This window comes from Gorilla gorilla, chromosome 11, assembly GCF_029281585.2.
Source record: "Gorilla gorilla gorilla isolate KB3781 chromosome 11, NHGRI_mGorGor1-v2.1_pri, whole genome shotgun sequence".
NCBI classification, from domain to species: Eukaryota; Metazoa; Chordata; class Mammalia; order Primates; family Hominidae; genus Gorilla; species Gorilla gorilla.
Window position 1 is genome coordinate 97,545,292 of NC_073235.2, and position 1,034,093 is coordinate 98,579,384.

General features: G+C 37.7%; 3 protein-coding genes, 1 long non-coding RNA gene, 2 other non-coding genes and 3 pseudogenes across 13 annotated transcripts; 3 read left to right on the top strand and 6 right to left on the bottom strand.

Annotated features, from left to right (window-relative positions):
* Nucleotides 1-359,338: 359,338 nt before the first annotated feature.
* LOC115933932 (U6 spliceosomal RNA) lies at nt 359,339-359,445 on the top strand. Its single transcript, XR_004069758.1, has one exon. It is a non-coding gene; the product is annotated as a U6 spliceosomal RNA (small nuclear RNA).
* Nucleotides 359,446-378,345: 18,900 nt separating this feature from the next.
* Nucleotides 378,346-385,651, top strand: LOC134756667 (uncharacterized). Its single transcript, XR_010129656.1, has 2 exons — nt 378,346-378,625; nt 383,405-385,651. It is a non-coding gene; the product is annotated as an uncharacterized lncRNA (long non-coding RNA).
* A 33,672-nt stretch (nt 385,652-419,323) lies between these two features.
* On the top strand, nt 419,324-579,788 carry SLC39A10 (solute carrier family 39 member 10). Of its 6 annotated transcripts, none has more exons than XM_055379304.2 (11): nt 419,324-419,413; nt 449,452-449,549; nt 522,032-523,050; nt 525,684-525,891; nt 548,659-548,828; nt 550,695-550,883; nt 555,472-555,592; nt 558,692-559,060; nt 560,304-560,384; nt 570,215-570,405; nt 576,940-579,788. In XM_055379304.2, exons 3-11 carry the CDS (start codon nt 522,043-522,045, stop codon nt 577,096-577,098), a joined length of 2,496 nt encoding a protein of 831 aa, XP_055235279.1. In that variant the 5' UTR covers nt 419,324-419,413; nt 449,452-449,549; nt 522,032-522,042; the 3' UTR covers nt 577,099-579,788. The 6 variants fall into 6 exon arrangements, with proteins under 6 accessions (XP_055235279.1, XP_018878048.1, XP_063551128.1 ...); XM_019022503.4 differs by lacking the exon at nt 419,324-419,413 and adding an exon at nt 429,632-429,738; XM_055379301.2 differs by lacking the exons at nt 419,324-419,413; nt 449,452-449,549 and adding exons at nt 499,315-499,598; nt 499,781-499,968.
* Nucleotides 426,114-427,355, bottom strand: LOC101150051 (adenosylhomocysteinase-like; annotated as a pseudogene).
* On the bottom strand, nt 512,366-512,468 carry LOC115933935 (U6 spliceosomal RNA). The gene has a single exon (XR_004069761.1). It is a non-coding gene; the product is annotated as a U6 spliceosomal RNA (small nuclear RNA).
* Nucleotides 579,789-579,800: 12 nt separating the features above from the next.
* Nucleotides 579,801-911,537, bottom strand: DNAH7 (dynein axonemal heavy chain 7). Its single transcript, XM_004032984.5, has 65 exons — nt 911,173-911,537; nt 900,536-900,598; nt 893,674-893,736; nt 890,789-890,897; nt 889,846-889,993; nt 870,443-870,530; nt 869,243-869,423; nt 866,919-866,994; nt 861,648-861,773; nt 855,253-855,372; nt 844,139-844,322; nt 843,156-843,335; nt 830,126-830,398; nt 829,244-829,371; nt 826,802-826,880; nt 814,503-814,727; nt 812,202-812,348; nt 802,509-803,194; nt 799,601-799,787; nt 779,027-779,220; nt 776,998-777,196; nt 768,826-768,966; nt 765,997-766,209; nt 764,613-764,722; nt 752,555-752,723; nt 749,422-749,524; nt 749,174-749,301; nt 742,805-743,017; nt 740,188-740,286; nt 737,504-737,752; nt 734,182-734,331; nt 731,341-731,523; nt 730,800-730,976; nt 728,685-728,816; nt 727,132-727,356; nt 724,341-724,538; nt 718,943-719,098; nt 718,074-718,242; nt 715,963-716,089; nt 714,641-714,860; nt 706,827-707,699; nt 704,411-704,640; nt 701,167-701,497; nt 700,067-700,413; nt 698,499-698,679; nt 696,034-696,219; nt 687,647-687,810; nt 676,866-677,020; nt 666,510-666,700; nt 659,969-660,102; nt 658,901-659,236; nt 652,019-652,145; nt 650,951-651,145; nt 648,998-649,090; nt 641,549-641,725; nt 638,845-639,006; nt 636,602-636,802; nt 629,187-629,348; nt 620,104-620,289; nt 618,144-618,281; nt 613,936-614,166; nt 598,161-598,313; nt 596,369-596,546; nt 582,809-582,912; nt 579,801-580,219 (listed from the first exon to the last, which is right to left on the bottom strand). The coding sequence occupies exons 1-65, from the start codon at nt 911,185-911,187 to the stop codon at nt 580,013-580,015; spliced, it is 12,075 nt and encodes a 4,024-aa protein (XP_004033032.4). The 5' UTR covers nt 911,188-911,537; the 3' UTR covers nt 579,801-580,012.
* LOC109025830 (transcription factor E2F3-like) lies at nt 836,701-838,005 on the bottom strand (annotated as a pseudogene).
* Nucleotides 905,790-906,446, bottom strand: LOC129531926 (glutathione S-transferase A4-like; annotated as a pseudogene).
* Nucleotides 911,538-975,445: 63,908 nt separating the features above from the next.
* Nucleotides 975,446-1,011,684, bottom strand: STK17B (serine/threonine kinase 17b). 3 transcript variants are annotated; one of them, XM_055379310.2, is made up of 9 exons: nt 1,011,432-1,011,684; nt 1,005,363-1,005,514; nt 1,003,058-1,003,223; nt 998,090-998,302; nt 987,634-987,778; nt 985,313-985,439; nt 983,010-983,058; nt 981,385-981,564; nt 975,446-979,482 (listed from the first exon to the last, which is right to left on the bottom strand). In XM_055379310.2, exons 3-9 carry the CDS (start codon nt 1,003,177-1,003,179, stop codon nt 979,200-979,202), a joined length of 1,119 nt encoding a protein of 372 aa, XP_055235285.1. In that variant the 5' UTR covers nt 1,003,180-1,003,223; nt 1,005,363-1,005,514; nt 1,011,432-1,011,684; the 3' UTR covers nt 975,446-979,199. The 3 variants fall into 3 exon arrangements, with proteins under 3 accessions (XP_055235285.1, XP_055235286.1, XP_004033033.1); XM_055379311.2 differs by having other exon boundaries at nt 1,005,432-1,005,514; nt 1,011,432-1,011,569; XM_004032985.5 differs by lacking the exon at nt 1,005,363-1,005,514 and having other exon boundaries at nt 1,011,432-1,011,677.
* Nucleotides 1,011,685-1,034,093: the final 22,409 nt, after the last annotated feature.

The following is a 1,034,093-nucleotide window of genomic DNA, read 5'->3' on the forward strand; positions in this document are numbered from 1 at the left end:
GGCCTATTTACCAAGTCACAAAGTCTTTACATAGATTAACACATTTTATTAAACCCAGTAAATCTTGACTATTTTGCAATTGAACAGAGAGTTTAGCAGTATTATATATCCTCTCATCTATGCACACATGTTATATTGAAAGTTTTTTTGCTTTTTCTTTAATAATTTCATGTTTAATTTAAAATATAATTATTTAAGTTATTAGTAAATGATTAGTGAGTAATGACAGACAAGTCAAGGCCTTGAAAATTAGACAACATGTAAAAAGAAATCTGATTAAAGGCATTAGTGGGCTAACAGGGTAAACAGTCATAAAGCTCTTTATCTATGAGAAGGAAACCTAGAGTGGTGAGCCAAGTATCTGGGATCACTTTTTCAATGTCAGAATGTTCTAATTACTGAAGAGATAGCTGAAAGGTTAAAAGCTTAGCAGAGATTTTTTTTTTATTAGGCTGACGAGAGGGAAAAATATAAAAGAGGTAGCCTTGCTAAGCACTCCTCTTTTTTACACCCTGGAATAATAGTAAGATAAAAAAACAGACCTGCCCTGTAGGACCTGCTGTCAAGTTTCAAAAATTTCCTCATCTCAATTGGATTAAAGTCATTTGAAATTGCTGCAACTCTAACTCATCTGCCAAAAGAAAACTCGAACTCTCTATTGACACACAAACTCTTACCTCGGTTTCAGATTACTGCTATTATATTTTATTTATAATATCTGCCACAAAATAAATAGTAAGACACATGAGCAAACAGGATAATATAATTTTAAAACAGCAGGATAAAAAGACGTAAAAACAGAACCATATAGTATAGAGATAATGGTGGTATCAAAGATTTTTCAATAACTATATGTAATATATTCAGAGAGATTTTTTAAAGCTTGATAGTTTTAGCAAATAATTTAGACAATTAAAATAATTGAATGAAAATTTGATAACTGTAAAACATAGTAATCAAAATTAAAAATGCAATGGATGGATTAACATCAGGTTAGACAAGGTATCTAAAGAGTGAATCAGTAACCTGGAATATAGCTCTGAAGACAATATTTACAATAGAACCCATAAAACAAAATGGTGGAAAAAAAGATCAAATGATAAGAAATATAAGAGCTAGAATGAGAAGTCACTATATATGTAACTGATACCCCCAAAGAGTGAAAAAGCAGAAGGGTATAGAAAAAATAAGCTTAATAGCTAAAAATTTTTCAAAACAACCAAAAAGCATTATGCTTCAAGCCCCAATATTCTACAGGCGCTACAAACCCCAAGCAGGGTAAATCAAAAGACATCTACAGCTAAGTATATCCTAGTAAAACTGCTGAAAACCAGCATCCAGAATCTACAATGAACTCCAACAAATTTACAAGAAAAAAACAAACAACCCCATTAAAAAGCGGGCAAAGGATATGAACAGACACTTCTCAAAAGAAGACATTTATGCAGCCAAAACACACATGAAAAAATGCTCATCATCACTGGCCTTCAGAGAAACGCAAATCAAAACCACAATGAGATACCATCTCACACCAGTTAGAATGGCGATCATCAAAAAGTCAGGAAACAACAGGTGCTGGAGAGGATGTGGAGAAATAGGAACACTTTTACACTGTTGGTGGGACTGTGAACTAGTTCAACCATTGTGGAAGTCAGTGTGGCGATTCCTCAGAGATCTAGAACTAGAAATACCATTTGACCCAGCCATCTCATTACTGGGTATATACCCAAAGGATTATAAATCATGCTGCTATAAAGACATATGCACACGTATGTTTATTGCGGCACTATTCACAATAGCAAAGACTTGGAACCAACCCAAATGTCCAACAATGATAGACTGGATTAAGAAAATGTGGCACATATACACCATGGAATACTATGCAGCCATAAAAAATGATGAGTTCATGTCCTTTGTAGGGACATGGATGAAGCTGGAAACCATCATTCTCAGCAAACTGTCTCTAGGACAAAAAACCAAACACCACATGTTCTCACTCATAGGTGGGGAATTGAACAAGGAGAACACATGGACACAGGAAGGGGAACATCACACACTGGGGCCTGTTGTGGGGTGGGGGGAGTGGGAAGGGATATCATTAGGAGATATACCTAATGTTAAATGACGAGTTACTGGGTGCAGCACACCAACATGGCACATGTATACATATGTAACAAACCTGCACGTTGTGCACATGTACCCTAAAACTTAAAGTATAATAAAAAAAAAAATTGCTAAAAACCAAGGACAAAAATAAAACTTTAAAAAAGCAGCCAGAAAGGGGAAAAAAGGCCACATGGAGCAACAACTTGATTGACAGCTGACTTCCGAACAAAAACAAAGTCAGAAGAAAATGCAATTGCATTTTCAAAATGTTGCAGGAAAATAACTGCCAGCCTAATATTCAAACACCAGTACAAATATTGTTCTAGGATAAAGATAAAATAAAAGTCCGCAGTGGGGACTTTTTGCATGTATGTTTTGTATGTGTGTTTCCCAGTGGACTCACAATGTAAGAAATGTTAAAAGATCTTCAGTCAGAATGAAAATAATTCAACACTGAGATCAGTAATTAAAGGAAAAATGCAAAACAGTAAAAATGGTAAATATTTAGAGAAAGCTAAATTACTATTGACTACTTAAAACAATGATTTTGTGGGTTAAAATGTATGAAGAATTAGAATACGCAATTGTACTAGAAAACAATAGTGATTTTCTAATAGCTATTGTTTTCTAGCATAATTGCATGGAGTGCAACAGAAATTGTGCCAAGAGACTAATGAATAGCCACATATATTAAAAACAGGAAGAGCTAAAAGCAAATGGCCTAAATATCAAAAAGTTAATGATAGAACAGAGTTATAAACACAAACAGCATAGACAGAAGGAAATAATATGAATAATGTAGAAATTAAAGAAATTTAAGGCAAATCTACAATAGAGGAAATCAATAAAACCAAATTATGTTAATATCAATCATAAACATATATGCAAAAATTTCTAAATAAATATTAACAAACAAAATTTAGAAAAATACAGAAAAAGTTAATATACTATAACCAGTTCATATTTGGTCCTGGAATAAAAAGCAGATTTAATATTAAAAAACTACTCAATATAATTTACCCCATTAACTGAATGAAAAAGAAAATCATATAATCATCTCAATAGTTGCAGTGAAAGTATTTAATAAAAATCAACATCCAATTATAATATAACCCCTCAGCAAAAGAGAAATATAAGGTAATATCTTTAAATTAGTAGAGGATGCTTACAAAAGAATCTTTACCAAACATCACACTTAGTAATAAAATGTTTACAGCTTTGTTCCTAATGAAAACAAGATGAGAATGTCTTCTGTCACCACCATTTTTAACATTTTACTAGAGATCCTAACCAGTGCCATCAGACAGAAAATAATTAAAATTTTATGTATTGGAAATAAAAATAAAAATTTTTCATTATTTGCAGGCAATCTCATTATATAGGAAAAATTCCCAAAGGAAATATACAATAAATTATTAGAATTAATAAATGATTTTAGTAAAATCGATATTCAATAATCAACTGTATGTCTATAAACCACAACAAAAATTTTTAAAACATTATTTATAACTGTATCAAAAATACCAAATACATATAGAACATTTTTGTTTAAAACGTGCATAATTTCTGCATGGAAACTATAAAACAATAGATTTAAAAATTTAGGAACCCTGTTTAAAGGGATTAATAGACTTAGACATTTCACAAAATAGAATATCCAAATAGCCAACGAATACAAGAATAGGTGACAAGGCTCTTCAGTAACCATGGAATAACATATACCTACCAAAAGAGACAATATTATAAAAACACGCAATAGCAAGTATTGCCGAAGCTAGGGAACAATGAAACTCTGATAGACTACTGGTGATACGTAAATTGGTACAACCACTCTGGAAAACATTTCAATGTTATTATTAAAGTTGAACATATGCATGAACTCTTACCCAGTAATTCTACTCCTGGTTATAAATCCAACACAAATCTGTAAACAGGATGAACCAAAAGACTTGTTTGAGAATGTCCACAGCATGATTGCCAAAAACTGAAAACAACCCAATGACCATTAACATTAGAATACATAAGTTGTCGTATACTTAACAATAAAATGATGAGCAAAAGAAGCCAGACATAGAAGTATATGTGGCGAAATTTTACTTATCTAAAGTTAAAAATACACTCAGCTATTAGGTTGGATGTGAGGACAGTGGTTGCCTTGGGGAGGATGGAGAAGGTAATAATCGAGAAGGGAAATTAAGGATGTGGGGCTTGGGTTGAGCTGCCATCAATGTTCTGTTCTAGACCTGGAAATGGTAACATATGTGTGGGATGTTTATATTCACTGAGCTATACTCATATTTTGCATCCTATTCTGCACTTATTTTTCAATAAAAAAATTTTAAGTTTTTAATGCTCAATAAACATTCAGTTTACTTTATGTATTAGGCATACACTTTGGAAGGATAATGGTATAAATATATTATTTCAGTTTTTTAAATCCCATGGTCCTAGTACCAATAAAATCATTACATAGCAAAGCTTATTATTTTATTTTTTCAATTATTTTTAGTACCTTGCAATTTGGTACCAATTAAGACTTTAAAGCATACAGAATTTCACAGATGGGGCAATCAATGAATCTCTCTGTAGCAAACTATAGTTTGTGAAACATCATCCTAACCATAACACAAAAAGAAGGCTATTTTCTGTTTTCTGTTTTGTAGCCACATCTATAAAAGATTTAGCTAATATCCACAACTCTCTAGGTTATTATAAAATTACACACTTTCCCAAAAACCAGCAATTTACTGGAATCTTATGTCGTCAAATATAAAGAAAAATGTAAGGAAATCAGAGAGTGTTCCTGAAAAATAATCAGGACTTTAGCTTCACATTAGATCTCTCTGAAGCTTTGGTGCCACACAGAGAAAGAAAAAAATCTAGGCTGATGGAGAAAACCACAAGTTGAAATCTACATAATGGAGCAGATAATTATAAAGTATTTCATGTGATGTTTGTCAAAAAAGACTATGTATAAGCCAAATTCTACATCGGCCTCATTTTCATTATTGGTCAACTCTATGCAATCTCAACTCTGCAACCTCAACAGCACACAATATTTTTTGACTTTTTAATAATAGCCATTCTGACTAGCATGAGATGTTATCTTGAGGTTTTGATTTGCATTTTCCCAATGATTAGTGATACTGAGCATTTTTTCATATGCTTGTTGGCCACATGTATGTCTTCTTTTAATAAGTTTCTGTTCATGTCCTTTGTCTACTTTTTATTGGGGTTGTTTGTTTTTTGCTTTTTGATTTAAGTTTCTTATAGATTCTGGATATTGGACTTTTGGTGAATGTATAGTTTGCAAACATTTTCTCCCATTCTGTAGACTGTCTGTTTACTATGTTGATAGTTTCTTTTGTTCTGCAGAAGCTCTTTAGGTGAATTATGTCCCAATTGTCAATTTTTGTTTTTGTTGCAGTTGCTTTTGGAGTCTTCATTATGAAGTCTCCAATGTTCAGAATGGTATTTCCTAGGTTTTCTTCTAGAGTGCTTAAAATTTTGGGTTTTACATTTAAGTCTTTAATCTATCTTGAGTTGATTTTTGTATATGGTGAATAAAAGGGGTTTGGTTTCAAATCTGCATTTGGATAGTCAACTATCCCAGCACCATTTATTGAATAAGGAGTCCTTTCTCTATTGCTTGTTATTATGGACTTTTATCAAAGATCAGATGGTTGTAGGTGTACAGGTTTATTTGTTTTTGTTTTGAACAGAAATAGCCCTTAAGATTACAAATAACATTTACCCATATAAAGAAAATGTTATGGTATGGGAGGTGTTTGAAGCATTGTTTTATCTTGTTCTGTTTTGTTTGAAGCTAGGGACTAGAGTCAAAGGTAGGGAAGATGTCTGTAGGAAGTTACAGAGACCAAGTTGACAAGCCAATTCATTACGGGAGTTATCACCTATTTTCAAAATTTGCCTTTCCAATGAAGTGAAAATTAGTCAATGTATTTGACGATACAGTTCAAATACAGAATAAAGCCAATTTAGCGTGTGAGAAAAAATGGGCAGTACTCTTCTCAATTCTCCCTGTTTTGGATTTTCAGTGGGCATCTCTACCAGTGCAGGATCTGCTGGCCTTCACGTTCATTCCTTGCCCTTCTGCTGCTTTCTCGGTGTCCTAGTGGGGGCTGGTCCCTGCAGTTTGTATTTACCAGGCTCCCTGTCAGAAGACTCTAGGAAATCACTAAAGGGAGATTGGAGCTAAGGAAGAAGAGAAAATCCAGAATGTTTTCCCTCTCTATCTGTATTATGAGTGTCTCTGGCAGATGCTGTGTTCCTTCCATGGTTTTAGCACTTGCCAGACAAGCTCTCTATGATTCTATCTTCCACCCAATGGCCCAGTAACTGAGTTCAGTCTCTGGGATCCAGTACCACTGTTTATTTTTGTCCCTCCAGCCCAGAGCTGGTAGCAGCTTTTAGTTCTTGCCGATCTCTGGATTGCTTCACTGTCCCTGAGTTGGCTTCTCAGTCTCTTCCATCAGCTGAATAACCAGTTTCTTGCATTAAATTCCCTCTGTCTTAAATACCTAGAGTGTTTTCTATTTTCTTCATTGGTCCTTGACTAATAAATAGTCTATATTCATCTCTGTTATATTAATTTGCATAGTTTATTCATTTTCTCCATTGATCTTTGAAATTATTCCCTGTAATGCCTGTCACAGTGCCTAGCAGAAAATATTTCACAGATATGTAGAATTGCATTTCCGAAGAGAATTTTGTGAAGTTTAATATTTAATGGAAAATTAGAACACAATCAAGAACCTTAATTAGAGACATAGTCTTTCACGGTAAATGTAAAAGCAGCTATTAAAATTATCCAATAATGACTTATCTCATCATGACACAAACTGAGGGGAAGACCACGGCATAACCGACCTAATCCTACACCAAACTACCACAAATCCTTTTGGAATTAATAGCAGTCATAACCCTTGTCATAGTTGAAAATGCAGCACTCTTAAGAGAACAGTAACATAACAATTGTAATGGTCTGTAATTTATACCATGATTTGTAAAATGCAGGCATTTTGTGATGGTTTCCATGGCTACATGCATAGAGAGAAGAGTGAAATTACAGGTGAAAATAAGCTATGACTGAACTGTAAAAAGTATAAAAAGTGACTCTGAGAATGAGGGGGAAATGTTTTAAAAAGTGAAGTGTTACGATTGAAGCCACATAATAAAACATGTGGTTGTTATTACAACTTGACACTGTTGTGAGTAACGGGGAAATACTATCAGATAAAGTAAAAAGAAATGAGTTACTTAAAGCAAGTGAAAGATAAGTCTACAATTCATAGAAAGCAATCAGAGCTAGATACTCAGCAGCACTCTCAGCTGCAAAGGCAAGCTTCCCTACTTTCGAGATTCCACCAAAGCACCCAGATTCTGGTACCACTGTCCCTCTCAACTGTTCTAAAGAATTAACTCTGCAAGTAACTTCAACTCTGCAAGAGTTGAAGAGAAACAAAGATAAAAACAGAATTTAATAAAATAGAAAAAAAACCCAGTCAAGAAAAAGATAAGCCAAAAGTTGGTTCTTTGAAAGAACTAACATCTAGTAAAATTTTAAAAAGAGAAAAAGCAGGAATATCAGGAATGAGCAAGAAGGTATTATTTAAGAGCCAAAAAAAAAAAAAAACCAGCAAAGAGATCTTAATAAAGCATTTGAAGGACTTGTGCCAAACAATAGAAAACCTAGATGAATTGGACAAATTTTGGAATAACAAAACCTGCCAAAACTGACAGAAGAAAAAATTTAAAAATTGAGTAGTCTTTTATTTATTAAGGGAATTAAGTCCTTAATTAGTCCTTCCAAAAAATAGTTCAAGTCCCAATGATTTCAGTGGAGAATTTTTTAAACGACTGAAAGAAAAATAGCAATTGAATATAAAGTCTTCCCAAGAATGAAAAACAAAACAAATATTAGAACGTAATTCTATGAAGCCAGTATAACTGGTATCCAAACCTGAAAAATGTGTTAGAAGAAAGAAGAATTATAGGACAATCTCTCTCATCAATATAAGTGAAAAAAATTTAAACATCATGTTAACAAATAAGAAACTATGAACCAAAAGGTCATGGTCTCAGGACATTGTCAGCCAGACATACAACACTTCTCTCTTAACCCAAGCTGGAGATCACATGATTCTTCATTGAAAAAAGCACAAAATATTTTTCCAAGATCTTAATATTTCCACACAAAAAGGCTGGCTTAATAACATAATTATACAGTAAAATCCATCAGCAGATAAGCTCTGCTATGCCAAAACTTCCATATAATTTTTCTATATAACTTTAAATTTAAATGAACAAGAAAAGAATCATTAGATAAAGGAGGAAAAAATCATTAAGGAAGTAGAGAAAAAAACAAATAAAGAGAAATAAGGGAGAACAGAAAATGCAGGGATCGGAACAAAACTTGTTCAGGAGCTACAATTAATATTCTTGAGGAAAAAACAGAATGCTATGTATGAAACAATAATATGCTATACAAAAAGGAGAAATAGTAAAGAATTTGAATGCTAAAAATATGGCAATTAAAATTTAAAAATTAATAGGAAGTTTGGAAAAGTCCGGAAAATAACAATATAAGACAAAAAGATAAAAGAAAAAGAAAATTAGAAATTTAAAGTATTAACACAGAAAGCTCAATATCTAATCAACAATACTTATAATAAGTTAAATTACTAATAAGTTTGTTATTTAATAAGACAAAGAGTAGAAAGCAGGGAATTATGTCGGGAAACAATAGGAAAAAAAATCTCTTAGATAAATTGCTCAGTATAATAAAGGAAAAGTTTTTTAAATCTAGAGCAAGACTTGTAATCATGGAAATGCAGAGCACAAAGGATAAAGGAAAAATATTAAGCAATTAGACAAAATAACTTGGCTCTCTTTTACTCTTTCTTAGAAAATCTACTGGAGGATGTGCTTCAAAAAAATGAATATGTAAATGATTCAAAAAAAAGATATGGGATCCTGTAAATGTAGATGAAGGAGAAGCCCTAGAGTGATAAACATGACCCACGATTTGAAAACAAACAGCTGGTTCAAACATTAGGCTATTTGTGGATGGGAAAAGGAAATAAATCATGTGATACATTTGGCCTTGTAGGAAATAATAGTGAAGGATTACAGATCTCTGCGTTGATTTGAGAAGAATTTAAAAAATAAATGACAAGGTTAGGCAACTGTTAATTCTTAAAAAACTAGAAGTTGTATAAGAAAGTAAATTTAATTATAATGTGCTACTTGACTAAACTATGAACAATATGTTACTAGTTGTCATACTATATACTCTAATTCAGGATTCTAATACAGCAATTTTTGGAGGGGAAAAGTAATTAGGCACATGGGATAGGCAAGAACTATGATGTGAGAATTAAATGTTCCTGAATCATAGCCACCAGTCAATAATAATGTCTGAAACATGGAAATAAATAAATAGCAATGGTGCAGGTAGGGTTCCCTGGCAAGCCAACTGTAATACAGAAATTAACTTGTAGCTTATTAAAGAATGTTTTTGGGCTCAAATTTATGGACAGGAAGGAGAGGAAACACATTTGAGCAAAAGGAAAAATTGATCAGCAACACAATTTCAATCTAATGCCTCAGCTAACTCTGCTCTGAAGATGAGATGTGCATTCAGAGCAGTTTGGAGTAGCAGGTTCTTTGGAACAGTCCTGAAGATTAGGAAGAGAATAAGGGCTTTATACCTCTCACCACTGCTGATATTAGTGGAGATAACTTTTAAAAGAGGCAATTTCTGGAAAACAGTGGTGCCTGAGGGTTGTCTGCCAGTGACACACCCAGCGTGTGGGTAATAAGTCCTGCAATAACGAAGGGGGAGTCTGCACAGTGCATCACAGTATCCACCCCAGCAGTATAAGTCTATTATAGGCAGACCTCACTTAATTGCACTTCACTTTGTTGGGCTTTTCAGATATTGCAGTTTCTTTACAAATTTAGTTGGAAGCAACTTTTTCAAGCAAGTCTATAGGTGCCATTTTCCAACAGCATGGACTCACTTCTTATCTCTGTGTCACATTTAGGAAATTCTCACAATATTTCAAACTTTTTCATATTATTATATCTGTTATGGTAATCTTTGATCAGTGATCTTTGATGTTATTATTATAATTGTTTTGGCGTGACACAAAGCACACCCATATAAGAAAGCCAATGGAATCAGTAAATGTTGTGTGTGTTTTGACTGCTCCACCAACCAGACATTTCCCCATCTCTTTTTCTCTTCTCAGGCCACCCTATTTCCTGAGAAACAACTGTATTGACATTAGGCTAATTAATAACCCTAAAGTGGCCTGTATGTGTTCAAGTGAATGGAAGAATCTCACATTTCTCACTTTAAATCAGAAGCCAGAATGATTAAACCTAGTGAGGAAGGCATGTCAAAAGCCAAGATAGGCTGATAGCTAGGCCTTTTGTGACAAATAGGACAAATAGCCAAGTTGTAAAAGCAAAGGAAAAGTTTTTGAAGGATATTAAAAGTGCCAGTCCAGTTAACAAACAGATGATAAGAAAGTAAAACAGCCGTACTGCTGATATAATGAAATGTTCATGGCCTGGATAGATCAAACCAATCACAACCTTCCCCAAAGCCAAAGCCTACTCCAGAGCAAGGCCCCAACTCTTTTTAATTCTATGAAGGCTGAGAATGATGAGGAAGCTGCAGAAGAAAAGTTGAAAGCTAATAGAGGTTGGCTTATAAGAGTTAAGGAAAGAGGTCGCCTCCATAACATAAAAATGCAAGGTGAAGGAGCAAGTGCTGATGTAGAAGCCGCAGCAAATTGTCTAGAAGACCTCACTAAGATCATTGATGAAGATGGCTGCAATAAACAACAGATGTTTAATGTAGATGAAACAGCTCTGTATTGAAGGAAGATTTTGTAGACTTTCACAGTTGGAGAGAAGTCAATGTCTGATTTCAAAGCTTCAAAGGACAGGCTGACTTTCTTATTAGGAGCTAATGCAGCTAGAGACTTTAAGTTGAAGACATTGCTCATTTACCATTCCAAAAACACTGGGGGCCATAAGAATTATGATAAATCTACTCTGCCTGTGCTCTATAAGTAGAAAAAAAGCCTGAATGATAGCACATCTGTTTACAGCAGAGGTGTCCAATCTTTTGGCTGCCCTGGGCCACATTGCAAGAATTGTCTTGGGCCACACATAAAATACACTAACACTAACAACAGAAGATGACCTAAAAAAAAATCTCATAAAGTTTTTTAAAAATTTATGAATTTGTGTTGTGCTACATTCAAAGCCATCCTGGGCTACATGCAGCCCATGAGATCGTGGTTTGGACAAGTTTGGTTTACAGCATGGTTTACTGAATATTTTAAGCCCACTGTTGAGACCTACTACTCAGAAATAAAAAGATTCCTTCCAAAATATTACTGCTCATTGACAATGCACCTGGTCACCCAAGTGCTCTGCTGCAGAAGTACAAAGAGATTAACATTGTTTTCATGCCTGCTAAAACATTATCCATTCTGCAGCCCATGGATAAAAGAATAATTTCAACTTTCAAGTCTTTTTGTTTAAGAAATACATTTCCTTAGACAATAGCTGCCACAGGTAGTTATTCCTCTGATGAATATGGGCAAAGTAAATTGAAAACCTTCTGGAAAGAATTCACCATTCTGGATTCCATTAAGAACATTCATTCATGGAAGGAGTTCAAAATAACATTAACAGGAGTTTAGAATAAGTTGATTCCAACCCTCATGTATTACTTTGCAGAGTTCAAGACTTCAGTAGAGGAAGTCACTGTAGATGTGGTGGAAATAGCAAGAGAACTATAATTAGAAGTGGACCCTGAAGATGTGATTAAATTGCTGCAATCTCATGATAAAACTTGAATGAATGACGACTTGTTTCTTACGAAAATCCTTTCTTGAGATGAAAAATATTCCTAATGAACATGCTGTAAACATTGTTGAAATGACAACAGAATATTTACGATATCACATAAATTTAGTTGATAAAGCAGTGGCAGGGTCTAAGAGGACTGACTAATTTTGAAAGTACTACTGTGTGAAAAATGCTATCAAACTGCATTGCACTCTACAGGGAAATGCTTTATGAAAGGAAGAGTCAGTTGATGTGGCAAACCTCATTGTTGTTTCCTTTTAAGAAATTGCCACAGCCGCTTCAGTCTTCAGCAACCACCACCCTGATCAGTCAGCAGCCAGCAACACTGAGGCAAGGCCCTCCACCAACAAAATGATTACCAATCACTGAAGTCTCAGTGATTGTTAGCATTTTTTTAGCAATAAAATATTTTTAATTAAGGAATGTGCATTATTTTTTAGACACAGTGCTATTGCCCACTTAATAGCATTAAGTGTTTAAAGTATAGTGTAAACATGACTTTTATATGCACTGAGAAACCACAAAGTTTGTGTGCTCACTTTACGGCAATACTTGCGTTATTGCGGTGGTCTGCATCCAAATCCACAATATATCTGTAGTATGCCTCTATTTGGAAATATTAAGTTAAGAAGCACTTAAAAGACCTGACCTAGACTCAGAGACCTAGTTGTCTCTGATAAGCTGGTCTTATGATGTAAGGAACGGTCAAAGAGGACTGCTATGTGTCATTTTAAACCTATTGGTTTAAGAAGCCTACTGATGGCTTTTTCTTTTTATTTATTAGTTGACAAAGATAAAAATAATTTTTAAAAGCAAGACACAAAAACTATTTAAATGTAAATCTATACATATAAGAATAAATAAAAATGAAGACTTCAAATTTCTTTGTTATGTTAATGTGGAGAGAATATTGTTAGGAATGTATGTAGGAATAAAGGTAGGGTATACGTAGATACCCAATGTTTACACATTCTATAAAGTCATTTATTATATTTTTAATTTTAAAAGATAACGAATAAATTTGATGAATAAATCAATTAACTTTTGAAATTTTACTACTTAAAAGAACTTATTTGTTTATTAAAATAGACTCATCTACATTTGTTGTATCGAGTTGGATTTTCATATGAGACTGAAAAATATCTATCTATATCCGTCTATCTATCTCTGTTAACACACTGCTAATCATAAGAGATTCTGTTGGAGTTATATATACCTCCACCTGTCTGTCTATATTATATATATAATCTGTAGCATATCACAGAAAATTAGAGATCAGATAGCTCAGCACAGGAAATCCATTTTATTTTTGCTAACATCAAGCAGTAAAATACCTCTCTGAAAAAAGCCATTACCAAAAACTCTCACTTTACTACTTAGCAAATTTTTATTCAGCTATCAAGATCCAATATAAAAGCCACTTTCTTTCCAAAGCATTCATGTACATTCCTCTCTCCTCTACCCAGATGTAATCTCTTTCACATTCATAATAAGTAGAGTATATGCTTATATTCAAAGCGTCTAAAACTTGCTTGATACAAAAAATGTTAGACGTGTTTCTGAAAATTATAGATTCTCCATCTCCTGCCCTAGAGTATCTGAATTAGTGCCTCTGGTGTTACGACTACCAATACGTATTTTAAGACATTTCCAAGCTGATTTGTTATAATCAGGCAAATTTTGTAAACATTGCTCAAGTATAAAAAGCAAATGCTTTGAAAGATGAGAGATTGTAGGTCTAATCACAGCTACACTCACCAGCTACATGGCACCAAACAACCATCCTCAACCTCTCAGTTTTCTCCTCTGTAAAATGGAGATAAACCTAATTTCATTAGTCAAATAATATAATATTAGGACCTAGCACAGTTACCAGCACTAAATAGTCTCATCTTTCTTTTTAATCCCCTCTGACTCATCAAAGCACACACCATCTTGCATTATACTCAGTTATTTATAACTGTATTTATCAGTGCCACAAGGACAGGCACCACATTTTTTATCTTACCTACCGGGTACTGTGGTAGGTACATACAACACTTTACCATGTACCACGTACATGGTTGGCGCACAAAAACTATTTACTAAATAAATTAATTTAAGACGACCTCCTAATCCCAAATTTCAGTTCTTTCCCCCGATTTATTTATTCCCTTATCTAATCTCTTCCACTTCTTCCCACTCTCAACAGATTGTATGTAACAAAGTATATTCCTGATAATAAAAAAGATGAAATAATACACTTGAAATATAAATAAAAATTAAATTGGTGATTAGAAATAGAAGAAAATGCAATTAAAACTTAAAGGGATGAAAGGAGTTTGAAATGATTCTCCATATTTTTCCTGTGCCATAAAAATGTGTGGATTTCATTGTTTTAAAATGCCATATTTCTGAGAAACACAGTGTACTTAGGTTCCTAGAACAGAAATGATCATTAGTGTGAGTCTAATTTAGTTCCCTGCTAAAGGTGATAAAGGCAGCTCATTTATTCTTCCTAGTAAAGAAGTCCTTTTACTGTTTCAAAGTCTTCTCATGATCTTAAAGGTGTAGCCAAATGATGGGATTCAGTGATGACATCGGGGAAGGCAAAATTACAAAGACTATTTTTCAAATATCATGTAATCCATTTTGGGGGAAAAATTATATTTTTTAGCAAAGTAAAAATGAACTGGTTCATTATTTATTATTAGCAGCTGATGGATGTAGGAGGATTACTTGACAGCTAGATTTTTAATATCTAAAGATGAAAATTAAGCATTTTTATAATAATGATGTGCTTGTAAAAATGTATTTTCATAACCACCTTTCATTAGAAGTATTGTTATCTCTGGAGGTTGTTGAAGAAAAAGATCACAGAGAGCAAGACTGCAGCCTCACACTCAGAGAAAGAGCAGCACCCAAATACTGTTGCTGTCATTTCTGCAGAACCTCACTGATAAGTCATTTTCCCTGGTACTTCCTCTTGGATTTGGAAGTTGCTCAGCAAAACAGTTAATTGCTAAAAGTCAGAGTAGCTTGCATGTATCTGAAGCAAAATCTCACCATTTAACTTAGAATTTGAACAAGTATTTAGTACCCTTCCAATCTTCTGTTACTTATGAAATAAAGATACTAATATCAATGTCATGGGATTAGTTTGAGAAGGAAGTTAGATAATGAACTTATAGCATGTCAATGTCTGGTTATTGTCATTAATGTTAGAGTGGACTAGGGAATTCATAAATCAACATTTAAATTTCTGATGGGCATTTCTGGTTGTCCATACTTCCGTGTACAAAACTCTTAGGTACTACTTTGTATTTTCCAAGCTCTGTAATAAATTATTTTATATTTACTTTTCACAACCAAGCCATGAGATACATTATCTCCACAGTATAAGGGAAAAAACTGAACCCTAGAGAGGTGAAATATTCTGTCCTGAGGCAGCAGCTTGTAAGTGGCAAGCTGGGATTTGCACTCAGTCTGCGCTAGAGGATTTTTTCTAAACTACAACATTCACTGCACCTTGCTTAGTACAACCTGACCAAGAGCAGGAAGAACCACCAACATCAACTAAATTTATACCAATTTAAAATTCGAGAAAATAAAATCATACTGAGATGAAATAACTTCCATAAAGCTTCAAAGAAAAACTGCATCAAAGGCTTGCTTAAACTCTGATGCACCAGCGCCTTGGGTTTTTTGCACTTTCTTGCAAAGTTTGCCCTTGATTTACAAGTAAGAAATGGGAACTAACTACTCTAAAAACTCATGTCATAAGTAGCTGGCTGAACTTAAGGAGATTTTCTTTCATTTGTTTTTCCTTTTCCTGAAACAAATATGCTAATCGCAATAATTTTCTAAGTACCTTAAAATATATATTTTTTAGTTTCCCAGCAGAATGCCGTTGGAACTGAGGATTTTACCTCAAAAATTATAAGTCTAATTATGATTATGAGTAAATGTTATTTCATGACTCTGAGAATTTTATTTCTTTGCTTTGACTTATTTGAGAATTATAGACATTTTCATTAGTACTTTACAGATAACCAAACGAGAACAGCAAGGTTAGGGGACTTGATGAAACAGTTGAATATAAAAATACTACCAACTGTGACATTTCTGTACCTGAAAAGGGATGACAAACATTAATCCCTGTGCCTTGGTTGTAGACCTTCATGTGTGTCTAAGAGACATTTGGAATTATCTGTTCGATCTGTTTTCAAAGAATTATCTTTGCTTATGATATTTTAGCTCACAATAAAATGTAGATTTTTGATTAACTGATCAAGAAGCTCAACAAAACAGATAAGAAAAACATTCATATTTCACTTGTACAATTACAAGTGTACTTAAATGCTTAAATACAATAAATATTTCAGCAACAATAAAAACAATAGAAAACTGAGAATGGAATATTTCCCAGTAAGAACGCCAGAGCTAACCTAGGATGTCCACTGGTAGATATGGCAAACATAAGCCTTGAGAACAATAAGATTAAAAGGTATTTTTAAAAGCTATTAAATCATTCACTCAGTATTCAAACACACTCAGTATTCAAACACATTAAAATAGGATTCAGGTTTAATTCCTTCTCTTCTTTCAAAATTGGATTCCATCCTATAAACTCTATCTTAAAAGAATATATTTTCCTTTTTATTTCCTTTCAGTTGTCAAGACCTTAAATTCAGACACTTCACATAATTCCTCAATGTTGGAATACTCTCCAAATTGATTCATGGCTTCCATTTCTTACCAGCATTAATCACATTATTACTTTTTGAACATATCACTGATTTAATTAAAAAGCTTCACTATTTAAGAACAGTGTTCTCCTCCTTGTATTCAACTTCCTTCATAAATATTTCCAACCTGCCTTTTTTTAACCTTATCTTCACTACTCATTTAATTTTACTCTATCCAGTCAGCCCTTCATTTCTCTGTGTTCCACATCCATGGATTCAATCCATAGCAGATCAAACATATTTTTTAAATGGATGATTGCACAATGAGATACCACATCACATCAGTCAGAATGGCTATTACTAAAAAGTCAGAAAACAACAGAGGCTGACATGGCTGCAGGGGGAAAGGAATGCTTACACACTGTTGGTGGGAACATAAATTACTTCACCCATTGTGGAAAGCAGTTTTCAGGTTTCTCAAAGACCTTAAAACAGAACTACCATTTAACCCAGCAACCCCATTACTATGTAAACATCCAAAACAAAATATATCATTCTTCCAAAAAGACACAGGCACTTGTATGTTTATCTGAGCACTGTTTACATTAGCAAAGACATGGAATCAACCTAGGTGCCCATCAGTGGTGGACTGAATAAAGAAAATGTAGAACACATACTCCATGGAATACTATGCAGCCATAAAAAATGAAACCATGTCCTTTGCAGCGATGTGGATGGAGCTGGAGGCTATAATCCTAGGCAAATTAATGCAGGAACCGAAAATCAAATATTGCATGTTCTCAGTAATAAGTGGGAACTAAACACTGGGCACTCATGGGCATAAAAATGGCAAGAACAGATACCGGGGACTACTACAGGAAGGAGACAGGGAGGTGGGCAAGGGTTTCAAAACTATTCCATACTATGCTCACTATCTGGATGACAAGATCATTGATACCACAAACCTCACCGTCATGCAACATACTCATGTAAAAAACCTGCACATGTATCCTTAAATCAAAAATAAAAGTTGAAAAAAAATTTTTTTAGAAATGAATGGATGTAATGAATGTGTACAGACTTTTTCTTGTCATTATTCTCTAAAAATTACAATATAAAACTATTTACATAGCATTTACATTGTATTAAGTATTATAAGTAACCCAGCAATAATAATATTATTGGTTATATCACAATTAAATTTTAAGTCTATTTTTAGTACATCAATTTCTTTCTGTTGAAATTTTAACATTAATTGAGTCTTTTTTCTACTTTGTTTTTTATATACCTAGTAATTATCTACCCCCAAACTTTCCACAGAAATATGTGTCCTGTCAGCATTGTTAAATGCATCAATCTATCTTTATTTCACCCTCAAACTTACTTGAGAGCTGTAATGATATAGAATTCTGGGTTAAAACTTATTTTGTTGAGATATTTAAAGGCATGTGATTCTTCATCTTCTAACTTTTAGGTGTGTTCTTTATGAAGTTCAGTGACATTCTGATTGTCAGTCTATTCTGATCCCCAATCCTTGGGAAACTTTCAGGATCCTTTTTTTTTAATCACTCCTATCCTGATATTTCAAAAAGTTCTGCCTTGATTTGGGCCTTTTAATTGTGGTAGGCATTTTCCATCTGTAAAATCATGTTATGTTCTGTGAAATACTCTTGCATAATTTGTTATTAAATTTACCCCCTACTTTTTTATTGTTCTTCCATTACAAAACTCTCATTTGAAAAATGTGGATCTCTAAATTAGTCTCATGTTTTTACTTTTTTTTTCTATCTCTGCATCCTTTTATTTTTCTCTAGCTGATATACTCAGCTATATCTTACAATCTATCTATTGGTTTTTAAAATTCAGTTCCTAATTTTTAACTTCTAAGGGCTCTTTCTTGCTCTAAAAATATTCTCTTTTTTTATACTGAACTACTCTTGTTTTATGGGTGCAATATCTATTCCTCTCTAAGGCTATTTAACACAGCATTTTGGATTTTTTTTTTCTGCTTTCTGCATTGCCTTTGTTTTCTCTGAGTTCCTTCTCATCTTACTTTCCTCACACACCCCCTTGTCTTTCATGTTATCTATTCATTAAAAGTGAAATAATAAAAATCTGATTTTTATTCAGGTTTGCTAAATAAAGAAAACAATCTTGAGAATAACAAAATTTAGAGGCTCATGCTTCCATTTCAAAATGTATTACAAAGCTACAATCATTAAAACTGTGGTACTAGCATAAGGATAGATATATAGATCATTGCAATAGAATTGAGAGCGCAGAAATAAACCCACACATCTATAGCCAACTGATTTCAATGAGGCTGTCAAGATTATTTAATAGAGAAAGAACAGTCTCTTCAACAAATGATTCTGGGACAACAGGATATCCACATGTAAAAACTAAAGTTCAACTTCTACTTCACACCACATACAAAAAAAATTAATCCAAAATAGATAAATGACCTAAATAGAAGAGCTAAAACTATTAAACTTTTAGAAGAAAACAAAGGAGTAAATCTTCATGATATTAGTTCTTAGATTTGACACCAAAAGCACAAACAAAAGAAGAAAAAAAGATAAGTGGGACCTTGAGAAAACTGAAAATTTCTGTTCAGCAAAGGATGCTATCAAGTACATAAAAAAGACAGCCAACAGAATGGGAGAAAATGTTTGTAAAAAATATATCTGATAATGGTAGTCTAGTATCAAAAATATAAAAAGGACACTTACAACGCAATAACACAGAAAAATAATGAATTTAAAAATGATCAAAAGACTTAAGTTGACATTATTCCAAAGACAATATATAAATGCCCAAAAAATACATGAAAAGATGCTCAACATCATTTAGGTAAATCCAAGTCAAACTAATGTGATATCACTTCACACGCACTAGCATGACCATAATCAAAATACAGAAAATAGCAATTGTTGGTGATGTGGAGAAATTAAAATATTACTCAAACATAAAAAGGAATTAAGCACTGACACATACTACAGTGAGGATGAACCTCAAAAATATTATGTTAAGTGACATAAGCCAGACACAAAAGGTCATTTTATATGATTCCATTTATATGAAATATTCAGAATAGGTAAATAAACAAAGACAGAAAGCAGTTTAGTGGTTAACAGGGATTGGGTTCCACAGGTTTCATAGGTCTGCACATTTTCTACGAGGACCTTAAAATTTTGTTTTATCATTTTTTGTTAAGCTTAAAAAGTAATAAAAATATAAACACATTCTGGAATATCTCAACTATCAGCTTTTTTTTTTCTTTAAGTTCTAGGGTACATGTGCACAACGTGCATGTTTGTTACATAGGTATACATGTGCCATGTTGGTGTGCTGCACCCATTAACTCATCATTTACATTAGGTATTTCTCTTAATGCTATCCCTTCCCGCTCCTCCCAGCCCAAAACAGGCCACGGTGTGTGATGTTCCCCACCCTGTGTCCAAGTGTTCTCATTGTTCAGTTCCCACTATGAGTGAGAATATGTGGTGTTTGGTTTTCTGTCTTTGCAATAGTTTGCTCAGAATGATGGTTTCCAGCTTCATCCATGTCTCTACAAAAGATATGAACTCATCCTTTTTTATGGCTGCATAGTATTCCATGGTGTATATGTGCCACATTTTCTTAATCCAGTCTATCATTGATGGACATTTGGATTGGTTCCAAGTCTTTTCTATTGTGAATAGTGCTGCAATAAACATATGTGTGCATGTGTCTTTATAGCAGAATGATTTATAATCCTTTGGGCATATACCCAGTAATGGAATCGCTGGGTGAAATGATATTTCTAGTTCTAGACCCTGGAGGAATTGCCACACTGTCTTCCACAATGGTTGAACTAGTTTACATTCCCATCAACAGCATAAAAGTGTTCCTGTTTTTCCACATCCTCTCCAGCACCTGTTGTTTCCTGACTTTTTAATGATCGCCATTCTAACTGGTGTGAGATGGTATCTCATTGTGGTTTTGATTTGCATTTCTCTGATGGCTAGTGATGATGAACATTTTTTCATGTGTCTGTTGGCTGCATAAATGTCTTCTTTTGAGAAGTGTCTGTTCATATCCTTTGCCCACTTTTTGATGGGGTTGTTTGATTTTTTCTTGTAAATTTGTTTGAGTTCTTTGTAGATTCTGGATATTCGCCCTTTGTCAGATGAGTACATTGCAAAAATTTTCTCCCATTCTGTAAGTTGCCTGTTCACTCTGATGGTAGTTTCTTTTGCTGAGCAGAAGCTCTTTAGTTTAATTAGATCCCATTTGTCAATTTCGGCTTCTGTTGCCATTGCTTTTGGTGTTTTAGTCATGAAGTCCTTGCCCATGCCTATGTCCTGAATGGCACTGCCTAGGTTTTCTTCTAGGGTTTTTATGGTTTTAGGAACTATCAGCTTTAAGCGTGGAATTTCAGTGCCTGGGTTTGCATTTTTTTGCTAAGATTTCATTGGTATCAGGTAGTAAAAATTTTGTTGTCAAGGATGATGAAAGACTGAACAAAGCAGATTTATTATAGATGCATTGTACATTAGCTTACGGCCAAGTGACGTCAAGGCACATTCCTGAAATAAAAGTTTTCACAGCAGTTCAAAGACAGAAGAGACCAAATCCATTCAACACTAAAGCGTCAGCACCTAATTCACATGGCTAATACAATAACACAGAGTTCCTACAAAAATTACATCATCAGCCCATCAAATTAAGGTGGCTTATTTGGATCTTATTTCATTGAAGTTTTGTTGGCAATTAATTTGCAAATTGATTTTGTTAACTTGTAAGAATAACAAGTTTAAAAATTGATATTAGTTTTACATACACATATTTTAAGTTAACATTTTTATAATAAAAATAACTTAAGTTGGCCCGGATAGGGGTATCTGTGAGAATTGTTTTCTACATCATCCATTTTAATAATAAGAAGAAAAAATTTAAAGAAATTTTGATTAGGAAAAGATTTTTGTTTTATGGGTTACATAAGAATAATAAATAAGTAGATGATACACACTGAATATTTACAAAGGTATGTCACAGGAAAGAAGCTGCATGATATTTTAAAGGAATTCTGCAGAGCTACTTTATTATGTTGAAAACTGTTGTATCATTTGTACATTCCTATTAACAGGATGGGATGCAGGGAGTAAATTTTCTGAAAAGCAAAGATTTTGTAAACTAGACAGTTTGGAATAACCACATTTGGCATTTGAGATTATTTTAGTGAAATTCATCTACTTGTGCAGTTTAATTTTTTAATAAGAAAATATATTGGCTTCCAACTATCCTAAATGGATTTCAATCATCTTATTCTTTTTTATTTTATTTGTAAAATATATTCAAAAAATGTAATGTTAAGTCAGTTCACAAAGACACTGGCTTTTTAAAGCCACAAATATTGAATGTGATGCTTATTTTTGGCATATCCTGTGGAAAACACACACTAGAAATATTATTATGACAGCTTATATACTTGCAAAATATTTGTTGACACTGTTCTTCAAGCTTAGGTAATAACGTTCTTCTGCCATTATATTTTATAGACCTAGCATCATATCTGATTCTCTGATTTGCATATTACATGGTTAATGTTCATTGCTGGGATATTTCTAATTTATTATTATTTATATATAACACCTTTTGTTATTAGCTATACCTCCAATCATATGTATAAGATGAGATAATAGTATTATTCAGGTGGGTCTTCTTACACATTACACACACAAATATACTAAGTGAAATCATGTCTTTGCTTGCAAATGTAGTGCTATTTCCCCATTTTTAAACTTTTTTGTTTTTCAGAAATGAGGGCAATAACAGGTTGCTGCATTAAAAGTATTTCATTAGATTCTAATTGTGATTAAGGAGTATATTTGCAGCTCACCTTATGGGCATAGATTAAAGATGTGAAGTAGCCCACAAGGGACCTCATTAGCATGGTGATTACAAGTTAATCAGTAATACAAAGAACAGAGAAATAATGAAACAGAAAAACAAATTTTTGATGCATTCATTATTAGACTTTCTTGGCTTTTAAAGGTTTAAAAACTATCAGGCTAATGTTTGGTACTTTCATCTTTTTAGATTATGCTGTCCTGAGGGAATAGTTTAGTGCTGCCGGGTAAAACCACTGAGGGAGAGGCGTCATTGGGTCATTTATTTTATTTTATTTTATTTTATTTTTCTAGACAATAAGCATTTAGTAAATGAATACTAGCAGCAAGGCACACTACTAGGTTCTGTGATGAATACAAATGCAAGCAAGAATGAAACTTGAATATAAGAAAAACACACACAACAAAGCAAAGTTTAAGTTCTCAGTGAAAAGAGAAAATTTTGATGGGGATATCAGAGAAGGATATGAAAAACATTAGGATTCAATCTAAATCTTGAAGAACAGGATTCTAAGAGGTAAACATCATAAATTGGCATTCAAGGAAGATGAAATAGGATAAGCAAAAACAGGGGTAAAAATTGTTCATTTATGTTTGAAAAAACATAAAGTAGAATGAAATTTTTACAGAGCAAAGTACCTATAGAACAATAAGAGGAGATAGAATTGTTAAAGAAAAATTGGGCCCCGATGCAAGAAGGTATTAAGGAGTTTGAGTTTTTATCTCTAAGCCGTGGGGGTCTGTATTAGTCCATTTTCCTACTGCTATAAAGAAATACCCGAGACTGGGTAATTTATAAAGGAAAGAGGTTTAAGTGACTCCCAGTTCCACATGGCTGGGGAGGCCTCAGGAAACTTACAATCATGGCGGGAGGCAAACGGGAAGCCAGCACCTTCTTCACTAGACAGAGGAGAGAGAAGGGCAAGCAAACAAGGAAGTTCCATGCTTTTAAACCCATCAGATCTCGTGAGAATTCCCTCACTATCACAAGAACAGCGTGGAGGAAACCACCCCCATGATCCAATTACCTCCCTCCGTCCACACGTGGGGATTACAATTTGAGATGAGATTTGGGTGGGAACACAGAGCCAAACCATATCAGGGTCCAATGGATGGGGAAAAAAAAAGATGCTCATTTTTGAAAATTCAAAAAATAGAAAGAATTAAAGTATGCCACCTAAAGTCATTTAAGTTTTTTTGTGCATGGAAATGATAGATGAGCAGAGATATAAATGAATCACACTAGGGTTTTGAAAATATGCTATAAGTAGCCAATGTGAAGAATATAACTTTGGAGCATGCATATTTCTTCTCTTTTTTTCTTTGAATGAAAAACAGACCTATGAATTTTCCATCATTTGCACCAGTAACTTTTCTGCATTTCCTGAGGTAATTTTACATCCACTCCTTTGTCTTATTTCTGTAAAACATGTAGCAGGGGTATTACTAACATTATATTTTAGTGAAAATATTAAGTGACTTGTACAAGGTCAACCAACCAGCTTAAGATAGAGTCAAAATTAGAATTCAGAATTATCAGAACATGTTTCAGTGTTCTTACCACTGTATTTATTCAAACCACCAGAATCAAGGCATGGAATAGCAGTGTTCTGTGTAGTATTCCTTCACATATTCACCCACTCTTCCAGAACATTTATTAGTGCCGGATGGCAAGGTATCATGAGGATAAGAGGTAAATAAGACATAATCTTGACTTCCAGGTTCTTAGCCTTTCATGAAACATTCATAGTGATAATAAGATGGAACATTCAGCAGAAACTTCTATTATGCATGGTACTGGGCTCCATTTTATGAAAAACTTTCTTTCTTCTGGAGAAAATTCAATCAGAGTAGATCATTATTTCTAATTCCTCTTTGTATTGCTTGTTCATGCCAATGAGGAGAAAAGACGTCTCTAATAGGTGAGTTTTGAAAAGGTATGGCTGAAGTCCATCCGGGCTTGTTTAGGAGCCAGTCTGCCAGGCAGATGGGAGCACTCTGGACTGCCCTGTGCTATGCAGTGCCCCTTCAGGGGAAGCCTGTAGTAACTCGGTTGCACTAGTGACTGGGTTAGTAAGTCTGATTGAGGGTAAAGTACTGGTAAACACACTTGGCTGTAGGTCTAAAGTCATGCTTTCCAATTACCTTTCTCATAATGCAGCCGACATCTTCACTTCCTTATGCCTCATTATGCCTATCTCAATTGGATCTACACTCAGAATGGGAAGGTAACCATGATTTGATGGCCATCTAAACATGTGTGCCTATTATCATCTTATCAACAGCCATAGAGGAATTGATTATAATGCTATTACTGTTTTCACAATGATGAAATTGAGGCATAAAAGATTAAGTAACTTACCCACATTTCACACAGCTAGTTAGTGACAGGGCAGGGCCATGAGCTAATTCTGTGTAATTGGCCACACCCCAACCATAATGTAAGGTGAACAGTAACAAATTCCTTAAAAGACTCATACCATGTTATTACATATTCAATTCCATAAACAAAGATCATAATTTGTCTTTTAACAGTGGATCATCTCAAAGAAGGAGCAAAAATCCTTTCGAGAGACATGTTATTCATTAATATGACCCAGCAGAGTAATCTTTTAAACATGAAAAAAATTATTTTATTTATGAGTAAGATGCCATAATTCACCCAATTCTGTTCTATATGACCTCACTCTCAGCTCCTATTGCAGTTTCTACTAGGTAGCACTAAATATAAATTCTAGTTAGGGCAATAAAATAACATAGTTTTCCATGGTCTGTCACCAATACCTAAATTGCTTTTCTTTTTTTTTTTTATAGTAGAATGTTTGCTTTTTTTATTTTTTAGATCAGTGCCATTTACAGGTGCCATTTGCCCAAGGCAAATTTATTCTTTTTTTATTTTTATTTTATTATTATTATACTTTAAGTTTTAGGGTACATGTGCACAACGTGCAGGTTAGTTACATATGTATACATGTGCCATGTTGGTGTGCCACACCCATTAACTCGTCATTTAGCATTAGGTATATCTCCTAATGCTATCCCTCCCCCCACCCCCACCCCACAACAGTCCCCAGAGTGTGATGTTCCCCTTCCTGTGTCCATGTGTTCTCATTGTTCAATTCCCACCTATGAGTGAGAACATGCGGTGTCTGGTTTTTTGTCCTTGCGATAGTTTACTGAGAATGATGATTTCCAATTTCATCCATGTCCCTACAAAGAACATGAACTCATCATTTTTTATGGCTGCATAGTATTCCATGGTGTATATGTGCCACATTTTCTTAATCCAGTCTATCATTGTTGGACATTTGGGTTGGTTCCAAGTCTTTACTATTGTGAATAGTGCCGCAATAAACATACGTATGCATGTGTCTTTATAGCAGCATGATTTATAGTCCTTTGGGTATAGACCCAGTAATGGGATGGCTGGGTCAAATGGTATCTACAATGAACTCAAACAAATTTACAAGAAAAAAACAAACAACCCCATCAAAAGGTGGGCGAAGGACATGAACAGACCCTTCTCAAAAGAAGACATTTATGCAGCCAAAAAACACATGAAAAAATGCTCATCATCACTGGCCATCAGAGAAATGCAAATCAAAACCACAATGAGATACCATCTCACACCAGTTAGAATGGCAATCATTAAAAAGTCAGGAAACAACAGGTGCTGGAGAGGATGTGGAGAAATAGGAACACTTTTACGCTGTTGGTGGGACTGTAAACTAGTTCAACCATTGTGGAAGTCAGTGTGGCGATTCCTCAGGGATCTAGAACTAAATTGCTTTTCAATAAGAAGAACCTGGTTTCTGGTTTCTCAACCAAATCAAAGACTCAGTCCAGTTAGATTCAGGGAGTGTGTATTTTACCTGGAGTCTGATTATACTTGGAGAGTCTCTCTCTGAGAATTAGTTAAGTACAAGAGCACTTATACTCTTGAGGTATGCTATAGATTCATTATATAATATTATAGAGGAGATACAATATATGTTAATCACAATATAGCTACAATAAATATGTGAAAGACAGGCTAGAGATCCTACTCTGTATGTTAGCTTCTGTGTCAGAGAGTCCTCAAGACCACCCACAGGTTTAAAGATTTGCTCAGGACTCAGCATAAGTTGAACTCAGGATTATGATTTTTTTATAGCAAAAGGATACAAAGCAATATCAGCAAAGGAAAGAGGTACATGGAGTGAAATCTGGAGGAAACCAGGCACAAGTTTTCAAAGGTCCTCTCCTAGTGGAATAACACGGGATGCTCTTAATTTCCCAAAAATAAGTAATGATGTGAGTGAAATGTTTTGAACTAGGGAGGTTCATTAGGGACTCAGTGCCCTGGGTGTTTACTTGGGGTTGGTCATATAGGCAGTTTCTGCCTGGCATATACCAAAATTCCAAACACCTAAAAAGAAAGCAGTTGTTCAACATAAACCATTTGTTGAAGTTTAGGTGAACCTATTGTAAGGTTTAGGCAGAACAGTTTAGGCAGAATAAATCACTCTTATCAGTTAATGTTGGGAAATCTAAGTTCCCAGACAGCAATCAAGGGCTAAGCTTCTCTTTCTAAGAACATGCAGTCTCAAACCTGCTATGTTAAAGATTTTCTGTACAGCTTCCAAGGGGGGAAAAAAGCATTAAAATAGTGCTCAGTGGGCACTTTATTGAGGAATCACCAGCAGAGCAGTGTTTGGTCATTTTAATTTCTAAAAAAAAAAAAAAGAAAAAAAAAAGAAATCTCAAAAAGTTTCACTTTCTTTAGATTCTATTCACACTAAAAGACATTGTGTCATTGAACAACTACACGTATTATTTCTTTTATTGTTAGGAGTTCAAAATTCTTCTCTTGACTTATGAATGGGCTAGTCCTAAAAAATAGGATGATACCAAAGGTCTATTCTCTACTTCTTATACCAGACTTCTCTTTCTTCAGCAAAGCTGTTTTGAACATCCTATTTGGTTTCCAGTTATAAGAAGAATTTAACTAAATTGAAAAAGAGGAAAAAAGTCACCAGCTTTTCCATCATGCTAAGATTACCATTTTAACTCATTGGTGTGTATATTTCAGAGTTTTTGTAAGCATATATATGCTCATTTTCTTCTTTACAAATAGGAATCGTGCTTTCTTGACCCAACAATATGCCCTCCTTACTACTAAATATCTTTCTATATGACTGTACATTCCTTTGTACAGAGGCACTGCAGTATATTCAGCTAAGCATCATTATTTTCACATGCATCAGTTTTACACACTATTCTAGGTAAAATAGGCTGAGAGTAATCCTACTCTCAAGGAGATGACATTCTCTTGGGGAGAGAAAGACAAAAAGAAATGAGGTAGTTACAAGAAGTAGCAAGTACTATGAAAAAATAGACAATGTGATAAAGTAGGAAGGAGAAACTGCTTTAACTTGAATGGCAACTGAATATCTCATGAAGAGAAAACACGTGTTTTGAAACCTGGATGATAAGAATAAGGTCATCTTGGGAAGATCTGGAGGGAGAGCATTTCAAGCAGAGTAACAGTCATCACAAAGACTTTGAGCCAAGAATAGTGGCCATGGGCAGGGTTTCTTTTCTATATGCAGAGAAAAACCTTTGGAGATTTCTGAACAAGGTAAAGATGAGTTAATTTTTATTTTTCTTGAGACAGTCTCGCTCTGTCGCCAGGCTGGAGTGCAGTGTCTTGATCTTGGCTCACTGCAGCTCCGCCTCCCAGGTTCAAGCAACTCTCCTACCTCAGCCTCCAGAGTAGCTGGGACTACAGGTGTGCACCACCACGCCCAGATAATTTTTGTATTTTTAGTAGAGACAGGTTTTTGCCATGTTGGCCAGGCTGGTCTCCAAATCTTGGCCTCAAGTGGTCCGCCCACCTCCGCCTCACAAAGTGCTGGGATTACAGGCATGAGCCACTGCACCCAGCTGAGTTAAATTTTTAAAAGTTCATTCTGGGTATCAAGGGTCATCAATTTTAGGAGGGAAGAGTGACATCAGAAGCTGTTATAAGAATGTGAGTAAGAGGAAATGAGGGCTTAGTATAGAGGCGTAGTAGCAGAGATGGAATAAGCTCATCATAGTTGGAAAATGCTTTGCAGCTAGAGCAAGCGATACACTTATTGATGCATTGGATGTGAAGTGTTAGAACAAGATATAAAGCTTGGCCCATTAATTTTTAGCTTGACCACTCATTTGAAGAAGCATTTTCATAAATTTGGAATCATGCTATTTGTCATATATAACAAAAAATATTTTTACATCTTTGTAGTTTATCCTATAATTTTGTTCATGCTGTTTTCAATACATAGTGCTACTATTTTAATTTTATGAAGTTAAATGAATCAATCTATTCCTTATCTTTATTTCTTTTAATAATAAGCTTATAAAGTAATTCTCTACCTCCAAAATTAGTCACCTATTATTTTCTACTGAATTTTTTGTTTCATTTTTACATGTTTGTAATATATCTAAAATATATTTGTGAGATGTGAATAATGAATATCCTTTCCTCTTCCGTGAGTGGCTGCCTAATTATCCCAACATCATTAGTTAGATATTCATCTTTTATCCTCTGATTAAGATGCCACTTTGATACTATACTTAGCCTTATTTTATTTAGGTCTATTTCTGGACTAATTTATCTGCCTAAACTTGGACTAGTATCTAATTATTTTCTCGATTATTAGATTTTTATTATACACTATAATATCTAATAAGGAAAGTCTGTCCTCATTACTCTTATTTTTCAGAATTACCTAGGTTATTCTCACATTCTTTATGCCAGATGAACTGAGAATCATATTGTCGCATTTGAGGAAAAAAAAATACAGTTTAATATGTGGTAAATTACCAAGATGTCAGCTCTATATTTGATTGGAATTAATGTAAGTTTTTAGAATATGGCATGCTGAATCTGAAAAATGGCCTAATCACATAATGAGGAAAAGAAACAATCATTATTTTCTCCTTTCTTTATGCCCTTAAGGTAAGTTCAATTTCTTGCCATTTTTAAGACAACCAAACTTTAGACATCTGTCATGTTTTGTAATAGAAATGATATTGCAACAGTTTCTTTAATTATAAACATTTACATTTTACAGTACCAAATAATTCATAGTAGAGCATTTTTACATGTTTAGCCCATTATTTTAAACTTTGAGATCACATTTTTTTTTCTTCAGAGGAAGAAAATAATCTAAAGTTGTTGCTTTTATCTTATATTTTAAGCCTGACCCAGGACTCAACATTTAAATACTTCTTCATGACCAGGTATCCCATATATACTTTTTGAGTTTTCCAAGCAAGATACTTTCTGAAAATGCAATTGTATGCTTTTGATGCAGTTTTTCACATTTTAGTTTTCATTTGCTTATAAATCACACTCACTCTTTGAATATCTTATTATTCTGAATGTCTTATTACTTCCTACATATGACAGAGATATTACTTAGAAAGTAAAAAATAAGAATTAGATTCAAAAATCTTGCTTTGATTCATTGGAGGAAATTGCAGCATCGTGTATATATGCATAATTGTACCTGCAAAAGAGTTTGGCCAGCCTGAAGTAGAGTGAACTAAGTCAAAACTACAATATCAAGAAAGGGATGGAAACTTGGGTTCAGTTCAGGCTTAGCAATATTCAAGGAGTTAAAATGCACTGGTGATGCTTGCAAGCAGTAAGGTGTTATCTTCATACCTCCATGTTATGTTTTTATGGCAGTCGGACACAGTCACAAGCCTCATGCTTACTGACCCATTAAAGCAAACCAGAGGTATGAAATAGAGTTCATAGCAATTGTCAGTGGTTTCTCCTGGTTTTCCTGCTTCAGTCCATGCCCATCCTCTACCAGACTCTTGATTTCATCTGTTATTCATTTAAAGATATAGCTCCTCCTATTTGGAATTAGTTTCAGCAATGAGTTCCTCCAGCTTCTAAAATGTCCTGCCATTCCTCATCTTTCATCTTTCATCTTTGTCTTGTGCAGATGCCTTCCATTTTCCCACTCATTTCATGCAATCTCAGATAGGATTCTACATCCTGACTGACTCCTCAGAACTCAATTACTGACCCTAAGGCCTCCATCGAGTGGTTATTATGAGAATTAGATGATGTAATTATAATAAATATGAAGCATTTTTCACTATGTAAGGAACATCAAAGACACTCAATTAATGGCAACTGCTACTAGATACAGTGTCCTACAGCAACCAGCAACCAGTTGTAAAGTAAAAGCAAACTTATGCAAATAATTGCTTTGTTGACCAACAGCTTAAAAAATAGGTTGGCTGTTTTATTTTTATTTAATTAGCTAAGCATTTAGTGTCACAAACAGAATCAATATCAGTGTGTGACGCTGGTGGTCACCCTTATGTTCATTATGTTTTTATATAGGAACAATTTTCACATCTGCAGAAAAAAAAGGAGGCATTAGAGAGAAAAGTTGAATATAAGTAGGGTAAGCATATGTCCTCATTACTTGTGACAGTACCAGTGAATACCTGTTATCCTAGCATTATTATTAATAGTGGCCAGGTTCACTCTCCATCATGGCATTATCCAACTGAATTTTCTGTGGTGATAAAAATATTCTTTATCCAGGCTACCCAATATGGTAGCTACTAGTCAACGTGGCTATTGAGCCTTCAAAATGTGACTAATTTGGCTCAATTAATTGTATTCAACTTCAATTTAAATTTAATTAGCCACATGTAGCTACTGGCTGTTTTATTGAACAGTGTAGCTCTAAAGTTTCGTGGTTTAAATGATATGTTCTATGGTCATACTAACGATAAAGTGTATTTGGTGAACTGAAGTCCTTAAGGCCATTTGAGGAATATAATCCAGGTGGAAGAATTAGTCTTAGAAAAGCAAATTGACCTTCCCACCTCATCAGCAAGAGGGACTGGGAGACCATATATGGAAAGTTTTCAGGTGAAAGAATGGATAATTTAGAAAGCTCATGTCAAATAATCTTAAGAAATTCAATAAAATAAGATATTTTCAGAAAATGAAGGGCAGGTGTTTCAGAACCACAAATTACCACACATCAGAGGAGAGAGACAAAAGTTCAAGGGGGAGCTAAACCTTCCTAGCTGTGATAATGGGACCTCATGTTCTTGCTATGTTCCTCATTCCATATATGTTTTTATCATTTCTTACCTACCACAGTCCAATTCACCTCACAAGCTGCACCTTGTGTTCCTGACTCATTAACATGCAACCGGCAAAAAAGGAAGTGACCTTTTCTTGACTAATTTTCTTTCTTCAATTCAACAAGAGTCTGTGAAGTACTGTGCAATTAATAAGAATGTAGGGAGAAGTAAAGGTCTCATTTTATGGTTTAAAAAGGATTAATTTCACAAAGAGGAAACTAGTTAAAATTCTAATAGTGGTTGGTATGCATTCTGTAGCACAGAACCTAATTGAGCCATTTTCTATGTTTTACAAGAATAACAGAACAAGTGGTTGCTTAATTTTTTTCTGTATTGCAATATATTTGAATGTACTTATTCATTAAATCATAATTAGGAGTGACATACCGACCTAATTCATTACCATAGCACTTACTGGCACTCAACATGTGACTTGTTAATATTTGTTCTTATTTAAGGGCAAACAGAATTATTTCATTTCAGATATGAAAAGTTATTTTAAATACTTGAACAAACTGAGATTGCCCTATTTTTACTTAAATTTACTTTCCTTCTGCTTAATATCCATAGAAGTTTAATCTAGTATGGCTCACAAATTACAATATTAATTTGGCTTTTTTCTGTTTATATGGCGTTCCCATGACAATTAGCGATATATATTTTATTACTGCCTCTAGAAAATATTACTTTGCAGCAGAGGGGGAAAACACTTTTTGCTTTTTTATTTTTCATCTTTCTGAATCTCCAAACAGGCTAACAAAGATAATATTGCTTTCAGTGTCTCTTATTTAAAAAAAAATACTGGGCCTAGAAACCACACAGCTGGTCTTTTCAATTTTCTTAACTACTGAATTGGATTAGCTGCATGATCTGAGTCAATTGATTGTGCAGAAATCAATGGCTGAGAAGGCGAGATCTTCTCTCCTGGTTGGCCTCATTCCTAAGCCTCTGAGCATGGGATATTCACTCAGCGCACCATCAACTTTTAAAATAAATTGCTTTCTAAGTGCCCAAGTTATAAACCTCAATGAATGATATTTGTCTCAGTAGTATCCAGTAGATGAGTAACAAATATAATTTAGACACTTACATTAAAAATAGCATTTATTAAATATTTCTAGTTGTATTTATTATAGGAAAATATGGATAGTAGAAATATGAAGAAAATATAATCAGCATAATTCAGTCCCCTACTATTAATATTAGGATACTCAGCTTTAGAATCTTTTTTCACATACGTGTGTATATATGTATGTTTTGTCTGTGTGTGTGTGTGTGTGTGTGTGTGTGTGTGTGTCTGCCCCTGTTGTGGGGGTGATGGTAGATAGAATAATGCCACCCCACAAAAGATTTCCACGTCCTAATGCCTGGAACCTGTAAATAAAATAGGTTACATGACAAAGGGGAATTAACGTTACAGGTGGAATTAAGATTGCTAATCAGCTGACCTTAACATAGAGAGATCAGCCTGGATTAACTAGGTGGGCCCTGTATAATGGTAAGAATTCTTAAAAGTGAAAGATGAAGGCAGATATAATGTAAGGAGGACTCAACTCACTGTTGATGGCTTTAAAAACAGAGAAAGGGGGCCAAAAGCCAAGCATCGCAGATACACTTGCTAAGCTGAAAAAAGACTACAACTGGCCTCAACCAAATTGACCTAGAAGACATTACAGAACATTCTACCAAACAACTGAAGAATATACATTTTTCTTATCTGTGCATGTAATATTCTCCAAAATAGACCATATCCTTGGTTATAAAGCAAGTCTCAATAAATTTTTAAAAAATCAAAATCATATCAAGTATCTTCTCAGACCAGAGTTGAATAAAATTAGAAATTGATACCAAAGGAAAATCTCAAAACTACACAAAGACATGGAAACTAACTAACATTTTCTGAATGATCTTTAGCTAAACAATGAAATTAAGGTAGAAATCAAAACGTTCTTTGAAATGAATAAAATCATGAGTGAACTCCCATTCACAATTGCTTCAAAGAGAATAAAATGCCTAGGAATCCAACTTGCAAGGGATCTGAAGGACCTCTTCAAGGAGAACTACAAACCACTGCTCAACGAAATAAAAGAGGATGCAAACAAATGGAAGAATATTCCATGCTCATGGATAGGAAGAATCAGTGTCGTGAAAATGGTCATACTGCCCAAGGTAATTTATAGATTCAGTGCCATCCCCATCAAGCTACCAATGACTTTCTTCACAGAATTGGAAAAAACTACTTTAAAGTTCACATGGAACCAAAAAAGAGCCCACATTGCCAAGTCAATCCTAAGCCAAAAGAACAAAGCTGGAGGCATCACGCTACCTGACTTCAAACTATACTACAAGGCTACAGTAACCAAAACAGCATGGGACTGGTAACAAAACAGAGACATAGACCAATGGAACAGAACAGAGCCCTCAGAAATAATACCACACATCTACAACTATCTGATCTTTGACAAACCTGAGAAAAACAAGAAATGGGGAAAGGGTTCTCTATTCAACAAATGGTGCTGGGAAAACTGGCTAGCCATATGTAGAAAGCTGAAACTGGATCCCTTCCTTACACCTTATACAAAAATTAATTCAACATGGATTAAAGACTTAAATGTTAGACCTAAAACCCTAAAAACCCTAGAAGAAAACCTAGGCATTACCATTCAGGACACAGGCATGGGCAATGACTTCACGTCTAAAACACCAAAAGCAATGGCAACAAAAGACAAAATTGACAAATGGGATCTAATTAAACTAAAGATCTTCTGCTCAGCAAAAGAAACCACCATCAGAGTGAACAGGCAACCTACAGAATGGGAGAAAATTTTTGCAATCTACTCATCTGACAAAGGGCTAATATCAAGAATCTACAAAGAACTTGAACAAATTTACAAGAAAAAAACAAACAACCCCATCAAAAAGTGGGTGAAGGATATGAACAGACACTTCTCAAAAGAAGACATTTATGCAGCCAACAGACACATGAAAAAATGCTCATCATCACTGGCCATCAGAGAAATGCAAATCAAAACCACAATGAGATACCATCTCACACCAGTTAAAATGGCGATCATTGAAAAGTCAGGAAACAACAGGTGCTGGAGAGGATGTGGAGAAATAGGAACACTTTTACACTGTTGGTGGGACTGTAAACTAGTTCAACCATTGTGGAAGTCAGTGTGTCAATTCCTCAGGGATCTAGAACTAGAAATACCATTTGACCCAGCCATCCCATTACTGGGTATATACCCAAAGGATTATAAATCATGCTGCTATAAAGACACATGCACACATATGTTTACTGCAGCACTATTCACAATAGCAAAGACTTGGAACCAACCCAAATGTCCAACAATGATAGACTGGATTAAGAAAATGTGGCACATATACACCAGGGAATACTATGCAGCCATAAAAATGATGAGTTCATCTCCTTTGTAGGGACATGGATGAAGCTGGAAACCATCATTCTCAGCAAACTATCGCAAGGACAAAAAACCAAACACTGCATGTTCTCACTCATAGGTGGGAAGTGAACAACAAGAACACTTGGACACAGGAAGGGGAACATCACACACTGGGGCCTGTTGTGGGGTGGGGGTAGAGGGGAGGGATAGCATTAGGAGATATAACTAATGTTAAATGACGAGTTAACGGGTGCAGCACACCAACATGGCACATGTATACATATGTAACAAACCTGCATATTGTGCACATGTACCCTAGAACTTAAAGTATAATAAAATATACATATATATACATACAGAGAGAGAGAGAGAGACAAAACATGCCAAAACCTCTAGGATACACCAAAAGTAGTGCTAAGAAGAAACTTGGTAATGTCAAATGCCTATATCCAAAAGATAGAAAGATCTTAAATTAACAACCTAACGTTGCATCTCAAAGAACTAGAAATACAAGAACAAACTAAACCCAAAGCTAGAAGAAAAGAAATAATGAAGATCAGAGCTAAACAAAAGGACATTGACACCAAAAAAAAGATTTAAAAAAATCAACAAAAGTTGTTTCTTTCAAGGATAAATTGATAAAATTTATAAATTAATAAAATTGATAAAATGCTAGCTAGATTAACCAAAAAAAAAAAACAGAGAAAGAAGATATTCAAACAAGCACAAAGCACAATCAAAAAGGATAAAGGAGACATTGCAACTGATACCACAGAAATACAAAAGATTATGAAGGACTACTATGAGTGTATTTACTCATGCAAACTAGAAAAACAAAGGAAATGGATAAACTCCTGGAAAATAGAAGCTCCCAAAATTGAGGCAGTCAGAAATGGAAATTCTGAATAGACCAATAATGAGTAATAAAATTAAATCACTAATTTAAAATCTCCCAACAACAAAAAAAAATCCAGTACCACATGGATTCACAGCCAAATTTTACCAGATATACTAAGAAGAATTTGTATGAATCTTGCTGAAACTATCTTTAAAAAATTGAGGAAGAGAGATTTCGCCCTAAGTCATTTTATAAAACCAGTATCACCTTGATACCAAAATCAGGCAAGAACATAACAACAAAAGAAAACTACAGGCCAGTATGCTTGATGACATAGATGCAAAAATCCTCAGCAAACTACTAGCAAACCAAATCCGACAGTACATCAAAAAGATAATACATGGCCCGGCATGGTGGCTCACACCTATAATCCCAGCACTTTGGAAGGCCAAGGTGGGCAGATCACTTGAGGTCAGGAGCTTGAGAACAGCCTGGCCAACATGGTGAAACCCTGTCTCCGCTAAAAATACAAAAATTAGCCAGGCGTGAGGGCAAGCACCTAAAATCCCAGCTACTTAGGAGGCTGAGACAGGAGAATTACTTGAACCCGGGAGGCAGAGGTTGCAGTGAGGCGAGGTCACACCACTGCACTGCAGCCTGGGCAACAGAGTGAGACTCCCCTAAAAAAGAATAATAATAATATACATTATGATTGAGTGGGTTTTATTGGTTTATTCCAGGGATGCATGGATGGTGGAACACAGCCAAATCAATAAATATGATTCACCGCATAAACAGAATTAAAAACAAAACCATATGATTATCTCAAAGATGCAGAAGAAGCTGATAAAATGCAACATCCTTTCATGATAAAAACCCTCAACAAAATACGCACTGAAGAAACATAGCTAAAAATAATTAGTCATATATAACAAACCCACAGCCAACATCACACTGAATAGGGAAGACTTTAAAGCATTCCCTCTAGCAACTGGAACAAGACAAGGACACCCACTCTCACCACTCCTATTCAACACAATACTAGCAGTCCTAGACAGAGGAATTTGGCAAGAGAAAGAAATAAAAGGCATCCAAATTGGAAAAGAGGAAGCCAAATTATCTCTGTTCACTGATGACATGATGTTATACCTAGAAAATCCTAAAGACTCCCCCAAAAGACTCCTAGACTTGATAGATGACTTCAGTAATGTTTCAGAATACAAAATCAACATACCAAAATCAGTAGCATTTCTATACACTAATAACATTCAAGCTGAGAACCAAATCAAGAACTCAATCCTCTTCGAATAGCCATACACACATACACACACACACACACACACACACACACACAAATTCCTAGTAATGCATTTAACCAAGGAGGTAAAAGATCTCTACTACAAAACACTGGTGAAAGAATTCATAGATGACACAAGAAAATGGAGGAAACGTACCATGCTCACGGATCAGAAGAATCGATGTCATTAAAATGGCCGAACTGCCTAAAAAATTTACAGATTCAATTCACCTCTGTCAAATTACCAATGTCATTTTTCACAGAATTAGAAAAAAAATTCTTAATATTTATATGTAACCAAAAAAGAGCCCACAGAGCCAAAGCAATCCTAAGCAAAAAGAACAAATCTGGAGGCATCACTCTACCTGACTTCAAATTATATTACAAGGCTATAGTAACCAAAACAACATGATACTGGTACAAAAATAGAAGCACAGATCAATGTAACAGAATAGAGAACCCAGAAATAAAGCCACATAGCTACAGCCAACTTATCTTTGCCAAAGTCAACAAAAATAAACACAGTGGGGAAAGGGCTCCCTATTAAATAAATGGTGCTGGGAAAATTGGATTGCCACATGAAGAAGAATGAAATTAGACCCCTATCTCTCACCATACACAAAAATTAACTCAAGATGGATTAAACACTTGTAAGACCTGAAACTAAAAAAATTCCAGAAGAAAACTCAGGAGGGCCAGGCATGTTGGCTTATGCCTGTAATCCCAGCACTTTGGGAGGCCCAGGCAGGTGGATCACTTGAGGTCAGGAGTTCGAAACCAGCCAACTTTTGGAGGAGTCTTTAGGATTTTCTAGGTATAATATTGCCAACATGGCAAAACCCTGTCTGTACTAAAAATATAAAAATTAGCTGGGTATTGTTGCACACATCTGTGATATCAGCTACTCGGGAGGCTGAGGCACCCGAATCGCTTGAACCCAGGAGGCAGAGGTTGCAGTGAGCTGAGATTGCACCACTGCACTCCAGCCTGTGTGACAAAGCAAGAACCTGTCAAAAAAAAAAAAGAAAGAGAAAGAAAGAAAGAAAGAAAGAAAGAAAGGAAGGAAGGAAGGAAGGAAGAACAGAAGGAAGGAAGGAGAGAGAAAGAGAAAGGGAAAGAAAAAGAAAAGTAAAGAAAGGAAGGAAGGAGAGAAATGAAACAAAATGAAAAGAGAAGAAAAGGAAAGGAAAAGGAAACAAGAAAAGAAATGAAAAGAAAAACAAAACCTAAGAAATACTCTTTTGGACATTGGCCTAGGCAAATAATATAAGACATCAAAATCAAACTAAACAAAAACAAAAATAGACAAATGGGACTTAATTAAACTCAAAAGCTTCTGCATAGCAAAAGAAATAATAGTATAAATAGACAACTTACAGAATGGTAGCAACTATATGGAAGCTATGCATCTGGCAAAGGACTAGTATCCAGAATCTACAAGGAACTTAAACAACTCAACAAGAAGAAGTAAATGTCCACATTAAAAAATGTCCAAACAACATTAACAGACATTTTTCAAAAGAAGACATACAAGCAGCCAACAAATATATGAAAAAAAAGCTCAACATCACTAACCATCAGAGAAATGCAAATTAAAATTACAATGAGATACCACCTTACACCAGTCAGAAGTGCTGTTACTAAAAAGTGAAAAAAAAAACAGATTTTGATGAGGATATGGATAAAAGGGAATGTTTGTAAAGTGTTGGTGAGGATGTAAATTAGTACGGTCTCTGTGAAAAGTGGTATGGAGATTTCTCAATGAGCTAAAAATAGAATTATCATTTGATCTAGCAATCCCACTATTTATATGTACCCAAAGGAAAAGAAATCATTATATTAAAATGACACATGCATTCGTATGTTTATTGCAGAATTATTCACAACAGCAAATTCCTGGAATCAACCAAAGTGTCCATCAACTGTTGAATGGATAAAGAAAATGCGGTATATTTGCACCACAGAATACTACTCAGCCATAGAAAGAATAAAATAATGTCCTTTGCAGCAACATGGATGGAACCTGAGACCATTATCTTCAGTAAAATAACTCAAAAACAGAACATCAAATATTAAGTTTTCACTCATGAGTGGGAGCTAAACAATGGGAACCCATAAACATTAAAATGTAAATAATAGTATAGACTCCAAATGACCTATTAGATACAATGTTCACTATCTGGTGATGGTTACACTAGAAGCCCAAACCTCACCATTAGCAACGTATCCATGTAACAAACCTACACAGGTACCCCCTGAATCTATGATTTTAAAAAAGAAATCCTGCAATTAGAAAAAAATATTGTGTACAAATTTAGATTTCTTATACAAAATCGGAAAAATGTTGTCATCTAGTTAAAATCATTGTTTTAACCTATGATCCTGAATGTGACATTAAGATTCAATTTTATTGACACATAACATTGTCATTTGCAGTAGGGATCCAACGCCAGTAACTAAATTGCAGCCCCTTATTTTTTTCGTCTTATTATTATATGAAAGACTTCTATGTGAAATGCCAGGAGCGTACAGTATTCAAGAAACACATCATCCTTCTCTCTGCACTCCACTCATTAGCTTTACTCCTTGGGAGAAGTTACTGATCTGTTCAAAGAGTTGAGAAGAAACATCACCCATTACACCAAATTACCCAGAAACAGAAACTCCATATAAAAATTGTGTTGGCTCATGTGGCCTCTCTTTTGCTCTTCTGAGTCTCCTTCTGTCCTTTGGTAAGCACACTAGGTCAGGTACTTTCTTATGTGGTTGGAAAATCCAACATTCCTAGGTATAGAAAGCTGCAATTTATCTAGACAAATTAACTGCTGGAAGAAAGGGGATTCTAGCTAGCAGAATGCAATGCTGTCAAAATAGCCATCCTTTAATTTCTAAGAGTATGCTGTAGAGTACCAAAATGTGTTAGTTCTTCTGAGCATTTGAGGAAGATTTAGGATAAGACTCTTTTCCCTCTACTTATACTTGAATTTCAGTGGTTCTTTAATCTACTTGCAAAATAGAATAATTTGTGGAACTTAAAAACTAGCCAGGCCACCTGGGGGTTCTAATTTCACTGGTCTGAGGTTGACCCTAATTATTGTAAGGACCAATAAGGTATTATAAGGTTGGTCCACGATAATACCATTATCAACCAGCTAGTTGTCAAAAACACAGAGGGAAGAAATGATACGATTTGCCATGACTATCAAGTCTTGGTAATCTGGAAATCTTTGCAAGGCAACATTAGTGTTTTACTCTGGTGGAATTTAGCAGCTGTCATTTCCAACATAGGTGATTTTTCTAGCATAGCATTATTGCAGCACAATCTCAAAGATGCAAGTCTTCATGTTAGAGCCCACTGACTTAAGAGAAGCATTTGCTGTCTTATTTGTACTGTCTCTGTCTTAAAGGAGGCAGTAGTCAATGGCTTTCTCAACTCCCATTCTGAAGTTGACATTCCATCTATCCCCTTTCCTCTTGAATCTTTCTTCTCACCTTACCCCAAAATCTCAACAAAAAGAAACTGAATGAGTAAGATGAGGGGAAGCAGGGAGCAGGGAAAAAAAGTCTAAAATGAAAAAAAAAGGCAAATGAGATGAGTACAAAAAAAAAAAAAGACATAGAAAAGAGTAGGGAGAGAATGGGACAATTGAAGTGTTATGCTACAATCTATGTTTACTTTATGCTTCTCAAGTGTGCAAAATGTCAAAAATAATATTACCTTCCTCATGTGTATTTCTCCAAATAAGAATAAAATGTGATAGGATGGATTAAACAGGATAGAACTACATGGAACCTACAATTAATTTATCATTTTTATGTGTTTTTTTAAGTTAACACTTAGTAGTCAGGATGAGCTACGTTAAAAATCCACCTTTGTATTTAAAAAGTGTTATGTTCTTCCATATATCAATATGTATTTCCCTCTGCAATGTGTTTGTGTGTATATGAATGTGTGGTGTGTGTGTGTGTGTGCAAGTGTGTGTGTTTGTGTGTGTGTGTGGAGACAAAGACAGAGAGACAAACAGGTAAAGAGAGTGAGGTGTTCCACATTACATGTCTCTATTCCATAAACTTTATACTAGATTTTTAAATGTGTTATTCCCCACTGGAAATCCTAATATAATCAAAGAATCTTCACACCATGCAAGTTTCACTGATGCCTAGTCTGGTCTCATTTTACAAATAATGAAACTCAGGAACACAAAATTACCAAGGTCAAATCACTATTCAGTGACCATCTCATTACAAAGATTTTGATGCTTTACAAATCTTTTTCTTCATAACATGTTATAATAAAGAATGAAATGAAGTAAAAAAAGTAATGTGAGTGAAGTGCTTTGTAATATTTAAAAGAGGAAATACTGATTTTTGTGGTCCCAAGCATAAAAACAGCTAAGGAATGTAATATGGTATTTGATCTCATATGTAGATGGATTAAAATGTCTGGTTGTTGGCCTAGGTGTTTTGATCTGAGAAGTCTAGGAATCACCTCCCCAATCCCACCTTCAGTTAACTCCTAAGACAAAACAAGGATTTGAGACACTTCCAGAAATCCATGTCCTACAGAAGCAATGATTCAATTATATAATCAATTAACTATTTGCCTTTATATTTTTGTACCAATCTAATTATTGTTTATAATAAATATTCTGTCTTCATTTGGCCATTAATAGGTAGAGATATGTTTGTATTTTTTTTTTTTTTTTTTTTTTGAGACGGGATCTGACTCCGTCACCCAAGCTGGAGTGCAGTGGCGCAATCTCAGCTCACTGCAACCTCTGACTCCTGGGCTCAAGTGATCCTCTCACCTCAGCCTCCAGAGCAGCTGGGAACACAGGTGTATGCCCCAATGCCTGTTTTTTGTTTCTGTTTGTTTGTTTTTTGGTTTATTTGTTTGGGTTTTTTTTTTTGTTTTTTGGGTTTTTTTTTTTTTTTTTGGTAGAGATGGGGTTTCACCATGTCGCCCAAGCTGGTCTCAAACTCCTGAGCTCAAGTGATCTGTCTGCCTCGGCTTCCCAATGTGCTGGGATTACAGGCGTGAGCCACTACCCCTGACCGTGTTTGTAATTTCAAATGTTCCTAAAATTCATAAAAAACACATTCATACACTGAGTCATGGACTCAGCCAACAAATTCATGTGTACACATAAAGCTGAAGTGCTTAAAACTTAGGAGTAGAAAAACAAATACCATCACTGGCAATTGTAGAATTTGACTAGTTATGGCTGCACTATGGTATGTTACTGCATGCTGGTGTTATTTAAACATAATCTATAAAATATTCATAAGAAGGTTTTGGAAGGTTTTTTCAATATTAGGAAGCTAGTCAGACAAATTTTTAACATTTTTTGATACAAATACACAGAGACAGATATAGAAATAGTATATTTTCATGTAAAAATGTCAGAATATTTATATAAAATGTATATAATATAAGCCTTTATGTCTATAGGTAACAATAAATATATATAAGTGTTTCATGTCAAATAAGACAATGGATATATAAAAATAACTATAAAAGAATTTGATGATTAAAATTATAATCTCACACACACACAAAATTCAAATGAAATTTATTCTACTGTAGCTAATATGCCATCCCCGCCAACTACTTGAGACTCTTCTATCTCAAAAGCTTAATGGCTAAACCTTAGAGATTTAATATGCCACCATGTCTTGAGAAATGAGCAAGACATTCTTGATTAGTTTCAAAATGAAGTGTGCATTTCTATGAGACTATTTAGCAGGCTGTGGCTTGCGTGTGTAAAATGTCAGGATTATTAAGTTTGATATGAAGTCAGTGTCTTGGGATCAATTAATTTAAAGTTTATTAAGAAAAGAAGAAATCTATCATTAGGTATATTTTGAAACACACAAAAAGTATTGAATGAGGATGGCAAAATGTTTAATTCAATATGCATCTTCATAGAGGCTGTCAAATGGCTCTAAAAGATCTGATGCATCATAGGTCCTATAGGTGTCTTTGCCAGCTTTGGATACCTCTTCTTTTACCACATTGTAACAATCCAGTAGTTGTGCTCTGATTGCCTTGGAGTTTAATGTACTTCTATTTTGAGGCATTTACTGAATCATATTCAGAACCATGGAGCTTGAGGTATAGGAGCACTATCATTTTTCTTTATTCTATTAAAAAGGTCTCTCATCTTCTTCCTATATATTTTCCCTAGCCAGAAAAGAAAATATTGCTGTCACTTTCAGTGGGATTTGCCTTTCATCTCACAGTAGCATTTCAGGTCTCTAAGTGGTATCCAATTTATTTGTATTCCAATGCCACTTCACTGAAGCATGCCTCTCTGTCAGCTGAGCACAAGATTCAGATGCTCAGTACTTGGAAGCCATGCTATGAACAAATTGACAACATCAACTGCAGCTAGTCGTCTTGCAAGCAATTTTCACTATCTGCAGGAGAAGAGTTCTCAAAATTATTTAGTAGCTCTATCTATAATATTTTTGAAGGTATTCCAAGGTTCCTTTCCTTGACTTTCTCAAAGTATGATATTTTTGTTTTCAATTATCTTTTATCATATTGAAGACGCATTTTAGTATAATTTTTATTCTCCTAAAACTAGTCTTTATTTAATGTTTTTAATCTCTTCAAATTTTTACAATTTACTATTAAGATTAAACTTTAATTGTTCTTTGTAATTTACACCGTATGTCAAAAGGATTATTACTTCATAATTTTATGATGTCTAAAATCTGAGGGGTAGTCCAGAATTACAATATGCAGAGCATAGCATAGTGTAATATTACAGAACACCATATTTTCCTACTCCCCTTTTTGCATCATTCACCATATACTCATTCACTTCAAAAGGATGCAACAATTACAGCTCATTGTGTGACTAGTATATTGTTTAAAATATTCCTTCTCATTTATGATGGATTGACTGCAAATTTTTCACTCTTTCCTTGCGATGTTCCTTTGCCGTTTCCCCCATCATGGCCTAGAGCCTGCTTCAGTGCTCCTTTGAATCTGGGCTGGCTTTGTGGCTTGTTTCTCACACTAAAATGCAAGAAAGTGACAGAGTGCCAGTTTCACACTTAGGCTACAAATGCCTTTGTGCTCCTCCACTCTGTCTTGGGATTCCTACGTCTACCATGAGATCAAGCTCAGGTTCGCGTTCTGGAGGATGAGATGCCACTTGGAGCAGAACCATTTTTTCCAGCAGATTCATGTAATTCAACCTATCATCACTCAACCCCAGGTGACCACAGATGATGAGTAAGCCTAGCCAAAGTCACCTGAGCCCAGTGCAGCCAACCTACAGAATCATAATAAATAATAAGTAATTGAAATTTGTGTTTAGATAGAGTGCAAAAAAATGGCCTTACATTGGGCTAAGACACATCAAATAGGCCAAAGAGAAGGCATATCTTCTAGATATCTGCAGGAAAATTAAAGATATGTCTAACCATATACTCTCATTTTCTCCAAAAAAGATACTTAAATTTTTATTTAATTTTCAAAATTAATATCTTGTGTTTAGGCACCACTGAGGAACTGAAGAATGCAACATGAAGAAACCAATATTTAAGTTGGGTTTTGAAGGAGGAAGATCATTTGTAAGACAAAGAGGGAACACAATAGTCTCAACAACAGAATGAAGCACTTGAGCAAAGATGAAGAAGTGGGCACGGCTAGAATAAAGTTGTACATAGAGGTTAATGGAAGAAGAGACTGAAAAATGGGTTGGGACTATATTGTAAAAGGCTTTCTCAGGCAAGTTAACAAATTTGGGCCTAATTTTGTGGGCATTAAAGAGCATTATTTTGATAAAGGAGTGATGATAATTTAGGAGACAGAGTGAAGAATGGTTTAAATGAGGGTGATTAGATGCAGTGAAATCAGATAAGATGGCTATTTTAAGTGTGCAAAGGAGATATGATGATGGCTTCAAAGGCACTGTCAGGAAAGATGAGAAGAACTAGTTTCAATAATTTTTTCAGAGTTAAAATTACTAGAATTTAAAGACTTATTATTGATAATTTGGGTTAGGAAAGAAAGGAGGAAAAGAGAGAGCAAAACAGGCTAGCATTTTCTCTAGATTTCCAGATTAAAAGATGGAGGGGGATTGTGATACTTCCACTAAAATAGAAAATATCAGAATAGAAACTTACTTTAAGAGGAGAAACAAATTATTTTCAACATATTAATTTTAAAGTAGCTTGAGGACATACAGGTTGGCATGGTAATTAAAAAAAAGATAAAGCTGAAGTTAATGAAATTACAATTGTCTATCTCTGCATGTTGATGGCAATTAAAGGCATGGAAGCCTGAAATACCCAGAGATAATGTTAGAGTGAGAAAAAAAGAGAGTCAAAGAATTGAACTCTGGTGAATACAACAATCTAAAAGAACAAGCAAAGGAGAAGAAGCTACTAAAGGACACTTAAAGGCAACTTTCCAATGTTTATAAAAATTTTAAGATAATAATGACCTGGAAACTGAAGGCACAAATTCCACAAGGATAGGGTGGTGAAGAGAGTCAAGTGCTAAACAAAAGATGAGTCAAGATGAGGTTCAAAAGGGCACTCCTATTGGCAGTTAAGAGGTGACTGCAGGAAGAGCAGCTTTCTCAAGCACTAAACATGCCCTTCTTGTCAGAAGTAGTTAATGGATAGATAGTAATTATTTTGAAAAAGCAGGGCTTAAGCTACGTTGTCATACATTTCACTGAAGAATTGAAGGAGGGAGATTGCGCTTGAAGGAAAGATAGATGAAAGTTGAGAATATCTGAGCTTACTTATAATCAGAAGGGAAAGGATTCTTGAAGAAAAAGACTAACCAGGTTTCAGACAGCTCACAGGATGTGGTCTCTGTGGTATGGACGTAGCAGCTACTTCAGAAAATAAGCAAAGGCATCTCTACCTCTGGGTCATAAGGGCAGAATGGGTGTCCCTATAAGAATGACTACAAGAGGGAATGCAAAGTCATGGATATCCCACCTGATAATCTTTTCTCTGTGAGGTAACGATCTATAGAGTGTGATGGCATTGAAAGTACAATAGGATTCAGAATAAAGGCTTTGGTATAGACATTATGGAAACTCAAAAGGAAATTGAAAAGAGACAGAAAAATGATTTCCAAACAGTTCTGATGGCTCAGTAGACACTGACAAATCCGAAATTTATAGTCGTAATGATGTATAATCTGTGTGAAGTCAGTGTCAGAAGTGGAGGAAGTGGATTGTTGGATTCATTTTAGTGAAAACAGAAAAAAATAGTGTGGATAAAAACACTAAAAGTCATAATGACACTGTTTTGAAGACAGACTGTAGCTGAGCTAGGAGCCTGGAGTGAAGTAAGAGTGCAGCTTATATTTACAAAGGGGACTGAAAATGCAAGTTCAATACTCTCGAATCCAATACTACTTCAATTCTGTTATGGTGAAAATAGCTTTTACATTGGCCTTTTCATATATAAAAAGTTACAATTTAATTTACTTATGCCTGTTCTACTTAAAAAATCAGTTCAGTTTTTCTGTTTTGGATATTTTACTATCACTCTTTTAGTGAACATTCACAATTATAACCTACATAAAACATAATTTCCTCTGATAGTAAGGCACTATTTTATTTACCTTTCCCATGCTAAACTAAATGTCAAGCATAGTTCAGCAAAATAAATCAATAAATCTCAACAGACACAAATGCTTATTTTATTAATGCCAAATTTAACTCCAAATTAAAATTATATGAGATTGACATTGTGTACATATTTCAGATAAACTAATTTTCCTTTTTAATATCAAATACATAAGGAGAGTAATTAAAGCATTTGTTGCCCTTTTCTCCTGGTTCCATATGCATGGACTGAGAAGATAATAATTAAAATGAATTTGCTCAACTCCAACAGACAATATAAAAATATGAAGATAGATAGACAGATGGGAAATAGATGGATAAACAGATGGTCATATCACTTTGGAAAAATAAAGTTAAAACTTGCTTGTCATTCAAATTAACAGTGAACAGCATTCTTTAAACTTGCACCTTGGATCAGAGCTAACAGTGTAAGTGCTAAACCATAGCACTATATCATGTGACCTTTAAAATAAAAACAAGTACAAAGACTATTTCGAGATTTTTACTTCAGATCTCAAACAATTCAAAAGACTGCTGATGCAAGTAATTTCCATGTTTATGGCAGAAAATAAAATTTTATAATTAATATATTTATAAACCAAAGATATCCAAAAGTTTGGAAGTTTGGAAGTTTACCTTCCCCACTCAGGATTGAGGTTCAAGGGAGAACTGTGTTTTTAAAGGGACTGAAACCTTGAAGAGGTCTTTCACATCACTTGTGAGTTGGATTCCTAGGTATTTTATTCTCTTTGAAGCAATTGTGAATGGGAGTTCACTCATGATTTGGCTCTCTGTTTGTCTGTTATTGGTGTATAAGAATGCTTGTGATTTTTGCACATTGATTTTGTATCCTGAGACTTTGCTGAAGTTGCTCATCAGCTTAAGGAGATTTTAGGCTGAGATGATGGGGTTTTCTAAATATACAATCCTATCATCTGCAAACAGAGACAATTTGACTTCCTCTTTTCCTAATTGAATGCCCTTTATTTCTTTCTCCTGCCTGATTGCCCTGGCCAGAACTTCCAACACTATGTTGAATAGGAGTGGTGAGAGAGGACATCCCTGTCTTGTGCCAGTTTTCAAAGAGAATGCTTTCAGTTTTTGCCCATTCAGTATGATATTGGCTGTGGGTTTGTCATAAATAGCTCTTATTATTTTGAGACACGTCCCATCAATACCTAATTTATTGAGAGTTTTTAGCATGAAGGGCTGCTGAATTTTGCTCTATTTTGCAAATAGAGCAAAAACTAGCCACCATAACAAGGAGAGGAAAGCCTAAGGCAAAAGAAATTAATCTGGCTTATATTATTTTAACAAAAGAAATTAAGGCTTACTTGACTTTACACTACGCCATGCATAGGTTTCAAAATATAATTTAAAAGAGCATAAAAGGCCAATATAGATAATTTTGTCACTAATATACTTATGTTCTTGCTTATGTGGTCTGTAGTTGGTTAATAGAGCTCCTAATAAAGCTTGGTAATGGCTGTCAATAAAGTCATAATTTGGCTGTCAGTAGCCATTCTGAGTATAGTTTTCATAATCATAGACTAATACATCAAGAAAAAGAGAAGATTGCATCATAATACCTGTTGTCTTGTTAGTATCATGTAGTATCTGGAACATAGTGGATGATCAATGTAAATCTGAAAGTATAAAGGAATAAAATGAGAATATAGTTTTCATTCACTTTTAGTTTAAATATAATTTTGATTACATATCAATAATAGAAAATATTTATCCAAATTTTAACTATATTTATGAGGTATTAAATAATATGCCTGAGATCCACTGAGAGCCAATGCAATCATAAGGACAGAAAAAAACTTTAATTCAAAAAATTAAATAAAGCATTGACATTATAAATAGAGGAGTGTTAATGGTCATTCAAATTAGCAGGCATTAAGATACAATTAATTATGTATCAAGCCAGTACAATGGCCAGAGTGTTAAGAGGTAGGCTCTGTAATCAGGGAGACCTGGGTTTGAATTCCAGGTGACCACTTTACTAACTCTGCAGGTCTAGAATTTGCTTCTACCCTACTTGCAAGCTAATAAATTAGCCTGCAACAGAGATGTAAGATTCCTGGATCAGAGACAAACGTCTTTATTACAACACAGAAAGCAGCATAAGCATCAGCATATTTGCATTGGCTCCCCTTGACCCTAAGTCCCACCAGTGCAACATAATAGACCATGATGGAAACTACACAAGCAGCGGGTTTATGTCACAAATGAGAAAAACTGAGTTTGGGGATCCACTGGTTTTATAGCAATAAGTAAGCAAGCCTGTTCTTTGTCCAAGTGAGAAAAGAGACACAGCTTCATCTCTCAACCAGAAGAAATATTCCAGTTGTCAGGGACTTAGAGTCTGGCCCACCCAGCAAGATATGTAAGAATGCAAGAGAACCAAAGAGTATTGTCTCTGCAAACATTATCATACACATTTATTAATTTATTCATTCACTTTCTCTCCCTTTTCACCTATTTTATTTTTCTTCATTATTCCTCTCATTGACTTTTTTGTATTGTTTGTTTCTCCCACCAGAATAGAAGCTCTAAGAAGGCAGAATGTGTTTTCTTCACTGTTACATTGATAGAATTACTATATATATACTTGTTTTATAAAATATATATTTGTTTTATTTTTGTAATGTCATATTTAAATATTTATCAGTTCCTAAAAGCTGGTTGCTTTTCTAGATATCAAGGATATGGCAATTAAAAAGATGAAGAAGGTCCCTACTCTAACCTTCTAAATCTTTATCAGTAAAAAGTGGCCTATAATAATGCCTACCTATATGGTTATTGAGAGGATTTCATGGATAATACAAGTGAAATATTTGGTAAAATTTTTGTCATATAGTAAGTGCTCATGGATATTAGCAGTTATTTATTCAAATATAATGCTTCTGCCATGGATAGTTTTTGCATCCCACTATTTATATTTTGAAATGTGTTACTACATGTTTTAAATTTTTATTTTTATTATTTGTTTAGAGATGGGGTCTGGCTATGTTGCCCAGGCTGGAGTGCAGTGGCTATTCACAAGCACAATCATTGCATACTATAGCCTGTGGCTCCTGGTCAAGCAATCCTTCTGCTTTAGCCTCTCGAGTGTCTGGGTTTACAGGAACGTGCCACAGCACTCAGCTTACATTTTTATATTTAAAATAAAATATTCAAACACACAGACTCATATAAAGCATAGTACAACACAGGATTAATTGATGTAAATATGTTACCACTTTTTCTTCAGAATATTATCAAATAAAGAAAAAAATTGCAACTAGTGTCCCTGTCTCTTTCTCTTCTCCCCCTCTCCAGAGTTAACTATGTCATTTCCATTCATGTTCTTGTACAATTGGGGATAATTTTTGTATCTTTAAATAAATGTTATCATACTGAATATACTATTTTGCAACTTTTAAAAACTTAAATTCAAACAGCATTTCCTTTAAGATATCTGTCAAATCTTCTTGATTCTTCCCAAATCATCTCAATGGCATATTTGTGAGGAGTGAAAGAGTGTGAAATGGTACCTAGGTTTGTCATAATAAAAATATCTTACTAAATCCTGTGCTCTGCACTTTTAATGTCTTTTACTCTCACGTATAAGTTTTACCAGTATACTAATCTTGCATTAAGAAATGGTCAGATTATAAACACTATGACTTTAAGACATTGACCTTTTAAGAAAATTTTATTTGGAACATTTTTCTTCTTATCTTTAATTCGCACTTCAGAGACTGATTAAAATCTTCTTGCTAATTTCACTTGCAAACTATATCGCTATTACTGGTATTTACTGCACTTAACCTTCACCTTTCTGAAAGTAACATTAAAGTGTTATTTGCATAAATGAAAATCATTGCATTTGAATGCCGCCCTGACTGTATATATTTTAACCACTTCTCCATAAATGACATTACAAAAACATTGTTGAAAAATGTCATTTTAAAAGGCTATTGAAGTATTTTTCAAAAAAAAAACTACTTTTGATTTTCATGTTACAGATGGATCTTTATACAACGTAAATTCAATGTAAATGCTTGCTGTTAGTTTTCCTACTACTCAGACTCTCACTTATTGGTGTCCTATTTTTTTAAGACTTTTAATGTTTTTAGAGCAGTTTCAAGTTCACAACAAAATTGAGAAGAAGGTACAAAGATTTTCCATAGACTCCCTGCTCCCACACATGCGTAGCCTCCCCAATTGTCAACATCAACCACCAGAGGGATACATTGTTACAATTTATCAACCTACAATGATACATCATAATCACCCAAAGTCTACAGTTCACATTAGGGATTACTCTTAGTATTGTACATTCTATGGGACTGGATAAATGCACAGTGCCATGTATCCACCATTAGAGTGTATCCACCATTATAGTATCATATAGAATATTATAGTTTTGCTGCCTTAAAAATCCTCTGTGTTTTGCCTGTTTATCCTTCCCTCCTACAAACCCCTGGCAACTCTTTCTTACTTTTGTCTCCATAGTTTTGCCTTTTCTCAAATGTCATACAATTGGAATCATACAATATACAGCTTTTTCAGATTGGCTTCTTTCACTTAGTAATATGAATTTGTTTCCATGATGTATTTTTATACCTTGATAGTGCATTCTTTTTTAGTGCTGAATAATATTCCATTGTCTAGAGGTACTACAGTTTATTTACCCATCCACCTACTGCAGGACATCTTGGTTGCTTCAGAGTTTTGGCAATCATAAACAAAGCTGCTATAAACGTCGATGTGCAAGTTGTTGTGTGGACACAAGCTTTCCACTCCTTTAGATAAATACCACGGATCACAATTGCTAGATCAAACGGTAATGGTATGTTTCATTTTGTAAGGAACTGTCAAACTATCTCCCAAAGCAGATGTACCATTTTGCATTTCCACCAGTAACAAAAGGGAGTTCCTGTTGCTCTACCTCCTTACCAGCATTTCTAGTGTTATTGTTCGGGATTTCAACCATTCTAATAGGTGCATAGCCGTATCTCATTACTGTTTTAATATTCGTTTCCCTGATGGCATATGATGTGGAGCATTTTTATATGCTTATTAGCCATCTGTATATATATTTCTTGGTGAGGTATCTGTTAAGGCATTTGTCCCATTTTTAATCGATTGTTTGTTTTCTTAATGTTGAGTTTTAAGAGTTCTTTGTATATTTTGGATAACAGTCCTTTATCAGGCGTGTCTTTTAAAAATATTTTCTCCCGCTCTGTGGCTTGTCTTCTCATTCTGACAGAGTCTTTTGCAGGGCAGAGGTTTTTAATTTTAATGAAGTCTAGCTAATCCATCTTTCATGAATCATATTTTGATGTTGTATCTAAACAGTCATGCTCACCATACACAAGATTTCTCCTGTGTTATAGGAGTTACATAATTTTGCATTTTACATTCAGGTCTATCATCCATTTTGAAGTTAATCTTTCCTGAAAGTGTAAGAGCTGTGTCTAAATTCACTTTTTGACATGTGGATGTCCAGTTGTTCCAGCATCACTTGTTAAAATCACTACCCTTGCTCCATTGTCAAAGACTGCCTCCATTGCCTTTGCTCCTCTGTCAAAGATCAGTTGCCTATATTTATGTGAGCCTTTTTTCTAGGTTCTTAATTCTGTTCCATGGCTCTATTTGTCAATTCTTTCACCATTACCGCATACTCTTAATTACTATGGTTTTATAGTAAGTATTAAATTTGGGTAGTGTCAGTCCTCCAACTTTGTTCTTCTTGAGTATTTTGTTGACTACTATGGGTCTTTTGCCTCTCCATATAAACTTTATAATCGTTTATGATATCTACAAAAATAATTTGCTGAGAGTTTTATTGGGATTGCATTAAATCTTTAGAATAAGTTGGGAAAATGGACGTCTTAATGATATTATGTCTTCCTATCCATTAACACGGAATATCTCTCCATTTACTTAGTGTTTCTTTGTTCTGCCATCAGTTTTGTAGTTTTTTTCATATAGATCTTGTACATATTTCATTAAATTTATACTTCAGTGGTTCATTCTGGGGGGTGATAATAGAAATGATATTGTTTTTAATTTCAAGTTTCACTTGTTCATTGCTAATATATAAGATGGTGATTGACTTGTACATATTAACCTAGTATCCAGCAACCTTGCTATAATCACTTATTAGTTGCAGGAGTTCTTTGTCAATTTTTTCAGATTTTCTATATGGAAAATCTCATTTGTAAAAGACTAGTTAGGTTCCTAGAGAAACTTAAGCAGAATATTCATATGCAGAAACAACCGCCATGTTGATGGTTTCACATTCTTTAAATTGTCAATTGTGCTGTTAAAAAAAAACATATGTCACAATGATGTGATTTACATGATAAAACGTTCTTTTATTGGTGTACAGTTAAGAAATTATATTGAAGAACTTTCTCCATAACTAGTGAGAGTATTTAAAATGTTAAGCCCATAAATTAATGTTCTGGTTGTCCCTTTTACTTGTCTGCTCAAGCTGCTATTACACAATATCATAGCTTGGGTGATATAAACAATATACATTTATTTCTCACAGTTCTGTATACTGGGAAGTCCAAGATCAAGATGCTGCCTATTTTGGTTACTGGTGAAGACCCTCCTCCTGGCTTATGGATAGCCACCTTCTCACTGTATCCTTAAAGGCAGAGAGAGAGAGAGAGAGAGAGAGAGATTGAGAGAAAAAATGCTACTCTCTTTCTAATAAGGACACAAGGACACTAATTGCATCATGCAGGCCCTACTGTCATGAACTCAACTAACCCTAAGTAGCTCGCAAAGGCTACAACTCCAGAGACAGTCTCAATGAAATGAAGACTTCAGTATATAAATTTTGGGTGGAGAAATAATTCAACCCATATCACCCCAAAGATATTTGTATGTTATATATATGTATAACTTTCTTCACTTCTTTTTTAATACAAAACTCTTTACTTCTCATTTTTCTGTCTGTTTTTGAAGACAACAAAATAACTTCTTTAAATCACTTTACTTTTAAGCATACTTAAGTTTTTAAAATAAATTTTGCTGAAAACAGTGGGTAGTAATAATAATAGCTAACATTTATTGACACTTGCCAATGGCATAGGCAGAGGCAATGTTCTAAGAGCTTTCAGGTATTAAACATGTTTAATTCTCATGAAAACTCTATTAGGTAGCCAATATTATTTTCATTTTACAGAAAAGAAAACTGTTTCTAAGAGAGTCTAAATAGCTTGTTTGGAAACACATAAGGGGCCAAGTTTTGAAGCTATGCAGCCTGGTTCCAGATCACATACTCCTAATCATACACCTATAATGTACCTATACTATTACAACATTAGATAATAAATACTTTGTCTTGTTTTAAGACTACAAATTTAAAGGATAATTGGAAAAGTTTCTCTTGCCTAGAGAAAAATACAATTTTTTAAGAGAATGTTTCATAACTATGTGTATTACACTTACGAAATAGTTATATTTGTACTTCCCCGAATCAATGTATACTAAATATGCTTCAAAATAAATCTGAAGAAATATGTCTCCTTAGACATCAAATGATAGGCAATAACTGGATGTATATCTGATGGAAGTATTTTCCCGCATATTCGATTAATATTTTAAATTATGTGCTATGGTTAATTATAACACATCAAAAACAATTGAAAAGTTTTCTTATATTGTACAATTAATAAAATATTACAGACTTGTAAAATCTATAATAAATCATTTTTATTTACAACTCTTAGGCATTGGTGCCATTTACTAATGTAATATGCATAACCTACAATTGCTTTTTAGTCTTCAACAGGTTAATCTCTTCTCACAGACAAATTGCAGGCACAAACTCACCTTAGCTGCTTTAGCATACTCACTTTACATTTGATTTCTCTTACTCAAGGGTCTTTACATAACAACAACAACAAAAATCTACTCATGTAAATTTACTCTTCCAGGTAAAATAGTATAATAACAAACATATGGGTTACATAGACCATACCAGATGGTGTAGGCCTGTGCTCACATAGTTTGTGCAAAGAGAACAAGATAAAGCACAGTGTTGTAAATCTTCATTTGTACTCTGTCTGGAACAGAAGTTTTTATTGTTCCATCAAACTGTCCAATCTATTACTAAGATCTGTCACATTTTCTTTTATAACATTTCTTTTATTTATAGAGAAAAATTTCTACCAGTTTTCTGTCATTTGAATCACTGCCATGTGATCCTCATGATCTGCCTTAGAAGTAGCCCACAACATTATTGTTTAATTTCTTCTTCAACCACAATTGCTATCCTATCCTAAAATCACACACTTTATTTATAGATACAGGACAACTTTTTCACCCTTGTATTTTCCCATCATAAATGTTGCTGCTTGGATTGTACTAACTAAACAATAGACAAAGCACTTTTAATTGTCATTGGTTCCAGATTGGGAAGTTTTCTGGTCTGTTCTTGGCAAGGGTGGTGACAACAGATGCTTAAAAAGCTGATATTCAGAAGCTGGACATTAGATGCTATAAGGAAAGTGCACTGAGTCTGTATCAGACCAGAATATGATTATCTCGCCACGTACAGGTACCACTCTAACTGTAAGAGGAAAGAAAGGTAAACAAAACTCAATAATATCACATTCAAAGAGTCTAAAGATATCTATTTTAAATAAATTTAAACATGGATTCATTGATAGAAAAGACTGGTCTCAAGATCTTTTCTTTCAAAAAGGGTATACATGAGGCAGTAATTTAGATAGCTAAATATTAGGTAGGTTAAATTATATGATATTACCATTTTAGTAAGTCAAAAAGATCAAGTATCAGCAGCTTCATAAGGTTTTGCCTAATACTGAGGTTATGAAATACAATGACCCTAATTTTTATTGAGAATAATGAGGACCATCATTATGCAAATAGACGGCAAAAACAGCAAGACACAGTATCTAATGTCACATCATCTAACTCATTCGTCAGGATAAGGTCTCACGTATTACCTTCATTTTCAGCTATTGCTTGCATCTCACAGTTCCCAGAAGACTGTCACAGACAAGATTAAAAAGTGGCAATATAAATCACAACTTCTCCTATCTAATGCCATAGTTTCCAAACATTACGCTGACAAATGATGAGAGTATTATAAACTCTTCAGCTCAATAATCCAACACTCCACAAGTAGTTAGCAAAAATAGGGTGAAACAAAACACATTCTGAAACAAATGCCAAGGCTAAAAATACTGCTTCCAAGTCTATAAACTTATTACATGCTATTAGAAAAGTGCCAACAGTTTTCCTTTCCCAGTACTTTCATTTTACTTTAAATCGATTGGAATTACCACATTAAATCTGTGCCTTTGAGAGCTCAGCATGGGACTAAGCAGTCAGATTAAACACAGTATGGTCGGCAAACTCACACAATAGAATTATTTGTTCTTGTCATTCTAAGCTCTTCACTTGAATCCCCGTGTATTTAAGGAACACACTGCTTTCAAAGCACTGCATTACGTGCTATGAAGAAAACAAAAATTACAAAACTTTTTCCCTGAAAGAGTTTACATTCTAATTTTAGAGACAAGATATGAATGTTTCTGTGGGTTTTGTTAAATAAATTTACTTTAAATGGCATGTTAAGATAGCAAGTAAGAGAAGTGTCGTGAGACAGTACATGATTGTCATACGTGTATAGTACAAATGCTAATTAATGTTAGAATTCGGGGAGGGAAAGGCCGCTCCAGGAAATACTTGTGCATGAAGTGGGATTTTGTGCTTCTTTTATGGTATCATTGGTGTTTAGATGAGGAAAAAGGGAGAGCAATTGCTTTCATTCTGGATCCTGTGGGCTTGGGCTAGTTTGATCTTGAAAATGAGAAAAAATAGAAAGCCTTTGTGTCTCCCCAAAATTCATATGTAAGAATCCAAACCCTTGAGCATTAGGAGGTAGGACCTTTGGGAACTGATTAGATCACAAAGGCAGAGACTTCATGATGGGGATTAATGCCCTCATAAAAGAGAACAGAGAGAACTGGTTAGCCCCTTCCACTATGTAAGGACACAGCAAGAAGTCACCATCTATGAACCAGACAGGGAGCCCTTTCTAGACAATGAATCTTCTGGTGCCTTGATCTTGGACTTCCTAGCCTCTAGGACTGTAAGAAATACATTTTTCTTGTTTATAAGTGACGTAATTTATGTTATTTTATAGTCGACCAAACAGACTGAAACAGTGCTCAAAGAAAATGAATAATTTATTCAAGGTCATAAGATAAAACTTAAAATCTGGAACCTTAAGCCAAGTCTTCCTGCAGAAAGGCCAATGTTTTTTTAAAAATATCATCCCAATACACTGTTTCCAATTACATTTAGAGATTTACAATTCCCACCGCATACCTTAAAAAATAATGCCAACTTCAACGGGGAAAATACAGTCATTAGGATATATGTTGATGAGTTGAATCAATCTAATCAATCAGTCAATCAAAGGCACTCCTCCACATTTTCTCCCCGAATACAGATGTCTTTAGTTTCTTATAAGAATCATTCTGTAAAATTCAGTAACTTTGAGTTTTCAGTCCTAAATTAGATAACCATGATGTTTTAAAAGATGAATTACCTAAAAGATGCTGTTAGAATAAGGATTTAAAGAAACATATTGATTTGGCCATGCACGGGTGCGTCTTTAAAAGCTTTAATATTCTTTTGGCTTATTTAGAATAAAGTTTTATATTTACAGACTTCCAAAGTCAGCTCTAGTTATGCCAAAAACTGTAAAATGTCTGAGATTGCATTCTCTTGTTAGCCACTCTGTCACTCTGTCGCAGTTTCATGAATGTTGGTAGAACACCTGAGACTCCTAGATGAGAGATGAACAGTTTTTCACCGACATCAATAGCAGTAGCCACAGTATCAGCATTTTGGGGCTGGTTACCAAAGCCTCAATTAACACAGAGTAACGTGAAGAGAGCCAAATGACACAAGCCCACGCAACGGGTTGTGTTACAGGAAAGGAACCTGAGCTTAGAGAATCAGGAGCTTTAATGATGGCAGTAATTGTGTTTACCATTTGCTCCAGAGACATTTTTATTGTACTAGATAGTAAGCATGGCTGTACTCTGATCTAAAGAGAGATCCTCTCTGTCTTCCAAGGTACGATGCCAACATCCAGAACAAAGGACAGTCAAAGTTTTGTTTATACGATGTGCAGAACCACTAGAAACCCACGGAAAATTGTCTCCCAACAGATTGATCCACACCTGCTTCAAGCTGCCTGCTAGATTGTTCCAAAATTTGTTTTATGAGTTGAACTGTTTAGTTAAGAATCTAACTACCTCATATGTTCCTTCATTGCATGTAATTTTACTGGGAATGTAATTTATGTTATTCTCTCCATGGAATTTCATTGGAAAGAAAAGTCAAACTGCCATGATAAACATGAATTTAATCTGTTGGCTGAAACTATTCCTTCTCAAAAACAGAAACTTGATTCTTTCCTGAAGGTTCAAACCTCACTCAGGTTCTAGGGTAAACACAGTCCCATTTCAGACCTCAAGTGATCCCGTGTTCATTCAACCTTGCTACACACCTTCTTGTTCCCTAAGATGTCGACCTTGATAACTGCACCAGTAGATCTGTTTTTCTCAGTCTGAGATTTTGTTTTGTTCCTCCAGAAACTCCAAGACCTAAGTCCTGGACCTACACCCATCCCAGTGTCCGGGTCATGCTCCAGCTGTGAGAATTTTGTAACTGACTAGTTGCCTCCATTGTCAACACGTTTATCCTACTGCCACTCTCCTTGGTCCTTTGCCCACCCTCTTTTTGGTTAATGTCTTCTGTTTGGGCATTAACCAAATTCCTTTGAATATTTTTTTAATCACTGATCTGAGATACCAGCTTTCTACTATCACCACATTACCCATTCATTTGTTTATTCAACAAGTAGTTCCTAAAGGACAACTAAGCTTGCAGATCTGAGCCAGGATGTGATTTTGCAATGGAATCCCAAAATACTATAACTGACTGACCCTGATTACCTGACTAGTACTGTCTATTATCTACTGCTGAGGAGATATCAAGCTCCTGCCCTGAGCAGTGTCTGTGCTCTGGGTCTGGCACTAGACCTTAAAAGTCCACTCTGAGAAATATCATTCTTTGTTAGTACCAGATCCTCCCTTAAATTCCCAATTTCTTTCATAATTTTCTGTTAGAAAGACTTTGTTTGTTCTGAACATTTTAATAGCACTGGATGTTGCAACCCTTACTTAAATTTCTCATAACAGTTTTCTTGTAAAATACTAAATTAGAGAGATCATGATGTCATTTGCCATAGTATGCTCAGTTCACAGTTATTATAAGAGTGTTGTCACCTACAAAAATCTAGCATTTGCACCTGTACAATGCAAAAAATTGTTTTCCAATATTAAGGTCTTCTAATATTTTGAAGGTAGATTAAATTTTCATTAAACCTTCATTCATTCTTATAAAATTCCACAAATGGAACTACTTACATATATTCACATCCTCATAAGTCTCCTCTTGTCTACAAAACAGTACTATACAGCTATCTGATTTAAAAACCTTTTGTTTCTTAAAACAGCTTGCCTTCTCAGATTGTATATGTATATATTTAAGAGTGTAAGTTTCTGTGTGTGTGCTCCCTCTGATGAGGGTTTTTATGCTTCACTGCCAAAGTAATACTTACCAATTTCTAATCATCTTTAAAGGAAAAAAAGTTATTTACTTGGAAATATTCACAGTTTAGAAAAATCTGAGCCCTAAGTCAAACAAAATGTTGGAGGATTGTAAACCCAATAACATAAAATAAACTCCAAAATATGTGCGAATATAGTCAATATATATCTAACACAGTGTGGATAATATATACCCTTATTATAACAGGTTATCTGATCTACACAGGTCAATGATTAGAAAAATAAAATCCTCATCACATGAACCACAATTAAAGCTATTTTGTTTACTAGTTACAGAAATTGGCAAAGATCATCATAACCTCATGGTAGTTCAATTCTGCCAGAAAAGCACAAAGCCAAATAATCAGGAAACAATTTCTATTTTAAATCATTCAGGATGCCAAGATAAAATACTATAGACTGGGTGGCTTATAGATGGCAGAAATGTATTTCTCACAGTTCTGGAAGCTGGAAGACCAAGATCAGGGCACCAGCATGGTTGCATTCTGGTGAAGGTCCTCTTCCAGGTTTCAGACCGCCATTATCTCACTGTATACTCACGTAAAGGAAGAAGGCTAGAGAGCTCTCTGTGGTCTCTTTTGTAAGGACACTAACCGCATTCATGAAGGCTCAACCCTCTTTTATATCCCAAAGGCCCCACATCGTAAAAACATTGATTTATGGTTTCAAAATATAAATTTGGAGGTGGGTAGTGTGAACACAAATATTTCATTCATTGCACATAACACTAACAGCAATTAGTTCCATATTTTCTTTTTTTTTTTTTTTTGAGACAGGGTCTCACTCTGATACCCAAGCTGCAGCGGCAGAATCATGGCTCACTGCAGCCTTGGCCTCCTAGGGTCAAGCGATCTTCCCACCTCAGCCTTCTGAGTGCTGGGACTACAGGCAAGGGCCATGACACCTAACCAAGTCTATTTTTGTATTTTAAGTAGAGACGGGGTTTCACTATGTTGCCCAGGCTGGTCTTGAACTCCTGGGCTCAGGGGATCCAGCCACCTAGGACTCCCAAAGTGCTGGGATTACAGGCATGAGCCATGGCACCCGGCCAGTCCCCTTTTCTGTTAAATGGAATGCATCTCTCAGTCTTAAATTTTAACCAGATTAAAAGCATTGCCTGAAATTTATTTCCAAGAAGCTGCAAACCCTTATGATGATGGCCAAGCAAATGAAACATGATTTGTCCTGAATATTCAGTTGCACATGCACAAGAAATCCTTCCTCTGATTACATTTTTGTTACCACTGGACTCCTCCCAACAGAAACCAAATTTTATACATAAAAACAGTACTCTTTATTCCTTCAACTATTTTTTCCTCTTTCCTGAATTTTCGTAAACTACCTCAAATCTTTTGAGAAATAATAAAGTATAAATAGATGAATGGATGACGCTGAGAACAGATTCATAATAGAATACAGAGATAAATAATACGTCAATAGAATGAAGAAAGTAGATTATAGATAGAAACATAAATACATAACTATATGAGTGACCCAGCACTATTTAATGAAAAATATGTCCTTCCTCAATTATGTGTCAAACTGCTTCTGTCATATATCAAGTGTCCATGTACAGGTTTGCTTCTGAGCTCTCTCTGGTGCTGCATTGGGTCTACTTGCCTTCCTCTATCTTAATCACTGCAATTTATTATATATGTTGACATCTGGTAGAGCAAGTAATTTCATCATTTACTTCTTTGATATGTGTATTCTCCACTCTTGACCCTTTGCACTTATGTATAAATTTTAGAATCTGCCTTCCAACTTTACCAAACAAACAAAAATTTTATTGAGATTTTGATTGGAATTACATTCAAGCTCTAGATTATTATTAAGTTTTTCAATCCATGTTTATGTCATATTTCCCTATAGAGAGCTTTCTAATTTATCTCACTAATGTTTAATAGTGTTATACATTGGTAGTCCTGCATACTTTTAGATAAATTTGTTCCTAGGCATGTTATAGTTTTTATACTACTTGAATACCTTCTAAATTTTATCTTCTATTTCTTGTTTGTGAAAATCAAATTGATTTTTTAATAATTCACTTTAAATCTAGAAATTTTGCTAGGCTCATTAATTCTAATAATTAGTTTGTGGATCCTCTTTGAATTCCTACGTAAATGATCTTGTCTACTAAGAATAACATCAGTTTTGTTTCTTCTTTCCAAACTTTTTGTTTTGTTTTGTTTCTCTCTTGCTCTACTGAACTGGCTAACACTTCCAAAACAATGTTGTTCAGATGTGGTTAAAGATGAAATAATTTTGTAAATTATTCAATATTTTCAACATTCATTATATTATTTATTGTAAGTTTATTGTAGGTATCCAATATTTCCTCCTAGTTTGCTTAGTTTCTTTTTAAAATTCTATTTTTGATAAAAATAGAATTTTTATCAAATGCATTTTCTGCATCTGTTGATACCACTGCATCATTTTTCTTTAATAATCTAATCATGTTGGGGATTTCATTAACTGATTGTCCAACGTTAATCTATGAATGAGATCCTGGAAGAAATCCAACTTTATCATAATATATTATGCCTCTATAAAGATTGAGATTCTGTTTGCCAACATTTGCTAATATTTTGTTTACAGATTTTTTTATCTTTGTTCATAATGAGATTGACCTATAAATTGTCTTTCTTGTACTGTCCTTATCTGGTTTTGTTATTGAGCTTACTAGTCTTATTATGTAGTCGGGAAATATTCCCAATTTTTCTTTCCTCTTGAATGGCAGAACTTATTAGAAAAGCTAATTTGACCTAGAGGGTTTTTTTCAGAAAATGCTGATTACTGATTCAGTTTCCTTAATGATTAATAATTGTTCAAGTTTCTCTTTCTTTCTGACTAATTTTTGATTAGTTATAATTTTCAAACAATTTTTGATACATTTTCAAATTTATTGATATGTGACCAGTAATGTCCAGTCATTGCTTAGCTTCTCCAATACCCCTAATATTGTACTTTTCTCACAGCAGATGTTGACAATTTGTGTCTTTTCTTTGCTCATTCTCATGAGAAGTTTGTCAGTGTTATTAGTCTTTTTAAAAAACAGACTTTGGTGTTACTCATTCTCTCTATAACTTCTGCCTTATATTTAATATGTTCTCCCTTCCACTTTAATGAACTTAACTTATCGTTCTTTTTAAAAAATTTTTTTTGAGATGGAGTTTCGCTCTTGTCACCCAGGCTGGAGTACAATGGCATGATCTCAGTTCACTGCAACCTCCACCTCCCGGGTCCAAGCTATTCTCCTGCCTCAGCCTCCCAAGTAGCTGGGAATACAGACAGGTACCACCACACCTGGCTAATTTTGTATTTTTAGTAGAGACTGAGTTTTACCATGTTGACCAGGCTGTCTCAAACTCCAGACCTCAGGTGATCCGCCTGCCTTGGCATCCCAAATTGCTGGGATTGTAGGTGTGAGCCACCACACCAGGCCTTAAATTCTTAAAATGGATGCTTAGTTTAATTTTTGGCCATTTTGAATACATACATTCAAAGCTCTGAATATGTCTCTACAAATTGCTTACTTCAAGTTTTGGCATGTAGTACTTTCATTATTGTGTGGATGAAAATATTTCCGATCTTTTACTGTAATTCTTTCTTTAAACTAAAGGTTTTGGCAGTTCCTAATTTATCTTGAATATCAAAAAAGAATTTGCATTTGCCATGGGAAAAGAAGAAAATAGAAGGGCTCACCTAACGTACCCTCATATGAATCATATTCAAGCCCTTCCTTTGTCAACTATCTCCCTCTCCAACCTACTGGGAGCTCGGATCAGTGGTATTGTTTAGCTTCCATTTAGCTGCAATAGTAATACTAATTAACTTATTAATTAAACTCATTACTTCACCCTAATTCCTTCTCCTATTTTATCAGCTATATTAAATGTAGAAATAACTGGTCTTACATTAAATCCAGAAGGAGAAGTAAGACACAGATTAACAATAAAAAGATCTGATAAAAGTATAATTCCTTTTACTTAATGATAACAAAATGGACATAGAAATTGTATTATTTTAGTTAAGCAATACATTTCTAATAATAATAACAATGGATATCTGTTAAAATCAAAACTGAAGTCTATTGGACCTCTACCTTACTTTATACACAACAATTAATGTGAGTTTTGATCATCCGTAAATCTAAATGTAAGAGTGAAAACTAAGTCTTATATAATAAAATGTAGGAGAATATATTTGCAACTTTGTGGTTCACACAGGTTCCTTAGAGAATTCCCAAAATCAATAATCATTAAAGAAAAAGGTGATAAATAAGATTTCTCTAACATTAAAAATTTCCACTTAGCCAAGTCACCATTAAAGAAATGGATAGGCAAGCCACACTGGGAGAAAAATATTCATATCTTACAAAGAACTTCACTCCAAAATATATGAGCTATTACAAATCAATAATCAAAAGATTAACACAACTTAACAAATGAGCAAAAGAAGCAGATACTTCACAAAAGAAAAGGTATAGTCATACCCAGAGAGAAAAATGAAAAGATGTTCAACATTATCAGGAAAAGGCAAATTAAAACCAGATAAGACTCTACTTACCACCTAAGGAAATAGTTAAAACTTAAAAGGACTGACAATTATCAATTTTTGGCAAGAAAGTGGAACAAATGAACCTTCTCACACACATTGCTGATAGGGCTATAAAATTTTGCAACCACTTTGAAAGTCTGTTTGGCAATATATTTTAAAATTAAGCACATTATTACCATACAACTCAGCAATACCATTCATAGATATTTACCCAGCAGAAATGAAAATATATGTCAAAGAAAAGACTTGAGTTGAATAATTGTAACAGTTTTATTCATATTAGCCCAAAACAACACAACCCAAATGTTCACAGGAAACAGATAAAATGTTTTATATTCATATGATGAAATATTCTTTAGCAATACAATAAAATGAACTACTGATGCAAGCAACAATATGGGCTAATCTCAAAAGCGTTCTGTTTAGAGAAAGAAATCAAATTGCATACTATATTATTATGTTTATATATTTAATAAAATTCAAGAACAGGCAAAACTAATCTATAATGATAGAGGTAAAAGATAATGGTGCCCACGGGGGAAGGGCTATGGAATTAACTGGCAAAGAGTATGATAGAACAATCTGGAAAGAGAAAAATGTTCTAAAACTTGACTGATATGTTAGTTACAAGGATGTTGATTATAAAGGTATATAGAACGGCTAACATTCAACAAATTTTATACTCAAGGTTTGTACATTCCACACTGTCAATTTTATCTCCATTTTAAAAATGAAAGTTCAAAAGTATCTTTCCCAATTTGTGTAACTGTCTAAAATAAGTTTTAGAAATGTGACCCAGAACACTACCTTACTAATTACTCCAGTGGATAACAATATACAACCACTGGAATCAAAGGGAGTTGTATTTTAAATCAGGCTTTGGACATGAACAGACACTTCTCAGAAGAAGACATGCATGTGCCCAACAATCATAAGAAAGAAAGCTCAACATCACTGATAGAGAAATGCAAACCAAAACCACAATAAGATATCATCTAACACCAGTCATAATGGCTATTATTAAAAATAAAAAATAATAAATGCTGGCAAGGTTGTGGAGAAAAAAGAACACTTATACACTGTTGGTGGGAGTGTAAATTAGTTCAACCATTGTGGAAGACAGTGTGGTGATTCCCCAAAGACCTAAAAACAGAAACACAATTCAACCCAATAATCCAATTACTGGGCATATACTCAAAAGAATATAAATCATTCTATTATAAAAAGACATGCACACATATGTTCATTGAAGCACTATCACAATAGCAAAGACATGGAGTCAACCCAAATGCCCATCAAAGATAGACTGGAAAAAGAAAACGTGGTACATATACACCATGGAATACCATGCAGCCACAAAAAAGAATGAGATCATGTTCTTTTTAGGGAGATGGATGGAGCTGGAGGCCATTATCCTCAGCAAGCTAACGCATGAACAGAAAACCAAACATCACATGTTCTCACTTATAATTGGGAGCTGAATGATGAGAATAAATGAACACATAGAAGAGAAAAACACACATTGGGGCTTTTCAGAGGATAGAGGCTGAGAGGACTGAGAGGATCAGGAAAAATAACTAATGGATGCCAGGTTTAATACCTGGGTGTTGAAATAATCTATACAACCAACCCCTGTGACTCACGTTTACCTATGTAACAAACCTGCACATCCTGCACATGTACTCCTGAACATAAAATAAAAGTTAAAAAAAAATCAGGATTTGGCACTTAAAACCCATGTAGACCCAAGCAATACTTTTGTTAAGCCATTTTATTATTGACGTATGATTGACATACAGAAAACCGTACATATTTAATGTATACAACTTGATGAGTTTGGAAATAAGAATATACCCATGAAACCATCGCTATAGTCTATGCCATAAACCTATGTATCAACTCCAAAAGTTTCTTCCTGCCCTATTTGTGTTGTGTATGTGTGTGATAAAAACACTTGATGTAAAATCTACACTCTTAGAAAATTTTAAAATATACATCAAAGTATGGTTAACCTCTTAAATAACAATGTTAATGTATCGTTTGTTGTAAATATTAATTAATGGTTAAATTACTAAAAAACTGGGAGGAAAAACCTTACCAATTTTTTTATTAGAGTGTGACCATTATGAAAAGATGACAATGATATGGGTATAGCAGAATCTGCTTTTTTGCCCCCCCTTGGGGTATGGTTTGAATGTCCCCTTAAACCGCAGGTTGAAATATAATTGTCATTGTGACAGTATTAAGAGGTGGAACCTCTAAGAGGCATTAGGTGATGAGGACTCTGCACTCATAAATGAATCAATGCCATCATCTTGGGTGTGGGATATGTGAGAGATTCACCCCCTTTTTCTCTCTATCTCTCTCATATGCTCTCTGACCTTGTGTTGCCTTCTGCTATGTTATGGTGCAGCAAGAAGGACCTCACCAGTTGTGGCCTCTCAATCTTTGAATCCTAGCTTCCAGAACCATGAACCAAATAAATCTCTTTTATTTATAAATTACTCAGTCTATGGTATTTTGTTATAGGAGCAGAAAACAAACTATACCTTACTAAATTGTTCTTTAGGAATTAAATAGGACTGACTGTACCCTCCAAGCTCTAGCATGAGCACTTGACCAAGACTCACTCAGTAAGAGTAATCAGAAAACTAGTCACAGTAATACATTTGTAGGAGTATTCACATAGCTGAAGATAAAACTAGATACTCAGATTGGCTGGAATTCTGTGGGGAAAGAAACTTTTCTTTTTCACTCTCTAGAGGTTGCTAAGTTCATCTTCGAAAATATTTGGGATAAACCTTCCTGAGGACAAAATAAATACAGAGGAAAGAATAATTAAGAAATTGGAAAGCATCATTTGAGAACTTGAATCTGTTGTGTTTAGACTTATCTAAATTTCAACCAGTTTAAGGTAGCCAAATCTCAATGTCCTGATATGATAGTAAACATGATGCCATTCACAAATTTAAAAGCAGAATTAAAAAGTAGAAATCTCTGGGCATGGTGACTCATGCCTGTAATCCCAGCACTTAGGGAGGCCGAGGCAGGTGGATCATGTGAGGTCGGAAGTTCGCGACCAACTGACCACCATGGAGAAACCCCATCTCTACTAAAATACAAAATTAACCAGGTATGGTTGCCTGTAATCCCAGCTACTCAGGAAGCTGAGGCAGGAGACTCACTTGACCCCGGGAGTCGGAGGTTGCAGTGAGCCAAGATCACGCCATTGCACTCCAGCCTGGGCAACAAGAGCAAAACTCCATCTCAAAAAAAAATGTAGCCATCATATTGTGCTCTACAGTTTACAAAAATGCTTTCATTTACATTTAATTTCAATCAATTCTTACACACACCTGTTAAAGTGATCAACTGGAAGAAAGGGTATCAGCAATGGAAGACGAAATGAATGAAATGAAGCGAGAAGACAAGTTTAGAGAAAAAAGAATAAAAGGAAATGAACAAAGCCTCCAAGAAATATGGGACTACGTGAAAAGACCAAATCTACGTTTGATTGGTGTATCTCAAAGTGACGGGGAGAAAGGAAACAAGTTGGAAAACACTCTGCAGGATATTATCCAGGAGAACTTCCCCAATCTAGCAAGGCTGGCCAAAATTCAAATTCAGGAAATACAGAGAACACCACAAAGATACTCCTTGAGACGAGCAACTCCAAGACACATAATTGTCAGATTCACCAAAGTTAAAATGACGGAAAAAATCTTAAGGGCAGCCAGAGACAAAGCTCAGGTTACCCACAAAGGGAAGACCATCAGACTAACAGCCGATCTCTCGACAGAAATTCTACAAGCCAGAAGAGAGTGAGGGCCAATATTCAACATTCTTAAAGACAAGAATTTTCAACCCAGAATTTCATATCCAGACAAACTAAGCTTCATAAGTGAAGGAGAAATAAAATACTTTACAGACAAGCAAATGCTGAGAGATTTTGTCACCACCAGGCCACCCCTAAAAGGACTCCTGAAGGAAGCACTAATCATGGAAAGGAATAACCGGTACCAGCCACTGCAAAAAAACAAGCCAAATTGTAAAGACCATCAAGGCTAGGAAGAAACTGCATCAACTAACGAACAAAATAACCAGCTAACATCATAATGACATGATCAAATTCACACATGACAATATTAACCTTAAATGTAAATAGGCTAAATGTTCCAATTAAAAAACACAGACTGGCAAATTGGATAAAGAGTCAAGACCCATCAGTGTGCTGTATTCAGGAAACCCATCACACGTGCAGAGACACATACAGGTTCAAAATAAAGGGATGGAGGAAGATCTACCAAGGAAATGGAAAACAAAAAAAGGCAGGGGTTGCAATCCTAGTCTCTGATAAAACAGACTTTAAACCAACAAAGATCAAAAGAGACAAAGAAGGCCATTACATAATGGTAAAGGGATCAATTCAACAAGAAGAGCTAACTATCCTAAATATATATGCACCCAATACAGGAGCACCCAGATTCATAAAGCAAGTCCTGAGTGACCTACAAAGAGACTTAGACTCCCACACAATAATAATGGGAGACTTTAACACCCCACTGTCAACATTAGACAGATCAACGAGACAGAAAGTTAACAAGGATATCCAGGAATTAAACTCAGCTCCGCACTAAGTGGACCTAATAGACATCTACAGAACTCTCCACCCCAAATCAACAGAATATACATTCTTTTCAGCACCACACCACACCTATTCCAAAATTGACCACATACTTGGAAGTAAAGCACTCCTCAGCAAATGTAAAAGAATAGAAGTTATAACAAACTGTCTTTCAGACCACAGTGCAATCAAACTAGAACTCAGGATCAAGAAACTCACTCAAAACTGCTCAATTACATGGAAACTGAACAACCTGCTCCTGAATGACTACTGGGTACATAACAAAATGAAGGCAGAAATAAAGATGTTCTTTCAAACCAATGAGAACAAAGACACAACATACCAGAATCTCTGGGACACATTCAAAGCAGTGTGTAGAGGGAAATTTATAGCACTAAATGCCCACAAGAGAAAGCAGGAAAGATCCAAAATTGACACCCTAACATCACAATTAAAAGAACTAGAAAAGCAAGAGCAAACACAATCAAAAGCTAGCAGAAGGCAAGAAATAACTAAAATCAGAGCAGAACTGAAGGAAATAGAGACTCAAAAAACCCTTCAAAAAATTAATGAATCCAGTAGCTGGTTTTTTGAAAGGATCAACAAAATAGAGAGAATGCTAGCAAGACGAATAAAGAAGAAAAGAGAGAAGATTCAAATAGACGCAATAAAAAATGACAGAGGGGATATCACCACCAATCCCACAGAAATACAATCTACCATCAGAGAATACTATAAACACCTCTATGCAAATAAACTAGAAAATCTACAAGAAATGGATAAATTCCTCGACACATACAACCTCCCAAGACTAAACCAGGAAGAAGTTGAATCTCTGAATAGACCAATAACAGGTTCTGAAATTGAGACAATAATTCATAGCTTACTAACCAAAAAAAGTCCAGGACCAGATGGATTCAAAGCCTAATTCTACCAGAGGAACAAAGAGGAGCTGGTACCATTCCTTCTGAAACTATTCCAAACAACAGAAAAAGAGGGAATCCTCCCTAACTCATTTTATGAGGCCAGCATCATCCTGATACCAATGCCTGGCAGAGACACAACAAAAAAAGAGAATTTTAGACCAATACCCTTGATGAACATTGATGCAAAAATCCTCAATAAAATACTGGCAAACTGAGTACAGCAGCACATCAAAAAGCTCATCCACCATGATCAAGTGGGCTTCATCCCTGGAATGCAAGGCTGGTTCAACATACGAAAATCAATAAACATAATTCAGCATATAAACAGAACGAAAGACAAAAACCACATGGTTATCTCAATAGATGCACAAAAGGCCTTTGACAAAATTCAACAACACTTCATGCTAAAAACTCTCAATAAATTAGGTATTGATGGGACGTATCTCAAAATAACAAGAGCTATCTATTGAAACCCACAGCCAATAACATACTGAATGGACAAAAACTGGAAGCATTCCTTTTAAAAACTGGCACAACACAGGGATGCCCTCTCTCACCACACCTACTCAACATAGTGTTGGAAGTTCTGGCCAGGGCAATTAGGCAGGAGAAGGAAATAAAGGGTATTCAATTAGGAAAAGAGGAAGTCAAATTGTCCCTGTTTGCAGATGACATGATTGTATATCTAGAAAACCCCATTGTCTGAGCCCAAAATCACGTTAAGTTGATAAGCAACTTCAGCAAAGTCTCAGGATACAAAATCAATATACAAAAATCACAAGCATTCTTATACACCAATAACAGACAAACAGAGAGCCAAATCATGAGTGAACTCCCATTCACAATTGCTTCAAAGAGAATAAAATACCTAGGAATCCAACATACAAGGGATGGAAAGGAACTCTTCAAGGAGAACTACAAACCACTGCTCAATGAAATAAAAGAGGATACAAACAAATGGAAGAACATTCCATGCTCATGGGTAGGAAGAATCAATATCATGAAAATGGCCATACTGTCCAAGGTAATTTACAGATTCAATGCCATCCCCATCAAGCTACCAATGACTTTCTTCACAGAATTGGAAAAAACTACTTTAAAGTTCACATGGAACCAAAAAAGAGCCCACATTGCCAAGTCAATCATAAGCCAAACCAACAAAGCTGGAGGCATCACGCTACCTGACTTCAAACTATAGTACAAGGCTACAGTAACCAAAACAGCATGGTACTGGTACCAAAACAGAGATATAGACCAATGGAACAGAACAGAGCCCTCAGAAATAATCCCACACATCTACAACTATCTGATCTTTGACAAACCTGAGAAAAACAAATGGGGAAAGGATTCCCTATTTAATAAATGGTGCTGGGAAAACTGGCTAGCCATATGTAGAAAGCTGAAACTGGATCCCTTCCTTACACCTTATACAAAAATTAATTCAAGACGGATGAAAGACTTAAATGTTAGACCTAAAACCATAAAAACCCTAGAAAAAAACCTAGGCAATACCATTCAGGACATAGGCATGGGCAAGGACTTCATGTCTAAAACACCAAAAGCAATGGCGACAAAATTGACAAATGGGATCTAATTAAACTAAAGACCTTCTGCACAGCAAAAGGAACTACCATCAGAGTCAACAGGCAACCTACAGAATGGGAGATAATTTTTGCAACCTACTCATCTGACAAAGGGCTAATATCCAGAATCTACAATGAACTCAAACAAATTTACAAGAAAAAACAAACAACCCCATCAAAAAGTGGGCGAATGATATAAACAGACACTTCTCAAAAGAAGACATTTATGCAGCCAAAAAACACACGCAAAAATTCTCATCATCACTGGCCATCAGAGAAATGCAAATCAAAACCACAATGATACTCCATCTCACACCAATTACAATGGCAATCATTAAAAAGTCAGGAAACAACAGGTGCTGGAGAGGATGTGGAGAAATAGGAACACTTTTACACTGTTGGTGGGACTGTAAACTACTTCAACCATTGTGGAAGTCAGTGTGGCGATTCCTCAGGGATCTAGAACTAGAAATACCATTTGACCCAGCCATCCCATTACTGGGTCTATACCCAAAGGATTATAAATCATGCTGCTATAAAGACACTTGCACATGTATGTTTATTGCAGCACTATTCACAATAGCAAAGAATTGGAGCCAACCCAAATGTCCAACAATGATAGACTGCATTAAGAAAAGGTGGCACATGGGGGAGGAGCCAAGATGGCCGAATACGAACAGCTCCGGTCTACAGCTCCCAGCGTGAGCGACGCAGAAGACAGATGATTTCTGCATTTCCATCTGAGGTACCGGGTTCCTCTCACTAGGGAGTGCCAGACAGTGGGCACAGGTCAGTGGGTGAGCGCACCGTGTGCGAGCTGAAGCAGGGCGACGCATTGCCTCACTCGGGAAGCGCAAGGGGTCAGGGAGTTCCCTTTCCTAGTCAAAGAAAGGGGTGACAGACGGCACCTGGAAAATCGGGTCACTCCCACCCGATTACTGCGCTTTTCCGACGGGCTTAAAAAACGGCGCACCAGGAGATTACATCCCGCACCTGGCTCGGAGGGTCCTACGCCCACGGAGATCAAACTGCAAGGCGGCAGCGAGGCTGGCAGAAGGGCGCCCGCCATTGCCCAGGCTTGCTTAGGTAAACAAAGCAGCGGGAAAGCTTGAACTGGGTGGAGCCCACCACAGCTCAAGGAGGCCTGCCTGCCTGCCTCTGTAGGCTCCACCTCTGGGGGCAGGGCACAGACAAACAAAAAGACAGCAGTAACCTCTGCAGACTTAAATGTCCCTGTCTGACAGCTTTGAAGAGAGCAGTGGTTCTCCCAGCACGCAGCTGGAGATCTGAGAATGGGCAGACTGCCTCCTCAAGTGGGTCCCTGACCCCTGACCCTGAGCAGCCTAACTGGGAGGCACCCCCCAGCAGGGGCAGACTGACACCTCACACAGCCGAGTAATCCAACAGACCTGCAGCTGAGGGTCCTATCTGTTAGAAGGAAAACCAACAAACAGAAAGGACATCCACACCAAAAACCCATCTGTACATCACCATCATCAAAGACCAATAGTAGACAAAACAACAAAGATTGGGAAAAAACAGAGCAGAAAAACTGGAAACTCTAAAAAGCAGAGCGCTTCTCCTCCTCCGAAGGAACGCAGTTCCTCACCAGCAATGGAACAAAGCTGGACGGAGAATGACTTTGACGAGCTGAGAGAAGAAGGCTTCAGATGATCAAATTACTCCGAGCTACAGGAGGATATTCAAACCAAAGGCAAAGAAGTTGAAAACTTTGAAAAAAAATTCAGAAGAATGTATAACTAGAATAACCAATACAGAGAAGTGCTTAAAGGAGCTGATGGAACTGAAAACCAAGGCTCGAGAACTACGTGAAGAATGCAGAAGCCTCAGGAGCTGATGTGATCAACTGGAAGAAAGGGTATCAGTGATGGAAGATGAAATGAATGAAATGAAGCGAGAAGGGAAGTTTAGAGAAAAAAGAATAAAAAGAAACGAGCAAAGCCTCCAAGAAATATGGCACTATGTGAAAAGACCAAATCTACGTCTGATTGGTGTACCTGAAAGTGACGGGGAGAATGGAACCAAGTTGGAAAACACTCTGCAGGATATTATCCAGGAGAACTTCCCCAATCTAGCAAGTCAGGCCAACGTTCAGATTCAGGAAATATAGAGAACACCACAAAGATACTCCTCGAGAAGAGCAACTCCAAGACACATAATTGTCAGAATCACCAAAGTTGAAATGAAGGAAAAAATGTTAAGGGCAGCCAGAGAGAAGGGTCGGGTTACCCTCAAAGGGAAGCCCATCAGACTAACAGCGGACCTCTCAGCAGAAACTCTACAAGCCAGAAGAGAGTGGGGGCCAATATTCAACATTCTTAGAGAAAGAATTTTCAACCCAGAATTTCATATCCAGACAAACTAAGCTTCATAAGTGAAGGAGAAATAAAATACTTTACAGACAAGCAAATGCTGAGAGATTTTGTCACCACCAGGCCTGCCCAAAAAGAGCTCCTGAAGGAAGTACTAAACATGGAAAGGAACAACCGGTACCAGCTGCTGCAAAATCATGCCAAAATGTAAAGACCATCGAGACAAGGAAGAAACTGCATAAACTAAAGAGCAAAATAACCAGCTAACACCATAATGACAGGATCAAATTCACACATAACAATATTAACTTTAAATGTAAATGAACTAAATGCTCCAATTAAAAGACACAGACTGGCAAATTGGATAAAGAGTCAAGACCCATCAGTGTGCTGTATTCAGGAAACCCATCTCACGTACAGAGACACACATAGGCTCAAAATAAAAGGATGGAGGAAGATCTACCAAGGAAATGGAAAACAAAAAAAGGCAGGGGTTGCAATCCTAGTCTCTGATAAAACAGACTTTAAACCAACAAAGATCAAAGAGACAAAGAAGGCCATTACATAATGGTAAAGGGATCAATTCAACAAGAAGAGCTAACTATCCTAAATATATATGCACCCAATACAGGAGCACCCAGATTCATAAAGCAAGTCCTGAGTGACCTACAAAGAGACTTAGACTCCCACACAATAATAATGGGAGACTTTAACACCCCACTGTCAACATTAGACAGATCAACGAGACAGAAAGTCAACAAGGATACCCAGGGATTGAACTCAGCTCTGCACCAAGTGGACCTAATAGACATCTACAGAACTCTCCACCCCAAATCAACAGAATATACATTCTTTTCAGCACCACACCACACCTATTCCAAAATTGACCACATACTTGGAAGTAAAGCACTCCTCAGCAAATGGAAAAGAACAGAAATTATAACAAACTATCTCTCAGACCACAGTGCAATCAAACTAGAACTCAGGATTAAGAAACTCACTCAAAACTGCTCAACTACATGGAAACTGAACAACCTGCTCCTGAATGACTACTGGGTACATAACGAAATGAAGGCAGAAATAAAGATATTCTTTGAAACCAACGAGAACAAAGACACAACATACCAGAATCTCTGGGACGCATTCAAAGCAGTGTGTAGAGGGAAACTTACAGCACTAAATGCCCACAAGAGAAAGTAGGAAAGATCCAAAATTGACACCCTAACATCACAATTAAAAGAACTAGAAAAGCAAGAGCAAACACATTCAAAAGCTAGCAGAAGGCAAGAAATAACTAAAATCAGAGCAGAACTGAAGGAAATAGAGACACAAAAAACCCTTCAAAAAATTAATCAATCCAGGAGCTGGTTTTTTGAAAGGATCAACAAAATTGATAGACCACTAGCAAGACTAATAAAGAAAAAAAGAGAGAAGAATCAAATAGACACAATCAAAAATGATAAAGGGGATATCACCACCGATCCAACAGAAATACAAACTACCATCAGAGAATACTACAAACACCTCTACGCAAATAAACTAGAAAATCTAGAAGAAATGGATAAATTCCTTGACACATACACTCTCCCAAGACTAAACCAGGAAGAAGTTGAATCTCTGAATAGACCAATAACAGGATCTGAAATGGTGGCAATAATCAATAGCTTACCAACGAAAAAGAGTCCAGGACCAGATGGATTCACAGCCTAATTCTACCAGAGCTACAAGGAGGAACTGGTATCATTCCTTCTGAAACTATTCCAATCAATAGAAAAAGAGGGAATCCTCCCTAACTCATTTTATGAGGCCAGCATCATCCTGATACCAAAGCATGGCAGAGACACAACCAAAAAAGAGAATTTTAGACCAATATCCTTGATGAACATTGATGCAAAAATCCTCAATAAAATACTGGCAAACCGAATCCAGCAGCACATCAAAAAGCTTATCCACCATGATCAAGTGGGCTTCATCCCTGGGATGCAAGGCTGGTTCAATATATGCAAATCAATAAATGTAATCCAGCATATAAACAGAACCAAAGACAAAAACCACATGATTATCTCAATAGATGCAGAAAAGGCCTTTGACAAAATTCAACAACACTTCATGCTAAAAACTCTCAATAAATTAGGTATTGATGGGACGTATCTCAAAATAATAAGAGCTATCTATGACAAACCCACAGCCAATATCATACTGAAGGGGCAAAAACTGGAAGCATTCCCTTTGAAAACTGGTACAAGACAAGGATGCCCTCTCTCGCCACTCCTATTCAACATAGTGTTGGAAGTTCTGGCCAGGGCAATTAGGCAGGAGAAGGAAATAAAGGGTATTCAATTAGGAAAAGAGGAAGTCAAATTGTCCCTGTTTGCAGATGACATGATTGTATATCTAGAAAACCCCATTGTCTGAGCCCAAAATCTCCTTAAGCTGATGAGCAACTTCAGCAAAGTCTCAGGATACAAAATCAATGTACAAAAATCACAAGCATTCTTATACACCAATAACAGACAAACAGAGAGCCAAATCATGAGTGAACTCCCATTCACAATTGCTTCAAAGAGAATAAAATACCTAGGAATCCAACTTACAAAGGATGTGAAGGACCTCTTCAAGGAAAACTACAAACCACTGCTCAATGCACTAAAAGAGGATACAAACAAATGGAAGAACATTCCATGCTCATGGGTAGGAAGAATCAATATCATGAAAATGGCCATACTGCCCAAGGTAATTTACAGATTCAATGCCATCCCCATCAAGCTACCAATGACTTTCTTCACAGAATTGGAAAAAACTAATTTAAAGTTCATATGGAACCAAAAAAGAGCCTGCATCTCCAAGTCAATCCTAAGCCAAAAGAACAAAGCTGGAGGCATCACACTACCTGACTTCAAACTATACTACAAGGCTACAGTAACCAAAACAGCATGGTACTGGTACCAAAACAGAGATATAGACCAATGGAACAGAACAGAGCCCTCAGAAATAATACCACACATCTACAACTATCTGATCTTTGACAAACCTGAGAAAAACAAGAAATGGGGAAAGGATTCCCTATTTAATAAATGGTGCTGGGAAAACTGGCTAGCCATATGTAGAAAGTTGAAACTGGATCCCTTCCTTACACCTTATACAAAAATCAATTCAAGATGGATTAAAGACTTAAATGTTAGACCTAAAACCATAAATACCCTAGAAGAAAACCTAGGCATTACCATTCAGGACATAGGCATGGGCAAGGACTTCATGTCTAAAACACCAAAAGCAATGGCAACAAAAGACAAAATTGACAAATGGGATCTAATTAAACTAAAGACCTTCTGCACAGCAAAAGAAACTACCATCAGAGTGAACAGGCAACCTACAGAATGGGAGAAAATTTTCACAACCTACTCATCTGACAAAGGGCTAATATCCAGAATCTACAATGAACTCAAACAAATTTACAAGAAAAAAACAAACAACCTCATCAAAAAGTGGATGAAAGACATGAACAGACCCTTCTCAAAAGAAGACATTTATGCAGCCAAAAAACACATGAAAAAATGCTCACCATCACTGGCCATCAGAGAAATGCAAATCAAAACCACAATGAGATACCATCTCACACCAGTTAGAATGGCAATCATTAAAAAGTCAGGAAACAACAGGTGCTGGAGAGGATGTGGAGAAATAGGAACACTTTTACACTGTTGGTGGGACTATAAACTAGTTCAACCATTGTGGAAGTCAGTGTGGTGATTCCTCAGGGATCTAGAACTAGAAATACCATTTGACCCAGCCATCCCGTTACTGGGTATATACCCAAAGGACTATAAATCATGCTGCTATAAAGACACACGCACACGTATGTTTATTGCGACATTATTCACAATAGCAAAGACTTGGAACCAACCCAAATGTCCAAAAATGATAGACTGGATTAAGAAAATGTGGCACATATACTCCATGGAATACTATGCACCCACAAAAAATGATGAGTTCATGTCCTTTGTAGGGACATGGATGAAGCTGGAAACCATCATTCTCAGCAAACTATCACAAGGACAAAAAACCAAACACCACATGTTCTCACTCATAGGTGGGAAGTGAACAATGAGAACACATGGACACAGGAAGGGGAACATCACACACTGGGGACTGTTGTGGGGTGGGGGGAGGGGGGACGGATAGCAGTAGGAGATATACCTAAGGCTAAATGATGAGTTAATGAGTGCAGCACACCAACGTGGCACATGTATACATATGTAACAAACCTGCAAGTTGTGCACATATACCCTAAAACTTAAAAGTATAATAATAATAAAAAAAATTATAACCCATTTTAAAGTGGTAATAATTGAGATCTGAGAATTTTCCAAGGCCTCATACTTTTAATGAATAAAGCATAAACTTGAATTCCTGACTTTAATAGGTACGCCATTTCCAAAATAATATAGACACTTATTAAACATATTTTCACTTTATGTTTTACCGAATTGTCTGTTTTTTCTCATAATTATATTATGAACTGTCTTCTATGAACTATTGTGAGCTTGTTTTGGCAAGAATTCTTCATCACCACAAGGCCTCATACCTTCCAACTGTAGTGATTGCTTCCACAAATACTGTTCACATAGTCTCCTTCCATGATCTGTAAACATTTATTTTGTACAAATCAAATTGCTATATTATTCTTTTAGAAACTTCCTAAATATTAGTTCAGAATCCTAATAGCTTTTCAAGAAGTGGAACCTCCAAAATATTAGTTCAGAATCCTGTCTCATTTTCAAGCAGTGAAGCACTTTAAGTATGACTAGAATTTAATGTCGCATAGTTTTTTACTTGGTTTCTGTACATCTGTCTTTAAAATATTTTTGAATATATGGTTAGTTTCTGAATGCACATTATCACTATTTCTAGCACCCTATCTTCTCTTGTCATTTTGTGTTAAGGCATGTTTTATCTTAACAACTATTACCATCATCATTATCATCATCATTATTCTAAAACAAAAAAACCAGGACTCTTCTTTTTAGATGTGCACAATTTTCAAGGCCTTAAATGGATGATGGATATTGAATGCTTCCCTGTAGAGTGAATGTAGCTTATTAACACCAAGCATCTGATGAAAAAGTCAACTCTTGGTTTTACCCAGCACATTGTTCCTACTTTCCTTTATGAAAAGATGCGTAATGGTACTTTCAAGTTTGTCAAAACCAATATAAGTGCTTTTCTCAATTACTCCTTTTGTTTATTTCATTGGCTTTCTGCTTATCTTTGCTAAACAAAATGCAGAGAGGCCCTTTGAGACCCACTTAACCATTGCCCCTAACGTTAACCAAAGAACCCCAAAAGAGTTAACTGCTTAAAATCCACATGAGAGACAAGCTGTCGACTGCCATCGTTGATAGGTTTTAGGGATTAATTGAGCAGAAGTTCAGAGTGAGGAAGTAGTATTCTGGCTCTGACTTTATGTGGTCTTCTCAGTGTGGCTTCATTATCCCAAAATGAAAGTAGAAAATCTGTTCCTACTAAAAATAAATGGAGTAGATCATTTGAGTGTTTTATATAAAGAGAAAGACATGATGAAGGGTGACAAAGGAGTTGTGTTGAGAATTCAGGCCATCTGTGTCACTTGGCTATAGAGTCTACAACAGTAGGCATGGCCACCGAGGACACATCAAATAGGGAAATAAGAGGAGACCTAGGAGGGAGAGTAAAGCACATCAGGAGAGTTACAAATTGTCTAGGAGCAATCCCACAATGCTGCTACCATCCATTCCCCTGCCATCACCAAGACATGTAATCCCCATAATCTTAACATGCGCTTTCCAGATTTATTTAACCAAGAATACTGAAATCTGTTGCATGTGCAATAAACACACCTCAATGCTGTTTACCCTCTTCAATTGCAACTGCTATCAAAATTTAGAAAATAGACACCATTTGGCTATGTTACTTGGTTTTCTACTTGTTTCCAGGAAGAAACTATTCTTATTTTTGTACTTCTGTTTAAAGAACTATTTTCCACACCAGGCACACTTGGATCTTGAACCAAATTCAGCATCAGAAAGGCTAGATTATCATGGGGTGGAGAAAGTACAGTCAGTGCTCAGGGGTGCCGGATCATGATTTCTGCCTCTAACTCTCCAGGAATCCAGATAATGACTTTTCTTCAACAAATAGTGGCCTGTCAGCCAAGGGAAGGAAGTTTCAAAAGGGCCATAAGAACAAGCGGTGGGAAATGCATCCAAGGGGATGAGTGCTGAAAATAAAGCACTGAGTTTGCAGCTAAGTAAATATAGGTGTCTACCGGTGTAATTTAATGATTTAGGGTGAGCATAGAGTACATGGGCGATGCAGCAATAGAGACCTCAACTGTAACAAACTTACTGCTTCCAGTCTTGCCTAACTCCAATCTATTATCCAACCACTTCCAGAATATTATATCTGACCACTTTATTCTCCAACTAAAAGTCTTTCAGTGGCTTCCTATTTATTACACAGCATAGTATATATCTGTTATTAGTGTACCTATTTATCCTTCACTCCAACTGACCCTTCAAGCACCAACTCTTACATAAAACTTTTCCTGAATCAGCAGGTAGATTGAAAACCCTCTTATTTGTGCTTCTCTATAACCCAAGACACAATTTTCTCATATTACTGACAACATTCAATCGCATTTATATGTTTCCATGTTTACCTATCTCCATATACTGACCTCCTTAGGTCAAAGACACTGTCTAGTACATCGTAGAAAACCAATATTTAATTGTGGGATGAATGAGAGGGAATGAGAGAGAGGAATAAAGAATAAAGATGGATGAGTTAAACCTGGAAAAAAGAATATTTGCCTCCAAACAAGAGTGAAGGAGAGGAGGATAGGTAACAGGAAACAAACTAAGGTAATAATATAATAGGAAGCCAAGCAATAAAAAAGCAATCAAATATCAACTCCATGGAAAACTAAAATTCGTAAAGAAATATTGTGTACAGATAAGATGAACTTGAATGTGGTCTAAGCAATTGTAACTCTGTGTTTATCTCCAAATTTGCCTGGAACCATGACATCGACCCTTGGCCAGTAATGGGATAAAAGGTACTACCTACGGATTTATAATGTGCAGTTTGCATTCTGAAACTTCTCTAGTAGCACCCACTAGCAAGTTATCTGCATTGTTCCTTGAGAATGTAGGTTGATGGTCTGTACCTGCTTGAACTAGTTACACAGCCCGATTCAAGCTATTGACCAGTAGAGTAGGAAGATTCCTCAGGAAACTTGTGCTTGACTGCCCTAAGACCCCCATATCTCATACATATCTTGGCGAATCATGTTCTAATGACAAAGCACATCCTGTAAAATTGAGAAAGATCATGGGGGCTTTGCCTGGGAATCTCAAACCTCTCTAATGTTTGTCTGTGTTTTCTTTCTCCTGCTATATCATACCCTTTACCTTTATCAAAACCTAATTTAAGCATACCTTGTGGAGTCCTTTTAAAATAGTTCTCTGATCCTGTGTAATTGATGCATTTGGCACAGTGAGTTGAGTATTGAAATGACCTTTGTCTCTAATTGTAAACGTTAGCTAAGATTTTGTTTAAGGAAAAGAAAGATGAGGAGTGGGAGATGATGAACTTTTGATGATAGTCTGTCTCCTGGGTCACTTCTGGCTTGAGTCAGGCAAATGCTGCAACCACTGATGAAAAAAGAAGCATATCAATGGAACATGGAGGCGGTATATTCTGAACCAAGGGAAATAGCTACATGGGTTGAGAAAGAAATTCAGACAGAGGGGAAGTCAGCCAAGAATTTTGTAATTTCACTACTTTGAAAAAATGAAAGTAACAGAAAGAACTGAGGCTGCCAAGTACACCAAATAATGCCTGGTGATACTAAAGGGAAGAGAAAGTGTGCCGAAAGGGAATTGGGCAGGTATTTATTTTGCTCAGAATGTGACAGTCTGAATGAGGATCACTAAAAAGAGTATACAGGCTGCAGGGTGAGGAAACCAAAGACAAATGAAACGGGTATTCAGTCAAAGACCTAAGTCATTTGTGGAATGTTATAAACAGCATTCTGGGAAGTCTCTGCTAAAATTATGTTTATGCATTCAGATCCAAGAAGGTACTTCCCTTGCATTATATACTGATCAATGGAAGAGAATGTTGGTCTTATTCAGAATTCTCAATTAGTTGCAATTTTTACAGAGATGTGTTAGAGTCAAACTCGCAATCTGTAGAGGTGGATAAAGGCAAAGTACATAAAAAGTGTATAAACGAAAAATTAGATACTAAATAAAATAATCCTTCTAAAACCTCTGAAATGTTGAAAATACCAGCGACTGTGGATTGGTTATATGATGATACTGAATTACCCCCTAATTTTATGCCTCTGACTCAAGTGATGATTGATGTTGTAATTAAAGAGTTTCCAGATGCTTGGGCTCCTTATGTTACTCTACAAACAGATGAGCAGGATTCTGTAAGGGAAGCTTTCATTGACCTCCTGATTCAGATTCCATAAGTAGGGCTAAATGATGGGGAAAACAATTAGGATTATTCAGAAGAAAGGCAAAAAAGGATAAAATGGGTTTTAAAAAAGAAGCTAGAGATATTTAAACTGGGTAGAATATAGTCACATGATTAATTTTAAAAGATACAGAAAAGGAGGGGATAGATGGAGTAGCTACTAAAATTTTAATGGATCACTATAAGAGATTATATGATCAGGCTGCTTTACCAACTCCTCCATTTATCCTTGCCTTGATGAATTTTAAAAACCTAATGATGACATAAAAACAGAATCCGTAGTCTCTTTCAAGGCAGTGTTGTTTAAAACAGCAGGTGTTTAAAAAGAGGTTTATTCTGAATGACAAAATAGCCAGGGACTGTTGGTGCAATTTTAGAGCAGGCAGTCTGTCAGTTCAGGCAACCATAACAAAATACCATGGACTAGGGGCTCAAACAACAGACATTTATTTCTCACAATTCTGGAGACTGGAAGGTTAAGATCAAGGTGCTGGCCAATGTGCTTCTCTGGTGAGAGCTCTCTTCTGGCTTGCAGATGGCTGCCTTTTTGCTATATCCTCAAGTGGTGGCTTGAGAGAGACAGAGAGAGAAATAAATAAAGAGAGTAAAAGGTCTGGTCCATCTTCCTCTTCCTATAAGGACATGAATCCCATCATGGGAGCCCCACCCTCACGTCCTCATATAAACCTAATTATCTTCCAAAGGTCCCACCTCCAAATACTGTTGCACTGTGGGTTAGGGCTTCGACATATAAATTTGAAGGGGAAAATATTTTTTCCATAATAGTATCTAAGGCCATTTGCATTGGTATGCAAGGAAATCATCCAGGGTAGTAAAATAACATGATTGGAATTCCTAGACGCTGATACACAAAATCAGAATATACCTAAATCTGCTAATTAAAAGGTAAAAGGCAATGTAATTAATTTAGCAGGACATGGTAAAATATTCTAAAGTAAAAATATGGTTCAAAGTAGGAATTAATGAATGAAAGTTATGCAAGTTTGTTGCATAACTCCTACCAGAACATATTACTGAAATGAATATGATGTATGAATATGGGACTCTTGTCTTATCCAAACCAGTGGAAACAGAGATGACATACAAATCTGCTATTCATTCTCTTTTAATTTGGCACATTAGATGGTAACCTTTAGAACTACCTAAATCCAGTCAATTCATTAATATAAAGTAATATATTAGGTTGATGCAAAAGTTACTGTGGTTTTTGCTGTTAAGAGTAATGGCAGCTGGGCGCAGTGGCTCACACCTGTAAGCACTTTGGGAGGCTGAGGTGGGCAGATGATCTGAGGTCAGGAGTTCAAGACCAGCCTGGACAACATGGTGAAACCCTGTCTCTATTATAAATACAAAAAAAATAGCCAGGTATGGTGGCACATGCCTGCAATCCCAGCTAATCGGGAGGCTGAGGCACAAGAATCCCTTGAACCCAGGAGGCAGAGGTTGCAGTGAGCCTAGATGAGGCCACTGCACTCCATTCTGGGGACCAGATTAAGATTCTGTCCCCCTCCCAAAAACAAAAATCAGTAATGGCAAAAACCGCAATAACCTTTGTACCAGCCTAATAGGATACTGGGAAAGGAAGTAGGGGAAAAAATGAACATCAAGAAATTTTAGTTTTGATTAAAGATATGTTAGATAAAGATAAATTAGTATCCTCAAATTATTTGCTTAATAGTACAGTATAACATGTAAAGCTGATGGAGCCTGGAAGATGACTCAAGACTCTAGAGAACTGAGTAAAGAGTCATTTAATACCATCACTCAGGCTCTATATGGTGTTAAAAATTCAAGTTGTGCAACACGCTGAGGGAGATTGATATTCTATGATCAATTTGACCAGCGCTTCCTTTTAGATTTCTATTTTGAAAGAAAGTAAAAATCAAATGTGCACTCAGGTGAAATAGTCTCCAATACCTTTTTGTGCTCAATATGGGAGTATTTAAAGTATCTTCTTTATAGCTACAACCTGGTAGTAAGAAACATTGATTTGATTCCATCTAAACTACTGATATTCATTGCATCAATAATATAATGTTGATATCTAAATCTAGAAATCAAGCTAAGCATGACTTCCAAATGTTAATGGTATGACCACCAGGGAATACTCAAATCCTACTGAAATATAGGGTCCAGCATAACTGTTAAAATTTCTAGTAATTACATGGGGTAGAAATATTAGCATTCTTAGGCTGGGCACGGTGGCTCACGCCTGTAATCCCAGCACTTTGGGAGGCTGAGGTGGGCAGATCACCTGAGGTTGGGAGTTCGAGACTAGCCTGACTAACATGGAGAAACCCCGTCTCTACTAAAAATACAAAATTAGCCAGGCGTGGTGGCACATGCCTGCAATCCCAGCTACTCAGGAGGCTGAGGCAGGAAAATTGCTTGAACCCAGGAGGTGGAGGTTGCGGTGAGCAGAGATCACACCATTGCACTCCAGCCTGGGCAACAAGAGCTAAACAAAAAAGAAAGAGAGAAAGAGAGAAAGAAAGGAAGGAAGGAAGGAAGGAAGGAAAGAAGGAAGATTAGCTTTCTTCAGCCAATCATAATGAATTTTTCTCTGTCTAGCCCCAAAATTAAAATGAGTCACAAAGACTGGTTTCTGAAGAAATCACATACCAAATCTGTACATTTTATTAGCCCTTATTCACATAGTAACAAGGGAAAAAATTGAATTTAAATAATGCTTTGAACAACATTAAGCAGTCATGGAATCTGAACTAGAATATTACCTGAGGCTGCCTCAGAAGTAGCATAGCCCACAGATAGTAGAGTCCAGGGTAGAGTTAACACTTAATCTGGAAGTCAACTGCATTGCACTTTGCTGATTGTTGCCTTTTTAGTGAAAAAGTAAAATATAATTTCACTTAATAGACAGAATTAAGAGTTGTAGTTCTCATGGAACTAGATAATAAAAATAACATAGTATTGATTTATACCAATTCTTAGGCATTGGCCAATGGAGTAGCTATATGGTCCAGAAAGTGGGCCTTAGATGACCAGAAGGTAAGAGAAACCCCAGTGTGGTGAACTGCTATGAAAAACTTTATGGAAGTGTAAAGGAAACAAGGTAGGGTAGGCTGCTGCCCATTAAAAAATAAAACAAGAACAACAAATTTTGAATTCAGAATGGTACAGAAAGCAACAAGTAGTTACTGTGTGTGCTCTTGAGTATGCAAAATGATTAGTCACAGAGGTAATCGATGAATTAACAACAACAAAAAGGTGCATCCCACTCCATGCTCAGATGCTCAAAAATTGACTAATAATTGTTCTGTTTTTAACATTAACTTCAGAGGCTAAAAGCAAGTATGGGTTGTCTATTGGCAAAATCCAGGCAAGCTCATAGCTGGAAAATGCATTACATTGATTTATTGCTTATGATTTTAGGTATATACTTATGGGTCTTGACCAAAGGGATACTCATTCAAGATCTGAAAATGCATACCAGGTAACTGAATCAATGTCTCTAACACTATTAGAGGCCTTGGAAAAAAATATGTGATTTCAGTTTGTGCCTCCAACTTACACATCACTAATCAAGGAACCCATTTTGCTGCAAGTACAACAGCAGATTAAGACATAACATATACAATAAAATTATCATATAATTTTCCATCTACAAATTAATAAATATAGTGATAATTGGAGTGTGAAAATAAAATATATGCTTATTAAAGGAGTCAGGTCAAAAACATGGCAGAACAGGAAGCTCTGGACCCTCCTTTTTCCAGTGAACATACTGATTCAATAACAATTTCCTGTATGAGCTATTCGAAGATCAGTTGAGAGGCTCCTGTGTCCTGGGCAAGCACAAAACCAGCTGCATTAAAGATGGTTTAAATTGACTATTTACCACACTCTCTTACTGTAATTCTTTCCCCTGGCAAAGCACCACATGACTGGAAGTAAATTGCCAGTTCCCAGCTTCTCCCTGGGGAAGAAAGGAGAGGCCTGGACTGTGTATCCAATGTTCTGACTTTTCAAAGGTCCGCAGAAGAGACTTGTTTCTGTGTTGCCCGAATATGACAGGTGACAAAAGGACCTATTCTCCAAGATATGTCATATGTTAGATCAAGTCTTAACAAATTTAAGAAGACTGAAGTTATATTAAATATCTTTTCCAACCACAATGGCATAAAGCTAGAAATTAACAGAAAAAAACCCTGGGAATTTACAATGTAAAAATTAAACAGCATCCTCTTGACAACCCATGAGACAAAAAAGAAATCAAAAGGATAACTAGAAAATATCTTAAGACAAATGAAAATGGAAACACACCATACCATTGTGTTTCAGCCAAAGCAGTATTAAGAGGGAAATTTATAGTGATAAATACTGACATTAAAAAATAAGAAAGATCTTCAATAGACGCAGAAAAAGTATTTGACCAAATTCAGCATCCTTTCATGATTAAAACCCTCAGCAAAATCAACATAGAAGGGACATATCTTAACTCTACAAAAGTCATCTATGACAAACCCATAGCCAACATAATACTGAATGGGAAAGGTTGAAAGCATTCCCTCTGAGAACTGGAACAAGACAAGGATGCCCACTCTCACTGCTTCTATTCAACATAGTACTGGAAGTCCCAGCCAGAGCAATCAGACAAGAGAAAGAAATAAAGGGCATCCAAATCAGTAAAGAGGAAGTCAAACTGTCGCTGTTTGCTAATGATATGATTATATACCTAGAAAACCCTAATGACTCCTCCAAAAACCTCCTAGAACTAATAAATGAATTCAGCAAAGTTTCAGGATACAAAATTAATGTGCACAAACCAGTAGCTCTACTATACACCAACAGTGACCAAGCTGAGAATCAAATCAAGAACTCAACCATTTTTACGATAGCTGCAAAAAAATTAAAATACTTAGGAATATATCTAACAAAGAAGGTGAAAGACCTCTGCAAGGAAAACTACAAAACACTGCTGAAATAAATCACAGACAATGCAAACAAATGGAAACACATCCCATGCTCATGGAAGGGTAGAATCAATATTGTGAAAATGACCATAGTGCCAAAAGCAACCTACAAATTCAATGCAATTCCTATCAAAATACCACCACTATTCTTCACAGAGAAAAAAACAATCCTAAAATTCATATGGAACCAAAAAAGAGCCCACATAGCCAAAACAAGACTAAGCAAAAAGAACAAATCTGGAGACATCACATTACCTGATTTCAAACTATACTATAAGGCATAGTCATCAAAACAGCATGGCACTGGTATAAAAAATAGCCACATAGACCAATGGAACAGAATAGAGAACCCAGAAATAAAGCCAAATGCTTACAGCCAACTGATCTTTGACAAAGCAAACAAAAACATAAAGAGACCCAATTCAACAAATGGTGCTAGGATAATTGACAAGGCACACGTAGAGAAATAAAACTATATCCTCATCTCTGACCTTATACAGAAATCTACTCAAGATGGATCAAGTACTTACATCTAAGACCTGAAACCATAAAAATTCTAGAAGATTGCATCGGAAAAAAACCCTTCTAGACATTGGCTTAGGCAAGGATTTCATGACCAAGAACCCAAAAGCAAATGCAACAAAAACAAAGATAAACAAATGGGACTTAATTAATCTAAAAAGCTTCTGCACAGCAAAAGAAACAATGAGTAGAGTAAACAGACAACCCACAGAGTGGGGAAAAAATCTTCACAATCTATACATCTGACAAAGAACTAACAATCTATATATCTGACAAAGATATCCAGAATCTACAAGAAACTCAAAAAATTAGAAAGAAAAAAAATGATTCCATCAAAAAAGTGGGCTAAGGACATGAAAAGATAATTCTTAAAAGAAGATATACAAATGGCCAACAAACATATGGAAAAATGCTCAACATCACTAACTCTCAGGGAAATGCAAATGCAAATCAAAACCACAATGTAATACCACCTTACTCCTGCAAGAATGGCCACAATCCAAAAAATCAAAAAATAATAGATGCTGGCATGTATGTGGTGAAAAGGGAACACTTTTACACTGCCGGCGGGGAAGGTAAACTAGTACGACCACTATGGAAAATTGTGGAGATTCCTTAAATAACTAAAAGTAGTGGTCTATTTCCAGGCAACCAGTGACCAGAGCGGAGAACTTGCCCCAGACCATGAGCCTCCCTCCTGAGAAAGGAAGCCAACTTACATGAGCCAACCAACATCTGCTCCCTAAAAACCTATTGAAATAAAAAATATTTTTTTAAAAAGAAAAGATCTAAAAGTAGAACTACCCTTTGATCCATCAATCTGACTACCGGATATCTACCCAGATAAAAAGAAGTCATTATACAAAAAAATATATTTGCACACACATTGCACACAATGTTTACAGCAGCACAATTCACAATTGAAAAAATATGGAACCAACCCAAAAGCCCATCAGTCAAAGAGTGGATAAAGAAATTGTGGTATCTGTATACCATGGAATACTACTTAGACATAAAAAGGAGCAAAATAATGGCATTTACAGCAACCTGAATGGAATTGGAGACCATTACTCTAAATGAAGTAACTCAGGAATGGGAAACCAAACACCATATGTTCTCACTTACAAGTAGGAGTTAAGCTATGAGAATGCAAAGGCATAAGAATAATGCAATAGACTTTGGGGACTCAGATGAAAGCATGGAAGGGGGGTGAGGGATAAAAGACTACAAATTGGGTACTCTGTATACTACTAGGGAGCTAGGTCCACCAAAATATCAGAAATCACCACTAAAGAACATATTCATGTAACCGAACACCACTTGTTCCCCCAAAACCTATGGAAATAAAAAATAAAAATAAGAAAGATCTTGGCTGGATGCAGTGGCTCACACCTGTAATCTCAACACTTTGGGAGGCTGAGGCAAGCAGACATCTTGAACCCAAGGAGTTCGAGACCAGCGTAGGCAACATAGCAGGACCTCATCTCTACAAGAAATACAAAAATTAGCCAGGTGTGGTAGCATGCACCTGTAGCCCCAGCTACTCAGGAGACTGAGGTGAGAAGATCATTGAGCCCAGTAGGTCAAGGCTGTAGTGAGCAATGATCATGCCACTGCACTCTAGCCTCAGAGAAAGAGTGAGACCCTCTCTCAAAAATAAAAATAAAATAAGAATGATCTCAAAAAAAAACTTAATATTACATCTCAGAAAGAACAAAGTCCAGAGTAAGCATAAGGAAGGAAATAATACAGTTTAGAGCAAAAATAATTAATGAATCAATGCCTGCAACATTATTAGAGGCCTTGAAAAAATATATATAATTCAATTTGATTAGTTACAAAAGAAATAGAGAGAATGGAAAACAACAGAAATAAATCAATGAAATGAGGAGTTGATTTTTAAAAGATCAACAACATTGACAAACCTTTAGCTAGACTAAAAAAATAGAGAAGAATCAAACAAATAAAATCAGAAATGAAAGAGGAGATGTTACAGCTTATGCCACAGAAATATAAAATTGGTCATAGGAGACTACTATGCACAATTAGATGCCAAAGAATTAGATAACCTAGAAGAAATGGAAAAATTCCTTTTCCATTTACATATACATCCTACTAAGACTGTAGCATGAAAAAAGAGAAAATGTGAACAGACCTCTAGCTAGTAAGAGTATTTAATCAGTAATCAAAAACCTCCCAACAAAGAAAAGCCCAGGTCCAAAATGTCTTAGTGGTGAATTCTACACAATATTTAAGGAACTAACATTATTGTCCTCAAACTATTCCAAAAAAGTTGAAGAGGAGGGAAAGTTTTCTAACTCATTTTATGAGGTAGAGATTACTCTGAGATGAAAGCCAGATGAAAATATTAGAAGAAAATAAAAATTATAAGCCAATATCCCTGATGAATATAGATGCAAAAATCTTCAACAAAATACTATCAAATTGAATTCAATAGCACATTTAAAAAATCATAAATTAAGACAAAAAATTTATCCCTGGTATGCAAAGATGGTTGAATATATGCAAATTAATCAATGTGATACATCACATTAACAGAACAAAGGACAAAAATCACATGATCATCTCAATACATGCAGAACAAGCAATTAACAAAAGTCAATACCTTTTACAACAAATATAACTCAACAAATTAGGAATAGAATGATACCAACTCAACATAATAAAAACCATATATGAAAGTCCATAGCTAACATCATAATCAATAGTGAGAAACTGAAAGTTTTTTTGTAAGGTCAGAAACAAGGCAAAAATACCCACTCTCACCACTTCTATTCAACATAGTCCTGGTAGTCCTAGCCAGAGCAATTAGGCAAGAAAAGGAAATAAAAGGCATCCACATAAGAAAGAAAGAAAGAAAGAAAGAAAGAAAATTACCTCTGTTCACAGATAATATGATCTTACATGCAGAAAACCCTAAAGATTCCACACACAAAAGAAGATTGTTAGAACTAATAAATGAATTTAGAAAACTGACAGGATACAAAAATCAGTTGTATTTCTATAAACCAACAACAAAAATCCAAAAAGGAAATTGAGAAAAAAAAAACCAATTTACAATATCATCAAAAAGAATAAAATACTTAGGAGTAAACTTAACAAAGGAAGTAAAATACTTGTATACTGAAAACTACAAGGACAATTATTTAATGTGATAGATATTGCAATTACACTGATTTGATTTTAACAAATTATAGGAATGTATAAAATTATCACATGTATCCCCAAAATATGTACAGCTATTGTGTCAATTAAAAAATAAAATAACTATAAAATATTGATAAAAGTAGACACAAATGAATGAAAAGACATCCATATTCAATGATCAGAAGACTGAATACTGTTAGTGTCTGTACTAACCAAAGAAATACACAGGTTCAATGCAATCCCTACCAAAATCACAGTGGCATTTTAGAAAAATAGAAGAAAGAATTCTAAATTCCATGTGGAACCAGAAAAAAACCTGAATAGCCAAAATAATTGTAGGAAAGAAGAGCAAACCTTGAGGCATCATGGTTTCTGACTTCAAAACATATTACAAAACACAGTCACTACAGAGGGTGTTCCTGGCATAAAAGAGTCATCTAGAACAATAGAACAGAATAGAGAGCCCAGAAATGAACCCACACTAATGCAGTCAACCGATCTTCCACAAAAATGCCACGAATACACACAAGGAAAGGATAACTCAAGGATAATGGTGTTGGGGGAACTGGATACACACATGCAAAAGAATGAAACCGGACCCTTACCTTGCACTATAGAGAAAAATCAAATCAAAATGAATTAAAGACTTAAACATAAGACTTGAAACTGTGACACTCCTGAAAGAAAATATAGAATACAAGCTTTATGACACTGGTCTTGGCAATAATTTCTTGGCTATGACACCAAAAGCATAGGCGTTTGTAGTATGGTCCCAAACTTGAGACCACCTCAAACTGAAAAGCTTCTGCACAGCAAAGGAAACAAGCAACAAAGTGAAAAAGCAACCTATGGGATAGGAAAAAATAGTTGTAAACCCCTTATCTGCTAAAAGAATAAAACCCAATATATAAGAAACTCCTAATTTAATAGCAAAAAGCCAAATAAACCAATTTAAAAAATGAGCAAAGGTCTTGAATAGACAGACATTTCTCCAAAGAAGACATACAAATGGACAAGAGGCATATGAAAAGATGCTCAACATCACTAATCATCAAGGAAATGCAAAAACAAACCACAGTGAGATATCATTTCACACATTACAATGGGCATTTTCAAAAAAATAATAATAAGTGTTGGCGTGGAAAGGGAGAAACTGGAATCCTTGTGCACTGTTGGAATGTGAAATGGCATAACAGCTATGGAAAACGGTATGAAGCTTCCTCAACAATTTATAAATAGAAATACTACATGAACCAGCAATCTCATTTCTGGGTATTTATTCAGAAAGATTGGAATCAGGATCTCAAAGATATATTTGCATTCTCATGTTCATTGTGGCATTACTCATAATAGCCAAGATGTGGAAGAAATCAATAAGTATCAATCAACAGATGAATGGATAAATAAAATGTGGTATATATACACAACAAAATTTTATTCAGCTTTAGCAAAAAAGAAACTGTTATCACATATGATAGCATGAATGAGCCTTAAAAATATTATGCTAAGTGAAATATTCAGTCACCGAAGGACAAATGACTGTGTGATTCCTCTTATATGAAGTATCTAAAGTGGTCAAACTCACAGAAGCAGAAAGTAGAAGGGTGGTTGCCATGGGATAGGAGGAGCGAAAAATGAAAAGTTGCTGCTCAACAGCTACGCAGTTTCAGTTATGCAAGACAAAAAACTTTTAGAGATCTACTGTACAACATGGTGCTTGTCATTAATAATACCCTATTGTACACTTAAAATTTTTGAGGGTGTTCTCATGTTTTGTGCTTTCTGTCACAATTTTTTAAATGTGTTTACTAAATTGGGGGATGATAATGCACTGAAGGAATGAATTGCAAGATCAAATGAATGTTTGTTATATTTAATATACATGAAAGTGGAATTATTATTGGATAGATAGTTGAAATAACATTGGAATATAGGGGAAAATATGGGGAAAACATAGAAATTTATTGAAACATCTTACCTATTTCTAAATTTTTTTCTTTTTCTTTAATTGATTCTGTAGTGCCAGGACCTGAATTATATTTATGAGTTCCAAAGTAAGGATCAATTATTAAGTAGTTTCTCTTTCCATGCCTAATCTGGGATTAACAATTACTATCTCTGTCCTACTCAGTGGACAAGATAGTCATTTTAAGTTTTTACTTATGCAACACTACTCCATATGACTGGAAACGAATGAAGGGGAAAGTGATGGTCAGACTCACATTGCTGGCTGGTTATATAGGTCAGTCCTCCTTCTGAATCTGCTAATATTACCTACAGAGGGAAGTCTGGTTGAAAATAAAATGGGAATATGAGGAAATGATTGTTGATGGAACATAAACCTATAAATGGATAATAAAGGAAAGATAAATTTACCTTGGTAACTTATACGTAGGTGAGAATAAAAGAATAATATTATCTTTCTACAATATTAACAGATTCCCATAAAGTGGAGCTATTTTCTGGCAGAAACCTCCTCCTTTGTTTGAAGCTGAAAGTCCATGAAGGATGCAAGTGGATTTAAGAAACAAGTAATCTCAAGTTACATATGCGATGCATCTCCATGACATTATTGACATGTAGATGAACACTTGAAATAATTCTCATGTAGCTTTATCTTCTGGCTCCCATTTTATAGGATATACTTACTAAAGAGAACAGACTACTTTTGAGAGGTAACATACAAGAACATTTGCCCCTGCCCCCCAATATAATCACCACAGATTTTCAAACAAAAGCTTGTAAGATGCATAATTTATTCTGGTGATGGAAGCAATAGAAACTGGATAGTTAAATTAAGTTTTCAGAGACAATACTGATATCTTGAGACATATGTCAGCAATAGCATCTTCATGAGATCAGTTCAGTGGAATGACAATCAAGCCCTTCTGGAGATTCTTTGAGGTACATAGTCTTCTTTAACAAACTCCCTTTTTGCTTAAATTAGGCAGAGTTGTTTTTATCACTTGAAATTAAAAACCTTGAGTATTACCAAATTACATATTTAAAGGGAGGAGGCTGTTAAGTATAGGCCCTAAAATGTGGAATTGGATGAATACAGAAAGTAGGACAGAATTAAATTGGCACCACACCATCCAGGCAAGAACATGGAGAATCTTACTACATGACAATGAGATATTTGATTCAATGATTGCCCATACCTAAAGATACAGACATAAGGTTCAAGAAATCACAGTGGAGGCTATAAAAGCTGGGAAATTGGTAGGAAAAACACAGAACACTAGGCTTCATTTGTTATTTCGTAGAGTTTTCAGTAAAATCAATATGGCACAAGAAAGAGACAGTCTGAAGGTCACCACTGTGGAATTAGAGAGAGAAAGGAAATACAGAAAGAAAATTTCTTTCTTGAAATTGAGATTGGCAGGGCCAGGTAATGGGAACAGAGAATAAAGAAGACACTTAGCAGAAGAAAAAATTCAAAAAATTCTTAGTCTCTACTAGACAGGGAGGCAGTGGGAAGCCAGGATGAAATTCAGAGTGGGGCCTCCCAACCAAGGAAAGTGACTCAGTATCATAGGAAATGACTATTGTAAATGCATCAGTGAAGGCAAGATCTGGGCCATTTACTACTTAACACACCATGAAGAAAATCCAAAGTAATGATTACATTTCTTCACTCTAAAATACTTCATACTGCTTGACTTGCATAAAAATCAAACTTATTAAGTGGCTAATCTTTGAGGTTGAATCTGAAAGAAATGACACAGCATAGTCATGAGCTCAATCTAAGTAGCCAGACTTGATTTCAAGTCACATATGACACTCACCTCTCTGCTCTCTCTAAACTTCAGTTTTCTAATCTGTACATTAGGGGTTGTCCTTAAAATTTATATGGGAATTAATTAAAATGAGGCACAAAACCAACAAAGCACATTTCCAGACACATAGCAAGCACTGAATAACTATTATTATGGGTTCTTATTGCAAAACATTTAGATAGAGCATGAATCTTAAATTAAGGTTAATGAATATGGTGAAAACTGTCATTTGGAAGTTTTAAAGACATGTTCTTAACTAAAAGATTATATGATTATAGCTCTTTTCCGCTACAGCTAATAACAGAAGGTTCACAGGAACACTCCGATAGTCAATTTGATGTTTAGATCATGATTAAATAAATAACAAAAATATGGATTTCAAATATATGTTGTAATATAGTTTGAATATTTGTCCCCTCCAAATCTCATGTTGAAATATGATCTCCAGCATTGGAGGTAGGGCCTGGTGGGAGGTGTTTGGGTCATGGGGGCAGATCCCTCATGAATGGTTTGGTGTCATCTGGTGGTGCTGAGCGAGTTTTCACCGTTACATACCATGAGATTGGATTGTTAAAAAGAGCCTGGCACCTCCTCCCCTCTCACTTGCTCCCTCTCTTGTCATCTGATCCACTGGCTCCCCTTAGTGTTCTTCCATGAGCAAACACTTTCTGAGGCCTCACCAGAAGCAGATGCTGATGTCATGCTTCTTGTACAGCCTACAAAATTGTAAGCCAAATAAACTTTTCTTTATAAATTACCTAGCCTCAGGGTATTTAGCAATGCAAAATGGACTAACACAAGTAGTAACAAAGGTAATCAGGAATTTGTCACATAATAAGAAATATTCAAGGGAAAATATCCTCCTACAGGGGGCAAAATAAAACTTGATTGAGAATCTCCTCTCACAACGTAATGAAGTTCATTGTTCATTTTACAAAGACAAAACAGCAAATATAAGTTATCCGTGGTTAAAAAAAAATGGGCAAACTTTATGACACAGACTGAATATACAAGTCTACTCCTAACTCTGTTCCCACCTTACCAACCCTAAATTGGTACTAAGGAAAGAAAATAAATGAAGAAAAGTTTAAGAATCCTGATTAATACAATACCCATACTCCTTTCTTACATTCATTGGAGAAAAATATATTAAATATGGGTTTTTACTCTGCAGAAAAACAAAGAAAAGCTATCAAACATTAAAATTCCTCTCTATCACCACATGTTCTTAGTAGAGCAAGATAAACAGAGATCCTCACTTTGGTATCTCCAGACAAGGAGAAAAACAGATGGGGAAGAAAAATCACATGACCACCAATAAACTGTGACTCAGGAGAACTGAAGAGAATACATAAAACAAGCTTGCTGAAGGAACAAGAAGCTAATAGATAAACGGTGTTTCAATGGAACTATATAAAACAATGAAAAGAAACTTTACCTACATTCATCAGTATGAAGGAATCCCATAAACATAACATTGAACTAAAGAAGAAAATTCATTAAGGATACACACAGTTTAATTTGATGTTTTTCAGGAGTGTGGGAATAGTTTATGATATACATACATTAAAATTTTTTATTTTAACACATACAAATGTGCATTTACTTACCTATATGTTAATGTAGGGTTATAGATTTTTTTTCTGGTGTGAGTCTACAGATTAGTTCTTCACTTTTTAAATCATTGATAAAATATCTAATGATGAACAAAAATTTCAAAACAACTATGAAGCAAACTGGGTATATATAGACTATCAGTTAATCTGGTAGGCTGTTTGAGTACAAGTCAGTTAAGTAAATGGCATACAATAAAATTGAAAGTATCTGTTCACAGTAAATGAAGAGGAAAATGACAGAGAGACCAAAAAAACTAGAAAAATGATCATCAACTGAGTGACACAGACAATGATGATTCAATAAAAAATATTTAGCCTTCCTGCAATATTGAACTCAGAGCAGAAAAAGCATTTAAATACATAATTTTAAAACTTCTTCCTTAAATAAAGAAAAATTTAAATCTTCCAATAGAAGCATATGGCAGTATATGGAAGGAAAAACTAATGTAAAATAATCAGCAGGGATTTTTAAAAGATCTTTTCAGTCATACTGAATTTCTATAACAAGAAATATTTCCTGAGACATTGAAGTAGGAAGAAAATAAAGAGTCACTTAAGAGTAAAAAATTAAGCCGGGCTCAGAATACTACAAATAATGTTCAAGTCCAAAAGATAATACAGCAAAAATGTTCACAAATTTCTGTGGTGATTAAAATATGAGCCAAGAATTTTAGACCCAGCTAAATTGTCCCCCTAGAACATAGATGTTCCCAGACATTAAAGAATTCAAGAAAATAACACTGACTATATATGAATATAAAACTAAAACTAAACAAATGAGAGAATTACATTTCAAAAATATATCAATGATATAAAATTTGACAAGACAGTAATGCATTCTTAATGTCTTTTATAATTTTTTTTCTTAACTTAAAAATAGATCTTTTAGAAACTAATAATCTATATGATGGAAAACAAGCTCACCTACTCCTTTAGTTTGTATGTTTCTTTTTCTTGTGCTAAATTCAAGTAAAATTAAAATTAACATATTTTATTGTTAAACAGTATTTGGTTAACAATAAAATCTCATTTTTTATAAAACTATTATTTCTATCCAGCATTTTTTGTTACAATGAATGAAAAAAAATCTGAAATTATAATTACTTAATGTGAACTCAACTGTTATTTCTGGATGGAGAAATTTTTTTTCTGTGAAGTGTGAACTCTTTGTAATGCATTTTAATGCCTTTGTAATGTGTTTTACAAAGACAGTAACATATTCTTAAAAAAATGAAAGTTGAAACAGAAAATTGTAGATGCAACTTGAAGATAACATTTGCCTAGCCACTTTGACCTTTGCTCTAACAAAATCTTTCATGTTCAGTATTACTTAGCAGATAAAAACCCTATATCTGACTGCACAACAAACACACCATGAATTTTTAAAATAGTAATAAATTAATTTTAAAAGGCAGAATGTCATGTTAGCGGCCAAACCAGTTGAAGAATCTTAGAAAAAAATTTCCCTCATTAATCCCCTGTCGAGCAAAAGTACTAATTGATTCTAGAAGAAAAGTTGGTGAAGAAAGAAAGGAAATGATTTTAAAAGACTCAAGGCTCTGCTCTCTCACAAATCATATAAATGATTATTATTCTGCATGATACAGACTCAATGATTATAATGTGATCTGTTAAGGACACTATTGTATTTCTCTGATGGGTACAGAATTTTCTAGTATACCTAAGGTTATAAGGCTCAGTGGGGGCCTTCTACTACTAAAGCAATATATAAATGCAATATATAATCTTGTATTTGAATGTTTAAAAAAATTAAATTTGTCCTAAAAAATTAAATGGTCCCTTTCATAAGTAAAAAAATAAAAGAAAACTAGTTTAAGCTAAAAAAAGAAACTTCATAATGTACACCCTGTCAAAACAAAAGTTGTAGTAGTTTCAAGTTTGAGGAAAAAAAAGAACACTTTTTTATGGAGGGCAATTATTTCTTCCCATCTCCAAATAAAGATAAGGCTTTCTTTTGAATGATCTGTTTATTTGTGGAGTTGAGTTAAATTTATATTTAAATTGTTTTATTTGTAAATATAATTAAATAATGGTAAATTCTTGAAATGAGTTACCTGGAAAATTGAGTGACCTTCAATTAAAAAAATAAAATCTTACCAAAGAATGACACTGATGTGGATTGGCTCTGTGTCCCCTCCCAAAACCCATCTTGAATTGTAATCCCCATGTGTCAAGGGAGAGATCTGTAATCCCCAGGTATTAAGGGAGGGAGGTGATTGGATCATGGGGGTGGTTTCTCCCATGCTGTTCTAATGATAGTGAGTGAGTTCTCATGAGATCTGATGGTTTCATAAGGGGCTCTTCTCTCTTAGCTTTCTCTTCCCTCTCGCCTGCCACCACGTAAGATGTGCCTGCTTCCCCTTCCACCATGACTGTTAAGTTTCCTGAGGCTTCCCCAGCCATGTGGAACCGTGAGTCAATCAAACCTCTTTCCTTCATAAATTACCCAGTCTCAGGCGTAGCGTCTTTATAGCAGTGCGAAAATGAACTAATACAGACACCCATCCAGATCTGAGGTCTTTGTGAACCCCTGCAAATCTAGTTAACACTTGACCTCTGCTGTCTTCAGTCTTATTATTCCAAATATGATTTTAAATCCAGTTGCATTTCCAAATCTGTAGTAACACATAGCACTGTTTTTTACAAGACCCACCTAAAGTTATTTCAGCTATTTCAGTGGAAAACGAAGACTTTTAGTAATATGATCTAATAACTATTTCCTTTAGTTTGTAATCCTCTTGTTATTAAAATGAATTATGCAGCAAAATATGCCTCTACCTTCTCTCTTTTCAAATAGGACCATTTCTTCTATTTTCTTTTTTTTTTCTCAGTTAGTATGGCACATCTTTTTTTTTATGGTTACAGATTTTATTTTATTCTTTTATTATTATTATTATACTTTAAGTTTTAGGATACATGTGCACAACATGCAGGTTTGTTACATATGTATACATGTGCCATGTTGGTGTGCTGCACCCATTAACTTGCCATTTAGCATTTCTTCTATTTTCTGTTTCTATCAGCCTATGAACTTGTTCTTCCTGAAAGGGCCATATAAAATTGAAAGAGTAAATCATTATTGTTCTTCTTGTTTTAAAGTGAGTCAACATTATTCTAATTCAAAGCTACCAGGATGGTATACCAACAAACAGCACCAATGACATCCACCAGTTAGTATCCACAAGCAACTATAGTGATTAACCTAAATAAACTGGAATCGCAAATTGCCATATCTAATTATTTCATAGTACTTGTTACCTATTTGGATAAAAAAGTTTAAAATGTACTTTGAGTTAGTTATTTTTCATCAAATAATTAATTATTTATATTCTTGAATATTTAAATTGTTTCCATTTTACAAGTAATTATTGTTTTATTAAAATAAATTCCTAAGATTTAAAATGCTTATTATTATATTCACATTTTTAAGACTTATACATAACCAAATATAAGACATATACATTACTCAGAAAAACAATATAGAGCTCTGGTTTCTTCAAATCCTAGATAACATTGGACAGGACATAATTCTTCATCTTTAATACTATATTCAATATTTTATTATATTTAATAATACTTTTAAAATATAAAAATATTTTGTCAAGATTTGAGCATTCTGATATACCATAAATCTTGCTTTTGCCACTGTATTCTTTATTTTTTCCTTATATAGAATTACTGTGCAAATTTTGTATTTTTAATCTTGATATTTTATGTTAAATTATACATCTAGGTATCTAAATAATATAATCATTTTTATGTATATAGGTAAATGTTTTATCGTGCTTCTATTGTGTCTAACTGGAATTTACATATTTCAAAATAAATTAAAAGAAACGAAAAAAGTTTTCTGGTGTGAGAAAAGTATAGCATCAATTTGTTATACCAGGTATGCATTGATAGTACAGCTTTAATCAATTTCATGTGCTTCTTTAACTTTCAAATATTAATTGCAAACTTATAAAGTCAGATACTGTGCTAGGAACTGGATTTAGAGCAATACCAAACACAGGCACAATGTCTTCCTGAACAAAGTTGGAAGAGGAAGGAAGACATTACTCAAATAATCAGACCAATGAAAGGTAAAATGGTATTTTTGACAGATGCTACAAGTTTATACACAATTCTATGAGGATTTATAAAATGGGTATTTAACCTAGAAATTATTTCCTATTTATTTATAAGAAACTACTGTAATTTATTTTTTGCCTAAAACTAAAACCTAGCCACAGCTCAAACATTTGTTTCCTATAGCAACCATCTATGAAATGATGTGGTCCACGTTTCTTACATTTTAGATATCTAGCCTGGGCAACATGGTTATACCCTGCCTCCAAAAAAATACAAAAAAAAAAAACTGCTGGGCATGCTGGCACACGCCTTCAGTCCTAGCTTCCCTGGAGGCTGAGGTGAGAGGATCTCTTGAGCCCTATGGGTTGGGAGGAGGTGAGGCCACGTGGAGGCTGTAGTGAGCCATGACCATGCCATTGCACTCCAAACTGGGCGATGGAGTGAAAAAAAAAAGAAAGAAAAGAAAAGAAAAAGAAAAAAAAAGAAAAGGAAAAAGAAAATCTTCTTAGTTCAAATCTGACCTAAGTGCAAGTGTAGCATGAAGAAGAATTTGGATAAAGAAAACAAAATGCTCCCCTGAAAGTCTGACTAAAAATATTTACATGTAAATTGAGCACTGCCAAAAGAGAAAAATTTTCATTGAAATGGTAATGCAATGAATTTTGTAACACAAAAGCAATAGAATTCATATACAGATGATCCCCAACTTATAATGGTCGGACAGGATTTTTTTATTATACAATGGTGCAAAGGCAATAATGCATTCTGTGGAAATCATGCGTCTAATTAGAATTTTGATCTTTTCTGGGGCTAGCAATATGCAGTATGATAATCTATCACAATGCTGGACAGCAGCAGCCAGCCATAGCTCCCAGTCAACCACAAAATCACTAGTGTTAACAACTGATAGTCTACAGTGGACTGTGTTGCCAGATGATTTTGCCCAACTGTAGGCTAATGTAAGTGCTCCTCAGCACGTTTAAGGTAAGCTAGGCTAAGCTATGATGCTTGGTAGGCTAGGTGTATTAAATGCATTTTTGACTTATAATATTTTCAACTTACAATGGGTTCATCAGGACATTCTAACCTCATCATAAGTTCAAGAGCATCCATACTCTTAAAAGAGAAGACTTATTCAAACGTTAAAGAGTAGACAAAGTAAGGGAAAATCTTATGCAATAAAAACTACTCTCTTTAAACTCTTTTGGGAACTTAAAAATCTATCGGGTATAAATTCACTACTGTAAATACAACATCATTTTTAAAGATGATGAAAGTATCTTAAATGTAATGAGCAGATAATAAAACTGTGTATCTCTTTGAGATTTTATTGTTAATTAGAGTTAAATGTAAAACAATTCCTAAAATAGACATGGTACTTTAAATATTTAAATAACTTAAAAGAAGACTAAAAAATAAAATCATAAATGCATCCTTTTAAGCCTTTTTCTCCAGTGTTACTCTTAAACTTGCAAATGAATCAGATCTCCTTATCAACCAAAACATCATAATTTAGAGCTTTTTGTTTGTTTACCTTTTCCTACTTATACTGCAATTTTAAAAGTTAAGTTGCTATCAGGAGGAAACCCAAAATTGAGTAGAAGAAGTAGTTTCCTACTTCTCATTCAAATTCTGTTCCAAGATTGGCAGGCAGTTGCTCCATTCTCTTAAGTCACTCATCATCCAAGTGACTTTTATCACGTTTCTCTTCCATCTCGTGGTTATGGTTCTTACCTGCATTGTCAAAGCTGGGCTTCAGGTATATCCATGTCCAGCTAACAAGAAGGCAAGTGTGGTTGTGTACCTCCAGTGCTTTAAAACACAGTCCCAAAAGTAACATAGGTTATTTCTCCTCCAGTTCCACTGAGAATAACTTAGTCACATAACCATATTGCAGGAAAGAGAGAGCTTGGAAACAGTCTCCAGCTGGTGGGCAAATGCCTAACTATAACTTTATTTCTTAAAAAAAAAAAAAGGGAAACATATATAGGAGCACATTTAGCAGTTTCCCCCATGAAGCTCCCTTATACTAAATGTAATCATGCTTAAAATATGTATCTATCATCAGATAGGTTACCTTTTAAAAGAAAAACAACACCATGATTTGCCACTTACCATCTTATTTTTGTCACCTAACATGTTCATTCGTTCTATAAATATTTATTGAGGAGCCATTATTTATTGGTACAGTAATAGGTGTGTAGGACATAAAGAATTATATATCAGAGTCCTAGACTTCGAGAAGTTTGCCATCTAATTGAAATTGACACTGCCAATTGCTGTGGCAGGTGATTTAACAAGTTTGCCATTGAAAGAGTTTAAAATATATCACTCTACCATATTAAGTATTTAGGTTAAAGGCACTTAAAAAAATCAAATGCAAAAGAATCAATCTGAACTTTGTGCTGTTTCTTAAAAGCAGAAGATGAAATTCCCATATGAAAGATGCCCCCCTATACTAGAAAGATACAACATACTTATCCTCAAGGACAATAAATTGAAACAGAATTTTGAATAGACTTTGTGAAAAATAACTCTTACCTTATAAGTATCTCCACAATCTAGTTGCTTTTTCACAACTTACTACTCCATGTCCAATTAGTATGTAAGTAATTGAGTCTTCTTTTTTGGGTTTTCATATTTTTATGAGGGCTCCCATGCCATGTAAAACTTCTACTATGCTTTTCTCCTGTTAATCTATGTTACAACGTTTTAATTCCCAAACCTAGCTGAGATCCTAAGAGAATGAAGGTAGAACTTTTCCACTCCTGAGTTTTGTGGCAACTCAGATAGGACCCTAAAAGGCTGGTATATCCCCCTGCTTTGAAGCCTGCAGATGGGATCCTCAGAAGGCTGACAAAAGTCTGCAATAGGTAGGAATTCTTACCAGCATCGGCTCTCCTGGATCTCTTCTATAGTGGCCAGTTGAGAGGAAAGTACAAAATGTTTCTTTGTTCATTCTTTTCCAAATTTGGATTGGCAGGAGAAAAACATTTATAAGAATTGATTCTTTGAAATGTGGACTCTCTAGTGAATTTGGTTCTGGGTACTCACAAATTATTTACCTACAGCCTTCCAGGAATAGTGCTTGTTCTTTTGTCTCTGTCTTGTTATGTGATTTGTTATAAGGAGGAACCACATAATAGAAGACTTACATGTTCGACCTAAAACCATAAAAACCCTAAAAGAAAACCTAGGCAATACCATTCAGGACATAGGCATGGGCAAGGACTTCATGTCTAAAACACCAAAAGCAATGGCAACAAAAGACAAAATTGACAAATGGGATCTAGTTAAACTAAAGAGCTTCTGCACAGCAAAAGAAACTACCATCAGAGTGAACAGGCAACCTACAAAATGGGAGAAAATTTTCACAACCTATTCATCTGACAAAGGGCTAATATCCAGAATCTACAATGAACTCAAACGAATTTACAAGAAAAAAACAAACAACCCCATCAAAAAGTGGGCAAAGGATATGAACAGACACTTCTCAAAACAAGACATTTATGCAGCCAAAACACACATGAAAAAATGCTCATCATCACTGTTCATCAGAGAAATGCAAATCAAAACCACAATGAGATACCATCTCACACCAGTTAGAATGGCAATCATTAAAAAGTCAGGAAACAGCAGGTGCTGGAGAGGATGTGGAGAAATAGGAACACTTTTACACTGTTGGTGGGACTGTAAACTAGTTCAACCATTGTGGAAGTCAGTGTGGCGATTCCTCAGGGATCTAGACTAGAAATACCATTTGACCCAGCCATCCCATTACTGGGTCTATACCCAAAGGATTATAAATCATGCTGCTATGAAGACACATGCACACGTATGTTTATTGCAGCACTATTCACAATAGCAAAGACTTGGAACCAACCCAAATGTCCAACAACGATAGACTGGATTAAGAAAATGTGGCACATATACACCATGGAATACTATGCACCCATAAAAAAGGATGAGTTCATGTCCTTTGTAAGGACATGGATGAAGCTGGAAACCATCATTCTCAGCAAACTATCGCAAGGACAAAAAACCAAACACTGTATGTTCTCACTCACTGGTGGGAATTGAACAACAAAAAACACATGGACACAGGAAGGGGAACATCACACACCGGGGACTGTTGTGGGGTGGAGGGAGGGGGGAAGGGATAGCATTAGGAGATATACCTAATGCTAAATGATGAGTTAATGAGTGCAGCACACCAACATGGCACATGTATACATATGTAACAAACCTGCACATTGTGCACATGTACCCTAAAACTTAAAGTATAATAATAATAAAATTTTTTTAAAAAAAAGAAATTCTCCTTTCATCTTGAGAGCTTGGCTTTGTGACCAGTGAAAATATTCTCTCTGGTTTCTACCACTTGGGCGGGTACGGGCTTGCATTAGGTGGCTTGCCAGCAGACTAGAGCCCAAAACACAATGTCTTTTTGCCTGACCATACCAGCAATCCTTGGTGTTTGTCTTAATTGTCTCAACCCCATTGGCTTGTTAACAGTGAAGGTACTCAGTTTCTGAGGCTATCATTAAGACAGCCTTTGAATCTTGAGGGGAACAGCATCTTTTGCACCCCTAAGGACACACTTCTGGCATCCATGGTTAAGCCACAAAAGGCTTATTGGTTTCCAGCCATAAAAAGGGCTTATTGGGTTTGAGTCACAAAGTAGGTATACTTCTGGAGATTTGGACTTTTGCATCTAAAAGTTTTGATGTTTGTTTTTTGGTTTTTTTAGAGCACTCTCATCGGTACCTATAGGAAGATTTGACTTAAAAGAAGAAAGTAAGCACTTACAGAAATTAACCATTTTTTCAGAAAAATAGGAACTAACCTAAAAGTTTTTCAAGTTCACATAATCTGGGATAACCTTTGGTAAATAAAAAATCTAGTTTAAGTCGTTGGTTTAATTGAAACAGGCATGTCTTCAAAGTTATCAACATTAAATATAATGCAGACATACAACTTCTACCTGAATTTACTAATCAAAAAGCTTATGTATATTTAAGATTGTAAAAGTATAAATTCAACCTGAGAATAACATGTAAAATGAATAAATTTATTGATGTATGTCAAACATATCAATAAAAAACAAAGTTTTGTTTTGTTTTCTTTCTGGAGACACAGTCTTACTCTGTCGCCCAGACTGGAGTGCAATGGCACGATTTCGGCTCACTGCAACTTCCGCCTCTCAGGTTCAAGTGATTCTCCTGTCTCAGATTCCCAAGTAGCTATGATTACAGGCACCCGCCACCATGCCTGGCTAATTTTTGTATTTTTAGTAGAGACGGAGTTTCACCATGTTGGCAAGGCCGGTCTCAAACTTCTTACCTCAGGTGATCCACCCACCTTGGCCTCCCAGAGTGCTGGGATTACAGGTGTGAGCTACCTGCCCAGCTAAAAACAGTTTTAAAAACCCATATGTTTTGACTTTTAGGTTCCTTGCTTCTGTGATTTTTAAAATACTTGCCTGATTTATCTGCAGGCTAAAATAATTTCATCAATAATTAGCATTTCTAATTTTTCTTTCTCCTTGTTTTTATTCTTTCTCTCTTTTTTAGATGGGGTCTGGCTATGTTGGCCAGGCTGATCTCAAACTCCTGGGTTCAAGTGATCCCCCCACGTCTGCCTCTTGGGTAGCTGGGACTACTGGCACATGCCACCACACCAGCTTTTTCTCTCATATTTCTGACCTGAAATTACTAAAAGCTAAAATTTCACTTTTTTGTGTAGCCTTGCAAACTAAAGTTGGACAATTCCATATAGACTTCAGAAAAATCACAACAGCTTATATATGAACAATCTTCAAGCCTATTTCCCTATGGAACACTCAGGCATGACTTAAAGACATCCAAACTAAAGATACTTCAAACCCAATATTTAGAAATTTTTTCAACTGATTACCCCAGATTTAAAAACTGGATGTATTTATAATTTTTCCAACCATTAATTTTTGTTTTCTTTTGTTTGCCTTAGAAATACCTCTTGTTCTCACGTCATATAAAGACATAACTTAGATGGAAGTCCACTTACAACATCACCTCCTAAAATGAGACACAACTTCTTAACTGGACTAAAGTATTCTCATTACTAAGAAACTGATTAAGTAAGATACTGGAATATATAGTTAAGTGTGTTCTTTTCTGCTTGTTTCCATTTATATTTTTTTCTCCCTTTGCAGATCTCTTGCTACTGAGCCACTAACCCAATTCTTTTCTCCATAGCCACCAAGTCAGGTTTTAATGTGTGAAACATTTAGGAAGTTTCAGACGGGGGAATAAAGGAGTTAAAAATATATCACTCTTCCGTATTAACTATTTGAGTTAAAGGCACTTAGAAATAACAGCAGGAGCAAAAAGATCTCTTTGACCTTCATGCTGTTTCTTAAAGGCAGAAAAAATGCCCATGTGAACGATGCCCTCCCTACACTAGACAGATGCAAAGATAAGAAGTCAAAACCAAAAGAATTCTATTAATATTATTATACTTTAAGCTCTAGGTTACATGTGCACAACGTGCAGGTTTGATACATAGGTATACATGTGCCATGTTGGTTTGCTGCACCCATCAACTCATCATTTACATTAGGTATTTCTCCTAATGCTATCCCTTCCCCAGCCCCCCGGCCCCTGACAGGCTCAGGTGTGTGATGTTCGCTGCCCTGTGTCCAAATGTTCTCATTGTTCAATTCCCACCTAGGAGTGAGAACATGCAGTATTTGGTTTTCTGTCCTTGTGATAGTTTGCTCAGAGTGATGATTTCCAGCCTCATCCATGTCCCTACAAAAGACATGAACTCATCCTTTTTTTATGGCTGCATAGTATTCCATTGTGTATTTGTGCCACATTTTCTTAATCCAGTCTATGACTGATGGACATTTGAGTTAGTTCCAAGTCTTTGCTATTGTGAATAGAGCCACAATAAACATACGTTGTGTGTGTCTTTATAGTAGCATGATTTATAATCCTTTGGGTATATACCCAGTAATGGGGTCACTGGGTCAAATGGTTTTTCTAGTTCTAGATCCTTGAGGAATCACCACATTGTCTTCCACAATGGTTGAACTAATTTACACTCCCACCAACAGTGTAAAAGCGTTCCTATTTCTCCACATCCTCTCTAGCATCTGTTGTTTCCTGACTTTTTTTTTCTTTTTTTTTCTTTTTTTTTATTATTATACTTTAAGTTTTAGGGTACATGTGCACAATGTGCAAGTTAGTTACATATGTATACACGTGCCATGCTGGTGTGCTGCACCCACTAACTCGTCATCTAGCATTAGGTATATCTCCCAATGCTATCTCTCCCCCCTCCCCCAACCCCACAACAGGCCCCAGAGTGTGATGTTCCAATGATCGCCATTCTAACTGGCATGAGATGCTATCTCGTTGTGGTTTTGATTTCCATTTCTCTGATGACCGGTGATGGTGAGCATTTTTTCATCTGTCTGTTGGCTGCATAGATGTCTTCTTTTGAGAAGTGTCTTTGAGAAGTGTCCTTTGCCCACTTTTTGATGGGGTTGTTTGTTTGTTTTCTTGTAAATTTGTTTGAGTTCTTTGTAGATTCTGGATATTAGCCCATTGTCAGATGGGTAGATTGCAAAAATTTTCTCCCATTCTATAGGTTGCCTGTTCACTCTGATGGTAGTTTCTTTTGCCATGAAGAAGCTCTTTAGTTTAATCAGATCCTTTTGTCTATTTTGGCTTATGTTGCCATTGCTTTTGGTGTTTTAGTCATGAAGTCTTTCCCCATCCCTATACCCTGAATGGTACTGCCTAGGTTTTCTTCTAGGGTTTTTATGGCTTTAGGTAGTATAGTTGAAGTCAGGTAGCGTGATGCCTCCAGCTTTCTTCTTTTTGGTTAGGATTGCCTTGGCAATGCGGGCTCTTTTTTGGTTCCATATGAACTTTAAAGTAGTTTTTTCCAATTCTATGAAGAAAGTCATTGGTAGCTTGATGGGGATGGCATTGAATCTATAAATTACCTTCGGCAGTATGGCCATTTTCACGATATTGATTCTTCCTATCTATGAGCATGCAAGGTTCTTCCATTTGTGTCTTTTATTTTATTGAGCAGTGGTTGGTAGTTCTCCTTGAAGAGGTCCTTCACATCCCTTGTAAGTTGCATTCCTAGGTATTTTATTCTCTTTGAAGCAATTGTGAATGGCAGTTCACCCATGATTTGGCTGTTTGTTCGTTATTAGTGTATAAAATGCTTATGATTTTTGCACAGTGATGTTGTATCCTGAGACTTTGCTAAAGTTGCTTATCAGCTTAAGGAAATTTGGGGCTGAGATGACAGGGTTTTCTAAATATACAATCATGTCATCTGCAAACAGGGACAATTTGACTTCCTCTTTTCCTAATTGAATACCCTTTATTTCTTTCTCTTGCCTGATTGCCCTGGCCAGAACTTCCAACACTATGTTGAATAGGAGTGGTGAGAGAAGGCATCCCCGTCTTGGGCCAGTTTTCAAAGGGAATGCTTCCAGTTTTTGCCCATTCAGTATGATATTGGCTGTGGGTTTGACATGAATAGCTGTTATTATTTTGAGATATGTTCCATCAATACCTAGTTTATTGAGAGTTGTTAGCTTGAAGGGCTGTTCAATTTTGTCAAAGGCCTTTTCTGTATCTATCGAGATAGTCACGTGGTTTTTGTCATTGGTTCTGTTTATGCGATGGATTATGTTTATAGATTTGGGTATGTTGAACCAGTCTTGCATCCCAGGGATGAAGCCCACTTCATCTTGGTGGATAAGCTTTTTGATGTGCCGCTGGATTTGGTTTGCCAGTATTTTATTGAGGATTTTCGCATCGATGGTCATCAGGGATATTGGTCTAAAATTCTCTTTTTTTGTTGTGTCTCTGCCAGGCTTTTTTATGATGCTGGTCTCATAAAATGAGCTGGGGAGAATTCCCTCTTTTTCTGTTGATTGGAATAGGTTCAGAAGGAATGGTACCAGCTCCTCTTTGTACCTCTGGTACGATTAGGCTGTGAATTCGTCTGCTCCTGGACTTTTTTTGGTTGGTAGGCTATTAATTATTGCCTCAATTTCAGATCCTGTTATTGGTCCATTCAGAGATTCAACTTCTTGCTGGTTTAGTCTTGGGAGGGTGTAGTGTCCAGGAATTTATCCATTTCTTCTAGACTTTATAGTTTATTTGTGTAGAGGTGTTTACAGTATTCTCTGATGGTAGTTTCTATTTCTGTGGGATCAGTGGTGATATTTCCTTTATCATTTTTATTGCATTTATTTGATTCTTCTCTCTTTTCTTTTTTATTAGTCTTGCTAGTGGTCTATCAATTTTGTTGATCTTTTCCAAAAACCAGCTCCTAGATTCATTGATTTTTTGAAGGGTTTTTCGTGTCTCTATCTCCTTCAGTTCCGCTCAGAACTTAGTTATTTCTTGCCCTCTGCTAGCTCTTGAATTTGTTTGCTCTTGCTTCTCTAGTTCCTTTAATTGTGATGTTAGGGTGTCGATTTTAGATCTTTCCTGATTTCTCTTGTGGGCATTTAGTGCTGTAAATTTCCCTCTACACATTGCTTTAAATGTGTCCCAGAGATTCTGGTACGTTGTGTCTTTCTTCTCATTGGTTTCAAAGAACATCTTTATTTCTGCCTTCATTTCATCATTTACCCAGTAGTCATTCAGGAGCAGGTTACTCAGTTTCCATGTAGTTGTGCAGTTTTGAGTGAGTTTCTTAAACCTGCGTTCTGATATGATTGCATTGTGGTCTGAGAGACAGTTTCTTATAATTTCTGTTCTTTTACATTTGCTGAGGAGTGCTTTACTTCCAACTATGTGATCAATTTTGGAATAAGTGCAATGTGGTGCTGAGATGAATGTATATTCTGTTGATGTGGGGTGGAGAGTTCTGTAGATGTCTATTAGATCTGCTTGGTGCAGAGCTGAGTTCAATTCCTGGATATCGTTGTTAAGCTTTTGTCTTGTTGATCTGTCTAATATTGACAGTGCGGTGTTGAAGTCTCTCATTATTATTGTGTGGGAGTCTAAGTCTCTTTCTAGGTCTCTAAGGACTTGCTTTATGAATCTGGGTGCTCCTGTATTGGGTGCACATATATTTAGGATAGTTAGTTCTTCTTATTGAATTGATCCCTTTACCATTATGTAATGGCCTTCTTTGTCTCTTGATCTTTGCTGGTTTAAAGTCTGCTTTATCACAGACTAGGATTGCAACCCCTGCTTTTTTTTGCTTTCCATTTGTTGATAGATCTTCCTCCATCTCTTTATTTTGAGCCTATGTGTGTCTCTGCACATGAGATGGGTCTCCTCAATACAACACACTGATGGGTCTTGACTCTTTATCCAATTTGCCAGTCTGTGTCTTTCAATTGGGGCATTTGGCCCATTAACATTTAAGGTTAATATTTTTTTTCTTTTTTTTATTATTATTATACTTTAAGTTTTAGGGTACATGTGTACAACATGCAGGTTTGTTACATATGTATACATGTGCCACGTTGGTGTGCTGCACCCAGTAACTCATCATTTAGCATTAGGTATATCTCCTAATGCTATCCCTCCCCCCTCCCCCCATCCCACAACAGTCCCCGGTGTGTGATGTTCCCCTTCCTGTGTCCACGTGTTCTCATTGTTCAATTTCCACCTAAGAGTGAGAACATGCGGTGTTTGTTTTTTGTCCTTGCAATAGTTTGCTGAGAATGATGGTTTCTAGCTTCATCCATGTCCCTACAAAGGACATAAACTCATCATTTTTTATGGCTGCATTGTATTCCATGGTGTATATGTGCCACATTTTTTTAATCCAGTCTATCATTGTTGGACATTTGGGTTGGTTCCAAGTCTTTGCTATTGTGAATAGTGCCGCAATAAACATACGTGTGCATGTGTCTTCATAGCAGCATGATTTATAATCCTTTGGGTATAGACCCAGTAATGGGATGGCTGGGTCAAATGGTATTTCTAGTTCTAGATCCCTGAGGAATCGCCACACTGACTTCCACAATGGTTGAACTAGTTTACAGTCCCATCAACAGTGTAAAAGTGTTCCTATTTCTCCACATCCTCTCCAGCACCTGTTGTTTCCTGACTTTTTAATGATCGCCATTCTAACTGGTGTGAGATGGTATCTCATTGTGGTTTTGATTTACGTTTCTCTGATGGTCAGTGATGATGAGCATTTTTTCATGTGTCTTTTGGCTGCATAAATGTCTTCTTTTGAGAAGTGTCTGCTCATGTCCTTCGCTCACTTTTTGATGGGGTTGTTTTTTTCTTGTAAATTCGTTTGAGTTCATTGTAGATTCTGGATATTAGCCCTTTGTCAGATGAGTAGGTTGCAAAAATTTTCAGCCATTCTGTAGGTTGCCTGTTCACTCTGATGGTGGTTTCTTTTGCTGTGCAGAAGCTCTTTAGTTTAATTAGATTCCATTTGTCAATTTTGTCTTTTGTTGCCATTGCTTTTGGTGTTTTAGACATGAAGTCCTTGCCCATGCCTATGTCCTGAATGGTATTGCCTAGGTTTTCCTCTAGGGTTTTTATGGTTTTAGGTCTAACATTTAAGTCTTTCATCCATCTTGAATTAATTTTTGTATAAGGTGTAAGGAAGGGATCCAGTTTCAGCTTTCTACATATGGCTAGCCAGTTTTCCCAGCACCATTTATTAAAAAGGGAATCCTTTCCCCATTGCTTGTTTTTGTCAGGTTTGTCAAAGATCAGATAGTTGTAGATATGTGGCATTATTTCTGAGGGCTCTGTTCTGTTCCATTGGTCTATATCTCTGTTTTGGTACCAGTACCATGCTGTTTTGGTTACTGTAGCCTTATACTATAGTTTGAAGTCAGGTAGTGTGATGCCTCTAGCTTTGTTCTTTTGGCTTAGGATTGACTTCACAATGTGGACTCTTCTTTGGTTCCATATGAATTTTAAAGTAGTTTTTTCCAATTCTGTGAAGAAAGTCATTGATAGCTTGATGGGGATGGCACTGAATCTATAAATTACCTTGGGCAGTATGGCCAGTTTCACAGTATTGATTCTTCCTACCCATGAGCATGGAATGTTCTTCCATTTGTTTGTATCCTCTTTTATTTCATTGAGCAGTGGTTGGTAGTTCTCCTTGAAAAGGTCCTTCACATCCCTTGTAAGTTGGATTCCTAGGTATTTTATTCTCTTTGAAGCAATTGTGAATGGCAGTTCACCCATGATTTGGCTCTCTGTTTGTCTGTTATTGGTGTATAAGAATGCTTGTGATTTTTGAACATTGATTTTGTATCCTGAGACTTTGCTGAAGTTGCTTATCAGCTTAAGGAGATTTTGGCCTGAGACGATGGAGTGTTCTAGATATATAATCATGTCATCTGCAAACAGTGACAATTTGACTTCCTCTTTTCCTAATTGAATGCCCTTTATTTCCTTCTCCTGCCTGATTGCCCTGGCCAGAACTTCCAACACTATGTTGAATAGGAGAGGTGAGAGAGGGCATCCCTGTCTTGTGCCAGTTTTGAAAGGGAATCCTTCCAGTTTTTCCCCATTCAGTATGATATTGGCTGTGGGTTTGTCATAGATAGCTCTTATTATTTTGAGATACGTCCCATCAATACCTAATTTATTGAGAGTTTTTAGCATGAAGTGTTGTTGAATTTTGACAAAGGCCTTTTCTGCATCTGTTTAGATAATCATGTGGTTTTTGTCTTTGGTTCTGTTTACATACTGGATTATGTTTATTGATATGTGTATGTTGAACCAGCCTTGCATCCCAGGGATGAAGCCCACTTGGTCATCGTGGATAAGCTTTTTGATGTGTTGCTGGATTTGGTTTGCCAGTATTTTATTGAGGATTTTTGCATCAATGTTCATCAAGGATATTGGTCTAAAATTCTCTTTTTTTGTTGTGTCTCTGTCAGGCTTTGGTATCATGATGATGCTGGCCTCATAAAACGAGTTAGGGAAGATTCCCTCTTTTTCTATTGATTGGAATAGTTTCAGAAGGAATGGTACCAGCTCCTCCTTGTACCTCTGGTAGAATTCGGCTGTGAATCCATCTGGTCCTGGACTTTTTTTGGTTGGTAAGCTATTAATTATTGCCTCAATTTCAGAGCCTGTTATTCGTCTATTCAGAGATTCAACTTCTTCCTGTTTTAGTCTTGGGAGGGTGTATGTGTCGAGGAATTTATCCATTTCTTCTAGATTTTCTAGTTTATTTGCATAGAGGTGATTATAGTATTCTCTGATGGTAGACTGTATTTCTGTGGGATTGGTGGTGATATCCCCTCTGTCATTTTTTATTGTGTCTATTTGATTCTTCTCTCTTTTCTTCTTTATTAGTCTTGCTAGCTGTCTATCAATTTTGTTGATCTTTTCAAAAAACCAGCTCCTGGATTCATTGATTTTTTGAAGGGTTTTTTGAGTCTCTATTTCCTTCAGTTCTGCTCTGATCTTAGTTATTTCTTGCCTTCTGCTAGCTTTTGAATGTGTTTGCTCTTGCTTTTCTAGTTCTTTTAATTGTGATGTTAGGGTGTCGATTTTAGATCATTCTTGCTTTCTCTTGTGGTCATTTAGTGCTATAAATTTCCCTCTACGCACTGCTTTGGATGTGTCCCAGAGATTCTGGTATGTTGTGTCTTTGTTCTCATTGGTTTCAAAGAACATCTTTATTTCTGCCTTCATTTCGTTATGTACCCAGTAGTCATTCAGGAGCAGGTTGTTCTATTTCCACATAGTTTAGTAGTTTTGAGTGAGTTTCTTAATCGTGAGTTCTAGTTTGATTGCACAGTGGTCTGAGAAACAGTTTGTTATAATTTCTGTTCTTTTCCATTTGCTGAGGAGTGCTTTACTTCCAACTATGTGGTCAATTTTGGAATAAGTGTGGTGTGGTGCTGAAAAGAATGTATATTCTGTTGATTTGGGGTGGAGAGTTCTGTAGATGTCTATTAGATCTGCTTGGTGCAGAGCTGAGTTCAATTCCTGGATATCCTTGTTAACTTTCTGTCTCGTTGATCTGTCTAATGTTGACAGTGCGGTGTTAAAGTCTCTCATTATTATTGTGTGGGAGTCTAAGTCTCTTCCTAGGTCACTAAGGACTTGCTTTATGAATCTGGATGCTGCTGTATTGGGTGCATATATATTTAGGATAGTTAGTTCTTCTTGTTGAATTGATCCCTTTACCATTATGTAATGGCCTTCTTTGTCTCTTTTGATCTTTGTTGGTTTAAAGTCTGTTTTATCAGAGACTAGGATTGCAACCCCTGCCTTTTTTTGTCTTCCATTTTCTTGGTAGATCTTCCTCCATCCCTTTATTTTGAGCCTATGTGTGTCTCTGCACGTGAGATGGGTCTCCTGAATACAGCACACTGATGGGTCTTGACTCTTTATCCAATTTGCCAGTCTGTGCCTTTTAATTGGAGCATTTAGCCCATTTACATGTAAGGTTAGTATTGTTATGTGTGAATTTGATCCTGTCATTATGATGTTAGCTGGTTATTTTGCTTGTTAGTTGATGCAGTTCCTTCCTAGCCTTGATGGTCTTTACAATTTGCCATGTTTTGCAGTGGCTGGTACCAGTTGTTCTTTTCCATGTTTAGTACTTCCTTCAGGAGCTCTTTTAGGGCAGGCCTGGTGGTGACAAAATCTCTCAGCATTTGCTTGTCTGTAAAGTATTTTATTTCTCCTTCACTCATGAAGCTTAGTTTGGCTGGATATGAAATTCTGGGTTGAAAACTCTTTTCTTTAAGAGTGTTGAATATTGGCCCCCACTCTCTTCTGGCTTGTAGATCAGCTGTTAGTCTGAGGGGCTTCCCTTTGTGGGTAACCCAGCCTTTCTCTCTGGCTGCCTTAAACATTTTTTCCTTCTTTTCAATCTTGGTGAATCTGACAATCATGTGTCTTGGGGTTGCTCTTCTAGAGGGGTATCTTTGTGGTGTTCTCTGTATTTCCTGAATTTGAATGTTGGCCTGCTTTGCTAGGTTGAAGAAGTTCTCCTGGTTAATTTCCTGAAGAGTTTTTTTCCAACTTGATTCCATTCTCCCTGTCACTTTCCTGTTCACCAATCAAATGTAGATTTTTGTCTTTTCACATAGTCCTATATTTCTTGGAGGCTTTGTTCATTTCTTTTTATTCTTTATTCTGCAACCTTGTCTTCTCACTTTATTTCATTAATTTGATCTTCAGTCACTGATACCCTTTCTTCCACTTGATCGAACCGGCTAATGAATCTTGTGCATATATCACGAAGTTCTCATGCTGTGGTTTTCAGCTCCATCACGCCATTTAAGGTCTTCTCTACACTGTTTATTCTAGTTAGCCATTCATCTAACCGTTTTTCATGGTTTTTAGCTTCCTTGCAATGGGTTAAAACACGGTCCTTTAGCTCAGAGAAGTTTGTTATTACTGGCCTTCTGAAGCCTACTTCTGTCAACTTGTCAAAGTCATTCTCTGTCCAGCTTTGTTTCATTGCTAGCAAGGAGCTGCTATCCTTTAGGGGAGAAGAGGTGCTATCGTTCTTAGAATTTTCAGCTTTTCTGCTCTGGTTTCTCCCCATCTTTGTTGTTTTATCTACCTTTGGTCTTTGATGATGGTGACCTACAAATGGAGTTTTGTTGTGGATGTCCTATTTGTTGATGTTGATATTATTCCTTTCTGTCTGTTAGTTTTCCTTCTAACAGTCATGTCCCTCAGCTGCAGGTCTGTTGGAGTTTGCTGGAGGTCCACCCCAGACCCTGTTTGCCTGGATATCACCAGCGGAGGCTGCAGAACAGCAAATATTGCAGAACAGCAACTATTGCTGAATGATCCTTCCTCTGGAAGCTTCGTCCCAGAGGGGCAACCACCTAGGTGAGGTGTCTGTCGGCCCCTACTGGGAGGTGTCTCCCAGTTAGGCTACACGGTGGTAAGAGACCCACTTGAGGAGGCTGTCTGTCCATTCTCAGAGCTCAAATGCCGTGCTAACCACTGCTCTCTTCAGAGCTGTGAGACAGGGACGTTTAAGTCTGCAGAAGTTGTCTGCTGCATTTTGTTCAGCTATGCCCTGCCCACAGAGATGGAGTCTATAGGGGTAGTAGGCCTTGCTGAGCTGTGGTGGGCTCTGCCCAGTTCGAGCTTCCCGGCAGCTTTGTTTACCTACTCAAACCTCAGCAATGTCTGACGCCCCTCCCCCAGCCAGGCTGCTGCCTCAAAGTTCAATCTCAGACTGCTCCGCTAGCAGTGAGCAAGGCTTTGTGGGTGTGGGACCCACTGAGCCAGGCGTGGGAGAGAATCTCCTTGTCTGCCAGTTGCTAAGACCTTGGGAAAAGTGCGGTATTTGGGTAGGAGTGTTTTTCTAGGTAGAGTCTGTCACAGCTTCCCTTGGCTAGGAAAGGGAAATCCCCCGACCCCTTGTGCTTCCCGGGTGAGGTGACACTACACCCTGCTTCAGCTCGCCCTCCATGGGCTGCACCCACTGTCCAACCAGTCCCAATGAGATGAACCAGATACTTCAGTTGGAAATGCAGAAATCGCCCATCTTCTGTGTCGATCACGTTGGGAGCTGCAGACTGGAGCTGTTCCTATTTGGCCATCTTGGAATGGAGCCAAAAAGAATTCTTATACAGACCTTGTGAAAAGTAACTCATCTTTTAAGTCTCCCCACATAAGGTAGACACTTCTTCACAACTTGCTACTCTTTGTTCAATTCAGTAAATAAGTAACTGACTTAACTACTACCCTGGGTCTTAAATTCCTTATAAGGGGTCCTGTTCCCCTCCCCCCCAAAAAAAGAAAAGTTTGTATCATGCTTTTCTCCTGTTAATCTATGTTATGTCAATTTAATCCTCAGACCCAGCTCAGACCTTAAGAGGATGGAGGTGAAATTTTTCTTCCTGTACACCATTTAATACCAGCAAAACTCTCAGAACAAGTCTGTTCTCTCTTTATAAAGATTAGGAAAACTTGAGGTTGTAAAAGTTAAGTAACACAAATCTAAATGCCATAACCTAGACCTATCTTTTTCAAAACTAATGTTATGTGCTACATATACTGGAGCTGCATTTATACACAAAAAAAATTCAAATTGTCAAATAAAACATACACAAATCAGATATCTTCCACACTATCGAATTTTGTTCATTTCAAAAAGATAAGCAGTAAGGAAGCTAATACACAGCAGATTACATCAGATAGTTGCATAGTTTATATGACAATTTGCAGCAAGCTCTCCACATAAATCCATAGGTTTGTTTACTATAAACAATCTTAAATAATTAAGTACATCCTCGTAAGGCATTCCACAGATAAGAACTTCTGCTAGTGTAATAAATATCATGAGCTTTGCCAGGATGTCTTTCATTAGCATGTTTTAAGTAGATTAGACCAGGTAACCTGCCTTCTATTTTTCTAAGGGTGACACATTCCCCAATCCAACTCAGCAAGACAATGCGTTCGAGATCTGCTATGTTAATCCTTTAATTCCCTTGGGTAGTTCTAGTTTCTTCCCTCTAAATTTTTTCTCTCCAATTCTATTTATGGTTACATAAACTTGGCTACAGAGCTATGAACTGCTACACAAACGTAAATGTTTCCAAACACTGGTGGAAAATTGTAAGTTTACACAGTAGCTGACACAGCTATTTTATAAACTAATTATTCACCCCCACCAATTTTTTAAAAAAATTTTCAGTTTAAGGACATACTAAAAAGAGAAAGAAAGCCATTTCATGATTGCCTTCTCAGAGCAGAGCCAGAAGCTTCAAAATAAAATTTAAGGTCTCCGAAAATTTCACTGTAGCAACGAATCTAAGCAAAGCTATTCACAACTGGTATTTTTAGTGACCTGGAAAGGGAGGTGAAGAAAAGACTGCAGAAATAATACAAATGAAAAAAGAAAGACACAAAAAAGTAAATCACTTTCTTTCAGTGCAACTAGATTCACTCAGATGGGGTCTCCAGACTTACATAAATTACTTTTCCTCATTGGCCATCATGGAGAGGTTAAGAATCTCCAGAGAGAATTAAGATGCTCTCAACTGAGACTGCATGAAGTCTACAGCTTCATTTCATCCAGCCTTGAGAGTCACTGCTGCTATATTCCAGAAAATTAATTTTCCACCTAGTGATTTCCTTTGGTTTTCCCATAATGGAAAATTTTAAAGCCTACAGATCCCAGAATTTAAAGAGCTGTAGGCAGTGTTCAGTCAACTAGTTCTAACACAGCCCAAGATACCCTAAAATTAAAAGCATAAGAATGAGGTTACTTGAAGCTGTGAGGGTGAAGGAACCATTTGAGGAAGAATATGTAAAGAGAAAGTCAATGGGCTAAAATAAATCTTGATTAATACTTTCATTTAGGGGATGAAAAGAGTAAAAAAGTCTAACATATATTCAACTTTTAAAGTGTGTGTGTGTGTGTGTGTGTGTGTGTGTGTGTGTGTGTGTTCAAAAAGATCGCCACAGAGGAGCTGAGGTTGTGGAGCAAAGGAAGGTAAACATGTTCAACAGTGTTATATTTCAGAAATGTCCAGGCAGATATGGACTAAAGGGAAAAAAATTAAATGTGACCATTTGTTCACTAGTGACAACAGAGAGACTTCATTAGAGTAACAGGAGAGAGAAATCAAAGTTCCCAGAAGATCAGGAGTGAGTGGATGGTCAGCACTGATGCCAAAGCATATTGATGAATCTTTTGAAGAATATTGCAGTGAAAGGGCAGAAATCATTTTTAATTTATCCTACTGATATTGTATTGCCCTTGATATATACCGTAAATGATATCTAACTTGCAAATCCTATTTTCTCCTTTGTAACTATTTATTAAAAAGCTAATTTTTTTCTAAAATATATATGGAATTAAAGAATGGCAGCTTTTCAACAAGCTACAATTAGTCCCTTGACTTGCACTTTTTTCAACCACACTGGTCTATTTTTAGTTTAATGAAACTAATTTACTTGTTGGAGGTAGAGAGGGATTTCACAGACCCTTTCACCTATCCATGCTATACCCAAGCTTTGACTAAAGGAATTCAGTATCCTATTACTCTTGAGAATTATCATTATTTTTTAATTACAAAGGAGAAGAATGTAGTTATTTTAGCTGATAATTTAAAACTCAAATTAACTTCATCTAATTCTTACTTGAATTTTATTCAGAAAATAATTATTTTATCCTGTATGAGAAACAAAATCTGGACTAGGAAGGTGCTATAGTTTATGATGTCCTTGATTTAAACATGGAAACTAAGATAAAAGCAATGAAATGGGAAGATAAGTTTAGAGTCAGTGGAAAGGATAATTGAAAAGCTATGGATTACTGGAGGAGACTGCTGTTATTCAAACCAGACAGGAGTATAGTCTCAATCAACACTGTAACAGTAGAAAAAGAGGTAATGCTGATAGCCATTATAAAGGAAAAGTGTCAGGGGGTTCAGCAATAGATTAGATAAAAAGACAAAAGAACAGCCATAGGATTATAGGATACATATTAAGGCATCTTGACCTATGAAAAGGACCAACTTTATGACTAATCATAGCACTTCAATCTGATGCTTTAATTAAAATTTTATTCAAAATAAATGATTAGTCAAAAAATGAAACTTTCTAGTTCTACCCCAATCCTACTTTTAGAGTTTTTATGTTCTCACATTTTCTATGTTAGAAAACATTGAGTATTTTTTATATTATTCTGTGAGTGTGTGTGTATGTGTGTATACAGATATTCATAGTTTATATACACACAAATATATATATATTTAAACACAGAAATTTTTGAACCTATATATATATATTTTTTAACATAGAAATTTTGAACCCATATATGTGTGTATATGTATATGTATATACACACACACATTTTACAGCAGTGTATAATAAATCTTTCAGTAACAACAGTCCTTGTGCTTGGCAAGCATAGAAAACTTAATGTTTTTCTTGAGCTTCAAACACCATTAACTGATCAAAAATAAAGAACTATACTAGTTAAAGAAGTCTGCATGATTTCTATAACTGACGATATTATAGTCTGAATACCTTCCCTGACACACAAATTCAGAAGCCATGTACTGACACGGTGGCGCTACAAGATAGAAGGAACCTGGGTCCCTCAGTCACCATGTGAAGAATAGCTTCCACCCTGACCCATATGGGGCTTAGCACGAATAATAAATTAGCATTTGTTGCACTAAGTTAATGAGCATTTGGGGTTTGTACTATAGTAAAGCCTAGCCCAATCCAACTAAATAAAAATGGGCAGTGCTCTAGATAAGTGAAAAAGAAAAGTCTACCCTGAAAATTCTCAGCCACAGAACTGTGCTGTAAGGGCTTAGGATTCAAACTTATGTTGCTAACATTGTTCAAAAAATCCCTAGCTAAGAAATTAACTAAGTTTTCCCTAGTTGAGAGTACTCCTTGGATATATCATCAAAATAGGACAAACACAGTTAGTACTGATAAAAATAGTAATAATAAAAACATTGCAAACATTGGTCCCAAGTCAAAACTATTACAACTACAACATATGAAGAAACAAGCAATTATGAACAAAAGCAGATAATAAAAAGCAAATTATATTCCCAATGATTTCAGTTGGGACTGAAGTCAATTCACTGGGATTCTAATGCTTGGAATGAAAAAATGCAGATGCGATGGTTAATTTCAGTTATGAATTCAACCAAATTAAGGGATACCCAGATAGTAGGTAAAGCATTATTTATGGGTACATCTGTGAGATCGCTTCCAGAAACATTAGCATTTGAATCAGTGTACTGAGTAAGAAAGATCTGCTGAAAATCAATGTGGGTGGGCACCATGCATTTGACTGAGGGCCTCCGTAGAACAAAAAGGCAGAAGAAAGGCAAACTCACTTTCTTCTCACTTTCTCTCTCTACCTCCTGAAGCTGAAAAATCCTTCTTTAGCCTTGGATATCAGTACTCCAGAATCACGGGCCTTCGGACTCCAGGACCTGCCAGCAGTCCCCCAGGTTCTCAGTTTTTCAGCCTCAAACTGAGAGTTACACCATCAGGTTCCCTGGTTCTGAGGCTTTCAAACTTGGACGTGAGCCATGCTACCAGCTTCTCTGGTTCTCCAGTTTGCAGATAGCCTATGGAAATACTTCTCAACCTCCATAATCATGTGAGCCAATTCCCCTAATAAACACCATCTTGTCTGCCTATCTGTCCATCTATCTATCCATCCATCTCTCTGTCTCCTGTTGGCTCTGTCTCTCTGGAGAATTCTGACTAATGTATCAGAATATAACATAAGTGTGCTTTAAATTTTTGAAAGAATAAAAGGTTGAATTCAAAAATTCATAAAACATGAACTGCCTGAAACAAGTGGACAGATTTTTAACTGAAACAAATAATATAAAATTGTAAATAGAAAATACCAATAATATATAAAATGGCAAGTTAAAGGATATCTGAAAAGATTATTCATGAACAGAAAAATAGATTTAAATAAATTAGCTAAGAAGACAAAGAAAGAAAAAGAAATAAAGGAGAGATAAAGAGATACAAAGGATAGATTAATGTATATATTTTTCATTGGAATTTCAGAAGATAGTGGACAGATGAGAAACAAGCAAGTTTGAAAGAAATGATGAATAAATTTTTCCTGAATTGACAACGAGTATAAATCCTCAAATAGCTCCCAAACAGAAAAAATCATACATTTGAAAAAATCATAGTGAAAATATAGAATACCAAAGGCAAAAAGAAGATAATTAAGCAGCCAGAGAGAAGGGACAGATGGCATGCAAAGGAATGACGATTAGCCTGATTCCATTCAGTTAAGTATAGATAATAATATTTTATGAATAATCTCCTATAAACATGGATGAAATGCAAGAATTGTTAACACTAGAAAATTTATTCAATTCACTACATTCACAAATTTTTTTAAACACTGGATCATTTTACAGGTGCATGTTAAAATGGGACACTTCTGTTTTGCGGAAGCCACAAAAGACAGGAACACAAGAGTATGTCCCATATAATTGCACATTATATCTAATCCATTTGTGCAGAATTTGCAGGGAAAAATGGTAGAAAACTAAAATTTGCAGAAGAAATGGTACAAAACCTACTAGGAGAACCTTAGCTATAAGCTACTATAAGGATATACAAAAGGTAGCTAAAGAGTTGAACAGCTGGTTGGAAAGATTTGTAGAGATTTCTTTACAGAGAGTTGTTGGAGCGCCGTGCACTTCTTCCTGACAACTGCTAGGGAAAGCAGAGAGAGGGTGCTTCAAGTCAAGGGAGATGAAATTCAAGGGAACTGCTTGATACATGTGCTCTTGGGGTTTGGAACACACAGAGAATGAGTTTCTTAAACATACCTGGAAAACATAAACATGAGAAGTTTTAGCTATAGATACAAAGCAGCAGAGCACAGATAGGCTGGGCTGACTTAAAAGTGGGTGGAACCGGTATGAAATTGTCATAAGTGGGACTCTAACCAAACAGAGAAATAGACTCCTGAAAACAAAAACGGAGAGTCAGAGTCATAAATGTCAAATTGAAGGTGATATAGCCTATGACATAGGAACTGGAGTTATGTTCCAACAGGGAAAATTTCTGGATATCCCAGAAATAATCACTAGGGAAAAAAGCAGGTTTGAATGTTGGTCAAGCCCACAAATTTCTAACACGAGAGCAAGAGAATACTAGCTATTTAAACCTATTCTCTTTTTCACCGAAATCTATTTCTTCTAGACCTGACTTTGGAGGGTTTACAACAGCTAGTGAGCAGCGAAGGAGGCTGAGTTCCAAGGAACAAAGCTGACCATGCTCCTTGCCCTACTTTAAGCTTCTATTCCAAAAAACAAAACCAAATGGGAGAAAACTCTGGGAATTGGGGAAAAAAAACTGGGCTGGAAAAGTTTGGATTTCAGATTAGCCACACATAGATGGTTTCACTACTAAAATGAGACTGTATCTGGGCTTAGAAGAGACTGAAGGCTCCTCCTCTAATCCCCCACCTTTTACTTCCACTTTTTAAAACTAGTAGTGACAGGAAATGCCTGTCTACATTACACTTCATCCAAGATCTGGAAAAGAACTAGGGCATTAAGCAGGTGTGAAGTCAAAGGAGAGAGATGAAATTAAAGTTGTTTTTATCACACTTTATCTAGTCCTGCTTCTTCTATGGTTATAATCGCCACGTATATAGACAAAGCATTCTATAAAACTGAATACCCATTCGTGCCACATGAATAAATCTTTCAGTAAACTATGAATAGAAGGATATTTTCTTCCCTGAAAAAGAATATCTACCAATTACACAAGGGAAAACTCATACTGAATGTTAACCCCCGTCATTGATTATTCAGTGTGGTACAGAAGGTGGTCCTAGTTCAATGAGTTAAAAAAAAAAGTAAAATACTTTATAGTCATGCACCAGATAACAATGTTTCAATCAGAAACAAATCATATACACCACAATGGTCCCATAACATTATAATGAAAAATTCCTATCACTTAGTAATGCTGTAAGGCATTATAGTGCCATAGTGTAATGCACTACTCATGTGTCTATGGTGATGCCGGTGTAAACACACCTAATGCCCTGCCAGTCATATAAAAGTATAGCACATACAATTATGTTCAGTAGGTAATACTTGATAGTGATAATAATAAGTGACTATATTACTGGTTTATATATTTACTAAACTAAGTTTTACAGGGTACTCTTTCTACTTATTTTTTTTTTTTTTTTTTTTTTTTTTTTCTGGCTCATTTTTGAATTGTTCTTTTTTTTTTTTTTTTTTTTTATTATACTTTAAGTTTTAGGGTACATGTGCACATTGTGCGGGTTAGTTACATATGTATACATGTGCCATGCTGGTGGTATATCTCCCAATGCTATCCCTCCCCCCTCCCCCCACCCCACAACAGTCCCCAGAGTGTGATATTCCCCTTCCTGTGTCCATGTGATCTCATTGTTCAATTCCCACCTATGAGTGAGAATATGCGGTGTTTGGTTTTTTGTTCTTGCGATAGTTTACTGAGAATGATGGTTTCCAATTTCATCCATGTCCCTACAAAGGACATGAACTCATCATTTTTTATGGCTGCATAGTATTCCATGGTGTATATGTGCCACATTTTCTTAATCCAGTCTATCATTGTTGGACATTTGGGTTGGTTCCAAGTCTTTGCTATTGTGAATAATGCCGCAATAAACATACGTGTGCATGTGTCTTTATAGCAGCATGATTTATAGTCCTTTGGGTATATACCCAGTAATGGGATGGCTGGGTCAAATGGTATTTCTAGTTCTAGATCCCTGAGGAATCGCCACACTGACTTCCACAATGGTTGAACTAGTTTACAGTCCCACCAACAGTGTAAAAGTGTTCCTATTTCTCCACATCCTCTCCAGCACCTGTTGTTTCCTGACTTTTTAATGATTGCCATTCTAACTGGTGTGAGATGATATCTCATAGTGGTTTTGATTTGCATTTCTCTGATGGCCAGTGATGATGAGCATTTTTTCATGTGTTTTTTGGCTGCATAAATGTCTTCTTTTGAGAAGTGTCTGTTCATGTCCTTCGCCCACTTTTTGATGGGGTTGTTTGTTTTTTTCTTGTAAATTTGTTTGAGTTCATTGTAGATTCTGGATATTAGCCCTTTGTCAGATGAGTAGGTTGCGAAAATTTTCTCCCATGTTGTAGGTTGCCTGTTCACTCTGATGGTAGTTTCTTTTGCTGTGCAGAAGCTCTTTAGTTTAATTAGATCCCATTTGTCAATTTTGGCTTTTGTTGCCATTGCTTTTGGTGTTTTGGACATGAAGTCCTTGCCCACGCCTATGTCCTGAATGGTAATGCCTAGGTTTTCTTCTAGGGTTTTTATGGTTTTAGGTCTAACGTTTAAATCTTTAATCCATCTTGAATTGATTTTTGTATAAGGTGTAAGGAAGGGATCCAGTTTCAGCTTTCTACATATGGCTAGCCAGTTTTCCCAGCACCATTTATTAAATAGGGAATCCTTTCCCCATTGTTTGTTTTTCTCAGGTTTGTCAAAGATCAGATAGTTGTAGGTATGCGGCGTTATTTCTGAGGGCTTTGTTCTGTTCCATTGATCTATATCTCTGTTTTGGTACCAGTACCATGCTGTTTTTGTTACTGTAGCCTTGTAGTATAGTTTGAAGTCAGGTAGTGTGATGCCTCCAGCTTTGTTCTTTTGGCTTAGGATTGACTTGGCAATGCGGGCTCTTTTTTGGTTCCATATGAACTTTAAAGTAGTTTTTTCCAATTCTGTGAAGAAAGTCATTGGTAGCTTGATGGGGATGGCATTGAATCTGTAAATTACCTTGGGCAGTATGGCCATTTTCACGATATTGATTCTTCCTACCCATGAGCATGGAATGTTCTTCCATTTGTTTGTATCCTCTTTTATTTCCTTGAGCAGTGGTTTGTAGTTCTCCTTGAAGAGGTCCTTCACATCCCTTGTAAGTTGGATTCCTAGGTATTTTATTCTCTTTGAAGCAATTGTGAATGGGAGTTCACTCATGATTTGGCTCTCTGTTTGTCTGTTGTTGGTGTATAAGAATGCTTGTGATTTTTGTACATTGATTTTGTATCCTGAGACTTTGCTGAAGTTGCTTATCAGCTTAAGGAGATTTGGGGCTGAGACAATGGGGTTTTCTAGATAAACAATCATGTCGTCTGCAAACAGGGACAATTTGACTTCCTCTTTTCCTAATTGAATACCCTTTATTTCCTTCTCCTGCCTGATTGCCCTGGCCAGAACTTCCAACACTATGTTGAATAGGAGCGGTGAGAGAGGGCATCCCTGTCTTGTGCCAGTTTTCAAAGGGAATGCTTCCAGTTTTTGCCCATTCAGTATGATATTGGCTGTGGGTTTGTCATAGATAGCTCTTATTATTTTGAAATACGTCCCATCAATACCTAATTTATTGAGAGTTTTTAGCATGAAGGGTTGTTGAATTTTGTCAAAGGCTTTTTCTGCATCTATTGAGATAATCATGTGGTTTTTGTCTTTGGCTCTGTTTATATGCTGGATTACATTTATTGATTTGCGTATATTGAACCAGCCTTGCATCCCGGGGATGAAGCCCACTTGATCATGGTGGATAAGCTTTTTGATGTGCTGCTGGATTCGGTTTGCCAGTATTTTATTGAGGATTTTTGCATCAATGTTCATCAAGGATATTGGTCTAAAATTCTCTTTTTTGGTTGTGTCTCTGCCCGGCTTTGGTATCAGAATGATGCTGGCCTCATAAAATGAGTTAGGGAGGATTCCCTCTTTTTCTATTGATTGGAATAGTTTCAGAAGGAATGGTACCAGTTCCTCCTTGTACCTCTGGTAGAATTCGGCTGTGAATCCATCTGGTCCTGGACTCTTTTTGGTTGGTAAACTATTGATTATTGCCACAATTTCAGCTCCTGTTATTGGTCTATTCAGAGATTCAACTTCTTCCTGGTTTAGTCTTGGGAGAGTGTATGTGTCAAGGAATGTATCCATTTCTTCTAGATTTTCTAGTTTATTTGCGTAGAGGTGTTTGTAGTATTCTCTGATGGTAGTTTGTATTTCTGTGGGATCGGTGGTGATATCCCCTTTATCATTTTTTATTGTGTCTATTTGATTCTTCTCTCTTTTTTTCTTTATTAGTCTTGCTAGCGGTCTATCAATTTTGTTGATCCTTTCAAAAAACCAGCTCCTGGATTCATTGATTTTTTGAAGGGTTTTTTGTGTCTCTATTTCCTTCAGTTCTGCTCTGATTTTAGTTATTTCTTGCCTTCTGCTAGCTTTTGAATGTGTTTGCTCTTGGTTTTCTAGTTCTTTTAATTGTGATGTTAGGGTGTCAATTTTGGATCTTTCCTGCTTTCTCTTGTGGGCATTTAGTGCTATAAATTTCCCTCTACACACTGCTTTGAATGCATCCCAGAGATTCTGGTATGTTGTGTCTTTGTTCTCGTTGGTTTCAAAGAACATCTTTATTTCTGCCTTCATTTCGTTATGTACCCAGTAGTCATTCAGGAGCAGGTTGTTCAGTTTCCATGTAGTTGAGCGGCTTTGAGTGAGATTTTTAATCCTGAGTTCTAGTTTGATTGCACTGTGGTCTGAGAGATAGTTTGTTATAATTTCTGTTCTTTTACATTTGCTGAGGAGAGCTTTACTTCCAACTATGTGGTCAATTTTGGAATAGGTGTGGTGTGGTGCTGAAAAAAATGTATATTCTGTTGATTTGGGGTGGAGAGTTCTGTAGATGTCTATTAGGTCCACTTGGTGCAGAGCTGAGTTCAATTCCTGGGTATCCTTGTTGACTTTCTGTCTCGTTGATCTGTCTAATGTTGACAGTGGGGTGTTAAAGTCTCCCATTATTAATGTGTGGGAGTCTAAGTCTCTTTGTAGGTCACTCAGGACTTGCTTTATGAATCTGGGTGCTCCTGTATTGGGTGCATATATATTTAGGATAGTTAGCTCCTCTTGTTGAATTGATCCCTTTACCATTATGTAATGGCCTTCTTTGTCTCTTTTGATCTTTGTTGGTTTAAAGTCTGTTTTGTCAGAGACTAGGATTGCAACCCCTGCCTTTTTTTGTTTTCCATTTGCTTGGTAGATCTTCCTCCATCCTTTTATTTTGAGCCTATGTGTGTCTCTGCACGTGAGATGGGTTTCCTGAATACAGCATACTGATGGGTCTTGACTCTTTATCCAACTTGCCAGTCTGTGTCTTTTAATTGGAGAATTTAGTCCATTTACATTTAAAGTTAATATTGTTATGTGTGAATTTGATCCTGTCATTATGATGTTAGCTGGTGATTTTGCTCATTAGTTGATGCAGTTTCTTCCTAGTCTCCATGGTCTTTACATTTCAGCATGATTTTGCAGCGGCTGGTACCGGTTGTTCCTTTCCATGTTTAGCGCTTCCTTCAGGAGCTCTTTTAGGGCAGGCCTGGTGGTGACAAAATCTCTCAGCATTTGCTTGTCTGTAAAGTATTTTATTCCTCCTTCACTTATGAAGCTTAGTTTGGCTGGATATGAAATTCTGGGTTGAAAATTCTTTTCTTTAAGAATGTTGAATATTGGCCCCCACTCTCTTCTGGCTTGTAGGGTTTCTGCCGAGAAATCCGCTGTTAGTCTGATGGGCTTCCCTTTGAGGGTAACCCGACCTTTCTCTCTGGCTGCCCTTAACATTTTTTCCTTCATTTCAACTTTGGTGAATCTGACAATTATGTGTCTTGGAGTTGCTCTTCTCGAGGAGTATCTTTGTGGTGTTCTCTGTATTTCCTGAATCTGAATGTTGGCCTGCCTTGCTAGATTGGGGAAGTTCTCCTGGATAATATCCTGCAGAGTGTTTTCCAACTTGGTTCCATTCTCCGCATCACTTTCAGGTACACCAATCAGACGTAGATTTGGTCTTTTCACATAGTCCCATATTTCTTGGAGGCTTTGCTCATTTCTTTTTATTCTTTTTTCTCTAGACTTCCCTTCTCGCTTCGTTTCATTCATTTCATCTTCCATTGCTGATACCCTTTCTTCCAGTTGATCGCATCGGCTCCTTAGGCTTCTGCATTCTTCACGTAGTTCTCGAGCCTTGGTTTTCAGCTCCATCAGCTCCTTTAAGCACTTCTCTGTATTGGTTATTCTAGTTATACATTCTTCTAAATTTTTTTCAAAGTTTTCAACTTCTTTGCCTTTGGTTTGAATGTCCTCCCGTAGCTCAGAGTAATTTGATCGTCTGAAGCCTTCTTCTCTCAGCTCGTCAAACTCATTCTCCATCCAGCTTTGTTCCGTTGCTGGTGAGGGACTGCGTTCCTTTGGAGGAGGAGAGGTGCTCTGCGTTTTAGAGTTTCCAGTTTTTCTGTTCTGTTTTTTCCCCATCTTTGTGGTTTTATCTACTTTTGGTCTTTGATGATGGTGATGTACAGATGGGTTTTCAGTGTGGATGTCCTTTCTGTTTGTTAGTTTTCCTTCTAACAGACAGGACCCTCAGCTGCAGGTCTGTTGGAATACCCTGCCGTGTGAGGTGTCAGTGTGCCCCTGCTGGGGGGTGCCTCCCAGTTAGGCTGCTCGGGGGTCAGGGGTCAGGGACCCACTTGAGGAGGCAGTCTGCCCGTTCTCAGATCTCCAGCTGCGTGCTGGGAGAACCACTGCTCTCTTCAAAGCTGTCAGACAGGGACAATTAAGTCTGCAGAGGTTACTGCTGTCTTTTTGTTTGTCTGTGCCCTGCCCCCAGAGGTGGAGCCTACAGAGGCAGGCAAGCCTCCTTGAGCTGTGGTGGGCTCCACCCAGTTCGAGCTTCCCGGCTGCTTTGTTTACCTAATCAAGCCTGGGCAATGGCGGGCGCCCCTCCCCCAGCCTCGCTGCCGCCTTGCAGTTTGATCTCAGACTGCTGTGCTAGCAATCAGCGAGATTCCGTGGGCGTAGGACCCTCCGAGTCAGGTGTGGGATATAGTCTCGTGGTGCGCCGTTTTTTAAGCCGGTCTGAAAAGCGCAATAATCGGGTGGGAGTGACCCGATTTTCCAGGTGCGTCCGTCACCCCTTTCTTTGACTCAGAAAGGGAACTCCCTGACCCCTTGCGCTTCCCAGGTGAGGCAATGCCTCGCCCTGCTTTGGCTCGCGCACGGTGCGCTGCACCCACTGGCCTGCGCCCACTGTCTGGCACTCCCTAGTGAGATGAACCCAGTACCTCAGATGGAAATGCAGAAATCACCCGTCTTCTGCGTCGCTCACGCTGGGAGCTGTAGACCGGAGCTGTTCCTATTCGGCCATCTTGGCTCTCCCCCTACTTATTTTTTTTAAAAGTTAACTGAAAAACAACCTCAGGCAGATCTTTAGGGAAGTATGCCAGAAGAAAGCGTTTTTATCATAGAAAATGACAGCTCCAATGCCTGCTGTTTCCCCTGAAGATCTACCAGTGGGACAAGACGTGGAGGTGGAAGACAGTGATATTAATGATCCTGACCCTATGTAGGCCTAAGTTAATGTGTGTTTTTGTGTCTTAGTGTTCAACAAAGAATATTTCAAAAATAAAATAAATTGAAAATCTTAAAAATAAAAAGGTTGTAGAATAAGAATATAAAGAAAGAAAATATTTTTATATAGCTGTACAATATGTTTGTGTTTGAACTGTTATTACAAAAGAGTCAAAAGGTTAGAAATATTAAAAATTATATAAAGTAAAAAGTTCTAGTTTATTATTGAATAAAAATATTTTCTATAAATTTAGTATAACATTAAGTGTACACTGTTTATAAAGTCCACAGTAGTGTACAGTAAAGACCTAGGACTTTATATTCACTCACTGCTTACTCATGGATCACCTGGAACAACATTCGGTCCTATAAGCCCCATTCATCGTAAGTGCCCTATACAGGTGTACCATTTTTTATCTTCTATACCATATTTTTACCATATATTTTCTATGTTTAAATGTTTTAATACACAAATATTACCATTATATTACAATTGCCTACAGTACGGTAACATGCTGTACACGTTGTGGTCTAGGAGCAACATGCTACAGCATATAGCCTAGGTGTGTAATCGGCTAAACTAGGTTTACATAAGTACAAGCTATGATGTTCACACATGGACAAAACTGCCTAACAACAAATTTCTTTGAGCATATCCTGGATGTATTCGTCAGGATCCTCTAGAGGGACAGGACTAATAGCATAGATTTATCGATGAAGGGGGATTTATGGAGGATTATTGACTCACATGTCACAAAGTGAAGTCCCATGATAGGCCATCTGCAAGCTAAGGAATGAGGAAGCCAGTCCAAGTCCCAAAACCTCAAAAGTACGGAAGCCGACAGTGCAGCCTTCAGTCTGTGGCCAAAGGCCTGAGATCCCCTGGCAAACCACTGGTGTAAGTCCAACAGTCCAAAAGCTGAAGAACTTGCAGTCCGATGTTCAGGGGCAGGAAGCATCCAGCACAGGAGAAAGATGAAGCCTGGAAGACTCAGCAAGTCTAACCCTTCCACTTTCCTCTGCCTGCTGTTATCCTAGCCATGCTGGCAGCTGATTAGATGGAGCCCACACAGATTGAGGGTGGGCCTGCCTCTCTCCCAGTCCACTGACTGAAATGTTAATCTCCTTTGGCAACACCCTCACAGACACACCCAGGAAGTTTGCATCCTTCAATCCAATCAAGTTGACACCCAATATTAACCATCACACTGGACATTATATGAGATGCATGACTGTATAATGATTAGAAATAAAAAACAAAATTTGAAGGTAATGATGACCTCTATAAGAAATGTAGAACTCTATAAATCGTTTAAATGAATGAGTTCAACAAGTATGTCAGATATAAGTATACTAAAGTCAATTATATTCCTATTGTAAACAACAAACAGAAAATATAACTTTAGAAAGAAACCATTTACACCAGCCTGGGCAACATAGCAAGATACCATCTCTTAAAAAAAATTAATTAGTTGGGGCATGGTGGCACATACCTGTAGTCCCAACTACTTGGGAGGCTGAGGCAGGAGAATTGATCAAATCCAGGAGTTTGAGGCTACAGTGAGCTATGGTAGATACTCATTAAATGTTTGAGTCATTTCCAAATAAAATTTTTTTAAATGAAACAAATTGCTGAGCATAAATGTAATTTCATGTTGGCTCCTTAAATTTCATAGAAACACTAAATATATTTGGGTCTATTAATACACATAAAAAATATGTTCTGTTAAATGTTTCTAAAAATTATAATATTATTCTCATCTAGAAAGTACTGTTATGTGACAGACAGCTCAAAATGTCTTGCTTTCTAGGTGTTAACTAAAAATTAGGTTACCAGGAGTTAAAATTCTAAGTAACATATAGAATTGTGTACAAAGTGTACCGAAAAAGTGTTTTTGATAATAAAAATTATAAGTATAACAATTTGTTTTTTATTGAGAAAAATACTTTTGTCTAATTTGCAGGTTATTTAAAAGTTATTTTAAAATATGTATTTAGAAAAAAATAGAAACAAGATAAAAAGAAACTAGTTAAAAAAAAAAAAAAAGGAACCAGTAAGTAGGAGAGAGATGTGAAGAAAGTTACAGGTACAGAGGTGTATTTTTGGTAAGAAAGATTTTCTATAAAAAATGCAGTAAATTTTTGTCCTAACGTAAAAGGACTGGTTATTTAGGAAGGAGAAAATATAGGAGAAACGAGAAAGTCTAAGCTTGTCATCAAAGGTTATGCAGGTCATATAAGATTGTGAAGGATGAATTTGTAAAAGGAATTTTGTGTGTGATCAAGTTGGCTATAATTAAAAGGGTGTTATTTATGAGTCTTTCTAAAGATTGAGCTTTGATATTAAAAATACACTGATACAAATTTTCTTCTCAATTGCTGATTACAAATTCCAATAGATTTTTAACCATCATTATTTGAAGGATCTAATTAAACTAAAGAGCTTCTGCACGGCAAAAGAAACTATCAGCAGAGTCAACAGAAAACCTACAGAATGGGAGAAAATTTTTGCCAACTATGCATCTGACAATGATATACTATCCAGCATCTATAAGGAACTTAAATTTACAAGAAAAAACTAACAACCTCATTAAAAAGTGGGCAAACGACATGCACAGACACTTCTCAAAAAAAGACATACATGCAGCCAACAAGCATGTGAAAACAAGCTCAACATTATAATCATTAGAGAAAGGCAAATCAAAACCACAATGAGATGCCATCTCTTACCAGTCAGAATGGCTATTATTAAAAAGTCAAAAAATAACAGATGCTGGCAAGATTGTGGAGAAAAAGACGCACTTATACACTGTTGGTGGGAGTGTAAATTAGTTCAGTCATTGTGGAAGACACTGTGGTGATTCATCAAAGACCTAAACACAGAACTACCATTGAACCCAGCAATCTCATTACAGGGTATATACCCAAATGAATATAATTCAGTATATTATACAGACACATGCACACATATGTTCATTGCAGTACTATTCACAATAGCAAAGACATAAATCAACCTAAATGCCCATCATCAATGTGATAAAAGAAAATCTTTAGCCAAATTAAATTTAAAGCAGTTTAATTGAGCAATGAATGATTCCTGAATTGGGCAGCCTTCCCAGCCAGAGTAGGCTCAGAGACTCCAGTCCAGCCACGTGGTGGAAGAAGATTTATGGACAGAAAAAGGAAAGTGACTTATGGAAAATGGAAATGAGGTACAGAGACAGCTGGATTGCTTACAGCTCAGCATTCACCTTATTTGAACACAGTTCTAACAGTTGACTACATTTGATTGGCCAAAACTTGGTAATTGGCACAAGTGTAGGCTATGGTCTGTTTACAGTTCCACTAGTTGTAGTTCACAATGTAAAGAAAAACCTTTATGCCAAACTTAAAATATGTAAGGAGGCAGTTTTAGGCTAAACTTGATTTAACAAATGGTAGACTGCATAAAGGAGGTATAGTACATATACACCATGGAATACTACACAGCCATAAAAATGAGATCTTGTTCTTTGCAGGAACATGGATGGAGTTCGAGGCCATTATCCTTAGCAAACAAAAGCAGGAACAGAAAACCAAACACCACATGTTCTTACTAATAAGTGGGAGCTAAATGATGATAACACACGAACACATAGAGGGGAAAAACACACACTGGGGTCTACCTGAGGGTGAAGATTCGGAGGAGGGAGAGGATCAGGAAAAATAATTAATGGGTACTAGGATCAATACCTAAGTAATAAAATAATCTGTACAACAAACCCTCATTCCATAAGTTTACCTATATAATAAACCTGCACATGTACCCCGAACTTAAAAGTTAAATTAAAAAGTAAAAATAAAACATTGATTATTTACTGTTTTCCAGATTGATGAAAATTTTTTCTTTTAAGCTATTTATTGTTTAAAACAATTTTGTAAAGTATATTTTTTGAATAAAGGTTAAAACATTTTTTCTCACTACCTGACCCCTACAAAATTCAAAAACTATTCATGAGTACTTCTATTTTTATAGCAATGTAATTATTTGCATAGAAGATCAATAAAAATTTGTTCCCTATTTATCACAGGACAAAATTGAAAACATTGGTTTTATTACCACGGCTTCGACTGGAATATTGTATTTGAGAATGTGCATAAAATGGCTGGTTTCAAGGGTTCCCAGCCTTACAATGAGGGAGTAAAAATTATTACTTCCTGTCAGGTCCAGGAATCTTAAGTCTACAGGAAAAATCTAAACTCTGCCTTGGTTTGGCTTCATAACCCCAAGAGGTTTTTAAATCTGAGATTCGTATGTGATCGATGTAGAGATAAAAAGTTACATTTCTAAAGAAAAGCTAAAATACATCTGTTATTAGATTGTAGTTCTGTGAATTTTTTTAAGTTCTTATTATCTACCTATAGACTGGACTAGATTCTAAATTATTCTACATTCCTTAAATCTAACATTCTTCCATAGAATTCTAAAAACAGGTACTGCTGTCTTCCTAAAGCCCTATAAGCTGAAACTAGATTAATATTAAGGAACAAATCTCATGCCTGATGTAGGGGCCATATAAAAAGTTCACCAAGCCATCCAATACCATAACAAGAAACATTCCAGCTACTAACCAGGATAAGAAGTTAACATTTTCATGCTGTAGACAGCTTTTCCCAAGGCATTAGAACAAGACTCCATAATATAATGAGACCCTTATTACTTTTGATGCCTACTTTTTTTTACTTGACAGGATAATGGTCATTTGATTTATGCATTTGGTTGCCTTTAAGCCTAGGTTCATGGCTCCAAAATATTATGCAAACTGGGATTGTCATATTACTATTAATTTTACTTTATATTTTTTTAATTTTGTTTCTTTTTAAATTTTTGCAGAAGTATAAATCTTAACAGAATAATGATGGCCCAGTACATTGAGATGACAGCAAAATACTATAAAACAGATGAAACTAAGCTTAATAATTGACTCCTGGTTGACTTATCCTGACAGTCACTCCCTTCAACCTTCCCTTGTTGCTCAAATGTGGCTAAAAGGGTTTTGACACCAACTTCTATTTGGCTATCACTCCCTCCAACATAGGACCAGACCGGCAACCTGGGACACAACCATCTTGGCACTGTGTAATACTCAAAACTCAACTACAGGATGATTGATCATCAATGCTTTCAGAAAAAAGACCTCAATCAAAAGAAGAAAATGTGAAGGTTTTTGGAATCAAAATGGAATACTTATGATAAAAAAAATTAAAAAGCTCTGACAAATAGAGCCAAGGAAGGCCATGAAGAGAAGATTCTCATACATGAATGCCTCATAACAAAAACTACCACAAAAGACTCTGATTGCACAAAAGCAATCACAACCTTACATAGAAAACTACTTCTGTGGAAACATCTGCCCAGCAAATGGCTGTCCAATCCCAGACCGATGGCATCCTTGTTATTAATCCTTGAGGCCAAGGATAATTATCTCAACACAATTGTGTAATCCTCTTCATTTTTTCTTTAAAATCTGTCTTCCTTTACTTCCCTAAATACACCCATAGTTTACTATGGCACACATATTCCCATTGCAATGCCCTAATCCTGAATAAGTATCATTTTCCATTAGAGAGACTCTCTGTTGTTAATTAGGTTGACAAAGTTTATACATTTGAGTACATTCAAAATTAAAATGTCTACTCATCAAAAGATACTGAAAATCAGACCTCAGAGGAGGAGGCCTAATTAACTACTCCAGTTGTCTGCATATCAGAAAGGATCCTATGAAATTAAGATCCAGATCCTGAGATGAGGAGTGCTGAAGGCTAGTGCCTAGCATCTAAGGAGGTAGCAATAAGGCTGGTTCTAGAAGTGTAAAAACTGCAAACTGGATCCAGCCACTGCTAATAGAAGAAACTGTTGCTACTGGGGCAAAGGAGAGCTGCCAAGCTAAGGTTCCCTAACAAGAAACAGAAACAAACGAGGAACAGGAAGCAAACAAAAAACAATTCCCTTCTTTCTTTAACCTTCCAGCCACCCTCTAATGTCTCTATTGGTAAAGCCTAGTTAGGAATCATCTGGCAAAGCAAAACTGTGTCTTGTAGAGTCTCAGTCCCAGCATCGTACAACAGAGTGTAGAAGAATGAGAGTGAAGTGGAGAGATGATCATTGAATAACCAGTATACTATTTATTTAAGATTTAAAGCCTGCCAAACAAAGCTTTTATTTCATATACATGTAGTAAAAGTAAAAAGAAATGCATGAGGACAAGAAATGCAAAATTCAAACAGAGACTACCTTTGGTGGCAATAGAGAAGATGTGATCTAAAAGAGCCACACAGAGTTCTTCAATTGTCCCTTTCAAGTTTTATTTTCAAGCTGCACAGTGCTTTTGAAAGTATTGATTATAGTATTCTCTAGGCATTTTGGGTGTCTGGAATACTTCATTAAAAAACCAGCCAAGGAATGAAAAGAAGGAAAACAAGAGAAGTATACACATTTATATGCAATTTATTGTGAGACACCATCTTGTCTCACGAGGAGTGTTTTGTTTACATGGTAAGGTCAAGATAAAAGTTTCTACCTCATGGTAACAACTGAAATATAGATTCAGATCATGTTAGTGTTTTGACCTGGTACTAAATGGCAGGATTTCATATCTCCTCCAGATTGACACTTGCCCCTGGGAAGAAGAGCAAATGGTCCATGAAGTCCCCATCTGCCTGTCTGAAGAACATCTGTAGTGAAGTGGGCTATCCGAAATTATGTGGCAGTAATGCTACTAAAGGTAAAATTATCCCACCTCAGTAATAATAGTTATTGGCAGAAGAATGCTTTGAAAAGACATTTGTTTCAGGTTGTTTAAAAATGGAGCCTTAACACTCATTGAAATTTTGTATTCGACACTTGTAACTTTTATCTGACATTGTACAGATTTATTTGACAACCTATTTAGTTGTTGACAAGTCTGTTCTGCTTCCTTGTAAGTGTATTTTAAAGGTTTATGTTGAACATATTTTGTATAAACCTCATAATGATGGAAAGACAATAGGAAAACTGAGTGCATCTCAAAATATGCTCGTCTTTATAAGGCAGCTTGGAACATGAATACTAATACAATTTTTAATGTTTTTTATTAAAAATCAATTCAGACTCATAGAATAAAAATTTATTGAACAACTAATATGTTCAATTCTCAAACCAAGCTTTGGGAGAGAGATGCCTCCCAACACCCACTGATCACCACGAAAGGATAATGATGGCTTCCAAACAGTTTAATTCCATCCGCTTCTACCCATTTTCACTGCCTATAATTTAATAAAATCTCACCATCTTCTTTACCTTCAACTGCTGCCTCAGACTTACTATAGACGGTGCCTAGTATATAATTGATTCTTTAAAATATTAGTTTAAATAAATAAATGAATGAATTTTGAATGTCTCAAAGTTGTTAAATCCAGAAATGCTGAGGCACAGAACGAAGACTAGAAAGCGAGAGTAGGCCAGGTGCAATGGCTCACGCCTGTAATCCCAGCACTTTGGGAGGCCAAGGCAGGCGGATCATGAGGTCAGGAGTTCGAGACCAGCCTGACCAACATGGTAAAACCCCGTCTCTACCAAAAATACAAAAATTAGCTGGGCATGGCGGCACGCACTTGTAATCCCAGCTACTCAGGAGGCTGAGACAGGAGAATCGCTTGAACCCGGGAGGCAGAGGTTGTAGTGAGCCGAAATAGCGCCACTACACTCCAGCCTAGGCAACAGAGCGAGACTCCATCTCAAAAAAAAAGAAAGCGAGAGTACTAGGTGGTGGCCTAGAGGAAGAGCAGAAAAGGTGGGAGAGTATATAAAGCAGAAGGGATGGAAAGTTCTCATGTTATATTTAGCTCAGTAAGTCTCCTAATTTTCTTACTGTAGAAACAGCAGTAAGTTTTTAAGAATTACTCCCAGTGATATGTTATCCACAATTTTCAAATTATAAAAATGACTGAGATATCTCAAATTATATATGGAATTTTGTAGGAAAATTGTAAAAAAGATAAGCCTTTCAATGCACAATTCACTAAATCAAATTATCAAAGTTCTTAAAGGGTACTTCATGAAATTTTATTTTTATTTGTTTTATTCATTTCTTTTCATCTTTCCACTTATGTAATATCATGTCAGTCACATAGGAGATATGTAATAAATATTGCTGATTCAAATGTTATTTGATAACATTTACACACTGACTCAGGTATTTTTGTTCAAAAATTATTTTGTCACCCTTCATCATAACAACTTCAATATTTTGATGAAAAAATAACTTTTTATGTTTATACATATAGCTTTCTTTCAACTAGGATTTGATTCAGCAATCATGCTTGGATTCTAAGTATTTCATGGAATGCAATGATTTAAGAACTTGGTCATTGGTACAAGTAATGGTCTTTCATCACCAGCAAATTCGCATTATAAAAATTTTCTCTAGTGACAAAGGATAGTGGTTTTATATCTACTAATCATCAGCAAATTTAGAGTCAGATTTTAAATTATTCTATTTTTTTCCAATTATTTAGCAAAGGTAAACCTAAGAAATTTTTGTTAGGTTAAGACAGTATTTCAGTACACAACCAAATTATTGACTCTATATTATCTATTTCTAAATTGTTTGGCGACAGGTTTTTAGATTTATAGGTGTAGAATACACTTGGCAAAAATTTACTGTAATCCTTTATTTTATACTCTCATATCTAGAATGTACTTGATGCTAGTGGGCCTTTCAACAGTAAAGATGGAGAAGAATAAAAATCACAATCTGCAATATTAAATTACTACTGGGTACACTGTCAGACATTCACTCCAGTCCTAAATCTGCTACTTAGTAGCAACAAAAACCCAAATAAAGAACTTAACTTTCCAGAGTTTCAGCTTACCTTTCTACATAAGAATAGAAATATCTGGTCTACAAGACTCAGAGGAATAGGTAAGATGTTATGCAAGAAGTCTGGGTAAAATGCATAACACTGCTTGCATTTAATTAGCATTTGAGATCTTATGTAAAGAACAGAAAAAGAAGTATTAAACCAACAGAAGAAAAAGGTACTTTGTACTGAACAGCATTAGTAGTCCCATAATAGACCTCCCTAGCTCCTAGCCCAGTGGTCATCATACATTAAATGAATATGTGTTCAATTAATTAATTAAGCAGAAGAAGCATACGTGATCATATAGTAATAACAAGAGAAAACCTAAGACCTGAAGAACACTGAAAGAGAAGAAGGTACCATGTGGAGTATGTTTAGATTCCAGGAAACCCCTCTGTATCCTAAATACATCAATGGTCATATAGAATAGCAAGGCATGGCATAGAGGTAAACATGTATTATGAGATGTAATAAATACTATCACCATGGGTGAGGAGCTCTAGGCTGAGGTATTCTATGTTCTTTTTTTTTTTTTTTTTTTTTTTTTTGAGACAGAGTCTCGCTCGGTTGCCCAGGCTGCAGTGCAGTGACGTGCTCTCGGCTCACTGCAAGTTCCACCTCCTGGATTCATACCATTCTCCTGCCTCAGCCTCCCAGATAGCTGCTGGGACTACAGGCGCCCGCCACCATGCCCGGCTAATTTTTTTTTTTTTTTTTTTTACTAGAGACAGGGTTTCACTGTGTTAGCCAGGATGGTCTCGATCTCCTGACCTCATGATCTGCCTGCCTCGGCCTCCCAAAGTGCTGGGATTACAGGCGTGAGCCACGGCACCCGCCTCTATGTTCTTTATCAAAGGCAGAAGCAACCTATGACTGTAACAGACACTCCTAAACTGACTGCCTGACTTGTTATCATTTCTCCCTTCTTGGCGAAATGCCCCTGATCCACAGGAATGGATATCTAACCCTTCTAAAAGACCCCATGTAAAGCCACAGATAATTAGCCAGCAGTGACCAACAGACCCAAACTAAACAATCAAATTCTCTTTCCCAGGAATTTGTAGCTTTTACCGACAGTCACAGAAACTAGGTGACAATGGAACAAGATTATGTTAATTCCAATGTGATAAAGGGAAGATCCACAAATTCAGTCAGTTTCAGAGATCCCTAGCACCTCCCTGGTTGTTCAAATCTTCTTAAGATTCTGTGAGAATGTAATATATAGTGTAAGATATTATCCAACTGAACGGTGGTGTGCATTCTGCTACCGAGACTGGGCCAAGTTGAGTTGTGAGTTACAATCTCTGCCAAAATGGTGATCCTGGGAGAACTACAGCTCCATGGAGAAGGGGGCCTGAAAAGGAGAAAGAATGGCTTTTGCTGAGACCATTGATAACACTGAAGACAAAGAAAAATTAAAACCTAGGATGGATAAGGAGAAAAATAATAGGCTTCAGTGTCATTACATAGAACAAAAAAAAGCAAATTTTGTATTTTTAGGAGAAATTTCTCATTTTTAATGAAGAAAGAAAGCTTACATTTAAGAAGAAAAAATATGAATAAGGTTTTAACAGTGCATTTCCTTAACCCTAGGATATCCAGTCCATAAATATTTTTGGGACATCAGATGTGTGGGCAAGGAAGTAGGCTATTGAAACCTCAGATTTCTTTAATTTATGCTTACAAAGTTATATAAGTTTTTTCTTTCATGAGACTCTCAAATATGGAGGACAGTTCAGATCTAAAAGTGTTCTAATTAGTAATTTAGACTAATAACAGCCCCTTGTTATTATTATCTAAAAGTCTCAAAATCATGGACTTATACATTGAAGACTACAAAGAGACATCCATGGCAGGAAAGTTGGATTTATTTATCACCAAATGAATTTCTATGAATTAATCCCATTAAGAAAAGTCAGGAAATACAAAATTCACAATCCTCCAGAGTTATGTATTGTTAGAGAAGTAACACTTTTAAACAGTTTCTGAAAACAGGATTAGCAGCTAATATCATTAATATTCTAAAAGCAGCCTTCTGAGACTCAGCATAGACAAATCACTGATTTTCACATTTATCTTTCTTGGGACTTCTGTAGTCACTTCAAGCTGTCTTCATGTAATCCACTCATACCAGAAAATGTTTTCAAGGTTATTCTAAATAATTAACCTTCTCACGTTAGAGTTCAAATGTCTTTCTGTGATAAAGAACTTGAACACCTCAAAAGCATAATTACAGGTATACCCTTGAGAGTTGAGCTATATCAAGTTCTCAAAATGAGTATGGATATTAAAACTGATATAGCAGCAATTAGTTATTATGAATTTTCTCTATTACCTAGCCTGTTGGATTGTGTCAGTGAAACATAACTCTGCTTAAAAGAGTTCACATAATTTCTGATTGCCACTCTCAATCCTCAGTCTTGAATTTATTATAGTATTTCAAAGGCAAAGACATCAAAACTACTTTGACTTTCCTTTTTTCCTCCCATTATTGAATCAGTTATGTGTTAACATAACGTCACATCTAAAGTGGACTTCTTTTTTAAGAACGGATTTTTGAAGAGTAAATAATGTGTCAATTAAAAATAATAAAAAGAAAACCTTACAGAATAAGAAATCATTTAACTATGACCAACTTATAAAAGTATGTAGATGGAGTAAGCCTTAAAATAGTAGTTTTACTGTGTAAAGTAGGCAATTTTGAGTATTGCCATCAGGCCAAATACCTAAATACCTAAAAGGCCCATAAAAGTGTCCTCCATAAAAAAGTCATTCTAACCTCAATTTAAAAAGGTAATGTTTTCACCACCAATACTTTAATATGTAGTCTCTAAAATGCAAAGTGAAAACTTTCATATTATTTTCATCAAGAAAATAATCTAGTAATCAGAATTTTTTCTAAAATCTTATTCTACTAGAATCATTAGAAAGATCATTCCAATAAGAGTTGAAACCATTCTGTGAGAATGGTAATTTTAATATCCTCTGCCTCTAGCACTAGTGTATACCACAGTGTGACAGATAAGGTTTTTTAATGATATATTTTATCTGAAGATTTTAGGAAGACAGATCTCTAGTAAGTAATAAACTCTATTTGGAGTTTTTAAACATCTGTTTTAAATCTTTGATTCCAGCAAAGTGATTGTCATACCCCTACTTATGATGGAAAATATATTTGTATATGTGTGCTCCTTAAACATAAATCATTTCATGTTATAACATGTAACCACTGTTCTCAAAACTTTTCAGTGCCTTCTCATACACTACTAAGTTACATCAAAGGTCTTCTATCATGGTCTAGCCCTTCACTATCATGTTGGCCTCATCTCCTTCCTATGGCACCATCTATCCTTTTTCTGGCTTTCTTAGTGTGCTCCAGAGCTATTGCTCATGCTATTTTCTCTTTTTGGCATGTTTTCCTACTTCCTTTATATTTCTGTTTCAATGTCATCATTTTCTTTAAAAAAAATTATTACACATACACATCCCTCTGGTCTATCCTTAGCCTATTTTATTTGCTTACTCATTTGTTTTTAAAACACTTATTATCTCCTGACATGTTTGTTTTTCCATTTTATGTCTTCTACCCATAGACTATATAGTTTTAAAACAAATCTTCTTCGTTATTATTTGCCCAATGCCTGATGCAATGCCAGGCACTCAATAGTTGTTCAATGATTACTTTAAATAAATAAAAGCAGCTTTTAAAATCAAACACAAATAGTTTTCATGCCTGGTGTTATGGCATTACAATTGTCTAAAATTCTGCTTTACTTTATCTTAATAGGCTTCAACCCACCCATAATAAATTCTTTTTACTATAGATTTCTGTTTTACTTGTAACTCTAATAAAGAAATAAATAGGAGGGAAGGGCCAAGATAGTCAACTAGAAGTAGCTGTGCTCTGCAGCTCCAACTAAGAAGAATGAAAATGGCGAGTGAATACTGCACCTTCAGCTGAGGTATCCAGGTTATCTCTGGGACTGACTAGGTGGTTGGCACGACCCATGGAGAGCAAGGAAAAACAGGGTGAAGCAACAGCCCACCTAGGAGCCACACAGGGCAAGGGGAGCTCAGCCAAGGGAGGTGGTGAGTGATTGTGCTACTTCACCCAAGAAACCACACTTTTCCCATAGATCTGTACAACCCATCAGGATATCCTCTCATAAGCCCATGCCACTAGGGCCTTGGGTCCCAAGCACAGAGCTGTGCAGATGCTTGGAAGCCACTCAGATTGCAGCAAATGGCAGCAGGCTGGAGGCTGCCTAAGACGACCGAGTCCTTGGGGAAGAGGAGCGGCCACCACCACTATGGCTCCAGTCTGCCATTTTCCCCTACGAGCGCTAAGGAGACTGGGTGGTTTGGAGCAGGAGGAATTCCTCACAGTGCAACACAGTGGTTGTGGAAGATTGTGACAAGACTGCTTCTTCAAGTGGGACCTGGATCCATTCCTCCTCACCAAGCAGGGCCTCCCTGCAGGAATTTCAGCAATTATAGACAAGGATTTACAGACAGAACTCTGATCTCCCTGTGATGGAGCCCCTGGGAAGAGGGGTCGCCTCCATTTCAAGAGCTCAGTAGATTTAGTCCTTCCTGCCCACTAGCTCTGAAGGGTCTGGGCAGTACAGATGAGGGGGATTTCCCCAGTGCAGCACACTGCTCTGCCAAAGGGCAGCCAGAGTGCTTCGTTAAGTGGATCCCTGATCCCGTGCCTCCTGAATGGGTGAGACCCCCCAGAAAAGGGGTCACCAGACACCTTATACAGGACCATTCCCACTACCACAAGGTCAGTGCCCCTTAGAGGAAGGAAAAGACAGCCATGTTTGCTATTCTGCAGCCTCCACTAGTGATACCTCCAGGTGCGGGAGGGAGCCAGGAAAATAGGGTCTGGAGTGGACCCCCAGCAAACCACAGCAGCCCTACAGAAGAGGGGCCTGCCTGTTAAAAGAAAAGCAAACAAACAGAAAGCAACAACAACAACATCAACAAAAAAGACCCCACACAAAAAACCCATCTAAAGGTCAGCAGCTTCAAAGACTGAAGGCAGATAAGCTTACAAATATAAGAAAGAATCAACACAAAATGCTGCAAACTCAAAAATCCAGAGTTCCTCTTCTCCAAATTATAGCAACACCTCTCCAGCAAGGGCACAGAACAGGGTGGAGGCAGAGATGGATGAACTGACAGAAGTAGGCTTCAGAAAGTGAGTAATAATGAACTTCACTGAGCTAAAGGAGTATGTTCTAACCCAATGCAAAGAAGATAAGAACCATAATAAAATATTATAGGAGTTGTTAACCAGAATAACCAGTTTAAAAAGGAACATAAATGACCTGATGGAGCTGAAAAACACAACACGAGAACTTCACAATGCAACCACAAGTATCAATAGCTGAACAGATCAAGAAAGGAAAGAATCTCAGAGCTTGAAGACTATCTTTCTGAAATAAGACAGGCAGACAAGATTAGAGGAAAAAAGAATGAAAAGAACAAAAGCTTCAAGTACTATGGGATTATGTAAAAAGACCAAACCTATAACTGATTGGGGTACCTGAAAGAGACAGGGAGAATGGAACCAAGTTGGAAAACATACTTCAGGGTATCATCCAGTAGAACTTCCCCAACCTAGCAAGACAGGCCAACATCCAAATTCAGGAAATCCAGAGAACCCCAGTAAGATGCTCCATGAGAAGATCACCCTCAAGGCACATAATCGCCAGATTCTCCAAGGTGAAAATTAAGGAAAAATGTTAAGGGCAGCCAGAGAGAAAGGCCAAATAAGCTACAAAGGAACACCCATAAGACTTCAGGGTTTCTCAGTGGAAACCCTAAAGCCAGAAGAGATTGGGGGCCAATATTCAACATTCTTAAAGAGAAGAATTTCCATCCCAAAATTTCATACTGGGCTAAACTAAGCTTCGTAACTGAAGGAGAAATAAAATAGTTTTCAGACAATTCAATGCTGAAGGAATTCATTACCATCAGGCCTGTCTTACAAGAGCTCCTGAGGAAGCACTAAATTTGGAAAGGAAAACTATTATCAGCCACTACAAAAACACACTGAAGTACACAGACCAATGACACTATGAAGCAACTACATTGACAAGCCTGCAAAATAACCAGCTAGCATCATGATGACAGGATCAAATTCACACATAACAATAAACCAACAAATATCAAACAGACAAAGAAGGGCATTACATAATGGTAAAGGAGTCAATTCAACAAGAAGTGCTAACTATCCTAAATATATATATACTCAATGCAAGAGAACCTAAGTTCATAAAACAATTTCTTAGAAACCTACAAAGAGACTTAGACTCCCACACAATAATAGTAGGAGACTTTAACACCCTACTGTCAATATTAGTCAGATCATGGAGACAAAAAATTAAGAAAGATATTCAGGACTTGAACACAGCTCTGGATCAAGTGGACCTGATAGATATCTGCAGAACTCTCCACCCATAAACAATAGAATATACATTCTTCTGAGTGCCACATGGCACTTACTCTAAAATTGATCACATAATTAGAAGTAAAACACTCCTCAGCAAATGCGAAAGAACTGAAATGATAACGAACAGTCTCTCAGACTACAGTGCAATCAAATTAGAACTCAAGATTAAGAAACTCATTCAAAACCACACAACTACATGGAAATTGAACAATCTCCTGAATGACTCCTAGGTAAATAATGAAATTAAGGCAGAAGTCAAGAAGTTATCTGAATGGGAACAAAGAAGCAATGTATCAGAATCTCTGGGATGCACCTAAAGCTGTGTTGAGGGAAATTGATAGCACTAAATTCCCACATCAAAAAGCTAGAAAGATTTGAAATTGACATCCTAACACCACAACTGAAAGAACTAGAGAACCAAGAGCAAACAAACCCTAAAGCTAGCAGAAGACAAGAAATAACCAAGATCGTAGTGGAACTGAAGGACATAGAGACATGAAAACCCCTTCAAAAAAAAAAATCAATGAATCCAGGAGTTGGTTTTTTCAAAAAAAAAATCAGATAGACCACTAGCTAGACTAATATAGAAGAAAAGAGAGAAGAATCAAATAGACAGAATACAAAAATGATAAAGGGGATATCACCACTGACCCCACAGAAATACAAACAACGATCCGAGAATACTATAAACACCTTAATGCATATAAACTAGAAAATCTAGAAAAAATGGATAAATTCCTGGGTACATACACTTTCCCAAGACTGAACCAGGAAGAAGCTGAATCCCTGAATAGATCAATAACAAATTCTGAAATTGAGGCAGTAATAAATAGCCTACCAACCAAAAAAAGCCCAGGACCAGATATACAGATGTACAGCTGGAACCAGACATATAGCTGGCACCATTTCTCCTGAAACTATTCCAAACAATTGAAAAGAAGGGACTCCTCCTTAACTCATTTTATGAGGCCATCATCATCCTCATACCAGAACCTGGCAGAGATACAACAAAAAAAAAGAAAACTTCAGGCCAATATTCCTGATGGACGTCGATGCAAAAATCTCAATAAAATACTAGCAAACCGAATCCAGCAGCAGACCAAAAAACTTATCCACCATGGTCAAGTCAGCATCATCCCCAGGATGCAAGACTACTTCAACATAAGCAAATCATTAAACATAATTCATCGCATAAACAGAACTAAAGACAAAAACCACATGATTATCTCAATAGGTGCAGAAAAGGCCTTTGAAAAAATTCAGCAGCCCTTCATGCTAAAAACTCTTAATAAACTAGGTATTGATGGAATGTATCTCAAAATAATAAGAGATATTTATGACAAATCCACAGCCAATATCATAGTGAATGGGCAAAACCTGGGAGCATTCCCCTTGAAAACCGGCACAAGACAAGGATGCCCTCTCTCACCACTCCTATTCAAGATAGTATTAGAAGTTCTGGCCAGGGCTATCAGGCAAGGGAAAGAAACAAAAGGGTATTCAGAGAGGAAGAAAGGAAGTCAAATTGTCTCTGTTTGCAGATGACATGATCCTATATCTAGAAAACCTGCAGCTGGATGTGGTGGCTCACACCTGTAATCCCAGCACTTTGGGAGGCCAAGGCAGGTGGATCACCTGAGGACAGGAGTTCAAGACCAGTCTGGCCAACATGGTGAAACCCTGTCTTTACTAAAAATACAAAAATTAGCTGGGCGTGGTGGCAGATGCCTGGCTACTCGGGAGGCTGAGGCACGAGAATTGCTTGAACCCGGGAGGCAGAGGTTGCAGTAAGCTGAGATCATGCCACTGCACTCCAGCCTGGACAACAGAGCAACGCTCAGTCTCAAAAAAAAGAAGAAGAAGAAAGAAAACCCCATTGTCTCAGCCCAAAAGCTTCTCAAGCTGATAAGCAACTTCAGCAAAGTCTCTGGATAAAATCAATGTGCAAAAATTACAAGCATTCCTATACACCAACAAAAGACAAGCAGAGAGCCAAATCATGAATGAACTCCCATTCACAATTGCTACAAGGAGAATAAAATACCTGGGAATACAGCTAACAAGAGAAGTGAAGAATCTCTTCAAGGAGAACTACAAACTACTGCTCAGGGAAATCAGAGAGGACACAAACAAATAGAAAAACATTTCATTCTTATGGATAGGAAGAATCAATATTGTGAAAATGGACGCACTGCCCAAAGTAATTTATAGATTCAATGCTATTTCCATTAAACTACCATTGACATTCTTCATAGAATTAGAAAAAAAAACTATTTTAAAATTCATATGGAATCAAAAAAGAGTCTGAATAATGAAGACAAGCTTAAGCAAAAAGAAAAATACTGGAGACATCACACAGCCCAACTTTAAACTATACTGCAAGACTGCAGTAACCAAAACAGCATGGTAGTGGTACAAAAACAGACACTCAGACCAATGGAACAGATTAGAGAACTCAGAAATAAGACCACACATCTACAACCATCTGATCTTTGACAAACCTGACAAAAACAAGCAATGGGGAAAGGATTCCCTATTTAATAAATGGTGCCAGTAGAACTGGCTAGCCATATGCAGAAAATTGAAACTAGACACCTTCCTTACAGTTTATATAAAAATTGACTCAAAATTGATTAAAGACTTAAATGTAAAACCCAAAACTATAAAAACCCTAGAAAAAAATCTAGGCAATACCATTCAGCTCATAGGCACAGGCAAAGATTTCATGATGAAAATGTCAAAAGTAAAACAGAAAGGGGGCCATACACATCAGGGCCTGTTGGGGGGCATGGGGTGGGGGGAGGGATAGCTTTAGGAGAAATACCTAATGCAGATGACAGATTGATGGGTGCAACAAACCACCATGGCACATGTATACCTATGTAACAAACCTGCACATTCTGCACACATACCCCAGAATTTAAAGTGTAATAATTTTTTAAAAAATGGACAAATGGGATGTAACTAAACTAACGAGCTCTGCAAAAGAAACTATCATCAGAACAAACAAACAACCTACAGAATGGAAGAAAATTTTTTGCAATCTATCCATCTGACAAAGATCTAATAATTAGAATCTACAAGGAACTTGAACAAATTTACAAGAAAAAAAAAACAGCCCCATTAAAAAGTGGGCAAAGAACATGAACAGACACATGCCTCAAAAGAAGACATTTATGTGACCAACAATTATATGAAAAAGAAGTTCAACATCACTGATCATTAGAGAAATGCAAATCAAAACCACATTGAGATACCATCTCACACATCAGAATGACAATTATTAAAAAGTCAAGAAACAACAGATGCTGGCAAGGCTATGGAGAAATAGGAAAACTTTTACACTGTTGGTGGGAATGTAAATTAGTTCAATCATTGTGGAACAGAGTGAGGCAATTCCTCAAAGATCTAGAACCAGGAATACCATTTGACCCAGCAATCTCATACTGGATATATACCCAAAGGGGTAAAAATCATTCTGTTATAAAGATACATGCATGTGTATGTTGACTGCAGTACTATTCCCAATAGCAAAGACATGGAATCAACCCAAATGCCCATTATTGATAGATTGGATAAAGAAAATGTGGTACATATACACCATGAAATACTCTGCAGCCATAAAAAGGAATGAGATCATGTTCTTTGCAGGGACATGGATGGAGCTGGAAACCATTATCCTCAGCAAACTAACACAGGAACAGAAAACCAAACACCACATGTTCTCATTTATAAGTAGGAGCTGAACAATGTGAACACACAGACACATGGAGAGGAACAACACACACTGGGGCCTGTCAGGGTTGGGGTGGGCGAGGGAAGGGAGAGCATCAGGAAAAATAGCTAATGCGTGCTGGGCTTAATACCTAGGTGATGGGTTGATAGGTGCAACAAATCACCATGGCACACGTTTACCTATGTAACAAACCTGCACATCCTGCACATGTACCCTGCAACTTAAAATAAATTACAATTTATTATTTTTAAATTAAAAATTTTTTAAAAAAAGAAAGAAATATCGAAGTCTGGAAAACACCATAACCACAGCCATTCATAATAAACTAGTTAAATATTGGCACACAGATCAAAACAACAAGAAAAAGAATATTGGAAATCATTTCCTAGACTATGGTTGCTCTCTCCAGTGACCACACCTTTCCAAAGCCAAAACAGAGAGGGAGAGAGGAAAAGGGAAAGGAAAGGAAAAGGAAAAGAGAAAGGGAAAGGGAAAGGGAAGGAAGGGAAAGAGAAGGAAACGAAAGGAAAGGAAAGGAAAAGAAAAGGAAAGAAAAGGTTACATGAACTTTTCAACTAGGTATGTAGTTTTAAGGTTAACGTTTTTTTGATCGCAAGGGAAGGGAAGGGGAAGGGGAAGGGGAAGGGGATATATGAACTTTTCAACTAGGCATGTAGTTTTAAGGTTAACATTTTTCTGATCCCCAGTGTTGTCTATTGTCTCCAGTTTGCATTTTTCAGTCTTAGATTATTTGTGTAAAAGCATTCAGTAGGCAATTCAGTAAATATGTGGCCTTTTGGTATGTGTATCAATACAAATGGGGGCAATAATAACTAGTTATGAGAAATTCAGCCACTCTGCAATGCTGACCACAGTAATAGATTCCTTTCCAGGAATGTATGTAATCTTGCATCAAAAACATTGCTTTTTGACATGCATAAAATATAGTTTAATTTATAATAGTTTTATTAGTCATTGGATCTTTACTCATTTTTTCCAATACTTCCCAGGATAAGAAATGTCACTTACATGTGTGATAAAAAAGAATCTAATTGAGACCCATTCCCTAATCACATCCCCTGCAAACTATACTTTACTTATGATCTATTAATTAATAAAACTTTAGCGCCTTCATTTAAGTTGATGTTCCAATGGACATCTGAGAGTCTCTATTGGTAAATGGAATAGGGAGGGCTTGATGCGAGATGGATAATAAAATTGGTTTTCAAAAGATAGACCTAACTATATGAGATCTAGACAGCTGATGAGGGAAGAGTGGGTCTTAAGAGGGCAACATTACCTGTGATTGACTCCAAGTCACCAAATATTCTAATATAGTTTACAAGTTTCAGAAAATCACTTTGGAGTAGTAAGTCAAACAATTAGCAGTTATGATATGAAAAAGAAAAAAGAAGTTGCTGAGAAAATAAACACAATGGGAATGGAAGTTGAGGACCTATTTTAGGTAGAATAGTCAGGACTACATTTTTGAAAAGGTAACATGTAGATTGAGACCAGAGGATTCAGTGGTGTCAGTCATGAGAGATGCAGGAGTGAGAGAGAAAATACATGGGCAAAGTCTCTGAGCCTGAGAAGAACTTGGTATAGTTGAAGAAGTAAAAGCAACCCAAAATGTCAGGAGCACAGTAAGCAAGAGGAAGAGGGAGCAAGGCTGGCATGGTCTTTTCAAAACCTAAAAAGTTCTTTAATCCTAAAGACTGGATTGGAAAGGACAAAGAATAAATATAGGAAGGTGTTGCACTATTCATAATGGGAGAGGATGCTGACCTAAAGAAGGCGCTATGGAACGAATATTTGTGCCCCCTCAAATTCACATGTTAAAACCTATTCCCCAGTGTGATGGTATTGCAGATGGGGACTTTGGTGATTTGATCACAAGGAGTCCTCATGAATGAAATAAGTATTCTTATAAAAGAGATCCCAGAGAGCTCCCTTGCCCCTTCCATCATGTGAAGACACAGAAGAAGACAACAGTCAGTAATCCAGGAGGGGGCCCTGATCAGACACCAAATTTGCCAATGCCTTGATCTTGGACTTCCCACTCTTCAGAACTGTAAGAAAATTTTTTTATTGTTTCTAGGCCACCAGTCTATGGTATTTTTATTATAGCGGTCTATATGGACTAAGACAGAAAAAAAAGTTAGCAAATAAAGCTGGTTATGTTGGAGACATGTTTGGGAGAAAGACTGAATAGGCTGAACTGATAGATTGGATGAGGGGTATAAGAGAAAGGGAGAAATCAAGGATCACACTTATATTTCTGGCTTGAGCAATTGAGAGGATGATGGAGGTAGATTACTAAAAGGGGAAAAACTATTAAAGTGGGTAGTGTTAATGGAATGAAAATGTAGAGGGGAAAATCAAGAATCTTCAAATGTGTTGTGTTTTGGGAACTGGTGCAACCTCCAGTGTGGCTGCTGGTAGACAATTTCATATGCAAGTCAGTAATTCAGAGGAAACGCTAGGGGTGGAAGTCAAAATCTCTTCGGTCTTATGTCCAGACACACATTGCACACATGTGCAAGAGGACATGGAGGCTCTGTATTAAAAGGGTGATATTTGTAGGTGACTTTTTCTGCAATCAAAGCCATATGCTGACATTTTCAGACACTCCTTTCTTCTTCTCTCTATCCAATAGCACTAAAACAATGAAGGTACATTTGCAAAGACCAGCTATGCCTCTCTGTGTCTCTCCTCCCTCTCTCTCTCTCTGCCTCTTTCATTCTCTCCCTCACATTCCCTTCCTCTTTCCCACTCCTCTTCTTGATTCCCCAGTTCCCTCCCCTCTACCTTCATTTGGTTTATTTCTATGCATAGCTCAATAATAAAATCTGAATATTAGTTTTGAGCAATTTGTAAGTGAGCAGGCCTTACCCACCCACGGCCTGGTTCCATATGTAGCTATTAAACCTAACTGATTGAGGAAAAACGTGGCCACAACTAACTAGAGTTCTCTATACTGTCATTGAGGACCCAAGACCAGCTAAGGATAAAATGTAACTTTCCTCCTATATGTCCTTTTAACTTGTGAATATAGCACCCCCTAGGAAAGGATGACTGTGATCTAGGGTAAATTCTAGATACACTGGATGACCCAATGTCAGCATCACTACTGATAAAGCTCAAATTTCTTCATTTAGTCTCATACTGTAACTGTCAGTTGGTTGCCTACTTTGCTAATTGACTTTCAGAATTTAATAATTAAGACATTCACTGTATGTATAATATACTGTCCTTCTAGACTGTACTCTTCTGATTCCCTTTAACTTGAAACAGATCCAGTCACCAGCTTCCAGGCTGCAGCACATCTCAGCTGTGGAGTTTTGTAAATGCTCTAGCAATTGAAGTGTATCTTCACTATTGAATGGCATCCCTCATCTGTAAAGTCATTTACAAACTTTACTGATCAAGCTGTACATTTCTGAGTTGGAATTTAATCTACAGAGCCCTTTGCAAAATGAGCAGAATCCTTTACTAATCATGGGCAATGGTAGAATTTATTCAGCCTTTGGTAATTTGCATTATTTGCTTATTACACCCTTTGGTTTCTGCTGCAGACTGCTGTGTGTGCTGAGTTGCTGAAGCTGGGAAGTCACTCATCATATCCTACTCCCGAGGTAAGAGCATTTTGGTTGTGGAAGAAATGTCTTCTTAATGTGAAAATATCACTGTTCATGCATGCACATATTCTCTGTCTATGTCCACATGATGCCATACTGTGAGTTCTGCCTGTACACCAACTCATAAAATTCTATGAAGTTATGATGTTCCAAAACATTAAACCAAAAGCAAACATTACTCCATTTAGCCACAGACACTGTATGGCTCCCCTCAGCCTAACACCGCAAACACTGTTTGCATTCGATGGTCCGTGTTCCCTAATGCTAATTAAATTGTTCCTATGCTACGTTTTACTGCTCTTACCCTAAAAACAGTATTGTCAATTAATTAAACAGTATGATATGTTTAATTATTTTAATCAATCGTACATGCCATTTTATGATTTCTTCTCCAAAAAATATTTTATTTCAACTAAAACATAGAGAATCAATGAGTCAAAATGCCATGAATTAAAGAAATGCGAAATGCAAGCACAAATTTTTATTTCTGGTTAGCAACCCTAGATAATCTGCAACAGATAATTACGATACAATGAATCAGAGCATTGTTTTAAAAAAATAAACTGCACTGCCTTAAAACTCTGGAAAATGCATTATTTCATATGGCGAATGAATAAACTCTTGGAGGAAGGATTATATTCACATCCATTAGTATCTGAACCAACATCTAGACTTGTCAGGAAGATCAATATACTTGGTTTGTGTTTGCATCACAGAATAGCAGGAGGGCTTTTAGCTGGATAATACCTAGAGTTTAATCCTGGTGTATCAGAAGATAAAGCACTCAATTGTCCAAGAGATTATAAAGTGTATGTATTAGTACCTTGTAGACATTAACAATATAGACATTAGACCAGATAAGAGAATATGTACAATCTTGAGCACAAAAATATAATACTGGGTGACTCATTTATGCTTGTTGAAGATTTTTCTCAAGAAAGCACATAAAAATGACTAAGGTTGCCTACAGTATGCAGGCAAGAAAATATATAGCCCAGTTATAAAGTCAGGAAATATGTTCTATATTAACAAATTCACTCCTCCATCCATAAATTTTATGCAAGGAAGATTAAATAATTCCAACATGACAGAACTTGTTAAAAATAAAAGGTATATAAATCTTCACCTTCTTTTTTAAACTAATCTCCACATTCGTCCGGGAAAGATCAGGACCAACAATAATTGCCCCATTTATGGCTCTCCTACATACATGTTTCCAATTTGTCTACTGAGAAATAAATGTTCTAGAAATCAGATCAAGTTATAAAAACTATTGAATATCACAATTGGATCCTTAAATGTTTTGAGGTCTGCAGCATCTAACAGACCTTTGGAAAATCTATTTCTAAAAAGAACTTTTGAAGATTTTGATAAATGTATTTTTTCTTTTACTCTCATTTTGTTTTATTCCTGGGCAGATTTCTCTGGTTTTCAGGACACCCCATTGATTTCAAAAGCTGCTTCACAGGGGCCTTCCTAGGAGTGTTCCAAGAATCTGGCAAATGTTAAGAAGAAAGGTTTTAATTTCAAAAATGTGATTCAAATTATTTATGTTTAATCACTTTTATAAAATAATCATTGATATATTGTGGGGAATGAGATATTTCAGAAAAATTCAAAAGAACATTTGAAAAATGTGTGGCACCTTTTATTATTTAGTTGTTTTCTAGATAATTTTTACAGTGTACACCCCAGTGGGGACATGCTCACAAAATCTATCTCACTATTAGATTTTTGCCAGATACAATAGAGCAGAAAGACAGCTCAGATGAAATTGGACAGGCAGAGTAAAAACTGAAGCAAAACTATTCCAAGTTTAAAGATTTATTCACTTAGCATTGAGTTCCTGCTGGGGAATAACTTGCTGATTTGCCTTGAAGTAACTACAGCTCGTCCTGAAACATGAACAACCTGCATGTCACTGGCCTATGTGACAGGCCTTTGCAGGACAATCTGTGAATGTTACAATAATCTATAGAGTTTTCTTTTTATGTAAGCACTCTCTCTAATTCCTTGAGGACTACCCAAGATGGTACTTAGCATTAAACTCAGGCCCTACTCCTTGGTTTCCTTTCTAGCCACTAACAAGAAGGACAAAGATGAGTGACAGCCCATGGGTTATACAGCAAACTTACTTAAGCTAAGGTTGTAACCAGTAATTATTTATTAATTTAGACTTGGGGAGCATAAAATGGGGTCATGAGGGAAAAAACTGGGTGCTTGCTTAGGATGCTTTTGCATAAGAAGATTATCCCATCACCAACACAAAAAATATTGGGTGCCTTGGGGAGAGCTAGCCTGCTGCTTTACGTGAAGAGCATGTCCCTGGGAGATCTGGCACTAGCCAATGGGATCAAAACAGAAATTCAGAACACAAGTGCTGGGAAATAGCCCAGCAGATGACAAACAACTAAAACTCTTGTGTGATAACATACTAATAGTCATGGCAGCATTAGGTTTGCCCTATCTTAATGTCAACTTTGCCCCCACAGCATGGCTTAGCAAAAGTGTTGAAAATTACAGCAGCCCCTCTATTTGAAAATACCTGGCAAAGGTCAGGAAAGACGGGGATATCTAGGCTGAAGATAATGCATTTTACAGTGGGAAGTCTTGTAGTATGCATGATTTGATTCCTCTGACCAATCATTTTAGAGTTGAAATTGATAAATTTGTTATCTTTTCATTGAGTGTCTTCTATTCGCTAGCAGTGAATCTTATAATCAGTGACGTTATAGTATAAAACCATTTTAAAGTATCATATTGTAGAATGGATCTTCTTCACCTGGGGTTCATGAACTTGAATGAAAAGAAAAAAATACTGACATCCTTATTTTCGCAAACCCTTAGCTGAAATTTCAAATATGAATGGAAAACAAGCCACATTTGTAGTAGCAGCACTTGTGACATTGTTAGTATTAGAAATAACAGGTATTTTTGTATCACATTATCGTTTTCACAGATAACACATATAACCATTACTATTTTGAATTGGTGGTTATTAGACCTATTAGGAGATTATAGATAATCATAGATAATAAAATGTTAATTGTGGCCAGGTGCGGTGGCTCATGCCTATAATCCCAGCACTGTGGGAGGCCGAGGTGGGCAGGTTGCCTGAGGTCAGGAGTTCGAGATCAGCCTGACCAACATGGTGAAACCCCATTTCTACTAAAAATACAAACATTAGCTGGGTGTGGTGGCAGGTGCCTGTAATCCCAGCTACTCGGGAGGCTGAGGCAGGAGAATCACTTGAACCCGGGAGGCAGAGGTTGCAGTAAGCCAAGATTGCGCCATTGCACTCCAGCCTGGGTGACAAGAGGGAGACTTCGTCTCAAAAAAAAAAAAAAAAAAAAAAAGAAGTTAATTGTTATGATGTCACAAAATGTTTATATTTTAATATAATTATTTTAATCTTAGGTATTTTTTATAAGTTTAAAAACATTACTCTAAGAAGGGGGCCCATGAGCATATTAGTTTTTAGGGCTGCCATAACAAAGTATCACAAACCAGGTGGCTTAAATGACAGAAATTTATCTCCCAGGTCTGGAGACTAGAAACCTTAGATCACAGTGTCAGCAAGATTGGTTCCATCTGAGAGCTGGGAGGAAAAAATCTGCCCTGTTCCTCTTCTCTGGCTTCTTGTGGTTTTCTAGCAATATTTGGTACTCCCTGGCTTACAGAAGCATCATTCTAATCTCTATTACCATTGTGATCTCTGTCTGTACCTTACCTTCACCTGGTATCCTCATTTGTATGTGTGTCTGTCTCCAAACTTCCCCTTTTTGTAAAGACACTGGTATAATGGATTAGAGCCCATCCTAATGACCTCAATTTGGCTTTTATCTCCAAATAAGGGCACATTCTGAGATGATGGAGATTAGGACTCTAAAATATCTTCTTGGGGGAATCATAATTCAACCCATAATAACAGGCTTCAACAGACTGCGAGAGCAACCCCTGTTACAAAAAAGGTTAAGAATCCTATTATAGAAGAATATTCAATGTAAGAAAATATTTTAATACATTCAAATGAGAAAAAATAATATAAAAACCATAGTTAGTTTATAATATTATTTTTCTTATGCATATATATATTTTCTTATAGTTCTTTCTTACATAAGAAAAAGGCTGGAAGACTATACAACAAAAATATATATCAGCAAGTTTTCTTTGAAGGGTGAGATTGAGGACCAAGGAGATATGGGTGAGGTTTACTTTCTCCTTTGTGCTCTTCTGAAATTTTCAAATGTTCTTTATGTCAGCATTTCAAGTGGTCTGTATATCTAAAAGAAGGTGTCACATAATAAAAATATCTTTAAAGGTTTTAGATATGAAAGTATCTCCACTCTGTGAGCCTTAATTAAAACCTAAAATTCTACCTTAAATGGTTCCATCTCTTTAAATGCATTCTACCCTAAGTATATGGAAAACGAATAACTTTTCTCCTCATGGTTTCCAAAAGGTAGGTTTTATTAAATACATAGAAAAAACTGTTACCATTGTGATATGGTTTGGCTCTGTGTCCACACCCAAATCTCATGTTGAATTATAATCCCCAGTGTTGGGGGAAACACCTGGTGGGAGGTGACTGGATCACGGGAGCAGAGTTCCCCCTTGCTGTTCTCCTGACAGTGAGTCCTCACAAGAGCTGGTTGTTTGAAAGTGTGTAGCATTTTCCCCTTTGCTCACTGTCTCTCTGCTGCCACCATGTGAAGACATGTTTGCTTTCCCCTTGCCCTTCTGCCATGATTGTAAGTTTCCTGAGGCCTCCGCAGCCATGCCTCCTGTACAGCCTGCGGAACGGTGAGTCAATTAAACCAATTTTCTTTATAAATTACCTAGTCTCAGGTAGTTCTTTGTGGCAGTGTGAGAACGAACACAGTGTGACTATAATTGCCACTGAGCCCTCTTACAAATAAAATGAGAAGTGTGTACAATTTTCAATAAAATTGAATATATAAATATTTCATTTAAGTGCATGTATTCAGAAATAAATCTCAAGTAAAGTCAGTGAAGAAATAATATGAAGTTAAAAAAGTGGGAAAGAGATGAGAAAACAGTAGTGATGAGTGAGGCCAGTACCTTCTGGATGTCTGAAGAATGGGAAAAGGAAAGCAATTGGCTGAATTGTGCCGATAGTTATCCAAATCACCTATATATTATTTTTGCTTCAGAGACCTAACTATTGCATATACATAGTAAAAATAAAAAACCTGATCAGTTCAAACTTAAATAAAACAATTTTTAACAATTATTTGAATGATCATCCTTGAAATTTTCCCCCTTGAGAAACTTCAGAGCATTGCCACAATTCTCTACTTCTCTTTGACAATTGTTACCCAATATCAATGCACATGGAAAGACATTAGGTAGCATCTAAGGTATAATCCCATGCTATTATTTTAGATGAAAGAATACCAGAAATTGAAATGGAAAAGGATGGAAATATAAAAGTTAGAGAGAAGGGTAAGATGAGGTCTACACAAGCAACAGCGAAGTGGATTGTTTCTCAGTAGACAAAGTCCTGGCTTTGGCACCTGGGCTAGAATTCACTTTTAAGATGCTGGAAATGACCAGACATTCTGCTCTGCTCCCAGTCCTTTAGACACAAAGGCAATCAAGTGCAATGTTGACCACTGAGGCTTTTGTAGTCAGACTTTCTGGGATTAAAACCAAGCTGTGACCTGAGGTACTTGCTTTTTGTTAGTTGTTATTTATCGTCCCTGTATTTCAGTTTTCTGCTCTGCGAAACTTACACAATAGCAGCTACCACCAGGGATTATTATGCAGATCATTTGTTAGAAAATATATGCAAAGCAATTGTCTTAATCTCTGAAAAATAAGTCCCTAAATAATTATTTTATTAATTATTTTATTAATAATAGTATTATTGTTACTACTATTGATTTTTTAACTCCCATCAGTTCTACATAAAGATTAAATTTTCATGATGGTTCACATAGTATAGACCCATCAAAGAACCACTGGGAAATTAAAATGTCAATGTCCTACATCTACTACTGCTCATGCATTTAAAACCAACTCCTTTTGCCCCTCTATACTTTAATTGTCAATACAGAGGTGCTTATTAACACTTCTGAAGCACATTGGTATTGTGTAGTGATCCCTGTCTCTCTCTTGCTGACTCAGATTCCTCGCTTGTCTTTTCTTATCCTTTGTTCTCTCTGCCTCAAAGACATCAAGAAAAAGAGAAATCTGGTTTCTAGTTCAGGCTTCAGCTTCTGAAGACTTGATTTGTAGTAGGAATAGAAGCAGCATGTTTTTAACTTCTGATGACTCTTCATTTCAGAAAGCTGCTTTAAAAGATCTCAAGAGATCAATATCAGAAGTGATGGCACTTATGGTTACATTATTGGTCAGAAAACAGGAGTTATCTGTTTGTGACCATAAATCTGAAACATAAACCAGCTGGTTAAAATCACAGATCACAAGCATAAACTCTATGAAAAGGAATTTAAACAAAAATATTCTATAGCTTACCAAACATGTATTTTGCTTTATAATTTTTAAGGCATATTATAATACAGAAAAGAAATGTGAAAATACCATCACACAGCCATTATTTGGGGGAAATTCAATAATGCTATGAAGAAAAATTAATACACTGGCACCTAGGCAAAGTAAATCAATCTAGATTTAAATAAGCAACATAATGAGCCAAATTCAAGATTCAAATCTATTTTAAATATTTCCAAAAGGAGGAAAAATCAAACATAAAACACATACCTGTAGTGTTATTGGAATAAGATTACTTGTAAGATATAAGATACCATAAGTTTTGCTCTTGTCATTGCACTATTTTTCCCTATCTACACAGTCAACATCACAATGGTGTGGCATGAGATCACAACTCTCATTTACTTTAATAGTAGCTCTAAGGTGACAATAAGAATTCAAAATCCTGCTGTGTATTAAACTACTTTGTGAGGATGAAATCAGTAAATTCACAATGTTAACATATGTTCAATACACAGGTGGAGTTTGTTAATTACATTGTGTATGCATTCTGACTTGGTTGGGTTTACTCTAAAAATCTTGGGGAAAATTACATATATGAAGACAGAGACAACAAAGTCACCATATGAGCTGTTGTCAATAAGGATTCTTATGTCTCTTTGAGGTTAAACATAATGTGGGTTTGCCTGCTACAGATATGAGTTGGTCTTTCGTTCTTTGTCTCACAAGCTAAGGGGTAAAATTCTCCATTTTTGTACATTTATGAGGTAATTTTTTAGGAGCTCAAAGAAGTTCAAATTGAACAGTAACTATCTAATTTTGCATCTTCGTGTGTACCAATTATTACTGGAACTGGCAATAAAATTTTTGCTGAAAGCAATGTTATGCATCATGTTCTAAGCTGACTTTCTGGCACAGCATCACATGTACTATTATAAAATAGTTTGTTCCAGTCAACCTCAGCTGGAGCTACAGTGACAACATTTTGCAGAGGATGAGACTTAATTGCATGTAAATGTCATTTTTTAAAGATCCCAGAAACAAAGAAAAAAATCTGGATTCAAAAAAAATCTCATAATAACAAGTCACTAGGAATGAGCCTTGGACCAGGAGACTGGATGAACTCTGAGATGTCATATCTTTAATTTGAAGAAATTACAATGCTTGAGGTGATGGATATACCCATTCTGCATGATGTGTTTATTGTGCATTGCATGTCTGTATGAAAGCACCTCATGTACCCCTTTGAAATATATACACCTACTATGTACCCACAAAAATTAAAAATACAATTTCAAAAAAGAACCTACAAATATAATCCTAAATTCTTAAAACAAAAAACAAAGCAGACAATTTTCTTAGCTGATATGCAGGGGTCTGTCCCGCAGACCCTGACCCAACTATGGATGAATAACATACACTGACACAGATATTATGCTTCTCAGTCCAGCTGACGGTCTGGGCCACTTACAGGTTCCAAGGAGAGTGCTGTAAGGAGTTGCAGCCATGGCCCGACTAGCTGGCCCTGCCGGCATCTATTCAGCACACATTAAATGATAAAGGCTTTGAATCAACACCATTAGAAGGTAATCAACCTGGTCATCTTCCCCCCTCCAACACGCCACCGCCATCCCCACCCCACCCCCTGCAGAGCCATCCTGCCTGCGAATGATCAAAGGTTAGTTTTAGGACCACATGAGTAAACAAGTTATTTAGATAAACTCCTCTGCATTCCTATGTATCTACTCTAAGTTATTTACTCAAGATAAAGATTAGGCTGCTTTCAGACATAACCCTATCCCGAGACTTTTCAAAAACCTTGCGGCCTTCCAAGAAGATTTGTTTTTATATCCTTCATCTTAAATTTTTTCTCACCAGCCTGACAGAACTCCCACACTGATAACCCTAATCTTTAAATAATTTTATTTTAAAAACACAGGTTAAATGTTTACTAAAATAATAAAGATATATATTTGCAGAAGTTACATAAGGCTTTAACAAAGTACACAGGAATTTTTACAGCTTGTTGACTCACAAAAAAAGATGACAAAAAGAGTGAAATTTATTTTTAGTAGTCCAGCTTCCAATATGTAAGATGTAACCTATTATACAGTGACATACTGGTTGTGCTTCATCAAACTGATTATATACCATTTTATGAGGATGTAATCCACTGGGATTTAAGTAGTCCAATATAATCACTTATAATAAGATGGATCAGTACAGGTTGTGAAAATAAAATCTTCCAAGCAATAGATCAAGACAGATAAAGTTATGTATGTTGAAGATCTCTGGATCGAAAGATAGCGTATAATTACGGGACTTTTACGGTTTAGTAGCAACCAGTTTTCCTATCAAGAAGTCAGCACAATAAATATTTTCTTTAGGTTCTATCCATTGGAACAGTCAGTATATTTAATAAGAAAGCAATCAAAGGTTTTCCTTTTTAAGAACTCTTCTCACTTGCTAAATCACAAGTCAATGATTTCTCCTTTTTCCTGACCCACTGTAAATCTCCCAATTTTTCCAAAAACCAAATATCATAACCCTTGCACCACCAAAATTAAAAACTTGGAATGAGAAAGTAATGGGATAGGACTAAGATTGGATCGGAGAAAGGTTGTGTGCATGTAACTTCTCTTTAGTCTTAACGGCCTCTGTGACCAACAGGGACTGGGAATGAAAGAGAACCAATGTGCTTACCTTCCCAGTTCCCTCGACTGCAAAGCAGGTAGTTCAAGAATAAAGAAAACAGAAAATAAGCACGTAGGACCAGAGAAAGAGAGCTACCCTGCCCATATCCTCACTCTTTCTCCTCCCCTTTTCCATTTTAGTCCTATGCTAACCACAAGGAAATTCTACCTTGGGAAAAAATATGGATAAACCTTTTTCAAAGAGTTTACAATCAGTTAAATTTTGAGAAAAAGAAGGAAATGGAAACCAATGTAACCCATAGCCTCTCTCCTCCATCTCATATTTGCCTGAAGCCTGCATCCATTTCTCTCTGTATCCAAAGTGGACACTCTCCTCCTCCTCCTCTTCTTCCTCCCCTTCTTTTCCCCCTCTTCCTTATTCCCCTCCTCCTTTTCCTCCTCTTCCCTCTTGCTTCCCTCTTTCCTCTCCTTTTGCTCCCCTTCTCTTCTCTCTGCCTTTTGCTCCCCCTCTCCTTTACTCCCATTGTCTTGTCTCTTCTCCTTTCTAGTATAGCCTTTACTCTCTTTTCTTGTAAACACTGTACTCTGGCATAATCTATACCAAATTAAACAATGAAACAAGTTAAGGTAAAGGGACTTCATGTTTCCATATGCCAATAATTATTAACATTTATTGACTGTTTAATATAGCTGAGCACTCAGCAAGGCAACTTGCATGCATATTTTAACTTTAATCCTCAAAAAAATCTACAATGGTGGATTCTACCTCTTTCCCCAGTTTTTATATTACAAATCTAATGATGAAGAGTAACCAACTTGCCAAAGGTTACAATCCATTTAAATAAAAAATCAAATTTCAGTATTTTTACTTACCACGTGAAAATAACTAAGAGGAATTTCACCAAATTTGGAGAAAATGATTGGGATAGTCAGACTTGAAATATAGGCACAGATCATAGAAAAAAATCCACTTTGGGGGATCTATGGAGGCTATGGAGGCTGAAATCTTCCAGAGAAACTCTACCTGGGGTTTAAAAGGCCATAATTGCTGTTTATAAGGGACAGGCAAATAATGATTGAAAATATGACCCATGAATCTGAAGTCTCTTTCTCTCTCTCTCTCTCTCTCTCTCTCTCACACACACACACACACACACACACACTATATATATACATACACATAAGGTCATACATATATGTGTGTGTGTATATATATACGAATTTACAAGCATAGATATGTGAGGAAGTTGCTTCTTATGGGACGACTCCATGAAGTATGATCCAGGAATAGGAAATTGTGTATTTAGTAATAATAACTCTCCAGAAGCTAGCTTAGGATATATACTAAATACCCAAACAATTATTCTTTCAATGATATGGGCTGCAGAATTTTGACTACAGGGTGTTCCACAAACTCAGAGATTACCCTCTGGGCATCCGTTTGTGTTTGCTACAGGTTTGACAGACCCTGAACAATGCCAAAATTGTTTGCTAGCAAGAACCTGTCATAATCAAGCATGCCAAGTTAATCATGAGAGAATAGAAAATGTTGTGGGTGATTAAGAACTTATTTTACAGTTGGGAAGCAAATCCAAAAAATTACAGAGGTTATCAGATGTAGACAACAGCCTCCAGAGTCTATTTAATACCAACCACGGCAGAAATATGGTTGCCCAGTTATTACATAGTGTGTTGGAAAGAATGCAGTCTTTGGAATTAGAGAGATGTCAGTTCAGATCTCAGCTCTGCCAATGATCACTTAGCAAGAGATCATCACCACCACCTACCTCTCCACCACTTACCTCCCCTGCTGCCAGCCTCAGTTTCTCACTCATTTTAATTTTTAAATAATAAAGGCACTTTGCATCCTTTTTGTAAGGATGTGATATTATGCATGCAAACTGTCTAGCTGAGATATACAGGCTATTGATGTTACAACTGCTATTATTATTGTCCTTTTAAAATTGAATAGCACTTGGCCATGTGTCAAATGAAATGTTTCTATATCAATACAGCATCATTAATTTATATTCAAATTGCTGTTTCCTAAAACCCACCTCAACCCATTCCTAAAGTACCACTAATTCATCCCCATCCTGTATTTACTGTGCACATTTTTGGTGTGTGACTATACAACTTTGCTGTAACAACCTTTTGAAGTGAAATCAGAAGCAACATCCAAAATCTACACATTCATTATTCTTTGTAGCCACATTATTATCTCTTTGTTCTTATAGCTCCAATTCTATATTCCATCTAACAATTTCTTCACAGGTTGTATCCTTGAGGAAAAGTTCACAAGGCTGATTTATGAGTGGAAAAAGTAATTTAACAACAGTTGCATTCTGTAAATGCTGATACATAGATAGATATGACTGGTGTCTGAACGCATTAAAAAGAAACAAAATTATGTTCACATTATGTGGTAAAACATTGCTGTTTTTATTTTCCTGTAGTATAAATCAGCGTATAGATTAATTCATTCATATAATTATATTTGCAGCTCTTTTACTTTTATTCATGGCTATAACTTTTTTATGGGAAAGAGCACTTTGCACATCAGTATAAAACATCTTTTGAGCACTATGGCAGAAGGTCAGAGATGGTATGTGGGCCTGTGGACATTGTGAACCATCTGAGCTCTGCCAGGATAAAAAAACAGATGCTTTGGCAATTTTACATTACAAACACCAGGAAGATTTTTAGACAATAGATCCTTGATTGCCAAGCTGCTGAAGATAGTTATTTCATCTCTGGAACATAATTGGTCTGCTGGCATTACACCCACATTACTTGAAGAGATGAAAATAAAATTATAAAGTGCTGTGTAAAGCCTGAAATGGCCACCTTTAAGTTTGATCTTCCCCTTAATGTTGCAGAGTTCATAAAATATGCATTAATTCCAGTTTTTAATAGCTTTTGTCAATCCATCTTTCTTCTTCAAATAGTAGACAATGCCTAATAGATTTCTCACACTGCACTTTCAGACTCGATATATCTTGTAATTTTACCTTTTTTTGTTTGTTTTTTAAAGCAACATTTGTTAGATAAAGCACACAAAGCAATAAACAGCTTCTGCAGTATTGGAACTAGAAAAACTAGATTCATGTTGATAAGCCAGTTCATTCACTATAAGCAGATAGACTTTCACCAACAAAATATTACTATTGTAATATTTTTATAAGATTTAAATTTATGAAAATTTTTGAAACTGCTTCTAGTTTACATTTGCCTTTGCATCATGTTTCTTTAATTCAAATAAAAACATTTTAATTTTAAAAGTCTACATTTAAACATTTTTTAAAAACAGGAATTTTGTTGAAGATGGCTTCCCTATTACCACCACCAGTGAAGTTCCTGAATTTTTCTGCAGCAATTAAAGAATAACAAATGTAAAATAAATAAATTTGGTAGACCTGACTCAAACCCCCTAAAAATTGGAAACAACTTAAATATTCCCAAAATAGATGAGAGATTAAATAAACCATGGTATATTCATAACAGACATAATTTCATAATTTAGTCATTAAAATCATAGCCTTGTAGAATAATGAATGACAAATGTCTTCAGAATAACACTAAGTGAAAAAGAATGCTAAGTGGGCAAATGTCTTCAGAATAATGCTAAGTGAAAAATGTAGGCCACAAAGGAGTATAGCAGAATGATTTTAATTTTATTTAAAGTATAAATAAGTGTGTTAGTCTGTTCTTACACTACCATAAATAAATACCTGAGACTGGATAATTTATAAAGAAAAGTATTTTAATTGGCCCATGGTTCTGCAGGCTGTACAGGAAGCACGACAGCTTCTAAAGAGGCCTCAGGAAACTTTTAATCATGGCAGAAGGCAAAGAGGAAGCCAGCATTTCACTTCCTCACCCCAGAGCAAGAGGAAAGGGAGGAGGGGAGGTGCTACTCACTTTTATACAACCAGATTGTGTGAGAACTCTGTCATGAGAATAGCACCAAAGGGATGGCTCTAAACCACTCATGAGAACTTCACTCCCATGATCCCATTGCGTTCTACCAGGCCTTTCCTCCAACATTGGGAATTCCAATTCGACATGAGATTTGGGTGAGGACGCAGATCCAAACCATATCAATAAGTTTATGTATGAAATATCTAGAAAAAAAACAACAAAATCATTCCAATTTTCTTCCTTCCGTGACAAAAGTCTAAGTGATTTATGTTTTCTACTTTTTTTTTTATTTTTTTATTTTTAGTAGAGACAGGGTTTCACCATGTTAGCCAGGATGGTCTCCATCTCCTGACCTCGTGATCCACCTGACTCGGCCTCCCAAAGTGCTGGGATTACAGGTGTGAGCCACCGCACCCGGCCAGGTTTTCTACTTTTTAACTTTCAATGTTTTTCACTTTTTTTTATTGATACAGTTCATGTGAATCATAAAAAAATTAAAATTATTTTAATCAGTGATAAGTTTCCTCAGATACTTATGAATTGATAATAGTGTCACAGTGTAATCCATATTAACTGCTAATGACCATAATAAATCCTTAATTCTAAATATCAAAATGAATTTTTTTAATATTTAACACAAAGAAATAAATTGTCTAAGTATATATTGAGCAACTACTAAGTAAACAGCTGGTATATAACGTGCCATGAAATGTGAAAGAAGTCAGATTGATGATCAGAGGAATCAGTATGTAAGCCATCTAAAATATAGGAGCCAGAGTTCAGTACAGTCATGGAAACAGAAAAATGGACTAGGGAAGAACAAGTAATGAACTATCGTGTTAGATACTGTGCACATGCTGGTTAGATGACATTGTGGGTTTGGCTTATCCGTTAAAGTACAGTAGACACAATGCTGAGGCCCACAAAAATTAAATTTCTTTTATAATGCAAAGAAAAAACTAACTTCCAGGTTAAAAAACTAACTTAATGCCAACACAATTGTAAAATATAATTTTGTGGCCCTGATTCAATGACTTGCTAAAAAATAGCATTTAAGGAAGCAGTTCCAATATCTCTAGAGAACAGAGATGAGAAAGTGCCTAAGCCCAGCAAGACCATATATAACTATGATACAGCAAACTGTGAATGAAATGAGGAGCCAGAAACAGAGAGCAGCTGTAAATTATAAGATTTGTAAAAGAAACAGAGTATCTTGACAAGGGATTTGACAAGTCATTATAACATCAGATGTGGATCTGATGACAATACAGTTCGGTAGAGTTGTGGTTGCTCAACCCCAAGAGAATTCTCTGTGACTGAGTTGCAGGCATCATCCGTCAAGACCTCCTGTTCTACTTGAGTGAAGATATTCTTTTCGAAATTTCACACTACACAAAACTGAGACAAACTACTATGCTGATTAACAGAATTAAGTTTTCAGAGTGAAAGACTGAAAATAGTGACATAAACAATTACAAATGTGATGTTCAATAAACGAATTGCAAGAGTACACAATGGAGAAATGCATATTCAAGAAGTTCTATGAAGGAGGGGTGGGTAGGTGGGTGGTTCACCCTAAGACCAAGACAGGCTCAGAGCATATGACTGCCACTAAAACAAGCAAACAAGTGCAAACTTCGACTTGGACTTTGATAGAAATATAATCTCTAGATCAAGGAAAATTATTGTGTTCAATTCTGCATATTATTTTTAGACAGAAGTTGCTATATTATGACAAAGACACAAGAAGTAAACAGGTTGACAAGCAGTCCATAAACTACTGCTACCTGAAGAATTGGGATGTCTGGCCTGAAGAAGTGCGGGGTGTGTGTGTGTGTGTGTGTGTGTGTGTGTGTGTGTGTGTGTGTGTTTGTGTGTGTGTATTGACTGGGGGTGGGGCTTCGGTTGGGCCATAACGGCTGACTCTAAATGTTTGATGATGAGTTACCATGTAAAGCAGGAATCATTCTTATTTTGAATACTTTCTGAAAACAAAACCAAAGGCTAACCACTGTAGAGGAAATGATTTTCACGACACTATGAATGAAATATTTTCTAATAATTAGAGTTTCCCAGTAATAAAATTCCTGGAAAAGTAGTGAATTATTTGGTACTAGAAATATGCAAGTACAAATCAGATTATTGACCAATAATGCAATAGAAGTGATTCTTGTAATAGGCATGCAGTGGGACAGGATGAGCTCTCAAATTCTTTCAGAGTAGAATATTTTATTGAAGAGAGACACATACAAAAGACACAGTGAAGAAGAAAATGACAAGGGTGTATGGGAGACCAGACATGGAAAGGCAAAGGAAAGAAACAAAAATCACAGCATGATGGTGTATGCCACACATCATAGGCTAAAATACAAGGGATACCAACTGGTGAGTTCCCCCTCACACATTGTACATGTCCTTATCCCTGTTGTACACCCGGCAGCTCGATGAAGCCACACCGGGGAATCAATGCAGGCTCACCATTAAGTTAATTTATCTGCCTTCTCTTTCAGGGACTGTTAGAAGCACCAAGAGCACAGCCAGAGTGTCATAAACAGGTAAACTTTATAAGCAGTCAGCTCTTCAAAATCAAATGCTCTCAGTCCAAGGCAAGGAAAAGCAGAATATACAAAAGAAAATCTGTGAGAATTATTATTGTGAGTTGTGGTGGATACTATTAAGTGATGCCATTTACGATCATCAAAATAATGCATATTGTCCCCTGGAATTTGTTCTCTGACATGAAGACAACTGGAGAAAACTAGGGCTTTTATCAATATCTCATTTTAAGAAACGTGGATTAAGTATAAATAATTATAGAAAGAAATCAAAAGACAATAAAACAAAATGGAAGGCAGATTTAGACTTTTCATCCTTGAAGTATAAACCTGAATGTTCAAGTTTTATTCATTCCTATGCAGTTTAAATTATTAGCATTTTATTATGTAAAGCTGAAAATTTGGTTTCACAGTGAAATAAATTTTTCAACACCTGTTTCCTTTTCTGTAAAATAAAAGATTTAAGCAACATGATTGCTACAGCCCATTTCAATTCTGAAATTCAACAGTTAATAGATTATATTTACTATTTACTACAGCCACCAGAGTAGACAATTTTGAGAGACCTTGTTCGAATTAGTCTCAAATCATTTTCAGATTCTCATTAGCAGGCAAGAGTTGAAATAATGGAAGCTATTATTTCCCAGCTACCATCAGTATGCAAGTCTCAAAGAAAGATGATAGAAGCAAACAGTCTCAATTATTAGAAGCATGGCTTTCATGTCAATAGGTTGAGGGTACAGAACAGAATGTTGATGGAACCTAGAAATGCTCTTTCTGCTCACACTATACGATGGTGCTTGTGGAATTAATTTCTTGTAAGAATCAAATAGGAGCCTTTAAGTCCGATTTGCGTGATTTCCCAGTTGCCTTTCTGGGGAGCCAGGAGTTTTATTATGAACCCTCACGGTGATCCAGAAGTTGAAGGGATAATTATTCTTGTTAAACATCACATTGCAGTAAGATATCCTCCTAGAAATATAGGAATATGAAATAAGACTTAAAATTGGATTCTGCTATTCACAATTATGTGTGCCTTTTGACTATTTGAGCATATTCAGCATACAAAGCATGCCCATTAAGTGACATAAACTTCTACACTAGCTGAGAAATATCATGGTAGAAACTCTAAAAAGGAAGTACATGATTGAACATTTTGGCTCAAAGCCATAAGTTACTGTGAGCTCAGAATGAAAGATAAGATAAAAGCAAGGACTGTAAAAGTATCTAAAAATACATCATATGATACAAGATTTTCAAAATAAAAAAAGACAGCTAAAAATGGTGCAGAGATCCTTAAGAGCCTTCAAAGTGTATCTTAACAATAATAACTCAAATGTCCCTGAGAGAACCTGATTAACAGTGAGCAAGAAACCCCTATTAACCTTTACCAGCTTCAAATGATGACATGTTCACATCATTTCATGTAATAGATAAACAGGAAATCAAATAAGACCATTTTGGAGTAATTGGAATATTGCAATATAAAGAATCTGCTGCAGAGTAGATAATCAACAAATGTTAGTTTCCCTGGGAAAGCACCATCTCTAACGATTATCCTTGGATATTTTGTGAAAAGAGTATACTTCTGGTAAATCAAAAATTCAATCAGAATATTCCTCCGTAGTTTGATTCTAAGCTACTCTAGTTCTGTGATATTTGATATACACCATATTTTTAAATCCAAGACCCTTGTTCCAAAGAACCTGAAAGAGTTACTAAAATTAGAAACATACTCACTGTTAAGATGAACAGTGGCAAACACATACTGCATGGTCAAGAAATTATGTCTGATGTTTACATAGTCACAGGAGTTGTTCCTCACCAAACAGTAGTTCTCAAACTGTAGTAAGCATGAGAATCACTCAGAGAGTTTCCTGAAAATGGTGATGCTCTATGCTAACTCCCATTCTTTAGGAGGGCCAAGAAATCTGCATTTTAACCATCATCTGGGTATTTTGGAAACACATTTGTTCTCAGAGTATACTCGGAGAAACCATGTCCAAAACATATGTGGCTGCTTCTCAATGAACTTTGTCTGCTAAAATGAGAGACATAGAATCTTAGCATCGATGTGATTGTCTGAGTGGATTTCAAATGCAATGGCGTGCTAGTTCTGCCTTGGACAGATTTTCATAATTGAGTGGCTTAGGTGGGGACCCAATATAACTAATCAGAATGTGATTGATGCCACAGCTGATAAAGCTGAACTATACTCACTAATGCGCTACACTCTGGGAGCTTCTTTATGCTGGAGGCTGGGACTGTTGCCCAGACTCTGTGATTGTAATGAAGATAGGCATGGGTCTTTAATGTTTTCTACCTCCTACTCCAAATGCTGAAAAATGGTTAGTATTGAGTGTTTTTATACATAGCAAGAACAAGATAGACTGAGTTGGAAATTCTAGTTCCATATATCCCACTGACAATATTCTAATATAATTTCTTTTCTAATGTTCTATTAAAATGATTGATGTCAAATTAAACCTTTGGAATGGTGGCTGGTCATGTGAAAAAGTGACAGTTGGCCAGGATGCCATTATTAACATTTTGCATTCAGACTGATTTAACAACCCTGCTCCACTCGGCATTATATGTGTGCATTTACCCCAATTTGTACTTCCTAAAAAATGCTCTTCAATGAATAAATTGGCTCATGACAGCTGTTCCTTACCTTTTTCTAAATCTCATTTGTAAATAAGGCTCAGCCACCTAGCAATCAAAAGGTTGTTATAGATTACTTTGTAGAATTTTTACTGATCCAAGTTATTTCTTATTTCCAAGTTATGGAAAATAACTCATTATGTATTTTCTATCTATACACTGGTCAGGCTTTAAAAACCATGTCCTCCAAAATGGAGACAAAAGAAAATCAAAGAGGTAAATCGAATATGCCAAATTTTGGAGAGTAAAAATATCATTATATGCAAACCTGATGCATTTCATAACCTGAGTGGCATCCCTTAGACCTCCAGTGCACTGGCAAGCTCTAGAAACCACCTGATCCAAGCTATCAGAATACCAAAATACCTGAATGCTATGTCTAAAATTAGACTATTGAAATTCTCCCTGGATTGTCACTTTGCTTTATTACAAACACATTTTTTCTCTGGGTGTCACCGTTGCTTTAAATGAGTAAAGAGTGCCACCAAGCGGCAGTATATGATATTCATAAATCAATTCTATTTTCCTTCAGAAAAAATATACTTTACCTTTGTTAATTGTGCTGACATTCTTAAGACAGACAGGATTACTCACATGATTTAAAACATTTAATTTAAATGTTCAAGTTATATCTCAGTAAAAAAGCACATTTTGCTAGATCGATGAGCAAATTTGCTATGATACATTTTTTAAACATGAAAGTTCTATCTGCAGTATTTGTAAAAAGGACAGTCATGCATTGCTTAACAATGGGGATACATTCTGAGAAATTCATCATTAAGCAATTTTATCCTTGTGGGAACATCATAGCGTGTATTTATACAAACCTGGATACTATAGTATGCTACACACGTAGGCCATGTGGTATAGCCTATTGCTCCTAAGCTACAAACCTGAACAGTATGTTACTGTACAGTAGGCAATTGTAACACAATGGTAAGTGTTTCTGTATTTAAAAATATCTAAACAGTAAAGGTACAGAAAATAAAGTATAAAAGGTTTTTTTATAAAGCACACCTCTATAGGGCACTTACCATGAATGGAGTTTGCAGGATTGGGAGGTACCCTGGGTGAGTCAATGAGTGAATGGTTAGTGAGGAATGGAATGTGTTAGTAATGGAATGTGAGGCCTAGGACATTCGTATACACAACTACAGGCTTTAGAAACACTGTATGCTTAGGCTACACTAAATTTATTTTAAATTCTTTCTTTCTTCAATAATAAATTAACCTTGGCTTACTGCAACTGTTTACAAACTTTTCAATTTTTTTTTTACTTTTTGACTCTTGTAATAACACTTAGCTTACACACATATTGTAGAGCTACACAGAAGTATTTTTTTCTTTATATTCTTATTCTATAAGCTTTTTCTATTTTTAAAAGTTTTTATTTTTACTTACTTTGTAAAATTTTCTGTTAAAAATTAAGACACAAACACACATATTAACCTAAGGATCATGAACATCACTGTCTTTCCCCTCCACGTCTTGTCCCAGTGGAAGGTCTTCAGGAACAATAGCAGGCATGGAGCTGTTATATCATCTCCTATGATAACAGTGCCTTCCTCTGGAATACTTCCTGAAGAACCTGTCTGAGGCTGTTTTACAGTTAAATTTTTTATAAGTAGAAGGAGTACACTCTAACAATAAAAGTATAGTACAGTAAATACATAAACCAGTAACATAGTTGCTTACTAACATTGTCAAGTATTATGTACTATACACAATTCTATATGCTATATTTTATATGACTGGCAGCACAGTAAATTTGTTTATACCACCATTACCGCAAACATGGGAGTAATGCATTTCACCATGACATTATGATGCCTATGACATGACTAGGTGATAGGAATTTTTCAGCTCCATTATAGTCTGTAGGACCACCAACAGATATGTGGTCTATTGTTGACTGAAATGTCATTATGTGGAGCATAACTGTATTAGTAAGAATCCAATTTCCAAATCTTATTAGCTACATAGTGACTATTGGTATGGAAACCTGCAGTTTCCAGACAAAACTTTTTTTATTATACAAAATGTTGTTTCTGTCCAGATATTTCAAGAATATCAGATCAGGGGCAAAAGGGTAATTTTTTTTAGTATGTATTGCATAATCCCAGCAATGTTGACGTTTAATCCCAGCTCCACATTGAGGGGAAATAAGGTATTCTCATTATCCCAACTTCCTTTTCAAAGGACTGTGCAATTTTGTGAAAATAAAGTCCATAGATAGTCCTCTAAATCTATTACAGTTATTAGTTCTGCTTCTGTGTTCATGTATCCCCTCATTAAACAAACATGTACTGAGCATCTACCCTGCCAAGAACAGTGCCAAGAAGAAAATGACTAGACCAGTCCTCTCCTAATGATAATCGTAACAAGCTGGGGTCCCTTGGTTCTGATTAGCTCTGTTGGAAACTTCAAGCTCTCTAAATCAAGACAATTTTATTTATAATAATGCATTATATTTGTGAGCATTTTCTAAAGCTTTCAGAATGATTTTGCATTTACAATTTCACTTACAGTCACAATGACTTTGACCATGTACAATAGCTGTGAGAGCTGTTAATTATTATCCTTATAGTTCAGGATGTGGTTAAATGACTTACCTAAGATGTCATAGGAAGGTGGTGCCAAGATCAAAATTAAAATCTTCTAACTTCCTAAACTGTGCTCTTTCTAGGAGGCCATTGCTCCTTATGATAAATACATTAAAATTAGCATGATATTTTGAGCAAGGTCATTATCACAGGAAGTTCTACAATAATTATAATGATGCTGACACTTGGTAAAATATTTTTGGAACTCTTGTTTTAAATTTCTCTTTCTGGGAATATAAGAAAATCAGTCTCATTACATGTTTCATTCAACAGAGATTTATTCAGTATCTGTCACTTGCATGTGCTACACTGGGTGATATTGGGATATAAAGATGATCCAGTTGGCAAGAAATTTATAATGTAGTAGGCACAATGAGAAATGTCGCACTGGTGCTTTTTTACTTAATAGGTTTGCATGGACATTGTATAGGCATAATGCATATTGTACTTTATTGAATCTAAAGTATTATTAAACACACTATTTTATGTTCCAATAGGAGAAAATCACTGACAATTAAATTGTGACAAGTTGCTTTCCCATAATTTAAAAATAGTTTACATTTATTTTAAGAGCCATTTAGTCTTATTTTGACAGAGATCTTTTTTAACATATTAGTCTATTGCGTATATAAAAAGAAAAATATAGCAAAATAAATTGGTTAAGGCAATAATTCATAATCACCACAACTGCTGCCTCATCATTGGTAATTGTAAAACACCAGTGATTATTATATATTCTCCAAGTTGAGAGTTAAAATGTAATTTAAAAAAGGATTTTTAGAATCATTTAAGGGCATATTTTCTGATCAGTTTCTAAAACAGTCATTGTGTAATGGAGCTAGAACAACTCATGAAAAAAATGATACAATGCTTTAACTCCTTTACTTTTATCTTTGGGCACTATTATTAATCACCACAGTAGTTAAGAGCATGCATTACAGAGTCCATGAGGCCCAAGTATTGGTTCTACTGCTTACAAGCTATGTGACCTTTTGGCAGATAAATGACCCTTTCTGAGCTTCAGAACCCCCACATGTAAAAATGGGAATAATTAAATAATGAAATTAAAGCATTAAATGAAATAATGTACTAACACACTTAACACATAGCCAGTAGTATTTTTATATTTGAGTGTGGCTAAGCTCTGGTTATTCTTCTCAATAAAACAATGATAACTAAACTGTTGAGTGCAGGAATAGTTTAAAAGGCTGCTTTCTCCCCTCTCCAGTGATAGAATGTGCAGCATCACCCTTTCAGCTGACTCTTGAAAGTCTTGGATCCCACTTTCACCAAGGTAAGAGAAGAATTAACTGCTCTGGCTTAAAGCCGTTCCTGAGTAGCTAACAATTGACAATAAGAATAAATAAACCTGAGAGAGAAATTCAGTTTCCAAATTCATCCCTTATCTTCAAACATTTAAATATTAAGAAGACTATACAGAAGCATGTTTATCCCTAATATATTCATACATTCATAATCACAGTATTCCAAAAAAAACTGAATTTAAACACTATCAAGTAAACTACCCCAGTCAGAAGAGGTACAAACTGAAAAAAATTAAATAAAAATATTGGAAAGCCTGCCGTCTCAGACAATGTGAGCACCAGAATCATGATAATGAAGAACAGTTCAGGAAAAGCAAGCAAGGCAGAGAATCTAAATCAGCTGGTTACAGTGAGCTTCTGGGTGACGGATAGCCTGGCTGCTGCCTTAGTCCACCTCTGTGAGGGGTGGAACCAAGCCAAGCCCATAAATCAGACACAGCCTTGAGGTTGAGACTTGTTAATAGAACATAAAGACAAACTTCAGAGACAACCTGCACCTCTCAACCCTCCCTAAGGCTGGCAAGGCCAAATATCCTAAGGCACTGAAAGCCGTTTCTAGGTCACTTTCTGAGTAGGAAAGGAAGCTTTAATTTTAACTATTCCTCCGCTCCAGATGCCTGATTACCATCATTAGCACTTACCACCTATTATATGCTTTTTTAATTTAAAAACTATATAAAATTATAAAGAATAAAAATATTTTACTAATGCAATATAAGCCTTAGTATTTCTGAAAATGTATTTATCAACTGTGAACACTTTCTAGTCATTTTCATTGAAAAAGAATGCAAAATAATCCTATGGATAGAAGTAAGTAAAATGGACAAATAAACTAATATTTGTAAAGGTGTACAGTATTTATTTCCACTTCACCAGAGGGAGTAGATATGTCTGTTTCATTATTCATATGCCACGATTTTAGTTTTCCTGCTTGCTAAATATAAAGAATTTCTAAGCCCCCAGGCAACAGATTTCAGTAAATGATGGCTGAAATTCATTCACTGCATTATAGCCAAAAAAAAAAAAAAAAAATCACAGAAGATGTGAGTAACAATGTTCAGGGTTTCCTTTTCCATGGAGCATTGTAACTACAATTCCTTTGACATCAAGAACTAGTCAGCCTTTGTGTATTATGAATGCTTATACAGCAAATTAATATAATATGAACTTTATGTTAATAAAAACAATTTTACCTATGCCTCTGTTCTCAAAGGTGAAAAATCACTTAATAGGTGGTCTACCGTGAACCTAAATGTTGTAATAAGGTCAAAATGATAATAAAGCAATTTTCACATTAATAATCTTCTCAATGCTAAAATCATAATAACTCTCTGGATTGTTCTCATAAGAAGCTACATTAGTTTAAAATTCAAGATACAAAATCAAGCACAGTTCTTTCTGTACAGTTGTTTTTAGTCTCTCCCTCAAGTAGTATATTTTTAATGCCCTTTTTAACTTAGACATAATGAGAAAGGCTACATGAAAATATTAAACAGATTTAAGTTTCTGATCTATTCATGGTCTTAGGTAGAAAACTTACATTTAAAATTATCAGTGAAGAATTAAAAACTATTTTATTAAGGCTATCCATTAATCCATGTCATCCTGATCTGGTCTAATTACAACAGTAAATTCTGTCCATGCAATATTACATTTCAGCTCTGAAGAAGATTAGGAATGTCACTGATGTAGCATAAGCACATTCAAAATGGAGGGAAAATATTTCCCATAGAATGCCACTCATGATGTCCTGATTATAATATGCAGGAGCTTTTAGTTTGCTTTCAGTGTCCCCAAAACTCATTTTGGAACCTTAATTTCCAGTATGGCAATGTTGGGGGATGGAATATGTGGGAAGTAGGCTCTAATAGGAAGCTTTTGGGTCATGAGTGCTGCCCTTGTGGGTGGCTTGATGCCATTCTTGCAGTAGTGAGTGAGTTTTTGCTCTCCGGAGACTGGATTAGTCCCCAGAGACTAATCCACAAGAGTAGGTTTCTATTAAAAAAAAGCCCAGCCTCTTTTTGCATGCACTTGCTTCTCCTTCCACTTTCTGCCATGAGTTTAATTCACATGAGACCCTCACCAGACAGGCTGCCCAGCTTTGGACTTCCCAGGCTCCAGAATCATGAGCCAAATGAACTCCTTTTCTTTCTAAATTGCCCACTCTCGGGCATTCTCTTATAGGAACACAAAATGAACAAAGACAGTTTTGAAGCTTCCAAGGCAATGAGAGAATAAAATCAGTAGTGAGAGAGAGGGCTATCAAGAAATATATGAAGGCCAATGAAGTAAAGATCATCAGGTACATCTTGGGCTGTTGTCAAGGCATTTTTGCCCTATCTGTTGTTCATTTGAAAATGGATATGACCTGATTATCTCTAACAGAAATCTCATCGAAAAATATCTTTCTCATTGGCTCTGACACAAGCCTGAAATATACAAAATGCTAACTCCTTTAGGTCAAAATATACTCTATTTTTTATTTCAGCCATTATCATTTTGGTTTCCATTTGTTGATTAGATTTGCCAGCAACTTGATAGTGCTGCAAAATATTAGTATAGAGGTGAGGAAAACTTTGATGACAAAAGGAAGATAAAGTCTGGAATGACTTAAAGAACTTCCAGAAATACTGTTGAAGAAAAACAGCAGTATTTGTGGAAGTATGGGAGCTAAGACTTGGCCTCTGAGAAGACTGTACTGAGTACTCAGAAAGAGTACTAAGATAAGAAAAAGGACTAGTTAAAATCAGAACTGGATGGAGGGGCACCAAAGATCAAGTATACCTAATTCCCCATATTTCTCTAAGTTTGGCCTTAACCATTAATAGAATAGATGCCAATCAATTCTGATCACTCTCAACTCACTCTTGAAAGCAAAAACAAGAATATATTGAAGGTATAGATGCATTACATGTATTAGAATATGACATAAGAGACTATAATGATACCCTAAGTTTTTACACTTAAAAATCTGTTTATTGTTTGTTTTAATATTAAAAGCTATTTAAAGGTTTGGGAAAGATGGAATGATAAGATCCAAAAACACAAAATAACCACCAGTGGAACTCTGATTGGTTTGGGTAGACATGGTAGCCACACAAATGACTGATGGCTGTCAATCATCTAGTGAAGACCAGAACATGTGATTTTGTGATCTTTTCCTCAATATCTTCTCTCAACTCTTCCTCAGAAAGCACCAGAACTATCTACCTAAAGGGATTTTCAAGTCAACGTATGGGACTAAATAAGAAACTCTTTATACTCAGCATTTGGGAAGAGATTTAGTTAAGATATAGACAAGAAAGAGGGGGAAAGTGAAGGGTTCTTGGTGATATATATGGAAAAACAAGGACAAAAATTCGTGTGTGAGGCAATGGTTTTTAATTGCTTTCTAATGGCTGGACATTCATCTTATTTGATCTATATTAAAGCCAGGTGGAGAATAAAACCTGCCTACATTAATTCTATCACCTTCCCTAATTCCTAATTGCCATTTAACCATGGGAAGCCATAACCACCAAAAAGGGGGGCAGAGAAAGCAGAAGATACATGGTTTTATTTTTTATGTAATGTGTGCTAAAATATACTACATCAGACATGAAAAAAAAGAAAACTAAAGCTATTATGTGAAATACTAGACTGAGCAGGGATTGGTTGTAGATAATTTTAATTCACTTATTCAAATACAAATTCTTAAGACCAAAATTGAGCTCTTTTTCTGTAGGAAGCCCTCTCCTGGCTTCCAAAAGAGAGGTACTGTATTGAACGAAGGGACTGGGGGTTAAGTCTCACATAACTGTACAGTCTTAGCATGGGGCTGGTTTTCAAATAAGAGTACTGTGGCAAATTGATTTTCTAGAGCTTCCTACATTCTATTCCCACTAAATAGTGTTTTAGTACGGGACTGCAAGGCTTCATTTGACTTATATAAATAATTTACCAATTCCTACCTACTTGAGAGAAAGCACTCTTCAGTGAATTTAAAGGACTTGATTACTCTTCATCCACTTTCTGAAATTTGAAGGAATGAGGTAAAAATCACTTAACTACCAGCCCTGGATAAGGTTTCTAAAATAACCTTCCACACAGTTCTTACTACCTTAAGCAGTATATGAAACAAATTTATGTGTTGAGGAAAAGCAGCATAATTGTTGTTAATTCTGGGATCATCCTGGGAGGAAATCATTATAATACATGCATAACATAGTAGGATATGACCTCTTATGGAAAAATATCATCTAATTTCTTCACTAGAGATCAAAATAAGTAAGTAAGACTCCTTTTCTCTTCCTTTCTGTGAGTAACTTCTATATGGAAAAATGGTGATCTATTTTTGTGCTGGTCATGTTTGTTTTCTTTAATTCCTAGAAATAAAATGAGAGATCAATTAAGCCAAGAAACATGTAAAGTAATGAAAAGTTATGAAGTTCTCCCATTTTTCATTGTTTAAAAAAAAGCTATATCAAAACTCTGCCTTCTATCTTTTTTTCTAAAAGACTCAAAACAAATTGTGAAAGAATGTTCATTGGTACTTTATGTACTTGCTCCCTCAAAGGAAACCTCTTAAAAATAACATACTGTAATTATCTAAATCTTGGGTTCACAGAACTGTTAGGCATTTCTTCTCTCCTCCCCAGCTCAACTACTCTCAACATTGCCTTTATTTCTCTCTTGAAGCTTATATAAATTGGAGGGTAAACTTTTTCATATTTTCCCAGATGTTTCCTGAAAAAATTCTTTTCCAGAAACCATTTTGAACCTTTCACTTTGTTTTCAAGGGCATTTATCTGTTGTTTATGCACATGTTTTCTTTCACTAAATCACTAATAATCCCATCCTGGGCAGCTTAAGGTTAGCTGCCCTACTCTATTAATCTCTATAAAATTGGCTCCCACATGTGTCCAGTTTTCATGCAGGGTAAAAATAGAAATCTGTACACAGTTTCATCTTCACATCTTCTGCTTCATTTCTTGGTTATCCACCAGACTTTTTATGTTCTATAGCTTGTCTCCTGGAAATATGTTAGAAATATGTCCATATGTGTGATAATCCCTCATATATCCAAAAAACTAAGCCATCTCCCTTATTTTAAACTGCAGAAAAGTTTAAAATAGTGTTTTTCAGACAGTTTGAGTAGAAAATAGAATAAGTTTACCTCTTTTGTATTCACCTTGAAATAACTAGTAATAAATAAATTCAAAATTCTTAAACCTGTTCTTAATGAGTTTTAAACTATAGAGTTTTTGATGTGATGGGGTACCCTATGCCAAAAGTTATTGACTGAAAAAAAATCACCAAAGAAAAGCAAAGTCAAGTACTTTATCTTTGGCAAATATCTCTTCTCTAAGTAAAGAACAGGACCTACAGCTTCTTATTTCAGAAATATTTTGCATATTAGAAAATGGGGGAAACTAATACGACAGTTTTTTAGGGCAATAGAATTAACCAGGTCACTGAATTGCTTTATTTCACAGAATTCAATGCTGGCAAAGAGGCGTCCCTTTAAAATTCCTCCTATGCCTTTCTTCAACAGTTATCATAGAGAAAGAGAACTGAAGCTTTGAGACTCTAATTTGTTCTACTCTCCCTTTACCTTAAGCATATGAAAGTGGAATTACGTTAAATACATTGTTGGGACCATGAAAGAGATCAATTTTTAACACCCTCCAGAGTTACACTGATCCAGTGAAAATCTTCTAAGTCTTCATACTCTACATCATGCTTTTACTGTGGCATCATTCTCTATTAATTGGAATTTGGTGTAAGGAACATCTTGGATCCCTTTTATTGTCAAGTAACAAAGGGACATGAGAAGGTGATTCTTCCGAAAGGCCTTTCCACGTCACTGTTCTTAGGAGTAGACTTCTAGGAAGCCGCTGGTACAATGTCAATTTTTAAAAATCTCTTACTTTATGTTTTTCCTTTTATCTTCAAGTTTTTAAAAAAGGGTAAGTCCTTAAGTCAGTGCAAAATAGAAAATCTCTATAAAGAAGACTATGCAGTAAACTTCGATTGATTTTGTGATCCACCATTTGCCACTTCTTGTGGTACTAGTAACCTATTTTTGTTCTGAGAAAGCCATCCATAATTAATCCATGCAGCGTGTGTGTGTTATAGAAAAAAAAAAAGATTTTTATTTTGTTGGGATATTAATTTGAGTTCAGAATTACCACCTTTGCAGTTAAGTCTGAGTATCTCCAAAACACCTAAAGGGGTTGTTATTCTTATGAAGACACTAAAAGTGATATAAATACTTTTTTATAATTTTTTATTGTTAATTTTCATGGATATGAGATATTAATACTTAATTTAAAAATCTAATTTTTTGACAATAAAGAAACCTGACTATGTATCTACTTTTTCGTTTGCAGTCAAAAGATTATTACAACAATTTTATTAATCTTTCTAAAAAAATCAACTTACATTTGGTTCCTATTTCATTAATTTATTTTATTATTTTCTTTTTCCCACTTTCTTTGGTTATTCTTGATGTCCTTTTTCTAATTTTTTGACATGTCATCTTAGCTCATGGACGTTCATACTTTATTCTTTTTGTTACATTTATTCATGGCTATAAATTTCTCTCTAGAATTTCTTTACCTGAATTCCACATATTTGATAAAGGCTCTACTCCCATGGGGTTTAGGTTATAAATACATATATTTAGTTAAGACTGTCAGCAGCCTCCTTTCCAAACATACAGAAAAGGCCTGCCAAAGAATAAAGTTAATGCACAGAACAAACTAAAGCCAAGAAATCATAAAAAAAAAAAAATCTTGACCCATGATGCCTTTGACTTTCTAATTATATAGGAAAAAAATTACCATTTTGGTAAACCTTGTTTAATTGGGTTTTTGCAATTTCAAAATGAAAGAATGAAAGAATCTTAACAAATCTGACAAAAACAACCAATGGGGAAAGGATTCCCTATTTAATAAATGGTGTTGGGAAAACTGGCTAGCCATAGGCAGAAAACCTAAACTGGGCCCCTTCCTTGTGCTTTATACAAAAATTAACTCAAGATGGATTAAAGACTTAAACATAAGACCTAAAACCATAAAAACCCTAGAAGAAAACGTAGGCAATACCATTCAGAACGTAGGCATGGGCAAAGACTTCATGACTAAAACACCAAAAGCAATGGCAATGAAAGCCAAAATTGACAAACGGGGTCTAATTAAACTAAAGAGCTTCTGCACAGCAAAAGAAACTATCATCAGAGTGAATAGGCAACCTACAGAATGGGGGAAAAATTTTGCGATCTATCCATCTGACAAAGGGCTAATATCCAGAATCTACAAGGAACTTAAACAAATTTACAAGAAAAAAACAAACAACCCCATCAAAAAGTGGGCAAAGGATATGAACAGACACTTCTCAAAAGAAGACATTTAAGCAGCCAACAAACACATGAAAAAAAGCTCATCATCACTGTGCAAACCAAAACCACAATGAGATACCATCTCATGCCAGTTAGAATGGCGATCTTTAAAAAGTCAGGAAACAACAGATGCTGGAGAGGATGTGGAGAAATAGGAACGCTTTTACACTGTTGGTGGGAGTGTAAATAGTTCAACCATTGTGGAAGACAGTGTGGCAATTACTCAAGGATCTAGAACCAGAAATACCATTTGACCCAGCATCTCATTACTGGGTATATACCCAAAGGAAATCAATCATTCCACTATAAAGACACATGCACATGTATGTATATTGCAGCACTATTCACAATAGCAAAGACTTGGAACCAACACAAATGCCCATCAGTGATATACTGGATAAAGAAAATATGGCACATATACACCATGGAATACTATGCAGCCATTAAAAAGGATGAATTCATGTCCTTTGCAGGACATGGATGAAGTTGGAAACCATCATTCTCAGCAAACTAAAACAGAAAGAATATTGACTATGTTAATGGTTGATAAAGCCCCCTGCACAAACTATTTCTTGTTCCATAGCATGTGAGAACCAGGTAGCATTTGAGAACCAGGATATACAACCAGTTTCCTGAGGATACTGTTTCCATTGCCAGCCTCCCTGAGCCATGAAGGGTCATGAGCTGTCACTTCTGAAAATCAACTAATTTCGCACTCTTCTCTAAAAGTCTTGTTTTTGTGTTTGGTTGGTTTTTCCCAAGCAATTTTTCTGTTAAGTGAGCTTCTTCTATGGATATAAGAAAACTTGACTCTAGGTCAAGATTTCACTATAAAATAAGTGTGGTTATATATGCATAGTTACCTAGAACATAAATTACACACTTTCCCTCTAATTTCCATTCAATGATCATAATGACTTCATAAAAATAATTTCAAGCTGATCATAAACTATTTTCTACCATTCAAATAGCATTTTACTTTAAAGAATGATGCACAAACAGTGTTTTAGTCAGGTTCCCAACAGGAAACAGATGGAACACTGAAGATAATTCACAGAGAGTTATCTTAACACTCAAGATAATTACATAGTGACTATTTATAAAGGTATCAACACAGTGAGGAGAGCCATAAAAGATGATTCTGTAACCAAGGTTTATTAACATCAAAGGGACAAAAAGAGGAAGCAGTTACTACAAAAGAGGAGAGAATTATGTAGGAGAGGCTACTTTGAAAGAAGCAGTTATATTCAGTTAGAGTAATAAAAACAGCCCTAGGCACCCTTACACAGAGGAAGCCAGGGAAGTAAATTCCTTGACCTCATTCACCTACTTCTGACAGCTTGCCATGACTTCTTATTGGTCAAACCCAACCAGAAAGGGCAATAAAGTCTGTTTCCATAATTTGTATAGCCAGTCTGGGGAAACAAATGGGGTGGGTAAAATCTGAGAGTGGAGCTAAAGGAGTGAAGAAGTGGTAAAGAGATAAGAACATAAAAAGGAAGATACCTTAAAGCCTTTCTTATTAATTCTTATCTTATCAAAACTATTCAACATCTCACCCTAATATTTTTTTCTTGGTTGGAAATGTTTGTTTATAAAAATATAATAGGTTAGAGTATAGATAGGCTTCTGTATTAAAGAAACCCCTGAAAACAATGAGTTAAAGAAGTAAGCATTGATCTCTCAGACACCTCCCAAGGTGAGTGGCCAGCTTGGGAGAGTAGCTCCACTCCTTTCAGTTACCAAGGGGCCATGTTCCTTTTACCCTGGTGCTCTACCACACCCTGGGGCATAGTTCTCATCCCACAGTCACGTTGGATCTTGAGCATGTCCATGTTCCAGCTACAGGACATGGAAAAGGAGTGAGCTCAGAGCAAGTAAGTGAGTGAGAACAGAGTTGCACACATCTTGTGCCCATACATTTCCTGCCAAGGAACTTTGTCACATGGCACACACAGCAAAAGAACCTGGTAATGTTTTAGTTGTGTGAACATGTCCCAGGAACAGGAGAAAAATACATTTTGCAAGGTGGATGACTAGCAGTATGCCCATAGGTAAAAATCCTCAGTTTTCTTTAATTTTAAGAGTTACAAGTGTGGATCTTGTAACTAACAGGTTTACTTTTAAAGCTCCTTCTTCTTCTTATAGGGGTCCCTTTTTTTTTTTTAGCTAAAATCTACCTTTGTGAACATATTTAAATACAACCTAATAAGATTACTGTTTAATGATAGAGAATGATTTCTCAGTGTATCTCACTCAAATCATTTATTTTCAAACACATGATGGAGGACCCTCTACAGTTTTATCCCTAAATTTTTCTAATCTCAACAAATCCAAAGTTTCCTATTCCAAAAGGATGTGCCTGATCTTAGCAATTAGTTACTTTTAATGAAAATAAAAAGGGTTATGGTAAAAATGTGTAGATCTAACCAAGATATTGAATAAAACCCTATCATATTGAATAAAGTAAAACATGGGCTAGATATAATCATATTGGGATCTGAGGAATGATACAGAGGCAGACTCGGTAAATAGGCAGAAGATTGTCAGAAAAAAAGCAAAAGTAATACAGTTCCCACAGTAACATGAACTTTAGTCAAATATGAACTGTGAATTCTACCTGCATCTCACCAGTGCTTCCTGGAATTGTGAAATTCTTGGAGAGACTCTTTTACATTTACATACTAGATTTCTCACACTTTAATTTCAATTCCTTAGGAAGATAATTTATTCTCTGTGCCCAAACTGAGATTTCTGAATCCCTTTCCTTTTTAAAACAAAGCTAGGCAGAAGGGGAAATGTCAGCCCAGTAAAATCCTTAACAATGTACCTGTTTTAGATGTGTCTAAAGACCCCATGCATTGCTTTATATATTTAAGAAAGAACTGCCTGACCTGAAGATTAAATTATATTTTCTAAATTATTATACAAATACCAGCATTTGACCTAGTCCCTTTAGCATAATTTTTGTATTCTTTCAAGATTTACTAATTGAATCATTAAAACATGGTTGATGCCATGAATTAAATCACTGTTTTTTCATTTGTACTTGTACAAATTAATTTCAAATAGAATCAAGAAAGTAAATATAGCAGTCATCTTCTGTCTTGAAAGATACACAGAATACTTGGTGGAGATTTTAATGTGGTTATTAGTGTTCAACCTATTATCAAAAAGCCTCTTCTTTAATTATCAGTCTTTTGCATTTAACATTTTTTATCAAGATTACGAAGTTCACATTTTTAACATTTTGCACTTGTTTTTGAATGAATAGTTTCATGCAAGTCCCAAGTTTGAGTTTAGCAGAATTTCAATACTTTGATATTTATACAGATTTCTAAACTAACCCAGAGGTCATTTGAATCTATCTTTCTTCTTATCTATTTTATTGTATTTCTACTTCAGTTATTCTCTAACTATATCACGTTTCAAAGAATCATATTGTATAATTCAGTCACCGGATTGTTTTTATGTCTATTACCATTATCTATCATTTGACTTGTTGAGTAACTATAATTATCAGAAAGTTTTTCTTTAAACTTTTGGGCAAAGATGATGGGCATTAAGTTTGCAACTATCAATATTGCCCAAAATCAAAGCTTTCACATGAAAAAAATTCTTTCCAAATTCGCTTAATTTTAGAAATACAAAACATAACAACAGTTTCAACTAGGGCAAGCCCAGAAATACATTTAGTAAACCATGTTCAATCTTTTCAAAATTCAAAGATCTGCCCTTCTACACTCTAAAAGTGTCTGAACATTCATTTTTGAAGTTATTTTTAAATGCACTCCTCCAATAAATTAAAATTCACATTATCCTACATTACAAATATTAGGACAGCATGAAGTCATTTGTAAGACTTTTTTCAAAAAGTTAATCATAAATGCTTAAGAATAAGTATCTTTGAGGAGTCATTTAACCTACATATACACCCACCTCCACCAATTTTGGAGACAACTGCATCAAACATACCCCAGCCAGATGGAAATCTAAATCTCATAAGAAACAAATTCTATAATCCACTACTCACTGTCAGGAAATTCTCCTTTATGTTTAAACTACAAAGCTCAGGCTACAGATTAAGCCTGTTTCCTCTAGTTCTATTCCTGGTGGAGGAGAAAAACAGATGGACACAGTCCGTCATGTAGTTGAAAACAATAATTAGGTCACTTCTTTCTCCAACATAAGGCAGAAAAAAGTTCTTTGGGTATTTTTGTATGTATTTTATTTCCTAATCATGTAAGTGGAGGCCTTCTGTGCAAAAAAATCAGCTGGTAGGCAATGCTTGTTCTTAGGAGTCTCATCTTCCAGGTATCAGCAACCTCATGTTCCCTCCCTGTTTGTCCCTGTCTGAAATACCTTAGAATCATTGCAGAAGAATATGAGATAGAAATGAGAGGAACAAGGGCTTAATCAGTTAAATGAGCCTAGTGCTTCATTTTGGCCTGAGAGCTTAATGGATCTGCGGTGAAGCAACAGTCATACAGCACATTGAGATACCAAGTGAAAGAGGTGCAAGTTCCTATTAAGGAGTATGAGCAGTGAAGAATCTACATGAGCAATAATGGGAACTGCAGGTGTGCATTCAGCATCTGGGACTTCTATCTCAAGGCAAAGTGTTTTTCATTTCAGAAAAGCTGAAGGGCAAGAATGGCCATTGGAATAAAAACTTACATTGGGTCTAGAATGGAGAGCAATCTGAAGACCTCAGCCATATGGAGAAAGTGTAAGAAAACTTGGAGAACATGGAGGTATTACCAGCTTCCTACAACCTGCATCAGAGGTTAACACAGAACACAAGGGAGGAAGGCAGACATCAGTAGCAGAGAGCTCACATTTGGTTCACAGACATTCATGCCTTGATGGAGCCAACTTGATCAAAATTTACCATGCAGGATTTCAATCTTAATTAAGAATTAAGCTTTTCAATTATGTATTCATATTTTTTTAGTATTTACCACAAACATCTACTGTGGAAATAGCAGTGAGAAAAACAGGGGAAAAAATTCCTGCTTTATGGAGCTTACATTCTAGTGTGACAAAATATAAACAAGATAATAAGTAAGATACATTATATAGTGATAAATGCTGTAGTGAAAAAACACAAAAGTATGGCTTTTTTTTTTTTTTTTGGCAGCTGCAAGATTTCATAGAGTGAAAACAGAGCTCCCATACAATGGGAGGAGACCCAAAAGGGGTTTCCACCGCCAGTTCAAATGCTTGGGTTTATATCCCGATCACTGTTCCTCCCCCTGTGCTCTCAGGCGATACATGATTTGACTATTTCTTTACCTCCTGCTTTTAGTCTAACTGGTATTTTAGTGAGCCCTCTTTACTACCTGATTGGTCAGGTGTGAGCTGAGTTACAAGCCCCATGTTTAAAGGTAGGTGCTGTCACCTTCCCCAGCTAGGCTTAGGAATTCTTAGTCGACCTAGGAAATCCAGCTAGTCCTGTCTCTCAGTTCCCCTTCTCAACAGGAAAACCCAAGTACTGTTGGGGAGGTTGGCTGATGACCGCTCTAACTGCTTCCTGATGAATTGGGGTGTAATAGGGGTCATGCAGTTGAGATTTCCTCTGGAGAGGTGCCTTCTATGTCATGAACATTGGAGCATGGGCTAGCAGGCCAGTCCAGCGGTCCACGGTAGATCTTAGTCATGGGCTACATCTGGGGCTCCATTTGAAGAATGATTTGTAGTTTTACAGTTTGATTCTGGAAGAGACAAACTTAACAAGGAGGCTAAAGATACAGGGATTGAAATGTATGGCCTGAAGTGCAGGGGATTATTTCTTTGGCACACTTCACAGGCCCTTGATAGTTTTGCAAAGGCTTGGCCCAGTAAATGATTTGACCATCTGATGGGTGCTATCAATGTCTGAGTGAAACGTTTGGTGAAGGATTTTAAGTAATTTCCACTGGTTAGCTGCAGGCAAAAGTATTTTTCCTTCTTTGGTGGCTAGCCATCCTGAGGGGAGGAAACTATGTCCTTGTGAGGGTCCCCATTCTATTTCTTCGGCTGAGTACTGGGGCTTGGTTTCCTGGAGAGGATTACCCCATACTAGGGGTCTTTCTATAAGCTTTTCTAACGGAGGGTCCCGCCTTGTGGCTCTTTTGGCTTCAATATCCACTTGCCAGTTCCCTTCTATTTCCCTTTGTTTTCCTTTCTGATGACCCCATCTCTTCAGGTTTCTGTACAGCCAATAATAATCTCTTAATGGCTTCCTGATGTTTGATAGGCGTTCCCTCAGAAGTTAGGAATTCCCTTTCTCTCCATATTGCTGCGTGGGCATGGAGGACTAGGTAAGCATACTTAGAGTCTGTATATATATTTACCCTTTTTTCTTCTCCTAATTCTAGTGTATAATGGCCCCTGGTTTTGCTAGGATGTCTCTCCCTAACAAAGGAGTGGGGCTTTCACGCATAATTAGAAAGGCATAAGAAAAGAGTAAAGTTCCCCAGTCACAATGTAGTGGCTGGGAGAAGTATCTAATGACTGCCTGTCCTAGGACCCCTCGGATAGTGACAGATCTGGAGGACAGTTGTCTGGAACAAGAGAGTAAGACTGAGAAGGCTGCGCCAGTGTCCAGGAGACAGTTAGCCTCCTGGCCCTCAATGGTCAAGCATACCCGGGGCTCTGTGAGGGTGATGGCATGGGCTGGCGCTTGCCCCGGGCACCCTCAGTCCTGCTGCTGGATCATCTGGTTAGTGGCTTCTGACTCAGAGGACCTTCGTCCCCTGGGGCAGTGGGCCTTCCAGTGATTCCCTTAACATAAGGGGCATGGACGAGGGGGCGGCTTATTTCTATTCGGACAATCTTTTTTAAAGTGTCCTTGTAGACCGCACTGGAAGCAAGCCCTATTAAGCGTTTGATTTGCCTAGCCTTTCCCTTTTCCAGAGCCTCCAAAGTCCACTTGCCGGAGGGCCATGACTAAAGCGGTGGCCTTTTTTCTTTTATCCCATTTGTCCCGTTCCGCCTGCTCTTCCTGATCTCTATTATATAAAACCGAGGTTGCCAAGTTCAATAGGGTTTCTAAGTTTTGCTGCAGGCCTAAGGTGGACTTTTGAAGTTTTTTCTAATGTCTGCAACTGACTGAGTGATAAACTTATCCTTTAAGATTAGTTGACCTTCAGTAGAGTCAGGTGACAGAGAGATATGCTTCCTCAATGCATCCCTTAGTCTCTCCAGAAAAGCAGTAGGATTTTCTTCCTTCCCCTGTGTTATAGTGGACATCATTGAATAATTTATAGGCTTCTTCCTAGTTTTCCTTAGTCCTTCTAGCACGCAAGTTAGCAAATGTCTGTGGCACCAATATCCATGTTCTGATTCTGTGTCGCAGTGAGAGTCTACACTGGGAACTGCCTGCTGGCCTGTGAGGAATTGCTCTCTTTCTTCTGTTGTCATCCTATTATTGACCTGACTGAGATACCAGAGATCGCCAAACTCTTGGGCTACAGTTATGGTGGCACTTCTCTCATTTGGGGTTAGTGTCTGATCTAGCAGTAACATTGTATCTCTCCATGTCAGATCAAAGGATTGTCCTAACCCTTGTAAAACATCAATATAGTCATCAGAGTTATCTGAGAATTTACCTAGGTCTATTTTAGTTTGCTTCAAGTCTGAGAGGGTAAAAGGTACATACACTCTGACTGGGCCAAATTCTCCAGAATACATCTTAGTGGAGTTTTTCCTTGGGGGGAACGTTTCCCATCTGAAAAAAGAACATAGGGATGCCAGCAGCCCTAGTCATTTTCCGATGAGCATTAGTCATAGAGCATCCTTGATGGTCCTAATGCTTATTCCTTTCCAGGGTGCACAACCACCCATGGACCTCTGCTTATCGGATTAGTTACGCTCACCGATGTAGCAGTCCTACACCTGTTTTCCCGCCTTTCTTGACCACAAAGAAAGGGGTCTGGGCTGCTGGATTCTAGTGGTCCTTTACCACCATGCCTAACATTGCCTTTGTGCTCAGGGGTGAGTTCTAGAGCTGGGCTGGGTTCCTGAGTATTTCATAACAACCCAGCTCCCCCATCAAGATGCATTCTCATAAACAACAATTCTTATGCAAATTTGTTTCAGAGGGGGTGTAGGTAACCTTTTGAGTCAGGATTGAGATAGAGTTTTTTGATTCTGTAAGTATTTTAAGGCTTGGCTGAGTGCAAACAGCTTGCACCTTTGAGCAGACCAATTATTAGGCAATTTTCCTAACTGCTTCTATAAGAGTTTCCCTATCAGTTACTGAATACCCATTGTGGTTTTTTGGTTTTTTTTTTCAATCACCCAGGAGGAACCATCTATCATCCTGTCCTGAACGGAGTTTCTCCTAGGTCTGGTCGGACTTTTGTATGGTAGTTAAGATTTAAATCCCCTGTTAGGAAATCTGCTGGGTTAAGGAAATTTTCAGTGGTTAATGTTAAGTCATCTTTTTCTAATGGAATAGCCCCATACTTTAAGATTTTTGAGTTAGTAAGCTACCTTTCTGCTTTTTTTACTTAGGATAGTTCTGAGGTGTGCTCACAATGAGGTTTCCTCTAAAAGTTATTTTTCTACTTTCTTCTGCTAGCAAAGCAGTTGCCTCTACAGATTAAACGCATTTGGGCCATCCGTGGGTTACTGGGTTAAGGAATTTTCATAGGAAGGCTACTGATTGTCAGTGTCCTCAGTGCTTTTGGGCTATGCCCTTGTTTATACTGACAACAAGGTGGTATTGGAGTCACAGAGAAGACGTTCAATTATCAATTATAGGTTTTAAATTTACCCTGGCTTTTAAAGGAATAGGGTGCACTGTTTTTTTCTTTACTACTTTTATCTCTCTCTTTCTGTCTCTGCCTTTCTCTTTCCCCTCTCTCTTTCCTCTCTCTCTCTTTCCCCTCTCTCTCTCTCCCCTCTCTCTCTCCTCTTTCTTTGACTCCCTCTTTTCCTCTTTCTTTCCTCTCTCTCTTTTTCTCTCTCTCTTTCCCCTCTCTCTTTTCCCTTTTTCCCTCTTTTCTTTCTCTCTTTCCTCTCTCTCTTTTTGTAGATGGATTTTGGGAACACAGCAGAAGGATGTTCGCTCATTGCCCCCATTTGCCACTATAGGAATATGCATCTCCCTTTAATTTACTCAATTCACTTTCATCCTGATCTATCATGTTGTCATAGACCTAGTTCCGTTTGTTAAAGTACTGGGTTATCAGTTCTAAGGTCCTGGCCAAGAAGCCAAGGCTTGGAGATTGTATTGCAGAGGGGTAAGCAGGGTAGAAATTGGGGGAGGAGAGCATCTTACACAATGGGAGAGCAATCCTCCTAGCCATTTACAAACTTGGGGCCACAGCTCAGAATAGAACTTGGGGCCCTGGCAAGGGTGGTGAGGAATGGGTCCCACATAACTACCCAAGTCAAGAGCTATATACCTAAATTGGGAGGGGCACCAGGGACAAGACTCCCTGGGTTCATAGCCTAGTTGCCTAAGGACACCACATAGAGCTTCCTTAGATCCCTTTGAAGATACCACTTGCTCTAATACTTAGGAGAGGAAGTGAAAGTCTGAAGCATTAGTATCTAGGAGTCAGGGATCAGAGAAAGTAGAATCAGAGGTAAGGAGAACTTGGGGGCTACACTTTCAAGAAAGTTGTGGTCAGGACCCAGGAGGTATGGGTCAGAAGGAGAGGTAGGGGTGCACGCATGGGCAACTGATGAGTAGAGACTTCTGGCTGCGCCATGATCTCAACCAGCCAATGCCAGGAGTTCGGGACAACAGCTTTCTGCCTCTAGTCAGCCCTTGGCTTCCCCCAGGAAACTGTGAAAGTGGAAGCTGGTTCCAGGCAGACCAATGCTCTCAACCCAGAAGGGTTGGGGGTTGTTAGAAAGCCTTTTCCCAGGAAGCCTCACACCTGAGTCTTAAGTCCAGCAGCCACACTAATCGTTTTTAACTGGCCAACAGGTGCCCAGTATTTTCCTCCAATTCTAAGGAAGGATAGGACAGAATAGCAAGCCAAAGTGGTCCAATATTACTCATCGTTTTGGAGAATCGCCATACGGTTGCCACCAAATGTTACGGGTGGGTCTTTGTTCTTAGAGCTCACAAGATGGTGGCGGCCACTCCCAAGATGGAAGCAAGCCTTTTGTTCTCTGACCTGGGGTTCTTGGCCTCACGGAATCCAAGGAATGGAACCTTGGTCCATGCGGTGAATGTTATAGCTCTATTAGAAGCCGTGGGTCACAGAAGAGAACCGTGGAACCCAGTGACTAGTGTTCAGCTTGATTAGGACAAATTCCTGCACTTAGCCGTGCAGCAACAATGGCAAGCCTCTAGCCCAAACGGGAGCGGCAATGGGTGCCTCGCTGGATCAGAAATGCAGCAGACACCCTGCCAGATCCGGAGGGGTGGAAGTCAATGGCGGGTATGCGACAGCGGCAAACAGCAGTGGTGGACAGTGAGTGAAAGCTCAGCTCCAGCAGGAACAAACACGGACCAGAAGAGTGTGCAGTTGCAAGATTTAATAAGTGAAAACAGAGCTCGCATACAATGGGAGGGGACCCAAAGGGGTTTCCCAAAAGTATGGCACTTTAAGAGTATTCAAAACTCACATTTTACTTAAACCACAAGAATAAAGTTCCTTTAAATTCATCATGGCAATGAACTGAATGAGGAGGAACTTGGGGAAGAGACAGACTCTGTAGTGCTCCCAAAATCTCAGAACACAGCCGGCCCTTACTGCTACCCTTAAAATCTAATTTCTCTATCCACCCAATCAGAGTGGATTAGATCATAATAATGTATTATATGATAACTAGAAGGCTTTGAAACTATTAAATACTATACAAACAAAGCTGTAGTTTTTTTAATGCAAGGCCATTACTCATTCAGGTGGAGCATTATTAACCATAATGTCACTTGTATCCAGCTGCTGGATTGTATCTTTACCCTTTCCTGTTTAATACTTTTGTCAACATCCTGGATGGAGATATAGAAAGCATGGTTATCAAATTCACAAATAACACTAAGTTGAAAGGCAGAGCTAATATGTCAGATGACAGAATTTAGATTCACAATGATCTTGACAAGGCAGAACACCAAGATGAAACCCATGAAATAAAATTAACACACATGCTATAATTAAAAGACAAACAAATGCCCTGCATGTGTACAAGACAGGAGAGGCCAGGCATGACAGCATTTTTATTGAGGTGGGGGGAGGGGAGAACTAGAGGCTTTAGTTGATCTCTAGTTGATCATCAGTCAATATTTTGCTACACAGCTGCAGAAAAATTGTCTTAGGCTGAATAATAGAGTAATATCTAAATCAGGATAGGCAATATCTATCTGGAAAAGAGTATTCATCCCTGGGTGCTATACTTAAGAGCAATATTAAGAAATTTTTAAATATTCATGGAAGGATGGCAGAGAGGAAATACATACAGTCCTCATACCATATAAGGAATAGCTAAAGAAATTGCTTGCTGTAGAAAAGAGAGCTTACAGAAAACTAATACATATTTTCAGATATTTTAAAGGGCTATTACTGGTAAGAATATCTCACCATTTTTAAATATATTAACTGTACGATATCAGAAAAGATCACTGGCCTTCAATGCCTCAACTTTTTAAATCTACAAAATAGAGCTAAGATTATCAATTCTATAGGACTGTTGTAAAAATTAACAATGATATCTCTAAGGTGTATAGTACATTATATGGAACATAGTTTACACTCAACAAAGGGTGGGTATTTTTACTCTCTATTTCTCTAAAAGGCAAACTAGGGCTAATAGATGAATTAGGCAGAGCCATGCCACAAAAGAAAGAAGGACTCCTAAAATAGCTCCTTCCCTTGAATTTTCCATGAAGATGTTAAATGACTATCAGAAAATCTGGGAAGAGATCCGTCCATTGGGTGAAAGTTGCACTAGACAGTTTCTAAGTTCTCTTCACTGCTTAAGTTCCTTTCCAATGTTAAGATTTTGTAATTCTCTCTGATTTCTCACCATGCCTCCAATAGATGTATTTCTGAAGTTAATAACACTCAAACAAACCAAGATTATTTGTGCTTTACTCTGTGCCCCACACTAAGAGGTGGCTACATTTATTATCCTCTTTTCACAAATGAGGAAACTGAGGCAAAGATTAGGTAAGTAGTTTGATGAAGTACATGCAACTCATTACTGGCAGAGTAACAGTTTGAATTCAGAACCAACTGGGTTAATTGTGACTCGTCAGCCAGACCTTCTCTTTCTACCATTGCAGCAAGTAGGCCCCAAGAGGTCCTGTGATGCCCTAGGGTTTGTTTAGTTATCTCCAACCTGTTCTACAAACAGATTTAATTTTTAAAGTACAGTACATTTAAAATCACAAGGTACCACTGGTGACTGAATTGAAAAACATATTCTACTGTATTAGGAAATGTTATGTTCCATAAACATTTATTTTGTAAACTAATAAAACTCATTTCCTAAGTGCTGAAACTTTTCTTATTTCATCCATTTTGGATAGAACTCATCCAGTGATGAACAGCCCACTTCTTGCTCTAGTTTATTCTAACTTATAGAACACACATTAACTTGTACATCTGCCTCAAGATCATCACATCATAAATACTAGTTATTGTCTTAAGGCATCATTCATTAATGTCCTAAGGATGTATTGATAAATGCACTTGCGTCTATGTAAGCAGTTTCTGAGTGAGGGCCTGCCGGATTCTCCAAAGAGTAAATTCTATGAGTCATAGGGTCTTATCTTTGTGATAGGGTCCTGACTGCTCACAAACTTTTCTTCCTTGTTCCTGATTATTTCATATAGATGTAGCTGCAAGATAAAAGACTTCCAGTTATGTAAGATGGTGCTGCTTACTCAAAGCAAATTCCAGTGCCTATCAGATTATAAAATGACAAAATGCGGGAATTGGTGCACGGTGAGAGGCCAGAAAAAAATTAACTGAACAATGAGGTTTATGAAGTCACAGGAAATTTTGTCTATTGAAAGGGGTGGATTGTTGAGAAGTAGAGAGAATTTGTAGGAACAAGTAAGAAAGTTTAAAAGTAAATTAGCTTCAAGGAAGTAAAATTCTATGGCACCTTAAACCCTAAATCATTTTTTTCTGTTTATTAGAGTAAGTTTTGCTTCCTTGTTGTTGTAATTGGTTTAAGTTTCTAGTACTTATGTCTCTGTGTGTTTAAGCTTTCAATGCAGGTGCATTTAAGCTCTCAAATGTTTACAGAATTTCCTAGCATACTCTTTCCTGAAATTTAAATAGCTTCATATTCAGTTTCATAAGTTTGTTGTTTTTTCTTTCCATGGGAAGCTACAACCTAAGACTTATTTGGAAATTTACGTTTAAAACTTAGGATAATCATCTACAAATATTTCTCTAGAAAAGAGCTTTCACCAAAGTAAATAGATTTAGTGTGCCAAATCTCTAATTTGATTGACATTTGATGACTATTTATTCCATTGGTTAATCTTTTGTTTATCTTACCAAATATTTGAATAGAAGCCTAACTACTGAACTATACCTAAAGAATAAAAATAATAAAGTTTCATAGGGTAAGGGACACTTGATAATTAATGTATCGATATACAAGAACCCTCAAATTACTTTTTTTTTTTTTTTGAGACCAAGTCTCACTCTGTCGCCCAGGCTGGAGTGCAGTGGCACAATCTCAGCTCACTGCAACCTCTGCCCCCCAGGTTCAAGCGATTCTCCGACCTCAGCCTCCCGAGTAGTCGGGATTACAGGTGCCTGCCACAGTGCCCGGCTAATTTTTGTATTTTTAGTAGAGACGGTGTTTCACCATCTTGGCCAGGCTGGTCTTGAACTCTTGACCTTGTGATCCATCCACCTTGGCCTCCCAAAGTGCTGGGATTACAGGTGTGAGCCACCGTGCCTGGCCTTCAAAATAATTATTAATTCAATAAACACTTATTGAGGTCTACTACAGTTAAGCACTTTGCTAAGTGCTAAGCATACAAGGGAGTTTAGTGAAGAAATAGCACATCTCATACAACGTAGTAACCATTCAGGTGACAGGAACCCAAAAGGGAAAGCACTTACCCAAATTAACAGAGTCAGGGAAGACCTAAAGATAGGAATTAATCACAAGAACGGTGTGGAATTAGGATAGGAGAAAGGACAAGCCAGCCAAAGAAGACAATGACTGAAGACCAAGAGGTAAGAAAGTATGAAGTATGTGGAAAAAACTCAAGTGTGGTTTATGTGTACTGTTTCCAACTGGTCTTCTCACTTCCTCTTTCATATCCCTTCTATAGCATTGCATTTCTCATTATTTCCCTGAGACATCTTTTATCGATATCGACAATGACCTCCATATTGCTAAGTCCAATTTTAATAGTTTTCTATTGCTGCTGCAATAAATTACCACAAGCATAGTGGTTTACAATACAAATTTATTATCTTACAGTTCTGCAGGTTAGAAGTCTTGACATGGGTCTCACTGGGCTAAAATCAAAATGTTATCAGGTTCTTGAGATTTTTATACCGGCAGAAACACTGCAAGTTTGCACTAAAAGAGAAAGTACAAAATGAAAGAAGGCTCTCAGACTGATACCACTCCCTGCCAAATTCTGCAGGCAAAAAACATACTGAAAACTACTCAGCTGCAAACACGTGCTACCTTCATGAAAATAGAAAGACAATGCCAAGCATGGAGCATGAAACCCAGAGGGTAGAGCTGAGAGCCACTGAATGTCTGTAACTCATATCTCATGCCTGTCCACTTCAGTGTGTTCTGAAAGCAAATAACTTGCTTCTTCTTGAGTTTCATTGTGCCCCAGATAGATTATACTCGGAGACTTACTCATAGCTGATTTAGATGATGAAATTTCACCACAGGAACCCTTACTATGTGGCACTCCACCAAAGTAATTTTACTTTCACAGCAACTGCATAGAGAGGATATTATCATTATCCCCATTTTATAGATAAGGAAACTAAGGCTTAGAGAATTTAAATAGTTTGCCCAAGATCAAGCAGGTAGTTGAGGATAGAGATGGGATTTTAAATGAGCCCAACTCTGGAGCACAATCAAGGCTCTGCTCTCTCCCCATACCTCCGCCTTTCTTCTCCGCACCCAGCCCTACCCACATTAAATGTGGGTAACTCAATAGAACTCATTAAGTTTCTTCTTCATCCCCTATCATAATACTAATGCACTAAAACAAGAAAATATATACTGTACATGCTGTACGATAACTATACTGAAACATACTTTTCTGTTTTAAAAAGTAAATTGTATGTCATTTGTTCCAAAATAGCCTGGGAGACATGACTTTTGTTTTGAAATATATGTACATAATGTTCCCTCATTCTGCTCATGGGCAAACTGTGGACGTTACGGTATGCACAGTAAAATACATGCTGTATAGTAAAGGACATATTTACTGCAGATAAAAGGAAAATTCTGCCTCCCTTTGAGTTCTAAAACAGAAAGCGTTTTTGTTTGTTTGTTTTTGTTTGTTTTTTGAAACACAGTCTCACTCTGTCGCTCAGGCTGGAGGGCAGTGGCATGATCTTGGCTCAATGCAACCTCCACCTCCCGGGTTCAAGCGATTCTCCTGCCTTAACTTCCCAAGTAGTTGGGATTACAGGTGCCTGCCACCACTCCCGGCTAATTTTTGTATTTTAGTAGAGACGGGGTTTCGCCATGTAGGCCAGGCTGGTCTTGAACTCCTGACCTCAGGTGATCCACCCACCTCGGCCTCCCAAAGCGCTGGGATTACAGGTGTGAGCCACAGTGCCCAGCCAGAAAGCAGTTTTTTATAACAGAGATTTCCCATCTTATTTCATTGACGCCTTTATGTATTCAATAAGGAAGGCACAGGTATCATTTCTCACATGAGAATGAAAAGCATTGTGTGTAGGTACATTTTAAGAATCTCATTCTACTCTCTGTTTTAGTTAGATCAGGGTCCTGTACAAAATACCATTACCATGTAGCTTAAACAACAGATATTTACTTATCACAGTTCTGGAAGCTAGAAAGTTCAAGATGAAGGTGATGGCAGATCTGGTTCCTGGTGAAGGCTCTCTTCCTGGCTTGCAGGATAGCTGCCTTCTTGCTATGTGCTCACATGTCCTTTCATCAGTGCACGCTTATGAGGAGATCTCTGTGTCTTTCTCTTTTTGTAAGGGTACTAACCCCATCATAAGGATCCCATCATCATGACCTCAGCTAAACCTAGTTACCTTCCAAAGGCCTCACCTCCATATCAGGGGTTAGAACTTTAACGTAGGAATTTTGGGAGTTCACAAATATTCAGTCCATAACACCCTCCTACAATGTGACTTGCATTACATGATTACGAAATTAGGAGAAAATATATTGAGTAATTATCTTCTGGTTGTGTCAAAAATCTTAATCCCTTGGTGAGCAAAATATGTGAAAGACAAGTTTCAAGAACACAATTAGAAAGAATAAAGTCTATTAGATGTACAAAGGAGGGATGATGCCTGGTTTCATGGAAAGCAACAGATTCATAAGCTGTGACTTGGATTTGTGGCTCTGCCTGAGATAGTCCAGCAATGCCACAGTCAACTGAAAAAATACAGAAAAGATTCCTTTGAACCCAAATTATATTCACACACCATCTTCAAGTAAACTGACAGAAAATCAGTAATTACTATATTTTTAGAGGTTTCAAGAAGACTTAAGGCACAGACATGATTAAGAGCTTATTCTGACAAGAATGTGAAAAAGAGAAATGAAAAATCCAACTCCTCAGGCCAACTCAAACTGTAGTTTTCTTCCCAAATAGCCAGAATGAAAAGAAAGGATTAAAGGGGGAAGAGAAGAATCTAACATTAACTTGAACCCATTTGGAGCATACACTTCAGTGGGTATTGTATGATATTTTATTTAATCCTCATAACAACATTGTGTGATGCAAGTTTTAGAAGTCATACATTATAAATGACAAAACGTAGACTCTGAAAGCATAATTTGTCCCAGATCACACAGTGAGTTCTTCTGTAACTGAGCTGGGTGCTCTTTCCAATGCAATACAAGTAGGAAGTAATGTAGTCTATGATCTGCGGTACACAGAAAACCACCCCAAAAATTACTGCCCACAAAAAAATGGCATAGTTTCCCAAAAATCACTCTTTGTTAGTCTTTAAAGCTTTCTAGTTACCTTTTTCTAATTCATTTGTATATTTAAAATCCAAATAGTTGAGCATTATGCCCATGATGGACCATTAAATGAAAAAAAAAAAGTTGTCAAAAATATAGAACAGACCTAAAGGAATTGTACTAACATAGGAAAATGTAAATGCCCCAAAAATATGAGTATGATTAGGTAAATTGTAGAGAGATTCAGCCATTAGAATAAAGACATCTACTACCAAAAGACTGGGTTAAGCTATAATATTAAGTACAAAGATCAAGACACAAAGTAGCATATACAGTGTGATTACAACTATGTGAAAATGCATAGAAAATTAAAGGCTGTACATGAAGTATAAAAAGGATGAACCTAATGTTACAGAATTATGAGTAATTATTCCCTTGCTATTGTCCATATTTTCTTTAACATCAATTAACTTTTGTAATTTCTTAATCAGAAATCAGTGAGCTTTTAGAAGCAACATGCTTAAATCAAGCCATACAATTGCTTCCTCCTTGAGGGCCAGAAACAGTTACTGTGTTTTGTTTTTCTTTTTCATTTTATTTCCCACAGTGCACAGTTTCTTATACCCAGCTGATGGTTAGTTTTTTTTATAGAATATATTTTTTTAAAGGACAGACAAAAGTCAAAAACAATCCCCCTCTGCTTAGGAAGTATATCCTACATAGGCTTACTAATCAGAGATTTGTGTTAATGAGTTCCTCTTTTAAAACGCAAATGCATCAAATAGCTAAATGAGCATAAAGTAAGAACAGAGAACACACAAAAGGAAACACAAATGGCTAATAAACATTCAATGAAAAGTTCAACCTCATTAATAATCAAAGAAGTCAAAATCAAAATATCAGTTTTCTTTATGAAACTTGCAAAAATTTTCATGGTAATTCTTAACACCAAATGGGGTATTGACAGGAATATAAATATATGCCTCTCTCAAAAACTACTGCTAGAACTGAAAAATTGGACTAACTTTCTGAAAGCAATTTTAGCAAAATATTCCTGACCTTTGACTCAAGAGTCCCATTTTTAGGAATACAGTTTAAGAAAAAAATTATAAGCCTATGTAAAAGACTTAACCTTCATGGATGTTCAATTTAGCATGATAATCTCAAAACAATTTAAATAATCTAGGCTGGGTGTGGTAGCTCACACTTGTTAATCCCAGCACTTTGGGAGGTGGAGGCGGGCGGATCATGAGATCAGGAGTTCGAGACCAGCCTGCCCAACATGGTGAAACCTCCACCTCTACTAAAAATGCAAAAATTAGCCAGGTGTGGTGGCACTTGCCTGTAATCCCAACTACTCAGGAGGCTGAGGCAGGAGAATCGCTTAAACCCGGGAGGCAGAGGTTGCAGTGAGCCGAGATGGCACCACTGCACTCCAGCCTGAGCAACAGAGCAAGAATCCATCTCAAAAATAAATAAATAAATAAATAAATAAATAAATAAATAAATAAATAAATAATCTAAATAGCCACGATAAAGGAGAACTAAATTTTTGTATATCAATTCAGTAAAATACTAGTCTTTATAATAGAATTTTCAAAAAATAATTGAATATAGGAAAATTCTCTTGATATAATATTAATTGGCACAAGTAGGTGCAAATTATGCTATACATCATGACCTCGCTCTTACACGAACTTAAGCATAGGTAAAGTATTGGAAGAAAATAGGAGTAATGCCTTTTCTTTGGCTGATGGTATTTAACATGATTTTTGTTGTTTTCTTGATTTTCTTTTATACCCAACTGTTCTAAGAGAATGCTTGTTTGTATATAATAGGCATTTTAAACATGTGTTCTACCTATTCTAGTTGCAATTTCTGGGATTGATACCAAATAAAGAAAATGTTTCTACACAAAGATATTTATACACAGCTTTATTTAAAATAGTAAAATCGGGGGAATATCTTTAACTACCTAGTTAAAGGTAGTGTGGCACAGCTATAAAACAGACCATATTGTCTTTTAAAATTCTGTTTAATTCCTTTTACTTCATGCAAATTAATCACCTTATTTTAGTGTGATAGCATGAAAGATACTAGGACAGCTAGGAAGGAACACACACACACACACATACACACACACACACACTCCATCTTCTCCCTTAAGACCTAAATTCAGGATTGGAGTAGGAGATCAAGTTTTCTGTTGAGAACCAGCAGCAAAACGAACAAGATTATTTCTCTCTGTGTGAGTCTGTGCTACATCTTCTAACCACCTCAAACATAAACACACATAGATAATAGAGAGTGAGAGTTTTAATAATATGAGAAAAATTTTGATACCACAGTTAAATTTTGAAAAGCAAAGCAAAATTGTGAAATACACAGTGGAACCTCAGCTTTTTATATGCACATGAAAGTGGCCTACTGAACAGTGTTTGAATTCAGCGGGACAGAAGGATGATGTGGTTTTCTTTTCCTCCATTCTCTGCCTTCAAACTGCTCTATGGAATTTCCTTTTCCCATTCTTTAATGATATCTTGGACAAATCCTATAGCTTCCCAGTCACCTTTCAGTGTTAAAAATTTCCTTCTAGTCTATTGGAGTTTAAAATCCCACATTCACTTTGGGAGACCAAGGCGGGCGGATCACGAGGTCAGGAGATCGAGACCATCCTGGCTAACATGGTGAAAGCCCGTCTCTACTAAAAATACAAAAAATTAGCTGGGCATGGTGGCGGGCGCCTGTAGTCCCAGCTACTCGGGAAGCTGAGGCAGGAGAATGGCGTGAACCCGGGAGGCGGAGCTTGCAGTGAGCTGAGATTGTGCCACTGCACTCCAGCATGGGCAACAGAGCCAGACTCCGTCTCAAAAAAAAAAAAAAAAAAAAAAATCTCACATTCATTTCTGTGCTGATCTTGGCCTTTTCCCCAGCTGGAGAGAATCTGGAATGGGGACCAGCAGACCCTCCATCATTCTTCCTCTCTCATTTGCTCTTTTCCTTCTAGCGCTTCCAGGAATGGGTAGGAAGAAGAACTCCAGAAATAGACCAAAGGTGTACTACTAACTGGAGCCAATCTAGCCTCTCCTAGCTAAAACAGGTTCTCAGCAGGCCCTGAGGGAACCCCCTCACTAAATAGTTTACTGACATGAGAATTCATGTCAGCTTAGCTGCTTCTTAACCCCATGCCACTCCACTTCCAACTCTAGCATGAACCCGAAACTCTGCTGGTGTCCCCTTTCCAAAGGCCAGTTCTCTCAACTGAGATGTGGAACAGACTACTGAAGCCCAGATACCTTCCTTGATGTTCCCTTGGCTCTCTAGAAAAGGGCATATCTGGCTGGGCAAGGTGGCTCACACCTGTAATCCCAGCAATTTAGGAGGCCAAGGAGGGCAGATCACCTGAGGTTAGGAGTTCGAGACCAGCCTGGTCAACATGATGAAAGTCTGTCTCTACTAAAAATACAAAAACTAGCCTGGCGTAGTGGAAGGTGCCTGTAATCCCAGCTACTCAGAAGGCTGATGCAGGAGAATCACTTATACCCCGAAGGCAAAGGTTGCAGAGAGCGAAGATTGCACCACCGTGCTCCAGCCTGGGTGACAGAGCACCCAGGACACTGTGATTAATTGAATAATGAGAACCCTGTATGTCTCATTAATAATGAGAACCCTATATCTAGTCTGCCATAGACTAGAAGGAAATATTTAACACTGAAAGGTGACTGGGAAGCTATAGGATTTGTCCAAGATATCATCTCAAAAAAAAGAAAAAAGAAAAGAAAAGAAAAAGAAAAAGGCACATCTTTGTTGTGGAAAACAGCTTTATCTCTCTCCCACTCACCATTGACTTCTCTCCCCTATCCCCACTCCATAAAGGCATAGAGCGCAGGTCATTTAAGTCTGGAGCATAAACATCCAACTGAAGAATAAGAGTCCTACCTCCCATTTTCTAGTGGCATCCCAATGTTCAGAAGGTATTCTATTGGAAGCCTGCTACACATGATGGTCTCCTGCTCCAAATGACAGCTCACATTTCTAAAAGCTTATATGAGTCCCTTGAGTATAGTACTCATACAGAGTAGGGAAAGGGTGAGCATGAAGGAAGACAGGCCAGTTCTTCCACCTATTAATAACCTCATGAAGATACAACCGATGCTTCCTGAGGCTGTCTTTAGAGTATGGATGGGCATGCTACCTGTGTGTTTTGTCATTTTGTTTGTTGTTAGTTTGGATATTTGGTTATACGCTTGGTTGATCGGTTTTGGGATTTTAGAAACAACTCCAAGATAACAATGCAAGATAACAATGATAAAAACATTCTTTCAGCATTCTGTGACCCAGCAAAAAGACTAGAAGAAAACATCCTAATAAACTACAGTGTTATTAGTGCTTCTTACTAGGTGGCAACACTATAGTTTGTTATTACCTCCGTAGCTTCTGAAATTTTCTATTATTTTAAAGAGAAATGCATTAAAAATCAAGAATTTTAAAACGATATTCAAATGTAATGAATGCATGCTTTTTATATGAAAGTGATTGAATAGTCATGCTCATCTATGGTTATAAAAAGATTAGTAATAAAGTGTCTAGGCACTGGCAGATTCTTTACTGCTCAGACAAATCAAGAAATTATTGTTTTTTTAAATAATGGGTTTAACCTACATTGCTACACACTCACACAAACACACATACACACTCAGACGAGAGAATCTTACTTATTCCACATAAATGTTGAGTTATGTTAAATAACTAGGAATTCTGAGATCAATAATAAAGTTCTAGAAACAAAGAAAGACTCCCAATTCAGATAAGACAAGGTAGATCAAATAATGGGCAAACTGGAAATGAATATCGAAACCTATTATTAGATATGTATCATATAGTCTATTTAGGTTGTAAACATTATTATTTTTCATATTATTGAAGCCGCCCCACTCATTTTTAACATATTCCTGTATTGCCTTCATAAAATTCTAAATTCAAAAATTCCTTTAAGCATTGAAATTAATGTGCATACCTATGCACACACATGAATACACACGCACACACACACACACCCACTGGCTCACATATATAGGGTTCTAGTTAGTTGATTAATCACCAGGGCAAAATTTATATATATATATATATGAAAAAATGTATGAATGGGACATCACACACACACACACACACAGGCTCGCATATATAGAGTTCTCATTATTCAATTAATCACAGTGTCCGGGGAAAGGCACTTAATTAAGCTCACTTAAAACCACGGCAGGCCGGGTGCAGTGGCTCATGCCTGTAATCCCAGCACTTTGGGAGGCTGATGTGGGTGGATCACGAGGTCAGGAGTTTGAGACCAGCCTGGTCAACATAGTGAAACCCCATCTCTACTAAAAATACAAAAAATTATCTGGGTGTGGCAGCAGCGCCTGTAATCCCAGCTACTTAGGAGGCTGAGGCAGGAGAATCACTTGAACCTGGGAGGCAGAGGTTGCAGTGAGCCGAGATCACACCACTGCACTCCAGCCCAGGGGACAGAGACTCCATCAAAAAAAAAAAAAAGTGCAAAATTTTATATATATATATGAAAAAAATGTATGAATGAGACTTGCCTTCACACACACACACACCTACAAGCTCACATATATAGGTTCTCGTTATTCAGTTATCTCAGTGTCCAAGGGAAAGGTACTTAACCAAACTCACTTAAAACTCAGGGTATAATTATATATTATATGAAAAGAAAATGTATGAATGGGACTTCACTTTGAAAAATATTTTAAAAATTTTTTAGCTTTATCTTCTATTTAATGAAATGGAGGTTGTATTTGCAACCATGTACCAATTCTTAAAATTTGCAAAAATAAATAAGCCCATCATTACTTTTTATTTTTTGAAATTTTTCACACAAAAATTCTATAGTATGTTTTCCCCTCAAGCTAGACTTTCACAGCAGAATTATACAAAATGGTTGTTTTCTTGCAAAATTACTTAAGGATCCATCCATTTTCCCAAAGGGCGTCTCTTAATCCTTTGAAATTCAAATCATTGTCTTTTGAAAAACCTGTCTAGTCATCATGATTGCCACTTTTCCCTTCAACTGTTAACGCATCCAACATCCTCATTTATCAACAGCTTTGCACGTGATTACAGCAGTTTTCAAATACTATCACTTTCCACAGACTTCAGAGGTGGTTGTGAAATTTGCAATCACATGTTGAAATTTGTTAGAATTTTATTTGCAGAAATTGGATGTTTACACCTTTATGTAATCACCTATAAAGACAATGACTAAAAAACAGTAGCATTTGGTGGATTAGGAGACACATGTTCAGGTTATGAACACTTGCATTTTCCTGACAACACTTTTATTTTTCTGACAACAATCTCCAAAAGGAGATTGGATAGTTACTGTGTGCGTGTGTGTGTGTGTGTGTGTGTGTGTGTGTGTGTGTGTGTGTGGTTGTGCATTAAATCTCTGGACCACAAGAGACTTACCTAGGAAACTTTTAGAGCTAAAAATGAATAAAACAAGGTAAGCATCCTCTCCGTTTTCAGTCCCAAAATATCGACATAGACTGGGGAACTTAAACCAGATCTTATTGTAAATTATAGCCAGAAAATCACCTCTTGCGAGAATTCAACTGCACTGATGGATATTTTAACTACAGTAGAAAAAGGGAATAGAAATATAAGTTAGGAATATGAGACATTTCAGGAGAAAAAAATGAACTTTTAGAGGTGCTGAAGTGTGTACATTTGGTGGATTTATGCTTCGAACAACTAAATAAAAGCACAAATAACCTGATTACAGAAAGTTGTAAATGTACAGAAAACAATAGTTGACCACTTTGAAATGTTGACAATATCAGTCAGAGCCATGACACACACATCCACACTACCTTTGTTCTTATATGGTGCCTAATTTTAATATTAATTAATGCAGTAGTATTAATTAAATGCTACATTGTGCTAGACTATTTTAAACCATGCGATACAACCTAAAAGACAGATTTAAAGTTCTCCTGTATTGAAAATACAGTTGCACTATTTCTAGCATTATTTTATATCTTAGTAAATCTAATCTCTTCTAAACATTTTCAGACTTCTTACGTTACTTCTGACTTCTAGAATTTACCAGAAAATTCATTAATGAGTTCATTAATTTTTCACCAATCTATAAACCTTATCACTGCCGTTTTTATTAGCTAACATATAATTAACTAGGTTTGACTTTTTAATTTTAGGGACAAGTCATTTACCTATATTATCAACAGTTTTATAATAATTACTTTTTTACTCCATCAGATTTATTTCCCTCATCAAGCCCAGTAATTAGGATTCCATGCTCAATATCTCATGGTCATAGTGACATTTATATCTGTCTTTTTTACTCTCACTCTTTACATACTGAGTAGCTTGTAATCTTAACTCTCTATTTTAAAGAAATCAATAGCAATAATGTGCACAAAATTGCAGTATTAAATACATTACAGATATATCAACAGAAAATTTTGATCCTCATTTTCTGACATTTACACCATGTATGTCCATTGACTATCAACTTTCTTCATGTAGTAAAATATAAAAAAATTTAATGTTAGTAATTGTTGACAAATAGAAACAAGAATTAAACAATGCCATCTCTATTGAAACAAATCTGAATTCATGGAATAGTGCTGATGTTAATTCTGCCAGCAGATTCATACACCCCTTGTGAGATATGGTTCCTCTAAAAAGTTAAAGGCCAAAAATACATAACAACAAACAGCATAGCCTCTTTTAAAAAGTTCTAGAATGTCCATAAATTGTTTTCCTATAAATACACAACACAAATTTTAAAAAGAAAGAAGAAAATGGAGTCACCAGAGCTTTGCTTAAGCTAAGAATTCAGTTAGCTAATTCATTCAATTAATTTAGGCTTGACATAATATATTACCCAAAATATTTTTCCTCTTGAGATTTAAAAATTCTACAAATAAGAGTTTAAAGAGGCCACATGCGGTGGCTCATGCCTGTAATCCCGGCACTTTGGGAGGCCGAGGCAGGCGAATCACGAGGTCAGGAGATCGAGACCATCCTGGCTAACACGGTGAAACCCCGTCTCTACTAAAAATACAAAAAATTAGCCAGGCATGGTGGCTGTTGCCTGTAGTCCCAGCTACTCAGGAGGCTGAGGCACAAGAATGGCTTGAACCCAGTAGGCGGAGCTTGCAGTGAACCAAGATCGTACCACTGCACTCCAGCCTGGGTGACAGAGTGAGACTCCATCTCAAAAAAAAAAAAAAAAAGAGTTTCAAGAGCAATTGTCTATGTCATTTTTATTCTTTCTTTTGTTTGCAGTATTATAATCAGTATTTGCAGACAGCGTCTTTATACAAAAAGGCCAGTATAACCATGGAATACTATGCAGCCATAAAAAAGAATGAGTTCATGTCCTTTCCAGGGACATGGATGAAGCTGGAAACCATCATTCTCAGCAAACACAGGAACAAAAACCAAATATCGCATGTTCTCACTCACAAGTGGGAGTTGAACAATGAGAACACATGGACACAGGGAGGGGAACATCACACACCAGGGCCTGTCAGGGGGTGGGGGGCCAAGGGATGGAGAGCATTAGGACAAATACCTAATGCATGTGGGGCTTAAAACCTAGATGACATATTGATGGGTGCAGCATACCACCATGGCACATGTATACCTATGTAACAAACCTGCATGTTCTGCACATATATTCCAGAACTTAAAGTATAATAAATAAATAAATAGTCCAATATACTTTTAATGACAATCTTTCCTTTCAAAACAAAATCTTTAAATGAAGGTTAGGCATGGTAGCTCACACCTGTAATCCCAGTACTTTGGGAGGTCAAGGCAGGAGGATCACTTGAGGCCAGAAGTTTGAGACCAACCAGGGCAACATAGTGAGACCCAGTCTCTACAAAAAAAATAGAAAAATTAGCCAGGTGTGGTGGCATGAGCCTGTCGTTCCAGCTACTCGGGAGGCTGAGGAAGGGAGATCACTTGAGTATGGGAGGTTGGGAGCTGAGATGACGCCATTGCACTCCAGCCTGGGTGACAAAAACAAAACAAAACAAACATCTTTAAATGAAGTGTACTTAAATTGGGCAAAACTCATGTGAAGGCAAGAGAAATTGGTTTCTGAAGAGCTAGATGCTACATGAAAATTAGAGAGTAAAATTTGTGATCACTGAAAAATAAGTGGTAAACACTTGAAAATAGTTTGGGAAAGTGCTCTTTGAGATTTTACTGTAGCATAAATTTACTATGCTATGTGTTCACTTAGTGCCAACACAAACACTGTATTATGTCTTCCATTCAATATTTTTTAGTCTTCCAATACCTATGGTATTGCTATATTTAAACATTACAAGATGTAGCAAAAAATAAAAGCTAAACATGTGATCTGGCATATAATATCAACAATACAAAGCATATACAAAGAAGCATTTTTCTGCTAAAGATACTGCAGCCCATGGTTATAAGAAAAAAATTAAAAGTTAGCAAATGATCTTATCTAAGAAATTCTTTAAATAGCTCATATGAATGTGAACAAAAATGGATCTGCTTTGCAAGAGAACACTCTTGACATTTTCAAGGTTTCAAGTTTAGGTAAGCAGCCATATATTTGAGAGTTTAACCAGAAATCCCAAGAGCTTTGAGGTCTGTCATATTAAATTGGAAATTCACATTAGTTTGTGTTTACATGGTCCTTGCTGTCAGAAAGATTTTCCAGCAACAGTACCTTTTTTTCCCTAAAGAGTCCTCTAAAATTTTTAAGCAGCCTTGAAAGTGGAAATTTTTAAAATTAAATAATGTATACTAGAAAGTGAATGTGGAAACTAGAATTGTGAATGGCTCATACCTGAATATATTTTGTCACTCAAAAAATATTAATTCAGTACCAACAAAATGCAAAGTATAAGAATATGTAGGACACATTTATAAGAGCTTACAATTCTTTGATAAAAGATTTATACAGGCCAGGCATGTGTGGCGCACACCTGTTGTCCCAGCTACTCAGGAAGATAGCTTAGGCCCAGGTGTTCAAGTCCAGTCTAGGCAACATAGCAAGACCCTGTCTCTAAAGACAAAAGCAAAAGCAAACCAAAAAGCTGAACAAAGATTTATACACACATACACATGTTTATATGTATATCTATAGAGAGAGAGAGATTATATAAATATATATAAACACAAGGCAAAATGAAGTGTATTATGGTCTGAAGATTTCTTTCCCCCCAAAATTCATATGTTGAAGGCTTTATTCCCATTATGGCTCCATATGGAGAAAGGGTCATTAAGTATTTAAGATTAAATGAGACCATGAGGATCAGGCCCTTATCCTATAGGACTAGTGCCCTTATAAGAAGAGATACCAGAAAGGGCACTCTCATGTGCTTGCTTGCTCTCTCTTTCTCCCGCCCTTTCTCTCTCCCTCCCTTTCTCTCTCCACATGTACTCAGAGGAAAGGCATGTGAAGACACAGTGAGAAGGTGGCCATCTGTAAGCTAGGAAAACAGCCCTCATCAGAAACCGAGCCCTGAAAAAACCGGATCTGGGACTTTGGGCCTCCAGAACTGTGAGAAAATAAATTTCTGTTGTTTAAGCCATGCAGTCTGTGATACTTTGTTATTGCAGCCTGAACAGACTAAGAGAAAATGAATGCCAAAGAATAACGGAGACAATTTGTGCTGAGTGACAACATGAGGGAAGAATGAGACCATGATGGGCATGAGGAGGGGAAGATCTTCTAAGGAAGAGGGAACCTATCTGTGCATTGATTTGGATATGGAAGACGGTTAGTAGGAAGGTACATGCAATTCATAAAGGTGGAAATTGAATATGTTTGGGAGACGGCAAGTACCCATCAGTCCAGGGTAGACGTTGAGAGTTCAAGAACACAAAGAAAGAAATGCAGCAGATGAAATAAGCAAGCATTTTCTTTTCTAACTCATCAGACTCAATTAAAAGAATTTAGTCAGCTCAGAAGATGTTCCCTGGGTAACAAAGAAAATATCCATTTAAAAAGTGTTGTGCTCAAGGGATATCACTGTGTCTTAGGGCTGGAAAGAGTCCAGTGAATCTCAGACCAATTAAGTGGGTCCATTGTCCCCAAAGGACCAGGGCGAGGCAGATCTTACAGAGCAGAAATCTCTCCTCACCATCGGATAGGCTACATTGTCCCAAAATAGGCCAACAACACAGTTTTCTCTTGGAGAGATGTGCTTATTTAGCTAAACCACCAGCCAAGGACACTAGCAGGGCCACAGGAAGCATGCACAGGAATTGGAGAAGCCACCTCCACCCTTCCTCATGAAATAGAGCCCATTATATGCCCGGAGCCTGTGAGGCAGCAGAGGTGACCATCAACTTTAATCCAGCTGAAGTGGAAGGTCTTCCTTAAAACTAAAGATCCTGCTGCTTCCCACTGCTGTGGGAAGACTGGAGAGCTCCCAAGAGACAGATTTATGCAGTTACTTGAAGAGCCAGTGTAAAAGGAGAGTCCAAGGAAGGTAGAACTCTCACCTCTATTGTCATTTCCTTCTGAGAATGCCCTAACTTCGCATATAGAATCTTCATCTAGAGTATTAGTCCAATCAAGGTAAAAGATGGTCAGAGAAAGGGAGAAAGAGAAAGGAGCATTCCACTGCATTTATTTTGGGGATTCCTCAGAGACAAAGGGCGTTGGTTCCTCTGGTCATTACTGGCTATAACCCTAAAGACCATGGAAGAAAAATTTGCAAGGAGGAGACATTAAGAGTAATTTTTAAATTACAACCAAGATGTATTTTAAAGGCTATCCTTTGAGGGAAGCAGGGAATAAAGGGACGTCGACATCTCTGTTACAGTAAGTTAAACAGGCAGTATGGAAGCCAGCATTATAGCTTCTAAGCAATTAATAAGTAAACACTGCAGGAAACTAAAATGCTTCATTAGTAAATGCTCACAATTCCACAAAGGCATGATCTTTGTTCATTTCTCCAGTCGAAGCAACATGTCTTTTTCTTAAATTCCCCTTTGCATTGGTTCTTCTAAATACAGTAGCTAACTAGAAGAGTGTCAGCTCTAATTGGATGATAGTTTGGAGCCTTCAAATCTCCCAGAGGTTAAGTAATGTAGCATAGAGCTGGTGTTATTCAAAGGGAATGTTTTAATACACTGGGAAAAACATAGATGCAGCGTCTGTGTGAACTCTAGCCAACATGCTGCCCTGAAGAAGCACTGTATGGTCTCTAATACCTTAAGTTCAGCAGTTTTAATTCCCACCTCTGTGTGATGTTTGACAGTTCATTCATTTAGAGAGCTTTGGGAGGCACAGGTGACTGAGTTCAGATAGTTATTTTAAGGATATGTCGCTTCTGTTTATTTTTTAATGCTAAGGAGAACACACTGAGTGAGTCGGAGGAAGACCTTTTGCACACAAAAGAAACTGTTCTTTCAAAAAGGAGAATGTTTTGACATTTAAAGACTCAGCATTTCTTTGGAGATAGACTTCCTTAAGAATAAAACATTGATTGGTAGCAAAGTTAAACAGTGTCTAACCACATTGCACCCTCTCTGAAGGTTGGGTTTTAAAACACTCAAAGCAGTAAAGCAGGGATCTAGGTGAAAAAGCTTATTTAAGGTTTCTATATTATTTGTTGCAGTGCCTTGACTATGCCTGTTTGTCTAGGCTGCAAAAGGTATTTATGAACTTCAGACTTGATTTGAATTAGAAACATTACCAAAAATTGAAGTTAATAGGGTTAACAGAGACAGACTATGTTCTTTACGCCAAAAGAAAATATTGAGGAAATATATTCTTTGCAACACTACCTACAGTGTTTACCCAAGCAATCATAGTGTGGTTGTTGCTCAGTTGTTGGGGATTATGGATGTGTAAAGACTGATCGAAGAGGGAAACAGAAAGATGAGGAGATTGGCGAGACTGTGAATGGAGGGTTAGAAACCTGGAAGAACTGAGAAGGTCAAGACAGGATGTATAGCAAACGAGGTCCAAGAGCAAACTGTGGTACAGTCAATAGCTACATTCCAAAGAAAATATATGTCTTATCAAAGTGTTCATAGAATTTTTTTAAAGCATTTAAATAGCATTTAAAAACTGATGAACTTACTAATGTAAAAAGAACATTAACAAGAATAAATTAGCAATGCCTAAAATATTATTTCTTGTGCTCCAAACTAACATTTTATATTTCAATGGAAAATGACTCATTCTGTCACATTTAAATAGCAAAATGCAACATAAAAAATATATTTAGAAATTATGTTGATCTTCCCAGCATATGAAAATGAACCAGGCTTCATTGAAATAGCAAAATGTCAACTGCTGTTCACCAAATCAATCCTTAAAGCCTATACAAATCATTGCTAAGATATAAAAGGCTATTTTTTAAAATAAGTGGCTCACCATAATTTTTCTTCTTCTCTCATTTGTATACCCCATTTTCTCCATATCACTATTTTCCTTGAGCTTTTAACCTAAAATCCACATTACATTCATCACATCCAAATAAGAAGTACATTCTGCCAAATCTTTTTTCATAATCTGTATTTCTTTGTTCTCTCTTCCAGTTTCTCTTCCCACAACCTGGCCCAACTCTTTTGAATTCCCAGAATTTCCTACTGTTACATTAGTTCTCCCTTGGAGGTTGAGAAAGTTATCAAGGGAAGATGTGGGAGAAATGCTTCTGATTCTCTGGGGAGCACAAAGTGTGTGTATGTCCTGCACCCTCCCCCTCCAACTCCATTTCTTGAGAATCACAGCTCGTATGTTTCACACACGCAGCACTATTAATCATCTTTCTCAAGTGTCATTTTGATTATCATGCCCCTTTTTAGAAGCTTGCAGTCATTTTCAGTTGTCATCTTAGTAAAAATGAAATGGATAATCTTTTAGATTTTTAAAGAGTAATTTCTTAAATGCACAACAATGCTTGATTATTTCAGGAATTTTAAGCAAGCCTTATTAGCACTTCTTTCATCTGAAGATATTTTTATTTTCCCTGGCAAATTAGATGCAATATCACTGAAGGCTTAGGCATTTAACTCAATTAAAACATAAATGTTAAATGCTTCCTTTATTTTAACCCAAGATGTTATAATGGAAATGTTAACTTTCCTTGATATGGAAGACATTCACAGAAAACTGGAGATTTCCTTTGAATACATAATTATGTTTTTAAAATACTCAAATTAGTGCTGCATTGGATTATGAGCTGCCATTTCTAATAGTCACTTTGTTCTGACATTTCTACATTAGCAAATTATATTTCTGGGAAAAAATAGTGTCTAGGGACAGCATCTTGTTACTGCCCATGTAAAGTATTAGGAAAAAGTTCTGCCTAAGATTTTGTTTGTTTGATTATCAATGCAATATGTTCAATGACCCTCAGAAGAAAAAAATACTTTTTAAAATGCACTAGTCATTTTTAAATACATTTTGCATTGTAACTGTAAATTTTTGCTAATTTTTTTTAAATTTTGAAGCCAACATTCATCAAATATGAAAAAGTGTTATACTTGTATGATGAATTTGCTTCCTTGGTAAGAGAACAGAAAAAAAAAATGAGACCAAGTTCTTGAAAATGTCCTTGGACTAAATGTCTTTATCAAGGTGATCTTTCTATAATGCAAATTACACTTGTTTTTATTTGTGACTTGCTCTAGTAACCTACTGCCAAATGACAAACCACTCCAAATTTAGAAGATTAAAACAAAAATCATGAGTTTTGCTTGCAAATATGAAATGTTAGCAGGGATCAACCCTACCTCACATGCTGCCAGCTGGGATGGCAAGAAGGCTGGGGATGACTTGGCTAGGGTTGGCATCATCCAGTGGCTCATTCACTCACACATCCAGAAGTTGATGATGGCTGTTGTTTAGATGGGACTTAGCTGTAACTATTGGACAGAACACTTATATATGGTCCTTGCTGTGGCTAATTAGCTTCCTCACAGCATGATAGCTGACTTCTGAGAATGCATGTTCCAAGAGGACAATGTACATGGCATTTTTATGACCTTGCTTCTGAAGCCACATAGACATCATTCAGCCACACTATTTTGGTTACCTCAGTTTCAAAGGTCTTCCCAGCTCAGAGCAAGGGGACATAGACTCTACCAACTGATGACATAATTGTCAACCTCATAGTATAGAAATTGCATTTGAGATGGGATATGTTGTAGAAGCCATCTTTATTCTTTTTTTTTTTTTTTTGAAATGGAATCTCACCCTGTCACCCAGTCTGGAGTAGTGCAGTGGCATGATCTCGGCTCACCGCAACCTCCACCTTCCAGGTTTAAGTGATTCTCATGCCTCAGCCTTCCAAGTAGCTGAGATTACAGGCATGCACCACCACACTTGGCTAATTCTTGTATTTTCAGTAAAGTCGGGGTTTTGCCATGTTGGCCAAGTTGGCCTCGGACTCCTGGCCTCAGGTGATCCGTCCACTTTGGCCTCCCAAAGTGCTGGGATTACAGGTGTGAGCCACTGCACCAAGCCAGGAGGCCATCTTTAGAAAAAGCAATTCATCATATGACTGCATACATGTGGGTAATTTCAGAAGAAGTAGCTCCCCTACAATATATGTTCCATAAAATATTTATACTTAGGCTACCCTTGACAAATATTTTCTCTTCACAACACAGGAAATTTTTATGAACTTGATTTTGGGTATGATGATGAGAGCAACTTGTAGGCTGAATATTACTCAAAAGAGCCTCTCTCCTGATGAAAAGCACATTCATCAAATTATTAGTGTTTCACTCTGTCAAGAGCCTAGAGTTGACAGTGAGGCTGCTTTATCATCACTCTTTGTGTAATATACAATTAACTATTACACTTTGATTTGTTCAAAAGAAATTCGTATGTGTCTACAATAAGTAACAAACCTTGGCTGGCCTAACCCTGCACCTTTAAATTGGTCAATTGACTCCTTTGACACAATACTCAACAATTTTGAACATCTTTGCTTTTTTACCCATTTTAACTATGAACATTGCCCCATATGGAACATATGCCCCATAAGGATTATGACCTTAGCCTACACTCCAGACCTCTTGCTTCAACTCTTGACTAGAGTTTCACACTCATTGCCTTCAAACCTGATGATAGAAAAGACAAGCTTTTGGATCATTTTCTTGAATATGATTCTCACTTTTCTTCGGGCTGCATCCATCCCTTCCCCTACTCCAGTCAACAGGCTCTGCCACTGCTAGTACTGCCAGCCCAGCCTCTGCAACCCTTCCTGAATGCCAGCCTATGAAGTTTCCATTTCTGGGGCTAGCAAAGCTGAAAGAATCATGCCTCCAACCATGGAGAATACAAATTTGAATTATGCAGATGCTCACCTCTAATTAGTTTAATATCTAGTTGAAGGTGTAATATATGTAGACAACTAAATATAATGCAGAGCAGAATAAATGAGTGTTATAACAGAAATACAAACTCCTTAGCAGTATTAGATGAGTTCAGATAAACACCCGACCAAACATGCTTAATTTCCCTAAAAAAAAATCTGATGTTGACAAATTATATATCATAAACATAGCTCAGTCAACATGTACCTAATTCAGTTGGCTATCCCAAAGGAAGATAGAACTACCTGTTCCTGAGTACCATAGAAAAATGGTGTCCTAGGGTGAGATATGTCTTAACAATAAATGACACCTCCTACTATCCCCAAGCTAGATTTCACAATGTCCAAGGTGGCATGGTGCAGTGTCACTTAATTTCTAGACAAGAAGACAGGCCCCAAACATTTCAACATACTAAAGTTTGTCACTGAAAGCTCTGTAGGAACAGAAAAAAAAAGCGTTGTGAGTGCCCAGAGACGTGCTGAACACCTATGGGAACAGTTCAGATCTCATTTATACTTCAATATACACACAGTTCCAGCAGTAGGTACACTCAAGTAAAATGATCTCATTTAATCATGTAAGTATTCAAGTATGAATGAGATCATTTATACTTGAATATTTGGTTATACACAGTTGGTTACACACAGTTCCAGCAGGATTCAGTGGTTACTGCCTGTGCTGTTGTGTCATACAAAGTTTCCACTTTGTTTATTTTGGATATTATTTAAATTTCCTCTTTGTGTTTCCTACAAAAATTTTAAACATTGCCTTTGATCTTTTCTTTTTATTCAGCTAGCTTGACTCCCTGAAATTCCAAGATATGTTTTGGCACAAGACAAAAAGAGCTGAATAGATTAAATATTTTTCTAATTCTTTTTTAAACTTTGAAGAAAGACAAGTTAAAAGTTATTGTCGATACCATGTGACTTAATCAAAGGTGCTGAATGTGTTTTTTATATGCACTTCAGAAGAATATTTGCTACTTATATCCTTTGAATAATATAGTTGAATCTCTTAGCTCATTTTTCCTTTAACAAAATTGTTAATTTAAGATCTTTTTAATGCTTTATTTTTAATTACTGGAGAAAGCCTTGAGCATTCCAAGAACGTAAGATTTAAAAATAATAATAAAGTAAGCGTCTGTTTGCAGAAGCTAACCCTTTGAATGTGGATGACTAATGTTTGGGGAATGAATAATCATTGTTCATAATTGTGGGTGGTAGTTTCTGCACAGCCTGTGGACTAGTTTGTTAATCAAAGTACAATTTCATTTTTGTCTTATGTAACCCAATATAAATTATTTGGGATATTGGAAATGTAGGTAAAATTTTAATAAACCGAATATTATTACAGGAAAGAATTCTGAATAATAAAGCCAGTGTTTTGTTGATCTTACTGCTGCCAGTTAACAGTTACTGACTCTGCCTTCTGTCTCTGTAATGGTCATTCTCTTCTGACAAAGTATGAGTGTGGACTCTTTGCACTCTGGTCTGAGAATGGAAAGATGTCCTCTTCCTGCCATCCTTCTCCCACAGAAGTCTCTGCAGACATAATAGATGCCTTCTATTGGTAGATTGGGCTCCAGCCTGAGCTGGACTGGGCTTCTGAGCCCTGGTTTCATGTCACTGTGAGAGGAATTCATGGAGCCTGATATGGTTTGGCTGTGTCTCCACCCAAATCACATCTTTAATTGTAGCTCCCATAATCCCCATGTGTCATGGGATGGATCGAGTGGGAGGTAATTGAATCATGGAGGCAGGTTTTTCCTGTGTTGTTCTTGTGATAGTGAATAAGTCTCATGAGATTTGATGGTTTTATAAAAGGCAGTTCCCCTGCACACGTTCTCTTGCCTGCTGCCTTGTAGGACGTGCCTTTGCTCCTCCTTCACCTTCTACCATGATTGTGAGGCTTCTCCAGCCATATGGAGCTGTGATTCATAAATTACCCAGTCTCAGGTATGTCTTTATTAGCAGTGTGAAAATAGACTAATATAGAGCCTCAGTAGATCCATCCTGATATGGAGGCCATTCATCTCTCAGACACTGGTATCAAAACTTTAAACTTCTGTTCAATATCACTTCCTAGCATTGCAGTTGCCTTCTGGGACTTCAGCCAGCATGGTGGGCTCTAACACCCCACCCTCTTATACCCTCTTTTCTCTCTCCTGGGAATTTGATCTTATTTCCCCTATGCCCAACAAAAGCTTAAGGTTGTACTGTACATGTGCCAGCTTCCAGGCTCACATCAGCCTCCTGACTCCATCTCTGACCAATGAGTTCTCCCACTACTGTGCCAACCACCAGATGACTTCTCTGCGGATTCAGCTCTGGATTCCATCAAGGAACCAATGATGCTCCTTTGATTACCATAAAATGGCACATAGTAGGACTCACGCAGAGGCCAGCCCCCACTTCTCCTTAGTCCTTATTTCTTCACTTTCTCTCCTAAGGGGGTCCCAGCATATTTGTCAGTTCAAACTAATTTGGCAACCACCCACCCATGGCTGAATCTATGCACGATTGTCCTAAAAAAAAGTGTGGCAACTGCATTCCAGGGCTCAGAGACACTGCAGGCCCCACCTCCCACCTCCATCAAAATGCTTTTGCTTTGAGCTGTTATTCCCTGTTTCTGCCTATTGTTTTGTAACTGGATTTTGTCTCTCTGCTTGGTCCCTTTGTATTGTCTCTTCTGCCAGTCTATCTGATTTTCAATTTTAATTCTACATTTGGACTTTCTCACTAATTGCCCTCACTTCCATCCACCTACTGCAGCCTGAGGACAGGTCGAGGACAAGCCTGACATCCCATCGAGACCCACAGGAACTGGCCAAAGCCCAGCACCCAAGAGGAAACATGGCTGGAAGAAGAGATTGGTAACTACCCAAATCAAAATATTTTGTTTCATTTGAAATTGCCCCATTCATTCAAAACACTAATCCTTCTCCACTACCGATATACCTCTTAACCGCATCAAGGGAACCCATTTAAATTGCCAGAAGATCAATCCAAAACATATCATCATATTAAAGGAAAATGAAAGGACATTGGTGGAAATGATAATAGTATCTCCATATTTCCCTACTGGTTTCAAAACTTTTTTTTTACATTACTAATTCACATCCACAGGATTGGAAGTATTCATTAGAATTAAGTTTAGCTATGAGTGCCAGACACTCCAAGATAAAGTTTATTTCTCTTTTGTATATAAGTGACAGGTCCAGGGATGGCCAAGGACTCAGATGCCTGTATTCTTGCTCTACCATTCCCAGCATAAGATGCTCCTGCAGCGATTATCACATCTGCATTCTGGACCTAGCTTCAAGGGATGCCAGGAAATGCAGTCTTTAAGTGCCTATGTGTTTAGCTAAAAATTAAGAAAGAAAAAGATACAGATAGATATTACAGAACAATTTGTTTCTGCTACATTGGGCATGTGATTTCTAGTAATGTGTCCATTGAAATAAAATTATGAAAAAGGTGTTGGTCCCTGTTCCTCCACTGTCATCATAACATTATGCAAATACATTTCTATGTATGTACATATTTCTATGTAATGTGCATTTCTGTAGGTATCTAATGACATCTGGAAAAAATCTAATGAATTTTGAAGTACTTGAATCTTTTCTAAAATTTCTGATATCTGAGCCCATTTTATGATTATAAAATGCATTTTATCTATTTTTGCTTCATTGTTTAATATAAATGAAATAATACAGAAATAAAATATTAGGTTCACTTTATGAGAGGTACAGCATGAACAACCAATTAAAAGTAGTTTCCAGGGATCCTTTGCCAAGAAACAAACAAGTAAAAATGATCTCTAAGTAAAGAAAGGGAATACTTGAAAGTCGAAAGTCTTCTTTTTTTTTTTTTTGAGATGGAGTCTCACTGTGTCACCCAGGCTGGAGTGCAATGGTATGATCTCAGCTCACTGGTTCACTGCAACCTCTGCCTCCCAGTTTAAATGATTCTCATGCCTCAGCCTCCCAAGTAGCTGGGATTACAGGTGCCTGCCACCACACCTGACTAATTTCTGTATTTTGGTAGCAATGGGGTTTCACCATTTTGACCAGGCTGGTCTCGAACTCCTGACTTGAAGTGATCCACCCACCTCAGCCTCCCAAAGTGCTGGAATTACACGAGTGAGCCAGCATGCCCAGCTGAAAGTCTTCTTCATTAATACCTTTTATCTTGAAATCATTTCATGAGTTTAAAATTTCATCATTAGCAGTTTATTAATTCTGAAAAAAGAAGCCTGTGAAGTACATATGGAAGAAATTATTAAGATATCTTACAGTTGATGAAACTAAGACTGAGAGGTAAATTATTTACATATATTACATAACTAATTGAGGATAACTGTGGGTCTAGAACCGAGGTTCTTTGACTTTTGAATCCAGTGGTATTAATTTCCTTGTTCGCAATTCCTAGGTGTAACTGCATTTATTCATGCATGTATGCATGCATGCATTCAACAATGACTTTTTAAATTTTGTTCTGATAAAAGTCCCTGGAATACACTCCTTTTAGGGGGTGTAAAAACTACCAAAGGAAATACCCTTTTAAAATAAAACATTCTTCAGTCTCAGGCTCTCCCCCAAAGTGGTTGCTTACTAGATACTGATATAGATATCTATATTGACATAAAGTAGGCTGGTGCAACTTGAATATATACAGCAGGGTACATTCAGATGCCAGTGCTATATTTGAAATCCAAATGTGTGTTTAGTTTTAAACCTGGTATTTTTAAAAATTAATGGTTTGGTTTTCTTTTACTGGGCAGCCTAGCTTCTGGAAGACCTTCACTGTGATCACAGAGTACAGAGTCTTAGCTGTGGTTACCCAGGTGACCTGGTACCTAAGTGCCCAACCACTCAACAATAAAAGTCAGCATTACACCCAGCTAGGCCCATGAAGCAACCACAAACTCAACTGGTTATTTTTTTTCCTAGCCAAACAAGATTAGACCAGTATTTTTGTGGACCTGTATATTCTCAGAACATTCTTATCTTCGCCTCTCCTTCATCAGCAGATGCCAAACAATGTCAACTATATCCAGCAGTTGACACTGAAGTGTCAACTGTAACCAGCAACTAACTCCCTTTCGGGCCAGGGTTGATTATTACCTTTATTCTACAGCTCTGTGTCTTAATGTAAAGAAGCATTCAGTGGGAAGAAAAAGAACGTCCTTCTAAGCTGCACATCTAGAACCAGAACATATCCCCATTCAGAATAAACTAGTATTCAATTTCTGCCTAGCAAAGATAAAATGGAGAGCAATATATATGTATGTTTCTTACCCTCCTGAAGTTGACAATCTAAGAATCTAAAACTAAAGACAGACAAACAAGTAACTAGGAAGGAAGGAAGGAAGGGAGGGAGGGAGGGAGGGAGGGAGGGAGGGAGGACCAGGCTCTCAGAGGGTTGGCTAGATGCACACAAGTTGCCCACAGCCAACTCAGCTGAAGATAATAATTTATTCTAATTTGCTAAGCTGGACTTTGAAAATTCAATGTGAGTGAGTAACCATCCTCTAACATGTCTATCATTATGAAAGGAAAACTAACAGTTATGCCCGAGAAATCTATAATATCAACCACTGGTATCTGCATTCAATGCTGACCTACGTACACTATTGGCCCTACTTACACTCTTAAAAGAGAAAATTCAAAACAGATGTGCCTTGATAATTTATTCCTTTTCAATGAAATAGATTTCAGGAACTGAATTTCAACTACAGTGTTATTGGAAAGGAGGCCTAATCCAGACCCCAAGAGAGAGTTCTTGGATCTCACACAAGAAAGAATTCACGGTGAGTTCACAGAGCAAAGTGAAAGCAAGTTTATTAAGAAAGTAAATAGAAGGGTGGCTACTCCATAGACAGAGCAGCCCCCAGGGCTGCTGGTTAGCTATTTTTATGGTTATTTCTTATCATCTGCTAAATATTGGGTGGATTATAAGTTTTCTTATCATATGTTAAATATGGGGTGGATTATAAGTTTTCTAGGAAAGGGGTAGGTATTTCCTGGAACTGAGGGTTCCTTCCTCTTTTTAGACCATATAGGGTAACTTCCCGAGGTGGCTATGGCATTTGTAAACTGTCATGGCACTGGTGGGAGTGTCTTTTAGCATGCTAATGTATTATAATTACCATATAACAAGCAGCAAGGATGACCAGAGGTCACTTTCCACACCATCTTGGTTGTGGTGGGTTTTGACTGGCTTCTTTACTGCATCCTGTTTTATCAGCAGGGTCTTTATGACCTGTATCTTGTGATACCAGTCCTGTTGACCTCCTAGCTCATCCTGTGATTGAGAATGCCTAACCTCCTGGGAATGCAGCCCATCAGGTCTCATCCTCATTTTACCCAGCCCCTATTCAAGATGGAGTCACTCTGGTTCATTTGAACTCTGACAACACCACTAAGAACCATTATAGGGATGCTTCAGTCTTCAAATTTTTCTGAGGTAGTTTTGGATATAGTTAGAAATTAATCCTATGAGAGGGTAATAGAAAGCCAAGGCTCAAAGTTTTGAATCATCTATGGGCCAGTTGGCATCACTGTATGAACTGCATTCATAGTTTCTACCAGTTCCTGATTATAAAGGGAACCATTCATTGATTCACTCATTCATTAAATTAATATTTGAGGATCTAAGCATGTGAGAGAATAGATGGCTGAGCAAAAATCTAACACTTCTTGAAATTTTTAAATCAGAGGCATTTGATTTCATGAAAAATTAATTACATGCCTATTGTGCATTGAGACCTATGCTGTTAAGCTGATTGGCAAACCACTGATTTTAATGTAATTAGATAAAGCTTATGATAGATATATGCAAATGGTGCTACTGAAAGGTAAAGTAAGAAGCAGGCAACTGCTCTATGAGGACACAGAAATATTTTTGTTGTTGTTATTGTCACTTATTTCTGTGTGTGTTTAATCTCGTGTTATTACATTCTAAGCACTGTACTATTTTTTGGGAATTCTGGTTTAATATTTACAGCATCCTAGGAAGTGAGTATTCATTTTCTCTACTTCAGCCTTACATGTGTGGAGGGAGGATGGGGGTGGGGAGAATGGCGGGACATTAAAGTTGGCCAGGTAAGAAGAGCCAGGCAATAAATGGTTTTATAGCGTAAGTAACTTGAAGGCAGGAACTACCAGAGAATTTTTATGCAGAATAGTAACATGGTCTCCTTTCATGTTACGAAGAGCATTCAGCCTTTGCATTAGATTTGTGGGCATATGCCCTCAGCAGCTTTCTTGAAAGAAGTTCTGCTAGGTCATAACCATTAGACATTATAACAGTGTTCTCCACAGCTGTTACAGAATAAGTTACATAAAGAATCAGAGGGAGCCCTGATTAAGATAACCTTGCCAAAGCAAGGTAGCGTGTGCAACCATCATATCAATAGCTCTAGAAGCACTGTTTGAAGGCTTGGCTCATTCATTCCATGGCGTTGTTTTTCTCCTGTTGGTACTTTATGGAGATATGAAAATTAGTGATTATCTGTGAAATACATTATCAATTTCTTCCTGATAAATGTGATAAAGTTGTTCATTCACTGTACCCAGAGAATGAAACAGAGTTGTACCCAGGTTAAGCATTAAGTATTATAAAAGAAGAACACACACACAATCTTCTGTGAACACACACAACCTCCTGCCAACACACACAACCAGGAAGTTCTGCTTGATCTAATAAATGTGGATTCTGTGTTTTATATTGTTATAATCAGAATATACTAATATCAGCTTCCCTGGACACACTGAGTAATATGCCATGGCTATAGCGGAGTGGTTATCATTCTAGCTACAGACTAGAATCTCTGAGCAGCTTTTTAAAAATATTCACTTTTAGATCTCACCCCAGATTAATTCTTTCAGAATTTTTCTAGGCCGGTCCCAGTATTGGTATTTTTTAAAAGGTCTCCAGTTGATCTGTTACGTAACTGGGGCTGAGAACTGCAAACTCTTAGGGGATGCATAAGGCTGCATGAGTGGCTGAGTGTGGTGCGGCGAATTTCAGTTCTTTCCAGGGTAAAGACCCTCTTTAGGCCTTTGGGATTTTTAATGTAATCAAAACAAATTACTCGTTTGATTGTCTCAGCATACCTGTGAGGACATCTGTAAAGGCGAAGATCAAACTGATGAAGAAACTGTCAAGAAATGCTGTTGAATCTCAGGTACTATCGTTGGCCCATTTTAACAATTTTAAGGAATCAGGTTTTGAAATTTGGTCCACAAAGAATTATGTATTTACTCATATATTTTACCCGCAAATAGTATATGTTACCTCCAAAGGAGCAATGCTGGCTGAATTATTTATAAAATGATAAGCTTCTCAAGGAAGCTATTAAGAGAGAGAAACCAGGGCCTTTTTCCTACACAGTGATCGTTAATAAATCAAAATAGACACTTTGTTAATACGGTTAAATATAATAATAATACTGACAACTTTAAAAGTCAAATTATTACAGAAAACAAAACTAAGTATCATATAATGCCTTTCTTATTGATCTGAGCAGTTCCAGTCAACCCTTACTAAAACTATTTTTATTAGAAGATTTTAGGCTTATGCTTTTATGGTTTTCAACTCATCTTGAATCTTTCAAGCTGGAGATTAACTCCCTAGGGACTACTTCTGACTGTGACGCTTTCAGGACAACATAGTTCAGCTACCTAGAGATTATCGACATGTCACAAATAAGATTCTTTTCTAGGGCTGCTTTCTGGAAATGAAAGCAGTCTGTAGTGGGCTCTTCCATCCCCAGTCAGGTGAATAAGCTCAAAGGATATGTGTACCCTTTCTCCATAATAAAAGAAGACAAATGTTATAGTAGATGAGGCATAATGCTGCTGTTTGCCTGTGCAAAATTACAAGATGGCCTTTTCCTAATCATGAGAAACCAATTTTCCAATGTCAGTGTTACAAGGAGTGGAAGTTTCTCACTTTCAAAGATCACCATGGCTAAGTGGTCATTTTAGAAACCATCTCTAAGACAGGCTCAGATAAATCTTTTTCAGATATAGTTTATAGGCATAAAAAGACCATATTAAACCCTACGTTGAAAAAAGAGACCATGTATTCCAGGACATATAATTACGAAACAACATGTACAAAACTTTTAAATAATTTTTTCAAAAAATTTTCAAGTACATTTATTATTTCACTTTATTTTCTGAGGATGAACTGAATTATAATATAAAGCCTAGAAACTCAGAGTTTTGTAAAGGAGATTACCACCTCCCTGAAGAGGATCCAATATTTCCTAGTGGAGGCTATTACATAATTACATGTTTAAAATTGCATTAGCTTTCTGTCCTTTAATTCTACTCCTTGAGTATATTTGGCATAACTATTGTTTACTCTCTTTCAACTTTACCCTATCCAAATTCACTTGTAAACATTAAACTTATATGCTAAATATCAATATGCAGTTTTCTTCCTTTACTTAAAAACACACATATATCAATTTCTTTGATTACTGCAATCCTGTCTGCAGTACAGATATATGCATGTTGTCTGTAATTTCTGTTGTGTGTCTGCATCTTATTGCCACATAGGACTCTTAAGTTCTTGGATGGTAGAGATGTATACCTTCCTGGTCTGATCAATATCCTCAAGAAAGAAACAAATATGCCTTCCCTTATTAAAAGTCTGCGGCATTTTCTTAATATTATGGAAATTCCTTCCTACAATTAAAACAGCGTGTGTGTGTGTGTGTATTCTTTCAGAAACAGAAATTTCAATGACTCAGTAATATTCAAATAACAATATAAATACTGGTTTCATTAAATCTTCAATTGTCTTCAATAGTGCCCTGTTGCAATTTGAGAATAAAAAATTGGAAAAACTCTGCTGTGTCAGTTATGCATGCTTTAACAACATCACCACTAAAATCTAGTAGACTTTTCTCATTTAATTCACTGTGCAAAGCCTCATGGATTAGGTGGAAAGTTACAACTTGATGGTTATTTGATTGGGGTGGGAGTGTGAGTAGAAAAAGATTCTTTGCATTTCTTATAGATATTTTGAGTACTCTTTGATACCTTGTGTATTAGCAGCTAATCAAAATATTCTCCTGGGAGGATGCTAAAACATTTTCCTAGCAATTTAATCTGGGTGAAATAATAACGTGTTAATACATGTTTAATAAGAATGCTAGATGTCCGTTTCTTCAAATTGGATCCTGTTCAGGGAGGTGCTCATCTCCTTTAGAAAATTATGAGGCTTTATGTTATGATTCAGTTGATCCACAAAGGCAAAAATAAAATAATAAATGTACTTGAAATTTTTTGAAAAAAATCTTTAAAGTTTTTTTACATGTTGTTTCATAATTGTATGTTCTGGAATACAAGATGGATATGGTTTGGCTCTGTGTCCCTACCCAAATCTCATCTCAAACTGTAATCCCTATGTGTCAGGAGAGGGACCAGGTGGGAGGTGATCGGATCATAGGGGTGGTTTCCCCATGCTGTTCTTGTGATAGTGAGTGAGTTCCCATGAGAGCTGATATTAGAGTGTGGCACTTCTTCATTCTCACTCACACTCTCTCCTGCCGCCTTAAGAAGAAGGTCCTTGCTTCCCCTTCGCCTTCTGCCATAACTGTAAGTTTTCTGAGGCCTCCCCAGCCATGTGGAACTGTGAGTCAATTAAACCTCCTTTGTTTATAAATTAACCAATCTCAGGTAGTATCTTTATAGCAGTGTGAGAATGGACTAATACAATGGTCTATGTTTTCAACTTAGGGTTAAATATGGTCTTTTTATGACTATATATCTGAAAAAGATTTACGTAAGCCTGTCTTAGAGATGGTTTCTAAAAAGATCACTTAGCCATGGTGACCTTTGAAAGTGAGAAACTTCCACTCCTTGTAAGACTGACATTGGAAAATTGGTTTCTTATAATTAGGAAAAGCCCATCTTGTAATTTTGCAAAGGCAAACAGTGTTATGCCTCATCTACTACAACGTTTGTCTTCTTTTGTTGTGCAGAAGGGGTTCACATATCCTTTGAGTTTATTCACCTGACAGGGGATGGAAGAGCCCACCACAGACTGCTTTCATTTCCAGAAAGCAGCCCCAGAAAAGAATCTTATCTGTGAGATACAGATAATCTCTAGGTGGCTGAACCATGTAATCCTTACTAAAATTTCAATGTCATTTTTCACATAAACAGGAAAAAACAATTTAAAAATTCATATGGAACCATAAAAAACAAACCAAGAAAATCTTGAGGAAAAAAAAAAGCTGAAGACATTACACTACCTGACTTCAAACTATATTTGAAAGTTACAGTGATTGACATTTTTTGAAAAAATCCTTTGTTTATACATAGTACTGGCATAAAAATAGAAACATTGACCAATGGAACAGAGTAGAGAACTCAGAAAGAAGCCCACACATTTATGGTCAATTGATTTTTAAAAACTTTTCCATAAGTTATTTAGGTACAGGTGGTATTTGGTTACATGAGTAAGTTCTTTAGCAGTGATTTGTGAGATTTTGGTGCACCCATCACCCGAGTAGTATACACTGCACCCTATTTTTAGTCTTCTATCCCTCACTCCCTTCCCACCCTTTCCCCCTAAGTCCCCAAAGTCCAATGTATCATTCTTATGCCTTTGTGTCCTCACAGCTTAGCTCCCACATATCAGTGAGAACATACCATTCCTGTGTTACTTAGTATAACAGTCTCCAATCTCATCCAGGTTGCTGCAACTGCCATTAAATCATTCCTAACCATGGCTGAGTAGTATTCCATTGTATAAATATATCACAGTTTCTTTACCCACTCGTTAATTGATGGGCATTTAGGTTGGTTCCACAATTTTGCAATTGCAAACTGTGCTGCTATAAACATGCATGTGCAAGTATCTTTTTCGTATAATGACTTCTTTTCCTCCGGGTAGATATTCAGAGGTGGGATTGCTAGATCAAATGGTAGTTCTACTTTTAGTTCTTTAAGAAATCTCCACACTGTTTTCCATAGTGGCTGTCCTAGTTCACAATCCCACCAGCAGTGCAGAAGTGTTCCCTGTTCACCGCATCCACGCCAATATCTACTGTTTTTTTATTTTGTGATTGTGGCCATTCTTGCAAGAGTAAGGTGGTATGGCATTAAGGTTTTGATTTGCATTTCCCTGATGATTAGTGATGTTGAGCATTTTTTCCTATGTTTGTTGGCCATTTGTATATCTTCTTTCAAGAATTGTCTATTCATGTCCTTAGCCCACTGTTTGATGGGACTGTTTGTTTTGGTCAATTGATTTTCAACGAAAGTGCCAAGAACATCACAGTAACAAAGACGAACATCACTGATCACTAGGGAAATGCACATTAAAACCATAATGAACTACCATCTAATACCTGTAGAATGACAATTGTCAAAAATATGAAAGATAACAAGTGTTGGTGAGGATGTGGAGAAAAGGGAACCCTGTACAATATTAAGAGAATGTTAACTAGTACAGTCATGGAAAACTGTATGGAGGTCCTGCAAAAACTAAAAACAGAATTACCATGTGATCCAGTACCACTTCTGGGTATATAGCCTAAAAACTTGATATCAATATGTTAAAGAGATATCTGCACTCCCATATCCTGCAGCATTATTTACAATAGTCAGGTTACAAAATTAACCTAAGTGTTTATCAATGGATGAATGGATAAAGAAAATGTATTACACACACACACACAAACATACAGAAACACATACACAATGGAATACTAGTCAGCCTTTAAAAAAAATAAGAAATTATGTCATTGGCAACAACATGGATGAACTCAGAGGACATTATGTCAAGTCAAATAAGCCAAGCACAGAAAGACAACAATTGCATGTTTTCACTTTTATGTGGAATCTAAAATAATCAAACTCATGTAAGTGGAGAGTAGAATGGTTGGTCACCAGAGGCTGGGGGTTAGGCAGAATGGAGAGATGTTGATCAAAGAGTAGAAAGTTACAGTTAGACAGAAGGAATAAATAATAAGTATTTAAGGTAACTGAAATGTTAATTAGTTGGTTCAATCACTTTACACTGTATACATACATCATAACATCACTGTGTACCACAGAATTATATATGATTATAAATTGTCAATAAAAAGAAAAGAAAAAGAAACAAGAATTATTTCTTGTACAAGCCTTTTCAACCCCTTGTGATGAGCCTGTGCAACTTCCTGTTCCCTCCACAACCATCTGAAACAGAACAAAGCACACTCCCAAGGCTGTGCAGCTCCCCCAAGCAGGGGATGCTTGTGATGTGCATCTCAGATGTGGTCACAGAGGAAAATGAGCAAGGAAGTACCTCTGAGCAGGTGAAGTCAGAGGTCACGAACAAAGGTAGATAAGGAAGAAGAAAGATTCCCTCAGAGAACACAATCAGGTGCTTCCAGACAGTTTAACAAGGAAGTTACTTACTACACTGCCAGGTAAGTGATAGATGCTTTTCTGATTCTTGCTTTTGGTGAAGAGTTGGTGGCATTAGATGTCAGGTAAACTCAGGAACCTCACTTTTGGGTACTTTCAGTTGCGAAAACATTCAATACTAAATACATTACTAAAAAAATAAATAAATAAATAACAGGCCAGTTGCGGTGGATCACGCCTATAATCCCAGTACTTTTGGAGGCCAAGGTAGGAAGGTAACTTGAGCCCAGGAGTCAAGACCAGCCTGGACAACATAGTAAGATTTCATCTCTACAAATAATCTTTTAAAAAATTAGCCTGGAATAGTGGTGCATTCCTACAGTCCTAGCTACTCAGGAGGCTGAGATGGGAGGATCACTTGAGCCCAGGAGGTCAAGGCTGCAGTGAGCCATGATCATGCCATTGCACTCCAGCCTGGGTGACAGGGCAAGACCCCATCTCAAAAAATAAAAAATAAAATAAAATAATAAAATAACCAATATTCATTGTTTCAGTGTACAGACCATTACCTCCTTGATTAAATTTTTTTTTTTGAGACGGAGTCTCACTCTGTTACCCAGGCTGGAGTGCAGTGGCACGATCTCAGCTCACTGCAAGCTCCATCTCCCGGGTATCTCCTGCCTCAGCCTCCTGAGTAGCTGGGACTACAGGTGCCCACCACCACACCTGGCTAATTTTTTTGTATTTTTAGTAGAGACGGGGTTTCACCGTGTTAGCTAGGATGGTCTCAATCTCCTGACCTCGTGATCTGCCTGCCTCAGCTTCCCAAAGTGCTGGGATTAGAGGCGTAAGCCACCGCACCTGGCCTAGATGCCTTTTATTTCTTTTTCTTAACTAATTGCTCTGGCAAGGACCTTCGGTGTTTTATTTAATAGAACTGGTGGAAATGGACAGCCTTGTTTTGTTCCTTATCTTAGAGTAAAAGCTTTCAACTTTTCATAATGTAAGCTATGAACTTGTTATATAAGGCCTTTATTGTGTTGGGGTATATTTCTTCTATATTTAATTTGTGGAGAGTGTAGAGGATGTAGAATTGTGTCAAATGCTTTTTTCTGCATCTAGTGAGATGATCCTATGATATTTGCCTTTCACTCTTTTAATGTGGTGTATCACATTTATAGATTTGTGTATATTGAATTATACTTGCATCCCTGGGGTAAACCCCATTTCATCAAAGTGTATAATTCTTTTAATGTGCTGTTGAATTCAGTTTGGTTGTATTTTGCTGTGAACTTTTCTATCTATGTTCATCAGGGATATTGACTTGTTATTTTCTTTTCTTGTAATGTCCTTGCCTGACTTTGGTATCAAGGCAATGCTGGCCTCAAAGAAGAGTCAAAAGTATACTGGTTCTCTTCAATGTTTTCAAAGAGTTTGAGAAAGCCTGATATTAGTTCTTCTTTAAATGTTTGGTAGAATTTTGCCATAAAGATATCTGGTCCTGGGTTTGTTTGCTTTTTTGATGGGAGACTTTTTAAATTATTGATTCAATCTCCTCACTCATTATTGGTCTGTTCTTATTTTCTATTTCTTCTTGATTCAGTGTTAGTAGGTTCTAAGTGTCTAAGAATTTATCCATTTCTCTAGGGTATCCAATTTGTTGACATATAATTGTTCATAGTAATTAGGCCATTCTTGCATTCCTATAAAGAAATACCTTTGAGTCATAAGTTTTATGAGAAAAAAGAAGAAGAAGAAGAAATACCTGAAATTGGGTAATTTATTAAGAAAAAAAGGTTTAATTAGTTCATGGTTCTGTAGGCTGTACAGGAAACATTGCGGTATCTGCTTCTGGACAAGCCCCAGGAAGTTTCAATTATGATGGAAGGTGAAGCGGGAGGAGGCACATCACATAGCAAAAGCAGGAGCAAGCAAGCAAGAGTGGGGAGGTGCCACACACTGTTAAACAACCAGATCTTGCAAGAACTCACTCCCTATCATGAGGCCAGTACCAAGGCGATGGTACTAAACCATTCATCAGAAATGCACCCCCATGATCTAATCACCTCCCGCCAGGCCCCACCTCTAACATTGGGGATTACAATTCAACATAAGACTTGGGTGGAAACACAAATCCAAACCATAACAATAATCTTCTATGATCATTTGTACTTCTGTAATATCAGTTGTAATGTCTCTTCTTTCATTTCTCACCTTATTTATTTGAGTCTTCTCTCTTTTTGTAGTTAATCTAACTAAGAGTTTGTCAATTTTATTTTTTCAAAAAACCCACTCTTGCTTCCATTTATTTTTGTATTGTGTTTCTAATCTCTATTGCATTTATTTCTGCTCTGATCTTTATTTCCTGCCTTCTGCTAAATTTGGGCTTACATTGTTCTTCTTTTTCTAGTTCATTGAGGTATAATATTGGGTTGTTTATTTAAGATCCTTCTCTTTTTATGATATAGGTATTTATTGCTAGAAATCTCCCTCTCAGAACTGCTTTTGCTTCAACCCATAGGTTTTGGTATGTTGTGTTCCCATTTTCATCAGATTCCTTGCTACTTTGGCAAGAAATTCTTTGAAATTTTAGTAAAATTTTAATCTACTTCTTTCACATCAATTTCCTATGCATATGACCCACCCCAAAAATCTTACCTAGAAATATATTTTAAGTCTAGACATTTACTCTTGCAGTTACTGGCCTCATAAAATAACTCTTCCCCTCATTTCTCTTAAAGGTATGTGCTTTAAAGCCAATGGAAGGCAATATCTAAATCTAATTTTTGCTGCTACACAGTTTCAGGCACAGAACTCCTAATGAAAGGTGTTTTTAAAGGGCTTGAAAACACAGCCTTCCTTGGCAGAATTGTGTTTCTTTTCATCTCTACTTGTAGGCCAGCTAGTTTTAGCCTGAGTTTATCTTTTTCTTCCTCACTAAGCTTAATCATTTCTAGCTTTTGATTTAAAGTGAGACACATGTAACTCTTCCTTTCACTCGAACACTTAGAGACCATTTTAGGTTATTAATTGGCTTATTATTGGTTTCAATATTGTTTTGTTTCAGGGAATAGGAGGTCCAGGGAGATGGGAGAGAGATGGGAGAACAATCAATCAGTAGAGTAGTCAGAACACACACAACATTTATCAATTAAGTTGCTGTCTTAATTAAGGTGCACCAAAACAATTACAGTGGTAACATCAGAGATCACTGATAACAGTTCGTCATAACAGGTGTAACAACAACAACAATAATAATAATAAACAATTTTGAAATATTGCAAGAAATTACCAAAACGTGACACAGAGGCACAATGTGAGCACATGCTGTTGGAAAAATAACCGACAGACTCGTTCAAAGCAGAGCTGCCACAAACCTTCAATTTGTAAAAAGCACAGTGTTTGCAAAGTACTGCAAAGCAATGAGCAATATAATAAGATATGTATGTATTTCAGGTAGCACTATACTTAGTTAAAGATTAAGAGTTCGATAATATGCAAGAAGACAATGTTAGGAGCAGCTAACAGTATCTATCAAATCTACAATGAAAAAAAAATCCATAACATAACAGAAGAAATGTATTTTCAAAGACTAGAAAACATTGAAACCAATACTATAGAGTCAACTCTATCTTCGAGTCATCATAAATGTATTTAAGTATATAGATTAATGATCTGGAAGAGTGATTGTATTTGAACCCATTAGTACCCAACACAAAATACAGATCTTTTGGTAAATCTTCCATTTTTCAGCAATGTCAGATTATGTTGTCATATTTTCACATTATTTATGTAAAAAGGAACCACGTGAAAAAAATGCACGGCTGTGTAAGAGAGTTTAACGATTGAGGTCTGAAACGGCAAAGCCATGTCAGCCATATAACATACATTCCGGCCTCACCAGCACAATCCTAGCTTATTTCTGCTGTCCTACTGTCCCAGTTTTTGGGGGTTTTTTTGTGGGGTTTTTTTTTGTTTGTTTTTTGAGACAAAGTCTCACTCTGTCACCCAGGCTAGAGTGCAGTGGCACAATCATGGTTATCGCAGCATCAACTTCCTTGGCTCAGGTGATCCTCCTGCCTTAACCTCCTGAGTAGCTAGGACTACAGGCCTGTGCCACCACATCTGATTTTTCTTTTTTCTTTTTTTTGTAGAGATGAGATCTCATTATGTGGCTCAGTTTGGTCTCAAACTCTGGGCCTCAGGAGATCCTCTCATCTGAGCCTCCCAAAGAGCTGGGATTACAAGAGTTAGCTCCCCTACCCAGCCTGTTCCAGTAATTAATAACAGAGAGCTTCTATATACTGTCAAAAGTGCCCTAGTTCAGAAAATAAAGTATATGGTCACCCTAGCTATACTCCCATGTATAATAAATTTCTACATTAATTTTAATTTCATGAAAAATACTGTGTTTAACAACACATGCCCATTGTTTTCTATATTAGTAAGAATGTTCTCATTTGTCAAATAAATAATAATACCCACAAGCTACCCATCTCAACATAGCTGAGAGAAATGTTAAATGAAAATTCATAGTCCTAATGCCTAACCTGTCTGACAGATGCCAGAGAGAACCTACTTCTATCAGATTAGCCCTTCCTCTTTATCTTTAAATGTTTTATCTTGAATTATTGCTTAAACTGCCTCAAGTCTTTCCTAAAGTAAGAAATATATTATGTCATAATATGAATAAACACATATACAATTAAGTAAAAGATCAGAATGCAAGATTGTGTATAGATTCATTATATCTGCGTTGGAGGAATTTTATGCATATAAAGGAAAGCTAAGAGGAAAACATCAAAACTTTAATACTGATTGTGTTCAGAAGATAAGTAATATGGTTTGGCTGCTATGTCCCCTTCCAAATGTCAACTTGAATTTATCTCCCAGAATCCCTATGTGTTGTGGGAGGGACCCAGGGGGAGGTAATTGAATCATGGGGGCAGGTCTTTCCCATGTTATTCTCATGATAGTTAGTAAGTCTCATGAGATCTAATGGGTTTATCAGGGGTTTCTGCTTTTGCTTCTTTCTCATTTTCTCTTGCTGCATCCATGTAAGAAGAGCCTTTCGCCTCCTGCCATGATTCTGAGGCCTCCCCAGCCATGTAGAAGTGTAAGTCCATTTAAACCTTTTTGTTCCCAGTTTTGGGTATGTCTTTATCAGCAGCATGAAAACGAACTAATACAGTAAATTGGTACCGGGAATGGGGCACTGCTGAAAAGATACCCGAAAATGTGGAAGCGACTTAGGAACTGGGTAACAGGCAGAGGTTGGAACAGTTTGAAGGTTCAGAAGACAGGAAAATGTGGGAAAGTTTGGAACTTCCTGGAGACTTGTTGAATGGCTTTGCCCAAAATGCTGATAGCGATATGAACAATAAAATTCAGGTTGAGGTGGTGTCAGATGGAGATGAGGAACTTGTTGGGAACTGGAGTAAAGGTGACTCTTGTTATGTTTTAGCAAAGGGACTGGTGACATTTTGTCCATGCCCTAGAGATTTGTGGAACTTTGAACTTGAGAAAGATGATTTAGGGTATCTCATGGAAGAAATTTCTAAGCAGCAAAGCATTCAAGAGGTGTCTTGGGTTGTTAAAGGCATTAAGTTTTATAAGAAAGCAGAACAGAAAAGTTCAGAAAATTTGCAGCCTGGTTATGCAAAAAAAAAAAAAAAAATCCCATTTGCTGGGCAGAAATTCAAGCCAGCTGCAGAAATTTGCATAATAGCAAGAAGCCTAATGTTAATCCCCAAGACCATGGCGAAAATGTCTCTAGGCCATGTCACAGACATTCAAGGCAGTCCCTCCCATCACAGGCCCAGAGGCCAGGGAGAAAAAGTGGTTTTGTGGGCCTGGCCCAGGGTCCCATGCTGCGTGCAGCCTAGGGACTTGGTGCCCTGTGTCCCAGTCATTCCAGCCATGGCTGAAAGGAGCCAACATAGAGCTCAGCCTGTGGCTTCAGAGAGTACAAGCCCCAAGACTCGGCAGCTTCCATGTGGTATTGAGCCTGGGAGTACACAGAAGTCAAGAATTGAGGTTTGGAAACCTCTGCCTAGATTTCAGACAATTTATGGAAATGCCTGGGTGCGCAGGCAAAAGTTTGCTACAGGGGTGAGGCCCTCATGAAGAACCTCTGCTAGGGCAGTGAGGAAGGGAAATGTGGGGTGGGAGCCCCCACAGAGTCCCTACTGGGGCATTATCTAATGGAGCTGTGAGAAGAGGGCCACTGTCCTCCAGAACCCAAAATAGTAGCTACACCCACGGTTTGCACCGTGCACCTACAAAAGCCACAGACACCCAATACCAGCCGGTGAAAGCAGCCTGAAGGAAGTCTGTACCTTGCAAAGGCACAGGGGCAGAGCTGCTCAAGACCATGGGAACCCACCTCCTGCATCAGCGTGATCTGATTGTGAGACCTGGAGTCAAAGGAGATCATTTTGGAGCTTTAAAATTTGACTGCCCCCCTGGATTTCGAATTTGCATGGGCCCTGTAACCCCTTTGTTTTGGCTAATTTCTCCCATTTGAAATGGCTGTATTTACCCAATACCTGTACCCTCATTGTATCTAGGAAGTAACTAGTTTGCTTTTAATTTTACAGGCTCATAGGCGGAAGGGACTTGCCTTGTCTCAGATGAGACTTTGGACTGTGGGCTTTTGGGTTAACGCTAAAATGAGTTAAGACTTTGGGGGACTGTTGGGAAGGCATGATTGGTTTTTGAAATGTGAGGACACGAGATTTGGAGGGGTCAGGAGCAGAATATGGTTTGGCTATGTCCCCAACAAATCTCAACTTGAATTGTATCTCCCAGAATTCCCATGTGTTGTGGGAGGGACCCAAGGGGATGTAATTGAATTATGGGGACCGGTCATTCCATGGTATTCTCATGATAGTTAATAAGTCTCATGAGATCTGATGGGATTATCAGGGATTTCTGCTTTTGCTTCTTCCTCATTTTCTCTTGCCACAGCCATGTAAGAAGAGCCTTTCACCTCCTGCCATGATTCTGAGGCCTCCCCAGCCAAATGGAGCTGTAAGTCCAGTTAAACATTTTTTTTGTTCCCAGTTTCAGGTATATCTTCTTCAGCAGCGTGAAAATGAACTAATACAATAAGATTATGAATAATGTTTTTCTACTTTTCTCTATTTTCTAAATTTTCTTCATTTCTACTTTGTTATTAACATTAATAAAAATAAATGTGTCATGTATAATTTTTACTATTGTTAATTATTAGCAATAATCATAATAAATTATAATTCAACCATGATCTTCTTGCTTAACTTTTGTTATTTTTCTTATAGCATTCTATTCAGGGAAGCACATATATAGGGTCATTATTGAAAGTATACCAAATTTTACTGCTAAATTTGTCATAGAAACTGCCTCTGAGAATAAGCCTTGCACCATGTATTTAATAGAATCACTGAAATATGGAAATATTTGTGTGTAACAACTTATAATTTTAAAAGATGAACAGAAAGAGCATTATCTAAAAACAAAGAGTATAGATTATACAATCTGAGGTTAATAATACATTTTAATAATTAGTACCAGAGCAAAATTAATTTTTGCAAAGATCAGTGGTGATTTGCAAGGCTCTAAAGATGAACAATTTAAGATACTTAGGAATAAAACAATGAAATAAACTCCACAAGTAAAGTAGTAAAATGAAATCTACCTACCATACATAAAGTAGAAAGATAAGCCACAAGTTGGGAAGAAAATATTTGTAACCCAAATAAACCACAAAGGAGTCACACCAGGATATATATTTTTAAAATCCACAAACTAATCAAAAAAAGACCAAAAGCCCAATTAGGAAAGGTCAGGAATGTACAAAGAATGTGAAAAAACAATTCCCTCAGTAGAAAACTATAGTATACCTTTTAGTCTTAGTATATATATATATATATATAAAGATGGCCAATATCTCTTATAATTAGGGAAACACACATTAACAAACAGTGAGATACCATTTATGATAATACTAACTTATCTGACAATTTTTTATATCTGACAATACTTTATGATTGAGTCTTTTTTAATTCACCTCTTCATTATCAATTGTTGGTGAGGGCATGGAACAACATGTGGGAGGGCAAATTGGTACTACTACTTACTTGGAAAGCAATTTTGGTAATACCTAGTGAAATGGAAGATGTGCTCACACAACAACCAGAAAAATGGCCCCGAAAATGACTTAAAACACTTGGTAAAACATAAGAAACATTATCTGAAAAGCATAGATGATGCATTCACAAGAAAATAAGACAAATGCTTTGGGACCACAAAAGAAAAGGAAAAACTACAATTGTGTTATATGAGTTGTCAGTGTGGCTGTCTGGGGAGTTCTGCCAATCCTTGTAAATGTAGACACATGGATCTTCATGACCACAAGGGAATAGAACAAAAGGTCTTTGGTTTGAGAGAAGCTGAAATTTAGAACTGGGACTACCATCCCTCCCTCCCACAAGACACCAAAAACACTCACAAAAACATGCACGCACACATGCACACATTGACAAATGTGGTGCTTGGATGCTAGAAGCCTACACCTTCAGTGAAAGGGTGGAATAAAAATAGATCTACCCACTAGCAATGGGAAATACATAAATCATTTGTTTTGTATGGGCTCTGGGTAGAAAATTATCTCCTCTGAGAATTTTTAACACCAGGTCTGTGCATACATAAATTTGAAATTTGAATGTACATTACCACATGGCCTGGGAGTCTCTGATTTAAGAAATTAACTCTAAAGTGGTGTAGGCTGGATGCATAGCACAAACAAAAGCAAACTTTGCTGGAAGGAACACCCTGAATCTGTCCCAACCCCTTTTACAAAAGAACTCTTTATAAATTTATGGATATAAAGGGAATTATAAGAGATAAACACTAACCGAGGACTAGGGGTAGCAGAGGCTGTCATCACTCCTAGCAAGAAAGGGGAACGGAAGAAGGTGAATACTGGAATCTAGGCGAAAATTAGGTAGATAAGGTCATTGTGAGTAGAGCAGTTGACCTTCACTTGATAAACACCTGAGAACATGTGTGCTTAACAAAGACATGTTCTGCATCACTGTTTGTAAATGAAAAAAAAAAAACAAAACAGTATGCTTTTTAAATGCCCATTTACTGGACAAAAAATTAATAAATTGTGGTGTGGTCATTCACTGGAATACTGAATAGCACTTATAATAAATGAAAAGTACTACATTTATCAATCTGTATATATTTCAAAAAATATAACAAGTGAAATAAGTAGCTTGCAAAAGATTCTTATAATAAAATCACTTTAATAATAACTTCAATATAAATTTTTAGTTTGTAAAGCAATATTTTGCTGCTTATATGTTCATACTAACTACCCACCCCTTTCCACCAGCACTGCACTAGTTCATCCTTATTATGTTAGACGTAGCTCCAAAGTCCATTGTGAAGTTTCTTCCAGATGCATATTATCCACACCCACCATCCTCTGAACCTGACATTTTTGTCTCACTCACTTTCCCTCTCCTCATTCCATCAGACTTACAAGGAGAAAACTATCCTCCCTTCCCGCATGGCAGAAAATTTCCATTATTCCTGACTTATACAAACAACATTCAAGCCCACCAGATCTAGCTTTCAGTATACTAATGGAAGCTTTCAATATTTAGAAAATCCATACTCCCTCTACAAACCCTAACTGTGGGGCTTTTTTACTTTTCGTTTTTTACTTGTACTAAACCCAGATTCCAGAGAACTCGAAATGGTTTACAAGGAAGGAGTCTTAGAAACCCATCAGCATTCCATTCCCTCCTCATCCAGGAGGATATATTTATTGCAGAGAAGGAATATGGAGTGTTCATCAAATGTTTCTTTTCTTGGCTATGGTGGGCCATCAGATAGTCCTCTGTGTCATGGTCAAAACAAATCCATCTATTTCTATACTTCCAAAGTTCTGGGCAATGGTGGGCTGATATGGCTTTTATCCCATGTTGAAAGACATCCTCAAGATCCATAAAATTAGTGACTAGCTGGTAAAACATTTGTAAATCTTGTCAAACTGGAAGCAGGCTAGGATTTTAGAGCCAGAAAATATTATAAAATTTACCTAGTCTTATATTATCACTTACTGATGAGTAAATTGAAGACTAGTGAGGTTAGAAAGTTCCCAGTGTAACTCAGCTAGTGAGTGAGGCAGGTAAGAACCACAGACAGGTCAAGAATCAAGCTGCTTAATTCCTACTCCAGTGCAATTTCCTCTGAAGGAGAAAAACTGTCTCACACCTGGTACGAAAGCCAACCTTTCTTCCTTTGGGGAAGAAATTAACATTTCTGGCAAAATGCTTAAGCAAATTTCTTGTGAAGTTTAATTAAAATCTTGTTATGGGACACCATTTCCTTCCCACACAGCTGTCAGTCAAGAGTGACCTTTAACCAAACTTTTTCTTTCATTTATATCTAATCCAGTGACTTCAAATTTTACTGCACATAAGAATCACCCAGGAAGGTTTTCTAATTCTCAACATCCAGATCAAAACCCCATACTAATTAAATCAGAATGTACAGGGATAGAAGCCAGGTATCAATATCCAATATCTTTTAAAGCTCCTCTCCTAGATGGGTCCAATGTGTAATAAAGTTTGGAAACCACTGATATAGCTCAACAATGATTAAACGTCTCTCTCTCTGGCTCTCTCTTTCTCAATTGCTCTCTTTTCTCTTTTTCTCACAAATGACCTATGAAGGATGAATCTTGGAACTGGCCACAGGAGGCTTTTTCCCTTGCATGAATTTACTGTTTTTCTAAAGTTTATCCCCCTTTGCACTGTCTTCCAAAGTTAAATGATACACTTGGATGCTTTAAAAAAGAATACATTTAAAAGACAAAAAAAAAATTCTTAAATTTTTTACATTTATATTAGGAAAATCTAAGATAATTTAGTTATTCAGGGTAAATAAAATCACGACTAGTAATTTACTGCCAGAAAAACAATCTTTGATTAACACCAAATAACTATTTAACTAAGCACTTTATGTTTCTCCCGTTAACTGTGGAAGTACTTGCTCGCTCTTCATTATACAATTATTGGACTGCTAATGCTTTCACAAGCTATAATCACTATTTTTGGCCTCTCCCCATCCATAGCTATAGCTCTAATTGAGTTTACTAAGGAAGTACATTATGCAGTTGTCCATCAGAGACTGAGGCCAATTTCCTGACTTCCTAAATAGCTAGTTACAGAACTATAATATCTGGCAGAGAATACTAGAAATCTGAAATACCTCCATTATTGAACATCTGATTTTTCTGTCAGATTAACTGTTTTTCTAAACTGTGTTTCCTATGCATTCATTAACCTGCAAGACTAAATATGTGGTTAAAGTATATGAGAGCAGCCACAACTAATATTATTGATAAAGGAGAGATATTTATTGAACTTCCAATATGTACCAGGCCCTAATTAAGCACTTTATAGACCTTACCTTATTTAATCTTTACAAAAATTTTAAGAGGCATTTTATTTTATAGTGATGTAAATTGAAACTCTGGGAGATTAAGCAGCGTGTCCAAGGCAGCCTGTTTGGGAGATGACAGTCAGGATTCATTCTGTCAAACAATGAAAAAAATAAAAAGGCTGCCAGATTTGTTGTTGTTGTTAAATTCCAAATCTACTAACTTGCCAGAGAAGAGAACATAGGCCAATGAAAAAAAGTTACTGAGCACTTGACTGAAGGAAAAAAGTCAGAGATTTTAATTACTAGAAAAGAGGAGTTCATGTTGTTTATGCTAGTTAAGTATTAAAAATTACTCTGTATAGAATCAAATAAATACATATTATTTGTAAACAGTCTGTTAAAACAAACCCCAATTCCCACAAAGGGCTTGTATTCAGAATTTACATGTTTTTTAAAAAACTCTTAAAATTCAGTAATAAAAGCCCGGTTTTTAGAAATTAGGCAAAAGATTTAAAGCAACATTTTACTAAAGCAAATATACAAATGGAAAATAAACACATGATAATATGCTCAACATCACTGGTCTTCAGAAAAATGCAAATTAAAACCATAATATGATATCACTGCAAATCAATTTGAGTAACTCATTCAAAAAACTACAAATACCAAGTGCTGTCAAGGATGCAGAGTAAATAGAACTCTTATACATTGCTGGGGCTGGGAGAGGATACAAAGTGGTACAAATGTTTTGGGAAATCATTTGACAGTTTCTTAAAAAATTAAACATACACCTATCACATGACACAGAAATCTCACTTATTTCATACAAGAAATAAAAATGTATTTCATACAAAAACCAATACATGAATAGTTATGGCAGTTTTATTCATAACCTCCAAAAACAGGAAAGGAAAGGGAAGGGGAATATTTATGGCAGCCTTATTCATAACCTCCAAAAACAGGAAAGGAAGGGGAAGGGGAAAAATATATCCTTCAATAAGTGAATGGGTAATAAAGCGTGTTATGTGAAAGAAGCCAGTTTCAAAGGCTGTAAACAATATGATTTCATATTACACTATATCCAAGAAAAAACAAAAATATGGAAACAGAAACAGACTAGTGGTCAACAAGGATTAGGGATAAGGACAGTATTTGACTGCAAAAGGTCAGCAAGAAGAAATTTTGGGGAGCAATGGATTTGTTCTGTGTACTGATTATAATGGTAATTACACAGATCTATAGAAGAGTTAAAACTCATACACACATATACACAAAGATAAGTTTATGACATATTAGTATTTTTTTAATAAAATGAAATCTTTAGTCAGTGGTGGAAAATTGTTTCATTGCTCATTTGTCAGGAAAGAGGCTTCATTTAGGCTTACTAGGGTTCTGGCATACTGGAATTACACTAAGTTCATGGACATTTATTAGCTTCGGTTGATTGGCATCAACTGTGATGAAGCCCAACAACATTCAGCTTTTATATCTCCTAGGAAAGGATAGCTGTGACTTAAAAAAGTTATTTTTCCAGTCCCTCTTCTTGATGTTTCTATACCCTAAGGCAACAAAATGAACACACAAAAGATAAGCAAATCATCAGATTTTAGAGTTGCACCACCATGTTGGTTTTAAGTGTCAGACTCCCAAAATTCCATTGTGTTTATTTAAGTTAACTGGATTTTCTTTTGAGGTAGAATTATCTGACATATGAACCAAAAGGATGATGGAAGCCCAAAGGCACTTAAGGACCTATTAACAAACAATACACTGGAAAATGGCAACAACTCTAGGTACAACATAACAAATGTTTATAAAGCACCCCTTAAACAGTTGTTTTTTATTTGGACAAGCCCAAAAGTACAATAGCCAAAGGGTTGGTTTTCCCTACCTTGGACATCAAATTGATTTGTTCTTGGATTATACATTAGGATACAAATGCAATAGGAGTAACCAGCACACAAATGCTACCTTATTTAGTGAGGAAATATCTAAAGTGATTCTATTATCTAGCACCTTTGTAACAAGCAAGTTGAAGCTTTTATGTTGAGTTTATATAGCACACACAGTCTACAAAGTTTCATTTGCTGTTAGTATCATTGTAAGGATAGTTTCAAATGCAGCACTTAGGAATCTCAAGCCAAAGGGGAAAACTGTGCTCTAAGCAATGGAAACCAATATCTCCAACCTCTCCAAGGAGACTGTCATGTCAACAGACAGTTAGATGAGAGAAGAATAAATCATCATGGACACTACTAGTATAGAAATATTAAACCCAAAGTGTCATATAAACCTTTCCCATGTGGTACCCTCCTTCCTCTCTCCAAGGCCCACAAAGTGACATGATATTACTGTGGTATAAGTATACTAAGTCACATGCACACAGCCTGGAATTTTGGTAAGTTCTGTCAGTATACTTGAGTATCTTAAGTTACAACAGTAAAATATAGCTAATCCAAGCAGTGTGAAAAAAATTTTCCTTGATCATTTGTTGAGTGAAAAATGTTGTTATTTACTGTGATATCCCATCAGCAGTATTTTATAACATATGGGTTACAAAAAAGCTATGATCTTTTATATGAGCTATTCATGGCACATTTATAAGGATTAAAGTAACACTTGGAATATATTTTGAAGTTTTTGACTTATAATTAGTTTTGGTTTTTTACAAAAGCAGTGGCTGCATATTATCAACAAGGAAGGTATAATTTTTACAGAAAGGGTTATAAATCATGGAATAATCACAAAAAAAAAATTGATTTCCAGGGATGAATTTTATCATAATTGCAGCTGGCAATATTTTTAGCAGAATGCCTTAATAGACAGAAACTTCCTTGGTATTCCAGAAGGATGACAAACTCATGTTAATTAAATTTCCTGATACAACAGTGGCCTTGCTGAATCTAACAAATAGTTGTCTATATAAAGAGATTTTCCTAGAATTAGGATGGGCAGAAAAATATAATACTTAATTCATTATTACAAATAATTAACAAATTAAAATGCAAGCAAGTAGTTCTATTTGTAGAACATTGACCTAAATATCAGGTTATCTGCTTTAGGTTAATCTGAGTAAAGTAGAAATGAATTAAACACTAAGGGAAGAATCTTTGAAACATCTAATACATTCTTTTGGGAGGGTGGGGATAAAACATGAACAAATTTAAAAGATGATAATGATGAAAACTAAAGACTGGCAATCAACAACACTACCTAGTACACAACTCAAAAATTCTGGAACCAAAGCACACTTGGAAAGGACTCAAACATCAAGCTATACCCATGGGATTTCTGAGGGAGAAATTGTCAAGGAAATCAGTGTAGCACAGGGCAACAGAGAATGGGAAGCAAACAAAATGTGCCAAGTCAGGCACAGAACTGATAGAAGCTACTTGGGTGCTGAGTACAGTTGGTCCAGGATGAATCTCAAGACAAAGATCTTTTGCTATCATATCCCTTATATGTAGACCAATTACTCATCCAAGCTGGAACTCATGAAGAGAAAGAAGGCATTAAAAGTAATTAAAATTACCTGATTTTTTGGAAAGATTCTTGATCAACAAATTATTTGCATTATATTGTTAGACTATTTAAATAGTACTATCCAACTACTACTTTTTTAAAAAAATTCTCTAAAAAACTGAAAATAACCATGTTCATGTATACTAAACACAATTTTAAAAACTTATATTAGCAGGGCATGGTGGCACAGGCCTGTGGTCCCAGCTACTTAGGAGGATTGCTTGAGTCCAGGAGTTTAGGCTACATGCAGTGAGCTACGCACTCCAGCCACTACACTACAACCTGGGCAACAGAATTAGACCCATCTCTAGAATAAATAAATGACTAAATAACCATTTTTTAAAACTCATATTAAATATGTGAACACTAACAAATAACAAAAGCAGAAAAATTATCATCATTTTCATCATTTTCAAAATAATATTTTTCCCTAATACTATATCCTGGTGTTTTTCTGAAGACTTCATTTTTCTGTATAATTTTATTTTTTTTTATTGTTTCATAAAACTGCCTGCATTTTCTTCAGTATTTTGGAAAATTATTGACATCTGCAATGGATACTTCTCTGTAGACCACAGGTTTTAAATACAGAATTCTCTGGATAGGTGCCAAGATGCTTGATAAACTCAGTGTAATTTCAGCTAAACAGAGAATATTATCAATGATAATTTCTGTACTAGAGAATATTATCAATGATAATTTCTGTACTAGTGATTATTTAAATCCAAATATTTTCACAGGCACTGTCTTTTGCCTCACAAAGTGCTTTTCAAAGGGCTTTTCTTCAACAAATATTTTTACAAGACAAATCTTATCAAATAAGTCATCTCTCTTTATGAATCTTTTTAATGCTTTGCCAAACTTGAATGCTGCAAAATTATAGTCCTTCTCAGTTTCGTTCCATTCTGGCATAAAACATAAATTTATCTAATTAAAAATAGAAGCTCCATCAAAAGATTCTTCTCACAAGTCAAGATATTGCAATATGCAGTTACAGAATTTCAAATTTAAATCTTATACTACATTTGAGATCATAAATTAATTTGTTCAGTTGTGTCACTGGAAAAAGTTCAATGTCATAAGGTTTTGCAGTAATTATACTTTGTTACAAGTTTCAAATGCTGAGATTTTGGAAGCTATGTTTATTACTACATTGATTAAATTTTTCAACTTAATTTGATGAAAATGCAATAAAAACTTAGCACTTGTTTAAATTAAATTTGTTTACCATTACAGTTAGACTTAAGATGATTTACAAAGAAATTCTTCAGATTTAAACATTCCTAAAATTCATTTGATAATAGACAGTAAGAAATATATGCCATCATGCTACAGTACTTTTTAAAATTCAAACTTAGCCATATCACAAAAAATGTGGTTTCCTAATTATATATTAAAATATTTGTAAATTCTTATAACTACAACTTCTACTTTGAATGGTAGAATTTCAGCTCCTATTGTATAGAATATTGCATCACAACCAATCCCAGAGTACAAGTTTTAATTTAATGAGAACATTGCTTTTACCACAACCCTGTGCTCCACCAAAATATATATGCAGATTACCATGAAAAACAAATGATTTTATCAACAGTGTTGACTGTTTTAACTGGATTTTTGATAACATTCATAGTTAATGCCAGTTGTTTCAGCTTTGACAAAATGAACTTCCACGTTTTTCTTTAACTCCTATGAATTGGATGAAAATATCAAACCATTATAGGAATAAACAAACAATTTTCTATTTTAAGTATCTGATGGCAGAATATTTTAAAAATTGTTATCATTTAACTGATTGCAAAGTGCTGCTAATGGAGCTGACACATATACAATCAGTATTGTTTCATAGGTATACTAGAAAACAGAATCAAAAAGGAGCAAAACTAATATAGAAGAGTAGTTATTTGGTATAAATAAAGTGTTGTGCTTTCCACAGTGGTGTATGTAGACACATTCTGCAGACTTACCTATTAAATTGTGGTCTTCAGACATAATCTTCTTAAAATAACGATTCATTTTGGAGGCAGATGCTAATATTGTTTCAGCATGCGCTCCCCCTGCCCACCATTGGGTGGTAAATGTCCACAAATATTTTGTATTAATTACCTGTAAGAGTCAAAAATTGCACTACTTAATCTGACGTCTTAATGCACTTTTGATGTTTTGAGAGTTATTAAAAATTTAAAAGTGTTACCAAATACTAAAAATGTAAAAATAGTTTTATATTTATAACTTATGATAAGTGACAATACCACTGTAGGGAGAGCAATCAGATCTCTAGATACTCTCTGGTGCAGGGCAGCTCAGCCTCTGTTCTCTGTACAGAGCATCTAAGCTAAAATTCCCATTTCCCTCTGACTCCAGCAATTGGTGATGCCTTCATGAATTTCATAGCATGGGCCATAGCTCAATAGGCTGTTACTTCAAGAGGCTACTTCCAACCATCACCTGAGACCAGAAGGAGTGAGCTGTCCCTAATTTCATATGCTTGTATGATCTGTTTTATCAACAAGGACCCTCCCTACCATTCTTGAATGGAAGGCATCAGATACATTGCCTCCAAAAGGGTCAGGTCATTGCTGCTTTTCAAATTTATTTATCATACACCTTAATGAGAACCCTGGTCACTGCACAAGCATCTGCAAGAGACCATGGCAAAAGCTGAAAGTACAAAACAGGATGTTCAAACCCATTCCAGCTTACTTTGAGGTAAATATTAATAACATAGTTACTGCCTTTAAAAAACAAAAATCGAGGACAAATGATCAATCAGACAGACATGGGTACGACAGATGTAAACTGGGACTGACACTGATCTTACATGAGCTCTGTCATACATGGTTAGTAGTCTCAAGTGATGGTCCTACCAAAAAAAAAAAACACTATTCAACTCATGGAAAAAGTTTCCTCATGCATCCTACAAATGTTGTTAAGTTCCATTTTATGAGAAAAAGCTTTCTTGTTCACAGAGGTAAACATTTTGGCAAGGCCATCCAGTATGACAGTTTAAGGTTTACTGTGCCCTGAAATTTCAAAATGCCCCCAAATTCTGTATTATGAGGTGGAGATAAGTGAAGACAGTAGCAGAAACTTAGGAACTGCTACTTAGGTGTGCTGAATAACTGGTACATCAGATTTTCTTTTCGCAACACCTCTAAGTTTATAACCTAGATTTCCTGAAACATTTTAAATCAACAAGTGTACTCTTGCTTAAACAATTACCATCTATCAAATTTCTTTAAGTGTTTATGTTATAAAACAAAAACATTTGTCACAAAACCCCTAACGCTAATATGTAATTTCATAAAATGTTAATTATCATCCATGATAAAACTTTTAACTCCTAACTTGATAAGAGCTTATAATGAATCTTTAACTCACATTACTTACACAGATCAAGATTCCATCGAGGTAACTGACGAATGTGAGTCAATAGTTTTAGACTGAAAAAATAATGTTCCAAAATTCATATGTTTATTCAATAATAAAATGATAAGTTCCCATTATATGCAAGACCTATGCTAAGGGTTTCAGGTATATTCTGATGAATAAGATATGGTTTTATCCATGAGAGGTTTATTATCACCTTAAGAATTTATAGCAGCACTTTAAATCACCCAGGGCCCTGTTCTCACATAAATTTCTTTGATAGGCATCAAAATAAAGGAGATCTACTAAGCTGTATATATGACCAGTAAATAATCTGAAATTGAAATTAAGAATACCATTCCATTCACGATAGCATACAAAAAGAATAAAACACTTGGGAATATATTTGATGAAAGAAGTATAATACTCATACATGGAAAGTATAACACTTTGCTGAGGAGAAAATAAATATCTAAACAAATGGAGAGACACTTCATGTTTATGGATTGGAAAACTCACTATTGTTAACATTGTAATTTTCCCCCAGATTGATCTATAGATTCAGTGCAACTTATCAAAATTCCAATGGTCATTTTTGTAGCAACTGACAATCAGATCCTAAAATTTATATGGCAATGCAAAGCTAGAATAGCCAAAATAATTTAGAAAAAGAAAAAAGTTGGAGATATTTCACTTTCCAATTTCAAAACTTACTACAAAGTTATAGTCATTAAGACAGTCCGATATTGGCATAAGATAGACATATATAGATAAATGGAGCAAACTTGAGAGTCCAAAAATAAACCTTTATGTATATAGTTGATAGGGTTTTGCTATGTCCCCACCCAAATCTCATCTTGAATTGTAGTTCCCATAATTCCCACAGGTTGTGGGAGGGACAAGGTGGGAGGTAATTTAATCATGGGGACACTTACCCTCATACTGTTCTTGTGATAGTGAGTGAGTTCTCACGTCTGGTGATTTTATAAGGGGCTTTTCCCCCTTTTGCTCAGCACTTCTTCTCTCCCTTACCACCATGTGAAGAAGGATGTGTTTGCTTCCCCTTCCACAATGATTGTAAGTTTCCTAAGGCCTCCCCAGCTATGCTGAACAGTAAGTCAATTAAACCTCCTTCCTTTATAAATTACCCAGTCTTGCTTATGTCCTTATAGCATCGTGAGAACAGACTCATACAACAGTCAATTTAGTTTTGACAAAGGTGCTATTTCCAGTGTTTTTAAAGTGTTCATAACTTTTCTAGGCTCAGTTTGTGTTACAAATTGAATGCAGAACCTGCCATGCCTCCGTACTTTAAAAATACAGAACCCAAAATATTATGACCCCTTGAAAAGCTAATAGAATATGTTCTACTGATCTACTATTTAAGAATTATTGAATAAAGTCAGAGATTATTTGCACTTAGAAAGTAAATTCACTATATCACATTTTAGTTATAAGTGTGTACGACAGATGATTTCTTGATGCATAGCCACTTAGCCACTCACAAAAAGACCTCCCTAATCCCTTTCTAAAGCACACTGATCTACCCATTGAATGTTGAGTGCTCAAAGTCTGTAAGACACTCACATAAGCATGTGCATATATGTTCCCATCCATTATATCACGTTTATCCAAAGCCTGCTGTTTACTTCCATAGCATTATTGCAATTACATTATTTAATTAAATATTATCAATGAGTCCACGAAATGGTAAATAACTGCCAAAAATTCTTTTTTCCAAAAAAGTAATGAAAATGCTAAAAAAAGATCAGAATCAACTTTTTTATAACTCTGAAAATTAAAGTTTTACAGCAATTCAGGGTGCACTTACTGGAAAAAAAATGTTGAATCACAGTAAAAAGAGAGATCTTTGTGACATTTTAATTTGTTCTATTTCCACTTCTTTCTCTTTCACTTTGTAATAGCCTTAAAAACCAACAGCAAACAACCATGGTAAAAACCAATAGCCTGGAAGCCAATGGAAGGGGCAGAATGGGTCATAGCTCATTCAAAGTTCCATTCTCAGAGAATGGGCATTATTTGACACATCTAGTGAATCTCTAGAAGATCTCACTCACAAGCTTTATTTGACCTGACCTGACTCAGAGCTCATCTTGTGCAAACAGCCTTTTCCCCAGGAACATTTGTCAAAAATAAGCACAGACAATTGTTCAACATTGCAGCTGCCTGAGATATTGAATAAGAGTTGGGACTTAATGATGTACTTTAATTCCTGTAAGCTTTCTTTACCCCATTCTTTTTTTCTTTTTGTTCCTCTGACTGGGCAGTTTCAAATGACCTATCTTGTTTGTGTGTTTGTTTGTTTGTTTGTTTTGAGACAGGGTCTCACTGGATCATCCTGGCTGGAGTGCAATGGTGCCATCTCAGCTGACTGTAGCCTCAGCCTCCTGCGTTCAAGCGATCCTCCCACCTCAGCTGGCAGGGTAAGTGGGACCGCAAACACACGCCACCACAGGTACACACCACCATGGCCAGCTAATTTTTTTTTTTTTTTTTTTTTTTTAGAGAAGGAGTTTCACCATGTTGCGCAAGCTGGTTTTGAACTCCTGGACTCAAGCAATCCACCCACTTCAGCCTCCCAAAGTGCTGGGATTACAGGCATGAGCCACTACACCTGGCCTCAAATGACCTATCTTCAAGTTCACTGATTCTTCTGTTTGATGGAGTTTGCTGTTGAAACTCTCTGTGAAATTTTTCAGTTTAATAATTGTGTTCTTTTTTTTTTTTTTCTGAGACAGGGTCCAGCTCTGTCACCAGGCTAGAGTGCAGTGGTGCAATCACAACTCACTGCAGCCTTGATTTCCTGGGCTCAAGCAATCCTTCCACCTCAGCCTCCTGAATAGCTGGAAACACAGGTGTGAGCTACCACACCTGGCTAATTTTCATTTTAATTTTTTGTGCAGACTTGGTTTCACCATGTTGCCCAGGCTGGTCTCGAACTCCTAGACTCGAGTGATCCAACCACCTCAGCCTCCCAAAGTGCTGGGATTACAGGTGTCAGCCACCATACCTGGCCCAATAGTTGTGTTCTTTAGCTCCAGAATTTATGTTTGGTTCTTTTTATAGTTTCTATCTCTTTATTGAAATTCTCATTTGGTTCATGTATTGTTTTCCTGATTTTATGTAGTTGTCTATCTGTATTCTCTTGTAGCACATTGAGCTTTCTAAAGATGACTGTTTTGAATTCTTTGTCAGGAAGTTTACAAATATTCACTTCTTTAAGGTTGGTTATTTTGTTCCTTTGACACCACATTTCCTGATCCTTGTAGGCATGCTTTGGTGCTGCCCATTTGAAGAAGTAGGCATTTATTTTAATATTTAAAGACTGGCTTCATCGGGGAAAGTCCTTTCCCAGTCAGTCCATCCAGAAATTCTGAGCTGGCCATCTGGTATGGTCAGTGAACAGGTTTGCTGCTAGATCCTTCAGGCAGGCTTGCCTGGTACTTGGGTCAGCAAGTTGGAAGGCCACATGCCTGGGTCCATGGGGTTAAGCCTGGAGCCTTGGTCTACTGGGGTGGACATGGAGTTTAACACCACAATGAGCTATCACTTCTCGTCTGTTAGAATGACTATTATCAAAAAATAAAATTAGAAATAACAAGTGGTGGAGAGGATGTAGAGAAAAGGAAACCTTTGTACACTGTTGATGGGAATGTAAATTAGTATGTATGCCCATTATGAAAACAGTATAGAGGTTCCTCAAAAAACTAAAAATAGAACTATCCTATGATCCAGCTATCCCATTACTGGGCATATATCCAAAGGAAATAAAAATCAGTATGTCAAAGAGATATCTGCACTCCCATGTTCAATGCAACAGTATTCACAACAGCCAATATATCAACCTAAGTATCAATCAACAAAGGGATAGATTTTTTAAATGGGTGTATATCCACAGTGAAGGAAGTCCTCTCATTTGTGACAACATGGGTTAACCTGGAGGACATTATGCCAAGGGAAATAAGCCAAGCACAGAAAGGCAAATGATCTCACTTCTATATGAAATCTAAAAGTCAAATTTATAGAAGCAGAGATTAGAGTGGTGGTTATTAGGGGCTGCAGGGGGCGACTGAGGATAGAGATTGGGGAGATGTTGGCCAAAGGATTCAGAACTTCAGTTAGGAGGAATTATTTCAAAGAGATCTATTGTACAATACTACAATGACTATAGTTATTAAAAATCTATTGCATACTCGAAAATTGCTGAGTAGATTTTAAGTATTCTCACCACACACACACAAAATGTGAGGTAATGCATATGTTCATTATTTTGAATTAGTCATTCCACAATGTATACATATTTCAAGACCCTGTGTTGTATACCATAAAAATATACAACCTGTATTTGTCTAACTAAAGATTAATTTTATTTAAAAGATTTGAGACAAACAATAGACTAATCAAAAAGCTTACAAGGAAAAGCTGGGAAGGAGATATCCATAGGGGCCTTTGAAAAGACTCCTGGGAACTAGAAGTTCATGTGCCTGTGTAGGTCATCCCAATTGCCTGAACTTCTGCTGTAATTATTGCCAAACCACATCATTTTAAAATTATATGGAAGCACATATGACAATTATGTTACTTTCATCTCTCCAACATTATATTAACATCTAATTTTTGTGTACCACTGACTATGCTCCAGGAACTGTTGTAAGTGCTTTAGATGTGTTGACTCATTCTCATAGGTTAAACATTATTGTCACTCTCATTTTACATAGGAGAAAACTGAAGCTTAGAGTTTTTAAAATCTCAAGGCCAAAAAGCTATGAAGTTTTGGAACTGGGATTCAAATGCCAGTCTTTCAGCTCAAGAGGCCATTCTTCTGAACACCAAGGTATATCTCCTCTAGCTTGGCCTCTAGCTTATAGAAAGGGCAAAGGCTTTGGAGTCAAAGACTTGTGGATATGCCACTTTCTAACTTGGGGAAATCATTTTATCCCTCTGAGGGGTCAGGCTGATGCTACCACCTATTTCACTAAGATATTACAAAAATTAAATCCGAGTGTGAATAGAAATATACTTTGTGTACTGAAAAGTGCTAATAAAAAAAATTCACTCATTAAATACCTGGATCATGGGGAAGGTAAGAAGAACTGTATGGTAGAGCAGAGTTAGTAAGACCTGAGTTTGATTCTGACTTGAACAGTTGCTATTTCTGAGACCTTGGGCAAATCATTTCATCTGTATGGGTCTTAGTTTTGGCATATATAAACAAATGCACCTCTGAGTTCTGAGGATTAACAAGAAAAAATAAACAGAACACCCTGACAAATACAGCAAACTCAATAAATACCATGTCCCTTCCTACTCTCTTTCAATGTCACAGAGCAATGCCCTATTTCCACTCACTTAGCTTTTCTACCTAAACTTGTCAGCTTCTGACATATTACTTACTGATTTGTTTCTCTATTTTGTTTATTTTCTGTCACAGGTAAACCCCTTGAGAGCCAGAGCTTGTGTTTTTCTTTACTGCTGTATTCCTAACACCTAGAACACTATCTAGAAAATAATAAGTGTTCAGTAAATATTTATTGAAGGACCCATTATTATTATTTATTATTATCATTATTATGATCAGTGTCATGGGCTATATAACTGCAATAACAGCACAATATGAGGCAAATATTAATTAAGTAGCATTAAAGTGTATAATATGCTCTCAATCCAGTTTTCTTGAAAATTAATTTTCAGAGTACCTGTATCAGACTCATTTTTGGTACTCATTACATCAGAATTGCCAAATCAAAAGAGAGGTATTCCAAGAATTTAACCTTTAAATATATTTCACTTTTTCTTCCTTCTGTTTTCATATAATCCAGAGTCTTGTTTATCAACCATTTGAACATTCTACTACTTAAAGTAGTATAAAGTTTTGTTATAATTTGGATGAGGCGAAGATAAGGCTAAGGAGAAGATAAATTTTACATTCAAAGGTTGGCTCTCAAGTTAATTTTACTTTCTTAACTATGTGTACATGGATTAAAGCCAGAAAAAAAATTTATATCCCAGTTGCCATATATTTGAAGTCCAAATATTTTCTCTGGCCCAGAACATTTGTCATAATTTTTATGAAATGATTTTTCTAATTTTTTTTCTCACTTCACTGTTTATAAGACAACTTTGGATAATATGAATTCATTAGAGTTTAACATTTGTGGTCAGCTAACAGGCTATCATTCAAAAGATATCTAGGAAACCACCTATATGTTACAAAAGATATACTTTCAGGCCACGCACGATGACTCATCCCTGTAATCCTAGCACTTTGGGAGGCCGAGGTGGGCGAATCTCTCGAGCCCAGGAATTCGAGACCAGCCTGGGCAACATGGTGAAACCCTGTCTTTACAAAAAACACAAAAATTAGCTGGGTGTGGTGGCATGCACCTGTAGTCCCAGCTATTTGGAAGGCTGAGGTGGAAGGATCGCTTGAGCCCAGGAGACATTGCAGTGAGCAGAGATCTCACTACACTCCAGCCTGGGCGAGAGAGTAAGACTCTTTCTCAAACAAAAGAAAGATCAACTTTCACAATCAGAAAATAGAAAATATGGCATTCAAGCAACTGCCTCATTCTCATCCTAAATGATTTCACCGCACTGTGGACCTACACTAGGTTAAATATGGTTACAATTTCAAAACTGCAGCAGCAGTCAAGGCCACCCAGCTACTCCAGAGTTCAGCCTCAGCAGGAAGGGTATTCAAACCCACTCACACACTAGGTCTTTAGCTCTAGGTACAGTGTCAGTTTAAACTCCAGTTCTTATATGTTCTGGAGGTCAGAATTTGGAATGCTTATCTTTACATAGATTATATAATTTACTCAACTAAATCTTAAGCACAAATAGTTTTATACTCTGATCTACCTCTTGTCTACCTGCTCTTAAAGCTGGGCAGAGGGATGAGTGAAGAGATCATGGGAACAAGTAGCCCCAAATATTAATAACACCTGGAAAAGGATCCACAATAAGGGGAGTAGAGGGTGGTCAAGGGAAGCCCCCGCCTGACCGCTTAGCCAATGTTTCTTTCCTTTCGCTCACTGACCATAATCTTGAGGCAGCACAGAAGTGAAAATCTGCAAACGATGCTGTTATATTGGAAGTGATTTCTCTAGCATCAATACTTCAGGTATATCAAAAGGAATCAGCAAATGCCTTTCACAAATGGTAAAGAGAGGAGGCATCCAGAGCCAGGTGATGAAATAGATGCTTAGTCGTGCCTATGAGACAGCTGGGTGAAACATGAAGACATCACTACTAGACGATAAATTTTTTATTAGGACACATATATTAGAAGCCAGAATCTCTTCAAGAAAATGGGATATGGGACAATCAATATTCTACTCTGAAAAAGAAAAAAAAACTATTCCTATGAAAGAATCATTAACTGTAACAGAACAACAACTCTGTGATAAACATCAAGATTTCATATCCACAGTAATGCACACACTTTCATGGTGTTCTCTGCAGCCTAAATTGTCTTTGTTCCAGTTGCTATTACTTAAATAAAGCGGTCATGGTCTCCCTGTCTCAAAAGCCACTTAGAAGCCTGCAACACCACTGTCTTCAGCAGCCTGCCTCACCACTCCCAGAGGCAGCAGATGCCTAAACCAGAAGGATTATAGCGGCCTTTAATTTCTCTAATGACAGCACTTAGACCCTAATTGTCCAGGCAAATAATTCATGCTACAACCGTGGGAGCAAAGGCTCCTTTTGGTCTCTTTTCTCCCAGTGTTTTCCTCAAACCAAACTGAAAGAGGAGAGCATAGCAGTTATGCAAGGTGGACTTGCCCTGAAACAGAATAATGCCTTTCTGGGGTCATGACTGCCTTAAGGATACTTGATCACAGAATGGGAACAATTTTCTAAGTCCTGCAATTTAATTAAGCCTCATTAACCACTATATAACAGTCACCTGGCCACTGGTAACTACGACTCTTAAAATCTAGTCTTTTAAAAATGCAGAACATTTCTATCTAAATATGTTCTTTAAAAATATAGAGCCAAAGTTTTCATAAGAGACAGGACCAGCATAAAGACAAGAAAAGAAAAACATAAAGTACCGTGTTTTTCAAGAAAAAAAAAATAAGGTCTGTTCCATTACATGTACAGACAAAGTGAAATTAATCAGAAAGAGAAATATCCCTGTGGACAAGGGTGCTTGTAAGAGATTCTATAGTAACAAATTTCTTATCCCCATTTCACAGATGTGTAAAATGAGATTACACAACTTGTTCAAGGTCACATAGCCTGTAAGTAAGGATTCAAATCCAAGGACTTGATTTCAAATTTCAGGACTATCTCTCCTGAAAATGGTAGGATTTGAACTAACTTTTGAACAAGTAAAGAATTTATAAAAGTTAAGAAATTAGCAGGGAAAAGAAAATAAACAGCAAAGCCACAGAAGTAGACTGGAATGTCTTGGAAGGATAAAATAAGGGGGATGGAACAACTTAAATGGAGGATTTAGCAAGAAATCAATTAGAAAACATGAGAACCAGAAGAGGACCTCGAGAGAGAAAAACGAAGAAAGCAGTAGTTTAGGGAAACTGATCTGATAGCTATGTGTTTGAAAATAATGCCATTTGTTGAATACCTCCTATGTTTCAGACAAATATTATTTTACCCAACCTTCACAACTGATTTGGAAATACAAGTACTATTATTATTATATTATATCATATTATTATTATTACTTTTCTTTTCCTGACAGCAAAGCTTCTCTGGGTGTGGAAATCCCATAATATTTCTCTAAATCTAAGCACAAAAGTATAATATAACCAACACTCAGATAACAGGAACCAGTAAAAGACCTTTGGTGTTCATATTTTTCAACCCAACAATGATCTTCAGAAGAAAATTCTAGACAAAAATTATTGCATTTTTAAAATATAGAGCTTAAAACATCAAATTATGTGCCATTTTAAAGGACTGTTGTTCACAAATCTACATGTATTTAGTATGCAATCACAAAACTGTGTGAACAAATTGATTTTATAAATAGAAGCTGATTAAATAGTGTAATTAGCTTGGAGTGGATAAGTACTTAATGAAGTATCTTATTCTAAGCATACTCTTTGAGGAGAAAAAACTAATTGTCGTAAGAATTGAACCAAATCTTGTTCATATTAGGGTTTTAGATCAATTCAATTCAATAAATATTTACAGAAGACCTACTATGCTAAGTATTTTTTAGTCTTCGGAACCGTCAGTCCCTCCAACAGTCCCTCCAGCACTAATGTTTATGTTTTGTACCTTATCGGCTGCCACCCCCTTCCTGTCTTTGCAAAGTGTTTAGACTAGGGTATACCTGGCTTAAGCCGATCCTTAGCTTGCCCTGTAACCTATAACAAATTATGGCCTGGCTCAAAAATAGAAGCTTTATGAATCCCCTGCTGGCCTATTTGAACTAAGAGACTACAGAAAGTTGCTCAATAGTGATAAAAGCTGAAAGACCTAGATCATGTACAGTCCATCCTAGAACAGTGTGGGCATTTGTGTCACCAGATTTAGAGGAACTGCTCTGACAGAGAGAATATGAGATAGAAATGGGATAGGCCATGCATCCCCTGAGGGAGAAGCAGATGAAAACGCTGTATTTCTAATGTCTTCTCAGTTCTAGTTCCCAGGAGTCATATACATACTCTATGCCTGTATTTAGATATCACTGGTTGTCTTTACCATAACCTCTGTTGGGTGCTTTTCAGTGTTTCTCTGTTCCCTTTCTTAGGCAAAATATCCTTGATACCTGCTGTGATTCAGCCTCTGAACTGTCATTCCAAGAGTTCAAAGATGACTTGGAGAGTCCCTTCTTTTAAAAATCTTGCAACCAGTTGGATAATAAATACAGGTATATTTCAAATATAACACAAAACAGACCATATATAAGAGTACAAATACAATAAAAGAACAAACGAAAGAATGTCTGGTTCAAATTAGTTGTACTGAGAAGGCTTCTTGAAGAAGGTTAAATTTTCAATGGCTCTTAAATAATGTTAGAGTTTCCAAATTAAGGAAAGTGGAGAATTATATTCTAATGCAAGGAAACAGTGTTAGCAAACATGATCTGAAATGACTTTACTAGGCAATGCATGTAGAATGAGAGAATTTAAGAGGAGATAAACATGGCACATGCCATAGAATTTGGAAATTATTGTGTAGCCCATGGAGACTTTTATTTAGAGAAATTATGTTATTAACATAAGGCTGTAAAAAGCTTAAAATTTAGTATTTAGTATTCACTAGGAGTGGAGGAAGTCAAGACACCAGTTACTAGGCTAACTGATTATAGTAGGCCTGATTCTAGAAGTATTTAGAAGACCTAAAAGTTATTTTCTGGATTATATGTATAAGCAAAATTCAAGGAAATCTGTTTACTAGGACAAGGTTCCACAAGTCTCAGGAGAAAAGGTTGGAAAAGGAAGAGGATGTGCCAGGAGGAGAGGAAGGGCAAGGCAGTGCAATATTTAAAGTCTGTGAGAAAATAGAAACTGAGAATGGCAGCCAAGGACAACAGAGTTGAGAAGCAGAGTGAAATTAAATAGCCTTAAGGTTCCAAAGGAATTCAGTTGTAAAGTAATTGCAGTGGTTTACGTTTATAGCAGAGGAACAATTTTGGAACCCACAAAAATTATCAGTGTATCAGGGTGACTCAGTTTGGTCAGTGAGTAATCAGACCCATGAAAAGCAAATGACTGCATTGGCTATTTAGAACTCACCGGCCGGGTGCGGTGGCTCACGCCTGCAATCCAGCACTTTGGGAGGCCGAGGCAGGCAGATCACGAGGTCTGGAGATCGAGACCATTCTAGCTAACACAGTGAAACCCGGTCTCTAGTAAAAATACAAAAAATTAGCCGAACGTGGTGGCGGGCGCCTGTAGTCCCAGCTACTCGGGAGACTGAGGCAGAAGAATGTCGTAAACCCAGGAGGCGGAGCATGCAGTGAGCCAAATCGCACCACTGCACTCTAGCCTAGCAACAGACTGAGACTCTGTCCCAAAAATAAATAAATAAATAAATAAATAAATAAATAAATAAATAAATAAATAAAAATATAGAACTCACCTTAGCTATATTTCTTGATCCTGGGAAAATCCCTGCACAACCTAACTCCTTTGAAGGATATCAAAACCATACTATAATAAATATGAGACATTTATATTTCTGAAAAGGCACTAATGCCTTTAAAGTGAAAAGTGTTATTCTTTTTCCCCTTAGTAGACCATGATAAACTGTATTAAAAATTGCAAATACTCTAGCAATCTAAAATTTAAAATATCAATCTAGATATCATATTATTTATGAAGCAATCACTAGAAATCACTTGACCTCTTTCTGCCTTTTCCAAGTGGCTTGAACAATCACTTGGTACATGGTAGTGCTTAACTTACTTAGAAATTATTCAACTAAGTATATTTATATGCTCTAGGCTATGAGGAGTCGGGCATTGATAAGGGAGTTAGCCATTAAAAGATACATTCCTTTATTGTCTCCTCATTCATTATTTTGTTCTCAGATAAAACAGTAATCTCCTACAAAACAATCCTATGTATGAACTGAAGCATTGTTTTCTTTCAGGGGTGGAGGATGAGAGGAAGACTGTCAGCATGTTGTTCTTGATATTTTACATTATTTGGAAAACTATGTTCACTCATTGAAAAACATTTGAACTAACATATAATGTAGATTATTAAGAATTTGATGAACCAAGAGTATTGAATAGCCTGGGTATTTAAAATAAAAATAATGAATCAAAATAGGGAAAGAAACCCCAATCATAACAAAATAAAGGAATGGTAAAAGTCCCATACTATGAAAAATACCTGCCTGCTAAATCAAATATCTTTAGCTGACTACAAATATCACAAAGTACCATATATCTTATATGAGAGTTATATGAACATTCTGCCTAACAGTATTACATTTAGAAAACTGGGATGAGAAAAAGAGACTGTGAGTATTGACCATGGGCAAAGTAGAAAGCACAGTGTCAATGGGCATGCAAGTAACTTGATACAGTTGAGGAGATACCAGTTTTCAAATCAGAGTTAAGCTATAAACTCCCCTTCTTGTTAGCTGCATAAAATTCAAGAAAGTACTTAATCTCTCAAGTTTCCATTTCTACTTATGTGAAGTCAAAACTAGAAGTACTAATATCTATCTCACAGTGTTATTTTAAAGATCATATGAAATAGATACTGCTGGAAATTCCTTGTATAGAGTGAGTACTCAAACATACTGGTTCCCAATTTCTTACATCTACAGCATCATCACTTGGCCTTCTAGGGTCAGGCCTACAATAATCACCTATAGAGCTGGGTAATTTTAACTACGGAGAATCAACTCAAAACTTGTATATTTTCCACAAGCCCTCCTTAAAATCTATGATATGAAGTGGGCAGAGCAAGATCTATTCAGCATTGGTGGATGCTGAACGGAAGCATCCACCAACCATCCTCCCCACACAAACACCAAATTTAACAACTATCTACATCAAAAAAGCACCTTCATGAGAACCAAAAATCAGGTGAGCAATCATAGTACCTGATTTTAACTTTATGTCACTGTAAGAGGCACTTTAAGAGCGTAAGAAAGACAGTCTTGAATTGCCAGTCTGCCAGCAGCAGTCATGTGGTGCAGAGAGAATCTGCATTTGGGAGGGGAAGAGCACAGCAATTGTGGGACTGCATTGGAAGGCAGTGCTACCAACACTAGACAGAACTCAGCTGGTGTCCATGGAGCAAGCATTGAGACCGACCCAAGCCAGACGGAAATCACCCAGCCCAGCAGTTGGAACTTGAGTTTTAGCAAGCCTCACCACCATGGGCTAAAGGGCTCTGGAGATCTAAATAAACTTCAAAGGCTGTCTAGACCACAAGGACTACAACTCCTACCTATGCAATTCAGAGTGCTGTACTGGGTTTGGAGCAGGTGGACTTGGGGGGCAGATGACCTAGTGAGACATCAGCCAGGGAGGCTAAGGGAGTGCATATGCCACCCCTCCCCCAACTCCACGCAGTGCAGCTCACAGCTTCAAAAGAAGCTTCCTTCCACGTGAGGAGAGGAGAGGAAAAAGGAAAAAGGACTTTGTCTTGCAACTTGGATGCCAGCTCAGCCACAATAAGATAGGGCACTGGGCAGAGTCCTGAGGACCCCATTTCAGGTCCTGCTCCCAGGGAACATTTCTAGACCCACCCTGGGCCAGAAGGGAACCTGCTGTGTTGAAGGGAAGGACCCAGGCCTGGCAGGATTCATCACCTGCTAACTAAAGAGTTATTAGCCCTAAATAATCAGCAGCAGTAACCAGGTAGTATTACCAGGTATTAACACATGCAACGGGCCTTTAATGAGACTCTGAGATGTACTGGCTTCAGGTGTGACTCAGCACATTTACTGTTGTGATGCCTACAAGGAGAGACCCCTTGTGCCCAAGAAAAGCAGAGAGAAGAGTAAAGGGGACTTTGTCTTGAGCTTACATACCAGCTTAGCCACCGTGGAAAAGAGCACCAAGCGGGTTCTTGGGGTCCCCAACTCCAGGTCTTGACTCTTGGATGGCATCTCAGGACCTACCCTGGGCCAGAAGGGAGCCCACTGCCCTAAAAAGTGAATCCCAGGTTTGGCAGCACTCACCGCAAGCTGCTAAAAGAGCCTTTAGGCCTTAAGTGAACACTGGTGGTACCCTGGCAGTACTCCCCATGGGCCTGCAGTGGTGGTGGACACAGGGAGAGACTCCTCTGCCTGGGGAAAGGAGAGGAAAGAGTAGGAAGGACTTTGTCTTCTGGTTTTGGCACCAGCTCAGCTGCAGTAGAATAGATCACAATATATGTTTCTAAGGTTTCCGACTCCAGACCTGGCTACCGGACAGCATCTCTGAACCCACCTAGGGCCCAGGGGAACATGCCACCCTTAACAGAAGGATACAAGCCTGGCTGGCCTCATCACCTGCTGATTGTAGAGCCCTAGAGCCTTGAGCTAAACTAAAAATAGAGCTACCATATGATCCAGCAATCTCACTGCTAGAAATATACCCAAACGAAAGGAAATCAGTATACTGAAGAGATATCTGCATTCCCATGTTTATTGCAGCACTATTCACAATAGCCAAAATTTGGAAGCAACCCAAGTGTCCATCAGCAGACAAATGGATAAAGAAAATGTGGTACATATACACATTTTTATGGTTATTTCAGCCATAAAAACTAATGAGATCCTGTCATTTGCAACAACATGAATGGAACTGAGGGGTATTATGCTGAATGAAGTAAGCCAGGCACAGAAAGACAAGCTTCACATGGTCTCACTTATTTGTGGAAGTTAAAAATTAAAACAATTGAACTCATGGAGATAGAAAGTAGAATGATGGTTATCACAGACTGGGAATGGGCAGTGGGGGGACAGCTAATGGGTATAAAAAAACTGAATGAATAAGATCTAGTATTTGATAGCACAACAAGGTGACTATAGTCAATAATAATTAAATTGTACATTTTTAAATAGCTAAAAGAGTATAATTATATTGTTTGTAACACAAAGTATAAATGCTTAAGGCAATGGATACCTCATTTATCCTGAAGTGATTATTACAAATCCTATGCCTGTATCAAAATATCCCACATGCACTATAAATATATACATCTGCTATAAACCCACAAAAATTAAAGATAAATTTTTTAAATGATCTGTGATATGTAGATACTTTGGGGCTACTTTAGATAATCAATAATGAGTTGACATTTGCAGTAGTTCAAAAGTAAGGGAAAATTAGATAAGGAATTGTTTTTCATTGTTTCTAATTATTTACAATCCAAGAGGTACGGGGGGAGGGGGGAGGGATAGCATTAGGAGATATACCTAATGTAAGTGACAAGTTAATGGGTGCAGCACACCAACATGGCACATGTATACATATGTAACAAACCTGCACATTGTGCACACGTACCCTAGAACTTTAAGTATAATTTTAAAAAAATTCAAGAGGTAGCTATATTTTAGAGATGACTAAAATTAAATTGTTTACAATATTCTTTTTTTGGTGAGGGGCGGATAGAGTCTCTCTCTGTCACCCAGGCTGGAGTACAGTGGTGCGATCTCATGTCACTGCAACCTCTGCCTCCCGGGTTCAAGTGATTCTCCTGCCTTAGCCTCCCAAGTAGCTGAGATTACAGGCATGCACCAGCACGCCCAGCTAATTTTTGTGTTTTTAGTAGAAACAGGGTTTCACCATGTTGGCCAGGCTGGTCTCAAACTCTTCAGCTCAAGTGATCCACCCGCTTTGGCCTCCCAAAGTGCTAGGATTGCAGGCATGAGCCACCATGCCCTGCCTGCTTTACTATATTCTATAGAAGATAAAAATGTGTAGATTAAACTCCAACTACTTGGAGAAATCCCACTTATATTTGTCCAAAATAAGAGAAATGTGCCGGCCGCGGTGGCTCACACCTGTAATCCCAGCACTCTGGGAGGCCAAGGTGGGTGGATTACCCGAGGTCAGGCGTTCCAGACCAGCCTGGCCAGCATGGTGAAACCCCGTCTCTACTAAAAATACAAAAATTAGCCAGGCATGGTGGCGTGTGCCTGTAATCCCAGCTGCTCGGGAGGCTGAGTTAGGAGAATCACTTGACCCCAGGAGGCGGAGGTTGCAGTGAGCCGAGATCACACCACTGCACTCCAGCCTGGGCAACAGAGGGAGACTCTGTCTCAAAAAAAAAAAAAAAAAAAAAAAAAAAGAAAAAGAAAAATGGTCAGAAAGTTCTGTATATGCCTTTTTATACCTTACACTGAAAATAAACATTATTTAAAAGTGAGATACCACAATCTAACAAAGTTAGGCTATGAGAAGGGCACTTACCTATAAACTCCTCCAGGTCACCCTTAATATTTTTTTTTGATGTGGTTAATTTCAAATATATATCATTTTTTTTACTATACTCTCAAAAACTGAAAGTAATTGAAAGGATGTTTTTAACTATGAAACACCCTGGAGACACCTATCGGCTATGTAATTGGTCATCACATTTTGTTAACTATCACAAACATTCTTAGTTGCAACCCAACCAGGTGTTTGCAAAGCACATTTGTGATATTCACAATTAGAAATAAAATTGTCTTGCTTCAAATTCTTATTAACGTATTATCAAGCTTTATTCTGCAAAACTGTTACATTTTATGTCAACCAAACTGATAATATTTTTTAATAAGTTGGAGACACCATCCTCCCCTACAACCTGGAAGTTGTTTCTTAAAACTTAATGATTTTGGAAGACTTGTAAAGTCTTACAACAAAATTGTCGCTTCCTCAATATAATATCTAATGGTTTTTAAATGTTTTCATTCATCCTTTGAGAATTCTTCAAGCTCTATAATTGTGTAATGGGAAAATTATATAATTTGGGGATTTCAAGTACATATGGACATTTAGCTTAGATATGAGTAAGGATCAACCATAGTAAATCCAAAATGGCCTCTTTGAGTCCTATTATTTCCAATTAGTTTCATTCTTCCAGGGCAACAAGCTGTATGCATGGACATCAGCAGCAGTTTACATATGCAAAAGAGACAAGAATGGGATAACGGAGCACTTCAAATTACTACCAGAAAAAAATATTTCTCAAGTGTGTCCTGGCTAATAGAGAAATAATTTGCCCAAAATTATAAACAAGACATTGTTTATAATGATGGTGCCACTGCACTCTAGCCTGGGCGACAGAGAGACCTCATCTCAAAAAACTAACTAAACAATTTTTTTTAAATACTCAATTCATTTCCTTTTCTCATAGTTAATAAAATAATTGTGTAATAATAATTCCTCAATTGAAATATTTTAGTTTTTCAATTAAAAAAAGTTTTTGCTATGACATTAGGGTCAAAATAGACAATAGAAGATATTATATTGCTAAATGGCCTATTCCTTTTGGACTAAAATAGATTTCTGATCTTTTTATACAGTATGCACATTGATAATGCTGAGTGTTACGTATCTTAACTTTTCATTATGGAAAATTTCAAACATTAAAAAAAGTAGGGAAATTGTCTTATTAACTCATGTATATATCAGCCAACCATTTCCAACAATTATTAACATTCTACTGTTCTAATTTATTCCTTTGCCTTTTATTGCTAAGATATTTTAAAGCAAATTCAAGAAAGCATATCATTTTACACATGAATACCTCAGTAGGTATCTCTATCTAAAAAGAATTTTCAGGGCTGGGTGTGGTGGCTCATACCTGTAATTTCACTTTGGGAGGCCCAAGCAGGAGGATCACTTGAGCCCAGGAGTTTGAGACCAGCTTGGGCAACACAGGGAGACCCTGTCTCTACAAAAACTTTAAAAATTAGTCAGACATGGTGACATATGCCTGTAGCCCAACTCCTCAGGGGGTTGAGGTGGGAGGATCGCTTAAGCCTGGGTGGTCGAGGCTACAGTGAGCCGTGATGGCACCCTGCACTCCAGCCTGGTCACACACACACACACACACACACACACACACACACACACAATTTAAAATGTATCACAAGATCATTACCACATACATCAAAATTTATAATAATTCCTTATTATCAACAAATAACCAGCCCATGTTCAGTTACCAGAAAAATGCCTTTTTGAATTTTTTGGTACAAATCAGGAATCAGGATCCAATTGGTTGACGAATCTCTTAAGGTATTTTTTTAATCTATAAAATTCCTTCCTCCCTTTATTTTTTTAAAGCTCTTTGTTGAAGAAACTGGGTCATTCATCTATAGATTTTTTTTTCTATTCTGTATATAGCTAATTGAATCCTAATAATGGTGTTTAATATGTTCCTCTTTCTTCTCTATTTCCTACAAGTTGGAGTTAGAAATAAAAGCCATATTGATTGAGGTTTATTATACTAATTAATTTTTCTCTTTTGGCAAGAATACTTCATGGATGAAAGTGCTCATTTCTTTTTACTTCAGGAAGTCACATGCCTCAATTTCCACACTTATCATGAGATTAAGGGTGACCCATTATCAATTTCCCCATCACCCTTTTATGTAATGATTCTAGCAGCCATTTGTGATTGTTGCCTCAATTCATTATTTTATTAGCACTTGCAAAATGGTAATATTTAGCATTCTCTCTGCATTTGAAAGCAATTTTTCTATAAACAAAAAATTATCTCATAAATTATTAGGTACCTTGAAATTCTATCCATACAGAAAAGACAGAATAAATGTCTGAATCTTTTCTTTTATGAGCTTTCAAATAAATGAGTTGATGTCCTAGCTACCTCCAAAGGTGTTCAATAGGTTTTGTGTTTTAACTTTTATATTTATTTGCTTTTGTTTTGGATGTCATGAAGTGTTTCACTGCATTCACTGCAGTCATTATTCTCTTGCCCTCCCTTCGGCCAGTGTGAGCCCTTCAGGCTGGCTCTTGTGTAAGTTTAAAATGATAGTCATATGCTTGAATAGCTTTCTCTTATCTGTTCTGTCAAGATGTCCCAGGCTCATCTTGTCCAATCCCTGCCCCAACCTGCAATCAGCCATTTCTCTAAAGAGGCTTGTTCCTTTTGGTAGGAAGTGGCATTTAAAAGCCTTTACGTGAGTTCTAGAGTAGCCATTTTGAGTGTGTGGTCATTGCTTCTAGCGCTTTTCAGTAGACAAATCTAGAAAACATATTTTCAGATAGAGAAAAATATGTAAATTTATGCATCTCTAATTTGAATTAATAATTACAGGATTTTTTCTTAACTTCCTTGATTTTATATTTTTTTCTTTTCTCTGAATATTACGGCTCCTGACATTTGCTTGTTCCCACTTATTTGTCTTATCTTTATCTAAAAAGTGTTACAATCAAAGGTGTTTTATCTTTATCACCTACTTATTTATGTATCTACTAATAATAGTTTTTATAAAGCAATGTCATCATTACTAACCTCAATATCATTGAATACCATTCAATATTTCTCTGTGCTTCCCTTTGTCTTGACAATAGATCGCACTAGTGATGTAAAGTCAAAATACTTCATTTTAAAAATCACTAGAAATTATTCTTCTTTGTATAGTTCTCTGTGATCTAGACTTAGGTTCATTAGTTTGTTTTGTATTTTACAGATTGCTTTGTTGTTTTTCTAATTAACATTATTTTTTAATTACTTAATATATAGTTCCTAAACCCAAACCATAAAACAAAGCACTTTAATAAAGGTCTAACCTCCATCATTATCCTGTCTCCTCTGTTCTCTCCCTATCCCTAAAGATCAACATTTTTGTTACTTTTTGGCTTATCCTTGCCTTATTTCTTTTTGAACCTATTAGCAGCCGGGCACAGTGGCTCACGCCTGCTAATCCTAGTACTTTCGGAGTCTGAAATGGGCAGATCACCTGAGGTCAGGAGTTGGAGACCAGCCTGGCCAACATGGCGAAACCCAGTCTCTACTAAAAATACAAAAATTAGCCAGGCGTAGTGTCAGCCACCTGTAATCCCAGCTACTCGGGAGGCTGAGGCAGAAGAATCGCTTGAATCCAGGAGGCAGAGGTTGCAGTGAGCTGAGATGGTGCCATTGCACTCCAGCCTGGGTGACAAGAGCAAAACTGCATCTCAAAAAAAAGAAAAAAGAAAATATTAGCAATATACACACACACACATTGTTAACACACACATGCTAACACTTCTTGCATAAGAATAAACCTACAATGCACATTTTCTGCATCTTGTATCTTGGAGATTACTCCAAAGGTTTTTAGAAACCTACCCTATTTTATGGATGTGCCTTTCTCCTATTCCAGGCAGCTATTTTTTAAAAATAAATTTAAAAATAATTTTCTAATCATTTCACAAATAGTTTATTTTTTTTCTTTTTTCTTTTGCTTTTCTTTTTTTTTTTTTTTTTTTTTTTTTTTTTTGAGACTGTCTCGCTCTGTCACCCAGGCTGGAGTGGAGTGCAATGGCAGCTGATCTTGACTCACTGCAACCTCTGCTTCCCCGGTTCAAGTGATTCACTTGCCTTAACCTCCCGAGCAGCTAGCTGGGACTACAGGTACACACCACCACACCCAGCTAATTTTTGTTTTTTTAGTAGAGACAGGGTTTCACCATGTTGGCCAGGATGGTCTCCATCTCTTGACCTCGTGATTCACCTGCCTCGGCCTCCCAAAGTGCTGGGATTACAGGCATGAGCCACCAAGCCTGGCCAGTAGTTTATTATTTCTGAAGGGTTTTTTCATTTGTTTGTTTGTTTGTTGTTTTAGCTTATGATTCCAATTTCCCTTGAAGGTTTTAAAGTTAACTCTGTACTTTTCTGGAAACACACATCTCTCAAGCACAAAAATGGCTGACTCTCACATGAAAATGTATACGTCCACAGTGGAAAAAATGAAGTACTTTTTTTTAAAATGAAGCAGAAATCTGTAGTTAATATTTCTCCTTTGATATTAAATTATTGGCAGTAAATTATTGGTTTAAGGTAGCACTAAAACTTCCTTATAAGCTTTGATGATGCTAAGAACTATATATCACAAATTTGAAAAATAAAACATTTTGAGTTAAACAATTTACTTCTTTCAATGCACATCTCCATTACCTCTGCCAATACAGAAATGGCATAAGTTTAAATTCACGTGTGCAAATTCCATGAAAATGTGTGTGTGTGTGCATTATATACCTACATACACACACAAATATATATACACATCACAAGAATATATCAAATAAACTTGTCACTGAGGTAGAATACATCAAGGATGTGCAATCAAACAATTCAACAAACGTACATTGGATACATTGGGCACCTCCTGTGGGTCAAGTACTCTGCTAGCCACTGGGAATACAAAGCTGAATTTGCTGCCCTGAATTTAACTTTTCTAAATTTAGTTATTTAGTTTTAAAGAGTTGAAAAGAGACATAATTGGAAAATTCTGAAAGAGTGTGCTAAGGACAACAATAAATGTTTTCAAACTACAGTAGAGTCAACACACAGAAGTTCAAGTGATTAATTATTGAGAAAGCTTCCCAACTAAGTGGCAGCTGGGTTAGTCTGTGAAGGATAAATAACTCTGAGGGGGAAGGTGGGCAAAGGATTACCTAGCAAAGAGAAAGGCAAACAGTATTATATTATCCATTAGAAAACTCTACATATGGCCTTTCCAAGACTCAGTACCTCTTGGGGCTTTGAAAAATTACTCAAGCCTGGGTGCCAACCCATTCCTACAAATGCACAGTTGGATTAATTTGTCTGGGATGGAGTCTGAGCATGGAAACCTTTTAAACTCTCCAGGAATTCAATATGAAATTAAAGTTAAGAATCACTGCGAGGATTGAAGTCTGAACTACCCAAAAAGATTTGAACCCATAAGAATAGGATTGTATTGCTCTAGGATGAAGAGATGTCCTCTTTGCTTATAAGAATCCTGTAAGTGGGGTCCAACACTATATCCTGGGTTTAATGTTCTCATTATTTCCCTCTACTACTGTCAAATCAGGAAATCATTGCCTTTTTCAAGGCATATCAAAATCCACATCATAAAATTATGTCAGTTGTTTTGCTTGCTTTTGTAAACATATAGAAGCAGAAACACTTTTGCACTAATAACAAATTAGGCTTCACCTTAAACCAAAATCTAACCCAAGTGAAAGAAGATTTCCGTCTTTTGGCCATTAATGCTTAATTATGTATTTCATTAAGTAAAGTTTTTACTTTAAAAGCTTCATTAGTAACAATTAGTCTTCTCTCTTTTCTAATTTATATGCACCTGTTTCTAATTACAGTGGCACTATATCAGCCTTAGAAAATGCATTTTGAAAACTCTTTAAAATAACTTGGATATTTCTGCTTACCCAGTGATATTTGTCTTCCTATTTAAGAGATAATTTCACTTTATTTTATTTCAGATGCATTACCTGTACTTTTCTGGTATAATAATTGTTGTACTCTTCTAATATTGAAAAGTTAAATATGAGCACTTCTATTTTCTTCTTGTTTTGATGAAGTCACATTTCTCACTGAAAGGGGTGATCATGTCTCCATAAAAAGGAAACAAGAAACCCTGGAAACTGATTTATAATTATTAGATTTTTTTCTAATTCCCTGACCCTTAGAACTTAAACCAAAGTCACATTAACTGGTATTGGAAAGTCTTTTTAGAAATCGTGACTATGCCCTCAGCAGAGAAATGGCCATAATGAATTTTCTACTCTAAATAGCATCTTAAAAAGCTGAAAGCACTGAATTCTACATTATCTGTAGGGGCTAGTGGAGAGAAAAGTTTACTATAACAATCTATATTTATAATATTAATATGAAATTTTAAATATATCTTATAAATTATGGCTGACCAGTTAAATAAATTTATGTTTTAGAAACTTTCAGACTTTGAACAGAAATTAATTTTAATGAGTATTTTTAAACATATGGTGCTTAAACATGATCATTTGATTGTTTTAGATTATGGTTATATAATAAGTAGCATTTTAAGTTATAGATATCAGTGCTACTTTTGAAAAAATAATGAATTCCCTGTAAGTATAGCAAAGAAATGTCTCTTGCCAGAATAAGGTATGGGAAAAAATCTGCCTTCAACATTTTCACTCTTCTCTTGGAACATCTTCTTTTGCTTTGTAGCATCCTTCTTTATTCCTCCCAGACCAACTCTCGAATTCCACATTCTTCCTATGTGACTTTCTGTCCCAAGTTTCCCTAGACCCAAGCACTCCTGGACCTCCTCTCTTACATAAAAACTTACCTACTGTTTTTCTCCATCTCCTCTAATCTCAATTTTCTGAAGAAGACTTGACAAACAAATTATTTTACATATATTCATGGCTAAAACTAAGTTCCATTCCAAGTACATTTATGAATTTCCATAATTATCATCTACAGCTTCTATTTTAAAATAAGTAGGTTATCCTAATGCTCAGAATTAAAGTGATTTTGTTGGGGGAAAAAAAGTACCAGGCAAGGTACCAAAACACCTGGCTTCACAACTATGGGTAACTTGCTTAACCTTCTTGATCCTCAGTTTTAGCCACTGTAAAATTTAAATAATAACCACCCCATTTGTTGTGAGAATTATATGAATGGAGATAAGTACTTTTAAGCTTTTAATGTATACAAGTGTATTCCATGTATATGTATATCAGTATATACAGATGCACACATATATATAATAAGATAGCAGGTATTATTTACTTAATACGTTAAAGCACATGGACCTTTTATCCCTACTTTCTGGAATTGTCAAACAAATAAACGACCAGTAAGGATATTAGATGAAAAAAGGAAAAGAAATGACCTTTCAACAGAAAAGGATTGCTATATACCTTGGAGACTACTGCTGAGATGCTCAGAGAAATGGCTTTTAGAAAAATGGCCACCATTTCATACCTTTAGCCTTCCACGTCCAATACAGCTGAATTTGACACAGTGGGAGAATACAGAATAAAAATGACCCTACAGGTAATTTCATCCTATTATGTTTATATGAAAGGAAGACTGTGAACTCTATGCATTTTTTTTCAGTATCTTTTTTACAGTTTTAGTGCACTGATCAGAACCAACCTGAAGCTATGTGCTGAGGGCTGTAATTTCATAGGAAGTATTGCAGTAAAAAATGTGATGGATGTGTATCCGTAAGGAGATAACTTCGGGAAAGCATCAGAAGCAAAATAAGATTGTCTTAAGTAAACCCATTTAGGACTAACCTATCATATAGATTTCAACACTATAAAATTATGGATTGGTCAAGAGAAGCCGAAAAGCTTGTAAAATATGCTGAGGAAACAAGTTCGGGGTGGTGGGTAATCTTAAAGCTGCTGAGGCAGAAAAATCATTAATTGCATTTCCTGAGTGACATTTTTGATCACCCTACCTTCTCACAAAAGAGGATTTTCTGGAAATTGAAAGGGTGTTAGGATGTCAAGAAATCAGCCAAGTGGAGGTGTGTTTGTCCAAAATATTATTTTCTGTCTCTATGGCGATTAGCAGTAAGAAGAGTAGTAATAGTAGTTATTGTTGTTGTTGTTGTTTTCAGAAATCATACTGTGTCTGAGCAGTTATTTAGGATGACCCTCGTACACAGTATTTCTTGACATGACTCTTAAAGTAGATAAAAATGCATGCCAACAAGCCATAAATGTCACTGGCTACCTTTCCTTGTAATTTTTCAGAAGAATCTTACTGATGAAAACAAGCAGTAATGGGATGCCTCAGTGAGAAAAAGAAAGAGCAGTATAATGAATGGTGGGCTTCAGGGCAAGAACAACATCAGCAGGAGATAAAGAGAAGTTGGGCAGTGTTCAGGCTGAAAAATTATTAGAGAACCAACAGACGAATCTCTGCTATTATGTTGTTGGCCGTATTAACACTACAGCTTTATCACTCCTGTTGTGATAACTACTCTCTTTTGTAAGAAGAAAGAATCTAAATACTCAGGCTCTGGTGCTGCTGAATATATGGAATTATAGCACTTTAATAGACTCATTTAGGAGATATCACTGGCCTTTCTGAAAGAGAGCTACTTCTCACCTCCTACAAGCCATGAGATCACCTGGAAAAGCTGTAGAGCTAACTGACCATCAAGTCACTGGACAGAACAACAAAAGAGTACTTCTACCTACTTATGAAAGAAAAGTGTATCTCTGACTCACTTTCCTCAAGGTCATCTTTTCTACCCACTGTCCCACAAATGCTTAACCTGGCTGTTCAAAACTCACTAGAACAGTTTTTTAAAAGACTATTTAAAGTTACTTAATGTATATCTCAATATCGCAATGCTGCTTAAAATTTGATAAATGTTAGGTTAGTTTCATACATTGAGTCAGCACTAACTTTTACTTCCGTATGCTCCATTTTTATAATTTGTTGATTGCATGACAAGTTCTTAGTCCATAATTTTTAAATATGAAAAGGGACTTTGCCACCTATTTAAAATTTCTAAATCACACAAATTGCTATAAACTGCAGATTTCACACTTTTCCCCACATTCCATATTCCTTACTAGCTAGTCAATCTGGATAAGATAAACAATGCTGAAAGAATTCAGTGTTGAAGAAAAAAGAAAGATGTGGAATATTTGCTCACGATACCAAGTAGCACACTTTTGTCTACACGATTAATTCCAAAAAGGATTCATTGAGCATCTTCCTACATGCCAACCTGTCCTCAAAACTATGGGAGATACAAAGAAGAATAACAATATAATATTCAGGTTTACTTGGCTGAAGAAGAAATCTAGATTTTATATATGTGTGTGTATATATATATGTATATAAACAATCAGGGTATAATCTCTAGCTCCTACAAGTAAATAAATATATTTACATATATATAAATAATAAATATATGTAAACATTTTAATAAATATATTTAAATATATAAGTATATATTTATTTGTAAATAATAAATATTTATTTATTTACAGGAAAGAGAAATTATACCGATTGTAAAAATTGCATTAAAGATTATAAAGTTTCCAAAAATATTGATTAAATAGATATTAGATTAGTATCTTATTGTACGTACCATATTAGAATTAAAAAGCAATATGAAATTTTTGCAAGAATTATTTTATTATTCAGGTTGCTTTCTCCTTTGCATTGTTAGAGAAAGAAAGTAAATGTGAAAGACCCTCTAGTTTTATTTTATGGTTAAGTAATGGACCCTAAAAGAGTTATCATTCTGATTCAAAATGGATGTGCATTATCACATTCTCAGACTACCAAAAGCTGTCAAGTATCTGTTTAGGACTCAGTGTATAAAAATATCAGCATTGGGAAGCCTGAAGTCAGGACAGACCCATACATAGTGAAAAAGAAGCCACAGGGGAATTGAATAGAACTGAGAACCTAGGAGATTCTCTTAAGGCTCAGCTCCCTCAGAGGGCTAAAGCCAAAAATTACTCATGGTTTTATCTTTTTGTAAGCAGGTAGGAAATAGAGTGTGTGTTTTTGTGGGGATTTTTTGTTGTTTGTTTTGTTTTTGAGACAGAGTCTCGCTCTGTCACCAGGCTAGAGTGCAGTGGCATGATCTCAGCTCACTGCAATCCCCGCCTCCCAAGTTCAAGTGCTTCTCCTGCCTCAGCCTCCCGAGTAGCTGGGACCAGAGGCGTGCCACCATGCCCAGCTAATTTTTGTATTTTTAGTAGAAACAGGGTTTCACCATGTTGGCCAGGATGGTCTCGATCTCCTGACCTCGTGATTTGCCCCCTCAGCCTCCCAAAGTGCTGTGATTATAGATGTGAGCCACCACGCCTGGCCTAGTGTGTGTTTTTTAAATTGCTTTCTCCTCTGAACTACTGTTTATATTATTTGTTCCTGAGTTTATATTGGCATTTATCCTCTTGCAATATTTTCCCAATTATTCTATAAAACTATCTTGAATCTTACAGAACCTAGCGTGTAATTATTGTATAACAGGGAAAATGTATTTTTAAAGAGATTAGAGTGATGTTGTTGTTTTTGTTTTCTGCTAACTTCATTGGGTGTTATCTTTCTCTCTTTTAATCCATTGTTCAAAGAAGAATTGGAATTTTTATAGCATACAGAGTCAACATACGCGGTTTTTGAATCACAAAGTAAAAAAGTAAAGCCCAATTTCCTCTTAGCCTTTGTTAAGAAAGGAGTTTTCTACATTTCAAAACTATTCCTTTACATATTAAGAGCCAAGCCTGGCTGAATCAAATTAAAGAGTTATGGTGTAGAAATAACGAAAAACATAGTGTAGGCTGGGCACATTGGCTCACACCTATAATTTTAGCACTTTGGGAGGCTGAGGTGGGTGGATCATTTGAGTTCAGGAGTTTGAGACCATCCTGGGAAACATGACGAAACCTCCTCTTTACAATAAAATAAAATAGAAATAAAAAAATATTTGGGCCTGGTGGCCCGTGCTTGTAGCCCTGGCTCAGGAGGCTGAGGCGGAAGGATCACCTGAGCCTGGGGGGACTGCATTGAGCTATGATTGCACCACTGCACTGCAGCCTGGCTGACAGGGTGAAACCCTGTCTAACATATGTATGTATGGTAAAGGAAGTTTCTACCATGAAGAGAAAATAAATCTAAAATAGTAAGAATAAGAAGGATTCAGAGAGGACAAGATAATGCAAGGGTTATTCAGGTTCTAGAAGAAGAATCTATTTTCTCTGATTCCTACAGTCTCATCCAAAAGGAACAAGTATACAAGTATAATAATTTTAATATAGCCATAGAGAGGTTTCAGAGAGAGTATGACAGCATCCAACGTGTTATACTCACCCAAACCTGTCCAGCACAGCAAGGCAGCAGTAGGGTAGCAAAACCTGATGGATGTAAACTACTCTAGATATGATGGTTATTAGGTGTCAACTTGGCTAAGCTATGGTGGCCAGTTGTTTGGTACAACACCAGTGTAGATATTGCTGTGAAGTTATTTTGTGGACATGATTAACATTCAAATCAGTAAACTGAGTAAAGCAGATTACCTTCAGTAATATGGATGGGCCTCACCAAATTAGTTGAAGGCCTTAAGAGACTGGGGGCCCCTAAAAAGGAAGGAATTCTGCTTTCAGACTGCCTTTGGACTTGTGACCTACAACATCAGCTCTTCCTTGGGTCTCCAGATTGCTGGCTTTCCTCAGAGATTTTACACTTGCCAATCCCTGTGTCATGTGAGCCAATTCCTTGAAAATAATATTTTTAAATATACACTCACATCCTATTGATTCTGTTTTTCTAAAGAGACCCTGACTAATACAGTAAATAAGTCTAAAATGTCCCCTTGAGCCCACATGGCATGAAAATGCCATGCAGGAGGCCCAGGAGTTCCTAGATAGAGGACTAGGAGATACAGAGAGAACAGTGGACCATCTGAGACTAGAAGTCAGGAGGAGGCTTCACAATTCAGAATACAGAAACTTCATGACCAAAGTAAATGGCAGCCTTGATGGATTTCAGCAGCATCTACCCAAATGACTTTGAAAATAGCAAGTCACACCAAAGAGGACGCTTGTTCACAACACCCAACGACTAGCACAGATTAAGCATACCACAAAAATAGGGAAGACACTAACAACAGCTCATATGCCAGTCTCCCACTCCTAGCCCTTCACTGTGAGGTCACATCAGTTTCTCACTGAGCAACCCTTCATGGGAAGGAGGACCTGGAGACAGAAGAATAATAGCCCTCATATAAAATTTGTACTTTGAATTGACTATTACATAAAATACACTGGGTGAATCCTAAATGGACAATAGACCATATTAAATTCAAATCTACCTTTATTTGTCAAGATTAAGTTCATTCCTCTCCCCATCATAAAGTTTGGGGTCTTTAGAAAATAAGGATAACTTTCGGATGGGTGCAGTGGCTCACGCCTGTAATCCCAGCACTTTGGGAGGCTGAGGCAGGTGGATCACGAGGTCAGGAGATCGAGACCATCCTGGCTAACACGGTGAAACCCCGTCTCTACTAAAAATACAAAAAATTAGCCAGGCGTGGTGGCAGGCACCTGTAGTCCCAAGTACTCGGGAGGCTCAGGCAGGAGAATGGCATGAACCCGGGAAGCAGAGCTTGCAGTTAGCCGAGATTGCGCCACTGCACTCCAGCCTGGGTGACAGAGTGAGACTCCGTCTCAAAAAAAAAAAGAAAAGAAAAGAAGGATAACTTTCATTGACCATGTACATTGCATGTAAATTTCAACTCCGCTACATAAACTTGCTTCTTATAGAATAACATTTTACTCATTTTAAACCAGAATTAACATCATATTTCCATAAATTAATACTCTGTTCCTCTATGAAAGAGTATTAATATTTGTATGTATATGCAAAAATGTCACTGTTATTCCAAGGTAACTTTATTGATTTGCCATTACTAACATGCTAAGGAGCTTTTTTTTCTAACAACAAAGTCAATTACATAACATCCTTTAATTCACCCTTAATATTAATTTGTTGGGTTGTTACTTGTATCTGCTTTTCTTATTTTTAACTATCTGAAAAAAGGGATGCATATACATAGCCAGTATTTCTAAGACTCCTATTGGTAGCAGACAGACCAAACCTATCAGGCCAACCCAGGAAAGATGTCCCAGGCACAGTCACAGTTTCACATTGGCCCTGGTCCCTGGAAGCTCCTTGAAAAATTTTTCTAATTCTCTCTTTAAAGGCTAGAGCCAGTTAAATGTGTATGAATTTGGCGTCTATTTATTAAATATGTATGTAATACATATCTATTTAACAAAGGAGGAGTTGGCTGCTCTGGAATAAGTGTAGGGTAAACTTCCTTGACTCATAACAGTCTATCAGATCGTGTTCAAGCTGTCCCAAGATAGGGACAGTCTATGGGCAACCCAGTGCAGGGCTCTGTGTATGTTATAAGGCAAGGGAGGTCACATGGAGAGAAAGGGAATAAATAATTCCATATATGAGATATTTGAAGCAAATCTGTTTATGGACATTCGATCAGTCAAACCCACACACATTCTTTGTTAGTTACAGGACTATGCACCTCCATTTATTGATATACATCAAGAATCCCTTCAACATACAAAGAATGAAGACTTCTGGAGGGTTCCAAACCTCAATACTTCCCAGTCAGGCCAGCATTCAACTCTAGATCTTCAAATCACTTTTTTTTTAATTGCTAAAATAATTCTGTGTGGTTCCTTTGTGTTTTTTAGCAGACTTTATTTTTGAAGTAATGTTAAGTTCACAGCAAAATAAAGCAGAATTTACAGAGATTTCCCATATATTTCCTGCCCCAATACATGCATAGCCTCACCCACTATCAACAACTCATATTTTGTTACAATCAATAAACTTACACTGACACATCATTGTTACCCAGAGACCGTAGTTTACATTAAGTCTCACTCTTGGAGCTGTACATTCTATCAGTTTTGATGAACATATAATGACATGTATCCACCACTGTATTTTCACACAGAATAGTTTTGCTATCTTAAAAATCTTCTGTGCTCTGCCACCTATTCATCCCTCTCTCACCACTAACTCCCAGCAACCACTGACATTTTTTTTACTGACTCTATAGTTCTGCCTTTTCTAAAATGTCATATAGTCAAAATCATACAACATGTAGCCTTTCAGATTGACTTCTTTCACTTAGTAATATGCATTTAAGTTTCTTCCATGTCTTTTTATGATTTGATAGCTCATTTCTTTTTAACACTAAGTAATGTTCCCTTGACTGGATGTACTACAGTTTATTTATCCATCCACATATTAAAAGACATCTTGGTTGCTTCCAATTTTTGGCAATTATGAATAATTCTGCTATAGACATCACATGCAGGTTGATATTGTTTGAATTTGTGTCCCCACCAGAATCTCATGTTGAATTGTAAACCCCAATGTTGGGGGAAAGGCCTAGTGGGAGGTTACTGGATAACTGGGGTAAACCTCCCCCTTGGTGTTCTTGTGATGGTGAGTGAGTTCTCATGAGATTTGGTTGTCTAATAAGTGTCTGGCAGTTTCCTTTGCATTCTCTGTCTCTTCTGCTGCCTTGGAAGAACATGCCTGCTTCCCCTTGCCTTCCATCATGACCGTAAGTTTCCTGAGGCCTCCCCAGCCATGTTTCCTGTACAGCCTGCAGAACTGTGAGTCAATTAAACCTCTTTTCTTTATAAATGTCCCAGTCTCAGGTAGTTCCTTATAAGAATGTGAGACCAAACTAATACACAGGTTTTGGTGCAGAGATAAGTTTTTAAATCATTTGGGTAAATGCCAAAAAGGGCAATTGCTGGATCATATGATAAGAGTGTGTTTAGATTAGTAACTGCCAAATAGTATTCAAAAGCTGCTGCACCATTTTGCATTCCCACCAACAACGAATGAGAGTTTCTACTGCTCACATCCTCACCAGCATTTGCTGTTGTCAGAGTTTTGGATTTTAGTCATTCTAATAGGTGTGTAGTGGTATCTCATTTTAATTTGCAATTCTTTAATGACATTTGATACTGAGTATCTTTTCATATGCTTATTTGTCATCTGTTTATCTTCTTTGATGTGCTATCTGTTTAGCCTTTATGTTTTAAGAACAAGCCTTTCTACTCATTTTTTTTTTGAGACAGAGTCTTGCTCTGTCACACAGGCTGGAGTGCAGTGGCTCAATCTCAGCTCACTGCAACCTCCACTTCCTGGGTTCAAGTGATTCTTCTGGCCCAGCCTCCCCAGTAGCTGGGACTATAGGCGTGCACCACCACGTCCAGATACTTTTTTCTATTTTTTTAGTGGAGACGGGGTTTCCCCATGTTGGTCAGGCTGGTCTCAAACTCCTGACCTCAGGTGATCTGCCTACCTCAGCCTCCCCAAGTGCAGGGATTACAGATGTGAGCCACCGCTCCCAGCTTTTCTATTCTTTTTTTTTTTTAATTTAGTATATGGAGATACAAATTCACCTACCTTTACAGTAGCCTTGAAATAGATTTTCTTGCTATATTTCAACTATTTCTATCTTGAGATGAAACTGAAGAGTTAGGTAAGTTACTTAGGGAAAAAAATCAAATCACTCATTTATAGTCCTTTCTTTAAACATGGAGGAAAAAATAGAACTAATATTTTTCCCAGGAAGGAACCTGAACAACAATGTACTTGAAAATAATAATGCACATTTTCCAGCTGATCCAGAACATCTGCCACCTGACTCTAACTGTCCCAGTTTCACCTCTAAAATGGTCATAGGACACAATGATTATCACCATCTCACTCTGCATGATTAATGTGGAGGACTGAGCTATTCTTTGAGTTGTCACTTTAGTTTTATGAGAGGAACCCTCACTTGTTTTGAATGCCCTTGTATTTAATCCTCATCAATTTTATGGCCAAGTAAAACAGATCAAATTTACTACACATGCTCTGATTCATGAAATTATTTAAACAACTATTAGCATTGAACCGAAAAGACTATTACTTCCTAATAACAAATTCATGTCCAAATAGGAAGTGAGTCAGGGATATTATTTTCTGAAAATTTGTTTTATCAAAAGACAATAATACACTACTGGGAAAAGTCATGAGTAGCTCATTAAACAATGTTTTCACAAAAGGATGGTTTAGAATATGAAATTGGTTGTTAATGGTTCCCAGGAAGTTAATAATCAATTTATAGGCAAGGATACTAAGTGCACTAAAAGTATCATAACATAAAAAAGTAAAGATATACATAGGCAGGATATGGTCAAAATATTCTTAAACATCAATAATTTAGATAAAAATTAGATTTTGCCTTCTAATGCATTTTTATTTGTTGAGCAAAATATGTATACTCATTCAGATAAAAAACCTATGTTCTTTTTACCTTTTAACTTTAACATTAATAACCAATATATGTACCTTTTGCTTTAATAGAATTCGTAACAGTGTTTTAAAATGTTTTTGAAAAGTAAATATTTATGATAGTTTTATAAAGTATGTCATCAAGATAAAATAAATAAATTTAAGAGCAGATGAGATCCTGAAACAAAAACAAAACAACAAAAACAAAATCAACTATAAATGTAATCATTAGGAAATAACTAAAAATCAGAATTAGCCATTTATCATGAATTACTAAATAAATAGAAGTTTTATAATGTTTTTGGAACTGCAAGTAAATCAAAAGGTCATTTGGTCCATCTAGCACTTGTGGATAAGTGTATAATTAAAAGTCATCCTAGACAAATAGTTGTCAATCACTCTTCTAAAGATGCTTGGAACATTCCCTGACATCAATTCTAGGGCCCAGTGATTTATTAATTACCTTCTAGAATGTCTTTTTTCCTTTTTGCTTTTTCCTCTGGTTCACCTTCTGGAGAAATTACAAATAATCTTTCATAAATTAGACCAGTGTTTATCAAACTGCAGTCCAACCCGCATTTTTACTTTAATGAAATAGAAAATACCAGAGTGCATTGTATTAGTCCATTTTCACACTGCTAATAAACACATACCCCAGACTGGGCAATTTACAAAAGAAAGAGGTTCCACATGACTGGGGAAGCCTCACAATCATGGCGGAAGGCAAGGAGGACAAAGTCACATCTTACATGGATGGCAGCAGGCAAAGAGAGAGCTTATGCAGGGAAACTCCCATTTTTAAAGCCAGCAGATATCATGAGACTTATTCACTATCACTAGAACAACACAGGAAAGACCTGACCCCATGATTCAATTATTTCCCACTGGGTCCCTCCCAAAACATGTGGGAATTCAAAATGAGATTTGTGTGGGGACACAGCCAAACCATATCATGTATTGTGCAAGGGGAAAAGCTTGATTCATGAAACTTGTTTCTGTTATTCATATATATGTATGTATGAGTTGGATATTTATTTATATACAAGTATGTATGTGTCAGGATAAAATATATTTTTTACTAAGTATAAATGCTTAAAGAAAAACATTTGAAAAACATAGATGTCTGTTAGAATATCAAGAATTTTTCTTTGGTCACTTTTTATTCCTTCTATAGTTGGAGAGTATTTTCTGATCACATATTTCCCCTTTGGGGGAATGATATGGTTTGTCTCTGTATCCCCACCCAAATCTTACCTTAAATTGTAATTCCCCCATGTCACAGGAAGTACCTTTTGGGAGGTGACTGGACAATGTGGGTGGATTTCCTCCTTGCTGTTCTCAAGTTAGTGAGTGAGTTCCCACAAGACCTGTTTGTTTGATAATTGTCTGGGAGTTTCCCCTGCATTCTTTCTCTCTCCTGCTGCCCCGTGAAGAAGGTGCCTGCTTCCCCTTCCCCTTCCACCCTGATCCTAAGTTTCCTGAGGCCTCCCCAGCCATGTGGAACTGTGAGTCAATTAAATCTCTTTCTTTTATAAGTTACTTAGTCCTGGGTAGTATCTTTATAGCAGTGTGAGAACAGACTAATACAGGGACTCACAAAATTGTTATTGTTCACACAATTTACTCCTTCTTGATTGTTCAATTTTGCTTTGGAAAAATTCATAAAATATTTTCTTAGAGACTATTTTTTTTTACTAAATTATATAAACCTAGACATGTACCTCTTAGAACATGAGACTAATTTAAAACCTTTGACATATAATTTTTGGCATAACTGCTATTTAGCCTTTACATCAATAAGAATAGCTCACAATGTCTGTATTAGCAAACTTTTAAATTGTTATTAGAATTGATGGTATAAGCAGGAATTGTTTTTTCTATATGTGGTACAATTGAAACCTCAATTATGGCACAATAAATATCATTGCTTTGACATGTAATACAAAAAGGCATTTAAGAAAGAATTTTTCCATATTAATTTGACACAATTTCTCATCACTAGAGGCAGAAATATCAGAACTAGGAATTAGTTTCCAGCATTAATATGAATCTTCCCTAAAATAAAAATTAAAGAGATAAATTGGCATGTGTTAATGTTATAAAATTCAGAACTTTACCTAGAGATTTTTTCTTTTTAAATCAACTTTATTCATTTATAATACACATAAAATAAAATTCCAAACATTTTAAGTGTACAGTCTGATGAATTTTGACAATGTATACTCTTATGTAACCAGTACACTTTCTAGTCAGTCCTTCTTCAACTATACTATATGCATCAGTAGCACTTCTGTGCCTGGCTTCTTGTGCAGTTTACTTCTTTTCATTACTGAACAATATTCTATTATAGGGATATATCACACTTTTTTTATCTATTCACCTATTGATAAAAATTGTGGTTGTTTCTAATTTGGGGCTATTATGAATAATGCAACTATGAATATTTGTGTACAAATCTTTTGGTGAATATATATTTTCATTTATCTTGGATAAATACTGAGGATTAGAATTGCTAGGTCACATGTTAAGGGTAAGTTTAACTTTGTAAATAACTGCCAAATTATTTTCCAAAGCAGTTGTGCTATTTTATGCTAACCAATGTATAAAAATTTATTTGCTATCTATCTTTGCCAACACTTAGTATTTTATCTTCTTAATTTTAGCTATTGTATTAGCCAGGTTCTCCAAAGAAACAGACCAATAGGAGATCAGATGATAGATAGATAGATAGATAGATAGATAGATAGATAGATAGATAGATAGATAGATAGATAATTTTCAAACTATATATATTGTATGTACGTTGTATGTGTAAGTTATAAGTTATAAAAGGAATTGGCTCATGCAATTATGGAGGATGAGAAGTCCTGAGATCATGGACAGATTTTCCAGGCTGGGCATTATATGGGTTCAGTATTAAATAAAACTTTGAAAGTTTCAAATATCTGCATGATTTTCTTCATATTCGAAGGCTTTACAACTTTCAGGTGTATGCACTGAAACATTTCAGAGTAGTTTCATTCTTTTAGGCATTTAGGATGATAAATATGATCATTTAAATTTTTTTCCCACAATTTTTTATTGATATATTTTCGGGGTATATTGAGTATTTAATTTTGTGAATAGGATTTTCCATACACTGGAATTTTTCCATAAACGGGCACCTGTATGCCAAGAACTGTTCAAAGTGCCTGATGATTTTTAAATTATTTAATCATTTAATCATCATAACTATAGGATGTAGTTACCAATATTACCCGTATTTTACAACTGTCTGTGGCACAGAGAGAAATGAATAACTTGTTCATGTTTGCACAGCTTGTAAATAAAAGAGCTGGGAATAGAACCCAAACAGAATATTGTTTCTTCTTGGGTTCTATTGTAATTCTAATCCAATTCTGGGTTTTCAAAAATCATCTTTGATTAATATACCTGGGGCTTAATCTGTAATATATTTGGTCTTTGTCCTAGGTTCTACAGGGGTCTTTGTTCCCAACTACATTCTTGACCACTATGCTATATTGCCTCTCTAGAGAGTGATATGTTTTCTCTTCCTATGGGGTTTTAATTTCTGAAATTAAAAAATGGCTAATATAAGACATTGCACCTAGCTGGGTGTATGATAGGCCTTGGGGAGGGGCCAATAAGATCCTCACGTATTTTTTATTATACCCTTACAGGAAAATATTCACTTTTCCCAAAGCAAAATACACTATCATTTAGACACTATAATTTCTAGATATTGTAGAAATAGAAGAAAAATCAAAAAGCTATTTTTCCTACTCTGTACTCTCTACTCACACACTCAATACAACACTTCTGGTTCCAGATGTATGGGATTTCTTTCTCACACACACTGTGTGAGAAAACAATCAATCCTGCAGTAGACTCTCCAGCAGACACCATCTGGCTGTCCTTTAATTCCATTCTGACACTACCTACCTGGAGATGATGTCAAATCCTGAAGGTTGCAAGCTCAGTCCCACAAGATTATGCCCACTTCAGATGTCAGTTGAAAGCCCCAGGTTGTTACCTATGCTTCTGAATGACCACTGGGTTCTCACAAACCCCTCCTCAGGGCTTGACTAATTTGCAAGAGTGGCTCAGAACCCAGGGAAATACTTTATTTACATTTACTAGTCTATTATAAAGAATATTACAGGCCAGGTGTGGTAGCTCACGCCTGTAATCCCAGCACTTTGGGAGGCCGAGGCGGGCGGATCACCTGAGGTCGGGCATTCGAGACCAGCCTGACCAACATGGTGAAACCCTGTCTCTACTAAAAATACAAAAATTAGCCAGGCGTGGTGGTGCACGCCTGTAGTCCCAGCTACTCAGGAGGCTACTCAATCGCTTGAACCCAGGAGGCTGAGGTTGCAGTGAACCGAGATCGTGCATTGCAATCCAGCCTGGGCGACGGAGCGAGATCCGTCCAAGGAAAAAAAAAAAGAGGTAGCCGCCGCAGGTGGCTTCAGCTGTGAAGCCCTGTAGGAGCCCTCTGGGTGTAGCCCTGCCTGCCGGGTGGAGCCCCGCGGGTTGCCACTGCCGCTGCCATGAAGAAGCAGTTCAACCTCATGAAGCAGGTGGCCAACCTGACCATGGGCGGCCTTTCAATCCAGCTCCTGCACCCAGCCGAGGTGCAGATGCGGGAAAAGCCTCTGCAGCAGCATTTGACAGATGATGCCCCATCCCATCAGGTCCAAGTCCAACCAGGTTCCTAAGAAACACAGCAGAGGAGCAGGGATTGGCATCTGCTCACTCTTTGATCTATTTGATTTCAGGTGGTTTGGTTTATGCGGATCCTGGGTAAGGAGAATACTCCAAACTTGGTGTTATCTTCCTAATAGGCATTATAATAGTCTCCCTGGTATATGTATTCTCTCAAAGGTTTTAAGTGCTTCCATGCAGCCATCTCCAGAATGTCAAATGGTCTCTCTTCAACTGAATGACAAGAGATGAAAGAAAGGTGTGACCATGAGGACACCATAACCTATGAATGACATGCTGAGACCAGAAATCCAAAATCATGGTAACTGAGAGTAGCACAAAGGCTCTAAGTTTTGGTCACACTCTTACCTAAATGAGAACCTGACCAAAAGGGAAGTTTTTTTAAACAAAATTATGGGAGGCCATTGTTTTGGACTGAGCTCATGAGCTGGGACCCAATAGACCAAACCAAACCAAAATGGAGTCCCCCATGCTAAGACTTTAGGGAAACACATAGATCCTGGAACAGACCACAGACCAGGTTTTGTTTTTCTTCCTCAAATCTCTATAACAAACATTCCTCACAGCATAGGTATCCACCCTGTGAGGTTCCCATTAAATCTTTTAACCAAATTCATTTCCTCTCACCTAGAGACCATCAAGCTTCAGGACATGCTACAAGGGTTCCAGCCAGTTCCAGGTGGAGACACCACCCCTGGCCATCAAGGAGCTACCCTTCCTCCACAAGACAGAGCAGGACAAATATTCCATGATCCCCAGTAGGTAGGGACTACACCCCAAGCCAGCATGAAGCAGTTACGGAAGAAAGACCATCAGTCTCTCCACCTGCCATAAAGATTTATTGGAATCCCGTCTTTCAGGGAGGAAATGAGGCAGGAGAACAGGACTTGGAGGCAGGGAGCCTGAGGACTTCCCAGAACCAAATCAAATGGAAACACTTCAGCTATGACAGGAAATATCCTCTCCTTTTACACAGGGCGTACACCGAATAAATGACTTTGTAACTTCACCCTTTTCATTTACGTAGGGTGTACACCAAGTAACCAGTGGAAACCTCTAGAGGGTATTTTAACCCCAGGAAACTCTGTAACTTGGCCCTTGAGCCACTTGCTTGGACCCACTTCCACCTTGTGGCGTGCGCTTTCATTTTCAATAAATCTCTGCTTTTGTTGCTTTGCTCTTTCAAAAAAAAAGAATATTACAAAGGAAACAGGTGAACAGCAGATGGAAGAGATGCATTGGGCAAGGCATGTAGGAAGGGGTGTGCAGCTTCCATGCCTTCTCTGGGCATGCTACCTTCTAGGAACCTCCACATGTTCAATTATCCAGAAGCTTCTCAAATCTCATCCAAGAATTTTTATAGAGCTTTATCTGTGGCCCTCTCCCTCCTTTCCCCACCCTAAGTCACCTCATTAGGATAAACTCAGGTGTGACCAAAAGGTCTTGAAACAAAAGACACTTTTGTTACTCAGGAAATTCCAAGAGTTTTAGGAACTTTGTACAAGAACCAAATATTATAACAAAAGATGCTCTTGTCACTCTTATCACTCAAAAAACAAGGGTTTAGAAGGTCTATATCAGGAAACCAGGACAAAAACCATACACATTTCACATTAAACCACAGGTACATTAATCAAAGATTATTTTTTGAAAATCCAGAATTGGCATCAGACAAACAATAATTCAAAAAATTTGGAGGGGCTTCCAGATGGCTAACTGAAGGCATCTGGTACTCACCTCCTCCACAAAGAAGAACCAAAATAGCAAGCAGATAATCACACTTCAAATAGATCATCTAAGAGAGAACACTGAAATTCAACAGAAAAGTGACAGGAAACATCTAAGCAAGGAAGGAGAGGAAAGCGAGGCAGCCTTCTCCGCCAGGATCAGCTGGGAGCCTGGAGGGGCTCCCGAATGCAGAGAAAGGGTAAGCGAAATACACCCTGAAGTTCACATCCCCACCGTGAACTCCTGTAATCCTAGCCATAGGAGACCCCCTCAGCCCACACAGGCCCTGAGACTGTATAGAAAGCCGCCTGGAGACCGAGCAACTGCATTGCTCCAGAGAGGAGGCTCACACTGGGTCCCACCCCATGCCCAGTCCTAAGCAACTACAGAAAGGTGCCATATTGACAGCCCAGTCCCCACCAGACTGCTTCCTGCCCAGGAGCCCAACAGCCCCTGCCTGTTCACATCCTTGGAGCCGCATTGACATATCCCACCCACTAGCACTGCTGTATTAGGGCTGCAACACAAGTCATTGACAAAGACCCCACTCCCCCCAGCAGCAAAGTTGCTGTGCATTTTCACAGACCTGAACACAAACTCTCACACGCTCAGCTGCCACCACTGTGGGCTGCTGCTACCAAGGCCAAAGTGCTAGCAAAGAGGGCACTCCCCAGCTACCTGTATGGCTGCTGCCACTGAAAGCAACCCCATCCTCCCAAGTAGCAGGCTGAAGCAGAGCCACTGCCACACCCAACCAAAGCACTCCACTGAGGGCTTAGGGATCACCCAACCCCGGCCTACCACAGCCAGAGCCTGCATGCACCACTGTGGGATTTGAGGACAGGTCCATCCAGTCTGGCTCTATCCCCTGTCCCCCAGTGCATGGGATTGCTGTCTGGAGGCCTGGAGGCTGCCCAGCCCAGTCCACCACCATTGGCACCTGAGCATTTATCCCAGGGGCCTGAGGTCTGGCCTACCCAACTTGCCACTACAACCACAGTTGGCACCCACCCACATGTACCGCCTGTGAGCCTGGAAACTGGCCTGTCAAGCCTATTGCAGCCACCACCAACATCAGCACAAACCACTTGGAAGCCAGAGTGTTGTCCTGCCAATGCTACTACCATCACCCACGCCATGCCGACTGCCCACAGGACTGAAAACATGCCCACCTGGCCAGCCCACTGCTGCCACTTCCAGCACCTGAGCAAGCTGCCTGGAGGCCTAAGAATTGGCCTGCCTGGACCTGCTAACACCAGTGCCATGTACACTGCCTTGGGGCCCAAGGACAAGTACACTTGGCCTACAGCTGCCACCATTAGGGCTCAAAGATAGGTCCACCTAGCATTTCCATTCCCAGCAAAACTTCACCACTGCCTCCACTAATAACCACACCATAAGCCACTAGGGAAATCACAGACACCACTGACGTTGAAGAAATCATGCAGAGACTACACTACTGCACACACCCAGAATCAAGACCAAAGTGCTGTACCCAACCAACACCATAGATACATCTTCAGAAAAAAGTTCTCTCCTAAGAAAGCAAATTCAACAGGTTAGAAGAAGCAACTGTAATACCAGATATGCAGATACATGAAAAAGCAAGGAAATATGACACCTCCAAAAAAACACAATAATTATCATAAAAGACATGTATAAAATCCTGGAAAAAGAATTCAAAATAATGATACTAAAGAAGCTAAATGAAATATAAGAGAATACAGAAAAACCACACAAAAAAATCAGTAAAACACAATTCGTGGTATGAATGAGAAATTTACCCAAGAAATAGATATCATTAAAAAAAAAACCAAACTAGAATGAAATACAAAATACATTTGAAAGCTTCAGTAATAGACTAGATCAAGCAGAAGAAAAAAACCCAGAAATTCTAGAACTGCATAATTTATTAAATGAAATATAAAATACATTTGAAAGCTTCAATAATAGATTAGATCAAGCAGAAGGAAAAAAAAACAGAATTTAAAGGTGGTCTTTTGAAATAAGCCAGACAGAAATAAAGAACTTAAAAATAAAGAATTAAAAAGAATGAACAAAGCCTACATGAAAAATGGGAGACACCATAAAACAGGCAGATATTTGAATTTTCAATGTCTCACAAGGCAAAGAGAAAACAAAAGGGACAGAAAATCTATTTAACAAAATAATAGCTGAAAACTACCCAAGTTTAGCAAGAGATTTAGACATCCAGGTAGGGGAAGCTCAGAGATCTCCAATTAAATACAATTCAAAAAGATCTCCTCCATGGTACATTATAGTTAAATCATCAAAAGTAAAAGACATATAGAGAATTCTAAAAACAGCAAGAGAAAAGTGTGTCGTTACTTACGAGGGACCTCCCATCACACTAACAGGGCATTTCTCAGCAGAAATCTTACAGGACACAAGAGAATGGATTAATATTTTCAAAGTGCTGGAAAAAAAAAAACAAACCTGACTGTCATAGATAGTATACCCAGCAACATTATCCTTCATAAATAAAGAAGAAATAAAGTCTTCCCAAGACAAGCAAAAGCTGAAGAAATTCATCACCCCATATCAGTCCTTCAAGAAATGCTTAGTGGAGCCCTATGTCTGAAAAAAAAAAGGGTGATATCTACTATCATGCAAACACTTGAAAGTATAAAACCCACTAGTACAGCAGATACAGAAATAAGAAAAAGAAAGGACACAAACATTCCCAATACAGAAAATCACCAAGCCACTATGATAAATAATAAGAGAGAAAGACAGGAACAAAGGATATACAAAACAGCCAGAAATCACTTAGTAAAATGGCAGGAATAAGCTCTCATATAACAATATCAACCTTGAATCTAAACAGATTAAACTTTCTACTTAAAAGATATAGACTGTCTAAATGAATTTTTAAAAATATGACTCAACTGTATGCTGCTTACAAGAAACATCTCACCTGTAAAGACACACATAGACTGAAAATAAAGGGACAGAAAAAGATATTTCATACAAATGGAAACCAAAAGTAAGCAGGAGTAGCTATGTTTATATAAGATGTATTAGTCCGTTCTCACAGTACTATGAAGAAATACCCAAGACTGAGTAATTTATATAGGAAAGAGGTTTAATTGACTCATGGTTCCACATTGCTGGGGAGACCTCAGGAAACTTACAGTCATAGTGGAAGGCAAAGGAGAAGCAGATACCTTCTTCACAGGGCAGCAGGATGGAGTGAGTGCAAGCAAAGGAAATGCCAGATGCTTATAAAACCATCAGATCTCATAAGAACTAACTCACTATCACAAGAACAGCATTAGGGAAACTGCCCCCCATGATCCAATTACCTCCACCTGGTCCCACCCTTGACAAATGGGGATTATGGAGATTACAATTCAAGGTGAGAATTGGGTGGGGACACAGAGCCAAACCATACAATCAGATAAAACAGACTTTATGTCAAAAACAGTAGAAAGAGACAAAGAAGAGATAACAGAAGCTTGGTTAATAAATAACGAGCATACAATTAGAAGGAATAAGTTCTAATGTTCAATAGCAGAGTAGGGTGACTATAGTTAACAACAATGTATTGTATTAGCTATTAGCTAGAAGAGGGGACTTGAAATGTTCCCAACACATAGAAATTATTAATACTCAAAGTGATGGATACCCCAAATACCCTGATTTGATCATTACACAATATGCATGTAACAAATTATGGCCAAGCATGGTGGTTCACACCTGTAATCCCAGTACTTTGGGAGGTCAAGGTGGGAGGATCACTGAGCCCAGGAGTTTGAGACCAGCCTGGGCAACGTAGCAAGACCTTGTCTCTACAAAAAGATACAAGAACTAGCAGGCATGATGGTGTGTGCCTATAGTCCAAGCTACTCAGGAGGCTGAGGCAGGAGGATCTCTTGAGCCCAGAAGGTCAAGGCTATAGTGAGCCAAGATCATGCCACTGCACTCTAGCATGGGTGACAGAGTGAGATCCTGTCTCAGGGGAAAAAAAATCATCACATGTATTCTATAAATATGTACAAATATTTGTATCAATAAAAAATAAATAATCCAAAAAAAAGTAATGTCATTAATGATCTAATCTCATCAATTTTAGGGTCTTTTTTCTGTTCAACATTTTTAATAGAATTTTGTAATGCCAAAACAATCAACTTTCACATAACTAGACAGAAAACCACCTTATACTTAACTAGGTGTCATAAATTGTTCTCTATTTCTGATTTTGATGAAGAGACTTGTCTGATTGCCATTCTCTATATGATAACTTCATATACCTGAAGTTGGTAATTAAGTTTCTCCTGATGCCTTAATAATCATGATTCTTGAAACTTCCTTTATAAACTCCAATTCCCAAATCTTTAGTCAGTTACTTTGTTATGGGTTCTTGCCAAGTTATCCTCACTTTTTCATGTCTTTTAAAAATTGTTGAGATCCAAATTGGACACGTTCCACTGTTTATTATTAAAATGTCTTTATCATTTTATCACTCCCTCTTGTGAGTATTGGTTTTGGAGTCAGGAAATGTAGCATCTACTCCTCTCGTTCCAATTTATTAGCTGTTTTGTATTGGGTAAGTCATCTAATTTATCTTTATCCTGGTTTGCTTACATGTAGGTCATAGGAATTGGACTAGAATATATTCATTGTCTCAAGATGGTATAATTTTCTGATTTCCTTCAGTGAAACACAAACATTTAATGGATATCTGTGTAGAGCTAACTTTTTTGCATTCCCTTCTGAAAGCTTTTTTTTTCTTCACAAAGCAAATTCTTCTTCATTTATCCCCAGAGAGCTCAGTGTACTTATTTTTTTCAGCTTGTCAAAGTCATTCAGAATTATAGTTTTCCATTAGGTGAGAGATTCACTTAAAATATCTGTCCTTCAATTGCAACATGCAGTATCTGGGGTTGGGGAGGACTAAAATATTCCTATGTGTATTCAATCAGTTTCAAAATTTTTTATAAGATAAACTAGTATGTTAACACTTAGTCTCATAAAGGAAAGGTTTATCAAGAGAAGAAATAGGTCAAAAGGTTAGACTAATCAATCTTTACTGTTCCTCTTCCATTTTCTCCCTTTCAATAATATTTATTTAACATCCTCATTTACTGGGCGAGGTGCTGTGCCAATAAAGTATAACAGATGTATTTCTTATCCTTGAAGAACTCAGATCCAAAAATAGGTATCACTGAAGTAAGGAAAAGGGTAAGAAACAGACTTAAAATATGCAGAGAATAGATGACTCTTTTAAAGTATATGTACTTTTACCAATATCTGTTGATTGGACTCTAGTAGTAAAAGGGTCTTCATCTCCAAGGCTGACAGACCTCATGGACTTGGGCAATAATAGCTTCTGCCTCACTCAGCTCCATATGACTTTCAGGAAAGATCTTTTCTGGAAATAGACACTATTTTTATTCTTTTACCGCTACTGTTTTCTCACACCTATCTCCTCTCTATTTCCTTTTTTATCCTCCTCCCCCTGCACCCTCCCCAATATACTTACTACCCTACTTTGTATATGGATAATCCAGTTCAAGTACTTCATGTACAGTCAGCTCCATACTCTCCTTGCCAACTGAGTTTCCAAAATCAGTATCAACTTTTTTCTTAAAATTACTCTCAGGTTGGGGGCAGGGGGAGGGAGGGCATTAGGACAAATACCTAATGCATGCATGGCTTAAAACCTAGATGACAGGTTGACAGATGCAGCAAACCACCAGGGCACATGTATATCTATGTAATGAACCTGCATGCTCTGCACATGTATCCCAGAACTTAAAGAAAATTTTTTTTAAAAAAAGAAAAAAAAATACTCTCAAATTCTTTCTTCCAATGATAAAGGCGTCCTGAGAAATAATAATATCAATCAAGTGTAACATCTTTCTGTAAGGAGGCTGAGAGTCGTTAGTTGCTGGAGTGAGGTATAGATATTCTTAACTTGCGGTCACATAGTGGAAGAAGGTCATGGAAACTACAAAGGAAGAGTTGGAAAGTTCCTGGTAGGACTTAAATGGAAAGAGAGAAATCTTAGAAATATTCCAGCAATATTTGAGAAAATGCAGTGTCCTAAAGGGTAGATGCAATGGAGGAAAGGAAGAATAGAATAAGCAGTCTGGGGATATCCTGATGTTCTCATTTGTAACACTAGATAAGGTACTGGACAGTTAAGAGAAACAGCAACAGTCGAACTTTCATGAGAGGGATTTGATGGTTAAATCATTAGTCACTAACTCACTCTTGATGCAAACATAAACATCCAGCCTTCATTCCTTTTTAAAATATGGCTAATGGTGTTCCCCTACTGAGGGAACATCAAAAATAACAATAAAAATCATTGAAAAGTTACTAGTAAAATGTCCCTTAAATTATATCTTTTCTTTCCTGAATTTTTTCCAAGCTTTATTCAATTTTTTATAGATTTACTTTAACGTGTGTTTTTTAACTCAGGCAGAATACAGCTATCCTATTTAGATACCTAAAGAATTTTTTCCTTTGTCAATTGAAAAATATTATTCATGCCTATAAAGTTCTAATAGTGATCATCATAATATAAAATAAGATTTGTGCTTTTCTTCTTTTTCAAATAAAATGATATACAAGGAAAAACTAGTCATGAAAATGGCAGTGAACACAAACATGATAATGGGGAGATGCTGAATCAGGTAAACCACAATATTCAATATAAACCAAATCATTTAAGAATTCCTTTTCCAGAAACGGGTGCATTTAAATTGCTATTTAGGTGCTCTTACACATTGCTGTTTATAGGGTATGGTTAAATCCACTATTCATTTAGTAACAGTTCAGTTGGTAAGGGTGTTAATGAACAAGGTATAATTTGAGCCATTTATTTAAGCCCTACAAGTACTTCCAAGCAAGGAAAAAGGATCTTCCTCTCTGCAGGGGCCCATATGTAGAAAAATACTGATTTTATATGGATTCTGGTGACAATGTTAGAGTCAATAAAAGTTTAAAGTTAAACATCTAATGGGATTTTTTTTATTCAGTGGAAATAAAATTCAGTGCAGTCATGTTTACAGGCTTTTCTTTTTTTGCTTGGTGTTTAAAAAAATGCTTCTGGAAGAGCTGAATGTTTTATTGATCAGCCAACCCAACAATTTTTTACTATGTATAAATAATTGCTAGGTGTTTCAGCAAATTCTAGTTGTAAAAGTGACTGGAGTCAACATTATTTGGTAAATCACTATAATTCCTTACTACACATTTTTCATATTTCAATTAACTTTTTTCCTCCACTAAGTACTAAACAATGAAATGAATGTACAGTTAGAAATAGTTTTGTCATGCCTGAACATTACTATTTTATAAAGCACAACCATTTTTGGATACATAAGCTGGCAGTAAAATAATTGCATTTTATTTTAATTGATGCTTAAGCCTCTTTAAGACCATTGTTAACATCCTTTAGAGATGTTAAGCTAGAAAATATATTCATATTCATATAAGCTAGAAAATATATTCATATATTTAGCACTATTTCTGACACCAAGCAGTCCACTATTGTCCTAGAGGGGTAGAGGGGTGACGAGGCCCACCAAAATGTAATTCTAGGACAGACAGTCCCAATGGTCATAGAGGACGAATATCTTAAACCATTTAATAAAACTTCTATGGAAGAAGAAAATGCTACTGAGTATCGTCATCATTTTGTAACAGCGGAGGTGGGTTTCAGACATGCTCCTTTCCTGTGTGTAAATGTGGAACATCTGTGGGAGCAAATGCCTGTGCAGGCTGTGCAAACAAAAATAGAAGGATTTCCATTTTGAAATCTCCTTCCCGGATATTGTTGGAGATGAAGAGAAAAGCAGACCAGATCCTTTTTATGGCATTTTAAGTTGGTATTTACAGTTGCTACAAAGGATAATTCTGTTTGCCCATTGTTTCAAGACAATGATCCTATTGATGATGTTTTAATGTCCCCAAGCATGATTCACCTAAGTAGATAAAAGCAGTGATACTTTTAGCAAAGGCATAGATTATATTACCTCTTGCTTAGTTCAAAGTCTCCATGATCACAGACCAGAAAGTAATTTGGAAAGGACGAATTCTACTCTCTTTCTGCTAACATAGTTAAGACTGCCATTCCAGCCAGTCGTGGTGCCTCATGCCCGTAATCCCAGCACTTTGGGAGGCTAAAGCAGAAGAATTGCTTAAGCCCAGAAGATCGAGGCTGCAGTGAGCTATAATCATGCCACTGCAGTCCAGCCTGGGCAACAGAGCAAGACTCTGTCTCAAAAAAAAAAAAAGACTGTCATTCCAGATTACTTTAAAAAATTCACTTGACTTTATTCAAGTAATAATTAGAATATTTCAGTTAGATTTGAGTCATAACAACCTTGTCTGGTTATCACAATCTTAGACTAATTCCCTTAGTCACGCCAAGTTAATTTAGACTAAATGATTGAAAACAATGGAGGAAAGTACTAACTACAGCATTTAGAATAATTTGATTTTTTTTCTTCTCTCAAGTGTTTATGAACCAAAGAATATATCACATGTTGGGGTTAGAAAATTTGTACATTACATAGTAATTCCACATAAGAATCAGAAGTCAGCAAATGTTCTTTTGGTCATTCTGGTTGAAGACAGATATACTAAATTATTCTACAATTGCCAGTTGACTGTCTCATAAGTCCTGCTATGTTCTATTCACCATATCATGTAAAATAAACGTCCTTGTTTTTGGCATTTAGCAGATAATTATTGGGGGCTTCCTTTATCCCTGAGATGTAATCCCCACGTGTCAAGGAAGGGAGGTGACTGGATCATGAGGGCGGTTCCCCCAGGCTTTTCTCATGATAGTGAGTGAGTTCTCATGAGAACTGATGCTTTTATAAGCATATAGTATTTCCCCTACTTGCCCTTCTCTCTTCTGCCACCATGTGAAGAAGGTCCTTGCTTCCTCTTCATCATCTATCATGATTGCAAGTTTAGGCCTCCTCAGCCACGTGCAACTGTGAGTCAATTAAACCTCTTTCCTTTATAAATTACCCAGTCTCGGGTATTTCTTTATTAGCAGTGTGAAAACAGACTAATACATGTCACATATTAAAAACTGCACATTGTGAGCCTTATTTAATATGTTTTATTTAGAAAGTGTCACGCCAATTACATTACTTTTTAAAATTATTTTGTCTCAAAGAAAGGGGCTATAGTGTGTTTCAGTTTAAGCGTTATTTATTATAAAGCAGCAACATTTTAATACACTGAAAAAAAACCATTATAGTTGTTGAAAAGAAACTAGACCTGATTCATAAAGAGTAAGACAAAATTTTTGAGATTAGACAGCAATATTTTAAGCAGTGTGATAAAAGAATGACAACTGCCATTTTTTTCCTTTTTTAAAAAAATACCACTATTGATATATTAGAGTGGTAAGGTGATTCTGTGCAGAAAAGCTTGCAGTTGTTTTTAAAATTTTACTGGGTTTGTTAAACTAGAAAGCTGCTGATAGCAAATTATATGCATTATTCTAGAATTTCCTAGCAAAAGGGATTACCATAGTCTAACCACAAACTGTCATGTCAATTCCACATTTAAAAAGTAATTTTCCATGTGATATATGTAAAATTCAAAATAGTATTCACATTTGTTGAAATTTACTAAATGTTTTTGCTGAATAGAGAACTTTTAAAACCTGGATTTTTTTCTTCACATTCTTATCCTTAAATTTACAACTTTTACCTTTTCCCTCTGTTCTCTGTAATTTAAGGATGTGGGGGAAATTTTTGCTATGAAGTTTAATGCACTTCATTGTGGTTTATGGGTGCAAAGTCTAAGTCATCAAAAGCATATTATGTAAGTCTGATTAGCCTTCTTGCAAAGATCTTTTGGAATTCATATCATATACTCTGCAATTAGAAGTAAAGATATGGATGAATATAGGGAAACCTGGCCGAGAGTGGCGGCTCAGGCCTGTAATCCCAGCACTTTGAGAGGCCAAGGTGGATGGATCACCTGAGGTCAGGAGTTCGAGACCAGCCTGGCCAACATGGTGAAACCCCGTCTCTACCAAAAATACAAAAATTAGCTGGGCATGTTGATGCACACCTATAATCCCAGCTACTTGAGAGGCTGACTCAGGAGAATTGCTTGAACCCAGGAAGCAGAGGTTGCAGTGAGCCAAGACTGCACCACAGCACTCCAGCCTATGTGACAGAGCGAGACTCCATCTCAAAAAAAAAATAATAATATATATACACACACACACACACACACACACACACACATATACATATAGGGAAAACTTGAGGTGGTATCCTTGATTGTACTTAACTGAATTCCAGAATTGAAGTGGAAACGTTTTTATAATTACCATTTATTTTAGCTCTGTGTCAGTCTCTAATTGGATTTTTTTATAAACAACATTCATATAGATAAAAACTTTAGAAATAAAATTAGATGTTATGGAGGATATAAAACAAGGGTGCTCTGAATTTGGTCTTTGAGAAGCTCAGAGTTTAATATGGGAGATAAGATATGTAAATAACCATGAGAGAGGGATGATGGGTGAGGAGAAATGAACAGCTGGGATAATTTAGTGAAGAGGAAAACAGCTTCAGATAAGGCTTGCTGAGGAATACAGCAGAGTTTTGGGAATTAGTTGGGTAGAAATTATCAGAAGTTGAAAAAGGCAGGGAAATTCATAGTACATAACATTATTAATAATGAAGGAGTGATCATAACGTAAAATTATTAAACTTGAGAAGCTGCAGTCGCTGTTATAACCGGTCGGGGGAGTCCGGCAAGGCTATGATTCTGCCCTCAGCCTGTGTCTCAGGTCTGTTCATATTCTGCTCTTCCACATTTGTCTTTTCATATTTCAATAGCGAACCCCGTGAATATTGTAAATATTGGAGGCAGTCAAGGGACTCCTTTTGATGAATTTCTGCATTTATTTTCTCTTTTTGCTATTCCATTTTTAATGAGCAGAATAACACATAAGGGAGGTTCATTTTCTAACAATGTTCATTCCACACTTACAACCAAATTCCAAGGCAACATCTGAGAGCGAGTCCTCAATTTGGAGCATTGGAGGCTGTGCAGATGATGAGAGGGGAAGTTGTTTTTCAGATGAAGTGCAGCTGAGCCAAGCTGACACCAGGAGAACTTCAGGTCATTAGGGATTCTCAAGCCATTTGCTGCTGCTGAAGGATTAATGTCGACCTAGGGTCCTGGGTGGATGCCAACTAGGATGATGGCTTGGGGAAAAATTAACTTGGATAAATTGAAAACTGCTCTTTGCCCATATATTAAACAATCTGGAAGCTCTCACTTTTCCATATGGTTTTTGTTTCTGGGCAGCCTGATTACAGATAGAAGCTGTATTTTTTATGTTATTCACGCAGAACACTGGGTAAGTAGAAAAGATTTAGACAACTGAATTAGATTTGGGGTAGGCTGCTTCAAATGTGCAGGTGATGGACTGAACTGCATTCCTGAGGCTTCTAAGGTAGTCATTAGTAAGCGCATTGTGGCTACCGCAGGTGAAATTTATCTCATTAATTTTAATTGGGGAAAATCATCTTTACTTCCTTTTCCTAATGGCTACACTTCATTCCACGGTTTAATTATGTTATTAACGCATCTCACCAAAAAAGCAGTTCATCTCTTCTTGATCTCCCAACAAGCATCCTACAACTATTCATCCAAAACTTCCCCACTGTTTCCAAGTCCTTAATGCTTCACACTCTCTCATTCTCAACAAATGAGCTCACTCCTATTTCATGAAGGAGCTAAGAGTCCTTTGGCATAAACTTCCTCTCTGATCTCTTCTCAGTTTTGGTTTCTAGACCTATCACGTCCCTTTCCCTAATTTAGTCTCAGGGACAGAGGTCTTTTCTTTTCTTTCTTTTTTTTTTTTTTTTTTTGAGATGGAGTCTCGCTCTTTCGCCAGGCTGGAGTGCAGTGGCGCCATCTCAGCTCACTGCAAGCTCCATCTCCCGGGTTCAAGCGATACTCCAGCCTCAGCTTCCCAAGTAGCTGGGACTACAGGCACGTGCCACCACTCCCGGCTAATGTTTTTGTATTTTTAGTAGAGACGGGGGTTTCACCATGTTGGCCAGGATGGTCTCAATCTCTTCACCTCGTGATCCGCCCGCCTTGGCCTCCCAAAGTGCTGGGATTACAAGCGTGAGCCACCGTGCCTGGCCTCCTTTTCTTCTAAGGCTCAGTGCTGTCTGGCTCCTTGCCTCTCCAAGCATGGCCTGAAGAGCAGAAACATCAGGCTTATCTGGGAGCTAGTTCCCATTGCAGACTCTCAAAGCCCATGCTGGACCTAGGAGTTAAAATGTGGATATTAGAAAGATTCCCAGGTGATTTGTGCACACATTTAACATTTCAATGTAGAGCCTAGTCGGTCCTACATTCCCCAGGACTATTTTTCTTATATTTAATTGCATTGTAATATACCAATTTCTTCCTTCCTGTTAGCTTTTTATTAATACATGCTCATAGCTTTTTTCTATCTTGTAAGTCCTTTTTTTTCTCACCAGTTCTCACATTACACTTTAAAAGATTCTTAGCATGTTCTTAGCCCATGTTCTTGTTTTTCACAGCATCCTTTCATGACAACTCCCAGCATTTTACATCCACATGTACCCTGGAAAGTGCCCAGTGATCTCCAGCTTCCCAATTCAACAATCTAGTTTTAGTCCTCATGCCTTTACATTTTGTAGAGTTTGGAATTGTTCAGCATTTTCTTAAAGTTTTCTCTTTTGGCATCTATTACACTAGACTTTGCCCAAGGCTTTAGTACACGGTGTTGGTTTTTTCTTTCTTTCCTGTTCCCAAATGTGGTTGAAGGATTAACAGGAAGGAATGCTTAGCTATAAATGTGAGTTACCATAATCATAATAGATCCACTGCTTAATTCAGAATTGGGGCATCCCAGGGTAAAGTGAAGTGAAATCCAGAACTTGTATACATATATTTTTTTCCTTTATTACTTCTCCCAGGAATGTATATATATTTGTTCAAAACAAAAGGAAAGGGGACTTAGGGAAAAGTCCCAGAGACTAAAAGAGCTATAGGTCCCTATTAGATTCTTTTGCATGCCATCTTCTAAGAGGAAAAAAATGAGCTTAACAGCTTTTAGATTTTTTTTTTCATGATTGGGCATTTTGATATTATAACTATTCCTTTGATGGGAAGTCTCTCAGATGAGTTCTCTCTCCTTCCTCTATTTGATGGAAATAACTGCAGTTATCAGAAAAAATGACCCAAAATTCCACCTTCTCAAGGATAACCACAGTTAACACTTTCGGGTTCATCTTTCTAAATTTACATTCAGATAGATAGAAGATAGACATACAGATATATCTGTGTGAGTGTATAACACAAAACTTTTTCGTTACTACTTCATTTACAAAGAATGAAAGCAGATTGTTCCAAGTATTTACATAGTATTGGCTCAAGTTTCTATGTAAAAACATATATATCTACATCACTTTTAATTGTTCAATATCATTCTGGTGAATGGCTATGACAATTTATTTCAAAGATTGTTTATCATTCTTTTCAATGTTTTTCTCTTTTAAACAGTGTTTAAATGAACATTTATATATACTCAAAAATGAAATTTTTACATCAAGGGCTATATATATCTCCATAGTAAATGTATATTGCCAAACTGCCAACTAATTAATAGGTCATTCACAGTGTATATGAGTGTTTATTTCTCCTGATACTAACCAATACTTGCAGGGCCAGAATTAAGCTCATATAAGTGCAGGACTGATACTTTGTTCATTATGGATCTTTTGCATTAATTTGCATCAAAATCTTATTCATCCTGGTTACTGAGTTTTTTGGCCCCTTACTAAATTTTGTGCTGGAGGCAAGTAATTTGTGTTACTCTAGTTCCAGGCCTGAATATTGGGTCTCACACTTAAAAATAAAAAAGCCAGCAGGGCACAGTGGCTTATGCCTGTAATCCTAGCACTTGGGAGGCTGAGGCAGGTGGATTGCTTGAGCTCAAGAGTTCGAGACCAGTCTGGGCAACATAGTGAGACACTGTCTCTCCAAGAAAATAACAAAACTTAGGCATGGGAGCGCACACCTGTAGTCCCAGCACTTTGGGAGGCTGAGATGGGAGGATCACTTGAGCCCAGGAACTTGAGGCTGCAGTGAGCTATGATCATGCCATTGCTCTACAGCCTAGGAGACAGAGTGAGACCTCATCTCTAAACGAATAAATAAATAGTGACCCTAGTAAACACCTGAAACTGTATTTATCTGGCTCAATTAAAATAAAAAATTATTTTAAAAATAATATAAAAAGCCAATATGACTGATTTGATAATAGTTATTTTAGTCTACATTTTTTAATTTCTAATGAGGATAAGCAACTTTTCCCATTTAATGATAATTTCTATTTCTTCCCCTAAATTGCTTGTTTATACTCTTTGCCAACTTTTCCATGAGATACTGTCTTTTGCTTTTTTATTTGTAGAAACTCTTCTTCTGTTTATCATACAGATTTATATATAGCTTGTGGTAATTTCCCGTGGTATTTTTTTTCACTTTCAATATTTTTTTGACACGATTGTTTTTACACAGAAGGTTGAAATTTTTCTGTAGTTATGATGTGAATACTAACATTATTTAGTATGGAATGCTAACGTTTTAGTTTTATTTCTTCAAATATTTTTTCCAAAGAGAGCTGGAAGACCAAGCCCTCCTTGCCCTTGAGGGAAATGTTAACAGTTTTTGCAATTTTAAATAATTTGGGTATTTTAAAATGCACCATCAAAGTTCATAATAACAGGAAAAGGGAAAGACAGGTGGGGGAGAAGAAGTGGAGTAGAGAAACAGGAGGTAGTGTAGGGGTTTTCCCATCCCTATAAGGAGCTTTTCAGAGGAGCTGGTGCTCTCTGGTGAGGTGGCAAGATCCCAGAAGAAGGGATATGTTAAGCACCCGGGCAAAGGAGGCTGGTTCCCTATCTCCCCATGTGACACAGAAGCCATAGAGAGAGCAACCTGACTTAAAGACCATCCGTGGACTTCGATATTGAGGATGGCAATGTGAGAAATTCCCTGGAAATTAAGAGCACTGATATTTGCCTCCCATCATGCCTCCCCACTCCACCTCCCAACCCATCTAATTTTCTAGCTACCACGTAAGTCTCTAATTTCAGTGCAATCTTGGGGAAGAGCATCAACTATAATAAGGTTAGAATTGGATTAATTTAAAGGAAACAAAGTTCTATTACCTGTATACTCAAGTTTGGGCACAGATTTATACTTGCTAAATGATTACATTTAAAAATCTTTTCTTATATTTTTTATTTTTATGTAATGCTAAAAATAGGTTTTTCCACCCAAAAGTAAAAAAATAAAAAATATTCTGTAATTTTTCTATTACTTTAATGGTTTTATTTTTATTCTTAAATCTTTAAATCATCTCGAGTTAATTTTCGTGTATTTTGTGTGTAGTAGGAATGTAACTTAAAAGTTGTTTCTCTCCTGGCTAACACGGTGAAACCCCATCTCTACTAAAAATACAAAAAATTAGCCGGGCATGGTGGCAGGCGCCTATGGTCCCAGCTACTCGGAAGGCTGAGGCAGGAGAATGGCGTGAACCCGGGAGGCGGAGCTTGCAGTGAGCCGAGATGGCACCACTGCACTCCAGCCTGGGTGACAGAGCAAGACTCCATCTCAAAAAAAAAATGAAAATAAAAAAAAGTTGTTTCCCAAATGATCAGCCAATTTAATTACTATCTCAACTACACATAGAATTTATAAATGGAATAAAATTGACAGTTTGGAAATGTGAAGCCAGAAGTTGTTACTTTTTTCCCTTTCTTATATTTTGTCAGTCTAGTTCCTTTCCTAACTTCCTTCGTCTTTGTCTCTTTCAGTTTATTTCACCCTGAAGCCAAAGAGAACTTTCTGAAAGACAAATTTGCTCATGCTATAATAGTTACTGACAAATATTTAAAGGACTAAGTTGTGTAAGGAATCTACACTGTCAGGCAGAACCAGGATTCCTGGTAAGAAAATTTAGTACAAATTAAAATTGTCAAACAGTCAAGTGTCATGTCCTGTGTGGAATTAACTCCTTGTCCGTCTTTGAAAATAATTTCAAGTGGGAAGACTACTTGTCGGGAATGCTTTGGAAGAAATGATTTCAAGATTTCATAATTGTGTTAAATATATGGAGTTCCACAGAACTTAAAATATAATAGATTACAGAAAAAATCTATAATTATTAAGATATCTACTGTTTAAGCATATTCACTTTTCTTGTTACAACTGTGTAAAATATTATTTAGTCATTTTGAATGGTTGTAGAGTTTTTTTCACAGCAAGAAATTATTAGATTTGTAATAAGATTGCAATTAAATTCTACGTTTATTTAATGGTTTTATAATAATGGAATTGAATTTTCTGGGCATCTAATAAATTGATTGTTTGATTGATTGACTGAGACAGGGTCTCCCTCTGGCCCAGGCTGGAGTGTAGTAGCACAATTGCCACTCACTGCAACCTCTACCTCCTGGACTCAAGAAGTCCTCCCACCTCAGCTTCCCGAGTAGCTGGGACCACAGGTAACGCACCACCACTCCTAGCTAATTTTTGTATTTTTTGTAGAAATGGGGTTTCGCCATCTTGCCTAGGCTGGTCTTGAACTTGTGGGATCAAGCGATTGGCCCACCTAGGCCTCTCAAAGTGCTGGGGTTACAGGCCTGAGCCACTGTGCCCAACAAATTTATTTATAATTGTTTCCTTTGCTATTGGCATAGTATTTTATTGCAAAACAATGTTCTTATTAAATGTTAACATGTATTCTCTCAGTTTTATATATCTAATTATGATCTATTAAATAGGTATATATTAACCAGAATTTGATCTTGACATAACTCATTAAAATGATTTTTTCTTTTAATATAGTGATGTTATTAGACCAAAATCTTGATATTTTTTTAAAAAATTTGAGACAAAAAGGTTTATTATACTTTCTAGCAATATCTATCAGCTTAACACTCATTATCAAAAGAAATGGGGCAAAGAGAGCAGCAGAACTTCATACTTTCCTGATTTAGTCTCTGAACCACAATCTAGTTAAGAGTAGAGCCGCAGGGTTACTAATGTATTAGGACTAAGGTCATGGAAGGGAATCAAGTGCCTTTTGCCTTGACTTGATTATTATTAAATGTTTCCCTTCAGGAACATTACATTAATTTTCAATTTCAGAAACAAAATTACTTTTGTAATGCTTAGAACAGAACAGTAACTAGGTTCATCTAAAACCTGGACATTTGCCAACTGCCTTGAGATATTCTTGATAGATAATTTCCTCCCCCCTCCTCCCTGCATGCACTATGTTCTAATTGTCTAGTGAGTGGAAATATAATTTTGTGCTAAATGAGTTTCTGCAGATGTTATTTGGAGTACCTCTATTATCTAGCTAATTCACAGGAGGCCGTCTGCCTGGATAAAGGTTTTAAATGCATAGTGGTTATGGAGTTCTGCATATTTGCCAATAAACAAATGTTTTTAGTAACATTTCTCATTTTCTTAATGTAGAATTTTAAAATGTGGTGGAGCTTAGCAGACGAAGAAAGGCAACAGAGTAAAGGAACAGCTCATCCAATGAACAAACGCTTGAGGGTCTACTGTGTACCTAACACTCTCAAAACTTTTTTCTCCCAAGGATAGCATATTCATTTATATTGTCTGCAAATTTACTCAATAAATTTTCTAGATTGCACAAAGAAACATTAACATTTATCAGAACATTCCAGGCTTTAAAATTTTTATTTATTTGGCATATGAGCACTTTTTGAGCTTTGAAAACATTTGTGACTGTTTCAAAGAATACTATGTTCTTTGTACCACTATATATATGGTGCAAACTGTTAATTTTTTCACTTTTTCCATGTACTAGAAGATTCCCTAAATGCTACTTTATGATGAGGTTAGAGCATAGATCCTGAGAATTAACTTTATGCTACCTGAAATCGTAAAAATTGTATTATTTTTCTCCCTAGTTACATTTTGTGTTGTAAGTAGTGCAAACAACACTGGTCATAAGATACAGTTGTGCTTCCACTTGGTCTCTGTTTTTCAAAAGTATCAAATGCTTTAACGTTAGTTTTGCCTAATCCCAATCCAATGAAATACACTCTTCAGTGTATTTCAATCCTAATGCATCTATTGCAACCTAATGCAACAGTTTGCACCATATATAGTGGTACAAAGAACATAGTATTCTTTGAAACAGTCACAAATGTCTTCAAGGCACAAAAAGTGCTCAAAAAGTCATCTATTGCTTTGTGACAAATCACCTAAAAACTCACCTAAACAAATCACCTAAAAGTGCCTTCAAACAACCACCATTTATTATCACAATTCTGTGAGTTGACTGGGTGGGTCTTCTGACATCTCAGCTAGGATGGCTGAGCCTATCTCTCCATCTTCCAGGAAGTAGAACTGGGCTGCTTCATAAGTCTGACTTCATATGACAGCTAGATTCAAAAGGATGAAATCAGTAGAGGTGAGACCTCTTGATGCCTTGGCTTGGAAGTCACATATTCTATTGGCCAAAGCAAATCACAAGGCCACCACAAATTCAAGGAGATGAAGAAATAGACTCTACCTCTCTTGATTGGGTGAGTAGCACTGTCACTTTCTAGGGTGGAAGAAATTTTGGGCCATATTTAACCATCTTCCACCTCTGGGAAATAAGAAAGTTAATAAACATGGGTGCCATATAATCAATTACCACAAATAAATCAAAATCCCAAGAAACCAGAAAAACTCAAACAATCCATTCAACCAAATTAAACAATTTTTTTTTTTTTTTTTTTTTTTTTTTGGAAACGGAGTCTCGCTGTCGCCCAGGCTGGAATGCAGTGGCGCAATCTCAGCTCACTACAACCTCCGCCTCCTGGGTTCAAGCAATTCTCCTGCCTCAACCTCCAGAGTAGCTGGGATTACAGGCATGCACCACCATGCCTGATTAATTTTTGTATTTTTAGTAGAGATGGGGTTTCACCATGTTGGCCAGGCTGGTCTCAAACTCCTGACCTCAGTTGATCCACCCGCCTCGGCATCCCAAAGTGCTGGGATTACAAGCATGAGCCATAGTGCCTGGCTCAAACAAAAATGTTTAAATTGGCAAAATTTTAACAGACACTTAGCCAAGAAACAGATCTATAAATAGGTGTATATAAAGACATTCAATATTATGAGTCATCAGGGAAATGCAAATTAAAACTACATATATCAAAATATCACATTGTATCCCATAAATATATATAATTATTATTGCTTAGTGAAAATTTTTTTAAATGTTAAACCACAATGAAATACACACCTTATTTATTCTTCCATTCATTCACTCAACTTACATGTATTATTTTCCCCATACCAGGCTTTGTGATAAGCAATTTTTATACAAATATGTCATGTTTCTTAAAACTCCCAATAGACTTGAAAAATAGATGGCAAAACAGAGTGATGACTATTATAATAGAGAATGCACAAAATGTATAAAGGTACAGAGGAAGCAGTGACTAAACTTTTGGGACACTGGAGAAGGAGAAGAAGACTGAGTCTCTAGATAGTCATGAAGGAAGGGTGGGAGTTGACAAGAAATACAAAGGACAACGGATATTCCAGGAAAAGAAAAGCCCGTGGCATAGCACAGAGGTGGCAGAGCACAGCAGATTGGGGAAAATACAAAGAAGATTGGCTTGCAAGGGAAAGGAGCAAGTTTCACTGTGATTGATGGGTAGGGGAGCAGTACATTAGGCAATGAGATATGATTTGCCTTTCCTACTCTACTGTTTGATTCTTGGTGGGTGAACACAAACGATAACTCCTCCATCAAGATCTTTAATCTTCCCTTTCTCTTCTCCCTCCATGTAAGAAAAAAAAAATCCCACCTTCCCTTGATCTTCAAAAATACTGTATTTGTATACTTATCACCTTTTTTTTTTTTTTTGAGACAGTCTTGCTCTGTTGCCCAGGCTGGAATGCAGTGGCGCGCTCTCAGCTCACCACAAACTCCGCCTCATAGGTTCAAGCGATTCTCCTGCCTCAGCCTCCCGAGTAGCTGGGACTACAGGTGCACGCCACCATACCTGGCTAACTTTTGTATTTTTAGTAGAAACAGGGTTTCACTATGTTGAACAGACTGGTCTCAAACTCCTGACCTCGCGATCCACCTGCCTCAGCCTCCCAAAGTGCTGGGATTACAGGCGTGAGCCACCGTGCCCGGCCACTTATTACCTTTTACCTCATATTTAGATTATCCTCATGTCTAATCTCTATTATTAGACTGATGGCCTCTGTTAACATAGGACTTAGGTCATTGCCCTTTTTCCTCAATACTTAGCAAAACAGGGTTTCCCTATGTTACACAGACTGATCTTGAACTCCTGGGCTCAGATGATCTTCCTACCTTGGACTCCCAAAGTTCTGAGATTACAAACATAAGCCACTGCACTCAGCCAAGATTCTATTTTTTTTTCTTTTTTTGAGACGGAGTCTCACTCTGTGGCCAGGCTGTGGCGCAACCTCGGCTCACTGCAACCTCCCTCCACAGTTCAAGCAATTCTCCTGCCTCAGCCTCCCAAGTAGCTGGTACTGCAGGTGCATGCCACCACATCGAGCTCATTTTTTTTTTTTTTGTATTTTTAGTAGAGATAGGGTTTCACCATGTTGGCCAGGATGGTCTCGAACTCCATACCTCGTGATCCGCCCACCCCAGCCTCCCAAAGTGCTAGGATTACAGGCATGAGCCACCATGCCTGGCCAAGATTCTTTACTTTCACAGGTCACCAATAATTGCTTGTTAAATTTTTACTGTATTAATTACTTTTTGGTACATGATGTTGATATGTTAGAAAGAGAAGACCAAACACAGGATAGTTTGCTGCAATTGTTTCATAGATTTTTGGTAGAAATGAAATTCAAATTGTCAATCTTATATATTATAGGTTTTCTTTAAAATCAAGTACTTTTATGCATTTTTAAATGTTTTGCTTTTTGGTATATATTTTTAAATTTTAGAATGTTTGTAATTTAAAATATGGATTCCTTTCATGCCAGATTTTAAGTTGAACTCAGCTTTCTTGGACTTACACACTAGAATTTGCTCTCACTACTGGCTTTATGTCCTGGAATCACGTTCTAACCGTAATTCAGAAAAGATGTGTTAAATACATTAGCAATGTGAGATAAGAAATGCATTTATATATGGACCAATGATATATTCTTATACTCTGAAAACTCTCAGAGAATGGGCTTGGGGATAATGGTGAATAATTTGTTTCAGCATCTATTTGATCTTCACATTATATATAAATTTTTTGGAGTAAAATTACACAAAACAAGGCTTAGCTAAAGCTTCTTGGCTGGTAGAAACATGTGGAGATAGAGTAAAAAAACATGGCGGAGTTAACACTTAGTGTATATGAGACCTGTAGCTATTAAGAACAATCTGGATTACTCAAGAAAGGAAAAGTTTTTTAATTCACAAAATTAACAAAGTCCATTGAGCATCTATTATGTGTGGCATACACAAGGGCTTTCATTATTTAGCTATATTCAGATAAAAACTTTCACTTCCTGCTTTACATTACATGTCTAGAGAGACTTAGTTTCTACCTAGAACTAAAGAACACTTTAATAATTTATTCCTAGGTACAGAGATTTATCTTCTAATCCTATCAATCTTTCTCCATCAATCAGGCCAGTCCCTAACTAAACAGATGGGATTGTCAGCAAGCTCTGATGGCCAGCAGGCATAGTTGAGCCAAGAATGAAAATTAATTCCATAGACAATGACCTTCTTCTGAAAATGCTTACATAGTCAAGGTTTGCATTCAATCATTCAAGGAAGATGTATTCCACTTGATTTAAAAGAGGACTTTCGTTCTATTACTATATTGCTTGCTATTGAACAGGAACTCATAGGAAGGGTGTTTGTCAGAAAACAGCGTTCTCTGCCTCTTTCCAAAGGATGAGGTGTAGATCATTTAAAATACAATTTCTTCATTTGTAAAATAGGGTAGCAACACTCATCTCTTCTCTAACTGCAGTGATAGTATTTGTTATATCAAGAACCACAATAATTTGTCATGTATTTTGAGTGTAGCAGACTCAGATATCTGTAGCATGTTTCAAATTGTCTGCCGTCTTATATATTGCAAGTTTTCTTTAAAATTAAGTAATTTTATGCATTTTTAAATATTACAATTTATTAACTTTATTTTAGTAGATCCTGAAATAACTCTTTTAAAAAGTATAATAACTCCCTTTTTACATGCAAAGAGACTAAAATTCAGCAATGTTAAGAGAGTTTACCCAAGGTAACATTTCAAGTAACTGCTAGAAAAAAGATTTAGAACTGTGTGTCCTGACTTCAAATTCAGAGCTCTCTTAACTCTTCCATCTCTCCCTCTCCAGGAAATGCTATCTATTGTCACAGTATTCTCTCCAGATTGTTCAGTGTGTCTTGTAACCTTCTTTATAAATTCTACACATTTCAAACTAGACTTTTCTACCTCCAATCAACAAAGCCTCATAACCATATCACCTCCAAGGAAATTAGTCATCTACTCCAAAAGAAACTGACTTATAACCAAAAATAGCCCTTCATGGTTTTATCAGTGATCAAAGCAATTTTTACCTAGAAACATTTATAATCAGGCACCAAAGCATACTGCTCTACTTTTTAAACAAATTTTTAATGAAATGAAAACATAAATGGTATCAATATAGCCTTCCAACTTCAGCTGAATGTAACAACTAAGTTGGGATATTTTCTCAACCTACAAAAGTAATTAATTCACCACCTGGCTTCGTGCCTCAAAAGGATTAAATATAAAACATGAAAATTGCTTTCAGTTAAGGGGCAGTGAGATGAGATCACATGAGAACTTAGTAAAAGATGCACAAGATCAAAGATGGCACATTGGCAGCAGGTCAGGGGTACCTGTTTAAGCACAGCTATTCTCATGGTTCAAACAATTGACATTTATGTGGATTTATAAATAAGCAGGTTCAGTCAAGAAAGTGTCCCCAGTTTCTACTTTTCAGAAACTACTGGGGAGAATTGTATTTATTCTGGATTTTTGTCGTTATTGGCCACCAACAGGTTTTTGGAACTAAGTATCATTGATATAAAGGAAAGGACAACACTATTCCCCATCCCCCAAATTAAAAATAACTGTAGAAGATAGGTATATGATTCATGTAGTGTTCTCTAGAATCCTAAATTTCCTTTTTTAGCCCTTAAAAGGAGGATTCAGATCACATTCTTATTTGATTCCCTCTTCCCACTACATGTCTTGAAACATAACAGGCTTTCCAAAAAATATTTGGTATCAGAATAATCAGGGTGGTAAGCCAGAGACATCCACAAATGAAATGCATCATTTGGTGAGCCAGTATAATAGAGTCAGGGATTAGACCCTGGAGTTAGACCATCCAGGACAAATACTCACTCTGTTGCTTACTAGTTTTATGACCTAACTTATTGTTAAAAAGGAATAAAAGTGTTATGAATTCATTAAATAAAGCATGGTACATAATAAACTTAGCACAGTGCCCAGCACATAGTAAGTGCTTAAGAAACATTATCATTTATTGTTATTGTAATTGGTCTGGCATCCAGCAGGGTATTTACCAGCTTTAATCATTATGTCTTTATGGCTCACAGAGAGAAATATGGGATGAATGATGGTTCTATTAGGTGAATACCAACTGGATAAGTGATGGTATCAAAGACTGATGAGAAATGATTCAGGGAGTTTTCAGGAGCTACACCTCAGGGGTCTCTTTTTAGCCTCTCCTGATCAACATTTTTGTCAGTGTTTTGGTTAGTGATTTATCACATTTAAAGACTACCTAACATACCTGGTATAAAATGGCATCTAACATTACCCAATTCAACCATTCTCAGCTTCTCTCTAAAATATCTGTGAAAAAATGAACAAAATACCAAAAACTGAAGATCAATAAATTGTGGAAATTCAAGAGGCGTTTGTACTATCAATACAACTTAAGAAGCTTCTACATTAATGTATCACAGTCAATACTAGCCTAAAATGTATTCATGTGATTCAATTTATTGATTGCCTACATGCACTCAGCACTGTGCTAGAATCTTGGGATTTATCAGTGAACAAAACAAATATCTCTATCCAGATAGAGCACGGGGATAGAGAGACATTAATCATAATAAATAAAATATAATATATGGTGTGTTAAATTGTGTTAAGTGCTGTGAAATAAAATGGGGAGCAGAAGGAAATATTGGCAGAAGATGAGGGATGCAGAAGCAAACAGGTGGTCAGGGAAGGCCACCTCATTGAGATGGTTAAATTTGAACCAAGGGCCAAAGAAAGCTTCAAGGAAGTGAGCGAGCTCACTATGCAAACATCTGAGGTGAGGGGGGAACATTCCAGATAGACAGCAGAACTGAAGTAAAGGCTCCAAGGTGGGAAGAAAGAAGGAAACAAGATGTATCGTCTCCTTTCATGTTTGTCCCTAAGTGGAAAAAGAAAAACTGAACAAAAGGAGTTTGTTTTGGAAAACAGGAATAACGTATATGTTGAATAAGACAGTCAAAATCAAAATCAAAACAGACCAAACGGATTTAGACAAAATTTAATGTGCATAAATGTAAAGTATCCCAATTGAGCTTTTTTTTTTAAACTATAACTAACTATAATATAGCAACGACATAGCTTAACAGGATGTATCAAAGACTCTTGGGTTTTTAGCTGATTTTTTAAAATACAATTTGAGTCAACACTGGGAGTGGCTGCCAAAATGGCTATAATATTAAAATGTAATATCCCACACCAGGAAGTTGATATTTTGGCCCATCTATGTAGTTGGTCAAATCCAGAGAGTATATTGGTCAGTCTGTGTCGCACACTTAAAAGTATACTCAGAGCAATGCAAACACTATGCTAGGAGACTAGTAGCCTGGCATTGGAGAAAGAGTTTATAAGACTGAAACTAAGAAGGTGGAAAAGGAAAAGCATGGAGTATGAATAAGAAAATGTTTAAATAGTCATTAGTATATATATGAAACACTTTCAGCCAGTTTTTCTTGCATAATCTTCACATTTTCCAGAGCAATTATTTGTTGTTGCCTTTGTCTTTCTGGGGTTTTTGTTTTGTTTTGTTCTGTTGTGTGTGTGTGTGTGTTTTTTTTTTTATCATCTCACCTTTTTAAGCCAAAAATTGAGGCTTTAAAACTTTTGCACATGTGCACAAGGAGGCAGGGAGGAGGATATTTACAGTAGTATTATTTCTCATACTGAAAAATGAATAGAATCTAAAGATCCATCAGTAGAAACATAGATAAGCAGAAAGGTTAAATGAATGAACCAGATCTATACATAGCTATATAGGTCACAAAAGGAAAGCTGAGTGAAAAAACAAGTTGCAGAATGGTATATACAATATGATGTCACTTATGAACATTTGCAAAACAAAGAATATTATATACATATATAATACATATAATACATCTATACATATGTATTATATATGTGTTATATATGTATTGTACTTCAGTTCTGCTCTCTATCTGGAATGTTCCCCCCTCACTTCAGATGTTTGCACAGTCAGCTCGCTCACTTCCTTGAATCTTTCTTTGGCCCTTGGTTCAAATTTAACCATCTATACATATACACAATATAGATGTATATACATATATGTTTGTGTATGTATACATATATATATATATTTCTCTGTTTGTGTTCCTTCTTTCAAGAATTGCACTCCTCTTTGTCATTTCACTTTCTCCTCTGTTCAGATCTACCTGTTTGCTCTTTTCTGGGAACTTGGTGAAGTCCTCACAAAGACGAGTCTTGTCCTGGGAGGAAAGTAAATAGGAAGGCCTATCTAGAAAAACTGTCAGCTGGATTTTCAACTTTATTTTTCTCGTGTACCTTACCTATATATCCTTGCTTAGAATGACCATTGCCATTGCCTGATAGATCCTTACCCAATCTTTAAGATCTAATTTAAACCAATCAGCTAAAACACTTTCCTAATCACCCCTAATTAGAATGTAATTCTCCTTTCTCTTATTCTCTTAGCATCTTACTTGACCATGATTTTAGCATGTCTTATAAAATGATTTATGTATATCTGTCTTCCCACTAAAATGACTGCCCTTAGAGACCATGGCCTTTATCTTGCTTATGATTGAATTCCTCCTCAGCATCACAGGAAGTGCTCAACAAATATTGGTTTATCTCAACTTAATCCTTAGACTCTGTTGTCTGAAGGCTTTTTGATATCTTGACACCATGTTATGGAGCCAATGACTTTGTTTTCCATTGCACTAAAACTAGCTTTGTGATCCATACACTAGATCTAACTAAACCCTGGATCAATTGCTTGTCCTATTCTCTACCTTGGTAGACTTCTCCTTACTTTATATACCCATCAGCTCTTTCCTGAAATAAATCTCACCTCCACTGTTCTACTGTGTGGGTGTGTGCTTGCTTCCATATGTGTGACTATGTTTCTACTTTCAAACCAATTTTAAGTATTTCCAATATTGAGAACTATAAACTTGTCATCAACAGGATCGCAATATGCCTGATTTTTTCAGTTACTTCAATGCTAATTAAAAATTCACTATGTACAATCTTAGCAGATAATATCAGCAAGAATCAATAAACTGCTTTTGAATGGATTTTTCCAATTAATTGCAGGATTAAAAAGCTATTGGAGTTGAAAGAAGTATTACTGGAGGCTCCGAGTTTTCTGAAAGACATTCTGAATTAGCAGACAAAGTGGAGCTTTCTTAGATAGCTAATTTACAAATGAATCCAGCTGAATAATAACTAACCCCAAAAGAAACTCAACTTGTGTAATATAATTCTGATTTTTAACAGATATTTTCTTAGTAACCAGAACAACCAGTTCACATTGTATTTTTCTCTCACTCTTCCTAGGTTAATTTTTGTCCTTATTGAAGCACATCCTTTAGTAGTCCTTTCAGAAAAATTTGTGGGTGGTAAACTAACATAGTGTTTTTAAAAATGATTTATTTTGCCCTCAATTTTGGATGATACTTTTGCTCTAGTACTTTAAGAATATTATTCTCCTTGTCTTCTGGCTTTTATTAGTAACAGAAGTCTATTGTCAGTTTAATCACCATTCCTTTGGCAGTAATCTGTCTTTTCTCTCCATTTATGTCAACATTTTCTATTTATAATTGTTACTCTCCATTTTTACTATATATCTCTAAGTTTAAATGTATTTTTATCACCTAGTCATTGCACATGTATTTTTATTCTAAGAACTCAGCTCTTTTCTGTCTAGCTAAATTAATAGCCCTTAGCTTCATTGTTAGAACCTGTTAGAACAACCTGGATAGCTTTCCCTATTTCTAGAAAATTATCAGAGTCATCTCTTCAAATCTAATTTTTAAAATTATCCTAGATGACTACTAAACATAAATTAGAACAGATCAGTCTGATGATATGTTGCTCTTAACTGTTCTTTCTCTTGCTCTTACCTGTTCTTTCACATCTTTAATATTCACCTCTCTTTTCTCCATATAGTGTGCTGGGTAAATTCCTATCTATTTACCATGCATTATTCTCTATATAGTGTTCTGGATAAAGTCATCAATACTATCTTCCAATTTATTCTATCTTTTTTTTTTCTTCGAGATGGAATCTCCCTCTGTCACCCAGGATGGAATGCAGTGGCACAATCTTGGCTCACTGCAACCTCCGCCTCCTGGGTTCAAGCGATTCTTCCGCCTCAGTCTCCCAAGTAGCTGGGATTACAGGTGTCCGCCACCACGCCCAGCTAATTTTTGTATTTTTAGTAGAGATGGGGTTTCAATACGTTGGCCAGGCTAGTCTCGAACTCCTGACCTTAAGTGATCTACCCACCTTGGTCTCCCAAAGTGCTGGGATTACAGGAGTGAGCCACCGGGCCCAGCCAATTTAGAGTCTTGATGTGTTTTATAATTTGGTTTGCAGATTCATTTTTAGTGGGAAGTGTTCTCCCTGTCTCCAGTCCACCCATTCTTTCCAATTTAGCAGTTTTGTGAACCCATCTGCATAACCTACTATTCCATGGTGGGAAACCAGTTCAGAAACTTTTGTTAGGGGCTTAGGGGTCCTGCCTTGTGGTAATAATGAATGCATAGTTTTTCTCAGATCTTGCCTTTAAGCTAATCCAGATCCTTCTGCCTCTGCCCCAATTTAATATAGCTCTAGGCAACTGTCATTAATAACTCTTTATAGCCTCCTTCATAGGAAAGAGCCATGTAGCCCTTAATTTCAAGTGATATCCCTGGCTCTAGTGCTCTATCTTCTGTAAAGTTTTGTTCTTCCTGTACCTGACACAAACTCCTAAGAGTTCCACAGCTTTAGCGTCTCTCAATATTTCACAATTATGTTCTCTTTGTAGTTCATGAAACATGTCTCTTAAGCATGATTATGTCCTTTTAGTTTCTTTTTTTATGTTTCCTGTCACATATAAGTGTTTGTAGCTGGAGTCAGGGGAATGGTGCCTGATGTCTACCCTGTCCTGTTATCATTTACATTCTAGCTCTCCTTGAAGGAATTGTGCTCATCTCACTGGACACTTTCCCTCTTTCTCTACCAGTCTAATTTGGGAATGTCACCTTATGAGATTTGAGTTCCTTCAAATGAGCCCAAGATGATGATCACTGTGCCTCAGATGGAAGGAATTGGTCTGGTCCATGTTCATACACTCTTTAATCCCAGTTAAATACCTGAAAAGTATGTGTACACTATTCTCTATTGACAATGGTGCGCTAGCATCATTTCATACAATCAATTGGAACTTCCTGTCTATTTAAATCCACTGAGTTAATAATAAATGGGTACATCCTCTCTGCCTTAAAAAACCTGACACTTCACAAGGTCTGGAAAACTGATTTTCTTGAACCTTGATTGAGTGGATTAGAGTGAGCACCTGGAGGGTTAGGTTCTCCTTTGTTTTCACCTGGTGAACTGACCATTACACAAGCAATCTATTCCCTTAGTGGAAACTGCAGAATATATATATATGAGGCTCCTTGAAAGGGCAGAATGGACACTTATCTTCAAGCTGTATCTGTGTTACAAAAATGCTGTTTTTACTTAGGTTATATGTTTACACTGGTAGAGTTTTGAGTAGGCTAATGGAAAGTGGCTGCGAGATACAGAATGTATTATAGAAAGAGTCAGTAATTGGCTGATAACACAGCAAGCTGGTAACCCATAGCAACAATCACCACTCTCAAACAGCAGTTTCAAAAATATTTAAGAATTTAACCACCATTTTTTCAAAACCATTTCTCCAGAATACTTACATGGATTTCTTTGTATAGCAAAGATGAAAAAGAGAAGAAGGTATTAATGGAGAACAGAGAAACACATATAAATAGAGAACAGAAACAGATAATAAAAGCTCTAGTCAAGAATCTCCCACTTTTGACTTTCAGTAGCACTTCAAGTGCATCACATAATTTCTCTGTCTACAAAGTAGAAATGCTAATATTTGCCGTATCTTCAACTGATAAATACTCTTTGAACAACTAAAATTAAGACTCAACATCAATACAGTGTAGTGCTATTTTTACTAACATTTTTCAAAGCTTTCTACAATTTTTATTCCATTTGAAAATAATTGCTTAATTACATGAAAAGACATGAACACCTGACCAAAATAAGATTTCACACCCTGTGAAATTCACAAAGAGCTGCCCCATGAATTTACAGAGGGAATAAATTGGACCTATAAACTTGGAGCCTGAGGTCAGGTTTATTCCAATCTAAAGCTTTTTCCAACTGTAAGGAAAAATTTAGCCTTGTTTTATGAGATGAAAAAGTCATCACACATACTGCTCTTATACAACTGAGTGACTCAAAGTGCTATTTCTCTCAGCAATTATCATATGAGCTACAGGAATCAAATGAATTCAGGGGATGCTATGGGCCACTGTAAAAGGCCAGTGCTGGTGTTTTAAATGAAATCACTGAGTATTGTCAAATGAAGACTTGCATTATGAACAGTGCTAACATTTGAAAAGGCACCATGTCTCTGGCTACCTATTTATCACCCACGTGGGTTGGGAGTGGAGGAGGATGGGTTTAGACTGGTTGCTGTCTCCATTTTTTTTACCATGCTTATTTTTAAAACATCTTCAAGGGTCATTAATGATTGGTGACTGCAAATTTGCCAAATTCAGTGGTCTTTCCTCAAACCTAATCTACTGTAATGTCTCTGAAGCATAAATGACACTTGTTTCAAAACACCTAATACATCTGGCCAGTAAGGACACAACACTTGACAGATACTTACCTCTGATAATATTAGATCTACTCATATGTTCCTACTATCATCTCTATGTTGAAGACTCCCAAAACTAAATGTCTAGCCCCAACCTCTCTGCAATCTTTACATTCACATTTCTAAAAACCCCAATCTTTAAATTTACATTTCCGAAAGCTTTCATTGAAACAACGTGTCAACTCAGCATGTCTCTGAACACTCCACATGGGAACCACCCATTAACTCTCCATTTAGTAACAGTGTTAAGTCTTCATGTAGTGCTTCTTATAATCAAATCTTCTCTTCTGGTTCTTGTTGTTATTTTTCTTTCTGTTGTTCATTACCTTCATTCAGGTCTCTGTTATTTTCACCGACACTACTACAGTCACCTCCTAACTGTTCTCAGTAGCTCCTCTTTGCCAGCCTGATGAATTCAAAATCCCAGGAATATGGCTAGGATTGCCGTGTGCACACACACTTTCTCTGACTAGACTTGTCTACCTCAGCTCCTCCACACACTCTCAACATTCCTATGAAACCAAGCCACTTGCTAGTCCCTAAATCACTGATTGTCCCCTCTGACATTGCTGATGTCTATTCTTCAAGAGTTTCCATAATTGCCTCCTGTTATGGACTGAATCGTGTCCCCCTGAAATTCATCTGCTGAAGCCCTAATCTCCAGTGTGACTATATTTGGAAACAGAGCCTTTAAAGAAGTAATTAAGGTTAAATAATGTCATAAGTGTTGGTCCCTTATCCAATATAGCTACTGTCTGTGTAAGAGGAAGAGACACTAGAAGTGTGCATGCACAGAGGACTGGCCGTATGAGGACACAGTGAGGAGGCAGCCACAGCACAAGCCACAGAAAGAGGCTCACAAAGAAACCAAATCTGCTGGCACCCTGACCTTGGGCTTCCAGGCTCCAGAACTGTAAGAAATAAGTTTCTGTTTTTTAAGCCACCCAGTCTGTGGTATTTTGTTTTGGAAGACCAAACAGACTCATACACCACCTCTGCCATGAAATCCTTCTGAATGAACTGTCCGCTCTGTGGAGCCCTTTAACACTTTCTTCTGCACTGCTTTCATGGTACTCCTTTTTTTTTTTTTTAACTTTTTGTCTTACAGTAATTTTAGAAATAACAGAAAAGTTACAGAAATAGAACAGAGAGTTCTTGAACATCCTTCATGCAGCTTCCTCTGTTAACATCTTACAAAACCAGGAAAGGAACATTCATACAATACTATCAACTACAGACCTCATTCTAACTTCACCACCTTTTTCTCTGATGTCCCTTTCCTGGTCCAGAGCAATACAGAAGCCCACATTGCATTTGGTTGCCCAGCCTCCTTAGACTCCTTCACTCTGTGATACTTCCTGAGTCTTTTCTTGTTTTTCATGACCTTTACATCTCTGAAAAGTACTGGACAGCTACTTTGTAGGCTGGCTCTCAGTTTGAGTGATGTTTTCTCGTGATTCAATTGACATTAGGCACTCTTGACAGGAACACCATAGAAGTGAGGTTGTATCCTTCTCAGGACATCATGGTGATGGTGGCCAGGAACATGGTGCCAATAGGTCTTATTTGGGTAGATGGTAACCAGAATTCTTCACTGTACAGTCACTATTTTCCTTTTATAATTAATAAATAACTGGAGGGAGATAGTTTTAAATTATGCAAATATTCCATTTCTCATCAAACTTTTGCCCATGAATTTTAGTTTCCAACAATGAATCTTGCCTATAACAATTACTACTGCAGTGTATACCCAATGGTTATTATTTCATTTTTCTCACACTTTTACTTCATTAATTTGATTTCTTCTATAAGGAAGTGTTTTCCTTTCTCCTTCATTAATTTATTCAATTATTTAAATCAGTATGACTCATGAATATTTATTTTATGTGTTATAATCCATCACTATAATTATTTACTTTGTTCCTCAAATTGTTTCAGCTCTGGCCTTTGGTTCGGAGCTTCTTAAATTTGGCTGCTTGTCCCTCTCTATCTTTAAAGCCAGCAATGGCTGATTAAGTCTTTCTCACATTGCGTCACTCTGACACTGACTCTCCTACGTCCCTCTTTCACTTATAATGAGTTTTATGATTATATTGGACCCACACAGCTCATTGAAAAGAATCTCGATTTTAAAGTGAGCTGATCAGCAATCTCAATTCCACCTGCAACTTTAATTCCCCCTTGCCATGTAACATAACACACTCATGGGTTCTGGAAATTAGGACATGTATATTTTGAGTGGGGTGAGCATTCATCTGTCTCCCACAATACTTATGCTTCCATTCTAATCCAACACTTCAAGGTTCACTCTAGCCTTCCCCTTTCTTTATTTGAAACTTCTTTCTCTGACAATGAGAAACCTGGCTCTCATTATCTACGACATATTTACTTATTTGCTCAATCCTTATACACACATCAGTTTCAGAATTGCTGCCCCATACCCTGTGAGAAAAAAAACTCAGTAGCTATAATACAGTATTTATGCACAGTTCTATTTGTTTAATCTCCGATATACAGCTAAAATGCTATTTCCCATAATTACTTAGGTTAGTTTTTCTCTTCCCCACTGCCTTCACTGGGGTTATACCACTCAATTGCAGCACAGTTAGGTCACTTGTTACTTCTCGTATTCCACTGGGAGGTCTCCTCACATGAAGGTTGATTCTAATTTATTTGTTAGGGGGAGTTATATGAGGAACAAAAGGATTTTCATCCAAATATACTCTTACTAGAAAATCAACAATGTCATATGTGCAAGCCAGGATTTCCTGTTGATAAATAAGAAACCAGCTGCTCAACAACAGCTCAATAAATATGTCCTGCAGAGTTTTCAAACCAGTGGACAACAGGCCAAATACAGACAATAGACCATTTATTTGAAGTGCTATCTTCCAATAATAAGCCACCCTTTTTTACCTCAATAAAACTGCTCATAAAGTTACCAATTTTCACTTGTTTCCTGAAAAATTAACATGATATTAATTGGCCCATGTTAAGAAGTGGCTGCCACCTTCCAACAAATAATAAACTCTTTGATTTACCACCATCTTTGTATTTCCCAGCCTAGACCACTTCCTTCCTGTTCTGCCTAGGCCCTATATGCATTTGAGTTTGCATCCACTGATAAAGAGTTTAGCATGGATGCTAATGCAGGTGGAGAGCCCTCAAATCCAAGAAAATCAGAAATCTGAAACATTTTCCATCCTAAGTATTTTTGAGTAAGAGATACTCAACCTGTGGGTAACCAACTCGGTTTGGATTAACAATTTTTTTTTTTTTTTTTTTTTTTGAGACAGTCTCACTCTGTCGCCCAGGCTGAAGTGTAGTGGCGCAATCTCGACTCCTCACTGCAAGCTCCGCCTCCCAGGTTCATGCCATTCTCCTGCCTCAGCCTCCCGAGTAGCTGGGACTACAGGCGCCCGCCACCATGCCTGGCTAATTTTTTTTGTATTTTTAGCAGAGACAGGGTTTCACTGTGTTAGCCAGGATTGGATTAACATTTTTAAAACAGTAGGTAATATTTTTTATTTGAGATGTCAGGAATTTTACTAAGTACTTTATATACATTATATCATTTAAATCTACAAAAAGCACTATGAAGGAGATAAAATCTTCCCATTTTACAAAAGAGAAAACTGAGGCCCCAAGAAGTTAACTTGATTAAGAGCACACTGCTATGAAGTGACGCTTTGGACAGGGCTTCAAAGTACTTAAAGGTAACAGATCATGAAAACAGGTAGAGCAATAACATAGAGATTAGAGAAGTCTATGCAAGAAAAGGTCAAAGAAAATCTAGAAAACAGAAAACTCGCAGAAAAATTAAATAGTACAGCAAAGAAAAAAAACAGAAGAACAGGAAAATAAAGTTATAAGAACACTCCAACAAGAGCAAAAAGGCAAGACTAGATATAAAGCACAAAGCAAAAAAGGCAAGACTAGAAAGGAAGCTAAGGAAGCAAGATCCAAGGCAGCAGCGGCAGAGTGAGGACAGAACCACAGGCACCCTCAGCCCACACACTGACTGGACATAAAATAATTCTCTAGCTTCCGTCACATTGCATTAAATCATTCTTGTTCAACTGATCTGCTTATCTGTTTCTAACTTCATCCACAGCAGTTGTGGATTGTCTGAAATAAATACTTTAGAATGTGGGTGAATGTCAGTTGGTCCTGTTTAGCTACCCTATATGCCTCAGTAAAATCCCGTCAGTACCATATACAGTCGCAGTGCTAAATCGTACTCCTCAGTCATTCCCTTGAACCTATTCCCTTTTTGTTTCTAACCCTCCTACTTCCAGTTTGTACTTAGCTTTTTGTTTCATTATTGTTATTCTTTGTACTCATTAGTATGCTGCTAAAACCTTTATCAGAAGTCTTCCAAAGGGAAAGAGGGAGGAGAGTGGGAGGGAAGGAAGAAGGGAGAAAGGGAGGATAAGGAAAGAGAGAAGGAAGGGGGAAAGTAGAGAAGGAAAGAAAGAAGAAAAGAAAGAAAGAAAATTTCTCATTTGTAGCATTTGCCAATTCCCAGGTGTAAACACTCCAGCCATGCTGATTTCAGGCTACCTTTGTGATGTCACCGAAAAAAGACTTGGGAAGAGATGTGCAGTAAAACATCACTTTATAGGATTTCCATCATGCCTCACATATACAAAAGATGTATTAATAGTATAGATAATAGTAAAATGTAGAGAAATAGACATCAGTTTGAAGTGTTTATTATTTTGTTTTTAATATAATGTATTTAATCATACTTGATATTATTTGATTTTTCATAATGGCTGTGTTTTATAGTCAGCTAACAAAATACCTGAAAATTTAACGATGGGTTCTCACGAGCCAGTCAGCCAGCTCAAGCACATCAATCTGTCCTCAATCTGTACTCAATCTGTCCTCTAGACATGAACTTGCCCCTTGGCATCTTTTGCCTGGCCATGCCTTTAGTAAATACTCCTGTTGGAAGAGGCATAATAGTCAAAATGGCGCCCATGCACATTCTAACATCTCTCTCTCTACTCCCCCTCCACCAGAACAACGGAAAGAGAATCCTCCTTCTCTCTTCTGGAAGCAGGAGAAATAGGTTTGGCTAAAAAAAAATATGAAGTTTAGGGGAGCAGTTAAAAGTATAAAGAACAAAAAGCCATACTGCTTTTCTCTCATAGTAGAAGTTTACCAATGCATACATATGGCTCTGAAACACATACACAAAGTGACTGCTGTCATTCTTAGAGCTGGAGTGCTCTCTTTGGTGTCCTAGTCCCACAAAACCCACTCCTCTTCACTGCTCTTCACCCTGTGGGTTCCCCCTCCATTCTCTTCCCTGATTCTTCTCTTCAAAACCTTTCCAGCAGTTTCTGGAGGGTCAATGCAGCCTCATTGAAAACCCCTGCTAAGCTTCTCCCTCTTTTTTTCTTATTTATTTATTTATTTATTTTGGGTGGGGGACAGGGTCTCGCTCTTTTGCACAGGCTGAGTGCCGTGGCAAAATCACAGCTAACTGCAACCTCCCCATCCCAAGCTCAGGCAATCCTCCCACCTCAGCCTGCAGAACAGCTGGGACTACAGGTATGAGCCACCACACCAAGCTAATTCTTTAATTTTTATTTATTTATTTATTTTTTTTTGGTAGAAACAGGGTTTCACCATCTTGCCCAAGCTCACCTCTATTTCCTGGGCTCAAGTGATCCACTGGCCTCAGGCTCCCAAAGCACTGAGATTACAGGCATGAGTCTCAGGCGGTGGCACCTTGCTTTCTTTCTCTTTTTTAAAAGTTCAACTTTTATTTTAGATTCAGGAGTACATGTGCAGGTTTGTTACATGAGTAGATTGCACGATGCTGAGGTTTGGGGTACAAATGATCTTGTCACCCAGGCAGTGAGCATAGTACACAATAGGTAGTTTTTCAGCTCTTGCCCTCCTCTCCCTCTCATCACTCTAGTAGTCTCCAGTTGTTCCCATCCTTATGTCTATGTATACCCAATGTTTAGCTCCCACTTGTAAGTAAGAACATGTGGTATTTAGTTTTCTGTTTTTACATTAATTTGCTTGGGATAATGATCTTTAACTGCTTTGATCTTGCTGCAAAAAACATGATTTTTTTCTTTTTATGGCTGTGTAGTATTCCATAGTGTATATGTACCACATTTTCTTTATCCAGTCCACTGTTGATGGGCACCTAGGTTGACTTCATGTCTTTGCTATTGTGAATAATGCTGTGATGAACATACATACAATTTATTTTCCTTTGGGTAAATACCCAGTAATGGGATTGCTGGCTTGAATGGTAATTCTGTTTTAAGTTCTTTGAGAAATCTCCAAATTACTTTCCAGAGTGGCTGAACTAAGTTATTACATTCCTACCAACAGTGTGTAAGTGTTCTCTTTTCTCTACAGCCTAGACAGCACCTGTTCTTTTTTGACTTTTCAATAATAACCATTCTGACTGGTGTAAGATAGTATCTCATTGTGGTTTTGATTTGCATTTTTCTGATGATTAGTCACGTTGAGCATTTTTTCGTGTTTGTTGGCTATGTGCATGTCTTCTTTTAAGAAGTGCCTGTTTATGTCTTTTGCTCACTTTTTAATGGGCTTATTTGGTTTTTGTTCATTGAATTATGTTCCTTATAGATTCTGGATATTAGACCTTCAAATTCATAGCTAGCAAATATTTTATCCCATTCTGTAGGTTGTTTGCTTACTCTGTTGATAGTTTCTTTTGCTGTCCTGCTGAGGTTCTTATTCCAGCTATAGAAGAGCTGGGCTTGGAAGCTCCTCAGGCCAGACCCAGCAACATAGGTCTCTTATGTTGCAAGATTACAGTGCAGTGCATCTCTTGGTGTTCCTTCAGCCTCCCATGCTTCCCCCTGGCCTCTCAGGTCAGTTCACTTCAACATTTATTTCCTGAATGCCTTCTGTGAATAAGGCATTTATGTAGTCACTGAGAATACAAAGATGAATACAACATAACTGTGCTCTCTTGCTACTCACAGCTTATAATATGGTCAGTTCTTCAGAGGAAGAGGAAAATTTCATCTGGCCTCAAATCTCAGTGATGGCATTTGTGGGAACATAATGTCTGAAGTAAAGACTAAGTAGAAGTCTGACAAGCAAAAAAAGAAAAACAGACAAAGACACTCCAAGCAAGAGAAACAACCTGAGCAGAAGCACCGAGGTATGACAGAAAACGTAGAGAGGAAAGGCTTCCCAAAGTAACAGAGATTCACGGGAAGCTCCACAGAAAAACGGGTGGTGCAAAAAATTAGGCAAGAGGGAAAATGGGGTTAGGCCATGTACCAACATGTTCATCATTATACGGTGATTGGACTTGGAAAGGCAGAAGAGAAGCAAGAGCCAGCATCCTCATCTTATAAACAGAAAAGCTGTCTGGGCGTGGTGGCTCATGCCTGTAATCCCAGCACTTTGGGAGGCCAAAGCGGGCGGATCACGAGATCAGGAGATCGAGACCATCCTGGCTAACATGGTGAAACCCCGTCTCTACTAAAAATACAAAAAATATTAGCCGGGTGTGGTGGCGGGCGCCCGTAGTCCCAGCTACTCGGGAGGCTGAGGCAGGAGAATGGCGTGAACCCGGGAGGCAGAGCTTGCAGTGAGCCGAGATCGTGCCACTGCACTCCAGCCTGGGCGACAGAACGAGACTCTGTCTCAAAAAAGAAAAGCTAAGGACCAGGTGTTTTTCAGTGACTTACCCAAGGTCACATCCTTACTCAGGAGCAGAGTTTAGGCAGTGTTCCAGGTCTTCTACTTCTAAATCCAACAATGTTCAGGGAGCTCTTCATTATCTGATCCCTGTCCACCTACCACTTTCTATGGTGATACCCAGTTCCCAGCCTTGCTGTCCTTTTTCTCCTCCGGCACATTTGTCTTCATATTTTGGGGCCTTTGCCTACACTTATCCCACTTAAAAGCCTTTCCCTCACTTAACCTTCTCAAATTCTGACCAAGAACTGATAACCTGCAACTCATCATTCAAGACCTTACTGAGGAGTCTGCTCCTTTAGAGTCCAGTGTGTGTCCTTCTAATACTCCTTGATATGGTTTGGCTCTGTGTCCCCATCCAAATCTCATCTCGAATTGTAATCCCCACATGTCTAGGGAGAGACCCAGTGGGAGGTGATTGGATCATGGGGGCAGTTTCCCCCATGCTGTTCTCATGATAGTGAGTGAATTCTCATGAGATCTGATGGTTTTATAAGGTGCTCTTCCCCCTTCACCACTCATTCTTCTCTCTCCTGCCACCTTGTGAAAAAGGACTTGTTTGCTTCCCCTTGTGCCATGAGTGTAAGTTTCCTGAGGCTTTCCCAGACACATGGAACTGAGTCAATTAAATTCTTTTATAAATTACCGAGTCTTGAGTATTTCTTTATGGCAGTGTGAGAGCGGGCTAATACAGTCCTTATCACATTTTGCTACTATTGTGTTTGGATTCGTCTCACCTTGTGAACCTGAGTGAGCTTCTTGAGGGACAGATTCGGTGTTTTGCTCATCATTAGCACAATACCTAGCATGCATGCAGCAGATACTCAGTAGATAATCGTTTACATTTAAATGACCATTAAAATGGGTGAATCTCATTTAGTAACTTTAAAAAGGGACTATTTGTTGTACAAATAACCTATTGGCTACAAACTAAACCAATAATATAGCCAAGAAAGATGTTGGCTAGAATTGCAGCAAGTCATACGTATCGCTAAAATAAAACCCAAAGCAGCAACCTCGGAGAAGAAAGACATCATCTTGGAACTACTGGGCATGCAGCAGGTAAGTGGAACATCCTCTGTACCCTCCTTCCCTGCAGCTGTCACAGTGAGTCCATGTTTCCTTGACCTTTAATCAGAGCCACTATCCAATGTTAACAACACACATACAAAAGCAGCAGCTATTAATATAAGCAGAAGACAAGAGGGTTTTCTACTTTTCTCACTAAGGAAACCACATTTTGATAATTCTCCAGGTGGTTACAAAGAACAAACTCAAGCAAGAATGCTGGACTAAACTTAGTCCAAAAGGCTAATTGTGGAATGAGATGGACAAAAAGAACAAAGGTCAATGGAAGAGAATTCTCAGTAGATATAGATTATTCAAATGTATAGTGCTTTTCATATTTCTCACTGAAGACTTAACACAAAAGAAATTAACAGGATCTATTTCTATTCTATGATTATGGAATTAGTACAGAAATAGTGACAAACTTCCATAGTGCATAAATCAAGAAAGATAAAAAGTATTTCTAATTCTTAATAGGAGCAAAGTCAAAAGGCCACAAGAAAAAAACTCAGCAGCAAGCCCCTTATTGCCTAGATTCACCAAAAAAAAAAGTACATACAGAAATTACCCTTTCTCCCTCTCCTGCCCTCTGTGAAAACTGACTCTTCCCCTTAAGCATCTCTTTGCCTCTCGTTATAGGTTGAAGTCCTGACCCCCAACATCTCAGAATGTGGCTTTATTTGAAGAGAGGATTACCTTTGCAGAGGTAATCAAGTTAAAATGAGGTCAATATAGTGAGTCCTAATCCAGTATGGTTGATGTCCTTATGAAAAGGAGAAATTTGAAGACAGACACACCAAAGGAGAATGCCATGTGGAGACACAGGGAGAAGTTGGCAATCTACAAGCCAACGAGAATAGCCTGGAACAAATTCTTCCATCACACCCCTCAGAAGGAATCAACCCTGACTGCACCTCCATTGCAGAGTTGTAGCCTCCAGAACTGTGAGACAATACATTTCTGTTGTTTAAGACGCTAAGTTTACGGAGTAAATTTCTGCTTGTTACAGCAGCCCCAGGAAACTATTACACTCCACCTCAGCATTTTCCTCCAGGCATCCCTCAACCCTGTTCTTCCAACATTTCCCAAGAAAGAAAGAAAAAAATATTACTTCACATATGTATATTATAAATCTTGCCATTTCATTTGCCTTCTTTTAACATCAGTGGGTAATCTTACCTCACAAAGTTAGATGTAATATGGAAAAACCTCTACAATTTTCAAACCCATAATAATCAAGTTCTGTAATCACCAGAAAAGAAAAGTACAAAAGAAAACCAATGGTGAGAACTCTTATAAAGCAAGTACAAAGACAAAATTGGCTGTGCACTATCATTAACTAAAGCTATCACGGCTCCTTTGTAATCTTAAGCAGCTATTCCATGATCTTTTCTCTCGCAATGATGAACCGAACTTTTGATAAAATATTTGATCTCCTTTTAGCCAAAACTCTTCTTTATAAGCCCATTTAATATTCCAGAAGGATTCTCTTTCCTTTGAAGAAATATAAGTTTGACATTCTAAAGGCACTTGTATTTTAAAGCCTACAAAAAGATTTTTGGAGAGTACCTGGTGAAGTACCGACTTGCCCCTGTGGCTCAAAAGTTTAATTATTATAGACATTTCACTCAGAACAGCATTTCTGTCTTTTAACCTTCATCTAAATAAATGTTCATTTTTATAAAAATGTTCATTTTTCTTTCACTATGATAGAGTTCAAGCCCTTGCAATATGTTTTAAAAGTTGTAGGAGATATACAATTATACTTTTTTCCTTTATTCATGGTTCTAAACAGTTGCCTACATCCCAAAATAAGATAAAACTTTCTGTTTCCTGCAGATCCAAGTTTCCCAAAGAGATATCAGTAAGAATAGATTGCAATTCTCTCAGAATGAGCATGTATCAGGCAAACATATCTCTTTTATTGTGTTTTTCTACTGAAACACAAGAAATAGATACACTCTAATTTTGGAAAGCTCACTCCTATAAAGACATTTCTAAACTGTGAGAAAATTAGCTCAACAATGAGGAATGAAACTCTCTTCCAAAAATATTTACACAATTTGCAAAGAGATGGCTAAAGCACATCTTAACGGGCAGATTGTGTTTGTTGTAGGTGGAAAGAGCTACAGAAAAGTGATTGAACATGACAAGACTCAGCTTTTAAAACCTGACTTCATCTGGCACCTAATAAAAAGAATCATGATTACTTAATTCATGGCATTTTTCCCATATGAGAAACAGTAAAATTCAAATGAAGCAAAAAGAATAAAAGTTGACAAAGATACAGTTTGAAAATGTGGCTGAAAACAAACCAAAGGTAAAATGACCTTGACTACCCTAATAGTCAGTGTTCTTTGTACCTAACAGAAACTGACTCTGCCTAACTTAAGCACAAAGAGAATTTACAGGAAGAATATGGTGGAGCTCAAAGAATAAAATAGCCAGAAAGGACAGGAGCAGAATATCTCTAGCAATCTAGGTAGCAAGAACTAATGGGCATTCTGCCTGAACACTATCACTGGGTAAATCCACTTTAACTGCTTTTCCATCTAAATTAAGTCTAGGAAAAATCTGATTAGCCTACCTTGGTTACTCACCTAGAAGAGTTGAGAACCCTTTGACCAAGGTTGCTTATAATGTGGGAAAGAGAAATTGAGAAGTGTTTAAGAGGAGAAGGAGAAATGGATGTTGGGTTGCATAAGTAAGTAAGTAAATAGATAGATAAATAAATAAATAAACATCCTCTTTAAGTAAGCTCATATCACAGTATAATACATACTCTATGTATTTTTGGAGAGAAAGTTTTTAAAACTTGCATTTCACCTAGCAATGACTTTATATAAAAGGCCTGGTGAACTTTTTAAAATGTTTATTAAAACTACAATTAACCTAAGTAAAAGTTTTTGACACACTAAAAAACAGTTACTGACCGGGCGCAGTGGCTCATGCCTGTAATCCTAGCACTTTGGGAGGCAGAGGCAAAAGGAACACTTGAGCTCAGGAGTTCAAGACCAACCTGGGCAACATGGAGAGACCTCATCTCTATTTAAAATTAAATAAAAAACTAAAAACAAGAAAAAAAACAGTTACCTGCAGATTCTCCTATATTTGCAAGTTGGCATGAATATTTTAAGTAGCTTCTGAATGTACTTTTGAAGTTTTATAATCTAAAGAAACAGATATTTGTGCACTTTAAGAATAAAAGTTCAAAACTTACATTTTGAAATCATGCCTTGACATTGTGTCACCTTACACTGTATGACAATACAGGCTCTAGGACCATGGACTGTTTTCTATGAAAATACGTTCAGGACTCTTTGAGGTGTGATCCCAAGAAGGATTTAAAGCAGTAATCTGGGCTGAGCACAGTGAATTATGCCTGTAATCCCAGCTCTTTTTGAGGCCAAGGCGGGAGGATCACTTGAGCCCAGGAGTCCAAAATCAGCCTGGGCAAAATAGTGGGACCCCTATCCTACCGAAATAATAATGATACTTCAACTGTGCAGACATTTTTTATAAAAATTCATTCTCAATTTTGCCTATTTTAGCTAAACTTTTGCAAATACTACCTGATCAGAAAGTCTACATCTAATTTATGATTTTGAGCTTGGAAATTAGGCAGCATGAACTAGGCAGAAAAAATAAATTTGAAAAATTGTACAGCTCAGATTCTGAGGTTGATTTAGGAACTACTATTCAAGCCATAAGATAAAGATTTTGCAGTTAATTACTAAAACATTTAATACTTCTGGGCATGAATAAAAGTATAAAAATGTAGTACTGATCTAATATTTTCAAAAACATACTAAAGGCACCATTCAATGGAGCAGACATTTAACAATAATCTTCTGCCAAATTCTGGGGCTGGAAAGATGAATAAGACATAGGTGCTCCCCCCCTTCCAGTCACTCAAAATTTAGAAGCCTTGTAATATATAATTGTAATTTTATATGGGAAGCAATAAAAGAATTACGTACATGATGCTGAAATAGTATATAGAAGGAACAGCTTCTTAGGAGATGGATGTTTGATTGGCTTTGAAAGATGAAAAGGTAATCAGAGTGGAAAAAACTTGCCAACCAAGAAAACAAATAATAAAGGCCTTGATATAGTAAGAAACATGGAGAGATATAGGAAAGGCAATAAATGTGCTATTGCTAGAGTATGACTTTGAAGTGACTACAAAACTAGTAGCTAGACTCAGGGCCATATCAAAAATGCTTTTTATGCTATAATAAGGAATTTTAACTTAATCTTACAGGTCAGCATTTCCTAAGCTATCTACCCTAAGAACAAAAAGCTCCTTTGAAGAATTTCTATAAATGTTCATGCTCAACCCAATAAGCCTGAGAAATACTGCATACTAAAATTCTACGTAGTAGACATTACAGGTGAGGGCCAACATCTATTTCACCACCTTTTCAATAAAGTTTCATTGCAGCTTGAGGAACTGATTGCATCTGCAGAGAAGGGCCCTGATGAGTCTAAGCAAATACAATATGTCTCCCTTGCCCAAGATTGATTAAGGAACTGTGACCTAGGCCAATCAGCACAGGACATTCTCCTGGTGACAGTTACTGGTCCAGAGTTGGACCTAAACAATTACAGTTGACCCTGAAACAACATGGAAGTTAGAAGCATCAACCCTACACACAGACAGAAATCTGCATAGTACTTTTGTCTTCCCAAAAACATAACTACTAACAGTCTACTGCTGACCAGAAGCCTTGCCAATAATACTAAGAAACTGTTATTTTTAAAAATCATAGAGAAGAAAAAATACATCTACTACACATTAAGTGTAAGTGGATCATCATAAAGCTCTTCGTCCTCATCATCTTCATGTTGAGTAGGCTGATGGGAATAGAAAGGGAAGGGATCTGTCTTGCTGTCTCAGAGGTGGCAGATTGGGGAGGAAATTCAAGTATAAATGAATTCAAGCAGTTCGAACCTGTGTTGTTCAAGGGTCAATTGTACATCAGACTGAACAGAAGTACTGTTGTTCCATGATTGTAGAAAAACACTCTCTTTCTCTCCCAGAAGGCTTAAGTGAGAATAAATACAGCTTAAATGCTATAGGAAATGGGCAATGATCCTATGACTACAAGAACCAACCTCAGGATGAAATAAGGGTGGATGGCAGAGCAAAAGGTGAAAGAACCAGTCTTTGATGCCATCATTGAATTGCTGGATCTAAAGAGAAGAATAAGACCTCATTTATGATGTCAAGAGGGTCATTCATTCTTACAGGGAAGAAGGCACATATACAGTAATTTCAAAACACTTCAAAAAGTACTATAGTAGGCCAGGCAAAGTGGCCCACACATGCAATCCCAGCACTTTAGGGGCCAAGGTAAGAGGATCACTTGAGCCCAGGAGTTCAAGATCAGCCTGGGCAACATAGTAAGATCCCATCTCTACAAAAATAAAAATTAATTAGCAGGGTGTGGTGGCATGCCTGTAGTCCTAGCTACTTGGGAGGCTAAGGTGGGAGGATCACGTGGCTGGGAGGTCAAGGCTGCAGTGAGCCGTGATCACAACACTATACTCTAACCTGAGCGACAGACCAAAATTGTGTCTCAAAAAGAAATTAAAAAATAAAAATAAAATAAATAAAAAGTACTATAGTAAATTTTAGTACAGAAATGAAAAAACAAAGAAGAGACTGACTCTCCTCTTTGTTTTTTGGCTCTCCTCTTCTTTCTAGTCAAGGCCAGAAAAAGCTTTACATGCGTTTCACCTAAATCTTGAGTAATGTACAGGAGTCCACAGTCTACAAGTTCAATTTGTTTTCATAGACTGATATATTTAGCATTTTATATTATAGCCAAATGGTCATAAAATTATGAAAAGTAAAATCATTTTTAAATGGAGGTGCTGACAAGTTGCATATGAATATAAAATGCATTAAACATAGTTTATGACTTAGTCTCATTATACATAGTAGGATTGAAAAGGGAGTTTTTTAGATCTAACAGTCTAAGAAGACATAAAACACCTAGAATAAAATAAAGATTTGGAACTACTCATGCATATTTTTTTCTGCATTTTAAACAACATACTGTCATTGTAAAAATCATGTGATTTTATCTCCTATTTTTTCAGTTTTGCATTTATATTTTATTTTACAGATACCATTCTATACAGTGGAATTTCACTATTTGCCTGAGTTTAATGCCATTTATCAAATACCAATAGCCAATCATGATACAATTTAAATTGCTTGAAAAGGATTTTGTGATGGGCAATATAAAAGGCCATGACTGGGATCCTTTGAATATGTAGTCGAACTTTTTAGTTCTCATTAATACAATAAGCCTTGTAATCACTGTTCAGCAAACTATACCTTTAATGTTGAGTTATCTTCCCATAAGTAAAATGTCAATTGTGCCATAAATGCCATTTGACTTGGGTTTTGTTTCTGCTTAAAAAAAGGTATACAAATTATAATTGATGATATCATTTATTGCCTGAAAACACCAAACCTAGCAAGCTTTGTTTCCCCACCTAATAATTTAAGTGTGCTCTTACCCAGAAACATTCTGAAGAGTTTCTCACCACATAATAAAACAAAGTGTTATATTATCCTTATGACTTGTCAAAACCAAGGAATCGGAAAGAGACAGCCTGAAAAGGAAAACCACATCAAAGTTGTTTTACTTCCAGGAAAACGATTTGATCATTTAAAAATTTTAAAATTATTTTTCATATTTAATTGAATTTTTTAACCTAAGTTGTTGGAGATTGAAACATTCTCATCTATTTTATCTTAGCAAAATGGAGATAAATGTAAAAATGCCATGTGCATTCTTTATTTAAAATGACTCTTCTTCGTGGAATAGAGGCTTTAGACATAAAGTTCTTCATCTACAGCAATATTTTGACTATCTTTATGCTGGAATCTTTATCCTGACAGTTGTGCAGCTGGTACAGGTTTGCAGCTTTCTGAGCTAAACTCAAGAGGCTCTGAGTCCATGCCAGCTGTCTTTCAATTTCACATCAACTCTCTTGGTGCTTTGTCAGTTTAAAGCTTTTGCAAAGTTTGCAGGGCCTGAATTCATTAGATAAGGGAAATGAGTCATCTAAATCTTACCCAACCTCAACTGCCATAGACACTCACTATTGTAAATTTCCTTCAAGATTGAATTAGAAAATAGACCCCATGGGTTTTTGTCAGTGTTGGTATTTGATGATACCCTTGTAACAGCAGCTGCTGAAGCTGTGTGTACTTTAATAAAAAATTTCTATTTTAAATTCCCTTTCCTTCATATTTTATATATAAAATTGGAAGGCAACCGCTGCAATAAGGGCAAAAAGGTCATTTAAAGTTCAGTTCACCAGGCACATGATAGGCAACTGATCACAAAGGCACTTTTTAAAAATAATTATGGTTATTAGAAACAAAATCCATCTTGTTTTTAAAGAATTCTGCAGCATCTTAAAACAGGTAAGAAACAGATTATCAGGGATAGTTAAGTTGGAACACAAAGCTTCAACAAACACAAGGATTTGACAATTCCTCTGGGAGTGAGGAGCAGCCTTATTATCACAAGCCATCACATTGATCTGTATTTTGTTACAGGAGGATCTTAGATCTGCAGAGACCCAGCCCTTACCACATGTTATTAGAAATATTTAAGTGCATGCCTGTATTTTAAACTGAAAGGGGGAAAAAAACAATACTATATGGAACAGAAAAAAAGTATAGATAACATTCTGTAAGACTATAAATAAATGAGTGCTTCATCCCACAAAGATTGAAATCCGTATAAATTTTGCCTTCTGGAAGTACTTTCCAAGACATTGAGGAAAGAAAACATGAAGTATCAAAACAGGAGAAATGACAGAGAAATAGAAATCGCCTGCAGTAGAATTTCAGGTTATGCTAACCAGATGACATTTATTGCCGATTGCTTTTCTACAACTAAGTCATTACAGCACAGTGTGACCTAAAGCATGGTCTTCAGAATTAGAAAGAGCGACTTAGAATGTATATGATCTTGGGGAGTCTATTCTTACTTTCTGAGCCTTAGTTGCCTTGTTTGCAAAATGGGGATACTATCCAATTCATGATGCCATGAAAAATACTGCATGTCAAGTATCTGGTATATAGTTTATGAGCAAAAAAATGCTAACTATTAATTTTTAATGGTCCTGTAATCCCAGCACTTTGGGAGGCAGAGGCAGGTGGATTACAAGGGTCAGGAATTCGAGACCAGCCTGGCCAACATGGTGAAACTCGGTCTCTACTAAAAATACAAATATTAGCCTGGCGTGGTGGCAGGCACCTGTAGTCCCAGCTACTCGGTAGACTGAGGTAGAAGAATCACTTGAACCCAGGAGGCGGAGGTTGCTATGAGCCAAGATCGCACCACTGCAGTCCAGCTTGGGTGACAGAGTGAGACTCCATATCAAAAAAAAAATTTTAATGGATGCCACAGTGTAAAAACTTTGTAACTGTATTGTTGCTGTCTCAATTTATAACCCAGAGTAATTATTAAACCTATTCCTGGGAAATTTGGGGAAACTAGAGTGTCTATTGAAGCTCTCTTTGTGTATACCACTCATTGCCCTCTTGTGATGGGGCAGGAAAATACACATAATGAAGAATTTAAGACATCTAACAAGTCAACTAGATACTTACTAGAGAGGCCCACAAGCTCTAATAATGCTGCCCAATAGTGCTTTCTCCAATGATGGAAATGTTCCATATCTGCACCATCAAATATGATAATGACTACATACTTGTGACTACTGAGCATGTGAAATGTGGCTAGCGCCAACTGAGTAAACAAATTTTTATTTTATTTTAAATAATTCAAACATAAATAGCCATAGGTGGCTAACACTATCATATTGTGTAGCACATCTCTGATTGACACTTTCATTAGAACTTCTTAGGGAACATAAGAGAAAAGTAGATCCGAGTGAATAAAAATTCAGTAAAGATATCAAAAGGCCTGTTCCCTTAATGCAATCCCTGGATCTTAAGAAACATGTTACTTACTGAGCTGTGATGCATCAAAACTTCTAATGGAATCAGCAGGGGCTTTGCCAAGTAATATGAGAGAAGTGATGAGCTACTCAGATAGTTCTGCCAAAGTGCGGTGGAGAGCTCTGCCCAAGTGTGGTGGAGAGCTCTGCCCAAATATGGCAGAGACAACTGTCAGCTGCTTGATAAGATGAAAAATAGCAGGACTCTTTAGAACTGCCATTGTCATAAGCTTTCCAAAGAGGTATCCCTGAAAGAACCCAATGCCGACAGGAGCCACCTCCAGCAGAATCAATGCTTGACAATAAACAAGGCGTCATTGTTAGGGTTGGTTTGCAAAGACACAGTCACATCTTGGAAATCCTCGTCTCCTCTACTTTCAGTTGGACGTTATCCTTGTAGAAAAAGGATATGTGACCTAACATATGTTAGGATGTAAACTAACATATTCATAGGTTCTAGATACTAGGACAGCTTTAAGGGGCCATTATTCTGCCTAACCCTCACATACACACACAGTCCTACTGTAACAAGCAGACAGGATGATGTTTTGAGTCCCCAGGGAACAATGTCAGCTTAGACCCTATTTCCAACAATTAACAAAATATTTGAGTACTCCCCTTTCCAAAATATATGATTATCCAAGTAAATGGTCATAGGTCCCTTTGGGTAAGGAATGATGAAAGTGTTACTCCTTATATGTGCTATATTGCAGGATACTTCATCCTAAGAATTTGACCTCCTTTCAGTCAATGGGTTCTGGATCTAAGAACTGGCTCAGGTCTGTCAACTGAACAAAAGATTATGACGTTAAATTGCAGTGGCTGCTCTTAGCTTCCTAATCATTAATACTTGATTTCTTTTGGTTGTATAGATTGTAAAATACCATTGTTGACTACCCATCTGTTTTACCCTTGGGAACATCATACTCTATCTCCACAGCTCACTCTGGGTCAGACATGCTTGGCTTCCACTCTGACCTTTGATTGTTACAACAATTGTATTCACCTTGCTTCTGATAGTTAAGTGCATGAACTGACTTCCGTTATTTCAGGATTATTTCATGCTCTTTACTCTTCATGATCCCATTTCTATAATATCTTCTACTGTCAGCCCTGGCCTACAGAGGAGTGCCACCACTGAACTCAAAACAAAACTAGCCATTCTGATTACTGCAGTTCGCATCACTATGGCTAATAGTTTCTTTTTTGTTTTCTTCCAGCAAGTTAAAGATGTCACCCCATTGGGTTTTTTTTTGTTTTGCATATTTTCTAGATAAGAATTGTGATTTATTGTATTTGTTCTTCCCTATATAATTTGTCTTTTTTCTTTGACTGTCTTCAAGACTTCCTCTGTCAGACTACTTCCAGCAGATTGAATATGATATGCCTAGAGATGCGTGTGTGTGTGTGTGCGTGTGATTTTAATCATGCTTGGTATTCTTTGGTTTTGGTGTCTAATTGAATCTTTGCTTTAGTGTCTGTCATTAATTTTAGAAAATTATCAACTGTTTTGTGGTTGTTGTGGTGGTGGTTGTTGTTATAAGGGTGGAAGCATGCTCTTTTCAAGTTTTTGTTTTGTTGTGTTTTGTTTCGGACAGGGTCTCACCCTGTCGCCCAGGCTGAGTACTGTGGCATGATCACAGCTCACTGCAGTCTCAACCTCTGGGGCTCATGATCCTCCCACCTCTGCCTTCTGGGTATCTGGGACTACAGTCACGTGCCACCACACCAGGCTAATTTTTGTGTTTTTAGTAGGGACGAGGTCTCACTATGCTGCCCAGGCTGGTCTTGAAGTCCTGGGCTCAAGCAATCCGCCCACCTCAACATCCCACTAGGATTATAGGTGTGAGCCACCACACCTGGCCCTTTTCAGCTTTCTATATGCTAAGCAGAATCCAAAATCCTCTTAGTACTTTGACAAGTAAATTCTGTCCACTCCACAGAACATAGTCAGCTGGTGGGTGGTCTAGCCTTACATAGTATATCCATTCTAAAATTCTCTGAGCTTTCTGATTGTTTTTTCTGTGGAAGTTATGGCATTTTTACTTTTTTGCAATGTGGACCATAACATTTTCCAAGTTTCTAAGCTCCAACGCAGAATGCTATTTCACCATCTCTTAAGGTCTTGTCAGTGTTAAACCCTGTATCATGATACAGTGATCTCCTATCAGTAAACTCTCCCTTATTCAACTTTCTCTCTTGAATCAGCACCCTTAGAATCCAGTCCCATATAGACTCTTCAGTCCCTGCTAGTGTATGTTTGCTAGGTCCTGCAACTCCTTCCATCCCTTTGCTTGCTTACCAGGCTCAGCACTTCCCCAGACATTTCATGTTGTAATTTGACCCCTTGCTATTTGTCAGGAAATATAGGAAGGAAGGTAAGGGTATATTCTGGAGGGGATGGGGGGTTGGTGTAGACACTTTTTTTGCAAGGAAGAAACCTCTCTCTACATTGTCTATAAGCAACCACACCTCTCTACATTGTCTAAAAGAAGGAGAAAGTCAAAGGTTTAGGAAAACATAAGAATTTTAGATTTTCAAGTGTATTGACCCAGATGTTCCTGTCAGTAATCGCACTCCTTTACAAACAGGGCTGTGGATTCTGTAAATGGACCTACCATGATTGAAAATTCAACTTTCTTTGGAGCTCTGACACAACTATAATTAAGCCCTGAGTTTAATCTTCAGCCTCTTCTGACCTCTGGCAGTAAGTTAGAGTTTATGCTTCCAAAGAGGCCCTCTGGTTTTACCCTTCACCTTATAATAGTAAAAAATCATCCCTCCCTTTTTATTCTTTTCCTGTAATGCATTGATCCACCCCAGGAACAGCCATCTCATTCAATAGTCTATAAATTACGATTTCACCTGAACCTCTCAAACACCTGACCTGTCATACCTGCCAGTGTTTTTCTTTTCAGCAGTATTCGATTACTTTTTATCACTCATGAAAGTTTTAAAAATTACAATGCAAATTCATGCCAGGCTCTATTAGTGCTCCAACTACCAACAGTGATGGTAAACCAATTCTTAAGTCTCATTTTAGAATCTGCTTCCTAGGACCCATGTTATTACTATATTATGGGCAGAATTTGCTGAAGGTTGGTCATTATTGGATTATTCCAACTTGTATCATTGCTAAAAATATATAATTTATTGAACGTCACTAAGTGCTAGAGATGATGGTAAATGCTTTGCACATATCAGCTCTTTAATTCTTTCAAGAATACAAGACAATTAGTATTATTTTAGCTAAAGCTTAGAGAATTTAAGTCCTTTGTCCAAGTTCTCACTGTTTGTAAATAACAGCTTCTGGGGTGATCTGTCCTCAAAATTAACGCCCCCCAAATACTGTGCCAGAGGGCCTTGTTAGAATAAAATAAACTACATGATACTATTAAGTTTCTGTAATCTAAAATCTTTGTATTCTGAAAATATATTATTACTTTTACTGATGCTCAAGCCTTTATGTCTTTCTGCCCAGGCACATACCCGGGATAGATTCCAAGATGCACTAAAATATCATCCAGATACAAGATAAGTTCTGTTTAAAAAAAATACTTAATGTATTTAATAGTACTAGGAAAAGAGGATGGATGGATGAAGAACACCAAAAAAGTTTTTAGAATCCACTCATTAAAAACCATAATTGAGGAGGGAAAGAAAGAAGGGACCACACAAACACTCAGCCCAGGTGGTTAACTTTATCTCTGTCTCAGCAGCACAGGAAAAAGTAGTCAAACCAAGTCAACAAGAATGCATTTCTCATGATGAAATATGTTTACAGACTCTGTAACATTTGGCTCTATTTTTCAGGAAGGCTAGCAAAAATTTTAGCCAACCACTATACAGGTAAAAAATAAGCAAAAGAAGATCAAAATACATGCTGCAAGTACTTCCAAACAACAAAACAGCTGAAAAAGTCAAGTAAAATTGATTTTTATTCAAATTGGGTTTAACCCTGTAATGAGACTGTTGTCTCCTCTATTACAGACTGCATAGACATGCAAGCCACTGGTTTTAATTAGATTGGTGTGGTACACAGGCTGACTTCCGTATCAGATCAGTCAGCTGATACCTGGTCCAGCCCAGTTATTACAAAATAGGTAGGCAGATATTATAGATTTCCTGAACAGATCAAAAATTTCTTCTGCCCCTATAAATGCTCCTCTGGGAAATTAAGTAAAGGAGTTACTTTCATGTGGGAACAACATGTGTGTTCTCTTTCAGTATCAGAAGCCTTTATGAGAGGTGAAGCCAGCTGGACTTCCTGGGTTGAGTGGGAACTTGGAGAACTTTTCTGTCTGGCTAGACGACTGTAAATACACCAATCAGCACTCTGTAAAAATGCACCAATCACCGCGCTGTGTCTAGCTAAAGGATTGTAAATGCACCAATCAGCACTCTGTAAAAATGCACCAGTCAGCACTCTGTGTCTAGCTAAAGGATTGTAAATGCACCTATCAACACTCTGTAAAAATGCTCCAATCAGCGCTCTGTGTCTAGCTAAATGATTGTAAACACACCAATCAGCACTCTGTAAAATTGACCAATCAGCTCTCTGTAAAATGGATCAATCAGCAGGATGTGGGCAGGGGCAAATAAGGGAATAAAGGCTGGTCACTCCAGCCAGCAGTGGCAACCCGCTGGGGTCCCCTTCCATGCTGTGGAAGCTTTGTTCTTTCGCACTTCACAATAAATCTTGCTGCTGCTCACTCTTTGGGTCCGCACTACCTTTATGAGCTGTAACACTCACCACGAGGGTCTGCGTCTTCATTCCTGAAGTCAGCAAGACCATGAACCCACCGAGAGGAATAAAGAACTCCAGGTGTAACACCTTTAAGAGCTGTAACACTCACTGCGAAGGTCTGTGGCTTCACTCCTTAAGTCAGCAAGACCATGAACCCACCGGAAGGAAGAAACTCCAGACACATCTGAACATCTGAAGGAACAAACTCCGGACACACCATCTTTAAGAACTGTAACACTCACTGTGAGGGTCTGCGGCTTCATTCTTGAAGTCAGTGAGACCAAGAACCCGTCGGAAGGAATAAATTCCGGACACATTTAGACTGAATATCAGTTATTTCTCCACTACCTTTAGGCTACTTCAATCCAACTTCATGGGATTTTTTTTTTAATTAATGAAATTTGACAGTCAAGAGTCACTTTTTACTGACAGAAAAAGAGAAGTTAGAGAGAGGGAAGAGTGATTTCTGTGCTTGTGGATACAGACATTCTACAGTCTGGCTGAAGCTTATTTTCTTCACTTATTTTTCCTTCACTAGTCATTTTCTCCTTTCAAATAATTACAAGAATAAACAAGTCATTCAGTTCCAGCTTAACTCAAATTTTTATGTAATAAAAAAGATGGAATTATATGTTGAAGTCTCCTCACTGGTCTTGAAAAAGCAAACAGGATCTCTCTAGGAAATTAAGCAATCAGCTTTACATTTTTATAGCTGCAAAGATACTGGTATAATCTCTTTGGTATTATCCAAGTAAGAACCATCGAGCTGAGTAATCTACAAGATTTAATTAAAAACATATTATGTCCCACTGGGACTTTTTTCCACATCACAGAGGTAAGCCTTGTAGAATGCAGAGCATTTAGTAAAATTTTGGTTCAATGTTAACATCACAGTCTGTGAACCATTTTGCAAGATTTGGTCCAGACAACAATGATAATAAAGAAGACCTTCCATTTGTAATTTAACAAAGTACAAGAAATAATTACCACTAAATTGTTGTCTCAAATAAAGTACATATAAATACTGTTCAATATATTTATTATTACATGTATAGTGCTTCAGGAACAACACTTACACGAAGTTAACATCTTAACATCTGAGACACTATATAAAATTGCTAAAAATCATTGAACACTGGCGAATGTATGTCCACCCACACACACCCCCAACAGAATGATGTTCAATATTGAACAAGTGTCATATTATACAATACCACTTACCCATACTAGTTCAGAGAAGCAGAGATCATTCAAAAGAGACTAGCCAAAGCCTTTATACTTAATTGTAAGGTTACTGTAAGAATTTTCCCCACAGAACTACTTTTCTTGAAATATTCTATTTAGTTTCGAAGAGGAAAATTTTTCAGACATTAATTTGATTTCACCTGTATTTCTAGTCATTCATATAACTTTCCCTCTCAAAAAAAAAACCCTTAATTTTTTTATGTCAATGTTGTTCAGTAGGTGTTATTAATCCTTAATGTGTTAACGATCTTCCTTAGGATAATGTTCCCAACTCTTCATAAGAAGAAGAGTCAGTTCTCCAATTACCAAAATTAATTCTTAGTATACAACACATTCTTAAGTCAGTTGGTTTGAACTTGGAAATAATGTCCCCAGAGGAACAATCTTGTAAGTGGTGGTTTTGATCCCAGCCCAGATTATACAACCAACAGAATGAAATTCACCACAGCATCCTTCCACCATGTGTGTTGCTTTTTAGTAGTTAAGCACATCCATTCCTCCAGGTAGGGGATAGAAACGCAGTTGTCCCAGCTCCACAGTGAGAAAAGAGAATTTCTGCTCTGGTCACAGTAGCTCAGAGTGGGGATCCAAGGATGTCCAGGGGCAGGCTGCTCTCCTGGGAGCTGTCCCCATGAAGGAGCTCCTTGCTGGGAGCAGAGGGAGCCTCAACCAAAGGCTTCCCAGCTGCTTCTGCTCTGCTCCCCCTAAAGAAGGCTCTCCAAGCAGCAGCCCAGGAGACTCTTTACAATGAAAACTAGATCTTGTAGCTTTTCATATCAAAACTCTCCAAGGTTTCCCATCACACTTTGATAAAAAAAATTCTAAGTCCTTACCCAGACCTGCATGACCTGGCCCCTGGCTGCTTCTCTGGTCCATTCCCAGCCAGTCTACCCCACCTCCCCACCCCACTCACTCTGCTCCAGCCACTTTGGCCTCCCTGTAATTTTTCAAACATTTCAAGCATGTGCCTACTTCAAATCCTCTGCCCCTGCTGATTTCTCTACCTGGAAAGCCCTCCTCTAAGAGGAGACATGGCTGGCTTCCTCACTTAATCTCCATCTCTGCTCTAATGCAACCTCCTTAGAGGAAGAGGTCTTCTCTGGTGGCCACAAAATAGCACTCCAGACACAATCAATTGCCCCACTTCATTTTTTATCACAGCACTTAATACTCTCAGACTCATATTATGTATTTGCTTATCTTCCTTAGGATAGTATAAGCCCCATTAGGGCAAAAAAATTTTTTTACCACTTTATTTTCTTAAACAGTGCATTCCTCATAGTACACGTTTCACTATATGTGTCAAATAGATGAATGAGCAGTTTGGCTTTAAAAAAAATAAGAAAAAATGTTCACAAATCACAAGGCTAAAGTTAAAATTGGCTTCTATCACCTCAAAATTTACCAGCCAATCCCAGAGAATGGTGGTTGGCAATACAATAATTAAATATTTCTCTGAACAAAGAAAAGTCTGGAAAAATAACCAGCGATTTTTTTAAATGAGCGTATGGTAACTTTCGTCTTATCACTTTGTGCCCTGATTGTAACCAGAAATGCAAAATGCTGTCTAAAACTGTACTCTCCCTACTCCTATATATCTTCCAAAGCTCTTGGATCATATGGCAATTACTTAAAGCTACTGGAATTCCCGGATGCAGCATCTTCACCTTCATCACACTGCAGCCTTTAAGGCTTAGAGAGACACATTATACTCAACAGGAGTGAGGACTGCTAATGGTGGAATGACAGAATGTTAAACCTGAGACACCTAAGAAGCTATTTAATCAGCCACCTAAATTTATATGTAAGCAGATCAAGACCCAAAAACAAGAAGCCACTGATGAACATTTACTATTTTATTAAACACTTTTATAAAAAGGTTTTGTTTATAAGGGATTATTTACCATTTTCCCCGTTTTTGTTGATTTACAAGGGTCTTAGTTTCATGCTGCTATAACAGAGTATCACAGACTGAGTAATTTATAAGGAAGAGAAATTTATTTCTCACAGTTCTGGAGGTAGGGAAGTCTAAGATCAGGGCACCAGCATCTGATGAGGTATTTCTTAGTGTGTCACCCGGGCTGAAGGGCAAAGACAAGGCAAGAGAGAGCAAGAGGGGCTGAACTCATCCTTTTATAAGGAATCCACTCATGTGAGAATGGCATTAATCCATTCATGAGTGCAGAGACCCCATGATCCTAACACCATCCATTACATCCCACCTCCTAACACCATTGAATTTGTGATCAAGTTTCTTACTCATCAACTTGCAGACATATTCAAACCATAGTAACAAACATAAACTTGTTTTGTTTATTTTTCAGTTGTTTCTTTAATGAACAGCTCTTTAGAACCTGTTGTAGCCGGGCGCTGTGGCTCACGCCTGTAATCCCAGCACTTTGGGAGGCCAAGGCAGGTGGATCACGAGGTCAGGAGATCGAGACCATCCGGGCTAACACGGTGAAACCCTGTCTCTACTAAAAATACAAAAAATTAGCCAGGCGTGGTGGTGGGCACCTGTAGTCCCAGCTACTCGGGAGGCTGAGGCAAGAGAATGGCGTGAACCTGGGAGGCAGAGCATGCAGTGAGCCGAGATCGCGCCACTGAACTCCAGTCTGGGCGAAAACAAGACTCTGTCTCAAAAAAAAAAAAACCTGTCGTAGTGAACAGCTGTTGATTTTTGCCTGCTTAGTAACCATCAGTTCCTCTCCAGACACAGGCAACTCTAAATCACTAACTTTTTCCACATCTTGAAGCTAAGTCCTTGGATGGAGCTGAAACTGTCCTCAGATACAGAATGCCTCCGTAGCTCTTAGTTAGTTTCATGCTGCTATAACAGAATAACAGACTGAGTAATTCATAATGAAGAGAAATTTCTGAACAAAGAAAAGTGCCCTGATTATAACCAGAAATGCAAAAATACTGTCTACAACTGCATTCTCTCTACTCCTACATATTTCCCAAACTGTGCATATCTATGTAGTCTTCCAAAGCTCTTGGCTCAAATGGCAAGGTTCAGATTGGAAAATTGCCTCTGACCCTAGACTTGTTAACTGGGGAATAGACAGGAAAATAACCTCTGACCCTAGCCTGGTTAACAGGGGAATAGACTAGCCCTCTCCCACAGTAAATAGTTTGTGGATAAATACATGACCCAATTAACACTAATTGCAGGACTCAGAAGTCCAACTCACAAGAGTCAACAGGAGAGGAAAATTCAGTGGGCCACCAGGGGGAAGCCTACTTAAAAAGTTAGCCAACACAACTAAAAGCAGAGACAAGAGATGGAATGAACTATCCAGCTATGTCTACACCTTGATTTTTCTGTTACTTGGGTCAATACACTGAGTTGAGTTTTCTGTCACATGGCACCAAAAGTATATAAACTAAGAAATAACTGCAAAGTGTTGTATGAATTTACAGAAGAAAAACAAATACAGGGTTATAATATAGTATTTGAACACACAACAATAGAGCTTTCCACATTGACTTGCCTTCAATAAAGACGACCAGCCTTCTAAAACTGGAAGCAGTATAAATATATAGTTAGAAAGTTTCTTGGCTCTGGTTTAAAGCAAGGGATCTACTGCCTGAGTTTTAATCATCTGCATTTCTTCTTCTATCCCAGTCTCTAAGAGAAATAAATGCCAGTAAATTGTTCTAGAAAGAAAAAACTTTGTGAATCAAATTTCTATTTTTACTGGCTTATAAAAAAGTTCTTAATATAAAAAGATACTATAATTCTTTAAAACTGCAGCTGCAAAAAAATTAAGGTCAATTGGAAGATTTGTTTTTATTCTTAAGGCAAATAAATACATGACTGTAACAACTGAATACATAACTATCCACAGTTCCTGTGGCCTACAAATGTAGCTACAGAAAAGATGCTGTCCAGCATAGCAGCTTTCAGCTGGGCAGAGTAATAGTGCCCAGCCAGAAAAGCTCAATTTTCCCTTCTCTGTGTGAGATCACTCACCTAATAGAGCTGGAAATAATAATAACTAGCAAAACAAAATGGTACACTGAGATAAGCGCTTTCCAATTTGAACCCTGTTTAAAAGGGAGGATATAGTAAAAATCCTTTTTTAGCAACACTTTTTCCCATCCCAAAGAGCTTTGGAAGGTTTAATGTGCTCTCAGTTTTCTCTGGAGGGCCACAATCCATGAGTCATTTGGCTAAGTAATCTGCATTCCAGACTTTTCTTTACTCAGAAGAATGTTTAGTTATTGTATGGCCAACTACTCCTGTTTAGCTAACTTAGCCTTTACTACCAGGCATTGGCTGGGAAATTGAATTCAAGCATTTATTTGTAGGAGGTAGAGTCATAGTTGTTATGATTATCCATGGCTGTGTCTATATAGAAACAAAAGTTCTGCTTGTAAACATTAATGTAGAAAATTAAATCAACCCAAAGATTTCGGGAGAAAAAAAATACTCTTACTTTTTTAAGTAAGTAAATTGATACCAATGTATTTTTACTATGAATTAGATGGAAAGCTTCTTTACTTTATTTGTATTCTTTACTTATATTTGTAAAAACAGCAAAAATGAATGGAATGTTCCATTAATTCAAAAGTGGATTGACATAGTAAAGATGTCCGTTCTCCCCAAATTGATCCATAGCTTTAATGTAATTCCTAACAAAATCCCAACAAGGTGTTTCATAGATACAGACAGGCTTATGGGCACAAGAAGCCGAAATAATTTTGCAAAAGAAGAATAAAATGATAGGAATCGCTCCACCCAATATTACAGCTTCCTGTATAGCTACAGTAATCAAAATAATGTGGTGTTAGTGGAGGGATAAGTGCGTAGATCCACAGAACAGAAAACCTAGAAATAGGCCCACACAAATATGTCTGACTGTTTTTTTTTTTAAGATGCAAAAGTCATCAATGGAGAAAGAATAGCCCTTTCAACAAATAGTGCTGGAGCAATTAGACATTTATAGGCAAAAAAAAAAAAAAATCCTCAACCTAATCTTCATAACTTACACAAAAATCAACTCAAAATGATCATACATTTAAATGTAAAAGTAAAACTATAAAAATTTTAAGAAAAATACAGGAGAAAATATTCAGGACCACAAGCTAAATGAAGAGTTCTTAGATTTGATACTAACAACACAATCTATTAAATTAATAAATAAATAAATTGAGCCGGTTCAAAATTAAAATTTTTTGCTTGGTGAAAGTCTCTGTGAAGAATATGAAAAGACAAGCAGCAGACTAGGAAAAAATATTTGTAAATCATATCTCACATCTCTGACAAAGGACTTATAATATCAAATATATTTAAAATTCTCAAACTCAACAGTACTAGGTTCCACTTTCAGAAATGAAGGGCTTGAAGGCCTCTGCAGACCTACTCCACAAAGAAAAACCATAACTAGTAAAATTACCAAAAAAAAAACAAACTACCCCTTTGAGTCTGTGACATTTGAACTACAGCCCACTCTCACCCTCCCCCCCTACCTCAGTGAAACAGAAATTTCACTTTGGATGGGTACAGCCAAGAACACGGGAATCCTTCTCCCTTTATCTCCCCAGGAGGGGCAGTCCACCATCATTTCTCATCCTTTCTCCAGATCCATGTTGCAGAGGCTAAATTCCAGATAAGTGCAGCTGAGCAGTCAGCGGCTCCCTTCCTTACCCAGTTTGTAGACTAGAGGGTCTTCCCTAGACAAGGCCCTAGATTCCGACAAAAATGCTAAGAAACTGGACCACTCGTGCATTGCTGATGGGACTGTAAAATGATACAATCATCCTGGAAAAGAGTATGGCAGTCTCTTACAAAACTAAAGATGCACTTACCATATGAACCACAAATTGCACTCTTGGACATTTATCCCAGAGAAATGAACATTTATGTTCACACAAACCCTGTACATGAATATTCATAGCAGCTTGGTTCATAATAGACAAAAACTGGAAGCCATCCAAATGCCTTTCCATGAATGAGCAGTTAAACAGATTGTGGTTCATCAAGCCATAGACTACTACTCAGTAATGGAAAGGAATTGATAGACTAATCAACTTAGATAGATCCTCAAGAAAATTATGATGAGTGAAGAAAAAGCCCATCTAAAAGTCCATCTTAAAAGGTTACATACTATATAATCCCATTTATATTACATTCTTGACATGACAAAATAATGGAAAGAAAATTAGTGGCTGCCAAGAATTGAAGTTAGGTGGCTATGCAAGGATAGCATGAGGGTTCCTTGCAATGGAATTCTTCTGTATCTTGATTGTGGTATCATCACATGAATGTACCCAGGTCATAAATTGCATAGGGCAAAATACATAGACAAAATACACACACACCCACAAGTGAGTGCATGGGAAAGCTGGTAAAATCTGAATGTGAATGGGTTGTCTCCACATCAGTTTCTTGTTTGTGCTTTTGTATCACAGGAATGTAGGAATTACAATAGAGGAAACTGGATGAAGGGTACATGGAATTTCTGTGTATTATTTCTTACAACTGCCTGTACATCTACAATTATCTCAAAATTAAAAAAAAGAGTTTAATAAAAGCAAACTGATGGCACACAAAGTTGAATGATCAAAGGATTTTTAGACAACCTCGGCTGAGCTACTCACATCATTACTACCATTTGAAACATAAAATTTGCCTTTATTTTGCCTTACTGTGGCCTTTAAGAAATAAAAGACATGAAAAATAGTATTTGAGGGCTACTTTCTCCAGCTATGCTCTGTGACCGCTAACAGGTTGAGAAATTTGTTTTCGTTAATCATAGGTCTTGCCACACAGGTGATTCGGTGCTGAGAAAGCACACGGTCAGTGGTGTCATGGGCGTGAACCGAGTCCTGGCTTTGTCTCCTGCACAAGCTGTGAAATAGAATATGTGACTTGCCCACTCTCAAAGTCAGACCTGTAAAATGGTGTAAGAATAATATCTAACAGAATTTTGTAAAAATTAACTATGATCTGAAAAATAAAGATAAGTAAATGGCCTTCGTAAAGGATTAAACAGTTATTGCTGTGAAATTGGCACTTCAGAGCTTACCTAGCCAAATCCTGAATTTTATGGATGAGAAACCTGAGGTCAAGAAAAGTGAGTGTCTAACAGTAGACATAGAGCAGCTTGTTAGATAAAGAGTGAGGGCTTTGGAAGACCAGTCCCTTTTTCATAAGAGAAAGATTTTAAACATTTGAAGGAAATCACCTGCAATTCTAGTTTATTTTAATGTCTTCACTGCACCCAGGAGATTATACATATATTGTTTCATAAATGAGGACAGTTTCAAAAACCAAAGCAAACTGCATAGGCAAATTCTAACAATGTACTTTAATTTCATATACCTTTTTTTGTCACAGTGTTAGTCCCAATTTGAAAACCAGCAGTTTTTCTTCCCTTCATCTCAACAAAAAGAGAGCAAAGTTCAGGATTTGTAGACATTTGTTTCTAAATTTTTTATGGGATAATATAATCAAGCACCTCGGTAAATTTTTATTCATTAAAATACAAATTCTGTCAGCTTAGTCATTGCCTTTACCTGTGGAAAATGAACTTTTTGTTCTTTTTCCCTTTATGGAAAGCTGAATAGAAATGTTAGGATTTTATTTTATAGCAGTGTTTCATTCTCCAAGTCTACTTGTCTCAAGACTTTTTATAATGCATTATATACCTGGATTTTTCAAGTTCTCACCTGAGCCAGTAATAAGAAGTATATTTAAGGAGGTGCCTTTTTCTGAGCCCCTAGGCCAGGAATATATTCATCTTTATGTACACATGTTCTGATAACCCCATATAACTTTATGTCTTATTCTTTAACAAGTTTCTTTTATAAGCCAGCCCTGCTGAAACAATAACCTTAAGCTCCCTAAGGGTTTCCACTACCATAATATCAGCTTTCCTGGACTTCATTTTGTCACTACAATTCCCCATGGCTGTGTAATAATAAAAACTTCTACGTGTACAGCACTTTAAATATTTCAAAGCGTATTAACCCATATCAGTTTTAGCCTGTGAGTCCTTGCCCATGCTCTTTTTTTTCCGTTTAAAGGTGAGGTTGAAAACAGAGAGGACAGAGACTGCCTGTGTTCTTAGGGTTGGAACCTTGGACCAAAAAGCAGGGGTCCTTCGGACTCTGGCTCCGTTTCTTCCCTGACTGGCAGCCAGTACTCATGACTTCTTGCTCTGAGCTTTCAAGAAGACTGGATCCGTCACTTTAGAACAGACTCGACCTGGACAGTCTACCAACGTAAAATCTTGTATCTCAGGAAACCATGGGCTCTCAGCTCCTAGGGTGTTCAACCATAAACTTAATGACTAATTAAAGTGGATTCAGTCAAGTGGGTGGTTAGACACGAAGACACGGAAGGTCATTTCTACCACTGACATTCTGTAATTATAACAAAATATGTTTTAAAGTCTAAACAATATTTTTTAGTAATTTGCTTTCTCATTTTTTTCTTCCTTACAGACTATGATTGTTAAAAAGGAAAAAAACAACATGCAAAAGGAATTGAGTAAAAAAAGGCTAACAGTGGCCGGGCGCAGTGGTTCACACCTGTAATCCCAGCACTTTGGGAGGCCAAGGCGGCTGGATCACTTGAGGCCAGGAGTTTAGACCAGCCTGGCCAACATGGGGAAACTCCATCTCTACCAAAACAATACAAAAAATAAGCTGGGCGTGGTGGCGCATGCCTGTAATCCCCACTACTCAGGAGGCTGAAGCAAGAGAATCACTTGAACCCGGGAGGCAGAGGCTGCAGTGAGCGAAGATCACACCACTGCACTCCAACTTGGGTGACAGAGCAAGACTCTGTCTCAAAAAAATTAAAAAAAAAAAGCAGGCCGGGCACGGTGGCTCACGCCTGTAATCCCAGCACTTTGGGAGGCCGAGGCAGGCAGATCACGAGGTCAGGAGATCAAGACCATCCTGGCCAACATGGTGAAACCCCGTCTCTATTAAAAATACAAAAATTAGCTGGGCGTGGTGGCACACACCTGTAATTCCAGCTACTCGGAAGGCTGAGGCAGGAGAATCGCTTGAACCCGGGAGTTGGAGGCTGCAGTGAGCCAAGATCGCCACTGCACTCCAGCCTGGCGACAGAGCGAGACTCTGTCTCACAACAAAAACAAAAACAAAAACAAAAGAAAAAGAAAAAAAAGCATAATGGCATGTAAATGTTTGTCTCAAGAATACTCTCTGCCATTAATAAATTCACTTTTTTTTTTTTTTTTTTTTTTTTTTTTTTTTTTTTGAGATGGAGTCTTGCTCTGTCACCCAGGCTGGAGTGCAGTGGCCAGATCTCAGCTCACCACAACCTCTGCCTCCCAGGTTCAAGCGATTCTCCCACATCAGCCTCCCGAGTAGCTGGGACTACAGGCATGTGGGAGCCACCACACCTGGCTAATTTTTGTATTTTTAGTAGAGACAGGTTTCGTCATATTGGCCAGGCTGGTCTCAAATTCTTGACCTCAAGTGATCTGCCCGTTTCGGCCTCCCAAAGTGCTGGGATTATTGGCATCAGCCACCGGGCCTGCCCTATATTAATAAATTCTTCATTGTTTTTCCTTCTACTAGTTACTAGTTTCTCCTCCTTCTAATTGACCCTCTATATTAGTGTTGTCCATTAGAACTTCCTGTGATGATGGAAATGCTATCCAATGCAGTCACCACATCTAGCTATGAAGCTATTCGTGTAATATGAAGCCGTATTACACGAAATATGGCTATAGTAACCAAGTAACTCAATTTTTAATTTCATGTCGTTTTAATGAATTTTAATTTAAATAGCCATGTATGGCTAGTGGTTACCATATTTCACAGCACAACCTCATGACCATCAAATTAATAGTCCCCAAAACAACTCTGCTGCCCTGCTTAAAAATTTCTCCTAGATCCCATTTGAGAATGAGAGGTGGCAGAATATGCCACCCCAAAATATACCACCTTGGCATAAGGATTCTTTTGAGCTTGAGGCACTTGAAAAGAAGCAGATGCAAGAAGAACTCTGACCTTCTTCTTTCTCTAAAAAGCAGAAGATGAAATTCCTATGTGAAAGATGGCCTCCCTATACCAGAAGGAAAGTAACATTCTTATCAAAGATGAGTTGAGGCCAAGAGAATTCTGTACAGCCAGACCTCGTTCAAGATTTCATCTTCCTTTAGCCTTCCCACACAGTTTAGTCTTTGTTCAACCTACTATATAAGCATTTAGGTTTTGCCACTTCTTTGGGTATTCATTTCCTTATGAGGGCTCCCATGTCATGTAAAACACATAAATATGTATGTTTTTCTCCTGCTTATGTCTTACGTCAATTTAATTCTCAGGCCCAGACAAAAACTCTTAGGAGATAAAGATGAAATTCTGTCTCCCATGCAACCACATCGCTGTTTCTCAAACTTCCCTGTCAAAATACAACTAACAGTTGAGACTGGAGAGCATATTACTAAGTCCAGAAGTTTAACTTAAAAACTGGACAAGTTGGAAATTAACTTAATGTTCTTTTTATCTTTAAAATATGTGTAAATTTTGCCATCCTCTACCTGACATAACCAAATTTCTCTTAAGACATAAAGGTTTAAAATATCTTGCCATCAGATAAAAGAACAAAAATTTCCTATGTCCTTCACTGATCAACAGGTGAGAAGCTATTGCACTAATGATACCACTAATGAAACTAACCACTAACAATTTGAGAAAGTTCAGCAAAATGAATGATTGCTGCTGCTGCTGAAACATACATCAGGTTTTATACCTAATCAATTTCCCTTCTGGGTATGAGTGTCATATTTTGAGAACTGAGATTCACCTAAGTATGGGGTTATAATGGCAATGGTTTCGGGTTGTTTTTTTTTTTAACTTTAACAACTGTGTCAGAATAATAATTGTCAGAATGTTGCCAAAAGTGTTGGTGAGTGAAAAATAGTTTTAGGTATTTGCTGGTGGATATATTTAACCTGTACCAGTTTATAGAGGTGTAAAATCTCTGGTTTCTTATGATCAATGATACAATGTGTTTTACTTTCAAAGGAAAGATTTATTAAATCATTTTTCCAGTGTATAAAGATGGCTGATGATGTTCTTTATTTTATTGTAAATATAATTTTCATCACATAAAAAATATATGATAAACTCATTTAAGAATCATTCTTTTTCGGACAGGCGCAGTGGCTCACTCCTGTAATCCCAGCACTTTGGAAGGCCGAGGCAGGCAGATCACCTGAGGTCAGGAGTTCAAGACCAGCCTGACCAACATGGAGAAACCCCATCTCTACTAAAAATAAAAAATTAGCCAGGCGTGGTGGTGCATGCCTGTAATCCCAGCTACTGGGGAGGCTGAGGCAGGAGAATTGCTTGAACCCAGGAGGCGGAGGTTGCAGTGAACCGAGATCGCACCATTGCACTCAGGCCTGGGCCACAAGAACGAAACTCCATCTCAAAAAAAAAAAAAAAAAGAATCATTCTTTTTCAATAAAATAAATAATACATTTGTAACATGAAAAAATTAATATGATATTCACAGAAGAGTTCATTCAATAAGGCCATGTTCTTTATTTTCTATAATTAAATTAAACCACTTTATGAGACCCAATTTCACTGATGGAGGAAGAGCAACGTGCATTTAAATTTGCTGATTAAACCTAATTCACATTTTCTTGCTTAAAACACTCTCTCACGGAAATATTCAGTCAATTCAAAATATACCTTCCCATGAGGGCATTTTTCTTTCCCTCCTCCTTTTTCCTAAGATACAGTCTGCATTCAAAGTAAGCTTTTCAAAGCTTCATAGCAAGAAGCAGGACCTCTAGTTTATTTAACCTTGAAAAGACCAACAAGCAATTTTTCCTTTGCTTAGGAACTGTGCTTTTGATAGCATTGTCTCTATCTACAATGTTCTTCTATTTTGCTGCAAGATTTCTTGTGATTTTTCTCCTTTGAAATGTGTCTGGTTTTTTTTAATATCATTGCAAAGATAATGGCTACCAGAGGCATCATGTTGTAGATTCATTTACATCTCCTCAATAGCAAGCTCCATATTTTAAACAAACAACTCCTATATATCTCTCTCTTAATCTAATCTCTTTTAATTTGGTTTTTCTGTGCATTTTCTAGCTGTGTTTGTCGTGGTGCTCCCACCTTCTTTGCTGCCAGTGCCAATGCCAGGGTCAGATTGCTCTAAACTTTCCTTATTACCATGAATATTTACATTGGCTTTAAACATCCTATTTTTGTCCACTGCTCTATGTTCCTGAAACCACCCAATGGGTTCTCCTTGCCTACTGCCTAGACAGGGCCAATTTATCAAGACAGGGAACTTGCAATAGAGAAAGAGTTTAATTCATGAAGAGCTGGTTGTGTGAGAGACTGGAGTTTTATTATTACTCAAATCAGTCTCCCAGAGAATTCAGGAACTGGAGTTTTTAAGGATAATTTGGTGGGTAGCAGGCCAGTGAGTCAGGAGCACAGATTGGTTGGCTTAGAGATGAACTGATAGGGAGTTGAAGCTGTCCTTTTATGCTGACTCAGTTCCTGGGTGGGGGCCACAGGACTGGTTGTCAGGTCCCAGTGGGGACATCCCATTGTCAGAAATGCAAACACCTGAAAAGACATCTCAAAGGCCAATTTTAGGTTCTACAATAGTCACGTTATCTTCAAGAGTAATTGGGGAAGTTGCAAATCTTATGACTTCCAGAATAATTGCTGGTAATTATTTAGAATTCAAGCTCCTCTCATCCTAACTTGGTAGCCTTTCAATAGTTTTACAAGAACAGTTTAATTTGGGGGAAGGGCTATTATTTAAACTATAAACTTAATTTCTTCCAAAGTTAGCTCTGCCCACGCCCAGGAATGAGCAAAGATAGCCAACATGTGAGCTACAGACAAGATGGAGTCAGCCATGTCAAATTTCTCTGTTTGACAGTTTCCTGTTGTAATTTCCTCAGTTATAATTTTTGCAAAGGTGGTTTCATTCCCAATTGTCTTTATAATTTTCTGTTATTATATGTTTAAAATGTAAACTGACAGGAAAATTATCTAAAACTTCCATACAGTATCGCTACTTCTGTATTATCAGAGAATACACTGCAGGAAGTCGAGCCAAGCATACCAGTGATCACATGTTTACAGACTAATCTTCCTTTGGCTGTAGTTCTAGAAGAAAGTTGATCAGATATGTGGACTGTTTGTGTATTTGTGTAGCAAACATTTGCAAAAAATAGTAGTACTGACTCATAAACTGGTAAACATGTGTTTCTCAAAAAAATAAAATAACTCTTGGTGAGCCTTCCAGGACTCATGGAGGAGGTTCATTTTTCAGCTAACCTGTCTCATAGACGAGAGTCTGCTACGTGGACCTGCAACATTAACCAATGTAGTAGACACTGTCAGGCTGGAGCCAAGGAAGGCCTTTTTGCCCCAGTTTTTTCAGCTGTCAGGTCCTTCAGGGTCAGGCACAGCTGCAAAGAGCCTCCTTGTCTAGGTCAATGCCCTTCTCAAGAAGGTCTACATCCAATGACTGATACATGGAGGCTGGGTCATTTCAACCCCATGCAGAGCCACACTGACAGAGCATCTTTAGTTCCAAGTTTCTCCATGGAGTCTGCAGAGGCTATCACAGGGCCTGCTTTGCCACTTGACTTCTCTTTCAGCTCAATCCTGCATCCTTTCCCTTCTTGCCACAGTAAACTTCCTACACGCTAATCTCAGTCTTGGTGACTGATTTCTGGAGAACTCAATCTGCTGCCACATAAGCTCACTTTCCTGAAATATTAGTCCTGTTTCTTACAGTACTGATACCGTCATAACAAACAATTATCTGATTTTCTAGTCATTCACTAAACATAAAATATTACATAAACCATCTAACTTAGTGGTTCTAAATGAACCACTGGAAAGATTTTTTTTTTTTTTTTTTTTAGTATTAGTATCCAGACCAATTAACTATGGGAACAGGCCCCAGGAATCAGTATTTTTTAAGAGCTTTCCACGGGGTTCGAAAGTGTAACCAGGATTGAGAACACTCAATGCTTTCAGGAAAAAATATACAACTCACCAAGAGGGGAGAAAAGGATTCTGCTGCATTTGCCTGTGCTTACGTACGCTAAAACATGTTCCCACCACCTAATATGCTAGCCAGTTTGCACACACACCATCACCTCTGCTTTTGCTCATGTTCCAGTGGGTGAACTATTCATGCTTCTGGTCAAGGCCAGCTTCTCCATCTGTGCAATGGATCCCATCTTCTCAAGGACCTCTCTCTAGACAATGCCCCCTTCTGTTCTGCACCATTACTTTTTCTTTCTCCACTGTATTGTTTCCATTAGCATGCAAACAGCCAGAGATGTCTCCATTCTTTACAAAAAGAAAAATCTCAACCCCAAATTCTTCTCCAGCTACTTCCAGTCTTCCAGCTACTGCCTCATGCCTCTCTCCTTTTTCAGGCAAATGTCTTCAAAAAGTTAATTGTATATGCTTTCACCATTTCCTCACCTTCCATTCTCTCTTGAGCCTACTTTAATCAGGCTTTTATCTCAACCCTCCAACCAAAGATGCTTTTATCAAGGGTGCAGTGACATCGACATTGCCAGACTTAGTCCACATATTGCTAAATCTGTCACAAGCCTTTGACACAGTCCATCACTTCCTCCTTGGACACTGTCTCAAGTGTCTGGTGTCCTGAATAGCACACCCTCTTGAGATTCTCCTCCTGCCCTAATGGTCCCAGTCCTCCTTGCTGGCTCCTCATCTTCCCAGTCTCTACACATCACTTTGCTGAATGAGGGGATTATCCCAGTTTTATGGCTTTAAATATCATCTCAATGCTTGAGATACTCAAATGTATATTCCCAATTCAGACTGTCCCCCAAATTCCAAACTCATTTACCCCAACTATCTCTTTCAATCTCCACTTGGATATCTAATTATAATGTCACACTTAGATCATGCCAATTCTTCTCAGTCTCGGTAAATAACAACACCAACCTAGTTGCTCTTGCCAATATCTTTTTTTTTTTCTTTTTTCTTTTTGGAGTCAGGGTCTCACTCTGTCACTCAGGCTGGAGTGCAGTGGTGCGATCATGTCTCACTGCAGCCTCAACCTCCCCGGGCTCAGGTGATCCTCCCACCTCACACTCCCGAGTAGCTGAGACTACAGGCACATGCCGCCATGCCCAGCTAATTTTAGTATTTTTTGTAAAGACAGGGTTTTTTCAGGTTGCCCAGGCTGGTTTCGAACTCCTGAATTCAAGTCATCCACCTACCTTGGCCTCCCTGAGTTCTGGGATTACAGGCATGAGTCATTGTGCTTGGCTCCAAAATCTTTAAAGCCTATCTAAAATGTTCTCTTTGATTTCATGCCACAAAATTTGTTAGCTCCACCTTTAAAATATATTTAGATTAAGACCTCTCTTCATCACCACCCTGCTGTCACCCTAACAAAGCAACCATCATCTCTCAAAATAAATCCTAATGTCCTTAGGGCTTCCTAGGCCTACTCTTTATGCCCCAGGCTACCTATCCAGGTGAATCTCTTCCAGTTCTCCTCCATGAATTTCTGTCTCACAGAATGCATGTACCATTGCACTTTGTAATGTCAGTCTCTCCCACCAGACAATGATCAGATTCTTAGTTGTCTCTTTATACCCATTCACAGTGCACTGACTGAGCACAAATTTAAGGTTTCAATAAATGGTAAGTGAATGAATAATGAATGAATGAATGCTACAATATTGATTATAATGGATAGAGTTATATTGACCTGCTTGACAGAAAACTCGAGGTTATTATTAGCTACATTCTCTGTGCATGCTAACTGGAAAGAATTTCACATTTGCTTTGATGTATTCATTTTTCTCCTGGATTCAGTTGGTAGAATTAAATTGTCTTTCTTCTTTACAGAGGCTGATTAATTTAAACAAAAGGGCATGTGTAGTGACCCTCACAGCACACTGACCAACTTAGTTGACTCCAATAATTCAATATATACAAAGAAAGCCTGTTAAAACAAGGCAGGAGCTAATGAAGCCAACAAAATCAGTTCTAAAAGTTTAGAAGGTCCCTAATAATCTATATATAGTTAAATTATTTCAAAATTTTTTATAAAGAGATTACGTAGCTGTTACACATTCCTGGATAACTTTAGTTGCAGAATATAATCTCTCAAAAGTTCTGGCCATTTTTATTTTTTATGTAATTCTATTTGATATTAGTTCAGAGAGGCCCAAAATTAAAATTAATGCGTATTTCCCTAATGAGAGTGACTTCATGATTTGCATTCACATTAATTTTCAACAGCCTTACTTAAAATTGTTTTGAATTAGAGTTTTGTAATTAGGACTTAACATTTAAATCACATTCAGGAGACTGTGCATATGGTTAAACAGACTGCCAGAATAAATTATGAGCTAACAAAATAGTAATCTATTACTTAAAGGCATTTGGTAAGCCATATTGTATTTATCCTTTTACATCTTCTTACAAAAATATTCTCTTAGGTTTCTTAGCCACAGTTCATCCCCCTCATTTGACCCACACTTGCTCACAGTGATGTCACCTTCATCATTCCATCCCAGACCTTCAAACCTTTGTGAAATCCTGTGAGCCAATGACACAAGGGGGAAATTCAGTAAAATACTAACACGTTTATGTTCCTGCTAACCTGAGGTCTGCTCTCTTTTCCCCAAATCATAGCGTAGCCTCCAATAATGCATTTCCCAACTTAAAATATCACCTTCCCACTATTCTATTTAGAAATTGGCAAAAACTATAAGATCAGGTGTTCACACATTTGCTTTTTAAATTTGAGCACCATTTTATTGGTTTTCTTGCCTGACAACCCTCCCATGTTCCATTCATGTCTAGTTTTTTATATCCTAGCATTGTCTGTTTACCTCTAGTGCAAGGTTTCACAACCTCAACACTACTGATATTTGGGGCCTGGTGATTGTTTGTTGTGGGGGGCTGTTGTGTGCATCATAGGATGGTTAGTATCCCTGAGTTGTGCCCACCAGAGATGCCAGTAACAACTCCTCCCACCCTCACCCTGGTTGTAACAACCAAAAATGTTTTCAGATGTTATCAAATGTCTTCTGGGGACATAGGCAGAAGGACAAATTGCCCCAGTTGAGAACTGTAGCTCTGTGATGACTGAAGTTAAAGGTTTTTCCAAATGACACAACTGAGATTCAAATTCCAAGATCACTGGGATTCAAATCTACATCATCTTAATCCACAATGCATTGTCTTTCCCATAAAATGAGAAATCTTGCACTAGATAGATGCCCATTTAGCCATGGTGTGCTCCTGGAGATCATGAGTGTAATGACGTGTGATGGTTAATTGTATGTGTCAATTTGGAGGGTATTTTTGGGTGAGATTAACATTTAAATCAGTAAACTCTGAGTAAAGCAGATTGCTTTCTATAATGTGAGTGGGCCTCATTCAATCAGTTGAAAGCCTAAGAAGAACGAAATGATTGGCCACCCCCTCAAGAAAGAAATTCTAGCAGACTGTCTTGGGATGGAAATGCACCATCAGCTCTTCTGGGTCTAAAGTCTTCTGGCCCACACTGAAGATTTTGGACTTGCCAGCCTCCATTAATTGTACGCACCAATTCTTATATAATGTATATACATGCTATTGATTCAATGTCTCTGGAGAATACTAATACATGCCATAATTGAAATAACAATATGTATGTTTTCTTCCCCTTCACACACTCTTCCCCGAGTCAGCGGAGTCACCCACACTGCCTTGAGAAGGAAAAGCAATGTTTACTTTTGACTCCCGAATGTTGTCAAAGAATCAAAAGGGAAGGTTGAAGGGAATTAACACCCATAGTATCTATGATAACAGAAGAATTATAAAGAAAGTAGAGAAGGTGAGAGGTGTGGGGCAAGAGAAAATGGTCTGGTCCTGGTGGGTCCCATGAGAAGTTGCAGAACTAATACTGAGAGCCCAAAGAATACCGGGGGGATGGCCAGTGCTTGGGAACCAGGCCAAGGCCTGGAGGAGACCAAGTGAGGGAGCACCTCGCATCACCTGGATGATGGAGAACCACACTGACTGCAATCTTGTAACTACAGTGTGGCCATCAGCCGCCCATGTGTTGCCTGTGAATTGTGCTGCAAGACTTTTCAGAGGCCCATTCGAACTGCTCAATGTAGAAGCAACCCCTCTTTTTCAATGGCCAGGGCACTTATAAGCCTCTTCGCAAACAGAGTTTTGGGTTCTTGGGTACTTCCCTTCCTGGATAAGGAAGGGAAAGTCGCTGCTTTGGTGTAATCATGAATGCTCATGCTGTGCCTCCTCATGCTGAGAACGACACCAGTGATAAAGAAAGGTCATGAGACTGGAAGTATGGTCTTTACTACGTTGAGTAGAGCAGAAAATGCTGCAAAGCTAAATATAACACAGGGAAATGCAGGATCACCTTTAGTACAGCTTTTTAAGTTCTGAGAAATCAAACTTTCCTATAGCTGCCTTGTTTTAAATCATAAATGGCTTTTCTGACTGGGTGCTCTTTTTCAAAAGAATAGAGCTCCACTTACATGCAGACAACATACCTATATTATGATATCTATAGGTTTATAGTTTCTTAGCTTATTTGTATAAATAAAATTATTTCAGCTGGGTGTGGTGGCTCACGCCCATAATCCCAGCACTTTGGGAGGCCAAGGCGGGAGGATCACCTGAGTCAGGAGGTTGAGACCAGCCTGGCCAACATGACGAAACCCCATCTCTACTAAAAATACAAAAAATTAGCACACCTGTGTAATCCCAGCTACTCGGGGGGCTGAGACAAGAGAATCGCTTGAACCCACGGGGCCGAAGTTGTGGTGAGCCAAGATCACACCACTGTACTCCAGCCTGGGCAACAGAGTGAGACTCTGTCTCAAAAAAAATTTTTTTTAATTATTTCTATCAATAATATATCATATGAAGTGCTCCCTTTGGCAACATATATACTAAAATTGGAACAATACAGAGAAGATTAGCATGGCCCCTGAGCAAGGATGACATGCAAACTGATGAAGTATTCCAAAAACTTTTTTTAACAATAATATATCACATAAAAATGGCTAAACATAATTCACCAATTTTGAATTACGTGTTTGGAATAATCTGACTTAAAATATAAATTAATCTACCCTATGAGCAGACCCAGAGATTCCACTCATAAGGATGTACCCATGAGAAATGTGTATATGTGTCCACCAAAAGACATGTACAAGAAAGCACACGGCAGCTGTACTCATTAAGGTTCAAGACTGGAACAACCCAAATAACCATCAGTGAGAGACTGAATAAACAAATATAGGTTTAGGCATACAATAGAATGCTATACAGTGCTTTAAAAGGAATGAGCTGTTTATACACCATGAGTGAATTTCAAGAACAGTGTGTTGAGTGAAGGAAGCCAGACATAAAAGTGCACACTGCATGATTCCATTTACATGAATCTCAACAACAGACACGACTAATCAATGATGGTGTAAGTCAGAAGAGTGGATGACTCTGAATGCGGCAAGTATTGACTAGAAAAAGGCATTAAGCTTGCAGGAGCATCCACTAAAGTGATGAAAATATTCTATATCTCAATCTGGGTGGTGGTTCTCAGGTATTTACACATGAAAACTTCATCAAGCTATATACTTAATAATAGCACATATACTGAACGTATGTAATATTTTGGGTTTTTTTTAAGTTATATATAGAGACAAAGAGCTGTGCACAAAATTCACCTTGAGGAGCATCAGGGGAATAAAAAATAAAGGCAGTCATGCCCTGGTCTAAAGTAAATGAAACTGAGGTCCCTGCTGATTTAGAGTCATGTTACTACATGTTCACATAATGTTATCAGAAAAAAATATTCAAATATAGCGGCTAAATGGAAAATTATAAAGGTGGTTCTTCGAAACAGCTATTTGCTGTCCAGCCGCCTCTCACATAGTGTATTAATTTTCTTTTTATTTTTTTTTTCTTTGAGATGGAGTTTCGCTCTTGTTGCCCAGGCTGGAGTGCAATGGTATGATCTCAGCTCATCGAAACCTCCGCCCCCTGGGTTTAAGCGACTTTCCTGCCTCAGCCTCCCCAGTAGCTGGGATCACAGGCATGTGCCACCACACCCAGCTAATTTTGTATTTTTAGTAGAGACGGGGTTTCTCCACGTTGGTCAGCCTGGTTTCGAACTCCCGACCTCAGGTGATCTGCCCACCTTGGCCTCCCAAAGTGCTGGGATTACAGGCGTGAGCCACCACGCCCAGCCATATTTTCTACTGCCCATCATAACAGCTTACCACAAACTTAGTGGCATGAAACAACAAAAATGTCTTACCTCTCAGTTTCTATAGATCAGAATGCCAGGTTGGCTGAGCTGGCTTCTGTGCTCCTAATATTGAGAGGTGACAGCATGCTGGCAGCCCTGGCAGCCCTCGCTCGCTCTCCGCGCCTCCTGGGCCTTGGCTCCCACTCTGGCTGCGCTTGAGGAGCCCTTCAGCCCACCGCTGCACTATGGGAGCCCCTTTCGCGGCTGGCCAAGGCCGAAGCCAGCTCCCTCAGCTTGCGGGGAGGTGTGGAGGGAGAGGTGGGGGCGGCAACTGGGGCTGCGCGGGGCGCTTGTGGGCCAGCGCGAGTTCCGGGTGGGCGTGGACTCGGCAGCCCAGCACTCGGAGCCGCCAGCCTGCCTGCAAGCCCCGGTAGCGACGGGCTTAGCACCTGGGCCAGCAGCTGCTGTGCTCGATTTCTCGCTGGGCCTTAGCTGCCTCCCCGCAGGGCTCGGGACCTGCAGCCTGCCATGCCTGAGCCTCCTCTCCTCCCATGGGCTCCTGTGCAGCCCAAGCCTCCCCAACCAGCGCCACTCCCTGCTCCAAGGCGCCCAGTCCCATCAACCGCCCAAGGGCTGAGGAGTGCAGGCGCAGAGCACAGGATTGGCAGGCAGCTCCACCTGCGGCCTGGTGCGAGATCCACTGGGTGAAGCCAGCTGAGCTCCTGAGTCTAGTGGGGACTTGGAGACCTTTATATCTAGCTGAGGGATTGTAAATACACCAATCAGCATTCTGTATCTAGCTCAAGGTTTGTAAATGCACCAATCAGCACTCTGTGTCTAGCTCAGGGTTTGTGGATGCACCAATCAGCGCTCTGTGACTAGCTAATCTGCTGGGGACCTGGAGAATCTTTATGTCTAGCTAAGGGATTGTGAATGCACCAATCGGCACTCTGTATCTAGCTCAAGGTTTGTAAATGCACCAATCAGCACTCTGTGTCTAGCTCAGGGTTTGTAAATACACCAATCCACACTCCGTATCTAGCTAATCAAGTGGGGACGTGGAGAACTTTTGTGTCTAACTCAGGGTTTGTAAATGCACCAATCAGCACCCTGTCAAAACGGACCAATCAGCTCTCTGTAAAACAGACTAATCGGCTCTCTGTAAAATGGACCAATCAGCAGGATGTGGGTGGGGCCAGATAAGAGAATAAAAGCAGGCTGCCGGAGCCAGCAGTGACAACCGGCTGGGGTCCTCTTCCACACTGTGGAAGGTTTGTTCATTGCAATAAATTTTGCTACTGCTCACTCTTTGGGTCCACACTGCCTTTATGACCTGTAACACTTACCGTGAAGGTCTGCAGCTTCACTCCTGAAGCCAGCGAGACCACGACCCCCACCAGGAGAAACGAACAACTCCAGACGCACTGCTTTAAGAGCTGCAACACTCACCGCGAAGGTCTGCAGCTTCACTCCTGAGCCAGCGAGACCACGAACCCACCAGAAGGAAGAAACTCCGAACACATCCGAACATCAGAAGGAACAAACTCCGGACACGCCACCTTTAAGAACTGTAACACTCACCATGAGGGTCCGTGGCTTTGTTCTTGAAGTCAGTGAGACCAAGAACCCACCAATTCCGGACACAGTATCACAAAGCCAAAATCAAGATGTCAGCCCTCTGGGCTCTTAATCAAGAGGCTGTGGAAAGACTCTTTCTAGGCCCACTCAGGTTACTGGCAGAATTCATTTCCTTGGGATTGTAGGTCCTTATTTCTGTGTTGGGTATCAGCTAGGGACCACCCTTCAGCTCTGAAAGGTCTATATCTCTTCCTTGCTAATGGCCTCTTTGCATCTCAGAGCCAGCAATGACATGTCAAATTCTTCTCCTACTTATAGTCTGACTTCTTTTTCTGCTGCATCTCTCTGCTGCCTCTGGCCACAGAAACACTCTGCTTTTAACCGCTCATGTGATTAGATTGGGCCCACATGGATAATCCAGTATAATTTCCCTATTCTAATTACATTTGCAAAGAATTTTCACAGGTTCCAAAAATTAAGGTATATACATCTTTGGGGTCCATTTTCCTGCCTATTACACATGCACAGCTCCATTTGGTTATCCTGGACGTGTGATAGCAGGCATTTATTTATTTATTGGTGCTTAATGTCCTTCTTGAACAAAAGAAAGAACAACTAATACATGTAGAGTCTGGTCATATTTAAATGATGGCGTCCTCATCTGAGCTATTAGGACATTCTCTGAAATATCTTTCTTTTTGCTACACTACTTTAACAATTCTGATCTTGAAGAAGCCTATTCCTAGAGAATAGCTGTTCCCCACAGAGCTACATAATTTTCTGCTGCTGAAGGGTATGTTTCAGGCTGGGTACAGTGGCTCAGGTTGATAATCCCAACACTGGGAGGCCAAGACAAGAGGATCACTTGAGCTCAAGAGTTGGAGCCCAACATAGTGCTATCTCATCTCTACTAAAAGTAAAAAAATAAAATAGCCAGCCATAGTGGTGCACACCTGTAGTACCAGCTACTCAGGAGGCTAAGGTGGGAGAATCACTTGAACCCAGGAGATCGTGGCTGCAGTGAACTGTAATCAAGGCACTGCACTCCAGCCTGAGCAACAGAGACCCTGTTAAAAAAAAAAAGAGTAGGTTTCAGACAAAGGTAAACCTTGAAGGCAAAGGATCAGCTGTACACGGGTAGCCATCCTCTCCTATCTTCCTTAGGAAGGGCAGAGGCCCTGCCCCTACAGTTCCCTATGCTGCCACTCAGGGACAGCAGCTAGGCTGGCATGGATTCTCCTGGAGAAGAAAAGTAAAGAGAAAAGAAAAGTGGCTTCCTTTTTTGAGACATGGTCTCACTCTTTTGCCCAGGCTGGAGTGCAGTGGCGCCATCAGGATCAAGGCTCACTGTAGCCTCAACCTCCCCGGCTCAAGCAATCCTCCCATCTCAGCCTCCCAAGTAGCTGGGACCACAGGCAAGTGCCACTATGCCCAGCTAGGTTTTTCTTATTTTTTTGTAGAGATGCGATCTCACTGTGTTGGCCGGGCTGGAAGTGGCTTACTTTAATGCAACGATATATAGAAGGTGATATATGACTCCTGGTCATCTGAACTGTCATAATTCTGAGTATGATCATAGAGTGGCACCAGAATCCACCTTAGTTATAACGTAAGTAGACGTTGCCTTGGCCACATTTCTCTCTCCCTTTCTTCAAGCCCTTTGGTATCTTTACTTTACATAGCACATCAGAGTTTACAAACTTTTTGCTGCACATATATTCTCATTTGGGCCTTCAAATAATCCTGTTAGGTAAACCAGGCAAGCATGATTATCCCATATTTCATATGTGATACTTGAGGTTCAAGAGTGTTAAGTGACTCCAACAAGTTTACAGGTAGTGAGTAGCAGACCAGACTATGTATTTAGCAGTCTTTCCACAAACAGCCTGACAACAACACCTGTACCAGCTTCCAGAACTCTCTTGCTCTTATCCCTACCCCCTTATCAAATCCCACCCTCTGAGCCTCATTCACAATCAAGTGTGAGTAACTGATTGTTCGCAGGAGTGTCTGTATTTTAATACCAGAGGAAGCAAATTCAAAGGATAAAATTGCAAATATTAACAGTCAAATCAGACAGAAATGGGTTGGAATGAGAGGGGGCACAGGAAGAATAAGCTCTTCCCAACACTCCTAAAATGACATCCAAAAGGTTCCTCCAAATGTACTTAATTGTTAAACTCAGTGCCAGACTCCCACAAAGGTTAAACAAGTTAAAGCAGCTTTAGACAAACTTTATTCCAAAAAATGAAGTCAACACATACTAAGGGAAGGTGGGGAATTTTAAAAGAATTGGAACAAGGTTGTTATGAGGATAGAATGACAGGTGCCAAAAGAGAAAAAGGAAATAGATAATTAAAATTATCACATCGTTATGTTAAATCAGATGTATAATGTTCCATAAAGAAATGGAAAAATTAGGCCAGGCGTGGTGGCTCACGCCTGTAATCCCAATACTTTGGGAGGCCAAGGTGGATGGATCACCTGAGGTCAGGAGTTCGAGACCAGCCTGCCCAACACGGTGAAACCCTGTCTCTACTAAAAATAAAAAAAAATTAGCTGGGCATGGTGGCAGGCACCTGTAATCCCAGCTGCTCAGGAGGCTGAGGCAGGAGAATCACTTGAAATCAAGAGGCAGAGGTTGCAGTGGGTCAAGATCACACCACTGCACTCCAGCCTGGGTGACAGAGTGAGACTCCGTCTCAAAAAAAAAAAGAACCTTTGACTCTGCAACTCCTTATCCTAACCCAGACACTCCCTTTTATTGACTTCAGGTCTTTAGATAAATTTTTTCAACCAATTGCCAATCAGAAAATCTTTGGATCCACCTGTGACCTGGAAGCCCCCGACTCAAGTTGTCTTACCTTTCCACAAAACCCAATGTACATCTTACATACATTGATTGATGTCTTATGTCTCCTGAAAATGTATAAAAAACAAGGTATATCCTGACCACCTTGGGCACATGTTCTCAGGACCTCCAAAGGCGTGTCACAGCCAGTCCTTAGCCCTGGCAAAATAAACCTTTAAACTGAATGAAGGCCAGGCATGGTGTAATTCCATGCCTGTAATTCCAGCCCTTTGGAAGGCTGATGCAGGAGAACTGCATGAGCCCAGGAGTTTGAGACAAGCCTAGGCAATATAGGGAGACCTCTTCTCTACAAAAAATTGAAAAATTATCTGAGAACATGTGGTGGCGCACACTTGTAGTCCCAGCTACTCAGGAGGCTGAGGTGGGAGAATCACTTAAGCCCAGGAAGCAGAGGTTGCAGTAAACTGAGATTGTACCACTGCACTCCAGACTGAGTGGCAGAGCAAGAACCTGTCTCAAAAACATAAGTAAATTGATTAAGATCTGTCTCAGATACTTTCTGGTTTATAATACACTACCCATAAATTATGGTTATGTATTTCTCTGTTTCAGAGGCCAAGGCGGGCGGATCACTTGAGATCAGGAGTTTGAGACCAGCCTGGCCAACATGGTGAAACCCCGTCTCTACCAAAAATATAAAATAAAAAAAAATTAGCTGGGTGTGGTGATGCAAGCCTGTAATCCCAGCTACTCAGGAGGCTGAGGCAGGAGAATTGCTTGAACCCAGGAGGTGGAGGTTGCAGTGAGCTGAAATCGTGCCACTGCACTCCAGCCTGGGCGACAGAGCAAGACTCTGACTCAGAAAAAAAAAAAACAAAAAAAAAGAGAACATAGTCAATCTAGGGAATTGAGAGTAGCCTCTTTCAAAAAAAAAAAAAAAAAAACAGACAGCAAATATACAAATATACCAAGTATGGAAAGGGCATGAGACAGAGTAAGGTCAGGGCTTGGCTTCAGCTCCCCACCCCACCACCCCCACTGGTGGAACATTCTTTCATACATTCCTGCTGATCACAAAATCCACATCACCACCTCACTGACGTTACACATGCTAACCCTAAGGCTTTAGTCATATAAAGAAAATAGCCACTCTTCTGTGCTCTCATAATGTTTAACTATGCCTTTTACTTAAAGAATTCCAGGAACTGGCCTTAGGAAACCTAAATATCAAACCAAAGTGCAGAATGTCAAACCTTGGGAAAGAATGATTTGTAAGCAGCCTTTTTGCCGCTGGCCAGACCACCAGGTGGCCCATTACTCAAGATAACCATCAGGACCAGACATATGGACCTGCATACCCTAACCCCCACATGCTTCTCCCAGCCCAGCCTGCATACCTTACCCCTGTGTCAATTCCCCATGCTTTGTCTGATTAAAAAGTGTCTACTAGCTTTTTGGGGGAGCCAGCTTGAGGATCCTCGTACCTCACCTCCACTGTCTCCCTTGCCCTTGAGCACAAGCCCCAAAATAAAAGCCTTGTCTGGGAAATCTGCTTGGCCCTGTGTTAAGTTTCATTACATGGGGAGCTAAGAAGCATGTGACCAGCATCTATGGTCACATCCAACAACCCAATAGAAAGGTGGTTCAAGATGGTGAATGAATCAGAATTCCCAAGAGAACTGCCCGTGTACCCACTCCTTTCTCTAAAGAGATGAAGCTCCTGGATAAGTCAATGAATGAAGAGGGGATGAAAATAAGGCTGAGCGAAGTAAGATAGCACACTAAGATGAGAGACAACTTTCTACCAAACTTCATTGACATTGGGGAGAAATAAGAATGCGCTGGGGGACAGACAAGGTAGCGGTGAGGAAGGAGAGGGAAAAAGCAGCAATTTTATTCTCTTTATTTATAGAAGACAGACTCCCTATTCCGTCCTTGAGCCTTATCCAGACTCTCAAGCTGGGGCTCTCAAGTAGGAATAAAGTGAAAGCAGAGCACTGTCTCCTCCTTGTCACTGAGGATGACAGCTGATTACATGGGGAATACTTGCTAGAATTTGATTTGGAGCCAGTGATTTGACGCTTTCTAGAGGTGAATTTCCCGGCTTAAGATTGATGGCAGTGCTTAAGAAGGAGTGCCACCTTATCACAAAACACATCTGAAAATTAGTATTCACCTCTCCACTCTAATAAGGAAACCTAAATATTTCACATTTTTAATGTATAATGGGTATATGCTAGTCTAGAAAAGAAGGGAATTAAAAGTTATTGATACTGACACATATAACTCCATTTAAGTTATTCGGATATGTTTTTAAATGTCCTTAAATAATCATATGACAGACATCTTCAAACAATACGTGGGTAACTAATGACTGTGGTTTAAAATGAAATTACTATTCCAACTCCAGGATTCCATTGGCCTTTTCACTTCCAAATGCATATCTACTGTTCATAATCCTAGCAGTGATGACAGAATAGAAATGACTTTAAAATTAGTAAGTACGATATGAAAAATACATTAATGATATTTTATTAACATAAAAAGCAGTGGTCTATCATGAGCCTCTGAGCTCTGCCATCTTCAAGCCCACCTTCAGGCCAACCTTCAAAACCCTCACATCTGGTAAGAAGAAAATCAGCAAATATCTCCATTCCCCCACCACAGAGAACTAGGCATTGCATATTACACATGTATACACAAAATTCCAGTTTGTTCTTAGATTTCGAAATTGTCAGGGACACTTTCATTTTATGCTTGTTTTTCATCTTGAACAAAAAGGAAACGGAAATAAAAGGATCACCTTTTTAAAAATATATTCCAAATTTTTATAGATGGTAAAACCAATAACAAAAATTTTAATTAATTTTAAGTTTTGTTATGTCTGAAAAAAGCTAAGTTCAGTTTCTGAACCACCATTTCTCTTCTATGCCAGTCATGCTCTCTGTCCTCTCATAATTACCCAAATATGTTTAACGATTTTGACAACCCAAAGATTGACATCTTAGTTGGCTAATGAAACAGGATGGAGCAGGACAGTCTGTTTCTTGTAACAATGAATGGCTGGGAAACACATCCCATGAATCTGCCAATTACTGTTAAGCAGAACCAAGTTTTAGTCTTACTTGAGAGGCTGTCACAAACTGATCTGTTAGAAGGCAAGTTTTTTGCTTTAAGTCCAAGGGCGGGCATATTCTGTTTGCATAGTTTTCTTTATCATCAAAGAAAAACAACAACATAGTGCTTGAATCAACAGAGTTCTTTTAGGTCCATTTAAAGTAAAACTCACGGTGGAGGAACCAAGATGGCCGAATAGGAACAGCTCCGCTCTACAGCTCCCAGCGTGAGCGACACAGAAGACAGGTGATTTCTGCATTTCCATCTGAGGTACTGGGTTCATCTCACTAGGGAGTGCCAGACAGTGGGTGCAGGACAGTGGATGCAGCACACCGTGCACCAGCCAAAGCAGGGCGAGGCATTGCCTCACTCGGGAAGCGCAAGGGGTCAGGGAGTTCCCTTTCCTGGTCAAGGAAAGGGGTGACAGACAGCACCTGGAAAATCGGGCCACTCCCACCCGAATACTGCGCTTTTCCAACAGGCTTAGGAAACGGCACACGAGGAGATTATATCCCACACCTGGCTCAGAGTCCTACGCCCATGGAATCTTGCTGATTGCTAGCACAGCAGTCTGAGATCAAACTGCAAGGCGGCAGCAAGGCTGGGGGAGGGGCGTCCACCATTGCCCAGGCTTGCTTAGGTAAACAAAGCAGCCGGGAAGCTCGAACTGGGTGGAGCCCACCACAGCTCAAGGAGGCCTGCCTGCCTCTGTAGGCTCCACCTCTGGGGGCAGGGCACAGACAAACAAAAAGACAGCAGTAACCTCTGCAGACTTAAATGTCCCTGTCTGACAGCCTTGAGGAGAGCAGTGGTTCTCCCAGCACGCAGCTGGAGATCTGAGAACAGGCAGACTGCCTCCTCAAGTGGGTCCCTGACCCCTGACCCCCGAGCAGCCTAACCGGGAGGCACAGCCCAGTAGGGGCAGACTGACACCTCACACGGCCGGGTACTCCTCTGAGACAAAACTTCCAGAGGAACGATCAGACAGCAGCATTCGCGGATCATGTAAATCCACGGTTGTGCAGACACCACTGCTGATACCCAGGCAAACAGGGTCCAAAGTGGACCTCTAGCAAACTCCAGCAGACCTGCAGCTGAGGGTCCTGTCTGTTAGAAGGAAAACTAACAAACAGAAAGGACATCCACACCAAAAACCCATCTGTACCTCACCATCATCAAAGACAAAAAGTAGATAAAACCACAAAGATGGGGAAAAAACAGAGCAGAAAAACTGGAAACTCTAAAAAGCATAGCACCTTTCCTCCTCCAAAGGAACGCAGTTCCTCACCAGCAATGGAACAAAGCTGGATGGAGAATGACTTTGACGAGTTGAGAGAAGAAGGCTTCAGACGATCAAACTACTCCGAGCTGCAGGAGGAAATTCAAACCAAAGGCGAAGAAGTTGAAAACTTTGAAAAAAATTTAGACGAATGTATAACTAGAATAACCAATACAGAGAAGTGCTTAAAGGAGCTGATGGAGCTGAAAGCCAAGGCTCGAGAACTACGTGAAGAATGCAGAAGCCTCAGGAGCCGATGCAATCAACTGGAAGAAAGGGTATCAGTGATGGAAGATGAAATGAATGAAATGAAGAGAGAAAGGAAGTTTAGAGAAAAAAGAATAAAAAGAAACGAACAAAGCATCCAAGAAATATGGGACTATGTGAAAAGACCAAATCTACGTCTGATTGGTGTACCTGAAAGTGACGGGGAGAATGGAACCAAGTTGGAAAACACTCTGCAGGATATTATCCAGGAGAACTTCCCCAATCTAGCAAGGCAGGCCAACATTCAGATTCAGGAAATACAGAGAACGCCACAAAGATACTCCTCGAGAAGAGCAACTCCAAGACACATAATTATCAGATTCACCAAAGTTGAAATGAAGGAAAAAATGTTAAGGGCAGCCAGAGAGAAAGGTCGGGTTACCCTCAAAGGGAAGCCCGTCAGACTAACAGCGGATCTCTCAGCAGAAACTCTACAAGCCAGAAGAGAGTGGAGGCCAATATTGAACATTCTTAAAGAAAAGAATTTTCAACCCAGAATTTCATATCCAGCCAAACTAAGCTTCATAAGTGAAGGAGAAATAAAATACTTTACAGACAAGCAAATGCTGAGAGATGTTGTCACCAGGCCTGCCCTAAAAGAGCTCCTGAAGGAAGCGCTAAACATGGAAAGGAACAACCGGTACCAGCTGCTGCAAAATCATGCCAAAATGTAAAGACCATTGAGACTAGGAAGAAACTGCATCAACTAACGAGGAAAATAACTAGCTAACATCATAATGACAGGATCAAATTCACACATAACAATATTAATTTTAACTGTAAATGGACTAAATGCTCCAATTAAAAGACACAGACTGGAAAATTGGATAAAGAGTCAAGACCCATCAGTGTTCTGTATTCAGGAAACCCATCTCACGTGCAGACACACACATAGGCTCAAAATAAAAGGATGGAGGAAGATCTACCAAGCAAATGGAAAACAAAAAAAGGCAGGGGTTGCAATCCTAGTCTCTGATAAAACAGACTTTAAACCAACAAAGATCAAAAGAGACAAAGAAGGCCATTACATAATGGTAAAGGGATCAATTCAACAAGAAGAGCTAACTATCCTAAATATATATGCACCCAATACAGGAGCACCCAGATTCATAAAGCAAGTCCTGAGTGACCTACAAAGAGACTTAGACTCCCACACAATAATAATGGGAGACTTTAACACCCCACTGTCAACATTAGACAGATCAACGAGACAGAAAGTTCACAAGGATACCCAGGAATTGAACTCAGCTCTGCACCAAGTGGACCTAATAGACATCTACAGAACTCTCCACCCCAAATCAACAGAGTATACATTTTTTTCAGCACCACACCACACCTATTCCAAAATTGACCACATAGTTGGAAGTAAAGCTCTCCTCAGCAAATGTAAAAGAACGGAAATTATAATAAACTGTCTCTCAGACCACAGTGCAATCAAACTAGAACTCAGGATTAAGAAACTCACTCAAAACTGTTCAACTACATGGAAACTGAACAACCTGCTCCTGAATGACTACTGGGTACATAACGAAATGAAGCCAGAAATAAAGATGTTCTTTGAAACCAACGAGAACAAAGACACAACATACCAGAATCTCTGGGATGCATTCAAAGCAGTGTGTAGAGGGAAATTTATAGCACTAAATGCCCACAAGAGAAAGCAGGAAAGATCCAAAATTGACACCCTAACATCACAATTAAAAGAACTAGAAAAGCAAGAGCAAACACATTCAAAAGCTAGCAGAAGGCAAGAAATAACTAAAATCAGAGCAGAACTGAAGGAAATAGAGACCAAAAAAACCCTTCAAAAAATTAATGAATCCAGGAGCTGGTTTTTTGAAAGGATCAAAAAAACTGATAGACCGCTAGCAAGACTAATAAAGAAGAGAGAAGAATCAAATAGACACAATAAAAAATGATAAAGGGGATATCACCACTGATCCCACAGAAATACAAACTACCATCAGAGAATACTACAAATACCTCTATGCAAATAAACTAGAAAATCTAGAAGAAATGGATAAATTCCTCGACACATACATCCTCCCAAGACTAAACCAGGAAAAAGTTGAATCTCTGAATAGACCAATAACAGGCTCTGAAATTGTGGCAATAATCAATAGCTTACCAACCAAAAAGAGTCCAGGACCAGATGGATTCACAGCCGAATTCCACCAGATGTACAAGGAGGAACTGGTACCATTCCTTCTGAAACTATTCCAATCAATAGAAAAAGAAGGAATCCTCCCTAACTCATTTTATGAGGCCAGCATCATCCTGATACCAAAGCCGGGCAGAGACAGAACCAAAAAAGAGAATTTTAGACCAATATCCTTGATGAACATTGATGCAAAAATCCTCAATAAAATACTGGCAAACCGAATCCAGCAGCATATCAAAAAGCTTATCCACCACGATCAAGTGGGCTTCATCCCTAGGATGCAAGGCTGGTTCAATATACGCAAATCAATAAATGTAATCCAGCATATAAACAGAACCAAAGACAAAAACCACATGATTATCTCAATAGATGCAGAAAAGGCCTTTGACAAAATTCAACAACACTTCATGCTAAAAACTCTCAATAAATTAGGTATTGATGGGATGTATCTAAAAATAATAAGAGCTATCTATGACAAACCCACAGCCAATATCATACCGAATGGGCAAAAACTGGAAGCATTCCCTTTGAAAACTGGCACAAGACAGGGATGCCCTTTCTCACCTCTCCTGTTCAACATAGTGTTGGAAATTCTGGCCACGGCAATTAGGCAGGAGAAGGAAATAAAGGGTATTCAATTAGGAAAAGAGGAAGTCAAATTGTCCCTGTTTGCAGACGACATGATTGTATATCTAGAAAACCCCACTGTCTCAGCCCAAAATCTCCTTAAGCTGATAAGCAACTTCAGCAAAGTCTCAGGATACAAAATCAATGTACAAAAATCACAAGCATTCTTATACACCAACAACAGACAAACAGAGAGCCAAATCATGAGTGAACTCCCATTCACAATTGTTTCAAAGAGAATAAAATACTTAGGAATCCAACTTACAAGGGATGTGAAGGACCTCTTCAAGGAGAACTACAAACCACTGCTCAATGAAATAAAAGAGGATACAAGCAAATGGAAGAACATTCCATGCTCATGGGTAGGAAGAATCAATATCGTGAAAATGGCCATACTGCCCAAGGTAATTTATAGATTCAATGCCATCCCCATCAAGCTACCAATGACTTTCTTCACAGAATTGGAAAAAACTACTTTAAAGTTCATATGGAACCAAAAAAGAGCCCACATCGCCAAGTCAATCCTAAGCCAAAAGAACAAAGCTGGAGGCATCAAGCTACCTGACTTCAAACTATACTACAAGGCTACAGTAACCAAAACAGCATGGTACTGGTACCAAAACAGAGATATAGATCAATGGAACAGAACAGAGCCCTCAGAAATAATGCCACATATCTACAACTATCTGATCTTTGACAAACCTGAGAAAAATAAGCAATGGGGAAAGGATTCCCTATTTAATAAATGGTGCTGGGAAAACTGGCTAGCCATATGTACAAAGCTGAAACTGGATCCCTTCCTTACACCCTATACAAAAATTAATTCAAGATGGATTAAAGACTTACATGTTAGACCTAAAACGATAAAAACCCTAGAAGAAAACCTAGGCAATACCATTCAGGACATAGGCATGGACAAGGACTTCATGTCTAAAACACCAAAAGCAATGGCAACAAAAGACAAAATTGACAAATGGGATCTAATTAAACTAAAGAGCTTCTGCACAGCAAAAGAAACTACCATCAGAGTGAACAGGCAACCTACAAAATGGGAGAAAATTTTTGCAACCTACTCATCTGACAAAGGGCTAATATCCAGAATCTACAATGAACTCAAACAAATTTACAAGAAAAAAACAACCCCATCAAAAAGTGGGCAAAGGATATGAACAGATACTTCTCAAAAGAAGACATTTATGCAGCCAAAAGACACATGAAAAAATGCTCATCATCACTGGCCATCAGAGAAATGCAAATCAAAACCACAGTGAGATACCATCTCACACCAATTAGAATGGCAATCATTAAAAAGTCAGGAAACAACAGGTGCTGGAGAGGATGTGGAGAAATAGGAACACTTTTACACTGTTGGTGGGACTGTAAACTAGTTCAACCATTGTGGAAGTCAGTGTGGCGATTCCTCAGGGATCTAGAACTAGAAATACCATTTGACCCAGCCATCCCATTACTGGGTATACACCCAAAGGACTATAAATCATGCTGCTATAAAGACACATGCACATGTATGTTTATTGCAGCACTATTCACAATAGCAAAGACTTGGAACCAACCCAAATGTCCAACAATGATAGACCAGATTAAGAAAATGTGGCACATATACTCCATGGAATACTATGCAGCCATAAAAAATGATGAGTTGATGTCCTTTGTAGGGACATGGATGAAATTGGAAATTATCATTCTCAGTAAACTATTGCAATGACAAAAAACCAAACACCGCATTTTCTCACTCATAGATGGGAATTGAACAATGACAACACATGGACACAGGAAGGGGAACATCACACTCTGGGGACTGTTGTGGGGTGGGGGGAGGGGGGAGGGATAGCATTAGGAGATATACCTAATGCTAAATGACGAGTTAATGGGTGCAGCACACCAGCATGCCACATGTATACATATGTAACTAACCTGCACATTGTATACATGTACCCTAAAACTTAAAGTATAATAATAATAAAAAAAAATAAAGTAAAACTCACATATCTAACTTTTAATTTTTCAAAGAAGGAATTTTTATTATTATTATTCTGCTTCCATATCTCTAGAAATCATATTCTTTAAAACTACACTTCCAAGCCATGTTTCTAGCCTCACAATATATAGATTGTATAAAGGGTTCACACTACAGGCTGATACTCTCACTATCACCCTTTCATGTCTTGAAATTCACACTCCTTACCTATGATAAATGCATCTTCATGCAGGTATACATTTTCACATATGCTCATGAATGACAAACACAAATGTGGTAGAGAACTAAAAACCAGGGCCAGGTGCGGTGGCTCACGCCTGTAATCCCAGCACTTTGAGAGGCCGAGGTGGGTGGATCACAAAGTCAGGAGTTCAAGACCAGCCTGGCCAAGATAGTGAAATCCCATCTCTATTAAAATACAAAAAATTAGCCAGGCGTGGTGGCGAGTGCCTGTAATTCCAGCTACTTGGGAGGCTGAGGCAGAGAATTGCTTGAACCCAGGAGGCAGAGGTTGCAGTGAGCCGAGAACGTGCCACTGCACTCCAGCCTGGGCAACAGAGTGAGACTCTGTCTCTAACTAAATAAATACCAAAGTGGAGTTCCCAACATACAAATTCATCAATTATCTATTTTGTTCATATTGTTAACAAAAGAATTGCTAGTTTAATAATGCCTGCTATTTGTTCATTAAGTCTGTCTTGTTTAGGTAAATTTGTTAGAAATATTTGCAATAGTGAACTGATGGGAATGTTGAACAACAGATCCAAAGGAGCTCCAGGAGTCTACCAGGATACACCCTCCCTTGAATGAATTTGTTCAAATTAATTTTAGTCTTGTCTGTAATCTACTCAGGTTTCATGTTAATGGAACAAGCATCTGATTAATTTAACTACAATCATATGCCCCACCTCACCCCATTTTTCAAAATGGAGAGAGGCTATTCCTTGAAAAAAGAAATTTGGCAATACCAAAAGTTGGAATGGATGTTAGGCAGCTGAAAACAAGGAACGTCCACCCTGGTCCAGCCCTTTGGCTCCTGATATCCTCATACATCCTTCTTTACATTATAGATCCAAAATGTCCCTATCCAACATTTTGTAAGTATTGCCAATAAAATTGACAAAGGACTCAACCTCTCTCCAAAGAAAGAAAACCCTAAGTTGGTCAGTTTCTGGTGAAGTTGCCAAAAGTGGCACGTGACTTGCTCTTGACCAGTCATTTAAACCATATTTCCCTAGAAACCATGGGTGGTTCAAGGAAAGGCACAGGACCCAAGGTAGACCAATCATAGCCAGTGGGACTTCCCTTATTCCCCCACGGAAGGCTTGAAATACTGCCAACAACTTAATCCTCTTCTTTATTTCTTAAGAAAGTTTGAAGTAAGATTTTCCCTTCTTCCAAACAGAGTACTAACTGCCCTTCCCTTGGCTTTCGTCAATGAGGAAAAGATTACACTGCTATTACCAAAATAACGGTGAAAGGCATACGAGGAAGCTAAAAGTCAACCAGTGACCATTGTATCCCCTGTTCAAATATATTTTAACAGTTTTATTCGGGTACCATTTACATATTATAAAAATGTATCCATTTTCTGTATACAGTTCAATGAATTTTAATAAATGTGTACACTTGTGCATCTACCACCACAGTTCAGTTTTACAACACTTCTGTCACCACAGAAAGTTTCTGTGCCCATCTGCCATCAGTCCCAACTACAATACCCATACCTACATAACTATTGATCTGCTTTTCTGGGCAATAGTTTTGCTTTCTGTAGAAATTTCATATAAATGGAATCTTAACACATGTAGTTCTTGTGCTTGGCTCCTTTCACTTTGCATAATGTTTTTGAGATTCATCCATGTTGCTGCATGTATTAATAATTTATTCCTTTTTATTGCTCACTAGAATTCAGCAAAATGGATATATCACATTTTGTTTATCCATTCATGAACTAAGGGACATTTAGATTTTTTTAACACTTCTTATTTGGCTATTTTGAATAATATAGCTATGAATCTTTACATACAAGAATTTGTGGACTTATATTTTCATTTCTTTTGGGTGGATTCTAGGAAACTATATTTTTGACTTTCAAGAAACTGCCAAATTGCTTTCCAGTTCACATTTTACATTCCCTCCAGCACTGATGAAAGTTCAAGTTCCTCCACATCCTTCACAACACTTGATATTACGTCTTTTTGATTATTGCCTTTCTACTTGGTATGTAGTGCTATCTCACTGCATTTAAATTTGCATTTCCCAGTGATTAATGAGCATCTTTATTTGCCATTTTCATACCTTCTTTGATGATGTGTCTACTTAAATCTTTGCCCATTTTTGAACTGGGCCATTTGTTTTCTTATTTTTGTAAGAGTTCTCTATACATTCTGGATTTAAGTTTTTTATTGTATATGTTATTTGCAAATATTTTCCCTGCAACCCCTAATCCTTGCCAGTCTTTTTGCCTGCTGAAAGGAATAGTAGGGAACACTGATAACAATGTTTATTGAGGCAGTGTGATACAAGATGTCTTAATGCAGTCTTCCTTTTTTTATCCAAAACAGACCTTTGAGGGAGCTACTCTTATCATTCCTGTATCACAAATGACAAAAGTACATTTTTAAGGAATTAAGTTGCTTGCTCAGGATCACATGGCAGGAGAAGTGAAGAGAATAGCACGGGTTCTTTCCCTAACCCACTCTTGTATCAATCGCTGGCCAGTCAAGATAGATTTCTTGCCAGGACTCTTGACTCCCCTAGAGGCCCAAATTTACCCAAGGAAAAAAATGTATATATAGTTATAGCCCTTTGATTTCTTTTGCACCCACTGGAAATAATAAAAGTTACTCAAGCAGTAAGCAACAAGCAGTCCCCCATGTCACTCTAATTCCTGCCAACTGTCCATTGTATGGATGCCAGAGGCCACTGAGCCATGGAAATTACAGTAATAGAAGAGTGGGAGGAAATCAAATTAGTCTTATGCTCCATGACAGCTAATACCAAAAACTTTACATTATAAAAAAATGTTAAAAGTCTACCCATAGAGCATTCAAACAGAGTTTAAGACAAAAAGGAGCAGAAGTGTAGAGGTAATTTCCCCCAGTTCACAGGACACTATTAGCACCTTGAGGGCTCCAGTGAAGTATATAGAGAAAATGGTGGCCATGTGTTTTTAGGAGAGAATGTCCCATAAAAGTACTACCCATCGGGGAGCCCAAACAGAAGGAAAAAATGGCAGCCACTACATGGTAGCCAAACAGGCTTATTGATTAGTCTTTCTCTCTTTCTCTCTCTTTGTCTCTCTATCACACACACACACACACACACACACACACAGTTCTGTAATTTTGCATGACATAGTGTATATTCAGTATTGCACAGAATGATTGAATGAAACTTACAAGACCAGAAATAAAAATGTTAGTCTGGTCCTGCCTACACACTATCCCTTTTACCTTTTACTCCTATTTAACCCTCTCTGGGTCTCACCTTTCTATTCTCTTAAAAGAAGCAATTGGACCAGATAATATCTTAAAACTTTCACAGCTCTAACCATCTCTAATGTTCAAAGAGCTACCCAGTTCACACTTTGCCAAAGAAATTGTAAATTGTGGTATTTCCTGTAAAAGAACTCTCCGATTCTAATCTTTAAAAAAAAAAATTCTGAAGCCTATTTCATTCTCTGAAAACTCTAAATTAATGTTTAGGATATGTCTATCATTTTTAAAAAGAAAATGCCCTTCAGGCAAAAGAAAACTCCACGTCCTCATCTGTGGGCTGGCCTTCTTAAAGGCACAATGCATTCCTAACTTCTAACCTTGGAAGGGCACTTTTTTTTTTTCCTATTGTAAGAGCTCTCTGAAGTCTTGTTTGCAGAACTGTCTGCAAGGCTGCTTGTCACCTTTGAATATACTCCATCAACATGCTGCCACTTCATCTTGTTTAGGCTCTTCGACTGCTTTATAGAAGGACACTGATGTCCACATCTGTCTCCTTGAGACAGGCAAAGAAACAAATCCTTTATCCTGTCTCAAAAAGAGCTGACAAGCTTTTAGTAGTGTTTATCTTCACTGAAGGGTGATAACCTTGAAAATGAAAGTGAAAAGAGACTGATACAATTAGGTATGTAGTCTTCTCCATACTGTATTACAATTGGTTTTCTTTTATAGTTTAACATAGTATAACATTCTTTTATAGTTTTATATAAGTCGAAGTTTTCTGTTGTCCACACTGGTTTTTCTAAAACTAAATTTAAAGTTACAGTTTATTTACAAAATATCAGTGCATCATGTTGTGACTATTTTGCAAAAATGTAATTTTCCTCTTAAGCCAGAAGGGGTTAAAAATATTATTTCTTTGAAATGTTTTATCCTACCATTCTTCCCATATTATCTATGCCATTTTTTTCTCTCCCTTGACATTTCTTGACTCCATGTTATGTCATATTCAGAGAGATTTTTCTAAAATAAATTTCCCAGATTACAGGCAAATCTTAGAATTCTAATTATTTACATCTTATAGACTCAAGGACAGTAAAGGGTAGATTTGACATTTCATTAATAACTTGTGTATTCGAATTTCCATTTGTGTTAAATTGTGCCCACTCCCGAGGTTCCAACAAATATAGATATGCCTGGCAAGCTAGTAGCTTGGTTATCCACAGGTCATTTTGTGTGAACAACCATGAGTCCCTTAGAAAAGAATTCATCCTGCTGTGAGTTGGCTGAAAGCAAAAAATACAAAAAAGAAAAGAAAAGAAGAAAGGAAAATAGCTCACCCTATCAGAACAAGAAGTCAGACACAAAGATTTGGCCACTAGAGGAGAGTGGTGTCTCTGAGTCCAATGTCAAGTCTGCTTTGTCCCCATGCCAGCTCCACAAGTTTTCATGTCTAAGTCACAGGGGGGAAAGAGTCCGCGAGCAAAAAATCTAAGTGTAACTCAAAATAGAAGAGAGACATTCTTTCCCACTATGTGGCAGAGCAAGGCGTATCTGTGGTCTCTTGTGGGTGTCTGATTCAGCTACAAGAGATCACAGTGGTTCCTAACAAATGACTGGCAACAGGTTGCTGAAAGGGGCAGCAGTCAGCAGGTAAACTTGTACTCAGCATTCGCAAACCCCTCCCTGGCGACTTATCGACACACAGAAGGGTCACTCTCATGGGACTGAAATCCTGTAAAGGAAGAGGAAGCATCCTCTAAGGCACCACTGCTACTCTCCTCTCTCTGCTACAGCTACCTTTCCATTCTCCCATGCATCTCCCCATGGGTGTGCTTAGCCAACAAATCCAGGATCTGTGGCAATACTGAATCATCAAGTCCCAGGGGATAATAGCCAGAAAGGGCCTTGGAGGCCAGATTGACACTGCCCTATCCCATCTCTCTGGAGCTAGTTGGTGCTGGCAAGGCTCTGAGTAGCAACAGAGTCTGTGAGTCAGCGCCCGCCCACAGCTGAAGGTTGTTGCTTGTTCTCAGTGGGAGCTGAGTGTGGACAAAATATCCCTGTGGGCTTAATCTGGCCTGCAGGCTGTATTTAGCCACCCCTGCTCTGGTCCTAAATTACTTCGCAGTGATACAAGAATGTCTAAAAGTTACACTGTAAGGTTTTGGCTTAGAACTTGATATTACCTCAAGTGTGTTATCCTAATAAAATACAGGCCATCTCATGCTTTTTATTCCATTTATACAGAGCCAATGATCTTATGCATGGAGGTCTTTCTTTGGCCTTGATTGTTTTTTATCTTTCCATCTTCCCACCTCCACAAAATCTTTATTAAGTCTTGAAGATATGCCAGGGAGTAGCTCTGAACAATGTAAATTATAACTTTCCCTAAAATGGCACAAGCTAAAACATAAAGATATTAAGACTCCATAACAAGGTTTTAAGATGCTTAGAACTGTACCACTGGGCTGGGCATAGAGTAACACATCAGTAGGTAATTTTTTAGTTGAATTTTGATGAATAAAATGGAATGAAGTATCTGTTTGTTTGTTTGTTTGTTTGCTAAGAGCAAGGCAGTGTCATATACTCAGAGAAGGAACCTGGAAGAAGCTTCTTTGAAGAAGTCATAGGTTCACATTCTACTTCCCTTACAAAGCGTATAACCTTGGGAAAAAACATAAAATGGAGATAATAAATTATATCTCTGCAGAATGTTATAATGATAAATTAGGTAAGTATGTAAATCATCTGATATAATGTCTGCTTCAATTGGAATTGACCATCTTTTTTTAAAGTCATAAAGATTATCCTTATGGCTATATGCAATGAGGATTAAAAGGTCAGTGTCTGTCACTTCTCTAAGCAAATGTTGGGCAGATCAGATAAGGGATACATACTGTCAGGAGGTCTCTCCTGTTTAGAAAATGAATGTCAGTTATAATTTGAAAATGGAAGTTCTTGAAGGCATCTAAGCACTGGATGCTATGAAGAACTCCCAGAAATAATATCAATTTTCCACTTTCCTATCACAGAAAGCTCTAGGCAGTCCCTAGTTTAAACATGGCATATACCATTTGGCCTGGAACATCTGGGAGGTGAGACTAGCCCCATGTTCCAGGGTCAGATTTGGCCCACTGGACAAGTCACGACCTCTGTTCATCTGAGGCAATTCATTGTGGAGACCGCACTAGACCGACTCAGGGGTCTATAACCATGAAATCTAGAATTGGTTCCATTCCCTTCCTAGCTGTATGGCCTGGGTAAGTTACTTAAGCTCCTTGAACCTCAGTTTCCTCATTTATGCAATGAGAACAATATCTGTTCTTCCTGCACGATTAAGTTACTGATGGTTATTGTCATTTGCTCTACCCTAGCTCCACCTATATTGCTCGGGCTTAATGAGTGTTTCCTCAGCCTTGTGTCAGGTCTCGACTTGTATTACCTCATGTAGTTCTCATATCAACTTAATGAAGTAACTGTGATTCCCATTTTACAGATGAGAAAACTGAAACACTGAGGGGTTAATTAACTTACATACTTGGTTAGTGGCAGAGCAGGAATCTGACTTCAAAGCCCATGTGCCTAGCCATTATGCTAAGCTGTCTCTTAGAAACAGGTAGGTTTTGAGTGCCCAGCACTCATTTAACATGTATGTATTTAGTGCAAAGTTCTCGCCCTTGAGGACCTCATATCCAAAGTCATAGTGTAGAGATGTGCAGGGTCAAATTGATCTTTGCATCCACCCCGGAAGATCTGAAAGAACCCCGGGTCTTCAGCAAGTGGAGTAATTTCCTCTGTTAGGATGTAAGACCAAAAGAGACACACCCACAACCAGAGTCACCCACACTCCGATGGGGCTAGCGATAGTCAGTCTGGCCATGTGGTACCACTTCCTCTCTGGTCTGTAAGCACTTTCTCTTCTATTTCTACTAACAAGGCATTTAAAGAAACAATTGTGTTCTTTAGTCAGAAGAAAAATTGCATTTTGTTTAGTCTGAAATAAATAAATTTAAAGCTACACTGCAGAAATAAAACCTTTAAAAATCACATAAATGATCATATATTTTTACTGGGTTTTCTTACTAATATGCATAGCACTACAGTACTTAATTGTTTCCACAGTCAGAGCCTAGAATTTTAAAACTCCAAGATAGTTGTCTAATGCCATTTTACATAAAAAGATTAGACTGAAACCTTCGTCTCATTTCCAGTCCTGCACTCTTTCCACTGAAAGACTGTCCTTCTTTAACTATGCTAGTTTTAATTCCCTGCCTGAAGAATTGTGTCCTTCTTTCTTCCCTTCTGCCAAATTCCTATTGATTGGCTGGTGATGAGTTAGTAAATGCTTGATGAGAATGCCATTTAGGCCTTCAGTGTCAAGATCAAGGAGGGCTTATAAAGAGATGCTTTCATCTTTTCCTAAAGTCAGTGCCTTAGGTAATCACTTCATGTCCAGAGGCAAAGAGTCCCCCAGATGAGGTGCCATGACTCGGGGAACTCTGGCCTCAGCTTTGTCAGCTCATTAAGAATACTGTCTACCACAAAGTGACTTTTGAACACACTAAGTAGCAAGAATCAAATGGTTTCTGCAGCGACAGGGTCAGCTGGATCAGAGCCTCAGCCTTGAAATAAATCAGATATTGAAGAAGTAAACAACAAAAGAAGCTGAAGACAGACTGGATACAGACATGGTGCTTTTATCTGTTAGCCAGCAAGCCACCAACTTTCTCTTTTGCAGAGACATGGTGTTTCTATAGTGCCATCTTATACGGTGGGTTACATGCCCATCTTGCTTGCTTGCTTGTCAGCTCTTGGAGAGCAACGACCCTATCATGCATATTTTTATTCCTTAGTTTGCAACACATTCTCTTTTATATAACAGGTGTTTGATGTATGAAGAAATAAAAAAGAAAGGAAGGAAAACTCTATGTCCTGTATCCTGAAGAAATTTATAATAAGGCTTATTGCTTTTCTCCCAGACTGTATAAAATTCAATGATAGAAAACATGCAGAATTATCTTGTAGAAGAAATAGAGAAAATGGAGAACAAGAGAGGCTATTAAAGACAGGAATTAATTTATGGCAGGGTAGAGAGGCTCATGCCTGTAATCCCAACATTTCGGGGAGCCAAGGTGGGTGAACTGTTTGTGCTGAGCCTGAGCACATGGCAAAACCCCATCTCTACAAAAAATACAAAAATTAGCCAGGCGTGGTGGCGCATGCCTGTAATCCCAGCTACTTGGAAGACTGAGGTGAAAGGATCGCGTGGGCCTGGGAGGTTGAGGCTGCAGTGAGCTGTGATGATAAATACAGAAATAAATAAAAAGAAGAAAGGAATTAACTTTTGTTTAGGGAATACTATGCCAAACACTGTAGCAGGCAATTTGTATATACCATCTTATCTAATCTTACCATAACACCATGAGTCAGATATTCATATTTTTCATTTTTATATCTATAGATAAAGAAACCAGGACTCAAAGATGAAGTAACTTGTTCAAAGTCGGGCAGCTACTAAGTGACAGAGCTGAAATTCAAGCCACCAACTACAAGGTTCATATTCTCTTCACTTCATCAGGCTGTTTACTGTAGGCAAAAATACTATTTTACAGCCATAATTAAACAACTTTCTAGCAAACGGCATTTCTATCATTCTAGCACCACTAGCATTATCGCCTCTTCTCCCATTGACATATTTTTTTAAGGCGCTAATCTGGAATTTCTTCTTCCAGTACAGATGGACTCAGGGGGTGCAAACTCCCCTGGGTGAAACAACAAAAAGAAAAACAGATATAATATATTAAACAACAGCTCTCAAGATACTAGCATCAGGCAACAAACCAAAGTGATCCCTGTGAGATAGTAAACAAATGAGGTGAACCCTATGACAGGTGCAACTTACTGCTTTGCAGAGTTTCCAGGCCATGACACTAAGAGGAGATATCCAAGCAGAGCCCAGTGAATGACCCAGATTGAGGAGACAGAGCTGAAAGTCCAAGAAGACCCAAGGCAGCTGGAATTTGCAAGACAGAGTACCAGAGAAAAGAGGGCTGAGCAGAGAGAGAATTCCAGAGATTTGTAAAGGGTCTCCCTTAAGTACTCCCTTAAGTATTTAACAGAGTATTAATCATTGTAGGCATTTGAGGCAGTTACCTGTGGCCAGGAAAAAAAACATCCAAGAGGATTAAAGGAAACAGTGTTTTAGCACTCACACAAGGCCAGAAATAGCCTATTTTCCCATCCAGATTGACTTAACTTCGTAATTTGTGGGGCTTTGGGTAAAAAAGTCTACTCATTAGTTAGTCTTACCTCAGTAGTAGGGAATAAGTAGATGTAGACTAAACACTATACTGGTACCACCAAAAAAGCTTTAAAAACAGACTTAAAAGAAGTAAATGCTTTTCAAGTAATTTAACTGCATCCTAGAACAAAAGGCATGCAATTGGAGTCTCTGAAAAGAGGGTGTGAGAAAAAATATTACAGGAAATAATGACTAAAATTGTTTCAAATTTGATGAAAGGATAGACACAAGAAACTCAACAAAACTCAAAGCGTACAAGAAACACGAAGAAGCCAGGTGCAGTGACTCACACTTGTAGTCCCAGCTGCTTGGGAGGCTGAGGCAGGAGGATCTCTTGAGCCCAGTAGGTTTAATCTGCAGTGAGCTGTGAACGCACCACTGTACTCCAGCCTGGGAGACAGAGCAAGACCCTATCAAAAAAAAAAGGAAGATACATGAAGAAAACTACACTAAGGCATACAATAATCAAACTGCTCAAAATCAGTGATAAAGTGAAAATCTTAAATGCAACCAGAAGGAAAAAAACATATTATATACAGAGAAACAACGATAAGGATGACATTAGATTTAACTTCAGTAATAATGCAATCCAGAAAACAGTGGAACAACATTTTTAAAGTGCTGAAAGAAAAAAGCTAGAATTCTACTCTCAGTAAAAATGTCTCTATAAGAATTTTTTTCCTTTCTTTTTTCCTTGAGATGAAGTCTCACTCTGTTGCCCAGGCTGTTCTTGAACTCCTAAGCTCAAAAAACTCTCTGACTTGGACTCCTAAAGTGCTGGGTGGGATTACAGGCGTGAACCTGCCTGGCCAGGACATTTTTGGACATACGAAGCTGAAAGAGTTCATCACCAGCAAATCCATACTACAAAAAATGTTAAAGAAATTCTTCAGGCAGAAGAAAAATACCCTATATGAAAATTTTAATCTGCACAAATAAATGAAGAGAACCAAAAATGGTAATACATGGCATGATTGTTAATTTTATGTGCCAACTTACTGGCCATGAGGTGCCCAGATTAAACATTATTCCTGGATGTGTTTGTGAGGGTGTTTCTGAATGAGATTACATTTGAATCAGCGGACTCAGTAAAGTAGATTGCCCTCCCAGTGTGGATGGGCCTCATCCAATCTGTTAGGAGCCTAAATGGAATAAAGTGTGGCAGAAAGGAAAATTCACCCCTTTTGCTTCCTGCCTGTCTGGTTGAACTGAGACATCTCATCCCATCTTCCCTAGCACTCAGATTGGGATTTACAACACCAGGTCCCTTGGTTCTCAGGCCTTTGGACTTGGACTGAATTACACCACTGCTTTCTGCAGTCTCCAACTCGTGGATGGCAGATTGTGGGACTTCTTAGCCTCCATAATCATCAGAGCCAATTTCTCATAATAAACATATTTACTATACCCTACTGGCTCTGTTTCTTTGGAGAACTCTGACCAATACACATGAGTAAATACATAAAGTATTTTTTCTTATTTACATCTATTAAAAGATAGTTGACTATTTACCCAACAGTAGTAACAATGTGTTTTGGGGTTTATAATATATGTAAAGGTGAAATGCATAATACTAACAGCATAAATGCAGGCAAGGGAGAAAAGGAAGTCTACTGTTATAAATTTATTGTGCTATACATGAAGTCCTATAATATCACTTGAAGTTAAACTGTAATAATCTAAAGAAGTATAAGCCTGGCCAGACACAGTGGCTCAAGCCTGTAATCCCAGCATTTTGGGAGGCCAAGGAGGGGATGATCGCTTAAGTCCAGAAGTTCAAGACCAGTCTGGGCAACATGGTGAGATCCCATCTCTACAATAAGTAAAAAGTTTACCAGGTGTGGTGGTGCATGTCTGTAGTCCCAGCTGCTGGGGAGGCTGAGGTGGGAGAATTCCCTGACCCCAGAAGTTTAAAGCTGTAGTGAGTCATAATCATACCATTCCACTCCAGCCTGAGCAACAGAGTGAGACCCTGCCTCAATTAAAAAAAAAAAAGAGAGAGAGAGAAGTATACGCCCTACAAAGCTATAAAAAACAATAAAATAACAAAACAAGTTATAGGGAATTCATCAGCCAAAAAAAAAAAGATAAAATGGTATCATACTTGCACACCAATGTTTATAATAGTTCTATTCACAATACCCAAAAGGTGGAAACAACCCAAATGTCCATCAACAGAAGAATGGATAAACCAAATATGGTATATATATACAATGGAATATTATTCAGCCTTAAAAAGGACTGGAATTCTGATACATGCTATAACATGAATGAACTTTGTCAACACTATCCTAAGTAAAATAAGCCAGACAGAAAAGGACAAATATTTTATGATTCCACTTTTACGACATACATAAAATAGACAAAATTATAGAGATGGAAAGTAGAATACAAGTATACCAGGGCTTGGGAGGAGAAGGGCATGGAGATTTATTATTTAATGGATACAGAGTTTTTATTAGGGATGATGAAAAAGTTCTGGAAATTGATAGTAATAATAGTTACACAACATTGTCAATATACTTAATGCCACTAATTGCATATTTAAGAGTGGCTAAGATGGTAAAGTTTATGTTATGTATATTTTACTACAATAAAAAAATTTTAAAGCTATCACAAAAGATTTAATTAAAAGGCATTCATTTACGTCCTATGGATTTTGCCTTACTTACGGTTTCAACTCTCCTTCATTATGCTTTTAAACTGTTTATCTTTCAATTTATAGAAATGATTTTTTCCTTCTAACATCACATTCTGTGATGATGCTTATTTATCTATATTACAGCAAGGGTCACTGTGCTCCTTCCATCATTCAACTCCCATGCAAACTCAGCCAAGGCCAGGAGTGGTATTCCTAGATTACAAAACTTAGAGCTCAGTCCTTTTAAACCAGGTGCCCATGCTCTCCCAACAAGGTCTCCATTTTTCAAGAGCACTGAATTGTTACCTGAAGACCCAGAATAACAGTCCACCAGGAACCAGGCAGATATTACTTTACCATCTTCCAAATAAGGTGTTTTTTTTTTTTTTTTTTTTTTTTTTGGAGACACAGTCTCACTGTCTCCTAGGCTGGAGTACAGGGCTGTGATCTCTGCTCACTGCAACCTCTGCCTCCCAAGTTCAAGTGATTCTCCTGCCTCAGCTTCCCGAGTAGCTGGGATTACAGGCACGTGCCACCACACCCAGCTAACTTTTGTATTTTTAGTAGAGAGGTGGTTTCTCCATGTTGGCCAAGCTGGTCTCGAACTCCTGACCTCAAGTGATCCACCCGTCTCAGCCTCCCAAAGTACTAGAATTACAGGCATGAGCCACCATGCTTGGCCCAAATAAGGTGTTTCTGATTACATCTCCTTATCCACAACGTTGCCACCTGCCCTCTACATCTGTACCCAAGTGTGGCTAACCTTAGTGTTTCCAGTGAACCTGTTACCCACATTGCTCAGGGAGCTATCTTCAGTGATTCAGAGGTCAGTTACTTCCTTAAGAGAGACCAAAGTAATTTTCTGCCACTCTCTTGCTAGAGAAAAGAGAGGAAAACACTCACAGTCACTCATGCTCTAGGTCTACTTTGGAGAAGCGTAGCCTTCTATATTTGAAAATTATTTTCGGTCTTCCTTAATCATGAAAGGAAGAGGTATACAAACCCTTATTTTTCTACAACTGGCTATAATGCCTTAAGACTAAAAAATTTCTTTTAATTTTAAAAATAAAAACTGTCAGTGTTTCAAAAGCAGAAAGTACATCTGTAAAAATAAAAGAAAAAAAGACTGTTAGTGTTTCTGTTGGGGTGGTTGATTAGATCCATGGTTCATACCCATGCTGATCTCCGTATCAAATGGTGGCTCCTCCACACCCCACCCTTCCCTTCCCATCACACTTTCTCATTTTTTGTAATGTAGACAGGCTGAGAATTTTCCAAATCCTTAAGCTCTGCCTCCTTTTTGCTTAACAATTTTATCTTCTCTTTATTTCTCTCTTCTTGCTAGCTGCTCCTTCAACATTCACTTGCAAGTTCTACCTTCCACAAAACGCTAGAACATGAACACAATTCAGCCAAGTTATTTGCCAATTTATAACATGGATAGTCTTTTCTCCATTGTACAATAACATGTTTCCCCATTCTGAGACCGTATAATTGCCCTTAATGTCCATATTTCCACCAACACTCTGTACATGATTGTTTGTTGTCTAATAAGATGAAAACTTTCTCTACAGCACTCCTCTTTTTTTGAGCTCTCACCAGATCACCTTTAAAATCTCTTCATAGCAATATTGGCTTTATCCAGCATGCACCTCAAAACTTTTCCAGCCTCCACCCATTACCCAACTTCAAAGCCACTTCCACATTTCTAGGTAATTGTTACATCAGCACCTTACTCCCACTACCAATTTCTGTCTTAGTTCAGGCTGCTATAACAGCATTGATGGGGTGGTTTGAACAACAAACATTTACTTCTAGCAGTTCTGCAAGCTTGGAAGTTAAAGATCAAGGCACCAGCAGATTCAGTGTTTGTTGAGAGCTCTCTTTCTGGTTTGCCGAAGATGGTATTCTTGTTGTATCTTTACCTGGCCAAGAAAGAAATCATGTCCCTCATGTTTCTTCTTTTAAGGGCACTAATCCCATTCATGAGGGCTCTACTCTTAGAACCTAATTCCCTCCCAAAGGCTCCACCTCCCAATACCATCACATTAGGGGTTAGGATTCTGATGTATGGATTTGGGGGGGACTCAAACAGTCCATTATGCTTATGCTTTTCATCTGAAATAGTGCACTGGTTACCAAAACCAAATCAAAATTATTAATAATAAGAACAATAATAAAAGTAGCAGCTACAGTAATAGCCAACCAAAAACTGAATGTTTACTTTGTACTTTACAAAACACTTTACATATATTATTCCATTTATTCCTCATCATAATTCTACAAGTAAAAAACTATTATTAACATTGAGTATACATAGACACAAAGAAGAGAAGAATAGACACCAGGGCCTACTTGAGGGTGGATGGTGGGAGAAAGGTAAGGTTTGAGAAACTACCCACTGGGGCCGGCGCAGTGGCTCACACCTATAATCCCAGCACTTTCGGAGGCCGAGGCAGATGGATTACCTGAGGTCAGGAGTTTGACACCAGCCTGGCCAACATGGTGAAACCCTGGCTCTACCAAAAATACAAAAATTAGCAGGGCATGGTGGTGGGCGCCTATAATCCCAGCTACGCGGGAAGCTGAGGCAGTAGAATCACTTGAACCTGGGAGGCGAAGGTTGCAGTGAGCCAAGATTGCGCCATTGCACTCCAGCCTGGGCAACAAAAGAGAAACTGTGTCTGAATAAAAAAAAAGGGGGGGGGGGAATGGGAGGGGAGGAGGAGGGGAGGGGAGAAAAAAAACTATCCATTGGGTACTATGCTGATTACCTAGGTGACAAAATTATCAGTACACCAAATGCCCATGAAATGTAACAAACCTGCACATGAACTCCTGAACCTAAAATAAAAGTTGGAAAGAAAAAGAAACTATTATTATGCCTATTTTCCATGGAAAGCTATTTAACTAGAAAAATTCAACTCAGCAGCTAATTAATAGATGCCATACCAGAAACAATAAAGTGGCAGGTGATTACCCTCCTACTGTTACTACAGCAGATAGGCCAAATCAATTTATTTCAACAAATGTTTATAAAGTTCCTAGCACGTACCAGTACACTACACTATGCACTGGGGATACAAAGAAAGGGTTAGTCATGGGCCCTGCCAAGGAGCTCGTAATCTGGTGACGAGTATTTTAAAGACAAAAAACAAGAGGCAATAAGATTCCTTAAGTGTACTACAGGAGTATGGGATATACAGAGAAGGAAGTGAATCATATGTAAACTTTTTTATCTCAAAAAACAACACTAAGTTACACATTAACTGGAAGAACAGCAGCAGCAATAAGAGTGTAAGCAAAAAAATGAGTGTGAGGGAAAGTACATAAAACAGAGTCTTGGTGTTTTTATATCTTTTCATATTTTTATATAGGTTTCTGGATTTGATTTGAAGCATACAAATGGTGATAACAAGCAAGTAGAGAGATACACTATTTCATTTTTCCCAATACTTTCTAAAAAAAACGTTTGTGAGCTTTCTTTACCTACCTTTTATCTCAATACCTAGGAAAGTCTATTGAATCAATGCAATCAAATTTAGAAATAGTTCTTGGCAATGACCCAAATTGGCAAGCAGATTAACTAATTGGATTTTTAGTCTCTATCAATAATGACACTAGTTGGTTCATTAGAATTGCTATACATTTTAGTGTAGAAAAATTTAGGCCGGGCACAGTGGCTCACACCTATAATCCCAGCACTTTGGGAGGCCGAGGCAGGTGGATCACCTGAGGTCGGGAGTTCAAGACCAGCCTGACCAACATGGAGAAACCCCATCTCTACTAAAAATACAAAATTAGCCGGGTGTGGTGGTGCATGCCTGTAATCCCAGCTACCCGAGAAGCTGAGGCAAGAGAATCACTTGAACCCAGGAGACGGAGGTTTCGATGAGCAGAGATCGCGCCATTGCACTCCAGCCTAGACAACAAGAGCAAAACTCCATCTCAAAAAAAAAAAAAAAAGGAAAGAAAAAAAGAAAAATTTAGAGGGGCTGGGCACAGAGGCTCACGCCTGTAATCCCAGCACTTTGGGATGCTAAGGCAGGAGGATAACTTGAGGTCAGGAGTTCGAGACCAGCCTGGGCAACATGGTGACACACCATCTCTACTAAAAATACAAAAATTAGCCAAACGTGGTGGCACAGGCCTGTAATCCCAGGTACTCGGCAGGTGGAGGCAGGAGAATCGCTTGAACCTGGGAGGCGGAGGTTGCAGTGAACCGAGATCACGCCATTACACTCCAGCCTAGGCAACAGAGCAAGACTCCATCTCAAAAAAAAAAAAGAAAAAGAAAAAAAAACTTAGATAAATCTTTCTTATACAGTGCTGCTGGCCTTCCTTCTTAGAGTGAACAGTCCATAAATTCAATAACAGAGAAAGCTATGCTTCTCAGTTCACTGAATAAATCGTTGTGATTCAAATCAGTTTTGTTTGTTTTTTAAACGCTGCAGAAGGCAATTCTGAACTGGCCAGAATATCATCAAATTTGGTTAAGGTGGGTGTGGTGACTCAAGCCTGTAATCCCAGGACTTTGTGAAACTGAGGCAAGAGAATTCCTCAAGCCCAAGAGTTTGAGACCAGCCTGGGCAACATAGCAAGACTCCTGCTTCTACAAAAACAAAAATAAAAAAGTAAGTCAGGCACAGTGGCAAGCACCTACCATCCCAGCTACTGAGGAAGCTGAGCTGGGAGGATCACTTGAGCCTGGGATCAAGGCTGCAGTAAGCCATGATCACACTGCGGCATTCCAGCCTGGGCAACAGAGCGTGACGTTATCACAAATAAATAAGTAAATAAAAATTTAAAAAAAAGAAAGTTGGTTAAGTAAAACTATAATTGACCATAATTGACTTTTTGTTGCTGTTTTTGAGACCAGGTCTCACTCTGTTGCCCAGGCTGGAGAACTGTTGTGGCATTTTGGCTCACTACAGCACTATAATAAAAAATAAACAGTGCAGTGGCTCACACCTGTAATCCTGGGTCCGGAATTGGCGGGTTCTTGGTCCCACTGACTACAAGAATGAAGCCGCGGAGCCTCACGGTGAGTGTTAACAGTTCTTAAAGGCAGTGTATACGGAATTTGTTCCTTCTGATTTTAGGATATGTTCGGAGTTTCTTCCTTCTGGTGGGTTCGTGGTCTTGCTGGCTTCAGGAGTGAAGCTTCGAGGTGAGTGTTACAACTCTTAAGGTGGCACGTCTGGAGTTGTTCGTTCCACCCAGTGGGTTCGTGATCTCGACGGCTTCAGCAGTGAAGCTGCACACCTTTGCAGTGAGTGTTACAGCTCATAAAAGCAGCCTGAACCCAAATGGCAAGCAGTAGCAAGATTTGTTGCAAGAAGCAAAACAACAAACCTTCCATGGCGTGGAAAACGACCACAGCGAGTAACCCTGCTGGCTCGGGCAGCCTGTATTTATTCTCTTATCTGGCCCCACCCACATCCTGCTGATTGGTCCATTTTATAGAGAGCCGATTGGTCTGTTTTACAGAGAGCTGATTGGTCCGTTTTGACAGGGTGCTAATTGGCGTGTTTACAATCCCTGAGCTAGACACAAAAGTTCTCCACCTCTCCACTAGATTAGCTAGATACAGAGTGTGGATTGGTGTATTTACAAACCCTGAGCTAGACACAGGGTGCTGATTGGTGTGTTTACAAACCTTGAGCTAGATACAGAGTGCCGATTGGTGTATTTACAATCCCTCAGCTAGACATAAAGGTTCTCCAAGTCCCCACTAGACTCAGGAGCCCAGCTGGCTTCACCCAGTGGATCTCACACTGGGGCCGCAGGTGGAGCTGCCTGCCAGTCCCGCGCTGCCATGGGCCCGCACTCCTCAGCTCTTGGGCGGTTGATGGGATGGGGCGCCCTGGAGCAGGGGGTGGCGCTTGGTCGGGGAGGCTCCTGCCCGGCAGGAGCCCACGGCACGCGGGGGTTGGGGGAGGCTCAGGCATGGCGGGCTGCAGGTCCCCAGCCCTGCCCCGCGAGGAGGCAGCTAAGGCCGGCGAGAAATCGAGCGCAGCAGCTGCTGCCCCAGGTGCTAAAGCCCGAACTGACCGGGGAGCCCCGCCGGCCGCGCCTAGTGCGGGGCCCGCCGAGCCCACGCCCACCCGGAACTGGCGCCGGCCTGCAAGCGCAGTGCGCAGCCCGGGTTGCCGCCCGCGCCTCTCCCTCCACACCTCCCCGCAAGCTGAGGGAGCTGGCTCCGGCCTTGGCCAGCCCAGAAAGGAGCTCCCACAGTGCAGCAGCGGGCTGAACGGCTCCTCAAGCGCGGCCAGAGTAGGCGCCAAGGGCGAGGAGGCACCGAGAGCGAGCGAGGGCTGCGAGAGCTGCCAGCAGGCTGTCACCTCTCAATCCCAGCACTTTGGGAGGCCGAGGCAAGTATGTCACTTGAGCTCGGGAGTTCAAGACTAGCCTGGCTAACGTGGTGAAACCGCGTCTCTACTAAAAATACAAAAATTAGCCAAGCGTGGTGGTACATGCCTGTAATCCCAGCTACTCGGGAAGCTTAGGAACAAGAATCGCTTGAACCCGGGAGGCAGAGGTTGCAGAGAGCCAAGATCACATCACTGCACTCCAGCCTGAGTGACAGAGTGAAACTGTGTCAAAAAATAAATAAATAAATAAATAAATAAATAAATAAAGCAGGATAAGACAGAGAAGGTTGGGGGCTCACAGATACATTATCACATGAGTAAAACCTGCAGGAAGTAAAGAAACAATCCAAGTAGATCTTCCAGGAGAAGGAACAGCTATTGCTAAAGCTCTGAGGCAAGAGCATTCCTATCCTGAAGAAAGAGGAAAGGAAAGGAAGAAGGAAGAGGGATGGAGGGAGGGAAGGCAGGCAGGAAGGAGAAAGGAAAATGGCTTGGGACTTGCAGCAGGGGTGTGGCTTGTTTGCTTTCTTATAGGAGAGGGAGCACACAGATGGCCAGGTGCAGGAGCCAGGGCAAGCTCTTTTGGGCTCTGGCCTCACAGTAATGTTTAGGGGTGTGTTACAATTAATGCTCTTTTAGCCACTGCCATCCACAGACAGCTGAGTGTTAAACCAGCTCAGTGGAGAGTCAGGGTGGCAGCCTTTTATGCCTTGCCCTTTTGGTACCAGAGCCCTTGTCCAGTGTCCAGGAAGAATCAGGTCACACGGACTTGAGGAATGGTGAATGTGGGGATTTTACTGAGTGGTGGAGGTGGCTCTAAGTGGGATGGATGGCGAGCTGGAAAGGGGATGGAATAGGAGAATGATCTTCCCCTGGAGTTCAGCCTTCCCACAGCCAATCTCCTCTTCGAGCATCCCCAGCTGAATTCCTCTCAATGTTCAGATGCTCCTTCTATTCTCTCCTTCTCTGCTGCACCAGTCTGCCACTCTGCTGCTCTTCTGCTCCTCTGCTCATCTGCTCGTGGAGCCTAGGGTTTGGAGTTTATATGGGTATGGGATAGAGGGGCATGGCAGGCCAAAAGGCAACAGTTGCGCACAAAAACAGGTATGCCTGTTTTCATTTAGGGCCATGGGTTCAGGCTTGAGGGTGGAGCCCTCACCAGGGACCCTGCCCTCCTGCCTCTTGTCTGTATCAAAAAGAAGCCAATATGGCAGACTTGAAAGAAGTTATAAGACATAGGACAGAGGGGGGCCGGGAGACACACATAGAGTGCCTTGTGGGCCGTTGTAAGAACCTTGGCTTTTACTCTGAGACAGAAGTCACTGAAAAGTTTTAAACAGAGGCATGTTGCAATCCATCAGAGTTTCATTTTAAAAGAATTTCTCTACCTGTTGGGTTGCGAGGAACCTTCAGTAGACTAGCACTAAGGTAGAGACCAGTGCAAAGCTACTACATTCATTCAGGAGAGAAAGAATAGCAGACTGCATCTGCATAGTAGAGGTGAAGGAGGAGAAAAATGGTTGCACTCTGGATGAATATATTTTGATGGTAGAGCCCACAAAATTAACTGATAGATTAAATGTGGGTTGTGAGGCAAGAATCAAAAGGACACCATGGTTTATGACTCAAGCAATTGGAAGAATAAAATTTCCTTTTACTTAGATTGAAAAAACTGTAAGAGGAGCAGATTTGGGGCTGGAAGCAGTTGGGGGTGGGAGGGCATGGAGAGGAATACCAGGACCTGTTGATAGACACAAAAGTGGCACTGTCAGTAAGAGATTGGATATATGAGTCTAGAGTTCAGGGGAGAGGGCTGGGCTGGAAATGTAAATTTGGGAGCCGTCAGCATATAGAGTGTATTTAAAATCATGGTATTGGATGAGGTCATCTAAGGAGTAAGTGTAATTAGAGAAAAGAAGAGCCCACAAAACATACCAATATTCAGAGGTCACAAAGAATGGAAAGAACCAGCAAAGAAGATTGAGAAGAAAAAACCAGGATCAATATAGGGTCAAGAGAGGTTTTGGGTTTTTTTTTTTTTATTGTTTTTGCTGTTTTTAAGGTAGGAGAAATTACAATTGTTGATATATTTTCTCATTGCATTATAACACTTTTCAATTACAAAGTAGATTCAGATAAATTTAACTCTGTCCTCTTAGAATTCTCTAGATGTACCAAGGTGACCCATTTGTCTCTTAGTATTCTATTTGCTTTTACATTTTGCTAATGAACTGCCTTACTGTAGTTCATAAAATAAACAACATATATTCTACTAGCCTTTTCTAAATATTTTCATATCTTGCATGCTTTGGAATCATTAATAAAGACTTGAAAATTAAAAGTGTGCTCTGCATATGTGTGTGTGTGAGAGAGAGAGATATTTGAAAGCAAACTGGATATTACTTAAAGCCTAAAATTCATAATTCATTTTAGCCAAACTCCTAAAAAGAGAAATTGATCATGCAGGAAAATAGTTCACCCAGAAAGTAAGATTATTTCCTCTTGTATGTAATAATTTTTCTCCTTTAATCTCCCTGATCTTTCCAAATGAACACCCTCCAAAAATTAAATTTACTTTAGATATGCATAATTTCTAAGATTCTGATTCTAGTAATTTTTTGTGCAGATTTTACAAAGAATTCAATGAAATTTGTGAGTATGGATCAACTGCAGAACAAGACTCTCTTAAAAGGCTAATAAGTTTTCAACTGGACAGAATTTTGTTTAGAGAAATATATTGAGCAATGTGAACTCCAAATGTGTGTTTTTCTCTCCTATACAAATAAATTATACAGAGATCTTGTGGGTTTGGTTCCAGACTACCCCAATAAAATGAATATTATAGTAAAGGGAGTCATACAATATTTTGGTTTCCCACTGCATATAAAATTTATGTTTACACTATACTGTAGTGTATTTTTTTAAGCCAGTGAAATTTAGCAGTGGGACTTCACTTCTATTCGGAGTACAAGAGCATTATGTATTTAAAAAAAAAAAAGTAGAAACCTTAATTTTAAAATACATTATGGCTAAAAAATGCTAAGAAACATCTGAGCCTTCAGCGAGTCATCATCTTTTGCTGGTGGAGTGTCTTGCCTTGATGTTGGTGGCTGCTGACCGATCAACATGGTCAGCAGTGGTTGCTGAAGGTTGGGGTGGCTGTAAGACAACCTAATCGTAGTAAGACAATAATGAAGTTTGTCACATAGATTGATTCTTCCTTTCATGAAAGACTTCTCTGTAGCATGCAATGCTGTTTGACAGCATTTTGGTCTCAGTAGAATTTCTTTCAAAACTGGATTCAATCCTCTCAAACCCTGCTGCTGCTTTATCAATTAAGTTTATGGGTTATTCTAAATCCTTTGTCATCATCTCAACAATGTTCACAACATCTTCACCAGGAATAGATTTTATCTCAAGAGACCACTTGCTTTGCTCATCCATAAGAAGCAGCTCTTGATTTGCTCAAGTTTTATCATGAGATTGCAACAATTCAGTCCCGTCTTCAGGCTCCACTTATAATTCTAGTTCTCTTGCTATTTCCACCACATCTACAGTTACTTCCTTCACTGAATCTTGAAACCTTCGAAGTCATTCATGGGGGTGGGAATCAACTTCTTCCAAACTCCTGTTAATGTTGATACTCTCCCGTTAATCACCAATGCTCTTAATCGCATCTAGAATGGTGAATCCTTCCCAGAAGGTTTTCAATATACTTTGCCCAGATCCATTAGAAGAGTCACCATCTATGGCAGCTATAGTCTTACAAAATGTATTTCTTCGAGAGTAAGACTTGAAAGTCGAAATTACCTCTTGATCCATGGGCTGCAGAATGAATGCATGAAAACAACATTTGTCGTCTTGCACATCTCCATCAGACCTTTTGGGTGACCAGGTGCATTATCAATAAGCAGTAATATTTTGAAAGGAATCTTTTTTTCTGAGCAGTAGATCTCATCACTGGGCTTAAAATATTTAGTAAACCATGCTGTAAACAGAAGTGCTGTCATCCATTTGTAGAGCACAGGCAGAGTTGATTTAGCATAATTCTTAACGGGCTTAGAATTTTCAAAGTGACAAATGAGCATTGTCTTCAACTCAAAGTCACCAGCTGCAATAGACCCTAACAGGAAAGTTAGCCTATCCTTTGACACTTTGAAGACAGACATTGACTCCTGTCTAGTTATGAAAGTCCCAGACACCATCTTCTTTCAACAGAAGGCTGTTCTGTCGCCATTGAAAATCTGTTGTTTAGTGTAGCCACTTCCATTATTGATCTTAATAAGATCTTCTGGATAACTTAGTGCATCTTCTACTTTGGCACTTGCTGCTGCTTCACCTTTTTTTTTTTTTTTTTTTTGAGACGGAGTCTTGCTCTGCAACCCAGGCTGGAGTGCATGGTGCACTCAGCTCACTGCAACCTCCATCTCCCAGGTTCAAGCGATTCTCCAGACTCAGCCTCCTGAGTAGCTGGGACTACAGGTGGCTGCCACCACATCCAGCTAATTTTTGTACTTTTAGTAGAGATGGGGTTTCACCATGTTGGCCAGGCTAGTCTCAAACTCCTGACCTCAGGTGATCTGCCCACCTCGGCCTCCCAAAGTGCTGCGATTACAGGTGTGAGCCACCGCACCCAGCCTCATCTTGTACTTTTATGTTATGGAGATGGTTTCTTTCCCTAAACCTCATGGACCAACCTCTACTAACTTCAGACATTTTTTTTCTCAGCTTCTTTACCTCTCTCAGCTTTCATAGAATTGAGGAGAGACACTTGCTCTGGACTAGGGTTTGGCTTAAGAGAATGTTGTGGCTGATCTTCTGTCAAGACCACTAAAACCTTCTCCATGTCAGCGATAAGGCTATTTGACTTTCTTATCGTTCATATGTTCACTGGAGTTTCACTTTTAATTTCCTTCAAGAGCTTCTCCTTTGCATTTACAACTCGGCTAACTGTTTGGAGCAAGAGGTCTAGCTTTTGGCCTGTCTTGACTTTTGGCATGCCTTCCTCACCACCCTTAAACATTTTTAACTTTTGATTTAAAGTCAAAGATGAATGACTCTTCCTTGTACTTGAACACTTAGAGGCCATCATAGGATTACTAACTGGCCTAATTTCTTTTTTCTTTTCTTTTCTTTTTTTTTTTTTTTTTTTTTTTTGAGACGGAGTCTCACTCCCATCACCCAGGCTGGAGTGTAGGGGCGGGATCTCAGCTCACTGCAACCTGCACCTACCGGGTTCAAGCGATTCTCCTGCCTCAGCCTCCTGAATAGCTGGAACTATGTGCATGCCACCATGCCCAACTAGTTTTTTTAGTTTTAGTACAGACAGGGTTTCACTATGTTGGCCAGGCTGGTCTCAAACTCCTGATGTCAAGTGATCCACCTGCTTCAGCCTCCCAAAGTGCTGGGATTATAGGTGTGAGCCACTGCACCCGGCTATAACTGGTCTAATTTCAACATTGTTGTGTCACAGAGAATGAGGAGGCCTAAAGAGAGAGTGGAAGGAAAAGGCCAGTCAGTGGAGCAGTCAGAACACATACAAGACTTATTGATTAAGCTTACCCTCATATATGGCTGTGGTTCCTGATGTACCAAAACAATTACAATAGTAACACAAAAGATCACTGATCAAAGATCACTATAACAGATATAATAATAATGAAAAAATTTGATATATTGCAAGAATTACCAAAATTTGACACAGAAATGCAAAGTGAGCGTATACTGTTGGGAAAATGGTGCCTACTTCCTCCACTGAATCTTGAAACTTTCAAAGTCATTCATGAGAGTTGGAATCCAACCTCCTCCTATCCAACCAAACTCCTATTAATGTTGATGTTCTCCTGTGAATCACTAATGCTCTAAATGGCATCTAGAATGGTGAATCCTTCCCAGAAGATTTTCAACATACTTTGCCAGAAGATTTTCAATATACTTTGCCTTGTATACTTTCAATATACTTTGCCAATATACTCAGCTCAGGGTTGCCACAAACCTCCAATTTGTAAAAAATACAAGGCACAAGCCAGGCGCGGTGGCTCACGCCTGTAATCCCAGCACTTTGGGAGGCTGAGGCAGGTGGATCATCTGAGGTCAGGAGTTCGAGAATAGCCTGGCTAACATGGTGAAACACCATGTCTACTAAAAATACAAAAATTAGCTGGGCCTGGTGGCACAGGCCTGTAATCCCAGCTGCTTGGGAGGCTGAGGCAGTAGAATCGCTTGAACCCGGGAGGTGGAGGTTGCAGTAAGCCAAGATCAAACCACTACACTACAGCCTGGGTGACAGAGCAAGATTCCGTGTCAAACAGGAAAAAAAAAAAAAAGGCACAATAAAGTGAAATGAAATAAAATGAGGTATGCCTGTATGTGGAATAAATCGTGCCTGTGTGAGTTTTGCTTTGTTTGGTGTTTGGAACTTTTTTGTTTGGTCTGAGATATTATATTTACACACTGCTATTCTGGGCCTATGGTCTCAAGAAAAATCATTGCAAACTTATTATTTACAAGTCATGATTTAGGCTGGAGAACATGAAGGAACCCCATCTCTACTAAAAATACGAAATTTAAAAAAATACGAAATACAAAAATTAGCCCGGCATGGTGGCGGGTGCTTGTAGTCCCAGCTACTCAGGAGGCTGAGGCAGAAGAATGGCATGAATCCAGGAGGCGGAGCTTGCAGTGAGCCGAGATGGGCCCACTGCACTCCAGCCTAGGCAACAGAGCGAGACTCTGTCTCAAAATAATAATAATAATAATAATAATAATAATAATAATAATTTTCTTCTGACTACTCACCCTAATGTTTGTAATAAAAGACAAATGAGTTTAAGGATATCTGAGTACAAATAATATATAAATCACAACTTCTTTTTTTCTTTTTTGAGACAGTCTCGCTGTGTCACGCAAGCTGGAGCGCGGTGGCACGATCACAGCTCACTGCAGCCTCGACATCCTGGGCGCAAGTGATCCTCCCCCTCAGCCTCCAGAGTAGCTGGGACTACAGGTGCAGGCCACCATGCCTAGCTAATTTTTGTATTTTTTGTAGAGACAAGGTTTTGCCATGTTGACCAGGCTGGTCTCGAACTCCTGACTCAAGCTGTCCACCCTCCTTGGCATCCCCAAGTGCTGAGATTAGAGGCGTAAACCAGCACTTTTGGAGGCTGCAGCAGACGGATCACCTGAGGTCGGGAGTTCGAGACCAGCCTGACAAACATGAAGAAACCCCGTCTCTACTAAAAATACAAAATTAGCGGGGCATGGTGGCATGTGCCTGTAATCCCAGCTACTGGGGAGGCTGAGGCAGGAGAATTGCTTGAACCTGGGAGGCGGAGGTTGCAGTGAGCAGAGATTGCACCATTGCACCCCAGCCTGGGAAACAAGAGCAAAACTCCGTCTCAAAAAAATAAAAATAAAAAATACAGAAGAGCGAAAACTTGTTTCATATACCTAACTCCCAAATCTTGAGACCTCATCAAGTGTCAGAAAGTAAACTACCAGGCATTCTGCATAGCCCAGAAAAGCCACTCACAGGACACTCTTGCCTAGAGTAGGCCTAAGAGGAGAATAAAACTTAACAAGAAAAATTCAATGAAATTTTTTCTTACAAGCTGAAATGCCTGAATAAGTTTGGGAATGTAAATGTTTCTTGACCTAAAACTCGTCCATCTCCCTGAGGTCTGCTGTTCTTGAAAATCATTAAGATAAAATAGTCATTCAATAGCTCTTCCTGGGATAAACCACAGCACTGTTAATATTACATCAATATCAATGCTATGATAATTAGGTAGATGAATTATTACAAACATTGCCTATTATTTATAGATGAAGTTTTTTATGTATAGACATCAGTTAATTTATACATCTAAATGTGGGAAAGAAATTATCTGATGTAAAAAAAATTAGGCATCAAGGCTTTTAAATTCAGTTTCTAACCTACCACACACTGTGGCCTTGAGCAAATTACTTAACCTCCTGGTGGCTTAATTTATACATCTACAGAAGGGTAAATTACCACCTATGTTATTTACAGAGAGGATGAGGATTTACTTAACATAGTAATTAGTAGAATTCTGTCATTTTGGTAAAATTCTAACTCAGCTGGAAATCTACACAGATTTAATTTATGGGAAATCTTAATACTGAAATAACTACTAATGTATTTTTTAAAGGAATTATCCAACTGTAAAATTGGCAAATGTTTCCCTTGGGCTAAACAAATGAATTTACTTTGTTGTAAACTCATCAGCTCACTGGATCAGACTACAGAACTAGAGAGTTCAAGGCCATAGGCATAGTTTCCACATTGCTGAGATACACACACAAAAACTATCTCTGCTATGACCTCAGTTGTATCCCTAATCACATCTCAATCTACTGCTTAATAATACATGGCACAGGTCAGCAAGGAATCTGGTTTGGCCTAAGAATGAGGATGCTTCAGTAATTCCTCTATCAGCATTGTTGAAAAAAGCGATGCAAAACCCAAATCTTACTAACTGTATAGGTCAGTAAGATCACCTTTGTTTCATTACTGAAATCTAAGCCTCAGAAACATAGAGGTTTTTGTCTGTTTCTTTATTACCACATCTCTACCTCCTAGAACAATGCCTGATATTTAATAAGCAATAAACACCTATTTAATAAATTAATTACTCTCAATCAGGAATTTGGAGCTTTCTTTCCTTCCATTCTCAAAGGAATTACAGGATTTTCCAGAAGACAATCATTAAAAAGCCTATTTTTGGATTGTGAGGTTATATATTGCAGTAAAATTGATATACATATTCAAAATATTTACAAATAAACAACGTAAGGACAACCCAGAAGCATTTTTATTCATTATGACATCGACTTATAGGGTGCTACTTTTGACTGTTTGCCCAAAGCCTTCCCAATTTACACCTGTTGACCTAACATAATTATTAATAACACCTTCTTTTATTATCAGGAAGTCTTACTTTTTTTGTTTTTTTTTTTCTGAGGCGGAGTCTTTTTCTGTCACCAGGCTGGAGTGCAGTAACATGATCTCCACTCACTACAACCTCCACCTCCCAGGTTCAAGTGATTCTCCTGCTTCAGCCTCCCGAGTAGCTGGGACTACAGGTGCGCACCACCATGCCCAACTAATTTTTGTATTTTTAGTAGAGATGGGGTTTCACCATGTTGGCCATGATGGTCTCAATCTCTTGATCTCGTGATCTGCCCGCCTCAGCTTCCCAAAGTGCTGGGATCACAGGTGTGAGCCATCATGCCCCTCCAATAAAATGTATGCTTAATCCTACCTACTAACCTAAATACACACCAGGAAATTCAGAACCTATTCCTTTTGCAAGTTGACTTTTTCTAAGAAAAGCAAAAAGAAAAAACCTTGACATGATCCATCAGAATGTCTAATAGTAAAGACCAAAATGCACTGTGATATAGTGAAAAGAATAACAACATAGAAGTTTAAAAACTTGAAACATAGGCCGGGCACAGTGGCTCACACCTGTAATCCCAGCACTCTGGGAGTCCAAGGTAGGCAGATCACCTGAGGTCAGGAGCTCAAGACCAGCCAGGACATGGTGAAACCCCGTCTCTACTAAAAATACAAAAAATTAACCGGGCGTGGTGATGTGCGCCTGTAATCCCAGCTACTCGGCAGGCTGAGGCAAGAGAATCACTTGAACCCAGGAGGCAGAGGTTGCAGTGAGCTGAGATCTCACCATTGCACTCCAGCCTGGGCAACAAGAACAAAACTCCATCTAAAAAAAAAAACAAAAACTTGAAATGTAGTCTAAATTGTGCCCACTAATTAGCTGGGTAACTTTGGAAAAAAATGTTTAAATGGGCCTCACTTTACACACTGAGGAAGGCAGGATTTATTGACCTAAACAAAAATCTTTAAGAGCCCTCTAGCTCTATTATTTTCTAATTCTTCAGTTTATCTATTGCATTTTCTCCTTTATTTTTATTATTTTTTGAAATATGATTTTTGGCACATTGATTTAATTTTCTAGTGGTTAAATTACTTGAGAGATCATTTAAATTCTTTAAAAATCAGGCCAGGTGTAATGGCTCATGACTGTAATTCCAGCACTTTGGGAGGCCAAGGTGGGCAGATCACTTGAGGTCAGGAGTTTGAGACCAGCCTGGCCAATATAGTGAAATCCCATCTCTACTAAATAAATAAATAAATAATTTTAAAAATCTAAAAAGGAGGCAGGCATGGAGGCTCACACCTGTAATCTCAGCTACTTAGGAGACAAAGGCAGGAGGATCACTTGAGTTCAGGAGTTTGAGACCAGCCTTGGCAATATAGCAAGAAACCATCTCTAAAAAAAAAAAAAAAATGAAAAGAAACAAAAAAAAAACTAAAAAGGATATAAACTTTTGATTCTAATGCTTTATATAGCAAACATATGATTTAGAATAATTTAAATTATTACATTCAAAATATGTGTTTACTTCAAATATATTTTCAGAAACCTTAAACAATAAAAGTAAATAAATAATGCTTTTTAGCCTCATCCATCTAAAAGCAGGTAGATGGGGAGATGACTCATGACCCAGAACCCCAAGATTCTCAGGTCATGGTCACCTTTTTGCCACTCTCACCACCACCTCCAACAAAGCAGTGGAAAAGCCTATATGCTGACCTTGTGGTCCAAGGAGATTTAAAGTGTGGTGGGGTGTTGTGGGTTGAACAGTATCCCCAAAAAGATTTGCTCAAGTCTGAACCCCTAAAACCTACAAATGAGACCTTATTTGGAAACAAATAAGAGCCTCGGTGATATAATCAAGTTAAGATGAGGTTATACTGCATTAGAGTATATTTACGGAAAGAGGTATGAACATTCTGACAATCAGTATACACTATTGGTAGGAGTGTAAATTCGTTCAACCCTTGTGAAAAGCAGCATGGCAATTCCTCAAAGAGCTAAAAGCAGAACTACCATTCTACCCAGCAATCCCATATATATCCAGAAGAATATAAATCATTCTACCATAAAGACACACCCATGCAAATATTTATTGCAGCACTATTCACAATAGCAAAGATATAGAATCAACCCAAAGGACCATCAGTGACAGATTGGATAAAGAGAATGTGATACTTATATACCAGGGAATACTATGCAGCTATAAAAAAAAGAACGAGATCATGTCTTTTGCGGGAACATGAATGGAGCTGGAGACTATTATCCTTAGCAAACTAATGCAGGAACAGAAAACCAAATACGATATGTTCTCACTTATAAGTAGGAGCTAAATGATAAGAACTACGAACACGAAGAAGGAAACAAAAGACACTGGGACCTACTTAAGTGGGGAGGGCATCAGGAGGGAAAGAAGCAGAAAAGGTAACTATTGGGTACTTGGCCTAACACTTGGATGATAAAATAATGCATACAGCAAACTCCCATGACATTGGTTTACCTATGTAACAAACCTTCCCATGTACCCCCCAAACCTAAAATTAAAAGTTTAAACAGGAGGAAAATTTAGACATACACAGAGACAGGGCCATTTGATGATGGAGACAGAGATTGGAGGGTTGCAGCTGCAAGCCAAGCAATGCCAAAAATGTCAGCAAGCACCAGAAGCTAGGGGAGCGGCTCAGGTCAGTTTCTCCCTTAGGGCCTCCAAAAGGAACCAACCCTACCAACACTGATTTTAGACTCCCAGCCTCCACAACCGTGAAACAAATACGGATGTTTAAGCAACCCAGTTTGTGGTGCCTTGTTACAGCAGCCCTAGGAAACTAAAACTGGGAGCATCAAAGCCATTTCCTGCTCTATTTTGTCCTCGTCCCACAGATGAGCCTAGAAATGCCTGACTTGGCTATGTAAAAATACAGAGAGCTTGCCACTTTCGTGAGAGGCTGACTGCTCATGAACTGTCACAGGACAGGTGCACTTCATCAGCCTCAGCTCATGCTTTACTCATGGTCTTTGTTGGTTCCTTTGAAAGCAGGATGTGGTTTGCCCCAGCTTCCCTCCTTCTTGGAACCAGCATGTAACGCATACTTGTTTTGAGAGTTTTTTTTTTTATTATTATTACTATTGCAGAGAAACAGGGCTTTAAAAAGATTCAAAAGCATTTCAAAACTATGAAAATCTCCCAAATATATAAGTGGTATATGTGGGCTTTGCTGAGATGTCATTGCAGTTTGACCTGTTTATTGTCATCTGGTACCTGCTCCATAAGGAAGACAGTTATTATTTGTAGAATCATTCCATGAGCCACTTCTAAAGATGCAGCTGTATTAGGGCACTGAAAAAAAGATGAGATACAGTCTCTGATCTCACAGAAATTACACTTCAGAAGGGACAAAAATATTTAAGCAAATCAGGGCAATAGGTGTTAAAAATTAAAAAGTGTATGTGGCATATTGAGGTGGCATAAGTTAGGTATCATTAATAATTTCAAGAATAAAATGATCTTGAATTGAGATTTGGAAAATGTAGATATTTGTCAAGTAGGCGAGGCGAGAAAGGGCATTCCAGCATGGGCAATGGTCCAGGTATGTACACACACATACACACTCACACACACATTGGCAAATTTGAGGGAACTGCAAGTAGTTTATTGTGGGTAGAGTAACACAAAATAGAATTGAAAACAAGTTTTTTAAAATGAGCCTAAGGGAATACGATAATAGCAAGAGAGAACTTTGTTCAGAAAATCATTGCATATGTTTCTATATTTTTTTTTCTTGTTTTTGAGACAGGGTCTCACTCAGTCGTCCAGGCTGGAGTGCAGTGGCAAGATCTCAGCTCACTGCAGCCTTGACCTCCCGAGCTCAAGCGTTCCTGCCACCTCAGCCTCCCAAGTAAGTATCTGAGACTATAGGTGTGCGACACGAAGCCCAGCTAATTTTTTTTTTTTTTTTTTTTTTTTTTTTTTGTAGAGACTGGGTTTTGCCATGTTGCTCAGGCTGGTTTTAAACTCCTGAGCTCAAGTGGTCTGCCCACCTCAGCCTCCCAAAGTGCTAGGATTACAGGTGTGAGCCACCATATCCAGCCAGGTTTCTATAGTTTTTTTTTTAATAGGTAGCTTTCACATGTGACTCCATGCATCAGAGTAGGTAATTCAAAGAAGAGAACCTCATCAGTTAAGACTCACAATATCATAAGGTAAAAACTAATCCTTTGCTCAAAAGAATGAGAAAAATATTTACTATAATCCCAAAGTATAGTTGTGGTGGCAGAAGGGAAGAAGAGAAAGGAACAGAAATGAAACAAAAATGATCAGGAGGTAGAGTACACTGGACAAAAGAACTGAAGGATGGCTCCCAGTTTTCTTGCATTGGTAACAAGGAGAATGGAGACACTGTAAGCTAAAGGCAAGAAAGACAGTGAGTTCAGTTGTGGGAATATCAACTGTTTAATACCCTATGGGGAAATATTAGTAAAGTTGTCCAGCGAGCATCAGGGATGACGAACTCAGATGACACGCATGATTGGAATTAGAGATATCAAATGAGCTTATAGTTAGAAGTTGAAGCTAAAAAAAAAATGGATAAGCTCAGTCAAATGGGCTTGTAGACTAAGAAAAGAAGGTATGTAATGATTAAGAGCATAGGCTCTGGAGCCAAAATGCTAGCGTCTGGATCATAGCTCCATTACTAGCTAGCCATGTGATCTTAGGCAAATTAACTTCTCTGTTTCAGTTCCTGCAAATATGAGGTTGTGAAAATTAACTGAGTTATTTTATGTAATGTACTTAGAAGTGTGCCTGACCCATAGTAAATATTCAATAATCTGTAAAGAGAGAAAATGGGGACATGGGAAAAGAGAGAGGCAGAGACAGAAAAAGATTGGTGAGAAAGACAGCCAAGGAAAAAAGCCCAATGAAAAGCAGTATACAAGCAGTGGACAAAGAGAAGGGGGCTATAAGAAAGCCTGGAAAGTTGCTAAAGGAAAAAAGAAATTAAAACCAGCAAGGAATGTAAGAATCTCAAGATGAAGTGTTGGTTCAAAAGTTGGATCTTGCTGGGTGCGGTGGCTCACCCCTGTAATCCCAGCACTTTGAGAGGCAAGGCAGGCAAATCACTTGAGGTCAGGAGTTCGAGACCAGCCTGGCCAACATGGTGAAGCCCTGACTCTACTAAAAGTACAAAAATTAGCCAGGCATGGTGGAGTGTGCCTGTAATCCCAGCTACTCGGGAAGCTGAGGCACGAGAACTGCTTAAACCCAGGAGGTGGAGGTTGCAGTGAGCGGAGATCTGGCCACTGCACTCCAGCCTGGGCGACAGAGTGACACCCTGTCTCAAAAAACAAAAAAAAAGACATTAAGAGTCCACCGGATTGGTATTTGGGTCAGTAGGAGCTCTCCGAGAGTACAGACAAAAGCAGAAGCAGATGTGTGGGAGGTGTGGGAGGCCACTGCACAACCTCCTCACTAGCCTCCTGCTGTTTTTACCTACTTGTGTGTGTACCTAATAGAATTTTTCTTGATATGAAGCTGCAACATGAAGATTTAGCATTTTCTTTCAATTTAGTCAGCTTCCTGTTTTTCATGCAAATTGGTCTGGAGAGAGCCGTTTTAAGTAGATAAAACAAATTCGCAAAAATTGTATTACTTGTATTATCACCTTCCCCAGTTCCACCACTATCAGTCAACATCGCCTGCTCTTTCCCAAGGATAACAGTGATGATGGCAGAGAAACAGCAGAGACAATAAGAAAATGCCAAAACAAAAATATAAGAAGATAGAATAAGAACCTGTCTCAATAACTCTACAGCGCTGGAGCGGGAACATCTGTGTATGTGAAAATGTGTTAGGATATGTGTTTCACATGCCGATTTCCAGGCCCTGCTTTCAGAGAGATCAGGGAATCTGGATTCTAACACATCTTCCATGTGATTCTGATGCAAGCAGCCTAGGAAGCTGACTTTTCAAAATAATCACTCAGAAGTGTGTAAATATATTGAGTAAATATACTTTCATTATAAGATCAGAGATAACACAAAAGCAAGGCAAGATATTTCATGGTACTTCGTCCCACACTTAAAGTATTCCTAAACAGAAGTGTTTCTCAAGCTTTAAGGATTGTTAAAATACAGATTGCTGAGCCCCACACTATTTCTGACTCCGTAGGTCTAGAGTGTGGTCCAAGAATTAGCTGTAACACGCTTATGGGTGACTGTGTGTTGAGAACTCCTGCTTCATAGAATTCTAACAGTCCTTGGGTGTGCGTGGCCTTAGGGTAGGCAGGGAACAGGGATGAGTCCCAGGACACCGCGCACCCCCCCGCCCCCCCTCCCCCCACTTCCCCTGCCCTCTCCACCCCCCGCCACCCTCCACCCCCCACCCCCCACCCCCCACCCGCCCCCCACCCCGCCTCTCCCCACCCCCTAGGGCCCTCCCGCCCCTCCCCCGCCCCTCCCCCGCCCCCCCACCTCCCCCGCCCCCCCAGCCCCCCAACCCTGCACCCCCGCCTCCCCCGCCCCCCACACCTCCCCCGCCCCCCACACCTCCCCCGCCCCTCCGCCCGCCCCGCCCCCGCACAACGTCAAATCCGCACATACACAAGTCTCGCAGTTGACCCTGCCCAAGCTGTGAATGTGAAATGCTGGCCCTCCATACACACAGGGTTCCTCTCCCACCAATGCTGTTTTCCATCAGCATTTGGTTGAAAAGAATCCGCGTATAAGCAAGCCTGCGCAGTTCAAACCCCTGTTGTTTAGAGTCAACTTACTTTGCTCTCCTCTGTCAGCAATATGAAGAAAATCATGCTGGTCATTATATATATATTTTTTTAAAACATTAAAAAATAGGCTGGGCATGGGGCTCACACCTGTAATTCTAGCACTTGGGGAGGCGAGGCGGGAGGATTGCTTGAGCCCAGGAGTTCCAGACCAGCGTGGGCAACACAGACACTGTCTCTATTAAAAAAAAAAAAAAAAAAAAAAAGCATAAAAGATAAAGTAATTCTTTGTTTGTTTGTTTGTTTTTGAGACGGAGTCTCACTCTGTCACCCAGGCTGGAGTGCAGTGGCGTGATCTCCACTCACTGCAACCTCCGCCTCCCGGGGTTCAAGTGATTCTCCTGCCTCAGCCACCCGAGTGACTGGGATTACAGGCACCCGCCACCACGCCTGGCTAATTTTTATATTTTAGTAGAGATGGGGTTTCACCATGTTGGCCAGGCTGGTCTTCAATTCCTGACCTCAAGTGATCCGCCAGCCTCAGCCTCCCAAAGTGCTGGGATTGCTGGCGTGAGCCACCTCGCCCAGCCGAAAAATGAAGTAATTCTGATCCATGGTGGTAAATGTCACACAGCCTTATATACTAAAGCAGGAGAATGATTTCACACATGGATTATATCAGGTGGTCTCAAGGCCAGCCCAGGTAGGTCAAAGTGCAGACGTGAAGATTTTGCTCCTTCAGTTACATCGCAGTGGTTTTGCACAGCCATCCTAAAACTTCCTTGAGAGGGTTTAAATGACACATGTAAGGTACTGGGTTCAGCCTTAGCAAAAGATGTTGTTTCAATTTGAGCATACGTCAGGAGAGAAATAGTTTGAGAATTATTTCTCCTCCCTAACACTTGGATGTTGTGTAAGAACTCAAAATGAAGATTCAGTTAATGATAAAAATCAGCTTACTGTTCTCGTAAATGACTTATTTTCTAACTATGATTCATAATTACATACTTGCATAGCGTGTGTTCAACATGACTGTACTGTGATTCTTTCTAGCAACTAGTTTTATATTCCTTTAAAATGAGAAACCTGAAAATGTTTTTGTATGATGCATTTATTGTAACCAATTTAAGTGTAGGATTCTTTCATAATTGTACGTTTCATCCTTTTTTTATAGTAAGTGCTTTTTCACAAATATATATTACATGCTGACTTTCAAATAAGAAAGGCTATCACAGGAAATAATACCTGTTAGGTTTTCTTTTTTTGAGACAGAGTTTTGTTCTTGTTGCCCCGACTGGAGTGCAATGGCACACTCTCACCTCACTGCAACCTCGGCCTCCCAGGTTCAAGCGATTCTCCTGCCTCAGTCTCCCGAGTAGCTGGGATTACAGGCACCCACCACCACCTGGCTAATTTTTTGTGTTTTTTGTAGAGACAGGGTTTCACCATGTTGGCCAGGATGTTCTCAAATCATGACCTTAGGTGATCTGCCCGTCTCAGCCTCCCAAAGTGCGGGGTATTACAAGCATGAGCTACCATACCCGGCCAGGTTTTCATATTCTTGTTGTAACAGTATTACTTTAAATGTATATGCTCAAGTGGAAATTGTTAATTATGGAAAGAACAGGTGTTTTATGAGAGAGACAACATTTACAGTCTTTAATAAATTTATAACAATTAGAAATGAAGATTTGTGACCTCAATTACATAGTCACAAGTATTTTTTTAGGTGAATTTAAGGCAAACAGGTTTTTTAAACAAAATTACTGGCGATGAGAGTGGAAAATAATTACCATTTTATCCCTCCACTCTCACACTAGCTTAGAGAATAAGAGCGGTTTACCTCACAGGGGTTTTAGATGCAAACCCAGTGGTGCTGATCTAATCACTCCAGCATGACGATGAGATTTCTGGAACCCCATGGGTGTCCAAAGGTGCTTCCGTCAAGGGAATAATGGCCACAGTGTGAGCTGCCAAATAGCAACAGCTTTTCAAGATGCCTTCTAAGCTGCAGTAGAAGGAAAAGAGAATTCCTTCTTTCTTTAAAAAAAAAATTTTTTTTGATTACCATTATAAAGAAAAACAAAAAAAGTATAAGTTGTTTTTAAAATTAAAGTAATATATATGGTTTTTTAAAGTATTAAAAGAAAAATGGTTTTCCTTTTTACTTTTCATAACACTCGCTCCTCAGAATTAACCATAGTTAATAGTTGTTTGGTATATATACACACAAAAATATTTTGCATACATCCCAGGTGATACAGCTTTCCTTTGTCTCATTCACACAAGTGCAGTCATACCATACCATAGCTTTACATCTGTTGAAAAACATATCTTGGGGGCCGGGCGCGGTGGCTCATGCCTATAATCCCAGTACTTTGGTGAGGTCAAGGTGGGCGGATCACTTGAGGTCAGGAGTTTGAGACCAGCCTGGCCAACATGGTAAAACCCCGTCTATACTAAAAATACAAAAATTAGCCAGGCATGGTGGTATGAGCCTGAGTCCCAGCTACTCTGGAGGCTGAGGCAGGAGAATCACTTGAACCCAGGAGGCAGGGGTTGCAGTGAACCAAGATTGCACCACTGCACTCCAGCTTGGGCGACAGAGCGAGACTCCATTTCAAAAAAAAGAAAAAAAGAAAAGAAAAACATATCTTGGGTTTCTTTTTATATCTGCAAATACAAATTTTCTTCATTCTTTTTTATTGCATAATATAGAATTGAATGTGTTTACAAGTTATGAAATCATTCTCTTATTAACAAACATTTGGGTGGTTTCTAATTTTTGCTATTACAAACAATGCTGCAATATAAGTATATCCATAAGGTAAATTACTAGTTATAGAATTGTTGGGTCAAAGGGCATATGGTTTGCAGTTTTGATAGATATTGTTAAATTGGCTTCTTAAAGAGTTGCCAAGTTTCACTCCCACTGACAGTGAATAAAAGAGCCCATCTTTTATTCACTGGTTCTTTTCTTAATCGTTGCTTCCAGCTACAGTAAGAGAAGGGGCATATTCCAAATACTGGCAAGAACCCATCTACTGCCTGTAGAATTCTCCTCCACTTGTCAGTGTACCAAAGGACTTGCTGAATTCTGGTGACAACTCTCAAAGGCATCTATCTAATTTCACTAGTCAGTTTATCATGTAAATACATATTTAGCATATTTATCAAAGGATACCTACCGTATGCTAGTTTCCCTAGAGCTTACTGATAATCTGGAATTTTTGCATCTGTCCTATATTTTATTTTGTCCTTGGGAAATATATAGTCCCAGTATCTGGATGGTAATAATAAATAATAATAGCTCCCTTATATTAGACGATTGATCTAGGAACTCAGAACGTATTATACACATTATCTCATTAATCATAAAGCACCCCTTTAAGGTTGGCATTTTCATCTGTATTTCAAAATAACATAGAGCTTGAGCCACAGACTGTTAAGAATTTCCCTTAAGGGTCTTCATGAATTAATCAGTTTTATATGTTCTGGCCTTCTGATTTGAGTTCAGCAAAGTTCATGACAGAGGCTCTCTGAGTTCTCTTCATTAAGGAAAGTCTCAATGCTTTTATAAAACTATAACAAGCAAAATGGAGCAGAGGTCTCCATAGGCAAAAGGGAAGGTTGTGAACTACTTTCTCAAAGGATTTTACCTTCTTGCATTAAACAATTACAAAGGAACTAAAAATCAGGCCACAGGTAGGGAAGAAATCACATTGTAGATTAAAGTTTACATTAATTTTAAGATCCAGGAGATTTTCATGGTGGTAATTTAAATGAGACAACTAAACCTATAAAATTTCATGAGACACTCTCAAGCTTTGATCAGATTGGAATAGAAGGGAACGAACTGAAAGTTTTGCTAGGTTGATTAGACAAGATGTAGGGGAAAACCTGTTACATAGGCCACGTGAGACCTAATAACAACATTGGCAGAACTGTCTGACAATGACACCAAGTGAAACGCTCCATTCAGCACCACCATTGGGAAATATAGGACTGGTTGCATGGAATTTCTGGCCTGACACATAGAAGATCTCCTACAGAAGCCGCATGTGGCCCAAGAAAGACATTGACAGGACTCTGTAGCATTTCCTTCAAGTTTATTAAATCGCCAGCTACGTGTATACAGTGGATTGTTCCATTGTTGCATTTCTATTCTTCTCTCATGAAAGTTAAGATTCTGAAGATACACAAAAAGGCAAAAATGCCTTTCACACAGGAATCCCACTCAGGGATCCTCTTCCTGTAGTTCTGAGGTTTTAGTAAGGGCTGCCATTGCCTCCTCCTGTTAGAATTTGCAGCAGAATCCTGTGGCCTGGGAGGAGGAAATGCACTATAGTGAATAGAAAAAAATAATACAAAATCCCATAAATAAAATCCCCTCTCTTGCTTTATAACTTCAGTCAAGAGTGACTTGTGAACTAGTAGCAGAGATCAAAAGACAGTATACAGACTTTTTTCCAGAAAGAATGCTGGGACAGAAGTTTTTAGCATTTCAAACACTAAAATAGGCCGAAGGAATTCAAAAAAATAATGTGCAAAATATCGTGGGCTTCAGTTAGCAGAACTGATTTGCTTTCTATAGCAGCAAAATTAGATGTGACTATCTTCAATGCTATGAACAATGGAGCTTAGCTACATAGCTCATATTTGTGCTAATTTCAGTGCATTGAAAGGTTTTTCATTGTTTTTATTGTTTCAAGCTATTCAAAAATATGCACACTCAAGTAGCTGTACTGAAAAATTATGCCATGTTTGATGAAAAAGCTTCTTAAGATCGCATACAATTGGTATCTCCGACACTTGAAAGATATCCTACATGTGAAGCAGTTGCTTTAAACACACACATGCACATACTAAGCTGTCCTCACTAGGAAGAGGCAAGGTCAGACTCCAGCGGGTTCCTGTCTCCTGTAGGGTTTGTCATTAGAGAACAAAGGCAAATTGCCAATGCCTATGTACATGAATTGTCTTTATCCTCCTTTGTTTTGGTTATGGGGCCTATCCTAGTGATTTTACAAGATGCCTGCTGTGTTCCTGAGAAAATAAAATGTGCAAAGCTTGCTTTCCTTCAGCTTGTCCATACCCATGGGAGACATCTTGAGTGATTAATTGCTGAACTCTTAACTGCTCCTCTCTCCATTCCTTTGGTAGTTTGGTGTTAATCACAACAAAGTTGTCCTTTCAAGTGAAAATGCTGGCAGGTCCCTTTAGGTTTTATTGGGCCCCAGAGACATTTGGCCTAATCTGAATCTAAAGCTTAATTTCCAAAATTTAATTGATCTGATCTTTTTTTTTGTAAGCCACTCATACTGACAAAAATATAGATGACCTTTGGCCGGGCTCGGTGGCTCAATCCTGTAATCCCAGTACTTTGGGAGGCCGAGGCGGGCGGATCACGAGGTCAGGAGATCGAGACCATCCTGGCTAACATGGTGAAACCCCGTCTCTACTAAACATACAAAAAATTAGCTGGGCGTGGTGGCGGGCACCTGTAGTCCTAGCTACTCGGGAGGCTGAGGCAGGAGAATGGCATGAACCCGGGAGGCGGAGCTTGCAGTGAGCCGAGATCTCGCCACTGCACCCCAGCCTGGGCGACAGAGCAAGACTCTGTCTCAAAAAAAAAAAAATAGATAGATAGATAGATAGATAACCTTTTTAAAGATCCTTTTAGGCAATTTCCGTGGTTTGGGAGAACATTCAGTGCAGAAATCTTTGTATTCTCTAAAACTGGGAGACCTTTTTATAGACTCACACAATGAAATACATTTAGCACTAGAAGGGATCTCAAAATCATCTATTACAGGCCTATTGTTTTATCAGATAAAATTTCCATGATATAATTTTTTTCTAAATATGTATATTTTGGATAAAGTAATATAAGCATATAGTTCAAATTTCAAAAGGTACAAAACACTGGACAGTGAAAAATAAATGTCTCCCACTCCTAGTCACCCAGTTAGCATCTTTGGAGGAAACCACTGTCACCAGAGATAGTCTATGCGTGCTATGATATCCTTTCAGCAAGAGCTTCAGACCTAGCAAGACCAGAGAGGTCATAAATTAATTGTATTTGGAATTATCATAAAGTAATAGTAGACCTTTTAACTTCAATCTCAACTCTCATTACTTACTAACTTGAACAAGTTAATTAATGTCTCTTCCTCAATTTCCTCATCTGTGTGATAGAACTAATGATACCCACCAGTCAGGATTGTCAGGATTATGTGAGGTAATGTACCAAAGTCCCAGATACATACCTTAATTTTGACTATAGGAAAATATAATCTTTTTTTTTTTCTCTTAAATCTATCTGCATTCTAAATGTAGAGGACACAGTTTCATTAAGGTAGGAATGAGGATAACTATACAAAATATAAAATAAGGAAAAATATGGTATGATGTCTGTTTGCATAGCACTATCAGTTTATTTTTCCCAGCCTTGACGAAGTTGATTGGCTTCTTCCTTAATCACTTTCATTTCATTAATAGTTGTCTTTCATCTTCTCCAAGAGCACATCACACAACCTGAAAGTCAGAGGTCTCCCTGAAATCCACTACTTTCGAAGATTGTATGCTGATCATATTACTGAGAGAGTTCAAGAGGAGGGAACTTATCACTTAATAAATTTCGATGATGCAACTAATGTGTCCTAGGCATTCTGCTAGGTGGTACAGAACCAAGCAAAACACAATGGACAAGATGGTACTAACGACTGTTCTACTTAGGGAGCCAGGAAATTCAAGGGATTACTTTGTCTCCTAAGACCTAGAAAATCATAAATCTCACTCAAATTTAAGAGTTCAGTTAGAAGTAAAAGAAAATCCAATCAAACAACTTAAACAACCAAGGGAATGTATTGGCCGATGTGACTGACGAACCAAAAACTGGGCAGATTTTAACAAAACCAGTAGTCCCATAATGTCAATCAAGACCTGCTTTCTTTCCACTGCTGCACTCTATCTCCTGTGATGCAGTTTTCATCTTAGGCTGCGTCTTCCAGTGTAGTCAGAAGCAACCAGAGTTACATGCTTCCTAGTTCATATCTACAAAAGCAGAGAGTACCTTTGAAGCAACTCCCATGGATCAGACAAGAATTTTCTTTTCCAAAAACTTCAGCAATTGGCTGGCAGGGGTGACTCAGGCCTTTCACCCTAGCACTTTGGGAGGCTGAAGTGGGCAGAACACTTGAGCTCAGGAGTTAGAGACCAACCTGGGCAACATAGGGAGACCCCATATCTACAAAACATCAAAAAAATTAGCCGGGTATGGTGGCCCCCTCCTGTGGTCCCAACTTCTTGGGAGGCTGAAGTGGGAGGACCACTTGAGCCCAGGAGATCGAAACTGCACTGAGCCATGATCCCGCCATTGCCCGTCAGCCTGGATGACAGAGCGAAACCCAGTCTCAAAAAAAAAAAAAACAAGCAAACAAAACTCCAGCAACTGTCTCCTTTATTGTCCATTAATTGTTCACATGCCTACTCTGAATCAGTCACATGGACAGAATGATGTAATAATGCTGATTAGTGTAAGACAAACAGGTTCTCTGGAGGTGGGCAATCCAACCCAAGCCATGCTCGAAAACATACTGTTTGTTTAAAGTAGAAAAGGCTCTGGATGGTGAGAAGGGATTTTACAAATGTCAGTGTAAGCTCTTGCTACTGCTTCTCTCTGCATGTCTATTCTAGGTTGCTCTTGTAGGCAGGCTCCACATGTAAGGATTTTACTTTGGGTTCCCTCATAATTTGATGTTCATGTAGCTGAAGCTTGCCACAGAGGTCTCACACTAAATACCTGTGACCCGACAACTCCAATTCTCATCACTTAACTATGACTTTTGTGTCTCAGTGAAATTTTTTCAAACAATATCATCTAGTTGGCTTGGCCTAACCTATGGATCGACTCTCAGAGTAGGTCTCCCCACCCTGGTCCAATCATCATAACCAGGGAGTAGGGTCATATGATATAAACATAGATGACTAGGCCCATCTGTTCAGCAGGGGAACAGATCCTTTTAGAAGGGAATGTGGGCAGAAAGGCAATTATATACATCTCTAACCAGAAAAATCCCAGGGGTGGAAATGATAGGAAGAAATGGCACCAAATTTAAAGATAAAAGAAAAGCTGCCACTGTAATTCAAAATTAGACAATGTAACTGATCATAGACTTTTGCTATAATCGCTATTTTTGCCTTATAATCTCTGAAATTTACTTTACAGAACAGTGAAACACTTCTTTGAGGAGAAACATTACAGAAGAAAACAATCTTTGATCTAGAAACCTAAAAAGATATTTATGCTCATTATATTCCAGGTGCTGAAGAGTGTCAAAGCACAGCTAAATATTATGCCATTTGTGCAGACTCGGAATGAGTTTAAACACTGAAAGAGCTACCAGAATACCCCAGCAGAACATCTCAAAACAAAGCTTTATTTCACTCTTAAGCAAATTACCAGGCTGGGCACGGTGGCTCACACCTGTAATCTCAGCACTTTGGGAGGACGAGGCAGGCGGATCTACCTGAGGTGAGGAGTTCGAGACCAGCCTGCCCAATGTGGTGAAACCCCGTCTCTACTAAAACTAAAAAAAATAGCTGGGTGTGGTGGCAGGCACCTGTAATCCCAGCTACTCAGGAGGCTGAAGCAGGGAGAATTGTTTGAACCCGGGAGGAGGTGGAGGTTGCAGTGAGCCGGATTGCACCACTGCACTCCAGCCTGGGTGACAGAGTGAGACTCCATCTCAAAAAAAAAAGGGAAAATTACCTGTTTGCACTTCTTGATTTCCAGGAAGGTGTTAGAGATCTTCATCCCATCCCCAGCCCAAGTCTAGACATGTTCACCAGAAAGGAAGAAGTTTTTGAGTTCTCAGCAGTAGCTGTGGCTCTAAGGAAAGCAGTGTTGTATGGGTATTAGAGTAGTACAACCAAAGCTCTGCTGGAGCAAAAGAGGAACACAGAAAGCTAGGAATGACAAGTGTTTTTCTTCCCTCTCATATGATTCAGTCAGGCTCTCTTTGACCTACATAGCCACCTGACTGGCCACTGTTTTCTTTTCTTTTTTCTTTTTTTAGAGATGGGATCTTGCTGTGTTGCCCAGGCTGGACTGAAACTCCTGGGCTCCAGTGATGCTCTCTCCTGAGCTTCCCGAGCAGCTGGGACCACAGGCATACACCACTGCACTGCACTTGATTAGGTATATTTTAAAATGTAAAATAATAGTGAAAGGATTCTCCCTAGTCCCCATAAACCTGGGAATGGATCAAGGTGACGACACCAAAACTTTCCCCTGAGACATGGAAATTGCACTGAATGTTTCTTGATGGTTCTAATGCATTAAGAATTAAGAGCTCTTTGCCTAGATTACCCCCAAAATATTAAAAATAACAAAACAAAGTAGAACTAAGGAAAAATATAAGACACATAGAGAAAATGTTTTTCAAAAAATGTTATTTGACCTATGGCTAATTCTGATTTTAAAAGCAGTTAAACAAACAAAATACAACCTAGTGATGCTTATGACTGAAGAAACCATTGATACCTGAAAGAAGGGAAGACTTTAGATATAAAGGCAGAGTGGAATTTTTTTAACCAACATTTCATGCAGCAGCTCCACATGGCCTTCCCATGTCTCAATAGCTTTGATTTGTGGAAATAATGGTTATGCAATTTCCACATATTGTGCTCCAATCACAGCATGTAAGCAACAATAAAAAGAAAACAACTAAATGTACTTGAAGCTGGAGATTTTGATAAGGTTTTCTTTTCACTTCACAAAGTTTGTTAACTGGATATTTTTCTAAGGCAACTGAAATATTCCTGCTGAGTTTCAGACAGATATATGTAAAAGCAGCAAAGTGTCTGATTTTCTTAAATGTATCTATGGCAGCAACACTAGTTAATTTAGTTGTGAAAAAATAACCAAAAAGAAACTATCGGATTATAAGAATTCCACAGTTGGCAGACTGTTGGTATTTCTCTTTCTCTTTAAATATATATATAAATATATCTATAAATATCTATAAATATATATAAATATATATATGAAATATATATATATACCATCTGTTTACAAAAGATGAGAAATGTTGGAGAAAATTATTTCCCTTAGGGTATAATGTTATGGCCATTCAGAGAGAGGTCTCTGGTATTTTCAAGGAGAATTTGGTACAAGAACAAGACAGCATCAGGTCTGCACAGTCATTGGCTGCAAAAAACAAAGATGATTTCCTTTAGTCCCTGTTTTAGTTTTACTCTTTGAACTTCCAAGTTTATTTATTGTTATTATTTTTAATGTGGCACAGATTGTTTTAAGAATCAACTTGGTTCCCTTTTTTGAAGTCCTTTTTTTTTTTTTTAATTTGTTGAGACTGGTTTCTAAAGTGCTCCACCTCCACCACCTGTCATTAGATGGGGGGCAGCGGCTTGGAGAACACTCACAGTTCTGAGTTCAGCTGTGGACGGAATAATGAAGGGCAGCTGCAGAAGGAGGTAGAGCTGCAGATTCGGAGGTAGGTGGCAATACAGTATTTCAAAATAAAAACTACCAAGCTTCAGATCGGTGATAAATTGTCATGCACTAAGTGTACCTGGAGAAATAAAACTAATCTCTATCCATTTTAATTCTCTCAGAAGGACTTTCCCTCTTACATATAAAATCCTGGGAATTTCCCCCTCCTCATCCAGTCATTTCTATGTGATTAATCATACATTGGTCACTCGTCACTAGATGGCATTGTGCAATGTTTCTTGACAGCAGTAACTAAATTGGTAAAGTTACAGCTTGGGCTATTTTTTGGTATTTTCTTCTTTGGGATGGATCTAGAGGATCTAAATCTGATCCTGGATATGTCATCATCTTTATATGTTTTATGAGTATGGCTTTGTAAAATTTGTGTCTTCTTTGAGAGTCTTTTTCTTAGTATAACTTCCTAGTACATGAACCCAATAATTATCAGTCTTAAATGAACAATAAATAAATTCTTCCTCTAATTTTCCTCCAAGTCACATGTACAAATGTTTACTTACATTTGCAGAAATAAAATAAAGCTCAACATATCTAGGATCTCTACCTAGGCATGAAGGTAGAAAAAAATATATATGGAAATTTGCTTTATCTAAGCATGGACAGTTGAAATCTAGATGTGGATAAGCCATGAAGATAGAGTAATATAAAAAGATCAGTTAATGCTTTCATAAACCTGTGAAATTCACAAAGGAAATATAATAGTCATAAGTAAGTAAAACTGATATAAATGTGATATGAATTAGTAGTCACAGTCTTGTACTTCTCCAGACATGACAAATAATTGTGACCATTTTTATCTGTTGTGTTCCCATAAACCTTACGGTGCTGAAGAATAAATTCTAACTTCTGTGCTATCAATAAAATAGGACACATTTTCCCAAGTTATAATTATGACTTAGTGACCTGAGAATTTGTAAATAACAATGGATGATAAAATTAATTATTTGGAGTGAAGCTAACAAGATAAATGACAGATAGATAGATAGATAGATAGATAGATAGATAGATAGATAGATATGGTAGATAAATGCATAGCAGCTAATACAGCATTTGACATTCTGAAGTTATATAAAAACTATAATATTGATCTGCTGTTTTCATTTACTTATTTTAAAATCTGAAAAATTGTTTCTCTGTTTTAATTTGCCTTTTTATTTTAATTTCATTCATTTGTCCATTCAAAAACATTAACCAAACACCAGCTTTGGATCTGTTCAATATCAGAGATGCAAAGATAAGTAGGATACCAAATATGCCCTCAAAAAGCCTTTAGTCTTTTATGTTAAGCATCCATAAAGTAACTATCAGAATCATTCATGAAAGAAGGAGCAAGGGGGAATGAAAGAGGGAGATATGTAATGCAAAGAGTCTTAGACAAGGAAACAAGATGCAGGCCGGGTGTGGTGGCTCACACCTGCAATCCCAGCACTTTAGGAGGCCAAGGCAGGAGGATTGCTTGAGTCCAGGAGTTTGAAACCAGTGTGGGCAACATAGCGAGATCCTGTCTCAAAAAAAGAACAAAGCAAAAAAGATGCATGGTTTATGGTCACAGCTCTAACAGTAACTCATGCTATAACCCTGGACCTCCCTCATTGTATGTTCAAATGAAATAATTTTATAGAAAAGTGCTTTGTAAACTGTAAAATGTTTTTAAAATACTAGTTTTTAAAGCTTTTTCGTATAAGAAACCCACTTTTTTTTAATAGAACTTTGATCCTTCAGGCCAATGCAGCTCCCTTTTAATTTTCTATTTCAAAATTCCAGCTGCATACATAAAATCCATTAAATTTCCAACTCATCTTGTAAAACAAAAATTGGACAGAAGCACCACAATCTTGGAGAGAGAAAAGGCAAAAGGCTAACCTAAATGCCCAGTGATCACATCAAACTCTAAAACACTGAGATGCTCTGATTGTCCCCTTTCCCCCTTCTACTCTGCTGATTCTTGCTCTTTCTCTTAGTTTCTGCAGGTGAGAAACGTAATTTCAAGTAAATCTGTTACAATAAAACATGACAGATGAAAGACCCCCATTCTGGTCCTAGGCCATTACCTCTTCCACGCTTTGATGGTAGAAAAAAAACAAAAAGCGTTTGAATGGATTGCTAGATTAGGAGATTCAGTACAATATCATCTATTCTTAGACCAGTTTAATAGTTCTGCAAAATGCCTATTTTTCATTAAAGCCAGTCATACCGTAATCTACAATAGATAAGTCAGAAAATGTTTTATTTTCTGTATACAGACATCATTATGTAAGGAATAAGAAACTCAAATGTATTTAAGGCCACAAAGAAAGATACATAGGTGGGGTGGGGGAGAGCATTAGGGAAAGAGCTAATGCATGCTGGGCTTAATACCTAGGTGATGGGTTGCTAGGTACAGCAAACCACCATGGCACATGTTTACCTGTGTAACAAACCTGCACATCCTGCACAGGTACCTTGGAACTTAAAAAAAATAAAATAAAGTAAAAATAAAGAAATTATATATTATTTTATTTTATTTTTATTTATTATTATTATTATTATTTTGAGACGGAGTCTCGCTCTGTCGCCCAGGCTGGAGTGCAGTGGCACAATCTCAGCTCACTGCAACCTCCGCCTCCCGGGTTCATGCCATTCTCCTGCCTCATCCTCTCCAGGTAGCTGGGACTACAGGCGCCCGCCACCATGCCTGGCTAATTTTTTTGTATTTTTAGTAGAGACGGGGTTTCACCATGGTCTTGATCTCCTGACTTCATGATCTGCCCGCCTCAGCCTCCCAAAGTGCTGGAATTACAAGCGTGAGCCACCACGCCTGGCCATAAATTATATATTTTTAAAAAAGAAAGATACAAAAAAAGGTGTCCTTGGTCAAGTACTTGACTGGATCTAAGTATGTATAGAGAAGTGTTTTATCTTAATTTCCTGGTCCATTATGTCTTTTACTTTGTTACTGCATTAAGCTGTTTGTAGTATGATGACAGCTTACCAATAAAAAAAGATTTCTATTTTTTTAAGTTTTTAAAAATTTTTAAATTCAATTAAATTTTTTTTCACCCTGCCCATCCCTCAAAATTAACTTCTAATTAAGCATTTTGGCTAAAAATGTTTCCTCAATATATTAGAATAACCTGGTTATTCCTGGGCTCAAGCTCCTGGGCTCAAGCAGTTCTCCCACCTCAGCCTCCTGAGTAGCTTAGACAACAGGCATGTGCTATCACATCTGTCTAATTTTTTTTTTTTTTTTAGAATGGGAGTCTCACTATGTTGCCCAGGTTGATCTCAAACTCCTGGGCTCAAGGGATCCTCCTGCCTTGGCCTCCCAAAAGTGCTGGGATCACAGGCCTGAGCCCCTGGGCCCAGCCTGAATGATTAGTTTCATCCTAGAATATTTGTTTACCTTCAGACATGGGCTATGAGAAATCTGGACGGTTAGAAATAAATGTTTAAAGACCAAGATACCGTATACATATGTAACTAACCTGCATGTTGTGCACATGTACCCTAAAACTTAAAATATATAAAAAAAAGACCAAGATACCTATTTAATATATTATTTCTTTCCTGACTTTCCCTTCATTTTTCAGATTTATGACATTTTTGTCTTTATTTAAAATATTACTTCAAGCCAACAAGTATTATAAAAATGACATATTGGTATTTGTGCACAAAGAACCGAGGAAATGGAATTTTACTATGCCAGTTTCAGAGACCATAGCACTCAAGCTTCTCATCATCAGTATGTTTGGATGAAAAGATAGTCTTTGTCATGAAAGTATATGCACCCACATTTAGCCATGGACAAAACTTTCCTGGAAGGAAGCAGAGATTTTTTTTATTATTATTTTGGGAAAGTGTACTGAGGCATATCTCTAAAAATAAAATAGCACTTCATCAGTACTGGTCATTTTTTAGCCACATATGACAAATGATCACATATGCTCATAAAAATCTAAAAGGAACTGAATGTTGTTCTCTTCTGAAATGGCTAAGTATCTTTCCTTTAAACTGTATTTTAAAACAAAAACAAACTTTACCACTTTGATTGAAGAAAATGCAGGAAGCCATATGGTCCCACCCAAAGTTCCTGCATGCAAAATATCATGGGGAGGAAGGTTCAAGGTGTTTTTAAGAACATAACTTTTATGTTTCTGCCCTTTAACAATGGCACTTCCTGTTTTGTCCTCTAACTATAATGAGGCTATCAAGACAGATTATGGACTTCTCCTTTTTGCACAGTGAAGAGCATGTATACACCATCTTACCATGTGTGTAGAATTCAAACTAAGTATTGCCATTACTCAATTCTCCTGAGGTCCAACAAGTTGATCTATGGTCTCTCAACAAGGGTTGGAATGTTCAGTAATTTACAGTTACCTAGTCATAAATCTGGTATTGAAGTCAATGGAATGTCCAGTATTCTTTATCTCAAATATACATGAAGCTACATGTTGCAACTAAATGGCCCCTGTGTTTTACTAGAAGCTGTTAACAACCCTTAACAGATTAGGATTCAATGATTGCCTCCTTCTAAGGCAATTATTTTTTCTTCTTTTTTCTTTCAAAAAAGAGAAAAAGAAAGGAAGAAAATAGGAAAAGAGGATAAAATGAAGGAAAGAAGAAAGAAAGGAAGTGTGGAAGAGGGAGGAAAAATGAAGGAAGGAAAGAAAAATATAGTAGAATGAGAAGAGCATGACTTCAAGTGAGAAAGAAGCTACTTTCAATAATCAGAGTATCTGTTGCTTTCCAAAATCAGAAAAAATATGTTTTTAGGGCCAGGTGCAGTGACTCATGCCTGTGATCCCAGCACTTTGGAAGGCTAAGGCAGGCGGATCACTTGAGGCCAGGAGTTTGTGACCAACCTGGTCAACATGGTGAAACGCTGTCTCTACTAAAAATACAAAAATTAGCTGGGCGTAGTGGCACATGCCTCTAATCCCAGCTACTCCGGAAGCTGAGGCAGGAGAAGCACTTGAACCCAGGAGACAGAGGTTGCAGTGAGCCAAGAATGCACCACTGCACTCCACCCTGGTTGACAGTGAGATTCTGTCTCAAAAATAAATAAATAAATAAATAAATAAATAAATAAATAAATAAATAAAAAAAAATAAATTTCTTCAGGCATTTCTTATTATAATTAATGGTTTATGTTTGGTCTTTAAAAAAAAACAAGAAACGTACATGTTTTAGATGTAGATTCCAGATTGTTACCCATACCAAATGATACTAAAACAATAACACATTTGCTAAAGCAAAAGATAAGAAAAACACCCACAAAGAATGCTATTGGTGTAGCTAATGCAGTGGCAAAGTTGTTAAGACTGCTAATCCCTTTTGGAAATCTGTGCAACTTGATGAGCAGCTGCACAAAATATATTAGTGGGAGATCTGAGATAACCAACAATAATTAGGAAAGTCCATTTTTAGCAGAATGCATTCTGGGGCAGAAATAAGTTTAAATGCAGATTTTCTGGCATAATAACTAAAGCGATTAGGTTTTCCTGACTAATATTTCTATAAATTTACAAAACTGAAATCAGACCAGCCTGGGCAACACAGGGAGACCTCATCTCTACAAAAAAATGTAAAAATTAGCCAGGCCTGGTGGCATGAGCTTGTAGTCCCAGCTACTCAGGAGGCTGAGGCAGGAGGATTGCTTGAGCCCAGGAGGACAAGGCCCATGGGTCAAGTAACCCATGATTGTGCCATTGTGCTCTAGCATGGGCAGCAGAACAAGACCCTGTTTCAAAACAACAACAAACAACAAAAAAAGAGAAAAGAAAAAAACCCTGAAATCACAATAAGCAATTGACAAAAACCAATGTTTTCAGTAAACACTTTGTAAAATAATTGTGCTCTAAAAATTATAACCAGTACATGCTTTCTTTCATTCTTAAAGTTATTTTTTTTCTTTTTTAGGCACCAAAATTTTTATTGACCCCCCCCTCCTGCTTTCTTTTAACATTATAAATGTTATATAAACATTTTAAACCAAATTACTCTTTTTGACACAGGGTTGTGATAAGAACCATCCTGTTACAAAGTGGTGGTGGATCTACGCTTGCTTTTACTTTTTCGGGCCCCTCTCAACCTCTGGCTGTCGCTTCTCTGTCCTCTCTTGGTTATTCCTTAACAGTCTATGCTTATCTTTGTACGATACACACTGAAAGTACCAACCTCATTGTTACATAGTTTAAAAGAAGCCCCAGCACTAAACCAGGCTTTCAGGAACATTCCAACTCCAACAGTTCCTCCTTGCCCTTGGATATAGCTCCTTCTCAGCTGTCATGGACTTAGGAACCACTGAGTCTATAAACAAACACATGGGTATAACTCCATAGGCCTGGTGAAGGCCTAGATGGTAAAATATATGGGTTTTGTGACCCCACTATCAACCTCCAGGCTAGTGAAGAACTGACTTAGTGAGCAGTTCCAAGACCACTGAGCTCATGGTTCCCTCTGGCTGTCTCCATTATACCTCCATCATAACCGGGGCTTCAGGAGGGGCCTCTGAATTCCCCCTGCCTCATTTGTAACAGTATGAGGGATGCAGCAGAGTCCAAAAACTGAGTGACCAACTTCAGGGTGCCAATGGGGGACACTGACAAACCAATCACAAAGTTGGTGCCATTTGCTCTTGGGCAGGAGAGGCGGGGTCCAGGGAAGCACAGCAGCTAGAAGGTAGAGAGAAGGCCTGGCTCTCAGTAGCAGTAGGGATCAGACTCGAAGGGGCTATCACGGGACATGCCCAGGTACAGGGCCTGCTTCTCAGTGAGCTTGGTCAGCTTCTCATTCAGCTTGCTCCAGTGGGCTTCAAGCACTGCTTCATCCAGCTTCTTGGGCCCAAAGTGAACCCTAATGGGGTACTTGTCTGGGTGAGTCCACAGCTCAATCTGTGCCATCACCTTGTTGGTGAGGGAGTTACTCATCAAAGAGTTGGGGTGGCCCATAACACAACCCAGGTTGACCAGCCAGCCCTCAGCCAGCAGGATGATGCAGCACCCGTTCTTTAACCAGGAGCGGTCCACCTGGGCTTGATGTTCATCTTCCCGACAGCGTTTTTGTTGAGCCACTTGACATCAATCTCCATGTCAAAGTGCCAGTGTTACCATGATGGCATCATCCTTCATCTGCTTAAAGTGCCAATCGAGGATGCTGTCATTACAGCCTGTGGTGGTGACAAAGATGTCCTCCTGACAGGCCTTGTCCATGGTTGTCACCTCATAGCTCTCCATGGCAGCCTGCAGTGCATTGATGGGGTCAATCTCGGTGACAATGACATGATCCACAAAACCCCTGAGGGCCTGGGCACAGTCCTTGACCACATTGCCATAGCCCACTATCACTACTACCTTCCTGGCAGTCACCACCTCTGTGGCCTGCATGATGCCATCTGTGAGGGATGCTTGCTTGCTCTTGGTGACAGAGTCGTTCACATTGATGGTAGGCACCTTCAGGATCCCATTGGCCACCATCTTGTGTAAGTTGTGGACCCCAGTCAGGGTCTCTTGGGAGATGCCTCGATGCCCAACAGGAGCTGTGGGAACTTGGTGTGAATGAATGACATTGAGGGGCCCGTCCTTTTAGTTCGCTGTCTGCTGGATGCACCACTGGTACTCCTCGTCTGTTTCTCCCTTCCAGGCATACACTGGAATGCCAGCCTTGGCAATGGCAGTGCCGCATGGTCCTGGGTGGAGAAGAGGTTGCAGGTGGACAACTGCCCCTCAGCACCCAGGGAGATGAGGGTCTCAATTAGGACGGCGGTCTCCACAGTCCATGTGCAGACAGCCAGCGATGCAGGTGCCTTTCAGTGGTTTGGAGGTTGAGTACAACTTCCACCTGCACATCAGGCCCAGCATCTCATCCTCTGCAATGTCTAGGGTCTTGTGTCCCCAGGCAGCCAGATCCATATCAGTGACTTTGTAGGGCAGTTTGTCAGACATGCTGGAAGCACTTCTGCATAGGGTGGGGGACACAGGTGAAGGGGGCCGGGCCTCTGACTAGGGACAGACACGGCACAGGCTGTTCCGGGCAGAGCAGTTTATGTTTATATATTATATGATTTCTTATAAGTAAACAGTTTGTAAATTGATACTTTTGGTTCATTTTGAATATCAGGTCAGGGAATTAGGGATTAGATAAAAAATATGTATACGCATATATAAATATTTTTTTTGAGACAGGGTCTGGCTCTATTGTCCAAGCAGGAGTGCAGTGGCACAATCTTGGCTCACTGCAGCCTTGACTCAAGCAATCCTCCTACCTCAGCCTCCCAAGTAGCTGGAACTACAGGCATGCCACCGCACCCGGCTAGTTTGTGTATTTTTTGTAGAGGGTTTACCAGAAGTAGATACATAATTTTAAAAAAAATTTATAAGCTAAATATATAACGTGATCATGATAATTCATTAAGTTCACAAGACACTCAGTGCCTAGATCAAATGAGCTTTAGAAATTAAGGCCAGGTGTGGTGGTTCACGACTGTAATCCTAGCACTTTGGGAGGCCACGTCTGAGAGGATCACTTGAGTTAAGGAGTTCAAGACCAGCCTAGGCAACAGAGTGAGACCTCTTCTCTATTAATTTTAAAGAACAAAAAAATTAAAATTAAAAAGTTAATGTTTAAATTAATTTTTAACTGGATCTCAGCAAGTCCGGTTTTAGATGATGAGAGTTATTCTGTATTTTAATCATAGTACCACTCATTACTTAATCTCCAGTAAGTCTGACCAATTTACTCCAATAAATTCATTTTCCTCTTTGTTAAATAGAGATAATAGCCCCTACTTTATAAGATTGTTTGGAAGATTAAAATGAGATAATGCATGTGAAATACTTAGTGCAATGTCTGGTGTCTTACTAGTGCACAGTAAGCCTGCTATAAAATTACCAGTTGTAGGCCGGGCACAGTGGCTGACGCCTGTAATCTCAGCACTTTGGGAGGCCGAGGCAGGTGGATCACCCAAGGTGAGGAGTTCAAGACCAGCCTGGCCAACATGGTGAAACCCCGTCTCTACAAAAATTAGCCAGGCATGGTGGCACGCGCCTGTAGACCCAGCTACTTGGGGGGCAGAGGCAGGAGAATTGCTTGAACCCGGGAGGCAGAGGTTGCAGTGAGCCAAGATCACGCCGTTGCACTCCAGCCTGGGCAACAGAGCAAGACTCCCTCTCAAAAAAATAAATAAAATTACCAGTTGCAATAGTGTTACTGATGATGGTAATGATGATGCTTGTTCTACAAGGGTTCTAAACTTCCTCCAGAGGCTTCTAGTTTTACCTAAACTAGAAGCTAAGCCCTGCCCTCCCCACCTCTCTTGTTCTCCTTAAGAACGCAATTTTCATACAGAAATGAAATGTTAGAATTCCAGCGTCCTGCAGAATTACAGGACGTTATAGGACACTGGAATTCTAACTTTATTCCTCAGTAATTCTTACTTACTTACAGTAGTTCTAATGTTATTCCTCAGTAATTCTTACTTAAGGTGTGTGTAGACTTGAAGAATGACAAAGCCATCCTTGACTGGGTGCAGTAGCTCACGCCTGTAATCCCAGCACTTTGAGAGGCTGAGATGAGCAGATCACTTGAGGTCAGAAGTTTGGGACCAGCCTGGCCAACATAGTGAAACCCTGTCTCTACTAAAAATACAAAAATTAGCCGGGAGTGGTGGCATGGCCCTGTAGTCCCAGCTACTTGGGAGGCTGAGACAGGAGAATCGCTTGAATCTGGGAGGCAGAGGTTGCAAGTGGTGCCTCTGCACTTTAGCCTGAGCAACAGAGCGAGGCTCTGTCAAAATCAAAAAGAAAAAAGAAAAGGCCACTCTTGAATCATTTGGAAGCTGCTTCTGAAGAGAAAGAACTCACAAAGTCAGCACTGTTTTATTTGACATTTGCTCATTTTGCAGTGAAAACTACACAGCAAAGTCCTTAGAATCATCACTTCAAAGGTGTAAGTTTTAACATCAGTTATCTCTCAAGTGTAAAATTGCAGCCATACTGAGTTTGATAAAATTGTAAAATGGAGTTTGGATGTTTAGGGAAAATTTATCTGTGCTAAGAAAAATGGAGAGAATTAACAAGCTATAAAAATTACAAAAGCTAGAAATTTGCAGTAGATTAGGATTTGATGGGGATCCATGGTGATGCTAATTAGGAACAGCAAGCCCCTCCCAAAAGCTCATCACAGGAATACCTTAGGCTGAGGTAGGCTCAGACCATTTTGACCTTTCATCCTATCTCTTCCTACCAACACAGAGGGAGATTTATTTTAGGGAAAGCAGAACTGGCATTCTTCTTTGGACCCAGAGCACCTTGAAGAGCTGTTGCCAGGGTAAGTCTTCTTATGTTCCACCCACCCTGGGTTTAAGGCATATCATTACTGAGGCTGGGCAAAGGATATTTAGTGCCTCTCTGACGTGACTGTGTATTTCTGTACTATTTAAGCACTTGAACTTGATGTTGTGGGGCTGGCACCCAACCAAGATTCAAGGATGGTAGAGTGCTTCTGGTGTATTAATGAAATATTTTGTTGAAGATACAAATTTCTACAGAATAGAAACTGACTACCCAAAGAAAAATTTTGTCAACTTTGAATCTAAGATTCGTGTACCTTGTCTACATTCTCTCATCCAACCTCCTTTCTCATCTTATTAGCAGAGAAATAAATCTAGGAACGACTAAGTCTAGTAACAAAATAAGTGTTTGGCACATAGAAAACTGAATTACAGATATTAATATATACACAGGAGATCATTTATTTGAAGCTTAAATTATTAGATCTATGTTTTTAAAAGCAATTCAATATAAGATGAAACAAAACTGAGGTGACTGGTTTCTTTGCCATCTCTCTAAGCGATGTGGTGTTCCATCTAATAGCTTATGAGTCAGTAGTGTGATCCACACAATTTAATTGTGAGGAATCAAGTAAGACAAAGATTATAGATTTGATTTGTTCCTCTCAATGTTGCTTTCAATTATGAGGGTCTAGATTCTAGGATCATGCAGAATGTTGGATATACGACACAATTCTCAGGCAACATTATTTAAGGCAATAAACAAAAGCGCAAAAAAAATTGTGTCTTTTAACTTTCCTGACAAGCTTTTATTTATTTATTTATTTATTTATTAGACACAGTCTTGCTCTGTCATCCAGGCTGGAGTGCAGCGGTGCAATCTTGGCTCACTGCAACCTCAGCGTTCCAGGTTCAAGCAATTCTTGTGCCTCAGCCTCCCAAGTAGCTGGGACTGTAGGCATGCACACCACCATGCCCAGCTAATTTTTGTATTTTTATTACAGACGGGGTTTCACCATGTTTACCAGGCTGGTCTTGAACTCCTGGCCACCCTCAAGTGATCCGCGCACCTCAGCCTCCCAAAGTGCTGGGATTACAGGCAACTTTCTGGATAAACTTTTGAATTAAGAGAAAAAGGAAACAATAACAAAAAAGTTTTAGCTCCTTCTGTGTGAAATATATAATTTTGACACAGATAGTGGTGCATATGTCTATGCTGATGGTTCATAACATCACAGTAATTTGCACAGTAGATGATACACTAAAGTCCTTCGGTTAGCAGCTTATAAATAGTTTGAGGCTTGTGTGTAATTCTGTAAAAAAAAAAAAGAAAGAAAATAAGCAGTTTGATCAAGAAAGATTTTCAGGCTGATTAGAAAATGGAAATAGTAAAATATTAAATCAGTAAAATACATAAAATCGTAATGAAAAAGATACACTGCTAGCATGACCTCATGTCTTTAAAGTGATCATTAAACCCCCAAATACCTAAATTATGTGATGAAGGAATACATACAGAAAAACTAAGGGTTAAACTGAACACTAAAAATTTTTCTAGGCCAGGAGCAGTGGCTCACACCTGTAGCCCCAGCACTTGGGAGGCCAAGGAGGCTGGATCGCTTAAGCTCAGGAGTTTGAAACCAGCCTGGGCAACCTGGTGAAACTCAGGCTCTACCAAAAAGAAAAAAAAAAATTAGCCGGATGTGGTTGTGTAGGCCTGTAGTCCTAGCTACTCGGGAACCTGAGGCAGAAGGATCACTTGAGCCCAGGAGGCGGAGGTTGCAGTGAGCCATGATCATACCACTGCACTCCAGCCTGGACAGCAGAGCCAAACCCTGTCTCAAAAAAATGTTTTTTCTACTCTAAACGAGTCATTTAGAAGCACTGATTCAAACTGCAAAACACTTTTATGAAATGGTGAAACAGAAAAATATTACGTGAATGTAAAAGGACGTTAGGAAGGACAAGAGATGATAAAAATAAATGCAGATAAATTTCCATGCGATGTAAAGTATGCACATTAAAACATTTAAAGAACATGTGCAGTTTTCACAATGCTGGCCTTAAGGTTGAAGAATCAAAGATAATACAAAGAGAGGTTGTACAATACAGAGACAAAGCTTTGGTCATTAAATAGTACTTAATACCGTCTGGGAAACTAACATTGAACACTGAAAATGGGTAAAAAATTTTCAAATCCTGGTTTATATTATATATCCTCCACTGGAATTGCTTTGTAGTCTTAAAAAAATGTTAATATGTTGCACCTTGAGATTAGCTGTGGCAAGGGTATAATTTTAAAAATAAAAGAAAATTACTTACAGGCCCAGACTGCTCAGTAGGCATTTTAGGTCAGTGCCAACTGCTAAGTGTACTGGGAGGTGTCCAGTCCCTGGGATAGAAGCACAGATTCCAGGCTATTGGAATGGCTGAAGTGTGAATTAACTCTGTTGGTGCAAACTCTCTTCCAGCTCAAAATATTCTCAGTTCCCAAAAGGAGCAGGCCCATCCCAAGTTTAGATTTCTGAAAACTTCTCTCTTGGAAAGTATGTTATTTATACTTCTTGTTGAATGCCTTGAAATTTAAAAAAAAAAAAAAAAAAAAAAACAGAAAACAAAAAAAGTATGTTATTTATTTATTTTTAATTATTAAAAAATAATGTTTTTCGAGAGAGTCTCCCTCTGTCTCCCAGTCTGGGGTACAATGGCGCGATCTCGGCTCACTGCAACCTCCACCTCTAGGGTTCAAGAGATTCTCATGACTCAGCCTCCCAAAAAGCTGGGACCACAGGTGCAGGCCACCATGCCCAGCGAAGTTTTTTGTAATGTTACTAGAGACGGGGTTTCGCCATGCTGGCCAGGCTGGTCTTGAACTCCTGACCTCAGGTGATCCACCCGCCTCAGCTTCCCAAAGTGCTAGGATTACAGGCGTGAGCCACCGCACCCAGCCCTGAAGTATGTTATTTAGAAGGGCAAAACCTCCTGAAGAAATAATATTCTAGAAACGAAGGTCAAAAGTAGCTTTAGAGAAATCCTGATGATTATTTTGCCATTCACTGAAACAAATCAATGAAATGAGCACACTAAGTGAAACCATGACACATCAGTAATGTAAATCTGGAAGAATTTTGTTTTGTTTTTCTTCTATTGACATGGGTGATGGTGGTGGTGTTTGCATCTTTTGTCTTTTATTCAACCTTCAGGCTGTTTGTCATACAATAATTTTAATAATTAATAATTAAATTTCAGGTTATCTTTTTTTTGAGACATTGTCTCACTCTGTCACCCAGGTTGGAGTTCAGTGGCGTGATCTCCGCTCACTGCAAACTCCATCTCCCCAGTTGAAGCGATTCTCCAGACTCAGCCTCACCAAGTAGCTGGAATTACAGGTGTACATATCCACCTCAGCTTCTCAAAGCGCTGTGATTACAGGCGTGAGCCACCACGCCTGGCCCAGTTTCAGATTGTCTTTATTTGACCTACTGTATATAGCCAAGTAGATATTTCTCAATCCTGTCTAAAACGTGTGCTGATCTAGTCTTAAACTCCCTTCTTAACCTCACACTGAGGCTTCGGACATTAGATTATCCACTCAAGTCTCAGTTGCCTTTTTCCTTAGGATGCGATTCACATGCACCTCAGAGACCTGGAATGTCCACCTCTCAGCTTCTTTTCTCTTTGCTAATCCTCTTCAACTCTGTTTTCTATCCCCAATCTCCCATATTCCTCTTTTTTGATTACCACAAACTAGAGTACTTCTCATTTCTCAATGGCCAACACTGAAATGTTCATAGTTTAGGAAATTGTATCCAGAAATAAAGCTGTATGTGGTAGAATTTCTCATAAAGGTACCTCAGATAGGCAAAGCATTACTTTGATATAAGTAAATAATCCATCATTTACTGTGAAACTCTAAGATTGAGGTTTCAAGAACTAAAGAGAGGGCTAGGTGAACCTCAGACACAGCACTCACTACACGCAGGGCCTGAAGGACAACAATGACCTGTAATGTCAGGCCGCTGTTAGCAGGTCCCTGATTGCAGCTGCAATACTTGCAGACCAAGAGGTATTTTGCACTGTTTGAATCTCTAAATTTTAGAAACTACTATATACACCTATAAAATGGAATATTTGCAGGCTGCCCAGACCTTATGGTATGTAGTACTTAATTCTAAAAGCCTTTCAAAGGAGCCAACATTAGCATTTTATTATTTTCTTCTTATGAAAATAATACATTAAGGCTAAACCCTGGCTTACAGATGAACTATTTCTGGCTCACTATCCTTTGGCCAAATGCCTTAACCACTCAGCACACTTCTAGGTGTGCCAACTAAAGAGTTGGCACATCAGGGGATGGGAGAAGGGAGAAGGGCATGACTTTGCTTTTGTCTGGAAACCTGGTTTGAGTACAAATAAAACCAAAGGAAACCAATAGTGTTTATGAATAAGGGTATATTCTGGAATTGTGTAGGACAAAGATCAAGGCCTCTCAGATGTCAAGGAACCCCTGAACAGAAACCCTGACATCAAAGGCTGTGCATAAGGAGTAACACTTCAGAGTAAAGGGAAGCTTGGCAACCTACCAAACCAGCACAGTTTCTCCTTATTCTTCCTATACTTTAGACATGGAAGTGGGATGGTGTCTCTTGTGCAACTGCTAAGAAGAAGTGACCTTTGGATCGAAGGAAGTAGAAAGATTAAATCAGAAAGAATCAAGGTTCAGAGTCTGCAAAGCCACAAGCCCTCTGTCTGGGCCAGCAAGTTCAGTCTGTTGTTTTTTGTTTTGAGACAGGGTCTCACTGTGTCACCAAGGCTGGAGTACAGTGGTGCAGTCACAGCTCGTTGTAGCCTCAACGTCTTAGGCTCAAGTGATCCTCCCAGCTTAGCCTCCCAGCTGAGCCTTGCACGTAGCTGAGACCACAGGTGTGCTCCACCATGCCTGGCTAATTGTTTTATTTTTATTTTTATTTATTGATTGACTGATTTTTTTGAGACAAAGTCTCGCTCTTGTTGCCCAGGCTGGCGTGCAATGGTGCAATCTCGGCTTACTGCAACCTCCACCTCCCGGTTCAAGCGATTCTCCTGTCTCAGCCTCTCGAGAAGCTGGGATTACAGGCACGCACCACCATGCCCAGCTAATTTTGTATTTTTAGTGGAGATGGGGGTTTCTCCATGTTGGTCAGGCTGGTCTCGAACTCCCTACCTCAGGTGATCTGCCTGCCTTGGCCTCCCAGAGTGCTGGGATTACAGGTGTGGGACACTGCCCCCAGCCTTTATTTTTATTTTTTTGTGGCGATGGAGTCTCACTGCATTGCCCATGCTGGTCTCAAACTCCTAGGCTCAAATGATCCTCGTGCCTCCTCCCAAAGTGCTAAGATTATAGACGTGAGCCACTATACCTGGATAGTCTTTATTCTAGCTCTGCTATGCTTTGCCTTGCTTCCTTTAGCCACTAAAGGCTTGTGGAAAAGCAATGTATATAGTCGGATTCCAAATTCTTCTCAAGTTAAGACAGCGACCTTCCAAAGTTAAAAGGTTGTGGCTTCATTTGTAAATTCGTGAAGGTAGAGTGCCCAATATTCTAAAACATAACCCTAGATTTAACTTACTCATCCATTGGGTTAAAAGAAAAAGTATTTAATACAAAAAATTCAAAAGCCAAGTCAAAACTACCCTTTAAAGCAAAATGCTGACTCCAGGATTTTGGCAAAGTTTCTTTCCTTGATTGTAGTCATTTCAAGGAGAGAGAGGTTAACCTCTTCCCCTAATCTCACCTCTTCAAAGAAAAGAAGTTGAAGCAGAAAAATTAGCACTGATCTGATGTTAGGATTCAAAGGGCAGGATGGGGCTGTGTAATGTAGTGATGGAAATAGGATAAAACCCTTGTTACTGTTTTCCAGAAGCTAATCTGAGGATTACCATGGTAACTCACCAGGGTACAAGACTGTTGTGAGCTTTAGGGAACAATTTTGGGATACATTCTTAAAAGAGAATATCAACTGCTTGCATCAAATGGGTGAGAAGTGGGGCACAGTGGCGCACATCTGTAGTCCACCTAATCTGAAGGCTGAGGCGGAAGTATAGCTTGAACCCAGGGGTTTGAGACCAGCCCAGGAAACATAGCGAGATCCTGTCTCCCTCTTACAAACACACACACACACACACACACACACACGCACACACACACACACACGAGTAACAGAAGAGTCTTTTGGAAGTGGATCAAAACCGATGTAAGGTTTTGGTTTGAATTTTTGAAAAAGTAGGTGTCTTGGGAGAAAAACAACAGAAAAAAGTCAGCCGGTAAGTCTTGCCAAGCCTGGAGGAGAAGACTCACACCAAATTGCAGGGCTAAAAGAAAGAACCTAAAAGTCAAAAGCAATTGGAGCTATTTGGTAATTAAAATATGTACATTCTTTTAGAATTGAAGCTATCTGCTATTAGCTTCTTTGTTGTCCTGTTGGTTACTTATGGAAGACTCCAATTCAGCGCATTTGATCCTACTGTTTTCCTATATTCTTTTCATTCTGAAGTCATTGTTTCTATACATATTAATCGCATTATACTTCTTTTCTTCTTTTACAGAAAAGCTACCTTTAAAAACGGTGTCATTGCAGCCGTTTACCAGGAACAATTATTCCTGGTAGAAGCTATTTAACTAAATACATAGGACCCTGCAACTAGATTTTTACCTTCCTTTTATTTGATTATGCTATTATCTAAGCTTGCCTCTTTGGCTTTTCAAATTAAAGTACCACATCTCTCTGTAAGCATAAGAATCTGTACAAACAGGCATTTTTTTTTTTAGCTTTTCTAGAAAATTTGAGGGGAAATATTATGGAATAGAATGCAAAATTTACAACAACATTTAAGACAAAACATAGAACTTGAAGGAAATTTTATATTTGTGGCAGGCCAGTTTCATGACAACTATGCCCTCTTAGACTCCCTTACGATTCTCACGATTAGTACTTTATGGAAAATTTTTAAAAGACACAATTCAAGCAGTCTCCCGGGGATTCCTGAGGACCAATACAAACAGTGTAATACAGTGCAATATGAAAACCCCAAATTACTATTTAATTATTTAGACTTAGTTTATGGCATTTTGATTGGTTTTCTTTCTTTCTTTTTCTCTCTTTCTTTCTTTTCTTTCTTTCTCTCTCTTTCTTTCTTTCTTTCTTCTTTTTTTTTTTTTACAGCAATTACAGGGTGAAGTATAGGTTAGTGTGATTCTAAGTCAAACGTAAGCAAACTACTTCCCACATACCATATCCGGTCATCGCCTGTTTTTCTACAACTTGCAAGCTAAGAATGTTTTGTGTACTTTTCGGTGGTTGAAAAAAATCAAAAGGATATTTTCTGACATATAAAAATTATATGGAATTTGAGTTTCAGCTATAAGTAGAGTTTTATTGGAACACAGCCTCACTCATTTGCCTACACATTGTCTAGGACTGCTTGTGTGACAAGGGCAGAGTTGCGTAGGTGCCACAGAGACCATATGGCTGGCAAAGCCTAAATACTTATTACCTGGGCCGGGGGCAGTGGCTCACACCTGTAATCCCAGCACTTTGGGAGGTCAAGGAGGGCGGATCACCTGAGGTCAGGAGTTCAAGACCACCCTGGCCAACGTGGTGAAACCCTGTCTCTACTAAAAATACAAAAAAATTAGCTGGGCATGGTGGCAGGCACCTGTAATCCCAGCTACTCGGGAGGCTGAGGCAGGAGAATCGCTTGAACCCGAGAGGCAGAGTTTGCAGTGAGCTGAGATCGCGCCATTGTACTGCAGCCTGGGCAGCAAAGAGTGAAACTCCATCTCAAAAAAAAAAAAAAAATATATATATATATATATATATATATAGCTTTTCTCTGAAAGGTCAGGCTGACCCTTTAGAGAAAAAGCTAGCCGACCTCTGATCTAAATCATTACTTCCGCTATTGATTGTCAAGTTACAGCCTGAGTTATCTAAAGATAAAACATTAATACTCCACTAATGAAAGCTATTCTTATGCAAGTTCATTGTCCTGATATAGAAACTGAAAGGGTAGAGACCAGAGTTGGTAGGTTTGACAAGAAGGAAGATACGATACTGAAAGAGAAAACAAGAGTAATCTCTTCCAAAAACAATGGAAAACTTTCCAGTGATATTTGCTGATAGGTGTCCTTTTTCATATCAGAAACCAAAATGCCTTATTTTCCACTATTTGTAAACTCTAAAGATACTGTCACTTAATTAGCGATTTTCTTTCAGAAGAATTAATGATCAATGTGTGCAAGTTCAAGTTCTGACCTTATTTGTCAAACTGTCAAACTGACCTTATTTGTCATGTTCTGGGAAAATGACAAAAGGAAGGAAGCATTTAGATATGTGTCTCCTGAGACTTAATTCATCTTTGATTAACTGAAGAAGCCATAAGAATATCTTTCTGGGCAAATAATAACCAGCTTCCTTTAAACAGAGGAAAGATACTCTTTTGAATTAAAAATCTAGTTGTAATTCTAATTTAGCCAAGTTTCTTATCTCACTATTAGAGCCTAAAGAGTGCAGTACTTTTTCTTGGGTCCTAGGTAATCTTTTTTTTTTTTTAAGACAAACAAACAAACAAACAAAAAACAGAACAATTGAATTTACAATTGTACGACAGCTTTATCAGACTGCTTCTCAATTATCTTGCTGATGCACATAGTGAGTGATGTTAGTAGGGGGTAAATGCTTGCTTGGGTGTGCCCGAGATTATACACAATTCCAGGAATTCCTAGCTGTATTGAAATCCCTCATTTCACACTCAGAGTTGTAGAATGCAAATGAATATAAGGAAAGCTATGAATCCACCCTTGTGTATGTATTAAGTAAACTTCAAACATTTATGCCAATTTTACAACTTGTGAACAACAAATTAATTGACATATCTCGTATTTTCTTCAAATTTGGTCTTGAGGTGTCTCTCTGGAGAATGACTATAAATTCTAGCCCTGCACTGATGGGGCTTCAGGGAAGGTGGTTGTGGATGTTTACAGGGTGCTTTTCACAGGATACTTCTTTATGACAGTGGACAGCCTAATGTCTAAGTGTCCAACCTCTGATCAGGTGTCCCTCTCACAGGAAACTTGTTTATATTGGCAGAGAGACTTGTGGCTCTCATCTGACCTGTGTCCTGTTTAATCTTGCAAGAAAGCCAATCTCTAGGAGAGCTCTGATCAGGAAAGAAGTTAGGTTCAGCTGTGTCAGCCAGGTAAGACACAGAGGAGACCACTCAACAAAACACATGAAATAACAGAAGCAGTTTATTACTTACAGGTCCGAAAAGAAGAGGGCTGCATGCCTGGAAGGGGAAATGCAAAGTAGGGGCCCATCCAGGACACACATGCTTGATGGGGAGCGAGAGAGAAGGAGAGAAAAGACAAGAGGGCTAAAGCCTTTATTGGGGTCCAGGGTGTTACCTGAGCAGGTTTCCAGTGGGGCGTTCTAATCAGTGAGTCTAGAGCAAGCAGGCACAAGTTCCATGGAGGCACTTGTGGACTAAGATGGTCACTGAGGCATATCTGTGAAGTCCATGCAGGGTGTGGGGTCAGTGGGGTGAGTCAAGTAGATTGTATTTAGCTTTACCATAGGGAGGTGGACAGCAGGAGGCTGATAAGACATCTGGATCAAGCACACTGAGGAACTGGGAAGAGACAGAGAACTGAAAACTGTCAAGGATAAGGAAGTCCTGCTTCTGGTATGAGAAAGCCCAACTTATACTCAAAATGGGTGTCAAGGCAACACGAAATTATAAGAATGTGCTATAACCTCACACAAACTAGTCACAACAACTCAGCTGAATGCAAACGATGACCTTAGAACACATTTAAGTTGAGCAATATAGCCTAGCCAAAATATTGGATGGCTTGGTTCTTTAGCCCCTTTGAAGCATTCTTTGGGCAACAACTTTGGTAATGGTGGAGTTAGTTGATGGCTTCAGCATCAGCGTCACAGTCGTTCTGTGAGATGAGGCTCCTGGAAGTGAGTTTAACAGTCTCTTAAAGCCCTGCATTTAGCTCCACCTCTTGCACCCATAGCCCCTTTGAAACCCGTTGCCCACAAGGGCTGTGGGCTGTTCAGTCCCACTGGATGCAGATACAGGTAAAGGATCAATCTTCATCTCTATGCCATTCCCCACAAGCTGGCAATGCTTTTCAGAAATCTCACTTGCCTCACAAACTGCTGAGGGAAATATTTCATTGCATTGGAATTATTTACTTCTGTGTATGCTCTGTAGCATTTTCAAGAATGTGCTCATTTTCATTAGGCTTGAAAGACGTTCTTCCAAGGTCGTACCTTCTCAGAATCTTTTGCCCTTAAATACTTAAGACAGCAGGTACTTCAGGAATGAGCATCTATCAAGATCATTTGGTATGAAAAATCATTCAATACATGGTGCCTTCGTTTAACAAGTTACAGAAATAGAAGGAAAAGTTATGGTACGAAGGGCGTAGATTACAAGGATGTCTGCTTTTAAAGAGAAAATGAAATGTCCTAAGTCAACACACTGGGCTTCTCAGTTTCTTCTATCTTTTACAATAGCTTCATCAGGCATGAGTAGCAGAACTGACCAGCAGATCAGCGGGGGCGGTGCAAAGCAACAGTAAAGTAGTACAAGGCAAGTTAGGATAATTGTTGCAAATCTGCAAAGAATCTTCATTCCCCAGAGAGTTGAAAGTCTAATTGCCAAAGAAAGGAATACAGCTGTCACCTTGAAATGGAAGAAATATCCCTCAACTATTAATATGATGGCTGGCAGTGTGTTCTGCAGAAGCTAGGGAGTCTCCTCTGAATATAGGGCTTGTTGCAAAAACTGAGATTTAATTAATGTCACATCTCTAGATACTAAATTCTTACAATATAGAACCCAATTTCTGGAAATGGCCTACACTATTTGGCAGCCACAAATCCAATAATAAGGCTGCCCTCAGAGCCCTGCCCATCTGGTTGGATTTTTTTTCTCTATTTCTGCCTCCTAATTAGGAGATTAAAGCTATTTTCCTCTTGATTTATATATGTCTTTCTTTTTGACTTTTGAACAATATAATTTCTCTTGGTTTATTTTTCTTATTCTCTTAAGTGTTTTTACCAATCAATAAAGTGTTTAAATTTGTTCCTTTTTTCTGTTTGCTTCTTCCATTTTATTTTTTTTTGTAACTATGTTACTTCAATTTTAAATATGAATATGCTGCTGCTTTCAAACATCCTCTTTTGAAAGAAATGATAGGATTTTATAGATTTTCTTAGCAAGTGAGAAATCAATTTAGCAACATGTTGCAAACAAATTTTACCCTTGATTAGATTGAAGTTTTTGGTCATGTATATAGCTTCTAATTTTTTTTCAACTTTTATTATTATGATCCATTTTCTGATTCATTAATTCCTACTCTTTATCCTTTTTCATCCTTCTGTTTACCTTAAGTTTAATTTGTTCCAGTTGCTTAATGTGAAAGCTTAGTGCATTCATTTTAAACCTTTCTTCTCTTCTAAAATAAGCATTTAATGTTATAAATTTCTCACCAGACACTGTTTTGGCAGCATACCGTAACTTTTTTTTTTTTTTTTTTTGAGATACAGACTTGCTCTATCACCTACGCTGGAGTGCAGTGGTGCAATCACGGCTCACTGCAGGCATGATTTCCCAGGTGTAACTGATCCTCCTACCTCCATCTCCCAAGTAGCTGGGACAACAGGCTTCCGCCACCACGTGGAGTTTCACTACATTTCCCAGGCTTGTCTCGAACTCCTGGGCTCAAGTGATCCACCCACCTCGGCCTCCAAAAGTGCTGGGATTACAGGTGTAAGTGACCACACCAGGCCCAATATGTTGTATTTTAAATTTGTATTCACATCAGTGTGTTTTCTTCTTATTACCATGTGCTATTTAGAAGTACGTTGCTTAATTCAAATATTTGAGGATTTTCCATGTATCTTGAAAATTATTGATACCTTGTTTCTGTGGAGAAGGAAAGATTTCTTATCCACTGCTAGGTTCATAGCTGAGACCCCTATAACAGAAGACATTAAGAGCCAGGTGTGTTGGCAAGGCAGAGGATCCCTTGAGCCCAGAAGTTTGAATCCAGCCTGGGCTATATAGTGAGACCCTGTCTCTACAAAAAATAAAAAAATTAGCCAGGTATGGTGGTGCATGCCTATAGTCCCAGCTACTCAGGAGGCTGAGGTGGGAGGATTGCTTGAGCCCAAGAGGTCAAGGCTGCAGTGAGCCATGGTTATGCCACTGTACTCCAGCCTGGGTGACAGAGGGAGACCCCCATCTCCAAAAAATAAAATAAAATGAAAGACATTAACGAGAAAAGCATACACATTTATTCAATATAAATGTTGTGTGACATGAGTACATTCATTACGGAAACAAGGAAACAGGGGAACCTGTATATATTCATGCTTAGGTTTGATGAAAAGTGAACAGTTTTGGGAAAATATGATTGGAGGACAAAAGGAGTATGAACTAATGTTAATAAACTGGGAGAACTTAGCAAGAGAGGGCCCTTGTAATGAGAGTCTTATGACCTGCCTCAGAGGAGAAGAGTGATGGGAAGAGAAGGCTTCCTGCTTCTGCTGTTTTCTCAAATGTCGAGGTACCATATTTTGGGCTAACATGTCTTGAACCCCATAATTTCCTTCCGTTATGGCCAGGAACATCTTTTTTAAAATTTAAATTCCTACAAATTTATTGATATATGTTTAAGTCCAAAATTTGATGTAACTTCTTGAATGTTCCATTTATACTGAAAAAATGTGAATTGCTATTTTTTGCATGGAGTGTTCTATATATGTCATTTAGTTCAAGTTGTTTGATAGTATTGATACAGTTTGTTCAATGCTGTATCCCAAGCACCTAGAACTGTAGGTTCTTTGCAAATATTTGTTGTGTGAATGAATGAATGAATGAATGAATGATCTATATTATGGTGACGATTTTCATTTTCACCCTCAGCCAGAATTCTAAAGATTAGGCTGGCTGAAGAATAATTCGAATGTAACTAGTGTATCTACACTAGCACCCAAGCAATTGCATATGAGTATTAAGCTGAAAGGCCATGTAGTTTGCATTTCTAGGTCTATCACTGCAGCGTTTACTGTATTTCTGATTATTTAAACTTCAAGAGATAGCTGCCTTTCAATACTCTTCCAAGAGAAAACATACCAGAGAAAAAGCCCTCAAATCTGTATATGGCATGTCATTACAAATTTGATTTCATGGTAAACAGCTGAGGATGGGTAGGGACTGAGACCAGAAAAAAAAAAAAAAAGAGAGATGGCACTGAATTTTTTTTTTTTTTTTACTTTAAGTTTCGGGATACATGTGCAGAACGTGCAGGTTTGTTACATAGGTATACACGTGCCATGGTGGTTTGCTGCACCTATCAACCCATCATCTAGGTTTTAAGCCCTGCATGCATTAGGTATTTGTCCTAATGCTATCCCTCCCTTTGCCCTCCACCCACTGACAGGCCCTGTTGTGTAATGTTCTTCTCCCTGTGTCCACGTGTTCTCATTGTTCAAATCCCACTTATAAGTGAGAACATGCGGTGTTTGGTTTTCTGTTCCTGTGTTAGTTTGCTGAGAATGATGGTTTCCAGCTTCATCCATGTCCCTGCAAAGGACAGGATCTCATTCTTTTTTATGGTTGCATGGCCCTGAAATTTTTATATCATAAGCACATTCTTGAATGATTGCAAATTTCTTATTGCACTCTTTCTTTACAAAGCTTTTGTTTCTTTGCATAACTCTGCAAAAGAGCTGTCAGCCATGTTTGTGACCCAGGAATAAAAATGGTAGTTCTTGCAATAGAGATTATCAGTCTTTTTAGAGTAACCTCACCATCCCCCCACAAACTTATATCTCATGTTTATTTCTTTTTAAAATTCAGGCAAATCAATATTAATTTTATTCTGAGATTTCTACAACACCCTTGAAATTACTATAAATATATTAGCTTGGTAGAGAAACCAGGATCTCTGGATTGGGATTGTGACTAATTTAGAATTTTAAAACGTATTAACTAGAGTTATAATTTGTGCAGTCTTCAAATGTGGCAGGAGGGTTACATTTTTCTTTTTCCTTTTTTCTTTTTTTTTTTTTTTGAGACAGAATCTCGCTCATTCTTATTGCCCAGGCTGGAGTGCAGTGGCGCGATCTCAGCTCACTGCAACCTCCACCTCCCAGGTTCAAACGATTCTCCTGCCTCAACCTCCTGAATAGCTGGGATTACAGGCACGTGCCACCATGCCTGGCTAATTTTTGTATTTTGGGCAGAGACGGGGTTTCACCTTGTTGGTCAGGCTGGTCTCAAATTCCTGACCTCAGATGATCCACCCACCTCAGCCTCCCAAAGTGCTGGGATTACAGGTGTGAGCCACTGCACCTGGCCAGGGTTATATTTTTCTTAATTGGTGCATCCAAATTAATCCATGTCAAGTTTGCACACTATTGATGTCCAGCTCTGCTGTCATTTCAATTCTCTAAGAGACCTTTTTCTTCTTTATCTTTCTTAACTTCCTCCAAGAAAGCCTTGCTAGAAATCAAGTCTGGCCAGTTTTGCTAGTTCTTGCCTTAAGTATAAGTGCTATCTTTAAAATCATAGAGTCCTGTGTGTGTGTGCTAGTCTGAGATGTTTTTAATTAGGCCAAAACATGTCTTAGCCTGAGAATGTATCTGCATAATTCTAGATTTTAATATATAAGACAGCTAGCCAAGAGAATATTATATGTGGATTTTTGTTGTTGTTGTTAAACCTATTGAAACTAACTTAACTTGATTCTCTATAAAAATCTTTCCTCTACCTCCTGAAATATTTTAATTAGATACTGCTCTGAGTATGCCAACAATCACTTGACATTCTGTTGTTTTTAGCTCATGGTTACCTACATTTCTCTCCTATTTCTTCTCTTGTTACTCCCGCCACTTACTACAACCCCAAAGAGCTTCTTTGTGCCTTGTTTTATGTAATCAGAAAGAATGATTCTGCTCTGGTATGAAGGAGAATCATTCCAAATCTAACAAGAACCGTTCAGTTCTGAGAACCTGAGAAGGAGACCATTAGTCATAGTTTTGAGGACCATCAGTGCCAGACAGAGACCTCTTGTAGGAGCCCTTGCTGGAAGAAGTGAGGGCTTGTGTGAGGACTCAGGCAAGGGGGCGCCCAGGCTGCCCCTCCCTTGGCCAGATATGCCCGCACCGTGCCACTGAGCTAGAAAGCCAGCACAGACTCTCTGTCTTCCTTAAGATGCCAAGAGAAGGAAACACACACTTTTCCTGAAGCGAAAAAAAAAAGGGTTATAGGCTGGGTGCAGTAGCTCACGCCTGTAATCCCAGCACTCTGGGAGGTTGAGGCAGGCAGATCACCTGAGGTCAGGAATTTGAGACCAGCCTGGCCAACATGGTAGAACCCTGTCTCTACTAAAAATACAAAAATTAGCTGAGTGTGCTGGTGGGAGCCTGTAATCCCAGCCTACTTGGGAGGCTGAGGCAGGAAAATCACTTGAGCCTGGGAGGCGGAGGTTGCAGTGAGCCGAGATCGTGCCATTGCACTCCAGCCTGGGCAACAAGAGCGAGACTCCATCTCAAAAAACAAAACAAAACAAAACAAAAAAAAACACGGGTTATAAATCATGGTTCAAGTCTATAGTACTATGGCTATAGTACTATGGGTTCTCTATAACTCTTATACTTAGGTATTATGTTGGGTTGTCCTGGGAGGACACTTCAGCGCCAGCCTCTTTTTTTTTTTTTTGAGATGGAGTCTCGCTCTGTCTCCCAGGCTGGAGTGCAATGGAGTGATCTCGGCTCACTGCAACATCCGCCTCCCAGGTTCAAGTGATTCTCCTGTCTCAGCCTCCCGAGTAGCTGGGATTACCCACCACACCCGGGTAATTTTTGTATTTTGGGTAGAAACCAGGTTTCACCATGTTGGCCAGGTTGGTCTTGAACCCCTGACCTCGAGTGATCCGTCTGCCTCAGCCTCCCAAAGTATTGGGATTACAGGTGTGAGCCACTGCGCCTGACCTGCCAGCCTTCTTTTGAAAACCTTTAACTCAGCCAGGCATTGTGGTTCATACCTGTAATCCCTGTGCTCAAGCACTTTGGGAGGCTGAGGCGGGAGTATCATTTGAGCCCAGGAGTTCAAGACCAGCCTAAGCAACATAGTGAAACCTCATCTCTTAAAAAAAATTAAAACCTGTCACTGGTTTCTGAGTGTCCTTTTATTTTGAGTATGTCCAGGGCCACTGGCCAGCTCTACCTGTGTGAAGTAGAAAAAGCCACCCTTCCCCATAGGCAGGAGAATACAGCCTCATGCCAGGGTACTTGGCTTGTCTGGCCTGCTTACGTAGTAATAGCCAGTGCAAATATGCATGTGACTGCCTGGTGGCTATATCTGTGAGTGTGGTCGCAGGGTCACTCTAGTTTAGTAAATAGTTTGTCCTTGATGCCTCTTGATATTACTTCCAGAGAATGATAGCCAGGGAGTACAAGGAAGTTACAGGGCAGATAAGGCTGGTGATTATCACAAGCTCTTCAGAGAAAGGCCATAACATGTGGAGAAAAACCAGGGCCGCTCTTATCTTTGGTGTGTCTCAGCTTAAATTTCCCTTCCTCACAGAGATCTTGTTTTGTCAACCCACCTAGAGAGGAATCCTGGTTTTTTTTTTTTTTTTTTTTTTTTTTTTGAGACGGAATCTCTTTCACCTAGGCAGGAGTCCAGTGGCGCTATCTCGGCTCACTGCAAGCTCCGCCTCCTGGGTTCATGCCATTCTCCTGCCTCAGCCTCCCGAGTAGCTGGGACTACAGGTGCCCGCCACCATGCCCGGCTAATTTTTTGTATTTTTAGTAGAGACGGGGTTTCACCGTGTTAGCCAGGATGGTCTCGATCTCCTGACCTCGTGATCCGTCCGCCTTGGACTCCCAAAGTGCTGGGATTACAGGCGTGAGCCACCGCGCCCAGCTGGTTTTTTTTCTTCTTACAAGTGACACTTATTTGTATTTGTGTGGTTATCTTATTTATTAACTATCTTTTCAAATATTTCTGTGAGGTGTTCGCCAATATATCCCTAACCCATAGCTAACTACTTGACACAGAGTTGGCACTTATTAGACATTTGTCAAATGAAGAAATGTCTTTAGCAGCGTCTGGCCATGGCAAGGCAGGGGAGTATGAAGGGAATCTAAAATAACAAGAGGACAGAGAACGTGTGACAGCCCTTGTTCAGAGGGATAGAGTCTATTTGATTTCCCGTGCCACAAGCTTTCTTCAATCCTGTCACCTTTTTCCAGATAGGAGTTGCTGAGCAGTTGATGTTTCATTGCTTGTTTTTAGCTACCATCCACTGAGAATGTCAGGCACTGTGCTAAGGACTTCATTTACATACATTAAGTCATCCAACCTGCACAACAAGTACTCAATGAAGTATGTTTAATTATTATCCTATTTTACAAATAAAGAAACAGTCTTGGAGGGTATGGGAGGGGAGGTGTTTGTGTGTGTGGTTATGTAACTAACACAATAAATCTCAATGCCAAGACTCAAACCCAGATCTATCTGACCCCAAATTATGCACTCTTTTATCGCTTCAGGTCTTGTTTACTTTGTAAAATATGTGCTTTGGTTTCAGACCCTGAATTAATGCATTCTTAAACATTATATTGCCTTCACTTTGAACAAAGTGATATGAGGCAAGAGATTCATAACGCAAATGCCTATGACCAACTTGTTTACCCGGCGTCTAACGGCCCATCTACATTTGGTCTTTCTGGACTGTGACCTAATCTAGTAAATCTTGGCCTCCATATTCATTTCCTTATTTTGCTCTCTTCATTGGTGCTCGCTCACCATATTTCAGGCAAAGAGCCACTGCATAGTGACTACAGCCCCCGGACAGATGTAGGCTGTTCCTTACCCTAAGCAAGGCACAGGGGGTCTGGTTATATAGTTCAACAGGGAACAATGCTTAGTCTTCCAAGTTGAGAAGTTTCTCTCTTTTTTTTTTTCACCTTAGAATTTAACTGGCCAGGTGTTGTGGCTAACACCTGTAATTCCAGCACTTTGAGAGGCTGAGACGGGTGGACTGCTTGAGGTCAGGAGTTCTAGACCAGCCTGGGCAACATGACAAAACCCTGTCTCTACAAAAAATATAAAAATTAGCTGAGCGTGGTGGCACCTGTAGTCCCAGCTACTGGGGAGTCTGAGGTAGGAGGATCGCCTGAGCCTGGGGAGGTTAAGGCTGCAGTGAACCATGATTGTGCTACTGCACTCTACCCTGAGTCACAGAGTGAGACCCTGTCTCAAAATATATATGCAATATATATATACACACACACACATATTTTTATATATTATACATATATATATATATATTCTGCAATGAACATGGGAATGCAGATACTTCTTTTACATACTGATTTCATTTTCTTTGAATATGCACCCAGTAGTGGAATTGCTGAATCATATGGTAATTCTAGTTTCAGTGTAGAGGAGCCTCTATACTGTTTTCCATCGTGGCTGTATTCATTTACATTTCCACTATCAGCACACTAGGGTTCCTTTTTCACCACACCCTTGCCAACAGTTATTATCTTTCATCTTTTTGATAATAGCAATTCTAAAAGGTGTGAGATGATATATTACTGTGGTTTTAATTTGCATTTCCCTGAGGATTAATGATGCTGAGTATTTTTTTATGTATCTGTTGGCCATCTGCTTGTTTTCTTTTGAGAAATGTATTTAGGTCCTTTTGCCAGTTTTTTGATTAGGTTAATTGTTTTCTTGCTATTGGGTTGTTTGAGTTAGGAGGTGGTATTTGATATTTCAATTAAGAATCCTTCCAGACCATACCTTCCTTGAAGGTGCCGCATATGGTTGTATCAGGATTCACTGGTTTCTCTTTTGGGCATTACTTCTCTCCCACCCACCCTCTCATCCCACTTTCCTTGCCCAAAGAAGAAAGAAATGGGAAGAAAAATACTTTTCTTTGTCTTCAAATGCAAAATGTATTTTTTGTCCTAGGGCCAAGAAGGTCAACAAAGTAAGCATGAAATATTATACTCAGGGTAGGAGCATAATGCATGCTATGAGAAAGGATACAAACCCTGCAAGATTTCAAAGGGATCTTTCACAGGGAGAAAAAGAAAAAAGTTGAGGTTGGTTGGGTGGGGATATGATTTAAAGAAGAGGAAAAGCCAGACTCTGTATTGTGTGTGTTGCCAGTTTGCTATAGTCATGGTGTTGTAAAACAAATCAGTCCAAAAGACCTTGTTTTATTTCTGTAATCAAGTAATCACAGTGTCTCTGAAACTTTTAGATGCAAGCACAGAAATAGAAATATTTATGAAGTCAGACTTGCAATTGCCAGGAAGTAGTAAAGAATGCCAATGTAATTTCTGCTACCTGTGTAAGTCCTAAGGGAAAGATGAGCTCATGAATACATATATATAGATCATTACAAGGCTGAATTAAAATACATTAAATATAAAAGTGGGCATAATCCCCTGAGGATATTCAACATAAAAGGAATAGCTGAAGAACAACCTGAAGCTTTAAAAGTAGGGGAATCTAAGATCCTCACTGGCTGGAGAAAACAGTTACTACACACCCTTCCAGGAAAACACTTTATATAAAGTTTGGTGTTTGAAAGCCTTAGCTGATCTAAATGAATGCAAATTTAAGAGGAGGGACTTGCTTTATCCTTCTATTTGTGGTCTCCACAGCCCCTGGACCTGAGAGGCTTCAATAATTGTTACCTGAGTTGGATTGAATTGAAATAAAGAAGTAAAGATCCTATATCATCTACTGAAATCTTTAAAGGGTAAGTTTCTTTCTTTCTTTCTTTTTTTTTTTTTTTCACCATTTGTTAAATGGTATAGTATATACTATTGGTTAAACAGTTGGACATTTCTTTTAGTAGTTGATTTTTGGGTAACAATGTCTTCAGTCATCCTGGAGTCATTCTGAGAGTGACAGACATGCCCTCCATCCACACACCAGAAGTGTCATATTTAGGGAGTGTGCCATTCAGTAAGTCTTTGGTATGTTACTAAATGGACATCAACAGGGGACTCAATGGGGACCAAAAGTAAATTTTAAAGACCTTAAAACAGAATGAAGTGGCTACCAATTAAAAGGAAGAAATATGTAGATTCATACAAAGGAATAGAAAAAAAAATGTGACTTAAAACTGAGAGAATGCTGAGACAATGACAAGCATTAAAAATGGAGAAGCAGGAACAAGAAGGAAATTTATGTGCCCAAACAGATTGGTTTAAGAAGTATAATGTGGACCAAAGGCTGTATGCAAAAGTAACTCAAAATGATTGAAAAGAGATGCCCCCTCCCCAAATTTAGCCAACATAAGACGTTCCTTTTGATAGAGAATGACCACTCTAAAAAACGTTGAAAGGAGAATCACAAAAGTAAACAATAAGAGGAAACATTTTTGAATAATGGAGGAAAAAAATTACAGTGCATAGGTACACATTATTAACATTTCAGGAATGTCTGTTTACTGCAATAACATATCATGAACAAAGTTATGAAGACAAGGTCTTGAAAGAAAGAAACACCGGGTGTTGTTTTTCTTTTTCTTATCATCTCAAAACTGGACTTAACCAAATATATTGGGATGGAGATTAACTACTTATGAGTAGATTTAGAATCACAACCAAACTCATCCTTAGATAATTCTGAAGCACGAATACAACCACCACAAACTTGAAAATCTGGATAATTCTACCAGAAAGCCAAATAAGCGTTCATTATTGAAAGAAGCCATTTTTATTCTATGAAATAATTTAAAATTCTGAGTTACTTACCTTCAGGCAAACTCAGAATTTTAATAGTAAGAAGAAAATAACAAAGCACACCACCTTGGAAATCTGCGTGTCTTTAACTACAAAGAATCATTGACAATACAGAAACGAAAGGCCTAGGTACAGTTCTCTGAGTGAGAAATTATGATTGAATTTAAAAGTAAATCAGCTAGTTCAGACTATAATTTTCATGAAAAAATAAGGCATTAAGAATTTAAGTCTTTTTCAGAACTTTTATTCCACACAAAGAAAATAAAATGGGGGAGAAGCCCAGTAAATAAAGTTTTCAGTCATCTTTTGGATTTTTTGGTGTAAAGAAGTGGTTATGAGGGTATAAATTTACTAACAGTTGGATTTTAGTCTGCTCATTTAGGTTTCATCTTGTATAAGCAGAACATCTTGTTTGCATGTTTTTGTTTTTGTTTTTGTTTTTTGAAGTGATTTTGTATTTAGGATCAGTTATGCCATGAAAGGCTTTATTCTTCCTTTCTTGTTAATTGTGGAATAACAAACATTAACCAATTTGCTTTTAGGCTAAAGACAAGCAAATGCAATTCAGTACCCAGCTTTAAAAATTCTTTTGGTTATGTTATCATTTGGCGTTCTAACCATCCTTTGCATTGACTTCACTTTTTACTCCATCATCTTAAATGTGTAAATTTTACTTTTTTGCATGTTTGAATCCATAAGGACAATGATGTAGATGCTTATACATGCTTTGAGAAAATTTATGTATTGTGTGTATGTTTGTAATTTATTTTAAAAATCAACATCTATCCCATGTGCACCTATTTGGAAGTATGCATCTAATACATCGAGGCACACTCTATGCTACGCTAAAAGAAGAGTAATCAACCTTTGCCCTCAAGGAGGTTACCATCTATTTTAGCTGATTTAATATATCATGTATGTTCTGTCATAGGATAAAAGAACAATTTAGCTTTGTGTGTGTTGAGTAAGAATCTTGTCTGAGCAACAGTAAGATAAAATGGTTTTGGAGTTAGGTGAATCTGAGCTTGAAACCTAGCTGTGCACACTTAGTACCTTTGTTCCTTTATTTTTTATTTTATTTTTCAAGATAGGATCTCACACTGTCACCCAGGCTGGAGTGCAGTGGTGTGATCTTGGCTCACTGCAGCCCCAATCTCCCGGGCTCAAGTGGTCCTCTCACCTCAGCCTCTCCAGTGGCTGTCATTACAAGTGTGTGCCACCACATCTGGCTAAGTTTTTGTGGTTTTTGTAGAGATGCGTTTTTTGCCATGTTGCAGGCTGGTCTAGAATTCTTGGGCTCAAGTGATCCATTCGCCTCAGCCTCCCAAAGTTCTGGGCTTACAGGCGTGAGCCATCATACATATGTGGCCAGCTTTTGTTCTTTGAAGTCTGAGATTTCAACTTATAAAATGAAGATACTAACTTTTAGCTTATAGAGGTGTCATGAGGGCTAAGTGCAGTAATGTATACAAAACACCTAATACATAGGCCCTAAGTTTTTAATTCTCTTCCCTCATACATATTATTTAAATGAAATGTTCAGGTTTAGCATTGTCCATTATTGTCTCTATTCATTTTGGTCTAGGATTTCTAAATCAATTTCATAAATGCAGCCAGGCTATAATTGGCAGCACTTTTGAGTGGTGAATGAGACAGTGAGCTAGTGTTAAAATTTCAGACGGGAGGTAGGAATGCCAGATCATGAAGCTCAAGGCCCAAGCTGAAGCCTTCTAAACATTCATCACCAGCCACAGCCTCTACTGTCTGAAATAACCTCCCACGGCTGGGGAGTGCCCAGAGGGAGAATAGGAGAAAAGCCTTCATCGTGTGCCTAAAAAGCCTGGAAAAAAGAAAAGTGGCTACGAAGGCAGGGATTTGTTTTGCAATAGCTTTTTAAAAAAGAAGAGCACATAAATGATATCAAAAGAGTTTCACTAGAAATAAACACTAGGGCTTCTCATTCTTCTACTCCTGATCTACCAGATCAAGTTGTTGGTTTTTCCCAGAAAGAACACAAAGGAAAGTCCAACCAAATGTACATCATTCATACCTGGATGGTACTTCTGCCCACAGTCTTCCCTCTTGTTGAGCAATATAGAAAGTAAGCTTGAGGCCAAACTTTAATTCTCTACCTGAAACCCAGACGATCGATTTCCTCTTTGTCCTCTCGGTCACTCGGCAGCCATCTCCCTCAAAAGAAAATCGGAGTACCCCCTACAACTTCTGAGGAGACACCAAACAATTCTAAAGTGTAACTGAAGTCCCCCAAACCTCCTAGTTTTGCGGGTGTTTTATCATTCTTTAGTTTCCCTCCTATGCCTAATGAGAGAAGGAACTTTAAAAGAAAAACAAGTTGCTCATTCTTTCAACCCCTGGGGAAGGGGGTTATTTCTCTGTACTTTATAAAGTGGGAATTCTCTTTCTTGAGAATTCCACTTTGTTGAACCTGTTGGCATTTTGATGGCGGCTTTCTAACTTGGACTTTTTTCCCTCTATTGTGAATTTTCCTTTAATTTCATTATTGAAATTTTAAATGGTGGAACAACCTAGATACAGGAAAGTGTGCAAATCATATTATATCTCAATGAATGTTTATGCATTGATATACCTGTATACTTCACTCAACTCAAGATCTAGCACATTTTTAGCCCACAGAAGGCTCCTGGGGCCCTTTCCCAACCAATAACTCCTCCCTGGTAAACTCTGCTATTACCTTCATGTGAATGGAACCATAAACTATGTACTTTCATGTGTCAGTAATTTGTTATTTTGTTTCGTAGTATTCCATGGCATGAATGTACCACAACATATCCTTCCCTGTTGATGAATCTTTTTATTGATGAATATTGCTATTACACGTGAAGATGCCTTGAACATCTCCACTGTGGATTCTTAATTTTTTTCATGCCACTCACAGTAGAAGTTGTGATAAATAAAATTCTGCAGAGGGTTTACATGTTCCCAGCTAATCTTGCTCCACGTTGGTTTGGTTACTTTGGCACCAGAATTTAAAGGAAGATGAAAAATCTCTGTGCATGCCCCTGTAGTCCCAGCTACTCGGGAGGCTGAGGCAGGAGAATCGCTTGAACCCAGGAGGCGGAGGTTGCAGTGAGCTGAGATTGTGCCACTGCACTCCAGCCTGGGAGACAGAGCAAGACTGTGTCTCAAAACAAACAAGCAAACAAACTAACTCACTCCTCTGTAGCCCCAGATTTTAGAAAAGAGAGAGAAAGAGAGGGAAGGAGAAAAGGAGGGAGGGAGGATGGGAAAATGTGTAGGCATGTTAGTATAAAACTTTAAATTCATAATTCCCATTTTATGGAGATATCTGATCATCTTAATTTGCAATGGCTAAATAAGTAATGCTTACATGATTATAGACTTCTTTTCTTCACTTTTGGAAATACTTTATGCCCTCTGGAAATTCTTTTAAAAAACTTTGTTGTATCCCTTTAAAAAGTGATAAAATCATAGTGTCTAGTGCAAATTTTAGGGCAAAGTTCAGTAGGTAATTTGGTTGACTTTAAGTATTTTTCTGAAAGGCTTTTTTTGTTGTTGCTTTGTTTGTTGTTTAACTTGATGAAGACTCCAAACTGTTGAATGAATCTCAGGGAGGCTAAGAAACACAGTAAAATGTATCTTTAAGTATTCACTATGGTTTGTGCACTATGACAAGCAATCTCCATTGCTGACTCTTATGTTTTGATTCCTTATTTCATTTCCTTAAATGTCTCTGCTTTTGTTGTTACTTTATTTTGCTTCCTCAAATGCAGAGTAATTAGACATTCAAGTTTTTTGTGGAGCCCTAGAATCTATTACATTAATAAATTAACTAGTTACCTAGACATTGTCCCTTTTCTTTTTTTTTCTTTTTTTCTTTTTCTGATTTTTTGTAGAGATGGGGTCTCAGGCCAGGCGCCATGGCTCGTGCCTGTAATCCAAGCACTTTGGGAGGCCAAGGTGGGTGGATTGCCTGAGCTTAGGAGTTCAAGACCAGCCTGGACAACATGGTGAAACCCCCTCTCTACTAAAATACGAAAAATTAGCTGGAAGTGGTGGTGCACGCCGGTAGTGCCAGCTACCTGGGAGGCTGAGGCATGAGAATTGTTTGAACTCAGGCAGTGGAGGTTGCAGTGAGCCAAGATCGTGCCACTGCACTCCAGCCTGGGTGACAGAGCAAGACTCTGTCTCAAAAAAAAAAAAAAAGAGATGGGGTCTCACTGTGTTTCTCTGTCTGGTCTTGAACACCTGGACTCAAACAATCCTCCTGCCTCGGCCTCCCAAAGTGCTGGGATTACAGGCATGAGCCACTGCACCTAACCAACACTGTCCCTTTTCAATTTTTGTATATAGATCATCTAGGAAACTAGTTAAAATAATCTGTACATAGCAAGTTATTTGCTCAGTAGTTTATTTTTTTGTTACAGAGATCTTAATTTCTTTCATTAAGATTAAGGATAGTCTTTTAAACTGTGTGTTCATTTTGGGAATGTTAGTTTATTTTTAATTGTGTTGTTTGTTTACTTATAGTAAAAATGCATATTCTTTATCACATCATTGTTCAATGTTTGATATCACAGTACAGTCATTTCCAATAAAGTTTATGCCAAATGAAGTTTGAGAAGCCTCATGAGAAATCAAATTATTTCAAGCCACAGAACCTGTTAAAAGTAGCCACTTGGTAGTGCAAAATAAATTGAAAGTGATATGAAAATAGTGACAAATGGCTGTGCAAACATGGCAAGCCAAGTTCTGGACATTAGCCCTTCAACCAAAAAAAAGGTTAATCTAAGGAAAAAATACAAATGACTTTTCAATTTCTAGTTTTTAACATTCATATTAGAAGATTAAAATATAGTTCGAGTTTGTCTATGACTTTCCCTCTAGCATTTAGGGCTGGTAGAGTGGAGCTTCTAAGATGAGTATTTTGCCCCATCACCCATGTGCTGGAAGCAGTTTTATTTCAAGATGGAATAGAAACTCTATAGGCCAAAGTTGAGAGGAAAAAGATAAATATTTGTGTTGATGAGTGGTGACCATAGAAATACTTCTATATAAGTATATGGCCGGGTGAGGTGGCTCATGCCTGTAATCCCAGCACTTTGGGAGGCTGAGGCGGGTGGATCACGAGGTCAAGAGATCGAGACCATCCTGGCCAACATGTTGAAACCTCGTCTCTAAAAATACAAAAATTAGCTGGGCGTGGTGGCGTGCACTTGTAATCCCAGCTACTAGAGAGACTGAGGCAGGAGAATCGCTTGAACCTGGGAGGCAGAGGTTGCCGTGAGCCGAGATCACGCCACTGCACTCCAGCCTGGCGACAGAGCGAGACTCCAACTCAAAAATAAAAGTAGAAATAAGTATATAAGAGCTTGGAATTTGTTACGTTGGTGGGAAAGACATTTTTGGCTATTTTGAGTTTTCTTGACACACATTAGCAGCTCCATCTGGGAAGTCACATTTCTCTGTCTCAACTAAATTCCAAGGCCAACTTTCAGGCTTTCCTTAAAATGTGCTTTGTATTATACTGCCAGGAAATAGTCCTGGCTCTATAGCCCTCCCTCAGAAAGGTTGAAGTGATAAATTGTAAATTGAGATTCTCTTGGTGGGGGGAACCCTAGCTAGAGCTGGTTTTGAATTCCTGCAATAGTGTTTAACCTGTTCAAGGTTCTCATTCAACATTTACAATTGGCTCAGTGTGAGGGAGAAGGAAAAACCTGTTGATACAGCTCCTTTAAGTGCTATGGGTTTCAAAACAACTCTCCAGATAGCAAGCATTCCTGTGGTGGGAGGCAGTGGATGAGTGGAAAACCTTTCCCATTCATTCAAAGAAGGGAAAGAGACTGAACTTACTCCCAACAGGTGAAGTTAAGCACGTCCTGTAAGTGAATTGATTTGTTGTATAAATCAAAGTTCTGTTCATAGGGACCATCAACAATGTTCTCTGACCTGGTACCCTTCTGTTCCCCCACCCCACCCCTCTATCCTCCTAGATAACTACTGGGAAAATATTTCTTTCTCGGAGATGCCTTTCTTCCTCCTTGATGATAGTAATCATTTTTCTCTTTTTAGCTCAAAAGGAGAATTTTTTTTTCCTTTGTCATGTCTGTGTGCCTTGCCTATCTAATACAGTACATTGTTTCTCATTTCCTTTGTTACTATGCTTGTGCATGTCTCAAAAACAAATGTGAACTTTTTGTCCAAACAAAGTAAGTGCATGCTTTATAAAATTACAAAGGAATGGTACAGCTGTTCTCTGATTATATTCTTAGAGTGTTTAAAATTTTTAAAGTGCTTAGGAGTTTCTTTTTAAAAATCTGTCAACAAACTTCTTACAGAAACCTATTTTGTGAAGTGTTTTATTTTTGCTCCTATGAATTGTGTATAAAAATACCTAATGTGCTTTAGTAGTAATAATGCATAGTTTAATAAAGTGGAAGTTCAACAGATTAAAGCTTTTAGACTGTCTTTTTCATTTGCAATTAATCAATTATATTTAACCACAGAAGTGATTTTATATAGTATTTCAGCAGAGGTAGATAAAAACATTACCCAGTGCAACAAATTAACCTAAAAAAAATAATAGATCATATAAGGATTATAGGAGCAAGAGAAAATGGTTGCTAATATTTATTATTCTTTGAAAGCCACAACTATTTTCCGTTTAAATTTTGTAACTGTTGTCAAACTTATTAGCAACGTGGAGAAAGGAATCTTCGGTGGTGTATTTTCACCTGTTCTGTCCCTACCTTTGTTCTGTCTCCAATCTCAGTGGTCCTTCGGGTCCTTCGTATTCAGACAAAGTTACTGAGCTGTTGACAGTCTCTCGTCTCTAGTTGGATGGATGAGCTGCTCTGAGTCATCCACACTTTTATCTTGTGAGATCATTCATTCTATGAGCAATGACATCAATTTTCCAGAAGGCTGGCTGGCTAGGAATAAAGATAAAGGCCATGACTACAGAAGGAATTAAGTTAAAGGGCTTGGAATAGAATCTGATACATAGTAGGAGCTTGAGAAGTATTTGCTGCTTAAAAGTCTTCAACTGTTTTTCTTTGCACCAGTTATACATCTAACCAGATCATGATGGAGCAAGTTTTCATTTTTGTTTGTACTGTAATTATAATCCTGGCTTTAAAAATATTGAGTGAATTTTCAGTGCCAAAATTAAGCATGTAAGCTCTACTTTTGCATTCCAAGCCCTCCACACTTTTATGGTTTCATTTCCAATATTCAATTTCCTTTACATTTTGCTTAAGGAACTTGTAGAGAAGAATTGCTCATCTGGTAGTGCTCCACAACCCTTACCCACTTTGAGCAGTGTCACATACTAAACTTTGACATAAAATATTGCTGGCAGAGATGTTTTGGCTTTTGGTATTAATGTTAATATCAAAAAACCCCCTTAAAACACTTCCACTCTAAAAGAACTTAAGCTTTAGACAAACTCTGCTAATTCACCATTTTCTCCCCAACAAACTGGGAAGCCTCAGTTATCTTTTGATGGCTTGAAACTGATTTCAATTATTTGTGTTATTGCCAGCAATATAAATGAAAAAAATAGTCAGACATGGTGGCTTAGGACTGTTATCCTGGCACTTTGGGAGGCTGAGGTGGCAGGATCACTTGAGTCCAGGAGTTTGAGACCAACCTAGGCAACATAGCAAGACCCTGCTACAAAAAATAAAATATTAGCTGGACATGGTGGTGCATGCCTTGTGGTCCTAGCTACTCGAGAGGCTGAGGTGGAAGGATCACTTGAGCCTGGGAGGTCAAAGCTACAGTGAGCCGTGATTGTGACCATGTCAGTATACTCAGCCCCGGGAACAGTGAGACCTTGTCTCAAAAAGCAACAAAAAAAGGGAAAATAGAGGGGGTCTGGTTTCCCTCATAGAAGTACTAGATAGATACTGGGTAGTGAATGTTTGTTCCCTCAGAGGAGGAGAAAGTTCTCTAGAGCAGAATTTCACAAACTGTAGTGTAGGTGAGAATCACTGGAGATATTGTCACAATGCAGTTTCTGATTGGGTAGGTTCAGAGTGAGGCTTGGGAATCTGCATTTTTAACAAATCTCCAGGTAATGAAGATGTTGCTGGTCCACACTGAAATCACCTGGGGCAGTTTTTGTTTGTTTTATAGACAGGGTCTGGCTATTGCTGCTCAGGCTGGTTTCTTACTCCTGTCTTCAGGCAATCCTCCCACCTCAACCTCCCAAAGTGCGGGGAGTATAGGTGTGAGCCACTATGACCGGCCATCTGGCCAGTTTTTTAAAAATATACAGATGTTTAGGTTCCACTCTCACCCCATCCCACCTCCCTGGATTCTGATTTAGTTGGCTTGGGTTATGGCCTGAGTACAGGGACTTTTTAAATCTCCCAGGTGATGGTAATGTGCAGTCAAGTTTAAGAACCTCTAGATTCATTTACCTCAGTTTCCTCTTGGCAGTCCATTCACTTACAGACATTACTTGCCTGGCCCCTAGAGACATGTGATTTTCTGAATTAAATACCTTGCCCTTTCTTAAGGAAATCACACTAGTCTTTCAAAACCCTTTTTCAAATACCACTGCATTCTTCAGATATATAATACATTTAAAAAATTATTCTAACATTACAAAATTCTACTTCGCTCTAAATCCTATACAACTTTGCTTATAATTCCTATGGCAGTGACCACATTCTGCTTTCTAATTATGTGTATTTATCTTAACCTCCTTGATTGATAAACTACCTAAAGGCAGAGATTGTCTCACCTCTTTTTATGTTTCCTAGCAGTTTCCCAGTTCGCCCAGGCTAGAGTGCAGTGGCACAATCTTGGCTCACTGCAAACTCCACCGCCTGGGTGCAAGTGATTCTCCTGCCTCAGCCTCCCGAGTAACTGGGATTACAGGCATAAGCCACCAGTCCGGCTAATTTTTGTATTTTCAGTAGAGACGGGTTTTCACCATGTTGGCCAGGTTGGCTTTGAACTCCTGACCTCATGTAATCTGACTGCCTCGGCCTCCCAAAGTGTTAGGATTACAGGTGTGAGCCACCGTGCCCAGCCGGATCTAGGAGATTTTAAACTGATATTTTAATATTTCAATTTGGATTTATTTATTTATTTATTTTTTGAGACAGAGTCTCACTCTGTCACCAGGCTGGAGTGCAATGACGCAATTTCGGCTCACTGCAACCTCCGCCTCCCGGGTTCAAGTGGTTCTCCTGCCTCAGCCTCCCGAGTAGCTGGGACTACAGGCGTGTGCCACCACGCCTGGCTAACTTTTGTATTTTTAGTAGAGACAGGGTTTCACCATGTTGGCCAGGATGGTCTCGATCTCTTGACCTCATGATCCGCCCACCTTGGCCTCCCAAAGTGCTGGGGTTACAGGCATGAGCCACCGCGCCTGGCCTGGATTTATCTTGTTATGAGTGAAGTTGAACCTCTGTCGCCCAGGCTGGAGTGCAGTGGTGCCATCTTGGCTCATTGCAAGCTCCGCCTCCTGGGTTCACGCCATTCTCCTGCCTCAGCCTCCCAAGTAGCTGGGCCTACAGGCTCCCGCCACCACGCCTGGCTAATTTTTTGTATTTTTAGTAGAGACGGGGTTTCACTGTGTTAGCCAGGATGGTCTTGATCTCCTGACCTCGTGATCCGCCCACCTCAGCCTCCCGAAGTTCTAGGATTACACGTGGGAGCCACCGCCCCCGGCCCGGAAAATCTTTTGTTAAAGAGCCATTGATGTTTTCTTTCTGTAAACTACCTGTTTTGTTGTTGTGTTGTTAGTTGCTGGCCTATCAGTTTTTGTCTTATACAAAGTTTTGCTTTTGATAGTTAAACTTACCAATATTTTATATTATGATTTCAGGATTTTGAGACATAGTTACAAAGTCCTTTTTTACTCCAAGACTATAAATGAATTCTTTGATAGTGCATTATAGGACATTTACAGCTCCACCTTTTTACTTTTAAGTATTTGATCTTTCATATATATTTGGTATATGATATAAGGCATGGATCAAAAAAAATTTTTTGCATGCCCATTTGCTGTCCAAATATCTTTTTTAAAATTATTTTTTAAAAGTTAACTGAGCCGGGCGTAGTGGCTCATGCCTGTAATCCCAGCACTTTGGGAGGCAAAGCTGGGCAGATCACAAGGTCAGGAGTTTGAGGCCAGCCTGGCCAATATGGTGAAACCCCGTCTCTACTAAAAATAGAAAAAATTAGCCGGGTGTGGTGGCACGCACCTGTAGTCCCAGCTACTCGGGAGGCTGATGCAGAAGAATCGCTTGAACCTGGGAGGCAGAGGTTGCAGTGAGCCGGGATTGTGCCACTGTACTCCAGCCTGGGTGACAGAGAGAGACACCGTCTCAAAGAAAAAAAGAAAGTTAACTGAGATGACCGAGCATGGTGGCTCACGCCTGTAATTCCAGCACTTTGGGAGGCTGAGCTGGGAAAATCACTCGAGCTCAGGAGTTCAAGACCATCCTAGGCAACATAGTGAGACCTTGTCTCTTTTATTTTATTTTATTTTATTTTACTTTATTTTATTTTATTTTATTTTATTTTATTTATTTCATTTCATTTCATTATTTTATTATTTTATTTTATTTTATTTTATTTATTTTATTTTATTTTAGTTATTTTTGAGACAGAGTCTCACTGTCTACCAGGCTGGAGTGCAGTGGCGCAATCTCGGCTCACTGCAAGCTCTGCCTCCTAGGGTCACGCCATTCTCCTGCCTCAGCCTCCCGAGTAGCTGGGACTACAGGTGCCCGCCACCACGCCCGGCTAATTTTTTGTATTTTTAGTAGAGACGGGGTTTCACCATGTTAGCCAGGATGGTCTCAATCTCCAGACCTCGTGATCCGCCCACCTTGGCCTCCCAAAGTGCTGGGATTACAGGCGTGAGCCACCTCGCCCGGCCTTGTCTCTATTTTAAAAAGAAAAAGAAGGGCTGGGTGCAGTGCCTCACACCTGTAATCCCAGTACTTTGGGAGGCTGAGGTGGGGTGGATCACCTGAGGTCAGGGGTTCGAGACCAGCCTGGCCAACATGGTGAAACCGTGTCTCTACTAAAAATACAAAAATTAGCAGGGCATGGTGGCACACGCCTGTAATCCCAGCTACGCGGGAGGCTGAGGCAGGAGAATCACTTGAGCCTGGGAGGGAGAGGTTGCAGTGAGCTGAGATCGTGCCATTGCACTTCAGCCTGGGCGTCAGAATGAGACTCCGTCTCACCAAAAAAAAAAAAAAAAAAAGAGAGAGAAAAAGTTAACTGATAGTATTGAGAAAGGAAAGCAAGATTCAAATCCAGGAGATCAGTTCTAGAAAAGTAAGTCATAGAGTACCAAAGTAAATGAAGTGTTGGGGAAATTTAAATATTCAATCTGTATAGCTAGATGGATAGCTAATATTTTACATAGGTGTTGTCATTACCTCCGCTTTATGGTAGGCATGGCCAATTTGTCATGGCACTTTTCCTTACAATATATTGTTTTATGCAGCAACTTTCAATTAATAAAAATAAACACATTTGCTATCCTGGTGTAGAATTTGGTTTGGAAGGAATGATAGCAAGAGATATGTCTGAAATGGCAGGTGATATCAGGGTCCTGAATGCATATTAAGCAATAGAGACAATGTGAATTTTTTTAAGGTAAAAAATGGCATGATAATACATGTGTTAAGAGAAAGGAAAGAGGTCAGGTGCGGTGGCTCACACCTGTAATCCCAACACTTCAGGAGTCTGAGATGGGAGGATCACTTGAGGTAAGGAGTTCGGGACCAGCCTGGGCAACGTGGTGAAACCCCGTCTCTACTAAAAATACCAAAATTAGCCGGGCATGATGGCGGGTGCCTGTAATCCCAGCTACTCGGGTGGCTGAGGCAGGAGAATCGCTTGAACCCCGGAGGCGGAGGTTGCAGTGAGCCGAGATCGCACCATTGCACTCCAGCCTGGGCAACAGAGCAAGACTCTGTCTCAAAAAAAAAAAAATAAATAAATAAAGAGAGAGAGAGAGAGAAAGGAAAGAATAATGCATTGAATGAGAGAAACCAAAGGCTTCTAAAACGGGTAGACCAATCCAGGGATGCTAAAGACCTGAACTTAGGTAGTAGAGTAAAATAAAGGGGAAGGGCCATCTTCAAGAGTGAACTCAACAGGACATGTCAGAATTAAACTCAGCAGGACTTGGAAACCAATTAGCTATAGGTAGTAAAAGAGAATGTAATAAAATTGATTGACCTTTCTAACTTGTGCATGTGGTGCTGCTGAGAATCCAGAAGAATCCAGACTGAGGAGTTAGCAGAAGGAACAAGTTTGGGGATGGAGAGATACTGATAAAAGAATGAGTGTGGTTTTCGATTTCAGATATCAATACTATATTTGGAGTGCTTGCATTTGCCTAACACAGGGCTGAGGTGTGATGTGCCTAGCTATGGTGTGTTTAGAAATAAAGAGAAAGTGTAATGCTGATGCACACGAGGAATGTACTCAAGGAAGGAAATTGCAAATGCAGAAGCTATAGAATGACAAATTAGATCTGTGAATTCCCAATGTAAAAGATAACTGCTTCAGCAATGGTGAGACAGAATGAACTTGCAAATGGAGCATGTAATGAAAATAAAAAAAGAAAAAAAACTAAACTAAAGCTGACACAAGTCTGAGTAAGATGGAATAGGAAGCATGAGGTGGTCTTAGAATAATAATTTAGTATTAGCCTCCGCCTGCCAGTCCCAGCATACTATGTCCAAGTGTGGCCTCCAGGACTTTATTTATTTATTTATTCAGAGACAGAGTCTTCAGGACTTTACTATTTATTTATTTATTTATTTTGAGACAGAGTCTCGCTCCATCACCCAGGCTGGAGTGCAGTGGCACGATCTTGACTCACTGGAACCTCTGCCTCCCGGGCTCAAGCGATTCTCTTGCCTCAGCCTCCCAAGTAGCTGGGATTACTAGTGCCCACCACCACACCCAGCTAATTTTTTGTATTTTTGGTAGAGACAGGATTTCACCATGTTGGTCAGGCTGGTCTCAAACTCCTGACCTCAAGTGATCCCCCCGCCTTGGCCTCCCAAAGTGCTGGGATTACAGACATAAGCCACCGTGCCCAGCCTGCCTCCAGGACTTTAGACATTAGAATGCTGGAGAACATTCAAAGAGCAACCAAGATCATTAAAGGGTTAGAAAAATATAGCTGAGGTATAAAAGTATATTTGAGTTAGCCTGGAGAAAAGAAGAACCAATGGTGACTCCATTCACAATAAATAAATGAAGGCATTGTAGAAATACTTCCCCAGAGTTCAGAGAAAGAGAGGGGATTACATTGTAAACTGATATGCATGAAATATAGTGCAAACCTTCCTGAGGTGAAAGTTAAATATTAGAGTTACATTTGGTAGTTCATGTTGTCTAGACTTTGTGAAATCTTCTGCTTGTGAATCTTTAAAGTCTGGAGAACTACATAGGAAATTCTCTATTTAGCAAGCACTCTGTAGTTAAGGATTGAAATTCCTGATCCCCAGGAAAAGCCTACCACAAATACTGCCATAAAATCCCCACTCTAAGTCATCTACACTGTCAGCGCCCCTTCAAGAGCCATACATTATAAACAATGTATGGGAGTTGTTATTTTAGATGCCAAAGATATGGAGTGAACAAAACAGAAGAAAGGAATGTATCCAATCAAAGTTTACTGAATGTTGCTCCATTTCAGGTACTGAGCAACTAGCAGCTCAGCTCTTGTAAAACCTACCTTCTTGAAAACCTGTCTCTTGCCATAGTTCCCACTTCTTGGATCGCTCATCCATTTCCTCTCATATCTCTGCCTGACTCTGGTATCTCAGAGATCAATGCAGCGGACAGAGAACCCTTGCTCCAAAAATAAATAGAGGGTTCAAGAGTCTGGATCTAATATTTTTCAAATAGAACATAAATTTTCTATAGTTTTAATTTATCTCAAATTTATCTAAGATATAATTTATTCATTGGGTTTACTCATTTCCTTTTGACTATCTGCTGTCTGACTGCCAGTAGTGGATGAGACAGCAGGATGATCAATGATGGTGCTTTTTGGAATCATAGTGAATTATATGAATTGTTGAGACAGGCAAAATTTGAATATACATTATTTAGGTTGTTTATGTAGTACATATAGATATACTATGTTTTTCTAGATGTTTGATAACAAAATATTTGGAAAGAAGGCTAACACAAAAATACATGTTGAAAAATCAGCTGAATGTCCTTAAGTGCATATTTAGAATCGGAAATTTAATGCCATACTGATTGTAAGTTCTTTGACTTCTTTGAAGGAAGTGTTTGATGGAGTTTGTTTTCTTGGTACTGAATTCAGCGTAGGGGCAAGGACTGTTTTTATCTTTGTAGAATTCAACTATGCTGACTTAGAAGCTACCTGTAGGATAGGTTGTCATTTTCCTCCAAATACTTTGAAGCTTCCCTCTATCATTCAACCTGATTCTCAGAAAGAAGTGGCAGTGGCAGAAGGTAGAATTAGGGAGAAAAGGTCCAGAGCCAGCACTGTTGGAACAGATCATTTCACTGGAAGAATTTTCACTAATTCAGAGATTTGCAAACTAACCTGAATAAATTTGTAGTAATTATAGTATGAAGTGAGCATTCTGAAATTAATTCTTTGTGTTTTTATAGAGAAGTTACCTATGATCATAATAAATACAGTGATCAACATACCACACATAGGAAATATGATAGGTGCTTCATGAAAATTTTCCTGTTAACTCTTCATAAACACCCTATAAAGTAAGGCATATTTTGCAGATTAAAAAAACAAAAACAAACTGAGGCCCAGATAGTAAATGGTTGTGCCGGGATTTAGACTGAAATCTTTCTGGGTCTAAGTCTGTATCTTTTTCATTATATCACATCATGTCTTGCTGTTGTGCCTATCATTGTACTTTTTTAAGAAAACAAGTGATTTAGGGCTGGGGGCCGTGGTTTATGCCTATAATCCCAGCATTTTGGGAGGCCGAGGTGGGTGGATTGCTTGAGCCCAGCAGTTTGAGACCAGTCTGGCCAACATGGGGAAACCCTGTCTCTACAAAAAATACAAAAAATAGTTGGGCATGGTGGTGAGTGCCTGTAGTCCCAGCTATTTGGGAGGCTGAGATGGGAGGATGGCTTGAGCCCCGGAGGTCAAGGCTGCAGTGAGCCATGATCATGCCACTGCACTCTAGCCTGGGCGACAAGAGTGAGACCCTGTCTCTAAAAAAATAAATAAATAAAAGAGAAAGAAGATGAAGAAAGAAAATGAGTGATTTAGAATTTACCCTTTTAAGTTCAAAGATTTCAACATTCCCGGAAGTGTTTTTTGGGTTAAGTAGGCCTTCTGAAGTGAATATTTTCTGTTTGAGGCCAAAGATTAATAGCAGTTAGATGACAACACCAACACTGTTACTAGTCAGCCATGCCTTCCAGGCATAAGTAAAGGTAATTTTTTAAGGTCAGGGAGTTTTAAAAGAGCTCAAATGTTTGAGGGAGAAATAGTGGTGAATGTGATAGTGACTTGTGAATTAAAACCAAGTTTGAGGGCCGGGCGCGGTGGCTCACGCCTATAATCCCAGCACTTTGGGAGGCCAAGGCGGGTGGATCACAAGGTCAGGAGTTAAAGACCAGCCTGGCCAAGATGGTGAAACCCTGTCTCTACTAAAATTACAAAAAAAATTAGCCAGGTGTGGTGGCGGGCACCTGTAATCCCAGCTACTCAGGAGGCTGAGATGGAGAATTGCTTGAACCTGGGAGGCAGAGGTTGCAGTGAGCCGAGATGGCGCCCCTGCACTCCAGCCTGGGTGACAGAGCGAGACTCCTGTCTCAAAAAAAAAAAAAAAAAAAGAACTAAGTTTGAACATCATTCATGCCTGGGCTTGAAGAATAGACAGAAAGGACAATAGCTAGAGATGCCACAGAGATAATGTCACCAAGCAATGATTACCTAGGCTAAGTCAGCTAAGCCTAGAGAGTATGATTGAAAGGGGTATGAGGAAAGTTAAGTGTGAAAGTATGTATGTAAATGAATCACTTCCCTTCGAAGTAGAATTTCAGATCCATTTAGTAAAAAGATCCATTGTATTCAAGGTTGCCCTGCCAAATTACCCAAGGGCATGTATTTTCATGACATTATTGGTCTTATGTGTGTTGTTTTCTTGACTATAGGAGTTTCCCTCCTAAGTGTAAGTAGTAATACTTAAATATTAATATAAGAACATAGACTTTCCTTGTCCCCCACTACCCATCCTTACCCCGTGTTGTATAATTTATTATAAATAAATTGTTAATGATACATTCTTGTACTAGAAGTGCACAATTTTTGGGTTCAGTATGTTTCTTAAATAAGAGGTCACAGTAAACCAAATACTTACTATGAAACAAATAACTGGTACTCCACAGTTACAATCTTAATGAGATTTTTACCTTGAGTTCATAGCTAAAGTTTGAGGCAATCCATTAATTGGATGCTTTAGCACTAAAACAGAAATTTGTCTCAGACAAGAAAACACTTTTTTGTTTTGTAAACTTGCTTGTTTTTGAATTTTAAATAGGGCAAAATGAATTTACCATATTATACACTTTTATGTGTATTATTCTTTTTTCTCAGCAACTTGCTTTTTAAGCCTTTGAAAATGAGAGCCTGAAAACACTGTGAATATGCTTGTAACATTGCAAAAATATTCCATCCAAGTAAGGAGGTTTTTGGTCATCTATTAAAAAAAATAACAATACAACCAACTAAACAAAACACCACACACACACACACACACACACACACACACACACACACCGTCTTAGATATGCAGATTGGGAAAAATTACATTAACGATTCAAAAGTTAAAGACTTTGTCATTTCCTAAAAATTTGTACTCAGGAATAAAATTAAGAGAAAGATCATTTACCAGTCAAAATCTTGTGATCCCTTCAGCTGTATTTGTATATAAAGAAGGCCTGGCCAGGTGCGGTGGTTCACACCTGTAATTCCGGCACTTTGGGAGGCCGAGGCAGGTGAATCACATGAGGTCGGGAGTTCGAGACCAGCCTGACCAACATGGAGAAACCCCACCTCTACTAAAAATACAAAAAATTAGCTGGATATGTTGGCGGGCGCCTGTAATCCCAGCTACTCGGGAGGCTGAGGCAGGAGAATCACTTGAACCTGGGAGGCAGAGGTTACCGTGAGCCGAAATAGTGCCACTGCACTCCAGCCTGGGCAACAAGAGCAAAACTCCGTCTCAAATAAGGAAAAAAAAAAAAAAAAAAAAGAGGAAGAAGGCCTAAAAACAAGACAAAAAAAATCACTAAAAAATAAAAAATAACTTAAAAAAAAGAAGAAAAAAAGTAATAAAAGAAGGCCTGTTTTTTCCAGGTATTAAAGATACAAGATACGGTGATTGTCCACTCAGAAGGAGGGAGGGGGTGCACATTTTATTCAAGTCAGTAAACTTCAAGCCGGGCACGATGGCTCACTTCTGTAATCCCAGCACTTTGGGAAGCCGAGGCGGGTGGATCACCTGAGGTCAGGAGTTTAAGACCTGCCTGGCCAACATGGCGAAACCCCATCTCTACTAAAAGTACAAATATTAGCCGGATGTGGTCAATGGCGGGCGCCTGTAATCCCAGCTACTCAGGAGCCTGAGGCAGGAGAATCACTTGAACCCAGAAGGCGGAGATTGCAGTGAGCCGAGATCCTGCCACTGCACTCCAGCCTGTGTGACAGAGGGACACTCTGTCTCAAAAAAAAAAAAAAAAGAAAAGAAAGATTTAAAACTGTTGACAACTTTTTTTTCTTTTTTTTTTTTTCTTTTTTTTTTTTTTGAGACGGAGTTTCGCTCTTGTTGCCCAGGCTGGAGTGCAATGGCACGATCTCGGCTCACCGCAACCTCCGCCTCCCAAGTTCAAGCGATTCTCCTGCCTCAGTCTCCCGAGTAGCTGGAATTACAGGCACCTGCCACCACGCCCGGCTAATTTTTTGTATTTTTAGTAGAGACGGGGTTTCTCCATGTTGGTCAGGCTGATCTCGAACTCCCGACCTCAGGTGATCCGCCCGCCTCGGCCTCCCAAAGTGCTGGGATTACAGGCGTGAGCCACTGCGCCCAGCCTGACAACTTATTTTAATTAGCCAGTTATATAAGGAGTCCATTTTCACCATTATATGTCTCCACTCTTAGTCCTTTTATTAAGTACCTAATTGTGTGCAAGGCATTGCTATGGAAGATGAGCCAGGAAAATGCATATTTAAGATAAGATCTTTGTTCATTCCGGATTGCTCAGCGGACACCAGCAAAGCAGTGATACCAAAAATGGAGGAAAGCTCAGTGATGATACACTTAACCACATTTTTCTTTTTGGAGAACAGTCTCGCTCTGTCACCCGGGCAGGAGAGCTGTGGCACAATCTCCAGGGATCGAGCAATTCTCTCACGTTAGCCTCCTGAATAGCTGGGACTACAGTTGCCTGCGCCATACCTGGCTAATTTTTGTATTTATTGTAGAGACAGGGTTTCACCACATTGCCCATGCTGGTCTCGAACTCCTGGGCTTAAATGATCTGCCCTCCTTGGACTTCCGAAGTGCTGGAATTATAGAAGTGAGCCACTGTGCCTGGCCGGCCAAATTTTTACAAGCAAAGAGAAGCTCTTAATTTAAGTATATATGTACATTTTCCGATATAAAACTAGGTGCTGATTTTATTTGAAAAATACATGAGGAATCACAAGCTCTTCAAAGCTTCAGGCCTCCTCTAAATGAGGCCCTCCCTTGCACTCTTAGTCTTGAGGAGATTAAAAGTCTCTGAGATCTTCTTATGTTTTGTGCACTTTATTATTCCCCTACAGATAGCAGTCTTATGACCAGAAACCCTAAAATATGTCAGATTCCCCTTGTGATAAGGTCTTGCTCAGATTCAGATTGTCAGACCCTGACAGCAATGAATTCAATCCTGTCTTGATTGTCTGACTATATACTAGGGCTCCTTTCCAATTTCTTTTTCTCTTGATGGCTCTGTTCCTGAAGACTTGAGATGACAGTAACAAAATTTTAATTAGACATATAATGGAGAAAATAATACAAGTACTTTTTTTCAGGGTTGTAAGATAAGCATTACTAATCTATATATTATCTTAAAAAAAACAAGACTTACATAATTATGTAGAAATGAAAGTAGAAGAGCTTCATTTAAATACCAAACCACCTATCTAGATTTTAGGGAAGACCTCAGGCGTTTCTACTGCAGAGGGTAGGCTATAGTTAGAGTCAGTTGGAAAGTATTTGTGCAAGGTACAGATGAGGGTAAAAAGAATGCCAGGTAAAATATCATCAATGGGTAGTAATTTTCCCAAGCAAATTTCTCCAAAAGACATGATTTTTCTATATAGAGTTACTCATCTGTATCCCAGGGTCACAAACTGGCTGGCAAGTTTTATTGCCAGGAAAATTGATAAATAGTTGTAGCCTGGAGATACGGTTTCTCTCCTTGCACATAAATGTCTTCCCATATCCCTTGGCTGTTTTTATCTCAAAGCATTAATCTGTATTTCTGGGGGAAAATATATTCATGATTATGCATCAGTATATTCTCAACAGCTCAAAGATTTGCCTTAAAATTGCATTTTAAAATATTACTTTTCTGAATTAAATGAAGAGTTCACTATTACCTAGATGCAGAGTTTTGAACCAGAGATATGCAAGTTCTAATTTGCTATAATGACTCTAGAGAGTTTAGTCCTGAGCCATTTTTCAAAACATTTTGAAACAGTAGTTCTAGAAATCTGCATTAAACAAAACAAAATGACACCCCCACCCCGCGCCCAATGACTCACATCTACCTCAGTGATTAAAGCAAAATAGCTACAACTTCAATAATTGTCCATTCTTCCATTTTAAAATGGAATAAGCTATGAAGATGCCCATTTAAATTGTGCCAAATTTATGCCATTCTGTATACAGGAGGGCTGGCGATGTGATTCGAGCCACGCCAGCTTCCCACCATTAGCAACACTCCCTAAAGGCAATTATTTTATCCAAATTAACACAACCCAGAAGACCTGAGTAGCTGAAAAATGAGGATGAGTGACTTCTGTTTCACTCTCCATGGAGCAACTATGTAAGGATGAGCAACTTCTAAGGATCTGCCAATTCTAACATGCCATATATGTTTCTTAATTTTTTTTTATTAACCCACAGCTAGACATTTTCTTGTATAATACAAAGTGAGACTAGGAAGGAATTGGAAACAAGACAGATAAGTCTGAGGGAAGGAAGATGTGCATTGTATACTGAATGGCCAGGAGCTGCATAGAGAATCTCTAAATACTGAGGGGCAGCAAAAAAGCACTGAAGAGGAAAAGAAATTCCAAAGATGGGAGAGGATGGCTATCTCATGCTTCTGGGAGTGTCTACTGTGTGAACAATTTATTAAGTCCTTTGGGGAAGAGATCTCTCTTTAAAGAGACATTAAAATGCATTTTAGAAATATGGACCTCTGGTATAAGGAACATTTACGAAGATAACCGCTTTGCATTAGATCAGCAAAGTCAATGTCATTTCTACCATCTTTACTAATGCTACAATTAAAACATGTAAGTAACTAATGTTATAATTAAAGCATACATTGAAACAGTAAACATTTATGTACTATTCATCATCTGTAAGAAAACTGTGAGAAAGATTTAGATGTTCCCTCTACCCTGGGAGCTTATGAGATAACACTTGTAGGGTTGATGAATTGTCTGTACTTTGAACATATAAAATTCTCCAAAAACATTCATATATCACAGTTGCTCCATGGAGAGTGAAACAGTAAACTAAAATGCTTGAATCTTTTGCTACTTAATTTACTTTTCCCTTAGGAAAGTTTAAGATAAATGAACTTTTAACATCTGGCTAACATCTTAAATTTTTACATATATTAATGATTGTTAAATTGCTTTATCACCTTAGCAGGCTCATCTTAGATCAACCAACAGCCACATCCACTTTAATTCATTACTGAATGCATATTTAGTATATATTATATGCCGGGCACTGTGCTAGGCACTGGGATACAGATGGAAACAAAAGGCCTCTGTCCTCATGAAACATACATTCTAGTGGAAAGACAAGTATAAAACAAATAATCACAAGTAATTAATTGCAAACGTGATAAGCACTTTGAAGAAAAAGGATGAGGGTGAATGGGAAGGTGCTCAGAAAATTTCTTTCAACAAAAGTAAAAATTAAGCAGAGACCTGAAAATATGAGAAGTTAGCCTGGAAGAGGTAGGGTGGACCAGTTCCTCCCATTTTCCAGGCAGAGATCTTGAATCTTCTTTACATTCTAACCCATTATTCTTAAGCAATGTTATCCAGTCCTATAGCTTCAAATGTAATCTAAAATGCTGACAATTCCAAAATGTATTATCTGACTCAGACTTCTCTTCAGATCTTGACCTGCATAGTCCATTACCTACTTGGCATCTCCACTGATGTCTCTTGTGTATTAATATCTCAAACTTGAAATATCTCAATTATTAAGTCTTCATTCCTCATCACCACTTCCAACTCTGCCCCTCCTCCAATTTTCTCCTTGTTGGTAAAAGATACCTCCATCCACATAGTTGTTTGTGTCAGAAACTCAAGAGTTATCCTTGCCGGGCACGGTGGCTTACCCCTGTAATCCCAGCACTTTGGGAGGCCAAGGTGAGTGGATCACGAGGTCAGGAAATCGAGATCATCCTGGTTAATACGGTGAAACCCCGTCTCTAAAAATACACACACACACAAAAATTAGCCAGGTGTGGTGGCGGGTGCCTGTAGTCCCAGCTACTCAGGAGGCTGAGGCAGGAGAATCGCTTGAACCCGAGAGGTAGAGGTTGCAGTGAGCTGAGATCACACCACCGCACTCCAGCCTGGATGACAGAGCGAGATTCCTTTCAAAAAAAAAAAAAAAAAAAGAGTTATCCTTGACCTTCAGCCCACCCCCACACACATCTTACACAGTTTATAGCCAGGTGCCATCAATTCTACCTCCAAAATATATATCTCAAGTCTGTCTCCTCTCTTTGACACTGCTTCTACACCAGCATATTTTGCTTGGATTACTGCAGTAGCACCAATAAACACAAACTCAATATTGTCTGAATACAACCACAGCTCTGGAGCCACAGACAGCATTCTGGAGGAGATTCTTTTATCTCAGTATATGTCATGGCAATTGCTTTGTTCTTACATTATACAAATGATTCAGCAAACTTTCTTTTCTGATGGCTAGTAAGGCTATCGATAACTTTCTTTTAAGACAATCTCGCTCTTGTCATCCAGGCTAAAGTAAAGTGGTGATTGTAGCTCAGTGTAGCCTTGAACTCCTGGGATCAAGCAATCCTGCTTCAACCTCTCAAGTAGCTGGGACCACAGGTGCATGCCACCATGCCTGGCTATTTTTTTATTTTATTTTTTATAGAGATAGGGGATCTCACCATGTTGGCTAAGTTGGTCTCAAAGTCCTAGGCTCAAATGATCTGCCCACTTTGGCCTCCCAAAGTGCTGGGATTACAGGCATGAGCCGCTACTGTGCCCTTCCAAGGCTACCGCTACTGCGCCCTTCCAAGGCTATCAGTAACTTAAAATTAATTTTTCCCTGTGGTACTATATAGAGAAAACTCATGTGTGTGTGTGTGTGTGTGTGTGTGTGTGTGTATGGTTTGGGTTTTTTGTTTTTTTTGTTTTTTTAATAAACTGAGACAAGTTTAATAAACTGAGACAAACTCCTGGGCTTTTGACTGACTGCATTCAAGTTGGGGTTCCCACGACCCCCTCTTAGGGTTCGATTACTTTACTGGATTGTCTCACAGAACTCAGTGAAGCATGTTTGTTGGTTTATTATAAAGGATACAGATGAAGAGATGTGTAGGGTGAGGGATGGGGGAAGGGATGCAGGGCTTCCATGCCCTCCCTGTGCACACTACCCTCCAAGAACCTCCGAGTATTCCGCTATTCGGAAGCTCTGTGAATCCTGTCCTCTTGGTTTTTCAGAGAAGCTTCAGGACATCAGCACTCCTTTGCCCATAGGGTGGGAGCCTTTCAGAGAAGGGTCTTAAGACCCTTAATCAGAAAGTCAGGGAAACATTAGAGTAGAAGGAGGGCAAGAGAAGGTCAGAGGCCTGCCAGAGAGGCCTAACACACCAACAGTGTAACAAAAGACTGCAACAAGGGCAATGGTAGTTATGAACCGGGAACCATGGATGAAAACCATTATGTATCATAACACCACAGGCACCTAACCAAAAGGAAGAATTTGAGGAAGAAATTATTTTCACACTACTACTGGAAGAACTGAACTGGTTATTTCACTTGACATCTGAGTTTAAAATGTCAAGTCAAATATCCTACTAAAAAATTCAATCTCTAATTAAAACACCAAACATATTTTGGCCCCAAGCTGTACAGCTATTTAAAAAATATATCAGCATTTGGCCTGGCGCGGTGGCTCATGCCTGTAATCCCAGCACTTTGGGAGGCCGAGGCAGGTGGATCACTTGAGGTCAAGAGTTTGAGACCAGCCTGGCCAACATGGTGAAATCCTGTCTTTACTAAAAATACAAAAATTAGCCAGGCATGGTGGCAGGCACCTGTAATTCCAGCTACTCAGGAGGCTGAGCAGGAGAATCACTTGAACCCAGGGGGTAGAGGTTGCAATGAGCTGAGATCACGCCACTGCACTCCAGCCTGGGAGACAGAGTGAGACTCTGTCTTAAATATATATATATATATCTATATATATAGAGATATATATATCAGCTTTATGACATAGAGCTAGAGAGTTACAAATATAAAAATAAAAATAGAATATATATACAGCTAATTTTTATAACACCCTCAAAATACAGTATTACTTCAAAGTTTAAATAACTTGTACTTAAAAAAAAGAGAGATCAAATCGTTAAACGAAATTGTAACATAATTCATTTAACCATAATGTAGAGTTGTTGATAACCAACCATTTTTTCTGTTAGTGCTTAAAAATACTTTAAAAAACATGCTATTGAATGAAAATATATTAATCCTTGCTGGGTCTTTAAAGTGTTTCCAAAAAATATCCTTAAAAGCAATCTCAATTTGTGATCAAGAATATTGACCAGTATATAACATCTATGTTCATTTACAACAGAGATGTGGGAAAAGTATTGGCATTTACGCAAGATCAGTTTTATTCCATTCTGAGGTAGAAAGCAATGCAAACTTTTATAGATATACTGATCATTATAAAAGACAAAGCAACTAGATTATATTTATGATGTAGGGTGAAAATTTTCAGTAAATGCACAACTACTACTATATGTACCATCACTTATTATCTTTATAGCACAATTGCTATAGCTGCTTCATCTTACCATGACTGTAACTCTTTGGGTAACATAATATTTATTGCTGAGGCTCTCTGTTCAAGGATTTTATTTTATGTTATTATTAATTTATTTATTTACTGAGACAGGATCTTGCTCTGTCATCCAGGCTGGAGTGCAGTGGCATGATCATGGCTCACTGCTGCCTCAACCTCCTGGGCTCAAGCAATCCTCCCACCTCAGCCTTCTGAGTAGCTGGGACTACAGGCGTGTGCCGCCATGCCTGGCCAATTTCTTTTTTAAAATTTTGTAAAGATGGGGTCTCACTATGTTTTCCCCAGGCTGGTCTCAAACTCTTGGACTCAAGCGATCCTCCCACGTCGGCCTCCCAAAGATCTGGGATTATAAGCATGAGCCACCACACCCATCATCATGCCCAGCCTGTTTTGTTATTCTTATCAAGGCTTTTTCTGTGAAATTTGAGTGGTAATGTCAAATACAAAGGGCACCAGCTCTCATTCTACTTCCTTTTTTGTTTTTTTTTTTTTTTTGAGACAGAGTCTCCCTCTGTTGCCCAGGCTGGAGTGCTGTGGTGCCATCTCGGCTCACTGCAACCTCCTCGTCCCGGGTTCAAGCGATTCTCCCGCCTCAGCCTCCTAAGCAGCTGGGACTACAGGCGCTTGCCACCACACCTGGTTAATTTTGTATTTTTAGTAGAGACAGGGTTTCACTATGTTGGCCAGGCTGGTCTCAAACTCCTCAAACTCCTGACCTCAGGTGATCCACCTGCCTTGGCCTCCCAAACTGCTGGGATTACAGGCATGAGCCACCACACCTGGCTCTACTTCCTTTTAAACAATTGTAGTACTTGATCTACTGATGTGAATTACGATTCATGGTTTCATCCATTTCTCTTAGAGTCTAGACCCATTTCTACCCATGAATTTGGTCTCTTCATCTGGTGATGAAAAGATAGCACTTATTTATTTTGAAACCTCTAAAATAATCAATTCTGATGTGGTAATTTCTACTCATTTCAGAGTTCCTTTAAATTAAAATATGCAATTCAATGATATTTAATGTTTGAGTTTAAAACATCTTTGTCATTCAGTTTTAGAATTATTATACACTGGAGGAACTGAAAGTTGATTGATAGAGATTGTTATTTTCCTAAAACCATCCTTTATACCAGGGACTAGATTCTCCTTGTAGAGATAGGAACTTGGATCTTGCAAGGCACAATTAGCTGTGAACCATTTCTGCTTTTCTGTGTGCTTTTCACACAGAGGGGAAATGGATAAGAGCTAAAAAAAATAATTTTTTCTATCAACAAGACCAGTTTTTTCTCTTGTATTTATCTGATGTAATCATTTTGTCTTCTGAATCTCACAGTGAAACAGGAAATTTTCTCTGACCCCTTCATGGGCAGGAACTAGAGTGTGGGCACTAGAACTAGTCAGCCATTTCAGTGGCAGCAGCAAACTCCACTCCACTCAACTCAAACCTGTTGCATTGCGCTCAACCCCTCGTGGGAGGGAGCACGCAGGTGAGCGGTTGCAGGAGGCGAGGCTAGTGTTTTCAGCACCGGCAGGAGCAAAACTCCATGTGGGACCCGAGGCAGCGTCTAAGAGGGAATACCGATGACCCCTGAAGCCCCAGAAGAGTGGTACAGTGAGGCTCTTTTAGTTTTTGCCATCTGCAGACAGGCTCAGTGGGCCCTCTGCCTTTTTGTGTGAGATAGTTGCCCTCTGCTAGTGAGGGCAGAGGGTCTAGTGTGACAGCCTGCTGTATCCCGAGCTCTTGTCCAGCATCCAGGAAAAATCAGGTCACAGGAAAGAATTGAAGGATAGTAAATGTGGGAGGTTTTATTGCCAATGGAAGTGCCTCTCAGCGGGAAGAGGAGCTGGAAAGGGGATAGAGCAGGACAGTATTCTTCCCCTGAAGTCCGGCCATCTTTGGCTGGACTCTACTCTGAAGTCCCGCTGTCGAGCTGTCCCTCTGAAGTCAAACTACTTCTCTCCAACATTCAGCTGCTTCTTCTCCTCTTGATGTTTAGCTGCTTCTGGGGTCTTTACAGACACAGGGTGGGGTGGGGTGAGGCCATGGGTGGGAAAACAGAGATATCAGTTCTCACTTTAGGCCATGGTCTCAGGCTTTTCGGCTTGAGGGTGGGGCTTCGCCAGGGACCCTGCCCTTTTCTGCCTAGAATTTCTCTGCCTCCTGTCCCTATCAACAGTGTGATATATAAAGGTTAAAGAAGAAATTCAGATTCAAAATCTTCAAACTCACATGCAGGTATCAAAAGATAGAGCAATTTTATTTTGAAAAGAACTCTGCTGTAACCTGAAAATTTACAAACACAAATATGTTTTACTTATCTTACTAAAGACCACATCCCCAACTTTGGTGGGATAACACAGAATAACGAATACTTTTCTATTGATCTACGTAATCTGATTCCATTTCCTGACACTGGATATATGCCAATGGTTTTGCTCCTAAACACCTGGTTACTTTCTGATCCTGATTACTATATAACAGAGGAATAATGCTTTATAGTCCTTGAATTTTTAGTGTTATATTCTCATCCCCTTAAGTGTTCTCATTATGTTTTTATTAAAATTTAATTTTTTCTCTTTTGATTTGCCTTCATATAAGCCACCTGTTTTAGTTGTTCAACTTGATGTGCCTCCTTCCAGCTACTGTGCCTTATTAAATGACTTGTAATAATTTTATTTTGCTTGCTTATTTCAGGGAGTTTAGAATGTATCAAATTCTGGTAATCAGGATTTTGGGTCTTTTGAATATTGATGTATTGACAGAAATGTAAGAATATGTATGAGTAAAGATGCTTTCAACTGTAAGGAACAAAAAATCCTTCTAAAAGTCACTTGATAAGGAAAATTTTTATCTCACATAATAAGAATTCTAGCGATAGGACAGTTTCAGTGTTGAATAATTCAGTGGTTCAACATTGACCTCAGGCCAGGTGCGGTGGCTCATGCCTGTAATCCCAGCACTTTGGGAGGCTGAGGTGAGTGGATCACTTGAAGTCAGGAGTTCAAGACCTGCCAGGCCAACATGGTGCAACCCTGTCTCTATTAAAAATACAAAAATTAGCCAGGCATGATGGTGGGTGCCTGTAATCCTAGCTACTCGGGAGGCTAAGGCAGAAGGATTGGTTGAACCTGGGAGGTGGAAGTTGCAGTGAGCTGAGATCGCACCACTGCTACTCCAGCCTGGGCAATAGAGCAAGACTTTGTCTCCAAAAAAAACAAAACAAAAACAAAAAACAAAACAAAACAAAAGAACACTGACATCAATTTGCCCAGATGTTTTTCATTTTTCCAGTTTCCCAAATTCAGTGTGTTGAGTGTGTTGTTTGTCCTCTTGGGCAGGTTATTTCTAGGCTTCCCATATAGATGCCAAAGGCAGAAAAGGGAAATTTGTTTTCACTTCCATGTATCTTGTTAAAAAAAGAACCTTTCCTGGAGGCCCCTCTGGGTTATGGCCAGACTTGTGTCATGTATCTATTCCAGAACTAATTGGTAAGTAAAATGGAATATCAATTGGCTTAACTTAGCAGTGGTCCATGGAACCTGGGAGCCCTGAGATCCTTTCAGGGAGTTCACAAGGTTAAAATCATTTACCCTAATAATGCTAAGATATTATTTGCCTTTTTCACTGCATTGATGGTGCAGAAGCAGCAGTAGTGGATAGCACTGCCAGTAGTTTAGCACAAATCAAAGAAGTGGCACATACTAGAAGCCGTCTTCTTCACCAGCCTAGGCAACATGGAGAAACCCCATCTCCATAAAAAATTTAAAAAAATATTTTTGAAGAGTATAAAAGGGCCCTGAAACCAGAAATTTGAGAACCATTTGGTTTAGACTAATAAAATATTTACCATTTGGGGCTTGGTTTTGGCCTCCCCTATGTACGTAATTCCCTCTAGTCTCAATAAAAGCAGGATATTATTAACAAAGAAAAAGGGGAGGGAGTTGCTAATGGCTTGATGAGTCAGCAATGGTCTGCCACAGTTAAGGTGAATGAGAATTGTTCCAGTGGCATGTGGCAGTCAGCAAGCTGTAACCTCTTGGAAAATGTTGAGAAAAGATTATCATGTCTCAGGGACAGAGCCTCACACTGCAATGCTCCTGGGCTGCCAAATTTTAGGGGAAAGCTTTCTCCATAAGCTGCACGTAGAAAGTGGACAGAGGCAGTTAGTTGGGGGATCAACTTGAGTCTCTGGCCTGCCTGTCAGAAACAATGGTGGTCTTTGCCCCACACAAGAGGTATTTTGGTTCTTTCCCAGGGAACACAAAATATCTCATATATTTATCTCATACCAGGACTGTAGGGGTTCACTCAGCTTTACTGGTGCTCACTTCCAGGTTCTACAGTCAGCCAAGGCTGTTTTGAACGATGGATTAGTAATTATGCAAGAAAATGAATGCAGTGACAGTAAAGGGAGCAGGTAGAAATATAGTCAAACAATATTTGTATGAGATCAGAGAATAATGGTGGTCAAGAAAACAGTAATGGGTATATGTACGGCTCCTGTTGGAAGAATAGAGAAGTTACAATGATCATTCTTAACCATAATTGAGGCACAACAGGAGCCAGAGGATTCAGGTTTTAAACAAGGGTTTCTTCTTTGGACATGTTGAGTTTAACATCCCTGAAGGTCTGCGTAGGTAGAAATGTCCACCAGGTAGTTGGAACTATGATTTGACCTTTAAAAAAGATTGGGCTTAGAATCTCGGAAAGTGCAACATAAAGGCCATAGTCGAAGCTGTTGGAGTTGAGATTTCTTTCCCCATGTGAGATAATATGAAGTGATAAGACAAGTTAGTCAAAGTTAGGAACTTAGGAAATACCACTTAAGAGATGGGAAGAAGAACAATCCTGTATTGGAGACTAGAAAAGGTATTAAGAAGGAAGAGATCCTAGAGAAGATATTATCAAAGATGTTAAAGAAGAGAGCTCCCATAAGGAGATTGTTCTCAGTACAGTACAGGATGAAGACTGTGAAAAGTCAGTAAAATTTGCCAAGTAAGAGGTCAACAATAATTTTATTTATTTATTTTATCTACCAATTTTTTATAAATAAATAGAGATGGGACCTTGCTATGTTGTCCAGGCTGATCTCAAACTCCTGGACTCAAGCCATCCTCCTGCCTCAGCCTCCCAAAGTGCTAGGATTACAGGTATGAACTATTGTGCCCAGCCTCAAAAACAACTTTAAAAAATAAATAAGCTACTTTTTTAAACTTTTTTTTTAGTTTGTTTTTGTTTTGAGACAGTCTCACTCTGTCGCCCAGGTTGGAGTGCAGTGATGCAATCTGGGCTCACTGCAGCCTCCACCTCCCAGGTTCAAGCGATTCTCCTGCCTTAGCCTCCCGAGTCGCTGAGACTACAGGCACCTGCCACCACACTCGGCTAATTTTTGTATTTTTTTTTTAGTAGATACGGGGTTTCACCATGTTGGCCAGGCTGGTCTCGAACTCCTGACCTCAAGTGATCCACCCACCTCGGCCTCCCAAAGTGCTGGGATTACAGGCATGAGCCACCACACCCAGCCTAAAACGGTTTTAAATTTACAGAAACATTGCAAAGATAGTACAGAGAGTTTCTATATACCCCCCATCCAGTTTGTCTTATTATTACCATTTTCTGTTAGTGTATTTGTTACAATTATGAACCAATATTGATATACGTTTATTAACTAAAGACTGTAGTTTATTCAGATTTTATTAGTTTTTATCAAAGGTCATTTTTCCATCCTAGAATCATATCTAAGTTACATTATATTTAGTCATTACGAGTCCCTAGGCTCCTCTTGCTTGTGACAGTTTCTCAAATTTTTCTTGTTTTTTGATGACCTTGGCAGTTTTTTGTTTTTTTGTTTTTGAGACAGGATCATGCTGGTGCCCCAGCTGGAGTGCAGTGGAACCATCGATGGTAGCTCACTATGACCTCTAACTCCTGGGCTCAAGTGATCCTCCTGCCTCTGCCTCCTATGTAGCTGGGACTACAGGCACACACCACCATGCTTGGCCAATTTTTAGATTTGTAAAGATAAGTCTTGCTGTGTTGCCCAGGCTGGTGGTGAACTTCTGGCCTCAAGCGATCCTCCCACCTTGGCCTCCCAAAGTGTTGGGATTACAAGCGTGAGCCACTGTATCTGACTGACCTTGACAGTTTAAGGAGGTACTGGTCAGGTATTTTGCAGAATGTCCCTGATGTTTTTCTCATGATCAGACTGGGGTTAAGGGTTTTGAGGAGGAAGACCACAGGGGTAAAGTGCCATTTTCATCACATTGTATCAGAGCTATCTCCTAGCAACATGATTTATCACTGTTGATGTTGACCTTGATCTTTTGGCTGAGTTAGCATTTGTCAGGTTTTTCCACTTTAAAGTTACTCTTTTTCCCCATTTCCAGACTGTACTTTTTCAAAGGAAGTCACTATGTATAGCCCACATTTAATGAGTGGGAAGTTATGCTCTGAATTCTTATATTTATTTTATTTTATTTTTTTGAGATGGAGTTTCGCTTTGTCACCCAGGCTGGAGTGCAGTGACGCAATCTCTGCTAACTGCAACCTTCACCTCCTGGGTTCCAGCAATTCTCAACCTCCCGAGTAGCTGGGATTACAGGCGAGTGCCACCACACCCGGCTAATTTTTGCATTTTTAATACAGACAGGTTTTGCCATGTTGCCCAAGCTGGTCTTGAACTCCTGACCACCTGCCTCAGCCTCCCAAAGCACTGGGATTACAGGCATAAGCCACAGTGCCCGACTGCTCTTAATCCTTAAAGATGGAAAATCCACATAAATTATTTGGAATTCTTCTGCAGGAGATATTTGTTCTCTGCCATTGTTAATTAATTAATTAATTTTTATCAGTGTAGAGTCATGGATATTTGTTTTATAGTTTGGATTATAATCCAAAACTATTTATTGTGTTGCTCAAATTTCTCAGATTTGCCTTTTGGGAGCTGTTTCAATTGGCTCCTGTGACTCTTTCACATACCCTCATTCAATGATGACTCTTGGGAGAGCAATTTCACCAGAGTGGTAAACACAGCATAACAGTACGTTGAGAAGTAAATAAGTGTTGAAGAAGTGGAAGCACAAAAGCAGTTAAGTAGCACCTTAAATCAGGGTGAGGCTTAATATTTGTCTTTATAAGTCCTTAAGACATTTTAATCTCATAAAACACAGGTAGATGAAAGCCCTGCCTATGCCATGAAAAGCCCTGAAGCATTAAAAGAAAAAAAAAAAACCTTAAAAATCCCAGAGTGATCAAATTGGATGAACACCGAGGACACCACAAAAAATTTATATCTGATGAGGTTGAGCCAAAGAAAAAAGAAAATAGTTACTGTTTGTTCTTATGGCTTTAATATTTGGCATACAATAGTTTTTTTTTTAAACAGGGAGTAATGTAAACGTTAATTATAATGTGAGTAGGCCAGAATATTTGGTGTACTTAAAGCTTCCCTATGAATGCCAACAGTGCAGGATTATAGAGAAAATGATTTGATTTTAGGTCTCATTTAAATTCCTGCAAAGACTTGATCTTCAGAAATGCTATAAAAATGTTTTCCAATGAATAGGTAATTTTTCTGACAGTGAATGTCTTCTAGCAGTAAAGCAATTTTAAAATATTTAGAGCACAAAAGTTGTGTTCATTTTGTTCTCTGATCATTTCCTCAAATTAACTGATGAAGTTTTAAAATTTAACTGGGGGCAAAAAAAGCGAGAGAGAGTTGGGGTGTTGCTTGATAGGGTGTGGACAGGTTAAGGATAAAGAGAAAATATTAATTTATAACTCCTCCCACACACACTATTATCAGCAATGGTTCATGTGTTGGGTCCAGGGAAGCCATTTCCAGCAGCCATTCTAGTAGTATTCACTCAGTACCCACTTTGTACCAAGCAATGTGCCAGATGCTGAAGATAGTACATTGAACAAGGAACAGTCCCTGCTCTCAAGGAATCGGTGAGTATAGGAGACATCCTGGTGCAGGGAGCGGGAGATAAGTGGGCCACAAATGTAGCACAGTGCAAACCTTGTGCTATTGTGGAAGATACATGTGTAAGTGTATAGGAGGACACCTAACCCAGAGAGGGACAGGCAAGTTTATAGTGATGTATAAACTGAATCCTGAAGGACAAATAGGAGGTAATCAGAGGGTGCAAGGGGAAGGGGTGCCGAGGAGATGAGGCACTTTAAGCAAAGAAAAGCATGACAGCTGAGGAAGTAACAAGTCTTTCAGTATGGCTGGATTGTAGAGTTTTAGAGTTGCATTGTTCAATAACAGTGTAATGTGAACCACATGCAATTTAAAAATTTTTAGTAGTCACATTAAGAAAGTAAAATGAGTCAACAGAAATTTTAATAATAGTCTTATTTAGCCCAATGTACTTAAAATGTTAGCATGTAATCAATATGAAAAATTATTAATGGGACTTTTTATATTCTTTGTACTAAGTTTTAGAAATCCAGCGTATGTTTTATACTTATATCACATGTCAATTTAGACTAGCCAGATTTCATGTGCTCAATAGCTAGCTACATGTGACTAGTGTCTACCACATTAGATAGTATAGTTCTTTTTTTTTTTTTTTTTTGAGTTGGAGTCTCGCTCTGGGAGTCTTGCCCAGGCTGGAGTGCAGTGGTGCAATCTCTGCTCACTGCAACCTCCGCCTCCCAGGTTGAAGTGATTCTCCTGTCTCAGCCTCCCAAGTAGCTGAGATTACAGACGTGCGCCACCACACCTGGCTAATGTTTTTATTTTTAGTAGGCATCGCAGGCTGTGTTCACACAGCCTGTTAAGTTGTTATTAGTATCCTGAAAGGGAGAGGATGATATTACTCCCCATAACAGACAGATATGACTCCCCATCGTAGAGCACGAGGTGTACACCCGCCCTGTGATTTTCTTCCTCATATTCAGAGACCGAGAGGTTGATGTCACTCCCAATATCGGAGGAAGTATACACCCTAACCCATGTTGACCAGGCTGGTTTTGAACTCCTGACCTCAGATGGTCCACCCGCCTTGGCCTCCCAAAGTGCTGGGATTACAGGTGTGAGCCACTGTGCCTGGCCTGATAGTATAGTTCTAGTGTGAAGTCATGAGCAATTAATCTGCAGAGATAATATGGGAGCAGATTAGGGCAGATATTGTTTGTCAGCGAAATTGTTTAACCCGAGGGTTATGGGAAGCTGTGAAAGGTCTATGCATGGGAGGACCTGATCAAATTAGTGATGACTCTAACTTTCACGGTGGAGAATGGATTATAGGTGGACTTGATCAGAAGTCAACTAGGCCATAGATGATAATAACCTTAACCAGCAGAGTAACTTGGGTGTGGTGAGAAGTAGAATCTGGACACAAGGCATCTGTAAGAATTGTAAGGAATCTGTAACAGAATTGTAAGAGAATTGTAATTGTAAGAGAATCTGTAAGGATTGGAAGTGTGTTGAGAAGACAGGAATGCCCCCTCACTTCTGCTTTCTCCCTCAAACCCCTGAGGAACACAGCAGAACCATTTTAAGGATTGGGGGAAACAAGAGGAAGAATGGCAGGATCGAGAAGCAATGTGTTCTGCTTGGGACATTTTAAATTATCCAAGCGTAATGTTTGCATGTGAAACAGAGAAGTCCATGTCACCAGTATACAGACAGTAACCAAAGCCCTGGGATTGGATAAAATTACCCAGGATGAGTAGATTAAACAGTATTTCTCATACCTGAATTAAAAACAAAAAGTACCTGGGAGCTGATTTAAAATGCAGATTTTTGGCTTCATCCCCAAGTTACTGGTTCAGTAGCTGTTGGGAGAGGGCTAGAAATTGCGTTTTTAATAAGAGCCCGTAGGAACTGATACAAGTGGTGCTTAAAACACTCCTTTACACACACTAGAGTAGAATAACATATAAGAGGACCCAGAAGGAGATTGCCTGTGTGTATGGAAGGTTAGAGAACAAAAGCCCTTGAAGAAGCTAGGAAATGAGCCACTAGAGAGGTTAATGAAAAACCAGAAGTCCTGTCTGCTATTAAAGTAGAGAGGAGTGGCAGATTCTTATTTAAAGGGAACAAGACTGAAGGTGGGACAACTAGGTAGGTACCTTACTTGGTGGGACAATCAGCATGGGAAAAAAGCACTATTCTTTGCTTACTGTTCAAGGTGTCTGTCCTGGGGATGTCACCTCACCATACCACCAAATTTATCAAATTCTTTGAGGATTTGGAGGAAGTCACTGCCTCAAAGTAACAGAGAAAGTAAATAGAGTACCAGTTGAAAGTGACAATTGGATTTAGTAACTAAGGCCATTGGGTGGCAATTTGGATGACCTAGCAGGAATGGAAGCCCAACTGCAATAGGTGAGTTGAACAAGTGGGTCAAGTTAGTGTAGAAAAGTCTTCTTGGCAGAGAAAAGGAGGAGAGAGAAGGCAGAGTGCATACAAGGATGTTCACTTAGGAAATGCTAAGGGATGTGTGCCCTTCTTTCACAGTATTCATCCTATTTCATTTCTATTGTGTAGGTTGAGTCAATACTGTGAAACCACAGAATCTGTGTCTCTGCTGCATAAATATACTCATTAAATAATTATGTTTATATATTTAAATCAGTCAAATGATCTCCAGTCATACTGTCACTTCTACTAGTAATTGAATGGATAAACCATTTTGCAGAATAACTATAGCTGATTACTGATGGCTTGAAAGAAGTGCCAAGCTGCAGTAGTTTGGGGTTGGATGAGGGAGATGAGAAAGGAGGAGAAACTGGAACCTTGAACCTGAATTTCTCAGTCTCCTTCTTAGCTGTCCTCTACTGCCCAATAATCTTAGCCCCAAACTGGTAAAATTCTACCATCATTCAACCATGGGTAGCCCACAAATAAGTTGATGTATCTCTGCTAAATAAGAGGTTGTCAGAACTTCATTGTTACAGTAGTTTTGTATTTGCTGTTTCCTCCTTTCTACTCAACATCATCCCCATTACCTGGTTAATCTAGAATTGGCTGATTATCAGCCACCAAACTTGTTAGTTAACATTGTTAACACCACACATTGTTGAGTACCAGCTTAGATATTGCACATATGCAGTAAATATTTAAAAGATGTGTTTTGCTTTCAACATGAATGTGGAGTGCTACAAAGTATCAAAACAAATAAAAGGAGATATAAACAGGCGTATTAGAGCTTCAGTTCTAAACAGAGTTGAACATTTAATTAGGTTAAATGTAAATTCATTTTTTTTTTTAATTTCCTTCCAAGAGGATGGATTTGTTTTGGAATGGAGCCAATTAATTTGAAAATCTGGATTTGGTGGCTCATGCCTGTGATCCCAGCACTTTGGGAGGCCGAAGTGGGAGGATTGCTTGAGCTCAGGAGTTCAGTACCAGCCTGAACAACATAGCAAGACCCTGTCTCAAATAAATTTTTTTTTTTTTTTGAGACGGAGTCTCGCTCTGTTGCCCAGGCTGGAGTGCAGTGGCACGATCTCGGCTCACTGCAACCTCTGCTTCCCGGGTTCAAGCGATTCTCCTGCCTCAGTCTCTTGAGTAGCTGGGATTACAGGCACGCACCACCACACCCGGCTAATTTTTGTATTTTTAGTAGAGACGGGGTTTCACCATATTGGTCAGGCTGGTCTTGAACTCCTGACCTTGTGATCCGCCTGCTTCAGCCTCCCAAAGTGTTGGGATTACAGGCATGAGCCACAGGCCCCTCAACTAAAAAATTAAAAATATAGCTGCGTGTGGTGACACTGACCTGTAGTCCCAGCTATTCAGGAGGCTGAGGTGGAAGGATCACTTGACCCCAGGAGGTCATGGCTGCACTGAGCTTTATCACGCCACTGCACTCTAGCCTGGGTAACAGAGAGACATCCTGTCTCAAAAAAAAAAAAGGAAAACAAAAGAAAATCACATTTGTATTATGTTCAAGTTTTGCCCAGTTGCCTCACCCATGACCAATCTAACTACTTTATTTATTTATTTATTTATTTATTTATTTATTTATTTAGAGGCAGAGTTTCACTCTTGTTGCCCAGGCTGGAGTGCAATGGCGTGATCTCGGCTCACCGCAACCTCTGCCTCCCAGGTTCAAGCGATTCTCCTGCCTCAGCCGCCCTAGTAGCTAGGATTACAGGCATGTGCCACCACGCCCGGCTAATTTTGTATTTTTAGTAGAGACGTGGTTTCTCCATGTTGGTCAGGCTGGTCTCGAACTTCCGACCTCAGGTGATCCGCCTGCCTCGGGCTCCCAAAGTGCTGGGATTATAGGCATGAGCCACTGCGCCTGGCCATCTAACTACTGTATTTAAAAAAAAAAAATGAGTGCTGGGCAGAGGTATAACAGCATCATACTGGCTAATGCCATTGCCTATACATTTTGGTAATCTCAAAACTGTTCCAGCTACAAAGCTACTGCTTGTACTTGAAATTCCTATTTAAAATATAGGGAGAGTATTACAAACTAATTCTGGGAACTTATTCTCAAAATTACATTGAAAAATTCTAGGTTTATAAAATCATTTACGTACTATAATATGGTTCAATTCCTTGAGCATTATAGACATTAGATAGTATATTTGTTTAATTTGTATTTATTGCAGTGCTTGATTTTTTACTTTCATTTTTCCAAACAGAAACGCTACCAATTAAACATTAACTTCCCATTCCCCATTCCTTTCTACCCAACCCTCTGGTAACCTCTATTCTACTTTCTTGTCTCTATAAATTTTCCTATTCTAAATACCTCATAGAAGTGAAATCATATAATGTCTGTGTTTTTGTGTCTGGCTTATTTCACTTAGCATAGTGTTTTTAAGGTTAATTCATGTTGTAGCATGTATTTCTATTTGAATTCCAAAGCTAATGTTAATGTACTACCTTGATCAAAAAAATAAAAATTAAAATAAGCAATATCCTGCAAAGTATTGATCATTCTACAGGTACTGAAAATGAAGCTTAATGATCACGTTAAAGCCACAGGAAATAAGTTAGAAGAGCTGGTGTTCAGATTTGATTCTATCTTTTTTTCTTTGTTTGTTTTTGAGATGGGGTCTCACTCTGTCTCAAAAAAAAGTCTGGAGTGCAGTGGCACAATCACAGCTCACTGTAGCCTTGACCTCCAGGCTCAAGCGATCTTCCCACCTCAGCTCCTGAGTAGCTGGAACTACAAGCGTGCACCACCATGCCTGGCTAATTTTTGAATTTTTTGTAGAGATGGGATTTCGCCGTGTTGCCCAGGCTGGTCTTGAAGTCCTGGGCTCAAGCGATCCGCCCACCTCAGCCTCCCAAAGTGTTGGGATTACAGATGTGAGCCAGCACACTCAACAATTCTTTTTATTTATTATTTTTTATTTACTTAAGCGTACCCTGATGTGCCCAGCAATTCTATCTTCTTGAAACTTCTGCAGTTCAACAATTTCTCTTTATCCACTGTCGCTTCTCACATGGGTTGTCCCTATCACAGTTCCCTAATTGTTTTAATTTCCTATTGCTGCTGTAACACATTACCACGTATTTGGTGGCTTCAAACAATACAAATTTGTTATGCAGCTCTGTAGGTCTGACACGAATTTCACTGAGCCAAAACCAGGGTGTCAGCAGGGCCACGTTTCTTCTGGAGGCTCTAAGGAGGAATCCATTTCCTGTTTTTCTAGCTTTAGAGGCTACCCACATTCCTTAGTTCAGGGGTCCTCACCCCCCACCCACCTCCCCCCACCACCAACCCCCTACAGACCCGGTAAGGCCGGTAGGGCCTTTTAGGAACACTGCTGCACAGCAGGAGGTGAGCGAGCATTACCGCCTGAGCTTTGCCTCCTATCAGATAAGCAGCAGCATTAAATTCTCATGGGAGCACGAACCCTATGGTGAACTGTGCCTGTGAGGGATCTAGGTTGCACACTGCTTATGAGAATCTAATGCCTGATCATCTCAGGTGGAGCAGTTTCATCCTGAAACCATCCCCCTGCCATCTGTGGAAAAAGTGTCTTCTAGGAGACCGGTCCCTGGCACCAAAAAGGTTGGGGGACTGCTGCCTTAGCTTGTGGCTCCCTTTATTCAGCAACATTGTATCTCTCTGAGTGTCATTTCCCTTTATCTTCCTCTGACTCTCCTCTTCCCTCTTCCATTTTTAGAGTCTCTTATGATTAAATCGGGCCCATTTGGATAATTGAAACTAATTTGTTCATTTCGAGGTCAGTTGGTTAGCAACTTTAATTCCATCTCCAGCCTTTGTATCCTTTGCCATGTAATCTACATGTTCATAGGATCTGGGGATTAGCATGTGGATGTCTTTATGGGGGAGGCATTATTCTGTCTACCACCCTAGTCGTATGATAATATGATTTCCCTTCTTGCCCATGATCACGTCACTTGCCCACCGAAAATTCTTCAGTGGCCCTTGTTGCCCTCAGGGTAGCATTCAGACTCATTCAGGCTCCTTAATGTGATACACAAAGGCCTTCCTTACCAGTCCTGTCTCATCTCTCCCAACTCCCCATGCCCAAAACACACAACAAGATTGTGTGTTTCACTTCCCCAAACTGAAAACCAGGTATTCACTCATCTCATTCATCTGCTTGTTTGCTCTTTTCCCAGCCTTTTATTTGACTCTACTACTCATCCTTAAGTCAGACTTCAGATGTGACTTCCTTTGGGAAGCCTGAGTGTATCCCCAAATTTTGGCCTTTGCTACCGTTGCAAGCTATACCTATATCTAACATAGCACTTGCCATGCGATACCGTAATTATCTCTTTAATTACCATCCACCACCACCACCACCACCACGAGACTACAGGCAACTTAAGGGTCAGCCTCTCATTTGTTCACCCTTGTATCAGTTACTTATCAGAGTGGCTTGCACACAATAAAAACACAAACTTTTTATTTTTTAAAGCAACCCTATTAACTGAGAAGCACAAACTTTTGCTTAAAGATATATCCCTTAATATTTATGTGTCTCTTTTTCCAAGACAGACTTATAGAGGATGTAGAGTCATATAAATCTAAGGACTGAAAAGTAAATGTACCTTTAATCCTCAAATGGATTTCATTTAATTAATGAATTAATTTACTGAGGCAAGGTCCCACTCTGTCACCCAGACTAGAATGCAGTGACAAAATCATGGCTCACTGCAGCCTCCACCTCCTGGGCTCCAGTGATCCTATCCTTTTGCTTCACCCTCCCGAGTAGCTGGGACCACAGGTGTGTGACACCATGTCCATCTAATTTTAAAACAATTTTTTTGTAGAGAAGAGGTCTCGCTATGTTGTCCAGACTGGTCTTGAACTCCTGGGCTCAAGCGATCCTCCCATCTTGGCCTCCGCCTATGCTGGAATTATAGGTGAGCCACTGAACTCGGCCCTTATCTGGCTTCTTATATCAAGACTGTGCACAGGTCACTATTTTTGCAAGAATTTCTATACCACTTCCTCTGAAAATGTTGGTAATTTAAAAAAGAAACAGCCAGACATGGTGGCTCACACCTGTAATTCCAACACTTTGGGAGATGGAGGTCAGCCAATTGCTTGAGCCCAGGAGTTCAAGACCAGTCTGGGCAACATGATGAAACTGTGTCTCTACAAAAAATTCAAAAATTAGCCAGGCATGGTGGTGCATGCCTGTGGTCCCAGCTACTCAGGAGGCTGAGGTGGGAGGATCACTTGAGTTTGGGAGGTCGAGGCTGCAGTGAGCCAAGAGATAGTGACACTGTATACTCCAGCCTGGGCAACAGAGCTAGACTCTATCTCAAAAAAACAAAAATAAAAATAGGTTGGATAATGTAAGAGTTAAGAACAGAGACTCTAGAGCCAGCCTGGGATCCTGGCTCTGCCATATTTTATGTAACCATCTCAGTTTTCTTCATTTGTGAAATGGACACAGTAATATCCACCTCAGAGGGTTACTGTAGAATTAAATGAGTTCCATTTAGAGCATTTAAATGGTGCCTGGCACATTTTAAATAATACAGCTTCATGTGGTTAGGGTGGGAAGGAAGATTGTAAAACATAAATGCTTAGAGAAAGCAACTGTCGTTGTAATTAAAATGAAACTTGGGTGTGATGAAATCATTGGAGGCTGTAGGTGAGATCATCTATGAGAAAGAAAAAGCCAAGCATGATGGGTCGCTAACCACCGGGCACTGCCAGAAGCATTTCTCATGAAACATTAGGAAGTTTCCAAATCTTCTCTAAAGACGTGTGCTTGAAACAACAAAACAAAAAAAGAATGACAACAACAACAAAAAGATACGTGCTGGAAAGAAGAGATGGGATTCTATGAAGAATGTGAAAGTGGCTTATTGTATGAAATACAAAATATAATCCAAGCTTTACCTAGAAATAGTACAAGAAAAATTCAGAAATCCCTGCAAGCTAATCTTGTTTTGACAATTCATTTCTTGCCTTCCCTAATATTTAGAATTTTGCTGCATTGTTGCCATCAAATATTTTTTAAGAAATAAAGGTAAGCAGTATTTGCTAAGACAGAACACGTGTGTCTTGATTTTAGAAGATGTACTTGATTATTTTCATAAATGTCAGGTATGAAATGGGTCACCTTATTAATTAAAGCCTTAGGCAAAATTTGAAATTTGATCTTATGTGATGACATTTTAAAATGGACGTATTAATTTCAACCAGTTTAACAAATGAGCCTTTTTAAAAAAATTTACGTGGTAACTTATTGTTAATTCATTTCCATGTTGACAGTTTTCCTTAAATTGAAGTGTAATTACCCACAAATACTTTTGAAGTTTGCCATATTCATGTGGATATTTATGCCACTTTTTTCTAATCCCTTTGGACTAGGAGTTATGTTTTGAAAAGTCAATATCTGCTGTGCCAGTAGAGTTGCAAACGACCTAAAATGGCTACCTACCACACCTGTTTTTCTTCATCTTACTACTCTGTGAGTGAATGAGCTTGCCTGGAAGCAAGATTGAGAAGTTAGCAATTTGTCTACAGTTTTTCTTCTTTCCCTTTGCACCACACTACCCTCAAGAATCTAGACAACCGTGTTTTCTCTTTTCTTAGAACTTCCTCTTCAGAAAAAACCTAAGGAAAATATATTCTCACAGAGGTATAAATAGGTAATACAACTGTAGCAATTTCTCTCTAAGTTCTTCTGGTTTCAAGGCCCAGGGATGAAATGCTAACTGTGTAATTGTAGGAATTGGCAAGTACACTAAAAATAAAAAAAATTAGCCGGGCATGGTGGTGGGCACCTGTAGTCCCAGCTACTCAGGCGGCTGAGGTGGGAAAATGGCATGAACCCGGGAGGCGGAGCTTGCAGTGAGCCGAGATCCCACCACTGCACTCCAGCCTGGGCGACACAGATGGACTCCTCCTCCAAAAAAAAAAAAAAAAGAAAAAAGAAAAAAAAAATTGGTTTAGGGTGAGAAGTCTTCATGGCACTATGACATGGGCAAATGTGTGGTCAACGTGTTAGTCTGGCTCTGGCTCTGAGTTTTTTGCTTTTGTTCATTCTTCTGAGTAGGTCTTTCTCTTTCTCTTGAGCCTGGTCTCATCTGTATTTTTGAAAGGACTTGCCATGGTCAATCAGAGGCTTTAAGCTTCTCTGTTATTGTCTGTCTTCCAGGAGAGATGCCTAATGCTAACGCCTTTTATTTGTATTGCCATGGCAATACAAACCCTTAAACTAAGGGTTCTGGTTATTCTTAGGTTAGGATCATGTAGGCAAATCATAAAAAAGTTAATTTTTCTCCCCTGGGTGAGAAGTTGCTTAAATTTTTGTGTCAATTGTTTCATTTCTCCAATCTATTTTTGTCTCTGCAAATAGCCTGAAACTCGGTTTTATTGCACAAGCCTACCAATTCAGAATGATCTCAGGCGCATCAGACAAGTTTGTCCCTCACCAGAGTTGTATTGGTTTATTTCTCCCTGCCTTCATGTGCCCATCTCAAAATGGTGGGGTCTGTGGAAGAGGATGGCCTTCCCAGATATGCAATTTTTGCTCTTTAGAAAGGAGTTTAAAAAAAAAAAAATCCCAGCTACTGTGGGTGGGGAAGGCGAAGGAGGTGGGAGGTGGGAGGATTTTGCTTGAGCCTGGGAGGTTGAGTCTGCAGTGAGCTGTGATTGCACCACTGCACTCCAGCCTGGGACAGAATGAGACCCCATCTCAAAAAAAATGTTTTGTTTTTTTTTTATTTAGAAAGGAGTATAAGGGAGCTGTGCTCCTCTAGTGAGAACTCCCATGGACTTCTCAAGGCCCATTTATCCTACCTTAGTCTTTAGAGCTTGCAAAAAATGAGATGGTAGAGCCATAATTTCTCAGGGATCAGAAAAAGACTACCGCATGGGTCCAACTTCCCCATTCTGACAGTGTGTTTGCCGTGTTAGATGTTACACAGTGCCACAGGTCTCAAATAATGGAAATAATTTGTATCCTTTAAATATCTCTGGCATCAGTTTTAGAGCTGGAGCTTCAATCCCCAGGCTGAAATAATCTCTAAAAATGCATAGTAGCTATTAAGTTTGAGGCCTCAGTTTGGAATTTTACCTACATATTGCTGACATCTTCCTTTCCCAAATCTCTTTTTTTTTTGAGACAGAGTCTTGCCATGTCACCCAGGCTGGAAAGCAGGGGCGTGATCTCGGCTCACTGCAACCTCCACCTCCCAGGATCAAGTGATTCTCCTGCTTCAGCCTCCCAAGTAGCTAGGATTGCAGGCGCATGCCATCACATCCAGCAAATTTTTGTATTTTTAGTAGAGATGGGCTTTCATCATGTTGGCCAGGCTGGTCTTGAACTCCTGACCTCAAGTGATCCACCCGCTTTGGCCTCCCAAAGTGCTGGGATTACAGGTGTGAGCCACTGCCCATGGCCCCCTTTTCCAAATCTTAACACCTGTTCTGGTACTTAATATCCCCACACCCCACCACATTGGTATAGCAATATAATTTAGTCTTCCTTGTACTCCTGACTAATGACTTCATCAATGAAAAGAGTCAAATTCTGTAACTTATTTGAAGATTTTTTTTCTGAGCCAAACATGAGTGACCAATGGCCTGTCACACAACCCCAGGAAATCCTTAGAATGTGTGCCCAAGGTGGTAGTTAAGCAACAGCTTGGTTTTATACATTTTAGGGAGATATAAGACACAATACATGTACGATGTACATTGGTTTGGTCCAGAAAAGTGGGACAACTGGAAGCAGGGGCTGGTTCCAGGTCTTAGGTGGATTCGAAGATTTTCTGATTGGCAGTTGGTTGAAATAGTTTATCTAAAGACCTGGAATCGATATGAGGGAGTGTCTGGGTTAAGATAAGGGGCTATGTAGAACTTGGGGATAAGTAGTCAGAAAAGAAATAAAATTTAGCCTAGGCATGGTGGCTCACACTTGTAATACCAGCACTTTGGGACGCCGAGGCGGGTGAATCACGTGAGGTCAGGAGTTTGAAAACAGCCTGGCCAATATGGAGAAAACCCGTCTCTCCCCAAAAATACAAAAACTAGCTGGGCGTGGTGGTAGGTGCCTGTAATCCCAGCTACTCGGGAGGCTGAGGCAGGAGAATCGCCTGAGCCTGGGAGGCAGAGGTTGCAGTGAGCCGAGATCTCGCCACTGCACTCCAGCCTGGGCAACAGAGTGAGACTCATCTTAAAAAAAAGAAAGAAAGAAAGAAAGAAAATTTAAAAAAAAAGATAAGGGGTTATGGAGACCAAGGTTCTTATTATGCCGATGAAGTCTCCACCTAGCAGGCTTCAGAGAGAATAAATTGTTAAGTGTTTCTTACCAGACTTTAAAAGACGCCAGACTCAGTTAATTCTCTCCTGGATCAGGGAAGAGACTTGGAAAGGGAAGGGGATTCTCTACAGCAGGGGTCCCCCAGCCACTAGACTGGTTTGGGTGCATGGCCTGTTAGGAACGGGGCCACACAGCAGGAGGTGAGTGTCAGGCAGTGAGCATTACTGCCTGAGTTCCACCTCCTGTCAGATTAATGGTGGCATTAGATTCTCATAGGAGCACAAACCCTATTGTGAACTGTGTATGTGAGGGATCTAGGTTGTGCAGTCCTTATGAGAATCTAACTAGTGCCTGATAATCTGAGGTGGAACAGTTTCATCCCAAAACCATCCCCACCCACCCCCATCTGTGGAAAAATTGTCTTCCAGGAAACCAGTCTCTGGTGCCAAAAAAAGTTGGGGACTGCTGCTCTATAGACTGTAGGTGTTTCCCACAAGAGACAGTTTTGCAAGGCCATTTCAAAACATGTCAAAGAAATATATTTTGGAGAAAAATACTTTGAATTCTTTCAGAGCCTGCTATCTGTCATGTTGGTATCTTATTGCTACAAAAAGTCTCTTTCATCAGTCTTAAGGTCTGTTTTAATGTTAATACTGGTCATCTGTGCCTGAATTTGTTTTTTTTTTTTTTTTTGAGACAGAGTCTTCTTCTGTCACCCAGGCTGGAGTGCAATGGCACAATCTCAACTCACTGCAACCTCTGCCTCCTGGGTTCAAGCGAGTCTCCCTGCTTAGCCTCCCGAGTAGCTGGGATTACAGGTGCCCGCCACCATGCCTGGCTAATTTTTGTTATTTTTAGTAGAGATGGGATTTTGCCATGTTGGCCAGCTGGTCTCGAACTCCTGACCTCAGGTGATCCACCTGCCTTGGCCTCCGTAAGTGCTGGGATTACAAGCGTGAGCCACCATGCCCGTCCTGTACCTGAATTTTAAAGTGAGGAGAATATAATGAGGCATGTTTAACCATCCATTCCCATCATGCCTGGTACTAGTGTTTCAGGTTAACTTTGGAATGCCCTTGGCAAAGAAGAGGTGACCATTCAGTTAGTTGGGAGGCTTAAAATTTTATTTTTGGTTCACAGCCTCTCTAGGCATAGCTTTGTCTAAAGTAAACTTTTAGGCCATGTAAAACTAACAGTTTAAACTGGAGATGAATTTAAGAAGGGGTCTTTATCATTGGTTATTACTAATCTTGAATCACGGAAAGAACAAGTAAGTTTGAAAGGCTTGATTTCTTAGAATTAGTCGTGTTCTTTTTTTTGTTTGTTTTGTTTTTTTGAGACGGAGTTTTGCTCTTGTTGCCCAGGCTGGAGTGCAATGGCATGATCTCGGCTCACCGCAACCTCCACCTCCCAGGTTCAAGCGATTCTCCTGCCTCAGCCTTCCCAAGTAGCTGGGATTATACGCATGTGCCACCAAGCCTGGCTAATTTTGTATTTTTAGTAGAGATGGGGTTTCTCCGTGTGGGACAGGCTGGTCTCAAACTCCGGACCTCAGGTGATCCGCCCACCTCAGCCTCCCGAAGTGCTGGGATTACAGGCGTGAGCCACCACGCCCGGCAGAATTAGTCATGTTCTTTATAGATTTCATTAAAGACTCTTAATTTTGTTGTGTATGATGACTATTTTCTCCTCTGTAAGAGGGAAACCCAGGTTTATGACATGGACTTCCTTCAGCCACTGCTAAAGATTGGGGTATGAAGTATGTTTCTTATTTCCTCTTTTGTATTAATAGTTGGTTCTTTTCAAATCCTCTGAGGGGCAAAAAGACCCTTGGATTTACTATATCATGTCTCACAAAGGTAGACTGGTCACATTTGAAATTTTAGATATGTGAACTAATATTGTGGCTGAAGCAGCATGAATAAGCTAAACAATGAAAAGTAAACCATTTACACATAATTCAGTACCTCTCTTTCTCCCAGGTACTGAAAATCATTTATACTATTTTTATAGTTGAGATGAGCTTCTTTATGAATCAAGTGAGGTGGCTGGAAAAAGAAAATGTCTTACACTTTCAGTAAGTTTTATGATTCTAACATATTAGAAAGTCTTTACCCTAACATATTACTTATATATAAAACTGGTAAAGATAAAATGAAATTCATATAGTGATATTGTTGCTGTAGTGTCCATTATTTGACTCAGCAGGTGATTTTGTGTAAGCCTGCAAGTCATTTTCTGAGATTCCTTTTCTCAGTAGGAAAAGTAATATGCTAGTATGCAGATTAATCATTTATTCTATCTGATAGTTTTGCTTGAAAATCTGCCCAAATCAGTGTGTATACACTTGAAGGTATATAAATGTTTGGGTGAGTTTAAAAAGTGTTAGGAGACACAGTCTCTATTTTCAAGTTGCTTACCACGTAGTTTTCTATAGGGATGACATTTAAAATATGTAACAATTGGTAAATAATAGGCACCAACCAAGTAGAATGGGAGTGACTAATAAGAGCTGGGTCCAAAGGGCTCTATCTTAGCCAGGTATTAACCCACTAGTTCCTAAAATGTGGAGGTCTGGGGAATCTTGAGAGGAAGGACTGGCACAGGGGTGAGAAGCATGGGGGGATACCACTCAGAGTTGCAGCTGTTAACCAACTTGCATTGAAGTATTTCAGTATTTGATTAGTTGGTTCAGCCGTACTTGTGTGTACCAGCTGAACATTAGCCTTGTATATCCATAACTAAAAAAGCAGTGTAGGTGCCCTAAAATATAAGGACTGCAAGTGCTATATCTTATTGATATTTGAAAGAAAGGTTATGTATGTTTTAAGGGTATTGATAATAATGTGTTCAATAAAATAATTATGAGCCATAAAATATCAAGCTAATTTGGAAGCTTCTTATGCTTTGCACACAAAGGATGTACTATCATGATTTTATGAACTCTAAGGACTTTAGTTCTAGGATGAACCTTAGAATATATTTAAAACGATCCCCTTAATTTATCAATGAATCTGAGGACCACAGCTATTGTCTCACATTTAGTGGCAATGGTGAGACTTGAAACTAGGACTCAGGCTTAATCTCTTTTCTCCACACCTCAGGACTTCTCCCTTTGTAAGCAGGAGTGAGGTCCATGCTCTGGCTTTCCAAACAAGGAAAAGGGCATATGAGTAGTTCAGTGTTCTGAACTACGTATGGCAATCAGTAGGCATTTATTAAGCACCATTTTCGTTGTTTTGGATGTTTTTTGTAGAGATACAAAACAAAAAATAACCTTCTTTCATGAAGGTGTAATATGCAGGTTAGCGGGACTACCTAGCCGTCCATACTGAATGGGTTTGGAAATCCCAACTCTTTTCTCTACCTGCTCTGTGATACCAGGCAAGTTAAAGTCTTGTGTGCCTCAGTTTCCTACCTCACCGTGTTATGGTGATTAAATTAATATATATGTGGAGTACTTGACACACAGTCAAGCCTGCGATTACTGCTGTTCATGGTTTTATTTTCTCTACTAGACACCAGTAAGGCACCCCCAGAACTCGCTGTGTTAAGTAGATTCTGGTTGGATATAGAAACACAGGCACCCCAGGCGGAATGCAGATACGCCTCAACATGTGGATTAAGAGCCAGGAAGCAGAGTAATGAAGCAAAAATAAGATGTCCAGAGACCTTTTAAGAAAATGTGGGTTGGTGGTTGCTTAAGAGGGGAGGAGACAATTTAGATGGGATGTATGGCGTGAGCAAAGGGCAAGAATGAGCACGGTGTAGGCACAAGTCCATGGAACTGCTTGGCTGGATCGGGATTTTTTTGTCATAGAGTGTTAAGAAATAATCGATCAGTTGAGGAGTAGAGGAGTGAAGACCTTGGAAAGTTGCCAAAAGCCTCGAGAATTTCTCTACATGTGTGACATGTTCTCAGGACTCAACTTTTTCTTTTAGGTTTGGAAGACCCGCAGTAAGTGTGCTTTAGAATTAAATGGGTGGGAAGGGGAGCTAGGCAAAACACCTCGCACTTAGCACTAAATAAAGTTCGCTGTTGCCCTAAGAGACTGAAAAGGTTACTTTAACAAAGGGGGCGGGGTTAACTTAACGTAGATGTTTAACTCGTATACAGATGAACATTCCAGTTGATCACTCTGAAGCTTTTTGGCTAAAGCGTTTGGGTTTAGAGCTTCCATTACTCATCCGCCTTGCCCAAGGCCTCAGCAACCGACGTTCTAAAGCCAGGAGAAAAGGCGAATGATAAAGGGCGCTCCACGCATGCGTTAAGAAGCCGCCCCAACTCCCCCGCGGCGTTCTTTCCTGGAACAAAACTAGCGCGGAGCCACGGAACTCCGCAGTTTGCGTAGACTTGAATTTCCTGTTCCTCGGACGATCCATGTGGAATCCGTGAGTAGTGCGACTCCTTTACGCAACTGGCGTTATCCGAAGTGAATAGCTAGGTGGCGCGTGTACGCCCATAGCGTAGCACCCATAGGCGGACGGGGTGCGGCTGCGCAGGGAGCTGAGTGGACCTTGTACGCCGCAAGCGTAGCAGGGTGTCAGACGCGCCGGTTTCTGCGACGCAGTTAGCGCAGTCTGCTTTGGTGAATACACGATTTGGTGCAGCCGGGGTTTGGTACCGAGCGGAGAGGAGATGCACACGGCACTCGAGTGTGAGGTAACTATAAAACCCCGATTTGTTTACATTCCCTCCCCCAGAACCGGCCCCGTGCGCGGCGGAGACTGCGAGTCCCGGGACGGCGTGGGGGTAGAAAGGGAGAACAGAACCGGGGAGTCCGGGCTGGTTCCCTCGGGGATGCGGGCGCTGGGGTTCCCGCAGCTGCTGCAGTCGGCGGCGGCCAGCCGAAGCAGAGCGCGTGGTGGGCAGAGTGTTGGGCGCCGCGGCTCCTCGTGTGTGGTCTGGGCTGCTGCGGGCCGCGGGATCGGGAGCCGGCGGCGTCCGCTTCGCGTGCGGAGCCTCGCGCCCCCCTCACCCTCCTGTGGAGGTTGGCGGAGCCTCGCGGGCCGCGCCCGGGGTGGGGGAGTGACCGCTGGGCGGGTGGCGGCGGTTAGGGGGCTGCGCGCCGGCCGCGGATGGCGTCGCAGGCGCGGGCGGGCGAGGCTTTGGGGATCTGTAGGCAGGCATTTGGGGGCTTGGCGACCAGCGCCCCGGTTTTTTCTTCTCCAGCCCTTCTCTCTGGTCTGTAATGGGGCGAGGGGACCCCGGGATGGAGCCTCGGCGCCGCTGTTCCGGACCGAGGCTAACGGACGGCGGCGCCTCTGCTCCTACTAGTTTTCTCCCGGACCAACCGAAAAGCCGAGGCGGAGCGCGGGGGTGTGAAGATCTCGGCCTGCTGGGGATCCCTGGAGCTGAGGGTGAGGGTGGGGCCGGGTCGGTGGGACAGGCCGGGTGGGCCGGAGGTGGCGCGGCCGCCCGGCTTTGTTCCGGACAGCCCTTAGGTGGCGAGCGATGTGGGGCGCGGCAGGGGGAGCGCGTAGAGGAACCTTCGCGCACCACCTCTCCGGGTCTGGGAATCTGCTGAACTCTTTGCCTCTCTTGGGGTCCCTCGAACGCCCCAGCTAAGAAGGGCGGGGGCCTTGCCAGGGCGCGAGCAACATGACGTTCAAGGTCTTCCAGTGGCTTCTGTAAAGAAATGTTCACGTGGGAGCCTGTCCACATGGGCTGTACTAAGGATCTGGCACGAGGAAGAAATATCACTGCAGAACCTGAAGCCTTCCGTTGGAAGGGTCGTTCACTCGAGTACCTATTCTAAGTAACAGTGACACAAAACACATGTTAGAAAAAAACAAAAAGTATGGTAGGTTATACTGTTTTTTAAAAGAAACTTTTATTTATGCCTTTTGCTGTTAAGTCCTCAAATTTTACATTGGAACTGAGTCATTCTTGGAGCAAAACTAGAATAGGTTTATATTTCCTTTGTTTTCTTTTTGGATGTGTATCTAAATTGTACATAATTAAGAAAAAGCAAGTAATGGAAAAGCTGGAGATGTAGAACTTAGTTCCTTCTAACTTAGTATGCAATTGAAAGCCTCAACTCAAGACTCCTGTGTATTGTTTTGTATTAGGACTCTATTGTACAAATATTTGAGTACCTTAATATGAGTCAGTCAGTTTTTCTAGATCTTGGATCCATGCCAGACAACGCACATTCTGCAGACACTGGTTACTCCAGTGGCTCCTTACTGGAAACATATAATATCAGTGATAAGTGCTGTGAAGAAAATAAAACAATGATGTGCTGGTATGGATTTTTAACTTTTTTATGTGATGAACCACAGAATGATGGTTTTAAATGTATGAAATACATAGAATTGCAACAGAAACCAGTTATGAAATACTTAATGAAGATATTAAATATGCCATCTATATTTTAGTAAAGCATTAGTGAGGACTGTAAATGATCTTTAAAGAATTTGGCTTAAATTAAACTAAAATTGCTATCAGGTATTTCACATCGCTGTAATTTTTGCCTGCATTCGTAACTGAAGAGATAAGTAAATGTCAGAGGTTAAGATAAATCTTTTTCTTTTTTTTCCTGTCCATATTTACAAACATTCTCCGTTCCGTACATAGACGCCTGGATAAGAACCCCTGTGCAAGAATGACTTTGGTGCTACTTTAAAAGAAGTGGTTGGGGAAGACCTCATAGGAAATGACATCAATAATAGATTGCATGATAACATATACTAGTTCTTACTGTTACCAATTTAAATTCTAACTGCTTAAAAGCTAACACGGTCTTTCCCTTTTTTTGAGCACCTGATTTGAAGTACTTTGAGTAGGCCTCAAGTGTCGTATGCAAGTACTAATCTAGGGGGTGTGCCTTTTTCAAAAGTGATTTTTGGAGAAGATAGGATGTAGTATAGCAAGGAAAATTCAGCATCTGGGATGATCATTTGCTTCTGATTAGAGAAATTTACCTTGTTAATATTCTGTTCACCCAACCCTTCTACCCTCAGTGTTGACCAATACTGGAAAAAATTTAGGGCTTTGGAGTGAAATTTTAAAAGTTCAAAACCTTGATCTATTAATTAGTTTGCTTACCTTGAGGAAGTTGCTTATCTTAATCTTCTATTTGAACTTCAAGTACAAAAACCCTACTCACGGACTTAACTGTGACCATTAAATGAGATAACCAAAAGGCTGAAGATGATAGTGAGTTGATTTTACCTTTTTTCTACATACAGACGTTTCAGTTCTTTCATTAGTGGTAGAAGGTCTGCGTTCTTTTTCTCCCTCCACTCCCTCCTTGACTACCCCCAGAATGAGCTTTGATGGTCTCTACTGGGCCTTTGGGGGGGATACAGTTATCCTGTTGTTTTTGTTCTGTTACTTATATATAATACTCATGGATTTATTTCTACTTCTCTTCCATTTTCTAATTTATAATAACGTGCATCTTGTTTTCCCTGCCAAACTAAATTTCTTGAGGGGGTACATACTGCACAGTTTTTTTTGTCACATACTGCTTATGACACATGAATATGCAGAGCTTGTCAAGCTCTTTAATTAAGTTTAAAATGCTAATTGAGTGAATCAAAACTTAACCATTATGGTTAGGCTAAAAATGTCAGCTTGTATTTATATAGTGCTTACCTCAGTATTGGAAACGCCATGAGTTTAGTATCAGAAGGACATTATTACTAGTGCATTTTAAAGTGATACCAGTCATAGTTGCAAAAGAAAGTACACAATGGGAAATGGAAGAGAAATGTAGGGAATCAAAACAACTAGTTTTTTCCTTTATAACGGAAGTTTTATAATTCATCTTTTATGTAAGTGTAATTCTCATTAAAAATACCCTGAAGCTTAAAGTTTGCAAGGCTGCCCAGCCTTACCCACAACAGTTTGATGCTGCCCCCTAGCGTTTGATTCCCTTCACCTTTTGCTAAAATAAGATAATGTTTAAATTACAATTAGATTTACTTACTGCTGTAAATCTGGTCTATTTTAAAGTTTCCTCTGGCTAGTTAGTGTTGCTAATAAGATGGAGGTAAGTGTTTTTGAACTGGTGAATTCTGATTGCTTTTGGCCCCCAGTTTTCCAAATAGGGGTGAATTTTGGGTAGAGATAGAACAATCACCAAGTTACCTTGCTCCAAAAAAGAAATTTATGTATGGGATTGTTTTCAAAGCGGGAAGTTAGCTGTGTAAATAACAACAATTTTGTATATTTAATCTGGGCTTCTCCTTATCTTGAATGATATAAAAATCTACTTTCTAGATTAATTTAGTTCCATATAACTTTGTATTGCTTTGACTGTACTGATAATAAAGTTTGAAAGTGTTAAATTTACATTGTGAGCTTTTTTTAAAATTCGAATTTATTTTCTATGACTTTTATAGAATGATTCTTAAAAAAGTTTCAAAGACCTCTTCATAGCCACAAGATTTCCTTTTTTATATCATTAATATTATTTTATATGAATACTATAATGAAACCCAAGTATTCAGTTTACACACAGATATTATAACACAATATACCACTACACAAAGGCAATGAACAGATAACATTCTACAAAATCTACTTTACAGAAAGGATTTTCTATAGTCAATGCAAACTCTTAAGGTTTTAGGTTTTATTTAGATTATTGCAATATCAGTATTTCAAACTCTTTTTTTCTTTTTATTATCCCTTATAAGTTCTATGGATAGGCCACAGGATAACTTTTAGCTTTTTCTAAAATATCCAAACATATTCTCAATAAAAAATTAGTGGAATGCTTAAACGTATAGTAGGTATGAAGAAATATAGAACCAAAATTACAGTTTTAAATAATAGTATGTATTTATTTATATAGAGACAAGGATCTTGCCATGTTGTCCAGGCTGGTCACAAACTCTTGGGCTCAGGCAATCCTCCCATCTTGGCCTCCCAAAGTGCTGGGATTACAGGCATGAGCCACCGTGCCCAGCCGGTAATACTAAATTATTTCCAAATTAACTGCTTAGGAGACCACATACAATGTTCAGACATGTTAAAACAGGACACAATTCATTGTATCACATCAGTAATTCTGTGTCGAATACTATTTTCCTATCAGAACGTAAGGGTTTTTTTGGATTGCCAGATACAAGGAGTGGTTATTTAATAGATTTTTAATGGTAGATATTTTTATGTTAAAAGATGTTAGAATAGGATGCTACTGGTGATACAGGTTTGCAGGCTTGTACAAGTATAAGGACAAAATCTAAAATCTTGCTCAGGTAGTGTTTATTTTCACAATCTAAAAGTAAATATTTTGTCATAACCTACTTTTATAATCATGTTTTATAATTACTCATTTTTAGATACTGCTGAAAGGGAGGTATCAGATAATACTTATCCTTGTATTAATATTTCTAATCAATTTTACCCTTTTATATACTCGACTTTGGGGGACAGCCCATCCCGTTAAGATTTTTAGGGATTAGAAAAGCAAGAATGTTGTAGGATGTATCCTTATTAATATCATTATGTACTTCCATAGGACGAGAAGTATTGTTATAAGAACTGTGAACTATGAAGGAGGTTAATTTTAATCCTCTATAATGAAGATTTAATCAGTGATCACTTTAGGTTTTAGATTTTCATTGAATAAAGGAAGAAGAAAAACCTCAGTCACTTTTAGTGTAGTAAGAACATTACAGAGATATGTATCCTACTGTGGTGTTCCCTTTTTTTTTTTTTTTTTTGAGACAGTATCTCTGTTCCCCAGGCTGGAGTGCAGTGGTGAGATCAGGGCTCACTGCAGCCCTGACCTCCTGGGCTTGGGTCATCCCCTTACCTCATCCTTCCTAGTAGCTGGGAATACAGGAGCGTGTGCCACCATGCCTAGCTAATGTTTTGTATTTTTTATTGTAGAGACAAGAGTTTCACCATGTTGCCCAGGCTGGTCTCAAACTCTTGAACTCAAGTGAGCTACCTGCCTTGGCCTCCTGAAGTGCTGGGATTACAGGCATGACTGCCGTGCCCAGCCTATGCTATTACTTTAATATCTATAAATAAAAAGAAACAATTTCAGATATTCCTTGCCTTCCCACCTCTAGGCTTTTTTCTAAATTCACTTTTATATATTTGAATTTTTGAGTTTTAAAATAGTGGTTTCCCCTATAATTGTCTGCTGGATTGGCACTTTAAAAAAAACGTGTAAATTAAATTCGGGTCAGCAAACTATGGGCCAGATATCCCTGCTTCTGTAAATTGTTGGAACAAAACTTGCTTATTCATGTGTGTATTGTCTATAGCTGCTCTTGCGGTAAAATACTTTAGTAGAAAAATGTTCAGTCAAATGATCAATTCATAGGTAATGTGAATTTGCAGGTGTTCTTTACCTACATAGTAGAGAAGCTTTTTGTCTCTTTCCGCTTTCCATTTTTCCTCTGCAGAGGGAATTATGCTTTATTATGCTTGGAGTTGGAAAAGGAATGTGAAGCCCTTGGCCTTCAACTGTTGGTTACCACCGAACTGTCAACACTGTTTGTAGCTACTTATGTAGCTCTCTCACAGTTTACCTTTTCTAATTGAAAAGCTGATTGTGTCTTCCTTGTAACTCTCTCAGAGCAGGAAATGGATCATATTTTTATGCCGCCTATGTCTCATGTCTTCTTTCCCTTCCCCTTTCCCTCCTATCTTCTCACTCCCCTCAGAAAGCAATTCAAAACTGCATGCTTACAGGCCTTTAAACAAGTATTTTGGTATATTAACTCAGTGCACTTCTACTGAAGATGACTCCTTACATTATTTTGCTTGCATGTGAAGAAATATACTTTGCGCTGTGTTATAGAGGAACATAGCTTCTTGATGAAAGGGGCTAGGGAAAGATTGATTTAAATACTTTATCAATATAAATGAAATAATACATGGTGTGTTACTACATTATAAAATGAGATCAGTAAAACAATGTAAGAAAACGTAATAATAAGATAGTATAATATACACATAACATATTCTGTGTATATATACATTATAAGGCAGTGAGATCATGTTTTCTATTCCCATGGACCTTTTTTAGAAAAGCATATCATTTTCATAATTTTTTAATGTTTGGAATATACTGTTTTTAAGATTTTGATTTTATGGTGTTTCAAGAATATAGAAGTTATGAAACAAAAAAATAAGAGAAAAGTAAATTGTATATTAAAACAGAAAAAAGATTTGCGTTTTAAATTAGGATAGTCTAGTTTTTTTTTTTTTTTTCAACTTTTATTTTAGATTCAGGGGGTACATGTACAGGTTTGTTACGTGGGTTATATTGTGTGATGCTGAAGTTTGGGGCATGAATGATCCTGTCATCCAGGTACTGAGCATGGTGCCCAACAACTAGTTTTTCAGCACTTTCCCTCCTCCTTCTCTCCCGTTTTTTCCAAATAAAGTGAATAATTGAATGTATATAACATCTTATGAAAGTACATACAGGGTACATATAGAATTTATTTTCAAGCAAATAATCATGCCAGTTAAAAACTGAAAATCAGAAAGGTATGCTAAAGTTAAATCACTGAAATATATTAAGAAAAAAAGTTCTTTAAATTCACTGTAAATATAATTTCATGGAATATATAATTTCTAAAACAAATTCTTAAATCTTTTTCTGTGAAGATTTTTGCCTAAACACAAGTACTTAAGGTTTTTTAGTTAACTGATATGTGTGTGAAAGTGTTGGATGTTAGTGCAACTGACATTTTTCTTTTTCCTAAAAAAGAAATAGATGTTAGGGGTTTTAGTTTTTTAGGAGTTATTTTTAATTATAGCTTTTCTTTTTAAAAAAAAAATAAGAAAATATTCACTAAAATATGGGGAGAAAAAACTTTTAAAATTTAGCAGCAGTCATAGAAGAAATTGCAGAAACCTTAAGTTTCATTGCATGTACATGAAAACATCTATACATGAAAGGGAAAACATGATCAAAATAAAAAGGAACATAATAGAACTGAAGGGTTTTTGCAGAAAATGTGACTGAATCATGTTATGTAAAAGCTCATATATGTTGGAAAAAATATTGAGACATCAGGAATAACTTTAAAAATATGAATTAAAAATAAGGTAAGACCTTTTATTTATTTAAAAATTTATAATAATGTGAATGAGAGTGCTGTGATCATACTGCTGGTGGCAGTATAACCAAGCTTAATTTCTCTAGAAATCAATTTGGAAAGTAAGTATATGACAAAACCTGAAAAGTGTTAAAGTTTTTATAGTTTTTCCCCTCATCTTGGAATTCATTCGAAGCAAGTAATCAAAGATAATAGCACAAATTGGAATTAAAATGTTTGCATATTGTGTTTCAGACTGCAAACAGGCTGGGTGCAGTGGCTCACACCTGTAATCCCAGCACTTTGGGAAGCCGGGGTGGGAGGATTACTTAAGGTCAAGAGTTCGAGACCATCCTGGGCAACATAGGGAAACCACCATCTCGACAAAAAAATTAGCCCAGTGTGAGGTCAGGCACGGTGGCTCACGCCTGTAATCCCAGCGCTTTGGGAAGCTGAAGGGGGCTGGATCACCTGAGGTCAGGAGTTTGAGACTAGCCTGGCCAACAAGGCATCTCTATTAAAAATACAAAAATTAGCTGGGTGTGGTAGCAGGTGCCTGTAATCCCAGCTACTTGGGATGCTGAGGCAGGAGAATTGCTTGAACCTGGGAGATGGAGGTTGCAGCGAGCAGAGATTGCGCCATTGCACTCCAGCCTGGGTGACAGAGCGAGACTCTGTCAAAAAAATGAATAAATAAAATTAGCTGGGTGTGGTGCTGCACGCCTGTAGTCCCAGCTATGTAGGAGGATGGCTTCAGCCCAGGAATTTGAGACTTCAGTGAGCTATCATTGCACCACTGCACTACAGCCTGGGCAACAGTGGAAACCTGCCTCAAAAAATAAATACTTGAAAAACCCACAGACAAATGCTTGTGAAAATCTTAAAGCTAGGATTCATTTTCTTCCACATGTGACATTATTTTATTGGTTTGTCAACTAAAATTTAATTTATAATTGCCAACTTTTAGGTTTTTTTCAAAGTTATACATGAATATAGTTTAAAGAATCAAATAGTTGTGTGAAGTTTCTTGGGGGGAAAAATCAGTCCCCTGTCTGTTCCTTTCATATTCTGCCTAGAGAGATAAGGAACCCCTTAATTCCTTTAGTTGATTATTTTGCTATTCATTACCATGTCTCCAGATAACATGTTCATTACTTGCAGCTGATTTTCAGTTCTAACCATTATCTATTTAATGAAGAATGATTTTAGTGCTCTTTCACTTCTCTGCATACCTTCCTATTTCCTGTACTCCAGTTTCTCCGTACAATTTTCATTGTAATTTTGGTTTAGAACAGTAATTGGGGTTACATTTTTATGCTATAAATATTATTTTATACAATGTGCCATTGTAATAAATGACTACTTTCCTGCACAACTTTGTTTTTTCTGGTAATAATTAGCTTGATTTTTTTGTCCTTTTATTTAATATGCATATATTAAAAGACCCCAGCTCTGTGTTTCTGAATGTAGCTATATAAGAAAGGGGAATGTGGTCAAGACTCTATGTTCAAGAATTTTATGTAGTTTTAAAAAATTAATTGGACAGAAAGCTCCCATGTTGGGGAATAAGTAGCCTCTGTGTTGTCTGAAACATAAAAAAAAGTCAATGTTATACAAAGATTGACTTGGAGATGTTTTGATTATTTTTTTCCCATGACGTCATGGAAAAGAAGGATCATTTTAGCTGGCAGTTTTTACAATGGCAAGCTGGTATAAAATCAAGGATGTATAACAGTGACAAGACACTGAAAAAGGGAAGGGTGAAAATGCATGGAATAATAAAGATTTGAGGTAGTGCAGCAGTAGCTATTTTTAGAATAAAGACAGCTGTCAGTGATGAGTGGAAAGAGAACAATAAGCTGTTGCCAGGCTGGAGTATAGTGGTACGGTCACAGCTCACTGCAGCCATGACCTCCCGGGCTCAAGTAATCCTCCCACCTGAGCCTCCCAGGTAGCTGGGACTACAGGCATGGGCTACCACACCTGGCTAATTTTTAAAACATTTTCTATAGAGATGGGGTTTGGCCATGTTGCTCAGGCTGCTCTCAAATTCCTGGGCTCAAGCCATATGCCTGCTTTGGTCTCCCAAAGTGCTGGGATTACAGGTGTGAGCCACTGCATCCGGCTGGTTAGCACTGTAAGTCTGCTTCATAATGCATGTAACTAAAATCATAAACATTTTAGTAGCTTCAAAAGACATCCCAACGACTGCATTTTCTAATCTCAGATGTTTGTATTCACAAATAGCAGAACAGAGGTAGCAATATTACAGGTAGCTTTCTCCAATATGGTTCCAGGTTCCCTGTAATGAAAGGCTGAAAAGCAGAAATGCAGGTAATTGTTTTGACATTTGATGAGAAAATGTAGGTTTGTACATGAATGTATAGAATACAATAAAGATAGATATGATGTGTTGTTGATTGATTTGATACCTTAAATCAAGGTATAAATGTTTATATTCTCTCTCAAGTTAGTGAAACAGGAGAACTGAGTTAATGCCCAAGCTTAATTAGCATGCACTTAACTTTTTACATGAATGAATCTCAGTGGAAAGATTGGGTTGCCTGAACTGTGCTTTTATTTATTTATTGGAAGAGTTGCAGTGGCATTCCAAACTGTGAATATGATTTCCAGTAGATTAGATAGCTGGTGAAGTAGGGGGATGAAAAAGCAAACCATGAAGCTGTAAGAGGATTTTGTGGTCCCTGCTGAGAACTCATTACTACAATACTTTTTATCCCTTGAAGAATTTTCTAATGTCAGTGAAACTGGTAAGGTGTAGTGAGTCTTTCCAATTTCTGCTCAGATACTAGTGAATTGGGTGCCTCCTGCAATCTAGAGCAGGTCTTGGATGTGCTAACGATGCATGTGCTCTTGTAATATTTTGTTAGCATTCTTTTAAAAGAGTCACAACAGAGAGACTTCTCCCCCACCACCATACTTTTTGTAATTTAAGTGAAAGATACATAATACTACATCTAATAATGGTAATACCTTAGGTTAATATATTTAATTGCTTTACAAAGCAGTTTCGTATACATTCGTTTATTTGGTGGATAAGTGTAGGTATTATTTCCCTTGTTTTGCAGAGAGAAAACAGTGGCACAACCGGGATGAACTAGAGACAGAGGTTTCTGATTCCTGGTTCTGTACTGTATACAAAATACCACATTTAATGGATATATGAGAAGTAGGGACAGAACTCAATTTATATTATTAATAGCTTGCACTTAAATAACATTTAAATATTGCAAATAATGTAGGAAAATTAACAAATATTTTACAAAAATATGTACGTAATTTTATTTTGTTCTTATAGTTACCATAAAATAGAACAGAAATTAACAGTCCCACTTTATAAGTAGTAATAAGACTTAAAGTGGTTAAGGGACTTGCTCAAGGACTCATAGCTAATAAATCGCAGAGTCAGATCTCTAACATCTTTGACTCCTAGGCGAATCTATCTTCACTATGCACACAGCCTCACTGCTTCTCTGTTACTCTGTGTGTGCCATTACTGAATCACAGAAGGAAACTAAATTGATATTTGACTACCTACATTGCTGTCAAGATAAAGTTTGATAAAGCCATTCAGTCATATAGATATCAGCTGTGTTTATATGATTGCGGCTATAAGTAAAACTGATTTCAACCATTTAAAGTAGTCCGGTAATGAAACTTTTAAAAAATGAAGTCCTTTATGAAATTAGGAAACTGTATATATATTTATTGAATAGAATTTCACATTAAGTTTACTTAAAACATGGTATATTATCCAGGATGAGGGTTTTAGTGATTAATCTTTTGGTTTCTACCTTATTTACCTTCAGAATAGCAATCTGGAACACTGAAAAAACTTGCTTTAAAACCTTGCTAAGCAACTTATAGTATCTTTCCCCATTATTAGCATATTTTGTGTGTTTGTGTGCATGTGCACATGTGCATACACACATGGGTATGAAAGAAAGAATTGCGATACAGATAATAACTTCTCGTTCTTTTATTTGGTCATTTTCCTTTAAAAAAATACTCCCTAGAGTAAAAAGAGGTGTTTTTTTGTTGTTGTTGTTGTTTGTTTGTTTTTTGGTTGTTGGTTTTGGTTTTAGTGAAATGAGTTAAGTAGATTACACACAGGCAATAAGTACTAAATTGATCGGGCCGGGTACTGTCACTCGCAGCCAGCACTTTGGGTCACATCCCAGCACTTTGGGAGGCTGAGGCGGGTGGATTACCTGAGGTCAGGAGTTCAAGACCAACCTGGCCAACATAGTGAAACCCTGTCTCTACTAAAAATACAAAAATTAGCCAGGCAGGCGCCTGTAATCCCAGCTACTCAGGAGGCTGAGGCAGGATAATCCCTTGAACCTGGGAGGCAAAGGTTGCAGTGAGCCGAGATCGTGCCACTGTGCTCCAGCCTGGGCAACCGGGTGACTCCCTCTCAGACAAAAAAAAAAAAATTACTAACTTGATTGGCCTCTCCAGCAGTTGGAACTAGGATTATTTTAGTATTTATTTGCTATTTTTCTTACTATGTCAGACAGTCATTTTGTTAAGTAATCTAAATTTATTCACAATGTCTTGGTTTTTTCTATTGAGTAAGTAGTATTAGGAGACAATTTCTTTTCCCTTAAAAAAAGTCTTTGTAGTATATTTTAGATGACTTTAATAAAGATCTCACAGTGTTCTGGTTTTAAGATACACAAATACGCTACTGTAGTAGACTAAAGAGCCCCTGTCTTTCAAGTCAGCGAAATGCCACAGACTTGAAATAACAGCTTAATCACGTTAGATACCTTTTCTGGGTCTTAGATTCCTTGTACATAACATTATTTAGCTAAATACACCTGAGGATTTTTAAAATCTCAAACATTCTACATTTTTATTATGTTCATCTATATGAAATAAAAAACAATCTAAGACAAAATATCTGTAGGCAGATTTGTCATGTTAACCATTTGTATATATTCCTACTGAACTTGTTATTTAGGTGTTTAATTTTATTTAAAATTTTTAAAATTTGTAGCTTGGCATTTTACACATTTCAAAACTACAATCCAAAGCCTATAGTTAAGGTTTTTGTAGGCTGGGCAAGATGGCTTACACCTGTAATCCCAGCAGTTTGGGAGGCTGAGGTGGGGAGGATCCCTTGAGCCCAGGAGTTTGAGACCAGCATGGGCAACATAGTGAGAGCTCATCTCTATATGAAAAATAAAAATGAATAAATGTCTTTAAAAAAGGTTTTTGAGCTGGGCGCTGTGACTCACACCTGTAATCCCAGCACTTTGGGAGGCCGAGGCAGGTGGATAACAAGTTCAGGAGATCAAGACCATCCTGGCCAACATGGAGAAATCCTGTCTCTACTAAAAAATGCAAAAATTAGCTGGGTGTGGTGGTGTGTGCCTGTAGTCCCAGCTACTCGGGAGGCTGAGGCAGGAGAATCGCTTGAACCCTGGAGGTGGAGGTTGCAGTGAGCGGAGATCATGCCACTGCACTCCAGCCTGGTGACAGAGCAAGATTCTGTCTCCAAAAATAAAATAAAAAAGTTTTTTGTAAGCTTTTACAGGAGAAATTGCTATGGAGAATATCAACCCTAATTCCTTTTTTTTTTTTGACAAAAATAGTATATATTTATTATGTACAACATGTATTTTGAGATATGTATACATTGTGGAATGTCTAAATTGAGCTAACAAATACATTATCTCACATACCATGTTTTTTTGTGGTGAGAACATTCAACAATATAGACCATTTCACAAATTTGCATGTTATCTTTGTGCAGGGGCTATGCTAATCTTCTCTGTATTGTTTCAATCTTGGTGTATGTGCTGCTGAAGCACACACCCTAATTCCTTTCATTTAAGGATCTAGTTAACCTTTCTCTTAAGTATAACCATGTATTTTGTTAAGCAATATCTTTTTGTTACGAAAAATGCCATTTTTTTCTGGTTAGAAAATTGATTTTCTATTACAATATTTTTTAGAGTGTGTGTAAAACCTGATGAAATTTGAATAAGGTTCGTAGTTAATAGTATCGATGTCAGTTTCTTGGTTTTGAACATGTACTACAGTTATGTTAGATGTTATTGGGAAAAGTTGGGGAAAGAGTACATGGAAACTCTGAACTAATTTTACAACTTCTTGTGAATCTTAAATTATTTCAAAATAAGTTAAAAAAAGCACATTTCCCTTTGCGTATTATTAAGTATGGATGTGTTTCTAGAAATTATGTGTTACTGATTTTACTAATTGAAGGTTGGAATAAGCTTCATGTGGGGAATAAAAATTAAGTTTTGGATGAAATATAACACAGCTACAGAAAAGTACTCAAATGTTAAGTGTAAAATTCAAGCAGTTTTCATGAAGTGAAGTGCAACCATGTACCCAGCACCCAGGTAAGGAAATAGGACATTAATAGGAACCCAGAATTCCTCTCATGATTCTGCCCAGTCACTCCCCACACCAAAGTATAATCACTTCACTACACATTTAGTTCTGGTTTTAGTCTTAAATACAAGAGAGTATTAGTGAACTTCATTTTTTCTTTGCATCCAAAGCAAAATATTTGTATTCAAAATAGTATAATAATTAGCACAATGATTAAGTTCCTAACTGTAAATTAGCCCCACTCTTAATGCAGAAATTATACAGTGATAGAATACTTAGGCTTTTAACTGTGGTTATGTATTGGAAATCAACAGCAAAAGATGAAAATAAATTTGTTGTGGCACTGCTAGTTATTTACCGGAATCCCTTTTCCCATTTCTTGTCAGTAGCCTCATCCATTGATGTCGACAGCACCTAGCAGAACTCTTCAGTAGATGTAACTCAGCTGAACTGAAAAAATATTATCAATTATAAAACTAACATATTCTTAATGCATAAAACTTGGAAAACTCCAAAACACAAGAGACATAATAGAATATTTTGGCTTGGGCAAAGCTGCGTCCTATAAATGTCAGTTTTTAGGGTTGAGTGGTATATGGGCTTCTACCATTTCCCCCATTCCTGTCTCCATCTCAGAGATCCTCTTTGTGCTGTCAATGGAAAAGATTGTTAACATCTACTGGAATGCTTGGGAAACTCTGTAAGTTGGTGAGACCCTGGCCTCCTAGCCAATTGAGATCCTGTGACTAACCCCTTGCCAGTGGAATGTGATGAGAAGTGATGCCTGCAACTTCTACTTCCCTTGATGCTGAAGAAGAAACTTCTGAACCTGGACTTCCATTCTTTCTCTTTCCCTGTTGGCTGGAATATCAACTGTGTAAGAATGTTATGTCTCTGAATGACTGGAGCGGAGCTGCACTCAGACCTGGAGTAGTCATCTTTTTTTTTTTTTTTTTTAATGTCCAAGTGATTTAATATGGAGTAGTCATCTTGAAATGTTATTGAGAGAGACAAAAACTTGCCCATTTCTTAAACCACTGTCTTTTGAGAGGGGTCTCTTTGCAATCAATAGCTGCTTGGCCTGTGATAACAAAATGCATATTTCATCTAAATGATTTTTTTTTTCTTTTGAGACAGGGTCTTGCTCTGTCACCCAGCCTGGAGCGCACAGTGCAGCACGATCTTGGCTCACTACAGCCTGGCCCTCCTGGGTTCAATCAATCCTCCCACCTTAGCCTGTTAAGTAGCTGGGAGTACAGGCATACACCACCACACCAGCTAATTTTTTACTTTTTTGGTAGAGAGAAGCTCTCTGTATGTTGCCTAGGCTGGCCTCAAACTCCTGGGCTCAACCGTCCTCCTGCCTTGGCCTCCTACTAAAGTGCCAGGATTACAGGCATGATCCACCATACCTGGCCTAAATGATTCTGAAAGCATACATCTGCTATAGTAGTTCTAAACTAAAGTTGCAAAGTTAGTGAATGATTTACTTTAATAAATAAAAAAAAAGCACAGGTTTAATATTACCTCATAACATTGCTTGTATCATTGTATTCCTATATTCTCTTAAATGTAAGTGATTAGAGTACTCAAGATACTTAAAATCTTTTCCATAATAGAGTATGATGTATTTAAAAAGTAGAGACAAATGACGTTTTAAAGCTTGTGTAAACCATCTACAGCTTTTGTGTTTCGTGGAGTCATTCATTTGATGATGTCTGATCAATATATATGAATGTCCTGTTTCCACCTCTGGTACCTATTCATTTGACAGATAACATGCATTAAAGAAACCTCATGGTATTTACATATCAGCTGAATGAAGCAACACTCACACCTTTAATTAGCATCTTCTAGTGGAAAATCAAGGTAACTGCAGGGAGTGTAACAGGGAGCTAAAGGAATATGTATCTTCCTTTGCTTAACAGTGGTCTTAATCACCCACGCCTTTTTATCTTCATTAGTGTACAAGTAAAATTGATACACCGTTTAAATGGTGACTTTATCCATGAGACTGTGAAATTAAAAAACATCTCAAACTTAATGCTGCTTTGGAATTGTTTTATAGACTATTTTAAAAAATGCTTAACCTATATATGCCATATATGATAATTCAACTTAATTTATTCAGATAGATCATAACATTCAGTTGACTAAAGTATTATTTTATTTATTAATTTATTTTGAGACAATGTCTCTTATCGCCCAGGCTGGAGTGCAGTGGCAAGATCAGGGTTCACTGCGGCCTTGACCACCCAAGCTCAGATGATCCTCCTACCTTGGCTTCTGACACGCCACCATGCCCAACTAATTTTTTTGTATTTTTTTGTAGAGATGGGGTTCTGCCATGTTGCTCAGGCTGGTCTGGAACTTGTGCTTAAGACCCGCCAACCTCTGCCTCCCAAAGTGTTGGAATTGCAGGCGTGAGCCACAGTGCCCAGCCCAAAGTATCATTTTAGAGAAATGGAAGTGTTTGGTAATTTATTTGTATAAATAGGCACTCTCAAATGTTGTCTAGCTTGCATCAAGCTCACTAGAAAGGCTGGATAAGTCATTGCTAATTTATATGTGTAAATAGGCACTCTCAAATTTTGTGTAGCTTGCATCAGACTCACTAGAAAGGCTGGATAAGTCATTGCTGGGTCCTATCCCTAATGTTTCTGTTATAGTAGGTCTGGGTGGGATGCAGGAATTTGCCTTTCAGATTTCTAGCAAGCTTATGCTGCTCTCACAACCACAGTTTGATTAACCACTGATGCAGGTTATGTGGTATCTTTTCAAATTTATAGAAAAGTACACAGAAGAATAATCAAGCACCTGAATCCCATTATCTTGCTTTAACAAATATTAAATGTTTTATCATATTGCATTAGATCCTTTTCCCTTTTTTAAAGAAATAACACACTGCAAATGCAGTTAAATCTGTGTACTTCCTCTATCAGCTGATTTCCCTCCTTCCCTTTCTGAGAAGATAATGACTCCAGAATGTAATCATCCCATGTTCTCTTGCTACATGAATATATACCCCCAAATAAGTAATTCTGCATGTTTTAAGATTGTCTGTAAATTGTACAGCATGTATCTTTTTGCAATTTTAAAAATTATATTTCTGAGATTATTGCATGTTAATACAAAGTCCTTCATAGTCACATTTATAACTGCAGTGTAATCTTTAAATAAATATACCATATTTATTTATTCTAATGATGAGCATTTAGGTTGTAGCAGGCAACATAATGGTTACACGGCTGACCACTTTTCCTTATTTTATTTTATTTTTGAGACAGAGTTTTGTTCTCGTTGCCCAGGCTGGAGTGCAATGGCATGATCTCGGCTCACTGCAACCTCCGCCTCCTGAGTTCAAGCGATTCTCCTGCCTCACCTTCCCGAGTAGCTGAGATTACAGGCACCCGCCACCAGGCCTGGCTAATTTTTGTGTTTTAGTAGAGATGGGGTTTCACCATGTTGGTCAGGCTGGTCTTGAACTCCTGACCTCAGGTGATCCACCCGCCTCGGCCTCCCAAAGTACTGGGATTATAGGCGTGAACCACTGCACCCAGCCTGCTTTTCTTTATTTACCTCCTTTTTTCTTGAGGCCTCTTATTCCCCCATGTTCTGTGAGTATTGCCTCTCCCACATACAGTCATATGCATTGCTTAATGCTGAGTATGTTCTGAGATGCAGGCTTAGGTGATTTTGTCATTGTGTGAACATCATAGAGTATACTTAGACAAACCTAGATGGTGTAGCCTGCTATACACCAACCTATAGAGTATAGCCAGTTGCTTCTAGGCTACAAACCTGTTGATATACTGAATACTGTAGGCAGTTGTGATACAATAGTAAATATTTGTATGTTTAAACATAGAAAAGGTACAGTAAAAATTCAGTATAAAAGATTTTAAAAATGGTACACCAGTGTTGGGCACTAATATGAATGGAGCTTGCAGGACTGGAAGCAGCTGTGAGTGAGTCAATGAGTGGGCAGTGAGTGAATGTGAAGGCCTGGGACATTACTATACACTACTGTAAACCAGTGATTGGCTTTAGCATGGGCATGTGGTAGAGACCTGACTGATCAAAGATACGTAAAGAGAGGCTTGAGGGAAATATTTTTCTCCCTGGATAAAAAGAGAGACATGAAGATGAACCTTCCATCCAAACAGGATTTCTGAGGAGGAAAAAAAATAAAAATTGTATTTTAAAAAAGATAAATCTTCCAGTTTTGAATATGATTATGCAAGGTTATCTTGGGACTCTGAGGGTAAATTTGAGAGTGCTTGGATTTTTGGTACTGTCCTAGAATCACCCATTTCTCCTGACTTCTTTTTATGTGAAAGTTTTCCTCTGTTTTACCCACTTTGGTTGAGTGTTCTGTTATTGCAATAGTTCACATTAGAAAAACATTTACAATATTGTAATAAGGTTTTTTTTTTTTTTTTTTTGAGACAGAGTCTCACTCTGTTGCCCAGGCTGGAGTGCAGTGGCGCGATCTCAGCTCACTGCAAGCTGCGCTTCCCGGGTTCACGCCATTCTCCTCAGCCTCCCGAGTAGCTCGTACTACAGGCGCCCGCCACCATGCCCGGCTAATTTTTTTGAATCTTTAGTAGAGATGGAGTTTCACCGTGTTAGCCAGGATGTACTCGATCTGACCTCATGATCCACCCACCTCGGCCTCCCAAAGTGCTGGGATTACAGGCGTGAGCCACCATGCCTGGCCCCAATAAGGATTCTTGAATGTGTCTTTGCGTGCCTAAGTGCAAGGGTAATTAAAATGGAACTTGGGGGCTGTAGAGTGTGTTCATATTTGGCTGTAGTAAATGTCAAGTTGCTTTCCAAAATGGCTGTACCAATATATACTCCCACCAGACATGTAAGGTAGTTTGTTTCTTTATATTAGACCTTTACTTAACATCTAGTATTGTGAGATACTAATTTTTGCCTGTTACTGTCTTAGAGCCTTATCTAGATTTGAATTGCCTAGATTATTAGTCATCATGTTGCTGTTTTACCAACCTGTTTTATGTTCTTTTCATAGTTGTCTATGTAGTAGTGGAATTTTTTATTACTATATGTGTTTTATATACTCTGGATACTGATGTTTTATATACATTGTTTATATATACACATTGCAAATATCGTCTAGTATATGGCTTGCTATAAGCTTCCCCCTCCCCCGCCCCCACCGAGACAGTCTTGCTGTGTCTCCCAGGCTGGCAGGCTGAAGTGTGGTGGCACAATCTCGGCTCACTGCAACCTCCACCTCCCGAGTTCAAGCAATTCTCCTGCCTCAGCCTCCCGAGTAGCTGGGATTATAGGCGCCTGCCACAGCGCCTGGCCTATAAGCTTTTTTTTTTTTTTTTTTTATAGTGTCCTTTATTATAGAGTAATTTTTAAAGAATTTAGTTAATCAAAAATTTTCATCATGATATGTGCTTTGTGTCTTGCCTAAAAAATATTTCCCTATCCCAAAGACATAAAGACATTCTCTTACATTTTCTTCTAGAACTTGTTGATAATTTTGCTTTTCACATATAGGTTTTTAATGTTCTTGGAATTGACTTTTGTGTGTAGTGTGAGGAAGAAACATTTTCACAGTCAATATTATTGATTCTCTTTCAGAATTCTGTTCCAGTCCACTGGCCTATCTATCTACCCCTGTGCTAGTTCTATGTTATTTTTGTTAGTATAATTTTATAAAAAGAAGTCTTTAATACCTTGCTAATCTTCTGAATTGTCTTGATTGTCCTTGGGTTTTTGCTTTTATGAGTTTTTGAATGTGCTTATGAAGTCTCACCAAAACTAAACAGCTACCAGGATTTTAATTGGCATTGAGTTAAATTTGTATATACACTTGGGAAGATTTTATATACCTTATGCAGTGTATCCCATCTATCCATGTAGATGATGTGTCTCTCCAGGTTTTTCAGTTCTTTACTGTCCTTCAATAACATCTTAATAAGTTTTTTCTTTTAATGGTTTTGTATGTCTTGTTCTAATTAATTCTAGAAACCATACAATGTTGTTTATAATTACATTTTGTGATTGGTTTTCAGTGAAGAAAATTTGATTTTTATAAAACTTTGTATTGAAATAGACTGTGTTCAGAAAGTACACAGAGCATAAGTGCCATGAATTATCACAAAGTAAACGTATTTACATAACTACTACTGATATCAGGAAAGACCATTACACTTTGCAGTCCCCTCCACTCTGGTCTTCTCCCAATTATTACCCTCTATCTTTCTTTCAAAAAGTAATCATGGCCAGGTACGGTAGCTCACACCTGCAATCTTAGCACTTTGGGAATTTGAGTTGGGAGGAGTGCTTGAGGCTAGGAGTTTGAGACCAGCCTGGACAATAGAGCAAGACCCCAAAAAGAAGAAAATTAAAACTGAGCGTGGTGGCACACACAGCTACTTGGAAGGCTAAGGTGGGAAGATCTCTTGTGCCTGGAAGTTTAAGGCTCCAGTGAGCTATGATTACGCCACTGTACTCTAGCCTGGGTGTCACAGTGACATCCTGTCTCAAAAACAAACAAAAAAACCCCACAAAGTTTAGTTTTATTCCTTTTTACCTTTATATAAGAATTATACTGCTTTCTTTGGTGTTTGTCATTTTTTTCCCAATATTTGTGAAATTCATCTATGCATGAAGCTGTAATTTCATTTTTATTCCTGTGTGATAGATTTTTCTGTTTCATTTATCATTTTGTTGTTGATTAACATTTAGGCTTTTATCAGATTTTTTTTTTTTTTTTTTTTTTTGACCAGAGTCTGTCTCTGTTGCCCATGCTGGAGTGCAGTGGCACGATCAGGGCTCATTGCAACCTCTGCCTCCTGGGTTCAAGTGATTCTCCTGTGTCAGCCTCCCGAGTAGCTGGGCTTACAGGCACATGCCACCATGCCTGGCTAATTTTTGTACTTTTAGTAAAAACAGTTTTACCATGTTTGCTAGGCCTGTCTTAAACTCCTGACCTCAGGTGATCTGCCTGCCTTGGCCTCCCAAAGTGCTGGAATTACAGGTGTGAGTCACCACGCCCAGCCTTTTTTCAGTTTTGACTGTAATGAATAATGATTACGTGAATATTCATGTTGGTATTCATGTACATGGATTTCTGTTGGGCATATACCCCAGATTAAAATTGCTGTGCAAGTACATAGGCTTACATTCAGCTTCTGGCAGATCTTGCCAAACAGTTTTTCAGAAGATACAATCTCTAATCCTACTGTCAGTACACAAGTTCCATTTAACTCTATATATTCTTGCCTACTTTTGATATTGGCAGTATTTTATATTTCAGTTATTTTCGTGTGGTATATAGTGGTATCTAATTGTGATTTTAATTTGGTTTCCTGAAGACTTCTGAGCTGAACATCTTTTCATTTGCTTTTTAGGAGTTTGGCTGCTGTTACGAAGTGCTTGTTCAAGTTACCTACTCATTTTTTCATTGGGTCGTCTTATTGTAATTTTCATATTGATTTGTAGAAGTTCCTTATATATTTTTGAGTATACATTGTGGTAGTCTTCTCCCAGTCTGCAGCCTGCCTTTTTAGTTAGGTTTTTTTGTTTTTGGATGTCTCTTGATGAAACATAAATTCTTAATTTCAGTGTAATATATTATCAATTTTGTGTTCTATCTCGAAGGTCTTAAAATTAGTCTCCCAAATCTTCAAGATCTGCACTTTCCAGTACAGTAGCCAGTAGCCACATGTGTCTGTTGAGCACTTGAAATACAGTTAGACTGAATTAGGATGTGCTGTAAGTGTAAAATACATGACAGATTTCAAAGACATAGTATTAAAAAGAATGTAAAATATTTTAATAATTTTTATATTGATTAGATGTTGAAATTATATTTTGGATATAATGGGTTAAATAGAATAGTATGAAATTAGTTTCATCTATTCTGGAAAACTTAAGAATTACATAATTGGCTCTTATTATATTTCTAGATTCTTGAAGTATGCTTGTCCAATAGAACTTTCTATAATGATGGACATGTTCTGCGTCTACATTGTCCAACATACTAGCCATTTGCTACATGTGGCTATTGAGCAATTAAAACATAGGGTGACTGAGAGGCTGCATTTTAAATTTAATTTTAGTTCATTTAAGTACCCGTATGTGACTAGTGGCTACCATTGAATTGGACAGTTCTGGACACTTTATCATTTTAGCATTTCTTGTTTCAGATTTATGTTCATGAGCTATTAGCAATTGATTTTTGTAATGATGTGAGGTAAGGGTCAGATTTTATTTATTATTTTCTTTTGTGTGGAAACCTAATTGACCAAGCACCAAGGAAAAGACCATCCTTTCCGGTTTTTAGCTTTTGTCTTCTGTCCTTTAGTCTGTTTGTTATTGCACCAAATACCACAGCATCTTTGATAATTCATAGAGTAAATGCTTCAATTTTGTTCCTCAAGGAACACATCTTAGCCTTTCTTGGCCCTTTCTATTTCCACATCAATATTAAAAACAGCTAATCAGTTTTCACAAAATTCTGAGATTTTGACTGGGGTTGTATTGGATACATAGCTTATCCAGTCATAACATGATATAGCCATCCATTTATTTAGGTCTTTTATTTCTCTCAGTAATTTTCTGTCAATAATATTTCTCTCAATAATTTCTCTCTTTTCTATGTAAAGTTCTTGTATGTCTTTGGTTAGATACATTCCTAGCTATTTGCTACTGTTGTAAATGTTACTATTTTTGAGTTTTATTTTCTAATTATTGCTGATATATAGGAATATAATTTATTACTGTCCTTATATTCAGTAACTGTACTAAACTAACTTATTCTTAAAGATTCTTTAAGGCATGCTGCATAATTAATTCTACCATTTGTGAACAATGACAGTTTCACTTTTCTCTGGTTCTTAACATATTTTATCATGAAGGAAATGGAGTAAAACTTTTTTTAGTGGATTGGCAACTTCCAGAGAATTAGATTGTTTTGAATGTGTCTAGGTAGAAACTAATACTTGTCTCTCTCTTTAAATCTCTTTAGGAAAAATAGAAATGAAGGTACATATGCACACAAAATTTTGCCTCATTTGTTTGCTGACATTTATTTTTCATCATTGCAACCATTGCCATGAAGAACATGACCATGGCCCTGAAGCGCTTCACAGACAGCATCGTGGAATGACAGAATTGGAGCCAAGCAAATTTTCAAAGCAAGCTGCTGAAAATGAAAAAAAATACTATATTGAAAAACTTTTTGAGCGTTATGGTGAAAATGGAAGATTATCCTTTTTTGGTTTGGAGAAACTTTTAACAAACTTGGGCCTTGGAGAGAGAAAAGTAGTTGAGATTAATCATGAGGATCTTGGCCACGATCATGTTTCTCATTTAGATATTTTGGCAGTTCAAGAGGGAAAGCATTTTCACTCACATAACCACCAGCATTCCCATAATCATTTAAATTCAGAAAATCAAACTGTGACCAGTGTATCCACAAAAAGAAACCATAAATGTGATCCAGAGAAAGAGACAATTGAAGTGTCTGTAAAATCTGATGATAAACATATGCATGACCATAATCACCGCCTACGTCATCACCATCGTTTGCATCATCATCTTGATCATAACAACACTCACCATTTTCATAATGATTCCATTACTCCCAGTGAGCGTGGGGAGCCTAGCAATGAACCTTCAACAGAGACCAATAAAACCCAGGAACAATCTGATGTTAAACTACCGAAAGGAAAGAGGAAGAAAAAAGGGAGGAAAAGTAATGAAAATTCTGAGGTTATTACACCAGGTTTTCCCCCTAACCATGATCAGGGTGAACAGTATGAGCATAATCGGGTCCACAAACCTGATCGTGTACATAACCCAGGTCATTCTCATGTACATCTTCCAGAACGTAATGGTCATGATCCTGGTCGTGGACACCAAGATCTTGATCCTGATAATGAAGGTGAACTGCGACATACTAGAAAGAGAGAAGCACCACATGTTAAAAATAATGCAATAATTTCTTTGAGAAAAGATCTTAATGAAGATGACCATCATCATGAAGTAAGTATAAAAAGATGTCCGATAGCTGCTTCGTAATTCTCACATAATTGTGGTGCATTTTAAAAACAGGATAAGTAACAGTGGAGTATTAATCATATTTAAACTTATTTCCATATGTTTACCTATGAAACATCAGGTAATGTTCATGAACAGAATACATTAAGGAATCAAAATCAGTGTAAAGATTTTTAAGTGGCCGGGCGCGGTGGCTCACACCTGTAATCCCAGCACTTTGGGAGGCCGAGGTGGGTGGATCATGAGGTCAGGAGATTGAGACCATCCTGGCTAACATGGTGAAACCCCGTCTCTACTAAAAATACAAAAAATTAGCAGGGCATGGTGGCGGGCGCCTGTAGCCCCAGCTACTCGGGAGACTGAGGTGGAGAATCACTTGAACCCGGGAGGCAGAGGTTGCAGTGAGCCGAGATTATGCCACTGCACTCCAGCCTGGGCGACAAAGTGAGTCTCCATCTCAAAAAAAGAAAGAAAAAAGATTTTTAAAATCTGAATTTCACTTGTATTTGTTTGTTTCTTATATTCTCAAATTTGGTTTCCTCAAATCCAAACGTATTTTTAAGAATTTTTTTTTTGTAGTACATATCTGAAGACTAAGTGTTTTAATGTTGTTAGAAAATGTATTCCTTATGAATTATTTGACCCTCCAAGCTAGTCTCTTACTGTTATTATTGTTAGCCATGTTCTAGGTATTTGAAAATTAAAATTTTTTAATTGTTGTTCAACTTGTCCTCTTGGGAAGTAACTAGAACAGTTTCTAGTTCATAAATTGTTAATTTATTGAATTAACTATTGAGTGGTTCCAAGTCATTGATGTAGCTCCAAAGTCAGGTATTTTGCACATATGGCTAGCTTGTTTTCTCTGTGTCACTTTATGATAAGGCCTACTTACTCATGATAATTGTTTTTTTCTCAGGCCTTTCACAGACTTAGGATGAATATAAAAAGGTATAATAATAAGAAACTAATAGTAATGGGATGTCCTGTTTTCCTTTAAAATTTTCATACTCTTGGGTACTTACACATTTGGTTGACTCCTTGGTTTTCTTTTTAACTATTCACCTTAAGCACATTCATTTTAGTTTCATTAAAGGGATGTTGATTCCTTGTTTATTCTATTTTTAGCATTCTTATTAAAGTTTAGAAAAACTTGTTGAGTTTGTTGTTCATATGTATAGAAAGGAGTACCATCAACTGTGGAAAATGACCACATCCTTTTCTGTCACTGTCATTGAGATATGTTTTATGTCTAGGTAAAGATCTTTGTGTTTCTTCCCTTGATAAATCATCAGCTATTTGGTTTTCAGCAGTTATAAACACTGATTTTAAAATAACATATATTAAGATCTTAGTATGATTTTTAAGTATGCATTCATTTTATTATTTTCAAAAATTTATTTTTTGTAAAGATGGGGTCTTACTGTATTGCCCAGACTGGTCTCTAACTCCTGGCCTCAAGTAGTTCTCCAGCCTTAACTTCCCAAAGTGCTGGGATTACAGTGCATTAATTATTATGACTTAGGATAATATCCTGGAATATTTTGTTGATAATTACAAGATTTTATTGTTCATTTCCTCTTTGTATCACATCCGTGAGGTTTGCATTATTAGACTTGTTAATGCTATTCTGATAGGTCTGATGTATACTGGGAATCTCATGATTCTGAAATGTTCAGTACTTTAATAGAGTAGTACCTTATGGTAATTAAGACCTAAGAAGATCAAAAGCAATTAAGTGGTGCTAAATAGAAAAAAATAAAAAATAAAAAAAAACTAAGAAGAATCATTTTTCTGTGTTTATAGGTTTTGATTTTAGTTTTTGATGGGTTTTTTTTGGTGCCATAGATAAAGCCATATAGTGAGGTAGCAAGTCAATAAACAAGCATGCAACCAGAGCAGATATATGTGACAAAGGGACAGTGCCAATCTCTTTGGCTGTAATATTAGATACTTGTTTTTAACCATATCATGGATCCAAACTTGTTTGCTATTTGTTTTCTGCGTTGTTTTGTTTTTTATTATTTTTTCTTTCTCCTCTTTAATCAGTTTTAAGCTTACTTTTTTTTTGTTTGTTTTTAAAGTACCAGTGGATGAAGCTGCCTTTATTTTTATCTTCCAGTTTTGTTCCTATCAACCGACTTTGGGCTAGAATTTTCCAAAACAGTATGCTTTTAGAGTGCATTTGGCAATGAAAATGTCTCTATTATGGTATATTTTAATATAAGCCATTAAAGTACTCTAAATCTATTTAATCTGTTTCACAGATAAGGATCTTGAGTCACCGATGATTGCAATTTGATAGGGAAATGATTTTTCTCATCATCCTACGAGAGTCTTGGGGATATAGTTGTGAGTCATCCTTATCCATGACAGAAAGTCATTATCTTTCATGTATTGGAGTAGAAAAATTATTAAAGTCCATGAAAAGTTTTGGGTAATATAGTTGAGTGTATCCCTATTACAAATTCTTATTAAGAAGTTTTATTTGTAATAGATATCTATGTATTACAGATTATTTGCAAGTAATATTTAGAGTATTTATTAGGCAGTAATTTATTTTTTTGCATAATCTCCTTAAAGACACTCTTATTTAATTTGTTTTATCACTTTCCTTGCAGTGTTTGAACGTCACTCAGTTATTAAAATACTATGGTCATGGTGCCAACTCTCCCATCTCAACTGATTTATTTACATACCTTTGCCCTGCATTGTTATATCAAATCGACAGCAGACTTTGTATTGAGCATTTTGACAAACTTTTAGTTGAAGATATAAATAAGGATAAAAACCTGGTTCCTGAAGATGAGGCAAATATAGGGGCATCAGGTAAGAGAGATTTTAAGTTTTTTCTCCTTACAATAGTACCTGTACTTACTTATTAAACTATAGTTGAATTAGAAAATAATCCTAAATTATTGGCTTTCTTTTGTTGTCAGACTTTAAATATATTTTAATCAGGTTTAGATATGCATATTTAAAAGAAACTGGGGGAAGACGGGGGCACAATGTGTTTTATTTATCTCTTCTGGTATATTACAAAGGGATATTTTGCTATGGACGGAGAACTAGATTAAAAATGAAATATAGATTTGTGATAAGTTGATTATTTTTGATGAGCAAATATAAATAATGGGACCCCCTAAATAAAGTTATTTGTTCTTCTAATTACTTAACATTTATCAGGGTGCCTCTGTTGAAAAGCAAAGATGATTAAAATTTTAAAGACATAAAAAGGGAAGCTACTGTGTGTAAACTCCAGGAATGTCTGGGAAATGCCTAACAAACTTGGCATGTGAACTTTATTATGGGTATTTCTAGAGAGCTTCAACTAGGGTAAAACCAAAACTATTTTTAAATTTCTCTTAGGCTCTTTTTTCATCGTACCCACTTGGCTCCACCTTGGTGTTCACAGGTACCTCCCACTTAATATTTCAAAACTTATACTCCACACAAAATTTGTACCCCTTAATGGATCCCAAATATCATTAATTTCATTCTTTTGATAAAATCTAGAACTCTTTGACTTTCTTTTTCTCTTTTTTTTCTTTTCCTTTTTTTCCCATTCTATAATCAGGTATGAAGTCCAGTTAAAGCTATCTCTTCAGTATCTTCTAACTTCATCCACTCTGTCGTAACAATTCTGGATTTTCTTGGTTATTGGATTGTTGAAATAACTTCATAACCTTCCCTGCCTGTGTTCTTGTCCCCTTGCAAGACATTCTTAGCACTTAAACTAGATTTATCTTTCTAAAATGCAAAGAGATTCTGACACAGAATTTTTTCTTTATAGTGATAGCTAACATTTTGTTAATACATACTTTTTAAATCTTATTTACTTAAACACATATTGCAGACACTGTTCTAAGCTGAGACTTCATTTACTCCTCACAACACTTTTATGAGATAGGTAATGTTACTCTTCCCAGTAACTTTTCTGATATCTCAGAGCTAATAAGTGGTAGTACTGGGATTCAGTCCTGTAAGCATTTTGCTATCTTATGTGTTGTTTTAAATGCATTTTTTTTCACTAAATTTTGGCAGTAATCCTGTGAGGGAGATATTATGATCCTTGTTTTTAAAAACAAGATAAGGAAACTGACAGAGCCCACAAACCCTAAGGTTTGTCTGATGAAACCTCTGAGTATCTAATCCCTATGACATTGTCTTCCAAATTAAGTTAGTTCTGGTATCACCTTTGTGATTTTTCCCATATATCTTTACACTATTTAATACTTTGTATTTTATCACTAATATATATTTTTTATATCTCTGGAACATGGATTTGATGTGATGTGCTAGTTATATTTTTTTCTCATACATTTTAGGAAACTGCATCATGCTATATTGTTCAGAGCCCTTTACTTGGCCCACAATGCTTTCCCTAATATGATCCTCCCTGCCTGCCTTGACATTCTTAACCCTCATCATTCATTTCTCTCCTCTTTTCTCAGTTCTAACCATAATAAACTACTGATAATAGATTGTGCCATTTTTCTCCCATCCCTTTCTCCCTCTTCACTTTCTAAACCCCCGTGCCTGACTGACGACTACGATTCTTCAAAGATTCAGATCAAGTATTGGCCCTTCTGGGTAAACTTAGTGACCATCCTAGGCTAAATTATGTTCCCTTCCTTGACATCTCTAGATGTCTCCCTCATAGTACAGATCTTGGGGGATCTTAATAATTGAATTAATCTGTTTTTGTTGGACTTTAGTTGCTTTAATACAGTGACTAAACCTTTTAAGCTCTTATGTTGATTGAATGAATACAATTGCTTAATATTAGTCTATAAGCGTTCAGTTATAATCCAGGAAAGATACTTGTTGAAATGTATCTTTGAAGATCATTATGTGAATGTATCAGTCAGCCTGGTATACTTTGATAATGAATGTTCTCAAAATTAGTTGGATTTTCATGAACTTTTTTACCATGAAGTAATGAAAAACTATGACGGAATTACTGTGAACACAGTTCTGGATGAAATGCCGAAGACAGAGTGGCTTTAGAGGATAGTAATTAAAATGAGCAAAATGATATATATGAATATGGACTTAAAACTGAATTCTGGCATAATAAAGGATTGAGAGGACAGAATTTTTAAACATTTCATAGCATAGGAATAAGGTAGACATCCCATTCCAATGTATAAGAATTTTATTTGAGATAGAGATACAAGTAAAAGGAAATATTATTACATAAAAAGTAAAGTCTTCTAGGCACCTACATTTCTATTTCTGGTTAATATCTTTGCAATAGGAAAATAAATTTAGACTAGATAAATAAATTATAATAACCTATGCTCTCTACTAAAATACAAAAAATTAGCTGGATATGGTGGTGCGGCCTGTAGTCCCAGCTACTCGGGAGGCCGAGGCAGGAGAATTGCTTGAACCTGAGAGGCAGAGGTTGCAGTGAGCCGAGATCACGCCACTGCACTCCAGCCTGGCGACAGAGTGAGACTCCGTCTCAAAACAAAACAAAACAAAAACCTATGTTTATTGGGACTTTACCATGTGCTGTACTAAACATTTTTACAAGGATATTTCTTTTAATTTATTAAACCCACTATACAGGCACTTCTGTTTACTTTCATTTGGTGAGGAAAAGGAGGCTTAGAGAATAAGTCAGGTAGCTTGCCCAAGGTCACACAAACTGCTGCCAGGTAGCAGAGCCATGCTATGAACTATAGTATTCTCCTTCTACAACATATAATCTTAACCACTGTGCTGTAATTCTTATACTTCCTGTTCTACTGTTTCCTCCTGAAAAGGTTTTGGAGAGTGCTTTGCTAGAATATAAGTGGCAGAGAAATGAGGCGAGTTTTATAGAATTATTTTTAGTAGTATTTTGACAGATTTGCAAGTATTGTTTTAAGTATAGATAAGTTGGTGGTTTAAAACAAAATCTAAGAATGGTCTTCTTGGTAAACAAGTGGGGCTCTCTGGTAAGATGAGTAAAAGCAGAGAAAGTGGGGCTTTGAACTAGATTTGAATTCTGATCTTCGAATAGATAAATTTGTCCTCTTTCTTGACTTCATGCTTATTGATCTTGGTGGATGAATAAGCGCCCTGAGGGGCCTAGTCCCTCTCAGGTGCCTGTAAATTCTCACTGTGGCAGGAGAAAGGGGAAGCTAGGTCTGAGATTAAACTTAATTAAAAATAAAATAGATTTATTTGTTCCTTACAGAGAAAAATGGAGACTGACAAGATTGATCTAAAGTTAAAACTAATAGCTTTTTTTCTTATTTTGAAGGCTTCTGAAAAGATTCTTGTTCTTTGTTGTTATGTTACCTGTGGATTATGACTTTTAATGAGAGTTGTCTGTATTGTAATATTGCCATAATCAATATATTGTAATGAAGCTGTTGACAGATGCTTGACTATAGCAATACTGAAAGTTACAGCTTATTCAATCTGAAAAGCCTTAGAGGAAATTGTACTTGCTTTGAAAACAAATATGTTACTAATAGTGAATATTGATTAGTTGTTTGCAGGTGGTTATTAGCATTGTCAGAAATGCAGCTTGAATTAATTATGTGCTGATAGATGTTAATAATTGTTAGAGATAATGCCCTGCTAGTAATTAGTTTTAATGACTACTGCACCATTAAGAAAGGTTAACTTGTTCTATATAAATCTCCCATAGTGGCACAGCTACTACCTCATTAACTTTGTTCAAAGACTGCTGTAAACCTAATATGCTATATACTGTGTATGGTAGAAATCGTTTGTTTCACAAGATTGGCTCATTTAGTCATAGAGTTGACCCTAGCTTAATTACCAAGGGGGGATGTGAATACGCTGCTAAGCATTTTCTGTCAATTAAAATGCTGAAGCAGTGTAGAAAACTGCCATCTTGCACATGCTTTGAACCAAGTTAATTAGAAAGTTTCCACAGATGAGCGCTTCTTTTTAAAAGAATGCATTTTCTCTCTAGATAATGAGAAAGGGAGTCAGTGAATAACTAAGCTTGAAGACCTTTAGCATTTTAAGCAACCCAATTTGCAGAATAAGTGAAGCTTGTTTCAGACATTTGGTGCTTTTTTATTGCATATGGTATCTTGGGTACATATAAAGAAAACATTTATTAGTGGTATTTAATAGTTTGTATATTGTTTTATATAAGGTTTTTAAAAGATACCTTTTGTTTAGTTTTTGCTTTATACCAAATGAATTATGATTAAAAAGCACAACAATTTGGTTAGAAATCAAAACAATTTTATTACCACCATTGGTTTTTTTTCCTACATGTAGGAAATTAGGATAGAGTTTATGTAAGCTTAAATTTAAATGTTATAAATTCTACAAATAAAGTATTTAAATAACATGGGAAAGTATTTTAGTACAGTAAGTTCAAAACAACTTCCCATTTCTGCTCATAGGTCAAAAGGATTATTCCTTGGAAGATTCCAAGTTGTTAGAAGAATGAACTATCATTTGAATTTGTAGTGCTTTTAGAAAGCTGAAGTTTTTAAAAAATTAATAATTCAGGATAAGAAGACATGTTTGTAATGTTGTATACTTAGGAGAATAGTAGTAGGACTGTTTTCCTGATGAAATAGTTGTCCAGAAATAGTTGCAATCTACAGAAAATATCTGGAAATTTTCTGATTTATCTGAAAAGGGAAATCTAGCTTTTTACTCCTTATTTGGGACTGGCAGGAGTAAGTGACAATGTGTGTTACATGCAAAATAAATAATTAACCTTACTACTTATGTATATTTTTAGTTGGCATTGAAATAAATATATTCTGATAATTTTATGTAGTTATAAGTTTGTTTTGTCAAGGTGGAGATATTCTTTTGCCTGTCTGCCTCTATCCTAATTAGCTCAAATTTAGAAGGACTGCCATTTGGATTAATAAAGTTAGTAATCCTTCCTACTTTCATGTTTAATTGTACTTTATATTTTTATAGATTTTCTTTTCTGTGAATCCACCTCTATGAGGTAAACACAGGAGTCATAAATAAATCATTTGGCCAAGGATTCTCTGAAAAGACTGTGATGATTTAGTGGAGAAAACAGTGGATTAAAAATTAGAGGACTGGCTAGGAGCAGTGGCTCACACCTGTAATCTCAGCACTTTGACAGTCTGAGGCAACAGCATCCCTTGAGGCCAGGAGTTCGAGACTAGCCTGGGCAACATAAGGAGACCATGTCTCTATAAATAATTTTTACATTTTTGAAAAAATTAGCTGGGCATGGTGGTGCATGCCTGTGGTCCCAACTACTTGGGAGGCGGAGGCAGGAGGATGACCTTAGTGTGGGAGGTTGAGGCTGTAGTGAGCTGTGATCACACCACCCTACTCCAACCTGGATAACGAAGTGAGACCCTGTCTCAAAAAAAAAAGAGGACTTTGGGTTTAGTTTTAACTTTGCTATTTTTAGCTATATAAATGTTTTTAAAGTGTAGTAAAATTATATAACATAAAATTTGCCATTTTAACAAATTTTTTTCCAATTTTACTGTGGTGAAATACAGTAACAAAATTTGTCATTTTAACCATTTTTAAGTATACAGTTTGGTGATATTAAATACATTCATAATGTTACACAACCATCCATACTATCTGCCTCCGTAAGTCTTTTCATCTTGTAAAACCAAAACTCTATACCCATTAAATAGTAACTCCTATTTCCCCCTCTCCCCAGACCCTGGGACCTATCAATCTACTGTCTTTATGTTTATGATTTTGATTAAGCATCTCATATAAATAGAACCATACATTATTTGCCTTTTTGTGACTGGCTTATTTCACTTAGCATTATGTCCTCAAGGTTCATCCATGTTGTAGCATCAGCAATTTCTTCCTGGCCGGTCACAGTGGCTCACGCCTATAATCCCAGCACTTTGGGAGGCTGAGGTGGGCGGATCACCTGAGGTCAGGAGTTCGAGACCAGCCTGACCAACATGGTGAAACCTCATTTCTACTAAAAATACAAAAATTAGCTGGATGTGGTGACGGGTGCCTGTGATCCCAGCTACTTGGGACGTTGAGGCAGGAGAATTGTTTGAACTGGGAGGCAGAGGTTGCAGTGAGCCAATATCACACCACTGCACTCCAGACTGGGCAACAGAGTGAGACTCTCTAAAAAAAAAAAAAGAAAAGAAATTCCTTCCTTTTTAAGGCTGAATAATATTACATTACATGTATATACCACATTTTGCTTATGCATTTATCTGTCCATGGACAGTTGGGTTGCTTCCACAGTTTAGCTAATGTGAATAATGTTGCTGTGAACATGGGCATCTCTCTCTCTCTCTCTCTGAGACCCTGTTTTAAATTCTTTTGGTTATATACCCAGAAGTGGAATTGCCCTATCATATGGTAATTCTGTTTTTAACTTTTTGAGGAACTGCCATACTATTTTCCATAATGGCTGTACCATTTTACGTTACCCCCAAGAGTGCACAAGTCTCCCAGTTTCTCCACATCTTTGCCAACACTTGTTTTTTTGATAGTAGTCATCCTAATGGTGTGAGGTGGTATCTCATTGTAGTTCTGATTTGAATTTTCCTAAAGATTAGTGCTGTTGAGCATCTTTTCATGTGCTTTTTGGCAATTTGTATATCTCCTTTCAGAAAATGCCTATTACAGTTCTTTGCCCATTTTTTAATCTGGTTATTCTTTTTGTTGTTGAATTTTAGGAGTTCTCTATATTCTGAATATTAATCTCCCTTATCAGATATATGATTTGCAAATATTTTCTCCCATTTTATATACTGCCTTTTTACTCTGTTGATAATTGTCTTTTTGTTTTTAAATTTTTATTTCAATAGGTTTTTTGGGGAAAAGGTGGAGTTTGATTACATGAATAAGTTCTTTAGTGGTGATTTCTGAGATTTTGGTGCACCCATCACCCAACCAGTGTATACTGTACCCAATGTGTAGTTTTATCCCTTACCCTCCTCCCACCCTTTCCGCTGAGTCCCCGAAGTTCATTGTATCATTTTTATGCCTTTGTATCCTCATAGCTTAGCTCCCAATTATGAGTGAGAACATACGATGTTTGGTGTTCAATTCCTGAGTTACTTCACTTAGAATAATAGTCTCCAATTCCATCCAGGTTTCTGCAAATGCCATTGTTTTATTTCTTTTTATGGCTGAGTAGTATTCCATGGTATATATGTGTATCTATATATATACCACATTTTCTCTATCCACTCGTTGGTTGATGGGCATTTGGGCTGGTTCCATATTTTTGGAATTGCAAGTTGGGCTGCTGTAAACGTGTGTCCAAGTATTTTAGTTGTATAATGACTTTTTTTCCTCTGGGTAGATACCTAGTCATGAGATTGCTGGATCAAATGGTAGATCTACTTTTAGTTCTTTAAGTAATCTCCACACTGTTTTTCCATAGTGGTTGTACTAGTTTACATTCCCACCAGCAGTGTAGAAGTGTTCCCTTTTCACCACATCTATGCCAACATCTATTATTTTTTGTTTTTTTGATTATGGCCATTCTTGCAGGAGTGAGGTGGTGTCACATTGTGGTTTTGATTTGCATTTCCCTGCTAATTAGTGTTGTTAATCATTTTTCCATATGTTTCTTGGCCATTTGTGTATCTTCTTTTGAGAGTTGTCTATTCATGCCCTGAGCCACTTTTAGATGGGATTGTTTGTTTTTCTCTTGCTGGTTTGTTTCAGTTCTTTGTAGATTCTGGATATTAGTTCCTTGTCGGATGTATAGATTGTGAAGATTTTCTCCCACTCTGTGGGTTTTCTGTTAACTCTGCTGATTATTTTCTTTTGCTGTGCAGAAGCTTTTTAGTTAAATTAAGTCCCATCTGTTTATCTTGGTTTTTATTGCATTTGCTTTTGGGTTCTTGGCATGAAGTCTTTGCCTAAGCCAATGTCTAGAAGGGTGTTTCCAATGTTCTGGTTTCAAGTCTTAGATTTAAGTCTTTGCTCCACCTTGAGTTGATTTTTTTATAAGGTGAGAGCTGAGGATCCAGTTTCATTCTTCTACATATGGCTTACCAGTTATCCCAGCACCATTTGTTGAATAGGGTGTCCTTTCCCCACTTTATGTTTTTGTTGGCTTTGTTGAAGATCTATTGGCTGTATTTGGCTTTATTTCTGGTTTCTCTATTCTGTTCCATTGGTCTGTGTGCCTATTTTTATACCAGTACCATGCTGTTTTGGTGGCTATGGCCTTATAGCATAGTTTGAAGTCAGATAATGTGATGCCTCCAGATTTGTTCTTTTTGCTTAGTCTTGCATTGGCCATGTAGGCTCTTTTTTGGTTCCATATGAATTTTAAGATTTTTTTTTTTCTAGTTTTGTGAAGAATGATGATGGTATTTTGATGGAAATTGCATTGAATCTGTAGATTGCTTTTGGCAGTGTGGTCAATTTCACAATATCGATTCTACCTATCCATGAGCGTGGGACGTGTTTCCACTTGTTTGTGTCATCTATGATGTCTTTCAGCACTGTTTTATAGTTTTCCTTATAGAGGTCTTTAACCTACTTGGTTTGGTATATTCCTAAGTTATTTTATTTGTAGCTATTGTAAAGGGGGTTGAGTTCTTGATTTGATTCTCAGCTTGGTTGCTGTTGGTGTATAGCAGAGCTACTGATTAATTTTGTATCCTGAAACTTTGCTGAATTCATTTACTAGTTCTGGGAGCTTTTTGGATGAGTCTTTAGGGTTTTCTAGGTACACGATCATATCAGGAAACAGTGACAGTTTGACTTCCTCTTTACCAATTTGGGTGCCCTTGATTTCTTTCCCTTCTCTGATTGCTCTGGCTAGGACTTCCAGTACTATGTTGAATAGAAGTGGTGAAAGTGGCATCCTTGTCTTGTTCCGGTTCTCAGGGAATGCTTTCAACTTTTTCCCATTTAGTATAATATTAGCTGTGGGTTTGTCATAGATGGCTTTTATTACCTTAAGGTATGTCCCTTCTCAGCAAAATTGCTGAGGGTTTTAATCATAAAGGAATGCTGGATTTTGTCAAATGCTTTTTCTGCATCTATCGAGATGATCGTGTGATTTTGTTTTTAATTTTGTTTATGTGGTGTATCACATTTATTGACTTGCAGATGTTAAACCATTCCTGCATCACTAGTATGAAACCCACTTGATCATGGTGGATTACCGTTTTGATATGCTGTTGGAGTTGGTTCACTAGTATTTTGTTAAGGACTTTTGCATCTGTGTTCATCAAGGATATTGGTGTGTAGTTTTCTTTTTTTGTTATGTCCTTCCCTCGTTTTGGTATTAGGGTGATACTTGCTTCATAGAATGATTTAGGGAAGATTCCCTCCTTTTGTATCCTGAGGAATAGTGTCTGTAGGATTGGCACCAATTCTTTGAATGTCTGATAGAATTCAGCTGTGAATCTTTCTGGTCCTGGACTTTTTTTTGTTGGCAGTTTCAATCTCGCTGCTTGTTATTGGTGTGTTTCTATATTTTCCTGGTTTGATCTAGGGTGGTTGTATATTTCCAGGAATTTATCCATCTCATCTAGGTTTTCTGGTTTATGTGTGTAAAGGTGTTCATAGTAGCCTTGAGTAATAATCTTTTGTATTTCTGTGGCATCAGCAGTAATACCTCCTGTTTGGTTTCTAATTGAGCTTATTTGGATCTTCTCTCTTCTTAGTTAATCTCACTAATGGTCTATCAATTTTATTTATCTTTTCAAAAAACCAACTTTTTGTTTCATTTATCTTTTGTATTGTTGTTTGTTTGTTTCAGTTTTATTTATTTCTACTCTGATCTTTGTTATTTCTTTTCTTCTGCTGGGTTTGGGTTTGGATTGTTCTTGCTTCTCCAGTTCTGTGAGGTGTGACCTTGGATTGTCTATTTGTGCTCTTTCAGACTTTTTGATGTAATAGGCATTTAATGCTATAAACTTTTAGCACTGCTTTTGCTGTATCCCAGAAGTTTTGATAGGTTGTGTCACTATTATCGCTCAGTTCAGATAATTTTTTAATTCCCTCTTGATTTCATTGTTGACACAATGACCATTCAGGAGCAGGTTATTTAATTTCCTTATATTTGTATGGCTTTAAGTGTTCCTTTTGTAGTTGATTTCCAGTTTTATTCCATTGTGGTCTGAGACAGTACTTGATACAATTTTCATTTTCTTAAATTTACTGAGACTTGTTTGTGCCTTGTCATATGGTCTATCTTGGAGAGTGCTCCATGTGCTGATGAATAGAATGTATATTCTGCAGTTGTTGGGTAGAATGTTCTGTAAATATCTGTTCCGTTCATTTGTTTTAGGGTATAGTTTAAGTTCATTGTTTCTTTGCTGACTTTCTGTCTTGATGATTTGTCTAGTGCTGTCAGTGGAGTATTAAAGTCAAAACTCAAGGTCTGCTGTTCAGATTATTTTGTCCCACTGGGTGCTCCCTTGATATGGTGTTCTCCCCCTTTCCTTAGGGGAGACCCGAGCTACAGGATTGTTTTTGTTCTTCTGGGTTCAGCCATCCAGCAGAGAGCTACTGGGCTCCAGGCTGGTACTAGGGAGTGTCTGCAGAGAGACCTGTGGTGTGATCCACCTTCAGGTCTGTCAGCTGTGGATACCAGCACCTGTTCTTGAGGAGGTAGCAGGAGAGTGAAATGGACACTCTGAAGGCCCTTGATTGTAGTTTTGTTTGGCGCTCTGGTTTTGTGTTGGTTGGCATCGAGCCAGGATGTGGCGCTTTCAAGAGTGCATCAGCTGCAGTTGTATAGGGAGGATCAGGCGATGGGTGGGGCTATAGAGCTACCAAGAGATTATGTCCTTTTGTTGCAGGACTTTTCCTTAATTCAGCCAAAGATGTGGTTCTTGTCCTTCCTCGGTCATGAAGATTTAGGCTCGCAGATGGCGTCTGAAGGGTGAGCAAAGCAGGGTTTTACTGAGTGAAAGAAAGAAATGGGGAAAACAGACTCTCCGCGGGGCCGGAGTCCCTGCTAAAGTGCTTCTCGCTTCGCAGGTAGGCATCCCAGATTCCACACAGGAAGAAGAGGGGCCAGGCTTCTCCCAGCTGCAAACGGAGGCAACTTCCTGAGGCTCCACCCCAGTGCGCATTCCTCCCAGTGCTCAAGCCAGTTGGAGTTTTTCTGGGGACCCCCTCCCACCTGGCTGTCTCACTTTGCCTTTGGCAACCTGGGCAGGTAGAGAAAGACCACCAGGTTGGGGTAGAGATAGGCATGGCTGAGCTCAGACTCTCCTTGGGTGGGGCTTCCTGTGGCCGCTGTGGGGGATGGGGATGTGGTTCCCAGGCCAATGGAGTTTTGTTCCCAGGGGGATTATGGCTGCCTCTGCTGAGTCACACAGGTCACCAGGGAAGTGGGGGAAAACTGGCAGTCACAGGCCTCACCACACTCCCACACAACCTGCAGTCCTAAAGGTGGGTCTCACTCCCACCATTCCCCCGGAGAAGCACCGAGTCTATTTCCAGGCAGCCAGTGAGCAGGACTGAGAACTGCCCGAGATCACCAGCCTCCCCACTGAGAAAGCAAGTGGACTCACAGTTTTTTTGGTGTCTCGGGGAGCCTGCAGAGGCAATCCAGTTCCTCCAAAGGTCTGTGAATTCTCTCAGCTTTTTGGTATGTTGCTGTGGTAGTTCTTGGAGCAAAAGTTCAGGATGTGAGTCTCCCCACATGCTGCTCTGTCCGAGCAGGAGCTGCAAGCTATTCCAGCCGCCTATCCGCCATCTTAATCTGTAATTGTCTTTTGATGCACAAATTTTAAAAATGTTTATGAAATCCAATTTGTCTGTTTTTTTTTTGTTTTTGCCTGTGCCTTTGGTTTCATTTTTCAGAAATTATTCTCAAATCTAATGTTGTGAAGCTTTTGCCCAGTTTTCTTCTAAGAGTTTTATAGTTTTAGGTCATATATTTAATTGAGGTATTTGATTCATTTTGAATTAACTTTTATGTATAGTGCTAAATAAGAGTCCAACTGTATTCTTTTGCATGTGGATATCTGGTTTTTCTTGCATCATTTGTTGAAAAGACTGTTCTTTCTGTCATTAAATGTTCATCTTGCACCCTTGTCAAAAATCATTTAACCATATATTTGAAGGCTTATTTCCAGGCTCTCTCTTCTATTCCATTGGTATGTCTGTTTTTATGCCGTTACTGAACTGTTTTGATTACTGTAGCTTTGTGTAGTAAGTTTTAAAATCAGGAAGTGTGAGTCCTCCAGTTTTGTTTTTGTTTTTCAAGTTTATCTTGGCTATTTTGGGTTCCTTGCAGTTTCACATGAATTTTAGGATGTTTTTTATTTTTTATTTCTGAAAAAAAAAAAAAAAACAACCTATCATTAGGATTTTAATAGGGATTGCATTGAATCCGTAAATCAACTTGGGCAGCATTGACATCTTAGCAATACAGTCCACCCTTAATATCTGTGAATTCTGCATGTGCAGATTCAACCAACCCAAGGACCAAAAATATTTGGGGAAAATATAAAAATAATACAAGAGTAAAAAATAACACAAATAAAAAGCAATACAACTATTTGCATAGCATTTATATTGTGTTAGATATTATAAATTACAGTTGGCCCTTGAACAACGTGGGGGGATTAGCAGTGCTAATCCCCGTGTAGTCGAAAATTTGTGTATAACTTTTGGCTCTCCCAAAATATAACTACTAGTAGCCTACTGTTGACCAGAAGCCTTACCAATAATATAGTCAATTTATGTCAACAGTATGTTATATCTATTATATATTGTATATTCTTAGAATAAAATAAGCCAGAGAAAAGAAAATATATTAAGAAAATCATAAGGAATTTATGTAGAATTTATTATTAATTGTAAGGATATGCAGCAGAGAATTTATTTTAAGCAAAGTGAGAGTTTATTGGAGAAAGTATAGTACACTTGGAAAAGGGCCAAGCAGGTGACTTGAAAAATCAAGTGCCTGGGTGGAATCTTTAGGATTTTCTATTCATTATTCATATTAACTATTCATTAAATGAAAGTTAATCATGATAAAGGTCTTCATTCTCATCATCTTCATGTTGAGTAGGCTGAGGACAGAGGTGGAAGAGGGAGGGATCTCTTGGTCTTAACTGTCTCAGGGGTGGCCAAGGCAGAAAAATATCCATGTATTAAGTGGATCCTCGCAGTTCAAACCCATGTTGCTCAATGATCAACTATAATTTAATAATGATTTAAAATATAAGAGAGGATGTGCATAGATTAAATGCAATTATTATGCTATATTACATAAGGCACTTGAGCATCCACAGATTTTGGTGTCTGTAGGGGGTTACTAGAACTAATTTCTGCAGATACCAAGTGCTGACTGTATTAAGTCTTCCAATCCGTGAACATGGGGTATGTTTTCATTTATTTGTCTTCTTTAATTTCGTTCCGCAATATTTTGTAGTTTTCTTTTTTACTCTTTTTTTAAATTTAACTTTTAAGTTCAAGTTACACATGCAGGTTTGTTAATAGGTAAATTTGTGTCATAGGATTTTGTTGTACAGATTAGTCACCCAGGTATTCAGCCTAGTGCCCATTAGTTATTTTTCCTGATGCTGTCCCTCCCCACCTTCACCATGGAAAAGGCGTCAGTGTCTCTTGTTCCCCTCATAGAGGGGACAGCCTACAGAATGGGAGAAAAATTTTGCAAAGTTATGCATATGACAAAGCTCTAATCTCCAGCATCTATAAGGAATTTAAACAAATTTACAAGAAAAAATGACCCCATTAAAAAGTGGGCAAAGGACATGAATAAACACTTTTCAGTAAAAGACATACGTGCAGCCAACAAGCATATGAAGAAAAGCTCCACATCACTGATTATTAGAGAAATGCAAATCAAAACCACAATGAGATACCATCTTACACCAGTCAGAATGTTTTGTAGTTTTCATTGTACAAGTCTTCTACCTCCTTGGTTAAGTTAATTGCTAAGTATTTTATTCTTTTTGATGCTATTGTAAGTGGAATTGTTTTCATAATTTCCTTTTCAGATTGTTCATTGTTAGTATATATAAAAATGCAACTGATTTTTGTGTTAACTTTGTATCCCGCTATTTTGCTGAATTCATTCGAATACTTTTTTGTGTGAAATCTTTTTTGTTTTTTTTAAACACAGCAGAGAATTTATTTTAAGAAAAGTGAGAGTTTATTAGAGAAAGTAGAGTACTTGGAAGAGGGCCAAGCAGGCAACTTGAAAAATCAAGTGCTTCTGTGGAATCTTTATGATTTTCTATATGTAAGATCAAGTGCAAACAGATGTAATTTTACTTACTCCTTTCCAAATTGGATGTTTTTAATTTTTTTCTTGCCTAATTGTTTGGCTAGAACTTCCAGTACTATATTGAATAGAAGTGATGAAAGCAAGCATCCTTGTTTTGTTCTTCATCTTAGAGGAAAGGCTTTGTCTTTCACCATTGAGTATGATGTTTACTGTGAGTTTTTCATATATGGCTTTTATTATGTACGGTTGTTTCTGTCTGTTCCTAGTTTGTTGAGTCTTTTGATCATGAGAGGATATTGAATTTTGTCAAGTGCTTTTTCTGCTCATTGAGATGATCATGTGGGTGTTTTTTTCTTTATTCTGTTAATACATATTGATTTTTATATATTGAACTTTTATTGCATTCCAGCAATAAATCCCATTTAAGTCAGGTTGTATAATCCTTTTAATATGTTGCTGGATTTTGTTTGCTAGTTTTTTTTTTCTTTGACAATTTTTACATCTGTGTTCATAAGGGATATTGGTCTGTAGTTGTCATTTCTTGTAGTGTCTTTGATACCTTTAGTATCAGGGTAATGCTGGCCTCATAGAATGAGTTAGAAAGTGTTACCTCCTCTTTGATTTTTTTGGAAAAAGTTTGAGAAGGATTGGTATTAGTTCTTCTTTAAATGTTAGGTAGAATTTATCAGGTCCAGGACTTTGTTTTGTTGGAAGATTTTTGATTTCTGATTCAGTCTTACCAGTTATAGTCTATTCCCATTTTCTGTTTTTTCATGATTTAGTCTTGGTAGGTTTTGTGTTGCCAGGAATTTGTCCATGTCATATAGGTTATCCAGTTTGTTGGTTTACAGCTGTTCATAGTATTCTATTATAATCCTTTTTATTTCTTTGTAATCAGTAGTAACATCCCCACTTTAATTTCTGAATTTAGTAATTTGTATCTTCTCTCTTTTTCTTAGTCAGTCTAGCTAAAGGTTTGTCAAGTTTGTGATCTTTTCCAAGAATCAACTATAGGTTTCATTGATTTTGTTTTTCTGCTCTCTATTCATTTACCTCTGGTCTAATTTTTATTATATTCTTCCTTCTGCTAGTCTTGGCTTAGTTTGTTCTTCTTTTTCTAGTCCCTTAAGTGTAATGTTAAGTTTTTGGTTTGAGATCTTACTTGTTTTTTCATGGAGTGTTAATAATTATCTGTTTTTCCCTTAGCACTAGTTTAGACGTATCCCTTAAGTTTTGGTTGTAGTTTTGTTTTCATTTGTCTCTTAAGTATTTTCTAATGTCCCTTGTAATTTCTTCCTTGATCCAGTTGTTAAGAATATGTTGTTTAATTTCTATGAATTTGTAAATTTTCCAGTTTTACTTCAGTAGTTGATTTCTAACTATTCCATTATGGTAGGAGAAGACACTTTGTATTATATTTATATTTTTAAATCTGTTGAGACTTAATTTGCGACCTAATACATGGTCTATCCTGGAAAATGTTCCATGTGCACTGACGAATGTTTCTAGTGCTGTTTTGAGTAGTGTTCCTTATATGTATATTAGATGTAGTTGGTTTATTGTATTAAGTCCTCTATTTCCTTGTCCATCTGCTGGATAGCTGTTTTATTCATTATTGAAAGTGGATTACTGAGGTCTCCAACTATTATTGTAGAACTGTTTATTTCTCCCGTCAATCGTGACAGTTTTTGTTTTGTATATTTTGATATTCTATTTTTAGGTACATAAATGTTTATAATTGTTTTATTGCTGTTCTTCCTTGTTTCTTGTAACCTTTTTTGATTTAAAAGTCTACTTTGATATTAGTTTAACCACCCCTGCTCTCTTTTGGTTACTATTTTCATGGAATATCGTTTTCCATCTTTTCACTTTCAGCCTGTTTGTGTCTTTGATGTAAAGTGAGTCTCTTGTATATAACACATAGTTGACTCATGTGTTTTTATTCATTCTGCCAATTTCTGTCAGTTGATTGGAGAGTTTAATCCATTTACATTTAAAGTAATTACTGTGATAAGGAAGGACTTCTGTTATTTTGCTGTTTGTTTTTCTGTATGCCTTAATGCTTTTTTTGTCCTTCATTCCTACTGCTAATGTCTTCCATTGTATTTAGTTGACTTTTTTTGGTAGTGAAAAGGTTAAATTCCTTTTTCATTTCCTTTTGTGTATATTCTGTAGCTGTTTTCTTGTGGTTATTATGGGGATTACATTTAGCAGCCTAAAGTTAAAACAGTCTAATTTGAATTTATATCATTTTAACTTCAATAGCATACAAAAATTCTGCTCCTTTACAACTTCATCTCCACACCTTTCTCCACACCTTTCAGGTTACTGTTTAGTGTCCTTTCCCCTTGAAGGACTCTTTTATTTCTTACAGGGCAAGTCTAGTGGCAACAAACTCCCTCAGCTTTTGTTTACTTGGGAATGTCTTAGTTTCTCCCTCACATTTGAACGTCAGTTTTGCAGCATATAGGATTCTTGGTTGACAATTTTGTTTTTTCATTTAGGACTTTGAATGTATCGGTCTATTGCCTTCTGACCCACAAAGTTTCTGTTGAGAAATCTGCTTGTAATCTTACTGAGAGCTTCTTATATGTGATGAGTTGCTTCTCTTGCAGCTTTCAGGAGTCTCTCTTTGTCTTTCAAGAGTTTGATTATAATATGTCTTGGTGTGGGTCTCTTGAGTTCCTCTTATTGGAGTTCATTTAGCTTCTTAGATGTTTATATTCATGCCCTTCATCAAATTTGGGAAGTTTTTAGCCATTACTTCTTAAAATATTCTTGCTGTCCCTCCCCCCCACCCCACCCCTCCCCTTCATCTTACTTGACTTCTACAGTGTATATGGATGTTGGTCTGCTTGGTGGTACCCTCCAGGTCCCATAGGCTCTGTTCATTTTTAGTCAATATTTTTTCTTTCTGTTCTTCAGCGTCAGTAATTTCCATTGTCCTGTTTTCAAGTCCACTGATACTTCAGCCTGCTCAAATCTGCCTTTGAATCTCTCTAGTGAATTTTTCATTTCAGTTATTGTACTTCGCAGTTCCAGAGTTTCTTTTTGATTTATCTTTAGTTTTTCTACCCCTTTATTGATACTTCCATTTTGTTTATACATTATCTTCTTGACTTTTTTTTTTTTTTTTTTTTAGAATCCTTCAGACAGTTGTTTTAAAGTCATTGTCTAGTCTAGTAGATCTGCCATTAGGTCTTTTTCAGGGACAGTTTCTGTGATTCTTTTTTTTTTTTTTTTTTTTTTTTAATGTGCCTTGCTTTTTTGTTTCTTTGTATGCCTTTTGGTTTTATGAAAACTGGACATTTGATTCTAATAATATGCTAACTCTAGAAGTCAGATTCTTCTCCTTCCCCAGGGTTTGCTATTTTCTTGTTAAATTGTGTTTGTTTGTTATTAATTTGGGTTGGGGAGGGTTATTGTTTTATGCTGTCTCTGTGGGATAAACATAAGATTTTCACAGGTTTTTTTTGTTTTTTGTTTTTTTGAGACAGGATCTCACTTTGTCACCCAGGCTGGAGTGCAGTGGCATGATCATGGCTCACTACAGCCTCAACCTTCTGGGCTCAGGTGATCCTCCCGCCTCAACCTCCAGAGTAGCTGGAACTACAGGCATGTGCCACCATGCCCAGCTAGTTTTTGTATTTTTAGTAGAAATGGGTTTTTGTCATGTTGCCCAGGCTGGTCTCAAACGCCTGGGCTCAGGTAATCTCCCATCGCAGCCTCCCAGAGTGTTAGGATTACAGGCATGAGCCACTGCACCTAGCCTATCTTCATAGGTCCTTTTTGAGCCTGTGCCTTTCCCTAGGCATGCATGATTACTTTCTTATTTTCTCCAAGTATGTAGTTATTTTTGAATTTTCCAATATTTATTGCCTGGCTCCCAAAAGAGAAAAAAAGAAGGGAGGAAAAAGAGGTGCTGGCCTTTTAAATCCCCTGGAAGTCACTTTAGCCAGGAGAGAGATTTGCAAAAATGAGGAGAGGTACAGCAACATGGCCACCTGTCTCTGCCTGTACTTCTGTGATCAGAATCAGTGATCAGTGTACAGAGTACAGTGATCAGAGTACTGTACAGAGTACAGTATTTGGGGAGCAAAATACATTTTGTCTACTCTAGCTCCTGTAATTGTAGGGTCCTGTAGATTGAATTCAGGACACCAGGCACAGCTTCCTTTCAAAGGACTAAGGATGGCAGATGGGTAGCTGCCACTAAACTAAGAGCTGAAATTGATCAAAATTAACCACATTTTACCATCGAGCTTTCCCCTAGAAGTTGCAAGCCTTCAATAGACTACAGAGTTCCAAAGTAGTTAATATCAGACAGATTTTGTCAGTTCATTTACAGTTTAGGGGGCATACAGATTTCTGGTGCTTCCTACTCCACAGTCTTTCCAGAATCCTCCTCTTTTAACCATGTTTAAGTATACAGTTCATTGGCATTAATTACAGGATCATACTATTAAGGCCATGTTTCATTTCCTTCTTCAATTCTTCAAAGAAATACTTCAGCATCCTGCTCCCACTTGTTTAAAATTTCCATGGAAAGTTCTTCTCTTGTCTACAGCTGATCTGGGCACAGGAGTTTTGGCACCAGTTGAGCGGAAAGTTTGTTCAACTTTAATTTTTCTGTCAGAATTGTGTTAGGTCAACCAGCTGAGATGTCTGTGGTGTTGAGTATTGTTTGTGCTGTTAATTGTTGGTCCTTTTCAATTAGGGCACAAGTAAATTGATTTTTTTCATAATATGCATTTTCCATGAACTTTTTGAAGACCCTCTCCTAGACTAATAAATTCCATGATCAGATAAGTTGGGAAAATGCTGCATATTGTATTCTTCTTTCAGAGATTCACATTGCTTATTAAACTGTTAGAGGCTCTGAAGGAACCTGTGTAATTCAGCATTACCAAAACTTACTTGATTATCAAATTTCTCCTCCCTCCCCTTTGAAATACCCCCTATCTCATAGAACTAATGAGCTCAGTTTGAGAAATGCTAGATTATTAAAGTTTTTTCTAGCAGTATAATATGACAATAGCTAGTATGTGGCCAGTTCAAGTAGCTAATCACAAGCAAATAATTTAGAACGATTCTCTTTTTAAAGGGGCAGAATAATTGGCATCTTTGAAAATATTTTTATAATTTTCAACTCTGTCAATCAAGGCAATGTATATATGAAGGAGTAATTAACTATGTTATAATATTTCCAGTTGTGCCCTCTATGTTTTATATGCAAAAACAAAGTTATCAAAAGATATAGGATCAATTTTAGTCCTAGAATTTAGGTCTTTTTTTTAGTCAGTTAAAAATCTTTTGAAGGTAGTCTTTAAAATATTTTATATAGCAAGCATGCTATACATATTTCCTCTAAAAGAAATAGAAAAATATTTTTAAAGAGTTAAAATGTTCAAAGTAATACAGAGACTATTTATTGATTTATTTTAAGTTTTCTTTTCATCAAAACACTATTCCACAAAAGAACTCTTTTTGTGAGACAGGGTCTGACTCTGTCACCCAGGCTGGAGTGCAGTGGCATGATCTTGGCTTACTGCAATATCAGCCTCCCAGGCTCCAGCCATCCTCTCACCTCAGCCTCCCAAGGATCTTGGACTACAGGCACATGCCACCACGCCCGGCTAATTTTTATATTTTTTGCAGAGATGGGGTTTTGCCATGTTGCCCAGGCTGGTCTCAAACTCCTGACCTTAATCAGCCTGTCTGCCTCGACCTCCCAAAATGCTTGGATTACAGGCATAAGCAAAGGACCCTGAGCCATTAAAATATTTTTACTGGGTAATTTTGGTGACTAATTCTAGTGCATTCTTGGCTAAAATAATTCTGATTAATAAAAATTTCTAATAACTATGAAGGGTTATCAGGTGTTTACTCTGTATATCTTGTGTATTTGGGGTCTTGTCTGTAGTTCTGGCAGTCCTCATTCACATATATTTACATTAGTAAGTAAATACATTTTATTTTTTTCTCCTAGAGTATCTTAGAGTATGAATTACTGGCTTTTCCAAGTAGTTTAGAGTGCACATTTTCAAATTCTTAATTGAAGTTGCTTTTAGGCTGTTGCTTTTAGAAAAGTTGCTTCTATATTAGATTTTTGCCAAAATAATAAGGAGAAATATATTTGTAAAGGGAGAGTTATATATTACTGTGTAAGATACAGTTTATCTTCAGGTTAATGCTTTTGTTACCAACTCACTTTGTCCCATGTAGTTATTTTAAGTTCCCTGTCCTTTTTGTCTCTATTTTTTTGTTCAATATGATTGGATCTAGAGAGCTGCAGTAGTTTTGACAAACCATTTTTGATTTAGCTGGCCAATAACTTTATTGGCTCTAAGACCTCGTGTCTAAAATTTATACCTATGACTACTTCTGACTTATTTCATTAAGTTCTTCCACTGATTTTATTTTTCCTGTCTATAAATGGGGGACAAACAAACTAGCCTGGTGATCATCATTAAGTTAGCCTATAAACCTTATTTGAGCATATATTTTTTCTTTCTAGAATAAGGTTTTTGACATCAGCTCCCCGTGGTTTGTCATCCCAACAATAGTTAGTTAGAGCAATCACTGCCCTACCCCTGCCCCTGTGGTTTTTTGTTGTTGTTGTTTGTTTGTTTGTTTTGAGATAGGGTCTTACTTTGTCACCCAGGCTGGAGTGCAGTGGCACAATCTTAGCTCACTGGAACCTCCGCTGCCCAAGCTCAAGTGATCCTTCCACCTCAGCTTCCCAAGTAGCTGGGGCTACAGGCATGTACCACCGCACTTGGCTGATTTTTGTATTTTTAGTCCATATGGAGTTTCACCGTGTTGCCCAGGCTGGTCTCAAACTCCTGGACTCAAGCTATCCGCCTGCCTTGGCCTCCCAAAGTGCTGTTTAGAAGCGTGAGCCACCACGCCAGGCCGCAATCCTCCTCATCCTTTCTTTCCACTAACCAGGATATATTATTTTTGTAATAAATATGATCCTGGTTCCTCAAGAATTGAGTTCCTGCTCCTTCCTTAATCCAAAATCCTTGCAAGGATTGAAGCCATTGAATCCAAATCTAGTGGGTAGATCCTCAGCCCTCTAATACTGGTTGTGTTTGAATCTTATTTTGCCTCTTAGGTTACCTATATTTACGTGATAGGAATTCTCTTTTAAGATACAGGGGAAGCCACAGAGCTTCTATTAGTGATAGATTATCTATTGTTTTAATTCAGTGAGATAATTGAGCTAATGAGTATTGGCTATAGTGTTAACATTACTGGATATTGTGAATACAACGCCCATTGGATAAAACAGTTTTATTGATAAAGTTCAGCCTTTAGTGGGACAGTTAGTATCATCTCCCTATCTTTACTTTTCCTTGTTGTTGAAAATTTTGAGTTATTTTGATGAAGAGATGTATTTTTTCAATATTATATCACAGACTTAATAAAGTCTTTCAGCAGATTTATAGTCCTCTTAGATTTGATTTGAAAAATAGTATTTTAGATTAAAATCTTTATAAAATTATTGCTCTTCAGTGAGATTTTCTGTAGATCTTAAAATAAGCAGAATTTTAAAAACTAATAACATTTCTATTTCATTTTAGGCCAGTAATAGAAATTGTAATGAAAATGTCCAGCCCCCAAACCACTGGCATATATTTCTGATGTCTTACCTGTTTGTGAATGACCTAGATAAAGACATGTATACAGAATTCCCCTTCCCCACCATACCTATTTTTCTTTAAGTCATATTGTGAAAGCATTTCTCTTGTGTTCTGAGCCAGTTAAAATTATATAGTGACTTTTTTTTAAGTGGTAAATTGTTACAGAAACCCAAATTGGAGGAATGGGAGTTTGGAACCAGGTGTGGAGAAAAAAAATCAAGAAAAATAGGACTGAACTAACCTTTGTAACAATAAAGCTACCAGTAATAAGACTTTTTTGTTATCTCATCATATGAATATATTTCCATTTGGGGCTATGTTACATTTCTTAAACTCTGTATTAGAAAGATTTACAAAGATTGTAACACATTAAATAGATACTTGGCTTTTTTAATGTTCTCAGGTGAGTTTTATAATTATATTCTTTAAATAAACAGCTTTATTATTGTGGCTCTGCCTTTAGACTTCGGGAAATTTTTATTTATAGTTTAGCTATTAAGTGAATCACAGCCTTCAGTCATTTTAAGTCACTGGTTCTTATCTCGTGGGCCATTGAAGGTACTATTTATAACTTGATCTGAGTGTCTTAATTCTTTTTAAACATGTTTAAGTTAGTTATATGTCATATTTTTGTTTTGTTTTTAAACAATGCCTTAAAGCTTTTATAATCTGGGTAAAATAATCTACCTTCTACGATTCATTTATCTTATATTTTTATTCTTTTTGGTAGTCTGTTGGTTTAAATTGTTATACTAATGTTGACTCTTAATTTCTTTTCTACAGCCTGGATTTGTGGTATCATTTCTATCACTGTCATTAGCCTGCTTTCCTTGCTAGGCGTGATCTTGGTTCCTATCATTAACCAAGGATGCTTCAAATTCCTTCTTACATTCCTTGTTGCATTAGCTGTAGGAACAATGAGTGGAGACGCCCTTCTTCATCTACTGCCCCATGTAAGAAATGTTTTTAATGTTTTTAAAAATTTAAAATAAAAATATTTAAGCTGAAAGGGTCCTTCATTAGCAAGCTATAGCACAGTAATCTAGTATTTGTATTGTTTTATTTGCTTATAGGATGAAGTATTTTTTTCTCCATTTTCAGAGTTTTAATAGCAATATTTTTTTAAATAAATTGAATCATTAGGTCAACTTTGCTTTCAATAGTCTTTAAAAAAAACTCATTGGATTAAAATTTGCAATATCAGTAGCAGTGAGTGGTCTTTTTCTATCTGTGTAGCATATCAGGTTAGCCTTTAGGAGAAATGCATAAGATATGTTGTAATGATTATGCCTGTAGGTGGTATGCCATCAGCATCTTTGAGCGGGAGTAGGCAGATACACTCAGTGCACTGTTTTACACTTAGCTCTTTATACATGGGGGCATTTATCTTTTCACCTGGCATGCCACTCCTTTTCTTCTCTTTGGGAACACTTCTAATTATAGGATCACAAGCCCATATTCCTAGTACCATGCTTACCAACCTTTTTAAAAGTTGCTCTCTATAACCTATCAATAGTTAGGTAGATAGCTGTCTATCACCAGCTAAGAGTATTTAATTCACTCTTACTATTTTTACTTCAAATTATGAAAACAATGGGGATTTTTCTTTTCCAAATATAAAATTGAAGTATTGAGTATTTCCCTTCTAGAGAATTTGGGAGACAGGATTATATTTGTGTGTTGTGTATATCTCCTCTCTTCTGCACTCTTGGTTGAGAATTCCAGATTTAGTATCTACAGCAATATATGGCATTGCTTTTTTTTTTTTAAATAAACAGGTTAATAAATCTTAAGGCTGTGAATATGAAGTTTTTGTTTCACCATTTCTACTAGCCATCAAGAATAGCAACAGTTTCCTTTAGAACTGGGCCTAGTAAGAGTTATTGAAGTGAGAACAGTATTTAAGTGCTGTTCAACTTGTTTTTGTATTAAGAAGGGTTAACTTAACCTAGCTGTTACCTTTTTGAGTGGTCTGATATCCTCTGAGAGGTTTAGATATCTCTTTGGTTGACCACTAGTTAACAGGAAAAGAATACAAATAAATTTTAGAACGAAGAAAGATACTTAAGTGCAGTTATCTAACTTATGTTGTATAAGATTACTGTTGTGATACTTGTACATTTCATAATGTTGAAACATAACATTTTCTATACATACATTTATGATTGCTAAAGCTTTAAAATATAGAAAATTACATATTTAAGGATACCCTCTTGCTAACTTTCCACAGTATATGCAGAGATAGCGACCTTATTACCTCTGAAATAATTTATAAGAGAAGAAATTGATGAAATAATCTGTACAACAACTCCCCCTGACATAAATTGACCTGTGTAACAAACCTGCACTTGTACCCCTGAACTTAAAATAAAAGTTGAAAGAAAAAATATATGATAATCAGTTTAAGAAAGAATTAGATTACAGGGAATCACAAGTGACTGCTGGTGAATTAGTTTGTGTGTTTTGTTTCATTTTTACTAAATATTTGGCATGTAAGTAGATCATGTTCACTTCAATTTACAAAGAACCCATCACTCCCTATTGTTACTTCTGGCTTGATTCTCTCACTGTAGTATGTATCTTGTTCTTATAGCATTTGACTTGGTGTCTTTGAGTTACTGTAAAATGTAGCAGTATTCTGGACAACTGAGTAAAGCAAATTAAATGGAAGACTAAGTGAGATAATATCTAGGGGAGCACTTTAAAACTTGAAAGGTATTTTTTCTGTGTCATTTAGGAGATTATAATTATTATAATTTCAAAATTTTAAATAGCATTTCAATTATTTGTTTAGAAGTTTTATTTGTTCTTATTAATAGTCTCAGGGTGGACATGATCACAGTCACCAACATGCACATGGGCATGGACATTCTCATGGACATGAATCTAACAAGTTTTTGGAAGAATATGATGCTGTATTGAAAGGACTTGTTGCTCTAGGAGGCATTTACTTGCTATTTATCATTGAACACTGCATTAGAATGTTTAAGCACTACAAACAACAAAGAGTAAGTATTTTTTATTTATTTAATTTTATACCATAAAACTCAAAACAAAAATTATCCTTTTCTGGGTATATGCTTTCCTTAATTATGATGTTGGTGTGTATTAAGTCTCAGTTTTGTAACAGCTAATCTTTAGAGTAAAAAGCTGACTTTGATTTTTTAAAATTAAATGTGTGGTTGTTGTTGTTGTTTGGTTTTTTTGAGACAGGGTCTCCCTCTGCCACCTAGGCTGCAATGCAGTGTTGTGATCATGGCTCACTGCAACCTTGACCTCCTGGGCTCAGGTGATCCTTTTGCCCCAGCCTCCCGAGTAGCTGGGACCATAGGCACATGCCACCATGCCCAGCTAACTTGTATGTATGTATGTATGTATGTATGTATGTATGTATGCATGTATGTATTTTGAGACAGATTCTCGCTATGTGGCCCAGGCTAGAATGCAGTGACATGATCTCCACTCACAGCAACCTCCACCTCTTAGGTTCAAGCAATTCTTGTGCCTCGGCCTCCTAAGTGGGTAGGACCATAGCTGCACACCACCATGCCTGGCTAGTTTTTGTATTTTTAGTAGAGACGGGGTTTTGCCATGTTGGCCAGGGTGGTCTTGAACTCCTGGCTTCAAGTGATCCACCTGCCTTAGCCTCCCAAAGTGCTGGGATTACAGACATGAGCCACCATGCCTGGTGCCCTCTAACTATTAAAAATTATTTGTAGAGACAGAGTTCTCAGTATGTTGCCCAGGCTGGTCTTGAACTCCTGGGTTCAAGTGATCCTCTCACCTTAGTCTCTCAAAGACTTGGGATTACAGGCATGAGGCACCACACCCGACATGACTTTGATCTTTGCCATTTTTGTTACTACATTTATTTTGGCATTTATAATCAAGATACAGCAGTCTCAGTTTCAGTTATTTTGTGTTACATCATACCTAATTGACTTAAATAGGATGGCAAAAGATATTTTCTAATTAAGTTTATTATAAAAATGTGAAAGTATGTAAAGAGAAGCAAGTTTCATCCGTCTTCTTAGGTAATATTTTTAATCGTGTGACTTTTATTGTAGTATTTTTTAATGAAAATGTTTTCACACAGAAAGTGTTTTCACACTTCTTACTGGAGGTAAGAAGTCAGATTAAGGGGGCTTTGTAGGAAGAAAATAAAATGAAATGATGGAAATGGTGACTCTTTTCAAGAATGATGCACCACTTTGGAGATGATGCTTGACGCTTGGTTGAACTGTTGCTTAAATACTCTGATGGTGATGCAGCTGTCTGTTTCACCTCACATTTATGAGACTACGAAAAATATCTAAGAAGAATTATCCTCCAAGAAAGTAAATTCAGGGCTGCTGCCATTCACTATGATTTATACTCCTCCCTATTCACTTCAGTTCACATCTGCCTTTTAAAGCTCTATCCTGAATACATCTCACTAACATGTTTGTGATACTAACAGTGATTATCTTCAGTATATTCTGTTTTTAAGTAAAGCTTTCCACAAAAAAAAGAGTTGGAAAATTCATTTTGTTAGTTAATTCCAGATACCTTTTTTGGGATGGTCAAGATCTTAAAGATGTGCAGTCTACTTTTAAGATACAATTTTATACTATTTTTGTTTCTGTTTTGTTTGCATATGTGTGTGTTTTGTATATATTCCTTTCATGATTTGGAACAGATCTCTGAACTGGGATTCATGGGAGTGATTCTGGTTTACATAAAACTTATTTGTGTGACTATGACTCATTCCTCATGATTTCCAATAGTTATCTAAATCATGAGAAAGAAATCTTACTTCTCATCTGTATTTTCGTATCTTATTTCAAATTGTATATTTTAGTTATATTTAGTCAGGACATCATCACATTTGTTTGCCTCCAAAGGAGAGGTGATTAAGATAGTGAGCCTAGAAAAGAAGAATGATAAAAGGAACTGGGAAAGTTCAACTTAGAGAAAAGTAAAAGAGAGCTAACAGTATTTAGATTTTGAAGGGGCTTGTGGAAGGTGAAGTAATTAATTCTGATGGACGAGTAGAGAATAAAATATGGTGGGAGGGATGCCAACACAGAAGGGGCTGCAGGGAAACAAGAGTTGGCTAAGTAGATTATTGTAGAATAATTCAAAAGAGGTGGTGGGGCTTGAATGAGGGTCATGGCAGAAGAAATAGGGGAGGAAAAGATGATTAAGGGAATTATTTAGATGGGAGAATCAAGAAGAATTCTTAGTTGATTAGATGTAAGACATGTAAGTATTTAAAAGTTCATCACTACAATAAAGTAGATATTGCAAAGTTTGTAAAGAAGTTTTAGAATTGCCAATTGAGCATCTCTAATGTGACAGTCTAAGATCTGAAATGCTCCAGTGAGCTTTCCCTTTGACCATCACGTCAGTACTCAAGTTTCAGATTTTGGAACATTTCAGATTTCAGATAAACAAGTTTTTTGTTTTTTATAATTTGATCTTTTTAATCTGATTTTGAACCTAAGCTTACTGGTGCTTATACATTTATTTTTGCAAAGAAAACTGATACAAGAATGGAGTCACCAAACCATGACAGCTTTTTTGTAAATTTGAAATTGTGGGAAGTAAAACACTGGAAGAACACCTTGGATGCAGGGAGTGTACTCTAAATATTAAATAGTAAGGAATTCTCAACTATATCAGAGAAGGGAATCTGGCCAGATAAGTCAGGGCATCTGCTTTATGGTAAATAGGACAATAAGTAACCTAAGATGAAAAGGTTATGGCATTCTTTTGAAGAAAGGGAATAGTGATACTTGAGTAGAATAGACATTTGACAGTCTGCACAGAATAATCAACTGTTTCAGCTTTCAAACCACAAGTTAAATAATACACTAGGTGTTGACTTGTTTCAGCAAGTTGGGGACCTTGAGGGTAATGATTTGCAAGCTTCTAAGAAAGTGGACTATCAGAACCAAAGCAATTAAACCAAATCTCAGCTGGTGTTTTCATTTTCTTTAATTTCTATATCCTTCTCATTGACTTTTGTACTGTTGTTGGCTCCTCCTTCCCCTTTTTCCCCTTAACTCATGGTTGCTGTTTTTTTTCTTCTCTTTAGGACTTGTCTGTATCATTATTTTCCTGTGAATGTCTTAACTTTTCCCAGTTTCTATTGGCTTAGTGGCTTACATTAACCATTACTTCTCTTATTCTCTGTGCCAGGATTCAAATGGGGAGTTCCTCTCTACTTGCCATTTGCTAGAGTCATTAACACTATTACATTAAAATTCAGCAGGCCACTGGATTAGGATGTGTAGGGCTAGAAAGTCCAAGAATACTTCACTCCCTGTCTGCATCTTAGTGCTTCTCCACATGGCTTCTCTTTCTAGGAGAGACCAATCTTCTTCATAGGATAGTGGCTGGCTTTCCTGAGCAAAAGCAAAAGCTTCCAGATCTCTATAAAGCTAGTTTTGGAAGTGGCAGAGCATCACTTCTCCTGCATTCTATTGATCAAAACAAGTCAAAAGGCTAGCCAGAATTCCAGGGCAGGGGGGTAGATTTCATGTCCTCATGGGTGGAGCAGAATGCTCATACAGGGAGGAAGGAAATTGATAGTGGCCATCTTTGAGATTACCTTATGCTCTACTAGCCATGCAAGCTTACTTATGCAGCAGTTAAAAGACTTAAACATCTGAAACATAGTTAACAGCCTATAAACAAAACCAGCAACAAAAAAATGCCATGCCAGTCAGTAAGCGTCTCCCAGAGAAAACTTTTTTTTCAACACTGTTCTAGAATAATTATTTGCTTTCTTAAATTAGCATACATTAGAAGCAGAAATTTAAGTTGGAAGAGTTGTTAGTGGTAGTTACATTGATAAAAGAAGAAAGCAGTAAAAGCCAGACTGTGAAGACATACAATAAGAAAAATTTAAACCTAAACAATGAAGTACAATAATTAGTATTTGTAACTAATTAAGGACAGATTAAATTATGTTCTCCATCTAATTCCAAGGTGGTAAGAAAGGATGCTTGTCTTTACTATAAGACTACTAAGAGTCACTTACTGTGATAGGTCCTTTCATACATCACCTCATTTAATCCTCATAAAAATGTTATTTTTATTTTTACAGATGAGTATTCTTATATTCAATAAATTTAACAAACTTGCCTAAGTGTCAGATGGAAACTACAGACTTAAGATTCTCACTCAAATTTGACTCTTCTTTATGTCACATTCAGGGAAATATAGATTGCATTAAATGTGAACAAAATTCAAACAAGCTTTAGTTTTTTGGAACTTTCTGTTACCTTACACTTTTGGATAAGAGATTTTACACATGTTATACACGTTTCATTTGTTGCATCTAATAATTCAGTACTGTGTGCTCTGTTCTTAACTTCAAAGTAGATGAATGGAACCTCTTAGTTGAATATTTAAAAAAATACAAATTTAGTTGGATTTTTCATCTCTGGATTGCTTTACTCCCAAGAATTTTTTTCACGCCCTTTTAAAATAATTTATATATAAAGTTAACACCATTTTTACCTGTAGGTGTTAATGAGTCAATATTGTTGCTAATTGTGTCCTCACATTTTATACTAATATCAGATACTATTTTTTTTCTTTTTTTAGGGAAAACAGAAATGGTTTATGAAACAGAACACAGAAGAATCAACTATTGGAAGAAAGCTTTCAGATCACAAGTTAAACAATACACCAGATTCTGACTGGCTTCAACTCAAGCCTCTTGCCGGTAGACAGCAATTCTGACTCAAGACAAACTTTTTTCTTTTTTTTTTCATTCAAATTTACATTTAATTTCTATTTACATTCATTCAATCTGAAATTAAATAATACAGTAAACTAAATACAAGATGAAAAGCAGAAAAGGTGTTACCCTCATAGCACTCCTAATAAGGCAGCTGAATAATTTATTTACTGATAGATGCAAAGCCAACTTGGGATAGGAGAAACAACAGTTTAAAGAGCAAACACATAGATGAACCTATCTTTTAGATGTTATTCTGGATGATCCACTGAGATAATACTTGTGCTATAAAGATAAGAATTACACAAGAAAAAGTACTGTATTAATCAGCAACAGACCACAGGTTATGCATGACAAAGACTTTTTTTTTTTGAGACAGAGTCTTACTCTGTCGCCCAGGCTGGAGTGCAGTAGCGCCATCTCGGCTTACTGCAAGCTCCGCCTCCTGGGTTCATGCCATTCTCCTGCCTCAGCCTCCCCAGTAGCTGGGACTACAGGCGCCCACCACCACGCCTGGCTAATTTTTTTCTTTGTATTTTTAGTAGGGACGGGGTTTCACCGTGTCAGCCAGGATGGTCTCCATCTCCTGACCTCGTGATCTGCCCACCTCGGCCTCCCAAAGTGCTGGGATTACAGGAGTGAGCCACCGCGCCCGGCCAACAAATACTTTTATGATAGTTTGTCTAGCTTGCTAGTGTCTCCTCCTATGAAAAAAGGTAGATGTTTGGACATTGATGTTTTTGAGAAATTAACCATTTTCAAAATCTATTCTTCATAAATTCAGCATTTCTCATGGGAATAATCTTAGATCTAGCCCTTGTAAGCTAGGAGCCATATGATTAAATATTCAAAATAGGTCCTATATTAAATATATGATCCAAGGCTCAGAATATTAATACTATATAAGATGCATCTTGTTTATAATCATTTATTACCTGTGGTAAAGAATGTTGAATTTATAGAGTATCACAGATGCATTCTCCACCCCTCCCCCTCAAATTATCTTCTGTCTCAAAAAATAGTATGGAAAAATCCCTCTTGAAGGATTCAAATTAGTTAAAACCATAAAAGGGGAAAAAACAACATAATTTTCCTAAAAATCTGGTTCAAGTTCAATATTTAATACTTTACATTATTAATCACTGCTGGTTTATAAATCCAAATTTAGTTATTCTGTAATGCTACAAACCTTTTTTTTTTTTTTTTTTTTTTTTGAGACGGAGTTTCGCTTTGTCACCCAGGCTGCAGTGCAGTGGCGCGATCTTGGCTCACTGTAAGCTCTACCTTCCGGGTTCCTGCCATTCTTCTGCCTCAGCCTCCCGAGTAGCTGGTACTACAGGCGCCCGCCATCATGCCCGGCTAATTTTTTGTGTTTTTAGTAGAGATGGGGTTTCACCGTGTTAGCCAGGATGGTCTCGATCTCCTGACCTCGTGATTCGCCCGCCTCAGCCTCCCAAAGTGCTGGGATTACAGGCGTGAGCCACTGCGCCCGGCAATGCTACAAACCTTATAATCAAATTAGTAAGCTTAAGTGATTATATTTTAATTAAAAAACAGCATGTATAAAATAAAAATATTTCCTATAATAGCTGATTTTAAAGAAAATAAGTGATGAAAAAATCACATAATCTCTTTTATATACTTACCTGGTATAATCATAAAGAACTCTCTTAGAAACTCAAGACTAGTGGCTGGGTGCGGTGGCTCATGCCTGTCATCCCAGCCCTTTGGGAGGCCAAGGTGGGCGGATCAAGAGGTCAGGAGTTCAAGACCAGCCTGACCAATATGGTGAAACCCCGTCTCTACTAAGAATACAAAAATTAGCCGGGTGTGGTGGCACGCACCTGTAGTCCCAGTTACTCAGATGGCTGAGGCAAGAGAATCGCTTGAACCTGGGAGGTGGGGGTTGCAGTGAGCCAAGGTCGCGCCATTGCGCTCCAGCCTGGGTGACAGAGCGAGACTCCGTCTCAAAAAAAAAAAAAAAAGAAATTCAAGACTAGTAATACTGACATCTTTTAAACTAGGCTTGAATTTTTACAAATAAATATAAATAAGCAATATAGCATAGGTGTATGCTTTCTGTGACACTAATGTGACACTTGACATGTTTTCATAGTCATAGTAGGGATATCCATTTATGAAATAGAAGTTCTCAATAAACTTTCCACAGCAAGGGAAATAATTTCACTTAATAAACGTGAAGTCAGAAAAACTTATGTATTTATGTGGCTGGTAGGCATGCAATAAATGCTTTTTATGCAGAAAAGTTGCAGTGTTTGCCACTATTGCTGGCAGTACTAATTATGAAAACAGTTTAACTGGGGTGGTTATACCAGCCAGTCACAGCGTACATGTTACTAGTAAATAGGACTGAAAAGGAATATTTTGGTGTATTAAGTTTCACTGGAATTTGGTCAGGCAGTCAACACTACAGTTAGTAAATACATTTGAAAACAAGTGTCAAGAGTATCACAAGCCATTTACTGTCTGAAATAATGCCTGTACATTTCAGCATAGCTTTTTGGGTTCTGGCTTTTCAGACATCACAAATTGTCAGAGAACGAGGATCTGCACTTTAAGTACAATTCTGCTCTTTATCATTATTGTAGCTTCTAATTTGCCAGCTACAGTTAATAAAGTTCTCAGTAGGCTGCTGCAATAAGGGAGGAGGGGGTCTAGAGGGAGTAATTTTTTTTAAAAAAGGCTTTCTATCCAAAGATGAACTCTTACTGAACTTTTATCTTCATGCTTTCCAGTTTTTCTCCTCACTTTGCCTCCTTTTGATTTCAGTTCCCTACCATTGACCTCATCCAGAGCATCTTTTAAATCTCCCCCCGAACCCAATTTCTTCTTTGTGTGTGTATGTTTGTTTTGTTTTGTTTTGCTTATTTTTTAATTGAACTCCAGAAATCATTTTTCTATTAGAATGGCTTCTAAATAATTTTAGGAAATATATTTATTTAAGAATTCTAAAAGACATTCACTTAAGAAATGTTCATTGCACTGCTATTCTATCTAGGTTTAAATTAGCAAATATCCATGCATTTAATTGTTGATAAAGCATATCCTTTGCTATAAATACAGGAACTGATGACTCGGTTGTTTCTGAAGATCGACTTAATGAAACTGAACTGACAGATTTAGAAGGCCAACAAGAATCCCCTCCTAAAAATTACCTTTGTATAGAAGAGGAGAAAATCATAGACCATTCTCACAGTGATGGATTACATACCATTCACGAGCATGATCTCCATGCTGCTGCACATAACCACCACGGCGAGAACAAAACTGTGCTGAGGAAGCATAATCACCAGTGGCACCACAAGCATTCTCATCATTCCCATGGCCCCTGTCATTCTGGATCCGATCTGAAAGAAACAGGAATAGCTAATATAGCCTGGATGGTGATCATGGGGGATGGCATCCACAACTTCAGTGATGGGCTCGCAATTGGTAAGTGGACTGGAAACCACTGTCTGTGCTAATCTTATGGACTATAATATGTATGATTAAATTTGGCTGGAGCTTAACAAATATACGGTTATGTATCACTCTGGTCAGTTGATTTTTCCCAAAGGCTACAGTTTCGTGTTCAGTTGTTACATTTGGAGGTGTAAGGGTATAATTTAGTGGGGTTTTTTAAAACACGTAAACAAATGTCTGTAGTATATTTCTTTAATAACTTGATTTCTCAAAGTAGAGTTACCATATTGAAAAAACTGCTTAACATTATATTTTCAAATGTATTTACATATCCCTAAAAGGGAACAGTTTAATTTCAATCTTAGGTTTAATAAATTTGCCATATCTTTGAAAAGGCAAAAAAAAAAAATTTACAACATTGAAAATCCATTGTACTAAATTCAAATATATTAATATCTTGCTAAAGTAAACTGATATTACCAGTTAAAGAGAACATTAAATGTGATCAATACATAATTTTCTTTGAGATCCAGACTCTTTTAGCACCCAGAGGTAGGCTTTGGTTTCTTTCAGAAAGCGGAGACCATGTTTTTGAATTTACAGTAGCTGTTTTTGTTTTTTTTTTTAATAGAGACAGTCTAGATATGCTTCCCAGGCTGGTCTTGAACTCCAGGCCTCAAGCAACCCTTCTGCCTCAGCCTCCCAAAGTGCTAGGATTACAGGCATGAGCCACCATGCTCAGCCTATAGTAGCTGTTAATACTAAAGAATAAATAATTCTGCTAGTAGACCTAGATGCATTTATAAATCTGACCTCAGTCCTAAATACTACCAGACAAGTAATACTTTGTGCCATTTATTTTCCAGGTCTAGGAAAGTTTTGATAAAGATGTTAGCCATTTAAATCCCTATAAAGATCAATGTGAGAGAGCAAGTACAATCTTAGACTTATAAGACTTAAAGTTGACCATCAAACCACTACTTTGAAGTTCTGAAAATTGTTACTATTCCCGAGATATTAGTGAGTTGGAAGGCTACAAAAATAGAGAATTAAATTCAATATGGAATATTGCTTTTATTGAATAGCTGTTTCTCTAGTTGTCACATACCTATTATACCCCACTATATGTTCAGAAACTATAGTGTGTAAGATAAGTGAGTCACTCATATGTTAAGAAATTAATTTAGATAGGCAAAAGAAACTGCATCTGTCATTAATGAAAATGTGAAGAGTTAAGATCAGCAAACCTTGTTTTTTTTCTTATCTTCCTCAGGTGCAGCTTTCAGTGCTGGATTGACAGGAGGAATCAGTACTTCTATAGCCGTCTTCTGTCATGAACTGCCACATGAATTAGGTAATATAACCTTAAAAATTTTACCAGATTTAATCAAATCTAAGACTTCCTTAATTGTAATTGCATTCAAATTTCAGAGATGTTCAAGCATAAAAAATGGCTGATGGCAACTATAGTGTCACTAATTGTAAGATATTTCATGATGTTAAAATATGAAAAAAAATGCTCCTTAAGATTGATGAAATGTTCATTTCTGTGTGGTTTCCTTTGCATTCAATAACATAGTTATGCTGTTATAATGAAGATTATAGATTATGACTGGTTCACTAAGTATAACTTTTAAAAAGAAATATTTCTTAAATACCACATTTGCTGTTAATCTACTTTTATTTCATATACCATGTAGACTATATTTTTAAAAGAATCAGGGTAAAGTTTGTAATTACATAATTGAAAGTTGTCCTAGATGTACCTAAGGCAGTCTTTCTTCATAAATAATAGAAAGTTAATATTGATGTTCAAAAATGTTACCTGGATGGTTATTAAAGATAGGGTTACGTTCTTAACTCGGTTACTAACCAGCACTGAGGTTTTAGAGTAATCATTTATTTCCAAAGCTCTTATTTTATGAAGTAAGAAGGTTGGATGATTTCTGTTTTCATTTTATATATTTTAATATTATAATCTTAATACCCAAAAATCTGGTATGTGTTTCTTATGTGATTTTGGTCGAATGGAACTGAATACTCAAAAAATGATCTTTAAAAACCTATATTTTTCTTTTTTCATTTAAAAAATGTTTTCTTGTTTATTGATACACTTTCAACTATAGTAATCATATATATTATGTTGGACTTCATTCTTTTTTTTTTTCGAATGCATTTCCCATTTGCCCTTAGAAATGAGCGCTGGAAATGAGCTGCACTTTTTTTTTCTAAAAGAGATATGGGTTACTTCCTCCTCACTTTGATTCACTTTCCTGATACATCCCTTACGTTTCTTACCTTATGTTACTTGTTACTATGTTTTAAAACTCTCCATCCCGATTACGATGAGTTAATTTAATCTGTTGTTTCTGCCCAGTACTCAGAAATGTGCTTTCACCACATTTTACATATTTAGCACCTGTTATTGGACACAGCACGTGGCCTTTAATTTCCTCCCATCAGAGATAGTAGTGCATTGAACATTTCTAGATTTGATACCTGTCAACTCCTCTGAGATATACACTCAGAAACAGAATTGACAGGTCTAGGGTATGCATGCTAAAGCAGTATGATTTCCAAACAGCAATATCTGAAAGTTCTTGTTGGCACAACCCTCCCAGCACTTGGCATTAACTTTTTTTTTTTTTTTTTCTTTGAGACAGAGTCTTCCTCTGCTGCCCAGGCTGGAGTGCAGTGGCATGATCTCGACTCACTTCAGCGTCTGTCCCCTGGGTTCAAGCGATTATCATGCCTCAGCCTCCCAAGTAGCTGGGACTACAGGCATGGGCCACTACGCCTGGCTAATTTTTGTTTTTTTGTTTATGTTTTTGTTTTTTGAGACAGAGTTTTGCTCTTGTTGCCCAGGATGGAGTACAATGGTGCGATCTCGGCTCACCTCAACCTCCGCCTCCCGGGTTCAAGTGATTCTCCTGCCTCAGCCTCCCGAGTAGCTGGGATTACAGGCTTGTGCCACCACGCCTGGCTAATTTTGTAGTTTTAGTAGAGACGGGGTTTCTCCATGTTGGTCAGGCTGGTCTCGAACTCCTGACCTCAGGTGATCTGCCTGCCTCGGCCTCCCAAAGTCCTGGGATTACAGGCATGAGCCACTGCGCCCGGCCATAATTTTTGTATTTTTAGTAGAGACAGGGTTTCACCATGTTGGCCAGGCTGGTTTTGAACTCCTGACCTCAAGTGATCTGCCTGCCTCAGCCTCCCAAAGTGCCAAGATTACGGGTGTGAGCCACTGCACCTGGCCTTAACTTTTTCTTTTTTACCAAGGTAATGGATGTAAACCATTTCTTTTTTATTTTAGTTGGTATTTATTGGTTTACCAATTTAGTTTCTCTCCACATTGCAATACTACTTTGGTTTTCTTCTTTTATAAATTAAAAAACAGTAGCTTAAGATGTAAATACTCATTCACACGGAAAATATCTGAGGGAAATGGAGATGGCATTAATTTGAAAGAAAAAATACTAATGTCACCTTTCGAATATGCAAGGGATTTCTTCATGTGTTTTCTAATTTAATTTTTCTGAAAACTCACCTGGCTATGAAATGTCTGTCATTTGACTGTGCGTAATTGTCTTGATTTGTAGTATTTGCTCATTTTGAATAGAACTTATCATATAAATTTCTTGAAAAATCAAAAACTTCTTACATAAAGCAGTAAAAATATATTAGTGCATACTTGGTGCTAATTCCTTGGGGCTTGATTCTGTATGGTTTCATTTACCTTGCCAACTTCAGACACATAATCTTATCTCTTGTTCATGCCCATTATCCTTTATCCAGACCAAGTCATCACCGCCTTTGTGGTGTTTTTGCTTAGACAGTTTTCATAGTCTTTATATCTCTGGTTTTATTCTGTTGTAGTATATCATTGCCAGATATATCTGCTTAAATGTGATGTTCTTATGTAATTAAAGTCTTCCAGTAGCTTTCCAGACATATAAAATAGAGCTGGATTTTATATATTTTTTTCCCCCTGTAACAGGGTCTCCCTCTGTTGCCCAGGCTGGAGTGCAGTGGCTTGATCACGGCTTAGTGCAGCCTTGACCTCCTGGGTTCAAATGATCCTTCTACCTCAGCCTCCTGAGTAGCTGGGACTACAGGCGTGCACCACCATGCCCAGCTAATTTTTGTATTTTTGATAGATAGGGTGTTGTCATGTTGCCCAAGCTGGTCTTGAACTCCTGGGCTCAAGTGATCCACCTCCCTCAACCTCCTAAAGTGCTGGGATTACAGGTGTGAGCCACCACGCCCAGCTTATGAGTCACACTTTCAATGACCTTCACTTCTTCTCTCTACCTACCTTTTTAGTGTTACCTGCAGTACATCCTGTTACATGTTTTTCATTTCAACTAAACGCAATTCACCAAATGTGTAGTGTGGGTGCCTGAATCTGTTTCCTTGTTTATACCATTCTCCTACATGGCTGGCCCAAATACTTCTATTCCTAGTTTATCATGTTAAGAATCTTCAACTTTATTACTGTCTTTTACCTCATGCCTTGGATTACTGTTTCCTCTAAGTTTTATTGTTTGCTTTCTCGAGGTCCTTCACCCATTTTCTTGTTAGATGCCGTATTTCTTAAACTGTAGTTTTTTAATGCACAGATACGACGTCTTATACTCTTCTCTATCACATACTGCTGTTGGTCTATCACATACTGCTGTTAGCCTAACTCCACAAATCAAGGCTATCAGTTTTTATATATGAGTAACATGTTGCCTCATATTTAATCTTTCACTTAAAAACTATTTTTAGTAATAGACTTGGATAATCACGCATACACCTCCATAATATACTAGAAAAACCTCCAACTTTCCTTCCTGTTCATCTACCCACTACCTGGTAAATGGAGTGTCAGGCTACTTCAAGTTTAAGTGTGGTTTTACTGAATTGCCATGACCTTGAAGGATTCACTCAGACACAGAATTGAAAACAAGTTGGAGATTAAGGATGATTACCTTCTTACCACCCTTTTTCTGTCTGCAATTTCTCATTGAAGGAGTGACACACAAGGGCTGATAACCACATGTAGAACAAATGCATTACATACATTAATAGCTAGGTAAGCCCTTGATACCCAATGCAGAGCTCTGGTAAAAAACTGGAGCGGAGAACTCTGCTTGGACCAGGAACCCCTACTGAGTCATTCAGACCTCAGATGTCTACCTGTTTTATCCCACAAATCAGAGGCTGAGATGTTGCTACTGCTATGAGAAGATATGTCAAGCCAGAGTATACTGAATTTTGCTAGAGGGAAAGGAGTGGGCTTTTAGAAAATGTGCATTTTTCCTAATGTTAAATTGACGTAAACTGTACCATACTGTAGCTGGATAGGCTACTAGGGAAGAAACAGTGTAAAGAAATGACCCAGCTTCCTCTTCTGGAGGTGACAGAAAGGGCTCTGGTCCTTGTATCTATCAACAAGTTAAGAAGTGGTCTAGGGACCATAAATAAAGGAAGTAAGAATATGATCGTGGAGCCTAGTTTTTGCCTTAAGGCACAGCAAAGGGCACTTTTGTACAACAGGACCAGGTCAGCGTCCCTACTCTGATCAGATCATCTATTCTTACTCGGAGAGGAACAGGATATGGAGAAAGGCATACAAGCTTCTTCCTCAGAACTCCCAAGCACAGGGAAAATCATTCCTCTATAGGTTGAGTTAGAAGCATGGGCAGATAGAGCCAGGGAGAAGTCCACTTCCCACTTTCTAGGTTAAGATGTTGACAAAGTAGTATAGTATGTCACATTTCAGGATAATTTATTTGATCTAAAACCTATTTTGCCCTGTTACATTTTTCATTATGAATTCTTAAAACAATTCTGAGATTTCCATACTGACCTCAGACCCTTGGAGGAAAAACATGTTTTCCAATTACATTGCAATACATGGAGACTGACCCTCAGTTGGTAATTCCAAGTTCTAGTGTTCCCTTTCTGAACAGATTGCTGTTTTTGCAGTGGTATATTCACTGAGACACAGAATTGAAAACAAGTTGTTTTAGAGATTAATGATGGTTACCTTCTTACCACTTACCCCTTTTTCTCTCTGCAGTTTCCGCAGGTGTTTTTTGTAGTTGTGTTTAGGAATGTGATACGTAAAAACATATCCTTAGAACCATAGAATAACATATAGTTCAGGGAATTTGACTGTAAGAGACATGAAGAAATTGAAAGCATTTGAGGAAATAGCAAACTCACATCTCATTTTGTGTTTGCTCTCTGGTGTGGTAATGGGTTAAATTGCCTGAATTACTAAGTCACTACTCTCTTTTCTGTGTTTGCCGAACTTATGTAGCTGAATTTAAGTTACAATACTTTGTCTTATCTCTTCACTGTTTTCCACCTTCCTTCAATAAGGAACTGTATAAGCATTTGAATAATTTACATAAAAGCCTGTAGTAGGAGGAGGCCATCTATAGGCAATGTAATGTTGGGGACCATCCAGAGGGCAGGAGGAAGACAGCCGCTTCCAGGTTTGAACTCAGGACAGATCAACCACCTGGGTGTCGTCTGCACTCTCAGAACAGCCCCAGAGTCTTGGACTCCACCAGGGTTTCACAAACTCCTGCCGGAATTCTGAGACTCCCACAGAGAGGCTTTTGACTGTGGATGGATGCAGAATTATTCTTGTGGATATTGGGATATGAGTGGGTCACCTTCCATTTTGACATCTTGGTCTATCACAATTTCCCAAACCTTCTTGATGTTGAGTAATGTGTTTCAACTTCAAGGAAATAACATTTTGATTAAAAAAAAATACAGCCATGGGGCAAGGGTTAGAAAACTTACCTGTTGGGTACTGGGTACTATTGTGTAGTATACCAGGGTGACCAGTCATACCCCCACACCTCAGCATCACATAATATACCTCTGTAACAATCCTGCACATGTACCCCATGCTTCTAAAATAAAAGTTGAAAAAGAAAAAAATATGTAGCCATATTATTAAGACTCAGTTAAGAGAGGTTATAGTGTTGTACATTTTTCCTTTCTGTCAAATTAAGGATTACATAGAAATTTAAAAAATTTTCATAATGTGTTAAATTGTCCACAGGAAATTGAACATTCATTGTATACATTTATGTAGAATTTTAACGTGTATACAACCATTATTTAAGACAAGAATAAAGAACCTTAAAATATATACATGTTTTAAAAAATCTCAATAGTGGATGTTAACAGATGTTAACATCTATAGCATTGGATCTCATTAGTTTAACAGCTTTGGCAGGCACACCTCATTCATTGTGCTAATGATATCCCTTGTCAGCAGGAAGGAAAGAATATTGATTTATCAAAAGATGAATAGATTTGCATGTTTACTATAAATCCCTGCTGTGAGGATTCCTTTGACTTAGTTTTAAAATGTTTATACAGGTTCTCACTGAGAAGGGAAATGAGGAAAAAGAGAAAAATATGCAGATACCTTTGAGAATTTATAACCTGAGATAAGACTACAACCAAGATAGATTTTAAAATGAAATAATTCACTTGATACAAAGATAATTATACAAAAATCATTTGTATTGCTATATACTAGTAATCAACAGTTGAAAATAAAGTTTTTAAAAGGATCTACTTATAATAGCATCAAAAACATGTAATATTTAGCTTAAATCTAACAATATGCATAGACCTACAAATCATCAATAAAAGAAACCAAAGGAGACTTAAATGAAGAGCTATACCAGGTTCAGGGACCAGAAGACTATTGTTAAGATGTTAATTTTTTCCTATAGACACAGTGCATTCTCAGTAAAAAATCCAGCAGGCTTTTTTGCAGAGATGAACAGCTTTTTAAAAATTTTATATGGAAAGGGGAAGGAACTTGAATAGCCAGTAGAATTTTGCAAAAGGGCAGCAAAGTTGATTTAAGATTTACTATAAAGCCACCGTAATCAAAACAGTTGGAATTGGTGAAAGAGTAGACACATAAAGCAATGGAACAAAGCAAAGAGTCCTCACATATATGGCAATTAATCTTCAACAAAAGTACAAAGAAAATTCCATGTTGAGAGGATGGGATAGTATTTTCAACAAACGGCGCTGTAACAATTGGACATCTACATGCAATTAAAAAAAAAGAAAGAAAAATACCTTTGACCCATATCTCACTATAGAAAAAACAATGAACTCAAAGTAGGTAATCTAAATGGAGACTCTTAAAAATAGAAGAAAATATAGAATATCTCTGTGTCTTTGGGTTAGGCAAAGTATTCTTAGATACAGCACTAAGCATACTCCATTAAGGAAAACAGTCATAAAATACACTTCTTACAAATTAAAAACTCTTCACAAAAGACAGTTAACAAAAAAGCAAGCCACAAACTGGGACAAAATATTTGGACAATACATATCTGACAAAAGACTTCAATCATAGTAAAACAAACAGCCCAACAAAATAAAATAGACAAAAAGACTTGAACAAATGTTTCACTGAAGAAAGTATACAGATGAGATTTCAGATGCTGGATTTCAAATTGTGGGCTGTCAAGGATGTGGAACAGCTAGAGCTCCTATACATTGCTGGTGGGGATGCAATTTCTTATAAAATTAGAAATATGCTTAACTGTGTGGCCCAGTGACCCCACTTAATAGGTGTCTACCCAAGAGAAATGAAAACTTATGTTGACATAAAAGCCTGTTTATGAATGTGTGCAGTGGCTTTCTTCATAATTGCCAAAAACAGTGAACAACTTAAATGTTCTTTGCTGGTGAATATAGATAAATAAACTATGGTTTATCTATGGAATATTACTGAGCAATAAAATAATTTTCTGATATACACAGTAACACGAATGAGTCTTACATGCATTATTCTAAGTGAACAAAATCTAAACTTGAAAGACTACATACTGTGTGCTTCCATTTAGATGATGTTCTGGTAAAGGCAAAATTATAGGAACAGAAAGCAGATTGTTGGTTGCCTAAGGGCAAGTGGCCTAAAAAAATTTTGGAAGGGTAATGAAAAAGTTCTAGAGTTTAATGGTGTTTATGGTTATAGGGTGTATGTGTTTGTCCAAATTCATAGAAGTCTACATTTTTAAAAAATGAAATAGTTGTGTAATTATACCACAGTTTTTAAAAGTATTAAATGAAAATAGTTCGCCTTGAATCTTGATTTGTTAATTCATGCTGTTTGGTTGTTACTTAGGAAGGAACTTAAACCATCTTGCTATCCAGTAATATTAGAGAAGGCAACAAAGTTGGTGTATTTTGTACCCATGACACCGTTGTTCATTGAGTATTAAATAATGCTCATTTTTAAACGCATTATTAAATTATAAAAGGAAGCAATGCATTTTGTAATCTAAAAGACACTTCTGTAGTCTCAGTTTGTTTTACATAACCTGCTAAATGAAATTGCCTCTTTAGCACAGTTGGTGTGTGATTTATTGAAAACAAGGAGAGGAAATTTGTTAGGGAAGTTAGGGAGCTCTTTCCACAGAGAAAAAGCTGAGAAAGACTGGAGAAAATTAACCAAACTCCAGGAGAGAGAAGAGATAAAAGCTGATATTAAATCCAGGTCTCAGCAGGAGAATTAAGGTATTTAGGATCAGAGGAGAAAAGATGTAAGGAGAATAGCATTAGGTGAAAACTGGACAATTACAACTTAGAAACCATTGGTAGATAATCTCCTTAGGTACATTATCTTAACTTTCCAAAATAATGCTGCAGTGTTTAGTTTGTAGCAATTTGTTGGAAGGTAGAAATAAACCTTGCAGTAATTTCTTTATTGTTAACTTCTCCTTGTTATAGACTATAAACCTTGTAACCGTGAGAGGTATAGAAGAATAATAGATCATGTATTTTTAGATACATAGCTGTTAAGATCCTTTCTTAAGGGAAAGAAACAAGCCCAGTTAGTATTCTGTATAGCACCTTGCATATGCTGAGTGTTCAATAATTGATTAGATGTTTGTTCATGTAGTAACTGAAACAAAATTATTATAGTATGTAAAGCTAATGGGTTTTTTTCTTTCATACCTCTTCAAGGTGGAACAAGCTATTGCTTTCGACCCATTAGCTTCAATACTATTATTATCTCTAGCATCATTTTGCCCTTCCACTGACACTTCTCTGAGCAATATTTTTCCCCCTAATGTTCCAACTTCATTATTTTTCATAGGCACTAGTCAAGCTTGCAGATAATGTTCCAACTTTAGACAGATGAATAAGAAAAGTGCCTTTCTTCTTATTTGGAAGGAGGGGGTGACAGGAGGAGAGTCCATTGAGGATCCTTAGAAAAAGCATTTCAGTATTTTCCCTCCTGTGAGTTTTTGTCTTACATCAGCTCTGTGGTCATGGATGATTTCACAGTCACCAATGTCACCATTCTTCATCAGCACAGTTAGAAACAGACTTTGGAGTATGGCTTAATAAGAACCTGGCATTTGCTCTATTTTCAGCATTGTTGATGCTCTTCAGAGTCTCAGCCAGATATTTATGTGCATCATTGTAGAAGCACGGAAAAGTGGTAGGAAGAGCTCTTCATTCTTACTACATTTTTAGAATTTTCAGGATTAAAGTTTTTCTTTCTGGGAAAAAAAAAATAACTGTAACCATAGCATAAAATATACTTAAAGCACCTGTTACCTCTGTTCTTCCTTAGGCCATTTCCCTTTGAAGAAAGGGTAGAAGTTCGAGCAGGGAGGTCTTGATTGTTGGTTACAAGAAGAGCGGTGACCGTGTTTTTTTCTTTTGTAAAAATTTGACATTTAAGTTGTACAGTAGAATTGACTTTTTTTGTGAGTACAGTTCTTTGAATTTTAACATACATATAGATTTCTGTAATCACTGCCACCATCAGGATCAGAGTAGCTTTGTCACCCCCAACAACCCTTGCCCCGTGCTCTTCCTTTAGAGTCGCAGCTCTCCACCATCTCTGTCCCCTGGCAACCACTAACTGTTCTTCATTATTATAGTTTTGTCTGTTTCAGAATAGATATATAACCTTTCAGATGGACTTCTTTCAGTATCATACCTTTGAGATTCATCCAAGTTTTTGCATGCATTATGGTTTAATAAGTAAAATATTTTATATATCACATAAAATACTTTTATTAAAAGTGTGTATCTTTTTAATGCTGATTTTATTTGTTTTCTCCTTTCAGATTTGTGTTTTAAATCCTGTGGTTTTAAAACATTCCCATTGTTTCTTAATTGCAGGAGATTTTGCAGTTCTTCTTAAAGCAGGCATGACTGTAAAGCAAGCAATTGTATACAACCTCCTCTCTGCCATGATGGCTTACATAGGCATGCTCATAGGCACAGCTGTTGGTCAGTATGCCAATAACATCACACTTTGGATCTTTGCAGTCACTGCAGGCATGTTCCTCTATGTAGCCTTGGTGGATATGGTAAGATATTTTATATTTTTTTGTGGTACTAAACCTGCAAATGAAAGAAATCCTTGGAAGTGGTTTGAAGCCAAACTATTTTTGAAAATATAACTCATTTTAAAGACATAATATCCTAAATAATCTCTTAAGGAAAGACATTTAAGTAGGAGGTTTCCTTTTATGGAAACCAGTTGAGTTGCTGAAAATGTCTGTCCATCATGTTACTATTTAAATAATCATTAGTAGTAGAGTTATAATTACAGAATTATTATACTACTTTAAAGACTTTGTAATATTGGTGTAGAAGTGTTTTATTTTTGTTAGCAAAATTAATTTTTTGAGTTTGTTTTATGGCAAACAGGAGAGAAATACTATTCCTGTTAGGTAAGCCAGTCTTCTGGAAGGAAGTGGTATATATTCCATAGGATTTATGTAATTTCTCTTATTTCTAAATTTAGCTTAAAGTTAAATGTAAATGCTAACAATTTGTTTTATTTTGATTTTACTTTAATACCCCAAATATGTTAGACAGTGTATTTACAGAACTAGCAATTAGGTTTTTATGTTAGTTTGTTTGTTTGACTAGATAGGACATTTACTTTTTTTTTCTGGTAAGATCACAGTCTTATTTCAAAATTACGCAGCCCTTTTTTTTTTTTTTTTAATGAGACAGGGTCTTGCTCTGTTGCCTAGGCTGGAGTACAGTGGCATGAATATGGCTCACTGCAGCCTTGACCTCCTGGGCTCAAGCAATCCTCCTGCCTCAGCCCCTGAGTAGCTAGGACTACAAGTGCCTGCCACCACAGCCAGCAAAAATATTTTTTTTTTAACTTTTTTTTATAGAGATAGGGTCTTGCTTTGTTGCCCAGGCTGGTCTCAAACTCCTGGGCCCAAGCAGTCTTCCTGCCTCAGCCTCTCAAAGTGCTGGGATTACAAGTGTGAGCTACCACACCCGGCCCAGCCTAAATTTTTAATCACAGAATTAATGCCTATTTATCATAGAAGGTTTTGAAAATGTAAACGATTGTTTCTTTTTGTTTACAAAGTTACCTAGGAGTAGTCATCTTCCCTGCTGACTTTTAATATCTCATTCCCTATTCTCACCCTCAGCTGATAACCTTCCTTCTGATTTCATGGGGAACACTGAAGCTATCAATCCACAAGTTCTCATCATCACTTCTGCTTACCTTGCTGTATCTATGCCCATTTACATTCTTTCCTGTTACCAAAAGGAAACTTCCTAGCTGGTGCTCCTGCAAACTGTTCCCTAGAACTGATCCTCTCGTGCTAACTCCGTTAAATTCTCCTTTCTCTTTCCCACACCATTTCCCCCCTTCTGCTGGATTATTTCTATTAGCCTATAAACCTCATATTACTTCTCCCTTCTTAAAGAGGTGGGGGACCTCTCTTAGTTCCAACTTCCCCTTTAGCTATCACCCTATTGCTGCTCTCTTTTAGGATATTTTCATTGTTTTGTTTGGTTGGTTTTGTTTTGGGTTATTTTTTGAGACAGGGTCTCACTCTGTTACCCAGGCCGGAATGCAATGGTGCAATCATAGCTCACTGCAGACTCGACTCCCCAGGCTCAAGTGATCCTCCTGCCTCTACCTCCTGAGTAGCTGGGACCACGGGTGCACACCACCATGCCTAATTTTTTTTTTTTTTTTGTGTAGACACGGAGTCTCACTGTGTTGCCCAGGCTGGTCTTGAATGCCTGGCCTCAAACAATGCTCCAGCCTCAGCCTTCCAAAGTGCTGAGATTATAGGTATAAGCCAACATGCCCTGCCCATTGTTTATTTTTAAATTTTCCTCTTTTTTTGAGCCAAACCTAAGCAGGTTTTCCCCCTGACTTTTCTGCCAGAACTGCTTTTGTCAAATTAACCATTGACCATGGCATCGCTAAGTCTGCTAGTCATTGTCCAGTCTTCATTTTTCTTGTCATAACAGCAGAACTTGACAGTTGGTCATTCTCTTTTCTTTGAAATGCTTTTGTGTCAGTAGGCTTCTGTTTGTTTGTTTATTTGTTTGTTGTGAGACAGTCTTGCTCTGTTGCCCAGGCTGGAGTATAGTGGCATGATCTCAGCTCACTACAACCTCCGCCTCCTGGGTTCAAGCAATTTTCATGCCTCAGCCACCCAAGTAGCTGCGATGACAGGCATGTGCCATCATGCCCAGTCTTTTGTCAGTAGGTTTCTATAATACCACAATTTCCTGGCCTTTTCTCCACCTTGCTGGCTTTTCTCAGACTCTTTACTGGATCCTCCTCTTCTCCCCCTGCATCTAAATGTTGGCAAAAGATGTAAGTAATTTCATCTAGTTTCATGGCTTTAAATATTTGTTGGCTGATGATTCCTAAACTCGTATCTTTATTATAGGCCTTTCCTTTAACTCCAGACTAATCCAACTGTACTTGAATGTCTAAAAGGCATTGTGCACTTGACATGTTCAGAACAGCTCTTGACGTTGCCAACACTACTACTTGACCAGCCTGTCTTGTAGAAGTCTCCATCTCAGAAATGATGATACCTCTATTCTTCTAGTTGCTCAAAAAGCTTGAGTGTTGTCCTTTGACTCAACTTTTTGCCCTCCCACATGTTGTTTGCCAGAAAGTCCTGAGGCCTCTTGCCTAACCACCTGTACCCTCATCATTTTCATCCAAGCCACCACCATCTTTCTCTTTTTAACTGCTGTCCCTGCTCTGTCCTTGCCCTGCCTTCCAACTCTGTATCAGCTCAACTAGAGCAATCCTTTTAAGCCATAGATCACATCATCACATTTGTATGCTTCACATTGTGGTTTTTCATCCCATTCAGAGTAAAAGTCCTAAAGTTCTTTCTTTGACTTGCAAAGTTTTTCATCATCCTTGAACATTTCCACTCCCTTGTCCTCCTTAGTTTTCCTATCCTTACTTCAAATCCTCCCACTCTCCCTGAGGGACATTCTGCGTCAGGGCTGTGGCACTTGCTGATCACCCCTCCGGAATAGTTTTCCTGCAGACATCCTCATGGCTAGCTCCTGCTTAGGAGGCATCTTATCTAAAATTTAAATCTCCCCTTCAACATTTCATATCCTCTATCCCTGCTTTACTTTTTCTCCTTTGTACGTGTATCTCAACCTATTAACACCATTTTACTTGTTTATCGTGTTCATTGTCTTCCCCACTAAGATGTCAGCTCTGGGAGGACAGGCATTTTTGTCTTATTTTATATACTGCTGGAAATTTAGTTTATATATAGTTAGTATTTCCTTACATCTGTAACACTAGAAAGTTACAAGAAGAATGAGTCTTTACAGAAAGGATTTATAGTTTAATAAAGAAGAAAAGTAGTCATAATTACAGTTATTTTGATATGTGTTATGATAGAGTTTTGTACCATGTTTGTGGAACTACAGAGAGGCTGGCTAAAAAGTTGGGGAATAGAAAGTTTTTCCATCAAAAAAATCCGAGCTGAGTCCTAAAGAATGGAGTTTATTAGAAGCAAGGGGAAGGGTCGTATGAGGAAGCGGAATGATTTATAACATCATTCCTTTGAACAGTAAGTCTATAGCTAGGACTATATTCTGAGGAAATAACATGACTACTCCTGATAAAACAAGCAAACAAAAATAAAACCTCACTACTTGGTTCTTTGCAGTAGTATTTATATAATGTCACAATTATATTGGAAACACTCTAAATGTTCAAGAGAAAGGGAAGAAACTGTCCACATATATTTTGTGAGATTTTAATGACCCAGAAATTGGGTATTTTCTATTGTTAGGTAGGAAAAAATGGATCCATATTGTCGTCAGGTAGGTGTTGGCCATATCCTGACAGTCGCACAACATGCCATACCAAAAAGATGAGAGTTTATCTTGTAAACTTTGGAGAGCCATGAAAAAGTTTAAGCAGTAGAATGACATGATCACATTTTTGTTTCAGAAAGACTTTGGCTCTATGGAGGAAGACTTTTATTGATTTAAAGCCATATCAACAGTACCAGAAGTTTTAGTTTGAGATACCTATAGGATAACCAGGTGGAAGTATCTAGTTGTAGAGGACTTTGGGTGGTGCTGTTTATCAATCAGTATCAAAGCATTTTTGTGTAATATTTTAAACAATTATGGCCATACCGGTAGGTGTTGGTTGGCTCTTAGCTGTGGTTATGACAAACAGTGTGGGTGTTGACATTCAGGTTAGAATTAAATGTGGCAAAGCCATAGTTCCTATTCTAGTTGGTATGTATACATATCTAGAGGGCATATTTCTGTAAAACATCCTGCATATTGTTTATGCTTAAGTATTTAAGGAAAGTCATAATGAAAAATCTTTGTAACAATAAAAACTTGGAAGGAGGAGAAAGGATAGAGTAAAATAGTCTTACTAGAACCATATGTAGGAAGCTGTCAGTTTGAAGGGCCAGATAGTAGATGGTTTAGGCTTTGGGGACCATATGGTTTCTGTCACAGTTATTCAACTCTGCTGTGGTAGTGAGTGGTTCCTGGGACAGCGCCTCTGCTGTTGTAGCACAAAAGCTGCCATAGACAATGTGTAAATGAATAGGCCTGGCCAGATTCAGCATGGTTTGCCAACTCTTAGACCATTAGTTGATTTGATAAAGTGATTTTGTGAATGGTTTGGACAAGAAAATAATCTTTACTAGCTATTACATACCATTACCATAGACTTTTAAACAGAATTTATGATAGCACGCTGTAGTTCTTAAATATGACCTTTAAGAGATTGCTAAAATATACCATAGCACTGTCAGAGCATGGTGGTTAGATTAATTGTACCCATTATTTAATAACAAATAATGATGTTTCTTCCTAGACAGGAAGAAGTATGAATTAAGAATTATGTGACTTAACACTAGATTTCTCCTCCCTAAACCCAAATCACCAAGATACTGTTTTGGAGCAAAACGTAGTGTCCCAGAGGGTAGCATATCAGTGTCATCTTTCTGTAGATAATGACTGCAAATTTGAATTATGTTTGCAGAAAAGTGAAAGTAAAAATTGGAAGTAGCAATTCCTTCACAATTTTAGATTAGGTTTGGGTGGAAAGAATGTATGCCTATAATGATGCAAATGTATTTCTTCCACAAATCTTATTTACTTAGACAAATTAAAGGAATTTAATTTTTATATTTTGAATCTACAGATTATTCTTAGATGTAATAGTATGTGGTATGCTTTAGAAATTAAGTATATAAACTTTTCTTTCTTTTTTTTTTTTTTTGAGACGGTGTTTTGCTCTTGTTGCCCAGGACGGAGTACAGTGGCGCAATCTTGGCTCACCACAACCTCCGCCTCCTGGGTTCAAGCAGTTCTCCTGCCTCAGCCTCCTGAGTAGCTGGGATTACAGGCATGCACCACCATGCCCAGCTGATTTTGTATTTTTAGTAGAGACGGAGTTACTCTATGTTGGTCAGGCTGGTCTCGAACTCCCGACCTCAGTTGATTGCCCGCCTCGGCCTCTCAAACTGCTGGGATTGCAGGCATGAGCCACAACGCCCAGCCATATATAAACTTTTCAAAGCACTGTGCCTTCAAAGATGTGATAATTTTCAGAATTTTGAAATTTTAACAATATTAAGAGAATAGAATACACTGTGAGGGCAGTGTGCATGACTTGGTACTAGTTATGCTGGATAGCTCTGCTAGGTTATTTTCTGTGTCTATTATTGGAATGAAAGCAATGGCATAAGGGCATAGAGATGCCAATTTGGATTTGTCCCCAAGTATCTCTTTGCTGTCATGAGCAGTGGGAAATAAGAATTTCAAGTGGAAAAGAGTGAAGAAGTGAAACCATTTTGAATTAGGCCATTTCCCAAAAGAATCTTCCTTTTTAAAAAAAAAAAAATTTTTTTTTGAGATGGAGTTTTGCTCTGTTGCCCAGGCTGGAGTGCAGTGGTGTGATCTCAGCTCACTGCAACCTTTGCCTCTCAGGTTCAAATGATTCTCCTGCCTCAGCCTCCCGAGTAGCTGGGACTACAAGCGCGCCCCACCACGCCCAGCTAATTTTTGTATTTTTATGGGTTTCACCATATTGGCCAGGCTGGTCTTGAACTCCTGACCCCATGATCCGCCCGCCTCGGCCTTCCAAAGTGCTGGAATTTATGGGCGTGAGCCACCGTGCCCGGCCCAAGAATCTTGCTTTCTTATTGAGTTTAAGATATATTAGTAAATGTGGGAATTGTGGTGATCGGTTTTTGGAGTGTCTTATTGGTGATCAGTTGCTTTATGCTTTAGCATAAAGTAAAATGTCAGAATTTATAAGGTCAGTGGATAGTAACTGTTTGAAAAATGACTAATATGCATATTTTAAGTGTTTGTTGTGGGGGATGAGGAGGAGGAGGGAACAGAGTTAGTATTTCCTAGCAAAAGCATAAAATTTCTTCAGTATTTGACTAAAATACATCTGGTGGGTAGCATTGTGTTCAATAAAATAATTATTTTGTCTGTAGTTACACTTCAGTCATTAATTTTCTTAAGTAGGAAAATGTTTTTAAAAACTGTTTTGAGCAGAAGTATTATACAAAGTTTAATGTGAAGATTTATTTTTCTAGCTTCCAGAAATGTTGCATGGTGATGGTGACAATGAAGAACATGGCTTTTGTCCTGTGGGGCAATTCATCCTTCAGAATTTAGGATTGCTCTTTGGATTTGCCATTATGCTGGTGATTGCCCTCTATGAAGACAAAATTGTGTTTGACATCCAGTTTTGACCTTTCCCAGTAATCACTGTTGATTACGAGAATGTTACCATGCAGCTTTGCATCTGTTCCTTGTACTGTATGCACATTGCTCAAAGGAAAGTCAGTGGCTTGCACTACTTACAAGTTTCATAGATTTGAGCCTAACCACAAGAGGCTGGTGCTTAGTACTGTTTTCCCTGCATGTAGGGGTCTTTTAAAAATATAAAGCTTGTGATAAAGAGAGGAGAATATGGGACTCCATGAACCAGTGTTGATATGTTTGATTAAGACTTTTCACAAAATAATCATATAAAACACTAGTCTCTTTATTAGTAGAAACTTCTGTGGCTATGCAGAAATAGAGATCGAACCAAAAAAAATCATTTAAACTTTAAAAATATTTTAAATGGACTTTGGGGAGACATTTTTTGTGTGTTTTAAGAATGAATTGTAGTGCTCTTTAATTCAGCTAATTCATGTGGTGATAGGGATCAACTTGACACAACTTTGAAACTGCATAAAGTAGACATAGGAACTAGAGGAAAGCTCAGGCTGCATTAGAGTATGAATTTAGCATTGGGAAAAGCCCTTATTCTTGAATCTAGAGTTACTATTTTTGTATATATTTGCATAGTGTTTAAACCTGCAGCCTAAACTACTGAAATTTGTGATTGTATGTTTGTGTGAGCTTCAGTTTAATGAAAGATTCATAATGGTTCTTTGTATTATTATAATACTTGGTGTTGGGGTGTTCTTTCTGTTTTGTTTTTTAATTTTGTTTTTTTTTTTTTTTTTTTTTTTTTTTGGTGGGGGGAGGTGAGGGTTTGGAGCATGTGGTCAATGTTCTCTTTTTAAAAAATTGTAACCCTCTAGAAAATATCAAAGAAATGAACCAGACGTGGTTTAAATAGTTGATTTTCCTATTTTAACAGTACCAACTAGTTAATTGGGAAATGTAAGTTCTGAATGTTCACATTGCTTTACCAGTTTGGCACTGGAACCAAGAGCACATGTCATGGCTGGCTACAAGGTTGTAAAGCAGAAAATCGAAGAAGTTTACCATGTCTGTAATGTGTACATGAAGTGTCAATTTAAAACAGTTACTAGGATAAACTCCATTATTGCCATGGCTGTCATGGTACCCAAGTGACTTGGAAGATGCATTTAAATTACTCAGCTGAAATCACTTGATCATCTTGTGCCAAGATATGCTGTTGGTGCCTGATAGGGATTAGTCTTTTAGGTGCCCTGTTCTTCTACCATAATTGTGAATGATTTGTGAGAAGTGCAAGCCATGTTTATCCTGAATTTTTACTTAATAATTTGTATTACTAGTCATATGCATGTAGCTTTCTGTTTACATCCTATGCCACATGGTCTTCATTTATGCCAGGTAAACTGTATTTGAACTATGTGCAGCTAGCTTTGTTTTAATCTGCTTGGCAACCAGTGTAGCTGCTGTAACAATCTATCTATCTATCTTATTGTTCAAATATATAAGAGCCAAACTCTTTTCCATTCCATCTAAAATGTTTTCATTTAGTACTCTTCTTTCCTCCTACTCTATGAACTTCAAAACAAAAACAAAACTTTGAGAGCAGCACATGCATCCAGGTATTTATAGATTATTGCCAGTGTCCTTTCTGTATGCTATAAGCAAGGGAGCTTAGGTGTTATTTCTTTAATTTATGCTTGAATCTGAAAAATTATTTCTGACTTACTCCATGGCCTCCTTATAATAAGTAGAAGTTTTATATATAATTAATTTTCAGCATTGGGCACTGAATTAGGACAGTCCTCATCTCATTGCTTGGCCCTTCAAGCAACCTAGCTAAAAGGTGCTGATATTTTATTTAGTACTGCCAACTTCAAGTGATTCAGATATCTATCTATCTATCTTGATTTCTGAACCAAGATATATTTATAGTTCATTTTTGGGTTTTTATACCCACGGTAGGATTCTGCATTCCAGCATTAAATCATCTGCTTCATTTTAGAACCTTTATAAAAGCAATAGCTGGAATATACTCCCAGTTTTAAAATAAATGCCTGATTTAAAGCAAGTAGGTTATGCTGAAGTATATAAAGAAAGAAGTTTTATATTCTCTCAAAAATTGTATTATCTTTATTTGCTAGATTTTACAAATCTTTTAAGAGGGCTGTAACAGTTGTTGCTGCTAGTATTAGGGTTCCACCAGTATTTAGTTTTCACATCATTCTAATGTATAGTTTCAAGTCTTAATAGACAATCTGAATTCCACTACATTTCTTTTGGCTCCAACATTCCTTTTAGCTTGACCAGTCTAATTTAAAATGTGTTTGTTGGAGGTCATTAATGTTACTTGTACAATGCTGTCACTGTGTGACATCCATATGAATTTTGGTATATATCAATCATCACATTGCATTCAATCAATCAATCAGCTGTGATTATGCTTAGAAATACTATACTATAGTAACTAGATGCAGTGTGAATTTTTTCCATTAACAACAAACAAGTCAGTGGCTTAAATGTGATTATGGTCCTGCAAGGTGATTCTTGCTAAAATATCTATAAACTTTTGTTTTTTGTTTTAACTGAATCATTTTTTTTAACTTAAAAAGCTGGACAATATCAAATGCTGTTTTTTTTTTTCATTGTCAACAGTGGTGTGTCATTTTATGTATGTTCCTAATGCTTATGGAACTCCTCCAAAATAAAGTTACTCAAAGAGAGCAAATATGCCAGTGTGTTTGTTTTCTTTAGTTTTTATTTCAGAACATTTCCTTACATTTAAGTATGAGTCATATTACGTTTATCTGCATTTGCTCATAAGTAAATTCATAATTTTATAACTTTAGTCAAATGTATTTAAACAAACAAAAAAAAAGGTTTAAGTAGTAAAATATGCTTTCTACTCAGCCAGCCAACAAGAAGTAGTAACAAGGAAATGACGTCTTCTGGTTATGAATTAAGTTGACATAACAGTGCTACACCTCGTCCAATCCAGTGTTCCTTGGGTTGGTCAGAGGGAAGAGTCATGGCAATCACAAAATTCGTGGAATGGCCAGTGGTGGATAATACTCCTCTCCGCTCACTTGTCTTATACAATGGAGCAACATAACTTGGCCGTTTTGGTATATCTGCCCTCTTACAGGGCTTTAGCCACATCTGGAAGAAAGTACGTAACACCTCTTTAAGTCAAGGCTGTTTGTTAAATATACATGTGTTTGAGCCTACTATAGTATTCTCAGAGTAAGGTTATGCATGCACATTTCTGTGGCCCAAATTTATTTTCACCAGCAGTGTTGTGATTGCTCAAAACATTTTATAGAACTCTCATAACTGAAAAAAATAGTTTTCGCCTTCTCTTTCTAAAAGCATATTTTCTACCTATTTATCTCTCAGCCACAATTACCTGGGAAATGACTTTTAGTGCTTACAATGATAAAAAAAAAAAAAAAATCAGATACACTTTCAAAGGAGAGAATTGCCACACTGATACTGAGAATCATGTGCCTTTATATTAATTGAAAGCCAGTCCCAAAAAATTCTGAAGGGATTTTTATCAACAGCTGTATAGCTAGAGAATCTTCCCATTTTAGGAGACTATTATAAAGGAGATACTATATATATTATGCTGTTTAAAATATAATTGCATTCCTTTATAACCACAATCTATACCCCATTCTTTTTAGTCATTAAGTTCCTACAATTTATTATTAGACCTCATCAATCTTAAAAATAAGATTTTGAGGCAATTTGATCTTTGAATGTAAGAGTAAGAACAAACTATGTTCATAAAGATATTTTAGAATTTAATTCAATTTATTTTTCTGGAGTAGAAGTAATAGCAATCCTCGAGATGATAGGACTTGACAGCCCCAGTGTTCAGACCCCTCTTTTAGGTTTCTCAGGTCAAAACACAGATTGTTGAAGGAGCTTATAAGGATGCGAGTTTCTCCATTTCTCCCACTTAACTGTGGAATCCAGATTTTCATAAGGGGGATCCACAAGGCAGTTTTGCAAATACTAACTACAATGTAAAACTCGAAGCACTCTTCCTAACTCAGATTTCATTTCAACCCCAGGGGATTTTTCTAATGAGAATTTTTATTTCTAACTAGCTGCTTATTCAGGAGAATCATTATCCATTTATAAATTAATTTCTTCTTGTACACACTGCAAGCTACTTAAGAGTTTCCATGTGAAAGAAAGACTAAATTTCGATCAGCTCCTGAAATTGCATTTATTTGTCCTTGAAACTTTCAATTTGGGTCTTCTATTTTTAACTTTTGTGCCCATGGTATTTTGAAATGTATGACAGCTTTCTCGCAATTGGCTGTCAGTTGACCCCTCACTGATCCTGTTACAGCTGCTCTGAAGGGGTTTTTAACCTGTCTTTGAGCTGCTGCCAGAATCCTGCAAAGAAAATTCACATAAATCCCACTGCCTATATTTTATCACAGCATCCCAGATCTACCCTTCAAATTGCTATTTTCTTAAGCCATTTTCTCATGATGCAGTTATAGATGGAATCTTAATTATATTTTATAAAGCTTAATCTGCCAATACTGGATAGGTGCCTAGGAAATGGGGCTTTTTAAATTGATGGTTTTCATAATCTTTAATATGCAAATTTCACATTTTCAAGTCAAAGTATAAGAAAAATATAATGAACACGTGTGTGTGTATGTATATACAGTGGACCTCACTATTTGTGGATTCCACATTTCCAAATTTGCCTACTCACCAAAGTTTATTTCTAATCCTAAAATCAATTGGCAGCATTGTCGCGCTCCTTGGTGGACATTTGCAGAGCATCAAAGATTTGCATCATCCAACACACGTTCCCAGCTCGGGTTGAACCAGGTGAGGCTCTGCTTTCTTGTTTCACCTCATAACCATAAACAAGTGTCCTTTTCGTGGCCTATTTAGTACCAGGTTTTTCACATTTTTGTGTTTTTGTTGGCGATTTCACTGTTTAAAATGACCCCCATGTGTAACGCAGTGCTGTTTTTTTGTTTTGTTTTGTTTTGTTTTGTTTTGGAGACGGAGTTTCACTCTTGTTGCCCAGGCTGGAGTGCAATGGTGCGATCTAAGCTCACCGCAACCTCCACCTCCCAGGTTCAAGAGATTCTCCTGCCTCAGCCTCCCTGGGATTACAGGCACCTGCCACCACACCCAGCTAATTTTTGTATTTTCAGTAGAGACGGGGTTTCTCCATGTTGGTCAGGCTGGTCTCAAACTCCCGACCTCAGGTGATCCATCTGCCTTGGCCTCCCAAAGTGCTGGGATTACAGGTGTGAGCCACTGCGCCCAGCCAGTGCTAAGTGCAAGAAGGCTGATGCGCCTCATAGAGAAAATATTAGCTCATGCCTTAACGAAGCTCATAGCATTTTGACCATGAGTTAATGTTAATGACTCAACATTGTGTATTAAATAAGGTGTCTTTAAACAGACACAAAATAAAGGTTATTTACTGATCAGCTAACAAAAATGTTGTGACCAAAGAAAGAACCCTGTATTTATTTCCCCAGGAGCAATGGTTTAGTATTTGCTAATTCAATGTTGGAAGCAACTTTATAGAACATAATTACCATGAATAACAAGAATTGACTGTATATGTGTGTTTATATATATATATATACACACATATGTATACACATATATACACACAATATGGGGTCTATTTTATATATAATATATAAAATATGTATAAAATAATTCCACATGTATATATAATTAGAATTTACTAACCACAGGCACTGTATCGTAAAGAATTTTGGGATGCGATTCTGCAAGTTTCTTGATCTTTCTATTCCAGGAAGCTCCATCCAGAAATAATCCGTGAATGAAAACACCTAAATATAAAAGAAACACGTTAATATAACACTTGAAATATGCATTTTGACTGAGTTCTGAATCTGAAATTTCTACATGTAAGTACTATGCAGGTGATACTAGATTTGCAGCCTAAGATTTGTTCTCCAATGAAAGCAATCTCCTGAGTGTTTTAACATCCATATTTCAAGAACATTGAAACTTTGCCTAGTGAAATAAGACAATAGTAAAATTAGGTGTGGAAGACGAGAGGAAAGAAATTTTAAACAGGTCTATGGGAAGTTCTCAGTGTGTGTGTGTGAACATTATCAAATTTATATTGTTAATTGGTCAATGATTATACTGTGTTTTCAGAAGCTGTGAAATCTAGGGAAAAAAACAGTTCTTAATGTAATAGGGATCCAGTGGTGGCTAGTGGGCAGCATATGAACAAAGTACCCTTCTGTAGATCTCTAATGTCGTAAGAATTAAATTGCTCCTCCCCTTTTAGAATTTATTCTTACTGCCAAGAGCTCTCCTTAGTCTGTTGATGATGAAAGACACATGATGAACTCTCTCTAGAATGTCATGTTGTACACTAACAGCTAAAGAGTACAATTTAGGCAATCAGTGAAACATGAGTGACTTTCTTTGGCTTTACATATCAGTAAAGCCTCATGGATTGGAGTCTGCAGGTAAAACTGATTGTAACAGTACAGATGTCAAGCAATGTAGACTTTGGGAAGACCAAAGTTTTAGTTCCTAATTTGTTGTGTGACCTTGAGCAATTAATTTAACCTCAAACCCTGTTTTGTCATCTGGAGAACAACCTTAAAAACATTTGTAAAATAGTAATATCTGCTTTGTCCACCTTGTAGAGTTGTTAGAATCAAATCAGCTAACACAGGGGGAAATGCCTTTGTAGAGTAGCATATGAAAATCTACTTGAGCAGTGCTGTCCAGTAGAACATTTTGCAGTGATGGAAATGTTCTATGTGTTGTCCTGTATGGTAGTCACTAGCTATGAGGCTGGTATTAGTAAGCTGAACACTTGAAATGTGGCTGTTGTGACCAAATAACTGAATTTTAAATTTTATTTTAATTATAGTTAAATTTAAATGGCCACATGTGGATAATTTAATGATAGAGTTGAGGGAATTACCCTTTCTCTTCTCTGGGTTTTAGCTGATGGGGAGAATACGTTGGAATATAGTATCAGTTTTATTAATTGACAAAGCACTTGTCCAATAACTGCCAGTGTATAACTCTGGTAAAGCTGGATTGCAAAATGGACCTTGATTCCAGGGCAGTGGAGGGGTGGACTTGCGTGAGGGGAGAGATGGGTCTGCAGAGCACATTCTGCATCTTTACCTCTGTGGCCAGCTCTAAGGCCTGTCCATCAGTCACCAAAACAGGTGGGGATAGGGCAAAGTAAGAGAACTTTATAGTATGGAATACAATGGAAAAGAAAGAGAACCTATACACAGGTCCAAGTGAGCTATTTAATACCCTGCCTCACTGACTCGAAAGCATTGCCCAATAAATTTCTGCCTCTAACCAATCAGATTAGTTATTCCTCATTTGGGAAGAGTGATAATATCATAGAAAGTAAACAAAAGAGTTCATTTCAACACCTAGAAAAGTGGTGATAGGGACAAAAGTTCTTTCCAACCCATCAATTGTATAGGAAATATGATGAGAATCTTTAAATACATTCTTATTTCTCATGGCTAGTAAGGACCATGAGGATATAGATGCATAGAATATATAGAAAATGCCAGGTAGATGTTAACAGGTCCTTTTTAACAGCTGTCCTGCTCTATGAGTGATGCCCTTTGCCATCTGTGAGATGTCATCAGCACATAGTGTCAGCTACGGTTTTTCCAGTTCCTCTCTTGTTCACTATTCTCTGCCTCCCTTCATTGCTGTGCAGTGCTGTCAACTGGTGACTGAGTCACCTAGTAGTACCTAGCAATTCAGATAAGAGGAATCTTAGGTAATTGCATCTACAATATAGGATGCTGTGACGATTAATATTGTCAACTTGACTGGATTGAAGTATGCAAAATATTATTCCTGGGTGTGTCTAAGAGGGTGTTGCCAAAGGAGATTAACATTTGAGTCAACTGGATTGGGAGAGGCAGACCCACCCTCAGTGTGGGTGGACACCATCTAATCAGCTTCCAGTTCAGCTAGAATAAAGCAGGCAGAAGTTGGAAAGAGCAGACTTGCTAAGCCTTCTGGCCTTCATCTTTCTCCCATGCTGGATGCTTCCCACCCTTAAACATCAGCCTCCAAGTTCTTTGGCTTTTGGACTTTCGGACTTACTCTAGTGGTTTGCCAGGGGCTCTTGGGCCTGTGGCCACAGACTGAAGGCTGTGCTGTCTGCTTCCATACTTTTGAGGTTTTGGGACTGGGACTGATCCACTACTGGCTTCCTTGCTCCTTAACTTGCAGACGGCTTATCGTGGGACTTTACCCTGTGATTGTGTGAGTCAATTCTCCTTAATAAACTCCCTCTCATATATACATATATCCTATTAGTTCTGTCCGTCTAGAGAACCCTGACTAATATAGATTTCAAATACTAAAAAACGTTCAGCAGCACTGTAGCCTTTAGGTGCCCCTTTTCATTGTATTTTAATTTAATCTTAGCTATATAAGGATGACAGTGTTATGAGGCCCAGAACCTAGAAACAGGAACATAACAAAAATATGTCTAAAGTATGGTAAAGGGGTAGAGATTGGAAAAATAGAAACTTGGCTTCTATCCCAAGCTGTTCTCAGGTGGGATCTATGTCCCTCCCACTAGGGTCCTATGAGAAAGTGATTCCTTGGGGAAAAACCCATTTATCTAAATCATTCCATGGATTCTCTATTTCTTTCTGATAATTAGCTAAGTAGGAAGGAAAAAGCTAGGATGACAAAAAGGCTAATTTGTGGATATGTGTGCTTATTGGTGAAACGTATATGTGCGTTGGTAAGTATAAAATAATAAAGTTCAAGATTTTGCAGAAATGTATCAGCTATTATAAATTAAGCCTGGACCGGACACCTTCCAAGATGGCCAAATAGGAACAGCTCCGGTCTACAGCTCCCAGCATGAGCGACACAGAAGACAGGTGATTTCTGCATTTCCATCTGAGGTACCGGGCTCATCTCACTAGGGAGTGCCAGATAGTGAGTGCAGGACAGTGGGTGCAGCGCACCGTGCGCCACCCGAAGAAGGGCGAGGCATTGCCTCACTCGGGAAGCACAAGGGGTCAGGGAGTTCCCTTTCCTAGTCAAAGAAAGGGGTGACAGACACCACCTGGAAAATCGGGTCACTCCCACCCTAATACTGCGCTTTTCTGACGGGCTTAAAAAACGGCCCACCAGGAGATTATATCCCACACCTGGCTTGGAGGGTCCTACGCCCATGGAGTCTCGCTGATTGCTAGCACAGCAGTCTGAGATCAAACTGCAAGGCAGCAGCGAGGCTGGGGGAGGGATGCCCGCCATTGCCCAGGCTTGCCTAGGTAAACAAAGCAGCCGGGAAGCTTGAACTGGGTGGAGCCCACCACAGCTCAAGGAGGCCTGCCTACCTCTGGGGGGCACGGCACAGACAAACAAACAAAAAGACAGCAGTAACCTCTGCAGACTTAAATATCCCTGTCTGACAGCTTTGAGGAGAGCAGTGGTTCTCCCAGCATGCAGCCGGAGATATGAGAACGGGCAGACTGCCTCCTCAAGTGGGTCCCTGACCCCTGACCCCCGAGCAGCCTAACTGGGAGGCACAGCCCAGTAGGGGCAGACTGACACCTCACACGGCCGGGTACTCCTCTGAGACAAAACTTCCAGAGGAACGATCAGACAGCAGCATTCACGGTTCACGAAAATCCGCTGTTCTGCAGCCACCGCTGCTGTTACCCAGGCAAACAGGGTCCGGAGTGGACCTCTAGCAAACTCCAACAGACCTGCAGCTGAGGGTCCTGTCTGTTAGAAGGAAAACTAACAAACAGAAAGGACATACACACCAAAAACCCATCTGTACATCACCATCATCAAAGACCAAAAGTAGATAAAACCACAAAGATGGGGAAAAAAACAGCAGAAAAACTGGAAACTCTAAAAAGCAGAGTGCCTCTCCTCCTCCAAAGGAATGCAGTTCCTCACCAGCAATGGAACAAAGCTGGATGGAGAATGACTTTGATGAGTTGAAAGAAGAAGGCTTCAGATGATCAAACTACTCTGAGCTACAGGAGGAAATTCAAACCAAAGGCAAAGAAGTTAAAAACTTTGAAAAAAATTTAGACAAATGTGTAACTAGAATAACCAATACAGAGAAGTGCTTAAAGGAGCTGATGGAGCTGAAAGCCAGGGCTCGAGAACTAGGTGAAGAATGCAGAAGCCTCAGGAGCCAATGCGATCAACTGGAAGAAAGGGTATCAGTGATGGAAGATGAAATGAATGAAATGAAGCGAGAAGGGAAGTTTAGAGAAAAAAGAATAAAAAGAAACGAACAAAGCCTCCAAGAAATATGGGATTATGTGAAAAGACCAAATCTACGTCTGATTGGTGTACCTGAAAGTGACGAGGAGAATGGAACTAAGCTGGAAAACACTCTGCAGGATATTATCCAGGAGAACTTCCCCAATCTAGCAAGGCAGGCCAATATTCAGATTCAGGAAATAGAGAACGCCACAAAGATACTCCTCGAGAAGAGCAACTCCAAGACACATAATTGTCAGATTCACCAAAGTGGAAATGAAGGAAAAAGTCTTAAGGGCAGCCAGAGACAAAGGTCGGGTTACCCTGAAAGGGAAGCCCATCAGACTAACAGCAGATCTCTGGGCAGAAATTCTACAAGCCAGAAGAGAGTGGGGGCCAATATTCAACATTCTTAAAGAAAAGAATTTTCAACCCAGAATTTCATATCCAGCCAAACTAAGCTTCATAAGTGAAGGAGAAATAAAATACTTTACAGACAAGCAAATGCTGAGAGATTTTGTCACCACCAGGCCTGCCTTACAAGAGCTCCTGAAGGAAGCACTAAACATGGAAAGGAACAACCGGTACCAGCCACTGCAAAATCATGCCAAATTGTAAAGACCATCGAGGCTAGGAAGAAACTGCATCAACTAATGAGTAAAATAACCAGCTAACATCATAATGACAGGATCAAATTCACACATAACAATATTAACTTTAAATGTAAATGGACTAAATGCTCCAATTAAAAGACACAGACTGGCAAATTGGATAAAGAGTCAAGACCCATCAGTGTGCTGTATTCAGGAAATCCATCTCACGTGCAGAGACACACATAGGCTCAAGATAAAAGGATGGAGGAAGATCTACCAAGCAAATGGAAAACAAAAAAAGGCAAGGGTTGCAATCCTAGTCTCTGATAAAACAGACTTTAAACCAACAAAGATCAGAAGAGACAAAGAAGGCCATTACATAATGGTAAAGGGATCAATTCAACAAGAAGAGCTAACTATCCTAAATATATATGCACCCAATACAGGAGCACTCAGATTCATAAAGCAAGTCCTGAGTGACCTACAAGGAGACTTAGACTCCCACACAATAATAATGAGAGACTTTAACACCCCACTGTCAATATTAGAGATCAACGAGACAGAAAGTTAACAAGCATATCCAGGAATTGAACTCAGCTCTGCACCAAGTGGACCTAATAGACATGTACAGAACTCTCCACCCCAAATCAACAGAATATACATTTTTTTCAGCACCACACCACACCTACTCCAAAATTGACCACATACTGGGAGGTAAAGCTCTCCTCAGCAAATGTAAAAGAACAGAAATTATAACAAACTGTCTCTGAGACCACAGTGCAATCAAACTAGAACTCAGGATTAAGAAACTCACTCAAAACCGCTCAACTACATGGAAACTCAACAACCTGCTCCTGAATGACTACTGGGTACATAATGAAATGAAGGCAGAAATAAAGATGTTCTTTGAAACCAACAAGAACAAAGACACAACATACCAGAATCTCTGGGACACATTCAAAGCAGTGTGTAGAGGGAAATTTATAGCACTAAATGCCCACAAGAGAAAGTAGGAAAGATCCAAAATTGACACCCTAACATCACAATTAAAAGAACTAGAAAAGCAAGAGCAAACACATTCAAAAGCTAGCAGAAGGCAAGAAATAACTAAAATCAGAGGAGAACTGAAGGAAATAGAGACACAAAAAACCCTTCAAAAAATTAAAGAATCCAGGGGCTGGTTTTTTGAAAGGATCAACAAAATTGATAGACCACTAGCAAGACTAATAAAGAAGAAAAGAGAGAAGAATCAAATAGATGCAATCAAAAATGATAAAGGGGATATCACCACCAATCCCACAGAAATACAAACTACCATCAGAGAATACTACAAACACCTCTACGCAAATAAACTAGAAAATCTAGAAGAAATGGATAAATTCCTCGACACGTACATCCTCCCAAGACTAAACCAGGAAGAAGTTGAATCTCTGAATAGGCTCTAAAATTGTGGCAATAATCAATAGCTTACCAACCAAAAAGAGTCCAGGACCAGATGGATTCACAGCCTAATTCTACCAGAGGTACAAGGAGGAACTGGTACCATTCCTTCTGAAACTATTCCAATCAATACAGAAAGAGGGAATCCTCCCTAACTCATTTTATGAGGCCAGCATCATCCTGATACCAAAGCCAGGCAGAGACAGAACCAAAAAAGAGAATTTTAGACCAATATCCTTGATGAACATTGACGCAAAAATCCTCAATAAAATACTGGCAAACCGAATCCAGCAGCACATCAAAAAGCTTATCCACCATGATCAAGTGGGCTTCATCCCTGGGATACAAGGCTGGTTCAATATACGCAAATCAATAAATGTAATCCAGCATATAAACAGAACCAAAGACAAAAACCACATGGTTATCTCAATAGATGCAGAAAAGGCCTTTGACAAAATTCAACAACCCTTCATGCTAAAAACTCTCAATAAATTAGGTATTGATGGGACATATCTCAAAATAATAAGAGCTATCTATGACAAACCCACAGCCAATATCATACTGAATGGGCAAAAACTGGAAGATTCCCTTTGAAAACTGGCACAAGACAGGGATGCCCTCTCTCACCACTCCTATTCAACATAGTGTTGGAAGTTCTGGCCAGGGCAATCAGGCAGGAGAAGGAAATAAAGGGTATTCAATTAGGATAAGAGGAAGTCAAATTGTCCCTGTTTGCAGATGACATGATTGTATATCTAGAAAACCCCATTGTCTCAGCCCAAAATCTCCTTAAGCTGATAAGCAACTTCAGCAAAGTCTCAGGATACAAAATCAATGTGCAAAAATCACAAGCATTCTTATACACCAATAACAGACAAACAGAGAGCCAAATCATGAGTGAACTCCCATTCACAACTGCTTCAAAGAGAATAAAATACCTAGGAATCCAACTTACAAGGGATGTGAAGGACCTCTTCAAGGAGAACTACAAACCACTGCTCAAGGAAATAAAAGAGGATACAAACAAATGGAAGAACATTCCATGCTCATGGGTAGGAAGAATCAATATCGTGAAAATGGCCATACTGCCCAAGGTAATTTATAGATTCAATGCCATCCCCATCAAGCTACCAATGACTTTCTTCACAGAATTGGAAAAAACTACTTTAAAGTTCATATGGAACCAAAAAAGAGCCCACATCACCAAGTCAATCCTAAGCCAAAAGAACAAAGCTGGAGGCATCACACTACCTGACTTCAAACTATACTACAAGGCTACAGTAACCAAAACAGCATGGTACTGGTACCAAAACAGAGATATAGATCAACGGAACAGAATAGAGCCCTCAGAAATAATGCCGCATATCTACAACTATCTGATCTTTGACAAACCTGAGAAAAACAAGCAATGGGGAAAGGATTCCCTATTTAATAAATGGTGCTGGGAAAACTGGCTAGCCATACGCAGAAAGCTGAAACTGGATCCCTTCCTTACACCTTATACAAAAATTAATTCAAGATGGATTAAAGACTTAAACGTTAGACCTAAAACCATAAAAACCCTAGAAGAAAACCTAGGCATTACCATTCAGGACATAGGCATGGGCAAGGACTTCATGTCTAAAACACCAAAAGCAATGGCAACAAAAGCCCAAATTGACAAATGGGATCTAATTAAACTAAAGAGCTTCTGCACAGCAAAAGAAACTACCATCAGAGTGAACAGGCAACCTACAACATGGGAGAAAATTTTCGCAACCTACTCATCTGACAAAGGGCTAATATCCAGAATCTACAATGAACTCAAACAAATTTACAAGAAAAAAACAACCCCATCGAAAAGTGGGTGAAGGACATGAAAAAACACTTCTCAAAAGAAGACATTTATTCAGCCAAAAACCACATGAAAAAATGCTCACCATCACTGGCCATCAGAGAAATGCAAATCAAAACCACAATGAGATACCATCTCACACCAGTTAGAATGGCAATCATTAAAAAGTCATGAAACAACAGGTGCTGGAGAGGATGTGGAGAAATAGGAACACTTTTACACTGTTGGTGGGACTGTAAACTAGTTCAACCATTGTGGAAGTCAGTGTGGTGATTCCTCAGGGTTCTAGAACTAGAAATACCATTTGACCCACCCATCCCATTACTGGGTATATACCCAAAGGACTATAAATCATGCTGCTATAAAGACACATGCACACGTATGTTTATTGCAGCACTAGTCACAATAGCAAAGACTTGGAACCAACCCAAATGTCCATCTATGATAGACTGGATTAAGAAAATGTGGCACATATACACCATGGAATACTATGCAGCCATAAAAAATGATGAGTTCATGTCCTTTGTAGGGACATGGATGAAACTGGAAATCATCATTCTCAGTAAACTATCGCAAGAACAAAAAACAAAACACCGCATGTTCTCACTCATAGGTGGGAACTGAACAATGAGAACACATGGACACAGGAAGGGGAACATCACACTCTGGGGACTGTTGTGGGGAAGGGGGAGGGGGGAGGGATAGCTTTAGGAGATATACCTAATGATAAATGACGAGTTAATGGGTGCAGCATACCAGCATGGCAAATGTATACATATGTAACTAACCTGCACATTGTGCACATGTACCCTAAAACTTAAAGTATAATAATAATAAAATAAAATAAAATAAAAAAATTAAATAAATTAAGCCTGGACCAACACTGTGGTAGTCAGTAAAACAGTTTAATTAGCTGATGACTACTCTTCAGTGCATGATCTTGGAACACTAAATAGGCTTTATGGATCCTTTAATAAGTTGTGCTTTATTTTTACTCCACTGTTTTCAAGATGATTTTGGATTTTTAATACTTCACCTTCTTTTATAAGAGCTTCTGTGGATTAAATTAGTAAATCAACGTAAAAATATCAACTACCCTATACAATAATTATGTTCAGTATATAATAATGGGCAACACAATAGTTTGATCTTGGGTATTAGGTAGTTCAGAAGCTTTTGGCAATGCTTATAAATTCAGTCTTTTAGCTGAGTTCAAAAACATATAACCCTGAAAGACATCATCAGTGCTGCTCAAACTTCAACCCAAATGTGACCTTCTGCCTATTATAATACAAAAAGAACTAGAAAAAAATTCATGCATCTGAATTAAATACTTAAGAATTAACCATAACTCCTTTAAGAAAACTTGCGTTGAGAAATGTGATGTTTTCAAACTTCTACCAAAATACTCAGTAGGCCATAGAGAAAGCAGCTAAGCATGAGAGCCAGATGGCCTGGGTCTGAATCTTACCTCTGTTCATTAGCTGTGAGACCTTCAGCAAGTTACTTAACCCCCCTGAGCCTTAGTTTCCACCTTGTCTAATGGCGATAATAGTAGTATCTGAGCCATAGGGGTATTGTGAGGATTCAGTGTAATGGACTGGGCAGCCCAGCAGTGGTACAGAGCAGCCCCACCATAAGTATCCATGCTGTTTCTTTGATTTGCTTTTACCCAACTTAGACATTCCTTTCCTCCATTGCCAAATACTTAATTTGAGCCAAATTATTTATCCTTCCGGTATGTTGCTAAATTTATCTAACTATACTTTTAATTTTATGAGGGCAGGGGCTCAAACTCATATTTATTAGTGTCTTTTATGACATGTAATATAGTGAGCTGTATGGGAAAAAAATTTGTTAAAGCTTATATTATTAAGGAAACAATAAACTAAATAACTTAGCAGAAGGTTGTTAAATTTCCTTCTGTATTTGTTTTATTTATTTATTTTAAAAGCCTCTAGTGGGATAAAGCTTCTTTTGAGTATGTTAAGAATAAAGGGATTTTGAACAAATGGTCAGAATAATGGTATGTTAGGCATCTGTGGCTGAAAAATAATATTTCTAAGATATCATATGTCCCAATGATTCTTTATTCCTTATATTTGTTGTTCTTAAATGTGTTTCTGCAATAAAACTGTTTAAGTATTAGAGACTGCAATAAGGTATCTTTAACAGGTTGGGTTCAAGTCCATACATTTTTAGTGGATTCCAGTAGCATAATTTTTGGAATTTCCCCCAGCAGCATTTGAGGGCCCTTTATGTGCTAGACACTGAGAGGCACTCAAGAAAGAATGGTGCAGACAAACAAGATCACCGCCCTTCTGGTATCTGTACTGTAGTGAGGGAGACAGATAATAAAGAAATACATAAAATAATTACAGTCTGACTGATGCTTTGAAGTTAATAAGCAGAGTCGCAAGAGAGGATAATAAGGTGAAATGGGCGACTCCAACAGATGGAAGTGGTGTTCCCAAGATCCCAAAGAGAAAAGAACATGAGCCGTTCTAGAAACTGTCAGGAGGTTAGCGTGACCTGAGCACAGTGGCACATGATGAGCTTGTACAGGTGGGCGGCGGCTAGAACACGCCTGGCCTCATTGTCACCATAAGGGGTCTGGATTTTATTCAAACCACAAAGGGAAAAAACTTATTTAGTTGTCTGGGTTTTCAATGGAGACCAAAGGCTGATATTATCTATTTTCATTTTTTAAAAAAGTTCTGTGGCTTCTATACAAATTAAGGGCAATAAGTGGGTAATGACAGTAGGGAGACAGGATAAAGGCTAGAGGAGAAGGCAAGATAAAAATGGTGGTGGGGCCAGGTGCAGTGGCTCACGCCTGTAATCCCAGCACTTTGGGAGCCCAAGGTGAGTGGATTCCTTGAGCTCAGGAGACCGAGACCAGCCTGGACAACACAGGGAGACCCTGTCTATACAAAAAAATGAAAAAATTAGCTGGGCAAGGTGGCGCACACCTCTGGTCTCAGCTACTCAGGAGGCTGAGTGGGAGGATCACTTGGGCCCAGGAGGTCAAGGCTGCAGTAAGTCGAGATCATGCCACTACACTGTAGGCGGGGTCACAATGTGAGACCCTATCTCAAAAAAAAAAAAAAAATTGTGGTGGCAGTAGGATTGTAGGTGAGCAACAGCCCTTGATATGAACAGATGAGGGAGCAGAAGAATGAAGAGTTCCTGGGTTTCTGTCTCGATGGTGGTGCCATTTATTGAAATGACTCATTTTACATATTCAGGAGATACCAAAGTGTAGATTTCAGGTTGGCAATTGGATATGGAGGTCTGATCTTAGAGGAAAGATCTAGATTGAAGATTCAGAGATTTACATTTGGAGGACATAAGCAAAGAGTTAATGTTTAAAGATAAAAAAGAATAAGGTCGGTTACTTGGAGTAGGATGCTATCAGAAACAGAAATAGTCCCAGGACTCAGTCCTTGGAAACTCTAATATTAGGGGAACCTAAACCAGCCAACCAGCATGAATATGGCCAATGAGATAAGGAAAATCAGGAGAGGGTGATGTACTGGAAACAAAGAGAGAAGCATGTCTCTAGAAAGATGAAGATGGCAACTGGTAAAAATCACTAAGAGGTTAAGATGAGGAGAGAAGAGAATTCATGGGATTTGTCAACATAGAAGTCATCACTAACTCTGAAAAGAACAGCATCAGTTGATTAGAGGGGGTGAAAGGTAGATAACAAATAGGAAGTGAAAACCTGCAGACAGCATGTAAAGACAATTCTTTTGAGAAATTTTGCTATACTGGTGAGCGGAGATACAGGACAGCAGCTGAGGGGGATTGTAGAAAGACAATTGAAATGGCTGATTTAAGATGAGAGATTCTAGAGCATGTTGTAGGCTGACAGGAAGTATCTACTAGTAAGAGAGAAATAATTTATTCCTGAAAGAGAGGGCACAATTAAAGGAGCAAAGCCCTTGAGAAGGAAAAAGAAAATGGGATCTGGATGCCTCGAGGGTGCAGATGTTGACAAATGTATTGAGTCGGTGGTGCTTAAAGCTCTCTTCAGATGGCTTTTTTTTTTTTCATGAAGGATAAGATGAGATGTGGGAGCAGAAGGCAGGGCAAAGAGGGCATAAGTGGTTGTTTTGAGAGGAGGAAAGCAAATATCCCCGGGAATAGTGGGATTGCTTCATAGTGTTACAAACCATCTTGAGATTTGTGACCATCAATTTAAAATAAAACTTCTTGGCACAGCAATGTGATTATCATACACTGTTGTGATTACATATCTACTTGTTAGTGTCTCCCACCACAGTATAAATTAGTTGAGGGACAAGATCCTAAATTGTTCCCTGTGGATATCTCCAGTGCCTGATAGAAGAGTGAGCCAGTGAATTCATCATTCAGTGATGAATAAGGAAGTTGTCTTCAACACACTAGTTAAAGCAGTACACATTAACAGTCACTTAGACATTAATGTCATTTATATAAAGGCAATTTTGATAAAATTCTGGAATCTGTAGCATTTAAAAAATAACTCTTATTTAAAATCGTGGCCTTGTCCACTAAATTTGAAATAAAATATCAGGGTAGCCATAAAGTGTAGACAATCATCAAGAAAATAAAGATTTCCTCACAATCTTTCAACCACAGAGCAAAGGTTTCTATTAGCTATAAGTTTTGGAATGTTAAGCTATAAGTTTTGGAATGACAGGAAAGAATACATATCTTAGGATTCTATGAAGGTATATGCTTCAAGGGACCAGGAAAAACCTTCTTTTCAATGCTGTACATGTCAAGTCCCCAGAGCCAACATAAGATTATGGCTGATTATCCTATATGCTGTTAATTTGATGATTACCTTCTTAACATTTTAGGAATAACTTCTAACTTATAAAATTTTGCAAAAAGTACAAAGGACATATATTCTTTATCCAGATTCATCTACTGTTATCATTTTCTTCCCCTATTTGCTTGATCATTCCCCCTCACCCCTTCTCTCTCTCTCTCTCTTTCCCCCTGGCTCACTCATTTGCTCTCTGTATCTCAATAATTTTTTTCTCTGGCATTTAAGGTAAATTACATTCATGTTTATTACTTTTTTAACAGCTGAGGAAAGTATGCTAGAATGTCATGTTTTTGTTCAGTGCCCAGATATGAGCCGACTCATTCTGTCCCTGCACTTACCATCCTCAGGAGGTTGCTTGTATTCTTTGTCTTCCATCACTTCATAGTCAAACCCAAGAAGATCAATAGGAATTGTGTATTTCCTGGCGTAGTTCTGCTGGGCACCGGTCAGGAAGGCTTGTGTGAAGAAGAAGCCAGAAAGCCAGAAGACTGGAGGAGGACCAACCTCGTACCATTGCTAGGGTGTAAAACACAAGTGGGCTAACAGTAGCACCTTTCAACCTTTTTTTTTTTTTTTTTGAGACAGGATCTCTGGTTGCCCAGGCAGGGCTCAGGTGATCCTCTCACCTCAGCCTCCCAAGTAGCTGGGAATACAGGCACATACCACCATGCCTGGCTATTTTTTTTGTATTTTTAGTTGAGAAGGGGTTTTGCTATTTTGCCCAGGCTGGTCTTGAACTCCTAGACTCAAGCAGTATGCCTTCCTCAGCCTCCCAGAGTGCTGGGATTACAGGCATGAGCCACCACACCTAGGGAGCCTTTCAACTTTTGAATACAACACTACTTAATAAAATGTATCCAAAGACATTTATTGTCTTTTAGATAAACTAACAACCTCTGAGGAGTAACAAGCCATACTCTCAAGGTTTTAAAAACAGGTGGCATATTCGGTATTTGTCCTGACTTCAATTTCATACCTATCATATCAGCTTGGAAATTACAATGTGCATTAATGCAAACAAATGTCTGTTTTATACATGCCCCATGATTGTTTCAGAAACGCTCCCTACAATAGTGAATATCTAATACGCATTGCTACACAACATATCATGTTACATAGTTGAACAGAAGAAGAGATCCCCATAAAGTCTGGTCAGATGGTTATGTTTTTCACTTTTTTTCTCTCTCTAATTAGTCATTAGTACCCAATAGAATGTTGCTTTGGAAGTTTTTCTTCCTACTTCACTAAAGCACAGTAAAATTCAACATACAGGAACACAATATTGTACAAGGAATTCCTGGAAGAAGTAGGGTAGTGAGACCTTAAGGCCTTTAGAAATATCAAGATACTTTAGTCCTCTGTTCATAACATAGATTCTAATGGTGAGTCAGTTGAATACCAACTTTAACTAGATAGTAAATTAGAGAAGCCAATCTGAAGAAATGAGTTTGAAAAGCTTTTCCCTAAAAGAGCCCAAGGTATAACTTTATCCTTCAAAAACAATCTTAGTTCCTTAGTATTGACTGTAGCATAACAAAAGGCCTGAATTATGAAAAGGGAATTTAACCATTTTTATCCCTGCAGAAATTTCTTCATAGGCAGCTTTTGACACATTATATACGGAATCTAGGAAATTAACCAATATTTCTAATAGGTAGAGTTGTTAATAAGAACATAGTTAAGCACCAATATTACCAGACAATTAGTAGATAGGCTTCTGCCCACTCAACATTTCCAAGACAATTAGCCATTGAGGTCATTACTGACTTGGGCTGAACCAGCAATCTAGTGATTCCATGACCTAGAAAAGTTCTGGGCAATGAAGCTATAATACCCCTCACTGGAAGCTTGACTGGCTTTCGAAAATGTTTTGCTGTAGGTATCTATTTTAATGTTAAATACTTAGTGGAAAAACCAACATAGCTAGATGTTTTCTGCCTTCATTTAGTGCTAGCTTTTTGACAGTTCAGTGTAGCAGTTACATACATTATATGAAATATTAAGTAGTGGTGATTTGTGCCTGGGATGCACAGAAAAACTAGAGAGTAATACTCATTACATTAAGCATTCTGACGAAGAAAATGAAACCAGGAGAAACTTAACAATATACGATCATTTAGACAAACTTACCTGAAAGAATTTTAGTCTTGCAAGGAAGTCATTCACATAGCTGCCAAGTGGTTTAAGGCTTGGGTAGGATTTACCCATCCACATTTCTGGAATTTTGACATTCAAAATGCTGCTAACCACTTCTTCAAGATCTGTAGACATGACTGCAAGCCCCTGAAACACATTTAACCTTGGTTAATATAATAGTATAGATTATGATAGATTATAAGCAACCACCTTTTAAATACCTCCTTCATGATTATCCTTTGTTTACATTGTGATTAGTTAAGGTTGAGTCATACAGGAAAAAAAAAAGTGAAGATATTTGTTTTTCCTTACAAGTAGGCCAGGTAGTCTTTGAATTATTCCTTAGAAAAATATTAACAATTTTAATCTAACCATTTTTTGTTTTATTTTTTGAGACGGGATCTTTCTCTATTGCCCAGGCTGGAGTGCAGTGGTGGGATCATGGCTCACTGCAACCTCAACCTTCTGGGCTCAATTAATCCTTCCACCTCAGGCTCCCAAGAAACTGGGACTACAGACATGCATCACCACACCCAACTGATTTTTTACTTTAAAAATTTTTTTGTATAGGAAGCCAGGCAAGGTGGCTCATGCCTGTAATCCTAGGACTTTGGGGCCGAGGCAGGTGAATCACTTGAGCTCAGGAGTTCAAGACTAGACTGGGCCACATGGCGAAACCTCATCTCAACAACAAATACAAAAATTCGCTGGGTGTGGTGGTGCACGCCTGTAGTCCCAGTGACTTGGGGGGCTGAGGCAAGAGGATCACTTGAACCTGGGAGGTCGAGGCTGCAGTGAGCCAAGATTGTGCCACTGCACTCCAGCCTGGGTGACAAAGTGAGACCCTGTCTCAAAAAAAAAAAAGTTGTAGAGATGGGGTCTTACTATATTGCCCATGCCGGTCTCAAACTGCTGGCCTCAAGCAATCCTCCTGTCTCGACCTCCCGAAGTGCTGGGATTAAAGGCATGAGCCACTGCACCTGCACCTGAGCTAACCAAGTTTTAATAGAAAAATCTTAATCAATACTTGGCTACTCGCTACCTATTAAATCACAGACTAACTTTGACTTAGTTTACTGTCTATTAAGTGAATAAGTAATACAGTTCTATACTGCATTCTGAAAAGGATGGTGATAAATATAAAATTAGAAAAATTACATAAAATGCTTTGAAAAGTTAAAATGTCCTGGAATTGAATTATGAAGTCTAGTTGACCATTTCCCATTTTGAATGACTGATGCACGGATGTTAAAACTTTGAAGGCCCTGATAATTCCTGCTTATTTGACTTTTAACTGGGCCAGTTGCTATTATTCATTTCTGTCTTTTCTATAGTTGAAAATATTATTCCAACTAACATAGGGAAAAGATTTGGGAGTAAATTTGATGTACTAAATACACACATTTCATTTGCCATCTTCTCAAAACCCCACTAAAACAGCAGTAAAGGAATTTACTTTTTAAAGACATAAGCCCCCAAGTGTAGAAACAAAGAGGGGAAGGGAAAATGACAACACAATTGTGGGAGCTAGAAAGCATATGGACTGCTGGTAGTAGATTTAGCATACAGAAAAAACCTGATCCTGAATTGGCAGGGGGAAAAGCTAAGAATCAACCAGACATACACTGCACAATACCCCTAAATCTTGGGAATGAATGTCATAGATACTTCTGAAAGTGGGGCGAGGAGGGCAGTGTTAAAGATCATTAAAACTTGGTTTAAAAAACAGATCTTCCTCCCCCGCCCCACAAACTATGCATTGCCTACCTTGAATATAATCTGGAGAGGAAAATGCAGAAATCCCTAGAGTGGGAAATGGCAGGCCCCGTTAGGGCCAAAGTTACCATACTGAAATCAGGGGGATTAAGTGAATGCATGAATACTGGATGCTGAGATTCCCTGGAGCTTCTTTTCCCTTTTAGTTCCCAGAATAGTAGAGCCAGCCCTTTATCTTCCAGGAAGGACACAAGAAGAAGCAGGTCAAGAAGAAATACATAATCATGCTGAATGTTTCTTAAACAGCCTAGCCAGGTAACACTACATTGAAGACCACAGTCCAGGTAACATTACATTGAAGACCACAGTCAACAATCACCGGTATTCTTATTGTGTTCATTCAACATGATAATGCCGCATTCTTAAACATAAGTAGACAACCCCAAATTATCAGATACCAGAAAAGGCTTCTAACATGTAAAGTTTTTCACTTATGCATTCAACTTCTAAACACAAAAAAGATTATTCTGATTTTTTGTTTCTTCTTGTATCTATTTGGTAACATATGTTTTCCCAAGAATTTGTCTATTTCATTTACATTTTAAAATGTATTTACATTTTAAATGTATTGGCATAGGTTTGAGAAGGGAGGCAGAGCAAGATGGCCAACAGAAGCCTCCACAAATCATCCTCCCTGCAGGAACACCAAATTTAACAACTATCTACACAAAAAAGCAACTTCATAAGAACCAAAAATCAGGTGAATGACCACAGTACCCAGTTTTAACTTTAATCACTGAAAGAGGCACTGAAGAGGGCAGGAAAGACAGTCTTGAATTGCTGATGCCAACCCTCCTCCATCACCCGGCAGTGGTGGTGTGGCACTGAGAATCTGTCGCTTGTGGGAGGGAGAGCACAGTGATTGAGACTGTACTGGAACTCAGTGCTTTCCTGTCACAGAAGACAGCAACACCAGGAAGAGCTCAGCTGATGCCTGTGAAAGAAGCATTTAGACCAACCCTAACTACAGGGGAAACACACATCCCAGCAGTTGGAACAGGAGTTTCAGCAAGCCTTGCCACCACCAGCTAAAGTGCTCTGGGGTTCTAAATAAACTTGAAAGGCAGTCTAGGCCACAGGAACGACAATTCCTAGGCAAGGCCTAGTCCTGTGCTAGACTTGGAGCTAGTGGCTTGCGGGGGGCATGCCATCTAGTGAGACACCTGCCAGGGTGGTTAATAGAGTGCTTGCACCACCCCTCCCCCAATCCCAGGCAGCACAGCTTGCAGCTCCAGGAGAGACTACTTCTTACTGCTTGAGGAGAGGAGAGGGAAGAGTAAAGAGGACTTTGTCTCGCAACTTGGGGGCCAGTTCAGCCACAGTAGGATGGGGCACCGGGAACAGTCCTGGGGTCCACATTCTAAGCCCTGGCTCCTGGACAATATTTCTAGACACATATTTGGTCATAAAGGAACCTGCACTCTTGTAGGGAAGTGCCCACTCCTGGCGGGATTCATCACCTGCTGACTAAGGAGCTCTTGGCCCTGAATAATAAGCAGCAGTAGCCAGGTAGTACACACCATGGGCCTTGAGTGAGACTCAGTGCCATGCAGGCTTCAGGTGTGACCCTGCACGTTTCCACCTTGGTGGCTACCAGGAGAGATTCCTTTTTGAGGAAAGCACAGGGAAGAGTAAAGGGGGCTTTGACTTGCAGCTTAGGTACCAGCTTGACTGCTACAGTGGGGTATGCACAAAGAGGTCTCCTAGGGTCCTGAATTCCAGGCCTTGGCTCCTGGATGGCATTTCTGGAAAGGAGTTCAAGACTAGCCTGGGCAACATGGTGAAACCCCGTCTCTACAAAAAATAAAAAAATTAGCTGGGTGTTGGTGGTGCAGGTCTTTAGTCTCAGCTGCTTGGGGGGCTGAGGCAAGAGGATCACTTGAACCTGGGAGGTTGAGGCTGCAGTGAGCCAAGATTGTGCCGCTGCACTCCAGCCTGGTTGACAAAGTGAGACCCTTAAAAAAAATTGTAGAGATGGTGTCTCACTATGTTGACCATGCTGCTCTCCCAACTCCTGGCCTCAAGCAATCCTCCTGTCTCCCAAAGTTCTGGGATTATAGGTGTGATCCACTGCATCTGATCTAACCAAATTTTAATAGAAAAATCTTCTTAATCAATACTTGGCTACTTGCTAGCTATTAAATCACAGACTAACTTTGGCAACATTCACCACAAGGTGGCTAAAGACCCCTTGGGCCTTGAGTAAGATCAGCAGTAGCCCGGCAGTACTCCCTGTGAACCTGTGATGATGGCAGCTACAGGGAGAGGCTCCTCTGCCTGTGGAAAGGGGAAAGAAGATAACACAACTGTGTTTGAGAATAGCTTTGTCTTGTAGTTTGGGTGCCAGCTCAGCAGCAGTAGAACAGAGCACCAGGTGAATTCTTAAGGTTTCAGGCTGTAGGCTCTGACTCCCAGGCAGCATCTCTGGACTCGTCCAGGGCCCAGGGAAACTGACTGCTGTGAAGGGAAGGACATAAGCCTGGTTGGCTTTGCCACCTGCTGACTGTAGAGCCCCAGGGCCTTGAGCAAACATAGACAGTAGCCAGGGAGTGGGTACAACAGGCCTTGGATGAGACCCAGTGCTGTGCTGGTTTCAGGTCTGACCCAGCACAGTCTCAATGTTGGTGGCCATATGGGTGCTTTTGTCACCCCTCCCCCAGCTTCAAGCAGCTCAGCACAGAGAGAGAGAGTCCATGTGTTTATGAGAAACAAAGGGAAGAGAACAAGACTCTTTCCCTTGTAATTTAGAGAAGTCTTCTGAACCTTATCCAAGACCACCAAGGCAGTATCTCTATGAGTCTGAAAGAGCTACAGTGTTACTGGGCTTCTAGTGCCCCCTAAAGCAGATACAGCTGCAGTGACCAAAAACTTAGATCACAACATCCAAGTCCCTTCAAATATCTGGAAAGCCTTCCCAAGAAGCATGGGTACAAACAAGCCCAGACTGCAAAGACTACAGTAAAAACTTATCAGTGCCCACATACTGACAAACATCCACAAGCATCAAGACCATCTAGGATACTGAATAGTGTCTGGGTAGCAAAAAATAAAATAAAAAATAAGACCATTCATAAAACATGACCTTACCAAATAAACTAAGGCACCAGTGACTAATCCTGGAGATACAGAGATATGTGACCTTGCAGACAGAGAATTCAAATAAGTGTTTTGAGGAAATGCAAAAAAAGATTCCAAATAACACCAAGAAGGAATCCAGAATCCTATGAGATAAATTCAACAAAGAGACTGAGATTTTTAAAAAGAATCAAGCAGAAATTCTGGAGCTAAAAAATGCAATTAATATGCTGAATAATGCATCAGAGTCTCTTAACAGCAGAACTAATCAAGCAGAAGAGACAACTAGTTAGCTAGAAGACAGGCTATTTGAAAATACACAGTAAGATGAGATAAAAGAAAAAACAAGAAAGCACACCTACAAGATCTAGAAAATAGCCTTAAAAGGGCAAATCTAACACTTATTGGCCTTAAAGAAGAGGTAGAGAGAGATATATATGGGAAGAAAGTTTATTCAAGCAGTAGTAACAAAGGACTTCCTAAACCTAGAGAATGATATCAATATTCAAGTACAAGAAGGTTATAGAACACCAAGCAGATTTAAGCCAAAAAAGACTACCTCAAGGGATTTAACAATCAAACTCCCAAAGGTAGTAAAATAAAGAAAGGATCCTAAAAACAGTAAGATAAAAGAAACAACATACAATGGAGTTCCAATATGTCTGGCAGCAGACTTTACATTGGAAACCTTACAGGCCATGGGAGAGTGGCATGGCATATTTAAAGTGCTGAAGGAACAAAACTTTTACCCTAGAATAGTATATCTGGTGAAAATATCCTTCAAATATAAAGGAGAAATAAAGAGACTTTCCCAAACAAACAAAAGCTGAGGGATTTCATCCACACCAGACTTGTTCTATAAGAAATACTAAAGGGTATTCTACAACCTGAAAGAAAAGGATGTAAATGAGCAATAAGAAATTATATGAAGGTATAAAACTCAGGGTAATACTAAGTTCACAGAAAAACAGAATATTATAACACTGTAAGTGTGCTGTGTATACTACTCATATCTTGAGGAGAAAGACTAAAAGATGAACAAATAAAAAATAATAACTACAACAACTTTTCAAGACACAGACAGTATAATAGGATATAAATAGGAAAACCAAAAAAAGCAGGAGGGATGAAGGTAAAGTGTAGAGTTTTTATTAGGTTTCTCTTTGCTTGTTTCTTTGTTTATGCAATCAGTTTTAAATTGTCATCAGTTTAAAATAATGGGTTACAAGATATTATTTGCAAGCCTCATGGTAACCCCAAATCAAAAAACATATAATAAATACACAAAAAATAAAAATCAAGAAGTTAAAACATACTACCAGAGAAAAACCACCTTCATTAAGAGGAGAGGAAGGAAAGGAGGAGAAAACCAGAAAATTACAAAATGGCGGGAGTAAGTACTTACTTATCAATAATAACGTTGAATGTAAATGGACTAAACTTTTCAATCAAAACACATACAGTGGCTGAATGAATTTTTTTAAAAAACAAGACTCAATGATCTGTTGCCCAGAAGAAACACACTTCACCTATAAAGATACATATAGACTGAAAATAAAAGGATAAAGATATTCCATGCCAATACAAACCACAAAAGAGCAGGAGTAGCTATACTTACATCAGACAAAATAGATTTCAAAACAAAAACTACAAAAAGAGATCAAGAAGGCCATTATATAATGATAAAGTGGTCAATTCAGCAAGAGGATATAACAATTTTAAATACATATGCACCCAACACTGGAAAACCAAGATATATAAAGCAACTATTACAGCCAAAGAGAGACACAGACACCAATAAAAATAGTAGCTGGAGACTTCAACACCCTACTTTCAGCATCAGACAGACCATCCAGACAGAAAATCAACAAAGAAACATCAGACTTAAACTGCACCGCAGACCAAACGGTCCTAATAGATACTTACAGAACATCTCATCCAGTGGCTGCAGAATACACATGCTTAACTCAGCACGTGGATCGTTCACATGTTAGGCCACAAAAAAAGTTTCAAAATATCCAAAAAAATGAAATAATATCAAGTATCTTCTCTGACTACATGGAATAAAACAAGAAATCAATAACAAGAGGAATTTTGGAAACTATACAAATACATGGAAATTAAACAATATGCTCCTGAAGACCAGTGAATCAATGAAGAAACTAAAAAGGAAATTGAAAATTTTCTTGAAACACATGATAATGGAAATGCAACATGCAAAATCCTACAGGATACAGTGAAAACAGTAGTAAGGTGGATGTTTATAGTTTAAGTGTTTCTAAACTATGTTTGTAGTTTAAGTGCCTACATCAAAAAAGTAGAAAAACTTCAAATAAACTACCTAATGATATATCTTAAAGAACTAGCAAAGCAAGAGCAAACCAAACCCAAAATTAATATAAGAAAAGAAATAATAAAAATCAGAGCAGGAAAAATGAAATGAAGAAAGTACATAATCAACAAAATGAAAAGTTGGTTTTATGAAAAGATAAACAAAATCAACAAACCTTCAGCCACACTAAGAAAATAAAAGAGAGAAGACCCAAATAAATAAAATCAGAGATGAAAAAAGAAACATTACAATAGATGGCACATAAATTCAAAGGATCATTAGTGGCTACTATTAGCAATTTATTATACCAATAAACTGGAAAACCTAGAAGAAATGGAGAAATTCCTAGAAACATACAACCTACCAGGATTGGACCATGAGGATATCCAAAAACTAAACAGACCAATATCAAGTAATAAGATCAAAACCATAATAAAGGGTCTCCCAGCAAAGAAAAGCCCAGGACCTGATAGCTTAGAATTCAGTACTGAATTCTACCAAACATTTAAAGAAGAATACCAATCCTACTTAAGCTATTCTGAAAAATAGAGGTGGAGGGAATAATTACAAACTTATTCCATGAGGCCTGTATTACTTTTACCAAAACCAGACAAAGACATATCAAACAAAGAAAACTACAGAGAAAAAAAACTACAGGCCAATATCCCTGATTTTTGCATCCCTGATGCAAAAATCTTGAACAAAATACTAGCAAACTGAATTCAACAATACATTCATCATGATCAAGTGGGATTTATCCCAAGAATGCAAGAATGATTCAACATACACAAATTTGTCAATGTGATACATCATATCAACAGAATGAAGGACAAAAACTATATAATAATTTCAATTGATACTGAAAAAGCATTTGATAAAATTCAACATCCCTTAATGATTAAAAAAAAACTTTAAAAACTGGGTATAGAAGGAACATACATCAACTTAATAAAAGCCATGTATGACAGACCCACAGCTAGTATCATACTGCATGGAGAAAAGCTGATAGCCTTTCCTCTTAGATGTGGAAAATAACAAGGATGTCCACTTTCACAACTGTTATCAACATAGTACTGGAAGTCCCAGTTGGAGCAATCAGACAAGAGAAAGAAATAAAGCACATCCAAATTAGAAAGGAAGAAATTAACTTATCCTTGTGTGCAGTTGATATGATCTTATATTTGGAAAAACCTAAAGACTCCACCAAAAATACTGTTAGAATTGATAAACAAATTCAGTAAAGTTACAGGATATAAAATCAACATACAAAAATTAGTAGCATCTCTATATGCCAAGAGTGAACAATCTGAAAAGGAAATCAAGAAATCAAGAATCCCATTTACAATAGCTACAAAAAGATAAAATACCTAGGACTTAACCAAAGAAGTAAAAAGACCTCTATGATAAAAACTATAAAACACTGGTGAAAGAAATTGAAGAAGACACAGTAAAATGGAAAGATATTCCTTGTCAATGGATTGGAAGAATCAATATTGTTAAAATGTCCGTCCTACCAAAAGCAGTCTATAGATTCAGTGCAACCCCCATCAAAATACCTATGACATTCTTTATAGAAATAGAAAAAAAAAAACGCTAAAACTTATATGGAACCACACAAGACCCAGAATAGCCAAAGCTATTCTGAGCAAAATGATCAAAACTGGAGGAATCACATTACCTGATTTCAAATTATACTACAGAGCTATAATCAACAAAACAGCATGGTACTGGCATAAAAACAGACACACAGCCCAATAGAACAGGAGAGAGAACCTATAGATAAATCCATACATCTACAGTGAACTCATTTTTGACAAAGTGGCCAAGAACATACTTTAGTTGACAGTCTCTTCAATAAATGGTGCTGGGAAATCTGGATATTCATATGCAGAAAAGTGAAACCAGACCCCCATCTTGCCATATTAAAAAAGTTAAAATGGATTAAAGGCTTAAATCTAAGACCTCAAACTATGAATCTACTGTGAGGAAACGTTGAAGAAGCTCTCCAGGACCTTGGATTGGGCAAAGATTCCTTGAGTAATACTCCACAGGCACAGACAAACAAAGCAAAAGTAGACAAATGGGATCACACCAATTAAAAAGCTTGTACATAGCAAAAGAAGCAATCAATAAAATGAACAGAGAATACAGACACTGGGAGAAAATATTTGCAAACTACCTATCTGATGAGAGATTAAGAACCAGAATATATAAGATAGTCAAACAACTCTGTAGGAAAAACTCTAATAATCCAATTTTAAAATGGGCAAAAGATCTGAATAGACATTTCTCAAAAGAAGACATACAAATGGCAAAAAGGCATACGGAAAGGTGCTCAATGTCACTGATCATCAGAGAAACCCAAATCAAAACTACAATAAGATATCATCTTGCCCTAGTTAAAATGGCTTATATCCAAAAGACAGACAGTAACAAATGCAGGTGAGAATGTCGAGAAAAGGGAATGCTTGTACACTGTTGGTAAGAATGTAAATTAGTACAACCACTGTGGAGAACAGTTTGGAGGTTCCTTAAAAAACTAAAATGAGAGCTACCATATGATCCAGCAATCCTACTGCTATATATACCCAAAGAAAGGAAATCAGTATATTGAAGATATATCTGCACTCCCATGTTTATTGCCGCACTACTCACAATAGCCAAGATATGAAAGCAACCTGTGTCCATCAACAAAGGAACAGATGAAGAAAACGTGGTACTTATACACAACAGTGTACTATTCAGTCATAAAAAGAATGAGATCCTGTCATTTGCAACAAAATGGATGGAACCGGAGATCATTATGTTAAGCGAAAAAAGCCAGGCACTAAAGGACAAACTTTGCATGTTCTCATTTAATTTGTGGGAGCTAATTTTTTTTTCTTTGAGACAGAGTCTTGCTCTGTCACCCAGGCTGGAGGGCAGTGGCACAATCTTGGCTCACTGCAACCTCCGCCTCCCTGGTTCAAGTGATCCGCCTACCTCAGCCTTCCAAATAGCTGGGATTACAGGCATCTCCCACCATGCCAATTTTTGTATTTTTAGTAGAGACGGGTTTCGCCCTGTTGGCCAGGCTGGTCTCAAACTCCTGACCTCAGGTGATCCACGGGCCTCCAGTTCCCAAAGTGCTGGGATTACAGGCATCTCCCACCATGCCAATTTTTGTATTTTTAGTAGAGACGGGTTTCGCCCTGTTGGCCAGGCTGGTCTCAAACTCCTGACCTCAGGTGATCCATGGGCCTCCAGTTCCCAAAGTGCTGGGATTACAGGCGTGAGCTACCATGCACAGGCCATGGAAGCTAAATATTAAAACAATTGAACTTGTGGAGTTAGAGAGTAGAATGATGGCTACCAGATGTTGGGTAGAGTAGTGGTAGGTAGGGTTAATAGTAGGGATGGTTAATGAATATTTTAAAAAATGAAAGAATGAAGGAGATCTAGTATTTGATGGCACAACAGAGTGACTACAGTCAATAATTTAATTGCACATTTAAAAATAACTAAAAGAGAATAATTCATTGTTTGTAAGACAAAAGATCCATGTTTGAGGTGATCGATACCCCATTTACCCTGATGTAATTATTATTCATTGTATGCCTGTACGAGAATATCTCATGTATCCCACAAATATATACATCTACTATATAACCACAAAAATAAGAAATAAATAAGTAAAATGTATTGGCATAATGTTTTCATGATGTCATCTTCAGATCTCTTAGACTATAGTGTCTATTTTGATTACTTCATTTCCATTGTTGATATTAGTTTTTGGTTACTTCTCTTTTTTTGCTTTGTCACTTCTGTTAGTCTTAAAATAAGGACCATTTGGCTTTGTTGAGTCTATTATGTTTGTTTTCTATTTCATTAATTTGTCTTTATTTTATTATGCTTTTTGTTTTTCTAACATATATTTGAAGCTGCATTCTCCAATTTTTGGCATGTTGATATCTGTTCACTCTAATTTAATAGAAATTATTATTAAATTTTCATTTAAATTTTTTAAGCTGTGAGTTATTAAGAAGTGTTTTACTAAATTTCCAAATATATGGGTATTTCTCATTGTGCTTTTGTTATTCATTACTAGCTTAATTCCTCTCTGATCAGAGAATACAGTCTGATGATCTGAGACCTTTTAATTTATTGAGACTTGTTTCATAGTTTTTATATAGTCAATCTTTGTAAATGTTCCATGTTAATTTGAAAAGAAAAGTATATTATACTCTTGTGGGAATCAGTGTTCCATATACACCAGTTAGCTCAATTTGTAAATGGAGTTGTTTGACACTTCTATACCTTTACTCCTCCTCCTCAAAATTTCCTTTTTTTTGTTCAGTTTTAGCATTTAAAATTTATTTATTCTAGTACTGAACTTACAGGATATCCTTTTTCTTGTCTCTTAAGCCAAATGATTCACTTCTTTTCAATCTTTCTTGTTTAATAATTAAATTAAAAATAAAGTTAAGACTATAAATTTTCTTGGGTATAACTTCAGCTTTATCCCATAATTATAATGTGTAATTTCTTTTGTTTATTGTTCTACTCTTTAAAAACTGCCAACTAGTTTTTTATTTCATTTAAAAAATAACACAGGACATTTTATAAAATGATTGCTCTGTATTCTTAAAAAATGTCAATATTATCAAAGATAAAGAAAGGCTAAGAAACTGTCTTGGAATAAAGAAGATAAAGAAACATGGCAACGGAATGAAATATTTGATCCTGGTCTGAAATCTGTGTCAGAGGAGATTTTGCTAGAAAAGACAGAACTGGAATGATTGAAAAAATTGAAGTATTTTATTGCTGATTAGATAAAAATATTACATTTAGGTTTTATTCTTAAATTTGATAACTGTATTATGATATTGTAAAAGAATATTCTTGTTTTTGGAAAGTACACCTTAAAAGTATTAAGAGATAAAGGGGTATAAGCAAGCATTATTCTCAAATAATTCAGAAAACACTTATATATGGGTATATATATTTATATCTTTAATATATATCTTTAATATATATATTATAAATATATATCTTTAATATATATCTTTAATATATATATTATAAATATATATCTTTAATATATATCTTTAATATATATATTATAAATATATATCTTTAATATATATATTATAAATATATATCTTTAAGATATATATAGAGAGAAGCAGAGGGCAAATGATAAGGCAGATATGGTAAATTTAGGAGAGTATAATTTTACAGAGAATATGCATATTTTTAAGAAATCACAAATTGAGTCAAACAATACATAAAATTATACACCTTTTTTCATTTATCAGTATGTCTTGGCATCTTTCCACATCAGCAACTATAAAACTATCTCACTCTTAATTGATGGGCATTTCATTGTGTATATTATCATAACCACTGGATAATATTTAGATTAATCACTTATTGAAACAATGCAGTGCTGCCCATTCCTGTGCTTATAGCTTTGCATACGTGTGCATGTATCTATATATATATATTTAGGATAAAGAAGATTTAACATTTTTACTGGTATTACCAAGTTGTACTTCAAAGAGGTTCAACAATTTACATTTCCAATAACACATATGAGAATGCCTGATGACTAACCTGCCAACAATGAATACTGCTAAGTATTTAAATATTTGCTGGAATCCTGGGTAAATTAAAATTGAATCCTTCTATAATTGCAATTCTTTGACATTTTTACAATATTGAACTTTTAAGTTTTAGTAGAGCTTTGATCTTTTACAAATATATAGGTTCAACATGTTGGTTTGCTAAATTTATTGTCATAATTTACCTTTTGTGTAACTGTAGGAAATAGGTTTTGTCTTATGTATTGGATATTGTCATTAAAAATACATCTGGTTTTAGCATTATACCAGAGAATGTGATATAAAATTGTCCCAGTTAGATTGTGTCTTTCACTGAGATACTGGAAAAAGAAATGAGTTTAATATGAGCACTTACATTGCTACATTGGTCACAGATATCATGCCAAGTTAGGTTTTTCAAATTTGAAATATTTTCTTCCTCAAATTAGTGAAATATGAAGAGAATGATGAAAGAATGGCATGAGAAAGGACATTATAAGTAGTTCATATGAGTTGGGTGAAAGAAATTGATGCTTCAAAGTAATCTATGCTTGCGGAGAATAAAGCAACTCCATCTTGTAATTTCTTTTTAGTGATGGGGTCTTACTGTTGTCAAGGCTGGTCTCGAATTCCTGGGCTCAAACAATCCTCCCAACTCAGCCTCCCAAAGTTCTGGTATTACATGTGTGAGCCACCGCACTAGGCCACCAACTCCATCTTGGATGCCAGTCTGCCATGTTGACATCTCATTAACCCCTCTGCTGAGAATGCCTTTAAGATTTCTACTTTATCCACTGTTACCATAAATCCTGCCCTTAGGTCAAAACAACCTTGACATTAAACCCTGCCATTGGGCAGATTCACATAGCATTATTGCCTCTCCCTGAGGGATCGTCTTCAATTGTCCTACACATTCCTTCCCTATGATGCATCAGCCCTGGGTCTAGGGGGTAAAGGTGTTAGGACCCACTATCTCCTCTCACGGCTGCCTGGACATTATGACTTCTGTTCGTAAGTCACTATTAAATGTTCCTTTCTGAGAAACTGGATTTGTCCAGCTTCTTTCTTTGGCCTCTCAGTTTTTCAGCCTTTGTGGATAGGTTTGCATAGACCTGCTTGCCACTGAAAAATGGTCATCAGTACTACCAAAATATTTGAAATAATTTATACATTTTATTTTCAAATATAATCAAGGTAATGCAGACTCTGAAATTTATCACCAGCCTTGACTTCCCTCTTGAACTCTAAAGGAGGTATCTAACAACTCGACCTCCCCATTGAGTCTACCAGGCATTTCAAAATTAATATGACCAAAATATAATTCTTGATTTTCTACATCAAATCTGTTCCTTGCCCAGACTTTCCACTTGCTTAGGCCAAACATTTAGGAGTTATCATTGACTACTCTCTTGCTCACACACACATCAATCTTCAGCCAGCGTAGTAGACTCCTCTTTCAGTAATAACTCATAAGCAGCCACCTCCCTCTGCCTCCAATGCAGAGGGAGTTGCTGAACAAGAGACCAGTTCAGCTGGATTTCTCAATCATATCATTGGTCTCTGTCTGTACTGCTGTTTCCCCGTAATCCTTTCAGCAGTGGTTAGAGTAAACTTTGAAAAATGTAAAATGGGTCATTTCACTTCAGTGCTTAAAACCCTCTGAAGCCTTCTCTATATTTATACTTTAAAATCAAATAAAACAAAATTTAAGACCCTAACTATGGCTAACACCATCACGATCCAGCCTCTGGCGTCTTCTCTCTAGTATTAGGGTCTGTCTCATGCTCACTCCACTCTAGCCAATCAGCCTTTCTACTTGTGTTCCTGGACCAGGCCCAGCTTGTTTTCTCTTGGCTTTACACTTGTGTTATACCCTGTGCCTGAAATACTCTTCCCTGAAACTTTCCATGGATTGCCCCTCAACGTAATTTAGGTCTCTCTCCAAGAGTCATTCCTCAGAGGGACCTGACCCAACCTAAGAGAGCTTCTCACCCATCATTCTCTACTCCCTAATCTTGTTTAATTTTTCTCCATAAAACTTATCACTTACCAAAATTTGTATGTATTTGTTTATTTTTAGTTTGACACAGGGTCTCACTCTGTTGCCTGGGCTGGGTAGGATCATAGCTTACTGCAGCCTTAACCTCCCAGTCTCCAGTGATCCTCCTGTCTCAGCCTCCTGAGTAGCATGCACCACCATGCCCAGCATTTTTTTTTTTTTTTTTCAGAAGAGACAAGGTCTTGCTGTGTTGCCAAGGAAGTTCTCAAACTCCTGAGCTCAAGCAGTCCTCCCACCTTGGCCTCCCAAAGTGCTAGGATTACAGGCATGAGCCACCACACTTGGCCAGTTTATTTCTCAGTTTGCCTCCCTCACTAAAATTTGAGCCTGGGCCAGGAGTTGGTGGCTCACACCTATAGTCCCTGCACTTTGGGAGGCCAAGGCGGGAGTATCACTTGAGCCCAGTTCAAAACCAGCCTGAGCAGGATGGCGAGACCCCATCTCTAAAAAATTAAAATTAAAATAAAATAAAATAGCCAGGCTTGGTGGCTCACACCTCTAATCTAAGCTACTCAGGAAGGTTAGGCAAAGGAATCCCTTGAGCCCAGGGGTTCATGGCTGCAGTGAGCGGTAATCACATCACTATACTCCAGTCTGGGTGACAGAGTGAGACCCCATCTCTAAAAAAATAATAATAATAAATGAAAAAATGTGCTTTATGAGGGCAAGGGCTCATTCCTTACCACACTGTGTCTCCTTAGCATATATCCAATCCAGGGTCCTATCCCTATCTAACATCCTCTATACTTATTTCCCTGTTTATTAACTCTCACTCCCAGAATTCTATAAGCTCCTCAAGGGCAAGAATTATTTTCTAATCTTATCTATCCCCAGAACCCAAAACAGTGCTTATACAGTATTTGTGCTAAACAAATATTTGCTAAATAAATGAATGCTATATATAATTTAATGGGGTTTTTTTTTTTTTGGTGTTTTTCACCTTACCTTGATTGCTTTTTGAATATTTACACACGAATCTCTTATGGTCTTCAGTAACTTATTGAACCGTCCCATCTCTTGGACAAGTACAGTGTTCATGCTCTGAGTATAAGTTGTTGGGTATCTCCTCATGGCAGCCTCGATGTCGAAGTTGTTTGGAAGTTTGCCCAAGATGTCACTAGCGACCTCATTCACTACTTCATCTGATGATTTTGCACCAGCACCTGCTGAACGAGACTACGAAGAATCCAAACTATAACTCAAAAATCCTCATAAAGGTCTAAGAATAGCTGAATAGGAAAAATCCTAAGGTAAATCTTTATAAGAAAGAACATTGCTCTCTATTTTATCCATGATCCATCTCCACACAAGATTTATTAAAGTGATGGTAACAGGCAGGAGGATGGATTTTCAAGGGAAAACCATTGTTAGAGAGGAGGAATAAGGGCATGTAATGTGTTCAGAGGCAAAAGAGGATCTGGAGAAAGCAAATAAGCTGTATGCTTGGCTGCCAGGGTACAGGGGGAGTTGCAGATGCTGCAGATAGTGGAAGAAAAAGCATTGCACTGGTGGAGTGGCCAAGCGATGGTGGGCATTAAAACCCAGATGGGGGAAATCTCATCTTGCTTTGAGAAAGCATGCCACAAAATATATTTGCCAATAACTCTGGTGTCTACTGGTTGCCAAAAGCAGAGATATAGTTTTCTCCTTGAACCAGGAGAGAAAGAAAATAAGCTCATCTCCTCTAAGCAGCTGGAAGAGTTATGGAGGAAAGACAGACTTTAGTGATTCACGTTGGAAGCAAGGAAGGACAATTTCAATTCCATTTTTGTTTTTTATATTTATGGTGGCATTGTGTAAATGAATCTATATTTTCTGAAAAAAAAATTAAATCCTCAGAACAAATGAATATGGGGTATGTGTTGAAAGAAAACAAGTACTATTAGAACATAAATAAATACATCTCATGTTTTACCAGTCAAAGGAAACTGTGTTTAGTCTTCTTTTAGATTTTGTTTCCTGGTTTCTATACTATAAATATTAATATGCTCAAAATTGATTCTGAAAATATTAACTTTTTTATTGTGTTTTTAATATTAATTATTTTTACCTAAGTTTCTACTGTGACTCTTTTTTTTTTTTTTGAGATGTAGTCTCACTCTGTTGCCCAGGCTGGAGTGCCGTGGCACGATTTCCGTTCGCTGCAACTTCTGCCTCCCGGGTTCAAGCACTTCTCCTGCCTCGGTCTCCCAAATAGCTGGGATTATAGGGGACTGCTACCACGCCTGGCTAATTTTTGTATTTTTAGTAGAGACAGTGTTTCACCATGTTGGCCAGGCTGGTCTCAAACTCCTGGCCTCAGGTGATCCGCCTGCCTCGGCCTCCCAAAGGGCTGGGATTATAGGCATGAGCCACCGTGCCTGGCCTCTACTGTGATTTTAACACTACTTACCACATACCACCATAATATCCTATACAGTTACACAATAAAATAATTAAATGTTGGTACATTTTAATTATGGGCTATTAAAAAAGAGATATGCTCATATAATAATCCTTTATTATGATTCCATAGTACCGGGTTTACAATAAAATATAAAAAACAAATCATAGAGGACAAAAAGTGAGTATTTGGCTAAAACTAATGAAATATCTAATTCCATTATATTTAAAGAATCTATGCTGATTTCCAGTAGTATTTTGGTGTGCATAAAAGGCAGCAAAAACTCATTAAAATATTCCCATATTCTAACAAGAGCTGTGCCTCTGCAAAAAAAAAAAAAAAAAAACAAATCCAGGTCTATGGTTCTTCAAAAAACGTAAAAAAAATTTAATAACGCAAACATTCCCCTTACCTATTTCTCACACACAAAGATCACATGATTAGGGTGATAGGTTTTTGAAAGTAATATCCAACTGATACTGATAATTAAGAGCAATTGGGTCCTATTTATTTATAATTATTTATCTTAGCTATTTCCTCTTTACTATCTTTCTTTAGAGTTATCACAAATAGCATCTGGAATCTTCTAAGGGTTATTTTCCTCTTAAAGATAAGTGGAATTCATTTTCAGAGACATCAGAAAGTTTAACCTTTTCAGAGATCCTAGACTATTATCTAGTTTTATAATATTCTAAGTTGAAACAATTTTTCTATTCTAAATAGTGTGTGGCAGTTAACCACAAGCAAAGGAGCTCTGCACAAGCAAACTTCTTAGCTCTGATAGCTTCCTCTTTTATTTTTTCCAAGATAAATTAGTTAAATACAAAAAGTCTTGTCATCATTAACTTGCTCTCCAAGCTCTGCAGTTCTGGTCTCTTTACCTCTGAATTGTGATAAACCCAATCTAGAATCACTGAACTACTGCTCACCCATTACTATAATTGTATTCGCCAATCTGAGTTTCAGGATTTAAAGAGGCTGTTTAATTATATACTGAAAAGATACCCCTTGTGTATTTAAACTTATTTGTTTGGTTCAGAGTCATTTTCTGTTGGAATGACCCCACTGTTTTACGTATTCTGTAATGTGGCACACCCCGTCAAGTTTAAGTAAAGCCAAAAGACACTGTTAATGTCCTGTTGTCAGACTGTTGTGTATTACATGCAATCTAATGCTCCTAAAGAGCTACTCATTCATGTTTGCACATATACTTTTATGCCTAGGCAATAACTGATTTTAGTGCTATCAATATCTAAAATGGATGTAAAAATAGTCTTTGTTCCTTTTCCCTTACTAGAAAATGTCATAGTAGAGTAGACCACAGATAGGAGTTCCATGGACTCTTCCATTATTCCATTATGCTATTACTAATGAATAGTCCACATTAACCTTCTAATTTTTAGCTTTTAAAGAATCTCTGGCTATCTGCCTTCTAATTCTCATCCCACTTTCAGAATCTGGAAAGAGAATACAGCATAGTGGTTTAGAACACAAGATTCTGGAGCCAAACTGGTAGGAGCCAGACCGCTTGGTTTTGAGTCCTGATTTGAAATCGTACTAGCTGACTTTGGGCAAACTGCTTAATCTTTCTGTGCCTCACTTTTCTCACTGTAAAATGGGAATAGTAATAGTTAGACCCTACTTCAAGGGATTGTCATTAGCATTGCATTGTTATACATAATAGCACTTGGAACAGCACTAGTACAGAGTAAGCACTATACAAAAGTATTAACTGTTGCCATTTTTACTCTGAGATGCCATAAAAAGATCAGTTACAATTCAGTTAATAGGATAATTTGCTTGACTGATTATTCTTCCTTAATTCATCAAAATTTTATTGAATCATTATGGGCACTCTTGCCATTTGGACTAATTTCCTTTCAAAAACAAATTAAATTAACAACTGAGCATATCTTCTAAAGGAATAACAATACAAGATAGCTTCTTCTTTTATTTTTTCCAAGATAAATTAGTTAAATACAAAGTCTTGTCATCACTGACTTGCTCTCCAAGCTCTGTAGTTCTGGTCTCTTTACCTCTGAATTGTGATAAACCCAATCTATCTCTTAATAGACAAGCAAGATTAGCAAATGTTTTTCATTAAAATGTACTGACCTGTGCTTACGGCAGCTAAATTCTGGTGTCTTTGCAGATTGCTTTCCCACACCCCAATGCGCTTATGCACTCTCCAGGAGAGCTGCGTCTACAAATTCTTCTCCTATACTTTTAAATTCATTTTGTACTTACTATTGCAATTATATTTTAAATGTTATACTAATATAAATCTGAAAAAATATGAGTGTGAATGAAACTGTGTCCATGTAAATCAGTTTAAATGTTCTGGAACAGCTGTTGAAATACTAGGGGACTGGAAAATAAAATAGGTAAAATTTTAGATGAATTCTCTCATCAAACTGCTTCCCAAGTATCTTTGAAATTCTTCTTCCTCTTTAAAGAAATTTAAAAGGGACACAATGTATGATGTATGTAGGTAGGGCAAGAAAGGCAAAATGAAACTCCTAGAAGCAGAATGATACTTAAAGAATATGTCTTGGTTCCCAAAAAAAGATAGATGAAAAAAAAAAAACCACACGTTCAGGTACTTAGTGTTCAAATCCTTATTTAAGTTATGTATGTATTTTTGTCTTTTCCTTTAAATGTTTCTCCACTTGAACAGAATTGTGTAAGGAAGCCTGTTCAGTGCTGGCACACGTGCCTGGGGAGCATCCTTCCCAGGCCTCAGAATCCAGCTCCTATACAGATCACACACCTGTGTAAGAAGAATGTTATCAAATAGCAGCTGAGTTTCTGACTGATCCTTAGTGATATCTGCATTGGCATTCATCCCAAAGATTTCTGGTGCTGGGGTCAGTGGCAGAGTCTTTGTGTATTCGATGTAGCTTTTGTGCTGCAGCGATGAATAACAAGAAGTCAGGAGGTTAGAAATCAATTACTTTCTAGAACTTTTCACAGAAAAGAGGCAGTTTTCAATACTCAAGTTATTGACTGGATAGGCCTGTGACACTGGACATTGAGTGCTTTCACTTTCTTTCAGCCTGGGCCAAAGTTTAAAAAAAAATATGAACAGCTAGGCGCGGTGGCTCACGCCTGTAATCCCAGCACTTTGGGAGGCCGAGGCGGGTGGATTACCTGAGGTCGGGAGTTTGAGACCAGCCTGACCAACATGGAGAAACCCCGTCTCTACTAAAAATACAAAAATTAGCCAGGCGTGGTAGCAGTCCCCTATAATCCCAGCTATTTGGGAGACCAAGGCAGGAGAAGTGCTTGAACCCGGGAGGCAGAAGTTGCGGTAAGCCGAGATTGCACCATTACACTCCAGCCTGGGCAAGAAGAGTGAAACTCCATCTCAAAAAAAAAGAAAAGAGGAAAAAAAAAGAATATATTTACCGAGAAAAAGAAAATGTACCATTCAATTGGAATGGGTTTTTTAATGGGAGGAGGGGAATCCTGGTAACTTCATTTAGAAATTACCTACAGAGAAATCTTTGTGTCATATTTTGCTGATGATTATTCTTAATTTATCATAATAAAAATATTTTTTTCTGATTTACTCTGATTATTCTGTTTACTCTTACTGTAAAAAATTCACCCAATTCAAAAAAGTAAAAATTATTTAAAATTCTATTATTCTGAGATAATCACCGTTAACATTATACTTCTTTTTATGCATACACACATATTTTATATTTTATTTAAATGGACTTCTATTAAAATTTCATACCTTCCTTGATGCTCATAGAATCATATACAAACATCCACACACGCACATGGCAAAGGGGGTTTGGTCATGGATGGCTTTACGATTTGGATCACTTTACAAACATCTTACTTCATCTTGCTTTTTTCTCACTTGGCAATTCATCATTGGAGATCTTGTTACCCCAGCTCCCATGTTGACTTGCTGTACCCAACAGTGACCTAGGCTTTGGGAGTGATTTTTCCCTTTATCTATACCAACATCTGCCCTTGGCTAGCATTAATCCTAGTGGAAGATGAGGTTAGGGTTGGGGGGTTACAGTATGTGTTTCTGTTGCTTGTGTTTAACTTTCAATATACGCCCTTTGACTTCTGGGAATAACATGAGAACCAACTTGATTGTCTTAGCAATCTCTAGAAATCCACTGTGATCATCAGAAGGCAGTGGACAGGACTGGAGAAGAGCAGAAGGGAATCTTGGTCTTGTGCTGCAGGTGGTTCTGTGACTCGCTGCCACCTTCTTACCTGTGTGGCCTTGGGCAAATTATTCTACTGTAATGAACCTGCTTTCTCATTTGTAAAAGGGATAAAATAATAATACCAATGTTAATTTGATGCTCTAGTGAGATAATTACTTGCAACTGACTTCCAAATAATTATAAATATTAACTACTACTGCTAATAATATTTTGCTAATACCATCCCTTATGTATTTTCATTTTAATTGGGGACAATGTCTTTTTAGCCAAAGGACTGAGTTTATGATGACAGAACTTCAGGTCACCGAAAAAGCGTGAGACACGTTTCTGATACTTCTTACATTACAGCAAACAGGAAACCCCTAATTCCACCTATAGCATGAGCTTTGTTTTATCCCTATATGACTGAAGAAAGCACAGACAAGGGTAACAAAAAAACAAGGCCTGCAGCAAAATCACCATTTAAAAAATATCATCACTACCAAAATAATTTCATGTCTTACTGCTTTTAGTTTTTTTGAAGGGCATACTTACATCACCAGAAGGAGGAACAAAATAGATGCCACTTGAGTCGAACTTATAGTCTGAATTTTCAACTAATTCGGGATTGAAGAATTTGCTTAGAATGCTGCGCAGCGTGCGCCGGTCCCAGTCATCGGTCACTCTGCCTCCATAATTGCATTCGCCAGTCATGTACCGCAGAGCCTCATACGGCAGTTCCTAAAATAGTGCGTGTCAGTCAACCAGTTATCAGTAGCATGTTATACAGAATCGTGTTTCTTGTTTTTTCCTATTATTAAATTAAACATCTTACAAAAAGTTCGCATTAACACAACTTCCCTTCGTATGCTTCCCTGCTAATTGTTGCCATTTTTCCCAGGGCCGTTCACTTCTTTTCTGGCTTTTTATTTCCATCCAGTCAATGCTGAGAATGGAATTCCTCTATTAACTTGTGAATTTATTGTCTATTCAACCAAAATTATTTCAACACCTACTATGTGCCAGATACGAATGAATTAGATCATAATGTCATCTATGAAAACTTTGCACAGCTGAGTGACATGCAAAGCAGACAGAGTGTAATTCAGAGGGCCGGGCATGATGGCTCACAACTGTAATCCCAGCACTTTGAGAGGCCAAGGTGAGAGAATCACTTGAGCCCAGTAGTTTGAGAACAGCCTGGGCAACATGGGGAGACCCTGTCCCTACCAAAAAAAAAATTAACCAGGTATAGTAGCACATGCCTATAGTCCCAGCTAGGGAAAGGGCTGGGGTAGGAGGATCGAAGCTGCAGTGAACAATAATTGTGCCACTACTCTCCAGCCTGGGTGACAGAGCAAGACCCTGTCTGGGGGAAAAAAAAAATAATAATATATATATATATAAAATAAAACTCAGAGATCAGCAGTGTTACTTCACCACCTTTCAATATCCATATATATTTGACAATTTGAATCATATATATACAATTGTACACTTTTTTTTTTTTGAGACTGAGTTTCGCTCTTGTTGCCCAGGCTGGAGTGCAATGGCACGATCTCGGCTCACTGCAACCTCCACCTCCCAGGTTCAAGCGTTTCTCCTGCCTCAGCCTCCCGAGTAGCTGGTACTACAGGCGTGTGCCACCACGCCCAGCTAATTTTTTGTATTTTTAGTAGAGACGGGGTTTCACCATGTTAGCCAGGATGATCTCGATCTCCTGACCTCATGATCTGCCTGCCTTGGCCTCCCAAAGTGCTGGGATTACAGGCGTGAGCTACCGCTCCCAGCCAGACTGTACACTTTTTTTTTCACAAATTCCTATATGACTTCTTTTACAATTTCATAAAACATTCTTTGAAAATACTATTTTAATAACTGTTTTCTAATATTAAACACTTTCATTGCTTCTAATTTTTTAGTGTGCTGAATTATGTTCATTAAATATACATTTCTTAAAATGTCTAATGATTCTTCAGTCTAGATTCCTGAAAAGGAAATTACTATTTTCTTTCCAAAGAAAGAAGCTTATAAAAAGCAATTTATAAACATTACCAGTCTGCTTTTCCAAAAAGCTGAAGCATTTGTAGCAGCCAGTTTTAAAATCTTTGCTAATATGGTAGGTCAATAATATTATTTTAATTTGCATTTCTAGAATAATAGTGAGGTCCACAATTATTTCATATGTTTTATAATATTTGTTGTTTTTTTTTTTAAACTGGCCTCCTATCTACTTTTCCTAGTAAAGTATTGTAGGGTTTTTTTGTTTGTTTTTTGAGTCAGAGTCTTGCTCTGTCACCCAGGCTGGAGTACAGTGGTGTGATCAGGGCTCACTGTCTCCACCTCCAGGGTTAAAGAGATCCTCCTACCTCAGCCTATCAAGTAGCTGAGACTACAGATATATGCCACCATGCCCGACTAATTTTTGTATTTTATGTAATGGTGGGGTTTCACCATGTTGCCCAGGCTGGCCTCGAACTCCCAGGCTCAGGCAATCCACTGCCTTAGCCTCCCAAAGTGCTGGGATTACAGGCATGAACCACTGCACCCTGCCCTATTAAAGTTTTAATAGTACTTCTTTGTATATACTCTTTTACAAACTGACTTTTATTTTTCAAATTTGTGGAAATATTTTTTCTACTTAGTTTTAAAAAGTATTATGTTCTTTAGTGTATAGAATTTTTAGTTTATGAATGCAATGGTGTTGATTTTTCACATTGCAATTTATTTTATCCTGAGCATAAATATTCACACACCCACTAGCAGTACAGAAAATTCTATTTCTCACTACTCTCAAGAAAGCAGAGTATTATCATTTAGGAAAATAATTGATAATAAAACAATATAATTATTTTTAATTTTGATTTTGACATTGGCACTCTCAAAATTTTTATTCACCATTTGTATTTCTTATTTTACAAATTATTCACTCTGATCTGTTTTTCTAATTTAAATGGTTATCTTCTTTTTCTTATTCAAAAGCTCTTTGTAAAAATTGAATCAGTCTTTCAGATAAAATTTTAAATATTTTATCCATTTTGATTTATCTTTTACTTCTATGATGTTTATGATAGTTTAATATAGCAATATTTAAAAATATTTTATGCTAGGCCAGGCGCGGTGGCTCACACTTGTAATCCCAGCACTTAGGGAGGCCGAGGCAGGTAGATCACTGGAGGTCAGGAGTTTGATACCAGCCTGGCCAACATGGTGAAACCCCATCTCTACTAAAAATACAAAAATTAGCTGGATGTGGTGGAGCAAACACCTGTAACCCCAGCTACTCAGGAGGCTGAGGCATGAGAATCACTTGAACCTGGGAGGTGGAGGTTGCAGTGAGCCGAGATCGTGCCATTGCACTCCAGCCTGGGCAACAGGGCAAGACTCTGTCTCAAAATATATATATCTCTCAAAAAATATATATATTTTTATACTAAAATATAGTAATCTCTTGAGAATTTTTTCATCATTTTTGTGCTTTCTGTGTCCTCCTTACAGTAACCTACTAAAATCTAAAGTGCATAGATCTGACATTCTAGTGATCCCACTTTGAGCAAACCTTTCAAGTAGAAACAGTAGCACTAGGGTAAGTAGTAGTGATTAGAGAGGTGAAATTTATTGAATTAGATGCTGGAAATTATAAGACTTGTTATTTGGTAGAACTAGAACTTAAGGCAGTGAATTTAGGAGAACACGTGTCAGTGACAAAGCCCTTGTGAAAAAAAACAAATCAAATCAGGAAGAACTGCAGAACATTTACGTGCTTCCAACTGCAAATGTGAGCGGAGTTTGATGATACACACACTGCCTGGGCTTGCGCTGTTGACAGGCCCTCACCCCATAAAAATGAAGTACAATAAGAAAACGAAATATAATAAGAAAACTCAATGCAAATCAAATAAGTAGTAAATGAGGTAGAGGTGGATCAGCTAGCCCCTGAGAAGGCTTTGTGATGTAGACATAGATGAGATATGGAGGAGAATTTCATAAGGGTTAAACTTGGCCAACATGCCCCTTAGAGTCCATGAGGTAAATGCTATCTGTTGTTTCTCTCAGAAGTTTGGTCAAATCCAGGGCCTATTAAATTGAGGAGTGTTTTCCCCAGGGGTGGGTGGGTTGGTGGGCATGTAGATTACTAAAGTTTCTAGAAATAGTGGCAGTTTGCTGCTTGGATTGCTTCCCTGTTCCTTGTTACAAGAGGGTTGAGACAATGAGCAGCAGGAGAGAGTAGGTGAAAACAGGGCTTGAAGTCAACAACTAGTATTCATGGTTATATAAGAAGTTCATTTTAACCTTAACTAGCAAAACACACACACAAAAAAAATCTTAATTATCAAAAAGGGGAAATGCTGTGTAAGTGGTCATTAAAACGAAGATCTCTATCTACTTTGAAAGTTATCCACAACATATGTAGGTAAAAAAAAGTAAGCTGAAGATAAATATGTACACTATAATAATGTTTTTGAGAAAAAATTATGTGTATTGTGTTTATATATGTGTATCTATATATGCACAGGAAAATGTCCAGGCACATATGCCCCAGGATGTGAAAATGGTTGCCTTGGGGATCAGTTAGGGTCAGAATGAGGGGTGAGAGGTGGGTCTTATACACACACACACACACACACACACACACACACAGACACACCCCTACCAAAACAAGAATGACAAAGCAATTGCCCATCTGCCAAGTAGATAATATATATCCACCTAAATTTTCTTCTTTTACACTTTTAATTTTTTCTATTTAGTCTTTTTGGATCCAACAGAAATTATATATGAAAAATCTACTTTAGCAAATAACCAATTATTCTAACTTCATTTATCGAATACCTTTTCCATTTTCTAATGTTGATTGTTCAAGAAGGAGTGCATTAGACTTAATAATGTCAAAGGGAGCTATGAATCCACATTCCGCAAAGAATCCCTCTTTAACTCATGATGAAGTATACATGACTCAAGTATAGCAGTTTTGTCAAGTTTGCAATACAACTACTATGCTGGAGGAATTGTGAAGCACTTGCTGACTTGTCATTTAATAGAAGGAACCACTTTGGTCAGTGAAACATGTCATTTAAAGATTCCTGAAGAAAGTGAAATAGCTCATACTTGTACCACATAATTATTTATCATTGTTTACTTAATACATTTAAATATCATATTCTTTCACTATAAATGAACTAAAAGAACCACAGAAAAACGTGTAAATTAGCCATTTTTTTCCAAAAAAAACTTGTATTATTTCTGCAAAGTCCTGAAAGTTAGATGGAGTTCAGCATTTAAAAAGACATAACACTTTTGAAATTACTGTTGCAAATCCAACAGGCACTTAATTTATTCTCTCCAGCATTTAACAGGATGAACTATTCTTGATACTCTTTATTTACTCAGCTTGCTCGCTCCTGCTTTTTTTCCTGGCTGCACCATCTGCCCTCCATGTCTTCTGTTCTCTCTCCTACCATTGTGTTTTGGTGCTCACCAACATACAATCTTTGTTCTCTTCTTTTTCTACAGCACAAGGCCCCCCCTTTAAATCTCATCTATTTTCAGGCTTCTCCTAACACTTGAATAATCTACAAATCTCTATTTTGTGCTCTCTCTTCCCTTGAGTTTTATATCTATATGCCAAGAGCCTAAAAGACATTTTTACCTGGATATCCACTCGCCCATCTGCTCTATACCTATTAATGCCTGGTTCTATTCCCTGTCTGGATTAATGAATGAAATCACCACCAATCCACACCAGAAAACTCACATCAACCAAGGCTTCTCCCTCTCCCTTTACCATTGAATATACAAGTCATTTCAATCCTTTCCCCTACATATCCATTGTATCTCTACCATGTTCCCTAATCTTGCTCAAATGATTTCGTTTAGACTCTTATCGTTATCTGCCTGGGTTATCATGATAGTCTCCTGTATTACTTTTCTATGACACCAATAGGTGGCTTAAAATGATAGAAATTTATTTTCTAACAGTGCTGGAGCCTAAAAGTCTGAAATCAAGGGACTGGCAGGCCACACTCTCTCTCAAGCCTCTGTAAGGATCTTTCCCAGCCTCCTCTAGTTGTAGCTCCAGGTGTTCCTTGGCTTGTGGCAGCACAACTCAAATCTCTGCCTCTGTCTTCACATGGCTGTCTTCCTTGTCTGTGTGTGTTCAGATTTCTCTCTTTTTATAATGACACTAGTCATATTAGATTAACGGCCCAACCTACTCCCACATGACCACATTTTAACTTGACTAGTTACACTCACAATGACCCCATCCCAAAATAATGTCACATTCTGAATTACCATGGATTAAGACTTCAACATGTCTTTTACAGGGACACAATTCAACTCCTAGTATCTCCTAAAACCAGCCTGCCAGCTAAGTCTCTCTAAATCCACTCTCCATTCTGTTGTAAGAGTGATCTTCCTAAAAGGCAAAAATAGTCTCCAAAAAGCACACCAATAACAATAGAATAACCACCAAATTAGTTGGCATGGCATAACGTTCCAAATCACTCACAGTTAACCAAATTTTTTCACTGATTTGTACTTTTTTTTTTTTAAGACTATTTTTAAAGAACAGTTTTAGGTTCACAACAAAACGGAACAAAAGGTATGGGGATTTCCCACATATTCCCTGTCCCCATACCTGCACAGCCTCCCCCAGTATCAACATCCATGACCAAAGTGGCACACGTCTTACAAATGATGAGCCTACACTGACACATCATTCATGAGGACTCGAAGTCCACAGCTGACATTAGGGTTCACTCCTGGGGTTGTACATCCTATGGATTTGGACAGATTCATAATGCTGTGTATCTACCATTACAGTATCGTATAGAATATTTTTGCTGCCCTAAATAAAAATCATCTGTGTTCTACCTATTCATTTTTCTTTCCTACCTAAGCCTTGGGAACCAATAATCATTTCACTGTCTCCACAATTTTGCCTTTTTCAGGATGTCATATAGTCGAAATCACAGACTATGCAGGCTTTTTAGACTGTATTCTCCCCACTTAGCAATATGCATTTAAGTTTTCTCCATGTCATTTTATGGTTTAATAGCTTATTTCTTTTTAACACAGAATAATATCCCATTGTCTGAATGTATCACAGTTTCTCCATTCACCTACTAAAGGACATCTTGGTTGCTTCCAAGTTTTGCCAATTATGAATAAAGCTTCTACACGTCTATATGCAGGTATTTGTGTGGACCTAAGTTTTCAACTGCACTGGGAAAATACAAAGGAGCATGATTGCTGGATCATATGGTAAAAGGATGTTTAGTTTTATAAGAAACTGCTAAAGTATCTTCCATAGTGGCTGTACCCACACCAGCAATTAATGAGAGTTCCTGCTGCTCCACATCCTTGTTAGCATTTGGTGGTGTCAATGTTCCAGATTTTGGTCATTCTAATAGATGTGTAATGGTCTCTCATTGTTTTAGTTTTTATTTCTCTGATGACATATAATGTGGACCATCTTTTATATGCTTATCATATTGTATATATTTATTAGTGAGATGTCTGTTAATATCTTTGACCCTTTTTTTTTTTTTTTTTTTGAGATGGAGTCTCGCTCTGTCACCCAGGCTGGAGTGCAGTGGGCACGATCTCGGCTCACTGCAAGCTCCGCCTCCCGGTTTCACGCCATTCTCCTGCCTCAGCCTCCCGAGTAGCTGGGACTACAGGCGTGTGCCATCACGCCCGGCTAATTTTTTGTATTTTTAGTAGAGACGGGGTTTCACCATGTTGGTCAGGATGATCTCGATCTCCTGACCTCATGATCTGCCTGCCTTGGCCTCCCAAAGTGCTGGGATTACGGGCGTGAGCCACCGCACCCGGCCGACCAATTTTTAAACCAGGAATTTTGTTTCCTTATTGTTGAGTTTTAAGAGTTTGTTGGATATTTTGGATAAGAGTCCTTTTTCGGATACGTCTTTTACAAACATTTTCTCTCAGTCTGTGTGTGTGTGTGTTTAATTTAATTTAATTTATTTTTTTAAGACAGGGTCTTGTTTAGCTAGGACTTGTATTAGCTAGGACTTCTAGTACAATGTCGAAAAGCAGTAGTGAGAAAGGATATCATTGCCTTGTTCCTGATCTTGGTGGGAAAGCTTCTAGTTTCTCACCATTTAAGTACAATTAGCTGTAGGTTTTTTGTATGTTTGTTTAATCAAGTTGAGGATGCTCCCCTCCATTCCTAGTTTACTGAGAGCTTTTTTTTTGGGGGGGGTTCTTGTTTTGTTTTAAATCATGAATGAGTTGGATTTTTTCAGATGTTTTTTCTGCATCTATTGATATGATCATGTGGTTTTTCTTCTTCAGCCTTCTAATTCATTAACTGAATTTGTAATGTTAAACCAGTCTCGCATACCTGCATACTTTTAACTGACTCTTCACTAAATAATATTTTAAATTAGAATATACCCTACAAGTGTTCAGAACAAATTCCTAAATGGAAGAGCTTCTCATCCTTTTTTATTTTTTTTGTTTTGAAAAGTGTAATTATAGCTCGAATACTTCCTCAGGCACTGTATCACTGCATTTTTGCTCCCTTATTAGTGTATTTTTTGGATAAATGTTACTACAAGAACAAAGCTCATTAAATTTATGATTCTTTTGAATATTTTGTCAAATTTAGAAGCTGCAGAATTGAGGGCTTTCTGAATTCATTCTATAGAATAAGAGTTTGTCTGATGAAACACAGAAGCCCAAATAAAAGATTCTTCACATAAGTTTAGATACACCATCTGAACTCTCAGTATTTATTTTGTTCAGTTTCTTCTTTACTTTTATAGAGATAGAATCCAATGCCTTCCTGTTTGTAAGCCTTTTTAAAAAGTCATAATTTACTAAAAGTTTCAAAAACCAAAACTTTTTAATACTCAATTGACGAAATGATTTAGTTATAGATTTCAAACTAAATTTGAACAAAATTGTCAAAATTTAGAGGATTAACTTTCAGGAAAAGGCCTCATATTTTTATAGGACATTTGGGTTTATTTACCAAGTGCTTCTTCAAAGGTACAGGCATGTCAAAAATCCCATTGATAAATAGCAAAGAGAGAAAGGGTACTGCCATGCTGCGTGTGTATGAGTACATCAGAATTGGAGAGGCTGAAATGTGGTTGATGTGACAACATTAGGCTGTTTGGCTTCTTTCCACAGTCTATACCCCAGGTTAACACCAATGGCTTAAATAGATTTTTTTTTTTCCTGACAAATGGTCCAAGCTCTGGAATAATGGTATAACGACATTTCCCTAAAAATAAAGTCATACTCCACAAAGGAAGACAACTGGTCTGTTTGTTTTTTACATTTTGGAACCTGGTTAATAGTCTTCTCAAGTCCTTTTCAAAATAAGTATAATATTATCATTTTTAGGATCTCCCTAAGTGTTTGTGTGTCAAAATAAATGATATATCATGGGTTTCTAATAGACAAACTGATGTCCTAACTACCTAGTATAGCAGTTATAATACCCTATTACAATAAAGTACTACTTAATAAGCTGTTGGGAACTACTCTCCTATTCATTTCATAAGAGTAGAAATTAATCAGAAGTGCCCACTTACTATAACACACTTATAACATGATAAAGAGCAACATAGGTAATGTCCTTGCTGTGATTTTTATGATACCTCATACTGGTTCAGGAACATGTGGAGCTGCTGTACACTGATTCTCAGATCTGTCTCATTGAACTCATAAGGAATATTCCACCCTAGGGGTCCAAATTTCCGTCTTTCTTGTACCAAAGCATGAAAGAAACACAGGCCATAAAGCAATTTCTTGAATTCCTCCTGTAATGAGAAGAAATGATGCCACATCATTATTTTCTCCATATATTGCATTATATTTACCATATTTTAAAATGAAAGCAAATTTCTTTCATTTATAAATAGCATAGGGACATATTCATCCCAAATTATAATTATAACAGAGTTAAGTATGTTTCTACAGCTTTTCAAGCAAAGTATGTCCGTCTGTGTATATGTTCACATAGCTATGCACACACAGCTGTGTACCCCAGGTTTTTAGGAAGCATGAGAGGCTCATCTAACTTAATGCTGCGTTACAGATTTTTGAGGTCCTTACTGAAGCATCATAAGGCAACATGTAACAATTCCAACATGTGCTCCCAGATCACCATGGAGAAATGTCAAAGGAGATAATTCGAACCGATTAGAGGTCTCTAAAACCCACAAGGAGAACAGGAAACAAGGAAAATAGAACTTGAAAGAGGATTTGTGAAGAGATTTCCTGGGAGGGAACAGCTGTTATGCTGGGAGTCCCCTTCCCCTAATCCCCAGTAGGGAGAGTTGTGTGGGGTCTACCCTCTAAGTTCGAGTTAGTGAGAAGGAATTGATGGGGCCACCTGGAGAGCTGACACATGTCCCCTGCAGCTGGGGCAGGGTGGAAAGTAGGGAGAGGATGGTAAAAGTGAAGTCGCCACACTCCTCCCACAGTGGGCCCATCCAGTGGGAATCCCAAGGGGCAGACGGAGAGTGTGGGCTGAGAATGGGAGCTGGGGGTCATTTTAAAGGTGCCCTGGTTAAGAAGACTTCTGCCACGGGGTGAGGAAACCCCAAGGGTAAGAGCCTGTATGAAGGGGAGTGCTGGAGAACCAGAAGCTGAGGAGGATTTGGAGTAGCCATCTTGAGTAGAGGCACTGCCAAAGGTGACAGAGTCACAGTCACAGAAGTCCAGCAGGGGAGCCTAAGGAGAACCCATGAAAACACTCACAAGAGATTTCACAAAGAGCTCAAGGGTCGGCTTTAAATGATTTGCCAAGTCCAGAGAGCTGTAGGCAATAGCAGCCCCCATCAGGAATTTCTGCCTCTCCCAGCCTTGCCCTCACACACACTTGGAGCTGAGCAGTCAGTATCAGCAGCTATCAAGTGCAGGAGGAGTCACAAGAAGAAAGATGCCAACTCCATCTTCCCCCAAGGGCAGGAAGCCCACCAACTACAGGCCCAAGGTGAGACACTGGGAAGTGGAAACCTAGATTTTGAATAAAAGTTGAAGTAATGATCAATATATTACATTATACTTCTTGGTTTCTGAATCAAGGCTGGCTTTACAATTTAAAATGACTACAGAACACTTTACTACCTAACAGTAACCAGAAAAGTCAAAGAAATGACATTTTATACAAGAGCAGGGGAAGGGTTCCCCTCATAGAATAACTTTGAAAGGGAGAGTGGGAGACAAAAAAAAAAGTTGCATAAATTTAACCACAGAGGTAGTTAAACATGCTGGGCTAATTCTGGACTATTTTCAATATATTAGAGAATTCAGCAAATCAGTAAATGTGCTGATGTGTTGAAAACCAGGCTTCTCATTGCAGAAGAAGGGACGTACAAATATGGAATGAGGAAAAGCAAAAAAGATATCTGAGAAGAGTGACTGAAATTGGAGGTATTAGTATGAATTCATCACTTCTAAAATATGTATGTAGTATTTATGTGCACATGAACTTGTCTGCATGTATGTGTATTTGTATATTTGCATGTATGTGTGCATCTATATTTGTATATTTGTGTATGTGTGTACATGTATATACTTCCAAGTTCTCTCCACTGAAAGAGTCAAGAAAATACAGACAGATAATGCAGTAGCAATAAGCTCCTCTAACACCCAAACCATGCTCTCTAATGCCATTCTCCATTAAAAGGAAATGGGATTCTTCAGAAAAATGGCTGATTCCAGGGCTGGGGCAAGATAGGTACACCATAAGCCTGGAACATCCTATGCCAGAAAGTAAGAGGTACTACTGCTACTAATCACCAGATAATAGAATTTTTTTTTTTTTTTAATATGGAACCTATACCAAGTACAAAGGAAGCAGTTTGAAGGAGCCCTAACTGACCAACTCTGGAAGAATCTGAGTACCAAAAGACTCAAGTATAGCAATGAAAATACTTAATGTACCATTGAGGGGAAAAAAAAAGCATAGGAATTCATAGTCCATGCCAATTAATAGATAAACAAATGGCGGAGAAGGGAGAACTGTTGCTTGTAGTAGAGTGCCAAGTGTCGAATGTGGAAGGGAGCACTCGGGTGGGAAATAATATTTTTACAATCATCACAGGAATAACTGGATCAGGTAAGAATGATCAATGATTACTAAGTCTGGGTTGGGGCTGGATTTTGATGAGGAATGGGATATTTTCATGGTGCTAAAGTATCTCCCCCACAGACTGATTATTCCTGGCAAAGGAGAAAGCAGTTATTATACAGTGAGGAAATAAGGCAATACTTTGTCTTGGTGATCAGAATTAGTATCATCAATGAGGGACAAATGGCATCATGTGCCTCCAGATGTGATCTCTGAGCATACAACATCACCTATGGAATATCTTGGCTAAGAATGAATCACCTGAATCTAATCATGAGAAAACACTAAAAAAAAAAACCCAAAATGAGAAATTTATTAAAAAACAGAGAGGAAGTCCTAGCCAGAGTAAACAGGCAAAAGAAAAAATAAAAGACATCCAACTAGAAAAAGAAGAAGACAAACTATCTCTCTTTGCTGACAATATGATTCTATACCTAGAAAACACCAAAGACTCTGCCAAAAGACTCTTAGAACTGATAAATGACTTCAGTAAAGTTTCAGAATACAAAATCAATGTACAAAAATGAGCAGCATTTCCATACACCAATATTGTTCAAGCTGAAAGCCAAATCAAGGACACAATCCCATTTATAATAGCTGCCTCCCACCCCACACAATACCTAAGAATACATTTAACTAAGGGGTGAAAAATCTCTACAAGGAGAACCACAAAACACCGCTGAAAGAAATCACAGGTGACCTAAACAAATGGAAAAACACTCCATGCTCATGGACTGGAAGAATCAATACTGTTAAAATGGCCATATACCCCAAAGCAATATACACATTCAACACCATTCCTATCAAACTATCAATCATTTTTCACAGAATTAGAAAAAATTAATTCTACAACTCATAAAGAACCAAAAACAGCTTGAATAGCTAAAGCAATCCTAAGCAAAAAGAAGAATACCAGAGTCATCGTATTACCCAACTTTAAATTATATTACAAGGCTACAGTAACCAAAACAGCATGGTACTGGTTAAAAAAAAAAAAAGAAAGAAAAACTGACACATAGACCAATGGAAGAGAATAGAGAACCCAGAAATAAAGCTGCACACCTACAGCCATCTGCTCTTTGACAAAGTTGACAAAAATAAGCAATGGAGAAAAGACTCCCTATTCAATAAATGGTACTGGGATAGCTGGCTAGCCATATGCAGAAGAATGAAACTGGATCCCTACATTTCACCATATTCAAAAATTAGCTCAAAATGGATTAAAGACTTCAGTGTAAAAACTCAAACTATAAAAATCCTAGAAGAAAACCGAGGAAATACCCTTCTCAAAATTGGCCTTGGAAAATAATTTTTGGCTAAGTCCTCAAAAGCAACTGCAACAAAAACAAAAATTGACAAGTGAGACCTAATTAAACTAAAGAGCTTCTGGAGAGCAAAAGAAACTATCAACAGAGTAAAAAGACAACCTTCAGAATGGGAGAAAATATTTGCAAACTATGCATCTGACAATGGTCTAATATCCAGAATCTATAAGGAACTTAAACAATTTAGCAAGCAATAAACAAATAATCCCATTAAAATGGGCAGAAGACATGAACAGACACTTCTTAAAAGAAGACTTACAAGTGGCCAAGAAACATAACAAAAAAAGTGCTCCACATCACTAATCATCAGAGAAATGCAAATCAAAACCACCATGAGATACCTTCTTATACCAGTCAGAATGGCTATTACTAAAAAGTCAAGGCCAGGCTCGGTGGCTCACGCCTGTAATCCCAGCACTTTGGGAGGCAAAGGCACGTGGATCACGAGGTCAGGAGATCGAGACCATCCTGGCTAACACAGTGAAACCCCGTCTCTACTAGAAATACAAAAAATTAGCCGGGCGAGGTGGCAGGCGCCTGTAGTCCCAGCTACTCGGGAGGCTGAAGCAGGAGAATGGCGTGAACCCCGGGGGGGCGGAGCCTGCAGTGAGCCGAGATCGCGCCACTGCACTTCAACCTGGGTGACAGCGAGACTCCGTCTCAAAAAAAAAAAAAAAAAAAAAGTCAAAACACAATGGATGCTGGTGAGGCTGCAGAGAAAAGGGAATGCTTATACACTGTTGGTAGGAATGTAAATTAATTTAGCCACTGTGGAAAGCAGTTTGGAGATTTCTTAAATAACTTAAAACAGAACAACCATTCCATCAAACAATCCCATTACTGTGTGTATATCCAGAGAAGATAAAACATTCTACTCAAAAGACACATGAACTCATATATTCTCAGCACTAATTGCAAGAGCAAAGACATGGAATCAACCTTAGTGTACATCAATGGTGGACTGGATTAAGAAAATGTAGTACTTATACACTGTGGCATACTATGCAGCCATAAAAAAGAATGAAGTCAGGCCCTTTGCAGCAACATGGATGCAGCTGGAGGCCATTATCCTAAGACAGTTAATGCAGGAGCAGAAAACCAAATACTGCATCTTCTCACTTATAAGTAGGAGCTAAACATTGGGTAAACACAGACATAAAGAAGGAAACAATAGGCCAGGTGCAGTGGCTCATGCCTGTAATCCTAGCACTTTGGGAGGCCAAGGAGGGCGGACCACTTAGGTCAAGTGTTTGAGACCAGCCTGGCCAACATGGCGAAACCCCATCTCTACCAAAAAATATAAAAATTAGCCAGGTGTGGTGGTGTGCACGTGTAGTCCCATCTACTCATGAGGCTGAGGTGGGATAATCGTTTGAGCCCAAGAGGTGGAGGTTGCAGTGAGCTGTGATTGAGCCACTGCAATCCAACCTGGGCAACAGAGTGAGACCCTGTCTCAAAAAAAAAAAAAAAGGAACAATAGATACTGGAGACTACTAAGGGGAAAGGGAGTGAGGGGGCAAGGGCTTAAAAACTGTTGGGTACAATGCTCACTACCTGGGTGACAGGATCATTCATATCCCAAACCTCAGCACTTAATATACCCATGTAACAAACCTGTAAATGTATCCCCTGAATCTAAAATAAAAGTTGAAAGTACAAAAAAAACAAAAAATACACACACACACAGACACAGACACACACACACACACATTAAAAAAACAGGGGGAGATGACTTCTTCAGAGATATCAATGTCAAAAAAGACAAAGAAAGGATAGGAAAATGTGCCAGATTAAAAGAGACAAAAGAGACAAGGCAATTAAGTATAATACTGAATACTAGACCAATGCTGTCATGGACGGGAAATGGACATTACTGCATCAACTGACAAAATTGAAACACAAATGATAGATTAAATAACAGTGTATCCTTCTTAAACTTATTAAAAGTAATAACTGTACCAGAATAAGATAATATCCCTATTCTTACAAAATTTACACCAAAAAAATGTAATGATAAAGGGCCATGATATATCTAACTTATCTAATTTACATGCACCTCATGTGGGGGCAGGGGAGGGATGGTCAGGGGAAGGGGGAGAGAGAGAGAGAGGAAACACAAATAATAAAGCAAAAGGAATAAAATATTAACAGGAGATGAATATGGGTAAAAAGGTGTAGGGATGTTCCTTGTACTATTGTTATTTATTTATTTATTTAAAAATAGGGTCTTCTTGCTCTGTCACCCAGGCTGGAGTGCAGTGGGATGATCATGGCTCACTGCAGCCTTAAACTCCTGGGCTCCAGCGATCCTCCCTCCTCAGCCTCTTGAGTAGCTGGGACTACAGGTGTGTGCCACCAGGCCTGGCTAATTTTTTATTTATTTATTTTTATAGAGGTAGGGGTCTCACTATATTGTCCAGGCTGACCACAAACTCCTGGCCTCAAACAATCCTCTTGCCTCAGCCTCCCAAGGCACTGGGATTACAGGTGTAAGCCATCATGCCTGGCCCTTGTACTATTTTTATACTTGCATTTTTTCTGTAAGATTAAAATTATTTTCAAATAAAAAGTTAAAACAAAAATTATGATGTACTGCTTTGGCATTTAATGAGACTTTGGTTTTGGTTCGGGCTGTGTTTCATAAATTCCTGGACCTGGAATATAGGTGACTACTGCTGGAGAGACCTTTTGATCTAGAAGAAAGGGAGGGTTTGAGTTAAAATTTTGCAAAGAGGCTCTGTCTAGTCCATCATACACAGAAATGCCATCATCATCTATCTGTGAGTAACCTGCTCTCTCTGGCCCTAATCAATGCAAAAGCTAGTCCTATGGCAGATCTTAGAAGCTTAAGAGATGGTTTGACTTAGTTTTAAATATAGGCCCCCTTTTATTTTTTAGTACCCAAGACTTTTGTTTAATGAAAGTACTTCTTTATTTTTAATGTTTTCTTTTGATGTGCACTTAAAACAAATTCAGACATCAAGCGTGTGAGCTTTTTAATAGCAAAAACTTCCTAAAGTTCATAACCCCTCTTAAAAAGAAACTCTTCCATTTTTAATTATGGCAAAACGCTGTGAAACAATTTTAGGTCACAGATATTCACGTACACAATCCTAATCATGAAAGCAGTGGGTGGTTTCCCTGCTTGCCTGGTGACGCTAAAAAAGACCCTTATGAGTCCCATCAATCAAGGAGTAAAATCATTTTGGCTCTCATTATAGTTATATGAAGGAAATATTTTTATGTTTTAATTTAGAGACATGGCTCTAAATAGCACAAGGCTCAGTTAATATCCTGAAACAAGATTCTCCAGCCTTGCAGATTTGTACTGGGAATGGCTTACAGCTGACTTTCTAAATAGAAAGCTACATTATTAATGACACCCCATAAGATCTCAGCTGAGCAGGAATGAGGCTGGTGCTAAAATTAAAATAAAATATTAATAAAACTGACTTCAGCACAGTCAATAATCAGTTATCAAAACCTACTGCACTGCGGTGCAGGAGGCCTATTTAATTTTTAGTTTTACTCAGTGCACACATCCATGATCACCAGGGGCCACTTGAAGTGCTTTACAGGGCTGAGGTAACAAGACTTAACCATTACTAACAGGCTTTTTGCAGCTGCCAAAGAACTCCGGATCAGAGATCGGGTCCATGAGGTATGATCGAATGATATTAGCCCGTAAACCTTTTGGTGCTTCATTGGTCATTTTCACTCCATTCTGCAGTACTGACACAGGGAAATTTGGAGATGGGTAACTCGTTAGCCACATTCGGAAATCTGGATGTGTTGACTCTGGGCTTAACTCCTGTAAGAAAATAAATCAGATACAAAAGGGTAAATAAAACCCAAAGAAAATCTCAAAAGCATACATATGAAGGATGAGTTGGAAGGGGGAGGAAGTATTTTTACAAAGTAGAAATGTAACTGCTGCAATTTTCAGCAAAAGCTTTAAAATCTGATGCTGCTCCTAAAACAATAACGCCTTGTTGAGAAGGCCCAAGGTGTTGTCATTCTCCTTGGTAACACTAATTCATATGATTATAAAGTTTACAAAAGCGCTATATAATTCAGAGTTGGTTAAAATAACTAAGACATTCCCAAAACTCTTGTATGTGCACTGATATTGCTGAAATATTTACAGAAATAATTTTCTGCCCCAGAGCTAGATTAAAGACTAATCCATTTTTCTTGCTGTAGCCAGGTTGTGAAAATAAACAAGGCACTCAGATAAGTCAGGGACAGATTTCTCTCTTACAGGACTCTGTGATGGGTATATATGATACAATTCAACAGGTCATGAGAACAGTCTCAGTATGGAGACAGATGAACCATAAGCAGACAGGCACAAATATAAAACCTCTGATAGGCCAGGCATGATGGCTCACGCCTGTAATCCCAGCACTTTGGGAGGCCAAGGCGGGCGGATCACCTGAGCTCAAGAGTTCGAGACCAGCCTGGCCAACATGGTGAAACCCTGTCTCTACTAAAAATACAAAAATTTAGCCGGCCATGGTGGCAGGTGCCTGTAATCCTAGCTACTTGGGAGGCGGAGGCACCAGAATCGCTTGAACCCAGGGGGCGGAGGTTGCAGTGAGCCAAGATCGTGCCACTGCACTCCAGCCCGGGTGACAGATTGAGACTTCATCTCAAAACAACAACAACAACAACAACAACAAACACCTCTGATGTAAGGCGTGAAGTATGAGGAAATGTTGTAAGGCAAATGATAAAAAGAATAGTTTTTCAGGCAGAAATTACATCAACTATGATGACCTATATACTCTTGAGAAAGTGTGCTGCACCAATAAAAGTGAAAGAAGTTCAAAAGGCTGGAGCATGGAAGTCATGATGAAAGTGGCCTGAGAAGAAACTTGAGAAGTAAGCAAAGGTCAGGTTCTGAAGGGTGCTGTAGGTCATGTTGGGGGTTTGAACTTTGTCTTGCATGCCTTGGGAGGCCATTGAAAAGTGTCAGGCAGTGAAGATACTGCTTGATTGTATCCTATGGGCCTCACTGTTCAAGGTGCTGGAGGGAAAGCAGAGAATACAACAGATAAAGACAAAGTCACTGTCTTCATGATGCTTACATTCTAGTGGGAGACACGGCCAGAACAAACTGGCGCTAAGTGATGTAAAGAAAAAACAAAGCCAGATGGGTGGATGGTGCAAGTTCTATCATCACCATGGTTATTTAGAAGGGAGTTAGGAGTGGGCTAGAGTCACGGGTAATTCCAGAGGATTCATTTTCTCTGTTTGTTGAGATCAAGTGCCAGGCTTTCTGTTTACTCAGTTGAACTACATGGAGTTTTTTTCCTGGAATTTCTGCCAACCAGAACAGGGAAGTCCCACGACCCACTGCAAGGTGGGTGGGAATAGTGCCCCTTGGGTTTCAGATTTCTCTACTGTGGCAGGGTAACTGGCCAAGTGGGAGAGAAGTAAGTTAAAGAAAAGTGACATTCTGAAGCCTTTGAGTTGAGAGTGGCCACATGAATTTCACCTTGAACAGTCCTCCTTGGTTGCTTTAGGCCATTGTTATAAAAAGTAAGTTGATGTATATCTACCCTGTGGTTTACTCTCCTCCTTGAGCCTGCTCCTCAGGATTGAGGCTATTTCCATCTCACTGGATGAGCCCTTGTCCCTGTTAAGAGGGATTTGCCCAGGCCTGGCTATGTGCTCGCCTCTGTTCCTCCAGATCTGGTTTTCAATGTGAGCCTCTCTCTCCTGCAATCCAGCCAAAGCACTAACCTGCAACGCTCCAAATTAGAGGGGAATGGAGCTACCCGAATGTTATGTATATTACTAATTAGATCCAGGGAATGCAATCTAATAAGTACAAACTTGCATTTTTACCTCACAGACTTTCTCAAGGGTTGGCATCCAAGAGGTGGCAAGGTGACAATTCTGAAGAACAACCCATGTTCCTTCCTTGACAGCTTTTTCTAACATCTTCATAGCAATGGGCCCTTGGCCTTGACCAAGAGATAAAGAGCTAAGTTTTGATCCCCCATATCCCTGTGTACAAGAATAGTAGAGATGTTATTTAAAATCACATTTTAAGAAACACCAATACTGTTATTTTTTTAAATGTTAACATTGACTATATTACAATTTAATTGGGTCACATGTCTCAAAAAGCCAAACACATGCATCCCTAAAAAACTCTCTTTGACAAAAAATCTTATAAACACTTCGATAAAAAGCAAGTCAATTCACATAGGAAATAGTCATGGCAATAAATGGAAAATTCTGTAGAGTCTTTGGTTGTTGATAGAAGGGATAGAAAGAATAAATTAAATAGACTTTTAACATAAGGAGGAGATGAAAGGCACTGGCAGTCTTGCAGCAACTCCTAAAATCCAAATCTGAAAAGAAAACTAAAGAGAGACAGATGAACTTGTCCTGTTTCCTCCAGATCTTTGAATAACTATATTTTAGTTACTTTGGCTACTGTATAAAAGAGAATTTTAAAAATTGCCACTGATTCCCATGTCAGTTTCTTTAGAGAATTCTGTGGGAATGTTTTCCTATATTCAGTTCTACTGTATTCTAATTCATCCATGGCTTCTGGGTCTCCTTTCTGGGGTAGTTATCACTAGACTGCCCCTTTAGAAGAGGCCTGGATATGGAAGAGTGAGGTCTCCGCCCCTCCCGAATGCCCATGGCTTATTGTCACTAGCTGGTAGAGGCAGCAGAAAACAAAGCAGAGCTGGATCCTGCTGTTTCTGGAAGAAGAGGAGACAGCAAGAGAAGAGAATGCATGAGCAGGACCCACATAGGAGCCAGAGAATAATCATATGTACAATGTGAGGAGAGATATAAAAGCAACTAGGAGGGGCTCAAAGGGTCGTCAAGCTTGTGTTGACTAGGAGAGGTGAGTCCTTCGTAGAAGTGAACGCTTCCACCATTCCCACTCTACTCCTACCCACCATTGCTCTTCCTGGACTTTCAATAGCCACCCCCCCTTACTAGGGGCCTCCTTCTATTCTGCACGACCCAAATAAATTCTTCAGGCTCCAACTAGGATGAACTTTATAAATTGTAGGTCAGATCATGTCAGTTTGTTGCTTAAAACCCTACTCCTCCATCTTACTCAATGTCCTTAATGCGGCCTACAGAGACCCTACATGATCTGGTCCTTCACACCTCTCAGACCTCATCTCCTCCAATCACCACAGCCACATTCCAATGCTTCTTCAACAAATAATAAGTACTATGCTAAGCCATCTATTCTTCTGCATATGAGAATTACACTCATGCAAAAATACATAATTCAAAAATCTGGAGGAAATAGGACAAGTTCACCTATTTATAGTTTTCTTTTCAGCTTTAGGTTTTAGGAGTTGCTGCAAGGCAGCCAGTCCTTTTTATTTCCTCCTTATGTTAAAAGTCTTCTTAAATTTTTTTCTATGCCTTATATCAATTTTTTTTGGCCTAGTAAATTTTTTTTAACCTCTCAGCTACGTGGCCTTTGAGGAGATACTTAACCTGTCCATGCTTTAGTGTTCCTATCTGTATAATAGAGATACCACCATCTACCTTATGGAGTTGTAGAACATGTATGTAACAAGGTCTAGCAAAGTCAACAGTATACATTAAGCACTCAATACAAGTGGTGGTGGTGGCTTTAGAAATATCAGTAGCATTACCACACTGTGTTATTTCAATTGTACCAAATCGGAAAAAATTCAACTCAGGAAATGCCCAATCATCTGTTTATTATCATTTTCTTGTTCTAGACCATATGATGTAAGAACATTTGTACTGAATTCATTTGAATTAATTTTTAAAGACGAGGCATGTAAATAGTAGAATTTTCTTTTTTTTTGAGATGGAGTCTCACTCTGTCGCCCAGGCTGGAGTGCTATGGCGCGATCTCGGCTCACTGCAAGCTCAGCCTCCTGGGTTCACGCCATTCTCCTGCCTCAGCCTCCCGAGTAGCTGGGACTACAGGCGTCTGCAACCATGCCCAGCTAATTTTTTTTTGTATTTTTAGTAGAGACGGGGTTTCACCGTGTTGGCCAGGATGGTCTCGATCTCCTGACCTCGTGATCTGCCCGCCTTGGCCTCCCAAAGTGTTGGGATTACAGGTGTGAGCCACCGTGCCTGGCCAGAACATATTTTAATCTAATACAGTGACCACAACGTACAATTGTTCTGGAAAGTCAATGAAGGCCCCCCTTTAGAGAGTGGCAGAGGGGTGGGATCAGAAAAGGTGCACCCCTGTGGTCACTGTCCAGGCTTGAATTCATTAAATCAACCCAAGTTCATACACTGGTGCAAATAATGTCAGAGTTTCCTGTCCCCCAACCCCAAATAAAAGTAAATGCCACTTAAATCCCAATTCTAGTTTTAATCAAATTTTAATTTGGATAAGTTCTTTTTTAGTGTCAGTGCTGCCATTTTAGTATCATTTTCTTGGGATTCTGTCAACTTGTGATAACTTTCAAAGGTTGAATGACAAATTTCTACCTTTCCCTCATCCTTAAAATTTCAATTATAAGCAAGTATTGCTTTTTTAAAATAATATCCGATAACTTCATCTATTGTAAGGTACCTGGTCATCAGCAAATTTTAGAAGGGCAGCCATGGGATCTGCTCCAGGAGAGAGCACGAAAATCAGTGGTGCACAGCAGTTACTGTCTCCAAATGCCTTGGCTAAATCAAAGGGGGGTGGTTCAATGAATGCACGTCCCAATCTGTTGACTATAAATTCCTGCAACATTGGAATAACCTAGAAAGAGACAAGGATATAGTTGGAAGAATATTCAAAATCTGCCTAAAACCATTAAAAATTTAGATTCAAAGGAGTTTTAAAACAAAATACCCTAGCTCTATTAGTTTAGGTATTCATTAATGGTGGGGAGTCCAAGGCATCAATGTTTATATAAATGCCTTTTAGATAGGAAATATTATAAAATATTTAGATAATAAAAGGTTAGTGGTAATTGATACAAACATTCAAAGACTTTTTTTGTCCCCTTGAAATGAATGTTCAAGACATAGTGGCTGAAGAAGGAACCTGAACTCTTAAGTTATAAAACACTAATTATGTTTCAAAACTTCACAACTCAAAAGTAGAAATTTTAGTTTAAGTTGTGCAAAATTTCCCACATCATCCAGAAAGAACTGATGTCACTGTGGAAAAGAAGAAGGAAAGGAAGAGCTCTATTCAAGAGAAACAAGCCACACACCCAAGAAACCAGACAAAACTATGTTGTGTAGAATTTCTGATAGCATTGTCTGAGAATTTTCTGGGAGCCTGTTTGAGAAACAGCAGAACTCTGCAGCTTGGTGTCTCTGCTAATTGGTCCTTTTCAGGCCTTGATTTGGAGGTGGAATTGCATTCAGTATGACTGATGTACAGCCTCGGGTACATCATTCCTGCTTTCTGACAAAGGGTCTACACCAAGCCATTCATAAGGGATCTACTCTCATGACCCTCACACCTCCCATTAGGCCTCTCCTCCCAACACCGCCACATTTGGGATTAAATTTCAAGGTGAGCTTTGGTGGGGACAAACTCAAAGCACACCAATAATTAAACAAATTGTGTTCATCATGTTGTCCATATGTATATTTGTAGCTGCTATTTATTTTCAAAGTGAATATAAATTCCAATCATGGCAAGTGGATGTGTGATAAAAGGTATACATTTATTACTCTAAAGTAGCTACTTTAAAGAAGTTATTTGGTATTTCAATACTCTAACATGATATTGTTAATTCGGCTTGGTTGTCTTTTATGCAAAAAAGAAAATTCAATATATAGCAAAGCAAGGAAGGTCTAAAAATGCTTCTCCCTGAACAGGGGATTAAATGCTATATTAGTAACACGTAAGGGATCTTTTTCTACTTCACTTTTCAAGGGCACATCCGCAATGCTTCTGACAAAGTCAAGCAGGAGACATTGTCGCCTGGCTCCCATGTTCATGCCTCACTCACATCAAACAAATATTTTGACACCTTCATTAAGTGCGACAGAAATTGAAACAATGCTGTTAATTACTCAGCCTAAAGCTATTCTATTTTCCTGGAAAAAAATCAGTTGATACCTATTTTTACTCATTAAAAAAGCCTCAAAATGAAAGGTAAAAGTAAATCTAGGAACAAAACACAGGAGAAAATAATGTGGGAGAGAAGAATCCACTCATGTTTCATGTTTCAATTTTCTCCTTTGTTTTTTCAAATCTGTACTCCCTTTACTATTATGCTTCTCTTTTCCTATATCCAGTACTTCTGTGCTGACAAAACAAATGGAATGAATTGAAGAATTAGTTGATATAAAGTCAAGACACCCTTTGGGTGTCTGCTTCCCCTTCGACCTTCTGCCATGCTGTGACATTGCACAAAAGCCCTCACCAGAAGCCAAGCAGATGCTGATGCCATGCTTCTTGCACTTTCCAGCCTGTAGAACCATGAGTTTCTAATCTCTCTTCTTTATAAGTGATGAAGCCTTAGGTTGTCTGTTACAGCAACACAGAACAGACTAAGACTATTAACTAATTTCAATTTCTCGTCTATTAACTACCAAAAGTACTTTTTTTCTGCTCTGAAATATATATATATGCACAAAATTGTCATAAATATTTGTTGTTCATTTTTTAGTCACAAATTCTTGCAAATGAATGTATTCCCCCTTCACAGAATATTGTGAACACTACCTTACAGTTTAAAATTAAACTCCTAGTAGACAAGGGGCTACAAAAGCATACCAGTTTCAGAAGAGAACAGCGATATCTCAAGAGAAGGAGTAATGGAAAGATTTTTTGAAGGCCCCAGCATCACCCCGACTGAATAGCTGCTCAGATACAAGAATGGAATTGTGAGTATATACAACACACTGCACTATGTAGACAATTCACCAGCCTGCAACTTTTCTCAACTTGAAGCAAACTGCAGGAGCAATGTGCAGGTGCCAAGTATCTCAAAACGATGGTCTACTCTGTAAAACATTGCAAATACTTCCAAACTTCGATTTTATAGTCTACGGAACATTTATTTATACAAGATCTGTAAGTAAAAATAATTGACATGTCACAATGCCTTCTGTCAGTCCTAGTGCATGTGTGACTGAGAGACTGAGTGTGTTAGGGTGGGGAGCTGAGAGCCAATGGAGGAATATGTGTGTTAGGGATCAGATTTTTTTAAATCCCTCCCAATATTTCTCTAGATTCATTCAAATACGGAAAATGTATAGGTGAGCAACAACACATTTATAAATGCCTGATAGCATGGACCTACCTATGAGGATGACATATATACTGTTTGCACAAAATAAACATCCATTGAATGACTAAATTGATAAAAAGCTCAGGATGCCTACTTTTGTGAAAGTGGGGTTCTAATTACAAAAATATTAAAAATCACACAATAATTAATTCATCTATACATAATTAATTCACCTACACATAAAGTTTCATTTATAGATGTTATTTTATGTTTCAGGTTTTGTTTTTTGTTCTTATTTAAAATCTGTATAAATTTCAGCCAGGCATGGTGGCTCACACCTGTGATCCCAGCACTTTGGGAGGCTGAGGTGGGTGGATCACCTGAGGGCAGGAGTTCAAGACCAGCCTGGCCAACATGGTGAAACCCTGTCTCTACTAAAAATATGGGTATGGTGGCATGTGCCTATAATTCCAGCTACTCGAGAAGCTGAGGCACAAGAATCACTTGAACCCGGGAGGTGGAGGTTGCAATGAGTCGAGATTATGCCACTGCACTCCAGCCTAGGCAACAAGAACGAAACTCCATCTCAAAAAAATTTTTTTTAAGATTAGCTGGGCATGGTGGTGCATGTCTGTAATCTCAGCTACTCAGGAGGCCAAGACATGAGAATCACTCAAACCCAGGAGGTGGAGGTTGCACTGAGAGGAGATGGTGCCATTGCATTCCAGCCTGGGTGACAAAGAGACTCTGTCTCAAAACAAAAAAAACAAAATCAAAAAGGAAAAACAAAAAAAACCAAAAACTTTGTATAAACTTATAGGGTGCAAGTGCAATTTTTTTACATGCATAGATTGTGTTGTGGTAAGGTCAGGGCTTTTAGGGTATCCGTTACCCAGATAATGTACATTGTACCCCTTAAGTAATCTCTGGTCATCCACCCCGCCACACCCTTCACCCTTCTGAGTCTCCTCTGTTTGTCATTCTACACTCTATATCCAGATATACACATTATTTAGCTCTCACTTATAAGTGAGAACATTCAGTATTCGTCTTTCTGTGTCTGACTTATTTCACATATGATAAATGTTTCAGATATTTTGAATGGTCACAGATGTCAAACTTATTGTCAGAAGATGAAAAATATCCTAATTGTCTGTCCCAGGACTTGGCCTTACCCTTTTCTTTATTATTATTTTCCTATAGCTGGTCTTTTCTCGATAGATTTTTTTAAAATTAACAAAAAAAACCCACTTTTTCTGTAATCTCTTTCTTCCCACAGCTAACTTCATGAAATTATAGTTTTGCAAACAAAATGAAAAGAACATGGGTTTTAAGTGCATGGTTTTACTTGAAGCAAGTTTGAATTATAAATGGCCTCACTTCTGTGAGTGGTTCAAACTGGTGTCACTTTGCACAGGCAAATGGGTCTGGCAGAGTGTGATTCTTCTTTCTGTCTGCTAGCACTGGAGGATCAAGTTAGGGGTGCTCACCTGAGAGTGATCAGAGACAAACTGCAGTGTTTCACTCTTAATGTCAAAGCTGAACAAAACTTAACTTGCTCCCAAGACTGAATTGTAACTCCCGAGGTAAATGAACCTGTGTTAGCTATTCAGTTTGCAAGGCAACAGAATTGGGTTTGCCTCTTCAATCTGATTATGCCAGCGTTAGGTTTGTAAAATGAAATCTGTCAGTAACAAAACTTACAGACTAATTTAGGCAACCATTCTTCCACAGGCAGGGAAGAAGTCTGCGGTCTTCTATGTATGTTTTGCTATTTATTGCAAGTTCCTACTGGATTTATCTGAGGCCAGAGAAACATATTAACTTATATTTGAGAAGTTTCTTATTGAAAGCTGATTAATTTGCTGTTTGTTTACCATTTGGAAGGATAGAACTGTGGCCAGAAGCTCTTCATTTTGTAAATGGACTCAAAACATTCCACACCTCAGTATTTATCCATTTGATATGTTTCTTTTGTCAATAAAACACTATAAACTATTAAATTCTAAAGGAAAGTGCAAGCCCATCTCATTTTTTCTACTGGTGATTTAGTGAGACTCTTACATTTTTTCAAACTGGAGCGTTAGAGGGCCTGCTATTTGTGGCTTCTTACCACTGAGTGGGGCTGGTTTTGAGGGGAGAGGGGGGGAAGGAGACCCCCCCAAATTGTGCTCATGGAGCATACAGTAAACTAGAGAGCAATTAATTGCTGATTTTCCTGGATATCTGTGGCTATACAGATTATCTCTTAGAGGTGACAAAGAAATAAACTCTTATAGAGTACTAGCTCAGATATTAGCCCCATTCAGCGATGTTCCTCTCCCTGGTATTCTACTACCATTCTTCTTTGGAAAATCATTCTTTTAAAAGCACAATAGCCATGTATTATTTTATCATATATAGATTCCAAAATCATAATTTCACCAATAGAAATTGGAGCACCTGGTAACAGTAAAATTAAAGGGTTTGAAGCTACTGGATAATATAACGGCATACTAACAATTATTTTTTTATTAAGGACATGAGTGAGGAGGTGTCGCTAATGGTACCTAGTTAATTGTATCACCAGGATAGACTGAGTTTAGCTGTGTTGGCAAACAGTTTCCAAACTGCAGTGGCTTAACACATGAAAACTTACTTCTTGTTCCTGCAAAGTCATCTGAGTCTTAAGGCAACTGTCTCCATGCATTGGCTCAGCAGTCAAGCCTGCTTATAGTGCTTAAATAGCAGCAATATGTGATTCCACTATTTTGATGGCAGGGAGAGCACCTCAGAGAATCTGACCCTGGCAGTTAAATGCTTCTGCTCTAACACTTCTGCTCACATTTTATTGGTCAAAGTAAGATATATGGCCACAATCCTCCCACTTCAAGTGTGCACAGGAGAGAAGAACCAGAAATACTGATGAGTAGTATTGTCCACATTATCTATCTATCCATCCAAGTAAAATGGGGAAACTGTAGAGGAGATTTTAAAATATATATGAAGATGATACAAGACAGAGGGCTAAAGTACTAGGCAAAGTAGCTGAAAGAAGTATAAAACCATAAATTTAACCTCCAATGATTTAAAAACAAACAAAAAACATACAAACCAACCTGTCCCCCACCAAAAAAACCCCTCAGCTTGACTATGTAACTTCCCACCTCCCTCGAATATACTTTAAAAAGAGAGTGAACGTAGAAAGAGATATTTCATCTTATTGATAGCTCCATGTATTTTCAGATTAAAGTGTCAAATTTTTAAAAACATTGAACTGGGGGAAAATATTTGCAGACAAACCTGCTGCAATTAGGAAATGGCTCATTAATCACTTAATTAAACTTAATATAAAACACGAACTTTTTTTTTTTTTTAATATTGAGGGAGGAAGGTCAGTGGTACATCCAGAGCCATTATAGTATAACAGTTTTTATCTAGCTTAGAAAACAAAGTGAAAAACTGAAAATTTTAATAAAATGTTTTAGAGGAGGAAGCCACATTAAACAACAGTGTGAAGCATCTCATATTCTCCCATCTTTAACATATGAAGTGAAAACTTGTGAGGCTTAACACTAGCATTTTCATGGAGATTACGTTTTTTAAAAGGGCTACCAAGGGGTAGGATGTCTCACCAGGGTCATAAAGAATGCTAAACTACTGTAGTTACTTCCAGCATATGAGAGTGGGGTAGCAGAGTGACTTTCGTGGACCCAAGGTACTTCATAGGCCCCTTTCTCCTTTAAAAAAAAATTAAAAATTATATTTTACCATTGTTGGTATAAAGACAAATATACACACACTGGATTATATTCTTCTGATTTTAAAAGAAACTACAACATTTTCATAGACCCCTGGAAGTATTCTGGTTCCCAAGCACTGTGCCTCCTGTGCCTAATGGATACTTGGGCCTTGGCTAAGAACAGACTGCCACATCATGCAAGAATTACATGTGTTCAGTGAACAGAGTAGGGCTCATAGAGGGAAAAATGCCCCTAACCCATATTATCACTGATGTGTATTTTTTAAAAATTAATACATTACTTTGACAATCTAAATTCTGCTTTATTTTTTTTCTTTTGGTTAGGATGGAGATATTGTCTCCTATTCCTTAACAGATGAAACTGAATATAAGTTTTGAAATATTTATGTCAAACTTTTATTTGAGTGGTAATAATGGACAACTAGGATATTTTCTCAATTTTTTCCAACATAGCTAATGTCTATTTTTTTAGAGTACATTGATATCTTTGTGGATATCGGTCAATATTCATAGGTGAATTTTTTTATCTAATACAAATGAGGATGTTAATGAATACTGACATTTGCTAATATAACAGGTCTGCTGATTCACTGGTTATATAATTTATTATTTAAAGAAGTTAAAAGTAACAACATTGACATTTTCCTTTGTTGTCAATAATGACGAATGTCTTAAATTCAAATTCCAACAAAAAACTATATATAAGGATAGCACTTGAGAAGTCCACAGATTCTAGTCTATCAGCTTGATGTTGACATCACTGACTAATTTCACCAAAGTATTAACAGTAAAGATAAGACTACAAATATGTAGAGGGAGTACATTGTGAGTACTGAAAACCATAAATTAAAAACAAATAATCACAAAATAAATAAAATTATACAATATAATCCAACTAGTTACTAATTTAGGATGGTTTTAGAAAAATATACAAACTTTTTGAAAAAAAAATGTCTGCATTAGAAAGAAGTGGGATTATTTCCTGCAGGCTCCTCCACCTCCTCCATGATTACATAAGGAAACGCACATTTGGATGGACTGAGCAGGCATAAGGCTTTGGAATCATTGAGCTGTTTTCAAAGCCCACATTTACCTTGTCTGGCCTCAAGCAACGAATAATAAGCATCCTTTGAAACTCATTTGCTTTATCTTCCCATTCTTCAGGGAAAACCTCATGGTGTGGTTCCTAAAATTACAGTGTAAATAATTCAGTTATTTTGGAGATTATAAAGAGAACAGTATTTTCACTTATAAACCAACTTTTAGAATATATAAATGAAATCAAGAATGCTTGTCTAAATTTTACTATTTAGTGTAAAGTTGGGACATTATAAAATAAATAATAAGAAGAAAAGTTAATATTCTTTAAAGGAGTCAAAACAAGGACATGAACTAAGCAGGTTAATGTCGACACGAACACTAATAAACAGACAAAATGATCCCTATTATGAAAAAAGTAAATGTGCATATGCTACTATTTTCTCTTTATTCCTCCAAACACAGGCATTCTTTTTTTTTTTTTTTCTTTTTTTAAGACGGAGTTTTGCTCTGTCGCCCAGGCTGGAGTACAGTGGTGTGATCTTGGCTCACTGCAACCTCTGCCTCCTGGGTTCAAGCAATTCTCCTGCCTCAGCCTCCTGAGTAACTGGGATTACAGTGGTGCACCACCATACCCAGCTAACTTTTTGTATTTTTAGTAGAGATGGGGTTTCACCATGTTGGCCAGGCTAGTCTTGAACTCCTGACCTCAAGTGATCCACCTGTCTTGGCCTCCCAAAGTGCTGGGATTACAGGTATGAGCCACTGCTCCCAGCTGGAACAAAGACATTTTTAAAAACCTACCCACTTATCTCATCATCTATTTATAAAAATAAATAAATATTTCAAAACAAGTAAAAAGGGTATTGTACTGAAATTTATTGTATTACTTCTTGTTTTGTTTTTTAAAAATACTGTTTTATAAAGGAAGACTTGAGAATGTGTGTAATGAAGAAGCCAATTGAGAGCTATTAAAAAATCACAAGAAGAGAGCCATCAGGGTACCAGGAGGGGTAAACCTTGGTGGGGAAAAAAGGAGACATGTGTACCTGTGAAACTTTACGAAAAGCTATGTGGTATCTCAAATTAGAAACCTTCATGCTTCAGCATAGTAATAAAATTTTAATTTTAAATTAGTTGAGGTACTCACAACACATACTTGTCTCTAGAAAACATTTTTATTACTAACAAGGAGAAATCCAAAAGAGATCACTTCCAAATATTTGAATTCGTGTGAAGACATAATCTCATTCTCACATATAATACAACAATATAGGTTGTATAGGTAACAAAATAAAGTATAGGTTAACCAAACAAAACATACTCTCTGCATATCTAGCTTTCTTTCCTCCAACCTCTCCCTAGGAGAGCTCTTGCATATTAAACTCACAGAAAGCAGGAAGTCAAGAGAGTAGAAACAAAGGAATAGAAAAAATTAACTGAGAATTGGAAAAATATTAGCCCTTGTGTTAAAGAAAAATTGAGAGAAAGCAACAATTGCTATACATCCCAGATGGGAAACTGTGAATATTATGTCTGTGTCAAGTATAATACTCCCCAGTTAGTAAAACAAGGTCTCGTGAAAGTTGTTTTAGAACTACTGTACAAGCTTTTTCCTTTTCTCAAATGACACACACACAAAATTTTATCAGCTTGTATCCTGCATTCAGAAAATCTAAACAACAGCTGTTCCATAAACTTTAACTCATCTGCTATTAGGATTGCCAAAATCTACATTGATAATGAATAAAAATCTGGCATGGAAATTCAACAAGTATATTTTCAAGAACCACACAGCATTCTTGCATCTTAATACATTTCAAGGAGTTTGAATGGAAGTTCAAACAGAACCACTGACTTAGAAGGGGGGATAACATAAATCAAAATTTGCATTCTAACATGTGACCAGTTGTTTAAAGCTTATTTAAATCTTGCTTTTATGAAAAGATATTTAACATTCTTTTCTCCATTTAAAAACATTGGAATAAGTGAGAGGGTTAAAACATACCAAACTATCATATACTTTCTTCCATCCATCCTTTAAGCGCATAAACTCTCTACGAATGGTTTTGAAGGCAGGCAAATCATCTAATCGACATATTTCATCCCAGGATTTCTGAGGAAGCCATGTACAAGGGTTGGCATAAGGATTATCCAGTCCAATGCCACCAGTTAGCAGAAATCTCCACTCAGCTTTATTAATCTTTGGAAAACAAGGCAGCGTGAAGAGTCAGAAACGAGTTCATCATAAACTAGTAAGCTTACAACCATTATAAAAGAGTTGAGTGTTGACTTCCAAGTTTCAGATGCGGTCTCTATGAAATTCTATAGCTAGTGTTATAGCTCAATATTTATTCATAAGAAACCAGTACACTCATGATAACCAGTTTTCAAAATAGTTCCATTTCAAATAGTTACTTTTTGACAATTTTCCTCCAGAATTACTTGTCTAAATGTGAAAATCTGAATATGTTCTACTCGAATACATGTTTTCCAAAATGACTGCCTAGAGTCGTATTGGCTCTAGAAATTGTAGAAAGGCAGAAACCCATCAATGTGCCATGTTTTTGACTATTTTCCATAAAGTATAATGAGTTACTGATATACAACTTTTGCAAGAAATGCAAGAATAAAGTATTTATTTCTTCAGAATTCAATCAATACATCACCATATAAAATCCATAAATCTTAAACACGTAAGTGTACAAAATGGTGACTTTACACAGATTTCAGTAATTTGCACAAGTCTTTAAAAACATTTACACTACTACCTGGTGTAAACGTATCAATATTAAGTAAATTTATATGCATAGCTGTATGAAAATCTAATATAATCAATTTATTTTAAAATAAAACATACAAAAATTTAATAGTAACATAATGAACTCTGTGCTTAATTTATATCTCACTTCTGTGAAATTTATCCTCCTGATAACATCTTGCCTTAACTATAATAACAAACAGTATTATTGCTTAACTATTTACAATCTTTTTATATATATTCCCATACAAATTAATAAATTAATGAATCAGCGTTATTAAGGGTTTTTTTCTTACAAATGAAAACAGTACTGACCGCCCGCTCATGCAGCAGTAGATTTACGGTTAGACAAAAGGAAAAGAGCAGCTTATCCTTTTCAAAGAGTGACCGGCAGACATTAACATACAGTGAATAAGTAAAGTGATCCTTGAGAATCTGAAGCCTAAGGGTCAACAGAAAATAAAGGAAATAAATAAAAATACACCTTAAAGATAATGCTCTTAAGAAACGTACATGTATGTTCTTCTGATAAACTTTCTGGTCAATTACCCCCCAAACAATCAAGAATCCTCATTAATTGGGTGCACCAATTTGAGAGCTACACAATGTAGAAACACTTCAGTCCAATTGCATTTTACAGTGGACTGAGTTTTTTTTTTTTTTAAACTTAATCTTCCTCTTGGAAAAAAGTTAGTGGATGGTATATTAATCTGTTAGATTAAAAAGTTTACTGACTGTTTTTATCTACAAAGCATTTCTGGGGGTAAAATTTGACCTCTTTATAACAAATAATTTCAAATGTTTTATATTGTATATTAAATGAATAGTCTAAAACTAGTAGCTTCTTTATTAAATTTAGTATTGTGCTACTCATTATAAATTCATAAAAGCTGAAGAAATCACAAAACTTGGCAAACTCCATTTTTATTTGCTAGAGGCAAAACATGAAAATAGGAATAATCACAATATTTCCTTTGTATTATTTATCTATTTATTTGAGACAGGGTCTCACTCTGTCACCCAGGTTGGAGTGAGTGCAGTGATGCAATCTTGGCTCACTGCAACCTCCACCTCCCTGGCTCAAGCCATCTCCTGCCTCAGCCTCCCAAGTAGCTGGGACTACGGGTGTGCACCACCATGCCTGGCTAATTTTGGCAATGTCCTAACTGATATTCTAAGCTGTCAATCATCCTAGCTCTTTTTTTTTCCACTTTTCCTTACGTGCCTATATTCTTAACTATTTTATCCCCTGCAGCATTCCCATAAAGAGAATTACAACAAATTGATGTATCTTATTTTTAATTGGGAACTTCAAAAAAAAGGTTTTTGTAGAGAAAGCCTTGGCAATAGTTGCTAAAATACAGTTGAATTCTTAGAAGACTTAAAATAAACATACTATTTCTGTCCCCATTATTATGCTAATGGTTGTCTTTTCATGCATGGCATTGAATTTGTCTCACTTGTAGCAGTACCATACAATTAATACAGGGTGACTCACATTTGGTCTTTTCAGAGTAAAACAAAATTTTCTGCACTTTAAAACAAGTCTCTTCTTGTAGACAGAAAGATTGAAGGGAAAATTATAAAGGTTAATCATATTATAAGTTCAGGTTCAATCACTAGTAAAAATGGACATATGATATTTTAATAACCTTTTAAGGTGAAAAAGAAGATTAAAATTATCATTCTCAATGCTGGTGAGTGATACAGTGATATAGGATCATTCATATTCCTCTGATGGAATTGTGTGTTTGAATAATCTTCCAGGAAAGGAATTTATATCAGGAATCTGCAAGAAATGAACCCCTTTGTCCTAATTTTGGGATTTTAGCCTAAGAAAATAATCAAAGATGCAGACACTTTTATTTACTGCAGCATTACTTACAATACAAAAGCTGGAGATCACTTAGAAGTGTTTTTTATTTATTTGTTTGTTTGACAGGGTCTCACTCTGTCATCAAAGCTGGATTGCAGTGGTATGATCATAACTCACTGTAACCTAGAACTCCGAGGCTCAAGCAGTCCTCCCACTTCAGCCTCCCAGGTAGCTGGGACTACAAGTGCATGTCATCACACCAGGTTAATTTTTGCATTTTTTGTAGAGACAGAGTTTTGCCATGTCACCCAGGCTGGTATCGAACCCTTGGGCTCAAGCAATCTGCCCGCCTCAGCCTCCCTGAGTGCTGGGATTACAGGTGTAAGCCATCCCACCCAGCCAAAAGTCTTATAATACAAAAATTATGGTACATTCATACAATGGTATGTATATTGTGCAACTCCTAAAACTTATGTTTCAGAAGAATACTTAATAACATGAGAGAATGGTCTTGATAGAAGTGAAAGAAAAAAAAAACTGTGTGCGTAATTATCAAATTGCCTTTGCAAAATTATGAGAGTAAGAGAAATCTGAAATAGCTGACTCCATCTTGCTTCTGGCCTCACACGCTGGCTGTCTTGGTTCATTCCTGGGCATGGGCTAAGCTAACTTTGGAAGAAATTTAGTTTACTAGCCATGATTCCAGAGGTGGTAAGATTTGCAACTTCCCCAATCACTCCTGTAAATAACATCACTATTGTAGAACCTAAGATTGACCTTTTGGGCTGTCTTTTCAGACTTTTGCATTTCTGACTATTGGATGGCCTCACCTAGACCAGCAACTCCTCTGGCAGTCCCCACCCAGAAGCAGACTCAGGGAAGACTGTTTTCCTTGCTGAGTTCCTATGATTGTGTTTCCAACCAATCAGCATGCCCTCCTCCCTAACGCCCTGCCCATCAAACTATCCTTGAAAAGCCCTAGCCTCCGAATTTTCAGGAGATTAATTTGAGTAATGACTCCATCTTCAGCATGGTGTGGCTGGCCTCACATCAGTTAAACTCTTTCTTTATCACAATGTCATGGTCTCAGTGGGTTGATTTTCTATGTGCGGCAGACAGGAAGAACCCATTGGGTGGTTACAATTACATATACATGCATATTTGTACAGCAACAGACTGATTCCAGGATATTTAACAAAACCACATCCTAGTTAGATTTTGTTTCTATATTTATGTTATTTTTGTTTTATTTTGCTTGCTACATAAAGTTATTTATTCTGTTACATAAATTCTAATGCATTAAAATCTTATAAATAATAGATGATCCAAGTTATGGCAATTGCACAGTATATACCATACTAGTCATAACATAATATATTCTTGGTACCAAATAATAATCACTACCAGAAGACAAACAAGAATGAAATACATTTATATCCCTAAATAAAAAGAAATGAGAAATAATTTTAGACCAATATTAAGATTCTAAAACAATCAGGTTGGCTAGTGTTAATAGTCACATGTTTTCTATGCTTTTGGTAGAACTATCGTCCAATAACTGCCTGAAGTCTACCAGTTATTTGATGTCTATCAATGATTGGCAGAAAAATCATTTCTGTGAGAACTCATTCTCTTTTTAATTTCTGATTTGGGAGCTAGCTTCTTAATTGGAAACTCTTAGTTTACTTTAACAACAAAAAAAAGATTAAATAGGACTGATCAAAGTTCCTCTCTTGGTACAATGCTTTGGAAAACTATTGGCCGTATTTACTAAAAGGGAATATAACCATGCCCTGTGGTCATCAATTTCATTCCTGGATATACACCCACCAAAGACAGGTACATATCGGCACCAAAAGCCATGTACAGGAATGTTCAAGGAAGCAAAATTTCATAATAACCCCAAGTTGGAAGCTACCCAAATATCCTCAACAGTAGAATGGATAAATGATTTGTGTTACAGTGTTAGGACAAGTAAAAATTGAAAATAAGAGACTCAATTCTTTATGTTGAAAATAAGGAGAGAGATTTTCCTTCCCTCCTTTTTTTCTTAATTTAGAAAACCTAAAATTATAGGTACTTCCTCCTCTTGTTGAATATAAACCCTTTTGAAAACTAGTCAGACCTTTGTCAGTTTTATGACCCAGTAATGTCTTTCTCAAAGACCCAGAAGCCATTTCTTTGAAATCTAAACATCAAGGGAGATAGCCCACTTGTCTCCAAAGTGCTGCAGAAGGGTAGGAGCCTAACTTCAGTTAAGCTTATTTCAAGTTGCAAAACTACCTCCTGTCATACAGATACGAAAAGTTTGGTTTTCCTCTGGATAAAGCCAATTTGCTAACACAGATGGTCACTTCAATTGCCAAGTAAAGTTAGGATGAACTAAGTGTGATGTAATGGGTTTATCTGCTTCGATAATTAAGGGGGTGAGATTCCTCTCTGTCTTTGCAATCTCTTTGTGATTGTCTCTGATTATGTGTCATGTTCCGTTTAATGTTTATTCAACAATAAAACTATTTTCTTTCTCTACTGTCTTTGAGGAGAGAGTTTCTGGGTTGGGAAAAGATGTAGTTTTTAATTATACTTCCCCAACAAGAGAAAACTAACAATTAAATAAGTAAGTAAAACACTGCACTAGACAAAACAATGTGCATTAATTTCACAAGCATGATGTTGAGTGCAAGATATCAGACACAAAAAAGCAGACACTGTGTGATTCTATTTATATGAAGTTCTAAAACTGGCAAAAACTAACCTGTGGTGTTGGAAGTCAGGACAGTGGCCACCTTGGGGGAGAGGGTTAGTGATCAGGAGGGGACACTTCTGGGCTGTTGATAATGTTCTGTGTCTTGAGTTAGGTGCTGGTTACACAGGTTTGCTCACTTATGAGAATTCACTGGGCAAATACTTCTGATTTCTGCACGTTTCTTCATGTGTATTGATAACTTCAATAAAAGTTTTAAAATCTATTTTCTCTATTTACCTTTTGGTTCCAAATTATACTTTTAGTGTTACGGCAGACATACATATGATTTTAATTGTTTTGAAATTAAAGAAGTTCAACTAAAAAGAAAAGGCCACATTTTGTTTTCTGAATTTCATCCAAATCACACATCTGGGTAAAAAGGATTTGCTTTTCCTTATATCTTAAGGGACAAAAGCACAGTAATGAAGAAACAAATTCCATACCTTGGATGAGTTCTAACTTGATATAATAGGAGACAATAAAGGACCCATCATTATTTTCAAAGCATAGAATTGTTTTAATTTTTAAAGCTTATATGAAAAATGTCTTTAAATGGCAGACCAAAGAAATGTTCTTCTCTAGACTCCAGAAAATACCTTGATTTTAAGCTAATTAACAGATTAACATTCTAGTGGTTATTGTTATAAACAAGGTAGAAATTAAGACCAGTAGTGAAAAGCAGAGCATTATTTATTGTGTGGCTATAATGTGATTAGCACTGTAGTAACTACTGGGAATAATTTTTTTTTTCTTTTGGAGATGGGGTCTCACTCCCACTGCCCAGGCTGAAGTGTGGTGGCACAATCACGACTCACTGCGGCCTCAACCTCCTGGGCTCAAGTAATCCTCCCATCTCAGCCTCCCCAGTAGCTGGGACTACAGGCCCACACCACCGTGCCCAGCTAAATTTTTGTATTTTTTGTAGAGATGGGGTTTTGCCATGTTGTCCAGGGTGGTCTCAAACTCCTGGACTCATGCAAGCTGCTCATCTTGGCCTCCCAAAGTGCTGGGATTACAGGTGTGAGCCACTGTGCCCAGGCTGGGGATAATTTTTTTTTTTTAATTCTTGTCTCATGGAACTCAGAATCTAGTATGAAAACCAGACATGCATGTTTAATTAACTAACTTATAATGCAAATAGCTGGGAACTTTTCTAAGAAAGATCACTTAAAATTTTGTTTTCTTTATTTCTGTAATCCTTGCTAAACTTGAAAATTTCAGAACTGGAAGAAATAAACTAAACATTTTCAAATATCATAAAGATGAATAAACTCTATCATTATGCAATGCATTTCTTCCAAAAAAAATTACCTACTCCCTCTCTTTCTCAATGGCAGATATCTATATATCTATATATATTTTTGGCCAAGCTCAAAGTGTCAGAATCACACCTTTATTAGTTGCATATTCAAACTTGTAAAATAATAAATCTTACTAACAAAAAATTGCTAAGTCTAAGAACACTCAAAATTTTTGACCTCTACTATGATAAAGGAATTAAATTCAGATTTTAGTGAGATTAACATTTTGGATTTCTAAAAATAATTCTTAGCTGTGAGTGATAAAAATTAAATTGAGCTTCCCTTGTGGGTCTGAACAGTCAAGAAACTGAAGTATTTAGGTTCATACTGATCAAGAAGGTTATAAAAGGCAAAAGTTGTTATTAATTACTTTCTTTTTTCAAAAAGTAATTACACATTAAACTCTATTAAAAACATGTCTTGGCTGGGCATGGTGGCTCACGCCTGTAATCCCAGCACTTTGGGAGGCCGAGGCGGGTGGATCATGAGGTCAGGAGATCAAGACCATCCTGGCTAACATGGTGAAACCCTGTCTCTACTAAAAATTAGCCGGGCACGGTGGTGGGTGCCTGTAGTCCCAGCTACTCAGGAGGCTGAGGCAGGAGAATGGTGTGAACCCGGGAGGCGGAGCTTGCGTGAGCCGAGATCGCGCCACTGCACTCCTGCCTGGGTGACAGAGTGAGCCTCCGTCTCAAAACAAAACAAAACAAAACAAAACAAAAACATGTCTTAATACCAAACTGAAAATTATCTAACTGATTTTAAAAAATCAAATGAAATTTAATTCTCTTGTAGATTTAAGTCAGGTCTTAATTCCATTACTTATTGTAATAGCCAACAGTAATATAAAGTATTTTATGTAAATAAGAATAATAGAAAAGAAGATCTATTACCACAAATAATCACAACAAGGTTTGGGATTTTTTTACCCTAGCATTTGACAAATTTTACAGATGTGTATATTAAACTGTGAATTTGCAACTTTTAGAATGCCAGTTCGTACAGGAGTCATATTTTAAAAAGTATTAACTACTCTTTCTACAATTCCATTCATAAATATATTTTGCAGATGAAAAATAAGGTAAACGTTTTCTCTTTCTAGAATTACATTATAATTCTAGATCTCTGTAAACAGTTTCTTGGCAGATTGAATTTGGACACATCTGTTCAATTTCTAACCCCCATATTTACTTCTGATACGATGATTAATCAAGTTCATTTTAGGTAAGTGGCTGTAATGCTTGTACCACTCTGAGACAACAATGGAGGTCACAAATTACTCTCTGATTTCATGCATTAATTAGTTAATATTAACTAGTATTTCCTTTACATACCTTTTTGCCAAAATTTCTGATTTCTCTGAATTTTCAATAGACAGGATGAAAAGGTTAATAAACCAGGTCAGTGAATACTGGTACATGGGCTCAATGTTGGCTAAATCAGCAAGAGAAAAAAATAGGATGGAAGAATGGATGGCAATAGGACGATAGCCCATGCGGGTGGTGTCAATCTTTTTCTCTGTCTCTTCGGCTACTTCCTGCTTCTGAGAAATCTCATTAGCCAAGGCCTTGGAGGAAGATAATATCTTAATAGCAGTTTCATCTTCTAATATATTGCCTTCCGAAGATGAAAGAACTTCTAAAATCTTGTCTTCTATTTCTTTTAACTGCCTGGAATAAAACAAAATTTTCTTAGAAGAAAAAGAAGTCATTTAAAATCATTTCACGTATATGTTCTTTTATAAGAAACAAAGAACTTGTAACCTAAAGAAATGCATCACTTTGTGACAAATATCTGTAATGGTGATGCCTTATAATTAATTTCTTATCTCGTAAAATGTCACAAAGATGGGCCTTTCTGCTCCAGTTCCCTTTTTAATGATCATTTATGGGCTAACTAGAGAGAAATACGGCAAGCCAATTTACTCTGCCATCAAGGATCTCAGCTCAGAGTGAATAGAAAGTAGCACTCCGTTTATTTTCTGAAATGTTACATGACTTATACAGCTTTACTCTTTCTACCTATGATATAGATGTTATGAGCAGAAAATGGGATGCAACATATTCATTCATACCATGCTCCAGTAAAAACAGGTTACCTCAGTTACACAGTGAATACCAAAACTCTTGTGCTAAAACTTTGTGGAATATTTGAAAATACCCTGCCCTGACTTCTGGCAGGCCTTCTAGCTCTTCCAGTGCCTAAGAACTTGCATGTAAAAATATACTCAGTAATGCAGTTTTCTAAATTGACATAGAGGTATAATTCCTTACATTTTCCTGTTATATTTTCCCTTGCAGTATTCCTATTAAATCTAACAAAAGAGATCTGTAAAATGTATTTTAATTCATTCTAGTGATCTAGAAACAAATAAGAATAGTTCTGTTTATGACATTTAAAACCTTTTATTTTCAGCTCCTTGTAATATCAAGGCTTGCTTTTCTTCTTCAAGGTCTGGCCTTTCTTGTGCCACCACAACTCCCAGAAGCTGATCTTGCATTCCCTCAGGGGTTATCATGAAGTTTAATAATGTTACCTATAAATGAAAAAATATACAAAAATTACACCATTATTTCTGTTAAAAAGTCTCTGCTTTTATGTGTCAAGTTCTGACCTTAAAATAGACTCCATTTACTATATATCGTAGTACTTGTGAAGGTGTAATTTGTAGAGACTATGATTAACGACATAGGCAAATATGATTGTTGGATTTAAAACCCACCTCAGTTTCTCATAGTCAAAAATCTAATACCTCAAAGGATTTGTTTGGTGATCAACTTATTCTCATTTCAAACTAGTCCAATTTCTGAGAACTCTTTAACAGCAAAATTCATTAGAATCAGGTTGGAAGCTATCTTTCATTTCAGTTGATCAGAGCAGCCATGGTATAATATATGGTTCAAAGCCTGGCTCTAGAATCATAATAGTTGGACCAGCTGATTTACATTTTAAGGATTCTAGTGGTGTCAAAAGTAAAGGAAATCTTACAAAGTGAGATAAAAGGGAACACTGTAGTTATTTGTCATGAGTGAAGTATTTTTACAATCTGATAATCAGCCACTATTGTGAACTAAGGAATTTACATTTTCATGGTGTCCATCAAGACTGTCTGCTAACACCTGCTTCATCTGGGGACCTAATTGCTCTTACAGGCAGGTCTCTCTTCATTGCCCACATCTCCTGTTTCTTTCCCATAAGCATGCAAACATGCTGAGGACTCTTTTTTTAAAAAAAGCAAACAACAAACAAATCATTCTATTGCTCCCACAATCCTTTCCAGCTATGGAATAACCTCTCTTTGGGCTTTCGAAACGACACTTATTGAAAATGTTATTTATATATATTTTCTGCCTCCACTTCATTTCATGATACAGCCCTTTACAATCTGCTCCCTGCCCTGCCTCTGCACACTCATCCACACACACTGCTATAAACCATAGTAACTTCCTGGCTCTGGTCACCAATGAACCCATAAGTCAATAAACACTGTCTTGACCTTGGCTTCATTTGAAATCCTCACTTTTTTTTTTTCATGTATACTGCAGTCTGCCTGACCTAATGTCTTGAATCACATCCATGTCTTTTTTTTATAATAAAGATGGTTCTTTATTATCACCATGTATCACCAATCTTTTTAATTTTTAATTTTTATGGATACATAACAGTTGTATACATTGCACCTATGTCTTAAGCATCACCTCCCACTACTCCCATTCACATGCCTTTCATTTTCCTGCAAGGAACTGATCGTGGAATCCCATACATGCTATCTACGAAATGCCTCCATGTGCTTCAGTGTTTGCTCTACGCCCTTCCCCTTGTTATCCACCAGATTAGCTCCTATTCATCTGTCAGTGTGCAGATCAAGTGTCAGCTCCTCTTGGACACTTTCCCAGACAATGTGTTCTACCGCAATCAATACCCCAAGCTACTTTCTGCACTTCCTCATAGGGGTCTTAACTCATTACAGCACACATTACACTGTATGCAATCATGGGCATATATACCTCTCTCCCAGACCAGAATGAAAGTAACTTTAGCACAGGGGTCGTCTCTTATTTGACTTCATGGTTGTATTGTTCAGCACAAAGTCATGCTCCCTACAAACTTATTGAATGAACAATCAGAATGCCCACTTTCCCTGTTCATAGAGTTGCTCTCTGCTACTTCTATTTCCTAAAATTTTAGTCACTTGATGATTCTTCCCAAAGGCATTTTATATAAAATAATAGCTATCATGAATCAGGCTCTATGATATAAAGAAGAGTAAGATACAGTCTGGTCCCTGCCCTCAAAAAGTTTTCATCTAGTTGAGCAAACAGAGGAACAAAGAACATGCATTGGGATAAGGACTCTGAGAGTGGTCAGCTTGCAATGCTACAGGAGCGCAGAGGGCACCCAACCCAGATCAGGGAGGCAAAAAGGACTTCCCCCAAGCAAAGGACACCTGAGCTAAAACTTAAGCGTGATCAGCAGTTAGTCAAGAGAAAGAAGAGGGCAACATTCTACAGGGCAGAAGGTTTCAACCTTGGATGCTGATTGGAATATACTGAGAAATTTAAAAACCAGTCGTGTCTGGGTCTTATGTCCAGAGAGTTTGGTTTAGTTGGTCTAGAGTGTGGCCTGAGTATTTGGAGTTTTAAAAGCTCTCCAGGTGACTTCAATGTTCAGCTAGGATTGAGAACAATTGCTCTTGGCAAACAAAGCAGCAGAGAAAGGCAAAGCACGTTTAGAGGAATCTATTCTACCACTGGAGAGTGTGCAGGTATGACCCAAGGAGCACTCTTCGTCTACTACCTATAATTGAAGGCAAACATTTTCTACCACATGTATCAGAATTCAATGTGTGCAGTCAGCAATATTAGAAATACTTGTTTTTTAACACAGGAACAGAAAACCAAACACCGCATGTTCTCACTCACAAGTGGGAGTTGAACAATGAGAATACATGGACACAGGGAGGGGGACATCATACACTGGGGCCTGTTGGGGGGTATGAGGCAAAGGGAGGGAGAGCGTTAGGACAAATACCTAATGCATATGGGGCTTAAAACCTAGATGACGAGTTGATAGGTGCAGAAAACCATCATAGTATATGTATACCTATGTAACAAACCTGCACGCTCTGCACATGTATCCCAGAACTTAAAGTAAAATTAAAAAAAAAAAAAGAAATACTTGTTTTTTTACCCTTGAAAATTCTACAAAAATTTCAACAACTACCACAAATCATCAGAGGTGACTCAGTGTTTGCTCCTGATTTCATCATTTCCCTAATGAAAGGAGGTTCCTTAATAGAAAGTACTTTCCCAAACCCAGATAACACCACTGCATTCTATATGTTAGTGACAATTTTGTCCAAAACTTTTAAATACATTTTCGATCGCAACTTAACCTAAATTGTAGCAGCTAAAAAATGCCATTTTGGCATACCGAAATCTGAGGGTTTTTTAAAATTAGAATTTTAATTCGAATTATAAAACATGTGAACTAGGAGAGAAGAAACAACCCCATGGGCAAACTACCTACATGTAGCAGGTTATAATCAACCAAACCCAATACAGGCAGCTTATTCAAAAGATTTATTTGCAAAGCAAAAGCATTGTTCTTGTTTTTATGTTTTATTCCTCTCGAGGCTCTGCTAGTCTATGAAGTACCTTGTGTGGATTAGAAAAAGATGTTGTCTGCATGTAGAATCAGCCCCGCACCAGGCCAATGCCTAAGCAACTTGGGGCTAGATTTCAGCCCTCTTCAACTCCACCTTTGTTTTATGTACAGACTGCACAACTATAGAAGGAGCCATCACTCTCCCTCCTAAAGACAAGCAGTGTTTTACCCAACTGGTGGGAAGGTAAAAAAAAAAAAAAAGAAGAGTCAAAAATGTTATTTTTCTAATCTTAATGACTTTTTTAAAGCACCTTTGGAGGTTTTGCCTGATTTATAAATTGTTTGCATTGCCAAGGCGCAAAGGTTTTCCTTTTTTACAAACTAAAAATAGGTAATGCTGTTACTGAGGTTGCTGTTCTCTCTACTTTTGGTTTTTGTCTTTTCATCTGTTGTTTCCTGGTGGGCAGATCTATGCAAACCTACCCCTGAAATCAGCCGAAGCTGAGGCTGAAGAAAGAGGCTGACATATCCAACTTCTTAGAAAGAAACATCTAATAGGGACTTAACGAACATAAGCCATGTCTGTGTCCTGGGTGGCAGGGAGACAAGTTGGTGGATCCCTGTGCCATTACCCACAAGACCCAGGGCTCATATACCACAGGAGAAATGATTTAGAAGAGATGTGTAGAATAATTGAAGGTTGTTTGACCAAAGAGCAGGACGTATGGTAAGTACCTGCTCTTACAGGAGGCACAGTAGATAAACTGGAAATCTTAGACCTTTCCCGGAACAGAGGTAAATCAGAAGCCAACTTGGTGGATTAGCATCCAAGATGGAGTTGCTTTAGTCTCCACATCTCTGTATTCCCAGCTCCTGCTACTGGGTGGGAGATATCGTGTTTCCCTGCTTTTACTTATAAGAAAATATTTCCTCTGCAGGGACAGAGTAATTTTATTTTTGTAAGAAAATGTCCTGCCTGTGGCCAATAAGTGTAAAACAGCTTCTTGCAAAACCCCTAGGAAGATGATTCCCTCTTTCTGCCCACACCTAGGCACCTCCTCAGTGGGGTATTATCTGGGTTAAAAACTTTTCCCCCACTTGTCCCATGGCAGACCATGGAGGCCACTAACTATAGACTACATAGATATAATCATAAATTTATATGAGATAAGCAATTTTTAAAATTGAGCAATTTGGAAAACTCATTAAACGTTATGTAATTCTCTACTGCTTTGCCATTTATTCATGGAAAAAGTATAAAGCTTTCAAGATATTTTCCCTATTGGCATGAGAAACCAAGTCCACAGGCTACATTTGCTTTAATCCAAAAACCATAGGCACAGTGGTAGCAAAATGCAGGTTTTGCAACTTTTACTTCACTGTGTTCAGACACAAGGAGGTATCCATTCATATTCCATTAATGTTGGGTCCTTTCACATCAAGACTTTTCAAATCAAGCCATTTATTCTCAAATAAACATTTAAGAACATAAACTATGGTTTCATAATTTTATTTTCATTTAGACTTAAAAGGATTATACCAGCACGACACCATCCCTTGGGTACTTTTGAAAGCAAAAGGTACATAAAAGATCCTAAAAGTGGGATCCAGAGGAAGTATTATAATTTGTAAATGAAAGCAAGTAACTGCCTCACTATGTTTTCTAATCCCTGTTTAATCAATCCCAGCAATTAAAAATAATAAAGCAATAAGACACTCTAGGGATCTTAAGGGTTTTGATACTGAATCATAGGTCAGTTTCCTCCCCACAGCACTTTATGACTCCTACCATAACCAGTTATTAGTGAACTAAAAATTGTTTATGTTATGTGCGATAGTTCCACGTATTTTACTGAACAGTAAAAAAGGTTTTCCATGTCATTTACTTGAACATTTTTCTCTAACACAGCTCTGGGATTTTATCACTTCCTTTTTGCTTCCTTCTTTTTCACTTATATTTAAATGTTAAATAATATTGCTAATAAGTAACACTCATAGTAATACTATCTATTGGCTTTATTCTAAGCATCTTATGCAGATTAATTTATTTAATTCACATCACTCTATGAGATAGATACTTTTATTATTCTCATTTGACAGATGAGAGAATTGAGGCACAGAGTGGTTACATGAAATGTCCCAAATCGCACATCTGGCAAGTAGCACCCGAATCTATGGCCTTAACTACTACTGGATATTCCCTTCCCTAGCAGGTAAATACACAGTAAACATTTGAAAGTGTTTAAATAATACTGGATTTTAATTAATTAAAAATAGCCAAGAATTTCCATGTTTTAACATTCTGTTTTTAAAATTAAGTTCAAGGGTCACTCCATTTTCCCCTAGTCTTCCTGACATCCCTGAATGTCCACCCTAAGTATATCCTCAACTCTGAGCTCCCAGGACACATTGTAGCTCCGCTGTGTCTTCCTAGTCACACAATTCGGTCACTTTGCATACACATTATTTATAAGATAGACCTCTGGAGAGCAGGGATCATGTTTATTCATCTTGGAGGGAATAAATTACACCATCTCGATCTTTTCTCTGCCTCTCTGCAGAGAGATGCCTATGTTAATTTAAATATTTCCAATAAAGGCAAGTATTTGAATTCACTATATAACTCTTACCTCTCTATATAACTTTCAAAATCTAAATAAGCTTCTTAATGTCTTCTCCTGCTTGCCTCTGTAAATGAAAGCAATCCTTCACTCACTCATTCACTCACTCCACAAACATTTAATGAATGCCAACCAAGGCTAAGAAGTAGGACTAAAAACAGAATAAGGTGTAGCCCATAAACCTAGGAGCTCAGCTGCAGATCAACATCTCAGGACATTTTAGTCACTGACTAAAAAACTTTAAGCTAAATTTACCCTTTAAAGGAATTTTTAGTATTCTAAAAGAAGTGATTGAAAACAGTTCTTTTAAGTAATTACATAAAATCAGATAGCAGCAACCTTCCTTAGCCTGAGAAAGAAGAATGGAGTTCTGTTTCTGAATTTCAATTTCAATAATTAGCATATCATCATTTATTACAAAGAAAGAATGTGGGCATATATCTTCTATTTTTAACAATGAAAATCTAAGAATCATATCAATTGTAGAAATTTGATTCTGATGACCTTTTTTCACAGCATGCTGAAGTTTCCTTTATTACTTACATGTAGTCACCAACGCAACATTTGGAAATTATTATAGCAATAATTTCAGGAAATACCAAAATAAGGCAAAATCCGTTTTTCTTAGGAAGACTTGTTCTTCTTATGACTCAGGAGGAATATATAGTCACTAATTACAAAATCTGATAAAGAAACATTCATTTTATATACTGGCCTTTACTGATGTTTCAGGAAGATAATGAGGATTTCTTAACTTGGTAGTAATATAGAAGCGGAAGTCAGATGCATATTCAATTGTGGAGTCCCCAAGCCGGATACATGTACTCCCACCCTGCTTAAAGGTTTGTTTTAGCAGAAGAGGTTCCAAAATAGGATCTAGTTCTTCGCCAACATTTTCTAGCAACACTGGAGTAAAATCAGAAAAGATTTCATGTTATTTTAAATATTGACTATAAATATTCAACCCTCCAAGTTCTTTCAGCCTTATAGATAAATTCTGTTCCTAGATACCTACAAAATTATTTTTGTCTTCTGAAAAGTATAAAGAAATAATGCCATAAAAATAGCTACATTCTGTGGGAAGGACTTAAGTGGTGGGTCTACCTAGTCATCCTGCCTGCTTCCCTTCTCCTGAGTCATAGTCCTGCTGGGTGCACGCTGCCTGGCCTGGGGTTCACCAGGCGCCCAGGTATTATGGCAGTGAAGTTTATCCATCTGAGACACCAGAGAAAAGGCATTTCCAGTTGTAGTTATTTAAATTGTTACCGTATTTTTAATTATTAAAAATGCTTATTGTAGAACATCTGCAAAGTACAGGAAGAAAGGTATAAATAAGAAATGGAAAACTGCCCCTAATTAGATTTGCTTAATTACTCTCTCTACTTCTCCCTAATATTTTAATAATTGACTCATACAGTATATAGATTGATAGAAAAATGACACAAAGGCCAGGCACAGTGGCTCATGCCTGTAATTCCAGCACTTTGAGAGGACGAGGCAGGAGGATTGCTTGAGTCCAGGAGTTCAAGACCAGCCTAGGCAACATGGCGAGATCCTGTCTCTACAAAGAAAACACAAGAATTAGCCAGGTGGCAGCTACTTGGGAGGCTGAGCTGGGAGCATTGTATGAGCCTGGGAGATCAAGGCTGCAGTGAGCCATGATCAAGCTACTGCCCTCCAGCTTGGGCCACAGAGCAATATCCTGTCTCAAACATAAATAAGGAAAAAAAAAAGAAAAATGACACAAACTACATATAACTGTTGAATAAATTATTATCTCTCTAGTGTTATTTATCTTTCTCCACACATAGTTGAGACTAAACAACACATTGAATTTTGCATCCTAATTATTTTTTTGACTTAACAGCATAAATGTTTCCCCATGTTATTGAAAACTCTAATAAGCATGCTTTTAATCACTGCATAATAGTGTATCATATTAGTGTTCTCTTTTTTAAACCAGTATTCAATTATTAGATATTTGGATTGTTTCTCGTTCTGAATATTATAACAAACACTGTATTAAAAAAACTGCATTTCAGAATATTTTCCTCTGATAGCATTCTAGAACAGGAATCCCTGGATCAAAGATCAGTGACATTGTTAAGGCCATTGATATCTTTGCTGAGTTAAAGTCTTACATTTTGGTGTTTGGGATGCTATCATGGCCAAATTTGGATGATGGCATTTTGTAGAAGTCCCTCAAAGGATGGGTGTACAATCTGGATGGGAAGGAAGGGGCTCAGGGTGCTGGGGTGACAGGTATTTGGATCTCAATTGCCATGAAAGTGCAGACATATTTTCTCCTTCCCACAGGTTACTCCTGGCTAAATGAATTCCTAAAATTGTCTTCTTGGTGATTTGCTCCGTTGCTGAGATCTCAGCCAACAGCCTGTCAGATTATTTTTAAACTCATTTTTATTTTCTACTTGCATAAAATGATTATTTTTCATGGTTAAATAATATGAATGCATCATAATGTATTAAATATGTTAATTTTCTGTTGTTTAGATTGCTTCTACTTTTATACTATTATTAATAATGCCACAGTGAACATCTTTATGAATGAACCTTTGTGTTCATCTCTAATTACTTAATCAGGCTGGAGCCCTAGAAGTAGAATTAATGGTCAACAGTTATTAACATTTTAAAAGCTATTTATATTCCAAGTTACTTTCCTGAAAAGCTGTAGAGATTTCAGAGTTGCAATGAGCACTCATTTTGTCGTTTGTTTTTAAACCTATTCTTACAAAATATCACTGTATTTACAAATGCTGGACACCATGCTGGCACTGTATTTTCTTGTCATCCTCATAACTGTAAAAAGTATGTTTTGCAGATGAAATAGGACAGGCAATCAAAATAAATCAAAATAAATTTTTCAGTTAAATCAGCTAGTAAATGACAAAGCGAAGCAGGGACATGAACCTGGCTGTCTGGCTCCTTCATCGCTCTCTTAACCACTATACCATACTGTCAGCATTCAATAATGTATCTGTGACTTTTATTATTTGATAGGTAAAAAATACTGTTAAAATTTTTATTTTTGGCAGGGTGTTTTTAGCTGTTCTTTGGTTAACTATTTTTTTTCTGGAAACTGTATACTAACATACTTGACCATCTTTTCATTGTAGGATATATTATTTACAATTAAGTTCAGTGACAAGCATCAGAAAACCCAAAATAATAGCAATGACAAGGAGAAATTTGTCTCATGTACAGGAGAGCCCAAGATAGTCAGCTCAAGACTGAAAGGACGGTGTATCTAAATAGTGAGGGATCCAAGATCCTGCCATCTTGCAGCTTTACTATTTTTGGCACATGGCTTTGATCTCTTTGGCCAATATGGCCTTTTATACCACATCCACATTCCATCCATCAGAAAAAAAAAAGAAGAAATATCCTTTAAGGGTGTTTCCTGAGAGTCACAAATGGTACTTCCACTCTCGTCTTGTTGGCCAGAATACAGTAATTTGACCAAACCCAACCATAGTCATATGGCCATATACAACCACAACAGAGGTTAGAAAATACAGTTCTTTACCCTGGATGCAATGTGCCCATGTAACACGGGGGTGCTGATACTAAAGAGAAAGGTGAGTGGATGGCAGGAACAACCAGCACTCATTGCCACATGTGCTAATTTAAAAACTTTATTTGTATTTTTAAACATTGTTTTAGCAAATATTTCCCCCAGTTTTCAACTTGTTCTTATTTAATTAATTAATTTATTTGAGATGGGGTCTCACTCTGTTGCCCAGGCTGGAGTGCAGTGTGGCACAATCTCAGCTCACTACAACCTCCACCTCCTGGGCTCAGGCCATCTTCCCACCTCAGCCTCCTGGGTAGCTGGGACTACAGGTGGGTACCATCACACCCAGCTAATTTTTTGTGTTTTTGGTAAAGACAGGGCTTCACCATGTTGCCCAGGCTGCTCTTAAACTCCTGAGCTCAAGCAATCCACCCACCCCAGCCTCCCAAAATGCTGGGATTACAGGTGTGAACTACTGCCTCCAGCCTATTTTTATTTTATTTTTTGAGACAGGGTCTAGCTGTGTCTCCCAGGCTGGAGTGAAGTGGTGTGATCACAGTTCACTGTAGCCTCAACCTCCAGGCTCAGGCAATCCTCCCACCTCAACCTCACATAGGTGGAACTACAGGCATGGACCACCAGGCTCAGCTAATTTTTCTTTTTTTTCAGAGATGGGGTCTTGCTACATTGCCCAGACTGGTCTCAAACTCCTGGGCTCAACCAATCCTCCTACCTCAGACTCTCAAAGTGCTAGGATTACAGGAATGAGCCACTGTACCTGACCTGCCACTTGTTTTTATATTTGCCTGTATTTCTTCTTATAATTTAACTTTTTGTTGTAGAAATTTTCAAGGCTTTCTCAAAATAAAGAGAATAGTATATAATTGGTACTTGATATAACTACCAATCATCCTGCTTTAGGCATTGTAAATTCGGCCAATCTAGTTTCATCCATTCCTTATCTAACCTGGATTATTTATAAACAAATCCTAGACATCATAAAACTTCAGCCGCAAGTATCTCTTGGAGATAAGAACTGTTTAAAAATTGACGCATCTTAAAAAATTAATAATTCACAGTTTTGTCAAGTATCAAGGCAGAAAATATAATTCCCCATTGTCTTAAGGTATTTGGATTATAGTGTTACGGCTTAAATTAGGATACAAATAAGTTTCACAGGTTGAAACTTTTTCTTTTCAAATATTTTTGCCAGGCCGGGCACAGTGGCTCATGCCTGTAATCCCAGCATTTTGGGAGGCCGAGGCGGGCGGATCATGAGGTCAGGACTTCGAGACCATCCTGGCTAACACAGTGAAACCCTGTCTCTACTAAAAATACAAAAAAATTAGCCAGGTGTGGTGGCCGGCACCTGTAGTCCCAGCTACTCGGGAGGCTGAGGCAGGAGAACAGCGTGAACCCAGGAGGCAGAGCTTGCAGTGAGCCGAGATCTTGACACTGTACTCCAGCCTGGGCGACAGAGCAAGACTCCATCTCAAAAATAACATATATATATATATATATATTTTTTTTCTATTGCATATTTGCTTAGGACGTCCTTTCCCATCAAAGGACTCTGTTTCCTTTTAGCATTTGTCTTTTTTTCTTTCGTATTTAATTTTTAAACTCATCTGGAACATATTTTGGTGTGAAGTGAGACTCTGACCTAAAGTATTTTTCCACAAAGCCAATTTTCCTAATACCACTTGCTGGTGTGATGTATCATTTTTCTGTTGGTTATAAGGTTTAATTTATAGTGCATCAAAGCCTTACATATATTAGGGTTCATTCCAGAGCTTATTCCAGTTAATTCCAAACTTACTTTTGAATGTTTTGTGGCTTACTACTCTCTTTTCTTCTAGGTTAAGTATTATTTTCTAAACATTTATTTCTGAAAGTTTACATCTTTACAACTTTCAGTTTTCCTGTCAGAGAAAAAGAGCTGTCGTACTTAAGCCTTCTCTGGTTTTTCTGAAAAGTTTTGTCTTTTTCTCACTTTTTATTGTTAAAATTACTCTAGGTTGGTATTTTGTTGTTTTGTTTTGCTTTGCTTTCTATTCGCTGGTTGACTATAATAACTACCAAAATAGGTGGTTCTCAGTTGTCACTGATTTAATATTCTTTTTGGAATATATCTCTTCCACTGAATTTTTAAATTCTGATACCTTTCAGTTAATTATCTTTAGTTGTCTAGATGAGGTATATTGTTTATGAATATGATAATTTTGTTTCCTCCTTTTTTTGTTTTTGTTCAGTATATCTGGCCCTACTAAATCAATTGTTTCTTCCTTTAAATGTTATAGCACCTTCATTGTTTCTTGTTTTATTGCACTGAAAACAACTTTCCTAACAATGTTAAACAATAACAGTCATAACAGATACCAATTTCTCATTTTCACTTTTACATGATCATATTTTTAAAATCTAATTTGCTCAACCATTTTGAACCAAAATTCTGTTTAAGGAAGATTATAATGTTTCAGTTTCTCTTACTGCCTTAGCATTTATCAATATTAATTTTTTACATAAAATCTGATATTTAATGTTGGCTAAAAGTAACTATATATTTTCATCCCCACTCACCCTAACATTTTTCTTAGTTTTGAAATGTAATTAAGAGTGTCTATATTAATATACGTAAAAATCATTTTTGAAGCTAAAATATACATTATGAAACTTAAATATTACAGACTTGATTCTTTTCCCCCAATTTTGAAAAATTTATTGTCTTATTGCTAGAATCAAGTCTTAATCCTGTTAGGAAAGATATTTGTAGTGTCTTGATTTCAAAGAAATATATCCTTAGTACTGAATATTTATTATATTATGTGTCTCACTGGAAAATTTTAAATTTTTTTAAAATTTAAAGCATTTTAAATTTTAAAAAAAGAAAAAAATGTATAGGTACATGAATTACCCAGAATGCTCTCTTTAATTTCGTTATTTTATTTTGACTCCTTTAACTTTTAATTAGATCAAAATATATACCATGTTAAAATAATAGGAGCAAATTCAAGAGACAGACTTCTCTTCATGTTTCTATCATCAAGATTAACAATTTGCTGGTTTATGTTAAAACCTCATTTCTCATTCTCAAGCACCAGACATCACAGTATTTGCAAAGCTTATGGGAAATCAAGACTAGGAATCCAAGCACACAGCCACTAATATTTTTGAGTAAGGCAAATCATCATCTCACTCAAAACAAACAGTTATCCTTAGCAACAGAAACATAATGAGAATTAAATGTTCTTTTCAAATTTCTCTTGCATGTAGGACATTAAATAATGTGGTTTTTAAGTTATGAATTATCTATATTATCCCATGTGAGACTTCAAATTAATAGAAAAAAATCTTCTTCTGCAACTTATGTTCAACTCTGTAGCATAGTTTATCAAAAGTAGACTCAACAATTACTCAGCACCTATCAGGTGCCCTTAAGCAGCTTGTAGAAGAGAAACAAACGGTTATGCACATAAAATAAGGGCAATCATGGAAATTCATGAAAGTTTCAGTGTTGGTACTTCATTGGAGGGGTCGAGATGTCACAGAAAAAGAGGTATTTGAGCTGTATCTTAAAGGATGGAATTTAAAGGAATCCACCAGATGGATGGAAGAGCAAAAACAAGCTAAGAGATTGAAACAATGCCATGTTGTTTCAGTGCTGGCTGCTCCCAAGTACCCTGCACTCCCATCTTCTAAATCCTCATTTTGTCTGTAATCTCTTTCTGCCCCTTTAACCTATAAGCTTCATGAAACTAAAGACTGAGTCTGTCTTATTCATGCTGTTTTTAGTACCTACCACACTGCCTGGTACATGGTAGTTGCAAAATAAATGTTAATTAAATGAATGAATGGACAAATAAATGAGCAAATGAAAGAAACACTAAATTGGAAGTAGGTTTTTATCCCTGGTTTGTTACATACAAGGGGGAAAGAAAAGTAAAGTGCTGGGAGATGAGAAAAGTAAGGAAGGCTCAGATATGATAAATTGTGCTGTTGATACAAAGTTTTTTTTTATAGATTCAATGGCAAGTCATTAAAATATCTTCTCTACAAATTGATTTATCAGCAATATTTGTATGATTAGTATTTTATGCACACTTTATCCATTGGCATAGCTAATACAGATGTACCTTTATTTTCTAGAACATTGGCTTTCAAACTTTTTTTTAAGCAGCAGAATACTTCTTTTCAAAGAGGATCTTATCATAAACTGCAATATAAAAAAGAAAAGTGAGATCTGCTCTGGTTGAAGTAGAGGCAGGTAGCTGAAGCAGGCAGCTGAAGCAGGCAAAAACTTCTGCCTGCTCAACCCAGGCTGCCTGTGAGGGACAATAGATCAAAAGCCACTGACTCTGAAGAGGCCAATATCTAAACATAACTCCTTAAATGGAAGAGTCTTTATGTCGTAAATGTATAACAGTAACCAATTCTTTTACTTGATGGTTAAATATAGAAATAGCTTTAGAATCTGCCATCTATCTCTCCTTCCATTAAGAGATTAAAACTTCACTCTTCTCTGATGACTAATGTTAGAAAGCATTGTAAATAATCATTAGCACTTAAAAAGTATTTTATTCCAAAAAGTAGGTTAAATCAACTGAAAGAAAATCTTGCTTGTGTAACACAGTAAGCACCAGACAAAGACAGAAGACTTAGGGACTAGTTTCAGCACTCCTCTTAACTGGCTTAATTAGCATATACTATAGTGATATGATATATACATAAATAGAAAGGGAACGTCCATCACTAACCCTTATTGGGACCAGTATAGTTAAGGGGTAGTTAACTACCTTGGTTAAGCCTTTTAATTAACATTCTCTAATACCTCACTTACCTTGTTAATAAAATGAAGTGGCTGGAATCACCACTGGATTTCAAACTTTTCTGGCCACAACTCAAAGTAGGAAATACATTTTAAATATTGACTAAGTACATATATATGCATATAAAATTTAAACAAAAATTTCATGAAATGATGCTTACCTTTATACTATGCCTTGCAGCCTACTATGTTCTATTCCTTCCTATTGCATCTTATTAACAAAATATTGGTCATGACCCACTAAATTGGTTATCTCTCCCATGGTTACGACCCATACTTTGGAAAACACTAAACTGATAATCTCTATGGCCCTTTTGTGTCTAAAATTATGGAATTCTAACATCAAGATTTGTGACTGACATCACAGAAATCTCCAGAATGTCAAGCATATGGTAGATGCTCAATTATCATTTAATTGTCTTTTACTGTGTCAAGGAAATTATTTGAATATTTAAATTAACCTAAGTAATTTTAATTACTTAATATTTTGGGTTTTGTTTTTGGTTTTTTCTTTCTTTTTTTTTTTTTTTTTTGAGACAGGGTCTCACTGTGTTGCCCAGGTTGGAGTGCAGTGGTGTTATCATAGCTCACTGCAGCCTTGACCTCTTGGGCTTAAGCAGTTCTCCCACCTCAGCCTCCTGAGTAGCTGGGACCACAGGCACATAGCACCATGCCCAGCTAATTTTTGTATTTTTTGTAAAGATGGGTCTCACCATGTTGCCCAAGTTAGCCTCAAACTCCTGGGTTCAAGTAATCCTCCCGTCTCAGCCTCCTAAAGTGTTGAGATAACAGGCATGAGCCACTGTGTCCAGCCTACTTAAAGTATTTAAGGTGCCAGTTCCTTCAAGAAGTCTTCCCCAGTTCCTCTGAATTCCTATAGTACATCATCTGTGCCTTTCTTATTATATCATACTAAAATATGATACACATAAATCATACAGTAAATGTTCAACAAAAAACATAAATTGATCAATAGACACCGCTGTAAGTATCCAACATACAGTAATTTATTTCTTCCTCATACTATATGGTTAAAATATAGATGGGGAAACTGAGTCTCAGGAAGGTCATTGAAGCAAACACTGAGTGACAGAGGCAAGTACTCTGAATCCAAGGACAGTCCCCTACCCATTAACTACACTGATCCCAATAAGAATTAGTGATAACCACTTTCGAATTTTATTACAGTGATGCACACACACACACCGATCTTACTGTTAAACAGGCAAAATATTTAATAGTAGAGATCATGTTCCCCTTTTCTATGTAACTCCTATATCACATTCTATATGCTAAGAACACCAATTAAATGAATGAAATAACATGTGTGCATGTGTCTGTGTGTCTATTACATAAACACAAAATTTCATAGGTAGACTTAGACTGTCTTCATTTCACACTTATTCTAATAGAGCCTAAAACTATAATTAATATTTGAAGACTAACTCCCTCTTAATGTGCACAAATAAGGTGTCTGTAAGACTACCTGGAATATTTATTATGATTCTTCCATATTATATTAGGTCTAATAACAAGTGAGACTTGCTGCACTGTCCTGGAGCTAAATAGATTGTAGTTTCATAAGGGCTTACCTTTATTTGGCCATGTAAATAGTCAAAATTTGATGGGCTACATGAATTTAAAGCATGACTAATAACCCCAATTTACTCAAATCACAAGTTTTCTGTTTTTTGTTTTGATAAATGTGATATCTACATAACAGCTGTATTGAAAAATCTTTGTCATGTTTATAATCTCTTTATTTTAGATGGCAGATAATAACCAGGCACATAAAATCTGTACTCTCCTCTCTGCCACTTCTTTTTATTTTTTATTTTTTTGAGATGGAGTCTCGCTCTGCCACCCAGGCTGGAGTGTAGTGGCACTCTCTCGGCTCACTGCAACCTCCACCTCCAGGTTCAAGCGATTCTCCTGCCTCAGCCTCCTGAGTAGCTGGGATTACAGGCACCCGCCAGCACGCCTGGCTAATGTCTGTATTTTTAGTAAAGACAGGGTTTCACCATGTTGGCCAGGCTGGTCTCGAACTCCTGACCTCAGGTGATCCGCCCACCTCAGCCTCCCAAAGCGCTAGGATTACAGGCATGAGCTGCGTCCGGCCCTCCTCTCTGCCACTGCTATAGGGTAAGTTGAGACAGGAATACATAAATAACTGAACTAGTGTTGTGTTAAAATACTATTGGCATATATCAAGTGGCCCTTTTAAATGCAGAATTGGAGATATAATGAAAACTAAAGGGAAACAACAGACAAAAATTAAAACAGTTAAATTAGGGGAAGCATCACAAATGAATCTTGAGACAAAGAAAACCTCCTAACCTTCTGGGAGGTTTGTAATCTTTAAAATACTCATTTGATTAATTATCATTAAATAATGAAAAACGTTAACAAAGTCACCATTTAAGATGAGTCTGGGGCCAGGCATGGTGGCTAATGCCTTTAATCCCAGTGCTTTAGGAGGCCAAGGAAGGCAGTTTGCTTGAGCCCAGGAGTTTGAGACCAGCCTAGGCAACATGGCGAAACCTCATCTCTACAAAAAATACAAAAATTAGCCAAGCGTGGGGGCATGTGCCTGTAGTCTCAGCTACTTGGTAGGCTGAGGTGGGAGGATCGCTTGAAACAATCTATACAGTTTTGGGTTAATTGTGCCCTCTCCAGGCAGTTCTGTAATGTATCTTAGTTATTCAACTACATACCAGGAGTACCAAACTGGATGCAATTTTCCAGAGTCCTGACATAGTCAGGTTCACTAAGTTTAATCACATAAAGACTATTGGCTTTTTCCATGTTCTTGATCCATTTATTAGCCTGACTTTGAGGATCTATCATCAGAGGCCACCTTCTTGCATTCCTGAAAAGGAGGAGAAAGACGATGCTGGTCAAGCCATGATTTGTTTCTACACTAGTTAATCATGTTCACATCACAGGTCACTTTTTAAAAGTTTGCCCTTTATTGTAATATTTTACTTTTTAACTTATGAGAAACTATGTTCTTAAAACAGAGACGTGTAGATTGAGTGGGCTACCTGAACGGCAACTACAGAAACCATCCTGCAAAGTTTGCACAAGTTATTATACTCTTTTTGGAAAATTACATTTTCTAAATGTTAAATTACACTTTTGAAAATATTTGCTGCTCTTGCTAATTATGTCACAGTGACAACCATCAAGAGGACTACGTTGGAAATAAGGAAACTCCAGTTCTTCACTAAGCCCTCCCATTAATGAATCATGTGACCTTGAGTAAGTCACTTTGCTTCCTTAGTTCCCACCTGCTGTCATTTGTATAATAGGGAAAGAGGTTTGGAATATTATATCTCAAAATCTAGACCATTAAAGAAATAACGGCCTAACAAAAAGGTAAAAAGCATAATTTTGTATCATCTGAACTTCATAATATCCAGGGACACTTAAGTGTTAACACAATTGTTGACCCAATCTTTGTTTCAAACACTTCTGTATTTAGTGTCATATATGTAGTTCATTACATATTTTCTTTATGATAAGAACAAAGGCAACACCCCAGGAGGAACCCAGTTTATTTTCTAGGGTGTAGTGAACAGATGACTTCATCAGTATCTGCAATTACTGTATGATATTCAACCACATAGCTTTCCACCTTGTGTGAAATGTAATTGGCAACAAAATCACTATTCTTTCTCTTTCTCTTAGAAGTTTCAATCAACACAAGCTATAATCCTGGCCAATTTTCTAAAGATACTGCCACACCCTTCAAAAGTGAGCAGAGCATGAGAAGTACGACATTTTAATGAAATTAAGTAAAAAAAAAAAACACAAAAAACAAAAGTGAGCAGAGCAAATTCATTTAGGTCATTAGAAGAGCAGGAGGAGAAAATAAAAGGTGACTGAGGCAAAAAAAAAAAAATTGAAAAGAAAAAAAAGGTAGGGGGATATAACAGGATAACATATTAAATTCACTCTCATTATAACATGAAATTGGAACGTCAATGGATGACTTGTCCCCCAAAATAAAAGAAACCATATTTTTATCAGTTATTAGTTAGAGCCTGGTATAAAACATGTAGCTTAGGCCGGGTGCGGTAGCTCATGCCTGTAATCCCAGCACTTTCAGAGGCCGAGGTAGGCAGATCATGAGGTCAGGAGATCAAGACCATCCTGGCCAACATGGTGAAACTCCGTCTCTACTAAAAATACAAAAATTAGCTGGGCGTGGTGGTGCATGCCTGTAATCCCAGCTACTCAAGAGGCTGAGGCAGGAGAATTGTTTGAACCAGGGGGCCAGAGGTTGCAGTGAGCCGAGATTGCACCACAGCACTCCAGCCTGGCGGCAGAGCAAGACTCTGTCTCAAACAAAACAAACAAACAAACAAAAATGTAGCTTAGATAAAAAAGAAAATAGTTTTCTTATCCTTCAATGTGAGCATTATCCTTGTGTCACTCTGGCTGCCATAACAGTATACCACTGACTGAGTGGCTTAAACAACAGAATTTATTTTCTCACAGTTCTGGACCCTGAAAGTCCAAGACTAAGGTTTCAGCAGGTTTGGTTTTTGCAGAGCCTCTCTCCTTGACTTGCAGATAGCACCTTCTTGCATTGTCCTATATGGCCTCTGCTCCACGCAAGATGTTCCTGGTGCTGCTCCCTCTTCTTACAAGGACACCATTACTATTTGATTAGGGCTCCCCCTTAAGACCTCATTTAACCTTAGTTACCTCTTTAAAGGACCTATGTTCAGGGCCAGCATGGTGGCTTATGCTTCTAATCCCAGTGCTTTGGGAGGCTGAGGTGGACAGATCACTTAAGCCCAGGAGTTCGAGACCAGCATGGGTAGCATAGCAAAACCCCATCTCTACAAAAAACAATTAGCAGGCATGGTGGCAGGCACTTGTAGTCCCAGCTACTTGGGAGGCTGAGGTGCGAGGATCACTTGAGTTTGCAGTGAGCTGGGATTGTGTCACTGCACTCCAGCCTGGGTGACAGAATGAGACCCTGTCTTAAAAAAAAAAGAAAGGACCTATCTCCAAATACGGTCACATGGGAGTCATGGCTTCAACATAAAAATTTGGTGGGGAAGCATAATTCAGTCTATGACATTAATTATGTAAGAAAAGACATCAAAAGAGTAATGTAACATCTTAGATGCAATTAACTAATGAAAAATCACTCTAAAGAGAGTGAGAGAAGGGAAATTAGAAAGAAATAAAAATATGAATATATAAAAAGTTTTCATTATGTCACATTTTAGAAATATATTTTTAAGTTTGGAGGAGTATGTGTGAATGTTAAACAGCATTTATGCTTTCCTAAATAAATTGAATTACTCACTCTTGTATCATTTCCACATTTTTTAGCCACAATACCTATGTTCATCCTGTTTATTTGTCCAAAATGCACTTCTCCCCCATCTTTTCCCATTTAAGTCCTACTCATGTTTGAACATCAGCTCAAAAGCTATATAGTCCACAAAGCCTCTCTCCATCTCTTTTCTCTCTGAACTTCTTTAGCAATTCATCCATGTTATATTTATGGTATTTGCATGTAATGGTAATATTCTATTATGGTAATTCTATAATTCCTTAGCCGCATCATCCAACTAAATTGTTTATTCCTTTAAAGGAAGGGTCCATGCTCATTCTTTATTCTTTTTTTCCTAGATCAAATAAAGGTTGCATGTGACAATCTACTGATATAGAAACAGTAAAGTCATGGGGCAAACACCATACAAATTAAATAATTCTAAAACTTGAAATTCTCTAAGAGATTATCCCTGCACAGAAAATACTTGTCCAATAAGCAGCATTTCAAAACCAGAGGAAAGGATTTCTGATTCTAACCAAGATGGGCTAGGCTTTTTACAGCCTATCTCTCTTTCACTGATTACATCTAAAAATGTTGAACAAAATACAAAAAACAACTACTTACAGATTCTAAAAAGTAAATAATAACAAGTGAATGGGAGAAAAATCCTAACTTGAGGAATTATCAGTAATGGGGTAGTGAGTTTTCTAAGTTTTTTCTTTCTTTCTATTTTCTGGCTTAGTGGGGGAACCGTGCAGCAGGCACAGGTAGCAATAACTCAAAATAAGTAACTGAAAAAATGACCATATGTGAGCCAGAGAGCATGGGCATAAATCCATGTTTTATTTCATGTTTTGCTTTTTTTTTTTCTTTATTCTCTTTTATCTCTACCCCAAGGTTAACCCCACTCACAGAACTGTATTATCACGACAGAAAAAGCAGTGGTGCAGTTACCCAAAACACTGAGCAAAAACCTGTCTCTCTGGACAGAAGTAAAAAAAGAGGCCCCTGTTGTACACAGAATGTAAGGGAAATCCAAGTATTTTTCTTTTTTCTTACCACTTTGCCCCCAGTGTTGGCATGAAATTGTGCAATAGCAAGGGAAGAGAAAACTCTGAAAGAACTTCATCATTTTGGCCATTAAAAAAGTGTAAAAAAGGTGCCCCTGGGATATGGAAAGTGGGGTAGGGGTAGGATAAATTCTGAAAAGACCTGAAGCTGTGCATGCATGGAACACTTCTAAAGAAGCAAATCAGAGGCTTTAAACACTATCATAAATCCTAGTCCATTTAACTCCTGAGTAATGAATGCCGAGGAGTAGATTCAAACAGTATAGTGAAGGCTTACAAATCTGAACTGACATTGCAACATCACCCACAGAAGGAGAACTAAGAATTGTGATCTAAACTTAACTGAGTTATTTGACTGCTAAACCAAAAAATCAATCTTATCCAGAGGATTTTGACAGGACCCAGAGTCTCATATTCAAAATTTCCAGGATGCAATCCAAAATTACTCAACACACAAAGAATAAGGATGTGATTAATTCTCAAAGAAATAGACAGATTTGAAATTACCAGAAAAAACTTTAAAGCAGATATTATAACCATCCTCCATGAGACAAAGGTGAACATTTTTGAAATAAATAGAGACATTCTCAGGAGAAAAAAAAACAAAAAGGATAATGAGCACCAACTGGAAATTTTAGAACTGAAAAACATAATATCTGAAATTAAAAGTCCCATAGTATGGGCTCAATAGCAGAACAGAGATAACAGAAGAGTCAGTGAAGTTGAAGATAGATTAATATATATAGTCCAATTTGATCAACAAGGAGAGACACTATCAGATTGGATAAAACTATACGATCCAACTGTCAGCTGTCTACAAGATACCCACTTTAAATATAATAATATAGTTATATTAAAAGTAAAATGATGGTAAAAGATATACCATGAAAACACTAAACAAAATAAAGCTGTACTGGCAATAGTATATTAGAAAAAATAGACTTCAGAACAAGAAAACCATCAAGGATAAAGGGGGACATATGCAACAACAAAAGGGTCAATTCATCAAGAAGACATAATAGTCTTTAATGTGTATGCCTCTAACAACAGAGCTCCAAAATAAATAAAGCTAAAACTGATAAGACTGAAGAGAGAACAAGTAGACAGAAAACTAGCAAGGATATTGAAGCCATGAACAACAGTATCAAGCAATTCAACCTAACCAACTTTCAAAATGCCCTTCACTCAATAATAGCAGGATATTTTTTCCAAGTGCATGTGGAACATTAAAAATATAGACAAGATTTATGCTATAAAACAAACCTTAAAAAATTTTAAACAACTGGAATCATACAATGACAGTCTGAAAATAACAAATAAATTTGAAATTAAAAACAGTAACAAAAAAATACCCTAAAAGTCTCCAAGTATTTGGAAATTAAAAAAATATATTTCTGAAAAATCCATGAATCAAAGAGGAAATTTCAAAAAAAATTAGAAAATTCTTTAAAGGAAATGAAAATTAAAATAAAACATCAAAATTTGTGCTATGTAGCTAAAGCAATACTTAATGTGAAACATATAGCATTAAGTCCATGGATTAGAAAGGAGAAATCTAGAATCAATAACCTTCCACCTTAGGAAACCAGAGACATAAAAGTAATTTATGCCTAAAGCAAACAGAAGCAAAGAAATAATAAATATTAGGGAAGAAATCAGTATTATTGAAAACAAAAAAAGAATGGAGAAAAACAATGCAACCAAAGGCTTGTTCCTATATAGGATCAACAAAATTTATCAAACTCTAGCCAGATTGACCAAGAAAATAGAAAGAATACACAAATTATCAAATCAGAAGTGATAGGTGAGATTATCATTACAGACCCTACAGACATTAAATAAATATTAAGGAAATACTATAAACAACTCTCTGGTCATACATTTAACAGCTTAGATGAAACTGAGCAATTCTGAAAAGACAGAAACTGCCGAAACTCACTTAGGAAGAAATAGATCACCTGGATAGACCTGCTACTATTTTAAAAATTGAATTCATGGATAAAATCTTTCAATGACAAAAAAATTCCAGGCACAGATAATTTCTTTGGTCATTTCTATGAAACATTTAAGAAAGAAATAATTCTAATTCTACATGATCTCTTCCACAAAATAGGAGAGAAGACTTCCCAATTCCTTTTATGAGGCCAGCATTACTCTGAAAGCAAAACCATACAGACATTACAACAAAATAAAACACAGATCAATATTCCTCATGAACATAAATGCAAAACTCTTCAAAGCACATTAGCAAATTGAATCCAAAAATATATAAATAAGAGAATACATTATGACCAAGTAGAGTTTAATCTGGAAATGCAAGGCTAGTTCAACATTCAAAAATCAATCGGTACAATTTACCATTTTAACAGACTAAACATAAAAAAACTGTAGGATCAACTCAATAGACGCAGAAAAAACATTTCACAAAATTTAACATCCATTAATGTTAAAAACCATCAGCAAACTAGGAATAGAAAGGAGTCTCTTTCACATGATACAAAGGAGGTACAAAAACCTACAGCTAATACCACATGTGATAGTAAAAAACTGATTCTCTCTAAGATCAGGTAAAAGGCAACAGTGTCTGATTTCATCAACCCTGTTCATCATTATACTAGAAGCCCTTGTCAGTGCAATAAGCTAAGAAAAAGAAATAAAAGGCATAGAGATTAGAAAGTAGTAAGTTAAACTGTCACTAACTGCAAACAGCATGATTGTCTACATATAAAATATTCCAATACATCTACATAAAAGATCCCAGAACTAATAAATGAGTTTATTAAAGCTACAGGGTAAAAAGTCAATATTAAAAAAAAACTGCTTTCCTAATGAATAGTTGAACACAATCTTTTAAGTACCACACAGAAATAAAAGAAATACTGGGTATAAATCTAACCACAAAACACTGACGAAAGAAATCAAAGGAGGCCTAAATACACAAAGAAATACACTGTGTTCATATATTAGAAATATATACTAAGTTGTCAATTCTTCTCAAATTGATCTTAGATTCAATTAGTACCAATACAAATCCCAGGAAGATTTTGTGTAGTCATTTAAAAATTGATTCTAAAATTTATATGTAGAGTTACAAGTAGACAAAACAATTTTGAAAAAGAAGAACAAATGTGAAAGATATAATACCTGACTTTGAGACTTAATATGCTTCAATAATCAAAGAAATATGGTATTTACATCAAGACAAATAGGTAAATGGAACATAGAACTCAGCAACAAACCCACATGCATGTGAACCAATGATTTTCAACAAAGACGTAAAGGCAATCCGATTTTAAAAAGGATAATATTTTCAACAAATTATGCTGGAACAATTGTATATTTTCTCTCTCTCTCTCTCTCTCTGTCTCTCTCTCCTCTCTCCCCTCACCCCCAACCCTCTTTCCCCATATATGGGTGTGTGCAATTATACACAAACAAATCTTTTGTTGTTCCATATCCAGTTAATAACTATATCAAACTTATTTTTCCCAGACAACAGTATTAATGTAACATCTTTTTTATCCAAAGACAGGATGTTTGTGATTTCAGCTTATATTCAATTTTAAAGATTTGGGCTTCCATAGAATAACATATTAGATGAATAAAATTTTAAAGGAGATAATCTTCAATGTAGATAAAAAAGAAAATACTAGTTTAACAAATATACCAACAATTGTGGAAAGCTGTATGCAACAAACTGATTTAAATAGCTTCAGTCTTTGGATGAATACAAATTCTGAATTCAAAACGAACAAGCACTACATTTACTTGCTTACTTCTTCTCCATTATTATTTTGTATTTTTTTTAACAAGAAAATGTTTTTCTCCACATAATCTTTCTCCTACTTCCTCCATCAAACATTCTTGAATCTACAAAGGCTTTAAAATCAGTGGTTCCCAAATGGAAACTGAATTTTTATAGCACTCAATGTTCCAAGTTTTGACAGTGTGTATTCTTTTGTTACTGTCTAGAGAGGACTGTTATTTGGTGCTTTTGTGGGCTTTTTGAAAACGTGGACTTCTAACAGTGAAAATACATGTTCACAGCAGTTGCACAGACCACAGATTTTGAATATGAAGCAGCAATACATTTCAGAGTTTTCATATTTTCGTTTTTACACACACATAAATTCATAAAAACAGACAAGGAAAGGTGTTATTCTTCTCAGTTATTATTGCTACTGAATTAAACCTAATATATCTCTCTTCTATGGAAATGAAAATTTACTTTTTTAAAAAGCAGAGTTATATCAGATACAGGTCTGATCTACTTATCAAGCTGTTAAATAATCCTAATCCTTTACCCGTGAAATGTTCAGATACAATCTAATTACATTTAATGTTATCACTAATCTTTGAAATTCTAATTAGCCAGGGACCTTTAGGAGTCAATAGCCCCAAAAGTTAATTATATTCTAACTTGCCCAAATTTTATAGATTCTTCCAGTTTTCCTAAATAATCGTCTCCTCACTCAGCTAAGATAATATGTGAAAAGCACTTAGCACAGGATTAGGTCCTCTGTGAGTGCTCAATATTAGAGACTATCATTGTCAAGCAAGAGTTTCTGGGGAATGGAAGAGGGCACTGCACAGATAAAGAAGATACTTAGCTGATACTTCAAAGTGATCACTTTAAACATATTTACTGAAAGCTTTCAGTATAAGATTACCAAAATATATTGGGAAAAGAAGCCAAGAATGAAAATTGTTAATATTTTCTTCTTAGTATAGTTGCTACCACAACTTTCTGCTAATATTTCAACATTTTTACAAATGAATAGTAAAGATGTAGGGGTTATGACTCATTAACATAATTTTCTGTCTCCATCCCTCCCAAAATGTGAGTGTGCTGTCTTGAAAAATAATCACTGAACGGTTTAGAATCTTATATGCAGATATATCCATCAACAGTTCTATTATTTTTGAAATATGACTAGACCCCAAAATAAGGGTATGTTTATTTGCTAGAAAACAAGATGCAATTTGGCCTCTGATGGTGGATACAGTGGTTATAGATGTCCTGCTAGGCAGAACCATGATATATAAATTGCAAATCAAGACAATGACTACCACTTCAGTAACTACTAATATGTAGGACATGACCAGCTACATTCACAAGAGCTTGAGAAGAGCCAAAGCTCTTTTCTGAGATAAAAACAATAACAAAAGCAGCAAATATTTGACTATTTTCATGCTGTAGTTAATTGGTCCAGCTAGACAAAAGTGAAAGTAAAAGTTAGACTTCCAAAATTTCAGAGATCTCCCACCTGTGTCAATCTGTAAGGTATATTCTAACACTAAACATCAACACACACTGCCTGCATGCCACATGTTAAGTAATTCAACAACGAGCTGCCCTTCTGTGCTTGGTAAAAGGTGCTTAAAAATCTGCTAAAATCTTTATTTTAGCAGCCAGCTAATGCACATATTTATCATTGATTTTAGATTATCTATTTTCTCCTTGGATTAATTTAGATTATTGGATCAGAGTACCCAGTATTTTAGTTCCCCAAAGTAAAGCTTAGTAATTTTTTCTCTAAATAAATAAAATAATTAAATTTAACTTTAGCTCCTGAAAAAGTTGGTCTCTTTAACTACAGTTTACTTGGTTAAAAAACAAGAACTATGTGATACAACTTTTTATTTTTGTCTTAGTTATCAGAAAGCGTCAAACTTAATTCAGGGCCCAGCTACAGGAATTAGCTTGTCTCAAATTCTAACAGTAACTACTCCTTTAACTTACCCTATGTGGTCTCATCAGATTTTATCTTGTTTTATATTATAATCATACTGCACATACCTCAAATTCTTATAGAACAATTTAGTAAATGAATGCTAAAGAAATCCATATGTCAGGATAATTTATTGGAAAATAAATGTGTTCACCAGAGTTTTAATTTGTAAAATGATTTTCATAAATACTATGTACAGGCCAGGCGCAGTGGTTTACGCCTGTAATCCCAGCATTTTGGGAGGCTGAGGGGGGCAGATCACAAGGTCAGGAGATCGAGACCATCCTGCCTAACACAGTGAAACCCTGTCTCTACTAAAAATACAAAAAATTAGCCGGGCATGGTGGCAGGTGCCTGTAGTCCCAGCTACTCGGGAGGCTGGGGCAGGAAAATGTCATGAACCTGGAAGGCGGAGCTTGCAGTGAGCCAAGATCGCACCACTGCACTCCAGCCTGGGCAACGGAGTGAGACTCCGTCTCAAAAAAAAACAAAAAACAAAAAACCCAAAAACCATATACATAAAATTTAGGAATAACTAGTCTCCACATTTAGTGTTTACTTCTATTTTAAAAGTTTCCATGCCTCAAACATTTTTACTTTAAAAAGTACCATCATATCAATTACTTTTTCATAGTAACCTAACAATTAGTCAAAATAGTCATGTAACACAGAGCATTTCCTACTGATAGCAGGAAATATCTGTGCTATCATTAACATGCTAAAACTCTGAGAAAACTGGCCGAGTGATAAAAGGCTCATGGTAATGTGAACTTGGAAATAATACAAGATTGTCCTCACACTGTGACAGGCTGAAGTCCTTGGTTTCTGGGAGGTGAGACCTGGAGGAGAGGGTAAGGCAGACAAGCCTTTAATATTCTCCCAGCCCAGTCTACACAGGTTTTCTCTACTAACCAGGAAACTACAGGTATAGTGGCTACTATTCCCTATCAGTGTAGGACCCAGAAATACATCCATCTAATTTAAAACAGTCCCACACTAGGGACTAAGACGGAATTTGGAACACCCTGCCCAATCACCACCAATGACACACTAATGCACATTTCATTAACCTCTAATAACAAAACCCTGTATTTTATGGAAATGAAAATTTTGGACTTCCCTTACTTAAGGCAGGGTTTTGCTCTATTTGCTAAAAATTAATTTTAAAAAATTAAGTACAAGTCATCTGGTTCATTTGTTTACTACAGTGTCTAATACTCAACTATTATAATATTAATAAGAGAAGGAAGTGGTTACTCATACTTAATTTCACTAATTAGTTAAGTAATTTTTTTAATACTGTAAAAGTTTGCTACCTAAAATTGTTAGAAGGAACACAGATAAATCTACTGTTATTTAATAAAGACCATTTGTGAGAAAAATATTTTTCTTACATTATGATTATCCCATTATCAATGGAAAATGAGTCAGAAGGTAATCCAGCAATATTCCAAGTTCGAATTGTCACAGCTTCTCCCAGGGTACCCATAAGAGAGCAATCATCTGAGCAGGGGATATCTCTTCCTTTGCACAAAGTTGTCCACTCTTTAGTTTGATTCTTTAGAACATCCACAGAAGGATAAAGAAATGAGACTGGAGGTTATCAAAAGCATGCTTTATAATTCCTCAATTTATACTGTATTCATTGAGTCAACAAACCATTGCGGAAACTCTACCTCAAAAATGATTTCTGTTTCTCAGATTCTTATTTCAAATAAAATTTTAATTGAGAAGGTCAGCTATGTACTAAACATATTCAATGTTGAGATAAAAGTCTAGATTAAGCACTTAAGTCAGAATTTTGTATCTGGAAAAAATAATTACCAATTGTTATTATAAAGCTTCATTTTCAATGCTACTCCTCCTATCAAACTACCAATGACATTTTTCACAGAATTTGGAAAAAGTATTCTAAAATTCATATGGAACCAATAAAGAGCCCGAATAGCCAAAGCTATCCTTAGCAAAAAAGAACAAAGCCAGAGGCATCACATTATCCGACTTTGAACCATACTACAAGGCTCCAATAACCAAAACAGCATGATACTGGTGCAAAAACATAGATGAATGGAACAGAATAGAGAACACAGAAATAAAGCTGTACACCTACAAGCATCTGATCTTTGACACAGTTGACAAAAATAAGCAATGGAGAAAGGACTCCCTATTCAATAAATGGTGCTAGGGTAACTGGCTAGCCATATGCAGAAGACTGAAATTGGACCCATTCGTTATGCCATAAACAAAAATCAATTCAAGATGAATTAAAGACTTAAATGTAAAACCTAAAACTATAAAACCTTAGAAGAAAACCTAGGAAATACCATTCTAGACATAGGCCCTGGCCAAGATTAAATGGCAAGGATGCCAAAAACAATTGCAACAAAAACAAAAATTGACAAATGGGACCTAATTAAACTAAAGAGCTTATTCACAGCAAAATAAACTATCAGCAGAGTAAATAGACAACCTACACAATGGGGAGAAAGATTTGCAAACTATGCATCTGACAAAGGTCAATATATCTAGAATCCATAAGGAACTTAAACAAATTAACAAGCAAAAAACAACTCACCCCTTTAAAAAGTAGGCAAAGAACATGAACAGATACTTCTCAACAGAAGACATACACGCAGCCACAAGGATATGAAAAAATGCTCAACATCGCTAGTCATTAGAGAAATACAAATCCAAACCACAATGAGATACCATCTCGCACCAATCAGAAAGGCTTTTGTTAAAAGTGAAAAAACAACAGATGCTGGCGAGGTCACAGAGAAATGGGACTGCTTATACACAGCTGGTGGGAATGTAAATTAGTTCAGCCATTGAGCAGAGCAGTGTAGTGATTTCTCAAAGAACCCAGAACTATTATTCAACTCAGCAACCCCATTACTGGGTATATGCTCAAAGAAATATAAACTGTTCTACCATAAAGACACATGCATACTGTGATGGTTAATACTGAATGTCAACTTGATTGGATTGAAGGATGCAAAGTATTGATCCTGGGTGTGTCTCTGAGGGTGTTGTCAAAGGAGATTAACATTTGAGTCAGTCAGCTGGGAAAGGCAGACCCACCCTTAATCTGAGTAGGCACCATCTAATCTGCTGCCAACACAGCCAGGATATAAAGCAGGCAGAAAAACGTGAAAAGGCTAGACTGGCTTAGCCTTTCAGCCTACATCTTTCTCCCATGCTGGATGCTTCCTGCCTTCAAATGTCAAGACTCCAAGTTCTTCAGCTTTGGAACTCAGAATGGCTTTCTTGCTCCTCAGCTTGCAGATGGCCTATTGTGGGACCTTGTGATCCTGTGAGTTAATAGTACGTAATAAACTCCCCTATATATATATATATGTGTGTGTGTGTGTGTGTGTGTGTGTGTGTGTGTGTGTGTGTGTGTATCCTATCAGTTCTGCCCTTTTAGAGAATCCTATTAGTTCTGTCCCTCTAGTAGTTAATTCTACTTAATAAACTCCCATATATATATATCCGATATATATATCTGATTCTTCAGATGGTGGGATATCGGATATATATATATCTTATATATATATAAGATATATACTTATATATATAAACAGATATATATATGATATATATATATAAGATATATATATATATATCCTACTAGTTTTGTCCCTCTAGAGAATCCTAACACACATGTGTATGTTCATCGCAGCACTATTCACAATAGCAAAGACATAGAATCAACTCAAATGGTACATATACACCATGGAATACTATGCAGCTATAAAAAAGAGTAAGATCATGTCCTCTGCAGCAACATGGATGGAACTAGAGGCCATTAACCTAAGCAAACTAATGCAGGAAAAGGAAACCAAACACTGCATGTTCTCACTTATAAGTGGGAGCTAAATGATGACAAGGCATAGACACAAAGAAGGGAGCAATAGACACTGGGGCCTACTTGAGGGTGGAGGGTGGGAGGAGGGTGAAGACTGAAAAACTACCTACTAGATACTATGCTTATTACCTGGGTGATGACATAATCTGTACACCGAACCCTGTTGACACAAAATTTGGTTATGTAAAAAACCTGCACATGTACCCCCGAACCTAAAAGTTTAAAAAAAAAAAACAAACAAAGATTCACTTTACAAAGTAGTTGGGACCACCACATTTTTCCAAGTATTTTCTTTATGTTACAACTATCTAGCACATACAATATTATAGTAGAAAAGTAAATCCATTTTGAACCAGTAGGAGAGACGGAAAACTTTTACTTCTGACTCACATGCCCTGCGAGTGGCTACGGCAGGGCATTTCAGTGCCAATAAGGATCAGGGCACGTAATGCAGTTTGTGAGACTCTACCTGGGGGACAGTCTGTAGGATGCTCAGGAACCCGGGCGGTACTACAAGCCAAGGTTCGTGTTCAGAAAGTCAGAAGTCAGTATCCAAGTTGAGTTTACAGATAAAAGATTTCAGAAATAGTGAAAGACATAACTGGAGAGAAAGGAGTTAGACGAAGGCAAGAGGAAGGTGGATATGTATGGTGCTGGTACCAGCCTCTGGGTTGATGAGGGTGCTGGGTGCTCACAGGTGGCACTGGCTGAGAGGCCATGCTGGGCACTGCCATCTCCCTCAGGCTCCTGCTGAGTAGGCTGGACCAACATTCCTTGAGGTTTGCACAAGAAAGGGCATCACAGTTTTGGGGGAATTGATGACATTCATGACCTTGATAAGCCTGTTAATATTATGCAGAAGCCCCACAACTGGGTCTGTATGGTGTTCCATCATGATTCCTGGCACCATGCCAAGTTATGCATCTTTGGCGGAAATGTCACAGAAATCATGTGCTCTTCTCATTGCATCCATCAGATGGCACACAATTTCATTTCTGATGACACTTTGATGTTCATTTACTGATGACACTAATTTTTATCACTTGATTAAAGTGTTGTCTGCCAGGCTTCTGTGTCATAATTATATGAGCTTATGTGTGATTATAGATTCTTCAGATGGTGGGATGCAACGCAAAGACACTCAGATAAATGAAAGGCAGAACTCTGTTAGTTATAGCTCCAAATGACAGAAGGCTGCATACAGGGCCACACAGGTGTTGTTGGGAGACAGTGTAGCATCAAGCTAGAGCTGTGGGAGGCAGTTTATATATGGTAAATGGGATGGAATTAGCTGGGTTTCACATGTTTCCTGGGGGATTGGGTATTTTGAATCATTCTGTGGTTGCAAGGAAGAAGGGGCTGTCCCTGGTATCTGGGGGCCTCTGGAAGCTATCTATTGTAACCCGGGAGTGTTCCAGCCTAGTAAAGAAAATGGTTGGGGTGAGGGCTTAGCAAACTACTTACAAGAAAGAATTCTGCATTTTTAACTGTTATTTAAAATGGTTAAGACAGCACTTGTGAAATATTATATTATAACTTCCCCACTGTTAAATTGCTCTTTTCCCCATTCCCTTTGCAGGTAATAAGCATTCTGCGGGGAGATACTTTGTAACCATGAAAATGTCCTGTTTTTTTCAAACATTCAATTTTTTTATTACTAATTTATGTCAGCATAGATTCATCTTTTTCATATTTTATCCAATGAGTTATGTTACTGTCACTATTTATTGCGATGCTGAAATTGTCCAAGTTTGGCCACTGGGAATACCCTTAAGCTAAATTCTGTGTCCTTTTGACATGGCCCCATCTTTCTCTGGGTACTTCCTTACTCTTGCTCAAAAAAGACATTTCAGCTTTATCTTACAGTGAAGTCCAAGATAGCCAAAGATAATCTTCCTACTTTAAGCTCAGTTGACTAGCAACCATAATTCCATCTGCAAAGTCCCTTTGCCATGTAATGTGGCATAGTTACAGATACAACACTTGGAGGTGAAGATCATAGGGGCCAAAATTCTCCCTAGCATAAGTACTTAATAAATATCATCTGGCTATTTTGATTTATTTGGTTGTTGATATGAGGAACAGATGGTATTGCTACGTAGGGAGGAGGGACAGATAGCATTTCCAGTTTGACTTCTATACACAGTTGCTTCTGGCATGTTTTATTTTTAATTTTTTAATTTTTATTTTTTTGAGACGGAATCTTAACTCTGTCACCCAGGCTGGAGTGCAGTGGCATGATCTTGCTCACTGCAACCTCTGCCTCCTGGGCTCAAGCAATCCACCCACCTCAGCCTCCAAGCAGGACTGGGACTACAGGCACACACCACCATGCCCGGATAATTTTTTGTATTTTTTGTAGAGACAGAGTTGTACTATGTTCCCTAGGCTGGTCTCAAACTCCTGAGCTCAAGCAATCGGCACACCTCAGCCTCCCAACATTCTGGGATTATGGGTGTGAGCCACCTCACCCAGCACTACTGGCATGTTTTGTTCCATTTGTTTTCAGGCTGTAGGTTGGCCTACAGACATTTTGGAGAGGTCTGCAAGCTTTCTTGGATCTAGCTTGAAGCTGGAGTAGGCATGCTAGCCTATGACATAGGGAAGAAGTAGAGAAAATAGAAGCAATAGTTTCTGCAGAATGCTCAGCTTACAGTTGACAGGTATAGTATATTACCATAGATGAACTCTGGATTAGCAATTTAAGAGGCCTAATTACATGCCTATAAGGGTGTAATATCAGAGAATAACCAAAATGAGCATGGAGGACTCCGAACAAGCATCTCAAAATTCAAGCCAATGGCCTTGGCTGGTAATCAGGTGATGAGCTAGATGGTGGATTTGCTGGCATAAGGTCATGAAAAAAGGGGAGAGAGAGAGAGATGGTAGAAGTGGAAAACTGGCCATTAAGAGTGTCATCTTGGTGAAAATACCCAACACCATTAAAACAGTTTCGACTTTGGTTATTGGCAGATAAAGGTCAATTAGAAGGTTCAAATTAATTCAAATCCAGGGTTTGTATATTCATAATAGCACTGTAGGATTCTGTTTTGGAAAATGGCACAGGCATTGCAGTTGAGTGCTGTGGGCCCAGTTACCCTGGAAGAATTGGATTTTCCTATGCTTCATTTATGAAAAGTGCCAGGAATCTATAAAAGAGTTGATAAATAATTGACGACTACTCAGATTCAAGCTTGGAGGGGAAATGCAGCTATTTATTGAGGGCCCTTAATATCCAGAGACTTGAAACCCTTTGATGTCAGAAAAGCACCAAATGTTGTAAGGTCTCTTAGTTTGGGTTCCCTGAAGCAGACTGTGGGATGAAGATTCATGTGAGGTGACATGCTGAGGAAAGGATGCAGGGGGAAGCAGGACAAGGAGGAGTAGAAGCCAATAAAGGGTGAGGGACCAGCCTAAGTTCTGCAGCAGGTGGCCTCGTTAGATGCCACAGGGAGCCTCCATAGTGTAAGCTATTCCTTGGAGCTGTCCCAACCAGGGGGAAGGGAGAGAGACTCCCATGCTCCCTTCAATTATTCATTAAGGGCTGCTCAAGAGGGAAGTACATTCCCAGGCACTTCTTGCTCTCCAAACACTGGGTAAAGTGGGTTCTAGGAACCCAAGGGAAGTCTGACAGAAAGAGCCACAGGTGCTAGTCGTTGGGTGTGAAAGCACACAGAAGCCAGGAAGGGCTCTGGTCAGAGCCCTGATGTTTGCCATCCAACCCTTATGCTGAGAATTGAATGAGACAGTTTTGATGGGAAATAAACTGCTCGCTGTTTTGACCTGAGAGAAACAGATAAAAGAGTGAAGATGACAAAGTGGGACTCAGAATTAATCCATAGGAATTCCTTCCTGTGACATGAGAGTGACATGAGAGATTTGTTAAGGAAAGTAAAAATTCAGGTTGATCTAGTGAAGCAAGGAAGGAATAAAATTGCCTTCAAGCCTTCACAGAGATGAGGTGGCATGGGATGAAGTGACTACTTGAATCAAGGGTTCAGACAGTGAATGAGTTCACAGAAGGCACTCTGAGCTTTGGCATGTCTTGTGTCTAAGTTGAATGTGGCTTTGTGTCTGTCAGTAAATTTCCAAGTCTCAGTTCAGGTGCTTAAGGCACCCTTGAAGCATTTGTGTGGTGGTCTGACTAGCAGCCCCCCATTCTGATAGTAGCCAGGTGATGATGGCAAAGTCAGAAGAGGCAGTCCCTTGGAGTGAGTCTGTCAGAGAGGGCCTGGTTGGGAGGATGGTACATCTAGCCCTCCAAGCACTGGGTAAAGTGGATTCTGCTAGTGCACTGGGTAGTGCTAATACACTTTCTGTTGAGCTCTGGAATGCTAGACAGGAACCAGTGCAGACACCTAGTGATGTGCTCTGAACCAGCAGGGAAAGGTAAGGGTGGCTGAAGCTACTCCTTTTATTGTTCAAAATGTCAATGTAGGAGAGTAGGAAGAGTGCTAAATTAGGATGCAGGTAACCACCGAGTGCTAAAGACAGAAGCACCCACTCGGTGAGGATTTTAAACATTTAGTTAAAAACAACACCACTGGCAGGGCAGGGTGGCTCACGCCTGTAATCCCAGCACTTTGGGAGGGCAAGGTGGGCAGATCATAAGGTCGGGAGATTGAGACCATCCTAGCTAACATGGTGAAACCCTGTCTCTACTAAAAATACAAAAAATTAGCCAGGCGTGGTGGCGGGCACCTGTAGTCCCAGCTACTTGGGAGGCTGAGGCAGGAGAATCGCGTGAACCCAGGAGGTGGAGCTTGCAGAGAGCCGAGATCGCACCACTGTACTCCAGCCTGGGCGACAGAGGGAGGCTCCTTCTCAAAAACAAACAAACAAACAAACAAACAAAAAAAGAAAAACACCACCACCAAGAGTCAACCCTCCTTAGGAGATAGTTCTGAAATTAAATGAGGCTCCATTGAGATCATGTGTAAGCCAGTGCTCAGTGAAATTATAAAGCCCTACACAAAGGGGACGTAACATGTACTCTTTCTCGTTTGACACCAAAAACTATTGCCAAATGTTCTGAATTCCTCCCTTCTTTTATTCTCATTATCATCCCTCCCATTTTTTCTTTTAGTTATCTTAATTTTTCTAAATCTCTCTGCCTGCTTTGATAGGGCCATGACCCAGGTTGGATTCCAGTTCCATTTTTCTAAAAAGAGCTGAATAGTATGTTGGGTCTCTCATTCAGTAAAAACTAAAAAGTGGAAGAGAAAGGCAGGAAGAATAATTAGGATTAACTCCTAGGGTTAGATGTTGGGCCAGGGAGAAGAAAGAGGCAGAATCAGTCAGAGAGGTGGGAGGCAAGGCAGGGAACGTGGGGTTTGTTTTCTAAGGAACAAAGCCACTTATCAACAGGGTTTTAGGCAGGCTCACCTTTTCCTCCCTTCAAGTTTCATTCCCTGAAATGATTTTGAAATGGCTTGTTATTCAGACTGATAGGAAACAGCTGATGAAGTACACACACACACACACACACACACACACACTGAGAGAGAGAGAGAGAGAGACAGAGTTCTGATACCTTTTTACAGTACTTGCTTAGGAACTGAGATGTTATCAGTAGAGGCTACCATTTTCCCATTACTTTTTAAAAAAAATTTTATTTTTAATCAGGCAGCCCCAAACTAGAATAGGTTCAGAGACTCCCCATTTTCACATTACATTTTAAAGTAGATATTTTTGTTTTTAAAACAATTAGATTTTTGAAGAGTATATTACATGCATCTTTTGGCTAACCAGCTAATTTACAGAATAACTAAAATACACAAGCAGAAATCATGCAAAAATACCTTCCTCCTTGTACTTAACAAAAAACTGAAACCAAAGTAAAACAAAACCTTGAAGGGTTATATTGGCTGTGATGGGCAGAGGGTCAGGAAGAGATGGAATAGTGTCCCTTACCTGTCTATAGGTGGATGTGAAGGCTCCGAGGTAAGCAACCACTCCGGAGGAAATGAGGATATCCCCAGTCAAGTTGATGTACAGCTGACCTAGCTCCAGAGCTGTGTGGCTCCATCGAGTTTTCTCACCTCCAAGGCCTCCAATCAACTGTTCAGCTCGTTCTAGTTTTTTGCTGCAAAGGTCAACCTCAAAAATAAAAGTGAGCTTTTATCAACATTTACAAGTATAAGAAGTTTAAAATTCTGCAAGATTTTACCCTCAGAAGTGAATTATTATTTTTAATGACAGACTTCTGCCTGGGATTTCCTATATCACTATGATATAGGAAAGTCCATGATATTTTAGAATTTGTAAATATAAAGTGTCTAATATAATTCATGAAATTAATAATGAATGAATATCTACCATATAATACAAAGAACAGCTGTATTTAGGAAATGACATACAGTACAAGACACTGAAAGTTAATTAATAAAGGACATTCTTCTGCAAATATAGATATTTTCCCTCCATTTTAAATAATCTAGATGCATTTTGTTTTAAATATTCTACATTTTCCCCTCATTTAACTTACATCATGGTCTTAAAGGTTAAGTGTTTAAAGGTTTTAATAATTTATGATTATTTACAAAGCACAATTTTCAGGTTGTTAAATTGTGTCAAACTACTCAGGCACTTGCAATTCAGCTTAAATTAGGACACCAATCAATAGCTGAGAGCCTATTTGGTGCATAAGACTGTCAACCAAATGTGATTATATGTAATTAAGCAATATGATAACAAAAGAGAGATAATTACGAAGGTGGCAAACTTGGTGAAAAGTTATTTCAGTTCACACAATAGCAATATTCCAGCAGAATATGTGAATTATTTTGATTAAATTTTTAAGTACCTTAACATCATTATTCTTGGAAGAAGATGAGATTAAATAAAGCTTATCTTGATGTTCAAAAATAATTACATGAAAAGATAAATTCAACAATCAACAAAAACAAAGACATTTAGGTTATTTTGGAATAGGAATTTGGCTTGTGCTTTTTGCTAATGTTATTAGCATTTATACCAAGTCAATGATTTTAGATTAAAAGATGTATAATTCTGTATCAATTTATCTAAAGATAGGTTTGAAAAAAGCAAATGGTATGTAATTGCAGTATTTGTGATACTTCCTAAATTTAATTTTTTTCCCTTTTAATTTTCCCTCTTTAAATATCTTTTGTCTTTCTAGTTTCTTTCCTCACCTATTCTTCTTTCAACAATGTTTATGATAAACTGAATCAGGTCTTGTATAGCAAAGTTGCCATCAGAAACTACTAAGTAAAAATATTTTGGCTAAAATTTTACCTCCAAAAGCACATTTTTAATACACATATATGCATATGTTCATTTTATATTACCATAATTTTCTAATATTTTATCATAAAAAATAAAATTTTCAAACATATAGGAGAGTTGAAAAATGTTTAAAGAGAGCAACTGCATAACCATTTGTTGGTTATATTATTTAAACTAAAACTGATCATTCAAAAATCATGCCATAATATGTTACACTTCTAAAGATTAGCACAATGTCTTACATTTGTGCAAATACAGAATACAGGATAGTTACTATAGAAAGAGGCAGTCTGGTGTCCTGGAAAGAGTACAGCTATTGGAATCAGGCTGCCTGGGTTCAGGTCTCAGACTTGATGCTCAGAAACTGGGTTGACGATGGACAAGTTGCTTGATCTTTCTGTTCTTTAGTTTCTTCAAAATGGTACAAAATGATTACTTCCCTCAAAAGGTTATTGTGAGAATAAATGGTATAATATGTAATGTTCTTAGAACAACTGGCCTTTGTACATAATAAGCATTCAATAAATGTTGACTGTTATAAAATATTATGACTTTTCTTCTGGCCGATAATCAGACTTTAGCAGTTAATTTTTCCAAATGGTATCACTAATTAAGTTAGAGTAGTATTTTTAGTCTTGAAAATATTTTTAGTAGATACTGTATGGTTGTGAGTATTGAGTTCTAATTTCAGCTCTGCCATACAACCTACGTCACTTAACATTTTGGTTCTCAATTTCCTTACTTGCAAAGTGAAAAATGATTAAATAATCTAGTTCAATATTATATTCTAGTAATCTAAGGCAGACAGACTGACATTTTTTTTTTTTTTTGGAAAGGCCCAGAGAATAAGTATTTTAGTCTTTGTGAGCCAAGCAGCAAAACTGAGGATATTTACGTATTTCATGGGTATTTATATGGCCATTAATATGTAATTATTTTAAAATGTCAAAACCATTATTAGCTCTTGGGCCACACGAAAACAGGCGATGGGCAGACGTGGCCTGCGGGTCATAGTTTGCCAATCCCTGACCAGGAAGGAAACAGGACTGGTGTGTTATGTGCTAGTACGAACATCATTCTTAGTTACGATAATTGAGAATTTGTCCATCTTTTTCTATATCAGCACACACCTGGTTTTCCAGGTCAGCCTTCTTTTGTTTATTTAATTCAAGTGTGTCTTGAAGCCTGGCCAGCTTGTTCTGAACTTCCTTAAGGGCTGCCTGCTTCTTTCTAAGACCATCCATGGCAATTTTAAGCTCCCCTTCAGCTGCAGCCAGTTTTATCTTTTTGGGAGCTACTATTTTTGCCACTCTGCAAAAAGTAAAATTGAAAAATTAAATATTCATTTAATATTCCAGTACACTTTCTATCACTGAATTTACTTTTCTAATACCCTTACTATAACTGAAAACACTTCTTTATGCAAAAATCTAAACCGATTTCCATATTTCCTGTTTCATCTAACAATCATCCAAACTTGATCCTGGACACAAGAAATGGCCATTTATTAAAATAGACATCAAATATACAAAAAACATTTTGCCAGTATGAATTTTGATAACTTTCCAAAAGGAGAGTAGGATAGTCATGTAGAATATTACAACGTTAGTAGAAGCCTAATTGGTTAAAGGTTAGTTTTCATGAGAAAGTGAGGTATCTTTTATCTTTGTCATTTTACTTTAAAAAATCCTAGAATACATCAACCAAAAACAGTTATCCTATAAATACGTATGTGGTAATAAAAGGAATTATATAGGAAAAAGGATGGATCTAAATTCTCTCCCTAGTATCTGGAAAATGGAGTCAGTCATGTTATCTAACAAACATTAAATTAATCATTAACTAATATATCATGGTCTGAAACATATATAGCACTACTATATATATAGAATGATTAAAATTGGATGTGACTTTGAAAAACATCCTGTGACAGTTGTTTTTTGAAAAAATAATAATTACTCTGTTTTGCATATGATATAACTAGTTCTCATATAATCACCAAAAAAGGCTCCTTATTTCACAAGAATACATTATGCCAGTGGTTTTTAAAGTGTGGTCCAAGGACCCCTGGGGATCCTGATGACACTTGCCCCTTTGGGGAGCTCACGAGGTCTTCCCTCATCCAACTAAACCTCTGTGTGATGGTGGATTTTTTTTTAATATACTTTAATTAAAACAACATATTGCAACAGAATGAATGAAGAAGCAGATTTTGGTGTCTGGCTATCTCACATTAAACCACACATTAAAGAGACCTGTAAAGGTATAATAAAATACCACTCTTCTCATCATTATTTTTTTCTATTTTTAAAAGAAAAACATGTAAATTTATAAAAAATAAAAATAAATCACTTGTATTAACATGTAACATTTGTATTGCTTTTTAAAATGAATTAATAAACATTTTTAAAATTTTTCCATTTTAATTTCTAATATGGTAAATAAACAAAATCTTATTGGGGTCTTCAATACTTTTTAAGAGTATAAGCAGTTCCTGAGTCCAAAAAGTTTAAGAACCACTGTATTATACTATTAGTTGGCATAATCTTGCCTCCAGTAAATATGCAAACACAAAGCAAATTCAGACAGGATTTTCCAAGGAGCCTCTCACTTACATAACTTTTAAATTGTATATTTTCTTACTGACCAGAAGTGAAGACAGAACATACCAGCTGGATTTCTTTTTATCAGCACTTACTTATCATATGAATCCATTGCTATGACCCATTTGCACAGACCTTCGGCCGCTGTAGAAGCATTTCTGATTTTTTCTGGTACAAAATCTGGATTTGGAATATAATTTTTTCTTATGATATTCATATAAGCTGGAGGAATATTGTCCTTGTCATATTCATGAAGTGACTGTAGAAACCTCATGTCACCAAGAAGTCTCTTAGCTGGGCCCCAGAAATCCTCAATTTTTTTCCCTGAACCTGTTGGGTCAGGGATTTTGTCAGCTTTGATTCCTTTCAAGATGCATATAGCTTCCATAACAAGCTTGACACCAGCAGGAGGACTCTTCATGGATTTTACCACTGTAATATCCTTGAAATAACAACATGTTAATTATTTTAAAAGACATGTTTGTTTATACAGTAATTGTAAGTGGTTCCTATTTTCAAACTAAGCATACAGAAACTCACTGTGTTCACTGGGTAGAAATGGTGACAGTAATAGAACTGCACTTATACTCTTCTCCTGAGTCCCACCCAAAAGTTTAGCCAAAATTCTCTGCCCTATTTATTTTAAAAATCTATCTTCATCTTTCTAAATTAAAATATTCCCCTTTCACATCTTAACTTTTAATACACCTCATGAAATCTAAGACATTGCTATTGTAAAATAAATTATTATAAAACACATTATTTTATGTATCCCCCCCAAAAAAAATCACTGGCAAAATTAATACAATACTTTATCACATGCTCTATAAGATGTATTCCAATGACAAGTGTGTCTAAATATGAAAAAGGTACCCCTTAGAATCAAAATATAATCTCAAAGCTTATGTCTTTGTTGATTACTGCAGTGCAAAGATGTATAAAGTTCTTGAAATAACTGTTGCTTTATGGTAGGCTATAACATCTGGCCGCTTTCTTCCATTTCAAAGGTGTTTTTGCATGCACATGCATTTCTTTTTCAAGTCAATTAGGGAATTCTTTTGCCAATTTCAAAATGATTTCAGCTTCATTAAAATTTCAGGCTAATTCGGAGAGACAAACTAGACTAGAACACAATGCTAATTTCTTTCTTGGGCTATGATGACGTGTCCTAGAAAGTGTATGGCGAAGCTCTTACCTGTGCAGTAAGAGTATCAAGGGCGGCCAGTGCTGACTCTAATATTGGCAAGGCACCTGCCAGGTCAGCATCGCACTCATCTTTGATGGCTTTGGAAGCCATAGCTTGTTCGTTCGCTATTGTTTCATCAGCTTTCACTATTTTTTCAGTTTTGGCAACTTCTACAGACTCTTTCTCAATCATTATCATCATTTCATCAACCTCTTTGCTAGCAACTTTTAATTGAGGATGTAGTGACTCCAACTCCATCTGCATTGTGGCTACTTGAGATGAAGCAGAATCCAGTTTCTCCAAACCCACTTCATATCTCTTTTTCATTTTCATTACTTCACTGGAAGGAAATAGATAAAACAAAGTTAATCATGAGGCTCTGTATCCTACATGAAGGAAAAACTTAAGTGTTTCTGAGCTTTCTAGGCTTTTTCAAGACATAACTACGGAGTGGTCTAAAAGATTTTCATATATATGACAATCTGTCAAAACATGAAACCTAGAATGTCGGATTTGTGCACAAGTAAGAGCAGACAGCGTGTTTTATTCATTTTTGTGTTTTCAGTACCTATATGTTATCAACGCATACAACAGAAATTCAAAAGAATAAATACACTGGCGATGAGGCAAGGAGTCTCCTGTATCAAAATCAATGATGTACCTCTAAAGTTGGTAAGTTGATCCCAGCAACACTACTGCTGCTTTAAACCTTTTTATGATCACTTATTTTAAACGCACTTCAGTGCTCGAAATATATTATTTTGAATGTTTCCAAATGTGAAAAAATGATTTTAACATGTATTATACATCTTGAAACAGAGATTTGTTTTATTAAAGAAAAAGTAACAAATAGAGCAGATCATAAAGCTCAATACCCTGTTTGGTGCAAAATGATTATAAAGTAATAACAAATGATTAGAAATAATGTAATATTTTAGCATATTTTAAAAGTTTAATATTTTAATGTAGTCAAAAATTTAATCTGCATTTATCTGCAAATATATATATGTCTCTATAGAGAAAACTCTTCTTTATAATTTCATTTTAAAATACTTGATATACCATAATGTCTCCAAGTAAAAAAATGACATGTTTTTAAAATCCCCTTCAAAAAACAGACTGGAGTAGTAAGGAACTGGCTTGAGCTGGAAAAGGTAACCTGGAGAACACTGAAAGGATTATAATTTTTGTTTTAAAAAAATTCATAAGTGAGAGCATGCTACATTTTTGTCACATGTCAAATTCCCTGAGTGTGCAAAATATTAGAAAGTAATGGGAACAGAGGGGACCGAATGTATGGCACTGTATTATCTGTGAGTTTGGTTTCAGCTGAAACCTTGTGCAACAAGCATAGGAAAGGTCTCATTCCTGCCAGCCTGAGACAGTTTCAATATGGTGGCTAATCCCGAGTGACGCTTTGCTAGCTTAACCATAGATTTCCTTCCAAGTAACCTGAAAACTTGCTTCTAGGTTACAGCACTACCTGGCTGTCGTGATCTGAAGGCTTTAGCTATTATGGGAAGAATAATCACAGGGTAGGAATTCTAGCTGAGGCAAGGATAATTTAATATCTTTTTTTTTCATTTGCAAGGAATTTTGAAAAGAAAAAATTTGAAAAAGGAAAATTTGAAGGGCAAATAAGAATATTTGAAAATACCTTAAAAACTATGACTTTCAACCTGTAAGTTTGAACTTATAACCTTGTAACTTTAAAACTTATAACCAATAAGTTTAAACTCTTCCTATAAGTTTGCCTCTCGTTTTTATAATCCTTTTTTTTTGTTAGGGTGGCCTTACTATTGTGAGTGCAGAGTCAAACAAAAGCCATGAGTGATATCCAAAATTTAATCAATCTCCAAGAGCTTTTGATCCTCCTGGATAAGAAAATATGAAAAAAAGCAAGTTTCCATTATGTTAAAGATCATAAGCTCAACACAGAAAGACAATTATCTTGAGAGCCAAAGAAATAATAAATTCCAGCCAAGCTATGCAGCAGTCACGGTGGGCACTGCCGATTTCACTAGGTAGTTGAAAAATTCCTAAAGGTATGATTCAAACACAGGGTTGTAGACCACAGTGACTATGACAGTCCTGTTGGGAGGGCACAGCAATAGTTACTATGAATACAGATGAGGAGTGTCATATCCATATCCAGGTAGCATGCTGCCCAATATGAGAAAAGGTCCTTCAAAATGCTTGAGATAGTGGGTTAGCCATAGGAAGATTTAGAATTAACCATAGAAATACATATAAAAATCAAACTCATAGTATTAATATTTTTATATTATCTGTGCACATTTGTTGTTTTATGTATTCTTTTTAATCTTTAAAAGAATTTGGTCTGTTCAATTCGTGGATCAGGCTTGAGCTTTCAATATAAATCATGTGTCTGAGCAGTAAATTTACATTTGTGCTTTTAAGTAAAAATCATATTAATTTATAAATAATATTCAAACATTTAAAAGTACTTAAGGCTTACCATATGTATACGTTTAAAATACTAGACTTATAAATTATTTAAGTATCTAGTAATGTTTGAGTTGTTAAATCAGAACTTAAAAGGGAAATATAAATAATGTATTAAAAATTTTATTTAAACAAGCTTTTGAATGGAGCCACACATTAATCCAAGGTCCCCTTTAAAGGTAACCACTAAAATGTTCCAAACTTCCTACTTTCTACCTTAATGTTATAATGTTTTTAAATTTTGTAATATACATACTGAATTTTAATTTTTGGAACCAAAGAAATATTTGAATAAACTTTTGTGCACACAAAAGTCACCCTCCAGAACATTAAAAAAACTCACATTGACACTTTCTATAGCAGGTAAGTTTACTCATGTTTATATTGATGTTTTCAAATGAGAGTTTATTAGAGAGTGGCTGTCCCTCCCTAGAGTCTCAGCTGTTCAGTATTCAAAGAGAGGGTTTAACTATTACCTAATTATTTATCAGAGAAAAATCACTCTCTACTAGTGTTTACTCAATATTCACAGCTCTGGTTGGAATATCTTCATTCTTCCAAGAGTTATTATGCATCTATGATGTGCTAGGCAATGTGCCCATACGAGAAGGATAAGACCCCTCCCTAAATTCAAAATGTTTGTGGATTAAATAATTTAAAGATGTAACAAAACTTACAGTATATTTCTATGAAATAAATCTCCATTATATCATATTATGTCATTTTTGCACACACAAGTATTTTTAATTGCCATAGCTTACTTAGAAATATGAAATTTGATTTTTACCTTCTTTTCTTTTCTAACAACAGTTTGAAGGTGGAGATTAATTCGAGGTAAGAGGTAGGAGTCACATAATTGTATCTTTGAAGTTCAACAAAGAAAGATTTGGATAAATCTATAGTAGAAGTGTGGAAGCTTTTACACATGTCAATACAGCCATCTCGTATTTCCTCTGACATTTCAATTTCTTCCAAGAATCGTGAGGCAACTGCCTGGAGGGCATCTTCAGGCCATGACTAAATGTAAGATAAATGCTTTAGCATTTTATTAAGATTACGAATCTGGATCTGCTACTACTGCAGCCCTTTACAACTTATGGATGTTGGGGGTGAAGGGGAATAGTGTGAGGGATGGTGTGGGAGAGACAATTTCATAAGAAACTTTCTTAGGGGAGGGAGCCAGGAGCTAGTTAGTGCATATAACATTCACTGTGTGTGGTTTGTTCTGAGATTAGAGAAATTGTTCATGAGTGTTGCAGGAGAAAGGAAAGGCAAATGAACTAAATTTATGGAATGTCTATTTCTGTATGCATTTTACTGGTATTATCTCATTTAATTCTCCTAACATTTCCCTGAGAATGATGGAGGCATTATTCCTGAAATAGCTTCCAAATCCTCTCTTCTTTCTTTGTCTACCTCAATCATCCCAATTCAAGCCTCCACTATCATCTGCCTGGAAGATTCCAGTAGCATCCAAACTGCTTGCATTCTCTACATAGCTGCAAGAGTGAGCTTTTCAAAATATAAATCAGCTCATGTCACACTCCCCAATTTATAACCAAAGACTTCCTAGAATTCTTAAAATCCGAACCAACTTGTCAATCTCTATCTGATTTGACCCTTCCCACATTTCTGACCTGTTATACCACTTCCCCCCACAGTTCCTGTGCTCCTGTCACCCTGATTTTCTGTCACCCTCTCCTTCCTTCTGTCTAGACACTTGACTTCACTAGTTTATCCTCTCTGCCCAGATCTCAATACTGACACTTTTTTGTCTTTCCAGTTTCCTCTTCAAACCCTTAATTGGTCCCTTATTTAAAAAGTATTTACCTGTAATCCCAGCACTTTGGGGGGCCAAGGCGGGCAGATCACCTGAGGTCAGGAGTTCAAGACCAGCCTGGCCAACATGGTGAAATCCCGTCTCTACTAAAAATACAAAAATTAGCCAGGAATGGTGGTGGGTGCCTGTAATCTCAGCTACTTGGGAGGTTGAGGCAGAAGAATTGCTTGAACCTGGGAGGCAGAGGTTGCAGTGAGCCAAGATTGTACCACTGCACTCCAGCCAGGGTGACAAGAGTGAGACTGCATCTCAAAACAACAAACACAACAACAAAGCATTTACTCCCTATTTGCTACCCTGTCTGATGAAATTGTGTTTTGCTTATTTGTCTGTAGACAAGAAGCTCAAGGAGAACAGAGGTCTTGTCTATTTCATGTGCTTCATCTCCAGCTTTTAGATTAAGACTTGCTACAAAGCAAAACAGAATTCAATAAACGTTTTGCATGAAATAATTAATTTTACCAGGAAGTAGAGATACAGAGAGGTTCTGTAAACTTTCCAAGGTCATAAATGCTTATCTGTCAAAACCCACTCACGGGATCTCAGTCACAGCCCACAGATTTCTTACCACACAGGTAGAGAATGCATTGTGATATGCTGTTAAAGCCAGAAGGGAGAATTAAATTACTATTCACATCTAGCTAGTTACTCTCCCTTTGCTACTCCCCTTCCCCACCCCTCGTCCCTACCCCCCATCCATTCACTGCCTTTTTCTGCTCTGCTCTGTACTTCCCAGTACTGAAGTCCACACAAAAAAAGGTCACTCTGGCTTTCTCGCTCTTAACTCCTTTGGGTTTAGCTAATGGGAAGAGATTGGGGGCAGGGTGGAATAAGTGAGACATAGGGGTATTTTGATCCTCCCTTCCTTTCCAGCCGTAGCTGAGTTCTACGTTTCTGGTTCCTATTCCTGTTGGGCAGTTTTATATCCACAGCTCTAAGCTCTGACTTTCATACACGGTTATAGTAACACTTCCTGCTATTGCTCCACCTACCACTTCCTGAGTGTTCCAACATCCCCTCTTGGTTCCCTTAACCCTGCCTACCCCTCTGTGAACAGTTCCTTCATTATGCTTTCTTCAGTGAAGGGTTCAAGGGTGCTCTGTGCTTCCTGTCAGGACTCTGATACACAATTTTATCATAACACTTCCTATAATATATTGAAGTTAGCGATCACATATATTCTTAACAAATACTTTTCTATTATAATTTCTTGAATTATAATTTCATAAGATATAACTGATCAGAAGATTCTGCTAAACAATATTTTGGGGTAAACTACAGGTTGGGAATCTATAAAATAAGTCATGATGATAGTGGAAATTCAACATTTCTAGAAGTCTATCTAAAATGTACATGACAATACCTGAAACCAGTCAATGGTACAGCAGTTAACAAGAGCAGGGAACTTTCTAAGACGATTCCGAAATGCATCTCCAATGGGACTCATGGCAAGGACCACATGCAGTTGGCTGCGGCAACGATCAATAAACATGTTGAAAAGGGCTATGGGGCTGCCATCTGTTTGCTTGGTTTTATCCCGCTGGCGATCTAACTGACGCATCTTATCACATATCTCTTGCTTCTCATCTAATGCAAAGAGATTGGGAATCTCCCCAGCATTTAGCAGATTATTGACATCTTCCAGAAAAGACTCTTTTTTAATTTGAGTATCTGTAAACAGGAAGACACCCTGCATCTCACCTTCCGCACATTTCCTTAAGATCACTTTTAAATCTTCATGCCATTCAGTAGTATCATACCCCTTAGAGATTTCAACTTGGAAAACTGAATAATCAGCCATGTGGGCAGCTAATCTGGTGACAGACTGCCTTCCACTCCCTCCAACCCCTACTAGGAGAGCATGGCTGCGAGGCTGCTTCAGGATCCTGGAAATTCTGCTGATGTGCTCTATGGCAAATCGAAACAAGACAAGGTTCATGGGTTTTTTGCTTATATTGTTGTATTCTTCTAGGTGAATTTCTACTATCATTCGAAGATTATCCACATCTGCGATTTCTCTGTAGTTGGTATCCTCCCTCTTGGGATCATGGAAATCACAAAACATTAAGCTGCGTAAGTCATCTTCTTCCACCATGCCATCATTATCAAAATCCAAATGCTGAAAAAGCTCATGAAAATCTTCATACATGTAGTTTCTCAAAATTTCTTGAATGTAGTTGATGAGCCAGCTTCTGTCTGTATTGTCCAGAAGGCGGTCATAATACACTCGAAGGACCTGTATAATAATTAAAAAGCAGCTTTAGAAACTTTCTTCTGATTTTTAAGAAAGTGTTATTATATCTGTGCTAATCTCAAGTAATAAAAATATTAGAAAATTTCTGCGGGTTTTATTAAAAGTATATCCAAATAATCAGGACTGATTCACAATGTTATTTTAAATGTTAATTTTAACTCTATATTTAGAATAATAAGGTTATAGTCAGTTATCAATCAATGAAAGGTAATTTTGGGGGTGGGAGCTGAAGTAGATGTAGAGATGCTGAGAGAATTAAGGCCTTGAGAAGTTAGTGACTGCCTTTGCTGGCTGCTCAGATGTGGATAGCAGAGCTGGGCACCAGTACCCAGGGGGTACCCAACACCTTTCCAGTGATGTTTCCTTTTTCTAAGATACATAACATTTTGAAAGTTATTGACAAATCAATAGTTTTTGCTTTTGTTTTTGTTTTTCAAAAAGCACATTTTCTAGAACAGGAAATGTCTTGGGTAGAGGGAGAGTTGTTTGGGATATCTGTTAATTATTTTTGTTTTAAGTCGTTACAGAGAGCAATCTACTAAAATAAATCTCCGGTTATATGCACGTTATGGGACTGCAAGAAACATCAGGCTTGCTACATGTAGCAACTGTTTTCTTAAAGAAGTGTGTCCCAGGGGTACAGTCTATTTTGGACTGAATTGTGTCCCCCCAAAATTCTTATGTTGAAGCCATAACTCTCTATGTGACTGGATTTGGGAATAGGGCCTTTAAGGAGGCAATTAAGGTTAAATGAAGTCATAAGGGTAGGGCCCTAGTCTTATAGGATAGTGTCCTTATAAGGAGAGGAAGAGGCATTAAAGCGCTCTCTCCCTCTCTCCCTCTCTCTCTCTGGTTCTTGTTTCTGTTGGGCGGCCCTTATATGCACAGAGGAAGGGCCATGTGAGGACACAGAGACAAGGTGGCTTTAGCAAGCCAGCGTGAGAAAATAAATTTCTGTTGTTTAAGCCACTTAGTCTGTATTATTTTGTTAATGGCCAACTAATACATATATGCTATAAATAATGCATATTTCGTCAGTGGAACGTTGGATCCTTACTCTGCTCTACCATTTTGAGTAAATCACTGAAAATGTCTGCATCAACTTCTTCACCTATAAAATAGAAGTAGTATTACCTACCTCGCAAATCGCACAGATTTGGGGAAAAAATAACATGACAAAATATGTGAAAACACTGTAGAATTCAAATAGATAATTACTGCAAATTGCCCTAGCATTAAGGTTAATGGTGTTCAGGAATCGTGGTTTTAGTGTATTGTTATCAAATTGATGATTTCATAGTGTTATCCTTTTTTTTTTTTCACTAATAGTGTCTGCATAAGCAAATGGTATTATTTAAACTTCCTTCATATTCCAACCAGTTCAAAAGTTATTTCTCTGTGAGACAATCTAATTTCCCAATACATGCCAATGGCCAATCTTTGAATTGAGGTACTTAAGATCTCAGACAATATTCCTAAATTAAGTCAACTTCATGTATCAGGATCAATGCCTAAGCATAAAACAAGTATATTATTATCTAGCTGGCAGTTCAGCAAGAACCTATAGCAGCATTTCTCAAAGACAGTCAACACATCTGCATTAAAATCATCTGGGGTACTTATTCAGAATGCAAATTCCTGGGCCCCACAGTGGATCTGTTGACTTAAAAACACAGAGGATGATTCCTGGGAATATCTTTCCGTTTCTTTTTGTTTTTTTCTTTTTCCTTATTTAAGGTACAGATATGGTTTGGCTGTGTTCCCACCTAAATCTCATCTTGAATTCCCACGTGTTGTGGGAGGAACTTGGTGGGAGGCAATTGAATCATGGGGTGGGTCTTTCCCGTGCTGTTCTTGTGATAGTGAATAAGTCTCACAAGACCTGATGGTTTTAAAAAGGGGAGTTTCCCTGCACAATCTCTCTTCTCCTGTCTGCCACCATGTGAGAGATGCCTTTCACCTTCCACCATGATTGTGAGGCATCACTAGACATGTGGAACTGTAAGTCCAATAAACCTCTTTCTTTTGTAAATTGCCCAGTCTCGGGTATGTCTTTATCAGCAGCATGAAAATGGACTAATACAGGTACAACAATCTTAAGTGTACAGCTCAAAGAATTTTGGCACACAGTTACACATCCATGTAACCACCACCAAAATCAAGATATAAAATTTCCAGCACCTTAGTAAGCTCCCTCATGCTCACTCCTGTTGATCCCTGCTTTCCTCCCTCCCTAACAAGGAACCATTATTCTATCACCACCTCTCACATTTTAAAAAGTTGACACTTAAAACTTTCTATTATAAATCTAAATTGTTGCAAAGGATATAATTTCTGGCATATTTATATTGTAATTTGTGCTTTGCATTTATTTACCTCAAAGTCTTGATTGCAGACTTTTAAAATTGAGATATAATTCATGGACCATAAAATTCATTCTTTAAAAGAATACAAAATCAGAATATTCACAAAGTTGTGCAACCATCACAACTATCTCCCTCCAGAACTTTATCATCACCCCAAAAAGAAACCTGGTACCCAATAGAAGCTACTTCTCATTACCACCAGCCCTGGCCAACACTAATCTATTTACTATCTCTATGGAACTTGCTTATTCTGGATATATGATATAAATGAATCATATCATAGGTGACCTTTTGTGTATGGACTTTTTAACTTAGCACAATGTTTCTAGGTTCATCTATGTTGTAGGACATATGAGTATTTCTTTTTAGGACTGAATACAATTCCACAGTATGTATTTACAATATTTTGTTTGTCCACTCATCAGCTGATGGATATTTGGGTTGTTTCTACTTTTTGGCTATTATAAATAATTCTGCTAATAATATTCATGTACAAGTTGTTCATGGACATGTATCAGTTCTTCTGGGTCCACAGTTAGGAGTGGAATTGCTAGGTCATATGGTAACCCGATGTTTTAACCTTTTGATGACCTACCAAACAGTTTTCTATATTACATTACTGCCAGCTATGTATGAGGGTTCCAATTCTTCCACATGCTCACCAACACTGTTCTGTTATTCATCTTTTTTTTTTTTTTTTTTTTTTGAGACGGAGTCTCGCTCTGTCATCCAGGTTGGAGTGCAGTGGTGCGATCTCGGCTCACTGCAAGCTCCGCCTCCCAGGTTCACGCCATTCTCCTGCCTCAGCCTCTCTGAGTAGCTGGGACTACAGGCGCCCGCCACCACACCCAGCTAATTTTTTGTATTTTTAGTAGAGACAGGGTTTCACCATGGTCTCGATCTCCTGACCTCGTGATCCGCCTGCCTTGGCCTCCCAAAGTGCTGGGATTACAGGTGTGAGCCACCACGCCTGGCCTATTATTCATCTTTTTTATTACAGCCATCCTATTGAGTGTGAAAGGTACTTAATGGCAGTTTTGATTTGTATTTCCCTAATGACTAATCATGTCCTTATTGGCCATTTGTATATCATCTTTGGAGCGATGTCTTTGAATCCTTTGCCCACTTTTAAATTGCATTATTAGTCTTTTATTGTTGAGTTATAACAGTTCTTTATGTATTGTGGATACTAGACACTTAACAGTTTATATGATTTGCAGGTATTTTATCCCATTCTATATATTGTCTTTTCATTTTTTGGATGGCGTTTTTTGAAGCATAAAATTTTTTAATTTTGATGAAACATATTCATCTATTTTGGGGGTCTTGTTTTTGCAGAATATCTGTACTTAACAAGCAAACCAGGTGATATGTGCATTAACTAATGTCTCAGAGCCATGGAGAAGCCAAAGGGAATGAGTTGTCAGTTTTATACCTTAGAAACCATTTAGTGAAATTATATAAGGTTATCTAGTATGATAATGATGTCTGGAAAGGAAAAAGACATGCAAAGTAGTCTCTAACATATATTAAACCCTGAAGAAATATTTTCTGAGTGAACAGAAACAAAGCACAAATTAGTGTTGAGTTCAATTGTTGCAGGACTTTTCCTTAGTTCAGCTAAAGGTGGGGTCCTTGTTACACAGCCATGAAAATTTTGCCTCGCAGACTATTTGAATGGTGAGTAAAACAGGTTTTATTGAGTGAAAATGAAGAAAAGGGGGAAACAGGGACTCTCCACAAGGCCAGCGTCCCTTCTAGAGTGCTTCCCACCCTGCAGATTGAATCCCAGGTTCCATCCAGGAAGAAGAGGGGCCAGGCTCCTCCCCACTGCAAACAGCATGAACTTCTGTGGTTCCACCCCAGTGCACTGGCTGGCTGGAGTTTCTCGGGGGATCTCTTCCCACCTACTGTCTCACAATTACCTCATATTTTTAAAGATGTTGAGAATAATGTACCAAACATCCTTCTTGGCATTGCAGTAAGAAAAAAAAAAGAGAGAGGAAAATCTCTGCTCTCATGGGGCTTGCCTGCTATCTGAGGGAGATGAACAATACATATAACGAATGAATTCTACAACATGTTGGACGTTGGAAAATATTATGAAAAGAAGTAAAATAGGACAGGATAAGAAAGACTGGAACTACTAGGATAGGGGAGGGGAGTCAGGCTGTGGTATTAAAAAGCTTCAACTAGAAAGAAGAATTTGATCAAAGGCAGGGAAGGAGCTATTCCAGAGCATCAATATCTGGGGGAAATATTGCAGGCAGAAGAGAATAGCCAGGAGGCCTGTACTGCTGGTGAAAGGGGGATGAGGATGAGAGCAGGAGGCAGCCTGAGGGGAACAGGCTAAGAGGAACACATCCCAGGTCCCATGGGCCACTGGACTTTCATCCGAAATTCCTCTGAATGAAGTAGGGTGCTAATACAAGGTTTTGAGCTGAGGACTAAATTCATTATGTTTTATATAGGTATGTATAAATATGAAGTAGTAAACCTCACTAAATGCCCAAAGAGCTCAACAACCATTATCAAAACTCAATAATCTGACATCTAAAGCAGCACAGAATCTAAAAAACTCTTAAAAGTAATTATGTCTAACACATATACAATAGCACAAACAACCTATTCCCATGATTGGAAGAAAGCACTGTTATGTATAATCTCAAGTGACAGAACATGTCATGTGTAGCAAGCCTGCCTGCCTTTCTCTCTTTATGCACTCATTCATTCACCAATATTTATTGAGTGTTTTCTGTGTGCCAGGCACTGGGAAAAGCAGCGCATAAATAAAACTGCTATTCTCATAAAGTTTCTATTATTGTAAAGACAATAAGTAAGCCCCAAATTTAGAAGGTGTCAGGTGATGTTCAATGTTATGAAGAACAAAGCAAGGTAAGCAGTAAAAAGTCAAGGGGGGTAGGGATGGCCCAAAGCGAGCTTGCACGAAAAGGGGGTATTTCAGCAAAAATCTGAAGGAAGGAAGTGGGCAAGCCTGCAGATAACAGAGAAAGAGTGTTCTAGGCAGAAGGAATATCAAGGGCAAAGTTACTGAGGTGCAGGATGCCAAATGCTTCCTCGTGAGTTAGATTCACCCATGACAAAATGCTGCCTTCAGCAATGCAATCTGCTATGGTTTCAATGTTTATGTTCCCCCTAAATTTATATGTTGAAATCCTCACCCCCAAGGTGACAGTATTGCAGTGGAGACTCTGGGAGGTAATTAGGTCATGGGAGCAGACCCTCATGAATGGAATTAGTGCCTTTATAAAAGAGGCCAGAGAGCCCGTTGCCCCTTCCACCATTTGAGGACATGGTGAGAAGGCACCACCTATAACTAGAAAACAATCCCTCACCAGACATCAAATCTGCCAGTGCCTTGATCTTGAACTTCCAAGCCTCCAGAACTGTGAGAAATTAATTTCAGTTTGTTGACAAGCCACCCAGTTTAGGTACGTTTTATAACAGCCTGAATGGACAAAGGCATGCTCCTTGAATGAATTCAGCATCATCCTCCCTGTTCACTTCCCCCACACTCTCCAGCTCTCAGTACATTTCTATTACCCATGTGGCCCCCAAACACAAGCCTGCATCCATATCCTGGGAAGTGGGTCCCATTCAGGCAATTAGGTAACCTGCTGTGGAGTGCTATAAGAATCTCTACATCATCCTTTCCAAAGAATCACTTTTGGAGACCTTGTTGTGGCCAAAACATGCAAGTGGAACGGATCTTCACATGGACATATATTTGAATGTGTGATGATTTAGGAATTCAAACTGTATATCTAAAAAGTCCAGAGAAACTGGATTTTTAAAAGACCTTTTGAAATTTATATCTCTGTAGTACATGGTTTTAACACAGTAGCACATTCTCGTGTTCTGTTTCTTAACTGCATATTAAAATTAAAATAAGGGTCTTGCTCTGTCACCCAGGCTGAAGTGCAGTGGTGCCATCATAGCTCACTGCATCCTCAAACTCCTAACTTCAAGCAATTCTCCCGCCTCAGCCTCCGGAAGTGCTGGGATTACAGGCATGAGCCTCCTCTACCACTTTTTACAAGAAAATGCTCATCCACATACCTATTCCCAAGAGAGCTTAAATACATTTTTACATAGTTTCTATGCTCTCAAGAATTTGCTTTGAAATTCTTTTGGCATCTAGTAATACTATACAAATAAGTAATGTAAAAAAAAACCACATTCACTTCTTATAAAAACATCTCCTTAAAAAGTGTTCCATTTCAAATTTATTTGAAGTCAAACTAACAAGGATTAAACTACTTAAGGGAAACTGGCTCAAAGTGACACCTACTTTGAAATATTCCATAAATCAACAGAAATTCCTAAATCTGAATATGGAAGACAAAGCATTTTAAACATCATAAAATATCTCAGTGTTAAATATTTTTAAAATTTTTCTGAACACTGGCCTTCAAAATGCCAAATAACTGAATATATTTCAGCAATATAAATTGAAGAATATTCTTTTTACCCAGTTGTTGGCATGGCAAATCTTTGTTTCTCACATAATCCCATTTCAATAACAGGAAAATTTACCTCATGAACCCAAAGACGTTTAATCACTTCTGTGGTTTCTGTTGTTTCTGGTCTTGACAAACAAACACCTTGAATGACACGGGAGAAATCACGGAGGTTGAACAAGTAGTGAGATTTAGCTGGAGTAGGCAAGAGATTCTTCATTGCTTCTTTATACAGAGTCATTGTGCCATTTACGATTTGTGTGGTCAAATCTAGAAATTCATCTGGAAATTTATAACTTAAAAATTTTTTAAATAAAAAGAAAGGAAAATGTTAGCAATTATAGAATTACGACACAAAAAGGCTATTTAGCAGGACCAACATAAAATTTTAATTTTGATTAAATCAATTTCATTTATAAAATTACCATATCTTGTTATAATAATAATAATAATAGATTTTTACTCCTTTTAAAGCTATTTTCCATGTACTATTTTATGTTATGTCCAAAAGAACCCTGTGAAATGAGCAGGGCCAGTTTAATGGACTTAAAATCACTTAAGTAAGTGAACAGAAGAGACAGCCAAGAAACCCAGATTATGTAATCCCAAATCCACTAGACAAGTATTTCCCGACCTCTTTCATTCCCTGGCATTCTCAACTGCATATAAATATAATCCATAAGGAACACTGGTGAAACAGGTATTTTCAGAGGAAAAAAAGGAAGAAAATTAAAATACGTAAAAAAAAAAATAAGGAAAAGAGAAAAAAAGGAAAGTAAAACAGTGAGCCAAGACAAAGTGCATGATTAGAGTATAAAGAATGTACAGAAATAATTTTCATTTAGAAAGATTGCCTATATTTAACTTCTGGTTTGTCAAGGAGCCAGGTGTTTACTCCATCATCACTGGATAAGGCAAGGAATGACAATTTCTTGAGAATGGGCATGGGCACACAGACAGACTTCCCCTGCCCAGGTCAGCTTGGCTCCCTGATATCTCTGCATCTTGTGGAGTAGCACAATCTCTGCAGCTAGGCAGCTCCAAGGCATTACTTCTCAGACTTGGACACGAATACCCCTGCAGAACTCAAGTTCTACTAGAGGGTATCAAAGTCACAGCATAAATCTGGTACATCTTTCCGGCAGTAATTGAACCCAGTGGTGAAAATTCAAAATAATAACTCAAACGTGAACATATTATATAGCAGAATGGTCAGACCTCTTTGTGTTATGCTCCCACACTGGGAGGTGGCAGGAACAGAGGCAAACGATGTTGTCTGTTACCTTTTCCTTATCTAGGAATGCTTTTGTTCTTTGAAATACGCTACTTAATACTGATATGTTTCTAAAATATTTTATACCTCCTAATTTAAAAAAAAACAAATTTTTGATTACTTACCAGATTTCTAAATGCCAAGTTAAGATTCTAGAGAAGATCGTATACATGGATTTATCACTAAACTCATTGATTGTTATAATATTGAAATGTCGCATGTATCGAGGAGTTACTGGATTTCGACCACCACCTAAATATTAAAAAGTATAACTCTTAATAATGTTACTAGTATATACAAGAGTATTTTCTCAAATATTCTATAGTTTAAAGTAACTTGAAAGATGGACAAATTCACGGCACATGAAGTTAAGAGTAATCAATTGTTTGGATAACCCTGACATCAAAACTATTTTTCCCTGAAATTCAAGACGTTACTTTTCTAGGTGAATTATCTGAATGAGTTAAACTAATTAGACATAATCTTGGGTCAAAACTATATTACTAAGGGAAATCAGACCAGACAGAAAAAGCCACAGGCCATGTTCTCCACAGTTTACAGCTTAAAGCAGTAAATGGTAAACATCCTCAATACAATATTAAAATGTAATATTATACAATATTAACGTAACTCTGGTGAATCTGACTGACCAAAGTTTAGGGTACTTCCCACAAGACTGGAATTCAGCACAACCATGACATATAGCCAAATTCTTCCCCCACATCTTGAAGCGAATTTACCCAAGACGAGTCTATACAGTTCATATAGTGACTTCACTGGCTGCTTGCATCTTTAAAAATTGGGGGATTTTTCCATAAAATAATGAAAGATTCCTTTGAGCTTATACATTTCTTTTGGAAAATATAAAAGAGTTTAAGGAGATGGTGAAAGGGTTGCAGAAGAAAAGATGGTAAGATCATCTACCCCAGCTCTGTCTCCAACCCTTCCAGAGAATGTTCAGAATTGTGATATTTTTAGAAAACAGAAATGGGGTCCAAAAGGAAAAGATACCTCATGGTTTCAGCATACTTTTCTTAACCAATGCCTGAAGAGGCAGGGAAAAGTGGACATGTGAGTATAAATGCCTGGCTTGGGGTGGTGGGGGAGAGACAAAGTGGAACTGAAGTCTGAGACCCAGGAGCAATATGGTCTTTTATTAAAAAAAAAAAAAAACAGCCTGGGCATAATAATAATAGGCCCCCAAGCCCTTGTCTGCACAAAATATGAAACAAAATTAGCCATGCATGGTGATGCATGCCTGTAGTCCTAGCTGCTCAGGAGGCTGAGGTGGGAGGATCACTTGAGCCCAGGAGTTTGAGGCTGCCGTGAGCTATGATCACACCACTGCACCCCACCTAAGCAACAGAGTGAGACCCTGTCTCAAAAACAAACAAACAGAAAGTGTTCAAAATGGCCCAGGAAATGTGCTGAGAGCAATTACTGACTCAGAGCAAACTGCATTACAGGTCAGATAAAGGTCAGGGTTAGGGAGCAAATACCGGAGAGATTCCCTGAAGTGGTATATCAACACAAGCAACATTTTAAAAAATGGAATACTGGCTTGAAGAAAACAGTCAGGAAGAAAACAGTTAAAGATTTCTTGTTAGTAATCAAGCCATTTTAGACACCCCAGCATTAAAAAGCAAATTTCCTCTACATAGAGATTCCTTTGAGTATAAATTTATCTTGGAAAATTTAAAGGATCTTTTGGCCATTTCCTACTTAAATTCTTCTCAGCAGCCTGTTTAAATCCAGAGACTGACTTGAATGGGACTTGATTTGGGGTAGAATAAAGATGATTTCTGAAGCAGGGACCATTCTATACAACTGAAGCATTAAGGAATGACACAGAGGAAGATGAGATGCCCCAGGACGATGTGAGTACTCAGAAGGCAGAAACAGGAAATTGGGAGCAAAAATTCCAGAAGGTGGGAGAAAAAAGGATTTGGAAGACTTCCAGAAGGTGGGAGAAAAAAGTTTCAGAAGGTGGGAGAAAAAAGTTCCAGAAGGTGGGAAAAAAAAAGTTTTGGAAGAGTTGGTGGGTGCATAGCCCATCCAAGGTTACCCACTTTATAGAGTTGGTCATGTGATACACTCTGTTAGGTCACAATAGATACACATAGAAAACATATACACAAAACACTGGAACTCAAAAGAGGTTTTTTTTCCAGTTATTTCTTTAGCTATCGCTAGGGAGATTTTTCCATCTTAGTAATCACAAACTCAAAAAATGTACCTGGAGGTCCCATAGCACACATGATCTGAATGTCCACTAGTTTAATCATGGAACAATCTTTTAGATCATACCAGTTCCAGTGATCTAACCACTGTCTAAGTAACTCAATGGGAGGTTGAGCCCCATATACCTCCCGAGCAGGCATATTGACATCATCTACAAAGACAACCTGAGAATGAGAAGAGAAGAGGTATAGAAAATATTAACATCTCAACATACAGTCCTGTTGTGTAAACAATATTGAGGCAAATACTTAGCTATCTATTTGCAGAGTACATATGAGGAAGTGATGGTTTCTTTTCTAAATAAGGATAATATCCTTAGCTTCCATGCTTTTAGGATTCATATTCCTTAAGAAATAGGGAGACATTCTCATTACTAATCTTTGTAGGTGAATAGCTTAGGACTTATTAATCCTCTCATGCAATTTGTTTCTCAATATACTGCATATTTTTTCCTTGTACTACACTTCAATTCATGAAAATAGATGAGAAAAGTGTGATTAGGGTGAGAAGGGTGTTCTTTGCAGAGGAACACAGGTAAATCTATTGAGAGCTGTGTTGCTGAAGGTCTACAAAAGCAAGCAGCAAAGACTGCTGAATAAAAATGTTAGTGAAAAAATTAGGAAGGTAGATAATTTCTCAGATGAATATTCTACCTTCAACTCAAAGGGCAACTCCTTGTTTTAAACATCAAGCTGTCTAGTGCACATACAAATGTAACTACATTTTTAGGAGAACCTTTTAATCCAAATTTGTGACATTAAAAAACTATACAAAAAGATGTCTATCCCCAGGATATTTGGTTTCCTTGTTCCAACTGCAGCAATGTATATGAATAGGCCCGGGTACTGTACAAAGAGTCATTACCATTCTCTTGCCCAAAGGAGGACCAAAAACTCCCTTTCTTCTCTTGTCCAATTTTGACATGACAATATTCTGAGTTTGAGCTGCTGTAGTTTGTGCTGAGAAGTTAATTAGCAGAGGTTTGTAGATTTCCTTATTTAGTTGATTTAAAAGAAAATTCTATATAACAAAATAATAAAATGAGCCATAGTTGGAATCATGTTTTGACATTTCAGAATAAACACTAAGCATCATTACTGATAGACTCGAATTTAACCTTAAGTGTTATAACATTGTACAAATAGATGGAATCAGTAGGAATAACAGTTACCAGGCCAATGGAGTGTCTCCATCTGTCCACCCTCTTGCATGTGACTTCTCTGGTTTTCACAGCTACCGGGGAGTACACATTCCTCCTTAACATGGAGTCACAGAGACTCAGAGGTTAGGAAACCTGCCTAAGTTCTCCGAGATGGGCAAGAATTCAGACTGCCATTTGTCTCTCTCTAGATGAATGTTCTTTTTCATATATCTTATTATCTTTCCACTTACATACGAAGCTATCTTTCTGTAAGTTAGAAAGCTTAAAAATATAACTGTATTTTCAAAATGGAATTCACTGGAAAGCAGGTGGAATTACAATGGTTCTTAATCAAGATGTATGCCAGGGACAGGACATACCAGAATTCCCTGAGGAGCTCTTCAAAATAAAATTGCCTCTCCTCACTCTTTCTTCCCCTTCTCTCCCTCAAGAGTTCTGTATAGGGCACAATCCCTTGCCACTTAAGGACCAATTTATTAGAAAACATCCTATGTAAATCACATATTTTCTTAATGAACAGTAATATCTATCACATGCACATATGAATAAAGGAAGGGAAACAGTAAAGTTTTTTGGCTGTTCTAAACTTTACTTGCATTAAATGCTTGCAGCATTCAGCTTTATAATTAAGATATTAAATTATTAACCCAAAATATCACATGGTAAAATACCTCAAGCAAGTCCTCTTTTCATGATGTGATTATACACTAAACATTACCATAATTAAGCAAATGGAAATTCTGAAAGCATACTTTGGAATATTAATCTATTCATCAAGGCAATACATATTTTCAAAAGGACTTATGATGTTCTCATTAATGACTACATTTAGCACACATGCCAGGAGTACGAGGAGGCAGAACAAATATAGAAAATAAGGAAGACGTAGGGTAACAAGCTGGTCAGAGACTCTGGAGGAAGGCTTTTACTCCTCCCATCAGCCCAGCAGGAGCTACCTTTTTAAATTTAAAATTATTTTCCTTTCACAGAATGAGCACATTCTAAAATGGAAGTTCTTTAAAATCTTTGAAGACTTTATTGTGTTCGTACCTGTGATTGCCAGTTAGAATAGCAAAAACTGGGAATGGGGAAGTTTAGAATAAAAGCAGGAATATATTTTCGTGACTTTTATGATTAAAATTTCTTTTATGATTGTATAGTTATAATGTAAGTGATAGATTATTTCAAGAGGAATAATAGTTTGAAAACAAGTTATTCTATTTATTTAAAGAAACAACTCCCTATTCTGAGCAACAACTGTAATGAAGGAATGACATGTCTGAGTAAAGCAAATTTATACAAATTTTTAAAAATTATTGCTTAAGACTCTAAAATATTATTTCACTTTGCTTGCCTACATGATGTACAATGTAAATACTGTATTATATTTTTATTAGCTAACAGTGGAAGCCATATGGTAGGTAATCAATAAATTTTTGTTGGATTGATGCATGAACTAAATGAAACAGGAGTGAAATAAAGGGTGGGTGTGGTGGCTCCAGCCTGTAATCCCAGCACTTTGGGAGGCCAAGTCAGGAGGATTGCTTGAGCCCAGGAGTTGGAGATCAGCCTGGGCCACACAGCAAGATCCCACTTCTACATAAAAAATTAGAGGGTGTGGTGGTGCATGCCTGTAGTCCCAGCTACTTGGGAGGCTGAAGTGGGGGGATCACTTGAGCCCAGGAGGTCAAGGCTGCAGTGAGCTGTGATTGTGCCACTGCATTCCAGCCTAGGGGACAGAGCAAGACCCTGTCTCTCAAAAATAATAAAATAATGAAAATAAGAATGCAACACATACATAAGCCATGGTGTGAACAGTTTGGCAGTGAGCATTGAGGCCATACTAAATCTAACCATAATAAACATAAATAGTTCTAAAACCAAAATCCAAATGTAATTAATATAAAAAACTTCCAAAAGAGTTGCTGCATAATGTTAAAAATAATTTGGCAAAAATAAACTGAGGTTTCAAAACATCTCGGTCTTACCAGAAGACGGTGAAAGGTATTGGTGATAAATAGCAGTATTTCACTCTTCCTCATTAACTGGGTAGGGGAAGGAGGTCAATGGATACTGTCATTCATAGTATTGATAATTTAAAAACTGAATTTAGAAAAAAACTGTAGACTTTAGAAAAAACCTTAGTGTTTTAAAATAGATTAACACTAGAAGAATTTTAAATAGTTTACGTACCCTTCCAAATCAATAGGAAGAAGAAAATATTATAAACACACCATCATAACAGTAATTAAAAATGTTTAAAGCATATAAAAAGCTAAACAGAAAATGTGAATACAAAAGTATGACTCATGACAATTTATGTATGAGGTCAATTTCCTTATTAAAAGGAAAAAGGGCTCAGATTAACACAAATAAAAAATGCAGCGACATGCTGAGTCTAAATGATCAGAAATACTTAAAAAGAATAAGCAAAAATAGATCATGTAAATGAAAACAAAAAGAAAGCAAAAGAGAAGTAACTAAAGGGGACAATTAATAGAGTGTGGTTCTGTGTATTGCTTACGTCATATATAGAGATAAAACGTACAAATCAGACCATTATCAGAATGTCGCCCTAATTCCAGGAGTTTATAGGTGATTTAAAAATTCTAAATGGCACATTTTCACTTTTTATCAGGATGCCTTAAAAATTATATAAACAAAATTTATGTCTTCATAAGCTATCGTCAGGTAAGCCTTATTCTTCAGTTTTAATGAATACCTCTTATAATACTACCGCAGATAAAATTTCACTTGGTCTACTGAAAGATGAATATTTTTGATGTTTACATTTAACACTCAAAATTAAGTACATACTTATAAAAACTACTTGTGTTTATTCAATTTAATGATCAAATTATATTTGTTGATTAAAATTATTCTATAAAAGCTGTGTATTTATGTGAAAGGGAAAATACTCATTTGCCAATAGAGCTAATCTTTAAATGAGAAATAACTATAATGAATATTAAATATTGTATTTGTTAACAATTATTTTAATCTAAGTTCTCAACTAAGTAAATTGTATGAAATTATAGACTCCTTCCTACCACTATCAAGATATTAAAACTCCCTCAACAGATTTGCTGTCAGCCAGTGTCTTCAGTTAATTTTTTGTTGTTGTATTGTTTTAACTTACATTTTTAGGTAATCTTTAAATAGAATACTACGTTTTTTCATCATTTATTTAAAATATAAATAGACATGCAATAATTTGAAGAGAAAAATCACTTTAAATTGTAAATTTTATGTTTAATTCTTTCAACCAGATGAAATATATGTACAAAATTTTATTAAGCAGTTTATATAAATTCTTAATGATATTACTTTAGAGAAATTAAAATTATGTAGCATTGTTTTAAAATAATATTTTCTTTCACAGAAGAATAAATTTCAGAGACGTTAGCCCTATATTTGTATTATTTACAATACAACTAAATCTTAATTAATTGGGGCAATGAAATCCCCCTGAAGGGCATGGCAGACAATAACCTCTATGAGGAACAGCTTAATATTCATCAAAAAAATCAACAATTCCATGTCCAGGAATCTTAGGATATTTTCCTAAACAAATAAGCAAAGATAAGAACAAAGACTTAGCTATAAAAACGTTCATTGCAATCTTCTTTCTTTCTATTTTTTTTTTTGAGACGGAGTCTAACTCTGTCGCCCAGGCTGGCGTGCAGTGGCGCAATCTCGGCTCACTGCAAGCTCCACCTCCTGGATTGAAGCGATTCTCCTGCCTCAGCCACCTGAGTAGCTGGGACTACAGGCGCCCACCACCACACCCGGCTACTTTTTTTGTTTGCTTGTTTTTGTATTTTTAGTAGATACAGGGTTTCACCGTGTTAGCCAGGATGGTCTCAATCTCCTAGTGATCCCCCCGCCTCGGCCTCCCAAAGTGCTGGGATTACAGGCGTGAGCCACTGCGCCCGGCCTGCAATCTTATTTCTAAAGCAAAATGTTAGAAAAATTAGGGATTTGAATCAATTATCATAAAATTATAGAATCAAATATTACAATACCCTTAAAATCATCTTGTAGAAGAATAATGAAATTGAAAAATATTCACAATATTAGTTTTAAAAGCAGATTACAGAAGTAAGTTCCGAAGTTTGTGAAAAGTAATGTTTTTATGCCTAGGCACTTCATTGCCTGGGCTGAAATTGATGAAGGTATAAATGACAAAAGGCTTGCATTTTCCTCTAACCACTGCCTTCAATCATGTTATGTCTCCATTCCCTGACCCATGGTGATATCTTAGATAAATCTCTCAGCTTTCTGTACACTTTTAGTTTTTTTTTTTTTTTTTTTAAATCCAGGCCAAAAACACTCCCTGATTTAAATTCTCAGTGAAAATGTATCTCTGCCTCCTCTTGGACACTCCCATACATGCAAGCATTTACTTTATGAGAGATGTCATTCCAATCTTTTATGAAAGAGATTATTCAATAAATACTAGGATGGCTATGTAACTATACTGCCAAATACATTTCAGAAAGACTGTAAGATGTAATGTTAAAGTCAATAAAGAACTAGAAACAGGTACTGTGGGAGAATGTGAATTAACTGGAACCTACAATCAAAGAGGGGCCCTCAAAAGTATCTTCATTCTCCTCCACAGGCTGCATAAAGCTACTGAGACTGCAGCATTTTCTATTACAGCATCTAGCATTATCTTAACTAACAGCCAATTCCAGACATCATTAAGGAAAATCAGTCTTGTTACTACATAATAATCCTTCAGATATAAAATAACTTAGAAAATATCAAGTGTAACTAAAACACACTTTTCAAGAGGTATGAAATTCTCATGTGGAACAAGCAATTCTTATTAAAATATCAAAATAAATGGGACAACAATTTAATGGTATAAAATGGCAACGTATCATTAATCAACTTTTGAAAATAAATAGGCAATTATCACTTCTTGGCCTTTTGGCTAAAACAAAAAACATAAGTAGGCAATTTTTCAAAAATTCTCTGCAGTTCAAACATCAAAGTACTTGAGTATTTTTAAAAAATTATTTGTCTGCTATTTCAAAAACATTCTTAGGAAGATTATGCACAGTTTAATACGCAGATTTCTGCAGTACTTACCGTAATGTAAACACTTTTCCCAGTTCCTGTTGGTCCTACAAATATTGAAGGCTTTTGATGGGTGGTCAGCAATTCCATTAATGCCAAGTATCGAATTGTGTCCAGAGTTGGCACAATGATTTCATTAAACATTACATCTTTAGGAATTGGAGGAGCTTCTTTCAATTTATTTATCCATGGTTCCCATTTTCCTATTCCCTGTTTATAATTAACAACCAAGTAATGAATGTTATAAAATACTTTAAAAAGCTCTATACTCCTGTGCCATTGTAGAAAAGACTAAGACCAACAAACCCTGATATGCGTACATTTGTTTTATCCTTTAAGACACTTTACACTCAGTTTGAAGGTTAAATTGTACGTGTAAATTAAGGAGAAACTAGCTTTTACATGAATACAAATGAAACGGCAATACTGTGGTTTTTTGATGCTCTGAAATCACTGCTTATGCCAACCTAATAATCAATTATTGTGGCCAAATGTTAGATTATTTAATGGCATTGAGAAAATCAAACTAACCAATAGGCTAAAGAGTAAAGAACTTTATTCAATAAATGTTAACCAATATAGAATTTTTTCTCCCTAGAAGATAAGCTGCATATTGCTTGACTTTTATAACAGTATTTATAACATTAGCTTATCATTGCAGGCAAAATTTCTTTTTAAAAAATGTATAGAAAAAATATATAAAATTTACCCTTAACAATTTTTAGGTGTACAGTTCAGTAGTGTTAACTATGTTCACACTGCTGTGTAACAGATCTCTAGAACAGGCAAGATTTCTTAATATGAGATTATTATTATGAGTTAACATTGTGCCATATCTTTGCATCCAATTAGCTTGAGAACTAAAATTTTAATTTGCTATGACAGTGTTTATAACAAAAACATTCAAGAATATCATGATAACTCTGTCTTCTTAGAAAAACACCACCACCCTTCTCGCAGAATAAAATCTAAATTCTTGGTCATTCAAAGTACATCAGAATTCAGACCCATCCTTCCTTCACAACCAGGCCTCACTGATGCACCTGCTGGTCCCCCCACCCCGCTTCCCTGGGCCCGAGCTTTGATGCATGGCACTCCTTGGGCCAGAATGGCACATGACTGTCATCTGAAGAGGTTATGAACTCACTGAGGCTAGCACTGTGCTTTATTCATTCTTGTATCTTCAGGTACAAGGCTGTGTGTACAGCAGAGAATTTTTTTTTCGGGGTGTTAAATTCACATCAGTCTGAAAATTGTATTACAAAGAAATATTTCTAGAACCAATGAAGAAAATAATGCCTTTCCCGAATTCTTGATAATCTTTTCAAACATGTGTCTTTTGATACTGTATAGGAAAGGAACCATTAAGAATCAGAAAACCTGGCCGGGCACGGTGGCTCACGCCTGTAATCCCAGCACTTTGGGAGGCCGAAGTGGGCCGATCACAAGGTCAGGAGATTGAGACCATCCTGGCTAACACGGTGAAACCCCGTCTCCACTAAAAATACAAAAAATTAGCTGGGCGTGGTGGTGAGCGCCTGTAGTCCCAGCTACTCGGAGAGGCTGAGGCAGGAGAATGCCGTGAACCCGGGAGGCGGAGCTTGCAGTGAGCCGAGATCATGCCACCGCACTCCAACCTGGACAACACAGCGAGACTCAGTCCCCACTCCCCCCCTCCAAAAAAAAGAATCAGAAACGCTGAAATGTACTGTTATTTAGAGGTTGTGTGATGCTGGGACAATCACATTAAATCTCTGAGCCCCATTTCCTCAATGGCAAAACTTGCAAAACAATCTTATCCTTCCCACTTCACCAAGGTGTTGAAAAATGAAATGGAAATAATTGCAGAAAGCTTAATAAACTGTAAACTACCCTGAAAATGCAGGGTATTATCAGTAATTTGAAATTAAATAAAGTAAAAATAGCTGTGTTGGGCACAGTCGCGCCTTTTGGGGTGACATAGCAATACATTGCAAGAACCATAAAAATCCAAAAAGCAATACAGTAATGCCTTTTCTAGAAATTTATCTTAAGGATATAATCAGATATGTATCCAATGACTTGTATCTAAGAATATTTACCATAGTAGTACTTATAAAAGTGAGAATGTAAAAACAACAAAAACAGTCCAATGTCCAAGGGTAGGAAATTGACTTTAGAAAGCAAGTTTACTGAAGAAACATTAGTGAAAGGGAAAGCTGTTCTCATTATTAAGAAAACAAGAAGGATATAAAGCTACCCATTGGGAATGTGGTATGATCCCAATTGTACTTAAATCTGTATATATTTAAATAACATATATTCCTAAACTTGGTCCTCAGTACAATACTTGTGGGTGGGAATTGTTATACAAAAGCCACTACCACCCAAGTTTTATTTTCAAATCCGTTTGGGAAGCACTGAATTAAGATTATACCAGCTGGATTCCTACAGGACTTCTTAGTGCCTAGTATACTAACATGCACCATGAACTTCTAACAGCTGTCCTTAAACAGTATGTGCCTCGTGTGATTCTATTTAATGAGTGCAACTGGTCCATTAGATATTATTATCTCATAGTATCATTGGAAAGAACTATGTTCAGAGAAATCAACTAGTCCATGGCTATACAGAAAGAAAGTGACTTTACTAGGACTCAAACCTAGAGGTGTCTGACTTCAAGCCAGTGCATCTTCCTCTATTCTATGCTGTCTCTTAAGGTAAATAGTGATGATGAAGGTGGCCACAGGGCCATTATATGCTATGTGTCAGAGAGGGGACTCTGCCAGGCTGGCAGCTGCAAATCTTGCTTCAGAACTCTTACCTCAGTGACAAACTGATAATCATAAATTGTTCCTTTTTCAGGAAATGGGACAGTTAGTGCCTTTGAGGATGTTTGCTCAGTACCACTCTGTAATTTAAACGTATTTCGAGTTCGATCTGAAATTGGACTTTCCATTAGTTCTCGAAGAATCTTATTAAATTTCAATCGATCATCATCTGTACAAGAAGCACCAATGGACCAGATCAATGAAAACAGAAAAATGCCCTGCATTGGAAAGATGAGAAGATTAAGAACAATTAAAGAATAATTTTAATCTGTCCTTGAAGCTTACATATCAGATCAGCCAGATTAGTATCTCTGAAAGGAAACACGTAAGCTCAAATATATTAGTAGGTCATCTCAGGATTTTGTAATCATAAGGGTTTTTAAAAATCAAATCGCATGTCTTATAAAATCTTAGAGAAGATGATACAAAACAAAGTATACATTCTGGCCATAGTGAAACTTCAGAATGATTAATCTAGTAAATCTCACATTTTCAACACATGACAGCAGCTTGATATTAAAAGGAACATAGAAATAACTTATTATTAAGGTATTAAGGCACACTTTAATAAGGCAAATAACCTACATATCCATTTTCTATTTAAATTTTGATATGGTGGGTTTAAGAAGAACAAATTTAAATTATTTTATTTGTAATATCTGAGCATTAAGTGTGTAAACTAGAATTGCAATTCTGCAAGCAAAAGATACTAGCTTTCTTCTTTCCAGACTCAAAAAGAGGAAACAGAGTAGAAGACAAGACCTACCAATAAGGTAGGAAGCCTGTTTGCTTGTTTAAAACAAGGTCTTTTATTAAGTACAAAGCCAAGAGATTCTGGACTATGCTCATAAAAGTTCTGGACTCTACTTCAACCCTATTCACCTACTCCTAGTTTACTCACAGACTTTCTCTCCAGAAACCATTCAACACTAAATTAAAAATTTATTTCTTTTAAAACATATAAGTTAAGCAAGTACCATATTGACCACAGTAGAAGTGCTACCACGAGTAATGCAGTAATATTTTCATTAAAAAATCCAAAGTCTACTGATATTTTTATTCCCATTTTAAAAATTGGTTTATTGATTACCTACATATTTTCTTGCTTTCCTTAATCCAAATATATATTTATACACACACGCACATACAAATAATTTATATCTCATGAAAAAAGGAAGAAAAATCAAGGGAAAAAAAGCAATAAATTAGTTTGGAAAGGCGGTAAATCTCATTGCCAAAATGGTCACTGACATTTTGGGAATGGATCATTTCTAAGGCTGGTCAAACGACCTGAGATTTCAGTAGCAGATCTGATGTGATCACTGGGCTCTGCCCAAACCTCATGATGCATCATGACTGCCAGACAAGAAGCTTCCCCACCAGCACTCAGAATCTGGGGCCTGGCTCTTTGCTCACTCTTCAGCTACCACCCGTTGACTAGTCTCCAACTTCAGCGGCAAAATGAGTTTCACAAATTAGGAAGCTTTGGGGAAAGCAGTAGATACCTGTCTTTCTGTAGCAGGATACAGAAGGCAACGGACCTTACCTCAAGCAAAGAGTAAGTTTCTCGATCATTTCTCTCCTTTAGTTTGACTTCATCAGCAAAATCATCCATAAAACAGTCTATTAGATTCATTAAGGATCGGACCAAGTTTGTATCGGAAGTAGGAGATAATTCCTGAAAAGTCAGTAAGAAAAATGACTAAACAATTTAAATTAGGTAATAGCTAAAATAGCCCCAGCTAATATTTATTAAGCTCATTTAATTTTAACAGGTAGTAATAATTTTAAATTCATACTATCTATGAGTAGGTACTATTATTACAATTCACTTGGGAGAACTGGATGTTACATTTAGGTGGTGGGTACTCTTTAAACTTTCGTATCAATTCTCAAGTTTTAAAAAATTGCTGTTACATGTGCAGTTAATTTAAGATATGGATTCCATGGTATACTAATTTTATAAATAAAAACACTAAAAAAATTTCAGAGAAGGCAGTTAATTTCTATATCTAATATGCTTAATAAGTAAAATCCATTTTAGAGCATATGTATAAGCCACAGCAATACTCATGGTAAACTCATCACTATGAAATACAATTCCAAGTCTTGGAGACCTCAAAAACCTTGCTGGAGTGCTGAACTTGTCGTGCACTTTACTCTTTTGCTTGTCACCATGATAGTTTATAAAATAAATGAAATAACGTGTAATGCTCCTAGAACCATGTAGCATATAGCAAGTTCTCATAGGCGTTTGTCTTCTCCCCACGCAGCTCTCTTCCAATTGCCAAGTCACATTGTTTGGTGATTAACAAGTAAAAATTAACTCTCTGAGACAGACTCCCTGAAGATTAGAGGCAGGTGACTTCATGTTCAGTTGCCACCCCAGTAGAAACATCAGAAATGACAGCTGAGTTTCTAAGTGTGGGACTAAGTATTACTGATGCAACACTAAAATACAAATAGTTATCATTACAAATAAAACAGATACTTATTACTACATAGTAAATAACAGGCATTCATAATTTCTTCAAGAAATAACAGAAGTGCACAGCACATTTTGAAAAGCTTGCATTATAAGTGTCATGCTTTCCTATAGAAAGGATGTTTCAGTTATATAGAAAATTCGTTTATTATTTGTATTATCTAAATTCTCTGACAATGCTGGAAAAAAACCCCATAAAGGCCCTGAAACTTATTTTATTATGACTTCAGTTCATACATGTTAACTGTTTTTGAAACATGATTACTTCATATCTACAACATATTTCAGTTACAGCCAAACTTCTTGAAAGAGCAGGGCGGAAGACACATCACTTCCTTCAGATGTTCTTCCCTCTTTCCTCTCTCTTGTCTAAGTCACTCATGTACCTGTGATTCTATCTCTTGCTCTCTTCTTTTTTTCTCTGGATTTTTTCTTTAGGTAATCTACATTAACATGGTTTTAAAGTCCATTTTCCAAATCTGTACCTTGAGCTAAACTTCTGCCTCAAGATTTTTTGTTATATCTTCAACATCAAGAGAACTATCAACCCTATTTCCCTACATTTGCTCCAGGGCCAAAGTCATTCTAAAAGACCTTTGGTCAGCATCTCCCAAAGCAGAAATTAAACATTCTTGCTCCATAATTTCCAGCTAGAGAGAGTTTAAGAGCCTCGCTGAAGCTCATCAACTCTCAGAGGCAGGAGATTCCCATTTCCTTGTCATTTTCCTCCCTCCCACCATCCCCCTCCCTCCTCTTCCCCTCCCCAGTGTGTACTGAAAGAAAGAAAAATGAATTTGCCTACTTTGGGACCTCTTTCCAGTCCTTCTACCATGGACTGACTGGCTTATTTTAGGAACTTTGGATAATAAATAATATTGTAATAATGGAAATTATTTAAAATGCAATAGCCCATCAGAAAAAAGAAATAACATTTTGACATGGTTATGCGGGCCTTTGAGTTCTCTTTTTTTTAGAGAGAAAAGAGTAGCACCAATATACCTCATTTGAAATATTTTTAGTGAACTGTATGAATTCTAATTTAAATTTTTAATTTAATCAAAAGGTTTTGATTTAAAATCTCTTAGCTGATAATAAAAACAGACATTAAAACTGATATGTAAGTCTAATTTGAGTTTTCCATTTATTTTTTAATCTTAAAATTCTCATTTCCCTTACCTTTGTATGCTTTCTAATAAATTCAACCGAAACAGGGACCATTCTGTCAAATAAGCCCATTATAAATTCCTTTTGAATAACACTGACTGACGCAGGTAACAGATTCACCCAGGACAACATCAGTGGTCTCCAGCCTAACATGTGAGGCTCCATGTAAATCATGCCACATCTGGAAACCTGGAAAGCCATAATTGGTTACCATCAGGGTAATAATGCTTATAAAATAAATATGATTTGGCACCTCTGATTTTTTATAACCTTCAGCAAAGTCTTGGGCGGGGGGAAGCTTAATATTATATAATTTCATGATGTCGATTTTTGTGTCTGACTTTACCAAATAGTCCTAAACCAAGAGAAAAACATCCTGACCACTAAATTTGTCAAGGTATGTCAACAGATAACGTCTGTACTTTGAGAATCACGGATCGCTCTTAGAAGAAATTCTGCTAATATTTTTTGTTTAAAGTCAAAGGTACTAAGCAAATACATGCATTTATAACATTTTATAATTTATAAAAAGATGTCAAAATGGAGAACTTACAGTGGCAGGGGAAGCAACTTCTAAATCCATTGGCTCAAAAATTAGATTCATTTGTGGTGACATCTGAATTATCTCCCCACTCATCAGACATAGCTTCTTGTTGTCATCCAGCACAGTGTTCATATTCTCAATCCACACTGCATCTACTGGGCCATCAAAAATTAACCATTTCCTATCTGGAGTCTGTTTCATGCATATGTGAACAGAGGGCAAAAACGTAATGATGATAATATAAAGAAACAGTTCAATAATATTATTTCAAAATTTTAAAATATAAGTACTAGGATTAATTTCATCATGAAAACGTAAAAGCACTTTTTGAATAAAGATTACTATGTGTGTGTGTGTGCACAGATGTATATAATATGTATCACTAAAGAAGCCTATACTATACATGCCATGGACAAGACAGACATATGTCATCTTTTCTTAAGATTCTTTCTCCCTTGCTTCCTTCCTTCCTTTCTTTCCTCCCTCCCTCCCTTCCTTCCATCCATCCTTCCTTTCTTTCTTTTCTTTTTTTTTCAGGGTCTCACTCTGTTGTCCAGGCTGGAGGGCAGAGTGGGGTGATCATGGCTCACTGCAGTCTTTGACTCCCAGGTTCAAGCAATCCTCCTGCCTCAGCTCCCAAATAGCTAGGACCACGAGTGCGCACCACCACACCCAGCTAAATTTTTTATTTCTTGTGGTAGAGATGGGGTTTCACTATGTTGCCCAGGCTGGTCTTGAACTCCTGAGCTCAAGATCCACCTGCCTTGCCCCCACAAAATGCTGGGATTATAGGCATGAGCCACTGCACCTGGCCCTTGATCGATGTTTCTGAATTCAAATATATTAACATGTTTTAGAAAGTAATATAAGTAAAAAATACTTTCTAGGAAAAACAAAATTATTCAGATTATCTGACTCTATATAGTACCATGTTTATGCAAATTGATTACCATTGTGTGCTAAACCAAATTTCTTATCCCCTTCACTGAATGAATTCACACACATACATACACGTATACACACCCACTTGGGCTGAACTCTTTCCTGATGGTATAGAAAATTACAACCAGTATAACATTCACAGTCCCACAATGATATAATAAATATGAAAATATTTATACATTGTCCAGAATATAGTAAATGCTCAACAGATATGAAACAGTAGCCAGGTATTAGCCAGAGTGTACAGAGACTGATTCTCCTTTTCAGATCCTTATAATTCAACCTTTTTTGTATACACCAATGATTCCTTGCTTTTCCTTCAGCAAATATGATTTCAAGTTGAAGTGGTGAAGGATTTGAATCCATATTAGCACGTTCTCAGTCCCTGCAGCCAACTGCATTAATCTATAAGAGAATGGGTCTGTCTCAGGCTCAAGCCACCCCACACCCACACTCAGAGGCCACTTCTAGCTGTGTTCAGGAAGCAAGGAAGAGCCACAGCTCGGTGATCATCTTGAGATCAGCTTCCTCTTCTGCTGTGGGCTTCCCATGCCTGTTATGCATCACTTTGGGAAACACTACCGTGCAATGGCGAGACCTTGGGCTTCACAGTCTCAAGGACCTCACTTTTCATTTTACTCTACTACTTATGAGCTGTGGACTTCAGGTGAACTACTTAAACTCCCTGAGACTCAGTATTTGTGGGACATAGCTTCCTGAAAAACGTAATGTAAGTTGTAAGTATAAAATAGAGGTATCTCATGATTATTTCTGTGTAAATAATATAACTGTATATATTATCTAGTGACTTCATCTCTTATTCTGAGCCAGAGTGCCTCCATTGTGGCAAGAGAGGACCTAAGAAGCCACATCAAGGGTTCCAGAGCTCTGTCTGCTTCACCTGTGCCTACAATTTCTTTTATCCTTGAAATTACTAGTAACACTTGACTTTGGAGAAGATCTCTGCCCCATGAGAGTCAGTCCTTATGTCACTCATTGCCTAAGGTCTTTCCAGCAATAAGAGCAGAGCTGAGATTTCACGTTTTATCCATTATTACCTGACTCATGAGTCATGCTCTGCTAGGTCCTTAAGTGGGTAGACAGCATCAAGTTTAGAATGTATGGTAGTCAGAAGAAAGAAAACACTTATAAAAAGAATGATTTGATAAACAACTTAAATGTCCTGAGCCTAGGCCCCTTTTCCTATACTACCAGCTTTAGCAAGCTGTCTCCCGTATAACCACATGCTCTGCAGAACCTGCTAAAATATGGCAACCAAGTTAATATGTATTGGTCTGCGGATTCTTTTTATGAGAGTGGGCAGCAGAATAAGCCAGGAGTGGGTAAGTGCCCACTCTCCATTCACAGCCAGGAGCAGCTGGCAAGCCACTTGTCTCCTCTGCTTTCCACAAGGCAGTCATTCTCTTTCTAATATGCTAAAGGAAAAGTGGGAACTTTAAGACATCATTGTGCAAAGGTGTGCAATTTCTTCTCTAAGCATTGGCGTATATCTAACAATTAGCAGGCATGACAATAGCAGCAGCCCAAAGAGTGGGTGGAGGAAGAACATTACTGAAGAGGCAAAAGGATCATGTCATTCAGATGTTCTCATTTTTAGTTCATCTCACTTCGGAGGAAATAACCAGAAATACTTTGCCCTGTCCTTTTTTTTTTCCTACCCTCTCTTCTGTATTCCTCCAGGGTAAAGGAGCTTGGTCTCTGGCATTTTTGTAGGTGCTGACATTTTTCTTCACAGAAAAACTGCCAGAATATCCAGTACTGTGTTTTAAATAAATATCTTAATCTATAGATACAATTAGTTTGTTTGAAAAAAAAATCAGAAATTGGTCAGAAATAAATATCTTACTTAACCTTTTAAGATATGCATGTGAAAGTGTTAGAACTTACCACTGAAGAGGCAAATGCTCTAAAACTGACAGCAAGGACCCCATCAGACCATTCATGGGACACTGAATCAAACTGTCCGTACAGTTGGCCCATGGTGACAGACTTAGGATTTAAAACAGTTATTTGAACTTTGTTTTCTTCCATTAGCCCCTTCATGAAAAAAAAACATTTATTTATGTAAAGAATACTGTCTTTATTCATAGAAAACATTATTGCACATACAGAAAATCCTAAGGAATCTACAAAGAAAGTATTAGAAGTAGTGAATTTGACAAGGTTCCAGCATACAAGGTCAATATATAAAATCAATTATATTATCTATACACAATGCTAATTAACGATTGAAAAATAAAATTTAAAAAACATTCACAATAGTATTTAAAAGCTCACAAAATACTTAGGAAGAAATTAGCAAATGTTGTGCAAGATCTACATATCTTAAACTACGAAATGGGTTGGCAAATTCTTCTGTAAAGGATAAGATGGTAAATATTATATAGGCTTTGCAAGTTTCATATCGTCTGCCACATATTCTTCTATGTTTTCTTTTTTTAATTAACAAATGTTTAAAATGTTAACACTATTCTAAGTTTATTGGCATTATGAAAAAAGGCTTGGGGCTGAATTTGGCCCATGTACTGTAATTTGCTGACCCCTGCTACAAAACAACCTCTGAGAGAAAATTAAAAGATCTAAATATACAGAAATGTCTATTTCTTGTGGAGTGAAAAAGTTAATGTTGGTAAATTGTCAATTTTACCCAAAACCCTGAAAGCTGGTCTATGGCATTACAAGAGATATTAATGCCCTTTGGACATAATCTTTTTTTTTTTTTTAATTAACTGGCTTTTTAAAAAAAGGTTTACAGAAAAATTGAGCAGAAAGTACAAAGATTCCAGATACTCTCTCCACTACCAAGACACAACAGTTTTCCTTATTATTAACATCTTGAATTGGTGTGGTACATTGTTATGGCTGATGAATTCATATTAATCCATTACTATTAACTAAAGTCTATAGTTTATACTAAGGGTTCACTCTTTGTGTTGCATAATTATATGGGTTTTGCCAAGTGTGTAGTATCATTATCCCCCATTATAGTACCATACAGAACACTTTCACTCCCCTAAAAATCCTGTGCTCCACCTATTGGCAATCATTTATTTTTTATATATAAAAACATAACAAGTTCAACTCTTCCTAATATTGCCTTCTGCCTGGCACTCCCGAGCTTGGGACACAAACTACCAAACTGAAACAAAAAAAAAAGTGAGAATATTAACCTTTTTTTTTTTTTCTTTTTTCTTTTGAGATAGGCTCTCACTCTGTAGCCCAGGCTGGAGTGCAGTGGCACAATCTCGGCTCACTGCAGCCTCCTGGGCTCAAGTGGTCCTCTCACCTCAGCCTCCTGAGTAGCTGGGACTACACATGGCACATGCCACCACGCCCAGCTAATTTTTTGTGTTTTTTTTTAAAGTAGAAACAGGGTTTCTACTTTTATCCAAGCTGGTCTAGGACTCCTGGGCTCAAGTGATCCGCCTGCCTTGGCCTCCCAAAGGGCCAAGATTACAGGAATGAGCCACCACTCCTGGCAGAATAGTAATCTTCTCACTCTGTCGCCCACGCTGGAGTGCAGTGGTGCGATCTCGGCTCACTGCAAGCTCTGCCTCCCGAGTTCACGACATTCTCCTGCCTCAGCCTCCCTAGAAGCTGGGACTACAGGCACCCGACACCACGCCCGGTTAATTTTTGTATTTTTAGTAGAGACAGGGTTTCACCATGTTAGCCAGGTTGGTCTCAGTCTCCTGACCTTGTGATCCGCCCGCCTCAGCCTCCCAAAGTGCTGGGATTACAGGCGTGAGCCACCGTGCCCGGCCCAGAATAGTAATCTTAAACAATAAAACAAGCTCAATATCTTTGCTTTCTTTTGTGTGCCCAGGAAGGCGATAACAATGTATCTTCCTAAATTAAGAAGTATAGGAAATCTCTATTATCTTCTTAATCAGAACAAGGTTGCTGTCACCAAAGAAAAGTTTCTATCCTAAATGCAGCAAGGCTAGTGTGAAGCGATAGCTTGGCTGGCTAAGGAAGACTGCCCTATGACATAATCACAATGTCACCCTTAGAATTCCCTGGTAATGAGCCATTTAGACTTTACAAGTGGACCAGAATACATGCTTATATCTTCATCTCCTTCTACTCTTTGAGCAGTGACCTGTTGGGTTCTTTTCGAGACTTTATTTTATATATGTATATATATATAAAAGATCAGTTCCTATGACAATAAAATAACAAAACAGGAAAAATACAAATGAGCCATAAATAAGATAAAGAATGCAGAAGACAATTAAGAAGTGAAAAAATGGAAGAAAAAAGAGAAGGGAAGTAAAGAAACAAAACAGCATGAAAGTGTAAAAGCAGAAGAAACAGATGGCAGGAATAAGTAGCATATCAGTTTGTGTAATAAATACAAATGATTTTAAACTTATCTTTGAAAAGATAAAGACCACTGACCTGTAGAAAACAAAAGTCAAGCTATTTATTCTCTATAGAAAGTAAATCACAGTGACACCCAAGGATATAATTAATGACATGGGCAAATATACATACAGGGAGAAAGTAGGGGTAGCAATATTGAAATTAGACAAAGTAGATCACAACAAATAACAGAAAAGTAAGTAATTTCATATTGATTGAAGGGGAGACTCTTCAAGTAAAGATATAATCATCACAAACCTCATATAGGATATGAACATTGAAATTTATAAAGTGAAAACTATTTGAAATATCTATAAGGAGAGGTAAATAGAAATGCAATATTAGTTAAAGTATTTAAAACAGCCCCACTCCTTCAGCATTTCAAAGTCAATCAAAATGTGATGTGTATAAGAATTCTGAATGTGTCATTATATATGTGTGCACATATGCACACACACACACTTCAGTTCAATACCACTAGCAGCCAATAACAGAAGCTTGCATTACAAATCTATCTAGAAAATAAAAAAGACTCCTCTGAAAGTATTACAGTAAAACCTTCAGATTTTTCTGTTTTCAGACTTTTTTCTACAAGAGACATGTATTACTTTAATAATTTTTTTAAAAAAAGAAATAAAAGGTTGAAAGCAAGTTTGTGGCATACCCTTTATATGCTGAACTTCCTATTTGCTTCATTTTACTTTTCTAAAACTTTATTTTCTCTTTGACTCATTTTTCTCATGATTTTAAGTTGCCATATTGAATGCATCTTTTAAAATAATGGTACATTCTACCTTGCACAAAGTCAATTATAAATAAATTAATGCATTAATAATATACTTGCCTTTTCACATATATCATTTAGTGCTCCAGCTAAGACACGATATGCACTAGTTTTTCCTCCAAATGGTTCTCCAACAATCATAAAACCATGACGCACAATCATCATTTCATATACTTGAAGAATCTTCTCGGAAAAGAATGCAGTCATTTGCAAATTCATGGAGGCACAATTGTCTTTGATAGCTGCCAGCAAATCATTATAATCTGGTTTTGGTAATTTTACCCCAGGAAACAAATCTGAAGTAATTCCCTGATGATAGATGATTTGAAGGATTTACATTTTATATATTTATATTAAATACACATATTTTGTATTGATGGAAATAGGGCCATTAGATAATAATAGTTCAACAATATTTTTAACAGCTTTATAGAGGAATAGTTCACATACACAAACGTGTATTTTTTTCTTTTCTTCAGTTTTTAAATTGTGATCCTTATGATGTTCGTTTTGCAAACAGTTTTTGTTTTGGTTTGTTTTGTTTGAGACAGGGTCTGGCTCTTGCCCAGGCTGGAGTGCAGTGGCACGATCATGGCTCACTGCAGCCTCCGCCTCCCAGGCTCAAGCCATCCCCCACGTCAGCCTCCTGGGTAGCTGGGACTATAGGTGGCAGTATTTTAAAGTATAAAATTTCATAAATAAAACCGTCAAAATAACCAAGATAATTAACATATCCATCACTCTCAAAAAGTTTCCTGTAACCTTTTGTAATCCTCCTTCCCTCCTCTCCTTGCTGCCTCCTACCTCCATCCCCAGATTGCCACTGATCTGTTTTTGGTTACAATTTTTATTTGCATTGTCTAGACTTTAATATAAATGAAATTAGACCATATGCATACTACTTTTTCCCTCTGGCTTCCTTCACATGGCATAAATATTTTGAGATTCAAACATGTCACAGCAGGTATCAATAGTTTATTCTTTTTTTTGCCGAGTAATATTCCACCGTAACAAAGTGCTACAGTTTTTAAATCTATTCACCTACTGATGTGCATTTTCACTGTTCCAGTTTTAGGCTACTACAAATAAAGTGACTACAAACATTTGTGTGTGAATTTGTATGAACAAATGCTTTCATTTCCCTTGGGTGAATACTGAGACATGGAGTAACCTGAATATGGTGGATAGGTGTTGAACATTTTAAGAAACTGCTTAACTGTTTTCTAAAGTGGTTGTACTAAGTCATGTTCCTCTAGCCATGTATAAAAGTTCCAATATTAGGTATGATCCATCTTTTAAATTTTAGCCATGCTGTGCAGTGATATTTTGAGATGGTTTTGATTTGTATTTTCCAATGAGTAACTTCTTTACCTGCGCTTAGGCCATATGTTTATATTTTTCCTGATCTTGTCTTTCATTTTCTTATGTGTCTTTCAAAGAGTAGTTTTTTTTTTCAATTTTGTCAATGTATTCTTTTATGGATTGTGTTTTTTGGTATTGTACTTAAGTAATCTTTGTCTAACACAAAGTCACAAAGGTTTTCTGCAGAAATGTTAGAGCTCGAGGTTTTACATTTAGTTTCATGTTATTTTTAAGTTAAAAAGTTGGAGTCCTGATTTCTAGTTCAAAAATGGCAGCGTAGAAGCAAGTGGACTTCACTCCTCACCTCCACTTGAGAAATACTGCTTAATAAATGTTTGCTGAATGAATATACAACTGCATGACAATACATCTAGTGAGGCATATTTCCATATTCTGAAAATAAACATAGGTTTTACTCCTGGAAAATCTGTACAGTGCACTAGTACTAAACAAATTGAGGGAAAACTTTAAGGAGAAAATCTGAACTCTTTCCTTGTTGATTTGCTCCATAATATATTTGCATGTCAACTCTAAATACTAAGTAAAGCTCTTTTCAGAATGATGAGACATGGTTGCCATCGGTAGCTAATGACACTGGACAATACTAGCAACAGCATCTCTTCTCCCCTTCCCCAGGACATAACAATATCTTCAGTGCTAGGAAAACTGGATAACTATATGCAGAAGAATGAAACTAGATTCCTATATCTGGAAATATGTAACACACTGCAAGCTAACTGCCTGAATTCCAAGACAGCGTAAGTTAGTCCAACATCTAACATTTAGGAGGCACTCACTACCCCTCTGAGTTCTTCTACCTGGTATGGAGAAGAGGAAAAGAATGACACCGAAGGATATTATGAAAACTTTAACCATTATTCTAATACTTCCTCTCAATTACTCATAATCTTAAATTATAATAAGATTATTAAGCTTAGTTCTTATGTTATCATAAAAAACAATTTCATAAAAGTCATCTCATTTAAGGAAATTAAGCATATTTATTTTATTTCTTCAGTCATTAGTTGAACAAGCATTCACTATATCTATACTGTGCTAGGGATTCAGTGGTGTGTTAGACCAATTATTTTTCTTTACAGAGCCTACATTCTAGTGGAATTTATAAGCAAATATTTTGTAACTTTCATGTGCCCATTATTTTCTGCAGTAACAAACTTAAAAGTACTATTTTAAAATCCCAAGTTGTTGAAAGTTCTCAAAGTGACAAAGCTAGCTAAACACACTTCAAATAAAATATGGAATTATCTACGTTTCTCTGTACTGTGTCATTGTTTTCCATAGTGGGAGCTTCACAACCTTAGACATGTGATAAATACATTATTATAAGAGTTTTGATGCATTGGGATAATGAATGTTCTTACCTCAAAGAGTGGTAAATCATGGGATAAAAATTTTGGCAGATTTACGTCAATGATAGATCTTAGCAGCAAAATTTCTTCATTTTCATTTGGATATTTCAGCTAAAAAAAAAAAAAATACACTCATGAGGATATCTGCATCTGCTAACAGCACCTACCCGCTCCGTGTTCGCATACACACAAACCTACAGACCCTGTACTCAGTTTAAACAAATGCAGCTCTTCTTTCATTATATTGGATTGTTATGAATTTTAGAAACTGACATTTAAACTTGTTGTATTTTTTTTACTAGTTTATAATAAAAATACAAGTTAAACTAACTACCCTTTCACAGATATGCTAAGTAAAGAGGTATTAACATGAATTAAATATAGTTTGGCAGCTGCCATCCCTTATATTGGGTAGAGCTTGCTTGTTCTCTGCATGTATTCATGACTAGCAGTAGATTGGTCAAATGAAAATTATTAAAAGTGGGCAATCATTTTGAAAAGAAGCATTTAAATTTAAAACATATAAACATTCACTAATTTTCCCATATTTTGATGCCAAGGCCTTTTCTCTGCGTATACAGTTAGGCACAATTTTTTTTTCCAAAAGCATCAATAACACATCATCTATTCTATCTTGTTGTGTTCTGTTTTTGTTTTTTAAAGAGGCCAGTGCTCTTCAAAGATACTTGTAATATAATTTAAGTGTATCATTCTGATAAATTTTTAACTTTTTCTTCGGTTTTATACACACTTCTTATCAACATCTTATTCAAAGTCAAAATTTTAGCATTTCATCTTTATTGAATCTTTCTTAAACATGAACTTTGTTTTCACAGGAAAAAAATTCCTTCTTTCTATGCTTATATATCATCAGTTTTCGCACCATGCAGTTAGATGACATAATAACAGTAACGTGTCCAAGCGGCTTCAAAAAGGTTCAAGAACAAGCAAACCGGCTCTGAGTAAGGAATGCAGCTCATCTGACGGAAGCCGAAGTGGAAGGGCAGAGCAGGGGATGCTGCTGGCTGCACGCCCAGAACGCCACGTGTTAGCAAGTTCCACAGAGACAGTGGAGACGGCTGGTCATGCGCTAAGTTAGTTTAATAAAGTGTGTTTAAGAAAACTCACATCAGATTCCAAAATATTTGTAGTGTACCCAAAGTTTACTACAAATCTGGTTGAACTCTTAACTTGTTACTCATACCTATAATAACGTTCACATGAATTTACAAAAATCCAAACTCAGAATTATTTCTTCCAACTTTAATACATTATTCAACATCTCACTCCAAAGCTTCTCCTACCACCATGCATATAATTTTCCAGAACCCTCTCCCTTTTCTCTAGAATCTCTCTGCCTAATAAATGCCATATTCTCACTTAATTAGCTTCAGCCTTACAAAGTGTGTGATGCCTAGCAGTCAGAGTCAGTCTCTGAAACTCGAGTTCCCCAATGACAGAGCATGTCCTGTTGATCTGGATTTTGCTTTTGGACCAATCTAACTGCACATCAATTATGCAGTGTCAGAAGTCTCTTTTGTTCTTTGAGAGGCTGTTATTTTAAAGCAAATGCTTAAATTGTTTCTTGCTATAATAGAAACAAGCTTCAAAATATTCAGGCCAGAACATTCAACAATTCTATATTAGCTTTGAAAAAGAATGATAGAATTCATTTGCAGGATTCATTTGCTGCATAACTTTAATAGCTCAATTCCATAGTCAAGATTTCAGTGATGACATACACTAGGACAATGCATTATCCTTCCCATTATCTGACCACAATCTAATCCTGACATGCCAACTTAATACAAATTGTTGCCTCTAGTCCCTTTTGTTTATTGCAACAAACAATGACTTGAAGTTATGTCAGGCTAATGTGAAATAGAGTATCACCTCTATATATCAGAATTCTTGATAACATTATTATGGAAGATAAAAATGCATCCTATTGTTCTTAATCACATAGGATATAATTTAAAATCTGTATCTTCTACAAATCATGAATGTGAAAATTCTGCAAACTCCAAGGTCACATTTTGCATTTTTCTATTAACTAAGCCTATCTGATTTCATAAAGAACTAACTAATGTACAGTTATATTTCATGGTTCTACAATATACTCTCAATGAAAAGTCAACCAAAGCTTAAAGTATTTGGGCTTTCATATATTACAGTTACAATTTAGACCATTTTGAAGGTAAACATCATACTGCAAATCTATTACTGCTAGTCCACAGTTGGCTGCAATTGTGTAATTATAATAAGTGACAATATTTAGAATCTTTTGTGTATATTTATTATACTTATTTCATTTAATGCTATATTTGTTTATATGTTTATATAGACTGAGAGCATTCAAAACATTTCTCAGGAGTAAGCAATTTTATTCCTTGGTAGTACCCCATTAATGAAACAGAACTCAAATCACTAAGAATTACATGTGTAAGGTTTTACAAATCATTATAAAATTTCTTTTTTCATGTGTACAAGATAATACATTTTTGGTGTAATAATTGATTTTTTTCAATCAATTAATGAAACCAACAAGTTATTGGAATTCTGTGAAGACCCATTAGGCTGGAAATCTACAAATACGAAATTTACAAGTAAGAAATATTGTGTTCTCTACCTTCAGATTCCCAGCAGCAGTAAGAACTGACTTCACGGCTCTCATTCCATAGTCGTAGTGATGTTGAGATGACAGCTGCTCTGAACACAAGCGATACGTAGCCACAATTTTTACAGACAGTGGTCGAGCAGTGACAAACCCACAGGAGTACAGGACTATTTCAGCAATCATGGCATAGTCAGGTACCATCATTGCTACTGTCCGAAAGAGAGCCTATAGGTAGGTAGAAAAGTTACTTTTAAAAGGATCATCATAAAATAAGCTAGGCATGGAAAGATAAATACCACACGTTCTCACTAATATGTGGAGGCTAGAAAAGTTTATCTCATAGAAGTAGAGAGTAAAATAGTGGTAACTAGAGGCTGGGAAAGGTGAGGTGGGGCAATGGGGAGAGGCTGGTTAACAAATGCAAAATTTCAGGTACATAAAAGAAATAAATTCTAGTGTACTGTAGCACTGTGGGGTGATTATAGTTAAAAATAATTTATTCTATATTTTTAAATAGCTAAAAGAGAAGAATTTCAATGTTTCCAACACAAATAAATGATAAATATTTGAGGTGATACACTATACCCTGATTTGATCATTACACATTGTTTACATGCATCAAACTATCACTCTCTACTCAATAAATATATACAATTATTATATGTCATTAAGAATAATTTTAAAAGGCAAAAATATATAAATAAAGAGGTTAGGAAACTAAAATAAATAAAAAGACCATTGTAAAGATAACCATGCTCTTTATTTCATAATGTTATGACTTTATACCTTTTCTACAATAGCATTAAATTTTAATGTTCATAGTCCATTAATAATAATGTATTATATTCTTGAAATTTGCTAAGAGAGTAGATCTTAAGTGTTACCAACAGAAAGAAAACAGAAAAAGTATATATGTGAGGTGGTGGGTAAGTTGATTGGCTTGATTAGGGGTATTGTTACACGATGTATATGTATATCAAAACATCACATTGTACACCTTAAATATGTATGACATTTATTTGTCAATCATACTTCAATAAAAAAATCATTGACCTGGAAGTTTAAAAAGTAAACAAATAAACAGACAAATTCCTGGCTTCTGAAAATATAAAATAAATTTTAATGTTCAAATCATATAGATAAAAAGCAACTTAAAAAATCAATTTCCTGTTGTGTATATAATAAATATATCATTAGCTTTTTGTATCAATTCTTTTTCGTCTAAGTGTTCAATTTCAATTACATTATATTCTTCACGGGAAGCAACATGTTACAGAACCTCAGACTCTCCCAGGATGTTCAAAAGTTGGGTTTCTCATCTGGGCTGCTGAGTGTCCCCACGTTGGGAGACCTGGCTTCAAGCGAAGCTCTACAGGGATCTACTTCATTATATAATCTAAGGTTTACCAGATTATGTTAGTGTTAGATAAATTATCCATTTTGAGATATTTTTAACTTTTTTGAATCTGAAGTCACAATGTCAGTCTTTCAACAAGCATAATAAAGGAAAGAAAACTGGAAATAAGTAATACACAATTATTATTAGAGATAAATCAATTTTACAAATTTTAAAGATAACTTTTTCTCATGATATTTAAAATACTGAGGTTATATGATGTTTTTGATGGTAAGTAAATAGAAAACAATATATTTTGAAAGAATAAATAAGAATTTAGGTATAGAATATTAGTATGTATGAGGACTCACTTCGATAGCTCATGTATTAAAACATGGCTTTCTTGTACAAAATATGGAAGACAGCAATATTCTAAGGGAAAAAGAAGTTATTCTAGTGAATGACAATTATAGTCAGATAGTTCATAAGTACATTCTGGGAATTAGTTGAATTACCAAAAACTCAAGGTAGATAGAAAATAAGAACATCTTGTTTAAATGATCTGTTATGACTCTTCTAAGTTGAGAACAATTCGAAGATTTGTATCAAGTAAGAACCTTCTAATGTGTTGTGTTAATTACTAGTTAGAGGCCATAGTGCTGCTATTTTATCAATAAGGTTACCATTAAAGAATGGAAAGAATAAAATGTTTAAAAAATATAATTTGAGCAAATAACTTGAAATAAAAAAGCTTAAGCAAGTGTTCTAACCACTACACACATCAGGGAAACAAGAGCATGAGAATTGCTATACAGTTGGTATCTCTTTTAAAGGGTAGGTTCTCAACAACTACTTTTTTAAAGAATAAAAGAGAGAATGACTGAATTAACAAATCAGTCAGCCAGTCAATGGGGTTAGGGTGGTAAAGTTTTTCTACAATAGCACAAATTCCTACTAGTTTGAGGTCAATATCCAGGACTGTGTGTTGTAGGTTTCCCTTTGACCACCCTAGTTACTTCACAAATATCCTATTCACCTCTTAGCACTGTTAGCAATACGGTTGTGGAAAATGATGAAGCAGACATATTTCTGACTAGCAGAACAAAAAATAAAGTGAGGTAAACAAGTGTCAAGGGGTATCATGATATTCCATTTATTAGGAGTCCTCCACCAACGATTGAACAATGATACTTAACACAATGAAAAACATCCTGATTGAAATATTTTTTAAGCCTAAACCAGTGATTCTCAAACAGGTTGTGCAGCATACAGATATAATGTGGTTCGATTTTGGATGTACCAGAAATAATTTGTTGGTAATAGCAGTAAGTTTGAAGATAATTTAGTGCTTTGTTAAAAAAATTAAATTGGATTCTAGCTTAACCAGTGACATAGTTTGTTGAGTGTGAAAACAAAGAGGGTACAGATCCAGGTAACATGCCAAGACTTGAGCAAATTCCAGTGCATGTAATCCATGTGAACATAATCTTCATGTTTATCTCAGCAAAAATAAATGATCAAGAATAGCTGTTCTACTGCTTCTGCTCTATTGGTGGAAGAAGGGGGGTGGTACATAAGGAAATGTATATGCTTTCTGGAGCATGCTTTCAAAGGACTACATATTGGTACAATAAAAAAAATTCAAGCAATAACTTTTTACCATTTACTTTTAAGGAACTGCAAATCGATTTTACAAATATTTTGATCTGTTCAGGAACAAGCTGGATTTTAGTTTAATGAAATGGAGGATTTAGGATCTACTTTGTTTTTTTCCCCTCAATACTATTAGTGTTTCACCCTACATATACTCTGAAAAGCTATGTATCACTTTATTGGCTTTGTGACATTAGGAGATCTAGAATGTGTCTATTTTACCGTGGCTTCTAACAAACTATTCTAAAATGATCATTGACTACTGATTCTTCAGAATAGTTTAAATCTAAAATATAGCTTCTCTAAAGTGAAGATGTATTTAAGAAATTGCTTTATTATGCAGATTTTGTCTAAATGTAACAGGATGTCAAAATGGGACTCTTTCTGTATGATATGATACATCAGTTACTACAGTAAGTATGATCTTCTCAATATACAAAATCTGCAAAGGAAATGTCTACAACCTTGAACCCTCTCATCTACTTGTAGATTACAAAATACTTGAGAGAGGAAGGAGTTGTGAAAATATTCCCTTTGAAGGGAGCTGTCGTTATGCTCTGAGTCCCCACAACCCTCCTCACTACACCCAAGTTCTGTGAGAGCTTGGTAGATACTCCTGCATTTCAGGAGACATGGACTGGTGCCTGACTCATGTCTGAAAAAGGATAGTGACCTGTGGTAGCAGGATTAATACCCAGGGTTTATTGGGAAAAGGATTTATGAGCGGTACACAACAAAGAAGGGCCACAATGAAGCTCTATAAGTGCTGCCCTACATACCTCCTGGCAGAGTGAGAGCTCTCCAACAGTGAAGTTTACATGGAGTTGACCACAGAGATCCAGGCAAAGAGAAGGCAATGACAACTGGAGAAACAGAATCCATCACTCAAGCCTCAGGAATTACAAGTAGACTCCTCCTAATGGGAGAGTCTCTGAAGAACCCATGGACATGCACATGACAGGACTCAGCTATAAATCTCAGCCAAGTCCAGGGACTTCACCCAGAAGGTCAGATCTGAACTGTACATATGTTTAGCGTTTACTGCTAGTTTAAAGGATGACCATGAATTTGTCAGACAGGAAAGAGGAGGCCTAGAGGAGCACTTGAGAGAGAGAAAATAGCATGTAGAAAGGCAAGGGACCTTCAGAGGCTAGTGAGGCCCAGTGTAACAGACAGAGGCAGGGAAATGGCAGGACAGATGCAGCTGAGTCCTTATGCCAAGGCTCTTGTAGATTGTACTAAGAAATCTGAACTTTAGTCCATGGACAAAAAGGAGCCCAGCAGTTTTTTAAAGTTGAAGATTATATGATTAGATTTCTTTTGATAGATAACACTGGTAGCACTGTGATGGGGAATTCATTATAGTGAATTTCAATAGAGAAGAAATTGATGACAAGTGAACTATTGCTATAAGACATATGGGAGAAGACAGAAGGCAGGGAGCAGCAAGGTGTGGCAGGGGGACCAGGTCAGTACAGCAGGGATTGTAGGAGTTGTGTGAAATGGAAACCCTGGGCTTGGTGACTGACTGAATCACCAGGTGAAGAAGAGGGAGTTTTTGAGAATGATTCCGAAAACTGGTAATGATACTTTCTGGGCCCCATCAGGCTTTTATTATTTTTTAAGGAATATGTAACTCTTTCATTTCAGACTTGTTAGGTAATTGGTATTTCCATATATACCTGAAAACAGATGCTCTGTAGAAGCTTGAACCAAGAAGGCTGCACAATAGGAGAAGCTATCAGAATTAAGAACAGCTTTTGGCCTCATGTAGAAGGAAAATACATTATCCCCAAGAACTACCAGGTGAATATGTTAGCACTGTTTCAACCTGCACAGTAAATAAAACCATGGAAAAGTCTGCAGAGGGCATTAACAAACTCAACCAATAATGGCTCCCAGCTTTCTATAACAAGCTACTCACAGATTTTTGCTTTTCCTACGTTTGCAAATTTACATACTCAGATTGATCCTACCAAATAAATGAATAACGTAGCGAACAAATACAAGAACTGCAACAACAAGAAGAAAGGCTTTCCAAAAGAAAACGCCAAATAAAACTTGTAAAATGTTTCTTAGATAGAAGAGGATTTACCATTTTTCATTTGTTAATCATGCCTTCCTTCACTAAGGCAAAATCCTAAAACATAAGACTTAACATATAAAGGGGCATGAAATGGAAATACAAAAACACTTGGCAGCAATTAGTCATGTCAAGTCTTTTTGGTGGAAAAGAAAAACTGCTCATTTAGTCTGGGAAGCTGTCAGTCTAAGCATGTGAAGTGTGGAAGTAATATAGGATCTAGTCAGGAGATTTGGTTTTGGATCCACAATTACTATTGCATTATTCTTCAACATTGCTGTCTGTAAATGTGCCATACATATGCAATTCATCAGAAAAGGATATAAAATGGTTAACCAAAATATGGGGAAAATGTCATATTTTACTAATAATCAAAGAAAATGGTGTTTCTTTTTTAAAGTAAAGTCTGGTCAATTCAAGAAAGTGTTTTGTTCTTTTTCATTAAAAAATTAATGCTGGGTGTCAATGAAAATTGAGAACTGATATGGGATGAAAATCATTTCAACCTGTCTTGGAGCACAATTTAGCAATAAATATCTTAGTCCCATGACTCCATCTAAAGAAATATTTCAAAATAGAGAAACGCCTTTAGTAAAAACTACTCATTGTGATATTATTTATAATGCAGGAAAACTGAAAGCAAACCGAATGTCCAAAAGTAAGCTACAGTTCAGTAAATGTATTAATAGTTGGAATTATGCTTATAAAGACGGGAACGTGCTCATGATATAATATTAACGTGAAAAAAACCTACCAAGCATACACAACAGTGCGTTTCCAGCATTGTAAAAAGGCATTTAAAAGTAGGGGGACACAATCTATAGTAAGCAGTAGAATGGGTACACCCTTAGCATTTTTCTATATTTTGTAATTTTTCAAAATTAGCACTATTTTAAAAATAAAATATTTTGAGAATTGTTCCTGGTGTGGATATTTACTCTGTAAAAATACTCAAAGCTTTAAAAATTGTTTTCTAAAACAATTTTCTAAAACATTATAGCTAAAACAAAATATTTTACATAAACTCAAGGATAGCATATTCTTTCTTTTCACATACACACAGAAACACACACACACACACACACTTTTAAAATATTTTCTTTCTTTTTTTTTTTTTTTTTTTTTTAAGAGACAAGGTCTCACTATGCCCAGGCTGGTCTCAAACACCTGAGTTCAAGTGATCCTCCCACCACCTCAGCCTCCTAAAGTGCTAGGATTATAGGCTTTAGCCACCACGCCCAGCTCTTTTCATATATCAACTTTCTAAATTATAGAGAAGAAATAGATTATATAATAACTCCTTCCATACCTTCAGGTTATCTGGCAGTTCTGATCGCCCAGCATACCCAGGGTTCATTGTTATAAAGACAGCACATGTGGGGTCAAGTTTTAGTTCAGTTCCTTCAAACATCAGTATATCAGCACCTGCATTAATACCTGTAGGTAATCAGGAATGAAATGACTTAGTAATACCACATATAAACATGAGCTGTGCCATTCACTACCTCTCATATTTCTTTTATTTTCACATAATGCAAAGACAAACTAGTCCATTACCTCTTTGGATAGTAAGGATTTGTTGAGCAACCACAGAGAGTACTTCCAAATCAATTCTGTTAAACTCATCAAAGCAAGCCCAGGCTCCACAAGATAACAGTCCCTATGAGAAAAGAGTAATGAAAATTTTTGACTTTATCTGATTCAATATTGCACTGAAATGTTGTATTTTCACCTGATCTTTTCAAGGATTTAATATCCTGTCAAAGAAATTGCTTATTCGCCTTTATCTTTAAAGACAGCTGATTTTTTCATTATCAATTCATTATTCTGCATGAATAAAAGAGTTTGATCAATTGGAAAATTTTCCAATTAACATTTTTCTCCTTTCTGCGTTTTTTTTTTTTTTTTTTAGCATTTAGACATACACCTATAATCTCAAAGCCTTTCCTGCTTTTTATTTACAAGTTGATTTTACTTGCTTACTCCACATGGATTTTATAGCATAGGTTATAATAACCATCTAAATAAGATGACTTCTGTTGCCAGTGAGACTGCCTTGTGGTTTGAGCACCTTAATAGCCAACTACCACAGTTTAAGGCCCTGGTTTGCGGTCCTAACCCACAGCTACCTCACAGATATGTGCCATTCAATCATAAGGAAAAACTGGAAAATCAAGCATGAGTAGTTTCATCTGAATTCAGATCTACTTTTAAAAACATCAAATGATTCAACAAATATGTACTGAACATACATTTTATAGATTGTGTGTGTGCATGCAAGCACACACATGCATATGTTATATCAAGTACACTGTATGTGCCAACCGTGACTCACAGCACTTCATATGCATATTTTATGCAAGGACACTAAGGCTATACCATATGAGATGTTAAATAATTAGCACAAAGTCACACAGATTATAGCAGCTGACCTTGGATTTTTACACATTTCATTCTTCCGAACCACACTGGATTGTACACGAACTCTACGGATGTCAAAGAATAGTACATTCTCATTAGTTGGAGAAGACCCTATAAATGACTTTGACCTCTAATGCATGGCGACAGATCACAGAGAACAGAATGCTTTGGAAGTCATATTCAAGCAGTTATACACATTTTGAGATTCTTGATAATAAAAATCATGTCTAATTTTCTACCCCTATTATTCAGCTAAATGCCTACACAAAGAAGCTATTTACAAATACTAATAAGCAAATTTAATACTATTAAGTTTATGACTCTAAATAAAAGAATGAAGATGGTCATTACATAGATTCAAAAACTGAGCAATATATACCAGACATTTCTTTAGACATTTAATAATGTGATGGATATTCAAACTGCATGTAGAATTCTTTAGTTTTGTTATTTTTTCTTTTATTTATATATTTTTATTTGTACAAATTTATGGAGTATGTGTGCAATTTTGTTACATGCATAGACTGCATAGTGACTGAGTCACTATGCAATTTGGTATCCCTTACTTGAATAACATACACTGGTATCATACCATTTTGGTATCCATACCATTTTATGGTATCCATCACCTGCATAACATACATTGCCCCATTAAGTAATCTCTCATCACACCCCTCTCCCACCTTCGCGCCCTTCCATTTCTATCATTCTACTCTCTACAGCCATGTGTACAGATTTCTTAGCGCCCACTTATGAGTGAGAACATGGGATATTTGACTTTCTGTGCCTGGCTTGTTTCATTTAAGATAATGACCTCTAGTTCCATCCATGTTGCCGCAAAAGACATGATTTCATTCTTTTTTATGGCTGAATAGTATTTCATTGTATAGATATACCCCATTTTCTTTATCCATTTCTCCACTGATGGACACTTAGGTTGATTCCATATCTTTGCTATTGGGAATACTGCTCATTTCAACAAGGTTGTAAATCATTACAGAGAATGAATTAAAATGTTAATTGGTCATTTAAATGTTTTCATATTTTATTAATTATAATTTTGAGCTTTTAAAAGTTCTAATTCTAATTGTTCCAGTATCACAAATGGAGAGTAATTAAACTCCAGATCAGTCATATTCCAGCCAGGAACAGTTTACTGCATGGGTGAGGGTTGGTATATTCTATTTTGCCAGTTTGTTTATCTTTTTTAATGTTAACTTTTTCTGGAGAAAATTTGGAAACGTAAACATTCTAGAATTTTTAAAATGTGCTTTGCATGTACATGGACACAAAGAAAAGAACAATGGACACTGGGGCCTGTTTGAGGGTGGAGGGTGGGAGGAGAGTGAGGATTGAAAAACTACCTATTGGCTATTATGATGATTATCTGGGTGACAAAATTATCTGTACACCAGATAAACTCTCGCAACACACAATCTACCCATGTAACAAACCTGCACCTGTACCCCTGGAACCTAAAATAAAAATTGGAAATAAAAATAAAATAAAATGTGCTTTGAAAAATTACAGAAAAACATAAATAAATATATAATTTCAAGTGGATCATTTCGTGTTCAGTTGTGTCACCTAACATTTTAAGGAATAACAGGCTATAGACACAAGCTGCTAAAATAATCAGATGTTTATAGGTTTATAGGCAGGGACTTGGTATCTCTAATTCTACCTTTTGAAGCTCATGGACTGACAAGAATCTAACTTAGAATTTAAAAAAAGTAATACACTGATTTGATCTTTAGAAATTATTAAATTATCACATGTAACCTGAAAATATGTACGTCTATAATGTATAAAAATAAATTTTTTAAAATAAAAACAAATAATAAAACTTAAGATTTCAAGTTCACTGAAATGACTGATTAGAATATGTCTATAAAAGTAAATTACTAACTCAAAATAACTTCTCAATAACAAGATCTGTAGGTTAAAGATGTCTTTAGAATCCCACGACCTTTACACAATGCAATCATTCTCAAACTCTTATCTGCTCCAATGTATTTAAGGGACACCACTTATTCCAACCAGTAATAATGACTTGTTACAGTAGGGACTGGAGAGGAAAGCAGAGATTCTCTGCAAATAGGGTTTTGCTATAACCTTATTTCCTTTAAGAATTATTGAGATAGTGCTTCAATTTTTACTTTTACTTAAGCTACAGTAAATCTTTTACTTGTATTCAATTATGTTGCATCATAAATAACCATCTCTGATCAGTTATCCTGTTGTAAAGAAATGAGGAGTTAATTCAAACCTTAAAGAATTTTCCCAAAGCCAAATAATCCAACCCATCAGAGCAGTTGAAAACAACACATTGTTTGGCTACAGCTTTTGCCAAATCCTTGGTAGTTTCAGTCTTCCCAGTGCCAGCTGGACCCTCAGGTGCTCCTCCAAGGTGCAAATGAAGGGCTCCAAATAAGGTTCTGAAACATATGAAATAGACATTCTTTGTAGAATAATGTGATTTTTTTCCATTCACATGCCAAGAAGAGAAAAAGGTTAAATTGAGAACCAAACCTCCAGCTTCCTCTTTGATAATTTCTTCCTTCCCAGTAACCTCTGAAAATCTCTGATAGTTCATTACTTTGTCTGTTATTATATTTTATTTCTGAATAGCTATATATATGCCACATTGAGAACAAATTCACTTTTGAAATTTAATGTTGATTTCTGGCCAATATGAAGAATTCAGTTGACTTTGAATCCCCTAATTCCCCAACTATAAGCATATGGAAATGTTACAGATAAGAAAACAAATAATAATTTAAAATACATGGCCATTTTTGAAAGAATGAAAAGAAAATTACCAATGAAGAGGGAATGCAAAGCCGGAGAATTAGACACTAAAAGATTGTTTCGGGATCAGTATATAAATAAATGAGTATATTTATGCTCAGATAGAAACAGAAAATAAACCCTCAGAAGTGAGCAATGTGGGGAGCTGGAATGGATCCACCTATATAAATCTAGAAGTCTTGAAAGGCTGTCTTGTCTCTAAATGGAAACTAAAATCACTCCGGCAACCTACTGGAGAGAGACAAAGAAGAGTCAATTATGGAAGAGACAAGGAAGCCTATCTTTCATGCGGGGCCTGATGAAAAGCTTGTATCATTCGTGCAGGGAAAAAGAGGTCCAAATTTCTACTAGTCATGGGCACATTAATCCAAAATGATAAATTAACATTTTGTTCTGAACCAGAAAAAAACTCTAGAGTCTTCCTCAGAGATAAATATGAAACTGCTCCTTATGGACACCTCCACGGGTGACAACATGCAAGACTGCATGGGGAAACAATCACTACTAAAACCAGCTCACAGTTCAAACAGGAGAGAGAGATCAGAGTTAGGAGTCAGACTTGCTGTGGCAAAAACAATGGACAAAGAGTGTTATTATATAAATGGCGTCCTACTCTCTATGGTATCCTGGTGGTCTGTTAAATGAGATTTTAAATATAAAGCAATAGACACCAAAAAATTGTGAGAGAAAAACAGAAGCCAATTTTATAAATGAGACAATTTGAAACTCTAGCAATAAAAATATAATTTAAAAACTCAGTGAACAAGTTAAATAGCAGAATAAACATAAGGAAACAGAAAATTATGCACTGAAAATTACTCAAAGAGATACAGAGACTGAATGTAAGAAAAGTTAAGAGACATAGAAGGAAGAAAATGGGGAAGAAGCAAAATTTAAACAGCAATGGCTGATAATTTTTCAGAATTCAAGAAAAACATGAATGGAAAAAGGCCCAAATAGGATAAATAAAAACTAATCTACATCTAGTAACTTTACAGTGAACATCAACAATAAAGAGAAATCTTAAAAACTATAACAGAGAAAAGAAAATTACCTACAAAAGAATAACAGGGACTTACCAGCAGTAGCCATGGATGCCAGGAGAATAACGAGTTTTAAGGGCTGAGGGAAAACTACTGTTCATCTACACTTCTATACCTAGCTAATCTGTCATTTAATAACTGAGCAAAGACACACAAAGAAGCATTTTTAGACAAAGACTGATAGAGCTCATTACTTGCAGAGCCTCCCTGGAACAATTACTAGAAGACATTGCCTAGTAAGGGGAAGAAAATTAAACCAAAAGTAAGGCAAAGCAAGAAGCACTGGTGAGTAAAGAAAATGATAAAAATTTTTGGTAAACCTGTATATTAATAGTAAAAAAATATGTAACACTCTATTTAATAGGGTTCTTTCTTGGAATTTTGACTAAAGCCCCAAGCTGAGAACAATAAATACCATCTCATCTTATCTTATAGATGGTGAAGTTGGTTTGGAACATTAGCTATCATCAGGGCATATAAAAGTTAGATAAGAAGACCGTAAGTGAGTGATCAGGAGTGAGGACTTCTTTGGAAAGAATCATTGGTGTGTTGTGTTTTTTACCTCTCTCTGTATGGTGGAAGAAAGAGCAGCACTTTTCCCTCTCCCAAGCTAACCGAGGGGCCTTTGAGACTGCTCAGAAAGCTCGACACACCATCTGCCCCTTGGATTTTCTAGAGCACAGAAACTGAGTGCTGACTCACAACCGAAAACATTTCAAGCTGAAAAGATGCCTGGAACTTCTCCTGATGGCAGAATGGGAGAAAAGAAACAGAGAGATGTGTTCCCACTGCTGGCAAAACAAATGTATGTCTATCACCTGGCCAGGTCCAGATCCCGAGAGCCAGATTTGAGTCACACTGAATGGGACCCTATGCAGAAGGCCCATCTGAAACAGGAGAAAATCCCCAAAAGAGGGTCTGTGTGTGGTAAGCCTCAGAGGCTGAAGCAAAAGCCACCTGCGGCCAGCCCGAGAAGGCATTTTCCACAGGTGTGAGAATCCAGTCACTGGAGGGGCTTTAAGGAACCCACATAAATATCCCTTGGAAGATCTGGCACATCTGGGCTTGTGCCATCACCAAGATATCACTATACAGCCAAGAGATAGTTGTCACACAAGACGCTTGTCACATATAAACCTACTTCTTTCTGTTTTCTCCCCTTCAACCTCCAATACTGGGGGAAGCAAAAGATAAGCTATTGAGGGATGAAACCAAGGACAGGGATAAAAATAGCTAAAAATTGAGCACATCTATTTTCCAAATTCAGGCTCTCAGCCTGAGTCAGGCTTGAGCTGAGGGAGAAGGAAGCTTTAAATTGGATGGGAGCTATTATTAATTTTGATTAGATGTAAGTGGACTTTTATTATTTTAAAAAATGACACTTATAATTAATATTTTAGAGTGACCAGAAAAGCTAGGGAATCTACCCTAGATTTCATTCAGGAATGTGAAATATTTATTTAATAGAGCAACTTTAAAAAAAACAGTAATAAGAAAGAATAAAATTGCTTTCTGCTTGCATCCTAAAACTGGTTTATTCAATAAACTAGTTAAAATGACTAATTTTCTGGAAAGAAATTTAAAAACAAAGTTTAATTTAGTATTTGGAATGTAAGAGATAGGAACCTGGAGTTAAAGTAGTTAAAGACATTTTATTATTCAGAAAGGGAATAGAGATATTTATTAACTTTAGGCTTTATTAAGCAAAATAGGTGTTCTTTAAATGTAAGATAACCTTTAAGAGAATAGAAACAGCATCCTATATCATAGCCCATATCATATCCCACGTTATATCCATATCAAATGAGATAAATGAATAAAGAAAACTCAATCACTTAATAAAAGATAGGGCATGAGAAAAACAAAGCAAAACAAAATAAAATGTTAAACTTGGAGAATATAAAGCACAAAATAAGATGATTTAAAGAAGTCCAAATAGTTTATGAATCACATTAAATATAAATGTGTTATACTTGGTAGTCAGTCAAAGAATACAGAGCCAGCCCCTCTTCATTTTCATTTGGCTAAATCTCCTTATCCTTCAATATTAGATCTCCTAATATAAGATCTCCATCCAGATGTTTTTGTTGCTGTTGTTGTTTGGTTTTTTGTTTTGAGACGGAGTCTCGCTCTGTCGTCCAGGCTGGAGTGTAGTGGCGCAATCTCGGCTCACTGCAACCCTCCGCCTCCCGGGTTCAAGCGATTCTCCTGCCTCAGCCTCCCAAGTAGCTGGGATTACAGGTGCCCACCACCATGCCCAGCAAGTTTTTGTATTTTTAGTAGAAACAGGGTTTCACCATGTTGGCCAGGCTGGTCTCAATCTCCTGACCTCGTGATCTGCCCGCCTTGGCCTCTCAAAGTGCTGAGATTACAGGCGTGAGCCACCGTGCCAAGTCGCAGATCTTTTATTAACCATTTCCTTCTCAAAGCATTCCCCCATGAATTTCCATTCCCCTATGAATTTCCATTCCCCTCTGGATTAATATATCTGTAGCACCTAATGTTTACCTCTAATATTTCACTCAGTACACTGTATTGTAATTGTTTTTTAAACTGACTTTCTCATCTGACTGAAAAATGTTTAAATACAGAAACTCTATATCTTTTCTCTATCAAGAGCACTACTAAAGTATGTGGTATATAGTAGCTAATCAAAATTGCTTCTTGGATTGATAGGTGAAATTTAAGAATTATTTTTTCTCACAGTTACTTGCTAGATATACACATGTAATGTTAACTGTAAAGGGATTCCTATATTGTAAAATCTATAAAGACTTCCACTGGGTACAGGGTACAGCTGTAAGCAATTGCACTAGTGTTAGATCCTGTATAGGTTCTTCAAGTGATTGGGCCTGCCCCTGTGCCATACAATTGGCATGATATCAAAGAAGATTCCAGTACAACTGCATTGTTCTTGGCCTTAATTCTGAACAACTTGCCCTGATTCATTTGATGCTCCATAAATAATAGTCCTACCAGGCCAATGAGGAAGACTCACACATTAAGCACTATCCTCTATCTGAAAAACATCATTTTATTTTATTTACTTATTTATTTATTTTTTGAGACAGAATCTTGCTCTGTCACCCAGGCTGGAGTGTGGTGGCAAAATCTTGGCCCACTGCAACCTGCCTCCTGAGCTCAAGTGATTCTCCTGTCTCAGCCTCCCAAATAGCTGGGATTACAGGCATGTACCAACATGTCCCACTAATTTTTGTATTTTTAGTAGACAGGGTTTCACCATGTTGGCTAGGCTGGTCTCAAACTCCTAACCTCAGGTGATCCACCCGCCTTGGTCTCCCAAAGTGCTGGGATTCCAGGCTTAAGCCACCATACCTGGCCAAAACGTTTACAATTCTAATCATTCTCTAGGAAACAATATAATTTAAAACTGCTTTTCAGTTTGTGGATATTCAATACATTTTATTAAATGCCTGCGTCATGCCAGGAAACGAGTTGGTGCTGGGGGGAGAGAGAAAAATAGGGCACAATCTTTGTCCATGAAAAGACTACAATAAAGAATATCAGATATATCAAATATATTTTCAATCCATTATGATGAGTGCTATGACAGAAGAAGATACATGGTGTGATGAGAATCACTGAGGAGAGATTTGTAATGTAGGGAATGTCAGAGAAAGGCTACCTGTAAAAGGTGATGTTCCAAAGGATTAAGTAGGAGTTAGTTGTATTTATTGAGGAACAAAAGAAAGGGAGAGAACTTGCCAGGGAAACAAGAGACTGTGTGCACAGGTAGTGAGTGAAGAAGTAGAATGTATGCATAAGAAAGAGTTTGGTGTTACTGGAATACTAAGTCCAATAGACAGATTATATTGCACCTCATATACTATATTAGAACTTAAAAAATTGGGAAGATATTAAAGTAGCTAATAGGATGGTGCTATTAGAGCCAATGAGAAGAAAAGAGTATTGAGCAGAATCTTTCTATCTTTCCTCTTTTATTGACTATATCAGCCATATGAAGGAAACTTATATCAAAACTTCTAATTTCTCACTCCATCCATATTGTACTTAGGAGGTCAAATCCTGACATAAATGGGACCCTGTTTAAGTAGTGGTTGGAGTCATCGTGTGGCTTTCATTCCCCATCTGCAACGGGATGAATTAGATCCACTATTTTTTCTCTTGGATTCAGTTCTTCAGCCATATGGAAAGCATGCATGCTTAGCTTCAAGGAGCAGGAAATAATCAGTCATCTTCAAGCTAGGCTACATTCTTCAATCCAGATTATACATGAGAGCTCTGAATTGAGGATCAGATAATTGCTCAGACACTTATAAACTAATAGTTTATTTTCCATTACTTTAGCTCTTTAGGTGCTCTGAAAGGAAGAAAAATGTAGATTCCAAATTCCTAACACATATTTAAGAAACATTTCTAAAATAAAATCAGATCTTTGACAAAGGAGCAAGGGCAATTTTATGGAGAACAGATAGTCTTTTCAACAAATGGTGGTGAAACAACTGGAAAAAGTGAATCTAGACACAAAATTAATTCAAAATGGATCACAGACTTAAATGTAAAACTTAAAACTATACAATTTCTATAAGACATCATCAAAGAAAATCTAGGTGATGCTGGGTTTGATGATGACTTTTTAGATATGATGCCAAAAAGCATGATTCATGAAAGAAAACTTGAAAAATTGGACTCATAAAGGTAAAAATTATCTGTGAAAGACACTATTTCTTTTCTTTTTTTTTGAGACAAGGTCTCACTCTGTCACCCTGGCTGGAGTGTGGTTGTTACAGTAGGTAGTTAGTCAGACATAAGTAGGGCAGGAGAGGGCTCCTCCCACCCCCCCCCCCCCCCACCCCTGCCCCACCAGGAATGTCAGGCGACCGTCAGGTGATGGTCAGGCAGTTGTTAACGGTCTCTCTAAAATAATAGTTGGTCATAGTCAGCTCCACGGAAAGGCAGACTCACAATAAACAGAAACACCTGGCTGGGCACAGTGGCCCACACCTGTAATCCCAGCACTTTGGGAGGCCGAGGTGGATGGATCACTTGGGGCCAGGAGTTTGGGGCCAGGAGTTTGAGACCAGCCTGGCTAAAATGCTGAAACCCCATCTCTACTAAAAATATAAAAATTAGCTGAGCATAGTGGTGCATGCCTGTAGTCCTAGCTACTCGGGAGGCTGAGGCAGGAGAGTCATTTGAAGCCTGGAGATGGAGTTCGCAGTGAGTCAAGATTGCGTCAGCCGGGCGTGGTGGCTCACGCCCGTAATTCCAGCACTTCGGGAGGTGGAGGCGGGCGGATCACGAGGTCAGGAGATCGAGACCATCCTGGCTAACATGGTGAAACCCCGTCTCTACTAAACAAAATACAAAAAATTATCCAGGTGTGGTGGCGGGCGCCTGTAGTCCCAGCTACTCGGGAGGCTGAGTCAGGAGAATGGCGTGAACCCGGGAGGCAGAGCTTGCAGTGAGCCGAGATTGTGCCACTGCACTCCAGCCTGGGCAACAGAGTGAGACTCCGCCTCAAAAAAAAAAAAAAAAAAAAAAAAGATTGCATCACTGCACTCCAGTCTGGGTGACAAAGTGAGATTCCATCTCAAAAAAAAAAAGAAATATCTGAAGCTGGTGATCAGTAGCTTCCCGATAAGATCTCAGGAGTTGGGCAAGTGGGCTCACAAATGCACACTGAGAGAGTCAAATGGCGGAGTTTGACAGGTATATGATCTCCTAGGGACATTCAGCTGGTAAGGGAAACACACCTCAAGTGAGCATGGGTACAACTCCAGTAAACACACTGCACATGCTCCCCTCCCAAGTGCTGGCAGGCCACTGCACAGGTGGACAGCCCACCCTAAGGAAAGAATCACAGGAGAAAGAACACAACACCACAGAAGCATGTCAAGTCAAAAGGTCAAACCGTGCACTTGTCTTTCAAGTTGTCCACTTGGCCCTCTTTCAAGTGTACTTTCCTTCCTTTTGTTTCTGCTTTAGAGCTTTTTAATAAACTTTTACTCCTGTTCTAAAACTTGCCTCAGTCTCTCCTTCTGGCTTATGCCCTTCTGTCAAATTCTTTTCTTCTGAGGAGGCAAGGAATTGAGGTTGCTTCAGACCTACATGGATTTGCCACCAGTAACATGGTGGCTTTATCACGGCTCACTACAGCCTCAACTCCTGGACTCAAGTGATCCTCCTGCCTCAGCCTTCAATGTAGCTAGGACTAAAGGTGTGCACCACCATACTTAACCATTTTTTGTTTGTTTGTTTTACATTTTTTGTAGAGATGGGAGTTTTGCTATGTTGCCCAGGCTGGTCTTGAATTCTTGGTGTCAAGTGATCCTCCTCCCTTGGCCTCCCAAAGTGCTGGAATTATAGGTGTGAGCCACTGCACTCAGTCAAAAGATAGTATTTAGACAATACAAACGCAAGCTACATACTGGAAGGAAATATTTGCAGAAACACGTATCAGATAAAGGACTTGTATTCAAAATGTACAAAGAACACTTAAAACTTAACAAAAGAAAAATAAACAACCCAATTACAAAATGGACAAAAGATCTGAACAAACACCTCACCAAAAGAGATATCCATATAAAAATAAACATATAAAAAGATGCTCAGCATCATATATCATTAGGTAATTGCAAAATAAAGCAAAATGAGATGCCACTACACATCTATTAGAATGACTAAAATCAAAAGCATTGACAACACCAGATAGAAACTATCATTCACTGCTGATGGCAATGCAAATGGAGTTCCAAAGTATAGCCACTTTGGGAAACAATCTAGCAGTTTCTCACAAAGCTAAACATAGGCTTAGTGCATGATCCAGCAATCATGCTCCTAGTTATTTACCCAAATGAGTTTAAAAAGTATGTCCACCCAAAAACCTGCACAAGAATATTTGCAGCAGCTTTATTTATAATCACTGAAACTTGGAAGCAACCAAGATGTCCTTTGACAGGTGAATGGATAAATTGTGTTACACCCATATAATAAAGTATTATTTGTCAATAAAAATGTGTTATCAAGCTGCAAAAAGACATGGAGGAAACTTAAATGCATATTGCTAAGTGAAAAGAGACAGTACGTATAATTCCAGATACTATATGACACTTTGGAATATATATACATGACAAAAATGGTCAGTGGTCGACAGGGGTTCTGCGGGAGAGGAGGAGGAAATTATATGTGGAGCAAGGGGGCATTTTTAGGGAAGTAAAATTATTCTTTAGTAGTGGATATATGACATTATGCATTTGTCAAAACCCACAGAACTCTACAACGCAGTAGACCCTGATATAAATTGTATAAATTGTGGACTTTAGTTAACAGGCATGTATCAATATTGGTTTATCAATTATAACAAATGTACCACACTAATGAAAGATTTTGGGCCAGGCGCAGTGGTTCAAGTGTGTAATCCCAGCACTTTGGGAGCCCGAGGCAGGCAGATCACGAGGTCAGGAGATCAAGACCATCCTGGCCAACATGGTGAAACTCCATCTCTACTAAAAAATACAAAAAATAGCTGGGCGTGGTGGTGCATGCCTGTAATCCCAGCTACTCGGGAGACTGAGGCAGGAGAATCACTTGAACCAGGGAGTCGGAGGTTGCAGTGAGCTGAGATCACACAGCCTGGAGACAGAGCAAGACTTTGTTTAAAAAAAAAAAAAAAAAAGATGTTAATGGAAGAAACTGGGTGGGATAGAGAGAGGTTAGGAATTCTCTACTTTCTGCATAATTTTTCTGTAAATCTAAAATTACTCTTTAAAAAGTCTTTTTCTTTTTTAAACAGAGTCTTGCTCTGTCACCCAGGCTGGAGTGCAGTGGCACAATCTCGGCTCACTGCAGCCTCCACCTCCTGGGTTCAAGTGATTCTTCTACCTCGGCCTCCTGAGTAGCTGGGACTACAGATGCACACCACCCCACCCAGCTAATTTTTATATTTTTAGTAGAGACAGGTTTTCACCATGTTGGCCAGACTGGTCTCAAATTCCTGGGCTCAAATGATCCATCCACCTCATCCTCCCAAAGTGCTGGGATCACAGGCATAAGCCACCACACCAGGCCAAAAAGTCTACTTTTTTAAAGGAAGAGAATTAAATAAATACATTTAATTCAACTAAATCAGTAGGGCTTACTGTGTGCCTACATGTGAAGAACTGAGAAAGAGTTGAGGACAAAACTAGGTATTTATAGAGATGACTGGGTTGATAAATAGCCACTGTCATTTCCTGAGATGGGACTAGGGGAGGCTGAGTGAATTTGGGAGGTAAAATGGTACCTTTGCTTTTAGAAGAAATGTAAATGTAAGTATCTATGAGATATCAAATGGAAATATCAAGTAGGCTTGTGTATAGCAAGCTTATAGGGGAGACCTTGGCCAGAGGTACAGATACGGGGTCTTCAAAACGTAGGCCATTAAAGCATGGGACTGGATGAGAACATTCAGAAAACCACAAGGCATGAGATAAATCACTACATGAAAACAGAACTCTCAAAAACTCAGTGTTTCTAGCCCATTCTCATGGATCAATATTGTGATAATGACCATACTGCCAAAAGCAATCTACAGATTCAATACAATTCCCACATCAAAATGCCATGGTCATACTTCACAGAACTAGAAAAAAAAATCCTAAAATTCATATGGAAGCAAAAAAGAGCCTGCCTAGCCAAAGCAAAACTAAGCGAAAAGAACAAATCTGGAGGTATCACATTACCCAACTTCAAACTACACTACAAGGCTATAGTTACCAAAACAGCATGGTACTAGTATAAAAATAGGCACATAGGCACACAGACAAATGGAACAGAACAGAGAACCCAGAAATAAAGCCAAATACTTCCAGCCAACTGATCTTCAACAAAGCCAACAAAAACGTAAAGTGGGGAAAGGACATGCTATTCAACAAATGTGTTGGGATAACTGGCAAGCCATATGTAGAAGAATGAAACTGGATCCTCAGCTCTCACCTTATATAAAAATCAACTCAAGATGGATCAAAGACTTAAATCTAAGACCTGAAACCATAAAAATTCTATAAGCTAACATTGGAAAAATCCTTCTAGACATTGGCTTAGGCAAAGAGTTCATGACCAGGAACCCAAAAGCAAATGCAACAAAAACAAAGATAAATAGATGGGACTTAATTAAACTAAAAAGCTTCTGCACAGCAAAAGAAATAATCAGCAGAGTAAACAGACAACCCACAGAGTGGGAGAAAATATTTGCAAACTATGCATCTGACAAAGAACTAATATCCAGAATCTACAAGGAACTCAAATCAGCAAGAAAAAAATAACTAATCCCACAAAAAGTGGGTTATGGACATGAATAGACAATTATCAAAAGAAGATAAGCAAATGGCCAACAAACATATGAAAAAATGCTCAGCGTCACTAATGATCAGGGAAATGCAAATCAAAACCACAATTTAATACCACTTTATTCCTGTAAGAATGGTCATAATTTAAAAATAAAAAAATAGATGTTAGTGTGGATGTGGTGAAAGGGGAACACTTTTACATCACTGGTAGGAATGTAAACTATACAACCACTATGGAAAACAATGTGGAGATTTCTTAAAGAACTAAAAGTAGATCTACCATTTGATCAAGCAATCCCATTCCTGGGTATGTACCCAGAGGAAAAGAAGTTATTGTATGGAAAAGACACTTGCACACAAATGTTTATAGTAGCACAATTTGCAATTGCAAAAATATGGAACCAGCCCAAATGCCCATCAGTCAATGAGTGGATAAAGAAAATGTGGTGTACACACACACACACACACCATGGAATACTACTCAGCCATAAAAAGGAAGGAAATGATAACATTCACAGCAACCGGGATGGAGTTGGAGACTGTTATTCTAAGTGAAGTAACTCAGGAATGGAAAACCAAACATCATATGTTCTCACTTATAAGTGAGAGCTAAGCTATGAGGACACAAAGGCCTAAGAATGGCACAATGGACTTTAGCGACTTGAGGAGAAGGGTGGGAGTGGGTGCAGGATAAAAGACTACACATTGGGTACAGTGGACATTGCTCAGGTGATGGGTGCACCAAAATCTCAGAAATCACCACTAAAGAACTTATCCATGTAACCAAACACCACCTGTTCCCCATAAACCTATTGAAATAATAAAAATATCAATTTTAAAAAGAAAATTCAGTGTTTCAAGGGAACAATAAAATGACTCAAATGATCCAAGAAAAAGTCAGAAAGTTTCAGGAAGAAAGGAGGGATGGACAACGTCAACAACAAGTGACACCTACTAATACTTAGAGCCCTAGTATTGAGAGGAGGAAGCCAGCAGAGAAAGAGAAAATGAAGACAAATCTGAGAGGAAAATCAAGGGTCTAGGAAAAAATAACACAGGCTAAATTAACAGTATGAGAGACAATTTGGTATTTTTAAATAAATCAGTGGTACAGGGGTGAGTGAAAGTTATTTCCAATAGATCCTTAAATTAAAGGGTTTACCTGTAACATCTATCCGTGAGTGGCGTAATAACCAGCCTAGGGGAATTACCCAGATATTCATATCCATATCGCAAACCAGCATTGATCATTTTTGTTTCTAAATGATTTTCCTAGGATAAATCAAATAAAATGAAGTTAAACAATAAAATTGTAGATAATATGAAATCTCAAGCTCTTTAATAAGTAATAACCATAATATAGACATCTTTAAAGTTCACTTTTCAGGTGTCATTTGATTCCATGGCAGAATTAAGTATCTAGTTTCCATCGATGAATAATTGAAGTTACTGGCTTTAATTTTCCCCATAAAATATTTTAGTATTTATCCCTTACCTCTTCCATATTTTTAATGATTCCGCCATCTGAGCTTCCAGCTCAGTACTAAATACACTGCCCCTCAATTTGTTTCCCAGGACGCTAGTTCTCACTTCTTCTCTCCTCCCACCCCATACCTCCCAAGACTTCCACAAAAGCCTATATGATGAAAACTATGCACCTGTCTATGCCCACACCCAATAGGCCCTATCTTGTCCACTTTACTAACTGTTCCTGCCCTGTTTGCATTCCCCATCATGACTACCATCACCATCCACCTGGATGCCCTGGTAAAAACCATGTTTCTGGCTTCTTCAATTGATCAATTAGAGGAATTTTTTTTTTTTTTCCCCTGAGACAGGGTCTCACTCTGTCACCCAGGCTGGAGTGCAGTGGTGCAATCTCGGCTCACTGCAACCTCTGCCTCCTGGGGTTCAAGCAATTCTCCCACCTCAGTCCTCAAGTAGCTGGGGCTACAAGCATGCCCCACCATGTGCCCAGCTAATTTTTGTATTTTTAGTAGAGATGGGGTTTCACCATGTTGGCCAGGCTGGTCTTGAACTCCTGACCTCAAGTGATCTGCCTGCCTTGGCCTCCCAAAGTGCCAGGATTACAGGCGTGAGTCACCATGCCCAGCAATGAGAGGAAACTTTAATGACTAAATCAGACTGAAAGAGTTTGATTCATACATCCTTTAGATGCATCAAGAACCTAAAAACACAATTTTAAACTGACTAGTCCCAACATTTTGCAGATTCAGCAAGCCTAGCAACTCATTTAAAATGACTAATTTTTGATAATTACTCATGATTTTCGTGTATCTATATATGGATATATGTTTATATATAACTATACATTTGTATATAGATAAGGATACAGATATCAATACAGATGACATAGTTATCAGCAGCTTAATCTTCAATATAAAGAAATGCTTACTTGGGTATAGTCTGCCATCAGCAAAAGATCTCAGATTACTGCTACTATTTCCCATGTGAGCAAGCAAGCACAAATTTAAAACTACGAGCTGAAATTGCTGTGTAATATAACATTCAGTGATACCACTTACTTGCCAGTAGTACCTAAGCTGACTTAACCATTCAAAGTCAGAGTCATCGCTAATATTTTTTTTTACAAGTGATGAGAGGACATCTCTAGCATGGACATCCAGTACCACAAGTGCTCCCAGAGTTACGCGATTCTGCATGGACAATTTGCCACGCACCAAAGTGACAATATCATCAATTTGTCTGTTACATGTTTTCAAGTATTGCTCAAGAGCCTGAAAGAAAAGAAAATAAGATATGATTTCCCAATGTGATCAAAATTATTTTGAACAAAACATTCTGAACTAGTATATATAGATTATTCTCTGCATTTTGATCACAACTTTCCATGTAACACAATTTAAAAATAATTTGTTTTTCTGACTACAAAGATACTAGGTAAACAAGACCAATCAGGCCACGTATAATGGATATATGTAATTTGTGTCTACTCATTATCCTTTCCTTTTCTATTTCTTCTCTATTCTCTGTGGTTTTGTTGGAGCTGTCAATCATATTGCCCACTCTCCATGGCAATATGAAGGAGGGGATGTGTGACTAAACCAGAGCCAATCATAGTTCTTCCTGGGGACTGCTATATAGATTGAGAGAAAAAGTGCTCTTCACTAGGCTTGGGAGGCTGTGGATATGCCAACTTAAAGTAACTACAAGCTGTCTTCTGCTCTACAGAATAAAGCCTACCAGAGCCAATAGAGATAGAAAGCAACAACAAAAGACAGCCCAGGGCTGGGCGTGGAGGCCTATAATCCCAGCACTTTGGGAGGCCAAGGCGGGCTGATCACTTGAGGTCAGGAGTTTTGAGACCAGCCTGACCAACATGGTGAAACCCCGTCTCTACCAAAAATATAAAAAGTTAGCTGGGTGTGGTGGCATGTGCCTGTAATCCCAGCTACTTGGGAGGCTGAGGCAGCAGAATAGCTTGAACCTGGGAGGTGGAGGTTGCAGTGAGCCAAGATCACGCCACTGCACTCCAGCCTGGGTGACAGAGCGAGACTCCATCACAAAAAAAAAAAAAGAGAGAGAGCAAGAGAGAGGCCACAGCACCACGCAGCCCTGAGGTCCTGATTCTGACTGTTCCTGTTTAGATCCTATGAGTCCCTCTAGTACTCTCACATAAGCTTTCTGAAAGGGGTTTGTGCTTCTTGAAATATAAAGATGCTAATAAACAAAACATTGAACATGTTAGTTTATAATAAGCTAATGCCAGTTCTGAAGACCAGGCTTGCTTCTCTTTTCTGGTAGGTAAATCTAATGAGTAAGTTAAAAAAGACAAAAATAAAATTATAGTCAACAAAAAACACTGTGCTTAAGAGACATATCAATATGCTCCAGTGGCTGCTTTTTCTACTTTAAAAACATTTAATAAAACTGTACACCACGGAGTTTATTTCACTCTGTTACAGCCATTGCTAAGTGGCAGCAATGAAACTAAAAGTGAGGGTTGCCAAGAATGAGAAAAAGTTTAAAAGACAGAGATGAGGACTGCAAGTTGTTTCTCCAAGGGGCACTTTTCTTGTTTCCTGAAATACTTCATGTTTTTTTATTTTTTATTTTTTAAGAAAGACCAGTTTTCAAAGGTTTGGTGCCTAAACACTATTTCATTTCTATTATTTACACGGTTAATTTGCTATTAATTTTCTTCTTCAGTAGCAAAAAATAAACTTCTGTCCCACCCATGTTCAACCACAAGCAGGGAGATCCCAGGAGGCTGCACGTCCCCTGGCAGCCCACCTTGGAGAAATCCCTCTGAGTGTGGTGGTTGGTGAGTGGTAGCTTAAAAGTAGAAAGACAAAATGAATTCTCTGGACTCACTGAGGAAAAAGGAAAAATACACATGGGGAGAAACACCCAAGGGCCCAAAAGTAAACTCAGGGGCTTACTGCTATTAGGGATACTCTTATGCCCCAGTGCCCTGCTTTTCATGAAGAAAGACCTTTTCCTGAAAACCCTTGACTTCCTGTTTTACACCCTATTCCTTCTTGTAGAGGAGAAGTAAGTGACCTGTTGGTAAGTTGGAGTGAATTAAACATGTGTCACTCAGTCCCTTACTCTTTGGAATCTGTCTGTCTACAGAGAACATGCATCATTTTCAAACCCCTGTTCAACAATATCTTAAAGACATTTCAAATTCCATGTCAAAAACATATTTAACAATTATGATTTTAAACTACAGATCTATATTTGCTAGTTTCCAGTTGACCCCTCAGTCAACTGAAAGCTGACTCACTTAAAATCGTATCTCAATGATAGAACTGCTGCAATGAATGTAATTTTAGTTTTTCATTAACAATTACAATCTAATTAATATTAAATTAATATACCCAATTATATTAGAATGTTTACATATTTAATACTAAGCATCATTTAAATATTCATAATTATTATGTATTCACAATCAATACATTAGAAATAAAAACAGTCACAGTAAGTCAACTGGAGCCTTATCTATATAGGGTAGTTTTACTCAAGGTATAAAAGAGAATACTGTTACTTTATTTCCTGCTAATCTTTATGAGTTTCTTAGTCCTATTATCACTCTATTTTTAAAGGCATAAAATGTATATAATAACAAGATTGAGGTTCAAGTATCATTGACTTTTATATACCGTGAATAAACATGATTTAAACATAAATTTTGAAATTATTGGTATAAATTTTTCCTACATATTTGTTATGTGCAATTTTTATTTAAAAAATCTGTAATTTGGCTTGCAGCATAAAGTAGATTTTTAAGTGAACTGTATTTATTTTAGTTTTTAAAATAAGTGTATTCTGGCAATAATACTATTGAAAAAATGCTTTAAAAAACCCGAGGGTTAATAAAACCTTACCTTTATCCCCATTGGAATAGCTGTTTGTACTTCTTTCGTCCAAAAGATTTGGGATACACAGAGAACAGTCTGTCCAGGCCAATCCCTTACCCAGTTAATTCGTTCATATTTTGTATAGGCAAAAGTTGCATCTCCAATTACCTAATCAAAAAAGAATATGCTAAATATTAACCATTTCCTGAACAAGTTATACAATTGAGAGCTAAACTAAACTAGATTAATTCATACTGCTCAATTTTTTACAACATTCTTAGACATTTATGCAAGACTCACTTAAACCGTGTGATTACAACTAATTATATTCAAGTTTAATCACATACCTATAAGCAAGGCAAACATATGACATAACATTTTATTTTCCTGATGTACTATCAATTTGTGTGAACCACATGGTATCAAATATTCATTTGAATAATTTTAGCCAAAGACATCCTAGATACATTTGGATTGAACAAGCATGAGCAATTTTACTGCAAAATACAAATTCAAATAATTCCAAAATGAGATCCGTCAAATTTATAGATTATTTTCTTTTAATTTAATCAGATCTCCACTCAGCCATATGCCTGTACATATGCACACTTGGGCATCACACAATCTTTGTCAAGTTACTCCTGTGTTTCCAGGCCTCACTCCCTCTCAATCCTGTAGTTTGAAGCCCAAAGCAATGATGACAGAGACAGATGTACGATTCATTCATGGAGAGTTGAGGGCTGTAAAGTCAGGAAGTCTAATTTTGTACTTCACTACCTATGTTCGGTGGACTGATACATCTACTTTTTCTACCAGCCATCGGTGGGAAACACACTAGTCTGTTACATGCATCAACCAAAAACAGTGATGTCTGTGAGGTGGTATGTACTTTAATGTTTGAATTTCAGAAAAGATTTCTTAGATTTTTCTGAGAAATATCTCAGGATGGTTAAACCACTCTGGATTTCTAGTCTTGCTGGGATATTTATAGAATGGAACAATGATAAAGGGCAGAATGCTGGGTGTTGATATTAAAGACATTTTTAAGAGCAGAAGAAGCCATGGAAAGGACAGGTGAAAATGGACAGCTGAGGGATGAGAGAAGCAAATAAATAAATAAATAAATAAATAAATAAATAAATAAATAAATAAATAAATAGGCGCAGCAGAGAAATGCCAAGAAGATGGAGTAAAAATGTGCTCTAGAAGGACACTGTGGGGAAAACAAGAGAAAGACATTCAAATCTGGATCACAAAAAGGGATTTCTATATAGTTAGATGAGGAGAAATATGATTATATAAAGTTCCACAATATTATATGTAAAGTCTATTATTATATCTATGTTTACCATATTATATATGATATATATAGAATAACATATATATGTAGTAGCCTTTCAAGCATGCAAATACACATAGCACAACACAGTAACACACATATCTCCTATTTGTAGAACTGTATACTGCACTTGCTTGGATATTTTGTCAACACAAACTTATACAGGAAGATTTTTAAAAGATACTTATTTTCTACATCACTTTTTTTAAACTTTATTTTTTGTATTTTTCAACTTTTATTTTAGATACAAGGGGTATATGTGCAGGTTTGTTACATGGGCATATTGCACCAAGGTAGTGGGCATAGTGCCCAATAGTTAGTTTTTAAACTCATGCTCCCCTTTCTTCTCTCCCCATCTAGAGGTCTACAGTGTCCATTGTTGCCATGTTTATGTCCACGTGTGCTCAGTGTTTAGCTCCCACTTATAAGTGAGAACACATGGTATTTGGTTTTCTGTTCCTGTGTTAATTTGTTTAGGATTATGGACTCCAGCTCCATCTATGTTGCTACAAAGGACATGATTCCATTCTTTTTCATGCCTGCATATCCTATACAACTTCTTGCCACCCTATCTTAATGCTTTGAAATGGCAACCAAAATATTTTCTCCAAGTACTTTGACAATCAAAATTAAAAGAGTAGTTTAAATATTATCAGATATACATAAAATGACTTATTACTCTATACTACATAAATTAGCAAATCATATAAGCCAATTTAATGCTGCTAAAGAGTGGCCAAAGTGGAATACATTAATATTGCCAATGGTTACAAAAACAGTAATGCTATTTGTCAATATTTATCAAGGCCTATGAAAACTCATCTTCTTTGGCCCAGTAAACCCAGACATGGGCCGTTATCATACAAAAATTAAAATTCAAAGAAACCAGATATATGCATAAGTACATTCATTATAATATAATTCATAATAGGGAGAAAATCAGACCTATCCAAAAGATTTTAAATTTTCTGGAAAATATTGTGTAGGCAAGCATTAAAGCCATATTTAACAGAAAGAAACATTAAGAAGAGAAAGAAACAATGGTAACATTGAACATCTAGATTCCAGTGAATTTTTCCAACACATTTGTGGGAGAGTCTGACACATTAATTTAAATATAAATTAACTGGAAGTCCTAGACAGAGCGATCAGGCAAGAGAAAGAAATAAAAGGTATCCAAATAGGAAAAGAAGAAGTCAAACAATCCCTCTTCACTGGCAATATGATTCTACACCTAGAAAACCTCAAAGACCCCACCAAAAGACTCCTGGAGCTGATAAATGACTTCAGTAAAGTTTCAGGATATAAAATCAATGTACAAAAATCGGTAACATTTCTATACCCCAATAATGTTCAAGCTGAGAGCCAAATCAAGAATGCAATCCCATTCACAATAGCCACAGACAAAAACAAAATACCTAGGAATTCATCTAACCAAAGAGGTAAAAGATCTCTACAAGTAGAACTACAAAACACTACTGAAAGAAATCACAGATGACACAAACAAATAGAAAAATATTCCATGCTCATGGATTAGAAAAATCAGTATCATTAAAATGGTCATACTGCCCAAAGCAACCTACAAATTCAACACTATTCCTATCAAGCTACCAACATCATTTTTCACAGAACTGGCAAAAACCATTCTAAAATTCACATGGAACCACAAGAGCCTGAATAGCCAAAGAAATTCTAAGCAAAAAGAACAAAGCCAGAAGCATTACATTAGCCAACTTCAAAGTATATTATAAGGCTATCATATCCAACACAGCATGGTATGTGTACAAAAATAGGCACACAGAGTAAGGGAACAAAATAGGGAGCCCAGAAATAAAGGTGCACACCTATACCCATCTGCTCTTTGACAAAGTCAACAAAAAAAAGCAATGAGAAAGGACTCCCTATTCAATAAATGGTGCTTAAATAGCTGGCTAGCCATATGAAGAAGAATGAAACTTTACCCCCAGCTTTCATCATATACAAAAATTAACTCAAGATGGATTAATATTTAAAGGTAAGACTTCAAACTATAAGAATCCTAGAAGAAAACCTAGGACACACACCATTCTAGACATTGGTCTTGGGAAAGTATTTATGACTAAGTTCTCAAGAGCAATTGCAACAAAAACAAAAGTTGACAAGTGGAAACTAATTACACTAAAGAGCTTTGGCACAGCAAAAGAAACTATCAACAGAGTAAACAGACAACCTATAGACTGTGAGAAAACATTCACAAACTATGTGTCTGACCAAGGTCTAATATCCAGATTCTATAAGGAACTTAAACAATTGAACAAGCAAAAAACAAACAACCCAATTAAAAAATGAGCAGCAGGCCAGGTGCGGTGGCTCACGCCTGTAATCCCAGCACTTTGGGAGGTCAAGGCAGGTGGATCACAAGGTCAAGAGATTGAGACCATCCTGGTCAACACGATGAAACCCCGTCTCTACTAAAAATACAAAAATTAGCTGGGTGTGGTGGCGCACGCCTGTAGTACCAGCCACTCAGGAGCTGAGACAGAAGAATTGCTTGAATCCAGGAGATGGGGGTTGCAGTGAGATGAGATTGCACTACTGCACTCCAGCCTGGTGACAGAGCGAGACACCGTCTCAAAAAAAGAAAAGAAAATGAGCAGCAGACATGAATAGATACTTCTCCAAAGAAGACATACTAGTGGCCAAAAAACATATGAAAAATGCTCCACATCACTAATCATCAGAAAATATAAATCAGTAACAAAATGAGATATCATCTCACCCCACTCAGAACGGCTATTACTAAAAAGTCAAAAAACAAAAAATGCTGATAAGGCTGCAGAGAAAAGGGAATGCTTATACACTATTGGTGGGATTGTAAGTTAGTTCAGCCGCTGTGGAAAGCAGTTTGGAGATCTCTCAAAGAACTTAAAACAGAACTACCGTTAAACCCAGCAACCCCATTACTGAGTATATATCCAAAAGAAAATAAATTGTTCTACCAAAAAGACACATATACTCATATGTTCACTGGAGCAGTATTCACAATAGCGAAGACATGGAATCAATCTAGGTGCCATCAATGGTGGCCTGGATTAAGAAAATGTGATAAATATACACCATATAATACTATGCAGCCACAAAAATAATGAAATCATGTTCTTTGCAGCAACATGGATGCAGCTGGAGACCATCATCCTAAGCGAATTAACACAGGAACGGAAAATCAAATACCACATGTTCCCACTTACAAGTAAGTGGAAACTAAACCTTAGGTACTCATGGTCACAGATGGGAATGGCAACAATAGACACTGGGGACTACTACAAGGAGGAGGAAGAGAGGGGTCAAGGTTGATATACTAACCATTGGGTACTACGCTCAGTACCTGGGTGATGGGATCAATCACTCCCCAAACCTCAGAATCACACGATATATCTATGTAACAAACCTGCACATGTACCCCTGAATCTAAAAGTTGATATTTAAAAAAATAAAAATTTAGCTGCATAAATGTCTTCTTTTGAGAAGTGTCTGTTCATATTCTTCCCCACTTGTTGATGGGGTTGTTTTTTTCTTGTAAATTTGTTTGAGTTCATTGTAGATTCTGGATATTAGCCCTTTGTCAGATGAGCAGGTTGCGAAAATTTTCTCCCATTCTGTAGGTTGCCTATTCACTCTGATGGTAGTTTCTTTTGCTGTGCAGAAGCTCTTTAGTTTAATTAGATCCCATTTGTCAATTTGGGCTTTTGTGGCCATTGCTTTTGGCGTTTTAGACATGAAGTCCTTGCCCATGCCTATGTCCTGAATGGTATTGCCTAGGTTTTCCTCTAGGGTTTTTATGGTTTTAGGTCTAACATTTAAGTCTTTAATCCATCTTGAATTAATTTTTGTATAAGGTGTAAGGAAGGGATCCAGTTTCAGCTTTCTACATATGGCTAGCCAGTTTTCCCAGCACCATTTACTAAATAGGGAATCCTTTCCCCATTGCTTGTTTTTCTCAGGTTTGTCAAAGATCAGATAGTTGTAGATATGTGGCATTATTTCTGAGGGCTCTGTTCTGTTCCATTGGTCTATATCTCTGTTTTGGTACTAGTATCATGCTGTTTTGGTTACTGTAGCCTTGTAGCATAGTTTGAAGTCAGGTAGCGTGATGCCTCCAGCTTTGTTCTTTTTGCTTAGGATTGTCTTGGCAATGTGGGCTCTTTTTTGGTTCCATATGAACTTTAAAGTAGTTTTTTCCAATTCTGTGAAGAAAGTCATTGGTAGCTTGATGGGGATGGCATTGAATCTATAAATTACCTTGGGCAGTATGGCCATTTTCACGATATTGATTCTTCCTACCCATGAGCATGGAATGTTCTTCCATTTGTTTGTATCCTCTTTTATTTCATTGAGCAGTGGTTTGTAGTTCTCCTTGAAGAGGTCCTTCACATCCCTTCTAAGTTGGATTCCTAGGTACTGTATTCTCTTTGAAGCAATTGTGAATGGGAATTCACTCATGATTTGGCTCTCTGTTTGTCTGTTGTTGGTGTATAAGAATGCTTGTGATTTTTGCACATTGATTTTGTATCCTGAGACTTTTCTGAAGTTGCTTATCAGCTTAAGGAGATTTTGGGCTGAGATGGTGGGGTTTTCTAGATATACAATCATGTCATCTGCAGCAGAGACAATTTGACTTCCTCTTTTCCTACTTGAATACCCTTTATGTCCTTCTGCCTGATTGCCCTGGCCAGAACTTCCAACACTATGTTGAATAGGAGTGGTGAGAGAGGGCATCCCTGTCTTGTGCCAGTTTTCAAAGGGAATGCTTCCAGTTTTTGCCCATTCAGTATGACACTGGCTGTGGGTTTGTCATAGAGAGCTCTTACTATTTTGATATACATCCCATCAATACCTACTTCATTGAGAGTTTTTAGCATGAAGGGTTGTTGAATTTTGTCAAAGGCCTTTTCTGCATCTATTGAGATAATCATGTGGTTTTTGTCGTTGGTTCTGTTTATATGCTGGATTACGTTTATTTATTTGTGTGTGTCGAAACAGCCTTGCATCCCAGGGATGAAGTCCACTTGATCGTGGTGGATAAGCTTTTTGATGTGCTGCTGGATTCGGTTTGCCAGTATTTTATTGAGGATTTTTGCATCGATGTTCATCAGGGATATTGGTCTAAAATTCTCTTTTTTTGCTGTGTCTCTGCCAGGCTTTGGTAGCAGGATGATGCTGGCCTCATAAAATGAGTTAGGGAGGATTCCCTCTTTTTCTATTGATTGGAATAGTTTCAGAAGGAATGGTACCAGCTCCTCCTTGTACCTCTGGTAGAATTCAGCTGTGAATCCATCTGGTCCTGGACTTTTTTTGGTTGGTAAGCTATTAATTATTGCCTCAATTTCAGAGCCTGTTATTGGTCTATTCAGAGATTCATCTTCTTCAAAAGACACATGAAAAAATGCTCATCATCACTGGCCATCAGAGAAATGAAAATCAAAACCACAATGAGATACCATCTCACACCAGTTAGAATGGCAATCATTAAAAAGTCAGGAAACAACAGGTGCTGGAGAGGATGTGGAGAAATAGGAACACTTACACTGTTGGTGGGACTGTAAACTAGTTCAACCATTGTGGAAGTCAGTGTGGCGATTCCTCAGGGATCTAGAACTAGAAATACCATTTGACCCAGCCATCCCATTACTGGGTCTATACCTAAAGGATTATAAATCATGCTGCTATAAAGACATATGCACATGTATGTTTACTGCAGCACTATTCACAATAGCAAAGACTTGGAGCCAACCCAAATGTCCATCAGTGATAGACTGGACAAAGAAAATGTGGCACATATACACAATGGAATACTATGCAGCCATAAAAAAAGGATGAGTTCATGTCCTTTGTAGGGACATGGATAAAGCTGGAAACCATCATTCTCAGCAAACTAACACAAAGACAAAAAACCAAACACCGCATGTTCTCACTCATAGGTGGGAATTGAACAATGAGAACACATGGACACAGGAAGGGGAACATCACACACCAGGGCCTGTTGTAGGGTGGGGGGTGGGGGGAGGGATAGCATTAGGAGATATACCTAATGTTAAATGACAAGTTAATGGGTGCAGCACACCAACATGGCACATGTATACAAATGTAACAAACCTGCACGTTGTGCACACGTACCCTAAAACTTAAAGTATAGTAAAAAATAAAAAATAAAAATTTAAAATTAATTAGTTATACTCCCTTCCGCTCCTTTGCTCCATAATGATTTTTATTCTTGATTAAAAACTTGAATGCTAAGCTCACACTACAGTAAAAAAAAAACTGAGTGCTCAGTCTTTATTTATTGGTGTGCCTTGAAATTCTCTACCAACAAAAGTAATCACAAATGATTGAGCTCACAGTATGTTTCATGAAATGTGGAAAATATGAAGTTGTTATTAATTGTAGGAAGCATACATTATTTTCTAACATTTTGTATGCATTTCATATATACACCGAACAAAAAGATTCATACATGTCGAGGAGATTGATGTGATCATGTAGAGAGGTGCTTCCAAGGCAAGACTAAAGAGAGACTGCATAGAACAAAGTGTATCTAATTAATGATGAAAGCACTAGCATGTGGCCACAAGAAATGAGCAGATGCATTATTCAAACCCAAGTGTTTTGTAGTATGGATGGTATTTTGTCCCACTTTTCCAGTGAGTCACTACAAAATTACTATCATAGAACATCTCTTTGCCTTCAAGTTATCTATCACATTTGAATTGGTAATTCCATGCCTCCATTTCTGTTTAAATAACAGTACATTTATCAATAGTGTATTTCTAATAACATTCATATTCTAGCATCCTTTTCTAAAAATCATAAGTATAATCGGCTACCTTGTGGATGGAGTTAATCATAACTCTCTCTAATTCAACCAACCACTTCTCCACTTGACCTCTGGCTTTGGCTGTTGAAATAATCTCTATGAGTTCTACAACCTCTCCTTCGCTGCTCTTCATGTGAGTAATGTCTAAAGTTTCCGTAAATTCTACCTTTGCGATTCCTTCAAAACATTTCTTCAAGTGAGGTTGCACCCTGTCAGGAAAAACATTTTTAAGATAATTAACCAAGTTAAAACAATTCCTTACACTCCAGAGTTCTTCGTTTAAAGTTCATAAATGTGTAGTGTTAGACCTATGCTAGGTGCTGCTGGGAATGAAATGCTGCGCAAAAACCAGAAACCCCCAAAACAAACAAACAAACAAAAAACACAAGCTCTGCCTACATGCATTACATAGTCCATTGAGATGTCAGTATTAACTGAATAATCATGAAACATCTGTAAAATTACAATTATAGTAAGAGCTACAGAGACAACCACAAGGCTTTGTCTTCAATACAATGAATTAAAAGATGCTAAAGGTAACATAAGGAGAAAACCAATCTTGACTAACAGATAAATACATGAATCTGAAGAATCTTCAAATGCACAAAAGTAGCCATTTCAACTGGGTTCTTCAGAGACTGCTTGAAAATTGTGGACTATGTTTAGTAACTTTGGTACTTTACAGTTTACTAAATCAACTGCGTTGAGAGTATCCAGCTATTAGTCTATTCAATGTAATACAGATGGGACTGACACAACTCATTTTTGGCACACTACCAATAACCCGTTGCATTCATCTTTCAAATGGGCAAAAAGAAGCAAAGTATAAAAACTCAGATAGAAATCTGAGCCTAAATTTACCTTTTGTTTAGATTACATATCCCCTACTTTGAAGGCACAAGTTACAAAATTAACAAATTTGTTTAACAAGTATCTATTCACTGTTTATATCAGATGTTCTTCTAAAGATTGGGGAATCAGCAGTGGGAAAAAAACAATAAAAAAATCTCTACCATGGTGGAGCTTATATTCTGCTAGAGGAAGACATGCCATTAACAAATAAGTAAATTATAGAGTATGCCAGATGATAACAACTATGCAGAAGGAAAATGAGGCAAGGAAAATAAGTCCAGGAAAGAGGGCAAGTTGAGCATGGAGGGAGCTGCCTCTTTAAATATGGTGGTCAGGGAGGGCCTCCCTGAATGACAGATGTTTAACCAGATTTCCGCAAAGACTTATAGGAGGTAAAGTAAGAAGTATGATGAACATTTGGGTAATGAGCATCCCAGGCAAAAGAACAGTACACTGAGAAAGAAGGCTGCCCCTTTTACCGGGGAATTGCAAAAAGGCTGGTGGGCTGCATGCAGAGTGAGCAAGAAGACTGGTAGGAGATGAATAGGAAGGATAACAGGGGAAGGACAATCTGTGTGGGGCATTGCAAACCATCATGAGGGCAGTGGCTTTTATTCTGAATGTGCTGTGAAAGAGCTGTGTTCTGAAAAATCTGTAAGATGTGATAAGTTAAGAAATCTGGCCAGGCATGGTGGCTCACGCCTGTAATCCCAGCACTTTGGGAGGCCGAGCCGGGTGGATCACTTGAGATCAGGAGTTCAAGACCAGCCTGGCCAACATGGTGAAACCCTGTCCCTACTAAAAATACCAAAATTAGCTGGGCATGGTGGCGCACGCCTGTAATCCCAGCTACTCGGGAAGCTGAGGCAGGAGAATCACTTGAACCTGGGAGGCGGAGGTTGCAGTGAGCCAAGGTCGCGCCATTGCACTCCAGCCTGGGAAACAAGAGTGAAACTCCATCTCAAAAACAAACAAACAAACAAAAAAAGAAAACGATTCCACGGTTCATTCAGTGATACTAGTTACATTTTTAATAATTATCCAAAGTTGATTATATAATACTTGGAACATTCTTGTAGAAAAAATATTATATAAACATGATTATATATATTTATGTTCTACTTTGTTCTAAAAATTAAGTTTAGGCAGATAAATTTAGTCATGTATTCTACATGTAAATTACTCACCTAGTGGGATCTTTAGTCTCAGATAGTATCTCAAGAAGTTCATCATTGGACAAAAAAAAGAATCTGGGGAAAAAGAGGCGTTTCTTTTCCAAATATTCATTAAGTCCTTTAAGAATGAGCTCCAAAAGTTCATTAGATTTTTTCAGCCTTTCCAGCATTCTGTCAATGGTTACAACTGTCAGAACATGTTTATCCTAAAAATAAAAATAAAAAACACTCAATTCAAAAATATTAGATACTAACTCTATTTATATTCATATTATATTTGAGATTATATGTTTGTAATCAAACAAAGATTATGTAAATTTTAAGGGGAGTATTTGTTTTTTAAAAGTAGTCTTGCATATTCTAGGTCTACTTGGCCTCTCTGATTCTGTAAAAGTTACATTGATTTAATCCTCAGCCCTGTTCATAACGATTCTCATTCTAAGTTGAGAAGTGTAAGAAACAGAAAATGAGAGAGAGAGAACACTGCCTGAACTCACAAGAAGGACAGTGGAAACAAACTGGTATGAGATATTTTCTTTTGTATTTTATTCTTTGAGGAAAAGAATTCTAAACAATAAGTCATCATTATAATTATTATTTTGAATTTTATTGTTATGAATAATAATAACATAACAGAATCCCTGTTTTATAACTACAGAGAAAAAAGTAAGGGTTGAGGAAATGAGGAAGAAAGCTTTCTAAGAAGATCTTCCATTGTAAACAATGACCCTTGAAACTACTTTATAACACTTCTTGCTGAAGGACTCAAGTTCAAGGTGTGCTCTCCCTGAACTCTCTAGAGACAGACTGTTCCACCTTTAAGGCATGGTGAACATTCTCACTTGAAAGTGTCACTGTGAGCTGTTTGCTTTAAAGTGATTCAAACACAATCAAATATCTTTAAAAGAGCTTTCTTTTATCCTGTGTATTCAAAATAAGAATTATAGCCAAAAGCTGATCTTAAAGAACTCATATTTTTTTAAAAAAGTAAATAGAGTTTATTGATTTCTCAAAATATCTATACAGTAACCACCAAGTTTATGAAAATCTTTAGAAATACATATAAAAATACAGCCTAGATATAGTTGAAATAGAATTCTTTTTACTTTTTTTTCTTTAACACATGGTTGATGTCATCTGGGTCTATTCTTTGTCTTATAATTCCAAAGTCAGTGTTCACCACTGACATCATTGACAATGTAAGGAAAGTTCTTTACTTAATAAGCTTGAAGGTGTTGAAAAAACAAAAAAGGTGCTAACACAACAGAGATTTCAATCGCCAAGTAGCACACCTCATGAAAATACACCAGACATTTATTAATGTAACAGGGCATTTTAGAAAATTTATATGAAATTAAATCAAGAGAATATTGTTAAAAACTAAATACTAAATTTCAAGATTAACTAATTAGATATTTTTGGTATTTAGCCATGACTGAGAGATAACCAAAAATGTAACCAGTAAATTTTTTCCTATAGGAATTTTATTCAATTGCAGGAGTCTCTAAAGTACGTTTTTGTGAACATACTTTGAATGTGTCTGAAAAGGAAAGATACAATTTTTGCTTTTTTTGGATTACAACAATGCAATTTGGAAACAGCAATTTAATCAAAGAAAATAATTATCATTACTTGTTTCCTCAATAAAACATGAATATATAAATCATATAATATAATTAGATCAACTTATCTTTGTGCATAATTTTTAAAAGGAATTTTATTATGCTTCTTGTTTTATGTTTCAAATAGACATTCACACACACACACACACACACACACACACACACACACAAACACACACAGCATAACAGACTCAGGCCATCATGTCCGCCTAAATCCAAATATCAAAATAATGTTCTTAGAGTGCCACCTTCTGGAAAAGTATGCCTGTATTTGTTTGGGGAAAAAAGCTGAATTGTGGCTAATAAATGTAAAAAACTCCTTTCACACATGAACAGTATTTGTTATTCTCAACCAAAAAAATTATTGCAATGTTTCCATTCTTAATCTAAGATTTGAAAGCTAAAAACTCAGTTATTTAAACCAGTATATTCCATTTGCTAAATATTATAACTGCCAAAATAACAAACAAACAACAACAAACCATGGAAAGAGCATTCAGGTAAACTTTTTTTATTATTGAATTTCCAGGGTCAAACCTATTTAACCAGATTAGCTTAATAACTCTGAACCAAATATGCTACTTTTAAATGAACACAGGCAATAATCTATGTATCTTTGTATATGGATTTAAGATTTTAAAATAAAAGTAATCATCTTATGACTGGAAAGTCAACTACCTTTACTCTCTCCCAGTGAGAAGACAAACATAATAAAGACTGTATCAGATAAAGAAAGGGGCCTAAGTTGAACAGACTTGGTGTCTGTCCACACTCTATTCCCCACTACCTGTGCGACCTTAGATCATTTGCTTAATCTGAGTCCCTTTTTTATTATCTTGAAAATGGGGATAAAAGCCCTCTCTCAAAATCGGTATGAGGACTAAATTAGATAATGTATTTGAAGTGACTAATATGGTGTCTAAAACACACAGATACTTGAAGCGACCCTTTTACTCCCCCTTTCCCTCTCCTCACCCCAAAATTGTCTGTTAGAAAGAGTGCAGGTGGGGAAGGATTGACTCTGGGGAAAGGGGAAAATGAAGCATTTACATCACTCCATGTTTTATGGAGTTAAAATGAACATTTTATAATCTTCCATCCTTCAAGAAAGGTATTTATCATAGTAAAATAACACTGACTTTAAATTCCTCTAAGAATCGCCATCAAATCCTGGTACAGAGTCACCATTCCATGTTGAGTGCTTCAGCAAATGCACGTTGAACTGCACCTGGGCTCATACAGGGAAACTCAAGGAATGTACAAGCCTCCATGTCACAGAAGGCTGGTACTTCATAGCTATGTCCTCAGAACATAGCAATAAGATGTTGTAACAGGAAGCTACTAGAAATTTGAATCTTAGTATGACTTCTTTGACACTTTAATTACTTTCTGTCTCCTGCAGGGGAAGAATTGAATTATTAATTGTCATTTTTTTGGTTAAAAGAACACTGACTGACAATTTTTAAGTGTCTTCTTTTACTTCACAACCACCCACCAATCTCATCAGCTCTAGTGATGATCTACTAGGTTTACATTTCTAAACCAAATGAATGTGATATCAGGGGGCGGAAACGTTGAGTATATAGAGAGCTTTCTCATTTCTGCTACTAGGAAGTTTCATAGAAAATACGGTTTTGTCACTGCTCAAGGAAATAAGAGAGAACACAAACAAATGGAAAAAAATTCCATGCTCATGGATAGGAAGAATCAATATCATGAAACTGGCCATACTGCCCAAAGTAATTTATAGATTCAATGCTATTCCTCTCAAGCTACCATTGACTTTCTTTGCAGAATTAGAAGGAATTACTTTAAATTTCACATGGAACCAGAAAAGAGCCCTTATAGCCAAAACAATCCTAAGCAAAAAGAACAAAGCAGGAGGCATCGTGCTACCTGACTTCAAACTATACTACAAGGCTACAGTAACCAAAACAGCATGGTACTGGTACCAAAACAGATATATAGACCAATGGACCAGAACAGAGACCTCAGAAATAACACCACACCTCTACAACCATCTGATCTTTGACAAACCTGATAAAAACAAGCAATTGGGAAAAAATCCCTATTTAACAAATGGTGCTGAGAAAACTGGCTAGCCATATGCAGAAAACAGAAACTGGACCCCTTCCTTACACCTTACACAAAAATTAACTCAAGATTGGTTAAAGACTTAATTGTAAAACTTAAAACCATAAAAACCCTAGAAAAAGAAAACCTAGGCAATACCATTCAGGATACAGGCATGGGCAAAGACTTCATGGCTAAAACACCAAAAGCAATGGCAACACAAGCCAAAATTGACAAATGGGATATAATTAAACTAAAGAGCTTCTGCACAGCAAAATAAACTATCGTCAGAGTGAACAGGCAACCTACAGAATGGGAGAACATTTTTGCAATCTATCCATCTGACAAAGGGCTAATATCCAGAATCTACAAGGAACTTAAGCCAATTAAAAAAAAAAAAAAACCAACCCCATGAAAAAGTGGGTGAGGGATATAAACACACACTTCTCAAAAGAAGACATTTATGTGGCCAACAAACCTATGAAAAAAAAGCTCATCATCACTTGTTATTAGAGAAATGCAAATCAAAACCACAATGAGATACCATCTCATGCCAGTTAGAATGCCAATCATTAAAAAGTCAGGAAACAACAGATGCTGGAGAGGATGTGGAGAAATAGGAACGCTTTTACACTGTTGGTGGGAGCGTAAATTAGTTCAACCATTGTGGAAGACAGTGTGGCGATTCCTCAAAGATCTAGGATCAGAAATACCATTTGACCCAGCAATCCCATTACTAGGTATATACCCAAAGGATTATAAATCATTCTACCATAAAGCCACAAGCACACGTATGTTTATTGCAGCACTATTCACAATAGCAAAGACTTGGAACCAACCCAAATGCCCATCAATGATAGACTGGATAAAGAAAATGTGGCACATATACACCATGGAATACTATGCAGCCATTAAAAAAATGAGTTCATGTCCTTTGCGGGGACATAGATGAAGCTGGAAGCCATCATTCTCAGCAAACTAACACAGGAACAGAAAACCAAACACTGCATGTTCTCACTCATAAACGGGAGTTGAACAATGAGAACACATGGACACAGGGAGGGAAATATCACACACTGGGGCCTGTCGGGGGTTGGGGGGCAAGAGGAGGGAGAGCATTAGGACAAACACCTAATGCATGCAGGGCTTAAAACCTAGAACCTAGATGACCCAAAAAAAAAAAAAAAAAAAAACCTAGATGACAGGTTGATAGGTGCAGCAAACCACCATGACACATGTATACGAAGGTAACAAACCTGCATGTTCTGCACATGTATCCCCAAACTTAAAGTAAAATTAAAAAAAAATAAAAAATAAAAAAGAGATAATGCAGTTTTGTATACTTAATGGAATTAAGCTCAAGCCTGCTTGGTAGATTTCTGGGAGCATAAATTTCCTAATGCAAAATCCCTGGACAACAGAAAATTGATAAGATCCTCATTAAACCTTTTGCACTTCAAGAAAGGAAATGTAGGTTGACAGAGTAGAACTTAAAACCTCTTACAATTTTAAGAGTCCTTGACTTCATCAGGAGCAGAAACTCTTTCATTTAGATTCAATGTATTTCTAGGATTAACCTCAATCTCAGGGCCCATTTGCCTAAAATTGAATTTTCAGAAGTTTTCCAGAGTAAACTCAGAATTCTTAGAATTAACAATAATTCAAGCATCAATCTCAATTATTGATTTACTCATTTAACAAACATTTACCAAGGGCTAATACACGTTAGTGACCTTTCTCAGTGCTTGGGTGGCAACAGTGGACAAAACAAAGATCCCAGCCTCGATGGGGGAGACAGACAATAAATAACAAACATCATATTGATAAATTATATAGTAAGGTAGATGATAGATGCTACAAAACAGAAAGAAGTGATAAGAAGTGCCAAAAAAGTCAAAGGTGGGTTAATTTCAAATAGGATGTTCGATGTGAGCCTCTTTATAAAGGTAATATTTGAGAAAATACATCAAGAAAGCAAAGCATTAACACCACAGATATTTAGAGGTAGCACATTCCAGAAGAGGGTCCAACCAGTGCAAACGCCCTCGGATACAGTGTGTTTGTTATTTGAGAAGAAGGAAGGGTGGGGAGGAAGGAAAAGAAGGAGAAGGAGAAGAGGAAGAAGGAAGAAGATGAAGAGGAGGAAGAGGAAGAAGGAAGAAGATGAAGAGGAGGAGGAAGGAGGAGAAGAGGAGATAGCCAGTGTGGCTGGAATAGAGTAAGTACAGTGAAAAGTTATAAAGACAGAGAGGTAAAAGCGTAGAATGAGCAGATCAAGAACTTCCCATTTAATGAAATCATTAATATGTCCCTCATATAGAAGTATTTCTCCCCTGGACACTGAGATTACTTAATCTAGTTAGGATAATCTCTACTAGATTTCATCTAAAAAAGCCAAAAGTTGAGAAGCAAAATTGTTGTTAGCAGATTACATGGTTAATTGGTGAGACATGTCACTTCTATTTTTACTCTTTAATTCCCAGATCCATGTACTCTACCTATGAGAGAAACCATATGCCTGGAGTGGACAGAGAACATATACCATGTACACTCTAGAACTGCATCCCAAACTCCCATCACCTTCCAACAGTGATATGGTTTGTTGTCCCCACCCAAATCTCACCTTGAATTGTAATAACCCCTGTGTGTCATAGGAGGGACCTGGTGGGAGGTAATTGAATCATCGGGGTGGGTTTTTCCTGTGCTGTTCTCATGATAGTGAATAAGTCTCATGAGATCTGATGGTTTTATAAAGGGGAATTCCCCTGCACATGCTCTCTTGCTTGCCACCATGTAAGATGTGACTTTGCTTCTCATTTACTTTCCACCATGATTATGAGGCCTCCCCAGCCATGTGGAACTGTAAGTCAATTAAACCTCTTTCCTTTGTAAATTACCTGGTCTCAGGTATGTCTTTATTAGCAGCATGAGAACAGACGAACATACACAGATAGAGCAAATTAATCTTCAATATAAGCCAATTCACTTTGTTTAAGGTCAATATTCATAGTAGGACCTTTACCATTACCGATGTCAGTCAACTGTCTTATTTCCCTTATAAGGTGAGTTCCTTAGCATATGCAATGTTGTGTGGAAACTGTGATAATGAGTAAGTCATTCAGTAAGTTAATGAATGACAGTATTGGCAGAAACTTGCTGTGGGAAAACAAAAATTCATTTGGTGCAGACACAACACTGCTGGCTTCCATATTGAAAGAGGGCCAATGTAATATTCAATTCCCTCTAAATGAGCGCTGTATCAAAAGCATTATGTTAATTTCTGCTGTTGGCAGCTTGAGTGCACCCAGCAGTGTTGGTGAGGGGTGGTCTCCGATAGTAATTCCTTCCATAATTCCCACCACTGCCATCATGACTTCTTCATTTATAGCTACATTAGCCATGCATCCCAGTTTGATGAAGATAGTTCTGGTTCATGCTTGCTTTCTCAGATTATTAATTGCTTTAACTCTCAAATGTTCTCCAATTTGGACAATATATTAAATGATTATTCTATTTCATAGCTCACTGTGCACATAGTGGCATATGCCGGTTGACATGTACAGACTAGGTCAACTGGTCAACCATATAATTAAGTTCCTCCTTTTGCAGTTGCACCTGCTACTAAGCAATCACATGGAACACAAATATGCTCACTTTTAGGTATATTCTCTGATTCCTTACATACCTCTTCCCCAGTCTTCCTTGTTCCCAATCCTTCAAACTTGTTTCTAAGTCCTTGATTATGCAGCATAACTGTTTGCTACTGACCATCATCAACGTAAATTCATACTTCTGACCAAGCACTCTTTCCGAGGAAAGTTAAAAAACCAATATAATTATTGAAGTTATGCCCATGAGAAGAATTTCTTTCCTACTGTTCTTTAAGTCCACCCCCTAAGTGGGGTTATAATTTCCACTTCTGGATGGTGCAAGCATATGCGGCACAAACATCTGCAAGCAACTCTCTAATTTCTTTAAATCCAATCAAGGATTTTCTACCATTTCAATCTAATTGAGACAGGCCATTACAGAAGCCAGGTTTGGTCAGTAAAACAAGTAAACAGAACCACTCACAGCTCCTTGACTAGCATCTTGAAACAGGATCTCTGGTAAGTGCACCCATATCAACACATTTGACCACATCTAACTTACGTTCTTTCCTCCCTACACAAGCACCATTACAATATATTGCCACTTACATTTATCTACACCTCTGCCAAGGATTCTGGCAAGTGAGGCTAAACAGAGTTTGAGGGTCAGGGTACCCAGAGTCAATTACATCCAAGTGTCCCCATTTTCAGTTTTCACCACCCCATGCTTTGCAATAAGTAAACTATCTTTCACATAACAGATCTAAAAAGGCCATGAATTAAATTACATTGAAATTTGAATCAGATTCTATAACTCATTTTTGGCTATATCAAATTTGTAGCTATGAGAAATAAAAGGCTCTTTTAGCAAATCACAGAAGTTTCTTAGTTTTCTGACCACATCTTGAGCAGAGAATTTAAAACTGCAAATTATACCATGTCTTTAATTTCTCCAGTGCTTTTTAAAGAATTCAGCCCATCTCACCTCCCTTGTACTTCAAACTCTTATCATATTGACCTATTCAAGCAGCCTCATGGTCCACCAAACACTTCCCTGTACAACAGATTGTTCATTCTGGAAGTCTAAGAACATAATTGATTGAGTGATTTTTACACTGCATACCAGATACTCCTAGTGTCCTATTTTCAAGCAATAACTAGATCTTCACTACTCTAAAACCCAAGTGGGTCATAAACAATCCTAGATCTCATACTTGAGGTTCTGGTATAGTTTATTCAAGTTCAGTGCAGAACCCTTCTACATATTAAGCAAAAAGGAATTTAACACAGGGAATAAAGTGATTACAAAATCACTGGAAAGCCTAGGGGAGCATACTTCCAGGACAGACTACTAAAACACAAGAACTGACTTTTCAGGATTTACTACTTCTGCCCCAATCAGGACTAAAGGATAACACCATTGGAAATACTGAGTTCAACAACCCATCATGGCGGCTCTGACGCCAGAGTTCAGTGGGTGGGATCAGGAGGCCACCATTATCACTGCCTCATAATACCTATAAAACTGGTAACCAGATAAGTCCTGTTGGAAAAAAAAGTCATGTGTTCATGATCTTCCTTGACAGCAGAAATAGCTAAAATGACAGAAAGCTGGTCACTTTCACTTTTTCCATCCAAATCCCAAATGAGTGTATCTAACTGACAAGATCTAATTCACTTCCAGAAAGTCAGATGTAGAGAGCCTGGCAGATGATCTTTTCTGCTTTTCAGCTCACTAGATAGAGGTGAAATGCTTGTTGCCAAATTATATTTACTGCAGTAAAGAAAACAAGGAAAATAAAGAATGAGTACTAAGTTTTTGGCCTGAGCAACAGAAAGAATAGTGTTTATATTTATTGAGATGGGGTTAGACTAGAACAGGAAAATGTTTGGGAAAAAATTTAAGAGTGTTTTTGTCTGCTTTGCATGAAATACAAAAGACTTGGATGAGTCAAAAACCAAGTTTGGGGGTGAAATGCAGCATGCAGAGAGGGATTATCCACTTACTTCATCTCCATCTGGTGGGTAATTAACTAGTTCCCATTCCCTGAATCTCAGGAAGGGGGGCCCAAGAGAGTCCCTAATAAATTTTCTAAGTGCCTGAAAGGAGAGGAAGCTGACATCTTTCCTAGCTGGAGGTCTGGTCAGTCACCAGGTGTGCTGAACTGCTCCAATGCTACTAGAACAGGAAAAAAACTCTGGGAGAAGATGGTGTGGTGGAATGGCCAGTGAAGAAGGGGCAAGAACTATATGCTCAAGGATACAAACCAAGTGGGTAGAGAAGATGAATTGTGCCCTTCTGCAGACCCCACTTTTGGGCTATGGCAGGCAGATGAAAAATTTTTTCCCATAACCTAATCTTAAAAGTAAGCAGGCATATGAAATTAAAGGCTGAAGATTTGTGAAATACTGCTACAGTACGGGGTAAAGAGACATACACAACAAAAACATGGCAAAATACAACATCAGAAGGTCAGTTTGAAGATGTAGCCAAATCTCCCAGACAATGAACAAACCTAGGGGAGATACTCAAGATGAAGTCCCTCAGCAGCCAGACCTGTGTTGGATCTTCACCTGTCTACCCCAGATTAATCTGTGCTTATTACATACCCACAACTCTCCAAAAGGCTAGACCAGTTGCAAAGACCAACAGAAAAGGCACAGGGCCTTCACATCACTGACAGGAGGTTAATTACCTTATGACCACTGACAAAAAAGAACAGCCCATTTTGCAGGATCAGGTATATCAGAAAATGTTCTTTTACTCTCACTCTCTCTTTCTTCCTCTCTCTTTCTCTCTCTCTCTTACTTTCTCTCTCCCCATCCCTCCCTTCCTCCTTCTCTTCACCTGGTCCTTGTCCCAAACCCAGATGAGAAGCACAGGAGGAGAGAAGTAGAGTGGGAGAGTAGTCTCCATATCTCCCCACCCCTGGAACTTCATGTTTACTTGCACTGTGGGGAAGAGGAGAGCTCAGAGTAGAACAGAAGACTGAGGATTTGAAACAGGTACAAAACTCTCTTAATAAGCAAAAGTGACTGAAAAATTCTGGAATTAGATTGAAAGATCAATAAGGGAGCCTCTCTGAGTGAGAAAGGTCACTGGTTGAGTATAGTTGGTAGCATGAATTATAAGATTATTTCATGTTTACACCTCAAGGAAACCAAGACATCTCAATAAAGCCAATTATAATTATATATTATTTTTATATATATAGTATTTTTAGTAGAGATGGGGTTTCACCATGTTGGCCAGGCTGGTCTCGAACTCCTGACCTCAGGTAATCCACCGCCTTGGCCTCCCAGAGTGCTGGATCACAGGCGTGAGCCACATGTCTAATTTTTTTAAATTATGATTATACTTTAAGTTCTGGGATACATGTGCAGAACGTGCAGGTTTGTTACATAGGTATACACGTGCCATGGTGGTTTGCTGACTCTATCAACTAGTCATCTACATTAGGTATTTCTCCTAATGCTATCCCTCCCCTACCCCTTCACCCCACAACAGACCCCAGTGTGTGACGTTCCCCTCCCTGTGTCCATGTGTGCTCATTGTTCTACTCCCATTTATGAGTGAGAACATGTAGTGTTTGGTTTTCTGTTCCTGTGTTAGTTTGCTGAAAATGATGGTTTCCAGCTTCATTCATGTCCCTGTAAAGGACATGAACTCATCCTTTTTTAATGGCTGCATATTATTCCATGGTGTATATGTGCCACATTTTCTTTATCCAGTCTATCATTGATGGACATTTGGGTTGGTTCCAACTCTTTGCTATTGTGAATAGTGCTGCAATAAACATACGTGTGCACGTGTCTTTATAGCAGAATGATTTATAATCCTGTGGGTATATACCCAGTAATGGGATTGCTGGGTCAAATGGTATTTCTGGTCCTAGATCCTTGAGCAATCACCACACTGTCTTCCACAATGCTTGAACTAATTTACACTCCCACCAACAGTGTAAAAACGTTCCTATTCCTTCACAGCCCCTCCAGCATCTGTTGTTTCCTGACTTTTTAGTGATCACCATTCTAACTGGCATGAGATGGTATCTCATTGTGGTTTTGATTTGCATTTCTCTAATGACCAGTGATAATGAGCTTTTTTTCATAGGTTTGTTGGCCACATAAATGTCTTCTTTTGAGAGGTGTCTGTTCACATGCCTTGCCCACTTTCTGATGGGGTTGTTTTTTTTCTTGTAAATTGGCTTAAGTTCCTTGTAGATTCTGGATATTAGCCCTTTGTCAGATGGATAGATTGCAAAAATTTTCTCCCATTCTGTAGACTGCCTGTTCACTCTGATGATAGTTTATTTTGCTGTGCAGAAGCTCTTTAGTTTAATTATATTCCATTTGTCAATTTTGGCTTGTGTTGCCATTGCTTTTGGTGTTTTAGCCATGAAGTCTTTGCCCATGCCTGTATCCTGAATGGTATTGCCTAGGTTTTCTTCTAGGGTTTTTATGGTTTTAGGTCTTACGTTTAAGTCTTTAATCCATCTTGAGTTAATTTTTGTATAAGGTGTAAGGAAGGGGTCCAGTTTCAGTTTTCTGCCTATGGCTAGCCAGTTTTCCCAACACCATTTATTAAATAGGGAACACCTTCCTCATTGCTTGTTTTTGTCAGGTTTGTCAAAGATCAGATGGTTGTAGATGTGTGGTGTGATTTCTGAGGTCTCTGTTCTGTTCCATTGGTCTATATATCTGTTTTGGTACCAGCACCATGCTGTTTTGGTTACTGTAGCCTTGTAGTATAGTTTGAAGTCAGGTAGCGTGATGCCTCTTGCTTTGTTCTTTTTGCTTAGGATTGTCTTGGCTATAAGGGCTCTTTTTTGGTTCCATATGAAATTTAAAGTGGTTTTTTTCTAATTCTGTGAAGAAAGTCAGCAACAGCTTGACGAAGATAGCACTGAATCTATTAATTACTTTGGGCAGTATGGCATTTTCACAATACTGATTCTTCCTATCCATGAGCATGGAATCTTTTTCCATTTGTTTCTATCTTCTCTTACTTCCTTGAGCAGTGGTTTGTAGTTCTCCTTGAAGAGGTCCTTCACATCCCTTGTAAGTTGTATTCCTAGGTATTTTATTCTTTTTGTAGGAATTGTGAATGGGAGTTCGCTCATGATTTGGCTGTTTGTTTATTATTGGTATATAGGAATGCTTGTGATTTCTGCACATTGATTTTGTATCCTGAAACTTTTCTGAAGTTGCTTATCAGCTTAAGGAGATTTTGGGCTGAGACGATGGAGTTTTCTAAATATGCAATCACGTCATCTGCAAACAGAGACAATCTGACTTCCTCTCTTCCTATTTGAATACCACTTATTTATTTATTTATTTATTTATTGAGATGGAGTCTCACTCCATCGTCCTGGCTGGAGTGCAGTGGCACAACCTCAGTTCACTGCAACCTCTGCCTCCCAAGTTCAAGCAATTCTCCTGTCTTCGCTTCCTGAGTAGCTGGGACTACAGTCACACACCACTACACCTGGCTAATTTTTGTATTTTCAGTAGAGACGGAGTTTCACCTTGTTGGTCAGGCCGGTCTCGAACTCCTGACCACAGGTGATCCACCCGCTTCAGCCTCCCAAAGCGCTGGGATTACAGGCATGAGCCACAGCGCCTGGCTTACCCTTTATTTCTTTATCCTGCCTGATTGCCCTGGCCAGAACTTCCAATACTATGTTGAATAGGAGTGGTGAGAGAGGGCATCTTTGTCTTGTGCCGGTTTTTCAGAGGGAATGCTTCCAGCTTTTGCCCATTCAGTATGATATTGGCTGTGGGTTTGTCATAAATACATTATTATTTTGAGATACGTTCCATAAATACTTAGTTTATTGAGAGTTTTTAGCATAATATGATGTTGAATTTTATCAAAGGTCTTTTCTGCATCTATTGAGATAATCATGTGGTTTTTGTCATTGGTTCTGCTTATGTGATGGATTACGTTTACTGATTTGTATATGTTGAACTAGCCTTGCATCCCAGGGATGAAACTGACTTGATCATGCTGGATAAGCTTTTTGATGTGCTGCTAGATTTGGTTTGCCAGTATTTTATTGAGGATTTTCGCATCAATGTCCATCAGGGATATTGGCCTGAAATTTTCTTTTTTTGTTGTGTCTCTGCCAGGTTTTGGTATCAGGATGATGCTGGCCTCATAAATGGGTTAGGGAGGAGTCCCTCTTTTTCTATTCTTTGGAACAGTTTCAAAAGGAATGGTACCAGCTCCTCTTTGCACTCCTCTGGTAGAATTCGGCTGTGAATCTCTCTGGTCCTGGGCTTTTTTTGGTTGGTAGGCTATTAATTACTGCCTCAATTTCAGAACTTGTTATTAGTCTATTCAGGGATTCAACTTCTTCCTGGTTTAGTTTTGGGAGGGTGTACGTGCCCAAGAATTTATTCATTTCTTCTAGGTTTTGTAGTTTATTTATGCAGAGGTGTTTATAGTAATCTCTGTGATGGTAGTTTGTATTTCTGTGGGGCCGGTGGTGATATCCCCTTTATCATTTTTTTTTACTGTGTCTATTTGATTCTTCTCTCTTTTCTTCTTCATTAGTCTGGCTAGCAGTCTATCTATTTTGTTAATCTTTCCAAAAAACCAGCTCCTGGCTGAGCATGGTGGCTCATGCCTGTAATCCCAGCACTTTGGGAGGCTGAAGAGGGCAGATCACAAGGTCAAGAGATCGAAACCATCCTGGCTAACATGGTGAAACCCCACCTCTACTAAAAATACAAAACCAAAATTAGCCAGGCGTGATGGCGGGTGCCTGTAGTCCCAGCTACTCGGAAGGCTAAGGTGGGAGAATGGCGTGAACCCAGGAGGCGAAGCTTGCAGTAAGCCAAGACCATGCCAATGCACTCCAGCCTAGGCAACAGAGTGGGACTCTGTCTCAAAAAAAAAAAAAAAAAACCAGCTCCTGGATTCAATGATTTTTTTTGACAGGTTTTTTGTGTCTCTATCTCCTTCAGTTCTGCTCTGATCTAAGTTATTTCTTGTCTTCTGCTAGCTTTTGAACTTGTTTGCTCTTGGTTCTCTAGTTCTTTAAATTGTGATGTTAGGGTGTCTGTCGATTTTAGATCTTTCCCACTTTCTCCTGTGAGCATTTAGTGCTATAAAGTTCCCTCTAAACACTGCTTTACCTGTATCCCAGAGATTCTGGTATGTTGTGTCTTTGTTCTCATCGGCTTCAAAGAACTTATTTATTTCTGCCTTAATTTAGTTATTTACCCAGTAGTCATTCAGGAGCAGGTTGTTCAGTTTCCATGTAGTTGTGTGGTTTTGAGTGAGTTTCTTAACTCTGAGTTCTAATTTGATTGCACCATGGTCTGAGACACTGTTTAGTTATGATTTCTGTTCTTTTGCATTTGCTGAGGAGTGTTTTACTTCCAATTATGTGGCCAAATTTAGAGTAAGTGTGATATGGTACTGAGAAGAATGTATGTTCTGTTGATTTGGGGCAGAGCATTCTGCAGATGTCTACTAGGCCTGCTTGGTCCACAGCTGGGTTGAAGTCCTGAATATCCTTGTTAATTTTCTGTCTCGTTGATCTGTCTAATATTGTGGGGTGCTAAAGTCTCCCACTATTATTGTGTGGGAGTCCAAGTCTCTTCTTAGGTCTCTAAGAACTTGCTTTATGAATCTGGGTGCTCCTATATTGGGTGCATGTATATTTAGGATAGTTAGCTCTTCTTGTTGCATTGATCTCTTTACCATTATGTAATGGCCTTCTTTGTCTCTTTTGATCTTTGTTGGTTTAAAGTCTGTTTTATCAGAGACTAGGATTGCAACCTCTTTTTTTTTTCTTTCCATTTGCTTGGTAAATATTCCTCCATCCCTTCATTTTGAGCCTATGTGTGTGCCTGCACGAGATGGGTCTCCTGAATACAGCACACCGATGGGGCTTGACTCTTTATCCAATGTGACAGTCTGTGTCTTTTAATTGGGGCATTTAGCCTGCTTACATTTAAGGTTAATATTGTTATGTGTGAATTTGATCCTGTCATTATGATGCTAGCTGGTTATTTGGCCCATTAGTTGATGCAGTTTCTTCATAGTGTCAATGATCTTTACAATTTGGTATGTTTTTGCAGTGGCTGATGCTAGTTGTTTCTTTCCATGTTTAGTGCTCCTTCAGGAGCTCTAGTAAGGCAGGCCTGGTGGTGACAAAATCTCTCAGGATTTGTTTGTCTGTAAAGGATTTTATTTATCCTTCACTTATGAAGCTTAGTTTGGCTGGATATAAAATTCTAGGTTGAAAATTCTTTTCTTTAAGAATGTTGAATATTGGCCCCTACTCTTTTCTGGCTTGGAGGGCTTCTGCAGAGAGATCTGCTGTTAGTTCAATGGGCTTCCCTTTGTGGGTAACCCGACCTTTCTGGCTGCCCTTAACATTTTTTCCTTCATTTCAACCTTGGTGAATCTGACGACTATGTGTCTTGGGGTTGCTCTTCTCGAGGAGTATCTCTGTGGTGTTCTCTGTATTTCCTGAATTTGAATGGTGGCGTGTCTTGCTAGGCTGGGGAAGTTCTCCTGGATAATATCCTGAAGAGTGTTTTCCAGCTTGGTTCCATTCTCCCCGTCAACTTCAGGTACACCAATCAAACATGCAGGTTTGGTCTTTTCACATAGTCCCATATTTCTTGAAGGCTTTGTTCGTTCCCTTTCATTCTTTTTCTCTCTAATCTTGTCTTCATGCCTTATTTCATTAAGTTGCTCTTCAATCTCTGATACCCTTTCTTCCACTAGATCAATTTGGCTATTGATACTTGTGTATGGTTCACAGAGTTCTTGTGCTGTGTTTTTCAGCTCCATCAGGTCATTTATGTTCCTCTCTACACTGGTTATTCTAGTTAGCAATTCGTCTAACCTTTTTTCAAGGTTCTTAGCTTCCTTGCACTGGGTTAGAACATGCTCCTTTAGCTTGGAGGAGTTTGTTATTACCCACCTTCTGAAGCCTACTTCTGTCAATTTGTGAAACTCATTCTCGGTCCAGTGTTGTTCCCTTGCTGGCAAGTTGTAATCCTTTGGAGGAGAAGAGGCATTCTGGTTTTTGTAATTTTCAGCCTTTTTGCCTGGTTTTTCCTCTTCTTCGTGGGTTTATCTACGTTTGGTCTTTGATGCTGGTGACCTTCGGATGGGGTTTTTGTGTGGATGCCCTTTTTGTTGATGTTGATGCTAATCCTTTCTGTATGTTGGTTTTCCTTCTAATACTCAGGCCCCACTGCTGCAGGTCTGCTGGAGTGTGCTGGACGTCCACTCCAGACCCTGTTTGCCTGGGTATCACCAGCAGAGGCTGCAGAACAGCAAAGATTGCTGCCTATTCCTTCCTCTGGAAGCTTCGTCCCAGAGGGGCACCCGCCAGATGCCAGCTGGAGTTCTCCTGTATGAGGTGTCTGTTGACCCTGGCTGGGAGGTATCTCCCAGTCAGGAGGCACAGAGGTCAGGGGCCCACCTGAGAAGGCAGTCTGTCTCTCAGCAGAGCTCAAGCGCTGTGCTGGGTGATCCACTGCTCTCTTCAGAGCCAGCAGGTAGGAACGTTTAAGTCTGCTGAAGCTGTGCCCATAGCCGCCCCTTCCCATGGGTGGTCTGTCCCAGGGAGATGGGAGTTTTATCTATAAGCCCCTGACTGGGGCTGCTGCCTTTCTTTCAGAGATGCCCTGCCCAGAGAGGAGGAATCTAGAGAGACAGTCTGGCTACAGCAGCTTTGCTGAGCTGCAGTGTTCTGGGCTCTACCCAGTTGGAACTTCCCAGTGGCTTTGTTTACACTGTAAGCCAGTTATATTAACAACAGTATTTACATCCTATTTTCAACCTCTGAGGTTTTTAAAAGAACCTTTATTAGGAACTCCTAAGAATGAAGGCAATAACCTGATGTACCAAGCAATTAATCCAGTGGCCTCTATTATACACACCATGTCATTAGACTTCCTAAAAGAATATGGGTTTATGTTTATTTTCAGCTCTTTGGAGAGCATGAGCAAAAGCTTCCCTGAATACTAACATATGGAGAAAGAGAAAATGCAAAGCAGATGAGAAAGACAATCGAGTCTTTTTTTTTAATTTTATTTATTAATTATACTTTAAGTTCTAGGGTACATGTGCACAACGTGCAGGTTTGTTACATATGTATACATGTGCCATGTTGGTGTGCTGCACCCATTAACTCATCATTTAACATTAGGTATATCTCCTAATGCTACCCCTCCCCACTCTCCCCACCCCACGACAGGCCCTGCTGTGTGATGTTCCCCTTCCTGTGTCCAGGTGTTCTCATTGTTCAATTCCCACCTATGAGTGAGAACATGCAGTGTTTGGTTTCCTGTCCTTGCAATAGTTTGCTGAGAATGATGGTTTCCAGCTTCATCCATGTCCCTACAAAGGACATGAACTCATCCTTATTTATGGCTGCATAGTATTCCATTGTGTATATGTGCCACATTTTCTTTATCCAGTCTATCACTGATGGACATTTGGGTTGGTTCCACGTCTTTGCTATTGTGAATAGTGCCGCAATAAACATACATGTGCATGTGTTTTTATAGCAGCATGATTTATAATCCTTTGGGTATATACCCAGTAATGGGATGGCTGGGTCAAATGGTATTTCTAGTTCTAGATCCTTGAGGAATCACCACACTGACTTCCACAATGGTTGAACTAGTTTACAGTCCCACCAACAGTGTAAGTGTTCCTATTTCTCCACATCCTCTCCAGCACCTGTTGTTTCCTGACTTTTTAATGATTGCCATTCTAACTGGCATGAGATGTTATCTCATTGTGGTTTTGATTTGCATTTCTCTGATGGCCAGTGATGATGAACATTTTTTCATGTGTCTGTTGGCTGCATAAATGTCTTCTTTTGAGAAGTGTCTGTTCATATCCTTCACCCACTTGTTGATGGGGTTGTTTTTTTCTTGTAAATTTGTCAGAGTTCTTTGTAGAATCTGGATATTAGCCCTTTGTCAGATGGGTAGATTGCAAAAATTTTCTCCCATTCTGTAGGTTGCCTGTTCACTCAGATGGCAGTTTCTTTTGCTGTGCAGAAGCTCTTTAGTTTAATTATACCCCATTTGTCAATTTTGGCTTTTCTTGCCATTGCTTTTGGTGTTTTAGACATGAAGTCCTTGCCCATGCCTGTGTCCTGAATGGTATTGCCTAGGTTTTCTTCTACAGTTTTTATGGTTTTAGGTCTAACACTTAAGTCTTTAATCCATCTTGACTTAATTTTTGTATAAGGTGTAAGGAAGGGATCCAGTTTCAGCTTTCTACATATGGCTAGCCAGTTTTCCCAGCACCATTTATTAAATAGGGAATCCTTTCCCCATTTCTTGTTTTCGTCAGGTTTGTCAAAGATCAGATGGTTGTAGACGTGTGGTATTATTTCTGAGGGCTCTCTTCTGTTCCATTGGTCTATATCTCTGTTTTGGTACCAGTACCATGCTGTTTTGGTTACTGTAGCCTTGTAGTATAGTTTGAAGTCAGGTAGCATGATGCCTCCAGCTTTGTTCTTTTGGCTTTGGATTAAGACAATCAAGTCTTAAGCAAAAGTAAATGAAGTGTTACTCTCCCCTCCCCAGCAGAAAATACCTATTTATTTAGAAATGAGGGTAAGTAATGTTTTTTTTGTTTCCAGTGGTTTCATAGGATAAAAATTTGCCTCCTTTATTTACAAGGCCCAACACAGCTGCCCTTTCAAGGAACTGAGATATCTATAAAATTTCTTGGCAATATGGAATTTTGAAGAGTATTTTGATTACATATTTAAAAACAATTTAATTTTTTAAATATACTAACTAAAAGAATACAAGTATCTACTTTTTGCTTTTTAAAACAACAAAAAATTCTCCTTCATCACCTTCTAAATGGAAATATATCCATATTATAAGGATTTTGCACTGTTGTAAGGAAACTATATATAAAAGACTGAATTTATGACATAAATTAATTAGAGATGATTGTGTTACAAAGCAACTTACTAATAGGTTCTTTAAATATGGAATTAATTCCAGTGTGATTAATTTTACAAAAGTTTGGTTTATAAAAAGATTTGTTTCAGGTATTATTATATAAATGAGGTAAAGATTAAATAAATAAAACCATGTCCATCTTTCTGAATATTTTCCTATCAGATCATATAGTTGACGTCAATACAGTATTATCAATATTTCGGATTATAGTAACAGCTCTTAAAGTTTAAATAACAATAAAGATATGCATATTTCTATTTCAGGGTAAGACATTTTTAAGATAATACTTATCCTACCTTATAGTATTATATTTTATCAAAATACCAATGCAGAAGTTTATATTCATTTAATGATATGATTTAATAACTAATTTTTTTCTATTTTAATATTTAATGACACACAACCATGCTTCCGAGGCAGTAAATAAATGTATTCTGCCAGTCATGGTGGCTCACGCCTGCAATCCCAGCATTTTGGGAGGCCGAGGCAGGTGGATCACTTGAGGTCAAGAGATCGAGACCAGCCTGGCCAACATGGTGAAACCCCATCTCTACTAAAAATACAAAAATTAGCTGCTCATGGTGGCACACACCTGTAATCTCAGTTACTTGGGAGGCTGAGGCGGGAGAATCACTTGAGCCTGGGAGGCAAAGGTTGCAGTAAGCCAAGATTGCACCACTGCACTCCAGCCTGGGTGACAGAGTGAGACTCTGTCTCAAAAAAAAAAAAAAAAAAGTCTTCTGAATTGAACGAAAAACGTACTTTTTTTTAGTGTTACTGGTTTTTATTAAATTCTCTCTTTAGCTTAAATTTTAAGTTCTCCTCCACAGTATTTGTGTATTTTTCTTTCTTTATTGCATTTTATTTGCATTTATTGGACTTTTTAGATATATTTATCTTTGCAACTCATCTTTTTTTAGGTCCCTACCAGAAAAATGTGTTGAGAGGTTGGCATACTGACATGTGTGCACCACAGTGAGTTTCAGTGGGTTGCATTCCATAACAAGAGAGCCACAGAATAGACGGAGACAGCAAGTACCTCGTACAGTGTCTTCCCTCCAGTGCATCAGATAAGAACCAATAATAGAACCAAAGGTTGTTAAACAATGCAAATTCCAATTTGGACCTCAAGGAGTAATCAGGACAAAATACCTACTTTTGCTTGCAACATTTTCTGCTCCTGGCATTCTAAAATAATAGCTGAAAAGACAATGTATGTATGAAACAGATAATGGCTTATTGGAAACAATAATGGCTTATATGGATTTCTGAAAACAAAAATCATGTCACTTCAACCAAATAATGACATTTTTGGAGATTTTTTCACCTACCTGCATGACACTTCTCATTATATCTCTCCATGTCTTATCCACAGCTGTAAATCGTCTGCCTTCCTCAGGCATTTGAGACATAATGTCTGGAGAGCTGAAAATGGGCTCCAGATACAGCCACGTGGCTTGAACTTTGAGCCATTCATCCAGAATCTCCTGAAGCAGTAGGAGCTTGCCCTCCCATTCTCTGAGGAGCAAAACACAGTGGCTCTTACTGACAGCAAATCAAGCAAATGTTTCAAATGACAAAATTCAAAACCACAACTAGGTTGTCAATGTTGTATATAATGTTATACAATTGTTATACATTATATACAATCTTGTATATAATATATATAATATTCCAATTTCCATTCATCTAGCTGCATTTAAAGATAAATCGCTAGATTTGTTCTACAAAATATGTTTAAAGATAATAATATAACATTTATGCTTATACAGATATACACGTTAAGATATACTTATCTACTATTGGGCTGGTTTCTGTATATGTCATAGCAATAAACCTTTCTGCTATCTAGTTCCATGGCTAGAGAGTACAAATTGAAAAATGAGATTTTTTTGACAGTAAAGGTATTCCCAATCAAGGGTACTCTGAGCTTCTGAGGAAAGATAGTTACATCAAATACTCCTTTCCTTTAATGTTCTTTTTTCCCCCTTAATTTGGGCTCATAAAGGCTTTATTTCTAGAATAAAGCCCTTATTTCTAAAATATAGTTGACCCTTCAACAACACAGGTTTCAACTGTGTAGGTCCACTTTTACACGGATTTTTTTCAATAAAGGTTACATGGACTTTGCCTGACTCTCCTGTCTCCCCTAACACCCTCTCCCCCTCTTCTGCTTCTGCCATCCCTGAGATAAGAAGACCAACCCCTCCTCTTCCTCCTCCTCCTCAGTATACTCGGCATGAAGATCACGAGGATGAAGATCTTCATGATGATCCACTGGCACTTAATGAATAGTAAATATATTTTTCTCATGATTTTCTTAATAACATTTTCTTTTCTCCAGCCTACTTTAAGAATATAGTATATAATACATGTAACATTCAAAGTATGTGTCATGTTATTTTTAAGGCTTCTGGTTAACAGTAGGCTATTTGTAGTTAAGGTTTTGAGGAGTCAAAAGTTATATGCAGATTTTCAACTGTGTGGTGGGTCAGTGCCCCTAAAACCCCAAATTGTTCAAGGGTCAACTGTATTTCAATTTATAAGATGTAACTGACATTTGAAGAAAAATGTACATACTCCAAAACAGTGTGGCACTCATGAGAAGGTGGAATATTTAAATTTACAATAGGTTATCAGTTTGTTTCTAAGTATAGAGAATATAGATAATGATTTAATTTCCTCAAGAATAAATATAATTACTCCATAAACTAATAATTTTACAAGTACATTTCTAAGGTCTCTATGTGTTTAGTCCATTATCATGTCAACCCTACGAGGTAAGGTCCATTGTAACATCTATTTGTCAATGGAGAGACTAAGGCACATAGAGGCAAGTGCCAGGCTCAAGTTTAGCCAGATAATAAACAATAGAGCCAAGATTTGAACCCAGACAGTTGTAATTACTCTGCTATCAGAGATAACATAGTCATAAGGAAGAATGATTTATTAATAGCAACTTCGTTTGAATCCAGGAGGCGGAGGTTGCAGTGAGCTGAGATCGTGCCACTGCACTCCAGCCTGGGCAGCAGAGCAAGACTCCATCTCAAATAAATTAATTAATTAACTAATTTAATTAAATAGCAACAGAACTTAGATGTGGCGTAGTCTTACGTATATTAACACATTACTCATCATTTAAGTGGTGCTCTGTGATTTTAGATCTTTAAAACAAAGAAATGTTAATGTGTTCACCAAGTAACCAGGCATTTTCAGATGTCTTTCTAAAATATTTTTCTTTCAATGCTTATCAGTGAATTTGTTTAACCTCTTGGCACAAGAAGACCTGAATGCTTCTGCTTTCTTCTGTTGTTCTTCCCTCTTTTTCTATCTAATTTCTGTGTGATTCAGAAAATTTCCAAGCAGCTAATGATATCACGCATAGTCCCTTAAAATGGAATCTAGATGTACCACTTTCAGAGTAGTTTAAAAATTCTTCTCTTAATGTACATGCTGGAGCAAGCTGGCAGGGGGCAGAAGGACCAAACACAGAGAATGAGCCAAGACCAATCAGAACATGCCCAAGTGTACGATAACACCTAAGTCACCAGAGGCAAATACTACCAAGCTGTTAGTATTCCCTTGCCATGCAAATCCACTGAAGACAGTAGTCTGATTTTGATGGACTCTGTTTTTTTAAGGTAATATATAGCCTGCCTAATGTAAATTACAAAAACTGGAAACACTGACAGACAGCTAGGCTTACTTTAATTGGCTGTATGATACTTAAAACTCCCAACTAAAATTATAGTTTCATTCTTTTTCACTTACTTGCCATCCCGCATGCATATGAGTAGAAATTACAATAGATATTCCGCAATCTTCTATGACAAGCTAATATATTTTTAAAACAAAATTATTATCTTCCGTTCACAGATACAAAATTATTTTTGAGAGTTAAAAAATAAGATCATATTGTAGGCAATAAAAACAAATATCTGGATGTTGATTGTCCACTGTCTTTGTTATGAATACAGAAGTTAACAAACCATTAAGATGATAGCAAATGATGAGCAATCGTCCAATAGCAATGAAGCCATTGATTACAATATCTTTAAATATTTAAAGATCTTAAATATTTAGTATGAAATGCTAAGTATGAAATGCAAAATCAATTCTCAAAAGAAATAAAATATTAAGTATGAAATATGTGTGAAATAATTCTCAAAAGAACTTTACATTAAATACAAGTGATTTTGGTAACATAGCATAAACATTGCCATACAAATATCACTTTACCTCATTTGTTTTTCATAAGGCTTAATGAAAGGAGATCCTCGCATAGTTTGTGTTTTAATAATATGGTCATCCAACAACATCTGAATTTCATCAACTGATGCCAAAATAAATGTCCCAGTTTCTCTATAAGAATGGATGACAAATTCCACTGCATCCCACTCAGTAATCATCTTCTCCATCGCCTTTTCAAGAGAATATTCTTTGCTAGCTGCTTCACTAATACCTTCAAACCGGTCTATATATGGTTCCAGATTCATGTCTAAAAAAGAGAAGACTGTGGAGTCATCTGATGGCTGCAAAGGGTAACCAACAACGGCAGACATGGCCTCCCAGTGCCTGGGGCGCAAACCAGGATTACAGATCACTTGAATGAGAGGAATGTGCTGCTTGAAATCTTCCACCTTTGATCTTACTTTTTTTGTCATTGCCAATGCATATGGAGAATCATGAAAGGTTTTCTCCAGTTTATATAATCCTCTCCAGTAATTTCCAATATCTGCTTCTACTTGGTCTGGATTCACTTTGTGATATGGCCCTTCTGTCCATGCTCTATATTTGCTGCTAAATTCGACAGCAGTTTCATAAAGACGAAGATAAGGGTTCAAGCCATCTTGGATTTTTTTACGTTGAGGATATACAGATGGCAGCCAACCAAATGCTTCCTCTTCAGCATTAAACTGCTCAATCTGAAAGGATAAGTATTGAATATATTAGTTATTTTGAAAGTGAATGATACTGCAAATTAAGTTTTTTTAAATATCTATTTCAAATGTGAGCCAAAAAAACCTTACTAAGCCCTGAAGTTAAACTTCAATAATCTAGAAAAACAGAGCAGTAATCTCATTTTCCTATTTACTTCTTTTTTTAATTGACAAAAATGTATATATTTATGGTACATAACATGTTTTGAGAAAATGTATAATTATGGAATGGGCAAATAAAACTAATTAACATACATTACCTCACACACTTATTTTTTTGTAATAAGAACACTACACAATCTACCCTTTTAGCAATGTTCAAGTATACAATACATTGCTATTAGCTGTAGTTACCAATTTGTACAATAGATACCTAAACGTATTCCTCCTAACTGAAATTTTTTATCCTTTGACCAACATCTTCCCCAATCCCCACTACCCACCAGCCCCACCCTTGTAGGCATCATTCTACTCTCTGCTTCTATGAATTTGATTTTTTTATTAGATTCCACTATAACTGAGATCATGTGGTATTTGTCTTTCTGTGCCTGGCATATTTGACTTAACATAAGTCCTCCAGGTTTATCCATGTTGTCACAAATGACAGGATTTCCCGTTTTTATTCCCCCTCTAAGGCTGAATAGCATTCCCCTATTTCTTTTTTATTACAGTTTTCAGAGAACAATGTCTGGTTACATTAGTTAAAATAGTTAATGCACATTTACGTATATAAAGAAAGAGTTTTTGTCTGTCTAGACACATTGAGGACACAGCATCATTCTTTAGTTAACAAGAACTTAAATATTTTCTAATATACACAGCATTGTGTTAGGTACTGTGGAAAATAGAAAAAAAGTATTATATTGCAAAATACTAACTCCAAGGAGTTAGTAATCCAGCTCAGGAGAAAATATATACATAGGTGAAAATTTAACTAATTTTTCAATAATAATAATATAAAGCAATAGAAAAGATATCTCAGCGAAATAAATTTAAAATGAATAAAATATACTATAAAATGCTAACACCCAGAGTTGAGAGAAAGTGCTGAAATACTGCAGTCACAGATGCTTCTGTAAAGAAAATGAAACTCGAGTTCAGTCTTGAACACTTCCTCTTACTTTAGTTGTGAAATATGTGAGGATATGGACAGTTGAGAAGAGAACTGAAAAGTGTTCGTTAGCTAAATACATGGGTTATGAGGTTACTTAAAATTTCAGTGGCCTCAGTTTTTAAAAAAATATTTGTGGGTACACAGAAGTAGGTGTATATACTTATGGTGTACATGAGATACTTTGATAGAGGTATACAATGCCTAACAATCATATGTTAAATGGGGTATCCATTCCCTCAAATATTTATCCTTCGTGTTATAAACAATCCAATTACACACTTTTGGTTGGTTGGTTGTTGTTGAGACAGTCTCGCTCTGTCACCCAGACTGGAATGCAGTGGCAAGATCTCGGCTCACTGCAGCCTCGACTTCCTGGGCTCAAATGATCCTCCCACCTTAGCCTCCCAAGTAGCCGGGACTACAGGCACGTGCCACCATGCCTGGCTAATTTTTGTAATTTTAGTGGAGATAGGGTTTCACCATGTTGCTCAGGCTGGTCTCAAATTCCTTGGCTCAAGTGATCTGCCTGCCTTGGCCTCCCAAAGTGCTGGGATTAGAGGTGTGAGCCACTGTGCCTGGCCCTGTTTTATTTTTAAATGTGCAATTAAATTATTGTTGACAAATACTAGACCTTATTTATTCTTACTATTTTTTGTACCCACTCAACATTCCTACTTACCCCCTACCCCATCACTACCCTTCCCAGCTTTTGGTAACCATTCTTCTACTCTGTATCTCCATGAGTTCAATTGTTTTACTTTTTAGCTCACACAAGTTAAGTGGGAACATGCAAAGTTTGTCTTTCTGTGCCTGGCTTATTCACTTAATATAATGACTTCCAGTTCCATCAGTGTTGTTGCAAATGACAGAATCTTCTTGTTCGTTATGGCTGAATAGTACACCATTGTGTACAGATACCACATTTTCTTTATCTATTCATCTCTTGCTGGACACTTAGGCTTCCAAATCTTGGCTACTGTGAACAGTTCTGCAACAATCATGGGAGTGCAGATATCTCTTTGATATCTTGACTTCCTTTCTTTGGGGTATATACCAGCAGCGGGACTGCTGGATGATATGGTAGCTCTAGTTTTAGTTTTTTAAGGAAGCTGCAAACTGTTCTCCATAGTGGTTGTACTAACTTACCTTCCAATCAACAGTGTAAGAAAGTTTCCTTTTCTCTACATCTTTGACAGCAGTTATTGACTGTTTTTTGAATAAAAGCCATTTTAACTGAAGTGACATGGTATCTCATTGTAGTTTTGATTTGCATGTCTCTGATAATCAATGATGTTGAACACCTTTCCAAATGTCTATTTGCCATTTGTATGTCTTCTTTTGTGACATGTCTCTTCAGATCTTTTGCCCATTTTAAATTCAGGTTATTAGAGATTTTCCAACAGAGTTGTATGATCTCCTTATGTATTCCAGTTATTAATCCCTCATCAGATGGGTAGTTCGCAAATATTTTCTCCCATGCTCTGGGTTGTCTCTTCATGTTGTTTATTGTTTCCTTTGTTGTGCACAAGTTTTTAACTGGATGTGATCCCATTTGTCCACTTTTGCTTTGTTTGCCTGTGCTTGTGGGGTATTACTCAAGAAATTTTTGCCCAGTCCAAATTCCTGGAGAGTTTCTCCAATGTTTCTTGTAGTAGTTTCATAGTTTGAGGTCTTAGATTTAAGTCTTTAATCCATTTTGATTTGATTTTTTATATGGTAAGAGATAGGGGTCTAGTTTCATTCTTCTGTATATGAATATCCAGTTTTCCCAGTACTATTTGTTGAAGAGATTGTCTTTTTCCCAAAGTATGTCCTTGGCATTTTTCTCTAAAATGAATTTACTGTAGATTTATGAATTTGTTTCTGGGCTCTCCATTCTGTTCCATTGGTCTATGCGTCTGTTTTTCTGCCAGTACCATGCTGCTTTGGTTACTAAAGCTCTGAATCCTAATTTGAAACTAGGTAATGTGATTCCACCAGTTTTGTTCTTTTTGTTCAAGATAGCTTTGGCTATTCTAAGTTTTTTGTAGTTCCATAAAAATTGTAGAACTGTGGGGATGGGCAGGAGACAAAAAAAATTTAGGAGTGTTTTTTCTATTTCTGTGAGGAATCTCATTGGCATTTTGATAGGGATTACATTGAATGTGAAGATGGCTTTGGGTAGTATGAACATTTTAACAATATTGATTCTTCAAATCCATGAACATGGAATATACCTTTTTATGTGTCACCTTCAATTTCTTTCATCAATATTTTATACTTTTCATTGTAGAGATCTGTGGCTTCTTTGGCTAAATTAATTCTTAGGTATTTAATTTTATTTGAGACTATTGTAAATGGGATTACTTTCTTGATTTCTTTTTCAGATTGTCCACCTTTGGTATACATAAATGCCACTGATTTTTGTATGTCAATTTTGTATCCTGTAACTTTACTGAATTTATCAGTTCTAATAGTTTTTTTTTTTTTTTGGAGGAGTCTTTACATTTTTCCAACTACAAGATCATATTGGCCAGGCACGGTGGCTCACGCCTGTAATCCCAGCACTTTGGGAGGCCGAGGCAGGCAGATCACGAGGTCAGGAGTTCGAGACCAGCCTGGCCAACATGGTAACACCCCATCTCTACTAAAAATACAAAAAAAAAAAAAATTAGCCAGGCATGGTGGCACGCGTCTGTAGTCCTAGCTACTAGAGAGACTGAGGCAGAAGAATCGCTTGAACCCAGGAGGCAGAGGTTGCAGTGAGCCGAGGTCACGCCACTGCACTCCAGCCTGGGTGACAGAGTGAGACTCCGTCTCAAAAAAAAAAAAGTTCATATCATCTACAAACAAGGAAAATATGACTTCTTCCTTTCCAGTTTGGATGCCCTTTATTTCCTTCTCTCATTGGACTGCTGTAGCTAGAACTTCCAGCACTATGTTGACTCACAGTGGTGAAAGTGGGCATCCTTGATGTGTTCCAGATTTTAGATAAAAGGCTTTCTTTCAGTTTTTCCCCATTCAGTATGATACTAGCTGTGGGTGTGTCTTTTATGGCTTTTATTATGTTGAGGTATGTTCCTTCAATAGCCAGTTTTATGAGGGTTTTCATCATGAAGTGATGTTGAACTTTATTAAATGCTTTTTCAGCACCAATTGAAATGATCATATTATTTTTGTCCTTCATTCTCTTTATATGATGCATCAAATTGATTGATATGTTTATGTAGAACCATCCTTACATCCCAGGATAAATTACACTTGATCATGATGAATGATGTTTTTAATGCATTGTTGAATTCAGTTTGCCAGTATTTTGTTGAGGATTTTTGCCTCAATGTTCATTAGGGATATTGGCCTAAAGTTTTCTTTTTTTGATGTGTCTTTGTCTAGTTTTGGTATCAAGGTAATACTAACCTCCTAGAATAAATCTGGAAGTATTCTCTCCTATATTTTTCAGAATAGTTTGAGTAGGATTGACATTAGTTCTTTTGTAAATGTTGGCTAGAATTTAGCAGTGAAGCCATTGGGTCCTGGGTTTTTCTTTACTGGGAGATTTTTTTATTATGCATTCAATCTTCTTACTTGTTGTTGGTCTGTTCAGGTTTTGGATTGCTGCATGGTTCAATCTTGGTACTTTGTGTGTATCTAGGAATTTAAGCATTTCCTCAAGATTTTCCTATTTATTGGCATACAGTTGCTCACAGTAGCCACTATTGAGCCTTAGAATTTCTACAGAATTAGTTGTAATGTCTCCTTTTTCATTTCTGATTTTACTCATTTGGGTCTTCTCTCTTTTTTTCTTGGGTAGTCTAGTTAAAGGTTTATCAATTTTATTTTTTCAAAAACCAACTTTTCATATCATTAATTTTTATTGTTTTCTTCATTGCAATTTTTTAATTTCTGCTCTGATGTTTATTATTTCTTTTCTCTACTGATTTTGGGCTTGGTTTACTCTTGCTTTTCTAGTTCCTTAAGGTGCATAATTAGTTTTTTTTGTTTGTTTGTGTGTTCATTTTGGTGTAGGTACCTATAGCTATAAATTTCCCCCTTAGCACTGCTTTCACTAGATACCATATGTTTTGGTATGTTGTGTTTCCATTATCATTTGTTTCAAGAAATTTTTCCATTTCCTCTTAATTTTTTCATTGACCCCACTGCTCATTCAGGAGCATATTGCTTAATTCCTATGTGTTTGTATAGTTTCCAAAATTCTTCTTGTTATTAATTTCTAGTTTTATTCCACTGTGGTCAGAGAAGATGCTTGATATCATTTCCTTTTTTAAAATGTTTTAAACCTTGTTTTGTGACCTAACATATGGTCTATCCTTGAGGATTACCCATATGCTGAGGAGAAGAATTCGCGTTCTGCAGCTGTTGGATGAAATGTTCTGTAAATATTTATTATGTTCATTTGGTCTACAGCATAGATTAAATCTGATGTTTCTTTGTTGGCTTTCTGTCAGGGACATCTGTCCAGTGCCAAAAGTGAGGTGTTTAAGTCTCCAGCTATTATTGTATTGAGGTCTAGTTCTCTCTTTAGCTCTAATATTATTTGCTTTATGTATCTGGGCACTCCAGTGTTTGTTGCATATAAATTATAATTGTCATACCCTCTTGCTGAATTGATTCTTGTATCATTATATAATACTTTGTGTCTTCTCACAGTTTTTGTCTTGAAGTCTATTTTGCCTGATACAAGCATTGCTACTCCTGGTAATTTTTTGTTCCCATTGGCATGGAATATATTTTTTCAACCTTTTATTTTCAGTCTATGTGTGACTTTATAGGTAAAGTGTGTTTCTTGAAGGCAACAGACCACTGGGTCTTGCTATTTTTTTTTAAAAAAACCATTTATCCATGCTATATCTTTTGATTAGAGAAGTTAGTCCATTTACATTCAATATTATTATTGATAAGTAAGGAGTTACTTCTGCCATTTTGTTTTATGTTTTCTGGTTGTTTTGTGGGCTTCTCTTGCTTTCCTTCCTTCCTATCTTCCTTTTAGTGAAGGTGATTTTCTCTGGTGGTATGTTTTAATTTCTTGCTTTTCATTTTTTGTGCATCTGTTGTATATAGTTTTTTACGTTAGATTACCATGAAGCTTGAAAATAATATCTTATAACCCATGATTTTAAACTGAAGACAACACTGATTGCATAAATAAGCAAAAAGGAGACTAATTTAAAAATCTACACTTTGACTTCATCCTCCTGCTTTTTAACTTTTTTTGTTTCTCTTTATACCTTTTCGTACTGTTTATATCTTGAAAAGTAGTTGCATTTATTATTTTTGATGGGCTCATCGTTTAGTCTTTCTACTTAAGACATGAGTAGTTTACATACCACAATTAAACAGTATTATAATAGTCTATTTTTCTGTGTGCTTATTATTACCAGTGAGTTTTGTGCCTTCAGATGATTTATTATTGCTCATCCTGTTCTTTCAGATTCGCAAACTATGGCATTTCCTGTAGGATAGGTCTGGTGTTGATGAAATCTCTCAGCTTTTGTTTGTCTGGGAAAGTCTCTCTTGCTAGTTCATGTTTGAAGGGTATTTTCATGAGATATACTATTCTAGGGTACAAGTTTTTTCTTTCAGCACTTTAAATATGTCATGCCATTGTCCTGGCCTGTAAGGTTCCCACTGAAAAGCCTGCAGTCAGATGTGCTGGAGCTCCATTGTGTGCTATTTGTTTCTTTTCTCTTGCTGCTTTTAGGTTCCTTTATTTTTGACCTTTGGAAGTTTGATTATTAAATGCCTTGAGGTAGTCTTCTTTGGGTTAAATTTGCTTGGTGTTCTATAACCTTGTACTTGAATATTGGCATCTTTCTCCAGGTTTGGTGTTCTATTCTACTAAGCTTGAACCCAAACCACAAGACAAAATCCTTCCCACCCTTCCCTCCTCTTTCCACAAGTGGAAGAGCCTCTCCTGCTGCTGCCACCACTGGCCCATGGGCAGTTCTGCCAGGCCACTGCCAATGTTCATTTAAGGCCCAAGCACTCTTCAGTCAGCTTGTGGTGAATACTGTCAGGCCTGGGACTCAGCCTTCAGGGCAGTGGGCTCCCCTCTGGCCCATGGCAGGTCCAGAAATACTATCTAAGAGCCTAGGCCTGGACTTGGGGGCCCCAAGGTCCCACTTGGTTCTCTATCCCAGTGTGGCTGAGATGGTACCCAAAGCTAGCATGTATCAGAGTCTCACCTAAGGCCCATAGCATACTACCTGGATATCACTATTGGTTATTCAGGGCCTAAGGGCTCTTTAGTCAGCAGGTGATGAATCCTGCCAGGATTGTGTCCTTCCCTTCAAGGCCTTCAAGGCAGTGGGTTCTCTTCCAGCCCAGGGTATGTCTACATATGTCATCTGGGAGATAAGGCCTGAAATGGGGGCCTCACAACCCTGCACGTTGCCCTGCCCTACTGTGGCTGAGCTAGTATCCAAGATGCAAGACAAAGCCGTCTTTTCTCTCCTCCCTACTCTCCTCAAGCAGAAGGAAGGAGTCACCTTCATGGGTGTGAGCTACACTGCTTAGGGTTGGGAGAAGCATGGCATAAGCACTTCCTCAGCCACCCTGCATGGTGTCTCCTTAGGTCACATGTTAACCCAGTTCACCAGCTCTAAGCCCAGGACAGCATCAGGGCTTGCCTAAGAATTCCAGTCCTTGTAACCTAGACTGTCTTTTAAATTCACTTAGGACTCCAGAGCACTTTAGCCCACAGTGGCACGGCCTGCTGAGAAATTCAAGTTCTGACCACTGGGATGGGTGCTTCCCTGCTGGCTATGTCTGGTCCAAACGCTCTCTGTGTGGGTAAGTGCCAGCTGAGGTCAGAACAGTTTTGCTTTCTGCTGCAACAGGGCAGCACTGAGTTCAATGCAAAGTCCCCCAGTCACTACGCTGTCCCTCCCCGACGTGTACAGATTCTCTCTCTGCACCACATGGGTGCTATTGGGGAATGTGGAGGGGCAGCATCAGCGTTTCAAGACTGTTTTTCCTGTTTTCAATGCTTCTTTCAGTGATATGAAGTTAAAACCAGGTAACGTGATTGCTCACCTGATTTTTGGTTCTTATGAAGGTGCTTTTCTGTGTGCAGATAATTGTTAAAACTTGGTTTCCTGTGGGTGGTGGGGGGAGCAATCAGTGGAGGCTTCTATTCAGCCATTTTGTTCCACCTCAGTGGCCTTGGTTTAAAATAACTACAGAGTTTTTATTTTCTCCACGTATGTTGACATATTTGTGATTATTATAAAACAATTACCTGAACTAATAAGATATTAAGATCTTTCAGTGTAAGAAAAATGATTGAGCATCATAGTTAATTGTATGTTTTCATTCTCCTTTTCATATAAAATACAATTAAACTCTGTAAATATCTTATATGGCAAAGGGTATGGCTCTTTTTCCTCCAGCTTCCTCTAATGAAAAAGCTGATTTCTGAAACAGTAGTATTGGGAACAAAATTGCTTGGTGAGAGAAAATAATGGACCTTATTTTAAAACAAGGCCACTAAATCTAAGCTGTCCTCTATGAAGATGGAAGAACTAAACTGTAACCAGGTACTATCATTTGCCTGCTTCTGCTCAAAACTATGGACTCCCAACTATCATAGTAGAACTATGATGCAAATAATTAAATGATGCAAAGCAAAATTTAAAAAGAAGACTGAGATATAACTCTATCTTTAACATAGGAAAAAAATGTATCACTACCAATAGAAAACAGCAATACTGCTACTCCTTGAAGCATGTCTATAAAATCTATTTGTGTCATTCTATTATCCTCTAATTAAATGTGGTTACTGTTTTATTTGAATCTACTTCTTAAAGGTGAATAACTAAAACGAATTCAATGCTTTTTCAATTGAACTAATTCATCTTTTTAAGAATTTTTGAATTATACCTTATCTGCAGCTAAATCCAACTTTCCATTCAGTATTTGAGCCTTTTTTAGGTACCGCTGAACATCCTGAAGATCTCCAAATGAATAAAATTCTTCTGATTGCTTAGCATAACTCTCCAATTCCTCCACAAACCGTTCACACTGTAACTAATAAAAACAATTTGTTGTTAATATTCTTAAAAGTTAAAACCCCTTGGTGTCAAAAAATTTTAACATTGTAGGAGTTATCAGAATTATTATTATATTTTGTCACTGGTAAAACATAAAAGGATGATCTGGAAAATGACCAAGATCTAAAATATGCAGAATTGTAAAATTTTAAATTAATGGATTTAGATTCCTGTAACTCACAGATTAGAAAAAGTCAACTCTGTATTATCCATGTAAGAAGTTCTAGCTAATAAAATGAATAAAAATGTTAGACAATGGTGATCTTTAATATGCTTAAGAATTTATGCAAACAAATAATTTATCAGCATTTGAAAAATCTCTTAATAATCAAGAATGGGACTAAAAGAAAATTTCAATTTTTACCTATGCTATTTTTATAAACAACTGAAAAAAACAGAATTTCTTTAATTGTACTCTGATATCATTTCAATCAGCAATACTAAAGCAAGATATTCCAAGGTTATTTTTCTTGTCCAATGGGCTCTCTTCACAAGAAACACGTAAGGTAAATAAATCCAGATTTAAACACTTAAAAACTATAGTGTTCTAATATAAGATAGGTATGTATGTTTTAAGTAAAAAAGCCTTATTACATAATTGGTATTGGTAAGGCATTCCAAATTAAATGGCTCTAAAAAATAGCTCAATAAAATATTCAAAAAATTTAGGTTATTCAAAAATAGATTTTCTATTTTATAGATTATCTAGGCTGATTTATGTCCTCTTTTCTCTAGTTTCCTGGCAAACTTATTGCTCTAGCCCAGTCGGGGAGGGAAAATGAGAGGAAAAGTTCATCAACAGTGTGTGTAGTTTGTGGAATAGTATACTTTAAAACATAGCATAAATAATTCTGGGCCACTTAGCAATTTTCCAAGAGCCTATTTTATTGAAACTTAAACATCTAATATTTACTACTCATGATGTTTTCTGCAGTTTTTAAAAAAATTTGATATACCCTTAATGTAAAACAAAAATACAAACTACAGTTTAAAATGAAGAGTCTTTTTAAGCCTATGAATTATTCTCCAAATAACATATTTGGCCAATTATATTTGCTATAATGTAATAGAAAGAAAGCATGGCTTGCTATTAAAGGACATCTGTACTGGCTGACCTAGAACAAGTCTCTTAATCTTTGGGAAACTTACTCTTCCATCTGTAAAATGAGACTGTAAATATTAAGTCATTTACTAAGACAGTAGCTATGGAATGCTCACAGCATTTCTGTGTGTCAGTCACTGTGCTGGGAAGTGGATATAAATGGAGAAATGTAATAATGAAACAGCCCTGCTCTCAAGGAGCTGGTGATCCCATCAGGAGGCAGACTTACAAATACTAACATAATGATCAGATAATTGTCCGATAGAGATGTGGTCAAAGTGAGAGCACAGGAGAGAACAAGCAGCACTGAGGTCTGCTGAGAGGGCTTCTCAGAAAAATGAATAGAGTGTGCTAGATGAACAGGCACATGTGGGGCGGGGGTGTGCTCAGAGTGATGGGGAGAATGTGCAGGAGACAAGAAGCATAGGAGAGCAGACACCTAGAAGTTGACAGGGTTACTGAAAAGTCACGAGTGAGGAGTGGGGAGAAGTAGGCAATGAGGCTGGACAGTGAAATGGGCAAATCATAAATCATCTTATATGGAAGACTGCCCCCTCCCCTCCAAGAAAAAAGCTGGAGTTACTGAATGTTAGAGTGACGATTCTGGGCACAATGCTCATCATGAGAGTGAGCAATTACGAGGTATGAAAGCACATTTCATCAAGGGAGCTTTGATATTCAAACAAGTTTTAAAAACCGAAAATAGTACTATAAATTATGTAAGATAAATACTATTTTTATTAACTATCACCTATGCACGATATATTCCATTTTTTTCACATTATCTTGAAAAATCAAGAAATGACTGCATATTGATCAATATACTACTGACTCCTTAATTATCCAATAAGCATTATAAAAGATCCAATATATTACTGTCTCCCACTAATATTTATAGTGAGATTATAGCATTATAGTATGAGAAAGCTAAAAAAGTATGCACTCAAATAAAATAATTGACAATGCTACATAAAAAGATAAAAACAAAACATTTCCAGAAAATGAAAATAAAATATCTAAGATGCCAACCTTCAGACCTTCTTGATATTGTTCTATTTTCTCTTTAATGATTTTCCTGTGTTCTTCAAAAATTTCTCCCATCCTTCCATACCACTGGAAAACACTATTATTTAGCCTAATGTCTGCTGGAGAAAAGCTGACATACTCGATGAGGAAGGCGAGGCAGTTTTTGGAATCCACTAATCTCTGTTCTAGTTCAATCATATCAGTTACCTCCACTTTCCGAATGTAAGCCTGAGGGAAAACAAAAATTATAGGTGACATTTTAACGAACAGCTCATGTCACGAAACAGCCTGCGGAAATACACTGTATAACTATGCACAGACTTATTAGAAGTCAACACTTTTGGTTCAAAATCAGGGACTACAGCATAGTTTCCTTCTCATCCCTCCCAAACATCTCACTAAAATGACAACAACAAAAAAAGAAAAAGAAAGAAACAACACGTGGAAAACCAGGGAGGAGTGCTGTGGGTTCACAGAAGATAGATATGAAGCAGATACTATCTGAGTGAAGATTTACTCTTTCAGAGTAACATTTTATGGGCACCTGCTATGGGCCTGACACTGTGCCAGGTGCTGGCAATACACTGTGATGAAAGACAGACATGGGCTCTGCCCTCCCTGAGTTTGCAGTCCAGCTGGGGAGTCTCTTTTACCTAAATAACCACCAGAACAAATGTAAAACTTTGAGCTTGCAACAGAGACAACTGCTACACAGGCACACTGCTCGGAGCATATCATAAGGATATGAAGTAGTGAGAGGTGGAGGGTAGTTCCCATATCTTGGAGAAGCACAAATAGAAGGAAACGAGGGAATGAAACAAGTGGAGAGGGCTGCATGTGGAGGGAACATGGGCCCAGTGGCAAGAAGGAGCAAGGGTAAGGGGCTGAGGGGCCAGCAGCACTGCAGCAGAGTGGTAGGGCAGCAGACCAGAGTGGTAGGGCAGCAGATGGCTTTGTTTCATTTATCCCAGTAGTGAATACTCAAGGACAACCAACATTTCTTCGTTAGTTCCAGTCCCCCTGGTACCAATACTTCTGGACTACCATTCAAGGTAATAGGAGCTCCTTTGTGTCATGGAATGAAATTCTTGTTTTATGGGTGGGTATTGGGCACGTGGGAATGTGATAACCTAAACATGGATGCACTTTACTGTAAATTCCACTTTTTCCTCTTTCCCTGAACTGTTTGGACCTATACAGGTTTTTTTGTTTGTTTTTGTTTTGGTTTTTTTTTTGAGATGGAGTCTCACTCTGTCACCCAGACTAGAGTACAGTGGCACAATCTCGGCTGACTGCAACCTCAGCCTCCCATGTTCAAGCGATTCTCCTGCCTCAGCCTCCCAAGTAGCTGGGATTCAGGCATGTGCTAGGTTGTTTTTTGTTTGTTTTGTAATTTGAGTAGAGATGGGGTTTCACCACGTTGGACAGGCTGATCTCGAACTCCTAATCTCAGGTGATCCGCCCACCTCAGCCTCCCCAAATGCTGGAATTACAGGCGTCAGCCACCGCGGCTGACCCTTTCTTTGTATTTTTAAGAAAATATTAAAAATCGGACGGGTGTGGTGGCTCATGCCTGTAACCCTAGGCTTTTGTGAGGTCTAGGCAGGCGGACCACCTGAGGTCAAGAGTTCAAAACATGGTGAAACCCCGTCTCTACTAAAAATACATAAATAATTGGACGGGTGTGGTGGCGGGCGCCAGTAATCCAGCTACTTAGGAGGCTGAGGCAGGCGAATTGCTTGAACCCAGGAGGCAGTGGTTGCACTGAGCTGAGATCACATCACTGCACTCCAGCCTGGGTGACAGAATGAGACTCTATTTCAAGAAAGAAGGGGAAGGGGAAGGGAAGAAAGAAAGGGAGAAGGAAGGAAATAATGAAGACCTAACGATGTTTTTGAAGGAGAAAGTTGCTTAGAAATTGTTCATTGATATATTATTCTAATTAGACTAAATGCTTTTATGTTGTAAATCCAAACCAACAGGATACAAACCATGGTGGTTTCCACAAGTAACAAAATGTCTAACTGAAAATATATTTTTGATAATTTAGTTAATCAGCTATCTATGTAGTCAAATGACTGGGATTTTTATTTCCCCTTACTGATAATAAAGGACTGATTTCTATACTGAATAAATTCACCAACTGTTTTGCCCTTGTGGTAATAATCTTTTTTAAAATATAGAAATATTTGAAATATATTTGCTAATTCTGTCAAAGGTTGTTATGTACAGTAGAAATTCACAATAAATAATCCCCAAATTCCTAAATATTTCCAGTAATAGCTAGGAGGATAAATAAATGATGATACTCTCCATATTCAATATTCATTTTTCCAAAGGAATTTTCCTTTAATGAACAGGAATTTACAGTTTAACTCTCCAACTACATTTATAATCATTCATAACCAAAGAATCACTTGATGTCCAACAATAATTAATATAAAATATAAAAATATTCTAAAAATATATATAGGCAGTATGTATATTTTACACACACACACACACAGTCACATATGAAGGACCTCAATCCAAGTACAAATACTTTCAAAAGGACAGAACTCTCCTTAAAGACTGATACGTAAAAATTGGTTCTAATAATTTTAACAAATTTTCATTTACGTGAATAATTTTTAAAAATACATATGTAATCAGTTTAACTCCTTTTTATAATGTCCTGTGTATAGAAAGTTTTGAATGATTTTTATGATTTGCTGGGCGCACTTAAATATTTTAAAATCAGGATCGAGACAGAGAAAGATGGCTGAATAGAAGCCTCCACTGATCACTCTCCCCATAGAAATACCAACTTTAACAACCATCTAAACCCAAAAGCACCTTCATGAAAACCAAACATCAAGTGAATGATCACAGTACCTGGTATTAACTTCATATTACTGAAAGAGACACCGAAGAGGGTAGGAAAGATAGTCTCGAATTGTGGATGCCATCCATCCCCTGGCCCCCCACATCAGCTGCTAGGCACTGAGAATCTCTGTTCTCAGGGAGGGAGAGTGGGACTTTGTGTTGGAACTCGGTGCTGCCAACATGGGCAGACCTCAGCAAATGCCCATGGAGGGACCACTTAGAGCAGCCCTAGCCAGAGGGAAATCACCCATTCCAGATGTTACAACCTGAGTTTTGGCAAACCTTGCCACCATGGGCTAAAGTGTTCTGAGGCTCTAAACAACTTGAAAGGCAGTCTAGGCCACAAGAACTGCAACTCCTAGGCAAGTTTTAGTGCCGTGTGGGGTCAGAGCCAGTGGGCTTGAGGAGCACATGACCTAGTGATATACCTAGCTAAAGAAGTGGTTGTGCCATCCCTCCCCCAACCCCAGGCAGAACAGCTCACTGCTCCAAAGAAGACCCCTTCATTCCACTTGAGGAGAGGAACAGAAAAGAGTAAAGAGGACTTTGCAACTTGGATACCAGCTCAGCCACAGCAGGATAGGGCAATGGGTAGAGTCGTGAGGCCCCCATCCTAGGCCCTAGCTCCTGGAAGACATTTCCAGACACACATGGGCCAGAAGAAAACCCACTGGCTTGAAGGGAGGGATGCAGTCCGGGCACAATTCATCACCTGCTGACTAAAGAGACCTTGGGCACTGAATAATCAGGAGCAGTAGCCAGTTAGGAAACACTCTGGGCCTTGGACGAGACTCTGAGATGTCCTGGCTTCCGGTGTGATCTGGCACATTCACAACTGTAGTGGCTACCAAGAGAGACTCCTTCTGCTTAAGAAAAGCAGAGGGAAGAGTAAAGAGGACCCTGTCTTGCAGTTTAGATACCTCAGCCTTGCAGCTCGGCCACAGTGTGGCAGAGTATGAAGTGGGATCTTGGGGTCCCCAATTCCAGGCCTTGGCTGTTAGGAGGAATTTCTGGACCTATCTTGGGCCAGAGGGGAGTCCACTTTTGTGAAAGTGGGTCCTAGGTTTAGCAACATGCACCACAACCTGACTGAAGAGCCCTTGGGCCTTAAGTGAACATTGGCTGTGGCCTGGCAATACTCCCCAAGGACCTGTGGTGGTGGTGGACATAAGAGTCTCCTCTGCTTATCAAAAGGGGAGGGAAGAGTGGGAAGGACTTTGTCTTGTGGTCTGATGCCAGTTCAGCTGCAATAGAGTAGAGTACCACATAGATTCCTAAGGTTTCCTACTCCAGGCCCTGGCTCCCAGGCAGCATCTCAGGGACACTCGGAGCTGGGGGAACTCACGGACCTGAAGGGAGGAACACATGCCTGGATGGCTTCACCATCTGCCAATTGTAGAGCGCTAGGGCCTTGAATAAACACAGGCAGTAGCAAGTAAGAGGTTACCATGGGCCTTAAATGAGAACCAGTGTTGCACTGGCTTCAGTTCTGACCAAGCACAGTCCCAGTGATGATGGTCACAAGGGTGTTTGTGTCACCCCTCCCCCAGTTCCAGGCAGCTTAGCAGACAGAGGGAGAGGGAGAGGGACTCTCTAATTATTTGGGAGAAATTAAGGGAAGAGAATAAGAGTCTCTGCCGGGTAATCAAGACAAGTCTTCCCGATTATATCCAAGACCACCAAGGCAGTACCTCTACAAGGCTATGAGACCCACATTGTTACTGGGCTTGGGGTATCCCTTAATGCAGACACAGAAGAAGTGACCAAAAACTTAGATCACAACATTTAAGTCCCTTCAAATACCTGGAAAGTCTTCTCAAGAAGGAAGGGTACAAACAAGCCCAGAATGCTAAAGGTATAATACCTAACTCTTCAAGGCCCAGACACCAATGAACATCCACAAGCATCGAGACTGTCCAAGAAAACATAACCTCATCAAACAACCTAAATAAGGCACCAAAGAGATAAACCCAAAGAGATAGAGATATGTGACATTTCAGACAGACAATTCAAAATAGATGTTTTCAGGAAACTCTTTGAAATTCAAGATAACACCATGAAGGAATTCAGAATCTCATCATATAAATTTAACGAAGAATTTGAAATAATGAAAAAAGAATAAAGAAGAAATTCTGGGGTTGAAAATGCAATTGACATACTGAAGAATGCATCAGACTCTTAATAGCAGAGTTTATCAAACAGAAGAAAGAATTAGTGAGCTTGAAGATAGGCTATCTAAAAATACACAGAGGAGATAAAAGAAAAAAGGATAAAAAAGAATGAAGTACACCTATAGGATCTGGAAAATAGCCTCAAAAGGGCAAATCTAAGAGTTATTGGCCTTAAAGAAGAGGTAGAGAGAGATAGGTAGAACCTTATTCAAAAGGATAATAACAGAAAATTTTCCAAACCTAGAGAAAAATATCAATATTTCGGTACAAGAAGGTTATAGAACACCAAGCAGATTTAACCCAACAAAGACTACCTCAACATATTTAATAATCAAACTCCCAAAGGTCAAAAATAAAGAAAGGATCCTAAAAACAGCAAGAGAAAATAAACAACCCCCAATGGAGCTCCAACACGTCTGACTGCAGACTTTTCAGTGAGAACCTTATCACCCAGCAAAGAGTGGCATGACATATTTAAAGTGCTGGAGGAAAAAGAACTTGTGTCCTAGAATAGTAAATCTGGTGAAAATATCCTTCAAACATGAAGGGGAAAGAAGAACTTTCCCAGACAAACAAAAGCTGAGGGATTTCATCAACACCAGACCTGTCCTACAGGGAATATTAAAGGGAGTTCTTCAATCTGAAAGCAAAGGACAATAATGAACAATAATAAATAATCTGAAGGTACAAAACTCATCAATTATGGTAAATAAACAGAAAAACAGACTATTATAACACTGTAATTGTGGTGTGTAAACTATATATACATGTTAAGTAGAAGGACAGAAAGATGAACTGGTAAAAAATAACTACAACTTTTCCAGACAGATAGTACAGTAAGATATTAGCAGAAACAACAAAATGTTAAAAAGCAGGGGGTACAGTCAAAACATAGATTTTTAAATTAATTTTCTTTTTGCTTGCTTATTTGTTTATGCAATCAGTGTTGTCAACAATTTAAAATAATAAATTATAAGATATTATTTGCAAAATTTATGGTAACCTCAAATCAAAAAACATACAACAGACATACAGAAAACGAAAAGCAGGAAGCTAAAACATACCACCAGAGAAAATCACCTTCACTAAAAGGAAGACAGAAAGGAGAAAAAGAAGGAAGAGAAGACTGCAAAACAACCAGAAAACAAATGACAAAATGGCAGGAGTATATCCTTACTTATCAATCAAAATTATCAATAACAACAATAACATCAAATGTAAATGGACTAAACTCTCCAATCAAAAAACATAGCCTTGCTGAATGGATAACAAAACAAGACCCAGTGATCTTTCACCTACAAGAAACACACTTCACCTACAAAGACACACATAGCCTGACAATAAAGTGATGGAAAAAGATATTCCATGCCGATGAAAACCAAAAGAGACCTGGAGTAGCTACACGTATATCAGAAAAAGTAGATTTCAAGATAAAAGCTATTAAGAGACAAAGAAGGTCATTGTGTAATGATATAGGGGCCGATTCAGCCAGAGGATATAATAATTGAAGATATATAGGCACCCAACACTGGAGCACCAGGTATATTAAGCAAATATTATTAGAGCTAAAGAGAGAGAGAGACCTCAATACAATAATAACTGGAGACTTAAATACCCCATTTCAACATTCATACAAAACATGTCATACAAAAAAAGATTGTATGTCATATGTCATACAAAAAAAGATCATTCATACAAAAAAATAAACAAAGAATCATCAGATTTAATCTGCACTATAGACCAAATAGACCTAATAGATATTTACAGAACATTTCATCCAATGGCTGCAAAATACACATCCTTCTCTGCAGCACATGGATCATTCTCAAGAATAGACCATATATTAGATGCCAAAACAAATCTTAAAACTTTCAAAAAATTGAAATAATATCAAGTATAGTCTCTGACCACAATGGAATAAAACAAGAAATCAGTAACAAGAGGAATTTTGGAAACTACACAAACACATGGAAATTAAACAATATGCTCCTGAATGATCAGTGAGTCAATGAAGAAATTAAGAAGGAAATTGAAAAAATTTCTTGGAGGAAGTGATAATGGAAACATAACATACCAAAACCTATGGGACGCAGCAAAAGCAGCACAAAGAGGGAATTTTATAGCTACAAGTGGCTAAATTAAAAAGTAGAAAAACTTCAAATAAACAATGCTCTGATTTAAATAATTCTAAAAGCAAGTGCAAATCAAACCCAAAATTAGTCTAAGAAAATAAATAATAAACATCAGAGCAGAAATAAATGAAATTGAAATAAAGGAAAGAATACCAAAAGATGAACTGAAAAGTTGGTTTTATGGAAAGCTAAACAACATTGACATACCTTTAGCCAGACTAAGAAAAAAAGAGAGAAGACTCAAATAAATAAAATCAGAGATGAAAAAGAAGACATGACAATCAAAACCACAGAAATTCAGAGGATCATTAGAGGCTACTAAAGACAACTATATCCCAATAAATTAGAAAACCTAGAAGAAACGGACAAATTCCTAGACACATACAAACTATCAAGACTGAACCACAAAGAAATACAAAACCTTAACAGACCAACAGGTAACAAGATCAAGTAACAAGATCAAATCCATAATAAAAAGTGTCCCAACAAGGAAAAGCCCACGACCTGATGGCTTCACTGCTGAATTCTACCAAACCTTCCTACTCAAACTAATACAAAAAAAAAAAAAAAAAAAAAAAAAAACTAGAGGAGGGGCGATATGGTTTGGCTGTGTCCCCACCCAAATCTCATCTTGAATTGTAGCTCCCATAATCGCCATGTGTCATGGGAGGGACTCGGTGAGAGGTAATTGAATTACAGAGGCAGTTATCCTCAGGCTGTTCTGGTGATACTGAGTCAGTTCTCAGGAGATCTGATGGTTTTATAAGGTGCTTTTCCACCGTGCTTCATTCATTCTTTGCCTTCCTGCTGCCATGTGAAGAAGGACATGTTTGCTTTCCCTTCTGCCATGACTGTAAGTTTTCTGAGGCCTCCCCAGCCTTGCAGAACTGTGAGTCAATTAAACCTCTTTCCTTTATAAATCATCCAGTCTCAGGTATTTCTTCATATCAGCATGAGAACAAACTAATGCAAGGAGGAAATACTTTCATCAAGCTCATTCTATGAGGCCAGTATTACTCTGACACCAAAACTAGACAAAGATGCATCAAAAAATAGAAAACTTTAAGATAATATCTCTGATGAATATTGATGCAAAAGTCCTCAATAAAATACTAGCAAACTGAATTCAACCACACATTAAAAAGGTCATTCACCATGACTAGGTGGGATTTATCCCAGGGATGCAAGGATGATCCAACATATGCAAATTAATGTGATACACTGTATCAACAGAATGAAGGACAAAATTCATATGACCATTTTGATTGATGCTAAAAAAGCATTTTATAAAACTCAACATTGCTTCATGATAAAAAAAAACCCTCAAAAATTGTGCACAGGAGGACACAATAAAAACCACAGGACAGACTCACAGCTAGTATCATACTGAATGGGGAAAAACTGAAAGCCTTTCCTCTAAAATCTGGAACACAACAAGGATGCCAATTTTCACCACTGTGATTCAACATAGTACTAGAAGTCCTAGCTAGAGCAATCAGATAAGACAAAGAAATAAAAGTCATCCAAATCAGAAAGAAAGAAGTCAAATTATCCTCGTTTGCAGATAATATATTATATTTGAAAAATCCTAGAGACTCCACCAAAAAACTATTAGAACGGATAAATTCGGTAAAGTTGCAGGATACAAAGTTACATACAGAAACCAGTAGCATTTACATTTACGTATGCCAAAGGTGGGACAATCTGAAAAAGAAATCAAGAAAGTAATCTCATTTACAATAGCCATAAATAAAATTAAATACCTAGGATTAACCAAAGAAGTGAAAGATCTCTATAGTGAAAATTATAACACAATGATGAAAGAAATTGAAGACACCAAAAAAAGGAAAGATATTCCATGTTCATAAATTAGAAGAATCCAATATTGTTAAAATGTCCATACTACCCCCAAAAGCAATGTCAATGTCAATGACATTCCTCAGAAATAGAAAAAAAAAAACTTAAAATTTATACGAAACCACAAAAACCCCAGAATAGCCAAAGCTATCCGGAGCAAAAAGAACAAAACTGGAGGAATCACATTACCTGATTAGAAATTATACTATAGAGCTATAGTAACCAAAATAGCATGGTGCTTGCAGAAAAACTGACACACAGACTATTGGAACAGAATGGAGAACACAGAAACCAATTCATAAATCTACAGTGAACTCATTTTTGAGAAAAATGCCAAGAACATACCTTGGGATAAGGACAGTCTCTTCAATAAATGGTACTGGGCAAACTGGATATTCATATGCAGAAGAATGATACTAGACCTCTGTCTCTCAACATATACAAAAATCAAATCAAAATGGATTAAAGACTTAAATCTAAGACCTCAAACTATGAAACTGCCACAAGGAAACATTGGAGAAACTTTCCAGGAACTTGGACTGGTCAAATATTTCTTGAGTAACACACCACGAGTACAGGCAAACAAAGCAAAATTGGACAAATGGGATCACATCCAGTTAAAAAGCTGCTACATGGCAAAGGAAACGATCAACAACATGAAGAGACAACCCAGAGCATGGGAGAAAATATTTGCAAACTACCCATCTGACGAAGGATTAATAACCAGAACTATACTATTGCAGCACTATACAAGGAGCTCAAACAACTCCATAGAAAAATCTCTAATAATCTGATGAAAAAGTGGGCAAATTATCTGAATAGATATTTTTCAAAAGACATACAAATGGCAAACAGGCATATGGAAAGGTGCTCAACATCACCAATCATCAGAGAAATGCAAATCAAAACTACAATGACATATCACTTCACTCCAGTTAAAATGGCTTTTATCCAAAAGACAGGCAATAACAAAGGCTGCTGAGAATGCGGAGAAAAGGGAACCCTCTTACACTGGTGGTGGGAATGTAAATTAGTACAACCACTATGGAGAACAGTTTGGAGGTTTCTTGAAAAACTTAAAACTAAAGCTACCATATGATCCAGCAATCCCACTGCTGGTATATACCCCACTGAAGGGAAATCAGTATATTGAAGAGATATCTGCACTCCTATGTTTGTTGCAGCACTATTCACAATACCCAAGATTGGGAAGCAATGTAAGTGTCCATCAACAGATGAATAGAAAAAGAAAATGTGGTACACAATGCAGTACTATTCAGTTATAAAAAAGAATGAGATTCTGTCATTAGCAATAACATGGATGGAACTGAAGGTCATTATGTGAAATCAGCCAGGCACAGAAAGACAAACTTTGCATGTTCACACTTATTTGTGACAGCTAAAAATTAGAACAATTGAACTCATGGAAGTGGAGAATAGAAGGATGGTTACCAGAGGCTGTAAGGGTAGTGGGTGGATGTGGGGGATGTGGTGATGGTTAGTGGGTGCAAAAATATATTAATATTTTGAAAGAATGAAAAAGATCTAGTATTTGATAGCATAACAAGATGACTATAGTCAATAATTTAATTGTACATTTTGAAATAGCTAAAAGTATGTAATTGGATTGTCTGAAACACAAAGGATAAATGCCTGAGGTGCCGGATACCCCATTTACCCTGATGTGATTATTACACATTGTAAGCCTACATCAAAATATCTCATATTCCCCATAAATATATGCACCTGCTATGTACCCATGAAAATTAAAAATAAAACAAAATTTAAAAGGATTTTTTGAATAATAATGGAAAAATACCACAAAAACTTAATGTTATAAGAATGAAAAGTAAACAAAATGAAATGGCAATTAGCTAGTTGTTTAACATTATTTTATTTGCCATTAGGTAGACTTCTGTATTAATCCATTTTGTGTTGCTATGAAGGAGTACCTGAGGCTGGGTAAATTTGTAAAGAAAACAGGTTTTTTGGCTGACAGTTCTGCTAGCTGTACAAGAAGCGTGGTGCCAGCATCTGCTTCTGGTCAGGGCCTCAGGAAGCTTTTACTCATGGCAGACGGCAAAGGGTAATGTGACACATGGCAAGAGAGGGAGCAGAAGAGAAAGGAGGGGGTGCCAGGCTCTTTTTAATAATCAGATCTCAAGAAAACTAAACTAGCAAGAAGTCACTCATTACCATCAGGAAGGCACCAAGCCATTCATGAGGGATCCACCAAAAACCTCCTACTAGGCCCCACCTCCAACACTGGGGATCATGTTTCAACATAAGATTTGGAGGGGACAAGCATTCAAACTATATCAACTTCAAACATACAAGTAACATGAGAAATGATGAAAGTGAGACTTACCTAATATTTTCAGTGTCATAAATTCTATGCCCAAAATATAGCTCAACAAACTATCACAGAAAAGCTTAATATAAACAAAATACAGCTTTTATAAAACATAAAATGTCACTTAAGACTTAAATATTTGTTGATAAAACAAATGAAGAGTGATTACACAGCTCAGGCTTCCCGGGACAGTCCTGGTTTGTTCCTGTTAGCATGGCAATAATTGTTGCGTGTTCTCAAAAATAACCTGATAGATAATTGCATTAATTGTTCCAATACTTCACCTCTCCAGTACCCATGCCCTGTAGGGTCCTCTCAATCAGACTTGTTTTGGTCAATGAGATGTTAGCTAATGTGACACAAGCAGAGTCTTGAAAAGCACTTGTACAATTGAATTTGCTTGTATGTCTGTACCATGACATGAGAACACACCCAGATGAGCCTGCTGGGGCTTGAGGGACAAGTGGAGCCAAGTCAACCTGCTGAAGGTTAGTTAGACTAGTCAACCCAACTAAGTGAGTGACCCAACAGGGTGACCCCATGGAGACCAGAAGAACCAACCAGGAGCATCTAGCCTAAATTACCAAACTGCAAACTCATGAGCTATGTATTTTGAAAGTCATTATTATTTTTTATTTATTTTATTTATTTATTTATTTTTGAGACAGAGTATTGCTGTGTTGCCAGGCTGGAGTGCAGTGGCGCAATCTCGACTCACTGCAACCTCTGCCTCCCGGGTTCAACCGATTCTCCTGCCTCAGCCTCCCAAGTAGCTGGGACTACAGGCGCATGCCACCACACCCAGCTAATTGAAAGTCATTATTATTTTTAATCTGTCTTAACTTTTGGAGTGATTTGTTACTCTGCATTATTGTGTCAATAATTAATTGATACACACAATTATGGAGAAGCTATAAACAATACCTTCATTTCCATTAGTTCTGCTGTATTTGGAGGAGTGCTAAGAGCTTTTTCAGCTATCCTCTCAAATTCATCGCATAATCTGAAACACCAAGTAAAACCAATCTTACATATTTACAGTTAAATTTAATTCCAAAATATATTCCTGTATACTGTTTAAATATTCCATTGCATGAAAAATAAAAACTATAACTTAGCTATATGACATCTAATAATTAAAAGCAAATTTGCATACATTTACTTATTCAGTGCACATTTGATGATCTATTACATTTTCAACTATAATATTGTGACGGTGACACATAAATTAATCAGATAGCATAATGGCCCTCAAGCAACTCACAATACAGTAAGGGAGACAGGACTGTGAACAATCATTTCCAACCTGAGCTTTAAGGTCTCTAAGAGAGATTTAGTTGAGATGGCACAAAGAAAGTAGTACAAAGGAAAGGAATGATTAACTATACTTGGAGGGATTGTTTAAAATAGGCCTGTGTGCTCAGAAACTTCCAGTAATATGCAAATATTTCCTACTGATTTGGGTTGCTGCCAATACAAATCATGAACTTATTTTGGCATACAGAAAAAAAAAGTAGCAAGAGCTAAGGGAGTTCAAATGAAACGAATAGAACAATTCTTCAGTAAGATTGGCTGAAAGGTGAAGGAGAGTGGAACAGCATGGGGATAATGGGTTAAAGTCTGGGGCTGGGAGATGAAAGAGGGCCTCCAACATGTTTGTAACCTTCAGAGGGAAAATCAACCGGGAAGGAGAGGTTCAAAATAAGGAATATAGAAGGGATAACTGAAGGAGCCAGGTTCAGAGGCATTGAAAGCAATGGGGCTGAGCTCCTAGGCAGAGAGAAAAACTGAATGGTGTGACAGACTTCTGCCCTCTGAGTATGTGGGAGACAGGCTTTCTGGAGAGGTGAGTCAAACCATGCAGGGGCAAGAAGTGGAAGGCATTCATATCTAATGACTCCTTTAATAGTCCTGATATGTCCTCTGTCCATCCTAGGGAGTCTGGTGAGAGGCAAGAGGCATAATTAGGAGAAAATGGGAAAAAGCAGAACTGGCACAAGCTCAGAGAACATTAAGAGGCAGGGGAAGTAGCTACGAAATTAAAATAAGTATTTCACCCAGCATGAACAGCAATAAGAAGACACTTTCACCATTCTTCTAGTTCTTTTACAGGAAAAGGTGCTTTAAGCTGAAAATATGATCTGGTTCCTAGATAAGGTACTCAAGTCCTAGTCCTCTTTCACACAGTACCTTCATCCCCAGCCTTTCCTTTCACTTCTCTTCCCTCACGCTGTCTGTGAAAGCAATGCAAAACACTCCTAGTTCTTGGAATACACCCTGCCATTTTCACACCTCACTGCCCTCTACATATTATCTTCTCTTCCTGGAATTCTTTTACCCACACTGTACACCTGACAGACTCCCACTCTTCCTTCAAAATAAAATTCACATGTCAGTTCCTCTTTGCAGCCTTCCCTGATTCTCCCCTCTCCCCCAAACTCCATCTTGGGAGGAAATTAATTCTGTCCTCTCTGTTCTACCTTGTGACTCATTACAGTACTTATTGCATGGTATTGTAATTTACTGGTTTGTGTGTCTATTTCTCCATCTACATTGTAACTTCCTTCAGCAGTTTTATTCATGTTTAGAGCCTTAGAGCCGAAGTGGCTAGTCTTGTGCCTAACACATGGTAGGTAAATAAAACTTCCTTCAGGCTTCTATACAGCTTGAAAGAAATATTTTTAATGATCTGTTTTTTCTCTGATAACATAATCATAAAATATATCCTGATTATTGAGAGTTTTTCACCCACGTAACTGATGCTAGTCGAGAGATTCCCAGAGCAACATTACCACCAGTTGTTGGAAGACTAGTTACACTTTTCTACTTCTTGTCTTAAAGAAACAGGTATTCTGCTTTATACACTAGTATTCTGTGAGTTTACTTAACATGGGTCAGTTTTCCCGAAAATCCCTAGGTTAGTCACAAATGAATTTCCAGATCAAAGAAAAAGTTACCATGGCCCTCAAGAGTAATTTTAGGAAGATGAAGTTTCAAATGTGATGGTCCCTTAGCACCCATAACAACTACTACGTAAATCCACTTTGAAACCCACTTTGCATATTGATTACACAAATATAAAAATCTGAATTTAGATAATGTCCACTTGACTTGTGTAAAAGAAATACACATTTTAATACCACCTTAACTCAGACAATTGGGGAGGCACATTTGTGGTGAAAAAAATAATAAATACTAATAATCACATCACAAAGTGACACTTAAAGCCAAGCAGAAATAAGTTTAGCATAATCATTTCTTTGGAATCATTTATGGCATTGCTTTAATCAATTACTCAAGTTGAGTGACAGCTGATTCTATTAAACATCCCCTCCCAAAAAAAAAAAATCAGTATCACATAAATACCTTGTATTTACTTCCTGATGATCTCTGAACATTTTAGCTAGAAGTTTCCCACAAATAATATCTGCTCGCTTCACCAAAGCTCTGATTAATTCCTCACAGTGCATTTCAAACATTCCTAAACGAATAGTCTGCAAAAGATTAAAAGTTTAATCAACATAAGAATAAATAAAACAAATAAATTTTCACAATTTTGCCATTCTCATAATTTTTATTTTTGTGTGTGATGTAACAAGATTGAGATTTTTAAAAATATATATAATTCAGGGAGGGTTTTCCAAATAATCATTTGTATTATACAACTATCTTCTGGGTAAATATCCTTGAAAAGTTTATTATCTTGGAAGCCAATTCAATCTCAGGACAATATTAGCAATAACAATTTTGGTGAATTACTGTATTGCTAAATAATGTAGGTTTCAAACGTTATAGTTGCTCTGTACAAAAAAAATACATGTTCATGGTAGAAAATTTAGAAAATGTAAAGGGGGACAAAAAAGAAAATTTTAAGTTACTAGTATTCTACTAAACAGAACCATATTTTGGTGTAATTACCATATTTTCCATATAAATCCACAGGATTTATAAACACTAAGGCAAAAATCAAATAGGTTCTTGGAATTATAGGGACAGGGCAAATTATATAAAATACGTGTCAAAGTTGTGGTAGTAGAGTCTCAGCTACATGAGCACAAGAACTGTGTTTTGCCTAGATTCTTATACTCAGGGCTTACCACTATGCTAGGGACACATCAGAAGCTCAATAAATATTTTTCCTGTTGATGATAATGCTCTAATTATCTGTGTTCTAAAAATACATCCTAATAAAACTGGGGAAAAGATACCAGATAGAGATAGCAGTTGTACAAAACTGGAGTCATTTACCTTTATGGATGTGTACTGTATTTCCTCTATTAGTTTCTGGTATTTGCAAATTTCATCTATTATTTTTTCATAACTATGATTTTCTGCGAGGAAGTTATCAACATCTCGCTCAGCTTTTCTGGTAATTAAAAAGTCATACATGTCATAGAGTCTGAGGTGCTCAGTAGGTGCCACACTCTCTTTCACAATAACTTCCTTGATCTTTTCTTTGTGAGCATCTACAATTTCATTCAGAATTACGGGCTTCAAGGTTGTTGGTTTAGACTTACTTTCCTAAACAAGGGGGTAAAAATAATAGTATTTAAAATATCTTAAAGTAACTATATCATTTATCTTTGTACAAACGCCAATCTTACAATGTTTCTTGTCTTTTTATTCACAAGGTTGTTTTAACTGTTTAACCTCTAATCCATAGAAAGATATTAGACTAATTGCAGCAGTGTTTTAAAATTTAGGGTTCATATAATTTTTGTTTTCTTTAAGACTACCTAGTTGTGTTTCGTTTTTCTGTATGGATGAAAGAACTGTCCATTGAAAATAATATTTAGAATAAAAAACAGCAAAATATACATTTTTAAGTTTTATTTTTAATTGACATAATTATACATATTTATGGAATACAATGTGATGCTTTGACACATGTATACATGGTGTATTGATCAAATCAACATAATTAGTAAATCCATCACCTCAAACATTTCTCATTTCTTTGTAGTAAAAACACTCAAAATCCTCCCTTCTAGCTATTTTGAGATATGTAATGCATTATTGTTAACTATAGTCACCCTAATGTGCAATAGAACACCAGAACTTACTCCTCCCATCTAACTGTAACTTTGTACTCAATTACCAACCTGTCCCCATCTCCCCCATTCCTTGCTACCCTTCCTAGCCTCTGGTAACCACTATTCTACTCTTTATTTCTATGAGATCAACTTTTTCAGATTCAACATATAAGTGAGATCATTCAGTATTTGTCTTTCTGTGTGGCTTATTTCACTTAACATAATGCCCTCCAGGGTTATCCATATAATTGCAAATGACAGGACTTCCTTCTTTCTATAGCTGAATTGTATTTCACTGTGTATATATATATCACGTTTTCTTTATCCATTCAACCACTGATGGACACTTAAGTCAATTCCATATCTTGGTTATTATGAATAGTGCTGTAATAAACATGGGAGTGCAAATAGCTCTTCAACATACTGATTTCCTTTCCTTTAGCATATATACCCAATAGTGGGATTGCTGTATCATATGGTTATACTACCTGCAATTTTTTGAGGAACCTCCTTACTGTTTTCTATATTGGCTGCACTCATTTACATTCCCACCAACAGTGTGTAGGGGTTCCCTTTTCTCTACATCCTTGTCAACACATCATCCTTTGTCTTTTCAAGAATAGCTATTCTAACTAGACTGAGGTGACATCTCATTGTGGTTTCTATTTGTATTTCTCTGATAATTAGAAATGTAGAACATTTTTTAGTATACCTGTTGGCCATCTATTTGTATATCTTCTTGTGATAAATGTCTTGTCAGGTTTTCCATCAATAATAGGATTATTTGTGGTTTTGCTATTGAGTTCCTTTTATATTCTGAATATTAACCTCTTGTCAGACATTGATATAGTTTGAATATATGTCCCTGCCAAATCTCATGTTGAATTGTAATCCCCAGTGTTGCAGGTAGGGCCTGGTGGGAGGTGTCTGGGTCATGGGGGTGGATTCCTCATGGTTTGGTTCTGCCCTTGCCATAGCAAACAAGTTCTCATGAGATCTGGTCATTTAAAAGTGTGTGGTAACTCCCCACTCCAGTCTCTCCTGCTCCTGCTCCTGCCACGTGAGACACCTGTTCCCTCTTCACTTTCCATCATGTCTGTAAGCTTCCTGAGGCCTCCCCAGAAGCAGATGCAAGCATTATGCTTACTGTACAGCTTGCAGCACCATAAGCCAATTAAACCTCTTTTTTAAATAAATTATCCAGTCTCAGGTATCTCTTTATAGCGATACAAGAATGACCTATCACAGATGTACAGTTTGCAAATTTTTTATCCCATTATGTGGGCTCTTTATTCACTGCCTCCTTTGTGCAGAAGCTTTTCAGTTTGATGTAATCCCATTTGTCAATTTTTATTTTTGTTGCCTGTGTTTTTGAGGTCTTATCCAAAAAATCCTTGTCCAGATCAATGTCATAAAGCATTTGCCCTATATTTTCTTCTAGCAGTTTCACAGTTTTGGGTGTTACATTTAAATCTTTAATCCACTTTGAGATGATTTTTATATATGGTGAGAGACAGGGGTCTAGTTTGATTTTTCTGTATGTGGATATCCAATTTTTCTGGCACCATTTATTAAAGAGACTATCCCTTTCCCAATGTATGCTCTTGGTGCCTTTGTCAAAAATTAGTTACTGGCTGGACATGGTGGCTCACACCTGTAATCCCAGCACTTTGGGAGGCCAAGGCAGGCAGATCACTTGAGCCCAGGAGCTCAAGACCAGCCTGAGCAACATGGCAAAACCCCGTCTCTACAAAAAACACAAAAAATTAGTGATAGTGTACATCTGTAGTCCCAGCTACTCCAAGGGCACTGAGGTGAGAGAATCACCTGAGCCCAGGAGGTCAAGGCTGCAGCGAGCCATGATCATGCCACTGCACTCCAACCTAGGTGACAGAGTAAGACCCTGTCTCGAAAAAAAAAGTTATTGTAGAAGTGTGGATTTATTTCTAGGTTATCTATGCCATTCCATTGGTCTATGTGTTTGTTTTTATGCCAGTACCATGATGTTTAGGTTACTATAGCTTTGTAGAGTGTGTGTGTGTGTGTGTGTGTGTGTATGTGTATATATACTTAAATATATATACATATATACTTAAATATATATACATATATACTTAAATATATATACATATATATACTTAAATATATATACATATATATACTTAAATATATATACATATATACTTAAATATATATACATATATATACTTAAATATATATACATATATATACTTAAATATATATACATATATATACTTAAATATATATACATATATATACTTAAATATATATACATATATATACTTAAATATATATACATATATATACTTAAATATATACACATATATATACTTAAATATATATACATATATACTTAAATATATATACATATATATACTTATATATACATATATACTTAAATATATATACATATATATACTTAAATATATATACATATATATACTTATATATACATATATACTTAAATATATATACATATATACTTAAATATATATACATATATATATATGCTTAAGTGTTTAAAATCATTTTATTGATACTTTACCATACGACATTTTTTCAAATTACACCCATTTGAGGTGATTAGATCACAGCTAGGCAACAGGTCACCCTGTAACAAATCTATTTACAAAATTCATCATAAAAGCTTTTTTCTGGCTGTTTTTTACATTACATTACATATTTTCTTTTTTAAGCTAGCATACAACACAAAGCTAAACTGACTCATAGTTTGCCTACTCCCAATTTTGGGAGAAATATTTCCTTTCTACCAAATCATGTACCCTGTAGGAAAATAAATTCCCACATGCTGACAATTGCCACCCAACTTTCTCTGCAAGGAATCTTCCTTCAAATCCCTCCTTCTCATACAGATGAGTTGTCATGCACACAGTGAATTCTTACTTTCTTTCTCCTGAAAGCTTAAGCTTTAAATACTGCAATTTTATTTATAGATCTACACATAAACAAAAGTGAAAACAAGAACTACAACAAAAATAAAACAAAACAAAATAACACTTTTAAAAAATTACAAAACAGCTAGAAAATATTCTGGCAGTGTTTACAAATTAGTTGCTATTTTTGTACAAAATTGCTAAATATTAAAAATGTGAGCAAACTACATATCAACTTCAATAAAACAATTGCTATGCAGAACCCTGTACATATAAACACACACCTAACACTGTCATGCTAATGTGTTGCCCTTTATTCATTTTATTTTCTAAGGCTCATGCAGTCATAATTCGCACACTTGTAACTTTCAGCCATACAATATGTGAGCTCTAATAGCAGCAACCAATGGTACCAGGAAACCTGCATACTTAGAACTTAAAGTAATGCAAACACTGTGGTACTTACTAACTCACTTTGTGGGCTCAGATACTAAGTGAAAAAGAAAATGACTATGCAAGAATACAGTATGGACATCTAATTAATGTACACCAGTTAAGCCCAGCAACTGGAAAAATCTTATGCATGAAGAAACTTTTAAGATTTACTAGGATTCCTTTAGTTTTTAAAACAATAAATACAGCATTACCTTACAAAAAGTTTCAACAAAACACACAACAACCTAGCCAGGTGAGTTGTCTTTAGATGTTGCAAAAAATCAGCTTTGTGCAGCTGGCAAAGATAATTACACAAAGCTGAAAGTAGAGGCAGCTAACCAGATGAGATAGATATGGGAAATGGGGAAAAGCTTGGCATAAATGGTTTCCCATACAGGAAAAAAAACCTCAGTGCATTTCTAGTAGACAACACAAAGCTCCCTCTCCCTCCTCCACCCCAATGCTTCCTCTCGGACCACACTGATGTTTTGTACTAAGTCTAGTGTGTGTGAAGGGAGGAGACCACAGGTGGAAGCTGAAGAAGAAAAAGGCAGATAGTCTTCACCTTTGTTTTTTTCCCAAACTTACACCCGTGCACACCCACACAAAGAGTTTAAAGCACTAGTGTCATCTGTCTTGACCCCACAACCACTTTGCATATTGTAGAAATCTTCCTGGAGTAAACTGGCTGGGGCTTTTGTGTTTTTTGTTTGTTTGTTTTTATTTCCTAAGGGATATTTTCAATTCAATTAAACATGCATGAGTTGAGTGCCTACTGTGTGCCTGCCACTGGGTCAGGCACATAGCATTTCAATTTAACTGTTCATTTTGAGGTTTGTTCTTTATCTGACTCCCTCATTCCCACAGTCCTTAGTATCCAAAAAATGGATTGAAGGTACTATGCCATATTCCCAGTGGGAGATGGCCATTGCCTCCTGCCAATGGGAAAGCTATTCTTCAACGTAACTGGTAGGATTTGCAGCTGACACAAACCCTCCAACTTGGGACACCATTCCTGAAGAATAAAGCGGGAAATGCCCTGGCATTCTTCTGCTCCATGTTCTACATCCTGGCTTTCCTTGGTCCAACTCATTCCTTCATAGAGGAAGGGGAACAGGCTCTAGCCAGAATGATTCCAGCCCCTGACACAGTGGGAGCCCCCGTTCCTGCCAGCTTAAGAAAATGCCACTCATACAATGGGAATGTCTTTCTCCCTAGAGGCCTCTCCACCTGACCCCATCCTGAGAAGTGGTCTCCGAGTGCAGCGTTAACAGTCCTTTTTCAGTAACAGGGGCGTGGGAAGCACAAGGATTAAGGGATCCATGCCTGCTGCTCCTTGGGACTGTTACATCATTTGACCTGGTTCTCCTTTCCAATGGGTCACTCCTGTCAGCAAGCCCCAGGACTGACTTGCTCCAAGCTGGGAGTGGAAGCAAGATGGGACAATGCTTCTTGCAGAGCCTGATAAACCTCAGATCACACAGGTTTAGATGTTCTAATCAGGAGAGGTTCTGTCCCTCTGCTTATGTAATGTGAATTTGTAAAATTTCCTTCAAAGTAAGCAATTAAATTGAAATGGTGATGAATGTCACAGGAATACATAAATGGCAGCTAAAAAAAATACAAAAAGTCTAAAATAATCCACAAAGAACTAAGTAGGCATTTGCTACAAATCAACTGGGAAGTCACAAACATGCGGGGGATAGGGGAGTGGGCATAGTTTATGGAGATAGAAAAATCCACAACAGCTTAGAGTGGCAGAACTCTACTAGTCTTCTGTAACTGCAACAAGTATATTTGAAAACAGGTTCTTCATCCTAAATGCTATGGAGCTTTTAAGGGTTTTGAGGAAGTTTTGTGTCCCCTCCTTCTGGGACACAGAGTCCAGAGCTTAAATTGAATTTAAATATTTCTAAGAAGAATTGAAGTCCATTTCATACTTTTGCATGACTTCAAGTTTGCATTTGCGGCAGTTCCATTCCATGTTAGCATACCCCAAAGGCACACATTCTGTGGAGAAGGCAGAGATTGAAATGCTATTAAGGAAGATCATTGTTTACCAGTGGGTCAGGTGGCCAGACCCCATTCTACAGCCCATCTGTCAGGCACAGCGAGCCAATCCGGGAAGAAGGAACGGAGGAAGAAAAAGTTAGAGTGAGAAACACCTGATTGCATATTTTTTCATTTCCTGACTTATCCAGGAGACCATGGAGCCTGGAGAAAAGCAGGGTTTTCCCAAGGGAGCCTGCAACTGTGCATTTAGACAAGTTGTTTATTTTTTTAAATTCATTAAAATGTCAGCTTTCTTCTGAAGTCTGTAGTTTACTTCATGATAATTTCTTGGAGGAAGAAAGTAGGAAGAGACCACACTGCATGACAGATGTTCTGGTCCCATGATAAAAAATTATTGATTTGTAAGGAGAATGCACATGAAGCATAATCAACCATACTTGAAGTCTTCCACCAGTGGAAGCTTTTCCAAATCATCAGCATCAAAGATATCACTGATGCCTTCCTCCTCCCCAAGGCTCGGGAGACAGTCCTCCTGCAGCAGGGGAGGCAGTAAGTTTACAAATGGTCTTTCTAGGTTAGAAGGAATTTGGTCCTCAGTCTGCTGTAAAAAGTTGACTGGGGAGGCCAAGGGAGAAAGGTTTGCCACAGAAATTGACCAATCGCCATGTCCTGTGTTGGTTGAATCCAAGTCTTTGGAATTGGGTTTAGAGATATTCCCATTGTGGTCTTGGTTGTTTGTTTTCACTGGATTGTGTGTTTCCATCTCTTCTGGACAGGAGTAAACCTCAATTGGTCCTTGGGTACTTGCCAAATATATCTGTAGGCTCTCTATTGAGTAAAGTGCTTCAAGTCTTGTTTCTGGAGGGGCTTTCACAACTTACAACCGTTTGGTCTTTAAGACCACTAAGTTTTCAAATATCTTGATACGTAACATAAACTAACCTTTGATTCCCTGAATCTGTGGTTAATAGTTTGAGGTCCAGGGTATAGCTTTGGATCAGTTCATCTAATTTTTTCTCTTCCTGACTGAGCTTGGTTGCTTCTTTTGACAGGCCTTGACATTGGGCCAGCATGTCCTCATCCTCAGACTGTAGCCCACTGGATGTTTTCCTTTTTCCTTTTCTTTAGACAGAGTCTTGCTCTGTTGCCAGGCTGGAGTGCAGTGGCGCAATCTCGGCTCACTGCAACCTCCACCTCCTGGGTTCAAGAGATTCTCCTGCCTCAGCCTCCCAAGCAGCTGGGACTACAGGCACACACCACCATGCCCAGCTAATTTTTGTATTTTTAGTAGAGACAGGGTTTCACCTTGTTGGCCAGGATGATCTTGATCTCTTGACCTCGTGACCTGCCCACCTCGGCCTCCCAAAGTGCTGGGATTACAGGCATGAGCCAACACGCCCGGCTATTTTTAGACTTCTTAATGAGGGAGATGCTTTGAATGTTGGTGATATCATAAGTCCTTCTCTTTTGTACTTTTAGCAGTTTTTCTGCCTTGTTCAAATCCAAGACCCCATGGAGTGACTGGCTCAGGAGCTGAATGAACTTCTTGGTGAGCAGACCAAGGGATGTATCATATGGCGTTTTTCAGAGGGAGATTTTTGGAGTTTTAGGACTATCTGGACTTCATAGAGCAGCTCTTCTTTTGCCCTCAGGGGTTTTGAAACCATCTGAGAGGTACTGTGAGCACCTTTCCTATCTCTAGGCTTCACTTTGCCTGCTGCTGTAAGGGCATTTCCGAAACCAACCTGGCTCAGCAGGGGAAGATGGGAGGCCAGCTAGAGAGGGGACCCGGAGGGCCAAACAGACCAGTGGTGTGGGGGTGAAGGCGGGCACCAGTCGGGGACTAGGGAGAGAAGATAAAGGGTGGTGGTGCTGGGCAGATGCGAGGGCGCTGGGACTGTCCCAGGCCAGGGAGCCTGTGTGCAAGAGGAAGTGGTTCCCTAACTCTCCAGCAACCCCTGCTGCCTCCTGCTTTGTAGTCTTTGTAGTCTATTTCCAAGTAAGGTAATGTGATGCCTCCAACTTTGTTCTTTTTGCTCAAGATTGCTTTGGCTATTCAGGGTCTTTTGTGATTTCATATGAATTTTAAGATTCTTTTTTCTGCTTCTGGGAAGAATGTCATTGGTATTTTGATAGAGATTGCATTAAATCTGGAGATCACTTTGGGTAGTATGGACATTTTAACATAGTTAATTCTTCCCATTTATGAACACAGAAAAATCCACACTTTGTGCAATCATATATGCTAGCTTTATAAGGCAGTGCTTGCATTGTTCACTGTTGACAGAAAATACACTAGAGTGCAATGTCATATCATCATAATCTTTAAACACAATACTTTTTCACGTTGAGGAGAAATCTATCTAGATCAAAGAAAGACTACTTATTCACTGACCTTTGATCTTTGATTCTGTGAACAGCAACCAGAGCAGACTAAAATCCTTAGCTGCAAAATTTGCATTCTGCTCTCAGGATTATAATAATTGTAGGCAAGAATGGACCAGACAACAATTTTAAATAAGCAAACAAATCTTAACAGTTTATCTCCTTTTCTTTCCATTTTAGAGGACAAGTAAATATGCCCACATGGTTTATTACCTGAACCAACTTAATCTTTTTTTTTGAGACAGAGTCTCATTCTGCTGCCCAGGCTGAAGTGCAGTGGCATGATCTCAGCTCACTGCAACCTCTGCCTCCTGGGTTCAAGTGATTCTCCTGCCTCAGCCTCCTGAGTAGCTGGGATTACAGGTGCCCACCATCATGCCCGGTTGATTTTTGTAGTTTTAGTACAGACAGGGTTTCACCATGTTGGCCAGGCTGATCTCAAACTCCTGACCTCAGGTTATCCACCCGCCTCGCCCTCCCAAAGTGCTGGGATTACAGGCATGAGCCACCATGCCCGTCCCCAACTTACTCTTAAATATACATATGCTCTACCTGTTGCCCAGATTTTATCTATATTGTAACAAAACAAAATCATGTCTGCAGTGGACATTCTACAACATTCAAATTGATAGTATCAAAGGATTCCTTAGGCAACTGGGTAATTTTCTCAGTTATCCATGGGGCATTTGCCTACTATTCCCCCAGTGGGCATTTCAGGAAATCATCTTGCTTAGAACTAGGTACTTCATGAGAACATTAGTGAATCCCACCACTGTTTCACCCCTGGACTCATTAGATGCTTGGTATCATCTTTTTGGAAAACAGAAATTTGTAAGATAAAGCAATCTATATGATGTACTGTGTGCAATGTAAAATTACTTGATCTCATGTGAAGCTAATATTCACTATAGATTGTTTCTTAAATTTATTAATAGCCTATCTAATTTGTAAAGCCTATAGGTTTACCTTTCTAAGCTGAATCGGATACTACGACTTCAAAACTATATTAGAAAGTATAATTTTGGGGCCACGCATGGTGGCTCATGCCTGTAATCCCAGCACTTTGGGAGGCCGAGGCAGGCAGATCATGAGGTCAAGAGATCCGGACCCATCCTAGCCAACCTGGTGAAACCCCGTCTCTACTAAAAATACAAAAATTAGCTGGGCATGGTGGCGCACGCCTGTAGTCCCAGCTACTCGCGGGGAGGCTGAGGCAGGAGAATCGCGTGAACCCAGGAGGCAGAGCTTCCAGTGAGCCGAGATCACATCACTGCACTCCAGCCTGGGTGACAGAGCAAGACGGAGTCATTCATTTTGATATGAATTTAATCATCTCCTATTAAGTTATGAGAAATGATATTTTGTATGAGACACCTCCAGATGTTCTAAAGCATATCACATTAAATCAGGAGATGTGATATGCTTGGACTCATGGTGCGTTAACCCATTGCAGGTTTACCTTCCATGAAAAAAAAGTGTATTTTAGTTCACTTTCAATTTCTACCAAAGGTTGTGTTAAGAAACAGCTATATAAATTCCATTTCTGCAATTGTTGTCAAAGATCACTGAGATCATGTTCAATTATCCTATTCATGATACCCTACATATCACTTGTAGGGCATCATCTAGGCATATTTTACCAGTACTGATTTCTGAGTACTGACTCCATCATTATGGATCTGTATCTCTGGGGCAAGGGACAGTGGTGAGTGGTGATGGTGATCCCTGGAATTTGGATCATTCGTATACCAAACCTCAATGACATGCAATTTACTCATGTAACAAACTTACAAAAGTACCTTTGAACCTAAAATAAAAGTTGAAAAATAAAATGTGTTACCAGATGATGATAATCCATACGGTTTCAGAACCATTACCCATGAATGATGCCAACTGTAGGCTTTATCTCTCAAAATTTGATACCATGAAAAACATCTCTCTTCCTGAGAAGTTTCAATTAACTGTTCTAATAATTAAAATTTGTCATACTTTCCTTTAGAAACCAGGAAGCTTGGGGCCATATTTTATAACTATAACACTATAGCAACTGCATTCCTTTTGATAATTATAAAAGTTATGGCTGGGTGCGGTGGCTCATGCCTATAATCCCAGCACTTTGGGAGGCAGAGGTGGGCGGATCACGAGGTCAGGAAGATCGAGACCATCTTGGCTAAGACGTTGAAACCCCATCTCTACTAAAAATACAAAAAATAGCCACACATGGTGGCGGGCGCCTGTAGTCCCAGCTACTCAGAAGGCTGAGCAGCAGGAGAATGGTGTGAACCAAGGAGGCAGAGCCAAGATAGCACCACTGCACTCCAGCCTGGGTAACACAGCGAGACTCCAACTCAAAAAAAAAAAAAAAAAAAGTTACTTTTCTTCACTTGACCTTTGTCTACTAATTCTTTTCTTACTAACTTGTTAAATTTGTCTTGTTTCATAAGTTACGTCAAATCATTCTTGAAAAAGTCAGGGTACAAACAGAATAGAAAAGAATGCAATAGATGAACTAGAATTACACAAAAGACAAAGTAAGCAGTATGTTTCTTGAGAGACTTCTATTCATGGTAGTATGAGGAATAGATACCCAGAAAACAACTACTCAATTCAAAACACATAAATATGCCAGGAGAATAAAGCTGACTTTATCTTTTATAACGTATAGCTAAGGAAATAACAACAACAAAAAAAAGTCTAAGGGACCAAAATGAGAGAAAGCATGAGTTGAAAGGTCATTATGTGCAGAAGTGAGCAGCTGCCCTGGGGACCCTGCTGATCCTTGGTGGTCTAAGCTTTGCTTTAATGAGTTTCCGGCAAGGTGGATGCATGGGAGGGGCTGCCAGGAAACAAAGCCTCAAGGTCGAGCAAAGTCGGAAGTCATAATTGGCATCTCCATGTAAAGCCAAGAACACTGAAGGGTGACACAATCTTAAAATGAGAGTTCTGAGGAGACGAAACTTCAGAATGCTGAAAGGTGACAGACCTTTGAATATGAGAAAAGTAAAAATGTCCTGGTTTTGCTTTGTTTCTCTGTAGAGGAAAAAAACAAAAGATGGTTGCCTTAAGAATTTGTAACCACAAGTCTATTTTCACACAGATTTGAGTGAATATTCGCACAACCAGTATTGTCCTTGAAATCATTAAGCAAGAATTCAGCTAAAAATGGTCCTTGGTCTGCAAGGGTCTGGGGAGCACCTGTCACAAGAATATGGAAACTCCAAAGGAATCAACTTAAACCAAGTTCTCAAAGACTTTTTTCATAAACTTCTTACAAGCCTAAGTATAATAATAAAGGAAAAATACCCAGAGAAATATACCACCAGGAGCAGGAGTCAGCAAACAGCAGAATCAGATCAGCAAAAACTATGGATATTGGTAGTATCGCATACAGAGTATTAAAAATATTTAATCTGTGTAAAGAGAAGTAAAAGCTTAATGAAAACATGACTAAGTATAAAAGACTATCAAAAACGACTAGGCCTATTTGAAAAGAACCTAATGGAATTCCTGAAAAATAAAAATAGAATAATAAAAAATTGGAAACTCAATGAAAAGGATAATATCCTCAAAATGGATAATCTCATACAATGTTAAGTGAAATAAGCAAAACACCAATTACTTATAAGATGCTTCCACTTATACAAAGACATGGAAAAACTAAACATAAATTGTTTAGTAATAAACAGACAAGTAGTAAGCTTATTTTTCAAAATTAAGAACAAAAGCTCCAAACTTCAAGATAGTGATTCTTTTGCTAGAAGGTGGAGAGATAAGGATGTAAACAAGAATGAGCAAAGGGGAAGAGCTTAAAGGTACCAGCAATATTCTATCCCTCAAGATGGGCTGTGCCAATTTAGGTGTTAACTTTATTACTACTGAAGCCTTTACACACTAGTTTCCTGCACTCTTCTGTATACAGCAAATATGTATAAGTTATTTTAAAAATACAAAAATAAGGAGAAAGCTTCTGATTGGACTTACAAAACTAGAAAACATTATAAGTTGAAGAATTTTCAGACATGCTCATTTCATATACTAGATTCCAATAACTACTGTGGAAATGTCGTAGATTAGATCTATGAGTTGAAAATATAAAGGAGCTCACTATTACAGAAAAAGGTGTATGAGGGGAGTAATAAATTCGAGGACAGTTTTACAGAGCTGGAAAAGCATAAAGAGACCTACAGCATGGCATGAGTTTACAGGAAATGGTAGGAGAGCTACAGTAAACACTCACTGGCTGCTTCAAACCTGATCACAACTTTAATTCCTTCTCCTCAGAAAGTTTTCAGCTAAGTCCAAAGGAAGACTAAATTAGGAAAGTAGGTATATTTTCAGAGGCCATTTGGAAAATGGTAGTTTTTTAGGAAAACTTTCTTATAAGCCAACATTATTATATTCTGTGAAGCAGAGGATACCTGCCTTCAACTTTCAGAAGGTACTTGAAGTGAATGTCATTATGCAAATTCAAGCAATCTTAATATCCTTGTTACTTACCCACTTGGAATATAATTTTGTCTCAACTCTTGGCACAAAACTGACAGCTTTAATCATGACATCATAAACATTTAGAAAGATATCTATATAGTCACTCAACTCAGGTTCAAACTTAATGGTGTCATTATCAAGAATCAGCCTCATGATGAAACCTGGATGTTCAAAAGCTCTAACAGAATCCTGCAAAAAATTAAAAAATTTACATACATAAATATGTATGAATTGTGATAGACTAAGTAGTACACCAGTCCCAATTAGAATACATGGGAACCCACACTTCCTCTTATGACCCAGACAGCTAAGCCAAGGAGGAGCTCTAATAAAAAGAGCAAGAGTGATTCTGAGCTACAGTTGATGGTATCCAGTATCCATTGGGACTACAGGTCAACTACAGGGTCAAAGTCCCAGAAAAACAAGCATACATAGCAGTGGAGTTCCAGAACCATACAAGATAGAGCCCAAGAGAAGAACACTCCAATTCCAAGGCCCTGCTCACACTGCAACAGGACCTCCTTCCAGAAACAGAAACGGTTCTTCTTTGCTAAAGTTACCTCATGGTAACTTTCTCCAGCCTTCATGACCCAAATTTCCCAATTATGTGAATTTTCACTTATTTTCACTAATCTTATCTCTAGTCATGATAATCATATATCCTAAATATGCAGGTTGACATTACTCTTTTTTTTTTTTTGAGACAGGGTCTCGCTCTGTTGTCCAGGCTGGAGTGCAATGGCACAATCTTGGCTCGCTGCAGCCTCAAACTCCTGGACGCAAGTGCTCCTCTCACCTCAGCCTCTTGAGTAGTGGGGACTACAGACATGTGCCACCATGCCTGGCTGACAATTTTTTCTTTTAAGATAAGTGTAATAGGTCTAAAGATGTACTTTCTGCCCTCTCACTGATAGAGATGTTATTTTCCTCTCTGAAATAATTAAAAATAAATAAATTTGTAAATACATATTGGTGAACTGAACCATACTTACTGGGGGTTGTGCAATTAAGTCCGTGAAATCTTGCATGGAGACTAAAGTGAGGTCCTGCAGCTGTAAAGTCATAAGTGCAGCAGCACAGTTGAAAAAAGATTCCAATTTGGCACTGCTGTCACCAGTTGGCAATTGCTTTTTTTTATTACCTTGGTAATAAATATTCTGCACTTCTGGAAACCACCTTGAAAGAACAAAAGACTTTTAAAAGTCAGTGCTTTCAGTGAATTACTCCTTTTATATTAAGCATTAACACTAATTTCTGGACATCTAAAGGTCTTCATAGAGAAGTATATTGCTAAATGATATTACCCACTCTCCGAAATGTAAGTGCTAAAATATGTCACTTCTAGGAAAAGAAATTTTAAATCTTAGCCAATAGAAAACTACTCAGTGATGTGATGCTGTGAGAAAGACATAATTCGAACTCCTGGAACTATGGCTCCTGACTTTTTAAAGAAATATAGAACTAACTTTACTGGATATTACAAAATACTCCTCTCCAATCTCCTAAATATTATCTAGGGAATATATTTGTTAGTTTAAAGTTAAAATGTGAATAACTGATTAACCAAGGGAGGGCTTATACCATGTTCAATACACTTGGTTGTTTCATGCTATTCTGTTTACAGTTACTTGAAAACAATTTACAAATCAACAAAATCAGGTATTTATTTTCTCATTCCCCTTAATGTGATATCCTGAAAGAGTGTCTGATCTAAAACAAAGTTTCCAATGTGTATGTGTCCTTGTAATAAAAGGATTACAGTGTAATTTCATATATAGGTACATAATGATGATAATAAGCAAAGTTTTCAACTTATAAAACCACTCTCCAACACTACAGAATTTTAAAATATTGTTATCTTTTTTTATAAGAGATAATGAATTTTTTAAATAGTCAATATAATTTCAGGAGTGTCCTGAATGTTCCAAGAGAGAAAATCTAAATTTGAAATATATTTATTCATCCCTTTAACAAATATGTGTTAAGTGTCTGCTACATACTAGGAATAGCGTTGTAGAAGATATAAAAAATATGGTATCGGCTGGGTGCGGTGGCTCACACCTGTAGTCTCACCACTTTGGGAGGCCAAGGTGGGTGGATCACCTGAGGTCAGGAGTTCAAGACCAGCCTGGCCAACATGGTGAAACCCCATCTCTACTAAAAATACAAAAATTAGCTGGGTGTGGTGGTGAGTGCCTGTAATCCCAGCTACTCGGGAGGCTGAGGAAAGACAATTGCTTGAACCTGGGAAGCAGAAGTTGCAGTGAGCCAAGATGGTCCCATTCCACTCCAGCCTGGGTGACGAGAGTGAAACTCCATCTCAAAAAGAAAAAAAAAAAAGATGGTATCATCATTTCTCTCATAATAATAAAGGCAATGTGTCATAAAAGAAAAAAAAATCTGAAATAAAAGGATAGATATAATTTTCCATTTAAATAATGAAGAAGGGTTTCATAGTGAAGATGGCAATTTCACCAAAAAAAAAAAAGATGGAAAAGAGAATGAGGAGGGCGCTGAGAGAAAGATTCAAAGTGGAAGAATTATAAAGAAAAATAAATGGAGTAGGTAGGGTTATCAGATCATTTCAGTGTCTAAAATAGACAACAGAATAGAAAACAGGAAGAAATATACAGGGGAAGGTCCAGTTCAGGCAAGAGATGAAATAAGTTTAGGTCTGCAGAACTGGAAAGAGGACAAATACGATGTATTTTAAAAAGTATTCAATTGCTCATTCTCTCAAAAATATTTATATGACTCCCTATTATGAATGAAACATTTGGGGTACAAAAGATTTCTTAATTCTCAAAGTGCTTCATAGATCAGTGAAGGAAAAGAGGCACATACATACATAAATAAATATTGTTTTTAAAAAGGACTTAGAAGAGAACAAAGTACTGGAGGCATTCATAAGGAAGAGATCACTTTTGATGAGATAACAGTAAAAATTTCATGAAAGAAGGGTCATTTAGGCTGGGTATTGAAGGATAGAAGAGAGTCTTCTCCAGTAATGACCTGCATCAAGCATTCTAAATAGTGTAAACCATAACAGTTTGCTGATAGTGTGCAAGAGGTCCTTATTCCATTTTAATCTCCTTAACCTCTAATTCAATCTTTATAATTAGGCAAACAAAGATGACAATGCTAAGAGTCTCAGAGTTTCAAGTTTTCATAGCACTCCCATCTCACAAATGAAAACAAATAAGGAGTAACTAATTACTTTAAAAATCAGTAATTGGTTAAAAGGGGGAACAAAGAGCCTTCAAACTTAGTCCACAGATGGATTTTTAACAGTGGTAAGGTGTGGTTACAGACTATTCATAGAAGTTATATTCTGTTTTATTTAACATGACTATTTCTACAGGCATGATCCAAGGTGGAAAGTCTTTTTAGAACTGAGGATGGAGAAGACAAGTTAGATCTATATTACAGAAAACCTTTAAAGGCATATTAAGAAATATGGACTTACTTTCTCAACAAAAGGGAGGCACTGAACTGGGGAATATTTTAAGACTCATCCGGCAGTGGTTTATAGGCTAGGCTTGAAAAAGAAAGCTACCAGAGACAAAGGAATATGGCAGTTATTCAGATTTTGCAACAGGCTATATGGGAGGCTAAGAGGGCCAGCCAAGGGTAGTAGTCCTGGGGATTAAGAGGAAGGGATACACATGCAAGTTGCTTCTGAGAGTAGATCAAAAATAGTTGATGGTCATAAAATAAGTCTCAATAAATGTAAAAGGTTTAAAATCATACAAAATCATTAATCAATAACAGAAAGACACTTAGAAATTCACAAATATGTCTAAAGTAAACAACACATTTCTAAATGGCCTATGACTCAAAGAAGAAATCATAAGGGAAATTAGAAAACAAGATGAATGGAAACGAAAACACCACATAGCGTAACTCAGGGAATGCAGCAAAATCAGTGATTAGAGGGAAATTTTTAGCTGTAAACACCTATGTCAAAAACAAGGGAGGGCTGGGCATGGTGGCTCATGCCTGTAATAATCCCAGCACTTTGGGAGGCTAAGGTGGGAGGATTTCTTGAGTCCAGGAGTTCAAGACCAGCCTGGACAACATGGTAAGGGTCTGTCTCACACACACACACACACACACACTCTTAGCTAGGCATGGTGACATGCGCCTGTGTTCCCAGCTACACAGGAGGCTGAGGTGGGAGGATGGCTTGGGCCCAGGAGGTCAAGAGGATGCAGTGAGCCATGTTCATGCCACAGCACTCCTGCCTGGGCAACAGCATGTGGCCTTGTGTCAAAAAAAAAAAAAAAAAAAAAAAAAAGGGCTGGGTGCAGTGGCTCACGCTTGTAATCCCAGCACTTTGGGAGGCCAAGGCAGGCAGATCACAAGGTCAGGAGATCAAGACCATCCCAGCTAACACCGTGAAACCCCGTTTCTACTAAAAATACAAAAACAAAATTAGCCAGGTGTGGTGGTGGGCACCTGTAGTCTGAGCTACTCAGGAGGCTGAGGTGGGAAAATGGCATGAACCCGGGAGGCAGAGCTTGCAGTGAGCCAAGATGGCACCACTGCATTCCAGCCTGGGTGACAGGGCAAGACTCCACCTCCAAAAAAAAAAAAAAAAAAAAAAATATATATATATATATATATATATATAACACTAAACTCAAAACAAGAAGAAGGAGAAGGGAGGAAATAAAGAGGTAAGTCCAAACAAAAAAAAATTGAATAGAAAAATAAAGAAAAATCAACAAACCTAAAGTTGGTTGTTTAAACAGATCAACAAAACTCATGAACTTATAGTTAAACTGACCAAGAAAAAAGAGCAAAGACTCAAATTGTTAAAATCAGGAATAAAAGGGGAGACATTAATACTAACATTACAGAAATACAAAGAATTAAAAGGGAATATAATATACAATTGTTTGCCAACAAATTTGATAATCTAGAAAAAACGGACAAATTCTACGAAGACAAAAACTACCAAATCTGACTTAAAAAGACACAGAAAATATCAATAAACCTGTAGCAAGTAAAAGAGATCAAATTAATATTAACAATTTACAAACCTTCCAGGAAAAAAAGGCCAGGACTAGATGGCTTCACTGGTAGTTCTAACAAGAATTTAAAAAATTAACACCAAACCAAATGTTTGGTTTGTAAAGAATTCACTAACAAAAAAGGAAAAAAGAAAAGAATGTTTTCCTACTCATTCTGTGAGGTATTACTATAATACCAACTACAAAGACATAACACACACACACACACACACACAAAAAAAACTACAGACCAATATCTCATGTGAATGAAGACATAAAAATCCTCAACAAAATACTAGAAATCCAAGTCCAGAAGCACATAAAAAGTATTATATGATCACATGTGATGGCTCATGCCTGTAATCCCAACACTTTGGGAGGCTGAGTCAGGAGGATTGCTTGAGTCCAGGAGTTTGAGACCAGCCTAGGCAACACAGTGAGACCTTGTCTCTACAAAAATGAACAAAATTAGCTGGGCACATGCCTGTAGTCCCAGCTACTCAGGGGGATAAGGCACAAGAAACACTTGAACCCAGGAAGCAGGGGTTGCAGTGAGCCAGGATCGCACCACTGCACTCCAGCCTGGCTGACAGAGCAAGGCCCTGTCTCCAAAAAAAGACAGGATTATCTCCATTCCATGACCACGTAGAATCTACCTCAGGAATTCAAGGTTGGTTCAATACATGAAAATCAATGTAATGTGCCATATTAATAGAATAAAAGGGAAAATCACATGATTATCTCAATAGATTCAAAAAGCATTTACAAAATCTAACACTGCATGATAAAAAACCATATCTGCTCTTGCTGCTTCTATTCAACATTGTACTGGAGGGTCTAATCAGGGAAATTAGCTAAAGAAAGGAAAAAAAAAACATATCCAGATAGGAAAGGAAGAAGTAAACTGTCTCTATTTGCAGATGATATGATCTTATATATAGAAAGCCATAAAGAATCTACACTCAAAAACCATTAAAGCTAATAAATAAGTTTAGTAACGTAGTAGAATACAAGATCAATATATAAAATTCAGTTGTATTTCTACACACTAGCAACAATCTGAAGATGAAATTGAGAAGACCATTCCATTTACATAGCATCAAGAAGAATACTTAGAAAAAAATTAAACCAAAAAATGTAAATACATTTTTGTATTTACATTTAATACATATAAAATTACATACATAATTACATACAAAAAAATGTAATACACATATACTGAAAACTACACGACATTGTTGAAATAAATTAAAGAAGAACTAAATAAATGGAAAGACATCCTGTGTTCATGAATTGAAAGACTTAACATTATTAAGTTAAAATTAATGTACAGATGTAATGCATTCCCTATTAAAATCCCAATGGCATTTTTAAAAAAATGGACAAGTTGCTACTAAAATGCATATAAAATACAAAGGACTCCGAACAACAACAATTTTTCAACTCAGAAAAATAAGAACAAAATTGGAGGACTCACACTTCCTTATCTCAAAACTTACTACAAAACGGTTTGGTACTGGCATAAAGACAAATAGGCCAATGAAACAGAATAGAGAGCCCAGAAATAAACCCTCCCATATATGGTCAAATGATTTTCAGCAAAGGTGCCAAGACAACTTGCTCAGAAGAGTCTTGCACAAATGGTGCTCAGACTACCAGATATCCATATGCAAAATAATAAATTTGGGCTCCTACCTCAGACCATGTATAAGTTAAAATGAATTTGGTTTGTAAAGGTCAAAGAGGCCTAAATGTAGGAGCTACAACTATAGAATGATTAGTTCTGTTTACCACACAGGTAAACAGGTAAATCTTGGTGGCTTTGGATATGATACTGATATGGTTTGGCTGTGTCTCCACCCAAATCTCACCTTGAATTGTAATAATCTCCATGTGTCAAAGCTGAGACCAGTGGAGATAATTGAATCACAGGGGCAGTTTCCCCTGTACTCTTCTTGTGGTAGTGAATAAGTCTCATGAGATTTGATGGTTTTATACATGGGAGTTCCCATACACATGCCCTCTTGCCTGTCGCCATGTAGGACAGGGCTTTGCTCCTCATTCGCCTTCCACCATGATTGTGAGGCCTCCCCAGCCATGTGGAACTGTGAGCCAATTCAACCTCTTTCCTTTATAAATTACCCAGTCTCAGGTATGTCTTTATTAACAGTGTGAGAACAGATTAACACAGATACCAAAAGGCACAAACAACCAAAGAAAAAACATAAATGAGACTTCATCAAAATTAAAAATATTTGTGCTTCAAAGGATACTATCAATAGGAGAAATATTTGCAAATAATATAATTGATAAGGGTCTAGTATCCAGAATATACAAAGAACTCTTAAACCTCAACAACAAAATATCAGATATTTTACATGTCAATAATAAAAATCAGACAACCCAGTAGAAAATGAGCAAAGGGTCTGAATAGACATTTTCCAAAGATGACAAATAAATAGACAATAAGCCCATAAAAAGATAGTCAACATCATTGGTCATGAGGGAAATGCAAATCAAAATCATAGTGAGATACAACTTCATAACCACGAGGATGGCTACAAGCAGAAAGATGGACAATAACAAGTGCTGGTAAGTGTGTGGAGAAATTCGAACCCTCATAAATTGTTGTTAGGAATGTGAAATCTTATAGTCACTTTGGAAAACAGTGCGAGTGTTCCTCAAAAAGTTAGAATTACCATATAACCCAGCAATTTCACTCCTAGGTATACAGTCAAGAGAACTTAAAAATATATTTATGCAAAATAAATGTTCATAGCAAAAACAGCCAAAAAGTGGAAACAACCCAAATGTCCATCACCTGATGACTGGATGAATAAAATGTCTTATATCCATATACTGAAATATCATTTGGCCATACTGAAGTATCATTTGGCCATGAGAAGATATGACATATTGATACATGCTATAATATGAATGAACTTTGAAAACATTATGCTTCCTGTAAGAAGCCAGGCATAAATGACCATATATTCACTGAGACGAAATGTCCAGAGTAGGGAAATTCATAGAGACAAAAAAAATATTAGCATAGTTACCAGGCACCTCTGGGTGGAAGAATGGGAAATGGCTGCTAACAGGTACAGAGTTTCTTTCTAGGGCGTATTAAGCCATTCTTATGTTGCTATAAAGAAATATCTGGGACTGGGTAATTTATAAAGAAAAGAGGTTTAATTGGCTCATGATTCTATATGCTGTAGCAGCATGGTTCTAGCATCTGATTCCAGTGAAGGCCTCAGGAACATTATAATTACAGCAGAAGGTGAAGGGGGAGCAGCCATGTCATGGCCAGAGCGAGTGCAAGAGAGCAAGGAGGAAGGTGCCATACACTTTTAAACAACCAGATCTTGTGTGAACTCAGAGCAAGAACTCACTTATTATCATGAGGACAGAACCAAGCTATTCATGAGTGATCTGCCCCCATGACCAAACACCTCCCACCAGGCCACACCTCCAACACTGGGGATTACGTTTCAATATGAGATTTGGAGGGGACAAGCATCCAAACTATATGGCATGGTGAAAATGAAAATGTTCTGGAATTAATGGTAATGGTTGCACAACCTTGCGAGTATATTATCAACTACTGAATTGTACACATTAAAGTAGTGAATTTTATGGTAAATGAATTATTTCTCAATAAAAAAAGAATAGCAATACATTGGGTACCGCTGGAAGCAGAGCTAAAATTTCATGCTTTCTTACATGAAATTTCAAAAGAGAACAAAAAAAGTCCCAAGGTTTTCAACTTGGCCTAGTAATGGTTCACAACAGGAAGAGTAGCAGGTTTGGAACAAAGAGAATAAGCATTGCTAGGGACATGCTGAGATTCAGGTGCTGACATGACATTCAACTAAAGATATTCAGTATTACATTGGTCTGGGCAAAGACGTGTTGAGGAATACCTAAAAGCACAGGCAAGAAGGCAAAAATTAACAAACAGGATAACATCAAGCTAAAAAGCTTTGCATAGCAAAGGAAACTAGACAAAGTAGAGAGACAACCTACAGAATGGGAAAAAATGTTTGCAAACTATTCATTGTACAAAGGATTAATAACTGGAATACATAGAGAACTCAAACAACTCAACAGCAAAAATCCAAATAATCTCACTAAAAATGGGCAAATGATTGAAATAAACATTTCCCAAAATAAAATGTACAAATAGCCAACAGGTATATGAAGAATGCCCAACATTCCTATTCATCACGGAAATGCAAATCAAAAGCACACTGATGCCAACATTCCTATTCATCAGGGAAATGCAAATCAAAAGCACACTGAGATATTATCTCACTCCGGTTAAAATGGCTACTATCAAAAGTACAAAAAATAACAGATGCTGGCAAGGATGCAGAGAAAGAACTCTTCCCTTCCTTCCTCCCTCCATCCATCTCTCCCTCCCTGCTCTTCTTCTTCTTTCTCTCTCTCTCTTTTTTTTTTTTTTTCTTGAGCCAGAGTCTTGCTCAGCCACCCAGGCTGGAGTGCAGTGGTGTGATCTTGGCTCACTGCAACCTCCACCTCCCAGGTTCAAGCGATTCTTCCACCTCAGCTTCCCAAGTAGCTGGGATTACAGGTGTGCGCCACCACACCCTGCTAATTTTTGTATTTTTAGTAGAGATAGGGTTTCACCATGCTGATTGTGGTTTCAAACTCCTGACCTCAAGTGATCTGCCCACCTCAGCCTCCCAAAGTGCTGGGACTATAGGTGTGAGCCACCATCCCTGACAAAAAGAGGAACCTTCATACACTGTTGGGAACACAAATTTGTACAACCACTAGAGAGAACACTACAGAGGTTCCTCAAAAAACTAAAATTACAGCTACCATATAATTCAACAATTCCACTGCTGGGTATATACTCCAAATAAAGGAAATCAATATATCAAAGAGATAGCTGTACTCCCATGTTTATTGCAGCACTGTTCACAATAGCCAAAATACAGAATCAACTTTGGCCCATCAGTGGGTGAATAGATAAAGAAAATATAGTGTGTGTATGTGTGTGTGTATAGTATATAAAATGTAAACAAAATATAAAATGTACATAAAATATAGTATATAAAATGTAGTTTATATACACAATGGAATATTATTCAGTCATAAAAATGAATATAATCCTGTCATTTGTGGCAACATGGATGAGCCTGGAGGACATCGTGTTAACTGAAATAAGCCAGGCACATAAAGATAAATATCACATGCTCTTATTCATATGTGGAAGCTAAAAAAAACATTGATGTCATGGAGGTTGTAAGTAGAATGGTGGTTAAGAGAAGCTAGGAAGGGCAGGTTTGGGATGGAGGATGAAGAGAGGTTGGTTAATACGCACAAAAATACAGTTGATAGAAGGAATAAGTTCTGGTGTTTGACAGCAGTGTAATGTGACTATAGTTAACAAGAATTTATAGTATATTCCAAAATAGCTAGAAGAGAAGATTTGGAATGCTCCCAACACAAAGAAATGATAAATGTTTGAGGTGATGGATATGCTAATTACCCTAATTGAATCATTATGCATTGTATGAATGCATCAAAATACTCCATTAATATATGTACCCTATATATGTACAATTATTATGTATCAATTTTAAAAATTGATAAGACAGGCCTAAAGCTCAGAATACAAAATCTTGAGGCAGACGAAATCATGAAATTGTCAAGAAAATATAAAGAAGAGAGATAACAACAAAGACCTGGGGAACCCTACTTGTAGGGAATAATAATAAGTAAAGCCAGAAAAAGATAAACGGAAGAAGAACTAGAGAAACACGGCAGCACAGAAAAGCGGGTTTCCAGAAGTCTGGAAACCACACACTGTGAGTAAAAATGGAAGATGAGGACGATGAAAAGGCATTTGGGTTTGAGGTGGAAGTCATAATTAATCATTTGCTAATTGTTTCTCCTCTGTGAGCTGATGCTCTGCCTTTTGGTCATGATAAACACTTTCTGGCTCACTACTTAAAATATGGTCAGAGAGTTCTTCCCTGAGAATCAATCAGGAAGCATCAAGAGATACAGCTAATCAATCTGCATTTCTCAGCAAAAAAATTATTCAATAAAGGTTTGTACTCTACTCTGTAATTTGACACCCATTTAACTAAAATTTACAGTGGTAATGTATTCGTAGGGTAGAACCCAGAAGTTATAGATCAAGATAATTTATTTGTATCCTGTCCTTAAGAGGTCACTTTCTTCTCTGTAATTAATTATGGGTTTTCATTTTATCACCTCTTAACTCTACTTTTACATTAACTAAATACTAATATAAAATAAAAGGCTAAAGTTCTTTCAGGTAATATCAAAGAATTTTATTCTAACACATTGGAGAAGAAAGCAAGATAAAGGAAATATTTAATCTCAAATTATGAAGATATCTTTCTAAGTAACTTTTAGAAATCATGAAGCTATGCTAGCAGTTTTATGTCCTCTGCTATCTTAAATTTGACCGAATTTTAATGTCCTGTTTCTAATAACTTAATGACCCATGAGAGAAACAATTTTCCTAAGTTGCTTCAAAGCATACTGTCTGATTCCCAGATTATGAATTATCATATGTGGCTATTCCATTCCGAAAAGCCAATCCAAAGAGATATTCAATTATCATCTGATAGGTCTGCCTTCCAGTGAGATTTTTTAAATTCATTTAAACGATATACTTTCCCCACTTAACCATTCTTTAAACTCTTCTGCTTTCCCCATCCAAAAACAAAATGAAGGGAGGTACAGAGCCTAGCATGTGTTAACAGTAGATGACAAATACCTGGTGAATGATGATTAGGTAACCATTCTCTCATGGTATTCAGCACCCCTCTCAAAGGATAGGTACAAACCAGACACTTAGAAAAAAGTAACCATTTGTCATGAACATTTTAGTTTCTGCGCAATCTACGCTGTGTAGAACATCTGGACAAATATTACAGACTAAGATAATTAAAGATATTATATTTAAATCATGCAGAAATGATTTAAAACATTAAAATTGGATCTTCTAAAAGCAGTTAAAATGCAGTAGCCCACAATCATATTTTTAAACTTATGCTTTCCCACATGAAATTTCAAACCTTTACATTTTAAGTAGAGTCTCTTTGGCAGATTCCATGTGTCTCATGATAATGTTCTGAAAACTTGACAGCTCTAATGCATCCTGGCAATTATGAAATTCTTTGATATCAACTAAACGTAATTTTCTGCAAAAGATAAAAATAAACAGTAATTTAACAATGACTTTTTTGGTATTTAATATTTTATTAATTGGTTCCTTCTTAAAAATATCATATTCCTAGGTTTAATCATTAAAAATTGTGTTCTATATAATTAAATGTTAAAGAACACAAGATATTCTAATTTTAAAAATAATTCATATAATTAAATTCAATAGGAACACAACAAAATACATAACTTCACTGTGAAGTAGAAGAAAGTTACAATAACTGGGATATGAAGGATAGTTTAAACTGGTTTTTGCTTTTAAACTGTAATAATTTAAACAGGAAAAGAGGGAGGGCTCAATGCTTCTAGGATCCACGCTCTGAAAAGAAAAAATTGCAGCCTCTCTGAAAAGAAAGTGGCCCTCATTTCAGGCAGCCATGGATTGAAGGAGTCTCACATCTAATCAAGAACCAGTATATCAAACTCTTTTGAGCCTGTCTGGTTTTTTTTTTAAAGAACACAGGGATTACTGGAGTCAACAACTTTCAATACAATCCTTCTTTTGACTACAATGTTATAGATCTTTGTTATACACACGGTTTACACATCTAAGTATTTTCTCTGTCAGGTTAACAAAAATGAAAGAATAATATTAGCAATAGTATTAACTTGTTCTTTAAAAAAATCATATTTAATGTTTCCTTAAAGACCAATGTAAAATACTGGTTAGTAAATAAAACACATTTCAAATCTATTTCCTTATATTTCTTCCACAAGCTAAAATTCACCTGAGTTATAATGTACTCCGTACATGACATTGATAATAATTAGGCACAAAGTACGTATAACCATTGCTAGAGAACCAATGTGTTATTCTGCATAATTGAGCAATGTAATGTTTTAAATAAAATGTTTAAAATATAGCATAATAGCACATAGTAAACATGATCTGATCTCTTTAGCTTCCTAGTCAATGCTTTCAACATTATTTTACATTTTAAAATTGCAGCTGTAATCAGGATGCAGATGCATGTGGTGTGAGATAGCACTGAATAAGTAGTAGTTGCAAGGGCACAAGCTCTGGAATTCACCTTGCCATTGAGCCACCAGACCAATTTTCCTTAGTTTCTTCGTATTCGATTTGAAACAGAATTCGAGGCACAGAATACCATCTTTGATGTTTTGAGATTGAAAGGTTTTACACAGTACAATAACTTTCCCATGAAATCTCTGCAGATAGCATTACCCATCTGGTCAATAGGATGAATTGTTAAGAAAACAGGAAAAATACTGCCAGACACTGTTCTTGCTTTCTCAGGATAGTCCCTACAATAACCCAGCAGTGAAACAATAGTTTAAATCATTGGTTTAAGACAATAGAAAGGATCAGGAAAAAAGATATTACTCACTATGCATTAGCTTCAATTTGGTTAGCAGAAGGAAATGTAAGTCTCTTTAAAAGTTTTATGATGATGAGTCTTCTAATCACCAAAATAACTACTTGATTGCAATTTTCTATTAGTAGAACCGAACAGCTCCAAATCACCCAGACCATGAAACTCAGGACTGTCTCTGAACTCTTCCTATCCTTTATCTTCCCACATCCAATCAGAAGTGAATTTCTGTAGACCCATCTATTGGTCACATATCCCTCCTGCCCTCACAACTGTCACTTAATGCTCACCCCAAGCTGAAACCCACCCTGACCCCTGGCTCTGTCACTGATTTTCAGGCAGGAGGAATTTCAACAGTCCTGGTCCAATACTCTGGACTTAGCATCAAGTCAGTCTCTACCTTTGTTCTCTGGTTCTCAAAACTAATCTTCTCTCTTCTTACCAAGTTTCCCACAGAAATTCCACTCGAAGTATCTACATTTCTTGGTTGTCCCACGAAATTTTCCCTTTCTTAGGAACACGTTTTGCTTTTGCCAGTCCTCCTTTTTTTGTAACTTTCAAAGTAGCACACTATAGGCCAGTGTCCTGCACTTGCTTTTTTCACTGAATATCTTCTCCTGGAGACCTTTTCATATTAACACATCGAGATTTTTCTCACTCATATTTTATAACTACATAATATTCCATTGTGCATAGTATAACTTATTTAACTAGTCTATCAATGGATGCTGGCTTGTTTCCAGTCTCTTATAAACAAATGCCACCATAAATAGCATTATAACTATATCACGTCCTACATTCTCGGGTGCATCTGTACACTACTTATCCAAAAGTGAAATTGCTGGATTCAAGTGTTACCTGTAATTTGTAATTCTGATAGGTATGGCTAGGATTCCCTCAAATGGGAGCCCATTTCTTCAAGCCTTACTAATAAGATGGGATATCAAATTTTGTAATTTGTGGGGAAAACGGTTTCTCAGTATAGTTTTAATTTCAATCTCTTTACATTTCTTGTATTATGAGTTAGGTTAAGCAGCATCTTTTTAACATGTTTAAAAATGATTTCATTTGTATCCTGTGTGCTGTACGTTAAATCAATTATAGTGTTCTCATCTAGTAATTTTTTTCCTAGATTCATCTTCATCAAATAATAAATTTTTAAAAGCCATTTCATCTTTAAAATGAGCTTAACTTTCTCAGACATCTGCTTTTACATTCAACTATGATGATTTATATTACACTGTAATTTCTACATTCTCTTGTGATCTTCATATATGCATTATTTTACAAGCAAAAATATGTGTTGTGTAGGGTATGACTGCATTACAAAGGCTATCTATGACATTAAGTGGGTTCTGTAAGTGTAAATACCAATAACATGAATTTCAACATCTTTTCTAGAGAGCATCTTATCAGGTTTCCAAACTCATGCATTTTAGAGTCACTCAGACACGTTTTTGCATTAACATTCCCCAACCCACTGCCACACATAGAGATGTCGTATATTTTCAAGGTCTGCTGAGATTCAGGGTAAATGACTGCCACCAGAAGCATGCCCTTTGTATTCAATGCTGGCTACTACTCAGAGGGGCAGCCCTTGTTGACTGTCCCCCCACTCTTAATGCTCACATAGAGAATAAAAACAACCTAGGCTTTCAAAGGCAACATAGGAGCTTGTGGAGCTCTTCTTTCACCCACAGACTGCAAGGCTTCTTTCCCATGTGTCTTTATCATGGATGCCTTGAAGTTTGCTTCAGTTGCTGCTAACATCTCTGCCACCACAACTATGGAGCCTAATTTTGGACACATACACTTTCTATTGTTTTTTAAATTTCAGCTTTGTTACTTTTTCTTCCCCCTTTTCATTTTCTTATCTCTTGCCTCCTGAAATCATCTAACAGACCAAGTCTAGCATTTTATGGACAATAGTAGGTCATGGAGTCCCATCCTTCAGTGTCCAGCTCAGTGTGTTCTGAAAATGGATATAAAAGAAAACGATAACTTGTGGTGTTGTTTTGAAAATGAAATGTACTAATTTACACAAACATAATTTGTGAAAGTAATATACTATATTGTATGACCTCATGACTGCATGCAAAATTAGATCATGGGCCTTGTCAGCTGAGAAGAGGTATTTTAACTCCAATATTCAAAAGAAAAGAAATGACAAAAACATGGGGCAATGAAGTAGCCTCTTCCTACTTAGTACAAGTCAAATTAAGCAGACAAAGAAATCCATACTGTACAATGGAAAGGTGGAAGAATGCATTTCCTGGAAGTATGTATTCTGAAAGCTAAAGCCAGTTTTAAGGATCCTAGCCCATTCTCTGAAGTCAGCAGAGGCCCCTGAAGTATGTAGAAGGTCAGAATATGTGTTAGAAACCCTGTATAATCTCATTACGTTCTGCAGACCTGGGTTCATTCAGCAAAGTAAGGCGAGTCTGTAAGTTCACAGAGTTCCACAGTGTGCAACTGAAAAGAGGGGAGGAAAAAATAAACTTGAATAATTTACCCACATGGAGAAGGCAAAGCTTCCTAGAAAGGCATTGGAGTGAAACTTCATGCCCAAGTATCCCTCCCAAAAGGGAATCACTCAAAATTTATAAAGAAATTCTGCTGTAAAGAAGAAATGAGAGGGAATTCTGTAAACCAAAAATCTATATAAAAATTACAAACTCTTACTGAAATATATACACAAGATTGAATATTGAAATATATGTAGGATATGAGCGAGAGTGCTTTTTTATTATTTTATTTTATTTTATTTTAATTTTATTTTGAGCTAGAGTCTTGCTCTGTCACCCAAGCTGGAGTGCATTGGCATGATCTCAGCTATCTCAGCTCACTGCAACCTCTGCCTTTTGGTTCAAGTTATTCTCCGGCCTCAGCCTCCCAAGTAGCTGGGATTACAGGCGCCCACCACCACACCTAGCTAATTTTTGTATTTTTAGTAAAGACGAGGTTTCACCATCTTGGGCAGGCTGGTCTTGAACTCCTGACCTTGTGATCCACCCACCTCAGCTTCCCAAAGTGCTGGAAGTACAGGCGTGAGCCACAACACTTGGCCCCAAAGTGCTTCTTAATTTAATTACACGTGTCTATTTTCTGAAATTAATATAAAAACTTAATTCCAATCAGAACACCGACAATTTTTCTCTTTCCATCTTTCTTTTGAATTAAATAGAATAGGCTTAAACTTAATAAGGAAAAGTGAATGTTTAAAAAATAGCCAAGAAGAGCATGAAAATAGGGTTGGGATTCCTCTCACCAAATATAAGCACATGCCATAGAGTCACCCTAATCAAATTAATCTGTACTTGTACAGAAAGAGATTCAAATATTACAGGAAAAAAAATAGAGAATCCAGAAAGACATTCTGATTACTATAAATTCTGTAGATTTCTATAGATTGAAGAGTTAATCCATGACAAAGGTGATAGCTCCATTAAGGGGGAAAAGGTAGATTGTTTAAGAAATGATGCTGGCACAATTGGCTATCTGGAAGAAAATAAAAATGAATTTCATTCTACATCATTGGTAAAAATAACCTTCAGGTGGTCAAAAAACTAAAATGTTAAAAAAATAAAAAAATTTTACTAGTTAGCCAGGAAGATCTCACATACAATTTACTAAATAAGAAGACCTTCTTAACCAAGACTAGGAGAATTCAGAAGAAAACAGAGACATATTTAACAGTATAAAAATTTTTAATTTCAGAGTATTAAAGGAAACTATAAACTCAGTCAATGGTCAAATTATAAACCTAAGTTTTAGCAGTTGTTTGATTTGTTTCAGGTACTAGACACAGAACTGAAACCTCTGTTATTCTAAGAGGTTATCAAATTGATAAGAAAAGATGAAGAACCAACAAAACACTGACAAAGATATAAGTAGAGAATTCATAATCAAATTCAAATAACTAACAAACACATGAAAAGATGTTCAAATTCCCTAGTAGTCTAGCAAAGGCAAATCGAAGTAATGATGATATAGCATTTTACATTGATTGACAAATAGCATAATACACATAGTTAGAATTTTAGGGAAAGAAGTTCTCATTTACTGTTGGTAAAAACGTAAAGTATCAAACATTTCTGGAAAAAAAATCCAGCAAAATATACTAAAATAAAAACATAAATATGCTATGATCTAGTTATCCCACTTTTGTGAATCTATCCCATGTAAACAAAGGGACCAGTGAATAATAACGTATTTACAAGGTTATTTCCTGACGCATTATTCATAGTATCAGAAACTGAAATAAAATAAATGCCCTTGGAATTCAAAGTAATTCCAGATAACACAGAGAAGGAATTCAGAATTCCATAAGATAAATTTAACAAAGAGATCGAAATAATTAAAACAAATAAAGCAGAAATTCTAGAGTTGAAAAACACAATTGACATGCTGAAGAATGCATCAGAGTCCATTAATAGCAGAATTGGGTTAATGGGTAAAAGAAAATATATAGTTAGACAGAATGAATGAGACCTAGTATTTGATAGCACAACAGGAGGACTACAGTCAATAATACTTTAATTGTACATTTTAAAATAACGGAAGGAGTATAACTGGATTGTTTGTAACACAAAGGAAAAATGCTTGAGGGGATGGACACCAAACTTTCCATGGCGTGATTATTAATCATTGCATGCCTCTACCAAAATATCTCATGTACCCCATAAATATATACATCTACTATGTACTCAAAAAATTAAAAAATTTAAAATTTTAGAAAAGCAGTGTTCACTTTTTGCTCTATATACTTCTTTGTTGTTTATTTAAAACCATGTTTGAATACTTACATTAAAATGGTAATGTTTTACTTTGCAGTTAAAATAGGAAAAGAAATAATTAAAATATAGTAAAACAACTTCCCTCTATATTTTAAAAACCTCTATAAGGCCACATATACTCACTTAAAATTAGTGTGCCACAAATCCAGTACAGCCAGCATTGTGGGGTTCATTGCATTCAAGTGATCCCTAATATAACTGCTTGCAGCTAAAAAAGATTTCCTCCAAGGTTTTGGCAGAATTTCCATTCTGAAAACAAAGAAAATATTTAGTTACAGTCTTTCAAAGTCAAAAGAAAGTATTTTTATAGTAACTGTACATTTTGGGTAATAATGATTTAATTTTAATAAAATATGTGTTGTATCCTTCATCATAATAACAAAACAAGCAATTATGTTTTAAAATATATAAAGATCATATGTTTTATGGTTTAGTATAATTTCATTATAAAAATGACTCTGAAATTAGATTTAAATCTTTAATACAACAGGTAACTAATTTTTATCTCCAAATACTTGATCTTATTGAATCCACAAATAATTTACAATGAACAAATGAAAACAGCAGCCAGCTATCTCTCATAAACATCTTCAAAGATTCTCTACTAATTTCAGGACATACATTTAAATTTTCCCTTTATTTTTAAAATTCCTCCTTTATTTTTATTTTTAAAACATTTTAAGGATATAGTCCAACCTTCCTATAGAAATCCCCTTGAACTTTACCCCGTTAATATGTAAACATCATTTATAAATCACAAACACTAATGTTTTTATTTGAAGACACATTTACAGTTAACCCTTGAATAACACGGGTTTGAACTGTGCCCATCAACTTACATGTGGATTTTCTTCCACTTCTACCACCCACTCCCCGCACAGCAAGACCAATCTCCCTCTCCCTCCCCCTCCTCCTCCCCCTTCTTCTTTCCCTCCTCCTTCACCTCCTCTTCCTCCTGCTCCTCTATCACTACCACCACCATGTAAAGATTACAAGGATGAAGACCTTTACGATGATCCACTTCTACTTTATGAATAGTAAATATATTTTCTCTTTCTTATGATTTTGTTAATAGAATTTTCTTTTCCCTAGCTTATTGTAAGAATTCAGTATATAATACATATAACACATAAAATATGTTTTAATTGGCTGTTTATGTTATCAGTAAGGTTTCCAGTGAACAGTAGGGTATTAATAGTTAAGCTTTGTTATATATAAGTTAAGCTTATATATTTTACCACATATAAAAATTATATGTGGTATAGGGGCTCAGTGGCCCTTACCCCCGTGTTAAAAGATCAACTGTATTCTGTAACTCTTATGACTTTAATAATCATCTTTTATATATTGAAATGTGCCATCTTCATCTTTCAGAATATATTTAAACATTTACATTTTCTGTGTATATAGTAAGTTTAATTCAATTTTTCATATGTGGCTGTATCACCTTTGCAATTATGAAGGATGATTTTTGTCTTTCCCAGGAGAAAAGTTGTTCTCCCTAGAGGATATGGAAAATGGGTACATAACTTTTTGTGTGTGTGTGTGTGTAATGGGGAATAATTTGGGGCTTTTTTTTTTTTTTTTTTGAGATGGAGTCTCACTCTGTTGCCCAGGCTGGAGTGCAGTGGCACGATCTCAGCTCACTGCAACCTCCACCTCCTGGGTTCAAGCAATTCTCTTGCCTCAGCCTCCTGAGTAGCTGGGATTACAAGTGCACGCCACCATGCCCAGCTAACTTTTGTATTTTCAGTAGAGACAGGGTTTCACCACGTTGGCCAGAACTGGTCTCAAACTCCTGACCTCAAGTGATCTGCTCTTCTCAGCCTCCCAAAGTGCTGGTATTACGGGCGTGAGCCACCGCACTTGGCCTTTGGGGCATTTTAAAATGATATAAAAGAAAATAAAACTGAAGTGGTTATTTAATCATATAAGTTCCATCCTTCAAACTATTTAAGAGATTTATTCCTAAATGTTATTATTAGAGAAAATATACAGCAAGGAGATTTTCCCATTATGTGTTCTATATTTCCATCCATGTAATAAATTGAAATACATTCTATAAATATACATATTCTGTAATGTTCCCAAAATCAAGCTTTTATGCCCCTACCATATCTGAAGTCTGTGCTAGTTGCTATGGGAATTAAAAAACCTATATCATATTCTTTTCACCAAGTACTTATGTTTTAACCATCTTAGTGTCCACCTGTCTATGTCTAGTCATCTACCTATCGATCCATCAACTCATAAATGTAATGTTAGGCTTAAATACATAAATAAACAAAGCACATAAGAACAATTAGTTGTATAGGGGCTTGCAATGGAGATATTGCAAGTTTGGTTCAAGACCACCCCCATAAGGCAAATATTGCAATTAAGCACGTCACACAAATTTTTGGTTTCCTAGTGCATATAAAACTTATGTTTATGCTATACTGTAGTCTATTAAGCAGGCAATGGCATTATATCTTTAAAATAAAATATAGGGCCAGGCACAGAGGCTCACACCTGTAATCCCAGCACTTTGGGAGGCCAAGGTGGGAGGATTTCTTGAGCCCAGGAGTTTGAGACCAGCCTGGGCAACATAGGGAGATTGCGTCTCTAAAAAATAAAAATAAAAAAATAAAAATAAAAAAATTAAATTAGCTGGGCATAGTGATACGCACCTGTGGTCCCAACTCCTTGAGAAACTAATGTGGGAGGATCACTTGGGTCTGGGAGGTTAAGGCTGTACCGAACTGTGATCATGCCACTGCACTCCAACCTGGGAAACAAAGAAACCCTATCTCAAGAAAATTACAAATGAAAAAAGGAATCCAGGTGCAGTGGCTCACACCTGTAATCCCAGCACTGTGGGAGGCTGAGGCAGGTGGATCACTGGAGGTCAAGAGTTTGAGACAAGCCTGGCCAACATGGTTAAACCCTGTCTCTACTAAAAATACAAAAATTAGCCGGGCATGGTGGTGCACACCTGTAATCCCACTTACTCAGAAGGCTGAGGCAGGAGAATCGCTTGAAACCCAGAGGCAGAGGTTGCAGTGAGCCAAGATCACACCACTGCACTCCAGCCTGGGCAAGGGAGTGAGACCCTGTCTCGGGAAAAAAAAATGTATACACCTTAATTTTAAAATACTTTGTTGCCACAAAATACTAACAATCATCTGAGCCTTTTGCGAGTCATAATCTTTTTGCTGGTGGAAGGTCTTAATGGCTTCTAACTAACCAAGCTGTGGCAATTTTTAAAAATAAGACAGCAATGACATCTGCCACATCCTCAATTGACTCTTCTTTTCATGAAAGATTTCTCTGCAGCATTCAATGCTATTCGATAGCACTGTACCCAACTAGAACTTCTTTCAAAATTGGAATCAATCCTCTCGAACTCTGATGCTGCCTTATCAACTAAGCTTATGTAATATTCTAAATCCTTTGTTGTCATTTCAGTGTTCACAGCATCTTCACCAGGAATAGAATCCATCTTAAGAAACCACTGTTTTTGCTCATCCATAAGAAGCAACTCCTCATCTGTTCAAGTTTTATCATGAGATGGGAGAAATTCAGTCACATCTTCAGGCTCCACTTCTAATTCTTGTTCTCTGGCTTCCAACACATCTTTGCAACACATCTGCAGTGACTTCCTCCACTGAAGTCTTGAGCCACTCAAAGTCATCCGTAAGGGTTGAACTTCTTCCAAACTTCTGCTCATGTTGATATTTTTACCACCTTGTATGAATCACAAATGTTCTTAACGGCATCTACAACAGTGAATCTCTTCCAGAAAGTTTTCAATTCACTTTGCCAAGATCCCTCAGAGAAATCACTATAGTAGATACAGCCTTTCAAAAATTTGTTCTGTAATTTCAACTTTTATTTTAGATTCAGCGGGTATAGGTGGATATATTTATTACATGGGTATATTGTGTGATGCTGAGGTTTGGGGAACAGTTGATCCCAACACCCAGGTACCAGCACAGTCCCTGATATAGTTTGTATATCCCCTCCAAATCTCAGGTTGAAATGTAATCCCCGGTACTGGAGGTGGGGCCTGTTGGGAGGTAACTGGATCATGGGGACAGGTTTCACATGAATGGTTTAGCATCATCCTCTTGGCATTATCCTCGCAATGGTAAGTTCTCATGAGATCTGGATGTTTAAAAGTGTGTGGCACCTTCCCGCTCACTCTTCATCCTGCTCTCTCCATGTGAGATGCCTGCTCCCACTTTGCCTTCTGCCATGATTGTAAGCTTCCCAAGGCCTCCCCAGATGTCAAGCAGGTGCCAGCAACATACTTCCTATAAAACCTGAGCAACTGTGAGCCAATTAAACCTCTTTTCTTTATAAATCACCCAGTCTCTGGTATTTATAGCAACATAAGAACTGCCTAACACAGAACCCAATAGTTAATTTTTCAACCCTTGCTCCGTTATGGAGATTGCTTCTTTTCTTAAACCTCATGAAGCAACCTCTGCTACCTTCAAACATTTCTTCTGCAGCTTCCTTACCTTTCTCAGCCTTTACGGAACTGCAGAGAGTTAGGGCTTTGCTCTGGATTAGGCTCTGGCTTAAGGAAATGTCATGGCTGGTTTGATCTTCTTCCAGACCACTTCCTCCATATCAGCAATAAGGCTGTTTCACTTTCTTGTTGGTCATGTGTTCACTGGAATAGCACTTTTAATTTCCTTTGCATTCACAACCTGGCTAACTGGTACTAGAGGCCTAGCTTTGGCCTATCTTGGCTTTCAACAAGTCTTCCTCACTAAGCTTAATCATTTCTAGCTTTTGATTTAAAGTGAGAAATGTGCAACTCAGAGGCCATTGTAGGTTACTTGGCCTAATTTCAATACAGTTCTGTCTCAGGGAATTAGGGAGGCCTTAGGAAAGGAAGAGAAATGGGGGAGTGACTGGTTGGTGGAGGAGTCAGAACACACACAACATTTATTGACATCGTTTGCCATCTTACATGGGTGCAGTTTGTGGCTTTCCAAGATAATTATAATAGTAACATCAAAGATTACTTATCACAGCTCACCATAACAGATGTAATAATAACAGAAAAAGCTTAAAATATTGTGAGAATTACCAAAACTGACACAGAGACACAAAGTGAGCACATGCTGTTAGAAAAATGATGCCAACAGACTTGCTTGACAAAGACCTTCAGTTGCAAAAAACCCTCACAAACCTCCTACTGGCAAACAACACAGTATCTGTGAAGCACAATAAAGCAAAGTGCAATAAGATGAGGCATGCCTGTATATGAAATACATACATACACACATATACATTTATATATAAATTATAAACATACATTTGAGAAAATATAATTGGTGATATAAACATATACAGAAGTGGTCACATAATCAACATTCTTAGAGAAATCTGATCACTTACTCAGCACGATGGGCTGGAAGTTCATCTGTCTTCTTATAATCTTCTTTCTCTCGAGGATCTTTTAAAACAAAATCAACTAAAAGAAAATTTTAAAATTCTGATAAATAACCTTATATTAACTGTAGTACATTTCCAAGCAATTGCAAAGCTAGTTCTACTAAAATTAACTGTTTAAATTATATTAAAGTTGTTTAATAATGAGCAATTTGTGCATTTATGAGAAGAAAATTTTTAAAATCTTACAAGAAAATGTATCATGTCTGTGTCTTTGAGGATATATGTTCCCTTTCTTAACACAATGTGTCCCTCCTCTTTCATTTGAAAGGAATAATTGCTCTTAATATTATATTTTCCTTTATAGCTATTCCATCAAAAATATTCTTGTTGACTTGAAGGTCAACAATACAGGATAGCAGTAGTTCTATTTCACTGAGAAAAGGTACATACAGTTGGCCCTCTGTATCTGCAGGTTCTGCATCCATGGATTCAACCAACGATGAATCAAAAATATTCAGAAAAAATAATAAAAATAACAGACAACAATAAAAATGATACAAATAAAAATATACAGTGTAACAACGGTTTACATAGCATGTACATTGTATGAGGTAGTATAAGAAATCTGGAGATGATTTAAAGTATATGGGAGGATGTACATAGGTTATATGCAAATACTATGCCATTTTATATCAGAGACTTAAGCATCTGCAGATTTTGGTATCTGTCAGGGAGGGGAGTGTCCTGGAACCAATCTCCTGTGGATACCAAGGAACAACAGTATTGCCTTGTTCTCTTTTAAATTGCATAAGAGCATAAAACAGTCTTGTTATAAAATCAGAAAAGTCAGCTACCTCGCTTCTGTCTTCTATGGTCTTTAATTCACATTTAATTCTAATTCTTCGGCCCATATTTCAAGAAGCTCTAATATGCAAATCATATGTATTACCCCCTTCCCTACAATCTTTCAGAGACTCTCCTTTACCTTTAAGCGCTCTAAAAAGGCATACAAAGCCCTTCAGATTCTGTCCCCTTCCCCAGATGCACCCTATGCTTTGGCTTCAGAACTGCTTACAAGCCCAGAAGAGCCTCTCATGGGCGTCTGCTATCATTCACACCATTTCCTAGGCCACGCATGTTCCCGACTAGACTGTTGCTCATCCTTCAAGACTTAGTTTAGGCTCCTCCAGAGTCCTTCCTAACAAGTTAGAGATGACCTCTTCTCCCTTACAGTGTATGTTCTGCTTCTTTCCTCTTTGGACTTATTACTTTGCTTTATATTTAGTTATTTGTCTATCTCCCTCATTACACTATGAACTCTGAGGGCAGGGATTAGGCTTTTTATTTTTATATCACCAGGATACTCAATAGAAGTCATAAACACAATGAATGTCCTCCACCAATAAGGGTCCCCACATTACTCCAAAGCATTATTATTTCTCCAATTTTGAACACAGCATCCGTCATACTAGGTTTACTATCATAACCAACTGGAGATGCTTTTTTTAAAGTACAGATTCCAAGGCCCTGACTCCAGGGATTTTAATTCAGGTGGGGCCAGAAGTCAGTATTTTTAAAACGGTTCTGGTAACCAGTCAGCCTTAGAATCTATTTGTCTGCACCATGGGTCAACAAATTATTTATGTAAAGGGTTAGGCTGTAACTATTTTCGACTTTGTGGGCCACAAGGACTCTGTCACAACTGCTCAATTTTGCTCTTGTAGCTCAAAAGCAGCCAGATTTGTAGATGACATGCAAATGAATTAGTGTGGCTATGTTCCAATAAAACTTTATGAAAACAGGCAGTGGCCAGATTTGCCTGCGAGCTATAGTTTGTCAACCTTTGGTCTACTGCAACAATTTTGTATTAATCACATTCTAATTTATGACATCGGTAATACTAATGTTCATTGTTAATGCTTACACTTTTAGGTAATTATTTAAATATGTATGTCTTGTCTCATGTCTACACCAAAAGATCCTGGAATGAAGAGACCATCTTAAAGGGAGAGACTATCTCCTAAATGCCTAATGCCTTGCATAAATTAGACACTCAATAAATATCTTGAGGGATTGAAATTAATGCTTTATAATTTTCTTCAGTGCTATCCTTTGTGGTGGGGATATATCCCTACAAATAGAAATAGATTTTTTGTAATACTACATTAATGGAATTTGCCTAAGATCTTAAGTAATATAACAGCAATGTAAGAAATGGCATAATTATAATATTGTGACTAGTTTCAAGTATAGGTATTATTAATACAAAAATAATCTTTAATGAGACACATATTTGAATTAAAAATCAAAGCATAATACCAATTTACCTATGGATTTCTTTACACTAAGAAGATAATCCTCTCTCATTTCATCAGATAATGTAACTATGCTGTCAGTGAAGACTTTCAGATGTTGTGGAACTAAATCCAGTACATGTTCTAGCCAAGAATCTTCCATTGGGGCTACATGGTCTGTATCAATTCCATGGTGAATATAATAGTAATATCTCTACAAAAAGAAGATAGGAAAAATGTAGATGTTTAACAAAAGAAGTATGTTTATCAAAAATAAAACTACCAAGCAAAATTCAAGTTTTAGGAGAACAAAGTATTTATAAAGCATAAAAAAGTATTTGGTACAATTCACATAGGTATTATTTGAGATCTCCTAAATGTTACAAATGTGTATTTTCATGAAAACTAAAACTCTTATCTCAGTTAATAACTATACTGTAAAACATCAAGTTATATTACCAAATATATGATGTACTTAACAGAGTCCATGCTGAATTAGTGTTTTGTTAATTTTTAAAAATGATTTGTTAGTTTTTCTCTTTTTATTATTATCAGAAGTAGATCTTAAAAGCTGTAAGCAAATCAGTATCTCTATATATTAATTCCAGAAATATTATACAATAGGATTTAGGACATTTCCAACTGGCCTATTAATATTCCATACTGTAATTTTATAGCTGCTATCGTGTGTGTTCATAAAATATTCATTTTAAAACAAGTTATTATTTCTATAATAATGAACATTTAACTTCAATATATGTTCACAAATTTTTACATGTCACTTATTAGAAAAAATGTAAATGTCAAAATACTTTTGAATTAGCAGTGTCTTCTTTGATATTTACATTTAAAAAAATTATTATGTATTTAAATACTTGAAGAATTACTATTCCTAAAGTACGTTAATATGCCTTGTAAAATATACATTATATAATTATTATAGGATAATTTCTCATAAAAAAATTAAGGCATGTAAAGCTATACATGACTGAAGTTGGCTTTAATATGGAGAGCAGGTAGATTTGAAATTTTTTTAAATTGTGGTCTTAGGTGGCAAGGGAGAGAATGATTTCTTCTACAAATCCCATAGTGCCTTTTTATAGAATTCTGTATTTATTCCTATGTCCACAGAGTTTCACAAAGGAGAAGCACAGACTGGTCTCCAAAGTATAAAATTATCTTCAAGTGTTTCTTTCATTTTCAATTATACAGACAAAACAAATGGCCAGTTACCAAGATGTCTTTCTCTATAGCAGAAGCGGTCGGTTTTGGAATTGTGCTTCCATCAGGGACAGCTGAGTCTAAGTCAGCATCTTGTTGCCTAAGAAAATGATAAACATACTATTCAAAAGTAGATAAGGGGCAGTTAGAACATAAAACAATGGATATAAGAACACCAGGACTATTTTCTATTAAATCATAAGGAAAAATGAATTGTTGAACATTTTACAAACAGCATACACATTTGTTTGGTGCCATATTCCTCTCCAAATACTTTATTCATAGAGAGACAATTATATTGGAAGTTAGTTGCAAGACCTATTCAGAAATCACACCCTCCTTGATGGCCTTTATTCTTCCTCATTACTCAAGAATCAAGCTCTCTCTTCTTTGAAATTATAAAGGAACACTCTTGCATTATTCCTAAAATATGTATGGTTATTTATAAATATGAGTTTTAAAAAGAACACTGATGGAAAGTACTTTAAACACAGTTTTGCAGAAGACACAGACACATTCTTCAAAAGGCCATTTCTCAGATTTCTATAGACATACAAGTTAGCAATCAGTGACATGGAAGCTTTTATGTGCCTATGTATTTATTATTGGGTATGTGTTCATATAATACAATAATGTTTGTAAGTATAATTCAATTCAAAATATATGCCAAACATGAGCCACATTTTGTGACATGTTCTGGGGCTGCACTGGGCAGAAAGGCATAGTTCACATTTTCAGAAAAATAAGTTGTTCTGGGATAGCTTTAACCTCTTTATAATTGACTGTATCATTCTCTGGATCTCAACTTCATCTAAAATGGATACAGGTCAGTGATGTTGTATAATTAAGTACACCTTCCCACTAACTGCCCAGTGAGGGGAGACTCGAGGTTCATTGAGTATATCTGAGAGACCATACCAAAGTGGGCACCCAGAATAGATCTTCTAACTTATTTATCTTTTGCAAATCCAGGAATGCAGTGTTTTGTGAATTTTACATATTCTTTTCAATTAAATGGACAAGATAAAAGAGTCAAGGCTTTGGGTAATGTCTCAGTTTAATTCAATACATAGCTAGTGATCAATAAATGTTTGTTAAGTGAGGGAATACAAGTATGAAAGTAGAAGAAATCCTCAAAGTATTTAGTACATGGAGAGAAAAGGGTTGATTATTCTAACTACAAATATAATCTCATTACATTGTTGACTACACAGAAGAGAACTCAGCAGTAACGTATTTCAGGAATCAGGAAATCTGGGTTCAGAGTCTGCCACCATAAAGCATATGACCTCAGTAATTTTTGTTGTTTGTTTGTTTGTTTTATGGCAGAAATGCTCATCCTACCTACCTTGCTGAATTCTAAGAATCAAACAAACCTCATTCTCTGTGTGAATAACGCCTGCCTAGAAAGATGCATCAGGGTAAGGGTGGGTGAGGAGGTAGAAGGTTGGGGGTTGTAGGAATGGCTGTAGAAGTTCTTCCAGTCAGAGTGAAGATCCTTTCAGCTCTAAAACTCCATGATTCTATCATTCTAAGGCCAGCAATTACTATTGCTCCTCACCGAGAGCAATAATAATGGCAGCTTTTTATTGATTACCTACTCAGGCCCTCAATAGTTTCACATATATTATTTATAATCCTCACACCTATTGTTAAAGAAGACAATGACATAATTATTCCCATTTCACAGATGAAGAAACTGAATGTCAGAGAGGTTTAAATAACCTCCCCTTGGTCATACAGCTAATTAACTATGAAAGGAAGAATTTTCCCTTCAATATGTGCTTCCAAACAGCTGTGCTTATTCCATTCAGAAATAAAACGATCAATAGAGGAGACATGTGGTCTAGGTACAGAGAAAATATGATGTACTTTATTTCTCAAAAATGAAAAGAACTATATTGATTTTTTTTTCTCTTTACAAAATCAGTAAAAGCTTTTGGTTCAAGATGGTGGCATGAGCATCCCTTTTTTAAATTGCCCTGAAAAAAAAAGGTAGTGAAATAATTTTAACCCATTAATTGTGAAGAAACTAGAAGAAAAGTCATCAGCTAAGGAGAAATTTCACAAATTTCTGGAACCTGAAAAGGAGAGTATATTAGTCCGTTTTCACACTGTTGATAAAGACACACCTGAGACTGGGCAATTTAAAAAAGAAAGAGGTTTAATGGACTTACAGTTCCATGTGGTTAGGGAGGCCTCACAATCATGGCAGAAGGCGAAAGCCCCTTCTTACATGATAGCAGAAAGACAGAGAAATGAGAGCCAAGGGAAAGGGGTTTCACCTTATCAAACCATCAGATCCCATGAGACTTACTCACTATCATAGGAACAATATGGGAGAAACCAACCCCATGATTCAATTATCTCCCACTGGGTCCCTCCCACAACATGTGGTAATTATGGGAGTACAATTCAAGATGCAGTTTGGGTGGAGGCACAGAGCCAAGCCATATCATTCTAACCCTGGCCCCTCCAAATCTCATGTCTTCACATTTCAAAACCAATCACACCTTCCCAACGGTCTCCCAAAGTCTTAACTCATTTCAGCATTAACCCAAAAGTCCACAGTCCAGAGTCTCATCTGAGACAAGGCAAGTCCCTACCGCCTATGAGCATGTAAAGTCAAAAGCAAGCTAGTTATTTCCTAGATATAATGGGGGTACAGGTATTGGGCAAATACAGCCATTCCAGATGGGAGAAACTGGCCAAGACAAAGTGGTTACAGAGCCCATTCAAGTCCGAAATCCAGCAGGGCAGTAAAATTTTAAAGCTCCAAAATGATCTCCTTTGACTCCAGGTCTCATATCCAGGTCATGCTGATGCAAGAGGTGGGTTCCCATGGTCTTGGGCATCTCTGCCCTGTGGCTTTTCAGGGTACAGCCTCACTCTTGGCTGCTTTCACAGACTGGTGTTGAGTGTCTGCGGCTTTTCCAGGCAAACGGTGCAAGCTGTCAGTGGATCTACCATTCTGGGGTCTGAAGGACAGTGGCCCTCTTCTCAGAGCTCCACTAGGTGGTGCCCCAGTAGGGACTCTGAGTGGGGGCTCTGACCCCACATTTCCCTTCTGCATTGTTATATCAGAGGTTCTCCATGAGGGCCCTGCCCTTGCAGGAAACTTTTGCCTGGGCATCCAGGCATTTCCATACATCTTCTGAAATCTAGGTGAAGGTTCCCAAAGCCCAATTCTTGACTTCTGTGCACTTGCAAGCTCAACACCACATGGAAGCTGCCAAGGATTGAGGCTTGCACCCTCTTAAGCCATGGCCCAAGCTCCACGTTGGCCCCTTTCAGCCACAGCTGGAGCGGCTGGGACACAGGGTACCAAGTCCCTAGCCTGCACACAGCACGGGGACTCTGGGCCTGGCCCACAGAACCATTTTCTCCTGGGCTTCTGGGCCTGTGATGGGAGGGGCTGCCGTGAAGACCTCTGACATGCCCTGGAAATATTTTTCCCATTGTCTTGGGGATTAACATTTGGCTCCTTGATACTTATGCAAATTTCTGCAGCTGGCTTTAATTTCTCCTCTGAAAATAAGATTTTTTTTCCTATCATAGCATCAGGCTGCAAATTTTTATGCACTGCATCTCTTATGAAACTGAATGCCTTTAACAGCACCCAAGTCACCTCTTGAATGCTTTGCTGCCTAGAAATTTCTTCCACCAAATACCTTAAATCATCTCTCTCAAGTTCAAAGTTCCACAAATCCCTAGGGCAGGGGCAAAATGCCACCAGTCTCTTTGCTAAAACATAACGAGAGTCACTTTTGCTCCAGTTCCCAACAAGTTCCTCATCTCCATCTGAGACCACCTCAGCCTGGATCTTATTGTCCATATCACTATCAGGCTTTTGGTCAAAGCCATTCAACAAGTCTCTAGGAAGTTCCCAACTTTCCCACATTTTCCTATCTTTTTCTGAGCCTTCCAAACTGTTCCAACCTCTGCCTTTTACCCAGTTCCAAAGTTGCTTCCACATTTTCACATATCTTTTCAGCAACACCCCACTATACTGGTACCAATTTACCGTATTAGTCCATTTTCACGCTGCTGATAAAGACATACCCGAAACTGGGCAATTTACAAAAGAAATAGGTTTAATAGAACTTACAGTTCCACGTGGTTGGGGGGGTCTCACAATCATGGCAGAAGGCAAAAGGCACTTCTTACATGTGGTGGCAAGAGAGAGAAATGACAACCAAGCAAAACGGGTTTCCCCTTATCAAACCATCAGCTCTCCTGAGACTTATTCATTACCACGAGAACAGTATGGGAGAAACCATCCCCATGATTCAATTATGTCCCACCAGGTCTCTCCCACAACATATGGGAATTATGGGAGTGCAATTCAAATGAGATTTGGGTGGGGACACAGAGCCAAACCATAAAAGAGAGGACAGATGAAACAGAGTTTAAAACACCACAGCCCAAAACTCATACAGGAAGGAAAACAATCTGCCTGGGAGACCACTAGAAAAGGCTCTGGTATCAGGGTTGGCAGATACCAAAGGAGAGAATGAGTAGGAAGGCTGAAAACAAGGAGGTTATCTGAACAGCTTTCTGCCAACAAATTACATAAAAAGAATACGTTCCCAAAAGGCAAAAAAGGATCAAATATGACCCAATAAACAACAGAAAATCTGAATAGATCTGTATCAAGTACACTAATTGAATTAGTAATTAGCTTGCCAACCAAGAAAAGTTCAAGTCCAGATGGCTTCACTAATGAATCTGATCAAACAAGGAGGAAATAATACCAATTCTACACAAATTCTTTCAGAAAATAGAAGAGGTAAAAACACTTCCCAACTCTTTTTATGAGGCCATTAGTGGCCTGATATCAAAGCCAGACAACAATATAACAAGAAAACTACAGGGCCATATCATTCATGAATATAAACTAAAAAATCCCGAACAAAATACTAGCAAATCAGACCCAGCAACATATTAAAAGGATTACACACAATGACTAAGTGAGAGGAATGCAAGGTTGCACTAATATATAAAAAGCAACTAATGTAATATATCACATTAATAGAATAAAGAACAAAAACCAAATGATCACCTCAATAGACACAGAAAAAGCATTTAACAAAAATCCAGGATTCATTCATGATAAAATCTCTCAACAAATTCGGAAAGGAAATGATAAAAGATATCTATTTCCTTTACATATTTTTTGAGCCCACGTTGTGTTATTTTTTCTTAATTATTTAATATGTAATTTAACTGTAAATTGATGATTTATAGTTGTATATGATTATAAGGTAAAAAGTGTTATGATTTATTAATACAATGTGGAATAATTAAAGCTAATTAACATATCCATCACCTCAAATACTTAACACTTTGTGTGGAGAATTTATGAAATTTACTCTCAAAGATTTTGAAATGCACAATACATTTAATAAATTTGCCATGCTGTGCAATATGTTTTAAAGAAAAAAACAAAACTTACCCCTGTCTAACTAAGTCTTTGTAGCCTTTAACCATCATCTCCCCATTCCCCCTGCCTCCCTCCAGCCTCTGGTAACAACCATTCTACTCTCTGTTTCTTTTAGTTCAAGTATTTTAGATTAAACATATGAGAACATGCATATTTGTCTCTCTGTACCTATCTTATTTCACTTAGCATAGTGTTCTTCGATTCCATCCAAGTTAAATGATAAAATTTCCCTTTTTTAAGGCTGAAGTGTATTCCATTGTGTATATATACCACATTTTTTTAATCCATTCATCTGCTGATGGACAGTCAGGTTGATTACATAACTCAGCTATTATAAACAGTGCTGAAATGAACATGGGCATGCAGATGTCTCTTGAACATACTAATTTCAAATCTTTTGGGTGAATACCCAAAAATGAGATTGCTAGATCATATGGTAATTCTATTATTAGTTTTTTGACAAATATTGATACAAATTTCCACAATGGCTGCACTAATTTACATTCTCATCAACACTGTACAAAGGTTCCTTTTCTCCACAGTGTCTTAAAAACCTACAACTAACATTTCACATTAATGTGAAAATCTGAATGCTTTCTCCCTTAGACTAAGAATTCCACTCTCACCAATTATTTTCAATAATATACCAAAGGACCTAATAAGTGCAAAAAGGATATAAAAAGAAAAGCATCCAAGTTGGAAATGAAGAAATAAAATTGTTTTTACTTGCATAGAGCATGATTGTATGTATAGGAAATTCTAAGGAACTTTTAAAAGCTCTAAAATAAGTAAGTTTAGTAAGGTCTCAAAAACGTAAGGTCAACAAGCAAAAATCAATTGATTTTTCTATATACTGGCAAAAAACAACCAGAAAATAACATTAAATAATTTCATTCACAATAAAATTAATGGGATTACATTTTTAAAAAGAAGGGCAAGATTTCTACACAAAAATGTATATAAAGTGCTGAGAGCAACCGAAGATCTAAATAAGTGGAGAGAAATAACATGTTCACGGACTAGGCAACTCAATATTACTGAAATGACAATTCTCCAAAAATTCATTCACAGTCTCAATGCAATGCTTTCTAAGTCCCAGTAGGCATTTTTCCTCTGCAAAATCTGACAAGCTGATCTCTAAATGTATGTAGAAATGCAAAAGACCTAAAACACCCAAAATAATTTTGAAAAAGAAGAATAAATTTTGAGGGCTTAAACTATCTAATTTCAAAACTTACTATGAAGCTAAAGTAATCAAGACAAGTATGGTACTGGTGTAAAAATAAACATATAGATCAATGGAACAGAAATAGCCCCTCGTATATGGTGAAATTATTTTCTACAAGTATGCCAAGGTAATTCAAGGGATTAGGGGTTGAAACATTTGAACATTTATATGCCAAAAAATTGAACATCAAACCGTACCTTACACCATAGACAAAAATGAAGTTGAAATGTATCATGCATGTAAACGTAAGAGTTAAAATTATTTTTAAAAACCTAGGCCAGGCACAGTGGCTCATGCCTGTAATCCCAGCACTTTGGGAGGCCGAGGCAAGTGGATCACCCGAGGTCAGGAGTTTTGAGACCAGCCTGACCAACATGGTGAAACCTCATCTCTACTAAAAATACAAAAATTAGCTGGTTGTGGTGGTGCACACCTGTAATCCCAGGTACTTGAGAGGCTGAGGTAGGAAAATCGCTTGAACCCAGGAGGTGGAGGTTGCAGTGAGCCAAGATCACGCCACTGCACTCCAGCCTGGGTGACAGACAAAGACTCCATCTCAAAAAAAAACCTATAAGACTTCCAGAAGAAAATATAGGAGGAAATCTTTGAGAATTTGTATTAGGAAAAGACTTATATGACTCCAAAAGTATGAACAACAAAAGGAAAATTGATAAATTATATTTTAACAAAATGTAAAACTTTTTATTTTCAAAAAATATTGATATAACCTGCAACCATTGTTGCATCACCTTCTAGTGTATGAAGTCTGATGGGTCTTTGCACCACCTCTAAGGCACTTTGGATTTGTTGGAGGAAGAAAACTAAATGAACAAAGGAGAAGAGAAGATGACAGAAGACTGTCATGTTTACTGCCAAACAGCTCTCAAGGATGATTGTATGAAGTAGCTGAAGAGAGGCGCCCAGTGCCTGTCTTCTCCATAAAGAAGGACCAAAACAGCAAGTACATAAACACACATCAAGTAGATCATCTAGGGGAGAACACTGGAATCCAGCAGAGAAAAAACAGGGACCCTCTGAGGCATGGAAAGCTTAAGATGGCAATGTAGAGAGGAAAGTAGGGCAGTAGGCCAGTTCAGCTCAGAGCCAGGAGGAATGCTCCATTGCAGGAAAAATGTAAGTGAGGTATTTCCCAGCTGTTCACATTTCCACCCAAGAAACCTGCAGTCCTAGATACAGAAAAGCCTGTTGGCTCTCAGGATCCCTGAGCCTAGTATAGGGTGCTGCATGGAGCACCCACTACTGCATTGTTCCAGAGATGGAACTTGGGCTAAATCCCACTTCTGGAACCCAAGCTGCCATAGCACTGCACCATTTTGAGAGCAGAGCCAACACCACAGGATTATACCCTGCCCTTGGTACAACAGTACCTGCATCTCCACATTCTTTTTTTTTTTTTTTTTCAGACGTAGTTTCACTCTTGTTGCCCAGGCTGGAGTGCAATGGCGTGATCTCAGCTCACTGAAACCTCTGCCTCCTGAGTTCAAGCGATTCCCCTGCCTCAGCCTCCCAAGTAGCTGGAACTACAGGTGCCCGCCACCATGCCCAGCTAATTTTTTTGTATTTTTAGTAGGGACAGGGTTTCGCCATGTTGGCCAGGCTGGTCTCGAACTCCTGACCTCAGGTGATCTGTCCACCTCAGCCTCTCAAAGTTCTGAGATTACAGGCATGAGCAACTGTGCCTGGCCTCCACATTCTTAAGGCCCCACTGACATCCCCCTACACCCACCCAGAGGGCTACAATAGCATGGCATTGGCTGAACCCAGTGGACTGCCACATCACCAGCACCCAAGTTCATGCAGTGTCCTACTACCCAAGGAATAGGCAATCCAGCACATCAAGGAGTCTTCCCCCAAGGTACTGGGAACCAAAGTGTGTACTCCCCAGAGCCTAAGAGCAGTCTACCTGGGGCCACTGCCACCAACAATGACCATGCCCCCTCATCAGCAGGGACACTGTGTGTCCCACCTGGGGGTCCAGGGACCAGCCTGCCCACCCCACTGCAGATGCTGCCAGTGCCCACCTGCCCTACCCTGGACCTTTCCAGCTGGCCTGTGGCCGACACCAATAATCTGGGTGTGATCCATTCTAGCACTCAAGGACCAACCTGCCTTCACTATTGCTGGCATCTATGCAACCCATCTGGGCCCCAAAGAGCAGATCTCCTTGCCTACTAGTGCCCACATGCTCTGCCTAGAGATCTAAGGACTGGCATTCCCAGGGCTCAACACTGCCGGTGCCCATGCATGCCACCCAGGAAACCAAGGACCAGTCCACCTAGCCCACTGCCACCATTCCCAGCACCCACACACCCCTCCTGGGACCCAGATACTGCCCTCCATGAGTCATTCCAAATCCCTGCCAGTGCCCCCATGTACCACCTAGGGACCTAAGAACTAGCCTACCTGGTATCCCTGTCCTTAGCAAAGCCTCATCACAGCCTCCACAAACACCCACATCCTAGCCACTAAGTAATTCGCAGACACTACTGATATCAAATACAATCAAAGTAATCATACGAACATTACACTATGGTGTCCACCCAGAACCAAAGCCAAAGCATCCTACCCAGTTAACATATTGATACATTCACAAGAAAAAGTATTTTCCTATGGAAGCTGCTTCATAAAATTGGAAGAAGTGACAGTTATAACAGATGCACAGATATCAACATAAGGACAAAAGAAACATGAAAAAAATCAAGGAAACACAACACCTGCAAAGGAACACAATAATTCTCTACCAACAAGCCCCAAAGAAAAGGAAATCTAAAAAACGCCTGAAAAGGAATGAAAAATAATGATCTCAAGAAAACTCAGCAAGATACAAGAGAACACATATAAACAATATAAGCAAATCAGAAAAACTCATAATCTGAATTAGAAATTTAATGAAAGGATAGATGTCACAAAAAAGAACCAAACAGAAATCCTGAAACTGAAGAAATGGACAAAATAAAAAAATCAGGAGTTTCTGCAATGGACTAGATCAAGTAGAAGGAAGAATTTTTTTAACTTGAAGACAGGTATTTTGAAATAACCCAGTGAGACAATAAAAATGAATCAAAAAGAAGAAAGCCTGAGGGGCATATGGGGTACCATCAAGCAATCAAATATTGAAATTTGGCAAGTTCCAGAAGGAGAAAAGATGGGAAAAAGCATAGAAAATTAATTCAATGAGACAATAACTGAAAACTTCCCAAGTCTTAGAAGAGATACAAACATCTAGAAATACAAAACTCAGAAAGATCCCCAAATAGATTCAATCCAAAAAGTTCCTCTCTGCAGCACAACATATATAATCTGTCAAAAGTCAAAGACAAAGAATTCTAAAAACAGCACAAGAAAACTTGCTGTAAAATTTTCTTGTCAAGTGACATATAAGGGAATAGCCAACCGAAAAACAGCATACTTATCAGCAGAAACCTTAAAGACCAAGACAGAATAAGACTATATATTCAAAGTGCTAAAAGAAAAAAAAAACTGTCAATCAAGAATACTATACTTAGCAAAGCTATCCTTCAGAAGTGAGGAGAAATAAGGACTTTCCCTAACAAATAAAAACTGAGCAAATTCACCACCACTAAACAGGTCCTACAGGAAATGGTTAAGAGAGACCTACATCTGGAAGCAAAAGGATGATATCCACCATCATGAAAACACACTAAAGCATAAAATTCACTAGAAGAGCAGATACACAAATGAGAAAAAGGAATCAAGCAATACTTTATAGAAGAACACCAAATCACAAAGGTAAGCAGTAAGAGGAGAACAAAGGCCATATAAAACAACCAGAAAACAATCATTAAAATGACAGGAGTAAGCCCTCACCTATTAATAACAACCTTTAATATATATAAACAGTTTAAATTCCCCTAATTAAAAGATACAGACTAGTTGAGTTGATTAAAAAAACAAAACCCAACTATATGCTGCTGACAAGAAACTCACTTCACCTGTAAAGGTACACCTACAGACTAAAAATGAAGATATTCCATGCAAATGGGAACCAAAAACAGGTTTAGAATTTGCATGGTATATCTTCACTTTTAGTCCATGTGTGCCTTTACAGATGAAGTAGTAACTATACTTCTATCAGACAAAATAGACTTTAAGTAAAAAAACATAAAAAGAGATAAAGGAGGTCATTATATAATGAAAAGGGATCAATTCACCAAGTAGATCTAATTATAAATATATACCCACTCAATACCGCAGCATTCAGATATATAAAGAAAATATTATTAAAGTTAAGGAGAGACATAGACTCCAATACAATAGAAAGGGACTTTAATTCCCCACTTTCAGCATTGGACAGATCATCTAGACAGTAAATCAACAGAGAAACACTGAACCTAGACTGCACTGTAGACCAAATGGACCTAACAGACATTTACAAAATGTTCCTTTCAATAGCTACAAAATATGCATTCTTCTCATCAGTGCATGGAACATACTCCAGGTTAGACCACATGTTAGGCCACAAAACAAGTCTCAGCAAATGTAAAAAAAATCAAATCACACACAATGAAGTAAAACTAGAAACCAATAGCAAGAGCAACTTTGAAAACAGTACAAATACAGGGACATTAAATACCAAGCTCATGAAGAACCACTGGATCAATGAAAACATTAAGATGGAAATAAAAAATTTCTTGAAACAAATAAAAATGAAAACATAGTATACTAAAACCTATGGAATACAGCAAAAGCAGTGCTAGAAGGGAAGTTTATAGTAAGAAACCCAAAAAAAATAGATTTCAAATAAACAACATAAAAACATACCTTAAGGAAATAGAAAAGCAAGAACAAATCAAATCCAAAATTAGTAGAAGAAGTAATAAAGACCAGAGTAGAACTAAATAAGAGACCAAAATCCAGGTGCAGTGGTTCACGCCTGTAATCCCGCACTTTGGGAAGCCAAGGCAGCTGGATCACTTGAGGCCAGGAGTTAGAGACTAGCCTGGCCAACATGGCAAAACCCTGTCTCTGCTAAAAATAGAAAAAATTAGCTGGGGGTGGAGGTGTGTTCCTGTTATCTCAGCTACTTAGGAGGTTGAGGCATGAGAAGCACTTGAACCCAGGAGGTGGAGGTTGGAGTGAGCCTAGGTTACATCACTGTACTCAACAGAGTGAGATTCTGCCTCAAAAAAAAAAAAGACAAAAAAAAGATTTCAAAATTTAGTTTTTTAAAAAGATAAATAAAATTGACAAACCACTAACTAGACTAAGAAAAAATCATTAAAGACTATTATGATCAACAACTACACAACAATAAATTCAAAAACCTAGAAAAAATAGACACATCCCTAGACACATATAACCTACCAATATTGAACCAGGGAAGAAATAGACAAATAATGAGTAATGAGATTGAATCAGTAATAAAATTATTTGCACAGACAAATAATGAGTAATGAGATTGAAACAGTAATAAAAAGTCTCCCCAAAAAGAAAAGCCCAACACTTTACTGCTGAATTCTATGAAAATTTTAAAGTACTAACACCAATTTTTCTCAAACTATTCCAAAAACTTGAAGAGAAAGGAATTTTTCCTAACTCATTCTACAAGGTAAGCATTACCTTGATACCAAAACCAGATACGGATACAACAAAACGAGAAAACTACAGGTCAATATTCCTGAGGAACACAGACACAAAAATCCTCACCAAAATACCAAAACCAAATCCAATAATACATCAAAAAGATAATACACCACAATCCACAATCAAGGCGGATATATTCTAGGAATGCAAGGATGGTTCAACATTCATAAATCAATATATGTGATACACCACATCAACCAAAGAAAGAGAAACCATACAATCATCTTAATAGATGTGGAAAAAGCATTTGATAAAATTCAACATGGCTTTGTGAAAAAACTCTCCACAACCTTGGTACAGAAGGAACGTACCACAAAACAATAAAGGCCATATATGACAAATCTGCAGCTTTCATCATACTAAATGGGGATAAATTAAAATAATTTTCTGTAAGATCTGGAACAAGAGAAGGTTGCCACTTTCACCACTTTTATTCAACATTGTACCAGAAGTCTTAGCCAGAGCAATTACGCAAGATAAAGAAAGGGCATCCTAATTGGAAAGGTAGAAGTCAAATTGTTCCTGTTTGCAAATGACATGATCTTATATTTAGAAAGAAAAAAAAAGGACTCCACTCAAAAATTGTTAGAACTGATAAATGATTTCAGCAAAGTTGCAAGATACAAAATCAACATACAAAACTCAGTAGCATTTCAATATACCAATAGCAAACATTCAGAAAAAGAAAGCAATCCAATTTATAACAGCTAAGAAACTAATTACCTAGGAAGAAATTTAATCAAAAAGTGAAAGATCTCTACAATGAAAAATAAAAAACACTGAAAAAAATAAATTGAAGAAAATCCCTTAAAAATGCAAAGCAATCATGGATTGGAAATATTATTATTGTTAAAATGTCCACACTGCCCAAAGCAATCTATACATTCAATACACTCCCTATCAAAATACAAATGACACTCTTCACAGACATAGAAAAAACAATCCTAAAATTTATATGGAACCACAAAAGACCCCAAATAGCCCTAATCCTTAACAACGACAACAACAAAAAGACCAAAAATGGAGGAATCACACTACCAGACTTCAAAATACAGTACAAAGCTATAGTAACCAAAACAGCATAATGCTGACATAAAAACAGACACTTAGACCTGTGGAAACGAATAGAGAAAGCATAAATAAATCCACGCATTTATATTCAACTCATTTTTGACAAAGGTGCCAGGAACATAAATTGGGGAAAGGACAGCCTCTTCAATAAATGGTGCTGGGGAAACTGGGTATCCATATGAAGAATAAAACTAGACCCTATCTCTCACCATCTACAAAAATAAAATGAAAATGATTAAAGACTTAAATCTAAGACCTGAAACTATGAAAGTAGTAGAAGAAAACACTGGAAAAATGCTTCAGGAGATTGGTCTGGGCAAAGATTTTTTGGGGTAAGACCTCGAAAGCATAAGCAACAAAAGAAAAACAAGATTATATCAAGCTAAAAATATTTGCATAGCAAAAGAAACAATCAACAGAATGAAGAGACAACCCACAGAATGGGAGAAAATATTTGCAAACTATCCATAGACAAGGGATAAGGGATTAATAACCAAAATATATAAGGAACTCAAACAACTCAACAACAAATAATAATAATAATAATAATAATAATAATAATAATAATTTGATTAAAAATGGGCAAATGATCTGAATAGATATTTCTCCAAAGAAGACGTACATATGGCCAACAGATGTGTGAAAACTTGCTCAACATCCCTAATCATCAGGGAAATGCAAAGCAAAACCACAATGAGATATTATTTTACCCCAGTTAAAATGGCTATTATCAAAAAGACAAAAAATAACAGATGTGGGCAAGGATGTAGAGAAAGAGAATTCACACACACATTGTTGGTGGGAATGTAAATTAGTACAGCCAATATAGAAAACAGTATGGAAGTTCCTTTAAAAACTAAACATAGAATTATTAGATTGTTGCAAAAGTAATTACAGAATACTATATGATCCAGAAATCCTATTGCTGGGTATATATTCGAAATAAAGAAAATAAGTATATCAAAGAGTTATCTGCACAAAGAAATAATAAATATTTGAGGGGACAGATATCCCAATTACCCTGATTTGATTGTAGACATATATTGAAATATTACATGTATCCCATAAATATATAAAATTATTATGTACCAATAGTGTGAACAGATAAGGCACAATCTGGGAGATAATATTTGCAAAAGATATCTGAAACGGACTTGTAAAGGAAATATATAAAGAACTCTTCCAATGCATACAGCAGCAGCAAACTACGCAATAAAAAAAGGGCCAAATATTTAAATAGGCACCTCATCAAAGAAGATACATGAATGTCAAACAAGCACAAAAAATGATACCCAATATTAGTCATTAGGGAAATCAACTTAAAGCCATAATAAGATAAAACACATCTACTAGAATGGCTACAGTGTCAAAACAAAATAAAATAAAAACAAAATGTGGGTAAGGTGGAGAAACTAGAAACTTCTTCGTTTGTTGTTTGTAGGAATAGAAAATGTACAGCAGCTTGGAAAACAACTTAGCATGTCTTAAAAAGTTGAACATACACCTACTATACAACTCTTCATTCTACACTCAGCTATCCGCCCAGCAAAAATGAAAATGTATGTTCACAAGAAGACGTGCACGCAAATGTTCACATCAGCATCATTCATAATAGTCAAAACCCAAACACAATAAATGCCATGAATAAACCTCAGAAATAAATATATGATTGCACTTATATGAAATTTTAGAAAAGGTAAAAGTATAGAGATAGAAAGAAGACTAGCGATTACCTGGGGCAACCAGTGGGCAAGAGGATTAATTGAAATGGGCAAGTGGAAACTTTTGTGAATGACAAAAGTATTCTAAAACTGGATTTTGGTGAAGGTTGTGCAACTACAAAAATTCGCTAAAACTCACTACATTTTACATTTAACATAGATGAATTTAGTGGCATGTGAATTATCTCTCAAAGCTTTTTTTAAAAAAAGGGAAAAAAAAGCCTATCTGTGAGGCTTTGAAAATAAAATGTTCCCCCCAAAAAAGGTTAGAGAGAACCAAGACAGATTACCAACAAAATAATGACAAATAAAGTCACATAGGGTTCTCGTCAACAATGCATGCCAAAACATAATGGTTATCTCTCACCTTATACAAAAATCAACTCAAGATGGATCAAAGACTTAAATCTAAGATCTGAAACCATAAAAATTCTAGAAGATTACATCAGAAAAACTTCTGGATATTAGCTTAGGCAAAGAGTTCATGACCAAGAATCCAAAAGTACATGCAACGGAAACAAAGATAAATAGATGGGACCTAATTAAACTAAAAAGCTCCTGCACAGCAAAAGAAGTAATCAGCAGAGAAAACAGACAACCCAGAGTGGGAGAATAAATTCGCAAACTATGCATCTGACAGAGGACTAATATCCAGAATCTATAAGGAACTCAAAAAATCAGGAAGAAAAAAAATCCCATCAAAAGTGGGCTAAGGACATGAATAGACAATTTTCAAAAGAAGATATGCAAATGGCCAAAAAGCATATGAAAAAATACTCAACATCCCTAATTATTGGGGAAATGCAAATCGAAACCACAATGCAATACCACTTTACTCCTGCAAGAATGGCCATAATTTCAAAATCAAAAAATAATAGATGTTGGCGTGGATGTGTTGAAAAGGGAACACTTTTACACTGCTAGTGGGAATGTAAACTACTACAACTACTATAGAAAACAGTATGGAGATTCCTTAAAGAACTAAAGATAGAACTATCATTCGATGAAGCAATCCCATTACTCAGTATCTACCCAGAGGAAAATAAGTCATTATATAAAAAAGACACTTGCACACACGTTTATAGCAGCAAAATTCACAATTGTAAAAATATGGAACCAGCCTAAATGCTCATCAATCAATGAGTGGATAAAAAAAGTTTTATATATATATATGTGTGTGTGTGTGTGTGTGTGTGTATACATACACACAGACATACACCATGGAATACTACTAAAAAGGAATAAAATAACAGCATTTGCAGCAATGTGGATGGAGTTGGTGACCATTATTCTAAGTGAAGTAACTCAGGAATGGAAATCCAAACATCGAATGTTCTCACTCATATGTGGGACCTAAGCTATGAGGACGCAAAGGCATAAGAATGATATCATGGACTCTGGAGACTCAAGGGTGAAAGGGTGCAGGGGGGTGAGGGATAAAAGACTACACATTGGGTACAGTGTACACTGTTTAGATGATGAGTGCACCAAAATCTCAGAAATCACCACTAACGAATTTACCCATGTTACCAAACACCACCTGTTTCCCCAAAAACTATTGAAATAATAATTTTTAAAAAGGTAATCATTAATATTTTTCAATCTATAATTTCCCAGATGTACAGGGGAAAAACTGCTATTATTCTTTAATTCTACAGCCAACTTAACCATTAATTCAAGAAAAGGGATGAAATTGAGACCTTTATAGACATGAATATCTAGAGTTTACTACTCTTTATTTTCATTGAAAGAACTACTGGCCAGACACAGTGGCTCACACCTACAATCCCAGCACTCTGAGAGGTTGAGGTAGGGGATCACTTGAGCCCAGGAGTTTGACACCAGCCTGGGCAACATGGTGCAACCCCATCTCTACAAAAAAATAATAATAATACAAAAAATTAGTCAGGTGTTGTGGCACGTGCCTTAGTCAGGAGGCGGAGGTGGGAGAAACATCTGAGCCTAGGGTGTCTAAGTCTGGAGTGAGGCATGATCATGCCACTGCACTCCAGCCTGGGCAAGAGGATGAGATTCTATCTCAAAAAAGAGAGGGAGAGGGAGAGAAGAAAAGAAGGAGAAGGTGAAGGAGGAGGAGGAGGAGGAAGAGGAGATGGAGGAGGAGGAGAAGGAGGAAGAGAAGAAGGAGGAGGAGGAGGAGAAGAGGAGGAGGAGGAAAAGGAGGAGGAGGAGGAGAAGGAGAAGAAGAAAGAGAGGGAGGGAAGAAGAAGAAGGGAAGGGAATGAAAGGGAAGGAGGGAGGAGAAAGAAAAGAAAAAAGAAAAAAAGAAAAGAGAAAAGAATAAAAGAGGGAGGAAGGGACGGAGGGAAGGAAGGAAGAAAGGAGACAGAGAGAGACAAAGAAAGAAAGGCAGAAAGAAAGAGCAAACTACTAAGAGACAAACTTCAGCAAAAAAGAAAATGAACCCAGAAATGAGGAGTGGAATGCAAAAGCAACTTTCTAAAAATTTTGAGAACATGTTAGTAAATCTAAGTGTTAACTTAAAAAAAAAAAGAGAGAGAGAGAATATGGGTACTTAAGGACTTGGTGGAACTGAAATATTAAACAATAATCACATAGAAAATACAAAGGAAAGCTCAGAGCTAAATTAAATCATGTTAAGGTCTTTGTGTGTTATTCAGAAGGAAGATAGAAAAAAATGAATTTTCAACCTTAAGAAATACAAATTAAATATGTAGTTTTAAATGTTAGAGTAACCATTAAAAGAACAGAAATATATTTCATAGCTTTTAAACCAATAAAAATAAAGGAAGAATAGAGAAAATTCAACAGAAAGCAGAAAAAGAGAAAAAAATAAGCAAAAGCAACATATGATAAATAGAAAACATAAAATACATTGGTAGAAGTCCACATATATGAGAAATACCAATAAATACAAATGGGATTAAACAAGCTATTAAAGCACAGAACTCTAAGATTGAATTTCAGTAAGTCCATCTATATCCTGTTTATAAAAGGCAAAACAGAAAAATGACAAAAGATGGTTAAAATAGACTTCTGTTTCTTACAACACAGAAACAAAAAAAAAAAACCTCCCAGTACAATTGTATAAATACTGGATAGTATATCACAAAGCTCCTTTTAAATGTATAGCTGAGCTTACAAGAAAGAAACAGAAAAATCAGGAGGAAAATAAATTAAGTAGCCAGGCATGGCCATCCTAAGGCTATGGCTGCCCTTATGGGGGCAGGGCCTTGGATTTTCATGCCCATATGGGGAAGAAGATGATGCCATAGGCCTGAGTGAAATGGGGAATTCCAACTGAAATCCTGTATAAAGCTGAAACAAGATCTGCCCTACCCTCAAATAAGGGAAGACTAAAAATAACAGGCACAGGAAGTTGTGTCAAGAAAGCTCATCTTTCTTGGGCAGGGCTCCAGGTAGAAAAAAAAAAAAAATTCTTCTAAAAATTTGTAACCAGAGGTCTACCCTCCATTGATTTGGGTGTTGATCATACTGCTTGTTTGATCTAAGAGTGCTTAAGTCAAGAAAACAATATAAGTGGGGAAAGCTGGTAGCATCCTAGTGGCACCTGGCAAAAGCAAACTCGAAACCACTCTAGAAGAAGCACATACGCTCAACCCAGCTGCATGGGACTCCGATACACTCCTTTTTAGCCTTGTAAGCACTCAGTACCCACTGTCCTCCCTTCAAGATGACCATCTAGCCAGTAAAGTCCCACATGGGACAGTAGAACAGGGTCCTGTGAGTGAGTTACTTACCACAATGGGTCATGAAACCCCACCCATCCCACAAATGGTGTACACCCTGAGAATCATAACGAAACTAAAGAGAATACTAAGCAACTAGCACAAAGCGGTGTGGAAACAAGGCAAAGAAGAGCTGGTGACTTGCATCTGCCTTGCTCTTTATGAACTGTCCTGAAACAGTGAGACCCAGGTAAGACCAGGTCCTGCACACACTGCTGACCATTTCACCCCAATTCCTTTTCTATACAAGGAGAATCACAATGCCAGAAAAGTCACCCCCATCACCTGAGCAGATGAGATTGGGGAAAAAAAACCTGCTAGAATCCTCCACTGGCTACCATGGCTATAATAAGAACTCCCAGAAATTCAGCCAACATTAAGTATTAACATTGCTACCTTTACAACTCATGATATTTAGAAGTGGAACACACTTAACAGGGTTAAACTCAATCTCTTTCATTCTTTATTTATACTCTGACCTCATTCCAACAAGCCTTTGAGGCACCCTTAGAGATGCACAGAATTCTAATATTCTTAGGTTAAACGTTGCCAGGGGCTCCAACATGGGTAACGCATAACGGTTAGCCTATGCAACTTACATAATGACATTAACAAGAGTACTTCTAAAGTTTTCTCGTTCTTTATGTGGAGATTCACCCTTTGATTTGGAAGTAGATGGTCCAGCATAACTATCATCAACTTGGTGGGGTAATTTGCCCTTTTTTCCAAAACGTTCCATGTATTCAGCTTAAATTAAAACAAAAAAAAGCACAATTATTCATCTAAAAGGTAAGCTAAAGCATTTCACATGCTTAAAATAAGATGCTAAATCACCTTTTAATAAAAAATTACATTATCAAGTAATCCTAAGTATAATTTTTTTTTTTTTTTACTATCAGGAGGTTAAACTACTCCTCTTTTGTATCATCATAACTAGAAACATCTATTTCAAGAATATTCCACTGATTTATATTTTGATTAATATACTAATAAAATTTTCTATTATATTTACATGATTCTCTAAAAGTGAACATTAAAATTATGATAAAAACAGGATACAAAACTATTTGAGAAATTTTAAAGAACCATGACAAAAAGTTAATATTAACTGTAATCAATCTGATAAACACTACATTTAATGAGTCAAAATAATAAAAACATTAAAATGACTAATTTGGAAGTCATGTTCACAATTTATTAAAATCCACAAAAAATTTTAAAAAGAAATATAATTTATTAAAATCCCTCTTAGAAAAATCTAAGTCTTTGATGTAGAGGCAAATTCTGACCACAATAAACAAACGTTTTAGTATCAACAACCCAATTCCTAAAATATCAGCTCTTATAGCATTTACAACAGCCTAAAATAACTGAGAACTAGAATCAATTATTTTCTGAGGGAAGATGTATTGGGAAAATTTTTTTCTACTTGACATTAATGTCATTCAGGTTTTGTACTTCTATTACACTATTAACTAAATATTGTCTGGTCTCTCTCTACAAATTATCCTTAAATCTAATTTAGAATATTGAAGTTCTTACCATGGGACTGTTCATTTTTAACACTAAATGGTTCTGGACTCTCATCATCCTGCTTTACACTCAAATGGAATGATGGAGCTGCCTGCTGCCAGTGGGGCTTTGTACTCACCTAAAATACAAAATTTAAATAGCATTAACAAACAATATCAGAAAAAAACCTTTTTCCATGAAATGCACGAGTGTTTATAAACACAGACATTTTCTCAAACAGATCAGAACATCTGGATAGAAAATACTCAACAGTAGATCTTATTCAAGCCTGTGAATGGTCATGGTGTGCACCATTTGGGGGACATTAACAAAAGTCCTGCTGCTGGTTGGATGTGAATGCCTGTTACCTAAAACCAGGGTCTTCACTCTAGAGAGGCTACTCCTCATCCCCAGATATTGTCAAGTGTCTTTAAACCTTCTATTTTAATGAGAAGTGCTCTCTGCTCGTCTCCTCTGCATTCCAGCTCCAAAAGGTCTTCCTGTTCTCATGGCTGTAAACCACCCTAGATTGCTCTGACAACTCACAAATGTATTCCATTGTTTCACGCAGGGGTGACAAATTATTATACACACACAATTTTGGCAGGTGTCATAAAAAGGGAGAAGGCTAATGATGATAGGTTCCTGGCACTCAGGCTCCATGTTGGGAAACAACAGTGTGTGGTGAGGACTGTGGCAGAGGAGAGAGCACCTTCATCTTCTAAAAACGCAATGACTAATTAGCTCAAGCCAATTATTGCAATACCAGAACACAAACCTACTGTTCCTGAAGCCTATGGTTCTTCAACAAACCCAGACAGTCGGATTTTAAAGTAAAATCTATATATTTTTAGCACAGTTTAGTCTGTCTCTCCCTTTCAAATCCAAACCAACTTAGAAGTCCATGTCTGTACTGACTTCTCTTTCTGCCTAGTTTTACTCTCCCTAATCTCTTACTTCCACTTCCCTAATAAACTACCTGTACACAAGTCCTTATTTTAGGTACCTCTTACACAGGAAAATAGGATAAGAAAACATGTAAGACAGTGCTCTTCCATTTTCCACCCGCCCTTCCCATTTCTCAACTCTCGTCTTGCTCCATAAAAGTTTTTAAACTCATAGAAGCGCTACGAGGAGTTGTACAGAAAGGGTGAGAATCAGGTCACAGAGGCTGGGAGCCACCAGTGCCAGGTCATTCTTGATTTCAACTACAGGGGTCACCTCTAGAAGCCTGAAGTCTGTAAAGAAAATCACTCCAGGTCGTAATTACTGCTGGAGAACTTCTATCCAGGTGCAAACCTTAATACTGTATTCAAATAAAAGTAGTTTAAAAAAAAATCCATAGCTCATTTTCTAAATATCTGTTGAAAATATGATTTCCCTTAAAACACATAAGACTCAAAGAATGCTGAGGAAAAATTGCAAGACACAGCCAAATATGAATACAAAACCAGGTTTACATCAGTCAATAAAAGCATTTTAGATGATTATATGCTTCGCCCACAAGCAAGAATTATTATGCATCTCAGCCATAGATATTCGATAAGAAAATTTAAATTAAGTTTATATTTCTCCATCTGTAAACTAACAATCCGCAACAAACTAAAAAATGTCTATTCCATTTCAGTTTTTTATCTTTTATACAAGAAAATTAAGAGGGATTTTGCAGAACTAGAGAAAACATGCTATGGCTCGATTCTGCAGGCATTTTACAATAATTTGCCATTATCAAAGCATATTTTCAATTAAAATTTGTATTTTTAAATGTTCAATATAATTAATCTAACAATGTTAGTTCAAGTTTCCTAAGCGAAACTGTCCTTCATTTCAAATTATCAGTAATATTCTCTGTACAAAGCAACACAAATTCAATTCTATAGTTTGTTCTCAGCTTTTAAAATATCTTTCAAAGCAAATAATGCTTTGGATGAACCCTGAAGACATTATGTTAAGTGAAATCAGCCAGGCATAAAAGGACAAATATTGTATGATTCCACCAATATGAAATACCTAGAGTAGTCAAATACATAGAGACAAGAAGTAGAATGGTGGTTTGCCAGGAGGTGGGGGAGGGGAAAATTGGGAGTCATTGTTTAACGGACAGGGTTGCTGTTTAGTCAGATGAAAAGAGTTCTGGAGATGAGTGGTAGTAATAATTATACAACAATGTGAATGTACTGAATGTCACTGAGTACTTAAAAATGGTTAAAATGGTAAATTTTATGTTATGTATATTTTATCAATTTTTTTAAAAAATAATAATATTTGCATTGACCCTCCCCTTAAATTTAACTTTCAGGAGTCACAAGACTGTAACTTGGTGGCATTAAACTCCACATAATTACTAGACAATAAATTTTATTACATTAAAATCTAACTTGTACAGGGCTTTATCAACTGAAAATGTCTATTAACTGCCTCTTCCACAAGACAATGACACTTTATAGTCAAAATAATGAAAAAAGATTCCAAAATCTAAGAAATATTTTGTAGCACAGCATTTTTCTGCTGGAAGACCCATCTCCTTGAAGATCATCAAATCAACTCAGCTCATTTTCAAACTCAGAAACTGAGGCTCAAGAGGTAAGTGACTCCCCAAAGGGCACAGAGCCATTAGAGGCAAAGCTTTACCCTAAGCCCTTTTTTATTTACTCCAACGCTAATACTCCTTTTGCTAACCAATCTTGGCAAGTCGTTCATTCAGAATACTGAAATATTCTACATATACAGGTAATTATAGCTTATGGTTACTTTACTAAGATAGTTATTTGTCCTAATATGCACACCTCATAGAATTTCTCCATCAGAAAAGAATCAAATGCAGCAGGAATTCGCTTACTTATTTTCAAGTTAGAAAACTAATAAACATTTTTTGAAGCACAAAAATTCAATGAGAATATATTTGGATAAGTTACCATAGACAGCTGTGGTAAAGCTCTTGCTGGTGCCTTGAACTTTTCTTTGCTGGCTAATTTCTCCTGTGTGAAAAATATGAGGGGGAAAAAAGTGTTTACTCTGTTAGTGCTAAAATTGATTCACTGAACCAAATTTTACAGAAAGACTATTTAAAAAGTACATATTATCCAACATATTCAAAGATAAACTTTACTGCTTTTAAATTCTCGGGTTTGTCTCAGAATTGTTTTCTTTAGAGCAAGAAAATAAAGGAAAATTATATCCAGCAACACTTATCAGAAAGCTTTAAAAAGTAGGCAAAACCGGCCAGGAGCGCTGGCTGTAATCCCAGCACTCTGGGAGGCTGAGGTGGGCGGATCACAAGGTCAGGAGATTGAGACCATCCTGGCTAACATGGTGAAACCCCGTCTCTACTAAAAATACAAAAATTAGCCAGGCGTGGTGGTGGGTGCCTGTAGTCCCAGCTACTTGGGAGACTGAGGCAGGAGAATGGCGTGAACCCAGGAGGCAGAGGTTGCAGTGAGCCGAGATCGCACCACTGCACTCCAGCCTGGGCGACAGAGCAACACTCTGTCTCAAGAAAAAAAAAAAAAAAAAATCACAAGTTCTACCTAGGAACTACTGACACTCACCAATCAAAACTCGCCAGCTCTTGTAAGACACTGCCAGTGCCAATAAACTTTCTTTCAGAACAACTTGTATAACCTCCTCTTTCCCCAATTAAACCCTAATCATTTAACTTGTTCTCCAGACATACTGGAGGCCACCCTAGTCTGTACGTAAGTCCTGGATTGCAATCTCACTTCTTGTATATTATTCTCAAATAAAACCTTTTTACTTGTATGCTTATATTGCAAGTTGACAGCAACTTTCCACAAGTCTCACTTATACCACAGACAGAGACTTCCTTTCAAACTTTCAGGATCCCAGTAGGTGGTTTTCACCTCCCAGCCCAGACCTGCAGCTCTTCAGCAAATGTCTTTGTCATCCAGTGGGCCACAGCCACATCTCCCATGAGGTCTGAATCTAAGGCTTTGGGGAAGGGATGGCTCTTCCAAGTTTGTTCCTTGAGCACTCTCTCTCAGACCTAGAGGGAGTGGCTGCTCCTTATATCTGCTATTCCTCTATTCTTCGGGGCTGTGCTGTCCAAAACAGTATGCACTAGCCCCCTGTAACTACCAAACACTTGAAATGCGGCTCCTCTGAAGTGAGATGTGTTTAAGTTTAAAATATGTACTAGACGTTGAAGACTTAGTACAAAACACAAAGAATGTAAATTATCAATGTTTATATATTGATTAGAGCATATTTTATGTTGATTACCATATGTGTTCCACATTGTTCTAAGAAGCTTACATGAATTAACACCTTTAATATTCTATACGCTGTGGGGTAAATACTGTTGTACCACTTTTGTGCCTATTACGTAGATAAGAAATCATGGAGTCTCTGCCTTCACAAAGCACACAGTCCAGTTAATATTAAAGACCATGTGCTTCCATCTAGGACAGGATGTGGAGCAGAGTATTCTAAGAACGTTTCAAAAAGAAAAAGGGTGGAGCTAAGCCTTAAAGCATACCTGGATCTCCACAGACAAGGACAGCAAAGAGCTTACTGAAGTCAGAGGGCGCATCAAGAATTGGAGTCTAAATGTCAATGGCAGGCTTTGAGGCTATGTTGGAGTAGATGGGGAAGGTAATCCATTCCCTAATTCAACAATGGTTCACCAGCTCCTACCATGTGCTGGGCTCATAGACTAAGTCATAGGACTACAGACTAAGATACCTAGTCCATAGTCGTGGAAAGGACTAAGTCCCTCTGCTTATGGAGTACACATTCTAGAGGAGGTACAGACAGTTATTTCAGAACAGATCTATAACATAATCTCAGAAACTAGTATGTACAATGAAGAATAATAAAACAGTGTGAAGGAACAGAGAGGGAAGGAGTGGAAAAGTGCTAGGTAGATGGAGTAGTAAGACCCTCTCTGCAGAGGTTATGTTTGAATAGGAACCTGAATAAAAGGTAGGGGAAGAACAAACTAGAGCTACACAAGTGGGTGCTGTTATATTAAGGAGGACATGGGTTTCAGGGCTTGACTGGCCAGGCTGGCAATAGATAGCCACTGCAGTCTCCTTTTAGGGTGACCTTTAGTCTCAGTTTGCGGAAGACAGTCTCAGTTTACACCTTTAGTCTCAGTTTGCCCAAGCATAACTAGTAGAACTTTCGCTCTCAATGGCATCTTAGTTTAGATGATAAATTATAATGCTATCCTGTTTATGATGTAGAGACATACAAAAGCTATTTCATAAATGGTTCTGATGATACGAACAGGATACATGAGAAGCAGGGGACTAGAGTCAGCAGTGAGGCTAGTTTAGCAGGTTTTTAAGAATAATATAGGCAACAGGAGACATGGGCCTGGATTTACAGAAAATGCTGGTAACAAAAGGTCACCTCTACCTCTCAAAGGCACTGCTCTGATCACACTGCTCCCCTGTTCAGAAACATTTTAAAGCCCCCTGTTGAAGTAGGCACAACTCTTCTTGGTGTCCAAAGCCTTCCTCAACATACTCCAAACTATTTTCCAGCTTCTCTTAGTTACTTTGTAGCCATATGATTTGTGTGGCTAGTGAAATGTGAGCACAACAGGAAATACAGTTAAGTGCTAGAGGGACAGGCAGTTAAGAGCTAGAGGGACAGGGAGTTAACAGCTGGTGTGCTTCCTCCATCACTATCTCACACCCATGGAGCCCATGTGTTCCCACTGGCATAGCTATAAGATGCAGCGCTACCTGACCCTCGTCACACTTCATGTGAGCAAGGCCTAATCTTTGTTGGGTTAAGTCTCTGAGATTTCGACTTCCATTTGTTTTGTCAGATAGTATTAATTACCCTGTCAGAGCCACCAATAGGTTCCAAAATATCTCCCTGTTAAAATCTAGCCCTTTAAGACCAAAATCGAAAAAGTTTACATTTCATTTCTTAACTCCAACTGTAAGTAATCTCCTTTGAAGATGCATAGCATTCTTTATTGTTTAAATTATTTTTGGCTGGGTGTGATGGCTCATGCCTGTAATCCTAGCACTTTGGGAGGCAGAGGGGAGCGGAGTGCTTGAGCTCAGGAGTTCAAGACCAGCCTGGGCAACATGGTGAAACTCCACCTCTACCAAAAAAGATACACAAAAATAACCTGAGTATGGTGATGCCTGTGGTCCCGGTTACTCAGGAGGCTGAGGAGGGAGGATTGCTTGAGCACAGGAGGTGGAGGTTGCCGTGAGCCAAGACTGCACTACTGCACTCCAGCCTGGGCAACAGAGAGACACCTGTCTTTAAATAAATAAAATATATTCTGATATATGAATTATGTGTACACCTACCTATACTGTTCTCCTAACCCCTCACCCCACCCCACCTCCACCTACTAAATCAGTCTTATAGAGATGAGTGACATGGTTTGGCTGTGTCCCAACCCAAATCTCATCTTGAATTATAGTTCCCATAATCCCTATGTGTCATGGGAGGGACCTGGGTGGGAGGTAATTGAATCATGGGAGCAGTTTCCCCCATGCTAGTCTTGTGATAGTGAGTTCTCACAAAATCTGATGGTTTTATAAGGGGCTTCCCCTTCCCTTGGCTCTCATTCTTCTCCCTCTTGTCTCCTGCCACCATGTGAAGAAGAAAGTTGCTTCCCTTTCCACCATGTTTGTAAGTTTCCTGAGGCCTCCCCAGCCATGTGGAACTGTGAATCAACTAAAGCTCTTCTCTTCATAAATTACCCAGTTTCGGGTATTTCTTCATAGCAGCATGAGAAGGAACTAATACAATGGGAAAACTGACTTTAAAGTCATTTTAGCTTTATCTTAGAAAATCATAAAATGGTGAGGCTGGGCACAATGGCTCACAGCTGTAATCCCAGCACTTTTGGAAAGCCAAGGCAGGAGGATCACTAGAGCCCAGGAGTTCAAGACCAGCCTGGGCAACATGGTGAAACCCTGTCTCTACCAAAAATACAAAAATTAGCTGGGCGTGGTGACCCATGCCTGTGGTCCCAGCTACTGGTGAGGCTCACATAAGCCCAGGAGGTAGAGGCTATAGTGAGCCATGATCACACCACTGCACTCCAGCCTGGACAACACAGCAAGACCTCCTTGTCTCAAAAAAAATTACAAAATGGTTAACCACGCTCTAAAAAATGGATAACTAAAGATAAGAAAGGAAAGGAAAAGAAAAGGAAAGAGTGCAATGAGCTTCAGACAGTACTTTCTGAAATACAAGCACCAGATTAGGGGAACGTTTCACACATATACAACGCTGTAACCCAAATGGTTCTGGTTTCTACAATTCCCACTGGGCTACACAATGGGAAGGGAAATATGAGCACAACATTTTCAAGCTAACAGGTGCAATAGGTGTTCTCAGAGTTGAAGCCTTCCCTTTAGGGAGAATGAGGGTGTGGCAAAGGCCTGAGAAGAATGCAGTTATAGATGACAGAGAGGAACGGCTCTGGGATGTCTAGTCCAAGTGCCCTGGAATTTTCACATCAGGGACAGAGGTAATTCGAATGACATCTATTGTCCTGGAGTCACTACAAATATCCAAAACACCCTATGTAACCCAAGCCTCCTATACAACAACCCCATCACTGCCACCACCCTGACTTTTTAAGATCTCTGCATCGTCCATGCTGTTGCTGAGCTATTTCTCCAAGTCTCACCATCACTCTAGGTGAAGAAGGATGGTGAGGACCTTAATGTTTTCTTCTTACATTGCAGTGCGGAATATGTATCTTATAGAATATTTTACAAATAGTGCTTCTCTAGCTAACCAAGACAAGCAGCCACACATATGTCAGAAAAATCATCTGGCAAATGATGCCTCACATCCTGCTGGCCTCACCTTGGATTCCAGACATGGCTGCAGTAAACAGTTCTGTGCTAGCTTCTCATATCAAGAAAATATCTTTTGTGGCCGGGCGCAGTGGTTCACGCCTGTAATCCCAGCACTTTCGGAGGCCGAGGCGGGCGGATTACCTGAGGTCAGGGGTTTGAGACCAGCCTGGCCAACATGGTGAAACCACATCTCTACTAAAAATACAAAAATTAGGCGGGCATGGTGGCATACGCCTGTAATCCCAGCTACTCAGGAGGCTGAGACAGGAGAATTGCTTGAGCCCGGGAGGCGGAGGTTGCAGTGAGCCAAGATCATGCCACTGCACTCTGTCTGAAAAAAAAAAAAAAAAGAAAAAAGAAATGTTTTTTCTTTTCTGCAGGGGGAATCCTCTAATGCTACAGTATGGGACTCTAGGAAGAGCCCACTCTGCTCACACACATGAGCAGCCAGAAGAGGATGGGAGTCAACATCCCCAGGAACAATCTTTCACCAATACAGGATGAAAGATGACAGATAAATGCTATTCCTTGACCCTCCTCAGGTGATCAATTCCAGGAAGCATTCTATAAGCTCAAAGGTCATGGCAGGACATACCAGTTGCCTACTGTGCTAATCAACTTGATAGCCCATGGTTGTGTGGCCTTTCCTTCTTCCTACTTTTACTCTCCTCAGTCTCTTATTATTGCGTTTCAAATACACTACCTGCACATAAGTCCTTGTTTCAGATAACTTGTGCACAGGAAAATAGGCTAGGAAAACATGTAAGTCAGTGCTCTTTCATCTTTCCATTTGCTCTTTCATTGTTCAACTCTAATCTTGTTCCATTAAAGATTTAAGACTTGTGGGAGGGATATGAATGAGGTGTGCAGAAAGGGTGAGAATCAGGTCACCAGCTCACAGGGGCTGAGAGCCACCAGTGCCAGTTTCCACTACAGGGTTAACCTCTAGAAGCCTGAAGGTCCGTAATTAAAATCACTCTATGTCTTAATTACTGCTGAAGAACTTACAGCCAGGAACAAACTTTAATATTCAAATAAAAATTTTTAAATAAATGAATGTTTTAAAATACCTCTTAAAAATCTAATTTCTTTTAAAAGACATAAAACTCAAAGGATACGAAAGGAAAATTACAAGAGCCAGTCAAATATGAGCACAATATAAGGTTTTAAATCAGCCATTGAAAGCATTTTAGACAATTACATGCCTTGCTGACTAGAAGAGATTATTCAACTCAGCCACTGAATATTTATTCAGCAAGTAAATTTAAATTTAACATGCCAAAAAAGCTAATACCTTTTTTCAATTTTAGAATTTGTCAAATTTTTTAAAAGAGAAAATGTCTATTTCATTTCAGGTTTACTTATAAACTAGAAACAAGATAAATATTTGCAGAACTAAAAAAAAATGCTTTGATTCTATTTTGTAGAACTTTTGGTAATCTTGGTATTATTAATATGAATAAGTACACAATTAAAACATGTACTTGAAATGTCCAAGATCATACACTTAAAATTCTCATCCAAGTTTTTTTATTTCAAAACATTAGGAATCAACTCTGCATAAAGCAGTCCAAATTCCATTACACAGTTCACGCTGAGCTCTTAAAATGTTTCAAAACAAATAATATTTGAATTGAAACTCCATTTAAACTCAACTTCTGTAGAAGTTATAATAGTTTAACTCAACAGCATTAAACTCAACATACCTAGACAGCAAATTTTATTCTGTAAAATCTAACCTGGACCCAACCATCCTGTACATACCTGAAAATTACAGCCTATAGTTATTTTATTGATATTATTCTTCCTATGTACCTCATAGAATTCCTCCATCAGAAAAGAATCAAATAGAATTTAAAATTGTATAAAATTTAAAATCAGAAATTCAGTAACTTACTTTCAAGCTTGAAAAGTAGTAAACAAACATTATCATAAAGGAATGAAGTATGATGGTATATTGGTAAATTACCATAGACAGCTGTGGTAGAAATCTTACTGGTTTCTTGGATTTTTCTTTGCTGGCCAATTTATCCTGTATGAAAAACATGAAAAAACAAAACTGTTTACTCCGTTAATGCTAAAATTGATTCACTCAACCAAATTTTACAGTGTTTATTGTAAGCATACATCATCCAAAATATTCTAAAACATACTGTACAAATGGCATGATCTTATATACTGAAAATCTTAAATAATTCATCAAAAAATATTAAAGCTAGTCAATGAGTTCCTGTATCCAGCTAGGTTGCAGGATACAAGATCAACACACAAACATCAAATGTATATAGGATACGCCAGGAGGGCGATGCATCCCAATTCCACAGGGAGAGGACATGGAAGCTCCGCACCCAGGACTCTCCCAGGCCTCTCCCCATGTGTCTCTCCACGTGTTTTTTCCTGATTTGTATCCCTTATAATAAAACAGTAATAATACGTATTCTAAAAATCAATTGTATTTAATATAATTATATTTAATACAAAATTGAAATTAAGAGACAATTCCATTTACAATTGCATGAAATGGAATAAAAGACTTAAGAATAAATTTAACAAAAGAAGTGTAAGACCTATACAATGAAACCATAAAACATTATTGAAAAAAATTAAAGTTCTTGATAAATAAAAGGACAACCCATGTTCATGGATTGGGAGACTAATATTGTTAAGATGCAATACACCCTGAAAATATTCTACAGATGGAACATAATCCCTATCAAAATCCCAGCTTCCTTTCTTGTAGAAATTAACAAATTGATCATAAAATTAACATGGAAATGTATCAAGAAGAATCAAACAATCTTGAAAAAGAGGAACAAATTTGGCAGACTCACACTTCGAGATTTTACGACTTACTACAAAACTACAGTAATAAAGACTGCATTGCTCTAGCATAAGGATAAACAGAGATCAAGGGAATAGAATTAGGAGTTCAGAAATAAACCCAGACATTTATGGGCAATTGATTTTTCATGACGGTTCCAAGACAATTTAATGGGGAATTGGGCATATCTTCTGGAAGTCCGTCTGAATCTAATTTATTCAAAACTTACTTGGCCCCACCTCCCTTCTCTATAACTAAAACTTCATTTTTTTTTTCCTAGAATGGTCTACTTCCTAAGGTGAATATGTATTCTGGTTTTTCCCCCCGCAAGCTGCCATAAGTAACATTTGAACCTCTTAGCAGTAACCTTAAGAGAAAGGGGCTAATCTCCTTTGCAGTAGAGAATAATTCCATGGTAGAAGTTTTGTCTAAGTGAGAGGAAGCATTTGTTGAAAATGACAATTTGATCTATAAAGCAGATAATATGAGTTGTGCTTCTGGCCAGTTGTCAATTTATTGCCTCAGCTCCAAATCTGCCTTTTTTGCCCTCCTTTGGGATATGTAACAGGACATTATAACATTTCTCCTTTGACAACCAGCATATTATCATGGGTGCCAAGAAGCACTGTAAGAGGACGAGGCTTTCTTCCTGATTCCAGTGCTTTTTCTCATAGCTCCCATGGTGTGGCTGCCAGCAGTCAGCAACCTTGTCAATCTGTGGTGTGAGGCTAACTCAGAGGCAGACACCCTCCAGCAAGTTTCGCCAGCATCCCTGTGGGCAGCTTTCCACAAGTTTCACTTACATCACAGAGGGAGACTTCCTTTCAAACTTTCAGGATCCCAGCAGGTGGTTTTCTCCTCCTAGCCCAGACCTGCATCTCCTCAGCAAATGTTTGTCCACCCACTGGGCCACAGCCACACCTTCTCCCGTGAGGTCTTAAATCTAAAGGCTTTGGGGAAGGGATGGCTCTTCTCTTCGAGCAGAGAGTCTCTGCTCTCTTAACATTCTGGTTAATATTAAAACTATGTTTCTGGCTGGGCGCAGCGGCTCATGCCTGTAATCCCAGCACTTTGGGAGGCCGAGGTGGGTGGATCACGAGGTCAGGAGATCGAAACCATCCTGGCTAACATGGTGAAACCCCGTCTGTACTAAAAATACAAAAAACAATTAGCCGGGTGTGGTGGCAGGCGCCTGTAGTCCCAGCTACTCAGGAGGCTGAGGCAGGAGAATGGTGTGAACCCAGGAGGCAGAGCTTGCAGTGAGCCGAGATTGCGCCACTGCACTCCAGCCTGGGCAACAGAGACACTGTCTCAAAAAAAAGAAAAACAAAAACAAACAAACAAAAAAACTACGTTTCCATTCAATAAAGAGAGATGGCTTGGAGCAGAGTATTCAAAATATCTACTTGCAGTCTGTCCATTATCCCCCAAACTCTCTTTTCCAAAATAATGAGGTTTATTTTCAATGTATATGTCCTCCATTCACAGATAATCTCTTTTCTCTCTCAGTCTAAAGATTTTCTGCTTATCTCTGGTGTTGTTTCCCTTATAGAGGCCAAGGTGGTATTTACTTTTATTTCTATCACTTGGCCTTTAATACATTTTTCAGTCAACTACTAAAGGACATTGTTTTTGCTGCAGCAATTTGAAACTCTCTCTAACGTGCCTTTTGTTCTCTCCCTATTATTTTCACTAGTATGCAAACATGTTAAAATCCCATCAGAAAAAGTATCAGCCTTAATCCTATATTCCCTCTAGCAATTGCCCGATTTTTCTGCTCCCAATTTCTCCAGAATGTTCTCCAGTGAGGTATTTATTCCTTGCATACCACTCTCATCAAGAGCTCTGATTACCTCCACAATGCCAAGTCCTGTGGTAAATTCTCAGGCCTCATTTTACTCAATCTTTTAACAGTATTTTGACACAGTTGATCACTGTCTCCTTCCTGAATACTGTCTTCACTCAATTTCCAGAATGATTATATATTTTATACTCTTCCTAACTCTGTGAACACTTACACTTTTCATTGCCAATTCATTCTCATTTTTTAAAGTTCAGTTTTAAATTTACAAATAAAAATTGTATACATTTATGGTATACAATGTGGTGTTTTGATATATGTATAAATCGTAGAATGGCTAAATCAAGCTAATTAACATATGCATTACCCCACATACTTATTTTTTGTGGTACGAGCACTTAAAATCTACTCTAATAGCAGTTTTCAAGGATATATTTTTATGAAGTCTAGTCATCATGATGTATAATAGATCTCTTGATCTTATTTCTCCTGTTCCTTCTCATTTTCTGATCTTCGTGTGACAGACATCCCTCAATCCTCAGGTATGTTTCCTTTCTAATTGACCCCATCCAGCCCAAATATTTTAAATATTACCCATATACTGGAATCTCCCAAATTTATCTCCCCAGTATTAACCTTTATCCTAAGTTACCCACTCCTATATTTGATTTTTGCTCTCTCCACTCAGAGGTCAAATAGACATCTCTAACTTAATGTGTCCAAAATATTGTTTGATCAATAAACTCCCACAAACCCTACCAGAACTTCCCCATATTTTCTTAAACTCAGTAAATGGCATCACCATTAACACCATTATTTAAGCTAAAATCCCTGGTACCATCCTTGATTCCTCCCTTTTTCTCATATCACACATTTAATTCAGTAATAAACCCTTTGAGCTTTACCTAGAACATATATCCTGGATCCAACATCTCACAATATCCATTATTACTGTAACCATGGTCTAAGGAACTGGAAAGAAAGTGGAGAGTGGAAAGAGAGATCGGGGTGGAGAAAAAGAAAGAATGGGGAATCAAGAAAGAAAGGGAAGAGGAAAGGAGAAAGAATCCTTATTATATCATGTGTCCATTACATACCTGAATCTATTCTGATGTCCATTCTCTTGGATTTCCCAGTTCAGTAAACCATAAAAAAATCTGTTTTATTTTTTGAAGTTTGAGTTCCATCGTACTTACTTACAATAAAAAGAGCTTCTACTCTTGGTCATCAGTCTCAGTGACTTAAAAATATACATGTGACTAAATCTACCTAACAGCCTAGTCTCTTAGTTGCTTAACCTCCTCATCTGTAACCTTGTCTTCCACTTCATCTCTGCCAACGACTTTCATGGCAACCCCTCTAGGATCTTATCACTAAATATGGCAGCTCTTGTGAAATCTTGCTTTTAAAACATTCTTTTCTCTGACCACCACATCCTTTGCTCCCAGCAAGTACGATCTGATGCCCTCCTATATTTCTTTGTTTTGACTGAGACCTCTAATATCTAAGCTCCTTCTCAGTATCCATCTGCTCCCTCATATCTTCTCTTCCTCCTTGCCCAATTTAGATTCTACAGTCCATAGTCACAACTACACCCTATCAAATACCCTCAACTCCCTCTGGCACATACTTAACTAAACCATAATCCCATTGGAATTCAACTACTTACCTTCTCTATGCTTGTACCCAAGTAGGTATATATTACTGAGGAAAATCACATCTCCAGTCCTATTGGATTCACTTTAAGTGCATGATTAGTAATCTCAGACATTGAAAACTTTTGAGATTTTCTAATAAATTTGGTGTCCTAAGTTTTGTAATGACCTATCTCCAGAGTTTCTCACACATCATCATTTTAGTACTTGAGAATGCCTCCATCCTCCTGTAACTAAATCTACAGACCTACTTATGATCACACCTTCATTGTTCTTCTATCCTTCATCTACAAGCAGTTGGGGACACTATCGCCCCTACGATCACAGGCCAATCCCTCCATCTCCTTTCACTTTATTGAAGACAGTGCTTTTCTGATAATCCCCCTTCTTCCTTGAATTAGCAATGCCTCCCTTTATGCTACAGAACTCCCATCAACATTCAAATAAAGAATGTTTATTTTTATTTTTGTTTTAATGTTATATTTAATCAACATTTGCTGTTAATGGCAGCATGGTTTCGTTTCTGTTTTTTGTTTGTTTGACACAGAGTCTCATTCCATCACCCAGGCTGTAGTGCAGTGGCGCAATCTCGGCTCACTGCAACCTCCACCTCCTGGGTTCAAGCTATTCTCCTGCCTAAGCCTCCCGAGTAGCTAGGATTACAGGCGTGTGCCACCACACTGGCTAATTTTTGTATTTTGAGTACAGATGGGGTTTCGCTATGTTAGCCAGGCTGGTCTCGAACTCCTGACCTCAGGTGATCCGCCCGCCTCAGCCTCCCAAAGTGCTGGGATTACAGGCATAAGCCACCACGCCTGGCCAGGTTGGTTCTTTTCAGACACTTTCCTCCTAGGATCTACAGTTTGCTTCTATTATCCACCACAGAAGGCATGTGCTGATACTGTGGTTGGATCGTTAATTCTTGCCATCATGTGACCTGCTGCCACTAGAACTGCAGAATGTTTCTAACTAGTTCAACATATTGGGTATCAGGGAGTGGCTTCCTCTGACTCCCAGGTTGCAGGAATTTCTTAATTCTGGGGATGTTGCTGATTCCTGTTTAAAACGCCTTCAACAGAGGGATGTCAGAAAGAACAGAAGCATTGAGTTCTTCTACTATTAGAACAGCTTCTAACAGTTGTATGTCTGCCCAACTGAATTTGTTGCCAACAAGAAGATCCTCTCCATGGTCTTTCAAAATCTTTTCAAAGATGGCCAAGTACTGGGTTTTAGCTTTCTTCACAACTGAGCAAGGTTCTCCTCTTTTTCCTCAGTGGGCCAGCGCCATCATCATCATCAGGTCCAGGGTGCCCTCAGCACACATGTTGATCCCGACTCTCTCCTTCAGGTCCTTTCCACAGACATTGTACTTAGGAGCAAGATAGCTGAGGATGGCTGTAGTCAGTGTCAGCATCATTCCATCAATTTCAACCAAAGGCACTTGGCCAAAATGCAGGCGTCTATCCTTCTGCAACTTTTCATATTATTATCTTGTTTCAATAAATTCTTCTTCAAACTCTATTCCAGATGCAGCCAGCAGCCAGAGGACTGACTCCACCCTGCCCCTGACATGAAAGTAGTAGAGCTTGGGTTTGGCTGCCATGCCTCCTGGCTCAAGATTTTCTGTTCAGCTATCTGGAAGCTCCAAGAATGTTTATTTTTAAAAAGAAAGGAGGCCAGGCGCAGTGGCTCATGCCTGTAATCGCAGCACTTTGGGAGGCTGAGGCAGGCGGATCATAACGTCAGGAATTTGAGACCAGCCTGGCCAATATGGTGAAATCCCATCTCTACCAAAAATACAAAAATTAGCTGGGCGTAGTGGCGGGTGCCTGTAGTCCCAGCTACTCAGGAGGCTGAGGCAGGAGAATGGCGTGAACCCAGGAGGTGGAAGATGCAGTGAGCCAAGATCGTGCCACTGCACTCCAGCCTAGGTGACAGAGCGAGACTCCGTCTCAAAATAAATAAATAAATAAATAAATAAATAAATAAATAAATAATAAAAAAGAAAAAGAAAAACAAAACCTTCTTTAATTGTGCTTTTCACTCCAATTATCACCCAATTAATTTATCTGTTTCCTGTACCAACATTGTCTGTGCAGACTATCTATATTTACTCACGTCTTATTCTCTTTAAAATTAGGAAATATTTCAAACATACAGAAAATAGCATCATGAACACTTATGTATCTTCAACCCAACTCTTTGCCATCCTGGAATTTTGTGTTTATCATTCCTATGCAAATTTTTACTACACTTATTACTACATATGATTGTCAAACAACCTAAGATATTGTTACTACATGATTTTAAATTTTATATAAATGCCATCACACAATTTGTATCCTTCTGCAACATGCTTTTTAATATATTTTTGAAATGTATCCCCATTAATACATTTCTCAATGATTTTCACAGCTGTATAGTACTCTGTGAGCACAGTACAATGTATCCATTCCATTCTCTAGCGAATGAACATTTAACTTATTTCCAATGTTTCTCTATTACAAAAGATTTCTCAGCGAACTCCTTGGGCATGTATTTTAGTATAAACACACACAGTTCTTAGGCATGTATCTCATATATACATACATGTGTATATGTAACATAAATATATATGTGCATCTCTGTTTTGTCCCTTTAATTCCATTGGTTTACTATCTGTAAAAAAATTTGTATTATATTGCCTAATTTACTATGATTCCTGATAGGTCTTGATATCTGTAGGGCAATTCCCTCCACTTTACCTTTCTTAAAAATTATCATAAACAATCTTGACCTTTTTTCTACCATGTGAAATTTAGGATCTACACTGCATGAAATTGTTTAGGACAATGATAGAAACACATTGAATACTGACTCTTCTCTCTTTTGAGCACAATGTATTTCTTTACTTATTCAGATTCTGGGAGCATATCCTTCAGAAACATTTTGTAGTAGTCTTCATAAGGGTGTCATATGTCTTTTTTAGACTTATTCTTAGGTATATAAATATTTTAAATGAAAAATTCATCATAGGAACTCAACAACTGTTAATCCAACTGATTTATGGACAGGGAACTATGAAGACTGCATCCATTTATAATAACGTCTGTGATGGTTGTGCTCTGCCTCAGATCAATTCTTTACCCTCTTCTTCCTGCTCTGTGCCTGGGAGGCTGAATTCTACAGATGGACATCATCTGTGCCTTCAGTTCTCTGACTTCTAATAGGAATTATCCAAAAAAGGCACCAGGAGGAGACTGAAGAGCAGGAGGACAGAAAGTTTAGGATATTTCTTTCCTAGTCTTCCCTGTTCCCTGTTGTTCTGATAGTGGCTGAATTCTTCCAGACCTCAGCTCCTGTCAGGAAGCTACCATTCCAAGTGTCTAGCACTCATCAGGGTCTGAGAATAATGTTCAGTTTCAATGACCCATCAGGCCTAGCCATGGTAATGGCATCCTACTGTCCTACTGCTGTTAATCCTTGAGTGTCTCTTCATCCCTCGTGGTTCCCTTAACCTTACCTTTCATGCTTCCAAAGGAAAACTACTCTCTAAATTAGCATAAATGAAATTCTCAAGATTAGTTTTTAACCTTACCAACACCTCTACAAATGGTCTTTTTATAAATGTTCTTCAGTTAAGTCCTTTTGAGTATGCCATCTGTTTTCTGTTGGGATCCTAATATAATTTTACATTCTAAAATTAAAATTGCTAAGGAGTCTGGGTCTTCCTTAAATAGTCTGGCTTTGCATTTTGTTTTTACTTCACTGATTTTCACCTACTTGACTGCTGGAAGAGATGTCATAAACCTGGGATAGCCCAAGTATTAATCCTCCTGATCAAATGACTAGAATCTATAAATGTGTCTGGTTAAATCAACAATAACCTCTCAAAATTTAGTAGTACTGATTTAAATACAGTTGTCAGTTGTCACATGTTTGAGTTCTGGTTGTTAAAGTTATCACCATGCTGTTGGTCTCATATCCAACTTTTTTCATTCTTTCCCCTTTTTAAGCAATGACATTTCAAAAACATGATGAAGGAAAATGGAATGAGCATCACATCATATAAACACAAATTACTTGATTCCATAACTAGAAAAAGTGCTGGGGTAGAAAAAGACTGACAGCTTTTTCCTCTTCTCTGCCCACAATCTGTAGTATATCCGTGGGGAGCTTCCTGGTCTTCGGATATTTGTGCCTGTAAACCTCTCAAAGTTTTTCAACTGATACTAAAAATGCCTTTTAAAGTTTTAACTCACTTTAAAAATGAAATGAGCAATTGCAAAAGATTTACATTTCTTCTAAATGCCTAATTTAAGAGAAAAGCCCAGACTGCTATTCCTGAAAAATTCCATGTCACTCTCAACCTTCCACTAATGAGATGAATATGTTAAAATCTCCTTCAGCAAATACGATTTTACCACCTGCTCACTTTCTCAAACTGAATGAATATACAAGTAAATGTCACATAAAAAATGGCATTTCCAGAAGTTTAATCCATTCTGTTTGTTTTAGGTTAAAATACAAAAACTTTCATCCTTCCAAAGGAAAGCTACACTCTAAATTAGCATAAATGAAATTCTCAAGATTAGTTTTTAAATTACAAATCAACCAAAACAGTGATAGAGGGCCCTCTGCTGTTCAAAAATAGTAAGTGGAAAATGGAAATCATGTCCATTCTTTTAAGATCCCGCTGCCTCTTCAATAAATCACAACCTTTCTGGAGGGGGAGTGAGAGACTAGGGTGTCATTTCCCAACATCACTTTTATAAAGATGAAGCAAAATTTAGAACTTAACGGCTGGTGGGTTTTTTGTGGATACTTTTTAGTTGTAGATGGGTAAGTTAGGGGAATTGTGAAAAACAGCTATTGAGAAATACCATTGGAAATGTGGTAAAAGTGTATTTTAAACTCTAACAACGTAGGATATGGTTCAAGATCTGGCCGAAGACTAATTTGGGCAACAAGCAAAGAAGCTGCTCAATATATAATAATGGTGACAATAACAAATGTTATTTTTTAAATCTGATTACATTAATATCATGTAGAAAAAAACTAGTAAGATCTATTAAACAATTGCTCAGTGTTTTTGGTTACTTGTATCTGAATTCTTTTTGTTTTTTGCTTGCTCATTTACTCTTTTATTATTAATACCAATACTAATTATACTTTAGCATATGAATCAGTGTCCATTTCTTAGTTCTTAAATTATACTTATTTTTTTAAAAAGGTTCAAACCAAATTTTCTTGAGCATTTCAGGTATTAATTACTTATTTGATGAACTAACCAATCAGGATCTTCACATAGTTCTGTTAGTAATGTACAACTCAATGGATAGGAGACTAAATCCGTTTTAATACTGTTTCCACAATAAATTCTAATACTACCGAAAAAAGCATTATAAAGCAATAAAAAAGAAATAATTACCGTTTAATATTGTTTAAAAGCTAAATGAAATTTGCAGGCTTAAAAACAACTGTTTTTCTTCCAGGAGGTTTATAGAGTCCTTTTCCTTATTCATCACTACGTAGAAAGCTAGAGTTATTTTCTAGCTAGCCAGAATAATGACCACGTTTAATATCTTCCCATTCTGTGCTGATATTAAGACGACTGACCATTGTTCTGCCTTTCTGTTAGTGGCTCTTAAGTTCAATAAAGAAAGAATTCTTAGAAGAAAAAGGAGAGAAAGACAGAAAGGAAAAAAAACGAGAAAAAAGAGAAAGAAAAGCAGCTATTGCAAAGTGCATCTTTTATCACATACCATGGAATATCATCTTAAGAAGTGCCATATGTCACTTACCAAGGCCTTTCATGTATAGTATAATATTGTATAGTTATGGTATGGCATGGTATCTAATTTGAAATTGACAACAACCTCAAAAAGAAGAAAAGTTGTTCTGATGTTTCCCCCGCTCTGCATAAGAGGTGGGAGAACTAAGGCTTACAAAGACTAAGAGATTTGTCCAAAGTCACACGGCTAGGAGTTGGCTTCGATTCCCACCTTAGAACCCAAACCCACTGCAACTCCTCGCAGAGCCGCCTCTCACCCAAGCACACCCCCATTAGCACTCTGGGGGTGCTCTGGGCTGTGGCTCCCCCTGCTGGCGCGCCGCTAGGCTGCTAGGTTTGGTTGTTATGACGACCAAGGGCAAACAGCTGGGAAGGGAACTTATAAGGGCATTCGCGGAAAGCGCTCAGTAACCCAGGCCACAAGTGGGGTGAAGTAAGCTGTACACCGCGGAGTCACAGCTGGGGAGTTCGCTAGGCAGGAGGGGCTTCCACCACTTCCGAAACGCATGGGAAGCGTCGCGGCGGCGGCGAGCCTGGCAAAGAGCAGCCCTCTCACCTGCTCACTGCTCATGGCTGCGAGGACGCGCTGACCTCACCGGCCTCACCGGCGCTTCTGGGTCGCTCCTGCCCGCGGAACCCCTAGGACGATAGAGGCAGGGCCCCGGGACTTGCAGCGGTCTCAGCTCCCTCCGCACCAGAGCCGTCTAGCGTCCGGGCAGCGTTTGTTGCTAAGCAACGGGCCCGCGCAGGTTCCATTTCCGGTCATCTGTTCCTTCTGGGGCTGGACCCGGAAGCTGGCGCGCGCTCCCGCAAGAGGAGCTTTCTGGGGCGCTTCTGCTAGTGTTGTGAGGTCTAAGGTGTGCGTTGAATAACCAAAGACACAAGGTGGGTCTCCTCCAATATCCTCTGATTACTGAAGTAGATCCTCACACTTCCGTACCCTCCTTCTAAATGAGCCGGATGCCCAGGACTGCTGCCTTAACCCCTCAGAGGTCTCGGAGAAACACTGGAATGAAATGATTACAGATTTGATTGCTAATGTGGGCGAGTGGAGTAATGCGAGGCAGGATCCAGTAAACACCTTTCATTATTCATGTGCTTCCAACCCCTGTGCTGTTGATTCTTCCCACACTCCAGAAAACTATCCTTTGGAAGAATACCAGTAAAGGAATCTTCCAACAACTCTTGAAACCAACATTCACAGATGGTTTACTACATGAAAAGTGGTGTGCTAAGCACAAATGTGACCAAGACATCCATTCGCCACAGGCTGGGGGGTGTCCAAGCCAAGCACTTACCGTGTAGTGGAGACGGTGCTAAGAATGGCAGTCCTCAGTGAGAACATAAAGCACCAACTAATTTTCTCACGGAGGGTATGGAAGGGATGTGGAAGCTGAAATGTGAAGGAAGAAGAAATGCCAGGCAAAGAATGCCGGGCAAAAAGCAGGTCACATACAAAGGCCTGAGACAAGAGAGCATAGCTATTGGAAGCAGTGAAAATGGTTCTGAGAGGTCGATGAGTAGGTTTGGATAAAGGGGATTGGAGCCAGTCTAGAGAAGAAGCTGAGGTGATAAGCAGGTGGTATATCTTAAAGGACCCTATAAAAGGGCAGGAGTTTGGGTGTCAAAAGCAACTGACCTCCACTGAAAAGTTTTATGCTAAGAAATGGCAGAATTCCATCCTGAAATTAACAAGGAACCCCAAGGGGTCATAAATAGCCAAAACAATCTTGAAATTAAAGAACAAAGTTGGAGTACTCACACTTCTTGATTTCAGAACTTACTACAAAACTATAGTGACCTTAACAATTTATTTTCAACAAATGATGCTGGGGAAACTAAATGTCCATATGCGGAAAAAAATGCAGTTGGACCTTTACCTAAAAACATCATATACAAAATTATCTCAAAATTGATCGAAGATGTAACTGTAAGGTCTTAAACTATAAAACTCGTAGAAGAAAACTTAGAAGAATCGCTTCACGACATTGGATTTGGCAGTGATTTCTTGGACATGACACCAAAACGACAAGGAAAAAGTAGACAATTCGGCTGCATCAGAATAAAAAAACCTTTGTGCATCAAAGAATACTCTCATCAGTAAAAAGACAATCCACACAGGCTGGGTGCATTGGCTCACGCTTGTAATCCCAGCACTTTGGGAGGCCGAGGCAGGCAGATCACGAGGTCAGGAGATCGAGACCATCCCGCCTAACACGGTGAAACCCTGTCTCTACTAAAAACACACACAGAAAATTAGCCGGGTGTGGTGGTGGGCACCTGTAGTCCCAACTACTTGGGAGGCTGAGGCAGGAGAATGGCATGAACCCAGGAGGCGGAGGTTGCAGTGAGCCGACATCACACCACTGCACTCCAGCCTGGGCGACACAGCGATACTCCGTCTCAAAAAAAAAAAAAAAAAAAAAAAAGTCCACAGAATGGAAGGAGATATTTGCAAATCTGATGAGGGATTAATGTACAGAATATTAACAAGTGTTAATGAGGATGTAGAGAAATTGGAACTCTTGTGCACCACTGGTGGGAATGTAAAATGGTGCAGCTGGTATGGAAAACAGTATGGCAGTTCCTCCAAAAATTAAAATAGAAATATGTTATGATCCAACAATTCCACTTCTGGTACAAACCTAAAGAAGTGAAAGCTGGGACACAAACATACATACATATATATATATGTATAAATATGCTCATATTTATAGCAGCATTATTCACAATAGTCAAAAGGTGAAGCAACCCAAATGTCCCTTGATAGACAAATGCATAAACAAAATGTAGTATATACATTCAGCCTTTTAAAAAGGAAGGAAATTCTGATACATTGCTACATCTGCTGCAACATGGATAAACCTTGAAGACATTATAACTGAAATTAGCCAGTCACAAAAGAAAAAAATACTGTATGATTCCACTCATCTGAAATACATAGAGTAACCAAATGTATATAGAAAGAAATTAGAATGGTGGTTGCCAGGGACTGGGAGAGGGAGGGCCAAGAAAGGGAATGAGGAATTAATGTTTAATGGGTACAGAGTTTCAATTATGCAAGACGAAAAAAAATTTGAAGACGAATGATGGTGATGGTTGCACCACAATGTGAATGGACTTCATGCCACTGAATCGTACACTTGACAATGGTTAGAATGATAAATTTTATGTTATATATGTTTTACCATAATTTTAGAAATTTGTTTTAAATATCCTTAAAGTAAGAGGAGGAAAACTGAAACCAAAAAATAAAGAAGGAAAAATGACAAGATCATATTCCCATTTTACAGAAATCACCCTAATTTCAGCATGGTAGAGGGATAGTAGGTAGGTGGGACTGGCAGTAACAGAGAAACCTGTTAGAAGACTATTACAAGAGTACAGTGAGGGATGAGGATGGCTGGAACTGAGCCAATGACAGTAGGAATGGAGTGGACACATTCAAGAGATATGTGGGAGATGACTTAAGATGTGGATGTTTAAAGGTAAAAGGTTGAGGATCATTTTACTGCTTTGGATACCTGAATGGATGGTGGTATCGTTCACTGAGTAAGAAAAAGGAGGAGAATAAACAGGCTTTACAGAGAAAGTGTTAAGTCCAGCATTGGGCAGATTGAGTGTGAGATATCTATAGGACATGGAAGTGTGTATGTGGCTGGTAGACATTGCACATATTGGTCAGAGCTCAGAAGATAATTCCTGGGCTAAGGACATGGATCTGAGGCTTACATATAAATGACATCTGAATCCATGAGCATACATGAAATGGTTCAAGGAGTATGTAGGGACAGAACAGAAAGGAACCTAGTAAAGAAAAAACTAAAACCTAAACACTACCAATCTTTATGAATTGGATAGAGGGAGATCCTGCAAAGAAAATCGAGAAAAAGTAGCTAGATATAACAGGGAACTCAGAATATAGAATCATAGAAACAAAGAAAAACAATATTTCAGGAAAAAGAATATAGAGAACAGTATCAAAAGCTTCTGACAATATGTAATCTAAGGATTTAAAAGTATCCATTGGATAGAGTGCCAAGGAAGTCACTGGTGAACATGGCAAATGAGTTTCAGTACAATGCAGTGGGAGGATTTGGGGCCAGATTCCAGAGACTGGAGAGTGAAAGGAGGGAGACTGCCAGAATAGACAATCTTCAGAAAGTTTAGGTTATGAATAAGAGAGATAGACTGGGGACTGAATGGATTCAGGGAGAGAGGCACTATATTTTTTCAAATAGGAAAGTTTTGTTTGTGTTTAAATGCAAATAGGAAAGGAGAAGATGAAGATAGAGGAAAAAGTAAAAGGAGATAGGATTAATTTCAGATGGAGAGATCTTATAAGCACGCTTTGTAAAAGGAAGAAGAAGGAAGGATGAGTGGAAATGTGGGTGTTTAAAGCTTGCTTGTGTGTAGTTGGGGACATCCCCCCCCCCAAAAAAAATGAATTTTATTTTTTCTGTGGTATAGAAAGCAAAACCACCTTTCAAGAACGAGAAGAAAGGTAGGAGGCGGGGGATGGTCAAAAATTTGAGGAGGAAGAAGTTTCAATGACTATGTGGCAGAAATGGAGAGAGAACAGAAGTGATTAAAGAAATAGAGGAAAAGCTCAGCTGAAGTTGAAGCCTCTGAATCAGCGCCAGCCACTATCCACTTGGTTCTGCACCACTCTCCAAAGGTCTTCAACAGACCAGACTTAGGTTCAGAGAAGACAAACACACAGTGTCTTTCCCAGGCTGGTATAACAGGAGAACAGAGCATGAGAATAGAGAATCTGATAAGAGTGAAGTTGAAATAAAAAATCACAGAAACTAAAATAATGAGTAGAGGAAGAAAGGACTGTTAACTGTGGAGAAAGGGAATGGGATGGAGAGGGTCTCAGAAAGGGTGACATAGTGGGAGAAACTAACTCTCAAAACACAAAGTGAAGCAGTGAGGGTATTGTCTCTGTGATTTCAGAAGTAGAGCTATTCCAGGTGTTGAGAATGTCCCCAGTGTGGCCACAGAAGTGGGGACTGAAGTAAACGACTTTGCCATGGAAGGTCAAGGAACTAAGTTCCTCAAGCTATGGCTGTTCCCATGGATGCTGAAGTAGCAGTGTAGGGGAGAACTGTGAGCCGATGTCTTCAATGAACGAAGCTGAGTCAAGGAAAGGAGATGCTATGAGCCTAAGATTAGTAAGAATTCATAGTGGAAAACAGAAGATAAATGTTGCAGACCCCATATCCCAAACTTGGAAGAATGGAAAAGCCTAAACAGAAATAGGCTTGAGGGAGAGACAAATTTCATTAAAGACCTGGAGATAAGAATAGAGTTCTGAGAATGGGTTGAAGATGTAGTTTTGTTTCATAGCCTAAGGGTACAGTGATAAGCGTTGAAAGTCAGTAAAGTACTAGGGGGTTCAGTCAGCCAATTAGAAGCAAAAAGCACTTAAGAAAAAAAAGATTGCCTCAAGGGTTTACTCCACAGGCAATAACCAACAGATATAAAGGTGTACTACGTTTAGCAGCTGCCAACCTGATGCCAAAAGAACTAGTCCCAGCAGTTCCGAGGTGTTTAGAAGGAGTTTCAGATTCTTGGCAAAAGTTCAAGGTTAACTGGATTGCTTCATGGAGGGTCATAGTCCACATGAGCAGGCCAGGAGACACTGAGGGATTCACAGCAACAGCACGAGACACAGATGAGCCTAAAAACATTAGCCATCCACCTTCCACTCTCTACCATCTGCCAACTTTCCTTCTTCAATCCTCTGCTATCTCACTGTCCATTCACCTTCAATCTCAAAAGCCATCGTTGAAATCTACAAACATCAGGCTATTCTGACTTGCTACATTGCCTCCACTAGGCCACCATATATAGCTGGAGTCAACCTCTATTTGCAGGTCAACCCTGGAGTCAACCTCTGATTTGCAGAATCCTGTTTCTAAATTTGTCTTTGGGTGGGTATCTTGCCAGAATTATGGAAGGAAAGTAATTTTTTAAAAATTGGCAAGGACAATTCCTTTGTATTTGTCAGTTATCGTGATCCCTGTCAAGCAAGAGGAATGTGGCTTTCAGCACTGACTTCTTAGAGTAATTCTCACAATAATCAGTAATGTCACCAATTATACTGAATGCTGAGATGGGAGAAATAAGCTAACTAATCTCTGTCCCCACTGTTCAGGTTAAGACCAGCTCAAAATCCTGATAAGAATCAATACAGTTCTCAAAATATTCTGAATGAAGTTTTTGTTTAGACATGTTGGACCACTGTATCTCACAAATTATAAAAAGGAACTTTATCAATCTTGTCATTTGTCTCTTGAAAGATCCTCTTTTGCACTTAGTGCTTGATTTGGGTAAAGTTGTCTGTATGCTTTTGGTTTACTAATCTATAAATTTGGAAGTCCATTTTAAAAGAAGGTATCTGGGGACTAAAACTGGTTCCTCCATTTAACCAAATATGAAAGACCAAATAAGGAAAGAAATTGAATTACTGATATTTTGGTTCCCTGAGCTTGAACTTCAGTTACATTTATGATCTTGTGTTTTCTCTTATGGTTTGGATGTTTTTTTGCTAAAATGATTTTATTAGACATGAACCAAATGTTTGCTTAGGAATTTTATGCCCAAACTTGTGCTGATTCTAAGGGAATTTTTTACAAGACTATGTTTTTTTTTTCCCTTAAAATATATTGTGTAAGCTTATGAAGCTGCTGAGTTCTGACTTTTTATGTTGTTATTTGTTACTAATTTTTTTTTTTTTTTTTTTTTACCTCCTGCTTTTGAAACTGTAGCATGTGTGGAAGGAAGCAAGGAGTGCTAGAGCTTATTTTACATCCTCCTTTGAGGCAGTGTGGCAGCTTTTTTATTACCTTAGGATGGAGTATAAGATTAGGAAAATCAAAATGTACAACTTAAAACAGAGTCCAGAATCTGGTTTGTTGTTGTTGTTGTTGTTTTGCCATGCTTCTCTCTTTGTGAACTGATACTTGTCCTCATTATCCTCATCTTGCTCAGTCAACAAATATTTCCTACCTGCAGTAGGCCAGACACCATTCTAGGCATGAGAGATACAGAGAGCAGCCAAGATCCCAGTTTCTGTTCTAGGAAAGAGAAATGGAAAATTGGTGAGAAAAAAATAAGTAAATTAATAAATGAATAATTTGAGTTGGTAAAAAGTCCAAAAAGAAAATGAAACAAGGTAATGGGAGAGACTGTCATCAGTGAACACATCTTCCAGGAGACATTTGAGCTGGGATCTGAATGACCAAAATGAGCCAGCCATTCAAATACTTTGGAAATGAGTTTCCCAGGAAGTAAGGAGCAGCTAGATCACAGGTCCAAGTAGGGAAATGAGTTTGAAATGTCCAAAGGCCTGAAGAAGGCCAGGAACATAGTGAGGAAGGATGTTATTTTAATTACGTGGGGAAATCATAAACTGAAACAGGGCAAGAGGGGTAGGAGGAAAGCCAATTAGGAGCCTACTGGAATAGGCCCGGGAAATATCAATGGTGGCTTAAACTAGAAGGAGGCAAAATTAGAAGGATGGAGAGAAGAGGACAAATCAGGGATATATTTTGGAAGAAAATCTGCTAGGACTTGCTAGAATAGATGTAAGGGATGATAATAAGGTAAAATTACTCCTAGGGTTTTTTTTTTTTGCCTGAACCTCTTGGTGGATGGTTGTGCCTTAAAATGAGGAAGGCCAGGAAGCAGAAAGACATGTTGGAAGGTGAAAGAAAATTTAAAACTCATCTGGGTGCGTTGGCTCATGCCTGTAATCCCAGCACTTTGGGAGGCCTTGACCAGTGGATCACCTGAGGTCAGGAGTTCCAGACCAGCCTGGCCAACATGCTACAAAAATTAGCTGAGTGTTGTGGTGTAAGCCTGTAAATCCCAGCTACTTGGGAGGCTGAGGCATGAGAATCGCTTGAATCCAGGAGGCAGAGTTTGCAGTGAGCCGAGGTCACCTCAGTGTACTCCAGCCTGTGCAACAGAGCAAGACTGTCAAAAAAAGGAAAGGAAAGGAGAGGGGAAGGGAGGCGAGGGGAGAAGGGAGGGAAAGGGGGAGGGGGAAAGGAAGCGGAAAGAAGGGAAGGAAGGAAGGAAATTAAATTTAAAATTCAGTTTTTTTTAGTGGTGATTTCTGAGATTTTAGTACACCTGTCACCTAAGAAGTGTACACTGTACCCAGTATGTAGTCTTTTATCCTTCACCCCCTCCCACCTTGAGTCCCCAAAGTCCCTTATATCATTCTTATGCCTTTGTGTCCTCATAGCTCAGGTCCCACTTATAAGTGAGAACATACGGTATTTGGTTTTCCATTCCTGAGTTACTTCACTTAGAATAATGGCCTCCAGACCCATCCAAGTTGCTGCAAAAGACATTATTTTATTCCTTTTTTATGGCTGAGTAGCATTCATGGTGTATATATACCACATCTTCTTTATCCACTCATTGGTTGATAGGTACTTATGTTGGTTCCATATTATTGCAACTGTGAATTGTACTGCTATAAACATGGGTGTGCATGCGTCTTTTTTATATAATGACTTTTTTTCCTTTGGGTAGATACCCAGTAGTGGGATTGCTAGATGGAGTGGTAGTTCTGTTACCAGGGATGCTGCCTTGGGATGGATCCTTTAACCGAGATCAACAGAGCTGGAGCTCTGGACCAGCAATCTCAGTTCTTGTGATAGTGAGCAAAGAAATGCAAACTAACAGCAAAGTGCAAGCTCAAAGCAAAGTTCATTAAGGCACAGTAATACACTCTCAAAGGGAGAGTGGGCCAACTTCTGCGAAGTGAAATCAGCCACTCTTTGCAGAGCTCAGGATGCTTTTATGGGAGGAGTTGAGGCTTGGGCTGTGTTTGAGTGACAGGATGATGTCATTTGATTGGCAGTTTATAGTTAGATAGCTGAAGTTAAACTGAGCATGTTTTTACCAATCTTTCGTTAAGAAAAGCCCACTCAGAGGGGCAAAACCACAAGTAAATTTTACTATAATGACTGTATAATAAGGATGGGGTTCCCCAGGGTTATGGCCTAGATCAAGCTTGTCCAAATGTGGCCCAGGACAGCTTTGAATGTGGCCCAACACAAATTCGTAAGCTTTATTAAAACATTATGAGATTTTTTGCAATTTTTTTCTTTTTTCTTTTTTTTTGCTCATCAGCTATTGTTAGTGTTAGTGTATTTTATGCATGGCCCAAGATGATTCTTTCAATGTGGCTCAGGGAAGCCAAAAGCTTGGAAAACCCCTGGCCTAGATGGACGGGGCATGTGTCACATTAGGAAATTTTTATCTGTGCCCCAGTTTTTCTTTCCCCAGGATGTGCTGGCCACAGACTTTACCACAAATTCTGTCCATTAGGGTGGAGCTATGGTGATTTGGGGGCTGAATTTAGGTGGGCCAGGGCCTGTCTTAGTGACAGCCCTTCTGCTTTCTTCTCTCACCCCCTCCGAGCTGCTAATGTCTACCTAACTACCTAACAGCTCTACTTTTAGCTCTTTAAGGAATCTCCATACTGTTTTCCATAATGGTTGTACTAATTTACATTCCCACAAGCAGTGTAAAACTGTTCCCTTTTCACCACATCCACACCAACATCTATTGTTTTTTGACTTTTTAATTATGGCCATTCTTGTAGGAGTAAGGTGGTATCTCATTGTGGTTTTAATTTGCATTTCCCTGATGGTTAGGGATGTGGAGCATTTTTTCACATGTTTATTGGCTGTATCTCTTCTTTTGAGAACTGTCTATTCATATCCTTTGCCCACTTTTTGGTGGGATTATTTCTTAAAAACTCAGTTTTAAGCATGTTAAGTTTCAGTTGCCTAGTAGGCATCCAGTTGAGATGCTGAAGAGGCAGGAAACCATCCTGGTCTGGGTGCAGCTCCTGTCAGGGTATAGATTCAAAGTTCATCTAAATATAGACGGTCATTGAAGTCATGAGATTAGATGAGATCATCAAACGAGATAGAATAAATAAAAAAAAGAAAGAAAGATGGTTTAAGGACCAAGCCCTGGGGGCTGTTGTTTTCTCTTTCTGGAAACTTGAAATTTAAAAATCACATATTTTGTCAACATATTTTATCATATTTTATCAAAGAGTTATGCAAGCACAAAGTTAGAGTTATAATAGATAACTGAGATATAAAAGAACCCTAAAAAATGTGGTTGACAGTTCATGCATGTGGTATTTGTTTGTGAAAACCCTGAGCTATGTATGGACCAATTCCCATGAAAATAAATAATGATGTTGCTTTATTACCACACATTGACCTTCAGCTAATCACAACCAGACCTGAAAAACACAAATGATTGCATTAGTTTCTTTGAACACTAGAGGGAGATAAAGTCACCTGTAAATCAGGAAAATAGAAAAATCCTTACTTTTTTCCTACAGAACTACTCTTACCACAGAATCATAGAATATTTTAAAGTTTGATTATTTTTACAATCATCAAGAAATACAGTCATGTATTATAAAACTGGAACAAGCCAGGCACGGTGGGTCACTCCTGTAATCCCAGCACTTTGGGAGGCCAAGGCGGGCAGATCACCTGAGCTCAGGAGTTGGAGACCAGCCTTGGCAACATGGTGAGATCCTGTCTCACAAAAAATACAAAACTTAGCTAGGCATGGTGGCAAGCACCTGTAGTCTCAGCTACTGGGAGGCTGGGGTGGGAAGATTGCTTAGGCTCAGGAGATTGAGGCTGTAGTGAGCTGTGATCATGTCACTGCACTCCAGCCTGGGCAACCGAAGGAGACCCTGTCTCCAAAACAAAAAACACTGGAACAAATTACATATGTTTAGAAAGTAGCCTGACTTATTTTTTAAATCAGGTTTTGCTAAAAGGCTTTTATATATGCTAATAATGTGCTATATTTTCAGGTGATACCTTAGTCATTTTTCTCTTGGGCAATGCAAAGCAACAACATATAAACCAGCTAATTTTTATTTGAAGAAACAACTCTTCCTCCCTTGGAATTCCAGTAATAGGCTTACTATAAGTCAAGTGTCAAAAGAATTGCCTCTCAACCTTATGTCTGTGGACTTTGAGAATGTGCTGTACTTCATCACGTTCCATGTTTTTCAGGTGGCTTAAAGGTCATGGGCACAGAGTTCATTCTGGACTTTTTATTTGCCCAATAAAATGCTTTTCGACTTTGCTAAGTAATCACATAGATATGTAGTGTTTTCATGATTGCTTGGGGCAACTAGAAAACTTTCTCTTTATTTACTTTGGTAATCTTTCTTAAAACATGCTAAAAAAAAAAAAAGTCCTTTTTTCCAATCAAAGATTGAGTGTGAGCCCTATCCAACTGTTCCTAGCCTACCAAATACTTTATTTGACCTTGTAACTAGCTTAATAAGTTCTTTTTTCCATAACCTCAACACTAAAGTGCTTCTGATAATTAAAGAGAAAAAAATATATTTTCTATCTCTAGGGGAGGATTATGGTGTAGGAAAAGAGACTGTTTTCTGGAATTAGAGTTGGTGTAAATCCTGACTTTGTCTCTACTGGTTGGTGAAAGTGAAGAAGTTACTTTGCATCTGTAAACGACCATTTTCTTTTCCCTAAATTGGAATTGCAACCTTTTAGAATTGTTGTGAGCATTAACTCAGAGAATTATGAAAAGCAGCTAGCTTAGTTCCTAGCACAAAGCAGATATTCCAACTTCCCTGTGCCTTCCTCTTTCCTTCTATCTGAAATGCTTTATATTTTAAAATGGTTTTATAAATCATATGTTCATAGATTATGTGTTCTGAAGTATTTGTCAAGTGCTGGTGATAAGATAAGTGCAGAATGTGACCTGGGTCACATTTATAAGGCAGACTTGCAAAAGTACATGTGGTCAGAGCTGTATTGCCCTGTGCTCTACACAACTCTACACCACTAGGCCAGGTATGGAATCTCACCAAGGTCCTACATGGTCCATGATCAGCTACTCCTGAATATGGGCTTGGAAGAAGGGAGAGGAGAGGGAGGCCACTGCAAGTCAGGCAAGGGCTGTAGTCCCAGAAGAGAATAACTTCCGTTTTCCCTCCGTAAATGTAAATTCTACCTCCCCACCCCCATAAAGGTGCAGTTCAAATCCTCCTTTCCCCAAAAGACATTCCCAGCCTAACTGAAATCACCTTTACAAACACCTATAACATTTATCCAATTCAATCATCTGACAACACATTCTTTTCATTTCTACTTAATCATTTCATTTACCTGTATCTCTCTAACTAGGTAGGTTTTCAAAGCAGAAGTCATGCCCTATTTCATAGTTTTTCATTTTAGCACATTTCACAATGCTCCACTTGAAGCAGACGTTCAACACATACTTGAATGTATCTCCAGGTCAGTTTTCCTTCAATTTATTTTGTTGCGTGCAGTTTGATAACAGAACTCATCAAGGGTATAAGTGTATAGATACAGATTGAATCATTTTGCTGATAGCATCTGAAAATTACCTTTTTCCTTAAAATTGTAGATTATTAAAAAGAAAGAACTAAAATATATAACATATTAGGCTTCTATTTGTGTGGTTTACTCTGGTACTCATGCCATAGTTTTGTTTGTTTCACCATCCAGATCAAGACCATGGTTTTTGCTGAGTTTCACTTTCAATTGGAACAGATTACAGTTGCCATGAAGTAATGGCCATCACCTACGATATAATGTAGCAAAGAGTATATGATAAATATTCATCACCAGTAGATCATTTTTCTTTGAAAATCCCTTAGTCAAATCTTATTATTGGTCATGAAATGTATGCATGATAATTTGACATCTGTAAATATGACTCCATTTTTATGAAACAAAGAACTGAAGCAGAAATTGAAGTTTTATTATTTATCATTCAAACTGCAGAATAAAAGGGTGCTGAAGCTGGAATTTGAATGTTCCTCAATGTCATGAAGGATAAAAAATCAAACATGAAATGGATGATCTGTTTTCTGAGTGTCAAACTATAACACAGAAAAGTAGTAACCCTGGCTGGCCATGGTAGCCCATGCCTGTAATCCCAGCACTTTGGGAGGACAAGGCAAGTGGGTCACTTGAGGTCAGGAGTTCAAGACCAGCTTGGCCAACATGGTAAAACTCCGTCTCTACTAAAAATACAACAATTAGCCAGGCATGGTGGTGTGTGTCTGTAGTCCCAGCTACTCAGGAGGCTGAGGCAGGAGAATGGCTTGAACCCAGGAGGCAGAGGTTTCAGTGAGCCAAGATCACACCACTGCACTCCAGACTGAGCAACTGAATGAGACTGTCTCAAGAAAAAAAAGAAAAGTAATAATCCTAAATTCTTACCGCTTGTTAGCAGCTCTGTGACCCACTTGCAGTGTGACTCCACTTTACAGTGGGCCCAGTTTTTCCCTAAGGAGCACCTAGGCAAGGTTGCATGTTCTTCAAGAAGACAATACAGGACTATACTTTCAAATAGTAAAAATTATAATGAAACAACATTCTTTTCAAAATAATTGCCTGGTAATATATTTTCAAAAGAATACTCAGGTAATGAGATCTTAGATCACTGTAGTCTCAAACTCCTAAGTTCAAGCCATCCTCGCACATCAGCCTCCTGAGTAGTTGGGATTACAGATGTGCACCACCACACCAGGCTATGGCTACAAGTTTAAAATAAAAAATACATGCAGAAAAGAATATGGAAACAGACTCCTTCCCTTCTGCTTTTAATCATTCATGAGTTTCTTAGCTGCTAAAATATATGTTGAATAGACTTTTTTTTTTCTAATTCTACATCATTTTCTCCTTCCTTTCAAATCCCAAATCCTCAAATGAGTGGTCATTACCCACTTAGAATCTGTTTCCCCACCATTTGATCTCTTTGGAAACCCTCTATAATCCAGCTTCTATTTCCACAGTCCGTTGAAATACACTTAATATTATTAATGTCCTTGACCCCCTTCTAATTTTTCTTAACTACTATTCAGAAGCTGATGTTGTCACCTCCTTCTTAAAATTACTCCTTTCTGGTCGTTACTGTCTAGCCTCATTCCCCTAGTTCTCTCACACTTCCTTTTCTGGCTCTTCTTCCATTGCTGTTCCTCCTTTTCCAGATATCCCTTAAAGGCCTGGGGGAACTCTCTCCCTTCAGTTCTCAGCCAAGTGCTCATCTACTCTCAAAGTTTCATTTCTCACCTTGATGCTTATGGCTCGTGAGTTTGTGTTCCCTGCTGTGTTCTCTCTCACTTGGATGCCTTTCTCTTGTGTCCAATTACCTCCATGACTTTTCCCTCTAATTACTGTCCAAAACTACAGGTCCAAGACTGCTCTTTCCTCCCCATTTTTTAATTTCACCTTCAGCCTCACCAGTATTCTAAGTTCAATATCTTGGGTTCATCTTGGTTTTTCTCTGTTCTTCAAATTCTACTCCAGTCATGATATGGTTTGGCTCTGTGTCCCCACCCAAATCTCATCTTGAATTGTACTCCCATAATTTTCACGTATTCTGGGAGGGAGCTGGTGGGAGATGATTTGAGTCATGGGAGCAGTTTCCCCATACTGTTCTCATGGTAGTGAATAAGTCTCACAAGATCTGATGGGTTTATCAGGGATTTCTACTTTTGCATCTTCCTCATTTTCCTCCTGCCGCCACCATGTAAGAAGTGTCTTTAGCCTCCCACCATGATTCTGAGGCCTCCCCAGTCATGTGGAACAGTAAGTCCAATTAAACCCCTTTTTCTTCCCAGTCCCGGGTATGTCTTTAATCAACAGTGTGAAAACAGACTAATACAGTAAACTGGTACCTAGAGTGGGTTGTTGCCAAAAAGATACCCGAAATGTGGAAGCAACTTTGGAACTGGGTAACAGGCAGAGGCTGGAACAGTTCGGAGGGCTCAGAAAGACAGGAAAATTGGTAAAGTTTGGAACCTCCTAGAGATTTGTTGAATGACTATTACAAAAATGCTGACAGTGATATGAACAATAAGGTCCAGGCTGAGTTGGTCTCAGATGGAGTTGAAGAAGTTTTGGGAACTGGAGCAAAGGTGATCCTTGTTATGTTTTAGCAAAGAGACTCGCAGCATTTTGCCCCGCCCTACAGATTTGCGGAATTTTGAACTTGAAAGAGATGATTTAGGGTATTTGGCAAAGAAATTTCTAAACAGCAAAGCATTCAAAAGGTGACTTGGGTGCTGTTAAAAACATTCCATTTTAAAATGGAAACGGAGCATAAAAGTTCAGAAAATTTGCAGCCTGATGATACAGTAGAAAAGAAAAATGCATTTTTTGAAAAGAAATTCAAGCAGACTGCAGAAATTTGTGTAAGTAACAAGGAGTCAAATGTTAATCCCCAAGACAAGGGAGAAATTGTCTCCAGGGCATGTCATAGGTCTCCATGGCAGCCCCTCCCATCACAGACCCAGAAGTCTAAGAGGAAAAAATGGTTTCGGGCTGGGCCGAGGGTCCCCATGCTGTCTGCAGCCTAGAAACTTGGTTCCCTGTGTTCCAGCTGCTCCAGCTATTGCTAAAAGGGGCCAAGGTAGAGCTCGGCCTATGGTTTCAGACAGTGCAAGCCCCAAACCTTGGCAGCTTCCACATGGTGTTGAGCCTGCGGGTGTACAGAAGTCAAAAATTGAGGCTTGGGAACCTCCACCCAGATTTCAGATGACTGGAAACGTCTGGATGCCCAGATAGAAGTTTGCTGCAGGGGTGAAGCCCTCAGGGGAACCTCTGCTAGGGCAGCGTGGAAGGGAAATGTGGGATCAGAGCCCCCCCAACACAGAGTTCCTACTGGGGCACCACCTAGTGGAGCTATGAGAAGAGGGCCACCATCCTCCAGACCCCAGAATGGTAGGTCCACCGACAACGTGCACTGTATGCCTGGAAAAGCTGCAGACACTCAACATCAGCCCGTGAAAGCAGCCAGGAGTGGGGCTTTACCCTGCAAAGCCACAGGGGTGGACTGCTCAAGACTATGAGAACCCACCTCTTGCATCAGTGTGACCTGGATGTGAGACCTGGAGTCAAAGGAGATCATTTTGGAGCTTTAAAATTTTACTGCCCTGCTGGATTTTGGACTTGCATGGGCCCTGTAACCCCTTTGTTTTGTTCAATTTCTCCCATTTAGAATGCCTGTATTTACCCAATACCTGTACCCCCATTTATCTAGGAAGTATCTTGCTTTTGATTTTACAGGCTCATAGGCAGAAGGGACGTGCCTTGTCTCAGATGAGACTTTGGACTGTGGACTTTTAGGTTAATGCCAAAATGAGTTAAGACTTTGGGGGACTGTTGGGAAGGCATGATTGGTTTTGAAATGTGAGAACATGAGATTTGGGGGGGCAGTGACAGAATGATATGGTTTGGCTCTGTGTCCCCACCCAAATCTCATCTTGAATTCCACTCCCATAATTCCCATGTATTGTGGGAGGGACCTGGTGGGAGATAATTTGAATCATGGTGGTGGTTTCTCCCATAATGTTCCTGTGGTAGTAAATAAGTCTCACGAGATCTGATGGTTTTATCAGGGGTTTCTGCTTTTGCATCTTCCTCATTTTTCTCTTTCTGCTGCCATTTAAGAAGTCCCTTTCACCTCCTGCCATGATTCTGAAGCCTCCCTAACCATGTGGAACTTCAAGTCCTATTAATCTCTTTTACTTCACAGTCCTGACTATGTCTTTATCAGCAACATGAAAAAAACAGACTAATACAAGTCATTAGTTCCTGATACTACTTTTTCATAGAAATGTCTTACAGATCATCCTTTCTTTCTAGTCCTATGCCACTTTTTAAATGTAGGCTCTGGACGCCTAGATAATTGTATGGGTCTTTGTCTCTTTTTTTTTGTCCCCAGTCTATCCAATATACAGATTTAAATGCAGAAAACGTTAATATAATACAGAATGACTCCATCTCGGGTTTGCTGTGATCAAACCCTGTCTCGGAAGACTATCCATCAAGTCCTTCCTTGTCACCAACCAAGCTTTATTTCCCACAAACCTCTTCTATGTGCACTCTCTGTATTACTTATCATAGAATCACTCCTCAGATTTTGATCCTCCACATTTTGACTGAATTTATTTTATTTATTTTTTTTTCGAGACAGAGTCTCACTCTGTTACACAGGCTGGAATGCAGTAGCATGATCTTGGCTCACTGCAACCTCCACTTCCCGGGTTCAAGTGATTCTCCTGCTTCAGCATCCCTAGTAGCTGGGACTAGAGGCACCTGCCACGACACCAAGCTAATTTTTGTATTTTTAGTAGAGATGGGTTTCACCATGTTGGCCAGGCTGGTCTTGAACTCCTGACCTTCAGGGATCTGCCCACCTCGGCCTCCCAAAGTGCTGGGATTATAGGCATGAACCACCACACCCAGGCGACTGAGTTTACTTTTACTTTTCCTCTGTATTTTTCTTTGTCTAATTTTATCACAACCCAACTTAAAGGCACTCCGTCTATTAAGCTTTTACTCAAACATCCAACAAAGATCTATTCTTTTTTAACAAGAATTCACACAGTATAACCCTACAATGTAATGTATTAACCATTACAGTTTGCATGGATGCTACTCTCCTTTTCCTTTTATTGTTTTCTTTTTCCATTTTTACTTATTCTTTAAGTTCTAGTTCAAAGATCATCTTCTGTACAAGGTCTTCTCTCATCATCCCAGGCACCAGAGACCCCCAAATGTGCCTGGCATAGTTTTAGACATGTAATTGAAAAGATGCAAAAATCTTCCAATTGTTCTATTTTTTTTTTTTTAAGAATGACCTCAATGAAACTAATTGCCTTCTCAGACCCAAAGGGTCCATACATAAATTAATAGGGAAAGATGATATTTTTCTAGGTTAAGCCATTGGTATTATTAGTAGAAGCAATAAATAGAAATGAACTCCCAGAGCTATTCTGTTTTCAGTGGAATTAAGCAATAGCTTATCTCTATAGCCTGAGATACTATCACTACCATCTATGTAATAATCATTAATTTTGTGTTTATAACCATTTTTCTAATTACAAAAATAATGAATTGATACTGTTACAATGGATATAGTTCAATATACATTTGTCAAAACCATAGAATGTACAACACAAGTAAACCTTAATGTAAGCTACAGACTTTAGTTAATAATGTATCAATATTTGCTCATTACTGTAACAACTATATGACACTAATACTAGTATTATTGATAATGGAATCTGGAGTGGGGGAAGTGAAGGGGAATATGGGAACTCTATGTACTTTCCACTTAATTTTTCTATAAACCTAAAACTGTTCAAAAGATAAAATATATTAATTAAAAATAATAACATGTTTATAAAATTTGGGTGATCATGATGTGCCAGTATAGGTTGATCAGTTGTAACAAACATGCAACTCTGTGGGCAGTGTTGATAACTGGGAGCCATGCCTGTGGGTGGGAGGAGGTGGTGGTGCATATGGAAGTCTGTGTACCCATCTGCTCAATTTTGCTGTAAAGCTAAAACTCCTCTTAAAATAATAAAGTCTAATAAACATTTTTAAGCAATGTACAAACCTAAAAAAATGTTTATTGTAGAAAATGCATAATGGTATACAAAAAAGCAAAAAGAAGAAAGTAAAAATTACCTTTAAGCCTACTTTGTCTATTACTGGATGATACCACATCCATTACTAATGTGTTACTTATTTCTATATAATAATATCATAACTATTTTCTCTGTCATTAAATGCTGTCCTCCAATGAAATATTTAATAATCATATGCTTTAAACTTCTTTATCTTGATGTAAATAAAATTTCTAAGCTTTTCTTTGACTTGAACTTCTGCAGCCTGAATAAACTCATTTTGTTTTCGTTTTCCTTTTCCCGCAAGACAGGCTTCTCACTCTGCCGCTCAGGCTGCAGTGCCGTGGTGTGATCATAGCTCACTGCAACCTCGACTTCCTGGGCTCAAGTGATTCTCCGACCTCCACCTCCTGAGTAGCTGGGATCACAGGCATGCGCCACCATGCCCAGCTAATATTTTTATTTTTTGTAGAGATGAGGTCTCCCTGTATTGCCCAGGCTGGTCTCTAACTCCTGCCCTTAAGCAATTCTCCTGCCTTGGTCTCCCAAAATGCTGAGATTACAGGTGTGAGCCACCATGGCAGGCCTAAACTCATTTCTTTTACTACTTTTGAAACCTACATCATTTTTTTCTTGGTACTTACTTCTGAGATCTTAATATCGCTTTCTCAGGATGCTTTAGAACAAGTAGTGTACAGTATCTTCTGACTTTCTATATCATAGTTTCTTCACACAGTTCTTCACATAGTTTTTCACACAGAGTTCTTTTTCTGGTATTAGGGTTTCTCTTCTGAACACATTAGATTATTAGCCACGAATAGTTTTTTTTTGTTGTTGTTGTTTTGTTTGTTTGTTTGTTTTTGAGACGGAGTCTCACTTTGTTGCCCAGGCTGGAGTGCAATGGCATGATCTCGGCTCACTGCAACCTCCACTTCCTGGGTTCAAGCAATTCTCCTGCCTCAGCCTCCCGAGTAGCTGGGACTACAGTCGCATGCCACCACACCTGGCTAATTTTTGTATTTTTAGTAGAGACAAGGTTTCACCATATTGGTCAGGTGGTCTTGAACTCCTGACCTCAGGTGATCCCCCTGCCTCGGCCTCCCAAAGTGTTGGGATTGCAGGTGTGAGCCACTGCACCCAGCCAGGTGGTAAGTTCTTTTTTTTTTCTCCACAAACGGTTTTAAAATTTAAAGCAGCATGCATTCTGTTATATAGCACATTGATGATTAATAAGAACATATATCAAAGTATTCCCACAACTCTAAGATATTTTTCCACCTGATGCATAATTTCCATAACATATGATACGTTCCTGGCTTTACTACTTGGATTTATTTAAGCCAGATTCCTGGGGTTGGAGGCTGGCTAGAAATAGCACTATACAGATTCTGCCTGTAAGAACATCATACAGCATACCTGAAGAGATACACATGGATTGAAGTGGTCCAAGTGATGGGCCAAAAGTATCCATTAGTTCTGGCTTGTATTGTTACTGAGAAGTGTCAATCTAAAAGGAAAAAACTGAGGACAAATTAATAAAGAGTTTATTTAAGCCAAGTTTGAGCACTGCAACCCAGGAGCATAGGGATTCAAGTTGCTCAAATATATGCTCTGGTTAGCAGCAGTTACAGCAATTACAAGTGGTTATATATATATATATTTTTTAGAGACAAGGTCTGGCTCTGTTGCCCAGACTGAAGTACAGTGGTGCAATCATAGCTCACTGCAGCCTTGACCTCATGAGCTCAAGTGATCCCTGTGCCTCAGCCTCCTGAGTAGTTAGGACAACAGGCACAAACATGCCACCACGCCCAGTCGGGAAAAAAATACCTTTAAACAGTCATGCCTGCACATGGATGCAGGAAGGGATTGAGGTGTGTGGCTGAAGTCCCATACTCCTGTCTCTCTGGGCCTGACAAATTGTGCACACCTCACAGAGTTCAGACTGCTCTGAGCTGTATTTCTTTTCTCAGAAGTCAGCAATTATTCTTGATATTGTTTACCTATACGTAATGTGCCTTTTTTCTGGTTGCTTTTAATATTTTCTCTTTATCATCGACTTTTAGCAGTTTGATTATAAGATGATGCAGTTTTGTGTTCATCTTGCTTCATATTCATCAATTTTATTAGGTTATATTTTTCATTCAATTTGGAAAATATTGGACCAATACTTCTTTAAATGTTTCTCTGCTCCAATCTGTTCCTTCTCCTTCCTCCTGATTATCTATCTATCATATATACATATATATATACATGTAGAGAGATATATATGTAGAGAGAGAGAGAGAGACTACATATGTTTCATGGGTCGCTGAGGCTTCATTCACTTTTTTTTCAATCTTTCCCTTCTCTGCTTCAGTTTTCCATAGTTCTTGTGGCCTGTCTTCAAGTTTTTGCTTCAGTAATGGTAAACCTATCTTGTGATATTTTCATTTTATATGCCATATTTTTCAGTATTATAATTTCTATTTGCTTCTTTTTTAAAGATTTCATTTCTCTGTTGAAATACTCTGTTTTCTCAATATGTTCATGTTTTTCTTTAAATATTTGAATATCTTGACGTTCCAAGATGGCCGAATAGGAACAGCTCCAGTCTGCAGCTCCCAGCATGAGCGACACAGAAGACAGGTGATTTATGCATTTCCAACTGAGGTACTGGGTTCATCTCACTGGGGCTTGTCAGACAGTGGGTGCAGCCCACGGAGCAGGGTGGGACATCGCCTCACCTGAGAAGCACAAGGGGTTGGGGAATTCCCTTTCCTAGCGAAGGGAAGCTGTGACAGATGGTACCTGGAAAATTGGGACACTCTCACCTGAATACTGCACTTTTCCAATGGCCTTACCACACCAGGAGATTATATCCCGTGCCTGGCTTGGAGGGTCCCACACCCACAGAACCTCACTCATTGCTAGCACAGCAGTCTGAGATCAAACTGCAAGGCAGCAGCAAGGCTGGGGGAGGGGTGTCCGCCATTGCTGAGGCTTGAGTAGGTAAACAAAAGCTGCCAGGAAGCTCGAACTGGGTGGAGCCCACCACAGCTCAAGGAGACCTGCCTGCCTCTGCAGACTCCACCTCTGGGGGCAGGGCATAGCTAAACAAAAGGCAGCAGAAACTTCTGCAGACTTAAACGTCCCTGTCTGATACCTTTGAAGAGAGTAGTGGTTCTCCCAGCATGGAGTCTGAGATCTGAGAACGGACAGACTGCCTCCTCAAGTGGGTTCCTGACCCCCAAGTAGCCTAACTGGGAGACACCTCCCAGTAGGGGCCGACTGATACCTCATACAGCCGGGTGCCCCTCTGTGATGAAGCTTCCAGAGGAAGGATCAGGCAGCAACATCTGCCGTTCTGCAGTATTTGCTGTTGTGCAGCCTCCGCTGGTGATACCCAGGCAAATAGGGTCTGGAGTGGACCTCTAGCAAACTCCAACAGACCTGCAGCTGAGGGTCCTGACTGTTAGAAGGAAAACTAACAAACAGAAAGGACATCCACACCAAAACGCCATCTGTACATCACCATCATCAAAGACCAAAGGTAGATAAAACCACAAAGATGGGGAGAAACTAGAGCAGAAAAGCTGAAAATTCTAAAAATCAGAGCACCTCTTCTCCTCCAAAGGAACACAGCTCCTCGCCAGCAATGGAACAAAGCTGGATGGAGAATGACTTTGATGAGTTGAGAGAAGACGGCTTCAGACAATCGATAATAACAAACTTCTCTGAGCTAAAGGAGGATGTTCGAACCCATCGCAAAGAAGCTAAAACCCTTGGAAAAAAGATTAGATGAATAGCTAACTAGAATAACCAGTGTACAGAACTCCTTAAATGACCTGAAGGAGCTGAAAACCATGGCAGGAGAACTACGTGATGCATGCACAAGCCTCAGTAGCTGATTTGATCAAGTGGAAGAAAGGGTATCAGTGATTCAAGATCAAATGAATGAAATGAAGCAAGAAGAGAAGTTTAGACAAAAAAGAGTAAAAAGAAATGAACAAAGCCTCCAAGAATTATGGGACTATGTGAAAAAACCAAATCTATGTCTGATTGGTGTACCTGAAAGTGACAGGGAGAATGGAACCAAGTTGGAAAACACTCTTCAGGATATTATCCAGGAGAACTTCCCCAACCTAGAGAGGCAGGCAACATTCAAATTCAGGAAATACAGAGAACACCACAAAGATACTCCTCAAAAAGAGCAACTCCAAGACACATAATTCTCAGATACACCAAAGTTGAAATGAAGGAAACAATGTTAAGGGCAGCCAGAGACAAAGGTTGGGTTACCCACAAAGGGAAGCCCATCAGACTAACAATGGATCCCTCGGCAGAAACTCTACAAGCCAGAAGAGAGTAGGGGCCAATATTCAACATTCTTAAAGGAAGAATTTTAAACCCAGAATTTCATATCCAGCCAAACTAAGCTTCATAAGTGAAGGAGACATAAAATCCTTTACAGAAAAACAAATGCTGAGAGATTTTATCATCACCAGGCCTGCCCTAAAAGAGCTCCTGAAGGAAGCACTAAACATGGAAAGGAACAACTGGTACCAGCCACTGCAAAAACATGCCAAATTGTAAAGACCATTGATGCTAGGAAGAAACTGCATCAACTAACAAGGAAAATAACCAGCTAACATCATAATGACAGGATCAAATTCACACATAACAATATTAACCTTAAATGTAAATGGGCTAAATGCTCCAATTAAAAGACATAGACTGGCAAATTAGATAAAGAGTCAAGACCCATCAGTGTGCTGTATTCAGGAAACCCATCTCATGTGCAGAGACACACATAGGCTCAAAATAAAGGGATGGAGGAAGATTTACCAAGCAAATGGAAAGCAAAACAAAACAAAAAAGCAGGGATTGCAATCCTAGTCTCTGATAAAACAGACTTTAAATCAACAAAGATCAGAAAAGACAAAGAAGGCCATTACATAATGGTAAAGGGATCAATTCAACAAGAAGAGCTAACTATCCTAAATATATATGCACCCAATACAGGAGCACCAAGATTCATAAAGCAAGTCCTTAGAGACCTACAAAGAGACTTAGACTCCCACACAATAATAATGGGAGACTTTAACACCCCACTGTCAACATTAGACAGATCAACGAGACAGAAAGTTAACAAGGATATCCAGGAATTGAACTCAGCTCTGCACCAAGTGGACCTAATAGACATCTACAGAACTCTCCACCCCAGATCAACAGAATATACGTTCTTTTCAGCATCACACCACACCTATTCTAAAATCGACCACATAGTTGGAAGTAAGGCACTCCTCAGCAAATGTAAAAGAATAGAAATTATAACAAACTGTCTCTCAGACCACAGTGCAATCAAACTAGAACTCAGGATTAAGAAACTCACTCAAAACCAATCAACTACATGGAAACTCAACAACCTGCTCCTGAATGACTACTGGGTACATAATGAAATGAAGGCAGAAATAAAGATGTTATTTGAAACCAGCAAGAACAAAGACACAACATACCAGAATCTCTGGGACACATTCAAAGCAGTGTGTAGAGGGAAATTTATAGCACTAAATGCCCACAAGAGAAAGCAGGAAAGATCCAAAATTGACATCCTAACATCACAATTAAAAGAACTAGAGAAGCAAGAGCAAACACATTCAAAAGCTAGCAGAAGGCAAGAAATAACTAAGATCAGAGCAGAACTGAAGGAAATAGAGACACAAAAGACCCTTCGAAAATCAATGAATCCAGGAGCTAGTTTTTTGAAAATATCAACAAAATTGATAGACCACTAGCAAGACTAATAAAGAAAAGAGAGAAGAATCAAATAGATGTAACAAAAAATGATAAAGGGGATATCACCACCGATCCAACAGAAATACAAACTGCCATCAGAGAATACTATAAACACCTCTATGCAAATAAACTAGAAAATCTAGAAGAAATGGATAAATTCCTCAACACATACACCCTCCCAAGACTAAACCAGGAAGAAGTTGAATCTCTGAACAGACCAATAACAGGCTGTGAAATTGAGACAATAATAGCTTACCAACCAATAAAAGTCCAGGACCAGACAGATTCACAGCTGAATTCTACCAGTGGTACAAAGAGGAGCTGGTACCATTCCTTCTGAAACTATTCCAATCAATAGAAAAAGAGGGAATCCTCCCTAACTCATTTTATGAGGCCAGCATCATCCTGATACCAAAGCCTGGCAGAGACACAACAAAAAAAGAGAATTTTAGACCAATATCCCTGATGAACATCGATGCAAAAATCCTCAATAAAATACTGGCAAACCGAATCCAGCAGCACATCAAAAAGCTTATCCACCATGATCAAGTGGGCTTCATCCCTGGGATGCAAGGCTGGTTTAACATATGCAAATCAAAAAATGTAATCCATCATATAAACAGAATCAAAGACGAAAACCACATGATTATCTCGATAGATGCAGAAAAGGCCTACAACAAAATTCAACAGCCCTTCATGCTAAAAACTCTCAATAAACTAGGTATTGATGGGACGTATCTCAAAATAGTAAGACCTATTTATGACAAACCCACAGCCAATATCATACTGAATGGGCAAAAACTGGAAGCATTCCCTTTGAAAACTGGCACAGGACAGGGATGCCCTCTCTCACCACTCCTATTCAACATAGTGTTGGAAGTTCTGGCCAGGGCAATCAGGCAAGAGAAAGACATAAAGGGTATTCAATTAGGAAAAGAGAAAGTCAAATTGTCCCTGTTTGCAGATGACATGATTGTATATTTAGAAAACCCCATGGTCTCAGCCCAAAATCTCCTTAAGCTGATAAGCAACTTCAGCAAAGTCTCAGGATACAAAATCAATGTGCAAAAATCACAAGCATTCCTCTACACCAATAACAGACAAACAGAGAGCCAAATCATGGGTGAACTTCCATTCACAATTGCTTCAAAGAGAATAAAATACCTAGGAATCCAACTTACAGGGGATGTGAAGGACCTCTTCAAGGAGAACTACAAATCACTGCTCAACAAAATAAAAGAGGACACAAACAAATGCAAGAACATTCCATGCTCATGGATAGGAAGAAACAATATTGTGAAAATGGCCATACTGCCCAAGGTAATTTATAGATTCAATACCATCCCCATCAAGCTACTAATGACTTTCTTCACAGAATTGGAAAAAACTATTAAAGTTCATATGGAGCCAAAAAAGAGCCCACATTGCCAAGACAATCCTAAGCCAAAAGAACAAAGCTGGAGGCATCATGCTACCTGACTTCAAACTATACTACAAGGCTACAGTAACCAAAACAGCATGGTACTGGTACCAAAACAGAGATATAGACCAATGGAACAGAATAGAGGCCCTAGAAATAATACCACATCTCTACAACCATCTGATATTTGACAAACCTGACAGAAAACAAGAAATAGGGAAAGGATTCCCTATTTAATAAATGGTGCTGGGAAAACTGGCTAGCCATATGTAGAAAGCTGAAACTGGATCCCTTCCTTACATCTTATACAAAAATTAATTCAAGATGGATTAAAGACTTAAATGTTAGACGTAAAACCATAAAAACCCTAGAAGAAAACCTAGGCAATACCATTCAGGACATAGGCATGGGCAAGGACTTCATAACTAAAACACCAAAAGCAATGGCAACAAAACCCAAACAAATGGGATCTAATTAAACTAAAGAGCTTCTGCACAGCAAAAGAAACTACCATCAGAGTGAACAGGCAACCTACAGAATGGGAGAAAATTTTTACAATCTACCTATCCGACAAAGGGCTAATATCCAGAATCTACAAAGAACTTAAACAAATTTACAAGAAAAAATCAACCCCATCAAAAAGTGGGCAAAGGGTATGAACAGACACTTCTCAAAAGAAGACATTTATGCAGCCAACAGACACATGAAAAAATGCTCATCATCACTGGCCATCAGAGAAATGCAAATCAAAACCACAATGAGATAACATCTCATACCAGTTAGAATGGTAATCATTAAAAAGTCAGGAAACAACAGGTGCTGGAGAGGATGTGGAGAAATAGGAACGCTTTTAACTGTTGGTGGGACTGTAAACTAGTTCAACCATTGTGGAAGACAGTGTGGCGATTCCTCAAGGATCTAGAACTAGAACTACCAATTGACCCAGCCATCCCATTACTGGGCATATGCCCAAAGGATTATAAATCATGCTACCATAAAGACACATGCACATTTATGTTTATTGAGACACTATTCACAATAGCAAAGATGTGGAACCAACCCAAATGTCCAACAATGATAGACTGGATTAAGAAAATGTGGCACATATACACCATGGAATACTATGCAGCCATAAAAAAGGATGAGTTAACGTCCTTTGTAGGGACATGGATGAAGCTGGAAACCATCATTCTCAGCAAACTATTGCAAGGACAGAAAACCAAACACTGCATGCTCTCACTCATAGGTGGGGATTGAAAAATGAGAACACGTGGACACAGGAAGGGGAACATCACACACCGGGCCTGTTGTGGGGTGGGGGAAGGGAGGAGTGATAGCATTCGGAGATATACCTAATGTAAATAACAAGTTAATGGGTGCAGCACACCAACATGGCACATATATACATATGTAACAAACCTGCATGTTGTGCACATGTACCCTAGAACTTAAAGCATAATATAAAAGAAAAAGAATATTCAGCACCCCAAAGGTACAATCCACAAATTCTGGCATCCAATAAAAAATTATTAGCATGCAAATAAATAAATATTTGAATATCTTTATCATAGTGGTTCTAAAATCCTATCTACTAATTTCACCATCAGGGTTATTTCTTGTTCTATTTCTATAGGCAGGTTTATTTTCTCCTACTGAATATTTGGGATTGGCACACTTGGCAGTTAGCATAACCTCACATTGGGCTATCATAGTGTAGATGGCCAGGTGGGAGCGTCTAGAACTTTCCACATCCCCAGCCAAGAAGGATTATCAAAACCAGTATTACATCCTGGGTTAGGGAGACAGTATGGGGGCAGATGGCAGAAATTAATATCATTCATAAGTATCTAAGGGGAGGCCGGGCATGGTGGCTCACGCCTGTAATCCCAGCACTTTGGAAGGTTGAGGTGGGCAAATCACTTGAGGTCAGGTGTTCGAGACCAGCCTCGCCAACATGTGAAAACCTGTCTCTACTAAAAAATACAAAAGTTAGCTGGGCGTGATGGTGCGTGCCTTTAGTCCCAGCTACTCGGGAGGCTGAGGCACAAGAATCACTTGAACCCAGGAGGCGGCAGTGAGCCAGGACCGCACCACTGCACTCCAGCCTGACTCTGTCTCTGTCTCTGTCTCTGTCTCTCTCTCTCTCTCACACACACACACACACACACACACACACACACAAAGTATCTAAAGGGAAAATACTTTTGTCAGGGCTCGCATTAAGAATTCCATTGAATTATAAGCTATGGCTTCTGCCTTGGTACTTGGGCAAAAATGAAATGTGTGAAGATTCAAAAGAGGGGCATAAATATAATTGCAGTTGGTATTGAGACATAAGAAAATACAAATAACTTTGTGTCCACATGTTTAAAAACCTAATGATATGAACAAATTCTTAGAAAACGTAACTTACCAAAACAGACTCAAGAATAAATAGAACATCTGAATGCTCTTATAATCATTTTTGCTATTGAATCGTTGTTTTTAAAAGTTTAACTGAATCTGCCTCCGTATGTATTTTAAGTTCAGCATAAAGGTTTCTCTGTACATAGTAAACTGTAACCTAACTGGATGGGTAAACAAACTGTAACCTGCTCTTGTGTTCAACTGCCAAGCTGTAATCAATCTGGGTGTTTCTGTACCTCTCTTCCATTTTCTGTATATAACTTTCCTTTTACTGTCCGTAAATATTTTTCAACCCAACAGCAGCACCAGAGTCTCTCTGAACCTGTTCTGGTTCGGGGCTTTCTGATTTGTGAATTATTCTTTGCTGCATTAAATCCCATTAAATTTAATTTGTTTAAAGTTTTTCTTTTAACATGGTAATTAAGAGACTTCTCAAAAGTAAACTCTAGCTCAGAAAGTTCTATATATGAATTCAATGAAACATTCAAGGAACATACATATTCTTAAACTCTTTTTAAGACTAGAAAAAGAGAAAATATCCCAAACTAATTTAATAAGCCCAATTGAACCTTGCTAACAAAATTAGACAATGACAATATCAACAAGGAAAACTATAGGCCATTTTTACTATGTGAAAATCCAAAACAAGGTATTAGTATACCAAATCAAATAGTATATAAAATATAAGCAGTTAAAGAATGAAAGAACTGTTTAAGATTTTTAAAAATATATGAATATAATTTTAAAAGAACTTATTTGCCTTTGTCTCAGATTACTAGCACAGAGCTCCTAAAACCCTTGGATTTTCCTGAGGGACAGAGTGTCTTTTGTTATTCATAACGAGCTTGTTTCCATCATACCTGAGTACATGCTGAGGTGACTCAAGGCAGGGCCCCTAGATAGCTTCAGGATGGGAGCTTATCATCAGAAAGACAAAGCTTGGGATCTGAGCGTTACCACTTTCAGCCTTACACACTCACCCACTCAGCCGCCCCACTTTTGGGGAGGAGAGGGAGGCTGGAGATTGTTGAATCGCCACTGGCCAATGATTTAGTCAATCATGTGTATGTAATGAAACCTTGATTAAACACTTTGAACAAGAGGCTCTGGAAGCCTCCAGGTGGGGGAACACATCAATGTGCTGGGATGATGGTGCACACAGAGCACATGGAAGCTCTGTGTCTTCCCTGGCCCCACCTACACACACTCAATACCTGGCCCTACTCCTGTCTTCCATTTGGCTGTTTCTGAATTGTATTCTTTATAATAAAACCATAATCATAATTATAAAGCTTTCCTAAGCTCTGTGAGTCATTCTAGTGACTTATTAAACCTGAGCAGAGGTCATAGGGAACCCCAGATGGATAGCTGGTCAGTCAGAAGTATGCATAACCTCCAGGTCTTACCACCGGTGTCTGAAATGAGGGTGGTCTTGGGGGACTGAGCCCTTAACCTGTGGAATCTGCACTCATTCTGGGTTGTGTCAGAACTGAACTACATTATAGGACACCCAGTTGCTGTCAGAGAATCAAGGAATTATTGGAAAGACACTTCACTGGTTAACAAATTAAAAAAGAAAAATTACGTGATCATCACAAAAAGTACAATAAGAAAACAGGTGGCAGATCCTTTAGGGCTGACCTTGCCAATCAGCTTGCCCATATCCCGTATCTATGTACATAGTGGACCACAACCTTTGGTTACAAGCGAACCAAGTCCGTTAAGGGCTTCTGAAAGCCAGAGCCCCTAAGCTAACTTCAAGCTGACTCATCCATTTTTTTCTACTATCGTGTATGATTATTATACGTTTCTACATGTGCTGTCATGTGACAGTTACAGGTTTATAAAAGTAGATGAGCTTTTTATTTCTACTATCGTGTATGATTATTATAATTTTCTACACATGCTGTCATGTGAAAGTTACAGGTTTTTAAAAGTAGATGAGCTTCGCTCAGAGAGGTAACTCTTTTGTCCTGTTGTTCTACCCTCTAATAATTGCTATGTAAGATCTATTGGTTTCATTTGACTAGAGCTTATCTATTTAAAACTTTTTAAACCTGTAATTACTAGGAATTTCTCTTTTCTTCTCTCCATGTCCCAAATTAATGTGACACAAGAATCATGGGTAAAAGTACCCCAAACTTACCTTGATTGGGCTGAATCAAGGCAAAGATTGAGGAAGTGGAGTATTAGCATGTCTATTTGACCACTTACACAGTCATACCCTGCAATATAATTGTTCTCAGTAATCAAACTGATATTTTTATCTCCATTGGTTTGAGTGCTACATAACCTAAGAGGGAAAGAACTATTTTACTTATTAATCTTTTAATATGCCAATACATATAATTTTTAAAATAAGGGATTATTCTGACTTAAAATAAATAGATGAGACAAAAAGAAATGCAGGTTCCCCAATAATTTGCAAACTATTCACCTATTGCAAATATTTCCATAAATAGCCCCCTCTTCTGCTCTTGTTCTCTCTAAATTGTGACTGGAAAATCTCCTTGAAAACTCTTTCATTTACTAACTCCAAGCTAAGCCTCCTGCCCTCCTCTCTTCTGCCTTATACTGACCTGTGACCAGTGTCAGATGGGCCTCTTAGAGCAAAGCTTTCTGCTCTTCCTTCACCCTCTCCACTGTCTTCACACACTGTCCATGTGGAATCTTTCTTTCTTAAAGGGCTTAAATAATGACTGTGCCCCATGAACTGAAGTCATGGTTGGTGAGTTTTCAGCCTCCATTTTTTTCAGTTTTTCAACTGCTGTTGGCCAGGAGCCCCTTCCAGAAATCAACACATCATGCCTCTGTTCTGGAATAAGCATCTTCCAGGTAACCCTCAAATGGAACATATTTTGAGAATTGCAGGCTCATTTCAGTTAGCATGGCATTGAGCAAGCTATTTTATCTTCTTCAGAGGTGTTTATTCAGTGGCTCCTGTCTGTGAAGGGTGTCTTCAATCTGCAGTCTGAAGGAAAGAATCTCCACCAGCCATATTTTTGCCAATGCTTGTCCCATTGTTTCTTCCTTGCCACTCCTCCAAAACACACACATACATTCTATACCTCTACTAGTACCCACTATAATCACTGTTTCTACATTCACAAATGCAAAATGCCTTTATGTTCAGAGATGGTTAACATTTTCTTTTTGTCACAAAATCTGTAGGTTGCTTTTTGGATTTTTAGTAATAATCTTACATAGAATACACTTACATAGGACATGGTTCCTAGCCTAAGACATCCAAAAGGTTTGCTCAAAAACTTGTCTTGTTGGGTCAGCCTTTATTAAATCCTCCCCAGGAGCCGATATTTTGGGAACAAAATATTACTGGTAAAGAGAAGCATGTGAAGTTTCCAAAAGCAAAAGTGTCTGTAACCAACGAACAGATAAAATTTCAAGGCCTATACAGTAAAGCAGCTGTTAGATGATTTACTGGAAAATTCCTCCAAAACATAATAGAGGCTGCCCACTACAAAGGAAATATTTTTCCTTCAAGTGCATAATATTAAAGTTCAATATGTTATGTACTCAAATTACCTATTAAAATCTGGGGTTTTCACGATAACCTCCACCATGGGGACTTGATTCTCTTTCCATCCCAATGAAAAGCCAGGACAGCACTGGTTGATGTGAGATTCATGAGGTGAGTTCTAAACTCCAGAGACTCATTCCTTTTGTGCAGCTTCCAGTATCAATAACACAGGATAGGACTTCATTTCCCAGGCATATAAGTGACTCACACTAAACTAGACAAATTCGATAACCTCTCACTTTCATTTAGAGAAATGATCATAAAGCTGCCAGTGGGGCACCATGTGATTTTCAAGGCGGGCAGCACAATTGCAAAACAATACTTGCAGGAATCATAGAGGAAGAGAACAATTGTTTCCAGCACTTCCCTTATCTCACCATATGGACAGACAGTGCATAGAGGGACATTCTCAGATGCCACAGCACCTGAGTGTTTTGGTAAAGTCCTGATGGAGACCAGGGAAAGCGGCAAGAGAGTGAGGTGTGCAGCACACAGCACAGTCACTGCTCCACAGCACCAGAGATCTGGAGGCGCACGTGGAACCAAATGGGCCAAAAAAAAAAAAAAAAAAGGAATTCATAGTCCTCAGGCCAAGAATTCTCCATTTAACCTCATTCTTGACTCTGCCAACCCACGTGATCATTTATTAGGAGTTAACAGAAACCTTTAGGGAGAGATTTGTTAAGGGTTACAGAATCAGAGCAAGGGAGGAGGAATACGTTTCTAGTGTTCTATACCACTGTAGGACTACTACAGTTAACAACAATATGTAGTTTCAAATAGCTAGAAGGAAAGATATTGAATGTTCCCAACACAAAGAAATGATAAATGTTTGAGATAATGGATATGCTAATTACCCTGATCTAATCATCATACATTATATGTATCAAAACATCATTACATACCCCATGAATATGTACAATTATTATGTGTAAATTAAGAAAGAAAGAAATCTCTTGGACTCCATGTAATGTTGTATTTACGCACAGAACACATTCTGGCTCAAACTAGGAGGTGGAGGTCTCCAACTGTACAAAGGGCACTATTGCACTTACTAGGGGTAAGGATTAGAGCTTTCGATCTACACAGGAAAAGTAGAAATGGCAGTCAAGAGCCACAGTGATGCAAGCTGAAGTCAAACCAAGAGGTGTTCCCTGCCACTTGTCTCTTATTTTGAACATGCCAACTAATTGCAGCCCACCCATCCATCCTTCCTTGTGCCAGAGGTGAGGGCTAAGCCATTGCTGCAGAAGTCCTCTTCAGCAGATAGCTGTTTATCTGGTCCTTGATTAATGGTAAGGGGGCTGCTCCTAGCTTTGTTTGGATGTTCAGACAGCAAGAGAGGACACTTGGTTTCAATATGTACATCTATTTGATTAAACCTCCAGCTAAACAATCCTGTTTTCCCTAAAAAATGAACATGGAAATGGTCAAATGTCCACAGGAACATTGGTACAGGAGGAGTATGTTCAATAATCACGAGATATGAGTCAGATGTTCAGAGTGTGATTTTGATATGAACCTTTATTGTGGGAGAGAGAGGGAGGGTTGAGCTATCTCTGAGAATCAGTTCTGGCTCAGTCCCTTGAGCCTGCTTGGGTGCAAAGGTTTCAGTTCTGTGTCAGTGACTCAGCTCTACTCTGTTCAGGGAAGATAAATTAGGTGTCACATGCTTCACTCTTAGTGAAATATGTTATTTTGGGGGAAATATGTGGAAAGTTACTTTTTAAGAAATTCCAGTGAATATGAAAGGCTCCTATCTGAAAAGATGCACATTTGGCTTGTTGTGAGAATTTTTTCCTTCCTTATGAAAAACATCTTGTCTTCAAATTTGTCTGGAACTGTTTACTACATTGCCCTTTTGAGTTGCACCAATAAGAAGGGAGTCAAACACCATTTCCAATAATACTCTGCTCAGTCATAGTGACAGTATGCCCCTGCCTCCCACGCTGCCACACCAGTTGCAGCCGAGGAGCACCTGTGAAGTCTGTTCTGCATCACAGCAGTAAGCAGTCACAGGGCCTATTAGTTATGCACAGCAGGAGAGACCTTGGGGTCAGTGTTAGAGTTATGTTTTTCATATGCATGCTAGACAGCTTACATTCTGCACTCTGGTGGCGTGCAGATGTCCTGGAGAGTAAGGCTCCTTTGGTTCCCTCACTTTTCCTTTTGCTAATAGACCCCAGGCTTTGTTCAGGGATCAGGCAACAATATGCTCATGGTAGTTAGGCTCAGGCTCAGAGAGGAGTCATGGATCATCCATTCCCCTTTGCCTGTGAATGGTGTAGGGATCACGCCAAAAAAAGAAACACTGCTTAGGGGTTTGGAAAAAGTATTTTCTTCCTAGTAGAAGAAATCTTGGTATGACTGAGCTGCTAAATCAATCCACCCTGCAACCCTAATTTTGGACTTCTAGTTTGGAGAGATAATAAATTATTTATTGTTTAAACCCCATTGGATATAGTGAAAATTGCACCAAAAAGCATCCTAACTGGTCCTCACGGGTAGGAACCTGAATTTATTTCAACTTCTGGAAGACTGTTATGAGCCACAGACTGTCAACTCCTATACAAGCTGAGAAAATAAGCATTCATGGTAAACTGGAGTTATTGAGGAAATTGCAGTTGAATTTGCTCACCTGTAAAATGGGAATATCAGTAGTAACAATTTCAAAGTCTCATCCTGATGATTAATTTAACCCAGGCAAAGCTCTTAAAGCAGTGCCTGGCACATAGAAAAGACAATTTAATTATCAAGTGTTGTTATAGAGATGAGGAGGCAAGAAGGATTGATCACTTGGGGCTAAATTAGGGATACCAACTAGGAACAAAGATACTCACTTGCAAAGAGAAAGATGATGGCAGACACTCTGGCATGGCTGGCTAGTAGTAAAGTAATATAGAGGAGATCATAATTACAGTTTACCAAGCCCTCTTCATCACGTTCATTCCCTTTGCATGAACACAATTTCCTCAATACCTACAGTTTACCATTAATGCTTATTTTTTCAACTTATATAGGAGTTGATAGTTTGTGGCTTATAATACTCTTCCAGAAATTGAAAGTAAATTCAGGTTCCTACCCCTGAAGACCAGTTAGGATGATTTTTGGTGCAATTTTCACTATATCAAATGGAGTTTAAACAATAAGGAATTTATCATCTCTCTATACAAGAAGTCCAAAATTAGGGTTGCAGGGTGGATTGATTTAGCAGCTCAGTCATATCAAGCTTTCTTTTATTAGGAAGAAAAGCCTTTTTCCGAAGCCCCATGTACTCCCGCTAACTACATGGGTGAGCTGGCTGTGACTGCAGCTCTCATCCAGAATTTGTCTCTAGGGTTGGTTTAGTTCACGTGGTGTGATAGACTGAATAATGAATGACCACTGTCCCCAAAGATGTCAATGTCCTAATCCTTGGAACCTATGAAAATGTTAATTTAGTTCAATGATAAAAGGGACTTAGCACATGTTATTACATTAGGGATCGTGAGATCAAGAGATTATCCTGAATTATCCAGGAGAGCCCAAGATCCTTATAAAAAGGAGGAAAGTCAATACTAGGAGATGTGATGATGGAAGCCACAGACTGGAGTGATGTGAGGAAGGGGCCACAAGCTAAGGAATATAGGCAGTCTCTAGAATCTGAAAAAGGCAAGGAAACAGATTTCCCCCTAACCATCCAGAAGGAACACAGCCCTGCCTACAGATTGACTATAAACTTCTGACCCCTGAACTGTCAAGGAATACATCTGCATTGTTTTAGGCCACTAAGTTTGTGGTAATTTGTTACACCTGCAACAGGAAATTAATATACCTGACTAACCAGCTGAGACATGATCCCTAATTCCCTTTGTTAGTTTGTATGTTTCTGCTGCAAGTAACAGAAGCCTGAACTCAAAATAGTTTCTGCAGTTAAGGGATCTATTGTCTCACATATTAAAAACAGAGTCAGGATGTTACAAGTTGGTTCATTCAACAGCTCAATGACATCATCAAAGATCCAGGGGTTTTTTTCCCCAAATCCTTGCTTTGTTTTTTTTCAGCACAAAGGTTTATCTTTTTGGGTTGGCCCACTCATGGTCAAATGTGGTTGCTGCAGTTACGCTCATGGTCAAAAGTGGTTACTGCAGTTCTAAGCACTGTATCTTTACACGTTAACGTCTAAAAGTTGGAAGAGAAAACCTCGTCTTTCCTGTGTCATTTTCAAAGTACCAGGAATATTTCCCAAGAAGTCTCCCGGTAGGCTTTGCTTCTCACAGCATTAGCAAGAATGGAGTCATTCAGCCATTTCTAAACCAGTCGCTGAGAGAGGCATAGAATCAACATCCACCTCCTGGGACAACTGAAGGGCTGGCCTCTTTTGAAGGATGTGGTGGCCTAGTTCATGGGTTGTGTTAGTGAGTAAGAAAAGGGGAGAAGGATGGCACAGTTAGCAAATAGCAATGTCTGTTATACACCCTCTTCAAGGTTCCTTGTGAGCGGTCAACCTTACTGGACAGAACAATCTTCCAAGGTAGACGAGGGCTGGCTTTTAGGCAAGGAGTGCAAGTGTCTATAATTCTCACTCTTTTTGCTCAGGATCTTCTGACTAATGAAACACATTCATTTAGTTTATATTTTTATTTGCATAGGGTAAGCCCTAAATAAATGTTTACCAAATTCAGGGTCAATATTTGTGCCTCCAGTGATATTATTGTATTATTGTTTGATTCTCAACCATGTGGGCTGATATTTACAGTCTATTGGAGATTTCAGGAGGCATAGATATATAAAAGTAAAAGTACTAACTTTCACATAACATTTTCTTTGTGCCTGTCATACTTTACATAATTCTTTTAACCTTAGCTATAGGAAGTGGTACTGTTTTTAATTCCCATTTTATAGGTAAAGAAATCTAGGCACAGAGAGGAAAACCATTGCTAATCCACAAATTCCTAAAGCAAAACAATTTTCATCACAGCAGTATGTTGTTTTAATTATGGCTATATTTAAATGGATGAAATGTCTAGAAAGAAAATATTGGTAATTTATCTGGATGACTCCAAATACATATTTGATATCATACCAGGAAAAGAGCAATTAGAGAGCCACCCCTTGACACTGCTTAACCTTTCCCAAAGGGGTGGCTGTCTATATTTTTAAGAAAGTAATAACAATTTAGGAAATACATGTCTGATACATGATATAAACTGCAGGGAGATTTTATCCAAAAAATTCTTTTAGGTGTAAAATTAAACAACATAAGCAGCATTCAAACCTAAAGGAAGGGCTGACAAAAACAAAATGAAAAGTAATATGTATGTGGGAAAGAAACCAACAGAAAAATATAAACTTTATAAATTGTGGCATAAAACTCATCAACTAGAGGGAAAATGTGAGATTTCAAGTAGTTGATTTAGAATCAAAATCCTTTGGCTTTCCCTAGTTGGAGACCAACATTTTTAATGGCTTTTATATGTTTGTATAACTATGTTGACTATTCTCTACACTAACCTCTTCTTTCAAAAGTATGTATGGAATATTGTGCTATAACCATTCCAGACTTAGAAGCCTAGACTCTGTTTTGGCTAGTGGGCTTTCCCAATCACTGTTTATCCATTTTGCTGCTATTGGTTTTAGGTATAATAGAGCCAAATGTTTTCATCAATCATTTCATAAAGATAGGGATAGTAATAAACTTCATGTTAAATTTACTGATTCCCTCTAGGAGAGATAATTATGCCTGAAAATGCTGGTATCATTATGTTGGTTGGCACTGTAAGGGAAATTGAGATGGTTTTAAATAATCTACTGAACAGTAGGAATTTCTATACTGAGTAAATAAAGATTTGTTTTAAAAAATTCCCCTCATCTGAGTCCTGTTAGAACTAGACTATGTGATACAAAGTAAACCAAGGAATGCCTTCAGGAACACAAAATCCTGAAACACATAAAGGGAAATAAAAGGCTAAGTTATGGTAAAATACAAAGCATAAAACACAAAAGTTCCTAAAGCAAAACAATTTTCATCATAGCAGTACGTTGTTTCAATTACAGCTACATTTAAACATATGAAATGTCTAGAAAGAAAATATTGGTAATTTATCTGGATGACTCCAAATAAATATTTGATATGGTACCAGGAAAAGAGCAATGATCCAGATTTTCTTCTTTTCAGAACTTGACTCTAAAACTGTTCTTGTTATAACTTTAAGGAGTTGGTTAAAATAGTTCACTGATAATTACGAATGTACTTCCTCTTTGCATTTAGTTTCCCCGGGCTGATTTATTCTTGCCAAGCAGTTCTGAACACATGATTTCCTCTGAATCTCTAGATTTTAAATTGACATTTCTATGGCATGCTGAATCATTGCGGGTAGAGTTTTAATTAGTCTCAGGCCTTTGGAAACCAATTCGGCAGAATACACAAGAGTCCTACAATGTTTGGGTATCTGACCCAATAGTTCTGATTATGGAAGTCACTTTCAGGAGATAAGACAAAATTCAGAAAATATATTTATGTTAAATAATGTTTGTCCACATGGTAATTATACTAGCCAAGATAAGAAATAATCTAAACGGCCAGTAATGGCAAGATAGTTAAGCAAATTATGATATAACCACTGAATGAGATGTTATTGTCTGCAACAGTTACAATAAAATGAGAAAATTCTTAAATATGACAAGTGCAGGGACATGTAGATGGCAGAATGCAAAATTGCATTTGGCATTTGATCTTACTTCAGCCACATAAAACAATAGGGTTGAATTTTAGTATTCAATAACATATCAAAACTGCCTGTTGATAGCTCGGAAAAAAGCTAAGCTAAATATATTATTTAGGCACATATACACGTACATGTGTGTTTGCAAGTGTCCATGTGTGCATGATGAAACTAAAAGAAAGGAATGAAAAACACAAAATTTGGGATAACAGTCACCTCTGGCAAGAAGGCACAGGTCAGGAGGCACCAGGGAAAACAAGTACAGGAGACATAAACATTTAACCTTTGGGCAGGGCAGAGGGTCTTTATTAATCATTATGTCATTTCATGATGAATAAACAGAATGAAGAGTGGCCATACATGGACCAGTGATTATTATGTGCCATAAAACAAGAATTCTGATTCATTCCATTTTCACCATTATTAAAATAGGAGATTATGAGTGGCTTTTTTCGCTTTATACATAAATTTCTACAATTTCGAAATTTCTTTTTCTTTTTTTTTTTGACAGAGTCTCGGTCTTTCCCCCAGGCTGGAGTGCAGTGGCGCCATCTCAGCTCACTGCAACCTCCGCCTCCCGGGTTCAGGCAATTCTTTTGCCTCAGCCTCCCGAGTAGCTGGGACTACAGGTGGCACGCTGCCACCCCCGGCTAATTTTTTGTATTTTTAGTAGAGACGAGGTTTCACCGTGTTGCCCAGGCTGGTCGCGAACTCCTGAGCTCAGGCGATCCTCCCGCCTCGGCCTTCCAAAATGCTGGGATTATCAGGCGTGAGCCACCGGGCCCAGCCAATTTCTAAATTTCTATAGTTAGCATTATACTTTTAAAATGTAAAAACAAGAAACTGGTCTAGAAAGCTTGCAGATTAAAAATAAATTCAATAGATATGTTATACCTGCGTCTGGATGAGCTAAACTTACCCAATTAAGGTGAGGCAATTGAACAGAAAGCTAGAGGTTAATTAAGACTAAACTGCAAACAGTTGGTGGTTATATTATCTAGGCCTGATTTTATTTTTTTAGTCCTGATGATTTAGTCTTCTCTGAATATCTGACCAAACTGGGCCTTAAGGTAACAAACTCAAAGTATTATATTTTCTTATAATAATCATAACAGCTAACATTACTTTAATAATTCATTAATTTTACTATGTGACAGGTACTGTGCTAATACTTTTCATCCATGGTCAGATTTAATGCTCACACTAAATATATGATAGTTATTAATATTATCCATGTTTGACAGATGAGAAAACTGAGGCACAAAGATAGGTGCCTTGCCCAAAGATCACACCACCAGTAAATAAGGGAGCTCAATATCAGAGCTTAATATGGATCAACCCTCCTGCTGAGGAAATAAAAAAAAACTTTGTCCAATATTCATCTCAACAAATACTCATTTACCAAAGCGGAAGTGTAATAAGCCTAAGAGAGGATCCTAGGATTCAGCTCTTAGAGCCCTGCGTGAGGTAGATTTAGGGCATAGGCTTTCAGGGTATGGGTCAGGAGACAAAAATTGGAGAAGTACAGATCCTATTAGTCCGTTCTCACGCTGCTATAAAGAACTGCCCAAGACTGGGTAATTTATAAGGAAAAAAGGTTTAATTGACTCACAGTTCCGCATGGCTGAGGAGGCCTCAGGAAATTTACAATCATGGCGGAAGGCACCTCCTTACGGGATTGCAGGAGAGAGAATGAGTGCCAGCAGTGGAAATGCCAGATGCTTATAAAACCATCAGATCTCGTGAGAACTCAGTCACTGTCACGAGAACAGCATGGGGGAAACCAGCCCCATGATTCAATTACTTCCCGCTGGGTCCCTCCCATGACACGTGGGGATTATGGGAACTCAAGATGAGATTTGGCTGGGGACACAGCTGAACCATATCACTAGGATATAATGTATCCCAAGGATATATTGGCAGAATAATATAGTGCTTTGAGCATGGGATCAAGGGCTATAACTGCTTAGGTTTATATACTGGCCTCACCATCTTTTAGCTCTGTGACCTAGGAAAGATACTGGAGTTCTCCGTGTTTCAGTTCCTGTAACTGTGAAGTTGGGATAATAGTAGTACCTACCTCACAGAGTAATTGTGTGTATTCAATGAGTTAATCTATGGCAAGCACTTAGAACGATGCTTGGCATACAGCATGTACTAAATGTTAACTGTTATAATTTTAGCATACATTTTCACAGTTCTTAATCTTTATTCTCTTTCTCTCTCACCACCTCTCTCACCATCCTCGCCTCAGTTCCCCACCTCATTGTACAGTCATAGTTTGCTCTGAATTATTTGGGAAATGAAACAAGGTGTAAATATAGAATGGAAGACAACCTTTATAATATTATAAATTCACTTTCATGATATGGAGTAGACTCAAAAATGCAGAAACAGTTATTTTTTTGTATTTAAAACACCATAATTTTCTTTCTATGAATAGCATATTTGCATTCAAGTCTTAGCTCTATCATTAACTATATAATCTTGAGAAAGTCTCCACTCAGCCTCAGTCTTCTCACTTGACAGATAGAGGTGACAATGCCAGGATTGCCTCCTGAATGCTTTATTCTGGAGTGCTTCGGCAAGTTTCTTCTTTCATTCCATGATCCACATTTACGTTTAGTGAGTACTTGCTTTGTGCCAGACTGGTGCTGGAGGCCTGACATGCAAAGTCTCTGTTACTTTGAGTAATTCATGCTGGAGGAACATGCAGTCCTAGACTGGTGTGTGTGTGCGTGTGCACGCACGCACACATGAATGTATGTGCAGGGGTGATGAGGCAGGGTATGGGATACGGATATTCCAATTGCAAATAACAATTTTCAAATTCTGGAAAATACATGAACCACAAAGAGGGGACTAATAGCTGGATTTATCTTGGCCATTCAGGAACAGGCTCCTTTCATTTTGAATGAAACATATACATGTTTCCGTGGGGTTTTCTTTTCACCTATGATTGCCCACACATGAAATATTTGTTTTGCATTTGTGTTGGATCTTTTACGATTCAACAGATCTTTAACCCAGTCTCTTAGGACAGAACATTTGTTATTGTTTGGCAGAAAGTTTCTCACTGTTCATGTTCAATTATTCAGTTAGATAGAAAATAATGATATTACTACACTTTCATGCTTATCCCTTGACATTTTCCATAAATAGAAACTTTGTTCATTGGCTAAAATCCTGTTTAATACTATCAAATGTCAAAGGCAGGATTTAGTATACTAGTCTCGTTGGAGAAAAGAATGTAGGTCTCTAATTCAATTACAAATGAAACTGAATTTGATAGCCCCAGACTACCTGCCAATAATATTTCTGTAGCCACAAATAGCCTCTCAACTCAGCATTTTAGTTTTTGGTCAGGTCAGAAAAAGTTCTACTTTGGGTCATGTTAGTCATTAGTTTGCACATTTCTTCAAATGTTCATTTAGTACCCACCATGTGCATATCCATTCAGCAGAAAAGGCCACCAAGCAAACCAAGGCCATACCTAGATGGTGTCAACATTAAGCTACCCTACAAACCCCAAAGGCTATGGTTTTGGCATCTAAACAAAGGAAAAAGACTCCAGAAAAAAGTCTAAACTTTTTTTTTTGATCTATCATCAGGATATTTGGTATTGCTTAAACTGAGCCAAAAATATTATATAATCTTGCTTCTCAAAATGTAATTCAAGAAGAAATACAAATGACTAATAAACCATAAAAAGATGCCTGGTCTCACAGTGATAAAAGAAATGAAAAATAAAACAAGACAAAATACTATTTTATCCTATTAAATTGGTAATGACTTGAAAATTGATAATATCCAATGTTAACAAGGGTGGACAAACAGGCACTCTTACTTAGCCAATGGGCCTTAGTATGGCATGATTTTTCCACTATAGATAGATCAGAAAGCTGAAAAAAAAAATAGTATGTTTTTTTTCCAGAAGGAAAAAATCCTAATATGTATCCTTTGACCTTGAAATTCTACTTTTAAGGAATTATCTTAAGAAAATAATCATAAATGTACACAAATGTTTGCCTTCAAGGATAATTGCTGCACTGTTTTCAACAATTACTTTAAAAAATGAAACATCCAACATAGGGAATTGGTTAAATAAAGGATACTATACCCATAGAATGTAATGTATATAATCATTAAAAATAATGTTATGTTAGAATATTCTGTGACAAGAATATATTTGTTTTTTTCTTTTTCTCTTTTATTTATTTATTTATTTATTTATTTATTTATTTATTTATTTTTGAGACAGAATTTCACTCTGTCACCCAGGCTGGAGAGCAGTGGCGTGATCTCTGTTCACTGCAAGCTCTGCCTCCCGGGTTCACACCATTCTCCTGCCTCAGCTTCCCAAGTAGCTGGGACTACAGGCGCCCACCACCACGCCTGACTAATTTTTTGTATTTTTAGTAGAGATGGGGTTTCACCGTGTTAGCCAGGATGGCCTCGATCTCCTGACCTCGTGATCCGCCCGCCTCAGCCTCCCAAAGTGCTGGGATTACAGGCGTGAGCCACTGCGCCTGGCTCTAAGTTGATTTTTTAAATTTTTTTTCATTTTTTGTTTTTCTGTATTTTATGTGGTAAATGCATTTACCACTTTAATAAAAATACTTATAAAATATAATGTAATACTTTTAAGAAAAACATTTATGAAATATAATGCTTTTTAAACTCCTATAAACTTCTAAATGCTATTAAAGCAAACAGATGCTGGCATTCACCTTGCAATCCCTGTTAGAATAACTTTGTTAAAATATATATTCTGCTAGTTTTGTCAATTGAACTCCAAATAATATAGAATGTAATATTTGTTGAAAACACTGTAAACACATAGGATTCTAGTGCCCCTTGTTAAACATTTTGTATAATATATGAAGTGGTTATGCACTGTTTTAATGGACAGCTGAGATTTGCAAACTTGCACTCCTGTCCATGGGAAGCATAAGGAAATAATATGAACTATTGACAGATGTAGGTACTTTTGTGGTTGAATATAAAATAACAGAGGTAGAAAGCAAACCCTCTTTGCTATCCAGGGTGGCCTGCATTAAATTCCTGTCTCTGTCCTTCACTGACTGTTGTATAGACTGAATTTTGTCTCTTCACAAATATTCATGTGTTGAAGCCCCCAGGGTGATGATATTTGGAGGTGGGGTCTTGGTAATTAGATCATGAAGGTAGAACCCTCATGAACGGGATCAGTGCCCTTGTAAGAAGAGACAGGAAAGAGATGAGCTCTCTCTTCACCATATGAGGATACAAGGAGGTGTCTGTTTGACAGTCAGGAGCTGAATCGGCCAGCACTTGAATCTTGAACATTCAGCCTACACAACTGTGAGAAATAAATTTATATTGTTTAAGCCACTCAGTTAACGGTATTTTGTTAGAGCAATCTGAACTAAGACAGCTATGTTACCTTGGCTGACTCATTTAACTCCAGTAAAACAGAGATAATGATATTTACCTCTGCCCGTTGTTTTAGATTTAAATGAGAACTGGAGTAACAAGGGTAGAATTTACCCTGTACCTGGCAAGTAAGTACTCAATAAGCTTTAGCTATTATTAGCATCAATAAGTTCATCACGTGACTCGCGCATTTGAAACCTGCTCATTCCTATGTGGCTGATGTCAAATAGCAAGATTAGTCAACAACCTCCCACATTCCTCAGTGTTCCCCAGGGAATAAAAAGTGCAAGAAATTGAATTTGCAAATGCCCTTGCATTCCTACTTTATTTTCCTGTGTGTGTGTGTGTGTGTGTGTGTGTGTGTGTGTGTGTGTGTGTATGTGTTTGCCTTAAGGAATTTTTTTTTTTAAAAGTGGAGTAGAAGAAAACAGGAGCTGTACACCATAGTTAATATTGCAAAGCCTTGGAGAGTAATATATTCACTGCTTTGTGACCCAGAGGCCAGCAGGGGTTACGCTTCAGGGTGTTCACTTTGATTTGCATAATTCTTTTTCCTCCTTTAAAGTTATTTATTTATTTATTTATTTATTATTGTAAAATCTTTTAAGTCCCTGGATGGGTGAAAATCTGAACAAATTGGTAAACATTCTTGAAGTCCAGCAAAGAGTCATCTCAATACAAGGAAATGTCCTAAATTATTCAGTGTACTGGGGATAGGGAACAATGACCATTTAATGTGGTAAAATAATTAACCTGCTAAAACAATGAGCGCTCACAGGAAAAATGCAGAAAAAGTTTACTTAAAAGAGGAAAACATTAGTGAGTTCTCTGTCACCTTCCAGTAGAATCAGTAATTGAAAACTCTAGCTCCATGTCCAAAAGTAAAACCTCTCAGCCCGGTACAAGGCAGGGGGAAAAAAGTTGTTTACTTCCTGAAACACACAAAAGCTCATTTTTCAGATCTTAAAAAGAGATAATTTAGAAAAGGGATAACCACAAACAACACTTTCTACTGAGAACAAAAGCCAAAGCAAAAAAAAAAATATTTATGGACATTCCCAAGAAACCGCTATGGCAAATCTCACTGGAACTTTAATTCATGTGGAGGCTTTGAAACATCAGCACACAGCAGGAAATGAAAGGGCACTTGAGAAGCAAAGGACAACTGCAGTTTTCCCTCTATCCATACCTCTAGAAATTGCAAAGAACGTCCTTATTTTTAGTAAAATTACTATCACATTTACAAGCAGCAGTTCTGGACGCATGTCCTCAGCTCTGTGCCAGTATCACTGTGTCACTGTGGCTCCAGATCCACCAGAACATTTTATTTTTCAAAAGCAGTTTCGCCTGAAAATACATTCACATGGAGAGTAAGGAATGAGAGCTGTAGTGAATAATGAGAACTCGGGGTCTGAGAACAAGAGAAATCTGCAAGAGGTCTCAATGAGTATGTTATGAAGAAAAGTTCTTTTTTAGCTCCCGGTGAATTCCTCAGCAATTAGTGGTTTCTCTTGAAATGATAGCAGTTGCAAGAACCGAGGCCAGAGAGCCATTGCTTGGCTACATCATGGGAATATCCTTGGCCTCTGAGCAAAACAAGCTGCATAGACTTATTGTGGCATGAAATATGTTTTTCAAAGCTGTACGGGCCTCTTTTTAATAATATATGAAGCAAGCAGACAGATAATCAAAGTAAACAAAGAAAATTTGTCCTTAATTAGGATTCCATAGATATTGCAAAGTCGATAGGTGCATTCATACTATAAGGTATTGTTTCCAAGCAAGGAAATGTGTCTCAGTGTGCCAAACTACCCTCCAAGAAGTCACTTAAACATCTGGACAAATAATATCCAAGATAAATGGTCGTGGGATGTTGCAACTAAAAATCACTCTAATTTTTGGGGATTACTCAAAAAAGATATAACAGAAAGCCCTGAAATACCACGTACTTCTAAAACCATCGTATTTCCTTAAAGACAACCTATTATTTTTATTTTGCAATTTTTGTGCTATTACTAAGACAGATTTGCCACCCTCTCCCATCAAATGCCTGATTATAAAAGAAATGCATGTTCATCAGAGACAACTGGAAAGAATAAAAAAAAAAGTCACCTATCATTCCACTGCCCAGGTGCTGACATGATTAACATATTGGCATATTTTCTTATTTTTTATTTTTATTTCACTTTAAGTTCTGGGATACACATGCAGAACATGCAGGTTTGTTTCACAGGTATACATGTGCCATGGTGGTTTGCTGCACCTATCAACCTATCATCTAGGTTTTAAGCCCCAAATGCATTAGGTATTTGTCCTAATGCTCTCCCTCCCCTTGCTCCCTACCCCCCGACAGGCCCCCAGTGTGTGATGTTCCCCTCCCTGTATCCATGTGTTCCCATTTTTCAACTCCCACTTATGAGTGAGAACATGCGGTGTTTGATTTTCTGTTCCTGTGTTAGTTTGCTGAGAATGATGGTTTCCAGCTTTATCCATGTCCCTGCAAAGGACTAAACTCACTCTTTTTTTATGGCTGTGGATACTGGCATGTTTTTGTTTCTTGATATTTTTCTACATACTTTTAAAAACTTAGCTGAGATTGTACTGCGTGAGGTTTTTCTCTTCATGTATCAGAAATTCTCAGAAGTCATGAAGAACATAGTTGCCATTTTGAAGACATAATCATGCTTCATTACCCAAATACGCCATAATGGGCTTAACTGTTTTCTCTCTTTTGTATATCTGTACACTCTCGGAATGTTTTATTATTGCAATTAATGAGAAACCATCCCTGTCAAAATATGAAAGAATTTTACCTTTATTTATTTGTGTGACTATGTTTACATCTCAATTTTGAGTGCCGACATCAGACATTCTGATTTATCTAATATTTGTTTTCTTTGATGTAGTTCCTCAAAAATTAAGAGGAGTATACAAAGTATGCTCTTAATGTATACAAAGTATCCTCTTAATGTATCTAGAGCATACAAAGAACACCTACAATTCAATCATAAAAATACAGGCCAGGTACAGTGGCTCGCACCTATAATCTCAGTTGTTTGGGAGGTTGAGGCACGAGGATCACTTGAGCCCAGGAGTTCAAGACCGGCCTAGGCAACATAGTGAGACCCTATCTCTACAAAAAATAAAAAAAGTATCCGACTATGGTGGCACACACCTGTAGTCCCAGCTACTTGGGAGGCTGAAGTGGGAGGACGGCTTGAGCCCAGGAGGTTAAGGCTGCAGTGATCTGTGATTGTGCCACTGTACTCCACAGCCTGGGTGACAGAGTGAGACCCTGCCTCAAAATAAATAAATAATTAAGAACAAATTTTTTTCTAAAAAAAAAGACAAATCATTCCATTTTAAAGTAGGCAAACTAGGCCAGGTGCCATGGCTCACGCATGTAATCTCAGCACTTTGGGAGGCTGAGGTGGGGGGATCACTTGAGCCCAGGAGTTTGAGACCAGCCTTGGCAACATAGTGAGAACTTGTCTCTACAAAAACTAAAATTAAAAAAAATTAGCCAGGCATGGTGGTATGCATCTGCAGTCCCAACTACTTGGGAGGCTGAGGTGGGAAGATTGTTTGAGCCCAGATGTTCAGGGCTGCAGTGAGCTATGACCGTGCCACTGCACTTCAGCCTGGGAAACAGAGCAAGACCCTGTTTCAAAAAAAAGAAAAGAAAAAAAAAAAAAAGCTGTCTTTACAAGACAGTTTTCAGACATCACAAATAAAGAATTATAGAAGACTCGTTTTATACCAATTTCTGCTCCACATATAATAAATTGTGTGTGAATATAGACAATGTGCATAACACCTATTTGTGTAATACAAACGGCACACCAGGAAACATTGTAGTGAATTGTTCATGTTTCTGTCTTCTATTTAACAAATACTACAGTCTGTTAATGCAGCAAATATTGCAATTTAGAGTATTCTATTTTAACTTTAATTGACTTCATGAATGATGAATTTTTAATTATTTAATATTTATTTATTTTTAATTTTAATTTTTTTTTTTTTTGAGACAGGGTTTCACCTTTTTGCCCAGGCTGGAGTGCAGTGGAGTGATCACTGATCATGGCCACCTTGACATCCTAGGCACAAGTGACCCTCCTGCCTCAGCCTCCTGAGTAGCTAGGACCACAGGCACGCACCACCATTTACAGCTAATTTGTAATTTTTATTTTTTGTAGAGATGGAGTCTTTCTATGTTGCCCAGGCTGGTCTCAAACTCCTGAGCTCAAGTGATCCTCCTGCCTTGGCTTCCCAAAGTGCTGGGAGGGGCGTGAGCCACCACGTCCAGCTACATTTTTGGTTTTTTAAACAAATATATGAAAATTTAAAATTTTAATCCAATTTTTTTTCAATTCAGATTATGCATATTCCATTCATTTTCCCCAAGTTTTAAAATTTATTCTTAGGAAATATAATTAATATTTGGTGTGATAGGAAAGGCAAAGCCTTTTGAAGTCAGGTAAACTTGAGCTCAAATCCCAGCTTGGGGTAATTAATTAGGTAACTTTGAAAAGTTGTCTAACTTCTCTGAGACTCAGTTTTCTGACCTACAAAATAAGGATAATATTTGATTTGCAGGGTTGCTGAGATTAAATCAAACATCTTGAATAAAAGAACCACATATAATTCCTGATTCATAATGGGCCCTTGGCAAACTTTATTCTTTCTCTTTTAATTTATACATCATATGTCTCAGAATATAAACATACCCACAGGAAATATTTTTATATAGACACACACACACACCATTTCATAAAAATGTATATTGTAAACAACTTCTGAAATTAAATTGACTACTTAGATGCAATATCGTGGGATTATTTGTAATGTTCTTTAAGGGTACTGGAGCCCAGCCAAAGTAATTAAATCTTTAGCAAATTTAGTAATAAAAAAAGTCCCCAGCCATTGGCCATTGTAATTATTCTATTTCTGGGAAGAAAGGGGACAGGTTTATTTGTAGTATCCCATGCTTAATCATTAGTATTAAATGAATTAGGACCAGAACGAATCAAAGAAGCAAACAGCTGATTACGGCTGCTTTGTAAGAGAAAGAAGTAGTTGATGTTCACACAGGTTAAAGTAGCCAAAAAGGCCTCTAAACAAATGGCCAAGTCTTTTTCTCCTTTTAAACTTGTTTTCTATGGTCTTTAGTTTGTGATTACTTAGATATTCACTTATTTCAGAGGCCTTTTTGTGCAAATCCCAATTTAAAACCTAATCACGTTCTTATTAAATTGGGCTAACGACTGCTTTCAAAAGAAGAAACAAACTACAATAATTTATCTATAAAATTTGACTTTCTATGACTATACAGGCAATTAATTCAATTATAAAAATGACAAAATTTAGTCATAAAATGATCCAGGCTGAAATGAGGAAAGATCATGAAGTCTCATAGATTTATTCATGGTTATCGACATATATAGAGAGAGAGTAAAGAAGGATTGTGATATGCATTACAGAACACGGAGAATCTGTGTTTTGTTAATTCAATAATTCCCTCTTATTCTTTTCCCCACATATATTTTGCAGCCATTGTTTGTTATTCAATATAGCTGGAGCAACTGTCCACTTGCAATTGTGTCTGTAATTGGTGACCCAGTTGCATTTTACAATCTGGCTAGAAATATCAGTTTAATTAGCATGTATCTTTCCTTTGGCCTTTCAAAGGGGTATTGCCATCACTGAATTTAAATTCCAGTGGTGAAACCACAGAGAGTGGAATCCTAGCAACTAATTATAAAATAATCCATTTTTTGCTTATTCTGGGAGTTGATCATAGCACAGGGTTGGCACAGGACCTAAACGTGAGAGATAATTCATCTGACCCAACCACAATTGCACCCGCCCTATCCATTGGAGGCATTCTTGAACATTTTCTTTAGTATATTTTATTTTATTTTATTTTATTTTTGAGACAGGATTTCACTTTGTCGCCCAGGCTGGAGAGCAGTGGCACGACCACAGCTCATGTCAGCCTTGACCTCCCGGGCTCAAGCGATCCTTCCACTGAAGTCCCACAAGTAACTGGGACTACAGGCATCTGCCACCACACCCAGCTAATTTTGTATTTTTTTTGTAGAGATGTGGTTTCACCATGTTGCCCAGGCTGGTCTTGAACTCCTGGACTCAAGTGATCCACCAGACTTGGCCTCCCAAAGTGCTGGGATTACAGGTGAGCCACTGCACCTGGCCTTTAGTAATGTGTTTTACAGGGAAGGACTTTTCAACAAGCTGGATGATTGGCTTGTTTCCTGCAAGAAAAACTTACATTTCCATCTAAAAAGATGGAAAAGTGTGTGTGTGTGTGTGTGTGTGTGTGTGTGTGTGTGTGTGTGTGTGTGTGTGTGTGTGTGTAAATTATATGGGAAAATGTTGGAACTTCCCTATTCTCACTAGAAAGCTTTGATAGATAAGTCAGAAGATATGGAAAGACCTGTATTTTCAGGTATGGAAAATATTGCAAAAGAGGTAAATTGATAGAGTCAAAGGAGGCATGAGAGTGCAGTCTCCTGGTTCTGGAAGCCAAGGCATGGCCAAGCTGAGTCCCCAGCAGAAGGCCTTGACAATGACTTTGTATCAAGAAATTCAAGCTTCAAGATATTGAGGGCCCATGAGAACCAGAGCATGTTGTATTGGAACCTACTGCTGCTTTTTAATAAAGGTATGAAGCTTACAGTGCTACAAAGAGGATTACTGAAATGGTCTTACTTGGATCAATAATTTCTAAGAGCCTGCCCTTCCCAGGCCCTTCTCCAGTACAAGAACTGATGTGTTCCCACAAAATAACTTGAATTCAATTCCGGGATAGGCCAGATCTTTGGAGATTATTGGACCACATTGCTTTGACATCTAGTACCTTGTTTTCCAAATAAGTGTCCTTGATTAATATTTAAAAAGATGTTAGTAAGGTTGAAGTAATTATGAAATACATTACATATTACAATCCTCATTTGAAGATTCCTTGTGTAAATTAAAGCCTCTAAAGAATCCTGCAGTAAAAATGCAAGTTTAACACTGTTAAATATGGTGTTCCCAAAACATAATTGGGCACAGAATGCTTAGTGCCACATATCTTTGCCACATTATGAGGAATGTGAGTTTGGGAAACATGGATAATTATGTCAATTAAGATGCTTTCAGCTGCTAATAATAGAAAACCCAAAAGAAAATAGCTTAATCTAACAGATGTTTATTTTAATCATATACTGAAAAGTCAAGAAGGAGATGACTGCTGTTACTGCTCCAGTGACTTCTGTGGGTCAATAATGTCAGGGCCAGCATCTCCAACATTCCCTTGTCCCTGAGGACAAGGTGAGGAGGTATAAGGCTGTCAGCAGCATTTCTGCTTTTCATCAAGGAACCAAAAGCCTTTCAGAAGCCACCCAGCAGACTTCCAGTTCATCCCTAATTCCAACTGAGCTGGAATAGCCTCTATAGTGGAGGCAGGCAAGGGAGAAAGACCTTGGCTATGACTGGTGAGTTGGCCAACCTACAGTGCCCTTAGCAATGGTAGAATTACCTTCAGGGACTTGTATTGTGGTTTTATACTTCCAGCTTCCACCAAGAGACATGGTTAGAACCAGTTACATGAAATCTACTGCTTTTATAGTGAAGAACATTCAGTTCATGTTGTTGTTGTCCAAAATAAAAGAATAGCTGTAATAAGATCCACATGAGAAACTCTTCTCGGGCACAATGCTATCTTCCCCCTCCCATGCTCATTCCAGAGACAACGTTAACCCCTACACAACTTTTGGTTTTATCTTAGCCCTAGAAGCCACATTCTTGGTGTTGGATGGTTCTCTACAAGGTCCTGCGATATTCTCAACATGCACTAGGGAACTGGGCAAGGTTCTTGTCACTGCTCTAAAATCCAGAGATTGATCTCTCCTTATTTGCTTCTGAGCTTTTTCTATTCTTTTTAAACTGTATTTTCCCCAAAAGACTAAAGTATTTACAAATAAAACCCCAGAGGAAAGTTTTGAGTTTTTCCCCCCATTTTGAGTAAAATAATATATCTCCCTTGAGGCAAAGAAGCACAGCCTTCTGATGGAAAAGGGAAAAATATAGGCAGAAATGATAAATTAGTATCACAAAGATTGCTTGGCTCCAACGATTATTCAATAAACTCTTTAATCGTAAATGAAAATATTTGGTATTTAATGTCTGTCTCTCCTGATAGATTATAAGCTCTATAGTGTTAACACATACTGTTCAAGGACTATTCTGTCACTCACCTTTCACCAAATTTTCTCTCTTCAAGCCACACCCACCTTCATCTTCTTCACTCTCAGCAGAAGACTGGCTGCAATCTTCTTAGTAAAGGAAAAACTGATTAGCCCTCTACTTCACATCTCTATCATCATCCACCTTCTTTTTCTTCATTTTTGTCCATGAGAAGAAAACTATTCTTCCTTCCTCTACCCAAGGCTGACCCCTCCATTTTTTGCTTGTGGTCGGTCTCATCACTTTTTCTGGCTTTTTATTTTTCTTTTTTATTTATTTATGTATTTCTTTTAATTTTATTGAGACAGAATTTTGCTCATCACCGAGGCTGGAGTGCAATGGCGTGATCTCGGCTCACTGCAACCTCCACCACCTGGGGTTCAAGCAATTATCCTGCCTCAGCCTCCTGAGTAGCTGGGATAACAGGTGCCCACCACCATGCCTGGCTAATTTTTGTGCTTTTAGTAGAGACGGGGTTTCATCATGTTGGCTAGGCTGGTCTCAAACTCCTGGCCTCAGGGGATCCACCCACCTTGGCCTCCCAAAGTGTTGGGATTACAGGTGTGAGCCACTGCACCTGGCCCTTTTTCTTTTTTAGAGACAGGGTGTTGCTCTGTCACTGGGGTGGAGTGTAGTGGTGCAATTATACCTCACTAAACCCTCAAATTACTGGTCTCAAGCAATCCTTCCACCTAAGCCTCCCAACTAGCTGGGACTACAGGTGTGTACCACCATGCAGAGTTAATTGTTTTATTTTTTTAGAAATGGGATCTTGCTATGTTGCCCAGGCTGGTCCTAAACTCTGGGCTCAAGTGATCCTCCCACCCCGGCCTCCTAAAGTGTTAGAATTATAGGTGTGAGCCACCACACCTGGCCATTCAGTGTTTTCTATCATCAATCATCTTGCCCTCTCATGCACTTCAACTGCTGCTTCCATGTGGACCCCATCTCTTTGTCCACAAAGATTTTAAAGTCCTCCCCATCCTAAAACATTTTTAAAACACTCCTCAAACTATGCTTCTCTTCCTCTTTTCCCAGATTTCTTGAAAGAATAATCTATACTTGCGGCCTCTATTTTCACATTTTCTTTTTTCTTTTTCTTTCTTTTTTTTTTTTTTTTTTTTGAGACGGAGTCTTGCTCTGTCGCCCGGGCTGGAGTGCAGTGGCGCGATCTCGGCTCACTGCCAGCTCCACCTCCCGGGTTCACGCCATTCTCCTGCCTCAGCCTCCTGAGTAGATGGGACTACAGGCGCCCACCACCACACCCGGGAAATTTTTTGTATTTTTAGTAGAGATGGGGTTTCACCGTGTTAGCCAGGATGGTCTCGATCTCCTGACCTCATAATCTGCTCACCTAGGCCTCCCAAAGTGCTGGGATTACAGGCATGAGCCACCATGCCCGGCCTACTTTCACACTTTCTTAACCACTTGCAAACTCACCACTCGAGTGAAATTGTTATATCTAATGATCATCTATCAGTCCTCTTCCTCTTGGAAGTCTGTTAGACAAAGTTAATTCAGATGAGACTTGTTTCTCCCTTAGCTTATGAGGTTGCACTGCCTTGTCTCCTTCTGGCCTCTCCTCCCATCTTAATTATGCTCATGCTAGGAGAACTAGTTAAACCATCATGGCAATAATCTAGATTGAGGTCAAGAAACTAAATGTCCTTATGTCTGCTTTTGTAAATTAAGTTTTATTGGAACATCCTTTGTTTGCATATTGTCTATGGTTGCTTTTGCGCTCCAGCCGCAGAGTTGAGTAGTGACAGGGTCTAGCTTGGAAAGCCTGTAAATTTTAATAACTGGCTCTTTATAGAAAAAGTCTGCTGACCCCTTTCTAGATGATGTAGGCAATCTAGATCTAGATGAAAGACTGTCTACTAGAAGGAATCAAGAGGGGATTATTATAAAATATATTAAGGAAATATAAGTGATTGAAGTTAACAACTAATTGGAAAGAGTGCTGTAAGAAAACACAAACTTTTTAATGACATGTAGAGATTTCCAGTTCATGTGTGGGTGAACAGTACTATGTTAACTAAGGAAGGTAACATGGAGCAGGAAGTTTGGGTGAGGAGGTGATACCAAAAGGGAGAATATGATCATGATTTTACTTAGAGCTATTTTATATCTGAAGTTACTTATATCGTATCTGAACCTCAGAACCCAGGAATAAGATCTGGGCTAAGGTGAAAAATTTGGGAATGCATTTGTGTCAGAATAAGAAAATTCGGAACTGCAAAGGGAAGTGTTAGAATTTAAAAGTTCCAACATATACCAATTTCTCCTTCCTACAGATTAAATTAATTGTCAAGATCTGCACACCATTTATCTCTCATCACACTTCAAATCCTTTACCTGGTAATTCTATCATGTACAGTTGACCCTTGTTATTCCTGTGAATCAACTGTTGTTCCACACCTGTGAATTTACCTACTTGCCAAAATTTATTGGAGCTCCAAAATCAACCTGTATGTTTCTTTTATGGTCATTTGCCGACATATCCAGAGTGGTAAAGAAATTCGAGTCATCAGACACAACTCATTCGGAGGTTGAGCAAGATGACATTCTGCCTTCTTGTTTCAGCTCTCATACTATAGAACAAATGCCCTTTCGTGGGCAATTTAGTGTCCTTTTTTTTTCACATTTTCATGCTTTTAATTAGTGATTTCACTATTTAAAATGACCTCAAAGTATAGTACTGAAGTTCTGCGTAGTAGTCCTATGTGCAAGAGGGTTATGCTGTGACTTACAGAGAAAATGAAGCAGCCTCGTGGTCTGGGGTAAATACCAAGGTTCTTGGTCTCACGGCCAAGGAAATTGAGGTCGCGGACACACACACAGAGTGAGATTGGAGCAGGAGTTTAATAGACAAAAGGAAAGAACAGCTCTCTGTCACAGAGAGAGGGGTCCCACCCAAGAGGGTTGCTACTCTGGAGGCTGAGGCAGGAGAATCGCTTGAACCTGGGTGGCAGAGGTTGCAGTTGCCAGGTTGTAGTAAAAATGTCAGGGTTTTTATACGTGGGCTAGTGAGAAAGGGGGTATCTTATCTTCCTAGGGCCCGAAAATTTTGGTTGAGACCAGGTTTGCTATCTGCATAGAGCAGAGTTTCTATCAGCCTTTACCTGATTGCTTCATCACATAGGCAGACTTTTAGTCTGTGTTGCTGTGCGCTGCTTTGTGTCGCTTATTTGGGAGGGAGAGTTTCTGTGTTTGTTCCCAGACATTTTCTTGCAGCTGCAGACATTCCCGCACAATGTCCGCTTCTAGCTTCCCTATCTTAGTGTGCCTAAAGGGAAAGGAATGTGCTTATTAAGGCCCACTGTTTTTACTGGGGCCCACTGTATGAGTGTGAAGTTTAGTGATTATCCAGGAGACTCACCCCCTCCTTCTGTGACCGAGTTGTTTATCTGTGTTTTACAGCCTGATCTTCTTATCTGTCCAGGTGCACCCCAAGTTTTTCCCAAGGCTGTTTTATTTTTTGCCTGTTGCTATCTGACTTTTCAGGCAGGCTGCTTCTGCAGTCTGAATTTTTCCAATGATTTTTCCTTTCCTTCTCTCTCATTCCTCTCTTCAGGAGAGGAAACCCTAACTGCTGTTAGGCAGATGGGTGTTGATCTTTCTGGCTACTTCCTGCTGGAGAGGGGAATTGTGTGGGGAACAGCAGCTAGGATTCCTCCAGGGGCTGGTTTAAGGGTCCTCAGATGAAACGCATGTTTATACATGATTCCATTTGCATTACCACTTGGAGCTTGATAGCCTCTAGGCAAAAAGAAATAATTTGGGTTATTAGGGGACATGTATTAAAATGAGACAAGGAGGGGGTAAGCTTAAAATCTTGAGGCTGCTGACACTCCCTGATAACTGGTGGCTATAGTTATGCCTGTTAAGATTTGGGTGTATGGGCTGGGCACGGTGGCTCACGCCTGTAATCCCAGCGCTTTGGGAGGCCGAGGTGCGTGGATCACGAGGTCAAGAGATCGAGACCATCCTGGCCAACATGGTGAAACCCTGTCTTTACTAAAAAAATAAAAATAAAAATAAAAAATAAAAAGATTAGCTGGGCGTGGTGGCACACGCCTATAGTCCCAGCTACTCGGAGGCTGAGTCAGGAGAATCGCTTGAACCTGGGAGGCGGAGGTTGCACTGAGCCAAGATCTAGCCACTGCACTCTAGCCTGGCGACAGAGCGAGACTCCGTCTCAAACAAACAAACAAAAGATTTGAGTGTTTGGGGCTCGGTTGTGTTAAACTTTCTTGATTTTATCCTTCCAAAGAGATTTTTGGGTTATGGGCACCCTATTTATTCCTATTACCCAGCAGGACCTGCAGGGTTCTAAGCAGGATAATTGCTTAGAACTAGAATATTGATCCAGATTTTTACATTACCCATTCCTTTTTGTCTCCGTTGAGCCACAGCTGGAGATTGGTGGTTGGCTCACAGGAATAAGCATGGTTAGTTTAAAATGTAGGCAAAAACTTAAAAACAGCTAATGAGACTAGATGTTAATAATAGATTCAAGATAAGTTTGGAACATATTTTCCCTCTTCTAGTCCTCATATCTGTTAAAAACAAATTATGATAGGACCGAGTTGTTTGCAAAATAGACTTTAGTTTTAAACTTGGTTTGATCATTTGCATAAAGTGCAACAAGAATAACTATTTTTACATAGGCTTTTTTTTTTTTTTTTTTGGAGGCCAGTCTCACTCTGTCACCTAGGCTGGAGTGCAGTGGTGCAATCCTGGCTCACTGAAACCTCTGGCTCCTGGGTTCAAACAATTTTCCTGCCTCAGCCTCCCAAGTAGCTGGGATTACAGGTGCCTGCCATCATGCCCAGCTAATTTTGTATTTCTAGTAGAGACACGGTTTCACCATGTTAGCCAGTCTGATCTCGACCTCCCGACCTCAGGTGATCCACTCACCTCAGCCTCCCAAACTGCTGGGATTACAGGCATGAGCCACTGCGCCCAGCCATACAGGCCTTTTAGATTTGCTTTGATGGAACTTTATTCCACAAGGAATCTTAGATAAGATTCCTTTCTAAATCCCAGCCCAGCCATGGGTTTGTACCTTCAAATACCTGTGAGTTGGGTAAACTTCTTTCTTCTTGAGGTTCCAAGAGCATGGAGTTCCTAGGCCTGTCAGAAAGTGACATTCTTTACTCACCACAGGTTAGGAATCCTATATGGAGATGGTGTAACCAAGGAATGAGGCCAGTTTCCCAAGGGGCTTTTATTGGCTCTGCAAGTCAAGCCTGACTTCTTAAAGGGAAACACACCCTTCCCGTCAAAGGCTTGTTAAAACAAGCAGTTTTTCCAATTGTGTCCAGCTGCAAAATAAAGTGGATTCTTATTGCACTGATGCAAACAACTATATGTTACAACTAGTTTTTGAATTCTGGAGGAACCAGGCAGAGAGGAAACAAACATGCTTGAAACTTTGTTTACAGGAGTATACTTTACTTAGTTGTTAAAGGCTGTAGCTAGCTCAAGACAAGTTTCCTTGACTTTGAAAAATTAAATAAGGATCAGCAATGTTCCAAGAATAAATCAAGAATATTGCTTTAATTTTCTATTAGTTCAGTCTGCTCAGTTAACTCTTTTTCTGCTTGATATTTGTAAACGTTTCAGCTTTTTATGAGTTCTGTACATTTTTTTAATCAGAAACCTGTATTTAAGAGCATCTGTTAAAGTTCCATAACTGATTATAAACTTTTTTTTAAGAAGAAGAAGATTAAAACAAGACAACAATTCCCTGTAAACGACAAAATGTCCAGGGTGTTTACAGTCAAGAACATGATTGACAAATTTGGTTATTTCCATGGCTTACAATAACCCAACATAACAACCTTAATTGTGATTAATAGCACATATTCAGACATTGGAACTTTGGACATCTCATACAGTTTTGGAACATATGTTGATATTATTCCCTAAAATATAACCTGAAGAGTATTAAACATCATTTTGGCAATTCTATGTACCAAACATATTAAACAACTCTGTTTGCCTCTCTTCCAGAAGCTCCAGAGGCTCTCTTCAGCACCCAAAAGACAGGGGGTCAGGAAAGACAACCTTGAGACTAAAGTTTGATTTGGGGAAGCCTGTTAAATATGTTCGAAATTTAAAACACTTGATATTATGAAACAGAATTTTAGATTACTATAAGTTATTTGTTTTGCCAAAATGGTGAGTCAAAAATTTGAAAAAGCAAAAGCCATTCATCAGCTTTTTCTATTACATGAAAATCCTGTTCAAGAGAGAAAGTTAAATTTCACCCTTGCATTAGTTTGCTATTAATGTTAACCCTAATTTTTAATGAAACCTTATAGACAATCCTACTTAATCTTAACCAGTTTGACCATGAGGTAAGATTTTTACATATCCGTTATAACCCTTGACAAGTTTTGCTAAAGAGTGGATTGGCATCTTAAGAAAACCTTGTTGTGCTTTTATTTCAGTGTTTAATTTACAGAAAAAACCATATAATAACCTTTTGAATTTAGTTAATATGTTCACACACAGAGTTTCCTTTGCAAGATTAATTTTTATAATCTTTTTACAATTTGCTGAAACCTTCTGCTTTATTTTAAGACAATCCTTTGTTTCTGGGCAAAATGTACCTTTCCATGCCTTATAATCTTTAACAAGAAACACCTTTTACTGCTTTTTTTTTTAACACATCTTGCATGCAATTCCATGTTCGGTAATTTCAATTACATGTCATAATGGTAACTCTTAGCAATTTTTACTTTAATGTAAAACCTGGTAGGTTGTTTTAATTATGTACTAGATGCAGATAAAGTTTGATTCCTTTTAGCATAGTTAGGGGCATGGTTACTTCCATATGTTCTTAGGCCTTATCAAATGTGAAGCAGGCAAGCTGGACAGTTTTTAAAGGCTAAAGAAGCAGTTTACAATCTTAAAACATTTAGCGAACCTAGTATCTGACCTGTGTAATTTAGACCACATTTTTACACCTTGAAGTCATTTATATTTTACCAATAATTCTTAAGACTTTTTTTATTTTTTAAGATTAAAGTCACGTGAACTGAAAGGTACCACAGCTTTTACTTTTTCCTTAAAAATATTTGATTTAAGCACTTATTTTTCTTAGGCCAATCAGAGCTCTTTTTAAAAAGACATTACACACATAACACATATATAATCACACAGACAAACAGAAGAAGATCCAGTAGTTATATGATTTACATTTGCCAATTTCCTAGTTGGATTATTGGCCTCTGGGTGAGGACCTTTAAGAATAGGACTAGGAATACAATTTCCAGGGCCTAATAAATAGGCATAGCCAGAAGACAAAGACAGATTTGGAGAGATACTTATTCCCCTCTAATTCCAGGAGTTCCATGAGGAAAATAGAGATTTTTCCCAAAATGGGATTTGTGGCATCTTTCCTGTTTTCCCAAAGAGTCCCAGGCTACCAGAAGTTATTCTAGGGTCTTTCATGCATGCACCAGGAGGGGCAACACGTAGTGAAAAGAGTAATTCAGTTGACTGAGAAAAAAAACCTTTTCCAGGAAAACAGATTTATGAAGAGAAAAATGGCCTTTTAAATATATCCATAGCTTGGATATCCACTTTCAATTAAGCTGAGCACTCTTTAAGACAATCCTTTTTCCTTAATTAAAACTTTACAGAGAATATAAACAGTGATTCTTACCATTTTTTCCCTAGTTTGCACCACTACCTGTTTACAATCATGTTTAGGTTCTCCAGTTTTCTCTGGGAGAAAGTGGCTGGGCTCAGGCAAGGGCAGGTTTCAACTGGCCTACAGATCCCTTTGGCAGCAAGGCTTGATACTTAAGGGGGAAATTGTCTGTTACCCAGAGCCCTTCCTTAGAGGACAGCAGTCCTGCTATATTGTGGGGGGTTAAACAGTTATGTTATTCCTTGTGGTTAACCCAGTGGCCTCTGGCATCAGCAAAGCCACTACTGTAACTGCTTGGAGGCAGACTGACCATCCTTTAGCCGCCAAGTTAAGTTCCTTGCTTAAGTAACCCACCGGCTGTTGAGCTGAACTTTAAGTCTTAGTTAAAACTTCCAGGGTCGTTTCCTTCATTTTTGATACATAGAGCCTGAATGCTTTCCCTGTGGGAAGACTGAGGGCAAGTGTTTTAAGTAAGGATTGCTTTAGCAGGTTAAAGGCTTTTTTGAGCCTCAGGTTCCCAAAGCACCTGGGGGCGAGTTTTAACTGGGTTTCTCTTATGAGGTGATATAAAGGGTGAGCCATTTCCCTGTACCTAGGTACTCACAGACTGCAAAATTCAGCAATGACAAATGAATCCCCTTAACTGTTAAAGGAAATGGGCTTAATCCTTCCTTCATCTGGTGCTCTGGTTCCTTCTGATAAGATTAGACCTAGGTACTTTACTGAAGTTTGACAGAACTGAGCTTTAGATTTTGAGACCCTATACTCCCTTTCAGCTAAGAAATTGAGGAGAGCCTCAGTGCCTTTCTGAGACTTCTTTGATTGGGGCATGGAGGAGAATGTCATTTACACACTGCAAAGTTGTAACTTGAGGGTAAGAAAAACTAGAAAGATCTTTAGACAGAGCCTGTTTCAGCAACTTTATTTTGATATCAGGGGCTGCCTAAGTAATGAACGTGTTTCTTATTTAATTGGGAGATAGGGAGGTATATTTTATTCAAGCTTCTCTCAGCCTTTCCAAAAAGGCAGAAGGGTTTCCATCTGGTTTCTGGTTCAACAAGGACAGTTTAGAGTAATTAAGAGGTTTTGTTCTGGTTCGACTTTGCAAGCCTTTAACATGCACATTAGAGGGTGTTTTCTTTGCCATTGTTTGTGGGATCACTAGGGCTCCAATTACACTTTTTAAAGGGGCACTCTTTCTATTGAGAATGGGGATCCTGTCTCTCTTTTACCCTTTTCTTTCCTTTAGACTTTTTCCTTTCAAGAATTTTACACTGCCAGCCTGGCCAACATGGTGAAACCTTGTCTCTACTAAAAATACAAAAAATTAGCTGGATGTGGTGACACACACCTGTAATCCCAGCTACTCAGAGGCTGAGGCAGGAGAATTGCTTGAACCTGGGTGATGGAGGTTGCAGTGAGCCGAGATCACACCACTGCACTCCAGCCTGGGTGATAGAGTGAGACTTGGTCAAAAAAAAAAAAAGAATTTTAGACCGGCTATAGGAGATATGCTGTTCATCTCTGAATGTTTCTGCTGCCTATAAGGCTTTTCTGTGACAGAGTTTGGCTTAAAAGTAACATAGCATCTCTCTCTATGTTAGATTAAACACTTGGGTTAAATTTTGGAAAGCCTCTATATACATATCAGGGTCATCAGAAAATCTGCCCAAGCTGTCCAAGTGTCTCTTTATTTCCCTAAGGTCCTGTAATGAGAAGGGAACATGTACCCTAGCGGTACCCCTTCCATCTGGCATTTCTTGTAGGGGTAGGAGTGAAACTGGGCAATGGGGAGTTTCAGAGACGGTGGAGCTGGAGGAGCTGATGGCACAATTGGAGGGGTCCCTGGATAAGGGAAACTGGAAGGACTGGGGTACTTAGAAGCCACCTCCAATGGCTCCTCTAAAACCTGCTCTTCTCAGGGGAACTACTCTCCACAGACCTGCCTGATATGATTGCTAAGAGGGCTGAGGTGATTGTGCAATGCTTGCAAAGGTCTGGGTTGTCTCGCAGGGCAGAGAAAGCCTGTACATAGGGGACCTTGGACCATTTGCCCTTCTGTCTACAGAAAAGATCTAATTGTTGGATAACATTAAAGTCAAGGTTTCCTTCAGCTGGCCAGGTCTGTTCATTCTTGGGATGGTAAGAAGACCATGCACTTGGGCAAAATAAAATTAGTTTTGGGGTCAAAGGAGTTCAAAATGCACTCCAGAGGAGTGCAGGCTGAAGATGGCTTGCTACCCATTCTAGAAAAGAGACAAGAGAAGAGGCATTCCTCAGTCTCCTTGTTCTTTTTGGTATGACCCAAGGTAGAGGGGAAGACAATGGGAGCGTCCCCCTGACTGTTCCCCTCCCTGGTCCCTGGGTCCCAGCACTGTGTGTGCCACCCAGTGGTTGCAGGCATGACCCTCAAACCATGGTCCCAGAGAAGCTAAATAATGGGGATAGTCACGCATACCCATGTAGCCTTTGTCCCCTGCCTGGTGATTGCTGTTTGATCTTCCAGACTTGTGTGACCTGTGTGGCTCCTTGATGGGTGAGTCTTGAGAGAGATTATGTAACAGTTGCATTTGAGCAAGGCCCTTTAATGGAGGGAGTATACTGGACTGAGCTTCATACTCTACTATTATGGACCAGACTAGAGAATGTATTCTTAGGTGGCAGTTCTAGTTAACTTCCAGACATAAAATCCCCTTTCTATTTAGATGCCATTCTAGTTGTAGGCGGAATAAGTGTCTCAAAAGAACGTAAGGGTCAATTGGTGGGTGGCCTTCCTGCTAATGGAGAGTATTGAGACTAAAATTTGGTTTTGGAGGACATATTTCTCCTCACTGCTGAAAGCAGAGATCTCCTGCTTGCAGAGGGGGCATAACGTTGGCCTCTAGCAGATGTAAAAAAGAGAAGAACTGGAAAACTAGAGGCTTTTGGCAAAGGGCATACAAGGTCGCCCAGGGAGGGAATTCTCATCCCACTAGGTGGCGCTGTAAGCCTTGAAATACCAGGCAGTAACTTTGCCTCCATATGCCCTCTAAACAAAGGACAGAGAGGGAAGTCTGACATGTGGCAAGTTGTTCCCACAGCATACCTCCTAGCAGGAGAAAGTTCATTTGTCTCATAGAGGGGCTATCCAGTCCAACTGGGCAGTATTGGCTCCCCACATGGGAAAGGAAACAGCCCAGGTGGAAAGAGAGATGTTCACTGGGTGGGGCATGACCTCCTACCCATCCCAGGAAGTGCTATCATTAGGAGTTAAGTAGTCTTTGAGATCTGGATCATGAAGTCCCCCTGTCTGTAGAAAGTCACAAAAATAGCAACCTTTTGACCTGCATTCCTGGTTGCTAAGGTGGTTGCTAAGCTTGCCTAATTGAATTATCTCCCCGGGATGTAAAAACTCCTACAGTAGTGAATACAGAGAGGGCACAAGAGACACGGTGACTGTGGAAAGGAAAGGAGGAAACTAAGATTTGCATAGGAAAGCTTGGTGATCCTATGGCCGACACCTGGTTGGGCAATTGGAGGCTGGGGTCGGTCCAGGAGTAGCCCTGGCCAGAAATCCTCAGTTGCTCCAGGACCTCTTCCAGCCCCATGCAATAGCAAAGTTCTGTGTGACAGCAAACTGGTTTGGACAGAGCCAACATTCCCAGCACACTGAGGGCACTGGGGATGGACTAAGTCCTCCCCAGCAAGCCTCACATTTGAGTCTTTAAGACCGGCAGCTAGCCCTTGTGGCTCATTAATCAGCAGACAGATGCCTTGTTTTTTGATAGTTCTTTGAGAGAATAAAAACTGAGGATGAGAAGCCTCAGAAGTGAAAGTAGAGTCTGCTCCCTTACCCTTCTGATGAATTCACCTTCAAATCCTGGGCGAGCCCCCAAAATGAAGCAGCCTCATTGTCTGGGGTAAACACCAAGGTTCTTGGTCTCATGGCCAAGGAAATTGAGGTTGCAGACAAACTCACACAGAAACTGGAGCAGGAGTTTAATAGGCAAAATGAAAGAACAGATGTCAGAGAGGGGTCCCCAGTGGGTTTCCAGTAAAAATGTCAGGGTTTTTATACATGGGCTACTGATGAAGGGGGCATCTTATCTTCCTAGGGCCTGAAGCTTTAGTTGGGACCAGGTGTGATATCTGCATAGAGCATGACTTTCTATCAGCCTTTACCCGATTCCTTGACAACCTAGGCAGACTCTTAGTCTGTGTTGCTGTGTGCTGCTTTGTGTCACTTATTTGGGAGGGAGAGTTTCTGTGACTGTTCCCAGACATTTTCTTCCAGCTGCAGGTATCCCCCTCCAATATCCACTTCTGGCTTCCCTAGCTTAGTGTGCCTAAAGGAAAGGAATGTGCTTATTAAGGCCCACTGTTTTTACTAGGGCCCACTGTATGAGTGTGAAGTTTGGTGATTACCCGGGAGACTCACCCCCTCCTTCTGTGCCCCAGTTGTTTATCTGTGTTTTACAGCCTCATCTTCTTACCTGTCCATGTGCAGCCTGAGTTTTTTCCAAGGTTGTTTTATTTTTTGCCTGTTGCTGTGTGACTTTTCAGGCAGGCTGCTTCTGCAGTCTGAATTTTTCCAATCATTTTTCCCTTTCCTTCTCCCTCAAAAACACATTAGGTAAGCTTCATTCAGGCATGAATTACAGCGCTATTGCCTGTTAGTTCAATGTTAATGAACCAACAATATATATTAAATGTACAATTAAATAGAAATACACAAAACTATGCATTGATCAATTGTTTAAAATGCTATGAACAGAGCCTTGCAGGAACCTAACTCTGTATTTCCCCTAGGAGCAATGATTAGTAACTAAAGTATGGGAACTTTATAGAACATAACTACCATGAATAACGAGAATTGACTGTACCTTAGTCTACAACAAGATTATAAATATCTTGAAGAATCTCTCATTCATCTTTTGTGTAACACGTAGTGCACTATAGTGCAACATGTAGTACAGTTAAATTCATTGACAATTTTCTAAAAATTATTCCTTGATACCAGCGAATAGACCTACTTGTTTTCAGATTTATATGCCTTTATAGATATGTTTATTAGACACAAAGAGGGTTCGTAGATGACCTAGGTCAAAGGCTAGAACATGCAGACATACTTTTAAGAACAATAAATTTAGAAATGCTTTGAAACAAATGACAACCACAGATATAAAAAAGTGCTTTTTAATTTTTAGCCAGAATGGTCAAGTTGATGTAGATTTTTTTTACTGGACTACTCATAATAATGTCTGTCTATATGCCTTAAGCAATATTATTATTTAATAAAAGATGGCAGGAGGTTGTAATTTATGGAAAATTTACAATTATTCTTTAAAATACTTTTATAAAATTATAAATTGATAATAATCCCCCCAAACTGAAGTGAAATACTTTTAATACTACTTGAAATTAAAGTACAGTTGTTTATACAACAATGAATAAGGACAAGATATCAAACTGAAAATTCAAAAATAAACAGAAGAAATGTAAACAGTTCTAAAATATCAATATTTGTAAATGTTGCTTAGAGGAAGGCTATTCAAAGCATGGTCCATTAACTATTTGTGAGCTGTCCAGAATGAAAGAGGCTTGTGCCAGAATGAAAATCAATTACATCACTAATCATACTGGCTCAGTTGACTTTTTTTAAATAACAAGACTTCTTTGATAAAGGAAGCAATGTGTTGATTTACATTCTGGCACAAGTACCTTATTACTGACTAGAGCAGGGGCCCCCAGTCCCCAGGCCACGACCGGGCTGCACAGAAGGTGGGGGGCGGGGGGGGGGGCGGTGCCAAGCATTACTGCCTGAGCTCAGCTTCCTGTTAGATCAGCCATGGCATTAGATTCTCAAAGGAGCTCGAATCCTGCTGTGAACCGCACATGCAAGAGATCTAGGTTGCATGCTCCTTATGAGAATCTAATGATAAATGTAACATACTTGAATCATCCTGAAACCATCCCCCTAAACCCCCAGTCTCGTGGAAAAATTTTCTTCCACAAAACCCGTCCCTAGTGCCAAAAAACAGTTGGAGATCGCTCGACTAGAGAACAGTTAACGGCTTACTTCCTTTAAAGTGCCATTACAATTTCACTGCTGAGAGCTAGGTTCTTTACTGTAGGGAAAATAATTAAAATGACAATTGCAATTGTCATCTATATATCATCTATTTAAAAATCCCATCTATTTAGGGATCCTACCCAAAAAGCAAATTTAACTTTAAATTATCACAACATAACACTTATCTTCTCATGTGTTCAAGTGTTACTGACATTTGTCCACTCACAGGGGCTCTCTAGGTTCCTACTTTAGAGAAATACATTATGTTTTTCAATCTTGGGAGAAAAAGAGTAAGAATTGAATCATTTGCTAAAAAGCTCTTAAATGATTGGTTTATTTTCATATTCCAATCAATAACGTTATTTAAATTCACACCTTTGTAAAAAGAGTGGATTTTTATATTCTTTGTGCAACCACTAGTTGCTTTTTTACTATAAAACTTAATATCAGGAAAAAAGGCATGGAAATTTACAGCTCTGTATTCTACTACTTAAAGGTAGATGTAAACTATTTTAAGATTTTCAGACATTTGTAAAAATGTCTTTTAACAAATGAACTTATAATTTAAAATTCAAATATTTCTTGATTTTTTGGGGGATGGCATGATTCCTCTAAAAATTAAAAATATAATATGGTCTTCAGAAACATAATCATTTCATTATCCAATGACTTACTAAACTTTACTTGCATTATCTTAATACCAAAGGCAAGTAAATGGACAATCAACAATTTAGAAACAACTCATCAGTTTTAGATATACAAGGGCTCAATTTAGATTATACAACATCTAGTTTATTGGACCAACAAACTACTTAAAGAATTTAAATGTCATAAGAAGAGAACATAAAGTCATATAAAGAATATAAATGTCATAATTTATATGTCATAAGAAAAGAGCTCCTGGGCGGGGGCGCAGTGGCTCACGCCTGTAATCCCAGCACTTTGGGAGGCCGAGGTGGGTGGATCACTTGAAGTCAGGAGTTTGTGACCAGCCTGGCCAACATGGTGAAACCCCGCCTCTACTAAAAATACAAAAATTAGCTGGGCATGGTAGCATGCGCCTGTAATCCCAACTACTCAGGAGGCTGAGACAGGAGAATTGCTTGAATCCGGGAGGCAGAGGTTGCCGTGAGCTGAGATCATGCCACTGCACTCCAGCCTGAGTGACAGAGCAAAACTCCATCTCAAAAAAAAAAAAAAAAAAAAAAAGCTCCTTTGGCACCTGAGTTGAGCACAATATACCACAGCAAAGAATCTTGAAAAGTGTCTAAAGAATGTATTGTATCTATCTATAGATATATACATACACCTGTACATACACACATGTGCACACATACACACACAAGTAGAGAAAACTTTTCCTTAACAAATGCTGAAGACGTTAAAGGAATTCACCATGTGGTCAAATAAAGTGACCTGATAGTTATTCAAAAACAGTTTTAAGTTACTATTAAAGAATTTGGAAACTTACCAAAATTTTGAGAAGTTAAAGGTCTAAAGGGGGAACATCAGGTTGTTGTTACCATTTGTCAAACTATTTCTTCTGATACAGCAACAAGGTCATGAGATCACAGTTAATGTAACATGATAACAGACCAATATAACGGTCATCAGGTGAAAATTCATAAAAGATTACCCAAAAAGGACTAACTTTCCCCATCATTAGGGCTGGATATAGTCTCTAGCCATAAGCAAACATTTTGCTCTCCCTAGTGTCTTTCTTGCATTGGTCCCAGCAAAAGACCACAATGAGGGGCCACTCTGCAGATGGCTTTAAGCTGAGCCTCCTCACTCACTAGGAATTTCACACAAGAACTTCAGACGAGCCTGATGTCATGTTTTATGATCACATCAGTCTTGCTACTGCTGACTCGGGCACTGTGTTAATAGACCTACCGGTGCTGTAATTTTTTATGCATACTTTTAGAACTCTGAATGACTGGCTTGTATTCTAAGATGCAGAAGACATCTAAAATTCAGTAAGCTGTCTGAGTGTGTCAACATTTTCTTCTATATTCAATTAATAAATATGTTTGACTAAAAATACAGAATATTTAACTTTACCTAAGTATCTTCTACTCTAGAAATTCTGCAGGATTAAAAAACTCTACACTTGCATACCAAATATCTCCATCTTCCAGACCTTATCAGATCTCAAGTAGGTTGGGAGGAGGAAAAAGACATTTGCGTTAAAATACAAAGGCATGCTACTCTTTCCTCTGCTCCAACTTGTGAAGAATATCCCTGATCAGGTTTCTAACTCCCTCTTTGCTCTGGTTAAAGGATCTCTCTCATATAACAGACCACAGAGAATGAAAATCTTACGAAGTTTCAAAATATTTGTAATTGAAAGACATTTTCAATTGTAAAATGTCTCTTGAGCATCTATAAAGTAGAAATTATTTTGGCTTAAACTTCATACTGCTTTCCTAAACAAATTATGTTGATAGAGGCATGGTATAAGAGTCACCTTAGAGAGAGAACCTATTAAATTCCAATGTCTTCACTGTGTTCAGTTTACACCAACTATAATAAAACTCAAGCCACTTTTTTTGTTGATATGCAAAACATTCTGGTAAGTTCATTTGAACTTGAATTATTTCATTAACATGTAAACTCACATGTACAATTTTACTTTTTGTCATATATTTAAATATTTTCTTATCTGCAGAGCTATCTCAGGATATGAAATCATAACATGCTAGCAACTAGTAATTTAACATTAAAATACTTCCCTAAATTATTCCATGGAAAAGTGCATTTACAATATAAACATGTCATATATGAAGCTACAAACCATAATCTCACTGGAGTGGATATAAAATTTCAAATTCAGTCCAAATGAGTCAAAGAAAAAAGTGCTAACAGAGCAAATCTGAAACAAGTTCATGGGGATTGGGTAATGAGTCATCGAAACGAAATCTTTTGGAAACCATGCTGCTATCCTCTGGGATATTCTCTTTGTCTTCTCTATCACCACAGGTTCCATTACAGGAGGATTTAGAAGTCTTGTCTTCAGAGGACCTTATAGAATGATCCTGAGTTTGAGAGGAACTGGAAGTTTCTTCAGGGTGAAACAAGTTTTCAAAGTCCCACTGCTGTAGCCAAGAATGAGAAAGGCATATCTCTGCTGTTGGTCTTTTCCTTTGAAAGAAAGCACCCAGGGAAAATTGAGAACTAAAAATCAAGTTGAAAATGTCTTCAGTTTGATAGATTATAGACATATTTTTTACTTCTTGTGAAAATAAAACATACTCATAGTATAAAATCCAAACAGTACAGAAGAGAATAATAATGATAATAGCCGCTAACATTTACTGAATGCTTAGTTATATGCCAGGGACTATTCTATATGCTTCAAATACATTATTTAACAATCACAAGAAACTCATGAAATGGGTACTATTATTACTCTCATTTAACAGATATGCAAAGTAGGGTACCAGGAGGCTTGAAATTTACCCCAAATCTCCTAACTTGTAAATGGTAGTTAAGTGGAACTTTGACTCTATCGTCTGTGCTTTTAAGCATTACACCATATTATCTCTCATGAAGATAAAAAGTAAAATTGTTTTCTCATTCCCCAATCCCACTTCCAGATATTTTTTCTACATATATGTGCATATACATACACAAACATATACACACACATACACATACACACACAGCTTCACATACTCCATGTTTCCGCAATTTGCTTTATTACTCAATAATGCATCTCAAGCATTTTTCCACATCAGTACAGAGTTAACATATTTATTAACAGCTGTATTATTTAGTACTCTTCCATATGGATACACCATAATTTATTTAACCAGATGCCCATTGAAGCTTCTAGCATTTTGCTATTATAAATATGCTTCAATGAATATTGAGAAAATGTTTTTTGGGATCTTCTCTAATTATGTTCATAGGATGAGTTACTAGTAAAGCTAGTGGGTCTTTATATTTTGAAAGACGGTGCTTAACTACCCTCCAAATCACTTTTGTTTTTTTTTGTTTTTTTTTGTTTTTTTTGCAATGGAGTCTCACTCTGTCGCCCAGGCTGGAGGGCAGTGGTGCGATCTCAGCTCACCACAACCTCTGCTTTCGGGTTCAAGCAATTCTCCTGCCTCAGCCTCCTGAGTAGCTGGAACTATAGGTGCATGCCACCATGCCCGGCTAACTTTTGTATTTTCAGTAGAGATGGTGTTTCACTATATTGGCCAGGCTAGTCTCGAACTCCTGACCTCATGATCCGGCCACCTTGGCCTCCCAAAGTGCTGGGAATACAGGCGTGAGCCACCACGCTCAGCTAACTTGCTTCTTTTGTAAGGTTGTCAAAGGGCATCCAATCCTTCAAGATTTCACAATCAGTAAATGATACTTGTTATGTATGTAAAATTATTTTATTTTATTTATTTTTTTGAGACGGAGTCTTGCTCTGTCACCTAGGCTAGAGTGCAGTGGCGTGATCTCTGCTTACTGGAAGCTCTGCCTCCCGGATTCACGCCATTCTGCCTCAGCCTCCCAAGTAGCTGGGACTACAGGTGCCTGCCACCACGCCTGGCTAATTTTTTTGTATTTTTAGTAGAGATGGGGTTTCACCGTGTTAGCCAGGAGGGTCTCAATCTCCTGACCTCGTGATCCATCTGCCTCAGCCTCCCAAAGTGCTGGGATTACAGGCGTGAGCCACCGCGCCCGGCCGTAAAATCATTAAACTATAAATCATTTACAATAAAGTCTTATCATAACCAGCCATGTGTATTGTAAATTTCTATGACTAATTATTTTAGGTAATTTCAGGGATTAGTAGTGGTTTGTGAGAGAAGTAACTCAAATCTTTTCTTTACTTCAAAATCCCCTGTTGTATATTTTATATCTGAAGTTATGTATTTGTTAATGATTGCTCATACCACCTCTCTATTTTACCTAGAACTTGTACATATTTCTAATAATTTTATACTATTTTAGAATATACTTTCTTAATAGGTATATATTATTTATTCTGTAATAGTATTTAAACAAATTAAATTTGTAACAGTATTTAAACAAATTATTACTTACTCTGGATTTTTTACTAAAAGGCTCTGAATAAAGTCTGTGGCCAGCTGTGAAACTGATGAAAAAGTTTCTTCCGAATAATCTACATTAACTTGAGAAATATTGAGGTATGTTTCTTGATTATCTTCTCCCACAAATGGTGATGTGTGAGTTAACAACATATATGCTATTATACCAATATTCCTGAAAAACAAGGGAGGGGAACTTAAAATGTATGTTAATTTTTAAACATTTATACAAAGTACAATCGACATTCAACATACTCCTCTCCTCAAAACTGGTATGGTTAAACTACAGATTTACATTGCTTTTCAAAGTTCCTATATTATTAAAACTAAAATAATGATCTCAAAGTGTGCCTCACAGAAAGAGAACACAAGGGAATGCACGTGTTATATAAATACAATGTATTCAATATATATTATTGCTACCATCTATCCTTCACACAGATACCTGCCGTGGAGTACACAAAGCTGCTGCAGCATTTCCTAAGTGGTTTCCAATGGCAAAGTAATGACTTGTGAGATGTAAAGAGAGGTTCTGCACAAATAGAGGCTGCAAGTTTGGCGAAGCACAAAGCTGGGCAGGCAAATTTTTTCACTGCAAACCTTTTAAAATCTGTAAATGTGTTAATGGCAAGTCTGGTGCCCAGGAGCCAGGAAAAGACAATATAGTACATGTTTCACCAACTTATTTAGCCATACCATCTTTTTTCCTGGGCAAACCCATGAGCAGTTCCACAGAACACAGAACAGGTCTAAACCTTCCACTTGGTCTGAGGAGTCAGTCCCCTTTGTGGTCTCAACTGAAGCTCCAGTATCAGTTCTGGTTTTATTCCCTATGGTATTCTCTCTTTGCTAGCTACAAAAACTCACAATTTCCCAGAGATGTACTCTCATAAAAGTACATTTTTGGGTGGGCCTGACCTAATTATTCTGCTTAACAAATACCTTCTTCTAGCTTTTTTTTTTTTTTTTGTCACCCAGGCTGGAGTGCAATAGCATGATCTTGGCTCACTGCAACCTCTGCCTCCCTGGTTCAAGTGATTCTCCTGCCTCAGCATCCTGAGTAGCTGGGATTACAGGTACGCGCCACCACGTCCAGCTAATTTTCATATTTTTAGTAGAGACACGGTTCTGCTATGTTGGCCAGGCTGGTCTCTAACTCCTGACCTGATGATCCACCTGCCTTGGCCTCCCAAAGTGCTGGGATTACAGGTGTAAGCCACCAAGCCCGGCCAACTCTTTTAGACCTAGATCAGATGTCTCCGTTTGTGAGGTGGAGCCCGGCAATGGACTGTCTGCTGCTGCTTCTATGCTTATTAAGCATTTCACCTTCATCATAAAATATGTAGCAATGTACTGCAGGTATTTTGTTCTTTTACTCAACTGAGTTTTCATCACAGAGACAGATTTTCCTATTTATTTCTGTACTTTTGGCTCAGAAGTTAAGTGTTATTTGAAAATAATGGAAAGGTAAATATTTTCCTGTAGCATAATAATGATATTCAAATAAAATCTTTTGAAGAAAGCCTTATTATTTATTATTACTCCTGGAGTCAAAGAACCCCAGAATATACGTTTCCCAACTTTCCATAAAGATGTTTAAGGTAACTAACAACATCTTACCACATATCTGTTGCTGTGGTAATGGGATCATAGTTCAGGATTTCTGGAGCTAAAAGAAAAGATAAAACTTAAATTCAATATTGACAAATTTTAAAACAAGAAAATCACTTTATATTACGTTATAACTGGGACTGGGCATGATGGCTCATGCCTGTAATCTCAGCACTTTGGGAGGCTGAGGCAGGCAGATTACCTGAGATCACAGTTCGAGACCAGCCTGGCTAACATGGTGAAACGCTGTCTCTACTAAAAATACAAAAATTAGCCAGGTGTGATGGCACATGCCTGTAATCCCAGCTACTCAGGAGGCTGAGGCAGGAGAATCCCTTGATAGGTTGCAGTGAGCTGAGATCCCACCACTGCACTCTAGCCTGGGCAACAGAGTGGGACTCTGTCTCGGAAAAAAAAAAAATTGTAACTGGATTTAATTTTGGAAAGCCTAGTGATACAAGACGATAGAAATTTAGAAATTTAGCACAGTATTAATTATCCTATGATTGGACATTTAAACATCCCTAATATTGAGTAAATTATATGATCAGGTGGTTCAAAAACATGGATAATATTCTTGGAGTAATTAGTGGCTAGGTAGTTAAACTCATTTAGGTTAATCTCAGAAAAAAACAATTATAAAAAAGTAAAACTCTGGAAGCTAGAATTTAAAAAAAAATTTTAGTTTTATTACTTTAGAACTAATTTGCATTATTTTCTTAGATTAATTTAGGTTTTTCTTTTGGGGTAAATAGGATCATGTGCATCTGCAATGACATCATGAGCAAATTTTGCTTCTCGGAAATGCTAGATTTTCTTTTTTCTGACGGAGTTTCGCTCTTGTTGCCCAGGCTGGAGTACAAATGGCATGATCTTGGCTCACTGCAACCTCCGCCTCTTGGATTCAAGCGATTCTCCTGCCTCAGCCTCCCAAGTAGGTGGGACTACAGGCATGCACCACCACACCTGGCTAATTTTGTATTTTTAGTAGAGATGGGGTTTCACCACATTGGTCAGGCTGGTCTCGAACTCCTGACTTCAAGTGATCCACTCGCCTTGGCCTCCCAAAGTGCTGGGATTACAGGTGTGAGCCACTGCAGCCAGCCAGAAATGCTAGATTTTCCAGTGAATTAAACATTCCTCTTAAATTATCAAGGACCTAATTTCCAAAGCAATTAATTTTCTGCTGTCTTCACTTGCCAAAAAAAAAAGTGCAAAATAAATTCTCTATGCTTTCTAAACATTACCATATTATTTTGAATTAGTACAGTCCAAACTAGGATTTATGAGTGAAAAATAAGTTTCTTGTTTCACAATATGGTTTCATAATTTCTCCAAAGAGAAACTGTTTCCTAAAGCCTAACATTTTTATTAATATAGCCTTTAAATCATATACAGTCAGCTTCTGTTAAACCACCTACATTTTCACATACTTCTGTGAGCTGTGTTACCAATAATTACATTCATTTATTCTAGGACTATAGCCCCAGTTAGCATTCAAAAGTTAGTAATTTTCTCTGTTTTTTATTTTTGGAAAAGACAGCTGCCTAGCTGAGTCGCATCTGTTCTGTTTAACTGTATCTTTTCAATGTCTACATGGGGACATCAGTATAAACAACAAACAAAAAAGGTAAAAAGATTATAAGTTAAAATACTTCAAATTTATATATTGCTTCATACAACTTAAAAACTTTTCATATGCATAATCTAATTTGTTGATTTCACACAATATGCCCAGATTACCTAATCAAAGGTTCTTTTTGGCACTCTTCTTCAAAACCCTACTTTCACAACCCTATGCAAAACCTCATATTCTAAAGCAGCAGCAATAAACAAAAATCAGGTGGCCGGCTAACAATTCCTGTAAGTTTAAACTGAAGATATCTGTATTGTGAACAGCTCTGGAATTGGGACCAGAAATAGAAGTGAGATCTAGTCAGCAGCCAGGCTTCAAAGACAATCATGGGCCACTTCACTGAAGCAGTTTTTCTTTTTCCATTTTTCTCTTTTTCCCTAACTTCCCTCTTACCCATTTCTTTTTTCCTTATGTACAAATCCTTTATACACAAACATTCAACTTGTACACTTACATATTCAGTGTCCCCTGAATTGCTGTAAATGTTTCATACTTTTATTCAATACATTTCATTTAAATGTGTCTTAACCTAACCAAGTTTTAATGTATCAAAATACTTGAACCAATCAAATCCTTTTAACTGAATCGAATTACATGCTCTAAAATATAGTTCTACAGAGGTATCATTTACTTAATAAATTTCAAAATGGTATAGAAAATAAAAGGAAATTCTTACCTAAATATTCTGGTGTTCCCATGATTTCCCGAAGTTCACACGCATGCCCTATTTTTCGAGACATTCCAAAATCTACTATTTTAATGTCCCCGAGAGGGTATATGCTGCTCAGTAATATATTCTGTGGCTAAACAAAGTACAACAAAAACATGATAAGTAATATACAATAAAAGCATACTAGTCTCAGATGGAAGGTATATTAAGTGGAATATATTGCTCAGCTATTATACATTTCATTGAGTCATGCATCAAACATTTACTGACTTACTACTTAGGCGGAGCTATTATTCAATGATGCATAAAGCCAAAAACACACCCAAAAAGGATTCTAGGTTTGAAGAGAAAAGAAGTTAAATGGAAAGATTAAGATATAGAATACTCAGTAATAAAAAGACTGCCTCATTCTGTCAATAAGAAATTCCAAGAAGGCTTTGCAGTAGAGATGATGCGTAAGCTGAGACTTAAAGAGTATGCTAGTTAGAAAGGTGCTCTGGGTAGCTGGGTGCAGTGGTGTCAACCTGTAGTCTCAGCTACTCTGGAGGCAGGGGTGGGAGGATCATTTGAGCTCAGGAGTTCAAGAGTAGCCTGTGCAACATAGTGAGACCCTCTCTTAAATAAAAATAAAATAAAAAAAAAGAGACCGGGCATGGTGGCTCACGCCTGTAATCCCAGCACTTTGGGAGGCTGAGGTAGGCAGATCATGAGGTCAGGAGATCAAGACCATCCTGGCTAACATGGTGAAACCCCGTCTCTACTAAAAATACAAAAAAATCAGGTGTGGTGGCAGGCACCTGTAGTCCTAGCTACTTGGGAGGCTGAGGCAGAAGAATGGTGTGAACCTGGGAGGTGGAGCTTGCAGTGAGCCAAGATCGCACCACTGCAATTCAGCCTGGGCGACAGAGCGAGACTCTGTCTCAAAAAAAAAAAAAAAAAAAAAAGAACAACAGAAAGGTGCTCTGGGGAACAGCACAAAAGAAGGCATAAAGGAATGAGAACGTAAACATTTCCAGAAATGAAAAATCGTCCAGTACAATGGGATGATTCTGGATGAGCCAGGTCTGACTGTTCCCTGGCTTTAGCTTAGACAATAAGAGGGCATAGTACACCTCATCCATTGCCTCCTAGAACCACGTGACTTTGCTTTACTACTACTGCAGGCCCACGGCCTATTACAAAGTCCCCTACTGCTGTCATAACCCATACCTCTGCCAAGGTGCTGCTCCCAAAATCTGTGCAAAGAATTATAACAGTCGCTTAACTTTGGGGCAATCTCATGCTTGTTTATTACTAAAGCACAGAGCCTATTACAGGAGAAAAGGTAAAGGTAATTAGCTCTGTTGTTGTCAACCACAGGTTTATATGCCATCCCAGACTTCAAGGGCTATGTGATGCTATGTAATGTACTTGGGTTGATGTTAGCAGGAAAATGACCCAACAGGAAGCTGGTGGGAGCGTGATTATCTTGGCATTTACTATGTTGCTTCTTTTCCAATATTTTATCAGTTGGGGAAATAGCAGGGATACTACATGGTAAATACTGTCTCCCTGCTCCATAGTGGGGCCCAAAACAGAAATACAGGGTTTTTTCTTTTGAAAAAGCGGTAAGAGGATTTGGAAATTAAGGGAGAGGCCTGGGCTGTAGGTGGAGATTTTTGAATTATTATTATTAAAGTGGTAATAGAAGCCAAAGGGTCATGCAACGACACCACATAAAAACAGAAGAATCTAATGCTCAAAAAATGAGACACAGACTGATTCAGATCTTAAGGTCCTTGTGTGGTTAAGAAAGAAGGATAAGGAGAAAGGATAACAACATGAGAGATGGAGATAAGAGACTGGAGCTCCGGGGCTTGGGTAAAGAGCCTGAACGATCCAGAATAAGCCAAAAGACTGAAAACCTCAAGACAAAAATGAATGAAGGTAATAGGAGCAAATGAATGAGGATTAGCAGGATTTATTTTCAGAGATGGAGATTACACAATTGAGCATTTCAGAGATAGACAACATTTTAAAATAAGAAGGTCCAGGATGTGGTTGTAAGAGTGGGATGGAATGGAATAATTCCATCTAATGTAGGATTAGAACACAGGAATGATGCATTTTAAGAGCCCAGTAATTTGAGCTGCTTACACATGCACTCTTCTCCTTTCTGCCAATATAAAATTAAGGCCACATAGCACACGTAAGCAAAGAGCACACCAGTGCAGTCTAGACGACCAGGAACCAACCATTGTTTCCTGTTAATACCAGTTTGCAACTGTGCATACTAAGAGCAGAAGAAGAACACAGATGTTGCATTACTTTAGATCATGTTACGTTACCTTTAAATCAAGGTGTACAATGTTATTCTGATGTAGATAATAAACTCCTTCAAGTATTTGTTTAATGAGTCTGATAACATCATTTTCAGAAACCATTTCAGCCAACTCAGGTAAACACAGGTTGAAAATTTCTCCACCTGCAGCACTAAAATAAAATTCAAAGAACAGAGACTTGAAAATTCATTCACCTAAACACTTTTAAATATTGTGTACCTGTTAAGTAAAAGACATACAACTATATAAATGTTAATACGTTACACTTAAAGATAGGGCAGGGAAGTGAGAGATCTTTAAGGAAAAAAATAAGTGATGATGGCTGGGTGCGGTGGCTCATGCCTGTAATCCCAGCACTTTGGGAGGCTGAGATAGGCGGATCACTGAAGGTTGGGAGTTCGAGATCAGCTTGGCCAACATGGTGAAACATCTCTACTAAAAACACAAAAATTAGCTGGGCGTGGTGGCAGATGCCTATAATCTCAGCTACTTGGGAAGCTGAGGCAGGAGAATCACTTGAACCTGGGAGGCAAAGGTTGCAGTGAGCCGAGATGGCACCACTGCATTCCAGCCTGAGCTACAGAGCAAGACTCCGTCCCAGAAAAAAAAGAAAAAAGAAAATAAGTGATGAGACTATTTCAAATTCTGGGTACTAATACTTGAATATTAATAAATAAAATTGAATTGCTTTATGATCCAATAATGTTGCAGCCTGCCTTCACTGCAATAAAGATAATAAAAATAGTAGCTGTTTGTGCTCTCCTCATATATGTACATCTATATGTATTCATATATATACATATGTTTTCATATATATGAATTCTTATATATATATCATCTATTTTGAGCCTCATGACAAACATGTGAGGTACATGCTTATTACACCCATTTTACAGTAGAAACAAGTACAATTAGGTTAACAAACTTGAATATGAGTAAGAATCTGCATTCTTAGCCAATACCATCTTGTACTGTAGCTTCATGCAGAATACTTGGGGCCAGAACACAAATAAATAAATAAATAAATTCTAAAGAACTGAAATTTAAAGAATGCTGAAAAAGGCATGTGAAAAATTCCTAGGTTTGGAATGAATTATCGAAACATAAATCCTAACTCTTCTATTTACCTGCAGTATAACTTATGGTCAGTTACTTATAGTCATCCATAAAGCAGAAATATCAATAAAATCAACAGATTTTTTTGGGGGGGGATTAAATCTAAATAAGATAAAATTAGAACATCATGCAAAAACATTTATACAGTTATTCATCAAATTTGCAAGGTATATTTGGGAATACACAAGTATATTCTATTTGATAAAATAGTAACTCACTCTAGAAAATACTATTACTCTATTTTTACTTCTTTGGCTCACTGCTACAACCACATCAAGAACAGTATCTAGCATGCACTGCAGTAGGTGGTCAGTAATGTTTGTTGAATGAATGAATGATGGAATGGGCGGCGATTCTTTAGAGGGGTTGAAGCTGGGGATTCAGAAGTCTCAGTGACTGCCAAGAGGAAAAAATATCTCGTAAGTGTTAGGAGCCATAAGAAGAAAAAGTAATGGTGGGCTCAAATTTCAGTCCCAAGTTGAAAGTCACAAGGACTGACACTTCACACTCTAGATATAATTTGCAATTGAGCAATCTAAACACAGTAAGCCAGTTAGAAGCCACAAACATTTGCTGCTTTACACTTTCTGACTTTGCAGAAAAAAACTCTGTAGGACAGCTTATAAGGAATACACGTGAAAGCTCCAATCACATATATGTCACTTTAACCCCATTACACTCACCAAAACTTGCTGTAAATTCATGAGACATAATTTTTTTTTTTTTTTTTTTTTGAGATGGAGTTTCACTCTGTTGCCAGGCTGGAGTGCAGTGGCGCCATCTCGGCTCACTGCAACTTCCGCCTCCTGGGTTCAAGAGATTCTCGTGCCTCAGCCTCCCGAGTAGCTGGGACTACAGGTGCATGCCACCACGCCCGGCTAATTTTTGTATTTATTAAAGATAAGGTTTCGCCATGTTGGCCAGGATGGTCTCGATCTCTTGACCTCGTGATCTGCCCATCTTGGCCTCCCAAAGTGTTGGGATTACAGGTGTGAGCCATTGTGCCTGGCCGAGACATTAATTTTAATATCTACCTCAACATATCATGATAAAGATAATCTGAGTATTGAAAAGTGTAGTTTGCTATTAAATTTATAGTAGTGAACTCCAAAATAAGGTATAGAAAGACAATTTTGGGAATTCACATTTTTTTAATCTAAAAAAAGAAATACACTAATCTTTAAGAATAATTAATATACACACTGCCTAGCGGCCCTTGGTCTGCATGTCAGTATTCATTTCTCACACCCCTTCTCAAGGTCTCCTGAGGGCAGAGTGGGCATCCAGGCACAGACTGGCAGTGACACCATCACTCCTTCCCTTTCCGGCTACACTGTTTAGTTTCAATGATACAAATCGTCTCAAAACAGAAAGTGGTCTAAATATATTCCTGCAAAGACAGTCAAAATAATATTACAAATAATATTATATTAGGTAATAGTACTAATGTAATCATAAGCAAATAAGAAAATGAAGAAAGAACACTTTAGATTCTCTTAGAATATATTTTTTGTTAGGTACTTTACAAGATATAAATACTGATAATCTAGTCCTATCTTATAAAAATCAGACCAAATAACTTGAAATTATTAGAAAACAGTATAAAATATGAATTTACATATTTACACCCCCTAAATACATAAAAAATAGATGTGTATTCTTCATTTGTACAGCAACATAAATTGTTTAGGTAAGACATTTATTCTTGAATACTTTATGATTATTTACCAACATTTTATATTACAAATTCGTTAAAGTTACTTCAATAACCAGAACACTCCACCAATTCTAAAATTAAAAACAAAATACAAGAAAGTAAAGTGAAAGTATGGAAAGCAATTCCCAGTGCCCAGGAAGAGACAGGATAGCATGGTGCATATAGGAGTGCTTACTGAAATCAAGACTGCCTGGGTTTCACTCTAGCTCTGACACTAACTATGCTAGGTGAACTGGGACAAAATGTGCCTCTGTTTCTTCTACTGTAATGTGAATAATAGAATAGCTCCTACTTCATGGTCTAAGAATTAAATTGGATAATCCACATAAAGTATTGAGCACAAACATCCTAGAAGAATCAAAGCAGATCGTTTCAATAAATACTTATCACAGTGTCTGACACACAGTAAATATTCAATAGATAACAGCTATTTTTTTTTTTTTTCCTGAGACTGAGTCTTGCTCTGTCGCCCAGGCTGGAGTGCAGTAGTGCAATCTCGACTCACCGCAACCTCCCCCTCCTGGGTTCAAGCAATTCTCCTGCCTCAGCCTCCCGAGTTGCTAGGACTACAGGCGCGTGGCACCACACCCGGCGAATTTTTTGTATTTTTTAGTGGAGACTGGGTTTCACCGTGTTAGCCAGGATGGTCTCCATCTCCTGACCTCGTGATCCGCCCACCTCGGCCTCCCAAAGTGCTGTGATTACAGTCATGAGCCACTGGGCCCAGCCAATATCAGCTATTATAATGAGCCAACAAACATTAATCACAAATCTAGCCAACATCTCGCCTTTCCAAATTTTGGGACTTTTTGTTGAACTCTGATTTTGAAGGAAATTTTTAAAGTCTTTGCTAAATTAAAATCTATCTTTAGAAACACTATATGGTACATATAAAGATGCACACACTATATTCTTAAGTGAAAAAGGAGAGTTAACAATAGAATATGCCCAGTAGATCAAAATGTTGTCTCTAAAAGTACATATGCACAGACCAAAAAATAAGAATAATTTTTAAATACAGGAACATATCATAAAGTAACCATCATTTACATGTGATTTCCCTTTTCTGTATCTCCTAAATTTAACACAGTGAATAGGTATTACTTTTATAATCAGGGAAAGTATCCTCAGAGTTTTTTGCTTGTTTTAATAATAAGATCAAATAAAATACTATGATCGTCAGCCAATCACACTGTCTCTTCCTTTTAGTTTGACAAGCTGACCAATGTATTTCGTAGGACTGCCATTTCTCACACAACAGAGGAACACAGGTGGAGCTACAGAAAATATGAAAATTAGGAAGACTTAAGAGGAGGGAAAGAACCGATAACACAAGCAGCAAATTGCAGAAGTTAGCAGAAATTAGAAAAAGAAACAAAAGCAGTGAGTAGCAAACAAGACTTCTGTTAAGGAAACCACCCTGAGCAGTCACCCAGAGCAGTGACTAAAAAAAAAAAAAAAAAAAAAAAAGACAAAAAAGAAAAAGAAAAATATCTACAGTCAGAAAAGCCGCCTATATTATTATCATTGACCTGGGAGATAAATCAGGTGACTTCTACTCTTTCTCTCTAAAAAGAGTTTGCCCCTTGCAGGGATATCAACAAAAGAAATTTAGAAATTCAGCATCTGTGTTCACTTGCTAATGCATATATACATGTGCTATGTGTGAGAATACGTGATAACAGTACTTTAGCACAGGTTACACAGTCATGAAAACCTATGTGCTATATATTATCTAGCTCTACATCTGTCTTTTATAGGGAACAGCAAGTAGAGAAGATCTTTTAGAAATATTCCTATAACATAAAGTTAATACATGAAAGATTAAAATCAGAATATTGTCCTATCAAAAATGATAGATTTCTGTGAGTTATAGAGAGCCAAGATTTTCAGCAAAACAAAGTAATATCTCAATTATCCATAAAATGCAAATCTAGTCATATAGCTTTGAAAAGCCATGGTAAAGATTTTTAAAATAAGCATTTATTTCTAGTGATCAAAACGAACTTGTTTTAAAATTTGAATATTAAGAGTCTCTTTAAAATTATATTCCTATGCTAATGGGAGAAACAAAGTCCATGGGATTTTAGAATGGAAAGACATTAGAATATTAACTAGACATATGATGTGAATACCAATCTCCCTTTTTGGAGGATTGTTTTAAAAATCAAATGAGAATACAGATAACGTGCCTATCACAGTGCCTGCCAGAGTGTAAATGTTCAACATACGTTATGGTTGAAATTAAGATCATATTAAAATGTTATTTCTCTGGTGATTGACATCATTCCAGAAGGTAAGGCTTTCTGTTCTGCATGTTTTGTTACAGTCTCCATCCTTTTCTGTTGGGTACTTAGTATTTACTTAGAGATGTTTAGTAGACAAAATTTCTTGACAAAAAGAAAATAGCATTCTCACATAATCTCAGAGTTGTCTCTGATGAATGTAAGTTCCCTTTTTGATCTTCACTATTTCTAGGACAAAGTTTTTGTTCTGTGTTCTCCAAAAGGTAAGTTTTTTTTTTTTTTTTGAGACGACTCTCACTCTGTCGCCCAGACTGGGGTGCAGTGGTGTGATCTCGGCTCACTGCAAGCTCCGCCTCCTGGGTTCACACCACTCTCCTGCCTCAGCCTCCTGAGTAGCTGGGACTACAGGCACCTGGCTAATTTTCTGTATTTTTAGTAGAGATGGGGTTTCACTGTGTTAGCCAGGATGGTCTCAATCTCCTGACCTCGAGATCCGCCCACCTTGGCCTCCCAAAGTGCTGGGATTACAGGTGTGAGCCACCGTGTCCAGCCAAAGGTAAGTATTTTTTATGACCAACTTTAATTTGCTCAAAATGCAGCACTGAAAACTTAGTATGTCCAATTAGATAATACCTTCCTTCCAGAAGTTTTTAAAAAAGATTTTTAATATGTATAGCTATATTTTATTTAATTCTACAAATATGCTTTAAAGACACTTGGTATGGAAAAGTCTTTGTCTCATGGATAGTGGTGATGGAATGACTCAATTATCCTCAAATTTTCCTCCATATGTATAAATAGATCTAATACTACCTTCCAGAAAAGTAAGATTTATATTACTTTCTGAAGAAATAAAAGGCTAAAACAATCATGTAGACTTCATAACTGGCAATGAAATACTTTCCTATGAACTATGTATTAAAATAAGAAAGGAAAGATTTTAATAATCGTTAAAAGTGACAAGCAGGTTGCAAGAATTTGAGATTAATTCACAAAAGTAAACTGATTCAAAAAATAGGTTAGGTAGAGGCAAAACAAAACACAAAAGCAAAAAGAGGCTATAGCTGTTCCAGAAGAAAGTTCTAGATTGATTCATATAATTAGCAAATGTAACAAATCAAAAAAGTGCCTTCTTTTTTTTGAGACGAAGTCTCGCTCTGTTGCCCAGGCTGGAGTGTAGTGGTGCGATCTCAGCTCACTGCAACCTCTGCCTCCCAGGTTCAAGCAATTCTCCTGCCTCAGCCTCCTGAGTAGCTGGGACTACAGGCATGCGCCAACACGCCTGGCTAATTTTTTGTATTTTTTAGTAGAGACAGGGTTTCACCCTGTTAGCCAGAATAGTCTCCATCTCCTGACCTCGTGATCCTCCTGCCCTGGCCTCCCAAAGTGCTGGGATTACAGGCGTGAGCCACCACGCCCGGCCAAAAAAGTGCCTTTTAAAAGTGATTGTGTGCTGCTCATATGGAAGGAAATTTGACAACATCTAATAAAACTACATATGCATTTACTGTTCGACCAGCAATCATTCTTCTAGGAATTTACTCTAAAGCTACATCTCCATAATAATTCCCATTTACAGAAGGTCGACTAAAGCAAGATCCAACCATACAACAGAGTACTATGCAGCCATTTAAGAAACTGGCCATAATAATAGTCAAAAAGATGCCTATGAACTAATGTAGAATGATTTCTGGAATATATTCTTAAGTAAACAAACAAAAATACAAGGTGCAAAGGAGTATATATACTACATTTTCTGTAAGTAAGAATATTAAATATATACAAGTTTGCTTATATTTGCAAGAAGAAACATATAAAGAATGAGCCAGAATGAATAAATGTGGTTAGCTACATAGGTTTGGCTGGAAGAGAGTAGAAGGAATAGGAATAAGAGCAAGATTTTGCAGTACAGGGGATACATGTTTATACATTTTTTGTGTGGTTTAAAAAAACAATTATTTATTTTTTATTTTTTTAATATATGGAGATGAGGGTCTGAGTTTGTTGCCCAGGCTGGTCTCGAACTCCTGGATTCAAGGGATCCTCTGGCCTCGGCCTCCCAAATTGCTAGGATTACAGGCATGAGCTACTATGCCTGGCCACATTTTTTTAAGTTTTGAATCATGCAAACCTTTTTTAGAATTTCAGAATAAGAATATAAAAAATCACATCCTAACACTGAATATCAACGGAAACAAATGTATCTAACTATATATATAACTCTAACTAGATACCCTTAATGGACTATAGTCTAAGTGCAAAAACAATGTCCAAAAAAAAAAAAAAAAACAGCTGTACTAAGTAGTTTGCTGTTGGTAGCAGTATTAGTATTGTTATGCTGAAACTATTTTGTACGTATTGTTGGATAAAGTGAATAAGCAAGTATTGCTGAGAACCTGGGTTTTCACTGTGAGAGAGGGGAGATGCATATATAGAATGTGAGAAGTGATGAAGAACCTTGTAGTGGTGGACCTGAATTGGAGCTATGAGACTAAATTCGTGATTTTGAAAAAATATGATTTCCTAACACTATCCTTAGAAAAGTCCTAAAAATAACGATGCTCCATTAAAAGTGAGCATGTCCAACACCCATATTTGGTTTCTAAATGCTATTCCCCACTTAAAAGAACCAGAATTTCTCAGAGAGATGGCTGATTACAGGTCTGGGGCAGGCAAGATAACAAGATGACCCTGGAAATCTTGGTGTGCATAAAGCAAGGGAGTCTTCAAACACCAATGACATTATATCAAAAGGACATAGGAAGTAGCTTGAAAGGGAACCACTGATAAGCTTGGGACAATTTGAGCATGAAAAAAAGACAGTGGCAGAAACTGATTAGAACTCATTAATTAAAACATAATGGGTTATTTTCCATTAATGCCATGTGTTAGATTAATTTAAAAAACATGAAATCCATAGAAATATTAAAAAGTGGGAAAGGGAAATCACTAGACGAAAAGTTAAGAAGATAATATTGGCCAGGAGCGGTGGCTCACACCTGTAATCCCAGCACTTTGGGAGGCTGAGGTGGGTGGATCACGAGGTCAGGAGATCAAGACATACTGGCCAACATGGTGAAACCCCATCTCTAGTAACATACAAAAAATTAGCTGGGCATGGTGGCACGTGCCTGTAATCCCAGCTACTCGGGAGGCTGAGGCAGGGCAATCGCTTGAACCCAGGAGGCAGAGGTTGCAGTGAGCTGAGATCGCGCCACTGCACTCGAGCCTGGTGACACAGCAAGACTCCAACAACAACAACAACAACAACAACAAAAGATAATATTCACATGGTCTGTAAACATCACTACACAGATTAATTAAAAAGGGAAAATGTTCCTTTACAATGAGGAGAGCTAGAAGACTACACCTTGAGCATGTTCAAATTTAGCAAAACCAGTAATAAAACAACCTGACTTTATTGCCACCTGATGTGATACAATAAATACACATCATCACCCACACCAAATACTTCAGCACAAAAAGGAATATCATAATACCTACAACTTTCAAATGGTTCAGTAAATGTGGCAAAATGCCAACAACTGGTGAATAAAAGTGAAGAGTATAAGGATGTTAATTATACTAGTTTTTCAACTTTTCTATAGATTTGAAATTTTGTAAAATAAGAGTTGGGGAAGAAAAAGTGTGTAGGATGATTTGAGGACAGAATTGACTGGGTGATAGTTATTAAAGATTCCACCATTTTAATTTCACCATATAAAAATTATGCCACACTACTAAAACAACTAAACCTGATTAAATTTTTACCTTCAACTGAGACTACTAAATGTGACAATGCCACCCCAAAAGCGGAAGGCACAGTAATTAAGCCGAAGTTCTAGCAATAAATTTTAGTGGGTCTTAGTCACTCTGGTAAGAAATGTAATACATTAATCTACTTAAACATTTTCTGAGTGCTTGCTACATTTCAGCCAGAGGTATAGAGATCAGTAAGTTCCGCCAGTTTACTGGGTAAGGTACCTGAGTCAATTTTCCGGAGTATGAACAAGGTCCATCCATAAAATGTCTCAAATCTTTCCGATGTATTTTGTCGTTGCTGTTTGGATGAACCCCCAAAAGAGGATTTTATGAAAATAGTCAATGTTCTTATGTATATTCATCCTCCAAACCTAGTATTCCACTACTGTTTTGACAAATGTTAGCTACTTTTTACACACTTCAAACATGCAGATGTTATGCAAGTAGGTAACTTTTTAAAGGTCAGCTGAAGAATCTTTGACAAAAATAATTACAAAATATATGAAAACTGAAATCATATTGGTAGTATCTTGGCCTTTTCTGCAATTCTAATTTATTTTGAAAGTGCTATATAACATGCCTTAAGATGGTTCTGGGAAATGTACATAGTATTCATTCTTAAATGAACTACTTGTCAGTTTAACATTTTGCAAAATCTTCATTTTCATTCACAAGTTGATTCCAGCCAATCTATTTCGTGGAACAAAAACATTAATTTTAAAATAACTAAATACAAAAATAAGGTTAATATATCTTTAAATTTAAAAAGGCAATGATGCAAGTTAGTTACTAAAAAGAATTACTATAGTTAGCAATACATTTTTTACTAAAATAAACACTTATCTCTTCTTGGTTTATCATAAAATATATTTACTTCATTAAAAACTATTGGCACCCAAGGTATACTAAACATAAATCTAGCTGATCTCTTCCAGTTGTTGCAGATGTTCAAACACATTTTACATCCTTAGAATAAACGTGACAGACAATCATGCAACAAAGGCACTCTGTAAGAGTCACATGTCAATATACTAGGTAACAAACCAGTTACCTTAACAATCCTCTACCCCTACCACCTGGTGAACTGTAGAATAATGGGGGTGTTTTCACTTTTTCACAGACTTGTGGCAAGAGATATATTTATTTCTTATTGCTACAACTAACATAGTGCTTTACACATTACATATACTAAATGTATTTCTTTAACAAACAATGTATTAAGCATAGTTTTATGCAGTTTACCTTTCTATTCTCCTTATTTTCTTGAAGGTATTTTTCAAAAAAGAAAATATACAAATTACTTCAATTCTATCTGCCCATCAGACTGTGTTCCAGAAAAATTCAATCAATTAGCCATTAAGAACATAATGTATATTCATTTCTCCACATTCCTTAAATGTTGTATTTGTCATTTGCTTATTCTGTGCTGTTAGTTTTTGTGTATGTGCCCGAGGCTATACATTTAGTATTATGAAAATATCTGAATATAAATTAGGTCCCTTTTACATTTTATTAACAGGAATCTTTACAAGTTCTTGTCACACTTTTATCATTCTTATTCTTGACATTTTAATCATCTTTTCATACCAACTAAAATAGGTACTATTTAGTATATACTTACTATTCCAATATCAAAATGATTTCACTTGTATTTTCATAGACCTCATGAAGATTAATAACACGGGGACAAGACTTTGCCAATTCAAGCACAGCAATCTCGTGTAAAATTTCTGCTCGACAATCCTGTCCTCTTCTTCTCTTTTTTAGAAATTTTGCAGCATATTCTTGGCCAGTAGATTTTGATATACATTGTCTAACCACAGCAAATTTTCCTCTGGGGGAAGATGAGAACAATCAATTTTAATTTTTCTGCAGAGAACAACGTTAGTATATTACACATTCTGTTATACCTCCAACTTAAAGTCAATTCTTTGAAATATCTGTGCCATTAGGAATTTATCTTTGTTCTCTAAATTGATTCAAATATCATACGTACTTTTATAAAATTTATAGCGCTATCACGTACAAATGTAAATGGCAAACATAACAACAGGATAAGACAGAATTATATTTATTCTTCACTATTAAAATGATACATTATCTTGGGAGGCCGAGGCAGGCAGATCACTTGAGGTCAGGAGCTCAAGACCAGCCTGGCCAACACGGCAAAACCCTGTCTCTACTAAAAATATAAAAATTAGCCAGGCGTTGTGGCACATGCCTGTAATCCCAGCTACTCAGGAAGCTGAGGCAGGAGAATCACTTGAACTCGGCAGACGGAGGTTGCAGTGAGCCGAGACCACGTCACTGCGCTCCAGCCTGGGGGACAGAGCAAGACTGTGTCTCAAAAAAAAAAAAAAACAAACAAAAAAAAACCAAACAGTTTTGTTAAAGAAGTGTAACTCACTTGCTTCTATCAATTCTTACTTAGATTTCGAAGCAAAAACTTGACTAAAACAGGAAGGAAATTTTGGGTTTTATAAAGAAATTCACTTGTAAAATTTAGGAAACAAACTAGTTAGCCAAGAAAACTGTGCATCTGAAAAAACAGTTTATAGTAGTGCTTGTGATAATTCAGTTCTGCAATAATTTTATTATTTATTTTATCTATAAATAACACTTCTTATCTAATTGTTCCAGGTATTACCAAGAGGTTTTTTTTTTTTTTTTTTGAGACAGGGTCTCGACTCTATCACCCAGGATGGAGTGCAGTGGCAGGATCTCAGCTCACCGCAGCCTCAACCTCCCAGGCTCAGAAGATTCTCTTACTTCAGCCTCCTGTGTAGCTGGGACCACAGGCACGCACCACCACTCCTGGCTAATTTTTTACATAATTTGTACAGACAGTGTCTCCCTATGTTGCCCAGGCTGGTTTCAAACTCCTGGGCTCAAACGATTCTCCTGCCTCAGCCTCCCAAAGTGTTGAAATTTTACAGGCATGAGCCACTGCACCAGCCCAAGAGGCTTTCTTAAACAAGTATAGTACTCATTAATCCAGGGCAAAGGTGACCAAATGATGTGGATAATGATTTATTTATTTGTCAATGTTCACCACTAAGTAAAAGCTCCATGAGGGCAGGGACCATGTCTGTCCTAATTATTATGGTAATTATAAAATGTACAGTTCGTTAACACATAATAGGAACTGAAATATCTGTTGAATGAATGCCAGAAATATGTACCCACTATAATACCATATACTGTGCTATTCTGTATCCTGTACTTAAAGTGTTTGTATTTCTTAAAAGATTGAGATTCCAATAAAATTATATATATGTGTGTGTATTCATTTATATACTATGAAGGTAAACATTTTTACCATAATTATCAGATGACTTAGGAAAAAAATCAAATATTTGTTTTCCATTCTAAAATGCTATAGTTTAAAAGTATAAAAAACGATCTTTAAAATGTTTCTATTCCAAATGTAATTGAAACATTTAAGAAAAGTTAAAGCATTTAAAAATAATCCTTAAGTCATACCCTAAAAAGGCAAGGCTAACTAGATTTCCCAGCAGTGAAAAGGTCTAGTAGTTACCCTTCTGCATTCCCCTTCTGCATTCTAGAATACACAATAAAATGTGAAAGGAGGCGGGAGGGTAAGCCACAAAGGAAGCTGACGTTTATTTCTGAATCTGCCTCACCCTTCTCACCACAAGAAGTCCTATGAAACCTTTGCCTCAGTTGGGGGAGGGGTAGAAAAAACTTACCCAACATGTTAAAAAACAGGAACAATTCAAGTTTTTTGAGAATAGTAAAAAATGAACTGTTAACTTTTACATAATTTCCTTTAATTTGCTAAAGGAAAATAAATTATTAAACACTAACACTCTGAAATAAAAAAGTTGATTCAGAAAGATAACTTTCAAAATGTACAAACCTCAGAAGAAATGATTATGATTCTAATTTCCATTTCACAAAAGCATAGGATATTAAAATTGGTAACAATATTGAAAGAACTTTCAGTACATTCTTGGCAGATGAAAAGCCATGATTTCTAATTTATCAAGATCTAATAATTAAACATATCAATATTTACCATGTGACTCATTAGCCCATATCAATTCAAAAGAAAGATGTTACCTGGTCTCTTTCATAAAGATATTTTAAAATGGGAATTTAGCAATCAATCTAAATTTGCTTTAATCAAATTCTATCATGAGTTTTTGATCTAAAATTCTAAAAAGTATGCCTAATTCAACTTTATTTATGATGGCACCTCATTTATAAAGCAATTTAGAATTATTAATATCGTCCTCAAAGTTTATTATCCAAAGCCCTCAAAGCAAAAATACTTTACAGATTTTTTAGCTCCTATAATGTCCCCGATTTTGAAAAGTTAATTTAAAAAATGTAAGTAAATTTACTCATCAAATAGTAACTCAGAAAAATAGAAAAGAAAGTGACTTTTATTGTGTGTACTGTTCAAGACTTGCATAATATTCATTTCCCCATCGCTGAAGCATTCAAACTGAGGCTGGATAACAGTTTGTTGGGGAAATTATAGGAAAGATTGCTGCACTGCATACAAACATTGTATTAGTAAGACCACGGACCACTGAAGTCTTTCCAATGCAGAGATTCTATGGTTCAATGTGAGATACAGGAAACTTAAAAAAAAGAAAAAGAAAAAAAGAAAAAAAAAAACCCTTTCTTCCTATTATAATGCAAAGTGAAGTAATTAAGATTTAGAACAATTTCTTAAAAACATTTTAAAAGGTTCTAAAAACTCTATCTTTTAATACACCATTAAAACACCCAAATATTTTGCACATTAAATTAGTATGCCAGGAATTATGAAATGTGCTTTTGTATTTAATTCTTGGTCAGTGAGGTAGATATTATAATTCTTTTTTTTTTTTTTTTTTTGAGACAAAGTCTCACTGTGTTGCCCAAGCTGGAGTGCAGTGGCATGATATCGGCTCACTGCAACCTCCACCTGCCGGGTTCAAGTGATTCTTCTGCCTCAGCCTCCTGAGTAGCGGGGACTACAGGCACACGCCACCATGCCTGGCTAATTTTGTATTTTTAGTAGACACAGGGTTTCACTATGTTGGCAAGGCTGGTCTCGAACTCCTGACCTCGTGACCCACCCTCCTCGGCCTCCCAAAATGCTGGGATTACAGGCGTGAGTCACCACACCTGGCCAGATATTATAATTCTTATTTTGCAAAAGAAAGGCTGCATCCAACATCTGCAACGTGAAAAAGCCAGGACTTGCCTCTGCCCTTAAGGTAAAAGGCCACCAAGAATGAAATTACTTTTCATGATTCAGTCAACTTTTCTTCTCACATCGAGATTTTCAAAGACAAAAATCAATCACACTGTTTTGCTGCACATTTATCAACACAAATATGGACTTAGTAAACCATTTAACATACAACAAAACATTTACCTCCAGAACTAAAATCAAACTGAAAATACATGATGACTACCATCTTCCAACCCTTCATTAAGCACCTTTAATTTAAAGCTCAAAAGATGCTGAATATATAACTTAAATAACTTGGTATATCTTTTATAACTTTTCATATATTAAAATGGTAGTACAGAATGGTTTCATAATATCATGTCACTCCTTGGCCATACAGAGTTTATACACTGGTTAAGAGAAAACAATTTGTAAAGGCTTTTTACCTATAAACCACTCATTTGTTGTGACACAGAATCAGACTATGAAATATGAATTCATTCTTTTTGTTCAACTTAGGAGAGGGGGAGAATCTCCCTATCTCTTCTTCTTCTTTTTTTTTTTTTTAAGCCAAGCACAATACCCTAGGAATTTAAAAAAATATTTCATTTAACAAAAACTTACAGAGCACTGTACTAGGCACTTTACAAATATTAACTAACTTAATCCTCATAACAACCATATAAGACAGACACAATTATCTTCACCCCTACTTTTCAGAAGAGGAAACGACAGCACTAAGAGGTACAGTAGGCAGGGCGCAGGGGCTCACACCAATTATCTCAGCACTTTGGGAGGCCACGGCCAGAGGACTGCTTGAACCCAGGAGTTGGAGACCAGCCTGGGCAACATGGCGAAACCCTGTCTCTACAAAAAACCAGCCCATTGTGGTGGTGTGTGCCTGTAGTCCCAGCTACTTAGGAGGCTGAGGTGGCAGATCCCTTGAGCCCAGGACACAGGAGGTTGCAGTGAGCCAAGATCATGTCACTGCACTCCAGCTTGAGCAACAGAGTGAGACCCCGCCACAAACAAAAATTAAAAAAAGAGGTACAGTTATTTAGTTGAAGTCACACACCTAGTAACTGGTGGAGTCCAAACTTGAACTCGGCAGTCCACTATGCTAAGCTGCCTCTTCCCATGCACAGCCTCATGTAAGGACAGAGACCTCCTATCAGAGGCTCTGAGGCTAGGTAGGATGTATGATGTAAGTTCACTAAACCCTCCACAGATTTGATCTTCAAGTCAGTTAAGACTGGACCCTAGGTAACAGCAACAGAGATCACAACTTTCCTTCCTAATCATTGTTAAACAATGATCCCAAGTGAGTTTTATAGAATTATAAAAACACAAATCCAAAATTTGAATTTAGATGGCATACACGTCATATGGTTTTCTTACCTCCCTAGCTCTTTAGATGTAAGTATATAGAAATTATTAAAGTTTTCCATTTTTATTGGAATTTGAGGAGTTGTAGTTAGTAGGCCTGAAATACTTCGGCAATCAAATCTCCTCCTCGACATGTTAGGTGATTCCCAGGTCTGCTTCTTTAGTCACTTATTTTTACCTATGCAAAAAAAGAGAAGACAGAGAAAAGATGTTATCTCAGGCAGGATGTGCATTACATTACACAGCTCCAAATATAGCTATAAAATACAACTAAAAAAAAAAAGATTTAAAGAGCACATTCTATCCACAAGGAGGAAAAAACAAAAAGCACACACATAAACCATAACACTATGGCACTTGAACGAAGTTACTGACTTCATTTCAGAATAAAACTACTGTAAAAATCCTCTCAATTAAAAAAAATAGTTATGATAAAATTATAATGCAAACAATCACTTAGTTTCATCACAAAACTCCATTCTTTAAAGTTATAGAGGTTTCAGCTGGACATGGTGGTACACGCCTATAATCTGAGCACTTTGGGAGGCTGAGGCAGGAGGATCACTTGAGGCCAGAAGTTCAAAACCAGTCCTGGCAACATAGCGAGATCCCATCTCTATGAAAAAATTTAAAAATTAACTGGGTGTAGTGGCTCGCACCTGTAGTCCCAGCTGCTTGGGAGGCTGAGGCAGGAGCATCACTTGAGCCCAGAAGTTTGAGGTTGCAGTGAGCTATGAATGTGCTACTGCAGTTCAGTTTGGGCAATAAAGCGAGATCTTATCTCAATAAATAAATAAGTAAATAAAGTTATAGGTTTCACATAATAGGTAATTTAATACGACAAGATAATAATTATTCATTTTAAACTTATTTTCACATGGCTAAAGAAATTTGGTGGTAAATGCACATATTGTGAGTTATATTACTGACGTGAAGGACTACAAGAAATAGAACTTTTTCCATGGATTGGCTATGTTTCAGTACTAAACTCAGAAACTCTCAAAGGTCTTAAGAGTCCCTCCTTTGGCAGGATCTAGCACAGAGCCTGCTATGTATGAAGTGCTCAATAATTTTGTTGGAAGAGTGACTAATCTATACATAAAGCTTTATTTCGAAGTTCTGTATCTGAAGCTCATATATGTATCTGGAAATTTGTGATGTTTATATGCATTCAGTGTTATCAAAACTATTATGTTAATTGCTTTCATAAAACAATAACAGATACTATATTTCAAGACACTTATGACTTATTGCTATGCCTACTTAATAAAATATCAAGTATTATTCTTTTAGCACCCTCCTGTAGTAACCCGCTAAGCATTTGTTCCTTCTCTGACACCTTTTTTTCCTATTTTCTACTTATATGTACTGTTCTTTATCTTCTTAAATTCAAATGCCAACTATAGTCTACTTAGCCAAAAGGCAGTGTCATTAGAGTTCAGCATTTTCAGTTTCTACATTTTCTCTTCTTGGTGTTATTCTCAGATTATGAATGCGTCACTGCAGTTCAGCCTGGGCGATAGATGGAGACCTTGTCTCAAAAAATTAAATTAAATTAAAATTATAGCTTTCACATAACTAGATAGTAAAATTGTTTTCTCTACATCTCTTAGTCTTTGGGGAAACAGCTCTAACTAGTTTTGGGGTACATCTCTAGGAGTCAAAGGGTTGTAGTGTAGCATTCTGAGAATAACCTTTAGACTGAAAGACACCTAGGTCTGAATTCCATTCATCCATCATACCAGCTATGAGACCTTAATTAAATTATTTAACTTTGCTATTGTTATGGGCTGAATTGTGTCCTCCCCCAAATTCCTAAGTTGAAAAACCCTAACCCCTGTATCTCATAATGTGACTGTCTTTGGAGACAGGGCCTTTAAAAAGGTGATTAAGTTAAAATGAGGTTATTAAAGTGGGCCAATTAGGACACAGACACACACAGAGGAAAGACTATGTGAACACACTAGGAGAAGGCAGCCATCTACAAGCCAAGAGGGCAGGCCTCAGAAGAAACCAACCCCGCAGACACCCTGATCCCAGATTTCTAGCCTCCAGAATTGTTGAGAAAATATACTTCTGTTAAGTCGCCTGATCTGCGGCAACACAGTTATTTAAAAAGAAAACAAAATATATAATATTTCAAATGTAAGATAAGGAACACTATATACAAACATTTACTTTCCAATCTTATTACTTGGTCATATTTCATTTAAATTAAAAATAAAACATATTAGACATAGCCCCTTCTTTCCACCCCCAGTTTACACTCCCACTAGCACTGGATGGGACGGTTTATCACTACTTTGACAATACTTGCCCAATTCAGACTTTTAATTTTGGCTATTCTAGTGTGATGAAGGTGAAATGGAATTTTGTTGTGATTTACTTCGCATTCCCGTTTACTGGTGAAGAAAGCTTCGATTTTGCTGCCTCTAAAGTATGGATGATAAAAGAATCGATCTTCCAGTGCTGCAAGGATTAAAAATTAAAATATGCTGAACTCATGTCCACTGACACAGGTACAGTGCAAGTCACAAGGGCATATCGTTATTGTTCCACAAAACAAAATTAACATTCTACCCAAAAATACTCTCCCTGCAGTTCCCTGCCATTGTTGAATAGCTGTACCGTTTCCATGTACAAAATTCTCATCCCAATTTAGTCTAAACTTCATTCTTAAAAGTATTTTTGTTTTCTGTTTTAACTACTTATGTATCTTCTTAGTTCTGATAGCGCTCAGTTTCACTGATTTTTTTCCATTGTTCTGAAAGATCAATATGGGTACCAATTTCCTCATAAGTTCATCTATTTATTGGAAATATACCTACATCACAAGCTGCTTTAGGCATCCATTAAGCATTTCTTAAGTTCATTTTCCTTTTATTTACTGCATCTGAACCAATGAGCCAAGATATTTTTCCATTTCCTCTCCTTTGGCCAGTTTTGCATATAGTGGAGCATGAATGTCACCTTTGTCCACCAAGCCCTCCACAAACATCTGGTTGCCCTTCATATAAGGTACATGCAGGTTATCAGTCAGCTCTCTGTCGCTCCTTCTTGTATCTTCCTAAATTTCCCACCAAATTCTCTTTAACTGCAACAATTCCCAGGCCTTTTCTTGTCTTCTACCACACTTCATATTACCGATTCTAAATTACCTATATGTCTCACTCCATTTGAAATTCATTTCATAACATTTTATCAGGTTATAGCATTTAAAAAAAATCTTAAGGGACCTGGTAAGTAAATTTATATGCATGTGTATACATGATTAGATCCTATAAAAAGTATAATAGAAGGTAAGACACAATTAAGCTTTTAATCACACAGTACTACTACAAATAATGGTATCTCACTTATTTTTAAAGATTTTTTTCATTAATTCTCATTATAATAATTACCAAAAGAATTTGGAAGTAGATCAGTGAAGGAAGGAAAAGAAGGAAATGTTAGGCTTGATCTGGGCCTTCACTTACTTGAATGCAGAAAGCAAGTGTGATGTGAACAAAAGCAAGACTATCTCTATAAACCTCTAGCTCTATTTTAAAAAGTATTTATCATGATATTTATTTCAAAATTATCAAATTAGAAAGTTTTTAAAAAATAGAATATACAATAATAAAGACATTTAGAAAATCAAATTGTCTGTTTTGACTCCTTCATTAGCTCCCCAGTATCTACAAGCTTTCAAGTACTTACAGCATGACACATAAAGGCCTCTGAGGCCAAGTATACACCAGCTACATTTCCTGCCGCACTCATATTTCATATTTTGCCACCACATCTTTGTTATACTTCTTTGCCTGAAAAAGCCTTTCTACTTTCCTTAAATGGCTAACTCTTCTTACACATCCTTCAAAACTCAACACAGAATGGCCTCTCCCCCAGGAAGCTTTGCCTAAAAACCACAGGTTGATTTAAAGGCTTCTCCTTTATGCTTCAAATAAGAGGATCCCTGGCATACTTCTTTACCTCAATATGTAACATGTTAGATTGCAACTCTGTTCAGTGTTTAAAGGGCAGCATCCTTTTACTTTTGTGCCTAAGCAACCAGCATGGTATCTGCCACCCGGTAGGAATTTTAAAAATGTTTGATGAACTGAATTGTAAGAATTATGAGATATAGAAAAAATTTGTAGGTATATCTCATGTCCTCGAGGGGTTAGGAGAACTTGAGATCCATCTTGAATTTACAGTACTGGAGCTCTGAATGCAGCTAGTCTCTGCTTAATTCAGTATTTGGACAAATAAAGTAACTATTTTAAATTGCACTTACAAAATGTCAGTTCTAAACAGGTAGCCACAAAGTCTGGAAACACAGATAAAATTATTTTGTCACATACTATAATGTAATGCCAATAGACCTTTTGTTTTTACCACTGTTTCCAGACAAGGTGGCTACTTGTTTTTTTTTTTTTTTTTTTTTTTTTTGTTTTGTTTTTTTTTTTGAGACGGAGTCTCGCTCTGTCGCCCAGGCTGGAGTGCAGTGGTGCAATCTCGGCTCACTGCAAGCTCCGCCTCCCGGGTTCACGCCATTCTCCTGCCTCAGCCTCCCGAGTAGCTGGGACTACAGGCGCCCGCCACTGCGCCCGGCTAATTTTTTGTATTTTTAGTAGAGATGGGGTTTCACCGTGGTCTCGATCTCCTGACCTCGTGATCCGCCCACCTCGGCCTCCCAAAGTGCTGGGATTACAGGCGTGAGCCACCGCGCCCGGCCCGGCTACTTGTTTTTAATACAAGCTACTAATACAAATACCTACTGCAGTTAAGAACATCACTCTTTTAAGAGCCTCCAAAAATCAGGAGATTCAGGTAAATGTCCTATCAAGATTTATCACTGATAAGTCTAGATCATCATGAAGTACATTGGAAAGGCAATAGGAAGCAAAGTAAGCCCGAAGATTCTAAGGGAAGCAACTCCTTTCTACATAGGCATTTAAGGCATTTACTGCTAGCAAGCTTTCCCTAGGAAACTGAAAAAGAGATTTAGCGTCCATCAAAAGTAAAGGAAGAACTTTCTCCTGGTGTGGCAGAAGTATTTGTTTTTAATTAGTCATTGATTAGAAGTATTGGTATCAAGATGGAAATGATGATGATTTTCAATTTCAAGGAAGAGATTATATTCCTCATATGTATTCTGCTAACAGGTTTTGTTTTTTAAAATATTTCGAACAGAAAATATAATTCATAAACTTAATCCTCTAAAAATCACAATAGGAAGTCAGCTAAACTAACTCTAATCCAACCATTCTAGTATATACTATCCAAGGGCTGAAGTGTCAGGCAATGACTCCTAGGCCTGATTCTGTGCCAAGACCCTAAGGCCTAATGCTGTGTCTTCCCACCTCCAGAAAAAGAATTAAACCTGTAATTGTGAACCAGGATAAAAGGTTGAAAAACGGAAATAGAGTGGGGGATTCCGGGGTGGGCAACAAATGCATGGTGCTTGTCACCCACAAGATGGAAAATTGGGTTTCTGTTGAGAAATATTGTTTACTTAATAGCACCGCTTAAGTACTATTTATTCAGTAACTATTACAATGCAAAATGGAATCTGCCTTTAAGGATTAAAGAGGAAATTACCATCTCACTGTTAAAATTTTTTCAATGCTTACAGTATCACTACACCCTCTTTTGGAGTAATTGCAAAGGGTCAGGGATGAACCAAAATATAATGCATATAAATATTAAAAGAAACTAATATATATGTTTTAAATGGCACTGAAGTTTGAGGTTAAATGTTCTGGAAAAAGGATAATAAAAAACTTAATAAAGTATGCCCTGAAAATTGCAACATTACAACATATTTAGATAAAAATACGTGCTTGTAACTTTGTAAGAACATTTCTTAATTGAAATATTCAAAGAAATAGCCTTTGATAACAGCCCAGCATAGAATACAAACTACAGTACTTAAACATAAAATCACTGAATTTTGTCATCAATATTATGAAAAACTAAAGCAACTGACATTTGAAGTTTTCCTAAGTGGAGAGGTAGTAGATAAATGATTGCTAATGTTTCTGACAAAACAAATACCCAAACAGTGCAAAAGATTTCTTTATGAAAAGAAGAATCAATCAGTATCCTTTAAAAGTAGTAAGCCTAGGAATACTATTCTTTTTTTTTTTTTTTTTTTTTTTTTTTTTTTTGAGACAGAGTCTCGCTCTGTTGCCCAGGCTGGAGTGCAGTGGCGTGATCTCGGCTCACTGCAACCTCGGCCTCCCGGGTCAAGCAACTCTTCTGCCTCAGCCTCCCGAGTAGCTGGGACTACAGGCGCGCGCCACAATGCCCGGCTAATTTTTGTATTTTTAGTAGACACGGGGTTTCACCATATTGGTCTCGAACGCCTGACCTTATGATCCGCCCGCCTCGGCCTCCCAAAGTGCTGGGATTACAGACTTGAGCCACTGCGCCCGGCCAGAATATTATTCTTAACTGCCAATCTTACATACAGAAAATGTGAATTACAATATACTATGCATGCAATTTTAAGGCAATTTAAGGATTAAGTGAAAGTGTTATTAACTGAATTCCTTGACTTCTTGTGTCTCTAAAATTAAAGCAAAAATATTTTCATAAGGAAATTCTCCCTTATAATTATCAAAGAGCTTTAAAACATGTTAAAATGTTCACTTAACAAAAGTAAAACAGAGCAAGCTTAAAAATAAAATTATCTGATTAGAAACGTCAGCCATAAAAATGCTTGTATCTTCTTCAAATTTGTTACTCATATGCTAACACAGCGATTAGTCAAACCTCCAACTTCCTAAAAACAGATTCTATCTTAACCAAATTGTAATTCACTAATCAATGATCCCAAGAGAAACCGCAACCATTCTATTCACACACAAAAAAGGATGGTCTTCAATTACAGAAATTCTACTTTTAAAAAGTCTTGCCATGTAAGCAAATATATTTCACCTCAATTTTGGATCCCTACTTTAGAAAAAAAAGATCTAAAATGTACAATATGTATCTCAAAAATAAAACATCTATTAATACCTCCAATTATTAAGATACTAGAAAAAGTTTAATTGAGCATCTGCTCAGAGGAGGAGGATCCGAGGGAGATGAGTTTAAAACTTTTGCACTGCTTCTATGGACCAGTTTTCTTAAAAAATACACAATCCTAGAGGTACACGGTCTAATATTTATAAAATAAGCACTTGTTGAAAATTACTTCTGAACAGTTCACCATAAAACTAAAAAACAGTGTTATCAATGAGAAAGTAGGTTTATTTTCCTTTAATAAAATTGTGCTCCTGGGTTCAAAATGCCAGGTTACATACGCTGCCACTCATTTCTACAGAGCTATGAAGTCTCCGCGCAGACATTCTCATAGACTTGAAAACGTAAAGTGGCCACACCACGTCAAACGTCCCTGGCAAGGTTCTGCTTATCATTAGCACCACAGATGTAAACATTACTCGACAAAACAATCGGTGAATGTGATACACAGTCCTCATGTGTTTAAATATTAGTGAAATCTGATAAGTATTACGATTTTAAAAACGTATTTTCTTAATTCCAATTTCCAAATTGATGTCAGAGTGCCTCTAGTCCAGACAGAAACTAATGCCAGCTACCAGCTGCTATAAAGCCTCTTTCAACTTTGTCTCTACTTCTCCCTCGGAGGAAATTCAAATGAAACGCTTTTCCCTACAATAAAACAAAGAGCCTGGGTAAATGTCAAAAATCGTTGGCATCCAGTAGTGGTATAGTTTGAGGATGAGTCGTGCACACTAAGTGGGTCACAAGGCATCAAAGTAAAAATCAGATCGCTGAAAATCACGGAAACAGCTGTAGCCCGTCTTGCTCTCTCGCTGGTTTTAAAACACTGTTCCCAAGCAGTAACTGAAAACGTCCCACAAGATGAGCACGAACTTTCTCTAGAAGAAAGGCAGCTGGGAGCAGGAAGCGTCCACGAGTCCCGATGGGAACGCGCCCACGCCGCAGCTGGGACTCAGGAGAGGCTAGGGGGACCGCGTGGCCTTGCTGTGGAAGGGACCCGCGCAGGCCCGCCGCGAAGGGGGCCCTGCCTGGCGCGACCTGGGGAGAGCCGGGGCCGGCCGGGTGGAGGGCGCACGGGGACACACGGACATGCACAGACACAGACACGCGCCCCGGGCTGAGGAGGGTGGTGGGAGGACCGCCGGCCGCCCCCTGCGCGGAACCCCAGGGAACCCGGACTCCAGCCGCAAAGCGGAGAGGCGCCAGCAGCAATCAGCCACCTCAGGGGCGGCGGAGTCCAAGCCCCTCTTAGCCCGACCGTACCGCCTAAACCCTCCTCGGGTCCTCCTTCCTCACGTATGAGGTCTCTGTACCGAGGCGGCTGGTTCCATCGCAGCCCCGAGCCAACCCGCCAATCCCGCAGGACACTAACCGCTCCGGCCGCCGCAGGTTCTCCCGGGGCTGCCCCCTCCAGGGGGCCGCTGTCCCGCCCCACGCCGGGGGCCGCCACAGGACGAGTTCTCTAGCTCCAGCCGGGCGAGGCGCCAGGGAGCTCCGAACGTGGCAGGATCCACTTTTACTTTTCCAGACAAGGGCCGACGGTTGTGACCTGGCTTCTCGTGAAGTGACTCCCGGCGACAGCAGCGGAGAGGACTACCGAAGCTTGCACTTGCGGTTTGAAAACTGCAGCCGCGTCTGGGGCATCGCCGTTCGCCAGATCCCTCCCCCTAGGTCGGGAGAGCCAATCGGAACGGGTGCGGAGGGTGGGTCTGTCACGTGACGGGAGGGGCGGGGCACCGGCCGGGGGCGCGTGTGCGGGGCGGGGCCCGGCGGTGAGAGGGTGCGGCGCCTGGCTGGCCCGAGGCGGGGCGGGGAGGCGCGGCGGCGAGGCGGCGCAGGTGGGGCGCACTCGGGCTGCCGCGAGGGAGGGGCGGAGGGGGCGGCGCTGCAGAGGAGGCGCGCGAGGCTGGAACTCCTGCTCTGTGCACTCCTTCCCACCTTCAGAGAGGTCAGTTCGAGAGGTGTGAATATCCGGAGACCGGGGAGAAGGAAGCCGCAAAATTCGTCCCAGCTGCCTGCGACTAGTTACCAAACTTCAGTGCCTACCAAAGACCTATTTTCTGACTCTTCTTGAGAGTCTTCCTTAGGACCGGAACCTACCCTGTAAGTGGAGAACCCAGTTTGCTACAACTTGGCAGAGGTTCCTCGGAGTGTCAACATCAGTTGGGGATTTATGGAACCTAGACCCCACTGCTAACGTCCGCTGTCGCGAATGGTGTCCCTTCTGAGGCATTGACTGAAGGCAGTGTAGGGAGGGTCCCAATAGGCTGAATAGCCGATTTTGCATTTGTGGTGCTAAGGAAAAAGATGAAAGCCCTCAGCAACCTACTCAAGATCTGTTATCCTTTGAAGACAGTGGAAATTTTCAAAGTTCTGTGCAAGACACAAATGTTTTACATAGATATATAATTCTAGTTTATATGTGTAGGATACACACATACTCATACATATATGGGATTAGTTATGTAATCTAGGATTGCTTTCAGAGGACATTTACGATAATTGCAGAAAACCCTTCCTTGGGAAAGGATACTGGGAGTGGAGTCGTCCTCTTGCTTTCAAAAGACTTAATGTTCAGTTAGCATATAAAGGACAGGTTTTCTTGTTCTATCCCAGTAAGCCAAGCAAATTCCTGTGAAGCTAGCTGTTTCCCTTTCCCACTGCATTTTCCCCAAGATAAAGGTATAGAATGCATCACAGCCCTTTTGTGAAGTCTGTTTGTTGTTACTTAGGTTAACTCCTCCTCCCAGTTTAATAATGTCTTGCCCCTAAACGTTGTCAAGTGGAGAATATTGCTTCCATCTATCTAATTTCTTGTTGCTAACAATTGGGCTGACTAGAGAAGCCTAAAGTTAGGATGAAAATAAAATGCCACACACTGGAATTAACTTTTCTGGGGTATAAGAATCCGTAAGCAATGAGACTGTTCCCATCTTTTCTTTCATGAACATAGGTGTTGCATTCCAGAGGTCTCAGCACCAGTACCAAAACTAGTAACCTCTTGGGGGTCACAGGATTACATCATTATGGTGGTTTTGGGGTTGTGTGTTTAACTTTGGACCTCCTAAATTTCAGCATTTTATCAATTGCCAGCTTTTAGCAATCTTCTCACACTCACCCCATACTCCCTGTCACTAATCCAGTCCCAGATCACTTCACACCTAGACACAGACTTTTCTCTCTCTGGCACCACTGTAAGCCAATCCTCTTGGTCACAATACCTCTGCTGTAACCAGCTAGCCTCCTAGGGATATTGTCATGTCTTGCATTTTCCTGCTTCTGCCTTAGCTCCAGCTTACCACCATCCTCCTCATCCATACCTGTTCATCAGTTTCTGACTTTAAGAAGGTTACCCTCTTCAGGAATCAGAACTCTGCTGATTCCTACTTTCTATTCCCAGCCTGATCACCTCTGCCTTATGTTCTTTGGTGCAGGGCTGATAGTTTGTGTTTCTTTTATGACCCTAAATAGATTGTTAACCCTTGTGCCTGATGTCAGATGTGTTAACTAGGACTTACCACACTATCCCAAGGACATTCAACTACACTTACTTGGTCTCAGGCACTGTGGTTCAAGTAACAAGGAATTCCTGGTGCTGAGGAGGAGGCAGTACATCTGTGGCCTTGCAGGAAAATTCAGAAGTCAATACATTCCTCCATCCACCTCATTTACCTAAACTCATTCATCACCGTGTCAAAGATACATGTTCCTGCTCTCATTCCCTTGAGTAGGAAATCTCCAGGTGACCTGATGGTCATTCTGTGGTCATTGCTTCTGACCACACAGTTCATTAAGTTGACCATCCTTGAATGACACATTCCGACCAGGGATGGTGGTCGTTATGGGCTCAGTTGTGTTCTTTTCCAGTTCATACGTTGAAATTCTAACCCTCAGGAACTCAGAGTATGACCATATATGGAGATAGGGCCTTTAAAGAGGTAATTAAGGTAAAATGAGATAATATGAGTGGCCCCTGATCCAAGATGACTGGTGTCCTGATAAGAAGAAATTAGGACACATATAACACTGACTAAGGGACAACCCTGTGAGGACATAACAAGAAGGTGGCCATTTGCAAAGCAAGCAGAGAGGTTTCAGAAGAAACAAGACCTGCTGATATCTTGATCAACAGCCTCTAGCCTCCAGAACTGTCTGTTGTTTAAGCTGTCCGCTCTGTGGTATTTGTTATGGCAGCCCAAGCAAACAAATACAGTGGTCCTCCTGGATCACTCCAGGTTAGTAATCACACACTGACTGGGAGCGATGATCGTTCCCAGTCACTGCTTACCACATGTGGCCAGGGAAGGTGATCCTCTCTGGTAATGGCACGACACTCACCATATTCTGTCCAGGGAAGGGAACTTCCCCAATCACATCACGTCAGTCACCGCATACTGACCACATAATGATCAAGGAAAGTGATTCTCACCGATTCCATGTTTACTCCCTATAGATGCAGAAAAGGAGGGTTTTGCACAGAGCAGAAGGCCTCAAACTCAAAACTCTTGCCACTGACACACCCTCCTTCTGAAGAATTCATGTGGAAAAGGCAAAACAAGCTCTACTACCTGTCTAAAACTGAATATACCAGAAACCTGTGGCTAGGCTAAAGGTAGCCAGACGCAGGCAAGGCCAACAGCCTCTGAAGGAGCGTGGCTCAACCCCCCACCCAACAGGGGTGCTCACTCCAAACAGATCCCCTCTCTGGAGGTAGGAATAGTGAGTGTACTCAGATGGAGATGTCGCAGTGCATTTACTCATGGTGCCTACAGCACATTGCAATTTTGAAAGCACTGAGAACCAGAGAGACTCTAAGAGACCTCACATCCCCTGACTCTCTTGAAACACTATTAGCAAAGGTAATTGGGGCTAGTTTTGTCTGATGAGAGTAATAACTCAGACTGGTACAAGTGTCTTCCTTAAAGGGTGACACAGCTTTCCTCTCCAAAACATCCATGATCAACTAGGGCCAATATGCCAATCCAACCACTCACTGCAGTTTATAGAGTATAACCTGTCCTGTAAAAGCTGTCCAAAAGAAATGCCACGCACATTGGCGAATGTTCTACTAGTCATATTTTAAAAAGTAAACACAGATAAAATTAATTTTAACAATTTATTTTATTTAACCCAATATTTCTAAAACATTGTCATTTCAACATGTAATCAACAAAAATTATTGAGACATTTTACTTCCTTTTTTAATATTGTCTTAAATCTAGTATTTTATACTTACAGCATGTCCCAATTCAGATGCCAAATTTTCATCGGAAACACTTGATCTGTATTTAGATTTCACAAAATTTACTGTTGCAAAAAGCAGATTCACATTCCTAAGTTGTTTTGAACAAACTAAAGTTTTTCACGCCAGGTGTGGTGGCTCATATCTGTAATCCTAGCACTTTGGGAGGCCAAGGCGGGCAGACGATTTGAGGTCAGGAGTCAAGACCAGCCTGGCCAACATGGTGAAACCCCGTCTCTACTAAAAATACAAAAATTAGCCAGGCATGGTAGCAGGTTCCTGTGATCCCAGCAACTCAGTAGGTTGAGGCAGGAGAATCACTTGAACCCAGGAGGCAGAGGTTGCAGTCAGCCGAGATTGCGTACCGCTGCACTCCAGCTTGGGCGACAAAGCGAGACTCTGTCTCAAAAATAAATAAAGTTTTTCAATAACTAAATACAGTATCAGTTTCTTAATATAAATTTAATGACAATGAAATAAAATAGAAAATTTTGTCATGTTAGCCACATCTCAAGTGTTTCATGGCCACGTGTGGCTACTAAGTTAGGCAGTGTAGGTCTAAAGGGCTAGAAACGTGCCGTCTAATTGTGTCTAGATTTCCAGTGCTAGAGACAATCAGAGCAGTCTGGAGCTAGAAAAATTCTTGCAGTTCAGTAACCCAACTCCCTTGTTTTAGAAGGGAAGAAACCTACAATGAGAGAAGTTGAGGGACTTGCAAAAGATCACACACCTAAATTAGGTGGTACGTATCTGAACAATAATTTAGGTCTCCTGCCTCTTAATCCTAAGATATTATTTAAGCCTATTCACATCAGACATACTTCAGAATAAAGTCATTTTTAAATTTATCTGAATCATCACTCCGATGATACAGGCAAGAGGAAGCAAACCTGTATCCCAACTGCATTCTCAGAACCTGATAAGAGCACACCCTACAATATTTAAGGCACCCTCCTTCCACTCTGTCTTAGGGTCCATGTGGTTTCATCTGTCAGCTCTCTTACCTCAATGCATCACTGCTTCCTCTCCTTGGAGCCACCTGGCCAAACATCGCTGCCGCCCGCCCACAGAGCATCCGGCCACATTTTTCTGTCTGCAGTTTTCCTCTCCCAGGTGTCTACCACACGTTATTTAAGGTTGTGCTTCAGAGAATCCTTTATATTTGCAAACCAAAATATTCAGTAGAAACTACAGTAAAGTTGTAGAAGAGCTGCTATGCTCCAGCCACAAACACACCAGGCTCTAAAGTTCTACCTCGTGAGAAGCTGTGAGAGAGAAAGAGAAGATATATGTGTGGTTAAGTGTGTGACATCAGGCAGCCCTGCCTTCAAGTCCCAGTTCTGCCCATTCCTTGTTGTGTGACTTTGGGCAATCCTCAGTTTTCTCATCTGTGAAATGGGGATAATAATAATAGCTACCTCCATGAGATTGAAATGGGATAATGCGTACTAAGAACAGTGCCTAACAAGAATAAACCCTTGGTTCTGTTCCTACAAGCTATTATTATTTACCAGTGCTTTGCCAGCTCCCCATGTGCACTACTGCGCCCTGTGACTAGCAAGATGCTCAAGACATTGTGGGTTCTATATAAATATTTGTCAAATGGCTTTATAAGATACTTTTGATTTTCCTCACATCTTATGGTTGATGCTAGTAGGGATCATTGGGGGGAAAATGTCATTGGAAAGGAAAGGGGAGAGGGAGGTGACTGCTTTTCCTTTCAGTATCTATCTGGTGGAGACACCCAAGTTCGGAATGAAGCTCTAAGGTCAACAAATGGTGGAGTCCAGGGGGCCGTGTGAGATAAAGAAATTAGTCACTAGTGTTTAAAGGAAGTAGATATCAAGTGGCACAAAGAAATAAATACAGGGTATAAATATAGGGTTCTGTCTATTTGATTTGAGTAGATAACGCCTACTAGCTCTCCCTAATAAATCTCTTCCTTTTTCACTTTGCTAAGAAACTTCCTCTGCCAACTGCATATACCATGAATGACAACCTGCTATCACATTCTCCAGGGTACATGGCAGGTACCCTTCCAGAAACCCTTCACTGAGTGAGTCTTCTTACAGCAGGCAGTAGCAGATATAGATAAGGCAGAGCCAACTTTTAATCTCCAGCAACTCCCTCATTAGGAGTGATCTTTGTGTCAACTGGTGTAAGGTGATAGCATGAACATTGAGAAGGCCAATCTACTCTGAAAGTTGAGCCATTTTGTGGCATAAAAGCATTAGTAATGTGGGAAATTGTACTATTCCTGATTATCACAGCATTCCTGACATTGAGAATATTCAAAGATTCTTGAGTCTTTTTAGTAGTTGGCCTTTCCTTTAGATTTATAGAGCAGCATTTCATGGCTTCACTTTTACCAAAGAATCAGTAAGTTCAGAGCTGTTCAGAAACCTTTAAAAGGTCACAGATTATGAGAGAATGGTTCTGTAATTTACCAGCTGTGAGATCTTGACCAGGTTAGAAAATCTCTGTTCCTCTATTTTTCATCTGTAAAATGGAGATAATATACTTGCCTCATAGTGTACATGACAACAACAGTTCATAAATAATGAAACTGGCACTGTTCTAAATGTGTTGCTTATGTTAATTCATCTAATGCTTACATCCTCCTGTGAGTTGCAGTGCTATATTTTCCTCCTTTAAAGATAAGAAAACTGGCCAGGCACAGTGGCTCACACCTGTAATCCCAGCACTTTGGGAGGCCAAGGCAGGTAGATCATGAGGTCAGGAGATTGAGACCATTCTGGCTAACATGGTGAAACCCCGTCTCTACTAAAATTACAAAAAAAAAAAAAAAAAATTAGCTGGGCGTGGTGGCGGCGCCTGTAGTCCCAGCTACTCGGGAGGCTGAGCCAGGAGAATGGCGTGAACCGGGGAGGCAGAGCTTGCAGTGAGCTGAGATCACACCACTGCACTCCAGCCTGGGCAACAGAGTGAGACTCCATCTCAAAAAAAAAAACCAGAAAACTAAGGGACATGGAAGTTATATACTTGCTCGCAGTCATTCAAGTCCATCCTCTACTACACAGACTTTTTTTTTTTTTTTTTTGAGACAGGTTCTCACTCTGTCAGCCAGGCTGGAGTGCAATGGCGCAATCTCAGCTCACTGCAACCCCTGCCCCCCAGCAGTGATTCAAGTGATTCTCGTGCCTCAGCCTCCTGAGTAGCTGGGACTACAGGCGTGCACTCCACACCCAGTTTTTTGTTTTTGTTTTTGTTTTTTTTAGTAGTGACAGGGTTTCGCCATTTGCCCAGGCTGGTCTCAAACTCCTGAGCTCAGGCAACCCCCCTTCCCCCAGCTTCCCAAAGTGTCAGGATTACAGGCGTGAGCCACCACACTCAGCCTACACAGACTTTTACTGTGTGGATATTTAATAACTAGCTACTAACAAAAGAGCACACCTTCTTGGGTGTTTTATTCATCTAGTTCCTGGAGTCCTTGTTCTTTTCAGCCTTTTGTTTCTTCTCATATCTACCATTCCAAAATTGCTTTATTGTTAAAATAACTTTTCAAGTATATAAAAAATGCAAAGGGAGAGGGCTCAGAGTTAGAGACATCTCGTCGAAACTCCTGTTTAACTTAATATAGATACAGATGTTTACATATAGAAATATTTATAGGTTATGTGTATATACATGGGTTTACATACACATGTATAGCTCCTTGCTCTGTTAGCTGAGGGTGCCTAAAAAGTAATGACACCTCAGAAACAACAGCATGCTTAGCACTGAGGTCTTAGTCTCTAGTATCATTCTCCAAGAAAAGGAATCAAAGCTCCTTGGAGAAATGGCTGCTTCTGTGACTGAGGATGGAAATACACAGGTGGGCCTGAAGTATCTTGTAGTCCAGAAAGAAGGAAATGCAAGCAAACACCACCATGCAATTATGGGGGCATTCAAAGAGAAGGGAACCAGGAGCCAACTACAAGAGCTCACAATGGCCAAAGCTAGGACAATTTGAGCAACACAAGAAATAAAGCAGTAGTAGACTATAACCCAAAGTATAAAATAAATGTCTATGAATTCATACTGACATAAATAAATGGTTGAAAGAATAGACAAATCTTCCATACAGAAGAAATATGAGCAATTTATGCAGATACTCCACCCTCAAGTCGGTGGAGCATAACTCCCCACTCCTTAAGTGTGGGCTGCCCATAGTGACTTTCTTCCAAAGACTGAAATATAGGAAGAGATGGGGAGAAGGCAGCTTTAGGGTGGAGAAACCTGACGAAACCCACCTCAAGCCAGATGATCAAGGTTAAGGTCAGTAGTCATAGTCATAAGTCATGATGTTATGTATCCTTAATATAACATGATAAGTATGATACTTTGCTTGTGTAGTCTTCCTCCCAAAAACCCACAATCCCAGTGCAACCATCAGAAAATCATTAGGCAAATCCCAGTTGAGGAACATTCTATAAAATACCTGACCTATACCCCTCAAAACTGTCAAGGCCATCCAAAACAAGGGAAGTCTGAGAAATAATTACAGCCAAGAGAGACCTGAGGAGACGTGACGACTAAGTGTAGTGTGGTATGCTGGGTGGGAACCTGGAATAGAAAAATGATGTTAGGCAAAAACTAAGGAAATCTTTATTTAATAATAACGTATTAATATTGGTTTATCAGTTGTGACAAATGCACCCTTGCTAATGTAAGATCCTGTAATAAAAAGGGAAATTGGTTGGGTATGAATCTAAAACTGCTCTAAAATAAAAGGCTTTGTTTAGAAAAATGAATGAGTCTGCCATTGCTTTAAATATTCAAATTTAGAGAATGTAGAACTAATAAAATAATCAAAATATAGCCCTGCTATTATTTTTGCAGTCTATTAAAAACACCATTGTACTAGTAATTTGATGCAGGTTCAATCCAATATCAACCTCCAATCAAAATTTCCAAGTCAGATAAAAGTATATGTAATAGGAATCCAGAAAGAGATCCAGAAAATTGTGTTTCAATATTATGTATATCATCTGATTTTAATCACAAAGTGAATCCTTCATCTAGCATGTTGCCTGCCTCTCCTTTAATTTCTAATATGGTAAGTATTGACCATACTAACCATGTCCTATGGACTATACTTACTAGATTACCGTATTTACCATTACTTATCTACATAGATATAACCTGCATCAACCGAAACTCTTTGAGGTCCTGAGTAATATTTGAATGTAGAAGTTTGAGAACCAAACAGCTTGAGAACCACTGTTCTCATCATAGTGACCCATTTGCTCTTTCAAGACTGGGACATTTGTTACTCTATGGCCACCCTGTATCTTAACCCCATCAGTGTTTAGAGAATTCCTCACCTTTTGAGTCCATGACAGTGAAAGTGACAAATATACTCCTTGCAGCTTGGGAGGAACAATTACCTTAGGTTCTATCAACCAATCACACATATGCACTTGAACCTTTGAATCTGGAGCTAGTAAGTCTGGGCCATGAAGAATGCTGAGACGGAAGGAGCAATCAGGCCCTGGAAGCAGCAGGTCTAGTGGCATCTCCAGTGTCCACGGCACAAGGTGCAGTGTAGAATCCTGAGTTTGGGTAATAGTGTCATCATCTTCCCCTGAACAATCCACAGACATGACTTTGGATGTTTTTCCTAGTTATCTTGTCCTAACTTTGGTTCTCCAGCCTGGATCTCCTTTCTATGAACTACTCAATATCCTTTAAATACATTGTTTTTCAGCTTCAGATATCCAGAGATGTTTAGTTGCTTGCAATTAAGAACTCTGACTGGTCCTATGAAAAACTGATTTCTTAGTTAGCTTCTGTGGTTATATATTTTGACCACTTTTATATTAATCAGCCTTTCTGAAATTCTACAAATAAACCATGGTTAACCAAAATAAAAAGAAAGCAAAATAAATGTACCCTTTGTTTTATCTGCCATAGAAAACGAACAACAGCCAGGCACGGTGGCTCATGCCTGTAATCCCAGCATTTTGGGAGGCTGAGGCAGGAGGATCACTTGAGGCCAGGAGTTTGAGACCAGCCTGGGCAACATGGTGAAACTCTGTCTCTACAAAAATAAATAAATAAATAAATAAATAAATTAGGCAGGCATGGTGGCATGCGCCTGTAGTCCTAGCTACTCAGGAGGCTGAAGAAGGGGGACTGCTTGAGCTCTGGAGTTCAAAGTTGCAGTGAGCTATAATTGTGCCGTTGCACTCCAGCCTGGCAACCCTGTTTAAAAAAAAAAAAGAAAAAAAAAAAGAAAACAAACAACACCACAAATAAATTAAAACATCTAGCTTTTTGAAAGATGAAAAAAATGTTGGCCTTCTACTCTGGCTATACACTTTTACTTAGACTTTGGAATTGTGATCCAACTTTCAACAAGCAGAGTAAGATTTTCATTGTATTACTTCCCAGCTGTGCAATTTCTATAAAATGGGCAAGAGGCTCTGAAGAGAATGCCTGGTGACGCCATGCCATGTGCTTAGTTCATTATAAATCATTTCAAATACCTCCAGCCTCACTGAGCCAATCAAAACAGAAATGTTCTAACGCATTTGAGAGAATCTTGTTTTATAGAGTGCTTAAGAGAGACATGAAAAGCATACTAGATTTCAAATGTACCAAATTATCCAGAAAGGATTTTGGAACTGGTTCCTATTAGGTTACTTTTCATTATTATTTAATACAACATATAAAATATAACGCTTTTCTGTTTGAGCTGCAAGTGCCTGGGATGGTTCTGCCTTCTACAATTTCGCAAGCAAATTTTAACGCATTTCTATGCTAGTCTAGTTACTACCTTATTGCTAGACATCAAAAGTGAAAAGTGTGCAGGTCAGTTGGGCCCTTCAGATCTTTCCATTTCATGCTAACTCGAATTATTAGGGACTGAAATTAATTTTGACTAGAAAAAGCATCTTCTTCTACAATTGAAATACTACCACAGATGAAGGATTCTTTGAAGCAGCGTCTTGAAATAATTTAGGGAAAACGTACAAGGAGAGCAACCCATTGCTATTTCCTCTCATCTCCAATTTCCACAGTTAACTTCTCAGCAGAAAGGCTTGTGTATAGTAGAAATCCACAGACAAGCATAAATTAGTACACCCCACCTTGAGAACAGGATGAGAAATTTAAAAACTGGCACGTGGAATGACCACTGTTAAGCTGTTTCTTGCAAGCCTAAACTACAGACGCACCTTTTAAAATGTGAGATGTTTGAGCACTTGACAGATGATTATCTTGGTCTACTTGAGAGAAGTTCCACAGGCATAAAATCAGTTGTCTTTATTTCTTCCTGTCTCTCACCCAGGCCTTCTTTTTTTCTTCCTGCTAAGAACAGGAAATTGCAGAAATAAAGATTTGATCAGTTGCCATTAATTCAGTAAGTTTTGTTTAGTTTAACCTAAGCTAACAGCACATTTATAATTTGCCCAAATAAATCACACAAATTATCAGAATAGGCTAGTTTTGTATATAATTATCTCTTAATCACCAGTCCTTGCGTTCTTCTTCTCATTAAGCCTGTCTCTGAGGAGGTTGTCCTTTCACAGTAAAAATAGGCAATACCTTTGAGACACTTTTGTTACTCATTGACCTAGAAAAATCCCCTGCTAGTAGCTCAGTCCTGAGTAGGTCTGAAAGCTTCTGGGTCAATCACACATGCTGAATGTGGCACAGGATATATTAATATTAATAACACTTGATGTCTGTACAGCATTTTAGTCAATATAGAGCTTTCACATGCAATGACTTATCTGACCCTCAACAGTCTGGGGATTACTGTTAGCAAAGCTAGTGTTATCCCATTTTACAGATGAGAACAGAGGTCGTGAGAGTGACTTGTCCGTCAGAGGTCAGGGTTCAGTCTAGGGCTGAAGACTGTGGGCTCTTTTGAGTGACCCCTAACAGAGAAGACTCTCCAGAGAGCACACTTACCCGAGACATGCTTTCTCTTTTCTCTCACCCCACCCCTTGCCTGAAGCATTATAGGAGCCCTATGACAGATCAGCTGCAAACAATGCAGAAGAAAGGGAAACATAATTTTTCTGGAGGAGCCAAAGTCCAGATGGCAAGCCAGACCAAGCCCCACGGCTGTCTTACCTGCAGGTGTGTGCAGCACCAGAAGCCCCACAACAGTGTTCACATCTCCCCACCTGGCCGGGCCACACTCACTCCCTGCTGCGGCCCAGATTGCCTGAGGAGGTTTCAGGTGGGGATTTAGGAAAATCAAGAATGATTTACCACCTAAAGTAATAAGATTTAGCACAGAACTAAGAATTGCAAACCAAGAGCTAAGGTTAGAGGAAGATATTTAAGAGAAAGAAATGTACTTGCTGTTTTTAAAAGTTGACATTTCTGTAGTAAGAATGAAGAACTAAGAGTACAAATAATTAATTGTTTTTACAGTGAAATGACACAGAGGAATGTTCTAAGTAAAGCGGGGCAATACATTTATACGCAAGGTGCAATGTATTCGTCATTTTATTTAATTCTTGGAACACAACCTTGAATGGTTATTTTCACTTCTCAGATGAGGAAACCCAGGCTTACAGAGTTTGAGTGACTTACTTAAGGCCATATAGGGAGTGAGTGAAGACAAAATTTGAACTCAGATTACAAATCCCATTTCTTTTCAGGATACTGCACTACAATCCAAGTACAGCTTACCTGTTCTCACTTTTATTTTCCATTATGTCCCATCTCTGTAACTCATTATTCAAATAAGTTTATATTATTATAGTGGGAACCTACTTATCTGGTTATCTAACTTCTAAGGAACAGGAAGCAGGCCAAAACTTTTCTGAGAAACATAATAGATGTTACAGCGTTCACATGTGAGAAGATTCTCCTTGGCAGCCATTCTGTCTTTCAAGTATACGCTGTAATTATTTTGGATGTTTATAGGACTGCAATGATAGGATACTGTGGGAGCTTTCCCTCTGATCTTCCAATGACTGGCTGCTCTTCCAACTTCAGTTCTCATCTTAAATGTTACGTCCTCTGAGAGGCTTTCTCCATCCCTTGCTGCTCCCTGTTCTTTATAGCACTTTTTATAACCATTGGTAATTATGGACTTATTTGTTTATTGCCCGTCTTCCCCATGACATTGTAAACTCCCCAAAGGCAGGAAACATGGCTGCTTTATTCAGCAGTGTTTCCTAGCACTTATGGTACCTGGCACAAAGTATGGTAAGTGTTCATGGGATGGATGAAAGAATGGACAAATGGACCTGCAGAAATATGTGGTTTTGTCGTCTGACCTAGGGAAGACTGGATTACGTTTTGAGCTAGGGTAGCTCAATCACCCTTTCCATATAAATAGCCTTGAGATTTGGTGGCCTCCCAAAGACAATAGACAGGAGCTATGAAGCCAGTCCACTGGGACAGGAGGAGGAAGGAAAGTAACATCTACTGAACCCTTAACAAGTACAAAGCAATGAACTATTAGAAGTAATGGTGGCTGGGTGCGGTGGCTCAATGGTGGCTCACGCCTGTAATCCTAGCACTTTGGGAGGCCAAAGCAGGTGGATCATGAGGTCAGGAGTTCAGGACCTGCCTGGCCAAGATGGTGAAACCCCGTCTTCACTAACAATACAAAAATTAGCCAGGTGCAGTGGCAGGTGCCTGTAATCCCAGCTACTTGGGAGGCTGAGGTAGGAGAATCACTTGAACCCCAGTGGCAGAGGTTGCAGTGAGCCGAGATTGTGCCACTGCACTTCAGCCTGGGTGATAGAGTGAGACTCCGTCTCAAAAAAAAAGTAATGGTAAAACCCACAATTACTCTTGCACCAACCTAATAGCTGTACATGGACTTATTTAACCTAAAAAGCACTGCAGGAGAAAGAAAAACCTCTATTTTACAAATGAAAAAAGTGAGACTTACACTGGTGAGGTTGCCCAAGGTCACCCAACAAAGTGGCAGAACCAGGATATGAAGTGCAGAACCAGGATATGAAGTTAATCTGTCACTTTTTTTTTTTTAATAAAGCAAATTTGGCCAGGCACAGTGACTCATGCCTGTAATCTCAGGACTTTGGGAGGCCAAGGTGGGAGGATCGCTTGAGCTCAGGAGTTCAAGACCAGATTGGGTAACATGGCAAAACCCCATCTCTACAAAAAATACAAAAATTAACTGGGCATGGAGGTGCACCTGTGGTCCCAGCTACTCAGGAGGCAGAGTTGAGAGGATCACTTGAGCCCAGGAGGTCAAGGCTACAGTGAGCCGTGATCACACCATTGCGCTCCAGCTTGGGTGACAGAGTGAGACCCTGTCTTAAAAAGAAGCAAATTTACTTTAAAATATGTTTGTATTTTTTTATTGACCCATAACTTACATACAAGAAGTGCTTATATTTTAAGTATGCAGTTGATAACAAATATGCATACACCCTTGTACCACCACCCAAATCAAGAAATAGTACACTTCTAGCCATGGAGAAGTCCTCCCCAATTCCAGTACCTCCATGGTAAGCACGGTTTTGACTTCTATGATCACCGGCTCCTGTTGCCTGTTTTTAAAGTTCACATGATGGAACCTTAACGGTGTGCCCTCTTTGCATTAGGACTCTTTTTTTTTTCTTTTTTGACAGATTCTCGCTGTGTCACCCAGGCTGGAGTGTAGTGGTGCTATCTCAGCTCACTGCAACCTCTGCCTCCTGGGTTCAAGCGATTCTCCTGCCTCAGCCTCCCAAGTAGCTGGGACTATAGAAGCCCGCCACCATGCCCAGCTTTTTTATTTTTATTTTTTATGTTTGTGTAGTTTTAGTAGAGATGGGGTTTCACTATGTTGGCCAGGCTGGTCTTGAACTCCTAACCTCATGATCCACCTGCCTTGGCCTCCCAAAGTGCCGGGATTACAGGCGTGAGTCACTGTGCTCGGCTGTGTTAGGACTCTTTTGTCTGTGGATTCATCTATGTTGTTGCTTGCAGCAGCAATTGATCTTTTTCATCGCCGAGTTATATTACCATGAATTACTATAATCACAATCTATTCTGCTATTGACAGACATTTGCATTGTTTTCAGTTTTATTAATAAAGTGCTATGAAAGTTCTTGAACATTTGTTTTGGTGGACATAAGCACTCATTTCTGTTGGGTACACACTCGGAAACTGGAATTGCTAGTCATGGTGTGCATATATTTGGCTGTAATTGATGCTGCTAAAGAGTTTATCAAAGTGGTTACATCAATTTACACTCCTACCAGTAATGCAGAGAATTCCCATTGCTCCATATCCTTGATAGGTGTTACTATCATCAGTTCTTTCCATTTGAGTCACTCTGGTGAAGATAAGCCATGCTTTTATAAACTATGCATGGCACCTCTGAATGGGTTATAAGCCCTCAGAAGAGGAAAGATCAAGAGTTTGCTTCTGGCTCTTACATGAATCTGACTTGATACTACTCCCTGGTCTCAAGAAAATGAGGCTTACATTTCTGGCCACCTACTAGGTGAAGTGGAGCCTCCCCAAAGAATAGAAATAGACTAACAACTGGCTCACAAATGCGATTAACACAAATAGAGAAATGGGTCAGAGCCAAGGGCAAGACTTTCACCTCTTTGGTCAGAACCACAGAGACCTCCAACAGAGGGGTGAATAAAGCCTCGTCAAAGTCAGTCCACCTTTTGAACTGGACTATTAGAGCAGAACTAGTTTGAAGTTAGTGAGGAAGTGCCTGCCTCATGTAGAGGGTCAGACAACTGTCACTACAGTTACTGTATTTTGAGCACTTTGTGTGTGCTACACCCGGGGCTTTATGCTTTATAGAATGTAATAGTTAGGACTGTTGGGTTGTAAATAACAGAATCCAGCATAATTTTTTAAATATTTATTTTTATTTTAAATTCCAGAGTACATGTGCAGGATGTGCAGGTTTGTTACATAGGTAGACATGTGGCATGGTGGTTTGCTACACCTGTCAATCCATCACCTAGGTATTAAGCCCAACATGCATTAGCTATTTTTCCTAATCCTCACCCTTCCCCCACCCTACCTCCTGACAGGTCCCAATGTGTGTTGTGCCTCTCCCTGTATCCATGTGTTCTCATTGTTCAGCTCCCACTTACAAGTGAGAACATGTGGTGTTTGTTTTTTTGTCCCTGCATTAGTTTGCTGAGGATAATGGCTTCCAGGTCCATCCATGTCCCTGTAAAGGACATGATCTCATTCCTTTTTATGGCTGTGTAGTATTCCATGGTGTATGTGTACCACATTTTTCTTATCCAGTCTATCACTGATGGGCATTTGGGTTGATTCCATGTTTTTTGCTATTGTGAATAATGCTGCAATGAACATATGCATGCATTTATCTTTGTAATAGTATGATTTATACTCCTTTGGGTATATACCCAGCAATGGGATTGCTGGGTCAAATGGTATTTCTGGCTCTAGATCTTTGAGGAATTGCCACACCATCTTCCTTGAACTAATTTACATTCCCACCAACAGTGTAAAAGTGTTACCATTTCTCCATAACTTTGCCAGCTTCTGTTGTTTCTTGACTTTTTAATAATTGCCATTCTGACTGGCATGAGATGGTATCTCATTGTAGTTTTGATTTGCATTTTTCTAATATTCAGTGATGTTGAGCTTTTTTTCTTATGTTTGTTGGCTGCATGAACGTCTTCTTTTGAGAAGTGTCTGTTCATGTCCTTTGCCTACATTTTAATGTTTTTTTTTGTTTGTTTGTAAATTTGTTTAAGTTCCTTGTAGATTCTGGATATTAGACCCTTGTCAGATGGATAGATTGCAAAAATTTTCTCCAACTCTGGACCAACCTGATTATTAATAAAACTTAATTTACTTAAAGGACAGCTATTCTGAGATTCTCCTTCTCTTTATATAAATATGTTAAAATTTATTCCTTGTTATGCAACAATGATGAGTGGATGATAATTGCTGCTTGTTATTGGCAAATGTTCCTTTTAACTATACGTATAGTTTGTAACACTAGGCCATTCTCCTGTTCCCACCAATCAATATTTTTCTTTTGAAGCGTGGGGCTGAATTTTACTGCTACATGACAACCAGGCGAGAAAGTTACTGTTTCATACTGTTCTTTAACACATATGCACTTTCATCCTGTATCCAAGAATAGCCCTCAGGTTCTTGTCAACAACATCCTCTCTATTCATATAGCCAAAGGTTAGGTGAGTTTGTGTATCTGATTTCTCAGCATATCACTAATTTAAGGCAGCAAAGTAGAGAATGAGGAGGGGCTACTTTAGTCAAAATGAAGCAAAAATGAAATTTTAGTGAACCAGAAAGGAGAATTAGAATGGTATTAACAGTAAAGCATAGTCTGGACCATTTAATTTAGGAATAAAACAGTTGAATATCTACCCAACAATTACAGCATAATATTGTTTGTTGTCTATAAGGGTGACCCTAAGTTATCAACAAATACATTTTCTCTAGTGTGTCCTATTTAAGATCATAGAAATTTGTATATCTTTTAAAAGATCCCCATAAGAAGAGTTAAAATGTTTAGGTTTTTCACACTTAGAGAGTTATAATAAGCTGTAAAAGTCTTTTATGTGGAATAATTTAATTCTTGGGAATGGAAGATAACTGAAGGTATTACTCTAAGAAGTAAAAAGATAAATAGATGTATTATCAATTACTTGACTAACAGTGTCATGTGTGGCTTGAATGATGAATTTAGTTGACTACTTAGTGTGAAACTGCTGCTTTAGATTTCTGCACACCCATCTGTGTAATGAGTTAGCTACTCCAGAATCTTTCTAGGCATGGCACCATAGTAGCTGGTTTCCAAATCTCTGGCACTTCATTCACTTTATTAGGTGGATTCTGTCACTGAAATATTTCTCTGTAACCAATAATTCTCTTTTCTTCTTCTTTTTTTTTTTTTTAAAAAAAACTCCATTTACTTTTAATGCAAAATATCAGATTTACTTATAATTAACACAATTATATTGCTTAGGATGAAAACATTGCTTACCTATCAAGCAAATATTCTTCTCATTGCGTGGGAGGTGAGAATTCTGCCACTGAACCAGCAGTGCTTCCTCATATTCTTCTCATTGCTTGGTGTTTTTGCAGTTGTCTGTGCTCATTGTTATAGTTGCTATTTGGTTGCAGTTAAAGATTGGACTCTTGTTACCCTATGAGTAAAGAACCATTAATGAATTGATCTGGGGGGCTGTGTTACACATTCTGCTTTTAGGGCTAATTTTAAAATTAGCTATTAAATTTTAAATACTTTAATTTTAAAAAATTGTTTTAGATTTATAGAACAATTGAGAAAATAGTAGAGTTTCCATATACCTCACACTAGTTTCCCTTGCCAACATCTTACATTAGTATGGCACAATAGTTATAATTAAGAAATCAATACATTTTTGTTAAGTAAAGTCCATACATTATTCAAATTTATTTTGTATTTACCCAATGTTGTCTTTCTGTTCTAGGATCCTATCCAGGACACCACATTCCACTTAGTCATCATATCTCATTAGGCTCCTCTTGGTTGTGATCATTTTTCAGACTTTTCTTGGTTTTGATGGCTTTGACAGCTTTGAAGAGCACTGGTTAGCTATTTTGTAGAGTGTCCCTCTATTAGAGATTGTCTGATTATTTTCTCATGGTTACATTGGGATTATGTATTTGGGAAGAAAGACCACAGAGATAAAGTGTCATTTTTATCACATCATATCAAAGGCACACACTATTCACGTGATTTATAACTGTTGATGTTGAACTTGAGCATCTGGCTGAGGTAGTGTTTCTCCGGCTTCTTCACCGTAACTTTTCTCCCCTTTCCTCCTTCCTTTGCTGTACTCTTTGGAAAGAAGTCAGTATGGGTAGCCCCCACTTAAGAGTGGAGTATCTACATAAATTGTTTGGAATTCTTCTGCCCAGATTTGTCTCTTCATTTATTAATTATTCAATCAATTATTTATCAGTATGAACTTAGTTATATAAAATAACTTTGTGTTATAATCAGATACTACTGTATTTTGTTGTCCAAACTGTTCCAGCTTTGGCCACTGGAGCTCTTTTAGTTAGCTCCTGCATCCCTTTGACAGACTCTCATGGTGTTTTTTGGTTTTATTTTTAAAACTCACTTCAGTTTCTAGCACTACAAGATGCTCTAGGCTTATCTTGTATATTTCCTAGAAGCAGTCATTTCTCCAAGGAGTAGGGCTAATTTTGAAATTTTTTTTACGTCTTAAGTAAAAAAGACTTACCTAAGGACAGGTTCAAAGTCAGTTAGAATACATTTGCTAACGTGCACTCATACAACCATTACCACACCTAAACTCCGTGGCAGGATGAAAAAGATAGGTACATGCACTCCAGCCACCACATTATTGGTATTCCTGCTTGGTTCTAAGTTTCAGGCAGCCTGTTATCTTCATTCCTCCTTAAACATTATTATGAGTGACATAACAGACAGGCTAATTGCAGATGAGAGAAAAACAAACCCAAACATTTTCGCTCCAAATTATCAGTACTATGGTGTGAGAAGAGACTCTGATGATATATACATTGCTTTTCAAACCAGTGATACACACACCTCAGGGTACAAAGCAGCAAGTCAAGGAAGAGGCAAAATCAAAGTAGTATCTTAGTGTATCATCCAATGTCTTTAATACTTAGGGTTACTTAATAATAACAAGTGGCTATTAAAGCTAAAGGGGAAAATTATATTTTTAAATTGAAACCCAGTTTGACATATGAACAATTTAAATTTACTTAAAAATAAATGAAACATGAATAATTTTGTATTGGTAGAGCTAGCTGCATGTTCATATTTGAAGGGTCCTTTATTATTATTGGTGATTTGATACAAAGTTGAAGAAATGCTGATATGGAGTAATAGTAAATTAGCACTAATTGGTTAATAGCTCTTTAGTTAACAGTTAAAAATGGCTTGTTTTGTTCTGGAAAGCCAACCATTCAAGGCTAGAATTGGCCCCTAAGGGAAATGCATGGCTCCTCTTCATTCTCCCTCCCTTCCTCCCAGAGAAGCACTGTTCTAGTTAGGACAGGCTCAAGAATCCAGAGTTGTGTTCTTCTTGGGGATTTGATCACTTCAGATTTCTCTTGAATTTCCAGGCCATGAGGCTGGAGTGTAGGGAAGTTGCCCATCCTTACGCAAGTCTGACCATCTCATCTGGGGGCCCTCCCATTTTTCTGGACCTATCAGAAGGACCTGGACTCTTTTCATTCAGGGTTCCTCTGCCCCAAGAAGACCTGAAGTGGGCAATCTGGACCAGCGCTGCTTTAAGCATTAGAAAATATATTATCCTACTTCTCTTTATATGCCGGCTTTCTCTTTCTGGAATTTGCCTTCCCTTGAAATAAGATGTAGAAGGTCAAGCTGTGAATGTGGGTTTAGGAGAAAACAAGCAACCTCTTGGCCTTTTTTGGGCCTTGGTCCATTGAACTGCTGTAACGGAATACCAGAGACTTGGTAGTTTATAAACAACAAAAATTTATCTCTTACAGTTCTGCAGTTCAAGATCAAGGCTCTGGCAGATTTGGAGCCTGTTAAGGGCTGGCTTCCTGGTTCATAGATTGCTGTCTTTTCACTGTGTTTTCACATGGCAGAAGGAATCTATGGGGTTTCTTTTATAAGGGCACTAATCCCATTCATGAGAGTTCCACCTTCAGGACCTAGTCACCTCTCGAAGGCCCCATCTCTAAACACTATCACATTGGAAATTAGGTTTTAACATATAGATTTTGAGAGGACACAAACATTCATTTTAAAGCATTCAGTCTTCTTAGACCTGACTCTACTTATACTCAAAAGATGTCACTCATATGGTTTAATTCAATTCTAAAGAGATTAATTTGGATGTTGGGACAAAAGCCTCATAGTAATAAAAAGTAGGTCTTTACTTGGCCATGAAATCAGGAATTTAATTTGGGGGCAGGAGCAGGGAGAGGGATGTGTTGATGAGGTTCAAGAATTTGGACTTGGGGTCCATTTTCCATGCCAAATGAATACCAACCTAGATATGAATTCTTATACTAGCCAAGGGTTGGTATTCTGTGTAGCAAGGGTGGTATTTAATCACATTATAAATTGTCAGAAAATATATATTGTTCCAATAATTTACACTTTTCTAGCTTTTCTTTTCTTTTCTTTTCTTTTTTTTTTTTTTTTTTTGAGATGGAGTTTTGCTCTTTGTTGCCCAGGCTGGAGTGCAATGGTGCCATCTTGGCACCTGCGCCTCCCCGGTTCAAGTGATTCTCCTGCCTCAGCCTCCCCAGTAGCTGGGATTACGGGCGCCGGCCAACACGCTCAGTCAATTTTTGTATTTTTAGTAGAGATGGGGTTTCACTATGTTGGCCAGACTGGTCTCGAACTCCTGACCTCAGGCGATCCACCTGCCTCGGCCTCCCGAAGTGCTGGAATTACAGGCCTGAGCCACTGCTCCTGGCCCCTAGCTTTTCCTTTCTAAGTGAAACACCAGTGATTAAACATCTTTTGGAAGCATCTATCCATACAAGGATTTGAAAATAATAGGACAAATAAAGTGTGTGAAACTCATGTGTATCAAGGTAAACATTATATCTTTATCAGATGTTCTCATTTCTTTATTCTTGTGATTCCAAAGTTTACTTCGGCTGACAAATGAGGTATCTATTTAGAAGGGGGAAAAAAGTAGTTAATGGGTAAACATTTTTGAGCAAGAAAAGGAGGAGAAAAGTATGAAGAGACTTCAACTTCATACTTAAACTTAACTTCATACTTAAACCAGAATGTCTTTAACTGGTTTAAGTATGAAATAAAGAACAGTATGAAAGACTTCCTGGGATGGTGGATAGTGGGAATTATTCATTAGTATTTATTACTAAACTCTCACTAATTAAATGGGGTTCAGGATTAAAGGAAATTATGAAGGCAGATATATTTATCATTCTAAAAACACATTGAGGTCAAAGGATACAGAGGGATGTCATGGCACAAAAGCCAGAAGTCAGTGCTGTGAATCAGTATCTTGCTCTTCCCCCTTCAATAACAATGTCAGACTTCAGCCGGTGATAGCAGATGAATCTTCTGCTTAAATGCTGTCATGTGATATATGAAGTTCATTTCTAGTGTAAAATATGTAATAAGAAGCTTAATGACACACGTATTCCATGAAATCTTGACAGGGTTGCTCTTAACTCATATGAATTAACACAAGTTGGTTTTCACGAGTTAATTCATATAAATTAACATGAGTTGGTAAATACAGATCATTTTAAGGGCATCCCTTAGTGATTGACTGCCCTCATAGTGTGTAGATAGATATATATATACACACACACACACATATATGGCTATATATATATATTCCCCATCTCTTTGTATTAACTGCCGTGTTTTAGTAACATTTTACTTATCTGGTCAATTTACACCACTAGTCAACTAAATATAAAAGATAATGTTATCCATCAAAACAAGGGTTCCAAACTGGCGACCTGCAGGGCAAATCAATCTGTAGCTATATTTGGTTTGATCCACCCAGTACTAAAAAGATCTGGAAATATCACACAAAAATTTGGGTTTCTGGGTTTCCCTTGATATATTAGATCTTTTAACACTAGACTGGAATTTCATGTGGCTAGGATCTGCTGGAGCAAAATATTAGAATGTCCCTTTAGGTAAGCCCTACCACTCTGTGTTGCTCCCACCTAGCCAATTTCACTCGTTAAATACCTATCTGGTCCCTGTAGGCATATGCACACGCAACCCCTAGATTAAATTGATGTGCGTGGTAGTGGTGGCAGCGGCAGTGGTGTGCCTATGTGTTTATAAATTAAACATTCAAATAAGATGGCTTAAC

What these genes read in the sequence shown, in the direction of transcription:
- SLC39A10 (XM_063695058.1), top strand. Translation starts at nt 499,409, where the DNA reads ATGCGGGCGCTGGGGTTCCCGCAGCTGCTGCAGTCGGCGGCGGCCAGC. An exon ending in TTCTTCATCTACTGCCCCAT is followed by an intron (nt 548,829 to 550,694) that starts GTAAGAAATGTT and finishes TCTTATTAATAG; the next exon opens with TCTCAGGGTGGACATGATCA. An exon ending in ATGTAGCCTTGGTGGATATG is followed by an intron (nt 570,406 to 576,939) that starts GTAAGATATTTT and finishes TTATTTTTCTAG; the next exon opens with CTTCCAGAAATGTTGCATGG.
- DNAH7 (XM_004032984.5), bottom strand. An exon ending in CATCAGGAAGTAAATACAAG is followed by an intron (nt 826,881 to 829,243) that starts GTATTTATGTGA and finishes TTGGTGTTTCAG; the next exon opens with ATTATGCGATGAATTTGAGA. An exon ending in TTCCTGAAACATCAGTAAAG is followed by an intron (nt 660,103 to 666,509) that starts GCCAGTATATAA and finishes TTTCATTTATAG; the next exon opens with GTAACATTATTAAACTTCAT.
- STK17B (XM_055379310.2), bottom strand. Translation starts at nt 1,003,179, where the DNA reads ATGTCGAGGAGGAGATTTGATTGCCGAAGTATTTCAGGCCTACTAACT. An exon ending in ATCATTTTGATATTGGAATA is followed by an intron (nt 987,779 to 998,089) that starts GTAAGTATATAC and finishes ATTTTATTTTAG; the next exon opens with TGCTGCAGGTGGAGAAATTT. An exon ending in GGGAACACCAGAATATTTAG is followed by an intron (nt 983,059 to 985,312) that starts GTAAGAATTTCC and finishes CTTTTCTTTTAG; the next exon opens with CTCCAGAAATCCTGAACTAT.